The sequence below is a fragment of the Chiloscyllium plagiosum genome, unplaced genomic scaffold (genome assembly GCF_037043375.1).
Source record: "Chiloscyllium plagiosum isolate Xiang-an unplaced genomic scaffold, Cpla_swu_hap1 HiC_scaffold_43, whole genome shotgun sequence".
Lineage (NCBI taxonomy): Eukaryota > Metazoa > Chordata > Chondrichthyes > Orectolobiformes > Hemiscylliidae > Chiloscyllium > Chiloscyllium plagiosum.
In genome coordinates, this window is record NW_028270181.1 from 1318418 (window position 1) to 2471850 (window position 1153433).

At 43.8% G+C, this 1153433-nt stretch overlaps 2 protein-coding genes across 4 annotated transcripts; one reads left to right on the top strand and one right to left on the bottom strand.

The window, feature by feature from the left end:
* The first annotated feature begins 61170 nt into the window (after positions 1-61170).
* LOC122541732 (glutamate receptor ionotropic, delta-1-like) lies at positions 61171-910379 on the top strand. 3 transcript variants are annotated; one of them, XM_087982613.1, is made up of 17 exons: positions 61171-61425; positions 64969-65124; positions 396489-396773; positions 485036-485241; positions 684443-684496; positions 700594-700767; positions 709970-710131; positions 714738-714857; positions 765682-765783; positions 767949-768146; positions 773643-773973; positions 779187-779325; positions 799611-799806; positions 895816-895982; positions 904825-905065; positions 905259-905428; positions 909716-909851. In XM_087982613.1, the coding sequence occupies exons 1-16, from the start codon at positions 61338-61340 to the stop codon at positions 905397-905399; spliced, it is 2760 nt and encodes a 919-aa protein (XP_087838739.1). In that variant the 5' UTR covers positions 61171-61337; the 3' UTR covers positions 905400-905428; positions 909716-909851. The 3 variants fall into 3 exon arrangements, with proteins under 3 accessions (XP_087838739.1, XP_087838737.1, XP_087838738.1); XM_087982611.1 differs by lacking the exon at positions 905259-905428 and having other exon boundaries at positions 909716-910379; XM_087982612.1 differs by lacking the exons at positions 684443-684496; positions 905259-905428 and having other exon boundaries at positions 909716-910379.
* LOC148137420 (uncharacterized) lies at positions 651396-656817 on the bottom strand. The gene is made up of 2 exons (XM_087982340.1): positions 654541-656817; positions 651396-653277 (listed from the first exon to the last, which is right to left on the bottom strand). Exons 1-2 carry the CDS (start codon positions 656221-656223, stop codon positions 651697-651699), a joined length of 3264 nt encoding a protein of 1087 aa, XP_087838466.1. The 5' UTR covers positions 656224-656817; the 3' UTR covers positions 651396-651696.
* Positions 910380-1153433: the final 243054 nt, after the last annotated feature.

The window sequence follows — 1153433 nt, forward strand, 5'->3', positions numbered from 1 at the left end:
CTGTTGCCTCATACCGCCAGAGACCCGGGTTCAATTCCCGCCTCAGGCAAATGTCTGTGTGGAGACATTTGCCTGTGTACATTCTCCCTGTATCTGTATGGGATTCCTTCGGTTTCCTCCCACAGTCCAAAAATGTGCAGGTTTGGTGAATTGGCCATGCTAAATTGCCCGTAGTGTTAGGTGAAGGGGTAAATGTAGGGGAATGGGTCTGGGTGGGTTGCTCTTCGGAGAGTCAGTGTAGACTTGTTGGGCTGAAGGGCCTGTTTCCACACTGTAAGTAATCTTAAAAAAAAATTACTAATCAGACCATGTGCATTTTTATCCAAATCATTTATACATATTACAAACAACAGATGTCCCAGCACTGATCCTTGTGGAATACCACTGGCCATAGCCCTCCAGTCAGCAAAATATCATTCCACAACTATCTTCTCTCTTCTATGGCCAAGCCAATTTTGTATCTAACTTACCAACCCACCACTGATCCCATGTGACTTAATCTTCTGAACCAGCTGACCATGAGGGACCTTGTTGAATGCTTTAGTATTCTGCCCTCAACATTCATGATATTTTACATTTTTTTCTATGTGACCCATACACAGATAGTGTTACTACAGCAGCATTTACCTCTCAAGATGTTTAGCTCCTTAAATTTTTCAGAATAAATAAAGATGACCCAAATGTTTGAGCTGAGATTTCTGCTCAGGATCAGAACATTTTGCGTTCAGTTCTGATTTAGATGATACTGTCGGTGAGGCCACATCTTCTGCTTCCTTATCTTCATTCTGCTGTTTACCACACACAGAATCTCTCTGTGATCAGCAAATGTTTCAGATGCTTTTAAGCATTCTTGGAGGTTCAAAAAGTGATTTATGAACAAAGAATATCTATAAAGATTTCTACATAAATCTTGAAGTGTATTTCTGCGACTGAAAATTTATAGAATGTATTTGAAATTGAGGAAGACGATGGGGATGAATCAGTATAAGATGCTCTCTGAATCTGAGACATGATCCTATGCACTTTAGTTCATGATTTCCCTCCTATTGCATGAAACCAGAAATACTTAAGCATTAAGTATCCCCCAGTACCATATCTATATTAAACCACAGTCTAGGACATAAGCTCAAGATCCAAGTTAACAGTACAATATCATACATTTGATTGACCGTATTGTGGAGGTGTATTCTATTGGATGTGATGTCAAACTGATGCTCTATCTAACTATTGGTTCAAGGATTTTTCTGTATGGAGTGTGAGCCTCTGAACAAAATAATTCGAAATCTTGGAGTTCTCTTTCAGAACAATACTGTGTATATATTCTCACTTGCTTATTAAGAACAAAGCCTTCAGTGAGCTCTAAAAACTGAATAAAAAATAAACACTGTGAATGCTGGGACTCTGAGATAAAAGCAGAAAATGAACTGGATTCCTCCAAACCACTTACCATCCTGACTTGGAAATATATCACGGTTCCTCCAGTATCGCTGGAACTAAATCCTGGAATTCCCTCCCTCCCTAAGGGCATTGTGGGTCTACCTACAGCACATGGACTGCAGCAGCTTAAGGAAGCAGCTCATCCCTACCTTCTCAAGGGGCAACTAGGGATGTGCATCAATGTTGGCCCAGCCAGCAACACCCACATCCTCTGAAATATGAAGCTCTAGTGAGAAAAAGTGTGTCTGCAGTTGTTCTGTTAGTTTAACAATTCATACTAAAAATCCAGTGATAAATTTATCAAAAATTGGAATCAAAGTTATTGGAAAACATTGAAGCTAGTTTCTAAATTGAGTAAATTCCAATACTGGGGGCATGCATTTAAGGTGAGAGGGAGCCAGTTCAAAGGAGATGTGAGGGGCAAGTTTTTTTCCACCAAGTGATAGGAGTCTGGAACACACTGCCTGGGGTGGTGGTGAAGGCAGATATGATCAGGGTGTTAAGGAACTTTTAGATGAACACATGGATATGCAAGGAATGGAAGGATATGGACCAAGGGCAGGGAGAAGGAATTTGTTTAATTTGGCATCATATTCGGCACAACATGGTGAGCCAATGGTCCTGTTCCTGTGCTGGACTGTTCTATGTTTTATTTTCTATGTTCTAAAATCGAAGCTTGATTGTATGATTCTAATGAGAGCCTATCTTTTGAGACAGAATCTCTTGCAGAATCTTTAGAAAGAATTTATACTGAGTCTTTGAAGAGGTTTAGTCAGGTCAGCTGACTGCTGAGAACCTGTCAGAGCTGAAAGTGCATCAACCTTAAAGTCTCTGAGGTAGGACCTTTAAAAGCAGCAGAAAGTGATGTTTGGTCCATAGTCTTTTCTATCAAACACTTTGTGCACATCGCTGTCTTCCCAAAGTTACTATAGCTGTTTCCTGGACCATGCAATAAAGAGAATCAAGGGAGTTATTAATAAAGTGAGATAATTCTGTACCTGCACAAAACCTTTCCACCCAACAATGCACAGTGCCTCATTCTGGCATTTGAAAGATTTCAATCTGGTCAGTAAGATGCCACAAATATCTTGTTATAGTATATGGCAGCCACGATAAATAAAATTCAGTGCCTTCAATTGATTGTGTTCAATGTTGTTTGTCTGAAATCCATGTCGAGAGACAGTCTTAAAAAGTTGTTTTAAAAGAAAATTGCTGTGTTGTTATTTGCGTTATAAGAGGAAGCATACATCACTGAGTCCTTAAAGCAGTGATACAAGGCAGACATGTTATTGGCACAGGATCTCTGTTATAAATTGGTACAGCAGACTACAAATGACACTCTAGTAGAATTCTCTCTTTCCAGCTCAGGCATGTCATTAGAGGGACCATTGATTAACTCAGCACGGAACAACAACATTGAAGCCAATGGCACTGGAGTCATAGGAAGATGGTTGTGGCTGTGGGAAGTTGATCATCTCAGCTGCAGAACAGCTCTGCAGATGGGTTCCTCAGGGTAGAATCCTAGGCCCAATCATCTTCAGCTATATCAACATCCTGGGGGTTAACATTGACCAGAAACTGAATTGAGGAGAAAGTGAGAAACTTCCATATCCGCCACAGATTCACCTGCACCTCCAACCACATTATCTACTGCATCCGCTGCAGCCGGTGTGGCCTCCTCTATATTGGGGAGACAGGCCGCCTACTTGCGGAGCGATTCAGAGAGCACCTCTGGGCCACCCGGACGAACCAACCCAACCACCCTGTAGCACAGCATTTCAACTCCCCCTCCCACTCCACCGAGGATATGCAGGTCATTGGACTCATCCACCGCCAAACCACAACAACGCGACGGTCGGAGGAGGAGCGTCTTATCTTCCGACTGGGAACCCTCCAACCACAGGGGATGAACTTGGACTTCACCAGTTTCTTCATCCCCCCTCCCCCCACCTTGTCTCAGCCGAATCCCTCCAGCCCAGCACCGCCTTCCTGACCTGCAGTCTTCTTCTTGACCTCTCCGCCTCCATCCTACTCCGACCTATCACCCTCACCTTGACCTCTTTCCACCTATCACATTTCCAACGCCCCTCCTCCAAGTTCCTCCTCCCTACCTTTTATCTTCTCCTGCTGAACACTCTCTGCTCATTCCTGAAGAAGGGCCTGTGCCCGAAACATCGAATCTCCTGTTCCCTGGATGCTGCCTGACCTGCTGTGCTGTTCCAGCAATAAAGTTTCAACCAGAAACTGAATTGGACTCAGAAGAGCAGGTCAGAGGTGAGGAATCCTACAGTGAGTAACTCACCTCCTGACTCCCCCAAAGCATTTACACCGTCTACAAGGCATAATTCAGGAGTGGGATAGAGTATCCCCACTTACCTGGATGGGTGCAGCTCCAACAACACTCAAGAATCTGGACACCATCCAGGGACAAAGCAGGCCTTGCTTAATTGGCACCATATCTACAAACATCTACTCCCTCCACCAGTGACACTCAATAGCAGTAGTGTATACTATCTACAAAATAGATGGCAGAAATTCATCAAGGTTCCTTAGGCAACACCTTACAAATGTATGACCACAACCATGTAGAAGGACAAAGGCAGCAGATACATGTGAACACCACCACTTGCAAATTCTTCTCAAAGCCAATCACCATCATAACTTGAAAATATATCATCATTTCTTCAGTGTCACTGGGTCAAAATCCTGGAATTCCCTCCCTAACGGCATTGTGTATCACCCACAGCACATAGACTGCAGCGGTTCAAGGTAGCAACTCATCAACACCTTCTCAAGGACACCTAGGGATGGATGATAAATGCTGAACCTGCCAATGACGTATCGCAGCAATGAATAAAAATCTTAGTTGTGGAATTGAGGATTATCAAATCAGCCATTATTCGTTTGAATTGCAGAACAAACTTGATGGGCCAAATGGCCTGCTTTTGCTTGAATGTTTTATGGTCTTATGGAATCTGAATAATTTTTTGAAGTGACACACTAGCTCTCACCATGCTGCAGGTCTCCACCAAGGCAATGCCAAAGTGACATTGCTGTAATCACTCCAAGTCGGGGTGCCTTCTGGGGGGGCTAGTCCAAGGCAATTCTGGTAAATGTTTTGTTGCTGCAGGCATCATGAAGCTGGTACATCATGAGCCACTTGCACAGTGGTTGCGTTTCTGAAAAGAGAAATATAACTATGTGTACATGCAGTTCACCAGAAGAAAGTAATGGCCTGAGTCTTCCAGATGGGCGGCAGGATATTGAGAGATTCCATTCTGTGTGAACAAATGTAAAATCCTGCAGTTATGAAGAAATCAAACACATCAGCCATGAGCAGAGTTAAAACAGTTCAGAATGAGACTGAAAGTGTGTTTGAAATCTTAATGATGCAATGACAAACCAGCCCAGCCACAGCTGAGCTACAATCAATAAGATCACATTGAGAACTAAATGGCCACAAAGATAAAGCACCAATGAAAGGGTTTAGTGTTTGCAATGTTGAAGGATCTGGCCAGATCCCATTGCGAATACTGTGTGCTAAGTTTGATGATTAAGCTTTGAAGGGGGCATTGAGACACAGGAGGCTGTTCAGATAAAATCCATGGAACGGATATCTGATAAAGATCTGGAGAGAGTTCCATGGTTCAGGAGATCAATGAGAAGCATAACCATGTACATGCAGTTCAACAAGAGAAAGTAATGGCCTGACAGAGATAAGTCCAACAGTAAAAGGTAAAGAGAGAGTCTGTTGGAACATTTGTGTAAGGTAAAGAATAGATTTATGAGGAATATCACACAAAGATTCTTCACTACTAGCAATAGAATATAGATGGACAGGTGAAAACATTGAAACCTATAAGAAATGGTGACATTCTGTAGCGGACAATGTCATTGGAAGAATATTAAAAATCACACAACACCAGGTTATAGTCCAACAGGTTTAATTGGAAGCACTAGCTTTCGGAGCGACGCTCCTTCATCAGGTGATTGCAACCACCTGATGAAGGAGCGTCGCTCCGAAAGCTAGTGCTTCCAATTAAACCTGTTGGACTATAACCTGGTGTTGTGTGATTTTTAACTTTGTACACCCCAATCCAACACCGGCATCTCCGAATCATTGGAAGAATGAATTTAGACAGCTGCTCACCCACAATTCTTTTGTGATTGGGTATAATGTGAGGATTAACATTAAATATATTCAGCATAATAGAAGGCTGACAGCAGCAGCAAATGAGCAGCACAATGTGCAGGACAATGTGATAAATATTTGCACAGTGAAGATTGCTGGATAATTTATAACAATTCATTACGGTCAGTCTCTGATGCAGAGATATTAATCATATTACGCTGATGGCCCAGAGCTATTAATAATACTTGAAGCATGTTTCTAACTAGAGAAATGAAATCATTATTTGTGTAGTTTTTAATAATTACATGGTTTACTTTTCCTGTGATATTCATCAAAAGATAACCCACTATTACTGCACGTAAATATTTGTCAACAAGTTATATCTTTGGGAGTGAATCATGAGCTGAATGTGCTGCTGTAACCAGACTCTCTCAAACAGGAATAAAAACAGCAAAGACTGGAAATCACCCACCGATGCTGCCTGACCTTCTGAGTATTGCCAACAGTTTCTGGTCTTATTTTCGATCACCATCAAGCACTGAATTATAGACAAGAACTCATAATTTTCCACTGAGTAACAACTGGCTGTGAGGATACTGACATCGAATTACATCCTGTGTATAGTGCAAAAAAAGGCCATTCAGCCCAACATGAACAGCCAGCTGGTTATTCCTCTGCATCAACTCTGTCCAACCGATTGGACTGAATTTACTGACTGTGGTGGTGACATAGAACATTACGGCGCAGTACAGGACCTTCGGACATCAACATTGCGCCAATCTGTGAAACCAATCTGAAGCCCATCTAACTATTCCATTATCATCAATATGTTTATCCAATGACCATTTAAATGCCCTTAAAGTTAGTGAGCTGAAAATGTGTTGCTGGAAAAGCGCAGCAGGTCAGGCAGCATCCAAGGAACAGGATAATCAACGTTTCGGGCATGAGCCCTTCTTCAGGAATGTGGAGGGTTTGCCAAGCAGGCTAAGATAAAAGGTAGGGAGGAGGGACTTGGGGGAGGGGTGTTGAAAATGCCCAACCAACCCAACCTCCACTTCCGGCACTACCCCTTCAACCACAAGAAATGCAAAACTTGCGCCCACACCTCCCCCCTTACCTCCCTCCAAGGCCCCAAGGGATCCTTCCATATCTGCCACAAATTCACCTGCACCTCCACACACATCATTTACTGCATCCACTGCACCTGACATGGCCTCCTCTATATTAGATTAGATTAGATTACTTAGATTACTTTACAGTGTGGAAACAGGCCCTTCGGCCCAACAAGTCCACACCGACCCGCCGAAGCGCAAACCACCCATGCCCCTACATTTACCCCTTGCCTAACATTACGGACAATTTAACATGGCCAATTCACCTAACCTGCACATCTTTGTGACTGTGGGAGGAAACCGGAGCTCCCGGAGGAAACCCACGCAGACACGGGGAGAATGTGCAAACTCCACGCAGTCAGTCGCCTGAGGCGGGAATTGAACCCGGGTCTCTGGCGCTGCGAGGCAGCAGTGCTAACCACTGTGCCACCGTGCCGCCCACAATTGGGGAGACAGGCCGCCTACTTGCGGAACGTTTCAGAGAACACCTCTGGGACACCCGGACCAACCAACCCAAGCACCCCGTGGCTCAACACTTCAACTCCCCCTCCCACTCTACCAAGGACATGCAGGTCCTTGGACTCCTCCATCGCCAGACCATAGCAACACGACGGTTGGAGGAAGAGCACCTCATCTTCTGCCTAGGAACCCTCCAACCACAAGGGATGAACTCAGATTTCTCCAGTTTCCTCATTTCCCCTCCCCCAACTTTGTCTCAGTCAAATCCCTCGAACTCAGCACAATCTTCCTAACCTGCAATCTTCCTGACCTCTCCGCCCCCACCCCACTCTGGCGTATCACCCTCACCTTGACCTCTTTCCACCTATTGCATTTCCAACGCCCCTCCCCCAAGTCCCTCCTCCCTACCTTTTATCTTAGCCTGCTTGGCACACTTTCCTCATTCCTGAAGAACGGCTCATGCCCGAAATGTCGATTCTCCTGCTCCTTGGATGCTGCCTGACCTGCTGCACTTTTCCAGCAACACATTTTCAGCTCTGATCTCCAACATCTGCAGTCCTCACTTTCTCCTTAAAGTTAGTGAGTCTACTACCGTTGTCGGCAGAGCATTCCACACCTTTACTACTCTCTGAGTAAAGAAACTACCTCTGACATCTGACCTATATCTATCACCCCTCAATTTAAAGCTATGTCCCTTTGTGCTAGCCATCAATATCTGAAAAAGGCTGTCAGTGTCCACTCTATCTACTCCTCTGATCATCTTGCATGTCTCTATTAAGTCACCTCTTAACCTTCTTCTCTCTAATGAAAACAGCCTCAAGTCCCTCAGCCTTTCCTCATAAAACCTTCCCTCCATACCAGGCATCATCCTAGTAAATTTCCCCTGAATCCTTTCCAAAGCTTCTACATCCTGCCTATAATGCGGTGACCAGAACTGTAAGCAATACTCCAGGTGCGGTCTCACCAGGGCCCTGTACAGCTGCAGAAGAACCTCTTTGCTTCTATACTCAATCCCTCTTGTTATGAAGGCCAGCATGTTATTAGCCTTCTTCACTACCTGCTGTACCTGCATGCTTACCTTCATTGACTGGTGTACAAGAACACCCAGATCTCTTTGTACTGCCCCTTTACCTAAATTGGCTCCATTTAGGTAGTAATCTGCCTTCTTGTTCTTGCCACCAAAGTGGATAACCACACATTTATCCACATTAAACTGCATCTGCCATGCATCTGAGCACTCACCTAACCTGTCCAGGTCACCCTATAATCTCCTAACATCCTCCTCACATTTCACCCTGCCACCCAGCTTTGTATCATCAGCAAATTTGCTAATGTTACTATTAATACTATCTTTTATATCATTAATATATATTTTAAAAAGCTGTGGTCCCAGCACTGATCCCTGCGGTACCCCACTGCCTGGCATCTGGGCTTCTGAAATATGAGAGTAGATCGTACCCAATTCCTGCTGAACAATCAGATGGCTGGTACTTCTTCAATCAGCAGCTATGCTAGCAGGAGGAATGGCCACTGCTGGTCATTCAGACAAGCCCCAGCAATAGGGACAGGTGGAGGTAAGTTTGTCATTATTGAGGGAAAGAGAGGCTTTCTGAGGGATTAACCCTTGCCACAGTGGAAGGCAGAGATTCTGTGGACTTGTTGGGCTGAACAGCCTGTTTCCACACTGTAGGGATTTGATGAAGATAACAAGTTCTCAGTCCCATTTTGACAGCCGTGTCTCTAGTCCAATCTGACAGCAGCAGTCAAGCATCAGGACAATATGAAACATCTTCACAATTTATCATCATCGTGAGTATCTTGACCATGTGACTCACACCAAATCACCTGCTTTTTTTGTGGCCTCCGTCACAAGTCTTGCTCCAGAGCTTGAACCCCTAACCTTGGCTGTTACTGAGTACTGTACTGATAGACTACTCCATAACATTTCTCTCTTTTAGATGAGACACTCAACTGAAATTGGAGGTGTAGTGGACAGCGAAGAGGGTTACCTCAGATTACAACAGGATCTGGACCAGATGGGCCAATGGGCTGAGAAGTGGCAGATGGAGTTTAATTCAGATAAATGCGAGGTGCTGCATTTTGGGAAAGCAAATCTTAGCAGGACTTATATACATTTAATGGTACGGTCCTTGGGTGTGTTGCTGAACAAAGAGACCTTGGAGTGCAGGTTCATAGCTCCTTGAAAGTGGAGTGGCAGGTAGATAGGATAGTGAAGAAGGCATTTGGTATGCTTTCCTTTATTGGTCAGAGTATTGAGTACAGGAGTTGGGAGGTCATGTTGTAGCTGTACAGGACATTGGTTTGGCCACTGTTGGAATATTGCGTGCAATTCTGGTTTCCTTCCTATTGGAAAGATGTTGTGAAACTTGAAAGGGTTCAGAAAAGATTTACAAGGATGTTGCCAGGGTTGGAGGATCTGAATTACAGGGAGAGGCTGAACAGGCTGGGGCTGTTTTCCCTGGAGTTCGGAGGATGAGGGGTGACCTTATAGAGGTTTACAAAATTATGGGGGGCATGGATAGGGTAAATAGGCAAAGTCTTTTCCCTGGGGTGGGGGAGTCCAGAACTAGAGGGCATAGGTTTAGGGTGAGAGGGGAAAGATATAAAAGAGACCTTAGGGGCAACATTTTCACGCAGAGGGTGGTATGTGTATGGAATGAGCTGCCAGAGGAAGTGGTGGAAGCTGGTACAATTGCAACAATTAAGAGGCATTTGGATGGGTATATGAATAGGAAAGGTTTGGAGGGATATGGGCCGGGTACTGGCAGGTGGGACTAGTTTGGGTTGGAATATCTGGTCGGCATGGACGGGTTGGACCGAAGGGTCTGTTTCCGTGCTGTACATCTCTATGACTCTATGAATGTCCATTTAAATATTTCTGAAAAAAATTCCACAATTTGTTGAAGCTTGCCATTTTGTATTTATCAGGTTAATTAATCACAAACACTAATTCAAGGGAAAAAACTAACATTAGTACTCCATGGGAGGAGAGTGTTGATTGTTTGTGTTACAACACAGGGTAGACATTCCTGCTTCCTGTAAACCAGCAACACAGAAAAAATTTATCCCGTGCAGTACTCTGCGAAAATTCCAGAGACCAAGAACAATTTAATGCAAAAATTAGCATAACAGAGAATAATTAACAAAAAACTAACTACAACTCCTTCCTCTAATCTATCTGTTATCTTCCCTTCTATAATGCTAGTCCGATAAAACTCCTAATTATGATTTACAAAACAAAACTTCTTATCTCAAAACCAGGCAACTTTCAGTTTTCTCTGAATTCCTTCTTCTTGGGGATTCTGCTTCACAGGCTACTGATTGATAAAGGTGCCTTTAAGAGAGCTATTTTTTTCCAGATAGTCTTTACATGTTGGTAGCTTGGCAGTTCTCCTCTCAACTGTTCAATTTTCTCTGGTCTTATAACCTCAAAGAATTGGATTGTGTCATTGGCTTTTAAGATTGTCAATATGCTAAACTTAAACTGGATTGGAGTTTGGTACTTTTCAGGGTATAATTTAACCTGATTGGCCTAATTCAAATCCATTTTGTTGTTTCCAGGCAACCAGCTACCCTACTACCCCAAAAAGCTGGAGCACATGTTACATTGTGTCTTTTTTTCAGAACACTTGGTGCTGTCAGGCAGTTTTTGCTAGGTTTTAGCTCTCTTCAACGTATAGTACACCCACATCTTCATAACATTTGGCAAGTGGACTCTGATTGATAGAGGTGTTAATGTGGAGAATTCACTTGTTTATGATGATTAACAGTTAACTGCTTGATTGAATTTTAAAGCAGGCAGATTGACTCTGACTCGGAATCATCAAGACATTCTCCTGAGAAATGAACCAGTGAATAGCTGTCACCTATTTTGCTGAGTTTAAACTGACAGTGTGTGTACATTTTTAATTTTTTTTCATTTCTTACCGACAGGACCAGCATTTATTCCCTGTCCCTAGTTGCCCCTTCTTGAACTGCTGCTATCCATGTGCTGTAGGCTCATCCACAATGCCCTTACACAGGCAATTCCAGGATTTTGATAGTGATACTGAAGGAATGGTGATATATTTCCAAATCAGGATGGTGAGTAGCTTGGATGGGAATTTGAAGGTGGTGGTGTTCCCATATGTCTGCTGCCCTTGCTCTTCTTGATGAACATGGTCGCAGGTTTGGAAGGTGCTATCGGAAGATCTTTGGTGAATTTCTGCAGTGCATCACACTACTACTACTGAGTGTCCTACAGAAGACTAGGGCCCCGTGTGTTCATATATGCAGCTTTCAAAACACGCAAGTGTGCCACACATTGAGCCTGATTGACAATCTCACAATTCTGTCTGTATAATTCATTGCACATTCAAGATTATCTAGCAATTGATGGCAAATTTTAGCATCACCATCTAATGTTGACCATAGTGTTGTGAATTTTGGAAATGCAAGCTAATTTGGTACAATCGACTTGTCATACAATCATACAATCATACCTTGTCCTATCATACCTTGCTTGTTGTGAATGGCCAAAGGAATATGCTGTTTGATATGATCCATCGGTCTACAACAGGCAGACTATTGACACTACACTGACACTGAAATTCATATTCCACATTAGTCATTTCTGTGATAGACAGAACAACTTTATGGCTTGATGGCAGCATCCTATTAATGGGAACACCACTTGTATAGTTGCAGCTTCACCTGTTACTCAAATGTTTGAGATACTTTACCCCAACAGGGTGCTCAGGACCAAGGGTTAACGCCTTGGACTCTTTTGTGAGTTAGTTTGATTTTACAGTGAGGAATGATCTGATCGGGGAACCATTATCTTGCAGTGTGGCTCATATGTGCCCTATTTCAGATCCAGCCTATTCCACAGTGAACAAATATCTCAGGTCCTGTTTCTGGGGTTACTGATATGGTCAATTTTCTAGTGAATGGAATGGCAGGAATCCCAATGTGTGTAGTGACCAGTGAAGGTAGATTTGCAGGAGACAAGCATAGAGAAGCTTTGGCTGATTTCACAAGTCAGACATCAAGGCAAGGGAGCTCAATCTGACTGTTCCACTTCAAGCATGTATCTAGCTGCAGGATGGAGCCCATTATGACATGTCAGAAAATTCTTACATGTAAATGCAGATTCAAATATAGAAAATGTGTCATCATCAATTAGATTTATATAGAAGTTAAGAAGTTCAGTGTCACTTCATCAAAGACATGTTTCTCATGGAATCTAACAAAGATGTTTGTGAGACCTGGATGTAATGGGGTCTTGCTGAGGTACATCTTTCAGGATGTGTTGTGATAAATTATTGGCATGGGCTCCTGTCTCCATTTTAGCTTTTAATGTGGGTCCTCCTGCCTTTCTGAATACTTGCTAAGAATGGCTGTGAAAGCTTCCGATGACCTGATACCATCAATGTGGTGTGTGAGACTATCCTCACTGATGTTTTTGTGTATCTTAACAATATCCTTGCTGCCTGTTTTGTGGTATTGTATTGTTTTGTGGTTGTCTGTGTTTAGTTCTGGGTCTGGTTTGGTCTTTGGTGAGAAAGTGAGGTCTGCAGATGCTGGAGATCAGAGCTGAAAATGTGTTGCTGGAAAAGCACAGCAGGTCAGGCAGCATCCAGGGTACAGGAGAATCGACGTTTCGGGCATAAGCCCTTCTTTAGGAATGAGGAAAGTAGGGTTAGGGTTAGGGATTCCTGAAGAAGGGCTTATGCCCGAAACGTCGATTCTCCTGTTCCCTGGATGCTGCCTGACCTGCTGCGCTTTTCCAGCAACACATTTTCAGCTTTGGTCTTTGGTGCCAGCTGCATACACCTAATGATCTCTGCCACATGTTTTATAGATATTCAGAAAATGACAGCTTTTGGGTATTTGAGATAAACCGGGTCTGTTACAGATGTTATTGATTTGATGCACTTTGCTGACAGTATAGGTTGCACCTAAAGTGTGTAATTGTGGTTAGCCATGCACTGTGGCTCCAGACTTATCTCCATCCTCAAGGTAATGCCTCAATAGTATGGCCCTTTTTTTTGCCCAGAGATCCTTCCTGAAAACTTTCATTGTTGTTGAGAAAATGGGCAGTACGGTGGCTTAGTGGTTAGCACTGCTGCCTCACAATGCCAGGGGATCAGCATCAGCCCACAACTGCCTCCTGGGAAAGCTGAGTGGTGATCTCCCTGAAATCACTGAGTCAACTTCATTCCAGGAGGAACACAGTAGGTCAGGCAGCATCCGAGGAGCAGGAAGATCGCCGGAGTTTCAGGCCGGAGCCCTTTATCAGGAATGAAGGCTCGTGATGAAGGGCTCTAGCCCAAAACGTCAATTCTCCTGCTCCTCGGATGCTGCCTGACCTGCTGTGCTTTTCCAGCAACACACTGTCAACTCTGATCTCCAGCATGTGCAGACCTCACTGTCTCCTTATTCCAGGAGAAAACTGAGGCACATCCTGACCTGAGTAGCTAGTCCCGGTAAGTGCATTTACATCAAACCCTGAGGGGAAATAATCCATTATTACTAATTTATCAGACTCTGAAAACATATTTCATGCAGTCTGCTCGTCACAGTCACGTTTAGATACAGGAGCAGTTTATTAGTTCATATGACCACCAACGCAAAGCATCTGCTGGAAATATAGAAGAACAATGATGTGAAGGCCTGCACTTTATGGAAGCAAAACACAATGCCTGAATGATTTTAACTGTCTATTTATCATTAAACTTTAATTTGTGAAGCAGCATGATCCGAGGAATTATGGTCCGAGCTTATCGAAGCTCAATACAAGAGCCAGCTGTTTAAACCACTGTGTTCCTGCAGCCACATAAACAGATGCATCAGGGTGTATTCAGAGGCTCTTTGCATATTAACAATGTCTGTCTTTACCATGTATCACCTTGTGCATGGTTAGCCTGAAATTAAGGTCTTTGCATTTTAGAAACATGTCCCAAAGATATTGTTCTGAGGAATGAAACCAACAAGTTACATCTCTAGTAAAATCACACAGGAATTTCACAGTGTCTAACTGTCTGCAAAATCATATGGAGACAGAAACATTTCAAAGGGTTGTTTATACTCACAATGTAATGTTTGCTCATGTCTGGACTATAGTCCTTACATGAAGAAATGACAAAATCTGCTTTTGAAAAATACAACATCCCTGTTGAGAATCTCCGAGACGAACTGAACGTGATAGAATGAAATGGTGTAGCTCACAAACCAGAGAAGCTCCACCATGTCTGTACAAAAATGGCACGATTGGGGTATGGCTAGATCCAAGATGCTTCAACCTTTCACTTAGACACTGTACATATCAAATACCAACTCCAGATCAATTAAATTATAACATTTCTGGAGCAAGATTCTTTTTCAAACGAGATACAAAAAAGAGTCACTGGACCCAAACGTTAACTCTGCTTTCTCTCCATGGATGCTACCAGGCCTCCTGAGTTTCTCCAGCAATTTCTGATTTTGTTTGATTTCCAGCATCTGCGGTTCTTTGTTTTGTTTTTATTTGAGATACTAAACATGTCTTCCAGTCTGTCCACATGGTCGAAGAATCCCAGGAGCTTATGACATATATGCCACCATTTGTATTGTGCTGTTTCCCGTGGTTACCATTTGGGGTTCTCAGTAAACCCAGACTCAGTCCAACAACACATTGTTCAGACAGTTGAGAATGTACCTGGATGTGTTTGCAAAGCTGACAGTATCACAGCTGTGTGTTAGACAAAAGCAGTGCGTTACCATAACCTGCACCTGCTGATGTTAGCAACACAATAATGATCACTAGACCCAAAGTGTTCCCCCAATATCACTTCAGTCACTTGCCATGTCTTAATGCTCGTCTGTCTTTTCTAATTAACTTGCTCTTTCCTGGTGCAGCAACATCCTCATCTATATTCCTATAGAAACCCTCCCTCCTCATCCCCCCCAAACCCTCTCCCCCTGCCCCCCACCCCACCCCACCCCACCACCCCAATTGTTTACAGACTCCTGAAATAAACTTGGCAAATCTCCCCGCCAGGATATTGGTCCCTTTTCAATTCAGGTAAAACCCATCCCTTTTGAATAGCCCTTTCTAGAAGAAATGTCAATGATCCAAGAATCTGAATTCCCTCCACATCGCATCACCTCTTCATACAACTGGTTTATCTGGACTATACTTTTATTCCTTTCCTCATTAGAACTTGGCAGTGGGAGTAAACCAGCAATTACTACTTTAACTTTCTACCTAATCTCATATATTCACTCTGCAAAGCCTTAACCCTTTCCCTAACTATATCATTCCTACCAATGTGTACAACAACTTCTCGGTTCTCACTCTCCTCTGACAATATGCTTCAGCTGTTTTGAGGTGTCCTTAATGCTGGCACCATGGGGGCAACTCAATATTCTCAGTTCATGCTGACTGCTGCAGAATCTCCTGTCTGTACCCCCAATCACTGTTCTTTTAAATCTTGATAAATCCTGCTTAACATGAGATTCATTCTTAGTGCCAAGATCTGACTGCCATGTCTATTTTCTGCAGAGAGACTATCCCCTTCAGTACCCAAAATTAATATGTGTTTCAGAGGGGATTATCTGCAGAAGATTTCTGGACTACCTTTCTTACCTTTCCTGACACTCACCCATCTATCTGATTGATCCTGCGATGTAATCACTTCTCTAAATCTGCTAGTCATCACACTCAGTGTCTTTTCAATGCCCTCATTAAGCCTATTAACATTGACATTAAGCCTAAAAGGATGCTCTCAAAGCACTTTATATATAAAAATAAACAACCCTTCCTTACCCACAGATTTTAATCTTAATCATGCAAAAGATAAAAAAACATATTAATCTTTAACAAAATCAAGCATTTAGCTGAGTCAAACAAAAATATGCCTCCTCCTGAAGTCCTCCAACTGTTAGCTTTCAATCTCTGGATAGAAGAAATCTCTTTCCAGAGCTGTCCACATGTAAGCCTCTCCACAAGCTCCATATGTGAAACAATTTCTCCGTCTTCACATATTTTCTTTCTCATGTAAATTTTGTTTTGAAATATAAAGGTTCAAACATAAAAGATTCCCTGCTCCAGATTGACACAGGACAAACACGTCGAGGTCTCTCCCATCTGGAAACTCCATCTGAAAAAACAAATCTTGCCTTCTTTGCATCTTTTTTGCATTTCTTTTAGACTATATAAGTTCTAAAAATAATTCAAACTAAAACATTTTATACTTCTGATATACAATATCTATAAGATATCTACAAGCATGCCCTCAATTCAGGAGGAGCTACAAGATCCACGCTACTCTCAATCCATCATTTTTTGTTATATATAGTCTCCCTTCATAGTTAAACTACTCCATCCCAGATGACATCTCCTCTGCACCCCCTCCAGTGCTATCACATCGCTCCTATAGGGTGGGGACCAGAACTGCACACAATAGTCCAGCAGAAGCCTAACCAAAATTGTGTACAGTTCCAATTTGACCTCATTATTGTTATAATCTAAGTCTTGACTAAGAAGAGCAAGTGCCCCATATGTCTTCTTAACTACCTTATTAACCTTCACATTTCTGATGAAGACCTTATGCCCAAAACATCGATTCTCCTGCTCCTCGGATGCTGCCTGACCTGCTGTGCTTTTCCAGCACCACCCTTTCTGACTCTGATCTCCAGCATCTGCAGTGCTCACTTTCTCCCTATCCTATTAACTTGTCCTGCCCACTTTGAGGGATCTGTGGACAAGCACCCCAAGTTCTCTCTGTTCCTCTGAGCTTCCTAGTGGCCTGCCACTCACTGAGTAAAATGGCAAATCATGTTGATGCTGACAATAAATGTTTCCTCTCACAAATGTATGGTATGTATAATTTAAAAAATGGACAGTCTACTCCACTAAAAAGATATGGAAACAGAGTTAATTGAGAATTTAGTCATTTAAACTGTAAGGAGCCAGGAGATTGCAAGGTCCACCAGTCAGAGAGGGTGTCGGGTGAACTGGTCAGCACAAATCTGCATGAGCACACAAGAGATGAGAATTTCTTTCTTTGATGTAAAGATTAGTGAAGCAGACTCTAAACAAAATGCCTGGCTGATTGAATACTATTGAACACTGTGCCTGTGTCCTATTGTCCTACATGTAATGTGAGCAGTCAGGGCTGAAGAATGGGTGCTACATGTTAGAATAATATCAGTAGTTTTCACGGGAATGCTCCCAGGGTCAAGGAGAAATTTCAAACAATTCTGTTGTGAGGACCTTTCATCTGAAGTTATTCATATCTTTTAAATTATGAAATATAAAAGGAGGAAGATATTGATGATGCAAATGGTAGCCGAGCTGCCAAAAAATAGAAGGTTTCTCAAAACTGGAATCCTTCTCATTCCATAGTTGTATAGATGTGTCAAGTAAGGTGTGAAAACAAACCATTTTAAATTAAAAACTCACTTAGTTCATTGTTAATCAGAGAATTGGTATTTGAGACAAAGTCAGTTACAAATGTAAAAGCAGATAGTTAGGGTTTGTGCAAGTACTTAAAAAGGGAAAGCAGTAAGTGAAGTGAGTGTTGGTCCTTTGTGAGTCAGAATGGGGAGTTAGTGGATCAAAAGGGAATGATGAATGAACTGAACTAATATTCCAAGGTGCAGAAGGATCTAGGTGTTCAGGTGCATGGGTCACAAAACATTAGTGTACAGACACACAAAGTGATCAGGAAGGCCAAAGGTAAACTGTTCATTATTACAAGAGGAATTAAACATAAGCAAAGATAAAGATCACACAACACCAGGTTATAGTCCAACAGATTTATTTGGAAGCACTGGTTTTCGGAGCGCTGCTCCTTCATCAGATGATTGTGGAGTATAAGATCATAAGACACAGAATTTATAGCAAAGGTTTACAGTGTGATATAACCAAAATCATATATTGAAAAAGACCTGGAGTGTTTGTTAAGTCTCTCATCTTTCAGAATGACCATGTTGGTTTCAGTTCTTTCATATATAAATCCCAGAACTTTCTTAAAGTTACGTTCTCAAGTGAACTTTAACAATAGGTGGCATGTCGGTTCAATAATGCATTGGAAGTGTGAGGTGCCCTGTGTGAGGCTGCCTGTGCCCCAGTGTTCAGACTGATTCTAATCTATAAAAGGGATTTACAGAATCTTACATGGATTCATGCAGTTTTTGAACAAAATAAAATGTAATTCTGCAAGTAGAAACTCACCCCACAAACGTGTGTGTGTGTGGGTGTGTGTGTGTGTATATATAGTGCAATGGTGGTCACCTGTAGTGTGACATGTCTCTGCTCGGCCACTTTGCGTTTTTGCCTGTCCCGAAGTCCATCTTGGAGGACGGTCACCCGAAGGTCCGAGGTCGAATGTCCCGGACCACTGAAGTGTTCCCCAACTGGGAGGGAACCCTCCTGCCTGTTGATTGTTGTGTGGTGCCCATTCATCCGTTGTCGTAGCCTGTACTCGGTCTCACCAATGTACCATGCCTCAGGGCATCCTTGCCTGCAGAGTATGAGATATAGCATGTTGGCCAAGTCACATGAGTACCTGCAGTGTACGGGGTGGGAGGTGTCCCCACGTGTAATGGTGGTATCTATGTCCACACTCTGACACGTCTAGCAGCACCTACCATGACAGGGTTGTATGGAGTTGTCCTGAGAGCCGGGCAGTTTGCTACGAACAATGATCTGTTTGAGGTTTAGCGGTTGTTTAAAGGCGAGTAGTGGAGGTATGGGGTAGGTCTTGGTGAGGTGCTCATCCTCACTGATAATGTGTTGCAGGTCACGAAGAACATGGCGTAATCTTTCAGCTCCTGGGAAATACTGAACAACGATGGGTACCCTGTCAGTTGCAGCATGTGTCTGTCTCCTGAGGAGGTCATTACGGTTCCTTGCCGTGGCACGTCAGAACTGGCGGTCGATGAATTGAGCATCATACCCCGTTCTTGTGAGGGCATCCCTGAGTACTTCCAGGTGCCCTTCACGTTCCTCCTCATCTGAGCAGATCCGGTGTATGCCTAGGGCTTGTCCATAGGGAATGGCTGTTTTAATATGTTTAGGGTGGAAGCTGGAGAAGTGTAGCATTGTGAGGTTGTCTGTGGGTTTGCGGTAGAGTGTGATGCTGAGGTGTCCATCCTTGATGGAGATGCATGTGTCCAAGAATGAGACAGATAGTAGAGAGTAGTCCATGGTGAGTTTGATGGTGGGGTGAAACTTGTTGATGTCACTGTGTAGTTTTATCAGTGACTCCTCGCCATGGGTCCAGAGGAAGAAAATGTCATCAATGTACCTGGTGTACAATGTTGGTTGGAGATCCTGCATAGAGAAGAAGTCTTGTTCAAACCTGTGCATGAAGATGTTGGCATATTGGGGTGCAAATTTGGTCCCCATGGCTGTTCCATGTGTCTGGATGAAGAACTGGTTGTCAAAGGTGAAAATGTTGTGGTCGAGGATAAAGCAGATGAGTTGTAGGATGGTGCTTGGAAATCGGCGGTTGTTGGTGTTGAGTACTGAGGCTGTTACCTTGATGCCATCCTTGTGGGGGATGATGGTGTAGAGTGCGGAAACATTGACGAGGAATGTTCCGTGGGTGCTGAGTTTCTGTAAGAAATCTGTTGTGTTGCGACAGAAGCTGGGGGTCCCCTTTGCGATGGGTTTCAAGATGCCTTCGACATAGTCGGAGAGGTTCTCACACAGGGTCCCATTACCTGTTATGATGGGACGTCCTGGTTGTTGGCTTTGTGTATCTTTGGAAGGCAGTAGTAGTCGTCTACACAAGAAGTACATGGGATGAGAGCGTGTAGGGAATTCTGAAGGACTGGATCCAAGGTTCCGATTGGATTTGAGAGCACGGATGGCATTGTGTTGTGATCGAGTGATATTATGCTCTATCTTTCAGAGGTATATATCGACACAGGCATCAAGTTTCCATAAAAAAGCAGGAAAGATCCCAAAAGGATTACAAATCCACTCAAGTCGGCCTGCAACACAGACTACATGGAGAGACTTTGCCACCGTACCTCTCGCAAACTCCTCAATCACCTCATACACTGACTCCACAGCAGGCGCCACAACCTTGAAACTAAGATGGAGTTCACACTCTCAGCCTGCGCTCAGGATACAGCAATACAGTTACGGGACATTGCCAAACAGACAAGGCGACAAAACAACACCACATACGCACACCAAGAACAAGAAAGTAGAGAAACTTGGCATCACCACCAGCAGTAGCCAAGCCCGCCCTTTGGAAACAGACGCTTTGATCCAACTTGTGTGTGCCGATCAGATATCCTAAACTGATCTAGTCCCATTTGCCAGCACTTGGCCATATCCCTCCAAATGCTTCCTGTTCATGTACCCATCCAGATGTTTTTTAAATGTTATATGTGCTTCCATCACTTCCTCTGGCGGCTCATTCCATACACACACCACCCTCCATGTGAAAAAGTTATCCTTTTTAAAATCATTCCTGTCTCATTGTAAACCTACACTTTCTTGTTTTGGACTCCCGTGCTCCAGGAATAACACCTTGACTATTCACTCTATCCATGTCCCTCATAGTTTTATGAACATCCATAACATTACCCCTCAACATCTAACGCTTCAAGGTGAAAGGTCCCAGCCTATTCAGTCTCTTCCTATAGTTCAAACACTCCTGTCCCAGCAACAAATTGTAAATCCTTTCTGAATCCTTTCAAGTTTAACAACATCCTCCCGAAAGTAGAGTGACCAGCATTGTACGCAGTTTTCTAAAGTGGCCTCACCAATGTCCTGTATTGCCACAACATGATATCCCAACTCCTATGCTCAGCGCACTGACCAATGAAGGCAAGTGTACCCAACACCTTTACCACCCTGGAGTTGCGATAAAAGTTCATCAATTTACCATGGAATTAGACTGAGTATAACTTTCTTGAAATATTTGTTTGAATTTCCATTCTATCTTTGGGAGCACAGTGTTAAACTTTGATATCGAACTGTTACAAATATATTTATGTCAATTTACAGCCAACACCCCTTAACTGGAGAATACTTGAATACCTATTTACAAGAAGTTGTTATCAAAAGCTTTTAAAACGTAATATTTGTTTGACTCCTTTATTTTCATTAACTTCTGGTTGAGCAGGTAAATCAACAACAATATCTCCAATTGTGTGAAGTGTATTGACTTGTTCTGATCTGACTTGATATTCATAAGTGAACTGGTCTATATCTTGAAGACAGAATGCAAAATGCCCAATACTCTCTGAGTAAAGCTTCCTTGCAATGAGAGTTTGGATGCCATCGTTTTCTGTGTGTTTTAGGTTTACTTCACTTTACTTTAAAACAGGAAGTGTAATGTTGGAGCTCTCTGCCTCGGGGACAGTGAAGGTGCAGTCAGTGAGTATTTCTAAGGCAGAGGTGAGGTAACGAATGAGTTATCAGAATATGGAATTCGAAACACAAACAGATTAACCATTATCTTATTTAATGGTGGAGCAGTCTTGAGGGGCCGAATGGTCAGTTTCTGTTTCTATTCCCCATGTTCACATGATCTGCATTGAAGGGGAAGCCATTGGTTGGGTGACTGAGGAGAGTTATAAAGATTAAAGAATATCTCCAGTTTATGAATATTGAAGAAAAACACTGCCAGGGAGAACCTCTGAAATTCTTCTTATCGACATTTTAAGAATGTTTTTTCATTCCTTTCATATCTTGGGATATTGTTAAGAAGGCATATGGTGTGTTGGTGTTTATTGGTAGGGGGATTGAGTTTCGGAGCCAGCTTCAGCTGTACAAGACACAGGTAAGGCCACACCTGGAGTATTGTGTACAGTTCTGGTCACCGCATTATAGGAAGGATGTGGAAGCTTTGGAAAGGGTTCAGAGGAGATTTACTAGGATGTTGTCTGGTATGGAAGGAAGGTCTTACAAGGAAAGGCTGAGGGAACTGAGGCTGTTTTCATTGGAGAGTAGAAGTTTGAGAACTGACTTAATCAAGACATATAAGATAATCAGAGGGTTAGATAGGGTGGACAGTGAGAGTCTTTTTCCTCAGATGGTGAAGGCTAACATGGGGATATAGCTTTAAATTGAGGGGTGACAGATTTATATTAGCTTAGATTAGATTCCCTACAGTGTGGAAACAGGCCCTTCGGCCCAACAAGTCCACACTGACCCTCCGAAAAGTAACCCACCCAGACCTATTTCTCTCTGACTAATGTACCTAACACTATGGGCAATTTAGCATGGCCAATTCACCTGACCTGCACGTCTTTGGACTGTGGGAGGAAACTCACGCAGACACGGAGAGAATGTGCAAACTCCACACAGACAGTCGCCCAAGGCCAGAATCCAACCTGGGACCTTGGTGCTGTGAGGCAGCAGTGCTAACCACTGAGCCACCATGCAACCCCAGATATTAGGGGTAGTTTCTTTACTCAGAGAGTAGTAGGGTCGTGGAATGGCCTGCCTGCAACAGTAGTAGTCTCACCAACATTAAGGGCATTTAAATGAGCATTGGACATACATATGGACAGTAATGGAATGGTGTAGATTAGATGGGCATCAGATTAACTTCACAGGTCAGCGCAACATTGAGGGCCGAAAGGGCTGTACTGCCCTGTAACGTTCTATGTTCTATATGTTCTTTGTATTTTAACAGACTTGGCCTGTACATGCTGCTAATTAAGCTACCCTTACAGGGTCTGCTCCAGTGCCTTGTTTCCCATCAAATGCTTTTTGTTTGTACTTTAGTTGATGGCTTATTTTCTCACTCATTCCATCAAATCAGGAGTTCCCCATAGCTTTGTTCTTCCTTACTCTGCTCCTTCTCTGCATCGATGACCTCGACTCACCATTGCTCCAAATATATCACTCTATGAATGATTTCATTCTGTGTCCATGCTCAGATGATGTAGCCCTTTCACACTCAGGATTGGCTGAAGCCCTAATTGTGAATTCCAACAAGGACGAGATGCTGAGCTGTCTACCTGAGGCAATGTTATTTCTGGAGCCAATACCCCCTGCAGCAAGATTCTGTGACTGATTGACTCGGCCTTGTAGACAGATTGTGAAGCATCTTATTTTGTGATTGTTCCTACAAACATTCAAAAAGGCACATAAGGAGACCACTTGAGCATCCAATAAGATCATGGCTGTTTTGATTTTAACCTCAACTCTACATTACTACCCCCAATAATCTTTCATTTCCTTGTCGTCAAGAAATGTATCTATTCTGCCTTAAAAATATTTAAAGATTCTGCATTCAATGCTCTTTGAAGAAATTAATTCCGATGACATACAACCCTCAGTGATAAACTGTTTCCTCATCTCTGACATAAATAAGCTCCTCCTTACTTTTAAACTTTGATCCCTGGTTCTAGATTCTCCCACAACATCCTTTCAACATCCACCTGGTCAAATCCCCTCAGGATCCTCACCATTTAGATAACATACTTCTTTTTACTCTTTCTGTCAACTCCCTACACCATGAACTTTTACTTTCAGTATTTTCAGAGGGTGGCACAGTGGCTCAGTGGTTAGCACTGCTGCCTCACAGCGCCAGGGTCCCAAGTTCACTGCCAACCTCGGGCGACTGTCTGTGTGGAGCTTCCACATTCTGCCTGTGTCTGCGTGGGTTTCCTCAGAGTGCTCCGGTTTCTTCCCACATTCCAAAGATGTGCAGGTTAGGTGAATTGGCCAAGCTAAATTGTCTGTAGTGTTAGGTGCATTAGTCAGAGGGAAATAGGTCTGGGTGGGTTACTCTTCGGAGGGTCAGTGTGGACTTGTTGGGCCGAAGGGCCTGTTTCCACACTGTAGGTAATCTAATCTAATCTATAACCTTCGATATGGCACCTTGTTAAATGCCTTCTGAAATCTAAGTACAATCTTCCAATGGTTCTCCTTTATCTCCTACATGTGTTACCTCTTTGAAGAGCTCCAATAAATTAATTAAACATGATTTCACTTTGACAAAACCATGTTGGCTCACTCTAATTACCTTGAACTTATCCAAGTACCCTGGTATAGCATCTTTAGCATGTTTCCTGTGATAGATGCTAAGCTGACTGGCCTGTTGATTCCTCTTATTGTCTCCCTCCTTTTTTGAATAAGGAGATACAATTTGGAGACTCAGGGAGTGCAACTTAGAGACACAAAACATTAATAGGAAGGAGCAATGAGAGAGAGAAAGTAGTGAACCTTTACAAATTTAAGTATCAGGTAGTCCGGACGTGTAAACATATCTTGGATGTAAATCATTCAGCTAAAATCGTTTATTTTACTTCCTTTTGTTTAAGTGTCCCTTAGACTTGAGTTTGAACATTTTGTAGGGGAAATATTTAAAAGGCATGATGGAAGACAATTGCAGCATGATGACAATAAATATCTCTAATAAAGAAATAGTGCTGTTACAGATATAGCAGAAAAAAAATAGGAATTGTCCTTTTGGCCCTTCAAATGTACTCCAAGTTTCACTAAGACCATGGCTCATCTTTTACTTCACTCTCTTTTATTTAATATCCCAGACTCTATCAGCATCTGTCTTGAATATACTCTTGGCTGAGTTCTGCTTTAGAGAATTTCTTGGAACACGGGAGCAGGAGAACGCCATTCAGCCCTTTGGGGACTTTACTCTGCCATTTCATTCGATTATGGGTGAATATTTATCTCAATATCACATTCCTGCACTATCTCCATTTCACATATGTCATTAATGTCCAGAAATCTATTAATTTCTCTCTTAAACAGTATCAGAATCTAAGCTTCCAGTGTAGAAAGTTGAAAAGATTCACCACCTTCAAGTGAAGAAATTCCTCCTCAGCTGGGTCCTCAATGGTCTGCTCATTATCCTGGGATTGGTTTCCATGGTTCTACATTCCAAGGAACAGGAAAATTGATGTTTCAAGCATAAGTCCTTCATCAGGAATCAGGGCTTATGCCTGAAATGTTGATTCTCCTGCTCCTCGGATGCTGCCTGACCTGCTGTGCTTTTCCAGCACCACACTCTTGACTCTGATCTCAAGCACCTGCCATCCTCACTTTTCTCTATACTCACCAGCCATCCACTCTCCCCCCACCCAGCACACCCTGCAAGAGTGCTGTAAGGTTCAATGAGATCACTCCTCGCTACTCATTATTCCAGAGAATACAAACCCAGTTTGCTCAATATCTTCTTTTTAGATAATATCACCATTCCAGGAATCAGCTACTCATTCTGACTTGTACAGTTTCTATGGTGAGTATTCCATGCAATCTCACCAGGTACTTTATTCCTGTATTCAAAGTGCTGATATACAAACATTTCCTGTATTTAGAACTGGCTTCTTTACCTTACATTGTGTTCTGATTTCTGTACAAATTAACTTGCCAATGGACTCCAGGACAGAAGCCGTTTGCACCTTTGGGACTGCCAGCACCTGCATGCTGGCTTTTAGTGGCTTATGGACACCCACACTTCCCAAAGAAACAGTCTGCCTTTCTGCTGTGATTATTTGCATTATATTCCATCTGCCATGATCTCGTCCATTCACTCAAACCTTCCTGAAGTCCTCTTGCGACCTCCTTGCATCCTTCTTACAACTTATTTTCCAACCAGTTTGCTGTCATCAGCAAATTTGGAAATATTACAAATGGCCCCCCACATCTAAATCATTGATACAGATTGTGAACAATTGTGGATCTAGCACTGACCCTTGCAGCATCCCATTGTTCACAGTCTACCATCCTGCAAATGATCTATTTATTCCTGCTCTCTGCTTTTGAGTGGTCGTTAATCTCAATCCATTCTTGTATATTCTCCTCAAGTTCTTGTGCTCTGATTTTATTTTCCAATCTCCTGTCTGAGACATTATCAAAAAGCCTTTTGAAAATCCAAAGACACCACATTCATTGCTTCTCCTTTGGCTCCATTACAAGCAACATCCTCCAAATCCTCCAACAAATTTGTCAAACATGATTTCCGTCTCCTCTCATCAATCCGAGTTGGTTCTGTCCAATTTGACCATTCTTTTCCAAATGTCCCATGTGTGTCAGTGTAACCTTTTGACACAACAAAATCTTTCTTCATCTCAATCCTAAGTGGCAGACTTTTTATTCGGAGAGTCTGTCCTCTAGTTCTAGACTCTTCAGCCAGAAATAATATCTCTCCATCATCTAACCTGTCAAGTCCCTGAAGAATATTTCTATGTTTCAATCTTCTCATTCTTTTAAATTTTGGGGGTATATAAATTCAGTTTATTCAATCTTTCTCATAGACTGTTCTCCTCATCCAGAACCCAGTCTAATATCACACTCCTTCTAATGTAATGGTACCAACATGCGTCCGAAGACCAAACTGCGCCCAGTTCTCCAGGTATGTTCTCAACAAAATACTGTGTAACTGCAGAGAACACCATTAACCGTATATTCCTTTACCTTTATTATAAAAGTTAACATTACATTTGCTTTCCTATTTGTTTGTGATAATTTGTATTAACTTCAAATGATTTTCTGTACAACGCACTCAGCTCCTTCCTAATAAATTTTCTACTTTCTCTCTATATAAAACAATTTCTGCTTTTTGTTTTTCTAACCAAAGTGTATAACTTCACACTTGACCACATCATGCTGCATGTCATCTATCATGTTTTTTATCTATTCCTTACCTTGTCCGTATCTCTTTGCAACCTCTTAGGTCATCTGCATTGTTTACTTTCCCCACTGACTTTTACGTCATCAATAAATTTGGAAACACTCAGTGTAATCTAATCTATGTCATTGATAATGATGGTCAGTAGCTGAGGATCAGGCACCGATCTTTGGTCCAACTGTTTATAGCTTACCAACCCAAAAATAACTTGCTTATTAGTGATCACTTTCCTGTCCCTTACCTTATCCTCAGACTCTACTCAGAGTTTCTCCCACTTCCCTCAGCCCATGTTTTTGCCTCTCACCTACCATCAAGGAGAGCTGGAATCTCCTGATCCCATTAAAGACCAGATTGATGCTGCGGGATGCTTCATTGTATCTACATTCAGGACATTCCTCTGATAACTGCTTTGCAATTATCACCTTCGGAATTGGATTACTTGATTATCAAGACCATTGTATTTCCCTATTCTTAATTAGCATAATTGTACAATATTCTTAGTAACACTGGCTTGATTCTCTGCTCAGGGAAGAGAGTTTCAGCTACCTGGATAGACTATCTGTGCTGTTGCAGCTTAGTCAATTTCTCTTCCGTGATATCGCTGTGTTAATAAACTGTTTGCTAATTTCACTTTGATCTGTGTTTTGTGATCTCTTCAAGAGTAGGTGAAAATGTTCCTTTCCTTGGCTGTAAGACATTTCCATTGTTTCTCTCCTGTGAGTGAGGTATTCTGGTGCCTCTTGCCTGACCTGTCCTTTGCGTGGCTTTGGTATCATTGGGGTACGAGACTGCCCCATGGGCTTTGGGAGAGCTGTGTTTATCAGGTCCAGGGATCTTATTGTTAGTTTGTCTTGGGAAGTGTATTCTCTGGTCTGCGAGTGACTGTGGTCATGTCTGGTTTCCCTTGCCAGCCTGTTTGGTCAATGCTGAGGCATTCTGGGTTTTTCTTGTATGGTTTGGACAGGCATGATATCCTGTGTTCCCTGTGGTCATGCTGTGGGTAGGCAGGGTGGCAGATCTTTTCCCACACAACCTTAACTCTGTTTGTCTCTCCACAGTTACTGTCAGACTTGCTGAGTTTTGCCAGTATTCTCTGTGTCTGTTTCAAATCTCCGACATCCGCAGTTTTATGAAGAAAACCTCTTACCAAATTTGTCAAGCCCAGCTTTCTTCCTTCAGCTGATTCTGGCCAAAAATATTATAATTTTCTAAGTGTGGTGTAACCAGATGTTCATTTTATATTTGGGAACAATGGGCTGAATGATCTTCCTTCGTCCAGGAATCTTTCTGATTTGAAGTTTAACACAGACAACACTTACAGTTCCCTTCTTAAGTCCTTTCATTTGCATTAATGCCCAAATTCAAGTGTTTAATTTCCACAGTACAGACTCACAATTCATATCCTTCTGTATTTTACTGTATATTTTACTGTAATCCTAGAAAGCGCCAAGTGATACCACTGGGGCTGAAATATCACAAGGTGGAATATTTGAATATTTCCTAAAGATGAATGTATAAAGCTCCCTCAATGCAAACCGAATGCAGCCTTTCTTTGGAAAATTTTTCAATTTACCAAAATTTGTGTTAGTGTTTGTTTTAATTTGCTAATTGCCAACTAGTTCTCAAAAAGGGGGATTGAGAAAATGGTGAGGTTAGATTTCGGAAATTAAATTTCTTTTCTCTTTATTTTGAAGGACATTCCAGAGCAAAACAAGACATGGAAATAAATATATAAATAAATACCAAATAAATAAATATAAAAAAATCAAATAAAAAAGAAATAAATAAATACATAAATATCAAATAAATGTCAAATAAATATATAAATATCAAATAAATAAATAAATACATATCAAATGAGATGGGCGACTCAGTGGGTAACAATAGTGCACAGCAATAATGCAAAAAAAAAGATTTACAGCAATAATGGCATCACAATTATTTCATGCAATTATCTAATAATAATCCAACAGCAAGGCAACAAAAAATAATACTTAGAAAGTATTAACACAGACATAATGTGACAATAATAGTCAGTTATAGTAATAACATTACAATGCAGCAAAACATTGGGCTATCCTATCAACAATAATGCTGCATTGATGTTATAGGATAATTATTGTGCAGGAGTGAAGGAGAACTTTCGAAAGCACAAGCCCAATTAGTCAAGCCTCAGAACAGTTGGGACCAAGGCAGCAAGTTATGGTTTTTGCAGCAGGAAAACTCTTTGGTAGCAGTTTTTCAAATGTCATGTCTGTCATGGCATAGCAATTTACTTCATGCCTTTAATAAGACTAATTTAGATTACACATCAAAAACAATATTTCTCAGAATTTCAATCAAGAGACTCCACTTAGCTGAAGAGAACTGTTGAAGAGCCCATCATTCAGGATTTCGACCTGTAAGTTTAGACCAGATGCTAGGACATACATGGAAAATGACTACCACTTAAAATGGATGCTTGCTGAAAATGTGTTGCTGGAAAAGCGCAGCAGGTCAGGCAGCATCCAGGGAACAGGAGAATCGACGTTTCGGGCATAAGCCCTTCTTCAGGAATCCCTAACCCTAACCCTACTTTCCTCATTCCTGAAGAAGGGCTTATGCCCGAAATGTCCATTCTCCTGTTCCTCGGATGCTGCCTGACCTTCTGCGCTTTTCCAGCAACACATTTTCAGCTCTGATCTCCAGCATCTGCAGACCTCACTTTCTCCTCTAAAATGGATGCCTGGCAGGGGAAGAGGCTAGGACACTAGACTCTTTAAATAAACAGCTGGGCCCTGCAGTCAGGGAGATTGGAGGCTAGCAGATCAAATAGCTGAAGGGCTTTCTTCATCCAAACAGATCTTGTGAAGTACCAGCTACTTTCCACATCTTAATGAGAATGAATAACTGTCGGTAAATGTATTTAGAAAAACAATTAATGATGATGTGATAGTGCACACAAAGTGAACATGTCATGAAGAATGATTTATGTCCCACTTGAAGCTCCATCATAATTCACTCAGAACTTGAACACATGTGAACTACACAGTCAGCATCATGAATAGAATATCAATCAGACCACTTGGCTGTAGTTAACATCTCCTCTTTCTAGTTCCTGATCTCTGCAAAGTTGATTACTGTAAAGTACTGTACTGCATAAGATCCAGATCAATTAACAATCTTAGAGCCAGCAATTTATACGTATCATGTTGATGATTATTTATTTTGGAAAATAATAATTTTCATTCACTACGTGGTCATGAAATGCACTCAAATTAACATGAAAATAAAAGGGAATGTATGGATAAAAGGTGCAGGAATGTTAAGGTACTAAATGTTACTGCTTTTCTCATTCTATTGATCTCCACTGCTAAAGCTGTAAAGCGCAGAACTGCAACAGGCTACTTTGAGCACATTTTACAAATACAGAATAGGAACAGAATAATTAACTCTAACTCATTAAAAGAAAGGGAAGGGATCAAAATTATTGTTTTCTTTCTCCCCTATAAATTTACTTCCCATAGACATTTCAAATTAATTATTGTGATGCAAATATTGAGATCCAGTAGAACTGTAATGAGGGGATAAAGGGAGGGTCTCTGTTAAGTTCCAAGAATGACCAAGAAGCCAAAGCATTAAAAAAGCAGGAGCTTTATAAAGGAGATGTTCACTCTGCAGGCAGCCAGGTCAGACAGAGAGCTGCTTGTGCCTCCAGGGTGGCTGATGATGTCACCTTTATGTCATGGGATTGGACTCTTAAAGTGACAGTCCACTCTTCTTGCAAAATACACAGCATCCCTCCCCCTTAACATCAGACGTTCTTCCAGTGAAATGAAACCTGGTCACTTAATACTTGAATTTGGGCATTAGTACAAGTGCAAGGACTTAAGAGGGGAACTGTAGGTATTGTCTGTGTTGAACTTCAAATGAGAGATTCCTGGATAAAGGAAGATCATTCAGCACAATGTACCACCAAAACCTTCACATGACCTCACTTCTTCCCATTTAAAACAAGGTATTCCTGAGGCTCAAAAACACAATCAGAAATTGCTGGAAAAACTCAGCAGGTCTGGAAGCACCTGTGGAGAGAAAGCAGTGACCCTCTTACAGAAATATTCTTTTTAAGTCTACACGTCTCGTTCAAGACATTCCATCTGTGTAGATACTTGTGCCTCACAATGTTCTTTCATACTGGAGCACTGGCTGAACTTCAGTCATCAATTCCCTGCAGGTGAGTTGCTTTAACTTATTTGATTTGCAGCAATAGCACCTTTTAATTTATTTTCTTCTTTTAACCCCATCTTCACCACCAGTTTTCTTGTTGTCTTAAATTCCAAGGAAGTTCAGAAGGCTAAGGTGTCAAGCAACAGGAGCTTTATGGAGGAAATATTTACTTTACCAGTAGCAAGGTTAGACTAAGCTGTTTCCTGATGATGTCATCACCATCTCACTTGATCAGATTCTTAAAGTGACAGTCCACTACACGTACACAAACACACAGCACTATTACAGAGACTGGAAGGTCGAGAGGATGAACCTGGAGAGAAGAGAACTATAAGAGGAAAAATTGATCTGCAATGTCTATTTCACTGGTGGTGATACATGTATCATTTTTGTTTCATTTTGGTCATTGATTTTCTTATTGTTCATGGAATCTTGCTGAGCACAAATCAGCTATTTCATTGTCTGTTTAAAAAAAAACAAATATCAACATATAAGCAAGTGCTTTTCAATAACAGGGCACTGGATCTGACTTTCTTAAAATACACAATCTTTATTTCTAGAATTAGAATTAGAATCCCTACAATATGGAAGCAGGCCATTTGGCCCAACAAGTCCACACCAAAGAGTATCCCACCCAGACCCACTTCCCTGCATTTTCCCTAATTAATGCACCTAGCCTAGACATCCCTGAACACTATGGGCAATTTAGCATGGCCAATTCACCTAACCTGCACATCTTTGGATTGTGGGAGAAAGCCAGAACATCTGGAGGAAACTTACATTGACACTGGGAGAATGTGCAAACTCCACACAAACAGTCACCTGAGGCTGGAATCAAACCTGGGACCCTGGTGCTGTGAAGCTGCAGTGCTAACTACTGAGCCACTGTGCTGCCCTTTACTGTCCTTTCCTCTTCCCCAAAACTTTACACCTTAATTAACTGATTCTCTCCAGTTTTATTTTCCTATGAATTGAGACGTCTTCTTATATGATTGGTCAAGAAAAGAGCTTAGATTTTCTCAGCTTCTAATAACCTGCAGCTTTCTAAGTGAACTCTTCTGGTCAGATAGCTGCAGAAACTACATTTCTGCCAACACTATTACTTGTTAAAACTCATTTATAGGAATTAAACTATACTTGCTTCTCACCCAATTTAGGTCTCCTCCAAACTGTCCTAACAAGTTTCACTCTCTGTAAATTAAAATCAATCCTTGAAAATTATGGACTGAAAACATGAAAATTGCCTTCAGTTTCCTCTACCAATTGTGAACCATCACAGTGATGACATCTTATTCTGTTACCACTCCAAGGACTCACAGTCACCTGTTTCCTCATATATACTTGATTAGGTCTCTGTTCCAGAAAGCCTTTTTGACCTTGTTACTATGTAAAAGCAAAACTTTTCACAAATGTAACTTACGCCCATATGCCACTAGTTTGAAAGCCAAGCTTGAAACAGCCTGCTTTGGATCTCACTTTCAAATTAAATCTGCTGATCTGCCATCTCAGAATGTTCACCATCAGAGGTAAAAGTGAAGAAAGGTCAATGTTACTGAAACTATATTCCTTGGCTCTTCCCTATTCCCTTCCCCTTCCCTGATGGACAAGGTCTGAGAGACATAGATTGTCTCTGTCTAGCTCTGCTTCGAAATGAAAATGTAACAAAAATATTTTATTAGTTAGCTCTGTTGTTTGACACTTTTAACTGTTTGTGATTATGAACTAAGACCCTAAGATATAGGAGCAGAAATTAGGCCATTCAGTTCATCGAGTCTGCTCCACCATTCAGTCATGGCTGATAAGTTTCTCAACACCATTCTCCTGCTTTTATTCTGTAACCTTTGATCCCTTTGTTACTCAAGAACCTATCCATCTCAGTCTTAAATATACTCAATGACCTGGCCTCCACAGCCCTCTGTGGCAATTAATTCCATAGATTCCCCACTCTCTGGCGAAAGAAGTTTCTCCTTCTCTCTGTTCTAAAGGGTCTTCCCTTTACTATAAGGCTGTGCCCTCGGGTCCTAGTCTCTCCGACCAATGGAACCATCTTCTCAACATCTACTCTGTCCAGCTTTTCACTATTCAAATGAACCTCCTCCGAACACTCTCCAGGGCCAGTACATCCTTCCTGAGATATAGAGCCCAAAACTACATACCATACTCTAAATGTAGTCTGACCAGAGTCTTAAAGAGCCTCAGAAGTACAGTCCTGCTTTTATATTCAAGTCCACTCAAAATAAGTGCCAGCATTGCATTTGCCTTCTGAACTACTGACTCAATCTGCAAGTTTACCTTGAGAGAATCCTCGACTAGAACTTGCAAGTATCTTTGCATTTCAGACTTCTGAATTTTTTCCCCATTTAGAAAGTAGTCCGTGCCTCTCTTCATCCTACCTAAGTGGATGACCTCACACTTTGCTATGTTGTACTCCATCTGCCACTTCTTTACTCACTCTCCTAACCCTTCCAAATCTTTGTGCAGCCTCTCCACCTCCTCAATGCTTCTTGTCCCTCAACCTATCTTTATATTGTCTGTAAACGTAGCCAGAATGCCCCCAGTTCCTTCATCCAGATCGTTAATGTATAAAACAATAAGTTGTGGAACATTTGTCACTGGCTGCCATCCTGAGAAGAACCTTCTTATCCCCACTCTCTGTCAGGCAGCCAAACCTCTATCCATGCTAGCATCTTGCCTCTAACACCATGGGCCCTTATCTTACTCAGTGGCCTCCTGTGCTGCATCCATCGGTTCTCCTTGGTCTGACCTGCTTATTACTTCCTCAAATAATTCTAGCAAATTTGTTCGGCATGACCTACTTATTTATTTAAATTGTCAGATTATTGTTTTGAACTGTTTGTTTGGCGTTCATGTTTTTTTGTTGTTCCAAGCATGCTGCTTACGAAACGAGCTCACCAGCCCCGAATGGGAGAAAAGTGGAATTGTGCCCCTCCTCGCATTGTGAACTGGTTCCACAAGCCTGTGTTAGGTGTGCATGACAAACCAACACAGAGAGTAGATGAGACAGCCAGAGTGAATGCTGTGTATGGGACAAAACAGAACTGACACATGTTTAAGAGGAATATTTCAGTCCCCTGGTTTCCAAAGGAAAACTACCAGCATCAGTGACAGAGATAACATTAATTAAGCAGCAATCCTGTAATGCCAGGAATAAAGATGTTGTTATGGACCGGGCCAGAACCCCCCTCAAAGCATTTCAAGAAAGCAGCCCAGACCCTAACTTTGCTCGTTGTTTTAAGCAGGTGTAAAGTTGATATTCCAGGAAGGATGCAATTAGTCAAACCACGTTGTTTTAAAGAAATCAGAATTTATTTACAAGATTACTGAATGAACCATGAACAGAATACTGAATAACCTCTTTAACACCCAACAGATCATCACAATTTAATGATGCTATTTCAAATACTTGCAAATACTTCAAATCCCCATGAACACCCCATGACATAAAAGGTAAAATCAAACACAGGGTCTTACAGGAGAGCAGTCAGAAAGAGAGTACCAGCTTGGAGCTGCTTCTGCGTGTAGGGCAGCTTCTACAACTCTACTGTGCTAAAGCCAAACCAAGTCGGAGAAAAGCTGAGCTGGGAGAACTCCCCTTTCATTGTACAATTTTTTTTAAAAGTTGAAAGCCTTTTTTCTGAGGCAAAATCTGTTAGCTATTATCAAACTGGCCCTAAAACCTATACAAACTTTTCAGAATCTGTGTTTCTATGTCCTTTCTGAACAAAAGTCAAGGAGAACATAACCTTGTTAAAGGAGCAACACCATCCCAATGTGAAAGTGTCGAGTTCACCAGGACATTATTCACAGAAAGCATTTTATTTGCCACGAGAATTCACCGCTGCCCTTATAGTCAGGGTGTATATTCCTCCCAGTGTTAATGCTAAGGAGGCACACTGTGAACTGTATGGGGCTATTCGCAGACTGCAGAATGCACATCCTGATGGACTGTTTATTGTTGCTGGAGACTTGAACCATGCAAATCTCAAGACTGTGCTCCCTACATTCCATCAGCATGTGGTCTTTGTGACGAGAGAGGAACAAAATTCTGGATCTGGTTTATACAAACATCCCCAACACAGACAGGGCAGAGCCCCTGCCCCACCTTGGCTCCTCCGACCACATCCCTGTTAGGCTAATCCCGGCATACAGACCGCTCATCAGACAGGTCAAACCAGTTTGGAAGCAGGTAAAACCTGGCCGGCAGGAGCCATTTCTGCTGTTCAGGACTGTTTTGAGTGCACTGATCGGTGTGTGTTCAGGGAGGTAGCAACCGATAGGGATTCCATCAACTTAGATGAGTACACGGCGTTGGTGATTTGCTATATTAGTATGTGTATTGACAACGTCACTGTGTCTAAGACCATCACTTCTCATTCCAACCAGAAGCCATGGATGACCGCAAAGGTGTGTGGGGTGCTGAGGCCCCGTGATTCTGCCTTCAGAGCAGACGACAAGGTAAGCCTAACAACAGCAAGGGCCAACCTGACCCGGACCATTAAAGAGGCAAAGCCTGCATATGCACAGACAACACACAGCCCCTTTCAGGACAGCGGCGATACATGGAGCATGGGGAAGGGTATCCAGGCCATCACCAACCACAGAACAGCATCACTTGCTTGTGCTGGGGATGCCTCTCTCCCGGATGAGTTGAACAACATCTATGAATGGTACAACACACAGAATGACGTGGCAGCGAGGAAGTCCACCTCCCCACCCACACCCCATGCACACTCACCCCCCCCACCCCTCACACCCCATTCCCCCCCCCCCCCCCAAAAACAATGACCAGGTGCTGTATTTTACCACAGCCGACGTCTTACCACACCCTATGCAGAGTCAACCCATGGAATGATGCTGCACCAGAACACATTCCTGGCAGAGTGCTCACAGAATGCTCTGATACACGGACATCTTCAACATCTCCCTGAGCTGTGCCATAGTTCCAACATGCTTCAAGGCCACTACCATCATCCCCATGCCGAAGAAGTCTTCAGCGTCCTGTCCCAATGACTACCGCTCCATTGCGCTTACCCCCATCAGCATGAATTGCTTCGAGAGGCTCGTGATGAGGCAGATTAAGACCCTGCTGTTCCCCCCTCACAGGACACCCTGCAGTTCGTGTATCATCCCAACCGCTCAACAGATGATGCCATTCCCACCACCCTCCATCTGGCCCTCACTCACCTGGAGAAGAAGGACACCTATGTCAGATTACTGTTCATAGACTTCAGTTCTGCATTTAACACTACCATTCCTCAGCACCTGATTGGAAAGCTGAGTCTGCTAGGTCTAAATATCTCGCTTTGTAACGGGATCCTGGAGTTCCTGACTGGGATACCTCAGTCAGTCCGGATTGGGAACAGCATCTCCAACATCATCACACTGAGCACGGGGGTCCCCCAGGTCTGTGTGCTCAGTCCACTGCTGTTCACCCTGCTGACACACGACTGTGCAGCGATGCACAGCTCAAACCACATCATCATGTTCGCTGATGACACGACTGCAGAGGGTCCCAACAACACAAACGACAAGTCAGCATACAGAGAGGTGTAGCGACTTACGGCCTGGTGCAGAGCCAACAACCTGTCTCTGAACATGGGCAAGGCGAAAGAGATGGTTGTTGACTTCAGGAGGGCATGGAGCGACCACTCACACCTGGACATTGACAGCTCTCCTGTGGAGATCGTGAAGAGCACCAAATTTCTTGGCAGAGAATCTCACCTGGTCCCTCAATACCAGCTTCATAGTCAAGCTAGCCCAACAGTATCTCTACTTTCTGTGTAGACTGAGGAAAAGCCCCCCCCGCCCCCACCATCCTCACCACATTCTACAGAGGGTTCATTAAGAGTAACCTGAGCTGCTGCACCACTGCCTGGTTCGGGAATTTTACAGTCTTGGATCTTAAGACCCTATTATGGACAGTGAGGACAGCTGAGAGGATCATCGGGGTCTCTCTTCCCTCCATTACAGACATTTACACCACATGGTGCATCCAAAAGGCTAAGAGCATTGCAGAAGACCCCACACACCCCTCACTCAAACCCTTCTCCCTCCTGCCATCTGGCAGAAGATACCGGAGCATTCAGTCTTTCATGGCCAGACTGTGCAACAGTTGCTTCCACCAAGCCATCAGGCTCCTTAACACGGTATGATCAGATTCTTTCCCATTTGAAATTCTTTGCACAACTTTGAATTGCTGCTAGAAAAATGTCTATTATTTATCATTCTTCTCTTACACTGTAACTTGCATGTTTTGTACTTCTTATGCACTTTATGCTGTGCACGATCGTGTAGTTTGTGCTGTCCTGGAGGAACGTTGTCTCGTTTTTACTGCATCAGTTGTATCTGGTAGAAATGAAAAATAAAAGCTACTCTGTTCTACTGTAAAGATATCCAACCTGCTCAGTAAGCTGAAATAAAGAGCATACATACTTCAACACAAACCAATCATCTGACTGAGATTAAAGATCTGCTTGAACGAAATGGATGTGAGGTACTGCCATTTGGGGTGGTACAGTGACTCAGTGGTTAGCACTGTTGCCTCACAGCACCAGGGACCCAGGTTAGATTCCAGCCTCGGGTGACTGTCTGTGTGGAGTTTGCACATTCTCCCTGCGTCTGCGTGGGTTTCCTCCGGGTGCTCCAGTTTCCTCCCACAATCCAAAGATATGCGGGTCAGGTGGATTGGCCATGCTAAATTGCCCATAGTGCATTAGTCAGAGAGAAACGGGTCTGGGTGGGTTACTCTTCAGAGGGTCGGTGTGGACTTGTTGGGGGTGAATGGCCTATTTCCACACTGTAGGGAATCTCATCTAGTCAGGATAGAGCACATTCTGGATGCTGCAGGCAGTGTACTGTTGTGAAGTCAGACTCTGGGAGGGGAAGGGTGGGGTTGATGGTATTTTGGTCAATATAAATGCAGTTATACGCTTGACTGTTAAAATCTTCACAATGGGGAAAAGGCTTGAGGGAATGCTTTATTCATTCCTGGGATGTGAGAAATGTTGATTTAGTGCCAGCATTTATTGCTCATTCCTGATTGCCCAGTGGGAATTGCTGTGGGTCAGGAGTCACGTGTAGGCCAGACCAGATAAAGATGGCGGTTTCCTTTCCTAAAGGGCATGAATGGACCAGGTGGGTTTTTCGGATAATTGATAATGGTTTCTGGTTCACCATTCAGACTTATATAAGGCTTTGTATAAGTTGCAAAGGTAATTGCACTGAAAGAGTTAATGTTGAAACTACATTGACCTCTCTCAATCTGATGATGCCACACAGTCTTTTGGTGGAGCAGAAACTGGGCTAGCATGAGCCCTGATGGAGACAGACATTTCTGGCTCCTGAGGTCTTTGTAATTGTGCCTAATAGTTACTATAACTTGTATCTATTAATGTCATACAATAAACTACCTCTTGTTGCGTAATGCAAGTGCTTCCTTCTTGTTAAAATTCACCAGTGGTTCATCTGCTACCACTGCTACCAGCTAGAACCTTACACCTAGCATTAAAAGGGGGATTGGCACAGCACCTGACTCCATCCACAGGTCAGCAGTAATTGGTGCCACAACATACGACAGCTACTTACTCCCAGGAGGCAGGGCACCTCTCTTGACCCAATGTGCTGTCATTTTGTGAGGCCTCCTCTGACTGATAAATCTCAAAAAAATGTGGCTCGGAAGGACTGCATCTAGAGGGAATATCCTCACTGAGACTTCAGGGTGAATGAGAAAAGCCATAAAATAATGTTGGAATGTTCATCATTCCCAATTCTGAAAATATGAAATCAGCATTTGGTTTGTTGCTCTAACGTAGCTTATGCATTGCCTTTAATTATTCAATAAAGTATAATATTATTAATAACCATTAATGAAGTATCTTTAGATTTTAACTGAACTGCCTTAAGTCAGGAAATGATTTAATTATCATTGAATGTGTGAAATCTGCCAAGGACTCGTTATAGAATAATGAATGATCAGGACTGGAGTACAGGTGAGGATACGGAGCCCGTTTGCTTTATGGCCTGATCGAACTCAGCTGCAAGCCAATCTGTCATCTGTGGTTAATGGAGTGATCAATCCACATCAGAGAATATCACTTTAATATGCTGCATTTTGTGAGCCTGGTCATCATGCAGGATTTAGTAGTTGCTGATCCTTTCAGCTATTCCAGTTCAGATGGAAATTGCCCAAGAAATAGTTAGAGGTGAATTTTGTTTAGCAAGATGTCAAAGTTATATTGGAATATAACTCAAAATATATGTTCTGTCACTGAAGTAGATATTCTAACTTTCATAATTAACATGTATGGTTGGTCAATAAAAACTCTACCTGAATATTGAATGTTAATTACTCTTGTTAGTTTATCAACTTCCAGTGATGATGAAATCTTTACAATAACCTAAATAAATGAAACTCAGTTTTTTCTTCCAAATTCAGATTTGTCAGGTCGATCATGGGTCCTTTACAGCTCGAACCAGCTTTTAAAATGATTCTGCAAAGTTCCAAACTTCATATGGAAAATTAAACGTTCAATCAAAGAAGTTAATTATTGGAAAGACACTGTAAGTGAGTCTGTTAATTATTTCAGCCAATGGTCTGTGGGTTAAATGGCTTTTTCCTGAAATAGTCCTCTTTGGGTGGTGCAAGTGAAATCCTATGTCACAGTGTGCACTGGCTAGCCAGCCCTATATAGTCAATAGACCCAACAAGGCCCAGTATCTTCATGATTAATTCCCAAATTGTGAGCTTTGTAATGAAGGTAAACTGAGACGATTCAGCTCTTGGCTATCCCTTTTATGAAAATGCTTGATATAGGCTAACACCTGTGTGTTATAACAGAATAGCAATCTAATACTACAGACAAAATCATAGCAACAGTGCCTGATAGTGGAGCTACAGAGTTATGAGAATGTTACTTGATTTTACAGTAGTAAGAACCAGCTGAGGAGCATGTTAATTTCCAAAGAGAACAAGCAGCCCTGATGTTTTTCAGGAAAGGTAACAGAGAGTGAACAAGCAGAGTCATTTTTAAATCAAAGCACCACAGATGCTGGAAATTACAAATAAAACTGGAACTGTCCGAAATACTTAGCATCTGTGAAAAGCTTAAGGTTTCAAATCCAAAATGATGTTTCTTCAAAACCAGTAAAGTAAGGCGGCCATCTCAACTCACCTACCATTCAGTTGAGGCCTGAATGACAGATCCTTTGGATCCGTGAATGCTAGATGCAGGGTTCAGTTGGCTGGATGGCTGGTTTGCGGTGTAATGTAACATGAACAGTGTGGTTCATTTCTTGTACCAACTGAGGTTACCATAAAAGACTCTTCTTCTGAATCTTCCCCCCGTCTGAGGCATGGTGACCCTTAGGTAAAGCAAGAATCAATCATCTCTCTCTCTCTCTAGTGAGAGAGCAGCCCAGGGTCCACTAGGGTGAAGGAAAAATTACCATTTGTTGACCTTAGATGTATGTCATGGAGCTTAAGGGATGGAGAAACAGGACTTGGAGAGGAGAGAAATCACAGCACACTTAAAACTTAAACATATACTTCCATTAACCTTCTGGTTCAAACAAGTGTTGATATTCTAATTAGTGATTTATCCATCAATGACGCAGCACTGTTAGGAATTGCTCTGTGTGAAATATCCAGGCAGCTAGGTGAGAAGGTGGCATTATTCATACAACAGCCATAGCTGAGGATACCTCAAATAAATAGCCTGTTATTTCACATTCTCCAATCTCAATGATCTGGAGAGTACCTGATCACAGAATCCTCCCTTACAACAGAACACAGGGCTGAGCTGTCAGGGCTATTTGAGGTATTCAACAGGATTTGTTAGCCAAGAGGTGTAGATGTCTTTAGTTTAACCATCACTTGTTTCCTGAGACACAATTACAACTAATGATGGCTCCCATGGATTCAATGGGTTTATTAACTCTATGGATTTGTTCCATATAAGTAGCTGGCAGTTTTATTGTCATCTGAAGAATGTTAATTTGAAGCTTCATAGTTTGAGGCTGACTGGGAAAGACAGGAAGGGTAGGAAAGCATAGACACTGCAGTGATGGCTATTCTGTGTTCTGTTGCTGAGAATAGATGCTAATGCCTGGGTTGAAGATGTAGTTTCCTTTTGCTCTTTGCCAATATTGTGTGGTGAGGAACAGTAAGTAACTGGATATTATAAGCTTTCTAGGCTATTATTGTGCAGATCAACAAACACTTCAGTTCTCCTGCTGGAGCACTTATTTTCTATAGTAATGCAAGACACCAAGAAAATTGCCATTATTACAGAAGTTGTGCCTCTGAAATGCACTGTTCTGTTGGAATAACAGTATACGCTTGCTGGCAAACTTAATAATGCTGTTGATGAGTGTTATGGACCAGACTAAATTCCCTTAAAGCATATCAAGGAGATAGCCGAGACTCTAACGTTTAGCTTATTAAAGGCAAGTGTAAGGCACAGTGATCCAGGTGAGATTCCATTTGCCAAACTACTAGGCTTTAAACAAATCACACTTTATTCCTACACTACAGTTAAAATACTAACAAAAAAAGAATTGGCTAACTTGAACTCTACCAAAATACTGAACAAAATAATGTGCTATTTAAGTGCTACTCATCAACTCATACAATAAACACACCCTTGGCAAAGGCAAATTCAGCAAAACAGATTTTCCTCACTTGCTATGTCCTCCACTCCAGGAGAAGGAGCACCGACAGAATGAACCTAACAGCTGAGACAGAGCTCAGCTTTTGCAACAGAGAAAAATAGGTGTATCTAACAACTGCAAGTCCAAAATCCACTTCAACAACTGAAAACAAAACTAAAACCTGTGTGAGTCTGTGTGAGCTTGACTTCACCCACACATGCTTCATTTGTCTAATTTTTTTAAATACATAAAGCTATTTAATTTGCTTTCCATGGATCAGACACCTCATCACCAAGTTTATAACACAACCCTTTCAAGAGAAACGGGACAGAACAAATCCCTCTTAAAGGCACATCTCATTATAAGAAAGATCAGTAAAATGACTGGAATGATATACCCATGGGAGTACTTTGGAAAAGTATGACGCTTGAATCTTTGAGCAACATAAAAGGTTGACTGTTGACAGAAGGCATTGAGGTTTTAGTCCTTATGTCTTTTATCCAGAGTTAACATTATCATTACCATGTGAACGAATTCTATTCCTCTGTGAACATCTGAAGTCTAAGTTCTAGTCATGGGTTTGGAAGATACTGTCTAAAGATCCTTTGTAAATTTCTACACTGCATCTTGTAGATGGTACACACTGCTGCTACTGTACAATTTTGGAGGGAGTGAATGTTTGTGGCTATAGTGCCAATCAAGCAGGCTGTATTGTCCTGGATGAGTGTTATTGGAGCTGCATCCATCCAGGCAAGTGGGGAGTATTCCATCGCATTTCTGATATGTGCTTGTAGATGTTGGGTAGGCTTTGGGGAATCAGACGCTGAGTCACTTGTTGTAGGATTCCAAACCTCTGACCTGCACATGCAGTGACAGTATTACAATGGTTGGTTCAGGTCAGTTTCCGATGAGTGGTAACAACTAGGTGTTGATAGTGAAGGGTAAAAACAATGACTGCAGATGCTGGAAACCAGATTCTGGATCAGTGGTGCTGGAAGAGCAGTTCAGGCAGCATCCGAGGAGCAGCAAAATCGACGTTTCGGGCAAAAGCCCTTCATCAGGAATAAAGGCAGAGAGCCTGAAGCGTGGAGAGATAAACTAGAGGAGGGTGGGGGTGGGGAGAGAGGAGCATAGAGTACAATAGGTGAGTGGGGGAGGGGATGAAGGTGATAGGTCAGGGAGGAGGGTGGAGTGGATAGGTGGAAAAGGAGATAGGCAGGTAGGACAAGTCCGGACAAGTCATGGGGACAGTGCAGAGCTGGAAGTTTGGAACTAGAGTGAGGTGGGGGAAGGGGAAATGAGGAAACTGTTGAAATCCACATTGATGCCCTGGGGTTGAAGTGTTCCGAGGTGGAAGATGAGGCGTTCTTCCTCCAGGCGTCTGGTGGTGAGGGAGCGGCGGTGAAGGAGGCCCAGGACCTCCATGTCCTCGGCAGAGTGGGAGGGGGAGTTGAAATGTTGGGCCACGGGGCGGTGTGGTTGATTGGTGCGGGTGTCCCGGAGATGTTCCCTAAAGCGCTCTGCTAGGAGGCATCCAGTCTCCCCAATGTAGAGGAGACCGCATCGGGAGCAACGGATACAATAAATGATATTAGTGGATGTGCAGGTAAAACTTTGATGGATGTGGAAGGCTCCTTTAGGGCCTTGGATAGAGGTGAGGGAGGAGGTGTGGGCGCAGGTTTTGCAGTTCCTGCGGTGGCCGGGGAAGGTGCCAGGATGGGAAAGTGGGTTGTAGGGGGGCGTGGACCTGACCAGGTAGTCACGGAGGGAACGGTCTTTGCGGAAGGCGGAAAGGGATGGGGAGGGAAATATATCCCTGGTGGTGGGGTGGACTCAGCGGTGTAAATGCCATTGTTATCAATTGGACCATGAAATCTCAACAACACAAAAGCACCAATTTCAAGGAGTCACCCACATCCCATAATAGAACAGTAAAAAGCCTTGAACAAAATTCTCCAAGTGTAATTCCAAACAATTTCAATTTACTAATCACTCCATTATTTTTACTCCAATAAAGAGCTGTTCCAAATTGGAATGACCTTCAGGAACAGATTTAGCTCTCTTCGAATTGGATCCTTAATTGGGTAAATATTTTGGTTTACTACACATCTTTATATATTTTCCCAGCTCAGAACAGTAGCAATATTCTTTTCCACACATGTCACTGACAAAATTGCACTCTACAATAAATCAGTCAGTCCTTTGTCCTGTTCGTGATGGCATTGTGTATGCCGTCCCTGTCCTGGGAGTGTTTGATGGAAACAGTGTTGAGGCAGCTTTACTTTCAGTTTAATAGAGTAGAAGGGGCATTACTTTCATTTTACCTTTCATTCAAATGAGTCAAGGGAGCTTTAATCTGTATCTAACGCTGTGCTATCCCTGTCCCAGGAGTGTTTGATGGAGATGGAATCGAGTGAATATCTTTTTCCGTTTCCTGTCTGTTTTACAAAGATATCACCAATATTTTTATTGTTCAGTCATGAACTGTGAACATTAATGGCTGGGCCAGCATTTATTGCTCCCCCTTAATGACCCAGAGGCAGTTAAGAGTCAGTGATATTACTGTGGGTCTGGAGTCACATGTTGGCTAGACTAGATAAGGACAGCAGATTTCCTCCTCTAGAGTCATAGAGATGTACAGCATGGAAACAGACCCTTCAGTCCAATTGTCCATGCTGACCAGATATTCCCAACCTAATCTAGTCCCAATTGCCAGCACGTAGAGTCATAGAGTCATAAAGATGTACAGCATGAAAACAGACTCTTCGGTCCAACCTGTCTATGCCGATCAGATATCCAAATCCAATCTAGTCCCACCGGCCAGCACCCGACCAATATCCCTCCAAACCCTTCCTATTCATATACCCATCCAAATACCTTTTAAATGTTGCAATTATACCAGCCTCCACCCTTTCCTCTGGCAGCTCATTCCATACACGTACCACCCTCTGCGTGAAAAAGTTGCCTCTTAGGTCCCTTTTATATCGTTCGCCTCTCACCCTAAATCTATGCCGTCTAGTTCTGGACTCTATTTATCTTATCCATGCCTCTCATAATTTTATAAATCTCTATAAGGTCACCTCTCAGCCTCTGGCGCTCCAGGGAAAACAGCCCCAGCCTATTCAACCTCTCCCTATAGCTCAAATCCTCCAACCCTGGCAACATCCTTGTAATTCTTTTCTGAACTCTTTCAAAGTTTTACAACATCTTTCCGATAGGAAAGAGACCAGAATTGCACACAATATTCCAAGTGGCCTAACCAATGTCCTGTATAGCCGCAACATGATCTCCCAACTTCTCCCAACTCAATACTCTGACAAATAAAGGAAAGCATACCAAACACCTTCTTCACTATCCTATCTACCTGTGACTCCACTTTCAAGGAGCTATGAACCTGCACTCCAAGGTCTCTTTGTTCAGCAGCACTCCCTAGGACCTTACCATTAAGTGTATAAGTCCTGCTAAGATTTACTTTCCCAAAATGCAGCACCTCGCATTTATCTGAATTAAACTCCATCTGCCACTTCTCAGCCCATTGGCCCATCTGATCAAGATCCCATTGTAATCTGAGGTAACCCTCTTCGCTGTCCACTACACCTCCAATTTTGGTGTCATTGGCAAACTTACTAAATATACCTCCTATGTTCACATCCAAATCATTTATATAAATGATACAAAGTAGTGGACCCAGCACTGATCCTTGTGGCACTCCACTGGTTCACAGGCCTCCAGTCTGAAAACCAACCCTCCACCACCACCCTCTGTCTTCTACCTTCGAGCCAATTCTGTATCCAAATGGCTAGTTCTCCCTGTATTTCATGAGATCTAACCTTGCTAACCTAAAGTACATTACTTGCTCTAAAGTACATTTGTGACCCAGATGGATTTTTACTATAGTTGTCAAGCCATCGTCACCCTTAGGATTGCGTTTTATTCAAGTTTTTTTGTTAATTCAAATTTAACCATCTGCCTTGGTGGGATTTGAACCTCTGCCCCGAATTGGTGCAGCACCACCTCCACGGCAGCTTGTTCTAACATGTGATCCTATGCAATGAGTTTGATTGCTTGGGTCAGACCTTGTCTGTTTCACTAACCTGCTGTTGTGTTGCATAGATAGGAGAAAGACTGATTTGTTTATTTTGTTGTCCCACTGAGGCTTTCCACAAGGGAGTCAGTTTCGTTCTGAGTCTGTGATTGGTCACTGCTTCAAAAAGATGTTCAGCTGCCCCTATAAGACTGATCCTTGTCAGTGATTCCTTGTCTGATCCCTATTACAGTCCTCTTCTACATCTCATAGTCAGCTCCAACTTAATCCATATCTCTCTACGCTACTTTGGTTCGGTACACTTATTGCCGTGGATGTACCTGTATCAATGTATCTCTGATACTCTAGCCCAGTTACTCAAACCCTCATTCATGCTTTTGTTATCTCCTACATTTAACTATTGCAAATATTCATGGCCAAACTCCCACATTGTACCTGCTGTAAACTTGAGATCATCCAAACCTCTGCTGCCTGTATCTTGACCCACAGTAATTCCCATTCACTGGTCAACGCTTGCTGAGCTATGATACAGTTAGGGGCAGTGTAAGAGCTTGCTGGTTCCTGCTTCATTAAACAATTCCTCAGTTTGAATATTCTCAATTATTTTCAACTCCCTCCATGACCTGGCATCTCCCTATCACTAATTTCCTCCAGGTTCACAATCTTTCAAGGTTATCACTGTTCCTTTAATTCTGGGCTCTTGCATTTCTCCATTTCTGCATGTACTGCCATTGGTGACCATTTTACAGGGCCCTGTGGGATCAGTTTACAGGCCCCTGTGAGTTCGGTTTACAGACCCCCTGTGGGATCGGTTTACAGACCCCTGTGGGATCAGTTTACAGTCCCCTGTGGGATCAGTTTACAGGCCCCTGTGGGATAGGTTTACAGACCCCTGTGGGATCGGTTTACAGACCCCTGTGGGATCAGTTTACGGACACCCTGTGGGATCAGTTTACAGGCCCCTGTGGGATCAGTTTACAGACCCCTGTGGGACCGGTTTATAAACCCCTGTGGGATTGGTTTACAGGCCCCTGTGGGATCAGTTTACGGACACCCTGTGGGATCAGTTTACAGACCCCTGTGGGATCAGTTTACAGACCTCCTGTGGGACCGGTTTATAAACCCCTGTGGGATTGGTTTACAGGCCCCTGTGGGATCAGTTTACAGGCCCCTGTGGGATCAGTTTACAGACCCCTGTGGGATCAGTTTACAGACCCCCTGTGGGATCGGTTTACAGACCCCCTGTGGGACCGGTTTACAGACCCCTGTGGGATCAGTTTACAGACCCCCTGTGGGATCAGTTTACAGACCCCTGTGGGATCGGTTTACAGACCCCTGTGGGACCGGTTTACAGACCCCCTGTGGGATCGGTTTACAGACCCCCTGTGGGATCAGTTTACAGACCCCTGTGGGATCGATTTACAGACCCCCTGTGGGACCGGTTTACAGACCCCCTGTGGGATCAGTTTACAGACCCCCTGTAGGATCAGTTTACAGACCCCCTGTGGGATCGGTTTACAGACCCCTGTGGGATCGGTTTACAGACCCCCTGTGGGATCAGTTTACAGACCCCCTGTAGGATCAATTTACAGACCCCCTGTGGGATCGGTTTACAGACCCCTTGTGGGATCAGTTTACAGACCCCCTGTGGGATCGGTTTACAGACCCCTGTGGGATCAGTTTACAGACCCCTGTGGGACCGGTTTACAGACCCCTGTGGGATCGGTTTACAGACCCCCTGTGGGACCGGTTTACAGACCCCCTGTGGGATCGGTTTACAGACTCCTGTGGGATCAGTTTACAGGCCTCTGTGTGATTGGTTTACATGTCCCTGTGCGATCGTTTTTCAGACCCCTTTGGGATGGGTTTTCAAATCCCCTGACAGTCATTACACGTAGGCCAGTATATAGAGGAAGAAATAAAGAAGGTGTGTACAAAATGTCTCACAGGAATCATACCTGACTATAACCTACACATTCTACACATCCTTATACGGATGACTTATTCTTATGTACAGTCTTAGTTATTCCTTTCAATATACTCTGTGACATTAAGGTCTAAACATTTTTGGCCACTTCTCACGTTTTCACAAGAGTCCTGTGACCAGTGGTGTTCCACAGGGATCGATGTTTGATCCACTTTTGTTTCTCATTTACATAAATGATTTAGATGAGAATATAGAAGGCATGATTAGTAAATGTGCAGATGATGCTAAAATTAGTGGGATAGTGGACAGTGAAGTAGGTTATCTAAGATTACAAAGAGATCTTGACCAGTTGGGTCAATGGGTCCCTCCCCTCCCCTATCAGCATTCCGTAAAGACCACTCCCTCCGTGACTCCCTCGTCAGATCCACACCCCCCACCAACCCAACCTCCACTCCTGGGACCTTCCCCTGCAACCGCAGGAGGTGCAAGACTTGCGCCCACATCTCCCCCCTCACCTCCCTCCAAGGCCCCAAAGGAAACTTCCATATCCGCCACAGATTCACCTGCACCTCCACACATATCATCTATTGCATCTTCTGCACCCGATGTGGCCTCCTCTATATTGGGGAGACAGGCCGGCTACTTGCGGAGCGTTTCAGAGAACACCTCTGGGACACCCGGCCTATCACCCTCACCTTGACCTCTTTCCACCTATCACATTTCCAACACCCCTCCCCCAAGTCCCTCCTCCCTACCTTTTATCTTAGCCTGCTGGACAAACTTTCCTCATTCCTGAAGAAGGGCTTATGCCCGAAACGTCGATTCTCCTGTTCCCTGGATGCTGCCTGACCTGCTGCGCTTTTCCAGCAACACATTTTCAGCTCTGATCTCCAGCATCTGCAGACCTCACTTTCTCCTCAATGGGCGGAAGAGTGACAAAAAAGTTTAATTTGGATTCATGCGAGGTATTGTATTTTGGTAAAACAAACAAAGACAATACTAATACAATTAAAGTAGGGCCTTGGGCAGTATTGTAGAAGAGAATCTTAAGGATTTAGGTTAACAATTCTTTGAAGTTTGCATTAAGTGTAGATAGGATAATTAAGAAACATTTACCACGCCTGCCTTCATTGCTCAGACCTTTGAGTATAGGAGTTGGGACTTTCTGTTGAGGTTGTACATGACGTTGGTGAAGAGTCTTCTGCAGTACTGTTTCCAGTTCTGGTCTCCCTGTTATCGGATGGATATTATTAAGCTGAACAGCATTCAGAAGAGAATCACCATGATGCTGGGGTTGGAGACTTTGAGTTATAAGGAGAGAGTGGATAGGCTGGGACTTTTTTCACAGGAGTGGAGGATGTTGACAGGTAACCATACAAAGGTTAATAACATAATGAGGGGTGTAGATATAATGAATGGCAGGCATGTTTTCCCTGGGATGGGGGATTTCAAGACTTGGGGACATATTGTTAAAGTGAGAGGAGAAAGATTTTAAAAAGATACGATGGACAATTATTTTTACATAGAGAATGCTTTGTGTGTGGAATGAATTTCCAGAGGAAGCGATAGATGCAGGTACAGTTACAACATTCAAAAGGCATTTAGATCAGTACAAGAATAAGAAATGTTTGTAGGAATATGGGCCAATCGCAGGTGGATGGCGCTAGTTCAATGATCCTATGACTCTAACTGCTCAGCTACCTTTTCAACTGAGGTGAAATATCTTAAGTCAGCATCTCCAGTAAGTTTAGGCACTGCATATATATTTTTAGTTCAATCAAATATCTCTTAATTCCTTCATTAATCCAACAGTATTTTCCTGGCCAACTCATGTGGTCTAGTTTCCCTTTCTTTCATGATCATGTTTTAAAATTCCATCTCCTTGCTCACTTTCTCTTTTCTTTCTCTCTCTGCCTCTTCTCTCCCCTTTTTATTGCATGCCTCTCATTTCCATTCAATTCAAGTCGATTATTATTCCTGGATCAAAATTATTATTTAAATTTCTCTTTCTCTTTTTTTCAGATAATTGATTTTTTTTTTCATTTCTAACTGTACTTTAGTGAATTTTGCATCTTGATTTCAGATTTTGTTTATTCTAATTCCAAACTATGGATAGTCACTTTCCTTTTGAGATCTTATTTCAATTTATCTGCTAACTCTCTCAGTTTAACCTTGTCAAAAGATCTCAAGTAATTTACTTTTATGTTTTCTACTCCTATAAAACTCATAGCCGCATTCAAAACCACCTTGAAAGTACAATTCATACAATAAATTGTGCCTAAACAATCCCATAATGTTCTGCACCTCCACATACCTGTTTCTTTATTAGCGATACAGATCCCTTTTAAATTGAATGGAATCAAATCCCAGCAAAAGATCCCAATTGTTAAGTCCCAGCTAATGATACTATTGGACAAGTCAGATCCCATAGTGAAATTAGGCTTGATAGATAATATGTTTACATTTTTCATTTTAACTAATGTGGCATTTATTCACAGAAATGAGGCTATAGTTTCTTTTACCACAAAACAAGAGTTTATTGCACCAAAGGAAAAAATATAAACAAATCAAGCTGTGTAAATATAAGCAAAAACAATCTTCCATCAACTCTACAGGAAACCCTGTCTCTTTGACAGAAAGTAAATAATATCACTGATCCGGAAGGATCATTTGGCCTACATTTTTATACAAAAACTTCAATAAAGTAACTAAACCTGATATGCCAATATTTTAACATCTAAACTCGAGAATTGTATGCATGTATATTGCATGCCTCTCTTCACTGATAAGAAGGACTAATGCCAGACTGCTGTGCTACCTACCTGAAAGATATAAAGGCTTCTACTTTAGCCTCAACAGATTTAGGAATTACATGAGCAAGCTGAGTATCCTCCATTCTTAAATCTCAGCCAGTGGCGTTTTCATGGTATCCAGAAGAATTCCTACACCTCAATTCAAAATGTTTTAATTTAAACTTCCTTTCTAACTGTAGTGTCTGAAATGTTCTTCCTTGCCTTGTTGCTCTTTCCAGTCTTTCCCATTTCTTTCTCTCTTTATCTTTTCTATCATCGTGCCTGTCCTCTTTTCCCTGAAGTTCTAATTGGCTCTGCTTTGATTTTACTCTCTCTATCACAAATCCAACTATTTCATTATCCTCAGTTTCCACCTGTAAACGATTGGCCACCTCTTTCAAAATTTGTTTTGTTTTTTAGCTTTTGAGTGAAGCCCTAATGCTAAAAGCCTCACTAAGTCTTTAAACTTTTTGAAGGGCAGAACATTGAAATCTTCAAAAATAGTTTCCCCTAATTCTGCTAGGAGTATGCTGGCATTAAGGGGTCTTTCAATGCTTTGGCAATGTAGATGTATCTGCTTTGTAGATTTCTTTTTAAAATTGGCTTCATAATGATAATTTACCCACATATTTCATTTGTGTGTTCAAATCAAGAACATCAGCCCCCAATATCTTATGATGGGGCAAGGTTCCCCACTGTGTTGTAGGTCCAGATAAAATTCCCGAAATCATTAGGCTTCTCAATGAGAAGGGATGGATTGGCCCCCGTTCTAAATGCCTACTCATTGGTCACAACAAGGTTAGTTCAAAAAGGGTCTCTCCCTTGTTTGATATCCTGCTCCCAGACACAAATGAAATTATATTTTAAAAGGAGCAAATGCACCAAGATTTCTTGGGTTAATAAAAGAATAACTCTATTTGTTACTAAGCACAAGAAGAAATAATAATGCATATGCACACAGATTCAGAAAAGGATAAAAGTTAGGAAAATGAAATGTATGGATCAGTCTCTTAATCATTTGTAAGGAGTGGATAGATGAACATTGTGGATGTTACAAAGATGTTATTGGTGGCATAGACATGGGTAGCTGAATGGTTCATTTCAAGATACTTGCTTTGCGGATTGATTGAAATTCTTCCGTCTTAATTCCCTTAAGCAGTGGTTGGCTGGCTCTCTGCACAATGATGGAAATGTGTTGCTGGAAAAGCGCAGCAGGTCAGGCAGCATCTAGGGAACAGGAGAATCGACGTTTCGGGCATTAGCCCTTCTTCAGGGATGCCCGAAACGTCGATTCTCCTGTTCCCTAGATGCTGCCTGACCTGCTGCGCTTTTCCAGCAACACATTTCCATCTCTGATCTCCAGCATCTGCAGACCTCACTTTCTCCTCTCTGCACAATGAGTAAGAGGGACCTTTTTCTTGCCTTTCTTTACCTGCAGCACAGGGGTTTTTCCATTGTTGTGAATTTCACAACACTCTAGTCCACATTCTAAGATGTCAGGCCACTATCATACACAAACCATGTTGAACATCAATTTTTGACCATGTTTTTGTATATCTATTGAAAAGTAAAACATCAGCACATCAGCAGGAGTTGGACTGCTAATGACACATGCTTAGGCAATAGAGTCATAGAGATCTACAGTACAGGAAAAATCCCTTCAGCCCATCATATCCGCACTAGTCAAAAGCAACCACCTAACAATTTTAATCCTATTTTCTAGCACAAAATCCATTGCCTTGTATGCTATGGCAGCACTACTGCACATCAAAATACTTCTTCAATGTGATGAAGGTTTCTGCCTTGACCACACACACAAGAAGTAAGTTCTAGATTCCCACCACCCTTTGGGTGAAAAGGTTTTTCCTCACATTCTCTAAACCTTCTGCCTCTCACCTTAAATCTATGTTCCTTGGTCATTGATTCCTCCATGAAGGGGAATAATTTCTTCCTGTCAACCCTATCTATGTCCCTTACAATTTTATTAATCTCAAACATGTCCCCTCACAAACTTCTCTAAGGAAAGCCATCCCAGTTTGTCTAATCTCGCTTCATAATTGAAACTCTTCAGCTCAGGCCAACATCCTGTTAGATCCCCTCTGCACCCTGTAGCTATCACATCCCTCCTATAATGTGGATTCCAGAACTGCACACTAGCTGTGGCCTAACAGGATTACCTCCCTGCTCTTAAACTCTGTGCCTGACTAATAAAGACAAGTATTCCATATGCCTTCATAACTATTTTATCTACATGTCCTGATACCTTAAGGGACTATTGGACTTGCTCACCAATGTCCCTCTGATCGTCAGTGCTTCCCAGTGCCCTATCATTTATCAGGTAGTTCCTTGCTTTGTTTGTCCTGCCTGCGTACATCACCTGACATTTATCTGGATTGGATTGCCCATCTGAGCAGCCTGTCTACATCCTCTTATAATCTAAGGCTATCCTGCTCACTATTGACTATCACACTAATTTTTATATCTTCCTGCACACTTAGGATCAACCCTCTTACATTGAAGTCTAGATAATTTATGTAAATCACAAACAGCAAGAATCCCAACTCTGACCCCTATGGGACCCCACTAGAGACAGACTTGCAGTTGGAAAAGCACCTCTCAAGCATCATCCTGTCACTCAGCCAACTGTGGATCAAATTTGCTAAATTTCATTAAATCCTGTGGGCTCTTATCTTTGCTATCAATCTACCATGCCAGATCTTATCAAAAGCCTTGCTGAAGTCCAAGTAGACTACATCAAAAGCATTTCCTTTATCTGCAGACTTGGTCACTTCTTCGAAAAATCCCATCAAGTCGATTAGACGTGACCTTCCCTTAACAAAACCATACTGGCTGTCTTTGGTTAATTCATGCCTGTCCAAATACAGAGTAATTCGGTCCCTCAAAATTCCCCACCAGTAAGCATCACTTTGTCTTGTCCTTTCATTTGAAGACTCCCTGACTCTACAATTGTGACATTCCATGGGTTTACACAGTCTGCCAGTCACTGAATTTTTTCTGGCTTGTGCCATCATATTTTTTTAAAATGCATTGGACGTAAAAATTTGGTAAGTCCATAAGTCCTTTGGAGTTCTGATCTGTCATCATGACATCCATTGAATTGTGGTAGGTTGTTAAACAGTTTCCATGGTGAAGAAAGCCATAGAGCCAGGTCAAGAGTAAGGGTCATGGCTTTATTATTTTGTGGGTCAAACAATGAAGACTTAGGTGAATACATGTGCGTATGCATTGAGTAAACAGCGTTTACTCAAAGACACAGCTATGTTAAAATAATTTAATTTTATAACAAAGTATTCAACAGAATGATGGGTTTTTGGAATTGGCTTCTGTCATGAATTCTGCAGTCTTATAGTTGCTTTAACCTTCTTAGATGCATCATTTAAGATATTTTGGATGAAAGTTAGTCACGGGAATGACTCTACATACCCTGAACAGATGCTTTAATTGTTCAATGGTGCTGCCTTACTTTGGCCAAGATCCACGGAGTTGGGAGGCTGATGGACAAAGCATTATTAAAGGAATAATCTTATAAAATGATTGGCACTTCAAGAAATGAATTAGGAGGCAACAGGTTGTAATATCAGTAAGAGAATCAGTAAAAGACTTTTACTCAAAGACACAGCTATGTTTTAAAAGAGTTTAATTTTATAACAAAATAACAATGTATTACTTTTAAAGAAACCAATCAGGAGTTTAGCCAATCCAAGATGACCATGGTCTATTCATACAGACTCGTGCTAATAAGCTATTCATATAATTCAGAATACATTTGATAATGCATTGAGAGTAGTGGCTATAAAAGATTAGTAAGATTTGGGTTTTTAAGGGCTTCATGCACAAGAAGGGAAACCAAATGTAGACGATCAACAGAACAGGAGATCTGCATCCAGTCAACCAGTGCCATGAGCTGACATCCCAATGTGGATTTCAAGTCACTGCTTTCACAGAGTCCTGGAGTAATACAGCATGAAAACAGGCCCTTCGACCCGAACTGGTCTATGCTGACCAAGATGCCTACTCAGCTAGTTCCAATTGCCTGCATTTGGTCCATATCCCTCCCAACACTTCCCATCCATGTACCTATCCAAATGTTGTTTAAATGTTGCTATTGTACCTGCCTCAACCACTTTCTCTGGCAGCCCATTCCATAGACGCACCACTCTCTGCATGAAGAGGTTTCCCCTCAGGTCCTCCTTCAATCTTTCTCCTCTCACCTTAACCTCTGGTTTTTAATTTTCCATCCCTAGGAAAAAGACAGTATGCATTCATACTATCTGTGTCCCTTATGAAGTTATACACCTCAATAAGGTCACCCCTCATTCTCTTACATTCCAAGGAATAAAGTCCTATCCTGGCCTAGCTCACGATATAACTCAGGCCTACTAGTCTTGTCAACATCCTCATAAATCTTTTTTTTCACTTTTCCCAGTTTAATCATCTCTTTCCTATAACGGGTTGACCAAAACTGTACAAAATACTCTAAGCGCAGCCTTACCAATGACTTATACAATTGCAACAATGTCCCAAATCCTATACTCCATGCCTCGACTGATGAAGGCCAGCATGCTAAATGCCTTCACCACCCTGTCTACCTATGACGCCGCTTTCAATGAACTATGTACTTGTACTCCTAGATCCCTCTGTTTCACAACACTCCTCAGGACCTTAGCATTTACTGTATAAGTCCTACCTTGGTTTGACTTCCCAGAATGCAACACCTCCCACTTATCTGTATTAAATTGCATTGACAAAGCTTCAGCCCACTTCCTAATCTGATCAAGATCCCTCTGTAATTTTTGATAACCTTCCTCACTATCAAGGATACCTCCTAATTTTATATTATCTGCAAACTTACCAATCATACCCTGTACATTCACAACCCCAGATAATTTGTGTAAATAACAAATAACAAAGGTCCCAGCACCAACCCCTGTGGCATACCACTAGTCACAGGCTTCCATTCCAAGAAACAACCTTCAAACATCACCCTCCGCTTCCTACCATTAAACCAATTTTGAATCCAATTAGCTAGCTCTCTAAGGATCCCATGCGACCTAACCTTCATGACTAGCCTGCCGTGTGGGACCTTGTCAAATGCCTTACTAAAGTCCATATAAACAACATCCCCAGCACTACACTCATCTATCCTCTTGGTTACATCTTCAAAAAACTGTAAAAGATTTGTCAGACATGACTTCCCTCACACAAATCCATGCTGACTATCCCTAATTAGACCTTGACTATCCAAATGTTGGTTGATCGTGCCCCTCAGTATCCTCTACAACAACTTGCCAACCACTGATGTCAGGGTCATTAGCCTGTAGTTCCCTGGCTTGTCTTTGCTACCTTTCTTAAACAATGGAACAACATTAGCCACCCTCCAGGCTTCTAGTACTTCACCAGCTTTCATTGAGTATAATTTGTTTTCTACTTGTCACAATAAGTTCAGTGCATTCTGTAAAACATACAGAAACATATTTGTACCTGGAATAGTTTTTGTAATTTACCAGGATTAGTCAACTTTAGATTAGCTCTTCCAATGACAGTCTATAATTGTAGTTGTCATTAGTCTTACAATTAGAATTAAAGTGGCCCACAAAATCTTAAATGGGGAATCATTTAAAAATAAGGGGCTTATCATTCCAGTCAAAAATAAGGAGGAATTTCTTCTCTATGATGAATCTTTGGAATTCTCTTCCTGGACAGCAGTGGAGGTAGGGTCTTAAAAAACTGATATCTAACCTGAAGGATGATGCTCCCAATCAAGGAGCACTCCTTCATTACTGGAGTACTTATTGAGTTGCACTGTGTGCAGAGACCATTTGCTTCACTCTAGGAGTGGGCTTGAGCTCATAATTCTAGAAGTGAAATGTTAGCAACTGAGCATTTGTGAGTTTTTAATTTTTACCATACTGGTGCTGACTGTTTTTCATAGCTCACTGCTGACCGTGATGTAACCTTTCTAGTCCAGCCAAATCTCAATTGGTCAATGTTAGAAACAATTCTTAATGCAGTTCTTTGTAGAATGCCTGAGGCTTCCAAAACACTGATAAGCGTTAGCTCTGTCTAGATCCACACCAGTGATACTGTTCTAAGTTCAACACTTAAAAAAGGATTCTTGCAACATTTGATCCTGATAATGAATATCTCATCAGCACTTTAACTAGAATTTATTTGTAACTCGAACAATCATTGCAATTAATTTATTTTTCCGGGTGATTGTGTATTACAAATGAGTTCTATTCTGCCTTGTGCTGCAGTTGAAAGTAAAGGCGACATGTCTATGGTGGGATATTGCTATCAGTGAAAATACTCCAGAATGTATGTTTACAGAGGTAAGGTTAAATCTGATAAACGTCCTTTTGGACTGTCGTGGATCAACACACAGTGTTTGTCCAAACTTTTGAAAGATCTATCCAAAGCCAGGATAGATGAAGGATCAATTTGTGTGTAGGCATTACCATTGGGACTGGATTTGACACCAATGGTTGCAGTTTCAGTTTCAGTTATTTCTCACTGCAGCTTTGAGGGCGCTATTTGTGTAGAATTCAATACAAGCCTTTGCAGAAGTAGCTCCTGGAAATTAGAACTGTCAGGAAGAAGAATATGATTAAACTGGGGAAATTTACAAGGGGCTAAGAATTCAATGTATCCTGCTGAGCACTTTGCAAATCAGGTTTGGCACTAAATTGGATTTATTCCATAAAAACAGCAACTAGTATCATTGTGTATTGTCAAGAGCCATGTTCTGACTCCAGGTTATACCGCCATTTAATCATTGTTATGAAGCAGAAGGATCCTTTCTCTGATCAACTTGCTTCAATTAAAGGAGCACCAAGGATGAATGGACCAGGTTGTCTCAATGGACAGAAATTAAACAGAAAATAAAGATTTCCCTTCACTTTCCCTGAGACCTATTGTCAGGTTGTGCCTTGTCTGGGCTCCACTGACACAAGTCTCCACGCAGCCATGTGTAATTCTAAGTAATGAATCTATTCAGTGGTTTGTGCCAGGTGGGAAGGTAAACACTACGAAACCCAAAACTGTCCTCAGCAACACCTTCCACAAGTCTGGCTGCTTGGTCATTGGAGCTGCACTCCGGGTGGTCTTTGTTGGACAGGGCTGTTGTGGCCCATTAAACCCGAGGTCAGTGATCTCTCCCAGACATAGATCCAGCCGCGGACAGGCATAAAGAAAAGAAAATACAAATGCTGTGAAGAAGAGTAATCCCAGACTCGAAACGTTAACCCTGTTTCACTCTCTCCACAAATGCTGCCAGACTTGCTGAGTTTCTCCAACACTCTCCATGTTTGTTTCAGTTATTCACGCTGACTGAACAGTTTTGAGACACACCTGGGGAGCAGCTGGTGCTACAGTTCTCCTCCAGCCAATCCCGTGCGGGCACCTTTGAATGGATCCCCTGATTTTGGTGTCTCAGGGATGACACACTGTCTCTCCCCACAGTAAGCAGCTTTGACTATCCCTGGACTAGTTGGTGAGATGGTGTCAGTCAGATTGTGAGGTTTCATTCCTCTGTTTCTCATGGACAGGGACACTTCTTAATCTTACCTTTCCTGAGTAGAGTATCCTTCTTGCTGGTTTGATTCTCGGATTGTATTCCCAGTGGAAACAGTTCATCTATCACTCTCTAACCCTGGCCCTCAGCCTATTCACTGCACGGTGTCATTCTTTATCCAAGGGAGTTTGATTTCTTGTCCATTCAAACGTTGAAGTTCCAATCTCCAGCAGATTGCTCAGGATTACAATCATTCTACCTCCAGCCCTTGGGTCTCCTTCATATATATTCCCAGTCTCTCAATGCAGCCCCCACTCCTAGCCTTTCTTTATAAATATGCTCCATTTCTTCCCGATGTCACCCTGGCCTACAGCAAAATCTTGGAAACTCTCTAGAACTTTCTCATCCTCCCAATAAAGGCATAGCCTTCTCCTTCAACTATGGGATGGATCTTACTGCCACCACCAAAACTCGGTGCAAGCAAGGCCATTTCAACCCAATCCCAGTCCATCTCAACTGAGCACAACTCCAAGCCATGCCAACCCAACCCAACCCAATCTCAAGCTATTCTTCCCAAACCAACCCAACCCCAGGCCATCCCAATCCAACCTAACCTCAGGCCATCCCAATCCAATCCAACCCAGGCCATCCTAATCCAAATCAACCCCATGCCATCCCAATCCAACCCAACCACAGGCCATCCCAATCCAATCCAACCCAACCCAACTCAATCCCAGGCCATCCCAATCCAAACCAACCTCAGGCCACCCTAATCCAACCCAACCCCAGGCCATCCCAACCCGACTTAACCCCAGGTTATTCCAACCCAGGCCAACCCAGGCCATCCCAATCCAACCCAACCCAACCCAACCTCAGGCCATCCCAATCCAACCCAACCCAGGCCATCCCAATCCAACCCAACCTCAGGCTATCCCAATCCAACACAACCCCAGACCATTCCAATCCAACCCAGCCCAGGCCATCCCAACCCAACCCAACCTAAATCAATCCAGTTCAGGTCAACCCAGTCCACCCCAGTCCAACCCAAACTAATCCAAACCAGCCCAGCCCAATCCGGCTCAACCCAACTCACCTGAAGTGAGCCTAACCCAGCTAACAGACAGGTGAACGCCTGAAACTTCCTTCACATTTGACAACATACAAGCCCAGGCAGTAGTGACTTCACACACATGGCGTTGATCAGAAATCCAGCTTCTAATTTCTGCTGAATTTGAAATGTTGTATTCAGCCAATAGCTTGCACTCCTCATCCGAATAAGATCAAATTTTGTCTTCCTGTCTTCCATATGTTTACTTCAAATCTGTCTCACTGCTCTCCACACAGCCAGCTCACAAACATTTCCTTAAACATTGATTTCCAAAGCTCTGCTACTGTTGGGGATGTCACCAGAATGTGTAATCACCATAGCTGCTGCCTCACCTACAGACCTAGACTTTCTCACCCATCTCTCTCTCTCTCTCTCTGTGTCTCTCTACCCATGAGTTTCTCTCTCTCCATGTCCCCCCTCTCTCCCTGTCCCTCTCTCTCCCCCTCTCTCTTCCTGTCTCTCTCTGTCCCTCTTCCTGTCTCTCTCTCTCTCTGCCTGTCTCTCTCCCTCCCTTTCCCTCTCCCTCTCTGTCTCTCTCTCTCCCTGTCTCTCTCTCTCCCTCCCTGTGTGAGTCTGAAAGATAAAGCGAGCGGCAGATGTTCCAGACACCCCGTCCTCTGGGAGTTTCGGCGGGAACTCGATTCTGCTCCGTTTTTAACACCAGTCCCTGTAGCCTGAGCCGAGAGGGTGAGATCCCACATCCCCATCCCTGACCTCGGCATAGACAGCCACCCCCGTCCCCAGGGAATACCCCGGCCCGGTAGGGGAGGGGAGAATGTACACTCAGAGCTTGGGGGCTCCCGGAGAATTCAAATCCCAGGATCCCCAGGTCCCTACTCCCCTCTCCCCGAGCACAGCTCCCACCCCATGCCTCTAACCTGCTCCCTGTCGTCTCTCTCTCTCATTCTTTCTCACTTACTCTCCCTCCAAATCTCTCCCCTTCAGTCTCATTTTCCGATCCTCTCTTTTAGTCTTTAATTCTCTCATGTCTTTCTCTCTCATTCTTTCTCCCCCCTCTCATTGACACACACTCTCTCTCCCTTTCTTATTCTCTCATACACTCTCCCTCATTCTCTCTTCCTCCGTCTCTCTACCTCTCACTGTCTGCCCCAACTCCAGTCTTCGGCTGGCTGTTGTCTTTAAAGCGTGTTTAGTTGAATACAGCCACTCTCTCACACACAGATTACAGTTACACACACAGATACACACACACAGAGATACACACAGACACAGTTACACACACAGATACAGACAGAGTTACACACATAGATACACACAGAGATACACACAGACACAGATGCACACAGACACACAGATACACACAGACACACACGCAGAGGCACACAGACACTAGATAGACACACACACCTCTAGAAGCAGACACACACACACAAGGGAAAGACACATTAGATACATACAGACACATACACGCAGAGACACGTACATGCACACATAGACACACATGCAGAGACACACACAGACACTCAGACACAGATACATTAGATCGACATATGCACACAGAGAAACACACAGACACAAACACAGATACACCCACTCCCACAGATCACCCCCCCACACACACGCACCCCCCACACACTACCCTCACAACCCCCACACACACCACCCCCACCCCCACCACACGCACCACCCTCACAATCCCACACACACCACCCCCACACCCACCACCCTCACAACCCCCACACACACGCACCTCCCACACACTACCCTCACACCACACCACCCCTACACCCACCACACACACCACCCTCACAATCCCACACACACCACCCCCACCCCCACCACACGCACCACCCTCACAATCCCCACACACACCACCCTCACAACCCCCACACACACCACCCTCACAATCCCACACACACCACCCCCACACCCACCACACGCACCACCCTCACAACCCCCACACACACCACCCTCACACACACCACCCTCACAACCCCCACACACACACACCCCCACACACAGCCAGACATACACACAGACACACATACCCCCCTCACACACACACACACAGAGACCCCCACACAGACAGACAGACAGACGGACGGACAGACAGACGGAGGGAGAGGCTCCAATCACGTGGCGCACGCTTTCCTCTGCAGTTCGCTGATGTCTGCGACTCTGTGCCAGGGAGCGCTGGCTCCGCTCGCTTCGCCTTTCCCTGTAGCCGAGCCTCCCTGCAGCCTGCCCGCTCCATGCTCGCTCTGATCTGCGGTGGCTCACTCTCTGTGTCTGGGGGGGGTGGCAGGTTAACCCCTTACCCCGAGCACAAACGGGAAAACCATGGAAGTTCTGCCGGTCTGCATCCTCGGTGTCTTGTCTTGGATTGTTGGCAGCGGCTTAGTGCGGGCAGATTCAATCATCCACATCGGTAAGGGGGGCGAGAATGTCCGCGTTAGCACCGCATGATGGGGGTGGGGTGGGGGGGGTGGGGGGGGTGGGGGTCTGTGAGGGGAAAACCAGGGGCCACAGCTTCCTGCCACCCCCCCCCCCCCCCCCCCCCCGCACACACACACACACACCACCCCGTTAGGATCCCGGGGCTGAAGCCACTGGCACAGTCTCCGGGGGGAGACTGGCAGCGTGGGGTGCCCCCCCCCCCCCGGGGTGTGGGGTGGGGAGGGGGGGGGGGGGGAACCGCCTTTCTGCCTGGGTACCGCCGGCAAAACCCCCAGAAACTTTCTACCTCCCAGTCAGAGCTTGCCAGCAGGTGTGAGTGTGTCTGAGTGTGTATCTGAGTGAGTGTGTATGTGTGTGTTTGTGACTCTGTGTGTCTGAGTATGTGAGTGTGTGTCTGAGTGTATGTTTGTGTCTGTGTGTGTCTCAGTGTGTGTCTGAGTGAGAGTGTATCTGTGTGTGTCTGTGAGTGTGTCTGTGAGAGTGTATTCGTGTGTCTGTGACAGTGTGTGTGTGAGTGTGTGTGTGTGTATCTGTGTGTGTCTGTGAGAGTGTATGTGTGTGTGAGTGAGTGTGTGTTTATGTGAGTGTGTGTGAGAGTGTATGTGTGAGTGAGTGTGTGTGTATGTGTGAGTGAGTGTGTGTGCCTGTGACAGTGAGTGTATATATGTGAGTGTATGTGTGTGAGTGTATGTGTGAGTGAGTATATGTGAGTGTGTGTGAGTGTATGTGTGTGAGTGAGTGTGTGACAGTGTGTGTGTGTGAGTGTATGTGTGTTTGTATGTGAGTGTGTGTGTGTGAGAGTGTGTGTGAGTGTGTGTGTGAGTGTGTGTGTGAGACTGTATGTGAGTGTGTGTGTGTGTGTGTGTGTGAGTGTGTGTGTGTGAGAGTGTGTGTGTGAGTGTGTGTGAGTGTGTGTGTATGAGTGTGTGTGTGTATGTGAGTGTGTGTGAGTGTGTGTGTGAGTGAGTGTGTGTGTGCATGTGTGTGTGCGTGTGTGTGAGTGCGTGTGTGAGCGTGTGTGTGTGTGTGTAAGTGCATGTGTGAGTGTGTGTGTGTGTGCGTGCGTGTGTGTGTGAGTGTATGCACAGCAGGAACCTCAGGCAGAACCAGCTCCGTGCTGATAGTTTAGACGGAGCAGAAATCCTGCAGCAGCGGCAGTGACCAGCCTCAGGCACAGGAGGCCCCGCTTCGAACCCGCTGCTTCTGCAACAGAAAGACTGACCGAGCGCGCCGAGCTGTAATGATCCCAAAACGCAGACACACACACACACACACACAGACACAGACACACAGACACACACACAGACATACAGAGACACACACACCCAGACACACACAGACACAGACACAGACAGACAGACACACATAGACACAGACAAACACAGACAGACATACAGAGACACACACAGGCACAGACACACATGCACACACACAGACACACACACAGACACACACACACACAGACAGACACAGACACAATTACAGACATACAGAGACACACACAGGCAGACACACACACAGGCAGACACACACACACAGGCACACACACAGACACACAGACAGAACACACACAGGCACACACACAAACACACAGACACACACACAGACACACAACAGACCCCCCACACACAGGCATGCCCACACACAGGCAAACACAGACCCACACAGACACACACATGCAAACATAGATCCACACATATAATCATACAGACATGCACACACAGACCCGCACACAGAGACGCATACAGACCCACACACACACAGACACACACACACTAACACACAGAGACACACACAGAGACCCTCTCATACAAATACGCAGAGACACATACAGACCCAAACACAAACACAGAGATGCACACACAGACCCCCCCACACACAGACACACACACAGACCCACACACAGAGACCCAAATACACAAACATAGAGACACACAGACTCACACATACACAAACATGCAGAGACACACATAGACCGACACACATACACACTCAAACATACAAAGACACACACAAACACACAGAGACACACTGTCACACAGAGACATACACATGGACCCACACACACAAATGTACAGAGATACACACACGAACCCACACACTCAAACAGAGACACAGTCACACAGAGACACATTCACAGAAACACACATAGGCACAAACAGACACAGACACACAGACAGACACACAGAGATAGATATACACACAGACAGATGGACAGACACGCAGAGAGGCACAGACAGATACACAGACACACACAAACACATATATATATATATACATACAGATAGACTGACACACAAATGCAGACATACACAGACAGACACAGACACACACGGATACACACACACACAGACACAGATATATACAAACAGGCAGCGGGCCATCGCAGTGTGCCTGGGACCCGGAGCCTTGCCTCCAGCTGCGAATAGACCCCCCCCCCTCCCCCCAGCGCTGAGTCCAATAGCCCATTCCCTGCGGCCCCTTACCCAGTGAGCGCGCCTCATTATGATACCGAACAGATCGGATCACCGTTCCCCAATTACAATTTCAATGCCTTTGACTGGGAACATGATCTGTAAGAGTGAAATGTGCAGCGCATTGGGAGAGTGTACTGGCTGAATTGCCCCTTCAGAAGGCCAGCAGATATGACGGGCCGACTGACCGCCTCCTGTCATGTAACTGTTCTGTGATTGAGTATTACACAGACCGGGACTGTACAGGAGGTTTTGCTACACAGGCCTGGACTGTACAGGACCTCGGTATGCAGCCTCTGACATTATAGAATACTCACGGAGGCTTGCTCCGTACAAGATAAAACTCCCCGGGCCGGGTTTGTGCATTACCCTGCCATGTGGGGAGGGTGGGGGAGTCTGCTGTATCTACACAGACCCGGGCTTCACACCGTCCGGAGAAACCAATTATTGTGTAAAAGGTTGCAATGGAAACAACTGCTCTGATCTGTAATTCTTTGTAATTCATTTTTGTTTGGAAGAAAAAAGTTAAATCGCCGGGACACTGTTCTATTTGTCCAATAAATATGTTGATGTCAGAGAGTTACTGAGAAGCGCTAATCCTGTATCGGTGAGGATTCTCAGTGAGGCTAAACTGGAAAAACTCAGTGTGGCTCTTCACCACAACGTCATCAACCCTGGGCCATGTGTTCTGTCCCTCTCAAAGTTAATGACAATAATCTCTCACCGGGGCACGGGTTTCAGGATCTCTTACAGTGACAATGAAGGTCACTTACAGTAACGGGCTGCTGTAACTGTGATTACTGTGACAGTGTGTATTGTTGCCTGTTCTCTCTGAGAGTACCCAATGCTGAGGTTGTTTCAGGTTCAGGAGTGGACAGCTCCCTGGTGCTGAAATGATTCGCCTGGTTCAGGTTCGGGGATGCTAACGCCTCGCTTTAATAATTTCTGCATTTTTCAGTTCATTTGTTTTAATTCTCATGAACAAAGGCTTGCAGTAAATAGGAACCTGTGCTTTCAGCTCCCCCCTTTCTCTCCCGCAGGAGCAATCTTTGAGGAAAGTGCAGCTAAGGATGATGAAGTTTTCCAACTGGCAGTCTCTGATCTCAGTCTCAATGACGACATTTTACAAAGCGAAAAAATAACATACTCCATCAAATTTGTTGAGGCGAATAACCCTTTTCAGACGGTTCAGGAAGGTAAGTGGAAACGCAAACAATGAAACTAAACTCAAAATACCATTCACCCTTCTGCCCCAGGTTCACACTCTAACCCCAGGCCTTCAAGTTGCCCTCAGCTGTAAGTTACTCGTGCTCTAGAGATGCGGGTCTCCCTGGACAAGGTGAGTGAGGAGCTGTTCCTGGAGTCTCTCGGTTCTCTCAGACAGAGCCGGTGCCCGGTGTTAGCCGGTGGTGGGCGCTGTCTGATAAGGAATGAATGGAGCTGGGAAGCGGAGGCTGCTCTGTCGAATTGTGGGACTGTTGTGGAGCCAATGCATGAGCCCGTTTTGCACCTTCCGAGATGTCCACTGCGTCAGACTCTGGCGGACTCGAACAGCGAGGTAGTTCCTGGCCAGGGCTGGAACCTGTCGCTTTCCTGTTTATCTCACATTAAACCCCCTCCTCCCGGATTCGCTGGAGAGATTGATGTGATGTTTTCAAAGCAATAACCCGGAGGAAGGGTTTTGCTGTTTATTTTTACATTCTTAAATCGAATGTAACTGCACTATAGGAATGTAATGCGATGCATTTTGACTGTTGCTTACACACGTTCCTGAGACCCGTTCCCAAGTTTCCCTAGTCCCACAGGAGCCACAAGGGTACACAAGAAAGTCACTGGCAGATAATTCTCCCCCGAATTGCCCCCTTTTTTAAACTTAATTTGTAGGGCTGCTGTGCCGCCTCGCATTGCAGCCCAGAGCAATGTGAGCACTGAAGGGGAACTGTTTTCTCAAACTTGAATCAATCATTTACCGTGTAGGATGCAGTTACCTTTGGAACAGTTTACATTTGCAGATTGCCTGGTGAATATTGACAAGCTGTACACAATGTTGGAACTATAACTGAATATAATTTCATCATCCTTTTGGCACATTTATATATTCTGTTTTGTTGAACTGCTTGGTACTATTTGAGAAGATAGTTAGTTGTGGTGTGAGTTAACAGAACCAAAAGCTTGTGGACTGCAGTTACAGGAGCAGACGTTGTTGTGTCAATCCAATGTGGTTGTTAATCACTCCCTATGAATATAGACAAGCAGTGTCCCAACATTGATAACAGTCATGTCTTTTAGCACTAACTGCAATTGGAGAGAGTTACCTGTTGCACAAGATTTGCCCACATGGAACTACTTTATCACATGGTGTTAGCTGAGGCTAGGTTTTACAAGGCAATGTATCCTACAAAATATTGCCAACCTCATATTTTAGAGAAAAGACAGTGGCCCCTGCTGTGATATTGCAGCATCTAACTGGTTGCTGGATAATTCCTGAGTTCCTACCTTAAGAAATCCTATGAGAATCTTTTCCGATATTAATCCCTCTTTGTGAGGAAATGTTTCCTGACATCATTCCTCAACCTGCTTTTTTATTTCTGGTTTGTGCCTTGGTTTTTATTTAATGCTGCTATTATATTTTAATTTCTACTTATATTCCTGTTGTGTCTGTTTCTTATCAGTGAAGTGAAAAATTGTACTTGTTTTGATAACTGACTGCACACGTATTGCAATGTGTCTGAAATGGCAGTGATACATTGTGACAAGGAACACTTCCCACCAGACCCCATGCCATGTCATGGGCTCAGGCTGGAGTTGTCTCTGAGTGACCTTATCAATATATTTACCTGTGAGTGACCTAATCAGTTTAATGGACAATTGACTAATGGACAATATTGATGGTTTTGAATTCAGTATGAATTTTAATTCAAATGACACTTGAACTTAGGTGTATACCAGTCCAAGAGAATGGACAAGCCCAGATTTAGAAAACATCATGATGAAACTTTAGGAACAGATTCTTTCCCCAGATAGTTCAACTGAAAAAGATAACAATGAGCAGTTGCTGATTGGAGAGAACCTTATTTGAAGCATGCTTGGTTCATTGGGATCCCATAACATATGTCTAATGCAGGAATATAACATCATTGGGAACAGTCTGGTGAGGTCTTTCCTAGTCAACACTATCACCAGGATGTTCTTGATTGTTAAACAAATGCACAATTTCACCTACAATTTCAGTTCCTGCACTGTGTTCCTGAACAGTAAAATTGGTTAATGTAATATTTTATATAATTGTCAATGTAATTTTTATAAACCATTTATTGTTACTATAAGAAGCAGAAGCAGAATGAGTAACCTGCTTCTTCACTGGACAGGGAATGGCAGGTGAGTATTTGTAATCAGGAAAGCTAGGAATATGGACAAATAGAATTTGAGGAGCCCTCTTGTTTGTTTGAACAGACAGTTCTTACTTACTTAGCTTAGTGGGAATATTGCAGTGGCATCTCTGACCAAAGGAACTGATATAATTCAGAATTAACTATACACCTTCCAACAGTGAGATTTATTCATTCATTTCTGTTGTGTATTTTATTTACAGAAAAGGTTTGAGAATAAATTTGCACTAACAGGTTTTTTCTTAGAATGTTGTCAACTTTCACATGATAATTAAACAATCCAAAGAAACAATTTTGTTCATCTTTTTCCAGCAGCTTTTTATAGTCTTCATGTTTTCATGCAATGTTTAACATCTGATCCCTGGTTCCAGTAATTAAGTAATGACCAGAGTGAATCTTTGCATTCAATTTGGTTGCACATCAGCTGAAGTGAAAACAGCAATTTTGAACCTGAACAGTATTTGCACTTGTTTTGTAAAATGGGTACAAGAAGCAGATATGTTTCTGTGTTGCATTGCCTGTATTTGCTGAAATCAACCACCTCTTCAGAATGGCAGCTCTAATTAGATTCTGCCTACATTTCTCAAGGTTCCAAACATTAATGCATATTCACACAAAATGTTAATTTCTCCAATGCCTCCATAGCTATAATCCTTATATACAGAACGCTGCTCTTCTTGCACACATATCCATGACCAGGGTCTTCAATGACTCTTGTTCTTCAAGCATATCAGATTTAAATATCTTATTCTTAAATTCCTCCAGGCTATTGTTCCACCTTCTTCATCGATCTCCTTCTGCTCTCATTCCCAACTCAGATATCAGTTCCTCTTTCACTCATTCACTCCTCCATTTACCATTTGTATCAGAATCTATAGTTGTTACATCTCCACGTTTCTGTTTCCCAGTTCCAATCTTACTACTTTTTGCTCTGTCCTCCAAAGCATATCTTTTTCACTTTCCTTTAATCCCGGCCTCTAATACGTTGCTTACCTATTACACACTTTCCCAGTGCTGATCCTGTAAAGCACAGTGGGATGCTTTGTTCTGTGAAAGGTTCTTTATAAATGAAAGATATTATTGTCAACTGTGTTTGAAGAATAGCTTCCTATTAAATGCTGTGGATCTCACCTCATTGTTTTGTCTGATAGGTAGTGGTGATTACAATATAATATCCAGTGGACAATATTGGCTGTGTCTAATGGATTCAGTTGAAGGCAGCAGAATGACGTTTCTGCGGTATTCTTATTGCATTCTGGATGCTGCATTATTTAATGTCACATAAAAGAAGTGATTAAGCAGCTGTTGAAATCACTTGCGTTGGCTGCTTGGACATGGTCAGGACTAGGCAGGCAATCATTAAGCTTTCACATTTCGTCATATTTGTCTTTTACAAGTAAAACCATAGGCCAATAGCCTTAATACATCCAGCACATCATAGAGAGTGTCTGCCTACATACAAAATACATCTCAGAATATATTATTCTTTGTAAGAAGTTCAAATTCATGTTTTTGGTGTCATGGAGATTTTTCCTGTCATTATAAGGAGTAAAAGGATTAATTTTATAGTAAGTTGGTGTTATAGAAAATAACATTTCATCTATAATAAAAATTCTGCTCTCCCAAGTATTTGAAATATATGACACTGTGAAATTACATATAAATCTGACCCTAACTCAATTCAGTAACTTTGACACCCTGACTTATCTTGAATATGTAACAATCTGTCTTAGAAGCTCCTAAAACCTTTCGAGAGAAAGAATTCCAGATTTCCCAAACTTTTCTGTGAAGAAGGTGCCTTGATTCATCTCCTAAATGGCGTAGCTCCAGCTGTAACATTATGCTCTTGATTCTTAATTTTCCTGACAGACGAGATAATTTTAGGCCTAACTTCAATGTATTTGTTGCCTTGGAGATACACTGAGATAATATGCCAGTTGCTATTTGGGCTTTAAAATGTCTCCTCTCTTGCCTCAGTTCAGACTCTGTCTCTCTGTAACTACTGTACTCTCAAGTTTGAATTGATTGCACAGTGAAAGCAGAGAGCAGAGACACAAACACAAAATAATTGAACACTTTGTTTACTTCCCCCTTGTAAAGTGAAAGGTGCTGTATCAAATTAAATCATCCTAAACAATAAACAATAAATAGACTGAGTCATTACTTAGAGTTCAAGTTGTTGATTTGCTCTAAATTCAGAGATAATCTTTGAGATATGAAGATCTCTGTTGACGGCACTGAGATTGGCCAACTTGAGGTTGTGGTTCTGTGTTATCAGATGAGCGTGTGCCGTTGAATGCATGAGGGACTTGACCTCAGAGCTGTCCCAATGCAAACCATTATAGGTGGACAGAGGTCAATGGCCAGGTATTGAGATGGTTAACAATGCAGTCAGTGCTTGATGATCAATACTAAAAGTGAACTTTCTACTACAGATGTATATCTACGAAAACTCATTAGTGTCAATGCAGACTATTGCTTCCTGGTTTCCAGTAGAGCATTTGTGCTTGTATCCTGACAACAGGTGTAAGCGTAATGATTAGGTCTTTGTCTCTTTAGTGTCCTGTACAGCTCTGTGCATTTCCTGACTCATTTGTTAAGTTGCATGTTTCTGCAAGTGAGTTGAGATGCATGACAACTGCCAGAAATGCATTTTGCCTGTAATGTGTGAAACAGTTTGCTGTGATATTGTCCATTCCCGTTGTCCATCTTTGCACAGTTGTTTTAGAAAAGGCCCCATGATCTCTATGTGCTGAAGATCAAGCTGTGATAAAAACTGGTTGTACTGATAAATGATGTAGACTGTTTCACGTTAGGTGGGATTGAAAGCATATGAATAACTTTGTCATTGTCATGCTCAGTTTTCAGACCAACTGCAGTTACTCTGTACATGCAGAAATTCATCTCATTACTGTCAATGTGCATTTTTCTGTGTTGAGCATCAAATTACATTGTCTGAGTTGAGTGAGCACCACTGATAATCCCTGACCATGTTCTATTTCATTCCTTCCATGGACAACACATTGTCAAGTAGGTTGAAAATCCCCTAAACATCTGACAAGGTAGAAAACTGATCTTTAGGAACACTGTGTGTATGGAACATTGTCTACAGTGAGTACTGTAGTACTGAAACCTATCTTTCTAAGGAACCAACGATATGGTGTTTGCTCCATTAGTAGTATCTGGAGATTACTTTGTCAACATGTCAAGCTTCTTGGAGACTAGAGTTATGAAATAATATTGACAGTGTTTGGATCACAGGAAATAGATACTTTTGTGGAATAAACTGACCTTAAGGCAGTCAACAAAGAGTAGTTTAAAATCACTATTTTTGCATCTTGCAATTATATCAATTAATTCACTCAATGATAACATCTACTTCAGTCATTTCAAATTCTTTAACATGTCAACATGGATTGCAAATAGGAATTATCTCAAATTTTGTGAAACTGGTGGAATTGATGTGTTGACATGGTTATCCCTTAATTTTCTCAATTTGAGCAAATAAAGAAGGATATGTGTGTACAATATATTTTCGAACATGTCAATGATGGCATCATAATAGAATCCCTCCACAGAATCCTTATAGAATCCTTGAGTTTTAAAATTTGAACCCAAGCCTATCAAGGTTTACCATCGTTAGGCTTCTGCCTTTGGCTACATAGAACACGATCCTGTCTAGGATTACATTTTTTGTAACACTGAGAACTACAGTCATTCCCAAAACTGGAATAATTGAGACATTGAAAAGCTCTGTCTCTGGAATTAGAATAAGCTATGAAAAATAATTATGGTAGAGTTTGTCATTCAACAAGAACGTTGATAAAAAGCGATTTTGAGATACCTGTAATCTTGACTGAATATTCTTTAAAATGACTTGGTGCTTTCTCATCCAGGATGGCATAAACATGACATGGGCCATGTTCAGGAACAGAGTCCTACATATGGCAAAGTGATGAAGTTCCCTTCTCAGACTTGCTGGCTTTTAAATGATGGTTTGACTTTAAGAATGAGCTATGTTTTCTTGCGAGCTTGATGTGGCATTGTGAACTGATTTGAGCTTGGCCTTGTGTCTAAGATTATTAGACTATGATGGGTCATGTGACTCCTGCTGTCTCTTTATCTGTAGTTCTTGCACTCGAATCATTGTCTTGAATCATTGGTTGGCCAATCATTGTCTTGAATCTGAGAGAGCATTTCTGTGTAACCTCTTTCAATTGAACATGACAGACTTAATTTGGACTGTGAAGGTTGTGGCTTTTCCCACTGTTAAATCATTGTCCTCCATGAAGAGCTGTTCTGCAGGTCATGAAATTCAAGTCTTTTCTATGAATTGGTCATGAATTAATTTGTTGTTGGTGTGTGAAATTTATACGCCGAAGCTCATTGCTACAGCAGTGCCCTGTGTTGATTTACAGGCTCACAGTATCTTGGTCAATCATCAGACTTTTCTTTGGCCTGAGTTATTTGTCAAAAGCAATTACTGCTGTATGAAACATTTATATCCCGTTGAGCTGTTAAAGTATTCACTGGCCTTCTACTGCAGAAAAATGAAAGTGCATTGCTTCCTTGTGGGGCGTTGCTACATCTGGAACTGTCTATTCCCGTGGTGCACAAGTGCACATTGTACTCCAAAATCCATTGATCTCATGGAATGGGTGGATCCTGCTTTTTTGCCAATATTTGCCAATATTGTAATCCCATTAATGTTGAGGAGCTATACAGACATAGAGCAGCAGGCGTTGTCCTCACATACCCACCCCTCTGAAATGGATCATGCTAAGGATTCCACAAGGATGAAGAATGACATTGCTTGTGATTATGAAGGTCTAAGCTGCTGGCTGATGCAATTGGGCAAATGCATTGTGTGAAATTTCTTTTTCCATTCTGTTAATGATGACATCAATGCATTTCACAATATTTCTGTGGTCTGTAGTAACACAGGTGGTCATTGGAAAAATGCTATTAATAGTGGGAACATAATTATCCGTTTGAAATGTTATAGACTAGGCCAAACTAATCAAAACATTCTTAAGCAGGCAGCCCAGACAATAACTTTGCAATTTGTTTTGGTAAGTTAGCTCGATTGACTGCCATGTTTTACAACTGACAAAAAAAATTCACAAAATTACACAATGTAACATAAAGAACAGAATAAAGAACCTCTACGAAATTCAGTGTATCCAAACTATACTTAATTACGCTGTTCCAAATATACACAACAGTCCCAATAAGGAAACCCCTTAAAAACAGTAAAAATGGAAGAAATGCTTACAGGTTGACGTTAGAAGGGCAGGAAGAGAGAGAGCCTATTTCCACACAGCTGAACTCCTAACTAGTTCTGGACAGAACTGTTCAGCTAGAGAGCTGACAACTTCCCTTTCATTATACAGGTCACTTCTAAACATGACCACTTTGGCCTGAAGTCTCATCTGTTTACATATAAACCAAAGGCCTCTCGACATCCTTTCCATCTCTATACCAAACCAGTCACCTCAGAGTTTTATGAGCCTCTGAAAAAAAGCAAGGATGCAATATTCTTGAGAAAAGGAACAGTTTTTAGTAAAAAAGGACCAGCTTTGTGACAGAAAGATCTGAAAATGAAACAATAGTAAACAATCCATCTGCTGCCTCTCTCTTCAGGCTCGTTCAAACTATCCACCTCACCCAGAGTGTGGATAAACCATTTCCTGCTGTGCCCACATCTGCCTCATTCCCCCACCCCCTCCGCCACCCCCCCAGTATTGTTCAAATGCTTCTCCATCAGCACAGTCTGATCCTCCACCAATACAACCATGAAAGTATGCTTCCAATTATATTTCAACACCTTGCCTTTTCCTAGCAATATATTACTGCGGATGCTGGAATCTGCTGAAAACAACAAATGCTGGAGATCACAGTGGGTCACACTGCATCCATGAGAGAGCAAGCTAACATTTCAAGTCTTGATGACTCTTCATCAGAGCCTTTCCTAGGATGTTTCTGCCACCAACCAGCCCCTCTCGTAGATTATGCCCCAATAATAACTTCACCAGGTCCAAGACAGAAATGAATAGGTTTCTCAAAACTAATCACATCAAAGGATATTGAGTTTGCATGTGAAGGTAGTATGGAGGGAGATAATTAGGCATGATTTAACTGAATGCCATAGCCAGTTCAATGGGCTGAATGGCCTACTTCTACTCCAACTTCTTTTGCCAAGTTTTGTCCAGAGTCTGCCAGGTCATAAAGGAAGAGATGAATATAGATATTTTCTGATCAACTTGATCAGAGATGTTATTACACACCTCTTGAGCAGCTGGGACTTGATCCAGGCCTCCTGCCACTGCATCCAAGAGTCTTCAAGGAATGAATGTAAAATCAAATATGGCATTGAAGAGACCACTGACTCTTCATATCGCTCCAATTAGAGGCACCTGAAGGAGTGATCTTCATTTTTTAAGTCGAATTAAACCTGCCTCATTTTAAATGGTTTCTCTGGCCAGGCTTTTATGCTTAAGGAATCTACAGTGTGAAAACTATTAAAAATTTATAGTACAATAACACAGTAATAACATTTAACTAAATAATTAAGACACGTTTAATACCCCAAAAACTGTTCCCAACAATGACAGTAATGAATTAATAATGCTTTAGCATAGTTGTAAATATAGCCTTTTAACATTCAGAATATTTGGCAATGTTGAATTGTTAATTGATGCTAGTCATTAATTATGGAATAATTTATACCAAGACCCACACCCAGCTTGTAAACACCCCAAATCTCACTGTGCTCTTGTACTATCCCAATTCATACCACAACCTCATGCTAAGCAACAATGTCTGGTGCTCTTCCTATGTTCTGTATTAGATTAGATTCCCTACAGTGTGGAAACAGGCCATTTGGCCCAACAAGTTCACACCTACCCTCCAAAGAGTAACCCACCCAGACCCATTCCCTTACATTTACCCCTTCACCTAACACTACAGGCAATTTAGCACGGCCAATTCACCTCACCTGCACATCTTTGGATTGTGGAAGGAAACCGGAGCACCCGGAGGAAACCCATGCGGACACAGGGAGAATGTACAAATGCCACACAGACAGTCATCTGAGGTTGGAATCGAACCCAGATCCCTGGCACTGTGAGGCAGCAGTGTTAACCACTGAGCCACCATGCCACTATGATATCCAAAGGTGGCGAAAGTGAGGACTGCAGATGCTGGAGATTAGAGTCACGAGTGTGGTGCTGGAAGAGCACAGCAGATCAGGCAGCATGCAATGCTTTCCTGATGAAAGGAGTTTGCTTGAAAGATCGATTCTCCTGCTCTTCGGGTGCTGCCTGACCTGCTCTGCTTTGCCAGCAACACACTCTCGACTCTGATACCAAAGGTGTCAACTCTGGCTCAAGAGATAACGTGCTTGTCTCTGAGTCATAAAGTTCTGGGTCTATGACTAAATTTAAGGCTTGAGTATATAAAGCAAAGCTGATACTGTAGGGTGGTACCAAGAATGTGCTGCATTGTCAAAGGTGCCTTCTTTGAATAAAATGTTAAAATGATGGTCCATCTGCTTACTTGGATTTAGTTTGATTTATTATTGTCACGTGAATTGAGATACAGTGTAAGGTATTGTTTTGTGTGCTATCCAGGCAAGCATTAGTACATCAGAGTAATAGAACAGAACGCTGAATACAGTGTTACAGCTACAGAGAGGGTGCAGAGAAAGATCAACTCTAATATATGAGGGCTCTGTTCATAAGTCTGGTAACAGCAGGGAAGAAGCTATTCTTGAACCTGTTGATGCGTGTTTTCAAACGTATGTATTTCCTGCCCAATGGAAGAGGGCGGGAAGAGAGTATAAGGTAGTCGGGGTAGGAGGTGTCTTTGCTGATGTTGGCTGCTTTCCCAAGTCAGCAGGAAGCGTAGACAGAGTCAGTGGAAGGAAGGCTGGTTTTCGTGATAGACCGGGCTGCATTTACAACCCTCTGTAATTTCTTGCAGTCTTGGCCAGAGCAGTTGCTATACCAGGCTGTGATACAACTGGACAGGGGATGCTTTCTGGTACATCTATGAAAATTGTTAACAGTTATTATGGACATGCCAAATTTCCTTAGCTTTCTGAGGACATAGAGGCATTGGTATGCTTTCTTGATGTTGATGGACCAGGAGAGATTATTGGTAATATTTACTTACAGGAACTTGAAGCTTGACTATCTCCACCTCAGCACCTTGCAAGGACAGGGGCATATCTTCTACTCTGCTTCCTGAAGGAGATGACTAGCTTCTTCCTCTTGCTGACATTGAGGGAGAGGTTGTTGGCTGGGAATAAAGAAGGGTAGGAAGTTCTCCCCATTGTTCTGTCCTATATTTATCCCTCAATCAACACCACAAAGACAAATTGCCCGGTCATTATCAGATTATATCTGTGGGAGTTTGCAGTATATGTATTGGCTACCATGTTTCCTATATTTCAACAGTAGCTACACTTCAACACTACATCTAGTTACGTAGCACTTTGATACATCCAGTTGTTGTGAAAAGTGCTATGTAAGTGCAAGTCTTTCATCATGGAAAAGATAATACCTCATATTCAACATATACAGGGCTTACTGGCAGCCAATGGGTGGGGACGTGACTGGCAGCCATTGGCTGGAGGAATCACTGACAGCCAGTGGGTGGGGGGCGTGACTGGCAGCCAATGTGTGGAGGAATCACTGACAGCCAATGGCTGGAGAATCACTGACAGCCAATGGGTGGGGATGTGACTGGCAGCCAATGTAAACGGTGTAAAGCTATTGGTCACCAGTAACACAGAGTGAAGTTGCGTCCAGTATTGGTCTCTTTCTGGAGTAGGGTATGCTAGGAATAGGTATGGTGTTCAATGCTGTTCTCATAGTGGTAGAGTACAGATGTGATTGAAAAGATCTGGGTACCATTAAAGGATGATGTAGTTAACCATGTTTTATAGCATTCTCACCTCTCCAATGAGTACACAGTCAGCATGGGCCATATGCATAATAGCTCGTGCATCACTCTCAGCTGCAGGGAACAGTATTTATCTCCCTAAATTATACTATCTGCTACAATGAGTATATCCTGTTTAATTCTTCCTATTTGAATGGAACCCATACCAGATAGCTGTTGTCAGTTTGTTATCATCCCTGCAGTCATCCACACAGGTTGTAAGACCCCAAGGCTTTTGGACAATTACAGGGGTTGAGGCATTGCCAAAACTCCCCTGCCCTCTGGATTTTCATTCCTGCTTCATTTATAGTCACACCCTCCTATCCCACAGGTCAAATCTAAAGCACTGAAATGAAAGGGTGTGACTGCCTCGTGGAATTAAGTGTTCAGGCTCAGTTGTTCCCCTGATCTTTCCCTGCTGCATTGCAGTGCACAGCAGGACTCCACCTCATCCAGCCACAATAAAAACTCTCAAACTGCAACAATTTAATGCAAGATGTAGTTACTGTATTGTGGATCAAACTGGTGTCCACCTACTCCTCCAGCTCATAACATCCCCTGCCCTGCCATCTTTAAATAAGAAAGTTGTGAAGTATTGTTTAACATCTATTTTTAGGTATAACTTCTAGTTTAATTGTTTAAGCTCAAAATTTATTGCAGACCTGAATTTGGACTGATGCCCTCGTGACAAATACCTCCAACCACCAACTATCAGGTCTCATAGTCTCTGTATCCCTCTCTTAGACTGGTTTTGTGAAAAGCCAAGTACAGCACCTGGAATCACAGAACCATTGTATGAGACAAAACAGAGGATGACCTTTGGCCCATCAAGTCTGTACTGTCAAAAATAGACTCCTCCCTACACTAATCCCACTTCCCTGCTCTAGGCCCATAGTCTCTTCCTACACTGCATTGAATTCTCTTCCTGATTAATTTTCAGCTTTCCTCAACTCCCTCAATGACAGTATGGAAACCAGCAAAGAGAACCATCCTTTGCATCGACCTCCTCGAGAGCCGCTGGGTAGCTGGTGGGAGAACCCCTTTGTGATCAGCTGGGACATTGCTGTGTGTGTTCCACAAACCCAGAGAAATGCCTCTCTTCAAATTGACAGGAACAAGATCCTTCCTCAGATATTCTCATCTTGGGCATTTCCCCATATGATATCATTCTCTGTCAGAGGTGATCAAATAAATTGGGTGGAATTGTGAAGAGTAGGGCATACAGAATCTGGCCATTTGCTGTACTGTTTATTCTCCACACAAGTTTCCTCTCATTCAGTGTATTCCCTCCTTTACACTCATATTCTCATTTTATCTCATTTTGAAAATAACTGAGCTTTTTATTTATAGCACTTCCTTTGTTACAGAGTTTATAGCTTAGATTAGATTAGATTAGATTACAGTGTGGAAACAGGCCCTTCGGCCCAATAAGTTCACACCGACCCGCCGAAGCGAAATCCACCCATACCCCTACAATTTACCCCTTACTTAACACTACGGGCAATTTTAGTATGGCCAATTCATCTGACCCTGCACATTTTTTTTGGATGGTGGGAGGAAACCGGAGCTCCCGGAGGAAACCCACACAGACATGGGGAGAACGTGCAAACTCCACACAGTCAGTCGCCTGAGGCGGGAATTGAACCCGGGTCTCTGGCGCTGTGAGGCAGCAGTGCTAACCACCGTGCCACTGTGCCGCCCAGCTTGGAGACCAGAACTCTGCCACATATACATCCAAACCAAGGTCTTGTACTCATTTAACATCATGTAACTACTTTTGAGTTCTATGCCTCAAAATTAATTTCTGTGCTTTATTAGAATGTTTAAATACTTAACTGACCTGCAGTGGTATTTGCAATGATTTACTCACTTGTTTTTATGTATCCCTTTGCTCTTCTACCCTTTTCAATTTTGTTTCTCTTGCGATGTAGCTGAGGTTTCTGTTCGGTAATTACCTCGTAGTTATGTATGAAAATCAATTTGTCACTTCACTGCCCAGTCTGCAATGTTTTCTAATGAGGGGCTACAAAAGAGGCCTGAGATTATTTAGGATTGGGAGTTATATTTCTCATTCATTTGCTGGGTCCAAGCGATTGACTTAGAGCTTTTGCCCTTTCATCACTTATTTACTTTAAGCCAAATGTACTGAGTTCCTTTTTGAATTTACGAACACTTTCCACTAAGCTCTCTATTGCACAAGTTCAACATGTATAAAGAGCCTGTTGCAATGAAGTTTGTCTCTTTTTTTCTCTATCATCCTGCCCTCAGCTTTCTGAAGGAGCATATTACACTCTCACCCATAGCAAGAAGTAGATGTTTTGTCCACGTTCATGCATCATACAAATGTTCTAATCTGTTTACTATTGGGAAATTCTCACCATGAAAGTTTCACATTTCTACCATGAGCATATTGCATTGTTCAAATCATTCATTAACAGAGAATACAGTGAAAAATATCCCCCTGTGGGGATATCCTGTACTATAACAAGCTTTCTCTTGGTTTATAAAGACAATCACATTTACAAAGAAGCTATTGGGTTCTCACCAATATATCCTTTCACCGCAATGGCCAAAACCTAAAGAACTCAAGTGGCTCAGTGGTTAGCATTGCTGCCTCACAGATCTAGGAACTGGAATTTGATTCCAACCTTGAGTTGCTGGCTGTGTATGTAGTTCTCCTCATGTCTACATGGATTTCCTTTGGTGTTCTCATTTCCTCCTGCAGTCTAAAGATTTGCACGTTAGGTAGATTGACCACAGTAAAATGCAATGGGGAAAGGGTGAGGGATTGGATCTGGGTGGGATGCTGTTTGGAGGGTCAGTGCACACTTGATGGGTCAAATGGCCTTTTTCTGCAGTGTAGGGATTTTGTGATTCTAACTATACTTTTCCCCCAAACATTTTCAGACTCCCAGTGGATGATTCAGACTTTGAATCTTGGCATTCTAGCTGAACTTGTTTTCTCCTTTGGAAGGGAGAGACTATCTCTGAGATTGAGTGTTAGGTATCTCTAACTTTGCTTTAGGTATTGAATGGTTTGAAGGCCATGCCAATGGTTATGTTAGTGCCAGGAGGAGCCTAAGGCTATGATGTGTTCGCTTCAGTCATTCTGTGGGAGTTAAACCACAAATTCAAAATCACCAGTGTGTGTTTGCAAAGAATATTCTTCACAGAAAATTCTGTTTGATCATTAGAAATTCTTCAGAATTCCGAAATACCTCTGGAACAAAAGAATATTGATGTAGCTTGGGCAGCTGTGTCTTCTCCCAGAGGTACCAGCAACTAAAAATTTACATTGTATTAATAAATCTGTTTGAATATCTGAGGACAGTAGTATGGGTTTTGTGAAGATACTGTCTATATTCTGAATTTTGATAATTTGGTGCAGTGCCAGTTTAGACTTACTGCCCCTTTGGAGAATCCATTGAGAACCTATTTGAGAAATGAATGAGCCAGAATCATTACGCGTGTCTGATTTTTCTTTTAATGCTGTCGTTCAAAATCTGGGTTTGTCTCCCAGTTTTCTCCCCTTTGTTAATTGGTGCTTTTGATGTTAGAAGCTCTTTAGCATTTTGGCCAAATAATGTCTTGATTCATGATGGTGACTTGCAAGGTATTCAAATATGAATGGTGATAAATCAGAGCTGGCCCTATCTTCATCTTATCCAAATGCATCATCCAAGGGTCCCATACTTAGTTTAGTTATTCTCTTTCTATGAATCCATAGAAGATGTTGCTATTTATTTTTATATTTCTTGCCGATTTACATTTGTAATTAATTTTCTTCATTTTGATTATTTTGTTTAGCCATCAGCTGCTGGTTTCTAAAAAGTCCAAATCCTCTGGCCGAACATTGGTATTTGCCACCTTGTACACCTGAGTTTTTGAGTGGATACCCTCCTTAGCCACCTTTGTTAACCATGGGTGGTTCATCCTTCTCATCAAGTCTTCCATTTTGACCAGAATAAGTTTTTGCTATTATCTATGTAAGTGTCTGGCACTGATCCTCCCCAAAATCTATTTTCCCCGCCTACTTGAGACAAATCTTTTTGTCATTGTCCTTATTTAATTTGAGGACACTAGTTTGAGATCTGAGTTGCTCTCCCACAAAGCGAATTTGAAATTCTACTATCTTGTGATTATTACCCACAGGGGATCCTTAACTACAAGATCTATTATTAATCCTAAAATTACTACATCTGTAATGGCCTGTACTTGGTATGTTCTGCATACCAATGTCTGATGCACTCTACAAATTCATCTCTCATGTTACCCTTGACTATCTGAGTTGGTGTGCAGATTTAAACCACTCATGATGATTGCATTTGCATTGCAGAGCTGTATTTGCAGGTACATTCTATTCTGTTCAAAATTCACATAATCTGTAGGCAGTCAATGTTTTTTATAATTCATTTAATATTTTATAAATTCCTACTTTGGAAGTAGAGCCAGTCTGACTCAAGGTTGGGATACAGACAGACTTTAACCTCACACCTTTCATACATTGTCTGAGCTGAAATGTCACCTGTTTTAAATAATACCTTAATTATCTCAGGAATGTGACTTGAAAGAAGTACTGGGATTTACATATTAATGAATTGAAACTGTAACCCATTCTAAAAGATGAAAGACTTAACAATAATCTAGGTTTTTTTTCAATATATCATTTCAGTGTATGACGCTATGATCTTTTGCTATAAATTCTGTGTCCTATGATCCTACTTCACCAGTTACCTGATGAAGGAGCAGCGCTTCAAAAGCTAGTGCTTACAAATAACCCTATTGGACTATAACCTGGTGTCATATGATTTTTAACTTTGTCCACCCCAATCCAACACCAGTACCTCCACATCATGACAATTTTAATGTCCTTCTTATATACCTCCATTATTTCCTGATTTTTACCTTGTTCTGCGATAAGGAAACTCCTCAGGAGCCAATAGAGGATTCCCACTAATGACTTCTTTCTTTTTGCTATTATTGATTTCCATCCAAACTGATTCCAAATCACGACCTACTGTATTTATATCACTACTTACCATGACACTGATGCCTTCTTTCATTAACAATCCTACCCCACCTCCTTTTCCTTTTTGTTGTTCTTTCAGAATATTGAATTCTATTGGATATTGAGTTCCCCGTCTTGGTCACCTTGGAACCATGTCTCTGTAATTGTTATCAAGTTTCATTCATCTATTTCTATTTGTGCCATCTCTCTTGTTCCAAATGGTGCATGTATTAAAATAAAGGGCTTTAAGCTTTGCATTTTTACAATCATTACTGACTCAGGTTCTAGTTTCTGCAGCACTCTTCTCAGTAGAGTTTCAATATCTCCCTGACACACTTTGATCATTGTTCAGCTCTTCACTACCATGAACGTCTGTGCTCTCATTTCTTTTAAACTTCCAGTCAATAGAACCCTCCCCCCCCCATCTAACTGATTTGAAATCCTTTCTACATCTGTAGTTATATGTTTCACCAGAACACTGGTCCCAGAATGGTTCAAATGAAGCCTGCTCCAACAGAATAGCTCTCTTTTTCCCCAGTGCTGGTGCCCCATGAATTGGAAGCCATTTCCCTCACACTTGTCTTTGTGCCATATATTTACACCTCTAATCTCATTTACTCAATGTCAATTTCCACATGGCTTGGATAGTAACCCTGAGATTATTATCTTTGTGGTTCTGTTTTTGAATCTAGGCCCAACTGTATGTAATTCGTGAACACATGCTCTTTCCTAGGCCTATTCATGTAATTGGTACCTACATGGAACACCTACGGTCTCCTTGCTATAGGACAGGTGTTGTGAAACTTGAAAGGGTTCAGAAAACGTTTTCAAGGATGTTGCCAGGGTTGGATGATTTGAGCTATAGGGAGAGGATGTACAGGCTGGGGCTGTTTTTCCTGGAGCGACGGAGGCTGAGGGGTGACCTTATAGAGGTTTAAAAATCATGAGGGGCATGAGGGGCATGGATAGGATAAATAGACAAAGTCTTTTCCCTGGGGTAGGGGAGTTCAGAACTGGAGGACATAGGTTGAAGGTGAGAGGGAAAGATATAAAAGGGACCAAAGGGGCAACTCATGCAGAGGGTGGTGTGTGTATGGAATGAGCTGTTAATCTGGAGACCCAGCTGATGTTCTGGGAATTGTGGTTTGAAACGCACCACAGCAGATGGTGGAATTTGAATTCAATAAAATTCTGGAACTAAGAGTCTAATGGTGACCATGAATCCATTGCTGATTGTTAGAAAAACCCATCTGGTTCACTAATGTCCTTTAGGGAAGCAAACTGCCGTTCTTACCTGGTCTGGCCTCCATGTGACTCTAGACCCACAGCAATGTGGTTGACTCCTAACCACCCTCTGGGCAATTAGGGCTGGAAATGTGTTGCTGGAAAAGCGCAGCAGGTCAGGCAGCATCCAGGGAACAGGAGAATCGACGTTTCGGGCATAAGGCCTGAAGAAGGGCTTATGCCCGAAACGTCGATTCTCCTGTTCCCTGGATGCTGCCTGACCTGCTGCGCTTTTCCAGCAACACATTTCCAGCTCTGATCTCCAGCATCTGCAGACCTCACTTTCTCCTCTGGGCAATTAGGGACAGGCAACAAATGCTGGCCTGCCTAGTGATTCCCTCATCCTGTTAATGAACAGAATAGACATTATTCTGCATAAAATAGTATGTTAATACTACATTTCTGTTTTCTCCCCCCTCGGCCCTCACTTCAGTAATGCTCTGGACCATGGTGCTGTGGTCAGTTTGCTCATTCTCCCCGCAGTTGATGCCCTCACCCACACCCATAGCAACAAGAACTATGTTCCTATTGGTTAAGTACACTGTCTACAGCTCCTCTACAGCTAAATTCTGGATCCCAGTAAGTGACTCTCTCACAGTGACAACCCCCTGTTTATGATCACAGACCAAATAGAATGGAATTATTCGAAATATAATGTCCAGTCGAGTGTGTTTGGTGGTACATTGTTTTGAAAGAAGTGAAGCAGGTTTTTTTCTGTCGGGGGCAGAAAGTTGACTTGTTAAGTAAACAGTTAGTGAGGTTAACTGAACATTAACCTCATTGCAATTCGTGTTATCAATTAGGACCATGGCTTTGTTAAGGTGCTATTAGACAATATCTCATGGCAAGGATAAATATAATCTTCATATGTACTAGTGTTAGAGGATGAGAATAGTTCAGTGCCTATTTGGGTTAGGGTTAGTCAGACAGCCTACTCTTATTAAGATAAAAAAATTAGTAACAAATCCTGTAATAATTTGGGAAGCAGAATAAACATCTGTAATACAGGAGAAGGAGTTGTCAGACACTGACCTAAGTTGCTCTAACACTGCCACTGTTCTGAGTGCACATAAGCAATTCCTTTATGAAAGTGGACACTGGAATTCATAATGGGTAAAGCTAACACAGTAACCTGTCTAATCATAACAATAGGCAGTAAGAGCTTGTTGACTGAATGTGTATATGGATATAGAGTATATATATTCATGATACAATATGGATTGGATAAAATTGAATTTCATTATGGGAACAATATTTTGATGTGTAATGAGCAGTATATTATTCTGGAAAAGTAGTACAGTTTTGTTTCACTCATCGCATCTTTAAAGGCCACAATCACTGATTGCAGAAAGCAAACACAGCGTGAAGTCAACAAGAGTTTAATTGCAACATCTTGGGGGAATTTGGCAGAACAGCTTTTAAGTTCTCATTTGCAAATCAGAATCAAAAAGGCTTTCTTTAACTTATTATTATACTGTTAACATTTACTCTGAACTGGAATGTGTACTTTCAAAATGTATTAAAGGAATACATTCATAGTTAAAGGTAGATATATTGAAAGATAGATAAAAAGAAAAAGATATCTATAAATTTAACTCTGAGAGAAAAGCAGAAATTGCTGTTAATATATTGCCTACATTTAAAGAAAAGACTTGAGTTAATGTTCAAAAGACGATCTCTTCCATTAAAACTTTCTTAAGTAGAAAATGTTAACTTATAGAGCAAACAGAACAGATACACACATTCACAATTAAGGATTATATAATTGGACAGAAAGCAATGCTTTTTTTGTTTAACAGTCCTGTCAATTATATATTAATATCTATGTAAGTTAAGAGACTAAATACTGGATGATTATGGGAGTGTGATTAGATTTAACTATCTGGTGAAAGCTGTATAAAGGGCACTTTGCTGAGTCACTATGAGTTGAGGCCTTGTCGCAGGAGAAGAACATTACGAGCAGTTTAATTGCATTGCGGGAAGGACCGTTTCTTCTGTAATTGTGTGTTACATTGTCTTTCCCAACTAAATTAACTCGTACTTCGATGAATTGGATCTCTAAATGTAGCAATTTGTGAAGCAATCAATAGTCTTTTTATTGTAACAATAAGAGATAAGAAAACCAGGTATTGCTTTTGTGAACGAGGGATGTTACATGGAATGATAATTATTTAGCAGCTAAATTGAAACCCAAAGCTCTCTATGGCAAGAACAGATTGCCAGTCGATAATATGTTCATCTGTGCTTAAATTGAATATCAATGTTGTTAATTAAAAATTATAGATCTCTGAGTGTGCTATAGGATATTGCAGTAAAAGACATAATGGGCAGGGTGCAGCTATGTCCTCAGACTCTTGCCTCTCACTCAGAAGGTTATGGGTTCAGTACTCCTGATAAAGACCTTAATGGTGAGTGACCAGGGGTTTCTATCACTCAGTAGATGGGACTTACTCTCCAGTCAGATGGAGAGGGTGAAGAGATTGACAGTGTTATCCAGGCTGCTCCCACCTTCAGGATGAGACAAAATGATCTGTTTTCCTGGTGACATAAAAATTGATGCTATTCAAAGAGGAACTAGGAGTCTAATACATCACTTCAAAAGCATTGTCAAAACAGATGATCTGGTCATGTGTTCGTGCTGTTTGTGCAACCCTGCTCTGCACAAATTGGCTACATTTCAGCAGTGAGTACAACAAAACAGAAATAGCTGGAAAAACCCAGCAGGTCAGGCAGCATCTGTGGAGAGAATGCAGGGTTGACATTTGGGGTCCAAGGACCCTTCCTGAGAACCACAACTACGTTGGCAGTGAAAACCTATGGAACATGATGGGGTTGTGAAAACCACTGAAACTTTCTCTTTAACATTCTCCCTTTTACCCAAATTAAATTCCATTATGAAGTTCCTTTCACGTGAGCATCAGCATTCACGCAACCTGTAGTTCGGCACAGAATCTCACTTTGTCCTGGTATGTGATTGCTGCTTCATGTTTGTAACAGCCTGACACAGTCATGCTCATGGAATTATACCTTACGCACAACATCGCAGACAAAATGAAGATCTTGGGACAGGCAGCAACTCCAGGAGAAGTGGACCAGGTGAGTTAACCCAGGTCCCTGAAGATAGCAGGGCAGGTAGATAAGATGGTAATTGCCTTTTTCTGGTGAGAAGGCAGGATGTATTGCTGGAACTGTATAAAACATTGGTTAGACCACAACTGGAATACTGCATGCAGTTCTCAAATCTGTGTGACAGGATGCATGTGATTGCATTGAAGAGGCTGCAGAGGATTGGCTGGGCTTGTTTTCCTTGGAACAGTGAAGGTTGAGAAGGAACCTGATAGAGGTGTGTAAGATAATGAGGGGCATAGATTGGGTGGATATGAAGATACGTTTTTCATAAAAGAGGGGTCAGTAACTATGTAGGTAGGAGATATGAAGCTAGGAAGACAGTTTTGAGGATGATGGATGATAGAACCCATGGCCTGGGAATGTGGTTAAGGCAGAAACTCTTGTAATGTAGCATCTGTATTGAGATATTTCCCAGTGTTGTGATAGCTCAAAGGCTGTCGGTTAAAAGCTGGAAAATGGAATTAATGCAGTCAAACCTTTGCTGACTGACATGGAGATGATGCTTAAATGGCCTCCTTCTGTGTTATGAAAGTCTATGAGTCCATTTTCCATTTTTACAGCTAGACCATCTCTGCTGCTTTTTGCTGAGATTTTTCTCGAGTCGTTTTACCTTCTGTCGTCTTCTGCATTTCCATTTGGCCTGAGCTTGTATTCTAAAACTGGGACATCTGTTCTTTAAACTCCCTCCCATTAACAATCCCACTGGCACGTGCCCATTATTCAATGGTGATCTCTGTAACTGAGTGGAATTACTTCCCAGGCTGGAGTCTTATGCATTAGTGTCTTCGGTTCTGACTGCTTTTTCTACCTTTTATGTTTGATTAACAATGGAGTTGAAGAACTTGAGACGTGGTCACTGCCTGCTCCTGAAGTTCTTGTTCACAAATTGACACTCTCAGATATATGTATGTGTATGAGATAAACCTTATTATGTTACACTCAACACCTTCCAGGACACAGGAGCCTGCTTGATGGACACCTCCCTACCAGCTTCAATACCCACTCCCTCCACCACTGACCTCAGTAACAGCAGTGTGTACTATCTACAAGATGCACTGCAGAAATTCACCAAAGATCCTCAGACAGTACCTTCCAAACCCACGACCACTTCCATCTAGAAAGACAAGAGCAGCAGATACATAGGAACACCACCACCTGCAATTCCCCCTCCAAACCACTCATCATCCTGACTGTTTCTTCAGTGTCATTGGGTCAAACTCCTGGAATTCCCTTCCTAACAGCATTGTGGGTCAACCTACAGCACACAGACTGCAGCAGTTCAAGAAGACAGCTTACTACCACCTTCTCAAGGGCAACTTGAAAATGGATAATGAATGCTGACCCAGCCAGTAATGCCCACATCCCACGAGTGATTAAAAAAAGTCACTTCTTCTAGGGCAGCAGGATGAAGTTAACTAGGACCCAGCGCTTGTCAGCTCACAGCTCCTACAATCTGCTCAGTACCATCTTTGTTGGTTGTAATTTTCATGAATTCCCTGCTCCCTTCTCTTTCCTGATTTACTGCTGCTTTTGGGATGTTACCTGTATTAATCATAGTGATAACTAATACAAAATACCTGTTCCGTGGAGCTGCCATTTCCTTATTTTCTGTTATTAGTTCTACAGTCTGACTTTCCATAGACGAAAGTGAGTACTGCAGATTTTGGAGGTTAGAGTCAAGATTAGTGTGGTGCTAGAAGAACACAGCAGGTTGGGCAGCATCCGAGGAGCAAGAAAATTGACGTTTCAGGCAAAAGCCCTTCAATAGGAATGCCCTTCATTCAGCCCTTCATTCCTGATGAAGGGCTTTTGCCAAAACATCGATTTTCCTGCTCCTCGGATGCTGCCTGACTTGCTGTGCTTTTCCAGCACCACTTTAGTCCTGATTTTTCATAGGACCAAACCCTTCGCTTTGTTAACTCTTTTCCTCCTCAAATATTTCCAGAAGCTTTTACTGTTTGTTTTTGTATTTCCTACTTGTTGGAATGTATACAAGAAAGTTTTGAATATTCTGAAACATTACTCAAATGTCTGCCATCTCTATTGACCTCTTATTTAATCTAATTTGTCAATTCACTTTAGCCACCTATGCTTTCATGGCCTCATAATCACCCTTATTTAAATTTAAAGAAAAGTCTCAGACCCCCTCCTGTCTCTTCATACTGAATGTACAATGCAACCACGTCATGATCACCAAGGGCATCTTCACTGGTAGATCATTAATTAATCCTATCTCACTGCACAATACCTGGTCTAGTATATCCTGTTCTCTGATCAGCTCCAGAGGATGCTGTTCTGAGAAACTAACCTGAAAACATTCTATGAATTCCTAACTAAGGTTACCTTTGCTCATATGACTTTACCAAGTGATACGTAGATTACAATCTCCCATAATCAATGTTCTCTCTCATTTGCCATTTATTGTGCAGTCACATTGTCGTGGTCCAGAGGTTGCTACTGTGAGGTCCTACTCAGTGGAAGGAAGAATTTGAAGAATGAGCTCTCATTATTTCTACTTTGATGCCACACCCTCCCATGTGGTTAGTGTTAGGGGGCCTGAACACCATTCCCACAAGTGTCTTTTTATCTTTATCATTTCTCATTTCTACCCAAACTGTTTCCACATTTTTTTTTCCTGAACTTAGGGCAACCCTCTCTATTGGGTTATATCATCATTGAGTAACTGAGCTAAACCTCCACCATTTCTAATTTTCCTGTCATTCTTAACTGTCTTGTATTCTTTAAGATTCAGGTACAAATCTATGACATCCTGCAGCCACAACTCTGTACCAGTCACAAAAACATACTGATTCATTTCTATTTGCATTCTCAGTTTATTTGTTTTAAATAATGTTATTCAAACGTCATTTAGATATGGAGCCTTTAGTTTTATAATTTTGTTTGTAAATTTTAGTCCTATCTGCTGTTGACTCGTAGATTCATGATCTCCATCTCTTCCTGTTACGGCCTGTTTATCATTTCCTATGTTAATGACTTTCCTTTTGGCCTTGATCCCACTCTTTGATTTACCACATCTTACCAAATTCCCAAATCCCTAGCCTCACTATCCTGTTAAAATATGTTCTACTTCCCTAATTATGCCTAATTATTCAAGAAATATGTTCACAGCCCAAAGCCAGAATCACAGTGAAGACTTCACACATAATCTGGTTAAAACATGACAAAACTTAGCAATAATGTTGTAACAAAGATTGATTAAAAAAATTCAGCAGGTACCAGGGAAGTGATAGATGAAATATTAAAGAAAATTTAATGTTGAAATAAAATTATATTAAAGTTAAAAAATCAACAGGGTCTGTTGCTGCCCTATATTACGATATGAAGCTCCGAGCTTGCTTTTCATTTTGTTGAAAATGGATAATGTCATTTTATGTGTTTTCATTTTATTGATTTATTTTAACAGTTTATTTTGAACTGGTCATTTCTTCATTAGTTGAATTACTCAGCTATGGTCAGCACATGCTGTTACTTTTAGAGAGGAACAGCATGAGTTTGAAATGGAGGAAGGGAGGTGTGTTTCGAAATGAGTGTTTCTGGATGTGTAGGTGAGGCATGTAAGAGAGAATGTGTTTGTCTGAGAGGCAGGAGGGGGCAGAGAGAGAGAGAGAGAGAGAGAGAGAGAGTGTGTGTGTGTGTGTGTGTGTGTGTGTGTGTGTGTGTGTGTGTGTGTGTGTGTGTGTGTGTGTGTGTGTGTGTGTGTGTGTGTGTGTGTGTTGTCACGTCCCTCTCTCTGAGCTATCAAAAGATGCATAGACCAACTAATTGCTTTAATTGAAAGGCAAGAGAGACGATCAGTGAACAGATTAATTAATGCCACTAACAATAGCTCTTCACAAGTGGGGAACATTGTTAACGCATGGGGTGAATGTCAGTGAGAATCCTTTCAATTGCCTTCCATCATCTGACTAGACGAGGTATAAGTGCAGTGTAAATTTCTTACAATGTTTTAATGAATTTACCCAGGGACTCTGTCAATAATGATGCCGAGGGTTCCCCATCTCTGACAATGTGCGACACTGATTCAGATAGGAATGGGGTGCAGTTGTCAGTGGTGTGATAGGGTTAGGGTTGTGCCAACAACCAGGGTGTGCAAAGGCTTTGCTCCCATTGTGGGACATGCAGCTGAAGATGATTCCCAAAACCCACACTGCCCATAATAAGACCAGAACAACCCAGAACACTGGAATGTAGAAACTTCTAATGGAAGGAATTGGTGAATATTCTCAGAATGTTTCTAATATTTTTGTTTAATTCCATTAGCTTTTCCATTGTGAATACAATTTAAAGGATAATACACTGCTGTGTATTATTTAAAGCCGTTGATTCAAGTAGATGTAATAGTCTTCTATAAATACTTACTTAGAGATGGATCATTTTTAGGTTTAATTTATTTTGGAAAGGGTATGTACAGAAGGAATTATTAAGTTTTATTCGCACCGAATTTCATTGATTTGGAGTTCGAGAGCAGACTGTGTCCAGCCTCAGTGAGGGAGCTTGATGGAACATGATGGGAATGAGGGAACAGGCAAATGTGAAATGTTTGAAAATAAGCCTTTGCAATTGTTCCAGAGTTAAAGAAAAATGAAACTGTCCATAAGGAATTGACTGGTAGTATTGGTAAAGAGGAGGAAAAAAACACAATTCCCAAGAATTTTCCTGCGTAACTTATTGATTCCACCTTTCAGCTGCCACAGGTTTTCAGAGTGACATCTGAACAATTGCAGTGGCTTATAGGTATCAGATCAAATTGTGTTTGCTGACCTCATGCTTGACTTCCAGTGTAGTTATACAGTCAATAAAAAGTTGATACATTTCTGGTTTTGGAGGTTGCATTCCTGTTGAGTAGTTTGGAGATGCTATTGGAGAGTGGATGTTAAAGGAAGCTCTTAGCTCAGATTACTTCTGCAATATTTTTGTAAAATGCTATACACTTGTGATTTAACATCCTTAAGGTGTGACCATCACCTTTGTAACAGGTAGCTTCTCGACCTATAACAGTCAATGCACAAAACTCATCATCAACTATTGTAAAATCTGTAATTATCAGCTTTGGTGTTTGTTTAAAATTAATAGCCAAACACAGAGACTTCACTGCAGAAAATTCCAAGAGATTTGCAAGAGATATTTACAGCAGCTTGATAGATTACAAATCCCTACTCCAGTGGGAGGCTTTGCTTGGTAAAATGAACAGAATAAATGAGGTGAATGCTGCTGTAAATTCCCAGGAATGATGAATTTTCAAGCTATAAATTAGAATAATCCTAAATGAGTCTGTTCATGGTCTTTTAGCCTAAAGGTGTGGACCACCCCTTCTGGTATGAACAGAGAGAGCATTCTCATGAGAGTATGCTCTTGCATTAAAAACGACAGCTCTTTGCTAGATCCTTTGATGATTGCCCCAGGGTCACTTTTGATGAGACAAATTAGAAATATCTAAGCTATCCTTTGAAACATTGGCATTTTACGTATTTGTTAGGGTCCAAAAAAATCTGTCTCAGGAACAAAATGTCATTCATCCCTGAAATACAATATTCAGATGGGTCTAGGATGAATCACAATTACAAAGCCACTTGTTCAGTTTCCACATGAGTGACATCTGACTTGCCTGGATAGGTGTTCCCCAGTGACCAGCCAGCTTGGTACAGACACTTGGTGAGTGCACACATTGTTAATGTTCTGGGAGAGTAAGGGCTGGACGTTAACTTAAAGGCAAGATAGGGAGCCTGCTTGATGGTAGATACCTGAGAGAGTGGGTTTCTCTCACATCCCGCTGATAGGTTTTGTTTGGGATGTGAGTATCCCTGGCCAGCATTTGCTGCCCATGGCTAGTTGCCCTTGAACTGAGGGGCTTCCTCAGTTATTTCAGGATGTGGAGGTGCCAGTGTTGGACTGGGGTGACAAAGTTAAAAATCACACAACAACAAGTTATAGCCCAAAAGGTTTATTTGGAAGTACAAATGTTGGGAACACTGCTCCTTCATCAGGTAGCTACCTGACAAAGGAGCAGCACTCCAAAAGCTTGTTTTTCCAGTAATTTCAGGGTCATAGTACATAGAACATAGAACAGTACAGCACAGTACAACCCTTTGCCCCTTGATGTTGTGCCAACATTTTATTCTACACTAAGATCAGACGAACCTACCTTCATTTTACTATCATCCATGTGCCTTCCCAAGACCCAACCATATTGTTTTGACCGAGAAAGGAGGAGATGCAGTGAGACCTGAGGGCCCTTGTAGGGATGCAGATACAGCAGGCAGTAAATAAAGCAACTGTTTTCTTAGTCTTTATAGTGATAGGATTCGAGTATTGGAGCAAGGATGTCTTGCTGCAACTGTATAGGGCTGAAAATGTGTTGCTGGAAAAGCGCAGCAGGTCAGGCAGCATCCAAGGAGCAGGAGAATCGCCGTTTCGGGCACAAGCCAATTGTATAGGGCCTTGGTAAGACCACACTCAGAGCATTGAGTGTAATTTTGATCTCCTTATCTGAAGAAAAATGTTCTGGTCATTGAGGGTGTCCAACAGACTGATCCCTGGAATGGCAGGACTCATATCTGAAGAGAGACCAGATCTATTAGGGATCTATTCACTGGCACATAGTTAATGAGGGGGGAATCTCTAACAACCTGTAAAATTCTAAGAGGACTAAGCAGGGTAGATTCCAGAAGAATGTTCTTGATGACCAGGGATCAGGGGCCATAATTCAAGGATCGCGGTGGGTCATTTAGGACTGAGATGAAGAGAAATGTCTTCCCCCAGAGAGTGATGAGCCTGTGGAATTCTCTACCACAGAAAATAGTTGAAGTCAAAAATTGCTTGTCTTCAAGAAGGAATTATAAATAATTCTTGGGTTAAAGGGATTAAAGGGTGTGGGGAGACAGTAAGAACTGGGGACTGAGTTGGATGATCAGCCCTGACCATTTTGAATAGTGGAGAAGGCTTGAGGGGCCAAATAGCCAAGTCCTGGTTCTAATTTTAATGCTTCTATTGGTCAGGAGTCACATGTAGGCCAGACCAGGTAAGGATGGCAGGTTTAAAAGACATTAACAAACAAGATTGATTCTAACAGCAATTGACAGTGGTAAAAGGGTGACCATTACATCAGCTTCTCATTGTGTATCAAATTTCACCATCTGTCATGGTCGGATTTGAACCTATATCCCCACAGCATTAGCCAGGGCTCTGACTAGACTAGTCTAGGATGACTAGGACAGTGGCATTACCAATACACATGCCTCTTCCCTCAATTTAATGACAGAATCTGATATTGCTATATTGCCATGGATTACTGGCTACAATTAGTGGGATTCATAGGGTATGGATAGGTAGGGGGAGGTAATTTGATGAGTTGGCCTTCAGTAGCAGGTCAGAACTGGGGAGTGGACAATAGAGAAGGTGCAATGGAGGCCTGTGGTGGGAGATGTTGTCTTAATGATGGGGGGTTGATGAAAGGGGACGGATGGATCCAACAGGTCCTTGTCTCTCTTTAGCTGTCAGATTTCCAACTCTGTCGGCCAGGATTCAATATAGAATTATGGTTAAAAATGAGCCAAACAGCCTTATTATCGTTTGACACCCTGTACCCATGGAATGAATTGGTTGCCTTCTCAATGTATGATGACTTCCATTAAGTAGGACAAGGACAGCAGGTATATAGGAACATCACCCCCTGCAAGTTCTCCTCCAAGTTACTTACCACCCAGACTTGGAAATATATCACCATTCCTTCAGTGTTGCTGGGTCAAAATCTTGAAGCTTCCTCCCTAACAGCATTGTGGGTACCTACAGCACAGAGACTGCAACTGTTCAATAAGGCAGCTAACCACCATCTTCTTAACGGAACCCCTTGACACTTAAATGTGTTACCATCACTGAAACCCCCACTATCAGCATCCTGGGGCTTATCATTGACCAGAAGCTCAACTGGACTTACCACATAAACACAGTGATCAGGCCAGGGGCTAGGAATACTACAGCAAGCAACTCACCTGACTCCCCAAAGCCTGTCCACTGTCTACAGCAGCATAAGTCAGGAGTGTGATGGAATACTGCCCACTTGTCCAGATGAATGCAGCTCAAGAAGCTTGACACCATCCAGGACAAGCGGGGCAGACAGTTTGATTGGTGCCACATAAACAAACTTCAGTTTCTTTGACGCTGAATCTCAGTAGCAGCAGTGTAAGGTCCACTGCAAAGACTTACCAGGGCTCCTTCAATATCAACTTCCAAATCCACGGCCACTTCCACCTAGAAAGACAAGGGCAGCAAATAAACTGGAACACCACCATCTGCAAGTTCACCTCCAAGCCATTCACCACCTTGACTTGGAAATATATTGTTGTTCCTTCAGTATCACTTGGTTACAATCCTGAAACTCTCTTGCAGCGCTGGGTGCATTACAGAAGCAGCTCACCACCACCTCTTGCCTTAAGTTAGCAGTGAGAGATAAACGTTGGCCCAGACAGCAATGCCCACTTCTGAAGAAAAAACAGAAAAAGGTAATGGATTACTCCTGTCAGTTCTTTGAAAGAACTCTCAAGTTAGGCCCACACCCTGATTTCCTCCATAACCATGTAGATTAGATTTAGATTAGATTAGATTACATTACAGTGTGGAAACAGGCCCTTCGGCCCAACAAGTCCACACTGACCCGCCGAAGCGAACCCACCCATACCCCTACCCCTACATTTACCCCTTACCTAACACTACGGGCAATTTAGCATGGCCAATTCACCTGGCCCTGCACATCTTTGGACTGTGGGAGGAAATCGGAGCACCCGGAGGAAACCCACGCAGACACGGGGAGAACGTGCAAACTCCACACAGTCAGTCGCCTGAGGCGGGAATTGAACCCGGGTCTCTGGCGCTGCGAGGCAACAGTGCTAACCACTGTGCCACCGTGCCGCCCACTGTAATTGTATTTTTCTTGTCATGACCTCATCCAGTTCCCTTTTGCAAAGTTGTTATTTGACTGGATTTTATGACACTTTAAGGCAATGCATCTGTGATCATAAAATCTTTTTGAATATTCATACGTGATATCCTGTTTATTGAGCAGACAATGAGATGCTGTCAGCCCCGAGGGAATACAAAGATGAAGAGACATTAAAAATGGGCTGTTTCTGTTGGAAAAGAAGATTACAGGTCATTTAAACTGAGATGTTTAAAATATAAAGGAATGACATGGAATAATCTGATAGAAACAGACTATTACCGGTGTTACAGAATCCAAGCTAAGGGCATTTGGATACAAACTTAACAGGAAGAGAATTAGGGCAAAGATCAGAAGAAACCTTTTTGCACTGATGGTCATGAAGCTGTAGAATTCATTACAAATAGGAAAAGGTTAGGTGGGTGATTGAAGAAAAAGGGAATAAAAGGATATGGGAACAAGGTGGTATATGAGATTAGGATACTGACCCTGAAGAGAGGGAAAAAAATCCCACAAGACTGAGTGGAGTGGCCAAACAGTCTGCTTCTGTGTTGTGATGTCTTTGTAATAGTTTGGAATCATAGAATCCCTACAGAGTGGAAACAGACCCTTTGGCCCAACAAGTCTACACCGGCCCTCCAAAGAGTGTTCCACCCAGACCCATTCCCCTACCCTACACATCCCTGAACACTACAGGCAATTTAGCATGGCCAATTCACCTAACCTGCACATCTTTGGATTGTGGGATGAAATCCACGCAGACACGGGGAGAATGTACAAACTCCACACAGACAGTTGCCCGAGGCTGGAACTGAACCCAGGTCCCTGGTGCTGTAAGGCAGCAGTGCTAACCACTGAGACACCATGCCTCCCAAAGTTTAAACAGAAATGGCTGTTTCTTTTTTCCAGCAGCTGTTCATGAGTAAAGTGTTAATAATAGTATCATAATTATTATTTGTTTTATCTGGATGTAGGTCAGAAGGTGTGAACTCATCCACAAAGCAAAACCCAAAGCAAAACCTCTGACCAATTTCCTGGTAGACAGCTTCCTACACATTATGATTCTCCATAGTGAGGCTTGAGGCTTGAAGATAATTTTCCATGTTGTTATGTGTAAGATGTCGCTGTTAAAACTGCAGCACCACCTCTGGAGACTAGATAATGTGCTGACCTCTTGTCGGGGGGGCTTGAATCCATGCGTGTCTAACTCATGTGACTAAACCCAATCTGACATTTTAAAATTTAATACACATTTCAAAATCTACAGATATGAAAGGTGGAACCCTGTAGATTGACATGACATTGTGCAAACAAAACAAAATCCAAAAAACTATGGATGCTGGAAATCAGAAATAAAACCAGAAATTGCTGAGAAAACTCAGCAGGTCTGGCAGCATCTGTGGAGAGAGAAAGCAGAGTTAATGTTTGAGTCTCGAGACCCTTCTTCAGAATGTAAGACTGACATTGTGTCTTGACATTGTGATCCTGAGGTTGATGCCCGTGTGAGGCTGAGAGTGTCGATCTTTCACTCGGGTCTTAGCACCAATGGGCTATATCCAGCTGAGTCAGGGGCATAAAGCTTAAAAATGAAGAGACTTTATGTTGGTTCAGCCAACTCAACATTAATAATGGTCTGTGCCTCTACATCCCCAAGAAAGCATGACAGCTGACTAACTGATGACCTGAGAGAAAGTGAGGGCTGCAGATGCTGGAGATCGGAGCTGAAAATGTGTTGCTGGAAAAGCGCAGCAGGTCAGGCAGCATCCAAGGAACAGGAGAATCGATGTTTCGGGCATAAGCCCTTCTTCAGGAATGAGGAAAGTGTGTCCAGCAGGCTAAGATAAAAGGTAGGGAGGAGGGACTTGGGGGAGGGGCTTTGGAAATGTGATAGGTGGAGGGAGGTCAAGGTGAGGGTGATAGGCCGGAGTGGGGTGGGGGTGGAGAGGTCAGGAAGATGATTGCAGGTTAGGAAGGCGGTGCTGAGTTCGAGGGATTTAACTGAGACAAGGTGGGGGGAGGGGAAATGAGGAAACTGGAGAAGTCTAAGTTCATCCCTTGTGGTTGGAGGGTTCCCAGGCAGAAGATGAGGCGCTCTTCCTCCAACTATCGTGTTGCCAAGGTCTGGCGATGGAGGAGTCCAAGGACCTGCATGTCCTTGGTGGAGTGGGAGGGGGAGTTAAAGTGTTGGGCTACGGGGTGGTTGGGTTGGTTGGTCCGGGTGTCCCAGAGGTGTTCTCTGAAACGTTTCGCAAGTAGGCGGCCTGTCTCCCCAATATAGAGGTCGTAACTGATGACCTGACTGACCTACCTCTTTAAACACTATTCTATTGGCTGATCTGATGTCCCTGCTGCAATGCGGTCAGCTTCATTAGCATCTCAGCTCCACACAGCGTCTTGGCCTTTGCTTTGTGATTGAGAGGATTTTAGATTGAGTGCTGATTTTTCACTTAGCCCAAATTCTTCAGCTGCTGTCAATAGTGACAATGAATTCAAAATGCTGCCGACCCATTTAAAAAAAATAGCATTGCAAATGGTTGAGAAAGCACCCACAAAGTGGAAATTCCATCAAAAACCAAAGTCTTTGACAATGGTCCTGAGTCAAATTGCCAAGTCTGCGTATGAAGGTGAAATTGGAGACCAGTGATATCATGTGTTGTGGTTTTGGTGGGCTCTCTCACTGTTTTCAGTAAACCCGTGCAGACTGCTGCATGTGCTATGTCCTTCTCTGTCCTCCTTTCCTTGAGATGCTCAATGATCTTTGCTTCTTGGATTTCAAGTCATACTCTTGACCTCACACTTTATCACTCTTTTAGTGTGTAACCTTCTCAATGACTTATTCTCAGTGAAGTACTTGTAGTTGCAATCTCTTTTTGCTCTCCCTAGATTTCTGGGCACACACTTTCTCACAGGGTAGTCGTTAGGTGCATATAGTGCTGCTCAACTTCCCGAATTGAATGGGCACTGCCTCGAATTGAGGATTATTTTCCTGAGCATTCCTGCGAACAATCTGAGGGAAGAAGCTGATTCTGGATTGGCTCTGTTAGGTTTCCTTCCCCTGGATTCTGGTTGATTTCCCGAGAGCTGTTTTCTCAGTCAGCTCACACTATAGAGTTATTTCAGCAGTGCAAGGTACTGTGGGTACTTAGTGCCACCATTGCTACCTCACTATTTTAAGCATGAGAAAGTCCTTCTAAAGATAAGAATGGATATGGGAAGATCCTAGATCCAGTAAAAGAAATCCCTATCTCACCTCAAACTTCCCATTGTCTGCCACATTCTTTCCTGTTTATCAATTGTATCCAAACTGTCATGGTCATGTCAACCTTTATTTTATTTCCAAATTCTAGAAAACGTTTACACAATCCTGTTTGGAAACAACATGTCAAAAACAGAACAGAACATATTGGAAATACAGAACTGGTTTATTAGGTGCTGAAAGAGAAAGATTAATTTCCAGGTGGAAAGCATGTTGAGAACCTGCTTTTTGAGGGGGTAATATCAAGAGCATTAACCTGGCTGTCCTTTTCTCTGGCTCCTCAGAGACTTGTTATGATTCATGTAGAGACCAATGACATTTAATATGAAAATTGAATATCCTGTTAATATTTGACATGGACAATATAGAAAGATTTAACCTTTTATAATTCTGACTAGAACAAATGACTATGAAACAATTAAATAAATATTTAGACTACAGAAAGGAACATTTTTCTTTTAGACTTGACACATATTGCACTGTCTGCAGAATTAAAATTATAGCAGACAGACCAGAATCATTTTCAATTTCCATTGGGATCTCATTTTCCTTTTTTATTAAGCAGTAACTTTGAGTGATTGGTTCGTTGTACCTGGCTAAGTTTTCGGAGTTTTACATATCTACTACCAGCCGTAATGCTTGTTTCAATGGTTCTTCCCCCCTTGCCCCACTGCTACTGGCCAGGCCAGGATAATTCTCCCAGAATCTTGAGATGAATGTGGTATTTGCCTCTTCAATTTGAGTCCATCTTTCTCCTGTATCCGGTTGCACTAACTCACTGAGCTCCTGCAGCCTGCTCCTGACGTTGACCACACCAGCTGCTGCTCTCTTCCTTGATCTCTTTCTCTTCTTCCCAGACGTTTGACCAATCTATTTACTGTTAGCACAACTACCCTCGCCTTTTTCTCCTGAGTGTGAGAACTTTACATTCAGCCAGTCCCTTGACTGATCAAGACTTATTATCAGGCAATTCTCAATACTCAGATGATTCATTTTGTTTTAGGCTAAATGTAAATAGTACAAAAATAATCACTTTATAAATGTCACAATTGTCAGCACCTGCCAATATATTAGAGAACATTCTGCTTTGTGTCTGAATTTGCAACTACTGACTACGTTGTGATGAGTACGCTATGAATAGCTTGTTGTTCGGATCTTTGATGATGAGGATCTGTTTATGGTAATTAACTTAGAAGTCTATAAGACAGCTGCATTTTCACTAGATTGAGAAGGAGGGCTGGTTACTGGGTCATAACTGAGACAAGGTAGTGCCCATATTTGTTGCCAATGTCATGTTGTTTACAGTAATTTTTTGTTGCAGTAAGCTGCACTTCATGAGAGAAAAATGAAATCAAGTTGACTGCTCCATAGGATGGCAGCTGCATCTGAATATGCATGAAGCTCACTTCTATCTCTGATAGTCTGCACTTCAAATCTTTAACTTCTAGGAACAATTCATTTGAAAGATAAACTCGTGTCATCTATTTGAATGCTGCTTGTAATAGGTTGGACTATCCTCATTTCAAGATGAAAGGAGATTTGTACATATCTTTCAGAAACCACTTACTTTTCATTTACATACCCCAAGAGATGGATTTTTGAAAATCATCAGATATGGAAAGGTCAATCCAAATGTAAGTTTGAATTTAAAGATTTTACTCACAAGGAACTTATTGATTAAAATCAAGTGATTTTTTTTGAATAAGTTAGTTAGTTAAAGGGGATGTAGTCTCTTGCGGATAGAGAGGTTTCTAACACCACAGTGGAATTGGATCTGATTTGTTCATTTTGTTCAGGCACCTATATTGATGGCAGCTCATGATGTGACAGAACAGCAGTAACTACAGAGTCATCACTCGTATGTGAAACACTGAAGGCAGTGTTTTTCATGGAGATGATAAACTGTTGCCTCAATAGATGACTCTCTTTCTTGGAGATTTACTTTCTCAGCTGACCTTTCAATGTAGGGGGTTGGACTGAGCTCAGGTTATACATTAGAAGTGAAGACAGAATACTGGAATGGTTACAGTTCCTAATTCCTGCACTGCTGTGGGGGAATGCGACCCGTTACAGACTGGGAGTGAGGGTGCCTTGAGCAGGGATCTCTGTCTATACCTCACCTGAGGAATCATCTAAAACTGTGACTGCTTCTTTGAGGTTCTCTCCCTTCTTGCTCTAATTCTTTGGTCGGAATGGCTTCTGCTGCAGATTTTTCTTTGGCAGTTGAAATTTCAAGCAGACCATTTTCTTACAAGTCTTGATGAAAGGTCATTGACCTGCAACATGGCGTGGAATCTTACTATAGTCTGAGTGATGTGGGCTATGGCAACATCTGTGGCATTATTGAGTAACAGAATCCAGTGATGCCCACCTCAGCACCGAAACTATCTCAGCCCATCTTTTATGCTTTTCGCAAGCATCCTGGTGAGATTCTCACTGGCAGTGGCAAGTTGCCAGTTAAGGGGGATTATTGTTTGTTAAATCCATTGTTAACGTTTTTCTAAAAACTTAACCTATTTTTCCTAATCAACCTGTTCAGAGATGTTATTACATACCTCTAGAGCAAATGGGAATTCAAACCCAGGTCTCTCAGATCCAGGGGTACAGGCATTACCACTGTACCACAAGAGGGCATGTGCTGAATAACTGCTGAATTGCAGGCTGGAAACCAGTTTGAATGTTATTCATTGAACAATTAAATTTTCTGTTTCACAAATGTGTGTAATTGGGATGCACTGTTCACGCAAGTTTAAATTGTAAGCTGAACTCCTATCCTTGACTTTGCAAGGTTAAGGATGAAATTGAGTCAATCTTTGAGAAGTTGAGATTGACTGCAATAGAATAATGAATTGGTCTGATTGTTTTTAAATGTGGCCATCTGTGTGAAGAGCTGATATGAACTTTAAGACAGGGTGGTCAAAGGGCATTGTGAACAGATATTTTGCAGCATTAATCCAGTGTCCTGTTCCAAGTTGCCAGGCCATGGCTCAGTGGAGAATAATCTCCCGACTGGGTTTGAGAGCCAGGGCTTTGAGCCTTACTTGAGATTAGACAGCACAATCCAGGCTGAACCTTCTCCATGTGGGTCCAAGGGAAGGCTGTGTTTGTGATTTTTGGATTGATTTTTAATTTGAAGTTCTGACTGCTCCCTCAGTTGGAGTAGAAGATTTTAAAGAGCAGGGAGAATTCTTTGCCATGCCCTGGCCAATATCAATGCCTCATTTAATGATGTTAGTTATGACAGCTGACTGTTCGTGTTTCCTACCTTATAACTGGGACTATACAACAAATAGTTTATCAATTGTAAAAGACTTTGGTTATGAAAGGCACTAAATAATTGTCAGCCTTTCCTGCTGCACTGATTCTCCTTCTCAACTCAAGCACTGTTATAAAAACCCTCACCCCTGCACTTCCAGCATTTTGATAATCTCATAAACTCCTTCACTTCATTCTCAGTCTCTCCATATTCAATCCTCTTAAAGACATGACCTCCCCTAACCTTCCCCCACTCTCTAATTAGTGTCAGATTCTCTTTGTGTTATGAAGATGTGGTTGTACCTTTAAGAGAGTTAAAACCTGCAGAACTACCGGACACAGCACCAAGTGTTCTCAATAAGGCAACAATGTATGTAAAACTGAGTCGAACAACTTGAGTAATTCAGAGCCAGGAGACAAATATAAAATTGAATTCGGCTAAATTATACTCCGAAAAAATACCAATTTCCAATCAAGTTTGAGTCGAGTATTGACAATCTTTAAAGCCAATGACAATCCGATGCTCTGGGGTATAAGACTGGGGGAAAATTGAAATGTTGAGAGGAGAACTGCCAAGTTCTAGCATGTAACAGATTGCTTGAAAAAATATCTCTCTTAAAAGTATCTTTTCAATCAATAACCTGTGACGCAGAAATTCCTAACAAGGAGAAAAGAAGACACAGGAAGATCCAAAAACAAGAACCTGCAGCTGCCTGGCTTTGAGATAAGAAGTGTTGTTTTGTAAATTTTAATTGGCAGTTTATCAGACTAGTATTAAAGAAGGAAATGTAAAAGATAGGTTTGAGAAAGTAATTGTAAATAGTGGTTAGTTAATTATTCTCTGTTATACTTTAAGCAATAAAGCTGTTAATTTTTACTTTATATAGTTCTTGGCCACTCAAATTTTAACAGATTACTGCACAGAATGAATCTTTTCTGTGTTGCTGGTTTTAAATTTAGCAGGCGGGTTTACCCTGTGTCGTAACACTCTGTATCGCATGGAAGCGACTCTGATAATGAGATGCTGTACTTGTGAGAATTCTCATGCTCCTGTCATTCAACAATCCTCCTGCCAAATGGAACACTTTGATGAACTTTCTCCTTGATTACTACCTGAAAACTCAGGAGGGTATTAAATGATAACATACAACAGAAATAGGATTTGTATAATTTGCTTGCTTGTTATTCAAGATTGAGAGTGTGGTGCTGGAAAAGCACAGCAGGTCAGGCAGCGTCCGAGGAGCCGGAGAGTCAACGTTAGTCTTCACTTTCACCTCCTTGCTTGGTGTTCAAGTACCAGCAAAGTTTAATTGTGCTGAAGGACCTGCTGCTGTGCTTTATTTTCTATATATTTACAATATTAGTCCTGCTTCATGTCAGTTTGGGTCAGGATGATGTTGGTTCTATCCTCAATTCAGTTATCCAGGTACTACTTGAAGGGAGGACCTCCAGTGTTGAAGGGGCCTTCTTTTGGATGAGCCAGAGGTTTATGGAGATGTTAAGGATTCCCTGGGACGAGTGAAGAATGTGTGAAGAATTCATGAATTCAGATGACATTGTTTCTTCAAATATCATTGACTCTTGCTGCACAGAAAGAGGTCACTTGACTCATTGTCTCACCACTGAGCACACCTGTGATGGAACTGTCCAGTTTTTCCTTCAGTGTCCCTATTGGACTGCAATATTGCTTCAAAGGCATTAACTGGTGCCACCTAATTCAGGATATGCAAGATTTCCATAAATGTGTAATTGACGGCTGTGTTTTCCTACACAACCGCAGTCCCTACATACGAAAGTAATTCATTACTGGTGAAGCCCTTTGAGATTTTTCTATGTGATTTGATCTAATGCTGTCTATTGCTGGCCTTTCTTTAGTGAGTTTGCAGTAATTTCTCCATGTCACAGTTATTTTCCTGTGTTTATGAGCTGTGCTATTTTTCTTCCACCAGCTGTACAAACCTTGCTGAGTTTGTTCCTGGTTTCTGTCAATAGAACTGGTTCCTAATGGTGATTAAATATTTTATTAAAGTGCATTTATCAAATTTTACTTTTCAAGTTTGCATGCTTTAGTTCACAACAGTTTTGCCCTGGTTCTGAACTTCTGCAATTCTGACCAAAGCACCCAAACTTGTTGCTGAGTTTAAATCTTTCCCACTGAGAGTATGGGAATGTCATTGCTATGTGGACTCAAATGGTTTCCATCTTCTCCATAGACAATATGGATTGGCAATAAATACCAAACGCAATACTCTCATTCCCTGAGGATTGATTCATAGAATCCCTACAGTGTGGAAGTAGGCCATTCAGCCTGCATCGAGCCTCCAAACAGCATTCCACCCATACCCACCCCCTACTCTATAACCATGCCTTTCCAATGGTCAATCCAACTAGCCTGCAAATCTTTGGACTATAGGAGGAAATCAGAGCACCTGGAGATAATCCACACAGACATGGGAAGAGCTGGAATCAAACCCGGGTCCCTGACGCTCTCAGGCAGCAGTGCTAACCACTGTGCTGCCCCAAAGACTAAAGTTTCAAAGGCTGATTTTAAAGGTGTATTTTAGTTTACATGCTTTGGGCCCTGAAATGTTTGGATTAACTTAAGGCTCCAGTTGTTGGGGCCGTTGAGTGGTATGGGGGTGGACTGAGTCATAGAGTCATCGAGATGTACTGCACAGAAATGACCCTTTGGCTCAACCTATCCGTGACGACCAGATATCCTAAACAAATCTAGTCCCATTTGCCAGTGTTTGGTCCATATCCCTCTAAACCTTTACTATTCATATACCCATTCAGATGCCTTTAAAATGCTGTAATTGTACCAGCCTCCACCACTTCCTCTGGCAGCTCATTCCGTACACGCACCACCCTCTGCGTGAAACAGTTGCTCCTCAGGTCCCTTTTAAATCTTTCCCCTCTCATCTTAAACCCATGTCCTCTAGTTTTGGACTCCATTACCCTCGGGAAAAGACCTAGGCTATTCACCCTAACTATGCCCCTCATACTTTTATAAACCTCTTTAAGGTCATCCCTCAGCCTCTGATGCTCCAGAGAAAACAGCCCCATCCTATTCAGCCTCTCCCTGTAGCTCAAACCCTCCAACTCTGGCAACATCCTCATAGATCCTTTGTAAATGGTGAAAAGCAGTTCCTTATGTCCACCCTTGGTCATAGGCCTCCAGTCTGAAAGATAATCCACCACCACCACTCTCTGACTCCTACTTTGAGCCAGTTCTGTATCCAAATGGTCGTTCTCCCTGTGTATTCCATGTGATCTAACCTTGCTAACCAGTCTACGATGAGGAACCTTGTCAAACACTTTACTGAAGTCCATATAGATTGCATCCATATGGCAGAGTGATGGATCCAGATTGCATCCATCACTCTGCCCTCATCAATCATCTTTGTTACTTCTTCAAAAAAACCAATTAAGTTAGTGTGACACAAATTCCCACATTGAAACATGATAGGTGTTGAAATGGTACAGTCTGCTGTTCTGTGGATTCCTCTAAACAAGTGGATTAGTCACTTCCTCGATGATCATTTTTGTCCTTTGTGTCTATGGGTCTGCCTTGTATCTATCATTACACTGTACTCAACTATTCTGCAGAAATTGGCTCTCTGAGCTGTCTCTGGGTTAACTTTTGTTAGTAAAAGGCAAGCAGTAATTTGTGATATAAAGCCAGCTCCTTACACATCTCATCAGATACCTGGACTGTTCAGCTTTCAAAGAAGGCCCTGAGCCCTGAGGGTGGGACTTAGAATGTTTAGGGTTTGTAATGTGCATGGGGGAATCAGAGGAGAGTTTGTCAATCTTCACCATGAGGTACCCAAAGGGTTCTGTGTCGATTATCCTCATATTAATGTATCTGCACATCCCAGATAAAAGCATCTTATTGTTATGCCCATCACATTCTCTCGCTGATTCAAATTCATATCCCACTTGTATTGATCCAGAACCTGACCAAACTGAACCCTTTGAAGTTGTGCTCTGTGTTTTTAACTGTGCAATAATCCTTCATGTACATAAACTCTGAAATCACTCAATCACACTCAGGCAGAAAAGAAAGTGAACTGATGCTTAATTTTCAGAATGTTGCTGTGATTGTAATTCGGACTTTAATTATCAGGATATAGATCAGGTCAGTAGAAGTGAAAAGATTGAAAGGGACAAAGTTCTGGAGTATGTTCAGGAACATTTTCTACAGCAGTCAGTTCCAGTTCAATGAGACAGAGGCTGCACTAAACCTGGTTCATGAGAATGAGTGGGACAAGCAGGAGAACATTGAGGGGATAGAGATCACTATATCACAAGGTTTGACCTGATTATGGTAAAGGACAAAGAGCAATACAGAATAAAAATAACTAAATCGAGGAAAACCAACTTCTATGGGGGAAGAATAGATCTGGGTTGAATAAATTGGAATGAAAGGATTGGTGGGAAAAATGTTAATGGAACAATGGGCTACCTCTAAAGAAAGGTGTCAAGGTATATTCCCTCAAAAGGAAAGCTAGAACAAAAAAATCTAGCTTCCTGGATGATGGCAGAGACAAAAATTAAGACAAAGAAGAAAATGTGTGCTAGTGAACATATCAGGTAAAAAATATATTTGAGATCCAGCTTGAGCATAGAAAGTTCAGAGAGGATAACAAAGAGCAAGTAACAGAAGCAAAGTGGGAGTATGAACAGAGACAGGCAGGAAAGATAAAAGGGAATCCCAAAGTGTTTAATTAGCACATCAATAGTGAAAGGGTGTAAAAGGAGGAGTGGGCCATTTAGAAACGAAAAATGGGATTTATGCTGGGAGGCATGGGCATGGCTAAGGTGTTAAATGCATCTGTTTTTGCCAAGGAAGGAGAAACTGTTCAGGCCACAATGAAAGAGGGAGAAAATGCAGACATTAGAATAGGCTAAAATTGCTAAGTAGCAGATATTGGATAAGCTGACTGTATTTAAAGGGGACAGGGTGCCAGAACAAAATGCATTTAGTGATACTGAGAGAAGTGAGAATGAAAATTGCAGATACACTAGCCATAACTGTTCCATCTTGCATAGGTTCAGGGAAGGTGCCAGAGAACTGGAGAATTGTAAACCTTACCCCCGTGTTCAAAAAGAGCGTCAGGCTGAACAAAAACCTGAAGGTTTGGAAGAAAGGTTATTGGGCCTAAAATGTTAACTCTGATTTCTCTCCATAGACGCTGCCAGATCTGCTGAAAGTTTCTAGCAATTTCTGTTTTTGTTTTAGATTTCCAGCATCTGCAGTTCTTTCAGTTTTATGTTGAGTGTCAGAGTGATATGGACCAGGGTGATAGAGAAGCTTCTAATTATCATATGAACAAATGTTGTTAATTATAGGAAAAAATGTGCTTAACTAACTGCTTTGAGTTTTCTGATGATGTATCAGTAAAGGTTGACAAGGGTAAAACTGTTGATGTGGCGTCCATGGGCTTCTAGAAGGTGCTTGATACAATGCCATACAACAGTCTTTTGAGAAAAGTTAAGCTCCTGGAATAAAAGGGATTGTAGCAACTTGGAAACAAAATTGGTTGAGTGACAGAAAGCAAAGAGTAATGATCAATAGATGTTATTTGAGCTGGATGAAGATTTGCAGTGGAGTTCTCCAGGGATCAGTTTTGAGGGACTTGCTTTTACTGAAGATTATGGTTTAGATCTTGGTGAGCAGAGGACAGATTCAAACTTTGCAGATGATATGAAATGCATACACATTGTAAACTATGAGAAGGGCAATGTAGGACTCCAAAAGGTTGTTGACAATGTGATGGAGAGTGGGCAGATATGTGGCAGATGAAGCTTACTACAGAGAATATAAAGTGATTAATTTGGCAGACGGACAATGGACAGATAGTACAAAATAAGGGCATAATTCTAATATTGGTGCATGAACAGAGAGACTGGGGTGCATATGTAGATTAGACATTGAAGATAGCAGGACAGGTTGGTAGAGCAGTATCCTAGCCCTTATTAATAGGGTCATTGAATATAAGAACTTGTATAAGACACTAGCTCAGCCTCAGCTGGTGTCTTGTGTATTATTCTGCAGGCTGCTGCACTTTATGAAGTATGTGAGGACATTGGAGAGATTGCAGAAAAGATTCACAAGAATGGCACCTGGGATGAAAAACATCAGTGATGAAAATAGATTGGAGAAGTTTGGACTCTTCCCCTTGGAATGTTTGAGATGAGATGTGATTGCGATGCCTAAAACCACGAGGAGTCTGGATAGTGTGGATGGGATGGCGGGGGAGAGGTGCAAGTGTTCCTATTCGTGACCGAGTGAGAATGAGAGGACACAGATTTAAAGTAAAGAAGCAAAAGCGACTTGAGGAAAACATGTGCTATGAGTCTGGACTGGACTGCATGAGTGAAGGAATTAAAATATTGTCAAGAGAATTAGGCAGTTAACTGAAAAGGAACAGTCTATAGGTCACCAGCAGAAATAGCACCAAGTGAACAACTCAAAAGGGGAACATGATCGGCTGAATGGCTTTCCTTTTGCACTGTGATAATTCAATGATCCTGTAATTATAAACCCTCTCACTGCCCACAAAGACTGAATTTTTTTAGTGAGGTGTTAATGGTCTCACTAAACTGAGCACAACCAGAATAATCTGCCCAGCAAAATTCAATTCAAGAGGATCTTGTGTCAGTCAGTTCAGAAGGTGATAGCTATACAGCTGGTGATGATAGGGGATAGAAAAATCACAAGATATAGAAGTATAAACCGTATGGTGCATTCAGACTGGTCTACCATTCAATACAATGGTGTGCAAGTCAGGTGAATTGGCCATGCTAAATTGCCCATAGTGTTAGGTAAAGGGGTAAATGTAGGGGTATGGGTGGGTTACGCTTTGGCGGGTCGGTGTGGACTTGTTGGGCCGAAGGGCCTGTTTCCATACTGTAAGTAATCTAATCTAATCTAAAAAAACAATCATAGCTGACTCTGGGCTTCACCTTGACTTTCCCATCCAAACCACACGGCCCTCGATCTTCTAAAACACCAAATATCTGTCTCTCTCAGCCATAAATACATTCAACAATGGAGCATCAAGAGAAGTCCAAAGATTCTCACTAATCTGAATGAGGATATTTCTCCTCATCCCAATCCTACATGATTAGTCTTTTATTCTGAGACTGTGATACCATTTTAGATTCCACGATGAGTGGAAGTCGACCTCTCAGTATCAATGCTGCAAAAGCCCTTCAGAATCTTGTGTGATTTAATGAGGCTACCTCTTACTCTCGAGGAGAAAGTGAGGACTGCAGATACTGGAGATCAGAACTGAAAATGTGTTGCTGGAAAAGCGCAGCAGGTCAGGCAGCATCCAAGGAGCAGGAGAATCGACATTTCGGGCATGAGCCCTTCTTCAGGAATTCCTGAAGAAGGGCTTATGCCCGAAACATCGATTCTCCTGTTCCTTGGATGCTGCCTGATCTGCTGTGCTTTTCCAGCAACACATTTTCAGCTACCTCTTACTCTCCCAAACCCACGGGCATTTCGGATTGTACAGATTGTGAGTTTACTCAGCCACCCAAAGCTATAGCCCCTACTCTGACTGGTTAAGGACATCAGCAGTGATGCAGAGAGGACACGTGCCTAATTGAAGGAGGTGGAAGAGAGAGTCATTACTGATGGAATACTATCCGTCATCAGTGGCAGTGCCATAGTATACTGGGAGGCCTTTGGCTGTGCAGGGAAAGTTCAAACTCTGAAAGGGAAAGCACTCAGAGTGTCTGTTGTTTGGTTTTGGGAACTGGAGGCTGTGACACTGGTACATTGCACCACACAGTTTATTCTGAGCCTGGTCTGAAGGCCTGCTGTGGATAGGGCAGGAATGTTGTGCAGGTTCATGCATTTTCTCAATGACTATGACTTTCTGTCTAAGGAGGGAAATCAAAGATATGCCTGCATCTGATAAAAGGGATATTGGCTAACATTTAGAATGGTCCTTTGAGTAGATTGCTACCTTTCAAGACAATATACAGAGGAACCTCAATTATCTGGCATTCGATTATCCGAATATCTGATTATCCGGCAAGATTGCAAGGTCCTGAAGCTTGGCTAAACTATGTTATCTGGAATTCAATTAACTGAACAAAATACTCCCAAACCATGTCCTTCGGATAATTGAGGTTCCTCTGTATTTGATTTGATTTGTTTATTGTCACATGTATCTTGTTACAAAACAGTGAGAAGTGTTGTATAGTGTGGCTGCTGTCTGGTGCGATCTTCAAACGCAGAAACATAAACCAAAACACAGAGTATAAAAGCAGAAAAACAAAGAAAGGAAAGTGTCCGACTTTACAATCCTTCCTGTTAAATGCTCTGCCATGGAGCTGGTGCCGTGTCCCCTTCAATGGGTCACCGTTGCTGGAGCGAAAGTTGTCACCTTTGGTGCCATCTCACCTCTGCCACTTCCATGAGTCCCCATCAGGCCCTTCTCGCTGATGCTGCCAGGTCTCATACTGGACCCAAACTCACCTCCACCACCACCTCCATGAACCTCCGCCAGACACAGACACCAATGGGAATCCAAACTTCCCTCTGATCCCACTGTCTCCAGCCCTAGCCTGACTTGAGTCCAGTTTCTTTGATTCAATGATCAAATCTTTCTCAAAATTAGCACTTTAATTGATAACAGTTAATATGTTATGTATTTCCGTAACAGTTGAAAACTCTTTCTTATGCCTATACTTGAAACAATATAAATTTACAGTAGACAGAGGAAGTAGGTACACTCTGTGCACCTGTGTTATCATATCACTGCAGCAATCCAAAACTATTCACATTCACTCACATTCATCCTGTATTAATCCCAAACTAATCCCACTGCCCCACTCTTTCCTTATAGGTCTGTATCAATTTCTACACCAAAGTGTGGGCAAATGGGACAAACTCAACCACCTTGATCAGGCTCAAATTTTTTAAAAACATTTCTTAGTAAAGCATTTTAATATTCAGTGAATAGTTTTTATGAAGAAAGCTGACTTGCTAGATACTGAGTAAATCTCAAATGAGATTTTAAACCAAATGTCTATGTTGGTTTGTGTGTACATGTGTGTAGATTTGAGGGAGCGAGGTGTGACGTTATAGCGGGTGATACTCTGATGTCATACCATGTGACATTCTTATACAGCAGAACTGACTCTGCCTTCAATATATGCCACTATAAACACCAGCAAAGTCAAGTTATTAAGTGTTAGAGCCTGCACTACATTGATAGATGAGATTAGATTAAGGATGAGTACTTGGAGTACTTGGAAATGCATGGTAAAGTAGGGCTGAGTCAACACAGTTTTGTCAAGGGGTGGTCATGCCTGAAAGATTTGCTGGAATTCTTTAAAGAAATAATGAGCAAGTTGGACAAAGGAGGGCCAGTGGAAGCAATCTATTTGGATTTCCTGAGACCTTTGACAGGGTGCCACACAGGAGACTGCTAACTAAGGTAAGAGCCTATGGTGTTAGTGGCAAGGTACTGGCATGGACAGAGGATTGGCTGACTGGCAAAGGCAGAGTGTGGGATAAAGTGCTGCTTTTCAGGATGGCAATCAGTGACTAGTGGAGTTTTGCGGGTGTCAGTATTGGGACCACAACTATTCACGTTATACATTAATGAGCTAGACAAAGGAACTGATGGCATTGTTGCTAAGTTTGCAAATGACACAAAAATAAATGGAGGGACCAAGTTGGTGAGCAACTGGGGGGAGGCTGCAGAAGTTCTTGGGTAGTATCGGAGGATAGACAAAGAAGTGGCAGATGTAATAGAATGTGGATAAATATGAAATTATGCACTTTGTAAGGAGAATAGAGGGATACACTATTTTCTAAATGGGACGAGGCAGCAGAAATCTGAAGCACAAAGGGATTTAGGAGTCTTAATTCCAGATTCTCTTAAGGTAATAATGCAGTTTCAGTTTGCAGTTAGGAAAGCAAATGCAATATTAGCATTCATTTTGAGAGGGCTAAATATTACTGTAGAGTGGCTGTATCAGGCTCAGGTTATGCCATTTTTGGAATATTGAGTGTAGTTTTGGTCTCTTATCTAAGGAAGGATGTGCTGGCATTGGAGGGTGTCAAAGGAGGTTTACAAGAATGATCCCAGGGTGAAGGATTTGTTATATAAGGAAAAGTTGAGGGTTCTGGGTCTGTATTCAGTGGAGTTTAGATGGATGTGGGGGATCTCATTGCCACTTACAGAATATTGAGTGACTTGGATAGAGTGGATGTGGAGAAGATCTTTCCAATAGTAGGAGAGACTAGGACCCGAGGGCACAACCTCAAAGTGCAGGAACGACCCTTTAGAACTGAGATGAAGAGGAATTTCTTTAGCCAGAGAGTGGTGAATCTGTGGAACTCATTGCCCCAGAAAGCTGTGACGGCCAAGTCATGTGTACCTGTAAGACAGAGATAGAGACGTTCTTAAAACAAAACAAAAGAACCGCAGGTGCTGTAAATCAGGAATAAAAACAGAAATTGCTGGAAAAGCTCAGCATGTCTGGCAGAATCTGAGGAGAGAAATTCGAGTTAGCATTTCAGGTTGAGTGACCTGAGGAAGAAATGTTACCCCTGATTTCTCTCCATAGATAGGTTCTTAATTAGTAAGTGGTTCAACGTTTTGGGGAGAAGGTAGAAGAAGAGGGTTGAGAAACATACCAACCATGATCAAGTGGTGGTACAGACTTGATGGGTCAAATGGCCTAATTTTGCACCTAGTTACATTGCCTTACGGATAGAGTTTTAATGTAAATAGTTAACTTGCCATTTTCTAGATTTTCTAATATTTGTCCTCAGGAAGGACCTGGTCTCAGTGTTCATGTCACCAAAGCTAATGTTTCAGAGAGTACATCATCTTGTTGCTGAGAAGGATAGAAACCTCGATGCTAAATCTCTTCCTTTTCAACTATTTGTCTCATGATTTATGAAGTAGTAGAGTTAACATTTGTGAAGCCACTTAGCAACAGCATGGGAGAATTTAGCACTAAATAGACTACAGTTTGAAAAAAAAATGGGAATTGTATAATAAGTGGCCGAGTTTATGGTGGTTGTTACTTTTCCCTAATGTACACATTTACACAAGTGTAACCAAAGATCTTTTCTCCTGTGCAACAAAATCCCTAATGGCAGGTGGGAACTCCTCCTTCCCTCCCACTTGGGAATTGCAATGTGAGGTGTAATGAGCTCCCTGTTGGGTTGTAAGCAGAAACTTGACCCAGCGTGCTCAACAATGTCAACCAGTTGTAAATCGAATCGGGTGAAGAGGAAACATTTATTTTCAACTGCTTTTATATTAAACACACCATTAATGCTGGTTTCTTTTGTGTTTTAGCATGAATTTTTTTGCTTTTGTTATTTAAGTTTTGTCTTTAAAGCTGTGATGGGAATTGTTAGACACAGTTTATTATATTCTGTACACATCTAGTGTTCATTTGAAGGATGGAGTGGCACCTTGGAAATTCACTGTCAATCTCAGGATTTAGAAACTGTCAGGCATTGTCTTTGTGAAGAATGTAATGATTTTCACAGAAAGCTGAAGGAAAGCTTTTTGCGCTAACACCATCTGCAAACTGTAGAACATTGAATGAGGCAACAACAACCCTTCAGTACCTTCAGGTTTCTTGGGTTTCTGTTCCAGAAATAAATGGAAACCAAGGTCGAGACAACAAAGACTGGATTGTTTAGGGCGATATCCTCGTGGAAATCTATAAAATCCTAAGGGTAAATGAAGAATGGATGTTCCCAATGACCAGGGAGTGCAGAATGAGGGATCACAATTTAAGGATATGGGTAGGTAATTTAGGACAGAGGTGAAGGGAAATTCTTCATCCAGAGAATGGTGAGCCCTGTGGAATTTTCTATAACAGAAAGCAATCAAGGTCAAAACATTAAATGTTTTCTAGAGAAAGTTATATATTGTTTATGGGTTTAAGGGATCACAGGATATAGGGAGTAAGCGGGAACAGAGGATGATCAGCCATGTTGTAGACTTTTTTTTAATAGATGGAATATGAGTGTTGCTGGCTAGGCCTCCTATTTTTAGGACTGTAATTTCCCCTCCCACATGATCAACAATGTCCTCCACTTCCCACACCTCTGCCCTTGAACCCCACCCCTCCACCCCACCAATCTCCGATACAACGCATCATCTTCTGCCATTTCCGCCACTTTAGAGATATATTTCCCTCCCCACCCTATCTGCTTTCCGCAGGGACCATTCCTCCGTGACTTCCTTGTTAGTCCACACCCCCCACCTATCCATCATCACCTTTCCTTGCTGCTGCAGGATGTGTAAAACCTGGACCCATTGTTCCGCCCTCACCTCCATCCAAGGCCCCAAAGAACCTCTGCTCAATCCAAGCCACCTGATGCCTGGAGGAAGAATGCCTCATCTTCCACCTTGGGACTCTTCAACCACACAGCATCAATGTCAACTTCACTAGTTTCCAAATCTCCCCTCCTCCTAAGCCCCGCCTCATTCCAGATCCAATCCTCCAACTTGGCACTGCCCTCTTGAACTGTCCTACTTGTCCGTCTTCCTTCCCACCTATCCATTCCACCCTCCCCACTGACCAATCACAATCACACCCCCCCTGCATCTACCTATTGCGCTCCCAGGTACCTTCGCCGCCCAGTCCCACCCCCATCCTCCTATTTATCTCTCAGCCTCCTTCCTCCCCACATTCCTGAGGAAGGGCTTAAGTCTAAAACGTCGACTCTCCTGCTCCTTGGACGCTGCTTGACCTGCTGTGCTTTTCCAGTGCCATACTTTTCGACTCTGACTCTCCAGCATCTGCATTTCTCTAAGTATTTATTGCCCATCCCTAATTGCCCAGAGGGTAGTTAAGAGTCAACCATATTGCTGTGGGTTTGGAGTCACGTGTGGCCAGACCAGGTAAGGATGGCAGATTCCTTCCCTGAAGGACATTAGTGATCATATTGAATCATAGAGCAGGCTCAAAGCCTACTTTTAACTTTTTTTATGTTTCTAAGAAACTTAAAATAAAACAATGAAACAGGACAAACTGAAAATGAAAACTTCAGCAATTGGAGTCACTGTCACTACCTTTACACGTAGCTGTTGCTCACCCTCTAACTGTTACTTTCGCTGGGGATGACAGAATCAAACAAACTGGACTGAGGCTCACATATTCCTGAATACTTTGCTCTTTCTCCCTCCTCTAGTTGTCCTGCCCACACACACATTGTCCTTTCTGCTAAATGAATGCTCTCCTCAGGTCTCAGCCAATGTGGCAATACAAAACTAGTTCCTTCTCCAAATGTGATCTTTAAGGAGCTTTTCTCTAATTGCAGTTGGCAGTGCTGAGCAGCAACATTGATTGTGCTGCAGTTTGTGGTCATTTAGGCAGCCGCTCTACAAAACTCTGAAGTGGCAAATCAAGTTTTCTGAAAGGGTTGTCTGATTGTTTGATGCACCAATCTTGCTTTTCACAAAGAAGCAATTGATAATTTAGAGCTGAACGATAAATGGGAATTGATTTCAATATAGTCCAAAGTATCAGACTTGTTCTAATTCTGGGATACCAAACTGATTGACAATTCTTGTTGGAAGGGTCTTGTGGCCGGTCTCATTAGATGTGTTTGTTATTGCTGCTGTGAATATATTTGTCTAAAGAGCTGTCCTTGTTCCTGAAGTGTTTGAATGCGGATGATAATTGTTTGTAGCCATTTCCAAACCCTCTTACTTGCTGCTTCAGGAGCCTGTGAGCAGGTAGCTCATTTATCCCTAGGTTTATTCTGCCACACTTTATTAAACTTAATGATCTTGAAATTACCTACTGTAGCCTGACATTGGGGCATCTTGGCACCTCCGTCTCAGTATTCAGTCAATGATGCACTGATATATTTTTCATCAGTGAAATTAATTCTTTGGCAGTGATTGTTTTCAGAAAGCATTAAAATTAGATATTTGTGCTGCATCAGGGGTTTCTGTCCATTGCCCATACGTTGGTAAACAGCAGCACACTCCCTATTATACCCTTCCAGACACTGATCAATGTGATTCCATAGAATACTGGGACATTGTGAACTAGGCGCCTCCTATTTCAAACCATAACCAACAGCTTGCTATCTGCAAATTGAACCTTCGATAGCCAAGTATTGGAGATAGTTTAAACTGAACTTTTTCAACTTTATTCTATGTATTTGATGTTATCAATCACTTTTTTTTAAAACGGAGTAGAAGGAGTCAGGAACAAATAGTGATCGTTGAAAATGGCAGGACTTACTGAGAGAGCTTGGCAAAGCGTGTGGGGAACTTGAGTTTTATGAATAAGAGGCATTGAGTACAAGAGCAGAGAAGCCAGCTTTAACAAAGGGTCAGTTAGACTCGAAACGTCAGTTCTTTACTTTCCTTACAGATGCTGCCAGACTTGCTGAGATTTTCCAGCATTTTCTCTTTTGGTTTTTTAAGCCATGCTGAGCCATGGTAAAGCTGTGGTTAGGCGACAGCTGGAGGATCATGGCCAGTTCTGGTCACCACACTTTATGAAGGATATGAGATTCTTTGAGAGGGTGCAGAGGAGATTTCCCAGAATGTTCCAGGAATGAGGGATTTTCAGAATAAGGCTTAGGCTAGAGAAGCTGGGATTGTTCTCCTTGGAGCTGAAGAGATTGAAAGAAGATTGGAGAGAGGCATAGAAAACAGCTTTAGACAGGTTAGAAAAGATGTTCAGATTGAGTGAAGATACAAGGACTTGAGGACACAGATTTAACATTTTGGGTGTGGGGAGAGGGGAGAGGGGACTATGAGGAAGAACCCTATCTCTGTAACCAGGAATCCATTACTCATCAGGGCACTGGAAACACTTCACAAGAAAATGGGAGTGTGATAAACTTACTGATCTGTAAGGATGGAGCGGGGAATGTGTTTGATGGGATTGGTTGTTAAATAACTAGCCTGAAGTGAATGGACTGACTGGCCTCCTCCTGTCTGTGAAGATCTGCTGTTTATCTTTGAATTTTTAATTTTGCTAAAGGGTTAGAACCAAGAAACTGAATCTGCAGCTTACCGAACACTGATGGACCTGGTGGGGTTTACCGAATGCTGATGCACCTGGTGGGGTTTACCAAACACTGATGGACCTGGTGGGGTTTACCAAACACTGATGGACTTGGTGGGGTTTACCGAACACTGATGGACTTGGTGGGGTTTACCAAACACTGATGGACCTGGTGGGGTTTACCGAACACTGATGGACTTGGTGAGGTTTACCAAACACTGATGGACCTGGTGGGGTTTACCGAACGCTGATGGACTTGGTGGGGTTTACTGATGCTGATGGACCTGGTGGGGTTTACCGAACACTGATGGACTTGGTGGGGTTTACCGAATGCTGATGGACTTGGTGGGGTTTACCGAATGCTGATGGACTTGGTGGGGTTTACCAAACACTGATGGACTTGGTGGGGTTTACCGAATGCTGATGGACTTGGTGGGGTTTACCAAACACTGATGGACTTTGGTGGGGTTTACCGATGCTGATGCACCTGGTGGGGTTTACCGATGCTGATGGACCTGGTGGGGTTTACCAAACACTGATGGACTTGGTGGGGTTTACCGAATGCTGATGGACATGGTGGGGTTTACTGAACACTGATGGACTTGGTGGGGTTTACCGAACGCTGATAGACCTGGTGGAGTTTACCGATGCTGATGGACCTGGTGGGGTTTACTGATGCTGATGGACCTGGTGGGGTTTACCGAACACTGATGGACTTGGTGGGGTTTCCTGCATACTGATGGATTTGGTGGGGTTTACCGAACGCTGATAGACCTGGTGGAGTTTACCGATGCTGATGGACCTGGTGGGGTTTACTGATGCTGATGGATCTGGTGGGGTTTACCGAACACTGATGGACTTGGTGGCGTTTACCGAACGCTGATGGATTTGGTGGTGTTTATCGAACGCTGATAGAGCTGATGGGGTTTACCGAATGCAGATGGATCTGGTGGGGTTTACTGATGCTGATGGATTTGGTGGGGTTTACCGATGCTAATGGACTTGGTGGGGTTTACCGATGCTGATGGATTTGGTGGGGTTTACCGAACACTGATGGACTTGGTGGGGTTTACCGAATGCTGATGGACTTGGTGGGGTTTACCAAACACTGATGGACTTGGTGGGGTTTACCGAATGCTGATGGACTTGGTGGGGTTTACCAAACACTGATGGACTTTGGTGGGGTTTACCGATGCTGATGCACCTGGTGGGGTTTACCGATGCTGATGGACCTGGTGGGGTTTACCAAACACTGATGGACTTGGTGGGGTTTACCGAATGCTGATGGACATGGTGGGGTTTACTGAACACTGATGGACTTGGTGGGGTTTACCGAACGCTGATAGACCTGGTGGGGTTTACCAAACGCTGATGGACTTGATGGGGTTGTATTTTTAATCTCCAACATTGGACAGGCCTTTGGTCAGTTTAAGTTTGTAGCTTTCATTTCTTGGCTGCTGATTGCTGAAAGCACTTACAGATCGAAAAAAACCCGGTGTGTGTGACACTGCAATTTGAGCCATAGAGTCATATACAGCACGGAAACTCATCCAAACCGTCCAGATAAATCCAATCCCATTTTCCAGCATTTGGCCGATATCCCTCTCAATCCTTCCTATTCCTATACCCATCCAGAGCCTTTTAAATGTTGTCATTGTACCAGCCTCCACCACTTCCTCCGGCAGATAGATTCATAGAGTCCTACAGCACAAAGACAAGCCCTTTGGCCCAAACTGGCCCATGCTGACCAAAATGTCCATCCACTCTAACCCCATTTCCCTGCACTTGGCCCTAAGCCTTTCCTGTCCATGTACTTGTCCAAATGCCTTTTAAATGTGTTAATGTACCCGCCTCGACCACTTCCACTGGCAGCTCAATCCATGTGTGTACCACCCTCTGGGTAAAAAGGTTGTCCCTCAGGTTCCCTATTATTCTTTCTCCTCTAACCTTAAACTGATACCCTCTAATCCTCGATTCCCCAACCCCAGGAAAATGGCTGAGTGTATTCACCCAATCCATGCCTCTCATGGTCTTATAAACTTCTATAAGATCCCCCCTCAGTCTCCTATGCTTGAAAGAAAAAGTCCTAGCTTGTCCAACCTCTCCCTATGACTCAGACTGTTGAGTCCTGGCAACATCCTTGTAAATTTCTTCTGCACACTTTCCAGTTTAATAACGTCTTCCTAAAACAAGGTGATCAAACTGAATACAATACTCCAAGTTGGCCCCACCAACATCCTGTACAACTGCAACATAGCTTCCCAACTTCTATACTCAATACCCTGACTGATGAAGGCCAGTGTGCCAAAAGTCTTCTTCACTGCCCTGTCTACCAGTGACTCCACTTTCAGAGAACTGTGCACCTGAATTCTAAGGCCCCTCTGTTCCACAACACTCTTTAAGGCCCTACCATTCACCATGAAACTCCTACCTTGATTTGACTTTCCAAAATGCAAAACCTCACATTTATCTATATTAAACTCCATTTGCCATTTCTTGACCCACTTCCCCAGCTGATCAAGGTCCTGTTGCAATTTCTGATAACCATCCTCACTATCCTCGATACCGTCTATTTTAGTATCATCAGCAAACTTACTAATCATGCCTTCTACATCTCGTCCAAACAATTGATATCGATAACAAACAGCAATGGGCCCAGCACTGACCCTTGAGGCACTCCACTAGTCACAGGCCTCCAGTCCAACAAGCATCCTTTCACTATTAATCTCTGCTTTCTATCATCAAGCCAATTTTTTATCCAATTTGCCAGCTGTCCCTGGATTCCATGTGATCTAACCTTCCAAAGCAGCCTACCATATGGAACTCTATCAAAGGCCTTACTGAAATCCTATAGACTATGTCTACTGCCCTAACCTCATCAACCTTCCTGGTCACTTCATCAAAGAACTCTAACAAATTTGTGAGGCATGATCTCCCAAGCACAAAGCCATGCTGACTACTCCTAATCAAACCCTGTCTTTTCAAATGCATGTATGTCTTATCCCTCAGAATCTTCTCAAGTAACTTACCCGCTGAGATGTTAAGCTTACTGCTCTATAGTTCCCAGGCTTTTCTTTGCAGCCTTTCTTGAAAAATGGCACAACATTCACTACCCTCCAGGCTTCCGGGACCTCATCCATGGCTAACGAAGGTGCAAAAATATCAGCCAGGACCCCCGCAATTTCTTCTCTAACCTCTTGCAGTGTTCCAGAATATATCTGGTCAGTACCAGGAGATTTATTCACCTTTATACATTCTAATACGTCCAACACCTCCTCTTCTGTGATATGGACTGTCCCCAAGATATCACCACTAACTTTCCAAGGTTCCCAAGTCTTCATGTCTTCCTTCAGCATAAACACAGAGGAGAAATAATTACTGAGAACCTCGCCCATCTCCTCCTCCCCATACTTTGTTTGCTTTGGTCCTTGAGGCACCATATTTTCTCTCTCTAGTTATTCTTTTTCCTTTAATATACTTAAAGTACCTCTTCAGATTCATCTTAATCTTCTCAGCCAAGGCTATCCCGTGTCCCCTTTTCACTGTCTTGATTTCTTTCTTCAGTAAATTCCTGTATTCCCTATGTACCTCCAGGGATTTCCTTGATACCAGCTGACTGTACCTGAGTCATGCCTCCTCCTTTTTTCTGGTCAAAGCCTCAATATCTTGTCATCTAGGTTCCCTTCTCCTGCCAACCTTGCCCTTCACCTTCACAGGAACATATAGATCTTGAACTGTAGCTATCTCACTTTTAAAGGCCTTCCGTTTGCCAAAGGTCCCTTTGCCTGCAAACAAACTACTCCAATCAGCCCTTGCCAAGCCCTGTATAATTCCATCAAAATTCACCTTGCCCCAATTTAGAACTTGAACTTGTGGACCAGTTTTGTCCCTCTCCATAACTATTTTAAAATTAATAGAACTATGGTCACTGGTCCCAAAGTGCTCTCCCACTGTCTCCTCAGTCACCTGTCCTGCCCTATTTCCGAAGAGTAGGTCAAGTTTTGCCATACACACGCCACCCACTTGCATGAAGAAGTTGCCCTTCAGATCCCTCTTTGCTGTCTCACTCTAAACTTATATCCCCTAGTTCTGGCGTTCCCCCATCCCAGAGAATAGACCTTGGCTATTTACCCTTTCCATGCCCCTCATGATTTCTTAAACCTCTATAAGGTCACCCCTCTGATGCTCCAGGGAAATCAGCCCTAGCCTATTCAGCCTCTCCCTATAGCTTAAACCTTCCAATCCCGGCAACATCCTTGTAAATCTTTTCTGAACTCTTTCAAGTTTCACAATATCATTCCTATAGCAGGAAGACTAGAATTGAACACAGTATTCCAAAAGTGGCCTAACCAATGTCCTGTACAGCTGCAACATGACCTCCCAATTCAAGCATTCCAAACATCTTCTTCCCTATCCTGTCTACCTGTGACTCCACTTTCAATGATCTATGAATATGCACTCCAAGGTGTCTTTGTTCTCAATCTACCTTTAGAAATAATGGTGAATGACAGAGTCTGCTGTTCAGGTAACTGTTCCAAGGAGGGAGCTTGGGACAAGAATGTGACTGGGTTCTGGGTTCTGCCTCGCTGAATGAGTGAACTTTTTTCTCAGTCATCTGCCTTTGCAGACAATGAGAAGTTCCAGCTGCTCAGTAAAAGTTGATTTCATACATCTTATGGGCTGCATGGTGCCTCAGTGGTTAGCACTGCCACCTCACCATGCCAGGGACCCGGGTTCTATTCCAGTCTCGAGTGACTGTGTGGAGTTTGCAATTTCTCTTGTGTCTGTGTGGGTTTCCTCCGGGTGCACCGGTTTCCTCCTACGATCCAAAGATGTGCAGGTCAGGCGAATTGGCCAGGCTAAATTGCCCACAGTGTTAGGTATATCAGTCAGAGGGAAATGAGTCTGAGTGGGTTATTTTTCAGAGGGTCGGTGTGGGCTTGTTGGGCCAAAAGACCTGTTTCCACACTGTAGGGAATCTAATCAGGTAACCTACCTGGCAACTATGCTCACTCCAGAAAGTCCAAATTTGGGATAGATACTGGAAGACTATTCATTTTGAAAAAGGTTGCTCTAAGCAGAAATTAAGTTGCACTATTATCTTACAGCAGTGTCACGTGTGTGCAGCCAACAAACAGCAAGCCTACAGCTTAACTCTCACTTGAGTAGGGAGCTGAATTAAATCAAAGCTCTGCCCTGTTGGTTTTTACTGAGACATAACTGAAACATAGCAGGGGTGCTCGTTAACGTATGCACCAGTCTTCAAGAATACCATTTACTATTGTGTAGGGTTGCACATTACAGATACTAACAAGTCAGTGTCTCAGAGACCCCCTGGGTGCGTCTGTCAGGTAGTGAGGCTGGAAGGATTGTTGGAGTGACTATGTGAAGCCAGGGCACATTTTGTTGCTTAACTTCATAAAGAAGGGAGTGATATCTCTACACCAAGGTGGAAAAAAAAGAGATCAACAAGGCAGGACAGCAAGCAAAATAACAAGACAAATACAGGAGCAACAAGATGGAGGAGACAAGGAAAAATAAGCTGCTGGCATTCAAATATCTGAGGCCATTATAAATCTCTTGGGAAGACCAGTAAACCGAGACCACAGCGTAACTGGGTTGACATGGTCAAAGTCTAATGTTGGGATTTGGTGACAATGGCTTTTATTGCCCATCCCTAGTTGTCTTGAGAAGATGTTTGTTGCTGAACAAAGAGACCTTGAAGTGCAGCTTCATAGCTCCTTGAAAGTAGAGTCGCAGTAGATAGGATAGTGAAGAAGGAGTTTGGTATGCTTTCCTTTATTGGTCAGAGTATTGAGTACAGGAGTTGGGAGGTCATGTTGCAGCTGTACAGGACATTGGTTAGGCCACTGTTGGAATATTGTGTCAAATTCTGGTCTCCTTCCTATCAGAAGGATATTGTGAAACTTGAAAGGGTTCAGAAAAGATTTCCAAGGATGTTACTAGGGTTGAAGGGTTTGAGCTGTAGGGAGAGGATGAATAGACTGGGGCTGTTTTCCCTGAAGCGTTGGAGACTGAGGGGTGACCTTACAGAGGTTTACAAAATCATGAGGGGCATAGATTGGATAAATAGACAGTCTTTTCCTGGGGTGGGGGAGTCCAGAACTAGAGGACATAGGTTTAGGGTGAGAGGGGAAAGATATAAAAGAGACCTACGGGACAACTTTTTCACACAGAGGGTGGTATGTGTATGGAATGAGCTGCCAGAGGAAGTGGTGGAGGCTGGTACAATTACAACATTTAAAGGTTCCTATTACCCCAGTGTTCTTCAATGAATCACTAGTCATTGATTAAGTACAGTGCTGAAAATGTGTTGCTGGAAAAGCGCAGCAGGTCAGGCAGCATCCAAGGAACAGGAGAATAGATGTTTCAAACCGGCTCATGCCCGAAACGTCGATTCTCCTGCTCCTTGGATGCTGCCTGACCTGCTGTGCTTTTCCAGCAACACATTTTCAGTTCTGATCTCCAGCATCTGCAGTCCTCATTTTCTCCCAGATTGATTAAGTACACTCTACTTACCTGGTTGTGCTTGAATAATAATATAATTTACAACATTCTGTAATAACTTCATATTCCCCATTCCACTGAAGCAGTCACATACCCTTCATAGTGAGACAAATGGGCGAATGGTTTGAATGAATTGTGACGGGTTTGACAACACCCAAATGATGGTAAATACCCTTTACTCTGGTATTACTGCAGAGAGATTTACAGGAGACAGTTTCCGTGCTCCGAGGTACTGAAGGTGAAAGAGTCTATGATGGGAATGAGAAAGCCTTAAGTGGTCATTACCCCCTTTATAAATACAATGAAACTCTAGTCACATTTCAGCAGAATACCCAGAGCAAGAATGATCCCAGAGAGACCTTTACAAATTTTGCATTGAAAAGCAACGCAATTTCATTTCACTGATGTAATCAAATTCAAGATTATAAAACATGAGTGTTTGAAACTTAGCACAATGAACTCGGAAGAAATATTAACGACTTGTACTATGACAGCATTTCAAACAGATATCCTCTGGTAAATGTGGAAACTAAGCAGCTGGTTTTTAACAAGAGGGAAAGCCTTGAGCTGAACTGTAACACACCGAATTTGAAACCACGGTTCTGATAAAGTGATTGCTTGTTAATACAGCATGTCAGTGCTGGGGTATAGAAATTAACCCCCAAAGTGAAATGGGCAAATGATTGACTCATTTTTTTCACTGCTCCCAACCAGTCCAGCTCCACAACTCCTTTGGTCTGAGCTAATCATCTAAGTCCAGGTATATAGAAACTGTAACAAAGCAATGTGATCATTACCCCTCAGCAGACGCAAAGCCACAGTGTGGATCTGGAGGTAATGGCTCATTTTTACTAATTGGATCAGAATAGCTCCCCAGCAGTTTGACTGAGTGACTAATTATGTTTAAAACAATGATAGAATGGAAAAGCAAAGACAAAATCATTCAAAAGCCAGGATTTCCCTCTCTAAGGGCATTGTGGGTCTACCTACAGCACATGGACTGCAGCGGTTCAAGAAGGCAGCTCACGCCCACCTTCCCAAGGGCTAACTAGTAAGGAGAATAAATACTGACCTAGCCAGTGACACCCATATCCTGGACGTGAATAGAATCAAAAATGTTTCCAGTACTTTGAGGGGGTTAATGTGAGGGACCAAAAGTTGAAGATTGTGTGTCACAGGTTTGGATTAGAAGATAGAGAAGCTGCAATGTGCAATTCCTTCCAGAGCCAGTGTTTGTGGCAAAAACTGTCCAAAACTCCAGATTCAGAGAAGTGAGTATGCAGCATGGAGCTAACAGATGGACCTGGTCTAACTCCAGCAGAATGAACAAAGGTACAGGCTGCCAAAGCTTTGTCTCTCGCCAGCCTACCGTGAGACTGTCTATAAACTCCCTGGGAAACACATTTTGGACTAAATTACAGTAAGCTCTAAATGTCAGGAAAATTGATAAAATGCCAAAATCAATATCTTCTGAGATGCCTCCAGGATCCCCAAAACATAAGCCTCGAGATGTCATCATTGTACCTCCCTATAGAATCAAAGACTGATGACAGAATGTGACTATTCAGCCCATTATACTGGGCAAGTCATAGAGATGTACAGCATAGAAATAGACCCTTCGGTCCAACCCATCCACGCCGATCAGATATCCCAACTCAATCTAGTCCCATTTGCCAGCACTTGGCCCATATCCCTCTCAACCCTTCCTATTCATATACCCATCCAGATGCCTTTTAAATACAGGTATTGTAATTGTACCAGCCTCCACTACTTCCTCTGGCAACTCATCCCATACACGTACCACCCTCTGTGTGAAAAAGTTGTCCCTTAGGTCAGTTTTATATTTTTCCCCTCTCACTCTATACCTATGCCCTCTAGTTCTGGAGTTCTCCACTTCAGGGAAAAAAACCTTGTCTATTTACCCTATCCATGCCCCTCATAATTTTATAAACCTCTATAAGGTCACCCCTCAGCCTCCGACGCTCCAGGGATAACAGCCCAGCCTATTCAGCCTCTCCCTATAGCTCAAATCCTCCATCCCTGACAACATCCTTGTAAATCTTTACTGAACCTGTTCAAGGGAGCATTTTGCCCAGTTCTAATCTCCCATCCCCATAATCCTGCACATTCTTCCTTTCAGGTAATGATCTACTTCAGTCTCAAAGCTGTGATTGAACCCGTGTCCAGCACTCTCAGGCAGCACGTTGCTGACCTGAACCACTATCTGTGACCCTCCTCTGTCACCACGGTCTGGGAGGAAACTTCTTCTTTGATAAAAACAGATGCAAATTATTCATTTCAAATCCCAGCCATGCCTCTAGCCTCTATGTGTAAATACCCTTTTGGCCCTAATTTGTTCTCCTCCTCCTTATGTAATCTGTTTAATGTTTATATATCTATAGAAGGACTTAGGGAGTATCTTTTATTTCAGTATCAGTCTCTTTTCTACAGTGTTTCTTTGCTCCTGTTGTTTTTAGATTAGGTTATCTACAATGTGGAAACAGGCCCTTCAACTCAACAAGTCCACGCCAATCCTCTGAAGAGTAACCCACCCAGACCCATTCCCCTACCCTGTATTTACCCCTGACTAATGCGCCTAACACTAAGGGCAATTTAGCATGGCCAGTTCACCCTAACCTGCACTTCTTTGGATTGTGGGAGAAAACTAGAGCACCCGGAGGAAACCCACGCAGACACGTGGAGAATGTACAAACTCTACACAGACAGTCACCCGAGGCTGGAATTGAACCTGTGTCCCTGGTGCTGTGAGGCAGCAGTGCTAGCCACTGTTAGCACCACCGTGCTGCCCCGTTTCTTTCTCAATTCCCCTCTGAATCATACAGATTCAGGTGATTCTTGGTTCTTTATGCACCATGTATCTGGCACAGGCAGATGTTCTATCATCTTGGTTGTGAAATCGTTTGTCAACTGGAAAGGTTTGGATTTGTTTGCCCCACCCAGGAAAACAAACCAGCAAAACTGGTGCACGAGACACATAACAAATTGGTCTTGGAACAAGAATACCGTCATTAGAAATATTGAGAAAGTGAGGACTGCGGATGCTGGAGATCAGAGTCGAGAATGTGGGGCTGGAAGAACACAGCAGGTCAGGCAGCATCTGAGGAGCAGGAGAATTGATGTTTTGGGCAAGAGCCCTTCATCAGAATGAGGCTTGTGAGCCAAGGGGATCTCTACCCCCCCCCCCCCCCATGTACATTCATGGATAAAGTACTCACACAAACTCTTCTTTAAAGGTTGGACATTGTTTAATTCGAGGACAAGTGGATAAGGTGGACAAGAAGGCATATTGACGTGCTTGCCTGCATCGATCAGGGTATTGAGTATAAAAATTGCCAAGTCATGTTGCAGCTGTATAGAAGTTTAGTCAGGCCACATTTGGAATATTGTGTACAATTCTGGTCATCACAGTCCCAGAAGGATGTGGAGGCTTAGGAGAGGGTACAGTTTACCAGGATTTTACCTGGTTGGAGGGCATTAGCTCCGGAGACAAATTGGACAAACCTGGTTTGTTTTCAGTAGAACATCAAAGGATGAGGGGTGACCTGAGAGAAACTTATAAAATTATAAGAGGCATGGACAGAATGGAGTCAGAGTCTTTTTCCAAAGGTAGAAATATTAATAATTAAGGGACATAGATTTAACATAAAAGCGAGTAAGTTTAAAGGAGGTGTGAGAGGTAAGTTTTTTACAGAGTGGGAGATAAGAGCCTGCAATGTGCTGCCAGAGGAGGTGATAGAAGTAGATACAATTGTAAGATTTAAGAGGCATCTTGACAGATACATGAACAGACAGGGAATAGAGGGATATGGACCATAGAGGCAAAAGGGTTTTAGTTAGAAAGGCGTCATATGTCGGTGCAGTGTTGGTGGGCTGAAGGCCTGTTCCTGTGTTGTCCTGCTTTTTGATCTTGCTGTCCTTGAGAAACACCATCTTATTCAGAAATACTTGTTCCTTGGAATTACTTTGGAGTGCACTAATAATTGCTGAGCAATGCTAAATAAATAAAAAGAGGAGGGTTTTCTGTGGAGTGTCAATCCATCGCACATTGCTAGTCTGTGCCTTTCTTACAAGATGAAAGAGCTCCATGTTTCTGACAGGAGATTTCAGTAAGGGCCTGTTCTGAAATACAGAGTTGTCCTTCCATTCTAACAGGTCCCTTTTCTATCCATTAGTCCAGGGAAGGCGAACCATGCCCCAACTTTTTGCAACAGTCTCTTGGTGTATTCTATCATTTAAATGTCCAGTATGCCAAACAGTCACTCTGACAGCTCCTGTCAAAGAGTAAGTACATATGGTAATTGTGAGGTTAGGGTGCAGGGCGGTGGGTAGGGGGAGAGTTTAGAGAAGTAGTGTCCCAGTGAATGGGGTGCCAAGTGGATGTGAGTGGAGAATTCCAGGATGCAAGGTATCAAGAGAGCCAGGCAAATAATGGCGTGTTTAGAGTGGGATGGAGTTGAAAAGTGTGGCACTGGAAAAGCACAGCAGGTCAGGCAGCATCCAAGGAGCCGGAGAATCAACGTTTCCGGCATAAGCCCTTCATCAGGAATGACAGTTGGGATGGATTTGGTGAGTGATATCCGGTCACAAGAAGGGTTTAGAGGGGAGGTTGTCCATACTCCAGTGGGGGAGAGGGATTCAGATCCAGTGATGGCAATAGAGGTGTTTGTGAACTGGGCGTCATGGGAGTGGAGGTGTCGGGTCAGATTGGGGGGGAGGATGGTGTCCATAGTCTGGAGGAGACTTATTTGGGTAAGTTAAGTGGTCAGTTCAGTCGTTACTCAGGAGTTAGACGAGGTTTTTAATAATCCAATTTTTCCTGAGTAATGATTTACATGACTATAGCAGGACTCTCTGAATTCTTCAATTTAAATGGAAACTTTTGGAGGGAACATTGCTCAGTAGTAAATACAATGTTGGGAATTCTGCAGTGTTCCCATATCATCCCCCCTTCTACACTTCAGTAACAATTATTTGGCCTTCAGAAAATTCAGGCTAATGTGTTAGAGACAAGAAAAAGTAGAAAACTTGAAACAAAGATGATGGAATGCTGTCCACATATTTGGGTCAGTCAGTGAAGGTAGAAGTTGGAAGGTTCTACAACAAAAATGCTAAAACATCTTTGCTTCTTTCTGGGAAGCAGTAATTCCAACAAACCTGGTGAATATTTCTATTAGACCCAGCATTGTCAATCGATCTATTGAGGTAATTGGAATCGATTAGAATTTAGACTGAGTCAAGCAGAGTTGGATCAATGTTTCTAATGTTTGCACTCATGTTCCAATACCAATTTGTTCATTAAACCAAGTATTTGGAAAAGTGCATCACGGTTGTGTCTATTCTCATTGGAAAGCATTTGTATTCAGATCTTTGATGGGATGGAGGTGGGGTCTTTTACCGCTGTTGCTGTAGAAACCCCTTTTCCACATCTTGGGACCAAGTATCTGTTCAGCCTCACATGGAGAAAGGTGCCTGGAGAGAACATGGATGGGAGATGGCAAATAGGAACAGGAGTAGGCCATCACACCCTCTGGTATCCCAAAACCATAATCCTGCTTTCTATCCACATATTCCTTGACATTTTTAGATTAGATTAGATGCTTTTTTATTAGATTCCCTACATTGTGGAAACAGGCCCTTCAGCCCAACCAGTCCACACTGACCCTCCGAAGAGAAACCCATTTCCCTCTGACTAATGCACCTAACACTATGGGCAATTTAGCATGGCCAATTCACCTGACCTGCACATCTTTGGACTGTGGGAGGAAACCGGAGCACCTGGAGGAAACCCACGCAGACACGGGGAGAACGTGCAAACTCCACACAGACAGATGTCCGAGTCTGGAAATCCATTTTATCCTGAATATATTTATATTAATTTATCAGCCTGGCTTCCACAGCCCTCCACTGGACAGAATTCTACAGGTTCACGATCCCTGGAGTGAAGTGATTTCTCCCATTTCAATCTCAAATGACTGACTGTGCATACCAAGACTGTGATCCCTTGTTCTGAACCAATTGGCCTGGGGAACTGTCATGTCTGCATCCAGTTTATCCAGCCTTGACAAAATTTTATATTTCTCAATGAGATCCCCACTCACGCTTCTAAACTCCAGTGAATACAGGCCCACTCAACATAATCTTCCCTCCTATAATAAACTTGCTATCCCAGGAGATGGACGAGTGGATCTTTACTCTGCTCCTATGACAAGTATACTTTTTCTTAGGTAAGAAGTCCAAAGCTACACACAATATTCCAGGTGTGGTCTCATTAAGACTATGTGTAGCAGCAGTAAGATTCCTTGCCCTTGTAGTCAAACCCCCTTACAATGCACACTAATCTTCCATTTATCTTCCAAATTGCTGGTAACACCCACATGCTTGCTTTCATTGACAAGTGTACAAATTCAACAAGGTCTCATTGTACATAAACATTTCATAATCTATTGCTGTTTACACTATATTCTGCCACTCTGTTTTCTTTACCAAAGTGGACAACTTCTCATTATCCAGATCATGCTGCATCCGCCAAATATTTTCCCACTCGCCAAAATCACACTGAAGTCTATTAATGTCCTCATCACCACCCACTCCCACGTAGTTTTGAGTAGTCAGCAAACTTGGAAATATTATACTCAGTTCCCTCATCCAAATAACTGCTGTTTAATTTAAACAGCTGGAGCGCCCACATTGGTTCCTGCTGTATCCCAGGTGTTATCAGCTTCCACTTTGAAAATAACCTATTTATTTCAACTCTAATCAATTCTCAGTCCAGAATCATGTATTAACAACAATCTCTTGTGCTTTGATTTTGCACAATAACCTCTTCTGTGGGACTTTATCAAAAACTTTCTGAAATTTCAAACAAACCACAATTCCTGTTTATCTCATCTCCAAGTTAGATCCTCAAAAATTGAAGCAAGTTTGTCAAACATGATGTCCCTTTCATAAATCCATGCCGATTTTGTGCAATTCTGTTAATATTTTCTAATTGTCCTGTCATCACATTCTTTATAACAGATTCCAGTATTTTCCTTACTCCTGATGTCGGGCTAACCAGACTGTAATTCCTGGTTTCTTCCTCCCACCTTTTTTTAACAGTGGGGTTACATTTGCCACTCATCAATCCGCTGGGACTGCCGGCAATCTTCAGAATTTTGGAAGATGATAACCAACTGATTCATTCCCATGGCCACCTTCTTCAGTTCCCTGTAACGCAGATTATCAAACCCGAGGGTTTGTCAGCTTTTAGCCCTCGTTAATTTATTGGTGCCCTTCTGGTTGCACCTGAACCAGAAGGGCACCAATATCCTGGGGGGTAGGTTTGCTAGCACTCTTCGGGGGGGTTTAAACTAATTTGGCAGGGGGATGGGATCCGGACTTGTAGTCCAGCAAGTAGGTTAGCTGTTTGTCAGGATGCCCAAGACTGTAGGGGGGCTGTGGAGAAGGTAGCACTGACAGGGACTACTAGCGGACACAGAGATGGGCTCAAGTGCGTATACTTCAACGCAAGGAGTATCAGAAATAAGGTGGGTGAACTTAAGGCGTGGATCGGTACCTGGGACTACGATGTTGTGGCCATCACGGAAACGTGGATAGATGTGGGACAGGAATGGCTGTTGGAGGTTCCTGGTTACAGGTGTTTCAGTAAGATTAGGGAGGGTGGGAAAAAAGGAGGGGGGGTGGCATTGCTAATTAGAAATGGTATAACGGCTGCAGAAAGGCAGTTCGAGGGGGATCTGCCTTTGGAGGTAGTATGGGCTGAAGTCAGAAATAGGAAAGGTGCAGTCACCTTGTTGGGTGTTTACTATAGGCCCCCCAATAGCAGCAGAGATGTGGAGAAACAGATTGGGAAACAGATTTTGGAAAGGTGCAGAAGCCACAGGGTCGTAGTCATGGGCGACTTCAACTTCCCAAATATTGATTGGAAGCTCTTTAGATCAAGTAGATTGGATGGGGCGGTGTTTGTGCAGTGTGTCCAGGAAGCTTTTCTAACGCAGTATGTAGATTGTCCAACCAGAGGGGAGGCCATATTGGATTTGGTACTCGGTAATGAACCGGGACAAGTGGTGGGCTTGTTAGTGGGTGAACATTTTGGTGATGGTGACCACAATTCTGTGACTTTCACCTTGGTTATGGAGAGAGATAGGTGCGCACAACAAGGTAGATTTTATAATTGGGGGAAGGGAAATTACGATGCTGTAAGGCAGGATTTGAGGAGCATACGTTGGGAGCATAGGCTGTCAGGGAAGGATGTGGTGGAAATGTGGAACTTTTTCAAAGAGCAGATACGACGTGTCCATGATATGTATGTACCTATCAGGCAGGAAAGAAATGGTCGTGTGAAGGAGCCTTGGTTGACGAGAGAGGTTGAATGTCTGGTAAAGAGGAAGAAGGAGGCTTACATAAGGTTGAGGAAACAGGATTCAGACAGAGCAGTGGAGGGATACAGGATAGCCAGAAGGGACCTGAAGAAAGGGATTAGGAGAGCTAAGAGAGGGCATGAAAAATCGTTGGCGGATAGGATCAAGGATAGGATCAAGGATAACCCCAAGGCATTTTATGCGTATGTGAGAAACCAGAGAATGACGAGAACGAGGGTAGGTCCGATCAAGGACAGTAGTGGGAGACTGTGTATTGAGTCGGAAGAGATAGGAGAGGTCTTGAACAAGTACTTCTCTTCAGTATTTACGAACGAGAGGGACCGTATTGTAGAAGAGGAGAGTGTGAAATGGACTGGTAAGCTAGAAGAGATACCTGTTAGAAAGGAAGATGTGTTGGACATTTTGAACAACTTGAGGATAGACAAGTCCCCCGGGCCTGACGGGATATATCCTAGGATTATGTGGGAAGCAAGAGAGGAAATTGCAGTACCGTTGGCAATGATCTTCTCGTCTTCACTGGCAAAGGGGGTGGTACCAGGGGACTGGAGAGTAGCGAATGTTGTGCCCCTGTTCAAAAAAGAGAATAGGGATAACCCCGGGAATTACAGGCCTGTTAGTCTTACTTCTGTGGTAGGCAAAGTAATGGAAAGGGTACTGAGGGATAGGATTTATGAGTATCTGGAAAGACACTGCTTGATTAGGGACAGCCAGCACGGATTTGTGAAGGGTAGGTCTTGCCTTACAAGTCTTATTGAATTCTTCGAGGAGGTGACCAAGCATGTGGATGAGGGAAGAGCAGTGGATGTAGTGTACATGGATTTTAGTAAGGCATTTGATAAGGTTCCCCATGGTAGGCTTATGCGGAAAGTCAGGAGGCATGGGATAGAGGGAAATTTGGCCAATTGGATAGAAAACTGGCTAACCGGTCGAAGGCAGAGAGTGGTGGTAGATGGTAAATACTCAGCCTGGAGCCCAGTTACAAGTGGAGTTCCGCAGGGATCAGTTCTGGGTCCTCTGCTGTTTGTAATTTTTATTAATGACTTAGATGAGGGAGTCGAAGGGTGGGTCAGTAAATTTGCAGATGATACGAAGATAGGTGGAGTTGTGGACAGTGAGGAGGGCTGTTGTCGGCTGCAGAGGGACTTAGATATGATGCAGAGCTGGGCTGAGGAGTGGCAAATGGAGTTCAACCCTGCCAAGTGTGAGGTTGTCCATTTTGGAAGAACAAATAGGAATGCGGAATACAGGGTTAATGGTAGGGTTCTTAGTCAGGTGGAGGAACAGAGGGATCTTGGGGTCTATGTACATAGATCTTTGAAGGTTGCCACTCAGGTGGATAGAGTTTGTAAGAAGGCCTATGGAGTATTATCGTTCATTAGCAGAGGGATTGAATTCAAGAGTCGTGAAGTGATGTTGCAGCTGTACAGGACTTTGGTTAGGCCACAGTTGGAGTACTGTGTGCAGTTCTGGTCGCCTCACTATAGGAAAGATGTGGAAGCTTTGGAGAGGGTGCAGAGAAGATTTACCAGGATGTTGCCTGGAATGGAGAGGAAGTCGTACGAGGATAGGTTGAGAGTTCTCGGCCTTTTCTCGTTGGAACGGCGAAGGATGAGGGGTGACTTGATAGAGGTTTATAAGATGATCAGAGGAATAGATAGAGTAGACAGTCAGAAACTTTTTCCCCAGGTACAACAGAGTGTTACAAGGGGACATAAATTTAAGGTGAAGGGTGGAAGGTATAGGGGAGATGTCAGGGGTGGGTTCTTTACCCAGAGAGTGGTGGGGGCATGGAATGCGCTGCCCGTGGGAGTGGTGGAGTCGGAATCATTGGCGACCTTTAAGCGGCATTTGGATAGGTACATGGATGGGTACTTAATCTAGGTTAGAAGTTCGGCACAACATCGTGGGCCGAAGGGCCTGTTCTGTGCTGTATTGTTCTATGTTCTATGTTCTATAAACATAATAGTGGTGTAAGTACAGCACAGCAAATGGGAAGGGGTGGACTAGGGTGGTGAGAAAGGCTGAGGTAAGGAGAGTGGGTGTAAAAACGAGAGGCTTATGGAAGGGTGATACACAGAAATGTTGTCAGAATCCAAACAATAAACAAGTGAGGAATCTCTGGGCTTATGAGTTCTGAAATGATGTTATGTTCTGGTCTAATGGGAGCAATGCTTATTGTTTCTCCCCAGGTCTGAAAAATTTGGTAATTTAATTTTTGGGTAGGCTGCTGAGAGGTTTTAAATGGGTGTCCATTGTGAATTATTTCTGACTTTAGATATATTTTGAAAACTGTAAATCTGATATTCTCATTCTGTAAGAGGCTGACTATACACTGCAGCATCTGCTCATGGCAGTAAAACATTTCAGATGATGTTTGTACTCAGTTATGTGAAGTGTAACAGGACATCTGTCTTCTCTGTTAAATTCTTTGAAATACAAATTCTAATATAGTGATAGAATTAATTTTGATTGTAAATGATGATATTGCATTTCCTAAACAGTTGCTTAAGCATCCGGACAACCACAACTACAGCAGGTCAGAGATTATGAGTACTAGAGTGAGTAACTCCCCTCCTGACTCCCCAAAGACTGTCCACCATCTCTAAGGCACAAATCACTCTCCACTTACCTGGATGGGTACAATAAGCTTCAATCTGCAATTTGAGAGGGAGAGGGTACAATCGGTAGTGACAATATTTCAGTTGAATAAAGGCAACTATGGAGCTATGAGGGAGGAGCTGGCCAAAGTTCAATGGTGCAATACCTTAGCAGGGATGACCGTGGGGGAACAATGGTGGATATTTCTGTGTATAATGCAGAAGATGCAGGATCAGTTCATTCCAAAAAGGAAGAAAGATCCTATGAGGAGGCAGGGGCGGCCGTGGCTGATGAGGGAAGTTAAGAAACATATAAAGTCAAAAGAGAAAAAGTATAACATAGCAAAGATAAGTGGGAAAACGGAGGACTGGGAAGCTTTTAAAGAACAACAGAGGATTACTAAGAAGGAACTACGCAGAGAAAAAATGAGGTACGAAGGTAAACTGGCCAAAAGTATAAAGGAGGATATTAAAAGCTTTTTTAGGTATGTGAAAGGGAAAAAAATGGTTAAGACTAAAATTGGGCCCTTGAAGACAGAAACAGGGGAATATGTTACAGGGAACAAAGAAATGGCAGAAGAGTTGAATTGGTGCGTCAGATCTGTGTTCACTGGGGAAGACACAAGCAATCTCCCAGAGGTAACAGTGGCTGAAGGACCTGAACTGAAGGGAATTTATATTAGGCAGGAAATGGTGTTGGAGAGACTATTAGGTCTGAAGATTGATAAGTCCCTGGGGCCTGATGATCTACATCCCAGGGTACTGAAGGAGATGGCTCGAGAAATCGTGGATGCGTCGGTGATTATTTTCCAGAGTTCGATAGATTCAGGATCAGTTCCTATGGATTGGAGGGTGGCTAATGTTGTACCACTTTTTAAGAAAGGAGCAAGAGAGAAAGCAGGAAATTTTAGACCAGTTAGTTTGACCTCAGTGGTGGGAAAGATGCTGGAGTCAATTATAAAGGATGAAATTACGACACATCTGGATAGCAGTAACAGGATAGGTCAGAGTCAGCATGAATTTATGAAGGGAAATCATGATTGACTAATCTTCTGGAATTTTTTGAGGCTGTAACTCTGAAGATGGACAAGGGAGATCCAGTAGATGTAGTGTACCTGGACTTTCAGAAAGCCTTTGATAAAGTCCCACGTAGGAGGTTAGTGAGCAAAATTAGGGCGCATGGTATTGGGGGCAAAGTACTGACTTGGATTGAAAATTGGTTGGTTGACAGGAAACAAAGAGTAGTGATAAACAGCTCCATTTTGGAATGGCAGGCGGTGACCAATGGGGTACCACAGGGATCTGTGCTGGGACCGCAGCTTTTTACAATATATATTAATGATATAGAAGATGGTATTCATAGTAACATTAGCAAATTTGCTGATGATACAAAGCTGGGTGGCAGGGTGAAGTGTGAGGAGGATGTTAGGAGATTACAGGGTGACCTGGACAGGTTAGGTGAGTGGACGGATGCATGGCAGATGCAGTTTAATGTGGATAAATGTATGGTTATCCACTTTGGTGGAAAGAACAGGAAGGCAGATTACTACCTAAAGGAGTCAAGTTAGGTAAAGGGGCAGTACAAAGAGATCTGGGTGTTCTTGTACACCAGTCAATGAAGGTAAGCATGCAGGTACAGCAGGTAGTGAAGAAGGCTAATAGCATGCTGGCCTTCATAACAAGAGGGATTGAGTATAGAAGCAAAGAGGTTCTTCTGCAGCTGTACAGGGCCCTGGTGAGACCACACCTCGAGTATTGTGTGCAGTTCTGGTCTCCAAATTTGAGGAAAGACATTTTGGCTGTTGAGGGAGTGCAGCGTAAGTTCACAAGGTCAATTCCTGGAATGGCGGGACTATCTTATGTTGAAAGATTGGAGTGACTGGGCTTGTATACCCTTGAGTTTAGAAGACTGAGAGGGGATCTGATTGAGACGTATAAGATTATGAAAGGATTGGAAACTCTGGAGGCAGGAAACATGTTTCCGCTGATGGGTGAGTCCCAAACCAGAGGACACAGCTTAAAAATAAAGGGAAGGTCTTTTAGGACAGAGATGAGGAGAAACTTCTTCACCCAGAGAGTGGTGGCTGTGTGGAATGCTCTGTCCCAGAACGCAGTGGAGGCCCATTCTCTGGATACTTTCAAGAAAGAGTTGGATAGAGCTCTCAAGGAGAGTGGAATCAAGAGTTATGGAGATAAGACAGGAACAGGATACTGATTGAGGATGATCAGCCATGATCATAATGAATGGTGGTGCAGGCTTGAAGGGCAGAATCGCCTACTCCTGCACCTATTGTCTATTGTCTAACCCTAACAACACTAAAGAAGCTTGACACTATCCAGGACAAAGTAGCCCACTTGATTGGCATCTCATCACAAACATCCACTCCCTCCACGCTCAGTAGCAACAGTGTGTTCTATCTACAAGATGCACTGCAGAAATTCAACAAACCTATGACCACTTCCATCTAAAAGGACAAGGGCAGCAAGTACATAGAAACACCACTCCTCCAAGTTCCCCTTCCCTGGGATGGATGGGATTTATCCAAGGAATCTCTGCGAAGCTAGGGAGGAGATAGCAGAGCCTTTGACCTTGATATTTGAGTCGTCATTGTCTACAGGTTTAGTAGCAGAGGACTGGAGGATTGCAAATGTTGTGCCCTTTTTCAAGAAGGGAAGCAGAGATGACCCAGGTAATTATAGACCAGTGAGCCTTATTTCTGTTGTAGGAAAAGTTTTGGAAAGGTTTATAATCATCATGCAAGCAACAATTTGATTGGAGATAGTCAACATGATTTCGTCAAGGGCAGGTCGTGTCTCACAAACCTCATTGAGTTTTTTGAGAAGGTGACCAAGCATGTAGATGAGGGGAGGGCAGTTGACGTGATATATATGGACTTGAATAAAGCCTTTGATAAGGTTCCACATGGTAGGCTATTGTAGAAATCGCGGAGGTTTGGAATTGAGGGTGATTTTGCAGTTTGGATTAGAAACTGGCTTTCTGTACGAAGGCAGTGAGTGGTGGTTGATGGAAAATATTCAACCTGGAGTCCAGTTACTAGTGGTGTTCCACAAGGATCTGTTTTGGGACCACTGCTGTTTGTCATTTTTATAAATGACTTAGACGCAGGCATAGGTGGATGGATTAGTAAATTTTCAGATGACACTAAAGTCGGTGGAGTAGTGGATAGTTTGGAAGAATGTTACAGGTTGCAGGGGGACTTGGTTTAACTGCAGAATTGGGCTGAGATGTGGCAAATGGAGTTCAGTGCAGCTAAATATGAGGTGAGACTTAGGACTGGGATAAGGTGGGGGAGGGGAAATGAGAAAACTGGTGAAATCCAGATTGATGCCATGTGATTGGAGGGCTCCAAGGCAGAAGATGAGGCATTCTTTTTCATCCACGGGGCAGTGGGGATGGTGGGTACAGGTGCCCCAGAGATGTTCTCTGAAACAATCCGCAAGTTGGTGTCCTGTCTCCCCAATGTAGAGGAGACCACATTGGGTACAACAGATAAAGTAGATGATGTGTGTGGAAGTACAGGTAAATTTCAGTTGGATGTGGAAGGATCCTTTGGGACCTTGGTTGGAGGTGACGGGAGAGATGTGGGCGCAGGTTTTGCATTTCTTGCATTGGCAAGAGAAGGTGCCGGGAGTGGGGTGTGGGCGGTTTGGGGGCTGTGGATCAGGTTGTGGATCTGACAAGGGAGTCACGGAGGGAATGGATTCTGAGAAACGCTGATAGGGATGGGGAGGGAAACACATCTCTTGTGGTCAGTCTGTTTGTAAGTGGCGGAGGATTTCACCAGTTTCCTCTTTCCTCCTCCCCCCCCCGCATCCCAGTCCCAAGCCTCCAATTTGGTACTGCCCTCTTGACCTGTCCATCACCTTTCCCATCTATCTGTTTCACCCTCCTTTCTGACCTATCACCTTACCCCCCATCTTCATCTATGTATCACATGCTCAACTACCATCCCCCCCCAGCCTCACCCCTCCTCCCATTTATCTCTCAGCCCCCTGGTTCACAAGCCTCATTCCTGATGGAGGGCTTATGCTCGAAACATCGATTCTCCTGCTCCGCGGATGCTGCCTGACCTGCTGTGCTTTTCCAGCAACACACTCTTGACTCTGATCTCCAGCATCTGCATTTCTCATTTTCTCCCTATCTGATTGTATAGGTGTGTGCTGAAACAGCTATGGAGAAAACCTCTTATTGATTCCTGTAAGGATCCTCTGTAATAAAGAGGCAAAACACGATAAAGTTGGAGACATGAAACAAAATCAGAAAGTGCTGGAGAAGCTCAGCAAGTCTGGCAGCCTCTTTGGAGTGAGAAAAAGTTAATGGTTTGAGTCTGATATGACTCTTGTTCAGGACAGGATCTTTTGTGAAATGATTTCTGGCTGCTTCAGTCCAGTAACAAGTAGCCATGTCTTTTCAGATGTCAGAGTGGTGCCTTGTCCTGGAATATTGAGACTGGGAGCTGGAACTGGTTGCTGCAGATTTTGTGCTAATGTACTTTGAAATGATCCTTGGAAGGTCCATCTCAATCTTAACTTGTATAGTTTACCACTGTGCCTGTGCATGGTGTGGACTATATTACATTGGGTGCTCACACACATCTGCAGCAGCTCAGACTCTCTCAGGGAGGGGAGAGTGAATTTCCATTTCTGTCCAGGAGATTCTGATAGCAGTTGTTTAATCAATGAACAAACAGTGCATGGACCACTGGAAAGAAGGCATGAGCTACTGAACCCAAAACAAATTGAGACAGGGAGAATCTCAATGAACTGTTAACCTTGCTTAAAGAAGAGGCTGATTTCCATTAGCCTCTGTACTTCTGCCTCTACAATCAACTGCACTCTTTGGAAAAAGTCAATTGCATAAGTAACCAAATTGTTTTAAATTGCAAGTGTTTGCACATCTTTTTACCTCAATCATGTTAAAGATATAAGGTACTAGTCTATTCTTTTTATCTTTGTTTGAGTGCTGATTAGGGCCTGTTATCTTCATGATAATTATAACATAATTCACATAAATGATCATTACATAATTCAGAGTCTGAACACCTTCTGCATCAAACATTCTGACCACTGTCTTTTGCATCCTTTCACCATCTACAGACACTCCCTGTCTGTAGTGATTAGAACTGGCCAAAGTGTTTAAAGTATGACTCACTGATGATGTATAAAATGGTAGATCATCTCACTGTTCAACTCAATATTCAAATAAATCCTGGTATCAGAATTGCCTAATCAATAGCACTGTGGGTATTGTTGTGACACCTTTAATTTACTGTCAATCAGAATTTGCAGTTCTGAAGAGGAATCATATCTGACTTGAAACATGAAGTGTTTTTCTATCCACACCTGCTGAGTTTCTCCAGCATTCTCTGTTTTTTTCCAGTTCTGTCCCATTTTCCATATGCTCTGTTCCTCTCTGTGTGATAGTCTCTACATTCCTGCCCTTACCTTGAGTTTCTTGACTGTATGAAGTTTCATCTGCTACTTTTTAGCTCATTGCCTCGGAATATCCAAGTCTAATTCTTGTTTCTCTGGTTGAGTTTGGGAGTCTACCACATTCACTGTATTATTCGCAAGTTCAGCTGCTGCTATTTTCAATAAGGGAGCAGCTTTAGCTGGAAACGCACTACTTTGCTAATGAGCTGAGTCATTGTTCCTGTAAGTATTATCAACACAGTCACTGTTGACCAATAACATGACTATCAATAATATTAACAAAGTAATTGGTTCATATTACTTTCAAGCTGTAATGGTTTTAATTCGATCAGAATCCCCTCTTGGCCACTTTCCGAACCTACTTTGACGAAGGAGGGAAAGGAACCATACAACAAAGTCGCTGCTCAGTTGCTGACCTTTAGGGTTTTGCATCAAACGGACAATAGTTTCTAAAGCATCAGAAATATTTTCAATGATTTGGAAATGTCACGCTCTGCAGGTCTTTGGAGCAATGTGCCCATCAAAGAGTAAACTACAGAGCGTGCGAGGAAATAACTTTTTAATCTGTCCATTCATCACAGAGAGGCCTTCAGAAAACTGAACTATTTAATAGGAACTGATCGCAGTGGACACTATTGATTCTAGCCAAACTGTGATTAGGATTATAACTGTCCGGTGAATGGGTGGATGTCTGCTATAGAACATTTGTAAATACTTCAATTTCTATCCTGACACCCATGTTTGGTTGTATCTGTTAAATTATTATTGGTTTCTCTCTGATGTTGATAGCCTGAGCTGCAAAACCTTATGGACTCAGGGTGTATTTACAACCACACAGTCCTCTCCTGCTCTTTTGCATTCATTCCCAGCAACTGAACTGAACATGGAGATGCTTACTGCTTGCTGATCGCTCCAAGGGTTGGAGATTATCACTGTGCTTTGTTGTAATGGCCTCTTAAGCTCTGCTGTAAAAGAGTTGACTAACATTTTCAAAATGTGACATGAAACCATGCAGATCCGCTTGGAGTTATTAGGAAGGGGGCGGGGGATGTTAGTTGGGTGGGAGGCCAAATGTCAGATTCCTGATGTTGGATTAAAATTCTAGCCTTCGGTTTTCAGAACCTTTCAGGTGGCTCAGCTGTCCTGACTTGATGGTCAGGAACGAGTTTTGTATACATTAGAATATCATAAATATTTATGAGCTGTGTACCTCCTGGGGGGAAATGCCTTCTTGGAAACTCTGGTGAATACAAACTTTCTCAGTTGCATTGTCCTCCATAGCCAAACTGTTTCTTTATTTAAACTATAACGGGGTGAGAGACAGAGACTGCTCAGTTCACTCAGACTGTCCAAATGACACGGCCACACTGGCTGACACCAGCAAATCCAATCAAGCAAGCATGAGGTGATTCAAGCAAAAGGGACTCTGCTATAACATGACAAGTAACTGGGAGACAGTTGGAGAGTCCCAGTGATACCAGCAAAGGGGGCAAGGAAGGAAGGAGCTGCAAATTGAGAGTGGGGAGCACAATGAGATAATAAGGAGGGTGAAGGGGCAGGTGATTTTGATACGGATCCCTCTCAGGATAATGCTGGGCATGGGGTTGGGGTATGGGTGTCGCCTCAGGGGAAGCTCAGGAAGGTTAAAGGAAATGGTGAAAGGATGTGAGGGGAGATTGGAGTATGACAGAAGGGACACAGAGGACAGGAGAAGACAGTCTGCAGAGATGAGGGAAGGTAGTTGGTTAGCGCAGAAAGATCTGAGACAAAGGAACTGAAAGAAAATATAGTGTAGTGATCTCCTGTAATATAAATAATGCGCAGTTACTGTGGTATAACTCTGATCCTGACATAACCTGGCATTTAGTGCCAGCTATTTATGAGAAAGATGCACAACATGAAGAGCACAATTTCCAGGAAGTGAATGTGAACTTCCAAAGGCAGAGTCACCTTCACAGATAAATTCACAAGAATTAGGGTGAGGCTGTTTCTGAGTTTGAACATTTTTATATATTAGAGACTAATTAACAGTGTTCATGGGAGAATGGTGATGCTTCATTTACACTGATAAAGAGATTCCTTTTGTATTGAAGGAGAGAAACAGAGACAAGTAATTTGAATCTCTAATCAGAAACCTCCCGGAATGCTGCTGATGATCTAAATCAGATGCATTAAAATGTTAGTTTTGTGGCGAACAGATCATTAGCTTTGGTTCCAAGCCAGAGTAGGATTAAAATGTAATGGAACGTCAGTATTGCAACTGCATAACAGCTCTCGCTTGGAAGCTGAGGCCTTAGTTTATCTCTCACTATCCAACAGAGTGAAACAGCACAGGAGGAGGCCATTCAACCCATCGTGCATATGCCAGCTCTTTGCAAGACCTCTCCAATTTGTTCCTTCCCCAGAACCCAGCAAATCCTTCCTTCTCTGAGTTTCTGTTCCAATTCTCATTTTGAAAGTTGCTGTCGACTTAACTTCACCAGCCTTGCAACTGACACGGGAGCTGCCGAGCAGTTCATGCTGGTGAGTGTCTGCCTCTTTTGACTCTTTGTGTAGGGTTTTCTAGGCCAGTCCATTGTTCAGAACAGTGGGGGGCAGTCTGTAGGGGCTTGGACCATGAGGTATGTCAACGAAAGTAAGCTATTGTGGCAGGGACCCTGGCCAAGGGTAGGTGTGACAGGGGAAGGCATGTCAGGAACATGGGGTTATGCTGGGGTCATGTGCAGACCAAAGTTGTGAACAAAACCGAGAGGAATTGTATAGATTTCAAATATTAGCTGTTTCAAGGTGGGCAACTGGAGATGGGAAGACATGTACAGTAGTCAAAAGAAAATGGCCAACCACTGAGGGAGTACTGTGCACAGAGGAAAGAATGATGTCTGGACAAGTCAGCAAGGGGATCAGTCCTGATGGAGGATTGTGGTGGAGTTTGGTTGATAGTTAAACCCGAAGAGCAGGATCACTGGTGTCAATGGAGGGGTCCTAGGGATTAAGTTGAAGGGACAGTCACGTGATGCTCATGGATCACGGACAATAATTTTCTGTCAGGGCCCCTTTAAACATGGCATCTGAACCTACAACCCTATGGGTCAGCACATGACTCTGCCACTTCCTGCCTACCCAGCCACAACATTTGTTGTTTACCTCCTGAATAAATAGCTAATGAGCTGCAAAGTGTCTGATTATGAGACAAAACCTGACCTGCCTTTCTGATGATTAAAATGCTCTTCATCCCACATCTCCTCACTTCGACTGCAGAAAGGAAGATTCCAGCCATCTTCCTCTATTTCTTACAACCAAAGACCCTGTTGGCATTTTTAATAGCATTCCCATAGGTTCCTGCCAGATTTAAAGATTTATGTACATCCATCCGGCACTGTGTTGCACCCTCTTTTAAAATTGTGTAATTTAGTTTATATTGACTCGCCTTAATTTTCCTTCCAAAAGTGTGTCTGTTACATATTGTTGCATTGTCTAGGAAGGGTTAGCTCAGGACCATTTGGTATGTCTGTATTCCAGTGAACAACGCTTGACATTGCACTGGACCTAAGCAGCTTTCTGAGCCTGGGAAACATGACAAATTTGAATTAACTGAAAGAGCTCTAAGCTATCCAGACCCAGATCAGAATTATTTCACACATCTGGAAAGCAAAGACAACAAGAAGATGTAACTGTTTCATTTCACAATTTCTCATAATTAACTTCATCTCTCACATTTACGTCCAATTCACTGTTTGTTCATGACCTTTTGAGCTCTGGGTCTACCCATAACATTATTCACTACACTCCATAGCTAGTGTGATCTGTGATCTTTGAAATGATCACCTGTCAAATCTGGCTCATTAATATGAATCAAAAAGACCAGTGCTCCTTATAACAACACCTGGGTGGGGGGAAAGGGTCTCGTCTTTCCTTTTGAAAAACAACCATTCACCGTCTTCTCTAATTTCTGACTCCCAGTAATTTTTTAGTCAAACAACTTTTTAAGCCACAAGTTTGCTGTTGCAAACAATGATTTGGAGATGCTGGTGTTGGACTAGGGTGAACAAAGTTAAAAATCACACAGCAATAGGTGATAGACCAACAGGTTAAATTGGGAGCACTAGCTTTCGGAGCGCTGCTCCTTCACAACCACCTGATGAAGGGACAGTGATCCGAAAGCTAGTGCTTCCAAATAAACCCGTTGGACTATAATCTGGTGTTGCGTGATTTTTAACATTGTTGCTAACATCCTTGAAAATCCATGTGTACAGAAACCCTCCATTATTTCACCAAAGACTATCATCAGGTTGGTAACAGCGTTGCTTTTAATGAATCCCAGTCCTAAGCAATTGCACAATTTCCTGTGCCTTTATTTTTCTGAGGCAGTGTAAATTGAGTTCTATATTCCCAATCAGAGGTTAAGGCAGGTATTGCATGCCTGTTCCAGTGGTTCACCTGGAAGCTGATGTCTACATGGTTCAGGAGTCAATGTCCTGGATAACATCTTAGCCTTCGCCGGCAACACCAAGGATAAAGTTAATTAGTCATTTATCCCATTGATTAGGTTAGATTCCTACAGTGTGAAAACAGGCCCTTTGGCCCAACAAGTCCACACTGGCCCTCCGAAGAGTAACCCACCCAGACCCATTCCCCTACCCTATATATACCCCTGACTAATGCACCTAAAACTGTGGGCAATTTAGCATGGCCAATTCACCTGACCTGCACATCTTTGGATTGTGGGAGGAAACCGGAGCACCTGGAGGGAGCTCACGCAGAGTCGAAGAGAATGTGCAAACTCCACACAGGCAGTTGCCCAAGGGTGGATTCAAACCCAGGTCCCTGGTGCTGTGAGGCAGCAGTGCTAACCACTGAGCTATCATGCCACCATTAATGTTGGTGAGATCTTGTGCAGATGTGGAGAGGTTGTTTCCCCTTATGGGAGAATCTAGAATCTAGTCTCAGTTTCAGGGGTATTCCTTTTAAGACACAGATGACGCAGATTTTTTTCTCTCAGAGGGGAGTGAATTTGTGGAATTCCTTACTGAAGAGTGATGTCGAGGCTGGTTCATTAGGTATATTCAAGGCTGAGGTAGGCTGGTTTTTCAAACAGTATGGGGATCAAGAGTTATAGGGAAAAGGCAGGAATGTGAAGTTGAAGATTATTAGATCAGCTATGACCTTATTGAATTGTGGCCAGATTTGATGGGCCAAATGGTCTACTTCTGTTCCTACATCTTATGGTCTGACTACTTCACCATCAGGGACCATACCTGTCCTGTAGTTTTTCAACCTGAATGGGTTCCTCTTTATCTTCCTGTCTGCTTTTAAATCTCTCTGGATCCTGTCTTTGCTCTTCTTCCCCTTAATTTTCTCCCTTTTCCTCTCAATTTCTTCCTTTTCCCTCCCACATTATGGTCCAAGCTGATAGTAATATTGTGCAAACTGAAACCTGACCTAATAGATTACAAGTTTAATTTTTGCTTTTTGTTTATTGTGGTGATCAGTCACTGAACATATTCACATCTAGTTGCCAATATACTTTCAATGAAAGAAGTTCAAAGTTTATTCAAAGGAAAAACACACCAGACCATATTACACGGTATAAAAACTACTTGCAGCAGTCTTAAAACATTGGAAGTAAAGCTTTGACATTTTTTTAAGTACAACTAATTTTTTCCTGTCTCTACCCTTGTTTTCTAAAACACTGAACTACTCACTTCAACTCGTATTAAATTTTAATGCCTCTGTTGAATTCATGTAAACACATTTACAGACAACCAGACACCACCAATAGAACTAAATAATTAAACTAAGACTGTCCTTCCCTTCTTAACATACTCTGCATAGAAATACAGATCAAACTTAATGCTAATCATGGATCTATCCACATTAGAACACATATTTCCAAATAATAATAATTATTGTTTTGGCAGCACGGTGGCACAGTGGTTAGCACTGCTGCCTCACAGTGCCAGAGACCCGGGTTCAATTCCCACCTCAGGCAACTATCTATGTGGAGTTTGCACGTTCTCCCAGTGTCTGCGTGGGTTTCCTCCGGGTGCTCCGGTTTCCTCCCACAGTCCAAAGATGTGCAGGTTAGGTGAATTGGCCATGCTAAATTGCCCTTAGTGTAAGGTGAAGGGGTAAATGTAGGGGTATGGGTCTGGGTGGGTTGCTCTTCGGAGGGTCGGTGTGGACTTGTTGGGCCGAAGGGCCTGTTTCCACACTGTAAGTAAGTAATCTAATTATAATTGTTGTGAACCCTCATCACATCAGTGTTGAATGTCATAAGATGGTCTTTCAATTAAAGAGAATCAAATAGGAAGTAGCAATAAGTCAGGCAGGTTTTAACAGAGGGGTGCTTCTATCATGTTCCTTCTTCTTTCATAAAAACACAGAAACTAGGAGCACGAGTAGATTATTCAGTCCTTTGAGTAGACTATTCAGTCCACCATTCAGTATGATCATGGCAGATCCTCTATCTCAATGTTATGTTCCCACTCTCTGTCCATCCTCCTTAATGCCTTTAAAACCTAATCAAAAACCCACCTGTTTCTTGAATATAATCAGTGAGTTGGTCTCCACAACCTTCCATGGTAGAGACATCCACAGACTCTCTGTGTGAAGAGATCTTTCCACATCTCAGTCCGAAATGTTCTACCCCATATCCTGAGACTGCCTCCTCTGGTTCTAGATTCCCCAGTCGGGGAAACACCCCCCATGTACTGAGTCTGTCCAGCCCGGTTACAATATTATACATTTCAATCAGATTCCCTCTCATCCTTTGAAACTCTTAACACATACAGGTCTAGTTGAACCAATCTCTCCTCATAGGACACTCTTGCAACCCCATGATCAACCCCAGGAGTGTATCCTTTTTTCAGGTGAGGAGACCTGGAACTGTCTACAATACCCCAGGTATGGTTTTACCCAAGGTCCAGAATAACAAAGTAAGATATCCCAACTTCTGAACTCAATCCTCTTATAATCAGGGCTAACAGATTATTTGTCTTCCTAATTGCTTTTGTTGACTGTGTACAAGGGCAATCAGATCACTTTGTACATTTACATTTACTTTGTATATTTACATATCAGCATTTAAATGGTACGCTTCTTTTCTGCTTTTCACACCCAAATGTATCATTTCACATTGAGTCACGTTATACTGCATTTGTCACGTGTTTGCACACTCACTCAACTTGTCGAAATTGCCTCGAAGCCTCCATGCTCCTCTCATAATGCACCATCCTCCCATATAGTTTTGTGTCATCAGCAAACCTGGTGATGTTGCATTTGGTTCCCTAATTTAGATTATTTATTGTAACAAGCAGAGGGAGGTTCTGTTTCCTGTGTGTCCCATTAGTCCCTGACTGCCACTTGGAAAAGGACCCATTTATTCTAAGTCTTTGATTCCTGTCAGTCAACTAATTCTCAATCCATACCAATGTAGCTCCTCCAATCCCATCATTTTAACTTTGCCCACTAACCACTTATGAGGCAATTTACCAAAAGCTTTCTTAAAATCCAAAGACACTTCATCCATAGGTTCTCCCTTATCTATTACATCATCAAAAAAACAACTTAAGTTGATTTGTTAGGCATGATTTGCCTTTCATAAACCTGGGCTGACTTTGTCTTATCTTGTTATTGTTTTTCAAATGTTCTGTTATCATGCCTTTTACATTAGACTCTAGCACATTACCCAGTCCTGATTTTACACTACCTGGTCTGCAATATGGTTGCACATTACTCCTCTGGCCAGAACTTTTATCTGCAAGTTTCCATTGCATTTGAAGTACAGAAAACAATTCAAATGGAAAAATCCTTTTCTGCCGCCGGCTGCCTGAGTTTTATTTGAGGATTTAATTAATTTTCCAGCTAGATGATCCATTTCTGTTTAATTATTTAAAGGGATGTTCATTGATGATCAAATGTGATTGAAGAGGCTTGTCCAATTTGAACATTTTTCTTTATGTGGGTAAAAATAAGAGACCAGGCAGCAAAGACAAACAAATTTCCTCTTTCATGCCACAATGTACTTGCGCTTTGTGTTTAAACTCTTGGTTGGATGCTGTTCAGGGGTTTCAGACCCTTTGGCCTTTTCCAGACTGATAAGATTTTGGGCCAACTTCCAGTCCAGGCATCAAAATGTAAGTGCACAAAACTATACTGATCACATGACTGATCACATGATTGATGGATTCCAGACACATGAGAATTAACATCAAGCAGTTATCTCAAAGCTAAACAAAAACTTGCAAAATGTTTCCTTGGCTGCACAAGTTATACAGTCCGAAGGTCAGTGAGAAAGAGTCACTTGTTGTTTTTCTAGACTTCTAACATCACAGAGCTGGCCAGAGCAGTTCACGCACCAGAATATAGCAATTAACAAACCAAAACCCACCACAATCAGAAATAACCATCTGATGAAAGTAAATGTAGCACACAAGGATGTTTCAAACTTCAGACTGCTTGGTTGCTGAAAACGTTTCCTCATTTATTTTGTGTGGGTGAGACAGAAAGACAGACAGACCAGAGATTGGCCAAGCCAGCACTGTGACTGAGGTGGTGCTTGCGTCTTACCCCCTGTTTGCCTCTTTGAAATAGAGCATCATTGCTAACCCTGTAACAGCTGCAGTGACAGTTTGTTAATAGATCATTTTGTATTGAAGGCTGACCTCATTGGAACATACACATTTCTTGCAGGGTGTGACACAGTGTTTCCACAGCATGGAAACCCAGGGAATATAATAATCTCAGGATAAGGGCAAGTCCATTGAGATCTGAGATGAAAAGGAATTCCTTCACCCAGAGGGTGGGAATGTTTGGAAGTCTCTACACGGGAGTGCTTGCAAGCTCAATGATTGAGCAGATTTTCAGCAGAAATTGAGAGATTTCTGGAGACAAAGAACATAGGGGGATATGGAGATAATGCAGGAGACTAACGTTGAAATAGATGATCAGTCTTGATCTAGCTGAATGTTGGAACAAGCTCAATGGGTTGAAAGGTCTACTCCTGTCCCTATATCTAACTTTGATTTTCTTATCGGCTTTATTTAGCTTTAATAAACAAATAGAAATTCTTTCTTCAATTTTTAACAAAGTATGTGGAATAACATGAATGTTAAAGTAATGCTGATTGCTGAATCTAAGCTGCTTTGTCTCTGATAGTTCAAGGCTGGTAACTCAACAATATCATGTAGAAATTATACAGTTCCTTCTGTGGATCTGAGTCCAGCAAGTGCCATTTTTTGAATTTCATTAGTAAGTCTTATAATAAAAACTGATTATTGATCACAAGTCGATTGCTATCAGATGCAGATGGAGTGAGACAAAGTGAAGTTTGATCTGACAACAGGAATATTGAAAAGTTTTAGTGTGTTCTGAATACTGTTTTACAAAAATATGATTAGTCTTTCAGAGGCTATTTCCCTGGGTTCATTCTGTACGAACCAAAGACGCTCTGTCTCTTTCTGTATCCGTTGGTCACTGGGGCTGAAGCTGGTCTGGGTTCAATTCCAACAAAAGTCATTGTACGATGTTTCCTCAGAGAGAGATGCTATTTCCTACATAAAATTACCCCACCCCAAGAAAATCAGGGCATAAATTTACATTCATTATTTTTTCATTCGAATGCTTTGGTTCAGATGTGAGCACGGACACCAAATCTTTTAAGATAAACTGTCATAGGAACAACATACCTCAGTCCAATAGCAATGATTATCATTTCAATTCTATTATGTCATGAATTACACAGCATTATCTACAGATTGCAGCAATATGTTGTGTACAATTGAACAACAAACACATTCTTCTCAACAAGTTTATGTTTTTATTAAATATAACATATTGAGAAACCAGTATGCCAAGCAAACAGAGTATAGAACTCATTACCATAAGCAATTATTGATATAAACAGCTTCAATATATTTATGGAGAAAATGGATAAAATCCTGAGGAAGTATCATATAGAAGGACATGTTGACGGGCTTAGGTCAAGAGCATTCAGTGGAGATTTGTAAGAATCAGAAACGCAGGAAGTGACCAGTTGAACACAATGACCGGTTTCTGTTCTCTAATAGTCATTTGGTCATACAGAACTTAAGTGTTCTAGAAACAATGACACACTTTGTAAACATTTTTTCATCTTGCGCTTATTGGGACAGTTTATAGAAATGGCAATTCATTGGGAAAAACCAACATTTAGACTACATGACAAGTTAAGGCCATCTGCTTGGCAAGTGGGTTCTGATTTTAGAGTATTGTTAAATTTACTCATTAATACCAATTGAAAGTTCACTGACATGCTTTGTTTAAATTTAACATTACCTGGTTTAAAATTTAAACAAAACCTGGCAGTTAACTGTCAGTCCATTCTCCATGTCAATGCCTTTACCAATCAGGGTCCAGTTGCCAACAATCCACACTCCTCCATCTCACAAAGTATAAATATTGTTTTTCTCCCCAGGTTAATTGGTAATTTTTGTGAATTTTCCTGATGAATGCAAGACAAAACACTTTAACAAAATGTTTTATTTTCAGAAATATTATGTGATAAGAGGCATTTGAATTTCTTTCTAAAAATCTAATTATGTTTGTTCTTTTCATTAACTGTGATTTACTGTTTAAAAGTGAAATTCCATCCAGGCTTCAGCTGGGTTACACATACTCTTTCTACTGAGAAGTTAATTTATTAAGAAAACTAGTTGAAACTGTTTTGTCTGAGCTAACTCCCTTTAGTTCAGCAACAGTTGTAAAGGGGTATCTCAGTGTGAATTCACATTGACTGTGATTTTAAACAGTTTGGTGAGTAAAAGAGTTCAGTAACGAGTATGCGGACCTTCTACTTTGCTCATTCTAAATTTTTCACTCTCTTAGAAATAGTTCTTACTCCTCCAGAGGGAAAGAAGCGAAGTTTTCAGCAAATATCTGATAAGGGAGCGAGATCCTGAGGTTTAAAAAAAAGGAAATGATGTTAATGTTATTAAAATATGTAAGAAAGGAAAATAAATAATTGAATAAAATAATGAAGCAGTTATTTGAAATGCACTAAAGATAGCAGGGCAGATGATGTGATTCAATTGGGAAATGTGGGAATTCTTGGATATCTTGGATCTAGATATTTGTTAATGGTGTCTGTAGCTCAAGCAGAGTTTGTGAGCTTGAAGTCAAACTATAGACACCATGAGGCATCAGAAAGAGGGACAATTACCTGTCCAGGTTACTCAAGATGACAATCAAACCTGGAGGTATAATTATTTCTGTAGTTAGAATCTGTGATTAATGTTTAATGTGGCCTAACATCAATAAAAATCCTCGGTATCAGACTGACATTAAATTAAAACAAAGAGCATCAGATCTATTTTATTGTGCTCCTGATATATACAGAATTTTGACAATGTGCAATTTAGTGTCTTTCCATAAGCCGTGTAGAATTATTGCTAAATATTAGAACTCATTAAAGTGGGCGAATGTAGTTTCTGTTTCTTGCTTTATGCCTCACCTGTTCTCAATGTTGAGTATGGCTTCCCCCTTTTCTGCTTCACAATATGCTTTGGACGAGATGTGTAGATTAGGGAAAAAAAAATCCCTTTATGGCATCGCAACTTGTGTTTAATGAGGTTTTATCCTGTGATGACTTGTGTATCAATCTAGCTGTTAATACCTGGAAAGCAACACTAATCATGACACTGACAGGTTGGGGGAACCTATAAAGGCCCACTGATTGTATCACTATGAAAGACTTTGATTCAACATGCTTTTGTGGAAAATGAAAGTATTAAGGATTTACATTTTCAACTGCCCAATCATCGACGAAGCTGCAAGGCATACTCCTGTGAAGAAACTACAATGATTTATTCTGAGAAAGGGACAGTAGCTATAGCAACACAATAAAGTTATCTACAGTCCTGCATTTGTTTTCATCTGTTGTGAAAGAATCTAGACGTCATTCTGTTTGTGCAGTGGCAGAAATAACTTCTCATCTTGCAGAAGTGGTTCCTGTCATCTGGATAATGGTCATGACTTGCTGTGTCAATCAACTACCAGAATAGTGTTGGACAAGCTAGTGAGGTGTCATTCCAGTCTGCATTCTTCAGTCGTGCTTTTTGCAGTGAATGTTCCTATTGTTAGCTTATCTTGTGTGTGTGGCATTGATTTGTTGATATTCTGGTCCAGACTGTAATTCTGAATGTTCCACTGGACTGAAGGGCTTGTGTTGTTGCTCTACATTGAGATATGTTGTGATTGTTTCGGGATTCTCTTGACTGAAGATAGACGTAAATACCCCAGAGCTCACCAGCCCTCTTCAGAATTAATGGACCGCCTGTCAAACATTGAGAGGCTCTATAAACAGTACAGATTTTGAACATGTTTTATCCTTTTCAGGAGACTGATTGGTGTGAAATTTCGAGCAAATTCTCCAGAGTTTAGAAACATCCAGCTTTAAAATTACTTTCCATGGTTAAAATGTGAATTGGCTGTGCAGAAATAAGACTACGTTTGCCAATGTTTCGAAACAGATCACAGCAGCATGTAAATCAAGCTTTTCTGAGTATTCTTTATGGAACATTTGACTAATGAGGAGCAGCATTCAGCTTAGAAACCTGAAATCATGGATCGCAGCTTTACGAACAATCTTCCTTCGGAACAAAGAGGTGAACTTTGGGAAATGCCATTAGTAAAAGCTGGAATTAATTAAAATGCTGGGGCTACACATGCAGAAGCAGATCAAACTGGAAACACAACCCAACAGAATAACCAAAATAAAGCACAATACTGCAGAGGCTGCAAATCTGAAATAAAAACAGAAATCTCTGGAGAAACTCAGCAGGTCTGGCAGTCTCTCATGCAAGGACTGCACAAAACACTATATAGGACAAACAGGAAGACAGCTAACGATCTGCATCCACGAACATCAACTAGCCACGAAACGACACAACCAGCTATCCCTAGTAGCCACACACGCAGACGACAAGCAACATGAATTTGACTGGGACAACACTACCATTATAGGGCAAGCGAAACAAAGAACAGCCAGGGAATTCCTAGAAGCTTGGCACTCATCCACAAATTCCATCAACAAACACATCGACCTGGATCCAATATACCGGCCACTACAGCGGACAGCTGAAACTGACAACCGGAAGTGGCAGGGACAGGCCACTATAAATGCCAGGGGAAACACCACAGAAGCGCTTCACAGGAGGCTCCCAAGCACTGAGGATGTCACCTAGACAGGGGACGAAACGTTTGCAACAAAAACTTCCTGCTGGGCGAACAGAACCACAGCAACGAGCTACAAATCTTCTCACAAACTTTGACCAGAAAAGAAGTCTCTGTTCATGCGAGTTACAACTTCCCAGAGGCTAATGTCCTCAATGGTGGGAGGTTGGAAATGAAATAACTCCACAGAGGCTGGTATCCCATCACCAAGTCACCCTTTATTTACACGTGGAGTGTCCTTGACACTGGTCCAGCTCCCTCTGAGCCAGCTCTCAGAGTGAGCAGAACCTCTGACACTCCTGTTTATACCTGTCAGCCCCAGTCAAGATTCCCATATTCCATGAGGAGCACCTGGCTGGCCTCATTACAGGAAGGTACAGTAGTCCACAAGGATCTGGGTACCTTGTCCAAAAGATACAAAGAGCTAACAATCAGGTGCAGAAAGTAATTAAAAGGGAAATTATAGATTTGGCTTTCATTTCAATGGGATTGGAATACATGAGTAAAGGTGTTATGTTGCAGTTGAATTGAGTTGGTGAATATTATATACAGCTTTACTCTCCTTATCTAAGGAAGGATATATGTGCGGGAGTGGAACAGAAGTTCACCAGGTTAATCCCTGGGATCTCAGGATTATTTTGCACAACAATAAATTGCATGTGCCTGCAGTTTCGCATTTTATTTACCATGTTCTGTGCTTTAATTGAAGCTGAGAAAATTTAAGTCCAGATACAGAAAGACTCCAGGAAGAAGCTATACGATTCTCCAGTCTGAAAATTGAAATAACTTAACTGAGGTTGGTATCCTGTCACCATGTCACCTTTCATTTACATAAGAACGGTCCTTGATTATGGTACTACCTCAGAGTCAGGCACCAGAGCGTCTGCATCTCTGACTCTCTCTCTTTTTAAGGTGATCAGATTAACAGTCCCATCAGGGAACTCATATTCTGTGGTGTCCAGCTGCTTGCTCTTGATACAGGATTAAAAGTCAAATTTAAATTAAACCAATACAGATGAAAGAGAAGGAAATTCTGTCATGTATGAGTACTGCAAAGGAGTGTTTTGAAATCTCTAAAAGTCTGGTTTTGGAATTCATAAGATTTTCTTTATCCAATCATAAGATAAGAGTGTCTTTGTCTGGCCCGCATTTATTGTTCTTGAGAGGTGGTGGTGGTGAGCTTCCTTTTTGAATCAGTGCAGACCATGTGCTGTCGAATGCCCTTCGAGAGGGAATTCCTGGATTTTGGCCCAGTGGCAACAAAAGGAATGTGTTCCAGATATTTCAAAATCTTTAAAGATGTATTATATGTAAATAGTTTGGGTTAGTGTATTTCATTTTAATTTCTGTCACATAAACAATTCCTGTTTTATCATTAAAACCAAATCTGCAACATTGTAAAAAGTTTATTTTTCAGAGAGAGACTTTTAAAACTGAAACAAAATAAAATATCATCTATCAAGTTGGGTTTCCGTCTGGAAGTGACTTGTGCAAAAATAATATCAGCTTGGATCATAATACATTAGATTGATAGTAAAACTTTATAAATCTCTGGAAGTCTTTTGTTGCCTAATTCAACAGGATTCATCAAAGAAAAATTAAACAGGCTCTGGAGAAACACATGCGGGAGAGCAGCTAAGTGGCTAGATTTTAAATGTAACCTTACTTTTTTTCTGTAAATCTACAATAGTGAGTAGAGTGGCTTCTTTTTTGATTTTTTTTGAGATCTGTCTCTTGATTAAACGAAATAAAAGGGAAAGGTGCAGAATCCCAGTCGGTTTTCCCTGGATAAATCTTGCTGCGTAGATTTTTCCAAGGTCTGTGCATGGTAGCGGTTTCCAGAAACAGAAGCCATGTGTCAGAAAGCAGATCTTCCCAACGGCAGAGGGAGTGTGCGGACAAATAGCTGAGAGGGAACATCGGTCCCTGGGTGGGGAATATGTGTATTAGTCACTGATGGTGGCAGGACAGGTAGAGAGAGTGGATAATAAAGATGTATTAGGCTGAATTAATATGGGCATTGAGTATAAATACAAGGAAATTATATTAAGCTGGTACAAAGCACAGGCCTGATCTCAGCTGGATTACTGTGTCCATTCTGTAAGCCACACTTTAATGAAGATGAGTAGGGATGGAATGGAGTGCAGAGAAGATTCACAGGATTGGGCACACGGATGAGCAACAAGTTGGAGAAGCTGGAACTGTTTCCTCGGTGAATAGGAAGTTGAGAGGAGATTTGAGAGAGATATGCAAAATCGTGAAGGGTCTGGACAGTGTGGATAAGAGAACATTGTTGGAAATAGTGAGAACAAAAGAGCAGAGGTTAAATGTCAATTGGAGAAGAAGCAATGGCAACCTGGGGAAATGTTTTCATGAAGCGAATGTTTGGGATCATGAATGCAGTGCCTGAGAGTGTGATCTTCATTCAAGACATCCAAGGAAGAATTGAATATTTCTGAAAAGGGAATATGTGCAGAACCTCAAGCAGTAAGGGGGGGATCTGCACTCTCTGAGTTGCTCATATTGAGAAGCCATGCAGACATGATGGGCTGATTGGCCTCCTTCTGTGCTATAAGAATTCTATAATTCTATCATTCTTGAATACTCACATGGCTCAGCGAAAGGGCCTGTTTAATTTCCCTTAACTGTCCCTGACACTGTCAATCAAAGATTAGAATACCAGCATTAAATGCTGAAACAAGACTCTGACTAACAAACTTCTAAACCAGATATGAGACTGTAATCAAATGAGGCAAGCTCCTCTCTGAATGTGATTGCACATCTAGGTACAAATATGATTCAGTACTTCAAAAGCAAAGTGTTCTCAAGGTAAACAGAGGTGTGTTGAAATCATCAGGTCTACAGCTGAACAGTCATTTGAGCACCTTTCTCCTGGGACTTCCTTGTATCCCCAGACCTTTTTCAATAAAATATCTGACTCACTGGGGAAAGGAAGTACATTTATTACAGCAGCAAAGTTATTCATACTATTTTTTGGGGAGTTGCAAGTGAGGTTAGCAAAACCTGCCACCACTTTCTCCTCAGCCACTTGATCATCTCAATAATATGTCGGAAGGGTTTAGAAGGATATGGGCCAAATGCTGGCAAATTGACCCAGATTAGGATATCTGGTCAGCATGGATGAGTTGGACCAAAGGGTGTTTCTGTGTTTTGTACATCTCTATGACTCTATAACTCAAAATAAGATCATCTCCTCATGACTTCATGTCACAGCACATCTTGCTGCTGTATCACGGTGATGGACAATGTGTGACTTGTCTTGAGTTTAAGACATATTCATAGTTCCTTAAAAGTCCCAGTAGACAGGATAGTGAAGCAGGTATTTGGTGTGTTTGCCTTTATTGTCAGTGCATTGAATATAGGTTTTGGAAGGTCATGTTGTGACTGTGCAGGACATTGGTTAGGCCACTTTTGGAAACTGCATATAATTCTGATCTCCGTTCTATCAGAAGGATGTTGTGAAACTTAAAAGTATTCAGAAAACATTTACAAAGATGTTGCCAGGGTTGGAGGATTTGAGCAAAAGGGAGAGGCTGAATAGGCTGGGGCTGTTTATCCTAAAGCCTCAGAGGCTGAAGGGTGACGTTATAGAAGTTTATAAAATCATGAGGTAAATAGATAGGATAAATAGACAAAGTATTTTCCCTGGGGGTCAGGGAGTCCAGAGCTACACTTGTTCATTGCTTTCTGTTTAAAAATGACCAGGTCATACCTAAGACCTGTCTGGCTATATTGGCCAATCTCTTACAGAGGATAGGTAGCAGGAAGAAAGCCTGAATTGTCAGCTGTATGTGAGGTAAAAATACATATTATACCATTCCGGACTTGTACTATCATTTAAACCTGAAGATTAGGAGTCCCAGCTAAAGTGGATTTCATTCCTGCATCAATCTGAATGGAACTCTTTTATGTTTAATTTTTAAGGTGCCTATTTAACATGGCTCCTTTTGGTGTGGGAAGCAGGACTTAAAAAAATAGAGTGTGTAAAGAAAGAAATACCTGTGCACGAGGAAGAACACTTTCACTGTGACACCATTCTGCGACTCTCTACACCTCAACACAGAAACTACATGATGTGGAGACTAAATGATGTTCCAAAGTAGACACTACAACCTCTCACACCCCTTTGCATTGATAGGCTGATGAAGGCTGCTGCCCCACAAGGTCCTCCGGGAATTCAATCTGAAGGTAAAGCCCTAAACTACCTTCCTTGGCAGAGCATTCCAGGTCTCACCACCTTCTGGGTAAAAAATATTTTCCTTAAATTCCCTCTAAACCTCCTGCCCTACTCCTTAAAGTTATGTCCCTTCAAGTAAAGGGTAACAGCTGGTTCTATCCACCCTGTCCATGCACCTTATAATCTTATACACCTCAATCTGGTTTCCCTCAGCCTTCTCAGCTGAGGGAAATAACCCAAGCCTCTCTCTTCAGCTGAAATGCTTCACCGCAGGCGATATTCCAGTGAACCTCATCTGCAACTCCTCCGGTGCAATTATATCCCTGGCTGTCGTACAGTGACCAGAACTTCAACAGTGCTACCACGACTGAAAAAGGCAAGTGCCTCTTTACTCTATTACTCTATTAACCTGCTGCCTGCAGAGATCTGTGGACAGTGGGTCTGTGCAGGGTGGTGCACATGAACAGTGGGTCTGTGCAGGGCAGTGTACATGGATAGTGGGTCTGTGCAGGGCAGTGTACATGGACAGTGGGTCTGTGTAGGGCAGTGTACATAGACAGTGGGTTTGTTTAGGGAAGTGTACATGGACAGTGGGTCTGTGCAGGGCAGTGTACACGGACAGTGGGTTTGTGCAGGGCAGTTTACACGGGCAGTGGGACTGTGCAGGGCAGTGTACACGGGCAGTAGGTCTGTGTAGGGCAGTGTACACAGTCAGTGGGTTTGTGCAGGGCAGTGTACACGGGCAGTGGGTCTGTGCAGGGCGGTGTACACGGTCAGTCGGCTTGTGCAGGGTAGTTTACACAAACAGTGGGTTTGTGCAGGGCAGTGTACATGGACAGTGGGTTTGTGCAGGGCGATGTACATGGACAGTGGGTTTGTGCAGGGTGGTATACATGGAAAGTGGGTCTGTGCAGGGTGGTGTACATGGACAGTGGATCTGTGCAGGGCGATGTACATGGACAGTGGATCTGTGTAGGGTGGTGTACACGGACAGTGGGTTTGTGCAGGGCAGTGTACATGGACAGTGGGTCTGTGCAGGGCAGTGTACATGGACAGTGGGTCTGTGCAGGGCAGTGTACACGGACAGTGGGTTTGTGTAGGGCAGTGTACATGGACAGTGGGTTTGTGCAGGGCGATGTACATGGACAGTGGGTTTGTGCAGGGTGGTATACATGGAAAGTGGGTCTGTGCAGGGTGGTGTACACGGACAGTGGATCTGTGCAGGGCGATGTACATGGACAGTGGATCTGTGTAGGGTGGTGTACACGGACAGTGGGTTTGTGCAGGGCAGTGTACATGGACAGTGGGTCTGTGCAGGGCAGTGTACATGGACAGTGGGTCTGTGCAGGGCAGTGTACATGGACAGTGGGTCTGTGCAGGGCGATGTACATGGACAGTGGGTATGTGCAGGGTGGTGTACACGGACAGTGGGTCTGTGCAGGGTGGTATACATGGAAAGTGGGTCTGTGTAGGGTGGTGTACACGGACAGTGGATCTGTGCAGGGCGATGTACATGGACAGTGGATCTGTGTAGGGTGGTGTACACAGACAGTGGGTTTGTGCAGGGCAGTGTACATGGACAGTGGGTCTGTGCAGGGCAGTGTACATGGACAGTGGGTCTGTGCAGGGTGGTGTACATGGACAGTGGATCTGTGCAGGGTGGTGTACACAGACAGTGGGTTTGTGCAGGGCAGTGTACATGGACAGTGGGTCTGTGCAGGGCAGTGTACATGGACAGTGGGTTTGTGCAGGGTGGTGTACATGGACAGTGGATCTGTGCAGGGCGGTGTACATGGACAGTGGGTCTGTGCAGGGCAGTGTACATGGACAGTGGGTCTGTGCAGGGCAGTGTACATGGACAGTGGGTCTGTGCAGGGTGGTGTACATGGACAGTAGGTCTGTGCAGGGTGGTGTACATGGACAGTGGGTTTGTGCAGGGTGGTGTACATGGACAGTGGGTCTGTGCAGGGCGGTGTACACGGACAGTGGGTTTGTGCAGGGCGGTTTACATGGACAGTGGGTCTGTGCAGGGTGGTATACATGGACAGTGGGTCTGTGCAGGGTGGTGTACATGGACAGTGGGTCTGTGCAGGGTGGTGTACATGGACAGTGGGTCTGTGCAGGGTGGTGTACATGGACAGTGGGTCTGTGCGGGGCGGTTTAATTGGACAGTGGGTCTATGCAGGGTGGTGTACATGGACAGTGGGTCTATGCAGGGTGGTGTACATGGACAGTGGATCTGTGCAGGGCGGTGTACATGGACAGTGGGTCTGTGCAGGGTGGTGTACATGGACAGTGGGTCTGTGCAGGGTGGTATACATGGACAATGGGTCTGTGCGGGGCGGTGTACATGGACAGTGGGTCTGTGCAGGGCAGTGTGCAGGGCAGTGTACACGGGCAGTGGGTCTGTGCAGGATGGAGTACATGGACAGTGGGTCTGTGCAGGGCGGTGTACATGGACAGTGGGTCTGTGCAGGGTGGTGTACATGGACAGTGGGTCTGTGCAGGATGGTGTACATGGACAGTGGGTTTGTGCAGGGCAGTGTACACGGGCAGTGTGTCTGTGCTGGGCGGTGTACATGGACAGTGGGTCTGTGCAGGGCAGTGTACATGGACAGTGGGTCTGTGCGGGGCGGTGTACATGGACAGTGGGTCTGTGCGGGGTGGTGTACATGGACAGTGGGTCTGTACGGGGCGGTGTACATGGACAGTGGGTCTGTGCGGGGCGGTGTACATGGACAGTGGGTCTGTGCAGGGCAGTGTACATGGACAGTGGGTCTGTGCAGGATGGTGTACATGGACATTGGGTCTGTGCGGGGTGGTGTACATGGACAGTGGGTCTGTGCGTTGCGGTTTACATGGACAGTGGGTCTGTGCAGGGCAGTGTACATGGACAGTGGGTCTGTGCGGGGCAGTGTACATGGACAGTGGGTCTGTGCGGGGCGGTGTACATGGACAGTGGGTCTGTGCGGGGCGGTGTACATGGGCAGTGGGTCTGTGCAGGGCGGTGTACATGGGCAGTGGGTCTGTGCAGGGCGGTGTACATGGGCAGTGGGTCTGTGCAGGGCGGTGTACATGGGCAGTGGGTCTGTGCAGGGTGGTGTACATGGACAGTGGGTCTGTGCAGGGCGGTGTACATGGACAGTGGGTCTGTGCGGGGCGGTGTACATGGACAGTGGGTCTGTGCGGGGCGGTGTACATGGACAGTGGGTCTGTGCGGGGCGGTGTACATGGACAGTGTGTCTGTGCAGGGCAGTGTACATGGTCAGTGGGTCTGTGCAAGGTGGTGTACATGGACAGTGGGTTTGTGCAGGGTGGTGTACATGGACAGTGGATCTGTGCAGGGTGGTGTACACGGACAGTGGGTTTGTGCAGGGCAGTGTACATGGACAGTGGGTCTGTGCAGGGCAGTGTACATGGACAGTGGGTCTGTGCAGGGTGGTGTACATGGACAGTAGGTCTGTGCAGGGTGGTGTACATGGACAGTGGGTCTGTGCAGGGTGGTGTACATGGACAGTGGGTCTGTGCAGGGTGGTGTACATGGACAGTGGGTCTGTGCGGGGCGGTTTAATTGGACAGTGGGTCTATGCAGGGTGGTGTACATGGACAGTGGGTCTATGCAGGGTGGTGTACTTGGACAGTGGATCTGTGCAGGGCGGTGTACATGGACAGTGGGTCTGTGCAGGGTGGTGTACATGGACAGTGAGTCTGTGCAGGGTGGTGTACATGGACAGTGATCTGTGCAGGGTGGTGTACATGGACAGTGGGTCTGTGCAGGGTGGTGTACATGGACAGTGGGTCTGTGCAGGGTGGTGTACATGGACAGTGGGTCAGTGCAGGGTGCTGTACATGGACTGTGGGTCTGTGCAGGGTGCTGTACATGGGCAGTGGGTCTGTGCGGGGTGGTGTACATGGACAGTGGGTCTGTGCAGGGTGGTGTACATGGACAGTGGGTCAGTGCAGGGTGGTGTACATGGACAGTGGGTCTGTGCGGGGTGGTGTACATGGACAGTGGATCTGTGCAGGGTGGTGTACATGGACAGTGGGTCTGTGCAGGGTGGTGTACATGGACAGTGGGTCAGTGCAGGGTGCTGTACATGGACTGTGGGTCTGTGCAGGGTGCTGTACATGGACAGTGGGTCTGTGCGGGGTGGTGTACAGGGACAGTGGGTCTGTGCGGGGCGGTGTACATGGACAGTGGGTCTGTGCAGGGCAGTGTGCAGGGCAGTGTACACGGGCAGTGGGTCTGTGCAGGTTGGTGTACATGGACAGTGGGTCTGTGCAGGATGGAGTACACGGGCAGTGAGTCTGTGCTGGGCGGTGTACATGGACAGTGGGTCTGTGCAGGGCGGTGTACATGGACAGTGGGTCTGTGCGGGGCGGTGTACATGGACAGTTGGTCTGTACGGGGCGGTGTACATCGACAGTGGGTCTGTGCGGGGCGGTGTACATGGACAGTGGGTCTGTGCAGGGCAGTGTACATGGACAGTGGGTCTGTGCGGGGCGGTGTACATGGACAGTGGGTCTGTGCGTGGCGGTTTACATGGACAGTGGGTCTGTGCAGCGCAGTGTACATGGACAGTGGGTCTGTGCAGGGCAGTGTACATGGACAGTGGGTCTGTGCGGGGCGGTGTACATGGACAGTGGGTCTGTGCGGGGCGGTGTACATGGACAGTGGGTCTGTGCAGGGCGGTGTACATGGGCAGTGGGTCTGTGCAGGGCGGTGTACATGGACAGTGGGTCTGTGCAGGGCGGTGTACATGGACAGTGGGTCTGTGCAGGGCGGTGTACATGGACAGTGGGTCTGTGCAGGGCGGTGTACATGGACAGTGGGTCTGTGCGGGGCGGTGTACATGGACAGTGGGTCTGTGCGGGGCGGTGTACATGGACAGTGGGTCTGTGCGGGGCGGTGTACATGGACAGTGGGTCTGTGCGGGGCGGTGTACATGGACAGTGTGTCTGTGCGGGGCGGTGTACATGGACAGTGGGTCTGTGTGGGGCGGTGTACATGGGCAGTGGGTCTGTGCAGGGCGGTGTACATGGGCAGTTGGTCTGTGCAGGGCGGTGTACATGGGCAGTGGGTCTGTGCGGGGCGGTGTACATGGGCAATGCGTCTGTGCAGGGCGGTGTACATGGGCAGTGGGTCTGTGCAGGGCGGTGTACATGGGCAGTGGGTCTGTGCAGGGCGGTGTACATGGGCAGTGGGTCTGTGCAGGGCGGTGTACATGGGCAGTGGGTCTGTGCAGGGCGGTGTACATGGACAGTGGGTCTGTGCAGGGCGGTGTACATGGACAGTGGGTCTGTGCAGGGCCGTGTACATGGGCAGTGGGTCTGTGCAGGGCGGTGTACATGGGCAGTGGGTCTGTGCAGGGCGGTGTACATGGACAGTGGGTCTGTGCAGGGCGGTGTACATGGAGAATGAGTCACAGACGGACAGTGAGAATTGAATTGAAATTACTCTCTGGAACTTCATGAGGAACTGCAATAAATGAGGTGGCTCTTTGTGAATTTATTAGAGTTGTTCAAATATTTCAATTATATGGAAGTGTTTTTAATTAATTAAAATACAATAAAAGCCAGGCCCACTTCCAGCATTATTCCAACAATGCAGTGCAGCAGTTTAACTTTAGTAATTGCTGAAAGCTGAAAGAATATTGTGTGTATAATTACATTCCTTCTTTTTGTGATCAGAATCATGTTTAAAGATTTACACCCTCTGAGCTTCACAGGGTGAGAATGGAACCATATTTTACAGAACATGTGTCATAATATCCTTGTAACCCATCACGACTAGAAACTTTGAGGAGGAAGTTTCTGGATTTAAGGACAAATTTAAAATCCTAAAGTCCCAGATTTCAAATCCTACTCCACTCTCCTCCAACACAGGTACACACAGGCACAGACATAGATAGAGACATGGAGATGCAGACAGTGACACACACAGACAGACACAGAGAGACACACACAGACACATCTATACACAGACAGACAGACACCGTATCTGACTTCCCATGGTCTCTAACGCAATGGCCAGGTGATTCAGATGCTGATGGCTTGCGCACTGTCTGATGAGGCTGCTATTTTACTCAGGTTGAACTGCATCACCATCTGGGCCCCATTAAATCTCACCATGTAGGCATCTCTTCCAAGGTGTGTGAACAAACACCTCGCTACGTCCCACCCACTGCCCTCCCTTCACTCAGTGCTCCTCCATATTAAACAGCACCTGGAGGAAGTGCAGAGGTGACATGGGCACAGAATGCATTCTGGGTCCAGGTCCTCAGTGTCCACCACCCACAGTAGCTAAGTACACCCTCTGTCGACCAATCTAGCTCAGACCTTATTTTTTAATTCATTAATGTCGGTTCCCTCACCACCTGCCGCAGACCCAGTTGAACAGCGATGTTCTTTAGGACCCAGCCAGCTTGATCAGTCGTGCTGCTGTTGAACCAGCTCTTGGTGGTGACATTGAAATCCCTGACCTAGTTGATGTAACAGCTGGGTTGGACCTCTGGCTGGTGTGGATATCACTCAAGTGAGGCCCAGCAAGTGCCAAAAAAAACTCCATCTTAAAAAAATCTAACCAAGTCCACAAGGGATGAGATCTGATATTGATATTAACCTCATTGCACGCCGCGAGAGGGATGGGGGCTGGAATAACGGTGGAGCCAGTTAATCCCTCCTCGCTCACCTGAGAACTTAATGATTCTTAATGCTTTGGGGTGTCACAAATTGTAGAAACTTGCCCGGGGTCATACAGTAACAAACAATAATTTATACAGGACGAAATGAGGCTGATGATTGGATGGACTGTGGTTGGCATGGAGATGAAGCAGGAATTGTTCACTATCTTAGTTAACTAATTAAAATCAAACTAAGCCAGCTGACTCTGATTGGTCAGGATGTTGCCATGGGGATAAAGCAGGGGTTGTTCGTCTCCATAACTCTGTGGCAATGTATGGATATACTCATAGAGTCATAGAGATGTACAACACGGATACAGACCCTTCGGTCCAACTTGTCCACGCCGACCAGACACCCCAACCCAGTCTAGTCTCACTCCACCCGGCCCATATCTCTCCAAACCCTTTCTATTCATATACCCATTCAGATGCCTTTTAAATGTTGCCATTGTACTAGCCTTCATCACTTCCTTTGGCAGCTCATTCCACACACGTATTGCCTTCTGTGTGAAAAGGTTGACCCTTAGGTCTGTTTTATATCTTTCCCCTCTCACCCTAAACATATGCCCTCTAGTTATGGGCTCCCCTACTCCAGGGAAAGGACTTTGTCTATTTATCCTATCCATGCCCCTCATAATTGTGTAAACCTCTATAAGGTCACCTGTCAGCCTCCGACGCTCCAGAGAAAACAGCCCTAGCCTATTCAACCTCTCCCTATAGCTCAAATCCTCCAATCCTGGCAACATCCTTGTAACTCTTTTCTGAACCCTTCCAAGTTTCACAACATCTTCCCGATAGGAAGGATCCCAGAATTGCACACAATATTCCAACAGTGGCCTAACCATTACCCTGTACAGCCACAACATGACCTCCCAACTCCTATACTCAATACTCTGACCAATAAAGGAAAGCATACCAAACGCTGTCTTCACTATCCTATCTACCTGTGACTCCACTTTCAAGGAACTATGAACCTGCACTCCAAGGTCTTTTTGTTCAGCAAAACTCCTTAGGACTTTATCATTAAGTGTATAAGTCCTGCTAAGATTTGCTTTCCCAAAATGCAGCACCTCGCACTTATCTGAATTAAACTCCATCTGCCACTTCTCAGCCCATTGGCCCATCTGATCAAGATCCTGTTGTATTCTGAGTTAACCCTCTTCGCTTTCCACTACACCTCCAATTTTGGTGTCATCTGCAAACTTACTAACTATACCTCTTATGCTCGTATCCAAATCATTTATGTAAATGACAAAAAGTAGTGGACCCAGCACCAATCCTTGTGGCACTCCACTGGTCACAGGCCTCCAGTCTGAAAAACAACCTTCCACCACCACCCTCTCTCTTCTACCTTTGAGCCAGTTCTGTATCCAAATGGCTAGTTCTCCCTGTATTCCGTGAGATCTAACCTTGCTAATCAGTCTCCCATGGGGAACCTTGTCAAACGCCTTACTGAAGGTTATATAGATCACATCTACCACTCTGTCCTCATTAATCCTCTTTGTTACTTCTTCAAAAAACTCAATCAAGTTTGTGAGACATAATTTCCCATGCACAAAGCCATGTTGACTATCCATAATCAGTCCTTGCCTTTCCAAATATATGTACATCCTGTCCCTCAGGATTCCCTCTAACAACTTGCCCACCATCAACATCAGGCTTACCGGTTTATAGTTCCTTGGCTTTTCTTTGCCACCTTACTTAAATAGTGGCACCACGTTAGCCAACCTCCAGTCTTCCGGCACCTCACTTTGACTATCGATGATACAAATATCTCAGTAAGAGGCCCAGCAATCACTTCCCTAGCTTCACACAGAGTTCTAGGGTACATCTGATCAGGTCATTTTATAAACAAGAAAAGGAGCCCTGTCTGTAACTTGGTGTAGCTTCAAGCAAGCATAGATGAATCACTCTGCAGGTCTGACTGATAATCATTTATTGGTTTCTGATGGAATTCTTAGCACAGTCCGTATTATTTAGTAAATGTTGTCCAATATCAGAATCACATTAAATGTTGGATATGTTGATGGGAGTTTTGAGGGTGTGGGGTGGTCAGAGAGACCTGCTGTTTAATATGGTCCACCCTGGTGACACTTACAGCTAAAATACCCAACATCACTTCGACATTGAAACTCATATACTGCATTTCTCATTTGTGAGGGAGGTGATTTTTTTGCTTTGGTTTAATGGCAGCATCCTGTTAGTGGAGAATATGACTCTTGTGTTCACTGCTGAGTTGTTGAGTGAGAGTGTTCTTACCCATTCCATCATAACTTGAAATACACTTTGCACCTGTTAAGGGCCAAAAATGGTGATCACAGACCTTGATAAGTTTCTACAATTTACAGCATTAGATGATTTGACCAGGAAGCCAGTGTTATGCGGTTTGATACACCCTTATCTTAGCAACACACTTACATAGTGAACAGATGATGTAAAAGAAGCACCATGTGGACGTATTCCTTTTCTCTGCAAAGACAAGGGCCCTGTGTATAAATAAATATAGCTTCTAGCAAATGCGAATTAATCACAATGTGATTCCAATGATCATTTTAAAGTGGTTTCTGATGTAAGCTGCTCTTGTAGCAAGTGAAATGAAAGGAATCCCAGCATGAAAATTGACCAACAAATATAGGGTTGGAGTAGATTATAGTAAAAAACCCAACATTTGCGGAGTTCCTAATGAGCATGTTAAGCAACAGGAGAAGTTTTGGCTGCTCAATGTTTAATCTAAATTGAGTACAAGATGGAGTCCACTGAGGTGCATCCCTGCCCCATTCTCTTGGCAACTCCTTGACCAATCAAAGTCAACATGCCTCATTTTTTTAATAGATATTTTAATTAGAAATTTAACATTTTTACAAGTTTACAAAAATTAACAAAACTCTCAGATATAAACATTGATATACAATTAGCTCAAACATACAATAGCCCAAATTTAATAAAAAAACAAACAAAAAAAAAAACAAAAAAGAAGAAAAAAAACAAACAAAACTCAACTATCTACTAATCTAACCTACAACTAACCAGAGTGTATCTTTAAGTCTCTTACATGCTCGGAATGTGTTAACATCAGATGTAATAAAACCCGTATTCGTGCGGGATTCCTCTCCCGAGGGGCCCCGGACCAGCCAGGTTTGTAATCTCAATTAAATAAAAGCCCTTGTTAGGATAGCCGAAATATCTGTATTTATGTAATTCAAGAAGGGCTGCCATATTTTATAAAATAATTCGGTCTTTCGGTGCACCATATTTGTAAGGAAGTCAAGGGGAATACATTCCATAATTAATCTGTGCCAATTTGAAAGTCCAGGGGGGCCCTCAGCCGCCCAGTTCACCAAAATATTTTTCCTTGCACAGAAAGAAAGAATAGAAAATAGTCTCTTCCCGTACGTGTCCAGGGAGGGAAAGTTCGAAAAGCCCAAGAGGAGCGGTACAGGGTCCACTTTAATTTCCGTTCCTAAAATTTCTGTCAGGGTACTTGCTACTTTAGTCCAATATCTACGGATCTTATGACAGGCCCATAGGCAATGTACAAGAGTGCCCACCTCTATTTTGCATTTAGGACACATTGGAGATGCTCCTGCCTTAAATTTTGCCAATCGAATCAGTGCTATATGGGCCCTATGAAGTATCTTCAGCTGGATAGCCTGGGTTCTGTTACAGATAGTAATTCTTCGAGCATTTTCCCAAATATCATTCCACGTTTCTATAGAGATTTCTAGTCCCAAATCCTGATCCCATGTTTTAAGCAGATTATCCATATCTCCCGATATTTCATCATGTAGTAAATGATAAATAGTACTGACGGAAGATACCCCCACTGGTCGTAGGACACTACATTCCCTATCTGATTTATAAAGACTATCTAATAACGTAGTCTTCTTCTGTATATAATCTCGAATTTGGAAGTATCGAAAGAGGTCTCCATTAGGTAATCCGAATTTCTGAAGCAGCTGTTCAAAAGACATCAGGACCCCATCTTTAAATAGATCCCCTAAACATGAGATACCCCTGGATCTCCAGAGTTTAAAAGTGGCATCTGTAAACCCCGGTTGGAATCCCCATGCTCCCACTATCGGTGCATAGGGGGATGTTTTATGTGAATTGCCCTCATTTTGCCGCATTATATTCCAAGCCTTGATTGTATTTAGTATTATAGGGTTTTTACAGTGATCTGTAATGATTTTCCTCTTGTCTGAGAATAAAAGGTTAATAAGTGGGTATTTTACTTGAGAGGCCTCGATGTCCAACCAGATTGATTGTGGATCAGACAAGACCCAATCAGCTATGTAACTTAATAGGGAACTTAACTGATATTTCCTAAAGTCTGGGAAGTCCAATCCTCCCCTTGTCTGTGGAAGCTGTAGCTTCTTCAGCTTAATGAGGGGCCGTATATGATTCCAGATAAAGGAACCCAGCCAGCCATATAATTTACATAAAGCCGTCCTCGGCAGCATCACCGGAAGCATTCTCATAGGATATAGGAGACGGGGCAGGATATTCATTTTGATTAGTGCTATTCTACCCAACCAGGAAATTGGAAGGTCTCCCCATCGCTGGAGGTCCTGCCTTATCCTTTCCAATAAATACACAAAATTAGCCTTATACAACTGACCAAATACTGGAGTAATAAAAATGCCTAAATATAAGAAGCCCTCCAGGGACCAACGAAAGGGAAAAAGGGATCCGTCCGCTAAGCGGGGTATCATAGCAAGACCACCCATTGGCATAGCCTCCGATTTTGATAAATTAATTTTATAGCCTGAGAATGCACTAAATGTATTAATAACTTGGATTAGGCGAGGTACGGACATCAGAGGGTTACTGAGGAATAGAAGAACATCATCTGCATAAAGGGTAATTTTATGTTTACCTGTACCAATCCTTGGGGCCATTATATTAGGATCAGCTCGTATAGCTTCTGCTAGTGGTTCAAATATTAGCGTAAATAACAATGACGAGAGGGGACATCCCTGACGGCAGCCCCTACCCACACTGAAGCTATCCAAACCTAATCCATTGGTAACCACAACTGCTTTGGGATCACTATACAATGTTGAGACCCATTTGGTCAACACCTATCCAACGCCAAACCTTTCCAATGTGTAAAACAAATATGACCATTCGACCCTATCAAATGCCTTTTCCGCGTCTAATGAAACCACTACTCCTGGTATCTTTCCCTGATGACAGGCTTGAATCATATTCAGAGCCCTTCTAATATTATTGGATGATCTATGGCCCTTAATAAACCCCGTCTGATCCTCCTTTATAATATGTGGCAGTATCCTTTCTAGTCTCAGTGCTAACGTTTTAGAAAGGATTTTAAAATCTACATTTAGCAAGGATATTGGTCTGTATGATGTACAATCTTCTGGGTCCTTTCCTTTTTTAAGGATAAGAGAGATATTTGCCTCTTTCAGCGAAGGCGGGAGACAGCCCTGACTACATGCATAGTTATACATGTCCATAAGTGGACCAGCCAATATTTCTGTAAATTCTTTATAGAATTCAGCTTGAAAACCATCTGGGCCCGGCGCCTTACCATTCTGAAGTTGCCTAATTGCATCAAGTATTTCTTGGAGTGTAAGAGGAGCATTTAGGACCGATACTTGTTCCGGAGTTAGGCCTGGAAAAGTCAAATTTTTAAAAAATGACTGCATCCTCCTCATCCCATCTTCACAATTCTGCGAATAAAATTCTCTAAAGATCGCATTAATCGTTTTATGATCATGAGTCAAAATATCCGTACTTTCCTTGATAGATGTAATAGTCTGAGGGGCCTTTTTTTTCTTTGCAAGAAATGCTAAGTATCTACCCAGTTTGTCGCCATATTCATATAACCTTTGTTTTGCAAATAATATTTCCCTCTTAGCCATTTGAGTAAGCGTAGTGTTTAGAGCTGTCCTAAGAGCTGTAATCCTTTGCAATTTAATAATAGAAGGTCTATCAGTGTATGCTGTTTCAGCTGCTTTTAAGCGAGCTTCAAGCAGACGCTGTTGTTCTCCCTTCAATTTCTTCTGGGTCGCTGTATAGGAGATGATCAAACCTCGTGTGTAAGCTTTGATGGTCTCCCACATCATTGACGGGTTGCTAGCCGTACCTGAACTAATTTCTAAAAAAGTTTTAAATTCTTGAGAGAAGTACTTTACAAATTTACTATCTTTCATTAGGAAGGGGTCCATACGCCAATGCCGAGGGGATGTCCCATTGTTCCTCGCCTTAGTTTCCATATATACAGCAGCGTGGTCGGAAATTGCTATACTACCTATTTTACAGGATGATATGGAATTTAAAAAACTCGAGGGGGCAAAAAACATATCAATTCTGGTATGACATTTATGTGGATTGGAGTAGAAAGAAAAATCTCTGCTCTGTGGATGAAGACATCTCCATACATCCACTAATCCTAATTCTTTGTTCAGATCCATCAATTATCTAGATCTGGGAGATATCCTGCAGTACTCTTGGGAATCCTATCTATTTCCGGATCCATAATACAATTAAAGTCTCCCCCTATAATTATATGACGGGCATCAAAAGCCATCAATTTTGAAAAGGCTTCCGTTATAAATTTAAAGGGGTCTGCCGGGGGGCAGTACAAATTTAAAATCCCATATTCCTCTCCATTTATGAGGGCTTTAATCAAGATATATCATCCAGATTTGTCTTTTATCTGCTTTAGGATTTTGAAAGGGAAATTCTTCCGAACAAGAATAACAACTCCCCTGCTTTTTGAGCTAAAAGAAGAAAAAAAGACCTGATCAAATCCGCCCTGTCGTAATTTCAAGTGTTCTTTATCCGACAGGTGTGTCTCCTGTAGGAGAGCTGTATCAACTCTTTCCTTCTTAAGATTTGATAATATTTTCTTCCTTTTGACTGGCGAATTACTCCCCTTGACATTCCAGGTGCACCACTTAACCGACTGATCAACCATAATCCTCTGGGCCAATCCAAGACCCCTCGGGAGGGGGAGCCCTATCCAGAACATCCCGAGCATAGAACATATAAAATTTACAAAAATAAAACCTCTTTAATATACCCACAACAGTACAATAAAAAACTATTTCTAAATAAAAAAAATATAAACGTATCTAAGTGGAGATTTTCCCCCTTGTTCCCAGGGGGTGTCACTCCTCTCCAAAAGTCCATCATATCCTCTCCCAACCAATGCCCCACCCTTGACCCAGGCGCTCCTCAATAAAATGAGGAGAATTCAGATATAATACAAAGCTAGAGTTAACAGTGAGCACCCTACCCCCACCCATACCAACACCTGGATATATTTGGTAATGTTAATACCATATATAAACATATAACTATAAAATTACCACCTCAACAAATAATAATTAAATATAATAATACAAAATAACTAGGGGAAAACAACCCCGCTCCTAGAGACAGAGGTAAAATTGAATAAGGTAACCACCTACCCCCACCAACATTAACCAAAGCCCCCAGCTTTTATATATATATATATATATACACACACATATACATACATCCCTCATATATACATAAAATAATAACAGAAAACAACCCCGGGGGGGGGGAGAAAATCAAATCCCTCTCCCCACCCCCCATGATAATATTAAACAGTAAGGTAAGAGAAAAAAAAAGGGGGATATAAACCAAAGCGGGGGGAAAGGCAGACCAACATCCATTATGTCTTACAGTTTATCTAAGAGAGTCCAAGAATTCCTTAGCCTTTTCTGGTGATCCAAAGTTATATACGGATCCTTCATGGTTAAAGCGTAACGTTGCTGGGTAGCGTAAGGAGTCCTGAATATTTAAGTCCCTTAAACGCTTCTTCACCTCGTCGAATGCCTTCCTCTTTCAAACCAGAGCCGGGGAAAAGTCCTGAAATAGCATGATCTTGGATCCTTTATAGATCATAGCTTGGGGGTCTTTTCCCAGATTTCTAGAGGCTTCTAGGAGTATCTGCCTCTCCTTGTAGCTCTGCAGCCGGAACAGGACCGGGCGCGGGCGTTGGTTCGAGCCGGGCCCGCGTATTGCGACCCGGTAGGCCCATTCCACCCTTACCCGGCCTGATCCAGCTTGCAGATTTAAAAGTTGTGGCAGCCACTGCTCCAGGAATGCTGTAAGCTGGCCTTCCTCTTCCCGTTCGGGAAAGCCCAGCAAACGAATATTTTTTCGACGACCTCGATTATCCAAGGTCCGGACTCGCTGCTCGAGAGTCCGGACCTGATCCACGGCCGATTGAGCGGTAGTTCGGAGGTCGCGGCCTTTAACTCCGCCCCTCCGACTCGGCGCTCGATTTGTTGGATTTCTCGGTTGTGCTTCTGCAGCGTGGCCCAGAGCGAGTCCCAACGATTTCTGGATTCTGCAATAAAGGCATCGATCTTCGAATCCAGTTTGGAGATCATTTCCACGAGGCTTGTCACTGTAGGTAAGTCCCCCGGGGCGGCTGTGGACGCCTCTGCTGCAGCTGGAGAGGGTGGGAGAGGGGTTCCTGCTTGCTGAGAGCTGCGGGCTCCCTTCCCTTTAGTCATTTTTACTTAGGATTAAATTGTTTAAATGTAATATTACACAACTAGTTAAATTACAAAACTATTATAAATGATTTGGTGAGCGTGGTAGGGGGTGGGTGACCCACTGTACCCAAGTCTTGGGAGGAGCACTATAGACTCAGTCTTGCTGGGTCGCCGCCATCTTGGATCCCCCCACATGCCTCGTTTTAATCAGTTAGCTAAGGCAGTGAACAGTTCCTGCTGGTTCCCCACACCATCCAATCAACACTCTCTGCTCATAATGCCTACATTGCTGTTCCCATACAAAAGTTGGTTTTCTTGCATTTTGGTCCTGACGAGCACAAGAGAAATAGTTTCGACTTAATATTCCTTGAGATACAAGGAATGAGATACAACTCTAAACATTCTAAGATCAGTTTTAGTTATCAGCAAAATTAGTTAAATTTAGTTTAATTTCAGTTAAATTTGCTGATGACACCACCGTAGTGAGTGAGATTTCGAACAAAGATGAGACAGAGTTCAGGAAGAAGGTAGACGGTTTAGCAGTGTGGTGTAAAGACAAGAATCTTTCCCTCAATGTCAGCAAAACAAAGGAGCTGGTCATCAACATCAGAAAATGGAGTGGAGGTCACCATTATATCAATGGTGCTGAGGTGGAGGTGGTCAAGAGCTTCAAGTTCCGAGCAGGAAACATCAGCAACAATCTATTCTGATCCATCTATGTTGACGGTATTGTCAAGAAAGCATACCAATGCCTGTACCTCCTCTGAAGACTAAGGAAATTCAGCATGTCCACAATGACTCTGACCAATTTTTATAGATGCACCAAAGAAAGCGTTCTATCCAGATGCATCACAGCTTGGTACAGCAATTGCTCTGCCCAAGATTGCAAGAAATTACCAAGCTTTGTGAATGCAGCCTGGCCTAACACATAAACCAGCCTTCTTCCACTAACTCTGTTATTACTTCTTACTGCCTTGGGAAAGCAACCCTCCCACCCTCTTCCATTGGCAGAAGATGCAAAGGTTTGAAAATGTGCCAAAGGTTTGGCTCAGTTGGCTGGATGGTTGGTTTGCAAAACAGCATGGGTTCAATTCCCATCCCTGGCTGAGGTTATCATGAAAGACTCTTCTTCTCATTCTCTCCCCTTGTTGAGGTGTGGTGACCCTCAGGTTAGACCCACATCAGTTCTCTCTCTGATGAGAGCAATTATATGTTTTAGTAAGACCATTGCGGCACAATAAAGGTCTTGACTTAATGTCCGGCTCTATTTGTAATCAGTACGTGTTGTATACCTTTCGGATAATTATGGTTTGTTGGGAAGTTGTCACTCCACTGACTTACAGACTCCTTTAATGCTTGCAGTTGCAGGTAATTTTCAAACTGGGTTTCACTCTGCACAGTAACATCTGTCCAAATATTGGAGATGTTGATTAACTAAATTCAAAATTGTTGTTTAAAATATATCACTTGCAAATTGAAAGTTAAAATTTTATGTTTGCAACAATTTTAAAAAACTATCAATATGAAATGAACAAACTCATCAAATTCTGTAACCTGTAACCTGTGGTAGTGCAGTTGGAAAGGAGTTGGAGCTGGCCAGGGTGAATAGTGAATGGGACTGAGGACCCGGCATGGTCCACAGTTACACCATCATACTGTAAGCTCAGACTGAGCTGCAGATTCAATCAGAGCGAAGAGCTCCTGCTATCGGAAGGTCAAACTATTCAATTTAACTCTAGAATTCAGCTGAGGCTGCAAGGTCGTTTAGTGTGTACCTGATTAAATTAACATTTGAACAGCATGGCAGAGGGCATCAGGGAAGAAAGCAATTCACATGTTTTTGCTTATTGGGCTGAAATCAGCAGCTCGAGGTGTCATTGACAGAGGAACACAAAGAAACTCCTGGGTATTTTTTTTGAAAATATCCCTTATTAAACTACAATTGTTTTACAAGTAATCAATATCTTAAAAAATGCACCAATTAATTTAAAAGAAAATGACCTTGATTGAAAAGCTGGGACTATTTCCAATCATATATTATTTGAGAGATGGTGCTGTAAAACCAGAGGGCCCCACTGTTCAGCCTGGACCGGAGTGAACAGATTACTGCAACCACAAAACTAGCAGAAGGCTCTGTGTTTGAATAAAAGAAGGAATGGTTTGGCTTTGAACAATTTAAAATCACGGTAGCAGTTTCATAATATTTATTTCAATATATTTCCTAAAAAGGAATTGTTGTGTTTCCCAAAGGAAGTGAAATAAGGTGGCTACTGTAGTTCTTTGTATTTGCAGACCCCTCATTTACTCACAGGGAAACCCGGGACTGATAGCTTTACTGCAAGGACAAAACTATTTCCATTTCCACTCCCTTTCATTAATGCGTCTGGTGCAAGGAATTTTCCTGTGGGTTTTGGAGAATCTGCTTTTTAAATAATGTAAGTTCAAAGCCTTCAGCTTGGTCTCTTAGTAACAGGTAATCCAAGAAAAGAGGCTTTTCTAACCACTGGGCCCAGTGTTCTCATACAGCTACAGGGTGATAGTGGGAGATTCAGGAACAGCAAGGTCACTCACACGAGGAGAAAGCCACATTATAATAGTCAGCTGCTGTTTCAGCGTTAGAAGAACTGAAAGAACATCGACAAAACTCTTAATCTTGGCAATGGTAACGGTCTTCTACCAGACACCACGAGGAACTTAATCAGATAGAAATGTTGAGCCTTCAGTGCAGAACATTATCTGACAATCTCTGGGTAACAAAATCAAAGTCTTATATGAATAGTAAAAGTAGACAGTAACACAGGAGTAATTCTTAAAACAATGACAGGTTGGGAAAGGTATAGGATATGATACAAATATTTTTTATTGATTTGTGTGATGAGGCTGTAACAGGCTGGGCCAGCATTTATTGCCCAGTTAAGACATTGCTGTGGGTCTGGAGTCATATGTAGGTCTGACCCAGGTAAAGATTCCTTCCCTAAAGGACATTAGTGAACCAGAGGGACTTTTCCTGACAATCAAGAATGGATTCATGTTCATCATTAGACTTTTAGTTTCAGATTTTAATCAAATTCAAATTCCACCATCTGCCATAACAGGATTCAAACCTGGATTCCCAGAACATCAAATAGAGTTAAGGAGAATCCAAAGGGTTTTTACAAATATATTAAGGACAAAAGGGTAACTAGGGAGTGAATAGGGCCCCTCAAAGATCAGCAAGGTGGCCTTTGTGTGGAGCCACAGAAAATGGGGAAGATACTAAATGAATATTTTGCATCAATATTTACTGTGGAAAAGGATATGGAAGATACAGACTGTAGGGAAATAGATGGTGACATCTTGCAAAATGTCCAGATTACAGAGGAGGAAATGCTAGATGTCTGGAAATGGTTAAAGGTGGATAAATCCCCAGGACCTGATCAGGTGGACTCTAGAACTCTGTGGGAAGCTAGAGAAGTGATTGCTAGGCCTCTTGCTGAGATATTTGTATCATCGATAGTCACAGGTGAGGTGCGGAAGACTGGAGGTTGGCTAACGTAGTGTCACTGTTTAAGAAGGGTGGTAAAGATAAGCCAGGGAACTATAGATCAGTGAGCCTGACCTCAGTGGTGGGCAAGTTGTTGGAGGGAATCCTGAGGGACAGGATGTACATATATTTGGAAAGGCAAGGACTGATTATGGATAGTCAACGTGGCTTTATGCATGGGAAATCATGTCTCACAAACTTGATTGAGTTTTTTGAGGAAGTAACAAAGAAGATTGATGAGGGCAGAGCAGTAGATGTGATCTATATGGACTTCAGTAAGGAGTTCGACAAGGTTCCCAATGGGAGACTGATTAACAAGGTTAGATCTCATGGAAGACAGGGAGAACTAGCCATTTGGATACAGAATTGGCTCAAAGGTAGAAGAGAGAGGGTGGTGGTGGAAGGTTGTTTTTCAGACTGGAGGCCTGTGACCAGTGGAGTGCCACAAGGATCGGTGCTGGGCCCTCTACTTTTTGTCACTAACATAAATGATTTGGATGTGAGCACAAGAGGTATAGTTAGTAAGTTTGCAGATGACACCAAATTCAAGGTGTAGTGGACAGCGAAGAAGGTTACCTCAGATTACAACAGGTTCTGGACCAGATGGGCCAATGGGCTGAGAAGTGGCAGATGGAGTTTATTTCAGATAAATCCGAGGGGCTGCATTTTGGGAAAGCAAATCTTAGCAGGACTTATATATTTAATGGTAAGGTCCTAGGGAGTGTTGCTGAACAAAGAGACCTTGGAGTGCAGGTTCATAGCTCCTTGAAAGTGGAGTCGCTGGTAGATAGGATAGTGAAGAAGGCTTTTGGTATGCTTTCCTTTATTGGTCAGAGTATTGAGTACAGGAGTTGGGAGGTCATGTTGCGGCTGTACAGGGTAATGGTTAGGCCACTGTTGGAATATTGCGTGCAATTCTGCTCTCCTTCCTATCGGAAGGATGTTGTGAAACTTGAAAGGGTTCAGAAGAGATTTACAAGGATGTTGCCAGGGTTGGAGGATCTGAGCTATAGGGAGAGGCTGAACAGGCTGGGGCTGTTTTCCCGGGAGCGTCGGAGGCTGAGGGGTGACCTTATAGAGGTTTATAAAATTATGAGGAGCATGGATAGGATAAATAGACAAAGTCTTTTCCCTGGGGTCAGGGAGTCCAGAACTAGAGAGCATAGGTTTAGGGTGAGAGAGGAAAGATATAAAAGAGACCTAAGGGGTAACGTTTTCACGCAGAGGGTGGTACGTGTATGGAATGAGCTGCCAGAGGATGTGGTGGAGTCTGGTACAATTGCAACATTTAAGAGGCATCTGGATGCGTATATATGAATAGGGAGGGTTTGGAGGGATATTGGCCGGGTGCTGGCAAGTGGGACTAGATTGGGTTGGGATATCTGGTCAGCATGGACGGGTTGGACCGAAGGGTCTATTTCCGTGCTGTACATCTCTATGACTCTAACATTACCTGGCATTTCTAGGTTAACAGTCCAGCAATAATACTGCTGAGCCATCACCTGGCCTTCTGGGCTTTTAACAATTCCAACAATCCCTTGTGAAAAATAAAACAGTTGCTGTCAGTGCACTGTATTGTAATAAGGTCTAATTCAGAATTTGAGATTGATCTGTTACTGTGCTTTTTCTTGACAGGTCATTAAAACCTAATACTTATTTTTAAATATTTCTGAAGCTATAAAAGGCAGCTGTTAGTCTTTGTCTCCTACAGGTGAATCTCCACTGAGACCTCCTTGGATTCATTCACAAAAGACCAGTATCTGAGCATTAGTTGCAACAAGCAAAATGTTGCAGCTGTTGAAAATCTGAAATGAAATGGGAAGATGCTGGAAACATGTAGCAGCAGCTCAGGAAACAACCCAGAGCAGACATTTCAATTGTGAACCCTGCTCCTGTGCTGTCCCATCCTGGAGATGAGCAGCAGGAAAAAAGAATGGAGAACATGAATCAGAAAAAGTTAGTACGCAGTTTTGGGAAGTGACCAAGAAGGCAAATGAAGTGTTGGCATCGTTAGACTGTGAAATTCTGTATCCCAGAGAGCAGAGAGCTGGAGCATTGAATATATTCAAGGCTGTACTCAGTTTATAATCAATGAGAAAGCTGAGGTCTTCTGGGGACACACACAGGGAAATGGATCAGCCATGACCTCTCGATGGTGGACACGGCTTGAAGGGCCAAATAGCTTACTCCAGACCCTAAGTTGTATGTTCATATACTTGGATCATTTTGCCATCAAATTGTGGGATTCTATTCACACAGAAATTGTCATCAGATCATTCAAAAATGAAGAATAACCAATTCAAGGGATGGAGAGAGAGATATTTTGTTTGGCGTGATGATCCTGAAACTGAAATTATCCTCAGCAGGATCCTTGCAGTGATGCCACAGCTCAAATGATGAAGCTCAGAATGAATTCTTTACGTTGGATGCTGAAGACAATGGATTTGGTGACTTTTATAATGTTATGATTGTGATTCAAATTCTTACAGTGGAATTAGTTCATTAGGTAAAAGGTGACACATTAATTTAGTTTTAATTAACGGTGGTCATTTTTTGTCACGTTTCAAATAGCAACCATCTGAATCAATGCCAGCGGTTCTTGCATTTTTCCTGTGTATAAGATGTCCTCTGTTTTTGGAAAGATATTTTCAAGCTTCCAGAATTGATTTTCACAGTGAATTCTTCAATAAATCAAAATAAATTTACAATTATTTGTATTCAAATGGCGACTTTCAGAATTGATGGATCTGCTAAAGCACTTTGCAGGCAATGAAGAACTTGTAGCTAGGTCACTGTTTTAAGGAGGGAATGCAGCTATTCAACAAGATCCCAAGAGCAGAAATGAAAAATAAGATGAGGAGTTGTTTGAGTGATTAGTGTCAATTTTGTAGGTAAACGTTGGTCAGAGCTGCAGGAAAACCTCTTTGTTGTTCTGACCCTAGGAGGTACTCAAAGAAGAGAGTGCAGTGGGGCAACATTAACCTGAAATGTGGCTGAAAGGAGCTGAAGTCATGGTCAGTAACCTGAGAACAGGGATTGGAAGGTGAGGAAGGCACCAGCTGGAAGATTAGATTCCCTATAGTGTGGAAACAGGCCCTTCAGCCCAACAAGTCAATCGGAAGGAAATTGAGAAATTAAGTTAGAATGCAAGAGTGAATGAGGAAGTTGGGGAACTTTCCAGGATGTCAGGGAGAAGTTTATTAAAAACTTGTCTGTGGGTGATAGTCTGACTGGGCAAAGATTTCTTCATAATAACTTCATTTTAAAAATAGCCAGTTTCAGTAATTTAAAAACTGGATTCTAAGTTTGGGAGAAATCCAGTTTGTATTTTGCTGTCTGTGGAGTACCATTGTTAATATGATGTTTTCTTGGCTTTGTAAAGTCAAGATTTTTGTGGGCAGCTTTTGCAAAGCAAAGTCCTCTGACTGCTTTACTGAACTGCATAATCCTCTCCTCAAACACAAGTGAGGTGCTACAATAGAGCCAGTTTCCACAACCTGACTTTCTATTGTTGGAATTTAATTATAATTTGGATAAAACTCCTCATTTCGTCTCTGACTGCTGAAGCAATTATAGTTTAACATTTAAGGTTTAGTATTAGACTGCCTATTAGGAATGTATTAAATCAGAAAAAAGAAACAGAGAGATAATCAGATTCAATTGTGCAAAAGGTTTTGGGCATCTTGGTTCTAGTTATACCATTAGGTTTGAGTTGATTTGAAATTGCTTTGGGTGTACTTTATTGAAAGGGAGCTAGATTAATTGGAGACTGCAGGGAATATGAAAGTTCTGAGCGAATTTACCAGAATATCCCACATGGGTTTGATTGAGTACTGGGTGTGATATTTATCACGTGTCCGATACAGAATTGACATGAGTATATTCATTTCCAATAGGGCCTATCAATGTACGAGCAAACTTCTGCAGATGCTGGAATCTGTACTGAAAACAAAAAAAAAGCTAGAAATCACAGCAGGTCTGGCAGCATCTGTGGAGAGAGAGCAAGTTAATGTTTCAAGTCTAGATAACTCTTAATCAGAGCTGATGTGGAGAGGGCAGTATTTATGCAATAGTAGGAGGGTGGAATGCTGGGAGAGAAAAGAAACTGATAGTGCAGTTTAAGTGATGGGGAATGTGAGAATGCAGAATAATGATGTGTCTAACTATCAAAATGGACAGAACAGACAGCCCACTGGAATTGAGGGAGGAGAGAAAGGACATCCTTCCTCCTCTCCATTGTTGCATTAATGCTGTCCCCTCGCACTTCACGTCGGCTCTGATGAAGAGTCATCTAGACTCAAAACATTAGTTTGCGCTCTAGCATTTTTTATTTTCAGAGTCTATCAATTATTTTTCTATAACCTGGAAGCTGGTCCATAGGTCAGTACATCCTGCAGGTTCAAAGGTTTAACTGCTTTGGTATTTGAGGTTCCTTACTCAATGCATGATATTAAAGAGGAGGTAGGAGTGAGCAGGTAATCTATCCTGCTCAAAACAACATGTGTATCAGGCTTGTGCCATCTCCTTAAAATGTTTAAGTAAAATATTGTCTTTTCTGGGTTTTGGAAAAGTTTCAAGGTAGCCCACTGAGATTTCATACTTGGTCCAGACACATTAATTTAGAACAAAATATACACTATCTTGGCAAGGCTAACTTTTGGAAGCCCTTGCAGATTAATTAAATCAATTACACTCTAATGATTGAGTTTTGGAGTGAGTGACGAATATGACATGGTGTTTGTCTGAGTGGGATCCCAGATGGTACGTTTTGTTTGATTGTTGGCAGAAATTGCATGAAAGGCAAATAACGTGAGAGGAAAGCAGCAGGACCTGCAGGATTGGTCTCTGAGATGTGAACAGTGCCTTCTAATAAATATCACTGGCAGAATGAACATTGCAACACCACGAGGGAGGAGTAACCTGTGCCAGGTAACATCAATAGCACTGCCTGCAAACCTTGGAGTAAATTAAAGAAGGAGAAAAATATGCAGTTTATTTAATTAGTTGCATTAGGCAAACTAACAAAGTATTCCAAGTTGAGGGTCAGACTCCATTATCAAAGGGAGCTTCTGATATTCAGAGTTAGTCAGGATGTGGGAAAATGTGCTGTGGAAGATGAGTTACATTGTGGCATTGATAGGACATTTGAAAGAAATCAAGTACAAGAAAAGTTCCTTGAAAGTGACATCACCGGTGGACAGGGTGCCAAATCTTCCTTGAAAAAGAGTTGATGTTTGGGTCTCAGTCACTTTCCATGATAGAGAATTGTACAAAATCACCACACTCTGGCTGAATAAATTCCTCTCCATCTAAAGAGGAGTTTTCATACCCCGCAGCCTTGAGAGTGATCCCCTGGTTCTGAACTCCCTAGTCATTGGGAACATTTCTCCTGCATTTACACTGTCTAGCCCTGTTAGAATTTTATAGGTTTCTATGAGATTCATCCACCTTTCCCTCCTCAATTCTTCTAAACTCCACTGAATATAGTCCTAACTGATCCAGAATTTCTTCATATATCAGTCCTGCCATCCCAGGAATCAGTCTGGTAAACATTTGATGCACTCTCTCCATATTCAGAAAATCCATCCTCTGATAAGGAGACCAAACATGTACACATTATTACAGGTGTGGTCTCTCCAAAATCCTGCATAATTGCAGCAAGATATCCCTGCTCCTGTACTCGAATTCTGTCACGAGGAAGGCCAACACACCATTTGCCTTCTTTATCGCCTGCTCCATCCTTATCCCAGACTGGCCATTTAGAACCCACAGCTGTTAACTGTCAACTGCATTCGGAAATGGCATGGCAAACCACTTAGTTGTTCCAATTCATTACAGCGTAGTTTAACAAGAATATTACCGGATGGAAAGCTCAACAGGGACTTAGCCCTGAGATTGAGTTACCACAAAAACAGCCCTAAACCTTCTGATCCTATAAAGTTCTCTTCACTAACATCTAGGACTTGTGTTAAAGTTGGGATAGTTGCTCCAAAGATTAGTCAAACAACAGCCTGACATAGGGAGAAAATGAGCACTGCAGATGCTGGAGATCAGAGTCGAAGAGTATGATACTGGGAAAGCACAGCAGGTCAGGCAGCATCCGAGGAGCAGGAGAATCAATGTTTCGAGCATAAGCTCTTCATCTTCCTGAACCAGCTGTGCATTGCCAGCACCACACTCTTCGAAAAAGCCTTACCTAGTCATACTCACAGAATCATACCTTACAGAATATCCCAGACCTCATCATCACTGTTTCAGAGTATGACCTGTCCCAACAGCAGAATGGACCTGGTAGAGGTGGTGCTCTAGTGGTACACGGTTGGGAAGCAGCTGTCCTGGGAGTCTCCTTCATTGATTCCCGTCTGCAGGAAGTCCTCATGACATTAGTTCTAAACATGGTCAAGGTAATGCCACTGTTTACAAAATCGTTGTGGAACAAAAGAAGGCCATTCGGCCCATTTTTCTGCACTGGCTCATTAATTGAACATTCTTACCTCGTGCCACTATTCCTCTTCTCTCCCCCCAACCCATTGCTTTGCACATTTTTGCGATTCAGTACCCATCAGGGGCCCCAATGGACTATAGCAGTTCATGAGGACAATCATCATTACCTTCTCCAGGGAAATTGGGAATGGGGAATAAATGGTGGGCCAGCCAACGACACTCACATTGCATGAATTTAAACAGATAGTTGTAGATTTGGATGTATTTTCCAAGTGAGTATGTGACCTTTGGCTGACATTCTGAGCTGGTCTGTATGCATTGTCAGAGAGGTCATACTAATGAACTTCTAACTGTGCAGCCACCCAGTGACTATGGTGGATGCTAAAGATCACAGAACATGACTGGAAGAAGAGCAGGTTGTTCCCCTGGGCTCCAAGTCAATAATTCTCCTTCATTCAAAGCCATAAAAACATATTATATTCTCTGATCCTTCACGTCATTATTATCTGTGGAATCCTGTTGTGTGAAAAATGGCACTTGCATTTGTTGACTTGACAATCACAGTGTGTCAATGTAATTGATTACATGGATATGCTTTGGGATGTTTCTGAGGGATGATTATAATATTTTAAGGTACCCATAAATCAGCTGGAAATACTGGTCAAAGAGCTGTCAGGCAACAACAGTGTTAATAGTGAACATATTGTAATTGGCTGTTCCCCGTTGTTATGGTGATAGTGTTGCTATAGGCTGCTCTCTGTTGCTGGCAAGATATTTGAAAGTATTCTAACTGAATCTCCAGCTGTCAGAAATTGATAAATTACAGAGACACTGAAGTTAGGGAAATTTCAGAAAGGAAATCTTTTCTAATTGTCACCCAGACCCCAGTTTCTACACAATTAAAGCTCCAATGTTTATATCTGTCTCTCAGGTTGGAGGTGAAGAAGTAGCTTGCTAGAGATGTATAGACTGATCAACGTAGAGGGGCAATATATTCCCAAATTGAATTCACAACTATATCTAAATAACTTACAAATGGTCTTGTTGCTAATCTTGAGTTCGTGACTCAAGATTGGATCATTCCATTGCCTTATCTAGAGATCCAACTCATCCTTCCAATGGAGTAGATAAGCAGTCAGCTCAAACTGTAACTGAACTTAGCCAAATTGGTTCATCTGAGAGTTTATTTGATTATTATACCCTTATAGAGTCATAGAGATGTACAGCATGGAAACAGATCATTCAGTCCAACCTGTCCATGCCGACCAGATATTCCAACCCAATCTAGTCCCACCTGCCAGCACCCGGCCCATATCCCTCCAAACCCTTCCTATTCATATACCCATCCAAATGCCTCTTAAATGTTGCAATTGTACCAGCCTCCTCCACATCCTCTGGCATCTCATTCCATACCCATACTACCCTCTGTGTGAAAACGTTGCCTCTTAGGTCTCTTTTATATCTTTCCTCGCTCACCCTAAACCTATGCCCTCTAGTTTTGGACTCCCCAACCCCAGGGAAAAGACTTTGCCTATTTACCATATCCATGCCCCTTATAATTTTGTAAACCTCTATAAGGTCACCATGTTGAATTAACAAACTTGATACCATCTTTGAATTTAGATTGAGAAGTTGTGGCTCATTTTTTTTCATTCTTTCATTGGAAGTAGGTGTTGCTGGCCCAGCATTTACTGCTCATCCCTAGTTGCCCCTTGGGAATGTGGTGGTGAGCTACTTTCTTGAACCGCTGCAGTCCATATTTTGTGGGTAGATCCACAAAGTCCTAAAGGAGGTGTTCCAGGATTTTGACCCAGAGACACTGAAGGAACAGTGTCACCACTCACTGGGTTGATTCACTGGAAATCAAGGGTCAAGATTGTAGTGCTGGAAAAGCACAGCAGGTCAGGCAGCATCCAAGGAGCAGGAAAATCAACGTTTTGGGCAAAAACTCTTCATCAGGATTCCTGTTGAAGGGCTTTTGCCTGAAACATCGATTTTCCTGCTCCTTGGATGCTGCCTGACCTGCTGTGCTATTCCAGCACCACACTCTCGACTCTAATCTTCAGCATCAGCAGTAATCACTTTCGCCTCACTGGAATCAAGCCCTACTATTCCAAGAGCTGTCACAAACGTTGAAAGGTTTAGTCAGATTATCCAAAGGTCCCAGTTTACCTGACTGACAACATAGTTTAAAAGAAAACACTCACCAAGTTTCTTTGTTTAACACAAAAATAGTTTTAGTGTGAACAATTTTTCTTTAATCAATAGCAATTAGGAAATGTGAGTTGTTAACTTATAACTTTATCATTTGACCTCTCCCCCTCTCAAATTCCCACTGAGTAGCTTCACAAACAGACACACAAAGACAGACAGATGTGGGAGTTGATAGGTTGTTTCTTTTGGTTTCTTCCATTTCATTTTCACTCTTTGCTGTTAACACAAGAATGTTTATACACTGATGCTCTTTCATTCACTGGTTTGGAATTTGATCCTTTCTCTTTGCAGATTGGATGGTTTCCTGCTGCACTGGTCCCTCACAAGCCATGGTCACCTGGCCAGGAGCCAATCAAAATACTGTTGCCAAACAGTTATCCATTAGTTCAGAACCCATTGGCTCAACTGTGCCTGCTTTTACTTTGTGTACCAAAGGGAAACAACATTGTATACAACTCAAAACAGAAATTTCTGGAAAAGCTCAGCAGGTCTGGCAGCGCCTGTGGAGAGAAATCAGAGTTAACGTTCTGAGTCGAGTGAGCCTTCCCCAGGGTTAACTCTGATTTCTCTCCACAGGTGATGCCAGACCTGTTGAGCTTTTCCAGCAATTTCTGTTTTTGACTTACAACATCCACAATTCTTGTGGTTTTTATATTGGCCCCAGTAATCATGATTTTCAAAATGCAGCCACCTCTTTGCACAGACTTTAGGGTTTAAAGCAGTATCTTCCTTTCAGTCTAGGGTCCAAAAAAAAATTCTGCATGTATAACTGTTGTATCATCTCCTTAAATAATGTCTGATACTTTGATTGTCAAAAAGTAACTGTTGTTTTATCCACAAGACCTCCTTCACAATGTAAATAGAGAAATTATGTTGATGAGGAAATTGGCTCCCATTCCTGACTCTCTCGCAATGTACGAGGGCTTGGAGAACCTGCTCCTTGTTGTGGGAGTGACTAACCTTCCCATGCCTCAGTGCAGCCAAATTACATCTTCCCCACTGACCCACCTGAAATCAGCAAGATGCACTTTTACATCACATTACTGCTGTCTGTGGAATTTTGGTATTTGGCTGTAGTTCATGTGCTGCCTTAGTAATCATTGCAATCACCAGACAGGTTCAAACAAGGCACTGTTTCAGTTTTCCTTTTGTACATCATTTCATTCCCAGGGAAGCCAACCCTCAGAGACTGTGTGTCAAAGCTTCCTTTTTCCTATACCTGTCTATCTGCTGAACTGACTGTCGGTCTGTTTAAATCCCAGAGAGAACACCTATTTGTCTGCAATGCAGCCACCTATCTGCTGTTTAATCAGCTATCATGCTTCTCCTGTCATGTATACAGTTTATCCTCCATTTATCTATCTAGTTTCCTGTGCCCTTTCTCACTGACTTGTTGATCTGCACAGCTACTTTTGTTTTGTCTAATCAAAGACTATTTTGCTTCCACAGCTCCCAGTATGAACAATCCAGCAATACAGTTTCTCAGTTTGAATCATTTCAGAAGAGCTAGATTACTGACAGGAATCAGTCAGGGCTTTGGTGTGATATCACCACCTAGTTTTGTCTTCAAACATTTCTTGACGGTTTCTATACTTTTCACGTTTATTTTCACATGGCACATCATGGAGTCAGGAAAGGAATTTGGAGAGTGGATGGTTGCATGGGGAAGGTAATTCCAGAAATGGTTAGCCTTTGAGAATTCACAACATCTGGAATCTACCTGTGTCATTTAGATGGGTGTTTGATGGAAAGGGGCTTTAGTGGCACAGTAGTAGTGTCCTTACTTCTGAGCCAGAGGGCCTGAGTTTAAGTCTCACCTGCTCTAGAGTGTCATAACATCTCTGAACAGGTTGATAAGAAGTATACGGTTGTTTGGTGCAGAACTTGAGAGTTACTGAAAGGAAGTCACATTTTGTTGGAAGCCTTCTGTCTTGTACTTGTCATGTCAACTCACAAGAATACCAATTAATCGGCAAAAGCCAATTTTTTTCTGCATGAGATGAGAGAGCTAATGGGTAGGCAAGTGCTCTCTTATTTGTAGACAGGAGTGAGAACCTGGTGGTATTATCACTGGACTATTCATCTAGAGACCCAGGTAATGTTCTGGGATCCAGGTTCAAATCGTGCCTTGGCAGATGGTGACATTTAAATTCAATAAAAATCTGCGACTAAACATCTAATGAAACCATTATTGATTGTTGGAAAACCCGATTTGGTTCACTAACATTGTTTAAGGATGGAAAGGTGCCATCCTACATGTGACTCCAGACCCATAGAAGTATGGTTGACTCTCAACTGCCCTCCAGGCCATTGGGGATGGGCATTGAATACTGGCCCTACCAAAGAGTCCATGTCCCGTGAATCCATTAAAAGAAAGACATTACCAAAGAGAATGTACCTGTTAATACTGATTGACAGTTAACAGCCACTGATTTAAACAAATCAATGTAAACCAAGTCTGGCTGTTAACAGTTAATCAGTATTAACAGGTATATTCTCTTTGCAAATTTCTTTTTGACTCTGGTCAGAGATTTCCCTGAGAAATGAAACAGCGAATAGTTGTCACTTAATCTCACTTTGGCTCATTGTGTGGCACACTTGTGTGCACTGAAAACTATGATCATCACAGTATGGTGCCGTCCTGGTCACAAACAGAAAGAACAAGTACACACAGTGCACCTGTTTCAACTCAACAAAATCGGTGACAGTTGCTTGTTTTTTTAATATGATGTGTCTTTTTTTTTCTGCGATACTCCTTGACATTTTAAGTTAGTTCTGTGATTGGAACTAAACAGAAGAGGTCACAAATTTGTAATGTGAGCATTCAAAAGGATGATATCGGATTTTGAAATCCTAAGTCCCCATTAAGAATGTGATTTTTCTGGGCGAGGGTTCGTGGGGAATGAATGTTGGTGGAGAGGCACATGATCACCTTCTTTACTGATAACACTCATTGGCTCTGACTGCGACGGAGCCAACATTCCATAAAGGGTCAGCTCCAAGCTCAGAGCCACATGGGACAGCTGCCGTGGGTTGCCATCCCAATTCAGAGATGTTGCAAAAAAACAGATTCCAAAATCTTGATGTCACAAGGAATTAAGGGCTACGGGGGGAATGCGGGTAAGTGGAGTTGAAATGCCCATCAGCCATGATTGAATGGCGGAGTGGACTCGATGGGCCGAATGGCCTTACTTCCGCTCCTATGTCTTATGGTCTTATGGTCTTAAAATGAATAGATTACATTCTCTCTCACATCTACTTCTCCCTCTTATATCAACACTCCTGACCCACCCCAGTAAATGCCTACTGCTGTTTAGATATCTTTTATATACACATCAATTCCCTCTGTCAGTATATCTGCAGGCTCCCATATGTCTATAGGCAGTAAGACTGAAGAGGGCTGTACTGAGACTTGGGGCATTTGGGGGTGTGCGGGGGGGTGAATGTGGGTGTAGAGTTTGTCCCCACAGGGGGAGGAAAGGAAAGCAGGTGATTTCACAAATCAGCTTAACATCAGTTGTCAGAAACTGACTAGAGTCTGTAATTAAGGATCAGTAACTGATTTGAAATTTTCTGCTGGTCAGTGAGGGAATGTCCTCATTATGTCATAAATGTCCTGTTCCCCAACATTAAAGCTCACAGAATTGAAGGCAAATGGGTGACTTGCTCAGGAAACAAAAGATGAAGCTAAAGGGCAGGTGTTCTCATTGACAGGATGTGACTAGCTGTGTCTCACAATGATCTGGGCTGGCACGTCAAATATTCATCATCGTCATTAACATCTCAGACAATGGGAGAGAAAAAGTCACATCTAAATCTGCAAATGACACAAAGACAATTGACATTGGGAGCTGTGTTGATCGAAGCACAAAATTGAATAGAATTATTCATTGATTAACAAATGGACAAAACTGGGACAAATGAATTTTAATGTAGGTTTATAGATCTAAACTGGAATATCTTTTACATGGTGGACAGTTAGACTGTAGGATTCTGAAGAAAGTTGATGGGCTCAGTTACTTAGATAATTGAAATGTCATGAACAGCTCTATAAAATAATCCAACAGGCTGATGGAATGCTGACATTTATATTCAGAAAATGAGATTACAGGAAGGATTATACTTAACAAGTTAGGGATGATTCAATGAAAGTATTCAAGATATTCCTGAGAATAAAGGGAGAGATAGAGAGAAGCTACTCCTCCTGGCTGGGATATCGGTGTCTGGGAGCATGATCTAAATGTCAGCGACAAGCCTTTCAGAAGTGTAAACAGGAAATGCTGCTACACACAAAGGGTAGTCAAAGTTTGGAATCTCTTCCACAAGTGGCAATTGATAAATAAAAGCAAAGAGTTGTATTTACACAAGACTGTTCTTGACCTTCAGATAGCCCAGTGTGCTTTACAGCCAATAAAGTACAGGGTAGTCACTGTTAGAGCAAACACAGTAGTCAATTTTCTGAATCGATATTTGGTAAATATTTGCCAGGAATCTGGAGATAACTCCACTGCTTTTCAAATTAGTGTCATGGAATCTTTTCATTCTACCTGCTGAGGCAAAAGAGGATCTCAATTTAATGGCTTATCCCAAAAAGAACAATTCAGAGACCCAGAGGGTGAATTTGTGCTGAGTCCGTGCTGTAGTGAGTGGGCTTTTAGAGTTTTTACTGAAACTGAGAATGGTGAGGGAGGGGATTTGAATTTCTACTGAGACTTTGGTGGTGGCATGGAGTAAGGTTTAATTTTTTCTACCAAGACCATGGTGGTAGTGAGGGGGAAGGAGTGTTTCAGCTGGAAAAATGGCCTGGAACAAGGCAGACTTTTATTCCGAACATAAACAAGCTCCAGAAAGTTAATGTGTTTAAGGATCTGAGTCAATGCCTGTCAGTTTTGCACAAAAATGGGGATTTTGTATTCCCATTTAAAGATTTAACCATCTCTTGAGCTATCTGAATATTCTTGCTACAAAATCAAGAATTATTTGAAAGTCCATCATTGATGGTTGGATTTGATGTTATTTTTTGGCTGAGTGTAATGGAGATTTTTGGAGGGATTCACATCACAAGACCAAGTAGGATTTATGGTTGTATCTGACCAAACTAACCTTATTCAGTATCTACCCTCTCATTAACTATCTATCCTTTCCCTCTGGCATCAGTCATGTCTGAATTCAATCCCATCGTAACACATGTCGTTGACAGAACAACTCACCACTCAGTGGTTATCCTGGAACTCATCAGTGTCTTGTGTCCATGCCATCTTTAAAAGCCCATTGTGCACCCACACAATCACTATCAGTCCAGAGCTGCCCCCCACAGTTCCTGATATTTGCCCAGATGCACAGACACAGGCACTTTTGGCAGCCACTGGGTAGGCTGGGTCCTGGAAATCCTTGCGCACGAGAGCGAGGAGCCTGGGGCAGTCCCTGAGCTGGGAGGGTGTCCCGGGACACACAATGTCCTAGCTGCAGTGTTACAATAAGAGTTACCAGGGCAGCCTGAGGGGCAGCATTGAAGGGCAGAATGTACTGTGAGTGAATCAGAAATGTGGGATGAGGATTCTCAGAGGCTGGTACATCTTGGATACCAATGTCTGTGAGTGTGGGCTGTGTGACCTGTGCCCATGGAGCGTGCCCATAGATATTGGTGTACAGTATTGATGCCCATGGAACATGCCCATAGATATTGGTGCACACTATTAGTGCCCATGGAGCATGACCTGAGATATTGGTGTCCAGTATTAGAGTCCATGGAGTGTGCCCTGAGATATTGGTGCCCAGTATCCAACATGGAAGTACTTCACAACAAGCAGTGCTCAGTTCCTAGTTCTAACGTCCATGTCAAGAATTCTCAATGTCAGGTTTATTTGGCACATTTGGTAAGATAGGAAGGTCAATATTAATGATGGGGAATTGTGGTGTTAACAAGATATTTAACAAGCAACATTGCCTGTCAATTGGCAACTCACCGCCTGGTAAAAGCCTAAAGCATGCAACATAATCTTGCCAATGCCTAGACGGGCCTTGCTGGGGTCATGTGATTCTGCCACACATCTCCCCGTAGGCCACATTGCACAGGGCCTGCAGACAGCCCAGTTCCTATTGAACATGAGAAGTTATTACACACAATAGACACCTGATTAATTTCTACCATTGAGGAGAGTGAAGATAACAGTATGTCACAAATTTCTCATTGGGATCACAGAAAATAATGTGCTATGCACTGGCTCTTCCTGTAATCGAAAACAGGGCTCCTGAAAAAAGTTAAGGATATCCTGCTTACCGCTGGGACTGACTAACAACACTGAGCATGACAAATGATCTACTCCAATCCTGGGGTGAGGTTTTATTGATTAACTTCAAAATATTCAAACTTCAGTTAAAATAGCAGAGCAAGAAAATGGCCTGGAAGTAATCAATTTAATAAGCACGATATCAGTCATTTCAGGATCTGCTTATGGTTGATCATATTTCAGTCTTGAGAGCAAAGACTCACCCTTTACAGCAGTATCTTTTACAGTGAGACTGCTCCTGTCAAAGTCATAAATCAAATGTAGTTGAAACATAAATCAGATATCAAGGTTGTGAAGAATCAATTTAGAGACCACAAAAAAGTTCCTAATTATCTTTTTAGTGGGAGATTGGAACTTCTTAATCACCATCCCATAATATTCATCAGCGAATCAAACAGCAGAGCAGAACACTGCATACCCCACTGTGCCCGGTCTTTGACAGAGTTTTCTGTTTAGCCCCAAAGTTGTATGTTTTTCTACAAATGTTTCATGTACGAGTGGGTCTCATTCATTTTACAAGTTGTTATTGAATCTTCTTCCAACACCCTTTCCAGGGCTTGTTTCTCCATGAACTGAAAATCCTCACCTCCCACCCTCCTTGGTTCCAATCTCTCGTTACCAACTTTTCTGCTGGTAGGATCAGATCTCCTGTTACCTTTGATCAAAAGGCCTAAGGTTTTGAACACCTTTATTAGATCTCACCTTCACCTTCTTTACTTGAAGCACAATGATTGCAGTTTCATTAGTCTCTTTGTGCAACTTTATCTCATCAATTCCAAAACTCACCAAGGTCTTGATAGCCTTTCTGAAGTTTACAATGAGGCAAACTAACTGAAAATTTATGAGCAGAAGTCACAGTGAGATATCTTAATAACTGTGTGTTTGGAATAGCTCAGGATTCTCTACTGAGATCCTTGGTCTTTTAATAGTGCCTTAACCACTTGTTAACAGCTCAATGATCTGAGCCTGTGGACTGGTTGAGGTGGTGCCGGTCAATGATTGGCAGATTTCCTGATCATTCCTGTCAATGAGATGATGATGGCATTTTCTACCTCCGTCCTAGTCTACACTGAGTAACTAACTAATGAGACAAATCACAGATCATTTCCAAATAGTACCAATCTGAGCAATCCTATCCAAGCGGGCTTTTGCTAGATATGGAGGATAAACTCGGGGATTAAGTATCTTCGGGAGGTTCAAGCAGTGAGCCTTCTGTGTCCTTCAAAGCATTCTATACAGCACGGTGGCTCAGTGGTTAGCACTGCTGCCTCACAGCACCAGGGACTGGAGTTCAATTCCAACCTTGAGCGACTGTTTGTGTGGCGTTTGCACATTCTCCCTGTGTGTTGTGGGTTTCCTCTGGGTGCTCTGGTTTCCTCCCACAATGCAAAGATGTGCAGGTCAGGTGAATTGGTCATTGCTAAATTGACCATAGTGTTCAGGGATGTGTAGGTTAGGTGCATTAGTCGGGGGGAAATGTATATTAGGGGAATGATTCAGGGTGGTTTACTGGTGTGGACTTGTTGGACCAAAGGGCCTGTTTCCATCTAATATATACAGTGTGGAGCTCACATGACCATGGTAGTAGGGGGAAAACAGGAGCATAACATCAACCTTTTAAACATAGTGAGCAATCGATTTCAAAGCATTTTAAAACTGCTTCTCTGGGTTAAATAATTAACAGAATACATTTAAATTGTGTGGAGCAGAACTAATTAAATAAATGTGATTTAATTTTAACAGTATTACAGCTCAGAAAGCTTTGATGAGGTCCAATTGCAAGTCTCTTAAAGCAGCTTGTTTATAAGACAGTGTAGGTCACCCTGGGAACTGGCATTTCCACTGATTCTCCAGCTTTCGCTAGAATGTTCTGCAAATCTTTCCTCTTTTCCTCAGACCCTGACTTGTATGACACGTGAAGGGTTGTCAACAGATGTTGCTTTTTCAAATCGCTCGGCTTAGTTACTGCCGTGATGTTTCATTCCTAATCACTTTTTGTGAAGCTGTTTAAAAACAGATTTGGAAAAGGTAGTGACACAAAAGCTGAATCCCAGCAGTGAGCCTTCCTCCAATTAACTCTCATTCTACAAGATTAACACACTGAAAGCCACAATGGCTAAACTCCTCCAAGACTTGCACCAAAGAATAACTAATTCATTGCTTGGAGTTTATCTGATCTGGCAGATACAGATCCACTGACCAAAAGGAACAGAACCACAAATAAATCCATATTATTTTGTACATAAATGATCGTTATGATTCCCCAGATTATTCAGGAGCAGTTCAATTTGTGGGTCAGACCTCAAATTTTTCCCTTTGGTTTGGTCATGTTACTGAAATCCCTTGACTCAGTTTCTGTTTTAACATCTAGGAATAGGAAAGGACCACAGTAAACAATCTAAACGTTAGAGTCAGACCTTTCAGGATTGAAATTAGGAAACAATTTCACACAAGCAAGATAATAGAAGTTTGGATTCTTTAGTGCTATCAGTAATTAATAGAAAATGAATTATTCATTTTAAATCAACAATTGCCAGATTTTTGACAATCAAATGTATTAATGGACATGGGGCAAAGATCAGCCAACGTCTCTCGGAATAGGGGAACAGATTCTTCTGGTCCCTTTAAAAGTTGGAAGAACAGTTCTCACACTATTTTCCCAAACTATTTAAAACTGGCTCTTGTTTTTGTATCTCTGTAAGAAACAATGCATTAATGTACTTTGACAATAACTGGCCTGCTGGTCTGTTTCAGGGATAGACTTTTTTTGCAGTGGCTGTGACCATTGTTCCAAATTATAAATTCCAAATTAGGGCAAATTATAAACATTATTCCATAAATATCTCTTTGATCTCACAACTGGATATTTTCAATGCTAATCATGTTGTTTTGAACTGAACTGTCATAGAATTTCGTATTTATGTTCTGTTTCTCTGTGGGTGAATGAATGAACTGAGGCATGAAATAAGGGGTATAAAACATTCCAAAGCTTTTCACAGTAGTACCATTGGTAACTTCTGGCACTAAGCCACAGGTGAAACTAGGATGGGTGATCAAAAGCATTGTCAAAGAGCTAGATTTTATGCAGCATCTTAAAAGAATAGAGATAGCGAAGCAGAGAGGTCAGAGAACGGATTCCAGAAGTTAGGACTTAGGTAGTAGACTAGAAACTGAATAACAACTGAGAATGGTGGATACTGTAAATCAGAAACTAAAGCAGACATTGCCAGAAAAGTTCAGCAGGTTTGGCAACATCGCTGAAGAGAAATTGGGGTTAAGGTTTTGGTCCAGTGACCCTTCCTCAGAATGGACCCAATGTGTCACCGGACCTGAAATGTTAACTCTGATTACTCTTCACAAATGTTGCTAGACCTGCTGAGCTTTTCCAGCAACTTCTGTTTTTGTTGTTGACCAGAAACTGAAATGAATTAGCCATTTAGACACAGTGGCTACAAGAGTAAGTCAGACATTTGGAATCCAACAGACAGTAACCCACCTCCTGACTTCCCAAAGCCTGTCCACCATCAACAAGGCACAGGTCAGGAGTGTGATGGGATACGTCCCACTTGCCTGGATGGGTGCAACTCCAACGACACTCAAGAAACTCAACACCATCCATGACAAAGCAGCCCACTTGATATACACCACAACCACTAGCATCCATTACCTCCACCACTAACGCTCAGTAGCAGCAGCATGTACTGTTTACACAATGCACTGCAAAACTTCACCAAGGATCCTTGGACAGTACCTTCAAAATCTATGATCACTTCTATCTAGAAGGACAAGGGCAGCAGATACATGGGAACACCACCCCCTGGAGATTCCCTCCAAGCCACTCACCACTCTGACTTAGAAGTATATTTCCATTCCTTCACTGTCACTGGGTCAAAATCCTGGAATTCTCTCCCTTATGGCATTATGGGTCTACCAACAGCAAGTGCACTGCAGCGGTTCAAGAAGGCAACTCACTCCCACCTTCTCAAAGACACCGAGGGTCAGGTAATAAATGCTGTGTCAGCCAGCGACGTCCCCATCTTGTGTGTGAGTTAAAAAAAAACACTTTGTGAGTGAATTAAAAAAACAAATATGGCTACCAATGTGCAGTGAGTGAAATCTGGAATATGCAAGAGATCAGAATTAGTGGAGGGCAACTATCCGAGAGAGTTCTGGAGTTAGAGGAGGTTGCAGAGATGGAGAGGAACTAGGCTGTGATGGGATTTGAAGATGGGATCTGAAGATGAAGGTGAGAATGTTAAAGTGAATTGCTAGCAACGTTAATTGATGAATACACAGGGATTTGTGAACAGATCTTGGGGAGAATTTGGTCAGCAAATGTTTGGATGAACTGAGGCATGTGGAGCCTGGAAGTTGGGAACATTGAAATTGCAAATTCTCGAGGCAACCAAAACACAGAAGAGCTTTTAGCATCAGATAAGCTGACAGGAGCTGATGGCCCGCCTCATTCATAGCTGTTAACGGTCTCTACGTGTTAGCAGGCTAGTTTCTGATTGTACATAAAATCAAAAACTAGAAAATACAAATATCTGAACAATTTCAGGTAAACATAGCCATGAGGTTCTGCTTTTCTTTCTCAGTTTGTCACTGAATCAGGTTAAGCTCTGTTGTTGAAGAGCTAAGCTATCTCCTCCAAGCCAATAAAGTTTATGAGTTTTTTAAAGTTGAAACAATAGAAGCAGCCTGAACGGTTAGAGTCAGGCTCCCATAGAACCAGGATTTTTAGTTTTAACTTTCAGCATTTGCTGGGGATTTCAAGCTGGAAGAATAGAGGACTACTTTCTAAATGGGGAGAATAGCCTACTGTGGGGCACCTTATTAAAGGCCTTTCTGAAATCCATATACACCACATCAACCACTTTACCCTCATCCACCTGTTTGGTCACCTTTTCAGAGAACTCAATAAGGTTTGTGAGGCACAACCTACCCTTCACAAAATCGTGTTGACTATCCCAATCAAATCCTTCCTGTCAAGACGATTATAAATCATATCTCTTATAACCTTTTCCAAAACTTTATCCACAACCAAAGTAAAACTCACTGGTCTATAATTACCAGAGTTGTCTCTACTCCCCTTCTTGAACAAGGGGACAACGTTTGCTATCTTCCAGTTTTCTGGCACTATTCCTGTAGACAAGGGGATCAAGGATCATGGGAAGAAAGTTGGAGAATGGGGTTGAGAAACTTATCAGCCACATTGAATGGTAGAGCAGACTTGATGGGCTGAATGGTCTAATTTCTGTTCTTATGCCTTATGGTCTTATGATCTTATTTCTCACTCTGTTACAGCTAAAAGCTGGGGTTCTCGCCCTGCTATTAGAATTACATGTGAGACAATCTATTTTACTGAATTTGCTTTTGCTAAGGGTGTGTTTATGTTTTGTTGGTTATATTGGAGCAGTTACTGTTTAGCAGTTAACAAATCTATTATTCTGTTAAGTTTTCCAATAGAGTTAAAGCTATACCAATTCATCTCTTTTTTTTTGTTTGTATTTTAACTGAGGGTAAGAATAAAGTGTGTTTTGATTAAAGGCGAGTAGTGAGACCAATCAAATTGCATCTGGAACACAGCACTTAACACTTGCCATGTAATAAGATAAAAGTTAGGATCAAGGCTATCTCCTTGACATATTTGCAGGGGGTTTGGTCTGGTCCACAGCACTGCTTTGTTCTTGTAATCAGTAAGGGATATGGGAAAGTGAGAGAGAAATCCTGTTTACTATAACTGTTCTTCAAGATCGCTGCTTAAATGGAGAGATCATACTTGAGTGAGACTAACAAATAAAATAATATTCAGGTGGTTTATTTAGTTCTGGAAAATGGGACAGGGCACTTTGTTAAAAATCCTTTAATGAGATTTGGGAATTTCTCGAACTGCTCCCATGTGGCTCACTCATGCTGGTTCAGAGTCAGCCACATGGCTGTTGGTCTGGAGTCACATATAGACCAGATTGGGTCAGGACAGCACATTTCCTTCCCTGAAGGACAGCAGTGAGCCAGCCTGGTTTATATCGCAATTGTTAATAGCTTCATGGCAACATTACTGAGACTAGCTTCCAATTACAAATGTAGTCATTGAACTTAAACTCCACCAGCTGTTATGGGGGATTTCAATCCACACCCATGAGCAATAGCTTGGCCCTCAGAATTGCTAGTCAGGTGACATTACCGCTACATCACTATCCCTCGCCTTACTGTCAGATGAGAAAATGTTGTATTCACCATGTGCTGCTTTCTTTTGCCAAGAGCAGACTTGTTGGCATTGAAGAAATGAGCACATTCTTATTGGGGTCTATCTTCTTGATAATAACATTTCCCAAACGTTGCTCCTGTAGAGACCTGCTCCCAGGAAAGAGCTGTCCTGGGTGGGATAGATGGAGACATGAGCTGGTTAGCACACTTTTCAAACTAAATGGGTAAAAGCTTCAAAAACCTTTGGCTTCTGGTGCATGACAGTTTATAAGTTCACAACATGAAGCAATGCAATCCCTCAGCACCTGTGCAGTCAGATATGCAGTCTATTGTGTGCACCATTTCATTATCATTATGTCAGCAAGTGTAGCCTTTCACAAAGAGCTTCAGTTGGAAGGCTTAAGAAAACAAAACAATTGCTACAAATATCTTTCAAGCTGTCATCTTCTGATGAGATCCCACAGGAACTTTGCTGAGTTTAGTTGCCCAAACTCCAGTCAACATCACTCTTGTGATGGCTCAGTCACTGTTTAACTCACTTGGTAGGCAAGCTACTGAGCTCTTTACTACAGATTCATTCAGTCCCTGTATCAGCACCAGACTATACGCCAATGTGAATTCGACAGTGTTTGTAATGTTATGACAATTCAGTTTGTTGAATTTGTACTTTTAATTCGTTATGGAAAAAAAGAATCAAAGTCTTCAGTCGTTGTGGATAAATTTGAGATTAAGTATAAAATGCAGTGAGAGTAACACTGTATGCAGTACACATGATACCTCCTGTGCTTTTTGTTCCTGGCACAGAAACAGGAGAATTCCTGCTTTTGGAAACCGGGCCTTTAAGAGAGTGATTGCCCAAACTTCCCATTTGTCGTGTTTGTGTTGGAGCGGGGGGGAATTTTTGTGGGGACGATGTTGTTGGAGCGGGGGGAGTGGCTGTGGGGACGATGGTGTTGGAGTGGGGGGAGTGGCTGTGGGGAAGGTGCTGTTGGAGTGGGGGGAGTGGCTGTGGGAACGATGGTATTGGAGTGGGGGGAGTGGCTATGGGGACGATGGTGTTGGAGTGGGGGGAGTGGCTGTGGGGAAGATGGTGTTGGAGTGGGGGGAGTGGCTGTGGGGACGATGGTGTTGGAGTGGGGGGAGTGGCTGTGGGGAAGGTGCTGTTGGAGTGGGGGGGAGTGGCTGTGGGAACGATGGTATTGGAGTGGGGGGAGTGGCTGTGGGGACGATGGTGTTGTAGTGGGGGGGAGTGGCTGTGGGAACGATGGTATTGGAGTGGGGGGAGTGGCTGTGGGGACGATGGTGTTGGAGTGGGGGGGAGTGGCTGTGGGAACGATGGTATTGGAGTGGGGGGAGTGGCTGTGGGGACGATGGTGTTGTAGTGGGGGGGAGTGGCTGTGGGAACGATGGTGTTGTAGTGGGGGGGAGTGGCTGTGGGAACGATGGTGTTGTAGTGGGGTGAATGGCTGTGGGGACGACAGTGTTGGAGTGGGGGGGAGTGGCTGTGGGGAAGATGGTGTTGGAGTGGGGGGAGTGGCTGTGGGGAAGATGGTGTCGGAGTGGGGGTGAATGGCTGTGGGGACGATGGTGTTGGAATGGGGGAGTGGCTGTGGGGACGATCGTGTTGGAGTGGGGGTGAATGGCTGTGGGGACGACGGTGTTGGAGTGGGGGTGAATGGCTGTGGGGAAGATGGTGTTGGAGTGGGGGGAATGGCTGTGGGGAAGATGGTGTTGGAGTGGGGGGAGTGGCTGTGGGGAAGGTGGTGTCGGAGCAGGGGCAGTGGCTGTGGGGAAGATGGTGTTGTAGTGGGGGGAGTGGCTGTGGGGAAGATGGTGTTGGAGTGGGGGGGAGTGGCTGTGGGGAAGATGGTGTTGGAGTGGGGGGGAGTGGCTGTGGGGAAGATGGTGTTGGAGTGGGGGGAGTGGCTGTGGGGAAGATGGTGTCGGAGCAGGGGCAGTGGCTGTGGGGAAGATGGTGTTGGAGTGGGGGGAATGGCTGTGGGGAATATGGTGTTGGAGTGGGGGGGAGTGGCTGTGGGGAAGATGGTGTTGGAGTGGGGGGAGTGGCTGTGGGGAAGGTGCTGTTGGAGTGGGGGGAATGGCTATGGGAAAGATGGTGTTGTAGTGGGGGGAGTGGCTGTGGGGAATATGGTGTTGGAGTGGGGGGGGAGTGGCTGTGGGGAAGGTGGTGTTGGAGTGGGGGGAATGGCTGTGGGGAATATGGTGTTGGAGTGGGGGGGAGTGGTTGTGGGGAAGATGGTGTTGGAGTGGGGGGAGTGGCTGTGGGGAAGATGGTGTTGGAGTGGGGGGAGTGGCTGTGGGGAAGATGGTGTTGGAGTGGGGGGGAGTGGCTGTGGGGAAGATGGTGTTGGAGTGGGGGGAATGGCTAAGGGGACGATGGTGTTGGAGTGGGGGGAAGTGGCTGTGGGGAAGATGGTGTTGGAGCAATGAAGATGCAAAGAAGATGCCCGGCTGATACACATATGTTGGAAAAATGCCTGCAAGATGCCCCGTCACTGTGTGTAAAGATTAAAAAGAAGATGCAAATATTAAATATCCTGCCTGGCCTTACTGCTTACCAGCACACACTCAGCTCCCCACTCACATAGCCCTGAATGCCATGTACCTAACACCATGGGCTTCCTACAACCTCCTCGCCAACCTATACCACTGCACCCATCCTCCCTGACCTATCATAGCCTCTATGCCAACCCTATGACCCCTCAACCCTTTGCCCTTCCACCTACTGTGCCACTTTACTCAGTATTTTCACACACAGGCCGAAACAATAAAGTTCAATTAAAGGAAGCTGGTGCTTTTGCAGCCTTCACTGTACTGAGAGAAACACACTCATTTGTAATAGTAGGTAGAGACAGTGGGAATCTCGTTCATCCATTCATGTGCATCACTAATTAGACGACGAGGCATTTGGCTATATTCATGCACTCATCATACGAATGGATCGTGTCCTTTTTGAGTTTTATCGTCGCTCGTCGACGCATGGATACCTCTATCTAGCTAGACCATAGCCAGATGATCTTAAGGGAATGGGTTAAAATTATGTGGACCAGAATATCAACAAGGCGAGGGATGAGCTGGATTTTCAACCGTTTGATTACTTTACCACTCATCATCTGTCATGTGTCGCGTGCACTTCAATTCTTAACACCATAATTACCCACCACCTATTACTGTGTGACTTAAAATACTCTAATTTTTATTAATAAAACATTGAAATTTTAAAATACTAATTAAAATCAATACTAATTAAAATTAACCTAAAACCTTGTTTAAAAACACTCAAAATTAAAAAGTTATTAAATTTTGTCAACTGGAGAATCCTAAGAGTCCATAAAAATCCTTAAAAGCTCGAGAGTCAAAGATAAAACAAAGTTTGCGATGTTCTGAGCAAAAAATTTAAATTTCTCGATCCCGAGGTCTTTATTAGTTCATTGTTCTTTTCGAGCCATTTTCCTCAGGATCCCATCACAAAACCATAAAAGGATATTTTTGTTCCTTTTGTAAGGTCCATTATCTCCTTTTCCAGATGTTTATACTTGTTTTTCTTTTCTTCCCAGGCCTGTTCGAGTGAGTTAATTTGTAGGTTTATTCTAATTGTTACATTAACCACGATAATCTGATTTTCCTTTTTAAAAATTAAGTCCGGTATCCATAATTTCCCGGTATTATCTTTAATACGTGGTTCCACATATATTATCCATCCTTTTTTCTTAATAAACTTCGTTAGTTCTTCCATTACTCTATTGTGTCTTTTTATCCTCATATTCTTAACATAGGGACACCATCCTGACATATGCGCAATTGTTTCAGAATTATCATTATATCTCTGACAACTCTTGATGTTAAACGGCCTTCCATACGCCAGCAACACCCGTGTTGGATATAGGTTCGTTCGTAATAAAATCAAATTTATTACTTTGGACATCTTCATGTGTTGTATTTTCGTCAACCAGTTGTTAGAGATATTATCATTCTTAAAATAATGGATACCAGCTCCTTGACAAGGCAAGGCCATCCATCTCTGAAGTTCCATGGATCTCCAGTTAGCATAGTTCTTATTGCTAAATTCTTCTATTCCATCATTCTCTTCCTTGATAATATCAGATTCTCCCAACTGTTGATTTATATTTGGATTCCAGATATTTTCTAATACTTTCAATTTACTGAGCTTGTGCATTTTCGTAGCTATACTACCACCCTCGAATGAGAACGAGGCATGAAGGATCTCATCCTCGGACTTGTATAGCATCTCGTATTTCCTCAAAATCGAAACTGGGATGAATGTTGACAATCTATTCAACGTAAGGCCGCCATCCCGGGACTTTGTATATAATAGCCCATCCGTGATGGATTGTGGGAGATGTAATATTTCTTTAATTACATTTTTAATTATGTTATCCAGTTTATTAAGATAGTTTAATGGTACCTCTGATAAAATTAGATAATAATATAATCTAGGGATAAAATAAATTTTTAAAAGTTCCAATTTTTGAACAGGTTTTAAAAGGGATATTTTAAGATTTTCAATCCATATACCTAGTTGGTTTTCCCAATCCGATTGGGTTACACCAATTCATGGGCCTATCTTTGCTCCTAAATATTTATCAGTATTTCCTGCATCTATAAATTGTATGTTCCCCTCGTTAAACTTCCAATTTGCCTTATCGATATATATAAATGGTTTGTTTTTATAAGTAAAGTAAAACCCTTTTGTTTTTCTTATATTGACCTCCATCCCCGTACTATTACAAACTTTCTCAACCAGTTTTAAATTGTATGCCATTCCACCATACGATTGGCTAATTAAAGCTATATCATCGGCAAATGCTTGAGTTTCACAATGATAGCTCTCTTTATCTTGGCCTAAAAATAATCCTCTTTTCCTTTCTTCGATAGTGCTTATCAGGGGGTCTATAACTATATTAAAAAGAATTGGTGATAACGCATCACCCTGTTTAACCCCTCTTAAAATTTTAATCTTCTCAGTTTTACAATTAAAACCTTCAATCTGAGTAAAATTATTTTCATATAAATTCGTAATTAATTTAATAAATACTGGGGGGAGCTGAAGCCTTTTAAGGGCATTTATAATTAATTCATGTCCCTACGGTGTCAAAGGCTTTCGCCAGGTCTACAAATTCACCACATTTGACTTTCCTCACTTCATAATCTCTTATAAAAAACAAACATCTCATTCAAATACAAGAAGCATTGGCATTCACAGTTCCAAATCAATGATTCCAAAATCACTTGTTGCTATCAATCAAACTGTAAAATAGAAGACCCAGGGGGTGAATAGATATGTGTGACGTGACACGTTCCACATTAGTGCAGCAAGGGTAATCTTCAGGTTCACGTCAACAGACATGTTGATTAGAAACCATTTCTTTTAACTTTCCAGCCTGTTATTAAAGCTCATTAGGTCTTGTTTTAAATGCCTTGATAGTCTTCACAGGTCCTTTTGATTACTTGATAGTCCCAACACACTTGTCTACTTTAATCACATAACGATGTCTACTTTTAACAACTCCAAGTTGTACCTGAGCTCTCCGAAAGGGTGCCTTACCTCTGCCAGAGGGTGGTGCTCCACTCCCATAAAGGTATTCAAGAAGTACCTAAACTTTCCAAAAGGGTACCCAAATTAAGAAAATTAATCCATGCTCTTATCTGATCTAATGTGCACAGCTTGGTTTCAGAAGCTTTTCACCAGGTGACCCTCAGGCTTTTCACCAGCCACACAATTCCTCTGTTTTGTTAGCTATTTCTTTATTTGATCTCCAGTGGGCTGAAAGAAGTTTAGCACTGACTGTGGGCTGTCCCAATGGAAGGTTGGAGTCAGTAACTCTTTGGACCATATTTACTGTTACAGGGAGGTAGTCACACCTCAGGTACAGGAAAAAGGTAGATGGGTTACAGTCAGGGGATGGAAAGGGAAGTGGCAGACAGTGCAGGGATCCCCTGTGGCTGTTTCCCTCAATAAACAGTATACCGTTTTGAGGGGCACAACTTACCAGGAGTAAGCCCTGGGATACAGGGCACTGGCACAGAGTCTACCCTGTTGCTCAGAAGGGAAGGGGTAGAGGAGCAGAGCATTAGTCACTGGGGACTCCATAGTTAGGGGGACAGATAGGAGGTTCTGTGTGAATTAGAGAGACATGTGGTTGGTGTGTTGCCTCCCAGGTGCCAAGGTCCATGATATCTCAGATCGTACTTTCAGGATCCTTAAGGGGGAGAAAAGGAACCCAAGTTATGGTCCACATAGGCACCAGTGATGTAGGTAGGAAAAGGGATGGGAATGTAAGGCAGAAATTCAGGGAGCTAGGGTGGAAGCTTACAGCTAGAACAAGGCGAGGAATAGGGGAGAGAGAGGAGTTGAACACGTGGCTACAGAGATGGAGCAGGAAGGAGGGTTTCAGATACCTGGATAATTGGGGCTTATTTTGGGGTCAGTGGGACTTCGACAAACAGGATGGTCTATACCTGAACCAGAGGGGTACCAATATACTGGGGGAGAATTTGCTAATGCTCTTCAGGAGGGTTTAAACTAATTCAGCAAGGGGAATGGGACCCTGAACTGTAGCTCCAGTGTCCGGGAGGATGAAAGTAGTGAGGTCAGAAATAAGGTTTCAATCTTGCAGGAGTGTACTGGCAGGCAGGAAGGTGACATGAAGTGTGTCTACTTCAACACCAGGAGCATCGAGAATAAGGTGGGTGAACTTGCAGCATGGATGATACCTGGGATTTCAATGTTATTAACCATTGTGGAGACATGGATAGAGCAGGGACAGGAATGGTTGTTGTAGGTTATGGAGTTTAGATGCTTCAGTAAGAACAGGGAAGGTGCTAAAAGAGGGGAAGTGTGGCATTGTTAGTCCAGGACAGTATTAAGGTGGCAGTAAGGATATTTGATGAAGACTCGTCTACTGAGATAGTAAGGACTGAGGTTAGAAACAGGAAAGCAGTGATCACCCTGTTGGGAGTTTCCTATAGGCCTCTGAAAAGTTCCAGAGATGTAGAGGAAAGGATTGCAAAGATGATTCTGGATAGGAGTAAAAGTAACAGAGTAGTTGATATGGGATCTTTAACTTTTCAAATATTGACTCGAAATACTATAGTTTAAGTACTTTAGGTGGGTCAGTTTTTGTCCAGGAGGGTTTCCTGACACAGTATGTAGACAGGCCAACAAGAGGCGAGGCCACATTGGATTTGGTACTGGGTAATGAACCAGGCCAGGTATTAGATTTGGAGGTGGATGAACGCTTAGGTGATAGTGACCATAATTCGGTTATGTTTAATTTAGCGATGGAAAGGGATAGATATGTAATGCAGAGCAAGAGTTATAGTGAGTTTTGAGAAGATTTGTAGCTCAGGTTGAGGTTCTGGATGTAGTTTGCTCGCTGAGCTGGAAGGTTCATTTCCAGACGTTTCATCACACTAATCGGTAACATCTTCAATGGGCCTCAGGCAAAGCACTGATATGATTCCTGCTTTCTATTTATATGTTTGGGTTTCTTTGGGTTGGTGTTGTCATTTCCTGTGGTGATGTCATTTCCTATGATGTTGTCATTTCATGTTCTTTTTCTCAGGGGGTGGTAGATTTGGTCTAACTCGATGTGTTTGTTGATAGAGTTCCGGTTGGAATGCCATGCTTCTAGGAATTCTCGTGCATGTCTCTGTTTGGCTTGTCCTAAGATGGATGTGTTGTCCCAGTGGAAGTGGTGTCCTTTCTTATCTGTATGTAAGGATACTACTGAGAGAGGGTCATGTTGTTTTGTGGCTAGTTGGTGTTCATGTATCCTGGTGGCTAGTTTTCTGCCTGTTTGTCCAACGTAGTGTTTGTTACAATTCTTGCACGGTATTTTGTAAATGACATTAGTTTTGCTTGGTGTCTGTATCAGGTTATAGCAAGAGTTATAGCTGGGGGAAAGGCAATTATGATGCGATTAGGCAAGACTTAGGATAAATAGGATGGCGAAGGAAACTGCAGGGCATGGGCACAATTGAAATGTGTTGCTTGTTCAAGGAACAGCTACTGCGTGTCCTTGCTAAGTATGTAGCCATCAAGCAGGGAGGACGTGGTTGAGCGAGGGAACCATGGTTTACTCAACAAGTTGAATCTCTTGTCAAGAGGATTATGTAGAGATGAGACGTGAAGACTCAGTTAGCACGCCTGAGAGTTACACGTTAGCCAGGAAGGCTAAAGAGAGAGTTAAGAAGAGCAAGAAGGAACATGAGAAGCAGATAGGATCAAGGAAAACCCTAAAGCTTTCTATAGGTATATCAGGAATAAAAGGATGACAAGAGTAAGATTAGGGCCAGTTAAGGACAGTAGTGGGAAGTTGTGTGTGGAGTCCAAAGGAGATAGGAGAGGTGCTAAATGAATATTTTTCATCAGTATTCAATGAGGAAAAAGACAATGTTGGCAAGGAGAATACTGAGGTACAGGGCTATTCGACTAGACAGGATTGAGGTTCACAAGGAAGAGGTGTTACAATTCTGGGAAGTGTGAAAAAAGCCGGATGGGATTTATCCTTGGATTCTCTGGGAAGCCAGGCAGGAGATTGCAGAGCCTTTGGCTTTGATATTTATGTCATCATTGTCTACAGGAATAGTGCTAGAAGACTGGAAGATAGCAAATGTTGTCCCCTTGTTCAAGAAGGGGAGTAGAGACAACCCTGGTGATTATAGACCAGTGAGCCTTACTTTGGTTGTGGGCAAAGTGTTGGGAAGGATTATAAGAGGTTGGATTTATAATCATCTGGACAGGAATAATTTGGTTAGGGATAGTCAACACGGTTTTATGAAGGGTAGGTCGTGCCTCACAAACCTTACTGAGAAGGTGACCAAACAGTTGGATGAGGGTAAAGTAGTTGATGTGGTGTATATGGATTTCAGTAAGGCATTTGATAAGGTTCCCCAAGGTAGGCTATTGCAGAAAATATGAAGTTACGGGATTGAGTTTGCTTTTGTGGTTTGGATCAGAAATTGGCTAGCTGAAAGAAGACAGAGGGTGGTGTTTGATGGGAAATATTTATCCTGGAGTTCAGCTACTAGTGGTGTACTGCAAGGATCTGTTTTGTGGCCACTACTGTTTGTCATTTTTATAAATGACCTGGATGAGGGCATAGAAGGCTGCATTAGTAAATTTGCGAATGACACTAAGTTTGTCAGAGTTGTGGACAATGTGGAAGGATGTTGCAGGTTACAGATGAACGTAGATAAGCTGCAGAGCTGGGCTGAGAGGTGGTAAATGGAGTTTAATATGGAAGAGTATGAAGTGTTTCACTTTGGAAGGAGTAACAGAAATGCAGAGTACTGGGCTAATGGTAAGATTCTTGATAGTGTAGATGAGCAGAGAGATCTCAGTGTCCATGTACATAGATCCCTGAAAGTTGCCACCCAGGTTGATAGGGTTGTTAAGAAGGCATACGGTGTGTTAGCTTTTATTGGTAGAGGGATTGAGGTTCAGATCCATCAGGTCATGTATAAAACTCTGGTGTGGCCTCATTATCGAAAGGATGTGGAAGCTTTGGAAAGGGTGCAGAGGAGATTTACCAGGATGTTGCCTGCTGTAGAGGGAAAGTCTTATGAGAAAAGGCTGAGGAACTTGAGGCTATTTTCGTTAGAGAGAAGAAGGTTGAGAGGTGACTTAATTGAGACATACAAGGTAATCAGACAGTGGACAGTGAGAGCCTTCTTCCTGGGATGGCAGTGGCTAGCATGAGGGGACATAGCTATAAACTGAGGGGTGATAGATATAGGACAGATATCAGAGGTAGGTTCTTTACTCAGAGAGTAGTAGGGGTATGGAAGGCACTGCCTGCAAACAATCACTAGTAGGTGAAAGTGAGGACTGCAGATGACGGAGATTAGAGTCGAGAGTGTGGTGCTGGAAAAGCACAGCAGGTCAGGCAGCATCCGAGGAAACTGATGAAGGTCTTTTTGCTCAAAATGTCGACTCTCTGGCTCCTTGGATGCTGCCTGACCTGCTGTGCTTTTCCAGCGCCACATTCTTGACAACAATCGCTAATAGTAGACTCACCGACTTTACGGACATTTAAATGATCATTGGATAAACATATGGAAGATAATGGAATAGTGTAGTTTCGATGGGCTTCAGATTGGTTTCACAGGTTAGTGCAACATTGAGGGCCAAAGGGCCTGTACTGTGCTATAATGTTGTATGTTCTGTGTTCTATGTTTTCACTCTGAGTGGTTCTGAGCAGTAACTACTCGGGAGAAATGGCAATGGATCAGGAGCACAAAGTGGCCAATAGTTAATGAACAATTTTCAATGGAATAGCCTTACGTACATAGAACATAGAACAATACAGCACAGAACAGGCCCTTCGGCCCACGGTGTTGTGCCGAACATTTGTCCTAGCTTAAGCACCCATCCATGTACCTATCCAATTGCCGCTTAAAGGTCAGCAAAGATTCTGACTCTGCCACTCCCACAGGCAGCACATTCCATGCCTCCACCACTCTCTGGGTAAAGAACCCACCCCTGACATCTCCCCTATACCTTCCACCCTTCACCTTAAATTTATGTCCCCTTGTAACACTCTGTTGTACCCGGGGAAAAAGTTTCTGACTGTCTACTCTATCTATTCCTCTGATCATCTTATAAACCTCTAACAAGTCACCCCTCATCCTTCTCCGTTCCAATGAGAAAAGGCCTAGCACTCTCAACCTATCCTCGTACGACCTATTCTCCATTCCAGGCAACATCCTGGTAAATCTTCTCTGCACCCTCTCCAAAGCTTCCACATCTTTCCTAAAGTGAGGCGACCAGAACTGCACACAGTCCTCCAAATGTGGCCTAACCAAAGTCCTGTACAGTTGCAACATCACTTCACGACTCTTGAATTCAATCCCTCTGCTAATGAACGCTAATACACCATAGGCCTTCTTACAAGCTCTATCCACATGAGTGGCAACTTTCAAAGATCTATGAACATAGACCCCAAGATCCCTCTGTTCCTCCACCTCACTAAGAACCCTACCGTTAACCCTGTATTCCGCATTCTTATTTGTCTTTCCAAAATGGACAACCTCACACTTGGCAGGGTTGAACTCCATCTGCCACTCCTCAGTCCAGCTCTGCATCATATCTAAGTCCCTTTGCAGCCGACAACAGCCCTCCTCACTATCCACAACTCCACCTATCTTCGTATCATCTGCAAATTTACTGACCCACCCTTCGACTCCCTCATCCAAGTCATTAATAAAAATTACAAACAGCAGAGGACCCAGAACTGATCCCTGCGGAACTCCACTTGTAATTGGGTTCCAGACTGAATATTTACCATCTACCACCACTCTCTGACTTCGACCGGTTAGCCAGTTTTCTATACAATTGGACAAATTTCCCTCTATCCCATGCCACCTGACTTTCTGCATAAGCCTACCATGGGGAACCTTATCAAATGCCTTACTGAAATCCATGTATACTACATCCACTGCTCTACCCTCATCCACATGCTTGGTCACCTCCTCAAAGAATTCAATAAGACTTGTAAGGCAAGACCTACCCTTCACAAATCCATGCTGGCTGTCCCTAATCAAGCAGTGTCTTTCCAGATACTCATAAATCCTATCCCTCAGTACCCTTTCCATTACTTTGCCTACCACCGAAGTAAGACTAACAGGCCTGTAATTCCCGGGGTTATCCCTATTCCCTTTTTTGAACAGGGGCACAACATTCGCCACTCTCCAGTCCCCTGGTACCACCCCCGTTGACAGTGAAGATGAAAAGATCATTGCCAACGGTACTGCAATTTCCTCTTTTGCTTCCCACATAATCCTAGGATATATCCCGTCAGGCCCGGGGGACTTGTCTATCCTCAAGTTGTTCAAAATGTCCAACACATCTTCCTTCCTAACAAGTATCTCCTCTAGCTTACCAGTCCATTTCACACTCTCCTCTTCAACAATACGGTCCCTCTCGTTCGTAAATAATGAAGAAAAGTACTCATTCAAGACCTCTCCTATCTCTTCCGACTCAATACACAGTCTCCCACTACTGTCCTTGTAGTTGAACAAGAAATAATTGTTTATTGGTTGATTGTATATTTTATTAGCTTCTGTTGCCTTAATGTGGAGTGAATTCTGAAATTGATCATTCCCAATCAGAGATTGAGCTCAATCTATGCAGAGTGTCAGTTCAGAAAATCAAAAGAATGGATGAGAGGTCAGACTAATGTTGGAATCTGACATTTCAGCCCTGGGTAACTAGGATGATGCACTGTGATGACAACAAAACAAGAAGAAAAATGAGAGGCAGAGTTCAGGGTCAGTATTGGACTTAGGTCTGGGTTCACGCTCAGGACAACATTTCAGTTTGACCAGATCTAGTCTGTTTCAATGTGCACAAACCCCATATCTATGGAAGATCCCCGCACCATGCCTTGTGTCACACGTCCTGGTGGACCATTTAGGTCTCCTTACCCAAAGAAAGATATGTTTATCTCAGATGGTGTGCAACAAAGGCTTTCTCACTGTTATTTCTCATGTTGTCAGTATATCAACTCCAGACAGCTATTGAATATCACCTACTGTCACCATCAGGAAATGGTGCTCTCCCAGTCCCTCTCAGCTCCAGATCTTATAACAGTCTGGATCTAAACATGGAGAAGAGACCTGAGTTTCAATAATAAGGTAAACGTGACTGACTGAACAACAAGGCAGTAATTTCCAGTGTGTCATCAAGGAGTCCCTAAAGAAAATGAAGTCATTGAGAGTTGGGGAAAGCTCCCACTGCCTGGAGTCATATCTGGAACATACCTGGCACATACATAAAACATACCAGGCACATACCTGGAACATACCTGGCACATACATAGAACATACCTGGGGCATACCTGGCAGAACATATCTTCCTTAGGCTGTTTGTGGTTGCTGGAGGCCAGGCATGGGAACAACACTGACTCCAAGTTCCTCCCTGTCACTCACCATCTTAATTTGGAAATGTTTTGCAGTCCTTCATTTTCACTGGAAGTTCAATGGGAGCTCCTGGAATACCCTTCCCGACAGCAATGTGGTGGCAGAAATATTCACAATCCGGGCTCATGGGTAGCTTCTTGAAAACATTTAGACAATTAGGAGTGGCGCTGGCCAATGATGCCAATCTCTGAGAAAGGATAAAAAAAAGTTCTGTTCTTGGTTTTCAAAATGTTGCTTCAATCATTTGAGTTCAGAAAATTATTGTAACTTCAGGTGAAGCTCTCCAAGAAGTAATCTGGTCTATTCTGTACAACATCATTCCATTCAATCTGCAGTTATTATGGGACCAGATAAAATAAAAGTAGCAACCATTATACTTGAAAAGCTCATAATTTTTTTTGTCAAAGCACCACAATGAACATCGCAGGACATTCTGTACTCTTGGGTACTGCTACATTGCACAAATTGAAAAGGACCTAATTCACAGTCACTTAGAGTCTTGATTCCTTCAAATTTTCTCTCTTGTATAAATCAGTCAACAAGTCAATTTATTGAAAATCTGCCAATAAATTTAAAGTGCAGTTTTCTTCCTCAGAAATGCAGGGCGATTACTTGCCCTAACCAATTCTCACTACCAACCCCCAACCCTACTCCCCACTCAGGCCCAGTCTCCGCATCAGCAACATACTAGGCACTGTCTTGGAATTTTCACCTCATTACCCGCTCACAATGCTGTCCAGGATTCTCAGAGATTCCAGAAAGCTAGCACAAACAGCTGGTCACCATTTCCCAGGAGAGTTTCCAGCAATCACAGCTTTGGGAAGGGATCAATAAAATCCCAAAGAATGGCACTGCACTCTGTAACCTTCCTGAATGAGTTGCCTCGACAAAGTCCAAGCTAATGCTATAACCATAAAAATACAAAACTAAATCACTGCTGTAAATGCATTTATCATCTCACACATGGACTGTTTTTCATAAACTCACAACTAACTGAATAGTAGAAAAAGTATTTCCTTCAGTTTAAATGTGAATGAACCTTTATGAAATGATGAAGCTAAGTAATTGCTCGAATAACTTGAGACATGTGGTTCACAATAAAACCATAAATAGTAATCCCTTTCTTTAGAATCGATATGATTTAGATTAGATTAGATTAGATTCTCTACAGTGTGGAAATGGGCCCTTCGGCCCAACAAGTCCACACCGACTCTCCGGGTAGAAACCCAACCAAATCCATTCCTCAACCCTATATTTACCCCTGACTAATGATCCTAACACTACGGGCAATTTAGCATGGCCAATTCACCTGACCCGCACATCTTTGGACTGTGGGAGGAAACCAGAGCACCCGGAGGAAATCCACGCAGACACTGGGAGACTGTGCAAACTCCACACAAGCAGGTGGGAATTGAACCCAGGACCCTGGTGCTGTGAGGCAGCAGTGCTAGCCACTGAGCCCCTAGTTAAAGTCATTAATTCTTGCAAACTCATTTGGCATTATTTAATTTAAATTTTACAGCAACTAAATTCGCTGTTTTAAATAATTACTTTTAGTTAGCTTGAAAAACAAAATAGAAGCAGAGTCCTTTCTCTATCCAGGAAACTAGAAGGTAAAGCTTACCACAATGAGAAGATGGGAGAGGATGAAGAGTTGGAAGATGCAGTGAATGAAATGGAGTAGAAGGAAACACTGAAAGGACATAAGAGGAGTAATAATAGGAAGGGAGGGACCTACCACTATACAGGGCTAATAGTCCAGAGAGGAGAAAGTGAGGGCTGCAGATGCTGGAGACCAGAGTTGAAAAATGTGGTGTTGGAAAACACAGTAGGCCAGGCAGCACCCGAGGAGCAGGAGAATCAGGCATTCCTGAAGAAGGGCTAATGCCCGAAATGTCAATTCTCCTGCTGCCTGTTGTGTTTTTCCAGCACCACATTTTTCAACAACTAGTAGTCCAGAGAACCAGGTAATGTTCTAGGAATCCAGGTTCAAATCCCACAATGAACTCAAGAAATCTGGAATTAAACGCTAGCCCAGTGGTGATCATTTAACCGCTGTCAATTGTCATAAGATCACATTTAGTTCACAAGGTATTATATGGAAGGAAATCTATCTTCCTACCTTGTCTGGCCTACATGTTATTCCAGAACTACAGCAACAAGGTTGACTCCTAACTGCTTCTGAAGTGAGCCAGAGGGTCAATTAGTTCAAAGGCCTTGCGAACGATGCTCATATCCCATGAAAGAATGAACAAAGAAAGAACTGAAAGCCTTTGAAAACCCTCAAAATAATAAACAGCATTCTTAAAACTTCAGCATGAAATACTGACTAGAGGAAGTACAAATGAACAATGAATCCCTCAGATCAATGATGTCATGATTGCCATCAACGGCCTTTGAAGTGAGACCAGAGTCAGGAGGGTGTCAAGGTAATCTACTCTGATACATTTGTAGACAGGACACATGCTGTCTGGTTAATCAATGACTAAAGTGAAGTTTCAATGAGAATAGAATGAATCATCAAAAGGTGAGAGCACAGAGGAAGGCCATTTGGCCCACTGCATTTGTGCTGGTTGTCTGGAGGAGCCGATCATCTGGATCCCTTCCCATGTTCTCTCCCTGCAACCCTACACATTTCAGATGATAATTGAATATCATGAATGCCACATTGAAAGGCTTGACTGATGTTGTTTCAAACCCAAACCATTCACTGCATAAAAAGAATTTTCTCATGTCAAGTGGGGAGTATACCCTTGCACTCCAGGCTTGTGACTTGTAGATGGTGAACAGCCTTTGTTCTCCAGAGGTGATTAACTTGTTGCAGGATTCCAAGCCTCTGACCTGCTTTTGTAGCCAAAGTATTTATTTGGAAAGTCCAGTTTAGTTTCTGGTCAATGGCAGCCCCCAGAATGTTGAAAGTGGGGGATTCAGTGATGGTAATGCCATTGAGCATCAAGCGGAAATGGTTGGATTCGGTCATGATGGAGAAGCTATTGCCTAGAACTCGTGTGGAGTAAATTTTGCTTGCCACTTGTCAGCCTAAACCTGGATATTGTCCAGTTCATGGTGCATTTGAACATGGACTACATCAGTATCTGAGGAGTTGCGAATGGTGCTGAATGTTGTGCAATCATCAGCGAACATCCCCACTTCTGACCTTATGATGGAAGGAAGGTCATTGATGAAGCAGCTGAAGATGGTTGGGTCTAGGACACTACCCTGAGGAGGTCTTGTCCCTAAGTCAAGATGCCAGACTCCTATATCTTCCAGTGTGCCAGGTATGACTCCAACCAGTGTTGAGATTCCCCCTGATTCCCATTGACTCCAGATTTGTAGTTTTACTTTGGGAACACCTGAAAATAATTCTCAATCCTTTTCAGACTCTCATAAAACATGAACATACTTTTAGAGTTTCTACTTCAAATACTGACCCCCCACCGAGAATCCAACTCTTTGATATTGTTGCCCATGGTATAACCAAACCAGCCAGCAGTAAGATCAAAGGGAACAGCTTCTGGTTGTTCAGTCGCAGAGGCTGCTATGGAGACGCAAACTACATCTGGAAGCAAATGAGTCAAGGTTTTAGGAAATACTTGGCAAAGAATGAATGAAAGCAGACAGCTTGTGACTCACAAAGAGCCTGACAAGAGGATTATTTAAACAAACTAATTGAAAATCAAAATGAGAAACTAAGAAGTTAGCATTTATCTGGGAGCATGTAGTTAAATCCTTCACTCCTACATCGACAGTCAATTTCTCTTTTATTTTTTAGCATTTCCTAAATGGAAGGATGTTCTTTTATTAAGGACAACCCGTTCACAGGGATTCAGGTAACAATAACATGTATTGCAGCATGATGATGCTAATATCTGAGGATTTGCTGGAATTCTGAAATGAATGGTGACATTACCAGTAAACCTGGTAATTAGTTCCTGCCAGGAAAAGAACTCCCTTAACATTTCCAACTTTTGTTTTTGCCATTTACATGCCCATGGCCTCTTTCCACATTGGCCGATGGCTGATGGTCTTTACTGAAAAGCTTGGCCTGGATTTTAATGTTCTTCGTACAAATGTGTTTCTAAGATCGTACTACAGGTACAGTAACAAAGATTTAGATAAAACAAGATTGTAATCTGCAATTGTCTCACTTGGCAACTGTTTCCTTTGATGGAACATAACCTGCTGTGCAACTTCATTCTAATTGTATCATAATACAAGCCCAGAATCTCATTAATTTCAGAATTGTCCACAGCATTGAGGTCTCTTTGACAACAACAACTGGGCTAACATCATCTCAAATACAACTGGCTCCGTCATGGTGAGGGTATCTTTGATTTTATCCTCAACTCCATTTTTAGACATTTTCAATGAATGCGGAACCTTTGTTTAATTAGATTATCCCTCCCTGTTTATTCCTCCCTTCCTAAACATAACTTCATTGCTATTTTTTCAGTAATGTCCCATTCTAGCTCACTGCCTACCTGGATTGACAGAGGCAATCTTACAAATGACCAAATCTCCTCAAACCTAATTTTAGAAGTTCCAATTAAGGTATGTCACAATGTTGTTCAGTCATAAATTTCTCAAATGAAGTGTGAAAAATACTCCTTCCTATTCTGGTCACCAGCTCTCTGTGCTGTACTAACATGCACGTTGTATTCCACCAGCTCAGCAGTCAGTAGCCATTCTTAATTTGCTTCAAGCACATGCTTACCGCTCTCTGTGTACAGATGCTCCTTGGGAATCCCCTCGTTGTATTATTAATTAGCAACTTAATAGAAAACAAGGGCAAACAGCACCAAAGCAAACTACTGTGAATGCTGGAAATCTGGAATTAAAACCAGAAAATGATGGAAATATTCAATAGATGAGGCAGCTCTTTGGAGACAAAAACAAAGTTGATATTAGGACTTAGACTTGGACTTAGATGAGGAAAAAGTGAGGACTGCAGATGCTGGAGATCAGAGCTGAAAAATGTGTTGCTGGAAAAACGCAGCAGGTCAGGCAGCATCCAAGGAGCAGGCGAATCGACATTTCGGGCATAAGCCCTCCTGCTCCTTGGATGCTGCCTGACCTGCTGTGCTTTTCCAGCAACACATTTTTCAACTTAGATGAGGAAAGTAAACATATTATCTCCAAGTTTGCAAATAGCACAGAAATAGGTGGGAAGGTAAGTGGTACAGAGGGGTATAGACAGTTGAAGTGAATACACTATATTTTACTGATGGAATGTAATGTGAGCTTATGCTCTTTGGCAGGAAGAACAGAAGAGCCAAGTATTATTTAAGTGGGGAAAGACTGCAGAAAGCTGCAGCACAGAGGAATTTAGAAGTCCTTGTGCATGAACCACTAAAAGCTAGTATCCAAATAATAGGGAAGGCATAAGGAACATTGACCTTTATTACAAAGGGAACAGAGTGTAAAAATAGGAGGATCTTTCTAAAACTAGACAAGGCACAAGTTAAACCACACTTGGACTACTATGAACAGTTTGGTTCCCTTACCTCGAAAATGATATACTGGTATTGGAGGCAGTCCACAGAAGGTTCAGGAGGTTGAGCAGAGAGTATGCAGGAGCTGCCTTAGAGGGGAGGTTGAGTAGAGAGGGCCGACATGCTAGGGTAAATGCAGAAAGATTGTTTTCCCTTGTGGGAGAGCCTAGGACCGGGGGCATCATCTCAGATTAAAGGGTTGTACATTTAAGACAGATAAGGAGGATTTCCATTTTTCAGAGGGTAGTGCATCTGTGAAATTTGTTATCACAGAGGCTGGGTCACTAAACATATTCCAGGCTGAGATAGACAGGTTTATAATGAGTAAGGGTAGTAAGGGTTACAGGGAAAAGGCAGCAAAGTGGAATTGAGAATGATCAGATCAGCCATGACCTATTTGAACGGCAGAAAGGACTTGATGGGCTGAATGGCTTGCTTCTGTTCCTGTGAGTTATGATATTATTTCAGATTGATGACCTTCAATTAAAACAGGAATTGGCAGAGCCCTGTGGGAATGTCATTGTTTTTTTCTGGCTCTCACTCGCGAGAAAACAGAATCTTTGGCAATGAGCAGTGTGACTGTGAGAAACAGAGATGTTGAGGATGACATGTTCACACACATTAAGACAGGAATAGATGAATAGCAAGTTAGATTTATTATTGGGGGAGGGGGGAGTATCATTCAATGTGAGTTTGAGAGATAGCAAATCTCAATATGACGTGATCTGGAGTGAATGTCAGATTCTCCTGCTCCTCGAATGCTGCCTGAACTGCTGTGCTTTTTCCAGCACCACACTTTATCGACTCTGACTCTGTCAGAGGGAAACTGGTTCCTACCCACACATGTGTCAGAAACTACACAAGTTGCTCATGTGGAATCAAACCTGCCTGCTGTCAAACAGGTGAAGCCATTTGGATAGTGGTGCTAACAACCTTGCCAGAAACTGAGAAATCTCAATTTTCCAAACAAAGCATTTCTACTTATTTGATTTTAGACAATCTGATCCTGAACTTATTTCCGAAGTTTTCTGCTTTATTTAACTGAATCCACACATTTTTAATTTTCTTATCGGTAACTGAAAACTTATATATACATCTGTCATATTGAAGAAAGTACAAACTCTGTGACAGAAACCACGTTTGATTGTTTTCTGTTTCTTGTGTAATTATTGCCTGGTCTCTCTGCTCACTGCATAAGTTACAGGCTGTTTCTGAACAGCCTTTCCATAGCCTCTGGCTGAAGGGACAGTTCACCACAACACTCCTCTTTTTCATTCCTGAGATGTAGGTGTTGCAGGCTGGGCCATCCCTCATTCCCTCATTACCTCATTACCATCCCTCATTCTCTTTAAGAAGCTTTCTTGAACCACTATTGTCCTTTTAGACAATAGACAATAGGTGCAGGAGTAGGCCATTCTGCCCATCGATCCTGCACCACCATTCAATATGATCATGGCTGATCATCCTTAATCAGTATCCTGTTCCTGCCTTATCTCCATAACCCTTGATTCCACTATCCTTGAGAGCTCTATCCAACTCTTTCTTAAATTAATCCAGAGACTGGGCTTCCAATGCCCTCTGGGGCAGAACATTCCACACAGCCACCACTCTCTGGGTGAAGAAGTTTCTCCTCATTTCTGTCCTAAATGGTCTACTCCGTATTTTTAAGCCGTGTCCTCTGGTTCGGCACTCACCCATCAGCGGAAACATGTTTCCTGCCTCCAGAGTGTCCAATTCTTTAATAATCTTATATGTCTCAATCAGATCCCCTCTCAGTCTTCTAAACTCAAGGGTATACAAGCCCAGTCGCTCCAGTCTTTCAGCATAAGGTAGTCCCGCCATTCCAGGAATTGACCTTGTGAACTTACGCTGCACTCCCTCAACAGCCAGAATGTCTTTCCTCAAATTTGGAGACCAGAACTGCACACAGTACTCCAGGTGTGGTCTCACCAGGGCCCTGTACAGCTGCAGAAGAACCTCTTTGCTTCTATACTCAATCCCTCTTGTTATGAAGGCCAGCATGCTATTAGCCTTCTTCACTACCTGCTGTACCTGCATGCTTACCTTCATTGACTGGTGTACAAGAACACCCAGATCTCTTTGTACTGTCCCTTTACCTAAATTGATTCCATTTAGGTAGTAATCTGCCTTCCTGTTCTTGCCACTAAAGTGGATAACCATACATTTATCCACGTTAAACTGCATCTGCCATGCATCCGACCACTCACCTAACCTGTCCAAGTCACCCTGTAATCTCCTAACATTCTCATCACATTTCACCCTGCCACCGAGTTTAGTATCATCAGCAAATTTGCTAATGTTATTACTAATACCATCTTTTATATCATTAACATATATTGTAAAAAGCTGTGGTCCCAGCACTGATCCCTGCAGTACCCCACTGGTCACTGCCTGCCATTCCGAAATGGAGCCGTTTATCACTACTCTTTGTTTCCTATCAGCCAACCAACTTTCAATCCAAGTTAGTACTTTGCCCCCAATACCATGCGCCCTAATTTTGCTCACTAACCTCCTATGTGGGACTTTATCAAAAGCTTTCTGAAAGTCCAGGTACACTACATCTACTGGATCTCCCTCATCCATCTTCAGAGTTACATCCTCAAAAATTTCCAGAAGATTTCCCCTTTATAAATCCATGCTGACTCTGACCTATCCTGTTACTACTATCCAGATGTGTCGTAATTTCATTCTTTATAATAAACTCCAGCATCTTTCCCACCACTGAGGTCAGACTAACTGGTCTATAATTTCCTGCTTTCTCTTTCCCACCTTTCTTAAAAAGTTGTACAACATGAGCCACCCTCCAATCCGCAGGAACTGATCCCGAATCTATCAAACTCTGGAAAATAATCACCAACGCAGCCACGATTTCCCGAGCCACCTCCTTCAGTACCCTGGGATGTAGGCCTTCAGGCCCCCGGGACTTATCAACCTTCAAACCTAACAGTCTCTCCAACACCAAATCCTGGCAAATATAAATTCCCTTCAGTTCAGGTCCTTCAGCCATTGTTACCTCAGGGAGATTACTTGTGTCTTCCCCCGTGAACACAGATCTGAAGTACCAATTCAATTCTTCTGCCATTTCTTTGTTCCCTGTAATATATTCTCCTGTTTCTGTCTTCAAGGGTGTTAGGTCCAACCATAATGCCCTTAGTGAGGGAATGTCAGGATTTTGACCCAGTCACAGTGAAGGAATGGAGATGTATTTCCAGATCAGGATGGTGAGTGGCTTGGAGGGATCTTGAGAAAGTGACTTAACACACATACACACACACACACACACGTACGCGCGCACACACACACTTTCGTATACACAAGTAAAACCCCCATAAATCCATTTCACAAGTACCCAGATCCATAATTATGCACATACCTCCCACAATCAATTACAGATGCACCAACACACTGCACACCCATGATACACGCACTCAAACACAAATACAGGTACACAAACACACACACGTACAGACCCACACATAGACATACACAACACATCATCTCTGACATTCAATAATGCACCCCACCTTTAAGAGACACGCTGATGATATCATCGTTATATCATTAGTACATCATCTTATCTAAGTCCAAGAAATGCTGAACTGGGAGAAGGTCACACACATGCACGTTGAATTCAAATCAAATTACTTCTTGAGGACAGATTTATGATGGAGAAAATGCTTCTCAATTTGGCATGGGGCTGGCCAATTACATTTAAGGACCAGTTTGGGAAAGAGCAGTCACATGGTGCTAGTGAGCTGGAAGATACCTGAAGCACTGATGCAGTATGATTTCACCCGGGGTAAAATTGTTTCCTCTCCTTTACACTGGTGGCTTTGAGTGAACAGAAAGCTCCATTTGACTGTGTATGCCATGAATCAAGTTTCAGTAGTACCTCATGCCCCAGAGGTTACACCGTGGACCTCAGGCTGTTTCCAAGTTCAAGACAATCTCAAAAGCTTCAGGACTGAAACTTGAAGGATTGAAACAATTTCTAATCTGCATAGTCTCCAGGAAAAGTAAAACAGCACCTGTGTTTATTTAACACAGCATCCATGACATTAGCAGACATAGGGTAAAAGCCATCTCTCCCACAAAGGGAAACAACCTCTCAACCTCCAAATATATTCTACTGACTGGCTTCTCTTAACCTACTATGTTTATTAGCTCTTTAAAGAATTCTAATAAATTTGTCAAGCATGATTTAACCATCACAAAGCCATACTGATTCCATTTGATCATATTATGTATTCCTAAATATTCTGCGGTTACATCCTTTATAACAGATTCTGACATTCTCCCAGCCTCAGATGTTAAGCCAATAGGCCTATACTCATCTATTTACGTCCTCTTTCCCTTTTTGATTAAATGTGCTATATTGGCAGTTTTCAATCCTTTGAGACTTCCCATAATCTAAGACTTTCTGAAACATTGCTACCAATGCTATCTATGTAGATACTTCCTTTAATAGCCTCAGATTACCCATTCCCCCTGACCCCCTCCCTCAGTTGGGTGTAGGGGTCTTACTGTTCTTTAGCCCCAGTTGTTTCCCTCCCAGTTTTTCTGTGGTGATAATTACTGTTTTTCTATACTTTCCTTTGGCTCTTGATTATTTAGTAATTTTGGAATGTTATGTACACCTTTGGTGAAGACTCATGGAAAGTATTTCTCCAATTCTCTGCTATTTCCTGGTTCCCCATTATTGTTATTTTCCCAGCCTTGTTCTGTAAGGGGCTAATGTTCACTTTGGTTTTGTTTTATTTAAGACATCTCTTGCTGTCCATTTTGATATTACTTGCTAGTTTGCTCTCAAAGTTTATTTTCTACTTCTTTATTACTTTTTTGGCCAACTTTTGCTAGTTTTTAAAACTTTCTGAATCCTTTGGCTCACCACTAGTCTTTGCCACATTGTATGTTTTCTCTTTCGATTTGAGTATGTCCTATTGGTTAACGATGATTAATTTATCTCTTTCCTAAAATCCTTCTTCCAGAATATATCTTTGTTGTGAGCCAGGAACTATTTTCTTAAATGTCTGCTACTGTTCATTAATTATCTTTTCTGGTAAACTCCTTTCCCATTCCACTCCAGCCAGCTCTACTCTCATTTCTTTGCAAGTTAAGCTCAGTTGTTTCTGATGCAAATTTCTCAGGCTCAAACTAAAAGCTAAATTCTACCATGTTACGGCCATGACATCACAGGGTATCTTTTACTCTAAGATGATTTATTCAACCTGCTTTATTACACATTACTAGATCCAAAATAACCTGATTCCAGGTTGGACTCAGAACGTACTGTTTCAGGAAACTTTCCTGAATACACTTTAAAAATTCTTCCTCACGGTTACTCTACATTTTCCCAAACTATATGAGGATCACAGATTATTACTATACTGTCTTTTTTAAAGATATGGATTCTACAGCTTCCAATCCAACATTATTACTGGTTATTCTATATTGTACTAACAAAGCTACCCCACTACACCTGCTGCTGAAAACTCTCAGATCGACCTAGTAGCAGCACAGTACAATACAGGGTATAACACGCTCTGATTGAATGGTTACTCAAGATAAAGTTTCCAAGAAGAAAATGGTTAGTCTTTGTTTCCACTGCTAGACAGTGTTAACTAAATACCAAGAGCAGCAGTGCCAATAAAGGCAGTGTTAAATTCACTGTGACCTGACTTTCCAGGCTCCAATCCACATGACATCCACTTGTAAATTCTTATTATTATCAAAGAATGAGTTAATTGATTTAACATAATCACTCTTCCTTGAAAAGGTGTGAGGTGGAGGTGCCAGTGTTGGACTGGGGTAGACAAAGTTAGAAGTCACACAATGCCAGGTTATAGTCCAACAGGTTTATTTGAAATCACAAGCTTTTAGAGCTCTATGTGACTTCTGACTTTGAAAAGATGTGTTCCAAATGAAACAGCAGCTAAAGAAATGTTAAGCTGATATTGCTGATAAGCTGCTATAAGAAGGTTTGTACAGTGGCTCAATGTGCCTCTGTGTTGGGAGCATAACTAAACAGTCCTATGATGGTGGACTTCCTCTCTGCTTATGTAACACATCAAAGATTGAGTCTTGAAAAAGAAATCAAAGAAATTGGGGCACAAAAGGTTAATTAGCTTCTAGTTTGATGTGGAGAATTCTTGTCTCATCATTTTCTTTGGTGATGTGAAAAGAGGGAATAATTAATCTTTCTACATTCTCTGTACTCTCTCAGAGTACCTCTGCCTGTCACCTGTTGGCCCATGTTGTATGGATTGTGAGCAAACCCAATGCACCAAGGTGAGTTCTGTGGAGCAGGCTTTGAGTAGACAAAGAGGCAATGTGTGCAGGTGATGCTTTACTTTCACTAATAGCCCTTTGATGTCCCTCCTATTGAATAAAGTGTTGTCACATTGTAATTAAGATCAATCATTAATATGAATTATCCCTCTCAACCAATAGGCAGCCTCTTTTGTTAAGCAGACATGTCGTTCCTTGTCAAACGAAATTTAAGTATAAGTGCTTGACAATGATTCAGACAGCACCTGATAAATCATGATGACAGGTTATACATTTTCCACTGAGTCATGTGGAAGCAGTGCGTTTTGAAAAGCAAAATGATTATGAATTTCTGACTTTTACAGCAGCAGCTCACCCCCGATATAGTTCTGAACTAACTTGGGATTGTTCATTGTTGCTGACTGAACTCCTACCATTGTATCAGGTTGCAATAGGTTCTTACCAATTTGCAGGATTTGAGGAAGACTGACAGCACATTATATTGACACAGAGATAGTGCTCCTGAGCAGATTCTGTGAATGATAACCAGCGTTAATTTTATTGGAAGAAGAGCGGGGATTTATCTAGCCTCGGTCATAAAAGGTTTAACTGCTAATCTATTTCACTGATGCTAGTGAAACCTTGCTGTGTTGAACATTGTTGCCAAAGTTAGTCACTGTAATCTCTCCTGATGCAGACTGAGTTGCTTTTAAATGATATAGGTCAGACAGAAACAGGCTGACTCTAGTAGGTGGTGAGAATGAGGGCCAGGAATGACCAATTCAGTAAACTTAGCATAGAGGGTGAGTTAGTTACTTCATATCAAGAATGTGACACTCACTGCCTTAGGAATGAGAACTAAGGTGGCTCAGTGGTTAGCACTGATGCCTCACAGCGTCAGGGACCCGGGTTCAATTGCACCCCTGGGCGACTGTCTGTGTGGAGTTTGCACATTCTCCCCGTGTCTGAGTGGGTTTCCTCCGGGTGCTCCAGTTTCCTCCCACAGTCTGAAGATGTGCAGTTTAGGTGAATTGGCCATGGGAGATTTCCCATAGTGTCCAGGGATGCGTAGGTTAGGTGAATTAGCCATGGGAAATGTAGGGTTCAGAGTAGGGGTGGTGGGATGAGTCTGGGTGGGATGTTTTTCAGAGAGTCGCTGTGGTCTTGTTGGGCCACATGGCCTGTTTCCATCCTGTAGGAATTGTATGAATGATTTGATAAGTAGGTGAAGGAATGCTGAAATAGGATGGGTAAATGTGACTGAGGCTATTTTCTCAAGCAAAAATAGAAGTTGCTGGAAAAGCTCCGCGGGTCTGGCAGCATCTGTGAAGAGAAATCAGAGTTAACATTTCAGGTTCGGTGACCCTTTCCTAGAACCGACGATAGCTAGGAAAATGTTGCTTTATATAGAGAAGATAGGGTGGGGGTAAGGAGTCAACAATAGGTAGGGATAGAGCCCAAAGAGAGAGAACGGCTGTACAGACAAAGGAACGATAATGATCTGGCTCGGAGGGTGAATAGCTATTAATGGAAACTGTTAGTGGCTAACAATAGGTCGTGTGTAATGGCAGAGCATGTGCTAACAAGGAGGACATGGGGGAGTTCAGGCACTAAAATTATTGAACTTGATTTTGAATCTGAAAGCTGCAGGATCCCTATGTGGTGAGGAAAATGAGGTGCTGTTCTTTCAGCTTGCGCTAAGCTTCAGTGGAGCACTGCAGCAAACCTGAGACAGAGATGTTGACCAGGGAACAGGGTGGGGTGTTAAAGTGACAGGCACCTAGAAGCTCAGGGTCTTTTTTGTGGCCAAAGCGTAGATGTTCTGTGAAGTGATCATCCAGTCTGATTCACAGCATCAGCAGTTCTTTCGGTTTTTATTTACTATTTTCTCAAGTGCTGAGTAAACACCAATGATTTTGGATCAGAACAGTACAGCAGTTGTGTTGTTATAATTTGCACATATCTTCATAATTGACCTGGTGAATATCAAAATCAAAGAAGAACATTATTGCAGGATGCAATATAACAGGGAGACCAGAACTGGGCACAGTACTCCAGAAGAGGCCTCAAACATGACTTGTACAATCTCAACATAACATCCCAACTCCTGTTCTCAGAGGTCTGAACAATGAAGGCAAGCGTGCTAAACACCTTCTTAACCACCCTATGGATATGTGATGCAAAGTTCAAAGAATTATGTAACTGAACCCTTTGGTCCCTCTGTTCTACAGCATTGTCCAAGGCCCTACTTTTAATTGTCTAAGTCCTGTCTTTGCTTGTTTTACCCAAATGCAGTACCTCACATTTATCCAAATTAAGCTCTATCTGCCACTCTTCAGCCAATAGATCCAATTAATCAAGATCTTAGATATCCTTCTTCAATGTCCACTATACCACCAATCTTGGTGTCATCCATAAACTTACCAACCATGCTTTCTATATTCTCACCATAATCATTTATATAAATGACAAACAAAAGTGGAGCCAGCACCGATCCCTGTGGTATACCACTGGTCATAGGTCTCCAACCGGAAAAAAAACTCTCCACCATCGTTCTGTGCCTCCTGCTATTGAACCAATTTTGAATCCAATTGGCAAGTTCACATTAAATCCCACGTGATCTAACTTTACTAATTAATCTACCATGGTAGATGCCAACTACAGACTCCAGCCAAAAATGTGGCACAAATATTACTTACCACTTGTCAGCCCAAATGTAAGTCTACTCCATTTGAACATGAACTGCTTCACTATCTAAGGAGTCACAGATGGTGCTGAATATGGTGCAATGAATGGCTAATATTCCCATTTCTGACCTTATGTTGGATGGAAGGTCATTGATGAAGCAGTTGAAGATGATTGGGCCAAAGACACTACCCTGAGGAACTGCTGAACCATGTTGAAACAATAGAATGGTTCTCTACGAGTGAATCGGGGGGAAAAATAGCTGCCAAATGTTTTTACCTCTGCAATCTGATTTAATTCCAATTAAGGCTGGGGATCAATGTTTTCCCACTACCAGTTGTAATCAGCCAAATACTGTAAATTTGGGAACTCTCGGCTCCCTTTGTAATGGGCACAAATTAACTTCCTGATGAAGAGCCTATGCTCGTAACATCGACTCTCCTGCTCCTCAGATGCCGTCTGACCAGCTGTGCTTTTCCAGCAACACTATTTTTGACTCCACCAACTAACTACTGTTTGACATCAGGCAAGCCGGTGGATTTGGAGAACAGTAGGAGTCCAGAAACGTAACAGTGCATTTCAAATGATTGTTGAAGATTGAAGTTTAGAAAGATTACTGGAGTAATGTGGGGGAAATTAGCTTATATACTTGCATCAAATGCTATCTGTTAAAATCCCTCTACTTCCAGCCTGGTTTCCATGGCATTATCTGTTGGTGCTGAGGTTAGATTTTGAAATGAAATAATTGAATGTTGCTAAGTTACAAACGGGAAAACAAACCGTGGCACCTAAAGGTGTTTTAGCTGAATTGAATCGCCGACAAAGAAAACCTCCTTATTTCTTAACTGACAAAGGCGAGTTGGCTGTTTGAAGATAATGCATTAGGAGTGGCTTCCTTTGTACTCAGGAAAAGCATAGACCATGTGAAAAACACAGTCAGTCAGGCCCATCAGTTAATACATGAGCTACTGAGTCAACCTCAAGTATACAAGTTCTTGAATCTGTGGTGTGGAAATCTCTATCACACAATAAGTGTGGCCACTTATTGGGTCTGGGAAGCACTGCCAGAGAATGCGGTGGAGGTAAATTCAATTCTGCCTTTCAACAAGGAGTTAGACTGTTACTTTGAAAGGAAGAATGTCCACAGCTATGGGGAAAGGGCAGGAGAATGGCAATAAATGAACTGTTTTGCAGAGAGCTGGCACAGAAGTGATGGGTGAGTGGCCTCCTTTTGCACTGTGAAATTCTGTGACTCTGGGATCTTCTAAGCATAATGAAAGCATTAGAAAAGACCATAAGACCATAAGAATTAGGCCCCTTGAACTTGCTCTGCCATTCAATAGGTCATGGCTAATCCGACATTCCTCACATCCACCCTCCTGAACCTTTCCTGTAACCTATCTCAGCCTTATATATACACAGGTTCTCATTGACAGCACGTGGATGAAACGTTTATATACAAATAGAGCAAGAGCTTTGGAAGGCAAATGGAATTTTGTTGTTCATTGCAAGGAGATTGAAACATCCAAGCACAAAATTTAACTGCAGCCGTTCAGAGTGTTAGTGGGGTCATGTTTGGAGCACTGTGTACAGTTTTGGTCTCCTTATTTGGAAAGGGACATCATTACTTTAGAAGTACTTCAGAGAAGGTTCACTCAGCTCATTACTGGGATGAACGGCTTAGTTTGTGAGGCAAGGTTAATCAGTTCAGGACTATATCTGTTGGGAATTAAGACGGATGAGATATGATCTTACTGGGACATGTAAGATCCTAGGGGGAATACCTGATCATTCAGGTTAGATTAGATTAGATTACAGTGTGGAAACAGGCCCTTCGGCCCAACAAGTCCACACCGACCCGCCAAAGTGCAACCCCTACATTTACCCCTATACCTAACACTACGGGCAATTTAGCATGGTCAATTCACCTAACCTGCACATCTTTGGACTGTGGGAGGAAACCGGAGCACCCAGAGGAAACCCACGCAGACACGGGGAGAATGTGCAAACTCCACACAGAGAGTCGCCTAAGGCGGGAATTGAACCCGGGTCTCTGGCGCTGTGAGGCAACAGTGCTAACCACTGTGCCACCGTACCGCCCACATTTCCACTTATGTGAGGCACTAGAGTGAGGGACACAGTTTAAAAATGAAGAGTCCTGAAATGAGGCAAGATGTTTGCACTCAGTTGGTTGTTTGACTGTGGAATTGTGTTCTCAACAGAACAGTGGGAATTGATTCCAGGCTGAGTCAGACAGATTATTGATACATGAGGAAGTCAATGGTTACAGAGAAGTCAGGAATGTGGAGTTGAAATGAGATCAGTGATGATCCTGCTGAAAGGCGGTGCAGGCTAGAAGGGCTGAATGGCTCCAATGAAGAACCAATTAGAAGCTTCCACGAGTAAATAAACTTTCAGGATTCTATCAGCTTTTTCTCAGTTTATTGAAAAGGCAGAAATTGATACATTTGGAGCAAATGGCCATGAGCTCATGCAGTCGCTCTCCTAAAGATTCTGTGCCCTTTCCCTCTGATTCTCCTGATTATTCCTTCCATTTTCTTCGCTCTCCTCCTCAGATTTACCTCTCTTTGGCAAACTTTCAGGTCGGACAAAAATCACAAACTCTGTCCATTGCAGTTTACGAATAGCAAGTGCAGGTGTAAGACATAGCTTGCTCCTCTCTCCATACAATCCGGAGCTGTCTGTATTACATAGCTCCCGTTGGAGGGTCTGTTCGTTCTGAGTGATGGTCACTCTTTGCAACATTGTCATATTGTCAATTCATGACAACACGATCAGACACAGTGGACAGCCTCTCTTGCACAAATTGTTTGACCTGCTTTGTCTTGACAGCATATTTTCATGGATCCCATTGGTGCTGATTCATCAATTAACCAGCTGCAGAAGATCAGACACAAATTTCAAATGTCAGGAAAAGGGAAATGACAAGCTGGTGTGGCTTTTGATGTTAAGTTTACCCAGTAACAAGCTTGAGAAGAGTTTGAACTTCATCAGCCTTTTAACAACTCATTAATCAGACAAACATTTCTAAGACAGAACAGTCAAGAACTTCAGGATGCACCAAAATCCTCGAGGATTAAAACTTTTCATCCAGAGCATTTTATCAGCAGCAGCATGAAAATACAATGAATCCTTCACACAAACTGATTGAGCAAATAACTGATCGACTTATGACACAAGTCATATTGAGGCTGTACAGGACGTTGGTGAGGCCTCTTCTGGAACACTGTGTTCAGTTCTGGTTGCCCAGTTATAGGAAGGATATTATCAGGCTAGAGAGAGTTTGGTGGAAAAGCGCAGCAGGTCAGGCAGCATCCAGGGAACAGGAGAATCGACCTTCTTCAGGCTTATGCCCGAAACGTCGATTCTCCTGTTCCCTGGATGCTGCCTGACCTGCTGCGCTTTTCCAGCAACACATTTTCAGCTCTGATCTCCAGCATCTGCAGACCTCACTTTCTCCTAGAGAGGGTTTGGAACAGATTTACCAGGATGTTGCCGGGTATGGAAGTTTTGAGTTATAAAGAAAGGCTGGATAGCCTGGCACTATATTCACTGGAGCGTAGGAGTTTGAGAGGTGACCTTATAGAGGTTTATAAAATAATGAAGGGTATGGATTGAGTTAATGGTAGCTGCCTTTTCTTTAGGATGGGAGATTTCAAGACACATTTTTAAGATGAGAGGAGAGAGATTTAAAAAAGACATGAGGGGTAGGGTTTTACACAGAGGGTGGTTCATGTGTGGAATGAACTTCCTGAGGAAGTGATGTATGTGGGCAGTTACAACATTTAAAAGACATTTGGATAGATACATGAATTAAAAATAGTTCAGAAGGATATGGGCCAGGAGCAGGCAGGTGGGATTAGTTTAGTTTGAGATTATATTTGGCATGGACTGGTTGGACCGAATGGTCTGTTTCCATGCTGTATGTCTCTATAAGATCATAAGATAAAGAAGGAGAATTAGGCCATTCAACCCATCAAGTCTGCTCCAGCAATTGATTATGGCTAATTTGTTTCTCAACCCAATTCTTCTCATAATGTTGGCACCCTCTGCCTGATTCCTATGTTTGGAAGATCTGTCCTTTTTGTAACTGGGAGTTATTCCCAGACACGACTTTTGTTTTAATGCTAACTCACTTTGTAACTGATTATTGGTCACCACTCTTTCTTGAGGTTCAGGGTGAGTTGCTCCCACCAGGGGATAGTCAGACACATCCCCCCCCCCCCCATCTGGGGTGTTCCTGCAAGGCACATGCAAGGGACTGGAACTTAGAACCTTCACAAATGGCAATTCTTGTTTGTCTACACTTAGTCAAGATCTGACCAAATCGACTGGGGTAATCCTACACTCAACAGGTTATTGGCTAGTTGGAGCACAACATGGACCTACCAAAGGATCTGGATCAAGTTTGTGCCCTGGGTCCAGTGAGGAGAAAGAATGAGGTCAATGTTCTGGCCAGATTCCTCTATCTGGGAGGGGAGTGAGGGCCACCCCTTTCCTCGCTTGGTTATTCCTTTTCCAAACTCCTCATAAACATGGCAGATGCTACAGCCGAAACTCAAACCACCACAGCCTTCCCAATATTGACCCTGAACTCTGACAGGGTCAGGAGGGGAGATTGCCCTGGGCAGTGCAACTGGATGGCAAAGCCTTCTGCTGTTTCAGCTCCACTCTACCAGGCCATCAACCTCAGTGATTTCCGAAAGAGATAATATTGGTCATTCCCTCATTGTGGTCACTGAAAGATAAAACAGCTTGTTTTTCTCAATAAAGATCATTTGCACAATAACGTTATACAACTTTATAAAACTTTAAAGTGGAAGAGAATTGGGAGGTTCAGTCAATAGACAATTGATTGTCTGAAGGGTTCAGGTACAGATGAACCAGTGTGAGCAATGTAATACAGGTACAAGAGATTAAATCGGGGTGTCAGAGAGGCATTAGATTGTGAGGCAGCAGGAGGCTATACAGTACATCGTGAGTGAGTCTCAAGGCTCACACCACTGTCCTTGCAGTCAGTGAGGTTTTTGAAATGCAAAGGAAGAGTTGCTGATGTAACTGCTCAGAGTCATCCCATGCTGAATTCTGAAAAACCTGTAAAGTTTTACATGGTAAGAAAATGCTATTAGCAATTATTTTAAATTACTGTGAATTCAAAAAGAGGGAGTATGAGAAAAGATTGGCAGCTAACATTAAAAGAGAAACCCAATGTCTTGTACTGTATTGTCATATCAACCAGTAAAAAGAATTGAAATGAGGAGTAGGATCAATAAGGGACAAAAAAATTGGATTTACACACAGAGGATGAGGTGTGACTGAAGTGTTAAATTAATGTTTTGTGTTTCTGAGGGAACAAGATGCTTCTCAGGCCAACGCTGACAGAAGAGGGAACTCTGCACTAAATTCAAAATGGAGAAGGAGGAGATGTTGTTGGGTCAGCCATTGATACTCCAGCTGTTAAAGCCCTGAGACTTGATGAAATGCATCCAAGGAAATTGAAGGATGTGAGATTATTATTGTGCAGTCATTGACCATAATCCCACAGTCGTCCCTGGACTCGGGGGATGTGCCAGACGATTGGAGGATCATAACAAGAAAGGTTGTGAGGAAATAGCCAACAATTACAAACCAGTTAAATTAACTTCAGTGATGGGAGACTTCTAGAGACAGAAAAGTAGTTGCATGGACAAGGGTGATTAAAAAGCCAGCAGGGATTTCTAAAGAGGAAGTGAGTTTAACTAACTTACTGGAGATATTTGCAAAGGGAACAAAAAGGGTCAATGAAGGGAACTCTGTTGATATTGTGTACATGAATTTCCAGAAGACATTTTATATAGTGCCACACAATAGCCTTATGAGGAAAGTTATACATCATGGAGATAATAGCAAGATGGATACAAAATTGTCTGAGTGAAAATGGAGTTTTAATGGAGATTTGTTGGGCTGAAGGAAGGTTTATAATGGAGTTCCTCATGGGTCAGAATCAGGAGCTTTGTTTTCCTGTTATATTTTAATAATCTAGCTCTTAGTATGCAGGGACAATTTCAAAGTTTGTGGATAACACAAAACTTGGAAGAGTTGAAAACTGTGAAGAGGATGGTGTGGAACTCTAGAAGGACATTGACAAGCTGATGGAGTGGGTGGATAGGTGGCAGATGAGGTTCAATGCAGTGAAGTGTGAAGTGATGCACTTTGGTAGGAAGAACAGGGATCAACGATGTAACATACGGGGTACAATTCAGGAGCCTGGGTGTAATTATGCAGAAATTGTTGAAGTTTCAGGATAGGTGGAGAGAGCAGTTAATAAAATAAACAGAGTTTTCAGCTTTATTAATATGACATAGAATTAGAGAGCAAAAAGGTGATGCTGCACTTACATAAGACACTTGTTAAACCTCGGCTGGAGGATTCGGTACATGTGGACAGCAACGGTTCAAGAAAGCAGCTCATTAGCATCTCAAGGGGCAACTAAGGATGGACAATAAATGCTAGACCAGTCAGCAATTCCCACATCCACAAGTGAATAAAAGATTTTTGAAAAGATTCTTGAGTACCATTCATAGGAAAGTTGGGAATGCATTGGAGAGAGTGCAGAAACAACTTCTAAAAATGGTTCTTGGAAGGAGAAACTTCAGTGATGAAGAAAATTTAAAGAAATTAGGACTATTGTCCTTAGAGAGAAAATGGCTGAGAGGAGATTTGATAGAGGTTTTCAAAGTCACGAGTGAACTGGATGCAGCGGATCAGGAGAAACTGTTCCTGCTCCTATAAGGATCAGGACCCAGAGGCACAGATTTAAGGTGATTTGTAAAATAAGCAAATGTGCTGTAAAAAAAATCCTTAGTCACTCAGTGAGTAGTTAGGGTTTGGAATGCACTGCTTGGAAATGTGGTGGAGGCAAGTTCAATTGAGGCACTTGAGAGGGAGCCTAAAATAGAATCGATGTTCAAAGATATGGAGTAAAGGCAGGAGAATGGCACTAAGTTTAAACGCTTATTGGAGAGTCAGTGTAGATACAGTGGGCTGAATGGCCTCCTTCTGTGCTGTAACCTTTCTGTGATTCTGTGGAATAGCCTGTTCCTGTTCCTGTGCTGTTACGAAGGGAACGCTGGAGTGATCACAGGGAGTGGTTTAAGTAGGACAAAGGTCACAGTGGCTTGTAGAAAGTTCTAGAGGCTGTAATGTGGGATTTTATGAAGATATTTGTACTGCGGTTAGATTGAGTGAAATTGTTGTCTTCCATCCATGGAGGGATAGTGTAAAATCTAATTTTGTGCTATAGCTGCTGTGGGGCTGAGTTGGTATATCACACGTATCCTTTCTCATTTGATGTCTCCATGTTCTGCCAAGACACAAGTGAACGTATCAGGAGAAACGTGTGTGGCCTGGTTACTGAAACACAGAAACGTGTGTGGCCTGGTTACTGAAACACAGGGCGTATGTTTAATGCTGGGAAGGGAACACAGTTCATTATATAATGTAAGGTCACAATGAATTTTATGTAGTCACATTTAGTGATTGGTGTACAGGAGTCTGAAAGGGTTAATATTGAAGAGGATCATAAGTGATGTGGACTTGTAGGCGGAACAGTTTGGAATCTCAAAGGAGTGAGCCCCAGCATCTGGTCCTCATCATCGTCTCTGGAACAGTCTCCATCGTATCAGGGTAACCTGTAACTAGTCACTAACATGCAATAAATCACTAACATGCAATAAACTCAATCTCGTTTATGACAAGAGACTCTTCTAGTTAGACCAAGAAATGGGTTCCCCCAAACTAGACTCTGTAGTTCCCTACATTTAAAGCGAAAGGTAATCTCTGCCCTAAGCAGCAGTTCTGACAGCACTGTACAGCACTGAGAATAAGAATGAGTAACATTGAGGCTAGCCTTTATGTGGAATGAAATAGAAGGGATTTAGTTGTCTGCATTTGGATGCTGGCATGTGCCTGTACTCGGTTTACAAAGCAGGATCATTTCCTTGGGTGTCAGTGATATCTCATTCTGGCCCACTGCACCTTGGAGTGCCAAGGGAGACAGTGTCAACATATTTTATTGAGGAGCAGCCTACGCAAAGACGAATTGGACATCCCAGGCTCTGAATTCTACTCCCAGTGGATGTCACAGCACTCAGTGTTAGAAACCATCCATGCTGGCACAGAGCCATGATCTCACTGTCAAGTAAACACATATCCTTCAGTTTGTGCAGGTGGAAAATGCAGGAATTTCTCATGGAGCTTTGAGTGTGCCTGCACATGGCTCATTGCTCACTTATTCCGTCTGCTTCTGTTGCCAAAGAAACAGTAATATGAAATGTCGGCCCCCTCTTTGTCTCAGACGTACCAGGTTCCCAGAAACCAGCTTGTAATAAATGAAAGCAGCTTCTCTCCTAACTCTGACTTTAACAAGGCTTTATGAATTGTCTGCACAATCTTGGCCTTCAACATTACAGTTTGTTAATGAAGAAGTTTAACATAAATAGTCACAACAGCAACTCACTGATGAGCACTAATATGTAAACCAAATATGAGATGCAGAACTCATTAAACCGCTCTACAAATACCTTAGTGTTGATTAATGTCTAGATTCAATGACTGAGAAAATCACAGAGAGTTGGAGATCTGCATGAAGAGTGTGATATGTGGACAGCACAGCTAATGAGACAGTCTGTCAGAGGCCTGGCTGCACATCCTTTGTACTGTCGCAGTCATTTCCCTTTGTTTCCTGCACCATTTCTGAAAGCCTGCTTTGTTTGTAAGTGTGGAGCTCTTTCACTGGAAGTTACAGTAACATACAGATTAGAATCTGGAAAAGTACAAGGACGGTCAGTGAAAGCTGTCTGACAGAGTAAATCAAAATTAAAACTCTTAAAAAAAATCAGGTTTCATGGTTTTCCATCCTCATCTGGAATGATAGAATTATAGAAAAGTTACAGCACAGAAGGAGGACATTCTGCCCTTATTAGGCAAAAGTGAGGACTGCAGATGCTGGACATCAGAGTCCAGATTAGTGTGGTGCTGGAAAAGCACAGCAGGTCAGGCAGCATCCGAGGTGTAGGAAAATCGACATTTCAGGCAAAAGCCCTTCATTAGGAATGCTAAGGGAACGTTGTTCTGAAGGGTAGTGACCTTACCTCTGGCCCAGAAGGTCAGGTTTAAGCCCCAAGAATTTGACTGACAAATCCTGAGAGCCCTGTGACTCAATCCTGTGGCTTTAAATGTAAACTGATAGACAATAGACAATAGACAATAGGTGCAGGAGTAGGCCATTCAGCCCTTCAAGCCTGCACCGCCATTCAATATGATCATGGCTGATCATCCTTAATCAGTATCCTGTTCCTGCCTTATCTCCATAACCCTTGATTCCACAATCCTTGAGAGCTCTATCCAACTCTTTCTTAAATGAATCCAGAGACTGGGCTTCCACTGCCCTCTGGGGCAGAGCATTCCACACAGCCACCACTCTCTGGGTGAAGAAGTTTCTCCTCATCTCTATCCTAAATGGTCGACCCCATATTTTTAAGCTGTGTCCTCTGGTTCGGCACTCACCCATCAGCGTAAACATGTTTCCTGCCTCCAGAGTGTCCAATCCTTTCATAATCTTATATGTCTCAATCAGATCCCCTCTCAGTCTTCTAAACTCAAGGGTATACAAGCCCAGTCGCTCCAGTCTTTCAGTGTAAGGTAATCCCCCCATTCCAGGAATTGACCTCGTGAACCAACGCTGCACTCCCTCAATAACCAAAATGTCTTTCCTCAAATGTGGAGACCAGAACTGCACACAGTACTCCAGGTGTGGTCTCACCAGGGCCCTGTACAGCTGCAGAAGCACCTCTTTGCTTCTATACTGAATCCCCCTTGTTATGAAGACCAGCATGCTATTAGCTATTAGGTTTGGTTCAGGTTCATTTTGACAGCCTGCATTCAGGTTCCTAAACTCCCTGATATCAAACTATGTTTGATGAAAATCCAGTTCCGTCTAAGGTTTTGGAGAATATAAGGATGTCAACGTAATCCTGTTATTGGAGCTGATATATCTGAACTCAGTTGGTGGTTAGGAGTTCAGAGATTTTATTGGAATTGGGTCTGCTGGAGCATAAAAGAGTAAGAGGTGACTTGCTTGAAATATTTCAGATTCTGAGGAATTTTTACAGGGTGGATGTGAATAGGATGTTTCCTCTTATTGGCGAGGCTAGGACCAGGAGTCACTGATTAAACATCAGGCACAGCCCGTTTAAAACAAAGATTAGAGCATTGTTTTCTCTCAGAGGGCAGTGAGTTTTTTGACCTGTCTTCCTGAAAAAGTAGTGGAAGCAAAGTCCTTGCATATTTTGAAGACAGCGGTAACAGATTCTTGTTATGTAAGCTTGTCAGTACCAAGTGGGAATGTGAATTTGTGGCTACAGTCAGATCTGTGTGCTAAATGCAGACTGCAGTGGCCCAAGCAGTAACCTGTGACATCAGGACTTGTCTGGATGGGGGTAACTCCAACAACACTCAAGAAGCTTGACACCATCCAGGACAAAGCAGCTACTCGATTAGCACCACATCAATAAATATTCACACCCTCCACTAATGGTGTTCTGTAGCAGCAGTGTGTACCATTTTGTGCACAGAAACCTTCCGAATCCGTGACCATTTCCATCGAGAAAGGCAGGGGTAGCAGGTACATGGGAACACCACTCCCTGCACACTCCCTTCCAAGCCCCTCTCCATCCTGACTTGGAAATCTATCACTGTTCCTTCACTGTCGCTGGGTGAAAATCCTGGAATTCCCGTCCTAATAGCATTGTGGGTCTACCTACAGCATATGGACTGTAGCGGTTCAAGAAGGCAACTCACCCCCACCTTCTCAAGGGTCAACTGAGCACAGGCAATAAACTCCCACAAAAGAGTTTGAGTTAGTGGGTGGCACAGTGGCACAGTGGTTAGCACTACTGCCTCACAGCGCTAGAGACCCGGGTTCAATTCCCGCCTCAGGCGACTGACTGTGTGGAGTTTGCACGTTCTCCCCGAGTCTGCGTGGGTTTGCTCCGGTTTCCTCCCACAGTCCAAAGATGTGCAGGTCAGGTGAATTGGCCATGCTAAATTGCCCGTAGTGTTAGGTAAGGGGTAAATGTAGGGGAATGGGTGGGTTGTGCTTCGGCGGGGCGGTGTGGACTTGTTGGGCCGAAGGGCCTTTTTCCACACTGTAAGCAATCTAATCTAAAAAAAAGAAATCGGGTCCTTGTTTTTGTCACCTGGTCGCCATATTTGTGTACTGGCTGCCAGATCATACATATTTATTTCTTTTTTGGTTTTGTTCTGAATGCCACATCCATCTTGATACAGGCCCTTTGGTTCTGTCTTTCTACCCTTCACATAGCTTGTAGTCTGATCTCCAGGTGTGTCCTTATGGGGCACTCCCTCTCTGTCAAACTTTGACCATCACGTCCTTTATTGGTGCTTTAGTCTTTTGCTTTCACCCCTCTATTTATTCTGTCACTTTGTATAAAAATCTGTATTGACATAGGCTGGGACTGATGAAAAAATGAGATAGGAAATATTTTCAGTTCATTCATCCTGTTTGCTCGTTCGTACACAACAATCAGACCAAGCACTTAGCGTTTATCTGGCCTACTTCATTCTCAGTGAAACCACAAGAAAGGTCCTCAGGCCAACTGCTAATCCCTCCAAAAATGATCAAACTAAACTCGAATGTGTTAACTGTGTGCACAAACCCAGTGACATAAAATTGACTGATTTTTTGGTACTCTTTCACTGTCTGGGCTAAATCCATAGAATCCATTCTGCTGTGTGAAGACCATAATCCCTTTATACATCATCATTTCTCCTCAGTTTTCTCCCACGTGAAGTGTTAGTTTCAGAGCTGTTGCTGGCCTCTCTCAAAGGGGGGTTTGCTCATGTCCCGGCTGAACATGATGTGTCTGAATGGCATTCCTCATTGCTGTTTGCCACATGGTGATGAATTTCCATTATTTCTTTGGGGTTGTACTTGGCAGCAAAACAGAGCCATTGGGGAAATTCCCTCTCATCATGTAGTCCATCTGTTCCTGAATATCCTTTCTGGATCACTCCCACCTCAGTTCAAATTTGTTTTACTGCCAAAGCTGGGTTTCAAGTAAGAGCTTGATGCTTCAAACTCTGGTCCTGATGAAGGGCTTTTGCCCGAAATGTTGATTTTCCTGCTCCTCGGATGCTGCCTGACCTGCTGTGCTTCTCCAGCACCACTCTAATCTTGGCTCAGTATCCAAACCTAGTTGACTTGCAAATTGAGATATTTTGAAATTCATAAGTTAGCTCCTTTGTTAGCTGTGCACTATATATCACTTCCCTGTGTCATCAGTTTGTTCATCTTGCTCATTCTATTCTTTCCACCTTTTTCCTGATGAATTTCTAAATTAAATGGTTTATGGATGACACAGTGAACTAGTAAATTGCTGAATTGAATCCCATTTAGAACATAGAACATAGAACATAGAAGAATACAGCGCAGTACAGGCCCTTCGGCCCTCGATGTTGCGCCGATCCAAGCCCACCTAACCTACACTAGCCCACTATCCTCCATATGCCTATCCAATGCCCGCTTAAATGCCCATAATGAGGGAGAGTCCACCACTGCTACTGGCAGGGCATTCCATGAACTCACAACTCGCTGAGTAAAGAACCTACCCCTAACATCTGTCCTATACCTACCCCCCCTTAATTTAAAGCTATGCCCCCTTGTAATAGCTGACTCCATACGTGGAAAAAGATTCTCACTGTCGACCCTATCTAAACCCCTAATCATCTTGTACACCTCTATCAAGTCACCCCTAAACCTTCTTTTCTCCAATGAAAACAACCCCAAGTGCCTCAGCCTTTCCTCATACGATCTTTCTACCATACCAGGCAACATCCTGGTAAACCTCCTCTGCACCTGTTCCAGTGCCTCCACATCCTTCCTAAAGTATGGCGACCAAAACTGCACACAATACTCCAGATGCGGCCGCACCAGAGTCTTATACAACTGCAACATGACCTCAGTACTCCGGAACTCAATTCCTCTACCAATAAAAGCCAGTACGCCATATGCCTTCTTCACCGCACTATTTACCTGGGTGGCAACTTTCAAAGATCTGTGTACATGGACACCAAGATCCCTCTGCTCATCCACACTACCAAGTATCCGACCATTAGCCCAGTACCCCATCTTTTTATTACTCTTACCAAAGTGAATCACCTCACACTTAGCTACATTGATCTCCATTTGCCACCTTTCTGCCCAGTTCTGCAGCTTATCTATATCCCACTGTAACCTGCCATATCCTTCCTCACTGTCTACAACTCCTCCGACTTTCGTATCATCCGCAAACTTGCACACCCAACCTTCTAACCCCTCCTCCAGGTCATTTATAAAAATGACAAACAGCAATGGTCCCAAAACAGATCCTTGCGGAACACCGCTAGTGACGGCACTCCAAGATGAACCTTTGTCATCAACTACTACTCTCTGTCTTCTTCCAGCCAGCCAACTCCTAATCCAAACCTCCAACTCACTCTCAATGCCATACCTCTGTATTTTTTGCAGTAGTCTACCATGGGGAACCTTATCAAACGCCTTACTAAAATCCATATACACCACATCTACCGCTTTCCCCTCGTCCACCTCCTTAGTCACCTTCTCAAAGAATTCAATAAGGTTTGTGAGGCACGACCTGCCCTTCACAAAACCATGCTGACTATCCTTGATCACATTATTCCTATCCAGATGTTCATAAATCCTATCCCTTACAATTCTCTCTAAGATTTTGCCCACAACAGAAGTGAGACTCACCGGCCTATAGTTACTAGGGCTATCCCTACTCCCCTTCTTGAACAAGGGAACCACATTTGCTAGCCTCCAATCTTCTGGCACTACTCCTGTAGACAACGAGGACATAAAAATCAAGGCCAATGGCTCTGCAATCTCCTCCCTTGCTTACCAGAGAATCCTAGGATAAATGCCATCAGGCCCAGGGGACTTATCTATTTTCACCCTTTCCAGAATTTCCAACACCTCTTCTCTACATACCTCAAAGCCATCCATTCTACTTAATTGTGACTCAGTATTCACATCGACAACAACGTCCTGTTCCTGAGTGAATACTGACGAAAAGTATTCATTCAGCGTCTCCCCAATCTCTTTAGCCTCCACACACAACTTTCCACTACTATCCTTGACTGGACCTATTCCTACCCTAGTCATTCTTTTATTCCTGACATACCTATAGAAAGCCTTAGGGTTTTCCCTAATCCTACCAACTAAGGACTTTTCATGTCCCCTCCTTGCTGTTCTTAGCTCTCTCTTCAGATCCTTCCTGGCTACCTTATAACTCTCAATCGCCCCAATTGAACCTTCACACCTCATCTTTACATAGGCCGCCCTCTTCCCTTTAACAAGGGATTCCAATTTCTTATTAAACCACGGCTCCCTCACACGACCCTTTCCTCCCTGCCTGACAGGTACATACTTATCAAGGACACTCAATAGTTGCTCCTTGAACAAGCTCCACATATCAATTACGCCCTTGCCTTGAAGCTTACTTTTCCAAGCCACACATCCTAAGTCATGCCTCACCGCATCATAATTTCCCTGCCCCCAGCTATAATTCTTGCCCTGTAGTGCACACTTATTCCTCTCCATCACTAGTGTAAAAGTCACCGAATTGTGGTCACTGTCCCCAAAATGCTCACCTACCTCTAATTCTAACACCTGTCCTGGTTCGTTACCCAGAACCAAATCCAGTATGGCCTCACCTCTTGTTGGCCTATCTACATATTGTGTCAGGAAACCCTCCTGCACACATTGGACAAACACTGACCCATCTAACGAACTTGAGCTATAGCTTTCCCAATCAATATCAGGAAAGTTAAAGTCCCCCATAACAACCACCCTATTACTTTCACTCTTCTCTTGAATCATCCTCGCAATCCTTTCTTCTACGTTTCTAGGACTATTAGGAGGCCTGTAAAAAACTCCTAACAGGGTGAGCTCACCTTTCCTATTCCTAACCTCAGCCCAAACTACCTCTGATGGTGAGTCTTCATCCATCGTCCTTTCCACAGCTGTAATACTATCTTTGACAAGCAATGCCACACCTCCCCCTCTTTTACCCCCACCTCTGACCCTACTAAAACATTTAAACCCTGGAACCTGCAACAGCCAATCCTGTCCCTGTTCTACCCATGTCTCCGTAATAGCCACAACATCGAAGTCCCAGGTACCAACCCAAGCTGCAAGTTCACCTACCTTATTTCGTATACTTCTTGCATTGAAGTATACACACTTCAAGCCACTTTCCTGTTTACAGGCACCCTCCTTTGAAATTGATGCCATGTTCCTAACCTCCCTACACTCCAGGTCCTGCACCCTAAAGCTACAGTCTGGGTTCCCATGCCCCTGCAGAGTTAGTTTAAACCACCCCCAAGAGCACTAGCAAACCTCCCACCAAGGATACTGGTGCCCCTCAGGTTCAGGTGTAGACCATCCTGTTTATAGAGGTCCCACCTTCCCCAGAAAGAACCCCAGTTATCCAAATACCGGAATCCCTCCCTCCTGCACCATCCCTGTAGCCACGCATTTAACTGTTCTCTTTCCCTATTCCTCGAATCTCTATCACGTGGCACGGGTAACAAACCAGAGACAACAACTCTGTTCGTTCTAACTCTGAGCTTCCAACCTAGCTCCCTGAAAGCCTGCCTAACATCCTCAGCGCTCCTCCTACCTATGTCATTGGTGCCAATGTGGACCACGACTTCGGGCTGCTCCCCCTCCCCCTTAAGGACCCGGAAAACACGATCAGAGACATCACGTACCCTTGCACCTGGGAGGCAACATACCAATCGTGAGTCTCTCTCGCCCCACAAAACCGCCTATCTGTGCCCCGAACTATTGAGTCTCCAATAACTATTGCTCTGCTCTTCTCCACCCTTCCCTTCTGAGCAACGGGGACAGGCTCCGTGCCAGAGGCCTGAGCCCCATTACTTGCCCCTGGTAAGTCGTCCCCCCCCACAAGTATCCAAAACGGTATACTTGTTCTTGAGGGGAACGGCCGCAGTGGGTCCCTGCACTGGCTGCTTCCTCCCAGTCCCCCTCACTGTCACCCATCTGTCTGCAATCTTTGGAGTTACTACTTCCCTAAAGCTCCGATCTATGACCCCCTCTGCCTCCCGAATGATCCTAAGTTCATCCAACTCCAGCTCCAGTTCCCTAACACGGTCTTGGAGGAGCTGGAGATGGGTGCACTTCCTGCAAGTGTAATCAGCAGGGACATCCATGGCATCCCTCACCTCAAACATGTTGCAAGAGGAACATTGCACTGCCTTCACTGCCATCCCTCTGAAAGTAACCTTTTATAAAAAAAACTGGGTCTGAAGAATACAACAAGCAAAATGCAGCACTTACCTACTTACCACAACGGGTCTTATTATTTAGGTTAGAGGAGGAGGGCGGGTGGGAGGTCGGGTTCTTCTCCTGCGTGCTTTTAAAGGGAAAAAAAACCTACCCGGCTGCCCCTCCGGTCTTCGTCACTTCCCCCTGCTGCTCCCACTCTTTCTGTAAAGAGAGAAAAAAAACACCGCTGCCCGCTACCGGTAAGTAATTTTTAAGCAAACTGTCTCACCTTAGCTGCTGCTCGCACTCAAAGTAAAAATAGATATGGAGCTGAAGAATGCAAACATTATTTGGCAAAGATGACTTTCACAAGATTTCAAAAATTAAGAGACCATAAGATAAAGGAGCAGAATTAGGTCATTTGGCCCATCTAGTCTGCTCTGCCATTCAATCATGGCTGTATTTTTCTCAATCCCATTCTCCTGCCTTCTCCCATCATTGATCCTCTTACTAATCAAGAACCTATGGATCTCTGTCTTAAAGACCCTCAATGACTTGACCTCCCCATCTCTCTGCAGCAATGAGTTCCACAGATTCCCCACCCTCTGGCTGAGGAAATTCCTCCTCATCTCAGTTCTAAAGGGTCATCCCTTTACTCTGAGGCTGTACCTTCAGGTCCTACTCTGTTCAATTAATGAAAACATCTTCTCCACATCCACTCTGTTCAGGCCTCTCAGGATTCTGTAAGCTTCAATTAGATCCCCCTCATCCTCCTAAACCCCATCAAGTACAGACCCAGAGTCCTCAGCTGCTCCTTATATGACAAACCCCTCATTCCCAGGATCATTCTTGTAAACCTCCTTTGGACTGTCCTCCAGGCCAGCACATCCTTCCTTATATACAGGGCCCAAACCTGCTCACAATATTCCAAATGTGGTCTGACCTGAGCCTTACACATTCTCAGCAGCTCGCCCCTGCTCTTGTACTCTGACCATCTTGAGGTTGGCACTTGGCATTTTTGGAGAACAGTGAATACAAGATAGGTACATGGAGAATATGGTGTGGGTCAGTAACAGTGTAGATGACTTGTTTATACCTCCTGGTATCACCTGGGTGCCTGTGAGCACTTAGTGTTTTCTTTGTTGTTTCACCCAAGTAGTACAGTATTTGAGGGGATTTGAGAAAAAGGTTTTACATTCAGAGGGTAAAGGGGGCCTGGGATGCACTGCCTGGGAAGGGGGTTGAGGTAGGAAACCTTGCAACCTTTAAAAAGTACTTGGGTGAGCACTTAAAATATCATAATATTTATGTTGGCTAAGTGCAAGAGAGTGGGATTTGTGCAGATTTAGAGAAAGATCAGATTGGTGCTGGAAAAGCAGAGCAGGTCAGGCAGCATCTGAGGAGCAGGAAAACCGATGTTTTTGGGCAATTCATTCCTGATGAAGAGCTTTTGCCCAAAACGTCGATTTTCCTGCTCCTTGGATGCTGCCTGACCTGCTGTGCTTTTCCAGCACCACTCCGATCTAAACTCTGATCTCCAGCATCTGCAGTACTTACCTTCACCTGGCAGATTTAGAGTAGCTTTGTCAGTGTGGGTTCAATGGGCTGAACGGCCTCTTTTGTGTGATCCTATAAAAAAGGAATATAGATGGTGCTTTGCTGAGAAAAAACATTTTTTCTCAGTTGTTTAGTGGGGTTCTGTACAATTTAAATGACGAGCGTTATTTCTTTAAGAATTTACCAGCTTTCTCCTTTGTTGTTTTCCTTCCAATAGCTGATATGACAAGGTTTAGGGCAGGATTCAGACATTATCTCTGTGTAATTTCCTCATCTGTAGTAACTGCACAGTCCACAAGTTCACTGGTGACTTGCTGCAGAACATGCCAATGGTCATTAAACAGTAACAATGATTTATTAACCCACCAAATGATATCAGTTTACAGGAACTGAGCAGTGTTTTTCCAGAGATATTTCACTTCTTCATTTCAGAAAGATGGAGATTTTTCTGCTACATTCCATGGGATTCAGATTGTCTGTCACCTGTTCTCTAACTCTGCTTGGAAACAGCTGTTAAGAAGCACCTGGTAGTGGCTGAGGCCAGATTTCCCATGATCTGTATCCCCTCTGTGAGGAACCTGGCCTCCAATTAGCAGCTTCCACAGCTCACGGTTAACTCTGGTGCTAATTGGTGGTGAGGATGCGCCCATGTACTCTGTTACCCTGCTGCAGTGTGTTGGTAAAACTGATGTGTTCACAATGACTGAATCCAAAACATTTCTTACAAATCAATACACCAGTGTATTCCCAGAGAGAACACTGTTCTGGGCTGAGGAATACAGAATTTGTAATTCAGTAGTTGTCAAAAAGCCTTTAGTTTGAATGGAATAATTATAGTATTCAGAAGCTTCTCAATTAATATTCTGTTTATGAAATAAGTGGCTGTTTATACACTGATTTATGCAGATACACACTCAACACTAAACAATGCAGTTCTTCAAGTATAGCCTTTCGTTTATTTTTTATTTCATTCACGAGATGTCAGTCAGTATTTATTGTCCATCCCTAATTGCCCAGAGCGAAGTTAAGAGTCAACCACATTGCTGTGGGTCTGGAGTCACATGTAGGCCAGACCAGGTAAGGACGGCAGTTTTCTTCCCTAAAGGACATGAGTGAACTAGATGGGTTTTTCCTGACAATCGACAATGGTTTCATGGTCATCATTAGACTCTTAATTCCATTTTTTTAAAAGTTGGATTCAAATGTCACCATTTGTCATGATGAGATTTGAACTCAGGTCCACAGAACACTATCTAGGTCACTCAATTAATAGTCCAGCAATAATACCACCGGGCTGTTGTCTTCCCTGAGGCTGTATGGGAGATTTGTACGTGTCTTAGGGTCCAGACTGCTTGGCACTTTTACTACATTGAACATCTCTGCCCCCTCTCTGAATGTGCTCTCAGCTCATGCAAGAACTTGTCAAAATGCAGTGAACTCAGTCACTTTCCTCAGAGAGGCTTGAAGAAGGGCAAAGGTGAAAATAAGCAGGGAACTGTGACACGATGTGGCCCTGTACTGGGACTGAGTTACAGCACATGTAGACGCTTGGTGTTTGACTCTAATGCAAGTTGCATCAACTTGCAACAAAAGACAAGCATTAAGATAGTCAGTTCCCATGTTCGTTTGACATTGCCATCCATTGCAGATGATCATAACATCCGAATATATAATACAGCTCCCCACTTTGAAACAGTTTCTTTTTAAACTAACTATTTCCTGTCTCATTAACTATACAACTTCTGAAGCTAATAAACACATCTTTATGGTTACACATAATTCAGAAGATTACAATTAATATGTCAAAGTATCAGTCTCAGTTGGTAATACTCGATTCTGAACCATTTACGGTTTTGGGTTCAAGTCCACCTTCATGGATTCAGTACCAAATCAAACTGGACAAGCCATTGCTGTACTGATAGAGTGCTGCACTGTTGGGGACGTCTGAACCCAACTACCTGCTCAGATGAAAGCAAGAGCTGCCCTGGTGATGTTTCAAAGATCGAGGAGATCTCTCTGGTGCCCTGGATGAAATATCACTCATGAAGGTTCAGGTTACCTGGTCATTATCACATTGCAGAGTGCCTATGGACTGTTAGAATTCCTACATTGTGACAGTGACTACACCTGGACGATACTTCACTGACTGTGATATTCCTCGTGTTCATGAAAATAAATTCCATGTATTTATATTGAACTGCATCTGCAGTTTAGTTACTGGTTTATGAAGCCTGATCCAGATACATGACAGCTCAGTGGTTAACACTGCTGCCTCCCAGAGACTTGGATTCAATTCCAGCCTTGGGTGACTGTCTGTGCAAGTTACACATTCACCTGCTTGGTGTTTCTCCAGGTGCTCCGGTTTCCTCCCATGGTCTAAACATGTGCACGTTAGTGGGACTGGCCATGGTAAATTGTCCCATAGTGTCTGGGCAAGTGTAGGCTGGGTGGGTTAGCCATAGGAATTGCAGGGTAGCAGGGATAGGGTGAGACTGGAGTCAATTTAGGCAGTCAGGTTTAGTAGAATAACTCAAACATATCCCTAACATTTTTCTTGATCAAAGGCTCAGCAGCTGTATTTCCAGCATATGTATTCACATCAGGTGCATTGGTGTATTCCCAGCAGGTATATTCCCAGCAAGTGTATTCTCAGCAGGTGTATTCCCAGCAGGTGTGTCTCAGCAGGTGTATTCCCAAAAGGTGCATTCACAGCAGGTATGTCCCCACCAGGTGTATTCCCAGCAGGTGTATCTCCAGCAGGTATGTCCCCAGCAGGTGTATTCCCAGCAGGAATATCTCAGCAGGTGCATTTCCAGCAGGTGTATCCTAAGCAGGTGTATCCCCAGCAGCTGTATTCCCATCATTTCCACTAATATGTACTCCCTCCACCATGGATGCTCAATCACAGCAGTGTGGACCAATTGATAACATGCACCACAGCAACTTGTCAAGCCTCGTCCAACAGCACCTTACAAGCTTGACTCTGCCACAAAGACGAATGGCAGCAGGTACTTGGGAACACCATCACCCTCAAGTTCCCCTCCAATCCAGCTCTTCACTGTTACTGAGTCTATGCTATCGCCCTGTTCCTAACAGCACAGGGCTGGACCAACTCCATGGAGACTGCAGCAGTTCAAGGCAGGAGGTGGTCACCACCTTCTCTGGGCCGAGTCAGAATGAACAATAAATGCTGGCCTTACCCACATCCCATAAACACTTGATTATGTTCTCATGGACAAAAGCACCTCTGTAATGGAGAGGTCTGGACTCTATCCTCCATGGTGAGTTTGGCACAATGAAGTACAGACATGAAGATGATGGACAGATACTTATACTCAGAGTCTGGGTAACAGTCTGGGGAAGTGAATTTGCAATCCCCTGTTTGGTTAGTCCAGTGACTTCAGAGAGATGAAAACCAGGCTCATTTTATCCAAGTAACTGCTTGCCCTTTTCCTCTCTGTGCTGCAGTATTTGGGGATTGGAAATAGAAAATTATATCCTGAAATATTAAAAGTAGCATGATGTGTACTTTGAAGTTCTGGATCATGCTGACTAATGTTTCTGATGGTGATTATATTGAACATGATGATGTTCATTCGAGGGTAGGAATAGGGCCAGTCAAAGATAGAAGTGGGAGGTTGAATATGGACCCTGTGGAAATCAAAGAGGTGCTAAACGAATATTTCTTATCGGTTTTCACTCAAAAAAGGAGAATAATGTAGCGGAGAAGAATGAGGTATGAGATATTAGACTAGAAAGGATTGTGGTGAGGTATTATCAATTCTAGAAGGAGTGAAACTAGATAAGTCCCCTGAGCTGGATGGGATTTTTCTGAGGATTTTCTGGGAAGCTAGGGAGGAGGTGTTGGAGCCTTTGGCTTTGATCTTTGAGTTGTCATTGCCTACAAGTTTAGTAGCAGAGGACTGGAGGATTGCAAATGTTGTGCCCTTGTTCAAGAAGGACAGTAGAGATGACCCAGGTAATTATAAACCAGGTAACCTTACATCTGTTGTATGAAAAGTTTTGGAAAGGATTATGAGAGATAAGATTTATAATCATCTAGCAAGCAACAATTTAATTTCAGATAGTCAACATGGTTTTGTCAAGGACAGGTCATGTCTCACAAACCTCATTGAGTTTTTTGAGAAGGTGACCAAGCATGTAGATGATGGTAGGACAGTTGACGTATACATGGACTTCAGTAAAGCCTTTGATAAGGTTCCACATGGTAGGCTGTTGGAGAAAATGCAGAGGCATGGAATTGAAGTTGATTTAGCAGTTTGGATTAGAACCTGGCTTTCTATAAGAAGGCAGCGAGTCGTGGTTGATGGAAAATGTTCAGCCTGGAATCCGGTTACTAGTGATGTGTCACAAGGATCTATTTTGGGACCACTGCTGTTTCTCATTTTTATAAATGACTTAGATGCATGCATAGGTGGATGGGTTAGTAAGTTTGCAGAGGACACTAAAGTCAGTGGAGTGGTGGACAGTGTGGAAGAATGTTACAGGTTGCAGGGGGACTTGGGTAAACTGCAGAATTGGGCTGAGAGGTGGCAAATGGAGTTCAATGCAGCTAAATGTGAGGTGATGCACATTGGGAAGAATAACAGGAAAGCAGAGTACTGGGTCAATGGAAAGATTCTTGGTAGTTTGGATGTGCAGAGGGATCTTGGAGTCCATGTACATAGATCCCTGAAAGTTGCCACCCAGGTGGATAGTGCTGTTAAGAAGGCATACAGTGTGTTATGTTTTATTGGTAGAGGGATTGAGTTCCGGAGTCACAATGTCATGCTGCAACTATACAAAACACTAGTGTGGCCTCACTTGGAATATTGTGTATAGTTCTGGTCGCCATATTTCGGGAAGGATGCGGAACCATTGGAAAAGGTGCAAAGGATATTTACCAGGATGTTGTCTGGTCTGGAGGGAAGGATTTATGAGGAAAGGCTGAGAGAGTTGGGTCAAAGGCTAAGAGAGAATTTGATAGAGAGATACAAGAGGATCAAAAGATTAGATAGAGGAGACAGTGAAAGTCTTTTTCCTAGGATGATGATGTCAGCTTTTACGAGGGGCATAACTACAAGTTGAGGGGTGATAGATTTAAGACAGATATCAGCGGCAGGTTCTTTACTCAGAGAGTGGTAAGAGTGTGGAATGCCCTGCCTGCCAAGTTAACTCAGCCACGTCAGATTTAACCAATCCTTAATAAGCACATGGATGATGATGGGATAGTATAGGGGGATGGGCTTAGATTAGTTCACAGGTCGGCGCAACATCGAGGGCTGAAGGGCCTGTTCTGTGCTGTATTGTTCTATGTTCTATGTTCTATATGGGATCCTCTCAATATTCACAGAGAAAGCAGAGATGAGAAGCACCAATCAGCAGAGATTTAGGAACAGGAAGTGATACCTCACATCTGATGAAATCTTCACAAGAGCGAGATATTGGATGAAGATTATCCAGTCGCTAAAATTTATTCAGATATTTAGCAGGATGTTAATAAAGTTTCAGGTTTGAGAATTAATAACAAATGGATTAGCAGAACAGAGAAATGGTTCAGATATTGTTAATAAAGAGTGAGAATTTGGGGAGGAAGCTGGAAGACAGTATGTAGCAGACCCCTCCAGGGATCTGTTTGTGGTCTCTTGCTGTGCACACTATTGGTAAATAATCAGTTTTGAATGATACTTTAAAATTTGGTGATGCTGCCAAGTGATGTTGCCAGGTAACAAGAAGAAATTGTGGTTCATAAATATCTGGATCACTTGGGGGATGGAAACAATGACAATTTAATTCAAATGTAAATGAATGTGCAATGTGCACAATGTAAATAACATTCAGCCGACAAGAAGATGAAGGAACAATAGAACTTCCTTGTGATAAATTTGTTTTGTTAATTTTACATTGAATATTGAAACTTTTACTGAAGGCTTGGGGTTCTTGTGTTTCCATTGAGTGATGTATAGACATTCAGTAGTACCTGATGAAGGGCTTATGCCCGAAACGTCGATTCTCCTGCTCCTTTGATGCTGCCTGACCTGCTGCGCTTTTCCAGCAACACATTTTTAAATTCGGTAGAACGTTCCTTCTGAAGTTGAATGCAGTGTGGGAAAAATATTGGAAGTTCTGTTTACTCTTTCCAGCTCATTAGCTCCTCCCCAGTGGATAAAACACCAAACTGTTGGGGCAGGGTTTGCAGGAAATTCTGGCCTCCATTGGAATTTTCTGAACGCATGTCCGGGCGTCATATTTAATAGGAACCAGGTTAGCTCTCTGGCAACTCGGGGGCATCATCCACCTCTCCTCATCACCCCCACCCAGGCATTCAGAAAGAAGCAGGCCCATGGGTTAGTGGCACTACCTGAGAGATTCTCCTGAAGGCTGTCCATGAAAAAAGGCAAGTTTTTTTCCCGATGGATGGCAACAAGAGGCCATCCTGACTGACGAGGACACCAGGACAGAGGTAGCTGTGACGATCAGCAACTGGGGACAGCCGAGAGAATCTGGCTCCAGTGCTACAAGAGGATGAATGATCTGCTGCTCTCTGCCCCGGTGGGTACCCATCAATGCTCCATGCTCCTGGCAGTGTGCATTGGCATTGTAAGGTTACCACTGCAAGAGACTATCTCACGGGAGGTTGGCTGTCAGACTGCCTCATGTACAATCAATGTCTGGGATTCACTGCAGCACCCAGTGTAGCTGTCCTGGCACGACAGTGGCACTGCCCTGACACTCTGCCACCGTTCACACTTAAACATAAAAGGAGTTACAACACTCAGAAGCCTCCATACCATCAACACACTGACCTTTCATTGTACCCAGGAGAATAGGCACATCTGAGAGATTTTCACACAAGACAATATCAGTAAAGATGGACCTTTGAGTTGAGCCCCATTTGGCCTTCAGCTCCACGAGAGTGGCTGCCTTTTTCAGACAGGCTTTTTGGCTTGGTAAAGCATCACCCTAACACTGCAGGTAATTAGCAACAACAAGTCAACCAATTATAATGGAGACTCCTCATGAGCTGATCAATGCAGAGAGGCTTCAGCACTAACACTGCCAGTGTTTACACAAAGGAACAGCTTGGTTATGAGCTGAAGAGGTTTGTACTTACCAGAGTTTGGAGGGAGAAGGATATACTGCTTCATACATAGAGTCAGGTTTATGTTGAACACGATTATGCCAATGAATGTAATTCCAGGGTCTAGGCTATTCATGACTATGCATGACATGTCAATGCATGTAAGACAGGTTCCCTGTTTACATGTTACAGGGTGCCTGGAAAGTTCTGAGAAGTGAGTAGTAAATGTTGAACACATCATCACATGACAATGTTTTGCCTAATGCTTTCTGAGACATCTGACTGGATCCAGCTAATTTATATCTTTGACTGACAGGAAACCTAGAAACACAGACACAGGAGGAGGCCATTCAGCCCATTGAATCTGCCCTGCCATTCACTTAGATCATAGCTGATCATTTTCCCAAACCACAGGTCGGTGATGGTGGGAGGGAGAATCAGGGGTTAGGGGTTCCAGAGAAAGGTGAGGTGGGTGGGGACTTGGCAGCATGATTGGGGGAACTGGGTGGTTACTCTCAGTGGTAACACCTTTTCCTAAACCAGGTCTTTCAAGGAAAGGTAGTGCCATTTCTCACTCCAGTCGCCCATAGACAAGTCTGCATCACACCCTCCAAGCAGCTGCAGAACAGGGTTCTTATGTCAGTATTAATTGTGAATTTAAGAACTTTAATTGATAGAGGGGCAGGAAACAGGTGACAGGGCAGGGTGTAGGTGGGCTAGCAGCAGGATTATAGCCATTTTTCGGACTCCAGATGGATAGCAGAGAAAGGAGGATGTGGACTATCTTTATCCCAACTTACTGCTGGGAACAATCTTTGCAGAGATGTCCATCAATGCCAGCTTCTACTTTGCAGGTAATGCTGCAGAGATTAAAATATAAGTATTACCTTATTTTACTGTGAAACAAGGAGAAAACTTGAACCTAGTTCAATGGAATTGATGGAAAAAGAAACATGATTTCAATCTTTAATAATGCCAGTGTTTTGGGATATAGCCTGGAAGACTCGTGTCACTGAAGTTGACCTGTGCTTTCTAATGTGTGATAACTTACTCTTCAGGGGCTAACAAAGCACACATCTAAAACAAAACCCATGGATATTGAAGTGTAATTTTGTATTATACTAATGAGCACCAAGACCTTTAAATAAGGGAGTTTAATGTCAACTATTCCTGTGCAGTGAGAAACAAATTAATCATAGGTTAGCACAAATGTACTTCATCAGTCTCTGACGCTCCAAAGGATTAATCCATTCACCAGTGTTCACTTAATCTCCACTATTCAGGAATTGAGGGGAGAGAGAGAGAGAGAGAGAGAGAAAGAGAGCATCTGCTGTGCCCTTCACTGGGGACACATTGTGATTAAGCATGTGGAGAGAGACCCAGCAGGACCCCACAACTCTCACTCACAGCTAAGGTCACCTTGGGGATGTAGAGAAGGGTGGATTCAGGTGTGACTGATAGTGGCCCCAGTATCAGTAAGTAGTGGGCCTGTGTCACTGAATTCATTCAAGGCCAAGTTGGACAGATTTCTGACAGACAAAGGGGTTGATAGTTTAGATTAGATTACATTACATTACAGTCTGGAAACAGGCCCTTCGGCCCAACAAGTCCACACCGACCCGCCGAAGCGCAACCCACCCATACCCCTACATTTACCCCTTTAACCTAACACTATGGGCAATTTAGCATGGCCAATTCACCTGACCTGCACATCTTTGGACTGTGGGAGGAAACCGGAGCACCCGGAGGAAACCCACGCAGACACGGGGAGAATGTGCAAACTCCACACAGTCAGTCGCCTGAGGCAGAAATTGAACCCAGGTCTCAGGCGCTGTGAGGCAGCAGTGCTAACCACTGTGCCACCGTGCCGCCCACAGTTGTGGGAGGGAGGTTGAGGCCATGGTCAGATCTTATTGAACAGTACAGCAAGTTTCGAGGGCTGAGTGGTCTGTTATTGCTGTTCCTGTGTATTATTGTAGATGCTGTAAGAGCGATTGCGGCTGCTTCTATACTGTGTGTCTGAGCCTTCACATGTCACCTGATGGACCCTGTGTTTGGGCAGATTCACTGAGACTTATAGTTTAGCCTCATCACCCAGCTTGGACATGTTTCTGATAAATAGGTGACAATCATAAAGTCATAGGACCCTACAGTGTGGAAACAGGCCATTCAGCCCATCAAACTCACACTTACCCTCCAAAGAGCATCCTTCCCCAAATCTTATCCCTATAACCCTGCATTTCCCATGGCCAATCCACCTAACCTAGACATCTTTGTGGGAAGAAACCAGAGCACCAGAGGAGCATGCGTGCAGACAATTGCCTGAAGGCGGAATCAAAGCCGGGACTTTGGCACTGTGAGGCAGCAGTGCTAACCACTGAGCCACCATGCTAACTGAGGGGTCAGCATTCAGCTTGCTTCAGGAGAACATCAGAGATCACCTTAATAACCGAGTCAGGAAGAGAATGCACATTAGACATTGCTAAATTCCCTACTGTGCCAACTTTATCCTGGTCAAGTGGTTCAATGATAATAGATGAATGTATTTAGCACCCCTTTTGTTAGGACAAGAAGGTTCTAATTATGCATTGAGCAGGCATTTGGGTTGATCTGGAAATAAATACAGTGGCTGAGCCAGTAGACTGTCAGATACTGGGGCCAAAGCTGGCTCATAGACAGTGCAATCTGTGTAATGGAATTGGTAATGTTCAAATAGATTATGATGATATGGAATGTCAGAGAACAGCTGTGTGATTGTAATGCAGATGGAGAAATAGATGGAAGGTCTAAATGTGATTTAAAGAGGAGAAAATAGTGCTGGAACTGATGTGTAAAAAAGTAGTTTAATCCTCTTTCCATCAGGGAAACCAGACAATATTAAACAGGCAACAGCATTTGGTTTAACTCTGCGTGCATTTACTGTAGGTGTGGACTCAGTGTTTGGAAAGGCAGGCCATGGAGTGTATCTATATAGCTGGGATGCTGTATCAACTACAGGTAGCAATGCTGTGGTAGCGAGTATGTTTCAGGACATGGTTGAAGAGCTTTAGGGCAGAGCAAATGACCTGGGAGTTGCAGTGGGAGAGGGACTCCCTGAGACTCTTGTAGAGAGAGGAGGAAAACGTCTTCAAGGCAGGCATCCTTGCAAGAGGATTCACAGTAGGGTTAAAATCAACGAGGTAAAAACAGTGACTGCAGATGCTGGAAACCAGATTCTAGATTAGAGTGGTGCTGGAAAAGCACAGCAGTTCAGGCAGCATCTGAAGAGCAGGAAAACGACGTTTCGAGCAAAAGCCCTTCATCAGGAATAGAGGCAGAGTGCCTCTCATTTATCTCTCCACCCTGCAGAACCTCCTCTCACTTATCTCTCCACCCTGCAGAACCTCCTCTCACTTATCTCTCCACCCTGCAGGCACTCTGCCTCTATTCCTGATGAAGGGCTTTTGCCCAAAACATCGATTTTCCTGCTCCTCGGATGCTGCCTGACCTGCTGTGCTTTTCCAGCACCACTCTAATCTAGAATCTGGTTTCCAGCATCTGCAGTCCTTGTTTTTACCTACAGGTAGCAATGCTCTTGGATCAATACCGACCCATAACTGACCAACAGGTACATGATGTGACACATCCTGAGGCTTCACCTACAACCATAGAGATGTACAGCACGGAAACAGACCCTTCAGTCCAGCTCATCCATGTCAACCAGATATCCTACATAACTCTAATTGCATTTGCCAGCATTTGGTCCATATATCTCTAAATCCTTCTTATTCATATACCCATCCAGATGCCTTGTAAATGTTGCTATTGTACCAGCCTTTACCACTTCCTCTTTAATGGGCGGCACGGTGGCACAGTGGTTAGCACTGCTGCCTCACAGCGCCAGAGACCTGGATTCAATTCCTGCCTCAGGTGACTGACTGTGTGGAGTTTGTACATTCTCCCCATGTCTGCGTGGGTTTCCTCCGGGTGCTCCGGTTTCCTCCCACAGTCCAAAAATGTGCAGGTTAGGTGAATTGGCCATGCTAAATTGCCCGTAGTGTTAGGGGCAGGGGTAAATGTAGGGGATGGGTCTGGGTGGGTGTGCTTCAGTGGGTCGGTGTGGACTTGTTGGGCCGAAGGGCCTGTTTCCACACTGTAAGTAATCTAATCTAATCTCTGGCAGTTCATTCCATACACATACCACCCTCTGTGTGAAAAAAATTGCCCCTTTCATCCCTTTTATATCTTTCCCCTCTCACCCTAAACCTATGCTCATTAGTTCTGGACTCCCCACTCCAGGGAAAAGACCTTGTCTATTTACCCTATCCATGCATCTCATGATTTTATAAACCTCCATAAGGTCACCCCTCAGCCTCCAACACTCCAGGGAAAATAGCCCCACTTTATTCAGCCTCTCCCTGTAGCTCAAACTCTCCCAACCTGGCAACATCCTTGTAAATCTTTTCTGAACCTTTTAAAGTTTCACGACATCACTCCAACAGGAGGGAGAGCAGAATTGAACACAATATTCCAACAGTGGCCTAACCAATGTTCTGTACGGCTACAACGTGACTCTGACACGAGATTCCAGTGTCCACTCACATTCCTGAAACATATTACATGTTTCTGTTTTTGGTGTGTGCATATTTAGCGTGTGTGCATCAGTGTTTGTTGTGTGAACATTTAACATCTATGTATATGTTCAATGTATGCATATTTAATATGTACCTGAGCTTGGTATGTGCATGTTTAACATGTACCATGTTTGTGTGTGTGTGTGTGTGTTTATTTAATGTGTACCTGTGTTCGGTGTGTGTGTATTTAATGTGTGTCTGTGTTTGGTGTGTGCATGTTTAATGGGTTATGTATTTTTTGTTTGAGCTATGCATTGTGTGTTTCTTGTATGGCTTTCAAGTGGTATATTTTTGCTTGTGTGTTTATAACATTTTCAACTTGTTGGCATTCACAGTCTGTGTGTGTCTGGGTGCAGCTGCCTAAATATTGATGGAATAATGTGGTGGACAGACTGGATGGGAGGGGAGGCTGGTAAATGAAATCAATGATTTACACAGTTAGCTTTCTGCTTTTAGCATGCAGCCCACGCAGAGCTCCTTATTCATCTGGGAGACAGAGGATCAGCACTGCTTCGCCTTCATTTCTTCCCCTTTGTGCATTGTCTCAGAAGACACGATTTCTAAACAGAATTCTTCAGTTTGTTATTTTAACCCTGGTTCACCCTCCCAGGATCCCCAGCCAGCTGCTGATATCCTGTGTGGTGGAAACCTGTTGTCCATGAGGATTGTGCTGACGAGGATGAATTCTGCTCCTTCAATAAGTGGCTTTCTGCTTCTGTGTACGTGAACTGTGTGTGATCAGAATGATGTTGGCTAATTAGTCAGAACCACAATCTCTGAACAAAATGTCAGCTCTTCTTACCCCTAGCCCTCCCTGCCTTGGTCTTCAGTTAGTGATAAGCCTCATACATGGTCTGAATTTTGCAGAAAAGCTTTTTAAACAGGTGATGTTGCCATGGTAATGTGTCTTGTAAGGAGGTCTGTTTGTACTCAGGGGAGTGACGTGATAGTTGCTGTACTATCAATTCTCAATGCTTTTTATCCTCCTTTTGTGAATTCTAAAATATATTTCATCCCCCCCTTTATTCCTTTGCACACTATTTCATGCAGCCCAACAGAAAAAAGTCAATAGGATACTTGCATCACTGCGTATCTTTTACTGGATAAAATAATGATATATATTATTGTTATGTTCAGAACAGAGAGACCACATTGTATGAATATTAAACGTGCTCTCCCAGTTCATCCCTGTAAGGTTTGAGTGAGAGAGAGAGAGAGAGAGAGAGAGACAACCCTTGACTTTCAATTAACAGCATTTTAATGCCATACTGATTGTGAACACTCCACTACAGTCAGGATCATGTACAGTGATTTGTTATAACATTCCAGCTGTCACTCAAACAGATCGCAGCACAATCAATCGATAAATCGAAGATCCTCGAATACTCTCAGGAATCCAAGGGTGTCTTTTCCCTTTACGCCAGCAATGTTCTTGAAGACAGATCAGAATTCAAAATCAAGGGCTGGGGTTTGTATTTGAATTAAATGGTTAAATTAACAAAAAAGCAGGGAAATCATCTTCGTATTTACTTGTCCAAGATTATCTTCAATGATCAGGTCCTGTATAGTAGCTGTAAACAAAGATAGTAATTGTATCAAGAGATTCATGTTTGTACGACAAACCAGTTAACAATGATTTAAGGTTACATAGAAGATAAGAAATAAATGCATAAAGGCATAGATAATAGTAGCAGGAGTAGGCCATTCAGCCCTTCGAGCTTGCTCTACCATTCAATATGATCTAGGCTGATTGTCCAACCCAGTATCTGTTCTGCATTCTCCATGTACTCATTGATCCCTTTAGCTTGAGTTAGGATTAGTGTCTGGTTTAGTCAAACTCTGATAATACCCTGCTGGCCAACCTGGGACCCCTGTCAATAGAGGGGAAAGATTCCTGGACACTACTGTAATTGTGGCTGGTTAGTGTAGTAATTATAATGAGGTCAGCCAGGTGGACATTATGAAACAGGAGCTCCCTGACTGATCCAAAAGGGGAGCCCTGGCTGACACATATGAACAGGAGTGTCCCCTCATCCACTGCCTGGTGCACCTTAGTGTGCCCACCGGGCGGTGGGGACCCCCAGTGGAAGGCTCTCTATGCAGGAGTCCTCCCCCTTTCTCTCGGGGATCTAGGGTGGACGGTATTGCATGCAGCGGTCTCCTGCAACCGCAGATTGCGGTGGTTCACGGACTCTCAGCCCAACTGTTTGTTCTGTGGTGCTGTGGAGTCCGTGGACCATGTGTATATGGGGTGTGGGCGCTTGCACTCCCTTCCTGATATTCTTAAAAAAGCTTCTCCTCTGTTTGTGGTTGCACTTCAGTCCCACGTTCCTGACCTTTGGGCACCTGGTGCAGGGCAGGGGTGAGGGGGGTTGGTCGGAGCACGGGTAGGTCAGAGGGCCTTCTCCTGGGTCTGCTCCTGGGCCTGGCCAACCTGGCCATAAACAGGTCTGGGCCTCGGGCCGTGGAAGGGGTCATTTTGGCTGATTTCCTGCCCCACGTCCGCGGTTATGTCGGAGCCCGGGTATCCCTGGAGAAGGGGCATGCAGTGTCCACAAACACCCTCAAGACTTTCAGGGAAAGGTGGGCATTGCAGGGAGTGGAGTGTATTATTTTCCCCCTCCAACTCTATTTTGACTTAATCCCTGCCCTCTCCCCTTCACACACATGACATGGGTGTGGGGGAAAAATATGCACTTCCGCTGTTAGGGGTGGGGGGGGGAGAACCAAAAAAAGAAAACAAAAACAAATAAACAGGAGTGTCAGAGGTTCTGTTCACTCTGAGAGCAGCTTCTGAGGGAGCTGGAACAGTGTTAAGAAAACTCCACGTGTAAATAAAGGGTTATTTAAAGTGGTGATGGGATACCGGCCTCTGTGGGGTTATTTCAATTAGGAAGGATGCTGTGTATTAATCCCTTACAATGTCTGCATCTGACAAGGCCTGCTCCCTTAATCTCAAGGCTTCAAAAGCATGCTGCGTCCTTAGATTCTTCTGTTAAGTGGCCATAGACAAGGAAGGAAAAGTTCAGAATGTTATGTGTTCACCATTGTCTTGGCACCAGATCCCTGCCAGATTGACAGGGCGAGATTGGAACAATATTTGTGAACCTTCAGTCTCTAACTGATATAGATACACAGTTCAATGTTAATAATTAGTTATAAATAATGAACACAATATGCCTCTAAAGGCAACAGCAGCAGCTCATATTTCAGGCATGATATGATGTCAAACTCCTTGTCTCCTGCCTTTCTCTCTGGGCCCATTTCTTTGGAGATGATTCTTCACCCCATTCCACAGACCCATCATTCCATCCCACAGACCCATCACACCACCCCACAGACCCATCACACCATCCCATAGACCCATCACACCATCTCACAGACCCATCACACCATCCCATAGACCCATCACACCATCTCACAGACCCATCCCAACATCCAATCCCACAGACCCATCACCCCATCGCATAAACCATCGCCCCATCGCATAGACCATCACCCCATCCCACAGACCCATCACTCCATCCCACAGACCCATCACCCCATCCCACAGACCCATCACCCCATCGCATAAACCATCGCCCCATCGCATAAACCATCGCCCCATCGCACAGACCCATCACTCCATCCCACAGACCCATCATCCCATCCCACAGACCCATCACCGCATCACACAGACCCTTCACCCCATCACACAGACCCATCACCCCATACACAGACCCATCACCCCATCAGACAGACCCTTCATCACATACACAGACCCATCACCCCATCAGACAGATCCTTCACCCCATACACAGACCCATCACCCCATCCCACAGACCCATCACCCCATACACAGACCCATCACCCCATCACACTGACCCATCAGCCCACCACACAGACACATCACCTCATCGCGCAGACCCATCACCCCATCCCACAGACCCATCACTCCATCGCACAGACCCATCGCCCCATCCCACAGACCCATCAGTCCATCCCACAGACCTATCACCCCATCCCACAGACCCATCAACCCATCCCACAGACACATCACTCCATCACACAGACCCATCACCCATCCCACAGACCCATCACTCCATCGCACAGACCCATCACCCATTCCACAGACCCATCACCCCATACACAGACCCATTACCCCATCAGACAGACCCATCACCCATCCCACAGACACATCACTCCATCCCACAGACCCATCACTCCATCGCACAGACCCATCACCCATTCCACAGACCCATCACCCCATACACAGACCCATTACCCCATCAGACAGACCCATCACCCATTCCTCAGACTCATCACACCATCCCACAGACCCATCACTTCATAACACAGACCCATCACTCCATCCCACAGACCCATCAGCCCATCACACAGACCCATCCCTCCATCGCACAGACCCATCACACATTCCACAGACCCATCACCCCATACACAGACCCATCACTCCATCGCACAGACCCATCACCCATTCCACAGACTCATCACCCCATCCCACAGACCCATCAGCCCATCCCACAGACCCATTGCCCCAGCCCACAGACCCATTGCCCCATCCTACAGACCCATCACCCCATCCCACAGATCCATCACCCCATCAGACAGACCCTTCACCCCATCAGACAGACCCATCACCCCATACACCGACCCATCACTCCATAACACAGATCCTTCACCCCATTCCACAGACCCATCACCCCATCCCAGAGACCCTTCAGCTATTCGCAGAGACCCATCACCCCATCCCACTGACCCATCGCCCCATTCCATAGACCCTTCACCCCATCCCACAGACCGATCACCCCATTCCACAGACTCATCACCCCATTCCACAGACCCATCACCCCATACAGACTCATCACCCCATCCCACAGACCCATCACCCCATCAGACAGACCCTTCACCCAATCACACAGACCCATCACCCCATCCCACAGACCCATCAGCCCATTACACAGACCCATCACCCCATCCCACAGACCCATCGCCCCAGCCCACAGATCCATTGCCCCATCCCACAGACCCATCACCCCATCCCACAGACACATCGCCCCAGCCCACAGATCCATCACCCCATCCCACAGACCCATCACCCCATCCCAGACCCATCACCTCAACCCACAGACCCTTCACACCATCAGACAGACCCTTCACCCCATACACAGACCCATCACCACATCCCACAGACCCATCAGCCCATTATACAGACCCATCACCCCATCACACAGACCCTTCACCCCAACCTATAGACACAGCACCCTGTCCCACAGACCCATCAGCCCATCACACAGATCCATCACCCCATCAGACAGACCCGTCTCCCCATACACAGACAGACCCATCAGCCCATACACAGACCCATCATCCCATCCCACAGACCATCACACCATCCCACAGACACATCACACCATCCCACAGATCCATTACACCATCCCACAGACCCATCCCCCCATCCCACAGACCCTTCAGCTCATCCCACAGACCCATCCCACAGACCCATCGCCCCAGCCAACAGTCCCATCATACAGACCCATCACACCATCCCACAGACCCACCACCCCATCACACAGACCATCACACCATCCCACAAATCCTTCACACTATCCCACAGACCCATCACCATATCACACAGACCCATCACCCCATCCCACAGACCCATCACCCCATCCCACAGACCCATCACCCCATTCCACAGACCCATCACCCCATCACACAGACCCATCACCCCATCACACAGACCCATCACCCCATCATACAGACCCATCACCCCATCACACAGACCCTTCACCCCGTACACAGACCCATCACCCAATCATACAGACCCATCACCCCATCCCACAGACCCATCACCCCATACACAGACCCATCACCCCATCCCACAGACCCTTCACCCAATCACACAGACCCATCACCCCATCCCACGGACCATTCACCCAATCACACAGACCCATTACTCCATCCCACAGACCCATCACCCCATACACAGACCCATCACCCAATCACACAGACCCATCACCCCATCCCACAGACCCTTCACCCCATACACAGACCCATTACCCCATCCCACAGACCCTTCACCCCGTACAGACTCATCACCCAATCACACAGACCCATCACTCCATCCCACAGACCCATCACCCCATCACCCCATACACAGACCCATCACCCAATCACACAGAGCCATCACCCCATCACACAGACCCATCACCCCATCATACAGACCCATCACCCCATCACACAGACCCTTCACCCCGTACACAGACCCATCACCCAATCATACAGACCCATCACCCCATCCCACAGACCCATCACCCCATACACAGACCCATCACCCCATCCCACAGACCCTTCACCCAATCACACAGACCCATCACCCCATCCAACAGACTATTCACCCAATCACACAGACCCATTACCCCATCCCACAGACCCATCACCCCATACACAGACCCATCACCCAATCACACAGACCCATCACCCCATACACAGACCCATCACCCAATCACACTGACCCATCACCCCATCCCACAGATCCTTCACCCCATACACAGACCCATTACCCCATCCCACAGACCCTTCACCCCATACAGACTCATCACCCAATCACACAGATCCATCACTCCATCCCACAGACCCATCACCCCATACACAGAGCCATCACTCCATCCCACAGACCCATCACCCCATACACAGACCCACCACTCCATCCCACAGACCCATCACCCCATCACACACACCCATCACCCCATCCCACAGACCCATCACCCCATACACAGACCCATCACCCCATCCCACAGACCCATCACTCCATCCCACACACTCATCACCCAATCACACAGACCCTTCACCCCATCACACAGACCCTTCACCCCATCACACCCTTCACCCCATCACACAGACCCAACAGCCCAACGCACTGACCCAGCGCCCCAGCCCACAGATCCATCACCCCATCACACAGACCCTTCACCCAGCCCACAGACCCATCACCCCATCCCACAGACCCATCCCACAGACCCATCCCACTGACCCATCACCCCATCCCACAGACCCATCACCCCATCCAGCAGCTGCAGCAGCAGCTTCCTCTTCACCAAGGATGCAGCATCCCTCAAAATGCCCATCTCCACTTTCCACTTCCTCCGTGACAGAAGACCGTAACCATCCTCATTCCCCATTACCCTCCTCTGCCTCGCTGAGCTTGTCCTCACTTTGAGCAATGTTTAACTCCTCTCGCTTTCTTCAGGTCAAAGAAGTGGGTATCAGCCCCTCTTATGGCTGTATCATTTCTTATTTACTCTTGGGATGGGGGTATCTCTGATTAGGCCAGCATTTATTGCCCATCCCTAATTGCCCAGAGGGCATTTAAGAGTCAACCTCACTGCTGTGGGTCTGGAGTCACATGTCGGCCAGACCAAGTAAGGATGGCAGACTCCTTCCCTAAAGGCATTAGTGAAGCAAATGGGGTTTTCTGATGATCAACAATGGTTGTATTAGATTTTTACTTGATTTTAAGTTCAACCCCCTGCCGTGGTGAAATTGGAAACTTGGCTCCCAGAACATTAGCTGAGTTTCTGGATTAATAGTCCAGTATTAATACCACTAGGCCTTCGCCTCCCCTTTTTGATGGGCATGTGGAACATTTCTTGTTTCAATCCTATTTGGCTCCCTCCTCACAACTCTTTCTCTGGTACATCAATGACATCATCAGTGCTGCTTCCTTCTCTGGCCCAGAATTGGAAACATTTATATCATTTTGCTTCCAGTTTCAACCCTACTCTCACCTTCACCCTCTGACTCCTCCCTTCCCTTCCTTGACATTTCTCTTCCATTTCTAGGGATAGAGTGGCCACCAATAACCACTACAAACCCACCGACTCCCACTGCTACCTGCACTATACACCCTCACAGCCGGCAGGCTGTATGGACTGCATCCCATTCTCCCAGTTTCTGTGCTTTGGTGTACTTGTTCAGATGGTGCCAACTTTGACAAAAGAGCCTCAGAAATTGCCACCTTTTTCCTCAACTGAGGATCCCTTACGACCATGGTTGACTCATTTCCTGTAATTTTGCCCTCGCACCATCCCTCTCCTCCCAACAATGATAGGTTCCCACTGGTCCACACTTACCACCGCACCAGCCTCCACATCCAGAGGTTCACTAGCTGCCACTTCTATCATCGCCAATGGAATGTCACCATCAGACCCCTATTCCCCTCCCCTCCTTTGTCAGCATTTGGCAGGGACCATTCTCTCTAGGACACCTGGGTCCACTCCTCCCTCATCCCCAACATCCCCAACACCTCACACCCCCACAGTACCCTCCCACAGTACCATAAATGCTATAATTCTTCCTCCTTCCTCAGTATCTAAGGCCCCGGATGCACCTTCCCAGTGAAACAGTGATTTATCTGCACTTCACTCAATCTAATCTATTGTATTCACGGCTCACAATATGGTCTCCTGTACATTTATAGAAATAGACAATAGACAATAGACAATAGGTGCAGGAGTAGGCCATTCTGCCCTTCGAGCCAGCACCACCATTCAATATGATCATGGCTGATCATCCTTAATCAGTATCCTGTTCCTGCCTTATCTCCATAACCCTTGATTCCACTATCCTTGAGAGCTCTATCCAACTCTTTCTTAAATTAATCCAGAGACTGGGCCTCCACTGCCCTCTGGGCAGAGCATTCCACACAGCCACCACTCTCTGGGTGAAGAAGTTTCTCCTCATCTCTGTCCTAAATGGTCTACCCCGTATTTTTAATCTGTGTCCTCTGGTTCGGCACTCACTCATCAGCGGAAATATGTTTCCTGCCTCTAGAGTGTCCAATCCTTTAATAATCTTATATGTCTCAATCTGATCCCCTCTCAATCTTCTAAACCCAAGGGTATACAAGCCCAGTCGCTCCAGTCTTTCAGTGTAAGGTAGTCCCGCCATTCCAGGAATTGACCTTGTGAACCTACGCTGCACTCCCTCAATAGCCAGAATGTCTTTCCTCAAACTTGGAGACCAGAAATGCACACAATGTTCCAGGTGCGGTCTCACCAGGGCCCTGTACAGCTGCAGAAGCACCTCTTTGCTTCTATACTCAACCCCTCTTGTTATGAAGGCCAGCATGCTATTAGCCTTCTTCACTACCTGCTGTACCTGCATGCTTACCTTCATTGACTGGTGTACAAGAACACCCAGATCTCTTTGTACCTAAATTGATTCCATTTAGGTAGTAATCTGCCTTCCTGTTTTTGCCATCAAAGTGGATAACCATACATTTACCCACATTAAACTGCATCTGCCATGCACCTGATCACTTATCTAACCTGTCCAGGTCACCTTGTAATCTCCTAACATCCTCATCACATTTCACCCTGCCACCCAGTTTAGTATCATCAGCAAATTTGCTAATGTTATTACTAATACCATCTTCTATATTATTAACATATATTGTAAAAAGCTGCGGTCCCAGTACTGATCCCTGCGGTATCCCACTGGTCACTGCCTGCCATTCCGAAATGGAGCCGTTTATCACTACTCTTTGTTTCCTATCAGCCAACCAAATTTCAATCCAAGTTAGTACTTTGCCCCCAATACTATGCGCCCTAATTTTGCTCACTAACCTCCTATGTGGGACTTTATCGAAAGCTTTCTGAAAGTCCAGGTACACTACATCTACTGGATCTCCCTCATCCATCTTCAGAGTTACATCCTCAAAAATTTCCAGAAGATTAGTCAAGCATGATTTCCCCTTTATAAATTCATGCTGACTCTGACCTATCCTGTTACTACTATCCAGATGTGTCGTAATTTCATCCTTTATAATAGACTCCAGCATCTTTCCCACCACTGAGGTCAGTCTAACTGTCTATAATTTAATGCTTTCTCTCTCCCACCTTTCTTAAAAAGTGGTATAACATTAGCTATCCGCAGGAACTGATCCCGAATCTATCGAAATCTGAATCCGCAGGAACTGATCCCGAATCTAATGAACTCTGAAATCATAGAATCCCTGTTATGTGGAAGCAAGCCATTCAGCCTATCAGGTCTGCATTGACCCTCTGAAGAACATTCCACCCAGACCCACAGTCCCTACCTTAAATCTGTAACTCTGTGTTTCCCATTTCCACATCCATCAAAGTTTTACCTGCTCATCCACTAATATCATTTATTGTATCCATTGCTCCCGATGCGGTCTCCTCTACATTGGGGAGACTGGGCGCCTCCTAGCAGAGTGCTTTAGGGAACATCTCCGAGACACCCGCACCAATCAACCAAACCGCCCCGTGGCCCAACATTTCAACTCCCCCTCCCACTCTGCCGAGGACATGGAGGCCCTGGGCCTCCTTCACCGCCGCTCCCTCACCACCAGACGCATGGAAGAAGAACGCCTCATCTTCCGCCTCGGAACACTTCAACCCCAGGGCATCAATGTGGACTTCAACAGCTTCCTCATTTCCCCTTCCCCCACCTCATCCTAGTTTCAAACTTTCAGCTCAGCATTGTCCCCTTGACCTGTCCAGACTTGTCTGACCTGCCCAGCTCCTTTTCCACCTATCCACTCCACCCTCTCCTCCCTGACCTATCACCTTCATCTCCTCCCCCACTCACCTATTGTACTCTATGCTACTTTCTCCCCACCCCCACCCTCCTCTAGCTTATCTCTCCATGTTCCAGGCTCTCTGCCTTTATTCCTGATGAAGGGCTATTGCCCGAAATGTCGATTTTGCTGCTTGTCAGATGCTGCCTGAACTGCTGTGCTCTTCCAGCACTACTGATCCAGAATCTGGTTTCCAGCATCTGCAGTCATTGTTTTTACCTTGTTGTTTCCCATTTCCAATCCAGCTAACCTGTACATCGGTGGACTATAGGGACACCAGGGAGATGAAGCACAGACTGAATGACCACAACCAAATCCTGTAAAAATGACTCTGAGCTCCCAGTTGCCTGCCAGTGGCCATCATTTATATTGGACCTGCTGCAGTGAGTCTCAATGCAAGTTGGAGGGACAGCATCTCATCTTCCACTGAGGTGCCTTCCAACCTTCAGGGATCAACATTGGATTTAACAATATCAGAACGTGAACACCTTCCACTACGGTCATTAATCTTCCCCTGCACTATTGTTCTGTTATGTACGAGGTTGCAACCTATTTGTAACCATTTGAACATCTCATTAGCACTCTCACTTATTGCCCTGTCAGTTTATCATCTGCAATCCCTTTGTTTACCTCTCTCTTTTCTTTTCCCTTTTACTGTTGTCTCCGTAGAGTCTATTCACTCCTTCCCTTACCCCATTCCCTGTCATCTGTATAAATACCATGTTTTTCTAGATGCTTTCACTTCTGATGAAGAGTCACTGGACTTGAAACATTAATTCTGGTTTCCTCTTCACAGGTGCTGGACCTGCTAAATTTCTCCAGCAATTTATGTTTTGTTTCAGATTTCCAGCATCCTCACTTCTCTGTTTCATTTTATCATATTTACATTGTTCCTTGAAGCCAAGGAAAACATTTCAAACACAATTTGACACCAAGTCACTTGATATAAAGCTAAGCAGGTGACCAAAGCTATGGCCAAACAGTTTGGATTTAAGGAATATGTTAAAGGAGGTGAGACAAGTAGCAAGGATTAGGGAGAAAACTCAAATCTCCACAGCTTAAGGTGTAACACCACTGGGGGGACAATTAATTCAGGGACGCAGGTGAAGCTAGAACTAGAGGAGCACAGAGATCTCAGAGGGCTGTGGGGCTGGACAAGATGACCAAAGACAAAGGTCAGACCAAGGGCTAATTCGAAAAACAAAGATAAGACATTGTATCAGCCTTGTTATTTGGTTTTCAATGAGATGGATCACAACAGCTCAGTCTGAGTGGTGACAATATACTTTTCAAACCAATTCAGGTGAAATGATAGACCCTCTTTTGATAAAATCCACTCTTTCTTCTGTAAGGATACAAACACTCTACAATCTAAAACGCAACTTTACTTTTTTCAAATGGAAATCTTACTTGGAGATAGCAGGTTGTTAATAAGTGGTCATTAATGCAGTCTGCAACTGTTAACTAATTGCACTAGAAAATAAATCTGTTGTGAATGATGATCTCCAAATCAACCCAGAAACTGTGGAGCTGTAGGATATGCCAGAAACCTAAGCAGAGTCTCCTTTTGTTGGCTAGATCAGGTCTGTTGGTCTTCAGTACTAATCAGTGGCTTCATGTGCAGCAACTAAATAAAACATCATTATTTCTCACCCATCTGCTTTTCTTGCTTCATGCTGTATATGCTAAACAGACTGTGAAGGAGATTGACAATAATCTGTAGCTGTCCCACATTGGTCCTCCCTTAACACAAAATGTTCTTCTCAGGCCAACAAGAGGACTCTGAGTCATAGACTATGAGTTCTTCAGGGGCTCAAGATGAATGGAAGTGATGGTCAACATTTCGGTTGTTCTTTTTCATTCCCCTCTTGCTAAAGAAACTTGCCTGAGTTTTGCTCTAACTGATGCTTGTAGGTTCACTCGAAACCTCCACCCCAAACTCCAATAGGACAACAATTTGAATGCTGCCTGACTTTTCATCCACAGCATCTGTTTCTTTTGAATGTTATTACTTTCTGTTCAAAATCTCTTCCTCCTTTCCCTTTTGGAAATGTGTTCATATTAAACAGGATAATTAAGTATGGCTCAATTGGTTTTGTTTTTAAATTTGCCAGATGTTGCTTTGTGCTGTCAAATTACCTGTCTTCTTGAAATGTATTTTCTGATTGATGGATGACTACATGAATGTTTGCTAAGGCTTTGAACTGGTGATCCTATCCACTGTGCCTTGTGCTGCTGAAATATGGCTATGAGGAGAAAGTGAGGGCTGCAGATGCTGGAGATCAGAGCTGGAAATGTGTTGCTGGAAAAGCGCAGCAGGTCAGGCAGCATCCAGGGAACATCCCTGGATGCTGCCTGACCTGCTGAAATATGGCTATGTTCATCACCAATTTGCCATTTGCAAGAACCACTCAAAATATTGAATACTCAGAGATGATGTGAAAATCTTTAACTCTCTCCTCTGTCTGTGCAATTCCTGACATGTCCAAGCTGCTCGCTGTTACACTTTGCCAGCCTTTCTTTTACAACATTTCTCCTTGCCAGAATTATTATCAGATTGTAGGGAAAAGGAGCATGATGTTCAATAGTGCACAAACAAATTAAGAGACCTTGACCTGCTTGTAGTGTGTCAAAGCTAGAGCTGAACTGAACCGCCTACGGTCACACCTCCCACTTACCCCCCTCCAGTGCATGTCCATCTCTCTCTCTGTTTGAGAGAAATGTGTTGACTTAAATTCAACTGACACTGAGGCTGGAAATGAGGAAGTGTCGTTAAACTGAAGCAAAACACAGAATAATATTATAAATCAGAATGGTTTACATTTTCTTGCAATAGACCAAACTTTGTTCCAATTCAGATTCAAACATTGTCCTGGAAACATTTCAAAATGAAACATGTGGTTGAGTAGCATAACTGGGCTCATGAACAAAGATGGATTGTTCTATAATTGAGAAGGCTCAGGGAGATGGGCTGAATGGCCTCCTTCTGTGATTCTGTAACTGAGGGAGGCCACCACAAGTGGACTTGCAGCTGCAGTGCTGTTTACAGGAGGACTGCTTCACTGGGGTTGGAGAGAAGGAGGTCAGTTGCCTGTGTTTGCCAAACCCATAGTGAGAGAGACTTGCAGAGCAGCTGTTCGCGTAGTCAAGCCTAAACCCAAAAGCTACACTGAGTTATTGACACCAATAAAGTTGAACCATTTTGACCATTGTTGGAAGTATTCCCCTGTGGAGCATTTGCTACATTGTACAAACACTTATTAGTAACAATGCTTTCATTAATTTCTGTCTTTGATCTCAGCTTGTAGTTGTGTTTAAAGACAGCATTTGATTAATTCTGCTTAATGTCTGCTGGAGTTGTTAACTCCTGACAAGCTCTCTTAGTCTAATTATAAGTCCATTTCTCATGGCTTCATTATTCTGAGGTGTTATTCTGTGAGGCAATAAATGAGTCGGAGTCTGATGCCTATTGAGTGTTAGGACATTTGGCCTCACTGTTGATCAGACACGTCTGCTGCTCACAGCAAATCGTGAAAACGATGAGTACAACAGGTTTAATCACGTAAGGAAATACATCGTTATCATTTACAACTCTGGTGTTCTCGACAAACTGTCTTTGCAAGCTTCATAAAAAGTATTGTTCAGGAATTGTTATTGCATATTATTTCAATATAGAGAGGTCTGTGCTGGAGTGGTAATGTAGTAGGAGTAGGAATCCAGAGAGCTGGCTGACATCTAGGGACATGGTTCTGAATCCCACCTTGATGGATAGTGCAATTTAAACAAAATCTGGAATTAAGGGTGAGTCAAATGGCAATCAGATAACCATTGTCAGTTGTCAAAGAAATGGGTTCACTGCTGTCCTCCAGGGGATACAATCTCATCCTACCTGGTCTGGCCTACATGTGACTCCACACCCAGTGGTTGAGAGTGTGAAATGTGATTGACTCTCAACTGCCCTTCAAAATGGCTGAGCAAGTAACTCAGTTCATAGGCAATTAGGGATGGACAATAAATGTTGATGCCCACATAAGAAAATGACAACAATTATTTATTCATTAACAGTATCTAGGAATCAATGGAAATGGCCAGCAGTTATTGGCAATTCATAATTGTGAGATGGTGAGTTGCTGAGTTGCCTTTTGATCAGTGATAGTTTGTGTGGTGCTGTTCCCCTCACAGTGCAGTCAGACAGGACGTTTCAGTCTTTCAACCCAGGGACAAGTTACATTAGATTAGATTAGATTACTTACAGTATGAAAACATGCCCTTCGGCCCAACAAGTCCACACCGACCCTCTGAAGAGCAACCCACCCAGACCCATTCCCCTACGTTTACCCCTTCACCTAAAACTACGGGCAATTTAGCATGGCCAATTCACCCTAACCTGCACATTTTTCGACTGTGGGAGGAAACCGGAGCACCTGGAGGAGGTGTCAAGATGGTTTTAAAATAAATTATTTCAGGGGATGCAGATGTTGTTGGCTTGATTAATATTTATTACCCTGTCTCTAGTTACTCTTGAATTTGGGGATGAGTTGCCTTCAGAAACCACTGCAGTCCATGCATTGTAGGTAGGCCCACAATGCCCTTAAGGAGAGAACTCCAAGATATTTACCCAGCGACACTGAAGGAACAGTAATATATTTCCAAGTCAAATTGGTGAGTGTCTTGGAATGGAACTTCATGATGTTCCCATGTATCAGTTGCCCTTGTCCTCCTAGATGGAAATGGTCATGGATTTGGAAGGCGCTGTCTGAGGAGCCTTGGTGAGTTTCTGCAGTGCACCTTGTAGACAGTACACATTGCTGCTACTGAGCATCAGTGGTGGAGGGAGTACCAATCAAGGAACGGTTTTGTCCTGGATGGTATCAAGTTTCTTGAGTGTTGTTGGAGCTGCACCCATTCAGGCAGGTGGGCAGTGTTTTATCACATTCCTAACTTATGACTTGTAGACAGTGAACAGGCTTTGGGGAGTTGGGAGTGGGTCATGTATAGAATTAGAGATATCCAGCACGGAAACAGACCTTTGGTCCAACTCATTCATGCTGATCAGATATCCTACATTAACCTAGTTCCATTTGCCAGCTTTTGACCCATATTCCAGTAAGCCCTTCCTATTTATATGCCTATTCAGATGCCTTTTAAATGTTGAAATTGTACCAGAATTACCAACCTCCACGTGAAAAAGTTGCCTCTTAGGTCCCTTTTTAAATCCTTCCCCTCTCACCTTAAACCCATGCCATCTAATTTTGGACTCCCCCACCTCAGGGAAATGACCTTGTCTATTTACTCTGTCCATGCCCCTCATGATTTTATAAATCTCTATAAGGTCACCCCTCAGCCTTCGACATTCCAGGAAAACAGCCCCAGCCTTTCAAAGTTTGTGAGAAGATTTGTAGCTCGGGTGCTCGTTGCTGTGGTTCTGTTCGCCGAGCTGGAAGTTTTTGTTGCAAACGTTTCGTCCCCTGTCTAGGTGACATCCTCAGTGCTTGGGAGCCTCCTGTGAAGCGCTTCTGTGGTGTTTCCTCTGGCATTTATAGTGGCCTGTCCCTGCCGCTTCCGGTTGTCAGTTTCAGCTGTCCGCTGTAGTGGCCGGTATATTGGGTCCAGGTTGATGTGTTTGTTGATGGAGTTTGTGGATGAGTGCCATGCTTCTAGGAATTCCCTGGCTGTTCTTTGTTTGGCTTGCCCTATAATGGTAGTGTTGTCCCAGTCGAATTCATGGTGCTTGTCGTCTGCGTGTGTGGCTACTAGGGATAGCTGATCGTGTCGTTTCGTGGCTAGTTGATGTTCGTGGATGCGGATCGTTAGCTGTCTTCCTGTTTGTCCTATATAGTGTTTTGTGCAGTCCTTGCATGGGATTTTGTACACTACATTAGTTTTGCTCATGCTGGGTATCGGGTCCTTCGTTCTGGTGAGTTGTTGTCTGAGAGTGGCTGTTGGTTTGTGTGCTGTTATAAGTCCTGGTGGTCGCAGTAGTCTGGCTGTCAGTTCAGAGATGTTCTTGATGTATGGTAGTGTGGCTAGTCCTTTGGGTTGCGGCATGTCCTCGTTCCTATACAAGGTATTCGCCATAAACGGATATCCTCGCAATTTCATCAACAGATGCCTAAGGGAGAGACAACAGAACGAGGACATGCCACAACCCAAAGGACTAGCCACACTACCATACATCAAGAACATCTCTGAACTGACAGCCAGACTACTGCGACCACCAGGACTTATAACAGCACACAAACCAACAGCCACTCTCAGACAACAACTCACCAGAACGAAGGACCCGATACCCAGCATGAGCAAAACTAATGTAGTGTACAAAATCCCATGCAAGGACTGCACAAAACACTATATAGGACAAACAGGAAGACAGCTAACGATCCGCATCCACGAACATCAACTAGCCACGAAACGCCATGACCAGCTATCCCTAGTAGCCACACACGCAGACGACAAGCAACATGAATTCGACTGGGACAACACTACCATTATAGGGCAAGCCAAACAAAGAACAGCCAGGGAATTCCTAGAAGCATGGCACTCATCCACAAACTCCATCAACAAACACATCGACCTGGACCTAATATACCGGCCACTACAGCGGACAGCTGAAACTGACAACCGGAAGCGGCAGGGACAGGCCACTATAAATGCCGGAGGAAACACCACAGAAGCGCTTCACAGGAGGCTCCCAAGCACTGAGGATGTCACCTAGACAGGGGACGAAACGTTTGCAACAAAAACTTCCAGCTCGGCGAACAGAACTACAGCAGCCCCAGCATATTCAGCACCACCCCCCCAAAGTTCACACCCTCCAACCCTGGCAACATCCTCATAAATCTTTTCTGAACCCTTTCAAGTTTCACAACATCCTTCTGATAGGACAGAGACTAATATTGCACACAATATTCCAGAAGTGGCCAAACCAATGTCCTGTATAGTCACAACATGACCTCCCAACTCCTGTACTCAATGCTCTGACCAATAAAGGAAAGCAGACCAAACGCCTTCTTCACTATCCTATCTACCTGCGATTCCACTTTCAAGGAGCTATGAACCTGCTTAACCTCAGAGAGCTGGTGTATGATAGGACTGTAATGTCAGATTTTTTTATCTGTTCCGTGCTGTACCTATGCTGGGAGAGTTGGATGGGGCCACTAGATACTTGAAATAGAATTCCCCAGCACTGACATCCCCTCGGTTTTGAGAACACAAAATACCTCATCACATAACAATACTGATGGGTAGTTCTGAGCAAGTGAATGACAGATTGTTTTAGAACTCATCTCAATTGAGTCGAGGGAGCTATGATATTAACTTTCTTTTCTTGATTTGACGTGAAAATCCATCATACAACAAAATGCACACCTCGAGGTTTATTTGCTTGATATGGTGTGTGCACTCTTTCCCTCTCAGGCATTTTGACTTTACAGATTGAATGGAAGTCCCCCAAAGGATAAACATAAATGATCTGCTCAGTTTGAAGTGTTGGAAACACTTATACCCTTTAACTGCACACAGGGGCTGCAATGTGCCCAATCTGTGATGAATTGGAGACCCAGTTCCCCTACTTCTCCAAACTTTCCACATTGCAGGAAACAATACAATGCGTCTCGTTCTGAACCGAAAGACCTCAAATGAATTGTCCAGTCCTTGGATGAGATTCAGATCACAAACTGAAAAAGAGTCAATCTTGCTGAGAACATTCAGAATGAAGCAGCAAATGAAATCACATTGATCAAGGAAGGTTTTCATACAACACACACACACACACACATGCACACACACAGTCTGTCCTCAGGTGGGCAGTACACAAAGTAAGTCCAATGTGCTTCACTGGGACAAGGTGTAGACTATGTAATATGACAGTCCAACCACATGAGTTGGAGATGCCGGTGTTGGGCTGGGGTGTACAAAGTTCAAGATCACAGAATACCAGGTTATAGTCCAACAGGTTTAATTGGAAGCACTAGCTTTCGGAGCGCTGCTCCTTCATCAGGTGGTACCACATGAGGGCACAGTTTGATGCAGTGGTTATGTTAATCACAATTAGCCTAATGAATTCCCACTTCTTCCTAAACGATCCATATGGTCAAGGCTCCCAGCATCTCTAAGACTACTCAGCGCATCCAACATTCAGATCAAAGTTAGTGTATCCAAAGCAGCTATAAAGGTCAAGACTCATTGCTAGTTTCATGGCTGTGACCTGTCAGGAGAGTAGATTTAGTTTACTGTCAACTTCCTCCATCATATCATCTAACTCAAGCTGAGTTAAAGTTATAATGCATTGTGGATCTCACCAAATTGATCAATCTTTATGTGACAGCAAATATTTGCCATTGTCCTTGGGGGAGAGGCGATGAAGAGGTAAGGGGTGGTGGTATGATACTTAGATCACCTGAAGCCCATATCCACATGATTTGACAAAGTGCATAGATTTCCACCTGATGCTGCAGGTTTCCTGTCACAAGAGGTAGGTTAAACAGATTGTCCGCGCTGGAATCGTAGTTAATTACAATTGAGTTAAATCTGAATCATACCCTTTAGCTTGTGTGTTGACCTTCCTCTCGGGACCAGGCCAGCTTCTGAATGTGTTGCATGTGAATCCTTGTGGCACCCTGTCCAGCTTCACTACAGCCTGTTTTTATTCATGGACAGTGAGAATTTGCCGATAGAAAATGATCCAATCCCTAGCAGAGGCAGAATGTATTGTGTCAAGTCAAAGAGCAGCCTCAGGGATGCTGCAGTAATCCTGCTCTTCAATCCCCGTACTGCTAATGCAATCTTTCCAACACGCTGCCAATATTCCCTCAGATCTGCCCTATCCAGTGCGTGGTGCCATTATTAACTTCTAACACGCTTGCCAGGCTCTTTGCATTTCTAGCAACTGTTTGAAATGTATGTAGACTGTGCAAAATAAAACAGAAACAAATCCCTTTTAGTTGAAAGCTGGTTGTATTTCTCCAGTTACAGCATCCTCTTGGTCACCAGACCTGAGTATGCCACCATCGGATTATTTTCGACATTTTCACAGTACTTCAAGGAAGACCTGCCTCTTTGGTTCTTGAACACGGCCACTGCTGGAAGGAATACATAAGGATGGAGGTGAAGTTGGCTTTCTGTCATAATTATGGCATTACACAATAACCAATGTAATTGACCAATTTGGAATAGTTTTCGAATCATAATTTGAAATAATTACTGCTGTAATCCCAATGTGGAGGTGCCAGTGTTGGACTGCGGTGGACAAGGTCAAAAGTCACACAACACCAGGTTATAGTCCAGGTGAACCTGATGAACAAGCAGGTGCTCCGAAAGCTTTTAATTTGAAATAAACCTGTCAGATTCTAACCTGGTGTTGTTTAATTTCGGACCTCGCTATTATCCCATCATAATAAAGGCCAAGGGGGAATGCAGCAGCACTGAAGGGATCAGAGCTAACTGCCACCTAATTAATGATTATTTTTCTTAGGAGTGCCACCTTAATCAATCTAGCACACTCCTACTCTCTTTGCTCCGCCACACGACAACCTTCAGTTTACTTCCCACCATATCCTCTGTGCTTTGTTTGTCAAAATAGATCAGCAATCAACAGTGCACTGAATCTCAAAGTGCAAAGAAAAATTACCTTTTAATCCTTTTATTTACAAATGGTTTGGTGTTGCTGGCAAATGGAACAAAGTAGACAGATAAAAAGGTAGACTTTTGTCCTCCTGCATTAAAAAATGGAAAAGGGTTTGAATCTTTGGAGAGTGCAGCAAGGCAGTTTATTTTACAGTTTGATAGTGTTCAGTTGAATGAGGATGGGATGATGGCAAGGAATTACAGTGAACAAATGGAAACTCTGTCTAGGTAGCAACTAAAATGTTGTTCCAGCACATTTAGAAAAAATAGTTCGACTGGATTTGAAACGCTTACTCTGCTGCTACTCCACAGATGCTACCAGAGATTCTCCAGCAATTTCTGTCTTTGTTTCTGAACTCCAGCATCCTCAGTTATTTGTTTTATTTATTAAAATGTTCTTCCAACATTGATTTGATTGGTTGGGATCAACTGGGACCAATCAACAGTGTGCGAACAAGAAATGCTGCAACATTCCATTCTTATCCCAAAAGGAAAAAAGATGGGAAAAGGTGAAAATGGCCAGGACTGGTCAGAGCTGGACCTGTCCATGTTACTGCTTCTTTCCCGTTGGTCACACTGCAATCAGCATAATCTCGACAATTAAACTGAGGAATGAGAGAATTTGAAAAATTATCAACAACCTGATAAGATGACAGAATTTTAAAATCAGAGACTAGAATCTAGTAGCTAAAACAAATTTGTTTCCAAAGAGACATTAATCTTCAGACAGATTTGAAATGAGCAGAGTAGCTCATATTAGAAAGAGAATGACTTTGTTCAATGTGTTGAAGATGGTTTTCTGTCGGTGTTCCTTCTAGAACCAACAAGAGGTCAGGCCTTAGAATTTAGAAATGAGAAAGGAGACAGATAAAGTCAATAATTTAGCAGCAAGTGTTAGTAAGTGTTTATCTTCTAGTGATTGAAATATTCAATTTTAGGTTTGTTTTTAACAAGAGAAACTGCTAGATAGTAAACTTTGTCGATGTTGGTGATGCTAACCTTAGCCAGTAGGATATGATGGAGACTGATGGAAACAAACTATTGAAAACAGTTACGTTTGGCAAAACAGCTGACGAACAGTGGGAGACATTAAAAAAATAATTTGTTTCATGCAGATCTGGTATAAAACCCTAAAGGAAAAGAGTCCTACTGACCAAATACAATGGCTTTGCATCACAAAAGAAATAAAGACAAGTATAAAATGGAATGGAATAGTGCACAATAATGATAATGAAAACGTAATCCTGCTGACTAGAAAAAAATATTTAAAAACAGCAAAGGAGAAAAAATGGTTATGTTGCACAGGAGAATGGAAAAAGAAACTGATGAGGAATAGTAGGATTAACACATGGAATTGACAGTTTTATTGTGAGAGAAAGGTGATTAAGAATAATGGAGACCATTCAAAATAGTGTTGATAGGATTGGAAATGAACACAAGGAAGTGGCTGAACAATTGCTTTCTCGCTTTCAACATCTATTGATAAGAAAGTATACTTTGCTTGTCATAATTAGGAGGTGCCGGTGTTGGACTGGGGTGGACAGTTAAAAATCACTAGCTTTTGGAGCTAGTGCTTCCAAATAAACCATCTGATGAAGGAGCAGCGCTCCGAAAGTTAGTGCTTCCAAATAAACCTGTTGGACTATAACCTGGTGTTGTGTGACTTTTAACTTTGCTTCTCATAGAGATACAGTGGCTATTCGAGCAAGTCAGAGGCTGAGAATCTTTAAGCAAATAACTATCTCCCCAAAGCCTGTCCACCATCTACAGAGCCCAAGTCAGGAGAGTGATGGAGCGCTCCCACTTGCCTGAATGGGAGCAGCTCCAACAACACTCAAAAGGTTTGATACTTCACTGTCAACACAGAATAGCCTCAAAGTGTACTATCTACAAGATGCACTGCAATAACCCACCAAGGCTCCTTAGATAGCAAATCAATGATTATTCCCATCTAAAAGGATAGGGGCAGTAAATACACGGGAACATCACACTCTGCAAATTCCCCTCCAAGCCATACACCATTCTCACTTGGAGATGTGTCGCAGTTCCTGCACTGTCACTGAGTCAGAGTCCTGGACTTCCATCCCTACTGGCATTGTGGGTCTGCTTTAGCTTGTGGACTGCAGTGGTTTAGGGAGGCAGCTCACTACCACCTTCTCAAAGGCAACTGGGAACAGGCAATAAATGCTGGCCCAGCCCAGCCAGCTATGCCTACAAATATCTCTCAAAAGAACAAGAGAATAATGTACCTGACATTCCAGAGAAATTAGTATTGAATCAAGGTCCACAACTCATCAAACTGAGGCAAAAAATATTAGAAAATAAAATGGCAGTAAAGATTGAGAAATCTACAGAATTTGATTGTTCAAGATTCTAAAGGGAATTGCAGATGTTTCAGTTATAATCTTCCAAAACTTTTTCTAACCGAGAAACAGATTTGAAAACTTGTATGTTTAACTCCATTTTTGAAGAAAGGCAGAATTGAGAGAAGTGGAAAATGTTAGGCTATATGTTCAATGTATGTTGTGGAGAAGTTGATGGAATCGAGAATTAAGGACAAAGTGACTGAAGACTTGACTGACAAATTTTGAGTTGATTCGAGAGAACTGTCATGGAACTTTGTTGCAGGTAAATCATGTCCAATGAACCTATTTGATGTTTTTTTGCTTGGAACTGATGTGGTGGACAGATGGATCTCTAGAAATGCTAAAGACCTCCAAAAGACACTTGGAGAGAATGTTAGTTAAAATTAAATCTTGTGGAATTAAGGCAAACTACTTATCTGATTAGGAGATTGATTCGGTGATAAAAGACAGAAGATAGATATTTATTTTAGCTCGAAGGATTGATTAGTAAGGTCCTAGGGAGTGTTGCTGAGCAAAGAGACCTTGGAGTGCAGGTTCATAACTCCTTAAAAGTAGTGTCACAGGTAGATAGGTTAGTGAAGAAGACGTTTGGTATGCTTTCCTTTATTGGTCAGAGTATTGAGTACAGGAGTTGGGAGGTCATGTTGTGGCTGTACAGGACACTGGTTAGACCATTTTTGGAATATTGCGTGCAATTCTGGTCTCCTTCCTATCAGAAAGATGTTGTGAAACTTGAAAGGGTTCAGAAAAGATTTATGAGGATTTTGCCAGGGTTGGAGGATTTGAGCTATAGGGACAGGCTGAATAGGCTGGGGCTGTTTTCTCTGGAGCATCGGAGGCTGAGGGGTGATCTTACAGAGGTTTATAAAATCATGAGGGGAATGGATAGGATAAATAAACAGTCTTTTCCCTGGGATGGGTGAGTACAGAACTGGAGGGTATAGGTTTAGGGTGAGAGGGGAAAGATATAAAAGATTCTAAGGGGTAACTTTTTCATGCAGAGGGTGGTGCGTATATGGAATGAGCTGCCAGAGGAAGTGGTGGAGGCTGGTACAATTGCAACATTTAAAATGCATTTGGATGGGTATATGAATAGGAAGGGTTTGGAGGTATATGGGCCGGGTGCTGGCAGGTGGGACTAGATTGGGTTGGAATATCTGGTCGGCATGGACGGGTTGGACCGAAGGGTCTGTTTCCGTGTTGTACATCTCTATGACTCTATGACAAGTTCTGTTCTGGAAGGATCTATACTTAGGCTCCAACTGTTCACAATGTTTATTAGTAACCTAGATAGCAACAATAGTAAGCTTCATTTCTAAGTTTGAAGATCCCATAAAGATTGGTGGCATTATAAGCAGCATAGGAGAGAAATATTCGAACAAAACACTGAGAGATTAAGTGTGTAAAACCACAGGTGAATTTCATGCACAAATGTGAGGGCATCCATTTTGAACCAAACATGTTCTAAGTATGAATTAGTGTGAATTAAATAGTGAAAAATTAGGAACAATGGGGGACCAAGGAGATTTAGAATTCAAGTAGCTTAAAAAGATTATTCAAATATACTGGTGCAAAAAAAAATCTTAAAAGTGAGTGGAATGATTTTCTGTGTAACTAGTTTTGCTACAATATAGGAAATCCATTCTGCATACATAGATGTGATGTATGCACCTCGCAAGGAGTACAGTTTGGATTAATTTCAATGTTTCCAGGCCTCTCAGGATTATATTACAAGGAGAGATAACTGTGTTAGTATTGCTGCAATGTAGGTAAAACCCTGGAATACAGAAGGTTCAGCAGTGATTTGCCTGGAGTGTTTAGGATTATGAAATGTTTAGGATTATATAATGATCCTACAGGACTGATAGAAGGTTAGATCTAACAAACTGGTTAAAATGTTTACTGGCGGGTATTACCATGGTTACTGATTGAAGGAAACATGTACAGATTCTCAGATATCTGCATGTTTGCGAAAGCAAAATGTCTTTAAAATGGAGCACGGTATAAAATAAAACACCTGAACCGTGGTAGTGCCCTTGCAACCAAACTTGAAGTGTTGAAAGGAAGTTGTATTGTCTTAAAATGCAGTATTATAAAATATCACATATCCAGTCTATTTGGCCCAACTGTCCATGTTTTAGTTATTAGACTGTTCCACACACCCCATTCCCACTCCCCTTCACCTCACTCCCATCAACACCTCCTTCTAACCTTTGTGGGTTCATCCAGCCTCTCTGTGATATTTCACCTATTGAAAGTCCCACTGCTCTCACCACTCTCTGGGGAAGAGCATTCTCCCTAATCCAAGCTTGAATTTATTTCTAACTGTGAATGATTCTAATTCTGGACTCAGCTACAAGTGGAAACATCTTCTGGGAATCTATGCTATCACACCCCTCTATGTTCTTAAAGACGTTTATCTTCTGAAGAAAGGAGCCCCAGCCTGTTCAATCTTTCCAATTCAGCACAACCTCATTCACCCAGTGTGGGTGATGGTGGTGTCATGGTAGTGTCACTGGACTGGTCACACACGTTCTAATGAAATTCTCCAGGTACATGGGCTTAGACCTCACAAGGCAGCAGACGAGGTTCAAAATATTAGCGAATATGTTTGTGACTGTGAAACTGCCATAGATTGTTGTAAAAACTGATGTGGTTCTGTAGTGCTCTTTAGGGAAGGAAATCTGCTGTCCTTACCTGGTCTGGCCTACATGTGACTCCAGACTCTCAGCAATGTGGGTGACTCATAACTGCCCTCTGAAATGACCCAAGAAACTATTCAGTTCAAAGGCAACTAATCCAGAGGAATGTGATCGAGAGGGTTCTGGTGTCCTTGTAGAGTAATCACAAAACATTAGCATGCACATGCAGCAAGGGAGCTGGAAGACACGTGGAATTTTGGGATGTAACCTTTCTCTCAGGAACTGACAAAAAGGTGGTGAGATGAGGAAATAACTTGGTTCCTTGTTTGAAAAGAAATATAATTCTGTTAGAAACATTTCAGATTACGTCTTATATCATTTTGTGGTGTAGTGCTTGTCTCATGAAGCAAGATTGAAGAAATTGAGCCATTATCCATTTGATAATAAGACATATGCCATTCAACCCATTGGGTCCTCCACCATTCACTGAGGTCATGGCTGATCTGTTAACCCTCAACTTTCCTGCTTTCCCCACAACCCTGAACGTCCTTCTTGATTAAAAATCACTCTACCTCAGTATTGAATATCCTGAATGACCCAGTTTCATCAGCACTCAGTGGTAAGGAACTCCCCTCAGATGAAGAATTCCCTGTTCATCTGAGTCATAAATATGCGACTCCTGACTCTGAGATGATGTCTTCTGGCCTCCATGAAGTACCTCAGCCCACAATTTGAAGAAGAACAAGGTTTTCTCTGCAGTGTCCTGACCAGCACTACCCCCTTCAACCAAGATTGTTCTGGTCTTGAATCTAACTGTTGTTTGAGCTACTTTACCTCACAATCCAAGCCCCCTGTGCTTCCCCACTCACACCCCAAACTTCTCTTCCAACCCCACCTGCATGTCCTACCCTGTTCACTCCTGCCACACCACCTCCCCATGTTTTCCTCCCTCACCCCACATACCCACCTGCTCCTCTTTATTCCTGGGAAGTTGCTTCCACCTTTGGGTGATGCCGTATCCGTTAACCTCGATGGAAATGGACTTTGAGAGAGAAATGTGTCTCTCACCTTCAGAATAGCAAGCTTCACCTCCATTGCTTAGCTCCACAGTTTAGCTGCACCAGTTCATCAATAAACTGACAATATTTAGACTGCTTTTTTCAAAATGCATAGCAGGCAATCATTACAGGAGCAAGAAGGCCGAATGGCAGCTATCTGTGATGTAACGGCCCCTGACATTTCAGAGCTAGAGCATCTCATTGGTATTAATGATGATAAACAAGTTCCAGGGTCCACAGGAGAGTTACTCTGGGATAATACCTTCACCTACCCTCTCATTCTCATCCCCTCTCTCCCTCTGCTCCATCCAGCTGCATGCTATAACCCTTCCGTGTGTGATATTTTGCAGTGTCTGCAGTGTTTCAGTGCCAAATCATCCTTGTACAAAAAGCAGAATTACTTTTCAGTTAAACTGGGGCCTGAAGGCATTTGTAATAATCTGAAGTGACTCTGTGATTATTTTGTTTTTAATTGCATTTCTGATGCCGCGTTTCATTAGAAAAAAGGTCTGGCTGATTTCGATTGGGGCTAATGAATGTAGAAATCTATTAGGATTCAAGGCAGGAATGTCAAGTGCCAGGAATCCAGCAAGTTACAATGTCAAGATGGGAAATGAGTGACTGTGGTGACTGCACACTGCGTTAGCTGTTGCTGCTCAGGATTCACGTCAATGCAGCAAGTTAAAATATTGAATGACATTCAGTAAAACAGAACACGCAAGTAACCAGTTCAAATGGCTTGGTGATTGCTTTAATTATCCAACATTCAACACATACCTTTGATGTGATTTGTTAATAGATCATGATATCGATATATTTCAAATCTTGAACGTGTCCCTAACGCTGGTTCTCATTTCTGTTATAAATCACCATGCCCGAATGTCTGTTATAAATCACCGCACCCCACATTCTGTTATAACTCACCGCGCGCCACATTCTGTTACAAATCACTGCACACCACATTCTGTTATAAATCACCGCACCCCACATTCTGTTATAAATCACCGCACCCCACATTCTGTTACAAATCACCGCACCCCACATTCTGTTATAAATCACCGCACCCCACATTCTGTTATAAATCACCGCACCCCACATTCTGTTACAAATCACCGCACCCCACATTCTGTTATAAATCACCGCGCCCCACATTCTGTTATAACTCACCGCGTGCCACATTCTGTTACAAATCACTGCACACCACATTCTGTTATAAATCACCGCACCCCACATTCTGTTATAACTCACCGCGTGCCACATTCTGTTACAAATCACTGCACACCACATTCTGTTATAAATCACCGCACCCCACATTCTGTTATAAATCACCGCACCCCACATTCTGTTATAAATCACCGTGCCCCACATTCTGTTATAAATCACCGTGCACCACATTCTGTTATAAATCACCGTGCACCACATTCTGTTATAAATCACCGCGCCCCACATTCTGTTATAAATCACCGTGCCCCACATTCTGTTATAAATCACCGCGCCCCACATTCTGTTATAAATCACCGTGCCCCACATTCTGTTATAAATCACCGCGCCCCACATTCTGTTACAAATCACTGCACACCACATTCTGTTATAAATCACCGCACCCCACATTCTGTTATAAATCACCGCACCCCACATTCTGTTATAAATCACCGTGCCCCACATTCTGTTATAAATCACCGTGCCTCACATTCTGTTATAAATCACCGTGCCCCACATTCTGTTATAAATCACCGTGCCTCACATTCTGTTATAAATCATCGCGCCCCACATTCTGTTATAAATCACCGTGCCCCACATTCTGTTATAAATCACCGTGCACCACATTCTGTTATAAATCACCGCACCCCACATTCTGTTATAAATCACCGTGCCCCACATTCTGTTACAAATCACTGCACACCACATTCTGTTATAAATCACCGCACCCCACATTCTGTTATAAATCACTGCACCCCACATTCTGTTATAAATCACCGCACCCCACATTCTGTTATAAATCACCATGCCCCACATTCTGTTATAAATCACCGTGCCCCACATTCTGTTATAAATCACCGTGCCCCACATTCTGTTACAAATCACTGCACACCACATTCTGTTATAAATCACCGCACCCCACATTCTGTTATAAATCACCGCACCCCACATTCTGTTATAAATCACTGCGCCCCACATTCTGTTATAAATCACCGCACCCCACATTCTGTTATAAATCACCGCACCCCACATTCTGTTATAAATCACCGCACCCCACATTCTGTTATAAATCACTGCGCCCCACATTCTGTTATAAATCACCGCACCCCACATTCTGTTATAAATCACCGCGCCCCACATTCTGTTATAAATCACTGCACCCCACATTCTGTTATAAATCACCGCGCCCCACATTCTGTTATAAATCACTGCGCCCCACATTCTGTTATAAATCACCGCACCCCACATTCTGTTATAAATCACCGCGCCCCACAATCTGTTATAAATCACCGCACCCCACATTCTGTTATAAATCACCGTGCCCCACATTCTGTTATAAATCACCGCACCCCACATTCTGTTATAAATCACCGTGCCCCACATTCTGTTATAAATCACTGCGCCCCACATTCTGTTATAAATCACCGCACCCCACATTCTGTTATAAATCACTGCGCCCCACATTCTGTTATAAATCACCGCACCCCACATTCTGTTATAAATCACTGCGCCCCACATTCTGTTATAAATCACCGCACCCCACATTCTGTTATAAATCACCGCGCCCCACATTCTGTTATAAATCACTGCACCCCACATTCTGTTATAAATCACCGCACCCCACATTCTGTTATAAATCACTGCGCCCCACATTCTGTTATAAATCACCGCACCCCACATTCTGTTATAAATCACCGCACCCCACATTCTGTTATAAATCACTGCGCCCCACATTCTGTTATAAATCACTGCACCCCACATTCTGTTATAAATCACCGCACCCCACATTCTGTTATAAATCACTGCACCCCACATTCTGTTATAAATCACCGTGCCTCACATTCTGTTATAAATCAATGCATCCCACAATCTGTTATAAATCACCGTGCCCCACATTCTGTTACAAATCACTGCACACCACATTCTGTTATAAATCACCGCACCCCACATTCTGTTATAAATCACTGTGCCCCACATTCTGTTATAAATCAATGCACCCCACATTCTGTTATAAATCACCGCGCCCCACATTCTGTTATAAATCACTGTGTCCCACATTCTGTTATAAATCAATGCACCCCACATTCTGTTATAAATCACCGCACCCCACATTCTGTTATAAATCACCGCGCCCCACATTCTGTTATAAATCACTGTGTCCCACATTCTGTTACAAATCACTGCACCCCACATTCTGTTATAAATCACCGCACCCCACATTCTGTTATAAATCACTGTGTCCCACATTCTGTTATAAATCAATGCACCCCACATTCTGTTATAAATCACCGCGCCCCACATTCTGTTATAAATCAATGCACCCCACATTCTGTTATAAATCACCGCGCCCCACATTCTGTTATAAATCAATGCACCCCACATTCTGTTATAAATCACCGCGCCCCACATTCTGTTATAAATCACCGCACCCCACATTCTGTTATAACTCACCGCGTGCCACATTCTGTTACAAATCACTGCACACCACATTCTGTTATAAATCACCGCACCCCACATTCTGTTATAAATCACCGCACCCCACATTCTGTTATAAATCACCGTGCACCACATTCTGTTATAAATCACCGTGCACCACATTCTGTTATAAATCACCGTGTCCCACATTCTGTTATAAATCACCGCACCCCACATTCTGTTATAAATCACCGCACCCCACATTCTGTTATAAATCACCGTGCCCCACATTCTGTTATAAATCACCGTGCACCACATTCTGTTATAAATCACTGTGCCCCACATTCTGTTATAAATCACCGTGCCCCACATTCTGTTATAAATCAATGCACCCCACATTCTGTTATAAATCACCGTGCCCCACATTCTGTTATAAATCACCGTGCACCACATTCTGTTATAAATCACCGTGTCCCACATTCTGTTATAAATCACCACGCCCCACATTCTGTTATAAATCACCGTGCCCCACATTCTGTTATAAATCACCGTGCACCACATTCTGTTATAAATCACCGTGTCCCACATTCTGTTATAAATCACCACGCCCCACATTCTGTTATAAATCACCGTGCCCCACATTCTGTTATAAATCACCACGCCCCACATTCTGTTATAAATCACCGTGTCCCACATTCTGTTATAAATCACCACGCCCCACATTCTGTTATAAATCACCGTGCCCCACATTCTGTTATAAATCACCGTGCACCACATTCTGTTATAAATCACCGCACCCCACATTCTGTTATAAATCACCGTGCCCCACATTCTGTTATAAATCACCGCACCCCACATTCTGTTATAAATCACCGTGCCCCACATTCTGTTATAAATCACCGTGCACCACATTCTGTTATAAATCACCGTGCCCCACATTCTGTTATAAATCACCGCACCCCACATTCTGTTATAAATCACCGTGCCTCACATTCTGTTATAAATCACCGTGCCCCACATTCTGTTATAAATCACCGTGCCCCACTTTCTGTTATAAATCACCGTGCACCACATTCTGTTATAAATCACCGTGCACCACATTCTGTTATAAATCACTGCACCCCACATTCTGTTATAAATCACCGTGCCCCACATTCTGTTATAAATCACCGTGCCCCACATTCTGTTATAAATCACTGCACCCCACATTCTGTTATAAATCACCGTGCCCCACATTCTGTTATAAATCACTGCGCCCCACATTCTGTTATAAATCACTGCACACCACATTCTGTTATAAATCACCGTGCACCACATTCTGTTATAAATCACTGCACCCCACATTCTGTTATAAATCACCGTGCCCCACATTCTGTTATAAATCACCGTGCCCCACATTCTGTTATAAATCACTGCACCCCACATTCTGTTATAAATCACCGTGCCCCACATTCTGTTATAAATCACTGCGCCCCACATTCTGTTATAAATCACTGCACCCCACATTCTGTTATAAATCACCGCACCCCACATTCTGTTATAAATCACTGCGCACCACATTCTGTTATAAATCACTGCACCCCACATTCTGTTATAAATCACCGTGCCCCACATTCTGTTATAAATCACTGCACACCACATTCTGTTATAAATCACCGTGCACCACATTCTGTTATAAATCACTGCACCCCACATTCTGTTATAAATCACTGCGCCCCACATTCTGTTATAAATCACTGCGCCCCACATTCTGTTATAAATCACTGCACACCACATTCTGTTATAAATCACCGTGCACCACATTCTGTTATAAATCACTGCACCCCACATTCTGTTATAAATCACCGTGCCCCACATTCTGTTATAAATCACCGTGCCCCACATTCTGTTATAAATCACTGCACCCCACATTCTGTTATAAATCACCGTGCCCCACATTCTGTTATAAATCACTGCGCCCCACATTCTGTTATAAATCACTGCACACCACATTCTGTTATAAATCACCGTGCCCTACATTCTGTTATAAATCACCGTGCCCCACATTCTGTTATAAATCACTGCACCCCACATTCTGTTATAAATCACCGTGCCCCACATTCTGTTATAAATCACTGCGCCCCACATTCTGTTATAAATCACTGCACCCCACATTCTGTTATAAATCACCGTGCACCACATTCTGTTATAAATCACCGTGCCCCACATTCTGTTATAAATCACTGCGCCCCACATTCTGTTATAAATCACTGCACCCCACATTCTGTTATAAATCACCGTGCCCCACATTCTGTTATAAATCACCGCACCCCACATTCTGTTATAAATCACTGCACCCCACATTCTGTTATAAATCACTGTGCCCCACATTCTGTTATAAATCACCGTGCCCCACATTCTGTTATAAATCACTGCGCCCCACATTCTGTTATAAATCACTGCGCCCCACATTCTGTTATAAATCACCGTGCACCACATTCTGTTATAAATCACCGTGCCCCACATTCTGTTATAAATCACTGCACCCCACATTCTGTTATAAATCACCGTGCCCCACATTCTGTTATAAATCACCGCACCCCACATTCTGTTATAAATCACCGTGCCTCACATTCTGTTATAAATCACCGTGCCCCACATTCTGTTATAAATCACCGTGCCCCACTTTCTGTTATAAATCACCGTGCACCACATTCTGTTATAAATCACCGTGCACCACATTCTGTTATAAATCACCGTGCCTCACATTCTGTTATAAATCACCGTGCCCCACTTTCTGTTATAAATCACCGTGCCCCACATTCTGTTATAAATCACCGTGCCCCACATTCTGTTATAAATCACTGCGCCCCACATTCTGTTATAAATCACTGCGCCCCACATTCTGTTATAAATCACCGTGCACCACATTCTGTTATAAATCACCGTGCCCCACATTCTGTTATAAATCACTGCACCCCACATTCTGTTATAAATCACCGTGCCTCACATTCTGTTATAAATCACCGTGCCCCACTTTCTGTTATAAATCACCGTGCACCACATTCTGTTATAAATCACCGTGCCCCACATTCTGTTATAAATCACTGCCGCCCACATTCTGTTATAAATCACCGTGCCCCACATTCTGTTATAAATCACCGTGCCCCACATTCTGTTACAAATCACTGCACACCACATTCTGTTATAAATCACCGTGCCTCACATTCTGTTATAAATCACCGTGCCCTACATTCTGTTATAAATCACTGTGCCCCACATTCTGTTATAAATCACTGCCGCCCACATTCTGTTATAAATCACCGTGCCCCACATTCTGTTATAAATCACCGTGCCCCACATTCTGTTACAAATCACCGTGCCCCACATTCTGTTACAAATCACTGCACACCACATTCTGTTATAAATCACCGCACCCCACATTCTGTTATAAATCACTGCCGCCCACATTCTGTTATAAATCACCGTGCCCCACATTCTGTTATAAATCACCGTGCCCCACATTCTGTTACAAATCACCGTGCCCCACATTCTGTTACAAATCACTGCACACCACATTCTGTTATAAATCACTGCCGCCCACATTCTGTTATAAATCACCGTGCCCCACATTCTGTTATAAATCACCGTGCACCACATTCTGTTATAAATCACCGTGCCCCACATTCTGTTACAAATCACCGTGCCCCACATTCTGTTACAAATCACTGCACACCACATTCTGTTATAAATCACTGCACACCACATTCTGTTATAAATCACCGTGCACCACATTCTGTTATAAATCACCGTGTCCCACATTCTGTTATAAATCACCGTGCCCCACATTCTGTTACAAATCACTGCACACCACATTCTGTTATAAATCACCGCACCCCACATTCTGTTATAAATCACCGTGCCCCACATTCTGTTACAAATCACTGCACACCACATTCTGTTATAAATCACCGCACCCCACATTCTGTTATAAATCACCGCACCCCACATTCTGTTATAAATCACCGCACCCCACATTCTGTTATAAATCACCGCACCCCACATTCTGTTATAAATCACCGTGCCCCACATTCTGTTATAAATCACCGTGCCCCACATTCTGTTACAAATCACTGCACACCACATTCTGTTATAAATCACCGCACCCCACATTCTGTTATAAATCACCGCACCCCACATTCTGTTATAAATCACCGCACCCCACATTCTGTTATAAATCAATGCACCCCACATTCTGTTATAAATCACCACGCCCCACATTCTGTTATAAATCAATGCACCCCACATTCTGTTATAAATCACCGTGCCTCACATTCTGTTATAAATCAATGCATCCCACAATCTGTTATAAATCACCGTGCCCCACATTCTGTTACAAATCACTGCACCCCACATTCTGTTATAAATCACCGCACCCCACATTCTGTTATAAATCACCGCACCCCACATTCTGTTATAAATCACTGTGCCCCACATTCTGTTATAAATCAATGCACCCCACATTCTGTTATAAATCACCGCGCCCCACATTCTGTTATAAATCACTGTGTCCCACATTCTGTTATAAATCAATGCACCCCACATTCTGTTACAAATCACTGCACCCCACATTCTGTTATAAATCACCGCACCCCACATTCTGTTATAAATCACTGTGTCCCACATTCTGTTATAAATCAATGCACCCCACATTCTGTTATAAATCACCGTGCCCCACATTCTGTTACAAATCACTGCACACCACATTCTGTTATAAATCACCGCACCCCACATTCTGTTATAAATCAATGCACCCCACATTCTGTTATAAATCACCGTGCCCAACATTCTGTTATAAATCACTGTGCCCCACATTCTGTTATAAATCACTGCACCCCACATTCTGTTATAAATCACTGCGCCCCACATTCTGTTATAAATCACTGTGCCCCACATTCTGTTATAAATCACTGCACCCCACATTCTGTTATAAATCACCGTGCCCAACATTCTGTTATAAATCACCGCGCCCCACATTCTGTTATAAATCACTGCACACCACATTCTGTTATAAATCACTGCGCCCCACATTCTGTTATAAATCACTGTGCCCCACATTCTGTTATAAATCACTGCACCCCACATTCTGTTATAAATCACTGTGCCCCACATTCTGTTATAAATCACTGCACCCCACATTCTGTTATAAATCACTGTGCCCCACATTCTGTTATAAATCACTGCACCCCACATTCTGTTATAAATCACCGCGCCCCACATTCTGTTATAAATCACCGCGCCCCACATTCTGTTATAAATCAATGCACCCCACATTCTGTTATAAATCACCACGCCCCACATTCTGTTATAAATCAATGCACCCCACATTCTGTTATAAATCACCGTGCCCAACATTCTGTTATAAATCACTGCACCCCACATTCTGTTATAAATCACCGCGCCCCACATTCTGTTATAAATCACTGCACCCCACATTCTGTTATAAATCACCGTGCCCAACATTCTGTTATAAATCACCGCGCCCCACATTCTGTTATAAATCACCACGCCCCACATTCTGTTATAAATCAATGCACCCCACATTCTGTTATAAATCACTGTGCCCCACATTCTGTTATAAATCACTGCACCCCACATTCTGTTATAAATCACCGCGCCCCACATTCTGTTATAAATCACCGTGCCCCACATTCTGTTATAAATCACCACGCCCCACATTCTGTTATAAATCAATGCACCCCACATTCTGTTATAAATCACCGTGCCCAACATTCTGTTATAAATCACCGCGCCCCACATTCTGTTATAAATCACTGCACCCCACATTCTGTTATAAATCACCGTGCCCCACATTCTGTTATAAATCACTGCACACCACATTCTGTTATAAATCACCGTGTCCCACAATCTGGTATAAATCAATGCAGCCCACATTCTGTTATAAATCACCTTGCCCCACATTCTGTTATAAATCACTGCACCCCACATTCTGTTATAAATCACCGCGCCCCACATTCTGTTATAAATCACCGCGCCCCACATTCTGTTATAAATCACTGCACACCACATTCTGTTATAAATCACCGCGCCCCACATTCTGTTATAAATCACCGCGCCCCACATTCTGTTATAAATCACTGCACACCACATTCTGTTATAAATCACCGTGCCCCACATTCTGTTATAAATCACTGCACACCACATTCTGTTATAAATCACCGTGCCCCACATTCTGTTATAAATCACCGCACCCCACATTCTGTTATAAATCACCGCGCCCCACATTCTGTTATAAATCACCGCGCCCCACATTCTGTTATAAATCACCGCACCCCACATTCTGTTATAAATCACCGTGCACCACATTCTGTTATAAATCACCGTGCCCCACATTCTGTTATAAATCACCGTGCCCCACATTCTGTTATAAATCACCGCACCCCACATTCTGTTATAAATCACCGCACCCCACATTCTGTTATAAATCACCGTGCACCACATTCTGTTATAAATCACCGTGCCCCACATTCTGTTATAAATCACCGCACCCCACATTCTGTTATAAATCACCGCGCCCCACATTCTGTTATAAATCACCGCGCCCCACATTCTGTTATAAATCACCGTGCCCCACATTCTGTTATAAATCACTGCACACCACATTCTGTTATAAATCACCGCGCCCCACATTCTGTTATAAATCACCGTGCCCCACATTCTGTTATAAATCACTGTGCCCCACATTCTGTTATAAATCACTGCACCCCACATTCTGTTATAAATCACCGCGCCCCACATTCTGTTATAAATCACTGCACACCACATTCTGTTATAAATCACCGTGCCCCACATTCTGTTATAAATCACCGTGCCCCACATTCTGTTATAAATCACTGCACACCACATTCTGTTATAAATCACCGCGCCCCACATTCTGTTATAAATCACCGCGCCCCACATTCTGTTATAAATCACCGTGCCCCACATTCTGTTATAAATCACTGCACCCCACATTCTGTTATAAATCACCGCGCCCCACATTCTGTTATAAATCACCGCGCCCCACATTCTGTTATAAATCACTGCACCCCACATTCTGTTATAAATCACCGTGCCCCACATTCTGTTATAAATCACTGCACACCACATTCTGTTATAAATCACCGTGCCCCACATTCTGTTATAAATCACCGTGCCCCACATTCTGTTATAAATCACTGCACACCACATTCTGTTATAAATCACCGCGCCCCACATTCTGTTATAAATCACCGCGCCCCACATTCTGTTATAAATCACTGCGCCCCACATTCTGTTATAAATCACTGTGCCCCACATTCTGTTATAAATCACTGCGCCCCACATTCTGTTATAAATCACTGTGCCCCACATTCTGTTATAAATCACTGCGCCCCACATTCTGTTATAAATCACCGCGCCCCACATTCTGTTATAAATCACCGCGCCCCACATTCTGTTATAAATCACTGCGCCCCACATTCTGTTATAAATCACTGTGCCCCACATTCTGTTATAAATCACTGCACCCCACATTCTGTTATAAATCACTGCACACCACATTCTGTTATAAATCACCGCGCCCCACATTCTGTTATAAATCACTGCACCCCACATTCTGTTATAAATCACTGCACCCCACATTCTGTTATAAATCACCGCGCCCCACATTCTGTTATAAATCACTGTGCCCCACATTCTGTTATAAATCACTGCACCCCACATTCTGTTATAAATCACTGCACACCACATTCTGTTATAAATCACCGCGCCCCACATTCTGTTATAAATCACCGCGCCCCATATTCTGTTATAAATCACTGCACACCACATTCTGTTATAAATCACCGCGCCCCACATTCTGTTATAAATCACTGCACCCCACATTCTGTTATAAATCACTGCACACCACATTCTGTTATAAATCACTGCACCCCACATTCTGTTATAAATCACTGCACCCCACATTCTGTTATAAATCACCGTGCCCCACATTCTGTTATAAATCACTGCACACCACATTCTGTTATAAATCACCGTGCCCCACATTCTGTTATAAATTACTGTGCCCCCACATTCTGTTATAAAGCACTGTGCCCCACATTCTGTTATAAATCACCGTGTCCCACAATCTGGTATAAATCAATGCAGCCCACATTCTGTTATAAATCACCGCGCCCCACATTCTGTTATAAATCACTGCACACCACATTCTGTTATAAATCACCGCACCCCACATTCTGTTATAAATCACCGCGCCCCACATTCTGTTATAAATCACTGCGCCCCACATTCTGTTATAAATCACCGTGTCCCACAATCTGGTATAAATCAATGCAGCCCACATTCTGTTATAAATCACCGTGCCCCACATTCTGCTATAAATCACTGCACACCACATTCTGTTATAAATCACTATGCCCCACATTCTGTTATAAATCACCGCACCCCACATTCTGTTATAAATCACTGCGCCCCACGTTCTGTTATAAATCACCACGCCCCACATTCTGTTATAAATCACTGCGCCCCACATTCTGTTATAAATCAACGCGCCCCACATTCTGTTATAAATCACCGCACCCAACATTCTGTTATAAATCACCGTGCCACACATTCTGTTATAAATCACCGCGCCCCACATTCTGTTATAAATCACTGCACCCCACATTCTGTTATAAATCACTGCACACCACATTCTGTTATAAATCACCATGCCCCACATTCTGTTATAAATCACCGCACCCAACATTCTGTTATAAATCACTGCACCCCACATTCTGTTATAAATCACCGCGCCCCACATTCTGTTATAAATCACTGCACCCCACATTCTGTTATAAATCACCGTGCCACACATTCTGTGATAAATCACCGTGCCCCACATTCTGTTATAAATCACCGCACCCCACATTCTGTTATAAATCACCGCGCCCCACATTCTGTTATAAATCACCGCACCCCACATTCTGTTATAAATCACTGCACCCCACATTCTGTTATTAATCACCGCGCCCCACATTCTGTTATAAATCACCGCGCCCCACATTCTGTTATAAATCACTGCACACCACATTCTGTTATAAATCACCGTGCCCCACATTCTGTTATAAATCACCGCACCCCACATTCTGTTATTAATCACCGCGCCCCACATTCTGTTATAAATCACCGCGCCCCACATTCTGTTATAAATCACTGCACACCACATTCTGTTATAAATCACCGTGCCCCACATTCTGTTATAAATCACCGCACCCCACATTCTGTTATAAATCACCGCGCCCCACATTCTGTTATAAATCACTGCACCCCACATTCTGTTATAAATCACCGCACCCCACATTCTGTTATAAATCACCGCGCCCCACATTCTGTTATAAATCACCGCACCCCACATTCTGTTATAAATCACCGCGCCCCACATTCTGTTATAAATCACTGCACACCACATTCTGTTATAAATCACCGTGCCCCACATTCTGTTATAAATCACCGCACACCACATTCTGCTATAAATCACCGTGCCCCACATTCTGTTATAAATCACCGCACCCCACATTCTGTTATAAATCACCGCGCCCCACATTCTGTTATAAATCACTGCACACCACATTCTGTTATAAATCACCGTGCCCCACATTCTGTTATAAATCACTGCACCCCACATTCTGTTATAAATCACTGCACACCACATTCTGTTATAAATCACCGTGCCCCACATTCTGTTATAAATCACCGCACACCACATTCTGCTATAAATCACCGTGCCCCACATTCTGTTATAAATCACTGCACCCCACATTCTGTTATAAATCACTGCACACCACATTCTGTTATAAATCACCGTGCCCCACATTCTGTTATAAATCACCGCACACCACATTCTGCTATAAATCACCGTGCCCCACATTCTGTTATAAATCACCGCACCCCACATTCTGTTATAAATCACCGCGCCCCACATTCTGTTATAAATCACCGCGCCCCACATTCTGTTATAAATCACTGCACCCCACATTCTGTTATAAATCACCGCACACCACATTCTGTTATAAATCACCGCGCCCCACATTCTGTTATAAATCACTGTGCCCGACATTCTGTTATAAATCACCGCACCCCACATTCTGTTATAAATCACTGCACCCCACATTCTGTTATAAATCACCGCACCCCACATTCTGTTATAAATCACTGTGCCCCACATTCTGTTATAAATCACCGCACCCCACATTCTGTTATAAATCACTGCACCCCACATTCTGTTATAAATCACCGCGCCCCACATTCTGTTATAAATCACCTCACCCCACATTCTGTTATAAATCACTGTGCCCCACATTCTGTTATAAATCACCGCACCCCACATTCTGTTATAAATCACTGCACCCCACATTCTGTTATAAATCACCGTGGCCCACATTCTGTTATAAATCACTGCACCCCATATTCTGTTATAAATCACCGTGGCCCACATTCTGTTATAAATCACTGCACCCCACATTCTGTTATAAATCACCGCGCCCCACATTCTGTTATAAATCACCGTGCCCCACATTCTGTTATAAATCACCGCACCCGACATTCTGTTATAAATCACCGCGCCCAACATTCTGTTATAAATCACTGCACCCCACATTCTGTTATAAATCACCGCACCCCACATTCTGTTATAAATCACCGCACCCCACATTCTGTTATAAATCACCGTGCCCCACATTCTGTTATAAATCACTGCACCCCACATTCTGTTATAAATCACTGCACACCACATTCTGTTATAAATCACCATGCCCCACATTCTGTTATAAATCACTGCACCCCACATTCTGTTATAAATCACCATGCCCCACATTCTGTTATAAATCACCGCACCCCACATTCTGTTATAAATCACTGCACCCCACCTTCTGTTATAAATCACTGCACCCCACATTCTGTTATAAATCACCGCACCCCACATTCTGTTATAAATCACCGCACCCCACATTCTGTTATAAATCACTGCACCCCACCTTCTGTTATAAATCACTGCACACCACATTCTGTTATAAATCACCATGCCCCACATTCTGTTATAAATCACTGCACACCACATTCTGTTATAAATCACTGCACCCCACCTTCTGTTATAAATCACTGCACCCCACATTCTGTTATAAATCACCGCACCCCACATTCTGTTATAAATCACCGCACCCCACATTCTGTTATAAATCACTGCACCCCACATTCTGTTATAAATCACCGAGACCCACATTCTGTTATAAATCACCGCACCCCACATTCTGTTATAAATCACTGCACCCCACATTCTGTTATAAATTACCGTGCCCCACATTCTGTTATAAATCACTGCACCCCACATTCTGTTATAAGTCACTGCACCCCACATTCTGTTATAAATCACCGTGCCCCACATTCTGTTATAAATCACCGCACCCGACATTCTGTTATAAATCACTGCACCCCACATTCTGTTATAAATCACCGTGCCCCACATTCTGTTATAAATCACCGCACCCGACATTCTGTTATAAATCACTGCACACCACATTCTGTTATAAATCACCATGCCCCACATTCTGTTATAAATCACTGCACCCCACATTCTGTTATAAATCACTGCACCCCACATTCTGTTATAAATCACCGAGACCCACATTCTGTTATAAATCACCGCACCCCACATTCTGTTATAAATCACTGCACCCCACATTCTGTTATAAATCACCGTGCCCCACATTCTGTTATAAATCACTGCACCCCACATTCTGTTATAAATCACCGCGCCCCACATTCTGTTATAAATCACTGCACCCCACATTCTGTTATAAATCACCGCGCCCCACATTCTGTTATAAATCACTGCACCCCACATTCTGTTATAAATCACTGGGCCCCACATTCTGTTATAAATCACCGTGCCCCACATTCTGTTATAAATCACCATGCCCCACATTCTGTTATAAATCACTGGGCCCCACATTCTGTTATAAATCACCGTGCCCCACATTCTGTTATAAATCACCATGCCCCACATTCTGTTATAAATCACCGTGCCCCACATTCTGTTATAAATCAATGCACCCCACATTCTGTTATAAATCACCGTGCCCCACATTCTGTTATAAATCACTGCACCCCACATTCTGTTATAAATCACTGCACCCCACATTCTGTTATAAATCACCGCACCCCACATTCTGTTATAAATCACCGCACCCCACATTCTGTTATAAATCACCGCGCCCCACATTCTGTTATAAATCACCGCGCCCCACATTCTGTTATAAATCACTGCACCCCACATTCTGTTATAAATCACTGCACCCCACATTCTGTTATAAATCACTGCACCCCACATTCTGTTATAAATCACCGCACCCCACATTCTGTTATAAATCACTGCACCCCACATTCTGTTATAAATCACCGCACCCCACATTCTGTTATAAATCACCGCACCCCACATTCTGTTATAAATCACCGCACCCCACATTCTGTTATAAATCACCGCGCCCCACATTCTGTTATAAATCACTGCACCCCACATTCTGTTATAAATCACTGGGCCCCACATTCTGTTATAAATCACTGGGCCCCACATTCTGTTATAAATCACCGTGCCCCACATTCTGTTATAAATCACTGCACCCCACATTCTGTTATAAATCACCGCGCCCCACATTCTGTTATAAATCACTGCACCCCACATTCTGTTATAAATCACTGCACCCCACATTCTGTTATAAATCACTGCGCCCCACATTCTGTTATAAATCACTGCACCCCACATTCTGTTATAAATCACCGTGCCCCACATTCTGTTATAAATCACTGCACCCCACATTCTGTTATAAATCACCATGCCCCACATTCTGTTATAAATCACCGCGCCCCACATTCTGTTATAAATCACCGCACCCCACATTCTGTTATAAATCACTGCACCCCACATTCTGTTATAAATCACCGCACCCCACATTCTGTTATAAATCACCGCACCCCACATTCTGTTATAAATCACTGCACCCCACATTCTGTTATAAATCACCGAGACCCACATTCTGTTATAAATCACCGCACCCCACATTCTGTTATAAATCACTGCACCCCACATTCTGTTATAAATTACCGTGCCCCACATTCTGTTATAAATCACTGCACCCCACATTCTGTTATAAGTCACTGCACCCCACATTCTGTTATAAATCACCGTGCCCCACATTCTGTTATAAATCACCGCACCCGACATTCTGTTATAAATCACTGCACCCCACATTCTGTTATAAATCACTGCACCCCACATTCTGTTATAAATCACTGCACCCCACATTCTGTTATAAATCACTGCACACCACATTCTGTTATAAATCACCATGCCCCACATTCTGTTATAAATCACTGCACCCCACATTCTGTTATAAATCACTGCACCCCACATTCTGTTATAAATCACCGAGACCCACATTCTGTTATAAATCACCGCACCCCACATTCTGTTATAAATCACTGCACCCCACATTCTGTTATAAATCACCGTGCCCCACATTCTGTTATAAATCACTGCACCCCACATTCTGTTATAAATCACCGCGCCCCACATTCTGTTATAAATCACTGCACCCCACATTCTGTTATAAATCACCGCGCCCCACATTCTGTTATAAATCACTGCACCCCACATTCTGTTATAAATCACTGGGCCCCACATTCTGTTATAAATCACCGTGCCCCACATTCTGTTATAAATCACCATGCCCCACATTCTGTTATAAATCACTGGGCCCCACATTCTGTTATAAATCACCGTGCCCCACATTCTGTTATAAATCACCATGCCCCACATTCTGTTATAAATCACCGTGCCCCACATTCTGTTATAAATCAATGCACCCCACATTCTGTTATAAATCACCGCACCCCACATTCTGTTATAAATCACTGCACCCCACATTCTGTTATAAATCACTGCACCCCACATTCTGTTATAAATCACCGCACCCCACATTCTGTTATAAATCACCGCACCCCACATTCTGTTATAAATCACCGCGCCCCACATTCTGTTATAAATCACTGCACCCCACATTCTGTTATAAATCACCGTGCCCCACATTCTGTTATAAATCACCGTGCCCCACATTCTGTTATAAATCACTGCACCCCACATTCTGTTATAAATCACCGCGCCCCACATTCTGTTATAAATCACTGCACCCCACATTCTGTTATAAATCACTGCACCCCACATTCTGTTATAAATCACTGCGCCCCACATTCTGTTATAAATCACTGCACCCCACATTCTGTTATAAATCACCGTGCCCCACATTCTGTTATAAATCACTGCACCCCACATTCTGTTATAAATCACCATGCCCCACATTCTGTTATAAATCACCGCGCCCCACATTCTGTTATAAATCACCGCACCCCACATTCTGTTATAAATCACTGCACCCCACATTCTGTTATAAATCACTGCGCCCCACATTCTGTTATAAATCACTGCACCCCACATTCTGTTATAAATCACTGCACCCCACATTCTGTTATAAATCACCGTGCCCCACATTCTGTTATAAATCACCGTGCCCCACATTCTGTTATAAATCAATGCACCCCACATTCTGTTATAAATCACCGTGCCCCACATTCTGTTATAAATCACCGTGCCCCACATTCTGTTATAAATCACCACACCCCAAATTCTGTTATAAATCACCGCACACCACATTCTGTTATAAATCACCGTGCCCCACATTCTGTTATAAATCACCGCACCCCACATTCTGTTATAAATCACTGCACCCCACATTCTGTTATAAATCACTGTGCCCCACATTCTGTTATAAATCACTGCACCCCACATTCTGTTATAAATCACCGTGCCCCACATTCTGTTATAAATCACTGCGCCCCACATTCTGTTATAAATCACTGCGCCCCACATTCTGTTATAAATCACTGCACCCCACATTCTGTTATAAATCACCGTGCCCCACATTCTGTTATAAATCACTGCGCCCCACATTCTGTTATAAATCACTGCGCCCCACATTCTGTTATAAATCAACGCGCCCCACATTCTGTTATAAATCATTGCACCCCACATTCTGTTATAAATCACCGCGCCCCACATTCTGTTGTAAATCACTGCACCCCACATTCTGTTATAAATCACAGCACCCCACATTCTGTTATAAATCACCGCGCCCCACATTCTGTTATAAATCACAGCACCCCACATTCTGTTATAAATCACTGCGCCCCACATTCTGTTATAAATCACTGCGCCCCACATTCTGTTATCAATCACCGTGCCCCACATTCTGTTGTAAATCAACGCGCCCCACATTCTGTTATAAATCATTGCACCCCACATTCTGTTATAAATCACCGCGCCCCACATTCTGTTATAAATCACTGCACCCCACATTCTGTTATAAATCACCGCACCCCACATTCTGTTATAAATCACTGTGCCCCACATTCTGTTATAAATCACCGCACCCCACATTCTGTTATAAATCACTGAACCCCACATTCTGTTATAAATCACTGCGCCCCACATTCTGTTATAAATCACTGCGCCCCACATTCTGTTATAAATCAACGCGCCCCACATTCTGTTATAAATCATTGCACCCCACATTCTGTTATAAATCACCGCACCCCACATTCTGTTATAAATCACCGTGCCCCACATTCTGTTATAAATCATTGCACCCCACATTCTGTTATAAATCACTGGGCCCCCCATTCTGTTATAAATCACCGCACCCCACATTCTGTTATAAATCAATGCACCCCACATTCTGTTATAAATCACCGTGCCCCACATTCTGTTATAAATCACCGCACCCCACATTCTGTTATAAATCACCGTGCCCCACATTCTGTTATAAATCATTGCACCCCACATTCTGTTATAAATCACCGCACCCCACATTCTGTTGTAAATCAACGCGCCCCACATTCTGTTATAAATCACTGCGCCCCACATTCTGTTATAAATCAACGCGCCCCACATTCTGTTATAAATCATTGCACCCCACATTCTGTTATAAATCACTGTGCCCCACATTCTGTTATAAATCACCGCACCCCACATTCTGTTATAAATCACTGCACCCCACATTCTGTTATAAATCACCGCACCCCACATTCTGTTATAAATCACCGCACCCCACATTCTGTTATAAATCACCGCGCCCCACATTCTGTTATAAATCACTGCACCCCACATTCTGTTATAAATCACCGTGCCTCACATTCTGTTATAAATCACTGCACCCCACATTCTGTTATAAATCACCGCGCCCCACATTCTGTTATAAATCACTGCACCCCACATTCTGTTATAAATCACCGCGCCCCACATTCTGTTATAAATCAATGCACCCCACATTCTGTTATAAATCACCGCACCCCACATTCTATTATAAATCACTGCACCCCACATTCTGTTATAAATCACCGCGCCCCACATTCTGTTATAAATCAATGCACCCCACATTCTGTTATAAATCACTGCACCCCACATTCTGTTATAAATCACCGCGCCCCACATTCTGTTATAAATCACTGCACCCCACATTCTGTTATAAATCACCGCGCCCCACATTCTGTTATAAATCACTGCACCCCACATTCTGTTATAAATCACCGCACCCCACATTCTGTTATAAATCACTGCACCCCACATTCTGTTATAAATCACCGTGCCCCACATTCTGTTATAAATCACCACGCCCCACATTCTGTTATAAATCACCGTGCCCCACATTCTGTTATAAATCACCACGCCCCACATTCTGTTATAAATCAACACACCCCACATTCTGTTATCAATCACCGCGCCCCACATTCTGTTATAAATCACCGTGCCCCACATTCTGTTATAAATCACCACGCCCCACATTCTGTTATAAATCACCCTGCCCCACATTCTGTTATAAATCAATGCACCCCACATTCTGTTATAAATCACCGTGCCCCACATTCTGTTATAAATCACCGTGCCCCACATTCTGTTATAAATCACCGTGCCCCACATTCTGTTACAAAATACAGTGCCCCACATTCTGTTATAAATCACCGTGCCCCACATTCTGTTATAAATCACTGCGGCCCACATTCTGTTACAAAATACAGTGCCCCACATTCTGTTATAAATCACCGTGCCCCACATTCTGTTATAAATCACCACGCCCCACATTCTGTTATAAATCAACACACCCCACATTCTGTTATCAATCACCGCGGCCCACATTCTGTTATAAATCAATGCACCCCACATTCTGTTATAAATCACCGTGCCCCACATTCTGTTATAAATCACCACGCCCCACATTCTGTTATAAATCACCCTGCCCCACATTCTGTTATAAATCAATGCACCCCACATTCTGTTATAAATCACCGTGCCCCACATTCTGTTACAAATCACCACGCCCCACATTCTGTTATATATCACCGTGCCCCACATTCTGTTATAAATCACTGCGGCCCACATTCTGTTACAAAATACAGTGCTCCAAAATGTGTTAAAATCAATGCACCCCACATTATGTTATAAATCACCCCGCCCCACATTCTGTTATAAATCAGTGCACCCCACATTCTGTTTTAAATCACCGTTCCCCACATTCTGTTATAAATCAATGCACCCCACATTCTGTTATAAATCACCGCGGCCCACATTCTGTTATAAATCAATGTACCCCATATTCTGTTATAAATCACCGTGCCCCACATTCTGTTATAAATCACCACGCCCCACATTCTGTTATAAATCAACACACCCCATATTCTGTTATAAATCATCACGCCCCACATTCTGTTATAAATCAACACACCCCACATTCTGTTATAAATCACCGCGGCCCACATTCTGTTATAAATCAATGCACCCCACATTCTGTTATAAATCACCATGCCCCACATTTTGTTATAAATCACCGCTCCCCACCTTCTGTTATAAATCACTGCACCCAAAATTCTGTTATAAATCACTGCGGCCCACATTCTCTTATAAATCACCGTGCCTCACATTCTTTTATAAATCAATACACCCCACATTCTGTTATAAATCACCGTGCCCCACATTCTGTTATAAATCACCGTGCGCTACATTCTGTTATAAATCAATGCACCCCACATTCTGTTATAAATCACCGTGCCCCACACTCTGTTATAAATCAATGCACCCCACATTCTGTTATAAATCAATGCACCCCACATTCTATTATAAATCACCGTGCCTCACATTCTGTTATAAATCACTGCACCCCACATTCTGTTATAAATCACTGCACCCCACATTCTGTTATAAATCACTGCACCCCACATTCTGTTATAAATCACCGTGCCCCACATTCTGTTACAAATCACTGCGGCCCACATTCTGTTACAAAATACAGTGCCCCACAATGTGTTAAAATCAATGCACCCCACATTCTGTTATAAATCACCGCGGCCCACATTCTGTTATAAATCAATGTACCCCACATTCTGTTATAAATCACCGTGCCCCACATTCTGTTATAAATCACCGCGGCCCACATTCTGTTATAAATCAATGCACCCCACATTCTGTTATAAATCACCCTGCCCCACATTCTGTTATAAATCAATGTACCCCACATTCTGTTATAAATCACCGTGCCCCACATTCTGTTATAAATCACCGTGCCCCACACTCTGTTATAAATCAATGCACCCCACATTCTGTTATAAATAATGCACCCCACTTTCTGTTATAAATCACCGTTCCCCACATTCTGTTATAAATCAATGCACCCCACATTCTGTTATAAATCACCGTGCCCCACATTCTGGTATAAATCAATGCTGCCCCCCACATTCTGTTATAAATCACCGTGCCCCACATTCTGTTACAAATCACTGCGGCCCACATTCTGTTACAAAATACAGTGCCCCACAATGTGTTAAAATCAATGCACCCCACATTCTGTTATAAATCACCACGCCCCACATTCTGTTATAAATCACTGTACCCCACATTCTGTTATAAATTACCGTGCCCCACATTCTGTTATAAATTACTGTGCCGCCACATTCTGTTATAAAGCACTGTGCCCTACATTCAGTTATAAATCACCGTGTCCCACAATCTGGTATAAATCAATGCAGCCCACATTCTGTTATAAATCACCGTGCCCCACATTCTGTTATAAATCAATGCACCCCACATTCTGTTATAAATCAATGCACCCCACATTCTGTTATAAATCACCGTGCCCCACATTCTGTTATAAATCAATGCACCCCACATTCTGTTATAAATCACCGTGCCCCACATTCTGTTATGAATCACCGTGCCCCACATTCTGTTATAAATCACCACGCCCCACATTCTGTTATAAATCACCGTGCCCCACATTCTGTTATAAATCAATGTCCCCACATTCTGTTATAAATCACCGTGCCCCACATTCTGTTATAAATCACCGTGCCCCACATTCTGTTATAAATCACCACGCCCCACATTCTGTTATAAATCACCACGCCCCACATTCTGTTATAAATCACCCTGCCCCACATTCTGTTATAAATTACTGTTCACCCCCATTCTGTTACAAATCACCGTGCTCCACATTTCGTTAAAAATCACCGTGCCCCACATTTTGTAATAAATCACCGTGCCCCACAATCTGGTATAAATCAATGCAGCCCACATTCTGTTATAAATCACCATGCCTCACATTTTGTTATAAATCTATGCACCCCACATTCTGTCATAAATCATCGCTCCCCACATTCGGTTATAAATCACTGTGCCCCACATTCTGTTATAAATTACCGTGCCCCACATTCTGTTATAAATTACGGTGCCCCCACATTCTGTTATAAATCACCGCGCCCCACATTCTGTTATAAATCACTGCACCCCACATTCTGTTATAAATCACCGCACCCCACATTCTATTATAAATCACCGTGCCTCACATTCTGTTATAAATCACTGCACCCCACATTCTGTTATAAATCACTGCACCCCACATTCTGTTATAAATCACCGTGCCCCACATTCTGTTATAAATCACCACGCCCCACATTCTGTTATAAATCACCGTGCCCCACATTCTGTTATAAATCACCGTGCCCCATATTCTGTTATAAATCAATGCACCCCACATTCTGTTATAAATCACCGTGCCCCACATTCTGTTATAAATCACTGCACCCCACATTCTGTTATAAATCAATGCACCCCACATTCTGTTATAAATCACCGTGCCCCACATTCTGTTATAAATCACCACGCCCACATTCTGTTATAAATCACCGTTCCCCACATTCTGTTATAAATCACTGGGCCCTACATTCTGTTATAAATCACTGGGCCCCACATTCTTTTTTGGTTCACTACGTTCCACGTTCTATTATAATTCACCGGGCGCCACAGTGTGTTATTAATCAATGCGCTCCAGATTATGTTATAAATCATTACGCTCACATTTTGTTATAAATTACTTGCCCCTCATTCTGTTATAAATCACCGCGCCCCACATTCTGTTACAAATCACCGCGCCCCACATTCTGTTATAAATCACCGTGCCCCACATTCTGTTATAAATCAATGCACCCCACATTCTGTTATAAATCACTATGCCCCACATTCTGTTATAAATCAATGCAACCCACATTCTGTTATAAATCACCGTGCCCCACATTCTATTATAAATCACCGCACCCCACATTCTGTTATAAATCACCGTGCCTCACATTCTGTTATAAATCACTGCACCCCACATTCTGTTATAAATCACCGCGCCTCACATTCTGTTATAAATCACCGTGCCCCACATTCTGTTATAAATCAATGCACCCCACATTCTGTTATAAATCACTATGCCCCACATTCTGTTATAAATCAATGCAACCCACATTCTGTTATAAATCACCGTGCCCCACATTCTATTATAAATCACCGTGCCCCACATTCTGTTATAAATCACTGCACCCCACATTCTGTTATAAATCACCGTGCCCCACATTCTGTTACAAATCAATGCACCCCACATTCTGTTATAAATCACCGTGCCCCACATTCTGTTATAAATCAATGCAACCCACATTCTGTTATAAATCACCGTGCCCCACATTCTATTATAAATCACCGTGCCTCACATTCTGTTATAAATCACTGCACCCCACATTCTGTTATAAATCACCGCGCCCCACATTCTGTTACAAATCACTGCACCCCACATTCTGTTATAAATCACCGCGCCCCACATTCTGTTATAAATCACTGCACCCCACATTCTGTTATAAATCACCGCGCCCCACATTCTGTTATAAATCACTGCACCCCACATTCTGTTATAAATCACCCTGCCCCACATTCTGTTATAAATCACTGCGCCCCACATTCTGTTATAAATCACCCTGCCCCACATTCTGTTATAAATCACCGTGCCCCACATTCTGTTATAAATCAATGCACCCCACATTCTGCTATAAATCACCACGCCCCACATTCTGTTATAAATCACCCTGCCCCACATTCTGTTATAAATCACCGTGCCCCACATTCTGTTATAAATCAATGCACCCCACATTCTGTTATAAATCACCCTGCCCCACATTCTGTTATAAATCACCGTGCCCCACATTCTGTTATAAATCAATGCACCCCACATTCTGTTATAAATCACCGTGCCCCACATTCTGTTATAAATCAATGCACCCCACATTCTGTTATAAATCACCGTGCCCCACATTCTGTTATAAATCACCGTGCCCCACATTCTGTTATAAATCACCGCACCCCACATTCTGTTATAAATCACCGTGCCCCACATTCTGTTATAAATCACCGCACCCCACATTCTGTTATATATCACCGTGCCCCACATTCTGTTATAAATCACTGCGGCCCACATTCTGTTACAAAATACAGTGCCCCACAATGTGTTAAAATCAATGCACCCCACATTCTGTTATAAATCACCACACCCCACATTCTGTTATAAATCACCACGCCCCACATTCTGTTATAAATCAACACACCCCACATTCTGTTATCAATCACCGCGGCCCACATTCTGTTATAAATCAATGCACCCCACATTCTGTTATAAATCACCACGCCCCACATTCTGTTATAAATCACCCTGCCCCACATTCTGTTATAAATCACCCTGCCCCACATTCTGTTATAAATCAATGCACCCCACATTCTGTTATAAATCACCCTGCCCCACATTCTGTTATAAATCAATGCACCCCACATTCTGTTATAAATCACCGTGCCCCACATTCTGTTATAAATCAATGCACCCCACATTCTGTTATAAATCACCCTGCCCCACATTCTGTTATAAATCAATGCACCCCACATTCTGTTATAAATCACTGTGCCCCACATTCTGTTATAAATCACCACGCCCCACATTCTGTTATAAATCACCCTGCCCCACATTCTGTTATAAATCACCCTGCCCCACATTCTGTTATAAATCAATGCACCCCACATTCTGTTATAAATCACCGTGCCCCACATTCTGTTATAAATCACTGCCGCCCACATTCTGTTATAAATCACTGTGGCCCACATTCTGTTACAAAATACAGTGCTCCAAAATGTGTTAAAATCAATGCACCCCACATTATGTTATAAATCACCGTGCCCCACATTCTGTTATAAATCAGTGCACCCCACATTCTGTTTTAAATCACCGTTCCCCACATTCTGTTATAAATCAGTGCACCCCACATTCTGTTTTAAATCACCGTGCCCCACATTCTGTTATAAATCACCGCGGCCCACATTCTGTTATAAATCAATGTACCCCATATTCTGTTATAAATCACCACGCCCCACATTCTGTTATAAATCAACACACCCCACATTCTGTTATAAATCACCGTGCCCCACATTCTGTTATAAATCAATGCACCCCACATTCTGTTATAAATCACCATGCCCCACATTTTGTTATAAATCACCGCTCCCCACGTTCTGTTATAAATCACTGCACCCAAAATTCTGTTATAAATCACTGCGGCCCACATTCTCTTATAAATCACCGTGCCTCACATTCTTTTATAAATCAATGCACCCCACATTCTGTTATAAATCACTGTGCCCCACATTCTGTTATAAATCACCGTGCCCCACATTCTGTTATAAATCACCGTGCCCTACATTCTGTTATAAATCAATGCACCCCACATTCTGTTATAAATCACCGTGCCCCACACTCTGTTATAAATCAATGCACCCCACATTCTGTTATAAATCACCGTGCCCCACACTCTGTTATAAATCACCGTGCCCTACATTCTGTTATAAATCAATGCACCCCACATTCTGTTATAAATCACCGTGCCCCACATTCTGTTATAAATCAATGCACCCCACATTCTGTTATAAATCACTGTGCCCCACATTCTGTTATAAATCACCGTGCCCCACATTCTGTTATAAATCACCGTGCCCTACATTCTGTTATAAATCAATGCACCCCACATTCTGTTATAAATCACCGTGGCCCACACTCTGTTATAAATCAATGCACCCCACATTCTGTTATAAATCACCGTGCCCCACATTCTGTTATAAATCACTGTGCCCCACATTCTGTTATAAATCACCGTGGCCCACACTCTGTTATAAATCAATGCACCCCACATTCTGTTATAAATCACCACGCCCCACATTCTGTTATAAATCACTGTGCCCCACATTCTGTTATAAATCACCGTGCCCCACATTCTGTTATAAATCACCGTGCCCTACATTCTGTTATAAATCAATGCACCCCACATTCTGTTATAAATCACCGTGCCCCACACTCTGTTATAAATCACCGTGCCCTACATTCTGTTATAAATCAATGCACCCCACATTCTGTTATAAATCACCGTGCCCCACATTCTGTTATAAATCAATGCACCCCACATTCTGTTATAAATCACCGTGCCCTACATTCTGTTATAAATCACCGTGCCCCGCATTCTGTTATAAATCACCGCGCCCCACGTTCTGTTATAAATCAATGCACCCCACATTCTGTTATAAATAGCCTCACCCCACATTGTGTGAAAAATCAATGCACCCCACATTTGGTTATAAATGACTGTGCCCCACATTCTGTTATAAATCATCGTGCTCCACATTCTGTTATAAATCACTGCGGCCCACATTCTCTTATAAATCACCGTGCCCCACATTCTGTTATAAATCAATGTACCCTACATTCTGTTATAAATGACTGTGCCCCACATTCTGTTATCAATCACCGTGCCCCACATTCTGTTATAAATCACCGTGCCCTACATTCTGTTATAAATCAATGCACCCCACATTCTGTTATAAATCACTGTGCCCCACATTCTGTTATAAATCACCGTGCCCCACATTCTGTTATAAATCACCGTGCCCCACACTCTGTTATAAATCAATGCACCCCACATTCTGTTATAAATCACCGTGCCCCACACTCTGTTATAAATCAATGCACCCCACATTCTGTTATAAATCACCGTGCCCCACACTCTGTTATAAATCAATGCACCCCACATTCTGTTATAAATCACCGTGCCCCACACTCTGTTATAAATCAATGCACCCCACATTCTGTTATAAATCACCGTGCCCCACACTCTGTTATAAATCAATGCACCCCACATTCTGTTATAAATCACCGTGCCCCACATTCTGTTATAAATCAATGCACCCCACATTCTGTTATAAATCACCGTGCCCCACACTCTGTTATAAATCAATGCACCCCACATTCTGTTATAAATCACCGTGCCCCACACTCTGTTATAAATCAATGCACCCCACTTTCTGTTATAAATCACCGTTCCCCACATTCTGGTATAAATCAATGCTGCCCACATTCTGTTATAAATCAATGCACCCCACATTCTGTTATAAATCACCACGCCCCACATTCTGTTATAAATCACTGTACCCCACATTCTGTTATAAATTACCGTGCCCCACATTCTGTTATAAATTACTGTGCCGCCACATTCTGTTATAAAGCACTGTGCCCTACATTCAGTTATAAATCACCGTGTCCCACAATCTGGTATAAATCAATGCAGCCCACATTCTGTTATAAATCACCGTGCCCCACATTCTGTTATAAATCAATGCACCCCACATTCTGTTATAAATCACCGTGCCCCACACTCTGTTATAAATCAATGCACCCCACATTCTGTTATAAATCACCGTGCCCCACACTCTGTTATAAATCAATGCACCCCACTTTCTGTTATAAATCACCGTTCCCCACATTCTGGTATAAATCAATGCTGCCCACATTCTGTTATAAATCAATGCACCCCACATTCTGTTATAAATCACCACGCCCCACATTCTGTTATAAATCACTGTACCCCACATTCTGTTATAAATTACCGTGCCCCACATTCTGTTATAAATTACTGTGCCGCCACATTCTGTTATAAAGCACTGTGCCCTACATTCAGTTATAAATCACCGTGTCCCACAATCTGGTATAAATCAATGCAGCCCACATTCTGTTATAAATCACCGTGCCCCACATTCTGTTATAAATCAATGCACCCCACATTCTGTTATAAATCACCGTGCCCCACACTCTGTTATAAATCAATGCACCCCACATTCTGTTATAAATCACCGTGCCCCACACTCTGTTATAAATCAATGCACCCCACATTCTGTTATAAATCTCTGCGGCCCACATTCTGTTACAAAATATAGTGCCCCACAATGTGTTAAAATCAATGCACCCCACATTCTGTTATAAATCAATGCACCCCACATTCTGTTATAAATCACCGTGCCCCACATTCTGTTATAAATCAATGCACCCCACATTCTGTTATAAATCACCGTGCCCCACATTCTGTTATAAATCACCGTGCCCCACATTCTGTTATAAATCACCACGCCCCACATTCTGTTATAAATCACCGTGCCCCACATTCTGTTATAAATCAATGCACCCCACATTCTGTTATAAATCACCGTGCCCCACATTCTGTTATAAATCACCGTGCCCCACATTCTGTTATAAATCACCACGCCCCACATTCTGTTATAAATCACCACGCCCCACATTCTGTTATAAATCACCCTGCCCCACATTCTGTTATAAATTACTGTTCACCCCCATTCTGTTACAAATCACCGTGCTCCACATTTCGTTAAAAATCACCGTGCCCCACATTTTGTAATAAATCACCGTGCCCCACAATCTGGTATAAATCAATGCAGCCCACATTCTGTTATAAATCACCATGCCTCACATTTTGTTATAAATCTATGCACCCCACATTCTGTCATAAATCATCGCTCCCCACATTCGGTTATAAATCACTGTGCCCCACATTCTGTTATAAATTACCGTGCCCCACATTCTGTTATAAATTACGGTGCCCCCACATTCTGTTATAAATCACTGTGCCCTACATTCTGTTATAAATCACCGTGTCCCACAATCTGGTATAAATCAATGCAGCCCACATTCTGTTATAAATCACCGTGCCCCACATTCTGTTATAAATCAATGCACCCCACATTCTGTTATAAATCACAGTGCCCCACATTCTGTTACAAATCACTGCACCCCACATTCTGTTATAAATCACCGTGCCCCACATTCTGTTATAAATCACTGCGCCCACATTCTGTTATAAATCAATGCACCCCACATTCTGTTATAAATGACCGCGGCCCACATTCTGTTATAAATCACTGCACACCACATTCTGTTATAAATCACTGTGCCCCACATTCTGTTATAAATCAATGCACCCCACATTCTGTTATAAATCACCGCACCCCACATTCTGTTATAAATCACCGCACACCACATTCTGTTATAAATCAATGCACCCCACATTCTGTTATAAATCACAGTGCCCCACATTCTGTTACAAATCACTGCACCCCACATTCTGTTATAAATCACCGCACACCACATTCTGTTATAAATCACCGTGCCCCACATTCTGTTATAAATCACCGCACCCCACATTCTGTTATAAATCACCGCACACCACATTCTGTTATAAATCAATGCACCCCACATTCTGTTATAAATCACTGTGCCCCACATTCTGTTATAAATCACCGCGCCCCACATTCTGTTATAAATCACCGTGCCCCACATTCTGTTATAAATCAATGCACCCCACATTCTGTTATAAATCACCGTGCCCCACATTCTGTTATAAATCACCGTGCCCCACATTCTGTTATAAATCAATGCACCCCACATTCTGTTATAAATCACCGTGCCCTACATTCTGTTATAAATCACCGTGTCCCACATTCTGTTATAAATCACCACGCCCCACATTCTGTTATAAATCACCACGCCCCACATTCTGTTATAAATCACCGTGCCCCACATTCTGTTATAAATCACCACGCCCCACATTCTGTTATAAATCACCGTGCCCCACATTCTGTTATAAATCAATGCACCCCACATTCTGTTATAAATCACCGTGCCCTACATTCTGTTATAAATCACCACGCCCCACATTCTGTTATAAATCACCGTGCCCCACATTCTGTTATAAATCAATGCACCCCACATTCTGTTATAAATCACCATGCCTCACATTTTGATATAAATCAATGCACCCCACATTGTGTTATAAATCAATGCACCCCACATTCTGTTATAAATCACTGTGCCCCACATTCTGTTATAGATCACCATGCCCCACATTCTGTTATAAATCAATGCACGCCACATTTTGTTATAAATCACCGTGCCCCACATTCTGTTATAAATCACCACACGCCACATTCTGTTATAAATCACCATGCCCCACATTCTGTTATAAATCAATGCACCCCACATTCTGTTATAAATCACTGTGCCCCACATTCTGTTATAGATCACCATGCCCCACATTCTGTTATAAATCAATGCACGCCACATTTTGTTATAAATCACCGTGCCCCACATTCTGTTATAAATCACCACACGCCACATTCTGTTATAAATCACCATTCCCCACATTCTGTTATAAATCAATGCACCCCACATTCTGTTATAAATCACTGTGCCCCACATTCTGTTATAGATCACCATGCCCCACATTCTGTTATAAATCAATGCACCCCACATTCTGTTATAAATCACTGTGCCCCACATTCTGTTATAGATCACCATGCCCCACATTCTGTTATAAATCAATGCACCCCACATTCTGTTATAAATCACCGTGCCCCACATTCTGTTATAAATCACCATGCCCCACATTCTGTTATAAATCAATGCACCCCACATTCTGTTATAAATCAATGTGCCCCACATTCTGTTATAGATCACCATGCCCCACATTCTGTTATAAATCACCGTGCCCCACGTTCTGTTATAAATCAATGCACCCCAAATTCTGTTGTAAATCATTGTGCCCCACATTCTGTTATGAATCACCGTGCCCCACATTCTGTTATAAATCACCGCACCCCACATTCTGTTATAAATCACCGTGCCCCACATTCTGTTATAAATCACCGTGCCCCACATTCTGTTATAAATCAATGCACCCCACATTCTGTTATAAATCACCGTGCCCCACATTCTGTTATAAATCTCCGTGCCCCACATTCTGTTATAAATCAATGCACCCCACATTCTGTTATAAATCACCGTGCCCCACATTCTGTTATAAATCAATGCACCCCACATTCTGTTATAAATCACTGTGCCCCACATTCTGTTCTGAATCACCGTGCCCCACATTCTGTTATAAATCAATGCACCCCACATTCTGTTATAAATCACCGTGCACCACATTCTGTTATAAATCAATGCACCCCACATTCTGTTATAAATCACCGTGCCCTACATTCTGTTATAAATCAATGCACCCCACATTCTGTTATAAATCACCGTGCCCCACATTCTGTTATAAATCACCACACGCCACATTCTGTTATAAATCACCGTTCCCCACATTCTGTTATAAATCACTGCACCCCACATTCTGTTATAAATCACTGCGGCCCACATTCTGTTATAAATCACTGCACCCCACATTCTGTTATAAATCAATGCACCCCACATTCTGTTATAAATCACCCTGCCCCACATTCTGTTATAAATCAATGCACCCCACATTCTGTTATAAATCACCCTGCCCCACATTCTGTTATAAATCAATGCACCCCACATTCTGTTATAAATCACCCTGCCCCACATTCTGTTATAAATCAATGCACCCCACATTCTGTTATAAATCACCGTGCCCCACATTCTGTTATAAATCAATGCACCCCACATTCTGTTATAAATCACCGTGCCCCACATTCTGTTATAAATCAATGCACCCCACATTCTGTTATAAATCACCGTGCCCCACATTCTGTTATAAATCAATGCACCCCACATTCTGTTATAAATCACCCTGCCCCACATTCTGTTATAAATCACCACGCCCCACATTCTGTTATAAATCAATACACCCCACATTCTGTTATAAATCACCGTTCCCCACATTCTGTTATAAATCAATGCACCCCACATTCTGTTATAAATCAACATGCCTCACATTCTGTTATAAATCAATGCACCCCACATTCTGTTATAAATCACCGTGCCCCACACTGTGTTATAAATCAATGCACCCCACATTCTGTTATAAATCGCCGTGCCCCACATTCTGTTATAAATCACCGTGCCTCACATTCTGTTATAAATCACCGTGTCCCACATTCTGTTATAAATCACTGCACCCCACATTCTGTTATAAATTACCGTGCCTCACATTCTGTTATAAATCACCGTGTCCCACATTCTGTTATAAATCACTGCACCCCACATTCTGTTATAAATTACCGTGCCCTACATTCAGTTATAAATCAATGCACCCCACATTCCGTTATTAATCAATGCACCCCACATTCTGTTATAAATCACTGTGCCCCATATTCTGTTATAAATCACTGTGCCCCACATTCTGGTATATCTGACTGCTCCCCACATTCTGTTATAAATCACCGTACCCCACAATCTGTTATAAATCACTGTGCACCACATTGTGATATAAATTACTGTGTCCCCCATTCTGTTATAAATTACCGTGCTCCACATTCTGTTATAAATCACCGAGCCCCACAATCTGGTAGAAATCAATGCACCCCACCTTCTGTTATAAATCACTGTGCCCCACATTCTGCTATACCTCACTGCTCCCCACAATCTGTTATAAATCACTGTGCACCACATTGTGTTATAAATTACTGTGCCCCCCATTCTGTTATCAATCACCGTGCTCCACATTCTGTTATAAAGCACCGTGCTCCACATTCTGTTATAAATCACCGAGCCCCACATTCTATTATAAATCACTGCGCCCCACATTCTGTTATAAATTATTGTTCACACATTCTGTTATTTATCAATGCACCCCACATTCTGTTATAAATCACTGCGCCCCACATTCTGTTATAAATTATTGTTCACACATTCTGTTATTTATCAATGCACCCCACATTCTGTTATAAAGCACCGCGCCCCACATTCTGTTATAAATCACTGCGCCCCACATTCTGTTATAAATCACCACACCCCACATTCTGTTATAAATCACCGCACCCCATATTCTGTTATAAATCACCGCACCCCACTTTGTGTTATAAATTATATTGCCCCACATTCTGTTATAAATCACTGGCCCCACTTTCTGTTATCAATCACTGCACACCACATTCTGTTGTAAATCACTACTCCCCACATTTTGTTATACATCACCAGCCCCACATTCTGTTATAAATCACCGCGCCCACATTCTGTTATAAATCACCATGCCCAACATTGTGTTATAAATTAACTTGCCCCGCATTCTGTTATAAATCACTACACCCCACATTTTGTTATAAATCACCGGGCCCACATTATTTTATAAATCAATGCACCCCACATTCTGTTATAAATCACCGCGCCCCACATTCTGTTATAAATCACCGCACCCCACATTCTGTTATAAATCACCGTTTCCCACATTCTGTTATAAATCACTGTATCCCACATTCTGTTATAGATCACCGTGCCCCACATTCTGTTATAAATCAATGCACCCCACATTCTGTTATAAATCACCACACGCCACATTCTGTTATAAATCACCGTGCCCCACATTCTGTTATATATTACCATTCCCCGCCTTCTGTTAAAAATTACTATACCCCACATTTTATAAAACTCGCCCCGCTGCACAGTTTGTTATAAATCAATGTAACCCACATTCTATTATAAATCATCGTGCCCTCCATTTTGTAATAAATTACTGTGCCCCCCCATTCTGTTATAAATCACGCCATCCCATATTCTGCTAGAAAACACACCTCCCCACCTTCTGTTATAAATCACTCCACCCCACATTCTGTTATAAATCACCCCTCCCCACATTCTGTTATAAATCACTGCACCCCACATTCTCTTATAAATCTCTATACACCACATTTTGTTCTGAATCGCCCCGCCCGACAATCTGTTATAAATCAATGCACCCCACATTTGTTATAAATCACCATGCCCCACATTCTGTTATAAATCACTGCGCCCCACATTTTGTTATAAATCAATGCAACCCACATTGTTTTATAAATCATCGTGCCCCACATTCTGTTATAAATCAATGCACCCCACATTCTGTTATAAATCACTGCACCCCACATTCTGTTATAAATCACCGTGCCCCACATTATGTTATAAATCACCGCACCCACATTCTGTTATAAATCACCGTGCCCCACATTATGTTATAAATCACCATGCCCCACATTCTGTTATAAATCACTGCACCCCACATTCTGTTATAAATCACCGCACCCACATTATGTTATAAATCACCGCACCCACATTCTGTTATAAATCACTACGCCCCACATTTTGTTATAAATCAATGCAACCCACATTGTTTTATAAATCATCGTGCCCCACATTCTGTTATAAATCAATGCACCCCACATTCTGTTATAAATCAATGCACCCCACATTCTGTTATAAATCACTGCGCCCACATTATGTTATAAATCACCGCACCCACATTCTGTTATAACTCACCGTGCCCCACATTCTGTTATAAATCACTGTGCCCCACATTCTGTTATAAATCAATGCAGCCCACATTCTGTTATAAATCACCGTGCCCCACATTCTGTTATAAATCACCGTGCCCCACATTCTGTTATAAATCACTGTGCTCCACATTCTGTTATAAATCAATGCACCCCACATTCTGTTATAAATCACCGTGCCCCACATTCTGTTATAAATCACTGTGCTCCACATTCTGTTATAAATCACCGTGCCCTACATTCTGTTATAAATCAATGCACCCCACATTCTGTTATAAATCACCGTGCCCCACATTCTGTTATAAATCAATGCACCCCACATTCTGTTATAAATCACCGTGCCCCACATTCTGTTATAAATCACTGTGCTCCACATTCTGTTATAAATCAATGCACCCCACATTCTGTTATCAATCACCCTGCCCCACATTCTGTTATAAATCACCGTGTCCTACATTCTGTTATAAATCAATGCACCCCACATTCTGTTATAAATCACTGTGCTCCACATTCTGTTATAAATCACTACACCCCACATTCTGTTATAAATCACTGCGCCCCACATTTTGTTATAAATCAATGCAACCCACATTCTGTTATAAATCATCGTGCCCCACATTCTGTTATAAATCAATGCACCCCACATTCTGTTATAAATCACCGTGCCTCACATTCTGTTATAAATCACCCTGCCCCACATTCTGTTATAAATCACCGCACCCCACATTCTGTTATAAATCACCCTGCCCCACATTCTGTTATAAATCACCGCACCCCACATTCTGTTATAAATCACCGTGCCTCACATTCTGTTATAAATCACCGCGCCCACATTCTGTTATAAATCACCGAGCCCCACATTCTGTTATAAATCACCGCGCCCCACATTCTGTTATAAATCACCGCGCCCCACATTCTGTTATAAATCACCGCGCCCCACATTCTGTTATAAATCACCGAGCCCCACATTCTGTTATAAATCACCGCGCCCCACATTCTGTTATAAATCAATGCACCCCACATTCTGTTATAATTCACTACGCCGCACATTCTGTTTTTTATCACCGTGCCCCCCATTCTGTTATAAATCAATGCGCCCCACATTCTGTTATAACTCACTGTGCTCCACATCATGTTACAATTCACTACGCCCCACATTCTGTTATAAATCACTGTGCCCCACATTCTGTTATAAATCACCGCACCCCAATTCTGTTATAAATCACTGTGCCCCACATTCATAACTGCTTTGATAGACATGTCACATTGCGATTCTCAGTCTCTCAGTAGGGTTTGGCAGTGTGTGCGGTGTTTAAGTTTTTTATAGCAATTACAATCACTTCATTGACCTCTAGTTGATTTTCGGAATATATGGGCAGCTCCAGCTCTCTGGAGTCCCGGTGGTTGTCTGAGCAATTGTCAAGAACATCGCCCCGATTAGCAGGTAAATGTCACCTGCCAGCTTGTTGCAATTCCCTGAAGGCCTATCATTTATGACAAGGAATAGCAGTCCTCCTGCCATCCTCCTGACTAGGTCTATTTTCCTGCCTCTTGACCCCTTTCTCTCGCTATGACTATCAAATACAATGTGTTCTTCAATGGTAATAGCATTTATGAGTCAGTTTGACTAAATGAAGTCTGGTTAAATGAGCTCCGATGAAACAGTAACCATAATATGATAGAATTGAGCAAAAAAAATCAAAGAACTGCTGAAGCTGGAACCCTGAAACAAAGCCAGAGATAACTGGAGAAATTCAGCAGCTCTGGCAGCATCTGTGGAGAGAATGCAGAGTTAACTTTTCAGATACGTTGACCCTTCTTCAGAACTCTGAAAACTTCACCACAACATTAAGTTGGGTGAAAAATGTCTTGCTCTCTTTTAGAGAAACCACTCTGACTGTCAGGATGATCATTGGGGACTTCACTGTGCAGGTGGACTGGGTAAATGATGAGGCCAGTGGATCCAAAGAAAGGAAATTCATGGAGTGCTTACAAGAACAGCTTGTGATGGAGCCCACAAGAGAGCAGGCTATTCTGGCCTTAGTGCTATGTAATGAGCCAGAATTTATAAAAGATCTTAAAGTATGGGAACACTTAAGAGGCAGAGATCATAATATGATAGAGTTCAGTCTGCCATTTGAATGATAGAAGGCAAAATCAGATGTAATGGTGTTGCAGTTTAATAAACGTAATTAAAGTGGCATGAAAATCAGCTGGAAACACAGCCTAGTGGGGAAGACAGTAGAGCAACAATGGCAGGAGTTTCTGGGTGTAATTGAGGACACAGTACAGAGGTTCATCCCAGAGAAAAGAAAGATTATCCGGGGTGGGGTGGGGAGTGGAATTAGGCAGCCAGAGCTGACAAAGGAAGTCAGAAAATGTCTCAAAGAAAAAGAGAGAGCCTATAAAGTGGCCAAGAGCACTGGGAAATCAAACAGAGGATAACAAAGAGAGAAATAAGGAAGGAGAGGTTCAAATATGAAGGTAGGCTAGCCAGTAATATTAGAAATGATAGTAAACATTTCTTTCAATACATAAGAAACAAACGAGAGGCAAAAGTAGACATTGGGCTGCTCCAAATTGATGCAGGAAGGCTAGTGATGGAGATAAGGAATTAGCTGAAGAACTTAATAAGTACTTTGTCTCAGTCTCCACAGTGGGAGACATGAGTAATATCCCAATAATTAAGGAGAGTCAGAGGGCAGAGTTGAATATGGTAGCCATTACAAAAGAGAAAATGCTAGAAAAGCTGAAAGATCTAAAAACTGATAAGTCTCCAGGCCTCGATGGGCTACATCCTAGAGTTCTGAGGGAGGTGGCTGAAGAAATAGCGGAGGCATTAGTTGTGATGTTTCAAAAAACACTGGAGTCAGGGAAAGTCCCAGATGATTGGAAAATCACTGTTGAAACCCCCCTTGTTCAAGAAAGGATCAAGACAAAAGATGGACAGTTAGAGACAAATTAACCTAACCTCAATTGTTGGTAAACTTCTAGAATCCATCGTTAAGGATAAGATTTCTAAATTCTTGGAAGTGCTGAGTCGGATTAGAACAAAGTCAGCATGGATTTTAGATTAGATTCCCTACAGTGTGGAAAGAGGCCTTCGGCCCAACCAGTCCACACTGACCCTCCGAAGAGTAACCCACCCAGACCTATTTCCCTCTGACCAATGCACCTAACACTACGGGCAATTTAGTATGGCCAATTCACCTAACCTGCACATCTTTGGACTGTGGGAGGAAACCAGAGCACCCAGAGGAAACCCATGCAGACACAGGGAGAATGTGCAAACTCCACACAGTCACCTGAGGCTGGAATTGCAGCTGGGACCCTGGTGCTGTGAGGCAGTAGTGCTAACCACTGAGCCACTGTGCCACCCTAGTAAGGAGAGGTTGTGCCTGGCAAACCTGTTAGAATTCTTTGAAGAGGTAACAATTAGGTTAGACCAGGGAAACCCTGTGGATGTTATCTGTCTAGACTTCCAACAAGCCTTTGATAAGGTGCCTCACAGGAGGTTGCTGAGTAAGGTGAGGGCCCATGGTGTTCAAGATGACCTACTGGCATGGATTGGGGATTGGCTGTCTGACAGGAGGCAGAGAGTTGGGATGAAAGGTTCTTTTTTGAAATGGCAGCTAGTCACAAGCGGTGTCCCGCAGGGTTCAGTGTTGGGGCCGCAGCTGTTCACGTTATAAATTAATGATCTGGATGAAGGCACTCGGGGCTTTCTGGCGAAGTTTGCCGATGATACAAAGTTAGATATACAGGTACTGAGGACGTGGCGAGGCTGCAGAAAGATTTAGACAGTTTAGGAGAGTGGTCCGGAAATGGCTGATGAAATTCAACATGAGCAAATGCGAGGTCTTGCATTTTGGAAGAAAGAATGAAGGCATAGACTATTTTCTAAACAGTGAGAAAATTCATAAAGCCAAAGTACAAAGGGGTCTTGGAGAGCTAGTCCAGGCTTCTCTAAAGGTTGATTTGCAGATTGAGTCCAATATTAAGAAAGCAAATGTAATGTTGTCATTTATCTCAAGAGGAGAAAGTGAGGGCTGCAGATGCTGGAGATCAGAGCTGAAAATGTGTCGCTGGAAAAGCGCAGCAGGTCAGGCAGCATCCAAGGAACAGGAGAATCGACGTTTCGGGCATGAGCCTGAAGAAGGGCTTATGCCCGAAATGTCAATTCTCCTGTTCCTTGGATGCTGCCTGACCTGCTGCGCTTTTCCAGCAACACATTTTCAACATTTATCTCAAGAGGCTTAGAATATAAGAGCAGCAATGTTCTTCTGAGACTTTATAAACCTTGAGTTAGGTCCCATTTAGAATACTGTGTCCAAGTTTGGGCCCCACACCTCAGGAAGGGCATACTGCCACTGGAGCGTGAATAGCGGAGATTCACACAGATAATCCCTGGTAGGCCTAACATACGATGAACGGCTGAGGATACTGGGATTGTATTCGTTGGAGTTTAGAAGATTAAGGGGAGACTTAATAGAGACGTACAAAATAATACATGGCTTGGAAAAGGTGGATGCTAGGAAATTGTTTCCGTTAGACGAGGAGACTAGGACCCGTGGACACAGCCTTAGAATTAGAGGGGTTCATTTCAGAACAGAAATGCGGAGACATTTCTTCAGCCAGAGAGTGGTGGGCCTGTGGAATTCATTGCCACGGAGTGCAGTGGAAGCCGGGACGCTAAATGTCTTCAAGGCCGAGATTGATAGATTCTTGTTGTCTAGAGGAATTAAGGGCTACGGGGAGAACGCTGGTAAGTGGAGCTGAAATGCGCATCAGCCATGATTGAATGGCGGAGTGGACTCGATGGGCCGAATGGCCTTACTTCCACTCCTATGTCTTATGGTCTTATGGTCTTATGGTCTTATGATCCTGGGAGAGGGTCATTAGAATTTAGACGGTCGAGGAGAGATCTAATAGAAACTTACAAGATAGTGCCTTGCTCAGAAAGAATGGGGAAGTTGTTTCCGGGAGACCAGGACCCATGGGCACAGCCTTAGAATTAGAGGAGGTCAATTTAGAACGGAAATGAGGAGATATTTCTTTAGCCAGAGAGTGGGGGTCTGTGGAATTCATTGCCACGGAGCACAGTGGAGGCCGGGACGTTAAATGTTTTCAAGGCAGAGATTGATAAGTTCTTGGTCTTACAAGGAAGAGTGGATAAGTGGAGTTGAAATGCCCATCAGCCATGATTGGATGGTGGAGTGGACTAAATAGGCTGAATGGCCTTACTGCCACTCCTATGTCTTATTGTCTTATAGTCTTATGGCACCTTTTATTGCACATCCACCTGGGTCTTAAAGTTAATCCTGGACATGGTCACCCTGCATAGATCCTGCATAGATCTAGACTCCTGCATAGAATGAGTCTGCCTGCCTGGACACACACACACACCCTCACACACACACACACAGACACACACACTCTCACACACACACACGCTCACATAAATACACACTCTCTCACACACACACACTCACACTCACACGCACACACACACACCCTCACACACACTCTCACACACACACACGCTCACATAAATACACACTCTCTCACACACACACACACACCACACACACACACACACACTCACACTCACACACACACTCTCACACACACACACGCTCACATAAATACACACTCTCTCACACACACACACCACACACACACACACACTCACACTCACACGCACACACACACACTACATTAGTTTTGCAGAAACAAGCAACATGAATTCGACTGGGACAACACTACTATCATAGGGCAAGCCAGACAGAGAACAGCCAGGGAATTCCTAGGGGCATGGCATTCATCCACAAACTCCATCAACAAACACATCGACCTGGACCCAATATACCAACCACTACAGCGGACAGCTGAAACTGACAACCGGAAGCGGCAGGGACAGACCACTATAAACACCGGAGGAAACATCAAAGAAGCGCTTCGCAGGAGGCTCCCAAGCACTGAGGATGTCGCCTAGCCAGAGGACGAAACGTTTGCACAAAAACTTCCAGCTCGGCGAACAGAACCACAACATCAGTTACCTTTTGTGAAAGACCTCTAAACGTTTAGCACCTTTTGTGTTGAAATGTTTGTTAATTTGACTCATGTGAGGTCTGGCTCTAATGATGAGAATATTTTTGTTCTTCCTAAACTCCTAACCGACAAAAATCGTTTCTCTTAATTATCTGTTCGGTATCTCTTAACAAGGCATTGATCTAAGCATTCTCACACTTCCAAATTTCGGGAGACCATTCCTAAATTTTATACTTTGACTTTGTAACAATCTCAGAGTCCAGCTATTATCTTAGTGAATTATTTTAATGAGCAGGTGACCTGGTCATTCCAACATTAATGTCTGTGTAAGCTTGCTGTGTACAATTAGCTTTCAACTCTCCTCTTATTACACACAGTGATTGCACTAAGGGAAAAAAAAACTTTTTTATAGTATTTTCAAATGTTTGGTGGTCAGGAAAAGTGCTGCATAAATGCACAGCTTCCTTTATTTCCCTAATCTTTAATCACTAAAGCTGCTTCCCCACCATCCTCCATGTGTATAATCAAGAATATTTAGTTCCCAGTCCTGTCTACTGCAATCTTATCTCAGCATTGGCTGCCCTGCAGTACAACTCAAATTGAATTTTCAGCAGTAGATCATTCGAATTGTTTCATTAAACTCTCCGTGTGTTTATATTGAGAATACTGGAGCCTTAGACTCATTTGCTTTTTCCACTCTGATGTTTTACCTATGTATTTCTTGTTACAAATCTCTTGTTTTTTTTTAGATTAGATTCCCTACAGTATGGAAACAGGCCCTTCGGCCTAACCAGTCCACACCGACCCTCCAAAAAGTAACCCACCCAGACCCATTTCTCTCTGACTAATTCACCAAACACTATGGGCAATTCACCTTCACCTGACCCGCACATCTTTGGACTGCGGGAGGAAACTGGAGCACCTGGAAGGGCGAAGGGGAATGTGCAAACTCCACACAGACAGTCGTCCGAGGCTGCAAACGAACCTGGGACCCTGGTGCTGTGAGGCAGCAGAGCTAACCACTGAGCCACCATACCACCCCAAATTAATTGCTGTAAACTTGCCAACAATGCTTACATTCAACAAGCAAATGAACAAAGATTTACTTTTTGTATTATCCAGTGTTTTGCTTATTTATCATTGAATGTGGGCATTGGTCACCAAGCCAGCTTCTATTACCTATCTGTCATTGTCTTGGAGAAGGTGGGGGTGAGCTGCCTTCTTGAACCACTGCAGTCCATGTGCTGGAGATAGACCCACAATGCCCTTAGGGAGGGAATTCCAGGAATTTTACCCAGTGACAGGGAAGGAACGGCGATACATTTCCAAGTCAGGATGGTGAGGAGCTTAGAGGGAATTTGCAGGGAGTGGTGTTCTTCCAACGGCCTTTATCCTTCCCCTCATTGGGACCATGTACACGCTGTCTGTTGGATAGGGCCAGTTTGTAGAGGTCCTCAATCTCTGTCTCTCCTGGGCTCTCCTCACTCTGCAGACTGGGGGGTCACACCAAACCCATTCTAATCCTGTGTGACTGAGGTTTGGAGTAATGGGGGTACTGGTCTCCCCTCTTTCATCTCTGTTTTGATTAATCAGAGTGTGAGGCAGTATGCTCACACCCATGCTACTGTGTAATTGAAAGATGGCTGAGGCTTTGTGTTTGCAGTCCCATGTCTGTCAGTGTGGGAATGGGGAGCACCTACTGCTATAACACCAGGGAGATTTGCACGTGCCTCATGCTGATGTTGTAAACTGAAAGTAAGCATTCAGCCCATGTGCTATCGAAATGCCTTTCTTTTTGCTGATAGTTGAATTTAACTAAAAAATCTGGGCTCCGTAACCGTTTTAGTGAAACAGTTTGATTGCCATGACAAACCCCACCCCCACCAACACCAACCCCCCGCCCCCCAACCAACCCCTGCCACCCTCACCCCACCAGAGGTGGCTAGAGGAATGATGTTTGCTGATACTGTTCAAGTTCAGGAACTGGCTGCCCTCCCTCAGCCTAGAGCACTCGCTGGCTCCAGTTCCACACCCAGGCACCTCACTGCTCAGTGAGCCTCAGAACTTGCTTTCCAAGGTGATCAACTGAAAGGATGAGCTGGTGGTAGCTGGGGTGACTGAACAGAGCCCTTCGATGTGAGACATTCTGTCCCTCTTAGAGTCACAGGCTCATAGAATCATACAGCATGGGAACAGACCCTTCGGTCCAATTTGTCCATTCTGACTAACTTTCCTACCTAATCTCACCTCCCTGCACTTCACCCATGTCCCTCCAAACATTTATTATTTACGTACATATCTAATTATCTGTTAAGTTTATAACTGGACTCATCCACTCCTTCCTCTGGAGGTTCATTCCATATATGAACTGCTCTCTGTACAAAAAAGTTGCCCCTCATGTCTTTTTAAATCTTTCTCCTCTCATCTTAAAACTATGCCCCTAGTCTTGAAATCCGTCACTCTCAGGAAAAAAAAAACATCTGCAATTCACCTTATCTATGCCCCTCATAATTTTATAAATTTCTGTAAGGTCACCCCTCAACCTCCTACCGTCAAGTGAGAAAAATCTCAGTCTATCCAGCCCCTCCCATAACTCAAACCCTTCATTCTCAGCAACATCCTGGTAAATCTTCTCTGAACCTGTTTAATAATATCCTTCCTATAGCAGGGTGACCAGAACTTATAAAGACTGCCAGGGCATCTTTTAGATCAAGACAGCAATTTAATGTCTGATTAGTGCAACAGTACCTCCTGCACTGAACCGTGCTGGGACGGTCAGAATGTAAACCTAAAGTAAGTCCATGTCACCCATTGGTGCAGGGCTGAGGTTCTAGGAGAGTTTTACAAAGATGCTCCCAGGGCTAAGGGACTCTGCTCTTGAGAAGTGTTTTTTCATGGAGAACGTTAAGAGCTCTACTAGTTTTGATTGAGAACAACTTCTCCCCTTGCCAACTCGGTCAACCAGCGATCATAGATTTAAAATTATTGACATGAAAGATGAGGAGCATGTTTGCTTTTTATTCACTCAGGGGGTTGCCAGGATCTGGAATCATGTTGCTGAAAAGAAAACATTTTGAAAGGAAATTGTACAGCTGGTGGTGTCCCCACGTGTCTGCTGCTCTTGGTTCTCTCAGTGGCAGACACCACAGCTTTGGAAGGTGCTGTTTGAGAATCTTTGGTGAATTTCTGCAGTGCATCTTCTAGATAGAATACACTGCTGCTACTGAGGATTAGTGGTGAAGGGAGTGGATGTTCATGAATGCCCACCAAGCAGGCTGCTTTGTCCTGGACGTTGTTAACCCTCCTGAATACTGTTGGAGCTGCACTCACCCAGGCAAGTGAAGAGTATGCCATTACACTCCTGACTTGTGCCTTGTAGATGGTGAACAGGCTTTGGGGAGTCTGGAGGTGAGTTGCTTGCTGTGGGATTCCCAGTCTATAAATTGCTCCTGTGGTCACTGTGTTTATACAGTGAGACAGTTGAATTTCTGGTCAATGGTCAACATCAGGCTGTTGATAATGAGGGATTTAGTGATGGTAATGCCATTGAGTATCATGGGGTGGTAGTTAAATTGTTTCTTATTGGAGATGGCTATTGCCTGGCAGTTTAGCCCAAACCTGAGTATCTGGAGACAAGCACAGATGTTGCTGGAGAAGCTCAGTATGTCTGTTAGCATCTGTGGAGAGAAAACAGAGTGAACGTTTTGAGTCTGATATTTCTCTTTATAATGATGGATATTGTTCTAATCTTGCTGCATTTGAGTATGGATTGCTTCAGTAACTGAGAAGTTGTGAATGGAACTGAACATTGTGCAATCATCAGCAAACATCCCCACTTCTGACCTTATGATGGAGGGAAGGTCATTGATGAAGCAGCTGATGATGGTTGGGTCTAGGACACTACCCTGAGGAACTCCTGTCTCAGAGATGTTCCAGGATTTAATTCATGGTTCAAAGTCACCACATTCTGATTGAACTAAATGGCCTTCCGACCTCCAAACTCATCACCAGCAAGAATGGATAGTTCCACTACACCTTTATTTTGTACTGGCACTTTGGAATTTGCATTGAATGCCCAATACATCTCCTTTGAATTCACTGAACTAAATTCAGTAAAGTAACTATTGTACAGTTCCAAATAATGTTTATTTACTAATTAGCCTGAAGCATCAATACCTGTCAAAGTTCTTGCTGCCCAGCATAATATAATCAAAAGTACAATATTGGAGAGTCTGCTACATTTTACTGCACTTTAAACATGTTACTTTCCCATTCGAGAGCTGGGTCTTGATCTCTCTCTCTCTCCACCTTGCTCTTGCTTTCAGTTACAAAATCTTTTGGTTTCTAAAACAAAATTTGTATGAAGTTGGGTATCAAATGTGTTCAAAGCGACAATATTATTTGACGTGACACAGTGCAGATTCTCTTAATGCTATCAGCTCAATGGGTCTTTTCAAATATAATATTGCTAAACGCCCACTGAACAATGCTGAGATGTAAGTTAGCGAGCTGCTGCTTCAGGTACTGACACATTGCAATCTTCTGTTCTATTTTAAGGACATTGAAATAAATGAATTATTCATTAAAAGTTTCTTCCTGGAGTCTCAAGAATAGTCATCTTTGGAGTACTGCTCCAGGCCCTGACCTGGTCTCTCTAACCCTGTACTTGCTCACACTGATGGGGGCAGAATATGGAGAGCTTGATTTTTCAGAAGCCATTAGATAATTTGAGGGTTAAAATAGGCACATGGTGTCATTAAACATAGTCCCAGAACCTGCCCTGCAAACATAGTCCCCAACACCCAGGCTATAACGCAATACTCATTCCAATCTCTCTTCAGCTTTCTCACTCTCCCATTGTTGTCATAATAACCGAGTTCACATTAATACCTTAAAGATTGTCTTTGATTTGGGGGAAGATTGAAATTGTATTGGTTGGTTAAGTAAAATGTTGGACTCTAGGTATTGCCAGAACACTTCACATAATGTTGGTTCAAAAGGTTCCATGTGGACTAATAAGGTCAGAGTTAGGACAGTGACAGTCACAAAAACAAGAGGTGACATCCATTAATAATTGGCAAAGATTGGGTTTGTCTTCATTAGAAATTTAAACCATTCAACAGTCAAAATTTTTAATTTTAAAACTCAAAGTCAATTAACTCAAAACTCTGTCAGACATCCCACTAACACCAGTTGTTGTGGAGCTGAATAATTTAAAGTGGAGCCAAAATTGTGGGAAGTTGTCTGTGAGATTTTTCCAGAAGGTCTTTGATGTTAGAACTTCCAAATACAATAGTAAAGGAGTCCTTAAGGGTTTGATCAGTAATATTCTGGGAACTGCTGAAATGTTTATTTGAATGCATCTGTGATTGTGGCTTATTATGCATTTCAATTTACACTTTTCGTCAGATACTCAGCAATGTTTGTTTCTCGTACACCAATTGCAGCTTAATTTCTTTCAGGTTATCACAGTCTGTTCCTATTACACTTTAAATATTAATGTTAATACCTTCCTAACTGTTTGTTCCCCTCAATCTTATTCACACATTCTCTCTATCAGTCTTTCTCACTCTATCTCTCTCTTTTAATCTCTCTTTCTATATCTCTATCTCTCATCATTTCTCATGAACTCTCTGATCATGGTCAACTCTGAGCAGTAAATATTCATCCACATCGATTTATAACTTTCTCATGTGAAATGTTTGGTGAGGCCCTCAAGAATGAGGTGGTATGTAAAGGGGTTCAGTTAAGGTGGCATGGAACGTGTGGGTTAGACTGAGCTCTTTCACAGGGACAGCAGCCACACTTAGTGTTCAGTAAATTTCAGAAGGATCTTTAACAAAGTTCAAAATCCTGAAATAAAGTGCTGTGATAATTGCTGAGTGAGTCCTGTTGTTTGCTTATTAAAATCTTGTACTCTCCTGTCCCTGAACTTGCTCTTGTCCATTTGGTTTGTTGTTTATGAAGTTGAGTGCAGATTTGAAAGCGAGTGATCTTAGCCTAGAATTAAGCTTCTGTGTATCAATGTGTCATCAGCTTACCACAAATACTCTTTGCTTGTGGCTTGGTGGCTGAATGATGCTCACTGACTATTCATAAAGCTTTTCCTGGATAATCTTGCCAATGCACTGTGTGTCCTGAAAGGGAATATTAACTCCATCAATGGTGATTGTATGGAGAGTCTCACCATGACACTGCTGCACTGTTATCATATCATCCTTGGTTACTTAGAAACTGTTTCTGTTCATTTCTAACAATTATTTTTGAAAGTTCCTGACAGGTTTCCAATGTGCTAAGTGTGTTGTTCACAGGCTGTTACTCAGGTAGCTCAAGTCTCCATCATAAACAATGGTGCTTGTATGGTTACAGATGCAGGGTAGGAGAATTCACCATGGTGAACAGTGCCAGCGGAGGGTGAATGGCAGAAACTCAGACAGTGGTTCCTGGAGAATTTGAAGCCATGCGGATGCTTCTCAATGCTGAGCTGCAAATAAAGGAACTTCAGTTCCGAAATGAACATCCTCATTTATATAATCCAACTCTTTATGTAGGCCACATTATTAAATTACTGGCATCTTGTACCATGTCCTTCCCTAACCTACTGATAAAGTTGCCAAGCTGAGCCAAGAAATCAGTGCCTACCATATTGAAGGATAATTGTTTTGTAAAATAATGACTTTCTTCTAATTTTTCTGGGCTTCCTGATGGATGATCAGGGAATAACATGCTGAGCACTAAGCCAAGGTTCTTTGAGATATACTGGGCTCTAATCTGACCGTGACCTTATTAACAGACAATGAATAGAATCATTGAATCCTTACAGTGTGGAAGTAGGCCATTCAGCCTATCAAATCCACACCAACCCTCCGAAGACCATTCCACCCAGACCCAACCCCCTACCCTATCCCTGCATTTTCCATGGCTAAACTACAAAGCCTGCACATCCTGGACACTATGGGCGATTTCCCAAGGCGAATTCACCTAACCTGCACATCTTTGGACTGTGGGAGGAAACCAGAGTATCAGGAGGAAACCCAAACAGATTCAAGAGGAGAATGTGCAAAATCCGTACAGATGTTTGCCAGATGGTGAAATCGAACCTGGGTCCCTAGCATATCCATTTGCTATCTTCCATCTATCTAACTAACTCTACTCACACTATACTATTTAAACTCAGTGGAGATCAGCTCTGTGGCATTATTACAAAGTATCCCTAGTGTCCTAGAGCCCTCATATATATCAGTTTGGATGTCATAACCAACAGATTACAACTGGCTGAGAGGAACAGCAGTGGTGGGACTTCCTGATGTGACAACAGTAATGGACTCAGAAATTAAGAAACCCAATGGGGAATAGTCTAGCACTTAAAGAAATGTAGCTTGATGGGACAGCAAAGGTTCTACCACTTAAGAGACAACTGCAACTCTGGTCTGTTCTTGTCCCTCCCTTTCTGGCTCAGAGACAGACTGTTTCTCTTATTGCTGAGTGTGAAATGCCCTCAGATATATAAAAGTTTGAATACACATATGAACAGATTCAAGAACAGCTTCTTCCCACTGTTATCAGACTTTTGAATGGACTTCTCGAATGTTAATTCCGATCTCTCTCTCTGCACCTTCTCTGTGGCTGTAACACTACATTCTGCAAACTGTTCTGCCTCCCTGATGCACTTTGTATGGTACTGTCTGCCTGTGTAAGACACAAATAACACTTTTCATTGTATCTCAGTACATGTGACAACAGTATATTAGACTTAAACTTAGACAAACTTAAATTGAAACAATATGGAATTGCAGGAGGGTTACAACAGCAAAAAAACTCATTACTCAGGCATGTCCATGGCTGCTTTTTGTCAAAGTAACTCCATTCTTTCTCTCCCTCTCTCTCCCTCTCTCTCACATGTATACACACACACACAAATTGCTGGAAAAAGTCAGCAAGTCTGGCAGCGTCTGTGAAGAGAAACAGAGTTAATGTTTTGGGTCAAGTGACCCTTCCTCAGATCTACTTCTCCAAACCCCCTCACCCTTTCCCTGTTGATGTTCAGCATTTTTCCATGTTGGTGTTTATCCTTTTCCAAAGCCTCAGTGGAATGTGTCTCCCCCACACTCTCAGCCCATGAATTCGATATCTGAACCACTCTTTGTGTACAGAAGACCTTTACTCCTATCACCATTGGATTTTTGGCCAGAATCTCTATCCTCTAATCCTCAACACTTCTGTCAATGGCATTGATTTTTCTATTTGATTTTGTACATTTTCCTCAAATTATCTTTCACCTTGTTTGAAGAGAGAAAGTCAATTGGTGGAATTGAAGAGTCTCCTCAAATTCTTGTAAATCTGTTTTGCAACATCTCATGATCTTTTACTTCCTTCCTAAACTGTGTTGCCCAGAATCAGACACAATACTCTGGTTGTAGCCAAAACAATGTTTGGTAAATCTTCCTTTCTTTTGTACTCCATGCCTCTATTTATAAAGCTCAGGTTTCTATAAGTCGTTTCAACACATTGACTTCTGCAGGTTTCTCTGCTCCTGTATTGAACAGAATGGAAGGACAGTGTCTCTACGGATTTGCAGACTGGGATCAGATTTTCTGTCTTTGCTTCCCAGACTGGGATCTGAAGTTTGCCGTAGGTTATATGCTTCTGCAGTATTTGTATGCATTTCATCAGCAATCTGACAGCCTGGAAGACTGCATTGCTGAAATGAGTGAACTTCAACCTTTTTAAAATGATCTGATAATGAAACGAAACACTGAGCTTGACATAGGACTTTCCTGAAGAAGACTAGCACATTGCTTCAGTTTTCCCATAATGCTATTGCTTTGAGCATCAGAGAAGAAAATCACGGTACATTGTTCGCCCAACTCAGGTACATAGGGCTTAGAACCCCCTGCATGCAACAGCAGTAGACTCGCTAACTTTAAGAACATTTAAATGGTCATTGGATAGGCACATGGATGAGAATGGAAGAGTGTAGGTTCGATGGGCTTCAGATTGGTTTCACAGGTTGACACAACATTGAGGGCCGAAGGGCATGTACTGTGCTGTAATGTTCGATGTTCTATATAGCCATCAGCAAACAGAATGGTGAAATATGTCCTTGGACACCTCATGATCATTGTTCTAATATTTCTGAGATTGAGCCACTTTCTATCTTAATGATATCTGATATTGTTATCATAGGTAACTGCCATCTCCAAAATTGGAGATCACGGCAGAGAAACAATCCATTTCACAGTAGGGAGCCACAAACACGGACACAAAGATCTTCCATTGTCCATCCTTACAAACAGAAAGGAGTCAGTTGAGTGGGTTCTTTCTTGATTATATGTTTTATTGAAATCTGTCTCTTGATTAAATTTTAAAAATATAAACTGTAAGTACTAAGTTAGCCTGGAGTAATGTTTTTTAGAGCAAAAAGACAGTGCTATTTTCTGGGTCTGTAGATTGTGAAGGAGCAAAGATGGCCTTTAGGAGAGTGATATGCTCTTCTGTCGGATGAAGGAGTTTATGGAGATTTTCCATGTTCCTGATGATTATGTCTGCAGGAAGTGTCTTTGGTTGCAAATGCTATCGTATCGCATGGATCGGTTGGAGCAGCAGTTAGAGGCAATAAGGAATTTACAAGACATTGGGGGTGTGATGGATGGCAGTTGTAGGAAGGGAGAAAAGCTGCAAATAGAGTCTGGTAGATGTGTTAACTCCCGAAAGGAAGGAGGGGTAGGCAGGTAGTGCAGGACTCTTCTGTGGCTATCCCCATCTCAAATAAATCTGCTGTTTTGGAAAATGTAGGGGGTGATTGACTCTCAGGGGAATGTAGCACGAACAGCCAAGTTTCTGGTATCAAGAGAAGCTCTAATGTAATGAGGAGTATGTCGGGTTCCAAGCGGTTGCTTCTGATGGGGATTCTCTAGTCAGAGGCACAGACAGATGTTTCTGCGGATATCAGTGAAAAATCAGAATGATGTGTTGCCTCCCTGGTGCCAGGATCAAGGATATCTCAGCGAGGGTGCGGAATGTTCTCAAAGGGGAGAGGGATCAGCAGGATGTCATTGTATACATTGGAACTAACAGCATACGAAAGGAAAAGGATGAGTTTCTTAATGGAGAATATAGAAAATTAAGCAGGAATTTAAAAAGCGGGTCCTTGAGGGTAGTAATATCTGGATTGCTCCCAATGTTATGAGATAGTGAGGGTGGCAATAGGAGGATAGAGCAGATGAATGTGTGGCTGAGGAGTTGGTGCAGGGGAGAAAGGTTCATATTGTGGATCATTGGAATCGCTTCTGGGGTAGAAGTGACCTGTAAGAGGAGGGATTGCACCTAACTTGGAAGGGGACTAATATATTGGGGCAGGGAGATTTGCTAGAGCTGCTCAGGAGGATTTAAACTAGTATGGTGGGGTGGGAGGTGGAGGGGGTGGGACCAAGGGAGTTACTGACGAAAGACATCAATCTGAGACTGGTACAGGTGGGGAAGGGAGCAAATCAAACAGTCAGGGCAGGCAGGGATAAAGCAGAGAAAAAGGTAGGATTGATTAATTAAACTGCATTTATTTCAATGCAAGGGGCCTAACAGGGAAGGCAGATGAACTCAGGGCATGGTTAGGAACATGGGACTGGGATATCATAGCAATTACAGAAACATGGCTCAGGGATGGGCAGGACTGGCAGCTTAATGTTCCAGGATACAAATGCTACAGGAAGAATAGGAAGGGAGGCAAGAGAGGAGGGAGGATGGCATTCTTGGTGGGATAGCATTACAGCTGTACTGAGGGAGGATATTACTGGGAATCCATCCAGGGAAGTTATTTGGGTGTAACTGAGAAATAAGAAAGGGATAATCACCTTAATAGGATTGTATTATAGATCCCCTAATAGTCAATGGGAAATTGAGAAACAAATTTGTCAGGAGATCTGTTATCTGTAAGAATAATAGGGTGGTTATGGTAGGGGATTTTAACTTTCCCAACATAGACTGGGACTGCCATTGTGTTAAGAGTTTAGATGGAGAGGAATTTGTTAAGTGTGTACAAGAAAATTTTCTGATTCAGCATGTGGATGTACCTATGAGAGAAGGTTAAAACTTGACCAATTCTTGGGAAATAAGGCAGGGCAGGTGACTGAGGTGTCAGTGGGGGAGCACTTTGGAACCAGCAATCGTAATTCTATTAATTTTAAAATAGTGATGGAAAAGGACAGACTGGATTTAAAAGTTGAAGTTCTAAATTGGAGCAAGGCAAGAACTTTCAAAAGCTGATTGGGGGCAGATGCTTGCTGTTAAAGGGACGGCTGGAAAATGGATAGCCTTCAAAAATGAGATAACCAGAGTCCAGAGACAACATAGTCCTGTTCGGGTGAAGGCAAGGCTGGTAGGAAGGGAAAAGGATGAGTTTCTGAAGGGAGAATATAGGAAATTTAAAAAGCGGGTCCTTGAGGGTAGTAATATCTGGATTGCTCCCAATGCTATAAGGTAGTGAGGGTAGTAATAGGAGGATAGAACAGGTGAATGTGTGGCTGAGGAGTTGGTGCAGGGGAGAAGGGTTCATGTTTGTGGATCATTGGAATCGCTTCTGGGGTATGCTGTATGACTAGAGAAATTGAGATTTTGATTAAGAAATAGAAGGAAGCATATGTCAGGTATAGACAGCAGAGATTGAGAGAAACATTAGAAGAGTATGAAGGCAGCAGAAATATATTTAAGAGGGTAATCGGGAGGGCAAAAAGGGGACATGAGATAGCTTTGCCAAATAGAGTTAAGGACAATCCGAAGGGTTTTTACAAAAACATTAAGGACAAAAGGGTAACTAGGGAGAGAATAGGGCCTCTCAAAGATCAGAGGAGAAAGTGAGGTCTGCAGATGCTGGAGATCAAAGTTGAAACTTTATTGCTGGAACAGCACAGCAGGTCAGGCAGCATCCAGGGAACAGGAGATTCGACGTTTCGGGCACAGCCCTTCTTCAGGAATGAGCAGAGAGTGTTCAGCAGGAGAAGATAAAAGGTAGGGAGGAGGGACTTGGAGGAGGGGCGTTGGAAATGTGATAGGTGGAAAGAGGTCAAGGTGAGGGTGATAGGTCGGAGTAGGATGGAGGCGGAGAGGTCAAGAAGAAGACTGCAGTCAGGAAGGCGGTGCCGGGCTGGAGGGATTCGGCTGAGACAAGGTGGGGGGAGGGGGGATGAAGAAACTGGTGAAGTCCAAGTTCATCCCCTGCGGTTGGAGGGTTCCCAGTCGGAAGATAAGACGCTCCTCCTCCGACTGTCGCGTTGTTGTGGTTTGGCGGTGGATGAGTCCAATGACCTGCATATCCTCGGTGGAGTGGGAGGGGGAGTTGAAATGCTGTGCTACAGGGTGGTTGGGTTGGTTGGTCCGGGTGTCCCAGAGGTGTTCTCTGAATCGCTCCGCAAGTAGGTGGCCTGTCTCCCCAATATAGAGGAGGCCACACCGGCTGCAGCGGATGCAGTAGATGATGTGGGTGGAGGTGCAGGTGAATCTGTGGCGGATATGGAAGTTTCCTTTGGGGCCTTGGAGAGAAGCCGAACCAACGTGATAGGTGGAAAGGGGTCAAGGTGAGGGTGATAGGCCGGGTGTCCCAGAGGTGTTCTCTGAAACGCTCCGCAAGTAGCCGGCCTGTCTCCCCAATATAGAGGAGGCCACATCGGGTGCAGAGGATGCAATAGATGATGTGTGTGGAGGTGCAGGTGAATCTGTGGCCTCCAAGCCAAACGCCTCCTCCTCCTACCGTCCCCTTGACCATGACCCCACCCCCCACCACCAAACCATCATCTCCCAGACCATCCATAACCTCATCACCTCAGGGGACCTCCCATCCACCGCCTCCAACTTCATAGTCCCACAACCCTGCACCGCCCGTTTCTACCTCCTGCCCAAAATCCACAAACCTGACTGCCCCGGACGACCCATCGTCTCAGCCTGTTCCTGCCCAACCGAACTCATCTCTGCATACCTCGACACGGTCCTGTCCCCATTAGTCCAAGAACTCCCCACCTACGTTCGTGACACCACCCACGCCCTCCACCACCTCCAGGATTTCCGCTTCCCCGGTCCCCAACGCCTCATCTTCACCATGGACATCCAGTCCCTGTACACCTCCATCCCCCATCACGAAGGACTCAAAGCACTCCGCTTCTTCCTTTCCCGCCGTACCACCCAGTACCCTTCCACAGACACCCTCTTTCGACTGACTGAACTGGTCCTCACCCTGAACAACTTTTCTTTCCAATCCTCCCACTTTCTCCAAACAAAAGGAGTAGCCATGGGCACCGGCATGGGCCCCAGCTATGCCTGCCTCTTCGTAGGGTATGTGGAACAATCCATCTTCCACAACTACACTGGCCCCACCCCCCATCTTTTCCTTCGCTACATTGATGACTGTATCGGCGCTACCTCGTGCTCCCACGAGGAGGTTGAACAGTTCATCCACTACACTAACACCTTCCACCCCGACCTCAAATTCACCTGGACAGTCTCGGACTCCTCCCTCCCCTTCCTAGACCTTTCTGTTTCTATCTCAGGCGACCGAATCAACACGGACATCTACTACAAACCAACCGACTCCCACAGCTACCTGGACTACACCTCCTCCCATCCTGCCCCCTGTAAATACGCCATCCCATTCTCCCAATTCCTTCGTCTCCGCCGCATCTGCTCCCAGGAGGACCAGTTCAAAATACGTACAACACAGATGGCCTCCTTCTTCAAGGACCGCAATTTCCCCCCCGACGTGGTCGACGGTGCCCTCCACCGCATCTCCTCCACTTCCCGCTCCTCCGCCCTTGATCCCCGCCCCTCCAACCGCCACCAGGACAGAACCCCACTGGTCCTCACCTACCACCCCACCAATCTCCATGTACAGCGCATCATCCGCCGTCACTTCCGCCACCTCCAAACAGACCCCAGCACCAAGGATATATTTCCCTCCCCTCCTCTATCAGCTTTCCGTAGAGACCACTCCCTCCGCGACTCCCTTGTCAGATCCACAACCCCACCGACCCAACCTCCACTCCCGGCACCTTCCCTTGCAACCGCAGGAGGTGCAACACTTGCGCCCACACCTCCCCCCTCACTTCTCTCCAAGGCCCCAAAGGAAACTTCCATATCCGCCACAGATTCACCTGCACCTCCACCCACATCATCTACTGCATCCGCTGCAGCCGGTGTGGCCTCCTCTATATTGGGGAGACAGGCCGCCTACTTGCGGAGCGATTCAGAGAGCACCTCTAGGCCACCCGGACGAACCAACCCAACCACCCTGTAGCACAGCATTTCAACTCCCCCTCCCACTCCACCGAGGATATGCAGGTCATTGGACTCATCCACCGCCAAACCACAACAACCCGACGGTCGGAGGAGGAGCGTCTTATCTTCCGACTGGGAACCCTCCAACCACAGGGGATGAACTTGGACTTCACCAGTTTCTTCATCCCCCCTCCCCCCACCTTGTCTCAGCCGAATCCCTCCAGCCCGGCACCGCCTTCCTGACCTGCAGTCTTCTTCTTGACCTCTCCGCCTCCATCCTACTCCGACCTATCACCCTCACCTTGACCTCTTTCCACCTATCACATTTCCAACGCCCCTCCTCCAAGTCCCTCCTCCCTACCTTTTATCTTCTCCTGCTGAACACTCTCTGCTCATTCCTGAAGAAGGGCCTGTGCCCGAAACGTCGAATCTCCTGTTCCCTGGATGCTGCCTGACCTGCTGTGCTGTTCCAGCAATAAAGTTTCACCTCTGAAAGATCAGCAAGGCTGCCTTTGTGCAGAGCTGCAGGAAATGGGGGAGATACTAAACAAGTATTTTGCATCAGTATTTATTGTAGAAAAGGACATGGAAGATATAAAATGTAGGGAAATAGATGGTGACTTCTCGAGAAATATCCATGTTATAGAGGAGGAAGTGCTGGATGTCTTGAAATGCATAAACATGGATAAATCACCAGGACCTGATCAGGTGTACCCTACAACTCAATGGGAAGCTGGACAAGTGATTGCTTGGCATCTTGCTGAGATATTTGTATCATCGATAGACACAGGTGAGGTGCCAGAAGACTGGAGGTTGGCTAAGTGGTGCCACCATATAAGAAAGTTAGTAAGGAAAAGTCAGGGATCTGTAGAGCAGTGAGCCTGATGTTGGTGGTGGGCAAGTTGTTGGAGAGAATCCTGAGGGACAGGATGTACATGTATTTGGAAAGGCAAGGACTGATTAGGGATAGACAACATGGCTTCGTGTATGGGAAATCATGTCTCACAAACTTAATTGAGTTTTTTGAAGAAGTAACAAAGAGGATTGATGAAGGCAGAGCAGTGGATGCGATCTATATGGACTTCAGTAAGGCATTCGACAAGGTACCTCATGGTAGACTGGTTAGTAAGGTTAGATCTCATGGAATACAGGGAGAGCTAGCCATTTGGATACAGAACTGACTCGAAGAATGAAGACAGAAGGTGATCTGGAGGGTTGTTTTTCAGACTGGAGGCTTGTGACCAGTTGAGTGCCACAAGGATCAGTGTTGAGTCCATTACTTTCATCATTTATATAAATTATTTGGATGTGAACATGAAAGGTATAGTTAGTAAGTTTGCAGATGACACCAAAATTGGAGATGTAGTGGACAGCGAAGAAGGTTACCTCAGATTACAACAGGATCTGGACCAGATGGGCCAATGGGCTGAGAAGTGGCTAATGGAGTTTAATTCTGATAAATGTGAGGTGCTACATTTTGGAAAAGCAAATCTTAGCAGGACTTATACACTTAATGGTAAGGTCCTAGGAAGTGTTGCTGAACATAGAGACCTTGGAGTGCAGGTTCATAGTTCCTTGAAAGTGGAGTCACAGGTAGTTAGGATAATGAAGAAGGTATTTGATATGCTTTCCTTTATTGGTCAGAGCATTGAGTGTCGAAGTTGGGAGGTCATGCTGCGGCTGTACAGGACATTAGTTAGACCACTTTTGGAATATTGTGTGCTGTTCTGGTCTCCTTCTTATTGGAAGTATGTTGTGAAACCTGAAAGGTTCAAAAAGATTTACAAGAATGTTGCCAGGGTTGGGCAACATTTTCACGCAGAGGGTAGTGCATGTATGAATGAACTGCCAGAGGGAGTGGTGAAGGCAATTACAGTGGGATTCGATTAGGTTCGGACATCAGGGTCGGTTTCATGTTGAACATCTCTGTGACTCTATGACTCTAACTTGCATTGATCCTGGAGTATTCTCACTCTCTGCTCCATTGGCAAAATCTTCACGAGAATCCTTCTGAGCAGTTATTGAAACATTTTGTCCAGGATCTCTTATCAAATGGCAATTCAGAAAAGTTCAAGGAGCCACTGATTTGGTGTCTGCAATTAGAAAGCTCCAGGATAAATACCATTTATAGAACATGAACTCACTAGATCTGACCAGGAACTTCAATGCAGTCATATTGAGGACAATTGGGAGTATATGGAGAAAGTCTCCTTTTTGATTTAGCACACAGGTTTGTCTGTTTTGTAGCTTCCAGTGAATTATCAAGAGATATTGTGTGATTTCTGGAATCTGGCTTGTCAATGGCTATGTCCATTTTCAAAGGTCAGACTGGTTTTCCTTATGAAATAGAGGTGTGCCAACAGATTCACATCAGCAGAGCCCATTGTTAAAGGGATTTGCACAACACTGTGCCGAATTCCAGCGGAGGTTATCACTGTGCATGTTGAATCCTACTCTGAAATCTGGCCTGTTATATCACAGTCTGTTTTATTTTCATTTTAATGAGCTGGTGTCTCATGGAAATATGTAAGTAATATTGCATATTTGTTTCTAATAATAAAATAGAAGTTTATTTCACAAAATAAACGAAGGGAAAATAGAATAAACCCAAACTATTCACATAAAACACAAGCTTAGAGACTTTGAAACTTATTCTAAAATATAATCCTGATTATTCTAAAACATTTCTTTACTAACACCAAGAATCGCCTTTGTACATTATGGGAAGAGCTCCCCTTGTGTACTACACACACCAGAAAAGATTTTATTCTCTCACACTTTGATAGACTTAATTTAACTGTGACTTCAACTCCAAGTGAGGAAAATTTGATTGCCTTTTCGCTAGAGCTTTCATACACCTGTGTTTAAATAAGGTCAGCTTCAAATCACTTCTTCAGGGTTTTATCCAAACACTTCTGCTCTGGAGCTATTACAGAACACCTTAGAAAATTAACATAGAATATTATAGCACAGTACAGGCCTTTGGCCTTCGATGTTGGGCCGACCTGTGAAACCGATCTGAAGCCCATCTAATCTACACTATTCTATTATCATCCATATATTTATCCAGTTATCATTTAAATATCTTTAAAGTTGGTGAGTCTACTACTGTTGTAGGCAGGGCATTCCATGCCCTTACTACTATCTGAGTAAAGAGCCTCCCTCTGACATCTGTCCTTTGCCTATCACCCTCAATTTAAAGCTATGCCCCCTCATTCTCGCCATCACCATCTGAGGAAAAAGGCTCTCCCTGTCCACACTATCTAAACCTCTGAATACCTTGTATGCCTCTGTTAAGTCACCTCTCAATCTTCTTCTCTGTAACGAAACCAGCCTCAAGTCCCTCAGCCTTTCCTCATATGACCTTCCCTCCATACCGGGCAACATCCTAGTAAATCTCCTCTGCACTCTTTCTAAATGCTTCCACATCCTTCCAATAATGCAGAGACCAGAACTGTACGCAATACTCTGACTGTAGCTGCATCCGAGTTTTGTACAACTGCAGCATGACCTCTTGTTTCTGAAACTTCCATTTGCCACCACTCAGCCCAGCTCTGTGGCTTATCTACATCCCTCTGTAACCTACAACATCCTTCCGCACTATCCATAACTTCACCGACTTTAGTGTCACCCTCAAATTGACTAACCCATCCTTCTACACCCTCATCCAGGTCATTTATAAAAATGACAAACAGCAGTAGACCCAAAACAGATCCTTGTGTTACCCCAATAGCAACTGAACTCCAGGATGAACATTTCCCATCAACCACCACCTTCTGTCTTCTTTCAGCTAGCTAACTTCTGATCCAAACCACTAAATCACCCTCATTCCCATATTTTATGCAATAGCCTACCTTGAGGAACCTTATCAAATGCCTTACTGAAATCCATATACACCACATCAACCACTTTACCCTCATCCACCTGTTTGGTCACCTTCTCAAAAAACTCAGTAACGTTTGTGAGGCACAACCTATCCTTCACAAAACCGTGTTGTCTATCCCTAATCAAATTATTCCTCTCTAGATGATTATAAATCCTATCTTTTATATTCTATTTCTCAATCCAGAGATGTGCAGGTCTGGATGAATTGGCCATGCTAAATTGCCCATAGAGTTCAGGGACACGTAGGTTAGGTGCATTACTCAGGGGTAAGCATGCAGTAATAGAGTAGGGGAATAAGTCTGGGTGGGTTGCTTTTTGGAGCGTCGGTATGGATTTGATGGGCTGAAGGGCCTGTTTCCACACTGTAGGGATTCCTAAAACCTTTTCCAACACTTTACCCACAACTGAACGAAGGCTCAATGATCTATAATCACCAGGACTGTCTCTACTCCCCTTCTTGAACAAGGGGACAACATTAGCTATCCTCCAGTCTTCTGGCACTATACTTGTAGACAATGACGACATAAAGATCAAAGTTAAAGGCTCTGCAATCTCCTCCTTGGCTTCCAAGAGAATCCTAGGATTATTCCCATCTGGCTCAGGGGACTTAACTATTTTCACACTTTCCAGAATTGCTAACACCTCCTCCTTATCCGCTGCAGCCGGTGTGGCCTCCTCTATATTGGGGAAACAGGCCGCCTACTTGCGGAGCGATTCAGAGAGCACCTCTGGGCCACCCGGACGAACCAACCCAACCAACCTGTAGCACAGCATTTCAACTCCCCCTCCCACTCCACCGAGGATATGCAGGTCATTGGACTCATCCACCACCAAACCACAACAACGCGACGGTCGGAGGAGGAGCGTCTTATCTTCCGACTGGGAACCCTCCAACCACAGGGGATGAACTTGGACTTCACCAGTTTCTTCATCCCCCCTCCCACCACCTTGTCTCAGCCGAATCCCTCCAGCCCGGCACCGCCTTCCTGACCTGCAGTCTTCTTCTTGACCTCTCCGCCTCCATCCTACTCCGACCTATCACCCTCACCTTGACCTCTTTCCACCTATCACATTTCCAACGCCCCTCCTCCAAGTCCCTCCTCCCTACCTTTTATCTTCTCCTGCTGAACACTCTCTGCTCATTCCTGAAGAAGGGCCTGTGCCCGAAACGTCGAATCTCCTGTTCCCTGGATGCTGCCTGACCTGCTGTGCTGTTCCAGCAATAAAGTTTCAACTTTGATCTCCAGCATCTGCAGACCTCACTTTCCCCTCCTCCTTATCACCCTCAATCCCATCTAGTATCTCAGTATTCCCCTCGACAACAATGTCTTTTTCCAGTGTGAATACTGATGAATAATATTCACCTCTCCTATCTCCTTGGATTCTATGCACAACTTCCCACTACTGTCCTTAACTGGCCCTAATATTACTCTAGTCATTCTTTTATTCCTGATATACCTATAGAAAGCTTTAGGGTTTTCCTTGATCCTATCTGCCAAAGACTTCTCAAGTCCCCTCCTGGCTCTTCTTAACTCTCTCTTTAGGTGCTTTCTAGCTAACGTGTAACTCACAGGCATGCTAACTGAGCCTTCACATCTCATCCTAACATAATCCTCCTTCTTCCTCTTGTCACAAGATTCAAATACTTTAGTAAACCATGGCTCCCTCCTCAACCACTTCCTCCCTGCCTGACAGGTACATACTTATCAAGGACACGCAGTAGCTGTTCCTTAAACAAACTCCACATTTCTATTATGCCCACCCTCTGCAGTTTCCTTCCCCCCTATGCATCCTAAATCTTGCCCAATTGTATCATAATTGCCTTTCCCCCAACTGTAACTCTTGCCCTGTGGTGTATATCTATCCCTTTCCATCGCTAAAGTAAACATAACCGAGTTGTGGTCATTATCACCAAAGTGCTCACATATCTCCAAATCTAACACTTAGTCTGGTTCATTACCCAGTGCCGACTCCAATGTGGCCTCGCCCCTTGTTGGCCTGTCTACATACTGTGTCAGAAAAGTCTCCTGCACACATTGGACAAAAACTGACCCATCTAAAGTACTCGAACGATAGTATTTCCAGTAAATATTTGGAAAGTTAAAGCCCTCATAACAACTACCCTGTTACTCTTAGTCCTATCCAGAATCATCTTTGCTATCCTTTCCTCTACATCTCTGAAACTTTTCGGAGGCCTATAGAAAACTCCCAGCAGGGTGACCTCCTTTCCTGTTTCTAACCTCAGCCCATAGTACCTCAGTAGATGAGTCCTCATCAAACCTCCTTTCTGCCACCGTAATACTGTCCTGGACTAGAAATGCCACACTCTTACCACCTTCCCTGTTCTTACTGAAACATCTAACCGTGGAACCTGCAACAACCATTCCTGTCCCTGCTTTATCCATGTCTCCGAAATGGACTCAACATCAAAGTCCCAGGTACCAACCCATGTTGCAAGTTCACCCACCTTGTTCCAGATGCTCCTGGCATTGAAGTAGACACACTTCAAACCACCTTCCTGCCTACCGGTACAGTCTTGCGACTTTGAAACCTTATTTATGACCTCACTATTCTCAATCTCCAGTACATTGGAGCTACAATTCAGGTTCCATTCCCCAGCTGAATTAATTTAAACTATCCTGAAGAGGCCAGGATATTGGTACCCCACTGGTTCAGGTGAAGACCATCCTGTTTGTAGAGGTCCCACCCATCCCAGAAAGAGCCCCAATTATCCAGGTATCCGAAACCATCTTTCCTGTACCATCCCTGTAGCTACATGTTTAACTGATCTCTCTCCCTATTCCTCACCTCATTAGCACGTGGCGTGAGTAACCAACCAGAGATAACAACTCTGTTTATTCTAGCTCCCCAAATTTCTGCCTTAAATCCCCATCCCTTTTCCTGCCTATGTCGTTGGTGCCTATGTGGAGCATGACTTGGGGCTGTTCCCCCTCTTCCTGAAGGATCCCAAAAACACAATCTGAGACATCACGAACCCTGGCACCAGGGAGGCCACACACCAATCGTGAGTCTCTCTCGTTCCCACAGAACCTCCTATCTGTCTCCCTAACTATGGAGCCCCCAATGAGTAATGCTCTGCTTCTCTCCCCCCTTCCCTTCTGAACAACAGGGATAACTCTGAGATACTTGGAGATAATCTGTTTTTCTGCTATGTACTCCCTTGCTGAGGAGCACTGCGTTATCCATCTTCATCCAAGGACTTACAGCAGTATTTGTCACAAACTAAACTAAAAGAAAATCTTTATTTTCAAGCAATGGGTGTTACCCCTCAGTTTAAAAGAAAAATCCAGTAATTTTCTAACAGACACCTTGATGCGCAATTGTTTACCTTGCTTGATTATAAACCTTTCGAATGTAAAAGCTACACCCACCGGTTATTTTAAAAGAAATGTGTCTAGGTGACAGAAATACCTACAAGTTGATAATTAAATCTTCAGTCATGTAGAAAAACCCATATGTCACTAATTCAAAATTGAAAAATGTGAACTTAACATAAACGACATTAAAATATACATAAATCACAAAGTCTACATAACATAAGGGATTTGTTTTTGGGATGGTTTGATCATTTTCAGGCTGGCTCAGATGATGTCCTTCCCTTTAATCTGATTCTTGATGATAATAATTCTTAAAACCATAAGATGTATCAGTTGTTATGATGAGGATGATAAAATCTGGGGATCTTTGTAAGAATACTGCTACCATTCCTCTTTCCTCTACTAATCCTGTGGCTTTCTAATGGTTCGTGATGAAGAATGGACCATGAATATGTATCAGCAGAAGAATTAGGTCACAAGAAAGAATTTATTACAGCATAGTAACAACATACAGGTTATGTTATACTGATGGTAACATGAGGAGTAGCAGATATAACTCGCTCCAACTACAGCTGCCCAGAACTCCCCAAGAGTCCTCAAGATTATTTCAAACTTCCGAAGCACTCGCCAAAGCTTGTGTTATACATATGAGTGGGTGGAGCTTCTACTTAGATGCTAATCCTTTCACATCCGTTATCTTGCACAATGATGGTTTAATAATCTCCATCAGTGTGATTACAGTTAACCAATTCTTTAACTGGAACGTGTAGTTATTGGGTCAACCTGGAATGATTATACCTGCATCAAAGTCAAAACTCAGAATCAACAAAATTCTGTGGATGCTGGAGATGTAAAACAAAACCAGAGATTGCTGGAGAAACTCAGCAGGTCTGGCACCCTCTGTGGGAAGAAAGGACAGTAAACGTTTTGAGTCTAGTGACCCTTCATCAGAACTTTCTGTTTTAGTTTGTTTGAAAACAAAGAATGCCTGAGATTGTAAGGGCTGGGCTGAGTATATGCTGTGATATTTAACCATATGCCTAACCTATTTAAATATCTATTAACCTTGATCCCTCATCCTTTTCTTCCTATCCAATCTAACTATACAGGCATATGGAGAGTTTATCCTTTCCGACAATACAACAGGGCATTAGCAGGGCATCAATTCTACCATCCAGAGGAAAGCACTTAATATCCATCTGTTTGCAAGCCCCAGGGGGAGGACTGGCTATTAAACGGGTCCATTAACAACCTGTCACTTCTCTTAAGTGGCACACTGACCTGTAACTTCAGTTTGCCTTGGGAAACCATCACTGTCTAAACACCAGTAAAATCATCCATATTTTGCCCAAATACTCATTAAAACAGTGGTATTTCCTGAGATGATAATTCATGGTTTGAATGTTAGACCAGGAAGCTTTATCTTCATGTGACCTTCACAGCAATTCTATTCCTTTGCTTCAGCTTTCCTTTAAATCCTGAGCACGCTCAATGGGGACTGTGTGTCCCAGTCCTGTTCGTAAAGTCATTTTGTACCGTCTTCAGAATGCAGGGACATGGAAATGATCAAGGTAAGAGTCTTCTGAAAGCACAAATGGTAGATTCCATGTCTCCGGCTCAGCACCCTGATTTCATTATTGACACTGGGCTCCTCAGCCAGATATAACCATCAGCATGAAACAAAATTCAAAACTAGTTATGAAGAAGGGTCACTGGACCCGAAACATTAACTTTGCTTTCTTTCCATAGATGCTGGACCTGCTGAGTTTTTCCAGCAATTTCCGATTTTCTTTCTTTTGATCTCTAGCAACCACACCACAGTTCTTCGGGTTCTTCGCAGTAGCCATTAACGTGAGGTGAGCTAAACAAGCTTTGTCACTGCTACTGCCTGAGCAGATTCAGAAATAAATTTGTAGAACTTCAAGCTTTTTCCAGCCAGTACATATCAAATTAAAAAGGGATCATTTCTATTCTTGTTGCCTTATTTGGAGCTGTACCCAAATGTCAGGTGTGAAATGTTCACACTGCACTTTCTCTTTATATCAAGCAAGCTATTCAAATGCAAGGTGACACAATCACAGAATTGTTCCAGTGCAGAAGGTGACCATTCAGCCCACTAAGTCCAGGCTGAGCAGTTTAACTTAGAGATTTTCAAAGGATGAATGCCTACTTTCTCTGTATGAGTGGATTAGAAAGCAGGGCTATTTCTCCTCTCAGAGTCCATTCCACATACTGGAGCTTATTTCAGCCTATTGCTGAAAGTAGTTGGGAGAGATCAGGGTTCCAACACTGCGCTACTCGTATCATTCCTCTTAGTTTCATTACAGAGGAAACAGATGGGACTTACAGTTACCTAATTGTACTGATCTTGGTGGAGTGTTTGTGAGGAAGCTGTGATATTGGATGTGACTGAGTGGAGGTGCACAATCATATGAGAAATTATGCAAAGATGAAAAGCTGGAACTTCCCTCAGAAAATTCTAATGTTGAGTAGATCCCTCACAAACACTTTCTTTTCTTCTTTTTTTTTATATCTCATTGGGTGGTTGGAATCTCCTTAATTCTGCAGATATTGTAGTCTTCAGTGTGTTTCTTCCTCCGACACTTTGCAAACACTACAGCCAACACTTACAGTTCAAGCAGCTGAGGTAGGAAAGATTGCTGTTGTATTGTCTGAATCTGTTCTTTGAGGGTATGATGGCGTGAGTTCAATTGCAATAAAGAATTCACTCTTGTTAATTTGCCATTACTGAAAGTTGCATGTTTAGTTACTCACAATAATGGAAGCCACTACCAACCCCATCAAACACCCAATAATAAGGGACACTACAGTCTTTACAAATAATCTGATTGCTTACCTGGTGACATATCAACAAGGTCATGGAGACAATTTCTTGCCAATAATTATTATTTCTTACGAGAAGAAATCAGCTGATTCCATTCAATCCTTCTGAATTCAAAACGATTTGAATGAATCGAAAAATGATTTCCTTTGATCACCTGGATGTGTAACTCAGTCAAAAACTAATCAATCTTCTTGCGAACATGAGAATAACAGGAAAAGGCACATTTCAGTTATACAAGGCCAGTGACCTTCAGTCGGGGTAGTTAGAAGGTTGAGGAAGCCATGCTAGGATTAAGTAATAAGTCTGAGGATGACATTTCCATGCTGTTATGATATGTTCTACAATTAGAGATTCTTTCTTTACATGATATTCTCAAGTAAATCCTGACAGCCTGACGTTATGGGTCACATGGTTCCATTTGGAGACAAGAAAGCACTTTCCATCAGTCTTTGTTTAATGATATTAAAATAATTCAACTTGTGATTCATACCAGGTTTGAAATGAATCCTTTCAGGCAGTGCTTCATCAAAGGCATTTCAAATTTTGTGCAGAATGTAGCAAAGTCCTTGAAGTATATTTTGTTTTTTTTAATTCACTCATGAGACGTGGGCATCACTGGCTTTTATTGCCCTGTCCCTAGTTGCCCTTGAGAAGGTGGGGGTGGGCTGCCTTCTAGAACTGCTGCAGTCCTTAGTTTATGATGAAAAGTGTGTTCTTTATGGATCTTACCCTCTTTTATAGAATTTAGATTTTAAACCAGTTCTACACCTTTGACTTTTGTTACAGGGATGGCAACTTCCAGGTAACTACAAATGCTGCATTGGCATTATGTTGGTGAAGAGACTGAGGGATGAAGAGCAAATGAGGACAGTTGGAGGTATAAAAACTAACTAGGCCAGTCTTTCTGAAACCAAGAGTTTAACCAGTATGTGCCTCCTGGAGTGTTAATGGAAGTTTGTTTTATACTGTGACCTTTAGAATTGAAGAGAGGAACCATGACACCATTAGCTTCACAAAACCTAAGATGAGCAATGTGACTGGGAGTTCTAAATTTAGTTCAAAATCTTTTGGAAAGTTCAAAGGAGACCTGGCTGGAATCAGAAGCAAGGATAAGTTCTACTTGAAAAGGAGATTGTTCAGAGCAATTGAGGAACTAAGTTACATCGTGGAAGAGTGTAGTTTGTGAAATCTCCAGGAGTGTTTAGGAAGAACTCTGCAGGTTATTCAAAGACTGAGGAACTGGAAGTTCTCAGTTGTGTCAAGGGTCAAGGAAAACGTTTCTCAGCCCACAGGAATGGAATAGAGGAGAAGCTGTTGCATCATATCTACAGATCTGATAAGGAGGGAATTTCTCTGGAGTTTTGTTTTGTCAGGTGTTTGTAACCTTCCAGACTATGTTATACTCAGACAGTTTTCTTTTATTTTCCTTTCTTTTGTTCAATAAACTTCTGTTTTATTGTTACAACTAAATCTGAAGCCTTGTGTGTTTATGCTTGAGTGGAAGGTTATTATATAAAATGAATGAAGGTGAAATGTAATCGATCAGGCCAGATTTCTTTCTGAGATCTGACTTTTCTGAAAGTCATGTCAGCTGAGATCAGAACAATTTGCAATTCCAGTCTGTGCTTCTGGCAGACCAGGTTCTGTACAGGCAAGGCAGACTCGGACAATAAGTCCTGAGATACATAGTCAGTAATTACTCAGCCTTTACATAAGATAGTATTGGCCACTGGAATCCTTGTGAAAGCAGCTGTACAATGTCTTGGTGAAAGCAGCAAATGCTGGAGAACACAGTGGGTCAGGCAGCGCCCATTAGAATAAAGAACAAAAAACATTACAGCATAGGAACAGGCCCCTCGGCCCTTCAAGCCTATGCCGATCCAGATCCTCTATGGAGAGAGTGAGCAAGCTAACATTTTGAATCTAGACTAGATCTGTGCACAAGCACAATCTGACCTTCCCATAGCCAGCTATTTTAACACAGTATCCTGCTCGCGTGCCCATATGTCTGTCCCTCGGCATGCTGCAGTGCTCTCGTGAATCCCAGCGCAAACTGGAGGAACAGCATCTCACCTTCAGACTGGGCACTTTACAGCCTTCTGGGCTTAATATTGAGTTCAATGCCTTCAAATTGTGAACCCACTCCCATTCCTTCCCTTTATTTTAGCTGTATTGTTACATTCTCTGTCACCGTGTCCTCTCTCTCTCCCACCCCCCCCCCCCCCCCCCGCTCCCTCAGTGGGACTGTCTGTTCCTTCCAGGAGACAAACCATTGTTCTACAATTCTCACATTCTCATTTAATCTGAACTATCAACATCCTTAATCCCCAGCACCCATTCCCCTACCCCACCAAATACTGCACGAATATTGTCCCCTCACACTTCACATCAGCTCTGATGAAGATTCAGCTAGACTTGAAACATTAGCTGGCTCTCTCTCCATGGATGCTGCCTGACCCACTGTGATTGCCAGTGTTTTTTTTCTTCAGTACAGATTCCAGCATCTGCAGTAATTTACTCCTAAACTGTCCTGGTGTAGTCTCCAATATTGAACCTGCACCATAGGGGTTCCGTTGTGGGACTTCAGATATGATCAGGATCTGGGTGATCTACACAGAGCCCTCACAAGCCTCTTTACCCTGCACACTGCTGTTAGACTTCGCAAAATATCACAGGGGTCACAGTCTAAGGATTCGGGGTGGACCATTTAGGATGGAGCTGAGGAGACATTTCTTCACCCAGAGAGTGGTGAGCCTGTGGAATACGTTATGACAGGAAGGAGTTGATGCCAAAACATTGAATATTCTCAACAGGTGGCTAGATATAGCACTTGGGGCAAATGGGATCAAAGGTTATGGGAAGAGAGCAGGATGACCGGCCATGATCGTGACGAATGGTGGGACAGGCTTAAGGGGCTGAATAGCCTCCTTTTGCTCCTATCGTTTATGATTCCATGTGTATTCTACTACTCGAATTTCACCAGAATCTTTGCAGCTTCTTCTCACGAGTTAATAATGTAATGGGCCTTCTGCCTAATGACAATAAGAGAAAATGGAAAATATGGGCGGGAAAAGTGGAAAGTGAAAGCCATAGATCTCTGTGGGAAGCTCATGAAGTGATTGCTGGGCCCCTTGCTGAGATATTTGTATCATCAATAGTCACAGATGAGGTGCTGGAAGACTGGAGGTTGGCTAATGTGGTGCCACTATTTAAGAGGGGTGGCAATGAAAAACGAGGGAACTACAGACCAGTGAGCCTGAGGTCGGTGGTGAGCAAGTTGTTGGAGGGAGTCCTGATGGACAAGATTTACATGTATTTAGAAAAGCAAGGACTGATTAGGGGTAGTCAACATGGCTTTGTGCGTGGGAAATCGTGTCTCACAAAATTGATTGAGTTTTTTGAAGAAGTAACAAAGAGGATTGATGAGGGCAGAGTGGTGGATGCGATCTATATAGACTTCAGTAAGGTGTTCAACAAGGTTACCCATGGGAGACTGGTTAGCAAGGTTAGATTTCATGGAATACAGGGAGGACTAGCCATTTGGATACAGAACTGGTTGAAGGACGAAGACGGAAGGTGGTGGTGGACGGGTGTTTTTCAGACTGAAGCCCTGTGACCAACAATGTTCCACAAGGATTGGTGCTGGGTCCACTACTTCTCTTCATTTATATAAATGATTTGGATCTGAACATAGTTTGCAGATGGCACCAAAATTGGAGGTGTAATGGACAGCGAAGAAGGTTACCTCAGATTACAACAGGATCTTGATCAGATGGGCCAATGGGCTGAGGAATGGCAGATGGAGTTGAACGTAGATAACTGCGAGGTGTTGCATTTTGGAAAAAAATCAGAGAAGGATTTATACACTTATAGATAAGGTCCTAGGGAGTGCTGCTGAACAAAGAGACCTTGGCGTGCAGGTAGATAGGATAGTGAAGAATGCGTTTGGTATGCTTTCCTTTATTGGTCAGAGTATTGAGTACAGGAGTTGGGAGGTCATGTTGTAGCTGTACAGGACATTGGTTAGGCCACTGTTTGAATATTGCATTCAATTTTGGTCACCTTCCTATCGGAAAGATGTTGTGAAACGTGAAAGGGTTCAGAAAAGATTTACAAGGATGTTGCCTGGGTTGGAGGATTTGAGCTATAGGGAGAGGCTGAATAGGCTGAGGCTGTTTTCCCTGGAGCGTCGGAGGCTGAGGGGTGACCTTACAGAGGTTTATTAAATCATGAGAGGCATGAATAGGGTAAATAAACATTGCGTTTTCCCTGGGGTGGGTGAGTCCAGAACTAGAGGGCCTAGGTTCAGGGTGAGGGGAAAAGATATAAAAGGGATCTAAGTTTTCATGCAGAGGGTGGTATGTGTATGGAATGAGCTGCCAGAGGAAGTGGTGGAGGCTGGTATAATTACAGCATTCAAAAGGCATCTGGATGAGTATATAAACAGAAGGGTTTGGAGGGATACGGGCCAAGTGCTGGCAAATAGGACGAGACTACATTAGGGTATCTGGTTGGCATGAACAAGTTGGACCAAAGGGTCTGTTTCCGTGCTGTGTCTCTATGACTATGACTCTATGTAAAGATTGCTTCAAACTGGTGGATGCATATAAAACTGGAAAAGAGAAGGAGGATCATATTTGGAGTGAATTAAACAACTGTACTTCAGATAGGCTCCTTGCTTTAGGGGTGTGTCCAGCCAATGGCAGCTGTTTAAGTATAATCTCTGCACGCTTTACAGCAAAGAGTCAAAGCAATCCATCTCATACAGCCACAAAATGTCATTCTGGACATTTTGCATGTGCTAGATATCCCTTTCATTCTGTCAAGTTCTAAATGGATTTGTTTTTAATTCCGGAGATGTGTCAGGTATATGTCAATGTAAATTGGATTTTTTTTTGTTTCTGGGTATCTCTCTGTAATTTGATTGCTGTAATTATTGCTTTCATTCAATTTCATTCCTTGTTCAAGTCATTTTGCTCTAATGCTAGGAATTAAAACAACTTCAATGCAAGCTTTTAATAATTACACAGGGTTGTAGGTTCAAACCAATGCAGAATAGATTCATTCATCTTGGGACTGATCAAAGAAGCTGTCCAAATTTAACAAGAAAAGAGGCAGCTTGTATTTATTTAACATAACATCCAACATTCTTTGTGCCCCACATTTGAATGATTACTTTTGGGTCTGCTGTCCTGAGCATGATGGGGAGGCAATAGATTGGTGGTTTTATTGTTGGACTGTTAATCCAGATATGATTAGAATGGTGCTGGAAAAGCACAGCAGGTCAGGCAACATCCAAGGAGCAGGAAAATCAACATTTCAGGCAGAAGCCCTTCATCAGGAAAGAGGCTGGGGGTCTCCAGGGTGGAGAGATAAATGAGATGGGGTGGGGCTGGGGAGAAGGTAGCTAAGAGCGCAATAGGTGGATAGAGCTGGGGGTGAAGGTGATAGGTCAGAAAGGAGGGTGGAGAGGTTAGGTGGGAAGGAAGATTGACAGGTTGGACAGATCATGAGGATGGTGCTGAGCTGGAAGGTTGGAACTGGGGTAAGGTGGGGGGAGGGGAAATGAGGAAACTGGTGAAGTCCACATTGAGGCCCTGGGGTTGAAGTGTAATTTGAATTCAATTAAACCTATCTGGAATTAAGCGTTTAATGATGACCATGAAACCACAGTTGACTGTCGGGGAGGTGGGGGGAAAGAAACTATCTGATTCACTCATGTCCTTAAGGGAAGGAAATTGCCATCCTTACCTGGTCTGGCCTAATCTCTGTACTTCTGACCCGTAGCAATATGGTTGACTTGTACATGCCCTCTGGGATGGGAAATGAATGCTGGTTGAATCAGTGACACCCTCATCCTGTAAGTGAGTAAAAAAAACATCGAAGTAAGAGTAGGAAAATGAATGATTAATGCAGGTGTTTTTCCTGAGGGGAAGACGTTGACCAGTCTGTCGAGAGAGCTCCATGCTCTTTGTCGAAAGGTAACATTGGAACTGCAATTTCTAATGCATTCTTGACAAATGACCATTAGTGATAGGTCCAGCATTTATTGTCCATTTGTAGTTGCCCCTTGAGAAGATGGCGATGAACTGCCTTCTTAAAACACTGCAGTCCATGTGGTGTAGGTAAACTCACAATACTGTCAGGGAGGGAATTCCAGGATTTTGACACAGCAGCACTGAAGGAATAGTGATATATTCCCAAGGAAAGGTGTTGAATAGTTGAAGTGGAACTTGTAGGGATTGGTGTTCCCATGTATCTGCTGCCCTTGTCCTTCTAGACAGAAGTGGTCATGGGTTTGGAAGGAGCTGTCTAAGAATCTTTGGTGAATTTCTGCAGAGCTTCTTGTAGATAGTACACACAGCTGCTACTGAGTGTCAGTGGTAGACAGAGTGGATGCTTATGAATTTGGTGCCAATTAAACAGGTGCTTTGTCCTGGATGGTGTCAAGCTTCTTGAGTGTTGTTGGAGCTGCTCCCATCCAGGCAAGTGGGGTGTATTCCATCACACTCCTGATTTGTGCCTTGTACATGGTGGACAGGCTTTGGGGAGTCAGGAGGTGAGTTACTCGCAGTTGGATTCCTCACCTCTGACCTGCTCTTGTCGTCATTGTGTTTATATAACTGGTCCATTTCAGTTTCTGATCATTGGTAACCCCACCTGGATGTTGATAGTAGAGGATTCAGCGATGGCAATGCCATTGAATGTCAAGTTACACTGGTCAGGTTCTCTCATGTTGGAGTGATCATTGCCTGAGATCTATGTGGTGTGAATGTTACTTGCCGTTTTTCAGTTCCAGTTTGGATATTGTCCAGATCATGCTGCATTTGGGTATGGATTGCTTCAGTATCATTTGAGAAGTTACAAATGGTGTTGAACATTACTGACCATCAAAGAACATTTTCTCTTCTGACCTTATGATGGAGGGAAGATCAATGATGAAGCAGCTGAAGATTGTTGGGCCAAGTACCCTATCCTGAGGAACACCTGCAGAGAGGCCCTAGATGATTGACCTCCAACAACCATAACTGTCTTCCTATGTTAGTGAGTTTTGAGAAGATTTGTAGCTCAGGTTGAGGTTTTAGATGTAGGTTAGCTCGTTGAGCTGCAAGGTTTGTTTTCAGACATTTTGTCACCATACTAGGTCATATCATCAGTGAGTCTCCAGATGAAGCACTGGTGGCAGGGCCTACATTCTATTTGTGTTTAGATTTCCTTGGGTCGGTGATGTCATTTCCTGTGGTGATGTCACTTCCTATTCTTTTACTCGGGGGTGGTAAATGGGATCCAACCAAAACTCTATCAACAAACGCATTGACTTGGATCCCATTTACCACCCCCCTGAGAAAAAGAGCAGGAAATGACATCACTACAGGAAACGAGGTCACCACAGGAAATGAAATCACCGACCCAAGGAAACCTAAACACATAAATAGAAAGTGGGCCATGCCACCAGTGCTTCATCTGGAGGCTCACTAATGATGTTACCCAGTATGGTGATGAAACATCTGAAAGCGAACCTTCCAGCTCAGTGAGCAAACCTATATCCATCTTCTTATGTACCAGGTATAACTCTAACCAACAGAGACTTCACCCCGATACCCATTGATTCCAGTTTAATTCAGCGCTCTTGATGACATGGTTGGTCGAATGCAGCCTTGATGTCAAAGGCAGTCACTCCAGCCTCACCTTTGGAATTAGGCTGTTTTGTCTGAACTTGAAGCAAATTGGCTGAAGACTAGAATCTGTGATGCAGTGGTTTCAGGTGGAGGCTTAAATGTCTACACAGTTTTAATCATCCTTAAATGGTGAGAACAATGTGATATAGTAACCCCTTGGTCACACATTGACCGGTTATCCTAAGTTGTGAATTCAACCTATGTTGTTTGGCTCAGATCCATTGATTCTGATCTTACGGCTGAGGCTAATGTCAGATTAATTGAAATGATACTAAAGAGCTCCAGAAGGTGCTGAGCGTTGGGGCATTGGGCGTTGGTTGAGAAGGAGGGGAGCAGGATTGGAGCCTGATCATAAGGAGAGAACATAAGAACCTAAGAACAAGGAGTTAGGAGTAGGCCGTCTGGCCCTTCGAGCCTGCTCCTCCATTCAATAAGGTTATAGCTGATCTTCTCATGGCCTCAGCTCCACTCACCTGTTCACTCCCTGTATCCATTAATTCCTTCGTTGTTCAAAAAAATTTATCTTGGCTTTAAAAACATTTACTGAAGTCGTGTCAACCACTTCACTGGGCAGGGAATTCCGTAGATACACATCCCACTGGGTGAAGAAGTTCCTTCTCAGTTCAGTCCTAAAGCTGCTTCCCCCTAATTTTGAGGCTGTCCCCTCCTGTCCTACTTTCACCCGCCAGTGGAAACATCCTCCCTACATCTATCTTAGCGATTCCCTTCATCATTTTATATGTTTCTATAATAATCCCCCCCAATAATTCTTCTGAATTCCAGTGAATATAATCCCAGTCTACTCAATCTCTCCTCATAAACCAACCCCCTCAACTCCAGAATCAACCTCGTCAATCTCCCCTGCAGCCCCTCGAGTGCCAGTACATCCTTTCTCAAGTAAGGAGACCAAAACTGCATGCAGTACTTCAAGTGTGACCTCACCAGCACCCTGTACAACTACAATATAACTTCCATGCTTTTCAACTCAATCTCTTTAGCAATGAAGGACAAAATTCCATTTGCCTGAATTACCTGTTGTACCTGCAGACCAACCTTCTGTGATTCATGCACAAGGACACCCAGGTCCCTCTGCAAGGCAGCATGCTGCAATTTCTTACCATTAAAGTAATAATCCATTTTACTCTTATTCCTAAGAAATGGATGACTTCACATTTATTAACGTTGTACTCCATCTGCCAGACCTTTGCCCACTCACTTAAACTATCTGTGTTCCTTTGCAAAGTTTCACAGTGCTCTGCACACCTTGCTCTACTGTTCATCTTAGTGTCATCTGCAAACTTTGATACACGACACGTGATTCCCAACTCCAAATCATCTATAGGTATAAAAGGGATAAAACAATGACTAGAGTAAGATTAGGGCAAATTAAGGACAGTAGTGAGAAGTTGCGTGGAGTGAGAGGAGATAAGGGAAGCGCTATATGAATATTTTTCATCAGTATTCACACTGGAAAAAGATAATGTTGTTGAGGAGAATACTGAGGAGCAGGCTACTAGACTGGATGGGATTGAGGTTCACAAGGAGGAGGTGTAAGAAATTCTGAAAAGTGTAAAAAATAGATAACACCCCTGAGCTGGATGGGATTTATTCTTGGATTCTCTGGGAAACCAGGGAGGAGATTGCAGAGCCTTTGGCTTTGATCTTTATTAGATTAGATTAGATTACTTTACAGTGTGGAAACAGGCCCTTCGGCCCAACAAGTCCACACCGACCCGCTGAAACGCAACCCACCCATAACCCTACATTTACCCCTTACCTAACACTACAGACAATTTCGCATGGCCAATTCACCTGACCTGTACATCTTTGGACTTTGGGAGGAAACCGGAGCACCCGGAGGAAACCCACGCAGACACGGGGAGAATGTGCAAACTCCACACAGTCAGTCGCCTGAGGCGGGAATTGAACCTGGGTCTCTGGCGCTGTGAGGCAGCAGTGCTAACCACTGTGCCACCGTGCCGCCCAATTATGTCATCATTGTCTACAGGAATAGTGCCAGAAGACTGGAGGATAGCAAATGCTGTTCCCTTGTTCAAGAAGGAGAGTAGAGACAACCCTGGTGATTTAGTGAGCCTTACTTTGGTTGTTGGTAAAGTGTTGGAAAAGGTTATAAGAGATAGGATTTATAATCTTCTTGATAGGAATAAGTTGATTAGGGATAGTCAGCATGGTTTTGTGAAGGGTAGGTCGTGCATCTCAAACCTTGTTGAGTTCTTTGAGAAGGTGACCAAGCAGGAGGATGAGGGTAAAGTGGTTGATGTGGTGTATATGGATTTCAGTCAGGTGTTTGATAAGGTTCCCCATGGTAGGCTATTGCAGAAAATATGGGAATGAGGGTGATTTAGTGGTTTGGATCAGAAATTGGCTCGCTGAAAGAAGACAGAGGGTGGTGGTTGATGAGAAATGTTCATCCTGGAGTTCAATTACTAGTGGTGTACACAAGGAGCTGTTTTGGGTCACTGCTGTTTGTCATTTTTATAAATGACCTGGATGAGGGCATAGAAGGATAGGTTAGTAAATTTGCGGACGACACTAAGATTGGTATGGTTGTGGATAGTGCGGAAGGATGTTGTAGGTCACAGAGGGAAATAGATAAGCTGCAGAGCTCGGCTGAGAGGTGGCAAATGGAATTTAATGCAGAAATGTGAGGTAATTCACTTTGGAAGGACTAACAGGAATGCAGAGTGCTGGACTAATGATAAGATTCTTGGTAATGTTGATGAGCAGAGAGATCTCGGTGTCTGTGTACATAGATCCCTCAAAGTTGCCACCCAGGTTGATAGGGTTGTTAAGAAGGCATATGGTTTGTTAGCTTTTATTGGTAGAGGGATTGGGTTTCAGAACCGTGAGGCCATGCTGCAGCTGTACAAAACTCTGGGCGGCTGCACTTGGAGTATTGCATACACTTCTGGTCACTGCATTATGGGAAGGATTTGGAAGCTTTGGAAAAGCTGAGGGACTTGAGATTGTTTTCATTAGAGAGAAGGTTGAGAGGTGACTTAATTGAGATATATAAGGTAATGAGAGGGTTAGATTGGATAGACAGTGAGAGTCGTTTTCCTGGGATTGTGATGGCTAGCACGAGGGGACATAGCATTAAATTGAGGGGTGATAGATTTAGGACAGTTTCTTTACTCAGAGAGTAGTGGGAGCATCGAATGCACTGCCTGCAACAGTAGTAGCTTCGCCAACTTTATGGGCATTTAAGTGGTCATTGGATAGGCACATGGATGAGAATGGAATAGTGTAAGTTAGATTAGTTTCAGATTGGCTTCACAGGGTGGTGCAACATTGAAGGCTGAAGGGCCTGTACTGCGCTGTAATGTTCCATGTTCTACATTCAATGTAAAAAATTGAGGGGTCAACATTATTCCCTGAGGCACATTGCTAATCATTAATTGCCAACCAGAAAATCACTAATTTATTCCCACTCTTTGCTCCACATTGATTAACCAATCCATGCTAATACATTGCCCATACGCTTTGCATTGTTATCGTATGCAGCAGCCTTTTGTGAGGAACCTTGTTGAATGCCATTTGGAAATCTAGATACACCACATCTACTGGATCCCCCATGTTCATAATGTCTGCATAAAATTCCAAAAGATTAGTTAAGCATGACCTGCCCTTAATGAACCCATGAAGGGTCTGCCCAACAGGACAATTTCTATCAAGATGCCTTGCTATTTCTTCCATGCTAATACACTCAAGCATTTCCCCGCTGGAGAAGTTAAGCTCATTGGCCTATAATTCCTCATCTTTTGTTTACCACCCTTTTAAAACAGTGGCGTCACATTTGTTGTTTCCAATCTGCTGGAACTGCCTCAGGGTCCAGAGAATTTTGGAAAATTGCCACAAGTGCATTTGCTATTTCTCCTGCCATCTCTTTTAGCATCCTGGAATGCCTTCCATCAGGGCCAGGAGAGTTGTCTACTGTTAGCTCCATTAGCTTGCCTGACACTACTTCTTTTGTGATAGTGACTGTTTCCAGGTCCTCACTTATCTTCATCTCTTTGTCAATTACTGGCCTGTTATTAATATCCTCCACTGTGAAGACAATACCAAATATGTATTCAATGCCCCAATCATTTCCTCATATCCCCTACTAAATCCCCCTTCTCATCCTCTAAAGGACCAATTTTTAAGCCTCTTTAGCCACTCTTTTTTTGTTTTATATATTTATAGAAACATTTGTTGTCTATAAGCATCAATCCTTTTATATTAAACCACATTCACGTTTAAGTACAGGCCAGATGTAATTGAAGGGATTGGGATAAAGGATTATGGGAAGGTGATTGGTATAATCCGACATGGAGGATAAGCCCAGTGTTGGTTGTAGGGACCACACGGCCAGTTTCTATGGTGTAATTTATATGTAACTCCAATTTTGCTGGTCATACAGGTTGCAGTTTGTTCCCTCGGAAGAACAATTCAGCAACACTTTCAATATCCCTCTGCCCTTTGTGCTTTAATGTGACATATATTGTTCATCGGGCTGTTAGATCATCTTAATGCTGCTGTTTGCTGTCAAAATTCCCAGCTCAGCAACGTGAAAATAAAATCACACTGTGATTGCCATGGCAAGGTAAGAAATACTATGCTGCAAGACGATAATTCATCCCAGTGTTTGGATGGTGTTCATTAACTGCCTGACCTTCACTCTTGCAGTTTTGATTTTATCTGAGCCCCTTGATGGGTTCTGGCCATGAAATGCTGTGCCAAGTACCTGCTATCTTGTACAATGTCTGATTCTGCCTTCAGGCAGTGCTGGGAGGCTAGATTGTCATCTAAAGGCAGCGTGTGCTGTTTATTTAAGTACAGCAATGGAATGGGAGCTTTCTGGTGCCACAGTGCTGTTGTATTCAGTAGCCATAAGTAAACATATGCAATGATGTGTCATCGCAATGACCATCATACAGAAAGCCTAACTTATAATGGAACAATGACAATGAGCTCCACATCTCATTGACTGCACTGGACTGTGCAATTTGGCCAAAGGAACCTCAGTGACCACTACTTGGGGGGGGGGGGGGAGGGGGAGAGGCGGAGAAGTGTCATCCTTTGTCCAGTTCTCATAGTCTGTGTGGAGTCTTTCTGACTGGCTGAGGAGTGGTACCATATTTGGCTTCATTGACAACATTGTTAATTTGTAAAACATGGTCAAAATTATTCCTGGACTGTGTGTCAGAACATGCAGGAATTCTAATTTTGTCCAATTATTCACAAAACTTCACTTATCCTAATAATCTAGGCAGGATACAATTACGGACAAGAAATGTTTTCTGTTAGATTGATAACAATTGTGTTTGTCTCTATGTTAATGGGACATAGGAACATTACAGCACAGTGAAGGTTGTTCTGAAAGTATATACCCGTTAGGGTCATTCAGTTACTGACACTAACACTCTGAGGTCTTTCAAGTTAACCTATTCCGTCATTGTGGTGTTCAGACAAGTACTAACAGAAGTTGAGGATGAGAAGATTCCCCGCATGTTTGCTCCAGAATATATGCATATCAACACTAATCAGGTGAGGGAAGCTTCAAACTGTGTTTGTTCAGATACTCAAGGCTCAGGAAAGAAAAGCCTGAATCTCGGCCCGGTTCCTGGATATGTAAGTGTGGGAGCTGTAGGTGATGGGAGAAGTCCTGTGTTCGGCTCAGCATCAAACTCCAGATGAAATAAAGCAAGGGTCAGGGGTAGAATGAACCAACATTCCATCTGGGAATTTCTGTAACTCCTGGATATTACCATTTTCACACCAACTTACTTTGTGGTCCCTCCAATGACCTTGAGACTCTGCTTCAACAAGTGATGAGGGACAGTTTCAATAATTGAGATTTCACATGTTCTCAGAACTGAGTTGAGATTCCTCAAATCAGGTTTCTCTAGAAGCACGACATCTGCCTGGGAAGGAGATAACTCTCACCCTTGGTTCCTGTTGAAGGTAGACATCTTTGAAGATGGCAGAATGTAGCATCACATTGAATAAGGATATTTGATTCTCGCGTCCCTTTTTTGTGCAAAACCTTAAGGTAGCTTTTTGAAGACACAAACAGTTTTTTTCGGTGAGGTTTCAAAGATCTAGTTTGAAATTTTGTACTGGGATTGGACTCAGTAAGCTCAATTTGTCTGGCTTGAGTTGGGAAAATGGGTGGGATCGTACACGTTCCACAGCTATGATTAGAAGGAGCAAGTTCTGTGACCACAGAGGGGGGAAGGTGATGTTGAGGCTTCTCACCTCACTTGTGAGTATGCAACATGAGAAGGCAGTTTGTTTACTTGAGCTGTGCTCTGTGATCAGGATGCAGTCAGGCATCTACTTGATGGGTTTTGTTATTATGCAAACTGCCTTCAGTGTGAACATTTGCCAACTGTTCAACAGCAGATTTTTAAACCATCTCTGTTTGATGGTATCCTTGCAATTAACTACCTATGAGCAAGGCAGGATATAGAATTCAAGGCAAATTTTTACAGGTTTGTAGCACCCTCGGGACTGACAGAGAAATAAAGAGCTGGAGTCAGTAGAGAAGAATGAGCAAACTGGAATAATCATTCAGCTCTGTGTAAATTCCAGCCTTATGCAGATCACTGGATCTTTACAGGGTAAAGAGAGAAAGGATAATGGAGTAAAGGTGGGGAAATGGAGTGAAAGTACAAGGTCGGGCCTGATCTAATTGAATGCTCGGCAGAAGTGGGGACTGCAGATGCTGGAGATTAGAGTCAAAATTAGAGTGGTGCTGGAAAAGCACAGCAGGTCAGGTAGCATCCGAGGAGCAGGAAAATCGACATTTCGGGCAAAAGCCCTCTAATGGAGTTCATCGAGGAGAAAGTGAGGACTGCAGATGTTGGAGATCAGAGCTGAAAATGTGTTGCTGGAAAAGCGCAGCAGGTTAAGCAGCATCCAAGGAGCAGGAGAATCGACGTTTCGCGCATAAGCCCTTCTTCAGGAATGAGGAAAGTGTGTCCAGCAGGCTAAGATAAAAGGTAGGGAGGAGGGACTTGGGGGAGGGGCATTGGAAATGCGATAGGTGGAAGGAGGTCAAGGTGAGGGTGATAGGCTGGAGTGGGGGTGGGGGCGGAGAGGTCGGGAAGAAGATCTCAGGTTAGGAAGGCGGTGCTGATTTCAAGGGATTTGACTGAGACAAGGTGGGGGGAGTGGAAATGAGGAAACTGGAGAAATCTGAGTTCATCCCTTGTGGTTGGAGGGTTCCCAGGCGGAAGATGAGGCACTCTTCCTCCAACCGTCGTGTTGCTATGGTCTGGTGATGGAGGAGTCCAAGGACCTGCATGTCCTTGGTGGAGTGGGAGGGGGAGTTGAAGTGTTGAGCCACGAGGTGGTTGGGTTGGTTGGTCCGGGTGTCCCAGAGGTGTTCTCTGAAATGTTCCGCAAGTAGGAGTTCTTGAACATTCTCAAGGGGCAGAACAGTTTGTTTCTTTTGCTGCTTAAACACAGGTGTACAGCATTGCACTGAGACTGTGCCATGAAAGCGATTTTTAAAATTCTTTAAAGAGATGCAGATATTGCTCACTGACATTCGTTACGGACTTGTCCTTGCATTGAGAGGCTCACTCGGCCATTTCCGAGAGCGGTTAAGAATTAGTGACATTGGTGCAGGTCTGGGGTGACATGTCGGCCACATTGAGTAAGGTGATGATCTCCTTTCTTAAAAGGATATTAGTGAATCGGAAGGGTTTTTACTTCAATCAATGAGAGTTTCTTAGCCGTCATTACTAATCACCACTTTCAATTCCATTCTATTCATTAAATATAAAGTCTTCCAGCTGCTGCAGTCAGATTTGAATCCATATTGTTGGCCATTAGCATGAACCTCTGCATTTCTGAGCCCAGTAACAGTCCCACCAACTTCCTGCTATATTGTTCAGGGAAATGAGGATGAGGAGAAGGAACAATTAAATTAAGCTTCCCTTACACTTCCATCAATGTAAACTCTTTATTTATTCATTTGGTCATTGCATAGACACCAGAGCAGAGTCCTCCCACCCAATTACAGTGTAAATAAAGCACTACTGAACCCTGAGGGCAAAGTGTAATAGTGATCCTTCATTACCATGTATGACCCCGGTAACTGTTCAGTGAAGGTGTCATGTGAGCTGATTGAGATTACAGGTGCTTGCAACATTATGGTTTGCAGATCTTTGTTGTGACCACCTTCCTCCAGCATTGAGTCTCTGAACTCTCCTTTCTCTCCTTTGTACTTTTTTCCTGCTGTGTCCAAATGTGCCATTTACCATATTACTCCCGTGCTCTCCCTGGCTTCGAGTACTCTTTCTGAGTCATGGTTTGCCTGACCCACTTCCAATGAACTGTTGCTCATCTTAGCAACAAATCAACTGAAACTTCACTTTGGATTTTAACTAAACCATTTGGTTAACACTTGGGATAAAGTCAGAGCCTTAATTAATGCAGTGACAATGTTCAAATTAAAGCATTACAGGCTCACCTAACATTTCTGTTGAAGAATGACGAACGAATCTCTTGTGTGAGTCAGTTGTATAATTTTGCTTAAGAATAGTGAAGGTTAACGATGGGCGATTGAAAATCAGAAATTGCTTGAGAAGCTTAGCGGATCTTCTAGCATATGTGGAGAGAGAAACCAAGTTAAATATTCGAGTCCAATATGATTCTTATAGAACATAATCCCAAACTAAATTAGTCAAACCTGCCTACTCCAGGCCCATATTCCTCCAAATCATTCCTAATTTAAGTATCTATCCAAATGTGTTTTAATTGTAACTGTACACACATCCACCACTTCCTCAGGAAGTTCATTCCACACGCAAACTACTCTCTGTGTCAAAAATTGTCTCATATGTCATTTTTAAATCTCTCTCCTCTCACCTTAAAAATGTATTACCTAATCTTGAAATTCCCTATCTTAGAGAAAAGACAACTACCCGTCAACTCTTTCTATATCTTTCATTATTTTATAAACTTCCAACCGGTCATCTCTTCACCTCTTATGCTCCAGTGAAAAAAAGTTCTAGTCTATCCAGCCTTTCTTTATCCACAGGTCAAGAGTTATCGATGGGGCCAGCCAGGGCAATTATAATGCGATTAGGCAAGAATTAGGATGCATAGAACGGGTAGCAAAATGCAGGGGATACAGACAATGGAAATGTGGAGCTGGTTTAAGGAACAGATACTGCGTGTCCTTGATAGGTATGTCCCCGTCAGGCAGGGAGGAAGTGAAAAGGTTAGGGAACCGTGGTTTACTACAGAAATTGCATCTCTTGTTAAGCGGAAGGAGGAGGCTTATGTGTTGATGAGGCAAGATGGTTTAGATGAGGCGATGGAGAGTTACAGATCAGCTAGGAAGGATTTAAAGAGAGAGTTAAGAAGAGCAAAGAGAGGACATGAGCAGTCTTTAGCAAATAGAATAAAGGAGAACCCTAAAGCTTTCTATAGGTATGTGAGGAATAAAAGGATGATTAGGGTAGGAATAGCGCTAAAAATGTGTTGCTGGAACAGTGCAGCAGGTCAGGCAGCATCCAGGGAACAGGTGAATCGACGTTTCGGGCATAAGCCCTTCTTCAGGAATGAGGAAAGTGTGTCCAGCAGGCTAAGATAAAAGGTAGGGAGGAGGGACTTGGGGGAGGGGCGTTGGAAATGCGATAGGTGGAAGGAGGTCAAGGTGAGGGTGATAGGTCAGACTGGGGTGGGGGCGGAGAGGTCAGGAAGAGGTCCCCTCCCCCCCACCTTGTCTTAGTCAAATCCCTCGAACTCAGCACCGCCTTCCTAACCTGCAATCTTCTTCCTGATCTCTCCGCCCCCACCCCACTCTGACCTATCACCCTAACCTTGAGCTCTTTCCACCTATCGTATTTCCAACACCCCTCCCCCAAGTCCCTCCTCCCTACCTTTTATCTTAGCCTGCTGGACACACTTTCCTCATTCCTGAAGAAGGGCTTATGCCCGAAACGTCGATTCTCCTGCTCCTTGGATGTTACCTGACCTGCTGCGCTGTTCCAGCAACACATTTTCAGCTCTGATCTCCAGCATCTGCAGACCTCACTTTCTCCTCCTAGGGTAGGAATAGGACCATCAAAGACAAAAGTGGGAAGTTGAGTGTGGACACTGTGGAGACTGGAGAAGTGCTAAACGAACATTTCTCATCGGTTTTCACTCAGGAAAAGAAGAGTATTGTGGAGGAGAAGAATGAGGTACGAGATATTAGACTCGAGGTTAGTTACAAACAGGTGTTTTCAATTCTAGAAGGAGTGAAAGTAGACAAGTCCCCTGGGCTGGATGGGATTTATCCGAGGATTCTCTGGGAAGCTAGGGAGGAGATAGCAGAGTCTTTGGCTTTGATATTTGAGTCGTCATTTTCTACAGGTTTAGTACCTGAGGACTGGAGGATTGCAAATGTTGTGCCCTTGTTCAAGAAGGGCAGCAGAGATGGCCCAGGTAATTATAGACCAGTGAGCCTTACTTCTGTTGTCGGAAACGTTTTGGAAAGGATTATAAGAGATCAGATTTATAATCATCTAGCAAGCAACAATTTGATTTCAGATAGTCAACATGGTTTCGTCAAGGGCAGATTGTGTCTCACAAACCTCATTGAGCTTTTTGAGAAGGTGACCAAGCATGTAGATGAGGGTAGGTTAGTTGACGTGGTATACATGGACTTCAGTAAAGCCTTTGATAAGGTTCCACATGGTAGGCTGTTGGAGAAAATGCAGAGACATGGAATTGAGGGTGATTTAGCAGTTTGGATTAGAAACTGGCTTTCTGAAAGAAGGCATCGAGTGGTGGTTGATGGAAAATATTCAGTCTGGAGTCCAGTTACTAGTGGTGTGCCACAAGGATCTGTTTTGGGACCACTGCTGTTTGACATTTTTATAAATGACTTAAACGCAGGCATAGGTGGATGGATTAGTAAATTTGCAGACGACACTAAAGTCGGTGGAGTAATGGACAGTTTGGCAGAATGTTACAGGTTGCAGGGGGATTTGGATAAACTGCAGAATTGGGCTGAGAGGTGGCAAATGGAGTTCAATGCAGCTAAATGTGAGGTGATTCACTTTGGGAAGAATAACGGGAAGGCAGAATACTGGGTCAATGGAAAGATTCTTGGTAGTGTGGATGTGCAGAGGGATCTTGGTATCCATGTACATAGATCCCTGAAAGCTGCCACCCAGGTGGATAGTGCTGTTGAGAAGGCATACGGTGTGTTAGGTTTCATTCGTAGAGGGATTGAGTTCTGGAGCCGCAATATCATGCTGCAACTATACAAAACGCTGGTGCGGCCACACTTGGAATATTGTGTACAGTTCTGGTTGCCATATTTCGGGAAGGATGTGGAACCATTGGAAAAAGTGCAGATGAGATTAACCAGGAAGCTGCCTGTTCTGGAGGGAAGGTCTTATGAGGAAAGGCTGAGAGACTTGGGTCTGTTCTCATTGGCAAGAAGAAGGCTAAGAGGGGATTTGATAGAGACATACAAGATGCTCAGAGGATTAGAGAGGGTAGACAGTGAAAGTCTTTTTCTGAGGATGATGATGTCAGCTTGTACGAGGGGCATAACTACAAATTGAGGGGTGATAGATTTAAGACAGATATCAGAGGCAGGTCCTTTACTCAGAGAGTGGTAAGGGCGTGGAATGTCCTACCTGCTAATGTAGTCAACTCAGCCACATTAGGGAGATTTAAACAATTCTTAGATAAGCACATGGATGATGGGATAGTGTATGAGGACGAGCTGAGAATAGTTCACAGGTCGGTGCAACATCGAGGGCCGAAGTCGCTGTTTTGCGCTGTACTGTTCTATTTCTAACTCAAACCTTTCATACCGAGCAACATCCTGGTAAATCTCTTCTGAGCCCTCTCCACTTAATAATAGCTGTTCTATAATTGGGTGACCAGAACTGGAAACAGTATTCCAGAAGAGGTCTCACCAACGTGATATCTCAATTCTTATAGTCTTCTGATGAAGAGTCAAGTGGTTGCTTTGTCCTGGATGGTGTCAAGCATCCTGATTGCTATTGGAGCTGCACCCATCCAGGCAAGTGGGGAGTATTCCATCACACTCCTGACTAGTGCCTTGTAGATAATGGACAGGCTCTGGAGAGACAGGAAGTGAGTTATTTGCTTCAGAATTCCTGCTCTCTGACTTACTCTTGTAGCCACAATATGTATATGACTAATTTAGTTCAGTTCTGGTCACTGGTAATCTACAGGGCGGAGTGAAGGTTGGATACTGCCTTGTTGGAGATTCTCTCATGTGTGACGTGAATGTTATTTGTTACCATCACAAACCTGGATATTTCCCAAGGTCTTGCTGCATTTGAACATGGGCTGCTTTAGTAACTGAGGAATTGTGGAAGGTGCTGAACACTGTGCAATCATTGGTGAACATCCTCACTTCTGACCTTATGATGGAGGGAGGTCATTGATGAAGCAGCTGAAGTTGGGTGGACCTGAGACACTGCCCTGAGGAACTCCAGCAGAGATTTCCTGAATCGATTATTACACTATGATAGCTATGTTTTTGATTTTCATTCTCCAATTTTACATATTTTAGGTACACTGCTGGAAATGAACTGGTACCACAGATTAATCCTTAATGTGTTAATATGGCTTTCCTTGTCCATTTTAAACACCTCTGCTTATGTAGTTGGGAGAGGAACATTGTCCAAACTTTGAAATTTGTCTGCAAACATTCATGACAGTAATGTGCAAGCCCCATCTCCAATGAGGTGTCACAATATCACAATGCAGAAAGAAAGGATTAACTTGGGGAAGGCAGACGGGAGTCAACCAGAGCACCCAATAATACTGAGAGCTGGTTATTGAGTGATGGAGAGGTATGCAGTGGTGGATCTGGGAGAGAACAACACTTACAAGTGGTCACGGCATGGGAATTGTTCCAAATGTATTAAAGGTAACTATTTCTTTGCTTTTGGTTTGTGGGGAACTGGGCATATTGAAGAAGATGTGGCTGAAAGGAGTTAGAAGGTTTTCTCAATCACTCTGTGAAAAGGCCATAAAATATAAGAGTAGAAGTAGGCCATTCAGCCCATCAAGTCTGCCTCACCGTTCAATGAAATCACGGCTGACTGTCCAGAAAGATGTGCAAGTTAGGTGATTTATCCATGGGAAAAGTATGGTTATAGAGTAAGGGGTGGGTCTGGTGGATGCTCTTTGGAGGGTCAATGTGGACTCAATGGGCCAAATGGTCTGTTTCCACACTGTAGGAATTCTATGATATTCTAATCTATGATGTGAGAAAGATCAAATGTGAACCGACTGAAACATGAAACTGATCAGAGAGATAATGAATTTGTTCTGACTGTGACAGGAGGAATATCCTGATAATCAAGGCCCACAACTCCACAGTAACACCATGACTGTAAATATATTCACTCAGTTACCAAATAGCCATTGCTCCACTTTAGTACGACTATCAAAACTAAAAGAAACATCTACCTGGCTGTTTTAATAAACTCAAAATGACCCATCTAATACACAAACATCTTCTTCTTAAATTATTCATGGTTAAGACCTATGCTATAATCTTGAGTCAGAACTAAGTCCCCTTCATCCTACACAACACAAAAAGGCAGCCCTGCAGAAATTGATTTTTAAAAATGGCAACAAGGTAGAACAAAAACTATCGGTTCCTAGAAACATCTGAAAATGGGATTTCAGGAACAATTGTCAGCTTCAAAGCTGTGTGCTTTACTGGATCTGTACAACAGAACTCTTTGCAAGAATTAGCAGAAAGATCCACAAGATCTTTCTGGCATTATCCCCAGTAAGTAAGACAATGAATCCCTTCTCTTACCTTGTTGAAAACTTTGCTTAGCTGTTTCTCCAAAGTCATTTATTTCCAGCAAAAAGCAAGTGGCTTACAACACAATTAAACTGTCAATTTCAGATTCTAAGAAATCACATGGTAATCCCTGCAATCCAGAGAATGTCTATGTAGTGCAAATTTTTCTGGTATTTCCCAGATATTCCTGAAATATTAACATGCATTACCAACAAATACAACTGCTGACAGTGACACGTATTTACACTAAAAAGGTGTATATTACATATTGTTTATCTAGATCAGCCCCACAGCTATATTTGCAGCTAACTATATACCATTGTGAAGCCTCATTCTTCAAGGCAGTTGGTAGAAAATGATATATTTCATTTTTAGACACACAAGTGGCAACTCTGATGAAACTTTCCTGTATACCAGAAGCATTCTTGGAACAGTGAAGGGATGAGACAGTAATACTGCCCAACGTTTTGTATGAGTTGATTGGGAAATGTGAACACTGAGAAATGTCTTGGTTTGGGCATATTTTAGGCAACAATCTCACTGTTGAGGTGATTTTCTAAGAGAGAGGCTCCAATTTCGAGTCCCATCCCTGGACTAATGACCAAGGAAGGCGAAAATCAGGACTGCAGATGCTGGAGATTAGAGTCGAGAGTGCGGTGCTGGAAATGCACAGCAGGTCAGACAGCATCTGAGGAGCAGGAAAATCGATGTTTTGGGCAAAAGCCCTTCATGATGAAGGGCTTATACTCGAAAATCGATTCTCCTGCTCCTCAGATGCTGTCTGACCTGCTGTGCTTTTCCAGCACCGCACTCTCGACTCTAATAACCAAAGAAGGCACGTGCATAATGTGGCTAAACAGTTTAAGTATAAAATTGTGATTCCTTCCAGCACAACATCAACAGAGGGTAAAGAGGGGGAGTTTTTTTTATTCATGCACAAGAAGTGGGCATCGTTGACTGGCCAGTATTTATTGCCCACCCCTAATGCCCTTGAAAAGGTGGTGGTGAGTTGCTGCAGTCCATATGCTCTAGATAGATGCACAATTCACTTTACAAGGGAATTCTGGATTTGACCCAGTGACAGTGAAAGAACAGTCATTTATTTCCAATTCAGGACGGTGAATGGCTCGGTGGGGAACTTGCAGAGGGTGGTGTTCCCATGTATCTGCTGCCCTTGTAATTCTAGATAGAAGTGGGCGTGGATTTCAAAGGTGGTAGCTGAGGATCTTTGGTGAATTTCTGCAGTGCATCTTGTAGATAGTACACACTGCTGCTACTGAGTGTTGGCAGAGGAGCAAGTCAACATTGTGAATGTGGTGCTAATCAAACAGGCTGCTTTGTCCTGGATCATGTCAACCTTCTTGAGTGTTATTGGAGCTGCACTCATCCAGGTAAGTGGGGAGTATTCCATCACACTCCTGATTTGTGTCTTCCAGATGGTGGAGAGGCTTTAGAGAGTCAGGAGGTGAGTTGCTTGCCTCAGAATTCCTAGCCTCTGACCTGCTCTTGTAGTCACTGTGTCTATGTTGAGAGTCCAGTTGAGTTTCTGGTCAATAGTGACCCCCAGGATATTGATAGTGGAGTGTTCTGTGATGATAACACCATTAAATGTCAAGGGGTAGTGGTGAGAGCTTCTCTTATTGGAGATGGTCATTCTCTGGCATTTTAAAAAATGTATTAATGGAATGAGGGCATCAGTGGGTAGACCAGCATTTATTACCCAGAACACAGTTAAACATCAACTAGATTTTTATTGGTCTGGAGTCACATGTAAGCCTGAACATGTAATACAGCAACTTCCTACCCTCAAGGACATTTGTGGACCCAGTGTATTTTTCTTGATAATCAACTGGCTCAAAGGTAGAAGACAGAGGGTGGTGGTGGAGGGTTGTTTTTCAGACTGGAGGCCTGTGACCAGTGGAGTGCCACAAGGATCGGTGCTGGGTCCACTACTTTTCATCATTTACATAAATGATTTGGATGTGAGCATAAGAGGTACAGTTAGTAAGTTTGCAGATGACACCAAAATTGGAGGTGTAGTGGACAGCGAAGAGGGTTACCTCAGATTACAACAGGATCTTGAACAGATGGGCCAATGGGCTGAGAAGTGGCAGATGGAGTTCAATTCAGATAAATGCGAGGTGCTGCATTTTGGGAAAGCAAATCTTAGCAGGACTTATACATTTAATGGTAAGGTCCTAGGGTGTGTTGCTGAACAAAGAGACCTCGGAGTGCAGGTTCATAGCTCCTTGAAAGTGGAGTCGCAAGTAGATAATATAGTGAAGAAGGCATTTGATATGCTTTCCTTTGTTGATCAGAGTATTGAGTACGGGAGTTGGGAGGTCATGTTGCAGCTGTACAGGACATTGGTTAGGCCACTGTTGGAATATTGCGTGCAATTCTGGTCTCCTTCCTATCGGAAGGATGTTGTGAAACTAGAAAGGGTTCAGAAAAGATTTACAAGGATGTTGCCAGGTTTGGAGGATTTGAGCTATAGGGAGAGGCTGAACAGGCTGGGGCTGTTTTCCTTGGAGTGTCGGAGGCTGAGGGGTGACCTTATTGAGGTTTACAAAATTATGAGGGCATGGATAGGATAAATAGACAAAGTCTCTTCCCTGGGGTGGGGGAGTCCAGAACTAGAGGGCATAGGTTTAGGGTGAGAGGGGAAAGATGTAAAAGAGACCTAAGGGGCTACTTTTTCATGTAGAGGGTAGTACATGTATGGAATGAGCTGCCAGAGGATGTGGTGGAGGCTGGTACAATTACAACATTTAAGAGACATTTGGATGGGTATATGAATAGGAAGGGTTTGGAGGGATATGGGCTGGGTGCTGGCAGGTGGGACTAGATTGGGTTGGAATATCTGTTCGGCATGGACAGGTTGGACCGAAGGGTAGGTTTCCATGCTGTACATCTCTGTGACTCTAATTCATGGTCATCATCAAACTCCAGAATTTTTTTAAAACTGAATTTAAATTCCACCATCTGCTCTGGTGGGAATCAAACCCAAGCCCCCAGAACATTGCCTGGCTCTCTGGATTAACAGTCTAGCGATAATACCAGAAGACCATTGCCTCCCCTTGTGTGGCGTGAATGTTACTTGCCACTTGTCAGCCCAAGTCTAGATATTGTCCAGATCTTGCTGCATTTGAACTTGCATTGCTTCAGAATTTGTGGAGATGTGAATGGTGCTGAATATTGTGCAATCATCAGCGAATATCTCCACTTCTGACCTTATGATGGAGGGAAGGTCGTGGATGAAGCAGCTGAAGATGTTTGAGCCTAGGACACTATCCTGAGGAACTCCTGCAGAGATGTCCTGGAGCTGAGATGACTGACCTCCAACAGCCAGAACCATCTTCTTATGTGTCAGGTATGACTCTAACCAACGGAGAGTTTGCCCCTTGATACACATTGTTGCCAGTTTTCTGAGGGCTCCTTGATATCACATTCAGTAAAATGTGGCCTTGATGCCAAAGGCTGTCACTCTCACCTCACCTTTGGAGTTATCTCTTTTGTCCATGTTTGAACCAAGGCTGTAATGAGATCAGGAGCTGAGTGGCTCTGGGGAATCCAAACTGGGCATCACTGAGCAGGTTATTGCTGAGCAGGTGTTGTTGATAGCCCTGTTGATGACCCCTTCCATCACTTCACTGATGATGGAGAGTAGACCAATTGGGCGGGAAATGGCCAGGTTGGATTTATTCTACATTTTTATGTACTGGACATACCTGGGCAATTTTCCACATTGTCGAGTAGATGCCAGGGCTGTATTGGAAAAGTTTGGCTAGGGGAGCTATGGTCATTCTTATCGATACTGTCAAGGAGAGGTGCATCTGCAGCCAGCAGATTGGTAAGGATGAGGTCAAGAATGTTTTTCCCTCTTGTTGGTTCCCTCCCCATGTGCTGCAGACCCAGTCTAGCAGCGATGTCCTTTAGGACCTGACCAGCTTGGTCAGTAGTACAACTACCAAGTCATCATGGTGGGGGGCATTGAAACCCCCACCCAGGGTACGTATTGTGCCCCTGACACCCTCAGTGCTTCCTTCAAGTGTTGTTCAACATGGAGGATACTGATTCATCATCTGAGGGAGGACGGGCTGTGGAATAAGCAGGAGGTTTCCTTGCTGATGTTTAACTGATGTCATCAGATTTCATGGGGTCTCCAGTCAATGTTGAGGACTCCCAGAGCAACTCCCGCCCGACTGCATCCCACTGTCCCTCTGCTGGGTCTGTCCTGCCGGTGGGACAGGACATATGCTCAGATGGTGATTGTCATGTCTGGGACATTGTCTGTCAGATATGATTCCGTGAATATCACTACATTAGGCTATTGCTATCACTAGTCTGTGAGACAGCTCTCCCAATATTAGCACTAGCCCACATATGTCAGTAAGGAGGACTTTGCAGGGTCGACAGGGCTGTATCTGCTGTTGTCTTTTCTGATGCTTAGGTCAATGCCAGGTGATCCGTCCAGTTTCATTTCTTTGTTGAATCTTTATAACAATAATACAACTGAGTAGATGGCTTGGGCCATTTCAGAGGGCAGTTAGTGTCAACCCGTGGCTCTGGGTCTGGAGTCCCATGTAGGTCAGACCAGGTGAGGACAGCAACACATTAGTGAACCAGATGGTTGTTCCCTAAAAATTGTTACATCAGAACATTCTTAATTCCAGATTTCTTATTGGATTCACACCATCTGCTAAGGTTGGATTCAAACCTGGGTCTTGGAATTAACACCAGGCCATTGCCAAGCAATGGGAAGAAATGGAGCCATCTGGCATCACTAAATATAGGTTCATACCGTAACACATACAGAAAAAAACAACTTGGGGGATTCCCTGCTGTTCTATAACAGATCACCATCACTCAGAAACATTGAAGTTAGGAGCAGGATCAGGCTAGTCAGCCCTTCAAGCTTGCTGCACCATTCAATATGATCATGGCTGAACATCCTGTTCCCACTTTTTACCCACACCCTTTGTCTCTGTTACCCCAGAACTATATCCAACTCCTTCTTGAAACCTTTCAATGTTTTGTCCTCACTTATTCTGTGTAGCAGAAAATTCCACAGGCTCATCACTCTCTGGGTGAAGACATTTCTCCTCATCTAAGTCCTTACAGAGTCCATCATTTCTGTTAATCATCCGGAGTTTGCAGAAACAGTAAATCATGCAGAAACTGGCACATTTGCAAAAGTTGTTTGGGAAAGCAATTTTTGGTTGATTTCCCAAATCACCTTCCCTATCTGCTTCTTTGATTTCAAAAGGTTATCTAAATGCATAGCCTCTTTTCCTTCCATCCTGACACTGGTGGTTTCTGTGTTTGTCACATTGATTGCGGAGGGAACTAATTTGGAAAACCAAGAAACTCAATCCACTAAATAAAATAACTCACACAGGTGGAGATAAGGATAGAGGCCATTGTATTCACTATCCCATGAAACTTGCAACATCTAGCCCTTAACATAAAGTGCTCCATTAGGGACATGATAAAAATGTGAGCTCCTTTAAACTGTTATAAATGTATTAATAATGTGGAATATGTAGGGATGTCAGCTGTGTATCTTAGGGAGGATTTACTTTACCTTACCTGAGGGTATGTACAGAGGAAGATAGACAGGCTAATGTTTTCCAATATTAGATATGATTCTTATTTCTCAGCTTGCATTTTCTATGTACAGAGTGTAAGGACATCCCTAAGATTTGTGTTTGTGTGACGGGAGAAGAGGTGAGGGTTGATTGAGCTGAAGAATATGCAGCTATATTCAAGGAGATTCATACTCACAGGAAAACAGTGGATGTCTAACTTGATATGACAGAGGAGCTGGAGAAACATGTGAAGAGAGAATCCTATTGGGAAAGGATGAAGATGGACAAAAGGAGGAATTCATTAACTCTGGGTCAAGAGCTGGGACTCTGACACCTCACTACTTGGGGGATATTGTCACTTCAAGAACTTGGGCAGTAAGTCCCACGTCTGTGTCCCATCTGGAAAACTAGTGGATCAGGAAGCTAGTGGGGCAGGATCATAGGAAACAGAATTTACAGTAAAAAATCAAAATGTCATACAACAGATGTGATGTATTGAACAAACTTAGATTCCTGTTCAGTCTTCAATCACTTAGAAAGGGGATGCAGATTTTGAGTAATATGTAAATCCCAGAACTTCTTTCAAGTCACATTCCCAAGATAACTTAAAGTTGTATTAAAAAGAGTGACATCTCAGCTCAGACAATGCTTTAAAGGTGTGAAGTTAGAGTCTGTCTTTATCCCATCCTTGAGTCAGACTGGTTCTATTTCCAAAGTAGGAATTTATAAAATGTTACATGGATTGACTGCCGATAGATTGTCTGCTTTTTGAGGAAAATAGACTGTATCTGCAAATACAAATTCACCGCATAGACTTGTGTGTGCATGCGTGTGAGAGAGAGAGTGTGTGTGTGTGTGTGTGTGTATGATTGATAGAGTGTGAGTGTGAATTTATCGGAATATATGTCTGTGACAGTGTTGGTGCATGATGTGAGTGTGAGTGAGCATATGTGTGTCTGAGAGAGGATATGTGTGAGTGTTTGAGTATGATTGTGTGTAAGAGTGTGTGTGTCTGTGTGCTTGTGTTTGGGTGTGTGTGTGTGAGAATGTATAGTGTAGAGTAGTGGGAGTGCACCCATCCAGGCAAATGGGGAGTATTCCATTACACTCATGACTTGTGCCTTGTTAGTAGTGGACAGGTTTCGGGGTGTTACTCACTGCAGGATTCTTAGCCTCAGCTGGTTCTTGTAGCAACATTATTCATACAGTGAGTCCAGTTCAGTTTCTGTTTTCTGGTACCCTTTCCAAGATGTTGATGGTAGGGGATTTGGTGATGGTAACACCAATGAATGTAAAGGGGCAGTGGTTAGATTCTCTCTTGTTTGAGAAGGTCATTACCTGGAATTTATATGTCACAAATACTACTAGCCACTTCTCAGTCCAAGTCTGGATATTGATTAAATTAGATTAGATTCCCTACAGTGTGGAAACAGGCCCTTCGGCCTAACAAGTCCACACTGATCCTCCGAAGAGTAACCCAACCCCCCTCTCTCTGACTAAAGCACCTAGCAACTATGGACAATTTAGCATGGCCAATTCACCTGACCGGCACATCTTTGGAATGTGGGAGGAAACCAGACACAGGGAGAGTGTGCAAACTCCACACAGACAGTCGCCGAGGGCTGGAATTGAACCTGGGACCCTGGTGCTGTGAGGCAGCAGTGCTAACCACTGAGCCACCGTGCCGCCCGATATTGTCCAGCTATTTACCCACATGGGCATTGGCTGTGTCACTATTGTGAATGGTGCTGGACATTGTACAATCATCTGTGAACATCCCCACTTCTGACCTTATGATGGAAGAAAGGTCATTGATGAAGCAGCTGAAAATGGTTGGGCCTAGAACATTCCCCTACAGAGGTGTCCTGGAGCTGAGATGACTGACCTCCAACAACCATCACCATCTTCCTATGTGCCAGGCATATAACCAGCAGAGAGCTTCTTCACGATACTTATTGATTCCAGTTTTCCTAAGGCTTTTTGATGCCACACTTGGTCGAATATGACCTATTGATGATTTGCATCATGAATTGAGCAGGCTGGGACTGATGATTCCTTGTAACAGGTTTGAAACCCGCAGTTAGTCACGAACACAGTCCCACCATCCAGGATTGAGTCGTTTCCTTCCCTCTCCAAATGTCATTGCACTGAAAAGTCTTTGGTGCAATTCAATTCCGAGGCATGCTGCTTCTGTTTTACAATTCATCACAGAGAATGCCCAAGGACTTGTTATAATTTATCATTGCAATCCACTGCGCAGCATTCTGTGCTATTTCATTCCCAGCTTCAGCACTTCATGTTCCTTTTCTTGGTCACCCTTACATTTCGAAGCTCCCAATTAAAGGTGAGACAGGTTTTGTTTTGTCAGTTGAACCTGTTACTGGGAAGGTGTTGCAGAGGGAGTGCTGCTCCTCTGCAGACTGATCACTACTCAATGGCTTTGTGAAATTTTCTCATTCTCACAGATACATTCTGCTAGATGACTGAGGCTGCAGCTTGTCATCAAAACCAGAGTGAAAAGAATATTAACCAGCATTCTGCAATATTCAAAATAACAAGCGTCCTTGAAATATTAATGATGAGCTTGATTTACATGAAATATTTTGAGTGGCAGGGCCCCCAATAACCAGAAACCTTGCCTGATTGCTCTCCCCTTCCTGTGGGACACCCCAAACCAGATCTCACACTGCAGTGTCACCATCGCTTGGTCTCAGTTCACCCTGACTCACGGTTCACTGTCAGCTTCACACTTCCTATCTGAACTTTCATAGTGCACTGTTTCATTGTAAGGTATTCAATTGTGTTTGAACCTGCTCCATTGCACATTTCGATGCTGAGGATGTTTAGCTTCACTGTGGCCCATGTTGATTCATGGCAATTTCAGCAGTTTCACCTTTCGGTTTTGAAGAATTTACTTTCATTCTGACAACATTCTGGGGAATCTAAACTGGAGGGTGAAAACATTTCTGGCTGTAACAGATTGCTCCTTTTTTGAGGTATTGGAGGTCATTTCCTTGAATTCCAGAAACAGCAATTACTGTTATAGAACATAGAACAGTACAGCACAGAACAGGCCCTTCAGCCCACGATGTTGTGCCGACCATTGATCCTCATGTATGCACCCTCAAATTTCTGTGACATTATGCATGTCCAGCAGGTCTCTTAAATGTCCCCAATGACCCTGCCTCCAAAACTGCTGCTGGCAACACATTCCATGCTTTCACAACTCTCTGTGTAAAGAACCTGCCTCTGACATCCTCTCTATACTTTCCTCCAACCAGCTTAAAACTATGACCCCACGTGTTAGCCATTTCTGCCCTGGGAAATAGTCTCTGGCTATCGACTCTATCTATGCCTCTCATTATCTTGTATATCTCAAATTAGGTCTCCTCTTCTCCTCCTTTTCTCCAATGATAAAAGTCCGAGCTCAGTCAACCTCACTTCATAAGTTAAGCCCTCCAGTCCAGGCAGCATCCTGGTAAACCTCCTCTGAACCCTCTCCAAAGCATCCACATCTTTCCTAAAATAGGGCGATCAGAACTGGACACAGTATTCCAAGTGCAGTCTAACCAAAGTTTTATAGAGCTGCAACAAGATCTCACGACTCTTAAACTCAATCCCCCTGTTAATGAAAGCCAAAACACCATATGCTTTCTTAACAACCCTGTCCACTTGGGTGGCAATTTTAAGGGATCTATGTACCTGCACACCAAGATCCCTCTGTTCCTCCACACTACCAAAAATCCTATCCTTAATCCTGTACTCAGCTTTCAAATTCGACCTTCCAAAATATATCACCTCGCATTTATCCAGGTTGAACTCCATCTGCCACCTCTCAGCCCATCTCTGCATCCTGTCAATGTTCCACTGCAGCCTACAACAGCCCTCTATACTGTCAAAGACACGTCCAACCTTTGTGTCGTCTGCAAACTTGCTGACCCATCCTTCAATCCCCTCATCCAAGTCATTAATAAAAATTACAAACAGTAGAGGCCCAAGGACAGAGCCCTGTGGAACGCCACTCACCACTATTTTCCTTCTACTACCACGCTGTCTTCTGTTGGCTAGCCAGTTCTGTATCCAGACAGCTAAGTTCCCCTGTATCCCATTCCTCCTGACCTTCTGAATGAGCTTACCATGGGGAACGTTATCAAATGCCTTGCTGAAGTCCATATACACCACATCCACAGCTCAACCCTCATCAACTTTTCTAGTCTCATCCTCAAAGAACTCGATAAGATTTGTGAGGCAAGACCTGCCCCTCACAAAGCCGTATTGACTGCATTTAATCAAGCCATGCTCTTCCAGATGGTCATAAATCCTATCCCTCAGAATCCTTTCTAACACCTTGCAGACGACAGACGTGAGACTTACTGGTCTATAGTTGTCGGGGATTTCCCTATTTCCTTTCTTGAGGAGAAGAATTACATTTGCCTCTCTCCAGTCCTCAGGTACGACTCCAGTGGAGAGCGAGGATGCAAAGATCTTCGCAAGTGGCGAAGCAATTGCATTTCTCATTTCCCAAAGTAGCCGAGGACAAATCCGGTCTGGGCCTGGCGACTTGTCAATCTTAATGTTTGACAAAATTTTCAGCACATCAGCTTCCTCTATCTCTATCCATTCCAGCATGCACACCTGCTCTTCAAAGGTTTCATTCACTACAAAGTTTGTTTCTTTCGTAAAGACAGAAGCAAAAACTCATTTAGGGCTTCCCCTACCTCCTCAGACTCCACACACAAATTCCCTATGCTATCCCTGATCGGCCCTACTCTCTCTTTGACCATTCTCTTATTCCTCACATAAGTTTAAAATGCCTTTGTGTTCTCCCTAATCCGTTCTGCCAAACCTTTCTCTTGCCCCTCCTGGCTCTCCTCAGACCATTTTTAAGCTCCTTCCTTGCCTGCCTGTAATCCTCTCGAGCTGAGCTTGACCCTAGCTTCCTCCACCTTATGTAAGCTACCTTCTTCCTTTTGACGAGATGCTCCACTGCTCTCGTCATCCAAGGTTCCTTTATCTTACCACTTCTTGCCTGTCTCAGAGGGACATATTTATTCATCACTCGCACCAACTGTTCCTTAAACAGTCTCCACATGTCTATAGTGCCTTTACCATGGAGCAATTGCTCCCAGTCCATGCTTCCTAACTCATGTCTAATCGCATCATAGTTTCCTCTTCCCCAATTAAATTTCCTCCCATTTTGCCTAATCCTCTCCTTCTCCATAGCTAAGTAGAATGTGAGGCAGTTGTGGTCACTATCACCAAAATACTCTCTCACCACAAGATCTGATACCTGCCCCGACTCGTTTCCGAGCACCAAGTCTAGAATGGCCTCTCCCCTGGTCGGCCTGTCAACGTACTGAGTTAGGAAACCCTCCTGAACACACCTTACAAAAACAGCTCCATTCAAATCTTCTGCTCGAAGGAGGTTCCAATCAATATTGGGAAAGTTAAAGTCACCCATTACAACAACCCTACTACGTCCACACTTTTCCAAAATCTGCCGACCTATGCTTTCTTCCATCTCCCTGCTGCTATTGGGGGGCCTGTAGTAAACCCCTAACGAGGTGACTGCTCCCTTGCTGTTCCTAATTTCCACCCATACTGACTCGGTAGGCAGATCTTCCTCGACAATGGAAGCTTCTGTAGCTGTGATGCCCTCTCTGATTAGTAGTGCTACACCCCCTCCTCTTTCCGCCCCCCCTATTCTTTTTAAATGTTCTAAACCCTGGAACATCCAGCAACCATTCCTGCTCCTGAGAAACCCACGTCTCTGTTATGGCCACAACATCATAGCACCAGGTACTGATCCATACTCTCAGTTCATCACTTTTATTCCTGATACTCCTTGCATTAAAGCAAACACACTTTTACTGATCCCTTGGTTCCTTCCCAGGAAAATCCTTCCCACTGGCTGGTCTACCTCTTGCTATTGCTATTGTTATATATGTTGTTGCATTGTTTTGGAACTTCATAGAAAATAAAGGTCAAAACAACAGCACTTTTAAAAGGGAGAGGACAGACAATAGGCAGCACATGGTCGGTCTGTGCAGGAGAGAAAGAGAAAGAAACCCACACTGCTAACTGACACAGCAGTGAACCTGCACAGTTACTGTATTTGCTGTTGAATTCATGTATCACTGGACATCGGAGTGCATCTGAGAAAATTAACAAAGTGAAATTCACAATTGATCTTGGAGGAACCTTTTTGGGAGAAATCACAGCACAGAAACAGATAAGTGAATAGCTTTAGGCGTGCCTTACTGTAAGTCTGCAGTGGTGAGTAGATTCCCTACAGTATGGAAACAGGCTCTTCGGCCCAACCAGTCCACACCCACCCTCCAAAGAGTAACCCACCCAGAACCATTTCCCTCCGACTAATGCACCTAACACTATGGGCAATTTAGCATGGCCAATTTACCTAACCTGCACATCTTTGGACTGTGGGAGGAAATCCACGCAGACACGGGGAGAATGTGCAAACTCCACACAGTAGAGTGGGTTCCGTCTCGATTATATGTTTCATTGAGATATGTTCTTGATTAAACATACAAATATAAGCCATAAGTATTGAGTTAGCCTGGAGCAGTGTTTTGTCGAGGAGTAATTTGGTGCTATTTTCTGGGTCTGCAAATTGGAAGAGGCAAAAATGGCCCTGAATGGAGTGATATGCTCTTCTCGTCGGATCTGGGAGTTTAGGGAGAGTTTACGGGTTACTGAGGATTATATCTGCAATAAATGCCGTTGGTTGCAAATCCTATCAGATTGAATGGATCAGTTGGAGAGGCAGTTAGAGGCAATGAGGAATTTACAAGAGCAAGGGGATATGATGGTTGGCAGTTATAGGAAGGGGGGAAAGTCTCAGATACAGTCACATAAATGGGTTAACTCCAGGAAAGGTAAAAGAGGTAGGCAGGTAGTGCAGGAATCTTCTGTGGCTATCCCCATTTCAAATAAGTATGGTGTTTTGGAAAATATAGGGGGTGATGGATTTTCAGGGGAATGTAGCACCAACAGCCAAGTTTCTGGTATTGATTCTGTTCGCCGAGCTGGAAGTTTTTGTTGCAAATGTTTTGTCTAGGTGACATCCTCAGTGCTTGGGAGCCTCCTGTGAAGCGCTTCTGTGGTGTTTCCTCCAGCATTTATAGTGGCCTGTCCCTGCCGCTTCCGGTTGTCAGTTTCAGCTGTCCGCTGTAGTGGCCGGTATATTGGGTCCAGGTTGATGTGTTTGTTGATGGAGTTTGTGGATGAGTGCCATGCTTCTAGGAATTCCCTGGCTGTTCTTTGTTTGGCTTGCCTATAATGGTAGTGTTGTCCCAGTCAAATTCATGTTGCTTATCGTCTGCGTGTGTGGCTACTAGGGATAGCTGGTCATGTCGTTTCGTGGCTAGTTAGTGTTCGTGGATGCGGATCGTTAGCTGTCTTCCTGTTTGTCCTATATAGTGTTTTGTGCAGTCCTTGCATGGGATTTTGTACACTACATTAATTTTGCACATGTTGGGTATCGGGTCCTTCGTTCTGGTGAGTTGTTGTCTGAGTGACCCGATACCCAACATGAGCAAAACTAATGTAGTGTACAAAATCCCATGCAAGGACTGCACAAAACACTATATAGGACAAACAGGAAGACAGCTAACGATCTGCATCCACGAACATCAACTAGCCACGAAACGACACGACCAGCTATCCCTAGTAGCCACACACGCAGACGACAAGCAACATGAATTTGACTGGGACAACACTACCATTATAGGGCAAGCCAAACAAAGAACAGCCAGGGAATTCCTAGAAGCATGGCACTCATCCACAAATTCCATCAACAAACACATCGACCTGGATCCAATATACCGGCCACGACAGCGGACAGCTGAAACTGACAACCGGAAGTGGCAGGGACAGGCCACTATAAATGCCGGAGGAAACACCACAGAAGTGCTTCACAGGAGGCTCCCAAGCACTGAGGATGTCACCTAGACAGGGGACGAAACGTTTGCAACAAAAACTTCCAGCTCGGCGAACAGAACCACAGCAACGAGCACCCGAGCTACAAATCTTCTCACAAACTTTCTGGTATTGAGACTGGCTCTAATGTAATGAGACGTATGTCAGGTTCCAAGAGATCAATTGTGTTAGGGGATTCTCTCATTCGAGGTACAGACAGATGTTTCTGTGGCCAGCAGCGAAAAATCAGAATGGTGTGTTACCTCCATGGTGCCAGGATCAAGGATGTCTCAGAGAGGGTGCAGAATGTTCTCAAGGGGGAAGGGGGTCAGCAGGACATGATTGTACACGTTGGAACCAACTACATGGGAAGGGAAAAGGATGAGATTCTGAAGGGAGAATATAGAGAGTTAGGCAGTAATTTAAAAAGGAGCTCCTCGAGATGAGTAATATCTGAATTACTCCCGGTTCTATGAACTAGTGAGGGCAGGAATAGGAGGATAGAGCAGATGAATGCATGGCTGAGGAGCTGGTGTGTGGGAGAAGGATTCATATGTTTGAATCATTGGAATCTCTTCTGGGGTAGAAATGACCTGTACAAGGAGGACAGATTGCACCTGAATTAGACGGGGACTAATATACTGTCAGGGAAAGTTGCTAGAGCTGCTCAGGAGCATTTAAACTAGTAAGGTGGGGGGTGGGGGGTGGGACCCACGGAGATAGTGAGGAAAGAGATCAATCTGAGACTGGTACAGTTGAGAACAGAAGTGAGTCAAACAGTCAGGGCAGGCAGGGACAAGGTAGGACTAATAAATTAAACTGCATTTATTTCAATGCAAGGGGCCTAACAGGGAAGGCAGATGAACTCAGGACATGGTTAGGAACGTGGGACTGGGATATCATAGCAATTATGGAAACATGGTTCAGGGATGGGCAGGACTGGCAGCTTAATGTTCCAGGATACAAATGCTACAGGAAGGATAGAAAGGGAGGCAAGAGAGAAGGGGGAGTGCCTTTTTTGATAAGGGATAGCATTACAGCTGTACTGAGGGAAGATATTCCCGGAAATACATCCAGTGAAGTTATTTGGGTGTAACTGAGAAATAAGAAAGAGATGATCACCTTATTGGGATTGTATTATAGACCCCTCACAGGTAAAGGGACGGCTGGAAAATGGGAAGCCTTCAAAAATGAGATAACGAGAATCCAGAGACAGTATATTCCTGTCAGGGTGAAAAGGAAGGCTGGTAGGTATAGGGAATGCTGGATGACTAAAGGAATGGAGGTTTTGGTTAAGAAAAAGAAGAAAGCATATGTCAGGTATAGACAGGATAAATCGAGTGAATCCTTAGAAGAGTATAAAGACAGTAGGAGTATACTTAAGAGGGATATCAGGAGGGCAAAAAGGGGACATGAGATAGTTTTGACAAATAGAGTTAAGGAGAATCCAAAGGACTTTTACAAATACAATAAGGACAAAAGGGTAACTAAGGAGAGAATAGAACCCCTGAAAGATCAGCAAGGTGGCCTTTAAGTGGAGTGGCAGGAGATGGGGGTGATACTAAACAAGTATTTTGCATCAGTGTTTACTGTAGAAAAGGACATGGAAGATATAAAATGTAGGGAAATAGATGGTGACTTCTTGAAAAATGTCCAGATTAAGAGGAGGAAGTGCTGGATGTCTTGAAATGCATAAAAGTGGATAATTCCCCAGGACCTGATCAGATGTACCCTAGAACTCTGTCAGAAGCTAGGGAAGTGATTGCTGGGCCTCTTGCTGAGATATTTGTATCATCGATAGTCACAGGTGAGGTGCTGAAAGACTGGAGGTTGGCAAACGTGGTGCCACTGTTTAAGAAGGGCGGTAAGGACAAGCCAGGGAACTATAGACCAGTGGGCCTGATGTCAGTGGTGGGCAAGTTGTTGGAAGGAATCCTGAGGGACAGGATGAACACGTATTTGAAAAGGCAAGGACTGATTAGGGATAAACCCTTTATCAGGTATGCCTTATTCCTGAAGGACCAGCTAATGCCCGAAATGTCGATTCTCCTGCTCCTCGGATACTGCCTGACCTGCTGTGCTTTTCAAGCACCACACTCTCAACTCTGATCTCCAGCATCTGCACTCCTCACTTTCTCCTGGTTAGGGATAGTCAACATGGCTTTGTGCTTGGGAAGTCATGTTTCACAAACTTGATTGAGTTTTTTGGAGAAGAAACAAGGATGATTGATGAGGGCAGAGCAGTAGACAGGCTCTATGTGGACTTCAGTAAGGCGTTCAACAAGGTTCCCCATGGGAGACTGGTTAACAAGGCTAGATTTCATGGAATACAGGGAGAACTAGCCATTTGGATATAGAACTGGCTCAAAGGTAGAAGACAGAGAGTGGTGGTGGAGGGTTGTTTTTCAGACTGGAGGCCTCTGAGTGCCACAAAGATCAGTCCTGGGTCCAATACTTTTCATCACTTATATAAATTATTTGGATGTGAGCATAAGAGGTACAGTTAGTAAGTTTGCAGATGACACCAAAATTGGAGGTGTAGTGGACAGTGAAGAGGGTTACCTCAGATTACAACAGGATCTGGACCAGATGGGCCAATGGGCTGAGGAGTGGCAGATGGAGTTTAATTCAGATAAATGCGAGGTGCTGCATTTTGGGAAAGCAAATCTTAGCAGGATTTATACACTTAATGGTAAGGTCCTAGGAAGTGTTACTGAACAAAGAGACTTTGGAGTGCAGGTTCATAGTTCCTTGAAAGTGGAGTTGCAGGTAGATAGGATAGTGAAGGGGGTGTTTGGTATGCTTTCCTTTATTGGTCAGATATTGAGTACAGTAATTGGGAGGTCATGTTGCAGCTATACAGGATGTTAGTTTGGCCACTTTTGGAATACTGCGTGTAATTCTGATCTCCTTCCTATTGAAAGGATGTTGTGAAACTTGAAAGGGTTCAGAAAGGATTTACAAGGATGAGGATTTGAGCTACAGGGAGATGCGAATAGGTTGAGGCTGTTTTCCCTGGACCATCGGAGGCTGAGGGGTGACCTTATAGAAGTTTATAAAATCACGAGGGACATGGATAGGATAAATAGACAAGGTGTTTTCCATGGGGTGGGGGAATCCAGAACTAGAGGGCATAGGTTTAGGGTTAGAGAGGAAAGATATAAAAGAGACTTAAGGGGCAACGTTTTCACACAGAGGGTGGTACGTGTATGGAATGAGCTGCCAGAGGATGTGGTGGAGGCTGGTACAATTGCAACATTTAAAAGGCATCTGGATGGGTATAGGAACATGAATAGGAAGGGTTTGGAGGGATATGGGCCGAGTGCTGGCAAGTGGAACCAGATTGGGTTGGGATATCTGGCTGGCATGGACGAGTTGGACCGAAGGGTCTGTTTCCGCACTGTACATCTCTATGACTCTATAACAAAATAAATCAAAGACCTGCAGATGTTGGAAATCTGAAACAAAACCAGAAATTGCTGGAGAAACTCAGCAAGTCTAGCAGCATCTGTGGAGAGAAAGCAGAGTTAATGTTTCAGGTCCGGTGATGCTTCTCTATTCTGTCCTTGGCCTGAGTCTTGTCATGCTTCATCAATCAGCAGCATTCCTTAGTTCAGGCATCAAAAGTAACCTCCTCTTCCTTTACTGAGCAGCTTCGGTGAGGCACCAATTCCCTGGATGCCTTCAGTTCTTACACAGGAGCCACAAAAAACGTACTTCTTGGTGCTTCTGTTTGAAAGACAAACCGTACATTGACGTTCATTTCCAACGACATGTGAGCTCAGGTGTAAAGATCTCTCGCTGCAGTTCTTCCAAGTCTTGGTGAGGTCTCACCCTGGGGTTTGTGTATAATTTGGATCTCCTTGTCTCAGGAAGAATGTACTTAGGGAGTGCAGTATCACCAAACTGACTCCTGGGATGGCAGGTTTGTCTTATGAGGAACAGTTTCTTTGATTCAGTCATGGGACATGGGTGTCACTGGCTGGGCCAATATTTACTGCCCATCCCTAATTGCCCTTATAGATGGAACAATGTATGCATTCTCTAGCGTTTCAAAGAATGAGAGTGATTTGATTGAAATGCATAAAATTCTTACAGGGTCAGAGTTGCCATGACTTGGAGATGCCGGTGTTGGACTGGGGTGGACAAAGTTCAAAATCACACAACACCAGGTTATAGTCTAACAGGTTTATTTGGAAGCACTAGCTTTCAGAGCACTGCTCCTTCGTCAGGTGGTTGTCAGATGATTTTTAATTCTCAAGTTAGCTCAGCTTTTTAAACAGTAGATGTGAAGTCTGTCTGTGTCCCCATGCTATGTCAGACTGACAAACCCTCTGTTAGTTGATCTAGACAGGATGTTTCCTCCCAGCTGGTGAGTCTAGAACCCGGGGAATAATTTTAGGATAAGGGGCAGGTCATTTAAGACTAAGGTGAGGTGGAATTTCTTCACTCAGAGATTGGTGAATCTTTGGAAATCTCTGAAGTCAAAAAATGTCACTCCCTGAGGTTAACAGTCAACAACAGCAGAGAGATGGTCAGGAGTCTTTGTTATTGGATGATGATGTCACAAAACTAATCTGCTGGATAAAAGCAAATGTCAAATGTCATGAGATTTCTGAATTTAACTTTCCCAGGTTAAGGAGTAATGCCTGTATTCACACTGACCATGACTCAGGTCATAGAGGAAGTCAATGATACGCAGAGCAACTGAAGGGAATGGGTTCCCCGTCAGTGGGGTTCCTGAGATGTTGTTCTCTCCCAATGTCCACTGCAGTGAGAATAAGAAACCTGATTCTCTTCCCTGTGACTGTCCGGTGTGTTCTGAGCTGAATCTTTGGGAGGTGTACTGACTGGCATCTGGTGTGATACATTGAAGTGAGCAATATGTCAGCAAACACAGCAGCTGGCTCAATGACTGCAATTGCTCTGTTCTTACCGGGGGTTACTTAGTACTGAGCTGGCAGAGTGGGTGTTGTCAGTGATAGAACCAATCTGGTTCCAGCAAGCAGCTGAGTTCCTTTCCTGGTCAGTGAGGTGAACATTGACCCTATCATGTTTGTTGAAGGAGACTTGTTGACCCACTCGTTGGGTCACTTTCATGTTATTAACTAGTCATAGAGTCTACATAGCGTCTGCCCAAACCACCAGAATGTGCAGGAAAAGCTGTTCAATTCCTCCCCTGAATGACAGACAAGTATCAATAATGTCCATGGTAAGAAAATAGCTTTTAGCTTTTGTTCAAATTGACCAGCTGTTGATGTTAGAGAATAACAAGTTGTGAATAAATTCCAAATAGTAGTAATCTCTGTTTGAGGCTAATGAATGTTCATAAATGCTACTGCTGGAATTTTACCTGGAATGCACGGAGATTCACGGTTCAGATACCCTGCACATTCTCCCCCAGGTTTCCAGTGTGCGCGGAGATTCACGGTGCAAATACTCTGTAGCTTCTCACTAAGGTGCCTTCAACATCATCTTCAGATCCATGACCTCAACTAACCAGAAGGACAAGGGCAGCAGGTACATGGGAACACCCCCATCACCCCCAGCATCAGCATGGCCAGGAACTGCTGGGTGCAGAAGGCCAGGAGCAGGGGTCCCCTGGTTATTAGCGGGACAGAGGCAGCAGTGGAGTCAGGGTCTCCTGGTCATTGTGCAAGTTTGGGTTCAGCACAGGACTCAGCATCAGCAGCCCAGTGGTTATGTGGGCCTAGTGATGAAGAGATGGCACCTGACAGTGGTGACTCCGATGTTAGTGGGTCCAGAGCAGACAGTGGAGGGTGAGGCAGCACAGGTATTGTTGGTCAACAGCTCAGGATGGAGCTGACAGGACAAAGATGGACTTGTTCACCTTTTCCTTTAAATTCTTAAATATTCAAATGGCGCTGGATTGCTGTGACAGTTAAAGCTTTTCACCGTGTTGTTCATTCTAGAGTACTGTGACTATAACTCATCATTCATTCATTCAAGTTCCCCTCCAAGCCAGTCACCATCTTGAATTGTAAATGTATCACTGCTTCATCAGTGTCACTGGGTCAAAATCCTGAAATTCCCTTCCAAATGGCACATGGACAGCAGTGGTTCAAGAAGGCAGCTCAGCCCCACCTTCTCAAGCAGCAGCTGGGGATGGGCAATAGATGCTGATTTGGCCAGTGATACCCACACCTCATGAAGGAATAAACTAAAATGGTGCAGCAGCAGCAACGACAAACAAATCCTTTAAATGGAGAAAAAGAATCATCCCTTAGGGAATGAGAAAATGAGCAAATTAATATTATTTTATAAGTTTTTCTGTCTCACAAATCTTGAAAAATAATCTCCTCTTTAAGGCAATAAAATGAACCATTTTTGATTTATATATTTTTAAAATGGTAGAAAATACCATCTTGTGTTTCAGACATTTTCCTGCCTGGATTTTTTTTTTCTTTGAACGAGGATCTGATGTACAACTGCATCCCTCTAATTAAGGGTCCAATTCGAGATCTAAAATAAATTAGGAGAAGGATTATTTTCCAGCCTGTTCCATCATAGCTGAGCTGATTGTGGTCTCAACCCCACTTTCCTATCAATCCTCAATAATGTTTGACTTCATCATTACTCAAGTGTCTGCCTTAAAAATAATTCAATGACCCTGCCTGCATCATATAGGAATAGATTCATACAGCACGGAAACAGACGCTTCGGTCCAACTCCTTCCATGCTGACCAGGTATCTTAACTAAGTCTAGTCCCATTTGCCAGAATTCAGTCCCTTATCCCTCTAAACCTAATCAATTCATGTCCCCATCCAGATGCCTTTTAAATTGAATTGAATTGAATTTATTGTCATGGGTACTGAGGCTCAGTGAAAAGCTTTGTCTTGCGAGCAATACACATAATACAGCAATACATAGTTAAATAGCATAAATAAGTAAGTAATAGGTAAACAGTGGCAAAAACAAAAACACAGGTACAGGCAAATGTTAAGAGTTTATCAGTCCATTCAGTATTCTAACAACATTAGGGTAGAAACTGTTTTGAAACCGGCTGGTGCGTGTGTCCAGGCTTCTGTACCTTCTCCCCGATGGTAGAGGTTACAGAAATACAGGGTGGGTTGGATCTTTGCGAATGCTGGTGGCCTTTCCTTGACCTAGTAGGCCTAGTAGGTGGATTCTATAGATGTAAGGTTGGCATTTGTGATTGTCTGGGCCGAGTTCGCCACTCTCTGTAACCATCTCCAATCTTCAACACTACAATTCCCATACCAGTAGTGATAAATCCAGACAGAATGCTCTTGATGGCGCACCTATAAAAGTTGGCAAGGGTATTTGCTGTCTTGCCAAATTTCCTCAGCTGCCCGAGGAAGAAGAGACGTTGTTGGGCCTTTGTAACCAGTGCGTACACATGAAGAGTGCAAGAAAGCTTGTTGTGGATGACCACTCCCAAGAGCTTGACACTCTCCACTTGTTCCACCTCTGTGCTATAAATGTATAGGGAGGCATGAGTAACATCCCACTGATTGTAACTGTATCAGTCTCCACCACTTCCTCTAGCAGTTTGTTCACACCCTCTGTGTGAAAACGTTGCCCTTTATGTCCCTTTTAAATCTTTCGCCTCTCACCTTAAACCTATACCTTCTAGTTTCTGGACTCTCCTGCTCCAGGAAAAAGACCTTATCTATTTATCCTAACCATGCCCCACATGATTTTATAAACCACTGTGAGGTCATCCCTCAGCTTCCAATGTTCCAGGGAGAAAACATCCGAACCTATCCAGCCTCTCCCTACAAGTCAAACTCTCTAGTTCTGGCAACATCCTGTAAATCTTTTCTGCACCCTCTGAATTTTAACAATATTCTTCCTGTAAAAGGGTGTCAAGAATTGCATGTAGTATTCCAAAAGTGGCCTCACCAATGTCCTGAACAGCCACAACATTATGTCCCAACTCCGGTACCAATTTTCTGACAAATCAAGGCGTGCCAAATGCTGTCTTCACCAACCTGTCTATGTGGAACTCAATTTTCAAGAAACTATACACCTGCACCCATAGATGCAGCCACACTCCCCAGGGCCCTACCATTAACTGTACATGCCCTGCCCTGATTTACCTTACCAAAATGCAACACCTCACATTTATATAAATTAAACTCCATCAGCCCATTGGTCCATCTGATCAAGGTTCCGTTGTACTCTAAGATAACCTTCTACACCATCTCTCACTTTTAAGGAAGAATTCCTAAAACCCAAAGCCCTCTGAGAGAAAAGAAAATTCTCCTAATTTCCATCTTAAAGGTGTGAAGCTTATTGTTAAACTATGACCCTTCATGATAGCCTCCATAAGAGGGAAAAAAACATCCTTTCAGCATTGATCCTGTCCAGTCCTCTCAGGATCAGTCAGGCCAGGAGACATGGGTCCAGTCTGTCCAATTTTATTATCAGATCATACCCCATCCCAGATATCAATCTAGTGAGCCTCCTCTGAACAACTTTTAACACATTTATATCCTTTCTTAGATAAGGAGAATGAAACTGTACATGGTTCTCCAGATGTGAAGTAATCTATTTCTCATCAGGATTAATGGTGACTGCATGTCCTTAACCTCAAGCGAATCATAATCCATCAGCATCTGTAAATGAACTGGCAACAAACTGACATGGGATGTGGTAGAGACAACAGTGTGCAGCTGGAGAATGGAAGTAGTTTTAATTACTTTTCCCCTCGTGAGCAAGCCAGGCATTCATGTGATACCTGGTTAGAAGACAGTAATCATTGAATCATAATACTCAGATGGGAACTCCATCTTAATTTAAATACATCCTTTCGGTCGTTATTTCAAATATAATACCTTGATATTTATCTTTTTATTAGAATTAAGCAAATTTAAGGCAATTTTTGAAGCAGATGATGTTGGCAGTAGAGATACAGAGACACACAGAACTGAAGTAATTTAGCACCATCTCTGGTGACAGGATGTATTACAAACCATTTTCTCATACATAGGACTCGATAATAGATTTCTGTACAGATGCAAGACATGTGTGTACACTGCTGGATTAATCTATATAATATATAGACATATATGTACATTGTTGGATTCATTTATACAATATATAGACATGTATGTACATTGCTGCATTAATTTAGACAATATATAAATATGTATGTACATTGCTGCATTAATTTATACAATATATAGACATGTATGTACATTGCTGCATTAATTTAGACAATATGTAGATGTACACATACTTCTGTTATATTTTGCAACATGTCCCAAAAGAGGAAATCTTATAACTGTTGACTGTCAGCGCAGTGAGCTAGTGGGGTTGAACTTTTTCCTGTGACCTCTGCCTGTGTGAAAGAGCAATGAGATGATAATTCCACCCAAGGAACAATACAAATCATGGGTGAAAGGGCCTGTTCCAGTGCTGTATTGTTCTATTTTCTGAATGGGAAAAAGCTGGGGACGGACCACCCCTGCTGTAGAGGTCATTTCCCACAGGCGTTAGAGTTATACTGTGTTAGAATCCTTGTCATATTCATGGACAAGTCCTATGCTAACTATATTAACAAACATTGATTTGCAAGTTTAACTCCTGCATTAAAATACAGACAAGGAATTACACCTGAATGTAGTAAAAATGAATTTAAAATGCAGCATAATTGTACAGCATAGTGTTTGATGTAAAGCACCCTCAGCCACTCGGAGCCTTCCCTACCGGGAATGAGAAGTCACAAATCACACTCCATCTCACTGTTCACAGTTTCTTAGGCCAAAGAAAGACAGAGTTTTGGAAATTACCTTCTGCATAGTTTATTCCAATTCCTTTCAGTCTGTGAAACACTTTTATTTTGGCTGTGACAATCAGAATTGGAGGCCGAGAGTGCAATAAATTAATTGCTCTTTTAATTTCTGTTAAATGCACCGCTCCTGTGGTCACAAGAGCAGCTGGTGGCCAACTTTACTTGACTACTCTTAATTAGCTGTGTTCCTTTATGCAGCCATTCACTGCAAATGGACAATGTACAATAATTTAGGAATAATTCCGACATGCTTTGCCCTGTTTAATTATAGAGTCAAGCACTTTGTTGAAGTGATATTATCCACAGTAGCTTTTGTCACTGAGAGGTTATTTATGGGATTACACTGGAGTTAGAAACTTTATTCATGTTCAGACATTACAGGAACTGTAACAAAAATAGAAATTGCTGGAAAACCTCGGCGAGTTTGGCGGCATCTATGGAGAGAAATCAGAGTTAAGGTTTCAGGCTGAGTGGCACTTCCTCAGATTTGAGGAACTGTTTTTTCTCCATCAAACAGAGAAGAGGAAGTGGAGGCTTAACTGAGCTGTTCAAAACTTTAAGGAGTTTGAATCGAACAAATAGTGAGAAGTTATTTTCTTTGGCGTGTGAGTAGGTAAATCAGACCATTTAGATTTATTAGATTCTTATTAAATAAGAAAGCATTATTTCTCCTTTTGTTTTCATTTAATTAATAGAGTTGTAGAGATGTATAACACAGAAACTGACCCTTCAGTCCAACTCATCCTAACCTAATCTAGTCCAATTTGCCAGCACCCGGCCCATATCCCTCCAAACCCTTCCTATTCATGTACCCATCCAGATGCCTTTTAAATGCTGTAATTGTGCCAGTCTCCACCACTTCCTCTGGCAGCTCATTCCATACAAACGCCACCCTTTGTGTGAAAAGTTGCCCCTTATGTCCCTTTTATATCTTTCCATCTCACCCTAAACCTATGCTGGACTCCCCGACCACAGGGAAAAGACTTTGTCTATTTACCCTATCCATGCCCCTCATGATTTGATAAACCTCTATAAGGTCACCCCCTCAGCCTCCGAGGCTCCAGGGAAAACAGCCCCAGCCTGTTCAGCCTCTCCCTATAGCTCAAATCCTCCAACCCTGGCAACATCCTTGTAAATCTTTCCTGAACCATTTCAAGTTTCACAACATCTTTCCAAAAAGAAGGAGGCCAAACTGCATGCAATATTCCAACAGTGGCCTTACCAATGTCTTGCACAATAGCAACATGATCTCCCAAATCCTGTTCTCAATACTCTGACCAATAAAGGAAAGCATACCAACCACCTTCTTCACTATCCTATCTACCTACGATTCTACTTTCAAGGAACTATGAACTTGCACTCCAAGGTCTCTTTGTTCAGCAACACTCCCTAGGACCTTACCATTAAGTGTATAAGTCCTGCTCTGATTTGCTTTCCCAAAATGCAGCACCTCGCATTTATCTGAATTAAACTCCATCTGCCACTTCTCAGCCCATTGGCCCATCTGATCAAAATGAGGAGACCGGTCTTCACATTGTTAAGTTCCAGAATAAAGTAGCTGAGTGTGCCCCAGGTACAATGGGACGTTGATGAGCCACAGGACTACAACAAGAAACGTGTGATGTGTGAGTGAAATGGACAGCTCTTTAAGATAATAACAACACAGGGAAGATGAGCAGAGTAGCTTCCTCATGTATTGTCATATACGGTGTGACTGAGAGTGAAACACATAGAGGCCAGGATGAAAATGTAGACCATGCAGCAAATGTAGTGGACAACATGCCTTCAATCAAACCAGAAAGACAGAGCTGATTGGCAGAGAGCCAATAGGGAGGGAGCTGATTGGCAGGGGGCCGATAGGGAGGGAGACAATAGGGAGGGAGACGATAGACAGGGAGCCAGTTGGAACAGCCTACTGCCGAGTGTACTGGAGGGAAAAGCTTGGGACAATTTCAGAACCGTTTTTTTGGCTCTCTATATTTTTATCTCATCTGTTTAAGTGATGAGGCAATCAGAATAGACACGGCAATCTTCCTCACTGCTTTGAAAACTATCATTGCAGACCAAAGTACCATTGTGCTAAGGGTTGAGATGGAGAGGAATTTGTTAAGTGAGTACAAGAAAATTTTCTGATCCAGTATGTGGATGTACCTACCAGAGAAGGTGCAAAACTTGACCTATTCTTGGGAAATAAGGCAGAGCAAGTGACTGAGGTGTCAGTGGGGGAGCACTTTTGGGCCAACGACCATAATTCTATTAATTTTAAAATAGTGATGGAAAAGGATAGACCAGATCTAAAAGTTGAAGCTCTAAATTGGAAAAAGGCCAATTTTGACGGTATTAGGCAAGAACTTTCAAAAGCTGATTGGGGGCAGATGTTCACAGGTAAAGGGACGGCTGGAAAATGGGAAACCTTCAGAAATGAGATAACGAGAATCCAGAGACAATATATTCCTGTTCGGGTGAAAGGGAAGGCTGGTAGGTATAGGGAATGCTGGATGACTAAAGAAATTGAGGGTTTGGTTAAGAAAAAGAAGGAAGCATATGTCAGGTATAGACAGGATAGATCGAGTGAATACTTAGAAGAGTATAAAAGCAGTAGGAGTATACTTAAGAGGAAAATCAGAAGGGCAAAAAGAGGACATGAGATAGTTTTGGCAAATAGTGTTAAGGAGAATCCAAAGGGCTTTTACAAATACATTAAGGACAAAAGGGTAACTAGGAAGAAAATAGGGCCCCTCAAAGATCAGCAAGGCGGCCTTTGTGTGGAGCCGCAGGAGATGGGGGAGAGAAATTTTGCATCTGTGTTTACAGTGGAGAAGGACATGGAAGATATAGAATGTGGGAAATAGATGGTGACATCGTGAAAAATGTCCATATTACAGAGGAGGAAGTGCTGATTGTCTTGAAACGTATAAAGGTGGATAAATCCCCAGGACCTGATCAAGTGTACCCTAGAACTCTGTGGGAAGCTCGGGAACTGATTACTAGGCCCCTTGCTGAGATATTTGTATCATCAATAGACACAGGAGAGGTGCCAAAATCTGGAGGTTGGCTAACATGGTGCCACTATTTAAGAAGGGTGGTAAGGACAAACCATGGAACTATAGACCGGTGAGCCTGATGTCTGTGGTGGGCAGGTTGTTGGAGGGAATCCTGAGGGACAGGATTTACACGTATTTGGAAAGGCAAGGACTGACTATTGAGATTCAACATGGCTTTGTGCATGGGAAATCATGTCTCACAAATTTGATTAATTTTTTTGAAAAAGTAACAAAGAAGTTTGATGAGGCCAGAGCGCTGGATATGACCTATATGGACTTAACTAAGGTGTTCAATAAGGTTCCCCGTGGGAGACTAGTTAGCAAGATTAGATCTCATGGGATACAGGGAGTACTAGCCATTTGGATACAGAACTGGCTCAAAGGTAGAGGACAGAGGGTGGTCCACTACTTTTCATCATTTATATAAATTATTTGGATGTGAGCATAAGGGGTATGGTGAGTAAGTTTGCAGGTGACAACAAAATTGGAGGTGTATTGGACAGCAAAGGTTACCTCAGATTACAATGGAATCTTGATCAGATGGGCCAATGGGCTGAGAAGTGGCAGATGGAGTTTAGTTCAGATAAATGCGAGGTGCTGCATTTTGGGAAAGCAAATCTTAGCAGGACTTATACATTTCATGGTAAGGTCCTGGGGCGTGTTGCTGAACAAAGAGATCTTGGAGTGCAGGTTCATAGCTCCTTGAAAGTGGTGTCGCAGGTAGATAGGATAGTGAAGAAGGTGTTTGGTATGCTTTCCTTTATTGGTCAGAGTATTGATTACAGGAGTTGGGAGGTCATGTTGCGGCTGTACAGGACATTGATTAGGCCACGTTTGGAATATTGGATGCAATTCTGGTCTCCTTCCTATCGGAAAGATGTTGTAAAACTTGAAAGGGTTCAATAAAGATTTACAAGGATGTTGCCAGGGTTGGAGGATTTGAGCTACAGGGAGAGGCTGAACAGGCTGGGGCTGTTTTCCCTGGAGCGTCGGAGGCTGAGGGGTGACCTTATAGAGGTTTACAAAATTATGAGGGGCATGGATAGGATAAATAGACAAAGTCTTTTCCCTGGGGTCGGGGAGTCCAGAACTAGAGAGCATAGGTTTAGGTTGAGAGGGGAAAGATACAAAAGGGACTCAAGGGTTAACTCTTTCATGCAGAGGGTGGTACATGTATGGACTGAACAGTCAGAGGAGGTGGTGGAGGCTGGTATGTTTACAACATTTAAAAGGCATTTGGATGCATATGTGAACGGGAAGGGCTCATTCCTGATGAAGGGCTTTTGCCCGAAACGTCGATTTTGCCTGTCCTCGGATGCTGCCTGAATTGCTGTGCTCTTCCAGCACCACTGATCCAGAATCTGGTTTCCAGCATCTGCAGTCATTGTTTTTACCTCGTTGATTTTGAGGGATATGGGCCAAGTGCTGGCAAGTGGGACTAGATTAGGTTGGGATACCTGGTTCAGCTTGGACAAGTTTGACTGAAGGGTCTGTTTCCATTGCTGTACATCTCTATGACTCTATGACTCAAAGAGAATCTTGTCTTTCTACATCAGTTGCTTCTGGATGGACAGGAACAACTAAAAAGAAAATGTAAAGGAGAGGGGCAAACACTTTATTTCAACTGTATATCTCAGTATCATGGCCATCTTCGGAATGTTCCACACTTGAGCCATACACTGGAAACATCAGCAGGTTTTAGTCTGTCTTTAATCTTTAGTTTGGCATTTCATGCTATACGGAGAGAGTACTGCATTGTTGGCGATGGCATCTTTGAGGTGAAATGTTGGTCTGAGGTGGTGTGTACCCTCTCAGGTGACTATCGGAAATCTCATGGCATCGTTTAAAGAAGAACAGGGAAGCTCTATGTTGTGTCCTGGCTGTTACCTTTCAACTAACATCATTGAGGCCAATAATTTTATAATTGCTGGTTGTGAAACCTTGCTGTGCTCAATTTGGTTTCTCTGTGGGACAGCAGTGCAGCTTTGCAATGGTTGTAAACCATAACATGTTCACCTCCAGTTGTGAAAGGCACTATACATGTCCCATCACAGGGTAAAATAAAGAGTAAAGCTTCCTCTACACTGTCCCCAAATCAAACACTCCCAGGACAGGGTCAGCATGGGGTTTGATAAAGAGCAATGTTCTCTGTGCCGATATGGTACATTATTATTTTAGCTGTAAGCTTGTTTGCCAGTGTGACATTTTAATTTTCATGTGCAGTTTTCCCAACGGCCCCTTGTATAAGGTTATTAATCTCTTGCAATTATAACTAAATTATAAGCAGTTTGCAGAGTATGAAGATCTGATTCTCCAAACTACTTTCATCATTAACTGCAGTCTGTAATTTCTTGCTATTAATCTGGTCTGGAATAAGTGGGAAGAGAAAAACCAAAGGCCTTTCTCTTGTGAACTGAGAGTGGCACTGCCAGAGACCTGTGACCAGCTCCACATTTACTGTTGTCATGAGTTGGAGGAGCCAGTGTTGCACTGGGGTGTACAATATTAAAAATCACAGAACACCGGGCTATAGTCCAACAGGTTTATTTGGAAGCACGAGCTTTTGGAGCGCTGCTCCTTCACCAGGTGGTTGTCACAGCCAGGAGTAATGTTCCGAAAGCTAGTGCTTCCAAATAAACCTGTTGGACAATAACCTGGTGTTGTGTGATTTTAAACATTTACTGTAATCTCATAAACATTGTTACAAATATTAATGTCCCTGTCCCTAAAATGTTCATTTTTCTTTTTCAGCCTGTGACCTGATGACTCAAGGAATTCTCGCCCTAGTCTCCTCCACTGGCTGTCCCTCAGCCACTGCTCTCCAGTCGCTGACAGATACCATGCACATTCCTCACCTGTTTGTACAACGCAGCAATTCTGGCTCCCCTCGCACCGCCTGCCAGCTCATCAGTAACCCCGAGCTACAGGAGTACACTCTGCCCGCCAGACCTCCTGTCCGAATCGGCGATGTCATGCTGCGACTGGTCAACGAACTTCGGTGGCAAAAGTTCATTGTTTTCTACGACAGTAACTACGGTGAGTGAGTGTGTGTAGGGGTGGCGGCTAACCTCATATCAGGTGCACGTTAACGCTTTGAACAATCAAACCACTCACTTTGGATGGATATCTGGATAATCCCTTAAAGTCAAACCCAATCCAGGGCTCAGATTTAGTGTTAAAAGCTTACTTTGCACATAGTCAGGCTCACTCTACAGCTCATGAAAAAAAATAGGAGAATCTTTTAAAAGTTTAATCGCTTCAATATTGGATCTGTACTTTGAACATTCTGTGTTTTATGTTAAACACTTACATGAATAATATAAATTCACTTCCTCGCATACACTTGTGTTTAAAATATTCATCAGAAACTTTTACAAGGTCTGATCAAACTGTAACACAAATTTAGAAAATATTTCTTTGTTCATTTCGAATGATTCTGCTGCACTGACAAAAACTAATCAGAAATCAGAAATCATCCTGTAGGAATATTTAACATTTCACCTTAATTGTTCTGTACCTCCCCAAGTGTTCCTTCAGTAAATGTGCTCCATATGAGAGTGTGGAGGGTCAGGGTGAGAAGGAGCTGACATCTTGACTGATGTTGCTTTGAGTTGGTGCCATGAAGGATCCATTCAACCCTCCCCTCAAAGATCTTTGGCAGACTCTGCCATCACCAATCCTTTCTGTTTGCTGTCTCTGCAAATCTGATTTTAAAATCTGCCAATTCAAATTTGAAATCAGGCCCATGCTCCAAATTGATTGGTCGAACAGTAGGAGATCTGAAGAGTCAGCCATAGAGTCATAGAGATGTCCAGCATGGAATCAGACCCTTCGGTCCAACTCATCCATGCCGACCAGATATCCTAATCCAATCAGATCTTGTTTGCCATATTTGGCCCAATTGTACAATAAATGAATCAAAAACCTCTGTTCAAATGTTCGGGAAGGAATATAATTCAGACAGAGAGTTTCAGTTCATTCTTTGAAAAATACAGAACTTTGTGTCATGGAGTTCAATTCCAGGGTACGACCACACAGCCCAGCTCTCTGGGAGAGTAATTTGACTTTTTAACCATCTGTTTGAATTAGTTTCTGCTCTCTGCTCTTGCTGTGTTAGCTTCTGTATTAAGAGCATGAAGTCCTAAAGTTAAAGGAAGGGAAATGATATGTGGGGGAGGGACATGAGGGGGACAGTGCATAACATGAACCCTGATTTGGATTCAGTAACATTTTCCTCAATCAAAATCATTTGCATTATTGTGAGCTGCTCCTTTTAACCCATGTGGCTTCATCATTGTACCTTACCATCGCTGACTAGCGGCAGCCTGTCCAACAAGATTGGTGGCCCCTGGTGGAGGGCTCACTCCGACTGGGAGCAGAGCTGCAAAGTCCTTTACACTTCCCATTCTGAGGAACCCAAGGATTCGGTTTGTTCACAATCCCGGTCAATTACACGGAGAGTCATGGAGTAAGCAGTAAATTGTTAGAGAATGTTGACCCAGGTCTTTGTTGCTGAGTCTAAATGCAGAGGGTTATCAACAGCCAGGGATTGGAACTGCTGCCTGAGTTAGATTAAAGAGCGCTAGATGAAGGGATTCCTTTGTAGAGCACACACAGAAATCTTTAGGGATCAACCTGTGAACTCAGGCTCTGTTTGAATAACTGTCAGAAACTGACAAATCTGTGCCCAGTTAAGAGGATAATTTTAGTTTAACAATCATGCCACACACTTGAGTCATGATAATGATCAGAGAGAATAATGGAGGGAGGCTGCAAGGTCAGTGGATTATGTACTCGATGTGTCTTTCTAAGGGGTGTGTCTGGTTCTGAATATGAAGCTGTTAACAGTGGGAAACAGTTCTCTGTGTCCTCATTTAGTTTCTCGAGTTTCCTGACTAATATTCTATCCTGTAAGCAAACCAGCTGGAATATAACTCTGTTGCTTTTGCATAATCGAAGATGTTGGATTATTTAAAATTAAACCATTTTATCTCGATGGTTAATTTGACTGGATTTAAAGTGGTGGCTGTTTATTCTTGTTCAAAAAATTGCTCAAGTGATGTTAAGACTATTTAATGAAAGGTTCTAATTGATCAGTAATATACGTAAACACTTGATGATCAGATCCTCAATTCATTTCAAATTAAGTAGTTTTATTGTGCACAGATTGGTATTTTTCCCAGACTATATTTACCAACCTAATACCAGGAATGGGTGGGTTGTCTGATGAAGGAAGGAAGGACACGTTAGATTTGTTCACTGGAGTTCTGGAAGAGTCGGAGGTGACTTGATTTGAACAGATCTGTCAGAGGGATGTGGGCAGGATGTTTCCTCTATCGGAAAATCTAGAAACAGAAGTTACTGATCAAAGCCCAGGGATCACCCATTTCAAACAGACAACACAAACATTTATCTCCAAGGATTGTGGGTCCAGAACTCTCTTCCTGAAAAGACAGAGGGAGTAGGGTCCTCCAGTTTCTTTCAGGCAGCGATGAGTGCATTTGAATTAAGAAAAGGAAGGGTGAAAGGTTATCAGGAGTAATTGGTGATGTGGATTCTGTGTTACAATCAGATCAGCCATGGTAGAGCAGACTTGATGGGCTAAATGGCCTAATCTTTCCCCAAGTTCATAAATTTGGATATCAAAAAATTGGTGAGTGTGAAGAAGTAAATGTAACATAATTAAAGAATCAGGTCTGAAATTTTAACTTTTTTTGTAATATTTGGAAATGGCAATGGTCATTGCGGTATCTGCAAGGTTATCGTGATCAATATAAATGGAACAAGCCACACACGTAGACCACTCGGCTCTTCAAGCCTGCTGTTGTTAAGATCACTGCCATTCTAATTTTAACCTCAACCCCACATTCCTATATTTCTTTGTAATTCACATGTGGGACGTAGCTGTTGTTCATTGGCAGCATTTGTTGCCATCCCTAATTTCCCGATAATCCCTGATATCCCAATAATCTTTAATCTCCTTGGTAACCAATAATTTATATACCTCTGCTTTCTGATTTCTAAGTCAAAATGTGTGGGGTCAAGCCCCAGTGTAGGATTGGATTTTGAACGTTTGTCAGTGCCGCACTGAGGGAGTGCTGTGATGTTGGAGACATCATCCTTGTGAGGAGAAGGCAGGCTGCCTCTACATGAAGGTTCAGCTCAGCTCTGGCACCATTCAAAGAGCACCATAGTAGTTCTCGGCTGACGACATCAGAATCTGATTCACTGGTCCTTCATGTTAAATCTGACAGTATATAACATGGCTGCACTGTTCACCAATTAAACACCCCATTGAAAAACAATTCATTGAAGCTAATGTGCTTTGAGGTGTGCTTGTGAGAGGCATTTTAATGTGTTTCATAAATGCAAGTTCCTTTATAAAGTTGTCTGGTGAGTGACAACAGAGGGTTACAATAATGGTATCAAATGATCATGGTACTGTGTGTGTTGTCAGGATAATCCAGCAAGCTGCAGGAACTTGGGTATGGAGTTAGGAGGGAGATACAAGTGAGTGCAAAGACTTACCTAAGATGGAACTACTGTCTACTATCCTACTATCTACTAAGCTACACCCCTACTGTCAGTCCCACATACACATTTCACCAAGAGGCTACCTGCAAAACAGCATTGGCAGAGCTTGAGAACAGTTTCCTGTCCATCTCTCATCCTCTCCCTTTATACTCTGGACCATTTCCCACCATCTAGAACTCCCTGCAGGAGAGAGAGGAATTATAGAAGAGAATTTCAGATCAGATAGTGTCTTCTTTTGCCTCTCATTGGCCGTGTTAGATTGACATGCAATTTCCATCTGTGGCAGAGTGTAGATTCTTGTGACAACGGGATATGGAGTTTATTGCTCCATTGGCTGTGCTCAGTAATGTAAATGGGCTGTTTTCCAAAGAGTCTTAGAGCAATGTTTGAATATTGGGATGTAAAACTAGCATTGACATTGATGATCATCTTAGTTTCACAAACAGCACGTTCAGTTTTAAATAATACTTGAGGTGGTTTCTATTTTCAGCCACAATTTCCACAATGCTAGTTTCGTACTCAATTAGTGAGGTTAGAATTTGCCCCTTAGAATCGGAGAAGAATCTTTGGGAAAAGCATTGATTTGTTTTAACAGCATCAGGATTGATGAGCCATATCATTATACTCATATTTAACTGGAGACCAATGCACAGCAAAAGTGGAAGTCAAAATGGGATGTGCAAATATTAAACTCCTGGACTTGTATTCAGTTCAAACACAACATGCCTTCAGTATTGTTGAATTTATGAGCCCACTCAGGAAATTTAAAAACCTTCACGAAATTGACATTTAGAATGGATGCCAAGATCAAGCAACTTGCAGAGATACCTGACCCACCTTCTTGCAGTATTGTTGATGGTAAATCTGCACTTAACACAAAAAAGCAGTTTAGTTGTGTGTCAAACAGGCAGATAGAAAAATCACATGACTTGCACCATTTGATTATGATATTTGAGGTTCTGTGAAAGTATTAATTTGTCCTAAATTCTATTTGACAGAATATTTTGATAATTCTGTATCTAGTCCTCAGGTTATATAACCCTTTGTTAACTTAAATATTACATTGAAGGCAATTTTATCAAGTTATCTGACCAAATTTACTTTGTAAATTATTCACTAAGAATTTTGTTGTAATTCAAATTCACCCTTTGACTTCTGTCCCTCACCAAACATCATGTTTATTGTTTAAATCAGAAACACAATCAGAGAGCTGCTGGGATGTATACAGGGAGTACACCAAAGGCACAGATCCAAGGAAATGACAACTCTGCATAAAACACTAGCACAGCTCATCCCCGGGTCCTGGCCAGTGATAATGGACCACTGCTCTCCATTCCAGTTACGTGTTCCGGAAAGGATATCCCAGAACTGGGAGCATTTCAGAAAGGTGCCGAGATTGAGGCTTTGGAGTCTGAGGAAAGGTTGAAGAAGCCAATGTTGAAGAAAAGGAGATAAAGGAGATATGACTCAAAATATTTTTGAACATATGTTTATAGGGCCAAGGATTATTGTTGGGTGATCCATTTTCTATTAGATTCTAGTTTGTAATTGTGTTTCCAGGAATTGTTTTAGGTGTGTGTAGTGCAGGGTTAGGATTCAGCAACATTGGAGAGTATGTAAGGGAGCGGATAAATTGAGCTTTGATTTGTTTATAATAGAAATAGAGAAATATGTTATCAAATTTTGAGAAGGCAAGATGCACAGGCAGTTTAAATGTGATTACTGTGTGTACACATGCAGTAGGATCTATCAAGGTGGTCACAGTAGAATTTAAGTGGAGCAGTTGGGAAATAAGAGAGCAGACTTATCCTCAATTTGTAGCTTTTTCATCGTACTCCATTTAGCATTGACTAAAAGAAATTTCACTTGGATTTATACACGCATCAATACCGAAGATTTAAAAGTAAATGCAGGGGCACTGCTGAACGCTAACAACTGGAGACATTAGACAGAAAATGCTGAATGGGCAAATCTTTTCTGTCCTTGACAGAAAGCTGGAATCCCAGCAAGCAGCTTTCGATGAGGAAAGCATTCAGCTAACTGCATTTCATACCCGGTTGAGTTATTTAAGATTCATCTTTGTGCATTTCAATCTCATCAGGGCAGGAAATGTCTCAAATAAAGATCAATAAACTCTTGGATAGACCAAAAGGAGTCGAGCTGTTGGTCAATGACGGTGTGTGTGTTTTTGGAGCTACGACTAGAAGCAGGAGTAGCCCATTTACTTTGTAGTGATTGTAACGAGGTCAGGCAGGTGGACCTCATAGAATAGGAGTTCCCTGATTAGGGCTGTTAATCTGGTCCAATTAGGAGCCCTTGCTGACAGATATAAACAGGAGTGTCAGCCTGTACTTCCCCCGGGAATCTGTGCCCCACAACCTGAGCCACCTCCGGAAGTTTAGGTTTGTCCCTTTTAATTCTGGACTCCCCGACCCCCGGGAAAATACTTTGTCTATTTATCCTATCCATGCCCCTCATAATTTTGTAAACCTCAACAAGTCACCCCTCAGCCTCCGACGCTCCAGGGAAAACAGCCCCAGCTTGTTCAGCCTCTCCCTGTAGCTCAGATCCTCCAACCCTGGTAACATCCTTGTAAATCTTTTCTGAACCCTTTCAAGTTTCACAACATCTTTCCGACAGGAAGGAGACCAGAATTGCACACAATATTCCAAACGTGGCCTAACCAATGTCCTGTACAGCCGCAACATGATCTCCCAACTCCTGTACTCAATACTCTGACCAATAAAGGAAAGCATACCAAACGCTTTCTTCACTAACCTATCTACCTGCGACTCCACTTTCTTTCCCAAGATTTTCTTTCCCAAAATGCAGCACCTCGCATTTATCTGAATTAAACTACATCTACCACCTCTCAGCCCATTGGCCCATCTGGTCCAGATCGTGTTGTAATCTGAGGTAACCCTCTTCGCTATCCACTACACCTCCAATTTTGGTGTCATTAGAGGGCATAGGTTTAGCGTGAGAGGGGAAAGATATAAAAGAGACCTAAGGGGCAACTTTTTCATGCAGAGGGAGGTACATGTATGGAATGAGCTGCCAGAGGAAATGGTGGAGGCTGGAACAATTGCAACATTTAAGAGGCATTTGGATGGGGATATGAATAGGAAAGGTTTGGAGGGATATGGGCCGGGTGCTGGCAGGTGGGACTAGATTGGATTGGGATATCTGGTCGGCATGCACGGGTTGGACCGAAGGGTCTGTTTCCATGCTGTACATCTCTATGACTCTATGACTCTATCACTGCGGGCCCGTATCGACCGCTGCTGCACACAGTCCACCTCTTCTCCCTTATCCACCGCCCAGACACGCCTTGGCGTGCCCATTTGCCACCGGGCAGTGGGGATCCCCAGTGGAGGGCTCTCTATATGGGAGTCCTCCCCCTTTCTCTCGGGGATCTGGGGTGGAGGGTGCTGCATGCAGTGGACCCCTGCAACTGCAGATTACGGTGGTTCACGGACTCCCAGCCCAACTGCTTGTTCTGTGGTGCTGTGGAGTCCGTGGACCACGTGTATATTGGGTGGGGGCGTTTGCACTCCCTTTTTGATTTTCTCAAAAACCTCCTCCTCTGCTTTTAGTTGCACTTCAGTCCCACGCTCCTGATCTTTGGGCGGTACGGAGGGGGAAGGGCAGGTCTGAAGACCTCCTCGTGGGTCTGCTCCTGGGCCTGGCCAAACTGGCCATAAATGGGTCCAGACAGCGGGCCGTGGAGGGGGTCATTAAGGCCGACTGCCTGCGCTCTTCCGCGGTTATGTTGGACCCCGGGTGTCCTTGGAGAAGGAGCACGCGGTTTCCACCAACACCCTGGAGATTTTCAGGGATTTTCAGGGACACCGCAGGGAGCGGAGTGTTTATTTCCCCCTCCAACTCTATTCTGATTTAATCCCTGCCCTCCCCTTCACTGTTTGATCACACAGCGTTGTCCTTTGATGCGAAGAGCACTGCTTGTCACTGGCCACTTGGGTGTTTCTTTTCTTCCTGGTTTGTGGGAATTGAATAGAGATTTGTACACCTTGTGTCTTTCACTGTGTCAAAAAACCCAGGAGTGTCAGAGGTTCTGTTCACTCTGAGAGCTGGCTCTTAGGGAGCTGGATCAGTGTCAAGGACTCTCCACATGTAAATAAAATGATGGGATACCGGCCTCCCTGGAGTTATTTTGTGGCCCTTGCAGACATTCATTTAGGCCACGTTTTGCTCTGTACCTTAACTCCAGTTAGCTGCTTTGGTTCCAGAATCTAGAAATCTAAATAAAACAAAAACCTATCTCAGTTTTGAAATTTGCACTTGACCTCCAGCCCCAACTATTTTTTAAGGAAAAGGATCTTTCAATCTGTATCATACATTGAGTGAAGAAGAATTTCCTGACATCACCACAAAAAGCCGAGCTTTCGTTTTAAACGTCTGCCACTTTGTCCTGCACACCTCACTTCAGAGGAAATTTTTTTCTTTATTTCCCTGATCAAGTTAAATTTGATTATCTTTAACCTTCTGCAGTGAAGAGAATGTAAACCTAATCTTTCCATCCTGGATTTAAAAAACCCCTCCAAATACTGATTTTGTAAATTCACAGAATCACAGAATCATGGAATTGTTACAGCATAAAGAAGGCCATTCAGCCTACTGTGCCTGTACCGGCTCGCTGAAGGAATGGTTCACCTGGAATTGATCTGCTGTTTTTTTCTTCTCCTGAACCCTTCACACTCTCTTTTCAGAAAACAATCCAATTCTCTTTGGAACCTGCCTTGACCACACTCTCAGGAAGCAGATGGCAGGCTCAAACCACACGCTGTGACAAACTCCCTCCTCATATTGCCATTGCTTCTTTTACTGATTACCTCCAACCACTTGGTCTCCATCCTTGTACCAATGGCAGCTGTTTGTCTCTCTCTGCTCTGTCCAGACTCCCCTCATGATTTGAACTCCTTGAAGAGATTCTGCTCAACCTTCTTTTTTTCTGAAGTGTGCAGCCTAAATGTCTTCAGTCTTTCTGGAAGTATAGAATCCCTACAGTGTGGAAACAGGCCCTTCGGCCTAACGAGTCCACACTGACCCCCCGAAGAGTAACCCATCCAGACCCATTTCCCTACCTTATTAAACTATATTTACCCTTGAATAATGCACCTATTCTACACATCCCAGAACACTATGGGCAATTTAGCATGGCCAATCCACCCTAACCTGCACATCATTGGACTGTGAGAAGAAACTGGAACAACACGAGGAAATCCACGCAGACATGGGGAGAATGTGCAAACTCTGTAAAGACAGTCGCCCAAGGCTGGGATCGAACTCGGGTCCCTGGTGCTGTGAGGCAGCAGGGCTAACCACTGAGCCATCCTGCAACCTTTCTTTCAAGCTGATATTCTTCATCCCTGGAACCACTCACATAAATCTTTTTCTGCACTTTTTATAATAACTTCACATCTTTCCTAAAGTTCCAAGTCTATACTCAGTAATCCAGCTGAGAGTGAACTGGTGTTTAGTACAAATTTAATATAACCCCCTTGCTGTTGTGTTGTAGGCCGTTACCAATTTAATTTTATTAACTGTGCTCTCCACTCATCGTGGCATCTTCCACAACCTATGCACACACCTGATCCCTCTGCTCCTACATCCATTTAGGATTGTACCCCTTACTTTATATTGTGGACAGTTTCCCATCATCTAGAGCTCTCTGAAGATGTCCCCAGTTTTGAAAAGATGTGGAGATTTTGAATGGTTCAGACACACTTAGCGTTTGTTATCCAGGAAATATTAGAGAATTAAAACCTGTTCAACCACTGGCTAACCATTCAACTGTCCACCTCCCCCACCCCTGGCTCTCTCTGATCACCCTGGGAGACCTGACACATCCCTGATTCAAACGCCACCCCTCCCTGACTAACCCCACCAACACCCTCTCTTCCCAACACTGGTTGTCCTGCTGCCCATTGAACAGCCCCCTTGACTCTCCCACTCTCTCACCTGAACGTGAACCATCTCCACTTGCACCCCCACCAACTAGAGATCCGAACCTCCTCCCATCAGGACCCATACAAAATCCTCACATCACCTCTATCCCAACTGCATTCATCCTGATCCACACTAAGCCCTCAATCACTAACCTGTTCCTATGCCACCTGCCATCCTGTGCCCTTACCCACTCACTCACCCTCTACTCATTCTCTAGGGGGAGACGATGACCTCGTGGTATTATGGCTGGACTGTTAATCCAGAGACCCAGGTAATGTTCTGGGGACTGGATTTGAATCCCGCCATGGCAAATGATGAAATTTGACTTCAACAAAAATCTGGAATTAAGACTCTAGCGATGACCATGAACCTATTGTCGATTGTTGGAAGAACCCATCTGGGTCACTAATGCCCTTTAGAGACAGAAACTGCCATCCTTACCTGGTCTGGTCTACATGTCACTCCAGCCCCACATCAATGTGGTTGACTCTTACCTGCCCTTGGGACAGTTAGGGATGGCCAATAAATGCTGGCCTGACCAGTGATGCACCCATTCTGTGAATAAGTTTTTAAACTCATTAGATAACAGTAAATGTCAAAATAATTAAGTAAAACTAATTACAATTAAAATTATTAAATAACAGAGGTTTATAAAATCATGAGGAGCATGGATAGAGTAAATAGACAAGATCTTTTCACTGGGTTGGGGTCCAGAACTAGAGGGCATAGGTTTAGGGTGAGAGGAGAAAAGTTTAAAAGGGACCTAAGGGGCAATGTGTTCACGCAGAGGGTGGTACGTGTTTGGAATGAGCTGCCAGATGAAGTGGTGGAGGCTGGTACAGTTACAGCATTTAAAAGGCCTCTGGATAGATATATGAATAGGAAGGGTTGAGAGAGATATGGGCCAAGTACTGTCAAACAGGACTGGATCAATTTAGGATACCTGGTCGGCATGGATGAGTTGGCCGAAGAGTCTATTTGCATGCTGTAGTTTCTCTATGATTCTATGACAATGACATAAAATCTTTAAAAAATGCAAAAAGCCTTCACACTTAAAATTAATCAATGAACAAAATATTCAATGCTTAAAAAGAACAGAGAAATAATTTAATGTCATAAACACCCACCAGGCGATATTATTCTCTATAGTGTTTGTTGCTGTCTACATGGGGTATTTGCTGCTCCTCCAGCATAATGAAGGATATGGCAACATCTCCCTCCCTATGCTGCGCTGAGGCCTAGATAGAGCCCATAACATATGCATTCAGAACTGTCTAGACCTCACAATCCAGCCAATTAAAAACCTGGAGAGGTAAGTGGATGTTTCCTGACAGGATTACCATCATTTGGATCCATACCAATTGTAATCAGAGGTTCCAGGTCATTATTTATATGCTCATTAAAGACTTTGGAGATCCCCTATCACATTAGCTATCAATGTCTTCTCATACTCTCGCTTTGCTTTTTTTAAAATTTGCTTTCTCATTTCAGCTCAGAACCATCTATACTCAGCCAGGTTGTTGGTCGTGTTATTGGTTTCACATCCATCATGAGCACATCCCTCTCTTTTATCATCCAGGGAGTTCTACCCTTATTCCTCTCGCCTTTCCATTAATGGGACTATACCTTGACTGTGTTTGGAATATTTCTTGTTTGCAAGGAGCCCATTGTTCAGTGACAGTTTTTCTTGGCAAACTTTGACTCTACTTTATTTAGCCCAGATCCATTTCACCATAATGAAGCTGGTGTCTTCCCAGTTAATTAGTTTTAATCTGTATTATCCCTTGCCTTTTTCCAGAGTCACACTGTGATATAATAACCACTGTCTCTAAAATGTTCTCCTACAAATACTTGATCTATTTGGTCCACCTTATTCCTAACAACTAGATCTTCCAGAGCGTCCTTTGTTGATGGGCTAGAGAAACATTGCTGCAGGATACTCTCCTGAACACTCTTCAGGATTTCCTGCTCCTCTCTGTCTTTTACACAATCACCTTCCTAGTTCATCTTCCAGTTAACGGAATTAAAACATCTCTATAATTCTTCCACCTCCCTTTAATTTCTCTTGACAGTATTATTCTCCTCACTAAGAGAGGATGTAAACTCATCGGAAGCAGTTCACGAGAGGTTTACTAGACTGGAATGGGTGTGTTGCCTTGTAAGGAAAGGTTGGACAGTCTGGGCTTGTATTCACTGGACTAATAGGCAATTTGATTAAAACATTTAAGATCGTGAGGAGTGTTGCCTGGAAGTGTGCGGAAACAATGTTTCCTCTTGTGGAAGAATTTAGAACAAGAGTCTCTTTAACACAAAGATGGCAATTTTTTTTTACAATGGTTATGAGTCTTGGAACTCTCTTCCTTAAACCAAAAAGTGTAAAGAGGATCTTTGAATATTTTTAAGGCCATGATAAATAGATTTATGTTAATCAAAGGGGTGAAAGGTTATTGGAAGTGACAGGATTGTGGAGTAATCAGATCAGCCATGATGTTATGAAATGGCAGCGCAGGCTGAAGGGCTGAATGGCCTACTGCTGCTCCTAGTTCATGTGTCACTATGTCCCCTTGACAAAGTAATCCAGGGCTGGTGAGTCAGAATTTGGCATCGATGAAATATATATCCAAGCAGCAGGAGTTAACTCTGGACAAATGTGTTCATTTCCAACCACAGAGTGAGAAGACGGACTCACAGATGGATGTGAGTGACAGGTTATCCTGCTACATTGAACCATGACTGATTGATCAGGAGGCCAGAGCTGTTGCTGTCATTTTAACTTGTTTCACTATGGCTTGTTGCTGACCCCATCATCTCCCATTGTACGTTCCTTCATTGTCGCTGGAATCCTCCTTAAGGGCTTTGTAGGTCAACCAATAGCACATGGACTGCAGTGGTTCAAGAAGGCAGCTCAACCCCACCTTCTCAAGTGGCAATTTTGGCTGACGTTGCGAGAAGCAATCACAGCTTATGAGTCTAATTTTTTAAAATGCTGTCTGGTATGGCAAAAAGCATCAGTATTTTTATTTGTATCTGACAATTTTCCTGGAAAACAAGGGGCGAGCAATAAGTGGTGGCCCATCCAGTGACACTCACATCCTAAACATGACAACTGAGACAGTGGCTGAAGTGCAGAGTGTTTCATGTTGTCACTGGCTGCTTTCGCTGACACAGTCTTTCACATTTTCACCACAAACATCTTTGTCTCAACAAACACAGTGTTCACCTTGATAAAGGTGATGGTCAGTGGTACTGACTCATAACCAGCTCCTGCACAATACTGTTATAGCATCGGGATCTGAACTGTGAGGCAGAGCTGGCATCTTTTTAATTAAGAAGGCTTTTCACAGTCTGTCAGTCATCCAGTCTGTCAGTCAGATATCATCTCTTGCAGTGTGTACACAGCTGTAAGTGGCCACTTGTTGGGCGTCAATTCACCTAATCTGTTAATTGCTCTCTGGAGAGGTCAGGTCATCATTATGACAGGCTGTCAGTGAGAATTGTAATTTAAAAACCAGGACCTCTGGGAGAGGTGTCTCCTCCGAATATTGTCTTAATGAACACTTTACTTCTTCACATTGCTTTGCCTGCTTGTCATTTCTGCATTTTTGTTTTATTTTTATTGTTGAAATCTGTTCCTGTTTTAACAACAACCTTATAGAATCACAGAATTGCAGCAGTGCAGAAGAAAGCCATTCAAGCCATTAGCTCTGTGCTGGCCCTTGGAATCAGCACCTGACTGAGTGCCATTCTCCTGCCAACTCTCCATTACCCTATATCTTGACCCCTTTCAGATAATTGTCTCATTCCACTTTGAGTATCTCAGTTGAACCTGCCTCCACCTCACTGTCACGTGTGTTCCAGACCCTAAGCACTTGCTGTGTGAAAAAGGTTCCCTTCATTGTCACTTTTACTTGTTGTTCTATTTGAATAGTGTCAATAAATGGCAACATATTGGCCAGTGGTGTTCCACAGGGGTCAGTGTTGGGGCCACTGTTGTTTGTGATATACATAAATGATCTGGAAGAGGGCACTGTTGGCATGATCAGCAAGTTTGCAGATGACACAAAGATTGGTGGAGTAGCAGAAAGCATAGGGGACTGTCAGAGAATACAGGAGGATATAGATAGACTGGACCTGGGCGGAGAAGTGGCAGATGGAGTTCAATCCAGGCAAATGTGAGGTGATGCATTTTGGGAAGTCTAATTCGAGAGTGAATTATACAGTAAACGGAAGAGCCTTGGGAAAAGTTGATGAGCAGAGAGATCTGGGAGTTCAGGTCCATTGTACCCTGAAGGTTGCTGCACAGGTAGATAGAGTGGTCAAGAAGGCATATGGTATGCTTGCCTTCATTGGTTGAGGTATTGAGTATAAGAGCTGGCAGGTCATGTTAAAATTATATAAGACATTGGTACGGCCGCATCTAGAATACTGTGTACAGTTCTGGTCGCCACATTACCAAAAGGATGTGGACGTTTTGGAGAGGGTGCAGAGAAGGTTTACGAGGATGTTGCCTGGTATAGAAGGTGCTAGCTGCGAAGAGAGGTTGGGTAGGTTAGGATTGTTTTCATTAGAAAAAGGAGATTGAGGGGGGACCTGATTGAGGTCTACAAAATCATGAAGGGTATAGACAGGGTAGATAGAGATAAGCTTTTCCCCAGGGTGAAGGATTCAATAACGAGAGGTCACGCTTTCAAGATGAGAGGTGAGAAATATAAGGGGGATACACGTGGCAAGTACTTTACACAGAGGGTGGTGGGCGTTTGGAACGTGTTGCCAGCAGAGGTAGTAGAGGCAAGCACGGTAGATTCATTTAAGATGCGATTGGACAGATGCATGAGAAGGTGGGGAGCAGAGGGATACAGATGCTTAGGAAATGGAGGACAGGTTTAGACAGTGGATTTGGATCGGCTCAGGCTTGGAGGGCCGAAGGGCCTGTTCCTGGGCTATAAATTTTCTTTGTTCTTTGTTAGTACACAAGCATTCTTGGTAGTTAACTTATATTAGCAAGAATCCATAGACAGTAAGGAGGGGAATAGCTGTTGATGGTTTATATTGAGAGAGGAATGTTGGTCAAGCCAACCAAATTTCTTAACCATCTTCCTCAAACCATGGGGTTGGATCTTTGCCATTGCTGGCAGTGTGGCACTCCCCAGTGCTGCACTGACACATGCTGAAGATTCTTCTGTGGGATTTGATCTCACAATGTTCTGACCCAGAGGGGAGCAAACTCTCCTGTGTAATCACTTTAAGGTGCTACTCTTTACTCTTACATTTTTTCTTTACAAGTTAAAATGAACTTTTCCACTTTGTGTTTTTATATTTTAAAACCATTGCTTCCCTTCTTGTCAAGATCAATGCCGTGTTTTCAGAGTTATTGATCTGTGTGCACGAGCTGATGCAGAGGGAGTTGCTGTTTTTCCAGGATTGAGGTCTGTGTGGGATAAACCACCAAACTCAAGCATTTACAGTTATTCACCTTCCAACTAACTCCCCAAGATGGTTAGAACAGCACGACTATATTCAGCACCAAATCTAAAACAATGGAGAGACATGGAATCGGTGCCATATTAACACTGAGAATGATCACAAATCTGTTTTGTGTAAATTTACATAATTTGATTTCCCTGGCTCATGTAAATATGAAAGTTAAAATTTGAGGCAGTTTGTACTGAAGGCAGTGAGGATTATTCCACAGCCCCAATACAGTTTGTCAGAGAGTCTCTGGGCATGTGGTGTGCCAGTGTGACTCCCTCAAATTCTCCCGATTTTGACATTTCCAAAACTGTCCCTTATCATTCTCAACTCATGACTCTGAAATTAAATACTAAGGTTTGTACCAGTGTTCCAGTAGCATGGAGTTACGTTGATTGATAACTTTAATGCCACAATGTTGTTGAAAGGAGAGGGATTGAGCAGCAAGTAGGAATTGGAGAGAGTTGTTGGTTATCACCATATTGGGCACAGTTTTAACCTGGTCCGGCGGGGGTGAGATTGAGATTTAATTGGGCAGTACAGAGATACTAGCCCCCAGTCAGGTTCAGGGCAAAGAGGTCCATGGGTGACCACTAATTAAGGCCTTTAAGCGGTCGATTAATGGTCACTTAAAGACCTGATCTGACCACCCCCCCTATCATCTGCCTCCCCAGAGAATGTGAAACCAGGAGAGCACCTGCAGGATCATTAGCCCCAGATTGGGAGACAAGACATAGATGGTAGTGTGGGGTTTAATGAAAATCATGTCTGAAAGCCAACTCTTGCCCTTACACCCCATTCCCCTACCCCTCCCCTTCCCTTCCCCATGGCTCAAACCCATGACCAGAATAAGAAGAACACACACCTTCTCATGACTGGATTCTCCCAAAAACAGACCTCGAGAGACATTCGCCATACTCTCCTAATCAGTTGGCTGTCACCTGATTGGTTTAGTACATTGTGGGCTGGGGGGAGGTCAGAGTTACCAGCTCACACGGCCACCCCCACACTTTACAAAAGGAAAAGTGTGCCCACTGTGATCTTTACCAAGGACATTAGCACTCCTGCTCCTGTGATTACAGTGTAGTCAGACAATTCAACAAATTTCAATCTCCCGACTCCACAGGAGTTCCATAAACAGGGGAGACCGTAATTAGCTGGAAATAATCACAGACAAGGAGGCAAGGGGAGTGCAATGGAAGAAAGGTGATTGTCTGTGTTCCCTGCAGAAATTTCCTCAGGGAATGGGGCCAATATTGATGTTTCCATAGAGGCAATGAGGAAGACCAATCTGACATATTTCATGTTCATAGTTCAGATGATCAGGCCCTATCCCATGAAATGTCACAGCCATTTCTGTTGGTACATTTCACATCCTTTAGAATCTGAAAAGGTGGATTTTTCACCTTGCGATGACGATGTCTGAGATAGACAGGAACTTCACAAATCATTGCTGGGCTGTCACATGAACAGCACGTGTACACTTTAAGCCATGTTTGTACAAATAGGAACGTGTCATGATCACTGCCTCCCTGCAGGAGTTTTCAAATGGCTCCAGCCCAATACCAGATGGATTATTAGAAATGACCCCTGCTAATACTGAATGCCCTTTGAATGTTTAACATTTGGCAGGCTGTTAATTGGCTGAAGCCAAGACCTCTGTCCAGACCAGGAGAGAATGTCCCATCATAGAGACCCATTGGGTGACCTGCAGCTCCTTCATTCCTTCAGTACCAGACTCAAGCAGTGGCCAGTGTTGGAACTGCACGCAGAGTCCACAGAACGAGCTAATGGAGGCTATGCTTGGATAATCTGGGTTATTGTTTTGTAGATGGCAGTGAAGGAAGTATTAGAGTGAGGGGGGTGGGTTTAAGAGGCCAGGATGAAGGGTTAGAGGGGGAATGACCTTGGGAAGTGGATCTGATGGGCAGACAGGACCCCCGTAGCTTTGAAACAAAAACAGAAATTACTGGAGAAACTCAGCAGATCTGAAGAAGGGACTTAAAATGCTGACTCAGATTTCTCTTTACAGATGCTGCCCAACCTGCTGAGTTTCTCCAGTAAATTTTGTTTGCATTATACATTTCCAGCATCTGCAGTTCTTTATTTTATTCCCCCATAGTGTTAAATAGTTTAATTGAAGTGTGTTTGAATGTGTTATTCTGGTAACTGATCTGCAGAATATGACATAAACCTGTGTGGTGGAGTGAGACAGCTATGTAAACAATAAGAGACCATAGGTATGTATATAGGAAATCCTGAGTTGGGAGATACTTTAGAATACTCTAAGTAAATATGTTGTGGTTTCAGAATTCATTCAGAATCTATGAAATCCCTGGCTGGGGTGGTGGAGGGTGGCGTATCGCACAGTTGCTCAACACTAGTGCATGCAGTTAAATGTGTCTGCCATGAGAACAGTGGGTGCATCGTGATTTCAGAAACATATGAAATAGGAGCAAGAGTAGGCCATTCGGCCCCTCAGTCTTCCCCACCATTCTGTAAGGCCATGGTGGCTCTGCCCCAGGCGTCAACTCCTCTTTCACACCAATTCATCATTGTGCTCAGCTCATTGACATTTCAAAAAATCAATCGGCCTCCTGTTTGAATATTTTCAGTGATCTGGCCTCCACGAGCCTCTGAGGCAGACAATCTCAGATATTCACTACACTCCTTTGCATCTCAATTTTAAATGAGTGTCCCTTTCTGTGGTGAAAGTGAGGACTGCAGATGCTGGAGATCAGAGTCGAGGGTGTGGTGCTGGAAAAGCACAGCAGGTCAGGCAGCATCCGAGGTGCAGGAGAGTCAATGTTTCGGGCAAAAGCCCTTCATCTGAAATGTTGATTCTCCTGCTCCTCGGATGCTGTCTGACCTGCTGTGTTTTTCCAGCAACACACTCTGGACTCATCCCCTTACTCTGTGTCTATGACCCTGAGTTTGAGACTCCCGCATTGGTGGAAACAATTTCTCAACACCTGCCCTGTCAAAGCTCCGTTAGAATCTTGTGTGTTTCAATAAGATCACGCCTCATTTTCCTAAACTCTAATGAATAAGGGCCTAACCTGTTGAGCTGCTCTTGATAAGGCAACCCCTTCATCTTAGGAATCAGCCTGGTGAAACCACCTCCAATTTCAGGACATTGTTTTTCAACAAGGGGATCAAAACTCTACACAGACTACTTCAGGTGCAGCCTCACCAACTCACTACACAGCTGTAACAAAACTTTCCTGTTTTTCAAATCAACACTCCAGCAGTCTTTCAAGATAAACTTGCAGGTTGAAGACGAATGCAATATAATTTGAGAGGACTTGAATATAAAAGCAGGGATATATCTCTGAAGCTCTATAAGGTTCTGGTCAGACCACATTTGGAGTATTGTGTGCAGTTTTGGGCCCCATTTCTCAGCAAGGATGTACTGGCTCTGGATGTACATGTTCAGAGGGTTCACGAGAATGGTCCCAGGAATGAAAAGCTTAACAAATGAGGAATATTTGAGGACTCTGGGACTATGCTGAATGGAGTTTAGAAGGATGAGGGGGGAACCTAATTGAAACTTACAGAATACTAAATCACCTGGACAGAGAAGACGTTGGGAAGATGTTTCCATTGGTCGGAGAGACTAGGACCCGAGGGCACAGCCTTAGAGTAATGGGAAGACCCTTTAGAACAGAGATAAGGAGAAACGTCTTCAGTCAGCGAGTAGGGAATCTGTGGGGTTCACTGCCACAGAAGGCTGTGGAGGCCAGGTCACTGAGCATATTTAACACTGAGATAGATAGTTTCTTGATTGTCAAGGAGGTCAAGGGTTACAGGGAGAAAGTAGGAGATTGTGGTTGAGAAACCTATCAGCCATGATTGAATGATGGAGCAGACTTGATGGACTGAATGGACTAATTTCTACTCATATGTCTTATGATCTTAAAATTTCATTTGTCTGCTTAATTACGTGCTACACTTGCTCGCTAACTGTGTGTGTTTCAGGCACAAAAACGCCGGGATCCCTCTGTGCTGCACATTTTTGAGTTTCTCACCATTTAAATAATATTCAGTCTTTTGATTCTTTTTGCAAAGTGCATGACCTCACACTTTCTTGGATTAAACTCTGTCTGCCACGTTTTTAGCCACTCACTCAATCTGCCTTCATCCATTTCCACATTCCGAATGTCCTCATCATAACCTTGCCTTTCACCTTTCTTCTATCATCAGTAAACTCGGACACATTACAGTCTGCCCCCTTCCTCCAAGTCACTAATATAGATCGTAAATAACTGAAACCCTAGGAATGATCCCGATGGTGTCCACCCGACTCTCTGTGTATTAACCAATCCTCAATCCATGCTAATACATTGTCCCCGTTACTATGAGCCTGTATCTTGTGCAACAACCCTTTTTATGTGGCACCTTGTCAAATACCTTCTGGAAATACACTCCTACTGGTTCACCTTTATCAACTTGCAATCTCTTCAAAAAAAACCCAACCCTTCCAAACTGAGATGAAGAGGAATTCTTTCAGCCAGAGGGTGATGCATCTGTGGGACTCATGGCTGCGGAAGGCTGTGGAGGCCAAGTCTTTGAGTGTACTTAAGATAGAGATAGATAGGTTCTTGATTAGTAATGGGATCAAAGGTCATGGGGAGAAAACAGGGGAAATAGGGTTGAGAAATATCAGCCATGATTGAATGGAAGAGCAGATTCAATGGGCCGAATGGCCTAATTATGCTCCTATATCTTATGGTCTTATGATCTAACAAATTTGTCAAACATGATTTCTTTTCACAAAATCTTGTTGACAGAGTTTGATTGCGTTAAGGTTTTCAAAGTATCCTGTCTCAGTAATGGAGTTTAGCACTTTCCCAGTGACAGATATTGAACTAACTTACTGCTAGTTTCCTGCTGTCTGACCCCTCCCTTTGTGAACTGGGGCACCATATTAGAAGTTTTCCAATTCATTGGAACACTCCCAGAATCCAATGAGTTCTGGAATATAAAAACAGAAATTGCTGATGAAACTCAGCAGATCTGGCAGCATCTGTGGGGAGAAAGCAAGAGGTACTATCTCAGGTCCAGTGACCCTTCAATACTCACTCCTCACAGATTCTGCCAGATCTCCTGAGTTTCTCCAGCAAATTCTGTTTTTGTTTCAGATTTCCAGTGTCCTCAGTTCTTTGTCTTATTTTAGTTCTGGAATATTTTGACCAACGCTGACACTATCTCTGCAGCCACTTCCATGAAAACTCTTGGATGCAGGCCATTGTGTCTCTTTATGAAGCTGCTATCCCTTTGTACTGCCTGTGAACCATAGGACCTTCCTCTCTCTTCTCGTGCTCTCATCCCCATTACCTCAACTGCCTTCCTAGTCCTTGTGGGACACCATATAATCTGATTGAAAGCTATATAAGAACAAGTGATTTTTAAATTATGTGAAGGTTTTAGGTATGATCTTACAATATAGAAGTAACTGTATGTAAGGATTAAATCAGAACCATATTTCATGAAGGTGAGTGAAGAAAGCTGGTGTAACCAGTGTCATAAACATTCTATCGTTCCTTGAAAGTGTTACTTTATAATAAGGAATCTTATCTTATAATTCTCTCATTCTCTGAAACTATCAATTTGATCATCTCAGTGGATAGATCATAAAGATGCGTCACATAGGCTAACTTCAGGTTTGTATGAAACCAGTCAGCTCAAGGACCATTCAGTGAATTGTATCTGAACTGTTTCACAGAATAATCAAAGCTAATCCAACCACCTCCCAATCTCTGTACGTCTCTGTGTCTCCCTCTGCTCTTAGTTTGATCTGCCTATCTTTGAAAAGCTACAATGATTTCAGTTTCAAATATTCCCTTCTCTAAACCATTTGATGTTACAATGAACTCTTCAGAGAGATATATTTCCTATCCACTGCTCTCAGTTCTCTCTGTGATTGATTTAAATTGATTTTCCTTCATCAATGACACCCCAACCAAACAAGTGGCCTTCCTTATTCAATACCCCCATTACCTCTCTCCTCTTCTCAGCTGCAGTTCTGCAGATTCCTGCTGCGTTTCAGTTCTTACAGAACTCTAGCTTTCTATGCATGTTGTTATTGTGGTGCATTTGCCCAGCATTGACTTTAATGTCTTTGCAATAATGAGATGAACAAACTGCACACAATAGCCCATTTGTGATTTGATTGTTCTTCTCCCTAATCTTTCTTTATTGATGTACATATGATCCCTCACTGTTTCTTTTTTCTTCCTTCTATGTTATCCACTGACCTTTTCATATTTGTTCATTTTCCATCTGCATGCTGCACTTACTTGTAATTATCATTACGGTTTTGTTTTATTCACTTAGTTTTGTCACTCACCTCCTATTCAAGGTTTGGTATAATTTTGATCTCACTAGTTATCCCTGAATTTCTGTTCTGCCATGCAGCAATGTTTTGTCTGATGGGCAGATAGGCCTTAGCATCGAGTCCAATTCAAGTTTCATGTTTCCCCATTACTGACCTTCCTTCTCACTAACTTGGACTGTAACTCTGATCTTTGATTATTCAAAATCCTTTCCATTTCATGTTGAGTCTGTGTTGTAATCATCATTTCAGAGAATGTTTACAATATGGGATAAGGCTATTCAGCCTCTGTGTCTGTACAAGTGCAGATCAGTTCGTCCCATATCAACTGGCTTTTTTCCCCAACCCTGCGAACCTTTTCTCTTTTGATAATGATCCTTTTTGAAAGCCACAATTGAATCTACCTCTGCCACACTCTCAGGCAGTTTAATCTACCCAGGAACTGCACAAATATCTTTTCTTCATGTCACTGTTTAAATTTACATGGTTCTTGATCCATCCACTAACAGGAACAGTTTCTCTCCACCTACTCTATCCAGAGCCCCTATGATTTTGAAACCACAGCCAAATCCATTTGCAATCTTCTTGAAGTGGAACAGTTTCAATGTTTCAAACGTAACCATATGATTGAAATTTCTCAGTGTCCACAACCTTTCTTGTAATTATTTAAATAAAACTTCTCCAATACTTTCACATCCTTTCTAAAATGTAGAGACCAGAATTGGACAAAATATCTCTTTACTTTTCCCTTCATGGTGATCTGGGAACAAGACCAGCATTAGTAGCTCATTTCTAATTGCCCCTGAACTGAGTGGCTTGCTCACCCATTTCAGAGGACAGTTTGGAGTCACATGTCAGTTAGGCCCAGGTAAAGACATTCTCGAAAAGACACCCGCTCGCTGCATTTCCCATGGCTAACCCATCCCTGAACACTATGGGCAATTTGGCATGGCCAATTCACCTAACCTGCACACCTTTGGACTGTGGGAGGAAACTGGAGCACCCTGAGGAAACCCACATAGACACAGGGAGAATGTGAAAACTCCACACAGTCAGTTAGGATTCAAACGTGGGGCCTTGTTGATGTAAGACAGCAATGCTAACCACTGAGCCAACATACCACCCGATGAATATTTTATTTTAATTAAATATAAATTCTGCCATGAGCTGCAAGGATATTTCATATTTTCTAATCTGGCTGTTCAGAGATTTTATGACATATCTTTGGAACAGGTGGGACTTGAACCTGGGTCTCTTGTCTCAGAGGTACAGACACTCCCACCATGGTCCATTACAAGGACACGGAACAGAGGAAACCAATCCATGCTGTCCCTGTACTCAGGTCACAGGGGCATTTGATGCTGAATGCTAGGCCTCTGGGTTACTGGCTTAGTGGCTGCATCAGAATGCCATAGCCACCCGTATCTATCTGAGAAACTTGTAAGGTTCACACAGTTCCTCCGTTGTTCTGCTACAAATCTCATGACCCACTTCATTTCCCTGAACAGAAAGAAATGATCTTTGTTGTTGGATGAGGCACGTATTAATCAGGTAAACATTTCAGAGCTCCTCACTTTGACCAGACACATTCTTGGGCTGAGATGGTTTAATCAGCCAGCCAGGGGTGTCCTATTGTTTTGAGAGCTCTCTCTGAACTGTCTGCAAGCTCCATCTTTACCTCCATCTCATTAGTTGATACCCTGTAGTGTATGCTCAGAAATGTACACTTTGTTTAGCTGCTACTCCTTAACTGGGGTCAGATAGTTCAGTTAGCTGGATAGCTAGCTCCCAATACAGAGTGACACCAACACCATGGGTTCAGTTCCTAGCCTGGCTGAGGTTACCATGAGTTATTCTCCTTCTCAATCTCTTGTCTGTGGTGCAGTGACCCTCAGGTTAAACCCACACTAGTTGTCTCGTGAATGTGAGAACAGCTCTATGGTCTGGTCACACTGTGATGACTTTACCTTAACTCATTGGATTAGTTTGAAGTGGTGAGATATTCCTGACCTGGAAATGTATGCTGCTGACACTGAGCGGGAAGAAAACATTAAAAATTGGAACATGTGTCCATTCCCAGTACTGACATCCCTCACTGATATTGGAACATGCTTGGTGGAGGTCAGCTGATGGTTTGTTTTTGCCTGGGTGTAAGAAAGAAAAAGATTTAATGAGAGTCAGAATGATTTGGAACAGATGAGTTGCCCCATGGGGAATGTTTCTGAGGCTGTGTTCATCAAGAATTCATTCAATGTCTCATGATATCAAATATTCCGATAGCCCCACATTTACAAAGTTGTTGAAATGTTGTTAATTAGAACAGTGCAATAGATTCTTATTAAATAAAAGTCAATTATTCATAATCTTCAAATAAATGCTTTAATATTTGTGATACTGAAACTTTATGAAACATCAAATACTGGGGAATGGTGAATCCTCTTTAGTGGGAAAGAGTTAGTCTGTCAGGACTCTCCCCTTCACTGGGCATTTGGCTCCATCTTGTTCCTCAGCTGGACAGATCCGACAATATAACTCCAGAGTCATATTCTGAGGCTGACTCCCATGAAGTCAGACTTCCTGGGAATGTGTAAGAGTAGAGGTACCTCAAGTGTGGGCAGTCCTGACCAGTTCCTCACTCTCTCGATTCAATGCAAATGTATCAGCAAGAAGCAGATCTTCTCTGAGTCCCTCTCAGGCCAGGGCAGTTTCAACGTGGTGTTGCAGGCTGCAATGTGATACTGCAGTTATTGATCTGAGGCTGGCTCTCAGCTACACAACAGCTTCAGTCTGAGTGTTAGTAAACAAGACACAGTATGGAACATCTCTGCAGAATTTACTTTCGTCTGACATTTATCTCAGATGTACAAAAAAGTCTGTAAACTGTTCTCTTAAATACATGCTGCATTTAATGTGTGCATCTTACATTTGGGACCCTTTTCAAAGACTATCTGATCCTTGGTTCAGCCTGATGGGAACCACATGATGCTGGCAGGTGGAAATAATTATTAATGCCCACTATTAGCATTTTAATCAGCAACATTTTAATATCTCCTTAAAATATTAAGCGCTCAGGATGTTATGGAGAGAAACTACATTGGAGAAGTTAAACTAATGCCCACATGATTTAAATTGAAGCATTGCTGTGGCATTGATTAAATATTGATTTATTGAAGAATTTTATGAAAAGCCTCTCTTAAGGGTTAACATCCCATTATCCTTCCCAGATTACGTGCTGCATCTGCAAACTAACTTTTTATGATTCATACACCAGAACACCTAGATCCTTCTGCACTGCAGAATTCAAGCATTTTCCATTTCAGTAATACTCTGCCTTTTTATTCTTCTGCCAAAGTGGACAACTTCACATTTTCCCAAAGTACACTTCATCTGCCAACTTTTGCCCAATTGCTCACCTATCAGCCTAGCTACGTCACAATCAGAACATAATGTTCAACTTATCTGCATGTCATCTACAAATTTAACCTTCAATCCCTTCATTAGGGCATCAATATAAATTGTAAGAAGTTGAGTAGTCAGCACAGACCCCTGCCAAATCCTGTCACGTGAGAATGTCCTTCTTCAGGTAATGGAACTAAAACTGCACACAATATTCCAGGTGTCGTCTCACTGTGGCCCTGTACAGTTGCAGCAAGACATCCTTGCTCTTGTACTTGAATCCTTTCAGTATGAAGACCAACATACCATTTGCCCTCTTTACTGCCTGCTGCACCTATATGGTAAAAACAAGGACTGCAGATGCTGGTAAACCAGAGTTTGGATTAGAGTGGTGCTGGAAAAGCACAGCAGTTCAGGCAGCATCCGTGGAGCAGGAAAATCGACGTTTCAGGCAAAAGCCCTTCATCAGGAATACCTCCACCCTGCAGACTCCCTGCCTCTATTCCTGATGAAGGGCTTTTGCCCGAAACGTCGATTTTCCTGCTCCTCGGATGCTGCCTGACCTGCTGTGCTTTTCCAGCACCACTCTAATCCAGACTGCTGCACCTATATGCTTATTTACAGTGACTGGTGTATAAGAACACCCACGTGTGATTGCATATTCTCAATATATAGCCATTCAGACAATGATCTGCCTTCCTGGTTTTGCTCCCAAAGAGGATAACCTCACATTTATCCACATTAAACTGTATCTGACATATATTTACCCACTCCCTCAGCCTGTCCCAATCACGCTGAAGTATCCCTGCATCTTCCTCCCAGCTCCCCCACCCTTCCACCCAGCTTTCACACAGGCTCTCAGCTCTCTTTTCTGCTTTCAACTGGTCTTAAAACTGTATCAACAGCTTCTTGAAAAATTGTTTGTTTTTTGAAATGCTCTATTCATCTGACAATCTCAGATCTCTTTCTTGATTCTCACTGCTGTCACTGTTTTATAAATGGTGTATCTCATTACTGCTGCCATCTTCTGTCATGTAGGTTGATGCAACATGATGGGTTTGAGATCTCCACAGAGACTGGTCAAGGAGAAGAAAATGTCAAGAACTAGCTTCAGGCTTAGCTTTCAAAGTAACACGATTCTAACTCTGCCCACTGTTATTTATGCTCAGTGGATGTGCACTCCCTTGCATCATTGCAGAATTACTCCAGGGTGCTAAGACCCTTACACAACAGAATCACTGGCAAACAAAATAAACATTGTTTCGTCCAACCCACTGCATTTTCCATTCCGTATCAGAGTAAGGCCTTAATTTGTCACTTCCTGACTTTAAAAATAACCTTCTGGAAAGGCTAACATTCTTACTTTACACGGGGCTTGATGTACTTGGAAGCACATCTGGTTTTAGTTTGATCGAACTGCAGAGGCAGTGTTCACCTTGTTAGTCAGGGGGAATAGCCATCACATGAGAGGAATTATTAATTCCTCTGCAAGAGAGTGAAGTTTCTGATCTACAGGAATGACAGTGATTAGAATGATCTTCATACAAATGACAAGAGGTTGGAAAATACAGATGTACAAAGGGACCTGGGTGTCCTTGTTGATACATCACTGAAAGTTAACATGCAGATGCAGCAAGTTATTAGGAAGGCTAATAGAATGTTAGCCTTTACCACAGAGGATGTGAGTACAGGAGTAATGAAGTCTTGTTTCAATTGTTTAGGAGCTTGGTTCGGATAAACCTAGAGTACTATGTAGAAAGTTTGGTCTCCTTATCTGAGGAAGAAATTATCACCACAGAGGGAGTGCAGTGAAGGGATACCCGACTTGCCCCAGGATGGTGGGACTGTCTAATGGAGAGAGATTGGACAAACTGGGTCTGTATCCTATATGGTTTCAAAGAATGAGAGGTGATTTCAATGAAAGTTACTAATTATTTTTAGGGATAGTTTTACAATACGGGGTAAACCCCTCTGCTTAATTTAAACCAGCAACACGGAAAAGGTTTATCCCATGCAGCAATGTGTGAAAATTCAAGAGGCCCAGAATTATTCGAAGTAAAAATTAACAACTTTATTTCTTAAAATATAACAGAAAATATTTTACAACTCCTTCCTCTAACCTATCTTTTACCTTCTCCTTCTGCAATACTAGTCCAATAAAAACCCCGATTAAGATTTACCGAAAATTCAAGTTTTCAAAACCAGCCAGATGTAAAATCTTCTCTTCCTCGGTATTCTTTTCTTCTTCTTAGGGATTTCTGTTTCACAGGTCACTGATCGATAAAGGTAGCTTTAAGAGAGCTATTCTCTGGCCAGTCTGCAGATGCTGATGGCTTGGCAGTTCTCCTCCCAACTGTTCAATTTTCCCTCGTCTTATACTTCCAAAGCATCAGATTATATCATTGGCTTTTAAGGTTGTCAATATACTAAATTCAAACTTGATTGGAATTTGGTATTTTGGGGGTATAATTTAAACTGATTGGCCTAATTCAAAGCTGTTTTTGTCTCTAGGCAACTAGCTACCCCAGTAGCTGGAGCACATGTTCCATTGTATCTTGTTCAGAACACTTGGTGCTGTCAGGTGGTTCTGCTAGCTTTTAACTCTCCTGAAGGTACAATGCACTCACATCTTCTTAATAATAGATAGGGGAGATACTGGCTGAAGAATCTAGAACCAGGGTCACAGTTTAAACATCAGTGCAATAACATTTTGGTCTGCGATGGGGAGAGAGTGGAGAATGTTTGGATTTCTCTCCCACAGAGGGCTCTGAAGGCTCTGTCTTTGAGAGTGCAATGATTAGAGATAGAGAGATTTCTGATTACCAATGAGGTACAGAGTTATGTTGGGTGGGGCTTGTAAAAGGTATTGAAGTTTGATCTGCAATGATCATTCTCCATAGATCCATAGAACATTACAGCGCAGTACAAGCTCTTTGGCTCTCGATGTTGTGCCAACCTGTGGAACCAATCTGAAGCCCATCTAACCTACACTATTACATTTTCATCCATGTGCCTATCCAATTACCATTTAAATGTCCGTAACGTTGGTGAGTCTATTACTGTTGAAGACAGTGCATTCCATGCCCCTGCTCCTCACTGAATAAAGCAACTACCTCTGACATCTGTCCTATATCTATCATCCCTCAGTTTAAAACTATGTTCCCTCGTGCAAGCCATCGCCATCCACGGAAAAAGGCTCTCACTGTCCACCCTATCTAACCCTCTGATTATCTTATATGTCTCAATTAAGTTGCCTCTCAATCTTCTCTCTAATGAAAACTCCCTCAGCCTTTCCTCGTAAAACCTTCCCTTCATATTAGTATGGCAGCATCCTAGTAAATCTCCTCTGAACCCTTTCCAAGGCTTCCAAATCCTTCTGTACGCAATACTCCAAGTGCAGCCGCACATTGTACAGCTGCAGCATGGCCTTATGGTTCCAAAACCTGATCCCTCTACTAATAAAAGCTAACACACTGTACGCCTTCTTAACAACCCTATCAACCTGGATGGCAACTTTCAGGGATCTGTGCACATGGTCACTCAGATCTCTCTGCTCATCCACACTACCAAGAATCTTACCATTTGCCCAGTACTCTTTATTCCTGTTACTCCTTCCAAAGTGAATCACCTCACACTATTCTGCATTAAACTCCATTTGCCACCTTTCAGCCCAGCTCTGCAGCTTATTTATGTCTCTCTGTAACCTGCAACATCCTTCATCACTATCCACAACTCCACCGACCGTAGTGTCATCCACAAATTTACTAACCTATCCTTCTATGCCCTCATCCAGGTCATTTATATAAATGAGAGAAAGTGAGGGCTGCAGATGCTGGAGATCAGAGCTGGAAATGTGTTGCTGGAAAAGCGCAGCAGGTCAGGCAGCATCCAAGGAACAGGAGAATCGACGTTTCGGGCATAAGCCTTCCTGAAGAAGGGCTTATGCCCGAAACGTCGATTCTCCTGTTCCTTGGATGCTGCCTGACCTGCTGCGCTTTTCCAGCAACACATTTTCAGCATTTATATAAATGACAAACAACAGAGGACCCAAAACAGATCCTTGCAGTACACCACTAGTAACTGAACTCCAGGATGAATATTTCCCATCAACCACCTCCCTCTGTCTTCTTTCAGCGAGCCAATTTCTGATCCAAACCGTTAAATCACCCTGAATCCCATGCCTCCGTATTTTGTGCAATTGCTTACCATGGGAAACCTTATCAAACACCTTACTGAAATCCACATACACCACATCAACCACTTTACCCTCATCTACCTGTTTGGTCACCTTCTCAAAGAACTCAGTAAGATTTGTGAGGCACGACTTACCCTTCACAAAACTGCGTTGACTCTCCTTTATCAACTTGTTCCTTTCTAGATAATGATAAATCCTATCTCTTATAACCTTTTCCAACACTTTACCCAGAACTGAAGTAAGGCTCACTGGTCTATAATTACCAGGGTTGTCTCTACTCCCCTTCTTAAACAAGGGGACAACATATGGGCGGCACGGTGGCACAGTGGTTAGCACTGCTGCCTCACAGCGCCAGAGACCCGGGTTCAATTCCCGCCTCAGGCGACTGACTATGTGGAGTTTGCATGTTCTCCCCGTGTCTGCGTGGGTTTCCTCCGGGTCTCCGGTTTCCTCCCACAGTCCAAAGATGTGCAGGTCAGGTGAATTGGCCATGCTAAATTGCCCGTAGTGTTAGGTATAGGGGTAAATGTAGGGGTATGGGTGGGTTGCGCTTCGGCGGGTCGTTGTGGACTTGTTGGGCCAAAGGGCCTGTTTCCACACTGTAATGTAATCTAATCTATTTGCTATCCTCCAGTTTTCTGGCAATATTCCTGTAGACAATGACGACATAACAATCAACGGCAAGAGCTCTGCAATCTCCTCGCTGGCTTCCCAAAGAATCCGAGGATAAATCCCATCTGGCCAAGGGGACTTTTTTTTTACAGTTCCCAGAATTGCTAACACCTCCTCCTTGTGAACCTCATTCCCATCCAGTCTAGAAGCCTGTATCTCAGTATTCTCCTCCACAATATTGTCTTTTTCTAGTGTGAATACTGACAAAAAATATTCATTTCGCACTTCCCCTATGTCCTGTGACTCCACGCACAACTGGTTGGCAGGGCCGGCTCAATGGGCTGAATGGCCTATTCCTGTTCCTATGTTCCGACCAGAATAGATGACGGCCAGACTGAGAGAAATACTCAGGGCAGATCTGGGCAATATAAGAAAATGCAAATCAACTATAATCTGAGGATTGCTGTTTCTTAATTCATTCTCAGCAGGGCGTGTCTGTGACGAGTCCAGCATTTATTTCACTTTCCTGGTTGCATGTGGGACAGGTGCAGGAAGGTTTAGGAGAGGTTAATCAGTGAAATTTGCCAATGCTAATTATAGATGTAAAGGGTGTTTTATTCCTTCCCATGCTACAACATCTGCTTTCACCGAGAGCAGCACCTGTTGGTTTCTCAATCTGTATTCACCCAGTGACCGGTGCACCTTCCACAGGACTTGGCGGTTTGTCTGTTTCCCTGAAACTGGAGACTAGCAATGGGACCCGGAACAGAGACTGCATCTATTTGTCAGTGTGCAGGGCTTTGTGGACTGTGGCCACATACTCATCATCAGTCAGTCAATTGGCACACCATCAGGTGATGAGTACGAATTGCCAGCAATACAACCTGGTGACATTCTCAGGCAATTTCCTTCGATGATAGAACCATCTGCAAAGGCAGGTGCTTGGGTTTGGCTTGAGATGTTGGTGTTCACTGTCATCACACAAACCAGCCAAAGAGCAGTCGAATGAAAATGAGAAGCTCATGCAGTCTATTATTGGAAAGTCCTGAGGCTTATCAATCCCAACACAACTCCATTGTGCTCAGGCTTGATGGTGTACACTTCCCACAGGCACAGACTCCGTGAAGGTTAATATAATATTAGCAGAGGAGCTGGGCTGCCCACACATTGGTGGCAGGTCCTTCCTCAGGGGGACAGGTCCTTCCTCAGGGTGGCAGATCCTCCTCAGGGGGACAGGTCCTTCCTCAGGGGGACAGGTCCTTCCTCAGGGGGACAGGTCCTTCCTCAGGGTGGCAGATCCTCCTCAGGGGGACAGATCCTCCTCAGGGGGAACAGATCCTCCTCAGGGGGACAGGTCCTTCCTCACGGGGACAGGTCCTTCCTCACGGGGACAGGTCCTTCCTCACGGGAACAGGTCCTTCCTCAGGGTGGCAAGTCCTTCCTCACGGGGACAGGTCCTTCCTCACGGGGACAGATCCTCCTCAGGGGGACAGGTCCTTCCTCACGGGGACAGGTCCTTCCTCACGGGGACAGGTCCTTCCGCACGGGAACAGGTCCTTCCTCAGGGTGGCAGGTCCTTCCTCAGGGTGGCAGGTCCTTCCTCACGGGGACAGATCCTTCCTCAGGGGGACAGGTCCTTCCTCATGGGAACAGGTCCTTCCTCACGGGAACAGGTCCTTCCTCACGGGGACAGGTCCTTCCTCAGGGGGACAGGTCCTTCCTCAGGAGGACAGATCCTCCTCAGGGGGACAGGTCCTTCCTCAGGGGGACAGATCCTCCTCAGAGGGACAGGTCCTTCCTCAGGGGGACAGATCCTCCTCGGGGACAGATCCTCCTCAGGGGGACAGGTCCTTCCTCAGGGGGACAGATCCTCCTCAGGGGGACAGGTCCTTCCTCAGGGGAACAGATCCTCCTCAGGGGGACAGGTCCTTCCTCAGGGGACAGATCGTCCTCAGGGTGACAGCAGGCTCATGGCAGCACCCTGCTGTCGACTGCTTGTGCAGTTTGCAGGACCTCGTGCTCAGCTTAGCTTAATTAATTGTGCTGGACTGGGTGCAATCAGACTGTACTGGACTAGACTGGACTGGGCTGGGCTGGGTGGGACTGGACTGGACTGGATTGGACTAGGCTGGGTTGGGTGGGACTGGACTGGACTGAACTAGATTGAGTGGGACTGGACTAGGCTGGACTGAATGGAACTGGACTGGACTGGGCTGGATTGGACTGGACTGGGTGGAACTGGACTGGGTGGGACTGTACTGGGTAGGACTGGATTGGACTGTAAAGGGTGGAATTGGACACAACTGGACTAAAATGGTTGGAACTGGACTGGGTGGAACTGGACACGACTGGACCGGGTGGAACAGGACTGGACTAAACTGGACTGGATGGAATTAGACTGGTCTGCTTTGTGCCTGTGGTGGAGGAAGGTGCTGTATACATCTGTGTGCTGTGTCCACGTTGTACTCGGTCTGCACATTGTCTTTGGATTCTCAAAAACAAGTTCCACATCCGGTCAGTTTGGGACCTGTTTCACGTCAGTGAGCTAAACCCTGGATAGGAGGCAAACTGGAAATTGTTTCTGGTCTTGGGGGCAATGGAACGACTTTGATCCCCTCACTCCCATTTTGCAATTGCTGGCTGCCCATTTTCAGGGAGAGAAATACCAAAAGGTGGCAAGAAATGGCTGCACTCACTCACTCGCGCGCACACACACACTCACACACACACACACTCTCATGCACACTCTCTCTCACACACACACACACATTCTCACATGCACATACACTCACACACACTCACACACAATCTCACACGCACACACATTCACACACACTCACACTCTCTCTCACACACCACACACACACTCACACACTTACACTTACACACACACAAACTCACACACGCATACACAGACACAGTTAGAGGTGTGGATGTTTGCCAATGTTCAGCATTATTCGTTACTCCCCAGATACTGAAGTGGTCTATTTCCATATACAGCAAGTCCCAGGCAACATTCAAACTTGTGCAAATAAGTCTGAAGTTTCATTGACACAACATAAGTGTCAGGCAATGACCATTTTCAGGGAGAGCGCACTTCACATTCAATATAATTACTATTGCCAAATCCCTCCTGGGATTCACCATTGACCAAGTACTGAACTAGACCAGCTGTATACATACTGTGCTTCCAAGAGCAGCTAAGAGGACAGGAATCCTGCAGTGAATAACTCCCCTCCTGACTCGCCAAAGCCTGTCTACAATCTGCAAGGAATAAGTCAGGAGGTGGTGGTGGAATACTCTCCACTTGCTTAGATGGGTCTAGATCCAACAACACTCAAGAAATTTGGCACCATCCAAGACAAAACAATTTGATTGGCACCACATCCACAAATATTCACTCCTTCCACCACCAATGCTCAGTAGCAGCAGTGTGTACTATCTACAAGATGCACTGCAGAGATTCACGCAGGATCTTTCACTAGCACCTCCTTATCTTGAGACATCCACCACCAGTGGACCAAGAGCAGCATCTACACGGGAACATCGCCTTCTGTTTCCCTCTAAGCTCCTCACCATCCTGGCTTGAAAATACCTTGTTGCTTCTCCAGTGTTGTTGAGTCAAAATCTTGGAACTTCCTTCCCTGCAGAATTGTGGATCTACTTGCTGCCTTGCTTCAAGAAAGAGCTTGGAGTTATCTTAATCAATATTTCTGAGCAAGTAACAACACATGCATTGATCTTAAGTGACATATAACATTAACATTCTGGATCAGTGGTGCTGGAAGAGCACAGCAGTTCAGGCAGCATCCGAAAAGCTTCGAAATCGACGTTTCGGGCAAAAGCCCTTCATCAGGAATAAAGGCAGAGAGCCTGAAGCGTGGAGAGATAAGCTAGAGGAGGGTAGGGGTGGGGATAGAGTAGCATAGAGTACAATAGGTCAGTGGGGGAGGAGATGAAGGTGATAGGTCAGGGAGGAGAGGGTGGAGTGGATAGGTGGAAAAGGAGATAGGCAGGTCAGACAAGTCCGGACAAGTCAAGGGGATCGTGTTGCTGGAGGTTAGAAACTAGGATGAGTTGGGGGAAGGGGAAATGAGGAAGCTGTTGAAATCCACATTGATGCCCTGGGGTTGAAGTGTTCCGAGGCGGAAGATGAGGCGTTCTTCTTCCATGCGTCTGGTGGTGAGGGAGCGGCGGTGAAGGAGGCCCAGGACCTCCATGTCCTCGGCAGAGTGGGAGGGGGAGTTGAAATGTTGGGCCACGGGGCGGTGTGGTTGATTGATGCGGGTGTCTCGGAGATGTTCCCTAAAGCGCTCTGCTAGGAGGCGCCTAGTTTCCCCAATGTAGAGGAGACCGCATCGGGAACAACGGATACAATAGATGATATTAGTGGATGTGCAGGTAAACCTTTGATGGATGTGGAAGACTCCTTTAGGGCCTTGGATGGAGGTGAGGGAGGAGGTGTGGCCACAGGTTTTACAGTTCCTGCGGTGGCAGGGGAAAGTGCCAGGATGGGAGGGTGGGTCGTAGGGGGGCGTGGACCTGACCAGGTAGTCACGGAGGGAACGGTCTTTGCGGAAGACGGAGAGGGGTGGGGAGGGAAATATATCCCTGGTGGTGGGGTCCTTTTGGAGGCGGTGGAAATGTCGGCGGATGATTTGGTTTATGCGGAGGTTGGTAGGGTGGAAGGGGCGTTCTGTCCTTGTTACGGTTGGAGGGGTGGGGTCTGAGGGTGGAGGTGCGGGATGTGGACGAGATGCGTTGGAGGGCATCTTTAACCACGTGGGAAGGGAAATTGCGGTCTCTAAAGAAGGAGGCCATCTGGTGTGTTCTATGGTGGAACTGGTCCTCCTGGGAGCACATACGGCGGAGGCGGAGGAATTGGGAATTCCGGATGGCGTTTTTGCAAGAGGTAGGGTGGGAAGAGGTGTAATCCAGGTAGCTGTGGTAGTCGGTGGGTTTGTAGAAAATGTCTGTGTCAAGTCAGTCATCACTGATGGAGATGGAGAGGTCCAGGAAGGGGAGGGAGGTGTCAGAGATGGTCCAGGTAAATTTAAGGTCAGGGTGGAATGTGTTGGTGAAGTTGATGAATTGCTCAACCTCCTCGCGGGAGCACGAGGTGGCGCCAATGCAGTCATCAATGTAGCGGAGGAAGAGGTGGGGAGTGGTGCCGGTGTAATTACGGAAGATGGACTGTTCTACGTAGCCAACAAAGGGACAGGCATAGCTGGGGCCCATACGTGTGCCCATGGCTACCCCTTTGGTCTGGAAGAAGTGGGAGGATTCAAAGGAGAAATTGTTAAGGGTGAGGACCAGTTCGGCCAAACGAATGAGAGTGTCGGTGGAGGGGTACTGTTGGGAACGTCTGGAGAGGAAAAAACGGAGGGCTTGGAGGCCCTGGTCATGGCGGATGGAGGTGTAGAGGGATTGGATATCCATGGTGAAGATGAGGCGTTGGGGGCCGGGGAAACGGAAGTCTTGGAGGAAGTGGAGGGCGTGGGTGGTGTCTCGAACGTATGTGGGGAGTTCCTGGACTAGGGGGGAATAGGACAGTGTCGAGGTAGGTAGAGATGAGTTCAGTGGGGCAGGAGCATGCTGAGACAATGGGTCGGCCAGGGTGGTCAGGCTTGTGGATCTTGGGAAGGAGGTAGAACCGGGCAGTGCGGGGTTCCCGGAATATGAGGTTGGAAGCTGTGGGTGGGAGATCTCCTGAGGTGATGAGGTTCTGTATGGTCTGGGAGATGATGGTTTGGTGATGGGGGGTGGGGTCATGGTCAAGGGGGCGGTAGGAAGAGGTGTCCTCGAGTTGGCGTTTGGCTTCAGCGATGTAGAAGTCAGTGCGCCAGACTACCACTGCGCCCCCTTTATCCGCTGGCTTGATGGTGAGGTTGGGATTGGAGCAGTGGGATTGGAGGGCTGCGCGTTGTGAGGGTGAGAGGTTGGAGTGGGGGAGGGGGGTCGACAGGTTGAGGCGGTTAATGTCCCGGCGGCAGTTGGAAATGAAGAGGTCGAGGGCAGGTAATAGGCCAGCGCAGACATTAACAGGCAGCTCACAGTCACCTTCTCAGGGACAGTTAGGAATTGGCAGTTAAGTGCTGGTTGTTCCCAGTGACACTCACATCCTGTAAAAGAATTTTAAAATATAGAAATGGAGACTTGAGGCAATCTTTTATCAGTTTAATTTCATTTCCTCATCAGTAAACCTCGCTCTGTGCAAATAATATATTCATACGTAAACTCACCAAATATCATTTTTGCTAATTTATGTCAATTCATTTATTTATTAATTATATTAATGCTTACTAAAATAAATGTGGGAATTCATTTTGTTAGGAAGAGTGAGGAGGCTCGATAGTATTGAGAACTTCAGATTTTAAATGGAGTAGGGTACAAAGTGATATGGGATGACAGATACATTACAATGAAATATGACTCACACCTTTTTATAATATTAATAGATGACCTGTTAAGCAAATTATTTCATTCAGTTTTGTTTTATGAGGATGGCATGTAAGACTAGTATTATTGTCCGTCTCTAGTCTTGAGAAGGTGGGTGTGAGATATTTTCTCCAACAGCAATAGTACACATTATGCTGATGCATCTATAATCTTAATAGAGACTAAGTTCCAAGATTTTGACCCAGTGACAGTGAAGGCACAGCGATACATTTCCAAGTCAGGATGGTGTGTGACTTGGAAGCAAACTTACAGATGTTGATGTTCCTGTGTATTTGCTGCCCTTGTCCTTCCAGAAGGAAGTGGTTATGATTTTGCTGTTTGAGGAGTCTTGGTGAATTTCTGAAGTACGCCTTATAGATTGTATGCACTGCTGCTGCTGAGCATTTCCTGGGGAAGGGAGTGATTGCAGAAGGTAGTGGATCAAGTGTCAACTAGGCCACTTTGTCCTGGATGGTGTCAAGCTTTTTGAGTGTTGTTGGAGCTGCAACCATCCAGGCAAGTGGGAGAATTCCATTACACTCCTTCCTGTGCCCCTGTCGATGGTGATGAAGAGGCTTTAGGGAGTCAGAAGATGAATTACTTGCCCCGGAATTCTTAACATCTCACCTGTTCTGGTAGCTACTGTATTTATATGGCTAATCTAGAACATTTTCTGGTCAATGTTAGCCATCAGGGTGTTGATAATGGAGGATCAAGTGATAGTAATATCATTGAATGTCGAAAGGCAATGGTTAGATTCTCTCTTGTGTGGTACAAATATTATTTGTTTTCATTCTAAGCCTGGATATTATCCAGGTCTTGCTGCATTTGAACTGTTCCAGTATCTGAGGAGCCATCAATGGTGCTGAACGTTGTGCAATCATCAATAAACACTCCCACTTCTGATATTATCATAGATTCCCTACAGTGTGGAAGCAGGCCATTTGGCCCATCAAGTCCACACCAACCCTCTGAAGAGCATTCCACCCAGACCCACCCTATTCCTGTAAACCCGCATTAACCATGGTTAATCCACCTAGCCTGCACATTCCTGGACATGATGGGCAATTTCCCATGCTCAATCCACCTAACCTGCTCATCTCTGGGCTGTGGGAAGAAACAGAACATCCAGAGGAAACCCACACAGACACAGGGAGAATATGCAAACTCCACACAGACAGTCACCTGAGCTTGGAATTGAGCCCAGGTCCCTATCACTGTGAGGCAGAGTGCTAACCACTGAGCCACCGTGCTGCTTTATGATGAAGTGAGGGTTCATGATGAAGCACTGAAGATCATTGGGTTTAGGACACTACCCTTTGGAACTCCTGCGGAGATCCTGAAGCTGAGATGATTGACCTCCAACAACCATAACCATCGTCCTTTGTGCCAGTATGACATCAACCAATTTTCACCCATTCTCATTGACTCCAGTTTTGCTCGGACTCCATGATATTATTTTCAGTCAAATGCAGCCTTGATGTCAAGGGTGTCACTCTCAGCCCACCCCGAGAATTCAGCTGCTTGGACTAAACTCTGATGAGATCGGGAACTGAGTGACCGTGGCATAACCCACACTGACGATGAGCGAGCAGTTTAGTCCTGATTGATGTCACATGATAGCAATCCCATCCATTACTGACCATGACCAAGAGAACACAGATGGGCTGGTGTTTGATTGGGGAGAAAGTGAGGACTGCAGATGCTGTAGATCAGAGCTGAAAATGTGTTGCTGGAAAAGCGTAGCAGGTCAGGCAGCATCCAAGGAGCAGGAGAATCGATATTTCGGGCATGAGCCCTTCTTCAGGAATGGTGTTTGATTGGGTCAATTTGTCTTGGTTTTTGTGGACAGGACATAGCTGAGCAGTTTTCAATATTGTATGGTAGAGTCAATATTTCTCTGTTAAGGGACATAGCTAGTCTTAGAACACAAATTTTCATTACAACCATCAAGATATTATCAGGGCCCACAGCCTTTTGCAGTATCCAGTGTCTCCAACAGGCTCAATGTTACGCGGAGTGAATCGAATTGGCTGGGATCTGTGATGCTGGAGATCACTGCAGGAGGTCGAGTTGAATCATCCACTTGACACTTCTGGCTGAGGATTGTTGTAAATGCCTCACCTTATCTTTCGCACTGAGGTGCTGGGCTCTTCCATGTTGGAGATATTGTGGAGCCTCCTTCTCCAGTGAGTTATTCTTCACCAACAATCATGACTCGATGTGACAGGAATGGTCTGATTTGTTGATAAATGCAATCATTTGTTGAAAGCGTGCATTTTCCATTGTTTGGCATTGTTGTAACTGTGTTATAGCTGTATTAGTTTCCCACTTTATGTTTGGTTTGCTTAGTGCTGCTCCCACTATGCTGTCTAATATTATTCATGGACTTAGGGGCTAGAGACCAGTTTTTGATCACACTGGAGACCGAGACTCATATGGTACTCACTGGGCTGTTGGACAGATTCGTTTTCTTTTTTAATTGAGTTATTCACTGACAGCCCATAGGCAGAATGAATTCAAATTTCAGTGTTCCACTATGGTGAACTGTTGCTGCTCAGATTGTTGCAATGTAGCTAGTTGGTGTGAAGTGAGTGTTTATATCCATTCACTCCCCTGCGATGCTGTGGTTCTGAATGTTCCTGTTCAATTCTGTTTGGGCCAAGTGCAAAACTTTTAAATCGGTCCCCTCCCAGGCATAAATAGCGCCCAGGTCTGAAATGAACAGTCCACCTCATCTGTCTTCTCAGCTATCATTTGCAAATTTCTTTAACAGCAGCTGAGCTGTCCTCCAAGAAATTCCAGACAAATCTGTTTAATATTCCAAGTCAATTCCTCCAGTTAGCAAAGTTCATAAGTAATAAAATTGAAAAGCAAATTTTGCAGACACTAGGAATTTGAAATAAAAGCAGAAATGCAGAAAAACTCTTGCAGGTCAGGCAACATCAATACAGAGACAGAAACAGTTAATGGTTCAGGTCAATAGCCTTTCATTAGAACAGGGAAAATGTCCAGGTGTTGTAGATGTCTCCTGTCTTTCACCCAATTATAGAACCTACCTATGTCCTTCTGAACACTTGCTGAAAACTTATTACGCATCAGTGTTCTCAGTTCTGATGATCTGTTGACTTGTTGAAATTTTTATGACTTTATTTTGTATTTATTCCATAACTAACTGATCCCAACTCAAGTGCACTTCTGTCAGATTTTGCACAGTTCTGCAAAAGTTTCCCTTGATTGGTTTTTAACAAGATCTCTTGCTCAGAATGTGATCAAGTTATGCAGCAAATTCTTGTGGATATTGGTGAATGAATGTGAAACATATTGCAGCACTTTCTGCAACGGCATGAAGTACTGGCCTGTGAATACCATCAAGCAGATCTTGTAGCCTGGAGCAACAATAAAAATGGAAGAAAAGCCATGAATAATTTGTGTCAATTTTGTTAATATAAGTTAAAACTAAGAGGTGCATGACTAGTTGTGGATATAGTCGAGAGGAATAACAGTGATAATGCTGGAACTGAGTGGGTTTCCAATGTGGCTGCTATTTCAGTGTGCTAACATGCTCTGTATTAATAGTATTTGGGAGATCGCTACTCAGTCAGGATTAAGCAGCAGCTGATTTGAAACACATTATGCAAAACAGCCAAGGCTTAAAAGAAGACTGGGAGAATCTGAATTTTAATACGTACTTTGTGCTGGTCTGCATTTCTTGGGCTTTAGCTCTGATTTAATTAGCTGTAGGACTTTGTGTTTAAATCCTAGAGTGGAGCAGTTTTATAAATTGACCCATGAAAACACCTTCAGATAAATAATTTAATTCAAATTCAAAAATTATTGTATTTAAGTGAGGCCATGTTGTACTGAATTCTGAAGCTGCAGTCTGATTAATGGCTACAGTTAAACTAGCTCACAGGGATTACTGCCAATGAAATCTTTATGTAACTCTGACAGACCATCCCAGCTGGAGCTAAGGAATTGGGCAGATTAGGAACGCAGCATCATCAAACTGCAGTGAGTGATGGTCAGAGCCCCATCTTATGTTAGGGTTCAGAGAGAGTTAAGAATGATGGGGGAGTCGTTATACATCAGAAATCTCAAGAGAAGGGGTGCTCGATAGATGTCTGAACATAATGGCAGAGTTAAAAATCACATGACACCAGGTTATAGCCCAACAGGTTTATTTGGAAGTACAGGAAGTTAGGTGCTCAAGGTGCTTGAAAGTTACAAGTTAGTCAGGAAGAATATAAAGAGAGAGCTAAGAAGAGCCAGGAGGGGACATGAGAAGTCTTTGACAGATAGGATCAAGGAAAACCCTAAAGCTTTCTAAAGGTATATCAGGAAAAAAGAATGACTAGAGTAAGACTAGAGCCAGTCAAGGATAGTTGTGGGAAGTTGTGCGTGGGGTCTGAGGAGATAGGAGAAGTGCTAAATGAATATTTTTCGTCAGTATTTACACTGGAAAAAGATAATGATGTCAAGGAGAATACAGGCTACTAGACCAGACAGGGATTGACATTCACAAGAAGGAGGTGTTCTGGAAAGTGTGGAAATAGATAAGTCCCCTAGGCCGGATGGGATTTATCCTCGGATTCTCTGGGAAACCAGCGAGGAGATTGCAGAGCCTTTGGCTTTGATCTTTATGTCATCATTGTCTACAGAAATAGTACCAGAAGACTAGAGGATAGCAAATGTTGTCCCCTTGTTCAAGAAGGGGAGTAGGGACAACCCTGGTAATTATAGACCAGTGAGCCTTCCTTCAGTTGTGGGTAAAGTGTTAGAAAAGATTATAAGATATAGGACTTATAATCATCCCGAAGGGATTAAATTGATTAGGCATAGTCAACACGTTTTTGTGAAGGGTAGGTCGTGCCTCACAAACCTTACTGAATGCTTTGAGATGGTGACCAAACAGGTGGATGGGGGTAAAGCGGTTGATGTGGTGTATATGGATTTGATAAGGTTCCCCACGGTAGGCTCTTGCACAAAATACAGAGACACTGGATTGAGGGTGATTTAGTGGTTTGGATCAGAAATTGGCTAGCTGAAAGAAGACAGAGCCTGGTGGTGGTTGATGGAAAATGTTCACCCTGGAGTTCAGTTACTAGTGGGGTACTGCAAGGAAGGGCCACTGCTGTTTGTCATTTTTATAAATGACCTGGATGAGGGCATAGAAGGATGGGTTATTAAATTTGCAGATAGCACTAAATTCGGTGGAGTTGTGGATAGTGCCCACAGATAAGCTGCGGAGCTGGGCTGAGAGGTGGCAAATCGAGTTTAGTGTGGAAAAGTGTGAGGTGATTGACTTTGGAAGGAGCAACAGGAATAAAGAGTACTGGGCTAATAGTAAGATTCTTGGTAGTGTAGATGAGCAGAGAGATCTTGGTGTTACCACCCAGGTTGATAGGGTTGTTAAGAAGGCATACAGTGTGTTCGCTTATATTGTAGAGGGATTGAGTTTCGGAACCATGAGGTCATGCTGCAGCTGTACAAAACTCTAGTGCGGCCGCACTTGGAGTATTGTGTACAGTTCTGGTCACCGCATTATAAGAAGGATGAGGAAGCTTTGTAAAGGGTTCAGAAAAGATTTACTAGGATGTTGCCCAGTATGGAGGGAAGTTCATATGAGGAAAGGCTGAGGGACTTGAGGCTGTTTTCCTTAGAGAGAAGAAGGTTGAGAGGTGACTTAATAGAGACATACAAGATAATCAGAGGGTGAGATAGGGTGGACAGGGAGAGCCTTTTTCCAAGTATGGTGAAGGCGAGCACGAGGGAGCATAGCTTTAAATTGAGGGGTGATCGATATAGGACAGATGTCAGAGGTCGTTTCTTTACTCAGAGAGTAGTAGGGGCGTGGAACACACTGACTGCAACAGACTCGCCAACTTTAAGGGCATTTAAATGGTCCTTGGATAAATATATGGATGAAAATGAAATAGTGTAGGTTAGATGGGCTTCAGATTGGTTCCACAGGTCGGACCAACATTGAGGGCTGAAGGGCCTGTACTGCTCTGTAATGTTCTGTGTATAAGTTCTGGAGCTCTGCTCGTTTGTCAGGTAGCTAGTAGAATAGGATCATGAGAAACAGAATTTATTGCATGAAAGCATTTTTGGCAATATAAATTCTGTGTCCTCTGATCCTACTCCACTAGCTACCTGACAAAGGAGCACCACTCTGAAGGCAAGTGCTTCCAAATAAACCTGTTGGACTATAACCTGGTGGTGTGTGATTTTTAACTTTATCCACCCCAGTCCAACACCGACTCCGCCACATAATGGCAGAGGAGGTAGTGACATAGGGATAATGTCACAAGAACAATAATTCAGAACCCCAGACTAACATTCTGGGGAACAGACACAGAGAATGCTGGAGAAACTCAGCAGGTCTGGTAGAATCTGTAGACAGAGAAACAGATTTAAGTTTCAAGTCTAGTTTGACTCTTGTTCAGATCAACCTCAGGAACTCAGGAGATTCAGTCAGCTGGGAATGTAAAATGTTAAGAATCTAAAACCCAATTTGTACCTGCCCACCTTTAAAAATGACAAAAGATTGGTTAGTGTACAGGAAAAAAAGTTAATTTTTTTCTGAAGTTCAATTGACAGGAGATTTTGGGATTCTGAATGGTATCAATGTCTGTATTCCATTCCATAAAGCTGCATTCCCTCACTCACCAGTCATTCCAGCACATCCAAATGTAGATTAGATTAGATTACATTACAGTGTGGAAACAGGCCCTTCGGCCCAACAAGTCCACACCGACCCGCCGAAGCGAAACGCACCCATACCCCTACATTTACCCCTTATCTAACACTACGGGCAATTTAGCATGGCCAATTCACCTGACCTGCACATCTTTGGACTGTGGGAGGAAACCGGAGCACCCGGAGGAAACCCACGCAGACACGGGGAGAACGTGCAAACTCCACACAGTCAGTCACCTGAGGCGGGAATTGAACCCGGGTCTCTGGAGCTGTGAGGCAGCAGTGCTAACCACTGTGCCACCGTGCCGCCCACAATGTACTTTTGTTCATCCAAATGATTTAAAAATCCACTGTTGTTGATGACATTGTTCAAGTTTTTCTGGGATATTTTTGTTTTCATGGTGACTGTTATAAGAATCTACTGAACTGCCTTACAGGAAGTTGTGGACATGATGAGGCGAGAAAGGATATAACTCCAGCGGGGAAGTTAGCACCATGAGGAGACGGTGCAAGTAAGGAAGAAGGAATAAGGGAGTTGGATATAAGAAAGGACGGTTAGTGTTTGGGTCTGGGTCAAAAAGGTGCTTAACATTTTATTATTTTGGTTTTGGGAATACTTTAAAGTACCTTCTAATTCTAGCAAAAGATTAACCCTCCCCCCCCCCTCCCATCTCCAGGTTGGAGGTTACCTCTTGTATGTCTTTGTTTCTGTGCAATCAAAGATGATGTTAAATGAGTTTGATTATGAATGTTAGCCCAAGAAATGCAGTGGAACAGCATGGTTTTGACAAAGACTGACGTACAGCCTGTGTAACCTTTGATGTGAAATAGCTGAGTAATAAAATCATTGCCACTCCTGGATCAGACTTGCTCATTAAACCTTGTCTAAAGAGCTACTTCATGAGCTTTAAGTGGCCTGTGGTGTAGTGAGAGGACTGGATAAGTATGTGAGGGAGAAAAGGAGGCTATGTAGATGGGGATAGATGATGTCGAGTGGGAGGAGGAGGTGCCCGTAGAGTGTCAACAATAGCATAAACCAATTGGGTGAAATGTCCTGTATCTTTGTGACTGGTATATTAACAAATGGAGAGTAAAGATTATTGTGATAATTGTATTAGGAACATGAAATATGAATGAATGGAACAGCTAAATTACCCTTAGAACTCACTGCTAAACATTCTTTGCAAATCTCAGAAATAATGACCAACAAAGAAGCTGTTTTAGATTTTCCATGAATGAACGAAGCAGTGAATGACCATAGGAGAGACCATTCAAATGAAAGGTACTTGACAGCAACAGACAGAATGTGGGTTGTATGAGAGAAGCACAACGAGAGACAGGTTACAAGGGGAGGATGTTGCAAATTATACCTGATACTTGCTGTACATGGTATTCAGGGCACAGTGCTGGTTGGTGTAGTTTAACCTGAGAGAGATGGCTAGTTGGTGTAGTTTAACCTGAGAGAGATGGCTGGTTGGTGTGTTTTAACCTGAGAGAGATGGCTGGTTGGTATAGTTTAACCTGAGAGAGATGGCTGGTTGGTGTGTTTTAATCTGAGGGAGATGGCTGGTTGGTGTAGTTTAACCTGAGGGAGATGGCTGGTTGGTGTAGTTTAACCTAGGGGAGATGGCTGGTTGGTGCAGTTTAACCTGAGAGAGATGGCTGGTTGGTGTGTTTTAACCTGAGAGAGATGGCTGGTTGGTGAAGTTTAACCTGAGGGAGATGGCTGGTTGGTGTAGTTTAACCTGAGAGAGATGGCTGCTTGGTGTGTTTTAATCTGAGGGCGATGGCTGGTTGGTGTAGTTTAACCTGAGAGAGATGGCTGGTTGGTATTTTAACCTGAGGGAGATGGCTGGTTGGTGTAGTTTAACCTGAGAGAGATGGCTGGTTGGTGTGTTTTAATCTGAGGGAGATGGCTGGTTGGTGTAGTTTAACCTGAGAGAGATGGCTGGTTGGTGTTTTAACCTGAGGGAGATGGCTGGTTGGTGTAGTTTAACCTGAGAGAGATGGCTGGTTGGTGTGTTTTAACCGAAGAGAGATGGCTGGTGGTGTTTTAATCTGAGAGAGATGGCTGGTGGGGGTTTAACCTGAGGGAAATGGCTGGTTGGTGTAGTTTAACCTGAGGGAGATGGCTGGTTGGTGTGTTTTAACCTGAGAGAGTTGGCTGGTTGGTGTAGTTTAACCTGAGGGAGATGGCTGGTTGGTGTAGTTTAACCTGAGAGAGATGGCTGGTTGGTGTGTTTTAACCTGAGAGAGATGGCTGGTTGGTGTGTTTTAATCTGAGGGAGATGGCTGGTTGGTGTAGTTTAACCTGAGGGAGATGGCTGGTTGGTGTAGTTTAACCTAGGGGAGATGGCTGGTTGGTGCAGTTTAACCTGAGAGAGATGGCTGGTTGGTGTGTTTTAACCTGAGAGAGTTGGCTGGTTGGTGAAGTTTAACCTGAGGGAGATGGCTGGTTGGTGTAGTTTAACCTGAGAGAGATGGCTGCTTGGTGTGTTTTAATCTGAGGGCGATGGCTGGTTGGTGTAGTTTAACCTGAGAGAGATGGCTGGTTGGTATTTTAACCTGAGGGAGATGGCTGGTTGGTGTAGTTTAACCTGAGAGAGATGGCTGGTTGGTGTGTTTTAATCTGAGGGAGATGGCTGGTTGGTGTAGTTTAACCTGAGAGAGATGGCTGGTTGGTGTTTTAACCTGAGGGAGATGGCTGGTTGGTGTAGTTTAACCTGAGAGAGATGGCTGGTTGGTGTGTTTTAACCTGAGGGAGATGGCTGGTGGTGGTTTAACCTGAGGGAGATGGCTGGTTGGTGTAGTTTAACCTGAGAGAGATGGCTGGTTGGTGTGTTTTAACCGAAGAGTGATGGCTGGTGGGGGTTTAACCTGAGGGAGATGGCTGGTTTGTGTGTTTTAACCTGAGGGAGATGGCTGGTGGTGGTTTAACCTGAGGGAGATGGCTGGTTGGTGTAGTTTAACCTGAGGGAGATGGCTGGTGGGGGTTTAACCTGAGGGAGATGGCTGGTTGGTGTAGTTTAACCTGAGGGAGATGGCTGGTGGGGGTTTAACCTGAGGGAGATGGCTGGTGGTGTTTTAACCTGAGAGAGATGGCAGATTGGTGTAGTTTCTCAGGTTAAAACATACCAACCGGCCTTCTCCCTCAGGTTAAACATGGTGTAGTTAAACCTGAGGGAGATGGCTGGTTGGTGTGTTTTATCCTGAGAGAGATGGCTGGTTGGTGTGTTTTAACCTGAGAGATATGGTTGGTGGGGGTTTAACCTGAGGGAGATGGCTGGTTGGTGTGTTTTAACCTGAGAGAGATTGCTGGTGGGGGTTGAACCTGAGGGAGATGGCTGGTTGATGTGTTTTAACCTGAGAGAGATTGCTGGTGGGGGTTTAACCTGAGGGAGATGGCTGGTTGGTGTGTTTTAACCTGAGGGAGTTGGCTGGTTGGTGTATTTTAACCTGAGGGAGATGGCCGGTTGGTATGTTTTAACCTGAGAGAGATGGCTGGTTGGTGTAGTTTAACCTGTGAGAGATTGCCGGTTGGTGTGTTTTAACCTGAGGGAGGTGACTGTTTGGTGTAGTTTAACCTGAGAGAGATGGCTGGTTGGTGTAGTTTAACCTGAGGGAGATGGCTGGTTGGTGTTTTAACCTGAGGGAGATGGCTGGTTGGTGTAGTTTAACCTGAGGGAGATGGCTGCTGGTGTAGTTTAACCTGAGGGAGATGGCTGGTTGGTGTGTTTTAACCTGAGAGAGATGGCTGGTTGGTGTAGTTTAACCTGAGGGAGTTGGCAGATTGGTGTAGTTTAACCTGGGAGAGATGGCCGGTTGGTGCATTTTAACCCGAGAGAGATGGTCGGCTGGTGTAATTTAACCTGTGATAGATGGCTGGTTGGTGTAGTTTAACCTGAGAGAGATGGCTGGTGGTGTAGTTTAATCTGAGGGAGATGGCTGGTTGGTGTAGTTTAACCTGAGGGAGATGGCTGCTGGTGTTTTAACCTGAGGGAGATGGCTGCTTGGTGTAGTTTAACCTGAGAGAGATGGTTGGTGGGGGTTAACCTGAGAGAGATGGCTGGTGGGGGTTTAACCTGAGGGAGATGGCTGGTTCGTGTGTTTTAACCTGAGAGAGATGGCTGGTGGGGGTTTAACCTGAGGGAGATGGCTGGTTGGTGTAGTTTAACCTGAGAGAGATTGCCGGTTGGTGTGTTTTAACCTGAGGGAGATGGCTGGTTGGTGTAGTTTAACCTGAGGGAGATGGCTGGAGGTGTTTTAACCTGAGAGAGATGGCTGGTTGGTGTAGTTTAACCGGAGAGAGATGGCTGGTTGGTGTAGTTTAACCTGAGGGAGATGGCTGGTGGGGCTTTAACCTGAGGGAGATGGCTGGTTCGTGTGCTTTAACCTGAGGGAAATGGCTGGTTGGTGTAGTTTAACCTGAGAGAGATTGCCGGTTGGTGTGTTTTAACCTGAGGGAGATGGCTGGTTGGTGTAGTTTAACCTGAGGGAGATGGCTGGAGGTGTTTTAACCTGAGAGAGATGGCTGGTTGGTGTAGTTTAACCGGAGAGAGATGGCTGGTTGGTGTGTTTTAACCTGAGAGAGATGGCTGGTTGGTGTAGTTTAACCTGAGGGAGATGGCTGGTGGGGCTTTAACCTGAGGGAGATGGCTGGTTGGTGTGCTTTAACCTGAGGGAGATGGCTGGTTCGTGTAGTTTAACCTGAGAGAGATGGCTGGTTGCTGTAGTTTAACCTGAGAGAGATGGCTGGTTGGTGTGTTTTAACCGAAGAGTGATGGCTGGTGGGGGTTTAACCTGAGGGAGATGGCTGGTTGGTGTAGTTTAACCTGAGAGAGATGGCTGGTTGGTGAAGTTTAACCTGAGGGAGATTGCTGCTTGGTGTGTTTTAATCTGAGGGCGATGGCTGGTTGGTGTAGTTTAACCTGAGAGAGATGGCTGGTTGGTGTTTTTTAACCTGAGAGAGACGGCTGGTTGGTGTGTTTTAATCTGAGGGAGATGGCTGGTTGGTGTGTTTTAATCTAAGGGAGATGGCTGGTTGGTGTAGTTTAACCTGAGAGAGATGGCTGGTTGGTGTGTTTTAACCTGAGAGAGATGGCTGGTTGGTGTGTTTTAATCTGAGGGAGATGGCTGGTTGGTGTAGTTTAACCTGAGGGAGATGGCTGGTTGGTGTAGTTTAACCTAGGGGAGATGGCTGGTTGGTGCAGTTTAACCTGAGAGAGATGGCTGGTTGGTGTGTTTTAACCTGAGAGAGTTGGCTGGTTGGTGAAGTTTAACCTGAGGGAGATGGCTGGTTGGTGTAGTTTAACCTGAGAGAGATGGCTGCTTGGTGTGTTTTAATCTGAGGGCGATGGCTGGTTGGTGTAGTTTAACCTGAGAGAGATGGCTGGTTGGTGTTTTAACCTGAGGGAGATGGCTGGTTGGTGTAGTTTAACCTGAGAGAGATGGCTGGTTGGTGTGTTTTAATCTGAGGGAGATGGCTGGTTGGTGTAGTTTAACCTGAGAGAGATGGCTGGTTGGTGTTTTAACCTGAGGGAGATGGCTGGTTGGTGTAGTTTAACCTGAGAGAGATGGCTGGTTGGTGTAGTTTAACCTGAGAGAGATGGCTGGTTGGTGTGTTTTAACCGAAGAGTGATGGCTGGTTGGTGTAGTTTAACCTGAGAGAGATGGCTGGTTGGTGTGTTTTAACCGAAGAGTGATGGCTGGTGGGGGTTTAACCTGAGGGAGATGGCTGGTTTGTGTGTTTTAACCTGAGGGAGATGGCTGGTGGTGGTTTAACCTGAGGGAGATGGCTGGTTGGTGTAGTTTAACCTGAGGGAGATGGCTGGTTGGTGTAGTTTAACCTGAGGGAGATGGCTGGTGGGGGTTTAACCTGAGGGAGATGGCTGGTTGGTGTAGTTTAACCTGAGGGAGATGGCTGGTGGGGGTTTAACCTGAGGGAGATGGCTGGTGGTGTTTTAACCTGAGAAAGATGGCAGATTGGTGTAGTTTCTCAGGTTAAAACATACCAACCGGCCTTCTCCCTCAGGTTAAACATGGTGTAGTTAAACCTGAGGGAGATGGCTGGTTGGTGTGTTTTATCCTGAGAGAGATGGCTGGTTGGTGTGTTTTAACCTGAGAGATATGGTTGGTGGGGGTTTAACCTGAGGGAGATGGCTGGTTGGTGTGTTTTAACCTGAGAGAGATTGCTGGTGGGGGTTGAACCTGAGGGAGATGGCTGGTTGATGTGTTTTAACCTGAGAGAGATTGCTGGTGGGGGTTTAACCTGAGGGAGATGGCTGGTTGGTGTGTTTTAACCTGAGGGAGTTGGCTGGTTGGTGTAGTTTAACCTGAGGGAGATGGCCGGTTGGTATGTTTTAACCTGAGAGAGATGGCTGGTTGGTGTAGTTTAACCTGTGAGAGATTGCCGGTTGGTGTGTTTTAACCTGAGGGAGGTGACTGTTTGGTGTAGTTTAACCTGAGAGAGATGGCTGGTTGGTGTAGTTTAACCTGAGGGAGATGGCTGGTTGGTGTTTTAACCTGAGGGAGATGGCTGGTTGGTGTAGTTTAACCTGAGGGAGATGGCTGCTGGTGTAGTTTAACCTGAGGGAGATGGCTGGTTGGTGTGTTTTAACCTGAGAGAGATGGCTGGTTGGTGTAGTTTAACCTGAGGGAGTTGGCAGATTGGTGTAGTTTAACCTGGGAGAGATGGCCGGTTGGTGCATTTTAACCCGAGAGAGATGGTCGGCTGGTGTAATTTAACCTGTGATAGATGGCTGGTTGGTGTGTTTTAACCTGACAGAGATGGCTGGTTGGTGTAGTTTAACCTGAGAGAGATGGCTGGTGGTGTAGTTTAATCTGAGGGAGATGGCTGGTTGGTGTAGTTTAACCTGAGGGAGATGGCTGCTGGTGTTTTAACCTGAGGGAGATGGCTGCTTGGTGTAGTTTAACCTGAGAGAGATGGTTGGTGGGGGTTAACCTGAGAGAGATGGCTGGTGGGGGTTTAACCTGAGGGAGATGGCTGGTTCGTGTGTTTTAACCTGAGAGAGATGGCTGGTGGGGGTTTAACCTGAGGGAGATGGCTGGTTGGTGTAGTTTAACCTGAGAGAGATTGCCGGTTGGTGTGTTTTAACCTGAGGGAGATGGCTGGTTGGTGTAGTTTAACCTGAGGGAGATGGCTGGAGGTGTTTTAACCTGAGAGAGATGGCTGGTTGGTGTAGTTTAACCGGAGAGAGATGGCTGGTTGGTGTAGTTTAACCTGAGGGAGATGGCTGGTGGGGCTTTAACCTGAGGGAGATGGCTGGTTCGTGTGCTTTAACCTGAGGGAAATGGCTGGTTGGTGTAGTTTAACCTGAGAGAGATTGCCGGTTGGTGTGTTTTAACCTGAGGGAGATGGCTGGTTGGTGTAGTTTAACCTGAGGGAGATGGCTGGAGGTGTTTTAACCTGAGAGAGATGGCTGGTTGGTGTAGTTTAACCGGAGAGAGATGGCTGGTTGGTGTTTTTTAACCTGAGAGAGATGGCTGGTTGGTGTAGTTTAACCTGAGGGAGATGGCTGGTGGGGATTTAACCTGAGGGAGATGGCTGGTTGGTGTGCTTTAACCTGAGGGAGATGGCTGGTTCGTGTAGTTTAACCTGAGAGAGATGGCTGGTTGCTGTAGTTTAACCTGAGAGAGATGGCTGGTTGGTGTGTTTTAACCGAAGAGTGATGGCTGGTGGGGGTTTAACCTGAGGGAGATGGCTGGTTGGTGTAGTTTAACCTGAGAGAGATGGCTGGTTGGTGAAGTTTAACCTGAGGGAGATTGCTGCTTGGTGTGTTTTAATCTGAGGGCGATGGCTGGTTGGTGTAGTTTAACCTGAGAGAGATGGCTGGTTGGTGTTTTTTAACCTGAGAGAGACGGCTGGTTGGTGTGTTTTAATCTGAGGGAGATGGCTGGTTGGTGTGTTTTAATCTAAGGGAGATGGCTGGTTGTTGTAGTTTAACCTGAGGGAGATGGTTGGTTGGTGTGTTTTAATCTGAGGGAGATGGCTGGTTGGTGTAGTTTAACCTGAGAGAGATGGCTGGTTGATGTTTTAACCTGAGAGAGATGGCTGGTTGGTGTAGTTTAACCTGAGAGAGATGGCTGGTTGGTGTGTTTTAATCTGAGGGAGATGGCTGGTTGGTGTAGTTTAACCTGAGAGAGATGGCTGGTTGGTGTTTTAACCTGAGGGAGATGGCTGGTTGGTGTAGTTTAACCTGAGAGAGATGGCTGGTTGGTGTGTTTTAACCTGAGGGAGATGGCTGGTGGTGGTTTAACCTGAGGGAGATGGCTGGTTGGTGTGTTTTAATCTGAGGGAGATGGCTGGTTGGTGTAGTTTAACCTGAGAGAGATGGCTGGTTGGTGTTTTAACCTGAGGGAGATGGCTGGTTGGTGTAGTTTAACCTGAGAGAGATGGCTGGTTGGTGTGTTTTAATCTGAGGGAGATGGCTGGTTGGTGTAGTTTAACCTGAGAGAGATGGCTGGTTGGTGTTTTAACCTGAGGGAGATGGCTGGTTGGTGTAGTTTAACCTGAGAGAGATGGCTGGTTGGTGTATTTTAACCGAAGAGTGATGGCTGTTGGGGGTTTAACCTGAGGGAGATGGCTGGTTTGTGTGTTTTAACCTGAGAGATATGGTTGGTGGGGGTTTAACCTGAGGGAGATGGCTGGTTGGTGTTGTTTAACCTGAGAGAGATGGCTGGTTGGTGTTTTAACCTGAGGGAGATAGCTGGTGGGGGTTTAACCTGAGGGAGATGGCTGGTTGGTGTTTTAACCTGAGGGAGATGGCTGGTTGGTGTAGTTTAACCTGAGAGAGATGGCTGGTTGGTGTGTTTTAACCGAAGAGTGATGGCTGGTGGGGCTTTAACCTGAGGGAGATGGCTGGTTTGTGTGTTTTAACCTGAGAGATATGGTTGGTGGGGGTTTAACCTGAGGGAGATGGCTGGTTGGTGTCGTTTAACCTGAGAGAGATGGCTGGTGGTGTTTTAACCTGAGGGAGATAGCTGGTGGGGGTTTAACCTGAGGGAGATGGCTGGTTGGTGTGTTTTAACCTGAGAGAGATGGCTGGTTGGTGTAGTTTAACCTGAGGGAGATGGCTGGTTGGTGTAGTTTAACCTGAGGGAGATGGCTGGTGGGGGTTTAACCTGAGGGAGATGGCTGGTGGTGTTTTAACCTGAGAGAGATGGCAGATTGGTGTAGTTTCTCAGGTTAAAACATACCAACCGGCCTTCTCCCTCAGGTTAAACATGGTGTAGTTAAACCTGAGGGAGATGGCTGGTTGGTGTGTTTTATCCTGAGAGAGATGGCTGGTTGGTGTGTTTTAACCTGAGAGATATGGTTGGTGGGGGTTTAACCTGAGGGAGATGGCTGGTTGGTGTGTTTTAACCTGAGAGAGATTGCTGGTGGGGGTTGAACCTGAGGGAGATGGCTGGTTGATGTGTTTTAACCTGAGAGAGATTGCTGGTGGGGGTTTAACCTGAGGGAGATGGCTGGTTGGTGTGTTTTAACCTGAGGGAGTTGGCTGGTTGGTGTAGTTTAACCTGAGGGAGATGGCCGGTTGGTATGTTTTAACCTGAGAGAGATGGCTGGTTGGTGTAGTTTAACCTGTGAGAGATTGCCGGTTGGTGTGTTTTAACCTGAGGGAGGTGACTGTTTGGTGTAGTTTAACCTGAGAGAGATGGCTGGTTGGTGTAGTTTAACCTGAGGGAGATGGCTGGTTGGTGTTTTAACCTGAGGGAGATGGCTGGTTGGTGTAGTTTAACCTGAGGGAGATGGCTGCTGGTGTAGTTTAACCTGAGGGAGATGGCTGGTTGGTGTAGTTTAACCTGAGAGAGATGGCTGGTTGGTGTAGTTTAACCTGAGGGAGATGGCTGGTGGGGGTTTAACCTGAGGGAGATGGCTGGTTGGTGTGTTTTAACCTGAGGGAGTTGGCAGATTGGTGTAGTTTAACCTGGGAAAGATGGCCGGTTGGTCCTTTTTAACCCGAGAGAGATGGTCGGCTGGTGTAATTTAACCTGTGATAGATGGCTGGTTGGTGTGTTTTAACCTGACAGAGATGGCTGGTTGGTGTAGTTTAACCTGAGAGAGATGGCTGGTGGTTTAGTTTAATCTGAGGGAGATGGCTGGTTGGTATAGTTTAACCTGAGGGAGATGGCTGCTGGTGTTTTAACCTGAGGGAGATGGCTGCTTGGCGTAGTTTAACCTGAGGGAGATGGTTGGTGGGGGTTAACCTGAGAGAGATGGCTGGTGGGGGTTTAACCTGAGGGAGATGGCTGGTTCGTGTGCTTTAACCTGAGGGAGATGGCTGGTTGGTGTAGTTTAACCTGAGAGAGATTGCCGGTTTGTGTGTTTTAACCTGAGGGAGATGGCTGGTTGGTGTAGTTTAACCTGAGGGAGATGGCTGGAGGTGTTTTAACCTGAGAGAGATGGCTGGTTGGAGTAGTTTAACCGGAGAGAGATGGCTGGTTGGTGTAGTTTAACCTGAGGGAGATGGCTGGTGGGGCTTTAACCTGAGGGAGATGGCTGGTTCGTGTGCTTTAACCTGAGGGAAATGGCTGGTTGGTGTAGTTTAACCTGAGAGAGATTGCCGGTTGGTGTGTTTTAACCTGAGGGAGATGGCTGGTTGGTGTAGTTTAACCTGAGGGAGATGGCTGGAGGTGTTTTAACCTGAGAGAGATGGCTGGTTGGTGTAGTTTAACCGGAGAGAGATGGCTGGTTGGTGTAGTTTAACCTGAGGGAGATGGCTGGAGGGGCTTTAACCTGAGGGAGATGGCTGGTTGGTGTGCTTTAACCTGAGGGAGATGGCTGGTTGGTGTAGTTTAACCTGAGAGAGATGGCTGGTTGCTGTAGTTTAACCTGAGGGAGATGGCTGGTGGGGGTTTAACCTGAGGGAGATTGCCGGTTGGCATGTTTTAACCTGAGGGAGATGGCTGGCTGGTGTAGTTTAACCTGAGGGTGATGGCTGGTGGGGGTTTAACCTGAGGCAGACGGCTGGTTGGTGTGCTTTAACCTGAGGGAGATTGCTGGTTGGTGTGTTTTAACCTGAGAGAGATGGCTGGTTGGTGTAGTTTAACCTGCGAGAGAATGCCAGTTGGTATGTTTTAACCTGAGAGAGATGGCTGGTTGGTTATGTTTAACCTGAGGGAGATGGCTGCTGGTGTTTTCCCCTGAGGGAGATGGCTGGTTGGTATGTTTTAACCTGAGGGAAATGGCTGGTTGGTGTAGTTTAACCTGAGGGAGATGGCTGCTGGTGTTTTCCCCTGAGGGAGATGGCTGGTTGGTATGTTTTAACCTGAGGGAGATGGCTGGTTGGTGTAGTTTAACCTGAGGGAGATGGCTGGTGGTGTTTTAACCTGAAGGAGATGGCTGGTTGGTGTAGTTTAAACTGAAGGAGGTGGCTGATGGGTGTGCTTTAACCTGAGGGAAATGGCTAGTTAGTGTAGTTTAATCTGAGAGAGATTGCCGGTTGGTATGTTTTAACCTGAGGGAGATGGCTGGTTGGTGTAGTTTAACCTGAGGGAGATGGCTGGTGGTGTTTTACCCTGAGGGAGATGGCTGGTTGGTATGTTTTCACCTGAGGGAGATGGCTAGTTGGTGTAGTTTAACCTGAGAGAGATGGCTGGTTGCTGTAGTTTAACCTGAGGGAGATGGCTGGTGGGGGTTTAACCTGAGGGAGATTGCCGGTTGGCATGTTTTAACCTGAGGGAGATGGCTGGCTGGTGTAGTTTAACCTGAGGGTGATGGCTGGTGGGGGTTTAACCTGAGGCAGACGGCTGGTTGGTGTGCTTTAACCTGAGGGAGATTGCTGGTTGGTGTGTTTTAACCTGAGAGAGATGGCTGGTTGGTGTAGTTTAACCTGCGAGAGAATGCCAGTTGGTATGTTTTAACCTGAGAGAGATGGCTGGTTGGTTATGTTTAACCTGAGGGAGATGGCTGCTGGTGTTTTCCCCTGAGGGAGATGGCTGGTTGGTATGTTTTAACCTGAGGGAAATGGCTGGTTGGTGTAGTTTAACCTGAGGGAGATGGCTGCTGGTGTTTTCCCCTGAGGGAGATGGCTGGTTGGTATGTTTTAACCTGAGGGAGATGGCTGGTTGGTGTAGTTTAACCTGAGGGAGATGGCTGGTGGTGTTTTAACCTGAAGGAGATGGCTGGTTGGTGTAGTTTAAACTGAAGGAGGTGGCTGATGGGTGTGCTTTAACCTGAGGGAAATGGCTAGTTAGTGTAGTTTAATCTGAGAGAGATTGCCGGTTGGTATGTTTTAACCTGAGGGAGATGGCTGGTTGGTGTAGTTTAACCTGAGGGAGATGGCTGGTGGTGTTTTACCCTGAGGGAGATGGCTGGTTGGTATGTTTTCACCTGAGGGAGATGGCTAGTTGGTGTAGTTTAACCTGAGGGAGATGGCTGGTTGGTGTCGTTTAACCTGAGAGAGATGCTGGTGGGGGTTTAACCTGAGGGAGATGGCTGGTTGGTGTGTTTTAACCTGAGAGAGATGGCTGGTTGGTGTAGTTTAACCTGAGAGAGATGGCTGGTGGGGTTTTAACCTGAGGGAGATGGTTGGTTGGTGTGTTTTAACCTGAGGGAGATGGCTGGTTGGTGTCGTTTAACCTGAGAGAGATGCTGGTGGGGGTTTAACCTGAGGGAGATGGCTGGTTGGTGTGTTTTAACCTGAGAGAGATGGCTGGTTGGTGTAGTTTAACCTGAGAGAGATTGCCGGTTGGTATGTTTTAACCTGAGGGAGATGGCTGGTTGGTGTAGTTTAACCTGAGAGAGATGGTTGGTGGTGTTTTATCCTGAGGGAGATGGCTGGTTGGTGTGTTTTAACCTGAGGGAGATGGCTGGTTGGTGTAGTTTAACCTGAGAGAGATGGCTGGTGGGGGTTTAACCTGAGAGAGATGGCTGGTTGGTGTGCATTAACCTGAGGGAGATGGCTGGTGGGGGCTTAACCTGAGGGAGATGGTTGGTTGGTGTGTTTTAACCTGAGAGATATGGCTGGTGGGGGTTTAACCTGAGGGAGATGGCTGGTTGGTGTGTTTTAACCTGAGAGAGATGGCTGGTTGGTGTGTTTTAACCTGAGGGATTTGGCTTATTGGTGTAGTTTAACCTGAGAGAGATGGCCGGTTGGTGTGTTTTAACCTGAGGGAGATTGCTGGTTGGTGTGTTTTAACCTGAGAGAGATGGCTGGTTGGTGTAGTTTAACCTGAGAGAGATTGCCGGTTGGTATGTTTTAACCTGAGAGGGATGGCTGGTTGGTTATGTTTAACCTGAGGGAGATGGCTGCTGGTGTTTTCCCCTGAGCGAGATGGCTGGTTGGTATGTTTTAACCTGAGGGAAATGGCTGGTTGGTGTAGTTTAACCTGAGGGAGATGGCTGCTGGTGTTTTCCCCTGAGGGACATAGCTGGTTGGTATGTTTTAACCTGAGGGAGATGGCTGGTGGTGTTTTAACCTGAAGGAGATGGCTGGTGGGTGTGCTTTAACCTGAGGGAAATGGCTAGTTAGTGTAGTTTAATCTGAGAGAGATTGCCGGTTGGTATGTTTTAACCTGAGGGAGATGGCTGGTTGGTGTAGCTTAACCTGAGGGAGATGGCTGGTGGTGTTTTACCCTGAGGGAGATGGCTGGTTGGTATGTTTTCACCTGAGGGAGATGGCTAGTTGGTGTAGTTTAACCTGAGGGAGATGGCTGGTTGGTGAAGTTTAACCTGAGAGAGATGGCTGGTGGGGTTTTAACCTGAGGGAGATGGTTGGTTGGTGTGTTTTAACCTGAGGGAGATGGCTGGTTGGTGTCGTTTAACCTGAGAGAGATGCTGGTGGGGGTTTAACCTGAGGGAGATGGCTGGTTGGTGTGTTTTAACCTGAGAGAGATGGCTGGTTGGTGTAGTTTAACCTGAGAGAGATTGCCTGTTGGTATGTTTTAACCTGAGGGAGATGGCTGGTTGGTGTAGTTTAACCTGAGAGAGATGGTTGGTGGTGTTTTATCCTGAGGGAGATGGCTGGTTGGTGTGTTTTAACCTGAGGGAGATGGCTGGTGGGGGTTTAACCTGAGGGAGATGGTTGGTTGGTGTGTTTTAACCTGAGAGATATGGCTGGTGGGGGTTTAACCCGAGGGAGATGGCTGGTTGGTGTGTTTTAACCTGAGAGAGATGGCTGGTTGGTGTGTTTTAACCTGAGGGAGTTGGCTTATTGGTGTAGTTTAACCTGAGAGAGATGGCCGGTTGGTGTGTTTTAACCTGACGGAGATGGCTGGTTGGTATAGTTTAACCTGAGAGAGATGGTTGGTGGTGTTTTATCCTGAGGGAGATGGCTGGTTGGTGTGTTTTAACCTGAGGGAGATGGCTGGTTGGTGTAGTTTAACCTGAGAGAGATGGCTGGTGGGGGTTTAACCTGAGAGAGATGGCTGGTTGGTGTGCATTAACCTGAGGGAGATGGCTGGTGGGGGTTTAACCTGAGGGAGATGGTTGGTTGGTGTGTTTTAACCTGAGAGACATGGCTGGTGGGGGTCTAACCTGAGAGAGATGGCTGGTTGGTGTGTTTTAACCTGAGGGAGTTGGCTTATTGGTGTAGTTTAACCTGAGAGAGATGGCCGGTTGGTGTGTTTTAACCTGAGGGAGATTGCTGGTTGGTGTGTTTTAACCTGAGAGAGATGGCTGGTTGGTGTAGTTTAACCTGAGAGAGATTGCCGGTTGGTATGTTTTAACCTGAGAGAAATGGCTGGTTGGTTATGATTAACCTGAGGGAGATGACTGGTTGGTGTTTTAACCTGAGGGAGATGGCCAGCTGGTGTAGTTTAACCTGAGGGAGTTGGCCGGTTGGTGTGTTTAACCTGAGAGAGATGGCTGGTGGGGGTTTAACCTGAGGGAGATGACTGGTTGGTGTGTTTTAACCTGAGAGAGATGGCTGGTTGGTGTAGTTTAACCTGAGGGAAATGGCTGGTTGATGCTGTTTAACCTGAGAGAGATGGCCGGATGGTGTAATTTAACCTGAGAGAGATGGCTGGTTGGTGTAGTTTAACCTGAGGGAAATGGCTGGTTGATGCAGTTTAACCTGAGAGAGATGGCCGGATGGTGTAATTTAACCTGAGAGAGATAGCTGGTTGGTGTCGTTTAACCTGAGGGAAATGGCTGGTTGGTGTAGTTTAACCTGAGAGAGATGGTTGGTTGGTGTAGTTTAACCTGAGAGAGATGGCTGGTTGGTGTTTTAACCTGAAGGAGATGGCTGGTTGATGTTTTAACCTGAAGGAGATGGCTGGTTGGTGGGCGGCACGGTGGCACAGTGGTTAGCACTGCTGCCTCGCAGCGTCAGAGACCCGGGTTCAATTCCCGCCTCAGGCGACTGACTGTGTGGAGTTTGCACGTTCTCCCCGTGTCTGCGTGGGTTTCCTCTGGGTGCTCCGGTTTCCTCCCACAGTCCAAAGATGTGCAGGTCAGGTGAATTGACCATGCTAAATTGCCCGTAGTGTTAGGTAAGGGGTAAATGTAGGGGTATGGGTGGGTTACGCTTCGGCGGGTCGGTGTGGACTTGTTGGGCCGAAGGGCCTGTTTCCACACTGTAAAGTAATCTAATCTAATCTAATCTTTAACCTGAAGGAGATGGCTGGTTGGTGTAGTTTAACCTGAGGGAGATGGCTGGTTGGTGTAGTTTAACCTGAGAGAGATGGTTGGTGGGGGTTTAACCTGAGAGAGATGGCTGGTGGGGGTTTAACCTCAGGGAGATGGCTGGTTGGTGTGTTTTAACCTGAGAGAGATGGCTGGTTGGTGTAGTTTAACCTGAGAGAGATGGCCGGTTGGTGTGTTTTAACCTGAGGGAGAAGGCTGGTGGTGTTTTAACCTCAGGGAGATGGCTGGTTGGTGTAGTTTAACCTGAGAGAGATGGCTGGTTTGTGTGCTTTAACCTGAGGGAGATGGCTGGTTGGTGTAGTTTAACCTGAGAGAGATGGCTGGTGGGGTTTTAACCTGAGGGAGATGGCTGGTTGGTGTAGTTTAACCTGAGAGAGATGGCTGGTTGGTGTATTTTAACCTGAGAGAGATGGCTGGTTGGTGTAGTTTAACCTTAGAGAGATGGCTGGTTGGTGTGTTTTAACCTGAGATGGCTGGTGGGGTTTTAACCTGAGGGAGATGGCTGGTTGGTGTGTTTTAACCTGAGAGAGATGGCAGGTTGGTGTAGTTTAACCTGAGAGAGATTGCAGGTTGGTATGTTTTAACCTGAGGGCGATGGCTGGTTGGTGTAGTTTAACCTGAGAGAGATGGTTGGTGGTGTTTTATCCTGAGGGAGATGGCTGGTTGGTGTGTTTTAACCTGAGGGAGATGGCTGGTTGGTGTAGTTTAACATGAGAGAGATGGCTGGTGGGGGTTTAACCTGAGAGAGATGGCTGGTTGGTGTGCATTTCCCTGAGGGAGATGGCTGGTGGGAGTTTAACCTGAGGGAGATGGCTGGTTGGTGTGTTTTAACCTGAGGGAGTTGGCTTATTGGTGTAGTTTAACCTGAGAGAGATGGCCGGTTGGTGTGTTTTAACCTGAGGGAGTTGGCTGATTGGTGTAGTTTAACCTGAGAGAAATGGCTGGTTGGTTATGTTTAACCTGAGGGAGATGACTGGTTGGTGTTTTAACCTGAGGGAGATGGCCAGCTGGTGTAGTTTAACTTGAGGGAGTTGGCCGGTTGGTGTGTTTTAACCTGAGAGAGATGGCTGGTGGGGGTTTAACCTGAGGGAGATGACTGGTTGGTGTGTTTTAACCTGAGAGATGGCTGGTTGGTGTAGTTTAACCTGAGGGAAATGGCTGGTTGATGCAGTTTAACCTGAGAGAAATGGCCGGATTGTGTAATTTAACCTGAGAGAGATAGCTGGTTGGTGTCGTTTAACCTGAGGGAAATGGCTGGTTGGTGTAGTTTAACCTGAGAGAGATGGTTGGTTCGTGTAGTTTAACCTGAGAGAGATGGCTGGTTGGTGTTTTAACCTGAAGGAGATGGCTGGTTGGTGGGCGGCACGGTGGCACAGTGGTTAGCACTGCTGCCTCGCAGCGCCAGAGACCCGGGTTCAATTCCCGCCTCAGGCGACTGACTGTGTGGAGTTTGCACGTTCTCCCCGTGTCTGCATGGGTTTCCTCTGGGTGCTCCGGTTTCCTCCCACAGTCCAAAGATGTGCAGGTCAGGTGAATTGGCCATGCTAAATTGTCCGTAGTGTTAGGTAAGGGGTAAATGTAGGGGTATGGGTGGGTTACGCTTCGGCGGGTCGGTGTGGACTTGTTGGGCCGAAGGGCCTGTTTCCACACTGTAAAGTAATCTAACCTAATCTAATCTTTAACCTGAAGGAGATGGCTGGTTGGTGTAGTTTAACCTGAGGGAGATGGCTGGTTGGTGTAGTTTAACCTGAGAGAGATGGTTGGTGGGGGTTTAACCTGAGAGAGATGGCTGGTGGGGGTTTAACCTCAGGGAGATGGCTGGTTGGTGTGTTTTAACCTGAGGGAGAAGGCTGGTTGGTGTAGTTTAACCTGAGAGAGAGGGCCGGTTGGTGTGTTTTAACCTGAGGGAGAAGGCTGGTGGTGTTTTAACCTCAGGGAGATGGCTGGTTGGTGTAGTTTATCCTGAGAGAGATGGCTGGTTTGTGTGCTTTAACCTGAGGGAGATGGCTGGTTGGTGCAGTTTAACCTGAGAGAGATGGCTGGTGGGGTTTTAACCTGAGGGAGATGGCTGGTTGGTGTAGTTTAACCTGAGAGAGATGGCTGGTTGGTGTATTTTAACCTGAGAGAGATGGCTGGTTGGTGTAGTTTAACCTGAGAGAGATGGCCGGTTGGTGTGTTTTAACCTGAGAGAGATGGCTGGTGGGGTTTTAACCTGAGGGAGATGGCTGGTTGGTGTGTTTTAACCTGAGAGAGATGGCTGGTTGGTGTAGTTTAACCTGAGAGAGATTGCCGGTTGGTATGTTTTAACCTGAGGGAGATGGCTGGTTGGTGTAGTTTAACCTGAGAGAGATGGTTGGTGGTGTTTTATCCTGAGGGAGATGGCTGGTTGGTGTGTTTTAACCTGAGGGAGATGGCTGGTTGGTGTAGTTTAACCTGAGAGAGATGGCTGGTGGGGGTTTAACCTGAGAGAGATGGCTGGTTGGTGTGCATTAACCTGAGGGAGATGGCTGGTGGGGGTTTAACCTGAGGGAGATGGTTGGTTGGTGTGTTTTAACCTGAGAGATATGGCTGGTGGGGGTTTAACCTGAGGGAGATGGCTGGTTGGTGTGTTTTAACCTGAGAGATATGGCTGGTTGGTGTGTTTTAACCTGAGGGAGTTGGCTTATTGGTGTAGTTTAACCTGAGAGAGATGGCCGGTTGGTGTGTTTTAACCTGAGGGAGTTGGCTGATTGGTGTAGTTTAACCTGAGAGAAATGGCTGGTTGGTTATGTTTAACCTGAGGGAGATGACTGGTTGGTGTTTTAACCTGAGGGAGATGGCCAGCTGGTGTAGTTTAACCTGAGGGAGTTGGCCGGTTGGTGTGTTTTAACCTGAGAGAGATGGCTGGTGTGGGTTTAACCTGAGAGAGATGACTGGTTGGTGTGTTTTAACCTGAGAGAGATGGCTGGTTGGTGTAGTTTAACCTGAGGGAAATGGCTGGTTGATGCAGTTTAACCTGAGAGAGATGGCCGGATGGTGTAATTTAACCTGAGAGAGATGGCTGGTTGGTGTCGTTTAACCTGAGGGAAATGGCTGGTTGGTGTAGTTTAACCTGAGAGAGATGGTTGGTTGGTGTAGTTTAACCTGAGAGAGATGGTTGGTTGGTGTAGTTTAACCTGAGAGAGATGGCTGGTTGGTGTTTTAACCTGAAGGAGATGGCTGGTTGGTGTTTAACCTGAAGGAGATGGCTGTTTGGTGGGCGGCACGGTGGCACAGTGGTTAGCACTGCTGCCTCGCAGCGCCAGAGACCCGGGTTCAATTCCCGCCTCAGGCGACTGACTGTGTGGAGTTTGCACGTTCTCCCCGTGTCTGCGTGGGTTTCCTCCGGGTGCTCCGGTTTCCTCCCACAGTCCAAAGATGTGCAGGTCAGGTGAATTGGCCATGCTAAATTGCCCGTAGTGTTAGGTAAGGGGTAAATGTAGGGGTATGGGTGGGTTACGCTTCGGCGGGTCGGTGTGGACTTGTTGGGCCGAAGGGCCTGTTTCCACACTGTAAAGTAATCTAATCTAATCTAATCTTTAACCTGAAGGAGATGGCTGGTTGGTGTAGTTTAACCTGAGGCAGATGGCTGGTTGGTGTAGTTTAACCTGAGAGAGATGGTTGGTGGGGGTTTAACCTGAGAGAGATGGCTGGTGGGGGTTTAACCTTAGGGAGATGGCTGGTTGGTGTGTTTTAACCTGAGGGAGAAGGCTGGTTGGTGTAGTTTAACCTGAGAGAGATGGCTGGTTTGTGTGCTTTAACCTGAGGGAGATGGCTGGTTGGTATAGTTTAACCTGAGAGAGATGGCTGGTGTGTTTTAACCTGAGGGAGATGGCTGGTTGGTGTAGTTTAACCTGAGAGAGATGGCTGGTTGGTGTATTTTAACCTGAGAAAGATGGCTGGTTGGTGTAGTTTAACCTGAGAGAGATGGCCGGTTGGTGTGTTTTAACCTGAGAGAGATGGCTGGTTGGTGTAGTTTAACCTGAGGGAGATGGCTGGTGGGGGTTTAACCTGAGAGAGATGGCTGGTTGGTGTATTTTGACCTGAGAGAGTTGGCTGGTTGGCGTAGTTTAACCTGAGGGAGATGGCTGGTTGGTGTAGTTTAACCTGAGAGAGATGGCTGGTTGGTGTAGCTTAGCCTGAGGGTCACCATTCCTCAGGCAAGGGAGAGCTTAAAAGTAGAATCCTTTATGGTAATCTCATCTGGTGCAGGAACTGAACCTATTGCAAACCAGCTTTCCAGCCCACTCAGCTGACTGACCTCATTAAAAGTATGAGCAACTTGTAGAGCAGAAGGCAAGGCTTGCCTGACATTAAGAGTATTGTGAGCTGGAAATGTGTTGCTGGAAAAGCGCAGTAGGTCAGGCAGCATCCAGGGAACAGGAGAATCGACGTTTCTGGCATAAGCCCTTCTCCATTAAGAATATTGTGATTTGATAACTCATGGTAACTCAGACTGTGCTGGCAACTCACGACCAAGTGTAGCACCTTTGCGTGACCAGTTACCAACTGGATCACAGGAGGTGTCACTGAAGGCCATCCTGCCAGGCAATCAACTCTTTACTATAAGATAAACATATGGATTAGGAACAGGAGGAGGCCATTCTGTCCCTGTGCATGCCCCACAATACACTGAGATCACAGCTGATCTGATTACTCCACATTCATTCCTAGTCCCAGGGACATCTCACTCCCTCACTCATCAGGAATCCATCCATCTCCATCCTGAAATCTTCATTGACTCTGCTTCCACTGCTGTAGGTGGGACTCGTTTAGTTTGGAATGATGTTCGGCATGGACTGGTTGGAGCAAAGGATCTGTTTCCGTGCTGCATGACTGTATGACTCTAAAACTCTTGACCTTCTGTGAGAAAGAAATTTCTCCGTAACTCTGTCTTAAATGGGTGGGCCTTTATTTTTAGACAGTGACTTATTGTTCTAGATTCTCCCAGAAGAGCCACAGGGGGAGAGTGGAGGAGGCCTCCAAGGCCTGACTTCCTGCTTATTGATCTCTGTTTTAAATTAGTGCTCCTTTTGTGGGCACACACTGTGTGGCCTTTGGTATAATCTCCTTTAGAGAAGGAATTCTACCATCTTTACCTTGTCTGGCCTACATGTGACTCCAGACCCACAGCAATATCATTGACACTTAACTGCCCTCTGGGCAAATAGTGACAACCAATAAACACTGGCCTAGCCAGCAACACTCTCATCCCAGAAATGGAAAAAAAAACCAGAAGTCACACTCTCTCCCTGTGCTCCTGGACCTTGTTAGCCTCTAGAAACCTAATTCTTTCTCATTACTTGTGACTTGACCTCCACAGCCTTCTGTTATAAAGAACTCTGCAGTGTAACTACCCTCTGGGTAAAGACATCTCTCCTCACCTCAGTCTGAAATGGCCTAGCCCATATTCTGGGACCATGACCCCTTATTCTGGACCTCGGTCCCCACACCCTCAGCCAAGAGGAGAAGCCATTCCTGAATCGAGTGTTGTCAGAACGATGCCAGCGTTTAGATGTAAATTTAGTTTTGCAGTCTCTGTTTTAAATTGTCACAGTGATTTGTTTGGCACATCAAACGGACTTGCAGATTTTGCTGTGACAGTATCCATTTCTCATTGAATCAGAAATATTTGAAATATTTACTGGTGCATTTTGGTGAGTCTAAACATTGAAGTTCCATTGCAATGTGATGTTTGGGAAATCAGCTTGGCAGATACAGCCAGAGGACCAGCTGCTGTTTGGTGATTGTGTTTCATTGAAAACTTACAAGGATGGAAAGATGTAACGTAGGCACCCAAATCCATCGGCTGCACCTGGGCCTGCTATTGGTCAGTTGGCTTCAACAGGATAATGGATGCAGAGTGATGGTCAATGCCAGTCACCTGCTCCTCGGACCAATCAGCCAAGCAAGTTCTCTCCCACCGAGAAGTGACACTTCCTTAGTGCTGGGTTGCCATAACCTCTCAACCAGTTTGTCCACTGTCCACAGTCATTTTCTGTATTCACTATGTGTGCACTGGACCGTTCCCAGACCCTATCCCTTACAGAGTAAGAGAGGTGACAGTGCATGCAAACAGCTGTAAACCTCACCTGAGTTATTTAACCACCTATAGCAGACCCTGTCAAAAGATGTTCCAGTGTAATTAGTGAGTTATCACAGAGTCCAGAAGCTAGTTCAGTGAGAATAATTCAATTTCAGGAGTGGTTGATGAATCGTACAATAACTATTGGTTGCCATTGGGAAATATTTTGTGATAAACTGGATTAAATTACCTGCTAATTGCTGCAACTTCTAAGCATCCAATTAAACGCGTAATTCATCAAGTGCTAGGCTGGGAGATTTGGTTTGACAGCTGATGGTGCTGCTGACTGTCAGGCATCAGGGTTTGTGACGTGTTTGAGTGTCTGGGGGCGGGACTGATGCTGGAAGTCTGAATAGTTAGTGTCTAATGTGTGTTTAAACCCTGATCACAAGGATAGTGACAGAGTATTCACACCGGTGAAGGAACATGGGAAAGCCTATTTGGCCCATCAAGCCTGTTTCTCACTTATTACAATCCTGGTAGTTCTTGGGATATACTCTATTTTACCGCACACTTCTTATAGCCCTCAGAATTCTGTCAAAAATCCCACTATTTCAACCTTAAATCTATTCAGTGTTGGCACATACACAGCCTCTTGGCAGAGAATTGCAAGGATTCACGACGACCTAAGTTTGCAGATGGTGCAAAGTTCGGTGGAGTTGTGGATAGTGTAGAAGGTTGCGAAAGAATACAGCAGATCTGGGTGGAGAAATGGCAGATGGAGTTTAATCTTGGTTAGTGTGAGGTACTGCACTTTGGGAGATCAAATGTTAAAGAAAAGTATACAGTTAATGGCAAGATCTGGCCAGCATTGATGTATAAAGGGATCTGGGGTTCACGTCCATAGCTCCCTGAAAGTGGTCACACAAGTAGACAGGGTGGTAAAGAAGGTGTATTGCATGTTTGTCTTTATTGGTTGGGGAATTGAGTACAAGAGTCAGCATGGAAATGTGTTGCTGGAAAAGCGCAGCAGGTCAGGCAGCATCCAGGGAACAGGAGAATCGACGTTTCGGGCATATGCCCGAAACGTCGATTCTCCTGTTCCCTGGATGCTGCCTGACCTGCTGCGCTTTTCCAGCAACACATTTCCAGCATCTGCAGACCTCACTTTCTCCTACAAGAGTCAGGATGTCATGTTGCAGCTTTATAAGACTTTGGTTAGGCCACACTTAGAGTATTGTGTTCAATTCTGGTCACCACATTACAGGGAGGATGCAGAGGCTTTGGAGAAGGTGCAGAAAAGATTTACCAGGATACTGCCTGGATTACAGGATGAGCTATAAGGAGAGGCTAGAAAAACTCCGTTTGCTTTCTCTGGAGTGGCAGAGGCTGAAGGGAGACTTAATAGAAGTCCATAAAATTATGAAATGCACAGATAGGGTTTACGGTCAGAATCTTTTTCCCAGAGTTAAAATGTCTACCACTGGGGGCATGCATTTAAGGAGCGGGCAGGGAAAAATCAAACAGAGATATCAGGGGCAAGATTTTTACTCAGGGAGTGATAGGAATCTGGAACACACTGCCTGGGATGGTGGTGGAAGCAGATACGACCGGGGTGTTTAAGGGGCTTTTATGTAAACACATGGATATGAAAGGAATGGAAGGATATGGACCAAGGGCAGGCAGAAGGGATTCGTTTAATTTGGTGGCCAAAAGTGAGGACTGCAGATGCGGGAAATCAGAGCCTAGATCAAAGTGGTGCTGGAAATGCACAGCAGGTCAGGCAGCATCCGAGGAGCAGGAAAATCAACGTTTCGGGCAAAAGCTCTTCATCAAGAATGAGGCTTGTGAGCCAAGAAATGAAGGGCTTTTGCCCGAAACATCGATTTTCCTGCTCCTCGGATGCTGCCTGACCTGCTGTGCTTTTCCAGCGCCACTCTAATCTAGTTTAATTTGGTGACATGTTCGGAACAACATAATGGGCTGAAGGGTCCATTCCTGTGCTATGTTTTATGTTCTATGTTCTAACCACTGAATGCAGAAATCTCTTCTCATCTCAGTTTTATATGATCGGTCCTTATCCTGAAACAAGATTCTGGGGAAACAACATCCAAATGTCTTCCCTGTCAAATTCCTTCTAAAATCTTGGGGAAGCTTCATGCGTTCAGATAAAGAAGTTTGAATTTTTAAAAAACTTATGTCCTCAGCATGGGCCATGTTGGCTGGTCTTGTTACTGGTATCCTCTGTCCTGAGCTGCCCATTGCTGCCTGGTTAACCCCACACAGCTGCACTGTCCTATTTCCTCAGCTGTTATCCATCAAATCCTAATTATCCCTTCAACCCTTTTCCTTTTTCCTCTTCACTGGTTCCAACGTTCTTTTTTCAATCAACTCGCCATAAAATAATGGCATGGTAGTGGTTCAGTGATGAAGAGCTTATGCTCGAAACGTTGATTCTCCTGCTCCTCGGATGCTGCCTGACCTGCTGTGCTTTTCCAGGACCATTCTTTTCGAGTCTGACTCTCCAGCATCTGTAGTCCTCACTTTCTCTTGGCTCAGTGGTTAGCAAAGCTGCCTCAGAGCGCCTCTGACCCAGGTTCAATTCCATGCTCGGGGGACTGTCTGTGTGCCGTTTGTATATTCTCCCCGTGACTGTGTGGGTTTCCTCCGGGTGCTCTGGTTTCCTCCCACAGTCCAAATGTGCAGGTTAGGTGGATTGGCTACGCTAAATTACTGTAAATATTCAGGGATGTGCAGTCTAGGTGGGTTAGCAATGGGAAATGTAGGGTTACTGGAATGTGAGTGTGGGTGGGATGCTCTTCAGTGGGCCAGTGCAGACTCAATGGGCCAAATGGCCTATTTCCACACTGTAGGGATTCTATGATTAAAAGGAGAGAGATTGAAGGATTTATCAGAGTAGGAGAGAAGCTATTTCCTCTGGTGACCCAGGCCAGAGGCAGGACACAGCTCATCATGGAAAACCAGTCACACTCTTGAACTCTTTCCCCCTGCCAGACCACACTCAAAAGGACTGTTCAAATTATTTTAATTAATGGATTTTGATTGCCAAGGGTTACAGAACGAGGGTGGGCAGAGTGATTTAATATATCAATGAGCCGTGATTGACCTGAATAGTAAAGCAGACTCAAGAGATTAAATGCTTCCCACTTTCTCTCAAGCTGCACGTAGGGCAATAAATTTAAGATAAATTTGAGGTTTATTATATAAGATTTACAGAATTCCCCTGTCTTTTTCACCTTCTGAAAACAAAACATTTTTCTGTAAAAAATGCAGCTGAGTGGCTTTGTCCTTCACTGCCTGCCATCCTGTATGTTCCATCAGCACACTGCACAGCCATTCACATCCTAACACCAGGCTATTCCCACTCAGGAAAATAAAGCAAACCAGTTTGTTTTATATATTGATTCATGGGACATGGACATTCCTGGCAGGGCCAACATTTATTGCCCATCCCTAAATGCCCAGTGGGTAGTTGAGAGACACCAACATTGCTGAGGGTCTGGAGTCACACATAGGCCAGACCAGGTAAGGATGGCAGATTTCCTGCCCTAAAGGACATTAACAAACCAGGAGGGTTTTCCCCAATAATCAGCAACAGTTTTGTGATCATCACTACACTCGTAATCCTAGATTTTTAATTGAATTGAAATTCCACCATATGCCATGGGTAGGATTTGAACTTGGGATTCCAAGGCCATTATCTGAGTCTCTAGATTATAGTCTAGCGATAATACCAGTAGGCCATCACCTCCCAATTACATATAATTCTTAGGGCCAAAGGGATCAAAGGGGATGGGGAGAAGGCAGGAACAGGGGAATGAGTTGGAAGATCAGCCATGATAATATTGAATGATGGAGCAAATTCGAGGGGCTGAATGGCCTCCTCCTGCTCCTTGTTTCTATATTGCTACGTACCATTGAAAAGAAGAGCAGAATCTGAAACTGTGAAGGTAAATCCTTTACAAAATGCTCAGCACAGATTAGCCTTTGCCTGCACTTTTCTATCCCCTTTTGTATTTTTATCATTTCCTGACGAAGGCATTAACTGTGCGATAGTTCTTAGCAGCTGAATTCTCTCCACTTAATATTGTTATAATTAAAAATTAGACTCCTAGTTGGAACATCACCGTTACTACTCCAGATTTCTGCTCTGTCTCTGGTGAGTACGAAGACATTTAGAAAGCTTTTGAATCTAAGTCACCCCTGAGAAGCAATGATAGGAAATTATAATCAGAACCGAAGCATAGACTCACAATCCAATCAAAATCCCCATGGTTTCTTTGGAAAACCTGATCTTCGATAACAAATATAATTCGTCATCAAGATCTCATGCATGTTGACATTGAGGGGAGTATGAATTCACTTTGTGTTGTATAAATGTATGATATTATTTAAAGATATTGAGAAAGGAATACAGTGGAGGGTGGAGAATGTTGCAAGGTAATAGATTAGCTGAGAGCACTGGGCTGTAATTAAGGAGAGGCAGGTTGATTAAAACATGAAGCCATGGGTCAACCTATTCAATTAAAGGGCCTGTGCTGGAAGTTCCCATGTGTCCCTGTGCCCATCAGTGTCATCCAATTATGGCCTGAAGCCATTTCCGTTCCAGACTTTGTGCACCCCTTTTTTTTTTGAAAATTAGATTTAACTTTTTTCTACCAAGTACGATTCATTTTGCACTGGGATTACTGGCTGCATTTTTCACCTGGCCCAGTGTCCCTGATGTTGCTAATTGAGTTTCACCTGAGAGAATGATACCTGTCACACAAAACATGGACAAGAAGCAGGAAACACATTACTTTGTGACAACTCCATTTAACAAATGTCAGGATTGTAGAAATGTGTTTGCATGGATACCTTTGAATTAGGTGATTTCCAAAACTTAGGGCTTTGAGCATGGATATGCCTCTGCCATTCCCTCAGGACCAAATTTGTCCACACTATTGTCATTAGGCAGAGATAGCCTTTTCTGTATCTGCTCCCAGGATGTCGATGTCACTGGCTGGGCAGCATTTATTATCCATCCCTAGTTTATGGTGAAATTCCTTCTTAAATGCTGTCCATTTAGTGTAGGAGCACCTGCAATGCTGTTAGGGAGAAAATTCCAGCATTTTGATCGAGTTACATTGAAGGAACAGCAGTATATTTCCAAGTCAGGATGGTGAATAGTTTTGGAGGGGAGCTTGCAGGTCGTGGTATTCCCTTGTATCTGTTGCCCTTTGTCCTTCTAAATGACAGAGATTGTGGGTTTGGAAGGTGCTACCGAAGGACCCTTTGTGAGTTTCTGCAGTGCATCTTGTAGATAGTACACATTGCTGCTACTGAGCGTCTCCCGATGAAGGGAATGATTGTTGATACTGAGTGTCGGTAGTGGAGGGAGTGGATGTGGTGCCAATCAAATGGGCTGCTTTGTCCTGGACAGTGTCAAGCTTCTTGAATGTTGTTGGAGCTTCAACTACCCAGGGAATTGGGGAGCAAGCCATCATACTCCTGACTTGCACCCTATAGATGATGGACAGGCTTTGGGAGATAGGGAGGTAAGTTACTCACTGAAGGATTCCCGGCCTTTGATCTGCTCTTATAGCCACAGTAGTCATCTGACTAGTCCAGTTTCTGATTAATGGTAAGCTCCAGGATGTTGACAGTGAGGGATTCAGCGATTGTAATGCCATCGAATGTCAAGGGCCAATGGTTGGAGATGGACATTGCCTGGCATTTGTGTGACATGATGTTACTTGCCACTTGTCAGCCTTTGTTCCCTCGTTGAAAAGAAGTAACTATAGGCTAGTTAGTTGTGGTTCTGTTCGCTGAGCTGGGAATTTGTGTTGCAGACGTTTCGTCCCCTGTCTAGGTGACATCCTCAGTGCTTGGGAGCCTCCTGTGAAGCGCTTCTGTGATCTTTCCTCCGGCATTTGTAGTGGTTTGAATCTGCCGCTTCCGGTTGTCAGTTCCAGCTGTCCGTTGCAGTGGCCGGTATATTGGTCCAGGTCGATGTGCTTATTGATTGAATCTGTGGATGAGTGCTATGCCTTTAGGAATTCCCTGGCTGTTCTCTGTTTGGCTTGTCCTATAATAGTAGTGTTGTCCCAGTCGAATTCATGTTGCTTGTCAAATCTTCTCACAAACTTTGAATAGGCTAGTTAGCTTAACACCTGCTATTGGGAAACTGTAACAGTGTCTTATAAAGGATATAATTGGGTAATTGAAGAATTCCAGAGATGGCTGAAGGAACTACTGCTGGTGGTGGGGCATGAAGTTCGAGTGGACATTGCACCATTTGAATCCTGGTCCTGAAGGGATTGTTGAATATAAACAAAGAGCTTGAAATCAAGGTCTTCAGGACTGAGAGGCAGTAGAGGTTAGGAATGATAAGGATAACTGGTGGTATATGATGTGGTTGGAGAAAGTAGGGTCAAGTGAATGATTGTGTTTAGTCCATCTCTGGGCCTGATGATGAGAACATCAGGGGCGGCATAGTGTCCAGTGGTTAGCACTGCTGCCTCATAGCACCAGGGACCCAGGTTCGATTCCAGTCTCAGGTGACTGTCTGTGTGGAGTTTACACATTCTCCCCATGTCTGCGTGGGTTCCCTCCCACAATCCAAAATGTGCAGGTCAGGTGAATTGGCCATGCTAAATTGCCCATAGTGTTAGGTGCATTAGTCAGAGGTATACATGGGGAATGGGTCTGGTGGGTGCTCTTCAAGGGTTGGTATGGACTTGTTGGGCCGAAGGGCCTGTTTCCATACTGTAGGTAATCTAAACTAATCAAACATTTAAAACATCAGGGTGAGTGATGTGAGTGAGGGTTACACTGGAGCTAAGATGAGTCGTGTCCAAGGAGGTGAAAGTAGAGTAATGGTATAATAGTTTCGTGTCTGATTTTTGCCTTTTATCAAATCTGTCATGTACTGCATACAAATTATTTGTCAGCTCATGTCCTGAGAGGGCAGTTTGCAGCTCTGAATGGAAAGGTTGCCATCACAACGTGATACTAATGCACCTGCATACAAAAAAAGGTCAATAAACATTAAATTCCTTTTCGTCTTAAAATGTTGATGATCACTGTTGTCACAACAGTGGATAGCCCTGACTTGACAAGATATTATTTTCTCAGAAACAACTGCAGCTTTGCTTCCATTTCTAAATCATTAACAAACAAGTGAAAACCACACAGTTTGAGTTAATCTCTTTCTTATTCCAAACAGGGTCAATGTTCTCTAACCTTAAAGTGCAATTAAATGCAATACATGAAACTGTTGGCTTTTAACAAGAATGCTTTATGAAACGCTGCTCCAATTTTTGATCTATACAGCGATGTCATACAGTTGCAAAACAGAAAATGAATATCTTCTCTCATTACCCCACTGTTCAATGATGATTTTGTTTTTATTCAATCACGGGACATGGGCATCACTGGCTGGGTCAGCATTTATTGCCTGTCCCTAGTTGCCCTTGAGAAGGTGGGAGTAAGCTGCCTTCTTGAACTGCTACAGTCCATGTTCTGTAGGTTGACCCATAATACTCTTAGGGAGGGAATTCCAGGATTTTGATGCAGCGACAGTTAAGGATTCACAATATAATTCCAAGTCAGAATAGTAAGTGGCTTGGAGGGTAACTTGCAGGAGGTGGTGTTCCCATGTATCTTGCCCTTCTAGAATGGAGGCTAGTATGGATTTGGTAGGTGCTGCCAAAGGAGCCTTGGTGAATTTCTACATCTTGTAGGTAGTACATAGTGCTGCTACAGAGAGCAGTGTTGGAGGGACTGGATGTTTATGGATGTGGTGCCCATCAAGAGGACTGCTTTGTCTTGGATGGTGTCAAACTGCTGGAGTGTTGTGTTCAGTGCCCTAAATAGAATCTGCCATTTTCCCCACTGTTCATTAAAGAATGAATGTGTAATCTCTTTGCCACTGCCTGCTGGATAGTGTAGACCACACGAGGGCACCTGTCTTCAGCTCAACATCTCAGTGAAGTTGCCTATAAATCAGGAAATGACCTGGGATTATGAGCAGTGGATGACTCCCATCTCCACAGAGTGAGCTGATGCATGGTATCATGGTGTTGATTGCCCCTTGTATCTGACACTGTAACCATGTCAGTGGAGACATTGGGGTATTGGTGGGATCTGGGGGGAGGTGTGGGGCTGTGGGTGTAACCTTGATTTTACTACCTTATCTTTCATCCTCATATCGGAAAGGTTTGATGTTCAAAAACATCAAAAACATTCTAAGCTTTTTAATTTTCTGCTGATTGAAACAGCAATCTCTTGGTTTGTTATAACAACTTGCTGACTCTATCCTTTGCTTCTGCAATGTAAGTTGAACCTGTGGTGCAGCATCCTATGTGCAAGCTCTCTATCAAGGCTGTCACTCAGGGAGATGAACACAAAGTGGTTTCTTCCCACACTGTCTCTAACAAATCCCCTCCCCCTGCTTTCAGGTTGTCAAGTTAATTCAGGACAGACTGGATGAACCAAAGGCTCATTTCCTGCCTTTTATGTTCATAATGTTCGATAGCTACCTTAGTTCATATTTATATACACTGCCTTCTTGCAATGAGTTTCCAAAGTCCATTTCTTCCATGTTACTTAATTCAAATTGGGTTCTTCCTTAGCACAGCTTTTATATTATTCAATTCTTACTTTCTGTCCTTTCCTGTGAGCTAACCATGTTGTTGATATCCCTAATTTGATCTTTCTTGCACAATTGTCCCAGATATAAAAGATCATAAACCATTGCTTATAAGGATAGAAGAAATTTAATCTTCTGGTCTTACACTCACCAATGTGGAGCAAGAAACAGCTGTGTGAAAAAGGACACCATTTTATACAGCAATGAGAAGGGGGTGCTAATTGTGCAAATGCCACAAGAACAGTTTCAGATCAATCTTAATTTTGTGACTGGGCAGATTGACTTTGATTGGTCAAGGTGCTACCATCGAAATGCAGAAGGGATTGGCAATCTCCATAATTCCTTTTTCCCACAAAAAAAGCAATATTTTACAAATTTCTCCTGTCTACATAAATCTGTGAATTGGTATATTACCTTCTGATTCTAGCATACGCAAAGGATAGGATTTACATGCATTTGAAAAGTATGGTCTAATTAGGGACAGTCAGCATGGCCTTGTGCAGGGTAGGTCATGTCTTACTAACTTGATTGAATTTTTTGAGGAGATGACAAAGGTAATTGATGAGGGTAAAAACGTGGATGTTGTCTACATGGATTTTAGTAAGGCTTTCAACATGGTCTCTCATGGTAGGTTCATTCAGAAGATTAAGAGGCATGGGGACCACAGTAATTTGATCACGTCGATTCAGAATTGGCTTGCTCATAGAAGAGAGAGGGTAGTGGTTGAATGTTGTTTCTCAGGTTGGAGATCTGTGACTAGTGCTGTTCTGCAATGATCCGTACTGGGATCTCTGCTGTTTGTAATATATATAAATGACTTAGTTGAAAATGTAGATGGGTGGGTTAGTAAGTTTGCAAATGATATAAAGATTGGGGGAGTTGTGGTTGTATAGAAAGTTGTCAAAGAATACAGGATATAGGTCAGTTGCAGATATGGGTGGAGAAATGGCAGATGGGTTTAATCTGGGTAAGTGTGAGGTGCTGCACTTTGGGAGATCAAATGTTAAGGAAAAACATACAGTTAATGGCGGGACCCTGAACAGTATTGATATATAAAGGGATGTGGGGTTCAAGTCCATAGCTCCCTGAAAGTGGCCACACAAATAGATTGGGTGGTAAAGAAGGCATATGGTATGTTTGCCTTCATTGGTCGGGGAATTGAGCAGAAGAGTCAGGATGTTGTGTTGTAGCTTTATAAAACTTTGCTTAGTCCATACGAAGAGTATTGTGTTCAGTTCTGGTCACCACATTACAGCTAGGATGCAGAGGCTTTGGAGAGGGTGCAGAAAAGGTTTAGCAGGATGCTGCCTGGATTAGAGGGTATGGGCTATAAGGAGAGGCTAGAAAAAACTCAGTTTGTTTTCTCTGGAATGGCAGGGGTTGAGGGGAGACTTGATAGAAGTCGATAAAATTGTGAGATAGATAGAATTGATGATCAGAATCTTTTTCCCAGAGTTGAAATGCCTAAAACTAGGGAGCATGTGTTTAAGGTGAGAGGGGGAAAGTTCAAAGGAGATGTGAGGGGTAAGTTTTTTACACAGAGAGTGGTAAGAGTGTGGAACACACTGCCAGGGATGGTGATGGTGGAGGCAGATATGATGGGGCATTTAAGGGGCTTTCAGATAAGCACACGAGTGTGCAAAGAATGGAGAGATATGGACCAAGGGCAGGCAGAAGGGATAAGTTTAATTTGGTGTCATGTTTGGCACAACATTGTGGGCCGAAGGGCCTGTTCCTCTGCTGTACTGTTACATGTTCTATGTTCTCACTGGGAGCCTGACTGTTAATCGTCAATGGGACACTTTGTTTGATGATGAAGGGCTTTTGCCCAAAATGTCGATTTTCCTGCTCCTCAGATGCTTCCTGACCTGCTGTGGTTTTCCAGCACCACTCTGACCTAAACCCTTTGTTTGATGACTTTACATGAATGGTTAGTAGTATTATAACAGCTCAAAACAAACCCTGACATCTAATTTTAATATACGATATATAATTTTAATTTATAAATCCTAATATATAATTATTTAAACCTGACAAAGGGACTAGAACATTCATACTCAACAGAAATGACTACATCAACAAAAGCAGACTGTGTTGAGTGATGGGTGTAAGTTTATATCCATAGAACTGGCCACTACACATGTCGACACAGCTACATTCATTGGTGAGCTGCTGAAATCCTATTGGACGTGTGTAGAGGCTGGTAGGGAGGGGTAACCTATTTAGTGTTTTTAGGATAAGATTCACCCCGATTGATCACTGCACCCACACATGCATGAGTTGCCCAAGATATACCGATGCAATGACTGGCTGACTTTGCTCAACATGAATTGGTAAATTTTTGATATTACAGCTTATTTACCAGCATACCCCTCAATGAAACCATTGACATCTGAACTATGTCACTGTATCACTAGATGTGTCAACTGTGTCTGAATCTGTTCATCAAACTCGAGCAATGGAGTTCAGTTTCAACAATAAAACTTTGGCCCAAATAGATGGCATTGCCTTAGAATGCCCTTCTGGCTCAGCTCTTCAATGAGGAAGGTGTCTTCAGTGGATTGACCACTGAGTCCTCCTCCTTTGATATTTCATATGTACATGATCAGTTTGCAATATTTGAATTCACAGTTGCATCAAGTACATTATTTTTAAGCCTTCAGAAACATCATCCTGTGCTCATGTTTACCACTAAGTGGGGCAATCAAACAAGCTTCCTTTACAAGAACATCAGACCTCGGAGCAGGAGGAGGCCATTCAGCCCCTCGAGCCTGCTCTGCTATTTAATCCCACCATGGCTGATCCCAGCTTGGGGTCTCAATCCACTTTCCTGCCCGTTCCCCATAACCCTTCAGCCTGTTACTAATTTACCATCTGTCTCGTTCCTCCTTCTGCAATGTGTTAGTTGAGAAACCAATGAATTTTCTTTCACTGTCTACAAAAACCTACATTCACCAATCAATATACACATTGCAATTCCTACATACACAAAAAAACCATGCTGGGATTTATGTAGGCGAAAGGAATTTGTACAAATGTTGCACCTTTCTCATGGTAACAAGGAGTCATAGAGATTGCCAGAGAGTGCTGCATTTCCACAGCAACACAGTGAGAATCAGAATTGAGAATTAAGATTGACAGTATCTCGATGTACTCTTGCTATATCTCGATACCAAGATGGCCATCCAATCATCACCCTCCTCTCACGCTAAACAAAATAAGGCCTCTTTTGTCAAGTCTAATTGTGATGAATATGATAAAAAGGTTGGACTTCTTATCTCCTTTCCTTCAAGTTAAATTTCGGTATCAGAATGTGAGACAAAAATACAACAAACACCGAATTGGGGATCTCACCAGCACACTCAGACTCACAGGAAAGTTAAAGATTAGCAAATTGTCTGAAAATTTTTATTTTCATTCATTCCCTTTGTGAGTAATTATGTATTGCATAATGTTTAAAATGTTTAAACAAAAATAAAATCACTCTGATGGAGATGTATCTGCATAACGCCATCATTACAGGCATAGCTTTAACCGGTGCAATGCTTAAAGTGGCTGCCTTGTCTTCATTGTAACTGCCCTGCAGCATTCCAATAGGGCCAGCATTTCCACTGGGTCGGAGCTTATTCTGATGGAGAAAGAAACATGTGAGGACAAACATGTCTGTTATGTATTGTTAAAGCAAGTCATGGAGTAGTGCGAGGGCAATGGGACCCAGAGCTGGGAGAGGGGGAGTGAGTCCCGGAGCAGGGAGAGGGGAGTGAGTCCTGGAGCAGGGAGAGGGGGAGTGAGTCCTGGAGCAGGGAGAGGGGGAGTGAGTCCTGGAGCAGGGAGAGGGGGAGAGAGTCCTGGAGCAGGGAGAGGGGGAGTGAGTCCTGGAGCAGGGAGAGGGGAGTGAGTCCTGGAGCAGGGAGAGGGGGAGTGAGTCCCGGAGCAGGGAGAGGGGAGTGAGTCCTGGAGCAGGGAGAGGGGGAGAGAGTCCTGGAGCAGGGAGAGAGGAGTGAGTCCTGGAGCAGGGAGAGGGGGAGTGAGTCCCGGAGCAGGGAGAGGGGAGTGAGTCCTGGAGCAGGGAGAGGGGGAGAGAGTCCCGGAGCAGGGAGAGGGGGAGAGAGTCCCGGAGCAGGGAGAGGGGGAGTGAGTCCCGGAGCAGGGAGAGGGGGAGTGAGTCCCGGAGCAGGGAGAGGGGAGTGAGTCCCGGAGCAGGGAGAGGGGGAGTGAGTCCTGGAGCAGGGAGAGGGGGAGTGAGTCCTGGAGCAGGGAGAGGGGGAGAGAGTCCCGGAGCAGGGAGAGGGGAGTGAGTCCTGGAGCAGGGAGAGGGGGAGTGAGTCCTGGAGCAGGGAGAGGGGGAGTGAGTCCTGGAGCAGGGAGAGGGGGAGTGAGTCCTGGAGCAGGGAGAGGGGGAGTGAGTCCTGGAGCAGGGAGAGGGGGAGAGAGTCCCGGAGCAGGGAGAGGGGGAGTGAGTCCTGGAGCAGGGAGAGGGGGAGTGAGTCCTGGAGCAGGGAGAGGGGGAGTGAGTCCTGGAGCAGGGAGAGGGGGAGTGAGTCCTGGAGCAGGGAGAGGGGGAGTGAGTCCTGGAGCAGGGAGAGGGGGAGTGAGTCCTGGAGCAGGGAGAGGGAGTGAGTCCTGGAGCAGGGAGAGGGGGAGTGAGTCCTGGAGCAGGGAGAGGGGGAGTGAGTCCTGGAGCAGGGAGAGGGGGAGTGAGTCCTGGAGCAGGGAGAGGGGGAGTGAGTCCTGGAGCAGGGAGAGGGGAGTGAGTCCTGGAGCAGGGAGAGGGGGAGTGAGTCCTGGAGCAGGGAGAGGGGGAGTGAGTCCTGGAGCAGGGAGAGGGGGAGTGAGTCCTGGAGCAGGGAGAGGGGGAGTGAGTCCTGGAGCAGGGAGAGGGGGAGTGAGTCCTGGAGCAGGGAGAGGGGGAGTGAGTCCTGGAGCAGGGAGAGGGAGTGAGTCCTGGAGCAGGGAGAGGGGGAGTGAGTCCTGGAGCAGGGAGAGGGGGAGTGAGTCCTGGAGCAGGGAGAGGGGGAGTGAGTCCTGGAGCAGGGAGAGGGGGAGTGAGTCCTGGAGCAGGGAGAGGGGGAGTGAGTCCTGGAGCAGGGAGAGGGGGAGTGAGTCCTGGAGCAGGGAGAGGGGGAGAGAGTCCTGGAGCAGAGAGAGGGGGAGTGAGTCCTGGAGCAGGGAGAGGGGGAGTGAGTCCTGGAGCAGGGAGAGGGAGTGAGTCCTGGAGCAGGGAGAGAGGGAGTGAGTCCTGGAGCAGGGAGAGGGAGTGAGTCCTGGAGCAGGGAGAGGGGGAGTGAGTCCTGGAGCAGGCAGAGAGAGTGAGTCCTGGAGCAGGGAGAGAGGGAGTGAGTCCTGGAGCAGGGAGAGGGGAGTGAGTCCTGGAGCAGGGAGAGGGAGTGAGTCCCGGAGCAGGGAGAGGGGGAGTGAGTCCTGGAGCAGGGAGAGGGGGAGTGAGTCCTGGAGCAGGGAGAGGGAGTGAGTCCTGGAGCAGGGAGAAGGGGAGTGAGTCCTGGAGCAGGGAGAGGGAGTGAGTCCTGGAGCAGGGAGAGGGGGAGTGAGTCCTGGAGCAGGGAGAGGGGAGTGAGTCCTGGAGCAGGGAGAGGGGAGTGAGTCCTGGAGCAGGGAGAGGGGGAGTGAGTCCTGGAGCAGGGAGAGAGAGTGAGTCCTGGAGCAGGGAGAGGGAGTGAGTCCTGGAGCAGGGAGAGGGGGAGTGAGTCCTGGAGCAGGGAGAGGGGGAGTGAGTCCCGGAGCAGGGAGAGGGGGAGTGAGTCCCGGAGCAGGGAGAGGGGAGTGAGTCCTGGAGCAGGGAGAGGGGGAGTGAGTCCCGGAGCAGGGAGAGGGAGTGAGTCCTGGAGCAGGGAGAGGGGGAGTGAGTCCCGGAGCAGGGAGAGGGAGTGAGTCCTGGAGCAGGGAGAGGGGGAGTGAGTCCCGGAGCAGGGAGAGAGGGAGTGAGTCCTGGAGCAGGGAGAGGGGGAGTGAGTCCCGGAGCAGGGAGAGGGGGAGTGAGTCCTGGAGCACGGAGAGGGGAGTGAGTCCTGGAGCACGGAGAGGGGAGTGAGTCCTGGAGCAGGGAGAGGGGGAGTGAGTCCTGGAGCAGGGAGAGGGGGAGTGAGTCCTGGAGCAGGGAGAGGGGGAGAGAGTCCTGGAGCAGGGAGAGGGGAGTGAGTCCTGGAGCAGGGAGAGGGGGAGTGAGTCCTGGAGCAGGGAGAGGGGGAGAGAGTCCTGGAGCAGGGAGAGGGGGAGTGAGTCCTGGAGCAGGGAGAGGGGGAGTGAGTCCCGGAGCAGGGAGAGGGGGAGAGAGTCCTGGAGCAGGGAGAGGGGGAGTGAGTCCTGGAGCAGGGAGAGGGGAGTGAGTCCTGGAGCAGGGAGAGGGGGAGAGAGTCCTGGAGTAGGGAGAGGGGAGTGAGTCGTGGAGTAGGGAGAGGGGAGAGAGTCCTGGAGTAGGGAGAGGGGAGTGAGTCCTGGAGCAGGGAGAGGGGGAGAGAGTCCTGGAGCAGGGAGAGGGGAGTGAGTCCTGGAGCAGGGAGAGGGGAGTGAGTCCCGGAGCAGGGAGAGGGGAGTGAGTCCTGGAGCAGGGAGAGGGGAGTGAGTCCTGGAGTAGGGAGAGGGGAGAGAGTCCTGGAGTAGGGAGAGGGGAGTGAGTCCTGGAGCAGGGAGAGGGGGAGTGAGTCCGGGAGCAGGGAGAGGGAGTGAGTCCTGGAGCAGGGAGAGGGGGAGTGAGTCCTGGAGCAGGGAGAGGGGGAGAGAGTCCTGGTGCAGGGAGAGGGGGAGTGAGTCCCGGAGCAGGGAGAGGGGGAGTGAGTCCTGGAGCTGGGAGAGAGGGAGTGAGTCCTGGAGCAGGGAGAGGGGGAGTGAGTCCTGGAGCAGGGAGAGGGGGAGTGAGTCCCGGAGCAGGGAGAGGGAGTGAGTCCCGGAGCAGGGAGAGGGGGAGTGAGTCCTGGAGCAGGGAGAGGGGAGTGAGTCCCGGAGCAGGGAGAGGGAGTGAGTCCCGGAGCAGGGAGAGGGGAGTGAGTCCCGGAGCAGGGAGAGGGAGTGAGTCCTGGAGCAGGGAGAGGGGAGTGAGTCCCGGAGCAGGGAGAGGGGAGTGAGTCCTGGAGCAGGGAGAGGGGGAGTGAGTCCTGGAGCAGGGAGAGGGAGAGAGTCCTGGAGCAGGGAGAGGGGGAGTGAGTCCTGGAGCAGGGAGAGGGGAGTGAGTCCTGGAGCAGGGAGAGGGGGAGTGAGTCCTGGAGCAGGGAGAGGGGGAGTGAGTCCTGGAGCAGGGAGAGGGGGAGTGAGTCCCGGAGCAGGGAGAGGGGGAGAGAGTCCTGGAGCAGGGAGAGGGGGAGTGAGTCCTGGAGCAGGGAGAGAAGGAGTGAGTCCTGGAGCAGGGAGAGGGGAGTGAGTCCTGGAGCAGGGAGAGGGGGAGTGAGTCCTGGAGCAGGGAGAGGGAGTGAGTCCTGGAGCAGGGAGAGGGGGAGTGAGTCCCGGAGCAGGGAGAGGGGGAGTGAGTCCTGGAGCAGGGAGAGGGGGAGTGAGTCCTGGAGCAGGGAGAGGGGGAGTGAGTCCTGGAGCAGGGAGAGGGGGAGTGAGTCCCGGAGCAGGGAGAGGGTAAAGCGAGTAATGGAGCAGTGCAGCTTCCCCTGGTGCAGCTGAGTGTCAGTGCGGAGTGGACTGGGGGCTCAGAGTGGAGTGGGACTGCTGTTGGACTGAGGCCTGGTGCGGATGGTCAGACCATGTGCTGAGCTGCTGCTATGGAAATTCTTCACCAGGCCTGAACATCAATCCTTTAACTATGTTATAACTACCTTATTTCTAACTTATTCTCTAGACATTGTAAGTAATGCTACTACTCTTCCTTTGATTCCCCTTTTGCCTCCAAGATTTGTACCTTGGGACTTGTACCTAAGATGGCGCCATTAGAGGCAGCCATTGTAAAACACCTTTCACTGTAAGCCTGTCCTGGAGTATAGGTGACAATAAAGGATATTATATTCTATTCTATTCTTTTTTCTGTAAAGAGTTAGGAACTAATTAGTCAGGACTGGTTGTATGGACGGCCTTTCATTGCAGCACCAGAGAGTCAGCTATTGTCTATCACAGGACCATCCTCAGCAGGATCCGAGACAGTATTGCACTTATATTAAACACTGAGAGCTTGAAGCTATACAAGGCCTTAAAGTGGGATTATTTCTAACATTTAGGGACCACAAACCAATCAGAACAAATAGTGGTGAAAATGTTATAACTGTGGTTGATTAAAGGATGAAATTCTGTCTAGAAGTGGAGTGCTGAATGGTTCAATTTCTTCTTAAACAGCTGTCTGATGTCTAGCAAAGGGAATATGATGTGAGTGTGCAGGGTGTGTAACAGAATTCCCTCACATGTGCTTGGTTAATTGTTTGGAGGATTAGGGAGAACAACTCGTGTATTGAACAGTTTCTCTTTTTGTTTGATGCATCTCAATCATTTCAAGGTCAGTCAGTGTGGGTTTTAATTCAGAGTTCAGCTCCAGCACCTAACCGAGAATAGGGAGAGATAGAATAAGCCTAGATTAGGATAAATTAATATTGCTAAAAGGAGACAAGTCAAAGCTTTTTACCTTGCCTTCAAAAAGACTAGAGGAGAGCATGGTATGTTATTGTATTGTGAGCACTGTATAAGATACCAAGTTCTGCAGTCTAGTTCACCTGGTCAGATTGCCCCTGGAGACCACCAGAGTTGGCAGAATATGGAATAGTTGTATAGAGCAGTGCAATAAACTGCAATTTAGAAGAGTTATGGCTGGCATGGGAGCATCGGATGGTCTTACAGAAATGAAAATAGTTTTATACCTCAGTGGTGACCTTGCTCCCGACAATGAGTCAAACAGTAGCCATCAACCACAGCATCAACCCAAGTTAGTAATTGAGGATTGTGCTCTCCCTTTCGCATCTTAAAGTTTAAAAACATGAAAGTTTAACAATTTCAAGGAAAAGAATCCGTCCAGTCAGTATTCCTCTGAAATAAAATGTTTTAATAAGTGTAAATGACCAGAAATGACCAAAGAATCTGTCGCTTCATTGCCTGATGAGAGAGATGTTTAATCAGATTGAGAGATGCTGCAGTTCGTTGTCTGTATGTCCTCACTGAGAGAGCCTTTTATCCATCTCTGTGACATCTCCGAACATCATCTCAACTCAGCCCATCAGCTGCGGAAAGCTCATCACACCTTTATTACCCAGAGACCTTTATTACTCAGAGACCTTTATTACCCAGAGACCTTTATTACTCGGAGACCTTTATTACCCAGAGGCCTTTATTACTCAGAGACCTTTATTACCCAGAGACCTTTATTACTCAGAGACCTTTATTACTCAGAGACCTTTATTACCCAGAGACCTTTATTACTCAGAGACCTTTATTATCCAGAGGCCTTTATTACTCAGAGACCTTTATTACCCAGAGACCTTTATTACTCAGAGGCCTTTATTACTCAGAGGCCTTTATTACTCAGAGACCTTTATTACCCAGAGACCTTTATTACCCAGAGTCCTTTATTACTCAGAGACCTTTATTACTCAGAGACCTTTATTACCCAGAGACCTTTATTACTCAGAGACCTTTATTACCCAGAGACCTTTATTACTCAGAGGCCTTTGTTACTCAGAGACCTTTATTACCCAGAGTCCTTTATTACTCATAGTCCTTTATTACCCAGAGTCCTTTATTACTCATAGTCCTTTATTACTCAGAGGCCTTTATTACTCAGAGGCCTTTATTACCCAGAGACCTTTATTACCCAGAGACCTTTATTGCTCAGAGACCTTTATTACCCAGAGACCTTTATTACTCAGAGACCTTTATTACCCAGAGTCCTTTATTATTCATAGTCCTTTATTACTCAGAGGCCTTTATTACTCAGAGGCCTTTATTACTCAGAGGCCTTTATTACCCAGAGACCTTTATTACCCAGAGACCTTTATTACTCAGAGACCTTTATTACGCAGAGACCTTTATTACTCAGAGACCTTTATTACCCAGAGTCCTTTATTACTCATAGTCCTTTATTACTCAGAGGCCTTTATTACTCAGAGGCCTTTATTACCCAGAGACCTTTATTACCCAGAGACCTTTATTGCTCAGAGACCTTTATTACTCAGACACCTTTATTGCTCAGAGACCTTTTATTGCTCAGAGACCTTTATTACTCTGAGACCTTTATTGCTCAGAGATCTTTATTATCAGAGACCTTTATTACTCAGAGGCCTTTATTACCCAGAGACCTTTATTGCTCAGAGACCTTTATTACTCAGATACATTTATTGCTCAGAGACCTTTATTACTCTGAGATCTTTATTGCTCAGAGATCTTTATTACTCAGAGACCTTTATTACTCAGAGACCTTTATTATTGAGAGACCTTTATTACTCAGAGGCCTTTATTACCAAGAGACCTTTATTATCGAGAGACCTTTATTACTCAGAGTTCTTTATTTCTCAGAGGTCTTTATCACTCAGAGACCTTTATTATTGGGAGACCTTTATTACCGAAAGACCTTTATTATCGAAAATCCTTTATTATTGAGAAACCTTTATTATCGAGAAACCTTTATTACCGAGAGACCTTTATTGCCAAGAGACTTTTATTTCCTCTTGACTCGACATTCCGATGCAGTCCTGGCTTGTTTCTCATCAGACACAAGTTTATCAAACAATCTGCTGTCTCAACATGATCCAAATCTCACTGTTCTGATACCCTGTGCTCAATCACCTATTGGTGTTAAAATCATCATTCTCAGTATCCATGGCCTCACCCTCCAAAGATGTGTCTCTCCCTCAGGTGCCACAACCTTCACAGCCGACTGTTCAGCTCTCTGTCCCTCCCTGGAATAATTCATCGCTCCACCACTTTGGAGGTCACTCCTTTACTTGCCTGGAATAGCTCACCCCCTCCCTCTCTCACCCCCTCCTCTCTCACCCCTTCCTCTCTCACCCCCCTCCCACTCTCACCCCCTCCCTCTCTCACCCCCTCCTCTTTCACCCCCTCCTCTCTCACCCCCTTCTCTCTCACCCCCTCCTCTCTCAACCCCCTCCCACTCTCACCCCCTCCCTCTCTCACCCCCTCCTCTCTCACCCCCTCCTCTCTCACCCCCTTCTCTCTCACCCCCTCCTCTCTCAACCCCCTCCTCTCACCCCCTCCTCTCTCAACCCCTCCCACTCTCACCCCCCCTCTGACCCCCTCCCTCTCTCACCCCCTCCCTCTCTCACCCCCTCCCACTCTCACCCCCTCCTCTCTCACCCCCTCCTCTCTCAACCCCTCCCACTCTCACCCCCCTCTGACCCCCTCCCTCTCTCACCCCCTCCTCTCTCACCCCTTCCTCTCTCACCCCCTCCCACTCTCACCCCCTCCCTCTCTCACCCCCTCCTCTTTCACCCCCTCCTCTCTCACCCCCTTCTCTCTCACCCCCTCCTCTCTCAACCCCCTCCCACTCTCACCCCCTCCCTCTCTCACCACCTCCCTCTCTCACCCCCTCCTCTCTCACCCCCTCCTCTTTCACCCCCTCCTCTCTCACCCCCTTCTCTCTCACCCCCTCCTCTCTCAACCCCCTCCCACTCTCACCCCCTCCCTCTCTCACCCCCTCCTCTCTCACCCCCTCCTCTCTCACCCCCTTCTCTCTCACCCCCTCCTCTCTCAACCCCCTCCTACTCTCACCCCCTCCCTCTCTCACCACCTCCCTCTCTCACCCCCTCCTCTCTCACCCCCTCCTCTCTCACCCCCTCCTCTCTCACCCCCTCCCTCTCTCACCCCCTCCTCTCTCACCCCCTCCTCTCTCACCCCCTCCTCTCACCCCCTCCTCTCTCAACCCCTCCCACTCTCACCCCCCCTCTGACCCCCTCCCTCTCTCACCCCCTCCCTCTCTCACCCCCTCCCACTCTCACCCCCTCCTCTCTCACCCCCTCCTCTCTCAACCCCTCCCACTCTCACCCCCCTCTGACCCCCTCCCTCTCTCACTCCCTCCCTCTCTCACTCCCTCATCTCTCACCCCCTCCTCTCTCACCCCCTCCTCTCTCAACCCCTCCCACTCTCACCCCCCTCTGACCCCCTCCCTCTCTCACTCCCTCCCTCTCTCACTCCCTCATCTCTCACCCCCTCCTCTCTCACCCCTCCCTCTCTCACCCCCTCCTCTCTCACCCCCTCCTCTCTCACCCTCTCCTCTCTCAACCCCTCCCACTCTCACCCCCCCTCTGACCCCCTCCCTCTCTCACTCCCTCCCTCTCTCACTCCCTCATCTATCACCCCCTCCTCTCTCGCCCCTCCCTCTCTCACCCCCTCCTCTCTCACCCCCTCCCACTCTCACCCCCTCTGACCCCCCCCCTCTGACCCCCTCCCTCTCTCACCCCCCTCCTCTCTCACCCCCTCCCTCTCTCACACCCTCCCTCTCTCACCCCCCCCCCGACCCCCTTCCTCTCTCACCCCCTCCCTCTCCTGCTTTGAGAGAATTCTTAAAACCTATCTTTAACCAAACCTTCAGTCATGTGACCTAACAATTTCTTACCTGGCTCAGTGTGGTATTTTGGTTGATAATGCTCCCACATTAAACATGGAGAATAGGAACAGGAGTAGGCCATTCTGCCCTTCAAGCCTGCTTCACCATTCAATATGATCGTGCAGATTTTACAACTTCGTCCCATTTTCACCCTGTAGCCTTTGATATAGCTGCATTTCTCTTTAGGGTTTTCAATGTTTGGCCTCATCAGTTTCATGTGGTAGGGAAATTCCACAGACTTGCCATTGTGCGGATGAAGAAATTGCTCCTCATCTCAGTCCTAAACAGCATACTCCTTATCCTTAGACTGTGGCCCTGTGATGTACTCGGCATATTTTAAGACAGTAAAGCTGCTATTCAAATATAAATTGCTATTAAGGATTGGTTCGCTGTATATTTCTAGAACTTTCTGCTTTGTTCAAAGCCAAGGCAGTTGGCAACCCAAACTGAACTGAACTATTCCAGCATTTTAAGAGTGTTGAAAAAGTCAAGCCATTCCTATCTTTAGGGGTAACATATTCACATGGACAGGGAATTAGTTAAATAATAGAATACAGAGAGTTGGAATAAAGGGGGCATTTGCAGGATGGTAACCTATAACTAGTGGAGAGTCACAGGGACCAGTGCAGGAGACACACTTATTTAAAATAAAGTTTGTTTCGTCTTGTGGGAGAATGGAGGGCCAGTGGACATTATCTCAGAATAAGGAATCACCCTTTTAACTCAGATAAGGAGGGATTTCTTCCGTGTTTCTTGCAAACAACTGTAGAGGTTGGGTTATTCGCATATTCAAGGCAGGGATAGATAGCTCAGCACTGTCCCCATGAGTTGTCCGGACTTGTCCTACCTGCCTATTTCCTTTTCCACCTATCCACTCCACCCTCTCCTCCCTGACCTATCACCTTCATCCCCTCCCCCACTCCCTATTATACTCTATGCTACTCTCGCCCCACCCCCACCCTCCTCTAGCTTATCTCTCCACGCTTCAGGCTCACTGCCTTTATTCCTGATGAATGGCTTTTGCCCGAAACATCGATTTCGCTGCTCGTCGGATGCTGCCTGAACTGCTGTGCTCTTCCAGCACCACTAATCCAGGGATAGATGGATGTTTAATCAGGAAAGGAATGGAGGGTTACAGGGAAAGGGAAAAAAGTGGAGTGGAGTATTTTAGATCAGCCATGACCTCATTGACTGATGGAACACACTCAGTAGGCTGAATAGCCTACATTTACTCCAACATCCTTTGGTTTTTCCTGCGATGATCCTCAAGATATACTGATTACACATAGCTGTTGTTCGAAAATCAACAATTCCTATTTATTATGTATTAGTGAGCAGGGTGATCTGTACAGTGCAAATATAATTAGAAAATGACATTGGTCCTGTTATAAACCAAACCAGACCAGACAGATCCCCTCAAAATATTTTAAGGTGCTTGCCTACACTCTAATATTTTCTTATTTTAAATGCAAATGCAATGTGATTGGTCAATCTATTCAACAATGTGATTGGTCAATCTACTCGACATTAAGCAAAACACAATTTTTTAAAACACTATCGTTAAAATGCAACCAAAGAAAGTGGAATTTAGAATAATGTAACTGTTGGAAAAATTAACCAAGTAACAGACACAGTAATTATTACTAGTTAACTGTTCCAATAAAATAACATCCCACAAGCACACCCTTTGGCAAAAAGGAAAATTCAGACACAAATTCTCACATGCAGTTCTCCAATCCAGGAGGGAAAAACATCAGGAGAATATTCAGAGAGAGTAGCAACGAGGAGACATTCACTGAAGCTTCTAACTCTGTTGAGACCCCAATAGTTTCTGATGCTACTAATAAACCAAAATGCCGAAATCCCAATCTGTGTAAGTTCACCACATCCACTCTCCCAAGGCCTCCCAGCTGTGTACTCAAGTGACCTTAACTGAACTGATTGGCATTTTGTTCAATATCTCTCTTGAAAGAAACCAGGGAAAAAATAACCTCTTCAAATTACTGCATTGTCACAGTCCTCATGAACAGGTTACTGTTCCAAGATCGTATTACAGAATCTGAATGCTTGCAACATCTTAAACTAAACTGATGTGATATAAACTTTGTGTAACACAGTGTGTTTTAATAGTGTGATGTGATTCAAATTCCTGAATTTCTATGAATTAAATCTTTCTAATCTATTCAGATTCTGGTAGCCTTTTAAAACATATCATAAATAAAGAGTGTTGGACTACCTTAAAGGGAAGGCAACTATGGAGAACTTCACAATTGGTAAGGTTCAAACACAGAGTACATTCACTGAATATCGTTCTGGGTTTCTAGGTCAGTACACATTACCCGTTCTCCTTAAAATTAAAAAGGTGCACAATGTGATGTGATGAGGTGAAATTTCTCTGAGTCTTTATAGACTCTAAAATATCTGAACATTAATGACTCACTGGTCAAATGATATTACTGCATATGATGCTCTGATTAATACAGCAGGAGCCAATGGGACAAGCATTAGTCAAAGCTCCATGGAAAAAGTGGGAATGACACGAGTTGATGCATTTTACAGAAAAGAGAGAAGATGAGGGAATGTGGCTGCTCCATCTTCAGGAGCTGAATCCCGAGAGCAGGTCCAAATGAAAAATCTTGCAAATTGATGCCTTGGTCAATGTTGGAATAAATGATGAGGGGGAACATGAGTAAGACTTGTTGAGTAGTTGCCAAGTGATGGAGCTAAGAGTCACTGTCGTAGCCTTCATCAAGTTACCAGAAGCTGTACGTTGGCCCAGACATAGGTCAGTTATTATTATTATTATTATTGTAGAATCTCAACCGATTTTCTTGTGATTGTGTTGCCAGATATTCGCGGGTTACAAAGTTTCCTGGATCAAGCTTCTCGCCAGGGGTTGGATGTATCTCTGCAGAGAATCGATCAGAACATCAGTCAGATCTTTGCCAGTCTCTTCACAACAATGAAAACCGAGGAACTGAACCGTTATCGGGATACACTGCGCCGGGCTGTCCTCCTACTGAGCCCACGAGGAGCTCAGACATTCATCAATGAGGTCAGTGACCAACATGACTCAAAGCTGGATCTGTGAGGGAAAAGTTGAAAAGGACGAATGTATGTAGATGCCAAAACAGTCAGAATTGTCCGAGCTCCCAATTTTAATTGTTCTGTTGTCCCTCGTGTGGTATTCATGGTACAAGAAATTGTCATTTTTGAAATTCAAGGCTTTCTCAGAGTAGACAGAACAGTCCGTCGATGAGATTAATTTTCAGGAGGCCAGGTCTTTACTTTGTAGATAATAGATTTTAAAAACTTATGTTGTGAGTGCTTTTGTCTGTTAGTGAAATAATTTAGAGAATGTATTACTTCAATATGTGACTTGTTCAAATCTTTAATTGTAATTTATGAGAATTTTTAACACTGTAATAACTCAGTGTCCAAGTGGATCATCGTGTTTCTAGGTGATGTTGCTACTAAATGACACCAATGACAAACAAAAGATATTATAGCATGGCCCCCCCAAGGGGAGGGGCCTCCCAAAGTATCGCTGTGACAGTTGTGGGGGACAAACTATCACCGTTGGTTTTCAGGCTATGTTTGAATAAGCAGTGATGGAGACGGGTGAGGACAGACCCGTCCGTCTGGACAGCAGGAAAGGGTTTGGAAGTGAACAATGGAGACCACTGCAGCTGGAGACTAATTTACCGTGGTCACAGTGCAGTATATTTCAACATTGGCTGATGCTCTTTAATAACGACGGCCAAGCCGCAATCTGACTCTCGGGGATTAGACATGGGGTGTGAGAAACACTGGCAAGGATTTTGGAAATGACATGTTTAAGGAGTGTGGTGAGGAAAGGAAGCTTGCTTGGAGCTGGGACATTTAATAGCAGTCAGAATGATGGTCCTTGAGATGGAGTTGATGCACTGTGCTCCTGAACTTCTGCAGTTTGTGCTATAGATCAACCCACAGTGATGTTAGGGAGAAAGTTCTGGAATTTTAACCAGGCATTGGTGAAAGAAGAGTAACATATTTCCTGGTCAGGGTGGTGTGTGACCTGGGGGGATCTAGGAGCTGTTGGTGCTGACACATCTCTATTGCCTTTGTCTTTCTTAATTGTGCAAGTCACCAGTTGGAAGATTGAAGGAGGCTTAGTGAATTGTGTGGTTCAGATCCATGCTGTGCTGAGAAAGAGAGTGAACGTTGAAAGTGGTAAATGGGATACCAGTGAAGCAGCTGCTTTGTCCTGGGTGGTGTCAACGTTCTCGAGTGTTGTTGGGCTGTGCTGGTCCAGGCAATTGGGGCGTGTTCCATCACCGTCCTGATGTGGGCATTGTATAGAGGCGTTGGCAACCAGGACGGGCGTTATTCACCACAGAATATTCCCCCTTTGCCCCACTCTTGCAGCCACAGTGTTAATATTCAGTTGAGTTTCAATGGGTCAATGATGGCTCCTAATATTGATTATATTGATTTTACAAAGTAGTTAGGACTTGCTCTCTCATTGGAGGTGGTCTCTGCCCAGAATGTTTTTGTGCAAATGTCACATCTCACTTACCAACTGTTTCAACCAGCCCCATGAACCCCCAACCAGCCCCATGATCCTCCAACCAGCCCCATGATTCCCTAACCAGTAGCATGATTCCCCAACCAGCCGCTTGATTCCCCCAATCAGCCCCATAATTCCTTAACCACTCCCATGATTCCCCAACCAGCCCCATGATCCCCTAACCAGCCCCACGATTCTCCAACCAGCCCCATGATGCTCTAACCAGCCCCATGATTCCCTAACCAGCCCCATGATTCTCCAACCAGCCGCTTGATTCCCCCAATCAGCCCCATGATCCCCCAACCTGCCCCATGATCCTCTAACCAGCCCCATGATCCCTCCAAACAGCCCCATGATCCCTCCAAACAGCCCCATGATCCCTCCAAACAGCCCCATGATTCCCTAACCACTCCCATGATGCTCTAACCAGCCCCATGATCCCCAACCAGCCCCATGATCCCTCCAAACAGCCCCATGATCCCTCCAAACAGCCCCATGATCCCCTAACCAGTCCCATGATCCCCTAACCAGTCCCATGATCCCCTAACCAGCCCCATGATTCCCCCAACCAACCCCATGATTCCCCCAATCAGCCCCACGATTCCTCCAACCAGCCCCATGATCCTCTAACCAGCCCCATGATCCTCTAACCAGCCCCACGATCCTCCAACCAGCCCCATGATCCTCTAACCAGCCCCACGATCCTCCAACCAGCTCCACGATTCCCCAACCAGCAGCTTGATTCCCCCAACCAGCCCCATGATTCCCCCAACCAGTCCCATGATTCCCTAACCAGCCCCTTGATCCCCCAACCGGCCCCATGATTCCTCCAACCAGCTCCATGATTCCCTAAACAGTCCCATGATTCCCCCAACCAGCCCCATGATTCCTTAAACAGTCCCATGATTCCCTAACCAGCCCCATGATCCCTCCAACCAGCGCCATGATCCCTCCAACCAGCCCCATGATTCCCTAAACAGTCCCACGATTCCCTAACCAGCCCCTTGATCCCCCAACCAGCCCCATGATTCCCCCAATCAGCCTCATGATTCCCCCAATCAGCCCCATGATTCCCCAACCGGCCCCATGATCCTCCAACCAGCCCCATGATTCCCCCAATCAGCCTCATGATTCCCCCAATCAGCCCCATGATTCCCCCAACCTGCCCCATGATTCCCCCAACCTGCCCCATGATTCCCCAACCTGCCCCATGATTCCCCCCAATCAGCCCCATGATTCCCCCAATCAGCCCCATGATCCCCCAACCTGCCCCATGATCCCCCCAATCAGCCCCATGATCCCACAACCTGCCCCATGATCCTCCAACCTGCCCCATGATTCTCCAACCAGCCCCATGATTCCCCCAATCAGCCCCATGATTCCCCCCAATCAGCCCCATGATTCCCCCCAATCAGCCCCATGATTCCCCCAACCTGCCCCATGATCCCCCAACCTGCCCCATGATCCCCCAACCTGCCCCATGATTCCCCCAATCAGCCCCATGATTCCCCCAATCAGCCCCATGATCCCCCAACCTGCCCCATGATCCCCTAAACAGTCCCATGATTCCCCAACCGGCCCCATGATCCCCCAACCAGCCCCATGATTCTCCAATCAGTCCCATGATTCTCCAATCAGTCCCATGATTCCCCAATCAGTCCCATGATTCCCCAACCAGTCCCATGATTCCCCAACCAGCGCCATGATCCCTCCAACCAGCCCATGATTCTCCAATCAGTCCCATCATCCCCCAACCTGCCCCATGATCCCCCAATCAGTCCCATGATTCTCCAATCAGTCCCATGATTCCCCAATCAGTCCCATGATTCCCCAACCAGTCCCATGATTCCCCAACCAGCGCCATGATCCCTCCAACCAGCCCATGATTCTCCAATCAGTCCCATCATCCCCCAACCTGCCCCATGATCCCCCAACCAGCCCCATGATTCCCCAATCAGTCCCATGATCCCTCCAACCAGCCCATGATTCCCCAACCAGCCCCGTGAATCCCCAACCCACCCCATGATGCTCCAACCAGCCCCATGAGTCCCTAACCAGTCCCATGATGCTCTAACCAGCTCCACGATTCCCCAATTTATGACAGTTCCAGGTGACAATCGTCAAATTTCCACGCTCGTGGATGAGAGGAGATTAACTATCTCCTTTTCTTCAGTCCTCAGTTGGTCCCAACAAGGTTAGTTTGAAAAGTATTCCCTTCCTTTTGGATTACTTTCTCCCAGCCCCAAATGAATTGAAACAGGTGGTCTTTAACCTTGATGGTCACAGTACGCCTGCTCTCAAACCCAGGCTAATGCACATGGATACTTCAGCTCAGGGTCTCACCTTTTTCCAATGACACCCACAGACCTCTGTCAAACTGGTTTTTAATTGATCTCAACAATTTTCCCCATTGTTTTTTTAATTCACTCATGGGATGTGGGCACTGCTGGCTTGCCAACATCAATGCCAGTGTTGTAGATGTACTTGAACAGCTTGGCTAGGAGTATGGCAAGTTTTGGAGCTCACTGTAGTGTCTGATTGCTGGAATATTGTCAGGGCCCACAGCCATTCCAGTATTCAATGCACTCAGTCATTTCATGTGGAGTGAACTGAATGGGTTGAAGATTAAAGTCTGCGATGTTGGATCCTCAGGATGAAGACAAAATAGATTCTCCATGTGGTGCTTTTAACTGACGATGTTTGGAAATGGTCCAGCCTTGTCTTTTGCTCTGCTGCATTGCATTATGGTACTGTTAAGAATGGGGTCATTTGAGGTCTTCTCCCACTGGTTGCTTTGTTTTTTGTTAATATTTTGCTGCTTTAATCCAATGCTATGTCTTCACCAGACAGACAACTCATTTTTAGCTACTTCCATGCTGCCTCAGGTATACCAACCTGCACTCACCAGCTGATCCCTGGCTTTGTGGTAATGATAGTGTGAGGAATGGATTTGGTGTGAGGTTACAGCTTGTGTTGGATTAGAATTCCACTGCTGCTGATAGCTCAGTGTTTTAAGAATTTCTGGTTTTGAGTTGCTAGACTGTTCTGAATGTTTTGCAATTAATAACATTAGTGCCACCCAACAGCGTGGAGAGTGGTTTTCGTGTTTTATGTGCAATGCTCATTTTTGTCAATAATTCTTGCTATCAATGACATCCAGGTGTCTGTGGATATCTTTTGGCTGTTCAATAGATATCCAGCATGTAGCTAGTGAAATATCTATATGGCATTTCAACCATTTTAAACATGGTCTATAATGAGGTGTTGGAGGGTCTTCATGAGCATGTGATGGCCACCAGAGCTGTCTCAATACTGCCTGAGCCATCATTTTCCTTGATAACTTTCTGGTGTAGACAATGGGTGCAGGAGCAGACCATTCAGCCCTTTGAGCCAGCAACACCATTCATTGCATCTTTGAGTGCAGATCCAAAATGATCCAATTTCATGAAGCAGTCTATTGTCTATGAAATGAATGAAACCGGATTCCAATTTTGCCCTCTACATGAAATATTTAAATACATTTTTTATTCTGCCTCATTTGCAATGTTGAGTTGGCTCGTTCCTGCAGATTCATTGAGGCATTGAATAATAAGCTGAATAGCTAGCAGCTGGCTTTCAGTAAGCGACAATTGGAACATTCACGTTCCTTATTCAACCATATTAAAATTTATTGGATGCTGTTGAGGAGCAGGTAGCTACTATTCCAAAGAAGGCGTGAGCAATCTTAGAGTGTGACAGTATATGAGGATAATGAGCCATTGTGTTGAGTAGTGCCACTATTCTGGCAATAGTGTCTACCAACTTTTTTTTTCATTCATGGGATGAAGGTATTGAAGGCTGGGCCAGCATTTAGTGCCCAGAGGGCAGTTAAGAGTCAACCACACTGCTGTAGGTCTGGAGTCACATGTAGGTCAAACCAGGTAAGGATGGCAGTTTCCTTCCTGAAAGGGACAGTAGTGAACCAGATGGGTTTTCCCAACAATGGATTCATGGTCATCATCAGATTCTTAATTTCAGATTTTTCTATTTTATTGGATTCAAATTCCGCCATCTGCTGTGGAAGGATTTAAATTTGGGTCACAAGGACATTATCTGGGTCTCTGGCTTAATGAAGGGCTTATGCCAAAATGTTGACTCTTCTGCTCCTCAGATGCTACCTGACCTGCTGTGCTTTTCTAGCACTACACTCTTTGACTCTGGGTTAACAGTCCAGTGACAATACCGCCAAGCCATAATTTCCTGTATACGCCTCTCTCAATATGTGACACACAATAGATTAAGCATCCAGTCATAAATTCAGCTTCCTCCCAGAGGGAGAAACCAGTAAGAAACAATCATCCATGGAAATGAACATTCTGGTTACACTGGACCCTGACTTTAAAATATAGATGACAAGTGGGACCAGGATGTCTCAATGGGGAGGTGATGACCTAGTGGTATTATCGCTGGATTGTTAGTCCAGACCAACTAATGTTCGGGGGACCTGAGTTCAAATCCTGTCACGCCCAATGATGGAATTTGAATTCAATAAAAAAAGAAAATCTGGAATTAAGAGTCTAATGATGACCATGAATCTGCTGTCGATTGTTGGAAAAACCCATTTGGTTCACTAATGTCCTTTAGGGATGGAAACTACCATCCTTAGATGGTCTGGCCTGTATGTGACTCCATACCAACAGCGATGTGGTTGATAGGGATGGCAATACATGCTGTCCTAGCCAGCAATGCCTTCATCCCGTGATTGAAATTTTTAAAATTCCTGGTTTCACTGGATTGAATCCAGGTCATTGGTCGAGGACATTGGTTTGGTTTCCGAGTCCATCCATGCTGCTAGCAACAAATTTCATTGACATAGCGCCTCTAACTTCAGAAAATGTTCCAAGACTATTCACAGATATATTAATGAGGCCTAAATGGACACTAAGTAACACAGGGAATATTAGGATAGGTGCAAAAATTGGATTGAAGAGGTAGGTTTGAAGGGGTATCTTGAAGGTGGAGTGATTTAGGAAGAGAACTTTGGAGTTAAAGGCCAAGTCAGCCTAAGGCTGAAATGCTGGGAATTGGGGATGTACAAACAACCAAAGTTAGAGGAGCACAGGGATCTCGGAGCACTGTCAAGCTGCAGTATACTGAGATAGTGTCAAAGGGATGTTAGGGACCCAATGGATGGAATTAAAAAATCGGATGAGATTTTCACATCGAATTTTTCGGTTGATCAGGAGTTGTTATAAACTGTCAAAACACAGAAAATGCCCATTTTGGTAAATCGCACAATGAAATCATTTCTTGTTCACTTTCTTCCCCATTACTATATTTATGAAGATATAACTCGGGAGGCTTGCAAAGCAAGCACCAATAAAGGAATCATAATGTAAGTGCTCTGCTTAAGTGTTTATAATGAGAGAGGTGAGTGGCGATGTTGTGTATAAATTATCAGAGCTGTTAGTTGCTGTCCATTTTCCTCAATCAGTTAGGTCTGAATGTTCTCAATGAATCTGTTTTAATTCCCATTGTTAAAATGGTAAAAGTTGCTGATTCACCCAGGGAGGAATGCTTTCAGCATGTCTGTGTTACTGGGCTTGGACAGTTAGCCAGAGTGCATTCTGAGTGGAAAGTTCAATTATCAACTGACATGTCGTAAGTGATTATGTAACTCTATTACAGAAAGAGGAGGTATAACCTTGGCTTCTGCGTGAGACCAGCATGTGCTTTCCATATTTCGGACCTCGTATGTCATGTTCTTCCTCAGCAATCCAGCAGACCAAACGTTGCCCAGAATTGTCTCCAGGAGGATCCCACACTCAACTCGGAACAACTCAGGAGAGGTGGTGACAAATTTGTAATGCCATCTAGAATCCCAAGAAAATGAAGAGAGAGAGAAAGTAGAGAATTATAAACCTATGAGTCTGATGTCAGGAATGGGGAAAGTGCTTGAGTCCATTATCCAGAATTTTATCACAGAGCACCAAGGAAACGGTGTTAGAATCAGACACAGTCAAGATAGATTTACAAAATGGAAATCATGCTTGACAAATTCCACCAGATTTCTTTCAGAGAGCAAATTATTGCAGTTTCTGAATTCTGTACTGAAAACAGAAAATTTCCAGCAATTACAACAGGTGGGGCAGCATCTGTGGACATAGAGTCTATATGAGCTGTGATGACGAGTTTGTTAGTTTGATCTCTCTCCATGGATGCTGCCTGTGATTTCCAGCATGTCTTTGAAATCCTTTGTGGATGTAACTAGGAGATTTGATGGATGGAAGCCAGTGGATGTGGTTTATTTGGACTTTCAGAAAGCTTTTGACAGAGTCTCCTGCAGGGATTAAAGCACCTGGGGTTGGGTAGTAAATTGGATAGCAGAGAGGAAACAAAGACCAGGAATAAACAGGTCATTTTCTGAATGGTAGGCAGTGGCTCCTGATCAACTGAAAAATTTGATGTGAAAATTTCATCCGATTTTTTAAATTCCATCCATTGGGTCCCTAACATCCCCTTGACACTATCTCAGTATACTGCAGCTTGACAGTGCTCCAAGATCCCTGTGCTCCTCCAACTTTGGCCATTTGTACATCCCCAATTCCCAGCATTTCAGCCTTCGCCTGACTTGGCCTTTAACTCCAAAGTTCTCTTCCTAAATCTCTCCACCTTCAAGATACCGCTTCAAACCTACCACTTCGATCTGGACTGGGACCCCAGCTATACACTATATATGTTAATGATTTAGATGAGGGAACAAAATATAATATCTCCAAATCTGCAGATAACACAAAGCTGCATTGGGGGGAGGGGGGTGTGTGGGGGTGAGCTGTGAGGAGGATGCAGAGATGTTGCAGTGTGATTTGTCCAGCTGAGTGAGTGGTCAAATGCTGTATCATACAAATAAATGTGAGATGATCCACTTTGGGTAGCAAAAATAGGAAGGCCGATTATTAGTTAACTGGCTGTGAACCGAGAGGGGGCCAATTTCAATGTGACCTGGGTGTCCTTGTGGACCAGTTGCTGAAAGTAAGCGTGCAGGTGCAGCAGGTGGTAAAGAAGGCAACAAAAGCAGAAATGGGTGGAAAAACTCAGCAGGGCTGGGAGCATCTGTGAAGAGAAATCAGAGTTAATCTTTCCGATCCAGTACCCTTCCTCAGAACGGATGGAATCTGTATGTAACCACTGTCAATTGTTTAAAAACCCACCTGAGTTCATTCATGTCCATCAGTGAAGGAAATCTGTCAACCATATCTGGCCTGGCCTATATGTGACTCCAGGCCACAACAATGTGGTTGACACTAAAACTATCCTCTGGGGCAGTTAGGGTGGGCAATCATTACTGGCTGAGCCAGGAGTGACCACATCTCATGTTGATTTGGGAAAAATATACTTAAACGATCTCAGAAACACACCTTTACTGAAGACTTTTCTTCCTGTCAGCCAGGCAGCATCCGAGGAGCAGGAGAATCAACGTTTCGGGCATAAGCCCTTCTTCAGGAAGATCTCCAGCATCTGCAGTCCTCACTTTCTCCTTCCTGTCAGCCAGTAAACATTGACTCTGGCTGTTATATATGCCCTATATGTTTCACCTGACTATTATAAATCCATTGCTGAAAATGTGTTGCTGGAAAAGCATAGCAGGGCAGGCAGCATCCAAGGAACAGGAGAATCGACGATTCGGGCATAAGCCCTTCTTCAGGAATCCTATTATAAATCCATTGCCAATTGCAGGAAAAATACATCTGGGTCAGTAATGTCCTTTAAGGAAGGAAACTGCTATCCTTACCTAGTCTGGTCTACATGTGACTCCAGACCCACATCAATGTGGTTGACTCTCAACTGGCCTCTGGGCAATAAAAGCCACCTTCACTATCCTATTCCTCAGCCTTTCCTCATACGGTTTCCCCTCCAGCAATCTCCGAAATGAAAATGATGCATTAATATCACAACACAGTCATAGTGTTCAAGACCTTTTTCAAGATCAATTGTTTTTGAATGATTTGTGGAAAGATAGAAGCTGTTGAGGTTTCTGAATTTTGTAAATGATTTCCACTCCATCATACATTGCGCGCACAATGAGGTTATTCAGAATTTCATTTGAATTGTAGATGCTAGAGAGGTTGTATGCTGATTCACTAATTGTCAGCTTTCCTGTTTCTGTAACTCCATCGCCTACAGTGTCCTTCAGATATACTCATTACTCCAACCCTGTCGAGTTGATGATAATGTGAGTACAGTTCACAGTCACACAGATTCTGTGGCCCGCCCTTTCTCTGAGTAAGGGTCTAGCCAGGCTGGGCAAATTGATGCAATTTCTTTCCCCTGTCACTCAGAGATGGTATCGCAACCGGCTGCACGGAAATAATCTGGTGCTTATTGGATGCAGATCATTCTGCATCTACTCTGACAACATGATGTTAGCCACAAAAGTCTTGTCTTTTTAATGACAGTTTGAGTGCTAAATTACTCCCAAATCAACCCATAGACTGCTATTTTTTAAAATCTATCCTCTATCATAAAAGCAGTGGTGCAACAATATTCAATTAGAAACATCAAGCATCATTGTTCTCCTGAAGATATGCAAATTACACAATGATTTCTAAGTAATGATGTTGAAACTGTGCTGTTGCATTTGAACAGTCAAATCATCTTCCATGGAGAAAGGTCGTTGGATATGATTTGGTTCTTGTGAGTTTAGGACAGGCTGCCTCCCGGCGTTACCTGGTACCTGATCCATGCTGGCAATGTTCCTCAACGGTCAGTTTGGGCTAGCATCCCCAGCATCAAGGCACTGACCCACCTTGCCCCCTCGATCGGCTGCGATGGGCTGGGCACGTGGTCCCCATAACCAACATGAAACTCACCAAGTAGGTGTTCCACTCCCAGCTCTGAAATGATAGGCAAGCCCCGGCTGGACAGAGGAAGCACCTCAGGGATACCCTCAAGGCCTCTCTGGTAAAGTACGGCTTTCCCACAGACACCTCAGAATCATTGGCCCAAGACCATCCAAAATGGAGGGCAGCATCCGGGACGGCAGTGAGTACCTCGTACCTTCCCGTTAGGCAAACGCGGAAACCGGGGGAAACAGCAAATACAGCACACTGCCACAGCAATGTCCCATCCACCCCCTTCCCATGACCCACCACCTACCCCCAGTGTAACAGAGCCTGTGGTAGCTCCATCGGTCTGTACAGACACCTACAGACTCACCTGAGAATGGGTGAGGGTCCTCCTCATCTGTCAGGGAGGGTCATCCTCATCTGTGTTGGAGACTCCTCCTGATCTGCCTGGGGGAATGATCCTGATCTGCCTGGGGGGGGGGTGATCCTGATCTGCCTGGGGGGGGGTGATCCTGATCTGCCTGGGTGGGGTGATCCTGATCTGCCTGGGGGGGGTGATCCTGATCTGCCTGGGAGGGTGATCGCCAATGATGATGATGGTGAGCAGCTCAGGCTGATGGAGAAAGTAGGACTTAAACCGTTAATGGGTGAGCGTTTCGAGTCCTGCTCTGCTCCTATAAATCCTTTGATAACAAGGGACATTAGCTCTTAATTGAGTGGTGTTGTTAGCTGGAATATTTTTAAGATACTGGACTCTCATCAGCCTGACCCAAGTGGCTGATCTTCCTCGATTGATCTCAAAATAATTCCACCTTTGTCCACGGAGGTAAGGATTCAATGTGTGAGACAAAGCAGCCTCCCACTTTGGGTCAACATTATGCAGTATTTGAGTGAAATGAAGAAAATGTGGGCTGATTCACATGGCATTAAACGCAGGAACCCTGAGAGAAGATTTTGTCTGTGTAACTGCCTGAGAAGTGGGCGGCACGGTGGCACAGTGGTTAGCACTGCTGCCTCGCAGCGCCAGAGACCCGGGTTCAATTCCCGACTCAGGCGACTGACTGTGTGGAGTTTGCACGTTCTCCCCGTGTCTGCGTGGGTTTCCTCCGGGTGCTCCGGTTTCCTCCCACAGTCCAAAGATGTGCAGGTTAGGTGAATTGGCCATACTAAATTGCCCGTAGTGTTAGGTAAGGGGTAAATGTAGGGGTATGGGTGGGTTTCGCTTCGGCGGGTCGGTGTGGACTTGTTGGGCCGAAGGGCCTGTTTCCACACTGTAATCTAATCTAATCTAAAAGTGCTTGGTGCCACAAAGGGAGAGGATTCCACTCCCCAGTTCCTCAGCAAGGAAAGCTTGACAAGGACTCAGAAAAGACAGGAAAGTTGTAATCCTACCTGTAGGCAAAGGGCACATGACCATCACCTTAAACAGGACACAGTACAGAGGAACCTCAGTTATCCGAAGGACACAGGCAGGGAGAATTTCATTTGGTTAACTGAATGCTGGATAATTGGATGCTGGATAGCAGAGGTTCACCAAGCATCAGGACTTTGCAATCTTGCCAAATAATCCGAAATTCGGATGATCGAACGCCGGATAATAGAAGTTCCTCTGCACTTCGAAAAGGGGAACTCATTGCTCACAGATACTGACACTTACCAACAGGTGGCAATAGACCTGACTCCACAGCTAGAAAACTATGTCACAGCCACATTGAAAAAACATCATAAAACAGGACAAATTAACAAGACATTCCCAAAAAATGAAACCAGATGGATCCAACACATCCCGCTTCTATGGACTACCTAAGGTACACAAACCAGGGGCCCCCCTCAGACCCATAGTCTCACTCCCTGGCACACCGACATACAGACTAGCAAAGGAACTTTGCTGGAAACCAAAACATTTGGTAGCAAATTCATGCCACTCCATCCATTCCACCCAAGAATTCCTGAACACCATCAAATACACCAAGATAGAAGAGGATGAAATAATAGTCTCCTTTGATGTAACAGCCCAATTCACATCAATCAACATCAGCCTGGCCAAAGAAACACCGACTGCACTACTAGACAAACCAAGGACACAAACACCAGACGGCACCAACTCCATCAGCAAGGACAGCATCCTCAAACTAGTGGACCTGTGCGTCACAACCCACTTCACCTTCAATGACAAGACTTCTAAGCAAATCAATGGGATATCCATGCGATCACCAACATCAGGCTTCTTAGCAGAAGCAGTAATGCAGAATGAACAGCCCTCCCCATGATCCAACCCAAACTCTGGATCTACTGTATGGATGACACCTGTGTCATCTCAAAACTGAACAAATGAGAGGAAACCTAGAACAACAACAACAACAACATCCTTACTGGCATAAAATCCACAAAAGAAGAGGAGAACAATAACAGACTCCCCTTCCGAGATGTCACAGTGGAATGAACATCCATTGGAAAACTTCAGACCAGCGTCAACAGGAAAGCAACACACAGACCAGATACTTAACTACAGACGCAATCATCCCTACTGCATTGGGACATTATTTAAAAGGGCCACAACACACTGTAGCACCCAGGAACTATGAGCAGCAGAAGAAAAATACTTATGCAGCGTATTCGAGAACAACAGGCACCCAATAAACACGGTCCGCTGATGCTTACACAACAAACCCAAACAAGCAGACACAACATGCCCAGAGACTTTAGCCACCCTGCCATACATCAAACACATCTCGGAGATGACAACCAGACTACTCCGGCCCCTTGGCATCGTGGTAGCCCACAAACTTACCAACACACTGAAACAGCTCCTGGTGAACCTAAAGGACCTGATACCAACAACCAGCAAAACTAACAAACATTACAGCAGACAGATAGACAGAACACTAGTCACCAGCGTACACGAACAGCAACTAGCCACCAAAGGACATGACCAGCTATCACTAGTGTCCTTCCGTACAGACAAAGAAGGACATCACTTTGACTGGGACAACACATCCATCCTGGGACAGGCTAAACAGAGACACGTACGGGAATTCCTAGAGGCCTGGCATTCAAACCGGAACTCCATCAATAAACACATCGATTTGGATCCCACTTACCAACCTCTGAGAAAAAGAACCGGAAATGATATCACCCACTGTAACAGACCGAGACACATGAGGGAAAGTGGGACAGAACACCAGTGCTTCACTGGAGGCTCACTGATGATGTTACCCAGCATGGTGATGAAACGTCTGAAAATGAACCTTCTAGCTCAGTGAGCAAACTTACAATCTGACTCCCCACTTTCCTCATCTCGAAAAGAAAGAGGTCTGAAATTAAAGAATGGAAAAGAAAATCAAATCTCATGATTTGACTTGTCACATTAAAAGATTTAATTGGACCCACTGGCTTTTGGAGCGCTGCTCCTTCGTCAGGTAGTTGTAGAGTACACGATTGTGAAACAGAATTGTAAGAATCATGTACCCCACTACTACCTGAAAGCTAGTGTGTCCAATTAAACCTGTTGGACTATAACCTGGTGTTGTGTGATTTTTAACTTTGTACACCCCAGTCCAACACAGGCATCTCCAAATCACATTAGAAGAATAATACCATCAGTCGTAGGGTCCGACGTTCAGGTTGGTTGGGAATGTTCAAGTTGGTTGGGAGTCAAAGCTACACAAAGACTCAGGTGACTGAGCTGGGTGATCAGCCATGATCATACTGAACGGCAGACCATATTCGAAGGGTTGAATGGCCTACTCCTACTCCTATTCTCTAGCTTTGAGGAGAAAGTGAGGTCTGCAGATGCTGGAGATCAGAGCTGGAAATGTGTTGCTGGAAAAGCGCAGCAGGTCAGGCAGCATCCAGGGAACAGGAGAATCGACGTTTCGGGCATAAGCCCTTCTTCAGGAATGGGGAAAGAAATGAGCCTGCTGGACAAACTTTCCCCATTCCTGAAGAAGGGCTTATGCCCGAAACGTCGATTCTCCTGTTCCCTGGATGCTGCCTGACCTGCTGCGCTTTTCCAGCAACACATTTCCAGCTATTCTCTAGCTTTGTCTATTTCAGGATGGTCAGAGGGAGCTTCTCTCATGTTAAACCACAGGGATAGTTCCACACTTGTTACCAGTGCATCAGTTTAAACATTACACACAGGATGCAATGATACACGCTGACTCTGCATACCCTAGTGTTGGAAGTGATACAGTTAATATTGACTCCTTGTTGATTGAATTTTTAATAAAGCCTGCATTAACTGATAATGAAAATAGTTTGTCATGAATAATTTGCATCAAGTGTTTAATTTAAAATTAAATTTGAAGCAATTTTAAATTACTTAATATCATTTAAAAATAGCAAACCTAATTCATGTAATTAAACCTAAATATTTTAATGAGACTAAAAATATGATAAATGCAAAACATTTGCAGATGCTTTAATGTGTGTAGCAATGTGCTGGGTTGAATACAAGGTTCACCGATAGTTACATGTTCTTACAAAGCTGGAACGGTGCTGATCAGGATCATGGGGCCCAGCGCCTGGGGGATGCATTTGTACTGAAGCCTCTGATTACACAGTGTGGTCACTCAGACAGTGAGGGAGGGAGTGAGTGTGTGTGTGAGAGAGATTGAGAGAATGTGTGCGTGCGTGTGTGTATGAGAGAGAGAAAAGGTGTGAGTGAGAGAGAGAATGTGTGTGTGTGTGCATGTAAACAGCATTGTTCTCAGGAAAACAATGTTAATTCAGAGACCTGAATAGTGATTCCATTCCCTAAGTGTGATCCAATCACTCATATCCTCAGGGAGTGTAGCCTGTATTGTTCCTCTCTGCTACACTAGCCTCATAACTCATTCACTCAGTAGTACTCCCTGGTAACCCCTGCATATTTTGAAAGCTTTAGAATTCTAAATGAGTTCCTGTTCAGCTTTTTGTGAATGTTTAATTGTATTGTCATTCATTTGCGTTCTCAGTGTGTTCTCTCCCCTCCCAATGTGGAGGCTCTCTCAGTGAAAGTATTTCCCAGTCTGAATGAGCCCTCAGGACAGCCACTCACAACCCCAGCTGCATGCAACAAGTGTTCTGAAAGGGTTAAGGAGAGCTCACTGCAAACAGAAAGGAATCTTCCGGGATGACAGTGTCACAAGAGAGAATGGTTCTGTTTGAAATCTGTACTTCAGGGTCCCTCTCCCATTCTATTAGTGACATAACAACAATCGTTGACCAAGCGCAGGGGTCATTCTCTGTCAATGAGTCCACAACACAGTGACACATAAAACACCTAGGGAAAAAAAGACTGCAGATGCTGGAAAACAGATTCTAGATTAGAATGGTGCTGGAAAAGCACAGCAGTTCAGGCAGCATCCGAGGAGCAGGAAAATTGACGTTTCGGGCAAAAGCCCTTCATCAAGAATAGAGGCATAGAGCCTGAAGGGTGGAGAGATAAATGAGAGGAGAGTGGGGTGGGGAGAAAGTAGCATAGAGTACAATAGGTGAGTGGGGGTGGGGATGGAGGTGATAGGTCAGCGAGGAGGGTGGGGAAGGTAGCAAAGAGTACATTGGGTGAATGGGGGTGGGATGAAGGTGATAGGTCAGAGAGGAGGGTGGAGTGGATAGGTGGAAAGGAAGATAGGCAGGTAGGACAGGTCATGGGGATAGTGCTGAGCTGGAAGTTTGGAACTAGGGTGAGGTGGGGGAAGGGGAAATGAGGAAACTGGTGAAGTCCACATTGATGCCCTGGGGTTGAAGTGTTCCGAGGCGGAAGATGAGGCGTTCTTCCTCCAGGCGTCGGGTGGTGAGGGAGCGGTGGTGAAGGAGGCCCAGGACCTCCATGTCCTCAGCTGAGTGGGAGGGGGAGTTGAAATGTTGGGACACAGGGCAGTGTGGCACCTGTTCATGAAGAGATTTGGAATTCCAAGGCACAAAATAACTTGAGGCAAAGCCATGGATGCATTCTCCTTGCATAATCACCGCCCTCACCAGCCAGCTGACTGGTTAGTAATAGCTATTGACAGCACAGAATGAGGCCATCCCAATGGAGCAGTCCAGCCAGTCCCTCTTCCCCGCTTGACCATTGCAGCTCTCCAGACTTATTTTCTTTGCAGGCCCATTAGTTTCTGATTGCAGGGTCCTAATGATCAGAACGTTCCATGGCACTGACTGGTATTGTTAGTTTGAAAGACTGTGACAGAACAAAGAAGAGCAAAAGATCTATTTTGGTGCCATTCTTACAGAGATCGTGACTCAACGAGAATTCTGAATTGAAGGAGCTCCATGTTTCATCTTTTATTTGCATCATCAAATTTAAGAGTTTGCTTACAGCCAGTGAAGGTGTATTTATAAATGAGAACGCTTTTAACAATAGCTGTAGATTTCATGCACTAACTCATTTGTGTTGACGGCAGCAGGAAGCCATGGTTCAGATGGTGTGTTTATAGGAGTAGTATCATTAGTTTAACACTGACCCAGGCTAGTAAAAAGGCTGTGCCATGCCTATTAATCTCATTGTTTATGACCATCATTTACCAACACAGGACCTAGCAGAGTGGCACTTCAAGCTGTGTTCCTGGTGCAAATTGCTGAACTGTTACTAGTGGATTCTTGCTCATTTGTTTTCCTGATATTAGAATGCTAAGATTGGAAATTCAAACTCAGAAAGTTATAGTCTGTGAACAAAACAAAATTGGATCTCCAAAATAAAATGCTGGAAACCTGAAACAAAAACAGAAATTGCAGGAGAAACTCGGTGGCATCTGTGGAGAGAAAGCAGAGTTTATGTTTTGAGTCCAGTGACATTTCTTCAGGTTACAGCTTTCTTCAGGGTTCTTAACAGGGGTCACTGGACTCAAAACATTAAATGCTTTCTTTCCACAGATGCTGCTGAGTTTCTCCAGCAATTTCTGTTTTTGAAACTGTACCTTATTTAGTTAACACCACTAAAGGGCTTTTTGCACATGGACCGAGTTTTTAATAATTCACACTACACCCCAGCAAGAATAAATTGGAAGGGTGCAGCCCTGATTGACCAGAGTATTATCCAGCTTGAGGGATTTAAATTCCAAGGATAGATTTCACAAAGTGGACACATATTCCCCTGAGTATAAGAGATGAAAAGGTGATCATAGTTGTCCACATTGGCAGGAAGAATGAGAAAGCAGATATTACTGCAGTGTTGAATGACTGTAGAATTCCACGGTGCAGAGGGATCGAGATGGTTTTGTACACGAGTCACAAAACGTTCGTATGTGAGTACAGCAAGTAATCAGGAAAGATTATGGGTTGTTAACCTTTATTAGGAGAGGAATTGAATATAAAAGTAAGGATCATATGCTGCAGTTATATAAGGGATTGTGAGACCACATCTCAAATACTGTGTGCAGGTTTTGGTCTAGCTATTTAAGGAAGGATGAGAATGTGTTGGAGGTGATTCAGAGGAGATTTCCTAGACTGATCCCTGAAATGAGTGGGTTGTTGATGAGGAAAGGTTGAACAGACTGAGCTTGTGTCCAATCGAGTTTCGAAGAGTGAGGGTGAGTTGATTTTTGTTATTCCCTCGTGAGAGCTGGGCATTGCCGGCTGGCCCAGCATTTATTGCCTGTCCCTAGTTGTCCCTAGGTGAGCTGCCTTCTTGAGCCTCTGCAGTCCCTGTGCTGTGCATTAACCCACAATGTCTCTCGGGAGAGAATTCCAGGATTTTCTCCAAGTCAGGATGGTGAGTGGCTTGGTGGGGAACTTGCAGATCATGGTGTTCCCATGTATCTGCTGCCCTTGTCCTTCTAGATGGAAGTGGTCATGACTTTGGAAGGTGCTATCTGAGGATCTCTGGTGAATTTCTGCTTAGCAGGTTATTGCTAAGCAGCCCACTTAAGTAGCTCCACATCCACAAACATCCCCTCCCTCCACCACCAGTGCTCAGTAGCAGCAGTGTGTACTATCTATAAGATGCAGGTTATTGCTAAGCAGCCCACTTAAGTAGCTCCACATCCACAAACATCCCCTCCCTCCACCACCAGTGCTCAGTAGCAGCAGTGTGTACTATCTATAAGATGCACAGCAGAAATTCACCAGAGATTCTCAAACAGCACCTTCCAAAGTCATGACCACTTCCATCTAGAAGTACAAGGGCAGCAGATACATGGGAACACAATGACCCACAAGTTCCCCTTCAAGTCACTCACCATTCTCACTTGGAAATATATCGCTGTTCCTTCAGTATCGCTGGGTCAAAATCCTGGAATTCTCTCCCTGGAGACATTATGGGTTAATGCACAGCACAGGGACTGCAGAGGCTCAAAAGGTTCAAAGGTTTACTTTTATATTCAATTAATCTCCTAATAAAGGTTAACAACCCGTAACCCTTCCTGATTACGTGCTAATAGCCCTGTTGATGACCCCTTCCATCACTTTACTGATGTTGGAGTGTAGACTGATGGGGTGGTAATTGGCCGGGTTGGATTTGTCCTGCTTTTTGTGTACAGGACCTACCTGGGCAATTTTCCACATTGTCGGGTAGATGCCAGTGTTGGAACTGTACTGGAACAGCTTGGCTAGGGGAGCAGTAAGTTCTGGAGCACAAGTCTCCAGAAGCATTGTCAGAATGTTGCCAGGGTCTTTAACCTTTGCAATATCCGATGTCACCAACCATTTCTTGATATCAGATCGAGTGAATGATGGCTCTTCCATCATTGATGTGCTGGGCGCTTCCATCATTGATGTGCTGGGCCCTTCCATCATTGATGTGCTGGGCGCTTCCATCATTGATGTGCTGGGCTCTTCCATCATTGATGTGCTGGGCGCTTCCATCATTGATGTGCTGGGCTCTTCCATCATTGATGTGCTGGGCCCTTCCATCATTGATGTGCTGGGCCCTTCCATCATTGATGTGCTGGGCTCTTCCATCATTGATGTGCTGGGCGCTTCCATCATTGATGTGCTGGGCCCTTCCATCATTGATGTGCTGGGCCCTTCCATCATTGATGTGCTGGGCGCTTCCATCATTGATGTGCTGGGCTCTTCCATCGTTGATGTGCTGGGCTTCTCCATCATTGATGTGCTGGGCCCTTCCATCATTGATGTGCTGGGCGCTTCCATCATTGATGTGCTGGACCCTTCCATCATTGATGTGCTGGACCCTTCCATCATTGATGTGCTGGGCCCTTCCATCATTGATGTGCTGGGCCCTTCCATCATTGATGTGCTGGGCTCTTCCATCATTGATGTGCTGGGCCCTTCCATCATTGATGTGCTGGGCCCTTCCATCATTGATGTGCTGGGCCCTTCCATCATTGATGTGCTGGGCTCTTCCATCATTGATGTGCTGGGCCCTTCCATCATTGATGTGCTGGGCTCTTCCATCATTGATGTGCTGGGCCCTTCCATCATTGATGTGCTGGGCTCTTCCATCATTGATGTGCTGGGCCCTTCCATCATTGATGTGCTGGGCCCTTCCATCATTGATGTGCTGGGCCCTTCCATCATTGATGTGCTGGACCCTTCCATCATTGATGTGCTGGGCCCTTCCATCATTGATGTGCTGGGCCCTTCCATCATTGATGTGCTGGGCCCTTCCATCATTGATGTGCTGGGCCCTTCCATCATTGATGTGCTGGGCCCTTCCATCATTGATGTGCTGGACCCTTCCATCCTTGATGTGCTGGGCCCTTCCATCATTGATGTGCTGGGCTCTTCCATCATTGATGTGCTGGGCCCTTCCATCATTGATGTGCTGGGCCCTTCCATCATTGATGTGCTGGGATTCTCCATCATTGATGTGCTGGGCTCTTCCATCATTGATGTGCTGGGCTTCTCCATCATTGATGTGCTGGGCCCTTCCATCATTGATGTGCTGGGCCCTTCCATCATTGATGTGCTGGGCCCTTCCATCATTGATGTGCTGGGCCCTTCCATCATTGATGTGCTGGGCTTCTCCATCATTGATGTGCTGGGCCCTTGCATCACTGATGTGCTGGGCTTCTCCATCATTGCAGATGGTGATATTTGTGGAGCCTCCTCCTCCAGTAAGTTGTTTCATTGTCCATCACCATTCATGATTGGATATGGCAGGATTGCAGAGCTTAGATCTGATCCTTGGCTGTTGGATCATTTAGCTCTATCTATCACTTGATGTGTATGTTGCATGGTAAGTTCCGAACATTGAAACCTTGGTTTTCAGCATGCCTGGTGCAGCTTGATCAGTAGTGATGATTCTGATGAAGGGCTTATGCCCGAAATGTCGACTCTCCTGCTCCTCGGACACTGCCTGACCTGCTGTGCTTTTTCAGCACCACACTCTCACCTGCTGATTCTGAGCCACTCTTTGTAGTGGACATTCAAATCCCCCACCTGGAGTACATTCCATATTCCCTTGCCATCTTCAGTACTTCCTCTAAGTGTTGTTCAACACGGAGAACGGTACATGGTGATCAGCAGAAGGCTCTTTGCCATGTTTGACCTGAGGCTATGAAACTTCATTGTGTCCAGAGTCAATGTTGATGACTCCCAGAGCAACTCTCTCCCAACTGTATCCCACTGTGCCATCACCTTTGCTGGGTCTGTCCTGCTGGTGAGACAGGACATGCTTAGGTATGGTAATGGTAGTGTCTGGGGCATTGTCAATAAGGTATGATACCATGAGTATGCTAATGTCAGGCTATTGCTTTGACTAGTCTGTAAGACAGCTCTCCCAATTTTGGCACTGACACCCAGATGTTAGTGAGGGGGACTTTGCAGGGTCGACAGGGCTGTATCTGCTGTTGTCTTTTCCCGTGCCAAGGTTTATGCCAGATCGGTTTCATTTCTTTGTTGAGACTTTGTAGCAGTTGGTATAATTGGCTTGATAGGCCATTTCAGAGGGCAATTGAGAGTCAACCACATTGTTGTGGGTGTGCAGTCACATGTAGGTCATACCAGGTAAGGATGGCAGATTCCTTCCCTAAATGACTAGATGAGTTTTTCTGACAATCTATAATGGTTTCATGGTCATCGGTAAATTCTTAATTCTAATGTTTTTGATTGAATTCAAATTCTACCATCTCCCATGGCATGATTTGAACCCAGGTCTGTAGAAATTGAGCTGAGTTTCTGGTTAATAGTCGAGCGGTAAGGTCACTAGAATATTGAAGTTTATAAGGTTCTGAATGGTCTTGACAAGGACATGGAAAGGATGCTTCCTATTGGGGGTGAGTCCAGAACCGAGGGGCATGGTTTTAAAATGAGGGGCACCCTTTTAGGGCAGATGTGAGGAGAAACATTTTCACTCAGAGGGTTGTGTGACGTTGGACCTCTCTGCCTCAGAAGGTGGTAGAGGTGGGAAGACAGATTCATGTTAGACAGGGAATCGAGGGTTATCAGGGATAGATAAGAATATCTAAACTGAGAGAGATCAGCCATGAGCAGGCTCAAGGGGCTGAATGGTCAACAGCTGCTTCCATTTTGTATGTTCATATGGATCTGATTGAGGGTTTGAGAGATTTGAGAGAGAGAGAGTATTTCTGCTCATCAGGAAGTCAACTCTAAGGAGAAATAACGTTAGAGCTTGGCCGATCAACATAAAAGTCAGGAACAATCTTTTTCCACAAACAAGGTAGTATCAATCTGGAATTCTGTCTTCAAAAAGACACCAGGTGCTGGTCTCAGTTGGAATTTTTAGGACTGAGATTAATAAATGTTTGTTCTGTTAGGTCATAGAATGAGAGCAGGATTTGAACTGAGGTGAATTACAAAGCAGAGGTTAAAAAGTCTAATTCACTTCCATTCTGAATGCTGTCAGGAAACACACGATGCCCAGTTATATTCCAACAGATTTATTTGAAACTGGTATCGTGTGATTTTTGACTTTGTCCACCCCAGTCCAACACCAGCATTTTCATGTCTATTCTAATGGAATTTAAACAAGTTAATAACTTTATTAAAATAGGGCAGAGAAATGTTGTGTATTGCTTTGAGAAGCTGATCTGCACCCAAAGGGTGGGTAATCAGTTACAGGGGATCCTGAGGAAAGCAAATTCAGAGTGTCCCCAGACGAGAGGAGACTGAGTTCATTTAACGTGCCTTTGTACTGCGCCACTCCACAAAACACTGGCACATCTTCACAAAGCCTGAGTTGAATGATCCAGGTCTCCTCATGCGACCTGTTAAAGCTGAGATTTGGATCTCATCAAGTGAAGAATTATTGTCCCTTCTCCCTGAGGTGGTAGGGACCTGGGTATTTGGAGTCTGCATTCTCACCCAGTGGCACCTCGCAGCCCAGTCTCCTGGCCAGCGAATTCTGTGTTTTATTGTTGGACCAACTGGAAAGCAGCAGGAAGACAATTTCCTACAATGATACAGCTTAGTCCAACAAGGAGCACTCTGCTGTGAAATGAGAACTGGGTAGATCGCGTCTGGATAGGTGACATGGTATGTCTGAGTTTCTATATAGGGCAGGTTGCGGAGATTTGTCAGAGCTCCTCTGTCAGAGTCCTGCAGAAATAATGTTCTCAGCAAAGCTCACAGTTGTCTCCCTCGAGTTTTTTTTGTTCGTTTTGATGCCTGTAAGATCCCGCTGTCTGCATGACAGAATATCGTGACTCAGCTCCTCATGAATTGTCTGACGTGAATGATTTTTGTGGCAAATTGCAGTTTATGTTTAGAAAGTGTGGGAGGTGTGAATATGAATCTATGTGGGGGTATATCCTGTCAGCAATTGTGCTGTAATAAAGATCAATTGACTCAGAGGAGATGTTATTAGTATCACAGGCTTTGAGAATGGGCAGTGCAGGACCCAGAATATTGAAGTCCTGGAGAGTCAAGCCTGAAAGGAATTCCAGAGTCTTGGAATGTAAGGTCACTTCGTCAACATGAAGAATTGTTTCAGGTTGAGCTGAATCTCACTTTACTTTGGCTAATTCTGAGTTGCATCAAGATTTTTGGAGGGATTCTCGCTCCAAATTGTGTTCCCTCATGGAATCTTATCAAACTCACCTCATTAACTACTGCCCTACCTCTGACATCTCTCACATCCAATCCAGGTCCATTTTACCACATGGCATTCCTGGAAGAGCTCACCATTCCTGGGATATCCCAGAATTCACCACCATCGCTTGTGTCTGTGCCATCACTAAAACCTTGTTGTACTCCTGGACATTTGCTGTCAGTCCAGAGGGGCCTTGCACGTTCCCTGACGTTTTCCCCACACACATAGACAGGGGGCAAGTCGGTGTCTGCTTTGTGGGCAGGAACCTGGACAGGGTGGTACAGAGGGGGAGTCAGTCTCTTCCCCCAGGACCAGCAGTGGAGGCCATGACACCCGACCCTGCCCAGCCTGCTCTGAAGTTACCTCACCCTCCCGGGTCAGTGCAGTCTCAGCCCTCTGGAGGAATGCCCAGCGGTGTGGGAAGGAGGTCAGTGACCTTCTCCACTCCATCTGGGTAAGTGTCTCCAACTTCTCCCAATACCTCATCCTCGCTCTGTCTCTGCTACTGCACCCACCTCCCAGCAAGGCTCCTACTCTCCCACTCTCACTATACAATGGCCTCATGGTACTATCACTGAACTATCAGGAGATACGGACAATGTTCCGGAGACCTCAGTTCAAATGCTGGCAAGGCAGATGGTGGAATTTGAATTTCGTAAGTTTCCAGGATAAAGACTCTGATGATGACGATGAAATGATTGTTAATTCTCAGGAGGAACCAATCTGGATTGTGATCAGGGTGGAAATTGAACAGTTGTTTCAAAATAATTTTCTTGTATATTAATTGTTTTAGACATTTGAGAAATGGAATAAGCTGATAACTAAATGGCAGTCTGACTTTTCCTGAACTTTGTGGGAGTTTAACAATGACACAATATTGCTGCGAGGATTGATTGGATACGCCTGTCTTTCTTTCTAACTCTGTCTCAAACAAACAGCTCTCCCTCATACTGGACCTTCGGAGACCAATTCGGAACAAGGACGTGGGGTACCAGCTACAGTGTCAGAAAATCACAGAGAGAATGTGACAGAAAATTACACACAGCCAAGCAGTCTTCACTCTTCCAAAACATTCAGACCATAAAGAAAGAGTCTTAAAGTTTAGCAAATCACAGGGAATTTACAAAATCACTTAATGTATAATAAAATTATTTTGAAATGACTGATTATTTCCCATTCTTACCATGATTCATTTGAATATTTTATAACAATGGGGCTCACTACCGTAAGATGCAATTGAGGCAGGTAATAAAGAGGGGTTCATGTGGATATTGGTCACTGATATATTCAAGATAGGAATAGACAGATACATCGCAGGGCTTCGATGCGGTGAGTGGGAGGTGTATCATGGATGACAAACACCAAGGTCACAGTGTTCAGCTCAGTGGCCCATTTCTATACAGCAAATGCTTTGCAATCAGCAGCAGATGCGACTGTCTATCTCGAGGTACCAGATGTTGCATCGTTTTGAAATCCAGGAACCAGGATTATGTGTTAACGCAGAGAGAATGTGCAGTTCTATTGTAATCATCATGTCTCCACATGTCTAAATGTGCTTTACAATCAATGAATTAGTTTTGGCGTGCAGTGAGGTATTAACAGTTGGACTATCCGTGTTATATACAGCAAGATCACAGAGCATTGATACAAAGCAGATTGTCAATGTTTGATGCTGTTCACGAATGTGCAGAAAAGTAAAGGCCAGTGCATTCAAACCAGTGACATCCGCTTGCTCCAGGTGACAATGTTTTCGTCCAATGATAATCTGAAACACCCCTGACAGTACAGCATTACTTCAGCACTGACCCTCCCACAGTGCAGCACTCCCTCAGCACTGACGCTCCCACAGTGCGGCACTCCCTCAGCACTGACCCTCCCACAGTGCAGCACTCCCTCAGCACTGACCCTCCCACAGTGCGGCACTCCCTCAGCACTGACCCTCCCACAGTGATGCACTCCCTCAGCACTGACCCTCCCACAGTGCGGCACTCCCTCAGCACTGACCCTCCCACAGTGCGGCACTCCCTCAGCACTGACCCTCCCACAGTGATGCACTCCCTCAGCACTGACCCTCCCACAGTGCAGCACTCCCTCAGCACTGACCCTCCCACAGTGCAGCACTCCCTCAGCACTGACCCTCCCACAGTGCGGCACTCCCTCAGCACTGACCCTCCCACAGTGATGCACTCCCTCAGCACTGACCCTCCCACAGTGCGGCACTCCCTCAGCACTGACCCTCTGACAGTACAGTATTACTTCAGCACTGACCCTCCGACAGTGCGGCAGTCCCTCAGCACTGACCCTCCGACAGTACAGTATTACTTCAGCACTGACCCTCCCACAGTGCAGCACTCCCTCGGCACTGACCCTCCCACAGTGTGGCACTCCCTCAGCACTGACCCTCTGACAGTGCGGCACTCCCTCAGCACTGACCCTCCCACAGTGCGGCACTCCCTCAGCACTGACCCTCCCACAGTGCGGCACTCCCTCAGCACTGACCCTCCCACAGTGCAGCACTCCCTCGGCACTGACCCTCCCACAGTGCGGCACTCCCTCAGCACTGACCCTCCCACAGTGCAGCACTCTCTCGGCACTGACTCTCCCACAGTGTGGCACTCCCTCAGCACTGACCCTCCGACAGTGCGGCACTCTCTCAGCACTGACCCTCCGACAGTGCAGCACTCCCTCGGCACTGACCCTCCCACAGTGTGGCACTCCCTCAGCACTGACCCTCCGACAGTGCAGCACTCCCTCGGCACTGACCCTCCGAAAGTGCGGCACTCCCTCGGCACTGACCCTCCGACAATGCGGCACTCCCTCGGCACTGACCCTCCGAGAGTGCAGCACTCCCTCCGACAGTGTGGCACTCCCTCAGCACTGACCCTCCGACAGTGTGGGCACTCCCTCAGCGCTGACCCTCCGTCAGTGCAACGCTGCCTCAGCACTGACCTTCCGACAGTGCGGTACTCCCTCAGCACTGACTCAGCGACAGCGCAGCACTCCCTCAGCACTGACCCTCCAACAGTGCCCACTCCCTCAGCACTGATCCTCCAACAGTGCAGTACCCCCTCAGCACTGACCCTCTGATGTAGGAATCACATCAGCTGCTTTCTTGAAAACGGCAGTATTCTCTTTGCTGCTCGAATGTAAGAATTGTGTGATTGTGCCCTCTGGCATCTCTTCCTTTCTTCCTCTTGAGTTTCCTGCCCAAAGGCAGCTCTGACCCACAGTGCAATGATCTCCACCGTGGGCCTTTTCTGATCTCATTCCTGCTGTCTGTTTACTTTGTGCCTAAACACAGAGAGAGCACATCCTCCACATGCCTGGTGCTGTGTCAGTGGAAGTATCTTGAATGTGTTTCCTTAGTAACTGTGCATTCTATTAAGATAGCTTTTCACAGTGTTCAGAACTTGGCTGCTCATTGTGAATCCTATTTTAGATTTTATTTTATGAAGAAGAGTTCTATTTATGGGAAAGCCTTGTGACTCGTTAAATAAAGCATTAAGCTGTTTGCAAATTGTTATTCCAGTCGTGAATATCAGATGCCTGTGAATAATGACAGGTTGGGTTTTTTTTAAATCCAGCATTCTATGAAAAATTTAATAAGAATCAATTCTTTACAAATTTTTCAAAAAGAAAATCACCAACCAATGTGGTCTTAAACCCATGACCCTGGCATTTCTTCTGCATTTATGTATCCACCAGCTGAACAAGCAAGGCTACAATTAGGTTCTAATTTGTTTCCTTCCTTAAGGGTTGGGAGGTCACGTTGTGGCTGTACAGGACATTGGTTCGGCCACTGTTGGAATATTGCAAGCAATTCTGGTCTCCTTCCTATCGGAAACATGTTGTAAAACTTGAAAGGGTTCAAAAAAGATTTACAAGGATGTTGCCAGGGTTGGAGGGTTTGAGCTACAGGGAGAAGCCGAACAGGCTGGGGCTGTTTTCCCTGGAGCGTCGGAGGGTGAGGGGTGACCTTATAGAAGTTTATAAAATCATGAAGGGCATGGATAGGATAAATAGCCTAGGTCTTTTCCTGGCGTGGGAGAGTCCAGAACTAGAGGGCATAGGTTTAGGGTGAGAGGAAAAGATTTTGAAGGGACCTTAAGTTGAGTGGGGAACTTGCAGGTGATGCTATTCCCAATGTATCTGCTGCCTTGGATTTTGAGATGGAACTGGTCGTGGATTTGGAAAATGCTCTCAGAAGAGCCTTGGTGAACTTTTGCAGTGCATCTTGTAGATGATGCACACTGCTGCTACTGAGCGTCAGTGGTGGAGGGAGTGGATGTTTGTAGTTGTGGTGTCAGTCCAGCGGACTGCTTTGTCCTGGCTGGTGTCGAGCTTCTTGAGTGTTGTTGGAGCTGCCCCCATCCAGACAGGTAGGGAGTGTTCCATCACACTCCTGAATTGTGCCTTGAAAATGGAGAACAAGCTTAGGGGAGTCAGGAAGTGAGTTACTCGCCTGGTCTCTGACCTGTTGTTGTAGCCACAGTATTCACATGGCTGGTCTCGTTCGGTTCCTGGTCAACAGTAACCTCCAGGGTGATGACCTGGAGGATTCAATTACACCATTAAATGTCAGGGCTTCAGTAACTGGACTCTCTCTTGTTCCCCTCATGTTTGACTCCCTTGCCAATCAAAACTTTGTCCAAGTTTAGAATATAATCAATGACTAAATCTCCTTAGTTCTCTGGGGAGGAGAATTTAAGCACTAACTTTCTGAGAGAAGAGATTCTTTATAATATTCCTCATTAATGTGAAATATTTAACTTTGAATCCTAGTTCTTGATTCCACAACCAGAGGAGGCATCCCTTCAGCATCCATCCTGTCAAGTCCTCTCAGAAACCTCTTTGCTTCAGTAAGATCATCCTCATTTTTTCTAAACTCCAACGTAACTGATCTGAGCAAAATGTTTCCATTTAACGGTGCTGGAAGATGAATTGCATTTCACTGGAAATTTTCCTGTCAACTCAAAGGAAGCAGGGTTTCTGTATATCTTGAGTAGGCATGCAGTTTCTTTTTTATATCTCATCTGTAGCATCTAAACCTGGCTTAAAATCAGCTTTTCTAGATGTCTGAAAATGTTACTCAATTTGACTTGGAGGTACCTGTGTTGGATTGGGGTGTATAAAGTTAAAACTCACACAACACCAGGTTATAGTCCAACAGGTTTATGTGGAAGTACCAGTTTTCAGAGCATTGCACAGCCAACTGATGAAGGAGCAGCTCTGAAAGCTGGTGCTTCCACATAAACCTGTTGGACTTTAACCTGGGGTTGTTCGATTTTTCACCTTACTCAATTTGGTTCCCTTCACTTCTAATGGCAGATGTGATGTAGGCAAAAACAGCAACTAGCAACTGTGAGGTGAAGCAGTCATTTCATTTGATGCTCAGGACATTAGGAGAACTCTTTGGTGTTCTCCCAAAAAGCATTCTGGATTCTTCATAGCGAGAGGACTCAAGTACAGGAGCAGGAATGTCTTGTTGCAATTGTACAGGGGCTTGGTGAGACCACACCCTGGAGTATCATGTGCAATTGTAGTCTCCTCACCTGAAGGAGGATGTTCTGTTCTGGTGATGGAGGGAGTGCAGTGAAGGTATTTCAGGCTGATTCCTGAGCTGGTTGACCTGACACGTGAATAGGAGCTTGTTTGGTTCGGACTGGAGTTTAGAACAATGCTTCAGGAAGCTCATAGAAGTTTTAAAAATTCTAACAGGACTAGACAGGGTGGATGCAGGAAGGATGTTCCCAATATGGGGGGAGTCCGGAAACAGGGGTCACAGACTAAGGATAGGGGGAGGGGCGTGGGGAAGCATTTAGGACTCGACTGAGGAGAATTGTCTTCACCCAGAGAGTGGAGAGTCTGTGGAATTCAGTTGAGGCCAAAATATTGAATGTCCCCAAGAAGGAGTTAGAAGGAGTTATAGTTCTCAGGCTAAAGGGATCAAAGGATATAGAGAGAAAGCAGAAGAGTGAATTGAGTTGAATAGTCAGCCATGATCATACTGAATGGTGCAACAAACTCAAGGTCCTAAATGGCCTACTCCTGCTCCTAGTTTCTTTGTTTCTACCAACAGAGGCCACGGGAACAGCCAGGGCTTAGAGTTCACATATCGTCTGAGAACAACACCATTGATGATTTGTCAGCGCTGACCTTGAGCACGAGACTTGTACTAGAGCCTCGTGCTAACTTACTGATTCAGTGATACACATTCCAGTGACTGAACCAATGAAACCATTTCCAGAATACACAAACAGTGTAAGGTACAGCAGAAATAAAACCACAAATACCACCTTCCAGGATCGGGCACTATCAAACTATTGCAAAACAAAATGGAGAAAAAGCAGAAATAAACTGCTGTCAGTATTTAGTACATGGGCTCTGATGTTTCATTTCTCAGTTATGAAAATATTTCCCTTATTTCTTTCAGCAAAGGTAATTTATATTTTGATTCCAGAGGGAATGATGGAGGTGGTTGAGGGGGGGGGGGTGGTTAGTGAGGAAGGTCTGATTCATCATTTGAAGTTGCTCCGTACTCCTGCCCATCATTGCTGGTATTTATAGCAGGGAGTCTGTATCCATAAGGGCATTGCAAAATATAAGCACATAGCTGACAAACTGAAAGGAAGGCAGGAGCTGTGAGATGTAGCTGGCTGTGTCACCAGGGTGGTGTGAGTCTGTGAACTACATGATTCATGCTCCCCCCATGCAGTTGGGAAGGTGAAGAAATGCAAACATGAATCAGCCGCTTTTCCAGCTGTAGACGTCTGTTGTTTGTAACGTTTCAAACTGAAAGAGGTCAATGATCGTACTTGAGTTTGTATACATCCCTGATCTCTTGCCTTATCTTTGGCAAAGGATTAAGAGTTAGAAACACTGGATATTCCAAAATGGCTGCTTCCACCTTGGAGTTTCCGCTAACTGAGAAGGCTCTGCAGCATCCTGCTGATTTTTGATGGCCAGCTGTTTGATTTGCAACAGCCTTCATTGGATCATGTAGCCAGTCCCCTGGTTTACTGTTAGTTAGTCAGCTGGAGGTGCAACTGATACCATTGTGCTGATTGTAACATTCCTCAATCAATAGCCACCAGCATGGTTCCAGGAATAAGAAATTTCAGGAATGAGGACAGATTGAGGAACTTGATACTGTTCCCCATTGGAGAGAAAGAAGGCTGGGAGGAGATTTGCTTAAGGTTTTCAAAACTATGAATGCGCTGCACAGAGTAGAGAGGGAGAAACTGTTCCCACTGACAAAAAGACCAAGAACAAAAGGAAATAGATTTAAAGCGATGAGCTAAAGAAGCAAGGGTCATAAGACCATAGATATAAGAGCAGAATTACGCTGTTCGGCCCATCAAGATTGCTCTGCCATTCAATCATGGCTGATGTGTCTCTCATTCCTGATGAAGAGCTTATGCCCGAGATGTTGAATCTCCTGCTCCCCGGATGCTGCCTGACCTACTGTGCTTTTCCAGCGCCACATTCTCGACTCTGATCTTCAGCATCTGCAGTCTTCACTGTCTCCTGATATATTTCTCAACTCCATTCCCCTGCTTTCTCCCTGCAATCCTTGATCCTCTTACTAATCAAGAATCTATCTATCTCCATCTTAAATACACTCAGTGACTTGGCCCCCACAGCCCTCTGTGGCAATATGTTCCACAGATTTACCAATCTCTGGCTGAAGAAGTTTTTCCTCATCTCAGTTCAGTCTGAGGCTGGAGCCTTGGGTCAGAGTCTCTCCTACTCTGTCCAGGCATCTCAGTATTCTGTGAGTTTCAATGAGACTCACCCGCACTCCATGTTTTCCAGCAGGACAATCAAGCAGACAAAGGATTGTCTTCATCCAAGATTTCCCCTGTGTCCTTTGTCTAGTGATTTGTGAGGGAGAGATTTATATTTTCAATGCATTAGGATCATTGTTGTAACCCTCCTGTAGACACCCCCCAACATCAGCACATTCTTCTTTAGATGCAGGACCCAAAACTGCCCAATGTTCCAAATGTATAGAACATAGAACATAGAAAAAATACAGTGCAGTACAGGCCCTTCGGCCCTCGATGTTGCGCCGATCCAAGCCCACCTAACCTACACTAGCCCACTATCCTCCATATGCCTATCCAATGCCCGCTTAAATGCCCATAATGAGGGAGAGTCCACCACTGCTACTGGCAGGGCATTCCATGAACTCACGACTCGCTGAGTAAAGAACCTACCCCTAACATCTGTCCTATACCTACCCCCCCTTAATTTAAAGCTATGCCCCCTCGTAATAGCTGACTCCATACGTGGAAAAAGGTTCTCATGGTCAACCCTATCTAAACCCCTAATCATCTTGTACACCTCTATCAAGTCACCCCTAAACCTTCTTTTCTCCAATGAAAACAGGCCCAAGTGCCTCAGCCTTTCCTCATACGATCTTCCTACCATACCAGACAACATCCTGGTAAACCTCCTCTGCACCCGTTCCAGTGCCTCCACATCCTTCCTATAGTATGGCGACCAAAACTGAACACAATACTCCCGATGCGGCCGGAGTCTTAAACAACTGCAACATGACCACAGGGCTCCGGAACTCAATTCCTCTACCAATAAAAGCCAGTACGCTATATGCCTTCTTCACAGCACTATTTACCTGGGTGGCAACTTTCAGAGATCTGTGTACATGGACACCAAGATCCCTCTGCTCATCCACACTACCAAGTATCCGACCATTAGCCCAGTACCCCGTCTTTTTGTTACTCTTACCAAAGTAAATCACCTCACACTTACTTACATTGAACTCCATTTGCCACCTTTCTGCCCAGCTCTGCAACTTATCTATATCCCACTGTAACCTGACACATCCTTCCTCACTGTCAACAACTCCACCGACTTTCGTATCATCCGCAAACTTGCTCACCCAACCTTCTAGCCCCTCCTCCAGGTCATTTATAAAAATGACAAACAGCAATGGTCCCAAAACAGATCCTTGCGGAACACCGCTAGTAACTGCACTCCAAGATGAACCTTTACCATCAACTACTACCCTCTGTCTTCTTCCAGCCAGCCAATTCCTAATCCAAACCTCCAACTCACCCTCAATGCCATACCTCCGTATTGTTTGCAGTAGCCTACCATGGGGAACCTTATCAAACGCCTTACTAAAATCCATATACACCACATCTACTGCTTTCCCCTCGTCTACCTCCTTAGTCACCTTCTCAAAGAATTCAATAAGGTTTGTGAGCCACGACCTGCCCTTCACAAAACCATGCTAACTATCCTTGATCACATTATTCCAATCCAGATGTTCATAAATCCTATCCCTTACAATTCTCTCTAAGACTTTTCCCACAACAGAAGTGAGACTCACCGGCCTATAGTTACTAGGGTTATCCCTACTCCCCTTCTTGAACAAGGGAACCACATTTGCTATCCTCCAATCTTCTGGCACTACTCCTGTAGACAACGAGGACATAAAAATCAAGGCCAATGGCTCTGCAATCTCCTCCCTTGCTTCCCAGAGAATCCTAGGATAAATGCCATCAGGCCCAGGGGACTTATCTATTTTCACCCTTTCCAGAATTTCCAACACCTCTTCCCTACATACCTCAAAGCCATCCATTCTAATTAATTGTGACTCAATATTCACATTGGCAACAATGTCCTGTTCCTGAGTGAATACTGACGAAAAGTATTCATTCAGTGTCTCCCCAATCTCTTCAGCCTCCACACGCAACTTCCCACTACTATCCTTGACTGGACCTATTCCTACCCTAGTCATTCTTTTATTCCTGACATACCCTTAGAAAGCCTTAGGGTTTTCCCTAATCCTACCAACTAAGGACCTTTCATGTCCCCTCCTTGCTGCTCTTGGCTCTCTCTTCAGGTCCTTCCTGGCTACCTTATAACTCTCAATCGCCCCAATTGAACCTTCATGCCTCATCTTTACATAGGCCACCCTCTTCCATTTAACAAGGGATTCCAATTCCTTATTAAACCACGGCTCCCTCACACGACCCTTTCCTCCCTGCCTGACAGGTACATACTTATGAAGGACACTCAATAGTTGCTCCTTGAACAAGCTCCACATATCAATTACGCCCTTGCCTTGAAGCCTACTTTTCCAAGCCACACATCCTAGGTCGTGCCTCACCGCATCATAATTTCCCTGCCCCCAGCTATAACTCTTGCCCTGCAGTGCACACTTATCCCTCTCCATCACTAGAGTAAAAGCCACCGAATTGTGGTCACTGTCCCCAAAGTGCTCACCTACCTCCAATTCTAACATCTGGCCTGGTTCGTTACCCAGAACCAAATCCAGTATGGCCTCACCTCTTGTTGGCCTGTCTACATATTGTGTCAGGAAACCCTCCTGCACACATTGGACAAACACCGACCCATTTAACGAACTCGAGCTATAGCTTTCCCAGTCAATATCTGGAAAGTTAAAGTCCCCCATAACAACCACCCTATTACTTTCACTCTTCTCTTGAATCATCCTCGCAATCCTTTCTTCTACATCTCTAGGACTATTAGGAGGCCTGTAAAAAACTCCTAACAGGGTGACCTCACCTTTCCTATTCCTAACCTCAGCCCAAACTACCTCAGATGGCGAATCTTCATCCATCGTCCTTTCCACAGCTATAATACTATCTTTGACAAGCAATGCCACACCTCCCCCTCTTTTACCCCCACCTCTGACCCTACTAAAACATTTCAACCCTGGAATCTGCAACAGCCAATCCTGTCCCTGTTCTACCCATGTCTCCGTAATAGCCACAACATCGAAATCCCAGGTACCAACCCACGCTGCAAGTTCACCTACCTTATTTCGTATACTTCTTGCATTGAAGTATACACACTTCAAGCCACTTTCCTGTTTACAGGCACCCTCCTTTGAGATTGATGCCATGTTCCTAACCTCCCTACACTCCAGGTCCTGCACCCTAAAGCTACAGTCTAGGTTCCCATGCCCCTGCAGAGTTAGTTTAAACCCCCCCCCAAGAGCACTAGCAAACCTTCCCCCAAGGATACTGGTGCCCCTCAGGTTCAGGTGCAGACCATCCTGTTTATAGAGGTCCCACCTTCCCCAGAAAGAACCCCAGTTATCCAGATACCGGAATCCCTCCCTCCTGCACCATCTCTGTAGCCACGCATTTAACTGTTCTCTCTCCCTATTCCTCGACTCTCTATCACGTGGCACGGGTAACAAACCAGAGACAACAACTCTGTTCGTTCTAACTCTGAGCTTCCAACCTAGCTCCCTGAAAGCCTGTCTAACATCCTCAGCCCTCCTCCTACCTATGTCATTGGTGCCAATGTGGACCACGACTTCGGGCTGCTCCCCCTCCCCCTTAAGGACCCGGAAAACACGATCAGAGACATCACGTACCCTTGCACCTGGGAGGCAACATACCAAACGTGAGTCTCTCTCGCCCCACAAAACCGCCTATCTGTGCCCCGAACTATTGAGTCTCCAATAACTATTGCTCTGCTCTTCTCCACCCTTCCCTTCTGAGCAACGGGGACAGGCTCCATGCCAGAGGCCTGAAGCCCATTGCTTACCCCTGGTAAGTCCCCCACCCCCCCCCCCTCCCCCCCCCCCCCCACAAGTATCCAAAACGGTATACTTGTTCTTGAGGGGAACGGCCGCAAGGGGTCCCTGCACTGGCTGCTTCCTCCCAGTCCCCCTCACTGTCACCCATCTGCAATCTTTGGAGTTACTACTTCCCTAAAGCTCCAATTTATGGCCCCCTCTGCCTCCCGAATGATCCTAAGTTCATCCAACTCCAGCTCCACTTCCCTAACACGGTCTTGGAGGAGCTGGAGATGGGTGCACTTCCTGCAAGTGTAATCAGCAGGGACGTCCATGGCATCCCTCACCTCAAACATGTTGCAAGAGGAACATTGCACTGCCTTCACTGCCATCCCTCTAAAAGTAACCTTTTTTAAAAAAAACTAGGTCTAAAGAATAGAACAAGCAAAATGCAGCACTTACCTACTTACCAAGTAAATGCAATCTGACCAGAGAATTATACAGCCTCAGCAGTACATCTCTGCTCTTGTATTCTACCCCTTGAAGTGAATGCTAACATTGCATTTACCTTCCTGACTGCTAACTGAACCTGCATGTTAACTTCAGAGAATCCCAAACTGGGACTCCTAAGTCCCTTTGTGATTTCTGAAGCCTTTCCTCATTTCGAAAATAGCATCCATTGACAAACCCCTTCCCTGACTATCAACAGCTCTAATTATTTAATTTGCTCGGTGATGTGAAAGAAATCTCTTTCACACATCAAGTAGTTAGGGAGTTAAGGGTGGAAGGTATGACCTGGAAATGTAGGGGTGCAGGTTCAATTGAGGCATTCAAAAGGGCATCGGATGATTATTTTTCAAGGACACTGGGGGAAAAGCAGGAAATTAACACTGGGTAATGATGCTCATTGGAGGAGCCAGAGTAGGCATTTTAGGCTGAATGGCCTCCTCTGTGCTGTGCTATTCTGTAATTCTGTTCTGGTGTGAACAGGATCTTGCTGTGAAATTGTTGTAATCTTTTCCAAGAGCTTTCAGTCCATGGACCACTTAGAACAGTGACTCCTCAGTGTACCATATCCCCTCACAAATCACTAGACAGAGGACACAGGGTAAATCTTGGATGCAGACAATCCTGTAGGCTGCTTGGTTGTCCTGCTGGAAAACAGTGTGAGTGATTTCCCAGGACAGCTTGCATATCCACCTGAACAGGGAGACGGAACAACAGTTAAAAGCCTCTTCAGATGACCTCTTGGCCATGCAACATTCCCACAATACACTTATCATTGCATCAGCCATGGTTAGGTGTTCAAATCAAACAATAAGGTACAAACTCTAATTTTTCAACCAATAGGTTGTGTATTAGAATTGAGCCAAGTTAATAGTGTGTGATTAAACCTAACCCTTCACCCTTGTTAGTATTGAGTGCTATTGAGACTGTTACACATATACTTCAATTAAACAGACGTAAGGTTTGGACAAGATTTGAATTTGAGACTAGGCCTCAAATTTCATCCAGGAAGAATATCTATGTTAAGAAGTGAGTCTTGGTGACTGTTTTATGAGGTCATTCCTCCATCTGTGTTGTTAATAAAGACTTTTGAAAAAATTCATTCTCTGGTAGACCTGCATTTATTTGCCCAGAGGGCAGTTAAGAGTCACCCATGTTGCTGTAGATCTGGAGTCACATGTAGACCACACCAGGATCACAGTTTAATTCCCTAAAGGGTATTAGTGAACCAGGTAGTGTTTTCCCCTGTCAACCAACAATGGTTTTATGGTAATCAGTAGATTCTTAATTTCAGATTTTTATTGAATTCAAATACCACCAGCTGCCATGGTGGGATTTGAGCCCAGGTCCTCAGAACATTACCTGGGTCTCTGGGTTAACAGTCCAGTAATAATGCCAATAGGCCATCCCTTCCCCTTAATGCTTTTGGAATGTTACTGTCTACTCTTGAGAATAATAAACGATATCCTGGGAATGATCATAGAGACACCTTCAGGTGATTGACAGCAAACTTGTAGCTATTTAAGAAAATCTGCTGATGTGTGATGGTGTTTGCTTGGAAGCATTGTGAGCTCTGATGTTGGAAGCATTGTGATGTTGGAAGCATTGTGAGCTCTGATGTTGCCACTGAACGTTAATCCAAACATAATTGGCAGCTGGTTTCAGGGGAATTCGAATGTCATCATTTATTACAGGGTGGGCTAATGATTCTTTAACACAGGTGACATATAAAACTGAGTCCAAGCTGCCTGGTTAGATGGGCTTCACAGTCCCATGCCACTACTGAAAGAAGAGCAGGCAGTGTTTGTGTTCAGTCCCACATCTTCCCTCACCCGATGTAATCAATAACAAGCTGTAAATTCTGGAAACACTCTGTAGAGAGAGGTATTAGTTTAGCATCTTTTATCAGAGCTGAAAGATGTTGGAGGTGAATGTCTTTTAAGAAAATACTAAGCCTGGGTAATGGGAAAGGGGCAGATAGGGGATGACAGGGTGGAGACTGGAGGCCATTAAATGGTCTCATAATGATGTGCAAAGCAGGAGAATAAGTCAAGTGTAGAAACAGGAAATGAGTCTCGAGGAGATGTGAATGGCTACATTGAAGTAACAGAGGCAGAGGGAAATGTTTAACAGTTGGAGTATTGGTGGCATGGTGACTCAGTGGATAGCACTGCTGCCTCACAGCGCCAGGGGCCCAAGTTCAATCCCTGCCTCGGGTGACTGTCTGTGTGGAGTTTGCACATTCTCCCCGTGTCTGCGTGGATTTCCTCCGGGTGCTCCAGTTTCCTCCCACAATTCAAGGATTTGCAGGTTAGGGTGAATTCGCCATGCTAAATTGCCCATAGTGTTAGGTGCATTAGTCAGGAGTAAATATAGGGTAGGGGAATGGGTCTGGGTGGGTTACTCTTTGGAAGTTTGGTATGGACTTGTTGGGCCGAATGGCCTATTTCCATACTGTAGTGAATCGAATCCAAAACAAAAGCAGTCAGTGATAGGCAATATATGGTTGCCTTGCCTGCTCCAGCTACCTTCCATACTGGAATAAAATATAACAAACACAACAATTAGGGACAGGAATAAGACCATTCAGTCCCTCAAGCCTGCTCTGTCACTCAGTACAATTCTGTTTGTTTTAAATTCCACAGTCCCATCTATTCCCATAATCCTCCATTCCCTTGCCTCACAACATGTTCCCACTCACACTGCTCACTGAGGCAGAGTGTTCCAAAGACATACATTCCGAACTCACCCACAAGAGGAAACATCCTTCCCACATCCACCTTCTGAGTGAGTGTGTGTGAATGTGTGCATGCGTGTGTTGTGTCTGAGTGAGTGTGTCTGAGTGAGTGTGCGTGTGTGTGTGAGTGAGTGTGTGTGTGCGTGTGTGTGCGCACATGTGTGCGTGCATGTGTGTGTGTCTGAGTGAGTGTGTGTGTCTGAGTGAGTGTGAGTGTGTGTGTTTGAATGAGTGTGTGTGCGCACGTGAGTGAGCGTGTGTGTGTGTCTGAGTGAGTGTGTCTGAGTGAGTGTGTGCGTGTGTGTGTCTGAGTGAGTGTGTCTGAGTGAGTGTGTGTGTGTATGCGTGTGTGTGTCTGAGTGAGTGTGTCTGAGTGAGTGTGCGTGTGAGTGAGTGTGTGTGTGCGTGTGTGTGAGTGAGTGGGTGTGTGCATGTGTGTGAGTGAGTGTGTGTGAGTGGGTGTGTGCGTGTGTGTGAGTGAGTGTGTGTGTGTGAGTGAGTGGGTGTGTGAGTGAGTGGGTGTGTGTTTGTGTCTGAGTGAGTGTGTCTGAGTGAGTGTGTGTGTGTATGTGTCTGAGTGTGTGTGTGTGAGTGAGTGTGTCTGAGTGAGTGTGTCTGAGTGAGTGTGTCTGAGTGAGTGAGTGAGTGTGTGAGTGAGTGTGTCTGAGTGTGTGTGTCTGAGTGAGTGAGTGTGTGTGTGTGAGTGAATGAGTGAGTGTGTGTGAGTGAGTGTGTCTGAGTGAGTGTGTCTGAGTGAGTGAGTGAGTGAGTGAGTGAGTGTGTGTGAGTGAGTGTGTCTGAGTGAGTGTGTCTGAGTGAGTGAGTGAGTGTGTGTGTGAGTGAGTGGGTGTGTGTGTGTGAGTGAGTGAGTGTGTGTGAGTGAGTGTGTGTGAGTGAGTGGGTGTGTGTGTGTGTTACCTCCTCCACTTTATGGTGGCAGTTGCACCGTCGCCTCACACAGCTCTCACTCAGTCTAACTGTGTCGCTGTACAGGATCTCCCGAGGCCGTCCTGGTTAGCACACACCCTCCAAACCACAGGTTGACATGCCCTGAGGCCCTCTCAGCCAGCCTATGGTCCTGAGAAATGTACAGTCTGCTCACTGACTGGTGAGGATGCAGCACTTGTCAAGGGGATACACAGGCAACATTCCTGATGCAATCACCCTCCTCAATTCCCCTGTCCCTCTGGCCTGGAGAGAGAGAGCCTGAAACAGAGGATGGATTCCAGTCATTCCCATTCTCCTCTGGTTTTGAAGATGCGTCTGTAGATCTGGAAGGGGAGGACCAAGATGATTGCTGCACTGATGGAGAGACAGGAACATCCCAGAAACGAGGAAGCGATCTTGCAGTTGTGTCCTCAGATGTGCAAACAATGTGAGAGCTTTTCTTTTCAAAAGGGACTGTGCATCTTCACTAATTAATTCTTCCTCTTCTCCAATCCAGGAAACACCTGATCTCACAATCTCTACACATGGTATCAATGTCGACTTCACCAGTTCCTCATCTCGCCTCCCCCCACTTTATCCTAGATCCAACCCTCCAACTCGGACTGTCCTCTTGAACTGTCCTACGTCCTTCCCACCTATCCGTTCCACCCTCCGCTCCAACTTACCACCTTGCTAGCTGCCTTCCCCCTACCCCTCTATTTATCTCCCAGCCCCCTTCTCCACCCCAACCCACCTACACGTTCCTGATGAAGAGCTTATACCCAACCCAGCACCACACTTTTCGACCCTGACAGAGAGTGTCCCACCCTAGACTGACTGAGCCTCCCACCCCTGTGTCACTTTCTCTTCACGCTGTTTGGAGATGTCACACTGTAACCTAATGCAACCAGCAATGACTGTGAGAAAAATGCCCAGCTTCAGAAACAGCTGAGGTGTTTGATTCAGTCAGGACTCTGAGTGATGGATTATTGGAATGGTCGAAGGTCATTGAGAGCAAGCACTTAATTCTGTTTTTATTGAAATGCAAATGCATGCAAATAAGCTCTTTGACACCTGTAGTGTCAACCCAGTCTATAAAGTCAGAGAATTTAATCGTTAAAGGTTATCAGACACTGAATGTTTGACTTTCACGCAAATAATTGGAGGCTCCTGCCCTTCTCACTGCATCGGGGATGGGAAGTTTCCACCCTGTACTGTGACAGAAACCGATAATGTGCCAACCTGGTCCGGAAGGAAGTGTGCTAATTTGGGGAAAGGATACCTATCGCAAAGTTCAGCAGGAGCTGGGGATTATGATGGGGAGCAGCTGTTTGAAGGTAAATCCACATTCGATATATTGGAGGCTTTTAATGAGAGGTTAGAGTATAGGAGATACATGTTCCTGTGAAAATGAGGGATAGAAACGGCAAGATTAGGGAACCATGGCTGACAGGTGAAATTGTGATTCTGGATTAGTGGTGTTGGAAGAGCACAGCAGTTCAGGCAGCATCCGACGAGCAGCAAAATTGACGTTTCGGGCAAAAGCCCTTCATCAGGAATAAAGGCAGAGAGCCTGGAGCGTGGAGAGATAAGCTAGAGGAGGGTGGGGGTGGGGAGAAAGTAGCATAGAGTACAATAGGTGAGTGGGGGAGGAGATGAAGGTGATAGGTCAGGGAGGAGAGGGTGGAGTGGATAGGTGGAAAAGGAGATAGGCAGGTAGGACAAGTCCGGACAAGTCAAGGGGACAGTGCTGAGCTGGAAGTTTGAAACTAGGATGAGGTGGGGGAAGGGGAAATGAGGAAGCTGTTGAAGTCTACACTGATGCCCTGGGGTTGAAGTGTTCCGAGGCGGAAGATGAGGCGTTCTTCCTCCTGGTGGTGAGGGAGCGGCGGTGAAGGAGGCCCAGGACCTCCATGTCCTCGGCAGAGTGGGAGGGGGAGTTGAAATGTTTGGCCACGGGGTGGTTTGGTTGATTGGTGCGGGTGTCCCGGAGATGTTCCCTAAAGCGCTCTGCTAGGAGGTGCCCCGTCTCCCCAATGTAGAGGAGACTGCATCGGGAGCAACGGATACAATAAATGATATTAGTGGATGTGCAGGTAAAACTTTGATGGATGTGGAAGGCTCCTTTAGGGCCTTGGATGGAGGTGAGTGAAGAGGTGTGGGCGCAGGTTTTACAGTTCCTGCGGTGGCAGGGGAAAGTGCCAGGATGGGAGGGTGGGTTGTAGGGGGGCGTGGACCTGACCAGGTAGTCACGGAGGGAACGGTCTTTGCGGAAGGCAGAAAGGGGTGGGGAGGGAAATATATCCCTGGTGGTGGGGTCCTTTTGAAGGTGGCGGAAATGTCGGCGGATGATTTGGTTTATGCGGAGGTTGGTAGGGTGGAAGGTGAGCACCAGGGATGTTCTGTCCTTGTTACGGTTGGAGGGGTGGGGTCTGAGGGCGGAGGTGCGGGATGTGGACGAGATGCGTTGGAGGGCATCTTTAACCACGTGGGAAGGGAAATTGCAGTCTCTAAAGAAGGAGGCCATCTGGTGTGTTCTGTGGTGGAACTGGTCCTCCTGGGAGCAGATACGGCAGAGGCGGAGGAAATGGGAATACGGGATGGCATTTTTGCAAGAGATAGGGTGGGAAGAGGTCTAATCCAGGTAGCTGTGGGAGTCGGTGGGTTTGTAAAAAATGTCAGTGTCAAGTCGGTCGTCACTGATGGAGATGGAGAGGTCCAGAAGGAGAGGGAGGTGTCAGAGATGGTCCAGGTGAATTTAAGGTCAGGGTGGAATGTGTTGGTGAAGTTGATGAATTGCTCAACCTCCTCGCGGGAGCACGAGGTGGTGCCAATGCAGTCATCAATGTAGCGGAGGAAGAGGTGGGGAGTGGTGCCGGTGTAATTACGGAAGATCAACTGTTCTACGTAGCCAACAAAGAGACAGGCATAGCTGGGGCCCATACGTGTGCCCATGGCTACCCCTTTGGTCTGGAGGAAGTGGGAGGATTCAAAGGAGAAATTGTTAAGGGTGAGGACCAGTTTGGCCAAACGAATGAGAGTGTCGGTGGAAGGGTACTGTTGGGGACGTCTGGAGAGGAAAAAACGGAGGGCTTGGAGGCCGTGGTCAGGGCGGATGGAGGTGTAGAGGGATTGGATATCCACGGTGAAGATGAGGCGTTGGGGGCCGGGGAAACGGAAGTCTTGGAGGAGGTGGAGGGCGTGGGTGGTGTCTCGAACGTATGTGGGGGGGTTTCTGGACTAGGGGGGATAGGACAGTGTCGAGGTAGGTAGAGATGAGTTCAGTGGGGCAGGAGCATGCTGAGACAATGGGTCGGCCAGGGTGGTCAGGCTTGTGGATCTTGGGAAGGAGGTAGAACCGGGCAGTGCGGGGTTCCTGAACTATGAGGTTGGAAGCTGTGGGTGGGAGATCTCCTGAGGTGATGAGGTTCTGTATGGTCTGGGAGATGATGGTTTGGTGATGGGGGGTGGGGTCATGGTCGAGGGGGCAGTAGGAAGAGGTGTCCTCGAGTTGGCGTTTGGCTTCAGCGGTGTAGAGGTCAGTGCGCCAGACTACCACTGCGCCCCCTTTATCTGCTGGCTTGATGGTGAGGTTGGGATTGGAGCAGAGGGATTGGAGGGCTGCGCGTTGTGAGAATTGTGAGACTAGCTAAGAGGAGAAAGGAAGCATACATAAGGTCTAGGCGACTGAAGACATACGCAGCTTTGGAAGAATATCGAGAATGTAGGACCAATCTGAAATGAGGAATTAAGAGGGCTAAAAGGGGTCATGAGATAACTTTAGCAAACAGGGTTAAGGAAGTTAAAAATCACACAACACCAGGTTATAGTCCAACAGGTTTAATTGGAAGCACACTAGCTTTCGGAGCGACACTCCTTCATCAGGTGATAGTCAGATGAAGTGTGATTTTTAACTTTGTACACCCCAGTCCAACACCGGCATCTCCAAATCAGGGTTAAGGAAAACTAGGAGAAAGTGAGGAATGCAGATGCTGGAGATCAGAGCTGAAAAATGTGTTGCTGGAAAAGCGCAGCAAGTCAGGCAGCATCAAAGGAGCAGGAGAATCGATGTTTCGGGCATAAGCCCTTCTTCAGGAATTCCCAAAATGTCGATTCTCCTGCTCCTTTGATGCTGCCTGACCTGCTGCGCTTTTCCAGTAAATCGTTTTTAAGGGTTAAGGAAAACCCCAAAGCCTTTTATTCATCTATGAGGAGCAAGAGGGTAACTAGAGAAAGGGTTGGCCCACTCAAGGACAAAGGAGGAAAGATATGCATGGAGTCAGAGAAAATGGGTGAGATTCTTAATGAGTACTTTGCATCGGTATTCACCGAGGAGAGAGAATGATGAATGTTGAGGTTAGGGATAGAGGTTTGAGTACTCTACGACAAGTCAGCATAAGGAGGGGGGAGGTGTTGGGTTTCTAAAAGACATTAAGGTGAACAAGCCCCCAGGTCTGGATGGAATCTATCCCAGGTTACTGAAGGAAGTAGGAGAGGAAATAGCTGGAACCTTAACAGATATCTTTGCAGCATCCTTGAACACGGGTGAGATCCTGAAGGCCTGGAGAATTGCTAATGTTGTTCCTTTGTTTAAGAAGGGTAGCAGGGATAATCCAAGTAAGGTTAGATTAGATTCCCTACCGTAAGGAAATAGGCCATTTGGCCCAACAAGTACACACTGACCCTCTGAAGAGTAACCCACCCAGACCCATTCCCTTACCCAATATTTACCTCTGACTAATGCACCTAACACAATGGACAATTTAGCGTGGCCAATTCACCTGACCTGCACATCTTTGGATTGTGGGAGGAAAGCGGAGCACCTGGAAGAAACCCACGCAGACACGGGGAGAATGGACAAAATCCACACAAGTAGTTGCACAAGGTGGGAATCGTACCTGGTGCTGTGAGGCAGCAGTGATGACCACTGAGCCACCGTCTCACCCCAGTTATATGTAATTACAGACGTGTGAGCCTGATGTCAGTGGTAGGGAAGCTGCTGGAGAAGATACTGAGGGATAGGATCTATTCCCATGTGAAAGAAAATGTGCTTAGCAGTGATAGGCAACATGGTTTTGTGCAGGGAAGGTCATGTCTTACCAACTTAATAGAATTTTTTGAGCAAGTGACAAAGTTGATTGCTAAGGGATGGGCTGTCAATGTCATATACATTCAGTAAGATGTTTGATAATGTTCCCCATGGTAAGCTGATGGAGAAGGTGAAGTCTCATGGAGTCTAGGGTATACTAGCTAGATGGATAGAGAACTGGCTGGGCAACAGGAGACAGAGAGTAGTGGAAGGGAGTTTCTCAAAATGGAGACCTGTGATCAGTGATGTTCCACAGGGATCCATGCTGGGACCACTGTTGTATGTGATATACATAAATGATCTGGAGGAAGGTATAGGTGGTCTGATTAACAAGTTTGCAGATGACACTAAGATTGATGGAGCAACAGATAGTGAAGGGGACTGTCAGAGAATGCAGCAGAATATAGAGAGATTGGAAAGTTGGACAGAGAAATGGCAGATGGAGTTCAATCCTGACAAATGTGAGGTGATGCGTTTTGGAAGATCCAATTCCAGAGCGAACTCTACAGTAAATGGAAAGGTCCTGGAGAAAATTGATGCACAGAGAGATCTGGGTGTTCAGGTCCATTGTTTCCTGAAGGTGGCAACGCAGGTCAGTGGAGTGGTCAAGAAGGCATACGGCATGCTTTCCTTCATCGGACAGGGTATTGAGTACAAGAGTTGGCAGGTCATGTTACAGTTGGATAGGACTTTGGTTTGGCCACATTTGGAATACTGTGTACAGTTCTGGTTGCCACATTACCAAAAGGATGTGGATGCTTTGGAGAGGGTGCAGAGGAGGTTCACCAGGATGTTGCCTGGTATGGAGGAGCTAGCTATGAGGAGAGGTTGAGTAGATTAAGATTATTTTCATTAGAAAGATGGAGATTGAGGGGGGACCTGATTGAGGTCTCCAAAATCATGAGAGGTATAGACAGGGTGGATAGCAAGAAGCTTTTTCCTAGAGTGGGGGACTCGATTACTCGGGGTTACGAGTTCAAGGTGAGAAGGAAAAGGTTTAGGGGAGATATACGTGGAACGTTCTATATGCAGAGGGTGGTGGGTGTCTGGCATGCGTTGCCAGAGGACGTGGTAGAGGCAGGCATGATGGTGTCACTTAAGATGTATCTAGACAGATTCACAAATGGGCAGGCAGCAGAGGGATACAGATCCTTAGAAAATAGGCGACAGGTATATAGAGTTATAGAGATACAGCACAGAAACAGACCCTTCGGTCCAACTCGTCCATGCCGATCAGATATCCTAACATAATCTAATCCCATTTGCCAGGACTTGGCCCATTTCCCTCCAAACCTTTCCTGTTCATATACCCATCCAGATACCTTTTAATCGATGCCCCTTCAGTTTCTTTTAAATCTGTCTTCCCCCCCCCCCACCCAAAACCTTAAACCTATTTCTATCTAGTTCTGGACTCCTCCATCCCAGGGAAAAGACCTTATGTATTTTATAAATGTCTATAAAGTCACCCCCTCAGCTTTCAGTGCACAAGGGAAAACAGCTGCACCCTATTCAGCTGTTAACATCCTTGTAAATCTTTTCTGAACCCTTTCAAATTTCACGACATCCTTCTGATAGGAGAGAGACCAGAACTACACACAATATCCCAAAAGTGTCTAATCAATGTCCTGTACAGCCACAGCATTACCTCCCAACTCCTGTACTCAATCAGAGGATTGTTAAAGCTTGCAAAACACACAACAGACAACTGAGAAAGAATGGAGGGACAAATCGAGCTTATGATGGTCAGCTTGGAACCATCAATGGTCAGGTTGGGGGGATTGGGTTGGGGGAAGAGGACGGAATGTGCTGGAGGCAAGGGGGAGGAAGAACAGAGGATGCAAAGCCGCTGCAGCAGGCTGGAAGCTGCAAAGAGGCATATTGCATTTACTGAACTTGTATTTATTTGTGGGAATTGGGTGCTTTTTAAAAATAAAAACAGAAGAGATATCTACCCCTTCCCCTTCCTAAGCTCTATCCTTCCATCTCCCCTCACCCGGGTAATTAAGACACATAACTGAGTGTTTAGATCGAAGATTGGGATCGGTGCAGGTTTAGAGGGCCGAAGGGCCTGTTCCTGTGCTGTAATGTTCTTTAAAAGCAGCACAGATGAATTGGTGAAGGAACAGGGAATAAGGAATCTGGGAAAAGGATGGATTTGTTGGATTTGGATACTGCTGGTGTAAAGAGATAAACAGACAATCTTAATATCCCTGTGACAGATGCTACCAGATCTGCTGAGAATTTTCCTGTCTTTATTTTAGCTGCAGGATTCTTATTTTGCTTCATAGCCCACACTGAATCTCCTTAATGAGCACGTACTTTTCCAACTGCCAGATTACTTTGTCTTCGATGATAGATTCAACTATTTTTCTCGAAGAAGTCTTCTATTTTTATACACGCCTTGTTAAATTTAGCTATTGGCTGGGAAAAAAATTTGAAACAGATCTTAGCAAATTTGCAGTTTAACAGATTGAATATATGAAATACTTATCCAGAGTATTAGGAGGCATTAACTCAGTACATTTTATTTTTGTGCAACCCAATCAAAATAACCTCTCTCAGCTGGAACCAACATTAAAAAGGCGGATGTGCACAATTTATATATGACATTTTGAAATGCAAATACCTCTGACACAACTCCCAATTTTGATAGAAATTACCGTTTGAAAAAAGGCTTGAACTAACTGGCCTCAAACAATTCAGGCAGCATCCGACGAGCAGCAAAATCGACGTTTCAGGCAAAAGCCCTTCATTCCTGATGAACGTCGATTTTGCTGCTCGTCGGATGCTGCCTGAATTGCTGTGCTCTTCCGGCACCACTGATCCAGAATCTGGTTTCCAGCATCTGCAGTCATTGTTTTTACCTGGCCTCAAACAATGTTTATCCAAACAGTGTCCAAGTTCCTTGTCCCCACGCAGTTCCCATATCTCTTTATCCATTTTTCCTTTGCCTGCTTATCTCTTCCATCAGGCAGAAGATACAAAAGCTTAAACACATGTACCAAAAGATTCAAGACCAACTTCTTCCCTGCTGTTATTAGATATCTGAATGGACCTGTCCAACTTCCATTCTAATGCTGAGCTTGCTTTTTGTGCACGTGCTTTGCAGCTGTACCTTTGTATTCCTGATTAAGGGCTTTTGCCCAAAACGTCGATTTCGCTGCTCCTTGGATGCTGCCTGAACTGCTGTGCTCTTCCAGCACCACTGATCCAGAACCTTTGTATTCCTTGCTCTGTCCTATCACCCCATGATCATTGTATGGTGAAATCTGTACTGCACACCAAACAAAACTTTTCACTGTATCTAGGTACGTGTGACAATAATAAATCAAACCAAATCAACTGGTGTATGACCTCACTGTAATCTGGAACAGACACCCAGGACAACAGAGAACACTGTGGCACTATCGCAGTGGCCATGTCATTAAGCTGAAGGCATGGCTGGGAACCTTCTACTCTGTTCCATTTCTTCCCAGTTTTGAACACAACCATCAAATCTCTGTTCTTATGAAAACACCAACTCCATTTCCCTATATTTATATTTATATTTCCTTGTACTAAAAACAATAATGCAGTATTTATGTTGTTAGATTAATAACCAGAACTTAAGTGGCAAATCACACTTGGTAATTTTGGTAACTTAGATTCAGTTTAAAAATACCTGGATGTAAAATTTCAGTAACAGTCACCCAAAACCATCAGATTATCATAAACCAACTGGCTCCTGATGTCGCCATGCCTAATGTGTGATTCTGATCCCACACAATCTGTTTGACTCCTAACTGCTTTCATTTAGGATATAAATCCAGAAGAATAATTGATACCTGGAATGGGCAGTTTGTCTTATGAGGAAATGTTGAACAGACTGGGACTGTTTCCACTGGCAAGTGAGGGATGAATTGATTAAAGATCCTGACTATTGACAAGATGGACATGGGAAGGATGTGTCCTCTTGTGGATCAGCCCAGAACTAGGGGAACGATTTTAAACTTAGGGCTCAGAATTTTAGGACAGAAATAAATTATTTTATTTCTCTTGAGGGATGTAAGCCTTTGGAATACTCTTCCTGAAATATGGTGCAAGCAGAGTCTGTGGATGATTTTAAGGCTAAGGTAGATAAATTCTCATTAAGCAAGGAAGTGAAAAATGATTTGGGAGAGGCAGGTTTGAAAGTAAAATGAGATCTGACATGATCCTATTTGAACAACACAGCAGCTGATTGCTTACCCTGGTTCCATGGTTTTGTGTGCCCAAACCTGAGCCCCTGGATGGGTTTTGGTATCTCCCCTGTATTTTCAAATTCATTTTATATTTCAGTAGAATTGTAGGCTCATCACCACATCACAGAATGACATGGCATATAGGGAGGCCATTCAGCCCATCGTGCCTGCATCACCTCTTCAAATGAACTTCATGACCCATTGCCCATCTACCACCTTTTCCCCATACCCCTGCACACCATTTCTATCCAAACAATCACCTAACTCCCTCTTGAGTGCCTCAGTTGAACCTGCCTCCACCACATTTCCTGGCAGTGTATTCCACACAGTAACTACTTGCTGTGTCTATGATGCTGGCCTGATAATCACAAACACTTATGTCTGCAGTATCGAATGATCATGTCAGGGCAGCCTAAGCTGTAGAACTTTCTCTGTTCACTTTTATCTAAAAGCCATAAGAATGTGAAGAGCTGCCCTCCCTTTATGTTTATAGCTGCAGTAATTAATTGGAGTGAAATGTTGGATGCTGTGGGTCTCAAAAACCACTGGAAGCCAATTGTTTAAAACTCTAACCTGACTGTGCTGATTGGGTCTATTTCAGTGTGAAATCCAACAGCTACATTTGAACAATTCACCCAATGTGTTTCATTGAGACAGAAGTGTGTATAAAGAGCAAGAATGGAGGTCATTTAATGACCCACTTGAACCAGATGTAATGGAAGTGATAGAGAAAGAGTTTGATCCATTGGCATGGGATTAGATCAAGTTTGTATTTCTCCCAGGTTGGATTTGTACAGTTCTCTGCTCTTCACTCCTTCTACAGCCCTGGACCATCCTTTTGAACCTAACTGCTGCATGAATCGAAAGGTGTGGTGCTGGAAAAGCACAGCAGGTCGGGCAGCATCCGAGGAGCAGGAGAGTAAGCCCTTCATCAGTTGCTGCTTGGACACCATAGTCTATGTTCTCAAACTATTCAGTCTGACAAAGTTTTATGTTTCGCTAGAATATATGACAGTCTGGTGGATGATCTGGGAGACCCGTGCAACATGCTGATCTGATTACTGCTTTTCCTGTGCTACATTCCCAGAGAGACTGTGGCTCCTGTTGCCGAGAAATTGTAAAAACAAGCAAGATGCAGCAAGTGTAGCAATGGTTTATGATTTTCAGACTTCTCTTTGTAGTGCTCTGAAGAACCTGGAGGACAAGACTCATTTATGTTAAAAAGAAGTGGATAATGGATTTTTTCTGGGGCTTGCTGTCATTTAAGTGCTCGTGACTCACCTTCTTACAAAGCCTTTTTTTCTAAAGAACACAGCAGTTGCCTTGACCTTGGAAGAAAGTTCCAGAAAAGCTTAATGTATGGAAATGTGAATAAGGCTATTTTAAAATCAATCTTGGATAACAAATGAGGCTAAAAATAAATTAACAGAAAGGCATTGAAATTGACAGCGATGCATTGCTTAAGGAACAATACTACAGTCAGTCTCGTCACTTACTGTAACATCCAAGAGCTGTGCTGTGGTCTGTGTGGTGATCGACAATCAGGAGTCATTTCGTAAGTGCACTTTTCCTGCATTAAAAAGTAAACTTCCAATAAGCCTGAAAAAAGCTGGAGAGTCTGGGAGCTGGCAATTATGGAAATTGCAGACCATCTCCTATACCCCGGCATATCACTGGAATATAAGGATTGTTTTGGTACTGACTCCTTAACAAGAGTTAGGAGAAAGTGAGGACTGCAGATGCTGGAGATAGCTCTGTTAAGGAGTCGAACGTGTGGTGCTGGAAAAGCTCAGTAGGTCAGGCAACATCCAAGGAGCAGAAGAATGGGTGTTTCGAGCTGAATGCTCGTGTGTGTGTGTGTGTGTGTGTGCACACATAGTATGTGTGTGTGTTTGTGCGTACACGTAGTATGTGTGTGTGTGCGCGCATCCGTATGCATGTGTGTGTGTGGAGGGGAGGGGGAAAGTGGGCTGAGAGATAAATGGGATGGGGTGAGCTGGGGGGAGAGGTAGCTGGGAATGGCCCACAAGGATCCTTGTGGAGGGCGGAGCTGCTCCTCGGATGCGGTCTGACCTGCTGTGTTTTTCCAGCACCACACTTTTAGACTCCTTAACAGAGCTATCTACTCTAATTCCAATTCCCCATTCCAATCATCATAACATCCTGAAATTTCAATCTTAACTGGCCACAAAAAGGGTTTCCATTTCAACCAAATGTACAGGATGGGGTTTGGGGTAATGATGGGGGTTGGGATAACAATTAGGTTTGGGGTAATGATGGGGTTTGGGGTAACGATGGGGTTTGGGGTAACGATAGGGTTTGGGGTAACGATGGGATTTGGGGTAACGATGGGATTTGGGTAACGATGGGGTTTGGGGTAACGATGGGGTTTGGGGTAACGATGAGGTTTGGGGTAACAATGGGGTTTGGGGTAACGATGGGGTTTGGGGTAACAATGGGGTTTGGGGTAATGATGGGGTTTGGGGTAACGATGGGGTTTGGGGTAACGATGGGGTTTGGGGTAACGATAGGGTTTGGGGTAACGATAGGGTTTGGGGTAACGATGGGATTTGGGGTAACGATGGGATTTGGGTAACGATGGGGTTTGGGGTAACGATGAGGTTTGGGGTAACGATGGGGTTTGGGGTAACGATGGGGTTTGGGGTAACAATGGGGTTTGGGGTAATTATGAAACTTCAAAGGCTGTTGCTGTTATTTCAAGTTGAGAACTTCTATTCAATTTCAGCTCAGACAGGATGAACAAAAACTCTCAGAATGTGACACATCATTGGGATTGAGGGTTCCCTCACATAATACACTCTTAATGGAGAAAATGGACTACTCTGAGCACTGACCCGACAACACTATCGAGTGGCATTAACAGACATAAGGAGGCAGTCCAGAATCTTTCCAAAGACAGTGAGATAGCACATTACCTCTAATCTAACCAAAATCTCTCCTTGTCATCTCTCCATCCTTATGTAAATGAGTGAGCTGAAACTCATCATTGCCTAATTGGAAAGTTCAGCTTTAATATGAAACCACCTGAGCCAGAGAGGTCACTCGAATGGCTGGGGGATGGGAGAGATTTAAATGGTGCAGGTTTCTAAATGTAACTGTTAGGGCAGAATGAGGGCTCATAGTGTGGAATGTTTTGCTGTAGTTCTTATCTGTGTTAGACCTGACTTAGAGAACAGGGTGGCTTATTGCAGTCCCCACAAAACGGTTTTCTTTTGTTGGTGAATTCAGAGCAGTAGGAATGTGTAAGATCATCACAAACAAATCAAATACAGAAGTTATAATTAATCTGCTTGCACAACAAGTGATGAAAAGCTGCATGGAATGGTTGAAGCGTTGTAGCATTGATTTATTTGAGGGAGAGGTAAGGAGGAAACATGGGCACATCTAGAGGGGACAGGGTCTTGTGTGGAGTTATAAGTGTAGTTAGCAATGGTCCATTTGCCCGGTCTAAACTTTGGGTAAAGTAATGAATGTTCAAAATATGAAGCAAAAACTGAAACTGCATTTCAAAGTGGCATCAATTAAATGATAATTTGAAGTTGGGGACAAAACAGATAAATTTTATCCAGAAGATTCCATTAGTTAAAAACAAAAATCTGTGGTTTTATCAAGTGTGTGCTGTTGTACCAGTAGGTATTGTTGAGCAAATCAAACAGCTGCTTTTCTCAGTCCTGTCTTTAATCTGGAAATTGGCAGCACTGAGCTGATCAGGTTCAGATAGTTTCAAACCACTTCGATAAAAATGAAGCTCTTTTTTCCCTCTTGGAAGCTCTAAGCCAGAGTGGAGATTGCAAATGTGTGCAAATGTGACCACTTTCAGGCATCACTGCATAGTGTTATACTCAGGTGTACACTGAAGGCAGGATGATAGCTGTATAAACTCCATTGCACTGGCTAGGAACTTCAGTGTGTGAAATCAGCTGGGAAATAACAAATTGGTTCACACACACACACACACACCCAGACACACACACACACACACACATACACCCAGACACCACACACACACACACACACACACACACACCCCCAGACACACACACACACATACACTCACAACACACACACACACATACACCCACTCACACACACACATACATACATGCACTCACACACACACCCACATACACATACACACACATACATACACATGCGCACACACATACATACACACATATACTTACACACACACTCTCACACACACACATACACATACACACATACATACACACACACACTCTCTCACACGTACACACACACTCTCATACATACACACACACTCTCATACACTCACGCACACACATACACACACACACATACACACATGCACACACACACATACAGACACACACATACACACACATACATACACACAGACACACACATACACACACAGACACAGACACACACATATATACACACACACACACTCTCTCACACACACACACACATACACACACAGGCACAGACACTCACACACGCACTCTCTCTCTCTCACACACACACATACACACACATACACCCATTGACAGAAAAGGCGTGGGAATGGGGGTGTGCAAATGGCTGGTTTTGCACAAGTTGAATGTATATTCCCTTGTTTAAAAAGTGAATGTAGATTTAACTTGCCTGCTGCTTCCTGATTCGATGTGACAGCCTGAACTCAAGGGCGTGCAACAGCTTGAAACATGCCATCACCATGACAACAGCATCATACGTACTTCAGGGATGTTCACCTCTATTCTGTCACTTGTTTCAGTGTCTCAATCATCCTCATAATATAATGATGGCACGGCCATGGAGAGTGTAGAGAAGAGATTCACTCAGATGATAACAAAAGCTTTACTTCTGCAGAGAGCCTGGAAACTGGGTCTTTTTTCAAAAGTAAAGGTTAAGTGGAAATCTGATACAGCTGCTCAAGACTGCACTGACTGATACATGAAATTGGAGGAACAACACATTTCTGCTCGTTGGTGAATCAATGACAAAATGATAGAATTTTAAAATTATCAAATGGGAGAGATGAGTCAATTTATCATTTGCTCAAAGTTTTGCTGAGAAGACTCCCCCTAGAGCTGGTGCTGTTGTGGCATTGTCTCCGAGCTAGGATTCCAGAGGATGTGGGAATGCGCATAATTCCTAATGCTCTGGGAATAAGGGTTCAAATCTATAGAATTTATATTCAATAAATAAAAATTCCAAAATATAAAGTCACTCTCAGTGAGAGCGACCATTGGTGAGATCGTTGTTTGTTCACTCATGGTCTTTCAGGAAGGAAATCTGAGAGGACAGCAATTTGACTGGATCTTCATTGCCCCCTGAAACAGCCAAGCAAGCCACTCCATTCAAAGGGCAGTTAGGGATGGGAAATAAACAACGGCCCAGCCAGAAACACTCACATCCCATTAAAGAATAAAGAAACAGATGGATCATCTGACCAGTCCGCTTGGTGGAATGAAACCCTGAAATCTTTGAAGCAAGTGGATTAATATTTTGAAACTGACATTTAAGAAAATGATGAAAGAACAAGTGAATGAGACAAACTGGATTAATGTTTGAGATATCAGGACAGGCATTGTGGGTAGAATGAGCTGTGTTAGAATTCTATAATGAGGAGCTTGATACTAATTTGTTGGTACAGTGTCTATTTGACTGGGAAAGGGCTGAATTTTCAGGTTAAAGAAAGTTTGCCTAATTTCTGCTGTTTAAAATAGTAAATAGTTTAAATTTAGGATCATCCTTTCAGGACAGAGGAGAGGGGATTGTGGAGCCCTCTGACTCAGGAGGAGATGGAACCAGGGACATGAAATATTTTTAAGAGGGGGGAAATAGATTCATGTTAGAAAAGGGAATAAAAAAGGCTGAGAGGGCTGTGGAATTCAAAATTCAACCAGTTCAGTCATTATCTTATCAAATAGTAGAAGATGGAGGGGCTGAATAGTTTGCAACTGCTCCTATTTCATATATACATGCATTTATACAAGATCAGGATAGACAGATGATGCAAGTTCATGGGTGACCAGTTCCTGGGTCACCAGTGATCTCTCACAGATTCTGAAGCCACTCATTGTTTCTCTTCTGATTCACTTCCTTTGGACACTGCTGTTCATGATGTCACTTTTCATTCTTGCCTATCCCACAAATCATCAGCTGCTCAGCTCCAGCTGCATGCGGTTCTGCTGTGTGCTTCTGGCTCAGCGCGGCGTCTGTACATAACCTTGAAGAGACTCCAATTCACTGTATTGATAGGCTGAATTAATATGGCAGGGAATAGTGTCAGGTTTTGCAGGGTCCTTTCATCTGGTTTGTCTCTTTTTTGTTGGGGGGGAGGGGGTGGGGATTGGGTACTTCCTCTTTTCCAAGTCTGCTTTTATTCATTTCCAGTTCTGAGAGTGTAAGATGAGAAGGTTTGCCTAGTTTGTTGTTAGCAATGTGTAAATTCTGTAACACTAAGCGATTATTCATGAGGTTCTTTAATTGATTAACTGCAGTGAATTTCCATCTTCACTACATAAACAGACGTTCGATACAGAGAAATGTGAAGTAATTCATTCTAGTGGAAGAACATGTAGATACATTGTAAACGAAAGGGTGCAGTTCTGAATGGTGTGCAGAGTTTTCGAGAGTCCATCGAGTCTGCTCTGCCATTCAATAAGATCATGGCTAATCCAATAATCCTCAACTCTACTTTCCTACCTTTTCCAGATAATCGTTAGCTCCCTCATGAATAAGTGCATACAACAAGAAGGTGGCAGGACAGTTAGTGAGAGCAATTAATAAATCATACCACATCCTGGGCTTTATTAATAGAGGCAGAGAGAACAAGAGCAAGGAGCTGATATGGAACTTCCACAAGCCATTTGTCAGAACTCAACTGTTCTGGGCACCATGTTATAGGAAAGATGTGTACGTGTTGGAGATTGTGCAGAAGAAATTTATGAGAATGGTTCTGGGGATGAGGCAGTTCCGTTGTGAGGACGGATTATAGAGGTTGGGAATGTTTTCTTTGGAGAGGAGAGAGGAATTGTTTGAGATTTTCAAAACAGTGAGGTGTCTGGGCAGAAACTGCTCCCACTCAGAAACAGATTAGGAACCAGAGGGACCAGTTTAAAGTGATTAATAAAAGAAGCAAATTGAGGATAAGACAAAACTATTTCACACAGCGAGTGCTTACGGTGTGGAATACACTGCCTGGAATTGTGGGGGAGATATAGGTTCAACTGAAGCACTCAAGAGGATATTGGACGGTTGTTTGGATGGAAACAATGTGCAAGGGGCTGGGGGTAAAGGAAACAGATTCATACTAAGTCACGATGCTCATTCAGACAGTAGGAAAAACAGAGGCATAGACTATTTTCTAAATGGGGAAAGGCTTTGGAAATCTGAAGCGTAAAGGGATTGAGGAGTCTTAGTTCAGTTTTCTCTTAAGATTTACACACAGGTTTAGTTGGCAGTGAGGCAATCAAATGCAATGTTAGCATTCATTTCAAGAGGGCTAGAATGCAAGTGTAGCTGAGGATGTATAAGGCTCTGGTCAGACCGCATTTGGAATATTGTGAGCATTTTGGGCTTTGTAGCTAAGGAAGGATGTGCTTGCATTAGAGGTATTCAAGGGAAGGTTTACAAGAATGATCCTAGGGATGAAGGACCTGTCACGAAGAGCAGTTGAAGACTCTGAATCTGTATTCAATGGTGTTTAAAAGGATGAGGTAGGATCTCATTGAAACTTTTGGAATATGGAGAGACCTGGATAGAGTAGATGTGGAGAAGAGACTAGGACCCGTGGGCACAACCTCAGAGTGAAGGGCCAACCCTTTAGGACTGAGATGAAGAGGAATTTCTTCAACCAGAGAGTGTAGAATCTGTGGATCACATTGCTGCAGAGGGCTGTGGAGGCCAAGTCATTGAGTGTATTTAAGACAGAGATAGATTCTTGATTAGTAAGAGGATCAAAGATTGCTGGGAGAAGGCAGGAGAATGGGGGTTGAGAAACATATCAGCCATGATAGAATGGTGGAGCAGAGTCGATGGGCTGAATGGCCTAGTTCTGCCAGTCACTGCCTAGTAGTGTAGGGGAAGAATGGTCACTTTAGCGAGTGTACAGAGGATTCTCAGTAATTCAGAATAGTATCAGGAAAGAGATGGGACAGAAAGGGGAAATGTATGCAGTGTGGAGATAGCTACAATAATGTTGAGAGGAATCCCTTGCTTTCAGAGGCTTCAGGAAGAATCCATGAGCTAAAAAAGACAGGCTGTGAAAGAGTTTCCAAACCATGACTGGAATCCAGTCCATTTAAGTAAATGTTGATTTAAAACAAAATACAAAGTAGAAATGTGTTTAAGCAAATTCCATAATGTGTTTAAATTTGAAATTTCTTTCCAATGTGTCTTCAGTAAAACTAATTGAATTGTTGCACTGTTTAACTGATTCCTTTGAGCCAACATTTGTACTTAAGCTGCTGCATCTATTAAAGTAATTAAAGGTTAATACCACTCCTAGACTTGGGCAGAAACAGTTCCTTTCCTAACAGGACTGTTTACCTTTCCCTGTAGAGAAGAAAGTGAGGTCTGCAGATGCTGGAGATCAAAGTTGAAACTTTATTGCTGGAACAGCACAGCAGGTCAGGCAGCATCCAGGGAACAGGAGATTCGACGTTTCGGGCACAGGCCATTCCTGAAGAAGGGCCTGTGCCCGAAACGTCGAATCTCCTGTTCCCTGGATGCTGCCTGACCTGCTGTGCTGTTCCAGCAATAAAGTTTCAACTACCTTTCCCTGTACACTACATCAACACTAAACATTAAACAGTAATGGGATCACATGGAGGATAAAGAGCAGAGGAGCTAACTCAAACATAAAATGTGAAGTGAGCATTGATCTGATTGTGGGACAGTTTTTTCACACTGCAACATCTCTGCACAACCCAAACCAAACCATTCTCTGTGATTGTGTGTGACTGTATAAATGTAAGTGTCTGTTAAAGAACAAACAAATGGGCAGAACATCTCTTGAGAAAAACAAGTTATAGCCAAATTTTGAGACTGAAAAAGTAACTCGCAATGCAGTTTGCAGCAAATGCTGGAACAAGTACTTATTAAAGAAACAAAGTGTTTCAGTCGATTTTTTTAATGTTGCCTCAGGCCTGCAAAATTCTAATGAGTTGATAAGTGTGTATAATTTGCATAGTTTTAACACCATTGGGAACCTGAGACTTTTCACAGGCCGTGAATTCTAATTATGGGTAATGGGTATCCCTATGAATGACAAATAAGAGGCTGGAGGATTTATACACTGTGTGTTGTGCAATTAGCTTTCTCAAGGAGTCTTTATTGTTACACTAGTTGAGGCAGTGCCACAAAGGTGCATAAGGTTCCATTCAGAGTGATTCTATAGAGCAGGGGCTGGGCTCTCACACATCTCCTTCAATCAAGTGACAAACAGCAACATTGGACACCAGCGTTTGGGAGTTTGCATCAGGGAGCAAGTTGCAACTCTGACACTCGGAGCATGTTTGTGCTAACCGTATCTTCCACTTCCTTTCACCCTTTTGTATTCCTTGCATGTTACTGTCTGTCTGCTGATGTAATAAATTCTATGTTGCTCAAGAATCTTTTGCAGCTCAGTGATAAAAACTGATTATCAGCATCATCACTTGTATCTCCTGCTTACAGCTCAGAATAACGCCAAAAACATACCATTTATACGGATGTTTCTCACCGTGTTTTTGTGGGAATGCCAAATCAAAGCTGAATGAATTAGAATAACTCGTCTGATGTTCAGTTCAGGGAAGAACGTGATGCAGAAGGTGTTATTTTGCCCTGGGAGCTACACTGATTGTCACATAACCTTCTCAACCATTAGCCTGGCACAAAATCCGAATGTGTGCTTCGATAACGGGGAGTTAGATTGATGGTCTCTGATGAAATATTCTGTCATTTCTTTAACTAAATATGAAATGTACATCTCTATTGTCTGAATGAAACTTGACAAGACCCAGTGAACTGTTGGGCATAATATTTCATCATCACAATATCCAGATTTTACTGACAGCTCCTCCAGAATAAAAGATGATTGTTGTGAATGCTGGATTGAAATTAACAATGTGTAGATGTTTTGCTGTAAATTGGGACTGATTAAAATCAAGACCTTTGCATACAGGGACCTGTCTTGAAAATGTGGTTGAGCATTATAAGAGGGCTGTGGAGAGAGTATGAACGACAGTTGGATTAGTTTTACTCTACTCACACTTTCATGGGTTTCCAACACAATACACTTGGCTTATTCCTGGCTAACTCGCTTGCTGGGATCAGCAGAAGTAAATTCCTGTACTCCTGCTCTCACCAGAACCCCTGCAGCAGCGTGTTCATGTTACAGGGTCATTTCTGAATTTGTCTATGAAAGTCCCACTCCCAGATGTCAGCTTGCTGCTGATTCCTATGAGACTCAAGTGGTTGTTTTTTTATTTTATTTTTCACCTGTGGGACGTGAGCATCCAGCATTCGTTGCCTGCACCTAGTTGCCTTTGAGAAGGTGGGGGTGAGCTGCCTTCTTGAACTGCTGCAATCCACCTGCTGTAGGTAGGCCCATAATGCCTTTAGGGATGGAATTCCAGGATTTTGACCCAGCGGCAGTGAAGAAACAGCAATACATTTCCAAATCAGGAAAGTGCTGAAAATGTGTTGCTGGAAAAGCGCAGCAGGTCAGGCAGCATCAAAGGAGCAGGAAAATTGACGTTTCGGGCATGAAACCTTCTTCAGGAATTCCTGAAGAAGGGCTCGTGCCCGAAACATCGATTCTCCTGCTCCTTGGATACTACCTGACCTGCTGCGCTTTTCCAGCAACACATTTTCAGCTCTGATCTCCAGCATCTGCAGTCCTCACTTTCTCCCAAATCAGGAAGGTGTATGGTTTGGAGGGGAACTTAAAGGGGGTGGTGTTTCCACGTATCTGCTACTCTTGTCCTTCTAGATGGAAATGGTCATGGGTTTGGAAGGTGCTGTCTGAGGATCTTTGGTGAATCTCTGCAGCGCATCTTGTTGATAGTACACACTGCTGTTACTGAGCATTGATGGTGGAGCAAGTGGATGTTTGTGGATAAGTCGCCAATCAAGCAGCTGCTTCTTGACTGTTGTAGGTTAGGTGCATTAGCCATAGTACTGTACCCATCCAGACAAGTAGGGAGTATTCCATCACACTCCTGAGTTGTGCTGCTGTAGATGGTGGACAGGCTTTGCGCAGTTAGGAGGTGAGTTACTTGCTGCAGGATTCCTGGTCTCTGACCTGCTCTTGCAGCCACTGTGTTTATGTGGTGAGTCCAGTTGAGTTTCTTATCAATGATAACCCCTAGGATATCGATAGTGGGGGATTTAATTATGGTAATACCATCGAATACCAAGGGAAACTGGTTGGATTCTCCCATGTTGGAGATGGTCATAGCCTGGCATTTGAGTGGCATAAATGTTATTTGTCACATGTTTGATTGAAATCTCTTGAATTCCCTGCTGGGAAGACAATTTTCCATCAGTCTCCACTTGCACAACATCTGAGTTAAAATTGAGCCTTACACAAATGAAGCCCTACAGTTTAAAAGCAACACGAGGGAGATTATAGTATTTATTTTGATGTAACAGACTGAAAGAAATGGAGCTCGTTTATAGCTTTCAGAGAGCAAGCCAGTAAGTACTTGTTTATTTAAGAACACATCGAGGAATGAAGAAACCCTGAATAATGTTGTCAATGGGTATCAAAAACTTACCTTGAAATATCTTGGTGATTTTGGAATGAAAAGGACCTTTGCCCCTTTTTATACACACAGTAAATATTCCTTTCCCATCATCAAACCATCTGTAGTTTTTTTTCTACAGGGAAAGTAGAATCGGTGATGAATTGGGCCTTGCAGGAGCTATACTAAAAGGAAATGGAATTGCTGGAAAAACTGCTGACCAAATGGAAATCCATAAAAAAGAACAAAATCAAATCCTCAACTTTATGACCTCTCGTAATGAAGTTCCATTGTGAAAATAAATCATTTTATACCTAAACATACTAAGATTTTGACACATTTACTGCTTTATTTGTCTCCTTCGTTCTTAATGGGTCAATCTGCATTCAGAAACCATTTACGGAAAACAATTCTAAAGCAAAAGCTTTGCAGGATTCTGTGATCTGAACATGAGCTTTGGTCCCAGTAAGGTGGCTCTTCGGCTGCCAAGGTGATAGGGAGTGAAATGATCCACCCTCTGTGACTCATCCGTCCAGTTTCACCACGCCTTCCAGTTCATCACAACTTACATCTCTGATCTGTCAGGAGCTGTGAACAGTGACAGAAACATCTGAGAAATTTGCAGAATTGGGATTCATAAGTTAATGTATTTCTCAACAGTTTTTATTTTGTGAATGAGATTCAGTGATTAACCACCCTCTTCAAATATGAAATACCGAGGGATTTTGAACAAAAGCATCAGACAAAGGAGAATCCACAATCATTTCCCAAATTTTTCATTTTGTGCATTTGTTTTTGGGACATTTCTGTTGAACCAATCTCGAGGAGCTGTGCATCATTCAACAACAAACTCATCAATTATTTCACCATGAATTTAATGAGCTCATTTAATTGATTCAAGAAAATGTCAGTAATTAAAAGAACAATTTCTGGCTTGCAGAATTTGGTGCATCTAAATGATACAGGATCTCATTTCTGTTACATGTGCCATTGGTCTTCTGAATGGTCAGTAACTAGTCAACTGCATCTAGTGGCATAGTCTGAAACTATTTGGTGATTTTTGCTAGGTTACCGTCAAGGTTGTGAGGACCTCCTTGTCCATTCATATCTTTATACACTTTCCCAGGATCTGGACATTGCTGACAAGATTTATTACCCGTCCCTAGCTACCCTTGAGAAGATGGTGGTGTATCCATGCTGTATTCCATTGCTATCGGTAATCCCAAACGCTGTTTGGTAGGGAATTCCAGCATTTTGACTCAGCGACACTGATATATTTCCGGTTCAGGATGGTGAGTACCATGAACGGGAAGGTTGCAGGTGATGGTGTTCCTATGTATCTGCTGCTCTTGTCATCCCAGATAGTAGTAGTTGTGGGTATGTACGTTCTGTCTGAGGAGTCTTGATGAATTTCTGCTGTGCATCTTGTAAATAGTACACAATGCTGCTACTGAGTGTCGGTGGTGGAGGGAGTGGGTGTTTGTGGATGTGGTGCCAATCAAGCAAGTAGCTTTGTCCCTGGAAGGTGACAAGCTTCTTGAGTGTTGTTGGAGCTGCACCCATTCAGGCAAGTGGGGAGTATTCCATTACAATCCTGACTTGTACCTTGTAGATAGTGGACAGGCTTTGGGAGTCAGAAGGTGACTTGCCCTATGTAGCATTTGCCATTGCAGATAATTCCACAGGTCATTAGAATATTGGAATGAGCAGAATGGGAAAGGATTACTGAACTGAACTGAGGCTGGTACTTTCATAACAAGGATGTTGCCAGGGTTGGAGAATTTGAGCTATAAGGAGAAGCTGGATAGGGTGGGACTGTTTTCCCTGGAGTGTCAGAAGCTGAGGGGTGACCTTATCGAGGTTTATAAAATCATGAGGGGCATGGATAGGATAAGTAGACAAAGTCTTTTCCCCGTGGTGGGGGAGTCCAGAACTAGAGGGCATAGGTTTAGAGTAAGAGGGGAAAAAATTTAAAAGGGACCTAAAGGGCAACTTTTCCATGCGTGCATGGAACGAGCTGCCAGCGGAAGTGATGGAGGCTGGTACAATTACAACATTGAAAAGGCATCTAGATGGATTTATGAATAGGAAGGGATTAGAGGGATATGGGCCAAGTGCTGGCAAATGGGATTAGATTAGGTTAGACATCTGGTCATCATGGATAAGTTGGATTGAAGAGTCTGTTTCCATGCTGTACATCTTTGTGACTCTAAGACTTACAGTACAGTGCATTCCACCCAACTCACCTGTCACTGAGTGGAAAATACATCATCAAATTGTTTAATGTTTAGGAGAGTGGAATTATTCCATTCACACCTTTTAATCATTGAGCTTTTCAAAGATGTGAATATAGAACTCTGTGCACATTCACTGCAGAGATACAGAGCTGTGCCAGAGTTTACCCCATGGTCACTGAGGGTTCTGATTGCAATGCAGGGAAATACTAAACAAATGCTCTTCTGTTTTCACCAACGTTTGATGGGATTGCTGAGCGCAGCAAATTATTTACTTTAAAGATCCCATACCTGTCAGACTGGTTAATGTTTTGGAGACTTGTTCTTCAAGAGTGATAATTTATTTTGAAGCTATGGGGTCCTCCGGTGGAATATTCTAGAAGAGTAGCTGACAGTGGACAGGATGCAGTGCATGAAGACAGATCATAAACACACACACACCGAGCTGTGGCTACAAAGGGCTGACGTAGTCTCATTGTACCAGAGGCAGTTGATAGCTGAAGCCGAAAAAACACAAAGAGCCACAAGGAGAACGCTGCCGTTTTGACGGTGAGCTGAAGAAATGGCTGAAAGAATAAGGAGTGAAGTATGATTAAAACATACAGCTGGAATTACTGAATTCCATGGTCAAAGATTAATGGCAGCATTCTGCCTCCAAGACACGACGGAAAGTCTGAAAAACGATGTGATTACACATTTTTAATACTGGACTGAGCAACTCATTAACAATGACCCCCAGTTGTAAACATATTTTGCTGCTTAAGAAAAGCATTTCCAACCCTGTGAAGTGGTTTGATGTGGAATTTCCTTCTTGATGGGAATAGGAACTGGGAATGTCATTGGATGAGCCCAGGCTGACATTCTGGAAACATTGGATCAAATCCCACCAGGGCCAATCGTACAATTTGAATTTCATGAAGTTCAGGATTGAAGAAAGCTCGTCTAATGGTGACCATGTGGAGACATTGAGCCACATTGGGAGTGGTCAGAGCTTGCACCAGGGTCACTGAAATTATTGAATCCAAACAACAAACACATTGTGTTCTCTTGTCATTGCCCCACAGCCCCACCTCCCATTTATCTCTCAGCCCCCCCGGCCCACAAGCCTCATTCCTGATGAAGGGCTTATGCCCAAAACATTGATTCTCCTGCTCCTCGGATGCTGCCTGACCTGCTGTGCTTTTCCAGCACCACACTCTCAACTCTGACCTCCAGTATCTGCAGTCCTCATCAAAACCTGCATCCCCATTATAAGTGATTAAAGACTTAACAGCAACCTAGGTTTGTTTAATACATCACATCAGTTGTATGACACTTTGATTTTTTGCTATAAATTCTGTGTCCTAAGATCCTGCCCCACCAGCTACCTGATGAAGGAGCAGTGCTCCAAAAGCTTGTACTTCCTGTTGAAGTATAAACTGTTGTAGTGTGATTTTTAACTTAAAAGAATAGAATCCCTACAGTGTGGAAATAGGCCATTCGGCCCAACAAATCCACACCAACTCTCCGAAGAGCATCCCATCCAGAACCATCCCCCTACCTTATATCTATAACCTTGCATTTCCCATGGCTAACACACCTAACCTACACATCCCTGGATACTACAGGCAATTTAGCATGGCCAATTCAACTAAACTGCACATCTTTGGACTGTGGAAGGAAACCAGAGCACCAGGATGAAACCTACACAGACACAGGGAGAATGTGTAAACTCCACATGCAGAATCAAAGGATGGAATCAAACCCTGGTGCTGTGAGGCAACAATGCTAACCACTGAGCACTGTACCATTTTCAACACACGCCCCTGTCCCCAGCCAACATCTGTGTCCTGGGCCTACTGCCGCGCTCCAGTAAAGTTCAGCACAAGCTGGAAGAACTTAATCTTATTTTCCACTTGGGGACCCTGCAGCCTTCAGAACTCAATATTGAGTTCAATAATTTTAGAACCTTCCCACCACCTTCCATGTCATTTACCCACCCCCACATCCCAGGCCCTGCCATGCCCTGCTTTCAGCACAGTCAATCCACTGTCATCAGTTCAAGTGCCCATTAGCAACTTCTCTCTCTCCCTGACAGACAATCATCAATCCTTTTGTCTCCCTAACTGTTGTTTTTTCTCTCTTTCTCTCTCTCTCTCTCTCTGGGCTCCATCTCCATTTATCGCATATTCCTTTCATCCTTAAATGTCACTGGCTGGATCAGCATTTATTACCTGTCCCTAGCTGCCCCCTTGAGAAGGTGGGGGTGAGCTGCCTTCTTGAACCGCTGCAGTTGTGTGCTATAGGTAGACCCACAATGCCCTTAGGGAGGGAATCCCAGGATTTTGATCCAGTGAGTTAGATTTAGAGTTAGAGCACGGATTGCTTTCCATTTGGTGTGAAAATTGTTGTGTGGAATTTTCAAATGTTTAAAGGATTTGTTTTAAAAGTCCATCTGCTCTGATCTCAAAACCACACTGTGTCTGTGAGGAATGAGCACCTCCTTTCCAATCGCTGAGTAGGGACCTCCACACAAACCTGCCCAACATTAGTGAGAGGGTTAGCAGTATTAGTGCCAGTTTTGACGGTGCTAACAATGCTGTCCTGGAGATTATGTACTGTGATACTATTATTTCAGGTTTAATGAGGAATAATTTGTAGATTAGATTATACAGTATCTCCCCGAAATGCACAATGGGAGCTGTCCATGTTGGTGAATGAGGAAAGTCAGGTTAAAAGTTCACATTGAACATTTCAGACAAAGTTTAACCGAAAACAACAATCTTCTTTGTTTCTCTTCACAGTCACTGCCCTGCTTTGTAATTTTGCTAGTTTCTGTCTTTACAGCATTTGCAGAGTCCCTCTCTCCTAATTTGCAAGTGAATAACCCAGTGAATTCCAGGATCTGTGTGAATTGTACAACATACCTTTCCCAATGTGAGGCATTAAACATGAGGTGTGTGATGAGGGACAAGACATTAAGGTGCAGTGTTTTGTGTTTCTGTTCTGTGTTGTTCAGACCTGGGAGCTCTCAGGTGGAAGCAAGTGTTGTCAGGTCCATGGCAGGTTTCAAGCTGCAGAATCGTTGCAGGGGGCCAGTTCCTAACAGTTGGTTCCGTAAATGTCATCCTGGGAACAACAGATAGAAGCTCCATCTTAATAAACTCATAACACCTGACAAAGGTATGAGATCATGTCGTTTGAAAGATGGAAATCTGTTTATTGGTGCAGCAAGCACATGTTAGACTGCAGATTTCCTGCTGATATACCCTGGCAGAATGGAAAACAAGTGCAAATGACCAAGTCTGTCTTTGTTTCTAGTTCATTTTATTTTGTTTTACTGCTGAACCAAACTGTTCCATGTGAACACTGCAGAGAATTATAAACAGAATCCACTCACTGAACATAAAACATGTTTAATACCTTCAGTAAAATATACACCGAATTGATGGACAGCATGAATCTACTCATCTGATCCAACATGAAATGAGATTGCGGTGTGGATGGATGATGGATAGTAATTTTGTTTATTGGAAGAGGCTGTATTCCTCAGAGGATGCCCCACTGAGTCATGATGCAACAAAGGGCTTTCTGTGTCAAGACACATTGAGAAACTCAAGAACAGAAATTACTGGAAAACCTCAGCAGATCTGGCAGTGTCTGTGGAGAGAAAGCAGAATTAATGCTTCCATTCTGAAGAAGGCTCACTGAACCCAAACGTTAATGTTGCTTTCTTTCCACAAATGCTGCCAGACCTGCTGAGGTTTTCCAGCAATTTTTGTTTTTGTTGCAGATTTACAGCACCCACAGGAAAATAATGATTGATTGGTAATGTGGGGACAAAGAGACAGGAGTAACTTCTATATTTGCTGAACCTTCTGTATCAAAACATATTACGGTCAGTTAGAGCTGGCCTTTTGATTTTTATTAATTTTCCTCTGATTAAATTATTTTTCTTAAACTAATCCCCATTAGCATTAACTCTGCTTTCAGTTGATGAGTTGTTGCTTAAACCTAATCTCTCACTAGTGAACTCAATCCTGACCTCTCCATAGTTTGTATGACAGGCCAAGTGTTATGTATTTATGAGTCTTCTTAATGTAGTCAAATATCCCACGGTGCTAAAGAAAAACCTGACACTGCACCATATAAGTGATATCAGGACTAATGTCAAAAGCTTGGTCACTGAGGTTGGTTTTTTTAAGGATTATACTAAATGAGAAATAGAAAGGTCACAGGAGGGAATTTCAGAGCTAGGACCCGGGGAACTGGAGACACAGTCAATAATGGTGGACCCATTAAAATGAGAAAACTCAAGGTCAGAACTGGAGGAGCACATATTATCTGATTGTAGGCTGGAGGATGCCACAGAGAGGTTTGAAAACAAGAATGAGAATTTTACAATTGAGGCATTTCTCAACCTGTAGATCAATGAGCACATTAGACATGGGTGAACAGACACAGGAGCAGTGTTGAATGAGCCTAATCAGTTCTGGATGATCTCAAGATGGTGGACAGTACAATATGTAAAGACGTTGGGAGTGCATTGGAACAGTCAAACCTAGAGAGGTAACACAAGTTGGAGATGAGATTTTCAGCATCAGATCAGCTGAGGCAGGGCTACAGTTGGAAGATATTTCCGACACGGTGGCACAGTGGTTAGCACTGCTGCCTCACAGCGCCAGAGACCCGGGTTCAATTCCCGACTCAGGCAACTGACTGTGTGGAGTTTGCACATTCTCCCTGTGTCTGCTTGGATTTCCTCCGGGTGCTCCGGTTTCCTCCCACAGTCCAAAGATGTGCAGGTCAGGTGAATTGGCCATGCTAAATTGCCCGTAGTGTTAGGTAAAAGGGGTAAATGTAGGGGAATGGGTGGGTTGCGCTTCGGCGGGGCGGTGTGGACTTGTTGGGCTGAAGAGCCTGTTTCCACACTGTAAGTAATCTAATATTATGGAAATGGACATAGGAGGGCTTAATGATGACATAGTTTTATTGTTGGAAGATCATCTCTGAGCCAAATAGGACACAGAGTTTGTTAACATACCAGTTCAGTTTCAGATCGTTGACAGAGGGATGGACAGGGTTGGAGGAAATGAAGATTGGGTGAGGACCAAAAGAAAATGGCTTTTGTCTTTCTGATATTTAATTGGAAGATGCTGTTGCTAATCCAGGACTGTATGTTGGACACACCATTCAAACCTGAGATAGTCAGAGGGCAACAGATGGTGGTGAGACTGAGCCGGGTGTTGTCAGGATAAGTGGAGAATCTGACACTGGATAAGAAGTTACAATAACCTCAGCCTCAGCATTTTCCCCCTGACTGTCTTACACCTTGTCTGAGTATGATTGCTAACTTGACAGCAATCAATTCTTAATAATCAGTCCTTTGATTTCGAAACTGCAGAATGATGTTGTTAAACTCACTTCACATCACACCCTTACAGCCAACAGCCAGCAGATTGTTATTCTTCAGTGATACACCAGCGAATGTGAAATCATAATGTCACACCTTTAATTTCAGTGTAATTTCTAAGGTGTTCAGGAAAATAAAATGACCTTTCTACCCAGACTGCTGACACAGGCGGGGAAAGTTCCTAAACGCTCCTTCTCTGTTGTTAAAAATTTTAAGTAGTTTGTTTCTGTTCAGTGTCTGCTGAGGCAGAACAACAGAATATTTTTCTGAAAATAGAAAATGATTTGAACAGAGCTGTGAGACAGTGGAATTTACTCCAAGCATTAGTGGCTGAAGCAGAATTGGTATCAGAGTTCAAGATTAGATTACATCGGCTGAAGGAACACAAGAGGTGGAGTCAATGTGATGACTATAAAATGGTTGTGGGAGGGTTATAACCACTTGTGTGAGCTACTTGTGCTGAGTGACTGTTTCAGAGTGATAGCTTCTCCATAGTTCAGAGGAATACCTAGACATTCCTAACATTTAGCTATTGACGTTGGCAGAGGTTCACTCCACATTGCAGTTATCACCCAGAACTTTACATCTAGACAAACTGGTGACTTCTCTGAGCAGGTCTCACCAGGGCTAAGTTCTGCTTATGATTGATATTCCCTCAGTCTGGGAGCCAATGGCTGACTGTTCCCTTCATTTCCATCAGTGTTTTTCACTTGTTTGGTTCACACAATGCTACAGCATTCTGGAACAGGTTCAACTGAACAAAACAAAGGTCTCTGACATTGGCTGTGCAGTTTCTGGCCAAAACCCAGGGTTTGTACAATAAGGAGATTCCCTGGGTTTCCCAGATTCGATAATCCATGAGTTTTGTCAGAGTGCTTTTTCCTTTGTGGTTTGTCTAAGTGAGCAAAACCGACTTATCATGGTTAACATTTTGGAATTTTATTTTGGAATCTTATTCTGATGTGATGTAAAATTCATTATTGTGGGAGATAAGTGATTGTGCAAGAATGAAATTCTTCTTTTAATTTAGGAATGGGATATTCCATTGTAGAAATATGCTTGTATCAAAGAAATATTGCTATTTGCTTTTGGATATTTGTTCAGAGACATGATTTTCAATGTCCAGATCATTTGTTTATGAAACTCAATCCAATTCTAGTCTGTGATGTTGTTCTGTTGTTAAAATGAAACAAAATATATTAAAGTCAGCATCTGCAATGAATCCCAAAAATCCCTACATTTGAGTCTCAGGCATGTTGGAAAACAGCATGAATTCTTCATACAGAAAGGAACATTTCAGGACAAAACCATTATTAAACAATTGTGTTTTAAAGCTGAGGGGTAAAGCTGTAAGCAAGTTGTTCCCTTGACTGAGCTGTTTGCAGAGCTTAGCAGTGCATTGTGGGAGTGGAGTTAAGCACACTCTATGTAATTGGCAATTGTTATCAGCAGTTACTGCTGTCATTAATTTTCTGCAATAGTCTTGTGTAAATTTACACAGTGATATCCCAGATCAGAGAGTGAGGGAAATGCATTTTCAGCTGACAGCGTAAAGTAAAGATACATTTCTTTGAATATCAATTTATCTCCTTTGAACAATAATTTCCTCCATTTAATTAATACAAACATTTCAAAAATCACCATTCATTACTGGCCATTCATTGGTAAATATTGATCTACACTGTTTTATAAAGTGGTAGTGGGTCAAATATTTCTGCTCTGACTTGTGTATTTTAGTGTTGGGTATCTGTCACTAAATATACAGGGGGATTTTCATGATTGGTGCTGGTTACACCATTTTTTTTTCTCTCTGTGAAGATCAACTATCTCAAGATTGTTTCTGGCTCCTTTCATTTTGATCTCCATTTTCTAGTTGGCACTCAGTTATTTAATTATTACAGATTATCATCACAGTATTGAGGATCTTTCCAGAGACTTTTCAGGAGGACAGTCAGGTTCCAGACTGGATCCACAACACGAGGTTTTCTAGAAACAGACCTGAGGTTGAAGGCTCTTCTCCTTCTGGAAGCTGAACAACACGCCCAGGCCCCAGAGTGGAAGCTTCGAGCTGAGGTCAGGGGTCAGTTATCACAAACATATCACTTTCAAAAAAACAATGCTCCACTCTTCTTTCTGTGACTTCTTTGGGAGCAGACAATCTCAACCCTTCAAATTTCAACGTAAGAGAACAAGAAATAGGAACAGGAGTTGGCCATTCAGCCCCTCAAGCTTGCTGTGCCATATTATGAGATCATGGCTGATCTACCTCACGCATCAACTCCCTGCTATTTCACGAATCTGTCTACCTTCTCTTTAAATAGAGTCAGTGATTGAGGCTTCACAGAAGATTCCAGATATTCGCTACCCTCTGGGAGAAGAAATACCTTTGCATCTCGGTTTTAAATGAGTATCCTCCTCATTCTCTCACTACATAACCTACTTCAAGGTTACCCGGCTGGTGGAAATATTCTCAGTATATCCTTTTGAAAATATGGGGGATGGTAACTGTACACAGTACTCCAAGTCACAAGTCCACAAATGTATTGAATATGAAGCTACTGTAACAATCTGTAAGATAAGGTGCTGAAGCAACTTCAGTGTAAAGTCTGACAATTCCCCAGGACCAGATAGTCTCTAGCCCAAGGCTCTAGAAGAGGAAGTAGACACATCAACTATGATTTTCCAAAATTCCCTGAGCTCTTGAATTGGCCCAGCTGGTTGGAGGTTAACAAAAGTAACATTGTGATTCAGGGAGAGGGGGTTTGGAAAACACAGGAAATCTCAGGGCAGTGAGCCAGGCATCAGGCATTGAGAAATTAAGGAAATCTTCACAATGCTCTTAGAAAAAAATATACTGTGGTTAAATCAAGTCAAAACGGTTCTACAAAAGGGAAACCCTATTTGTCAAATTTATTATGGCCTTTTGACATTATAATTAGTCCAGAGCTAAAAGGATACCAATTGATGTGCTACCTCTGAATTTCCAAAAGATACTCAATGTGATGCCACTGAATACACAGATCAGGATTACAGAGTCAGGATGAACATATTCTCAGAGATAGAGGATTATTTAACAGGAAGCAGAGAAAGGATAGACTGGATATTTTCAAGTTGGCAAGCTGTGACCAGTGGAGTGCCAAGTAGTTCAGTGCAGGGACCTTAGCTACTTACAGTCTACACGAATGATTCAGACAAGGAGTCAGTGATAGACTTACTGGTGATACAAAGCCAGGTGAAAATGTAAGCTGTGAGCAGGACACAAAGGGCAGCACGGTGGCTCAGTGGTTAGCACTGCTGCCTCGTGGTGCCAGTGACCTCGGGTTTGATTCCCGCTTTAAGTGACTGTGTGGAGTTTACACATTCTCCCCGTGTCTGCGTGGGTTTCCTCCGGGTGCTCCGGTTTCCTCCCACAGTCCAAAGATGTGCAAGTCAGGTAAATTGTCCATAGTGTATTAGTCGGGGGTAAATTTAGGAAAATGAATCTGGATGGGTTATTCTTCGGAAGGTTGGTGTGGACTTGTAGGGCTGAAGGGCCTGTTTCCACACCATAGGGATTCTAATCAAAGCTACCACAAAGAGATGAAACAAACGAGTGACAAGGTGACAGATGCAGTATAATGTGGGGAAATGTAAGGTTATTTCTATGAGAACGGAAAAGCCAATTATTTTGAACAGGATTTACCTTTCCTGGAGCTTCACATACTAGGTGATCCAATTAAAACATTCAAGTTTCTAAAGACTAATTGGCCAAAGGTTTTTTTACAAAGTAAATCTGCAGTAACTGTAATGTAGCCAGATGGACCTCATAGAATAGGAATTCCCTGATTGGGGCTGTTAACCTTTTCCAATCAGGGAGCCCTGGCTGACACGCTAAGAACTGATCCTGGAGAGGCAGTGCTACAGTCAAGGACTGTCCAGGTGTAAGTAAAGGCTTACATGGTGATGGGTGTGTGGAGTTATTTCAAAATCTGCATGGAGAAAAATCTGTGTGTGTGTGTATGTATCTGTGTCTGTGTGCGTGCATGTTTGTGTGTGTGTGCATGAATGTGTGTGTGTATGTGCGTGTGTGTTTATGTGTGTATGTGCATGTCTGTGTGCGTCTGTGTGTGTGTGTGCTTGCTTGTATATGTGTGTGTGTCTGTGTGTGCTTGTTTTTTTGTTAAGAGGCATTTGGATGGGTATATGAAAAGGAAGGGTTTGGAGGGATATGGGCCAGGTGCTGGCAAGTGGGACGAGATTAGGTTGGGATAACTGGTCAGCATGGACGGGTCAGACTGAAGGGTCTGTTTCCATGCTGTACATCTCACAGAGACCTCCGCCAGATTTTTCAAAATTTACTCATGAGATTAGGGTGTCACCGGTTACACCCAGCATTTATTGCCTAGAGGGCAGTTAAGAGTTAATCATATTGTTGTGGGCCTGGAGTTACACATAGGCCAGACCAGGTAAGGATGGCAGATTGCCTTCCCTAAAGGACATTAGTGACCCAGATGGTTTTTTTCCCAACAATCAGCAATACTTTCATGTTCATTATTTGTCTCTTCATTCCAGCTTCTTTATTGAATTCAAATTCCAACATCTGACCTGGGAAGTTCCCCAGACCATTCGCTGAGTTTCTGGATTAATAGCTCTATGATAATCCCACTAGGGCATGCCTCCTCCAAGATTGCTTGTTGTGAGAGGTGGTTGGATGGATAGAGGGTAGGAAGTGAGGAGACTATGGAGGAACCTCACCAATCACTCAGTAATACATTCCTTCTCTGGGCTGAGCAAATGTGATGTTTATGAACAATCAATTCAGCTGAAAAATAACAGATGTGCTGTGTAATTGTTTGTCTCATTGACATGAAAACCTGGGAACCACTAATCTAGCCTAAAGGGTGTGACTGCCTCCTGAGACAGTCTGTCCAAGGATTCCTCATCCCTCTCTGATGCGTCAAATTGTCCAACACTTGGACTCCAATTCTGAGCCAAATTTTTTTTGAGCTGCAATCATTTACTGCAGATATGGTTCCTGTGACCTCCAGCTCCCATATGCTATAGGTGAAACACATCACCTGCCCTGTCATCTCTATTGTGTGTGAGTTAATATGAGTTTTGACTAGTTAATATTAAGTATTTAATGAGTTAAACTAGAAATTTAATGCAGAAGTTAAATCTCCCTGTACCAGCTTAAACTATTGTGGCTTTTATCAGGAAAAAGTCTTAAATACTTATCAGTCAATTACCTACTTGCTCATTTAATTATTATATCTCAGGCGACTGTGTGGAGTTTGTGTGGGTTTCCTTTGGGTGCTCCATTTTCCTCCCACAGTCCAAAAATGTGCAGGTTAGGTGAACTGGCCATGTTAAATTGCCTGTAGTGTTAGATTAAGGGATAAATGCAGGGGAATGGGTCTGGGTGGGTTGCGCTTCGGCAGGTCGGTATGGACTTGTTGGGCCGAAGGGCCTGTTTCCACACTGTAAGTAATCTAATCTAATCTAATCTAATCTTAGCAAATTTTGAGAAGATTTGTAGCTCAGGTTGAGGTTCTGGATGTAGGTTTGAACCTTTCAGCTCAGTGAGCAAACCTACATCCAGAATTATTATCTCTGAACATGCACCAGCCAAAAGGAGACTGAAAGAAGTTTTTAAAAGCAGTACCTGCTCCCCCACTACACCAAATATCCAAGTTGGCACTTGTTCCTCATTATCTCCAGTCAGTGCTGTTGCAAAACGTTCCTACTTTTATAAATACTGGTGACTCACACCCAAATTACAGCTGCTACAGTGATTAACACCTCTTCAGATGACCAATGTCAGTAGATGGATAGATAATTGTGACTGCCAGGCCAGTTTTTGTGTCAAACCTAATCTTCTGAACTAACTTGCAGTTTTAAAGTAATAAAACAATGTTTGTTTGATAGTCTAAAACCATAAGATAAAGGAGCAGAATTAGACTGACAGAGGCCACATTTCGACAAGTTCCTCATCACACTTGTGAGAAAGACCACAGACCTAACTCTGTACCCCGAGCAGTACATGCCTGGGTTAACCCACTGTCATCTATTGGATATCTTGAAACACGTAAAAATGGTTAAAATCCCAGGACCTGATCAGGTGTACCCAAGATCTCTGTGGGAAACTAGAGAAGTGATTGCTGGGCCCCTTGCTGAGATATTTGTATCATCGATAGTCACAGGTGAGGTGCCGGAAGACTGGAGGTTGGCTAAGGTGGTGCCACTGTTTAAGAAGGGCAGTAAAGACAAGCCAGGGAACTATAGACCGGTGAGCCTGACTCTGGTGGTGGGTAAGTTGTTGGAGGGAATCCTGAGGGACAGGATGTAGATGTATTTGGAAAGTCAAGGACTGATTCGGGATAGACAACATGACTTTGTGTGTGGGAAATCATGTCTCACTAACTTGATTGAGTTTTTGGAAGAAGTAACAAAGAGGATTGATGAGGGCAGAGCAGTGGACGTGATCTATATGGATTAGAGTGGTGCTGGAAAAGCACAGCAGGTCAGGCAGCATCCAAGGAGCAGGAAAATCGACGTTTCGGGCAAAAGCCTTTCATCAGGAATAGAGGCAGGAAGCCTGCAGGGTGGAGAGATAAATGAGAAGAGGCTGTGGGTGGGGAGAAAGTAACATAGAGTACAATAGGTGAATGGAGATGGAGATGAAGGTGATAGGTCAAAGAGGAGCATGGGGGAAGGAAGCAAAGAGTACAATGGGTGAATTGGGGTGGGGATGAAGGTGATAGGTCAAAGAGGAGGGTGGAGTGGATAGGTGGAAAGGAAGATCTATGTGGACTTCAGTAAAGAGTTCGACAAGGTTCCTCATGGGAGACTGATGAGCAAGGTTTGATGTCATGAAATACAGGGAGAACTAGCCATTTGGATACAGAACTATCTCGAAGATAGAAGACAGAGGGTGGTGGTGGTGGAGGGTTGTTTTTCAAACTGGAAGTCTATGACCAAGGTTCGGTGCTGGGTCCTCTACTTTTTGTCATTTATATAATTGATTTGGATGTGAGCATAAGAGGTACAGTTAGTAAGTTTGCAGATGACACCAAAATTGGAGGTGTAATGGACAGCGAAGAAGGTTACCTCAAATTACAACAGGATCTGGACCAGATGGGCCAATGGGCTGCGAAATGGCAGATGGAGTTTAATTCAGATAAATGCGAGATACTGCATTTAGGGAAAGCAAATCAAAGCAGGACTTATGTACTTAATGGTAAGGTCCTAAGGAGTGTTGCAGAACAAAGAGACCTTGGAGTGCAGGTTCATAGCTCCTTGAAAGTGGTAGATAGGATAGTGAAGAAGGCGTTTGGTATTCTTTCCTTTATTGGTCAGAGTATTGAGTACAGGAGTCGGGAGGTCATGTTGTGACTATAAGACGTTAATTAGGCCACTGTTGGAATATTGCGTGCAATTCTGGTCTCCTTCCTATTGAAAGGATGTTTTGAAACTTGAAAAGGTTCAGAAAAGATTTACAAGGATGTTGCCAAGGTTGAAGGATTTGAGCCTTAGGGAGAGGTTGAATAGCTGGGGCTGTTTTCCCTGGAGTGTCAGAGGCTGAGGGGTGACCTTATTGAGGTTTATAAAATCATGATGGTCATGGAAAGGATAAATAGAGAAAGCCTTTTCTCTGGGATGGGGGAAACCAGAACTAGAGGGCATAGGTTTAGGGTGAGAGGGGAAAGACATAAAAGAGACCTAAGAGGCAACTATTTTCACGCAGAGGGTGGTATGTGTATGGAATGAGCTGCCAGAGAATGTAATGGAGGCTGGTACAATTGCAACATTTAAGAGGCATTTGGATGGTATATGAATAGGAAGGGTTTGGAGGGATATGGGCTGGGTGTTGGTAGGTGGAACTAGATGGGGTTTGGATATCTGGTCAGTTTGGACAGTTGGAACAAAGGGTCTGTTTCCATGCTGTACATCTCTATGACTCTATTGGGTTTCTGCTCCCTATCTCCTCATTGTATCATCAATAATATGGTCCAATTTGGACACAGTGAGATGTGAAACTACAGCAGCAAGTACAAACAGATAGCATCAATTTACACTCACCCCCACCCTCACACCCAACCTCACCCACACCCCACCCTCACCCTCACCCTCACTCTCACCCTCACACCCAACGTCACCCTCACCCCCACCCTCACCCTCACCCTCATCCTCACTCTCACCCTCACACCCAACCTCACCCACACCCCACCCTCACCCTCACCCTCACCCTCACTCTCACCCTCACACCCAACCTCACCCACACCCCACCCTCACCCTCACCCTCACTCTCACCCTCACACCCAATGTCACCCACACCCTCACCCTCACCCTCACACCCACCCTCACCCCACCCCCACCCTCACTCTCACCCTCACACCCAATGTCACCCACACCCTCACCCTCACCCTCACACCCACCCTCACCCCACCCCCACCCTCACCCTCACACCCATCCTCGCCCACACCTCCACCCTCACCCTCACCCACACCAACCCTCACCCTCACCCTCACACCCACCCTCACCCTCACCCCCACCCCCACCCTCACCCACATCCCCACCCTAACCCTCACCCACACCCCCATTCACACCCTCACCCTCACACTCACCCACACCCTGACCCTCACCCGCACCTCCACCCTCACCCTCACCCCGACCCTCACACCCCCCTCACCCACACTCCCACCCTCACCCTCACCTTCACCCACACTCTGACCCCCAACCCCACCCTCACCCACACCCTCGCACCTACCCTCACCCACACCGCCACCCTCATCCTCACCCTGATCCCCACCCTCACCCTCATCCTCACCCACACCCCACCCTCAATCACACCCTCACTCCTACCCTCACCCACGCCCCCACCCTCACCCTCACCCTCACCCACACCCCTACCCTCACCCTCACCTTCACCCACACCTGCACTCAATCACACCCTCAACCCCACCCTCACACATGCCCCCACCCTCACCCTCACCCTCACTCTCACCCCCACACCCATCCTCACCCTCACCCTCAACCACACCCGCACCCCACCCTCACCTTCACCCTCACACCCACCCGCACCCACACCCCCCCGCTCACCCTCACCCACACCCTCACACCCACCCTCACCCACACCCCCACCCTCACCGTCACCCACATCCCCACCCTAACCCTCACCCACACCCCCACCCTAACCCTCACCCTCACACTCACCCACACCCTGACCCTCACCCGCACCTCCACCCTCACCCTCACTCTCACCCCCACCCTCACTCCCACCCTCACCCACACCCCCACCCTCACCCTCACCTTCACCCACACTCTGACCCCCAACCCCACCCTCACCCACACCCTCGCACCTACCCTCACCCACATCCCCACCCTCATCCTCACCCTGACCCCCACCCTTACCCTCATCCTCACCCACACCCCACCCTCAATCACACCCTCACTCCCACCCTCACCCACGCCCGCACCCTCACCCTCACCCACACCCTACCCTCACCCTCACCTTCACCCACATCTGCACTCAATCACACCCTCAACCCCACCCTCACGCCTGCCCCCACCCTCACCCTCACCGTCACTCTCACCCTCACACCCATCCTCACCCTCACCCTCAACCACACCCGCACCCCACCCTCACCTTCACTCTCACACCCACCCGCACCCTGACCCCCCCGCTCACCCTCTCCCACCCCCTCACCCCCACCCCGCCCTCACCCTCACCCACACACCCACCCTCACCCACACCCTCACACCCACCCTCACCCCCACCCTCACCCTCACCCACATCCCCACCCTAACCCTCACCCCACCCTCACCCTCACCCACACCCTCACAGCCACCCTCATCCACACCTCCACCCTTACCCTCACCCTCACCCCCACCTCATCCCCACCGTCACCCACACCTACACCCCCATCCACACCCTCACCCACACCCTCACCCACACCCTGACCCTCAACCCCACCCACACCCACACCCTCACACCCACCCTCACCCACACCTCCACCCTCACCCTCACCCTCACCCTCACCTCCACCCTGACCCTCACCCTCACCCACACCCCCACCCTCACCCTCACCTTCACCCACACTCTGACCCCCAACCCCACCCTCACCCACACCCTCGCACCCATCCTCACCCACACCTCCACCCTTACCCTCACCCTCACCCCCACCTCACCCTCACACCCAACCTCACCCACACCCACACCCTCACCCTCACCCTCACTCTCACCCTCACACCCACCCTCACCCACACCCCCACCCTCACCCTCACCCTCACTCTCACCCTCACACCCACCCTCACCCTCACCCTCAACCACACCCGCACCCCACCCTCAGCCTCACCCACACTCCCACTCTTATCCTCACCCACCCCCTCACCCCAAGCCCACCCTCACCCTCACCCACACCCCCACCCTCACCCTCACCCACATCCCCACCCTAACCCTCACCCTCACCCCCATCCACACCCTCACCCTCACACTCACCCACACCATGACCCTCACCCGCACCTCCACCCTCACCCTCACCCTCACCCCCAACCTCACCCACAATCCCACCCTCACCCTCACCTTCACCCACACTCTGACCCCCAACCCCACCCTCACCCACACCCTCGCACCTACCCTCACCCACACCCCCACCCTCATCCTCACCCTGACCCCCATCCTCACCCTCATCCTCACCCACACCCCACCCTCAATCACACCCTCACTCCCACCCTCACCCACGCCCCCACCCTCACCTTCTCCCTCACCCTCATCCACACCCCTACCCTCATCCTCACCTTCACCCACACCTGCACTCAATCACACCCTCAACCCCACCCTCACGTATGCCCCCACCCTCACCCTCACCCTCACCCACACCCTCACACCCATCCTCACCCACACTCTCACCCTCACCCTCACCTTCACCCACACCCTCAACCCCACCCCCACCCTCACCCACACACTCACCCTCACCCTCACCCACACCCTCACACCCATCCTCACCCACACTCTCACCCTCACCTTCACCCACACCCTCAACCCCACCCCCACCCTCACCCACACACTCACCCTCACCCTCACCCACACCCTCACACCCATCCTCACCCACACTCTCACCCTCACCCTCACCTTCACCCACACCCTCAACCCCACCCCCACCCTCACCCACACACTCACCCTCACCCTCACCCACACCCTCACACCCATCCTCACCCACACTCTCACCCTCACCTTCACCCACACCCTCAACCCCACCCCCACCCTCACCCACACACTCACCCCCACTGTCACCCACACATCCACCCTCCCCCTCACCCTCAACCACACCACCACCCTTACCTTCAATGACACCCCCACCCCCACCCTCAATCACAACCTCTCCCTCACCCTTGACCTCGCCTTCACCCTCACCCCCACCCCCACCCTCACACTCACCCACACCCTCATCCTCACTCACATCCTCGCCCTCACCCTCACACACACCCTCGCCCTCATGCTTATCCCCACCCCCGCCCTCACTCTCACCCCCACCCTCACGCTCACCCCACCCCCACCCTCACCCTCACCCTCACCCTCACCCTCAACCTCATCCTCTCCCCCACCCTCATCCTCACCTCCACCCTCACCCCCAGCCCCACCCTCACCCTCACCCTCACCCCCACCCCCACCACCACCATCTCCCTCAAACCCTCACCCTCACTTACACCCTCACCCTCACCCCACCCCGTCTTCATCCTTACCCCCAATCCCAACCTCACCCCCACCCCCACCCTCAACCCCAATGTCACCCCCACCCCACCCTCATCGTCACCCCCATCCCCACCCCCAACCCTATCCTCACCCTCACCCCCACCCCCACCCCCAACCTCACCCCCACCCCCACCACCACCCTCACTCCCTCCCTCAGCCCATCCTCACACCCAATGTTACCCTCACCTCCACCCTCAACCCCATCCCTACCCTCACCCGCACCCCCACCCTCACCCAAACACTCACCCTCACTCACACCCTCACCCTCACCCCACCCCATTCTCATCCTTACCCCCAACCCCAACCTCACTCCCACCCCCACTCCCACCCCCAATGTCACCCCCACCCCCACCCTCATCGTCACCCCCACCCTCACCCCACCCTCACCCCCATCCCCACCCCCACCCTCACCCAAACCCTCACCTCACTCACACCCTCACCCTCACCCCACCCCCATCTTCATCCTTACCCCCACCCGCACCCTCACCCCCAATGTCGTCCCCACCCCACCCTCACCTTCATCCTCGCCCCCAACCTCACCCTCACCCCCACCCTCACCCTCATCCTCACCCCTAACCTCACCCTCACCCTCACCCACACCCTCACACCCATCCTTACCCACACCCCCACTCTCACCCTCACCCACACCCTCACCCTGATCCTCACCCCACCCCAACCCCATTCCCACACTCATCCCCACCCCTACCCTCACCCACACTCTCACCCACATTCTCACAACCCACCCCCACCCTTACCCTCACCCTACTCCCTATCCCCGCTCCCACCCCCACCCGACAGTCTTTACCATTCACTATGTTGTCAGTGCACAGGCTGATGGTTAAATACTAAGTGAAATCTGAGAGAGCTGTGGATGCAGGCTGTATTTCAGTTCAGTTTTTAGGATCTTTGATTAATTAGCATCTAAGTTAAACATCTGTGTGAGACTGCACTTGTTTTCAACATAAATTGTAGAAAACATATTTTAATCATTTTTATTTCCATGTGTGTAATTTAAAGAGCTCAGTCCCCTGGATGGAAGAAAGCTCTTGGCTTTAAAAAAGGCAAGTTGGCCAGTGACCCTGTTCTGAAACATCTGCTCCATCGCCTCCCAGTGAATGTTGAAGGGAAATTGGGCAAATGGAACAGCACCCGTGGGGATTGGTTGCACTGAACAGTTTCGGAATCAACTCGGTTTGAATGGGTTCATGCTGCAAACAATCAAAGCAAAATATAGGATGCTAAATAGGCTCCCATTTCACAATCTAATAGGTGATAGAGTTCACTTGCAAAATCTTTAAAAACCTCACACAGGATATTGGTAATGTAGGCTCAGCAGTAAAAGATGGCACCAAAAGGATCAGGGACTTTGTTATTGATTGGGTCTGACACTGGCAACAGTGAAGTGGTAATGGAAGGGGGCATTGCTATGACATTGACAAGATGAGCCATGGCAAGAGACACGACTCTAACATTGATGAATCTGGCGCAGATGGCAGTGTGGGCAATGGCAAGGTGAGTTGGCCCAGCAGTGAAAGATGGTGCCTGAGAAATGGCGACTTTGACCTTAGTTGGGTCCAGTGTAGATGGTGGAGAGAGCTGGCTCAGAACTCAGAACAGAGATGGACCTCTGTTTAAACTAGATCTTTTCATTGTCCTCTTGTTCTCAAAACTTTTAAAAGAGTTTAATAGTATCATGGCGAGGAATGAAACCTTTTCACTGTACTGTTTTATATTTCCCACTATAAAATACATGTGACAATAACATCATTCGATGCAATTTAGTAACTTGATTGGATGTTGCATTGACCATGTGAACGTCCTCAAAAATGAAATAGGAACTCAAACTAAACCAGAGTTGGTTTTTTTAGAGCATTTTTTGGAAGTTCAATTGCTTATTGGCATCCTCAGAAATTTGTGCTCAGTGTCATATTTGCTCCACACCAGTATTGACAGTGTTCATTTCGCTGCACCTTAAAAATTATACTTGCTTTTTGGTATCAGTTGATCTTTTGTGCAATGGTCATTGGGGCTGTAGACTGGAGAAGCTTTAGCTCCTCATCATCAATTACTGTGGATAAATTGGAAATTCATTTCAAAACTGATTAGGACAAAGGGAACAGTGCAACATTGATCTAGGAAGTTCTACAGTTAGTGCAGATCAAACACTACACACAGGACCTGATAACAAATACTCAATACAGATATTCATGGAATGTGGGTGGCCTTAAAAAGTGCCATAGTCCCACTCTCACATTAGAGAGGAATGACTGGAAGTTGTTTAACCTGAGACCCCTCAGCCCTCCGGTGAGGGAAGAAGTTCAGAAGGAGAGCTCAGCAGCTGCAGGAATTGAACCCATGCTGTTGGTGTCACTGGAAAACAGCGTCCAGCCATTAGAGCCCCTCCAAATGTTACCATAGTCAGAGCAGACCACAGAGCTGTTCTCTTTTCAGCAAGAGATAATTAGTGGTGGTTTAATCTGAGGGTCACTGTGCCTCAGGTGAGGGAGAAGTTTGGGAAGGAGAACTGTTCATGGTAACTTCTGTATAACATTCAAGAAGCAAACTATTCTCAGAAAACCCTTGTATGGAAGGGGAAATTCCTTCTATATTGTTATTTATAATATTTGAGAAGTAAAACCCCATATCAATTGCTTCTGATCCAGTGTTTCTGCAGCTAAAGTACATATAACCATGCTTAGCTTCCTATATCAAGAGAAAATATTTTCATTTTCATCAATCAAGAATATTGTAAAATCTGTTAAACTCAAACACCCATTTGAAAGATTATCAAGGGAAGCATCACTAAAAACAGGGACTATTTTCATGCCCTTCAGAAACTTGAGGCTAGAAGCATCAATATTCATGTATCCAATTCAGCTGTCCAGCAACATTCTTAATGGTCTCTTTCTTCTTTTGATGCTAAGATTGTATTTCTATAATAATCCAGCACCGTTTTGTAGCAGTTGATTGACACTTTCTAGATGACATTGTTGAGTTAAGGTTACTCTTCACCTATTCTCTGAATGTCTATGTCTATGTAGTTAAAGGGTCCAAAAGCCTGACTTTCAATCTTAAATTTGTTTAATCTTATTCATAAAAAAGTGGCTAAAATCAAAGATCTTGGGAATTCCTGGACCAACATCCTGGAATTCCCTCCCTCGGGACATTGTGAGTCAAGCCACAGCACATGGACTGCAGCAGTTCAAGAGGGCAGCTCATCAACACCTTCTCAAGGGGCAACTAAGGACAGACAATTAATGCTGGTCCAATTAGTAACACCCACATCCCACAAATGAATAAAAGAAAGTTTCACAGAACCTCACCATAGAAAAGCAGCAGTGTGCATCATAAAGATGCTTGAGACCATTCCTCTGTGGCACCAGTTTAACATTGCAGATTGCTGAGAAAGAGTCATATCAACATCAAACTCTGTTTCTCTGTCTTACAGATGTTGCCAGACCTGCTGAGTTTCTCCAGCATTCTCTGTGTTTGTTTAACATTGCAGGACTCAGCTGAGTACAGCAAGCCAGAGCGAACTGAGAAATACATCCTCCAATTTCTCAACCTTCTTCTCAAGATCACTCCTCTCTGAAATATATCTCCCTTCAAAAACATGGCTTTCATAATTGATTGACTGACATTTCCCTGAGTATGTAGCCAATAGATCAAAGAAAATGAGCAAGATTGCTTTTCCTGCCATGGGGGAATCACTCTAACATCCTAATCTCCAAAATTCTAAGTCAGGTCCATCTGAGAATCCATCAATATGATCAGGCTAGCAGTGTGGACATCAGATCTCTTGCATATATCCAGTTGGTTTTGCTTTGTCTGTTGGTAATTTATCTGCATGTTAGTTGATCATCACTAACATCTCCTTCTCAAGGGCTTTGACTTTTTGTAAACTTCCTGGTTGTTCTGTAGTCCACGTTCTGATCCACGAATTAGCCAAGTTGTGGTTTTCATTTGATCTTCTCAATTTCCCTAGACAGTGACATTACCACCCTGTTCCCTCACTGCTCTGTGATTGTATAGTTGTTGCAAAATTCTCTCCCTGAGAACGTGCATTTTCTTGCTTTCCACTATTGCATCCTGTTTGTCTGTTCATAGATTAGATTAGATTACATTACAGTGTGGAAACAGGCCCTTCGGCCCAACATGTCCACACCGACTCGCCGAAGCGCAACCCACCCATACCCCTACATTTACCCCTTACCTAACACTACGGGCAATTTAGCATGGTCAATTCACCTAACCTGCACATCTTTGGACTGTGGGAGGAAACCGGAGCACCCAGAGGATACCCACGCAGACACGGGGAGAACGTGCAAACTCCACACAGTCAGTTGCCTGAGGCGGGAATTGAACCCGGGTCTCTGGCGCTGTGAGGCAGCAGTGCTAACCACTGTGCCACCGTGCCGCCCAATCTTTCCTCTTGTTAGATATCTCGTGCGTATTTAAACTAGCTCAGCAGGGGGTTGGGAGCCTGTGGTGTAGTTCCAGTACACAGAAGGATAAGAGTAGGGAGGACATGGACAGGATTTCAGGTTCACAGGAATGTGCTGGCAGACAGCAGCTGGTTTGAAGTGTGTCTACTTCAACGCCAGAAGTATCAGAAATAAGGTAGGTGAGCTTGTAGCATGGACTTCAATGTTGTGGCCATTTCGGAGACATGGATAGAGCAGGTTCCAGGGTTTAGATCTTTCATTCAGAACAACCAAGGCGGTAAAAGTGGGAGAGGTGTAGCCTTGTTAGTCAAGGGTAGTATAATGGCGGCTTAAAGAAATTTTGACGAGGACTTGTCTGCTGAGGTAGTGTGGGCTGAGGTTAGAAACAGGAGATGAGAGGTCACACTGCTGGGATTTTTTTTTATAGGCCTCCGCAGAGTTCTAGGGATGTGGAGGAGAAGATCAGCAAAACTATTCTGAGTAGGAGTGAAAGGAACAGGGTGGTCATTATGGGGGACTTTAACTTCCCCAACATTGACTGGAAATGCTATAACTCTAGTACATTGGATGGATCAGTTTTTGTCCAATGTGTACGGGAGGGTTTCCTGACACAGTGTTGAAGGGCCGACAAGAGGGGAGGCCACACTGAATCTGGTGCTTGATAATGAACCAGGCCAGGTGTTGGATTTCATTGTAAGTGAGCACTTTGGAGAGAGTGGTCATAATTCAGTTACGTTTAGTTTAGCGAGGGAAAGGAATAGATACATGCCACAGGGCAAGAGTTATCAATAGGGCAAGGGCAATTATAATGCGATTAGGCAAGAATTAGGATGCATAGAATGGGGTAGCAAAATGCAGAGGATGGGGACAATTGAAATGTGGAGCTGGTTTAAGGAACAGATATTGCATGTCCTTAATAGGTATGTCCCTTTCAGGCAAGGAGGAAGTGATAAGGTAAGGGAACCCTGGTTTACTATAGAATTGTATCACTTGTTAAGCGGAAGAAGGAGGCTTATGTGACGATGAGACGAGATGGTACAGATGAGGCGATGGAGAGTTACAGATCAGCTGGGAAGGATTTAAAGAGAGAGTTAAGGAGAGCAAAGAGAGGACACGAGCAGTCTTTAGCAAATAGAATAAAGGAGAACCTTAAACATATAGGTATGTGAGGAATAAAAGTCAAAGATAGAAGTGGGAAGTTGAAGGTGGACCCTGTGGAGATTGGAGAGGTGCTAACGAACATTTCTCATTGGTTTTCACTCAGGAAAAGGAGAATATTGTAGAGGAGAAGAATGAGGTACGAGATATTAGACTAGAAAGGATCGAGGTTAGTAAGGAAGAGGTGATATCAATTCTAGAAGGATTAAAAGTAGATAAGTCCCTTGGGCCGGATGGGATTTATCCAATGATTCTCTGGGAAGGTAGGGAGGAGACAGCAGAGCCCTTGGCTTTAATCTTTGAGTTGTTATTGCTTACAGGTTTAGTACCAGAGGACTAGAGGATTGCAACTGTTGTGCCTGAGTTCAAGAAGGGCAGTAGAGGTGACCTAGGTAATTATGGACCAGTGAGCCTTATGTCTGTTGTAGGAAAAGTTTTGGAAAAGATGAGAAGAGATAGGATTTATAATCATCTAGCAAGCAACAATTTGATTGGAGATAGTCAACATGGTTTCGTCAAGGGCAGGTCGTGTCTCACCAACCTCATTGAGTTTTTTGAGAAGCTGACCAAGCATGTAGATGAGGGTAGGGCAGTTGTTGTGGTATACATGGACTTCAGTAAAGCCTTTGATAATGTTCCACATGGTAGGCTGTTGGAGAAAATGCAGAGGCATGGAATTGAGGGTGATTTAGCAGTTTGGATTAGAAACTGGCTTTCTGAAAGAAGGCAGCGAGTGGTGGTTGATGGAAAATATTCAGCCTGGAGTCTAGTTACTAGTGGTGTGCCACAAGGATCTGTTTTGGGACCACTGCTGTTTGTCATTTTTCTAAATGACTTAGATGCAGGCATAGGTGGATGGATTAGTAAATTTGCAGACGACACTAAAGTCGGTGGAGTAATGGACAGTGTGGAAGAATGTTACAGGTTGCAGGGGGATTTGGTTAAACTGCAGAATTGGGCTGAGAGGTGGCAAATGGAGTTCAATGCAGCTAAATATGAGGTGATTCACTTTGGGAAGAATAACAGGAAGGCAGAGTACTGGGTCAATGGAAAGATTCTTGGTAGTGTGGATGTGCAGAGGGATCTTGGAGTCCATGTGCATAGATCCCTGAAAGTTGCCACCCAGGTTGATAGTGCTGTTAAGAAGGCATATGTGTGTTAGGTTTCATTGGTAGAGGGATTGAGTTCTGGAGTTGTGATGTCATGCTGCAACTATACAAAATGCTAGTGCGGCCACACTTGGAATATTGTGTACAGTTCTGGTCGCCATATTTCAGGAAGGATGTGGAAGCATTGGAGAAGGTGCAGATGAGATTGACCAGGAAGTTGCCTGTTCTGGAGGGAAGGTCTTATGAAGAAAGCCTGAGAGACTTGGGTCTGTCCTCACTGGAAAGAAAAAGGCTAAGAGGGGATTTGATTGGGCCTTACAAGATGATCACAGGATTAGATAGAGTAGACAGTGAAAGTCTTTTTCCTCGGATGATGATGTCAGCTTGTATGAGGGGGCATAACTACAACTTGAGGGGTGATAGATTTAAGACAGATGTCAGAGGCAGGTTCTTTACTCAGAGAGTGGTAAGTGAAATGCCCTGCCTGCCAAGTTAACTCAGCCACATTAGGGAGATTTAAACAATCCGTGGTTAATCATATGGCTGAAGATGGGATAGTGTGGGGTGATGGGCTTAGATTAGTTCACAGGTTGGCGCAATATCGAGGGCGGAAGGGCCTGTACTGCACTGTATTGTTCTATTCTATTCTATTTAGCCAGTAAATGAGCATATGGGAAACTCTCCTTATAATAGTCATATCCCTTTATTTACTGGACCCATCCAGTGTATGTAGCATCAATACTCACTGTAGACAGTTCTCCTTTAGATTTGATAGCTCTGCTCTGAGCATCAGTAACAGTCAGCCAACAGTATCCACCCCCTCGTCTACTATACTCCATTCCTGATAACTCTCGATTACATGAGTATGTGAAGTGTCTTATTACAGAATCATAGAAATTTTACAATGCAGAAGGAGGCCATTCAGCCCATCATTTCTGCGCTGTCTGACTTCAATTAGTTGCTCAGATTCTAAAAGTCTGTCATTAATTCTAATTCACTGAGATGAATAGATCTTAAATAATTTGATTCCATGTCGGAGAGCCATTGTCTTTCCATCACAATTTGTCTGGATATTTCCACTCTTCAGAATGCTCTGTTTTGTTGTGTGTGAAATCCCTAGGATTACTATTTATCTTGGATGGCTTTATGCAATGCCTCAGAGCTTTCTGAATGTTCTTTGACTCTTCCACATTGATAAATCCCCCTTTTGCTGCAGGTAAGCATTTCAAATATACAGAGAAATATTGAATTAATTGGAGCCCCTTTGAGGACGGGATGACTGTCGCACAGTACAGAGAGGATTTAGGGATCCTATTGCAGAGACCAATTAATAACGACCAAAGCCCCCAGTTAATAACGACTAAAGCCCCCAATTAATAATGACCAAAGCCCCCAATTAATAAGGACTAAAGTGAATTCTTTAGGGCAATTTAGTGTAACTTCCTTTTCTGTCTCAGATTCTTATCGTCTGATGCCGTTAACACTCTGTAACGCTCCCATTAAAGATATCAGGGTTTGTATTGGGGAAGCAGTCAGGGCCTGATTGGGAATTGGAGTTGAGACCACAGTCTGATCAGCTACAGCTACAGGCAAACCAGTGTAAATGACCTACTCCTAAGTCCTGTGTATGTTCTGATGCAAGTTAAGACCAGGATCCCATCTATATGTGACACTTTACACAATGCAGCAACTTAACTATGAATGTTAAATGAAAATGGAATTACTCTGACTTTCTGAAATCCTCTACACAGTCTGATTAAGTCCATGATATGTTCTCCATTGGAAGATATTGCACCTTTTGAGTTCCTCAATGTCTGACCATGATTCGTAGACACCCAGGAGGTTATCAATGTTACAAATGTCAACCATGAAGCTGAATATAAAATTCAAACCTTCCTCAGTAACCACCTGAGAGTCTTCAGCTCCAGAATACTTTGTTTGTCCTTTTACCTGTATGAGGAAGCAGCATGCTCAGGCCACACCTTAATTTCCCTTCAGTAAAGGTGAATAGATTCTTGTTAGGCAGGGGAATTCAAGGCTATTGGGAATGTGGAATTCAAAACATCAACAGATCATCTATAACCTTGTTAAATAGCAGAGCAGGTTTCTAGCCTTGCTCCATAAGTTTGTTAGAAAAGTTTTAAAAGTTAAATCCCAAAGAGGTGGCATATTGCCTCAGTGATTAGCACTGCTGCCTCACAGCACCAGGGCCTGGTTTTGATTCCACGCTCAGGCGACCATCTGTGTGGAGTTTGCACATTCTCCCCGTGTCTATATGGGTGCTTTAGATTCTTCCCACAGTCCGAAGTTATACAGGTTAGGTGGATTGGCCACGATAAATACAGAATGATGGAGTGGCTCGGGGTGGGATACTCTTTGGAGGGTCACTGCAGGTTTGATGGGCTGAGTGGCCGCTTTCTGCATTATGGGGATCTCTATGAAAGAGAACCACAGTGTGTAGACGACAAGTGATTGATGACAGGTTTTATGATGGTAGGCTTTAGCATTTTTCGAGAAATGTTACTGTTACTTTTATAACTGTTATATCTGAAAATGTGTTGCTGGAAAAGCGCAGCAGGTCAGGCAGCATCCAGGGAACAGGAGAATCGACGTTTCGGGCATAAGCCCTTCTTCAGGAATGAGGAAAGTTTGTCCAGCAGGCTAAGATAAAAGGTAGGGAGGAGGGACTTGGGGGAGGGGCGTCGGAAATGTGATAGGTGGAAAGAGGTCAAGGTGAAGGTGATAGGTCAGACTGGGGTGGGGGCGGAGAGGTCAGGAAGAAGATTGCAGGTTAGGAAGGTGGTGCTGAATTTGATGGATTTGACTGAGACAAGGTGGGGGGAGGGGAAATGAGGAAACTGGAGAAATCCGAGTTCATTCCTTGTGGTTGGAGGGTTCCTAGGCGGAAGATGAGGCGCTCTTCCTCCAACCGTCGTGTTGTTGTGGTCTGGCGGTGGAGCAGTCCAAAGACCTGCATATCCTTGGTGGAGTGGGAGGGGGAATTGAAATGTTGAGCTACAGGGTGGTTGGGTTGGTTGGTCCGGGTGTCCCAGAGGTGTTCTCTGAAACGCTCCGCAAGTAGCCGGCCTGTCTCCCCAATATAGAGGAGGCCACATCGGGTGCAGAGGATGCAATAGATGATGTGTGTGGAGGTGCAGGTGAATCTGTGGCGGATATGGAAGTTTCCTTTGGGGCCTTGGAGGGAGGTGAGGGGGGAGGTGAAATCTCTCACCCTAAATAATTATAAGATATTTCTTGTAACATTTGGGCTACTATTAAATTCACAATTGCTTATACTGTCATTTATGTCAGAGAATGTCAGGTTTAAACTTCCATCCTAGGATTAACATTACTCAGTACAAAGTAAAGACTTTGTCAACTTTCAGGTTCTGAATAGACCAGTTTGCATTTCAATCCCATCAGATTTGTAAAACACAATGAAGTGAAGCAAATAGATTCAGAGTATGTGGTACTGACTCTCCTTTATCTGTGACTAGAATTCCACTTGGAAGCACATTACTTGATCATAATTCTAGAAACTGATGGAAACATTAGAGTGTAGGCCTGATAGGACTCTGTCAACCTTTCTCAATGAAGGACAAAGATTGACAGAGTAGTGTGATTTCATGGAATACGTACTGGGGTCCTTGAGAGCAATATGTGAAGGATAGGCACAAGAAATTTCCACCGGGTAGGAACAAAATAAGGTTGTGCACGGGAGAATGTACAAAACTGGGGCAATAAAGTACTTAAAGTAATAATAAAGTACTTAAAGTACTGATAGGAGAAGGAGAAACATTGAGAGACATAAAACAGAGGAAGTGTCCATTAGAGTTAGTGTGAAAGAAATGAGTGCAGCAACAGAGATCAGAGAGATAGAAAAATCAATAAAGTGACACAGCAAATGAGTGGAAAACCTAATAAAAGGTAAAGTGGTTTAATTTGGAAGCAGACATTCAGCAGAGGAATTGCAAAATTGCTTTTTACCTTCTTCAGCAATGAATCTCCAAACGTTTCTGTTTACCTGATGAAAAGTGTGAAATATAGCCAGCTCGACAACATTGGAAGGTCAGGCTGGTACTCAAAGCTGAAAATCACCCTCACCATTTATTCTTTCTCTGACTGTAACATTGAGGCAAACTTGGGTACATTAAGGGAGACAGAGGGAATGGTTTTATTTACTGCCATCACCTTTTCACCGGCATGACAGGATGTGAAATATAAAATAATTCCAGCTCACTTGTAAATGGGTAAAAATCCTGCAGATGCTGGAAATCTGAAACAAAGAAAATGCTGGAGAAACTCAGCAGATCTGGCAGCATCTATGGAGAGAAACAGAGTAAACATTTTGAGTCTGATTTGACTCTTATTCAGAGCTAAAAACGAGGTAAAAACAATGACTGCAGATGCTGGAAACCAGATTCTGGATCAGTGGTGCTGGAAGAGCACAGCAATTCAGGCAGCATCCGAGGACAGGCAAAATCGAGGTTTCGGGCAAAAGCCCTTCATCAGGAATAAAGGCAGAGAGCCTGTAGCGTGGAGAGATAAACTAGAGGAGGGTGGGGGTGGGGAGAGAGTAGCATAGAGTACAATAGGTCAGTGGGGAAGGAGATGAAGGTGATAGGTCAGGGAGGAGAGGGTGGAGTGGATAGGTGGAAAAGGAGCTGGGCAGGTCGGACAAGTCCGGACAAGTCAGGGGATCGAGTTGCTGGAGGTTAGAAACTAGGATGAGGTGGGGGAAGGGGAAATGAGGAAACTGTTGAAATCCACATTGATGCCCTGGGGTTGAAGTGTTCCGAGGCGGAAGATGAGGCGTTCTTCCTCCAGGCGTCTGGTGGTGAGGGAGCGGCGGTGGAGGAGGCCCAGCACCTCCATATCCTCGGCAGAGTGGGAGGGGGAGTTGAAATGTTGAGCCACGGGGCGATTTGGTTGATTGGTGCGGGTGTCTCGGAGATGTTCCCTAAAGCGCTCTGCTAAGAGGCGCCCAGTCTCCCCAATGTAGAGGAGACCGCATCGGGAGCAACGGATACAATAGATGATATTAGTGGATGTGCAGGTAAAACTTTGATGGATGTGGAAGGCTCCTTTAGGGACTTGGATGGAGGTGAGGGAGGAGGTGTGGCCACAGGCTTTACAGTTCCTGCGGTGGCAGGGGAAAGTGCCAGGATGGGAGGATGGGTCGTAGGGGGGCATGGACCTGACCAGGTAGTCACGGAGGGAACGGTCTTTGCGGAAGGCGGAGAGGGGTGGGGAGGGAAATATATCCCTGGTGGTGGGGTCTGTTTGGAGGTGACGGAAATGTTGGCGGATGATTTGGTTTATGCGAAGGATGGTAGGGTGGAAGGTGAGCACCAGGGGCGTTCTGTCCTTGTTGCGGTTGGAGGGGTTGGGTCTGAGGCCGGAGGTGCGGGATGTGGATGAGATGCGTTGGAGGGCATCTTTAACAACGTGGGAAGGGAAATTGCGGTCTCTAAAGAAGGAGGCCATCTGGTGTGTTCTATGGTGGAACTGCTCCTCCTGGGAGCAGATACAGCGGAGGCGGAGGAATTGGGAATACGGGAAGGCATTTTTGCAAGAGGTAGGGTGGGAAGAGGTGTAATCCAGGTAGCTGTGGGAGTCGGTGGGTTTGTAGAAAATGTCAGTGTCAAGTCGGTCGTCACTGATGGAGATGGAGAGGTCCAGGAAGGGGAGGGAGGTGTCAGAGATGGTCCAGGTAAATTTAAGGTCAGGGTGGAATGTGTTGGTGAAGTTGATGAATTGCTCAACCTCCTCGCGGGAGCACGAGGTGGTGCCAATGCAGTCATCAATGTAGCGGAGGGAGAGGTGGGGAGTGGTGCCGGTGTAATTACGGAAGATCAACTGCTCTACGTAGCCAACAAAGAGACAGGCATAGCTGGGGCCCATACGTGTGCCCATGGCTACCCCTTTGGTCTGGAGGAAGTGGGAGGATTCAAAGGAGAAATTGTTAAGGGTGAGGACCAGTTTGGCCAAACGAATGAGAGTGTCGGTGGAGGGGTACCGTTCCCTCCGTGACTACCTGGTCAGGTCCATGCCCCCCTACGACCCATCCTCCCATCCTGGCACTTTCCCCTGCCACCGCAGGAACTGTAAAGCCTGTGGCCACACCTCCTCCCTCACCTCCATCCAAGGCCCTAAAGGAGCCTTCCACATCCATCAAAGTTTTACCTGCACATCCACTAATATCATCTATTGTATCCGTTGCTCCCGATGCGGTCTCCTCTACATTGGGGAGACTGGGCGCCTCTTAGCAGAGCGCTTTAGGGAACATCTCCGAGACACCCGCACCAATCAACCAAATCGCCCCGTGGCTCAACATTTCAACTCCCCCTCCCACTCTGCCGAGGATATGGAGGCGCTGGGCCTCCTCCACCGCCGCTCCCTCACCACCAGACGCCTGGAGGAAGAACGCCTCATCTTCCGCCTCGGAACACTTCAACCCCAGGGCATCAATGTGGATTTCAACAGTTTCCTCATTTCCCCTTCCCCCACCTCATCCTAGTTTCTAACCTCCAGCAACTCGATCCCCTGACTTGTCTGGACTTGTCCGACCTGCCCAGCTCCTTTTCCACCTATCCACTCCACCCTCTCCTCCCTGACCTATCACCTTCATCTCCTTCCCCACTGACCTATTGTACTCTATGCTACTCTCTTCCCACCCCCACCCTCCTCTAGTTTATCTCTCCACGCTTCAGGCTCTCTGCCTTTATTCCTGATGAAGGGCTTTTGCCCGAAACCTCGATTTTGCCTGTCCTCGGATGCTGCCTGAATTGCTGTTCTCTTCCAGCACCACTGATCCAGAATCTTATTCAGAGCTGTTCAGTACTAGATTCAAAATATTAATTCTACTTCTCTCCACTTGTAAGTGGCTACGTTGATGAATAAAAGTAAATGTTACTTTTTATAATGTATTCAGAAAAAATTGACAAAAAAAACACTATGGATGCTGGAAATCAGAAACCACTGGCGAAATTCAGCAGGTTTGGCAGCATCTGTGAAAAGAGAAAGCAGTGTTAATGTTTTGGGTCTGTCATTGGACCCAAAACATTAACTTTTCTTTTTCTCCACAGATGCTGCCAGACCTGCTAAGTTTCTCCAACAATTTCTGTTTTGGTTTACAAAAGTTAAGTTCAATAGTTCAAAATAGGAATTCATGTCCTTGTGAAAGTTATTGACCCCCAGTCAGTTTATTGAATGTAGTTGGATGGGTGCTATTTTCTCGTGAAGTAATCTAGCACACTGTCAGAAATGCACAAGGACTTAGGAATGGCATAAAAAAGGTTTGAAAGGACCGTACTCTGGTGCTGGAGGGAAGAGATTCTGCACTAAGTTTCTTTTCAAACTTTACCTTTGTAACGAGAAGGGACAAGGTGAATTTGGAGAGCTGTCTACTGGAGGTCGACAGGTAGCTCTGTGATGGATGCTCAGACGTTGCAACAAACATTTGCGTGATAAAAGATCTAGTTGATGATTCTACGAAGGCTAGCAGCATTGGGAAGCAAAAGGGACTGAAAAGAATCACCTCAAGCAAGGTTTCTGTAGTGAGATAATGAGGTTCTGAGGGATGCTAATAATACTGTTTGGATTCTAAAATGTAGATCATGTTGGATGAATAATGGATTAATCTTATTGTCAACAGTATCAGGTTGGGACTGAAAAGGCTGAAATGAGGCCTAATCGAGAAAGTTAAGATTATGGAAGTGTTTGATACATTTGTCGATGACGTGAAGATAATCTGTTGTGGATGCAACCAGAACCAGGGACCACGGGTTCGATTGAGTCACTAATGAATCCAAACGGGAATTCGGGAGAAACTCTTGCTCCAGTGAGTGTTGAAACTGTGGTACTCACTCCCACAGGGAGCAGCTGATGGGAATAGATGCTTTTAAGAAGAAGCTGAATAAATGGGGACAGGAATAAAAGGATTTGTTGTATTGACTGGTTTGAACAAAGACAGATGAGAATGTCTGTATGATAACTAAAGACTGACATAGATCTATTGGAGTGAATAGACTTTTTCTTTAGTGATCTTTAATAATTTATTGTGAAATGTTGAGAAAGCCCAACTGGTTATGAAGGTGACGTTGATAGAAATAGAATTAGAAGTAGCTTTATTGTCACATGTACTCACAAAAGAACAGTGAAAAGTTTAAAAGTCGCCTCATACCGCACCACCTCAGGTATAAAGGTACCTAGGTAGCTTTATTGTCACAGATTCTTGAGTTCAAATTCTTAGGGGAAAAAAAATTAGAAAAATAAAGAAATAAAAAGTCCAGCAATACAAACATTTGTGCCATCTTAGGTACAAAAGTACAAAATCATAGCAATAAATGAGAAAAATAAAGAAATAAAAGGTTCAGAATAACTCTCTTCCCAACCCCGACTGCTCCAGTCCTCAGCTCCAGACTGCTCTGCTCCTCACTTCCAGACCAGGCCGGGCCTCACCCTCAGACTGATCTGGTCCACACCTCCAGAGCAGGCCGGGCCTCACTTCCAGACCAGGCCGGGCATCACCCCGAGTCTGCTCCGGGCCACACCTCCAGACCAGGCCGGGCCTCACTTCCAGACCAGGCCAGGCATCACCCTGAGTCTGCTCCGGGCCACATCTCCAGATCAGGCCGGGCCTCACCTCCAGACCACGCTGGGCCTCACCTCCAGACCACGCTGGGCCTCACCTCCAGTCCAGGCCGCGCCTCACCTCCAGACCATGCCAGGTTTCACCTGCAAGGTTCTCAGGGCCGGGAGTCTGTGCTGAGTCAGTGCATTACAAGGAAATATTATAGGTAATTACAAATAATCTGATCAATCTGAATGTTTTCATTGAAGATGTCAATAAGGTCAGCCTACATATTAATTTCAAAATACTGTGGATTGATAGTAACACAGTCAAGTTTTTTGGGTGCTTCTGTTCAGTTTAGGGGACAGGCAGGAGGCTGGACGAAGACAGCAAGCCAGGCAGCATAAGGAGGTGGAGAAGTCGACATTTTGAGTGGAACCCTCCTTCAGGACTGGGGGTGGGTGGGGAGAGCTGCAGATAAAGGGAGTGGCAGGGGCAGGGTGGTGAAGTGGGGATAGGTGAAGACAGGTAGAGGGTACAACCTGGTTGGTCAATGAGAGGAATGAATCCGGTTGGTGGCAGGGAGGAGTGGGAGGGGCTGGGAAGGGAGTCGGTGGATGGGACGGGAGGTTATTTGACATTGGAGAACTCAATTTTGAGTCCTCCAGGCTGTAGGCTGCCCAGGCGGAAGATGAGGCATTGTTCCTCCAATTTGTGGCTTGGTTCATTGTGGCTAAGGATGGTCATATCGGAATGGGAGCAGGAAGGGGAATTAAAATGGGTGGTGACTGCGAGGTCCGGTCAGCCCAGTGGGCCTGTCTGAGATGCTTGGTGAACCATTCCCTAAGTTTACGTTTGGTCTCCCTGATGTAGAGAAGACCACATCGGGAACACCCGATGCAGTAAACTGGGATGAAGGAGAGGCAGGTGAACCACCGTCTGGAGGTCTGTTTGGAGCCTTGGATGGAGGTGAGGGGTGTGGTGTACTGGCAGGTTTTGCATATTTCTGGTTGCAGGGGAAGGTACTTGGGGGTTCTGGGGTCATTGATGGGGAGAGTTGCCTAAACCAAGGACTTTCGAAGAGAACAGTCCTTGCGGAAGGCAGAAAGGGGTTGGGAGGGGAAGATGTTCTTGGTGGAGTTGGCAGAAGTGTTTAAGAATAATATGTTGGATGCTGAGACTGGTGGGGTGGTAAAAACAGAGGTAAAAACAATGACTGCAGATGCTGGAAACCAGATTCTGGATTAGTGGTGCTGGAAGAGCACAGTAGGTGAGGACAAGAGGGACTCTGGTCAGTTGAGGCCATGACATTGGTGTGCATGTAAGCTCTAGCTTCCCCAGCTGTAACACAATCACTTGTATGAGGTGAAGAGAAGGTTTCATGGGTACATTGTAACAGAGACAGGAAATGAATACATTTCCATGTGATGTAACTGACCTTTGTGTCTCAGTAAAGTTAGAAAGGAAACATATGATGGCGGATTTATATAGTTACAATATGAGAGACTTTCTCATATGTTGGCACAGTGGCACAGTGGTTAGCACTGCTGCCTCACAGCGCCAGGGACCCAGGTTCAATTCCCACCTTGGGCGACTGACTGTGTGGAGTTTGCACGTTCTCCCCGTGTCTATGTGGGTTTCCTCCGGGTGCTCCGGTTTCCTCCCACAGTCCAGGTTAGGGTGAATTGGCCATGCTACGTTGCCCGTAGTGTGAGATGCATTAGTCAGGGTGGGTTGCTCTTTGGAGGGTTGTTGTGGACTTGTTGGGCCGAAGGGCCTGTTTGCACGCTGTAGGGAATCTAATCTAGTAATACTTGTATGAGAAGTGAATTTCAGTCTGTTATTGGGGACGTGATTGAGAAAAAGGAGGTGCTTCTTCCAGGTGTTATTCTGAGTCATTCGACTGTCTTTACACCCTACCCCACACAGGAAATGCCCCGAGGTAAACCCAGAAGTAAGCAAGATGACAGACCATCGAGAAACTTACTCATTGTTACAAAATATAGACTGAACCCAGGAATGCAATGTCCCTCTCTCAGGAATTTTCAAACCAGCAGTGTGTATTGACAGGTATATTGCAGCAGAAATCATTTCTCTTCTGAAGAAGATCATGTCAAATTGGAAACATTAACTCTGTTTCTCTCTGTGCACATGCTGCTGGAATCTGGTATCTCTAGATCTTCCTGTTTCTGTTTATATTACAAAAATATGAATTTGCAAATATCAGTACGTGGTATTCTAACCTAAGTTTTTTGAGATTATTATCTCAAAGTAGGCTGTTTTGGATATTTTAAAGAAAACTGTACTCACAATCTTAAGTAATTTCTTTTGAATATCTCTCAATCTTTAAGGCAAGTTGTTGAGCTACATCTCAGTGTGAGTATGTGTTGGTTTTTAAGGGAAAAGGTTTTTCCTTGTGTCTGTTGAACAGGCTTTCATTGGTCATTCTACGAAAACAAATTTTCGCCGAATCATATGGTACAGAATAGGCCCTTCAGCACATCAAGTTTGGACCAGCAAAAGTGCTCTCTTCCAACTTCTTCTGCTAGGCAGGAGATACAGAAGCTTGAATGCACACACCGCCAGGTTCAAAAACAGCTTCTCCCCCGCTAATATTTAACTAATGATTGGACTTCTCTAATTTTAAATTGAATGTTGATCATGCTTTGTGTACCCCCTGTGCAGTTGTAACCCTGTATGCTTCGTTCTGTCCAGGCACCCAATGATCTGTATGGCCTTATTTGTACAGTCTACCTGTGCAGCTCACAAAACAAAATTTCTCACTGTACTGAGGTACATGTGACAACAGTACATCAAGTCAAATGTCCAGCAAATATTTTATTTACCAGCACCTGCGGGACCAGGACTGTCAGTTGATCAAGAGGTCCATATAATAAATATAAAAACATAAACTAAGTAATAGTTTATACACATTACTGCTATACTTTATTTACTGTATAAATCATTTAAATAATAACTTTTCATTGAAAGCTTTTTCATTCACACCCTCAACTAATTACTTGGACATCATGAAGATGGTGATAATACTGTAAATTGCTGGTTAGTCAGGTGTAACATTTTGCCAGTTTATCGAGAGTGCTGGTTCATTATGTACCGATTAAATGACAGTTTGCTGTACTGCTGCCCACACTAGTTACACTATTCCACACTTGCCCGCTAGCCATGGATGTTGTGATATTTCAAGTGCTTATCCAAATACTTTTAAATGTTGTGAGGTTTCCTGCCTCAGCTACCTTCCCAAGTAATGCAATCCATGTTCTTTTGTAATGAGCAACGGATACAATAAATGATATTAGTGGATGCGCAGGTAAAACTTTGATGGATGGGGAAGGCTCCTTTAGGGCCTTGGATAGAGGTGAGGGAGGAGGTGTGGGCACAGCGTTTTACAGTTCCTGCGGTGGCAGAGGAAAGTGCCAGGATGGGAGGGTGGGTTGTAGGGGAGGCGTGGACCTGATCAGGTAGTCACGAAGGGAACGGTCTTTGCGGAAGGCGGAAAGGGGTGGGGAGGGATATGGGCAGCACGGTGGCACAGTGGTTAGCACTGTTGCCTCACAGTGCCAGAGACCCGGGTTCAATACCTGCCTCAGGCGACTGACTGTGTGGAGTTTGCACGTTCTCTCCGGGTGCTCCGGTTTCCTCCCACAGTCCAGGTTAGGGTGAATTGGCCATGCTACATTGCCCGTAGTGTGAGATGCATTAGTCAGGGTGGGTTGCTCTTTGGAGGGTTGGTGTGGACTTGTTGGGCCGAAGGGCCTGTTTGCACGCTGTAGGGAATCTACACAAAGATGTGCAGGTCAGGTGAATTGGCCATGCTAAATTGCCTGTAGTGTTAGGTAAGGGGTAAATGTAGGGGTACGGGTGGGTTGCGCTTCGTCGGGGCGGTGTGGACTTGTTGGGCCGAAGGGCCTGTTTCCACACTGTAAGTAATCTAATCTAATCTAATGTCCCTGGTGGTGGGGTCTTTTTGGAGGTGGCGAAAATGTCAGCTGATGATTTGGTGTATGCGGAGGTTGGTAGGGTGGAAGGTGAGCACCAGGGATGTTCTGTCCTTGTTACGGTTGGAGGGGTTGGGTCTGAGGGCGGAGGTGCGGGATGTGGACGAGATGCGTTGGAGGGCATCTTTAACCACGTGGGAAGGGAAATTGCAGCCTCTAAAGAAGGAGGCCATCTGGTGTGTTCTGTGGTGGAACTGGTCCTCCTGGGAGCAGATACGGCGGAGGCGGAGGATTTGGGAATTCGGGATGGCATTTTTGCAAGAGGTAGGGTGGGAAAAGGTGTAATCCAGGTAGCTGTGGGAGTCGGTGGGTTTGTAAAAAATGTCAGTGTCAAGTCGGTCGTCATTAATGGAGATGGAGAGGACCAGGAAGGGGAGGGAGGTGTTAGGGATAGTCCAGGTAAATTTAAGGTCAGGGTGGAATGTGTTGGTGAAGTTGATGAATTGCTCAACCTCCTTGCGGGAGCACGAGGTGGCGCCAATGCAGTCATCAATGCAGCGGAGGAAGAGGTGGGGAGTGGTGCCGGTGTAATTACGGAAGATCAACTGCTCTACGTAGCCAACAAAGAGACAGGCATAGCTGGGGCCCATACGTGTGCCCATGGCTACCCCTTTGGTCTGGAGGAAGTGGGAGGATTCAAAGGAGAAATTGTTAAGGGTGAGGACCAGTTCGGCCAAACGAATGAGAGTGTCGGTGGAAGGGTACTGTTGGGGACGTCTGGAGAGGAAAAAACGGAGGGCTTGGAGGCCCTGGTCATGGCGGATGGAGGTGTAGAGGGATTGGATATCCATGGTGAAGATGAGGCGTTGGGGGTCGGGGAAATGGAAGTCTCGGAGGAGGTGGAGGGCGTGGGTGGTGTCTCGAAAGTATGTGGGGAGTTCCTGGATTAGGGGGGATAGGACAGTGTCGAGGTAGGTAGAGATGAGTTCAGTGGGGCAGGAGCATGCTGAGACAATGGGTCGGCCAGGGTGGTCAGGCTTGTGGATCTTGGGAAGGAGGTAGAACCGTGCAGTGCGGGGTTCCTGGACTATGAGGTTGGAAGCTGTGGGTGGGAGATCTCCTGAGGTGATGAGGTTCTGTATGGTCTGGGAGATGATGGTTTGGTGATGGGGGGTGGGGTCATGGTCGAGGGGGCAGTAGGAAGAGGTGTCCTCGAGTTGGCATTTGGCTTCAGCGGTGTAGAAGTCAGTGCGTCAGACTACCACTGCGCCCCCTTTATCCGCTGGCTTGATGGTGAGGTTGGTATTGGAGCAGAGGGATTGGATGGCTGCACGTTGTGAGGGTGAGAGGTTGGAGTGGGGGAGTGGGGTAGACAGGTTGAGGCAGTTAATGTCCCGGTGGCAGTTGGGAATGAAGTGGTTGAGGGCAGGTAATAGGCCAGCGCGGGGTGTACAGGTGGATGCAGTGTGTTGGAGGTGGGCGAAGGGGTCCTCGGAATCCTGATTGTGAAAGTAAGTTCGGAGGCGGCGGAATACAACTAGTCTATGCTAACCAAGTTCCCAAACTAAACTAGTCCCACCTCCCTGTGCTTGGCCAATATCCCTCTAAACCCTGCCTATACATGTACCTATCCAAATGTCTTTTCAACATAACTGTGCTCGTGTCTATCACTTCCTGTGGAAGTTCATTCCACACACGAACCACTCTCTATGTAAAAACTGATGCCTCTCATGAACTTTTAAAATCTTTTTCCTCTCACCCTAAAAATATGGCCCTTAGTCTTGGAATCCTCCAGCCTAGGTAAAAGACACTGCCATCCACCTTACCTGTATCTCTCATGATTTTCTGAACTACTGTAAGGTCACCCCTCAACCTCCTATGTTCGAATGAAAAAGTCCCAGCCCCTATCCAACCTCTCCTCATAACTCAAACACTCCATTCCTGGGAATATCCTGGTAAATCTCTTCTGCATATTCTCCAGTTTAATAATATCCCTCCGATAACAGGGCAGTGTTTTAAACAATTAAAACTTTCAGGCTCTGTCTTATTTGCTTGTGACAATAAGACTAAACCACAAATATAGTTGAACTTTTGAAGCTAAATTAATTACAATTACGACATTCCTTTTGTCCTAAACATGCAAGAAAACTCTCACGGAATGTCCTCACAATCAAATGTTAGCAAAAAGCTGCTGATAATTCCACAATTACATTGATGTCTGTTTTCTTTTTAGAGTCACGTCATTTTTTGATATTCTCTTGAACAGTTTAATTTTAGCAAGTGCATGTTTACAGGATCTATGGACACAAAGCTCTAAGGACAGCTTTCTTGGAAGGTGAGGGGGAGAGGAGTTGCAATGGAGTGGGTGGGGTGATGTTGCAGGACAAGCTTGTGGACTGAGTAACATCCCTGGACCCAGTTCCTGTGTTTCTACAATATACAAGCTGCAAGCTGTAAAGATTGGTTTTGTCCAGCAGTTCATTGTTAATAAATGCCAGTTGTAGAGTATCTGGAAAGATGCATAGGTGTTGGACTTCAGATAGATTAGCCAGTGGGACCTGGACCTCGGATCCCAGTGGGAGCCTTACTATTAAACAGGGAAATTCAGAAATTGGGTGCAAATGGGATTTAAAGCCAACAATGTGCACAACTCAGTATTTATTTTTCAGATGCCCAATTACCGTCTAGGTCTGCTCTCCACTCCCAGTTTCACTGAAATATGGCCAAACATGATATAAATCAAAACAACCAACCAGACGTCCAAAGAAATCAGCAAACATGCACTATACTATATATCACTTCTTTACTGATGAGAATTTCAGCTGCAGCTCACTCAACCATTGTACTTACAGATCTAATAGTTTACTCCAGCATTACAACTGGGCAAGCTTTTGCATTTTTAATATGGCTTGGACTAATGCCATAAAATATCCAATCAAAGAACTGCAACGCACAGTAGGTCTCGATGAGGATGCCTTTATCAATATCGTGCTCAGGACACAGTCACTGAACAGCAAAGGCAGAGCTTCTGTCACTGCTTCATCAAAACCTTTGTTTTAATTTGAAGAAACTCTTCTCACCACCCTCCAAAGATTTGCTCCTTGGTTGATGGGTCAAAAAGTGTGGTGCTGGAAAAGCACAGCAGGTCAGTCAGCATCTGAGGGGCAGGAGAGTCGACATTTCAGGCATAAACCTTTCCTCAGGAATTGATGAAGGTTTGTTTCTGATGAAGGGCTTCTGCCCAAAACGTCGATTCTCCTGTTTCTCGGATGCTGCCTGACCTGCTGTGCTTTTCCAGCACCACACCCTTGACTCTGATCTCCAGCGTCTGCAGTCCTCACTTTCTCCTCCTGATTGATGACCCTGTCTAAACCTGTCCAGATTCCCTTTTGAAAGAAGATCCCATTGGTCATATTTTTAAAACTTAAATATTAGTTTTGCTAATGTTTAATCTCAAATGACTCTTTTGACAATTTCAAGAGTGCAGACCATGCTGATCATACACCTCTTGTCATTCTCAATTTTAGCAAACTTATTGATCAGTATTTTATCCATTTTAATCTGGTATTGAAACACATTAGGCCAGCACTGTTTGCCCAGCTCCTGTCTTCTCTCAATTAAAATTGCTACATTATTTCATCTTGATCTTCTCCTTGATTGAACAATTAAAGTATTACTCCTTTCAACTTTTCAAACAGATGTTTGTAATGTTCCTCCACAGCTCTCAGATACGTTTGCTGTGTTTTCAGCTCTAGAAAGGAAGGTTGTGGCATTAGCTCTTTATACTTCTGTCTCCCATGTTACCAATCACAGCTTCTCCATTTCCTCTGATTTCAAACGAAGCTTCTCCATTATGGTTACCAATCCTTCACCAAGAACGTTGTCACACTCATCAATTTTTAACTCTACACAACAAGGGCCAGTCTAAACTGTGATCTGACTCCAATATCTCGAGATACCTGTCCAACACTAACAGCTGCCCTATATAAAAAGCAGCTTGGTAGTGGTATCTGACCCTTCTTTTACCTCAGGCTTCCACTTTGCAACCCTCCTTCCCATTCCCATGGTGTTCCAGCTCCCTCCTGCATTTTCCTGGATCAAGTTTGTGGCGTTTCACACCATCTTCCATTCCAGATCATTCACACTTTGGTAACTACTTTCCTCCCATTGCTCTGATGATGTATCATCCTTGAAGAATCCAGTCTCAGCATCATCTAATCTGCATATTCAATATTCCTCCCTCTCTGCATTGCTTTCTCACATTCTCTCTTTCTTTCTTACTTGCTCATTTTCTCACTTTCTCACTTATATAAATGCTACCAATGTTGGTCAAGGGCTGAAACTAATGTTATAAGAATTGAAATCAGAATGAAGAGTGGAAAGTCTTGCCTGGAAACTAGGAGAATTCTGTCAATTATTGCATGTTCTTTGACTTAGATCCTCCAATCCCATGTGAACAATAGTCAACAAGTCTCTGTCACTGGTTCTGAACCATCACAACCCTTTGTATTCCAGCCCAGATGGTGTCCTACTCTTGAAGGTTCTCCATTTCTATACTTCACAAGGTCGGCTTTGTTTTCCATCTTCCTTTCCCATCTGGTGGTGTCCGTTCACCTCCACTTTGGCGAGCATGGTTTGGGAGGTGAAATACCTGATCTCAGTCTCAGATATCACTGTGACACAACGTGTGTTACACCTCTTCATTGGTGATGCCGTCTCTGTGGAACATACAAGAATTTGCATAGACAATGCTAGTGATTGCTGACTAACATGGGTGACACAATCACTATCCTCTTGCCTGTCTCACTGGCATTGATTGTGTAGTTGGTAATCCAATGAAGCAGTTTTACCGTCTTAGCCATTTTGGTGACATTGGATACCCACACCCTGTGGAGTCACTGGAAGAAAATGATGCTTTACTGATTCTTGCATTGTCATCAGTCTCTAGATCATCCTCTCTGGAGATTGAGGGAGGAGAAGTGATCAGGGCTCTTTGCAGTATTACCCGATGGTGAATCTGTTTTACCATCCAGTCATCATCGTCTTGGCTCTTCCACAGCTGTTGGGTTGACCAACCTTGGCACTGCTGCTCCCGAGACTGGTGGACTGCACCCTGTTCTTTAGCCAGCAAGATAATGTCAACTCCAAAACCAAAATCCGCCAGATGGTGGTGTCACTGTGGGATGCCAAAGTCTAAACCACCCTCACCATCCTTGTGATCAAATTAATAATAGACGGTATATTAGCTGGGATTATAACATGGTTCATGATAAAAACAATTTGACAGTGAAGAGCGAGTTCAATAGCAGTGACAAATATCTGCAGCAGAAACCACCACTATAATGAAACTCATTGTGAGACTCCCTGCTTCCTCATCATTGTCATTACTCTCGCCGCTCACTGGGAATAAGTAAGTGCTAATCTGCATGAGGAAAATCAGCCATTTCTCCACACTTTGCTTTGTGTCAGAAATAATTAAAGGCATCATATTCTAAATGCACGAGCAATTATACATCCAGCGCCTAATTGTAATATGGGTCATACTCTTTTTGTAGGAGAATTTGCATGCGAGCAAATGGGAATTGCAGTCTGTAATCAGAGATCAAAACATTTTAATCACTCTTTAGTTAAAGCTTAAAAGCGAAAACTGTCAAATTGTGAAAATGTTGTAACAACCTATTAAGTGAAACAATAACAAGTTTTCCATAGAACAAAAGAAATGAAAAATAGTTCATTAACCCTTTTCAGCCATTGGTATTTTCCTCATGTCAAGTAGACGTTCTGGTAATGCAATCTAACAGCATCAAAAAGAGCTGAAAGGGCTCAATGAATGGACTTGTGAGTTTATTTAGTGAATAGCTTAACTATGACAGCAGGAAGGCCCAACTCTCAACCCCTGCTTTATGCTGGCTCCACACTTTAGCTGCAGCATTGCTGGGCCGCAAACCGGGCTGAAGGTCAATATTTACAGGGATATCCTGGAGAGGTGTCTGCTTTTGCATCAGGTCCCTGGCTAGGTGCTTTCTGCATGAAATAATTAGTCAACAGTGTGGTACTGTTGAAGTATCGAGGAAACCTGATGAAGGGCTTATGCCTGAAACGTCAATTTTCCTGTTCCTTGGATGCTGCCTGACCTGCTGTGCTTTTCCAGTACCACACTCTCAACTCTGATCTCCAGCATCTGCAGTGCTCACTTTCTCTTACATGAAATAATTAGAAAACCACCTTCTGGGTTACTTTCTAACAAGCTGCAGGTAATGTTGATGAAAGAATTTCCCATGCTACCCTTGGGATTGGGTGTTGCCTTCTCCATATATTGCAGATGTATCTTTATTCTGACTTTGAAATACATCTTTCTTCTCTTCATATTATCATCTCAAACAGTATTACTATCGTAAACATCTCAAGAAATTTAGTTTGCTTTACTTACGTAGGATTCAGTCTGATTAGCATATCTTATTTGAATGTGCTTTCGATGCCATCAGAAATCAGTGAGTCAGTGCTACACTGCTATTTTGTAGCTATTGATGGTTAAAGCACAGACTGAGGGTGCATACATTTAGCAATTTAATAATTCTATTCATATCCGGTATTAGATTGTTACTTTGTTGGAAACCAGTTTACTGAAAAAAATAGAAAAGAGAGACATTCCATCTAATTCTGACCATCTTTATAAAATGTTAATGAGATTCAGTGTGCCTCAAAGGATTAGTTCTGACTCTCGTAGTTGTGTTGGTGATCACATTGTTCTCCGAGATTAAACCCTCCCAACATCATAAAGAGGGGCGTGCTGTTATAAAGGAATAATATATTTCCCAATTAACCTAACTGGATGTGTAAGGTGTCCTGCTCCCCTGTGTGTGTACTAGCAGGGTAAGGCTCTGGTTAATCGCATCTGTTTAAGGGCGGTTTCTTTCACTTTGCTTCAAATAGCTGGCAGACTGGCATGGCAGCTCGAAATAATAAAATGGTCAAGTTACTCATCTCCAGAATTCCTCAGGGTAATGATGACATTTACCAAGAGAAAGCTTTATGGGGAAGGGGAGGTCTTTAGTTCAGAAAGAATGTTGAATTAAATTAGCGCTGGTATAATTTATTAAGAACTGTACCTTATACTGTTAGCCTCTCTGTAATCACAGAAAATGCATGAAAGCACAAATGTGCTAAACAGGAGCAGGAGGAAGCTATTCAGTCCCTCAAGCCTGCTCCACTGTCCAATAGGATCATGGTTGGTCTGTTCGTGTTTTGAATTCCACCTCCGATCACCCTTGATTCCCTACTCTCTCAGGAATCTTGCAGTCCTACAATCACTATCCCAATTTCCCCTGGTCATTTGACTGGTCAGGAATGTCTAAAACACACCAGCTCCTGTTGAGGTCTGGTTTCCCATTTGGAAATGGAGATCGACAATTAGATTGCCTTCTGTGCAGTGTACTATCTACAAGATGCACTGCAGATGTTCACCAAAGATCCTCAAACACACTCCCTTCCAAATCCACCACCACTTTCATCTAGAAGGACAAGGACAGCAGATACATGTGACCCCACCCACTGTAAGGTTCCCTCTAGGCGATTCACCATCCTGACTTGGAAATATATCCTTCACAGCCACTGGGTCAAAATCCTGGAATTCCCTCCCTAAGGGCATTGTGGGTCAACCCACAGCAGATGAACTGCAGCAGTTCAAGAAGGCAGCTCAGCCCCATCTTCTCAAGGGGCAACTAGGGACGGGGTAATAAATGCTGGGTCCAGCCAGTGTTGCCCATGTCCTGTGAATTAACAAGAAATAAGGTCTGAAATAGACCGGTCGACAGAGCTACTGTGGGTGGTGGACACTGAGGACCTGGACCCAGAATGCATTCTGTGCCCTTGTCACCTCTGCACTTCCTCCAGGTGCTGTTTAACATGGAGGAGCACTGAGTGAAGGGAGGGCAGTGGGTGGGACGTAGCGAGGTGTTTGTTCACACACCTTGAGGACAACTGGGGACAGGCAATAAAACACCGGGCTGAAGAAGGGCTTATGCCCGAAACGTCGACTCTCCTGTTCCTTGGATGCTGCCTGACCTGCTGCGCTTTTCCAGCAACACATTTTCAGCTCTGATCTCCAGCATCTGCAGCCCTCACTTTCTCCCCAATAAAACACCAGGCCAGCCAATCATATCTACGTCCCATGAATGAATAAAAAATGTCTGAGAGGACACAGGGTGGCACAGTGGCTCAGTGGTTAGCACTGCTGCCTCACAGCACCAGAGACCCGGGTTCAATTCCTGCCTCAGGTGACTGTCTGTGTGGAGCTTGCACATTCTCCCCGTGTCTGCGTGTGTTTCCTCCGGGTGCTCCGGTTTCCTCCCACAGTCCAAAAATGTGCAGGTCAGGTGAATTGGCCATGCTAAATTGCCCGCAGTGTTAGGGGCAGGGGTAAGTGTAGGGGAATGAGTCTGGGTGGGCTGTGCTTCGGTGGGTCGGTATGGACTTATTGGGCCAAAGGGCCTGTTTCCACACTTTAAGTAATCTAATCAAAAAATGGAAGCATGCTGAGGAGTCTGGAATAAACTGAAAGTTAAATTTGGAGGGTTTTCACAATTTTAAAGGTCACCATTGATTGCTGCATTGTTAGTTGATGTGTTTTTAATGCAGGGATTTATTACAGTGACCTGTCGTTAAAGATAAATTGACCCTTACATTGACAAGCCTTGTGCAACCTTTACTCAGGTACACGGTAATGAAGAAAGGAGCACTGTACAGTGACAAAATGAGATCAAAGTCATGTCAGTCTCTGCTGCCATCTCTTCTATTGTATTAAACAATATAAATCGCAGCTTACAGCACAACTGTGATTTAAACTGAAGCTACATGTATCTGAGGGGCTAAGCTCTGGAACGGGGGTTGAGTGGGGGAGTGAGGGGTAATGCCAAGTGGGATGTTAAACACTGTGTTGGAGAATGGAGATGGAGCAGTTAGGCCTTTGTCTGCGTCCCTCATAGACTCCTGTGTTGTTCGAAACTGGACCATTGTGAAAAGATACAAGATGGAATGTGAAAGTCGCGGGTAGGTTGGGTGTGCGGTTAGCAAGCTGTGAAAGCATGCCGTTTGGTTTTCCCGAGCTCAGAGGGAGATTTGACACGTAGTGTTCAGTAACTCATCAGAGTGTATATTTTGGATTTTCACCCATAAAATGGCCACTTTTACCCAAGTGTGAATTGCACTCCCCATTCACACTTTATTGCTGCAGATTACAGCTTTACATCTTTAAAACAGTGACTAGACTGTGATCACATCACACCATCTCCCTCTCTCCTACTTTGAATGAATAGAGGGTGTAATTTCAACATGTCACTGCATGCAGCCAGGGCCTTGCCTTTAGTATTGATGTGCTCACTCATGGCCAATCATTTGAAGCCAATATCATTTTTATTTTCCCGTTGCCTTTCTAAGAAAGTACAAGGTTAATTTGTGTAACTGTGTTCTGCAAAGTAATTGCTTCTAATATTGAAACAGCCTGAGAATCTCCCTAAGGACAGAAGCAAACTTTAAACTAACAGTTCATTGCTCCTCAATTACTAGTGAGCCATCAAAATCCTCTGTGTTGTGGACTGCTGTTTATTTCAATGCTCAACTCCATTACATTGTCAAAAAGCTCATATGCGTTGCCTTAAAGGGGGCAGTTTGCTTTATGTCTCCAACCCTGATGTCCTTTCTTAAACAGGAAGATTGCCTGCTGCTTACCTTGGTTCTGACCTCACCAATGCCTTTACTTTGTTTTTTACACCTCTCTGTGGATTTGCACCTTCTTCATCTACACAACCATCAAACACCCAGGACCCTACGTTCTTCCAACTCCATGATTTTCTTCAATCCACTGTTGGCCATCCCCTCACATCCCTAAACCTTGGGGTTCCATCCTGAAATATCATTGCTGTCATTGAACATAGAACAATACAGTGCAGTCCAGGCCCTTCGGCCCTCGATGTTGTCCTGACCTTTTATCCTACTCTAAAGATCAGACTAACTGACAAATCCTTCATTGTACTATCATCCATGTGTCTATCCAAGAGTCACTTTAATGGCCTAATGTCTCTGACTTTACTATCACCACTGGCAGTACATTCCACGCATCCACCTACCTCTGACATTTCCCCTAAACCTTTCTCGAATCGCCTTAACATTATGCCCCCTCATGATAGCCATTTCCACCCTGGGAAGAAGTCTCTGGCTATCCACTCTATCTATGCCTCTCTTCATCTTGTACACCCCTATCAAGTCACCTGTCATCCTTCTTCGCTCCAGTGAGAAAGGCCCCAGCTCCCTAAAGGTTTCTTCATAAGACACACCCTCCAGTCCAGGCAGCATCCTGGTAAATCTCCTCTGAACCCTCTCTAAAGCTTCCACATCTGTCCTATAATGAGGTGACCAGAACTGAACACAATATTCCAGGTGAGGTCTAAGCAGAGATTTTTAAAGCTGCAGCATAATGTCATGGCTCTTAAACTCATTTGCCCTGTTAATAAAATGAGCACACCATATGCCTTCTTAACAACTCTATCAACTTGGGTGCCAACTTTGAGGGATCTATTGATGTGGACCTGGAGATCCCTCTGTTCCTCCAAACAGCAAGAATCCTGCCTTTAACCCTGTATTCTTCATTCAAATTTGACCTTTCAAAGTGAATCACTTCACACTTTTCAAGGTTGAACTCCATCTGTCACTTCTCAGCCCTGCTCTGCATCCTGTCAATGTCCTGTTGCAACCTACAGCAACAACTACCCCCCCCCCCCCACTTTCCCACTCTATCCTCAACTCCACCAACCTTCATGTCATCGATAATCTTATTAACCCACTTTTCACTTCCTCATCCAAGTTATTTATAAAAATCACAAAAAGCAGAGGTCCCAGAACAGATCCCTATGGAACACCACTGGTCACTGAGGTCCAGGCTGAATACTTTCCAACTACCACCACCTTCTGTCTTCTATGGGCCAGCCAATTTTGTATCCAGACTGCCAAATTTCCCTGTATCCCATGCCTCCTTACTTTCTGAATGAGCCTAGCATGGGAACCTTATCAAATGCCTTGCTAAAATCCACATACACCACATCCATTGCTCTACCTTCATCAATGTGTTTTGTCACATTCTCAAAGAATTCAATAAGGTTTGTGAGGCATGACCTGCCCCTCACAAAGCCATGCTGACTATCTCTAATCAAGCTATGCTTTTCTAAACAATCATAAATCCTGTCTCTCAGAATCCTTCCAATGCTTTGCCCACCACAGACATAAGACTGGACTGGTCAATAATTCCTACGGTTTTATTCTCTTTCTTGAACAAGGGAATAACATTTGCCACTGTCCAAACATCTGGCACTGCTCCAGTAGACAATGAGGATGCAAAGATCATCGCCAAAGATGTAGCAATCTCTTCCTTCACTTCCTCTAACAACCTTGGGGTATAATCCGTCTGGCCCAGGGGACTTATCTATCCTCATGTTTTTCAAAATTTCCCATCCTCCTTCTTAACATCAACCTGTCGAGTGTATCAGTCTGTTTCACACTGTCCTCAGAAACAACAAGATCCCTCTCAGTAGTGAATACTGAAGTAAGGTGTTCATTAAGGATAAAAGCAAATTACTGCGAATGCTGGAATCTGAAACAAAGGGTCAGTGAGACTGAAACATCAGCTCGTTTCTCTCCCTTTACAGATGCTGCCAGACCTGCTGAGATACTCCAGCATTTCTCTATTCATTAAGGACCTCCCCTATCACCTCCAACTCCAGGCACAAGTTCCCTCCACTATCCCTGATCAGCCCTACCCTCACTCTGTCCATCCTCTTGTTCCTCACATTAGTGTAGAATGCCTTACAGTTTCCTTGATCCCACCCACCAAGGCTTTTTCATGTCCTCTTCTTGCTCTCCTAAGTCCATTCTTCAGTTCCTTCCTGGCTACTTTGTAACTCTCTAGAGCCCTGTCTGACCCTCACCTCCTCAACCTTAAGTAAGCTTCCTTCATCATCTCTTGTCATCCAAATTCCTTCACCCTACCATCTCTTCCTTGCCTCAGTGGGACAAACCGATCCAGCACTTGCAGCACTAAATGATCTCCACATTTCTGTCTTGCAATTCACTGAAAACATCTGTCCCCAATTTATGCTCCACAGTTCCTCTCTAATAGCATTGTAATATCCCCCTCCCCCAAACTATCTGCCCCTATCCCTCTCCATGAGTATAGTAAAGGTCTGGGAGTTGTGATCATAATCACCGAAATGCTCTCCTACAGAGAGATCTGACAACTGACCTGGTTTGTTACCAAGCACCAAATCCAATATGGCCTCCCCTCTAGCCGGCCTCTCTGCATATTGAGTCAGGAATCCTTCCTGGACACCTGATAAAGTCTGAGGTAAAAACAATGACTGCAGATGCTGGAAACCAGATTCTGGATTAGTGGTGCTGGAAGAGCACAGCAGTTCAGGCAGCATCCGAGGAGCAGTGAAATCTGGATGCTGCCTGACCTGCTGTGCTCTTCCAGCACCACTAATCCAGATCCTGATAAAGTCTGCTCCATTCTAACTATCTGCACTAAGGAGGTTCCAATCAATATTCCTGAAAAAGAGCTCATGCCCGAAACGTCGATTCTCCTGCTCCTTGGATGCTGCCTGACCTGCTGCGCTTTTCCAGCAACACATTTTCAGCTCTGATCTCCAGCATCTGCAGTCCTCACTTTCTCCAATCAATATTAGACAAGTTAACGTCACCCATAACAACAACCCTATTACATATGCACCTTTCCAAAATCTGTTTCCCAATCTGCTCCTGTATGTCTGTGTTTGTATTGGGGGGCCTGTAGAAAACTCCCAAATAAGTGACTGCTCCTTTCTTGTTTCTGATTTCCACCCATACTGAATCTGTGAACAAACCCTCCTTTCTGCAGTTGTGACACTATCCCTGATTAGCAATGCCACTCCCCACTCTTTTACCTCCCTCCCTATTCCTTTTGAAACATCAGAACACCCAATAACCATTCCTGTCTCTGTGATATCCAAGTCTCTGTAATGACCACTTTCAAGTACTGATCCATACTCCAAGTTCGTCACCCTTATTCCGACACTTCTTGCGTTAAAATAGACACACTTCAACCCATCACCCTGACTGCAACTTTGCCCTATCAACCGTCTATCCTTCTTCACAGAATCTCTGCATGCTATATTTACCTGTTCACCAGCTACCCCGTCCTCTGACACATAGCTCCTGTTCCCATCCCCCTGTCAAACTAGTTTAAACCAGGATATTGGTGCCCTCCAGTTTAGGTGCAACCGTCTTTCTTGTGCAGGTCCCACCTTCCCCAGAAAGAATCCCAAGATCCATATATCTGAAGTCCTTCCTCCTACACCAACCCTGCAGCCACGTATTTACCTACACTTATTCTCTGTCCCTCACCTCACTAGCCTGTGGCACTGGGAGCAATCCTGTGATTACTACTCACCCTGCCTTCTAGCTTCTAACCTAACTCCCTATATTCAGTTTTCAGGTCACTTTTCCCTACCTATGTCATTGGTACCGATGTGTACCACAACTTCTGGCTGCTCACCCTTCCCTTAAGAATCCTGTCAGCTCGATCCAAGACATCCCTGACCCTGCCACCCAGAAGGCAACTCACTATCCGGGAGTCTCATTCATGACCACAGAATCTCAAAACCTCTCTGCTCAGTATTACTTAACTGAGCTTGGGTCACCAATCTCATCCCCCCCTCCTTTAGTGTAGTATTATTTTATTTCTAATTACACTGCAGTGAAATAGTTAGAGATAAATTACTGTATTAAAAGGTGCCATCTAAATTCAGCCTGTTATTATAAAGGCCCATTGTATTAGTCACTAAAATGTTTTGTCCTATCACTTTTCAATATCATGCATTGCAATACACATTATAAAATCTGCTCCACTGGCCCAGAGCAATCCCCCATTTGTGATGTAAGGCGTCCAATGGCTTCTCTATTGGACAAGTTCACTTCCAGTTCCATGCTCTCCCGTGCACCCACTGACTCACCTCAGATGGCTTGGTGCACCATATAAAACAGCGGTTGACAGATATAATCCAATTAAGTCCCTATTTAAAGTGTTTTGAGATCTCGCTTGGTGATGTGCTGAGGTATGATAGAAACTCATTGTTCTTTTTCTTGTAAGTCACTCTTGAGCTAACATCTTAAATGAGTTCATCATCGCTCGCTGTGAATCCTCAGGCTTCATATATTAAGTCACCTGTTGAAAGATAGTTTAATTTAGTTATTCATTTCCACTGCAATCCAAACAGGTCACTAAAACAGGCTTCATTCCTCCTGAGCACAGGCCAGGGTTCAGTGATTGCAGCTGATATTCTCACTGCTATTCATTTACTAATGCCACGTTTCCTCTTCAGAGACCATTTCAAATGTTAGTGAGAAATAAATTCCTGAGCAATTTGATTGTGCTGCAGCTTAAAAGTCAGTGAAGCCAACCTGAACCTAAATGCCACTTTAAAACAATTACCTTCACCTACACTTTAATTATTGAATCCCATGACCCATTTATTTCACAGTCTGCTCTACAGGTGAGCTGCTTTCCATCTGTGTTGATTGAAACCAATAGAACACCACCTGTTTAAACACAGAGATAACCAAAAAAAAGTATTTTTCTCAAATTGAAAATGGCATCAAATTGCTAAAAGTGAAAGAGCTGTGAATTGAATCTGGAGATTAATTTAAATTAAATTTTGTTTCCTGTTAATTCATCAAGAACATATTGTAAAAGTCACTTAGGAACCGGATGGGTCATTTGTCTTGGTGAATGTGAGATAGTCAGTCCCCACAGAGGAGCGTTCAGGTATCACCACATTATGGAGATGGTAGAGGTTCAAAGGGTGAGCCAGAAACTGTTTGTCTCACCCAGTCCAGCCTGCTGTCAAATTGATACAGGCACTATATCACAGCTGTAGTTGAAAGAACCATCATTCCCATCCTTGTACCATTCCACTAGGGAATCGGTTTAGCTCAGTTGGCTGGATCATTGGCTTACAGAGCAGTGTGATGCCAACAGTGTGGATTCAATTCCCATCACTGGTTTGACGTTACCATGAAGAACTCTCCTTCTCAACCCATCTCCAGCTCCTCCAAGACCGTGTTAGGGAACTGGAGCTGGAGTTGGATGAACTTCGGATCATTCGGGAGGCAGAGGGGGTCATAGATCAGAGTTATAGGGAAGTAGTAACTCCAAAGATGGCAGATAGATGGGTTACAGTGAGGGGGACTGGGAGGAAGCAGCCAGTGCAGGGACCTCCTGCGGCCATTCCCCTCAAGAACAAGTATACCGTTTTGGATACTTGTGGGGGGGATGACTTACCAGGGGTAAGTAACGGGGCTCAGGCCTCTGGCACGGAGCCTGTCCCCGTTACTCAGAAGGGAAGGGTGAAGAAGAGCAGAGCAGTAGTAATTGGGGACTCGATAGTTCGTGGCACAGATAGGCGGTTTTGTGGGAACGAGAAAGACTCACGTTTGGTATGTTGCCTCCCAGGTGCAAGGGTACGTGATGTCTCTGATCGTGTTTTCCGGGTCCTGGAGGGGGAGGGGGAGCAACCCGAAGTCGTGGTCCATATTGGCACCAACGACATAGGTAGGAGGAGTGCTGAGGATGTTAGACAGGCTTTCAGGGAGCTAGGTTGGAAGCTCGGAGTTAGAACAAACAGAGTTGTTGTCTCTGGTTTGTTACCTGTGCCACGTGATAGAGATTCGAGGAATAGGGAGAGAGAACACTTAAATGCGTGGCTTCAGGGATGGTGCAGGAGGGAGGGGTTCCAGTTTTTGGATAACTGGGGTTCTTTCTGGGGACGGTGGGACCTCTATAAACAGGATGGTCTACACCTGAACCTGAGGGGAACCAGTATCCTTGGGGGGAGGTTTGCTAGTGCTCTTGGGGGGGGTTTACACTAACTCGGCAGGGGCATGGGAACCCAGATTGTAGCTTCAGGGTGCAGGGCCTGGAGTGTAGAGAGGTGAGGAACATGGCATCAATTTCCAAGGAGGGTGCCTGTAAACAGGGAAGTGGCTTGAAGTGTGTATACTTCAATGCAAGAAGTATACGAAATAAGGTAGGTGAACTTGCAGCGTGGGTTGGTACCTGGGACTTCGATGTTGTGGCTATTACGGAGACATGGCTAGAACAGGGACAGGATTGGCTGTTGCAGGTTCCGGGATTTAAATGTTTTAGTAGGGTCAGAGGTGGGGGTAAAAGAGGGGGAGGTGTGGCATTGCTTGTCAAAGATAGTATTACAGCGGTGGAAAGGACGATGGATGAAGACTCGCCATCTGAGGTAGTTTGGGCTGAGGTTAGGAATAGGAAAGGTGAGGTCACCCTGTTAGGAGTCTTTTACAGGCCTCCTAATAGTCCTAGAATCATTGAAGAAAGGATTGGGAAGGTGATTCAGGAGATGAGTGACAGTAATAGGGTGGTTGTTATGGGGGACTTTAACTTTCCTGATATTGATTGGGAAAGCTATAGCTCAAGTTCGTTAGATGGGTCAGTGTTTGTTCAATGTGTGCAGGAGAGTTTCCTGACACAATATGTAGACAGGCCAACAAGAGGTGAGGCCATACTGGATTTGGTTCTGGGTAACGAACCAGGCCAGGTGTTAGAATTAGAGGTAGGTGAGCACTTTGGGGATAGTGACCATAATTCGGTGATTTTTACACTCGTGATGGAGAGGGATAAGTGTGTACTACAGGGCAAGAGTTATAGTTGGGGTAAGGGAAATTATGATGCGGTGAGGCATGACTTAGGATGTGTGGCTTGGAAAAGTAGACTCCAAGGCAAGAGTGTAAAGGATATGTGGAACTTGTTCAAGGGGCAACTATTGAGTGTCCTTGATAATTATGTACCTGTCAGGCAGGAAGGAAAGGGTCGTGCGAGGGAGCCGTGGTTTAATAAGGAATTGGAATCCCTTGTTAAATGGAAGAGGGCGGCCTATCTCAAGATGAGACGTGAAGGTTCAATTGGGGCGATTGAGAGTTATAGGGTAGCCAGGAAGGACCTGAAGAGAGAGCTAAAAGCAGCAAGGAGGGGACATGAAAGGTCCTTAGTCGATAGGATTAGGGAAAACCCTAAGGCTTTCTATAGGTATGTTAGGAATAAAAGAATGACTAGGGTAGGAATAGGTCCAGTCAAGGATAGTAGTGGGAAGTTGCGTATGGAGGCGGAAGAGATTGGGGAGACACTGAATGAATACTTTTCTTCAGTATTTACTCAGGAACAGGGCATTGTTGTAGATGAGAATACTGAGTCACAAATAAGTAGAATGGATGGCTTTGAGGTATGTAGAGAAGAGGTGTTGGAAATCCTGGAAAAGGTGAAAATTGATAAGTCCCCTGGGCCTGATGGCATTTATCCTAGGATTCTCTGGGAAGCAAGGGAGGAGATTGCAGAGCCATTGGCCTTGATTTTTATGTCCTCTTTGTCTACAGGAGTAGTCCCAGAAGACTGGAGGATAGCAAATGTGGTTCCCTTGTTCAAAAAGGGGAGTAGGGATAGCCCTAGTAACTATAGGCCGGTGAGTCTCACTTCTGTTGTGGGCAAAGTCTTAGAGAGAATTGTAAGGGATAGGATTTATGCACATCTGGATAGGAATAATGTGATCAAGGATAGTCAGCATGGTTTTGTGAAGGGCAAGTCGTGCCTCACAAACCTTATTGAATTCTTTGAAAAGGTGACGAAGGAGGTTGATGAGGGGAAAGCGGTAGATGTGGTATATATGGATTTTAGTAAGGCGTTTGATAAGGTTCCCCATGGTAGGCTACTGCAGAAAATACGGAGATATGGCATTGAGGGTGAATTGGAGGTTTGGATTAGGAATTGGCTGGATGGAAGAAGACAGAGGGTAGTAGTTGATGGCAAAGTTTCTTCATGGAGTGCCGTCACTAGCGGTGTTCCGCAAGGATCTGTTTTGGGACCATTGCTGTTTGTCATTTTTATAAATGACCTGGAAGAGGGGTTAGAAGGTTGGGTGAGCAAGTTTGCGGATGATACGAAAGTCGGAGGAGTTGTTGACAGTGAGGAAGCATGTGGCAGGTTACAGCAGGATATAGAGAAGCTGCAGAGCTGGGCAGAAAGGTGGCAGATGGAATTCAATGTAGCTAAGTGCGAGGTGATTCACTTTGGGAAGAATAACAAAAAGATGGGGTACTGGGCTAATGGTCGGATACTTGGTAGTGTGGATGAACAGAGGGATCTTGGTGTCCATGTACACAGATCTCTGAAAGTTGCCACCCAGGTAAATAGTGCGGTGAGGAAGGCATATGGCGTACTGGCTTTTATTGGTAGAGGAATTGAGTTCCGGAGTCCTGAGGTCATGATGCAGTTGTATAAGACTCTGGTACGGCCGCATCTGGAATATTGTGTGCAGTTTTGGTCGCCATACTATAGGAAGGATGTGGAGGCATTGGAACGGGTGCAGAGGAGGTTTACCAGGATGTTGCCTGGTATGGAAGGAAAATCGTATGAGGAAAGACTGAGGCACTTGGGGCTGTTTTCACTAGAGAAAAGAAGGTTTAGGGGTGACTTGATTGAGGTGTACAAGATGATTAGGGGGTTAGATAGGGTAGACAGTATGAACCTTTTCCCGCGTATGGAGTCGGGTATTACAAGGGGGCATAGCTTTAAATTAAGGGGGGGTAGATATAGGACTGATGTTAGGGGTAGGTTCTTCACTCAGCGAGTCGTTAGTTCATGGAATGCCCTGCCAGTAACAGTGGTGGACTCTCCCTCTTTATGGGCATTTAAGAGGGCATTGGATAGGTATATGGAGGATAGTGGGTTAGTGTAGTTTAGGTGGGCTTGGATCGGCGCAACATCGAGGGCCCAAGGGCCTGTACTGCGCTGTATTCTTCTATGTTCTATGTTCTATGTTCTTCCCTCGCCTGAGGTCTGGTACCCTCAGATTATATCACCACCAGTCACCCCTCTCTGATGAGGGGGCAGCCCCTATGGTTTGGTAAGACTATGGCAACATAACAACATTCCAACCAGTCCACTGGTCCCATGGTACACTAACAATGGAGCACTTCACTGTCAAACATTTGGTCCCTGGAGCAGAATCTACCATTCAATAAGATTGCGGCTACTCCCTGTTCTTGCCTAACCGCAGAAACCTTTCAAACCTCAACCACCACAACCCCACCCATCCCGAAAACACCCAACCTTTCTCATCAAGAATTTATCAAAATCCACCTGAAAAATATTTGAGGTCTCTACTCCCATTGCCTTCTGAAGCAGAGAGCTCCGATTACCTCATGACCCTGAGGGGGGGGGGGGGGTCAGCATCACCTCATGCCCATCGTAATGGGTGACCCCTGACTTTCAAGCACATGAGGAAACATCCTCTCCACATCCCCCCTGTCAAGCCCCTTCAGTAATTTCTATATTTCAATCACCTCTGACTGACATAAACTCCAAAGGGTACCAGCCTATCCAGTCCCAGTCCAATTTTTCTTTATAAGACAACTCCACCCATGCCAGGGATTAGATCTTTATCAGTTAATTCACAGCAAGTCATGACATGAGCTGAAGAAGATCCAGTGGTGAAGATGTTTGGAAATTTATCAGTTCTAACTTTTCTGTTTCTTCCAGGCATCACAATAGATCATACTCTCAAATGTTAGTTTCTGAAAGATCTCAAAGTAATTCACATTTGAATGAGTGACCCTACTCTTGAGACCCTAGTAAGTCAGTACTGTAGATTCAGCATTCACTCCCCCAGGCGTCTGAAGATTTGTTCAGAATGATCCCCATTCTCTTGTTCTATTGTTTCAAACAAAGTTCACAGATGTCACCTTGTCTTTTCAGAATCCTAAAAATACAAATTATTTACCATGAAAAATAATTCAATTCTGAAGAAGAGTCGTATTGAACTCGACATGTTAACTCTGTTTTTCTCTCTCCATCAATTCTGCAAGACCTGCTGAGGTGCTCCAGTACACTCTGTGTTTGTGATTATTTACCATGATTGGGTGCATTACCGAGCCACAGAGTCATAGAGTCATACAGCACAGAAACAGACCCTTCAGTCCACCTTGTTCATACCAACCAGGTATCCAGACTAAACTAGTCCCAGTTGCCTGTGTTTGATCCATATCTCTCTAAACCTTTCCTATTTCATGTACCTGTCCAAATATCTTTTAAATAAAGTAATTGTACCTACATCTACCACTTCCTCTGGCAGCTCGTTCCATGCAGTCATGGAGCTACATTTCACTGAGTCTTGATTTAGGGACAGAGTATCAGGATAAGGGGCAGGCTATTTCAGGCTGAGGTAGTCAATTATGTCTTCCCTGAGAGATTGGTGAATTGTTGAAGACCTCTGTCCCAGAGGGTTATGAAAACTCAATCATTGAACAGGTTCAAGACTGAATGTGTGAGGAATCAAAGGATATTGTAGGGAAGGGCAGTTGTTGTTGGGTTCAGCTATAATCATATTAAGTAGCAGAACAGGCCATTTTTTATTCATCTGTGGGAGTTGGGCATCGCTGGCTGGCCAGCATTGATAGCCCATCCCTAGTTGCCCTTGAGAAGGTGGGGGTGAGCTGCCTTCTTGAATCGCTGCAGTCCACTTGCTGTGGGTTGACCCACAATGTTGGTAGGGAGGGAATACCAGGATTTTGACCCAATGACTGTGCAGGAACAGTGGTATATTTCCAAGTCAGGATGGTGAGGGGCTTGGAGGGGAACTTGTAGGTGGTGTTGTTCCCAAGTGCCTGCTGCCCTTGTCATTCTAGATGGAAGTGGCCGTGGGTTTAGAAGGTGCTGTCTGACGATCTTTGGTGAATTTCAGCAGTGCATCTTATAGATAGTACACACTGCTGCTACTGAGTGCTGGTGGTGGAGGGAGTGGGTGTTTGTGGATGTGGTGCCAGTCAAGCGGATTGTCTTGTCCTGGATGTTGTCAAGATTCTTGAGTGTTGTTGGAGCTGCCCCCATCCAGGGCAAGTGGAGAGTATTCCATCACACTCCTGACTTGTACCTTGTAGACTTTGGGATGTCAGGAGGTGAGTTACTGGGCGCAGTATCCCTAGTCTCTGACCTGCTCTTGTAGCCACTGTGTTTATGTGGTGAGTTCAGTTGAGTTTCTGGTCAATGGTAATCCCAAGGGTGTTGACAGTGGGGGACTCTGTGATGGTAATACTGATGAATATCAAGGGGCAGTGGTTAGAGCCTCTCTTATTGGTGATGGTCATTGTCTGGTATTTGCATGGTGTGAATGTTACTTGCCACTCAGCCCAAGCCTGGATATTGTCCAGATCTTGTTGCATTTGAGCACGGACTGCTTTAGTATCTAAGGAGTCGCAAATGGTGCTGAACACTGTGCAAGCATCGGTGAACATCCCCACTTCTGACAGAGGGAAGGTCATTGATGAAGCAGCTGAAGATGGTTGGGCCTAGGACACTACCCTGAGGGATTCCTGCAGAGATGTCCTGGAGCTGAGATGACTGACCCTCCACAACCACCACCATCTTCCTTTGTGCCAGGTATAACTCTAACCAGTGGAGAGTTTGCCTCTTGATACCCATTGATTCCAGTTTTGCCAGGGATCCCTGATGCCACACTCGGTCAAATGCGACCTTGATGTCAGGGGCTGTCTCTCTCCCCTCCCCCCTGGAATTCAGCCCTTTTCTCTATGTCTGAACCAAGGCTGTAATGAGGTCAGGAGCTGAGTGGCCCTGGTGGAACCCAAACTGGGCATCACTGAGCAGGTTATTGCTGAGCAGATGCTGCGTGTTGGCACTGTTACTGACCCCTTCCATCACCTTACTGATGATGGAGAGTAGACTTATTGGGCAGTAATTGGTCACGTTGGATTTGTCCTGCTTTTTATATGCAGAACATTCCCTGGGCAATTTTCCACATTGTCAGGTAGATGTCAAAGTTTTAACTGTACTGGAACAGCTTGACTAGGGGAGCAGTAAGTTCTGGAGCACACGTCTTCAGGACTATTGCCGGAATGTTATCAGGGCCCATTGCCTTTGCAGTATCCAGTGCCTTCAGCCGTTTCTTGATATCACGTGGAGTGAATCGAATTGGCTGGAGACTGGTATCTGTGACGCTGGGGATCACTGGAGGAGCCCGAGATGGAGCATCCACTCAGTACTTCTGACTGAAGATTGTTGCGAATGCAGCAGCCTTATCTTTGGGGCACTGATGTGCTGGGCTCCTCCATCATTGAGGAAGGGGTTATTTGTGGAGCCACCTCCTCCAGTGAGTTGTTTGATTGTCCACCACCATTCACAACTGGATGTGGAAGGACTGCAGGAGCTTCGATCTGATCCGTTGGTTGTGAGAATGTTTAGCTCTGTCTATACTTGCTGTTTATGCCATTTGGCAAGTAGTCCTGTTTGGTAGCTTCACCAGGCTGACACCTCATTTTAGGTTCACCTGGTGCTGCTCCTGGCATGCCCTCCTGCACTGTCCACTGAACCAGGGTTGATCTCCTATTTTAATGGTAATGGTTGAGTGGAAGATATGCCGGGCCATGAGGTTACAAATTGTGCTGGAGTACAGTTCTGCTGCTGTTGAGCGCCTCATGGATGCTGCTAGCTCGGTTCGAAGTCTGTCCCATTTAGCACAGTGATAGTGCTACCCAACAAGATGGAGGTTATTCTCAATGTGAAGGTGGGACTTTGTCTCCATAAGGACAGTGTGGTGATCACGTTTACCTATGCTGTCATGGACAGTTGCATCTGCAGCTGATGAGGTCAAGTTTTTATTCCCTTTTGTTGGTTCCTTCACCACTTGCTGCAGACCGGATCTAACAGCAATGTCCTTTAGGACCTGACCAGCTCGGTCAGTAATGCTGCTACCATATCACTCTTGGCGGTGGACAGTGAAATCCCCCACTCAGAGGACATTTTGTGCCCCTTACCACCCTCAGTGCTTCCTCCAAGTGTAGTTCAACATGGAGGATACTGATTCTTCAGCCAAAGGATTGTATGTGAGATGCCTATGGGCCAAATCTGCTCCTTGTTCTCATGATTAGGTGTAATTTGTTGGTTTGTTTGAAGGTCATTGGTCCTTCGGAGTTACAATATCATACAATCACACATTAGGCACGACATAGAGGGGGCGATCATATCTGCAATAGTGAAAGTTTCACATTCACCACAAATATCTAATTCTCAGACACCCAATGCTCCACTAATCGTCCATTCTATTTCCCACATCAGAAGAGAAATTGATCTGCGCAATACCAGCAACTGATGTCTTCCACATCAGCCAACACTGTTTTTTGCAACATTTTAAGAGGGGTTTTAACCCCCTCAATTTATTTTTAAAGTATTCTCATAGTCTAGCTCCAATGCTAGCTGGTATTATCATTGGACAAGTCAGATACCAGGCTGAAATCCAGCTGGATAGATCATGTTTTATGTTCTCTTTTGTTTTATTGAGGTGATATCTCACTGAAACACAAGTAAACCACACTGCATATTTACTTTTAACAATAAAACAGAAGTTTATTATACAAAAGAAATACAGAAAAAAGAAATAGATATATTGTGAAGATGCATGCTGTGGGTTTAAGAGGTGTATTTTATCCTTTTTTTTTGAAAGAGAGGTACTGAGCTACCTACTTGGAAAAACCAGGAAGGTAAACAGCTTGTTGGAACAACAGAAGCAGCCAAAATGGGTGTGGCTGGCTCGCACAGACCAGGATTCCTAGTTTTCTTTAGCTTTTAGATTCAGCAGAAGCTGTTGGAGCTTTGAAGATGTAGAAGCTATGATTTCCCTCTCTCAATTACAGCTAGAAGCTGGAATTTCTCTCTGCTGCTGAGTTACTTGTGAGACAAATTTATTTTTCTGAACTGGCCTTTTTGTCAAGAGCTGTGTTTATAGAATGTTACTGTTTTGGAACAGTCACTTCTAATAGTTACTGTATTTATTGTCCTTTCAAGTTTTCCAATAGAATTAAGTTATTCTAAATTCCTCTTTCTTTTGCTGTATTTTAACGATAGTGTTTGAATAAATTGTGTTTTGCTTAACATGGAGTAGTTTGACCAATCACATTACATCGGGAACATTCACCTTTACAACAAGAAAAAGATAGGGTTAAGGCTCCTTTCCTAAAATATTTGGAGGTGAGTGTGGTCTGGTCCATGACAATACAGAAAGTAAGGTATGGCTCAGCATCTCTGAGCTCCTGAAAAAAAAACAGCCAGAAAACACCAATGAATGACAGCATAACAGGGGACCGTGATGCTTCATGTGACATCTCGATGATGGACTTTGAGCTTCAAACAAGACGGTTACAGACTAACATGCCACTTTATAAGCACAGGCACGTCATCTCCAGTGCAGTCTGCAAGATTGCTGCATCATTGTTAAACCAGGATTGGCCTTTCAGTTGGAGCATCCAATGATACACATTGAAGAAAATCAGGGCACTATTCCAGTCTGTTGGCTGTAGCTCTGCTGACCAATTAACACATTGCTCTGATGGGATCTCATTATATTGAAGTATCCTGTATTTAACTAACAGTAATTGACATCTTCAGTGAAGTGTTTCGGATGTGACGCCCTTTGTCACATGCCCAGGCAATGTGGAATGGCACCAAATGGACACTGATGTCAAGGAAATAGGAAGTGAGGTGACCTGGTCACGACCTTGGGAGGAGAAGGCAGATAACAGCACTTCTCCATCCAGATCACTCCAGCCTTATCTGAATTTTATACATCTCACAGCAACCCCTCTCAATTTTCTAAACTCCAGTCAACACAATCTCTCCTCCTTCAGCTATCCTGCCATCCTAGCAATCAGTCTGGTGATCTGTCACTGCACTCCCTCTATGGGCAATCACTGTGTATCTTTTTGGGTACGGAGACCAAAACTGCACACCATACCCTAGGTGCTAGAACTGTGAAACAAGGTTAAGTCAAAATGGATGAATATTGAATGATAAAGTTAAAAATGTAAGTAAGTTTAAAGGATCTCACTGTGAAACCAGATAGGACTGTGTGTGTGAAGATTGGCTGATACACACAGGGCGGTGCTGCTGCTGAACCACAGTGACACTCTGTGAAAGATGGTCAGGACACAATCATTTCAGAGGGAAGCCAGCTGAAGGAGCCACACATAAGAGGAACATCTTATAAATACCATACACACACACACACACACAAACTCACATACACACCCACACACAGGCACACAAGCACACACACAGGCACACAAGCACACACATACTCACACATTCACACACATGCTCACTCTCTCTACACACACATACCGACACACACAAACACTCTCACACATTCACACATGCACAAATGCACACGCACACTCATTCACACAAACACACTCAAATACATACACACACATACACTCTCTCACAAGCACACATACACACGCACACACAGACACACAAGCACACACACTCACGCATTCACACACACTCTCTCTACACACATATACTGACACACACACGCATACACTCACTCAAATACACACACGCAAAAATGCACACACACATTCACACAAACACACTCAAATACATACACACATACACTCTTTCTCTCACACACACACACATACACACACACTCACGCATTCATACACGCACTTTCTCTCTACACACACATACTGACATACACTCACTCAAATGCACACATGCACATACTCTCACACATTCACACACACAGAAATACACACACATTCACACAAACACTCAAATACATACACAGACTCACATATTCACACACACACTCACTCTCTCTACACACACATACTGACACACACTCACATAGACACACACATACACTCATTCAAATACACACATGCACATACACACACACAAACACACTCAAATACATATACAGACACCCCCCCACTCTCTCACACACACACATTCACACACGCACTCTCTCACACGTACACATACACGCTGTCACACATACGCACATACACACACACATGCACTCTCACACAGTCACATACTCACACTCTCTACACACACATACTGACACACACTCACATAGACACACACATTGACACACGCGCGCGCACTCTGTCTCACACACACACACATACATACACACACAGTCACACATACAGTCACACACAAACTCACATAGACACATTGTCACATGCACACACACTCAGACACGCACACTCAGACACACACACAGTCTCACACACACATACACTCTCTCACACACTTACACACACATTCGCATGCACATGCACTCACACCCACATACATTCACACACAAACATCAACACACACACATACTCTCATACACACACAGCCAGAAATAAATTATCCCCCAGGAAGACTTGGCATTTATCGCAAAGTAGGAAGAGACGAGGTAGAAGATTTGTTAAACATTGATAATTGCAAGGAGGAGGAGGTAAACAAACACTGTGCGATACCAATAGTGAGTAAACTTGTCATGCTGTTTATTTTCAAAAAGGGAAACAGAACAAACACAGGGAACTGCAGCCTAATCCATCTTATTCTAATCCCGTATCAATCACAGTTCAATCCTCAGGGATATGCAATAACGATTCATAAACAATTGTCAATGTTGATTTATAAAGAAAGGAAAAACTGACAAGTGAACTCTGCTGTATCCTACATGTTGTACCTAAACTTTCAAAAGACCATAAGACATAGGAGCGGAAGTAAGGCCATTCGGCCCATCGTGTCCACTCCGCCATTCAATCATGGCTGATGGGCATTTCAACTCCACTTACCTGCATTCTCCCCGTAGCCCTTAATTCCTTGTGACATCAAGAATTTATCAATTTCTGCCTTGAAGACATTTAGCGTCCCAGCCTCCACTGCACTCTGCGGCAATGAATTCCACAGGCCCACCACTCTCTGGCTGAAGAAATGTCTCCGCATTTTTGTTCTGAATTTACCCCCTCTAATTCTAAGGCTGTGTCCACGGGTCCTAGTCTCCTCGCCTAACGGAAACAATTTCCTAGAGTCCACCCTCTCCAAGCCATGTATTATCTTGTAAGTTTCTATTAGATCTCCCCTTAATCTTCTAAACTCCAATGAATACAATCCCAGTATCCTCAGCCGTTCCTCATATGTTAGACCTACCATTCCAGGGATCATCCGTGTGAATCTCCGCTGGACACGCTCCAGTGCCAGTATATCCTTCCTGAGGTGTGGGGACCAAAACTGGACACAGTACTCCAAATGGGGCCTAACCAGAGCTTTATAAAGTCTCAGTAGCACAACAGTGCTTTTATATTCCTACCCTCTTGAGATAATTGACAACATTGCATTCGCTTTCTTAATCACGGACTCAACCTGCATGTTTACCTTTAGAGAATCCTCAACTAGCACTCCCAGAGCCCTCTGTACTTTGGCTTTACAAATTTTCTCACCATTTAGAAAGTAGTCCATGCTTGTATTCTTTTTCCCAAAGTGCAAGACCTCGCATTTGCTCACATTGAATTCCATCAGCCATTTCCTGGACCACTCTCCCAAACTGTCTAGATCCTTCTGCATCCTCCCCACTTCGTCAGTACCATCTGCCTGTCCACCTAACTTTGTATCATCGGCAAACTTCGCTAGAATGCCCCCAGTCCCTTCATCCAGACCAATAATATATAAGGTGAACAGCTGCGGCCCCAACACTGAACCAAAAGACATTTGATAAAGTTCCACGTTGGTGAGCCAGCTCAGACTCTCTTTTAGTTTTATCTTCTATCCTTTTTATTCATAAACTATTCAAAATGGCGGCAGATTGTGGGGACTGTTGAAGCTTTTCACTGTACTTTCCTTATCATTCACTGCACGAGGTCTCAATCATTCATCCTTTCATCATTTTGGAAGAGTTATTGTGGGGGAGTAGGGGTAAGTAAAAGACATTCTGGCTGTTGAGGGAGTGCAGCGTAGGTTCACGAGGTCAATTCCTGGAATGGCGGGACTACCTTATGCTGAAAGACTGGAGCGACTGGGCTTGTATACCCTTGAGTTTAGAAGACTGAGAGGGGATCTGATTGAGACATATAAGATTATTAAAGGATTGGACACTCTGGCAGCAAGAAACATGTTTCCGCTGATGGGTGAGTGCCGAACCAGAGGACACAGCTTAAAAATACGGGGTAGACCATTTAGGACAGAGATGAGGAGAAACTTCTTCACCCAGAGAGTGGTGGCTGTGTGGAATGCTCTGCCCCAGAGGGCAGTGGAGGCCCAGTCTCTGGATTCATTTAAGAAAGAGTTGGATAGAGCTCTCAAAGATAGTGGAATCAAGGGTTATGGAGATAAGGCAGGAACAGGATACTGATTAAGGATGATCAGCCATGATCATATTGAATGGTGGTGCAGGCTCGAAGGGCTGAATGGCCAACTCCTGCACCTATTGTCTATTGTCTCTTGTCAGTCGAAATATAAGCGTCTGATGTTGGTGAGTGGGTCAAACCAATTGTATATGCTTGAAGCCTGAGATCAAAGTGTGTAATAATAAGTTGTTGAAGATGTTTGATGGTCAGTAATTGATTGTGCAGAATCTACGATAGCATCTGGCGCAGGTTTGAAGGGACACAGAGGATTAACCCTGGCAGCAGGGAGGTGTGGGGGGAGGTGTGGGGGGAGGTGTGGGGGGTGGTGTGGGGGGAGGTGTGCGGGGAGGTATGGGGGGTGGTGTGGGGGTAGGTGTGGGGGGAGGTGTGCGGGGAGGTATGGGGGGTGGTGTGGGGGACGGCGTGGTGGGCGGTGTGGGGGGTGGTGTGGGGGGAGGTGTGGGGGGAGGTGTGGGGGAGGTGTGGGGGGTGGTGTGGGGGGAGGTGTGGGGGGAGGTGTGGGGGAGGTGTGGGGGGAGGTGTGCGGGGAGGTATGGGGGGTGGTGTGGGGGTAGGTGTGGGGGGAGGTGGGCGGGGAGGTATGGGGGGTGGTGTGGGGGTAGGTGTGGGGGGAGGTATGGGGGGCGGTGTGGGGGACGGCGTGGTGGGCGGTGTGGGGGGTGGTGTGGGGGGAGGTGTGGGGGGAGGTGTGGGGGAGGTGTGGGGGGTGGTGTGGGGGGAGGTGTGGGGGGAGGTGTGGGGGAGGTATGGGGGGCGGTGTGGGGGACGGCGTGGTGGGCGGTGTGGGGGGTGGTGTGGGGGGAGGTGTGGGGAGAGGTGTGGGGGAGGTGTGGGGGGTGGTGTGGGGGTAGGTGTGGGGGGAGGTGTGGGGGGCGGTGTGGGGGACGGCGTGGTGGGCGGTGTGGGGGGTGGTGTGGGGGGAGGTGTGGGGGGAGGTGTGGGGGGAGGTGTGGGGGGCGGTGTGGGGGACGGCGTGGTGGGCGGTGTGGGGCACGGTGTGGGGGGAGGTGAGGATAGAGGTGTGGGGGAGGTGTGGGGGGAGGTGTGGGGGGTGGTGTGGGGGACGGCGTGGTGGGCGGTGTGGGGCACGGTGTGGGGGGAGGTGAGGATAGAGGTGTGGGGGAGGTGTGGGGGGAGGTGTGGTGGGAGGTGTGGGGGCGGTGTGGGGGGAGGAGTGCGGGGAGGTGTGTGGGGAAGTGTGGGGGCAGTGTGGGGGAGGAGTGGGGGGAGGTGGGGGGGCGGTGTGGGGGGAGGTGTGGGGGGCGGTCTGGGGGAGGTGTGGGGGGAGTGTGGGGGGAGGTGTGGGGTGAGGTGTGGGGGGAGGTATGGGGGGAGGTATGGGGGAGGAGTGCGGGGAGGTGTGTGGGGAAGTGTTGGGGAGGTGTGGGGGAGGTGTGGGGGCGGTGTGGGGGCGGTGTAGGGGGCGGTGTCGGGGGAGGTGTGGGGGCAGTGTGGGGGAGTTGTGGGGGGAGTGTGGGGGGAGGTGTGGGGTGAGGTGTGGGGGGAGGTATGGGGGAGGAGTGCGGGGAGGTGTGTGGGGAAGTGTTGGGGAGGTGTGGGGGAGGTGTGGGGGTGGTGTGGGGGGAGCTGAGGATAGAGGTGTGGGGTGAGGTGTGAGGGGAGGTGTGGGGGGAGGTGTGGGGGGAGGTGTGGGTGGAGGTGTGGGGTGGGTGTGGGGGGAGGTGTGGGGGGAGGTGTGGGGGGAGATGTGGGGGGAGGTGTGGGGTGGGTGTGGGGGGAGGTGTGGGGGGAGGTGTGGGCGGCAATGTGGGGGGAGGAGTGGGGGGAGGTGGGGGGGCGGTGTGGGGGGAGGTGTGGGGGGCGGTCTGGGGGAGGTGTGGGGGGAGTGTGGGGGAGGTGTGGGGGACGGTGTGCAGGGAGGTGTGGGGGGAGTGTGGGGGGAGGTGTGGGGGCAGTGTGGGGGAGTTGTGGGGGGAGTGTGGGGGAGGTGTGGGGAGCAGTGTGGGGGAGTTGTGGGGGGAGTGTGGGGGGAGGTGTGGGGAGCAGTGTGGGGGAGTTGTGGGGGGAGTGTGGGGGGAGGTGTGGGGGCAGTGTGGGGGAGTTGTGGGGGGAGTGTGGGGGGAGGTGTGGGGTGAGGTGTGGGGGGAGGTATGGGGGAGGAGTGCGGGGAGGTGTGTGGGGAAGTGTGGGGGAGGTGTGGAGGAGGTGTGGGGGCGGTGTGGGGGGAGGTTTGGGGGCAGTGTGGGGCGCATGGTGGGGGAGGTGTGCGGGGAGGTGTGGGGGAGGTATGGGGGGAGGTGTGGGGGGAGGTGTGGGGGGGGGTGTGGGGGGAGGTGTAGGGGAGGTGTGCGGGGAGATGTTGGGGAGGTGTGGGGGGAGGTGTGCGGGGAGGTGTGGGGGGAGTGTGCGGGGAGTGTGGTTGGGACGTGGGGTGGGCGTGGGTGGAGGTGTGCAGGGAGGTGTGGGGGAGGTGTGGGGGAGGTGTGCAGGGAGGTGTGGGGGAGGTGTGGGGGGAGTGTGGGGGAGGTGTGGGGGGAGTGTGGGGGAGGTGTGCGGGGAGGTGTGGGGGGAGTGTGGAGGAGGTGTGCGGGGAGGTGTGGGGGGAGTGTGGAGGAGGTGTGCGGGGAGGTGTGGGGGGAGTGTGGGGGAGGTGTGGGGGGAGTGTGGGGGAGGTGTGCGGGGCGGTGTGGGGGGAGTGTGTGGGAGGTGTGCGGGGAGGTGTGGGGGGAGTGTGGGGGAGGTGTGGGGGGAGTGCGGGGGAGGTGTGCGGGGAGGTGTGGGGGGAGTGTGGGGGAGGTGTGGGGGAGGTGTGCGGGGAGGTGTGGGGGGAGTGTGGGGGAGGTGTGCGGGGAGGTGTGGGGGGAGTGTGGGGGAGGTGTGGGGGGAGTGTGGGGGAGGTGTGCGGGGAGGTGTGGGGGGAGTGTGGGGGAGGTGCGCGGGGAGGTGTGGGGGGAGTGTGGGGGAGGCGTGGGGGGAGTGTGGGGGAGGTGTGCGGGGAGGTGTGGGGGGAGTGTGGGGGAGGTGTGCGGGGAGGTGTGGGGGAGGTGTGCGGGGAGGTGTGCGGGGAGGTGTGCGGGGAGTGTGGGGGAGGCGTGGGGGGAGTGTGGGGGAGGTGTGCGGGGAGGTGTGCGGGGAGGTGTGGGGGAGGTGTGCGGGGAGTGTGGGGAGAGGTGTGCGGGGAGGTGTGGGGGAGGTGTGCGGGGAGTGTGGGGAGAGGTGCGGGGGGTGGTGTAGGGGAGGTGTGGGGGGTGCTGTGGGGGAAGGTGTTGGGGGTGGTGTGGGGGGAGGAGTGTGAGGAGGTGTGGATGGAGGTGTGGGGGCAGTGTGGGGGTGCGGTATGCGGGGAGGTGTGGGGGGGCGGTGTGGGGGGGCGGTGTCGGTGGGAGGGGTAGGGGGTGGTGTGGGGGAGGTGTGGGGGGGAGGTGTGGCGGGGGAGGTGTGGAGGAAGGTGTGGGGGGAGGTGTGGGGGGAGGTGTGTGTGTGGTGGGGTGTGGGGGAGGTATGGGGGAGGTATGGGGGGAGGTGTGGGGGGAGGTGTGGGGGAGGTGTGGGGTGAGGTGTGCGGGGCGGTATGGGGGAGGTATGGGGGGAGGTTTGCGGGGAGGTGTGGGGGAGGTGTGGGGTGAGGTGTGGGGGGAGGTATGGGGGGAGGTGTGCAGGGAGGTATGGGGGAGGTGTGGGGGGAGGTGTGGGGGGAGGTATGGGGGGAGGTGTGCGGGGAGGTATGGGGGAAGGTGTGGGCGGAGGTGTGGGGGGAGGTATGGGGGGAGGTGTGCGGGGAGGTGTGGGGGAGGTGTGGGGTGAGGTGTGGGGGGAGGTATGGGGGAGGTATGGGGGGAGGTGTGCGGGGAGGTGTGGGGGAGGTGTGGGGTGAGGTGTGGGGGGAGGTATGGGGGGAGGTGTGCGGGGAGGTGTGCGGGGAGGTGTGGGGGGAGGTGTGGGGGAGTTGTGGGGGAGGTGTGCGGGGAGGTGTGGGGGGGTTGTGGGGGAGGTGTGGGGGGCGATGTGGGGGGATGTGTGGGGGGAGGTGTGGGGGGCAGTGTGGGGGAGGTATGCGGGGAGGTGTGGGGGAGGTGTGCGGGGAGGTGTGGGGGAGTTGTGGGGGAGGTGTGCGGGGAGGTGTGGGGGAGGTGTGCGGGGAGGTGTGGGGGAGTTGTGGGGGAGGTGTGCGGGGAGGTGTGGGGGGCAGTGTGGGGGAGGTGTGGGGGGGCGATGTGGGGGGATGTGTGGGGGGCGATGTGGGGGGATGTGTTTGGGGGAGGTGTGGGTGGCAGTGTGGGGGAGGTATGCGGGGAGGTGTGGGGGAGGTGTGAGGAAAGGTGTGGGGGGAGGTGTGGGTGGGTTGTGGGTGGGGTGTGGGGGGAGGTGTGGGGGGCAGTGTGGGGGTAGGTGTGGGTGGGGTGTGGGGGGAAGTGTGCGGGGAGGTGTGCAGGGAGATTTGGGGGGCAGTATGGGGGGAGGTATGGGGGGGGAGGTGTGGGGGCTGTGTGGGGGGAGGTGGGGGAGGTGTGGATGGGGTGTGGGGGGAGGTGTGGGTGGGATGTGGGGGGTGGTGGGCAGAGGTGTGTGAGGAGGTGTGGGTGGGATGTGGGGGGAGATGTGGGGGGGGTGTGGGGGGAGTTATGGGTGGGGTGTGGGTGGGGTGTGGGTGGGGTGTGGGGGGTGGTGGGCAGAGGTGTGTGGGGAGGTGTGGGTGGGATGTGGGGGGAGATGTGGGGGGGGTGTGGGGGGAGTTATGGGTGGGGTGTGGGTGGGGTGTGGGGGTCGGTGTGGGGAGCGGTGTGGGTGAGGTGTGGGGGTCGGTGTGGGGAGCGGTGTGGGGGGAGGTGTGGGGAGCGGTGTGGGGGTCGGTGTGGGGAGCGGTGTGGGGGGAGGTGTGGGGAGCGGTGTGGGGGTCGGTGTGGGGAGCGGTGTGGGGGGAGGTGTGGGGAGCGGTGTGGGGGTCGGTGTGGGGAGCGGTGTGGGGGGAGGTGTGGGGAGCGGTGTGGGGGTCGGTGTGGGGAGCGGTGTGGGGGGAGGTGTGCGGGGATCCCTGAAGGACCTCAGTGTACCTGATGGATTTTAACACTGATTGACAGTGGTCATATGGTCACCATTAGACAGGATTTTAATTCCAGATTTTTACTGAATTCGAGCATCACCTTCTGGCTGAGGTCATATTTGAACCCAGGTCCCCAGCACATTAGCTTGGAGTTTAGGATGATTAATGCAGTGGCCTGAGCAATGTCTGACCCTGCGGCAATCGGCGAGTGTGACGTGCTGGTTTTCTGAGACTCTCTTCCACAGGTGACTGAAGACGATGTTGAACCTGGTCAGCAGTGATCATTTGCAGCAAATCTGGAAAGTAGTCTACCTTATCCCAGGCCTCATCATGGATTTTGAAAGTAGATGGGGGGTTGTTGTCAGTGCGAGTGTGGTGGGAACAGTTTGGTAGAGGACTTTGTCATTATTAATGCTTAATGTAAGGCTCATGCTCTCGTATGCCCCAGTGAAGGCATTGATAATGGCTTGGTGCTCAGCCTGAGAATGTAAACACAAGCATTGCCTGCATCCTGTGGATCAAAGGCAATGGATGAGACAAACTTGGAGCTGACCTGCAGATGGTTGAGGTTGCACAGCAGCCCATTTATCCTGTGGATTAGCTCCACTCCAGCAGGGAGCTTGCTGAGGGTAAAGTGGAGCATCACACCAAGGAAGATCAAGAAAAGGATGTTGCATTCACATGGCTTTGCTTGACCCAGTCTGAACGTGAACTGGATCTGTGGCGAATACATTGCTTAGGGTCACGGCTTGCTTGTCATCATGGAGCAGGCAGAGGATGACGATAAACCTCCAGGGCAATTAAACCAGCAGAGTATACTCCATAATACCTCAAAGCTGACAGTGTCACAGATCTTACTGAGCTCAGAGAAGGCCATGCACAAGGGTTGGTGCTGCTCCCTGTGTTTCTCTTGTAGTTGCCAGACTGTAGAGCATATCTGTGTGCCTCTTAGAGGATGGAATCCACATTGTTACTCTGAATGCTCTTCAGTCACCAGAAGAAAGTGATTGAGGAATTGAGTGGAAAGTGAAGCAGAGGTCCCAGCCGTGTGCTTGGTAATTTGGGGAACCTGTGATCTCAAAAAGCAGGATGTGCCTTCAGTCTCCAACTTAATGCTTCTCTCTCAAACAAGGCCACCACGAGCACATGGTTTGGTCTTTCATCTCATTACAATTCATAGGATCTTGATGTACTCCATGTGCCCACAAACCACTCACTATCATAGTAATTTTCAGCTTGGGAAATGGGAACGTTTTGCAGGACATGCTTATACCTCCACTCTATTCCCGTTTTCAGTAAAACAGAAACTGTTAAAGAAAGGGACTCTGTTTCTTTCAAGAAAGTGGTGTGAAACCATCAGAATTCCTAAGGATCTACACTTTCTTCCTTCGCCCAGAGGCGATAAGGTGTTTACACTTCTAGGAAACTCTTTCTTTGGACAGCTCACATTGCCTCCTGACAGAGTCTTTCAGCTATTAACTGGTACTCTGATACTGCCTTATTAATGTAATTGGATTTTAAAAAGAATGTATAATTTATGGTGCAGAGTGAGACTACATTTGCGAAAAATAAATAAGCACAGCTGGGGCAGAACTAAAATCAAAAGGAATCTTGGGACAAACAGAAATGTACAGCAGAAGCAAAATAAAGCAATGGTGTTCAACAAAACCACATTAATCATTTTACAAAGAGGATTGCTAAAGGTCAAAAAGCTTGGAAAATAAACAAACATCTAAGTGGTGAGCACTGCTGCCTCACAGCGCCAGGGACCCAAGTTCTACTCCACCCTCGGGTAACTGTCTGTGTGGAGTTTGCACATTCTCCCCGTGTCTGCATGACTTTCCTCCCACAGTCCAAAGATGTGCAGGTTAGACGGATTGGCCATGCTGAATTGTCCATAGTGTCCAGGGATGTGAAGGCTAGGTGGCTTAGCCGTAGGACATGCAGGGTTACAGGAATATGGGTCTGGGTGGGATGCTCTGCAGAGGGTCAGTCGGGACTTGGTGGGCCAAATGGCCAGCTTCAACACCGTAGGAATTCTATGAATCTATAAGTATATCCAGTGCATTAATGAAATTGAGATTTCCTGATTTATGTCAGGATTTATTTCCTGTGTCAGGATTTTGCTGCCAATGTCATGCTATTTCTGTCATAATCGTCTGATCCTTCAGTATCATCTGCTTCCCAGAGTCCTTACTGAAAGATTCTACCACTCCAGTACCATACCTTCCCCCAGTGCCAACTGTTAGTGCCCAGTGCATTCTCCCTCCAGGAAAAGTGTCACTGTATCCTGTATCCATTGGCCTGAGTCCCAAGCCTGGCCCCTTCTTTACCTGAAGAAGGGCTCATGCCCGAAACGTTGATTCTCCTGTTCCCTGGATGCTGCCTGACCTGCTGCGCTTTTCCAGCAACACATTTCCAGCCCTTCTTTACCTGCAGGTTGTGCCAAAAGTCTTGCACTTGGGGAAAAAAGAGCACAGGCATGGGCTATTTTATTAACAATGAGAAAATTCATGAAGCCAAAATGCAAAGGGATCTGGGAGTGTTAGTACAGGATTCTCTAAAGATTGGCTTGCAGGTTGAGTCCGTGGTTAAGAAAGCAAATGTAATGTTGTCATTTATTTCAAGAAGATTGGAATGTAGAAGCATTGATGTGCTACTGAGACTTTATAAAGCTCTGGTTATGCCCCATTTAGAATACAGTGTCCAGCTTTGGGCCCCACACCTCAGGGAGGACATACTGGCATTGGAGCGTGTCCAGCGGAGATTCACATGGATAATCTCTGGAATGGTAGGCTTAACATACGATGAACAGCTGAGGATCCTGGGATTGTATTCATTAGAGTTTAGAAGGTTGAGGGGAGATCTCATAGAAACTTATAAGATAACGCATGGCTTAGCAAGTGTGGACACTGGGAAATTGTTTCCGTCAGGCGGGGATACTAGGACCCGTGGGCAGAGCCTTAGAATTAGAGGGGGTCAATTTAGAACAGAAATGAGGAGACATTTCTTCAGCCAGAGAGTGGTGGGCCTGTGGAATTCATTGCCACGGAGCCCAGTGGAGGCTGGGACGTTAAATGTCTTCAAGGCAGAGATTGATAAATTCTTAATCTTGCAAGGAAGTAAGAGCTACGGGGAGAGTGCGGGTAAGTGGCACTGAAATGCCCATCAGCCATGATTGAATGGTGGAGTGGACTCATTGGGCCGAATGGCCTTACTTCCACTACTACTTCTTATGGTCTTCTAAGTTAATGCATCAGAGACAGAGGCCATCTAATTAATCGCACTCCCTCACTGGTTCTCTGCATTTATGCAATTTTGTTTCCTTCAGTCATTTATCTAATTTCCTTCCACACGACGACAGAGTCTATATTGAGAAATTGAACTGGGAGTGCTTTTCAGATTCGAACCACTCTTGCACTTTTCACCTCATGATGCCACATGATGGGTTTGAGGTCTTTACAGAGATGGTCAAGGAGAAAAAAAGAACTGGCTTCAGGCTAGGTTTCAAAGTGACACTGTTTATTACACATTAATATCAAATACTGCATTATCTAGTCATTGCAGGTACACCTGGCTCTGACCTTACAGTTACCTTAGGGCAGCACTAAGGTACTCCTTTGTGTGTTCATGTCTGCATGCTCATGTGGGTCTTCCAATCCTGATGTTCGCTGTCTGGTGATCTTCATCCAGAGGGTGCGGTACATTCTAACTCCACCCACACTGTGCTATTTATCCCTAGTGATTTGCAGCTTTGCGATATCGTTACAACATTGCTATAGGAACTGAAGCATTTTAATTTCCCCTGTCACAAATATAAATTTACAGTCATCTGCAAACTCAAATTAGTAGCTCCAATTACATATATTGACAACATTTACTGTACATTTTATCTTTTTTTCTCTTTCTCTTCCCCAAGACTTTGACTTGAGTTGTCTGTGTGAATAGAGAGTTCAGGAAAAGTCCATAATCAGTTTTAGAAACACTTGAAGGAGTTAGCACGTTATCTATCCACAATTGGCTTCCATTCAATCAGAGATTCAATTGATCCAGTTGAAAATACTGAGAACCATAGAATCAAACAGCATGGAAACAGACCCTTGGGCCCAACGTGTCCATACCAAGCAGGTTTCCTGCTTGTGTTGATGTAACTGCAGGAATGGATGAGAATGAAAAGGTGGTGATATATCTCCTGCTCCAGTAATAGTGTAGGAAATAAGTTTTAATTCGTCTTGAAAGAAATGAAGTAGCCTTGCAAGTGGTTTTGATCTTCATGTGAAGATTTGGAGGTGCTGGTGTTGGAATTGGGGTGGGCAAAGTTAAAAATCACACAACACCAGTTATAGTCCAACAGGTTTATTTGGAAGCACCCTAGCTTTTGAAGCGCTGCTCCTTCATCAGGTGGGTGTGACACCCTAAATAAACTTTTGGACTATAACCTGGTGTTGTATGATTTTTAACTTCATATGAAGAAGTTTATTTGCTCAAAGTATTGATGAGATCTTCAATGTTCTGTTGCAAGGCATGAACGTAAGATTCGGATGGAAATGGTTTGATTTCTTACTTTGAATGTTCTTCAGACTGTAGTATGTCTCAGAGGCATGCATGGTCCTGGCAGTGCATAAAGATAATTAATGTAACTATCTACAAACTCTCATCAATGTCTCTGAAGTGAAATATTGATCAAAGGCGAGCAGGAGGTTGTCAAACATGATTTGTTTCTGATTGATCTGTTGTTGTGTAACACTTGATAAAGTGTTAGCCTCACGTCATAGAGCAGTGCACTAACTCATGCTGTATTTGATTCAATGTCTGATCCCAAAGCTGTTCAAAATCTTGTGCTTTCCACATTCTCTAATTTATCAAATAAATCTGAAAGTTTAATTATTACTGGTGGGAAAATTAGTACTGAGAAATGTTGCTACTTTGGCAGATTTTTGGTTTGGCATTTGAAATTGTTGATTATTCTCTTGGTTTGGATAAAGATTTTGAATTTTGATCTCTGTGTGCTGTGCCCATTTTGTTGCCTTGTGGTCACTGATTAAAATGATTGTTGACTCCTTGCTGTCATAAAGGATGTTGTTGCAGCGATGACATGGAAAGCTATTGAAGTTTCTGCTGCTCCAAATGCATAATGTAAAGTTCAATTCCCTTTACCAATATGGCATCTTCATTCATATAAATTGAATATATTCCTTTCCCAAGATGGGTGAAGGATTTCTAAAGACCTATAGATGAAAATGATATCAAAACGGCTTCATTTAATAAGGATTCAATGACCTTTGGACTGTATCAACGATGTCCACTGTGATGTCATTAATACTGTCTGTTTTCTGTGTCCATGATATTTTTGCTCCAAATTTGACATCACGCATGGAATCTTATTGAGGGCTGGGTGATGTGATTATGGTCTGATTTGGGGCAGAATTGGCTGCAGAGTCTGATGAGGCCTGTCTGGATGTTGCGAGCTGCATTTTTTTCACAAGTGGCTTGTGTAGTTTCTCACTCAGCAGCAGGACATTGCCAAAGGAGCAGGATTTTGTGTTGCAGATGCCGTATCGATGCCCACGCTGCCTCATTAATATTCAGCTCCCAGTCTTGTCAAAGGGGCCAAACAAGCAGGACAGCTAGAAATCTTGACATGGAACTTAGTGCCGGAACCTGCTACCGTTAGCTTGCTGCTCTCTCCAAACAACATCGACATTGGACACCAGGCACCAAAATGTTAGGACACCATCTTTGGGCACTGGCCACTCACACAGCCCACATACATGACCATCGCCATCCAACATGTACCAGTCTCTGAGAACCTCGTGATACATCTCTGATCAACTTACAGACCACTCTGCCCTTCAATGCTGCCACTTGGGTTGTCCCGGTAACTCTCATGATAACACTGCAGTAAGGAGACTGTGTGCGCAGGGACACCACCCCCCACCAACCCCCTCCCCCCTGTCCACTTCACCCCATACCGTAACCCCCTCAGCATAAGGACTCCACCAGGCTGTATTTCTGGGACCCTCACTCACTGTCAGCGCTCCCTCACTCTGAGCTACCCGGATACTCACAGCGTCCCTGCCTCATGATGCCCTTTTGTGTTTTGTCCTCTCAGCCAGAGATACAGGCTCTCAGTACAGCTATCCTGCCTTAATGTATGGTAGTAAGCAGCAGGAGGTTTCCTTGCCCATATTTACCCTGATGCCACTAGACTTCATAGAGTCTAGAGTCAATGTTGAGGACTCTTAGGGCAACTCCTTCTCGATTGTATCCCACTGTACCACCACCTCTGCTGGGTCTGTCCTGTCGGATCTCCCCAGAGCTTTAGCCTGAGGTTTCAGGTTGCTATGCCAGTGATATTACTAGTATGGCACCACCTCCCTCTGTGACTTTTGTATTCTGTACCTTTCTTTATACAACCCGGAAAAAGCATAAGTTTTTATACAAATAAACTTTTTTTTAAATTTGAGGACTTTATCAGACTTCCTTATTCATAGCCTGCAGCCTGCTGTCTCTGGACCAGGGTCCCTGTTGGTGGATGGTAGCATTCTGTCCTGTCAGATGGTGGTTTGTTTCATGGGCAGCAGTTTATGGTTAGCATCTCTGGATGGAGCAGCCATCTCCTCTCTCCCTACTGGAATGGAAGCCAGCGAGATGAGAAAGTGCCAGGATTCACTAGGATCTCCTCACTTTGGGTCCTGTTCTGAACTAGCTGAGCTTTGTGTATCTGCTAACACTCCACTGCTCCCCAAAACAGTCTGTCTCCAGAGGTCAGTGCCTGTCTCCCGGATGTCATTGTCAATGTCCACCACCTTCATATCTCACTGTCACTATCCTTGTAGTAGAGATATGGACAAGCAGGAGGGTCTGACCCAGTAACCAGTTCACCATGGGGAAGAGTTTTACGTATATGACCATCATCCATCCAATGAATAACTGAACAGCAATTTCCAACAGACTCAAACCTCGCAAGCTCATAAACAATTATCTTATGAGCAAGTGAGAATATCCTGAAAGCCAATGAGACATTTTCTTGTTGCATAGGCCCCTGGACAAATCTCAAGATTTGAAAGTGGGAGAATTCTTTAGTAAGTACACACCAACCAATTCACATGGACATTTAAGTCAATTCGATCCACACAAGCAAACATTATCTAAAACTGGTTGCACAACACGTTTGGCAGGAGGGAGATGAAGATCGCCATTGCCTGGTTTTTATGAGAATTGTTTCAATCTCTGTATCCCACTCCGTTAATACATAGTCATTTTCTCATCCCAGACTATATGAACCTGCATCACTTGAATTTGACATTCAGATTTTGACTTCAGAGTCAGATCTGAACTAATTAAAGTTTCCATCCATGACAGGAGCTATTTGGTTAATTCACTCATGAAAATATTTATCATATTGCACTAATTCATTCCGTGGTGTAGGTGATGAATGAGCTATTGGATTACACAGTGACGCTAATGATCACTTACAATTTGCTTCCCCCTTAAACAAATGACTCTGAAAAATGCCCTCTTTATCTTGAGGGACTTTTCAGAATGTTTGTTGTTTATAAACAAAAAAATTTCAGCTCTGCCATGATTTAGAATTCTATTTGTACAAGGCGAAGAGATCGAGCCTGTTACAGAGGGAATGTCCTACAGAGATTACATGGCAATCACCATCAATGCAAAGACACAGCAGGGCACACAAACAGACATGAAATAGCCACAGGACAGACAGCCCCTTGCTGCTTTCCACATTGAGAGCCGGTCACTGAACATCATGTCCAGCTGTTGATCCCAACCACAACATCCTCCTGTTTTCATTAGAATGACACATTATTGACTAGACTGTGAATGTAACCTCATTTAATCTCACTTACTGAATCAGCAACAGTCTGTTCCAGAGGGGATGGTAGTGTAGTCACTAGCTCAGCTCGCCAGCAACTCAGGAAAATCTTTTGGGGTCATAAGTTCAAAAGCTGATTGTTTTAGATGGTTTAAAACTTGAGTTCAGTTCGTAGCTCTGGAATTAAAAACTGCTGTAATAATGACCATAAATTAATTACAATTTAAGAAAAAATCACTTTGGTTAACACATCCTCTTTAGGGATGGAAATCAGCCAACCTTACCAGGGCAAGGCTAAATGTGACTGTAGACCCACAGAATGGGGTTGACTCTAAACTGCCCTCTGAAATGATCTAGTGACCCATTGAGTTATATTTTCCTGTTGCAAAGAGCAATTAGGAATGTGCAGAAAATGCTGACCTAAGCATGGTACCCACAGCCAGTGAAATGCTTTTAAATAAATTTCGACAACCACTTCTTCCTCAGACCCCTGACTGGTCACTCACTGTTTCTCCTATTCCCCAGTGAGCCGACCAACTGATCACCAACCATTCACCAGCTGAGAAAGTAGCTGGCAGTTTAGAGGCTATACAAATGCTCTTTACATTGAGATAACATTGACTGGAGTTATTTGCAACAGTGAGCACATTACTGAAACACTCCATCTATTCCCTGACAACACTTGTGGCAACTTGGGAATACTTTGACAATGGGAAAACACCAATTGAAAACTCTGAAATATTAATGATCATTTTGCCATGCAAAATGTTTGAGAAGTCATAATACATTAATACAGGAATCTTACACAGGAATCTTTTCTTGAGCTTGTTGACACAGGCACTTTTGACACTCTTTCAAAGATTTATTTTTACTATGTACTTGCTTTATTGATGTAAATTGAATTTTAAAAGGTACCATATAATTTATGGGACAATTTACAGCATTCTATCACACAGGCTGGTCTGGCAGCCTATGATAAATTTATTGTCAACATAGCTTGATGTCCATGGAGAGATGGCACCGAATGTAGATAACACAAAAGGAGGAGTTAGAGAGCAAGCATTATTGTCCTACGGCATTCAGATATAATTCAACCATGAGTTTAAAATAATGCATTCTGGCATTTTCAGAGTTTGAACCTAGACTCCAAAGTCCACATTTGTAAAGAGAGAAAAGTGTAATTGCACTGTCCTATCAGCATTGGCACTGTGGAGAAAGCACAATTGACAACGTGATGAGTTTATTTTATAAATTTCGATTATAACTACAGACAGTGGAGTTTATAATGTGAAAAGGCAGCATGATATTTTATTTGTTTTAAATAGAGACCAGAATTACTTTTGTAGAACTTGCAGCATGGAAGGAGAAATACCTTATTACGTTTCTAAATAAGATTAGTGACTGATAAAGAAAATTGTTGGTGGGATCCTATCGCGGTGTGAGTGATCTGGGTTATGGAGAGACATACAAGAGACAAGTCTTGTGAGACTGATCTAGATATTAACATCCTCTCACTCCATCTTCTGTGCTTTTTACAAACTGCACAGCCAGATTCTCCCTGGGCAGTGGCAACGTGGCCATGAATTGGATTAAAGCTGGTTAAATGCCACACATGTCTGATTAATATCCAGCCTCCCACCTTACCAATCCCACCAGAAAACAAACTAAGGAAACCAAAGTCAGCGCTGGGTGATTTCACCTCACTGCTCCTTCACAGAGATATGCAGGTTGGACACTGGGCACCAACGTCTCAAGACACAGTGTTTACTGTGGAGAAGGATATGGAAGATATAGAATGTAGGGAAATAGATGTTGACACCTTGAAAAATGTCCATATTACAGAGGAGGAAGTGCTGGATGTCTTGAAATGCATAAAGGTGGAGAAGTCCTCAGGACCTGCTCAAGTGTACCCTAGAAATCTGTGGGAAGCTGGGGAAGTGATTGTTGGGCCCCTTGCTGAGATATTTGTATCATCAATAGACACAGGTGAGATGCCAACATGGTGCCACTGTTTAAGAAGGGTGGTAAGGACAAGCCAGGGAACTATAGACCAGTGAGCCTGACATTAGCGGTAGTTAAGTTGTTGGAGGGAATCCTGAGGGACAAGATGTACATATATTTAGAAAGGCAAGGACTGATTAGGGATAGTCAACATGGCTTTGTGCGTGGGAAATCATGTCTCACAAACTTGATTGAGTTTTTCGAAGAAGTAATAAAGACATTTGATGAGGGCAGAGCAGTGGACGTGACCGATATGGACTTCAGTAAGATGTTCGACAAGGTTTCCCATTGGAGACTGGTTAGCAAGGTTAGATTTCATGGAACACAGGGAGAACTAGCTATTTGGATACAGAACTAGCTCAAAGGTAGAAGTCAGAGGGTGGTGGTGGAGGGTTGTTTTTCAGACTGAAGGCCTGTGACTAGTGGAGTGTCACAAGGATCGGTGCCGGGTCCACTACTTTTTGTCATTTACATAAATGATTTGGATGTGAGTATAAGAAGTAAAGTTAGTAAGTTTGCAGAAGACACCAAAATTGGTGGTGTAATGGACAGTGAAGAAGGTTACCTCACATTACAATGGGATCTTGATCAAATTGGCCAATGGGCTGAGAAGTGGCAGATGAAGTTTAATTCAGATAAATATGAGGTGCTGCATTTTGGGAAAGCAAATCTTCGCAGGACTCATAACTTAGTGGTAAGGCCCTAGGGAGTGTTGCTGAACAAAGAGACCTTGGAGTGCAGGTTCATAGCTCCTTGAAAGTGGAGTCGCTGGTAGATAGGATAGTGAAGAAGGCGTTTGGTATGCTTTCCTTTATTGGTCAGAGTATTGAGTACAGGAGTTGGGAGGTCATGTTGTGGTTGTACAGGACACTGGTTAGACCATTTTTGGAATATTGCAGGCAATTCTGGTCTCCTTCCTATTGGAAAGATGTTGTGAAACTTGAAAGGGTTCAAAAAAAGATTTTCAATGATGTTGCCAGGGTTGAAGTACTTGAGCTATAGGGAGAGGCTGAACAGGCTGGGGCTGTTTTCCCTGGAGCGTTGGAGGCTGAGGGGTGACCTTATAGAGGTTTACAAAATCATGATGGTCATGGATTGGATAAATAGACAAAGTCTTTTGCCTGGTGTGGGGGAGACCAGAACAGAGGGCAAGGGTTTAGGGTGAGAGGGGAAAGATATAAAAGAGACCTAAGGGGCAATCTTTTCATGAAGAGGGTGGTGCGTGTACAGATGAGCTGTCAGAAGAAGTGGTGGAGGCTGGTACAATTGCAATGTTTAAAAGGCATCTGGATGGGTATATGAATAGGAAGGGTTTGGAGGGACATGGGCCGGCTGTTGGCAAATGTAACTAGATTAGGTTGAGATATCTGGTCGGCATGGACGAGTTGGACTGAAGAGTCTGTTTCTGTGTTGTACATCTCTATGACTCTATGACACCGTCCATGGTCATCAGATAGAGAGCCCATGTCCATGGACATTGGTATTCAACATGTGCCAGTCTCTGCGAACCCCCATGACACATCTCCAATCCACTTACTGGACACTGCCCTTCAATGCTGTACCTCAGGATTTTAGTGATTGCACGAATGCGAGGGATTGCAGTGAACTCTGGGATATCCTGGCAGTGAGTTGTTCCAGGATATTGGATAGTAAAATGGTCTGTAGCCAGATGTGAGTGATACCATGGGTGGGATAGTAGTTAATGAAGTGAGTTTGATGAGATACAATGAGGGAACATTCTCAGAATCTGAATCCTTCCAACAAACCCGGCACAACTCGGACGTAGCCAAAAAATATATGATTCTGCTAATAATTCTGAAAATTTATGGCATGTAAATTGTAATCAGAGAATGGGATAGATCTAGTTAGACCTTAGGCATTCTCCACAGTCATGCTGCCTAACTGACTCCTTTCATTCCCCACTATCAATGTCCTGAGAGTCAACATTGAGCAGGAGCTGAAATGAAGTAGCCACATAATTACCAAGGCAAGTCAGAAATTCAGTATTCTTCAGTGAGTAACTCCCCTCTTGACCCCTCAAGCCTGTTCACCATCGACAAGGCACAAGTCAGGAGTGCGATGGAGTACAGCCAACTGCCTGATGGGTGCGACTCCAACAATGCTCATGAAGCTTGACATCAACCAGGGCAAAGCAGCCCACTTGGTTGGCACCACACCCATAAACATCCACTTCCTCCACCACCGACAGTGGTGTCTGCCACACCACAGCATCTGACTTCTTAGTGATACCTTCCAATCCAGTGAGGTCTGTCACTGAGAAAAACAAACACAGCAAACGCCTGCTGACACATAATCCTTCAGCAGGACTGTCCTCTTTATTTACTGTATCATTTAATAGTCCTCTCACCACCAGCTCCAAATCACCCTTCCCAGTCACACACCATTCTGTCTTGGTATTTCTTCCTCAGCAGTAGGTCACAATCCGAGAATGCCTTATCTAATTGCATGGTGGGACCACCCCCACCTGACCAGGTACAGTTTGTGAGGATGTCCATGGTGCACTGGACAATGAGACTGGGTGATAACTGTGAACCCACCTGCACTCTGAGAATGAAAAGGGAGAAATATTTGTCAGAACTGGACAGTGCATTGTTTTCATAAAAATGTTGATGACAGTTACATTAACATCGGTGGGACAGGCGATTGGCAAAGTGAAGCAGCTTGAACATGTGATCAACTCATTTACGCTGTGAGTCTGAGATCCAGAAAGCATCACATCCTCAAGGTTCTCAAAACAAAATAGGTTTGTTACATGATAAAAATTTGGAGGGCCCCAGGAACTGGTGGAATGGTAGGTGGATAGGAAAAGGTGCATTCCTATGGGCAGAGAGGCATGGGCAGAGAGGCAATAGTGATATTATTGTTACACTATTAATCCAGGGACCTGCTAATATTCTGGGGGATCTGGGTTTGACTTCTGTCATGGAAAATGGTGGAATTTGAATTCAATGAATACCTGGAGTTAAGAGTCCAACAATGAGTGCAGGTTCATAGCTCCAACAAGGATATTGGAGGGCTGAAGAAGGGCTTATGCCCGAAACATCGATTCTCCTGCTCCTTGGATGCTGCCTGACCTGCTGCGCTTTTCCAGCAACACATTTTCAGCCAACAAGGATGTTGCGAGGGTTGGAGGATTTGAGCTATAGGGAGAGGCTGAACAGGCTGGGCTGTTTTCCCTGGAACTTCGGAGGCTGAGGGGGGTCCTTGTAGAGGTTTATAAAATCACAAGGGGCATGGATAGGATAAATAGACAAAGTCTTTTCCCTGGGGTGGGGAGTCCAGAACTAGAGGGCATAGGTTTAAGGTGAGAGGGGAAAGATATAAAAGAGACCTAAGAGGGAACCTTTTCACATAAAGGGCAGTGTGTGTATAGACCAGAGGAAGTGGTAGAGGCTGATACAATGATAACATTTAAAAGGGTGGGTGGGTATATGAAAAGGAAGGATTTCGAGGGATATGAGCCAAGTGGGACTAGATTTATTTAGGATAATGGGTTGGCATACACGAGTTGAACCAAAGCATCTGTTTCCATGCTGTACATCACTGTGACTGTATGACTGTGAAACTGTTGCCAGCTCTTGGAAAAACCCACCTGGTTCACTAATGCCCTTTAGGGAAGGACACTGCCATCCTTGCCTGGTCTGGCCTACACGTGACTCCAGACCCACAGCAATGTGGTTGGCTCTTCCCTACCCTGTGGGCAGTTAGGGATGGGTAATAAATGCTGACATACCCAGCGATACCCACGTTCTGTGATTGAATAAAAACAAAACAGGCACGGGTATGATGGGATGAATGGCATCCTTTCCAGCATTGAGACCATTCAATGATTCTCTCCCTCATCCTCCATTCCCTTTCATTTCCTCCCAACCATTTTTCTTAGGACATTCCCCTTCAGCCTTGGAGCTACATGTGAGGTCATTCTAATCCTCACGTGAATGCTCATTTGGAGCGGATTTGGCCACAGAAACTGGTTGAATTAATGAAACAGCAGGTGTCCACATGTGGACAGTGCTGTTAAAATACATGAAGATAGCTTTTGTTGTATTCAATTTGATCTGAAGGCGTTTTTTTCTGTCATTACAGTAATTACCTTCTGACGATTATGTTGAAAAATGCCTTTTCACATTAAAATCTAGTTATGCACTTTCAGAAAATGAATAGGCAAAGTATAGACTCTTTTCTTCAACAAGCTCTTTAGAATTGGAAGTGGATCGAGGAAAATAGATAAGAGTACTCGAGCCAGTGGGAGTGTGGCTCCATGGGGCTGCTTGTGAGAACAGAACATTGTGTGGAATATATTTGTGACGGAATCAATCTTTGCCAAACCCAGTAATTTGTAGAAATGCGGAATCTACCCACAAGCAAAATGTGTGCGGAGTTCAGCAGCAAAAGCAGCAAGCTCCCAAATGCCAGTAAACAGAAGACAGGACACCAACTTACAGTCCAAATGGCCCACAGCCCACCGTAGATATTTTTATACAACCTGTTTGGCCACATTATGACACATGTCTGGGGCTGTTGGGACTTCCACCTAGACCTTCTGGCCCAGAGGCAGGGACACTGCCACAAAAGCTCTGCACTGCCCAGAGTATGCTGTTGAATTTATCAATACAGTCAATGCATGTGCTGGTTTTAACAAATAAAACAGATTGTTATGTGTTACACTACATGGGATTTGACAATTCAAAAAGTGCAAATCATTCGGAGAGTTATTGACGCTGCCTTTTACACAGAGGGATTTTAACTGCAGCGTGTGAGATGAATGTCTCTACCACAGGCTTGACAATCTGCATTCAGCAGGTAGATGAGGAACACTCTCAATGGGTTGTCACTGCATCTGTTGTGTCATCTCAGACGGACAATCTCAGCACTTCATCCCCGGAGTCAGCAGCTGCTCATGGAAATCAACATAATCGAGTGGAATTCAGAATCTCACCACAGGGGCTTGAGCCTGAAATCCCAGCCGACACAACCGAGGGAATGCTACAGTGTCAGTAACAGCCGCTTTTTGGAGAGATGCCGAACTCAGAAATACATCTGCACTTTCAGATGGCCATAAGGGCTTGAGTAGCACGATAGTAGTGTCCTTTCTTCTGAGCTAGGAGGTTTGGATTCAAGTCCAACCTGCTCCAGGAGCGTGCAATAACATCGCTGAAATGGTTGATTGGAGAAATCCATCAGATGTTATGGCATTCCTCTAAGGGAGAACAGGAAGCTCTCTCTGGTGGTCCTGGCCAATATTTAACCCGAAACAATTGTCATAAGACAGGTGATCAGTCATGGTTTTGTGACTTTGAATAGGAGCTTCCTGATTTCAACATTAATGCAATGATTACGATTCAATGACACTTCCTTTATTGTGAAGATCATGAAGCAATCTAATGTTGTAGAGCCATAGAGGTGTACAGCACGGAATCAGACCCTTCGGTCCAACTCATCCGTACAGACCTGATATCCTAACCTGATCTAGTCCCATTTGCCAGTACCCACCCTATGTTCCTCTAAACCCTTCCCACGTGCATGGAGCAAGTTCTGTATTTAAAAATAAAAACCAGCTCTGTTTCTTGGTGCAATGGCCGATTGAGCTGGGATCCGTTTTTCAACCAACCCTTCAGTAGCTCAATTACCTGCATGTAGCAGCAATGTGCTGTGTGCGTTTCTGTCAGTCCCAATGTACATTTCAATGTTACAGTGTGTACTGAAGAACTGTGTGTCTCATAAATCCCCTCTAGAGTGGACAGGCAAGTGGCTGCAAGAACACAGCAAGCCAGGCAACATCAGGAGGTGGAGAAGTCAACATTTCAGGTGTAACCTTTCTCTATCTCCTGATGCTGCCTGGCTTGCTGTGTTCTTCCAGCTTCCGGCCTGTCTACTTTGGATTCCAGCATCTGCAGTTACAATAATGTTTGGAATGAACAAATAGAACATAGAATATAGATTAGTACAGCACAGTACAGGCCCTTCGGCCCTCAATGTAATGCCAACCTTTCATCCTACTCTAAGATCAAGCTAACCTACATGTCCTTCATTGTATTATCATCCATTTGCCTGTCCAAGAGTCGCTTAAATGTCCCAAATGTATCTGACTGTACTACAACTGCAGGCAGTGTATTCCACACACCCATCAGACTGGGTAAAGAACCGACCTCTGACACCTCCCCTAAACTTTCCTCCAATCATCTTAAAATTATGCCCCTTCGTAATAGGCATTTACCCCTTGGAAAAAAGTTTCTGGCTATCCACTCTATCTATGCCTCTCATAGAATACAATCATAGAAATCCTACAGTGTGGAAGCAGGCCCTTCAGCCCAACAAGTCCCTACTGGTCCACTGAAGATTAACCCACTCAAACCCATTCTCCTACCCTGCTGCTCTACATTTTACCCCTGAGAAATGCAATTAACCTACACCCCTGAACACTATGGGTAATTTAGCATGACTAATTCACCTGACCCAAACATCTTTGGACTGTGGGAGGACACCAGAGCACCTGGAAGAAACCCACACAGACACGGGGAGAATGTGCAAACTCCACACAGACAGTCACCCGAGGTGAGAATTGAACCTGGGTCCTTGGTGTGGTGAGACAGAGGATAGAATATCTGAGTTTTCCAGAAAACCCTTGATGAGGCTTGCATGGAGACTTTAAAAGAAAACCCCAGGAAGACTTCCGAGTGGATTGTAGATGGGGCAGGGGTGGGTGGGTATTAGGCCATTGCCTGGGGCCATTGTGTGGGGGATATGGGGCAGGGACATTGTAGGTAACAGGTCTGCACTGCATCTGCATCATGGTGTGGCTGAGACAGAAATCAAAGGGGTATTTTGGGGGGACATGGAGCGTGAGGGGGGAATTGGGATATATGGAAAATGAAGGGGGTATTGTGTGGAGAACATAGAGAGTGAGGGGGCATTGTGTGAGGGACATGGAGACTGAAGAAGGCATTGGGTGAGGGATATGGAGAGTGAAGGAGGCATTGTGTGGGTGATAAGGAGAATGAGGGGGTTTGTATGGGGGTTATGGAGATTGAAGGGGTTTGTGTGGGGGTTATGGAGAGTGAGGGGTTTTGTGTGGGTGATATGGAGAATGAAGGGGTTTGTAATGGTGATATGGAGATGGGGCAGGGCATTGTGTGGGGATATGGAGGGTGAGGGGTTTGTAATGGTGATATGGAGATTGCCCAGGGAATTGTGTGGGGGATATGGAGAGTGAGGGGATTTGTAATGGTGATATGGAGATGGGGCAGGGCATTGTGTGGGGATATGGAGGGTGAGGGGTTTGTAATGGTGATATGGAGATTGCCCAGGGAATTGTGTGGGGGATATGGAGAGTGAGGGGATTTGAATGGTGGTTATGGAGAGTGAGGGGGTTGTGTGGAGATATGGAGAGTGAGGAGGTTTGTAATGGTAATATGGAGATTGCCCAGGGAATTTTGTGTGGGCTACGGAGAGTGAGGGGTTTGTAATGGTGATATGGAGATTGCCCAGGGAATTGTGTGGGGGATATGGACTGTGATTGCTGGGCTGTTAATCCAGAACCCCGGGTAATGTTTTGGGGACCCGGGTTTAAATGCTGCCATGGCAACTGGTGGAATTTGAATTTAATAACAATCTGGAATGAAGAGTCTAATGTTGATTGTCAGGAAAAACTCACCTGTTTCATTAATGTCCTTCAGGAAAGGAAATTGCCATCCTTACCTGGTCTGGCTGACATGTGACTCCAGGCCCACAGCAATGTGGTTGACTCTTAACAGCCCTCTGGGCAATTAGGGATGGACAATAAATGCTGCCTGGTCATGAATGAATAAAATAAAAGGAGTGTGCCCAGGGTATCATGTGAGGAATATGGGCAGGGGCCAACCTTGGACCAGAAGACAGAAGAAAACATTAACTTGAAATGTCAGGCCTAGTACAGTACACAAAGTACAGACAGTCTTGCAGAGTTTAATTGTAACGTCCCTGATGGGGAAGTGTGGTAGTGGGGGTGCTGCAGAACTGGATTGACATCTGTTTACTCAGCAAAATGCAGCTAAATGGAAAAACATCAGAAGATGAGTGCATGAAATTGGAACCTCTGCTTTTAAATGGTGTCAATAAAGCTTTGCTGATGTTACACTTGGGATTAACAGCCTAGCAATGTATGAAGTGATTGCAAGCTGCATAATTCAGGCCCAATTGTAGATCAGTGTCAAGTGCAGCTCATTTCATTGGAAAACACCACTCTAAGTTGGAAGAAAATATACTTTTATTGACCCATTAATCCAAATTTATTTCGCAAATTATCAGCTGCATTAAATATCTCTGACTCGTTCTGCATGGGTCATCCTGAAATGCCGTAAACAAACTGAAACCATGAAATTGCTTCTACCAGCTGTGGGATTGGCACCTACCTGCCGCATTGTCGGCTAATGTGAGACATTCTGAAAGGCCAAAGACAGAGATCAGGAAAAAAAAACTTGGAAGTGTTACACTTTGAACCACCCTGGAGCCAGAAATAACAGAGAAACACAAAACTTGGATTTGCCTGTTACATTTTCAAAACATCACAAACTGTTTCATGGATTATATCTGAACGATAGCCAATGTGATGTTCTAAGCATGGGATGGTCAATTTGTGCATGGCAAGATGTCATAAATAATATGAGATGAATGACCATTAATCTTTCTCAGTGAGAGATAAATGTCAGCCAAGATACTGGGAGAATGCTGAGTTCTCTTTTGAATAGTGACCTTGGTTTCTTTTACATTCACCTGAGCAGGGAGACAAGACCTCAGTTTTATTTTATTCATTTATGGGATGTGGTGTAGCTGGGCCAACATTTACTGCCTGTTCATTGTTGAGAAAATGGGAGTGAGCTGCCTTCTTGAACTGCTGCAGGCCATGTGCTATAGGTTGACCTACAATGCCCTTAAGGAGGGAATTACAGGATTTTGACCCAGTGACAGTGAACAAACAGCAATATATTTCTAAGCGAAGATGATGAGTGGTTTGGAGAGGAACTTGTAGGTGGTGGCGTTCCCATGTAACTGCTGCCCTTGTCCTTCTGGATGGAAGTGGAAGTGGATTTGGAAGGTGCTGTCTATGGATTTCTGGTGAATTTCTGCAGTGCGTCTTGTAGGTAGTATACGCTACTGCTATTGAGTCTTGGTGGTGGGAGTCAATGTTTGTGGATGAGGCACCAATCAAGTTGGTTGGTTTTTTTTGGACGGTGTCAAGTTTCTTGAGTGTTGTTGGAGCTGCACCCATCCATCACACTCTTGACTTGTGCCTTGTAGATGGTGCACAGGCTTTGGGGACTCAGGAGGTGAGTTACTTGCTGCAATATTTCATGCCTATGACCTGCTCTTGCAGCAATAATATTGATCAGGCGAGTGGAGTTCAGTTCCCCCTTTCACTAGGACAGCATTATGCAGGGTAGCACTCTTATGGTGTCAGCCGAAGTTCAGGTCTTAAGTGTGTGACACTGGAACCAAGCAAACTGTTAATCAATCTGAGCTGACAAGATCAGACAGTCACTAGTTCAGGACATCGCACTAAACCAGTGTTCTATAAATTATTGAGTTATATTAAAGACAGCATTCGCTATTGTCAAAGTGAAAATTCTTGTTACACATTGTTCTAAGCATCTTGAGAAGGATTTCAATTATTTGTGTTGAGTGTTCCTTGAGTGACACAAATGTTAATTCGATATTTTTCAGTTAAGTAGTCGCAGGACATGAGCAGCAATTTTCTTGGGAAGACGGATATTTTACCAAGGTTAAATCAGAAAACTCAGGACTTTTAGCAGAATGAAGGCACAGGGAACATTAAAGAAATGACACAAACAACACTTGCCTGGGAGGCTGCTTCCAGCATCATCTCACATATTGCCTGTTGCTTTGTTCCATAATATAAAAGTTAACACACTGTCAGTCTGTGTGAGTAAGACAGTTCTTGGAGCTGCAGTATCTGTGCTGTTAACTTCATCTACCCAGCAATTAAAAATATGCAGAAAGAGGTCAGTGTGTTCTGGGTCTCTGACAAAATTGGCTTGCTGCTCTGAACGATAATGTGTTAAAGCTTTTAAGAGACTTGGTTACAGGGGGGTCAGGACTGGCAGTTAAACCTCCATGGTTTTTCAATTTATCGAAAAGACAGAGAGGTGGGCAGAGGGGGTGGGGTTGCCTTGTTAGTTAAGAACAAAATTAAATCTATGGTATTGAATGACATAGCGTCGGATGATGTGGAGTCTGTGTGGGTGGAATTGAGGAACCACAAAGGCAAAAAAAACATAATTGGAGTTGTGTATAGACCTCCTAACAGTGGTCAGGACCAGGGACGCAACATGTACCGGGAAATAGAGAAGGCATGTCAGAAAGGCAAGGTTACATTGATCATGGGAGACTTCAATATGCAGGTGGACTGGGTAAATAATGTTGTTAGTGGATCTAAAGAAAGGGAATTCGTGGAATGCTTACAGGATGGCTTTTTGGAACAGCTTGTCATGGAGCCCACAAGAGAGCAGGCTATTCTGGACCTAGTGCTTTGCAATGAACCAGACTCTATAAAAGATCTTAAAGTAAGGGAACCCTTAGGAAGTAGCGACCATAATATGATAGAGTTCAGTCTGGAGTTTGAAAGGGAGAAGGCAAAATCGGATGTAATGGTGTTACAGTTGAATAAAGATAATTATGAGGGCATGAGAGAGGAACTGACTAAAATAGACTGGAAGCAGAGGCTAACCGGGAAGACAGTAGAGCAAAAATGGCAGGAGTTTGTAGGTATAATTGAGGACACTGTACAGGGGTTCATTCCCAAGAAAAGAAAGATTAACCGGGGAGGGATTAGACAACCTTGGCTGACAAAGGAAGTCAGGAAATGTATTAAAGAAAAAGAGAGATCCTATAAAGTGGCTAAGAACAGTGGGAAATCAGAAGATTGGGAAGGATACAAAAGCAAACAGAGGATAACAAAGAGTGTAATAAGAAAGGAGAGGATCAAATATGAAGGTAGGCTAGCCAGTAATATTAGAAATAATAGTAAAAGTTTCTTTCAGTACATAAGAAACAAACGACAGGCAAAAGTAGACATTGGGCCACTTCAAACTGATGCAGGAAGCCTAGTGATGGGAGATAAGGAAATAGCAGGAGAACTTAACAAGTACTTTGCGTCAGTCTTCACAGTGGAAGACATGAGTAATATCCCAAAAATTAAAGGGTGTCACGGGGCTGAGTTGAGTATGGTTGCCATTACGAAAGAGATAGTGCTAGAAAAGTTAAAAAGTCTTAAAATTGATAAATCTCCGAGCCCCGATGGGATACACCCTAGAGTTCTGAGAGAGGTGGCTGAGGAAATAGCAGAGGCATTGGTTGAGATCTTTCAAGACTCACTGGAGTCAGGAAAGGTCCCGGATGATTGGAAGATGGCTGTTGTAACCCCCTTGTTCAAGAAAGGATCAAGGCAAAAGATGGAAAATTATAGGCCAATCAGCTTAACCTCGGTTGTTGGTAAAATTCTAGAATCCATCATTAAGGACGAGGTTTCTAAATTCTTGGAAGAGCAGAGTCTGATTAGAACAAGTCAACATGGATTTAGTAAAGGGAGGTCATGCCTGACAAACCTATTAGAATTTTTTGAAGAGGTAACAAGTAGGTTAGACCAGGGAAACCCAGTGGATGTGGTCTATCTAGACTTTCAAAAGGCCTTTGATAAGGTGCCACACGGGAGGCTGCTGAGCAAGGTGAGGGCCCATGGTGTTCGAGGTGAGCTGCTGGGATGGATTGAGGATTGGCTGTCTAACAGAAGGCAGAGAGTTGGGATAAAAGGTTCTTTTTCAGAATGGCAGCCGGTGACGAGCGGTGTCCCGCAGGGTTCGGTGCTGGGGCCACAGCTGTTCGCATTATATATTAACGATTTGGATGAGGGAACCGGGGGCATTCTAGCGAAGTTTGCCGATGATACGAAGTTAGGTGGACAGGCAGGTAGTACTGAGGAAGTGGGGAGGCTACAGAAGGATCTTGACAGGTTGGGAGAGTGGTCCAGGAAATGGCTGATGGAATTTAACGTGAGCAAGTGCGAGGTCTTGCAAAAAGACCTGCGACTCCACTTTCAAGGAGTGCACTCCAAGGTGTCTTTGTTCAGCAACACTCCCTAGGACCTTACCATTAAGTGCATAAGTCCTGCTAAGATTTGCTTTCCCAAAATGCAGCACCTCGCAAAAGACCATAAGACCATAAGACATAGGAGTGGAAGTAAGGCCATTCGGCCCATCGAGTCCACTCCGCCATTCAATCATGGCTGATGCGCATTTCAGCTCCACTTACCTTTGGCAAAAAGAATAAAAGCATAGACTACTTTCTAAATGGTGAGAAAATTAATAAAGCCAAAGCACAAAGGGATCTGGGAGTGCTGGTCGAGGATTCTCTAAAGGTAAACATGCAGGTTGAGTCCGTGATTAAGAAAGCGAATGCAATGTTGTCTCTTATCTCAAGAGGGTTGGAATATAAAAGCAGAGATGTACTACTAAGACTTTATAAAGCTCTGGTTAGGCCCCATTTGGAGTACTGTGTCCCCACACCTCAGGAAGGACATACTGGCACTGGAACGTGTCCAGCGGAGATTCACACGGATGATCCCTGGAATGACAGGTCTCACATATGAGGAACGGCTGAGGATACTGGGATTGTATTCGTTGGAGTTTAGAAGATTAAGGGGAGACTTAATAGAGACGTACAAAATAATACATGGCTTGGAAAAGGTGGATGCTAGGAAATTGTTTCAGTTAAACGAGGAGACTAGGACCCGTGGACACAGCCTTAGAATTAGAGGGGGTCATTTCAGAACAGAAATGCGGAGACATTTCTTCAGCCAGAGAGTGGTGGGCCTGTGGAATTCATTGCCACGGAGTGCAGTGGAAGCCGGGACACTAAATGTCTTCAAGGCCGAGATTGATAGATTCTTGTTGTCTCGAGGAATTAAGGGCTACAGGGAGAACGCTGGTAAGTGGAGCTGAAATGCGCATCAGCCATGATTGAATGGCGGAGTGGACTCGATGGGCCGAATGGCCTTACTTCCACTCCTATGTCTTATGGTCTTATGGTCTTTTGCGAGGTGCTGCATTTTGGGAAAGCAAATCTTAGCAGGACTTATGCACTTAATGGTAAGGTCCTAGGGAGTGTTGCTGAACAAAGACACCTTGGAGTGCACTCCTTGAAAGTGGAGTCGCAGGTAGATAGGATAGTGAAGAAGGCATTAGGTATGCTTTCCTTTATTGGTCAGAGTATTGAGTACGGGAGTTGGGAGGTCATGTTGCGGCTGTACAGGACATTGGTTAGGCCACTGTTGGAATATTGCATGCAATTCTGGTCTCCCTCCTATCAGAAAGATGTTGTGAAACTTGAAAGGGTTCAGAAAAGATTTACAAGGATGTTGCCAGGGTTGGAGGACTTGAGCTACAGGGAGAGGCTGAATAATCTGGGACTGTTTTCTCTGGAGCGTCGGAGGCTGAGGGGTGACCTTATAGAGGTTTACAAAATTATGAGGGGCATGGATCGGGTAAATAGGCAAAGTCTTTTCCCTGGGGTGGGGGAGTCCAGAACGAGATGGCATAGGTTTAGGGTGAGAGACAAAAGATATAACAGACCAACGGGGCAACCTTTTCACACAGAGGGTGGTACGTATATGGAATGAGCTGCCAGAGGAAATGGTGTAGGCTGGTACAATTGCAACATTTAAGAGGCATTTGGATGGGTATACGAATAGGAAGGGTTTGGACGGATATGAGTTGGGTGCTGGCAGGTGGGACTAGATTAGTTTGGGATATCTGGCCGGTATGGACGGGTTGGACCGAAGGGTCTGTTTCCATGCTATGCATCTCTCTGACTCTATGACTCATTGTTTATCTTTAAAAGTTTTAGCAGGGCATGTAGGATCCACTGGCAGTTTTAATATGACTTATTATTTTACTCTGCTCCTCTGGGCTGATGGACAAGATTCAACTGTAGCCAGTCTTATAAAGCAATGAAATAAAGAGAGGGAGACCTCTTCAACAAAGGTCTGAAGCATCAATGTCATGGTTTGTCATGATGTTTTGCTGATGTCACTGATGAGACTCTCATTAGACTCCCAGTGACACCTCCTTCTCCTTCAGGATCCCTACAGGAAAACACGTGGGTTCTCCTACACTCATTTTTCATCATTTCTGTTTTCCCTTTCTAAGTGGTGTGTGATTGATGTATGTATTGATATCATTTTTAGAGTTTGGATTTCAAACTAGTGACATATGAGCACTGGTTATTTTTGTGAAGAATTTAAAAAAGATCAAGTCAGAAAGCCCTACCATGACCAAGTCCATGACCGAGAGCATGTGACTGCAAAAGCCCTGGAGTGTCAATGGGAAATTATTGATACCCATGTGGTTTACAACAGAGACAGTAAACATTGGAAAAACATCTGCATGCTTTTGGTTTAGAAAAATCAAAGATTGATTTTACCTTAAAAAAACTCAGAGGATAAATGCTTTTAGGGAAGTTTTGTAGGCAACCTGACTGAGATCCGAAGCAAGTATAGTGTCTCTCCTAGAAAGGCAGATAGGACAGCGCACGGAAAGCTTTCTTATCTTAGTGTAAACATTTAGCTTGTGAAGTTTCCCGACCAGAAGGCTTTCATTAGGAATCTGTACATTGTTAAAAGACTGAGAAAAAGTAAGCTTTCAGTTTTATGAGTGCTCACATAATTAAACTTCATAGTTCATAGTTCACAGGAAGAACCTAAAGATTAATCTAGAAAGATAATTTCTCTGGATATGTATTGCTGGAAAGTGATTGTGTTGGGAATAGATTGACTTTTCCAAAGAAAACCTACGCTGGACTCACAACACTAACTCTGTTTTTCACTGCACAGATACTGCCAAACCTATTGAGTTTCTTTAGCTATCTATGTTTTCATTTCAAATTTCCAGCTTCTGTAGTATTTTGCATTTATTAGATGTGACTCTGTTTTGCTCTGTGTTTTAAGATCTTTCAACTGTGTTGCACATATCAATAGCTTTCCTGTGAAATATGTGTATTATTCAAAAAATCTGTAAACTTAAGTGTCCAGGTTTCAGTGAGTGAGCAGCACCACATTAAACACAATATGATCTATCAAGCCAGATTTCATTCTGGGATCGGACTTACCCAGTAATAACATCAGCTGGGATCAGAAAACCTGGACAGGAAGATATTACCTGTTGTGAATTTCTCAATGGAGTTGTAAGAATGGGATTAACAAGGTAAAAGGGGTAGCCATGGGCCCCAGCTATGCCTGTCTCTTTGTTGGATACGTAGAACAGTTGATCTTCCGTAATTATACCGGCACCACTCCCCACCTCTTCCTCCGCTACATTGATGATTGCATTGGCGCCACCTCGTGCTCCCGTGAGGAGGTTGAGCAATTCATCAACTTCACCAACACATTCCACCCTGACCTTAAATTTACCTGGACCATCTCTGACACTCCATCCCCTTCCTGGACCTCTCCATCTCCATTAATGCCGACCGACTTGACACTGACATATTTTACAAACCCACCGACTCCCACAGCTACCTGGATTACACATTTTCCCACCCTATCTCTTGCAAAAACGCCATCCCGTATTCCTAATTCCTCCGCCTCCGCCGTATCTGCTCCCAGGAGGACCAGTTCCACCATAGAACACACCAGATGGCCTCCTTCTTTAGAGATCGCAATTTCCCTTCCCACGTGGTTAAAGATGCCCTCCAACGCATCTCGTCCACATCCCGCACCTCCACCCTCAGACCCCACCCCTCCAACCGTAACAAGGACAGAACGTCCCTGGTGCTCACCTTCCACCCTACAAACCTCCGCATAAACCAAATCATCCGCCGACATTTCCGCCACCTCCAAAAAGACCCCACTACCAGGAATATATTTCCCTCCCCACCCCTTTCCGCCTTCCGCAAAGACCGTTCCCTCCGTAGCTACCTGGTCAGGTCCACGCCCCCCTACGACCCACCCTCCCATCCTGGCACTTTCCCCTGCCACCGCAGGAACTGTAAAACCTGTGTCCACACCTCCTCCCTCACCTCCATCCAAGGCCCTAAAGGAGCCTTCCACATCCATCAAAGTTTTACCTGCACATCCACTAATATCATTTATTGTATCCGTTGCTCCCGATGCGGTCTCCTCTACATTGGGGAGACTGGGCGCCTCCTAGCAGAGTGCTTTAGGGAACATCTCTGGGACACCCGCACCAATCAACCAAACCGCCCTGTGGCCCAACATTTCAATCCCCCTCCCACTCTGCCGAGGACATGGAGGTCCTGGGCCTCCTTCACCGCCGCTCCCTCACCACCAGACGCCTGGAGGAAGAACGCCTCATCTTCCGCCTCGGAACACTTTAACCCCAGGGCATCAATGTGGACTTCAACAGCTTCCTCATTTCCCCTTCCCCCACCTCATCCTAGTTTCAAACTTCCAGCTCTGCACTGTCCCCTTGACTTTTCCGGACTTGTCCGACCTGCCTATCTCCTTTTCCACTATCCACTCCACCCTCTCCTCCCTGACCTATCACCTTCATCTCCTCCCCCACTCACCTATTGTACTTGCTACTCTCTCCCCACCCCCACCCTCCTCTAGCTTATCTCTCCACGCTTCAGGCTCTCTGCCTTTATTCCTGATGAAGGGCTTTTGCCCGAAACGTTGATTTTGCTGCTCGTCGGATGCTGCCTGAATTGCTGTGCTCTTCCAGCACCACTGATCCAGAATGGGATTAAGCAAAGGCCAAGGGAGTTGTAACTTTTTAGGATGGCAAAGTAAAAAAAAATTGCAGTTTTTAAAGTTATAAATAAAATCAGTGAAACAACTCGAGGCAAATTGTTGCATAACAAAGGATTCAAATTCCTGGGGCACCATTAAAACCGGACGGAAGTTTAGGCTTATTGCAGAGTAGGAGTTACCCAATGGCTTCATCATGTCTGCTCTGAGCATTTTGATTCAGTGATGATCTCCTACTTTTTCTCCATTACCTTGGAGTTTTTTTTTGTTTAAATAATCATCTAACACCCTTTGGAATGCCTCATTTGAAGCTGCCTCCACCACACACACAGGCTGTGAATTCTAGACCTGAGCCACTTGCTGTTTCTCTCACCTCACATTCACTTCTTTTGTACAGTCCTTTAAACCTGTTCCCCCTGCTCTTGGTTCATTTATGAGTGGGAACAGTTTCTCCCTATCCATTCAATCTAGACCCTTCATGGTTTTGAAAGCTTTTATGAAGTGTCCTCTCAAATAAGAACAGGCTCAGGTCACTTGAGCCTTTGAGAGCTTATTCCATGAACAACAAAGATAACTGCTGGATGTCAGAACAAATGATTTTACCTAATGGGTAACTAAATAATACAATGAGCTGTCAAGACAGTACATCTATACAGGGAACTGGGTGAATTCAGGAATTGGAAAAATGTAATTATGACATAAGACCCCAGATATTGAGACTATTTTTTAACCGCTGGAGAGAAAAATTAGAGGCAATTCAATGGAGGTTGTGGGGTGGGGAGAAGGGAATTCCAAACCAAGGGGTCACTGTCTCTGGATATGGGGTAGGGCATTTCAGACGAAAATGAGGTGAACTGTCTTCTCTTGAACATGGTCAACCTGTGGAATTATCTATTGCAGAAGTTTGTTGAATCCAAGTCACTGAATATGTTGAAGGAGTAAAGAGATATGGGACAGCACGGGAGTGAGGCATTGAGAAAGGATCAGCCATGGTCTTGTAGCCAATGTATTTATGTGGCTGGTCCAGTTGAGTTTCTTGTCAGCGGTGACCGCGCCCCCCCACCAGGATGTTGATCTTGGAGGCTTGAGCAACGGTAATGTCCTGCTGCATTTGAACATAGATTGCTTCGGGATCTGAGGATTTGTGAATGATGCTGAATATTGTGTGATCATCAACAAACACGACAAAATCTGATTTTACAATGGTGGGAAAATCATTGATGTTACAGATATGTCAAGGCTGAGTGGGAGGGATTTTTGATCAACAAGAGAATTAAGTCTAGGGACAAGCTACAGTTAGATTAGCTCTGATGGTGCTGAATCACACTGATAGACCACATGGACTCATCCTGCTCCTAATTTGTCTCATTTTAGAAATATTGTATCCTCGTAAATGATTGATGCAGAAACTATTACATAGTTTAAAGAAAATTTGGTGCATATCAGAGGAATTATTTAGAATCCCTACCCTGTAATAGCAGGCCATTCAGCCCATCAAGTCCACATTGACCCTCCAAAGGACATCCCACTCAATAACCCTGCATTTCCTAACCTGTTCATCGTTGGACTATGGGAGGAAACCGGAGGAAACCAAGCAGATACTGGGAGAATGTGCAAACTGCACACTGACAGTCACCCGCGACTGGATTCGAGCCCGAGTCCCTGGTGCTATGAGGCAGCAGTGCCAACCACTGAGGCACCATGTCACCCTTTGCTGGGCCTTTGTTCATTCTGCTATTCCTGTACATCTTCAATTTTTTTACCCTTTTTCCTGAAGTCTCAATCCTGAGATTCCTTGTTGTACCTCATGTCAAAACTATAAAGTCTCAATTGGATTATTTTTCACAGTGCTCCTTTCCTGAAATAATTTGGGACATCTATAAGGACCTGATGAAGGGCTTTTGCCAGAAATGTTGATTTTCCTGCTCCTCAGATGCTGCCTGACCTGCTGTGCTTTTCCAGCACCACTCTAATCTTGCCTCTAATCTCCAGCATCTGCAGTGCCCACTTCCACCAAATGTATTTTGTGGCCCTCTTTACCCTCATCATTTCTTTTTTAAGCAACCCCCACCCCAGTGACTTTTTTCACTGGAACACAGGAGGCTGAGGGGTGACTTTATAGAGATTTATAAAATCACAAGGGGCATGGATAAGATGATTGACAAAGGATTTTTCCCTCAGCAAGGGAGTCCACAGGCAAAGGTTTAAGATTTAAAAGGAACCTGAGAGGCAATTTTTTCACACAGAGGGTGGTGTATGGAACTGAAAGGCCTCCGCAGTTCTGAAAGGGGTGGGAAGAGGAGATGGAGGGCTAGGATTAAAACATTGTTGCATTGAAACAGGCCCTTCAGCCCACCATGGCACCGCTGAGCAACAAACTACATTAATCCCAGTTACCATTGCACTTGGTCCATAGCATTCTGAGTGCACACTCCCTGCCTTTTCAACGTTATACCTGCCTCCACCAGATTCTCAGGCAGCACACTCCATTTTCCTACTCTCTCTGGGTGAAAATGTTTTTCTCAGATCTCCTTTAAAGCACTTACTCCTCACTATAAACTTATGCCCTCTGATCTCAGATTTATCTGCCATGATCTATACATCTGTCTGTGCCTCTCATAATGGTGTATACCTCAATCAGATTCTCCAACCCCCCACCCACCCCTCAGCCTCCTCTGATCCAAGGAAAACAAACCCAGCATATCCAGTCTCTCCTCATAACTGAGACTTCCCATTCCAGGCAACATCCTGGTGAATCTTCTCTGCACCCTCTCCAGTACACCCTCTCCACCACATCCTTCTAATAGTGCGGTGACAAGAACCACACACAATATTCCATCTGTGGCTTAACTAATGTTTTATAAGATTGTGGCTAGACCTCTTACACCCTGGCTAATGAAGTCTAGAATCCTGTCTTCAGCACTTTGTCACCCTGTGAATGGTCATTCTAAGAGATGAGAGACTTAATAAACAATCCAGATCTTTTTCAATATATAATTTCAGTTACATCACACTGTAAGCTTTTGCCATAAATTCTGTGCCTCACAATCTTATTCTCCACAACCACCTGATGAAGGAACAGTGCTCTGAAAGCTAGTGCTTCCAAATAAACCTGTTGACTATAACCTGGTGTGACTTTTAACTTTGTCCACCCTGGTCCAACCCCGGCTCCTCCACATCATGTCTATCACTGGTGTCAGACTAACTGGTCTGTAATTACCCGGCCTAACCTTGCTGCCCTTCTTGAACAAAGGAACCACATCATCTATCCCTGAGCCATCTGGCACTTCACCTGTGGCCAGCGAAGTATTAAATATCTCCACCAGGTCCCCCGCAATCTCCTCCCTTACCTCCCATAGCAGTCTGAGATGCATCTCTTCGGGCCCTGGGAATTTATGTACCTGTGTGTGTGCTAAAACATCTGGGACTGCCTCCTTATTAATCTCAATGTGCTCTAAATCCTCATCATCCCAATTGAAATCCTGAGCTACAACGCTTTTTTCCTTTGTGAACACAGATGAGAAATATTCATTTAAGACCTCACCCATGTCGTCTGGCTCCACAGACAGATTACCTCTTTGGTCTCTAACAACCCCCACTCATTCCCTGAATCCTCTCTCTCTTAATGTACTGATAAAATGTCATGGGGTTTTCCTTAAAGCTAACTGTCTGAGGTATTTTGTGACCCTCATTACCCTCATCATTTCTTTTTTAAGCAACCCACACCCCCCTCCCCGTGACTTTTTTCACTGGAGTGCAGGAAGCTGAGGGGTGACCTTATAGAGATTTATAAAATCACAAGGGACATGGATAAGATGAATAGCTAAAGATTTTTCCCTCAGCGAGGGAGTCCACAGGCATAGGTTTAAGATTTGAAAGGGACCTGAGAGGCAACTTTTTCACACAGAGGGTGGTGTATGGAACTGAAAGGCCTCCCTAGTTCTGAAAGGTTTACTTTATAATCCACCTTGTAATGGCACTGAGTGTATTTGAACACCCAATTTATTATGAGATAATTTAAAGAAAAATCTACCCGTAATAGATTGTTTTTTTTGTGAAAGAGGAGTTTTCAAAGAGAAAGAGAACGAATAATTAACTCCCAGATGGCAAATAGCTTTCAATAAATTGAGCAAATATGCCTTCCTTGTTATAATCAAAATGCAACATCCCAGTTCATTGCAGAATCCAGAGTATGAGAAAATGTATCAAGTAAGCCATTGAGAATAAACTTTTCCTGTGATGGCATCACCAAGAGATCACTTGAAGATAAATCTTGAATCTTCAGCTCTTGTTGTCTTTCAGTCTTGCACCTTGTTCTCTTCCTATAATAAAAATGAGAAAAAAACAGCCACTGTGTAACTGAACTTACCAGCTGTGTCCCAATGCACTCTCAGTGTAATTGTATGTTTCTGAGTTCTCAGCTTTTCTGACATTATCGGGCCACCCTCGCTAGTTTGTTGCTCTCGGGGGTTCGCCTGACTTGGATCAGGAACTGTTGTTGTTTAATCAAGCCCATGAGTACTGAAGCCAATTTGTGTTGTCTGAATAAAATTTAACTAATTTAGCAGAATTGAAGGATTTGCCACTTCACTTATTTATTTAAACAATATAAGTTAAGCAGAAAATGCCCAGAGACGAGAATGTTCCATCTGATGCAATGTTATTGTTGGGACTTTTTTCACTGGAGTGCAGGAGGCTGAGGTATGACGTTATAGACATTTATAAAATCACAAGGGGCAGGGATAAGAGGACTAGCAAAGGATTTTTCCCTAGGTTTAAGATTTGAAAGGGACCTGAGAGGTAACTTTTTCACACAGAGGGTGGTGTATGGAACCGAAAGGCCTCCCTAGTTCTGAAAGGTTTACTTTATAATCCACCTTGTAATGGCACTGAGTGTATTTGAACACCCAATTTATTATGAGATAATTTAAAGAAAAATCAACCGTAATAGATTGTTGTGGTTCTGTTCGCCGAGCTGGAAGTTTTGTTGCAAACGTTTCGTCCCCTGGCTAGGTGACATCATCAGTGCTTGGGAGCCTCCTGCGAAGCACTTCTTTGATGTTTCCTCCGGTGTTTATAGTGGTTGACAACTGGAAGCGGCAGGGACAGACCACTATAAACACCGGAGGAAACATCAAAGAAGCGCTTCGCAGGAGGCTCCCAAGCACTGATGATGTCACCTAGCCAGGGGACGAAACGTTTGCAACAAAAACTTCCAGCTCGGCGAACAGAACCACAGCAACGAGCACCCGAGCTACAAATCTTCACACAAACTTTGGTAATAGATTGTTTTTTTTGTGAAACTTTTTCACACTAAAGATGGTGTATGGAACAAACTGCCAGAAGACATGGTAGGGTGGGTACAATTACAACATTTAAAAGACATTTGGGCAGGTACATGAATATGAAGGCCAAATGCTGGTAAATGGGACTAGTTTGGTTTAGGAAACCTTGATGGCATGGACAGGCTGGGCCGAAGGGCCTGTTTCTGTGCTGTCTGACTCTAACTCACTCTCTCTGTCTATCTCCCTCTTTATCCCAGCTTCTACTCACTGCTTCTCCTGCAGAACAGATTTCATGCAAAACAACAGTTTGCTTTAGTTCTGTGAGAAGCTGGTGTCGTGTTACTGGAGAAAATAAGATTAAAAGAGATAGCTAACAGAAATGTGAACGTTTTGAAACAGTGTGAGAAAGAGTAAGTCATAAGGAATGAGCTCAAATCAGTGACTAAATCTGTGAATTTCAGCTTGTGTCTGACACATGAAGCAGAAGGTCAGAAACCATTTCTCAACCTCGAGGTATTAGAATACAGAATCCGCGAACATTGTAAAATACTGAAACATTTAACAATAAAGCTATAAGATTTGGAAGCAGGTGTAGGCTTATTCTCATCATATACAAAACCCCAGGTTAATATTTTGGGTCATGGGTTTGAATCCCATCAGGGTAAAGAGGATAGAAATTTGAGTTCAATAAAAACCTAGAATGAGAAAGCCCCCTAATGGTGACCATGAAACCATTGTCAATTGTTACAAAAACCGAATCTGGTTCACTAATTCCCTTTAAGGAGGGAAATCTGTCACTCTTACCTGGTGTGGCCTACATGTGACTCCAGACCCACAGCAATGTGGTTGATTGTTATCTGCCCTCTGGGCAATTAGGGATAGGCATTAACATCATAAGAAATAGGAACAGGAGTCGGCTGTTCAGCCCTTCGAACCTGTTCTGCTTTTCACTAGAATCAGGGCTGATGCAATCATTCCTCGCTTCCACCTTCCTGCCCTGATGAAGGAGCAGCGCTCTGAAAGCTCGTGCTTCCAATTAAACCTGTTGGACTATAACCTGGTGTTGTGTGATTTTTAACATTGTACATCCCAGTCTAACACCAGCTCCTCCACATCATGACTGCCATTTCCCTGTAACCCTTGATTCCCTGAATGATCAAGAGTATAAGACCATAAGAAATAAATGCCAGTAACACCCATGTCCCATGAACAAATGAAAAACAAAACTGACCTGCTTTGTCTGCTCTACGGTTCAATGAGATCACAGTTGATCTGTTGATCATCAACTCCACTTTCCTACCTTTACCCCGTGGTCCCATCTCTGTTTAACTGGGAAATCCCTGACTCTGAGTCTGTACTCTTGTCCTAGACTCACCTACAAGAGGAACTATCCTCTCAGCATCTACTCTGTCAGTCCCCCTAACAATCTGATATGTTGAAGTAAGATCACCTCTTATTCTTCTAAACTCCAATGAGGACAGACCCGACCACATCTCATAAGAAAATTCATCCATAATCAGCCTTGTGTCCATTCTCTGGGAAACCTCCAATACCAACGGACCTTTCCTTTCAATACTGTTCACAGGATTCCTGCTGAATTCTGGCTAATGCCATTATAGATTTTAGGAAGTTTTTCCTATTTCTATATTCCTTTTCCATAGATCCAGGTGGCTTAGTCGTTAGCACTACTACCTCACAGTGCTAGGGACCCAGGTTTGATTCCAACCTTGGGTAACTGTCTATGTGGAGCTTGTACATTCTCCCCGTGTCTGTGTGGGTTTCCACTCACAGTGCAAAGATGGGTGGGTTAGGTGAATTAGCCATGGTAAATATGGGGTTGCAGAGATAAGGTGGGGTTTGGTCTTCAGAGAGTTGGTGCAAACATGATGGGCCCAATGGCCTACCCCCACACTGTGGGTTTCGAAATAAAGACCAACCGTCCTTTTCCCTTTCCTATTATCCACTAAACCTGGATGCTAGCATTCAAATCTCTCTGTATTCCTGCAGTCTTTCTCCATTTAAATAACAATCAGCTGCTCTACTTTTCCCACTTGTTCTATAAATTCTCAAGGATCGGGTTCGCAGGAGAGTAGTCTGACACAGACCAGGAGAAAAGAACTGAGAGACGAGTTTGCTTGAATATAAGTATTTTATTCCCCGCAGTGTCGCCTCAACCAGGTCTCGTACTTACAACGGGTCTGGTTTATACTCACTCTACATGTTACCGGAACTGGGAGCCGTCAGTTCTCGTAGAGCGGTTGCCAACAACCCACGCTCGGCGGTTAAACGTAACCTGGAGCAGACTCTACCGAACTGGGAACTTTCCCAGCTTATATACTCTTTCGAGATCTAAACATTCATGCGAACAACAGGGCAAGACTCTTTACGAGTTTCAGCTGGAACCAATTAAGCTTGCAACATCCTGTTTGACAGTGTCTGTTCCTTATCAAGGCTGGTAGCATAAACACCATAAGCAACACATTCCATTCCGGCAACATATTCATGCGAACAACAGGGCAAGACTAAGCAACACATTCCATTCCGGTTACATACAGATAATAAGATCCACACATGTATTGGGACATAATTTTAACCCTTTCACCACATTCCACTGATTGGCCCAAGACATGTGTTACATCATGCCCATATATATCTTTTCCAACAAGCGTCTACGTACACGCCAAATATACAAGCAAGTCAGGATATTACAGCATGTTACGATCACCAGGACTCCTACCAGGATCGATGAGGGTGGGAATAGGAACTTCCCCGCAGTGGAGGACATACCACTCAACATATCCCACCAATGATGAGCTGACTCTACTTCCACTACATGGGCAGCGTGTACTACCTCCTGTATAAAGGTAGACACTGTAACCTTGGTGACATTGGTTTGATGCTTTCGTAATATCTGCTTAAGCTCCTCGGATCGGTCCAATGCTTGCTTAAACCGATCCAGGGAAATGTTCCAAGGATTCATCAGCACTTTCCACTGTACCTTGGTAAGTTGATGGTCACTGCTATAATTGGTCAACAGGTAAGTCTGATTCTGCCATTGCCACTGATAGACATTCGAGAGACATCCTGAGAACGGTACCGTGGGGAGCATGTGATGCGGGTTTTTGGTAGCCACACAGAGCGTGTGTGGCCCAATCTGCCACATCATGTCCCTTGAAGCTTCAACAGTCCATTCGCACAGGGCCGTTCCCTTAGTCAAGCAAGGGTCTCGATATCTGTCCATCAGTAGACAAGCTTTACCTTGATCAGTCTGTTCACAAGCGGACAGATCATAGGTAATATTGGTATCTGGGCTAAACCACTGCCCCCTTGTCTTCAGAAAATAATATCCAGAAGATGTAATCACTGGTAATACATAATATCGACAGACCGTAACAGTGTGGGTTACATTCATGGTAACAAAGTATCCTCTACACATAGTTGCGTTACACCATGTTCTTTCTGGATGGGTTATCATCCACAATTTCTCAGATACATTCCATATTCCCCTCCACGCTTGTACAGTGGGGGATGTTACCACACGCAAAAATCGTTCTTTCTGTATTTGTGCGTGCAACATTTGAATATGACAGGCAGTCCAATTTAACTGAGCTGTAATGTTCTCAAACAGTTCCTGGGTGGCACCCCAGACATCTAGTTCCCATTGCAGGGATTGTATCAATATTTTAGCTGTTTCTCCTTGAGTCATCATTACGGATGGCATCCATCTTCCAATAGTATGTAGTCCTTGTGAGGTGGCTTGTCCCGTGTTAGATAATTTAGTACGGGTTACCTCAGAGTCAATAGCATTCGAGATACCCATAACAGTTCCTGCACCTCCCAGCAGGGTGTTGTACCACGCTCGTCGCCGTCTCTTGCGTTGACACTCTGGGATAGCCGGCAGCCGCACCCGCCAGTGAACATCAGTGTGCAGTACTGCCTGGGCCATCTGCTGACAAGTTGACATAATGGGAGCCAACTGTGTGCGGTGCGTGTCAGAGACGTTAGGGCGCACCAAGATCAGCCATAACATTCGAGCCCGGTTTTGAATAACTGTTCCATTGCTGATCCAGATGTCCTCATCTCCAGTCGTAATGTTCCATCGTGTCCCGTTTGAGCTTTCACATTCACGAGCGGTTATATTCCAATGACACATATTCACCGTTGCATTCAACATCAATGTACAGTTAGGGGTTATCAAAGTTACATTTCTCCCCTTATAACATCGTACACAAGTATACATTTGACAATCACTCGTGAGATCTAAAATTGTACACCATTGATTTGCCGCGCACTTAAAATCATCTTGCTGTCGTTCCTCACTACTAATTTTCCAACCTACATTTTGTTTCGATAAGGGTACCAACGACTGAGCTGGCACACTCCTCCAGACTGATTCCCCAGGATACATAATGGTGACCAGACTGTCTTTTCCTTGGGCTATGATCTCTGCCGGTTTGGGGGGACCAGTTGTCTGGCGTACCCATACCTTGGCACCCTTAGTGTCAGTAGACCCAAATCCCCCCGTCCCAGGCTCAGTAACCTTAACGGGAGCTCCCGTCTCTTCCACCGTTGTAAGGTTACATGGTTTAATAACTAATTGTGCTATTCTGTCTCCCTTCTGTATCACATAAGGTTCAGATGTGATGTTGACCAGGACTACTCCCAATTCTCCTTGGTAGTCCGCGTCAATTACTCCTGCCATTACATCAATCCCCTTTAGTGACAATCCCGATCGCGGGAGGATATGCCCATAGGTTCCAGGGGGACAAATCAATCCTAATCCGGTCTTAATCACCGTAGGTTTTTGTTGGACCAAAGCCTGTGTAGTTAACGCTCGTAAGTCCAGTCCAGCCGAAGCCGGTGTGGCCCTTACGGGAATATTAGCTTCCTTAGCAAATTTCCACATTTTAATAGGCTGTGCCTTTGGGGTATCACACACCCGTATCATCCGATTCAAGGGCGTCACCCCGTTTCCCAATGGGCGGTTATTAATTTGCTTTACTACCCGAATCAATTGTTTCTTCCAACCTGTTAAATTATTACATCCTCCTGCCTTTCGCAGGGAGGATTTTAGAAGCCCGTTCATTCGTTCAATAAGTCCCGCAGCTTGCGGATGGTAGGGCACGTGATAAATCCACTCCATATGGTTATCATGACACCACTGCTTCACCATCCCTCCTGTGAAATGGGAGCCATTGTCACTCTGGACCTGTATGGGCAATCCATAAAATTGTTCGATCAAATCTAAACACCGTAAGGTAGCCTGTTGGTGGTTATGTCGACAGGGATGGGCTACCAAAACCCCAGACATAGTGTCCACAGCTGTACATATATGGTTACATCCTTGTGAGGAAGGTAATGGACCCACAAAGTCCATTTGCCAGCTCTGTCCCGGTCCCTCTCCTCGGTGTATATGTCCCATCATATGTTGGGGCACTCCCTGCCGTTGATGCTGACACTGCTCGCATTGATTTACTGCAGTCTTGACATCTTCTACCATAAGATCTATTCCCCGATCTCGAGCCCACTGCAAGGTTCCTTGCACTCCCCAGTGTCCGGCCTTAAGGTGTGCCCATCTAGCCAAGTCCACTGAGGTGCCCCTTTGTACACTCATGGCTCGGACAATGCCGTCTACATATCGGTTATGTAAAGCTTCCGCATCATTTCGGGATGTATGAGCGTCTACATGGGTAATATATATATCTAGATGTCGAGCCTTCTCCCATATATCTTCCCATAATTGTTTACCCCATACCTCCCTATTCTGAATCATCCACTGATTGGCCTGCCAAGTTGGCATCCATTGGGTCATGCCATTAACCACTGACCAGGAGTCAGAAAACAAATAAACTCCCATGACCCCCGCTTGCATGACCACCATATGTACTGCTTTTAATTCTGCCCACTGACTACTTTTCCCCTCGCCTAGTTCTTCTAGGGTTATACCTTGTTTCGGATTAAAAGCGGCAGCTTTCCATCTACGTTGTCCTGCCTTCCATTGGGCTGACCCATCTACAAACCAAGCCGTGGTTTGTTCATCCAGGGTCAGTTCATCATACCGTTTGCCCATCTTGACGGGTGATTCTTTATACTCAATCACCTCAAACCGCTTTTCCCCTTCCTCAGGGGCCTCCGCCACTTGCTCATGCAGGACTGACACTCCCTTTTGTCCAGTCCGCACTCTTTCTGACACGTACCATTTCCATTTGATAATGCTGCTCTCTTGGGCAGTTCCTATCCTGTGGGTAGTGGGGTCACTGAGTACCCACGGGAGGATAGGAATAGCTGTTCTCATGATCACTTCATGTCCAATAGTTAGAGCTTCAGTTTCCACCAAGCTCCAGTAACATGATAACAATTGTTTCTCAAAGGGGGTGTATCGTTCCCCTGCCGGGGGCAATTTCCGGGACCAAAATCCCAATTCCGCAGGAGGCTGAGCCCGCGGTAATTCATGCATAATTGCCTCCCCCTGTTCATTCCGTATGGGATTCCCTTCCCCATCTAACATTACTTCCCGCTGCACCGGGAGGCGTCTCTGGACTTGTTTTCTCCTAACTACTGGTTTAGCCTGGAGTACGGGTGGGTCATCTTCATACTGATCATCTGAATCTCCCCAAATATTTCCGTCCCAATGGTCGATATCCCATCGATCCCCATTATTTAACTGGGCTACAAACGCCCGTACTTGTACTGGGTCCGGGGTTCGAGGGACCTTCCTTTTCTCTTTCCGTTTCTTAGCAGACAGATACATAATAGTTCGTCCTGCTAGTTCAGTTAATGCTGTCAATTCAGCTTTTAACTTCATAATTTCCTGCCTCAACATAGAGGCATCTCCCGAACTGAGTCCCTGCTCATGTTTCAGGAGGGCTAATTCTGCTTCAGCTTTTTGGCGCTTCTCTGACTGTTGTCTACAAGCCGCCGCACATGCCCACATCCTCCGCTGTACCCCAGGCAAGGGGTTCTTCGGCAGGACTGAGATCTTCTCAAGGGTGGACAGCAGCGACACTGGGGTTCCTACGCCCTCGGCTTCCCAGTTTTCCGGTCGCCCCCCACCATTCCTCAAACAAACTGCCACGTCATGCCACGGTCCCTGCCATCCCGGGACGGTTGGGACCTCCACAGTTTGTTCTTCTGGTTTCTTAGTCCTTTTCCCAAACATTGTTCTGTATCAAAATCTCTCCCCAATTGCGATTGATCCTGCCGACTACGCCAAAAATGTTTTATAAATTCTCAAGGATCGGGTTCGCAGGAGAGTAGTCTGACACAGACCAGGAGAAAAGAACTGAGAGACGAGTTTGCTAGAATATAAGTATTTTATTCCCCGCAGTGTCGCCTCAACCAGGTCTCGTACTTACAACGGGTCTGGTTTATACTCACTCTACATGTTACCGGAACTGGGAGCCGTCAGTTCTCGTAGAGCGGTTGCCAACAACCCACACTCGGCGGTTAAACGTAACCCGGAGCAGACTCTACCGAACTGGGGACTTTCCCAGCTTATATACTCTTTCGAGATCTAAACATTCATGCGAACAACAGGGCAAGACTCTTTACGAGTTTCAGCTGGAACCAATTAAGCTTGCAACATCCTGTTTGACAGTGTCTGTTCCTTATCAAGGCTGGTAGCATAAACACCATAAGCAACACCTTCCATTCCGGTAACATATTCATGCGAACAACAGGGCAAGACTAAGCAACACATTCCATTCCGGTTACATACAGATAATAAGATCCACACATGTATTGGGACATAATTTTAACCCTTTCACCACACCACTGAAGTGTATAACCTCACATGTTCCTACATTATAGTCCACCTGCCAAATTTCCACTCACTTACGTACATTGCCAAAATCCCTCTGTGGACTCTTTGCGTCATCCTCATCACTTGCCTTCCCATCTAATTTTGTGTCACCCACAAACTTAGTGATCATACATTCACTTTCCTCCACAAGTCATTTAGATACATTATCAATAATGGTGGTCCTAGCTCTAATCTCTGTGAGACTCTACGAGTTATATTCTGCCGTCTGAAGATACCCTCCCCATTCCTATTCGATTTGTCGGCCAATCCTCTATCATGCTGATGTACCAGCTCCGATAAAGTGAGAATTATGCTGCAAACTTTTCACATCCATCCTTCCGGTCTCCTCCTGAGCCTCGGTGTCTATTATTGAAGGCAGTAACTGCTGACCTTTCTCACTGTGTGATTTTTCAGACTGTGCTTCGATACTGAAAAGGTTGAGAGCACCAGTAATATATTACCCCAACACCAGGTGTCTTAATAAGCAGCCTCAGGTGCAGTATCTTGTCAAATACTTTTCCGAAATCCAGATATATTGCATTTGTACTGCTTGTTATCTCCTCAGAGAAATCTGATAAATTTGTCAGGCATGATTTTGTATTTCTAAATATCCTGCTTTTCTTTCCTTTGTAACAGACTCTAATATTTTCCCAATGTCAGATGTTTAGCTCACTGATCAATAATTTCCTATGTTTTGGCTCTTTGGGAAATTATGTTGCATTGGCACTTTTTCAATCATCTGGGACTTCCCTGAAGTTGAAGAATTATTGGATGGTTACTTGACAGATTGGAAAATTGGTGAAATGATCTGCTCCTCTTCCATTTCCTCTGTTCTGATATCTTATTTTCCTCAGAGAACTTTATTAAACTTGTGAAACTGATTTTCGTTTCACATAACCTTGTTGACACTACCTGATCACAATATTTCCCCATTTAAATAATGCTCTCTTCTTTTATCCTCCCTTCCAGAATGAACAACTTCATATTTTCCCACGTTATACTCCACAAGACAATAAGATATTGGGGCAGAATGAGGCCATTCGGCCCATTGAATCTGTTCTGCCATTCAATCATGGCTGTCATGATTTTCAACCCTATCCTCCTGCTTTCTCCCTGTAAACCTTGATCCTGTTACTAATCAAGGACCTATGTATCTCTGTCTTAAAGACACTGAATGACTTGTCCTCCACAGCCCTCTGTGGCAATGAGTTCCACATATTCACCACCCTCTGGCTGAAGAAACAGCTCTTCATCTCAGTTCTACAGGGTCGTCCCTTTACTCTAAGGCTGTGCCCTCACATCCTGGTCTTTCCTACTAATGGAACCATCTTCTCTACATCTACCCAATTCAGGCCTCTCAATATTCTCTACGTTTCAATCAGATCCCCCTTCATGCTTCTAAACTCCATCGAGCACAGACCCAGAATCCTCAATCACTCCTCATATGATAAGCCCCTCATAGAACATTGAACACAGAACAATACAGTGCAGAACAGGCCCTTCAGCCCTTGATGTTGCGCCAACCTGTGAACTAATCTAATTCCATCACCCTACACTATACCACCATCATCAATGTGCTTATCCAAGGATTGTTTAAATGCCCCTAATGTGGCTGAATTAACTACATTAGCAGGCAGGGCATTCCTTCAATGCCAACACATCTCTCCTTAGATACAGGGCCCAAAACTGCTCACAATATGCCAAAGGCCGTGTGATCAGAGCCTTCTACAGTCTCAGCAGTCCTTTTATTCTAGCCCTCTTGATATTAATGCTAATATTGCATTTGCCTTCCTGGCTGCCAATTGAACTTGCATGTTAACCTTTAGAGAATCCTGAACTTAAACTCCTCAAATGTCTGAAGCCTTTTCCCATTTAGAAAATAGTCTACACCTCTATTGTTTCTGTCCACGTGCATGACCTCACAGATTCTCATATTGTATTCCATCTGCCACTTCTTTGCTCACTCTCCTAGCCTGTCCAAATACTTCTGCAGCCTCCCCACCTCTTCAATCCTACCTGTCCCTCCACCTATCATTGTGACATCTACAAACTTAACAATGCCTTCAGTTCCTTCATCCAGATCGTTAATGTATAATGTGAATAATTGTGATTCCAACACTAACCCCTGAGGAACTCCACTAGTCACCAGCTACCCTTCTTTATCCCCCCTGTCTGCCCTCTGCCAGTCACCAATCCTCTGCCACGCCAGTACCTTGTTCCGAACAGCAAGGGCTGTTATTTTACAGCCTCCCATGTGGCATCTTGCTCAAGGCCTTCTGGAAATCCAAATAGATCACCTCCACTGGCTCTCCTTTGTCTAACTTGGCTTATTATCTTCTCAAAGAATTCTAACAGATTTGTCAGATGTGATTTCCTCTTGACAAAGATGTGCCAACTCAGCCATATTTCACCAAGCAAATCCAAGTTCTTTGCAATCTCATCCTTAACAATGGTCTCTAAAATCTTATCAATGACCAAGGTCAGACTGAGCAGCCTATAATTTCCCATCTTCTGTCTCTCTCCCTTCATAAGCAGGGACGTTCCGTTAGTCATCTTCCATCCTCTGGGACCCTCCCTGATTCTAGTGTTTCTTGAAAGATCACCACCAACTCTATCTGCTTCTGGGCTCTGTCTCCAATTATTGCTTATTCCTGTAGCCCCCACAGCCCCCACCCTCCTGTCTTCAGCATATATACCACCTTTTCCCAGATACCATCAGTTCCGAAGAAGAGTGAGTGGACCTGAAACAGTAAGTCTGCTTTCCCTTCACAGACATTGCCAGACCTGCTGAGTTTCTTCATCTCCACAACGTCAGGTGAATTGTCCTATAGTTTCCTGCTTCTCATTTCCCTCTTTGCTTGAACAAAATAATTACCGTGTCCATACCTCAATCCACTGGGATCCTTCCAGAACCTAAGCAATGTCAGAACATTAGAACTAAAACATCTGTAATTTCTGCAGACATTCCTTTGTTGTCCCGAAGATGTATCTGTCAGGTTCTGGGACCGTCGGTTGAAATAGTTTTCCCAGCGCTATTTCCCAGGTGATTGTATGTTCCTCCCTTTCATATCTTGATTTTCAAGTGTGTTTGGGAAGTTTTCTACAGTGAAGACCAACACAGAACATTTCCACTATTTTCTCTGTGACTATCTGATAGACTCCACAGGTCCTGTTAATATCACAAACCGCCTTTTATGATGAGAATGTTATCGAATGATGATGTAAATACAGAGACCACAACTGTTTACAATATACTGTAATGTGGTTATACTGTACCTTTAAGAGAGTTAAAAGCTGCTAGAGGTACCTGAGAGCACCAAGTGTTCTCAATAAGGGAACAGTATAACACTTGGTCGAAAGCTAAATTAACTGGTTGCCTGGAAACGGCAAAACAGATTCAAATTAAACTAATCAGTTTAAATTATACCCCAAAAAATATCAAATTCTAAATAAGTTTGAATTTAGTATACTGACAATCTTAAAAGCCAATGACACAATTTGATGCTGGGAGTATAAGACTGGGGAAAATTGAACAGTTAGGAGGAGAACTGCCAAGCCACCAGCAGGTAAAAAGGCTGCCTGAAAAATAGTTCTCTCAATAGTACCTTTATCAATCATTAACCTCTGAAGCAGAATCCACTCGAAGAAGACAGGAATTCAGAGAAAACTGAAAGCTGCCTGGTTTCGAGATAAGAAGTTTTGTTTTGTAAATCTTAATCGGGGGTTTTATTGGACCAGTATTGTAGAAGGGGGAGGTGAAAGATAGGTTAGAGGAACAAGTTGTAAATAGTTGTTAGTTAATAATCTATGTTATATTTTAAGAAATAAAGTTGTTAATTTTTACTTTAACTAGTGGGCGGCACGGTGGCACAGTGGTTAGCACTGCTGCCTCACAGCGCCAGAGACCCGGGTTCAATTCCCGCCTCAGGCGACTGACTGTGTGGAGTTTGCACGTTCTCCCCGTGTCTGCGTGGGTTTCCTAGGGGCGGTTTCCTCCCACAATCCAAAGATGTGCAGGTCAGGTGAATTGGCCATGTTAAATTGCCCGTAGTGTTAGGTGAAGGGGTAAATGTAGGGGTATGGATGGGTTGCGCTTCGGTGGGTCGGTGTGGACTTGTTGGGCTGAAGGGCCTGTTTCCACACTGTAATGTAATCTAATCTAAAAAAAATGTAATCTAATCTAGCTCTTGGCCTCTTGAACTTTCACGGGATAAATCTTTTCTGTATTGATGGTTTTAAATTGAGCAGGAGGGTTTACCCCGCGTCATAAAAATACATGAGTGACTTAGAGGAAGGAAGCGAATGTATTGTAGCCAAATTTGGGGATAACCCAAAAATAGGTGGAAAGGCAGACTGTGAGAGGGATACAAACAGCTTACAGAGAAATATGGATAAGTTAAGTGGGCAAAAGGAAGGTAACTAGAGTGTAATGTGAAGCTGTTCATTTTGGAAGGAAGAACAAAAGAACAGAGTATTAATTAATTGGAGAAAAACTGCAGAAAGCTGCAACACAAAGGGACTTTGGGAAACTTATGCATGAAACACAGAAAGCTAGCACACATGGGCATCAGCTAATCAGCAAGGGTGATGGACTGTTGGCCCTTATTTCAAAGGGGTTGGAGTGTAAGAGTAAGAAAGTCTTATTGCAGCTGGACAAGGTGCTGGGGAGGTAAAAACAAGGACTGCAGATGCTGGAAACCAGAGTCTAGATTAGAGTGGTTCTGGAAAATCCCAGCAGGTCAGGCAGCATCCGAGGAGCAGGAAAATTGATGTTTCGGGCAAAAGCCCTTCATCAGAAATTTTGATCGACATGGACCAGCTTGGGCCAAAGGGCCTGTCTCCGTGCTGTAGGACTCTATGACACATAACCACCTGAGAGAAGAAATTTGTTCTCATCTCAGTCTTAAGTTGGTGTCCCTTTATTCTGAGACTCTGCCTTCTGGTCCTAGATTCTTCCATAAGGAGAGGTGCTGGGGAGACCGTACCTGGAGCACCGTGAGCAGGTTTTGTCCCTTATTTAAGGAAAGATATCATTCCACTGGAGGCAGTTCAGAGAAAGTTCACCAGAATGATCCCCTGTGTGGAGGGATAGTTTTATGAGCAAAGGCTAAACAGGTTGAGAGTCTACTCACTGGAGTTTAGAACAATGAGGTGTGATCTCACTGAAACATATGGAATTCTGAACAGGCACGACAGGGTAAATGCTGAGAGGATGTTTCTCCTCGAGTCCTCAATTCCCCAACCCTGAAAAAAAGACTGAGTGTATTCACCCAATCCATGCCTCTCCTGGTTTTATACACTTCTGTAAGATCCCCCCTCAGTCTCCTAAGCTGTAAAGAAAAAAGTCCTAGCTTGTCCAACCTCTCCCTATGACTCAGACTGTTGAGTCCTGGCAACATCCTTGTAAATTTCTTCTGCACACTTTCCAGTCTTTGGACCTCCTTGTGTATATTTAAGGCGGAGATAGGTAGATTCTTGATCAGTCAGGGAATGAGCACAAAAAGAGGGTCCAAGGAGGTTCCTGTGGATTGAAGAGTGAGGCTTTAGCTCAGGAGTCTTTGACAAGGGGGTTGAGTGAAGTGATTACGCCACAGTTGAAGAGGGTGAAGACATGACTGCCAAGCTGGTTCAGTGCGCTACGTTCTTGATGTGGGAGGTCAACGACTCTGGTGTGTCTGGCTCGTATAAGTGTGGAAAGTGTGTGCACGTTCAGCTACTGACAGAGCATATTGCAGCGCTGATGAAAGAATTCGAGGACCTTAGACTCATTCGAGAGAACGAGATCTTTCTGGACAAGACCTTCAGTGAGGTTATTACACCGACCATACCAGAAGAGAGCAGAAGAGAGCAGACGATGAAGAAGGCAGAGAGGAGACAGGTGCAAGAGACCCCGGGGGAAGTACCTGTCAGGAACAAGTTGAAGTTTTTGGAAACAGTAGAGACAGATGACACTGCCAGTCCGCGAGGCGGCCAGGTCTGTCAATCAAAAGTTGGCGTGGAGGCAGAGTGGAAGAGTCAGACATCGCACAGAGCTGTGGTGATAGGGGACTCCATCGTGAGAGGAACTGACCGGGGTTTTTGTGGCAGCAGACAGGACTTAAGGATGGTGTGTTGCCTTCCTGGTGCCAGGGTTAAAGACATCACAGACAGAGTGCAGGAAATCCTCAAGGACGAAGGTGAAGAGCCCGAGGTGGTGGTACATGTCGGCACAAATGACGTCGGGAAGAAGAGGAGGAACATACTACAGCGGGACTTCGGAGAACTAGGAAGAAGGCTGAAAAGCAGGATGTCCAGAGTGGTTATCTCCGGTTTGCTTCCAGTTCCTTGGGCTGGTGAGGCCAGAAACAGGGAGATAATGGACTTGAACGTGTGGCTGGGGAACTGGTGCAGGAAGCAAGGATTTAAATTCTTGGATCACTGGGCTATGTTTTGTGGTAAGCATAAATTATACAAGAGAGACGGTTTGCACCTTAATAGGTTAGGGACCAGCATTCTGGCAGGCAGGTTTGTTACTGCAACACAGCTACGTTTAAACTAAGTAGCGGGGGGAGAGGACAAACTGGATGTTTAAGAAGGAAATTGAAGGGAAAGTTAGGACAAGGGAAGTCAAGAAAGACAACTGTATCCATGAGGCAGAAAACTCAGAAAGGGATCATGCTGTAAGGTTGAGTGAAATAGGAGTTGATGGGAAGGGTGAGAGCAGTAACAAATTAAAAATACTATACATGAATGCACGAAGCATTAGACATAAGATGGATGAGCTTGAGGCTCTTTTGGAAATTGGCAGATAAGATATTGTGGGGATAACTGAGACGTGGCTTCAAGTGGACAGGGCCTGGGAAATGAATATTCAAGGCTACACGTGCTATCGTAAGGACAGACTGATGGGCAGAGGGGGTGGGGTGGCCTTGTTGGTAAGGGATGATATTCAGTCCCTTGCGTGGGGGGACTTAGAGTCAGGGGATGTAGAGTCAGTGTGGATAGAGCTGCGAAATACTAAGGGTAAAAAGACCCTCTTGGGAGTTATCTACAGGCCACCAAACAATAGTCTGGATGTCGGATGTAAGTTGAATCAGGAGCTAAAATTGGCCTGTCGCAAAGATGTCACTACAGTTGTTATGGGGGATTTCAACATGCAGGTAGACTGGGAGAATCAGGATGGTATTGGACCTCAAGAAAGAGACTTTGTGGAGTGCCTCCGAGATGGATTCTTAGAACAGCTGGTGCTGGAGCCTACCAGCGAGAAGGCAATTCTGGATCTGGTATTGTGCAACGAACCAGAATTGGTCAGAGACCTCGAAGTGAAGGAGACATTGGGAAGTAGTGACCATAATACAATAAGCTTCAATCTGCAATTTGAGAGGGAGAGGGACAATCGGAAGTGACAGTATTTCTGTTGAGTAAAGGGAACTATGGAGCTATGAGGGAAGAGCTGGCCAAAGTTCAATGGTGCAATACCTTAGCAGGGATGACAGTGGAGGAACAATGGCGGATATTTCTGTGTATAATGCAGTTCATTCCAAAAAGGAAGAAAGATCCTAGGAGGAGGCAGGGGTGGCCGTGGCTGACGAGGGAAGTTAAGAAACATACAAAGTTAAAAGAGAAAAAGTATAACATGGCAAAGATGAGTGGGAAAACGGAGGACTGGGAAGCTTTTAAAGAACAACAGAGGATTACTAAGAAGGAAATTCGCAGAGAAAAAATGAGGTACGAAGATAAACTGGCCAAAAATATAAAGGAGGATAGTAAAAGCTTTTTTAGGTATGTGAAAGGCAAAAAAATGGTTAAGACTAAAATTGGGCACTTGAAGACAGAAACAGGAGAATATATTACGGGGAACAAAGAAATAGCAGAAGAGTTGAATTGGTACTTCAGATCTGTGTTCACTGGGGAAGACACAAGCAATCTCCCAGAGGTAACAGTGGCTGAAGGACCTGAACTGAAGGGAATTTATATTTGCCAGGAATTGGTGTTGGAGAGACTGTTAGGGCTGAAGGTTGATGCATCCCCGGGGCCTGATGGTCTACATCCCAGGGTACTGAAGGAGGTGGCTCGAGAAATCGTGGATGCGTTGGTGATTATTTTCCAGAGTTCGATAGATTCAGGATCAGTTCCTGTGGATTGGAGGGTGGCTAATGTTGTACCACTTTTTAAGAAAGGTGGGAGAGCGAAAGCAGGAAATTATAGACCAGTTAGTCTGACCTCAGTGGTGGGAAAGATGCTGGAGTCAATTATAAAGAATGAAATTGCGACACATCTGGATAGCAGTAACAGGATAGGTCAGAGTCAGCATGGATTTATAAAGGGGAAATCATGATTGACTAATCTTCTGGAATTTTTGAGGATGTAACTTTGAAGATGGACGAGGGAGATCCAGTAGCTGTAGTGTACCTGGACTTCAGAAAGCATTTGATAAAGTTCCATATAGGAGGTTAGTGAGCAAAATTTAGGGCTTATGGTATTGGGGGCAAAGTACTAACTTGGATTGAAAGTTGGTTGGCTGACAGGAAACAAAGAGTAGTGATAAACAACTCCATTTCGGAATGGCAGGCAGTGACCAGTGGGGTACCGCAGGGATCAGTACTGGGACTGCAGCTTTTTACAATATATGTTAATGATATGGAAGATGGTATTAGTAATAACATTAGCAAATTTGCTGATGATACTAAGCTGGGTGGCAGGGTGAAATGTGAGGAGGATGTTAGGAGATTACAGGGTGACCTGGACAGGTTAGGTGAGTGGTCAGATGCATGGCAGATGCAGTTTAATGTGGATAAATGTATGGTTATCCACTTTGGTGGCAAGAACAGGAAGGCAGATTACTACCTAAATGGAATCAATTTAGGTAAAGGGGCAGTACAGAGAGATCTGGGTGTTCTTGTACACCAGTCAATGAAGGTAAGCATGCAGGTACAGCAGATAGTGAAGAAGACTAATAGCATGCTGGCCTTCATAACAAGAGGGATTGAGTATAGAAGCAAAGAGGTGCTTCTGCAGCTGTACAGGGCCCTGGTGAGACCACACCTGGAGTACTGTGTGCAGTTCTGGTCTCCAAATTTGAGGAAAGACATTCTGGCTATTGAGGGAGTGCAGCGTAGGTTCACGAGGTCAATTCCTGGAATGACGGGACTACCTTACGCTGAAAGACTTGAGTTTAGAAGACTGAGAGGGGATCTGATTGAGACATATAAGATTATTAAAGGATTGGACACTCTGGAGGCAGGAAACATGTTTCCGCTGATGGGTGAGTGCCGAACCAGAGGACACAGCTTAAAAATACGGGGTAGACCATTTAGGACAGAGATGAGGAGAAACTTCTTCACCCAGAGAGTGGTGGCTGTATGGAATGAACTGCCCCAGAGGGCAGTGGAGGCCCAGTCTCTGGATTCATTTAAGAAAGAGTTGGATAGAGCTCTCAAGGACAGTGGAATCAAGGATTATGGAGATAAAGAACAGGATACTGATTAAGGATGATCAGCCATGATCATATTGAATGGTGGTGTAGGCTCGAAGGGCAGAATGGCCTACTCCTGCACCTATTGTCTATTGTCTATCCGATAGAATAGCAGGTCAGGCTCAAGGGACCAGATGGCCTACCGCTTTTTAATTATACTTTTGGAGAATGAATTTGGCCCATAAATTCCACACCGACCTGCTAATGATAGCCCACCCCATCCCTGCATTTCCCAGAACTAATGCAGCTCGCCAATATATCTATGGACATTACAGGGCAATTTCCCATGGCCAATCCACCCTACCCTGTACATCCTTGGACTGGGAGGACACCGGAGGAAACCCACGCAGACACAGGGAGAACGTACAAACTCCACACAGACAGTCAACCAAGGCTAGAATCAAACCCGGGTCCCTTACACTATGAGACAGCAGTGCTAACCACTGAGCCATCAGTGTGCCATAGTTCACGGTCTTGTCAGCATGTAGACAGTACACGAACCACCTCATTGGTACTTCATTTGTACCAAAGTGCCAATGAATGTGGGATATTATAACCCAGAGTGGCACCAGTCTCTCTGGGATCAAATGATCAGATCCCTGGCAGTAGAGCAGCATTGGCCGAAGGCTCTGTGTCAATGGGAGGTTACAAACCCATTGAAAATAATTATTGTGGCTGAGGAACATCAGCTGGAAACCTGATCAGTCCACAGAAGGTCCTGAGCTATTGATTCAAGAGGAGAAAGGATGTTACAGCAGGTTAGCCTGCCCCACATGGTGAGTAAAGTGGAGGTTTACTCCCCCTCTGCCTAGGGCTCACAGTGAAGCATTGCATGCTCTAACCTTCACCAACGGTAGAATAGGTTTAACTTCATGTTTCCAGTGGGCAGCACTGAAAGCATTCATTAGATATCTCCAGAGTGCTGTTTGTGCAATTCCCTGGCCATGAGCAGTCCACTTGTTCGTGCCTTTGAGGTAAATTGTTTTCATAAATGTGATCCTTCAATGAAAGCCTTGTGTAGTAAATTAATCTGAGTTGATTAAGAAGATGGATAACAGTTAGCTGAAATAATAACAATCAAAGCAACTATAGCAGATTGAATGGTGAGCTGTTGGGCCATTTCCTCATTATTAGTGGACAGGAACAGCTTGTTATCCAAGTTATTCTGCAGTTTCAGATGCATGCAATGAATATTCAAAAGGGTCCAATGGTTATTGTGCAGGTTATATTCTTGCTTATCAGACTCTGAAAGAAGCTTTGTAATTACAGGGGATGACAACGTTCTGAGAAAGCAAGGGTGCAGCAATATGAAGGTTATGTTACTCATTCCCTTAATTAAAAAGAGCTGTGGAGCGCAATTGATTTTTCAAAATAATGTTCCATTCATTCAATAACATCCCGTAATATGACTCACAGCCATGAGGAGGATAGGAAGAGCTGATTTACATTTAACATTTCATATTCAACCCTCTTTGTTCAACCCATCAGAGACTGAAACCTGCAAAATAAATAATCCAAGAGCTGTATTAGAGAGGCCTCAAGCAACTTTTCTGTGAAATTTTGGAAAACTTTACATTAAGAAATTATAAAAAGTAATATCACCGATGATTGCTTAACAAATGAATACCAATATAGCAGGTAATTACAGACCAGTTAGTCTGGAGGCAGGGGTAATTGTTGGGAAAAAAAATTGAGAAACTGGATTAATAAACACTTGGAAAGGCAAGAATTGAGCACGGACAGTCAGCACGAATTTGTTAGTGTGTGATCCTGTCTGACTAATTTGAGTTTTTTGAAAAGGTGATGAAATATATTGATGAGGGTTGATGTGGTTTACGTGGAGTTCAGTAAGGCCTTTGATAAGGTCCCACATGGAAGGCTGGTCTGAAAGGGAAAAGCCGATGGGATCCAAGGCAAGTTGACAAACTGGATCAAAAATTAGCTTCCAAACAGGAGATAAAGGGTGATGGTGGAGGATTGTTTTTATGATTGTGACCAGAGATGTACCACAGGGATCAGTGCTGGAACACTTGTTGTTTGATATGTGCATGAATGACTTGGCTTTAAATGTAGATAGTAGAATTAGTAAGTTTGCAGATGAAAATTGAGGAGGATGGTCTCAGGCTGCCATTGGTATTGATCAGCTGGTAATTGGGCAGAGCAATGACAGATGGAATTTAATCCCGATCAATGTGAGGTGATGCATTTTGGGAAGTATAATAAGGTAACGATTTATACAATGAATGATAGATCCCAAGGGAGTACTGAGGAACAAAGAGACCTTGGTGTGTGGTCCATAGATCCCTGAAGGTGTCAGCACAGGTAGACAAGGTGGTGAGGAAAGCATATGGGATGCTTGCCTTCATTAGGAGGAGGATTGATATAAGAGCAAAGAAGTCTTGTTACAACTTTATAAAGCATTGGTGAGGCCACCGATGGAATACTGTTTGCAGTTCTGGTCACCGCACTATCAGAAGGATGTGATTGTACTGGTGAGGGTGCAGAGGAGATTCACCAGGATGTTGCCTGGGATGGGAAGTCTCAGTTATGAGGAGAGACTGGGTAGGCTGGGTCTGTTTTCCTTGGAGCAGAGGTGGCTGAGGGGGGATCATGAGAATCTCTTCCCCATGGATGGAGAGTCTCAGACCAGTGGGTATGTATAGGTTTAACATGAGGAGTAAGTAGATTCGAGGAAATATGAGGGAAATCTTATTCACCCAGGGGGTTGTAGGAATATGCAAGGTGCTGCCTGAGAGGGTGGTGGGGACAGGTACTCTCATATTATTTAACAAACAACTGGGCAAACACTTCAAATGTCAGAGTGCAATGGGCTATGGAGTAACTGGGATCAGTGTAGGTTGGCGATTGTTGGTCAGTATAGACATGGTGGGCCGAAGGGCTTGTTTCTTTGCTGGATCACTCTATGACTCTGTGACCTTGACACAGTAATTGACCATAGGTTCAACCTGTGTTACACACTGACCAACTGTGATTCAGTCTGTGTTACACACTGATTCAGTATGTGGATGTACCTACTAGAGAAGGTGCAAAACTTGACCTACTCTTGGGAAATAAGGCAGGGCAGGTGACTGAAGTATCAGTGGGGGAGCACATGGGGCCAGCGACCATAATTCTATTCATTTTAAAATAGTGATGGAAAAGGATTGACCAGATCTAAAAGTTGAAGTTCTAAATTGGAGAAAGGCCGATTTTGACGGTATTAGGCAAGAACTTTCGAAAGCTGATTGGAGGCAGATGTTCGTAGGTGAAGGGACGGCTGGAAAATGGGAAGCCTTCAGAAATGAGATAACAAGAATCCAGAGAAAGTATATTCCTGTCAGGATGAAAGGGAAGGCTGGTAGGTATAGGGAATGCTGGATGACTAAAGAAATTGAGGGTTTGATTAAGAAAAACAAGGAAGCATATGTCAGGTATAGACAGGATAGATCAAGTGAATCCTTAGAAGAGTATAAAGGAAGTAGGAGGATACTGAAGAGGGTAATCAGGAGGGCAAAAAGGGGACATGAGATAGCTTTGGCAAATAGAATTAAGGAGAATCCAAAGGGTTTTTACAAATATATTAAGGACGAAAGGGTAACTAGGGAGAGAATAGGGCCCCTCAAAGATCAGCAAGGCGGCAAGGAGCCACAGAAAATGGGGGAGATGCTAAATGAATACTTTGCATCAGTATTTACTGTGGAAAAGGATATGGAAGATATAGACAGTAGGGAAATAGATGGTGACATCTTGCAAAATGTCCAGATTACAGAGGAGGAAGTGCTGGATGCCTTGAAACATTTAAAAGTGTATAAATCCCCAGGACCTGATCAGGTGTACCCGAAAACTCTGTGCGAAGCTAGAGAAGTGATTGCAGGGCCTCTTGCTGAGATATTTGTATGATCGTTAGTCACAGGTGAGGTGCCGGCAGACTGGAGATTGGCAAACATGGTGCCACTGTTTAAGAAGGGTGGTAAGGACAAGCCAGGGAACTATAGACCAGTGAGCCTGACGTCGGTGGTGGGCAAGTTGTTGGAGGGAATCCTGAGGGACAGGATGTACATGTATTTGGACAGGCAAGGACTGATTCGGGATAGTCAACATAGCTTTGTGCGTGGGAAATCATGTCTCACAAACTTGATTGAGTTTTTTGAAAAAGTAACAAAGAAGATTGATGAGGGCAGAGCAGTAGATGTGATCTATATGGACTTCAGTAAGGCGTTCGACAAGGTTCCCCATGGGAGACTGATTAGCAAGGTTAGATCTCATGGAATACAGGGAGAACTAGCCATTTGGATACAGAACTGGCTCAATGGTAGAAGTCAGAGGGTGGTGGTGGAGGGTTGTTTTTCAGACTGGAGGCCTGTGACCAGTGGAGTGCCACAAGGATTGTTGCTGGGTCCTCTACTTTTTGTCATTTACATAAATGATTTGGATGCGAGCATAATAGGTTCAGTTAGTAAGTTTGCAGATGACACCAAAATTGGAGGTGTAGTGGACAGTGAAGAGGCTTACCTCAGAATACAACAGGATCTGGACCAGATGGGCCAATGGGTTGAGAAGTGGCAGATGGAGTTTAATTCAGATAAATGCGAGGAGCTGCATTTTGGGAAAGCAAATCTTAGTAGGACTTATACACTTAATGATAAGGTCCTAGGGAGTGTTGCTGAACAAAGGGGCAGCACGGTGGCACAGTGGTTAGCACTGCTGCCTCACAGCGCCAGAGACCCGTGTTCAATTCCCGACTCAGGTGACTGACTGTGTGGAGTTTGCACATTCTCCCCTTGTCTGCGTGGGTTTCCTCCGGGTGCTCTGGTTTCCTCCCACAGTCCAAAGATGTGCAGGTCAGGTGAATTGGCCATGCTAAATTGCCCGTAGTGTTAGGTAAAGGGGTAAATGTAGGGGTATGGGTGGGGTACGCTTCGACGAGTCGGTATGGACTTGTTGGGCCGAAGGGCCTGTTTCCACACTGGAAAGTAATCTAAAAAAAAAGAGACCTTGGAGTGCAGGTTCATAGCTCTTTGAAATTGAAGTCGCAGGTAGATAGGATAGTGAAGAAGGTAATTTGTATGCTTTCCTTTATTGGTCAGAGCATTGAGTACAGGAGTTGGGAGCTGAAAATGTGTTGCTGGAAAAGCGCAGCAGGTCAGGCAGCATCCAAGGAGCAGGAGAATCGACGTTTCGGGCATAAGCCAACAACACATTTTTCAACAGCAACATTTTCACAACTGTCAAAAATCTGAATCTCCTTAACTAATATCCTTTATGAAATAGAATCATAGAGTCATACAGATGTACAGCATGGAAACAGACCCTTTGGTCCAACCTGTCCATGCCGACAACACATTTTTCAGCTCTGATCTCCAGCATCTGCAGTCCTCACTTTCTCCTCAACTTGCTGTACCTGCAGACTAACCTTCAGTGATTCAAGCAAAAGGACACTAAGATCTCTCAGAGCTCTGCAACCTCTCACTGCTTCGATAATATGCTCCTTTTTTTACTATCCCAGTCTGTCCAGTCTTTCCTTGTAAGATGACCTTCTCATTCCTGGTATCAGTCTAGGAAACCTTCTCTGAGCGGCTTCAACGTCGATTCTCCTGTTCCTTGGATGCTCCATGACCTGCTGCGCTTTTCCAGCAACACATTTTCAGCGCAGGTACAGCAAGTCATCAGGAAAGCTCATAGAATATTGTTGTCATTGTGAGGGAATTAAATATAACAGTAGAAGGTTATGTTTTAGTTATACAGAGCATTGGTGAGAGCATATCTGGAGTACTGTGTATCGTATTGGTCACCTTATTTAACAAAGGATGGAAGCACATTGAAGCCGCTCAGAGAGGGTTTCCTAGACTGATACCAGGAATGAGAAGGTCGTCTGGACAGACTGGGATTATATCTGCTGGAGGTTAGAACAGTAACAGGTGATTCGACAGAAACGTACAAGATCCTGAGAGTTGTTGACACAGCCGATATAGAGACAGTAGATTGGTTGAATATTTTTATATCTTTTAGAGATGGAGAGATATGTGTTAAGCAAAACGATGTCAAATTATCAGGGGAATGTGAGGTAAGCAGATCACTCCTGAGAATAATGGAACAGGCTTGAAGGGCCAAATGGCTTACGCCTGCTGTTTCTAAAGGAGGAAGGTTTGAAGGGGAGATTGCTAATTGAATAAAATAATGTTTAGGGTAGAACTTCTATTTCAGGTTTTTATTAGGATGTTTTACATACTGAGTAACTTGCTGATTCCCAGAAACCGGCAGTGTGAATGAAGGGTGACGATTTCCTGCAGCGTATCACCCCACCTCTCCGTTCCCCTCACTCACTCTTCCTGAATATGGTATAAAGCTCTTTGGCCTCAAACTCTGTCTCTTACAAACTGTAAACAGTGGCCGTGTGACAGATCGTGGGAGCACATGCATGTGCGTGTGAATTAAAAAATGTATTGATCTAAGGAAAAGTAGAAACCAAAGGAAACCTTTGCAATCTCAATTACATTTGAACTTGTTGAGTTTCTGAGCTGCTCATTCAGTGTTCAGCTGAAAAACAGGCTGTCCCACTTCCAACTAATTCTTGTTAGCTTTGAGTGACTTCCAAAAGAGTTTGGGATTCCTTCAGCTTTAGGGGGTTTCTGGGGAGTTGGGGAGACACAAATAATTCTGCAAGACAGAACCATCCATGGGGAATGTGGGAATTCTGCCAATTTCCTTTTGCAACCCAGACCAGGCAGTTGGGGGAAGATATTCCAGGAATCTGGAGGATTTGGGGTTAGGTTGGAGGACATTATGCAAATGATGTAGGAGTAGGGGGTGGGGACAGGATGGGTCAGCTGATATCTGTCTTGCAAAGTTCATGCTGCCTTCCTTGAGTTTTGTCTAAGTAGTGAAGATTTGTTTTGTACTGGAAGTGCTGCTGCTCTGACAGTGAATACCAAGGGAACAAATTTCAAAATGCATTCTGTTCCAATGTGGTACAGGTACCCACATTACTCGAGGTCACATCTACATCTGTGATTGGGTGAGGTTTGTTTTCATTAATGGCCCGATTTACCAGGGACATCAAACAGATGTATTAAATTGCAAATATCTACTAATGGTCAATCTCTTATTATCATCACCCTAATATACTACTTTATCAAAAGGATGGCTAGGTTACACTTACCAGTCCATTAGGGAATTAATATGGAGCAAGTCTGAATTTGAAGAACACCCTGTCCTTTGATGTGTTTTCTTTAATGTTTTCCTGTTTTTTGAAGCCTGAACTAAAGTGGTTTTTCTGATTAAGTGTAATCCCCTGCTCAGAGAGTTGTCTTTTCTGCTTTCATTTCCATTTCTTTGCTCATATCTGCTGTGATTTCATGTTGCTCATTGATAACATGAACATTTTGAAAATGATTTTGTGTCTATAATTTTGTAACACAGACGCTGGTGTGTGGATTATTGAATAATTAATTGCAGTGCTTCCTAAACCTTTGTCGAATCATAGAATCCCTAGAGTGGGGAAGCAGGCCATTTGGCCCATCAAGTCCACACCAACTCTCCGAAGACCATCCCACCCAGACCCAAGCCCTATCCCTGTAACCCTGCATTTCCCATGGCTAATCCACCTAACCTGTACATCCCTGGACGCTATGGGCATATCTTTGGACTGTGGGAGGAAACCAGAGCACTCGGTGGAAACCCACACAGACATGGGGAGAATGTGCAAACTCCACACAGACAGAGGCCTGAGGCTGAAATCAAACCCAGGTCCCTGGTGTTGTGAGGCAGCAGCACTAACCACTGAGACACAATACTGGCCTGAACCTTTTCACACTGTGACCCCAATTTGAGGCTTGGGAATAATTGTAATCTCTTTAGTGAGGACTATGTGGGGGTGGAGGACTGTGTAAGCAGGAGTGTAGCTGTTTTACTCAGTCAGAACCGCACAGAGACATTGCTGCATCAGAACTATGACCCCACTGTGGCACGTTGGAGAAAACACATGTTGGTGAATCTCAGAAAGCTCAAGTCTCCAGAGTGCCAAACTCTCATTGCAGACAACTAGTGATAGTTTAACCTGAGGGTCACCATGCCTTAGGAGAGGGGAGAGGTTGAGATTCCTTCATGATAATCTCAGCTGAAACTGATGTACAGGTTAGTGAATTAGCCATGGGAATGCATGGTTACAGGGATAGAGCTTGGATCTGGGTGGTATTTCACAACCTCCTGATGAAGGAGCAGCGCTCTGAAAGCTACTGCTTCCAAATAAACATGTTGGACTATAACCTGCTGTTGTGTGATCTTTAACTTTGTACGCCCCAGTCCAACACCAGCATCTCCAAATCATAGAACCAGAAAGTGATGGAAATACTCAGTATCTCTGGCAGTATTTGTGAAGTGAAGCAGTGGTAATATTGTGATGGTCTGTCATTGGGCTTGCGCTGGTTTCAGATTTCTTGCTCCCGCAGTGTTAGATTTTTGTTCATGAAAGGTCTGCAGAAACCACATGTTCTGGGAGGCCATCCCCCACAGCATGTCTGCTTGTCACTTCCTTCCTATTTTTAAAACCTCCTTAAACCTGCTACTTTTGATTTTGCCCTTTTAACCCTCTCTCCCCTCTATTGTGTCTCTAATCTCTTATCTGTGTCAGGAACTCGAAATAGATGTAAGTTTGTGATTGATAGGCTTGAGACTCTCAACGCCACAACTGAAAGGGAAGTCCACAAGGATCCAGCATGACCTGAAAACACTCTGACCCTGTATGTGCTCAGAGACCATTGTCTGTCCACTCACCGGGCCATTCTAATGCCAGATGAGATGCCGAATTCATGTTCCAGTCTAGTTTTGAGAAAACAAATTTATCTTCAATAGAAAAGTAACATAATAATCTACAATAGAAATATAACTTATACTCTAACATCCAGAATCAGTATGAGTTAAATATGAGTCAACAAGCAATCTGTGGTTGGGCAGCTGTAAAGTTTCATTTTAAATGGCTAATGTGGTCAAATCAAGATCACACCCAGATGTTAGTGACACCATGGGTCACCAAATCTTATTAAACTGTGCCTCCTTTGCAACAGATTACAAATCTTCACCTTTGGAGAACTTGCCTTGTAACATGCTCAAAGCTTCTCTGATCCAAAGTGCCTCAATGACTGCTCATGTCTTGAGTAATTGGTTTGTCCTTAAAATAACTGTGAGGTCACCTCTCTCATTTACAATGTTGTCTTTGATCTGTTGGAGTAAATAGTTTTCATTGAATGTCAGAATTCGATGAATGCTTTTAACTAATTTAATTCTGAAAATGAACAATCTGTGGATTGCCATTATTCGAAGTAATGTAAACAAGATATTTCCAGCTCAACAAGTTCATTGTTCCTTACCCTACCTTCCTAGTGTTAACCTCTTCAAGTATGTGTCCCCAACCTTTTATGTGTAATTGACTTTCATGTACGTTAGTTCTATTTATTCCACATTTTACAATTAAAATTTCAATCCAAGAGCGAAAAGTTATATTCTAATGTGAATATTAGACCATGAACTAGATATTCTCAACACAAGCTAGATCTCATAGGAAGTAGGACTTTGTTTGATTAGTCTACATAACAGAACTGTTTATGTTGTTACAATCTTGTGAACTGTGGATGTAAAGAGGTGTTTGCAAGATAGGTGTGATGGACAAAGGCAGCACACTGCCCGACGTTTTTAAATGGAGGATGGTTTTGTTCCATTTTAATTCATCGATGCAAAGGAGAACACAGCGCACCTTCTGAGTTTCTCATCTCTTTCCTCTTTTTACTGACTGCCATGTCACAAGGGCTCAGGTACTTCCTCAGTGATTCTTTGAGATTGTCTTTACGATGTTGACTCATTTTATTGAGACTTCCCTTGTGCCATAAATATTATGTTAAACAAAATGAGGCTCTGGTTTTGTTGTCGTGGGTTTTGTCCCATCACCTCAGTTTGTATTGTTCATGAATGGGGCGGTTATGATATTACAATTTTGTAATAAGCTAACCCCTCTTTACATGGTCACAAGGAGCCTTAAAAATGCCTCGCAAAGTCACCAAATTTAGAAACTGTGATGTTGCTGAGCTTCTAGAAAACTTTAAGTGGATTTGCAGATGGACTTAGCCAGGCATGTGCAGACATTAGAAACCTGATGTGTATTTTCACAAGGGTCAATGGAAACTGATTGATGCTGAGTTCCCTTGAGGTGTGATTCACTCTTTTCTATCTCGTTATAGTTTGAAGAAGACAGTCAGTCAAATGGCTGAGACATTTAAGAAGTGACTTACCTTGTTAAATGACAAGGGATAGAACTCTGGACCCGCACTCATGCAATACCTTAGATAGAAGCAGCATGCGAAAGTTTAGGATATCAGTCATGTCAGATTTTCAACTGGAATAAAGGTTACCTGACAACTGCTATTCTGTGCAGAGGCCTCATGAGAATCGCAGCTCCAGGTTACAGTTATCAGCGGAATTAACTGTGGACAGCATGAGAGTTTTGGGTTTTCTCTCTGTCCCTGGGATTCCTTGCCTTCATTAATCTGCCTGCCACTGATACGTCTGTCTGTGACAGTGTCCATAAGGGAGGGAACTGCACAGTCCTTGAGAAGATGAAATCCCATCTTTACCTTCAGGACACTCTCCATTATGTTGAATGGCACTATCACCATGCTAATTGGAACAGATTTTTAACAAGTCTAGCAACTCAAGGCTGGGTATTCATGAGGCACTGTGGACTGTCAACAGCAGCAGAATTGTACTCCAGCATAATCTGTAGCCTCATGACTTGGCTTATCCCCCATTCAAGCATTACCATCAAAATAGGGGATCAACCCTGGTTCAATGGAGAGTGCTGGAGGGCACGTTAGGAGCAGCGACAGACATACCTGAAAATGAGGGGTCAACCTGGCGAAACTACCAAAGGACTATGTATCAATCAGCATAAGCAGCAAGTGATAGATAAAGCTAAGCGATCCCACAACCAATGGATCAGATCTAAGCTTGGCAGTGCTGCCACATCTAGTTGTGAATGGTGCACAATTAAACAATCGCTGGAGGAAGAGGATTAGGAGAAGACTTCACAAACATTCCTAACTTCAATGATGGAGGAGCCCAACATACCAAGCAAAGGATAAAGCTGAAACATTTACACCTATCTTCAGCCAGAAATTGCCAAGTGGATGATCTTCCCTTGGAGTCCTCAGCTTCACAGATACCAGTCTCAGCCAATTCAATTCACTCCACATGATATCAAGAAGCAGTTGGAGGCACAGGATACTGCAAAGGCTACAAGCCATGACAACATTCCAGCCATAGTACTGAAGACCTGTCCTCCAGAATTTACTGTATTCTTGGCCAAGTGTTCCATAAAAAAATACAACACGAGCATTTACCCAGCACTGTGGGAAATTGCCAAGGTATGTAGATTAGATTACTTACAGTGTGGAAACAGGCCCTTCGGCCCAACAAGTCCACACCGACCCTCCGAAGAGCAACCCACCCAGACCCATTCCTCTACCTTTACCCCTTCACCTAACACTATGGGCAATTAAGCATGGCCAATTCACCTGACCTGTACATCTTTTGTATTGTGGGAGGAAACCGGAGCACCCGGAGGAAACCCACGCAGACACGGGGAGAATGTGCAAACTCCACACAGTCAGTTGCCTGAGGCGGGAATTGAACCTGGGTCTCTGGCGCTGTGAGGTAGCAGTGCTAACCACTGTGCCACCATGCCACCCACCGTGTCTAGTGCATACAATCCAACCTGGCCAATTCCCACCCCATTAGTCTACTCTCTATCATCAGGAAAGTGATGGATTGTGTCATCAGTAGCTGAGATACCTACTCAGCAATAACCTGCTCAGTGGCGCCCAGTCTGCGTTCCACCAGGGCCCCTCAGCTCCTTGACCCCATTACAACCTCGGTTCAAACATGGACAAAAGAGTGGAATTCTAGAGGGGAGGGGAGAGGGACAGCCCATGGCGCTAAGACCACTTTTAACCAAGTATGGCATCAAGGAGCCCCGGCAAAACTATAGTCAGTAGTTTATGAAGAGGAGTCATTGCACTCAAATAATGACTTCTTCTACAGAAACTACCAGACCTAGTGAGTTTCTCCAACTTTTTCTGTTTTTATTTCCGATTCCCAGCATCTACAGTATTTTGCTTTTTATTTTAGAGTCAGTGGGTTTTGGGGAAACTGATTGGCATCATATATGGTACAAAAGAAGATTAGACTCCCTACAGTGTGGAAACAGGCCCTTCGGCCCACACCAAACCTCTGAAGAGTAACCCACCCAGACCCATTTCCCTCTGAATGATGCGTCTAACACTACAGGCAATTTAGCATGGCCAATTCACCTAACCTGCACATCTCTGGACTGTGGGAGGAAGCCCATGCAGACATGGGGAGAATGTGCAAACTCCATACAGACAATTGCCCAAGGCTGGAATTGAACCCAGGTCCCAGGTGCTGTGAGGCAGCAGTGCTAACCACTGAGCCACCGTGCCACCTAAATGTTTGCGTTATTGTAGGTCAGTCATCTCAGCCGCAGGACATCTCTGCAGGAATACTTAAGATGGTGTCCTGGGCCCAATCATCTTCATCAATGACCTTCCCTCTGTCATAAGGTCAGAAGTGGAGATGTTCACTGATGATTGTTGTTATGATCCCACCTGATGTTATTACAACGCAAGTTAGATCGCAAACCGAAACCTTGTTTGATGGATCATTCTTTTGTTTTAGCAAGGTAGTCTTTCACTGAAACATAAGATCGAGATGCTGCAGATCTGCTTTTAACAATACAACAGTTTTATACACAAATGAAATTAAAATAAAACATAATAAACAAAAGTATTTACATATAACAAATATTTAAAGGTTTTGAAACACATGCTAAATTAAAATTCCATTACCCCCAAGGGCAGTCCTTTACAGTCCTCACACTAAGGAGACAATATTAGCCTGGGTCTCTGCATTCCAGGAAAGAATTCTATAAGGTGGCACATTAAACGTTATTGTGGAAAATGAAAGCTTATGGTATAGAAGACGGAAAGACCCCTTTTTGCTTTAGACTGTGGACTAAAACTGAGCGTAGATACAGCTTTAGATCAAGGAAACTGTGGAAGACGATGCCTGCAGTTTTAAAAGTTCCGAAGCATATTGTGAGTTGTATCTTTAATGTTGGATTACTCAATGACTGAGAGAGCATTCACGATAGAATGGCACTGCCTGTGTGTGTTCAGGGCACTATGCCAAGAAACAGTCTTTTGGTTGGTTTTCAATCAGCATCAGTTAGCATGGGCTCAGCAGAGCAACCAAAACTGACAAAGAGTCACCGCACTCGAAACATTAACTCTATTTTCTTCCCATAGATGCTCCCAGACCTGCAGAGAACCCCAAGAAATTTTGTTTTTGTTTCAGATCTCAGTCATTCTTTGGTTTATTTTATTTGATTGGTTTCCTGGACATGTGGCTCCGACTTTGGATATGGACAATGCAGCAAAAACATCAGGCTCTGTCTCCGTCTCTCTCTGTCTGTCTGTCTGTCTCTCCCTTTTTTCTCTCTCTCTCCCTCCCCCCCTCTGTTTCCCTCCCTTTCTCTCTCTCTCCCCCCCTCTCTGTCCCTCCCTCTCTCTTCCTCTCCTCCCCCCACCCCACCCCACCCCCCTCTCTTTCTCCCTGTCTCTCTCTTTCTCTCTCGCTTCTGTCTGGAGAGGTAAAAGAAACCCTCTAGCTAACTGCTCATGCTCTCTTGTCTGTGAGCTGCTGACTGCAAATCCCTGTTGAAAAGGAATAGGCAGAAATCACTTTCAGAGGCACTGAAAGATCAAATTCTCAACCAGTAAATCAGGGTGTCCACAAATCTGTCAACAATTACCAAAAAAATTAGAAGGAGCGTAAGAAAACAACTTATCAACATCCATGATCTGGATTAGGCCCAAAATGGTGCTTCTCTGATTTTGTTTCCTTCCTCACCCATACTTTTCACTCCTTGTTTTGCTCTTCATGTGTCTGTCTGTAAAGAGAAATTTTTCAAAAAGGCATTTTTTTGTTTAAAGTCATGAGTTGCAATTCATGTTTCTTTCTTGCCATTGGTTTAAAAACAGTTTGACTAGAACGAATAATAATTTTCATGTCAACAAAATAAAACTGGTGCATATTCTTTTAACTGAATATAGACAGTCAGTAAAAAAAAACAGGCAATTTGGTGTTTTAATCAAATTTCTACATTTGTGATGATTGCAGGAGTAGTGGGTTGATTTTCGGTGCCCCATAGCTAATGAGTCGTGATATTTTGGGTCACGTTTACTGGAATTTTGGAACAAAGACTGCGTAAGATTGAGTGTCGAGTAAGACTAAATGATAAAGGATAAAAAGAAGTCACCAATCTGTTTGAAAGTAAAAGCACTGAGTCTGAAGCCCTGTTCCAGAAATGTGAAATGCATAATCTTTAATAACAATGGGAACAGAAGTCTGTTCGGTGTCCTCTAGCAGAATCATCGATACCATCAGGTTTAAACCTTGACTGCTGAGCTCAGGAAGTAATAACTTTACCCATTGAGCAGGAGAACAAGAAAATGCAGATAGATTCTGTGCAATTAGATGAACATGATGTAATTGAGCATCATTTAACAGTTTCCTCAGAAAAGTCATGTCCATTTCTTGCATATTGTGCTCTAGAAATGGCAGTATTGCCCAGTGAAAGGGACAGTAAGGATATACAGATAGTCCTTGTGCAGTTAGAATCACTCCCTACAGTGTAGAAGCAGACCATTTGGCCCATCGAGCCCACATTCCACCCAATCCCTGTAACCCTGCATTTCCTATGGCTAACCCACCTTGCCCATACATTCCCTGGTTATGATGGGCAATTTAACATGGCCAATCCAATAATTAAAAGGATGCAAAATGGATGTTGAGACTTCTCCTCAAAATTCTCCTTTAGAATCTGTCAAAATATGTTCACGTGATATCAATATTTCCAAAGTGTTCGATGAAGGTTTTAAAGGATTTTAAAGAAATTTCCTGATGACTCTGATGAACATAAAGCAATGCCAACAGTCAGTTAGAAAAGGCGGGAAATTCAATAAACTCTGAAGTGCAAGAAATTAATGTTCACTCAAAATCATCAAAATTGCAACTGGAGCCCAAAGTCCCCCACTGAGATTTAAATTCCTTACATTGATTGTTTTCCCAAAACAACATGAGGTTTTTATACAGACAGCCCAAAGATCAGGAAACAGGATTCATTCCATCATTATTCCATTGATATGCGGTCATTACCAACACAGAGGGAAACTCAGGTTAAACAAGGATGTATTTACAGTGTTTTATATGGAATAAAGCCTACGGTTCACATTGGGTTGAGGAATACTTTATTTTGCTGTTCTTCCTTCCCATCATTCCTCATTCCACCAAGACACATTTGGTTACAGAAACTGCCATCCCTCACCATCATTATTTGCAGATGGAGGTCCTGGCACAGCTGCTTGAGCTCCCCTGCTCGGTCCCCTCCCTCACTACCTGCAGCTGGACTGTCTGTTACTCTGATATTCAGTTCACTGAGCTAAAAGATTTGAGACATTTGGATGAAACAAAAGGGTCAGAAAGTTTAAATGCTGTTGTTTCAGACATGATGACCATATGTAACTTGGCACAATGGTTTGGAAAGGGACCTCTCAAAGCAGATTTTGAGTCCGATGTCAAGTTCTGATTTTTAACACAAATATGGATCAGCTATTTGAGCAAATCAGATTTCTCCTCCAGTTTGGGGAAATGGGTATGTAATGAAGCAACTGCAGCTGGAAAACAGATGTGTGGGACAATGTTCTCATTCAGGCTTTGAGGATATTATTCTTGAAGCAGGAATATGAGTGTATTCATTTCAGTCACAATCACAGGACAAATCCGTTGTTTAAAATGTTTAAATATCAAATGCAAGATTGCTTAGATGAAGTTTGTAATTTTCAGAATATTTCTTGAAAATAAAGATTTTCATATTGCAATTAAAAACAATGTGATACTGGATATATTGTTCCAAATGTAAAAATGATGGAATAAGGAAAGAATTTCTGAGAAAGATATGAAAGATTGTACGAATTGATAAAAGGATGGAAGATAATGAATGGATCTAAGTCTCATGTTCTGTTCTCTATGTGTCACATACCTTGTGATGAAAGGAAATGGTGTTTCATCTCTCCAGGATAGAGAAATGCAAACACCAATTTCTTTTTAGATTGTGGTCTAAATAAGAAAAGCATACTGCTTTAAACCAAGGAAACCATAGAGAAAGATATTTGCAATCTTAGGAACAAGTTGCTGAAGCACATTGTGAGTTGTAGCTCCATTGTTTCCTTATTGAAGTATTCAGGCAATGTTTTAGTTAGTTTTCGATCAGCATCAGTTGTTGCGGACTCAGGAGGGCTCAACATAGCAACAACCATTTGATTGGTTCCTGAGCAGGTGGTTACAGCCATAGCAGAAAGATATAGTCTGTGAAGAGAAAGCACCCATCCCCCTCTCTCCAGTCTGTGTGGATTTATGGAGGTAAATAGAGGGAGCTACTGTCCTGAGTTTTCTTTGTGTGTTGCTATCTCTGTAAATTTTCCATTAAGGGGATAGACCACCTTCAGAGGCTTAGAAAGGGGGAATCCTTGACTAAGTGAATGGAAGACCAAGGATCAGTATACCCACAACCTCATTTTGTCTGCAAAGAATTGGAAGGAATCAAAAGAAAGCTGAAAAATAAACAACTGATTGACACCCGTGATCCAGACTGGTGCCAGGACTGTGCTCCTCTGACTCTTTTCCTTCCCACCCATAATACTTACATATTGTCTTGTCTCTTTTTGTGTCTGTTTGGATGTGTTTAGGGAATCTTAATAAAAATGGCTGAGTTATAAGTTAACAATTTGTGTTTCTCTCTTGCTATGGTTAAAAGCAGCTTGATTGCAAGGAGTAGTTGTTCCTTGTTACTGAAAAACCTAATGTTTATATTCTGTAAACCCAAATGAAACCCAAAATCAGATTGTTGGGTACAATTGGGAAATTTGATGATTTAAATACATTTTCAAGTTAGTGATGACTCTCAGAATAATGGAACTTGATTTCAAACCCCCTACCCCAATCAGTCACAACAGGGGCAACATCAGCATAGATAGAAGACAGGCTGGCTGCCAGAAACAGAGAGGATACATGAATGGATCTCTAATTGGCAGGATGTGATGAGTGTATTCCCACAGGAGTCTGTGCCAGGGCCTCAGTTTTTCACAATTTATGTCAATGACTGAGATGAAGTAGGAAAGGTATATTTATTAAGTTTATAGGTAACTCAAAGGAAGGTAGAAATGTTTGTAGTGCACAAGACATAAAAATTGCAGACTGGTACAGAGTGAATGGTCAAAACTCTTGGCTTAGTGGCACAGTCACAATGGGTCAAATAACCTTCTGCTGTTCTTCAAAATGTCTCTATGTCCATGTTTCTACATCATGCTTCAGTATATTCAGGACATCAGTGAGACTACATCTCGAACACTGTGTGCAGTTTTGGTCTTTACATTTAAGGAAGGATCTAAATGTATTGGTGTTGGTCCAGAGAAGGTTTCCTGGATTGATCCCTGAAATGTGGGATTGTCTAATGAGGAAAGGTTGGCAGACTGGGCTTGCACCCAGTGGCGTTTAGAATAGTGAGGGATGATTTGATTGAACTGTATCAGTTCCTGAGTAGTCATGACAAGATGGATGTGGGAAGGATGCTTCCTCTTGCGGGTCAGTCCAGAACTAGGGGATGCTGTTTTAAGATTAGGGACACCCTTTCAGGACAGAGATGAGGAGATTTTTTTTTTCTCTCTCCAAGGGTTGTGTGACTTTGGAACCCTCTGCCACAGAAGGCAATGGATTTGGGAACATTAAATATTTTGAAGACAGAGGTGGATCAATCCTTATTATGCTGGGAATACAGGGCTTTTGTGGATAGACAGAAATGTGAAACTTGAAGCCCAAATCAGATCAGCCATGATCTTATTGAATACAAAGCATGCTCAGGGGCTGAATGGGCTGCAGCTGTTCCTATTTCATATGTTAGTACGACACTTACGATGTTTCACTTCTTGTGGTCTTTTGCAGGCAGTGGAAACAAATTTGGCTTCAAAGGACAGCCACTGGGTCTTTGTAAATGAGGTAAGCCCAGAACCATTGTTACTTGTATGAAAGAGCACAGTTCTGCTTGAGAAACTGAGGAATGTTATTAGGAGCTCTCTCACAGATAGCTGGCCTACCGTGTGAAGGCCATTTCTCCAACAGGAACAAGAGAAAAGAATGTTTCAGAGTCATCCTCAGGATTTCAATAAACCTTTGTGGATGGTGAAGGATTGCAAACATCAGCTTTTCAGACACCAGCTGATTGATGGACTCTACTATGTCAGGTCTGGTTGGGAACAAGAGGCAGGTTTAGGAATTGGTTGTAATCAGGTGATGATTGCTAAATTTAAGGATAGTTTTCTGACTTCAATCTACAACCTTCAGGCATTGAGTTCAGTGTTTGCAGCTCATTTCAAATCGGACCCTCATGCTTATAAGCAAAACACTGCCGTAATTTCTACTAATTCATTCACTCTGAATTTGAATACAAGCTCCACAGTTGAGGGTCTGGTGCCCAATGTGTCAGCTGACCTTATTTACAAAACAGTTGATGAAATCTTGCCAACTCCAAGCCTACATAGTATCCAATCTGGTCCCCTGTATCTGAGCTCCTATTGATCAAGAAACTAGACATGTCAACCTTTAATATACATGAAGCTCTCATAGGAACTTACAAATTGCAACAGAACTAGGCTGAGTAGCTACAGGAAGGATGTTCCTAAAAGCAGTGGAATCTAGAACCAGGCATCACATTCTAAAGATACAACAAACAGGAACAGGCCCTTCGGCCCACTAAGACTGTGCTGACACATGATGCCGTTCTAAACTAAAATCCTTTTGCCTGTACGTGGTCTGTACCTCTCTATTCCCTGTCTATCATATATCTATTAAGATGCCTCTCAAACGTTGCTACTGCATCCACCTCCACCACCTCCTCTGACAGCATATTCCAGGCACTCATTACTTTCTATGAAAAGACTTGGAAGAGGGAGTCGAAGGGTGGGTCAGTAAATTTGCAGATGATACGAAGATTGGTGGAGTTGTGGATAGTGAGGAGGGCTGTTGTCGGCTGCAAAGGGACTTAGATATGATGCAGAGCTGGGCTGAGGAGTGGCAGATGGAGTTCAACCCTGCCAAGTGTGAGGTTGTCCATTTTGGAAGGACAAATAAGAATGCGGAATACAGGGCTAACGGTATGGTTCTTAGTGAGGTGGAGTAGCAGAGGGATCTTGGGGTCTATGTTCATAGATCTTTGAAAGTTGCCATTCAGGTGGATAGAGCTTGTAAGAAGGCCTATGGTGTATTAGCGTTCATTAGTAGAGGGATTGAATTCAAGAGTCGTGAAGTGATGTTGCAGCTGTACAGGACTTTGGTTAGGCCACATTTGGAGGACTGTGTGCAGTTCTGGTCGCCTCACTTTAGGAAAGGTGTGGAAGCTTTGGAGAGGGTGCAGAGGAGATTTACCAGAATGTTGCCTGGAATGGAGAATAGGTCGTACGAGGATAGGTTGAGAGTGCTAGGCCTTTTCTCATTGGAACGGCGAAGGATGAGGGGTGACTTGATAGAGGTTTATAAGATGATCAGAGGAATAGATAGAGTAGACAGTCAGAGACTTTTTCCCGGGTACAACAGAGTGTTACAAGGGGACATAAATTTAAGGTGAAGGGTGGAAGGTATAGGGGGGATGTCAGGGGTAGGTTCTTTACCCAGAGAGTGGTGGGGGCGTGGAATGCGCTACCTGTGGGAGTGGCAGAGTCAGAATCATTGGCGACCTTTAAGCAGCAATTGGATAGGTACATGGATGGGTGCTTAAGCTAGGACAAATGTTCGGCACAACATCGTGGGCCAAAGGGCCTGTTCTGTGCTGTATTGTTCTATGTTCTATGTTCTCCTTTAAATTTGTCCTCTTTTACTTTAACACTATGTCCTATAGTAATTGACCCTAACTGTACATTCTTTCCATGCCTCACATAATTAGAACATAGAACATAGAACATACAAGAATACAGCGCAGTACAGGCCCTTAGGCCCTCGATGTTGCGCCGATCCAAGCCCACCTAACCTACACTAGCCCACTATCCTCCATATGCCTATCCAATGCCCGCTTAAATGCCCATAATGAGGGAGAGTCCACCACTGCTACTGGCAGGGCATTCCATGAACTCACGATTCGCTGAGTAAAGAACCTACCCCGAACATCTGTCCTATACCTACCACCCCTTAATTTAAAGCTATATTTTATAATTTTATAAGCTTCTATCATTGAACATTCTTCGATGTTCAACTGAAGACAAACCAAGTTTGTCCAATCTCTCTCCATAGGCTAATGCCCTCCAGAACAGGCAACATCCTGGTAAACCATTCCTATACCCTCTCCAAAGACTCCACATCCTTCTGGTAGTGTGGCGAGTAGAATTGTACTCAATATTCCAAAAGTGATCTACCTAAAGCTCTATAAAACTGCCACAAGACTTGCCAATTTTTAAATATTCTATGCCCTGACCAATGAAGGCAAGCATGAAGCTTTCTTGACCACCTTATCCACTTATGGTCCCACTTTCAGGGAACTGTGGACCTGTACACCAAGATCCCTTTGTATGTTGATGCTACTAAGGGTTCTGCATTCGAGTTTCCAAAATGCATCATCTCCCATTTGTTGAGATTAAATTCCATCTGCCATTTCTCTGCCCAAGAACCCAGCCTATCTATATCTTGCTGTATCTTCTGACAATCCTTCCCACCGTGTGGAGCTCACCATATTCTTTTGTTGTCTGCAAAGTTACACATTCTACCACCTACAGTTTCTTCTAAATTATTTTTGTACATTGCAAATAAAACAGATCCCACCACTGATACCTGTGGAACAACACTGGTCACAGATCTCCAGTCAAAGGTATACACTCCCACTACGACTCTCTATCTGTCTCCATCTTACCAGCTCACTGTGGATCCATTGTGACTTCACCTTTTATATCAGCCTGCTATGAGGGACCTTGTCGAAGGACTTGCTAAAGTATGAGAAAAACCACTTAGGACTGAAACATGGAGAGATTTAATGGAGCATAAGAGGTACCGTTAGTAATTTTGCAGATGGAGGTGTAGTGGACAGCAAAGAGGGTTACTTCAGATTACAACAGGATCTGGACCAGATGGGCCAATGGGCGAAGAAGTGGCAGATGGAGTTTAATTCACATAAATGTGAGGTGCTGCATTTTGGGAAAGAAAATCTTAGCAGGATTTCTGGCTTTTATTGGTAGAGGAATTGAGTTCCGGAGTCCTGAGGTCATGTTGCAGTTGTATAAGACTCTGATGCGGCCGCATCTGGAGTATTGTGTGCAGTTTTGGTCGCCATACTTTAGGAAGGATGTGGAGGCACTGGAACGGGTGCAGAGGAGGTTTACCAGGATGTTGCCTGGTATGGTAGAAAGATCATATGAGGAAAGGCTGAGGCACTTGGGGTTGTTTTCATTGGAGAAAAGAAGGTTTAGGGGTGACTTGATAGATTAGGGGTTTAGATAGGGTCGACAGTGAGAATCTTTTTCCACGTATGGAGTCAGCTATTACAAGGGGGCATAGCTTTAAATTAAGGGGTGGTAGGTATAGGACAGATGTTAGGGGTAGGTTCTTTACTCAGCGAGTCGTGAGTTCATGGAATGCCCTGCCAGTAGCAGTGGTGGACTCTCCCTCATTATGGGCATTTAAGCGGGCATTGGATAGGCATATGGAGGATAGTGGGCTAGTGTAGGTTAGGTGGGCTTGGATCGGTGCAACATCGAGGGCCGAAGGGCCTGTACTGCGCTGTATTCTTCTATGTTCTATGTTCTATTTATACACTTAGTGGTAAGGTCCAGACCTTGGAGTGCAGGTTCATAGCTCCTTGAAAGTGGAGTCACTGGTAGATAGGATAGTGAAGAAGGTGTTTGGTATGCTTTCCTTTATTGGTCAGAGTATTGAGTACAGGGGTTGGGAGGTCATGTTGCAGCTGTACAGGACACTGGTTAGGCCACTGTTGGAATATTGCATGCAATTCTGGTCTCTTTCCTATCAGAAAGATGTTGTGAAACTTGAAAGGGTTCAGAAAAGATTTACAAGGATGTTGCCAGGGTTGGAGGATTTGAGCCATAGGGAGAGGCTGATCAGACTGGGGCTATTTTCCCTGGAGCGTTGGAGGCTGAAGGGTGACCTTATTGAGGTTTACAAAATTCTGAGGGGATGGATAGGATAAATAGGCAAAGTCTTTTCCCTGCGGTGGGGAAGTCCAGTACTCGAGGGCATAGGTTTAGGGTGAGAGGGGAAAGATATAAAAGAGACCTCAGAGGCAACTTTCTCACACAGAGGGTGATATGTGTATGGAATGAGCTGCCAGAGGAAGTGGTGGAGGCTGGTACAATTACAACATTTAAGAAGCATTTGGATGGTATATGAATAGGAAGGGTTTGGAGGGATATGGGCCGGGTGTTGGCAGGTGGGACTAGATTGGGTTGGGATATCTGGTCGGCATGGACGGGTTGGACTGAAGGGTCTGTTTCCATGCTGTACATCTCTATGACTCTATGACTCTATTCACTCAGAGAATAGTGAGCCTGTCAAATCCATGACCACAGAGAGAAGCAATGCCAAAACGTTGCATGATTTCAAGTAGTTGGGTATCACATTTGGGGCTATCGGGATCAAAGGATATGGGGGAGAAACTGGGACAGGCTATTGAGTTGGATGAGCAGCCATGATCCTATTGAATGGCACATCAGGCTCAAACAGCCAAATCGCCTACTGCCGCTCCGATATTTTATATTACTGAGGAATCCAACATTAATGTCAGTTATAGGGAATATGATACTGTACTGAATGTGTTTATACATTTGTCTGAATGACTGTGCTATTTTAAAGAGGAACATTATGCCATTGATTATAAATGATAAAGCATTCATTAAAACCGTAAATGGGATTTCTTTTTCTGACTGCTTTAAATGTCAAAAACTAAAGGTTCAAAGCTCTGCTTAAATTCTGGGGAGAGAACGCATGAACAGTATTCTAAGCTTGAAACTTTGTTCAATATTTTTGACTTGCATTGGTGTTTATCACACATGCTAGAGACATCTAGTATCAATGTTTTGGTGTTATACCAATCGTTATGTCAATGAGAGATGGGACTAATTGCAGTGATGGAAGACTAAGATGTACAAGGATATATAGAATGTGAACATTGCATGGACAAAATTGAATCATTCTATTCAGCCATAATTATCCTTTTCAGAAACAAAAACAATGATTTCTGAATTGCTGCTGTTTTAATACTCTTTCTAAGTGGTTAGATTGCAAAGAGCAACAAATGTGCAAATGTTAAGTTGGATTAACAAATTCTGCCTGATTGCACTTAGTGTCTGCTCCCACTGGCACATTAGTTACCCTGGGGTAATGTAAACTATACAGCTCTTCAGGAAGCTGCCTCTTCCCACCAACAATGAATATTTGAAGATCAATGCTGGGCACATAATCAGAGCTCTATTTCAGATATTGATCTGTGTGCTCACAAGTTGTTTCTTTCCCCTGTATTAATTATGTAGCAGCCATTGGTTTCGTACTGCAGAAGGAACCATCCTGAACTAACTGAAGCAAAATCCAACCACAATAAAACTTCATGCAGCCTAAGGCTGATATGATCCTCCTTTGCAGATTTATATCACAATCCAATTTCTGTATCACTTCCCAATTCTTTACACAATAATTAAGATTCTTGCATCCAATTCTAGGTGACAAGAGGATATGAAATTGGGAGAGACCAAGTACCAGAATGAGAATAGTCATAAGGGAAGTCAGTTATGTGCAGAGATTAGAGATGGCAGATGAAAAGAGTAGAACTGTTGGAAATTGTACAAGGTTTTGTCAGGAACTATTCCAATTGTAATAATCCAGTTGGGACTAGTCTCCAGGAGTTGCTGGTTGAGGGTACTTGGCAGAAGTTTCAGCAGGGACTCTGTGCTCTATGCTATCACTTGTTGTGAAGTGTAATGTACTGTCTCAGAGAACAGTGAAAGGAGATTTCAGAGTGATGCTGCTCTGTGGGATAAGAAGACTCATTCCCGAGGTAGGCTGAAAATCTGTGGCTTGTGAATGAAACTGCTTTGAAACATCAAGGATGCTGAAGAAATTGCTCCTGAGGCATCACCATATACGGTGTGTCATGTTTATTCTTCCTGTGAGGCCTAATAAATCTCTTCAGCACTTTAAAGACCATATTTAGATCACCACTTGGCCTTCCCAAAACAAAGTGATTGTTACTTGAAGGATTTGCACAAGATGTGCAGTCTACCTTGTAAGTTTGCCATTTATCCCACTCTCCTTAATACGTCTATGCCTGTACCTATTTCTTATGGTCTCATATACCCAGCCTCAGTACAATTGGATGACCAGCCATTGTAACATAAATGACAGAGAAGGCCTGAGGTAATGCCTGATCTGCTGCACCTCTTTTTGCTTAAATCACAAGTGTCTTTTTAGTGTAATGTATGGACATTCTAGGAAGTAACCATTTCCTTGGCCTCAGTCCGGTTTCTGTAGATAGTAGGCATTTTCAGCACAACAGGCAGAGAGATATTGGCAATATAGAGGTGCTTTAAGCAATTCTGACATTGTGAATCTGGTTTATGAACCATCAAGTAGGCAGGGATGAAGGTAAATGGGATTGAATAGTGTCAATTCAGTTAATGTTGAATACAAATTACGTCAGTCTCTTTAACATGAAACAGTGATCTTGCTAATGGAATAAGAATGGTAGGCGATATACAGAAATGTTTTCCTGACAGTGTAGATACAGTTTGGTTTTAAATTGTTAAACTAGAAATTGCTTTATGAGGATAGAGGAGATTTAGGGCTTGTCTCTGCACAGAATCCTGGCATAAGGCTGTGAAACTCTCTCCTACTAAAAGATTATCTTCCAGTACATATTCTGTCTAGATTGAAAGTACACTATGTTGATTTGTCACAACCATTTGTCAACAGCTTTGAGGAAATAGAAAAGAAAGACTAACTTGCATTATCCCATTGCTCTGAACGGTCTCAGAATACCTCACACACTGAAGTCTTTTGTTAAAAGGACCTGGGAACAATAGGCGATGGAACATTTTTCTTAGAACGTTGGAAGTTGTTTTATTTAGAATGTCGCCAATTATCTTGTAGAACATTGTAGGTTGTATCAGCGGTTCTGGGGCAATTTGTCACAGCTGCCAAAATGCAAGAAGAGTTTTCAGAGCAGGTTGTTGGATATGGATCAACAGGATGCCTCCTCTGAGATGGAATCTCTTAATAAAAAGGTTTATTTTGCCAGCGTTGTAGTAACAGATCTTCAGGCAGGCAGGGGGACCGCTCCAGGTTAAGTTGTACAGTGAGAATAGCCTATGACAATGTGGGTTTCTGTTCTAAATTCTCTCAGTCACAGTATCTATCTTGTCAAGCCTCTTTAGGGTTTCTAAGTTTAAATGAAATCGCCTGTCACTCCTTTTAGCTGCAAAGGATATAGTTCTGTTTTCTGAGCCCCTCCTCAGAACACAGCCCTGTCATTCCTGGATCTGATTTAGTGAACCTTCACAGGATTGCCTCCAATGCAAATATATCTTTCTTAAATATGTTGAATAAAAGTGCAAAGTCATTCCAGGGGTGGTCTCACCAATTGTAGCAAAACCTCCTTTCACCTGTCCTGCAATTACCTTAAACAAGGTGTGGAGGTGCTGGTGTTAGACTGGGGTGGATAAGGTCAGACGTCACACCACACCAGGCTGCTCTGAAAGCTTGTGACCTCAAATAAACCTGTTGGACTATAAGCTGGTGTTGTGTGGCTTCTAATTTCTATTGTACCTGTATGCTGCCCTTTTGTGTTTCTTGTACATGACCTTCCAAGTCTCTTTGAACATTGACATATAGAAACTTCACTCCCAAAAGGTGTTCTGTTTTCCTTTTCTAAGCTAGAACATAGAACATGGAACATTACAGAGCAGTACAGGCCCTTCGGCCCTTAATGTTGGTCCGACCTGTGGAACCAATCTGAAGCCCATCTAATCTACACTATTCCATTTTCATCCACATGTTTATTCAAGGACCATTTAAATGCCCTTAAAGTTGGCGAGTCTGTTGCAGGCAGGGAATTCCACACCCTTACTACTCTCTGAGTAAAGAAACTACCTCTGATATCTGTCTTATATCTGTCACCCCTCAATTTAAAGCTATGCCCCCTTGTGCTCACTGTCACCATTCTTGGAAAAAGGCTCTCCCTGTCCACTCTATCTAACCCTCTGATTATCTTATATGTCTCTATTAAGTCACCTCTCAACCTTCTTCTCTCTAATGAAAACAGCTTCGAATCCCTCAGCCTTTTCACATAAGACCTTCCCTACAAACCAGGCAACATCCTGGTAAATCTCCTCTGCACCCTTTCCCACGTCCTTCTATAATGCGGTGACCAGAACTGTACGCAATACTCCAAGCGCAGCTGCACCAGAGGTATGTACAGCTGCAGCATGGCCTTATGGTTCTGAAACTCAATCCCTCTACCAATAAAAGCTAACACACTAAACGCCTTCCTAACAACCCTATCAACCTGGGTGGCAACTTTCAGGGATTTATGTACCTGGACACCGAGATGTCTCTGCTCATCTATACTACCAAGAATCTTACCATTCGCCCAATACTCTGTATTCTTGTTACTCCTTCAAAGTGAATCATCTCACACTTTTCCACATTAAACTCCATTTGCCACCTCTCAGCCCAGCTCTGCAGCTTATCTTGTCTCTCTGTAACTTGCAACATCCTTCGGCACTATCCACAACTCCACTGACCTTAGTGTCGTCCGCAAATTTATTAACCCACCCTTCTACGTCCTCACCCAGGTCATTTATGAAAATGACAAACATACAAAGTTGTTCAAGTTGTTTTAAACTGCCAGGTCAACTAGTTCAACTCGGTAAGTTTGTGTTTTTAGCTCAAGGGAGCTAGATATTTGCTGCTAGATTAATTCCGTGTCACAGACAAAATTCAGCATTAAGACACTAACTGAGCAGCAAATCTATTGTTTCCCAATTGTACTTAAATTGTTCAAGTAACGAACTCTGGCGAATCATCTAAATGTTCAATTTCTTCCTTAGTCGTCTTGCTGCTTTGGCAAATATCTGAAGTTCTAATTGTTTTCCTAATTATAATTATAATTGGTTCATCAATACCTATCAAAAGTAAACCCTTACCTGTTCCATGATGCTAAGTGATGGAGCCACCCCGCTATGTGAATGCTGAAAATGAGTCTGCTGGCCCTGTTAACAAGACCCCAATCAGTAATTTTATTTAAGAGAAAGCAAGACAAGCATGTAATTGACTTAACAGAACAGGAAACGAACTAGAAAGATTCACCCATCCAGTCTGTCAAATTCAATTAAACAGAACTTCAGAGAGGTTGCCCACATTAAAGATCTGTGATGGGCTTTGAGTTACGTGGAAGATGCTAACAGCCTGTGTATTAGGTAGAGTGACCATTCTCTGTTAAACAAAGTTTTGTCAGTCTGAGTTTATTCATTGTTAATGAGATGACTTTGGGGATTCTCATTTGTTCATGGATTCCCCTCTTGCAGCACAGAGTGAGACCGTTTGCTCAACTGCATTGTGTCTTTGCTCAAACTACATCCTCAACCACTCGACATATCCTGCTTCTGCCATTTACTGCCTTTTCATTGAATACTTACCTGGCTTGTGACGAGGCATCCCATCCTTCAATCAATGGAATGTATTCCTTTCTGCTTCTAATAACAGTTAGACCTGGATGCAGATAGCACACAATGCTACGTAGCCCAAATATTATCCCAGAAACTTGGATTGATAATCGAGAGAGTAGCAACTTGAATCTTGTGTGACAGGTTCAAATAACTGGAAAAATTTGAACATTGCTGAAAAAGACACATTTTGTTGAAGTTTCTTACCAATACTCATCAGGACAGTTCACAAGAATACAAATTCAGAGGGGAAACTCACATTTATGCTGCATAAGAGAAGAATGTTAATTGTTTGGAAAGTGTAATTCTTCATCCTAAAGACTGGAGGATTGTATCAAACAGCATAACCCTTCAGGTGTTCACAACAAGCAAGTTGCTGATTGTTCCTAACCAGCCTACACTTGCAGCATTTGTAACACACTGTCCGACATTAGAAAGGGAAAAGTGAGGACTGCCAAAGCTGGAGGTCAGAACTGAAGAGTGTGATACTGGAAAAGCACAGCCGTTCAAGCAGGTTTCCTGATGAAGGGTTTATGCTCGAAACGTTGATTCTCCTGATCCTCGGATGCTGCCTGACCAGCTATGCTTTTCCAGCATCACACTCTTTGATTCTGTCCTACATTGGATTCTGCAATTGGACAACATTTGCTAAATAATCCTAGGTTTGTAAATCATTATGCTGCCAACTAATTTAGGATTATCAGTCGGATTTACAGTATATGTACTCTAAACTATGTGCACAGCCTTGTTCGTTGTAAACAGAGCAACATGTAGACAAACTGTCAGTTTCAACTTCACAAAATAGATGACAGCAATTCACTGGTTCATTTCTCAGAGCAATGCCCTGACCAATCAGAGTCAACGAACTTGGTTTAAAATTCAAACTTATCAAATTCTGACTGTTAACTGTCAATCAGCATAAATGGGTACATTCTCCATACTAACATCTTTGTCAATCAGAGTCCACTGCCAACCAATCAGCATGCTCCTCTCTTGCAGCATAAACGTTGGTTCTTTTTCCTTGAAATGGTATTCTCGCAAATTTCCTGTTAAGTGTTCGATGGGAAGAACTATCTCCACTAAAAAAGCTGTTGGATCAAAGCCCAAGTGACCTTTCCGAACTGGAATCTGCTCTCCTTACCCACTAACCTTTCTGTGACTCCAGTCCCACACCAACTTCATAGAGTCATCAGTGTTTTCTGAAGTATCTAAACGAGTCACTTAGTTATATCACCTTGTCAAAATCTAAATCACTGGGGATCAGACGGGAAACTCTCCATTGGCTGGAGTCACATCTGACACAAAGACAGGTCACTGGGGCTGTTGGAGTGTCCTAGGCCCTACCATCTTCAGCTCCTTCACCAATGACCTTCCCTGCATCACAAAGTCAGAAATGGTGCCTTTCCCTGATGAATACACAATGTTCAGCACCACTCCTCAGGTACTGGAACATATGTGAAGAAGCACATATCCACTCAGGCTTTGACTAGTAAATAATAAGTGACAGTGAAGGTGTGCTTAGTGGAAGGGCTTTGACTGTGTGGGTTGAAGTTAGTATGGTGGAGGGGTTAGGGAGAAGCATCTGACAAACCCAGAACAGGAACTGAGTAGACAGAGATAGCCAGGGCTGGAACAGGAGCCTTGTTGGAGTGTATAGCTGGCAAAGAATACAAACCAGGTATAGTACACCTACTGAGGGTGGGAAATGAGGATCATGATATTAGCGAATCAAGCAGGAAACATGGGCCACGTGATAGCAAAGTGGTGTTTCCATTGGACATGCAATCTAGTGACTCTGGCTAATGCTCAGAGACCACGTGTTCAAATGCCATGATCGCACATGATGAAATGTGGATTGAATGAAATCTGGAATTCAAACAAGCCAGCTTAATGGTGACCACATGACAGGTGAGCAGATTCCCATACGGCTCTCCAATGACCTTCAGGGAAAGCAATTTGCAGTCCTCATCGGGCCTACACAGGACTCCAGACCCACAGCAATGTGCTTGACTCTTAACTGCCTTCTGAAATGCCTTTAGCCAGTCAGGGATGAACAATAAATGTCAACTTTGCCATTGATACCTACATACCACAGTAAGGGAAAGAAAAAGAGATTGCAACGGACATTGGTGAAGACACAGATGATGTGGAGCAGAGGTTTTGTGTGAGATAAGCAGGAAATTGGTTCATCCAGGATGTTCTGTGAGCACCAGGAACAATAGCATAGGAGAAGTTAACTGCTGAAGTGATGGATTTGTTGTTAAATTTTCCCAGGGCTCAATGGAGCAATAGGTTCCAACTCCAAAGTGGGAGCTGCTGAACGCTGTATAAAACAAGCCACTTAGCACCAATGAGAAGTGTGACCTCCTGCTGTTTGAGCTCCTCCGGGACATCAGAGTGTTGTCATGCCGTGGTTGAAAAGGAAGGTGGAATCCTGAATGTGCTTCCCTTTTGAATAGTGATAGAATTTGCAGGATTTAGATAGGCTCAAGCTCCGGGTGAACAAATAAATTTCATCACGTGGAAAAAAAGTCATATTTCCACCTGTTAAAACATCAAGTAAATAATACTTAGTTCCTGAAACACCCATCAACATTTGTTAGTAGCATGGAGTCCTTCAAACTATGCATCAAAGGGCAGCACGTGTATCTCTGATGAATAAAGAAGCAAATCCACGAGCAATTCCTAAGGTGAAGACTCTGACTGTCTGCTTTCCCAGGATGACTGAAACCCTGGAGTTTCAGATGTAGGACAGCAAACTGCTCACTCTGTCCATGAGCCAACTCCTTGTTTCCCATTCCTGATACAGTCCTGAGTCTCAAAGATCCAGTCCCCCTCTGACCAACACAGAGACCGGTGGATATGGGAGATATTTCAGAGTGACACCACATTGACACTGCAACTATTCCAATGATTAAACTCTGGAATGTTACAGGCCACAGTCCATGTTTGAAACCATTCGGGAAAGTTGCTGTTATTTTGGAATTAAATGCTGAAATGAGGCCTATCTTGTGCTCCCACCACTGCATTTTCAAACTTGAACAGGTGAGAGCTTACGTTATTTGGCCAGTTTCTTAGAAATTGTTCAGGGCTATGCTGGCATTTAATGCACAGGTGGATTCGACTACATTGCTGTGGACCTGGACTCACATGTATACCAGACAGGGTAAGGATTGCAGATTTCCTTCCTGAAAGGAACCAGTTGGGTTTTTTACGACATATGATAGGTTTGGAGATGAATAGGAAGGAATTGGAGGGATATGGGCCAAGTGCTGGCAAGTGGGACTAGATTAGATTGGGATATCTGGTCGGCATGGACATGTTGGACTGAAGGGTCTGTTTCTGTGCTGTACATCTCTATGACTCTAATCGACAATGGTTTCCATTAGACTAACTTTTTAATTGCAGAAATTTTAATTTAATTTACATTTCATCATCTGCCATGCTAGGAAACCAAAGCAAGGTCCCATTAGCTTGCTAACACAGTGACATTACCAGGACACTATCATCTCACCACAGAGGATCCCAGTCAGTCCTGCACCCCTGTAGATTTCTCTCCTTCAAGTGCCTGCCAGTTCTTTTTTTGAAAACATTGACTGTTTCCATTTCTGCAAACCCCTCCCATTGGGCACCATGTTGGATATAATTTCCACTCATAGAATCCCTACAGTGTGGAAGCAGACCATTCTGCCCATCGAGTTCACAGCAACCCTCTGAAATGCATCCCATCCAGACCAAGCCTTCCCCCCCACCCCACCAAGGGACTGTGGGAGGAAACCCACACAGACATGGGGAGAATGTGCAAACCCCATACAGTCAGCTGAGGCTGGAATTGAACCTGGGTCCCTGGCACTGTGAGGCGGCAGTGCTAACCACTGAGCCACCGTTCTGTCCTGAGCCACTCACTTTGTATAAAGGTTTTCCTTATATCCCTTGTCCAGGTTTCAAATAATCCTCATTGTTTGCCATTCCCTCAAGTTTGGTATCACTTGGTGAATTTTTAAATTTCGCTCCATACTCCAAGGTCCAAGTCATTTATTTATACCGAGTAAAGCAATGGTCATCCCTCTGAACCTTGGAGAAGGCTGTCCAGGTGAAAAAGTAACCATCTTTTGTGAGTTACTATTTGCTGTTCTTAAAACAATTCTTATTCCCCTGGCCCTCCTATTCCGTAAGGTTCTGTATTGTTAACCAACATTTAATGTATTTCCAAATCAAATACTTTCTTACAATCCATATGAACTGCATCTACCCCATTCCCTCCATCAACATTCTCTCTTCTTTTATGGAAATATTCAGTTAGACTATTTGTATTTTATTTTTAAATCCACTTAATTAATTCTCACCTCTCCATTTGCTGCTGGGTTTTTTTTCACCTAATTAAGAATTCCAAAACTTCCCCACTGTGAGTGGTGTAAAAACTGATCTTAGTTACGAGGACAATCCTTTCCTCCTTTTTTGAATATGGGGGCCATATCTGTCACTTTCCAATTCTCTGGCATCTCCCTGGCAAGTAGAAGGTTGAAGAATAAAGGCCAGTCCTTTAACTCTGTCCACTTCCTATAGCAGCCGAGATACAGGTCAGTAACAGCAGGTCAGATATCATAGAATCCCTACAGTGTGGAAGCCCACTAGGCCCATCAAGTCCACACCAACCCTCCAATGTACATCCCACCCTTCTCCTCTAACCCTGAATTTCCCCCAGCTAATCCACTAAATTTGCACATCCTGGGATACTATGGACAATTTAGCACAGCCAATCTACCTAACCTGTACATCTTTGGACTCTGAGAGGAAACCAGAGGAAACCCTGAGGGATCCCCTGCAGACACGGGGAGACCATAGACAGTCGCCTAAGGGTGGAATTGAACTCGGGTCCCTGGCGCTGTGAGGCAGCAGTGCTAACCACTGAGTCACCCTGCCGCCACTAATCCTGCCATAGGCTAAGAAATCCTTTCCTGTACCATCTTCATTTCAGTTTTCACCTATTCATTGCTTCCATTCTCACCACTTCCACTTATACTTTGTCAGGATCCTTTTCCTTGGTTCTGGTGAAGAAGATAGTTCTAGTAGATCTCTGTGATGTCACTGTAAATCCATTTCTCTGTCTTTCTCATTACTTGGAGACCTCCAGTAGGCTGATCTTATGGGCTGCAGGGTGGCACTGCTTCCTCACAGTGCCAGGGACCTGGGTTCAGTTCCACCCTCAGGGTGACTGTCTATCTCCATGGAGTTTACACATTCTCCCCGTGTCTGTGTGGGTTTCCTCCCACAATCCAAAGACATGCAGGTCAGGTGAATTGGTCATGCTAAATTGTCCATTGTGTTAGGTACATTAGTCAAGGGTAAATTTAGGGGAATGGGTCTGGGTGGGTTACTCTTCGGAGGGTCGGTGTGGACTTGTTGGTGTGAAGGGCCTTTATCCATACTGTAGGGAATCTAACCTAATCCACCTTGCTTGCTTCTGAATTTTAACCAAATGGACTCTCTCCTTGCTCTCTATGCATTGTTACAAAGTTGGATAATCTTATATAGAGGTGGAAATCAGTGTTGTTTGTGATGACACAGATATATCTTTCAAAGTTCATACCGGGATGAAATATGACACTCAGACAGTTGCTAGGCAGAGGATGGAGTAAGGGGCCAGGGAATGGAATTTTGAATTGGGAACAAGAACAAGTACATACATTTCCCAACATTTAGTTGGAAGGAATTTCTGTTTATCAACACTTGATGTCTGACAAGTAATTTAGCAACTTCAAGAGAAGTGGGTGAAGTAAAACTGAGTGTTATCAGCGTGTATGAAAACTATTGCCTTCTTTTGGATAGCCCATAAGACCATAAGATATAGGAGCAAAATTAGGCCATTCATCCCATCGAGTCTGCTCCACCATTTGATCATATCTGATATGTTTCTCAACCCCATTCTCCTGCCTTCCCTCCATGACCCTAGATCCTCTTACTAATCAAGAACCTATCAATCTCTGTCTTAAATACACTCAATGACATGGTCTCCACAGCCCTCTGTGGCAATGAGTTCCATAGAGTCTCCACCCTCTAGCTGAAGAAATTCTCTGATGCTGTGCCCTTGGGTCCTAGTGGCAACATCTCCTCTATATCCACTCTATCCAGGCTTCCCAGCATTCTGCAATTTTCAATCAGATCCCTCTCTCACCCTTCTAAACTTCACCGCGCCCTCAACCACTCCTCATTTAACAAGCCCATTGTGCCCAGAATCATTCTTGTAAACTTCCTCTGGACCCCCTCCAAAGCCAGCACATCCTTCCTTAGCTACAGGGCTCACAATATTCAACTGCGCACAATGTTCAAATATGTGGTGTAAGAATCCAATCTAAGTTAATGTGTTGTGCAATTTGGAATTAACAGGAGATCAGTGATTCGGAGATTCTGGAGTTAGTCCACAGTGCACTAGGGCGGATGACAGTGGTCCGACAAATCTTCCCCACCTCCAAGGACCCTCAACGCAGATGTATGAGGAACAACCATCGCATTTCCTCATTGCTGTGTGACCCACAGGAAGGCTATCTGCAAACACTACAGGTTTGTATGTTATAGAAACAAATTATGCAGGGCCCTGTATTTGAACAATTCAAAGTAGTTTATATTTAAGCAGCTGCGCAATTGCAGTGGACATTTGCATTTCCTTGTGTCTGCAAAGAGGCTGCTTTTCTTGTGAACAGTATTCACCATGAGCTGTTCTGTTACCATGTGCAACTAGTATCTGATTGGACATGAAAATACACTCTGAATTATTCAATGCAACCCACTGTGAATTCATTCCTGAATGTGACAACATCTTTAAAATACATCTGTTCACTGTGCAGAGGTGCTATATTCTATATAGTCATGATTTGGAGTTTGAACTTTTGCTGTGAATTCTGTATCTTACAATTGTGTGCTCCACAACCACCTGATGAAGGAGCGGCTCTCTGAAAGCTAGTGCTTCCAATTAACCCTGTTGGACTAGAACCTGGTATTGTATGATTTTTAACTTTATTCTATACAGAGGAGACAGCAGGGTCTGTTATAGGGGAGACAGCAGGGTCTGTTATAGGGGAGACAGCAGGGTCTGTTATAGGGGAGATAACAGGGTCTGTTATAGGGGAGATAACAGGGTCTGTTATAAGGGAGACAGCAGGCTCTGTTATAGGGGAGACAGCAGGGTCTGTTATAGGGGAGATAACAGGGTCTGTTATAGGGGAGATAACAGGGTCTGTTATAGGGGAGAGGGCAGGCTCTGTTATAGGGGAGATAGGGGGATCTGTTATAGGGGAAATAACAGGGTCTGTTAGAGGGGAGATAGCAGGGTCTGTTATAGGGAAGATAGGGGGATCTGTTATAGGGGATATGGGAGACATTTCAAGATGTACGTCTTGTCACATTTAACCATAATATAAACTGCAGGAAGATGGAGTTTTGATTCCAGGAAAACTGCAGCTGGTCAAAAAGGTGGATCATCATCATTTTCTTAATGAAAATTGGGATGGACTACATATACTGACCCAGCAATAACACACAGTCCAAACAAAATAATCGAATCAACCACACATTCTCTCCCACACTACATCTGTCTCTCTCCCACACTCCATCTCTCTCCCACCCACACTCCATCTGTCCCTCTTTCTTTCTCCTACACTCCATCTCTCTTTCTCTCACTATCACACTTCATGTTTTTCTCTCTATCACACTGTATTTCTCTCTCTCACTATCACACTTCATCTCTTTCTCTCACACACTCCATCTCTGTCATGATCGCACTCTATGTCTCTCTCTCTCTCAAACACTCGATCTCTCTCTCTCTTTCTCACATACTCTCTACCCCCTTCTCCTACATTCCATCTCTCACACACTCCTCCTTTGATGTTCTCATCCACAGTGACACACAAATACTTTGTTGAACACACACTTTCTTTAATTGTTTGGCTGGTCAATAGATTGTAAAACCCAACTTCAGCGCTACAGCAAAGTGACGCACTCTGCAAGTGATTTGCAGCCAGAATAAAGGTTCTTCTTTGAGAAATGTTCTGACAGGGCAATTTCCAGTGAATAAGACTGAGTGCTTAGTTCAGCAATTCACAGCTCATTTAAATACAGCTCATAACTGTCAGCAATAACATGATTATAAATGGATCCCTTTTGTTAAAGATTAGAATACTGTATCTTTTGATAAGAGACAAAAAATATGCTTCCACTGAAATATTTCCACTGAACCAGTTGTCAGTTTGGGTGCTATCTAATTTCTTTTGTAGCGTTATGTCAAGTCAACAAGACTGGTTCCTTGATTGGTGTTTGCCGGTGAACAGAATGGGGTTTTGTGAAATAATGGACTTTCTGTCTTGGCACTCCCTGCAGCTCATTCCCCACACTAACCTCCCACATCTCACCTTCACCACCAGAAAGCTTTCTTTTAGGATATTAGATATCTTGTCCGGCCCTCAGAGACAGGAGATCCAGCTCTAATCTGATTGGTAAGTCCTCAGGGGCACACAGTGCCTGGCATCCTGACACACTGATGATCACCAGCATTTCTGATTCCTCCCGTTTCATTACTGTTTCAATGCTTCCTATACAATCCTGACTGGTGACAATGTTTGGCCACAATATCTCATTGGATAGAAAGTACGTTTCCTTGTTTCTGAGGAACGTGTGGCCATCGAATGAGCTACCAGCCAACTAGTAGGAGAGCTGGAGTGACCACCTGAGTAAAGGTTTGATAGAGAACAGTGCCATCAGCAAGGTCTACCAGCAGCCACATTCCCTCAGTCATTGGCCTGGCCTCCTCTGGGATCTCGGCCAAGTTTCTCTAATCTCTAGGAGATCCCTGTTTCAGGGTAAGCCTGTGTGATTGGTTCTTGCTGTCAAATGTATCTGCTGAATGTGTGGGTTCTTCAGGGGCTGATGTGGTCCAGTGTGTCCCAGAGTCACCTCATGGTCTGATCATGTGAGTCTTATTGAAGTAAATAAAATCGAGTTTATACCATAAATTTCAAGGTTATAAGAATAGGTTCCATATTAAAACAAAGCCAGCCAGGAGGATTCAGTCTGCCTCCTGCCAGAACCTTATTTACTCTCCCAACAAGGCCTCACCACCTCCCTCGCAGTCGATGGTGCTTATTGGGCTCAACTATTTCAGATCTTTGAGTCAAGATTAGAGTGGTGCTGGAAGAGCACAGCAGGTCAGGCAGCATCCGAGGAGCATGCGCAGGAGAAGGATGCTGCTTGACCTGCTGTGCTTTTCCAGCACCTCTTTAATCTTGACTCTAATCTCCAGCATCTGCAGCACCCACTTCTGCCTATTTCAGACCTTTCCAGAGCCAGATAGAGCAGGGAGCCAGTCTCAGACAGATACCTGAGTCTGTATTTCCTGGTTTGACGAGTTACTCGAGGGGAGATTGTTTTGTTTCAATCTTAGGTCCTGGAACCCAACCTTTCACTTAATGAGTGCAGCTGTAGCACATGCCAGCATCTGGAGGGAAGTGTATTGAAGTCAATTGGGATAGGCCACCATGTCTTTAACATGTGTGTGGTGTTCCTGTCACCACATGCAGCCAGTGTCCCGATTGGTTGAGCTGTCAGCCATGAGCTTTTTGATTGGAGAGTGTGTGAGGGAAATCATGCAGTAACCCAGGCAGTGAAGAGTGTGATTGGCTGAGTCAAAGCTTGCCTGGAAATATTGGCCTGGTGTGTGGCTCAATAATTGTGGGAAACTCAGGCAAAGGGCAGTATGAGTGAACAGGGAAAAAAAACACAAATCAAATCATTTCAGAACAATCTAAAAAAAATCCATGAACGTTGCTGCTCCCTGTGATCAGAGCCAGTGCAGTAAGTACCTTTAGGATGCCTTTAGAATTGAGAATTTCTTGCTAATATTAGAAGAATGTAACTGTCTGTCCAGCATTTATTGCCCATCCCTTGAGCGAGTGGGGGTGTGCTGCGTGCTTGAACCGCTGCAGTCCACCTGCCCTGGGTTGACCCACAATGCCCTTAGGGAGGAAACTCCAGAATTTCGAACCAGTGACTGTGAAGGAATGGTGAGATATTTCCACGTCAGGACGTTAAGGGGCTCGGAGGGGAATGTGCATGGGATGGCATTCCCATGCATCTGCTGTCCTTGTCCATCAAAATAGAAAGTGCTTGTAGGTTTGGAAGGTGCTGTCTAAGGATCTTTGATGATTCTCTGCAGTGCATCTTGTAGATAGTACACACTGCTGCTACTGAGTGTCGGTGGTGGAGAGAGTGGGTGTTTGTGGATGTGGTGCAGATCAAGTGGGTTGCTTTGTCCTGTATTGTGCCAGGCTTCTTGAATATTTTTAGTGTTGCTCCCATCCAGGCAAGTGGGGAGTATTCCATCACACTCCTGACTGTGCCTTTTAGATGGTGGACAGGCTTTGGGGAGTTTTTCCATGAACTCTCCCTAAGGGCATTGTGGGTCTACCTACACCAGGTGGATTGCAGTGGCCCAGCCAGCACTGCCCACTTCCTGTGGACACTAAAATAACCAGGGGGTGAGTTACTGCAGGATTGTCAACCTTGGAGCTGCTCTTGCTGACACCGTGTTGAAATGGCTGGTCCCCTTCTGTTTTCAGTCAATGGTAACCCTCCTTTGCTGTCCTAAGTTCAGTGATGGTAATGCCATTAAGTGTCAAGGAGTCATTACCCGGCACTTATGCGGCACAAATGTTACTTCGCTTTGGCAGCAGAGCTGGATATTGTGAATGACCTCTCAGTAACAGTAACAAAGTTCTCAGTAACAGTAACAGTCGTCTCAGTAATTGTAACAATCTTCTTAGTAACAGTAATAATCTACTCAATAACAGTAATATTGTCAGTAACAGTAACAATCCTCTCAGTAACAATAACAACATTCTCAGTAAGAGTAACAATCCTCTCATTAACAGTTACAATATTCTCAGTAACAGTAACAATCATCTCAGTAACAATAACAATATTCTCAGTAACAGTAACAATCCTCTCAGTAACAATAACAATATTCTCAATAACAGTAACAATCCTCACAGTAACTGTTACAATATTCTCAGCAACAATCCTCTCAGTAACAGTAACAATACTCTCAGTAACAGTAACAATCCTCTCAGTAACAGTAACAATATTCTCAGTAACAGTTACAATATTCTCAGTAACAGTAACAATCCTCTCAGTAACAATAACAATATTCTCAGTAACAGTAACAATCCTCTCAGTAACAATAACAATATTCTCAATAACAGTAACAATCCTCTCAGTAACTGTTACAATATTCTCAGCAACAATCCTCTCAGTAACAGTAACAATACTCTCAGTAACAGTAACAAACCTCTCAGTAACAGTAACAATATTCGCAGTAACAGTAACAAACCTCTCAGTAACAGTAACAATATTCTCAGTAACAGTAACAACCCTCTCAGTAACAGTAACAATATTCGCAGTAACAGTAACAATCCTCTCAGTAACAATAAAAATATTCTCAGTAACAGTAACAATCCACTCAGTAACTGTTACAATATTCTCAGTAACAATAACAATATTCTCAGTAACAGTAACAATCCTCTCAGTAACAATAACAATATTCTCTGTAACAATATTCTCAGTAACAGTAACAACCCTCTCAGTAACAGTAACAATATTCTCAGTAACAGTAACAATCCTCTCAGTAACAACAATATTCTCAGTAACAGTAACAATCCTCTCAGTAACAATAACAATATTCTCAGTAACAGTAACAATCCTCTCAGTAACTGTAACAACCCTTTCAGTAACAGTAACAATATTCTCAGTAACAGTAACAATCCACTCAGTAACAATAACAATATTCCCAATAACAGTAACAATCCTCTCAGTAACAGTAACAATATTCTCAGTAACAGTTACAATCCTCTCAGTAACAGTAACAATATTCTCAGTAACAATAACAATATTCTCAGTAACAGTAACAACCCTCTCAGTAACAGTAACAATGTTCTCAGTAACAGTAACAATATTCTCAGTAACAGTAACAACCCACTCAGTAACAGTTACAATGTTCTCAGTAACAGTAACAATATTCTCAGTAACAGTAACAATATTCTCAGTAACAGTAACAATATTCTCAGTAACAGTTACAATCCTCTCAGTAACAGTAACAATATTCTCAGTAACAATAACAATATTCTCAGTAACAGTAACAACCCTCTCAGTAACAGTAACAATATTCTCAGTAACAGTAACAACCCACTCAGTAACAGTTACAATGTTCTCAGTAACAGTAACAATATTCTCAGTAACAGTAACAATCCCCTCAGTAACAGTAACAATATTCTCAGTAACAGTTACAATATTCTCAGTAACAGTAACAATATTCTCAGTAACAGTAACAATCCTCTCAGTAACAGTAACAATATTCTCAGTAACAGTAACAATCCTCTCAGTAACAGTAACAATCCTCTCAGTAACAGTTACAATATTCTCAGTAACAGTAACACCCCTCTCAGTAACAATAACAATATTCTCAGTAACAGTTACAATATTCTCAGTAACAGTAACAATATTCTCAGTAAGAGTAACAGTCTTCTCAGTAACTGTAACAATCCTCTCAGTAACAGTAACAATATTCTCAGTATCAACAACTATATTCTCAGTAACAGTAACAATCCTCTCAGTAACAATAACAATATTCTCAGTAACAGTAACAATCCTCTCAGTAACAGTAACAATATTCTCAGTAACAGTAACAATCCTCTCAGTAACAGTTACAATATTCTCAGTAACAGTAACAACCCTCTCAGTAACAATAACAATCCTCTCAGTAACAGTAACAAACCTCTCAGTAACAGTTACAATATTCTCAGTAACAGTAACAATCCTCTCAGTAAAAGTTACAACATTCTCAGTAAGAGTAACAATCCTCTCAGTAACAGTTACAATATTCTCAGTAACACTAACAATATTCTCAGTAACAGTTACAATGTTCTCAGTAACAGTAACAATATTCTCAGTAACAGTAACAATATTCTCAGTAACAGTTACAATGTTCTCAGTAAGAGTAACAATCCTCTCAGTAACAGTTACAATATTCTCAGTAACAGTAACAATCCTCTCAGTAACAATAACAATATTCTCAGTAACAGTAACAATCCTCTCAGTAACAATAACAATATTCTCAATAACAGTAACAATCCTCACAGTAACTGTTACAATATTCTCAGTAACAATCCTCTCAGTAACAGTAACAATACTCTCAGTAACAGTAACAATCCTCTCAGTAACAGTAACAATATTCTCAGTAACAGTTACAATATTCTCAGTAACAGTAACAATCCTCTCAGTAACGATAACAATATTCTCAGTAACAGTAACAATCCTCTCAGTAACAGTAACAATATTCTCAGTAACAGTAACAACCCTCTCAGTAACAATAACAATATTCGCAGTAACAGTAACAAACCTCTCAGTAACAGTAACAATATTCTCAGTAACAGTAACAACCCTCTCAGTAACAGTAACAATATTCGCAGTAACAGTAAGAATCCTCTCAGTAACAATAAAAATATTCTCAGTAACAGTAACAATCCTCTCAGTAACTGTTACAATATTCTCAGTAACAATAACAATATTCTCAGTAACAGTAACAATCCTCTCAGTAACAATAACAATATTCTCTGTAACAATATTCTCAGTAACAGTAACAACCCTCTCAGTAATAGTAACAATATTCTCAGTAACAGTAACAATCCTCTCAGTAACAACAATATTCTCAGTAACAGTAACAATCCTCTCAGTAACAATAACAATATTCTCAGTAACAGTAACAATCCTCTCAGTAACTGTAACAACCCTTTCAGTAACAGTAACAATATTCTCAGTAACAGTAACAATCCACTCAGTAACAATAACAATATTCTCAATGACAGTAACAATCCTCTCAGTAACTGTTACAATATTCTCAGTAACAGTAACAATCCTCTCAGTAACAGTAACAATATTCTCAGTAACAGTTACAATCCTCTCAGTAACAGTAACAATATTCTCAGTAACAATAACAATATTCTCAGTAACAGTAACAACCCTCTCAGTAACAATAACAATGTTCTCAGTAACAGTAACAATATTCTCAGTAACAGTAACAACCCACTCAGTAACAGTTACAATGTTCTCAGTAACAGTAACAATATTCTCAGTAACAGTAACAATATTCTCAGTAACAGTTACAATCCTCTCAGTAACAGTAACAATATTCTCAGTCACAATAACAATATTCTCAGTAACAGTAACAACCCTCTCAGTAACAGTAACAATGTTCTCAGTAACAGTAACAATATTCTCAGTAACAGTAACAACCCACTCAGTAACAGTTACAATGTTCTCAGTAACAGTAACAATATTCTCAGTAACAGTAACAATCCCCTCAGTAACAGTAACAATATTCTCAGTAACAGTTACAATATTCTCAGTAACAGTAACAATCCTCTCAGTAACAGTAACAATCCTCTCAGTAACAGTAACAATCCCCTCAGTAACAGTAACAATATTCTCAGTAACAGTTACAATATTCTCAGTAACAGTAACAATCCTCTCAGTAACAGTAACAATCCTCTCAGTAACAGTAACAATATTCTCAGTAACAGTTACAATATTCTCAGTAACAGTAACAATCCTCTCAGTAACAGTAACAACCCTCTCAGTAACAATAACAATCCTCTCAGTAACAGTAACAATCCTCTCAGTAAAAGTTACAACATTCTCAGTAAGAGTAACAATCCTCTCAGTAACAGTTACAATATTCTCAGTAACAGTAACAATATTCTCAGTAACACTAACAATATTCTCAGTAACAGTTACAATGTTCTCAGTAACAGTAACAATATTCTCAGTAACAGTAACAATATTCTCAGTAACAGTTACAATGTTCTCAGTAACAGTAACAATATTCTCAGTAACAGTAACAATCCTCTCAGTAACAGTAACAATCCTCTCAGTAACAGTTACAATATTCTCAGTAACAGTAACACCACTCTCAGTAACAATAACAATATTCTCAGTAACAGTTACAATATTCTCAGTAACAGTAACAATATTCTCAGTAAGAGTAACAGTCTTCTCAGTAACTGTAACAATCCTCTCAGTAACATTAACAATATTCTCAGTATCAACAACTATATTCTCAGTAACAGTAACTATCCTCTCAGTAACAATAACAATATTCTCAGTAACAGTAACAATCCTCTCAGTAACAGTAACAATATTCTCAGTAACAGTAACAATCCTCTCGGTAACAGTTACAATATTCTCAGTAACAGTAACACCCCTCTCAGTAACAATAACAATATTCTTAGTAACAGTTACAATATTCTCAGTAACAGTAACAATATTCTCAGTAAGAGTAACAATCCTCTCAGTAACAATAACAATATTCTCAGTAACAGTAACAATCCTCTCAGTAACAGTTACAATATTCTCAGTAACAGTAACAATACTCTCAGTAACAATAACAATATTCTCAGTAACAGTAACAATCCTCTCAGTAACAGTTACAACATTCTCAGTAACAGTAACAATCCTCTCAGTAACAGTAACAATATTCTCAGTAACAGTAACAATCCTCTCAGTAACAGTTACAATATTCTCAGTAACAGTAACAATACTCTCAGTAACAATAACAATATTCTCAGTAACAGTAACAATCCTCTCAGTAACAGTTACAACATTCTCAGTAACAGTAACAATCCTCTCAGTAACAGTAACAATGTTCTCTCTCTGTGTTCCACAGACGTCCAACCTTTATCTTTATGACAGTGTTTTGTTACTGGCTGGAGCCTTCCACAGGAAGCTGGAGGACCGGAAGTGGCACAGCATGGCGAGCCTGAACTGCATGCGGAAATCGACCAAACCCTGGAACGGAGGGAAATCCATGCTGGATACCATTCAAAATGTAAGAAACGTCAAATGGCTCAAAGTCAGACCCAAAACCGTGCATTATGTGAGGAACGCAGAGAGCACAGGAGAACCCAGTGGGTGTCCTGAGTGACTCTGGGGGCCCAGGAGGAGACTGTGCCCATTTGTGGGTTGTTGCAAATTTGGAACAGAAAATTCAAAACCTCTCATAGCTCTGGGGGTGATGGGGAAAGGAAGCTGTAAACAGTGGGTACAGCTATCACAGACAGAAAGGTAAGCTGACATAGATTGATTCCATCCCTAGTAATGATATAGTTTGTTCTTGGCCAGTTTGAAGTGACTCTCACCTCATTACTTTACAGTCATTTTACTCTGATTGACTTAGTCCCCTCTCAGGCACTGATTGGCTGATCTGTGCCGAAAACCCCCATTCCTCTGAGCTGCCAATGAAATGACTGAGGAGCAGGGTGATCCTTCAACCAGTGTCCAGGTGCACTCTCTGACCCGAGTTACTGATGGAGGCAGCTTGCATTTTGTGCCCAGGAGCCCAAGATGAGCAAAGTCATACTGGGCAATGCTCTGAGAGTTGCCGAGGGTGCAGATTTTTACCATCACCAGGTGCTGGATCCACCTGGACGGTGAGAGTCTGAGTGAGTCTGCTGTGGATGGCAGTCAGTATCCTTGAAGATCCAACAATTCACGCGATGCCACTTTGCTGGGATTCTGTTGCCTTTCTTCATGGAGATTAGTGGATGTTAACATAGTGACCATGTAGTGTGCTTGGGTGTAAAGCTGCATCGTTCTCAGTAAGTGGGACTAGCTTGGGATTGGTTGCAGTTGCTAAGACTGCGTTTGTACGATTTGAGTTCGCATAAAAATTCCCAGAAATTTCATAACCAGCTGATTTGTATCCACATTGTTGCTATGGAGACAAAATTGTGCATCTGCTGGAATAGTCTGGTTGGTCAGGCTGTGGCTGCAATGTGATGTCTCAGAGAGTCTGTGCCATGTTGAGGGGGGTTCTGCATTTTGTGGCACTTAGACTAGTCAAGTCTTAGAAAGACATTATAATTGTTCATTAAAGTGTGCAAAGCCTATACCATTTCTTTCTTGTATGAGTTGAATTCAGTTCTCTCACCCTCTTCCTCAATTTTCTCCTCACTTCCTTCCTCAATTCCCTCCTCACCCACTTCATCAATCCTCTCTTCCTCATTCCTCCCTTCCTCAGTCTTCTCCCTACCTTTTGAATTGAATTGAATTTCTCAATTTCTCAATTGTCTCCCTCTCCATTCTCTGTCTACCATTTTTTCTCATGTGTTTCTCAGATTCATCTTTCCAGTTCCAAACAGTCCTCATTGAACCTCACGGTTACTTCACACCACCATCTCCCTCAGACCCTTCATATTGGCTACCTGCTCACTTCCTCATTTTGTGGAATGGGTCTCGTGGGATTTGAAGTTTGCATCTCAATCCTCATCTTATTGGTGACTCTGACATCTTCCTCCGTGGCCTTAAAACTATCAATTGCTTTACATTAAGGACTCTATTAGTCAGAAGAAACTGCTGCTCTCCCCTGCTTTAATATTCTTGTGTTTATGAAATCAAGGTATTATGCATGTAAGTTTGCTTGCTGAGCTGGAAGGTTTGTTTTCAGACGTTTCGTCACCATACTAGGTAACATCATCAAATCTTCTCATAACTCACTATCAAGGTATCATGTTTCCTTGTGTGTTAAAAGGAGGACGCAGCAAGCAGGACATTGTTTGTCATTAAGAATTCAGAAAGACAGACAAATACGAAGCTGACCCATTAACATTCACCTCTGCAGATTGACACTGATCCATCCATCAATGAATTAAGTCTTTATCCACATCCCTCTTTGTTGAGTTTTTGAAATAGCTTACTTCCACCAGCCCCTTATTTCATTTTAGTTCCTTCATTTAACCTGTTTCTGTCTTGTTACAGAATTTATCCTTCAATAGAAGCGGAAATTCCAACCAATGCCCCTTTTGTTTCATAAATGGTGTTAATAGACTGGACTGTTTGACTAGTTTTATCACATTGCCAACTTTCACTTGATACTAATGAGCATTTAATATATCAAGCAATTAGTATTTTTCACTGATTCCCCACTTAGGTTTAATTCTTTGTTTTTATATAATGCCTTAGTACAGCTTGCTGGAGTTGAAAGGTAAGTAAATAAAATGGCATTATTGGTCTATGTGTAGGAGTACTGTGTGTAAAGCAAAGATCAGATCTGCTCCTAATCATAGCCCATGTAGTTGGCACTTAGTGTGGGACAGAGGGCAGGGAATCAGACAGTAAGCTCAGAATTCCTGAGCATATTTCCAGGTGGAGACAGAGCAACCGATCAGTATACCTCTGAGAACTGGCTTTGTATATGTCGGCTAATGGAAATGAGTGAGGAGGGACTTTTGCCCAATAAAGTCATGTCAGTTTATGTTGCTTGATGGTTGCTCTCTTTAACAAATACAACAGCGTTTGGAAACTGTATTAGACTATAAATGACAGATTTTATGTGTGATCACAGATGGTTTGGTAACAGTGCCATGCATCTTCAGGCACGTTGCTGTTGTTATTAGCAATGTGTCCTGATAATTATGTAATTAGTTTGCCAATCAGTGCCAAGTGCTGCTTCAACCCATGACTAAATCAGATTTCACCAACTGTTTGTGAGAATCAATTTGCAGGATCCAAGCATTCCCACTCATTTTACAGTCTGACTAAATCAGATTTCACCAACTGTTTGAGAATCAGTTTGCAGGATCCAAGCATTTCCACCCATTTTACATTCTGAGTCGTGGAAAGGAACATAAGAAGTAAAAGTGTTTCCCAATCTACAAAGAGCAGTGACTCCAACAGCAGCTGATTCACTCTCTGAGCAGAATTCAATTTGACTTTGCATCTCTTATATGGAATCCATATATCCATACAAAACAACCAACCATTTCCTGGGAGTGTTACTTGGCCGGCAACTGACTCTGTGAAAGCAAAATTACCTTTGCAAAACTCCAGCAGTTTACTTGATTGCAAAAGAATGGTATCCAGTTGAGTGCTCAGTGTTCCAAGGATTTCAGTCATTTAAGATAATCATAGCAATAATCAGATAATCCTTGTTTATACCAAGACTTCCCAATTAGCCACATTTCAAGCCATCTGAACAAGTCTATTCAGTATCAGGTTCTCTGTAAGCATAGAAAACAACCTGTGCCAATTTGAATTTAGAGAATTAAAAAAAAAGGAAGCTGGTGTTGTAAATAGAAGAACAAACTTACATTTCTACAGAAAACCGAAGGAATTGCAGATGCTGTAAATCAGAGACAAAAGCAGAAATTGCTGGAAAAGGTCAGCAGGTCTGGCAGCATCTGTGGAGAGAATTCAGTATGAATATTTCCAGTGGAGAACAGCTCTGAGGAAGGGTCACTGGATCTGAAACATTAACTCTGATCTCTCTTTCTACAGACACTGCCAGACCTGTTGAGCTTTTCCAGCAGTTTCTGTTTTTGTTTCATTTCTGCAGGATGTCCTATAATGCTTTACAGCCTGTGGAACATTTGAAATGTAGAAATTAATGATATATTTGGGACAAAGCAATCAATCTGTACACAGCAACTTCCCAAAACAGTAAATGAATGATCTGATAACCCATTGTAGTAGTTAATCACAGATAAATGATGGCCAGCATTCATTAGGTTGTGAAGCGTGGACATTGATAGGAAGGGAAGCTGTTTCATCCAGGATAATTTTATATTCTGGGAGTAATTGGGAAGTGAGTGGATCTATTTGAATTCTTTTTCAACAAGGCAGAAACAAATTTTACATGAAACCTTCAAAAAACTTTACAAAGAAGACTGTCTGATGAATCTACTCTGTGCTGGTTCTGCAATAGACCAAACTAACACCTATCCTCTTGTCTTGCCCTCATCTCTGTAAACCTAAATAGTGGATGTGACTAGAGTCATAGAGCTGTACAGCAGACCCTTCGGTCCAACTCACCCATGCTGACTAGGTAACTAAATCAATCTAGTCCTATTTGCCAGCATTTGACTCGTGTTCCCTCTAACCCCTTCCTATTCATATACCCATTCAGGTGCCTTTTAAATGCTGTAATTGTACCAGCCTCCACCACTTCTTCTGTCAACTCATCTCATGCCAGCACCACCCTCTGTGTGAAAACATTGCCCCTTAGGTCTCTTTTAAATCTTTCCCCTCTCACCCTAAACCTACGCCTTCTAGTTTTGGTCTCCCCTACCCTCAGGAAAAGACCTAAATCAGATAGTTTATATATTAAAGTGATTTGGAGTGATTAAGATAATTGACAATCTACATGATGGGATTAATTATTAAACAATTCAATAATTAGAGTTTCTCAAAGACAGTTAGTTTTGTTTATAACAGTTTTAAGTTTAATGATGTGATCTCGATGCGACCGTATATATAAAGTATACATTACATGTCTGATAGAAGATTTTGTTGAAGTCACAGTTCTCTTCAGAGTGTTATGCAGAAATATTAGAGGGTTAATTATTGTTTCCAGTGCTGAGGATCGATTCTGAAAGAGCAGGAGCTGTGTGATGCTGTACACGTATGCTGATTAACTGTTCTCTGTTTTACTACCCTAGGGTCAAATTATAGGGCTGACTGGACCCATGGGATTTGCAGATGGTACATCAAACTCCAACATTAATTTTGAGATCCTTGGCACCAGTTATAGTGAAACCTTTGGAAAAGATATTCGAAGGGTAAATATTTATCTCTTTCTTTGTTCTGCTATTGCACACCACTGACCAGTACAGTGTACAACTTGAAAAAAATGTAAACATGAACACGATTCTACATTGTCAGCATATTTAACCATTGTTATTTCTGTCCTTGGAAAGCAGTGTCACTTTGTGCTTATCTTTTATTGAGACAGTGTCAATTTGAAAATTTGTTGTCTCAATACTTTGTCATGGATTTATGCTTTTTTTACATGAATTTCCATTCACTTCAAACCAGGCTTTGACTTTCTGCCCTTTATAATCTGTGGATCAAGGGATTGATAATTAACCAAATGGATGTTCGCTCTTATGTGGGACTTCTACCAAGAACTAAAAGAAAGGAAAACAAAAACTTGTATTTATATAGTACCACTCTCCCTTTGAAAGACCTGAAATGCATCAGAACCGCATTTACGAGGGTAGTCACTGCTACAATAGAGCCATCGATTAGACAACAGCAAGCTCCCATTGATAACAATGAGATAGCAGTTCATTCTTGCTGATTTTATTGAGTTGCAACATTGGCCAATGCACCAGATTGAAGAATAGTTTAGGCTTGGATTTTCTATCTGCAGTTCTGTCACACCCAAATATGGTGGTGGACAATTAAACAAAGGAAGGGGCTCCACAAATAATCCCATAATCAATGAAGAGAGAGCTGACCACATCACTACAGAAGACAATGCAGAAGAACTTGTAACCGTCATCAGCCAGACGCTCTGAGCGGATGACTCATTTTGACTTCCTCCTGAAGTCTCCAGCACCACAGTCCGCAGCCCCCTTGTTTCACTTCATGTGATAGCAAAGAACAGTTGAATATTCGCCAACAGGATTAAAGGAGTAGGCAAGATTGGGGCTTTTTGTGTTTCTGATGGAGTCTGCAAAAAATACAGTTTTGGAGGTTGGTGCATGGATAGAAGGCATTTATTGTAATAATTGAGATTAATAGGTAATGTCTTGAGGTTCGAGACCCCAGGGCTGGGATTGAAAATTCAACAGAGGGAGATACCTCTGGCTTCAGATGTTGTGAGTTCCATCATTGACAGTTCTTTGTTAACCAGATGTTACCATCTATACCAGATGGTTTCTTTCTCAAGTCAGAGTTATTATGGCACCGATGGAGGCCATTTGGCCCAGAGAGTGTTGAGTCATCCCGTTCCCCCATTCCTTGAAGCTGCTGATCACTGAGTGAAACATCAAGAGCAGACGAGGAGCAATCATTCCCAGTGAGCTGAGAAAACCTGTTCTCCATGAGTGCACTAACTGGCACCAACTCTCTGTCTGTCACACCCAATCAGATATTTATCTCATTCTCCAGAAAGATTTTTCTCACATCAGTTGTCAATTGTTCTGTTGCCAGGTTGGGAATGTGATAGTTTCACTAGAACAAGTTGATCTTTTCTGTACTATCCATTATCTCCAGGTGGTCCTCCTTCAATTGGCTTCTGTCATGCCTGAACAGCCATCACGTCCAGTCTTCTTTCTCGACCTTTACTTGGACATCTCAATGTTTTAAACCATCCACTGGTACCCAGGGTCTGATTGCAACATCACTCTCCATTGATTTAACAATATCATACAACACCTTCTCTGCCTGGATTGCTACTCCACAATGTCACATTTAATGAAGACCTTTCCACTCCATCCTTACCCATTTCAACATCATTCATTGAGCAGGTGCATCGTATATTTTACAGTGAACCTTTACCTCAGATATTACAATGGTCATTTATCTGAGCTCTAACCTTCAGTAACCTCTGCTCTGGAGGTGGGCTAAAAATGAAGCCTAATAAGATTGCATTCATCGCCTCAATGGGACATGTCTGTTTTATGAGGTCCTGGGTCTCCTTTCATACCCATCTGCTGGAAGGTGTCTATAACCAATCAGCCGACCAGTTGATAGAAACAGTTCAAGCATTGATTCCTTGAGCACTCGTTCAGAGTTTCTCCCTTCACTCACACATCCCTTCTTTCCCCCAGCCATTGTCACTTTTCCTTCAGTTCTCAATACTTCACATATTGATCTTTTGCAATGGCTTCATGTCCCATCCCGCAAAACCACGGTCTGCTCGAGATGCCACTTGCTCAGCTAGTTCCTCTGGATTTCCCCTTTCGATACCAGGTTGCTCATCATCACAGCCCCAGAAATAATAATAATAAAAACAGAAATTGCTGGAAAAGCTTAGCAGGACTGGCAGCGCACGTGAAGAAAAATCAGAGTTAACACTTCAGCTTCTATGACCCTTCCTCAGAACTGATGGTAGGAAAATGTTTTTTTTATGCAAAAGATAGAGCTGGGGGGAGGATGTAAGGAGTAAATAACAAGTGGAAATAGAGCCCAAAGAGAGAGAAGAGCAGTTGGACAGACAAAGGAGTGGGTAATGATCTGGCTGGGAAGCTGTTATTGGGAACAATTAGTAGCTAACAATGGGTAGTGTGTAATAACAGACCATGTAAAGTCAAGATCTGGTGTGTGAGGGTTGGGAGAATGTGCCTCAAACCCCAAAATTGTTGAACTCGATATTAATTCCAAAAGACTGCAAGGTCCCCAAGCAAAAGATGATGTGTTGTTCTTCCACTTGTGCTGAGCTTCACTGGAGCACTGCAGCAAGCCTGAGACAGAGATATTGGCCAGGGGACGGGGTGGGGTGCTAAAGTGACAGGCAATAATAACTTGGCTCACTTTGATTACTCTTTTCTGTACAATACCAGCTTTCTTCCAATCTGCAGGACCTCCTGGTAAATCTGATATTGAGAATATTCCATACTTTAATTCTGAAGCAAATACCATCCGTCACAAGGAATTTGTAGCTTTAAGCCCTTTTAGTCTGTTTAGATTCTTCACTTTATTGATGTGAAAGTAAGCTGGGTCACCTCTTATTATTGTTGGTTTTTGTTTGTTTTCTCTGTTTGTGGCTACACTAATCACTTCACAAAGAATCTGAAGACTGTACAGAGAAAATGTTCAGGTTGCAAGTCTGGCCTGTACCTGAACCTGAATCTATACCTGTACCTGCATCTCTGCCTCTACCAGTCCGTGTGCTGAGACCTTTGCCTATAACTGTGAATGCACATTGTCACAGCAACCTGAACCCCCCACTGTGCAGTTATTATGTTCCATCGTTGCTCTACATACAGAGCAGAATATAAGGAAAGGGAAAGGAAGTTCCAGAGGGAAAAGTTCAGTATGAAATGACTGATGGACCTAATGAAACAATTCTGGAAAGGTATTGAAAGTCATATTGTTAGGTTTCTCAGGGGAGGACTGCAGCGCAGAGTAAATTGCTGGAGAAGTCACAAAGAGGTTAAAAAACCCCACCTGGTGATTCAACTTATGGGCCGTGTTTGGTGTATTTGTGTAAAATATGGCAAGGCACTTAATTGGTACTATTAACATTTTGTTTTAATACTTTTTTCCAATTGGTAAATGATGTTTGTTACGGAAAGTACACAGTCTAACAATGCCAACAGGGGAGCACTTTAGATGAATGAAGCAAACTGAATGTTGGGAGAATATCAATAGCCAGTTGGACTGACATGCATCAATCAGGTTTCTGGTTGTAGGAACATCATCAACACTTTGAGACATTTGCCAAAGATGAACCTCATGAACCTAATTATGACCTTAAGCTTCTCTTCACTCCAGGCATATATTCTGGAGTTAAGCCTGCTCTTGCTTTCTTCAAATGGTCAATGGATTGAGACTAAAGTTAGAAAGCTGAGAATGAGTTCCCCAATACTTGTTAAAAACATTCAGGTTATATAAACTGCTCTCACTAGTGAAGTCCAGTAGAATCAATGATCATCCTTCAAACAAAATCAAGAATTGTGCAAGCAAAATTGTTACATGAAGGTTAAGTATGGGCAACAATTAGGAACTGAATGCTATCATTCATTTAAAGAGATGCCACATTAAACACATCATTAAACACATTTAAGAGGCAATTATTTAAAATTGCCTTGTGATGATGAGTTGTAAAAATGTTTAACTTTTAAATTGGTAAATCTGGGAGACATTAATTAATTGCAAATTATTTATTATAAAATATTCCCCAAAATCTGCAGTGAGAATGTAAAATTGCTGATTCCTATTAAAATATTTTAAAACTAATCATTCCACAACAAGGGAAGAGGGCACTTAGTAAAGTGTACATTTCAGCCACATTGTGTTAGCTCAAAATTATTTCAATTGCACAGCTCATCAGTGAGGCTTTCTCCATCTGGTGGATGGGCGGCAACTGCAAGACTGGAGATAAGAAATCTTTATATTACGAGCCTCTATTTCACAAAAAGGCTCCAGACCTGTCCAACATCCTGCTGTGAAAACTCTGCTCATATTTTGACAGATTCCACTACAGTGGCTGAAGAATATTCCCAACAGCAACATTTTAGAGTCATAGAGATGTACAGTTTGGAAACAGATCCTTTGGTTCAACACATCCATGCCAACCAGATATCACAGATTAATCTGGTCTCATTTGCCTTCACTTGCCCCATATCCCTATAAACTCTTCCTTTTCATATACCCATCCAGATGCCTTTTAAATGTTGCAATTGTACCAGCCTCCACCACTTCCTTTGGCAGCTCATTCCATACACGTACCACCCTCTGCGTGAAAAAGTTGGCCCTTAGGTCTCTTTTATATCTTATCGATCTCACCCTAAACCTATGCCCTCTAGTTCTGCACTCACCCACCCAAAGGAAAATACTTTGTCTATTTAGCCTATTCATGTCCCTTAACCTCTTTTGGAATATTGGGTACAATTCTGGTTTCCTTCTATTGGAAGGATGTTGTGAAACTTGAAAGGGTTCAGAAAAGATTTACTAGAATGTTGCCAGGGTTGGTAGATCTGAGCAAGAGGGAGAGGCTGAACAGACTGGGGCTGTTTTCCCTGGAGCGTCGGAGGCTGAGGGAGAGAGAGAGAGTGAGAGAGAGAGAGAGAAGGGGAACTTTGTGGTAACTATAAGGATGGTCTCAATGGAGATCTTGGGTTCACGTGACACTACAGGTGACCCCACTATACTATACACTCTCACACTTACGCAGACCCTGTCTCATACACACGCTCTCTCTCTCTCTATCTCTCTCTTGCTTCACACATACACACACAAACACACACATATATAAATCTATGGGGTGAATTTGTCTTTGCACACAGTACCCACAATCACACTCAGACACAGATTCTCTCTCATACACACACTCTCTCTCACACATTAACATATACACACACTCACTTACTTACCATTTTGTCCTCCATGTATTTATAAAACCCCTTTGGATTCTCCTTAACCCTATTTGCCAAAGCTATCTCATGTCCCCTTTTTGCCCTCCTGATTTTCCTCTTAAGTATACTCCTACTGCCTTTATACTCTTTAAGGATTCACTCGATATCTGCTGTCAATATCTGACTTAACCAAAGCCTCAATTTCTCTTGTCATCCAACATTCCCTAAACACACTAGCCTTGCCCTTCACCCTAACAGAAACTTACTGTCTCTGAACTCGGATTTACCTCTGCATCTTCACCAGAGACTAGTCAGCTTTTTCTGGGATAATTCCCTATCTTTGTGACAAGTTTAATTGAAATCTATCCATTAGCTTTTTAAATGATCTGCAGGTCAGGTGGATTGGCCATGCTAAATTGCCTATATTGTCCAGAGATGTGCAAGCTAGTTGGGTTAGCCATGGGAAATGTGGGGTGACAGGGATAGGGTAGGGGGGGCGTGCATCTGCGTTGGATGCTCTTCAGAGGGTTGGTGTGGAATCAATGGGCCGAATGGCCTGTCTCCACACTGTGGGGATCCTATAAAAGTATAGATTTACAAACAGTCTGACAAACAGGGACAAAAGGCTTAAACCTATACAAGTTCAGTGGCCAAAGAAACAAAATCCCTCAACTAAAGAGCTTATAGGGTTTGGGTCAAATCACATATTGAATTATCTAATGGATGGTTTAAGTCTCAGTGGAGTTCATGAGAAAGCACTTCAAACTGAACAATGTGCCAGTAACATAAAGTGAACGATTGCAGATGTTGGATCTGAGCAGCTGCCGTGGAATTCAATAATAATTAATATGTTGGGCATGGTGAGGATGGAGAGGACACAGATCACTGACTGACATCGCTAATTTTTTATCTGCTCTGGTTCCTTGAATCTATATCATATCCAGAGGATTGGATCCCAGAGTTAGCCTCATCATTTGAGTCTCAAACCTGTGCTTTGTGATATGAAATAGGGTTGAATGCTTAATCGTGACATTTTGTTGTCTGCCCAGCATTAATCAGCTAATACCTGTGAAGTACATTTGGGAAGAAAGGTCTTTGAAACAAATTAAACATTTCTTCATTCCACTGGGATTGCTGGCCAGACTTTATACGCTAGATTTAATTCCAGTCTATATTCTCTTTCTCTCAGCATTGCTTCCATAGCAGATCATCCCTTTATCCAATTTCCTGGCCTTACAGCTCATCCTTCAGTTCCCTGAACCGGAGGAAGAGTCACTGTCCTCGAAACATTAACCCTGCTTTCTCTAAACAGGTGCTGGCAGACCTGCTGAGTTTCTTCAACAATTTCTGTTTCTCGTCCACACTGTGTACTGTTGACAGGCTCATGCTTTTAGACAGTTCTGACACTGGAAGAGTTAATATTGGATACCACATTTTGCTCCACCCACTGATGATATCACATAGTATTAGTGGTGTGTGATATGAATTGGATTTTAAATTAGTGGCATATAGGTTTGGTCTGTTTGTGAGGAGGAGTTTAATAATGGGTTAGTTCAGATCCATGTTTTTCAGCCAGAGTGTATCAAATGAGAGAACTAGCTATTAGTATACAAAGCTAACTTGAAGGTGGAGGGTTGCTTTTCAGACTTGAGGCCTGTGACCAGTGGAATGCCACAAGGGTTGGTGCTGGGTTCTCTACTTTTCATCATTCACATAAATGATTTGGATGTGAATGTAGGAGGTATAGTTAGTAAGTTTGCAGATGACATCAAAATTGGAGGTGTAGTGGACAGCGAAGAAGGTTACCTCAGAGTACAATGGGATCTTGATCAGATGGGCCAATGGGCTGAGGAATGGCAGATGGAGTTTAATTCAGATAAATGTGAGGTGCTGCATTTTGGAAAAGCAAATCTTAGCAGGACTTATACCCTTAGTGGTCAGACCTAGGTCGTGTTGTTAAACAAAGAGACCTTGGACTGCAGGTTCACATTTCCTTGAAAGTAGAGTCGCAGGTAGATAGAATAGGGAAGAAGGTGTTTGGTATGCTTTCCTTTATTGGTCAGAACACTGAGTACAGCAGTTGGGAGGTCATGTTGTGGCTGTACAGGACATTGATTAGGCCACTTTTGGAATATTGCATGCAATTCTGGTCTCCTCCTATCAGAAGGATGTTGTGAAACTTGAAAGGGTTCAGAAAAGATTTTCAAGGATATTGCCAGGTTTGGAGGATTTGAGCTATAGGGAGAGGCTGAACAGGCTGAGACTGTTTTCCCTGGAGCCTGGCGTCAGAGGTTTATAAAATCATGATGGTCATGGATAAGATAAATAGACAAAGTCTTCTTCCTAGGGTGGGGAGTCCAGAACTAGAGGGCATAGGTTTAGGGTGAGAGGGGAAATATATAAAAGAGACCTAAGGGGCAACATTTTCACTCAGAGGGTGGTACGTGTATGGAATGAACTGCCAGAGGAAGTGTGGACGAGAAACAGAAACTGTTGAAGAAACTCAGCAGGTCTGCCAGCACCTGTTTAGAGAAAGCAGGGTTAATGTTTTGAGGACAATTACAACATTTAAGAGGCATTTGGATGGGTATATGAATAGGAAGAGTGTGGAGGGATATGGGCCGGGTGCTGGCAGGTGGGACTAGATTGAGTTGGGATATCTGGTCAGCATGGACGGGTTGGACCGAAGGGTCTGTTTCCATGCCGTACATCTCTATGACTCTATGAGTCTAAATCACTAAAGGGCCCCTGGAGTGTTATTGGAGGTCGATTTACATTTGGGGTGTTAGGTGAAGAGAGAGAAATCAAATTAAGCCATTAGCTTAATGGAAGCTCGGATGATCAAGTTTCTTCTGAACTCAGTTTGGGGAAATGTTGACTGAAGTCAAATGCAAAATGTGTTTCTTCTAGAAAAGCAGTTTGTTCATAACATTGAAATTACCTCGGTATAAGAATTTCAGTTTGTGGAAACTTCTAGATTTGGAATGTTTAGTTTGAAATCTATATTGGTTAATCCAATCTGAGAAAATATAAGCTCTCAGCTGTGTGAGTAAAAGATAAAGGTTTCAGACCAGAATTGAAAGAAGCCATTAGGCCAACGACAGATGTGATAAGGAATGCAAATTTCCCTGAGTTTTAACTAATTGTTTTGCCAGGTGTCTGAAATCTTTTAAATTGTGTTATATATAGATAGCTTCATTGTTTTAATTTAATTTTAGTTATTTTGTGTAATAAGTTTCTGTTTTATAGTGAAAAGCAAATCTGCAACCTAGCATGTTTATGTTTCAGTAAAGATGCCATATTAAATTAAGAGATCATCTAACCACTGCCCCTTGATATTCAATAATGTTACCATCACTGAATTCTCCCACTATCAACATCCTGGGCATTACCAATGACCAGAAATGCAACTAGACTAGTTATGTAGCTCCAAGAGCAGTTAAGATGTCAAGAATTCTGCCACAAGTAATTCACCTCAAGAATGAGATGGACAGCAACCCCCCCCATACCAAGTCATGGCTATGGTCTAAACAAGGATTTTGCATCCGCAAGCAGAAGTGTTTGTTTCCAGAACTCATGGAAAAGGATTGTATATTAAGTTAGGAAAATTGGAAAGCCTCCAATTTTACCACAAAGAAACAGGAGAACACCTGGTTAGCAGAATTGAAAGTGTACAGCATTTCTATGCCACACAATTTGTAAGATTTTCAGACAGAAAAATATGCATTGGTGATAATGACATTGATATTTCCAGTATTAAAAGTTAAAGACATTAGCCCAATATTGACACACTATTGAAAACCCTTGAATGAAGATTAATACATAGTCAATTAAAAAACATGGCAGGAGGAAAAAAAAAGTATGTTTAATATCAGAGATTGACCAAATAGCAGACAGGATTGTACAACTTGGAGAAAATAATTCTTCAGATTCAGAAATGCTTCCAACTTAAATTCTGAATCAGAAACAAAAGAAGTAAATATATTTAATTGATACAGTTATAAATCACCAAAACTTAGAAAGGAAGAAGTTCTACATATTTGGATGAGTGGGAAAAGGGTTAGAATTATAAAAATAATCTTCAAATCATTAACTGGAACATTAAAAAGCTTGCTCAATCTAGTGTAAATATGATATAGTTTTCATGCACTCTGAATTCATTCCATTGGCTAGAGTTCTCTTTGTAATACTGAGATCATGCAAAAATCACTGAAAATGATAATTCAGGTACAGCAAGTAATAAGGAAGGCAAATGGAACTTTGATATTTATTACCAAAGGAATAGAATATACAAGTAGGGGAGTTTTGCATCAACTGTACAAGGCATTAGTGAGAAGTATTGCATATGGTTTTATTTCCCTTACATGAGGAGGGATGTAGTTATATTGGAGGCAATCCAGAGGAGGTTCACTCAACTGATGCCAGACTTAGGGGTTGGTCTTATGAAGAGAGATTGAGCAGTTTAGGCTGATATTCTCTGGACTTTAGAAGAATAAGAGATTTAATTGACATCAAAATGATGCTAAAGGGGATTGACAAAGTAGACAGAGAGAGGATGCTTCTTCATGTGGGGGAATCTAGTTTTAGAATGGGGTTAGCAGATTTAAAACAGAGATGAGGAGAAATGAATTTTTTCAAATCTGTGGAACTCACTCCCATGGAGTAGGGTGGATGCTGGGACATTGAGTAAATTTAAAGAGGAGATGGACAGATTGGTAATTAGTTACAGATTGAAGGGTTGTGGAGAGTGGGCAAGAAATGGAGTTGAGACCAAGTTGAGATTAGCTATTTAAATGGTGCAGCAGGCTTGATGGACTGAATGGCCTCCTCCTGCTCTTAGATCTTGTGTTGTGAAGCGTTCCTCCATTCAAATACTAAAAGTAAAGAAAACTGCTATAAATGCTAGAAATTTGAGACAAAAGCAGAAAATACTGGAAACATTCATATCGTCGGGCAGAGTTCTGATGTAATGTCTATGACCTGAAGCAGTGACTCCTTACTGAGGGTTTCTAGTGTTTGGTGTTTCTGGTTCATGAGAATGTTGTTGTAGTGCTCCTCACTCCCACAGTATGGCACCGTTTTGATCAATATCCAAACAGACAGCGTGTGGTTCTGCCTGAACAACTAATAAGGAATCCACCTGTGCTTGATGCTGCTGTGTTAGACAGTTTGTGTTGCTTTAGCTCCACCAGCATCCTGATCATGTGTGTGGATCCTGTACCCTTGCCCCTGCTATTCTGCATTCAAACTCTCTGGCCTGATAGAATGCATGTAAGTTCCCAACATTGACCTAGAATGAACTGCTTGACTTCAAGACTCTTAAACATAGCAATGGGTTTAAAATATGGATTACAGAAAATAAAATATTGTGTTAATTTTCTCTCCTTTTAGCCTGGGTATACAACTGGCTTAAGAACAAGATGCATGGACTGGGAAAGGTTAAATAGTAAATAAATGCTTTTCGTTTTGTAGTAGGGCCAATGTAGTGTGTGGAATAATTCTGTGTTTACTCCCATGAGCCAAGTATGTAATAGGAGAATGAGCCAATTCTTGTCCAAGCTGAACAAATGAAATTGCTCTGAAGGCCAACATCTTATTAGCTCAGGAACCTACATGACCCTTTGTGCTAGCTAGTCAGTCCCACACAGTAATTATCACAGTAACCAGCAGTGTAAAGCAGCATTATAGACTGCTGCCAGGTATTCGGTTAATGACTTGTCTTGCCTGATACTCAACTCAAATTGCAATGAGATTAAACCCATGTCTCTGCCGTTACAACAGATCATCAGAAGGTAAAAGTTGTTTTCCTTCGAATTTGGAGAGAAGCTCTGCTTCAATGTATACACACCCTCTATTTATTTTGTTTCTTACTCATAGCTCTGCCAATAAGATCTAGTTTAGAGTCATTGACATAGAGATAAAAGCTACGTTTATTCATGTAAGATTTAGAGAAGATAAATGGTGAAAAATGACTTGTACTGGGGGTGAGTCAGTAATACTGGGAAATTAGTCGCTAAGGGAAGAGGTTTTTTTAATGTATGGGAGAGGTAGATTCCAGAATCCACTAGAACAAAACCGAGTGAACCGACTTCAAATACAAACAACAAGTGAATTTCTGTGGGGGCCTCTTACTTCTTGTTGTAACATAAGCACAAGAGCATGGATATACAAAGGGCAAGGGTTGGGGCAGATGTGATAGGCTGAATGGACTGGACTACTCCACTGTTATAGACAAAGAAGTAAAGTTTCTTTGACACTGTCCCCCATCAAACACTCCCAGGACAGGGACAGCACAGGGTTAGATACAGAGTAAAGCTCCCTCTACACTGTCCCCCATCAAACACTCCCAGGACAGGGACAGCACAGGGTTAGATACAATGTAAAGCTCCCTCTACACTGTCCCCCATCAAACACTCCCAGGACAGGGACAGCACAGGGTTAGATACAGAGTAAAGCTCCCTCTACACTGTCCCCCATCAAACACTCCCAGGACAGGGACAGCACAGGGTTAGATACAGTGTAAAGCTCCCTCTACACTGTCCCCCATCAAACACTCCCAGGACAGGGACAGCACAGGTTTAGATACAGAGTAAAGCTCCCTCTACACTATCCCCCATCAAACACTCCCAGGACAGGGACAGCAAGGGGTGAGATAAGAGCAAAGCTCCCTCTACACTATCTCCCGTCAAACACTCCCAGGGACAGGGACAGCACGTGGTGAGATAAGAGTAAAGCTCCCACTACACTGTCCCCCATCAAACACTCCCAGGACAGGGACAGCACAGGGTTAGATACAGAGTAAAGACCCTTCTACACTGTCCCCCATCAAACACTCCCAGGACAGGGACAGTACAGGGTTAGATACAGAGTAAAGCTCCCTCTACACTGTCTCCCCATCAAACACTCCCAGGACACGGACAGCACAGGTTTAGATACAGAGTAAAGCTCCCTCTACACTATCCCCCATCAAACACTCCCAGGACAGGGACAGCAAGGGGTGAGATAAGAGCAAAGCTCCCTCTACACTATCCCCCGTCAAACACTCCCAGGGACAGGGACAGCACGTGGTGAGATAAGAGTAAAGCTCCCTCTACACTGTCCCCCATCAAACACTCCCAGGACAGGGACAGCACAGGGTTAGATACAGAGTAAAGACCCTTCTACACTGTCCCCCATCAAACACTCCCAGGACAGGGACAGTACAGGGTTAGATACAGAGTAAAGCTCTCTCTTACACTGTCTCCCCATCAAACACTCCCAGGACACGGACAGCACGGGGTGAGATAAGAGCAAAGCTCCCTCTACACTATCCCCCATCAAACACTCCCAGGGACAGGGACAGCACAGGGTGAGATAAGAGCAAAGCTCCCTCTACACTATCCCCCATCAAACACTCCCAGGACAGGGACAGCAAGGGGTGAGATAAGAGCAAAGCCCCCTCTACACTATCCCCCGTCAAACACTCCCAGGGACAGGGACAGCACGGGGTTAGATACAGAGTAAAGCTCCCCCTTCACTATCCCCCATCAAACACTCCCAGGAAAGGGACAGCACGGGGTTAGATACAGAGTAAAGCTCCCCCTTCACTATCCCCCATCAAACACTCCCAGGAAAGGGACAGCACGGGGTTAGATACAGAGTACAGCTCCCCCTTCACTATCCCCCATCAAACACTCCCAGGACAGGGACAGCACGGGGTTAGATACAGAGTAAAGCTCCCCCTTCACTATCCCCCATCAAACACTCCCAGGACAGGGACAGCACAGGGTTATACATGATAAAGGATCCAATTAGACATACTAAACAAACCAACGGTGTCTAAAATCTGTTATCTCTGGGGTGCGACCTGTTTATTGTAAATGTGTTATCAACTCAATAAGCTGTCAGGTTCAGAAATGCTTTGTGTATTCACTCCCTACTCTACGCCAGTAATTTCTACAGTTATCTCATTTTCATGGTAGCAGCCAGTGTGAGTGTATTAAACATTATTCCCAACCTTACTATCCATCCATTAATGGGACATGGGTGTCACTGGCTGGGCCAGTATCTGTTGCCCATCCTTAGTTACACTTGAGAAGGTGGTGGTGAGCTGCCTTCTTGAACTGCTGTGTTTGTGAGATGAAAGGAATTAAACACTGATATGTAGAAAACAGAGCAGGAGGAGACCATTCAGCCCCTCGAGCCTGCTCCACCATTCAATACAATCATGGCTGATCATCCAACTCAGTCCCCTCGTCCTGCTTTCTCTCCATTTAACACTAAGAGCTATATCCAACTCACTTTTTGAAAAGGAAGTTTTCAGCCTCAACTGTTCTCTGTGGAAGAGAATTCAACAGGCAAAGGACAAAGGACAATACAGCACAGGAACAGGCCCTTCGGCCCACCAAGTCTGCCATTCTAAACTAAAAACATTTTGCCTCGATGTGGTCCATATCTCTCTATTCGCAGACTATTCATGTATCTGTCAAGGTGCCTCTAAAACATTGCTCCACCATCTCCTCTGGCAGTTACTCACTACCCTCACACCTCCTTTAAAGACTCTGACTCTCCATTTTATCCATGCCTCTCAACTTTGCAAACTGTCAGGTCACCATTCATTCTTCGATGTTCAAGTGGAAACAAACTGAGTTTATCCAATCTTTCCTTAGGCTAATACACTCAAAACCAGGCAACATCCTGGTTAATACTCAAAATGTGGCCTAACTAAAGTTCTATAGCTGCAACATGACTTGCACATTTGTATACTTTCTGCCCTGACTGATGAAGGTAAGCATGCTATATGCCTTCTGTACCACTTTCAGGTAACTGTGGACTTGTATATCTAACTCCTTAATGTTAATGATTCGAAGGGTTCTGCTATTTGCTGTATATTTCCTTCCTCCATTAGACTTTCCAAATGGCATCACTTCACGTTTGTCTAGATTAATCTCCATCTGCCATTTCTCCACCCAGCACTCCAGCCCATCCTGATGCATCCTCTGGTATATATCCTCCTCACTATTGCAGCTCCCCCAACCTTTGTCTCATCCACAAACTCACTAATTAGACCATCAACATTCTCTTCCAAGTCATTTATAGATGTGACAAATAACGGGGTCCCAGCACTGATCCCTGCAGAACACAACTGATCACAGATCTGTGGGCGGCACGGTAGCACAGTGGTTAGCACTGCTGCTTCACAGCGCCAGAGACCCGGGTTCAATTCCCACTCTCTGTGTGGAGTTTGCACATTCTCCCCGTGTCTGCGTGGGTTTCTTCCGGGTGCTCCGGTTTCCTCCCACAGTCCAAAAATGTGCAGGTTAGGTGAATTGGCCATGCTAAATTGCCCATAATGTTAGGTGAAGGGGTAAATGTAGGAGAATGGGTCTGGGTGGGTTACGCTTCGGCGGGTCGGTGTGGACTTGTTAGGCCGAAGGGCTTGTTTCCACACTGTAAGTAATCTAATCTAATCTAATCTATCTAATCTCCAGGCAGACAAACACTTTTCCACTGTTACTCTGTTTTCTACAACCAAGCCAGTTTTTGTCAGCTCACTGCGGATTGATCCCATGTGACCTCACCTTCTGTACTGGCCTGCCTTGAGGGACATTGTCAAAGCCCTTGCTAAAGTTCACTGTCCTGTCCTCAATCATCTTTGTCACTCCCTCTAAAAATTCAATCAAGTTTGTGAAACACAGCATCCCCTTACACACAGTCATGCTGCCTGTTGCTAATAAGTCCATATTTTTCCCAATATGAATAAAACCTGTCTCTAAGAATCTTCTTCAATAATTTCCCTAGCACTGCTCATTCTCTGGGTAATGACATTTCTCCTCATCGCAGTCCTATAACATCTACATCGTACCTTTAGATTGTGACGCCTGGTTCTGGACTCCCTGGTCATCGGGAACATCCCAATGATTGACTCTGTCTACTCCTGTTAGAATTTTAAAGATTTCAACAGGATTCCTCCCACTCCCCATTTCTTCTAAACTCTAGTAAATATAATCCTAACGGATCCAGTCTGTCTTCATACATCAGTCCTGCCACTGTGGGAAACATCAGTCTGGGAAACCTTTGCTGCACTCCCTCCATCACCACAACATCCTTCCTCAGATAAAGAAACTGAAACTGTACAAAATATTCCAGGTATAGTCTCCCCAAGGCCCTGTACAGTTGTGACAGGACACCACTGCTCCTATACTAACATCCTCTTGCTCTGAAAGTCACAAACCTTTTCCCTTCTTCAGCCCCAGCTGACCTGCCTGCTAATCTCAGCTACCTCCCCCCCAGCCCCATTCCTCCTCCCATTTATATCTCCAACCCCGGAGGATCCCTGCCTCATTCCTGATGAAGGACTTTTGCCCGAAACGTCAATTCTCCTGCTCCTCGGATGCTGCCTGGCCTGCTGTGCTTTTCCAGTATCACTCTGATCTTGACTGTAATCTCCAGCATCTGCAGTACCCACTTTGACCAGTGTCTGGTGAACAAAGATCCCCACCACCACCACCACCTCCCCCCACCACCACCTACCTCTTGTTGCACTTTCCCTCTTCCTAACTTATCCCCCTTCAGATTACAATCTACCTTCCTGTTTTTGCTGTCCAAGTGAATAACCCTCACATTTATCCACAGACTTTATAAATGAAAGGATATCCACTTGGGTCGGAATAACAGGAAGACAGGTTATAATCTGAATTCCCAACAGTTTGACATGTCATTGTTGAATAGACTCTTAACATTCAAACTCAATTTTTTAAACAGTTGAAAAACTTGAAATCTCTATAATACTTTGTATGTCTCCATATTTTAATGTGTATTGACCACTTTGTGCACCAGTAGAGAAACCTTTTCAGTTTGGGGAAGTGGGTAATGTTGAAGGAGCAAGTGACAGTGGGAATTAGAGGAAAGATTTAAATCAAAGGAATGGAAAGTTACTTGTGAACGAAACAAATAACAAGTCACAGGTCTGCTGTGAATTTGTTTTGTCCACAACATGTAGAATAGTTTGCCATCTTGTTTAAATTGGCTATTAGTTTAGTTTCACTGGAAATTAGCTCTTGTTGGGCTACAGCAGATTTTTTTTTGTAAACAAAACAGCAAATTCACTAAGCTGTGCAATTTGAATTCACTGAGGAGCATTTGACAGGGAAATTACCTTCTGTAGTAGGAGTGTGAATGTGCGGTCCCAGTAGATATTGGATAATAATGAAATCCCTGTGTCGGTGAGTGAACAGAACACCTTGGACGTGTTGCCAGAGGCTGCAAAGAGAATGAGGCAGAGAATGGAGAGGTTATAGGAGTGAGCTTATAAGAAGCAGATCTCCAGAGAGACAGAAGCAGCTTTAATGGTCTGATCTCAAAGTACAGAAAAATACCATTTTACATATCGTCAAGGTGACCAGCAAGAAGCAGTCACACTTCACCCATAATTCACTGACTGTCTATTTGCATTAACTAACTATGCAACTACTTCAGTTCAAATTGTGGCTTGATTTCCAATTTATTTTAGAAATGTCCTAAAGAGTTTGAGAGCTGACTGAAATGAGAAGATAAGGAACCATCATTCTTATTTATTGGGAAATTAAATTCAGAAGTTATGTAGAATTTTTCTTTCACTCAAAGGAAAGGCCATTTTGCTCTTCAATCAAAAGAAATTGTTTCGATTAATCTCCTCTTTAAATCATTAACCCACCATCACTATGTGGAAACTGGAATGGAACTTTCAGCTTTAATACTCAGAATGTCAAGCAGAGGATCTGTGATCTCTCCTTCTGCCTCCTGCACAGATCGTTTCTCAGTGGGGAGCTAAGCAGCTTCCTTGTGTACTTTTTTGAATTTGTCTCCACTCTGTTCAAAGACTTGGTAAACGCTGAGGTAATTTTATTTTGTGAAAGACTTTCAGTGTTCCCGGAATGGTTTCACACACCAGACAGCAGCTTTGGGATTCAAGTTCTGGTTTAATTTTCACATCTTTAATGGGCAGAAAATTATGGGATATGTGAACTGGACTTTGCCTGAATTACATTTACGTAGCCTACTTTGCCAACGTCAAAACTGGTGAGGCATGCAGTCAATTCTTGCTGGATGGATGAGCTCAAATGGGGGTGAATAACCTTCCTCATCCATGTCAACCCAGGGATAATAGCTGTGTAATTCATCAAGTGATTCACATTGTCTTCAAAATCTGTCAACAAAGGTGACCCCACTAAATTGACAAAGCTCTGTTATTCCTTTGATGAGCTGGTGTTGAGTTATTACCAAGATAACCTCAGAAGTCTGATTCATAATGGCTTAAATTCACTAAAAAAACCATTGGACTGGAAATTCTCAGACAAAGGGAGAAGAGTGAAAGTCTTCTTTGAGAGAATCTGATGTGAAAACAAAGGGGAATTGTAGCTTTTCTAATCGTTTTCAATCCTCCATGGAGAACAGGACATTAGAACTGGGCAGGAGTTAAACATTCATACTTGAGCCTGCTCCTCAGTTATGTCTGAGTTTCTACCTCACCGTCCCCATTGCCCACTTGATTTGCTGAGAGATCAAAAGTTAATCCATTTCCACCTTGACTTGGAAGCAGTGAGCTAGTTTGTGGCTGTGGAGACACAATGGAAGAAGTGATTGTGGACTACAATTAAAATCAAGGAAGACGACTCTCCTGAACTTACCAGATGGAGCCGGAGCTGAGCAAAAAGATGTCGCATCTAAAGGTGCCCGTAGTTAAGATGGCAGACCATGTGGTGAAAGTGAAAGGTGTTTCCAGGCTCCCAGAGAAGCAAGAGCTGTAACAGGGATGTCAAGAACTTTGCGGGTAAAAACAGCACCATGATTTTCTGGGTTTGTCGACAGGTTAGACCAGAAGACCGTAAGACATTGGAGCAGAAGTTAGGCCATTCAGCCCATCGTGTCTGCTCTACCGTTCAATCATGGCAACGTTCTTGTCCACACGGCAGAGAATGGAAACCAACACAAAACACATGGCCAAGGACAGGCAGTGGCATTGGGGCATGGAATATAGAGCAGCATTTACCAAAATCAAACAGCCAATGATGGCAATGCCAGGACAGAAATAGAGAAGTCATCCTGCGGTGCATGTTGGTGAGACAGGACCCAGTGAGACAGGGCCCAGTGAGACAGGGCCCAGTGAGACAGGACCCAGTGAGACAGGACCCAGTGAGACAGGGCCCAGTGAGACAGGACCCAGTGAGACAGGACCCAGTGAGACAGGGCCCAGTGAGACAGGACCCAGTGAGACAGGGCCCTGTGAGACAGGGCCCAGTGAGACAGGGCCCAGTGAGACAGGAACAGTGAGACAGGACCCAGTGAGACAGGGCCCAGTGAGTCAGGGCCCAGTGAGACAGGGCCCAGTGAGACAGGGCCCAGTGAGACAGGGCCCAGTGAGACAGGGCGCAGTGAGACAGGGCCCAGTGAGACAGGGCCCAGTGAGACAGGGCCCAGTGAGACAGGACCCAGTGAGACAGGACCCAGTGAGACAGGGCCCAGTGAGACAGGGCCCAGTGAGACAGGACCCAGTGAGACAGGACCCAGTGAGACAGGACCCAGTGAGACAGGACGCAGTGAGACAGGACCCAGTGAGACAGGGCCCAGTGAGACAGGACCCAGTGAGACAGGGCCCAGTGAGACAGGGCCCAGTGAGACAGGGCCCAGTGAGACAGGACCCAGTGAGACAGGGCCCAGTGAGACAGGGCCCAGTGAGACAGGGTCCAGTGGGACAGGGTCCAGTGGGACAGGGTCCATTGAGACAGGGCCCAGTGAGTCAGGGCCCAGTGAGACAGGGTCCAGTGAGACAGGGCCCAGTGAGACAGGACCCAGTGAGACAGGGCCCAGTGAGACAGGGCTCAGTGAGACAGGACCCAGTGAGACAGGGCCCAGTGAGACAGGGCTCAGTGAGACAGGAACAGTGAGACAGGAACAGTGAGACAGCGCCCAGTGAGACAGGACCCAGTGAGTCAGGGCTCAGTGAGACAGGGCCCAGTGAGTCAGGGCCCAGTGAGACAGGACCCAGTGAGACAGGGCCCAGTGAGACAGGACCCAGTGAGACAGGAACAGTGAGACAGGAACAGTGAGACAGCGCCCAGTGAGACAGGATCCAGTGAGACAGGGCCCAGTGAGACAGGGCCCAGTGAGACAGGACCCAGTGAGACAGGACGCAGTGAGACAGGACCCAGTGAGACAGGGCCCAGTGAGACAGGGCCCAGTGAGACAGCACCCAGTGAGACAGGACCCAGTGAGACAGGACCCAGTGAGACAGGGCCCAGTGAGACAGGGCCCAGTGAGACAGGACCCAGTGAGACAGGGCCCAGTGAGACAGGGCCCAGTGAGACAGGACCCAGTGAGACAGGACCCAGTGGGACAGGGCCCAGTGAGTCAGGGTCCAGTGAGACAGGACCCAGTGAGACAGGGCCCAGTGAGTCAGGGCCCAGTGAGACAGGGTCCAATGAGACAGGACCCAGTGAGACAGGGCCTAGTGAGACAGGAACAGTGAGACAGGACCCAGTGAGACAGGGTCCAATGAGACAGGACCCAGTGAGACAGGGCCCAGTGAGACAGGACCCAGTGAGAAAGGACACAGTGAGACAGGGCCCAGTGAGACAGGGCCCAGTGAGTCAGGGCCCAGTGAGTCAGGGCCCAGTGAGTCAGGGCCCAGTGAGACAGGGTGCGGTGAGACAGGACTTGGAGTAATCCTATTGCAGCAAGGTCAACAGTGTGCATTGGTATCCAGAGTATTAACACAAATGGGACAATACTACACTCAAGAATGAGACAGAATGCCTGGACATTGCCTTCATTGATGAGCAATTTCATCAATACCTTCTTGGAAGAATCACTGTCAGGTGAATCCAAGCACAAGGCACTTTGTTCAAGCTACTGATAAACACAAAGCAACTGTATAGAATTAGATTAGATTACTTACAGTGTGGAAACAGGCCCTTCGGCCCAACAAGTCCACACTGACCCTCCGAAGCGCAACCCACCCTAACCCATTCCCCTACATTTACCCTTTCACCTAACACTATGGGCAATTTAGCATGGGCAATTCACCTGACCTGCACATCTTTGGACTGTGGGAGGAAACCAGAGCACCCGGAGGAAACCCACGCAGACAAGGGGAGAATGTGCAAACTCCACACAGACAGTCGCCCGAGACGTGAATTGAACCTGGGTCTCTGGCGCTGTGAGGCAGCAGTGCCAACCACTGAGCCACCGTGCCGCCCACAAAGGTCCCCCAGTTGCAGAGATTCCATCAGATTGTGACTTACCAACAAGGGAAACAGATAGAGATCGCAGGCAGACTATCAAAAGCAGCACGCCCCTGAAGGAAGTACAGGATGCCAGGGCAGAGTGTAAAGTCTTCCAGATTCAACATGAAAGTGCAATCCAAAAGCTGAACCATGACCATTCCCAAACCTACAGGGACATTGAGTCTACGACATGGGCATTTATTCAAGTCAAACAAATTTTCAACATGGTGCAATTCTCCAAGTGTTGCAAGAAGTTGCAAAAAAGGTAGTCTCAAACATCAAGGCTGCTCCTGTTGTTAATAAGATCATACTGAGTATACAGACTTAACCATCCAAGATGGCAGACTGGGTGTGTCAAAAACTAGGGGGACACACAATTTAGGGATTTCTCTTTCAGGACTGAGATGAGGAGACTTTTTTTTCTGAGGGTTGTGTGACTTTGGGTCACTGAATATTTTTAAATTAGACTGGATAGATGTTTGGCAGGCAGAGAATCGGGTATTGGAGGTAGATAAGAATTCAAAACTAACAGGTCAACCATTAACTTACTGGATAGCAGTGCAGGGTCAAGGGGCTGACTGGCCTTTTTCTGCTCCTAATTTGATGGAAGGAACAAGTTCTGAGGCTGCAGGTCACTGGCTGATGAGCAGGGAAAGGAAACCTGGAGCAGAGCCAGACGAGCAGCTGGAGCAATCGATATTAAAAAGTTGGAGAAGGTCATAATGGAGAAAGTACATTCTCAAACTGGATTAGCTGTAGTTTTAAAAAGCTAATATCCTTTTAAAATATTGAATGTTCTGAATTGATCAGTGAAACATAGTGGTTTTAGTAAAGAGCTTTCGGTAGCGAGCAGGCTCTGCAATTTAACCTATGCTCAAAAACTGGTCAATCTGCCAGGAACTCCATGCAGTGTAACATGGAGTCAGATTGACAGGCCAGTGTACTGGGATCAGTGCTAGCTTGAGCTTCCTTTAATATTTTGAAAGCTACACCCTCAATGTACACCCTGCAGAAGCAGCACATCCAGCACATCCAGAGGTAAATGCAGACCAAGTCAGAGAGAAATATTTGATTGGTTTAGGATTAGTTCAGATTTAAGTTGAAAATCTCCTGATTCCAGTCTTTGTACAGGAGATTTCTCTCATTCTTCCCTTACACTGAGTAACCACTCTAGACAGCAGAGAGCCTCTGGTCCATTGGAGCCATGGCACCATAAACTGGTTACACACAAAGGCCATTCAGCCCAGCATGTCTGCCCAGGAGCGCCTCACTTAATGCCATTCCCTGGTCTTCTCTCCATAACCCTGCACATTCTTCCCCTCCAGGTAGTAATCAAATTCCCTCTCAAATTTCTTGATTGAACCTGGTTCTGACATACTTTTGGACATCACATTCCAGGTCGCTGCCACTCATTGGCTGGAGAATATATTTCTCATGATACCAATGTTTCTTCTATTAATTACTTTCAATCTGTGTCCCAATCTACTGGATTGGATACCTCAAACGGCTCTCTCGGATTTCCTCTCAACACTATTTCACTCCTTTGTTATCCTCAACACCTCATTCTCCATCCTGCAGTACCTTCCCAGCAGAAGGTAAAGCACATGCCCTTTAACATCTTCTGGTCCACAGCCCCAACACTCCTGCCAAATAATGAAATAGTTTAGCTGGAGTTCTTTTAATTGCATCTATTTGACTGTGAAAGATAATAGCAATATGGTGTTAGATGCAAATATTACAATCTACTTATTAAGAAATCTCACAATCAAACCTGAAACAATTAACCTTATCGCATATAGCAACCAAAATAAGACGCCTCATATCAAGAAACTAAACCTCACAATCAACTTAGCTATTATGCAATTCATGGTGGAATTCAGCTGCAATTCCAACCAATAACATCTGTCTCTGGATGTGTCCACGGTTCACTCCTTGTGCCATGTGGTTCTCTGCATTTCTGCTCATGTATAGTCCTGGAGTTGAATTCTTACAGGATTTCCTGTCTTGTAAACTTTGTGATGTGGTATGATTAAGGACACCTCTGACGTCACCAAGTCTGTCCCTTCCCTGTTTCTTGTTCTATTCAGACGTGGCTGTCCATTCAAAGTGCAGCCTGTGCTGCCATTAACACCTTCAATTCTTCTGCAGGCAATCTCAATCGTCTATTTATCGCAAGGCAGCTTCGTTTCAAACAGTTGTTATTTGCTCTCTCCCAGAAAACAATATGTTTCCTCCTTTTTCTCCAGGATAGTGAATTGGCTTCTAATTCCTTCATGACAGTATGTCCTTGTCCTGTTAGTTCAGGAAACAGTTTCTCACAGAAAGAGTTTATCACTAATTCTTTCAATTTGTGAACAGTTATTAAAGTTCTGAGTTGACATTATCACAATGGTAATGTCATTGGATTAGATATCCAATAGACCTAGGCTAATTACTCTCAGAACATGGGTTCAATTTCCAACATGACAGCTAACGGAATTTAAAATCAATTAATAAATGGAAATTGAGTGTTAGTTGCAGGAACGGCAACTATGAGATTATCACCTGTTGTTGTAAAATCCCACCCGGTGACAATACTGTGGTTCAGTCTTGAATCGGGACTCATGTGGTGCAGCCATACTGTCCCTGTCTCACAGTCAGTAATCTTGGGTTCATGTCCCGCCTGGTCCAGAGATGTGAACAAGCTGTTTAGAAAATCTCTGAACTGGCAGCTGAAGTGGCCTAGAGTGCAAATCAGTTCAAGGGAAATCAGGGGTTGTTAAGAAATGTTGGTCATGCCAGTGACATCCGGATCCCATGGAAGAATTTAATAAAAAAACTATATTCCCTGATAACATTATGGACTTCTCTTACTTTCTTAGCTGAAAAATGTGTTGCTGGAAAAGCGCAGCAGATCAGGCAGCATCCAAGGAGCAGGAGAATCAACGTTTCGGGCATAAGCCCTTCTTCTCTTACTTCCTTACTTACTTACTGGGTGAACACTCTGAGGAACTCCAACGTTCAGTCCACAAGCCCCGCCCTGAGTGTCCAGTTTCCATTTCAATGCACCCTCTCACTCTCCCATTTCTGTCCTGAATCTGCTGCAGAGTTCCAGTGAAGGTCAACCCAAGCTGGAGGAACAGCAGCTCATTGTTCACTTTGGCACTTTACAGCTTTCAGGACTCAACATCGACTTCAACAACTTCACCGCATGAACACTGTCCTTCCTTTTGATTCTGTGTGTCACCGTGTGCGACTCTGAATTGGGATTCTCGTGTTTTTGCTGTCGGACCGAGCTGTTCATTAATCACACACACTTTGGGACAATGCTTTGTTTCTCCATGAGAACCATCACCACTCCCTGCACCTTCAGCTCCATGCCATCTTTGCAATTTGATGTCTCCCTCCCTCTGCCCTCACCTGGAGTTTCCCTTTTGATCTTCTTGCACCTTTACAACAACAAAATTCCAGAACATATTGTACCTGCCTTTAACTTTGAAGAGTTATTCAAAGTTTGTGAGAAGATTTGTAGCTCGGGTGCTCGTTGCTGTGGTTCTGTTCGCCGAGCTGGAAGTTTTTGTTGCAAACGTTTCGTCCCCTGTCTAGGTGACATCCTCAGTGCTTGGGAGCCTCCTGTGAAGCGCTTCTGTGGTGTTTCCTCTGGCATTTATAGTGGCCTGTCCCTGCCGCTTCCGGTTGTCAGTTTCAGCTGTCCGCTGTAGTGGCCGGTATATTAGGTCCAGGTCGATGTGTGTGTTGATGGAGTTTGTGGATGAGTGCCATGCTTCTAGGAATTCCCTGGCTGTTTTTTGTTTCGCTTGCCCTATAATGGTAGTGTTGTCCCAGTCAAATTCATGTTGCTTGTCGTCTGCGTGTGTGGCTACTCGGGATAGCTGGTCGTGTCATTTCGTGGCTAGTTGGTGTTCGTGTATGCGGATCGTTAGCTGTCTTCCTGTTTGTCCTATATAGTCTTTTGTGCAGTCCTTGCATGGTATTTTGTACACTACATTAGTTTTGCTCAGGCTGGGTATCGGGTCCTTCGTTCTGGTGGGTTATTGTCTGAGAGTGGCTGTTGGTTTGTGTGCTGTTATAAGTCCTAGTGGTCGCAGTAGTCTGGCTGTCATTTCAGAGATGTTCTTGATGTATGGTAGTGTGGCTAGTCCTTTGGGTTGTGGCGAGTCCTCGTTCAACGGACAGCTGAAACTGACAACCGGAAGCGGCAGGGACAGGCCACTATAAATGCCGGAGGAAACATCAAAGAAGCGCTTCGCAGGAGGCTCCCAAGCACTGATGATGTCACCTAGCCAGGGGACGAAACGTTTGCAACAAAAACTTCCAGCTCGGCGAACAGAACCACAGCAACGAGCACCCGAGCTACAAATCTTCTCACAAACTTTGAACCTCACTGTAATGTTCTATGTTCTAAATACATGGGCAGTTTTCCAAATTACCAACCATGAGGGAGGCCGATGTTCCAAAAGTAAATCCCTCATCATTTCCCTGTTTAGGGAATCTCGAACCAGGCTCACAATCTCAGGATGCAAGGCAAACCATTTAGGGACTGAGATGTGGAAAGATTTCTTCACTCAAAGGCTAGTGAACCTCTGGAATTCTCTCCCACAGAAGGCCGTGGAGACCACTGAATACATTCGAGAAAGAGATTGATGCATTTGTAGATTTTAGAGGCATTGAGGGGGAAAGTGGAGAAAGCAGGAATGTGATGTTGAGATAGAGGATCAGCTAATATCATACTGGATATTGCAGCAGGCTCAAAGGGCTGAATGGCCTTTTACCTCCACCCAGTTTCTATATTTTAATGAAATAGAAAAGAGAGTTGTTTGTGCAGTAGGAAATAAACCCAGTGCCACTTTAACACTGAGGGTACAAACAAACTGCTCTATCTCAGTCCTGTAACCCTGGGATGGTCAGCTGTTAGTCTCGTGGTCCCTCAGGACAAGGAGTGTTTGTGGGACGGAGGAAGCAATGGTTATCTTTCATGGTGGGAGAATCTGACAAGATGGTCAGGACCAATTCCTGGAGACACGGGGTCCCAGAAAATCAAGGTGCGATGGGGACCGGGAACCGAGAACGAGTCTCAATCAGATCGCCCACAATTACCTCGGGTCCCTAACGATTATTAGGAAGAACCTGGGGTGAAGTGACACTCCTAATAGATGTCGAAAATCACAAAAGGCAGCTGCCGAAATTATCAACTGAAGAACCTGGAAAGAAATAGCAGGTCAGACAGAACCCAAAAAAGAGAAAATGCTGGAAAATCTCAGCAAGTCTTGCTGTAAGGAGAGAAAAGAGCTGACGTTTTGACTCTAACTGACCCTTTGTCAAAGCTGGAGTTCGGGCCCCAAAAAGAGTGTGTATGTTCTTTTCGAGTTGCCCCACTGGGGAGTCAGGTTTAATTCCTTTGACAAAGAGCTTTTCTCTCCTTACAGATGCTGCAAGACTTGCTGAGATTTTCCAGCATTTTCTCTTTGTTGGTTTCAGATTCCAGCATCCGCAGTAATTTGCTTTTATTTAGGTCAGGCAGAATTTGTGCAGAGAGAAAAACAAGTGAATGTGGGAATGAAGTGAAATGCGTGAATTGGGATGGAGGAGGATTTGTACAATTTTCTGATCTCAAACCCACCTTCAATCCATGTACTCCAGAGGACGAATCGGGGGGCGGGCTGGGTGAGTAGACTGAGGTTTTAGGGTTTCCAGACTTGGAAATTTATCACCGTACCTTCACTGTCGCTGCATCAGAAACCTGGAACTCCCTCCCTAAGGGCATTGTGGGTCCACCCATAGCAGATGGACTGCAGCGGTTCAAAACACAGCTCACCCCCACCTTCTCAAGGGGCAACTAGGGGTGGGCAATAAATGCTGGGCCAAACAATGGTGCTCATATCCCACAAAATGAATAAATAATAAAAAAGGAGAACTATCCTCCAGCTGGTCACATCTCTATTCTCCGCCCCCAACGCCATCCATTAGGCTCGCTGCCTTACAAAAAAACAAGATGGTGCACCAACTTGCCCCCAGCTCCTGTCTCTCAGAAACAGATACAGGCTGCATCAGCTGTCCTCTAGTGTTCTGTGGAGTACTACCAGCTGCCAGGCAATTAAACCTGACTCCCCAATGGGGCACCTAGAAAAGAATACGACACACTCTTTTTGGCGCCAGGACTCCAGCTCATGTTGAGAAACCTGATTGTTGCTTTTCTAACTGAAATGCCGCAACAAAGTTACTACACTAGGATTTGTATTCAAATTCTTTCCACTTCTGATCACAAGCAGGAATGATCATACAAAGACAGCCCTGTGCGTGACCGTCACACTCCCATCCCCTAGCCCTGTGAGGGACCATCACACTCCCATCCCACAGCCCTGTGAGTGACCATCACACTCCCATCCCCCAGTTCTGTGAATGACCGTCACACTCCCATCCCCTAGCCCTGTGAGTGACCGTCACACTCCAATCCCACAGCCCTGTGAGTGACCGTCACACTCCCATCCCACAGCCCTGTGAGTGACCATCACACTCCCATCGCACAGCCCTGTGAGTGACCATCACACTCCCATCCCACAGCCCTGTGAGTGACCATCACACTCCCATCGCACAGCCCTGTGAGTGACCGTCACACTCCCATCCCCCAGCCCTGTGAGTGACCATCACACTCCCATCGCACAGCCCTGTGAGTGACCCTCACACTCCCATCCCCCAGCCCTGTGAGTGACCGTCACACTCCCATCCCACAGCCCTGTGAGTGACCCTCACACTCCCATCCCCCAGTCTTGTGAATGACCATCACACTCCCATCCCACAGCCCTCAGTGACCATCACACTCCCATCCCACAGCCCTGTGAGTGACCATCACACTCCCATCCCACAGCCCTGTGAGTGTCCCTCACACTCCCATCCCACAGCCCTGTGAGTGACCCTCACACTCCCATCACACAGCCCTGTGAGTGACCATCACACTCCCATCCCACAGCCCTGTGAGTGACCATCACACTCCCATCCCACAGCCCTCAGTGACCATCACACTCCCATCCCACAGCCCTGTGAGTGACCCTCACACTCCCATCCCACAGTCCTGTGAGTGACCATCACACTCCCATCGCACAGCCCTCAGTGACCATCACACTCCCATCCCACAGCCCTGTGAGTGACCATCACACTCCCATCCCACAGCCCTGTGAGTGACCCTCACACTCCCATCCCACAGCCCTGTGAGTGACCATCACACTCCCATCCCACAGCCCTGTGAGTGACCATCACACTCCCATCCCACAGCCCTGTGAGTGACCCTCACACTCCCATCCCACAGCCCTCAGTGACCATCACACTCCCATCCCACAGCCCTGTGAGTGACCATCACACTCCCATCCCACAGCCCTGTGAGTGTCCCTCACACTCCCATCCCACAGCCCTGTGAGTGACCATCACACTCCCATCCCACAGCCCTGTGAGTGACCATCACACTCCCATCCCACAGCCCTGTGAGTGACCCTCACACTCCCATCCCACAGCCCTGTGAGTGACCATCACACTCCCATCCCACAGCCCTGTGAGTGACCCTCACACTCCCATCCCACAGCCCTCAGTGACCATCACACTCCCATCCCACAGCCCTGTGAGTGACCATCACACTCCCATCCCACAGCCCTGTGAGTGACCCTCACACTCCCATCCCACAGCCCTGTGAGTGACCATCACACTCCCATCCCACAGCCCTGTGAGTGACCATCACACTCCCATCCCACAGCCCTGTGAGTGACCCTCACACTCCCATCCCACAGCCCTCAGTGACCATCACACTCCCATCCCACAGCCCTGTGAGTGACCATCACACTCCCATCCTACAGCTCTGTGAGTGTCCCTCACACTCCCATCCCACAGCCCTGTGAGTGTCCCTCACACTCCCATCCCACAGCCCTGTGAGTGACCCTCACACTCCCATCCCACAGCCCTGTGAGTGACCCTCACACTGCCGTCCCACAGCCCTGTGAGTGTCCCTCACACTCCCATCCTACAGCTCTGTGAATGACCATCACACTCCCATCCCACAGCCCTGTGAGTGACCCTCACACTCCCATCCCCCAACCCTGTGAGTGACCCTCATACTCCCATCACACAGCCCTGTGAGTGACCCTCACACTCCCATCCCACAGCCCTGAGTGACCCTCACACTCCCATCCCACAGCCCTGTGAGTGACCCTCACACTCCCATCCCAAGCCCTGTGAGTGACCATCACACTCCCATCACACAGCCCTGTGAGTGACCCTCACACTCCCATCCCACAGCCTGTGAATGACCATCACACTCCCATCACACAGCCCTGTGAATGACCATCACACTCCCATCCCACAGCCCTGTGAGTGACCGTCACACTCCCATCACACAGCCCTGTGAGTGACCCTCACACTCCCATCACACAGCCCTGAGTGACCGTCACACTCCCATCACACAGCCCTGTGAGTGACCCTCACACTCCCATCACACAGCCCTGAGTGACCGTCACACTCCCATCCCACAGCCCTGTGAGTGATCCTCAAACTGCCGTCCCACAGCCCTGTGAGTGACCATCACACTCACATACCCCAGTCCTGTGAATGACCATCACACTCCCATCCCACAGCCCTGTTAGTGACCCTCACACTCACATCCCCCAGTCCTGTGAATGACCATCACACTCCCATCCCACAGCCCTGTGAGTGACCCTCACACTCCCATCACACAGCCCTGTGAGTGACCATCACACTCCCATCCCACAGCCCTGTGAGTGACCGTCACACTCCCATCCCACAGCCCTGTGAGTGACCATCACATTCCCATCCCACAGCCCTGTGAGTGACCATCACACTCCCACAATTCAATATTCTCCTGTCCATAAGCTCTCGCTGTCTCGGGAGCTGCATTTACAGTTCGGTAATTAGACAGGAAAATAACACAGCAGCCTCAAAGCAATTAATATACAATAATTAAAAAAAAGACATTTGTGATTCAGCTCAGAGCCTCTCGATTCAAGCCAAAATGGGGAAGTTACACTCTCAGGAATCAGAACCAAATTCAGCAATTACTTTCACAAACAAAATACAACTTGCTGGAAAAGCTCAGCAGGTCTGACAGCCTCTGTGGAGAGAAATCAGAGTTAGCGTTTCGGGTCCAGTGACCCTTCCTCAGAACCGCACTCCAAAAGGGACAGATTGTTAGAGGTCACCAGACCTGAAACATTAACCCTGATTTCTCTGCCCAGATGCTGCCAGATCTGCTGAGTTTTTCCTGCAGCTTTTGTTCTTGTCTCTGATTTACAGCATCTGCAGTTCTTTTCATTTTCTTATTCAGCAATTACTCTTCAGGCTGAACAAATTTCTGATCTTGCTGGGTGAACAGCTTCTGTTTGAAGTAAAGTTTGTTTCGCTGTCACTGGGCCCTTGCTCATTGCATTTTCTTGTGTTACTCGAACTTTATTCATTTGTTACCTTCTGTTTGATTGGCCCATTGGTTCTGTTGTTCATTCTTGACAAGCCTCAGTTCAATGTTCAGTTCGAAAGATCAGCTTTCTGTTTATCAGAAAGATTTTTTTTATCTTAATGTGAAATAATAAACTGAGCAGATACTTCTGAAGAATCTAATTTTCATGAATTGATTTAGAATTGAAATTGTTTCGTAAGTATTCGAGTGTGCCAATGACATCTAGCGGCACAGCAATAAGGATATGGATTAAACACCAGTAAAGTCAAGCCGTCAGCCATGTATTAACCAGGTTTATCAAGGCCTATTTTAATTTGGCCTAATCAGTATTAGTGAGGAACAAATGGCCTCACTGTAGTGATGATCTATCCTGTTCTATCACCTTGTGCACAAGGGTTTATTGAGATTAGATTAGATTCCATTCCCTACAGTGTGATAACAGGCCCTTCGGCCCAACAAGTCCGCACCAACCCTCTGAAGAGTAACCCACCCAGATCCATTTCCCTCTGACTAATGTACCTTACATTATGGGCAATTTAGCATGGCCAGTTTACCTGACCTGCACATATTTGGTCTGTGGGAGAAACCAGAGCACCCAGAGGAAACCCACGCAGACACGAGGAGAATGTGCAAACTCCACACAGTCAGTCACCCGAGGCGGGAATTGAACCCGGGTCCCTGGCGCTGTGAGGCAGCAGTGCTAACCACTGAAACACCGTGCCACCCCCTATTGTGTAACAGCTGGAGTTCCCGCCTGCCTTCTGTGGTAATCCCTTCTAAATTTCCCTTCGGAAATGTAAATCTGGGATAAAGGACCTTGACTGGGGAAACAATCTAATGCCACACACGCATTTCAGTGTCGGTCAACGTCACTGAAGCCAACAGAACTAGTTTGGAATGCTGTCACCTTGGGTTCCATCTCCTCCTCCTGCCTCCCACTGCCTCAAACCATTGCCCACACGAAAACCAAAGTCTGGGTCAGTCTTCTGCTGAACTTTATCGGGATAATTATTTGGGGCTGGAAGCTTGGAATTTCCATTGGTGAAATGAGTCTCTTCCCTCCACACCCAAACACTGAATGGACTGCCCCTCGGGAGTCAATCTTTAATTCCTGGGAATTCCGGAGCAATCCAAGAAGGCTGGTGACTGGATGAAGAAAGCATTGTGCCACCTGGTCAGGGCCATGTGGAGTCTCACTCCAGTTTTGAAGGCGTTCCTTATTTTATCTTCCTCCTCCAAAGACACTGCCTCTTGCTAGTGTTGAGTTTCTGAATCTCCAGCTGAGCTTCCCCTCACTCTGCCAGGCCCTAACTCCAGGCCCTAACATTATTGGGCAACATGGATGGTAAAACAGTTGGTCTTGTTCCTCTCCCATCACTAGATGTGAATCAGGAGCATGAATCCTGGTCAAATCCCATTCTTCCTCACCCAGTGTGGCTGATGGAAGTAGCAGTTATAATACAAGGGACATCCGATAGCTCACACCTGCAGTAATCTAGAACTCTGTGTACCTCCACCTAGAGATGCCTCACTATTTCTGGGAGTATTGCACCATACAGCATAGCATTGATGAGCAGGAGGACAGCAGAGAAACCCCAGCCCATTCCTCACTAGACATTACAGGATTACTAGTGCCCAAGTAACAAAGGGTTTCTGGGAGTGAATCAGCTTCTAATGTTTGGTGGCAGTACAGTGGGAGCTGGCACATTGGAAGAAAAATTAATGCCTCATCACCAAGCTTTACCCTGTTCTTACCCTCTGATTCACCAGGGCAAAGGTCAGGAGACTGGAATCTGTCACATGATTCTCTTCCATAGCACAGATACACTGAGGCCAGTGACCATTCTCTAACATTCTGACTGAGGGCTCAACCCATTGCTGTTCACACCCACTGGGGGAGGTACACTCATTCTCGAGCCCCACTACTGCCAAGATCAGTGCAAAAGTACAACAGTACAAAATCAAAATATACAAAATCCCCACTTTTCCCATTGACAGACTCAGGTTCACAGAAAACACTGACCGGGTTCCTGGACTTCACAAAAATCACTGTTTATTAAAAATAAATAGGTTCCAGCCACAGGTAAACTAAATTATGAATTAACTCTATTGTTTGAAATACTAACCTCTTTTTAAACTCCTACACATGGATACAGACAGAAATAGTGAACTTATAGTCAAGAGAAAAACTGGGGAAGCACATTCGATAGCACCAGTTCACAGCATTTAATAGGATGTGTCTTTTGCTTCCCATGACCTTCTGATCTTTGATCTCCTTTCTCCAGGACCTTTCATTTCTTCGCAGGAGCCACAAAGCAATTGACACACCAATTGCAAAGTCTCTTAAAAGCAACAGTTTGCACAATTAGTGGGAGGAAGTAACTGACCTTGTTCTGGCTTCAGGTGTTTTTACTGCCAAGAGTGAGTGACACAGAACTGGCTCTTACAGCATTCCAGAGGTTTCTCCCATTGTCACACTCTCAAGCTGTTCAGAATCCAATCAGAAATCTATTGTCAGGCTGATGCCCCCTGGCACCTACAACTGGTTGGAATCGCACAAACCAATTTAGTGCTAGCGAAACCTCACTCTGCATTCACATACCACCCCCCCCCCCCTCAACCCCGGTGCCATCGCATCTTATCTTTATACCCCAACTGTTTGCAGAGTAGCAGTGTAAACACAACTCACATGGAGTTCCATTGGACCCATGCCTTCCATTGTCCTGGATTCTTTTCCCATTTTGATCCACAGCCAAAATTATAGAGAAACGAAAAGATGCTGTCTTTATACTTTCTGCTGTCTGTGTGCCTCTGGAGCACATCGAGCAGTTGATTAGAACATAAATTCATCACTGTGTCCACATTGTTTCCTGTAAATATATGGCTGCAGTTGTGGATTAATAGTTTTTGTTCTCTTTAGATTAAACAGCACAACCAATTCCCCACTGAATCAATGCAAACAACAACTAGATAAGAGCAAATTAATACATTCAGCAGGAGTAAATAATTCAACATTGACATGAATGATTTATTTGTGTCCAGTCTTTGTCGGGTTTACAGTCTCTGACTGGCAGCTCAGAACCTTGTGTAATAGATAGTGACTGACAAACATATAATATTGTAATGAACTGATAACATGTTATTTGTGAAGGACTAATGCAGCCACAGCACCATTTAAAGCTAAGAGATGAAAGGCTCCAAATGAAACCCACATTGCTGCATTTCAGAGACTACAGCATCAAACCTTTAAGATAAATCTGTGGCAGGAAGTGAAGTTTTACCTTTCATGTTCTGAGATACAGCCTGCCACTTTACTGTTGATGAAAAATAGAAAAATCTTTTAATAAAGCCATTAAAAATTACTTTAAAAATAAATTTTGGTTAAGTACAGCCCAGTGCTCAAATTAATAAGAGCTTCCCCACTAATTACACATTCAAATGCAGCCCACCCCGGACTTTACGACTTAGTCTAGCTTGTTGCTGCAGATTAGAGTGTATAGATTAGAGTGGTGCTGGAAAAGCACAGCAAGTCAGGCAGCATCCGAGGAGCAGGAAAATTGACATTTCGGGCAAAACTCCTTCATTCCCGATGAAGAACTCTTGTCCGAAACGGCGATTGTCCTGCTTCTCGGATGCTGCCTGACCTGCTGTACTTTGCCAGCATCACTCTAATCGAGATTCCGATTTCAAGCATCTGCAGTCCTCACTTTTGCCTAATTGCTCCAGAGTGTATGGTGATCCATCGGACATCTTACTGGATAGTGCTGCACTGTCGGAGGATCAGCGCTGAGGGAGTGCCGCACTGTCAGAGGGTCAGCGCTGAGGGAGTGCTGCACAGTCGAAGGGTCAGCGCTGAGGGATGGCCGCACTGTCGGAGGATCAGCACTGAGGGAGTGCCGCACTGTCGTAGGGTCAGTGCTGAGGGAGTGCTGCACTGTCGAAGGGTCAGCGCTGAGGGAGTACCGCACTGTCAGAACGTCAGAGCTGAGGGAATACCGCACTGTCGGAAGGTCAGAGCTGAGGGAGTACCACACTGTCAAAGGGTCAGTGCTGAGGGAGTGCTACACTGTCGGAGGGTCAGTCCTGAGGGAGTGCCACACTGTCGGAGGGTCAGTCCTGAGGGAGTGCTGCACTGTCGGAGGGTCAGTGCTGAGGGAACGCTGCACTGTCAAAGGCTTAGTGCTGAGGGAGTGCTACACTGTCGGAGTGTCAGTCCTGAGGGAGTGCCACACTGTCGGAGGGTCAGAGCTGAGGGAGTGCTGCACTGTCAGAGGGTCAGTGCTGAGGGAACGCTGCACTATCAAAGGCTCAATGCTGAGGGAGTGCTACACTGTCGGAGGGTCAGACCTGAGGAAGTGCCACACTGTCGGCGGGTCAGAGCTGAGGGAGTTCTGCGCTATCGGAGGGTCAGCGCTGAGGGAGTGCTACACTGTCGGAGGGTCAGTCTTGAGGGAGTGCCACACTGTCGGAGGGTCAGTGCTGAGGGAGTGCCGCACTGTCGGAGGGTCCGTGCTGAGGGAGTGTTGCACTGTCAGAGGGTCAGTGCTGAGGGAGTGTCGCACTGTCGCAGGGTCAGTGCTGAGGGAGTGCCGCACTGTCGCAGGGTCAGTGCTGAGGGAGTGCCGCACTGTCGCAGGGTCAGTGCTGAGGGAGTGCCGCACTGTCGCAGGGTCAGTGCTGAGGGAGTGCCGCACTGTCGGAGGGTCAGAGCTGAGGGAGTGCCGCACTGTCGGAGGGTCAGCGCTGAGGGAGTACCGCACTGTCAGAGGGTCAGCGCTGAGGGAGTACCACACTGTCGGAGGGTGAGTGCTGAGGGAGTGCCGCACTGTCGGAGGGTCAGCGCTGAGGGAGTGCCGCACTGTCGGAGGGTCAGCGCTGAGGGAGTACCGCACTGTCGGAGGATCAGAGCTGAGGGAGTACCGCACTGTCGGAGGGTCAGCGCTGAGGGAGTACCGCACTGTCGGAGGGTCAGCGCTGAGGGAGTACCACACTGTCGGAGGGTCAGTGCTGAGGGAGTACCACACTGTTGGAGGGTCAGCGCTGAGGGAGTACCGCACTGTTGGAGGGTCAGCGCTGAGGGAGTACCGCACTGTTGGAGGATCAGTGCTGAGGAAGTGCCGCACTGTTGGAGGGTTAGCGCTGAGGGAGTACCACACTGTTGGAGGGTCAGTGCTGAGGGAGTACCGCACTGTTGGAGGATCAGTGCTGAGGAAGTGCCGCACTGTTGGAGGGTTAGCGCTGAGAGAGTACCACACTGTCGGAGGGTCAGTGCTGAGGGAATGCTGCACTGTTGGAGGGTCAGCGCTGAGGAGGTGCTGCGCTGTCGGAGGGTCAGAGCTGAGGGAGTGTCGTACTGTCGTAGGGTCAGTGATGAGGGAGTGCTACACTGTCGGATGGTCAGTGCTGAGGAAGTACCGCACTGTCAGAACGTCAGAGCTGAGGGAATACCGCACTGTCGGAAGGTCAGAGCTGAGGGAGTACCACACTGTCAAAGGGTCAGTGCTGAGGGAGTGCTACACTGTCGGAGGGTCAGTCTTGAGGGAGTGCCACACTGTCGGAGGGTCAGTCCTGAGGGAGTGCTGCACTGTCGGAGGGTCAGTGCTGAGGGAACGCTGCACTGTCAAAGGCTTAGTGCTGAGGGAGTGCTACACTGTCGGAGGGTCAGTCCTGAGGGAGTGCCACACTGTCGGAGGGTCAGAGCTGAGGGAGTGCTGCACTGTCAGAGGGTCAGTGCTGAGGGAACGCTGCACTATCAAAGGCTCAATGCTGAGGGAGTGCTACACTGTCGGAGGGTCAGACCTGAGGAAGTGCCACACTGTCGGCGGGTCAGAGCTGAGGGAGTTCTGCGCTATCGGAGGGTCAGCGCTGAGGGAGTGCTACACTGTCGGAGGGTCAGTCTTGAGGGAGTGCCGCACTGTTGGAGGGTCAGTGCTGAGGGAGTGCCGCACTGTCGGAGGGTCCGTGCTGAGGGAGTGTTGCACTGTCAGAGGGTCAGTGCTGAGGGAGTGTCGCACTGTCGCAGGGTCAGTGCTGAGGGAGTGCCGCACTGTCGCAGGGTCAGTGCTGAGGGAGTGCCGCACTGTCGCAGGGTCAGAGCTGAGGGAGTGCCGCACTGTCGGAGGGTCAGAGCTGAGGGAGTGCCGCACTGTCGGAGGGTCAGAGCTGAGGGAGTGCCGCACTGTCGGAGGGTCAGAGCTGAGGGAGTGCCGCACTGTCGCAGGGTCAGTGCTGGGGGAGTGTCGCACTGTCGGAGGGTCAGTGCTGAGGGAGTGCCGCACTGTCGGAGGGTCAGTGCTGAGGGAGTGCCGCACTGCCGGAGGGTCAGTGCTGAGGGAGTGTCGCACTGTCGGGGGGTCAGTGCTGGGGGAGTGTCGCACTGTCGGAGGGTCAGTGCTGAGGAAGTGCCGCACTGTCAGAGGGTCAGTGCTGAGGGAGTGCCGCACTGTCAGAGGGTCAGTGCTGAGGGAGTGCCGCAGTGTCGGAGGGTCAGTGCTGAGGGGTTGCCGCAGTGTCGGAGGGGCAGTGCTGAGGGGTTGCCGCAGTGTCGGAAGGTCAGTGCTGAGGGGATGCCGCACTGTCGGAGGGCCAGTGCTGAGGGGATGCCGCACTGTCGGAGGGTCAGTGCTGAGAGAGTGCCGCTGTTGGAGGGTCAGTGCTGAGGGGTAGCCGCACTGTCGGAGGGCCAGTGCTGAGGGAGTGCCGCACTGTCGGAGGGTCAGTGCTGAGAGAGTGCCGCACTGTCGGAGGATCAGTGCTGAGAGAGTGCCGCACTGTCGGAGGATCAGTGCTGAGAGAGTGCCGCACTGTCGGAGGGTCAGTGCTGAGAGAGTGCCGCACTGTCGGAGGGTCAGTGCTGAGAGAGTGCCGCACTGTCGGAGGGTCAGTGCTGAGAGAGTGCCGCACTGTCGGAGGGTCAGTGCTGAGAGAGTGCCGCACTGTCGGAGGGTCAGTGCTGACAGAGTGCCGCACTGTCGGAGAGTCAGTACTGAGGAAGTGCTGTATTGTCAGATGGTCAGCACTGAGGGATCGCTGCACTGTCGGAGGGTCAGTGCTGAGGCAGTGCCGCACTGTCACAGGGTCAGTACTGAGGGAGTGCTGCATTGTCACAGGGTCAGTGCTGTGAGAGTGCCACACTTTCAGAGGGTCAGTGCTGAGGGAGTGCGGCACTGTCGGACGGTCAGTGCTGAGGCAGTGGGCACTGTCGGAGGGTCCATGCTGAAGGGGTGCTGCACTGTCGGAGGGTCAGTGCTGTGGGAGCGACACACTGTCGAGGGTCATTTCTGAGGGAGTGCTGCACTGTGAGAGGGTCAGTGCTGAGGGAGCTACACACTGTCGGAGGGTCAGTGCTGAGGGAGTGCTGCACTGTCGGAGGGTCAGTGCTGAGGGAGTGCCGCACTGTCAGAGGGTCAGTGCTAAGGGAGTGCCGCACTGTCGGAGGGTCAGTGCCGAGGGAGTTTCGCACTGTCGGAGGGCCAGTGCTGAGGGAGCGATACACTGTCAGAGGGTGAGTGCTGAGGGAGTGTCGCATTGTCGGAGGGTCAGTACTGAGGGATTGTCACACTGTCAGAGTGTCAGTGCTGAGGGAGTGCCGCACTGTCGGAGTGTCAGAGCTGAGGGAGTGTTGTACTGTCGGAGTGTCAGTGCTGAGGGAGTGTTGTACTGTCGGAGTGTCAGTGCTGAGGGAGTGCCGCACTGTCGGAGGGTCAGTGCTGAGGGAGTGTTGTACTGTCGGAGTGTCAGTGCTGAGGGAGTGTTGTACTGTCGGAGTGTCAGTGCTGAGGGAGTGCCGCACTGTCGGAGGGTCAGTGCTGAGGGAGTGTTGTACTGTCGGAGTGTCAGTGCTGAGGCAGTGTTGTACTGTCGGAGTGTCAGTGCTGAGGGAGTGCCGCACTGTCGGAGGGTCAGTGCTGAGGGAGTGTTGTACTGTCGGAGTGTCAGTGCTGAGGGAGTGTTGTACTGTCGGAGTGTCAGTGCTGAGGGAGTGCCGCACTGTCGGAGGGTCAGTGCTGAGGGAGTGTTGTACTGTCGGAGTGTCAGTGCTGAGGCAGTGTTGTACTGTTGGAGGGTCAGTGCTGAGGGAGTGCCGCACTGTCACAGGGTCAGTGCTGAGGGAGTGCCGCACTGTCACAGGGTCAGTGCTGAGGGAGTGCCGCACTGTCACAGGGTCAGTGCTGAGGGAGTGCCGCACTGTCGCAGGGTCAGTGCTGAGGGAGTGCCGCACTGTCGGAGGGTCAGTGCTGAGGGAGTGCCGCACTGTCGGGGGGTCAGAGCTGAGGGAGTGCCGCACTGTCGGGGGGTCAGTGCTGGGGGAGTGTCGCACTGTCGGGGGGTCAGTGCTGGGGGAGTGTCGCACTGTCGGAGGGTCAGTGCTGAGGAAGTGCCGCACTGTCAGAGGGTCAGTGCTGAGGGAGTGCCGCACTGTCAGAGGGTCAGTGCTGAGGGAGTGCCGCAGTGTCGGAGGGTCAGTGCTGAGGGGTTGCCGCAGTGTCGGAGGGGCAGTGCTGAGGGGTTGCCGCAGTGTCGGAAGGTCAGTGCTGAGGGGATGCCGCACTGTCGGAGGGCCAGTGCTGAGGGGATGCCGCACTGTCGGAGGGTCAGTGCTGAGAGAGTGCCGCTGTTGGAGGGTCAGTGCTGAGGGGTAGCCGCACTGTCGGAGGGCCAGTGCTGAGGGAGTGCCGCACTGTCGGAGGGTCAGTGCTGAGAGAGTGCCGCACTGTCGGAGGATCAGTGCTGAGAGAGTGCCGCACTGTCGGAGGATCAGTGCTGAGAGAGTGCCGCACTGTCGGAGGGTCAGTGCTGAGAGAGTGCCGCACTGTCGGAGGGTCAGTGCTGAGAGAGTGCCGCACTGTCGGAGGGTCAGTGCTGAGAGAGTGCCGCACTGTCGGAGGGTCAGTGCTGAGAGAGTGCCGCACTGTCGGAGGGTCAGTGCTGACAGAGTGCCGCACTGTCGGAGAGTCAGTACTGAGGAAGTGCTGTATTGTCAGATGGTCAGCACTGAGGGATCGCTGCACTGTCGGAGGGTCAGTGCTGAGGGAGTGCCGCACTGTCACAGGGTCAGTACTGAGGGAGTGCTGCATTGTCACAGGGTCAGTGCTGTGAGAGTGCCACACTTTCAGAGGGTCAGTGCTGAGGGAGTGCGGCACTGTCGGACGGTCAGTGCTGAGGCAGTGGGCACTGTCGGAGGGTCCATGCTGAAGGGGTGCTGCACTGTCGGAGGGTCAGTGCTGTGGGAGCGACACACTGTCGGAGGGTCATTTCTGAGGGAGTGCTGCACTGTGAGAGGGTCAGTGCTGAGGGAGCGACACACTGTCGGAGGGTCAGTGCTGAGGGAGTGCTGCACTGTCGGAGGGTCAGTGCTGAGGGAGTGCCGCACTGTCAGAGGGTCAGTGCTGAGGGAGTGCCGCACTGTCGGAGGGTCAGTGCCGAGGGAGTTTCGCACTGTCGGAGGGCCAGTGCTGAGGGAGCGATACACTGTCAGAGGGTGAGTGCTGAGGGAGTGTCGCATTGTCAGAGGGTCAGTACTGAGGGATTGTCACACTGTCAGAGTGTCAGTGCTGAGGGAGTGCCGCACTGTCGGAGTGTCAGAGCTGAGGGAGTGTTGTACTGTCGGAGTGTCAGTGCTGAGGGAGTGTTGTACTGTCGGAGTGTCAGTGCTGAGGGAGTGCCGCACTGTCGGAGGGTCAGTGCTGAGGGAGTGTTGTACTGTCGGAGTGTCAGTGCTGAGGGAGTGTTGTACTGTCGGAGTGTCAGTGCTGAGGGAGTGTTGTACTGTCAGAGTGTCAGTGCTGAGGGAGTGTTGTACTGTCAGAGGGTCAGTGCTGAGGGAGTGTTGTACTTCAGAGGGTCAGTGCTGAGGGAGTGCCGCACTGTCGGAGGGTGAGTGTTGAGGGAGTGCTGCACTGTCGGAGGGTGAGTGCTGAGGGAGTGCCGCACTGTCAGAGGGTGAGTGCTGATGGAGTGTTGTACTGTCAGAGGGTCAGTACTGAGGGAGTGTTGTACTGTCAGAGGGTCAGTGCTGAGGGAGTGTTGTACTGTCAGAGGGTCAGTGCTGAGGGAGTGCCGCACTGTCAGAGGGTCAGTGCTGAGGGAGTGTTGTACTGTCAGAGGGTCAGTGCTGAGGGAGTGTTGTACTGTCCGAGGGTCAGTGCTGAGGGAGTGTTGTACTGTCGGAGGGTCAGTGCTGAGGGAGTGCCGCACTGTCGGAGGATCAGTGCTGAGGGAGTGCCGCACTGTCAGAGGGTCAGTGCTGAGGGAGTGTTGTACTGTCAGAGGGTCAGTACTGAGGGAGTGTTGTACTGTCAGAGGGTCAGTGCTGAGGGAGTGCCGCACTGTTGGAGGGTGAGTGCTGAGAGAGTGCCGCACTGTCGGAGGGTCAGTACTGAGGGAGTGCCGCAATGTCCAATGGTGAGTGCTGAGGGAGCGCAGCACTGTCGGAGGGTGAGTGCTGAGAGAACAGTTACTATCTCACAATTCTTGGGGTCTATAACGGAGCTCTTTACTTCCGCTAGTACCTACCTGTTACCATGGGAGGTGGTGCCAGAGTCAGTCCCGTGAGTATGTGAGCGGTGGGTGTATAAAGCAGGGAGATTTACAGTGACTCCCTGATCCAATCATGTCTGTCTTCTACAACTAATCAGCCCTCAGACACAAGCTTTATCGAGGAAAGAATGAAGACACATTAATCTCCTCCATCTATCAGACCATCAGACTCAGCTGCTGCCATTCCTTCCCACATTAGCAGTCCTGACTCAAGCTAATATTCTTGGCAGAAAGTGATGGAGAAACTCAGTGGATCTGGCAGCATCTGTGGAGAGAGAAACAGAATTAATGTTTCAAACCTGCATAAGTCTTCTTGAGAACTGTTTGACTATTCATTATCCAGCTCAGCATCTAAGCACAGTCAATATTATCAATCTTGTGCTATCTTTCAGCTGCATGTCAGAGACGTTTGATTAATTTTTGCATTTAGTTTAATATTGCTCAGGCAATACTGGGAATCAGTAATAGCTATTACATATTGTTCTGCAATTTAGCTGAGTCTAGCACTGTGTCACCTTCTCATTCTAGCCTGTGCTCTCCATCCCTGTGTTTACTCAATGCTGCTCTCTGATTGGATAGGGGGTGTCAGGTGGCAACATGTGATGCAGGTTTGATCAATCCTGTGGAAAGGAAATGATCTGAAGATAAATTGCACCATAGGGTCGAACCTGCATGGTTCCAAGGAGATGTCAACAATAACTTGTTAAAATAAATTGATCGATAGATGTAATGGTAGAGTGACCACCAACACAATCCCACACACTCCCAGACTCTTTCTGTGCAATGGCTGTTCCTCACTGAGTGAAGGGGAATTGAGTCGGACTAATCTCATGTATCTACTCCTGGAAGGAAACGAGACACGGGGCGTATCTGTGTGGAGAGAAAATAGCGTGAACCATGGGCCCACAGGGAGACTGAAAGATATCAGCTAAATTCTTTTATGTATTACACAGGGATAAACTAACAGCAAAGTCTGAATTTGTATCAGAATTTGGTTCCAACTTGATATGTTAAAACCAAAATGTAAAGTCATTTTTCAAAAAAGTTTGCAATATTCATATTATATTTCAGAATGGTTGCAGGCTCTCACAGTGCTACCTGGTTGACTGAATGTTTAGTGTAACACATACCCATCCAGGGAATAAAATCAGGTTTGATGTCTGTATTGTCCTGAGAGACATAATGTCGAGTTTCGGTGAGGGATCATCAGTTTCAGTGGCCCCCATTTTGGTTTTAAGGAGTAAAATCTGGCAGAGTCTCCACTTGTGAAAGCTGCTCAAAGGCCCTGATGAATGTGTGGGTTGGGGTGAGCACCGGGATGGGATTAACTGCCCTGTCACTGCTCACCAACCATTTACATCCAAAAATGGAACTGGGATAAGTCACGGTTATGCTGCAGTGCTGTCAATCCTACTGTTCAGGGCATGTGGGTTAGAAAGAAAATTACAGTAAGGACCAAGAAACTGACCATTCAACATTCTTCCAGTTATAGATAGAGACAGTTTTATTGAAATATTTCTTCCCTTTTTGGGTTCTCTGTACATTCTCTCATAAGCGATGGCAATGTGTTATTAGTCAGAGACAAATTAATGGCAGCCCTGTAAATTTGTTGAAGTGCAGCAATAAAACAGAGCTGTGGCTCCTTTAACGTATTTCTAGGGATATCAGTCCCATTTAGACCAAGCGTTCTGAATCGGGGACCTGTGGAACTGTAGACAACCATAAAAATATGTGAAGGGATCTATCAAAAATAACCAGGGAACATGTAGAAAGCAGATACTACTGACCTCTGTGATCTTTAAAATCTGGAAATAAAGATCTAATTATGACCATGGAACCATTATCAATTTTGCAAAAATATATCTGTGGTTCACTGATGTCCTTTAGGGAGGGAAATCTGCCATCCTTACCTGGTCTGGCCTACATGTAACTCCAGACCCACCGCAATGTGGTTAACTCTTCAATCTCCCTGAGCAATTAGGGATGGACAGTAAATGCTGGCCTAGCCAGTGACACCATCATGAATTAAAACAAAACAAATCTCCAACATACAGCCTGCAGAAGGACTTATTGACCTTTGAAGATGGGCAGCACAGCTGACAGAATTATAGAATTAGTATGGAGCAGTTGGACACCAGGCAGCCCATCGTGTCTGCTCTGTCTCTCAAACTTTGCGTTAAATTATTGCCTTTCTTTGTGCCCGAAACATTGATTCTCCTGCTCCCCAGATGGTCCTGACTGGCTGTGCTTTTCTAGCACCACCCTCTCGACTCTGATCTCCAGTATCTGCAGTCCTCACTTTCTCCTTTCCTTATAACCCTGTACATTGTTCTATTTAACTAGTACATTTAATTAGTACTGTAACAAATAAAACCAAAGCAACAGTGTCTAAACATTACGGCAGAGCCAACTTATGTCTAAAACACAGAAACGTTTCCCCGTGAGATTTTTAACATGATTGATAATCCCTTGTCTTATTTATACTCCACTCTCTCCCTTAAGTGGACACTTTATTCTCCTGGAACTAGTCCAAAGCTATTCTCCATTCCCATTGGCCTGTTTCCTTTTGCTTTCTCAACAGGTAATTTCTAATGCAAGAAATGACTTCCTCTGTGAAGGTTATACTGGAGATTTCTTCTCTCTAGCTCAACCTGGGCAAATCCTCCAGCCTCCTTCAATCCTCGTCAGTCTAAGTGTAAGCTCCATGTAGATTGTCTGCAGTGAACAATATGGTGTGAATTTCCTGTGATTTAGGTGTAGGGCATGCTGCTAATATGCCCCTCCCAAATCTCTAAATCCCCAATATTGAATTACCAACCCCCCTGACAAATACCCGCTGTAAACCCCTACAAGCCCTCCCTCTCAACAGCCCCCCAAAAGAAGTCCCTCCAAACCCAGCCTACCGTTTACATCCAAAAATGGAACTGGGATAAGTCACGGTTATGCTGCAGTGCTGTCAATCCTACTGTTCAGGGCATGTGGGTTAGAAAGAAAATTACAGTAAGGACCAAGAAACTGACCATTCAACATTCTTCCAGTTATAGATAGAGACAGTTTTATTGAAATATTTCTTCCCTTTTTGGGTTCTCTGTACATTCTCTCATAAGCGATGGCAATGTGTTATTAGTCAGAGGCAAATTAATGGCAGCCCTGTAAATTTGTTGAAGTGCAGCAATAAAACAGAGCTGTGGCTCCTTTAACGTATTTCTAGGGATATCAGTCCCATTTAGACCAAGCGTTCTGAATCGAGGACCTGTGGAACTGTAGACAACCATAAAAATATGTGAAGGGATCTATCAAATCTCCTGTGGGCATTGTATCATACAGACTGGCATAAAAGCATTTGCTGATCTTCAGGATGTCAGACTGAGATGACATTATTGAGCTGGTTCTTCCTTCAGCCTGCAAAGCACAGAGTTCTTATTGTGCACCTTCTGGAAGAAGAAATGCAAGTATATCTTATACTGCGTCCTGGTGAGACCCAGGACTAGAAGATTATCTTGGAGACCTCTGAGGCAGAGACCGAGATTTGCTGGCTGTTCACCTCCTGAAGCTCTCCATGACATCAACCCCCATCATCTGCAGCAGGAGCAGGTTCTGCTTTGGAGTTCTGGAGTTTGGACAGTTTTCCCTGTCTTTCTCTCACCTTCTGAACACCTTTGCCGATAAAGAACCTCTTGATGTTTCTCTTGACTATTTCCCACCAGTCGGCTGGAGACTAAAAGAGGGGCTTCATGGTTCTGCGGATTCCCTTTTCAGCTCCTCAACGGTTTCTGGGGGTCAACAGTTTCACATTCTGCTCCCACATTCCGTTGCCAGCCCCCTGGTCGTCCTGCAGGTGACAGTCGGCCAGCAGGAGGCAGTGATCAGAGAAGAACACTGGCTTGACTTTGGTGGATCTGACTGAGAACATGTGGGACACAAACAGGAACGCTATCCTGGAGCAGTTCGAGCCATCTGCCGTGATCAGGTGCTTTGAAGTTGGAGTTGACAGATAGCCATCCATGAACCACAAACGGAACAGTATCGTATACGGCCTGGTCGTTCCTCACAAACCCCTATCACCGTCATAGGGACTGCTTCCTGTCATTAGCATCAGCAATCATCTCTGCTCACATTTATCACTGGCCCGAGTCACTGCTCACTGTCTCAGCTTACCAGCCCAACTCATTCACCCCAGCACTGGCTGCATTCTCCGGCCCAGCACTGGCTGCACTCTCTGGGCCCAGCACTGGCTGCACTCTCCGGCCCCAGCACTGGCTGCACTCTCCGGCCCCAGCACTGGCTGCACTCTCCGGCCCCAGCACTGGCTGCACTCTCCGGCCCCAGCACTGGCTGCACTCTCCGGCCCCAGCACTGGCTGCACTCTCCGGCCCCAGCACTGGCTGCACTCTCCGGCCCCAGCACTGGCTGCACTCTCCGGCCCCAGCACTGGCTGCACTCTCCTGGCCCAGCACTGGCTGCAATCTCTGGCCCCAGCACTGGCTGCACTCTCCTGGCCCAGCACTGGCTGCACTCTCCTGGCCCCAGCACTGGCTGCACTCTCTGCTTTGTGGAGTTGTTTAATTTTGGTCACAACAAGGAAAATGTAAACACCTAGAGAATTAATTTCATATCTGAATGTGAGTGTTTAAATCCATCCTCTGTTGCACATTTTGCGATTGGCTCCAAGGAGCAACAGTTACTTTGTGAGATTTTGGTCACAACAAGGAAAATGTAAACACCTAGAGAATTAATTTCATATCTGAATGTGAGTGTTTAAATCCATCCTCTGTTGCACATTTTGCGATTGGCTCCAAGGAGCAACAGTTACTTTGTGAGATTTTCCATGTTGCTGAGTCAGCTCCTGTGCTGCAGAGCCCAGCGGGGGCTGGAGAGGAGGGGGGAGTGGAGATGGGGAAGCTGGAGATGTTGAGACATGTGCTAGCTTGCAATGATTGATATGTTAGAAAAAAGAGGAAAAGTATCTGAGAGTCAGGAAGCTGCAGTGTTGTTGATCTCTTCATTCTGATCTTACTGATGATATTGATCAGAGCCAGCGGTCTGGAGCTCACTCCTAAATCTCTGCTGTCTGCCTCCCTTTCAAGCCCAATCATTCTCAAGATATTGCCTTTTCAAACCTTACCTTTTCTTTCAGGCTTGTCTTCCTCAAGTTCCTGCTGGGTTCAAATGATTCTCCTGCTCCTTTGTAAATTCACTGGAGAGGTTTGGCAGCATAAAGAGTACTGTTCAAGGTGAATTGTTATTGCTGTTTGCTTTGAGCTCTCCTGCTTAATAAATTGTTTGACCATTTCTAACATCCTCGATTACTCATTAGCCAAAACCTTCTAAGGTGACAGATGTTTTTGTCAAAAGGCTTGAGGTTCCGAAAAGCCTGTGAAAAACTTACTTAGACCTCCCTCCCCTGGTTTTGTACAATTTTCTATTTGTTTCAACTGGGGAAAGGGGACCTCCCATTGGCCAATTCCCAGTTTATTCAAACATTCATGAAATGCCCCTGGATACATTGGTATTTGATGCTCATTCCCAGATGGCCTGGAATTAATTGGCTCTCTGGGCCCTTTCTGAGGACAGGGGAGAGTTAATTACATTGCAATCAAAGCAAAATACTGCAGCTGCTGGAAGTCTGAAACAAACATAGAAAGTGCTGGAGAAACTCAGTGGTTCTGGAAGCAAGAGAGAGACAGGTTTAATGTTTTGATTCCAGTATGACTCAGCTTCTGCATTGAGTTACAAGTTCTGGGTCAGTGGTCCTCTCACACACCCCCACCCACAGCCCACCTCCCCAATGGTCATAAACAGTTTTCGGTTTTCCAGCGTTTGGTATGTGATAAGCAGTCAGGCAGCAGGTTAGGATCATGGGAATGTGTCGCTGGGTCAGGGGGTGTTGCTAGTTATTGATGTGTCAGAAAGAACATCGCACCCCTCCCCCACTCCTTCCAGAGGGGATCATATGGATTCAAGAGGACTGTCTTTGAATGAGGGATTAGAATGAGTTTGTGTCAGCAGTGTAATGGTGAATATGGTGCCATGGGGGATGTTGTGACCCACAGGCCTGACTTGCTGAATAAGATGATATCAACTCATTAAACAACATCCCACCCTTCAGTTTGTAGTTGTTTTTATATGTGATGAAGTCTGTGATGATCTACAGAAAATAACATCTGGAACTAACTAATTCTACAGTTACCCTGGAATTACTAACAAGAACATCACCTCTGTCCGCAGAATGAAAGAAAGCTCAGTAAATAATTTTCCAATCAGTGCAAGTCAACCTGTCGCAAGTATAGTTCTGTGAGCCCAAGGAGACCACTTTCCTAGTTTATGTGCAGACAGTAAAGCTGCAATTTCTCTCACTACTTTCAAACTCTGGGCTAAAGGCTGCATTAATGTTGGCTGGTGTAGTGTCTGTGTGTAATTGATGGACAGTAGCAGAAGCAGCTCACATACAGAAATTGCCCTTTCACCTCCAACCAGGAAAATGGCTGCCAATGTTTCTCCCCCTGCCACGAACACTTTCACCTCCCCAATTAAGCAATTACCCTCCCAGGATGCTGAGCTCCAGCCTATTCACAGTTTCGTCATCCTGTTGAACCCTAAGCTGCAACAAGATCCTTCAGATCAAAAGCAACAAGTATTTATTGAGCAGATTTCACAGGTTGAGGCCGTTTACTCCAGGAATAACTGGTAATGCTTTAGCTTCAGTTAGCAAAGAGCAGAGTGTCACTCAGCCAGAATTAGCAAATTATTGAGACTGACCCAAAAGTGACTTTTTATGATATTCCTGAATGGGATGTGGGCATTGCTGTCTAGGCCAGCAATTATCACCCACCCCCTAAGTGCCCTTAAACTGAAAGGCTTGCTCAGCTAATTCAGAGGGCAATTGAGAGTCGACCACATTGCTATCAGCCAGACCAGGTAAGGATGGTTCTTCCATAAAGGACATTAATGAACCTGTTGGGCTTTTATAACAATAATTATCTGCAGTGTTTACATGGTCACTATTATGCTAGCTTTGAATGCCAGAATTTGTTAAACATCAAATATCACAGTTGACCATGATGGGACTCATACCTGTGTCCCCTGGACATTGCCTGGCTCGCTGGAATCTTGGTCCATTAGGTGACTCCTCCCATGGGAGGATGTAAAGGTGGAGGAGTTTGAGAGTGGAATTTGTAAGTGTGGTGCTGACGAGGCTGAAGGCATGGTGTGGCAAACTGTATCATGATAGCACACTCACAGAAACCTCTGAGGGAGCTAGCTGCTGCCTATGAGACTGTGTGTGTCAGGCACCTCTGTGAGATTGCAGTTATACTACCCTGCCAGTCCGAGAACATCAGAAAGAGCTTCAGCTCCTGACTATACCAGGCTGTAGCTCACAATCTACTTACCAGCTCTGCTCAGGTAAGGTTTAACATCCTGCTTTACCAAAATGGCATCTCTAAATGTCACATTGTGTGATACCTCACTGATGAGAAAGTGAGGTCTGCAGATGCTGGAGATCAGAGCTGAAGATGTGTTGCTGGAAAAGCGCAGGTCAGACAGCATCCAGGGAACAGGAGAATCGACGTTACGGGCATAAGCACGTTCATGAAGAAGGGCTTATGCCCGAAACGTCGATTCTCCTGTTCCCTGGATGCTGCCTGACCTGCTGTGCTTTTCCAGCAACACATCTTCAGCTCTGATACCTCACTGAACAGAGTAGGGATCAGTCTGGGCGTGAGTTAGTAATTGAAAGAGACCTGCAGTGTTCGTTATCATGGTGACAGAAACAAGGACATTTGTGTACAGCAAGGCTTTAGAACCTGACATGATATGACTGAGCTGTTCATTCGTTTTTAGTGTTGGTTGAAGAAGACTTTGTGACCAGGAGGACGAATATCTTTCTGCTTGAAGTTAAACCAAGCAGCTTCAGTTTAAAGTCAGATTGAAGGCTGGCTTCCCTGGCAGTGCAGCACTCCCTCAGTGTCACACTCGGAAAGTGCTCCATTCACAGCCATCCTGAGGCATTGCTGCTAACTGGATCATTGACTAAAAACACCCAACTGACAGCGTCATTTCAAGAGTAACGAGAGAATACTCTGCCTCTGAGCAAATTTCACAGACAAATTACAAAGCCCTTCCTTAGAGGATGGTGCAGTCTTACTGAGTGAAGATCCAGGGCAGGGTGATTATAATCAATGAGTAGTCAATGCACAGGCTTCCAGCTTTCTAGTGAGGAGTCAAACAGCTGGCGAGCATTTCAGTGCCAGGACTCGTTGTTGGGAAATAGCCACTAAGGAGGATAGCAGCTGCTGTCTCTGGTTAGTAACAAGTCAATGCTTTCATGAGGTATGGGCACTTAGTGGAAATAACTCCATCAGTGATTCACTACTGTCAGCATCTGCTGTTATCAATCACACATATTGAACCTCTGCCATTGACTGTTGTCAGGAGTCAGTTGCATGAGACTGCAGAGTTACACAGGCATCCTGATCAATGACCAATGCCAGTTACTGTCAGACAATCCATGAACATATTCATAACAATCAAGCACTTCAAGCTGCAATGTGCATTCCAGTCCATTCACATTAGCACACTGTTACATCTTCACTACTATCCAACCAAAACCAGCCTCCGGTAACCCTCTATGCCAAGGGATACATGACCAGCGATGTCAGTCCAAGGATTATGTGAGGACACTCCCTCCCTCAGAGCTCCTGGGTTCAAACCTCACTTCAAGATGTTTAGCCACAGACTAGAATCTGAGAATCCCGAGGGGCTGCAACTGCTGCTGGGCTTCACTGAGCTGCAGGTACAACAGTGGCAAGAGAGAATGGAAGTCAATATGTTTGCAATTAGAAAGCGGAAACCCCCATTTGGCTGGCCACATGGCTAGCTGGAAACATTACAAAGCATTACTGAGGGAGGGCCGCACTGTCAGAGGGTCAGTGCTGAGGGAGTGCCGCACTATTGGAGGGTCAGTGCTGAGGGAACGTTGCACTGTCAGAGGGTCAGTGCTGATGGCGTGCTGCATCGTCGGAGGGTCAGTGTTGAGGGAGTGTTGCACTGTCGGAGGGTCAGTGCTAAGGGAGTATCACATTGTCGGAGGGTCAGTGCTGAGGGAGTGTCGCACTGTCGGAGGGTCAGTGTTGAGGGAGTGTTGCACTGTCGGAGGGTCAGTGCTGAGGGAGTGCTGCACTGTCGGAGGGTCAGTGCTGAGGGAGTGTCGCACTGTCGGAGGGTCAGTGCTAAGGGAGTGTCACACTGTTGGGAGGTCAGTGCTGAGGGAGTGTCGCACTGTCGGAGGGTCAGTGCTAAGGGAGTGTCACACTGTTGGAGGGTCAGTGCTGAGGGAGTGTCACATTGTCGGAGGGTCAGTGCTGAGGGAGTGCCGCACTGTCGGAGGGTCAGTGCTGAGGGAGTGATGCACTGTCGGAGGGTCAGTGCTAAGGGAGTGTCACACTGTTGGAGGGTCAGTGCTGAGGGAGTGTCGCACTGTCGGAGGGTCAGTGCTAAGGGAGTGTCACACTGTTGGAGGGTCAGTGCTGAGGGAGTGTCACATTGTCGGAGGGTCAGTGCTGAGGGAGTGCCACACTGTCGGAGGATCAGTGTTGAGGATGTGCTGTGCTTAAAACAAATGGAAAACAGAAAACATTAGTGAAACTCAGCCGATCTGGCAGCATCTGTGGAGCAAGAAACAGAGCTAACATTTCAATTCAATGACATTTCATCAACACCCAAAGGGTATTAGTGATGGGCAACAGTTTCTGGTCCAGCTGGTGATGCCCACATTGTGTGAACACCGAATAACAGGTGCCAGGGGAACTGAGCCTGTACAGTATTTTCTAGTTGCAGCATTCACCGTTGTTTGCAGTTTATTAAAACAAAATCTTTAACTATTTATTTCCTTGCTGTCTATGGGAGCTCATTGTGCACATTGCCACATTTTCCTTCGATTATAACAACGACAACGGCAGAAGATAGCTCATTGGCTTTAATGCCTTTTCGGATTCCATGAGGTCAAGAGGTCATGTCGGAAATATAAAGCGTTTCCTGCAGTATTTTGTAATTCCTCCCCCAAATGGACCCAGTAATGGCGCAGAATAATCCAATCCAATTCACGTCCACTGTAAATCTCCTGACTCTCCTCTTACTCAGGTTAAAGTAAGTCTTACTAAATGTGACCATCTTCTTTCAGCTGAGTTTCATGATGATTGGAGCAGGTGGATTTGAGACTGACAAACAGCTGAGTAAACCCATGGCAAGAACGTTTGGCCGTCAGCGAATTTGACGTTTCATCATCACTCCCAGCTGACGAGGCTGGTTTGACTCATGACTGTGTCCTTGTTTTTGTCCCCTGCAGTTGGCTGTCTGGGATCCAGTGAAGGGCCTCAATGGGAGTCTCCAGGAGAGGCGTTTGGAAAGTGACATGCAAGGAGTCACTCTGAAAGTGGTCACTATTCTGGTAACTAGAAACCTCACCAATTCAACTACTGTTCATACTTACACAATACTGCATTCCCTTTCCTCCTCTCTGTCAACCCCCACCCCCAACTCATAGAGTCAGAGATTCATACAGTACGGGAACAGACCCTTCGCTCCAACTCATCCATGCTGACCGAGTTTCCCAAATTAATCTAGTTCCATTTGCCTGAGTTTGGTCCATACTCCTCTAAACCTTTCATATTCATGTACTGATGCAAGTGTCTTTTAAATGTTGTAACTGTACCCGCATCTACCATTTCATCAGGCAGTTGATTCCATATACAAACCAGCCTCTGTGTGAAAACACTGCCCCTCAAGTACCTTTTAAATCTTTCTCCTCTCACCTTAAAAAATATGCCCTCCAGTGTTGAATCCCCGCTACCCTTGGAAAAAGATCTTTGTAAATCACCTTATCCATGCCCCTCATGATTTTATAAACTTCTAAGCCCCTCAACCTGCTATACTCAAGAAGAAAAATGATGTGGAGGAGCCCATGTTGGACTGGGGTGAATAACGTTAAAAATCACATAACACCAGGTGATAGTCCAACTGGTTTATTGGGAGATACAAGCTTTCAAAGCACTGCTCCTTCATCAAGTATCTATAAATTTGGTGTCTTATGATCTTGCCGCACTAGCTACTGATGAAGGAGCAGCGCTCTGAAAGCTTGTACTGCACTTCCAAATAAACCTGTCGGACTATAACCTGATGTTGTGTGATGTTTAACTTTGTCCAGGGGAAAATGTCACTGCCTATTCAGCTTTTCTTTATAATTCAAACCTTCCAATCCCAGTAACATCCTTGTAAATCTTTTCTGCACTATTTCCAATTCAGAAATAACCTTCCTAAAGCAGAGCAACCAGGACTGTGCACTGTACTCCAAACGTTCCCTCACCAACAAACCTTACAGATGCAGCATGATGACCCAACTCCCATAGTCAATGGTCTGACCAATGGAGGCAAGCCTGCCTAACGCCTTCTCCACCATCCTGCCCACTTGTGATACAACCGCTCAGCAACCCTCTCCAGAGCCCAACCTTTAACTGTGTAAGTCCTGCCCTGGTTTGTCTTACCAAAATGCAACACCTCGCATTTATCTGAATTAAACTCCATCTGCCATTTCTTGACTCACTGGCCCAGTTGATCAAAATCCCATTGTACTCTGAGATAACCTTCTTCACTGTCCACTACACCACAAATGTTGATGTCCTCACAAATGTACTAACCATGCTTCCTATATTCACATTCAAATCATTTATCAACCTCAATAAGATCACTCCTCAACCTCTCTCTCACCCCTCTCACTCCAGCCCTCTATTTCCCTCCCTCCTGTCACTCCCCTTTCTCCTTCCCCTCACTCCTCTCTGTCACTTCCCCTCTCTCTTGTCCTGCACTCCCCTGCTGTGTGATGATCCCAAATTCTCCTCTCAGAATCATGCAGAACACTTCAAGGTTCACTTACATCAATCCTGCCTCAGCTGTTTCTTTGAAATAACTCCCAGATTGTCCATGATCATTCTGCCACTTGACACCATCCTCCCCGCCACCCCCCCTCCCCCCCCCCCCACCCCCGGTCACGATGTTCTTTCCCAATAATTAACCCGCCCCTGGAACTCCGACCTTGGCATCTCCCTTGCAGCTGACAGGGGTTGGAGTAAGTCTCCTGCACTGCCATGTGTTTTCCCTGAGCACTGTGGAAATTCGATTCAGCAGCATGGATCCCTGATGTCTCAGTTCATGGCCAAAGCTTTGAGGGACAGAAAAATGTGTTTGGATTTTTTGTTTTTCCAGTTTTCCTCCAACTGTTTACAAGGTTTCAGAAACAGTATGAAGGGGATGGTGCAGAGTGCCAGTCTGTCAGTGCTCCAGGTTACTCTCAGTGCTGGTTAATGCCCCACATCATTCATTGCTTGAATGCATTTTTCTTTAAAAAGCAGCAAGAATGCAAGAACGAGATGTCAATCACTCCTATTGCTAATGACCATTAATAACGTGATGAAATTTGCACAGAAGGTTGGGATTTCTCTCTCGTCACTTGCTGCTGGCCAACCTGCTGTGCAAGTTTGCTGATGGAATAAACTTCACTTTCTGTCACACGACCAATCCCCACAGTTACCTCCAGCTCAACATTGTGTGTCTCCACAGGAAGAGCCCTTTGTAATGGTGGCTGAGAACATCTTGGGACAACCGAAACGCTATAAGGGGTTTTCCATTGACGTCCTTGATGCACTGGCAAAGCACTTGGGATTCAAATACGAGATCTATCAAGCTGTGGACCATAAGTATGGCAGTCAGTTACCCAATGGATCGTGGAATGGAATGATTGGGGAACTCATTAACAAGGTGAGTATTCATTTCTTATTTGGTAAGCTCAGCCAATAATCTAGGAGAACACTCCAGTGCAGCTCTGGGAGGGTATCACACCCTCTGACAGAGGAACGGTGTGTTTGTGAGATTGTGATAAGGAGCAGGGTTCAGGGCACATGCATACTTGAAGCAGGTCAGGAGTGATATGTACTGATGCTGAGAAAACTCTAGAAAGATATCCCAGTGAGCAACAGATACTGAAGAGTTTGGCCTTTCATTGCCCAGAGGACAGTCAGGCTATGGGTTCTCACCAACATCCCAGCAATCAGGCTGAAGACCTGTGTTCCAGAACCTGTCACACGCCTGGCCAAGCTGTTCCACAACAACTATAATGTCAGTGTCTGCCCAACAATGTGGAACATTACCTGGGTATGTCCTGTATCAAAAAGCAGGACAAATCCAAACCTGTCAATTCCTGCCCAATCGGTCTACTCTCCATCATCAGTAAAGGGATGGAAGGGATCAGTAACAGTGCTATCAAGCAGCAACTGCTCAGCAATAACCTGCTCAGTGACGCCCAGTTTGGGTTCCACCAGGGCCACTCAGCTCCTGACCTCATTAAAGCCTTGGTTCAGACATGGACAAAAGAGCTGAATTCCAGAGGGGAAGGGAGAGAGAGAGACAACCCTTTACATCAAGGTCTCATTTTACAGAGTGTGGCATCAAAGAGCCCCAGCAAAACTAGCATAAATGGATATCAGGGGCAAACTCTCCAATGCTGGAGTCATATCTGACACACAGGAAGATGGCTCCTGTGGACGTCAGTCATCTCAGCTCCAGGACATCTCTGTAGGAGTTCCTCAGGGTAATGTCCTAGACCCAACTATCTTCAGCTGCTTCATCAATAACTTTCCCTCCATTATAAGGTCAGAAATGGGGATATTTGACAGAACGTTCAGTACCATTCTCCAACTCCTCAGATACTGAAGCAGTCTATGTTCAAATGTAACAAGATCTGGACAATGTCCTGGCTTGGGTTGTAAAGTAACATTCGTGTTATCTCCGACTGCTCCTTGACATCCAAAGTGTTCACTCAACTGGATTCACTATAGAAATATCGAAACATTAAAAAAATTGAAGCCAAAATAAGCCATTCAGTCCTTGAGCCTGCTCCACCATTCAATATGGTCATGACTGATCATCGAGCTCAATACCCGAATCCCGCCCTCCCCCCATATCGCTACAAGAGCTATATCTTCGTAAAAACATCGTATTTTAGTTTCAGCCACTTTCTGTGCTCATGAATTCCACAGGCTCACTACTCTCTGGGTGACGACATTTCTCTTCATCTTGGTCCTAAAGGTTTACCTCTTGTCCTTACACTATTGCCCATGGCTCTGGACTGCTCCACCATAAGGAACATCCTTCCTGCATCTGCCTTGTCTCTGTGTATAAATACGTGATATATAGATTAGATTACTTACAGTGTGGAAACAGGCCCTTCGGCCCAACAAGTCCACACCGCCCTGCCGAAGCGCAACCCACCCATACCCCTGCATTTACCCCTTACCTAACACTACGGGCAATTTAGCATGGGCAATTCACCTAACCTGCACATCTTTGGACTGTGGGAGGAAACCGGAGCACCCGGAGGAAACCCACGCAGACACGGGGAGAATGTGCAAACTCCACACAGTCAGTCGCCTGAGGCGGGAATTGAACCCGGGTCTCTGGCGCTGTGAGGCAGCAGTGCTAACCACTGTGCCACCGTGCCGCCCACTAAATATATAAACTGATATAAATACTGTAGCTACAGAAGCTAGGAGTACTGCAGTGAGTAACTCCCCTCCTGACTCCCCAGAGCCTGTCCAATATCTACAAGGCACAAGTCAGGAGTGTGATGGAATACTCCCAACTTGCCTGGATGGCTGCAGCTCCAACAACATGTAAGAAGCTTGACCTCATCCGGGACAAAGCAGTTCATTTGATTGATGTTATATCCACAAACATCCCCTCCCTCTCCCACCCACTCTCAGTCGCAACAGTGTGTACCATTTGCAAGATGCACTGCAGACATTTACCAAGGCTCTTTAGACAGCACCTTCCGAACCCACAGCTACTTCCATCTCAAAGAGCAAAGGCAGCAGATACATGACACAAAGATCAATGGAAGGACAGATAGCATTGAGGAGGCAGGGAGGCTACAGAAGGATGTGGACAGGTCAGGAGAGTGAGTGAAGAACTGCTGGATGGAAAACAAAGTGCGAGGTTATGCACATGGCTTGGAAGAATCAAGATGTAGAGTCTTTTCTAAGTAGGGAAATGCTTTGGAAATCTGAACCACAAAGAGACTGAGAGTCCTAGTTCAGGATTCTCTGAAGGTTAACATGCAGGTTCAGTTAGCAGTTAGGAAGGCAAATGCAGTGTTAGCATTTATTTCAAGATGGCCAGAATACAAGGCTAGGTATGCACTGGTGAGGCTGTATAAAGCTCAGGTCAGACCACATTTGGAATATTGTGAGCAGTTTTGGGCCCTGTATCTAAGGAAGGATGTGCTGGCCTGGAGGACAGTCCAAAGGAGGTTTACAAGAATGATCCTGGGAATGAGGGGTTTGTCATATAAGGAGCAGCTGAGGACTCTGGGTCTGTACTTGATGGGGTTTAGGAGGATGAGGGGGATCTAATTGAAGCTTACAGAATCCTGAGAGGCCTGAACAGAGTGGATGTGGAGAAGATGTTTCTGCTGTAGGCCCGACTGGGGCCTGAGGGCACAGCCTCAAAGTGAAGGGATGACCCTTTAGAACTGAGATGAGGAGGGATTTCTTCAGCTGGGGGTGGGGAATCTGTGGAACTCATTGCCACAGAGGGCTGTGGAGGCCAAGTCATTGAATGTCTTTAAGACAGAAACAGATAAGTTCTTGATTAGTAAGAATATCAAAGGTTACATGGAGAAGGCTTGGATAGGGTGGACGTTAGGAAATTGTTTCCATTAGGCGAGGAGACTAGGACCTGTGGACACAGCCTTAGAATTAGAGGGGGTAAATTCAGAACAAAAATCAAAACATTTCTTCAGCCAGAGAGTGGTGGGCCTATGGAATTCATTGCCGCAGAGTGCAGTGGAGGCCGGGATGCTAAATGTCTTCAAGGCTGAGATTGATAAATTCTTGACGTCACAAGGAATTTCAGGGCTATGGGGAGAATGCGGGTAAGTGGAGTTGAAATGCCCATCAGCCATGATTGAATGGTGGAGTGGACTCGATGGGCCGAATGGCCTTACTTCCACTCCTATGTCTTATGGTCTTAAGGCAGGAGAATGGGGTTGAGAAACATATCAGCCATTATTCAATAGCAGAGCAGACTCGATGGGCGAAATGGTACAATTCTGCTGCTATATCTCATGCTCTTATCGTCTACATGGGAACACTGCCATCTCCAAGTTCCCCTCCAAGTCACTCACCATCCTGATTTGCAAATATCTCGCTGGTTCTTTAGTGTCACTGGGTCAAAATCCTCGACCTCCCTCCTTAATGGCATTGTAGGTGTCCTTGCAGCTCCAGACGTCAGCTCCCCAGCCCTTCTCCAGGGCAAATAGTGCTGGCCAATAAATACTGGTGAAGCCAGCAATGAGTATAGCCTGTAAACAAGTGGAATGAATAACCAGAGAGCTCCTGTGGGAAAGGTTTGCTCAAAGCAGACAAATATGAATGTTTTCAATCGAATCAACAAGTTTACATCAATCATTTGGTACAACATCAGTCTCACCCTGTGACTACAATTGATTCAGGGACTGACAAAGATGAATAAATCCCACTGTTTGTTGAGATTTGAAGAAGAGTGTGGGATATGATCTGTTCCAGTAGGTTCACGTTCCAGTACCCTTTATCTGGTGATGTTTTTCCACCCACATTGCAGATTCTTTCCCAGATTTTCTGGATTTGTGGGAATGCTTTCCTTGCCCATGTAACTATCCACACCAAGATCAATGACTGCCAGTCTCTAAAAGACACTCTCTTCAAAAAGAAATGTTGACCTTTTGTGGCATTTGTAAAATGCTCAGGTATTTTCTGAGATGGGGCTTGTGGGTTACCTGCTGATGCCAGTCTCTAACTTGTTAACACATAATGGCAGAGCAATGGTCTAACTCCCATTCAAGCCAGGAGGGGACAACTCCTGCCTCGGGCTGGCACTGGGAGTGAATGTACAGAGGAAACACTCAGTGTCTGACCCAGCTCCTTGTCTCTGGTTAATGTTTACTGAAGGTGGGCTGCATCAAGGTGGGCTCCACAGTTCGAATCACTGACCTACTCTGAAACGTGGCGAGTTACTAGGTTAAGTATCTTGTTAAGTATTGGACTGCAGGCCCCTGTCTCTGACACTAAAGAGATTATCAAACACATTCTCAGGTGGACCACAGGCATCAAAATTCTCAACATTTGCCACTTTGGGCATATGAAGATCCCATCCAAGGTTTCAGGCTGACCACCTTTCACCCAAACTGACGGGAAGTGGTCATTTCTCTCCAGGCTGCACACTGATAGGGCACCCTCATCCATTGTGGTTCTACCTCAATGTAGCCAGCAAACAAAGTCATAGAGTCATACAGCACAGACACAGACCTTCAGTCCAACTTGTCCAAGTTTCCAAACTAAACGAGTCCTATTTGCCTGTGTTTGGCCTATATCCCTCTAAGGAGAAAGTGAGGGTTGCAGATGCTGGAGATTAGAGTCGAGAGTGTGTTGCTGGGAAAGCACAGCAGGTCAGGCAGCATCCGAGGAGCAGGAGAATCGATGTTTCGGGCATAAACCCTTGCTGCCTGACCTGCTGTTATTTTCCAGCACCACACTCTCGACTCTCATATCCCCCTAAACTTTTCCTATTCGTGTACCTGTCCAAATGATTTTTAAACATTGTAACTGTAACTGCATCTATCACTTAGCATAGAACATAGATCAGTGCAGCACAGGAACAGGCCCTTCAGCCCACAATGCTGTGCCAAACATGACACCAAATTAAGCTAACCCCTTCTGCTTGCCCTAGGTCCATATCCTTCCATTTCTTGCATATTCATGTGCTTATCTAAAAGTGCCTTGAACGCCCATATCATATCTGCCTCTGGCAGTTCATTCCACACACAACAATGCGCCAGACTGGGAGTCAACAAAGATCATCATCAGAAGTGGGTTATGCATTCTCCAAGCGAGGAAGTTAGCAGCAGAGCAGATGAGGTATTTCAGACAATCAAAGGAATATATGAGGTGGTAACAGAACGATTTATTGCTCTTGTAGCAAATCCAAAAGAAAGAAGCATCATCTTCGAACGAAAATGAAAGCTTCCTCAATCTAGAAGATGCCTCTGCCAGAGAGGGATGTGAGAATGTAGAACTGACTTTCCCAGAAGCAGATTGATAGTAAACTCACTGGAGAAGGATATTTGGGAAGGAGCAGGAGCCATTGGGATAAAAGTGTTGCTGAACACAGGAGGCCTGGTCTGGACAGCGTGGTGGTAACTCACCTCTGTTTTCTTGTTTACAGAAAGCAGACATTGCAATCTCGGCGATAACCATCACTCCGGAGAGAGAGAACGTTGTGGATTTCAGCAAGCGCTACATGGATTATTCCGTCGGAATCCTCCTGAAAAAGCCAGAGGAAAAGATTAACATTTTCTCGATCTTTGCTCCCTTTGACCTGGCAGTCTGGGCCTGTATTGCTGCTGCGATCCCTTTGGTCGGCGTCCTGATCTTTGTGCTCAATCGCGTGCAGTTGGTCCGAACTCAGACACCTACACATCCTCAGACCCCCCCTTCCACCTCCAACACTCTTCACAGTGCCATCTGGCTGGTGTATGGTGCATTCGTTCAACAAGGTACGTCACAACCTTCTCATGAGTGTCACAGTGTGGCTGATTGTAATATGACATGAGACCAAGTGTAATGGGCATGGACATAGGGGATGTACATGGGATGGAGAATGTGAATGGTGATGTGTGTGGAATGTCCAGTGGGGATAGTAATAGGAGTTCCCTGAGGGAGGAGAGGGGAGTTGGGTGGAGAAGGCGAAGGCTGCAGGGAAGTGATTAACCTGCCCATTTTCATAAGCCGGCCTTCATCGCAATCATCGAGTCATCAAACCTTTACAGCACAGGAAGAGTCTATTCAGCCTGTCCTGTCTGTGCTGGGTCTCTGCAAGAGGAACTTACTGTCAGCCACATCCCAGGCTTTTCCCCAGAGCTCTGTAAATCTTTCATTAATCTGTCATAGGCTGAGGGGTGGCCCTCAGAAAACTGAGATCATTGTGCAATAAATGCAGGGATAGGATGTGGTTGGAAACAGGAATGGCCAGCAGTTGAGAATGTTGGGAGTGCACTCTTTCCAATCTCCTGGCCTTTCAGCTTCTGCACTCTGTTTTTCTTTGCTGTCTCTGAATTCACCAAAATTCCCACACCCTTCCTCATTAACTCACTGCACAAATCCTATTGGTGAAATGAGAAATCAACTGAGTGGAATGCATGACCTTCCCGAATGGCTCAGAGTCCAGGGATCCAGATCTGGAGTAGCCCAGCCATAGAGTCATAGAGTCATAGAGATGTACAGCATGGAAACAGACCCTTCAGTCCAACACGTCCATGCCGACCAGATATCCCAACCCAATCTAGTCCCACCTGCCAGTACCCGGCCCATATCCCTCCAAACCCTTCCTATTCATATACCCATCCAAATGCCTCTTAAATGTTGCAATTGTACCAGCCTCCACCACATCCTCTGGCAGCTCATTCCATACATGTACCACCCTCTGCATGAAAAGGTTGCCCTTAGGTCTCTTTTATATCTTTCCCCTCTCACCCTAAACCGATGCCCTCTAGTTCTGGACTCCCTGACCCCAGGGAAAAGACTTTGTCTATTTATCCTATCCATGCCCCTCATAATTTTGTAAACCTCTATAAGGTCACCCCTCAGCCTCTGACACTGCAGGGAAAACAGCTCCAACCTGTTCAGCCTCTTCCTGTAGCTCAGATCCCCCAATCCTGGCAACATCCTTGTAAATCTTTCAAGTTTCACAACATCTTTCTGATAGGAAGGAGACCAGAATTGCACGCAATATTCCAACAGTGGCCTAACCAAGGTCCTGTACAGCCGCAACATGACCTCCCAACTCCTGTACTCAATACTCTGACCAATGAAGGAAAGCATACCAAACACCTTCTTCACTATCCTATCTACCTGCGACTCCACTTTCAAAGAGCTATGAACCTGCACTCCAAGGTCTCTTTCTTCAGCAACACTCCCTCGGACCTTACCATTAAGTGTACAAGTCCTGCTATGATTTGCTTTCCCAAAATGCAGCACCTCGCATTTATCTGAATTAAACTCCATCTGCCACTTCTCAGCCCATTGGCCCATCTAGTCCAAATCCTGTAGTAATCTGAGGTAACCCCCTTCGCTGTCCACTACACCTCCAATTTTGGTGTCATCTGCAAACTTACTAACTGTACCTCTTATGCTTGCATCCAAATCATTTATGTAAATGACAAAAAGTAGAGGGCCCAGCACCGATCCTTGTGGCACTCCACTGGTCACAGGCCTCCAGTCTGAAAAATAACCCTCCACCACCACCCTCTGTCTTCTACCTTTGAGCCAGTTCTGTATCCAAATGGTTAGTTCTCCCTGTATTCCATGAGATCTAACCTTGCTAATCAATCTCCCATGGGGAACCTTGTCGAACACCTTACTGAAGTCCATATAGATCACATCTACTGCTCTGCCCTCATCAATCTTCTTTGTTACCTCTTCAAAAAACTCAATCAAGTTTGTGAGACATGATTTCCCACGCACAAAATCATGTTGACTATCCCTAATCAGTCCTTGCGTTTCCAAATACATGTACATCCTGTCCCTCAGGATTCTCACCAACAACTTGCCCACCACCGAGGTCAGGCTAACTGGCCTATAGTTCCCTGGCTTGTCTTTACCACCCTTCTTAAACAGTTTGGCACCACGTTTGCCAACCTCCAGTCTTCCGGCACCTCACCTGTGACTATCAAACCGGAATGAAGTAGGAATGTCAGCTTCCTGTTGCTAGCCGAGGGGTTAGAAATGTTTGACTGTGAATTTTTGGAAATCTCTCTCTCAGCAAGCTGGGGATGCTCAGTGGTTGAGTGCACTAAGGATAGTGATTGATCGATTTTTGAGGAAGTCAGAGGATCAGGCTGGAATAGTGGAGTTCAGGTGGGCAAGGAGGCACCAGCATGGAATGGTGGAGCTAGTCTGAGGAGCTGAATGGATTCTTCTGTTTAAGTATGTCCAGGAACCTGAGAAAACTCCACCCAAGTAACCTTTCATGCATTACTATGGTGGAATTCGTCGCAACTGAATTATTTTTCTTCAGTGTGATGGAAGACATTATGGAGACTTTCACATGGACAGAGAAACTGAGCAGAGTCCCTCAGATCACAGGAACATTGGAAAGTGCTGTTGTTATGTTCAAGCCAAATGGAATTTAAATGAATTTTTAGCATAAGGTGGACATGAACTTTTACTCCTGTCCTATTTTCCAAACTCCCAATGGCATCATTAACAAATGGCAAACACTGAAGATTAGCATAAAAGCAAAATCCTGCAGATACTGGAAATCTGAAACAAACACTGAAAATGCTGGAGAAACTCAGCAGGTCTGGCAGCATCTACAGAGACAGAGAGAGACAGAATCAATGCTTTTGACTCCAGTGACCCTTCTGTGGTACAGTTTTGAAAAGAGTTAAATCAGACTTGAAATGTTAACTCTGCTTCTCTTTTCCCTTAAGATTAACGAGCGGCTGTTCCATAGCACTGTATTAGCACCAGCTTTTAATTCCCAAGGAACAGAACAGTTCCTCAGGGCTACAAGAGATTTTCATGTACATTTTCAGCTATCAATTAATTGATGGGCAAAGTGCAGAGCATGAATTTAGAAAAAATCCAAATCTTTCTTTCTTACTCACAAACTAACCAGATCTTTAACAAGAAGGGTTTGCTTTTGAGCTCCACATTTGAAAGCAGAGCCCTATGTATTTAATTGTGCCCTGTCACACTGAGTAAACCCAGCAGCAATGGGGGCAGGCCATTCCCTTAGTCCCCAGAACCTGATTGGACACATGGGGGTGACATGTGGTGCTCAGAGGGTTGGATAGGAAATTGCAGGGATGTGGGGTGGAGTTTGACTGCTCTTTCTTGAGAACCAACACAGTCAGGACAGGCCAAAGGCTTCATTTTCTGAGATTGTATGATTCTGAAGTGAAAGGAGAGCTGTGGCAATCCTCATTGGTTCAGTTGGAAGGTGACACACAGATTAGGGAGCAGGGTACTAAAGGCTTGAGTAGGCTTCAGCTGTGCTGTGGAAGTGCTAAATAACTGTCACCCTGCAAAAGGTTTCGGAGATCCCTAGCGTCAATCTGCTGCTAATCCTTCTCTGAGACTCAGTGATGGAGGGTTAGTGGCAGGTACCACAAACTCTCTCCATGGGTGCATGAGTTCTCAACACATCCATGAGATGTTCTTCAGGTTTTACGATGAACAATCTTCTCTTTACAGGCTATAGGAAGAGGCAATGGCCTTGTGGTGTTATCATTGCATTGTTAATCCACAGATCTGGGGATCCAGGTTCAAATCCCACCACAGCAGATATTGAAATTTGGAATTCAATAAAAAAAACTAAAGGTCTAATGATGACCCTGAATCCATCTTTGATTGTCAGGGAAAGCCCATCTGGTACGTTAACGTCTAATAACTAAGGAAATCTGCCATCCTTACCTGGTCTGGCCTACTTGTGAACCCAGACCACACAGCAATGTGGTTGACTCTAAGCTGCCCTCTGGGATGGGCTATAAGTGCTGATCTAGCCAGTGATGCATCATCCCATGAATGAATAAAAAATGAGGCTTGGTTATTGCAGGCTCAGGGTTAATCCACGGGGGAATGAATCTGAAATTACTGCGAAATGAAGGCCTCGTTGATCAAAATGGGTAAAAAGCCGAGAGTTTACCACTTTGCAATCCCCAAGACAGTGACAACAAAATACCAATATTCATTTGCATTAATGTATCCTTATTAAAATAATGGAAATATATTTCTCAAAATAATGGATTGGCCAGCTTTGGAGTTGCAAAGAAAAGTCTGTTTCATAATTAACTTAATTGGTAAATGAAAATCAGATACAATTTTCTTAATGTATCCTATTTGTATACCATGAAGGTGGCCACAAGCTTCACAAATGGAGGAACACCATTTAACTTATTCCGAAAACTCTCTCAGAATCTAATTTTCAGTGTGTAATTCCTCAGTCTGATCATTATTCTGAGTTTCACTAAATGGATTGCTTTAAGTTAATGTGTGTCTAACAGCACAACTGTTGGGCACACTAATAATGCAGACTGCTACAATGTCGTAACAGTATACAAAGGGTGAGTTGTTAGCAGTGTGCAAATAGGGGTTTGTCCACTGTTTTACCCTCCACATAATTATTAATCCCCTTCACCCCCACCCCACCATCTCTGTCCCATTAAAGATGTTGCACCGGTGCTTTTCTTAAACTCTTGTCCAGGATGTGGCATCACTGGCCAGGCCAGTACCTATAGTCCAGCCCCTGCAGCCTTTGGAATGGTTGGCTCTCTGGTCCATTTCAGAGGACAGTTAAGAGGCAAATACATTGCTCTTAACTGGAGTTACATGGAGGCCCAGACTGGGTAAGAACATTAGCAAATGTAGTGGATTTTTAACACACTTGATGATGGTAATGTAGTCATCATTAGATCAACTTTTAGTTCCATCGGTCTTTGTGTGATTTGAACCCAAGTTCCTCGAACATTAGCCTGGTGTTACTAGGCCAGTGACATTTCCACTTTATCTCTGTGACCTCTCTTTCCAGGTTTTCTCTCTCAGTTAAAGGAGTAGATTTGATTAGTACTGTTCAAAAACTTATCAAAACATTTTGATAAAATGAGAAATAATTATCTTTTCACACCTTCTGTTGTTTTTGATGGAACTGATTTAAGATCTGTCATTTGTTAAGATCCTAAAACATTCTAATAGATGTTATTGGTTGTAGGTGGGGATTCACCTATGAACTCGGTTGCCATGCGGATTGTAATGGGAAGCTGGTGGCTTTTCACATTGATCGTATGTTCTTCATACACAGCCAACCTAGCTGCATTCCTGACTGTCTCCCGAATGGATAACTCCATCCAGTAAGTGACTTCAACATAAGCTTCCAGGTAGAAAGGGATGCGGAATTGTGCTGATGTCTTTTCCAATAAATGATCTGCTTATCTGTCACAATGCAGGCTGTATTGCTGCTCTGTTTAATCCTTGGGGATTAGTCTGACCTATCAGCAGTCATCTCAAAAGGGGAAGCTGGTATTTGGGTCATGTTGAACACGTCTGAGATGAAAAGCTGCATTGGCATAAACACATCATCATTGATTCGTATATTCAACTCGGGGTTCAAGTTCAAAATATAGCTTTCAACTTTGTCACTGTTTCTCTAATTGTCTCTGAGACAGAAATATTTATGTATTCAAATATGCATCAACATTACACGGAGAAAATATTCAAAAGATTGTGATCTATCAAAGGCTTGGCAAGATTAAACCAGCACTGTTTCATTTCTCAGGCTTGGTTCTGATTGCACTTCTGAGCAGTGGGAGAAATGTTTTTTTCTCTCTCATATACCACACTCTTCCGAGGAAGAGTTTAAATCAGTCAGAGCCAATCACTCGGTCAGTCTGTGTTTCTGATGGAAGCGAGGATTCATTTTCTGCCAAATAGAAAGCTATTGCTGCGCCATGACTTTAATATGATCCGAAAGCAAATACCGTGAGTTCAAAATCAATTCCAAATTGTTCCGTGAAGTACAGAAAGGCTTTTCTGTGGGTCTGTCAGTACTGTTACCAATAGAGCAGGCTTGGCTCCTCCAATGTTTTCGCAGAGTTATCTTGTTATGAATGTTTAGAGCAATGCAGTGTATTGTAGCAGCAAGAGCGAGAGGTGAAGACTGGTACACCCAAGCAGTCTTTTGGGTCTCAAGGAAAGGACAGTTAATGAGAAGTAATGACTTTATGTTTCTCTGTAGACTATCGACAGTAAATTACCCAAATATGGCATGTCACACCTTGAGCTTTTAGCTACCAATAAATATTTCATATATTTCTACTTTGCATGGAAACAGTTGAGAATTTTTTTATTGCTACTATCACAAGATATGACTCAACCTGTCGCTGAGCAATGAATGACTCTGATGTCAAAGAGTTAAGTGTTATTGATTTATTTGGGTGACTGTTGGCATTTCACCAAAGAGAGATCATCAAGATGAGAAGCTGAATCATGTTGGCCCTGGGTCAGCTTTTAATTTAATTATTTGCTGGACTCATCTAGTTATTCCGTACTGAAAGTGTCCAATATATTGGCTTTATATTAATCTTCAACTTGAAAAATATGGATATTGAGTTCAAGATATTGCTTTGATGTTAGTATTCCGAGGGATATGGATGTTTTGCACGAGAATCACAGTTACCTTTCAAATGATTAGGAAATGAAATGTTATTCTCAGGTTTGTTGCAAAGTGGATGGAGTACAGGAAAAAGGGGGTCTTAGCTGCAAATGTGTAAATCTTTGACCTGTCGAGAGCTAGAAAAGTGATCTCGCTGAAGAGTATCAACTTCCTTGAGAGTTTGACAAGGAGAATTGGAGAATCTGAAACCAATCAAAGTGTTAGGGAGAGATGAATATTTTATTTACTCCTCTTCTGTCTGTATTTCTTTAAAAAGAAACAAAATTCTTACTTCCTTTTCCTTTTGATATAGGTCTTGGTGTTTCTCCTCCTGCCCCATGCTTGAAACCCAATTTTGCAAATGACCCACAGCACACTCTCTTTCGGGTTAAAAAACAGAAATATAGTTAATTCTTGCATTGAGTCCCAGCGAATGAGCACCCACCCACATGACACACGCAGACAGATACACACAGACATCCCCACAAACACACATTTTCACACACATACACGCACACACACGCACACCCCACAAACACACACACACACACCCATAAACACATGCCCACACACCTCACGCACCCACAAATGCACACGCGCACACACACACAGGCAGGCGCACACACACACATAAACACACACCCACAAACACACATCTACATACCCCACAAACACACACACCCATAAACACATACCCCACACACCCACAAACGTGCACACATGCGCGCGCACATACACACACACACACACACAGAGGCAGACACAGTAAAGAAGAGGGAAAACGAAAGAGGTTACCAATAAGAATAATGTAATAATCGAGTTGATGGACACTAATGCTGTCTGTCAAAGTCCTGAAAGGCACAAACCAGTGGAGGTCTTTTGCGTCGAAGCGTGGATACAAATGGATGCAGTTGACTGAAGGCAGGATTTTATGTCTGAATCCCTTTTTGTACTGGTAGAAGCTTTAACAATGTGAGGTTAGTCCATTTTTAATGTGAAAATAACTTTACTTCTGGAAGCTTCAGAGTGATTGAGAATGGAAACAGGCTTAACTGAGTTTAGAGTCAGAGGGCCTACAATCCTTCGCAGACTAATTCAATCATCATAAAAAACTGCGTCTATGAGATTGAAACTGAGTTCAGAAAATGAACAATTAAAGTGTTTTCTCAACAACTAGGAGTTTTGATCATGTGAAGGGATTCCTAGGTGAATCAGTTTCAACCTAACAGGTGGGTTCCCTGTAATAGGTTTCCATCTCATTGCTTAGGAGTCTAATAATCATGTTAAGGGACTGTTAGCAGCTCCACAGACATAATGTTACCGAGTTTTGAGAAGATTTGTAGCTCAGGTTGAGGTTCTGGATGTAGGTTTGCTCACTGAGCTAGAAGGTTCATTTTCAGACGTTTCGCCACCATGCTAGGTAACATCTTCAGTGAGCCTCTAGATGGCGCACTGGTGATATGGCCTGCTATTATAGATGAGGAAGGACACCACTTCGACTGGGACAACATGTCCCCATCCTAGGACAAGCCAAACAGAGACACACACGAGAATTCCTAGAAGCATGGCACTCCAATTGGAACTCTATCAACAAACAGATTGACTTAGACTCCAATTATCACCTTCTGAGAAAGAGAACAGGAAATGACATCACCACAGATAATGATATCATCAACCCAAAGAAGCCTAATCAAATAAATAAATAGCAGGCCATACCACCAGTGCTTCACCGGAGGCTCAGTGATGGTGTTACCTAGTATGGTGATGAAACTTCTGAGAAGGAACCTTCCAGTTCAGCGAGCAAGCCTGCATCCAGACATAATGTCATTTACAGTCTCTGTCCTTGTCAAAATCAATTGTTTTTTTGTGTGAACTATTAATACCATTTCAGGCATAATGAGTTTTAGTAGCTCCGCCTGTGTTCAGAACTGGGAATACGTACCATCTACTGGTCTTTTGTCCTTGTGGACTGAAAGTTCCTAACAATGGAAGGGTGTGACATTTTAGGAGGGTAGTGATTTTAGATTTTGCCCTCTGCACTGACTGCTGGAAATTTACAGAAATGTAGTCAATTCCTATGATCAGTGGCAGCCTTGTTTCAGGCCAACAAAGAGCATTTTAAAATGTAAACAAATAAATATAAAACCATTTATGACCTCTTTCAATTCTTGTTGCAACCCTCACATCCAAATAGGGAAAGAAAAACCTCCATTGACACTTAAATATTTAATCAAATGTGATTTGGAGGAGCCGGTGTTGGACTGGGGTGTACAAAGTTAAAAATCACACAACACCAGGTTATAGTCCAACAGGTTTAATTGGAAGCACTAGCTTTCTCAGCACTGCTCCTTCATCAGGTGGTTGTGGAGAATAAGAGGAACATACAAAACCAAACAGACTTGGAGAAAGAATGACATTTGTGGTGATAAGCCATTGTTTAGTCCTGCAGCTCGCTCCTTCCTGAGTTCAGCCTAGAGAGAGCAAAGCCACGATACTGTGGCTCAGAGAGAGACCCCTGTGTCAGAGACCCCTCCATGTCATAGACCCTACCCAGTGTCAGAGGCCTCCCCATGTCAGAGACACCCACCCAGTGTCAGAGACACCTCCCGTGTGACACAGACCCCACCCAGTGTCAGAGACACCTCCCGTGTGACACAGACCCCACCCCCTGTGTTAGGGACACCCTCCTGTGTCAGGGACTTCCTTGTGTCCGGGACTCCCCCCTGTGTCCAGGACTCTCCCCTGTGTCAGTAACTCCCCCCTGTGTCAGGGACACCCTCCTGTGTCAGGGACCTCCTTGTGTCCAGGTCCCCCCCCCGAGTCAGGAACTCCCCCCCCGTGTCAGGGACCACCCCCCATGTCAGAGACCCCCCCAGTGTCAGAGAACCCCCCTCCCTCGTGTCAGAGACCCCCTGTATTTTGAAATGGTCATGACCTTCCATTTCACTGGATGTAGAACATCCCATCAGCAACTTTCATTCCCGACGTCCCCCTGACCTTTCCCTGCTGCAATCAGTAATCATTCTCCAATCCTGCACATCTCTCATCTTACGATAATTGAAGAATTATTGTCAGTTGACATTAAAGTGGGGGGATATGCTGATGAAATACAAATCCATTTGCATCTTTTTAACACACCAGAGGATATTCCGATTAGCCGGAGAATCGCGGGTTATCGGGGTGGATGGGAATGTAAACTTTGTACATTCTCCCCATGTCTGCGTGGATTTCCTCCAAGTGCTCCGGTTTCCTCCCACAGTCCAAAGATGTGCAGGTCAGGTAAATTGGCCATGCCTAAATTACTCATAGTGATAGGTGCATTAGTCAGGGGGAATACATGATTGGAGGGAAGGGAAACGGGTCTGGGTAGGATACTCTTTGGAGGGTCGGTGTGGACCTGTTGGGCGTAATGGCCTGTTTCCATGCTGTAGGGATTCTACGTTTTACGTTCTATGAGATCAGCCAGGATCTCACCGAATGGGAGAGCAGGTTCGAGGGGCCAAATGGCTTGCTGTTGCTTGGATTTTGTCAGTTTGCATTAAATGCTTGCTTTAAAATAACAGTGAAATCCTTGTTTGCTTGTATCATTAAAAATCATTTTGCAGCCGTCTCCCACAGCAGGTTAGTACAAATCCATTGTCTCATTCAGCCTCTCCTGAGGGGTCTGTATGTGGTGAATTAACATTTTAGGAGATGAAGTTGCTGCAGTTTGTGAGAGAACATTCACTCGGGGAGTTTTGTTTTGCAAACATTGTTCATTGGCATTAAATCTTTATTTTCTATTATTCCCTTCCCTTCTGTTCACTGGGCCACCCCCTACAATGAGCTGTTACATGGAGTGCTGCTTTCAGCATTATCAGATTCCCGTCATGTAGATTTATATTTAGTTATTTCACTTTCTAAAGCTAGGATCTCAATCACGCTGACTGTGCCCAGGCTTCACCAAGTCTGTTTGGTGCTCTGAATGTCTAACTGCAACATGGATTTAATTTACTTCATACACACAGTTGACCTCCCCCTGGAAACGGGGAGACATGGTACATTGGATCACCAATACTTTGACTGCAGCTCAGATCTGCAACTGTTGATTGACTAACATCAGAATGTTTCAGAATCTGATAGGCAGAGACAGAACAAAATACCTGGATGGAAACATTTGAAGGCTTTTATTTTGTCAGCTACTGAGGTCTCCATCATTCTTTGCATGTTTGAGGCTTTGTCCAAAAATAAGATGAGTTCATTCTGGGGGTGTGAAGGTGCCAGGGCCCTGGTCAATCATGCTTTTGTGAAATATATTCCTTAAGGTTAACTCTTAGGAAGGTGGAGGTGAGCTGCCTGTCTCAGTCCATGTACTATAGATAGAGCCACAATGCCCTTAGGGAGGGTATTCCAGGATTGTGACCCAGTGATAGTGAAGGAACGGCGATATATTTCCAAGTCAGGATGGTGAGGGGCTTGGAGGGGAGCTTGCAGGGGGTGGTGTTCCTATGTATCTGCTGCCCTTGTCTTTCTGGATGGAAGTGAACTCAGGTTTGGAAGGCGCTGTCTAGGGGGCTTTTACATGTACAGATTGTATGAGGGCATTTTCAAAGTAAATTAGACACAAGAAGATAACTAGGGTTGGAATGGGGCACATTAGGCACCTAAGTGTCAATCTGTGGGTGGAGTTGGAAAACAGAAGTGAGGTTTTAAATGATCTCCAGTCATGATTCAGAAGAACAATGTAGGTACAGAAATCAGACAGAGGAGTGCGATATGATTGAAAAAATTGCAATCAAGGGGGAGGAGGTATTTGTGAACATGATTCTGTCAGAGAAAGGCCACATCTCACAGGTTTGATGCAGTTTTTTGAGGAAGTGACTAAATGTGTGGATAAGATTTTGCGGTGGAGGTACATGGGCGTTGGTAAGGCTTTTGATAAAGATTGGTCCAAAACTGGCTTCACGTCAAGAAGCAGACGGTGATGGTCAAAGGGTGTTTTGTGACTGGAACCTTGTGCCCAGTAGCACACAGCAGGGTTCAGTGCTGAGTCCCTTGTTGGCCGTTGCTTATATTAATGATCTAGCCATAATGCAGAGGAATGATCAGTAAGTTCTCAGGTGACACAAAACCTGTTGGGCTGGTAAATCATGAAGAGGAAAGCCTTAGACTAAAGGACAATATAGGTAGGATTGGCTAGTCAGAGGGCTTGAACAGTGGCAAATGGAATTTGATCATGAAAAGTATGTGGTGATGCATTTTGGGAAAACTAACAAGGCAAGAGAGTTGATGATGAACAGTATGACCTTTTGGGGGTAGATGATCAGATGAACCTTGATGGCAGTAGGGCAGGTGGATAAAGGTGGTTAAAAAGTCATGTTATACTTGTCTTTACTAGTTGACTCATTGACTAGAAGAGCAATGATGTTAAGATGGAGCTACATATCTAGTTAGTTAGGTCACAGCTGGAGCACTGTGAGCAGTTCTGGATGCCACATTATAGAAAAGATGTGATTTCACTAGAGACAGGGGCAGAGGAGATTCACCAGGATGTTGATTGGAGATGGAGTGATTCAGCGATGACGAGACAGGCTGGAGTTGGTTTCCTTAGTGCAAAGAGAATTGAGGGATGACTGATAGAGGTGTACAAAATGGTGAAGGGGATAGATAGGGTGAAACCTTTCCCTTTAGCAGTGATTTCAATAACCAGGGGATGGGGGTGAGATAATGTAAGGAGCAGCAGGAAATGCCAGCTCAGGCTTGGTTTTTGAAGGGTTCAGAGATACATCTCAAAAGGGCACGAAGGAAAAGAGAGAATCTGTTTACTTGTGTTGCCCTAAAGCTACCAGAGCCCGAGTCACCTCTTCACATCTTATTGCTTTTAATATGTTCGCGAAATGAGAGATCCATCTGTATGAAAGCAGAGCGTCAGGGGAGCGTGGATATCTCCAGAGCGTGTGGTCAGAACTGGAGATGCTTTGGTTTTGTTTGGTTTTAATTTTAGTCAGGAGTGCCTTGGGTTCCTGCAGCTATCCTCCCAGCAAGACTTTGCCACATTTACCTCAACACAAACAACTCTTATCGTGACCCAGCATACAAAAGCAGCAGCAGGTCAGACAGAGCTCTGAGACATGTGTGCTGCAAAGAAAATATGAGCTGTGCAAGGGAAAAGAGCTTTTGTGCAGGATTAGTGGGTGAGATAGAATCTACAACTGCATTTCAGATTCGATCCACCTGGAGGATGAGGATCGGCAATCTTGAAGCAGGCTGAATCAATGAGATCGGAAGCTTTGGTTATATGAAGGACAGACACCAATTCGGGAGGTGCTGTCTGATCGTCCTATTCCTGTGCATTCTTTATTTCCAGTGCCTGATGAATAATTTTGAGAGTAAGAAGACAAGAGAAAACTATGCAACGTATTAGTGTATTAAATCAAGTTATCGGAAACCATTGATTAAAAACTAAAATGGAATGGTGGAGGGCTTTTGTTGTAAATTTTTGTAATTAGCAGAGAGCAGTGTTGACTGAGATGACAGCACCCTCAACTGAACAGTACCATACACCGTGAATCAAAACAGGCAGGAGCTTTCAGTCAGAAGCTGGGTGTTGTCAAATACTAATGTAAATTAGTTCAATATCCAAACTGTGTGTGCGTGATGCAGTGCCTGAACATGTCGCAGAGCTGCACAGCACACAACAGGGATAGTACCTCACACATTGTGATTCTCACTGCCCACACTGCACATTCGGCTCATTCTGAAGCACCATGCCCTAGGCACTGTACAAGAGTATGGGAATGATACACTGTCCTGCTGCTCTCAGGCTTCCACATGGCCAGGACCTTGGACCCTATCCTGGGACATTGAGAATTTCTATCAGCCCAACCTGTTTTTGTGCATCAGAGACTTGGATTGGAGAAAGTGATGAAAATCTGTGAGCAAACCGAGAGAGGGTTGTGTCGCTGCTCTCACTGAACCGAAGGCTGGACCATGGATCGACAAGGAGATTGCACTGACTTAGACTTCCCCATAGTGTGTCCAGGATAGGGAACAGGTCAATAAACCAATCCCTCTGCTCAAATAATGAAGGAAAGCAACCAATTTCCAATTCTCCTTTTCCATTTACTGGTTGTCCATTTTTGGCAGCAGGAAGAATTCATTGAGTTTTGTCAGCACAGCAAGACGCCATTTGGCCCATCCTGTTTGCACCTGTCATCAAACATTCTGTTCTAGCCCATTATCCTGCAGTTGGCCCATTGCTTTGTATGTTGTGATGTTTCAACAGATCTAAATAGATGCTAGAAGTATGAGGGTTCCTGCCCCTACATGCACCCCTCCTCCAACGATACCTGCTCTCCCTCCCCCCAAAACACCCTTTCAGATTCTGCTGCTATTTGCTCTCCCATTTAATTTGCCATGTCCAGGCATCACATGGCAACGTGTTACTGATTTTCCTGCTTTTAACTGGGCCAAGTGACCAATACCGAGTGGTGTCACCTTACATAGAGTGCTCCAACCAGTCTGTGTGTCGTGGGAATATTCTCTTCTGGGACTGAATGTGAGGCAACCCACAAGGTGATACACAATCAAGTGACACTCCCTGACTAAAAGCAGGGCAATTGCGAACTAAATCAGCTGTGATTGAATATTCCAATGTTCAGCTCAGCTGATCATTTGAAGATGAGGGCAGGATCTGACTAAACGACATAGGAACAGAAGTAGGCCATTCAGCCCATCGAATCTATTTTGCCATTTGGTGAGATCACTCACAACCACTTCCATTCACCAGATACAGGGCATGTTTTCAGGGACATGACAGGAATCCAGACCTGGAGCATGGTGTGTGACTGACCTGATCTCATTCACTATAACCCCATGAAAAGCATCAAATTCAAACTGAAGAGCGCCTATTCCCCACTTCCATCCAGTGCAGTGATTCCTGCCCTGGGCTCCACTGCTCCCTTCAATAACCTGGTAGACTCTGCTTTAAGGACTCTGAATATTTCAAGCAGCCTCCATCCTGTTTGTTTTGTTGCTTGTCCTGTCTTTATGAGGATCAAGAACTCCAAACTAGCAAGCTGTGATCTTTCTACCATCGCTACCACCCATTTTGAAACCGTGAACAATTTCCTTCTTTGTCCCACTCCTTCACTGAGTCTGATTTTAAAAGGGAGGTGATATTGCCAATTATATCTGAGATTGGATATAGCTCAGTATCAGAAACGAGTCAGCCAGATTCATTTAGTACCAAATAAAACACTATTATTTGCAAAAAGCACATCTTCAAGCAAAGACACAAAGATTATCAACAAAACTTTGTATTATGCAAATGTGCCCAATTATTCTTCCTGCACAATAACACAAAATCATGCAACCTCCAAACCTGAAAAAGTCAAGATAAAACTGGAGGTTGTTATAGTGAAGGTATTTTGACCAAGTAATCATTAAATTTAAAAAGAAAGACCTGCAGCTGAAAGCACATCCACCTCAAACTATAGGCACTTGGATCTCTGCCTGGTTCATAGAGCCATAGCATCGTACAGCACAGAGATAGACCTTGGATTAGTGGTGCTGGAAGAGCACAGCAGTTCAGGCAGCATCCAAGGAGCTTCAAAATCAACGTTTCGGGCAAAAGCCCTTCATCAGGAATAAAGGCAGAGAGCCTGAAGCACGGAGAGCGCCATGACCAGGGCCTCCAAGCCCTCCATTTTTTCCTCTCCCGACATCCCCAACAGTACCCTTCCATCGACACTCTCATTCGTTTGGCCAAACTGGTCCTCACTCTTAACAATTTCTCCTTTGAATCCTCCCACTTCCTCCAGACCAAAGGGGTAGCCATGGGTACACGTATGGGCCCCAGCTATGCCTGTCTCTTTGTTGGCTACGTAGAACAGTTGATCTTCCGTAATTACACCAGCACCACTCCCCACCTCTCCCTCCGCTACATTGATGACTGCATTGGCGCCACCTCGTGCTCCCGCAAGGAGGTTGAGCAATTCATCAACTTCACCAACACATTCCACCCTGACCTTAAATTTACCTGGACCATCTCTGACACCTTCCTCCCCTTCCTGGACCTCTCCATCTCCATTAATGACGACCGATTTGACACTGACATTTTTTACAAACCCACCGACTCCCACAGCTACCTGGATTACACCTCTTCCCACCCTACCTCTTGCAAAAATGCCATCCCGTATTCCTAATTCCTCTGCCTCCGCCGGATCTGCTCCCAGGAGGACCAGTTCCACCACAGAATACACCAGATGGCCTCCTTCTTTAGAGACCGCAATTTCCCTTCCCACGTGGTTAAAGATGCCCTCCAACGTATCTCGTCTATATCCCACACCTCTGCCCTCAGACCCCACCCCTCCAACCGTAACAAGGACAGAACGCCCCTGGTGCTCACCTTCCACCCTACCAACCTTCGCATAATCCAAATCATCCGCCGACATTTCCGCCACCTCCAAACAGACCCCACCACCAGGGATATATTTCCCTCCCCACCCCTTTCCGCCTTCTGCAAAGACCGTTCCCTCCGTGACTACCTGGTCAGGTCCACGCCCCCCTACAACCCACCCTCCCATCCTGGCACTTTCCCCTGCCACCGCAGGAACTGTAAAACCTGCGCCCACACCTCCTCCCTCACCTCTATCCAAGGCCCTAAAGGAGCCTTCCACATCCATCAAAGTTTTACTTGCACATCCACTAATATCATCTATTGTATCCGTTGCTCCCGATGCGGTCTCCTCTACATTGGGGAGACTGGGCGCCTCCTAGCAGAGCGCTTTAGGGAACATCTCCGGGACACCCGCACCAATCAACCACACTGCCCCGTGACCCAACATTTCAATCCCCCTCCCACTCTGCCGAGGACATGGAGGTCCTGGGCCTCCTTCACCGCCGCTCCCTCACCACCTGACGCCTGGAGGAAGAACGCCTCATTTTCCGCCTCGGAACACTTCAACCCCAGGGCATCAATATGGACTTCAACAGTTTCCTCATTTCCCCTTCCCCCACCTCACCCTAGTTCTAAACTTGCAGCTCAGCACTGTCCCCATGACTTGTCCGGACTTGTCCTACCTGCCTATCTCCTTTTCCACCTATCCACTCCACCCTCCTCCCTGACCTATCACCTTCATCCATCCCCTCCCCCACTCACCTATTGTACTTTATGCTACTTTCTCCCCACCCCCACCCTCCTCTAGCTTATCTCTCCATGCTTCAGGCTCACTGCCTTTATTCCTGATGAAGGGCTTTTGCCCGAAACGTCGATTTCGAAGCTCCTTGGATGCTGCCTGAACTGCTGTGCTCTTCCAGCACCACTAATCCAGTTTCTGGTTTCCACCATCTGCAGTCATTGTTTTTACCACAGAGATAGACCTTGACCACCATGTTCCCAAACTAAACTTGTCCCATTTGCCTCCACTTGGCCCCTATTCTAACAAACCTTTCCTATTCATGGAGTTATCCAAACATCTGTTAAATATTGTAACTCTACCTGCAACTACCACTTCATCTGGCAGTTCTTTCCAGTACAAACCACTCTCTGTGTAAAAACATTGCCCCGCTTATCCTTTTTAAAGCTTTCTGTTCTCATGTTAAAAGTGTGCCCTCTAGTTTTGACCCACTCCCCCCCCCACCCCCCGGAAAAAGACCCTTGTCATTGACCTTATCTGTGCCCCTCATGATTCTATAAACCTCAATAAGGTCCCACTTCAACTTCCTACGTTCCAGTGAAAACATTCCATGTTTCCAGTGTACTTTTACATCTCAAACTCTCCATTCCCAGCAACATCCTGGTAAATATTTTCTGAACCCTGTCCAGTTTAATGATATCCTTCCTATAGCAGGGTGACCAGGACGACAGACAGTACCCCAGGAGAGGCCTCACCAATGTCCTGTATGACCTCAACATCACATCCCAACTTCTGTACTCTATTAAAAATCACACAACACCAGGTTATAGTCCAACAGGTTTAATTGGAAGCACACTAGCTTTCGGAGCGACGCTCCTTCATCAGGTGATTGTGGAGGGTTCGATCGTAACACAATTTATAGCAAAACTTTGCAGTGTGATGTAACTGAAATTATACATTGAAAAATTGATTGTCTGTTAAGCCTTTCATCTGTTAGAATACAGTGATAGTTTCACTTCTACTCTAGTGATGGAGAGGGATAAGTGTGCACTGCAGGGCAAGAGTTATAGCTGGGGGCAGGGAAATTATGATGCGGTGAGGCATGACCTAGGATGCGTGGCTTGGAAAAGTAGGCTTCAAGGCAAGGGCGCAATCGATATGTGGAGCTTGTTCAAGGAGCAACTATTGAGTGTCCTTGATAAGTATGTACCTGTCAGGCAGGGAGGAAAGGGTCGTGTGAGGGAGCCATGGTTTAATAAGGAATTGGAATCCCTTGTTAAACGGAAGAGGGCGGCCTATGTAAAGATGAGGCGTGAAGGTTCAATTGGGACCATTGAGAGTTATAAGGTAGCCAGGAAGGATCTGAAGAGAGAGCTAAGAGCAACAAGGAGGGGACATGAAAAGTCCTTAGTTGGTAGGATTAGGGAAAACCCAAAGGCTTTCTATAGGTATGTCAGGGATAAAAGAATGACTAGGGTAGGAATAGGTCCAGTCAAGGATAGTAGTGGGAAGTTGCGTGTGGAGGCTGAAGAGATTGGGGAGACACTGAATGAATACTTTTTGTCAGTATTCACTCAGGAACAGGACATTGTTGCCGATGTGAATACTGAGTCACAATTAAGTAGAATGGATGGCTTTGAGGTATGTAGGGAAGAGGTGTTGGAAATTCTGGAAAGGGTGAAAATAGATAAGTCCCCTGGGCCTGATGGCATTTATCCTAGGATTCTCTGGGAAGCAAGGGAGGAGATTGCAGAGCCATTGGCCTTGATTTTTATGTCCTCGTTGTCTACAGGAATAGTGCCAGTAGACTGGAGGATAGCAAATGTGGTTCCCTTGTTCAAGAAGGGGAGTAGGGATAACCCTAGTAACTATAGGCCGGTGAGTCTCACTTCTGTTGTGGGCAAAGTCTTAGAGAGAATCGTAAGGGATAGGATTTATGAACAGCTGGATAGGAATAATGTGATCAAGGATAGTCAGCATGGTTTTGTGAAGGGCAGGTTGTGCCTCACAAACCTTATTGAATTCTTTGAGAGGTGACTAAGGAGGTAGACGAGAGTAAAGTGGTAGATGTGGTGTATATGGATTTTAGTAAGGCGTTTGATAAGGTTCCCCATGGTAGGCTACTGCAAAAAATACGGAGGTATGGCATTGAGGGTGAGTTGGAGGTTTGGATTAGGAATTGGCTTGATGGAAGAAGACAGAGGGTAGTAGTTGATGGTAAAGGTTCATCTTGGAGTGCAGTTACTAGCGGTGTTCCGCAAGGATCTGTTTTGGGACCATTGCTGTTTGTCATTTTTATAAATGACCTGGAGGAGGGGCTAGAAAGTTGGGTGAGCAAGTTTGCGGATGATACGGAAGTCGGTGGAGTTGTTGACAGTGAGGAAGGATGTGTCAGGTTACAGCGGGATATAGATAAGTTGCAGAACTGGGCAGAAAGGTGGCAAATGGAGTTCAATGTAGGTAAGTGTGAGGTGATTCACTTTGGTAAGAGTAACAAAAAGATGGGGTACTGGGCTAATGGTCGGATACTTGGTAGTGTGGATGAGCAGAGGGATCTTGGTGTCCATGTACACAGATCTCTGAAAGTTGCCACCCAGGTAAATAGTGCGGTGAAGAAGGCATATGGCGTACTGGCTTTTATTGGTAGAGGTATTGAGTTCCGGAGTCCTGAGGTCATGTTGCAGTTGTATAAGACTCTGGTGCGGCCACATCTAGAGTATTGTGTGCAGTTTTGGTCGCCATACTATAGGAAGGATGTGGAGGCACTGGAACGGGTGCAGAGGAGGTTTACCAGGATGTTGCCTGGTATGGTAGGAAGATCGTATGAGGAAAGGCTGAGGCACTTGGGCCTGTTTTCATTGGAGAAAAGAAGGTTTAGGGGTGACTTGATAGAGGTGTACAAGATGATTTGGGGTTTAGATAGGGTTGACCATGAGACCTTTTTCCACGTATGGAGTCAGCTATTACGAGGGGGCATAGCTTTAAATTCAGGGGTGGTAGGTATAGGACAGATGTTAGGAGTAGGTTCTTCACTCAGCGAGTCGTGAGTTCATGGAATGCCCTGCCAGTAGCAGTGGTGGACTCTCCCTCTTTATGGGCATTTAAACGGGCATTGGATAGGCATATGGAGAATAGTGGGCTAGTGTCGGTTAGGTGGGCTTGGATCGGCAACATCGAGGGCCGATGGGCCTGTACTGCACTGTATTTTTCTATGTTCTATGTTCTATGTTCTTTCATGTGTAAATCACAAAACCATTTTTAAAATTTGCATTCTCGGGTTAGCTGTTAACAATGGTGATAGCTAGACAATATGTTGAACTCTATGGTACTCTATGGTATGAGTAATGAAGGCAAGCTTATTAAATGCCTTCTTAACCACTCTGTGTACCTCTGATACAGTTTTCAAAGAATTACGCATGTAGACTTCTGGGTCTCTCTGTTCTAGAACACTACCCACGGTCTTACCATTAGTTGTATAAGTACTGGCCTTGTTTGTTTTACCAAATGAGATACCTGACATTTATCCAAAGTAAACTCTATCTGCCACTCCTTAGCCCTTTGACCCAATTGATCAAGATCTCTTTGTAATTTTAGATAACCTTACACACACACACACACACACAAAATGGGTACATGTAGATAAGTTACTGTTCAAGGCCTTCACTGGATTAAGCTGCTATTCAGTCTAGTCTGTGTTATTATCTATTCCTGTGTTCAGTGGATTGTGGATTCTCCACAATCAGCAGCCCCATGCAGATGTCTGTCACAGGATCAGAAAGAACTGAATACCTTACAACGGCAGCATTACAATTCACCAGACACTTTACCCTCAATCTGCTAAATTTACAGTCAATTCAGTAAAATCCATTTACATGCTAGTGACAATGGATTCTGAAGATTAGACGGTAGTGATGATTAATAAAGTTTATCTTTCACAATTCCTTGACACATAGACAAAGAATATTTACCAGCTCAGAACTAAAGCCAGTTCCCAGTACATATCAACTGGCCGACACCAGGATCTAGAATTTCGACAGTTCATTCATTGGTCAATTTCTTCAACTGACGGAGCATGGTGTGCACTGGGCTGCAGTTATCAGCTCCCTAACGCCAACTCCCATTTACCATATCCACATCTGTCTTTAAGGCGCAGATTGATTTCTGTTTTATAAGAACATGCTGATTGGTCAATAATCAAACAACGAAGAAGCAACAAATTATCTGTGTTGATGAAGAACAAGACAAGAAATCTGCATGAGAGACAGAGAGAGTGTGTTTGTATGGGTATGTGTGAGTGTGTGAGAGTGAGTAAGTGTGTGTGAGAAAGTGAGTGTATGAGCAAAAGTGAGAGACAATGTGCATGAGAGTGTGTGAGAGAGGAATGGTGTGGAGATGCTGGTGTTGGACTGGGGTGTACAAAGTTAAAACTCACACAACACCAGGTTATAACCACCTGATGAAGGAGCAGTGCTCCGAAAGCTAGTGCTTCCAAATAAACCTGTTGGACTATAACCTGGTGTTGTGTGATTTTTAACTGTGAGAGAGGAACTTAGTGTGTGAGTGTGTCTGAGAGTGTGTATGAGTGCATGTGAGTGACCATATGAGTGTGTGAGTGTGAGGATGTGAATGTGTGCGTACTTGTGAATGAATGCATGAGTGATGTGTTTGTGTGTGTCTGGGTGAGTGTGCATGTGTGTGTATCTGGTTGAGTGTGCATGCGTGTGTATATCTGGCTGAGTGTGCATGTGTGAGTGAGTGAGCATGTGTGTGTATCTGGGTGAGTGTGCATGTGTGAGTGAGTGAGCATGTGTGTGTATCTGGGTGAGTGTGCATGTGTGAATGAGTGAGCATGTGTGTGTATCTCAATGTGTGAACATGTGTGTGTATCTGGGTGAGAGTGCATGAGTGTGTATCTGGGTGAGTGAGCATGTGTGTGTATCTGACTGAGTGTGCATGTGTGAGTGAGTGAGCATGTGTGTATATCTGGGTGAGTGTCCATGTACGTGTGTATCTGGGTGAGTGTGCATGTGTGAGTGACTGAGCATGATTGTGTGTCTAGGTGGGTGTACATCTGGGTGTGTGTGCATGTGTGAGCGAGTGAGCACGTGTGTGTATCTGAGTGTGTGTTCATGTGTGAGGGAGTGAGTGTGCGTGTGTGTGAATCTGGGTGAGTGTGCATGTGTGAGTGAGTGTGCATGTGTGTGTATCTGGCTGAGTGTGCATGTGAGTGAGTGAGCATGTGAGTGTGTCTGGGTAAGTGTGCATGTGTGTGTATCTGAGTGATTGTGCATGTGTGAGTGAGTGAGCATGTGTGTGTAGCTGAGTGAGTGTGTATGTGAGTGAGTGTGCATGTGTGTGTATCTGGGTGAGTGTGCATGTGAGTGAGTGTGCATGTGTGTGTATCTGTGTGAGTGAGCATGTGTGAGTCAGTGAGTGTGCATGTGTGAGTGAGTGAGCATGTGTGTGTAGCTGAGTGAGTGTGTATGTGAGTGAGTGAGCATGTGTGTGTATCTGGGTGAGTGTGTATGTGAGTGACTGTGCATGTGTGTGTATCTGGGTGAGTGTGCATGTGTGAGTGAGTGTGCATGTGTGTGTATCTGTGTGAGTGAGCATGTGTGAGTCAGTGAGTGTGCATGTGTGTGTATCTGGATGAGTGAGCATGTGTGAGTGAGTGAGCATGTGTGTGTATCTGTGTGAGTGTGCATGTGTGAGTGAGTGAGCATGTGTGTGTATCTGTGTGAGTGTGCATGTGTGAGTGAGTGAGCATGTGTGTGTATCTGGGTGCGTGTGCAGGTGTGAGTGAGTCAGCATGTGTGTGTACCTGGGTGAGTGGGCATGTGTGAGTGAGTGTGCATGAGTGTGTATCTGGGTGAGTGTCCATGTACGTGTATCTGGGTGAGTGTGCATGTGTGAGTGAATGAGCATGATTGTGTGTCTGGGTGGGTGTACAACTGGGTGTGTGTGCATGTGTGAGCGAGTGAGCACGTGTGTGTATCTGAGTGTGTGTTCATGTGTGAGGGAGTGAGTGTGCATGTGTGTGTATCTGGGTGAGTGTGCATGTGTGTGAATCTGGGTGAGTGTGCATGTGTGAGTGAGTGAGCATGTGTGTGTATCTGGGTGAATGAGCATGTATGTGTATCTGGGTGAGTGTGCACGTGTGAGTGAGTGTGCACGTGTGTGTATCTGGCTGAGTGTGCATGTGAGTGAGTGAGCATGTGAGTGTGTTTGGGTAAGTGTGCATGTGTGTGTATCTTAGTGATTGTGCATGTGTGAGTGATTGAGCATGCGTGTGTATCTGAGTGAGTGTGTATGTGAGTGAGTGAGCATGTGTATGTATCTGGGTGAGTGTGCATGTGTGAGTGAGTGTGCATGTGTGTGTATCTGGGTGAGTGTGCATGTGTGAGTGAGTGTGCATGTGTGTATATCTGCGTGAGTGAGAATGTGTGAGTGAGTGAGCATGTGTGTGTATCTGGGTGGGTGTGTATCTGTGTGAGTGAGTGTGCATGTGTGTGTATCTGTGTGAGTGAGAATGTGTGAGTGAGTGAGCATGTGTGTGTATCTGGGTGGGTGTGTATCTGTGTGAGTGAGTGTGCATGTGTGTGTATCTGGCTGAGTGAGCATCTATGTGTATCTGGGTGAGTGTGCATGTGTGAGTGAGTGTGCATGTGCATGTATCTGGTTGAGTGAGCATCTATGTGTATCTGCATGAGTGTGCATGTGTGAGTATCTGGCTGAGTGTGAACTTGTGAGTGAGTGAGCATGTGTGTGCAACTGGGTGAGTGTTCATATGTCTGCATCTCGGTGAATGTGCATGTGTGAGTGAGTGAGCATGTGTGTGTATCTGGGTGGGTGTGCATGTGTGAGTGAGTGAGCATGTGTGGGTATCTGAGTGAGTGTGCATGAGTGAGTGAGTGAGCATCTGTGTGTGTCTGGGTAATTATGCGTATGTGTATATCTGGGTGAGTGAGCATTTGTGAGTGAGTGAGCATGCATGTGTATCTAGGTGAGCATGTATGAGTGAGTGAGCATGTGTGTGTATCTGGGTGAGTGTGTACATGTGAGTGTGCATGTGTGTATCTGTGTGTGTGAGCATGTGTGCGTGAGTGAGCATGTGTGTGTATCTGGGTGAGTGTGCAGTTGTGAGTGAGTGAGCATGTGTGTTTCTGTGTGAATGAGCATGTGTGAATGAGTGAGCATCTGTGTGTATCTGTGTGTGTGAGCATGTGTGCGTGAGTGAGCATGTGTGTGTATCAGGGTGGGTGTGCATGTGTGAGTGAGTGAGCATGTGTGTGTATCAGGGTGGGTGTGCATGTGTGAGTGAGTGAGCATGTGTGTTTCTGTGTGAATGAGCATGTGTGAATGAGTGAGCATCTGTGTGTATCTGTGTGTGTGAGCATGTGTGAGTGAGTGAGCATGTGTGTGTATCTGGGTGAGTATGTGTGTGAGTGAGTGAGCATGTGTGTGTATCTGGGTGAGTATGTATGTGAGTGAGTGAGCATGTGTGTGTATCTTGGTGAGTATGTGTGTGAGTGAGTGAGCATGTGTGTGTATCTGGGTGAGTATGTATGTGAGTGAGTGAGCATGTGTGTGTATCTTGGTGAGTATGTGTGTGAGTGAGTGAGCATGTGTGTGTATCTTGGTGAGTATGTATGTGAGTGAGTGAGCATGTATATGTATCTGGGTGAGTGCGCATGTGTGTGTATCTTGGTGAGTGTGCATGTGTGAGTGAGCATGTGTGTTTCTGTGTGAGTGAGCATGTGTGAATGAGTGAGCGTGTGTGTGTGTATCTGGGTGAGTATGCATGTGTGAGTGAGTGAGCATCTATATGTATCTGGGTGAGTGCGCATGTGTGTGTATCTTGGTGAGTGTGCATGTGTGAGTGAGTGAGCATGTGTGTGTATCTGGGTGAGTGTGCATGTGTGTGTGAGTGAGCATGTGTGTGTGTGTCTGTGTGAGTTTGGGGTATGAGTATGTTGGTGTGAGTGTATGTGTGTATGTGTGTGTGTGAGGGTTTGTGAATGTGTGTGTGTCTGTGTGAGTTTGGGGTATGAGTATGTTGCTGTGAGTGGATGTGTGTGTGTGTGTGAGGGGTTTGTGAGTGTGTGTGGGTCTGTGTGAGTTTGGGGTATGAGTATGTTGGTGTGAATGGATGTGTGTGTGTGAGGGTTTGTGAGTGTGTGTGTGTCTGTGTGAGTTTGGGGTATGAGTATGTTGGTGTGAGTGGATGTGTGTATGTGTGTGTGTGTGTGTGTGTGAGGGTTTGTGAGTGTGTGTGTGTCTGTGTGAGTTTGGGGTATGAGTATGTTGCTGTGAGTGGATGTGTGTGTGTGTGAGGGGTTTGTGAGTGTGTGTGGGTCTGAGTCAGTGGGAGGGTTTGGCGGGAGTGTTGCAGATTGATGTGTTTGCTCTCTGATGAAGGCTCGGGACCTCTGAGATTTGAAAAAAGGGCAGCAGTTTGTGAACAATTATTTCTGTCCCTGTTCACCTTGTGAGGTCACAGCAGAGGTCACCATTTAAAACGGCAATGGCGTGAAATCTTTTCACTCAGTGAGTTTGGAATTCTCTTTCTGAAAAAGTGGTGGAAGTCGAGTCTTTGAATATTTTTAAGACAGAGCTACAGACATTCTGAGCCAGAAAGGGGTCAAAGGGCAGGAATTTGTACAGTATGGAGCGACCGAATGGCCTACTCCTTGTTTTTGTCTTCTGTATCAACTTACATTTCTACCCTGGGTAACCTTCTGTTGCCACTCTCCCATATCAAAGACACTGGGCAATTTGCTGGGCTGTTCAGTTGACGATTGCTACCATATTTCTCTCTTAAACTGCACAATGTTAAATCCTCTTTCTTCGTTCCTTTACTCCTCAGCTCCTTCCAAGATCTTGTGAAGCAATCTGACTTGTCCTATGGCACTGTGAGAGACTCCTCTGTTTACGAGTACTTTCAGGCAAAGGGAACCAACCCTCTGGAACAGGACAGCACATATGCTGAACTCTGGAGAGCAATCAGTAAGAACAACGGTGCAGACAACTGTGTGTCAGCCACTAACGAAGGTATCCTAAAGGTAATATCACTACAGGAGGATCCACACCAACCCTACCTTCCACCCTGTTCACCACAGCAAATCCATTCCCTCCATGTGGGATCCACCTTGTAAAGTATTTTCCATCAATCTGTTCAGCGATGCTATGACACGCAGTTGGATCAGGTGAGATTCGAACCCAGAGCTTTTACACAGAAGTAAGGACACAAGGTCCCAGTTACCGTTCAACATCTGCCATCTCTCTCAGCATAAGGTCTTTTCCAGACTTGCTGGAACCAATTCCCAGGTACTGATCTCATTAATAGCCAACTCCTGCTCTGTGTTCAAATACATACTGCTCACCCCCAGTGATGAAACATCTACAGAATCTTGATCAGAAATCGACCTGTAATTAACTTCCTTGTGAACAAGCAAAATCTAGTTTGCTCTGTTCCCCTTTTAACACAAGCTGTTACCCACGGTCCAAAACTCATCTTTAACTCAGTTCCCAGTTCACAGCTGCAAACCAAAGTTGATTAAAGAATAAAACAAAAATAATGAAAAATTGGTGATGGTTCTAACATGAAGTTGATAACAGAGAGTGGACATTTCAGGCAATCGATAGAAGACTCAGCCATGACATCAGCAAACATTGGTTTGATATGTTGGGCGGTTGTGTCTGAAAGGGTAATGGAATCACATAAAATGGTGACATTACAAAGCCAATTGAATAAATATGTGAAGGGATAGAACTTATCGGGTTTTGGGGAAAGACTAGGGGGCTGATGAATGAACTCTACCAAAGATGCTAGCACAGCAGTAGAGGGCTGACTGGTCTTTTTCCATACTGTATTGTTCTTTGGAGTGGAAAAGATATTCAACCATTTCTACACAGATTAGTTGTTCATGGTTTGAACATCTTTGATTGATGTCACCCTATTTCCCATCTCAAACCCGCTCAGGAACATACATTTCCCCCCCTTGTACAAGGAACAAGGAGGAGACAGCATGGATGTAAATCAATGTGAAAAAGAAGCAAGAGTGACAGGAGAAAAATACACCTTCACCCAGCCAGGAGTCAGGGTCTGGAATGCACTGCCTGGGAATGTGATGGAGGCATGTTTAATGAGGCTTTCAAGACGGGCATTGAATGATTATTTGGATTTAAAAAAAAGCAAGGTTATTGGGGGGAAAGAGCAGGAGATTGGAACAAGAAGATGATGCTCCCCGTAACCAGTGCAAGCTCGATGGGCTGAGTGGCCTCTCTTTGCACCCTCACTATTTGGTTACTCAGCAGTGATGGGCTGAATGGCCTCTCTGTGCACCGTTACTGTTCGGTGACTCAGCAGTGATGGGCTGAATGGCCTCTCTGTGCACCGTTACTGTTCGGTGACTCAGCAATGATGGAGCTGACCCTGTAGATGTCCTCACTTTCCTGTCCACACGTTCTGCTACAGCCAAGAGCAGCAGCTACCCTTGGGTTCATTCAGTTTCTTACTGTCATGGGAAACAAGAGAAGGGAGAACAAAACCCAGGCAATTCTAATCGCAGTTTCCAGATGATAAATCTATCACTTTTGAAAGTTAGTCCAACATTAATGGATCATTTCCCAGTGACAGACACAAAGGCACTGTACCTTCGGAAGGTGTGAAAGTGAATCAGTTGACAGATTAATCTGATTGGGTCATGCATGCCCTCACCACTGCTGTGATTAATGACCAATCCAATAGGACAGGAGCTGTTGGAATATATTCCCACAGCACATGCTGCACTCTGAGATTTCCAAAATACATCCAACAGCGGAGACGCTGGGAGCTAGAGGGACAGGACAGAGGAGTGGGTGCAGTCCGAGAAGGGCAGGGCGTGTGATTGGAGCTGGGTCATTATGGGGTGATGTTGGCATTTGTTGGGGGGGAGGTGGTGTTTTTCAGAGGGAGCAGCGTTACTTTCAGAAGCTGTAGTGCCATTGCAACTGTCGCAAGGAAATGGTCCTTTGATATACAACCAACTTTCGAAAGCAGTGGGGGCATGGGGTGTGGTTGGTAGCCACTGGGGCTGAGCTGAGATGGGAGCTGCACAGCACTCCATCCCAGAACCCCTACAATCCTTAGATGCTATGACAATTACTTGCTAATGTCCACAGCACATCAGATAGGGGCAACTGAAAAATCCTGTTCCTGAATAATCCTATACCTGAATAATCCTAAAACTGAAAAATCCTGTATCTGAATAATCCTGTACCTGAATAATCCTGTTCCTGAATAATCCTATAACTGAAAAATCCTGTTCCTGAATAATCCAGTACCTGAATAATCCTGTAACTGAATACTCCTGTTCCTGAATAATCCTGTAACTGAATAATCCTATAACTGAAAAATCCTGTTCCAGAAAAATCCTGTTACTGAATGATCCTGTATCTGAATAATCTTATGACTGAAAAGTCCTGTTCCCGAATAATCATGTTCCTGAATAATCCTGTACCTGAATAATCTCATAACTGAAAAATCCTGTACCAGAATAGTGTTATAACTGAAAAATCCTGTACGTGAATAATCCTGTACCCGAATAATCCTGTACCTGAATAATTATGTTCTGAAAAATCCTGTAACTGAATAATCCTGTGCCTGAATAATATTATAACTGAAAAATCCTGTTCCTGAATAATCTTATACCTGCCTAATCCTGTAATTTAAAAATCCAGTTCCTGAATAATCCTGTAACTGAAAAATCCTATTGCTGGATAATCCTGTTCCTGAATAATCCTGTACCTGAATAATCTTATAATTTAAAAATCCTGTTCCTGAATAATCCTGTACCTGAATAATCCTGTTCCTCAATAATCTTGTACCTGAATAAACTTATAACTGAAAAATCCTGTTCCTGAATATTCCAGTAATTGAAAAATCCTGTTTCTGAATAATCCGGCTCCTGAATGATCCAGTACCTGAATAATCCTGTTCATGAATGATGCTGTACCTGAATAATCATATAGCTGTAAAATACTGTTCCTGAATAATCCAATATGTGAAAAATCCTGTTCCTGAAAAATCCTGTTCCTGAATAATCCTGTACTTGAATAATCCTGTTCCTGAAGAATCCTGTACCTGAATAATCGTATAACTGAAAAATCCTGGACCTGAATAATTTTGTACCTGAATAATCCTGTAACTGAAAAATCCTGTTCCTGAATAATCTTGTTCATGAATAGTCCTGTACATCAATAATCCTGTACCTGAATAATCCTGTTCCTGAATAATCCTCTAACTGAAAAATCCTGTACCTGAATAATCCTGTAACTGAAAAATCCTGTTCCTGAATAATCCTGTTCCTGAAAATCCTGTACCTGAATCATCCAGTTCCTGAATAATCCTGTTCGTGAATGATCCAGTACCCGAAGAATCATAGAACATAGAACATAGAACAATACAGCACAGAACAGGCCCTTCGGCCCACGATGTTGTGCCGAACTTCTAACCTAGATTAAGTACCCATCCATGTACCTATCCAAATGCCGCTTAAAGGTCGCCAATGATTCCGACTCTACCACTCCCACGGGCAGCGCATTCCATGCCCCCACCACTCTCTGGGTAAAGAACCCACCCCTGACATCTCCCCTATACCTTCCACCCTTCACCTTAAATTTATGTCCCCTTGTAACACTCTGTTGTACCCGGGGAAAAAGTTTCTGACTGTCTACTCTATCTATTCCTCTAATCATCTTATAAACCTCTATCAAGTCACCCCTCATCCTTCGCCGTTCCAACGAGAAAAGGCCGAGAACTCTCAACCTATCCTCGTACGACTTCCTCTCCATTCCAGGCAACATCCTGGTAAATCTTCTCTGCACCCTCTCCAAAGCTTCCACATCTTTCCTAAAGTGAGGCGACCAGAACTGCACACAGTACTCCAACTGTGGCCTAACCAAGGTCCTGTACAGCTGCAACATCACTTCACGACTCTTGAATTCAATCCCTCTGCTAATGAACGATAATACTCCATAGGCCTTCTTACAAACTCTATCCACCTGAGTGGCAACCTTCAAAGATCTATGTACATAGACCCCAAGATCCCTCTGTTCCTCCACCTGACTAAGAACCCTACCATTAACCCTGTATTCCGCATTCTTATTTGTTCTTCCAAAATGGACAACCTCACACTTGGCAGGGTTGAACTCCATCTGCCACTCCTCAGCCCAGCTCTGCATCATATCTAAGTCCCTCTGCAGCCGACAACAGCCCTCCTCACTGTCCACAACTCCACCTATCTTCGTATCATCTGCAAATTTACTGACCCACCCTTCGACTCCCTCATCTAAGTCATGAATAAAAATTACAAACAGCAGAGGACCCAGAACTGATTCCTGCGGAACTCCACTTGTAACTGGGCTCCAGGCTGAATATTTACCATCTACCACCACTCTCTGCCTTCGACCGGTTAGCCAGTTTTCTATCCAATTGGCCAAATTTCCCTCTATCCCATGCCTCCTGACTTTCCGCATAAGCCTAACATGGGGAACCTTATCAAATGCCTCACTAAAATCCATGTACACTACATCCACTGCTCTACCCTCATCCACATGCTTGGTCACCTCCTCGAAGAATTCAATAAGACTTGTAAGGCAAGACCTACCCTTCACAAATCCGTGCTGGCTGTCCCTAATCAAGCAGTGTCTTTCCAGATACTCTCAAATCCTATCCCTCAGTACCCTTTCCATTACTTTGCCTATCACATAACTGAAAAATCCTGTTCCTGAATAATCCTGTACCTGAATAATCCTGTTCCTGAAGAATCCTGTACCTGAATAATCTTATAACTGAAAAATCCTGTTCCTGAATAATTTTGTACCTGAATAATCCTGTAACTGAAAAATCCTGTTCCTGAATAATCCGGTTCCCGAATAATCATGTACCTGAATAATCCTGTTCCTGAATAATTTTATAAGTGAATAAAACTGTACCTGAATAATCCTGTACCTGATTAATCTTATAACTGAATAATCCTGTTCCTGAATAATCCTGTACCTGAATAATCCTGTAATTGAGTAATCCTGTTTCTGAATAATCCTGTACTTTTATAATCTGTTAACTGCATAATCCTGTTCCTGAATAATACTGTTCCCGAAACATCCTGTTCCTGAATAAGCCTGTACCGGAATAATCCTGTAACTGAAAAATCCTGTTCCTGAATTATCCTGTACCTGAATAATCCTGTTCCTGAATAATCCTGTAACTGAATAATCCAGTTCCTGAATAATCCTGTTCCGGAATGATCCTGTACCTGAATAATCTTATAACTGAAAAATCCTGTTCCTGAATTATCCTGTACCTGAATAGTCTTGTTTCTGAAAACTCCTCTATCTGAATAATCTTATACCTGAAACATCCTGTACCTGAATAATCTTGTACCTGAATAATCCTGTAACAGAAAAATCCTGTTCCTGAATAATCCTGTTCCTGAATGATCCTGTACATGAATAATTCTGTTCCTGAAAAATCCTGTTCCCGAATAATCCTGTTCCTGAATAATCCTGTACCTGAATAATCTTTTAACTGAAAAATCCTGTACCAGAATACTCTTATAACTGGAAATTACTGTACCTGAATAATCCTGTACCTGAATAATCCTGAACCTGAATAATCCTGTTCCTGAGGAATCCTGTACCTGAATAATCTTATAACTGAAAAATCCTGTTCCTGAATAATCCTGTACGTGAATAATCTTGTACCTGAATAATCCTGTAACAGAAAACTCCTGTACGTGAATAATCTTGTACCTGAATAATCCTGTAACAGGAAAATCCTGTTCCTGAATAATCCTGTACCTGAATAATCCTGATCCTGAATAATCCTGTACCTGAAAAATCTTGTAACTGAAAAATCCTGTTCCTGAATAATCCTGTACCTGAATAATCTAGTAACTGCATAATCCTGTTCCTGAATGATCCTGTTGCTGAATAATCCTGTTCCTGAATGATCCTGTGCCTGAATAATCTAATCACTGAAAAATCCTGTTCCTGAATAATCCTGTACCGGAATAATCCTGTAACTGAAAAATCCTGTTCCTGAATAATCCTGTACCTGAATAATCCTGTAACTGCATAATCCTGTTCTTGAATAATCCTGTTCCTGAATAATCCTGTTCCTGAATATCCTGTATCTGAATAATCTTAAAACTGAAAAATCCAGTTCCTGAATATTCCTGTAACTGAAAAATCCTGTTCCTGAATAATCCTGTTCCTGAAAATCCTGTACCTGAATCATCCAGTTCCTGAATAATCCTGTTCCTGAATGATCCTGTACCTGAATAATCCTGTTCCTGAAAAATCCTGTACCTGAATAATCTTATAACTGAAAAATCCTGTATCTGAATAATTTTTTACCTGAATAATCCTGTAACTGAAAAATCCTGTTCCTGAATAATCAGGTTTCTGAATAATCATGTACCTGAATAATCCTGTTCCTGAATAATTTTATAAGTGAGTAAAACTGTACCTGAATAATCCTGTACCTGATTAATCTTAAAACTGAATAATCCTGTTCCTGAATGATCGTGTACCTGAATAATCCTGTAACTGAATAAACCTGTTTCTGAATAATCCTGTTCTTTAATAATCTGTTAACTGCATAATCCTGTTCCTGAATAATACTGTTCCTGAAACATCCTGTTCCCGAAAAAGCCTGTACCAGAACAATCCTGTAACTGAAATATCCTGTTCCTGAATAATCCTGTACCTGAATAATCTTATAACTGAAAACTCCTGTTCCTGGATAATCCTGTACGTGAATAATCCTGTTCCTGAATAATCCTGTTCCTGACTGATCCAGTACCCGAAGAATCACATAACTGAAAAATCCTGTTCCTGAATAATCCTGTACCTGAATCATCCAGTTCCTGAATAATCCTGTTCCTGAATGATCCAGTACCCGAAGAATCACATAACTGAAAAATCCTGTTCCTGAATAATCCTGTCCCTGAAAAATCCTGTATCTGAATAATTTTGTACCTGAATAATCCTGTAACTGAAAAATCCTGTTCCTGAATAATCCGGTTTCCGAATAATCATGTACCTGAATAATCCTGTTCCTGAATAATTTTATAAGTGAATAAAACTGTACCTGAATAATCCTGTAATTGAGTAATCCTGTTTCTGAATAATCCTGTACTTTTATAATCTGTTAACTGCATAATCCTGTTCCTGAATAATACTGTTCCCGAAACATCCTGTTCCTGAATAAGCCTGTACCGGAATAATCCTGTAACTGAAAAATCCTGTTCCTGAATTATCCTGTACCTGAATAATCCTGTTCCTGAATAATCCTGTAACTGAATAATCCAGTTCCTGAATAATCCTGTTCCTGAATGATCCTGTACCTGAATAATCTTATAACTGAAAAATCCTGTTCCTGAATACTCCTGTACCTGAATAGTCTTGTTTCTGACAACTCCTGCACCTGAATAATCTTGTACCTGAATAATCCTGTAACAGAAAAATCCTGTTCCTGAATAATCCTGTTCCTGAATGATCCTGTACATGAATAATCCTGTTCCTGAAAAATCCTGTTCCCGAATAATCCTGTTCCTGAATAATCCGGTACCTGAATAATCTTATAACTGAAAACTCCTGTACCAGAATACTCTTATAACTGAAAAATCATGTACCTGAATAATCCTGTACCTGAATAATCCTGAACCTGAATAATCCTATTCCTGAGGAATCCTGTACCTGAATAATCTTATAACTGAAAAATCCTGTTCCTGAATAATCCTGTACCTGAATAATCCTGTAAGAGAAAAACCCTGTTCCTGAATAGTCCTGTAACTGAAGAACCTTCTACCTGAATAATCCTGTTCCTGAATGATCCTGTACCTGAATAATCATATAACTGAAAAATCCTGTTCCAGAATAATCCTGTACCTGAATAATCCTGTTCCTGAAAAATCCTATACCTGAATAATGTTGAATCTGAATAATCCTGTAACTGAATAATCCAGTTCCTGAATAATCCTGTTCCTGAATGATCCTGTACCTGAATAATCTTATAACTGAAAAATCCTGTTCCTGAATACTCCTGTACCTGAATTGTTTCTGAAAACTCATCTATCTGAATAATCTTATACCTGAAACATCCTGTACCTGAATAATCTTGTACCTGAATAATCCTGTAACAGAAAAATCCTGTTCCTGAATAATCCTGTTCCTGAATGATCCTGTACATGAATAATTCTGTTCCTGAAAAATCCTGTTCCCGAATAATCCTGTTCCTGAATAATCCTGTACCTGAATACTCTTATAACTGAAAAATCCTGTACCAGAATACTCTTATAACTGAAAATTACTGTACCTGAATAATCCTGTACCTGAATAATCCTGAACCTGAATAATCCTGTTCCTGAGGAATCCTGTACCTGAATAATCTTATAACTGAAAAATCCTGTTCCTGAATAATCCTGTACCTGAATAATCTTGTTTCTGAAAACTCCTGTACGTGAATAATCTTGTACCTGAATAATCCTGTAACAGAAAAATCCTGTTCCTGAATAATCCTGTACCTGAATAATCCTGTTCCTGAAAAATCCTGTACCTGAAAAATCCTGTAACTGAAAAATCCTGTTCCTGAATAATCCTGTACCTGAATAATCTAGTAACTGCATAATCCTGTTCCTGAATGATCCTGTTGCTGAATAATCCTGTTCCTGAATGATCCTGTGCCTGAATAATCTAATCACTGAAAAATCCTGTTCCTGAATAATCCTGTACCGGAATAATCCTGTAACTGAAAAATCCTGTTCCTGAATAATCCTGTACCTGAATAATCCTGTAACTGCATAATCCTGTTCTTGAATAATCCTGTTCCTGAATAATCCTGTTCCTGAATACTCCTGTATCTGAATAATCTTAAAACTGAAAAATCCAGTTCCTGAATATTCCTGTAACTGAAAAATCCTGTTCCTGAATAATCCTGTTCCTGAAAATCCTGTACCTGAATCATCCAGTTCCTGAATAATCCTGTTCCTGAATGACCATGTACCTGAATAATCCTGTTCCTGAAAAATCCTGTACCTGAATAATTTTATAACTGAAAAATCCTGTATCTGAATAATTTTTTACCTGAATAATCCTGTAACTGAAAAATCCTGTTCCTGAATAATCCTGTACCTGAATACTCTTATAACTGAAAAATCCTGTACCAGAATGCTCTTATAACTGAAAATTACTGTACCTGAATAATCCTGTACCTGAATAATCCTGAACCTGAATAATCCTGTTCCTGAGGAATCCTGTACCTGAATAATCTTATAACTGAAAAATCCTGTTCCTGAATAATCCTGTACCTGAATAATCTTGTTTCTGAAAACTCCTGTACGTGAATAATCTTGTACCTGAATAATCCTGTAACAGAAAAATCCTGTTCCTGAATAATCCTGTACCTGAATAATCCTGTTCCTGAATAATCCTGTACCTGAAAAATCCTGTAACTGAAAAATCCTGTTCCTGAATAATCCTGTACCTGAATAATCTAGTAACTGCATAATCCTGTTCCTGAATAATCCTGTTCCTGAATAATCCTGTTCCTGAATGATCCTGTGCCTGAATAATCTTATCACTGAAAAATCCTGTTCCTGAATAATCCTGTACCGGAATAATCCTGTAACTGAAAAATCCTGTTCCTGAATAATCCTGTACCTGAATAATCCTGTAACTGCATAATCCTGTTCTTGAATAATCCTGTTCCTGAATAATCCTGTTCCTGAATAATCCTGTATCTGAATAATCTTAAAACTGAAAAATCCAGTTCCTGAATATTCCTGTAACTGAAAAATCCTGTTCCTGAATAATCCTGTTCCTGAAAATCCTGTACCTGAATCATCCAGTTCCTGAATAATCCTGTTCCTGAATGACCCTGTACCTGAATAATCCTGTTCCTGAAAAATCCTGTACCTGAATAATTTTATAACTGAAAAATCCTGTATCTGAATAATTTTTTACCTGAATAATCCTGTAACTGAATAATCCTGTTCCTGAATAATTTTATAAGTGAGTAAAACTGTACCTGAATAATCCTGTACCTGATTAATCTTAAAACTGAATAATCCTGTTCCTGAATGATCGTGTACCTGAATAATCCTGCAACTGCATAAACCTGTTTCTGAATAATCCTGTTCTTTAATAATCTGTTAACTGCATAATCCTGTTCCTGAATAATACTGTTCCTGAAACATCCTGTTCCCGAAAAAGCCTGTACCAGAACAATCCTGTAACTGAAATATCCTGTTCCTGAATAATCCTGTACCTGAATAATCTTATAACTGAAAACTCCTGTTCCTGGATAATCCTGTACGTGAATAATCCTGTTCCTGAATAATCCTGTTCCTGACTGATCCAGTACGCGAAGAATCACATAACTGAAAAATCCTGTTCCTGAATAATCCTGTACCTGAATCATCCAGTTCCTGAATAATCCTGTTCCTGAATGATCCAGTACCCGAAGAATCACATAACTGAAAAATCCTGTTCCTGAATAATCCTGTCCCTGAAAAATCCTGTATCTGAATAATTTTGTACCTGAATAATCCTGTAACTGAAAAATCCTGTTCCTGAATAATCCGGTTTCCGAATAATCATGTACCTGAATAATCCTGTTCCTGAATAATTTTATAAGTGAATAAAACTGTACCTGAATAATCCTGTACCTGATTAATCTTATAACTGAATAATCCTGTTCCTGAATAATCCTGTACCTGAATAATCCTGTAATTGAGTAATCCTGTTTCTGAATAATCCTGTACTTTTATAATCTGTTAACTGCTTAATCCTGTTCCTGAATAATACTGTTCCTGAAACATCCTGTTCCTGAATAAGCCTGTACCGGAATAATCCTGTAACTGAAAAATCCTGTAACTGAATAATCCAGTTCCTGAATAATCCTGTTCCTGAATGATCCTGTACCTGAATAATCTTATAACTGAAAAATCCTGTTCCTGAATACTCCTGTACCTGAATAGTCTTGTTTCTGAAAACTCCTGTACCTGAATAATCTTGTACCTGAATAATCCTGTAACAGAAAAATCCTGTTCCTGAATAATCCTGTTCCTGAATGATCCTGTAATTGAGTAATCCTGTTTCTGAATAATACTGTACTTTTTTAATCTGTTAACTGCATAATCCTGTTCCTGAATAATACTGTTCCCGAAACATCCTGTTCCTGAATAAGCCTGTACCTGAATAATCCTGTTCCTGAATAATCCTGTAACTGAATAATCCAGTTCCTGAATAATCCTGTTCCTGAATGATTCTGTACCTGAATAATCTTATAACTGAAAAATCCTGTTCCTGAATACTCCTGTACCTGAATAGTCTTGTTTCTGAAAACTCCTGTACCTGAATAATCTTGTACCTGAATAATCCTGTAACAGAAAAATCCTGTTCCTGAATAATCCTGTTCCTGAATGATCCTGTACATGAATAATCCTGTTCCTGAAAAATCCTGTTCCCGAATAATCCTGTTCCTGAATAATCCTGTACCTGAATAATCTTATAACTGAAAACCCCGGTACCAGAATACTCTTATAACTGAAAAATCATGTACCTGAATAATCCTGTACCTGAATAATCCTGTTCCTGAATAATCCTGAACCTGAATAATCCTATTCCTGAGGAATCCTGTACCTGAATAATCTTATAACTGAAAAACCCTGTTCCTGAATAATCCTGTACCTGAAGAACCTTCTACCTGAATAATCCTGTTCCTGGATGATCCTGTACCTGAATAATCTTATAACTGAAAAATCCTGTTCCGGAATAATCCTGTATCTGCATAACCCCTATTCCTGAATAATCATGTACCTGAATAATCCTGTTCCTGAATGATCATGTACCTGAATAATCATATAACTGAAAAATCCTGTTCCGGAATAATCCTGTACCTGAATAATCCTGTTCCTGAAAAATCCTATACCTGAATAATGTTGAATCTGAATAATCCTGTAACTGAAAAATCCTGTTCCTGAATAATCCTGTCACTGAATAATCCTGTTCCTGATTAATCTTATAACTGAAAAATCCTGTTCCTGAATAAATACTGTTCCTGAAGAATCCAGTACCTGAATAACCTTATAACTGAAAAATCCTGTACCTGAATACTGTTGTACCTGACTAATTCTGTAACTGAAAAATCCTGCTCGTGAATAGTCCTGTTCCTGAATAATCATGTACCTGAATAATCCTGTTTCAGAATAATCCTGAACGAGAATTATCCAGTAACTGAAAAATCCTGTTCCTAAATAATCCTGTACCTGAATAATCCTGTTCCTGAATGATCCAGTACCAGAAGAATCATATAACTGAAAAATCCTGTCCCTGAATAATCCTGTACCTAAATAATCCTGTTCCTGAAAAACCCTTTTCCTGAATAATTCTGTTCCTGAATAATCTTATAACTGAAAAATCCTGTAAATGAATAATCTTGTACCTGAATAATCCTGTACCTGAAAAATCCTGTTCCTGAATAATCCTGTACCTGAATAATCTAGTAACTGCATAATCCTGTTCCTGAATAATCCTGTTCCTGAATAATCCTGTTCCTGAATGATCCTGTACCTGAATAATCCTGTTCCTGAATGATCCTGTACCTGAATAATCTTATCACTGAAAAATCCTGTTCCTGAATAATCCTGTAACTGAAAAATCCTTTTCCTGAATAATCCTGTATCTGAATAATCTTAAAACTGAAAACTCCTGTTCCTGAATATTCCTGTAACTGAAAAATCCTGTTCCTGAATAATCCTGTTCCTGAAAATCCTGTACCTGAATCATCCAGTTCCTGAATAATCCTGTTCCTGAATGATCCAGTACCCGAAGAATCACATAACTGAAAAATCCTGTTCCTGAATAATCCTGTTCCTGAAGAATCCTGTACCTGAATAATCTTATAACTGAAAAATCCTGTATCTGAATAATTTTGTACCTGAATAATCCTGTAACTGAAAAATCCTGTTCCTGAATAATCCGGTTTCTGAATAATCATGTACCTGAATAATCCTGTTCCTGAATAATTTTATAAATGAATAAACCTGTACCTGAATAATCCTGTACCTGAATAATCTAATAACTGAGTAAACCTGTTCCTGAATAATCGTGTACCTTAATAATTCTGTAACTGAATAATCCTGTTTCTGAATAATCCTGTACATTAATAATCTGTTAACTGCATAATCCTGTTCCTGAATAATACTGTTCCTGAAACATCCTGTTCCTGAATAAGCCTGTACCGAAATAATCCTGTAACTGAAAAATCCTGTTCCTGAATAATCCTGTACCTGAATAATCTTATAACTGCAATTTCCTGTTCCTAAATAATCCTGTACCTGAATAATCCTGTACCTGAATGGTTCTGTTCCTGAATAATCCTGTAATTGAATAATCCAGTTCCTGAATAATCCTGTTCCTGAATGATCCTGTACTTGAATAATCTTATAACTGAAAAATCCTGTTCCTGAATACTCCTGTACCTGAATAGTCTTGTTTCTGAAAACTCCTGTAGCTGAATAATCTTATACCTGAAACATCCTGTACCTGAATAATCTTATACCTGAAACATCCTGTACCTGAATAATCTTGTACCTGAATAATCCTGTAACAGACAAATCCTGTTCCTGAATAATCCTGTTCCTGATGAATCCTGTTCCTGAATGATCCTGTACATAAATAATCCTGTTCCTGAAAACTCCTGTTCCCGAATAATCCTGTTCCTGAATAATCCTGTACCTGAATAATCTTATAACTGAAAACTCCTGTACCTGAATAATCCTGTACCTGAATGATCCTGTATCTGAATAATCTTATACCTGAAAAATCCTGTATCTGAATAATTTTGTGCCTGAGTAATCCTGTAACTGAAAAATCCTGTTCCTGAATAATCCAGTTTCTGAATAAACCTGTACCTGAATAATCCTGTACCTGAATAATCTAATAACTGAATAAACCTGTTCCTGCATAATCGTGTACCTTAATAATTCTGTAACTGAATAATCCTGTTCCTGAATAATCCTGTACTTTAATAATCTGTTAACTGCATAATCCTGTTCCTGAATAACACTGTTCCTGAAACATCCTGTTCCCGAATAAGCCTGTACCGGAATAATCCTGTAACTGAAAAATCCTGTTCCTGAATAATCCTGTACCTGAATAATCTTATAACTGCAAATTCCTGTTCCTGAATAATCCTGTAACTGAATAATCCAGTTCCTGAATAATCCTGTTCCTGAATGATCCTATACCTGAATAATCTTATAACTGAAAAATCCTGTTCCTGAATAATCCTGTACCTGAATAGTCTTGTTTCTGAAAACTCCTGTAGCTGAATAATCTTATACCTGAAACATCCTGTACCTGAATAATCTTGTACCTGAATAATCCTGTAACAGAAAAGTCCTGTTACTGAAAAATCCTGTTCCCGAATAATCCTGTACCTGAATAATCCTGTTCCTGAAAATCCTGTACCTGAATCATCCAATTCCTGAATAATCCTGTTCGTGAATGATCCAGTACCCGAAGAATCATAGAACATAGAACATAGAACAATACAGCACAGAACAGGCCCTTCGGCCCACGATGTTGTGCTGAACTTCTAACCTAGATTAAGTACCCATCCATGTACCTATCCAAATGCCGCTTAAAGGTCGCCAATGATTCCGACTCTACCACTCCCACGGGCAGCGCATTCCATGCCCCCACCACTCTCTGGGTAAAGAACCCACCCCTGACATCTCCCCTATACCTTCCACCCTTCACCTTAAATTTATGTCCCCTTGTAACACTCTGTTGTACCCGGGGAAAAAGTTTCTGACTGTCTACTCTATCTATTCCTCTGATCATCTTATAAACCTCTATCAAGTCACCCCTCATCCTTCGCCGTTCCAACGAGAAAAGGCCGAGAACTCTCAACCTATCCTCATACGACTTCCTCTCCATTCCAGGCAACATCCTGGTAAATCTTCTCTGCACCCTCTCCAAAGCTTCCACATCTTTCCTAAAGTGAGGCGACCAGAACTGCACACAATACTCCAACTGTGGCCTAACCAAGGTCCTGTACAGCTGCAACATCACTTCACGACTCTTGAATTCAATCCCTCTGCTAATGAACGATAATACTCCATAGGCCTTCTTACAAACTCTATCCACCTGAGTGGCAACCTTCAAAGATCTATGTACATAGACCCCAAGATCCCTCTGTTCCTCCACCTGACTAAGAACCCTACCATTAACCCTGTATTCCGCATTCTTATTTGTTCTTCCAAAATGGACAACCTCACACTTGGCAGGGTTGAACTCCATCTGCCACTCCTCAGCCCAGCTCTGCATCATATCTAAGTCCCTCTGCAGCCGACAACAGCCCTCCTCACTGTCCACAACTCCACCTATCTTCGTATCATCTGCAAATTTACTGACCCACCCTTCGACTCCCTCATCTAAGTCATTAATAAAAATTACAAACAGCAGAGGACCCAGAACTGATCCCTGCGGAACTCCACTTGTAACTGGGCTCCAGGCTGAATATTTACCATCTACCACCACTCTCTGCCTTCGACCGGTTAGCCAGTTTTCTATCCAATTGGCCAAATTTCCCTCTATCCCATGCCTCCTGACTTTCCGCATAAGCCTACCATGGGGAACCTTATCAAATGCCTTACTAAAATCCATGTACACTACATCCACTGCTCTACCCTCATCCACATGCTTGGTCACCTCCTCGAAGAATTCAATAAGACTTGTAAGGCAAGACCTACCCTTCACAAATCCGTGCTGGCTGTCCCTAATCAAGCAGTGTCTTTCCAGATACTCATAAATCCTATCCCTCAGTACCCTTTCCATTACTTTGCCTATCACATAACTGAAAAATCCTGTTCCTGAATAATCCTGTACCTGAATAATCCTGTTCCTGAAGAATCCTGTACCTGAATAATCTTATAACTGAAAAATCCTGTATCTGAATAATTTTGTACCTGAATAATCCTGTAACTGAAAAATCCTGTTCCTGAATAATCCGGTTTCCGAATAATCATGTACCTGAATAATCCTGTTCCTGAATAATTTTATAAGTGAATAAAACTACCTGAATAATCCTGTACCTGATTAATCTTATAACTGAATAATCCTGTTCCTGAATAATCCTGTACCTGAATAATCCTGTAATTGAGTAATCCTGTTTCTGAATAATCTTGTACTTTTATAATCTGTTAACTGTATAATCCTGTTCCTGAATAATACTGTTCCTGAAACATCCTGTTCCCGAATAAGACTGTACCGGAATAATCCTGTAACTGAAAAATCCTGTTCCTGAATTATCCTGTACCTGAATAGTCTTGTTTCTGAAAACTCCTCTATCTGAATAATCTTATACCTGAAACATCCTGTACCTGAATAATCTTGTACCTGAATAATCCTGTAACAGAAAAATCCTGTTCCTGAATAATCCTGTTCCTGAATGATCCTGTACATGAATAATTCTGTTCCTGAAAAATCCTGTTCCCGAATAATCCTGTTCCTGAATAATCCTGTACCTGAATAATCTTATAACTGAAAAATCCTGTACCAGAATACTCTTATAACTGAAAATTACTGTACCTGAATAATCCTGTACCTGAATAATCCTGAACCTGAATAATCCTGTTCCTGAGGAATCCTGTAACCTGAATAATCTTATAACTGAAAAATCCTGTTCCTGAATAATCCTGTACCTGAATAATCTTGTTTCTGAAAACTCCTGTACGTGAATAATCTTGTACCTGAATAATCCTGTAACAGAAAAATCCTGTTCCTGAATAATCCTGTACCTGAATAATCCTGTTCCTGAATAATCCTGTACCTGAAAAATCCTGTAACTGAAAAATCCTGTTCCTGAATAATCCTGTACCTGAATAATCTAGTAACTGCATAATCCTGTTCCTGAATAATCCTGTTCCTGAATAATCCTGTTCCTGAATGATCCTGTGCCTGAATAATCTTATCACTGAAAAATCCTGTTCCTGAATAATCCTGTACCGGAATAATCCTGTAACTGAAAAATCCTGTTCCTGAATAATCCTGTACCTGAATAATCCTGTAACTGCATAATCCTGTTCTTGAATAATCCTGTTCCTGAATAATCCTGTTCCTGAATACTCCTGTATCTGAATAATCTTAAAACTGAAAAATCCAGTTCCTGAATATTCCTGTAACTGAAAAATCCTGTTCCTGAATAATCCTGTTCCTGAAAATCCTGTACCTGAATCATCCAGTTCCTGAATAATCCTGTTCCTGAATGATCCTGTACCTGAATAATCCTGTTCCTGAAAAATCCTGTACCTGAATAATCTTATAACTGAAAAATCCTGTATCTAAATAATTTTTTACCTGAATAATCCTGTAACTGAAAAATCCTGTTCCTGAATAATCAGGTTTCTGAATAATCATGTACCTGAATAATCCTGTTCCTGAATAATTTTATAAGTGAGTAAAACTGTACCTGAATAATCCTGTACCTGATTAATCTTAAAACTGAATAATCCTGTTCCTGAATGATCGTGTACCTGAATAATCCTGTAACTGAATAAACCTGTTTCTGAATAATCCTGTTCTTTAATAATCTGTTAACTGCATAATCCTGTTCCTGAATAATACTGTTCCTGAAACATCCTGTTCCCGAAAAAGCCTGTACCAGAACAATCCTGTAACTGAAATATCCTGTTCCTGAATAATCCTGTACCTGAATAATCTTATAACTGAAAACTCCTGTTCCTGGATAATCCTATTTCTGAATAATCTTGTTCCTGAATGATGCAGTACCCGAAGAATCACATAACTGAAAAATCCTGTTCCTGAATAATCCTGTACCTGAATCATCCAGTTCCTGAATAATCCTGTTCCTGAATGATCCAGTACCCGAAGAATCACATAACTGAAAAATCCTGTTCCTGAATAATCCTGTTCCTGAAGAATCCTGTACCCGAATAATCTTATAACTGAAAAATCCTGTATCTGAATAATTTTGTACCTGAATAATCCTGTAACTGAAAAATCCTGTTCCTGAATAATCCGGTTTCCGAATAATCATGTACCTGAATAATCCTGTTCCTGAATAATTTTATAAGTGAATAAAACTGTACCTGAATAATCCTGTACCTGATTAATCTTATAACTGAATAATCCTGTTCCTGAATAATCCTGTACCTGAATAATCCTGTAATTGAGTAATCCTGTTTCTGAATAATCCTGTACTTTTATAATCTGTTAACTGCATAATCCTGTTCCTGAATAATACTGTTCCCGAAACATCCTGTTCCCGAATAAGCCTGTACCGGAATAATCCTGTAACTGAAAAATCCTGTTCCTGAATTATCCTGTACCTGAATAATCCTGTTCCTGAACAATCCTGTAACTGAATAATCCAGTTCCTGAATAATCCTGTTCCTGAATGATCCTGTACCAGAATAATCTTATAACTGAAAAATCCTGTTCCTGAATACTCCTGTACCTGAATAGTCTTATTTCTGAAAACTCCTGTACCTGAATAATCTTGTACCTGAATAATCCTGTAACAGAAAAATCCTGTTCCTGAATAATCCTGTTCCTGAATGATCCTGTACATGAATAATCCTGTTCCTGAGAAATCCTTTTCCCGAATAATCCTGTACCTGAATAATCCTGTACCTGAATAATCTTATAACTGAAAACTCCTGTACCAGAATACTCTTATAACTGAAAAATCATGTACCTGAATAATCCTGTACCTGAATAATTCTGAACCTGAATAATCCTATTCCTGAGGAATCCTGTACCTGAATAATCTTATAACTGAAAACTCCTGTACCAGAATACTCTTATAACTGAAAAATCATGTACCTGAATAATCCTGTACCTGAATAATCCTGAACCTGAATAATCCTATTCCTGAGGAATCCTGTACCTGAATAATCTTATAACTGAAAAATCCTGTCCCGGAATAATCCTGTACCTGAATAATCCTGTAACAGAAAAATCCTGTTCCTGAATAATCCTGTAACTGAAGAACCTTCTACCTGAATAATCCTGTTCCTGAATGATCCTGTACCTGAATAATCATATAACTGAAAAATCCTGTCCCGGAATAATCCTGTATCTGCATAACCCTATTCCTGAATAATCCTGTACCTGAATAATCCTGTTCCTGAATGATCATGTACCTGAATAATCATATAACTGAAAAATCCTGTTCCGGAATAATCCTGTACCTGAATAATCCTGTTCCTGAAAAATCCTATACCTGAATAATGTTGAATCTGAATAATCCTGTAACTGAAAAATCCTGTTCCTGAATAATCCTGTCACTGAATAATCCTGTTCCTGATTAATCTTATAACTGAAAAATCCTGTTCCTGAATAAATACTGTTCCTGAAGAATCCAGTACCTGAATAACCTTATAACTGAAAAATCCTGTACCTGAATACTGTTGTACCTGACTAATTCTGTAACTGAAAAATCCTGCTCGTGAATAGTCCTGTTCCTGAATAATCATGTACCTGAATAATCCTGTTTCAGAATAATCCTGAACCAGAATTATCCAGTAACTGAAAAATCCTGTTCCTAAATAATCCTGTACCTGAATAATCCTGTTCCTGAATGATCCAGTACCAGAAGAATCATATAACTGAAAAATCCTGTCCCTGAATAATCCTGTACCTAAATAATCCTGTTCCTGAAAAAACCTTTTCCTGAATAATTCTGTTCCTGAATAATCTTATAACTGAAAAATCCTGTAAATGAATAATCTTGTACCTGAATAATCCTGTAACTGAAAAATCTTATAACTGAATAATCCTGTACCTGAAAAATCCTGTTCCTGAATAATCCTGTACCTGAATAATCTAGTAACTGCATAATCCTGTTCCTGAATAATCCTGTTCCTGAATAATCCTGTTCCTGAATGATCCTGTACCTGAATAATCTTATCACTGAAAAATCCTGTTCTTGAATAATCCTGTAACTGAAAAATCCTTTTCCTGAATAATCCTGTATCTGAATAACCTTAAAACTGAAAAATCCTGTTCCTGAATATTCCTGTAACTGAAAAATCCTGTTCCTGAATAATCCTGTTCCTGAAAATCCTGTACCTGAATCATCCAATTCCTGAATAATCCTGTTCCTGAATGATCCAGTACCCGAAGAATCACATAACTGAAAAAATCCTGTTCCTGAATAATCCTGTACCTGAATAATCCTGTTCCTGAAGAATCCTGTACCTGAATAATCTTATAACTGAAAAATCCTGTATCTGAATAATTTTGTACCTGAATAATCCTGTAACTGAAAAATCCTGTTCCTGAATAATCCTGTTCCTGAAGAATCCTGTACCTGAATAATCTTATAACTGAAAAATCCTGTATCTGAATAATTTTGTACCTGAATAATCCTGTAACTGAAAAATCCTGTTCCTGAATAATCCGGTTTCCGAATAATCATGTACCTGAATAATCCTGTTCCTGAATAATTTTATAAGTGAATAAAACTGTACCTGAATAATCCTGTACCTGATTAATCTTATAACTGAATAATCCTGTTCCTGAATAATCCTGTACCTGAATAATCCTGTAATTGAGTAATCCTGTTTCTGAATAATCCTGTACTTTTATAATCTGTTAACTGCATAATCCTGTTCCTGAATAATACTGTTCCCGAAACATCCTGTTCCCGAATAAGCCTGTACCGGAATAATCCTGTAACTGAAAAATCCTGTTCCTGAATTATCCTGTACCTGAATAATCCTGTTCCTGAACAATCCTGTAACTGAATAATCCAGTTCCTGAATAATCCTGTTCCTGAATGATCATGTACCTGAATAATCATATAACTGAAAAATCCTGTTCCGGAATAATCCTGTACCTGAATAATCCTGTTCCTGAAAAATCCTATACCTGAATAATGTTGAATCTGAATAATCCTGTAACTGAAAAATCCTGTTCCTGAATAATCCTGTCACTGAATAATCCTGTTCCTGATTAATCTTATAACTGAAAAATCCTGTTCCTGAATAAATACTGTTCCTGAAGAATCCAGTACCTGAATAACCTTATAACTGAAAAATCCTGTACCTGAATACTGTTGTACCTGACTAATTCTGTAACTGAAAAATCCTGCTCGTGAATAGTCCTGTTCCTGAATAATCATGTACCTGAATAATCCTGTTTCAGAATAATCCTGAACCAGAATTATCCAGTAACTGAAAAATCCTGTTCCTAAATAATCCTGTACCTGAATAATCCTGTTCCTGAATGATCCAGTACCAGAAGAATCATATAACTGAAAAATCCTGTCCCTGAATAATCCTGTACCTAAATAATCCTGTTCCTGAAAAAACCTTTTCCTGAATAATTCTGTTCCTGAATAATCTTATAACTGAAAAATCCTGTAAATGAATAATCTTGTACCTGAATAATCCTGTAACTGAAAAATCTTATAACTGAATAATCCTGTACCTGAAAAATCCTGTTCCTGAATAATCCTGTACCTGAATAATCTAGTAACTGCATAATCCTGTTCCTGAATAATCCTGTTCCTGAATAATCCTGTTCCTGAATGATCCTGTACCTGAATAATCTTATCACTGAAAAATCCTGTTCTTGAATAATCCTGTAACTGAAAAATCCTTTTCCTGAATAATCCTGTATCTGAATAACCTTAAAACTGAAAAATCCTGTTCCTGAATATTCCTGTAACTGAAAAATCCTGTTCCTGAATAATCCTGTTCCTGAAAATCCTGTACCTGAATCATCCAATTCCTGAATAATCCTGTTCCTGAATGATCCAGTACCCGAAGAATCACATAACTGAAAAAATCCTGTTCCTGAATAATCCTGTACCTGAATAATCCTGTTCCTGAAGAATCCTGTACCTGAATAATCTTATAACTGAAAAATCCTGTATCTGAATAATTTTGTACCTGAATAATCCTGTAACTGAAAAATCCTGTTCCTGAATAATCCTGTTCCTGAAGAATCCTGTACCTGAATAATCTTATAACTGAAAAATCCTGTATCTGAATAATTTTGTACCTGAATAATCCGGTTTCCGAATAATCATGTACCTGAATAATCCTGTTCCTGAATAATTTTATAAGTGAATAAAACTGTACCTGAATAATCCTGTACCTGATTAATCTTATAACTGAATAATCCTGTTCCTGAATAATCCTGTACCTGAATAATCCTGTAATTGAGTAATCCTGTTTCTGAATAATCCTGTACTTTTATAATCTGTTAACTGCATAATCCTGTTCCTGAATAATACTGTTCCCGAAACATCCTGTTCCCGAATAAGCCTGTACCGGAATAATCCTGTAACTGAAAAATCCTGTTCCTGAATTATCCTGTACCTGAATAATCCTGTTCCTGAACAATCCTGTAACTGAATAATCCAGTTCCTGAATAATCCTGTTCCTGAATGATCCTGTACCAGAATAATCTTATAACTGAAAAATCCTGTTCCTGAATACTCCTGTACCTGAATAGTCTTGTTTCTGAAAACTCCTGTACCTGAATAATCTTGTACCTGAATAATCCTGTAACTGAAAAATCCTGTTCCTGAATAATCCGGTTTCCGAATAATCATGTACCTGAATAATCCTGTTCCTGAATAATTTTATAAGTGAATAAAACTGTACCTGAATAATCCTGTACCTGATTAATCTTATAACTGAATAATCCTGTTCCTGAATAATCCTGTACCTGAATAATCCTGTAATTGAGTAATCCTGTTTCTGAATAATCCTGTACTTTTATAATCTGTTAACTGCATAATCCTGTTCCTGAATAATACTGTTCCCGAAACATCCTGTTCCCGAATAAGCCTGTACCGGAATAATCCTGTAACTGAAAAATCCTGTTCCTGAATTATCCTGTACCTGAATAATCCTGTTCCTGAACAATCCTGTAACTGAATAATCCAGTTCCTGAATAATCCTGTTCCTGAATGATCCTGTACCAGAATAATCTTATAACTGAAAAATCCTGTTCCTGAATACTCCTGTACCTGAATAGTCTTGTTTCTGAAAACTCCTGTACCTGAATAATCTTGTACCTGAATAATCCTGTAACAGAAAAATCCTGTTCCTGAATAATCCTGTTCCTGAATGATCCTGTACATGAATAATCCTGTTCCTGAAAAATCCTGTTCCCGAATAATCCTGTTCCTGAATAATCCTGTACCTGAATAATCTTATAACTGAAAACTCCTGTACCAGAATACTCTTATAACTGAAAAATCATGTACCTGAATAATCCTGTCACTGAATAATCCTGAACCTGAATAATCCTATTCCTGAGGAATCCTGTACCTGAATAATCTTATAACTGAAAAATCCTGTCCCGGAATAATCCTGTACCTGAATAATCCTGCAACAGAAAAATCCTGTTCCTGAATAATCCTGTAACTGAAGAACCTTCTACCTGAATAATCCTGTTCCTGAATGATCCTGTACCTGAATAATCATATAACTGAAAAATCCTGTCCCGGAATAATCCTGTATCTGCATAACCCTATTCCTGAATAATCCTGTACCTGAATAATCCTGTTCCTGAATGATCATGTACCTGAATAATCATATAACTGAAAAATCCTGTTCCGGAATAATCCTGTACCTGAATAATCCTGTTCCTGAAAAATCCTATACCTGAATAATGTTGAATCTGAATAATCCTGTAACTGAAAAATCCTGTTCCTGAATAATCCTGTCACTGAATAATCCTGTTCCTGATTAATCTAATAACTGAAAAATCCTGTTCCTGAATAAATACTGTTCCTGAAGAATCCAGTACCTGAATAACCTTATAACTGAAAAATCCTGTACCTGAATACTGTTGTACCTGACTAATTCTGTAACTGAAAAATCCTGCTCGTGAATAGTCCTGTTCCTGAATAATCATGTACCTGAATAATCCTGTTTCAGAATAATCCTGAACGAGAATTATCCAGTAACTGAAAAATCCTGTTCCTAAATAATCCTGTACCTGAATAATCCTGTTCCTGAATGATCCAGTACCAGAAGAATCATATAACTGAAAAATCCTGTCCCTGAATAATCCTGTACCTAAATAATCCTGTTCCTGAAAAAACCTTTTCCTGAATAATTCTGTTCCTGAATAATCTTATAACTGAAAAATCCTGTAAATGAATAATCTTGTACCTGAATAATCCTGTAACTGAAAAATCTTATAACTGAATAATCCTGTACCTGAAAAATCCTGTTCCTGAATAATCCTGTACCTGAATAATCTAGTAACTGCATAATCCTGTTCCTGAATAATCCTGTTCCTGAATAATCCTGTTCCTGAATGATCCTGTACCTGAATAATCTTATCACTGAAAAATCCTGTTCTTGAATAATCCTGTAACTGAAAAATCCTTTTCCTGAATAATCCTGTATCTGAATAACCTTAAAACTGAAAAATCCTGTTCCTGAATATTCCTGAAACTGAAAAATCCTGTTCCTGAATAATCCTGTTCCTGAAAATCCTGTACCTGAACCATCCAATTCCTGAATAATCCTGTTCCTGAATGATCCAGTACCCGAAGAATCACATAACTGAAAAAATCCTGTTCCTGAATAATCCTGTACCTGAATAATCCTGTTCCTGAAGAATCCTGTACCTGAATAATCTTATAACTGAAAAATCCTGTATCTGAATAATTTTGTACCTGAATAATCCTGTAACTGAAAAATCCTGTTCCTGAATAATCTGGTTTCTGAATAATCATGTACCTGAATAATCCTGTTCCTGAATAATTTTATAAATGAATAAACCTGTACCTGAATAATCCTGTACCTGAATAATCTAATAACTGAGTAAACCTGTTCCTGAATAATCGTGTACCTTAATAATTCTGTAACTGAATAATCCTGTTTCTGAATAATCCTGTACATTAATAATCTGTTAACTGCATAATCCTGTTCCTGAATAATACTGTTCCTGAAACATCCTGTTCCTGAATAAGCCTGTACCGAAATAATCCTGTAACTGAAAAACCCTGTTCCTGAATAATCCTGTACCTGAATAATCTTATAACTGCAATTTCCTGTTCCTGAATAATCCTGTACCTGAATAATCCTGTACCTGAATGGTTCTGTTCCTGAATAATCCTGTAATTGAATAATCCAGTTCCTGAATAATCCTGTTCCTGAATGATCCTGTACTTGAATAATCTTATAACTGAAAAATCCTGTTCCTGAATACTCCTGTACCTGAATAGTCTTGTTTCTGAAAACTCCTGTAGCTGAATAATCTTATACCTGAAACATCCTGTACCTGAATAATCTTGTACCTGAATAATCCTGTAACAGACAAATCCTGTTCCTGAATAATCCTGTACCTGAATAATCCTGTTCCTGATGAATCCTGTTCCTGAATGATCCTGTACATAAATAATCCTGTTCCTGAAAACTCCTGTTCCCGAATAATCCTGTACCTGAATAATCCTGTACCTGAATGATCCTGTATCTGAATAATCTTATCACTGAAAAATCCTGTTCCTGAATAATCCTGTACCTGAATGATCCTGTATCTGAATAATCTTATCACTGAAAAATCCTGTTCCTGAATAATCCTGTACCTGAATAATCCTGTAACTGAAAAATCCTGTTCCTGAATTATCCTGTAACTGAATAATCCTGTAACTGCATAATCCTGTTCTTGTATAATCCTGTTCCTGAATAATCCTGTTCCTGAATGATCCTGTACCTGAATAATCGTATCACTGAAAAATCCTGTTCCTGAATAATCCTGTAACTGAAAAATCCTGTTCCTGAATAATCCTGTTTCTGAATAATCATGTACCTGAATAATCCTGTTCCTGAATAATTTTATAAGTGAATAAAAGTGTACCTGAATAATCCTGTACCTGATTAATCTTATAACTGAATAATCCTGTTCCTGAATAATCGTGTACCTTAATAATTCTGTAACTGAATAATCCTGTTCCTGAATAATCCTGTACTTTAATAATCTGTTAACTGCATAATCCTGTTCCTGAATAATACTGTTCCTGAAACATCCTGTTCCCGAATAAGCCTGTACCGAAATAATCCTGTAACTGAAAAATCCTGTTCCAGAATAATCTGTACCTGAATAATCTTATAACTGAAAAATCCTGTACCTGAATAATCCTGTACCTGAATGATCCTGTATCTGAATAATCTTATAACTGAAAAATCCTGTACCTGAATAATCTAATAACTGAATAAACCTGTTCCTGAATAATCGTGTACCTTAATAATTCTGTAACTGAATAATCCTGTTCCTGAATAATCCTGTACTTTAATAATCTGTTAACTGCATAATCCTGTTCCTGAATAACACTGTTCCTGAAACATCCTGTTCCCGAATAAGCCTGTACCGGAATAATCCTGTAACTGAAAAATCCTGTTCCTGAATAATCCTGTACCTGAATAATCTTATAACTGCAAATTCCTGTTCCTGAATAATCCTGTACCTGAATAATCCTGTACCTGAATAGACCTGTTCCTGAATAATCCTGTAACTGAATAATCCAGTTCCTGAATAATCCTGTTCCTGAATGATCCTATACCTGAATAATCTTATAACTGAAAAATCCTGTTCCTGAATACTCCTGTACCTGAATAGTCTTGTTTCTGAAAACTCCTGTAGCTGAATAATCTTATACCTGAAACATCCTGTACCTGAATAATCTTGTACCTGAATAATCCTGTAACAGAAAAATTCTGTTACTGAAAAATCCTGTTCCTGAATAATCCTGTACCTGAATAATCCTGTTCCTGAGGAATCCTGTACCTGAATAATCTTATAACTGAAAAATCCTGTTCCTGAATAATCCTGTACCTGAATAATCTTGTTTCTGAAAACTCCTGTACGTGAATAATCTTGTAACTGAATAATCCTGTAACTGCATAATCCTGTTCTTGAATAATCCTGTTACTGAATAATCCTGTTCCTGAATGATCCTGTACCTGAATAATCTTATAACTGAAAAATCCTGTTCCTGAATAATCCTGTATCTGAATAATCCAGTTCCTGAATAGTCCTGTTACTGAATAATCCGGTTTCTGAATAATCATGTACCTGAATAATCCTGTTCCTGAATAATCTTATATGTGAATAAACCTGTACCTGAATAGTCCTGTACCTGAATAATCTTATTACTGAATAAACCTGTGCCCGAATAATCCTGTACATGAATAATCCTGTGCCTAAATAACCTTATAACTGAAAACTCCTGTTCCTGGATAATCTTATACCTGACTAATCCTATAACCTTAAAATCGTGTTCCTGAATAATTCTGTACCTGAATAATCTTATAACTGAAAAATCCCTTTCCTGAATATTGCTGTAACTGAAAAATCCTGTTCCTGAATGATCCAGTACCTGATTAATCATATAACTGAAAAATCCTGTACCTGAATAATCTTGTACCCAAATAATCCTGTAACTGAAATATCCTGTTCCTGAAAAATCCTGTTACTGAACAATCCTGTACCTGAATAATCCTGTTGCTGAATAGTCCTGTACCTGAATAATCTAGTAACTGCATAATCCTGTTCCTGAATAATCCTGGTCCTGAATAATCCTGTTCCCGAATGATCCAGTACCCGAAGAATCATATAAGTGAAACATCCTGTCCCTGAACAATCCTGTTCCTGAAAAACCCTTTTCTTGAATAATCCTGTCACTGAATAATCCTGTACCTGAATAATCTTATAACTGAAAAATCCTGTCACTGAATAATCCTGTACCTGAATGATCCTGTACCTGAATAATCATATAACTGAAAAATCCTGTTCCGGAATAATCCTGTACCTGCATAATCCTGTTCCTGAAAAATCCTGTACCTGAATAATCCTGTAACTGAAAAATCCTGTTCCTGAAAACTCCTGTTTCTGAATGACCCTGTACCTGAATAATCTTATAACTGAAAAATCCTGTTCCTGAACAATCCTGTACCTGAATAATTACTGTTCCTGAAGAATCCTGTACCTGAATAATCTTATAACTGAAAAATCCTGTACCTGAATACTGTTATACCTGAATGATCTTGTAACTGAAAAATCCTGCTCCTGAATAATCCTGTTCCAGAATAATCATGGCACTGAATAATCCTGTTCCAGAATAATCCTGTACCAGAATAATCCTGTAACTGAAAACTCCTGTTCCTGAAAAATCCTGTTCCTGAATAATCCTGTAACTGAAAAATCATGTACTTGAATAATCCTGTACCTGAATAATCCTGTACCTGAATAATTCTGTTCCTGAAGAATCCTGTACCTAAATAGTTTTGTACCTGTATAATCCTGTAAGTGAAAAATCCTGTTCCTGAATAATCCTGTACCTGAATAATCCTGTTCCTGAATAACTTTATTACTGAAAAATCCTCTACCTGAATAATCCTGAAACTGAAAAATCCTGTTCCTGAATAATCCTGTACCTGAATAATTTTATAACTAAAAAATCCTGTTCCTGAATATTCCTGTACCTGAATAATCCAGATCCTGAATAATCCTGTTCCTGATAGATCCTGTGCCTGAATAATCTTATAACTGAAAAATCCTGTTCCTGAATAATCCTTTACCGGAATAATCTTGTTTCTGAAAACTCCTGTGCCTGAATAATCTTATACCTGAAACATCCTGTAACTGAATAATCCTGTACTTTAATAATCCAGTTCCTGAATAATCCTGTTCCTGCATGATCCAGTACCCGAAGAATCATATAACTGAAAAATCCTGTCCCTGAATAATCCTGTACCTGAATAATCCTGTTCCAGAAAAACCCTTTCCCTGAATAATCCTGTACCTGAATAATTCTGTTCCTGAAGAATCCTGTACCTGAATAATCTTATAACTGAAAAATCCTGTACCTGAATAGTTTTGTACCTGTATAATCCTGTAAGTGAAAAATCCTGCTCCTGAATAATCCTGTACCTGAATAATCCTGCACCTGAATAATCCTGTCCCTGAATAACTTTATAACTGAAAAACCCTGTACCTGAATAATCCTGAAACTGAAAAATCCTGTTCCTGAATAATCCTCTACCTGAATAATTTTATAACTGAAATATCTTGTACCTGAATAATCCTGTACCTGAATAATCCAGTTCCTGAATACTCCTATTCCTGAATGATCCTGTACCTGAATAATCTTATAACTGAAAAATCCTGTTCCTGAATAATCCTTTACCAGAATAATCTTGTTTCTGAAAACTCCTGTACCTGAATAATCTTATACCTGAAACTTCCTGTACCTGAATAATCCTGTACCTGAATAATCCTGAAACAGAGAGATACTGTTCTTGAATAATCCTGTATCTGAATAATCATGTAACTGAAAAATCTTATAACTGAATAATCCTGTATCTGAATAATCCTGTAATTGAAAATTCCTGTTCCTGAATAATCCTGTACCTGAATAATCTAGTAACTGCATAATCCTGTTCCTGAATAATCCTGTACTTGAATACTCCTGTTCCTGAATAATATTATAACTGAATAAACCTGTACCCGAATAATCCTGTACATGAATAATCCAGTGCCTAAATAACCTTATAACTGAAAAATCCTGTTCCTGGATAATCTTATACTGGACTGATCCTGTAACTTTAAAATCGTGTTCCTGAATAATTCTGTACCTGAATAATCTTATAACTGAAAAATCCTTTCCTGAATATTGCTGTAACTGAAAAATCCTGTTCCTGAATAATCCTGTTCCTGAATGATCCAGTACCTGATTAATCCTCTTCCTGAATAATCCTGTTCCTGAATGTTCCTGTACCTGAATAATCATATAAGTGAAAAATCCTGTTCCGGAATAATCCTGTTCCTGAATGATCCAGTACCTGATTAATCCTCTTCCTGAATAATCCTGTTCCTGAATGTTCCTGTACCTGAATAATCCTGTTCCTGCAAAATCCAGTACCTGAATAATCTTGTACCCGAATAATCCTTTAACTGAAATATCCTGTTCCTGAAAACTCCTGTTCCTGAATGATCCTGTATGTGAATAATATTAGAACTGAAGAATCCTATTCCTGAATAATCCTTTTCCTGAAGAATCCTGTACCTGAATAATCTTATAATTGAAAAATCCTGTACCTGAATACTGTTGTACCTGAATAATCCTACAACTGAAAAATCCTGCTCCTGAATAATCCTGTTCATTAATAATCATGTACAGGAATAATCCTGTAACTGAATAATCCTGTTCCTGAATAATCCTGTAACAGAATAATCCTGTTCCTGAATAATCCTGTACCAGAATAATCTGTTAACTGCATAATCCTGTTCCTGAAAAATCCTGTTCCCGAATAATCCTGTTCCCGAATAATCCTGTAACTGAAAAGTCCTGTTCCTGGATAATCTTGTACCTAAAGAATCCAGTACCTGAATAATCATGTTCCTGAATAATCCTGTAACTGAATAATCCAGTTCCTGAATAATCCTGTTATTGAATGATCCTTACCTGAATAATCTTATAATTGAAAAATCATGTTCCTGAATAATCCTGTACCTGAATAATCTTGTTTCTGAAAACTCCTGTACCTGAATAATCTTGTACCTGAATAATCCTGTCACTGAAAAATCCTGTTCCTGAAAAATCCTGTTCCTGAATACTCCTGTATCTGAAAAATCCTGTAACTGAAAAATCCTGTTCCTGAATAATCCTGTATCTGAATAATCTTATAACTGAAAAATCCTTTTCCTGAATATTGCTGTAACTGAAAAATCCTGTACCTGAAAAATCCTGTTCCTGAATAATCCTGTATCTGAATAATCTTATAACTGAAAAATCCTTTTCCTGAATATTGCTGTAACTGAAAAATCCTGTTCCTGAATGATCCAGTACCTGATTAATCCTCTTCCTGAATAATCCTGTTCCTGAATGTTCCTGTACCTGAATAATCATATAACTGAAAAATCCTGTTCCTGAATATTCCTGTTCCTGAATGATCCAGTACCTGATTAATCCTCTTCCTGAATAATCCTGTTCATGAATAATCATGTACCGGAATAATCCTGTAACTGAATAATCCTGTTCCTGAATAATCCTGTAACAGAATTATCCTGTTCCTGAATAATCCTGTACCAGAATAATCTGTTAACTGCATAATCCTGTTCCTGAAAAATCCTGATACCGAATAATCCTCTCCGGAATAATCCTGTAACTGAAAAGTCCTGTTCCTGGATAATCCTGTAACTGAATAATCCAGTTCCTGAATAATCCTGTTATTGACTGATCCTTACCTGAATAATATTATAACTGAAAAATCATGTTCCCGAATACTCCTGTAACTGAGTAATCTTGTTTCTGAAAACTCCTGTACCTGAATAATCTTGTACCTGAATAATCCTGTCACTGAAAAATCCTGTTCCTGAAAAAGCCTGTTCCTGAATACTCCTGTATCTGAATAATCCTGTAACTGCATAATCCTGTTCTTGGATCATCCTGTTCCTGAATAATCCTGTTCCTGAATGATCCTGTACCTGAATAATCTTATCACTGAAAAATCCTGTTCCTGAATAATCCTGTACTTGAATAATCCTGTACCTGAAAAATCCTGTTCCTGAATAATCCTGTACTTGAATAATCCTGTACCTGAAAAATCCTGTTCCTGAATAATCCTGTATCTGAATAATCTTACAACTGAAAAATCCTGTTCCTGAATAATCCTGTTCCTGAATGATCCTGTACCTAATTAATCCTCTTCCTGAATAATCCTGTTCCTGAATGTTCCTTTACCTGAATTATCATATAATTGAAAAATCCTGTTCCTGAATAATCCTGTACCTGAATAATCCTGTTCCTGCAAAATCCCGAACCTGAATAATCTTGTACCTGAATAATCCTTTAACTGAAATATCCTGTTCCTGAAAACACCTGTTCCTGAATGATCCTGTATGTGAATAATATTAGAACTGAAGAATCCTGTTACTGAATAATCCTGTACCTGAATAATCCTTTTCCTGAAGAATCCTGTACCTGAATAATCTTATAATTGAAAAATCCTGTACCTGAATACTGTTGTACCTGAATAATCCTACAACTGACAAATCCTGTAACTGAATAATCCTGTTCCTGAATAATCCTGTAACAGAATAATCCTGTTCCTGAATAATCCTGTTCCTGAAAAATCCTGTTCCGAATAATCCTCTTCCGGAATAATCCTGTAACTGAAAAGTCCTGTTCCTGGATAATCCTGTACCTGAATAATCCTGTTCCTGAATAACCCTGTAACTGAATAATCCAGTTCCTGAATAATCCTGTTATTGAATGATCCTTACCTGAATAATCTTATAACTGAAAAATCATGTTCCTGAATAATCCTGTACCTGAATAATCTTGTTTCTGAAAACTCCTGTACCTGAATAATCTTGTACCTGAATAATCATGTCACTGAAAAATCCTGTTCCTGAAAAATCCTTTTCCTGAATACTCCTGTATCTGAATAATCCTGTAACTGTATAATCCTGTTCTTGGATCATCCTGTTCCTGAATAATCCTGTTCCTGAATGATCCTGTACCTGAATAATTTTATCAATGAAAAATCCTGTTCCTGAATAATCCTGTACTTGAATAATCCTGTACCTGAAAAATCCTGTTCCTGAATAATCCTGTATCTGAATAATCTTATAACTGAAAAATCCTGTTCCTGAATATTCCTGTAAACTGAAAAATTCTGTTCCTGAATAATCTTGTTCCTGAAAATCCTGTACCTGAATCATCCAATTCCTGAATAATCCTGTTCCTGAATGGTCCAGTACCCGAAGAATCACATAACTGAAAAATCCTGTTACTGAATAATCCTGTACCTGAATAATCCTGTTCCTGAAGAATCCTGTACCTGAATAATCTTATAATTGAAAAATCCTGTATCTGAATAATTTTGTACCTGAATAATCCTGTAACTGAAAAATCCTGTTCCTGAATAATCCGGTTTCTGAATAATCATGTACCTGAATAATCCTGTTCCTGAATAATGTTATAAGTGAATAAACCTGTACCTGAATAATCCTGTACCTGAATAATCTTATAACTGCATAATCCTATTCCTGAAAAATCCTGTACCTGAATAATCCTGTACCTGAATAATCCAGTTCCTGAATAATCCTGTTCCTGAAAGATCCTTACCTGAATAATCTTATAACTGAAAAATCATGTTCCTGAATAATACTGTACCTGAATAATCTCGTACCTGAATAATCCTGTCACTGAAAAATCCTGTTCCTGAAAAATCCTGTTCCTGAAAAATCCTGTACTTGAATCATCCTGTTCCTGAAGAATCCTGTACCTGAATAAACTTATAACTGAAACATCCTGTACCTGAATAATCTTGTACCTGAATAATCCTGTAACTGAAAAATCCTGTTCCTGAATAATCCTGTAACTGAAAAATCTTCTACCTGAATAATCCTGTACCTGAAAAATCCTGTTGCTGAATAGTTCTGTACCTGAATAATCTAGTAACTGCACAATCCTGTTCCTGAATAATCCTGTTCCTGAATAATCCTGTTCCTGCATGATCCAGTACCCGAAGAATCATATAACTGAAAAATCCTGTCCCTGAATAATCCTGTACCTGAATAATCCTGTTCCTGAAAAACCCTTTTCGTGAATAATCCTGTTCCTGAATAATCTTATAACTGAAAAATCCTGTTCCTGAATGATCCTGTGCCTGAATAATCTTGTAACTGCATAATCCTGTTCCTGAAGATTCCTGTACATGAATAATTCTGTTCCTGAAGAATCCTGTACCTGAATAATCTTATAACTGAAAAATCCTGTACCTGAATAGTTTTGTACCTGTATAATCGTGTAAGTGAAAAATCCTGCTCCTGAATAATCCTGTACCTGAATAATCCTGCACCTGAATAATCCTGTTCCTGAATAACTTTATAACTGAAAAATCCTGTACCTGAATAATCCTGAAACTAACAAATCCTGTACCTGAATAATCCTGTACCTGAATAATTTTATAACTGAAAAATCCTGTACCTGAATAATCCAGTTCCTGAATAATCCTGTTCCTGAATGATCCTGTACCTGAATAATCTTATAACTGAAAAATCCTGTTCCTGAATAATCCTTTACCGGACTAATCTTATAACTGAAAAATCCTGTTCCTGAATAATCCTTTACCTGAATAATCTTGTTTCTGAATACTCCTGTACCTGAATAATCTTATACCTGAAACATCCTGTACATGAATAATCTTGTACTTGAATAATCCTGTAACTGAAAAATCTTATAACTGAATAATCCTGTATCTGAATAATCTTATAACTGAATAATCCTGTATCTGAATAATCCTGTAATTGAAAATTCCTGTTCCTGAATAATCCTGTACCTGAATAATCTAGTAACTGCATAATTCTGTTCCTGAATAATCCTGTACTTGAATACTCCTGTTCCTGAATAATATTATAACTGAATAAACCTGTACCTGAATAATCCTGTACATGAATAATCCTGTGCCTAAATAACCTTATAACTGAAAAATCCTGTTCCTGGATAATCTTATACCGGACTGATCCTGTAACTTTAAAATCGTGTTCCTGAATAATTCTGTACCTGAATAATCTTATAACTGAAAAATCCTTTTCCTGAATATTGCTGTAACTTAAAAATCCTGTTCCTGAATAATCCTGTTCCTGAATAATCCTGTTCCTGAATGATCCAGTACCTGATTAATCCTCTTCCTGAATAATCCTGTTCCTGAATGTTCCTGTACCTGAATAATCATATAACTGAAAAATCCTGTTCCTGAATAATCCTGTACCTGAATAATCCTGTTCCTGCAAAATCCCGAACCTGAATAATCTTGTACCCGAATAATCCTTTAACTGAAATATCCTGTTCCTGAAAACTCCTGTTCCTGAATGATCCTGTATGTGAATAATATTAGAACTGAAGAATCCTGTTACTGAATAATCCTGTACTGAATAATCCTTTTCCGGAAGAATCCTGTACCTGAATAATCTTGTAATTGAAAAATCCTGTACCTGAATACTGTTGTACCTGAATAATCCTACAACTGAAAAATCCTGCTCCTGAATAATCCTGTTCATGAATAATCATGTACTGGAATAATCCTGTAACTGAATAATCCTGTTCCTGAATAATCCTGTAACAGAATAATCCTGTTCCTGAATAATCCTGTACCAGAATAATCTGTTAACTGCATAATCCTGTTCCTGAATAATCCTGTTCCTGAAAAATCCTGTTCCCGAATAATCCTCTTCCGGAATAATCCTGTAACTGAATAGTCCTATTCCTGAATAATCTTGTACCTGAATAATCCTGTACCTGAATAATCCTGTTCCTGAATAATCCTGTAATTGAATAATCCAGTTCCTGAATAATCCTGTTATTGAATTATCCTTACCTGAATAATCTTATAACGGAAAAATCATGTTCCTGAATAATCCTGTACTTGAATAATCTTGTTTCTGAAAACTCCTGTACCTGAATAATCTTGTACCTGAATAATCCTGTCACTGAAAAATCCTGTTCCTGAAAAATTCCTGTTCCTGAATACTCCTGTATCTGAATAATCCTGTAACTGCATAATCCTGTTCTTGGATCATCCTGTTCCTGAATAATCCTGTTCCTGAATGATCCTGTACCTGAATAATCTTATCGCTGAAAAATCCTGTTCCTGAATAATCCTGTACTTGATTAATCCTGTACCTGAAAAATCCTGTTCCTGAATAATCCTGTATCTGAATAATCTTATAACTGAAAAATCCTGTTCCTGAATATTCCTGTAAACTCAAAAATTCTGTTCCTGAATAATCTTGTTCCTGAAAATCCTGTACCTGAATCATCCAATTCCTGAATAATCCTGTTCCTGAATGATCCAGTACCCGAAGAATCACATAACTGAAAAATCCTGTTACTGAATAATCCTGTACCTGAATAATCCTGTTCCTGAAGAATCCTGTACCTGAATAATCTTAAAACTGAAAAATCCTGTATCTGAATAATTTTGTACCTGAATTATCCTGTAACTGAAAAATCCGGTTTCTGAATAATCATGTACCTGAATAATCCTGTTCCTGAATAATCTTATAAGTGAATAAATCTGTACCTGAATAATCCTGTACCTGAATAATCTTATAACTGAATAATCCTATTCCTGAATAATCGTGTACCGGAATAATCTTGTTTCTGAAAACTCCTGCACCTGAATAATCCTGCACCTTAATAATCTGTTAACTGCATAATCCTGTTCTTGAATAATACTGTTCCTGAAACATCCTGTTCCCGAATAAGCCTGTACCGGAATAATCCTGTAACTGAAAAATCCTGTTCCTGAATAATCCTGTACCTGAATAATCCTGTTTCTGAATAATCCTGTAACTGAATAATCCAGTTCCTGAAAAGTCCTGTTCCTGAAAGATCCTTACCTGAATAATCTTATAACTGAAAAATCATGTTCCTGAATAATCCTGTACCTGAATAATCTTGTTTCTGAAAACTCCTGTACGTGAATAATCTTCTACCTGAATAATCCTGTCACTGAAAAATCCTGTTCCTGAAAAATCCTGTTCCTGAATAATCCTGTACTTGAATAATCCTGTTCCTGAAGAATCCTGTACCTGAATAAACGTACAACTGAAACATCCTGTACCTGAATAATCTTGTACCTGAATAATCCTGTAACTGAAAAATCTTGTTCCTGAATAATCCTGTAACTGAAAAATCTTCTACCTGAATAATCCTGTACCTGAAAATTCCTGTTGCTGAATAGTTCTATACCTGAATAATCGAGCAACTGCATAATCCTGTTCCTGAATAATCCTGTTCCTGAATAATCCTGTTCCTGCATGATCCAGTACCCGAAGAATCATATAACTGAAAAATCCTGTCCCTGAATAATCCTGTAACTGAATAATCCTGTTCCTGAGAAACCCTTTTCCTGAATAATCCTTTACCTGAATAATCCTGTTCCTGAATAATCTTATAAGTGAAAAATCCTGTTCCTGAATAATCCTGTACCTGAATAATCATATAACTGAAAAATCCTGTTCCGGAATAATTCTGTACCTGCATAATCCTGTTCCTGAATAATCCTGTTCCTGAAGAATCCTGTTGCTGAATGATCCTGTACCTGAATAATCATATAATTGAAAATCCTGTTCCGAGATATTCCTGTACCTGAATAATTCTGTTCCTGAAAAATCCTGTACCGGAATAATCTTGTACCTGAATAATCCTGTAACTGAAAACTCCTGTTCCTGAATGACTCTGTAGCTGAATAATCTTATTCAAAGTTTGTGCGAAGATTTGTAGCTCGGGTGCTCGTTGCTGTGGTTCTGTTCGCCGAGCTGGAAGTTTTTGTTGCAAACGTTTCGTCCCTGTCTAGGTGACATCCTCAGTGCTTGGGAGCCTCCTGTGAAGCGCTTCTGTGGTGTTTCCTCCGGCATTTATAGTGGCCTGTCCCTGCCGCTTCTGATTGTCAGTTTCAGCTGTCCGCTGTAGTGGCCGGTTTATTGGGTCCAGGTCTATGTGAGTAATCTTATAACTGAAAACCTGTACCTGAATACTGTTATACCTGAATAATCCTGTAACTGAAAAATCCTGCTCCTGAATAATCGTGTTCCTGAATAATCATGTCACTGAATAATCCTGTTCCAGAATAATCCTGTCCCAGAATAATCGTGTAACTGAAAAATCCTGTTCCTGAATAATCCTGTTCCTGAATAATCCTGTAACTGAAAAATCCTGGACTTGAATAATCCTGTACCTGAATAATCCTGTTCCTGAATAATCCAGTTCCTGAATAATCCTGTTCCTGAATCATCTTATAACTGAAAAATTCTGTTCCTGAATGATCCTGTACCTGAATAATCATATAATTGAAAAATCCTGTTCCGGAATTATCCTGTACCTAAATAATCCTGTTCCTGAATAATCCTGTACCTGAATAATCTTGTACCTGAATAATCCTGTAACTGAAAATCCTGTTCCTGAAAACTCCTGTTCCTGAATGACCCTGCAGCTGAATAATCTTATAACTGAAAAATCCTGTTCCTGAATAATCCTGTACCTGAATAATTACTGTTCCTGAAGAATCCTGTACCTGAATAATCTTATAACTGAAAAATCCTGTAACTGAATAGTTTTGTACCTGAATAATCCTGTACCTGAATAATCCTGCACCTGAATAATCCTGAAACTGATAAATCCTGTTCCTGAATAATCTTATAACTGAAACATCCTGTACCTGAATAATCCTGAAACAGAAAAATACTGTTCCTGAATAATCCTGTACCTGAATAATTTTATAACTGATAAATCCTGTTCCTGAATAACCCTGTATCTGATTAATTACTGTTCCTGAATAATCCTGTACCTGAATAATCCTGTAACTGAAAAATCCTGCTCCTGAATAATCCTGTTCCTGAATAATCATGCCACAGAATAATCCTGTTCCAGAATAATCCTGTACCAGAATAATCCTGTAACTGAAAAATCCTGTTCCTGAATAATCCTGTAACTGAAAAATCCTGTTCCTGAATAATCCAGTACCAGAAGAAACATATAACTGAAAAATCCCGTCCCTGAATAATCCTGTACGTGAATAATCCTGTTCCTAAAAAATCCTATACCTAAATAATCTTGAACCTGAATAATCCTGTAACTGAAAAATCCTGTTCCTGAATAATCCTGTTACTGAATAATCCTGTTCCTGAATAATCATGCCACTGAATAATCCTGTTCCAGAATAATCCTGTACCAGAATAATCCTGTAACTGAAAAATCCTGTTCCTGAATAATCCTGTAACTGAAAAATCATGTACTTGAATAATCCTGTACCTGAATAATCCTGTTCCTGAATAATCCTGTTCCTGAATAATCCAGTACCAGAAGAATCATATAACTGAAAAATCCTGTCCCTGAATAATCCTGTACCTGAATAATCCTGTTCCTGAAAAACCCTTTTCCTGAATAATCCTGTTCCTGAATAATCTTATAACTGAAAAATCCTGTTCCTGAATGAACCTGTACCTGAATAATCCTGTAACTGCATAATCCTGTTCCTGAATAATCATGTACCTGAATAATTCTGTTCCTGAAGAATCCTGTACCTGAATAGTTTTGTACCTTAATAATCATGTAAGTGAAAAATCCTGTTGCTGAATAATCCTGTACCTGAATAATCCTGCTCCTGAATAATCCTGTTCCTGAATATCTTTATAACTGAAAAATCCTGTACCTGAATAATCCTGTACCTGAATAATCCAGTTCCTGAATGATCCTGTACCTGAATAATCTTATAACTGAAAAATCCTGTTTCTGAAAATCCTGTACCTGAATGATCTTATACCTGAAACATCCTGTACTTGAATAATCCTGTTCCTGAATAATCCTGTTCCTGAATGATCCAGTACCTGAAGAATCACATAACTGAAAAATCCCGTCCCTGAATAATCCTACCTGAATAATCATGTTCCCGAAAAACCCTTTTCCTGAATACTCCTGTTCCTGAGTAATCTTATAACTGAAAAATCCTGTTCCTGAAGGATACTGTACCTGAATAATCATATAATTGAAAAATCCTGCTCTGGAATTATCCTGTACCTGAATAATCCTGTTCCTGAATAATCCTGTACCTGAATAATCTTGTACCTGAATAATCCTGTAACTGAAAAATCCTGTTCCTGAAAACTCCTGTTCCTGAATGACTCTGCAGCTGAATAATCTTATAACTGAAAAATCCTGTTCCTGAATAATCCTGTACCTGAATAATTACTGTTCCTCAAGAATACTGTACCTGAATAATCTTATAACTGAAAAATAATTAGATTAGATTAGATTACTTACAGTGTGGAAACAGGCCCTTCGGCCCAACAAGTCCACACCGACCCGCCGAAGCGTAACCCACCCATACCCCTACATTTACCCCTTTACCTAACACTACGGGCAATTTAGCATGGCCAATTCACCTGACTTGCACATCTTTGGACTGTGGGAGGAAACCGGAGCCCCCGGAGGAAACCCACGCAGACACGGGGAGAACGTGCAAACTCCACACAGTCAGTCGCCTGAGTCGGGAATTGAACCCGGGTCTCTGGCGCTGCGAGGCAGCAGTGCTAACCACTGTGCCACCGTGCTGCCCACAAATGTACCTGAATAGTTTTGTACCTGAATAATCCTGTAACTGAATAATCCTGCACTGGAATAATCCTGTTCCTGAATGACTTTATAACTGAAACATCCTGTACCGGAATAATCCTGAAATTGAAAAATCCTGTTCCTGAATAATCCTGTACCTGAATAATTCGATAACTGAAAAATCCTGTACCGGAATAATCCTGTTCCTGAATAATCCTGTACCTGAATAATTACTGTTCCTGAAGAATCCTGTACCTGAATAATCTTATAACTGAAAAATCCTGTACCTGAATACTGTTATACCTGAATAATCCTGTAACTGAAAAATCCTGCTCCTGAATAATCCTGTTCCTGAATAATCATGCCACTGAATAATCCTGTTCCAGAATAATCCTGTAACTGAAAAATCCTGTTCCTGAATAATCCTGTACATGAATAATCTTATAACTGAAAAATCCTGTTCCTGAATAATCCTGTAACTGAAAATTCCTGTACTTGAATAATCCTGTTCCTGAATAATCCAGTACCAGAAGAATCATATAACTGAAAAGTCCCGTCCCTGAATAATCCTGTACCTGAATAATCCTGTTCCCGAAAAACCCTTTTTCTGAATAATCCTGTACCTGAATAATCCTGTAACTGCATAATCCTGTTCATGAATAATCCTGGACCTGAATAATTCTGTTCCTGAAGAATCCTGTACCTGAATAATCTTATAACTGAAAAATCCTGTTCCTGAATTGTTTTGTACCTGAATAATCCTGTAAGTGAAAAATCCTGTTCCTGAATAAACCTGTACCTGAATAATCCTGCTCCTGAATAATCCTGTTCCTGAATAACTTTATAACTGAAAAATCCTGTACCTGAATAGTCCTGTACCTGAATAATCATGTACCGGAATAATCCTGTAACTGAATAATCCTGTTCCTGAATAATCCTGTAACTGAATAATCCTGTTCCTGAATAATCCTGTACCAGAATAATCTGTTAACTGCATAATCCTGTAACTGAAAAATCCTGTTCCTGAATAATCCTGTACCTGAATAATCTTATAACTGAAAAATCCTGTTCTTGAATAATCCTGTAAAAGAAAATCCTGTACTTGAATAATCCTGTACCTGAATAATCCTGTACCTGAATAATCCTGTTCCTGAATGATCCAGTACCAGAAGAATCAAATGACTGAAAACTCCCATCCCTGAATAATCCTGTACCTGAATAATCCTGTTCCTGAAAAACCCTTTTCCTGAAAAGTCCTGTTCCTGAATAATCTTATAACTGAAAAATCATGTTCCTGAATGAACCTGTATCTGAATAATCCTGTAAATGCATAATCCTGTTCCTGAATAATCCTGTACCTGAATAATTCTGTTCCTGAAGAATCCTGTACCTGAATAATCTTATAACTGAAAAATCCTGTTCCTGAATAGTTTTGTACCTGAATAATCCTGTTAGTGAAAAATCCTGCTCCTGAATAATCCTGTACCTGAATAATCCTGCACCTGAATAATCCTGTTCCTGAATAACTTTATAACTTAAAAATCCTGTACCTGAATAATCCTGTACCAGAATAATCCAGTTCCTGAATAATCCTGTTCCTGAATGATCCTGTACCTGAATAATCTTATAACTGAAAAATCCTGTTCCTGAATAATCCTGTACCTGAATAAACCTGTAACTGAATAATCTTGTTTCTGAAAACTCCTGTACCTGAATAATCTTATACCTGAAACATCCTGTACCTGAATAATCTTGTACCTGAATAATCCTGAAACAGAAAAATCCTGTTCCTGAATAATCCTGTACCTGAATAATCCTGTTCCTGAAAAATCCTGTTTCTGAATAATCTTGTACCCGAATAATCCTGTAACTGAAATATCCTGTTCCTGAAAACTTCTGTTCCTGAATGATCCTGTACGTGAATAATATTATAACTGAAAAATCCTGTTACTGAAGAATCCTGTACCTGAATAATCTTATAACTGAAAAATCCTGTACCTGAATACTGTTATACCTGAATAATCCTGTAACTGAAAAATCCTGCTCCTGAATAATCCTGTTCCTGAATAATCATGCCACTGAATAATCCTGTTCCAGAATAATCCTGTACCAGAATAATCCTGTAACTGAAAAATCCTGTTCCTGAATAATCCTGTACCTGAATAATCTTATAACTGAAAAATCCTGTTCCTGAATAATCCTGTAACTGAAAATTCCTGTACTTGAATAATCCTGTACCAGAATATCCTGTTCCTAAATAATCCTGTTCCTGAATAATCCAGTACCAGAAGAATCATATAACTGAAAAGTCCAGTCCCTGATTAATCCTGTACCTGAATAATCCTGTTCCTGAAAAACCCTTTTCCTGAATAATCCTGTTCCTGAATAATCTTATAACTGAAAAATCCTGTTCCTGAATGAACCTGTACCTGAATAATCCTGTAACTGCATAATCCTGTTCCTGAATAACTTTATAACTGAAAAATCCTGTACCTGAATAATCCTGTACCTGAATAATCTGGTTCCTGAAAAATCCTGTACCTGAATAATCTTGTACCCGAATAATCCTGTAACTGAAAAATCCTGTTCCTGAAAACTCCTGTTCCTGAATGATCCTGTACGTGAATAATATTATAACTGAAAAATCCTGTTACTGAATAATCCTGTACCTGAAGAGTCCTGTACCTGAATGATCTTATACCTGAAACATCCTGTACCTGAATAATCCTGTTCCTGAATAATCCTGTTCCTGAATGTTCCAGTACCTGAAGAATCATATAACTGAAAAATCCTGTTCCGGAATTATCCTGTACCTAAATAATCCTGTTCCTGAATAATCCTGTACCTGAATAATCTTGTACCTGGATAATCCTGTAACTGAAAAATCCTGTTCCTGAAAACTCCTGTTCCCGAATGACCCAGCAGGTAAATAATCTTATAACTGAAAAATCCTGTTCCTGAATAATCCTGTACCTGAATAATTACTGTTCCTCAAGAATACTGTACCGGAATAATCTTATAACTGAAAAATAATGTACCTGAATAGTTTTGTACCTGAATAATCCTATAACTGAATAATCCTGCACCTGAATAATCCTGTTCCTGAATGACTTTATAACTGAAAAATCCTGTACCGGAATAATCCTGAAATTGAAAAATCCTGTACCTGAATAATCCTGTACCTGAATAATTCGATAACTGAAAAATCCTGTACCTGAATAATCCTGTTCCTGAATAATCCTGTACCTGAATAATCACTGTTCCCGAAGAATCCTGTACCTGAATAATCCTGTAACTGAAAAATCCTGCTCCTGAATAATCCTGTTCGTGAATAATCATGCCACTGAATAATCCTGTTCCAGAATAATCCGGTACCAGAATACTCCTGTATTGAAAAATCCTGTTCCTGAATAATCCTGTACCTGACTAATCCTGTTCCTAAATAATCCTGTTCCTGAATAATCCAGTGCCAGAAGAATCATATAACTGAAAAGTCCCCTCCCTGAATAATCCTGTACCTGAATACTCCTGTTCCTGAAAAACCCTTTTCCTGAATAATCCTGTTCCTGAATAATCTTATAACTGAAAAATCCTGTTCCTGAATGATCCTGTACCTGAATAATCCTGTAACTGCATAATCCTGTTCCTGAATAATCCTGTACCTGAATAATTCTGTTCCTGAAGAATCCTGTACCTGAATAATCTTATAACTGAAAAATCCTGTTCCTGAATAGATTTGTACGTAAATAAATCCTGTAAGTGAAAAATCCTGTTCCTGAATATACCTTTACCTGAATAATCCTGCTCCTGAATAATCCTGTTCCTGAATAAATTTATAACTGAAAAATCCTGTACCTGAATAATCCTGTACCTGAATAATCCGGTTGCTGAAAAATCCTGTACCTGAATAATCTTGTACCCGAATAATACTGTAATTGAAAAATCCTGTTCCTGAAAACTCCTGTTCCTGAATGATCCTGTACGTGAATAATATAATAACTGAAAAATCCTGTTACTGAATAATCCTGTACCTGAAGAATCCTGTACCTGAATAATCTTATAACTGAAAAATCCTGTACCTGAATACTATTGTACCTGAATAATCCTGTAACTGAAAAATCCGGCTCCTGAATAGTCCTGTTCATGAGTAATCATGTACCGGAATAATCCTGTAATTTAATAATCCTGTTCCTGAATAATCCTGTCACTGAATAATCCTGTTCCTGAATAATCCTGTACATGAATAATCCTGTAACTGAAAAATCCTGTTCCTGAATATTCCTGTAACTGAAAAATCCTGTTTCTGAATAATCCTGCTCCTGAATTATCCAGTACCTGAATAATCCTGTTCCTGAATCATGCTGTTCCTGAATAATCATATAACGGAAAAATCCTGTTCCTGAATAACCCAATACCTGAAAAATCCTGTTCCTGAAAACTCCTGTTCCTGAATGATCCAGTACATGAATAATCCTATAACTGAAAAATCCTGCTCCTGAATAATCCTGTTCATGAATAATCATGTACCGGAATAATCCTGTAACTGAATAATCCTGTTCCTGAATAATCCTGTAACTGAATAATCCTGTTCCTGAATAATCCTGTACCAGAATAATCTGTTAACTGCATAATCCTGTAACTGAAAAATCCTGTTCCTGAATAATCCTGTACCTGAATAATCCTGTACCTGAATAATCCTGTTCCTGAATAATCCTGTAATTGAATAATCCTGAATAATCCTGTTATTGAATGATCCTTACCAGAATAATCTTATAACTGAAAAATCATGTTCCTGAATAATCCTATACCTGAATAATCTTGTTTCTGAAAACTCCTGTACCTGAATAATCTTGTACCTGAATAATCCTGTCTCTGAAAAATCCTGTAACTGAATAATCCAGTTCCTGAATAATCCTGTATTTGAATAATCCTGTTCCTGAAGAATCCTGTACCTGAATAAACTTATAACTGAAACATCCTGTACCTGAATAATCTTGTACCTGAATAATCCTGTAACTGAAAAATCCTGTTCCTGAATAATCCTGTAACTGAAGAATCTTCTACCTGAATAATCCCGTACCTGAAAAGTCCTGTTGCTGAATAGTCCTGTACCTGAATAATCTAGTAACTGCATAATCCTGTTCCTGAATAATCCTGTTCCTGACTAATCCTGTTCGTGAATGATCCAGTACCCGAAGAATCATATAACTGAAAAATCCTGTCCCTGAATAATCCTGTACCTGAATAATCCTGTTCCTGAAAAACCCTTTTCCTGAATAATCCTGTACCTGAATAATCCTGTAACTGAAAAATCCTGTTCCTGAATGATCCTGTACCTGAGTAATCATGTAACTGAAAAATCCTGTTCCGGAATAATCCTGCACCTGCATAATCCTGTTCCTGAATAATCTTGTACATGAATAATCCTGTTCCTGAATAATCCTGTTCCTGAAAAATCCTGTACCTGAATAATCTTGTACCTGAATGACCCTGTACCTGAATAATCATATAATTGAAAAATCCTGATCTGGAATAATCCTGTACCTGAATAATACTGTTCCTGAAAAATCCTGTTCCTGAATAATCTTGTACCTGAATGACCCTGTACCTGAATAATCTTATAACTGAAAAATCCTGTTCCTGAATAATCCTGTACCTGAATAATTACTGTTCCTGAAGAATCCTGTACCGGAATAATCTTATAACTGAAGAATCCTGTACCTGAATACTGTTATACCTGAATAATCCTGTAACTGAAAAATCCTGCTCCTGAATAATCGTGTTCCTGAATAATCATGCCATTGAATAATCCTGTTCCAGAATAATCCTGTACCAGAATAATCCTGTAACTGAAAAATCCTGTTCCTGAATAATCCTGTAACTGAATAATCTTATAACTGAAAAATCCTGTTCCTGAATAATCCTGTAAAAGAAAATCCTGTACTTGAATAATCCTGTACCTGAATAATCCAGTACCTGAATAATCCTGTTCCTGAATGATCCAGTACCAGAAGAATCAAATGACTGAAAAATCCCGTCCCTGAATAATCCTGTACCTGAATAATCCTGTTCCTGAAAAACACTTTTCCTGAAAAGTCCTGTTCCTGAATAATCTTATAACTGAAAAATCATGTTCCTGAATGAACCTGTACCTGAATAATCCTGTAACTGCATAATCCTGTTCCTGAATAATCCTGTACCTGAATAATTCTGTTCCTGAAGAATCCTGTACCTGAATAATCTTATAACTGAAAAATCCTGTACCTGAATAGTTTTGTACCTGAATAATCCTGTAAGTGAAAAATCCTGCTCCTGAATAATCCTGTACCTGAATAATCCTGCACCTGAATAATCCTGTTCCTGAATAACTTTATAACTTAAAAATCCTGTACCTGAATAATCCTGAAACTGAATAATTCTGTTCCTGAATAATCCTGTACCTGAATAATTTTATAACTGAAAAATCCTGTACCTGAATAATCCTGTACCTGAATAATCCAGTTCCTGAATAATCCTGTACCTGAATAATCTTATAACTGAAAAATCCTGTTCCTGAATAATCCTGTACCTGAATAATCTTGTTTCTGAAAACTCCTGTACCTGAATAATCTTATACCTGAAACATCCTGTACCTGAATAATCTTGTACCTGAATAATCCTGAAACAGAAAAATCCTGTTCCTGAATAATCCTGTACCTGAATAATCCTGTTCCTGAAAAATCCTGTTTCTGAATAATCTTGTACCCGAATAATCCTGTAACTGAAATATCCTGTTCCTGAAAACTTCTGTTCCTGAATGATCCTGTACGTGAATAATATTATAACTGAAAAATCCTGTTACTGAATAATCCTGTACCTGAATAATCCTGTTCCTGAAGAATCCTGTACCTGAATAATCTTATAACTGAAAAATGCTGTACCTGAATACTGTTGTACCTGAATAATCCTATAACTGAAAAATCCTGCTCCTGAATAATCCTGCTCATGAATAATCCTGTACCGGAATAACCCTGTAACTGAATAATCCTGTTCCTGAATAATCCTGTAACTGAATAATCCAGTTCCTGATTAATCTTATATCTGAAAAATCCTGTTCCTGAATAATCCTGTACCTGAATAATCCTGTAACTGAAAAATCCTGTTCTTGAATAATCCTGTTCCTGAATAAATTTATAACTGAAAAATCCTGTTCCTGAATATTCCTGTAACTGCATAATCCTGTTCCTGAATAATCCTGGACCTGAATAATTCTGTTCCTGAAGAATCCTGTACCTGAATAATCTTATAACTGAAAAATCCTGTTCCTGAATAGTTTTGTACCTGAATAATCCTGTAAGTGAAAAATCCTGTTCCTGAATAAACCTGTACCTGAATAATCCTGCTCCTGAATAATCCTGTTCCTGAATAACTTTATAACTGAAAAATCCTGTACCTGAATAATCCTGAAACTGAATAATTCTGTTCCTGAATAATCCTGTACCTGAATAATTTTATAACTGAAAAATCCTGTACCTGAATAATCCTGTACCTGAATAATCCAGTTCCTGAATAATCCTGTACCTGAATAATCTTATAACTGAAAAATCCTGTACCTGAATAATCCGGTTGCTGAAAAATCCTGTACCTGAATAATCTTGTACCCGAATAATCCTGTAACTGAAAAATCCTGTTCCTGAAAACTCCTGTTCCTGAATTATCCTGTACGTGAATAATATTATAACTGAAAAATCCTGTTACTGAATAATCCTGTACCTGAAGAATCCTGTACCTGAATGATCTTATACCTGAAACATCCTGTACCTGAATAATCCTGTTCCTGAATAATCCTGTTCCTGAATGATCCAGTACCTGAAGAATCATACAACTGAAAAATCCCGTCCCTGAATAATCCTGTACCTGAATAATCGTGTTCCTGAAAAACCCTTTTCCTGAATACTCCTGTTCCTGAGTAATCTTATAACTGAAAAATCCTGTTCCTGAAGGATACTGTACTTGAATAATCATATAATTGAAAAATCTTGCTCTGGAATTATCCTGTACCTGAATAATCCTGTTCCTGAATAATCCTGCACCTGAATAATCTTGTACCTGAATAATCCTGTAACTGAAAATCCTGTTCCTGAAAACTCCTGTTCCTGAATGACCCTGCAGCTGAATAATCTGAAAACTGAAAAATCCTGTTCCTGAATAATCCTGTACCTGAATAATTACTGTTCCTCAAGAATACTGTACCGGAATAATCTTATAACTGAAAAATAATGTACCTGAATAGTTTTGTACCTGAATAATCCTATAACTGAATAATCCTGCACCTGAATAATCCTGTTCCTGAATGACTTTATAACTGAAAAATCCTGTACCGGAATAATCCTGAAATTGAAAAATCCTGTACCTGAATAATCCTGTACCTGAATAATTCGATAACTGAAAAATCCTGTACCTGAATAATCCTGTTCCTGAATAATCCTGTACCTGAATAATCACTGTTCCTGAAGAATCCTGTACCTGAATAATCCTGTAACTGAAAAATCCTGTTCCTGAAAACTCCTGTTCCTGAATTATCCTGTACGTGAATAATATTATAACTGAAAAATCCTGTTACTGAATAATCCTGTACCTGAAGAATCCTGTACCTGAATGATCTTATACCTGAAACATCCTGTACCTGAATAATCCTGTTCCTGAATAATCCTGTTCCTGAATGATCCAGTACCTGAAGAATCATACAACTGAAAAATCCCGTCCCTGAATAATCCTGTACCTGAATAATCGTGTTCCTGAAAAACCCTTTTCCTGAATACTCCTGTTCCTGAGTAATCTTATAACTGAAAAATCCTGTTCCTGAAGGATACTGTACTTGAATAATCATATAATTGAAAAATCTTGCTCTGGAATTATCCTGTACCTGAATAATCCTGTTCCTGAATAATCCTGCACCTGAATAATCTTGTACCTGAATAATCCTGTAACTGAAAATCCTGTTCCTGAAAACTCCTGTTCCTGAATGACCCTGCAGCTGAATAATCTGAAAACTGAAAAATCCTGTTCCTGAATAATCCTGTACCTGAATAATTACTGTTCCTCAAGAATACTGTACCGGAATAATCTTATAACTGAAAAATAATGTACCTGAATAGTTTTGTACCTGAATAATCCTATAACTGAATAATCCTGCACCTGAATAATCCTGTTCCTGAATGACTTTATAACTGAAAAATCCTGTACCGGAATAATCCTGAAATTGAAAAATCCTGTACCTGAATAATCCTGTACCTGAATAATTCGATAACTGAAAAATCCTGTACCTGAATAATCCTGTTCCTGAATAATCCTGTACCTGAATAATCACTGTTCCTGAAGAATCCTGTACCTGAATAATCCTGTAACTGAAAAATCCTGCTCCTGAATAATCCTGTTCGTGAATAATCATGCCACTGAATAATCCTGTTCCAGAATAATCCGGTACCAGAATAATCCTGTATTGAAAAATCCTGTTCCTGAATAATCCTGTACCTGACTAATCCTGTTCCTAAATAATCCTGTTCCTGAATAATCCAGTGCCAGAAGAATCATATAACTGAAAAGTCCCCTCCCTGAATAATCCTGTACCTGAATACTCCTGTTCCTGAAAAACCCTTTTCCTGAATAATCCTGTTCCTGAATAATCTTATAACTGAAAAATCCTGTTCCTGAATGATCCTGTACCTGAATAATCCTGTAACTGCATAATCCTGTTCCTGAATAATCCTGTACCTGAATAATTCTGTTCCTGAAGAATCCTGTACCTGAATAATCTTATAACTGAAAAATCCTGTTCCTGAATAGATTTGTACGTAAATAAATCCTGTAAGTGAAAAATCCTGTTCCTGAATATACCTTTACCTGAATAATCCTGCTCCTGAATAATCCTGTTCCTGAATAAATTTATAACTGAAAAATCCTGTACCTGAATAATCCTGTACCTGAATAATCCGGTTGCTGAAAAATCCTGTACCTGAATAATCTTGTACCCGAATAATACTGTAATTGAAAAATCCTGTTCCTGAAAACTCCTGTTCCTGAATGATCCTGTATGTGAATAATATAATAACTGAAAAATCCTGTTACTGAATAATCCTGTACCTGAAGAATCCTGTACCTGAATAATCTTATAACTGAAAAATCCTGTACCTGAATACTATTGTACCTGAATAATCCTGTAACTGAAAAATCCGGCTCCTGAATAGTCCTGTTCATGAGTAATCATGTACCGGAATAATCCTGTAATTTAATAATCCTGTTCCTGAATAATCCTGTTCCTGAATAATCCTGTTCCTGATTAATCTTACAACTGAAAAATCCTGCTCCTGAATAATCCTGTACATGAATAATCCTGTAACTGAAAAATCCTGTTCCTGAATATTCCTGTAACTGAAAAATCCTGTTTCTGAATAATCCTGCTCCTGAATTATCCAGTACCTGAATAATCCTGTTCCTGAATCATGCTGTTCCTGAATAATCATATAACGGAAAAATCCTGTTCCTGAATAACCCAATACCTGAAAAATCCTGTTCCTGAAAACTCCTCTTCCTGAATGATCCAGTACATGAATAATCCTATAACTGAAAAATCCTGCTCCTGAATAATCCTGTTCATGAATATTCATGTACCGGAATAATGCTGTTACTGAAAAATCCTGTTCCTGAATAATCCTGTAACTGAATAATCCTGTTCCTGAATAATCCTGTACCAGAATAATCTGTTAACTGCATAATCCTGTAACTGAAAAATCCTGTTCCTGAATAATCCTGTACCTGAATAATCCTGTACCTGAATAATCCTGTTCCTGAATAATCCTGTAATTGAATAATCCTGAATAATCCTGTTATTGAATGATCCTTACCAGAATAATCTTATAACTGAAAAATCATGTTCCTGAATAATCCTATACCTGAATAATCTTGTTTCTGAAAACTCCTGTACCTGAATAATCTTGTACCTGAATAATCCTGTCTCGGAAAAATCCTGTAACTGAAGAATCCAGTTCCTGAATACTCCTGTATTTGAATAATCCTGTTCCTGAAGAATCCTGTACCTGAATAAACTTATAACTGAAACATCCTGTACCTGAATAATCTTGTACCTGAATAATCCTGTAACTAAAAAATCCTGTTCCTGAATAATCCTGTAACTGAAGAATCTTCTACCTGAATAATCCCGTACCTGAAAAATCCTGTTGCTGAATAGTCCTGTACCTGAATAATCTAGTAACTGCATAATCCTGTTCCTGAATAATCCTGTTCCTGACTAATCCTGTTCGTGAATGAACCAGTACCCGAAGAATCATATAACTGAAAAATCCTGTCCCTGAATAATCCTGTTCCTGAAAAACCCTTTTCCTGAATAATCCTGTACCTGAACAATCCTGTACATGAATAATCCTGTAACTGAAAAATCCTGTTCCTGAATGATCCTGTACCTGAGTAATCATGTAACTGAAAAATCCTGTTCCGGAATAATCCTGCACCTGCATAATCCTGTTCCTGAATAATCTTGTACATGAATAATCCTGTTCCTGAATAATCCTGTTCCTGAAAAATCCTGTACCTGAATAATCTTGTACCTGAATGACCCTGTACCTGAATAATCATATAATTGAAAAATCCTGATCTGGAATAATCCTGTACCTGAATAATACTGTTCCAGAAAAATCCTGTACCTGAATAATCTTGTACCTGAATGACCCTGTACCTGAATAATCTTATAACTGAAAAATCCTGTTCCTTAATAATCCTGTACCTGAATAATTACTGTTCCTGAAGAATCCTACCGGAATAATCTTATAACTGAAGAATCCTGTACCTGAATACTGTTATACCTGAATAATCCTGTAACTGAAAAATCCTGCTCCTGAATTATCCAGTACCTGAATAATCCTGTTCCTGAATCATGCTGTTCCTGAATAATCATATAACGGAAAAATCCTGTTCCTGAATAACCCAATACCTGAAAAATCCTGTTCCTGAAAACTCCTCTTCCTGAATGATCCAGTACATGAATAATCCTATAACTGAAAAATCCTGCTCCTGAATAATCCTGTTCATGAATATTCATGTACCGGAATAATGCTGTTACTGAAAAATCCTGTTCCTGAATAATCCTGTAACTGAATAATCCTGTTCCTGAATAATCCTGTACCAGAATAATCTGTTAACTGCATAATCCTGTAACTGAAAAATCCTGTTCCTGAATAATCCTGTACCTGAATAATCCTGTACCTGAATAATCCTGTTCCTGAATAATCCTGTAATTGAATAATCCTGAATAATCCTGTTATTGAATGATCCTTACCAGAATAATCTTATAACTGAAAAATCATGTTCCTGAATAATCCTATACCTGAATAATCTTGTTTCTGAAAACTCCTGTACCTGAATAATCTTGTACCTGAATAATCCTGTCTCGGAAAAATCCTGTAACTGAAGAATCCAGTTCCTGAATACTCCTGTATTTGAATAATCCTGTTCCTGAAGAATCCTGTACCTGAATAAACTTATAACTGAAACATCCTGTACCTGAATAATCTTGTACCTGAATAATCCTGTAACTAAAAAATCCTGTTCCTGAATAATCCTGTAACTGAAGAATCTTCTACCTGAATAATCCCGTACCTGAAAAATCCTGTTGCTGAATAGTCCTGTACCTGAATAATCTAGTAACTGCATAATCCTGTTCCTGAATAATCCTGTTCCTGACTAATCCTGTTCGTGAATGAACCAGTACCCGAAGAATCATATAACTGAAAAATCCTGTCCCTGAATAATCCTGTTCCTGAAAAACCCTTTTCCTGAATAATCCTGTACCTGAATAATCCTGTACATGAATAATCCTGTAACTGAAAAATCCTGTTCCTGAATGATCCTGTACCTGAGTAATCATGTAACTGAAAAATCCTGTTCCGGAATAATCCTGCACCTGCATAATCCTGTTCCTGAATAATCTTGTACATGAATAATCCTGTTCCTGAATAATCCTGTTCCTGAAAAATCCTGTACCTGAATAATCTTGTACCTGAATGACCCTGTACCTGAATAATCATATAATTGAAAAATCCTGATCTGGAATAATCCTGTACCTGAATAATACTGTTCCAGAAAAATCCTGTACCTGAATAATCTTGTACCTGAATGACCCTGTACCTGAATAATCTTATAACTGAAAAATCCTGTTCCTTAATAATCCTGTACCTGAATAATTACTGTTCCTGAAGAATCCTACCGGAATAATCTTATAACTGAAGAATCCTGTACCTGAATACTGTTATACCTGAATAATCCTGTAACTAAAAAATCCTGCTCCTGAATAATCGTGTTCCTGAATAATCATGCCATTGAATAATCCTGTTCCAGAATAATCCTGTACCAGAATAATCCGGTAACTGAAAAATCCTGTTCCTGAATAATCCTGTAACTGAATAATCTTATAACTGAAAAATCCTGTTCCTGAATAATCCTGTAAAAGAAAATCCTGTACCTGAATAATCCTGTTCCTGATTGATCCAGTACCAGAAGAATCAAATGACTGGAAAATCCCGTCCCTGAATAATCCTCTACCTGAATAATCCTGTTCCTGAAAAACCCTTTTCCTGAAAAGTCCTGTTCCTGAATAATCTTATAACTGAAAAATCATGTTCCTGAATGAACCTGTACCTGAATAATCCTGTAACTGCATAATCCTGTACCTGAATAATCCTGTAACTGCATAATCCTGTTCCTGAATAATCCTGTACCTGAATAATCCTGTTCCTGAATAATCCTGTACCTGAATAATTCTGTTCCTGAAGAATCCTGTACCTGAATAATCTTATAACTGAAAAATCCTGTACCTGAATAGTTTTGTACCTGAATAATCCTGTAAGTGAAAAATCCTGCTCCTGAATAATCCTGTACCTGAATAATCCTGCACCTGAATAATCCTGTGCCTGAATAACTTTATAACTTAAAAATCCTGTACCTGAATAATCCTGAAACTGAAAAATTCTGTTCCTGAATAATCCTGTACCTGAATAATTTTATAACTGAAAAATCCTGTACCTGAATAATCATGTACCTGAATAATCCAGTTCCTGAATAATCCTGTTCCTGAATGATCCTGTACCTGAATAATCTTATAACTGAAAAATCCTGTTCCTGAATAATCCTGAACCTGAATAATCTTGTTTCTGAAAACTCCTGTACCTGAATAATCTTATACCTGATACATCCTGTACCTGAATAATCTTGTACCTGAATAATCCTGAAACAGAAAAATCCTGTTCCTGAATAATCATGTATCTGAATAATCCTGTTCCTGAAAAATCCTGTTTCTGAATAATCTTGTACCCGAATAATCCTGTAACTGAAATATCCTGTTCCTGAAAACTTCTGTTCCTTAATGATCTTGTACGTGAATAATATTATAACTGAAAAATCCTGTTCCTGAAGAATCCTGTACCTGAATAATCTTATAACTGAAAAATGCTGTACCTGAATACTGTTGTACCTGAATAATCCTATAACTGAAAAATCCTGCTCCTGAATAATCCTGCTCATGAATAATCCTTTACCGGAATAATCCTGTAATTGAATAATCCTATTCCTGAATAATCCTGTAACTGAATAATCCAGTTCCTGATTAATCTTATATCTGAAAAATCCTGTTCCTGAATAATCCTGTACCTGAATAATCCTGTAACTGAAAAATCCTGTTCTTGAATAATCCTGTTCCTGAATAAATTTATAACTGAAAAATCCTGTTCCTGAATATTCCTGTAACTGAAAAATCCTGTTCCTGAAAACTCCTGTTCCTGAATGATCCTGTACGTGAATTATTTTATAACTGAAAAATCCTGTTCCTGAATAATCCTGTACCCGAATAATCCTGTTCCAGAAGAATCCCTTACCTGAATAATCATATAACTGAAAAGTCTTGGAACTGAATATTTTTGTACCTGAATAATCCTGTAACTGAAAAATCCTGTTCCTGAATAATATTGTTCATGAATAGTCCTGTACCTCAATAATCATGCAACTAAATAATCCTGTTCCTGAATAATCTTGTACCTGAATAATCTTGCACTTGAATAATCCTGTTCCTGAATAACTGTATAACTGAAAAATCCTGGACCTGAATAATCCTGTAACTGAAAAATCCTGTTCCTGAATAATCCTGTACCTGAATAATATTATAACTGAAAAATCCTGTACCGGAATAATCCTGTTCCTGAATGAGCCTGTACCTGAATAATCATATAACTAAAAAATCCTGTTCCGGAATACTTCTGTGCCTGCATAATCCTGTTCCTGAATGATCCTGTACGTGAATAATCCTGTTCCTGAAGAATCCTGTTCCTGAATCATCATGTACCTGAATAATCCTGTTCCTGAATAAACCTGTAACTGAATAATCCTGTTCCTGATTAATCCTGTAACCGAAAAAGCCTGTTCCTGAATAATCCTGATTTTGAATAATCTCAGCAGTGAAAAAACATGTTCCTGAATAATCCTGTACCTGAATAATCCTGTAACTGAATGATCCTGTACCTGATAATCCTTTCCTGAATAATCCTGTTCCTGTATAATCCTGTATCTGAAAAATCCTGTTCCTGAATAATCCTGTTCCTGAATAATCCTGTTCCTGAATAGTTCTGTACATGAATAATCTTATAACTGAAAAATCCTGTTCCTGAATAATCCTGTACCTGAATAACCCTGTTCCTGAATAGTTCTGTACATGAATAATCTTATAACTGAAAAATCCTGTTCCTGAATAATCCTATAACTCCATAATCCTGTTCCTGAATAATCCTGTGCATGAATAATCTTATATCTGAAAAATCCTGTTCCTGAATAATCCTGTCCCTGAATAATCCTATGACTGCATAATCCTGTTCCTGAATAATCCTGTACCTGAATAATCCTGTTCCTGAATAATCCTGTATCTGAATAATCCTGTAACTGCATATTCCTGTTCCTGAATAATTTTGTTCCTGAATAATCCTATAACTGCATAATTCTGTTCCTGAATAAACCTGTTCCTGAATAATCTTTTAACTGAATAATCCTGTACCTGAATAATCCTGTTCTTTAATAATCCTGTAACGGAAAAATCTTATGCCTGAATAATCCTGTAACTGAAAAATCCTGTTCCTGAATAATCTTTTACCTGAATAATCCTGTAACTGAAAAATACTGTTCCTGAATAATCTTTTACCTGAATACTCCTGTAACTGAAAAATCCTGTTCCTGAATAATCCCGTAACTGCATCATCCAGTTCCTGAATAATCCTGTTCCTGAATAACTCTGTACCTGTATAAGCCTGTTCCTGAATAATTTTATAACCGAAAACTCCTGTTCCTGAATAATCCTGAACTTGAACAATCCCGTAACTTAAACATTCTGTTCCTCAATAATCCTGTACCTGAATAATCCTGTTCCTGAAAACTACTGTACCTGAATGATTCTGTACATCAATAATCTTATAACTGATAAATCCTGTTCCTGAATAATCCTGATCCTGAATAATCCTGTTCCTGAAAAATCCTGTACCTGAATAATCTTTGAATTGAAAAATCCTGTTCCTAAATAATCTTGTTCCTGAATAATCTTGTACCTGAATAATTCTGTAACTGAAAAATCCTGTTCCTTAATAATCCTGGAACTGAAAAATCTTATACCTGAATAATCCTGTAACTGAAAAATCTTATATCTGAACACTCCCGTAACTGAATAATCCTGTTCCTGAATAATCCTGTATCTGAATAATCCTGTTCCTGAATAATCCTGTACCTGAATAATCCTGTTCCTGAATAGTTCTGTACATGAATAATCTTATAACTAAAAAATCCTGTTCCTGAATAATCCTGATCCTGAATAATCCTGTTCCTGAAGAATCATATAACTGAAAAATCCTGTTCAGGAATAATTCTGTACCTGCATAATCCTGTTCCTGAATAATCCTGTACCTGAATAATCCTGTTCCTGAAGAATCCTGTTCCTGAATGATCATGTACCGTAATAATCCTGTAACTGAATAATCCTGTTCCTGAATAAACCTGTAACTGAATAATCCTGTTCCTGATTAATCTTATAACTGAAAAATCCTGTTCCTGAATAATCCTGTTCCTGAATAATCTGTAAATGAAAAGTCTTATATCTGAACACTCCCGTATCTGAAAATCCTGTTCCTGAATAACCCTGTACCTGAATAATCCTGTTCCTGAATAGTTCTGTACATGAATAATCTTATAACTGAAAAATCCTGTTCCTGAATAATCCTGATCCTGAATAATCCTGTTCCTGAAGAATCATATAACTGAAAAATCCTGTTCAGGAATAATTCTGTACCTGCATAATCCTGTTCCTGAATAATCCTGTACCTGAATAATCCTGTTCCTGAAGAATCCTGTTCCTGAATGATCATGTACCGTAATAATCCTGTAACTGAATAATCCTGTTCCTGAATAAACCTGAAACTGAATAATCCTGTTCCTGATTAATCTTATAACTGAAAAAGCCTGTTCCTGAATAATCCTGTTATTCAATCATCTCAGAACTGAAAAAACTTGTTCCTGAATAATCTTGTACCTGAATAATCCTGTAACTGAAAAATCCTGTTCCTGAATAATCCTGTTTCTGAATGATCCTGTACCTGAATATTCCTTTCCTGAATAATCCTGTTCCTGAATAATCTTATAACTGAAAAATCATGTTCCTGAATAATCCTGTTCCTGAAGAATCCTGTAGCTGAATAACCTTATAACTGAATAATCCTGTATCTGAATAATCCTGTAACGGCATAATCCTGTTCCTGAATAATCCTCAGCTTGAATAATCCTGTAACTCAAAAATCCTGTTCCTGAATAATCCTGTACCAGAATAATCCTGTAACTACATAATCCTGTTCCTGAATAATCCTGTATCTGAATAATCCTGTAACTGCATAATCCTGTTCCTGAATAATTCTGTTCCTGAATAATCCTGTGCCTGAATAATCATGTTCCTGAATAATCTTATAACTGAATAATCCTGTATCTGAATAATCCTGTAACTGCATAATTCTGTTCCTGAATAATCCTGTTCCTGAATAATCTTTTAACTGAAAAATCCTGTTACTAAATAATCTTGTGCCTGAATAATCCTGTACCTGAATAATCTTGTTCCTGAAAAATCCTGTAACTGCATAATCCTGTTCCTGAATGATCCTGTTCCTGAATAATCCTGTTCCTGAATAATCCTTTCCAGAATAATCCCGTGCTTGAGTAATCTTATAACTGAAAAATCCTGTTCCTGAATAATCTTGTTCCTGACGAATCCTGTAGCTGAATAATTTTAGAACTAAAAAATCCTGTTCCTGAATAATCCTGTACCTGAATAATCCTGTTCCTGAATAGTTCTGTACATGAATAATCTTATAACTGAAAAATCCTGTTCCTGAATAATCCTGTACCTGAGTAATCCTGTAACTGAGAAATCCTGCTCCTGAATAATCGTGTTCCTGAATAATCATGTCACTGAATAATTCTGTTCCAGAATAATCCTGTACCAGAATAATCCTGTAACTGAAAAATCCTGTTCCTGAATAATCCTGTTCCTGAATAATCCTGTATCTGAATAATCTTATAACAGTAAAATCCTGTTCCTGAATAATCGTAAACCTGAATAATCCTGTAACTGAAAAAGCCTGTTCCTGAATAATCCTGTTCTTGAATAATCTCAGAACTGAAAAAAACCTGTTCGTGAATAATCCTGTGCCTGAATAATCCTGTAACTGAAAAATCCTGTTCCTGAATAATCCTGTTCCTGAATGATCCTGTACCTGAATAATCCTTTCCTGATTAATCCTGTTCCTGAAGAATCCTGTAGCTGAATAATCTTATAACTGAAAAATCCTGTTCCTGAATAAATCCTGTTCCTAAAAAAATCCTGTTCCTGAATAATCCTGTACCTGAATAATCCTGTTCCTGAATAGTTCTGTACATGAATAATCTTATAACTGAAAAATCCTGTTCCTGAATAATCCTGATCCTGAATAATCCTGTTCCTGAAGAATCATATAACTGAAAAATCCTGTTCAGGAATAATTCTGTACCTGCATAATCCTGTACCTGAATAATCCTGTACCTGAATAATCCTGTTCCTGAAGAATCCTGTTCCTGAATGATCATGTACCGTAATAATCCTGTAACTGAATAATCCTGTTCCTGAATAAACCTGTAACTGAATAATCCTGTTCCTGATTAATCTTATAACTGAAAAATCCTAATCTTATAACTAAAACATCCTGTTACTAAATAATCTTGTACCTGAATAATCATGTACCTGAATAATCTTGTTCCCGAAAAATCCTGTAACTGCATAATCCTGTTCCTGAATGATCCTGTTCCTGAATAATCCAGTTCCTGAATAATCCTTTCCTGAATTATCCTGTTCCTGAAAAATCTTATATCAGAAAAATCCTGTTCCTGATGAATCCTGTAGCTGAATAATCTTATAACTGAAAAATCCTGTTCCTGAATAATCCTGCACCTGAATAATCCTGTTCCTGAATAGTCCTGTACATGAATAATCTTATAACTGAAAAATCCTGTTCCTGAATAATCCTGTACCTGAATAATCCTGTAACTGAAAAATCCTGTTCCTGAATAATTCAGTTCCTGAATAATCCTGTTCCTGAATAATCATGTTCCTGAATAATCCTGTATCTGAATAATCCTGTAACTGCATAATTCAGTTCCTGAATAATCCTGTGCCTGAATAATCATGTTCCTGAATAATCTTATAACTGAATAATCCTGTATCTGAATAATCCTGTAACTGCATAATTCTGTTCCTGAAGAATCCTGTTCCTGAATAATCTTTTAACTGAAAAATCCAGTTAATAAATAATCTTGTACCTGAATAATCCTGTACCTGAATAATCTTATAACTGAATAATCCTGTATCTGAATAATCCTGTAACTGCATAATTCTGTTCCTGAATGATCCTGTTCCTGAATAATCCTTTCCAGAATAATCCTGTGCCTGAATAATCTTATAACTGAAAAATCCTGTTCCTGAATAATCCTGTTCCTCACGAATCCTGTAGCTGAATAATCTTAGAACTGAAAAATCCTGTTCCTGAATATTCCTGTACCTGAATAATCCTGTTCCCGAATAGTTCTGTACATGAATAATCTTATAACTGAAAAATCCTGTTCCTGAATAATCCTGTACCTGAGTAATCCTGTAACTGAGAAATCTTGCTCCTGAATAATCGTGTTCCTGAATAATCATGTCACTGAATAATCCTGTTCCAGAAATATCCTGTACCAGAATAATCCTGTAACTGAAAAATCCTGTTCCTGAATAATCCTGTTCCTGAATGATCCTGTACCTGAAAAATCCTGGACTTGAATAATCCTGTATCTGAATAATCCTGTTCCTGAATAATCCTGTTCCTGAATGATCCAGTACCAGAAGAATCATATAACTGAAAAACCCCATCCCTGAATAATCCTGTACCTGAATAATCATATTCCTGAAAAACTCTTTTCCTGAATAATCCTGTTCCTGAATCACCTTATAACTGAAAAATCCTGTTCCTGAATGATCCTGTACCTGAATAATCATATAATTGAAAAATCCTGTTCCGGAATTATCCTGTACCTAAATAATCCTTTTCCTGAATAATCCTGTTCCTGAATAATCCTGTACCTGAATAATTCTGTAACTGAAAAATACTGTTCCTGAATAATCCTGTAACGGCATAATCCTGTTCCTGAATAATCCTCTGCTTGAATAATCCTGTAACTCAAAAATCCTGTTTCTGAATAATTCAGTTCCTGAATAATCCTGTTCCTGAATAATCATGTTCCTGAATAATCCTGTATCTGAATAATCCTGTAACTGCATAATCCTGTTCCTGAATAATTCAGTTCCTGAATAATCCTGTGCCTGAATAATCATGTTCCTGAATAATCTTATAACTGAATAATCCTGTATCTGAATAATCCTGTAACTGCATAATTCTGTTCCTGAAGAATCCTGTTCCTGAATAATCTTTTAACTGAAAAATCCAGTTAATAAATAATCTTGTACCTGAATAATCCTGTACCTGAATAATCTTATAACTGAATAATCCTGTATCTGAATAATCCTGTAACTGCATAATTCTGTTCCTGAATGATCCTGTTCCTGAATAATCCTGTTCCTGAATAATCCTTTCCAGAATAATCCTGTGCCTGAATAATCTTATAACTGAAAAATCCTGTTCCTGAATAATCCTGTTCCTCACGAATCCTGTAGCTGAATAATCTTAGAACTGAAAAATCCTGTTCCTGAATATTCCTGTACCTGAATAATCCTGTTCCTGAATAGTTCTGTACATGAATAATCTTATAACTGAAAAATCCTGTTCCTGAATAATCCTGTACCTGAGTAATCCTGTAACTGAGAAATCTTGCTCCTGAATAATCGTGTTCCTGAATAATCATGTCACTGAATAATTCTGTTCCAGAAATATCCTGTACCAGAATAATCCTGTAACTGAAAAATCCTGTTCCTGAATAATCCTGTTCCTGAATGATCCTGTACCTGAAAAATCCTGGACTTGAATAATCCTGTATCTGAATAATTCTGTTCCTGAATAATCCTGTTCCTGAATGATCCAGTACCAGAAGAATCATATAACTGAAAAATCCCATCCCTGAATAATCCTGTACCTGAATAATCATATTCCTGAAAAACTCTTTTCCTGAATAATCCTGTTCCTGAATCACCTTATAACTGAAAAATCCTGTTCCTGAATGATCCTGTACCTGAATAATCATATAATTGAAAAATCCTGTTCCGGAATTATCCTGTACCTAAATAATCCTTTTCCTGAATAATCCTGTTCCTGAATAATCCTGTACCTGAATAATTCTGTAACTGAAAAATCCTGTTCCTGAATAATCCTGTAACGGCATAATCCTGTTCCTGAATAATCCTCTGCTTGAATAATCCTGTAACTCAAAAATCCTGTTCCTGAATAATCCTGTACCAGAATAATCCTGTAACTACATAATCCTGTTCCTGAATAATCCTGTATCTGAATAATCCTGTAACTGCATAATCCTGTTCCTGAATAATTCTGTTCCTGAATAATCCTGTGCCTGAATAATCATGTTCCTGAATAATCTTATAACTGAATAATCCTGTATCTGAATAATCCTGTAACTGCATAATTCTGTTCCTGAATAATCCTGTTCCTGAATAATCCTGTATCTGAAAAATCCTGTTACTAAATAATCTTGTGCCTGAATAATCCTGTACCTGAATAATCTTGTTCCTGAAAAATCCTGTAACTGCATAATCCTGTTCCTGAATGATCCTGTTCCTGAATAATCCTGTTCCTGAATAATCCTTTCCAGAATAATCCCGTGCTTGAGTAATCTTATAACTGAAAAATCCTGTTCCTGAATAATCTTGTTCCTGACGAATCCTGTAGCTGAATAATTTTAGAACTAAAAAATCCTGTTCCTGAATAATCCTGTACCTGAATAATCCTGTTCCTGAATAGTTCTGTACATGAATAATCTTATAACTGAAAAATCCTGTTCCTGAATAATCCTGTACCTGAGTAATCCTGTAACTGAGAAATCCTGCTCCTGAATAATCGTGTTCCTGAATAATCATGTCACTGAATAATTCTGTTCCAGAATAATCCTGTACCAGAATAATCCTGTAACTGAAAAATCCTGTTCCTGAATAATCCTGTTCCTGAATAATCCTGTATCTGAATAATCTTATAACAGTAAAATCCTGTTCCTGAATAATCGTAAACCTGAATAATCCTGTAACTGAAAAAGCCTGTTCCTGAATAATCCTGTTCTTGAATAATCTCAGAACTGAAAAAAACCTGTTCGTGAATAATCCTGTGCCTGAATAATCCTGTAACTGAAAAATCCTGTTCCTGAATAATCCTGTTCCTGAATGATCCTGTACCTGAATAATCCTTTCCTGAATAATCCTGTTCCTGAAGAATCCTGTAGCTGAATAATCTTATAACTGAAAAATCCTGTTCCTGAATAAATCCTGTTCCTAAAAAAATCCTGTTCCTGAATAATCCTGTACCTGAATAATCCTGTTCCTGAATAGTTCTGTACATGAATAATCTTATAACTGAAAAATCCTGTTCCTGAATAATCCTGATCCTGAATAATCCTGTTCCTGAAGAATCATATAACTGAAAAATCCTGTTCAGGAATAATTCTGTACCTGCATAATCCTGTACCTGAATAATCCTGTTCCTGAAGAATCCTGTTCCTGAATGATCATGTACCGTAATAATCCTGTAACTGAATAATCCTGTTCCTGAATAAACCTGTAACTGAATAATCCTGTTCCTGATTAATCTTATAACTGAAAAATCCTGTTCCTGAATAATCCTGTTCCTGAATAATCTGTAAATGAAAAGTCTTATATCTGAACACTCCCGTATCTGAAAATCCTGTTCCTGAATAACCCTGTACCTGAATAATCCTGTTCCTGAATAGTTCTGTACATGAATAATCTTATAACTGAAAAATCCTGTTCCTGAATAATCCTGATCCTGAATAATCCTGTTCCTGAAGAATCATATAACTGAAAAATCCTGTTCAGGAATAATTCTGTACCTGCATAATCCTGTTCCTGAATAATCCTGTACCTGAATAATCCTGTTCCTGAAGAATCCTGTTCCTGAATGATCATGTACCGTAATAATCCTGTAACTGAATAATCCTGTTCCTGAATAAACCTGTAACTGAATAATCCTGTTCCTGATTAATCTTATAACTGAAAAATCCTGTTCCTGAATAATCCTGTTCCTGAATATTCTGTAAATGAAAAGTCTTATATCTGAACACTCCCGTATCTGAATATCCTGTTCCTGAATAGTCCTGTACCTGAATAATCCTGTAACTGAAAAAGCCTGTTCCTGAATAATCCTGTTATTCAATCATCTCAGAACTGAAAAAACTTGTTCCTGAATAATCTTGTACCTGAATAATCCTGTAACTGAAAAATCCTGTTCCTGAATAATCCTGTTTCTGAATGATCCTGTACCTGAATATTCCTTTCCTGAATAATCCTGTTCCTGAATAATCTTATAACTGAAAAATCATGTTCCTGAATAATCCTGTTCCTGAAGAATCCTGTAGCTGAATAACCTTATAACTGAAAAAACCTGTTCCTGAATAATCCTGTACCTGAATAATCCTGTTCCTGAATAGTTCTGTACATGAATAATCTATTAACTGAAAAATCCTGTTCCTGAATAATCCTGTATCTGAATAATCCTGTAACTGAAAAATCCTGTAACTGCATAATCCTGTTCCTGAATAATCCTGTAATTGAATAAACCTGTTCCTGAATAATCCTGTTCCTGAATAAACCTGTAACTGCATAATACTGTTCCTGAATAATTCTGTTCCTGAATAATCCTGTGCCTGAATAATCATGTTCCTGAATAATCTTATGACTGAATAATCCTGTATCGGCATAATCCTGTAACTGCATAATTCTGTTCCTGAATAATCCCTTTTCCTGAATAATCTTCAAACTAAAACATCCTGTTACTAAATATTCTTGTACCTGAATAATCATGTACCTGAATAATCTTGTTCCCGAAAAATCCTGTAACTGCATAATCCTGTTCCTGAATGATCCTGTTCCTGAATAATCCAGTTCCTGAATAATCCTTTCCTGAATTATCCTGTTCCTGAAAAATCTTATATCAGAAAAATCCTGTTCCTGATGAATCCTGTAGCTGAATAATCTTATAACTGAAAAATCCTGTTCCTGAATAATCCTGCACCTGAATAATCCTGTTCCTGAATAGTTCTGTACATGAATAATCTTATAACTGAAAAATCCTGTTCCTGAATAATCCTGTACCTGAATAATCCTGTAACTGAAAACTCCTGTTCCTGAATAATTCAGTTCCTGAATAATCCTGTTCCTGAATAATCATGTTCCTGAATAATCCTGTATCTGAATAATCCTGTAACTGCATAATCCTTTTCCTGAATAATTCAGTTCCTGAATAATCCTGTGCCTGAATAATCATGTTCCTGAATAATCTTATAACTGAATAATCCTGTATCTGAATAATCCTGTAACTGCATAATTCTGTTCCTGAAGAATCCTGTTCCTGAATAATCTTTTAACTGAAAAATCCAGTTAATAAATAATCTTGTACCTGAATAATCCTGTACCTGAATAATCTTCTAACTGAATAATCCTGTATCTGAATAATCCTGTAACTGCATAATTCTGTTCCTGAATGATCCTGTTCCTGAATAATCCTGTTCCTGAATAATCCTTTCCAGAATAATCCTGTGCCTGAATAATCTTATAACTGAAAAATCCTGTTCCTGAATAATCCTGTTCCTCACGAATCCTGTAGCTGAATAATCTTAGAACTGAAAAATCCTGTTCCTGAATATTCCTGTACCTGAATAATCCTGTTCCTGAATAGTTCTGTACATGAATAATCTTATAACTGAAAAATCCTGTTCCTGAATAATCCTGTACCTGAGTAATCCTGTAACTGAGAAATCTTGCTCCTGAATAATCGTGTTCCTGAATAATCATGTCACTGAATAATCCTGTTCCAGAAATATCCTGTACCAGAATAATCCTGTAACTGAAAAATCCTGTTCCTGAATAATCCTGTTCCTGAATGATCCTGTACCTGAAAAATCCTGGACTTGAATAATCCTGTATCTGAATAATCCTGTTCCTGAATAATCCTGTTCCTGAATGATCCAGTACCAGAAGAATCATATAACTGAAAAATCCCATCCCTGAATAATCCTGTACCTGAATAATCATATTCCTGAAAAACTCTTTTCCTGAATAATCCTGTTCCTGAATCACCTTATAACTGAAAAATCCGGTTCCTGAATGATCCTGTACCTGAATAATCATATAATTGAAAAATCCTGTTCCGGAATTATCCTGTACCTAAATAATCCTTTTCCTGAATAATCCTGTTCCTGAATAATCCTGTACCTGAATAATTCTGTAACTGAAAAATCCTGTTCCTGAATAATCCTGTAACGGCATAATCCTGTTCCTGAATAATCCTCTGCTTGAATAATCCTGTAACTCAAAAATCCTGTTCCTGAATAATCCTGTACCAGAATAATCCTGTAACTACATAATCCTGTTCCTGAATAATCCTGTATCTGAATAATCCTGTAACTGCATAATCCTGTTCCTGAATAATTCTGTTCCTGAATAATCCTGTGCCTGAATAATCATGTTCCTGAATAATCTTATAACTGAATAATCCTGTATCTGAATAATCCTGTAACTGCATAATTCTGTTCCTGAATAATCCTGTTCCTGAATAATCCTGTATCTGAAAAATCCTGTTACTAAATAATCTTGTGCCTGAATAATCCTGTACCTGAATAATCTTGTTCCTGAAAAATCCTGTAACTGCATAATCCTGTTCCTGAATGATCCTGTTCCTGAATAATCCTGTTCCTGAATAATCCTTTCCAGAATAATCCCGTGCTTGAGTAATCTTATAACTGAAAAATCCTGTTCCTGAATAATCTTGTTCCTGACGAATCCTGTAGCTGAATAATTTTAGAACTAAAAAATCCTGTTCCTGAATAATCCTGTACCTGAATAATCCTGTTCCTGAATAGTTCTGTACATGAATAATCTTATAACTGAAAAATCCTGTTCCTGAATAATCCTGTACCTGAGTAATCCTGTAACTGAGAAATCCTGCTCCTGAATAATCGTGTTCCTGAATAATCATGTCACTGAATAATTCTGTTCCAGAATAATCCTGTACCAGAATAATCCTGTAACTGAAAAATCCTGTTCCTGAATAATCCTGTTCCTGAATGATCCTGTACCTGAAAACTCCTGTTCCTGAATAATCCTGTAACTGAAAAATCCTGGACTTGAATAATCCTGTACCTGAATAATCCTGTTCCTGAATAATCCTGTTCCTGAATGATCCAGTACCAGAAGAATCATATAACTGAAAAATCCCATCCCTGAATAATCCTGTACCTGAATAATCCTGTTCCTGAAAAACTCTTTTCCTGAATAATCCTGTTCCTGAATCATCTTAAAACTGAAAAATCCTGTTCCTGAATAATCCTGTACCTGAATAATCATATAATTGAAAAATCCTGTTCTGGAATTATCCTGTACCTAAATAATCCTGTTCCTGAATAATCCTGTACCTGAATAATCTTGTACCTGAATAATCCTGTAACTGAAAAATCCTGTTCCTGAAAACTCCTGTTCCTGAATGACCCTGTAGCTAAATAATCTTATACCTGAAAAATCGTGTTCCTGTATAATCCTGTACCTGAATAATTACTGTTCCTGAAGAATCCTGTACCTGAATAATCTTATAACTGAAAAATCCTGCACCTGAATACTGTTATACCTGAATAATCCTGTAATTGAAAAATCCTGCTCCTGAATAATCCTGTTCCTGAATAATCATGCCACTGAATAATCCTGTTCCAGAATAATCCTGTAACTGAAAAAATCCTGTTCCTGAATAATCCTGTACCTGAATAATCTTATAACTGAAAAATCCTGTTCCTGAATAAACCTGTAACTGAAAAATCCTGTACTTGAATAATCCTGTACATGAATAATCCTGTTCCTGAAGAGTCCTGTTCCTGAATGATCCAGTACCAGAAGAATCATATAACTGAAAACTCCCGTCCCTGAATAATCCTGTACCTGAAAAATCCTGTTCCTGAAAAGCCCTTTTCCTGAATAATCCTGTTCCTGAGTAATCGTATAACTGAAAAATCCTGTTCCTGAATGATCCTGTACCTGAATAATCATGTAATTGAAAAATCCTGCTCCGGAATTATCCTGTACCTGAATAATTCTGTTCCTGAATAATCCTGTACCTGCATAATCTTGTACCTGAATAATCCTGTAACTGAATAATCTTATAACTGAAAGATCCTGTTCCTGAGTAATCCTGTACCTGAATAATTACTGTTCCTGAAGAATCCTGTAGCTGAATAATCTTATAACTCAAAAATCCTGTAACTGAATTGTTTTGTACCTGAATAATCCTGTACCTGAATAATCCTGCACCTGAATAATCCTGTTCCTGAATAACTTTATAACTGAAAAATCCTGTACCTGAATAATCCTGAAACTGATAAATCCTGTTCGTGAATAACTTTATAACTGAAAAATCCTGTACCTGAATAATCCTGAAACAGAAAAATCCTGTTCCTGAATCATCCTGTACCTGAATAATTTTATAACTGAAAAATCCTGTTCCTGAATAATCCTGTACCTGAATAATTACTGTTCCTGAATAATCCTGTACCTGAATAATCTTATAACATAAAAAAGCTGTACCTGAATACTGTTATACCTGAATAATCCTGTAACTGAAAAATCCTGCTCCTGAATAATCTTATACCTGAAACATCCTTTACCTGAATAATCCTGTTCCTGAATAATCCTGTTCCTGAATGATCCAGTACCAGAAGAATCATATAACTGAAAACTCCTGTCCCTGACTAATCCTGTACCTGAATAATCGTGTTCCTGAATAACCCTTTTCCTGAATAATCCTGTTCCTGAAGGATCCTGTACCTGAATAATCATATAATTGAAAAATCCTGTTCCTGAATGATCCTGTACCTGAATAATCCTGTTCCTGAATAATCCTATACCTGAATAATCTTGTACTTGAATATCCTGTAACTGAAAAATCCTGTTCCTGAAAACTCCTGTTCCTGAATGACTCTGCAGCTGAGTAATTTTATAACTGAAAAATCCTGTTCCTGAATAATCCTGTACCTGAATAATTACTGTTCCTCAAGAATCCTGTACCTGAATAATCTTATAACTGAAAAATAATGTAACAGAATAGTTTTGTACCTGAATAATCCTGCACCTGAATAATCCAGTTCCTGAATGACTTTATAACTGAAAACTCCTGTACCTGAATAATCCTGAAATTGAAAAATCCTGTTCCTGAATAATCCTGTACCTGAATAATTCTATAACTAAAAAATCCTGTACCTGAATAATCCTGTTCCTGAATAATCCTGTACCTGAATAATTACTGTTCCTGAAGAATCCTGTACCTGAATAATCTTATAACTGAAAAATTCTGTACCTGAATACTGTTATACCAGAATAATCCGATAACTGAAAAATCCTGTTCCTGAATAATCCTGTACCTGAATAATCCTGTTCCTAAATAATCCTGTTCCTGAATAATCCAGTACCAGAAGAATCATATAACTGAAAAATCCCATCCCTGAATAATCCTGTACCTGAATATTCCTGTTCCTGATGAACCCTTTTCCTGAATAATCCTGTTCCTGAATAATCTTATAACTGAAAAATCCTGTTCCTGAATGAACCTGTACCTGAATAATCCTGTAACTGCATAATCCTGTTCCTGAATAATCCTGTACCTGAATAATTCTGTTCCTGAATAATCCAGTTCCTGAATAATCCTGTTATTGAATGATCCTTACCTGAATAATCTTATAACTGAAAAATGATATTCCTGAATAATCCTATACCTGAATAATCTTGTTTCTGAAAACTCCTGTACCTGAATAATCTTGTACCTGAATAATCCTGTAACTGAAAAATCCTGTTCCTGAATAATCCTGTAACTGAAGAATCTTCTACCTGAATAATCCCGTACCTGAAAAATCCTGTTGCTGAATAGTCCTGTACCTGAATAATCTAGTAACTGCATAATCCTGTTCCTAAATAATCCTGTTCCTGACTAATCCTGTTCCTGAATGATCCAGTACCCGAAGAATCATATAACTGAAAAATCCTGTCCCTGAATAATCCTGTACCTGAATAATCCTGTTCCTGAAAAACCCTTTTCCTGAATAATCCTGTACCTGAATAATCTTCTACCTGAATAATCCTGTAACTGAAAAATACTGTTCCTGAATGACCCTGTACCTGAATAATCTTATAACTGAAAAATCGTGTTCCTGAATAATCCTGTACCTGAATAATCTGTTAACTGCATAATCCTGTTCCTGAATAATCCTGTTCCTGAAAACTCCTGTTCCCTAATAATCCTCTACCGGAATAATCCTGTAACTGAAAAATCCTGTTCCTCAATAATCCTGTACCTGAATAATCCTGTACCTGAATAATCCTGTACCTGAATAATCCTGTTCCTGAATAATCCTGTTCCTGAATAATCCTGTAACTGAATAATCCAGTTCCTGAATAATCCTGTTATTAAATGATCCTTACCTGAATAATCCTATAACTGAAAAATGATGTTCCTGAATAATCCTATGCCTGAATAATCTTGTTTCTGAAAACTCCTGTATGTGAATAATCTTGTACCTGAATAATCCTGTAACTGAAAAACCCTGTTCCTGAATAATCCTGTAACTGAAGAATCTTCTACCTGAATAATCCCGTACCTGAAAAATCCTGTTGCTGAATAGTCCTGTACCTGAATAATCTAGTAACTGCATAATCCTGTTCCTGAATAATCCTGTTCCTGACTAATACTGTTCCTGAATGATCCAGTACCCGAAGAATCATTTAACTGAAAAATCCTGTCCCTGAATAATCCTGTACCTGAATAATCCTGTTCCTGAAAAACCCTTTTCCTGAATAATCCTGTACCTGAATAATCCTGTTCCTGAAAAATCTTATAACTGAAAAATCCTGTTCCTGAATAATCCTATACCTGAATAATCCTGTAACTGAATGATCCATTACCTGATAATCCTTTCCTGAATAATCCTGTTCCTGAATAATCCTGTAACTGAAAATCCTGTTCCTGAATAATCCTGTTCCTGAAGAATCCTGTAGCTGAATAATCTTATAACTGAAAAATCCTGTTCCTGAATAATCCTATAACTGCATAATCCTGTTCTTTAATAATCCTGTACATGAATAATCTTATAACTGAAAAATCCTGTTCCTGAATAGTCCTGTAACTGCATAATTCTGTACCTGAACAATCCTGTTCCTGAATAATCTTTTAACTGAAACATCCTGTTCCTAAATATTCTTGTACCTGAATAATCCTGTACCTGAATAATCCTGTTCCTTAATAATCCTGTAACTGAAAAATCTTATACCTGAATAATCCTGTAACTGAAAAATCCTGTTCCTTAATAATCCTGGAACTGAAAAATCTTATACCTGAATAATCCTGTTCCTGAATAATCCTGTAACTGAAAAATCTTATATCAGAACACTCCCATGACTGAATAATCCTGTTCCTGAATAATCCTGTATCTGAATAATCTTAGAACTGTAAAATCCTGTTCCTGAATAATCGTAAACCTGAATAATCCTGTAACTGAAAAAGCCTGTTCCTGAATAATCCTGTTCCTGAATGATCCTGTAACTGAATAATCCTTTCCTGATTAATCCTGTTCCTGAATAATCTTATAACTGAAAAATCCTGTTCCTGAATAAATCCTGTTCCTGAATAATCCTGTACCTGAATAATCCTGTTCCTGAATAGTTCTGTACATGAATAATCTTATAACTGAAAAATCCTGTTCCTGAATAATCCTGTACCTGAGTAATCCTGTAACTGAAAAATCCTGTTCCTGAATAATCCTGTACTTGAATAATCCTGTAACTGAATAATCTTGTTCCTGAAAAATCCCGTAACTGCATAATCCTGTTCCTGAATGATCCTCTTCCTAAATAATCCTGTTCCTGAATAATCCTTTCCTGAATAATCCTGTTCCTAAATAATCTTATAACTGAAAAATCCTGTTACTGAATAATCCTGTAACTGCATAATCCTGTTCCTGAATGATCATGTACACGAATAATCTTTTAACTGAAAAGTCCTGTTCCTGAATAATCCTGTAACTGCATAATCCTATTCCTTAATAATCCTGTACATGAATAATCTTATAACTGAAAAACCCTGTTCCTGAATAATCCTGTACCTGAATAATTCTGTAACTGCATAATCCTGTTCCTGAATAATCCTGTAAATGAATAATCCTGTTCCTGAATAATCCTCTATCTGAATAATTCTGTAACTGCATATTCCTGTTCCTGAATAATTTTGTTCCTGAATAATCCTATAACTGAAAAATTCTGTTCCTGAATAGTCCTGTAATTGAAAAATCCTGTTCCTGAATAATCCTGTACCTGAATAATCCTGTAACTGCATAATCCTGTTCCTGAATAATCCTGTACCTGAATAATCCTGTACCTGAATAATCCTGTTCCTGAATAATTCTGTTCCTGAATAATCCTGTGCCTGAATAATCATGTTCCTGAATAATCTTATAACTGAATAATCCTGCACCTGAATAATCCTGTAACTGCATAATCCTGTAACTGCATAATTCTGTTCCTGAATAATCCTGTTCCTGAATAATATTTTAACTGAAAAATCCTGTTACGAAGTAATCTTGTACCTGAATAATCCTGTACCTGAATAATCTTGTTCCTGAAAAATCCTGTAACTGCATAATCCTGTTCCTGAATAATTCTGTTCCTGAATAATCCTGTGCCTGAATAATCATGTTCCTGAATAATCTTATAACTGAATAATCCTGTATCTGAATAATCCTGTAACTGCATAATTCTGTTCCTGAATAATCCTGTTCCTGAATAATCTTTTAACTGAAAACTCCTGTTACTAAATAATATTATACCTGAATAATCCTGTAACTGAATAATCTTGTTCCTGAAAAATCCTGTAACTGATAATCCTATTCCTGAATGATCCTGTTCCTGAATAATCCTGTTCCTGAATAATCTTTTAACTGAAAACTCCTGTTACTAAATAATCCTGTTCCTGAATGATCCTGTTTCTGAATAATCCTGTTCCTGAATAATCTTATAACAGAAAAATCCTGTTCCTGCATAATCCTGTTCCTGACGAATCCTGTAGCTGAATAAACTTATAACTGAAAACTCCTGTTCCTGAATAATCCTGTACCTGAATAATCCTGTTCCTGAATAGTTCTGTACATGAATAATCTTATAACTGAAAAATCCTGTTCCTGAATAATCCTGTACCTGAGTAATCCTGTAACTGAAAAATCCTGTTCCTGAATAATCCTGTACTTGAATAATCCTGTAACTGAAAAATTCTGTTCCTGAATAATCCTGTACCTGAATAATCCTGTAACTGCATAATCCTGTTCCTGAATAATCCTGTATCTGAATAATCCTGTAACTGCATAATCCTGTTCCTGAATAATTCTGTTCCTGAATAATCCTGTGCCTGAATAATCATGTTCCTGAATAATCTTATGACTGAAAATTCCTGTTACTAAATAATCTTGTACCTGAATAATCCTGTACCTGAATAATCTTGTTCCTGAAAAATCCTGTAACTGCATAATCCTGTTCCTGAATGATCCTGTTACTAAATAATCCTGTTCCTGAATAATCCTTTCCTGAATAATCCTGTTCCTGAATAATTCTGTTCCTGAATAATCCTGTGCCTGAATAATCATGTTCCTGAATAATCTTATAACTGAATAATCCTGCATCTGAATAATCCTGTAACTGCATAATCCTGTAACTGCATAATTCTGTTCCTGAATAATCCTCTTCCTGAATAATATTTTAACTGAAAAATCCTGTTACTAAATAATCTTGTACCTGAATAATCCTGTACCTGAATAATCTTGTTCCTGAAAAATCCTGTAACTGCATAATCCTGTTCCTGAATAATTCTGTTCCTGAATAATCCTGTGCCTGAATAATCATGTTCCTGAATAATCTTATAACTGAATAATCCTGTATCTGAATAATCCTGTAACTGCATAATTCTGTTCCTGAATAATCCTGTTCCTGAATAATCTTTTAACAGAAAACTCCTGTTACTAAATAATATTGTACCTGAATAATCCTGTAACTGAATAATCTTGTTCCTGAAAAATCCTGTAACTGGTAATCCTATTCCTGAATGATCCTGTTCCTGAATAATCCTGTTCCTGAATAATCTTTTAACTGAAAACACCTGTTACTAAATAATATTGTTCCTGAATAATCCTGTAACTGAATAATCTTGTTCCTGAAAAATCCTGTAACTGATAATCCTGTTCCTGAATGATCCTGTTCCTGAATAATCCTGTTCCTGAATAATCCTTTCCTGAATAATCCTGTGCCTGAATAATATTATAACTGAAAAATCCTGTTCCTGAATAATTCTGTTCCTGACGAATCCTGTAGCTGAATAATCTTATAACTGAAAAATCCTGTTCCTGAATAAATCCTGTTCCTGAATAATCCTGTACCTGAATAATCCTGTTCCTGAATAATCTTATAACTGAAAAGTCCTGTTCCTGAATAATCCTGTACCTGAGTAATCCTGTAACTGAAAAATCCTGTTCCTGAATAATCCTGTAACTGAATAATCTTGTTCCTGAAAAATCCCGTAACTGCATAATCCTGTTCCTGAATGATCCTCTTCCTAAATAATCCTGTTCCTGAATAATCCTTTCCTGAATAATCCTGTTCCTAAATAATCTTATAACTGAAAAATCCTGTTACTGAATAATCCTGTAACTGCATAATCCTGTTACTGAATGATCATGTACACGAATAATCTTTTAACTGAAAAGTCCTGTTCCTGAATAATCCTGTAACTGCATAATCCTGTTCCTTAATAATCCTGTACATGAATAATCTTATAACTGAAAAACCCTGTTCCTGAATAATCCTGTACCTGAATAATCCTGTAACTGCATAATCCTGTTCCTGAATAATCCTGTAAATGAATAATCCTGTTCCTGAATAATCCTCTATCTGAATAATTCTGTAACTGCATATTCCTGTTCCTGAATAATTTTGTTCCTGAATAATCCTATAACTGAAAAATCCTGTTCCTGAATAATCCTGTACCTGAATAATCCTGTACCTGAATAATCCTGTTCCTGAATAATTCTGTTCCTGAATAATCCTGTGCCTGAATAATCATGTTCCTGAATAATCTTATAACTGAATAATCCTGCACCTGAATAATCCTGTAACTGCATAATCCTGTAACTGCATAATTCTGTTCCTGAATAATCCTGTTCCTTAATAATATTTTAACTGAAAAATCCTGTTACGAAGTAATCTTGTACCTGAATAATCCTGTACCTGAATAATCTTGTTCCTGAAAAATCCTGTAACTGCATAATCCTGTTCCTGAATAATTCTGTTCCTGAATAATCCTGTGCCTGAATAATCATGTTCCTGAATAATCTTATAACTGAATAATCCTGTATCTGAATAATCCTGTAACTGCATAATTCTGTTCCTGAATAATCCTGTTCCTGAATAATCTTTTAACTGAAAACTCCTGTTACTAAATAATATTGTACCTGAATAATCCTGTAACTGAATAATCTTGTTCCTGAATGACCCTGTTCCTGAATAATCCTGTGCCTGAATAATCTTATAACTGAAAAATCCTGTTCCTGAATAATCCTGTTCCTGACGAATCCTGTAGCTGAATAATCTTATAACAGAAAAATCCTGTTCCTGAATGATCCTGTTCCTGAATAATCCTGTTCCTGAATAGTTCTGTACATGAATAATCTTATAAGTGAAAAATCCTGTTCCTGAATAATCTTATAACTGAAAAATCCTGTTCCTGAATAATCCTGTACCTGAATAATCCTGTAACTGAATAATCCAGCTCCTGAATAATCCTGTACTTGAATAATCCTGTAACTGAAAAATCCTGTTCCTGAATAATCCTGTACCTGAATAATCCTGTAACTGAATAATCCGGATCCTGAATAATCCAGTAACTGAATAACCCTGTAACTGCATAATCCTGTTCCTGAATTATTCGGTTCCTGAATAATCCTGTGCCTGAATAATCATGTTCCTGAATAATCTTATAACTGAAAAATCCTGTTCCTGAATATTCCTGTGACTGAAAAATCCTGTTCCTGAAAACTCCTGTTCCTGAATGATCCTGTACGTGAATAATCTTATACCTGAAAAATCCTGTTCCTGAATAATCCTGTACCCGAATAATCCTGTTCCAATAGAATCCTGTACCTGAATAATCATATAACTGAAAAGTCTTGGATCTGAATAATTTTGTACCTGAATAATCGTGTACCTGAATAATCCAGTCCCTGAATAATATTTTTCATGAATAGTCCTGTACCTCAATAATCATGTAACTGAATAACCCTGTTCCTGAATAATCCTGTACTTGAATAATCCTGTAACTGAAAAATCCTGTTCCTGAATAATCCTGTACCTGAACAATCCTGTAACTGAATAATCCGGATCCTGAATAATCCAGTAACTGAATAACCCTGTAACTGCATAATCCTGTTCCTGAATTATTCGGTTCCTGAATAATCCTGTGCCTGAATAATCATGTTCCTGAATAATCTTACAACTGAAAAATCCTGTTCCTGAATATTCCTGTGACTGAAAAATCCTGTTCCTGAAAACTCCTGTTCCTGAATGATCCTGTACGTGAATAATCTTATACCTGAAAAATCCTGTTCCTGAATAATCCTGTACCCGAATAATCCTGTTCCAATAGAATCCTGTACCTGAATAATCATATAACTGAAAAGTCTTGGATCTGAATAATTTTGTACCTGAATAATCGTGTACCTGAATAATCCAGTCCCTGAATAATATTGTTCATGAATAGTCCTGTACCTCAATAATCATGTAACTGAATAACCCTGTTCCCGAATAATCCTGTAACTGAAAAATCCTGTTCCTGAATAATCCTGTTCCTGAATAATCCTGTAACTGAAAAATCTTATATCTGAACACTCCCATAACTGAATATCCTGTTTCTGAATAATCCTGTACCTGAATAATCCTGTAACTGAAAAAGCCTGTTCCTGAATAATCCTGTAACTGCATAATCCTGTTCCTGAATAATCCTGTAATTGAATAATCCTGTTCCTGAATAATCCTGTATCTGAATAATCCTGTAACTGCATATTCCTGTTCATGAATATTTTGTTCCTGAATAATCCTATAACTGAAAAATTCTGAACTGAATCTCAGAATGGAAAAAAATTGTTCCTGAATAATCCTGTACCTGAATAATCCTGTAACTGAATGATCCATTACCTGTTAATCCTTTCCTGAATAATCCTGTTCCTGAATAATCCTGTAACTGAAAAATCCTGTTCCTGAATAATCCTGTTCCTGAAGAATCCTGTAGCTGAATAATCTTGTAACTGAAAAATCCTGTTCCTGAATAATCCTATAACTGCATAATCCTGTTCCTTAATAATCCTGTACATGAATAATCTTATAACTGAAAAATCCTGTTCCTGAATAATCCTGTACCTGAATAATCCTGTAACTGCATAATCCTGTTCCTGAATAATCCTGTAACTGAATAATCCTGTTCCTGAATAATCCTGTATCTGAATAATCCTGTAACTGCATATTCCTGTTCATGAATAATTTTGTTCCTGAATAATCCTATAACTGAAAAATTCTGTTCCTGAATAGTCCTGTAACTGCATAATTCTGTTCTTGAACAATCCTGTTCCTGAATAATCTTTTAACTGAAAAATCCTGTTCCTAAATATTCTTGTACCTGAATAATCCTGTACCTGAATAATCCTGTAACTGAAAAACCTTATACCTGAATAATCCTGTAACTGAAAAATCCTGTTCCTTAATAATCCTGGAACTGAAAAATCTTATACCTGAATAATCCTGTTCCTGAATAATCCTGTAACTGTTAAATCTTATATCTGAACACTCCCGTGACTGAATAATCCTGTTCCTGAATAATCCTGTATCTGAATAATCTTGGAACTGTAAAATCCTGTTCCTGAATAATCGTAAACCTGAATAATCCTGTAACTGAAAAAGCCTGTTCCTGAATAATCCTGTTCCTGAATGATCCTGTACCTGAATAATCCTTTCCTGATTAATCCTGTTCCTGAATAATCTTATAACTGAAAAAAGCCTGTTCCTGAATAAATCCTGTTCCTGAATAATCCTGTACCTGAATAATCCTGTTCCTGAATAGTTCTGTACATGAATAATCTTATAACTGAAAAATCCTGTTCCTGAATAATCCTGTAACTGCATAATCCTGTAACTGAATAATTGTGTACCTGAATAATCATGTAACTGAAAAATCCTGTTCCTGAATAATCCTGTTACTGAAAAATCGTATACCTGAATAATCCTGTTCCTGAATAATCCTGTACCTGAATAATCTTATAACTGTAAAATCCTGTTCCTGAATAAGCGTAGATCTGATTAATCCTGTGACTGAAAAAGCCTGTTCCTGAATAATCCTGTTCTTGAATAATCTCAGAACTGAAAAAACTGAATCCTATACCGGAATAATCCTGTAACTGAAAAAACCTGTTCCGGAATAATCCTGTTCCTGAATGATCCTGTACCTGAATAATCCTTTCCTGAATAATCCTGTTCCTGAAGAATCCTGTTCCTGACGAATCCTGTAGCTGAATAATCTTATAACTGAAAAATCCTGTTCCTGAATAATCCTCTACCCGAATAATCCTGTTCCTGAATAGTTCTGTACATGAATAATCTTATAACTGAAAATCCTGTTCCTGAATAATCCTGTACCTGAATAATCCTGTAACTGAAAAATCCTGTTCCTGAATAATCCTGTAAATGCATAATCCTTTCCTGAATAATCCTGCACTTGAATAATCCTGTAACTGAAAAATCCTGTTCCTGAATAATCCTGTAATTGAATAATCCTGTATCTAATAATCCTGTAACTGCATAATACTGTTTCCGAATAATCCTGTTCCTGAATAATCTTTTAACTGATAATTCCTGTTACTAAATAATCTTGTACCTGAATAATCTTGTTCCTGAAAAATCCTGTAACTGCATAATCCTGTTCCTGAATGATCCTCTTCCTAAATAATCCAGTTCCTGAATAATCCTTTCCTGAATAATCCTGTTCCTAAATAATCTTATAACTGAAAAAGCCTGTTACTGATTAATCCTGTAACTGCATAATCGTGTTCCTGAATGATCATGTACACGAATAATCTTTTAACTGAAAAGTCCTGTTCCTGAATAATCCTGTTACTGCATAATCCTGTTCCTTAATAATCCTGTACATGAATAATTTTATAACTGAAAAATCCTGTTCCTGAATAATCCTGTACCTGAATAATCCTGTAACTGCATAATCCTGTTCCTGAATAATCCTGTAAATGAATAATCCTGTTCCTGAATAATCCTCTATCTGAATAATCCTGTAACTGCATATTCCTGTTCCTGAATAACTTTATTCCTGAATAATCCTATAACTGAAGAATTCTGTTCCTGAATAGTCCTGTAATTGAAAAATCCTGTTCCTGAATAATCCTGTACCTGAATAATCCTGTAACTGCATAATCCTGTTCCTGAATAATCCTGTATCTGAATAATCCTGTACCTGAATAATCCTGTTCCTGAATAATTCTGTTCCTGAATAATCATGTTCCGGAATAATCTTATAACTGAATAATCCTGCATCTGAATAATCCTGCATCTGAATAATCCTGTAACTGCATAATTCTGTTCCTGAATAATCCTGTTCCTGAATAATCTTTTAACTGAAAAACCCTGTTACTAAATAATCTTGTACCCGAATAATCCTGTACCTGAATAATCTTGTTCCTGAAAAATCCTGTAACTGCATAATCCTGTTCCTGAATAATTCTGTTCCTGAATAATCCTGTGCCTGAATAATCATGTTCCTGAATAATCTTATAACTGAATAATCCTGTATCTGAATAATCCTGTAACTGCATAATTCTGTTCCTGAATAATCCTGTTCCTGAATAATCTTTTAACTGAAAACTCCTGTTACTAAATAATCTTGTACCTGAATAATCCTGTAACTGAATAATCTTGTCCCTGAAAAATCCTGTAACTGATAATCCTGTTCCTGAATGATCCTGTTCCTGAATAATCCTGTTCCTGAATAATCTTTTAACTGAAAACTCCTGTTACTAAATAATATTGTACCTGAATAATCCTGTAACTGAATAATCTTGTTCCTGAAAAATCCTGTAACTGATAATCCTGTTCCTGAATGATCCTGTTCCTGAATAATCCTGTTCCTGAATAATCCTTTCCTGAATAATCCCGTGCTTGAGTAATCTTATAACAGAAAAATCATGTTCCTGAATAATCCTGTTCCTGATGAATCCTGTATCTGAATAATCTTATAACTGAAAAATCCTGTTCCTGAATAATCCTGTACCTGAATAATCCTGTTCCTGAATAGTTCTGTACATGAATAATCTTATAACTGTAAAATCCTGTTCCTGAATAATCCTGTACCTGAGTAATCCTGTAACTGAAAAATCCTGTTCCTGAATGATCCTGTACTTGAATAATCCTGTAACTGAAAAATTCTGTTCCTGAATAAACCTGTACCTGAATAATCCTGTAACTGCATAATCCTGTTCCTGAATAATCCTGTATCTGAATAATCCTGTAACTGCATAATCCTGTTCCTGAATAATCCTGTATCTGAATAATCCTGTAACTGCATAATCCTGTTCCTGAATAATCCTGTATCTGAATAATCCTGTAACTGCATAATCCTGTTCCTGAATAACTCTGTTCCTGAATTATCCTGTGCCTGAATAATCATGTTCCTGAATAATCTTATGACTGAAAATTCCTGTTACTAAATAATCTTGTACCTGAATAATCCTGTACCTGAATAATCTTGTTCCTGAAAAATCCGATAACTGCATAATCCTGTTCCTGAATAGATCTGTACATGAATAATCTTATAACTGAAAAATCCTGTTCCTGAATAGTCCTGTACCTGAATAATCCTGTAACTGCATAATCCTGTTCCTGAATAATCCTGTATCTGAATTAATCCTGTACCTGAATAATCCTGTAACTGCATAATCCTGTTCCTGAATAATCCTGTATCTGAATAATCCTGTAACTGCCTAATTCTGTTCCTGAATAATCTTTTAACTGAAAATTCCTGTTACTAAATAATCTTGTACCTGTATAATCCTGTACCTGAAAATCTTGTTCCTGAAAAATCCTGTTCCTGAATAATCCTGTGCCTGAATAATCTTATAACTGTAAAATCCTGTTTCTGAATAATCCTGTTCCTGACGAATCCTGTAGCTGAATAATCTTATAACTGCAAAATCCTGTTCCTGAATAATCCTGTACCTGAATAATCCTGTTCCTGAATAGTTCTGTACATGAATAATCTTATAACTGAAAAATCCTGTTCCTGAATAATCCTGTACCTGAGTAATCCTGTAACTGAAAAATCCCGCTCCTGAATAATCCTGTACTTGAATAATCCTGTAACTGAAAAATTCTGTTCCTGAATAATCCTGTAACTGCATAATCCTGTTCCTGAATAATCCTGTATCTGAATAATCCTCTAACTTCATAATCCTGTTCCTGAATAATTCTGTTCCTGAATAATCCTGTGCCTGAATAATCATGTTCCTGAATAATCTTATGACTGAAAATTCCTGTTACTAAATAATCTTGTACTTGAATAATCCTGTACCTGAATAATCTTGTTCCTGAAAAATCCTGTAACTGCATAATCCTGTTCCTGAATAATCCTGTTCCTAAATAATCCTGTTCCTGAATAATCCTTTCCTGAATAATCCTGTTCCTAAATAATCTAATAACTGAAAAATCCAGTTCCAGAATAATTCTGTTCCTGAAGAATCCTGTACCTGAATAATCTTTCAACTGAAACATCCTGTTCCTGAATACTCCTGCATCTGAATAATCCTGTTCCTGAATAGATCTGTACATAAATAATGTTATAACTGAAAAATCCTGTTCCTGAATAATCCTGTACCTGAATAATCCTGTAACTGCATAATCCTGTTCCTGAATAATCCTGTATCTGAATAATCCTTTACCTGAATAATTCTGTAACTGCATAATCCTGTTCCTGAATAATCCTGTATCTGAATAATCCTGTAACTGCATAATTCTGTTCCTGAATAATCCTGTTCCTGAATAATCTTTTAACTGAAAATCCCTGTTACTAAATAATCTTGTACCTGAATAATCCTGTACCTGAATAATCTTGTTCCTGAAAAATCATGTTCCTGAATAATCCTGTACCTGAATAATCCTGTAACTGAAAAATCCTGTTCCTGAATAGTCCTGTAACTGCATAATCCTGTTCCTGAATAATCCTGTACTTGAATAATCCTGTAACTGAAAAATCCTGTTCCTGAATAATCCTGTACCTGAATAATCCTGTAACTGCATAATCCTATTCCTGAATAATTCTGTTCCTACATAATCCTGTGCCTGAATAGTCATGTTCCTGAATAATCTTATAACTGAACAATCCTGTATCTGAATAATCCTGTAACTGCATAATACTGTTCCCGAATAATCCTGTTCCTGAATAATCTTTTAACTGAAAATTCCTGTTACTAAATAATCTTGTACCTGAATAATCCTGTACCTGAATAATCTTGTTCCTGAAAAATCCTGTAACTGCATAATCATGTTCCTGAATGATCCTGTTCCTAAATAATCCTGTTCCTGAATAATCCTTTCCTGAATAATCCTGTTCCTAAATAATCTTATAACTGAAAAATCCTGTTTCTGAATAATCCTGTTCCGGAAGAATCCTGTACCTGTATAATCTTTTAACTGAAAAATCCTGTTCCTGAATAATCCTGCAGAATAATCCTGTTCCTGAATAGTTCTGTACCTGAATAATCTTATAACTGAAAAATTCTGTTCCTGAATAATCCTGTACCTGAATAATCCTGTAACTGAAAAATCCTGTTCCTGAATAATCCTGTAACTGCATAATCCTGTTCCTGAATAATCCTGTACTTGAATAATCCTGTAATTGAAAAATCCTGTTCCTGAATAATGCTGTACCTGAATAATCCTGTAACTGCATAATCCTGTTCCTGAATAAACCTGTATCTGAATAATCCTGTAACTGCATAATCCTGTTCCTGAATAATTCTGTTCCTGAATAATCCTGTGCCTGAATAATAATGTTCCTGAATAATCTTATAACTGAATAATCCTGCATCTGAATAATCCTGTAACTGCATAATTCTGTTCCTGAATAATCCTGTTCCTGAATAATCTGTTAACTGAAAAATCCTGTTACTAAATAATCCTGTACCTGAAAAATCCTGTACCTGAATAATCTTGTTCCTGAAAAATCCTGTAACTGCATAATCCTGTTCCTGAATAATTCTGTTCCTGAATAATCCTGTGCCTGAATAATCATGTCCCTGAATAATCTTATAACTGAATAATCCTGTATCTGAATAATACTGCAACTGCATAATTCTGTTTCTGAATAATCCTGTTCCTGAATAATCTTTTAACTGAAAAATCCTGTTACTAAATAATCTTGTACCTGAATAATCTTGTACCTGAATAATCTTGTTCCTGTAAAATCCTGTAACTGATAATCCTGTTCCTGAATGATCCTGTTCCTGAATAATCCTGTTCCTGAATAATCCTGTGCCTGAATAATCTTATAACTGAAAGATTCTGTTCCTGAATAATCCTGTTCCTGACGAATCCTGTAGCTGAATAATCTTATAACAGAAAAATCCTGTTCCTGAATAATCCTGTACCTGAATAATCCTGTTCCTGAATAGTTCTGTACATGAATAATCTTATAAGTGAAAAATCCTGTTCCTGAATAATACTGAACCTGAATAATTGTGTAACTGAAAAATCCTGTTCCTGAATAATCCTGTAACTGCATAATACTGTTCCTGAATAATCCTGTACTTGAATAATCCTGTAACTGAAACATCCTGTTCCTGAATAATCCTGTACCTGTATAATCCTGTAACTGCATAATCCGGTTCCTGAATAATCCTGTATCTGAATAATCCTGTAACTGCATAATCCTGTTCCTGAATAATTCTGTTCCTGTATAATCCTGTGCCTGAATAATCATGTTCCTGAATAATCTTATAATTGAATAATCCTGTATCTGAATAATCCTGTGACTGCATAATTCTGTTCCTGAATAATCTTTTAACTGAAAAATCCTGTTACTAAATAATCTTGTACCTGAATAATCCTGTACCTGAATAATCTTGTTCTTTAATAATCCTGTACCTGAATAATCCTGTTCCTGAAAACTCCTGTACCTGAATGATTCCGTACCTGAATAATCTTATATTGATAAATCCTGTTCCTGAATAATCCTGATCCTGAATAGTCCTGTTCCTGAATAATCCTGTACCTGAATAATCGTAAACCTGAAAAATCCTGTACCTGAATGAACCTATACCTGAATAATCTTTTAACTAAAAAATCCTGTACCTGAATAATCCTGTTCCTGAATAATCCAGTTCCTGAATGATCCTGTAACTGAATAATCTTATAACTGAAAAATCCTGTTCCTGAATAATCCTGTTGCTGAATAATCCTGTTCCTGAAGAATCCTTTAGCAGAATAATCTTATAACTGAAAGTCCTGTTACTGAACAATCCAGTTCCTGAATGATCCTGTACATGAATAATCTTATAACTAAACAATCCTGTACCTGAATAATCCTGTACCTGAATAATCTTGTTCCTGAAAAATCCTGTAACTGCATAATCCTGTTCCTGAATGATCCTGTTCCTGAATACTCCTGTTCCTGAATAATCCTTTCATGAATAATCCAGTGCCTGAATAATCTTTAACTGAAAAATCCTGTTCCTGAATAATCCTGTTCCTGACGAATCCTGTAGCTGAATAATCTTATAACTGAAAAATCCTGTTCCTGAATAATCCTGTACCTGAATAATCCTGTCCCTGAATAATCCTGTTCCTGAAGAATCCTGTACCTGAATATTCCTGTAACTGAAAAATCCTGTTCCTAAATAACCCTGTTCCTGAATAATCCTGGAACTGAAAAATCCTGTTCCGGAATAATCCTGTACCTGAATAATCCTGTAAATGAATAATCCTGTTCCTGAATAAACCTGTTCCCGAATGGCCCTGTTCCTGAATAATCCTGTTCCTGAATAATCCTGCTCCTGAATAATCCTGTAACTGAATAATCCTGTTTCTGAGAAATCTTATAACTGAAAAATCTTGTTCCTGAATAATCCTTTACCTGAATACTCCTGTAACTGAATAATCCATTAATTGCATAATCCTGTTCCTGAATACTCCTGTACCTGAAAAATCCTGTTCCTGAATAATCCTGTACCTGAATGATCTTATAACTGAAAACACCTGTTCCTGAATAATCCTGTAACTGAAAACTCCTGTTCCTGAATAATCCTGTTCATGAATAATCCTGTTCCTGAATAATCCTGTTGCTGAAAACTCTTGTACCTGAATAAACTTGTCCCTGAATAATCCTGTAACTGGAAAATGCTGTTCCTGAAAAATCCTGTTCCTGAATGATCCTGTACCTGAATAATGTTACAACTGAAGAATCCTGTTCCTGAATAATCCTGTTCATGAATAATCCTGTTCCTGAATAATCCTGTTGCTGAAAACTCTTGTACCTGAATAAACTTGTCCCTGAATAATCCTGTAACTGGAAAATGCTGTTCCTGAAAAATCCTGTTCCTGAATGATCCTGTACCTGAATAATGTTACAACTGAAGAATCCTGTTCCTGAATAATCCTGTTCCGGAATAATCCTATACCTGAATAACCTTATACCTGAAATATCCTGTTCCTGAATAATCCTGTAACAGAAAATTCCTGTTCCTTAATAATCCTGAAACGGAAAAATCTTATATCTGAATAATCCTGTACTTGAATAATCGTAAACCTGAATAATCCTGTAACTGAAAAATGAATTTCCTGAAAAATCCTGTACCTGAATGATCATGTATGTGAATAATCTTATAACTGAAAAATCCTGTTCCTGAATAATCCTGTTCCTGTAGAATCCTGGAACTGAATAATCTTATAATTTAAAAATCCTTTACCTGAATAATCTTGTGCCTGAATAATCCTGTAACTGAAAAATCCTGTTCCTTAATAATCCTGTAACTAAAAAATCTTATACCTGAATAATCCTGTACCTGAATAATCCTGTAACTGAAAAAATCTTATATCTGAACAATCCCGTACCTGAACAATACTGTTCCTGAATAATCCTGTATCTGAATAATCCTGTACATGAACAATCCTGTAACTGAAAAGTCCTGTTCCTGAACAATACTGTTCCTGAATAATCCTATACCTGAATAATCCTGTACATGAATAATCCTGTATCTGAAAAGTGCTGTTCCTGAATAATGCTGTTCCTGAATGATCCGGTACCTGAATAATCCTGTTCCTGAATATTCCTGCTCCTGAATGATCCTGTACCTGAATAATCCTGTTCCTGAATATTCCTGTTCCTGAATGATCCTGCTCCTGAATAATCCTGTTCCTGAATAATCCTGTCCCTGAGTAATCCTGTTCCTGAAGAACCCTGTAGTTGAATAATCATAGAACTGAAAAATGCTGCACCTGAATAATCCTGTACCTGATTAATCCTGATCCTGAATAATCCTGTACCTGAATAATCTTATAACTGAAAAATCCTGTTCCTGCATAATGCTGTACTTGAATAATCCCGTACCTGAAAAATCCTGTTCCTGGATAAACCTGTTCCTGAATAATCCGGTTCATGAAAAATCCTGTTCCTGAATAATCCTGTACCTGAATAATCCTGTAACTGAAAATTCCTGTTCCTGAATAATCCTGTAACTGAATAATCTTATAACTGAAAAATCCTGTTCCCAAATGATCCTGTACCTGAATAATCCTGTACCTGAATAATCTTATAACTAAAAAATCCTGTTCCTGAATAATCCTGTTCCTGAATAATCCTGTTCCTGAAAACCCCTGTACCTGAATAATCCTGTTCCTGAATAATCCTGTAACTGAAAAATCCTGTTCCTGAAACATCCTGTTCCTGAATGATGCTGTACCTGAATAATCTTATAACTAAAAATTCTGTTCCTGAATAACCCTGTTCCTGAATAATTTTATAACTGAAATATCCTGTTCCTGAATAATCCTGTAACTGAAAAATCCTGTTCCTTAATAATCCTGTAACTGAAAAATCTGATATCTGAATAATCCTGTACATGAATAATCGTAAACCTAAATAATCCTGTAATTGAAAAATCCTATTCCTGAAAAATCCTTTACCTGAATAATCTTGTGCCTGAATAATCCTGTAACTGAAAAATCCTGTTCCTTAATAATCCTGTAACTGAAAAATCCTATAACAGAAAAAAATCTTATATCTGAACACTCCCATACCTGAATAATCCTGTTCCTGAATAATCCTGTTCTTGAATAATCCTGTAACTGAAAAATCCTGTTCCTGAGTAATGCTGTTCCTGAGTAATGCTGTTCCTAAATGATCCTGTACCTGAATAATCCTGTCCCTGAATATTCCTGTTCCTGAATGAACCTGAACCTGAATAATCTTATACCTGAAAAATCCTGTTCCTGAATAATCCTATACCTGAATAATCCTGTTCCTGAAGAACCCTGTAGCTGAATAATCTTAAAGCTGAAAAATCCTGTTCCTGAATAATCCTGCACCTGAATAATCCTGTTCCTGAAGAAACCTGTAGTTGAATAATCTTATAACTGAAAGATCCTGTACCTGAATAATCCTATTCCTGAACACTCCCGTACCTGAATAATCCTGTTCCTGAATAATCCTGTACCTGAATAATCCTGTAACTGAAAAATCCTGTTCCTGAATAGTGCTGTTCCTGAATGATCCTGTACCTGAATAATCCTGTTCCTGAATAATGCTGTTCCTGAATGAACCTGTACCTGAATAATCTTATAACTGTAAAATCCTGTAGCTGAATAATCTTATAACTGAAAAAATCCTGTTCCTGATTAATCCTGTTCCTGAAGAATCCTGTATCTGAATAATCTTATAACTGAAAAATCCTGTACCTGAATAATCCTGTTCCTGAATATTCCTGTTCCTGAATAATCCTGTACCTGAATAATCCTGTAACTGCATAATACTGTTCCTGATTAATCTTGTACCTGAATAATCCTGTAACTGAAAATTCCTGTTCCTGAATAATCCTGTAACTGAATAATCCTGTAACTGCATAATCCTGTTCCTGAAAAATCCTGTTCCTGAATAATCCTGTTCCTGAATAATCCTGGACCTGAATAATCCTGTAACTGAATAATCTTATAAATGAAAAATGCTTTACCTGAATAATCTTGTACCTGAATAATCCTGTAACTGAAAAATCCTGTTCCTCAATAATTCTGTAACAGAAAACTCTTATACCGGAATAATCCTGTAACTGAAAAATCTAGTTCCTTAATAATCCTGTAACTGCATAATCCTGATCCTGAATAATCATGTTCCTGAATAATCCTGTACCTGAATAATTTTATAACTGAACAATCCCATTCCGGAATAATTCTGTTCCTGAATAACTCTGTACCTAAATAATCCTGTTCCTGAATAATTTTATAACTGTGAAATCCTGTTCCTGAATACTCCTGTACTTGAACAATCCTGTAACTGAATAATCCTGTTCCTTAATAATCCTGTTCCTGAATGGTCCTGTTCCTGAATAATCCTATTCCTGAATAATCCTGTCCCTGAATAATCCTGTTCCTGAAGAATCCTGTAGCTGAATAAACTGAGAACTGAAAAATGCTGTACCTGAATATTCCTGTACCTGATTAATCCTGTTCCTGAATAATCCTGTACCTGAATAATCCTGTATTTGAAAAATCCTGTTCTTGAATAATCCTGTTCCTGAATAATCCTGTACCTGACAAATCCTGTTCCTGAATAATCCTGTACCTGAATAATCCTGTAACTGCATAATCCGGTTCCTGAATAATCCTGTTCCTGAATAATACTGTATCTGAATAATCTAATAACTGAAAAGTCCTGTTTCTAAATAATCCTGTACCTGAATAATCCTGTAACTGAAAAATCCTGTTCCTGAATAATCCTGTTCCTGAATGATCCTGTTCCTGAATAATCCTGTTCCTGAATAATCCTGTCGCTGAGTAATCCTGTTCCGGAAGAACCCTGTAGTTGAATAATCTTATAACTGAAAAATCCTGTTCCTGAATAATCCTGTACCTGAATAATCTTATAACTGAAAAATCCTGTTCCTGCATAATGCTGTACTTGAATAATACCGTACCTAAAAAAATCCTGTTCCTGGCTAATCCTGTTCCTGAATAATTCTGTTCATAAAAAATCCTGTTCCTGAATAATCCTGTTCCTGAAAAATCCTGTACTTGAATAATCCTGTGCCTGAATAATATTATAACTGAAAAATCCTGTTCCTGAATAATCTTATACCTGACTAATCCTGTAATTTAAAAATCCTGTTCCTGAATAATCCTGTAACTGAAAAATCCTATTGCTGAATAATCCTGTTCCTGAATAATCCTGTACCTGAATAATCCTGTTCCTGAATAATCCTGTACCTGAATAATCTTATAATTTAAAAATCCTGTTCCTGATTAATCCTGTACCTGAATAATCCTGTTCCTGAATAATCCTGAACCTGAATAAACTAATAACCGAAAAATCCTGTTCCTGAATATTCCAGTAACTGAAAAATCCTGTTTCTGAATAATCTTGCTCCTGAATGATCCAGTACTTGAATAATCCTGTTCCTGAATGATGCTGTACCTGAATAATCATATAACTGAAAAATACTCTTCCTGAATAATCCAATACCTGAAAAATCCTGTTCCTGAAAACTCCTGTTCCCGAATAATCCTGTAACTGAATAATCTTATAACTGAAAAATCCTGTTCCTGAATAATCCTGTTCCTGAATGATCCTGTACCTGAATAATCTTATAACTAAAAAATCCTGTTCCTGAATAATCCTGTTCCTGAATAATCCTGTCCCTGAATGATCCTGTACCTGAATAATCTTATAACTGAAATATCCTATACCTTAATAATCCTGTAACTGAAAAATCTTATATCTGAATAATCCAGTAACTGAATAATCCTGTTCCTGAAAAATCCTGTACTTGAATGATCCTGTACGTGAATAATCTTCTAACTGAAAAATCCTGTTCCTGAATAATCCTCTTCCTGAATAATCCTGTACCTGAATAATCTTATAACTGAAAAATCCATTACCTGAATAATCTTAGACCTGAATAATCCTGTAATTGAAAAATCCAGTTCCTTAATAATCCTGTAACTGAAAAGTCTTATACCTGAATAATCCTGGACCTGAATAATCCTGTAACTGAAAAATCTTATATCTGAACAATCCCGTACCTGAATAATCCTGTAACTGAAAACTCCTGTTCCTGAATAATCCTCTTCCTGAATACTGCTGTTCATGAATAATCCTGTTCCTGAATATTCCTGTTCCTGAAAACTCCTGCACCTGAATAAACTTGTACCTGAATAATCCTGTACCTGAATAATCCTCTTCCTGAAAAATCCTTTACCTGAAAAATCTTATACCTGAATAATCCTGTAACTGAAAAATCCTGTACCTGATTAATCCTGTTCCTGGAAAATCCTGTACCTGAATAATCCTGTGCCTGAATAATATTATAACTGAAAAATCCTGTTCCTGAATAATCTTATACCTGACTAATCCTGTAATTTAAAAATCCTGTTCCTGAATAATCCTGTACCTGAAAAATCCTATTGCTGAATAATCCTGTTCCTGAATAATCCTGTACCTGAATAATCCTGTTCCTGATTAATCCTGTACCTGAATAATCTTATAATTTAAAAATCCTATTCCTGAATAATCCTGTACCTGAATAACTTATAACTGAAAAATCCTGTTCCTGAATATTCCAGTAACTGAAAAATCCTGTTTCTGAATAATCCTGCTCCTGAATGATCCAGTACCTGAATAATCCTGTTCCTGAATGATGCTGTACCTGAATAATCATATAACTGAAAAATACTGTTCCTGAATAATCCAATACCTGAATAATCCTGTTCCTGAATGATCCTGTACGTGAATAATCTTATAACTGAAAAATCCTCTTCCTGAATAATCCTGTTCCTGAATAATCTTATAACTGAAAAATCCATTACCTGAATAATCTTATACCTGAGTAATCCTGTAACTGAAAAATCCAGTTCCTTTATAATCCTGTAACTGAAAAATCTTATACCTGAATAATCCTGTACCTGAATAATCCTGTAACTGAAAAATCTTATATCTGAACAATCCCGTACCTGAATAATCCTGTTCCTGAATAATCCTGTACCTGAATAATCCTGTACTTGAATAATCCTGTAATTGAAACATCCCCTGTTCCTGAATAATGCTGTTCCTGAATGGTCCTGTACCTGAATAATCCTGTTCCTGAATAATCCTGTTCCTAAATGAACCTGTACCTGAATAATCTTATAACTGAAAAATCCTGTTCCTGAATAATCCTGTACCTGAATAATCCTGTTCCTGAATAATCCTGTTCTTGAATAATCCTGTACCTGAATAATCCTGTAACTGCATAATCCTTTTCCTGAATAATCCTGTAATGGAATAATCCTGTAACTGCATAATCCTGTTGCTGAATAATCCTGTTCCATAATAATCCTGTACCTGAATAATCCTGTACCTGAATAATCTTGTAGCTGCATAATCCTGTTCCTGAATATACCTGTTCCTGAATAGTCCTGCACCTGAATAATCCTGTACCTGAATAATCTTATAACTGAAAAATCCTGTTCCTGAATGATCCCGTACCTGAAGAATCCTGTACCTGAATAATCTTATCACTGAAAAATCCTGTTCCTGAATATTCCTGTAACTGAATAATCCTGTGCTTGAATAATCTTATAACTGAAAAATCCTGTTCCTGAATAATCCTGTACCAGAATAATCCTGTAACTGAAAAATCCTGTTCCTGAATAATCCTGTACCAGAATAATCTTACAACTGAAAAATCCTGTTCCTGAATAATTCTGTACCTGAATAATCCTGTTCCTGAATAATCCTGTACCTGAATAATCTTATAACTGAAAAATCATGTTCCTGAATAATCCTGTAGTGAATAATCCTGTTCCTGAAAACTCCTGTACCTGAATAATCTTGTACCTGAATAATCCTGTAACTGAAAAATCCTGTTCCTGAAAAATCGTGTTCCTGAATGATCCTGTACCTGAATAATCTTATAACTGGAAAGTCCTGTTCCTGAATAATCCTGTAACTGAATAATCCTCTAACTGAAAAATCCTGTTCCTGAATAATCATGTACCTGAATAATCCTGTAACTGAAAATTCCTGTTCCTGAATAATCCTGTAACTGAATAATCTTATAACTGAAAAATCCTGTTCCTGAATAATCCTGTTCCTGAATGATCCTGTACCTGAATAATCTTATAACTAAAAAATCCTGTTCCTGAATAATCCTGTTCCTGAATAATCCTGTTCCTGAAAACCCCTGTACCTGAATAATCTTGTACCTGAATAATCCTGTAACTGAAAAATCCTGTTCCTGAAAAATCCTGTTCCTGAATAATCTTATAACTGAAAAATCCTGTTCCTGAATAATCCTGTTCCTGTATAATCTTATAACTGAAAAATCCTGTAACTGAATAATCTTGTACGTGAATAATCCTGTTCCTGAATAATCCCCTAACTGAAAAATCCTGTAACTGAATAATCTTGTACATGAATAATCCTGTAACTGAAAATTCCTGTTCCTGAATAATCCTGTAATTGAATAATCTTATAACTGAAAATCCTGTTCCTGAATAATCCTGTTCCTGAATGATCCTGTACCTGAATAATCTTATAACTGAAAAATCCTGTTCCTGAAGAATCCTGTACCTGAATAATCCTGTAAATGAAAATTCCTGTTCCTGAATAATCCTGTGCTTGAATAATCTTATAACTGAAAAATCCTGTTCCTGAATAATCCTGTACCAGAATAATCCTGTAACTGAAAAATCCTGTTCCTGAATAATCATGTACCTGAATAATCCTGTTCCTGAATAATCCTGTAACTGAATAATCTTGTAACTGAAAAATCCTGTTCCTGAATAATCATGTACCTGAATAATCCTGTAACTGAAAATTCCTGTTCCTGAATAATCCTGTAACTGAATAATCTTATAACTGAAAAATCCTGTTCCTGAAAAATCGTGTTCCTGAATGATCCTGTACCTGAATAATCTTATAACTGGAAAATCCTGTTCCTGAATAATCCTGTAACTGAATAATCCTGTAACTGAAAATTCCTGTTCCTGAATAATCCTGTAATTGAATAATCTTATAACTGAAAAATCCTGTTCCTGAATAATCCTGTTCCTGAATGATCCTGTACCTGAATAATCTTATAACTAAAAAATCCTGTTCCTGGATAATCCTGTTCCTGAATAATCCTGTTCCTGAAAACCCCTGTACCTGAATAATCTTGTACCTGAATAATCCTGTAACTGAAAAATCCTGTTCCTGAAAAATCCTGTTCCTGAATAATCTTATAATTGAAAAATCCTGTTCCTGAATAATCCTGTTCCTGTATAATCTTATAACTGAAAACTCCTGTAACTGAATAATCTTGTACCTGAATAATCCTGTTCCTGAATAATCCCCTAACTGAAAAATCCTGTAACTGAATAATCTTGTACCTGAATAATCCTGTAACTGAAAATTCCTGTTCCTGAATAATCCTGTAACTGAATAATCTTATAACTGAAAAATCCTGTTCCTGAATAATCCTGTTCCTGAAGAATCCTGTTCCTGAATAATCTTATAACTGAAAAATCCTGTAACTGAATAATCTTCTACCTGAATAATCCTGTAACTGAAAAATCCTGTTCTTTAATAATCCTGTAACTGAAAAATCTTATACCTGAATAATCCTGTTCCTGAATAATTCTGTACCTGAATGATCCTGTACCTGAATAATCCTGTACCTGAATAATCCTATACCTGAATAATCTTAATCCTGAATAATCCTGGACCTGAATAATCCTGCAATTGAACAATCCTGTAGCCCACTCCTGAAGTAATTCCAGTTTAATCGAGGTGAGCTTAAATTAATTTGGCCCAGTGAACCAGCCTTTGTATTGTACAACGGAAGTCCCTGGAAGCTTATTTCTTTCAGAGTTTAAAGCAGAGGTTGGTGTTTCAACCAACAGAATGATATGATTTCCATACGATTTGTTTATTTGTGGTTAGAGCTTAGTTATTTATTTATTAATAATAAACAGTGGATCTTGTGAAGTGCAGCATCCTGGTTCGTGGTTCTGTTAAACTGAGTCCATCAGATGAGAAAATTGAGGATTATGTGTACTTTAATTAAATAATTCACTTTTGTACTGACCTTGGAAGTAATGGTGCTCCGGAAACAGTGCACTGTCCCCAATGGGTCTGAACAATGGAGTCAGGCTCCAGAACCTGGGTGTCCCTGTACACGAATCATTAAAGGGTAAAGATACAGCAAGTAATTGGGAAGAAAAATGGAATGTTGGCCTTGAATACAAAGGAGAGTGTGTGTACTGGAAGTGTTTCCATGACTACTGGGTGTTGAGGAGCACTGGGTACAGTGTTGATCCCTTTGTTTTCAGAGTGATATAAAGGCATTGGAAACAGTTAGGAGTAAAGTGGCTTAAGCTGATTCCAGTGATGGAAGTATGGGGTTTCACAGCTGAGCCTGGACTCACCTGAGTTTGGAAGTCCCAGAGGAGACCTCACAGAAGGTTCTGAGGAGATTTGACAGGGTGGATGATGAGGAGCGTTTCCTTCATTGGGCCATCTGGAACAATGGGGCGCAGGAAAGGTCTCCCATTTCAAAGTGGAGATGAGGAGGAATTTCTTCTCTCACTTGGTTGTGATTATTTGGAATTCTTTCTCCCAGTGAGCAGTGGTGGCTGTGTCAATGAATGTAACCAAACCTGAAATAGTCAAACCCTTCAGCCTCAATGAAATCAAAAGTCATGGGACAGCTGTGGAGTGGATTTAGGACCATCATCAGATTGAGAATATTGTAACTAAGAACAGGAGGAGGCCATTCAGCCCCTTCTCTGCCATTTAGTGTGATCATGGCTGATCTCATCTTGACCTCAACTTTCGTACTCATTCTCCAAAAGCCTTCAACCTGTAGCTCATGAAAGATCTGTTCATCTTCTCCTTAAATTCACACAGTGTTCCAGTATCCACCGCACTCTGTGGGAGTGAATTCCACAGGTTCATGACCCTTTGAGAGAAGTTAATGCCCCTCATCTAAATAAGCCATGATCTTACTGAATGGTAGAGCAGACTGGAACGGGTGAAATGACCTACTCCTGTTCCAAATTGGTACATTTATCCATGTTTCAACAAAGACTGTGTTACTCCCTCATCATGTTCTGTTGTTCCCTTTGCCCCCCAGATACTCCCCTTCACTCTCTATTGCTCCCCTTACCCTCTGTTACTCTCTCATGCTCTGTTACTCCCCCTCACTCTCTGTTATTCCTCCATGCTCTTTATTACACTTGCCCCGCTACCATTAGCAGTAATCTTCCCCAAAGTGTTCTAGCCTCCAAAGTTGAGGATTCAGTGAGATTCTGTCATTTTAACATTTCAAACACGAAAACTATTTTCTACTTCCTCCTTACCACATCCATCTCTGAAATGAGCGCATCAATTCTGTACTTTCTAATCAAACAGTATCAGTACAGCAAGATAATCTAATTGAACACAATAGAACTATTTGGAGGCTGCTCATGTTTGTGATGATTGCATTCGCCCGTTTATATTACAGTAATTTTAAAACACAGCCATGCAGAATGACAGCTTGCTACAGCCCAGTTAGAAAACCAAAGTGTTTCCCATGAGGGTATAATAATCACACAACAATGTGGGCTTGATTCCTCCTGAAAGATACTTGTCATTCTCGACCTGCTACATGCGTGGCTCCATTAATGATACGTGATGCAAACATTCTACATTAAATTGATCAAATAATTATTCCTAAATTCTTCATGTGTTTGCAGATAAAGACAGGAACTTATGCTTTCCTGTGGGACATGGCTGTGGTGGAATATACAGCACTGACTGATGATGACTGTTCTCTGACAGTGGTTGGGAACAGTATTAGCAGTAAAGGGTATGGGATCGCCTTGCAACATGGAAGTCCATATAGAGACCTCTTCTCCCAGAGGTAAGATATAACTCTTCTTGGTGTAACTTAGGCTTTTACATTTCTTTGTCTTACAAGGAATAAGTGGAGTGAGTCTTTTCTGACAAAGAAAATGTGTGTCATCATTCTCTTGTGATCCACTGTGAATGAACTAAAAAGACCATTATCTTGAGGGTGATTTCAATTTTATCTGCTCGGCAGTTCAAACCACCTGGGTTCGTTCAAATCGATGAATAGAAATGCACGACACAGATGAGGACTAGTCAGTCTATTCTGTTTATGTCCACTCTTTAAAAGAGCTGTCCAATTCATCCCAATCCCTTGTGCTTTCTCGCAATCTTGAAAGTGTTCCCCTTTAAGAACGAGGAGCAAGCAGAGGCCATTCAGCCCCTCGAACCTACCCTGCCATTTAATATGATCATGGCTGATCTCATCTCGGCCTCAACTCCACTTTCCTGCTTGCTCCCTATAACCCTTCAACCTGTTACTAATTAAAAACCTGTCACTTTCCTCCTTCAGTTTACTCAGTATCGCAGTATCCATAATAATCTGAGGCAGTGAATTCCACAGATTTGAGTATTTATCCAAAACCTTTTCTAAAGATTACAATCAAATCTGCTCCTACTGCCCTCTCAGGCAGACAATAATAGTGCACCTTTGTTGCCTTCCTACTTCTGCCAATCACCTTGAAAGTGAACTCTCATCACCAGCCCCTCCAGCCGGAGAAATACAGTCTCCTTATTTACTCTGTCAGAGCAGTCAACAACAATGAACACTGTCTCCTTGAGTGCCAACACTGACCCAGGAGCTGACTTTTCAGGACTTTAACCTGCTCCACACAACCAGGTAGCACCAACGCTGAATGAACTCATGGGGAAATGACTTCAAGGTTAGCTCCAAGACTTGAGCAGGATGTGTCAGTGAGCTCCCATCAATCCAAACCTCATGAGCAAGACAGACTGGCACAGGACTGACCACACACCTGAGCCGAGGATTTCTTTCCTTCATGCCTTTAGAGGGGCAGGATTGGAAAAATTGCTCTTCCCTGAGTCAGACAGTTATAAAGCCATGCAGCATGGAAATAGACCCTATGGTCCAGCTCATCCATGTTGACTAAGTCTCCCAAAACTAAACAAGGAAAAGATTAGATTACATTACATTACAGTGTGGAAACAGGCCCTTCGGCCCAACAAGTCCACACCGACCCGCCGAAACGAAACCCACCCATACCCCTACATTTACCCCTTACCTAACACTACAGGCAATTTAGTATGGCCAATTCACCTGACCCTGCACATCTTGGACTGTGGGAGGAAACCGGAGCACCCGGAGGAAACCCACGCAGACACGGGGAGAACGTGCAAACTCCACACAGTCAGTCGCCTGAGGCGGTAATTGAACCCGGGTCTCTGACGCTGTGAGGAAGATCTTGGCTATTCAGTTGATATATGATCTTATAAATGTCTATGAGGTCACCCCTCAGCCTCCTACGCTCTGGGAAAAAAGAGTCACAGTCTACTCTGCCTCTTCTTATAACTCAAACCCTCCATTCCCAGCAATGTTCCGGTAAATCTCTTCCGGACCCTCTCCAATGATCCCACGAGCAACGTTCAACTCTCCCCTGTCTCAATATTCCATCCCCTCCCCACCCTCAATCCTGCAACCCCTCTCCCACTTCAATGTACCATCTCCGTGCCTACACACCCCTGACCCTACCACAAATTGTAAGGATGCCCAGGGTTCCACAGCCAATAGTAACATTAGCCTGCTCTCAGTTGATACTTTTCAGAGAATTCACCCTCCCGCTGCTGTCAAGATGAGATCACCAGGGGATGTCATGTGAAATGTGACAATAACTGTACTCCCCCACCACATAAACCATTAAAGTACACCAGCAGAAACAGGCTATTCAGCCCACAGGACTGTGCAGGCCCTTGTAGTCCAAAAGCTTTCTCTCACCATGCTTCCACAGTTTCCTCTCTGTCTCGGCTTTATTCAGCCTCCCATTAAAACTATCGAGATTATTCACCTCACCCAGCCTCTGTGTGAGGCACATTCCTCCGCATCTCTGGGTAAACAGGTTTCTCCAGAACTCCCCTGTGCATTGATTTGTGACTACCTCATATGGAGGGCTGTATTCTGGGAGGTGTATACAAATGGAAACAATCACCCTCAGTTGCTCTTTCATCCTTTTTAAGATCTCAACCCCGGTTTCAAGAAAATTTGTCCAGTTTGTTGAGTGTGTCCTGATTGACATCACAAACCTTGGGTAAAATAAAATTTGCATCTTGTTTGATCTCACCATCTTCTTGTAAGGTAGAAACCAGGACAGTACACAGTCCTCCAAGTGTGAATGAGTTACTGGTGGAATTCTTGTGCCTTATAGAACATAAAACATTACAGTGCAGTACAGGTCCTTCGGCCCCTGATGTTGTACAGACCTGTGATGTTAATCTGAAGCCCATCTAACCTACACTGTTCCATTATTATACATATGTATGTCCAATGCCCATTTAAATGCCATTAACATCAGCGAGGTAAAAACAATGACTGCAGATGCTGGAAACCAGATTCTGGATTCGTGGTGCTGGAAGAGCACAGCAATTCAGGCAGCATCCAAGGAGCAGCGAAATCGACGTTTCGGGCAAAAGCCCTTCATCAGGAATAAAGGCAGAGAGTCTGAAGCGTGGAGAGATAAGCTAGAGGAGGGTGGGGGTGGGGAGAAAGTAGCATAGAGTACAATAGGTGAGTGGGGGAGGGGATGAAGGTGATAGGTCAGGGAGGAGAGGGTGGAGTGGATAGGTGGAAAAGGAGATAGGCAGGTAGGACAAGTCCAGACAAGTCATGGGGACAGTGCTGAGCTGGAAGTTTGGAACTAGGGTGAGGTGGGGGAAGGGGAAATGAGGAAACTGTTGAAGTCCACATTGATACCCTGGGGTTGAAGTGTTCCGAGGCGGAAGATGAGGCGTTCTTCCTCCAGGCGTCTGGTGGTGAGGGAGCGGTGGTGAAGGAGGCCCAGGACCTCCATGTCCTCGGCAGAGTGGGAGGGGGAGTTGAAATGTTGGGCCACTGGGCGGTGTGGTTGATTGGTGCGGGTGTCTCGGAGATGTTCCCTGAAGCGCTCTGCTAGGAGGCGCCCAGTCTCCCCAATATAGAGGAGACCACATCAGGAGCAACGGATACAATAAATGATATTAGTGGATGTGCAGGTAAAACGTTGATGGATGTGGAAGGCTCCTTTAGGGCCTTGGATAGAGGTGAGGGAGGAGGTTAACATCAGAGAGTCTACTACTGTTGCAGGCAGGCCGTTCCACGCCCCTACTACTCTCTGATTGAAGAAATTACCCCAATATCTGCCCTAAATCTATCACCCCTCAATTTTATGTCCCCTTGTGTTAGCCTTCACCATCTCACTGTCCACTCTGTCTAACCCTCTGATTATCTTACACATCTCGATTAAGTCACCTCTCAACCTTCTTCTCTCCAATGAAAACAGACTCAGTTCCCTCAGCTTTTCCTTGTAAGACCTTCCCTCCTAGCAACATCCTAGTAAATCTCCTCTGAACCCTTTCCAAATCTTCCACATCCTTCCTATATTGCGGTGACCAGAACTGCACACAATACTCCAGGTATGGCCTTACCAGTGTTTTGTACGGCTGAAGCATGACCTCTTAGCTCCGAAACTCAATCCCTGTACCAATAAACGCCAACACACCATATGCCTTCTTAACAAGCCTATCAACCAGGGTGGCAACTTTCAGGAATTTATGCACCTGGACATTGAGATCTCTCTGTTCATCTGCATTGCCAAGAAATTTACCATTAGCCCAGTACTCTGCATTCCTGTTACTTCTTCCAAAGTGAACTACCTCACACTTTTCTGCATTAAACTCCATTTACCACTTCTCCGCCCAGCTCTGCATCTTATCTATGTCCTTCGGTAACCCACAACGTCCTTCAGCACTATCCACAACTCTTCTTACCTTTGTGTCATCCCCAAATTTACTAACCCATCCTTCTATGCCTACATCCATATCATTTACAAAAATGACAAACAGCAGTGACCCCAAAACAGATCCTTGTGGTACACCACTGGTAACTGAACTCCAGGATGAATATTTCCCACCCGAACTGAGCCTTCATACCTCATCCTTACATAAGCCTTCTTCTTCCTCTTGACAAGCGTTTCAACTTCTTTAGTAAACCCTGGCTCTTTCTCTCGACCATTACCTCCCTGCCTGATAGGTATATACTTATCAAGGACATGCAGTATCTGTTTCTTGAATAAGCTCCACATTTCAAGTGTGCCCATCCCCTGCAGTTTCCTTCCCCATCCTATACATCCTAAATCTTGCCTAATTGTATTATAATTGCCTTTCCCCCAGTTACACGTCTTTCCCCGTGGTATATACCTATCCCTGCCCATTTCTATTGCAAACATAACTGAATTATGGTCACTATTGCCAAAGTGCTCACCTACCTCCAAATCTAACACCTGGCCGGGTTCATTCCCCAGTACCAAATCTAATGTGGCCTCGCCCCTTGTTGGCCTGTCTATAAACTGTGTCAGGAAACCCCCCCTGCACACATTGAACAAAAACTGACCCATCTAAACTACTTGAACTATAGTATTTCCAGTCATTGTTGGGAAGTTAAAGTCCCCAATAACAACTACCCTGTTACTCACTCTTATCAAGAATCATCTTTGCGGTTCTTTCCTCTACCTCCCTGGAACAATTCGGAGGCTGACATAAAATTCCCAACAGGGTGACCTCTCCTTTCCTGGTTCTAACCTCAGCCCAAACTACTTCAGTTGATGAGTCCTGAAACTTCCTTTGTGCAGCCGTAATATGTCCTTGATTAACAATGCCACACTCCCACATCTTTTACATCTTCTCTGTTCTTACTGAAACCTCTAAATCCCGGAACCTGCAACAACCATTCCTGTCCCTGCTCTATCCATATCTCTGAAATGGCCACAACATCGAAATCCCAGGTACCAACCCATGCTGCAGGTTCACCCATTTTATTCTGGATGTTCCTGGCATTGATGTACACAAATTTCAAACCAACATCCTGATTGCCGGTGCCCTCTCACGACCCTGTAAACCTATCCCTGACCTCACTACCCTCAACCTCCTGTACACTGGAACTACAATTCAGGTTCCCATCCCCCTGCTGCATTAGTTTAAACCCTCCTGAAGAGCATTAGTGAATTTCCCCTCAGGGTATTGGTACCCCTCAGGTTCAGGTGAAGACCATCCTGTTTGTAGAAGTCCCACCTACCCCAGAAAGAGCTCCAATTATCCAAGAATCCAAAACCCTTCCTCCTGCACCATCCCTGTAGCCACGTGTTCAACTCCTCTCTCTCCCTATTCCTCGCCTCGCTAGCACGTAGCACAGGTAACAAACCAGAGATAACGACTCTGTTTGTTCTAGCTCTAAGCTTCCACCCTAGCTCCCTGAATTTCTGCCTTACATTCCCATCCCTTTTCCTACCTACATCATTGGTGTCAATGTGGACCACGACTTGGGGCTGCTCCCCCTCCCCCTTAAGGATCCCGAAAACACAATCGGAGACATCACGAGCCCTGGCACCTAGGAGGCAACACACCAACTGTGAGTCTCTCTTGTCCCCACAGAACCTCCTATCTGTCCCCCTAATTATGGAGTCCCCAGTGACTACTCTCTGCTCCTCTTCCCCATTCCCTTCTGAACAGCAGGGACAGACTCTGTGCCAGAGACCTGTGCCCCACTGCTTTCCCCTGGTAAGTCACCCCCACCAACAGTGGCAGAACGGTATACTTGTTGTTGAGGGGACCCATCACAGGGGATCCCTGCACTGCCTGCCGGTTCCCTTTCCTACCCCTGACGGTAACCCATCTACCTTCTTCACGTGGCTGTGGGGTAACTATCTCCCTGTAACTCCTCTCAATAACCCCCTCTGTCTCCTGAATGATCTGAAGTTCATCCAGCTCCAGCTCCAGTTCCCTAACACCGTTCTCGAGGAGCTGGAGTTGGATGCACTTCCCACAGATGAAGTCAGCAGGGCACTAGAGGTGACCCTTACCTCCCACATACTGCAGGAGGAACATCCAACTGCCCTAACCTCCATTCCCACTATTCTAAATCCCCAAATAAACCGCTGAAAAAATGAAACACAAAAGAAAACGCTTAACACCTTTCCACCTTATAGACAATAGACAATAGGTGCAGGAGTAGGCCATTCAGCCCTTCAAGCCTGCACCGCCATTCAATATGATCATGGCTGATCATCCTTAATTAGGATCCTGTTCCTGCCTTATCTCCATAATCCTTGATTCCACTATCTTTGAGAGCTCTATCCAACTCTTTCTTAAATGAATCCAGAGACTGGGCCTCCACTGCCCTCTGGGGCAGAGCATTCCACACAGCCACCATTCTCTGGGTGAAGAAGTTTCCCCTCATCTCTGTCCTAAATGGTCTACCCCGTATTTTTAAGCTGTGTCCTCTGGTTCGGCACTCACCCCATCAGTGGAAACATGTTTCCTGCTGCCAGAGTGTCCAATCCTTTCATAATCTTATACGTCTCAATCACATCCCCTCTCAGTCTTCTAAACTCAAGGGTATACAAGCCCAGTCGCTCCAGTCTTTCAGTGTAAGGTAATCCCGCCATTCCAGGAATTGACCTTGTGAACCTACGCTGCACTCTCTCAATAGCCAGAATGTCTTTCCTCAAATTTGGAAATCACGAACTGCACACAGTACTCCAGGTGTGGTCTCACCAGGGCCCTGTACAGCTGCAGAAGCACCTCTTTGCTTCTATACTCAATCCCTCTTGTTATGAAGGCCAGCATGCTATTAGCCATCTTCACTACCTGCCGTACCTGCATGCTTACCTTCATTGACTGGTGTACAAGAACACCCAGATCTCTTTGTACTGCCCCTTTACCTAAATTGATTCCATTTAGGTAGTAATCTGCCTTCCTGTTCTTGCCACCAAAGTGGATAACCATACATTTATCCACATTAAACTGCATCTGCTATGCATCTGCCCACTCACCTAACCTGTCCAGGTCACCCTGTAATTTCCTAACATCCTCATCACATTTCACCCTGCCACCCAGCTTTGTATCATCAGCAAATTTGCTAATGTTATTGCTGATACCACCTTCTATATCATTAACATATATTGTAAAAAGCTGCGGTCCGCACGGATCCCTGCAGTACCCCACTGGTCACTGCCTGCCATTCCGAAATGGAGCCGTTTATCACTACCCTTTGTTTCCTATCAGCCAACCAACTTTCAATCCAAGTTAGTACTTTGCCCCCAATACCATGCGCCCTAATTTTGCTCACTAACCTCCCGTGTGGGACTTTATCAAAAGCTTTCTGAAAGTCCAGGTACACTACATCTACTGGATCTCCCTCGTCTATCTTCAGAGTTACATCCTCAAAAAATTCAAGAAGATTAGTCAAGCATGATTTCCCCTTCATAAATCCATGCTGACTCTGTCCTATCCTGTTATTACCTATGCACATACTTATGCACTCACTGGGAGAGAACGTTTGAGTGCAAATGTGTTTGAAGTAAATGTCAGTTTGGATTGTATCCAAGTGAAGGATGCATATTTCTTCATGAACCAAGGTGAATAAATCATCCATTTAAACCTTGTCAGTCCCTTATTCTACAAGCTTCATTGTCCTGTCTTCTCACCACTTGAATCTGTGAACATTCCCACTGCATTGTTAATAAAATAGCTTCACAAAAAGTTGAGGAAAGTATCAATGTGTCACCAGGGTACTGGTCACCATGAGATGGGCAGAACGTAGAGGCACTGGAAAGGGAGAAGATGCAATGCCAATGGCCAATGCCAGGAATGGGTAGCCTAACACATCAGGAAGGAACTGGTAGCAGGGTCTCTCCTCCCTCCAGAAAGGGGACTTCGCAGAGCAATTTAAAAAGGTGAATTATTTCGCTGCAGTGGATACAGAAATAATGTTTTCAGTGGTGGAGGAGGAGCGGAACTAGAAGTCCACAGTCAAAGAAAGCCACCATGAAATCCATCAGGGATTCAGGGCGAATTGTCTTTAACCCAGAAATTGGAGAGAGTGTGGAAATCATTCCTGTAGAGAGTGATTACTGTCAATTTCAGAAGAAAGTAGACAGGTGTCCAAGGGAGAAAGGAGTACAGGGTCACTGTGGTGGATTTAGATGAACAAAGCTGAGAGGAGTACGGGGACCAACATGAAGCTGGTTGGGCAGCGACTTGCTCAGAGCTTCCCATCACTCACTTCAGTAACATTGTATGATGTTTGTCAGAAATGATGCTGGTATGGAAAAATCCTGACAGTGTTCACCCCCTTTCATCCAAGGGTTTTATTGAGGATGAACCTTGGAAAGTTTGAGGTGTGAGCTTCATTTCTTGTTGGAACAATCATTGAGATGGAAAAAAATTAACATTTGCAAGAAATTGCTCATGTGGGAATATTGTTTCAGGCAACGAATCACAGAGACAGCAAACTGTTCCCATTTGGAGGAGGCCATTTGGCCCATTGTGCCTGTATCAGACCTTCACATGAGCATCATCCCCTTGTGCCAATCTCCTGCCATTCCTTTAACATTATTTTCATCCAAATAACTACCCAGTGTGTGCTTGAATGAACTAAAGGAAGTTATTTGGTAATGCAAAGGGAATATTTGCATGGATTGTTCAATCAGGATAACAAGGTGTCAAATGTAAAGGGCTCCAAATGTATTGAAATCCTCAATACATTTCTGTTGAGGATGAGGCTTGTTTCTCAGGGTATTGTGAAATGTTTTTGTGGGGGGGTAGCAGCGGGATTCCTCCGGTTTCTATCACCAATCTTCCAATGCTTTCAGGATCCTCGAAATGCAAGATAGCGGCGACCTGGATGTTTTCAAGCAGAAGTGGTGGCCAAAGATGGGGCGGTGTAACCTGAAGGGTCACGCTAACAGCCAGGCGGATGGTCGAGCATTGAAGCTCCAGAGCTTCGCCGGGGTTTTCTGTATCCTAGCTGCAGGTCTGCTCCTCGCCTGTTTGGTGGCAGCTCTGGAGATCTGGTGGAACAGTAACCAATGCCAGCAAGAATCACCCAAGGAGGTAAAGCAGTGGGTAAGGGGGGGTCCCTGGGGCTTGGAGCTAACAGCTGGGTGCTTGTGGTCCAAGGGGTTCTCAGTGAACAGCCCATCATGGGGGTCCTAGACTCAGCTCCAAGATTCATCTTTGATCCAAAGATTTTGTAGTTCAAGGCCAGACAGAGGAGCTGAAGTTTAAATCACTCCCTCCTTCTCAGGAACAACCTATCGAGCGGGTGGACAGCTCAGGTCTAGCCTCCTTGACAGTGCTTTGGGAACACAGGCCATATACCGGGGAACAGAGCTGGGCTCCTACTTGCCCTGAATTTCCTGTGTTTGCAGCCAAGCACCTCCCTTAGTGCAAGTATGGTAACATTCAACCAATCAGGTAAGGGGAAGAACACATTCACTTCCGTCCCCTCCTCATACTTCCTCCCCCTCCACTCCCTTCCAATCCCCTACCCCTCCACACCATTCCCATTAATCCCCCTTCTCCTCTACCTCCACTCCTTTCCAATCCCCTACCCCTCCACACCCTTCCCATTAATCCCCCTTCTCCCCTCCCCTCCCTTCCAATCCCCTACCCCTCCACACCATTCCCATTAATCCCCCTTCTCCCCCCCTCCCTTTCAATCCCCTACCCCTCCACACCCTTCCCATTAATCCCCCTTCTCCCCCCCACTCCCTTCCAAACCCCTACCCCTCCGCGTCCCCTTTCTTCTCTTCCCTCTCCCTCCCTCTTCCTTCTGTTCCCTTCCTTTGTTCCATTCCTCTCCACCTTTTCTCTCTCCCTGTGTTCCTGGCTCTCTGCCCACTTTCCTCTCCCTAAGTTGCCCTTTTCCTCTCATCTTCTTTCCCCTTTCTCCATCCCTCCTTCAACCTCTTTTCCTTTTCCCTCCCTCCCTCTCCTTTCCCCTGCCGTTTCCCTCTCCCTCCCTTCCAGCCTTCTTACCCCTCCCCATTCTGGTATTGCAATATGCCCCCACAAGCAGAGACCAGAGGGTCCTCACAATATGGAGCCTTGAAACAGTTGGCAGGAAGTGAGGGCTGGGCTTGGCTCCATCCTGGGACGATAATCTTTTACAATTCACGTCAGTGACTGAGGTGACGGGACTGAAGGCTAACCAATTAATTCAGGCTTAAACTCACAGATGTCATCAAGATCTTAAAGGAAAATATGTTGCGAAGAAGACTAAGGATATTATCAATGGATATGGATAGGTTGAGTGAGTTTGCCGGAGAACAAAGTGTAGAAATGTAAAATTGTTCCCTTTGGCAGGAAGAATAAGAAAAAGCAGTATGTTATTTAGTTGGAGAAGTATTTCAGGATTCTGAGGTAGAGAGAGATTTCAGTGTCTTGTACATGAATTATGAAATGTCAGTATGCAGATACAGCAAGCAATTTCAAAGGCTAATGAAATGCTATTCCTTATTCTGAATGGAATTACACAGAAAGATAAGCACATTATGCTTCAGTTATATCAGGCATTAGTGAGACCACATTGTGAACACTGTGTGCCTTTTCAGTCTCCTTATTTAAAGAAGGACAGAGTCATGGAGTCCTACAGCAAGGAAACAGACCGCTCAGTCCAACCACTCCATGCCGACCATAATCCCAAACTAAACGAGTCCCACCTGCTGCACTTGGCCCATATCTCTCCAAACCTTTCCTGTTCATGAACTTATCCAAATGTCATCAAAACATTGTATCGTACCTGTATACACCACTTTCTCTGGAAGCTCATTCCATACACGAACCACTCTCTATGTAAAAAAACATTTCCCCACATGTCCTTTTAAATCTTTCTCCTCCCTCCTTAAAATATATATCCCCTGGTTTTGAACTCCTCCACTGCAGAGAAAAGCCCCTTATCCATGCCCCTCATGAGTATATAAATCTCTACAGGGTCACCTCTCAACCGCCTATGCTCCAGTGAAAATATTCCCAGTCTTTCCAGTCTATTTTTATATCTCAAACCCTCCATTCCCAGCAACATCCTGGTAAATCTTTTCTGAATCCTGTCCAGTTTAAAAATATCCTTCCTATAGCAGCATGCGCAGAACTGCACACAGTATTCCAGGAGAGGTCTCACCAATGTCCTGTCCAACATTAACATGACATCACAACTTGAACCCCACCCCTCCAGTCGCAACAAGGAAAGAACACCCCCAGTCCTCACCTTCCACCCCACTAATCTCCGGATATAGCACATTATCCTCCACATTTCTGTGATCTACACCCCACCACCAGAGCTATACTTCCCTCTCGACCCCTATCAGCAATCTGCAGAGACCATTCCCTCCACAGCTCCCTCTATATTAGGTCCATGCTCCCCACCAACCCACCCTCCACTCCTGGCATCTTCCCTTGATACCATAGAAAGTGCAAAACCTGTGCCCACACCTTTCTCTTTTCACGTCTGTCCAAGGGCCCAAAGGATCCTTCCACATCCAGCAGAGATTTTCCTGCACATCCAAACACCTCATCGACTGCATCTGTTGCTCTCAATGTGGTTTCCTATACATTGGGGAGACAAAACGCCAACTCACCGAACGTTTCAGGGAATATCTCTGGGACATGCAGCAAACAACCTCACTGCCCTGTGGCCGACCACTTCAACTCCCCCTCCCACTCCGTCAAGAACATGCAAGTCCTAGGCCTCCTCCATGGCCAAATCCTAGCCATCTTCCACCTTGGGACCCTTCAACCACATGGGGCATCCACATTGACTTCACCAGTTTCCTCATCTCCCCTCCCCCCTACCTCATCGCAGATCCAACCCTTCAATTTGGCACCGCCCTCTTGAACTGTCCTCCCTGTCCATCTTCCTTCCCACCTGTACACTCCACCTTCCCCTCCAACCTATAACCATCACCACCCACCTCCATCTACCTATCGCCTTCCCACCTACTTCCCTCCAGCCCCATCCCCAACTTCCTATTTATCCCTCAGCCCCTTCCCCTCACACCCCCACAAATGTCGATTCTCCTGCTCCTCAGATGCTGCCTGACCTGCTGTGCTTTTCCAGCACCACATTTTTTGACTTCTTAATCACCCTCTCTACCTTGGACACAAATTTCAAAGTAATTATGTGCCTGAACCTCTAGGTCCTTCTGTTCAACACTACTCATTAATTGTACAGGTCCTGTCATTGCTTGTTTTACCAAATGTAAATGTATTGGAGGCAGTTCAGAGGAGGTTTACTGGATTGATCCCTGGAATGGGGAGTTGTCTCATGAGGAAAGGTTGGACAGACTGGGCCTGTATCCACTAGAGTGTGATTGCAGTGTATCAGATCCTGAATGATTGTGACAAGGTGGACTTGGGAAGGATGTTTCCTCAGTCCGGAACTTGGGGGCAGTGTTTAAAATGACCTCTGGCCTTTCAGGACTGAGATGAGGGAATTATTTTTCTCTCAGATGGTTGTGTGAGTTTGGAGGCAGCGGAGGTGGGAGCATAAATATTTTGACGACAGAGGTGAATAGAATCTTGTTAGACGGGGAATTGAGGGTCATCAGGATTTGATGGGAATGTGGAATCCAGAACGCCAGCAGATCAGCTACAAATAGGGGAGCAGCTGAATGGCCTCCTGCTGCTTCAAATTAGTATCAATGCGTTTGCAAACACTCAGACAGGGAGCAGCTGGATTTCGAAGGACAGGAGTAAGGATGAGAAAGGGTGGAACAAGCTTAATTTCTCACTCTGAGGGGAAAGATGACGACAAAACATATTAGAATGGGATTAAAGTTGAATTACTGCACTAATGTTAGCAATTTGGGTGAATTCTTAATTTAGTGCTCTACATGATGACAATTCCTGTGTGATTCAAATTTCAAGTAGATAATTATTCTGAATATCATATTTCAAAAATTTTTCTCCGAGAAGTATTTGATACAGTGACCCAGGAGCTGGAGTTTCTAGGAAGATGACCTTTCAGTAATTTACAGAATTACACTGCTCCAACCTCACCCTCCCTCTTCACCCCGTCTTCCTCCAGTGGCCCCTCTCCTCCCCCTTCCCCTCCCCCTCCCTCTCTCTTGCTCTTACCCTCCCTCTCTTCTCCATCTACTCAACTTTCCACCATCTCTCTCCATCTTTTCCTTCCTCCCTCCCTCCTCCATCCATCCACCTTTCTACCATCTCTCTCTCGATCCCTCCCTCCTTCCCTCCCTCTCTCCTTCATCCACCTTCTCCTCTCTACTCTTTCCCTCTCAGCCTCTCCCTCACTTGCTCCCTCTCACAATGACTAAGAACATTGAGCCCATGAAGGGCCTGGCATAGTCAACATGTAACCGAGTCTAGGATTTGCCCAGCTATTCCCACAAATGTGGCGAGCTGTTGGAGGTAATTGTTGTCCTTGTTGCTCAGCAGTGCAGCCATGTCTGTGTTCAACCCAGCCAGCTCTCAGAGTGAACAGAACCTCTGACACTCCTGTCCTTATCTGTCAGCCAGCGCTCCCTGATTAGACCAGATTAACAGCACCAATCAAGGTACTCATTTTCTCAGAGGTCCACCTGGCTGACCTTGTTACAATCACTACATTTCCCTTGCTCCTTCCCTCTCCCTCCCTCCCATGCTCCCGCTTTCCTTCCCTCTCTCCCTCACTCCCCCCTTCCTCTCTTGCTCCCTCTCTCCCTATCCCATCTTCAGTCTAACGGAATGTCTCTTATGCAGGACAAGGAGGTGAATCTGGAGCAGGTTCGCCGTCGGATGAACAGCCTGATGGATGATGACATGGCCCATAAACAGATCTCTGCAGCGTCAATTGAAATCTCGGCCTTGGATATTGGCAGCATGCAGACCAGCCAAAGCTTGGAGCCAGCACGGGATTACCAAAACACCCAGATCTCAGTCAGCACTTTTTTACCAGAACAAACTCATGCGACAAGTAGGAAGCTTTCCTCTTTGGCCAGCACCAACCTGTCTCTGCCTCTCAGCAGCTCTGCCACACTGCCCTCGATACAGTGCAAACATCGATCACCAAACGGAGGACTCTTCCGTCAAAGCCCACTGAAAACCCCCATCCCCATGTCATTCCAGGCAGCTCCGAGTCCTGGAGTGCTCCCCGAATCCATGGAGCCGTCCCATGGAACCTCCATTTAATTTCAAACGCCGCATGGCAACATTTTTAATATAAAAAATTTACAAAAAAAAGTCTAGCATTTTCATGTAAATACTTGTAAATAACTCAAGAATGAAGTGGGGTAAAGTGTATTTTGAATATTCTCAATTTTTGAAGTCAGTAGATGATGTAATGATTGGCTTTGTAAATTCTGTTCTATACAAATAAAAAGCAAATCACTTGTGATCATTATTGGATGTCTGTGCCCACACATTTATTCGTTTGAAAAAAGTGCCTTTTAGAATTCATTAAATTGTTTTCTGATTTAATGTGTTTTGATTGCTGCTGCAATCAGTTTGGTTCTTTCCTGAAAGCAATTTAAAACCAGTTCCATTTGTCTAACCGCTCTGTAAGGGACAATGCCAGGTATCTGTGCCCTTCCTCCAGGTGCCAACACATCTCCATTGACCATTGGCACTGGGAAAACTATACAATTCCCCTTTCACAAAAATAAAGACTCCAGGTTTCCCAGGATCCAAGTAGAACAACTCAATTGCCTCAAATATTGGGAATCCCCTCGGAGGAGTCTGGGAGGTTTGCAGCTAGCTCCTGGATACCTGGGGGTTCCCTGCCCCTGGGGCTGAGGCCTTACAGTTCCAATCTCTAATTGCCCACAGTCACAGAGGGACATCACCCAGGGGACCGAGGTGATTGGGCTTAAAGTTTCCTGATGCCCCCAGTCTTAGTTAGGAGCTGAATCACATGAGGCTGGGTGAGGTGAGGATCGAGCTCAGTGAGGATGCTGCTCAGACATCGAAAGACTGTTTCACTTTTGAGCAGCCGGGTTCACTCAACCCTTGGTCCCCCTCCAACCCCAACTATCCTGTCTCCAGTATTCCAATTAAAAATCACACAACACCAGGTTATTATCCAACAGGTTTAATCGAAAGCACTAGCTTTTGGAGCACTGCTCCTTCATCAGGTGATTGTGGAGTACACAATTGTAAGACACAGTAAGTCCAGTATCCCAGTCAGCTGACCCCCAGGAAATCCAATGGGATCCATCGAGCTTCCAAATAATCCAAATGTTCAGATTCCACTCGCGGGCGTCACAGGGGCAGACCCCAACCATAGCTTTGTCCCGGATGGAGCTGAGTGACAGATATCAGTGCAATCTCCACGTTGGCGGGGGGGGGGGAGCAGAGGATCACAGGCACCCCAGGGTGAAGCAGAAAGGCTGAAGGCAGGGAGAGTAATCTCCAAACTGTGCTGTCGCAAAGTGGTGATGTTACTGCACTCATGACTGAGACTCAATTCAAATCCCAAATTTGGAAAATTTGAATTGAATAAAACCCAATGCACTTTTCATCAACTTTGAAAGCAGACACCCTCCCCAGTCAGCCCATTGACCCTGAAACACTGTTTCCACCTCCCCCCACCCTGAGGTGAACTTGCTGTTAACATTGGGAAAGTCAGGCATTACACCCACAGTAAGCCCAGACATTGTCATTCTGTCAGAACGATAGCTTACAGTCTAGACACACCATCATTGGCAAGGAAAACCCAGCAGAGATAGCAGCACAGTGCTGTAACGGTCCAGAGGGATCTGACTCAGGGAATGATCAACAGTGACTCCATAAAGTCTTAAGATAGTGCGTGGAACATAGGCTTAGGAATTGCAAAAATATACCAGCTTCCTCCACAGCTAACTCCTTAGCTAATGTATCAGAACATGTCCTGTTGGTTCATCAATTTGATCAGTCAGTGAGGAAGACAGGAGCACAAAATGACAGGCAGCATCAAAGGAGCAGGAGAATCGACGTTTCGGGTATAAGCCCTTCTTCAGATTCTCCTGCTCCTTTGATGCCGCCTGACCTGCTGCGCTTTTCCAGCGATACATTTTTCAGCTCTGATCTTCAGCATCTGCAGTCCTCACTTTCTCCGAGCACAAAATAACAGGTGACTTCAACATCAGTAGCACCACAACTGAGCAAACTGGTCAAGTCCTAAAGGACAATTCTGTGTGACTGGGTCAGCAGCAGGCACTGAGGAAACCAACAAGAGGGAAATTCTTACTTGACCTCACCCTCGCCAATCTGCCTGTTGGAAATGTATCTGTCCATGACAGTATCAGTGAGTGACCACCACACAGTCCTTGTGGAGACAAAATCCCACTTTCACATTGAGAATATCCTCCATCGTGTTTCACACATCACCATGCTCAATGAGACAGACTTCAAACAGATCTAGCAACTCAAGACTGGGCATCCATGAGGTGCTGTGGGCCATCAACAGAATTGTACTCCAGCATAATCTGTAACCTCATGGCCCAGCATATCCCCCACTCAACATTACCATCAAGCCAGGGGACCATCCCTGGTTCAATGAGGAGGGAAGAAGGGCATTATCTACAGAAGACATAGAATAGTATATAGAACATGGAATAGCACAGCACAGGACCGGGCCCTTCAGCCCACAATGTTGTGCCGAACATGAAGCCAAATCAAACTAATCCCTTCTGCCTGCCCTTGGTCCATATCCCTCCATAACACAAGGTGAGGTAGCAACCTGGTGAAGCTACAGCACATGGCCACACAGAACGATAGGATCCGTATCTGCCTGATCCTATCTCAATCATCTCCCTGAACCTTTCACAGGCAATCAACGGATTTCATATCAGTGACGAGGTGAGTGTGGCAGTTAGTTTTTGAACAGTGCGATATAAAGATAACATAGAATGTGCACCTATTAATGGTGGTGTTGGTGAATAATGGAGAGTGAAACAAGTTAATGGGAAAAGACACTGTTCGTAGAATAGTGCCAAGGGATCCAGTACATCATCTGGATTAGGAAGATGACGTCTCGTTAAAGATTTTATCTGAAGGGCAGTCCCTATGACAATGTAGCACTCTGTGAGTATTACATTCTGATATCAATCTCACCCATTGTGGGAGAGGTTGTTGGGCAAGATGAGAAGCTTATCACCATGCTTTTGTGATCGACTTCTCTGATGTTCATACACTCACTGTGGTCATTGGTTATTTACACATTAAGTAATGGTAAATAGGTGAACAGCAGAGACCATTGCAAATGGAACTTACAACGGGTAAGAAAAAGAGAATTTCTTTCATTATCCTAACCACAAGGCAAGTTGTGTGGACAGCTAATGGAGCTCAATTATTGTATTAGACAATCAGAAAAGCAGGAGGAGAGAGTCACCAATCTAATAAGGATTTAGAAGCTGAAATATTTAAAGGCTGATTCAGCACAGGCTACTGTTCAGCCCGTTGAAGTTGTTCTGCCATTCACTGAGATCATCAGAGATCTGAGAGTCCTCCCCTGCACTGTCCTCCTTTTGCCCATTACCTTTGTTCCCTGACTGATTAAAACATCTGTTTATCTCAACCTTGAGTATGCTCAATGACACAGCCTCTACAACCCTCGGTGGTAAAGAATTTCACAGATTTTCCACCCTCTGAGAGACAAAGCTCCTCCTTATCTTGGTCATTAACGAGTGATCCCTTATTCTGAGATTATATTGCCTGGTTCTTCAGTCTTTTCAACCCTAATGTGTACAAGCACAACCTGATCGATCTCTCTTCATCAGAAATTCCTTGGGATCAGCCTAAGTGAGCCTCCTCTAGGCTGTCTCCAATTCCTATTTATCTCTCCTTCCATACAGGAACTAAACCAGTTTGCAGTATGCCACCTGCAGCTTGAGCAAGTCTGCCTTATTATTTTTACCACATATCTTTTAAATAAAAGCTAACACTCCATTTGTCTTACTTCCTACCTGCTGAACATAAATGCTATCTTATTGTGATTTATTCAAGAGCCCCAAATGCCCCATATTGCATTTCCTATTGTCTTCTTGCCAAATGCATGTCCCTTCACATTTTGCTGCAGTAACCTGTCCGTAACCCTCCGTAAACTCTTAGTGTCATCCTCACCCCTTGCCTTCCCACCTATTTTTGTGATGTGGGGGTGCCAGTGTTGGACTGGGGTGGACAAAGTCAGAAGCCACATGACACCAGGTTATAGTCCAACAGGTTTATTTGAAATTAGAAGTTTTCGGAAGCCCCCTTCCTTCCTCAGGCAGGTCTATAACCCAGTCGAACTATAACCCAGTGTCATGTGAATTTTGACCTATTTTTGTGTCGTCCCCAATTTATGGCAGTACATTCATGACCTCATTAATATGTAATGTAAATTATTGTGGCCCAACCACCTATCCCTGTGCCAGCCCAGTAGTTACAGCTTACCTAAAAATGCTCCCTTATCCCAAACCTCTGTCTTCTATTGGTTAGCCAATTCTATATCTAGGCTAATATCCCCCCGCACTCCCAACACCTGGGTCTTATTAAGTAGCTGTATGTGTGGCACCTCAAGAATGCCGGTTGGAATTCTAAATATATTACATCGACTGGTTCCCCTTTACTATCTCCTCAAAGAATTATAATAAATCTGTCAGGAATGACTTTCCCTTCATGAATACGCACTGACTCTCTTTAGTCAGATTATATATTTCTAAATATCCTTTATAATAAATTCTAACATTTTCCCAATAATGGATGCTACGCTAATTGGTCTACAGTTACATGTTTTTTTTTGTTACTACGTTTTCAAATAAAAGTATTGCATTAGCAGTTTTCCTATCGCCTGGGACTTTTTTAAGAACCTAAGGATTTTGGGTAGATTAAAAACAGTGCATCCACTATCTCTGTAGATACTTCCTAATAACCAAACCCATATTAAAACAAATTAAAGGCGTTGAATTATTTGGCAATTTTCAGGCTGAGTCCCACACCCTCTAGACTTCCCACACGCAGCACCAACTCAATCTTTCTAATCACCCACTCACCCCCACCACCACCCCCACCCCGCCCCTCCCCCCTTCCGGGAACCTTCAGGAACAGCTCCCACCCCCCCTGTACCAATCTGTGCACACCTCAGGAACCCTCACCCTCACACCCAGAATCAGCAACCCCAGCTCCCCCCACCCCACCACAACAGAGCACACCTCCATCACCCTGTAATTTCTCAGTGTCTAGCAGCACTGAGAAATAGTGAGTGATGGGTAAGAACAAAAGTGATTAGACTCTGCCCAACCTCTCTCAGCCATCAGTGAGTAAATCTGTAATAAGGTCTAGCACGTATCCTGACTGAGAATTCTGCCCACGACCGCTCAGTGTTTGACTGGCTAAGCTGGCTAGTGGGGAATAGATATGGTATTACCTTCAGCTGGAACAATGCCATCTTTTAGCATTCAGTGCCTGCTGGCTGTGTTTCCCCAAACAGCTCATGTGAAATGTATTCAAATATTATTTAATAGATTGTTGACGATTGGGGTCAGACTTTTCAATTGTGTATCGTTGCTGTAAACAGTCAAAAGAAGAGAAATAATTAACTGTCACGGAGACATTCTCATTAATCAATTTCTACCGTCTTTGTGTCTCACTGAGGGATATGAAGTCCCAAAGGCAAGTATCATCAATAAACCTTGCTCTGTCTGTTGTCATTGAGATGTGCGTGCAGTTTGCAAGGAGTTGCATTAGCTTCAGACTCAGTAAAAAAGAAGTTCTTTAAAAGCAACTGTTGATCAGGCAGACTAGGGATCAAACTTCAGTCTAAGACCTTTCAATAAAGATAGGTTACTCTGTCTCTGGGAGGATGAAAGCTCGATCTGTAATTTGAAAATTCAATACAACCACTTTGCACAAAATGCCGCAGCTAGAATGGACAGGGTGATAAGCCCCTGCTCCAAATTAGCAATTACCTTATTGAGCATTTTTTACAGAAATTAGAAGGAGCATTGACAACACCAGACATGGATTGAAACCTTGCACAATATGAACGGACAATTGATATTATAGTCACTGTTTTATGTTTGAAATTCTAATTAGTTAGAATTGTTTGTCGAAAACTGACAGTTAAAGGCACAGCTTCAAAGATCAAGGCATCGCAGCGTCATTGGAGCTGAATAATTTCATGAGATTCCTTACTTCAAGTCTGACTGTTCAAATTTTAGTTTAATATGAGGACTAAAGACTCTTTCCTTGATCAAACTGTGTTCTTGAACCTTATGTGGGCGGCACGGTGGCACAATGGCACAGTGGTTAGCACTGCTGCCTCACAGCGCCTGAGAGCCGGGTTAAATTCCCGCCTCAGGCGACTGTCTATGTGGAGTTTGCACATTCACCCCGTGTCTGTGTGGGTTTCCTCCGGGTGCTCCGGTTTCCTCCCACAGTCCAAAGATGTGCAGGTCAGGTGAATTGGCCATGCTAAATTGCCCGTAGTGTTAGGTGAAGGGGTAAATGTAGGGGCATGGGTGGATTGCGCTTTGGCGGGTCGGTGTGGACTTGTTGGGCCGAAGGGCCTGTTTCCACGCTGTAATGTAATGTAATCTAATCTAATCTAAAAAGATTATACCTGAGGCACCTGCAAGGTGGTTAGCTCAGTTGGCTGGACATTGGTGTGTGATGCCAACAGCATAAGCTCCATTCCCTCACCATGTGAAAGTGAGGACTGCAGATGCTGAAAATCAGAGTTTGGATCAGAGTGGTGCTGGAAAAGCACAGCAGGTCAGGCAGCATCCGAGGAGCAGGAAAATTAATGTTTCAGGCAAAAGCCCTTCATCACCATTCTACTCCAGACTCCCATTCCCACACCGGCTGAGGCTACCCGGAAGGAGTCTCCTCAACCTCTCTCCTTGCCTGAGATACAGTGACCCTCAGATTAAAGCATCACCCATCATCCCTCTCTCTAGTGAGGGTGTAAGGCTCTGTAACTTTACCTTCCGTTGTTGATCATTCGTTCTGAAATATGTGTGAGGGTCTGGAAACAAAAGCATTATTATCGTACCAATCAGGTTCAATCATTGCATGAGGGAGATCAATGTAGTTCCTGGGATGTCAGAGGTGCCTGAACAGTTTGTTTCTTGAGCATTTTGAGAGTGAAAATAGTCAACCTTCCATAATGAAAATAAAAATGTTTGCTGTTGCAAAGTGGATGTCAGCATTGAAACTCAGGGTTACAGGAGTAAGGTTTCAACTGAACCGCGAGAGGTCAGCTTAGTAACAGGAAGCCCCTGACGCACTGGCTTAGATGTGTTTTACATATTGGAGATATTCCTTCCCCATCATTCTGACCTGCTGAAGGGGGGCAGGGGGAGGGGGGAGTATGTCAGTATTTCCTCTATTCCTGATGAAGGGCTTTTGCCCGAAACGACGATTTTCTTGCTCCTCGGATGCTGCCTGAACTGCTGTGCTTTTCCAGCACCACACTAATCCAGAAGGGGGTCCCTGGGGGGAGAGTGTCAATATTTACAGAGAATCCAGGAGGCAAGGGGGAGGGGGGATTGAGTGAGTATTTACAGGGTGTCCCCAGGGGGAGAGTGTCAGTATTTACAGTGGGACCCCTGAGGAGGGATTGTGTCAGTATATACAGGGGATCCGGTGCAGGGGTTGGTTTGTGTGAATATTTATAGGGGATCCCCCCCCCCAGGAGAGGTGTCAGTATTTACATAGTTGGTGGGGGGAAGGGTGTCAGTATTTACAGAGTCGGTGGGGGGGGGAGGGGCGGATCTGGTGTCTGTGTCAATGTGCCGGCAGGATTCCTTGCTCATTGACTGGATCTTGTAGCTCTGATCTCCAGCATCTGCAGAGCTCACTTTCGTCTTGTAGCCACAGCGCTTATGTGCCTGGGATATTGATAATCCTGAGGATGTTGATGGCAGAGAATTCAGTGATGGCCAATGAGACAGAAAATTAATAACTAGAATTAAATCATGAGGACAGAAGGAAATAATTCACAGGGAACTGTTTAAGAAATGAAGGAAATTGAAATGATTATTGTGTGAGAACGTTCATTGCTGTATTTCCTCTATTCAAGAGAGATCCTGTCTGGCTAAATTAAAAGTCACACAACACCAGGTTATAGTCCAACAGATTTAATTGGAAGCACGAGCTTTCAGGGCAGCACTCCCTCACCAGGTAGTTGTCACACCTGAAGGAGCGGCGCTCCGAAAGCTAGTGTGCTTCCAATTAAACCTGTTGGACTATAACCTGGTGTTGTGTGATTTTTAATTTTGTACACCCCAGTCCAACACCGCATCTCCAAATCCTGTCTGACTGGTTTAGTTTCTTGAAAAGGTGACAAAATATAATTGTGAGGTGATGCATTTTGGAGGGTCTAATGACAAAGATATACATGAATGGTAAGTCCCTTGGGAGTATTGAAGAACAAAGAGACCTGGTGTATGTAGATCCCTGACGGTGTCAGCACAGCTAAACCAGAGTGGGTGAAGAAGGTATATACACTGCTTGTCTTCATTACTGGGGGCATAGAATGTAGGAGCAAGGTAATCTTGCTCCAACTTTATAAACCATTGGTTAGATCACAGCAAGAATACTGTGTGCAGTTCTGGTAGCCACACTATTAGAAGGATGTGATTGTACTGGAGATGGTACAGGGGCGATTCACCAGGATGTTGCCTGGGATGGGAAGTCTCCATTTTGAGGGGAGACTGGATAGGTTGGATTTGTTTTGCATGGAGCAGAGAAGGCTGAGGGGGGGATCTGATTGAGGTAAAATTGTAATAGGCATAGACAGAGTGGGTTGTGAAAATCTTTTCCGCTTGGCGGACGTCTCTAATACAAGAGGGCGTGAGGTTTAAAACAAGGTCTCTAATACAGAATGGAGACGAGAAATTGTTCTTGAATGAAGGGGTGTGGGGGAGGGGTGGGACTGTTTGTCAACAGAATCCTGAACTGATTATGCACACATTCTAAAAATGAAAGATCATTTGCATTTATGTAGCACCAATCACAAATTCTTTATTGCTACCTTTGCTTCTGGAGCCATGACTCACCTTCCTTCAGCCGAGTATAAATACCTCCCTATTACTCCCTTTTTTTAGCTTTGACAGTTAGACTCGAAACATCAGCTCTTTTCTCTCCCTACAGATCTGCCAGACTTGCTGAGGTTTTCTAGCATTTTCTCTTTTCTGGTTTCAGATTTCAGAATCCGCAGTAATTTGCTTTTATCACAAATTCTAGCCATCTTAAAATATTTCACAGCCAATGAAGTGCATTTCTGAAGTGTCCATTTAAAGAACCTGTCCAATAGCATGGATGTTCAGCAGTGACCCAGGAACAGAATGCAGACACAGTCTCATTATCAATTGCACATTATGAGTCCGAGGGACATTAAACTGAATCACAAGATGTGAGAGAAACCTATTTCCAGGCCATTAACTGTGAAATGTAGGGGGTGGGGGAGCCTAATAAGGTTAGATTTCTTTTCCACGGTTGTGATGGAGTGAATGTAAGTTGAATATGTTCGGAAATAACAGATTAACACTTTAAACCTCAAGTTAACTGCCAAGATAGAGTTGGTAATGAAAAATACAAACAGCATTAAGAAGCTGCAAGAGAGAAAGAGTGGGAGAAATTGAAAGAAAGTCAGGAAGGTCATAGTGAGCATTAGAAATAGCTGAAGTTAATGGAGCTGCAAATTACATTCAAAAATGAGGTAAAGTTAGATTAGAAAATATAATGTTTTTCAGTATACTGGAGAAAAGTGTTTTTTGGCAAATAAACAAGAATGAACGAATAAATGAACCCCTTAAAGACAGGAGCTGGTATTGAGGCGAATGAGATGAGATGGGAGAAACTGAGGGGGGTTTTATTTCTGAGTATTACTGCTGGCCAGCTGTGAAGGCAGGTTTGTAGAGGAACTGACCAGGGTTTAGAGAATGATTAAAATGTTGGATGATGGTGTTTTCACAGGACACTATGAGGTACAGGCACCATCGTGGCTCAGTGGTTAGCACTGCAGCCTCACAGTGCCAGGGACCTGGTTTGATTCCATCTTCATGCGACTGTCTATGTAGAATTTGCACATTCTCCCCGTGTCTGCGTGGGTTTCCTCCGGGTGCTCCGGTTTATTCCCACAGTCCAAAGGTGTGCAGGTTAGTTGGTTTGGCCATGCTAAATTGTCCATAGTCTGTAGGGGTGTGCAGGCCATTGGGTTAGCCATGAGAAATACAGGATTATAGGAGCATTGGGTAGGAGGGGTGTCTGGGTGGGTTGCTCTTCAGATGGTGGTGTGTACTCAATAGGCTGAATGGCCTGCTTCCACAATATGGGGATTCTATCTCCTTGTAAAACACCAGCGAATGCATGGTTCAAGCATAGAGAAATGTGCAGACTTCTACAAGATGCTGGTTTTGGACTGGGATGTACAAAATTAAAAATGACATAACACCAGGTTAGAGTCCAACAGGTTTAATTGGAAGCACTAGCTTTCAGAGCGCTGCTCCTTCATCAGGTGGTTGTGGTGAATAAGATGGCCTTGAATAAGTGCTTCCAAATAAATCTGTTGAACTATAACTCAGCGTTGTGATTTTTTTTAACTTTCTTCAAGATACACTGTTTTTTAACAACAGTGGTTAGGAAAAAGCATAAAAAACAATAATTAGCAAGTATTCTGATGAATGGTATTTAATTTATGAATTTGCTTTCCCTGATGTAAATCAACGACTTAGATCCTGGTGTGCATGGGACAATTTGAAAGTTTGGGGATGATCTGACGCTTGGGAGAATGGAAAAGTGCGAGGAGGATGGTGTGGAATCCCACAGGGACGTTGACAAGTTGGTGAAGTGGGTGGATGGGGGGGGCAGATGCAGAGGAGTGTGAAGTGATGCACTTTGGTTAGAAGTGCGTTAAAAGACAATGTTGAATAGAGGGGACAGTTTTAAAGGGTATGCATGAGGGAGCTGTGGGTATAGGGGCACAGATCATTGAAGGTGGCAGGACAGGTAGAGAGAGCAGTTAATAAAGCACACAATGTTTTCAGCTTTATTAACAGGAGCATAGAAGACAAGAGTGAAAAGATGTTGCTGAACTGGTATAAGGCATTTGTTAGACCTCAGCTGTGGGTGCCGCACTAGAGAAAGAATGCGTACACATCAGAGAGAATGCAGGAGAAGTTTACCAGAATGATTCCTGGAAGCAGAAACTCCGGGAAGGTTGAAGAAGGAAGGATGGCTCTCCTTGGAGAGAGAAAAGTGGAGAGGATCGAGGTTTCCTCAATCATGAGTGGGGCTAGCCAAAGGAAATAGGGAGAAACTGTTGTTTGATAAAGAAACAAGAATGAGAGAGCATAGATTTAATGTGATGTGCAAAAGGAGAAAATGTTTTTAGCTAGGGTAGTGAGGGTGTGAAAGGTTTGCCTGGAAATGTAGTGGAGTGACATTTGAGACATTCCAGAGGGGCATTGGACAGTTAATTGGACAGAAGCAGCATGGAAAGGCATTGTGGGGAAAGTAGGAGGTTGGCACTGGGTAATGAGACTCACTGGAAGAATTGGTGATGGGACAATGTGATCCTGTGAAACCTGCAGGTATTACAACTCTGTCCCAGAGACTGAGATGACAATCAAATCTCACCCCAACTCCATGAGCCAGACAGTGTCAATGCCGAAAGTTTGTCACTGAAACAATTGATTTGTTTTTTTCTTGTTTCACTTCTGTACAACAGGAGACACCTGCGCCAGCATTCTTCAACCAACTCAAAAATGCACTCATATTTAAATCAGCAACAGGAGGAGGCCATTCTGCCCACAAGTCTACTCCACCATCATGAGCTGATTGGAACCTTGAATCTTCATTACCACCTCCCTCTGTTAATCTGTCAGTTTTTTTTCTTTATTCATTCATTGAATCACTCACAGGACCTGGCATCACTGGCTGGACCCAGCATGTATTGCACATCCCTAGTTGCCCCTTGAGAAGGTAGGGTTGAGCTGCCTTCTTGAACCGCTGTAGTCCATGTGCTGTGGGTTGACCCACAATGCCTTCAGGGAGGGAATTCCAGGATTTTGACCCAGCGACAGTGAAAGATCAGTGATACATTTCCAAGTCAGGAGATGAGTGGCTTGGAGAAGAGCTTGCAGATGATGGTGTTCCCATGTATCTGCTACTCTTGCCTTTCTAGATGGTAATGGCTGTGTGCTTGGAAGGTGCTGTCTCAGGTCAGAGGTGCTCACCAAGATTCTATCGACCTTATTAAAAATAATCTCAAGGATTCTGTTCTACCGTCTTTTCAGGAAGAGAGCCCCAAAGATTCACGACCCTCTGAGAGAGAAAAGAAGACACCTAATCTCTGTTTCAAATGACTGATCCTTGATTTTAAAATCAGTCACCTCTGGTTCTTGAATCTCCCACATCCATCCTGTCAAGGCTTCTAAGGACCTCAGTGGGTGGCACGGTGGCACAGTGGTTAGCACTGCTGCCTCACAGCGCCAGAGACCCGGGTTAAATTCCCAACTCTGGCGACTGACTGTGTGGAGTTTACACATTCTCCCTGTGTCTGCGTGGGTTTCCTCCGGGTGCTCTGGTTTCCTCCCACAGTCCAAAGATGTGCAGGTCAGGTGAATTGGCCATGCTAAATTGCCATAGTGTTAGGTAAAGGGGTAAATGTAGGGGAATGGGCGGGTTGCGCTTCGGCGGGTCGGTGTGGACTTGTTGGGCCGAAGGGCCTGTTTCCACACTGTAAGTAATCTAATCATCTAATCTAATCTAATCTAATCATTAACATAGGACCTCAGGAGGTTACAATTACTTTAGCAGGTATGAGCCTGATCTTAGAGTCATAGTCATAGAGATGTACAGCACGGAAACAGACCCTTCGGTCCAACCCATCCATGCCGACCAGATATCCCAACCCAATCTAGTCCCACCTGCCAGCACCAGGCCTATATCCCTCCAAACCCTTCCTATTCATATACCCATCCAAATGCCTCTTAAATGTTGTAATTGTACCAGCTTCCACCACCTCCTTTCCAACCTTTCCCTGTTACCCTCCTAATCCAGCCACTAGTCAAGTAAACCTTCTCTGAACTGTTTCCAAAGCATTTATATCTTCTCATAAATGAAATGACCAATACTATACTCCAGATGAGGTCTCACTAATGACCTGTGTAACTGAAGTCGAACCTCCCTACTTTTCGATTTCTCGCACAATAAATTATAACATGCTGTTAACTTTTGTAGTGAGCTGCTGTACCTGCAGACATTGCTTACTGTACTTTAGTAAAGCTTTTGACAAGATGCCATATGGTCATAAAGTTAAAGCACATAGGATTCAGGGAGAGTTCACTAGTTGAATATCAAATTGACTTCACGGCAGGAAACAGAGTGATGGTGGAGGGTTTCTTTTGGACTGGAGGTCTCTGACCAATGGTGTTCTACAGGGATTGGTGCTGGCTCCACTTTTGTTTGTCATTTATTTAAATGATTTAGATAAGAATACAGAAAGCATGGTAGGTAAGGTTGCGGAAGACACCAGAATTGGTGGTAATGTGCACAGTGAATAAAGTTATCTAAGATTACAAAGAGATCTCGATCAATTGGGCCAGTGAGCTAAGGAGTGGCAGATTTAATTTGGATAAATGTGATATGTTGGATTTTGGCTGGAAATGTGTTGCTGGAAAAGCGCAGCAGGTCAGGCAGCATCCAGGGAACAGGAGAATCGACGTTTCGGGCATAAGCCCTTCTTCAGGAATGGGGAAAGTTTGTCCAGCAGGCTAAGATAAAAGGTAGGGAGGAGGGACTAGGGGGAGGGGCGTCGGAAATGTGATAGGTGGAAAGAGGTCAAGGTGAGGGTGATAGGTCAGACTGGGGTGGGGGCGGAGAGGTCGGGAAGAAGATTGCAGGTTAGGAAGGCGGTGCTGAATTCGATGGATTTGACTGAGACAGGGTGGGGGGAGGGGAAATGAGGAAACTGGTGAAATCCGAGTTCATCCCTTGTGGTTGGAGGGTTCCTGGGCGGAAGATGAGGCGTTCTTCCTCCAACCGTCGTTTTGTTGTGGTCTGACGATGGAGGAGTCCAAAGACCTGCATATCCTTGGTGGCGTGGGAGGGGGAATTGAAATGTTGAGCTACAGGGTGGTTGGGTTGGTTGGTCCGGGTGTCCCAGAGGTGTTCTCTGAAACGCTCCGCAAGTAGCCGGCCTGTCTCCCCAATATAGAGGAGGCCACATCGGGTGCAGAGGATGCAATAGATGAGCAAAAGCAAGACTTGTACAATTAGACTTTGGGTAGTGTTGTAGAATAGAGAGTCCTAGGGGTTCAGGTACATAATTCTTTGAACTTTGTGTCACATGTAGACAGAGTGGTTAAAAAGGCATTTTGTAGGCTTGCCTTTGCTGCTCAGTCCTTTGAGTATAGGAGTTGGGCCATCATGTTGAGATTGTATAGGACATTGGTGAGCTGTCTTCTGGAATACTGTGACCAGTTCTGGACACCCAGTTATAGGAAGGATATTATTAAGCTGTAGAGGGTTCAGAAGCGATTTACCAGGATGTTGCTGGGACTGAAGGGGTTTGAGTTATAAAGGAAGGTTGGATAGGCTGCAACTTCTTTCACTGGAGGAAAAGAGATTGAGGAGTGACCCTGTAGAGGTCTATAAAATAATGAGGGGCATGGATAAGGGGAATGTCAGGTGCCTTTTCCCAAGGGAGGGGCATTTCAAGACTAGGGGCATATTTTTAACATGAGAGGAGAAAGATTTAAAAAAGATATCTGGGGCAAATTTTTTACACAGACAGTGGTTTGTGTGTGGAATGAGCTTTCAGAGGAAGTGTTGGATGCAGGTGCAGTTACGTTTAAAAGACATTTGAGTAAGTTCATGAATTGGAGGGTTACAGGCCAAGCACAGGCAGTGGTATTAGTTTAGTTGGTAACATGCTCACCGTGGATTGGTTGGATTGAAAGGTCTGTTTCTGTGCTGCATGACCCTATGATAAAAAGATGATTAGAGGCAGTCCAGCTCTCTCTGCAGCTCAGAGCTTTGTCTCTCCTCACCATTTGGATAAAATGCTTTTCAACACTTCCTGCCAAAATGGACAATTTCACATTTTCCCACATGCTTTACCATCTGGCTGTATCCTTGTCTTTACCTTCTTTGAAAGTCCCTTGGAGTCGAGGATGACTTGCTTCCAGTCCAGGGGGTTGGGTTCTGTGGTGGCTGAGTACTCTAATTCTGGAGCCACAGACTGTGCCCCCACCCACAGGTGGGGCAGGTTGTCTTTTAGGAGACAGCTGGGACAGACTCTCTAATCTCTGCACGCTGTTGGCTCCCACTCAGTAATGCTCAAAGTGGTTGATGCCTTTGCAGACAGTTCTCTAGTTTGTGGGTTTGAACTTAAGCGATTACTGTGTATCAGTGTGGATGCTGATGAAGGGCTTATACCCAAAACGTTGATTTTCCTGTTCCTCGGATGCTGTCTGACTTGCTGTGCTTTTCCAGCACCACTCTGGTTAGACTCTGATTTCCAGCATCTGCAGTCCTCACTTTCTCCTGGATGCTGCATTCATTTATGGAGGGCTTTCAGGGTCAACTCAAAGCATTTCCTTAGTCCTCCGAGTGAGTGCTTACCGTTGCAGAGTCCTGAGCAGAGAACCTGCTTAGGGAGCCTTATGTCAGGCAGACAGACAACAGTGCCTGCCCGTTGCAGCTGGCCGTATATGGCCAGTTCCTTGATATTGGGGGTCTTGGCCTGGAAGAGGATGTTTACATTGTTATATCTATCCCATCAATGGTTCTGCAGGCTTTTGTAAAAGCTGTACCAGTGATGCCTGTCCAGGGATTTGAGGTGCCAGTTATACATGGTCCAAGATTCTGACTCAGACAGGAAGGTGGGGATCAAACTGCTCATGAGACTGGTGTTGAGTCATCTCAGCCTTTGAACCCTTTGTCATCTCCTGTATCCTCTTCATAACTTATTTTCCTTTGTCTTTGTGTCATGTGCAAATCTGCCAACTTTGATTCCTTCATCCAAGTCATTTATATAAATTGTGAACAAGGTAAGGGTTCAGCACCAATTCCTGTGACACACCATTATTGACATCCTGCTAGCCTTAAAAAGACCCAGTTACACCGAGCTTCCACTTCCTGTCAACGAGCCAACTTTCTATCCGGCCAATAGGTTACTTTTACTATTTGTTTCCAGATTTGTGGAAAAATTCAGATTGGCGAGTTTGGAAAAGAGATATCAAATTGTTTCATGTGAATGCATAAACCAGGATGAGTCCTCTGGCCTGCCCTGTGATTCAATAATATCACAGTTGATTTTTGTGTACCCTTAAATCCACATTTTCACCTTTTCAACCACTTGATTAACTGGATTCTATTCCCCTTCACCTTAAAAATATTCAAGGACTCAGCTTCCATCACTTTTCAGGAGGAGAGCTCCAAAGACTCACAACCCTCTGAGAGGAATGACTCTGTATTTTAAAGGGCGATCCGGAATTTTAAACGGTTTTCGATTTGCCCTTTGGAGGAAAGATCCTTTTCACATCCATCTTCAGGATCTTACACGTCCCAACCAAGTTGTCCGTTACTGTTTGATACTCCAGAGTAGAAAGGCTGAGACTGTCCAAGCTTTCCCGATAAGTCAAACCGCCTAATTCCGAGATTGGGAAACCTTTCTGAACTGCCTGCCATGGATCATTTCCAAAATCCAAGGCAAAGAGGCTGTCAAGTGTCAGTTAGGTCTATCCTTAAAGAGTTGAGATAATGGGTGTAGGCCTCTTGTCTTGTCTCTTAAGACTGAAAAATGAGTGCAAGTTTGTTTCGCTGTCCACTTTAGATCTTCCCAACTTTGATATTCAGACAGCTTTTCTGTATAAACCTCTTTGTCCGTGTCATAAACCTCTAGTCTTTTGTCAAAGAAGGTCCACAGCCTCAAGTCACCATGTATCAATGACTGGCCATCATTAACTAACAGGACAAATAAAAAAGTGATCTACCAAACCATTCTGGAGACTAACCTGACCATCCTAACAGTGTTCAAACATTAAAACAATCTCCTTTTGAATTTACCCAGACTATTTCACAGAGGTTGAATTGTTTCGGATTATATTCATGGGAGTGCAGAAGAAGGGGGTGCTGCTCTCTCATAGAAACCGATAACATTTTAACAGGATTTGACAGAGTAGATTAGGAATGGTGTTCCCAATGACCAGGGAGCCCAAATCAAGGGATCACAGTCGAGGGGAAGGGAGTAAGGATTTAGGAGGGGGATGAGGAGAAATTGCTTCTTTACAGCTGTTATTGAACAGGCCAGACCCCTCAATTCATTTTAAAGTGGCAGCCGAGACCTTAATGTTTTATATTTTAAAGGCAGCTGTGAAGTGCTGTGTTCCAGTTGCAATACAATTGGTCAGGATATTTGACGTTAAGCAAAGCACTACTTAGAACATAGAACATTGAACATAGAAGAATACAGCGCAGTACAGGCCCTTTGGCCCTCGATGTTGCGCCGATCCAAGCCCACCTAACCTACACTAGCCCACTATCCTCCATATGCCTATCCAATGCCCGCTTAAATGCCCATAAAGAGGGAGAGTCCACCACTGCTACTGGCAGGGCATTCCATGAACTCACGACTCGCTGAGTAAAGAACCTACCCCTAACATCTGTCCTATACCTACCACCCCTTAATTTAAAGCTATGCCCCCTCGTAATAGCTGACTCCATACGTGGAAAAAGGTTCTCATGGTCAACCCTATCTAAACCCCTAATCATCTTGTACACTTCTATCAAGTCACCCCTAAACCTTCTTTTCTCCAATGAAAACAACCCCAAGTGCCTCAGCCTTTCCTCATATGATCTTCCTACCATACCAGACAACATCCTGGTAAACCTCCTCTGTCTCCACATCCTTCCTATAGAATGGTGACCAAAACTGCACACAATACACCAGATGCGGCCGCACCAGAGTCTTATACAACTGCAACATGACCTCAGGGCTCCGGAACTCAATTCCTCTACCAATAAAAGCCAGTACGCCATATGCCTTCTTCACCACACTATTTACCTGGGTGGCAACTTTCAAAGATCTGTGTACGTGGACACCAAGATCCCTCTGCTCATCCACACTACCAAGTATCCGACCATTAGCCCAGTACCCCATCTTTTTATTACTCTTACCAAAGTGAATCACCTCACACTTAGCTACATTGAACTCCATTTGCCACCTTTCTGCCCAGCTCTGCAGCTTATCTATATCCCGCTGTAACCTGCCACATCCTTCCTCACTGTCAACAACTCCTTCGACTTTCGTATCATCCGCAAACTTGCTCATCCAACCTTCTAGCCCCTCCTCCAGGTCATTTATAAAAATGACAAACAGCAATGGTCCCAAAACAGATCCTTGCGGAACACCGCTAGTAACTGCACTCCAAGATGAACCTTTACCATCAACTACTACCCTCTGTCTTCTTCCAGCCAGCCAATTCCTAATCCAAACCTCCAACTCACCCTCAATGCCATACCTCCGTATTTTTTGCAGTAGTCTATCATGGGTAACCTTATCAAACGCCTTACTAAAATCCATATACACCACATCTACCGCTTTCCCCTCGTCCACCTCCTTAGTCACCTTCTCAAAGAATTCAATAAGGTTTGTGAGGCACGACCTGCCCTTCACAAAACCATGCTGATTATCCTTGGTCACATTATTCCAATCCAGATGTTCATAAATCCTATCCCTTACAATTCTCTCTAAGACTTTGCCCACAACAGAAGTGAGACTCACTGGCCTATAGTTACTAGGGTTATCCCTACTCCCCTTCTTGAACAAAGGAACCACATTTGCTATCCTCCAGTCTTCTGGCACTACTCCTGTAGACAACGAGGAAATAAAAATCAAGGCGAATGGCTCTGCAATCTCCTCCCTTACTTCCCAGAGAATCCTAGGATAAATACCATCAGGCCCAGGGGACTTATCTATTTTCACCCTTTCTAGAATTTCCAACACCTCTTCTCTACATACCTCAAAGCCATTCATTCTACTTAATTGTGACTCAGTATTCACATCGGCAACAATGTCCTGTTCCTGAGTGAATACTGACGAAAAGTATTCATTCAGTGTCTCCCCAATCTCTTCAGGCTCCACACGCAACTTCCCCCTACTATCCTTGACTGGACCTATTCCTACCCTAGTCATTCTTTTATTCCTGACATACCTATAGAAAGCATTAGGGTTTTCCCTAATCCTACCAACTAAGGACATTTCATGTCCCCTCCTTGCTGCTCTTAGCTCTCTCTTCAGGTCCTTCCTGGCTACCTTATAACTCTCAATTGCCCCAATTGAACCTTCACGCCTCATCTTTACATAGGCCGCCCTCTTCCATTTAACAAGGGATTCCAATTCCTTATTAAACCACGGCTCCCTCACACGACCCTTTCCTCCCTGCCTGACAGGTACATACTTACCAAGGACACTCAATAGTTGCTCCTTGAACAAGCTCCACATATCAATTACGACCTTGCCTTGAAGCCTACTTTTCCAAGCCACACATCCTAAGTCATGCCTCACCGCATCATAATTTCCCTGCCCCCAGCTATAACTCTTGCCCTGCAGTGCACACTTATCCCTCTCCATCACTAGAGTAAAAGTCACCGAATTGTGGTCACTGTCCCCAAAGTGCTCACCTACCTCTAATTCTATCACCTGGCCTGGTTCGTTACCCAGAACCAAATCCAGTATGGCCTCACCTCTTGTTGGCCTGTCTACATATTGTGTCAGGAAACCCTCCTGCACACATTCGACAAACACCGACCCAACTAACAAACTTGAGCTATAGCTTTCCCAGTCAATATCAGGAAAGTTAAAGTCCCCCATAACAACCACCCTATTACTTTCACTCTTCTCCTGAATCATCCTCGCAATCCTTTCTTCTACGTTTCTAGGACTATTAGGAGACCTGTAAAATACTCCTAACAGGGTGACCTCACCTTTCCTATTCCTAACCTCAGCCCAAACTCCCTCAGATGGCGAGTCTTCATCCATCGTCCTTTCCACTGCTGTAATACGATCTTTGACAAGCAATGCCACACCTACCCCTCTTTTACCCCCACCTCTGACCCTACTAAAACATTTACTTATTTCAACACTAATGTTAAAATACAAACAAAAGAAAGAGGGATTTAGAATAACTCAACTATTGGAAAACTTAACTGAATAATAGAAATAGTAACTATTACTAATTAACTATTCCAATAGAGTCAAAATATGTGGTGCTGGAAAGGCACAGCATGTCAGGTAGCATCCGAGGAGCGGGGAATCGATGCTTTGGGTGTAAGCCCTTCGTTGGGAATGAGGCTGGTGGGCCAAGGGAGATGAGGGATAAATGGGAGGGGTATGGCGCTGGGGGGGAAAGGTAGCTGGGAAGGCAACAGGAAGCTGAAGGGGGAGAGGGGTGGGGCGCGATGGTAATAGTTTGGGGCGGATGGTGGAGTGGATAGGTGGGAAAGAAGATGGACAGATAGGACACTTCAAGAGAGCGGTGCCGGGTGGAGGGTTGGATCTGGGATAAGGTGGGGGGAGGGGAGATGAGGAAACTGGTGAAATCAACATTGATACTGTGTGGTTGGAGGGTCCCAAGCTGGAAGATGAGGCGTTCTTCCTTCATGCGTCAGGAACCTTCGATTTGCTGATGGAGGAGGCCTAGAACTTGCATGTCCTTGGATGAGTGGGAGGTGGAGTTGAAGTGTTCTGCCACAGGATGGTGGGTTGTTTAGTGTGTGTGACCTGCTGTGCTTTTTCACTCCGATCGCCAGCATCTGCAGTCCTCATTTTCTCCTGTTCCAATATAGTAACAATGCATAAAAATACCTCTTGGCAAAATGGAAAAGTCAGATAGATTCTCACATGCAGTTCTCCAATCCAAGAGGAAAGAACATGAAGAGTAAATTCATAGGTAGCAGCCAGGTGATGTTCACTGAAGCTCCCAACTCTTTTAAGACCCTAAGAGCTTCTGATGTTTCTGAAAAAAACCAAATTCCAGAAATCTGGATCAGTGAGAGCCTGCCACATGCATTCAGGCTGTTGTTAAAGAAAAAAAACCCAGAGGCCTCCCTAGCTGTTTACCCAAAAGGTCTTCAGTAGTGGGTTCGGTACCTCTGACTCAAATCTCTCCAAAAAAGCCAGGACAAAGTAACCTCTTTTGAGGAAGCAAAGAGAGTGGGGGGGTATTCTCTCCTCAAGTCCTGACAGCATCATCACATGGGCATGCCTGTAGCATTTACTACAGAAAGCAATTGAGGTAAAATCATTGGATGATTTCAAGAAGAAGTTGGATAGAACACCTGGGTCTAAAAGCACCAAAGGATGCAATGGAAAAGTAGGAACAGGCTATTGAGTTGATGATGATCAGCCGTGATTGTATTGAATGTTAGAACAGGCTTAAAAGGCTGTTATTCCTGCACCTAGTTTCCATGTTTCTATCAGGATGGCCAACTCAGCACATCAGCACGGGTTTACCACACCAGCACGGGTTTAGCCAGCACTATCCTTCGTTACTGATATTGACACAACTGAAGCAGAGACAGACGGAATTGTTGACGGAATTTCTACTCTTGTCAAATTCTATGTGAGAGATGAGGAAAGATTACAAAAGATAAATCGGGCTATATCACCTCTTCAAGGAGTTCATATCAAACAAATTACTTTAAGCTGCTTTCCCTGTGGCATAAAACTGTGTAAAATAAGTTGATGAATATACTGTTTATCCCATAGAAAATGTAGCTCATATGAAGAGATTAGAAATTCCTAAACCGGTATTTCTCTCCTCCTGAAGCAGTCCGGTAATGCTCAGTTGGTTAAATGTGACACCAGGTAAAGAGCTGGTAGAGTTGGTACTGTAGTTCTCACACAATACTGTACGCTGGGGAAGTCAGACATGTCAATATATATTTAGTGATATTGAGTTATAAATGGATATAACTTCAAACATGTACATGAAATCAAACATGCATCATAAGATGGCTCCTGGATTAACTCTACTAATAGCCTATCAATTAAACATCTGGTGTTGTAAAGTGAGACGGTCCTACTTTGAGAATAATTTTGACAATTTGTTTCTTTTGCTAAGTTTGGGACAATAATCATTCAGAATCTGATCCCTCAGGTTGTTAGTTAACAATGTTGTCCAAACTGCCATAAAGAGGGAGATTGCTGAGTAATCATTATGACCAACGTGAGATTAGCACCAATCAGGAGACAGCAAAGGAAAGGAAAAGAAGGAAATAAGTTTTGCAGTCGCTGAAAAGCGCACAGAAAACTGCAAAACCAATCTGCTTCCTTCGAGGACAAATATTACCCTGGACCTGGAGAGAGAATACTGTTTCCCAATTGATGTCTTATGGTTTAAACAGCAGAGCATTCACTCAGCACTGACCCTCTGACAATGTGACACTCCATCAGCACTGACCCTCCGACAGTGCGGCACTCCCTCAGCACTGACCCTCCGACAGTGTGGCACTCCCTCAGCACTGACCCCCTAACAGTGTGACACTCCATCAGCACTGACCCTCCAACAGTGCGGCACTCCCTCAGCACTGACCCTCCGACAGTGCGGCACTCCCTCAGCACTGACCCTCCAACAGTGTGACACTCCCTCAGCACTGACCCTCCAACAGTGTGACACTCCCTCAGCACTGACCCTCCGATAGTGTGACACTCCATCAGCACTGACCCTCTAACAGTGCAGCACTCCATCAGCACTGACCCTCCGACAGTGCGGCACTCCCTCAGCACTGACCCTCCAACAGTGTGACACTCCCTCAGCACTGACCCTCCAACAGTGTGACACTCCATCAGCACTGACCCTCCAACAGTGTGACACTCCCTCAGCACTGACCCTCCGACAGTGCGGCACTCCCTCAGCACTGACCCTCCAACAGTGTGACACTCCCTCAGCACTGACCCTCCGACAGTGTGACACTCCATCAGCACTGACCCTCCAACAGTGCGGCACTCCCTCAGCACTGACACTCCGACAGTGCGGCACTCCCTCAGCACTGACCCTCCGACAGTACGGCACTCCCTCAGCACTGACCCTCCGACAGTACGGCACTCCCTCAGCACTGACCCTCCGACAGTGCGGCACTCCCTCAGCACTGACCCTCCAACAGTGCGGCACTCCCTCAGCACTGACCCTCCAACAGTGCGACACTCCCTCAATGGTGTGACAGTTCCTTCTGATGGTGTTGGGATATCCTAAGTCACTGTTTTGGAAGAATTGGCTAATTCTCCTGGTGTTTTGACCAACATTGATCCCTGGAGTAGTCTCGTTAAAACAGATCAGATGCTCATTATGTCTGCCAGTTGCTGTGCACAAATTGACTGTAAATTATTACAGTGCCTCTGATTTTACGAGGCCTTCCATTTACTGTAAAGTGTTTTGGAATATCCTGAGGTCATGAATAGTGACGTATAGTTCTCAGGCAGGGTCTACTTTGGGTTTCTGTTACAATTCTGACACTCCAACCCCTTGGCAAATTCATTCTCATCCTCCCGACACTGGTCCAGCTTTGAGTTGAACAACTATTGGGAATGCTGTACATGGCTCTGATTAAGCAAGACAAGAAACTGAATCACAGCCTGAGAACAGCAGGAATTTCATTAAAAACACTTCAAACTGTGCATTGCGATTAGTCTCTCAGTAATGTGATCACTGTCGGGATTTAGGTCCATCTGTATAATCATATTCCTTCAACAGGAACACAATCTACATTCGGAACCAATTCCCATGCAGCTGACAGTGCCAGAAAATGGCTAATCATCAGCTACTGGCGTTCCTGAAAGAACTGAAACAAAACCCAAGTGCTTGTGGGGACATGGATTTAATTTATCCGAACTGGGAAAACTCTGCTCAAGCATGTTCTTCAATCTATGTCACAGAAATTCTTGCTCAGTGAAGGCAGAGAGATCATTGTAAAGTTTCAAAATTGTTACACAGAGCACTGTAATATTGGAGAGTCTGTACTGAAGGTCAGTGCACTATTGGAAGGTTAATGCACCATCAGACTGTCATTTCTTTCATAAACCTTTGGCAGCAATTGTCTGTACATTACTACAGGATTGTAACAGGTGAATGAGCCAATGTCCATTCAGATTAGAATGCTCTTCGTAATGTTATAATAGAATGTGTGATGGTGGTAGTATGTGGAAATGGGGCTTTTGCAAGCGAGGAGGCTGAAACATCACAAGGAAGGTTGGTCATTTGATCTGTTGTTCCTCTTCTGGTATTCCCCGTGTTCATGGCCAGTCTGTGCCAAAAGGCCTTGCTCCCATCCATCATCCCAACAAAAATAACATGGGCCTCACCAGCTGGACTGATGTTTATTATCCATTTGGAATTAAACTTGAGAAAGTGGTGGTGAGCTGCCTTATTGAATCACTGTAGGTAATTTAATGTGCAGGAACATGGATAATGCCATTAAGGAAGGACTTCCAGGATTGTGACCAGTGACACTGAAGAAATGGTGATGTATTTCCAAGTCAGGATGGTGAGTGTTTTGGGGGGGAACTTGTAAGGAGTAGTGTTTCCATTGTATCTGTTGACCTTGTCCTTCCAAATGGAAATGGTCGTAGGTTTAACAGACGCTGTCGCAGGACTTTTGATGAATGTCTGCAGTACATCTTGCAGTTAGTGCACAATGCAGCCTGTATGGTGGAGAGTCTGTCTTTGGTCTGTGTTTGGACCCAGGCTGTAATGAGGCCATGCAACCTGCAGGTCCATTATGCTGTTTGTGTGGCAGAAAGAGACAGTGAGAGCTTATGGAAGGTGTTTGTTTCCTGCTGCACTGTACCTCGGGATAGTGCCCAGGTTTGCCTAACCCTTTGTGGCAAAGTGCCTCTTCCCACTTCATCAAACAAAGAAGAACAAAGAGCAAAGAAAATTTACAGCCCAGGAACAGACCCTTCAGCCTTCCGAGCCTAAGCGAATCCAAATCCACTGTCTAAACCTACCGCCCATTTCCTAAGCATCTGTATCCCTCTGCTCCCCACCTACTCATGCATCTGTCCAATCGCATCTTAAATGAATCTACCGTGCTTGCCTCTACTACCTCTGTTGGCAACACGTTCCAAACGCCCACCAACCTCTGTGTAAAGTACTTGCCGCATGTAACGCCCTGAAACTTCTCACCTCTCATCTTGAAAGCGTGACCTCTCGTTATTGAATCCTTCACCCTGGGGAAAAGCTTATCTCTATCTACCCTGTCTATACCCTTCATGATTTTGTAAACCTCAATCATGTCGCCCCTCAATCTCCTTTTTTCTAATGAAAACAATCCTAACCTACCCAATCTCTCTTCATAGCTAGCACCTTCCATACCAGGCAACATCCTCGTAAACCTTCTCTGCACCCTCTCCAAAGCATTTACATCCTTTTGGTAATGTGGCGACCAGAACTGTACACAGTATTCTAAATGCGGCCGAACCAATGTCTTGTACAATTTTAACATGACCTGCCAGCTCTCATACTCAATACCCCGTTCGATGAAGGCAAGCATACTATATGCCTTCTTGACCACTCTATCCACCTGTGCAGCAACCTTCAGGTACAATGAACCTGAACTCCCAGATCTCTCTGCTCATCAACTTTTCCCAAGGCTCTTCCGTTCACTGTATAATTCGCTCTAGAATTAGACTTCCCAAAATGCATCATCTCACATTTGCCTGGATTGAACTCCATCTGCCACTTCTCCGCCCAACTCTCCAGCCTATCTATATCCTCCTGTATTCTCTGACAGTCCCCTATGCTTTCTTCTACTCCACCCAATCTTTGTGTCATCTGCAAACTTGCTGATCATTACCAACAATGCCTTCTTCCAGATCATTTATGTATATCACAAACAACAGTGGCCCCAGCACTGATCCCTGTGGAACACCACTGGTCACCTTTCTCCATTTCGAGAAACTCCCTACTACTCTCTGTCTCCTGCTGCTCAACCAGTTCTTTTTCCACCTAGCTAGAACACCCTGCACACCATGTCACTTCACTTTCTCCATTAGTCTACCATGGGGAACCTTATCAAACGCCTTACTAAAGTTCATGTATATGACATATACAGCCTTTCCTTCATTTATTAATTTGGTCACTTCCTCAAAGAACTCGATTAAGTTGGTAAGGCACGATCTCCCCCAATCAAAACCATATTGTCTATCACTGATAAGCCCATTCTTTTCCAAATATAAATAGATTTTATTCCTCAGTATCTTCTCCAGCAATTTTCCCACCACTCATGTCAGGCTCATTGATCTGTAGTTACCTGGAATATCCCTACTACCCTTCTTGTACAGAGGGACAACATGAGCAACCTTCCAGTCCTCCGGCACCTCACCTGTATTTAAGGATGCTACAAAGATAGCTGTCAGGGTCCCAGCTATTTCCTCTCTCATCTTCTATTTCCTCGCTCGCCTCCCTCAGCAACCTGGGATGGATCCTATCTGGTCCTGGGGATTTGTCCACCTTAACAACCTCGAGCCTACCCGATACATCTTCCCTAAACAAGTCACTTTATTTCTGCTGTGGTGACTGTAGGGTTAACAGAACTTCATATTCCTTCCCAGGGTAGCAAGGTGGCTCAGTGGTTAGCACTGCTGCCTTACAGCACCAGGGACCCGGGTTCAATTCCAGCCTCGGGTAACTGTCTGTGTGGAGTTTGTACATTCTCCCTGTGTCTGCGTGGGTTTCCTCCGGGTGCTCAAGTTTCCTCCCATAGTCCAAAGATGTGCAGGTTAGGTAAATAGTGTCCAGGGATTTATGAGATTACTGACAGTGCAGAAACAGGCCCTTTGGCCCAACAAGTCCACACCAACCCTCCGAAGAGCGACCCATTCCCCTACATTTACCCATTACCTAACACTCCGGGCAGTTTAGCATGGCTAATTCACCTAACCTGCACATCTTTGGACTGTGGGAGGAAACCAGAGCACCCAGAGGAATCCCACACAGACACGGGGAGAATGTGCAAACTCCACACAGATAGTTGCCTGAGGCTGGAATTGAACCTGGGGCCCTGACGCTGTGAGGCAGCAGTGCTAACCACTTAGCCACCGTGATGCCCCAAATGGCTCCAGTACATTCAACCATTTATAGGGTAGTTGCATAAGTAAGGGGTAAATCTACAGCAATAGGGTAGGGGAATGGGTCTGGGTGGGTTACTTTTCAGAGGGTTGGTGTGGACCTGTTGGTCCAAATGACCCATTTCCATACTGTAGGGTTTCTATGATTCTAGGATTCTAGGGCAGCGCTGGATGGATGGAACATGCTCACACAAACTGGGTACAGAAACAGATCAAACACACAACAGCAACATCATCTCCTCACATCTCCAGTGACACAACAACGCTACTTTGCTGACCTACTCCTAACAGCAGCTTATTAGACACGTGCTCCTTGCATCATCAGCACTCCTGTGGAGGAACATTCCACTCTAGTCACTTTGCTTCTTCAATCCCCCTCGTATTTTCTGAAACGCTACATTGCTTGTTAAATTCTAGCAGTGGTCTCAATTTGTATTCTATGGATGGATCAAGTAAGCTCGTAATCAGGGAGTTTGTGGCTTTCTACACGGTTGGTTTTCTTGGTGGGAAAGTATAAACTGAAATTGACACATCGAAGATTTGATGAGCAGAATGGATGAAACACAGCAAATGAGGAATTAAATGAACACACCTTCTGTCTATTCTGACAGGGGGTTAGATTAGAAAACAGAACAAAACAGCATCATCTCCTGACCAACTCCAGACCATGCCCATTTCCAGCCAGCTGTGGCATCCTGCTGTATCTGCAAATGAGTATCCCAACACACCAGCTCCACTTGGACAAGGAAATTATTGTGAGCGGATCTCTTTAAGGATATGATTTATATTTTGGGTGATTGTTTTACCTGAAACATTATTCGGGGAGTACGTTCTGTGCATCGATTGGTAAGGTGACAGGTTTCTTTATTTGTTTTAGTTTTTCAGTTGTCTCATTGGGAATTTAGAACAGTGGGAATGGAGGTTCGGGCAGTTGAACGTTCCTCCTGCAGAATGTGGGAGGTAAGGGTCATGACTAGTGTCCCTGCTGACTACATCTGCGGGAAGTGCACCCAACTCCAGCTCCTTGAAAACCGCATTAGGGAACTGGAGCTGGAGCTGGATGAACTACGGATCATTCAGGAAGTGGAGGGGGTTATTGAGAGGAGTTACAGGGAGCTCGTCTCACCTCAGGTTAACAAGAGAAGGTCGGGGGAGAGAAAGTAAAGCAGCAGGCAGTGCAGGGATTCCCTGTCGTGGTTCCCCTCAACAACAAATATACTGTTTTGGATACTGTTGATCGGGAAGACTTACCATGGGGTAAGCCATGGGGTACAGGTCATTGGCACAGAGTCTGTCCCTGTTGCTCAGAAGGGAAGGGGGAAGAGGAGCAGAGCAGTAGTCATTGGGGACTCGAGAGTTAGGGGGACAGATAGGAGGCTCTGTGGGGACGGAAGAGACTCACAGTTGGTGTGTTGCCTCCCAGGTCCCAGGGTTTGTGATGTCTCCGATTGTGTTTTTGGGATCCTTGAGGGGGAGGGGCAGCAGCCCCAAGTCGTGATCCACGTGGGCACTAATGACATCAGTAGGAAAAGGGATGGGAATTTAAGGCAGAAATTCAGGGAGCTAGGGTGGAAGCTTAGAGCTAGAACAAGCAGCATTGTTGTCTCTGGTTTGTTACCCATGCCATGAGCTAGCGAGTCGAGGAATAGGGAGGGAGAGGAGTTGAACACGTGGCTGCAGGGATGCTCCAGGAGGGAGGGGTTTGGATATCTGGATAATTGGGGCTCTTTCTGGGTAAGTGGGACCTGTAAAAACAGGACTGTCTTCACCCAAACCAGAGGGGTATCAATATTCCAGGGGGGAAAATTTGTTAATGCTCTTCGGGAGGGTTTAAAACTAATTCAGCAGCGGGATTGGAACTGAAATTGTAGTTCGAGCGTACAGGAAATTCAGAGTAGTGAAGTCAGAAGAAAGATTTCAAGAGTGCAAGAGGGCACCGGCAAACAAGAAGTTAGTTTGAAGTGTGTTGACTTCAACGCTAGGAGCATCTGTGTTTGTATCTGGGACTTCGATGTTGTGGCCATTTCAGAGACATGGGTAGAGCAGCGACAGGAATGGATGTTGCAGTTTCTGGGATTTATATGTTTCAGTAAGAGCAGAAAAGATGGTAAACGAGGTGGGGGTGTGGCATTGTTAGTCAAGGACAGCATTGTGATTGCAGAACAGACATTTGAGGACTCGTCTACTGACTTAGTATGGGCTGAGGTTAGAAACAGGAAAGGAGAGGTCACCCTGTTGGGAGTTTTCTATAGGCCCCCAAATGTTTCCAGAGATGTAGAGGAAAGGAGCGAGAGTAACAGGGAGTTGTTATGGGGCCTTTAACTTTCTAAATATTGACTTGAAATACTATAGTTCGAGTAGATGGTCAGTTTTTGTCCAATGTCTGTAGGAGACTTTCTTGACACTGTATGTAGACAGGCCAACAAAGGGCGAGGCCACATTAGATTTGGTTCTTGAGGATTCCTGAAGAAGGGCTCATGCCCGAAACGTCGATTCTCCTGCTCCTTGGATACTGCCTGACCTGCTGTGCTTTTCCAGCAACACATTTTCAGCTCTGATCTCCAGCATCTGCAGTCCTCACTTTCTCCTAGAGTAAGATTAGGGCAAATCAAGAATTGAAATGGGAAGTTGTGCGTGGAATTAGAGGAGATAGGGGAAGCACTAAATGAATACTTTTCATCAGTATTCACACTAGAAAAAAGACAATGTTGTGGAGGAGAATACTGAGAAACAGGCTACTAGACTGGACGGGATTGAGGTGCAGAAGGCGGAGGCGTTAGCAATTCTGGAAAGTGTGAAAATAGATAAGTCCCCTGGGCCAGATGGGATTTATCCTAAGACTCTCTAGGAAGCCAGGAAGGAGATTGCTGAGCCTTTGGCTTCGATCTTTATGTCATCATTGTCTACAGGAATAGTGCCAGAAGACTGGAGGATAGCAAATGTTGTCCCCTTGTTCAAGAAGGGGAGTAGAGACCAGTGAGCCTTACTTCAGTTGTGGGTAAAGTGTTAGAAAGGGGTATAAGTGATAGGATTTATAATCATCTAGGAAGGAATAATTTGATTAGGGATAGTCAACATGGTTTTGTAAAGGGTAGGTCATGCCTCACAAACCTTATTGCGTTTTTTGAGAAGGTGACCAAAAGGTGGATGAGGGTAAAGACGTTGATGTGATGTACAGGTATATCGATTTCAGTAAGGCTTTTGATAAGGTTCCTCCTTGTAGGCTATTGCACAAAGTACGTAGGCATGGGATTGAGGGTGATTTAGCGATTAGGATCAGAAATTGGCTGACTGAAAGAAGACTGAGGGTGGTGATTGATGGGAAATGTTCATTCTGAAGTTTAGTTAATAGTGGTGTACCGCAAGGATCTGTTTTGGATCCACTGTTGTTTGTCATTTTCATAAATTACCTGGATGAGGGCATAGAAGGATGAGTTAGTAAATTTGCGGATCACACTAAAGTAGGTAGAGTTGTGGATAGTGACAAAGGATGTTGTAGGTCACAGAGAGACATAGATAAGCTACAGAGCTAGGCTGAGAGGTGGCAAATGGAGTTTAATGTGGAAAAGTGTGAGGTGATTCACTTTGGAAGGAGTAACAGGAATGCAAAGTACTGGGCTAATGGTAAGATTCTTAGTAGTATAGATGTGCAGAGAGATCTCGGTGTCCAGGTACATAAATCCTTGAAAGTTGTCACCAAATTGATAGTGTTGTTAAGAAGGCGTACAGTGAGTTAGCTTTTATTGGTAGCGGGATTGAGTTTCGGAACCATGAGATCATGCTGCAGCTGTACAAAACTCTGGTGTGGCCACATTTGGAGTATTGCGTATAGTCCTGGTCTCAGCATTATAGGAAGGATGTGGAAGATTTGGAAGGGGTTCGAGGAGATTTACTAGGATGTTGCCTGGTATGGAGGGAAGGTCCCACAAGGAAAGGCTGAGGGACTTGAGGTTGTTTTCGCTAGAGAGAAGAAGGTTGAGAGGTGACTTAATTGAGACATATAAGATAATCAGAGGGTTAGATAGGGTTTTCCTCAGATGGTGATGGCTAACATGAGGGGACAAAGCTTCAAATTGAGGGGTGATTGATATAGGACACGTGTCAGAGGTAGGTTCCTTACTGAGAGAATAGTAGAGGTGTGGAACACACTGCCTGCAACAGACTCGCCAACTTTAAGGACATTTAAATGGTCATTGGATAGATATATGGATGAAAATGGAATAGTGTAGGTTAGATGGGCTTCAGATTGGTTCGTCCACAGGTCAGTGCGACATCGAGGGTCAAAGGGCCTGTACTGCTCTGTGATGTTCTATGTTCTATGACAGTGTAATGGGAGAGCTTTAGGGACAGTGTAATGGGAGAGGTTTTGACACTAGGCTGTCCAATTATTCAGTTATCATTCTACACATCAGAGATTATTGGCAACTTCCAAACCCCTTTCTCACGAAGGAAAGTCAGTCTAAATTACAGAACACACATCAAAATTAGCCAGAGAGAAAGGAATTCATTCCCGTTAAGAAAGAATTTGGAAGGTGTTCAGTAAATCCCAGCAGCTAACACACAGTGAAAGTGATGTGTGAGAGATCATTTTGAATTGGTTTTGAATGGTACCAGTTGTTAGACCCATCAATAATTTGTCATTGTTTTTATTCTTTTGTCAATTTTGGTTTGGGGCTGTCAACTGTGAACTGGGAGCTAAAGGTGAGTTTTGGAGAATGGGTGACAGCTTGTGTTAAAATTAAAACAGACCAAACAAGCTTTTGTTTATTGATGGTGACAGGCCTGTTAGTTAGTTACAGGTCGGTTCCTGATCAAAAGATTCTGCAGATGTGTCGTCATCGGGAAAGAGCAGTATGTTTGAACAGAGAGCAGGAGTTGGCTATTAACCAGGTCAGTATCTGGGAATTGGTTCCAGCAAGTCTGGAAAAAGACCTTCTGCTCAGGGAGATGGCAGACGTTGAATGGTAACTGGGATCTTGTGGGGGAGACGGTCAGTTTATCAGGGAGTGGTCAGTGTTTGAATTGGGTCTTAGATTGTGCTTTCTGTAGAAAAAGGAATCTGACTGTTGATGCTACAGCGTGAAGATTTAGAAGTTCCCCATCTAACTTCTCAAAAGAAGCAATTGGAAACTGAGAGAATAGAGAATGAAGTTGTAAGTATTACTGCCTCTATCTAACTGAACTGAAAAGGTGTCCCTGATCAGCATCTTCAGAAAATCAATCAGGAAGCTATCACCTAGGCTTCTGGAACAGTGCAATGTAAAACCCACTTCAATAATCTGGCCAGTTTTATTATTTTCTTTTATTTATCCATTAATGATGGTTGTTTGTCTGTCTGTTGAATTAATGGGTCTGAAAACAAAAGCTATTGGCTTTAAACATAGATTGATTTGATTATTCTGATTTTGCTCTGCTAAAGTTACTGTCATGTTTATAAATTGCTCAGTCTTTTTATTTAAATTACATGCCCAAATGTGAGAATTAATTATTAACAGAGTCTGGGATTGGTTATTGAAAAAGTCTGGTTGGGAATCATTGTGGTCAATTTTGAGGATCTTTGAAGATTTTAATTTTACATTGTTGTGAATATGGAGACAGAAAGGCTGATTTGGTTCAGCTGTCTGCCTCTGTGTCGGGACATAGTCAAACACTCTCTCTCCCCTTGCTTTCAATTCAGTCTGAGGACAGCGCACATCATCATGCTACATTACAAATGCAATGATATTGTGACATTTAAAGAGAATAAAGATTTTGCACTCTCCAAAATTCATTATAACTATAACCAATTCCAGCTTTGTCTCTTGGGGCATCTCATTTCTTCGGCAATTGTCTCTTCATCTTTTCTTCCTCAATGAACAGGATCCAAGCGTATCCTCAGCACTCAGCAGCTCTCTGACCTAAACCTGTGGAGGGTTGCCTGCTTTCTACTGGAAAATAGAAGCCCCTTTCTATTGGGGTTTTCATTTCCAGCAGCTTCTGCCTGACCCACATTAACATGACTGCATCACCCACTGCAAACACAGCAATGCAGTGATGCAGAAACTGCAACATTCATCAAAAACGTAATCAGAATCTCCCAGAGCCAACTCACATATTCTCTCAGTACAGGATCTTAATGGTGTCTCTCCAGGGATGAAAATGCTGGGAGAATTGTGAAAAGAAGTTTTCAAATTTAACTGGTTGTTCGTAAAATATGATGCTGGAGGGAAAACCAGAACCAGCTACTGGTTTGATGCCAAGTGGTTAATTATAGCCAGGTGAATTATACTCTGGATTAGTGGTGCTGGAAGAGCACAGCAGTTCAGGCAGCATCCAAGAATTATACTGACAGCTAACCTGCTGCATTATCATTTAGACAGCTCAGAAAGAGACTCAGTGAGGATCACGAGTTCAGCTCCAGAGATTCCAGTTTGTGCAGCTCTTGGGCTGGTTTTCTGCATTAGCTCAGCTCTCCCACCTCAAGAATCGTGAAGGTTCTGAGTTCAAGTCCCATTCTGGAGACCTAAGGACAAAAATCAACACTGCAACAGCCCCCTCTCACCCCCTCACTCACAGCCCCACCTCGATAGTGCAGAAGCAGTCAGAGGTTCACCTTGTTGTAGTAAAAGGGCTTATGAAGAAGGGCTTATGCCCGAAACGTCGATTCTCCTGTTTCCTGGATGCTGCCTGACCTGCTGCGCTTTTCCAGCAACACATTTTTCAGCTCTAATCTCCAGCATCTGCAGTCCTCACTTTCTGCTAGTTAAAATTAATAAAACTCAAATTTAGAAGCAAGTCAATCACATATATTAGATGAAAAGCTTTTGGGAGGGGCAGCGTGATTCTGACCCTAACAGGGGGACTTAACCACACCGTCTCTCCCTGAACAACAGGTACAACAGTTTTTGTATCTGGATGACGTGTATAATAAAAAGCCCACGAAAGATGGTTTCTTGTGCTCTGTGCATGCGCACGCAGAGGTCGCTGGTTCCAGGAATGACATACCACGGCGTTTCTTTTCTGCAAGTATTTCTTCTTCAGTTAGTTTCTGTTTTCAGACCCCCCTTGTGGTCTGAGATATATGGGAGCATGACGAACAGACCACCTACACCCAGTAATCATCAGCGGGGCCAGAAAGGGGGTGACTCCCAGGTGACTCAACGTAGAGCCTAGCACCCGGCATAATTCTCACAAACTGAGTTATACAATGGTCCAAAGGCTATACTGCCTGCGTGCAACAGCCCGCGCTCTTGGTCTGTTTGCAACAACTGTGTACACACGAACGACGTCAGCAGGCCACATGAGGAGTCAGTCTGAAAAGAAAGCAAAGGGTGAGGATTATCAACCAGTGTCTGTATGTTTCTTCAACTGTGACCAGTGTTTCCAGACCCCCTTCCCTCACATGTCAATACAGGCACACGTGTCAACGCTAATGATAACCTCATAGGGAGCATTCCACTTAGGGGTGAAGCTCAGTTTAGCAAATAGAGATCTAACCATAACCTTACTATCTGCTGATGGGACCTCTGGCCAATTCTCTACTTGCCTCATTTCATCCCGCTCCTCCTGTTTGTCCCTAATTGTTTTCCGTATCTCCTTCATCTGGGCTCTCAGTTTGAGCACATAGCGATGTATTCTATCACAGAGAGGGCCAACATCGGAACCCCCCATGATGATGGACTTGGGCAGTTGCATTGCCCGACCTGTCATCAACTCCTAAGGGGTCAGACCAGTCGACCGGCTTGTGGCGGACTGGAGTCACATGAGTATCACAGGTAGGACCACAGTCAGAGTCCTGCATGGCCTTAGCAAGGGAGGTTTGAAGAGTTCTGTTCACTCATTTCACCATGCCAGAACTTTGTGGATGGTAGGGTGTGTGAAATTTCTGTTTAATGCCCATCGGCTGACATATGGTTTTTACAATTCTTCCAGTGAAATGGGTCCCCTGGTCGGAGTCAATCTGGGACAGCACCTCCCACCTGGGAATCACTTCTTCAGCTGAAATCCTTGTCACAGTGGTAGCTGAGCAGTTCTGGGTAGGGTAGGCCTCAACCCACCTGGTGAATTGGTCAATAATCACAAGGCAATATGTCTTGGATAGAGTTCTCCCTGTATTTCATGAGATCTAAACTTACTAACCAGTCTCCCAGGGGAACCTTGTCAAACGCCCATATAGATCACGTCCTCTGATCATCTTGTATATCTCTATTAAGTCACCTCTCAGCCTTCATCTCTCTAGCGAAAACAGCCTGAAGTCCCTCAACCTTTTCATACCAGGCAACATCCTAGTAAATCTCCTCTACACCCTTTCCAATGCTTCCACATCCTTCCTATAATGTGGGGACCAGAACTGTACACAATACTCCAAGTGCAGCCAGACCATGTTTTGTCCATGGCTCCGAAACTCAATGCCTCTATCAATAAAAGCTAACACACCATATGCCTTCTTAACAATCCTACCAACCTGGGTGGCAACTTTTAGGGATCTCTGCGCATGGACACCGAGGTCTCTCTGCTCATCCACACTACCAAGAATCTTACCCAACACCAGGTTATAGTCCAACAGGCTTAGTTGGAAGCCTAGCTTTCTGAGCGCCGCTTGGGTTCATGTCACACTACAGGTGACCACAATTGCACTATGCACACACACAGACACTCCTACACACACACACACACATACACACACACACACACAAACATGCACACAAACAAACACACAAACAAACACACACACACTGACACACACACACGCAGGCACTCCTATACACACACATACACACACACAAACACACACACACTGACACACACACACGCGCAGGAACTCCTACACACACACACAGGCACTCCTATACACACACATATGCACATGCACACTCACACACACACAGACACACACACGCAGGCACTCCTATACACACACACACATACACACACGCAAGCACTCCTATACACACACATACACACACTGACACACATGCAGGCACTCCTACACACACACACACATACACACACGCAAGCACTCCTATACACACATGCACACATATACATATAAGTTTGTGGGGTGAATTTGTACTTGCAGAGTTACATTGTACTTTGCTCAAAAACTGCATGAATTCATGTAAGTCTCTGTTATCTCACTTTTTAGATTAGAATCAGTCTAAATATTATGGCACAGACAGGAAACATGGGGTCTATCACCTTCAACATATTGTTACATCAATTGTTACAGTTAACCTGAGAATGCAACTTTTTAAAAAAAGGTTTTGTGATTTACACATGAAAGAAGTGAAACTATCATGGTATTCGAACAGATGAAAGACTCAACAGACAATCACGGTATTTTTCAATGTATAATTTCAGTTACATCACACTGTAAAGTTTTGCAATAAATTCTGTGTCTCTCAATTGTGTCCTCCACACCCTCCTGATGAAGGAGCGATGCTCCAAAAGCTAGTGCTTCCAATTAAACCTGTTGGACTATAACCTGGTGTTGTGTGATTTTTAACTTTGTCCACTCCAGTCCAACACCGGCATCTCCAAATCAAGAATCTTACCATTTGCCCAGTACTCTGCATTCCTGTTACTCCTTCCAAAGTGAATTACCTCACACTTTTCTGCATTAAATTCTATTTTCTACCTTTCAGCCCAGCTCTGCAGCTTTCCTATATCCCTCTGTAACCTGCAACATTCTTCTGCACTATCCACAACTCCACCGACTTAAGTGTCATCTGGAAATTTGCTAACCCATCCTTCTACACCCTTATTGAGGTAATTTACACAAATGACCATCCAGCCCAGGGAACTTACTATTTTCACACTTTCCAGAATTGCTAACATCTCCACCCTATGAACCTTAATCCCCGTCTAGTCTAATCGCCTGTATCTCAGTATTCCCCTCGACAACACGTCTTTTTCAGGTGTGAATACTGATGAAAAATATTCATTTAGTGCCTCTCCTATCTCCTCAGACTCCACGCAAAACTTCCCACTACTGTCCTTGATTGGCCCTAATCTTACACTAATCATTCTTTTATTCCTGAGATACCTATCTAGCTTTAGGGTTTTCCTTGATCCTATCTGCCAAAGACTTCTCATGTCCCCTCCTGGCTCTTCTTAACTTTCTCTTTAGGTCCTTCCTGGCTAACTTGAAACTCACAGGCGTGCTAACTGAGCCTTCACGTCTCATCCTAACATAAGCCTCCTTCTTCCTCTTGACAAGAGATTCAAATACTTTAGTATACCACAGTTCCCTCGCTTGACCACTTCCTCCCTGCCTGACAGGTACATAGTTATCAAGGACATGCAGTAGCTGTTCCTTGACCAAGCTCCATATTTCAATTGTGCCCATCCCCTACAGTTTCCTTCCCTATCCTATACATCCTAAATCTTGCCTAATTGCATCGTTATTGCCTTTCCCCCAATTATAACCCTTGCCCTGTGGTGTATACCTACCCTTTTCCATTGCCAAAGTGAACATAACCGAATTATGATTTGGAGATGCTGGTGTCAGACTGGGGTGTACAAAGTTAAAAATCACACAACACCAGGTTATAGTCCAACAGGTTTAATTGGAAGCACTAGCTTTTGGAGCGTCGCTCCGAAAGCTAGTGTGCCTCCAATTAAACCTGTTGGACTATAACCTGGTGTTGTGTGATTTTTAACTTTATAACTGAATTATGGTCACTATCACCAAAGTGCTCACCTACCTTCAAATCTAACTCCTGGCTGGGTTCATTACCCAGTACCAAATCCAATGTGGCCTCGCCCCTTATTGGCCTGTCTACAGACTGTGTCAGGAAACTCTCCTGCACACATTGGACAAAAACTGACCCATCTAAAGCACTCAAGCTATAGCACTTCCAGTCAGTATTTGGAAATTTAAAGTTCCCCTATAACAACTACCCTGTTACTCTCGCTCCTATCTAGAACCATCTTTGCAATCCTTTCCTCTACATCTCTGGGACTATCAGAGGCCTATAGAAAACTCCCAACAGCGTGACCTCTCCTTTCCTGTTTCTAACCTCAGATCGTACTACCTCAGTAGATGAGTCATCAAACGTCCTTTCTGCCACCGTAATACTGTCCTTGACTAACAATGCCACACCTTCCCCTCTTCTACCATCTTCTCTGTTCTTACTGAAATATGTAACCCAGAAGTTACAACAACCATTCCTGTCCCTGCTCTGTCTATGTCTCTGAACTGGCCATAAAAGCAAAATCCCAGGTATCATCCCATGCTGCAAGTTCACCCACCTTATTCTCGATGCTCCTGGTGTTGAAGTAGACACACTTCATGTCACCTTCCTGCCTGCCAGTACACTCCTGCAACCTTGAAACCTTATTTCTGACCTCACTACTCTCATCCTCCCGGACACTGGAGCTACAGTTCAGGGTCCCATTCCCCTTGCTGAATTAGTTAAAACCCTCCTGAAGAGCATTAGCAAATTCTCCCCCATTATATTGGTACCCTTCTGGTTCAGGTGTAGACCATCCTGTTTGTAGAGGTCTCACCTATCCCAGAATGAGCCCTAATTATCCAGGCATCTGAAACCCTCCCTCCTATTCCATCCCTGCTGCCACTTGTTCAGCTCTGTTCTCTCCCTATTCCTTGCCTCGCTAGCACGTGGCACCAGTAAAAACCAGAGATAACAACTCTGTTTGTTCTAGCTCTAAGCTTCCACCCTAGCTCCCTGAATTTCTGCCTTAAATCCCCATCCCTTTTCCACCCTATGTCGTTGGTGCCTATGTGGACCATGACTTGGGGCTGCTCCCCCTCTCCCTTAAGGACCCCAAAAACACGATCAGAGACATCACAGATCCTAGCACCTGGGAGGCAACACACCAACTGCGAGTCTCTCTCGTTCCCACAGAACGTCCTATCTGTCGCCCTCACTATGGAGTCCCCAATGACTAATGTTCTATTGGCTCAAAGGTAGAAGACAGAGGGTGGTGGTGGAGGGTTGTTTTTCAGACTGGAGGCCTGTGACCAGTGCAGTGCCACAAGGATCAGTGCTGGGTCCGTTACTTTTTGTCATTTACATAAATGATTTGGATGTGAGCATAAGAGGTACAGTTAGTAAGTTTGCAGATGACACCAAAATTGGAGGTGTAGTGGACAGCGAAGAGGGTTACCTCAGATTACAACGAGATCTTGATCAGATGGGCCAATGGGCTGAGAAGTGGCCGATTCATTTTAATTTAGATAAATGTGAGGTGTTGCATTTTGGGAAAGCAAATCAGAGCAGAACTTATACATTTAATGGTAAGGTCCTGGGGAGTGTTGCTGAACAAAGAGACCTTGGAGTGCAGGTTCATAGCTCCTTGAAAGTGGAGTCGCAGGTAGATAGGATAATGAAGAAGGCGTTTGGTATGCTTTCCTTTATTGGTCAGAGTATTGAGTACAGGAATTGGGAGGTCATGTTGCGGCTGTACAGGACATAGGTTAGGCCACTTTTGCACAATATTGTGTGCAATTCTGGTCTCCTTCCTATCGGAAGGATGTTGTGAAACTTGAAAGGGTTCAGAAAAGCTTTACAAGGATGTTGCCAGGGTGGGACGATCTGAGCTACAGGGAGAGGCTGAACAGGCTGGGGCTGTTTTCCCTGGAGCGTCGGAGGCTGAGGGGTGACCTTATAGAGGTTTATAAAATCATGAGGGGCATGGATAGGGTAAATAGACAAAGTCTTTTCCCTGGGGTGGGGGAGTCCAGAACTAGAGGGCATAGGTTTAGGATGCGAGGGGAAAGATATAAAAGGGTCCTAAGGGCAAACTTTTTCACACACAGATTGGCACATGTATGGACTGAGCTGCTGGAGGAAGTGTTGGAGGCTAGTATAATTGCAATATTTAAAAGTCATCTGGATGGGTATATGAATAGGAACAATATAGATTACACTAAATTCCGTACAGTGTGGAAACAGGCCCTTCGGCCCAACAAGTCCACACTGACCATCCGAAGAGTAACCCACCAAGATTCATTTCCCTCTGAATGATACACCTAACACTACGTGCAATTTAGCATGGCCAATTCACCTGATCTGCACATCTGTGGATTTGGGAGGAAACTGGACCACCTTGAGGAAATCCACACAGATACAGAGAGAATGTGCAAACTCCACACAGACAGTCACCTGAGATTTGAATTGAACCCAGGTCCCTAGCACTGTGAGGCAGCAGTGTTAACCACTGAGCCACCGTGACGCCAAACTGTTTAGAGGGATATGGAACAAGTGCTGGCAATTGGAACTAGATTAGGTTAAGATATCTGGTTGGCATGGACTAGTTGGACCGACGGGTTTGCTTCTGTGTTGTACATCTCTTTGGCTCTATGATCCCACAGTGTGTGTGTGTGACAGAGAGAGAGAGAGAGAGAGAGACAGAGGGCAGAGACATTCTCCACACACTCATCATCCGACTGTGAGACAACGTCACTGGAACAGACAATCTGGACATTTCTCAGTTTGCAGTCTCTGAGACATTGCTCTGTGCAAATTGGCTGCCCCTTTCTCATTAACCATTTAAGGATTGCACCCAAACTGTCTACACGACATGATATCCATTTTATTTTGGTTCTCAGCCATTTAATTCTACTTTGTAATGTTCAGCTTAGTGGTATTCTGCTGTCAGATTGAAGTGTGGCTTATTGTGAAGTGTTTCAGTATTTGAGTCATTCACTGGGACTGGCCTCTTCTTAAATTTATGCTTGAAATCGAGTGCCCTGCATTATGTCAATCGTATAAGCACAACTGGAGAGGCTGGAAATTCTTGACAGAGTTTTATGCCACTGTTACCGTTTACAACGTTGTGGGTGTTTTTGTTTGAAATCTCAGGAAACACAATAGTTTTGGCCCCAGTGTATGGGCTGGTGGAGGTGAAATTCAGCAAAGAGATCTTCAACAAGGCCACCTTAGATGTCCTCCTGAAGCCAACAGTCAGATTGCTGAGTAGTAAGTGATGAGTTTCAAGACTTTGTTAGGGGAGAAAGTTTGATTGAGGTTCCTGGGTGAAAATTCTATGGAGTTGCATGAAAGATGAGTGTGTGTGTTAAAATATGGGCAGGTACAGGGATTTTGTGTGAGGGTTCTGAGGATGAACAAGGGAGCTGAATTATCTGAAGGATGAAGGGAGAATATGTAAGGTTAAGAATGTAAGAAATAGGAGGCTTTGCAGTCTCTTGAGCTTGTTCCACCATCTAATAACTTGATGGTTGATGGCCTGTATCCAGGCAATTCGGACTTTATGATGTTTTTAAAGTTAAACAGGATACATATTAACCTATTCTGTGGCAATATGGATGTAAGCAAGCTGTGGGACATTGGGAGAAAGGGGACTAGAGGCAGTGTGATGAAGAACATGAAGTATTATGGGTGTGAAGTGCACAATCAGTGTGGTGGAACTATCTGTTCAAGGGTTTACTGCAGGTTTGTGCAGGAGCAGAATAAGTGGCACTATGTATCTTGGAAAAGCTCAACAAGTCTGGCAGTAACATGTGGCGAGAAATCAGAGTTAACGTTTCAGGTCAAGTGACAAATCATTGCATGGACTTCTAATGCATCATTTCCTTAATACTGTTGCCCAGATTATCTTTGTGACATTTAGCTTCTAACCTAGACTTATCTTGTTAAGGCTATTCATTGAAACTTTCAGGGTATTTCACAGTCCCTTCGACATCATTGCAAAGGCTCAATTTCACAGCAATTATGACAAACAGAGGCAAAACTCAAAAAAGATGGTTGTGGTTGTTGAAGGTAGTCATCTCAGTTCCAGAACATTTCTGCAGGAGTTCCTTAGAGAAGTGTCCTAGACCCAACCTCAGCTGCTTCATCAATGGCCTTCCTTCCATCATAAAGTCAATGGGGGTGGGGGTCAGGGACAATTTGAAGGTTAGCTGGGGTTAGGGTAGGTTTACACACTCTAATGTCTCATGGGGAACTATTAAACTAAACGAGGTGAACCAACTGAAGTGTCCAAACCCAGCTCAAGGTTGGGAATTTTTCTGGACATTTCTGGATGCCAGGAATTTATAACGTGGAAGCTTTAACATTCCTCTCAGAAACGCTGGGTCATTCTAAATGTAAGTTACTTTAGGAAACAATAAACAACAATCTTTTCACCCAGAGGGTGTTGGGACTTCGGACCTTATCGTCTGAAAGGGTGCTCAAGGTTGGAACCCTCATGACATTTAACAAGTGTTGAGATGATCACATGAAACATCAGAGCCCCAAGACTACAGGCCAAGTGCTGGGAAAAGCAACTAAAGTAGACAAGTACTTGATGACCAGAATGAACATAAAGGCTGAAGGGCCTCTGCTGATACAATAAAACTCTGTGACAGCATAAAGTAACCTTCCTGAGGAACTCTTTATACTCCTGGAACTGTGTTATCATGCAGCTCTTGACATGTATTTTGGCAGGTGGAACTGCTACATTTAGGCTAATTATTATCACTCACATTTCCTACATCACATCGAACGTTGCCAGAACATTCTTCAATGCACAGCTGCTCACTTTGAGATTTTCGGCATTTGTTACATGCACAATGTACTGCCTCAGCTCTGAGCTGGTTGATCTAAGCTCAGACGCCAAGTTCAGTCAAACCAAATCTCATTAAACTGCAGAGCTATGGCCTTCTCACTAATCCCTAAACTGTTTCTGAAATGACAACAAGCTGTGTTTTTCTGTTCTGCTATGGACTGGATAATATTAATATGCTATTGGGTCGATACTAATATCTAGTTGTTCATTACAGTGGGTAGTATTTCTACAATCAATAGTGTGTCAGTCTCACTCACTTGAGACCTCCATCAACCTTTGATTGGAAAGTTATTCACTGAAATATTATAACAGGACACTAGAGCCAAAATGCTGGTGTGGTGCCAAAGAAGCACAGCACTAAGGGAGAAAACTCTGAAAATCATAGAATCCCTACATCATGGAAGCAGGCCATATAGCCCACACCAACTTCCAAAGAGCATACCACCCAGAACCACTCCCCCCCCCCCCCATAGCTAATCCATCTAGCCTGCATATCCCTGGATGCTTTGAGCAATTTAACATGGATCAACCCACCCTAACCCACCCAGATGTGGGAGGAAATCCACGCAGACACAGGGAGAATAAGCAGACTCCACACAGAGAGTCACCCAAGACTGGGATTGAACCTGGATCCCTAGCATTGTGAAGCAGTGGTGCTAACCACTGAGCCACCATGCCACCCCAGGGCTGAGTGAGAGCAGCACCAAGGCGGAACAGCACTGATGCAGTGCTACAGTGTTATTAGTACTGTCTTTTTGACACGAATTTTACCTTTTTTTTAGTTTGTTACCTGAAGAAAACAACATGTTAATCCAGTCTCTGCTCAATTCTTGCTCAACCAGCATCAGTACAAATAGATTAGCCAATTTATCATTTTGCTCTCTGTGGGATTTTGCAAAGCTTCACCTACACGACAGCAATGATTGCACTTCGATGTAATTAATTGAATGTGAAGTATGATGCAAATTCTTGAGAGATTCACAAAGGAGGGATTTTTTTTCATTTGGAACACATTATAATCCGAATTGTTTCAGTGTCCAGTTTAAAAAATCTTAATTAATTTTTAGTTTTAATTCCAGTAAAGGCAATAACTGATAAACAGCCCATGTGCAAATAACCATACAAACATTCACAACATGAACAGCAGTCGGCCATTCGGCCCTTGAGCCTGCTACTCCATTCAATAATTCTATGGCTGATTTGTTTGTGTTCTGAATTCCACACTCCCATCTGCCCCATCCCGGTAACTCTCGATTCTCTGCCCAACAAGATTTTAACTACATCTTTCCTAAAAACATTCAATGGCCCCAACTTCACATCGTTCTGAGGAAGGTTACTTTATGCTGTCACAGAGTTCCAGAATTACACACCCTCAGAGAGAAACATTCCTCCCCTAACTCAGCAGGGATGTGGAAACCAAAACAGAAGAAATGAGAGGAATATGAGGATACACAACATACTCAGACAGACAAAGGCAGAAACATTAGAAAGGCAGTGATGATGTGAGAGCAAGGAAGAAAGCAATGAAAACTAGGTCAGTGTTATTGCATGGGTACTGCACAGAGTATGATTAATAAGGGCAGGGAGTGAGAGGCACAGATTGCATTGTGGAAACATGATGTTGAATGCTTGGGAGAAGATTTGTAGCTCGGGTGCTCGTTGTTGTGGTTCTGTTCGCCGAGCTGAGAATTTGTGTTGTAGACGTTTTGTCCCCTGTCTAGGTGACATCCTCAGGGCTTGGGAACCTCCTGTGAAGCGCTTCTGTGATCTTTCCTCCGGCATTTATAGTGATTTGTATCTGCCGCTTCCGGTTGTTATTATAGGACAAGCCAAACAGAGAACAGCCAGGGAATTCCTAGAGGCATAGCACTCATCCACAGATTCAATCAATAAGCACATCGACCTGGACCCAATATACCGACCACTGCAACGGACAGCTGGAACTGACAACCGGAAGAGGTAGATTCAAACCACTATAAATGCCGGAGGAAACATCACAGAAGCGCTTCACAGGAGGCTCCCAAGCACTGAGGATGTCACCTAGACAGGGGACGAAACGTCTGCAACACAAATTCCCAGCTCGGCGAACAGAACCACAACAATGATGTTGAATGGTAACTGGGACCTTGTGGAGGAGATGGCCAGTTTATCAGGGAATGGTCAGTGTTTGAATTGGATTTTAGACTCTGGTTTCTGTAGAAAAAGGAATCTGACTGTTGATGCTACAGCGTGAAGATTTAGAAGTTCGTCAGCTAACTTCCCATAAGCAGCTCTTGGAAGCTGAGAGAATAGAGAATGAAGTTGTAAGTATTACTGCCTCTATCTAACTGAACTGAAAAGGTGACCCTAATCAGCATCTTCAGAAAATCAATCAGGAAGCTATCACCTAGGCTTCTGGAACAGTGCAATGTAAAACCCAGCTGTTATTTATTTATTTGTTAACTGTATTTGTTTGTCTGTCTGTCTTTTGCGTGAATAGGGCTGAAAACAAAGGTTTTGAGTTTAACATATAGACATTAACTAGATTACTCTTTTTTTAAAATTTAGCTCTAGTAGAGTTATAGTCTTGTTCAGAAATTGCTACGTTTTCTGTTTAAGATACAGACTTAGTGTCTGGAATTGATTATTAGCAGAGTCTGGGATTGGTTATTAAGAAGTCTGGTTAGGAACCATTTGGAATAATTTTGAGAGATTCTGAAGATTTGAATTTTACTATATTGTGAATACAACGGTAGAAAGGCTGATTCAGTTCAGCTGTCGGTCTTCATATTGTACCACATCCATTCTCACTCTCTCAAGGACCAACAATCACTTTATTCTTTTCATGTGGAAGTATATGTATCTGTTTTCACATTCTTTCACTTCCACCCATACTCGAATTACTTCCTCCTGATTAACCTTTTCATAATTCTCTATCATTCTTTACATGGTGACCAGGCAGCTGACCTGCCACATATTATTGTGTAGTGATATGCCTTTGTCTTAAGCTTGATTCTTGCTAACTCCTTTAGTCAGCCACAGATGGTTGGTCCTGCATTTTGAATGTTTCTGTATAGAGTAAATGCATTTTGAGTATTCTGGAATATTGCCTTAAATGTCTGCTACTGTGTGCCCATCAAACTGCCCCCTTCACCAAACAGCTCAGCTTTGAAGCAAACACGAATGCCCTGGTTTAAAGTTTGGGAGAAGATTTGTAGTTCGGGTGCTCGTTGCTGTAGTTCTATTCGCCGAGCTGGAAGTTTTTGTTGCGAACGTTTCATCCCCTGTCTAGGTGACATCCTCAGTGTTTGGGAGCCTCCTGTGAAGCGCTTCTGTGGTGTTTCCTCCAGCATTTATAGTGGCCTGTCCCTGCCACTTCCGGTTGTCAGTTTCAGCTGTCCGCTGTAGTGGCCGGTATATTGGGTCCAAGTCTATGTGTTTGTTGATGGAGTTTGTGGATGAGCGCCATTAGGAATTCCCTGGCTGTTCTTTGTTTGGCTTGCCCTATAATGGTAGTGTTGTCCCAATCAAATTCATGTTGCTTGTCGTCTACGTGTGTGGCTATTAGGGATAGCTGATCGTGTCGTTTCGTGGCTAGTTGATGTTCGTGGATGCGGATCGTTAGCTGTCTTCCTGTTTGTCCTATATAGTGTTTTGTGCAGTCCTTGCATGGGATTTTGTACACTACATTAGTTTTGCTCATGCTGGGTATCGGGTCCTTCGTTCTGGTGAGTTGTTGTCTGAGAGTGGCTGTTGGTTTGTGTGCTGTTATAAGTCCTAGTGGTCGCAGTAGTCTGGCTGTCATTTCAGAAATGTTCTTGATGTATGGTAGTGTGGCTAGTCCTTTGGGTTGTGGCAAGTCCTCTTTCCGTTGTGTTTCCCTTAGGCATCTGTTGATGAAATTGCGAGGATATCCATTTTTGGTGAATACCTTGTATTTTGGTGTTCTTCTTCCTCTTTTTGCAGTTCTGGTGTACTGCAGTGTGTTGTGGCCCTTTTGAATAGTGTCTTGATGCAACTTCGTTTGTGTGTATTGGGGTGGTTGTTTTCATAGTTCAGGACTTGGTCTGTGTGTGTGGCTTTCCTGTATACCTTTGTGGTGAATTCTCCGTTCGGTGTTCTCTGTACCATCACATCGAGGAATGGGAGTTGGTTGTCCTTTTCTTCTTCTCTCATGAATCGGATTCCTGTGAGTGTGGCGTTGATGATCTGGTGTGTTTTCTCTATTTCCGTGTTTTTAATGATTACAAAGATGTCATCGACATATCTGACCCAGAGTTTGGGTTGAATTTGTGGTAAGACTGTTTGTTCTAACCTTTGCATTACTGCTTCTGCTATGAGTCCCGAGATCGGTGAGCCCATGGGTGTTCCGTTGATTTGTTCGTATATCTGGTTGTTGAATGTGAAGTGTGTTGTGAGGCACAAGTCCAGTAGTTTAAGTATGCCGTCTTTGTTGATAGGTTCACCGTCCTGTTGTCTGTTATGTCTGTTCAGCAGGTTGGCTATTGTTTCTCTGGCTAGGGCTTTGTCAATAGAGGTGAACAGTGCCGTCACGTCGAATGAGACCATGGTTTCTTCCTTGTCTATGTGTATATTTCTGATGATGTCCAAGAATTCCTATGTTGATTGTATAGAGTGTCTGGATCCGCTGATCAGGTGTTTCAGTTTCTGCTGTAGTTCTTTAGCCAGTTTGTGTGATGGTGTCCCTGGTAGTGATACTATGGGTCTGAGTGGGATGTCTGGTTTGTGCGACCACTAGGACTTATAACAGCACACAAACCAACAGCCACACTCAGACAACAACTCACCAGAACGAAGGACCCGATACCCAGCATGAGCAAAACTAATGTAGTGTACAAAATCCCATGCAAGGACTGCACAAAACACTATATAGGACAAACAGGAAGACAGCTAACGATCCGCATCCACGAACATCAACTAGCCACGAAACGACATGACCAGCTATCCTTAATAGCCACACACGTAGATGACAAGCAACATGAATTTGACTGGGACAACACTACCATTATAGGGCAAGCCAAACAAAGAACAGCCAGGGAATTCCTAGAAGCATGGCACTCATCCACAAACTCCATCAACAAACACATAGACCTGGACCCAATATACCGGCCACTACAGCAGACAGCTGAAACTGACAACCGGAAGCGGCAGGGACAGGCCACTATAAATGCCAGAGGAAACACCACAGAAGCGCTTCACAGGAGGCTCCCAAGCACTGAGGATGTCACCTAGACAGGGGATGAAACGTTTGCAACAAATACTTCCAGCTCGGCGAACAGAACCACAGCCCTGGTTTAAGTTACAAATACTAATCTCACTTCCAACATTCTCCTTTGCAAAAAGGATGCAAAATTCAGTTGTCCTTACTCGGAGATCTTGAACTGATCTTATCCCTTTCCACAATACAAAGTCTCAATAAACAGTTGAATAAACTGTCTCAAACATAATTTATGAATCCTCTTCCAGGCAACCCCTGCCAATCTGATGAGTCAATTTCAGATATGTCACTGATTAAAGTCATCCATGGTAATTACCATCCCTTTATAGTGAGCACTCAGTTTCCTTCTTGTATATTTGTTCCATATTGTGGTTACAGTTAGGGAAACATCTTTCACCTGTTATTTCTCATCCAATTCTACATCTTTGTCTCTTAAATCAACATCAACTCTAACAATTGTACCAATATAATCCTTGACTAACAGTCCTACCTCACCACCTTTGCCTAGCTGTGTATTCTTCTTGAAGTCATGTACCCCTCAATATTCAGGACTGAAGCCTTGCTATTTCACAGCCGGTCTCCAATGTGACTATCGGATTATGTTTATTATCTTCAGTATGTGCTATCAATTTGTTTTTTTTTTGGAATGTTACATGCTTTCAGGTACAACGCTTTTAGTTCAGATCTGTGTTCTCTTTATAACAACTAGTCCTGAATGTTGATATATTCTGAGGAACTTTTTCTCTCTGTGCCTTCATGCCATTCTCTAAGCCTTATTTCTCACATCACTATTTTCCTCTCTGAATTTGTCTCTACTATATTTTTCCACATTGGACACTTGAATATTTAGTTTAAAATTCTCTCTCCTTTCCAAGTTATGTGATTCACACAAACACTGGCACCTGCACAGTTCAGGTATAGACCAACCCAACAAAATGACCCTTCACTTACCCTAATGCTGCTCTGAGGGCCTCACAAACAGGAACCTACTTCTCCCACATTGGAACTTGAACCACATAGTAATCTCATTAACGTTAGGTATTCTTTGCCATTTGGCACATGGGTCAACTATTGTGGGCGGCACGGTGGCCCAGTGGTTAGCACTGCTGCCTCACAGCGCCTGTAGACCCGGGTTCAATTCCCGACTCAGGCGACTGACTGTGTGGAGTTTGCACATTCTCCCCGTGTCTGCGTGGGTTTCCTCCGGGTGCTCCGGTTTCCTCCCACAGTCCAAAGATGTGCGGGTCAGGTGAATTGGCCATGCTAAATTGCCCGTAGTGTTAGGTTAAAGGGGTAAAGGTAGGGGTATGGGTGGGTTGCGCTTCGGCGGGTCGGTGTGGACTTGTTGGGCCGAAGGGCCTGTTTCCACACTGTAAGTAATCTAATCTAATCTAATCTAAAAAACTAATAATTCAGAGATTGTTACCTTTAATGTTCACCTTCTTAATTGGATGCCTAGCTCCTCTGACTGACCACAGAGAACTTCTTTCCTAGCTCTACCTATGTCATTGGTTCCTACATGGACCATGATAACTGGGTCCTCCCCCTGCCACTGCAAGTCCTTCTCCAGCCCACAGCAGATATCCTTAACCCTGGCACCGGGCGGAATACGCAGCCTCCTGCACTCAGGCTGTTTCCTGTAGAGACGTGTGTCAATCCTCTGACTATGCTATCACCCACGAGAAAGTGAACACTGTAGATGCTGGAGATCAGAGTGGGAAAACAGTTGAAATCTACATTGTTCCTGTGTGATTGCAGGGTCCCAATGCGGAATATGAGGTTTCCTTCCTGCAGGGTGGTGAGGGTTGGCAATGCAAGAGGCCCAGGACCTGCGTGTCCTTGGCAGAGTTGAAGTATTCACCCACGGAGTGGTGGGGTTGGTGGGTGTAGGTGTCCCAGAGATGTTCTCTGAAATAATCCGCAAGTTGGCATCCTGTCTCCCCGATGTAGAGGAGACCCCACTAGGTGCAATGGAGACAGTAGAAGTACATTTTTAGAAGTACAGGTAAATTTCCAGCAGATGTGGAAGGACGCTTTGGGGCCTTGGATGGAGGTGAGGGGGGAGTTGTGGGCGCAGGTTTTGCATTTCTTGCGATGGCAGGGGAGGGTGCCAGGAGTGGGGTAAGGGCTGGTGGGGGACATGGATCACAGTGTGTGTCACAGAAGGAATGGTCTCTCTGGAACGCTGATGGGGATGGGGAGGGAAATATGTCTTTGGTGATGGGTTCCGCTTGTAGGTGGTGGAAGTGGCGGAGGATGATCTGAAGTATCTGGAGGTTGGTGGGGTGGAATGTGAGGATCTTGTTCTGTCCTTGTTGCGTTAGGAGGGTCCAAGGGCGAAGATGTGGGAAGTGGAGGGGATGTGCTGGAGGGTATCGTTGACCACATGGGAAGAGAAATTGCGATCTTTGAAGAAAGAGGACATTGGGATGTTATACAGCGAAATTGGTCATCCTGGATACAGATGCAGCGGAGGCGGAGGAATTGGGAATAAGGGATGGCATTTTTAGGGGAGGCAGCATGGGAAGAGGCGTAGTCCAGGAAGCTGTGGGAGTTAGTGGGATTGTAGTAGATGTCCATGGTTAGTTGGTCACCGGAGATGGAGATGGAGAGGTCCAGGAAATGGAGGGAAGTGTCTGAGATGGTCCAGGTGAATTTGAGGTCGGGGTGAAAGGTGTTAGTGAATTTGATGAACTGTTCAACCTCCTTGTGGGAGCATGAGGTAGTGTCGGTACAGTCATCAATGTATCAGAGGAACAGACTGGGGGATGGTGCCAGTGTAACTGCAGAAGATGGACTGTTCCACATACAAAACAAAGAGGCAGGCATAGGTGGGTCCATATGGGTGCCCATGACTGCCCCTTTAGTTTGGAGGAAGTGGGAGGATTGGAAGGGGAAGTTGTTAAGAATGAGGACCAGTTCAGCCAGACGAATGAGGGTATCAGTGGACAGGTGCTGGTTGGGACAGTGTGAGAAGAAGAAACGGAGGGCTTGGAGACATTCACTGTGGTGGATCGATGTGTCCAGGGACTGGTTTCCATGGTGAAGATGAGGCATTGGGGCCAGGGAAACAAAAGTCTTGGAGGAGGTGAAGGGCGTGGTAGTGTCCTGAATGTAGATGGGGAGTTCCTGGACTAAGAGGGACAGGACGGTGTCAAGGTATGCAGAGATGATTTCAGTGGAACAGGAACAGGCTGAGACAATGGGTCAGCCGGGGCAGTCAGGTTTGTGAATCTTTGGTCAGAGATAGAATCGGGCCATGCGGGGTTCACGGACAATGAGGTTGGAGGCTGTGGATGGGCAATCCCCTGAGGTGATGAGATTGTGGATGGTCTGGGAGGTGAGGATATGGCCAAGGGGGCAATAGGAGGAAGGGTCTGCGAGTTGGTGTCTGGCCTCAATGGGGTAGAGGTCCGTGCACCAACTACCACAGCATCCCCCCGCCCTTGCCTGTGGGTTTGATTGTGAGGTTGGGGTTGGAGTGGAGCCTACAAATGGAACCCATCACCAAGATAGATTTCCCTTCCCACTCCCCCCACCAGACACACCCCACTCATGGCACCTTCCCCTGACACCACACGAAGTGTAAAACCTGTGTCCACACCTCCCCCCTCACCTCCACCCAAGGCCCCAAAGGATCCTTCTACACCTGACAGAAATTTACCTGTACCTTCACCAATGTCATCCACTGTATCCATTACACCCAATGTGGTCTCCTCTACATCGGGGAGACAGGACATCAACTTGCGGTTTGTTTCAGAGATCATCTCTGGGACTCCTGCACCCATCAACCCCACTGCCCCATGGCTGAACATTTCAACTACCCCTCCCACTCTGCCAAGGACATGCAGGTCCTCAGTCTCCTCCATCGCCAAACTCTTACCACCTGGCGCCTGGAGGTAGAACGTCTCAAATTCCGCCTTGGGATTCTGCAACCAAACGGGATCAATATGGATTTCACCAGTTTCCACATTTCCCCTCTTCCCACCTTATCCCAGTCTCAAGCCTCCAACTCAGCACTGCCCTCCTGACCTGTCCATCACCTTTCCCATCTATCCACTCCACCCTCCTCTCTGATTTACCACAATTACTCCCACCTATCGCACTCTCAGATACTTTCCCCCCAACCCCACCCCCATCCCATTTATCTCTGAGCCCCCTGGTCCACAAGTCTCATTCCTCATGAAGGGCTTATGCCCGAAACATCAATTCTCCTGCTCTGTGGATGTTGTCTGTAATCATAGTTGCCTTCTCTTCCTGATTGGCTTCCGTGATCATTTGGCTCATCCGTCTGCTGTCTCTCATTTAAACAGCCTAAAAGGACCCCAACGTTATTGGACAGCTACAAAGGCCAATACTCCTGTACTCTTGCTCTCTAGGTCTCTTCTCCTGCCTCGCAATGAGTCAGACACCCTCTGGACTGTGACTGTCTCATGGTACAAAGATTGAAGAAATCATAAACTCTGACTGGAGCTGCTCAAGCTTCAAAAAGATGTTGAAGATATGTTTGTCACAGATCTCATTACATTCTGGGAGGTGTCACATACTGAAACCCTGACAACATCAGTTGTCCTGCTATCTTAAAATATTACAGTAAGTTTGCCACCAATTTATTTTAAAGTTAAGAAATAACCAGATGCTCACCAACTAGCTACTTTTCTTCTAGGGCAAGAAACGTAGAAACTAAATAAAAAAGGAACAAACATCTGCTCCCTCCCTGTTCATTGAACTCCTCACTCACCAAACTTCAGGTTAGCTTGACATTTGCCATTGGCAGTGAATGTGGCGTTTATAGCCAGCTGATCTGAATTGTAGATTATTTTCCTGTGATGTATTGTTTAAAAATGGGTAACTTGATAACTCTGATTGAATATGTAAATATTCCTTTCCCAGAACATTCCACTCGGAACATTACCTGCTGACTTTCCTCCAGATGTTGACAGACGTGCTCCGCATTATCTGATTATTCTGCAGGCTGAGTAACAGAGAAAATAACTGGATGATTTTTATATTTGTAACAATCTGGCAAGCAAGTTTCATCTTTATTTCTAATCAATATCATCCAGCCTCTTGATGTGGAACAATATTGGAAAGAAGATGTAATAGATATTCAGGTGGGCAATGTTCCCATATCAAGGCTCAGTGTTTGTTCTGAGCTGCTCTCGATGTTGTTTTATGGTAAGCACCAAGTTCAGTCTAACTGTATTCTCCAGACAGACAGCTACTGTTAAAGTAGCCTCAATGAAAACAGCAGACACCAACACAAGTCAACTTCCAGTGACAGCAAAGCTAGAGGGGCTGCATGGCTATTGTTTGCAGCAACATTTTGGCATTTTATTAAAATGTCCTTGTCACCATTTCAAGCAAAATCTCAAGCACATTCTACAAGAATTATGTTTACATTTCCAGTTAAATGAAATCTTCCTCAACCTACATGTCTTGTATACTTTACCAAATCAGTTAATGATGAGAATGAGACATAAATAACAGAATTTCTCGCTTTGGTGATTTTCCACTGTCTTTATCTGTTTTAATCGAGTGATTTTTTTTTGGATGTGTCATCACAAAGAAATATGCAAAGGCATGATTTATTACAGACTATTTCAACAGATTAAATTTATGCAGCAAATGTGAAGCTACAATTTCAAAATCAGAATCTGTCTTCACCTGAAAATTGTCACCTCCACCACCATTTCATGACAGTGAATTTCTTATACTTTAATCTATCAGTACATCCAATAAGCAGATTCCAACATAGACTCTAATTACCTCTGATTACTTTCAAACTGAATACCATCAATGAGCTGAAAAGGAACAAAACAACTGAATTTAAATTGTGCTTGCAATTAAAGTCATTTTTAATATCTTAGTTATGATCCATGCTGTCATATGTCATTTGAATAGTGCAGGAGCGATCAGTCTGCAATCTCCATTCTACATGAACAATTGATAAAAGAAGTTACTGGATGATAATAATCAGCCCAGAATGAGTTACAAGCTGCTAATGAAAGCAGAGATATCAATGTTTTGTATCTCTTTCAATACTATAGTCCCTCTATTCAAATTTCAAGCCAAGAGGAACATTTCTCTATATATAAAGCACATAAATATATAAGGTGCAAAAGTATGTTATATGATATATAAGATATATAAATATGCAGTAATATAAATAACATAAATGGAATAAAACATAAATAGATTTAAATAACATCCCCATACGTATAGGTAAACATATTCAAATCACCTGCTAATGCTCCTGTTTTTTTATGTTTCTTTGTAATGTGTATAATGAGTGTCTCTGATTGATCGGGATGTAAGTGTCTGCTCCAGACCAGAGATGTTCAACATAAGTGAACGTTCCAGAGCCTGGAGTGAGTCCAAGTTTGAAGTGAATTGGAGGTGATTTGTAAAGTATCAGAACACATCAGCGAAAACAGAAATCTTGACAGCGCTCAGTGGCTGCTTCCCTTTTCGATGATTAAACAAATAGTTTAGGTGAGGAATGACACGGCATCACAGAGGCTGATAAATTCACAATGTGTGAGATGTGGTGCTAAGGCTGGATTCACACAGGCAAGGCAGGGGACATTGGACAATTACCTTTCAATGGCACTGGACATGACATGATCAGAGTGATTGACAGAGCACCTGGCAGAATAAGGTACACAGCAAGTGTTACTTTCTGCCGTTTTCATTTCAGTTTCAGCTGTTTCCTTACTGAGGAAGAGAGCAGACCCCTCATCATCTTTGTAATGACACTTTGCTCGAGTCTAGATTAATCCAGAGCTAGAGTCTAGATAGATCCAGAACTTAGCAGTGCCTAGGACTCTCCCTTGAGCAACTCCTGAGAAGACATCCTGTAGCTAAGATGACCTCCAACAACCAAGACCGTCCTTCTATGTGCCAGGCATGTCTCTTACCTGTTTTGCCTGATTCCTATTGTCTGTAGTTTCACTCAGGTTCAGCAGCCTTGGTTCATAATTAAAATCTAGATGCAGCAGTTTGTAATCAATATAAGAGCTGGATTTGAAAGGAGAGATTTGATGCAGTGACATACAGTCATGAGGTAGCCCAGGGAGTCCTCAACATTCTCATGACTCATGACTTCAGGTTAAACATGGGCAAGAAAATCTCCTACTGGTTATCATGTAACGTCCTCCCTCAGCTGATGACTCGATAATCCTCCATGTTGAACAACTTGGAGGACAGCTCTTGACATTAAGGCCACATTTTACCTCAAGGAGCCTGAGTGAAACTACAGTCAATACGAATCAGGCAAAACAGGTAAGAGACATGACTGGCACATAGAAGGACGGTCGTGGTTGTTGGAGGTCATCTTAGCTCCAGGATGTTTTCTCAGGAGTTGCTCAAGGGAGAGTCCTAGGCTCAACCATCTTCAGCTGTTTCATCAATGACCTTCCCTCCATCATAAGGTCAGAAGTGGGGATGTTCATTGACAACTGCACTGTTCTGAACTCCTCAGATACTGAAGCTGTCCATGTTCAAATGCAACAAGACCTGGACAATATCCAGGGGCTGACAAGTGGCAAGTAACACTCATGCCACGCAAATGCCAGGCAATGCTCATCTCCAATAAGAGACAATCTGCCACTACACCTTGACATTCAATGGTGGCACCATCACTATTAATATCCTGGAGGTTCCTATTGACTAGAAACTCAACTGAATACACCACATAAACACAATGGCTACAAGAGCAAGTCAAAGGCTAGGAATCCTACAGCAACTATCTCACCTCCTGACTCTCCAAATACTCCCCACTTGCCTGGATGTGCGTAGCTCCAACAATGCTTAAGAATCTTAACATCATCCAGGACACTGCAACCCACTTGATTGGCACCATGTCCACATGCATCCCCTCCCTTCACCACTCTCACTCCATAGCAGTAGTGTGTATTATCTACAAGATGCACTGAAGAAATTCATCAAAGATCCTCAGACAGCACCTTCCCAACACAAAACCACTTCAATCTGGAAAGACCGTGGCAGCAGATACATGGGAATGCCACTACCTTCAAGTTCCCTGCAAAGCCAATCATCACTCTAACTTGGAAATATATTGCCATTCCTTCACTGTCACTGGGTCAAAATCCTGGAATTCCCTCCCTAAGGGCATTGTAGGTCAACCCACAGCACATGGACTGCAGCTAGGGACGGGCAATAAATGCTGACCCAGCCAGTGACACTCACATTCTGTTAACAAATGTTAAAAGTGTTTGAGTAGAGAAGGCTCAAAGACATTGGCCTGTAACCTTGCAACGAGCTCTGTTTTGGGCACCTGTACAATATTCTCCTAAAGGTTGTAGAGGTCCCTGCCTTAAGCATTGTCTTAGTGAAGCTCTGAGGAAGGAACTTTTTGTGCACTATAGATTTTGTTCTCAAGTCTCTGAAATCTGACGTGAAAGCATAACTTTCTAACTCAGAGCAACCAAAGTTGATACATTACATAATTTTAAAAAAGATCGATTCCCCTCTGAGCCTTTTTTGATGCAGTGGAACATTCCAGAAACTCAGCCCACTCGTCACCAGTCCAGTTCCCATACTATTGTCCTGGTTAATCTACACTGCTTCTACCTTATGGATTTAATATCTTCAATTGGAAATACAAAACTGTACTCAAAACATAGTCTGAACTACGCAAGTTCATCATTATTATTTGATGCTTGTACATGATGCACAATTCATAAAATGAAAAATGGCTTTGGGTTTTTTGACGACATTATCTAACTATGTAGCAAGGTGTCCAATGTTTGCTATTAATAGGCAAACAAAGAACAAGAGCAGCTTTTCGCACAGAGTGGCTCATGTATGGGATGAACTGCCAGAGAAAGTGATGGATGCAGCTACAGTTATAACTTTTAAAAGACATTTGGATAAGTTCACGAGTATGAAAGGGTTGGAGGGATGTTGGCCAATTCCAGGTTGGTGTGACTAGTTTAGTCTGGGATTATGGTTAGCATAGGCTGGTTGGTCCGAAGGGTCTGTTTTTGCGCTGTATGATTTTTCGACTTGATGACAGTATGACCAGGCCACTCGGCCCTTCGAGCCTTTCTGTCATTCAGTACAATCATGGTTGATGTGATTTTAACCTCAACTCCACTTTCCTGCATATCCCAATAATCTTTCATTCCCTTGGTAACCAAGAAGCGATCTACCTTTGCCTTAAAAATATTTTAAAATTGCACATCTACTGCCTTTTAGGAAGGGAACTCGAAAGACGCTCAGCCTTCAGAAAAAATGTTATCTCATCTCTGCCTGAAATGAGTGACCTTGCATTCTTAAACTACGACCTCTTGTTCTAGATTCTCTCACAAGAAGAAACATGCTTTTACCATCCACAGTCAGGTCTCCTCAGGATCTTCGATGTTTCAATTCAGTTCCCTCTGACTCCCCTGGACACACGGGCCCAGTGTGTCTAACCTTTCTTCACAGGTCTGTCCACTCATTCCAGAGATTAATCTAGTAAATCTTCTCTGAACTGTTTCCAACAGATTAACATCCTTCTGTAAGTACAGTGACCAGCACATGATATTGCCCAAGAGATGGCCAGATTCACGTTCTTGTGGCTGCTGGTCTCTTGAAGCCTCCAGACAGCCTTTAGTTGCTCAACATACGTCTCTGACATGGAATTATCTGCATGAGTGTGAGATGTCTGAATAACTGTCAGCAATGCATTCAAGCAAACGGCAAACTGAACTCAAGTCTGAGAATGATTGACAGCCAACCTGTGTGTCTCAGTTAGTGCAGGTTGATTGTCCAATTGGCAGGGGATTCATAGGATTTATACACCAAGATTTCATATAAATCTTACGTAATTGGTCATGACTGGAGTGACTCAAGTGTAACAGGTTGAAACAGTCACTTGCTTGGAGTTCTCTGTGAGCATTAGGGAAGGATCAGTAACTAAAGTTGGAACATGAGCAACTGTTCAGGCTGGGCCTGATATTTCTGGTCATGTCATTATTGGAATTCCCTTCACCTGCTCAGAATCCTTATTCAAAATGTTTGGCCTGGCAGTTCCCTGATATTTTTACATTTATTCTCCTGCTTTGGGTCTGTGTTTGTTCCCAACAAGAGCACCCACACCCCCACACCCCCAGAAAAAATTCACTCCTTCCTGAGTAATAACTGCAGCCAAGGGAATTCAATGAAGTTGAAGTGAAAATCAATGATCGAATTGATTGATTCAGACTGGGGAATGCTTGGAGTACAGTTCCTCAGAAGTCAGGCTTGGGGGACATGCTTGGGGTAATTATTTTTATTCCTCTCAGGCCACAGGGGAAATGCTGGGGGACGGCTAATGTTTAAGATGAGTGGTAGAGGTGAACCAGGAAGTTACAGACCGGTGAGTCTCACATCAGCGTTAGGGAAACTATTAGAGAAAATCCTGATGGAGCAAATTGATACCCACTTAGAAAGGCATGGATTAATTCGGAATAAGTCAGCATGGCTTTGTCAGAGGGAGGTCATGCCAAACAAATTTGTTGGAATTTTTGAAAATGTGTTGAAGTGTGGGGATGAGAGAGGTTCAATTGATGTAGTTTATGTGGACGTTAGGAAACCTTTCAACTAGGTCCCACATGGGAGACTGATTGAAAAGGTTAAAGCACATGGAATAAAAATAAACTTGGCAAGATGTGTCAGAAACTGACTTAGTAATAGGACACAAAGGGTAATGGTAAATGGCTGTTTGACTGACTGGAGACTGGTGTCCAGTGGTGTACTATAAAGACCAGTAGTTGGTGTTTGGATATTATGAAAATGTGTGTTGGGGGGTGCAATTAAGCAAGTTTACAGGAGACACCAAGATTGATCGAGTGGTTAATAGCAAAGAAGATGATTGTAGCTTATAGGAAGATACAAATGGATTAGTCAGATGGCCAGACCAGTAGCAGATAGTATTTAATCCTAATAAATGCAAGGTGTAAGAACAAACAAGATGAGGGAGTATTTAACAAATTAGATTAGATTAGATTACTTTACAGTGTGGAAACAGGCCCTTCGGCCCAACAAGTCCACACCGCCCCACCGATGCACAACCCACCCATACCCCTACATTTACCCCTATTCCTAACACTACGGGCAATTTAGCATGGCCAATTCACCTGACCTGCACATCTTTGGACTGTGGGAGGAAACCGGAGCACCCGGAGGAAACCCACGCAGACACGGGGAGAATGTGCAAACTCCACACAGTCAGTCACCTGAGGCGGGAATTGAACCCGGGTCTCTGGCGCTGTGAGGCAGCAGTGCTAACCACTGTGCCACGGTGCTGCCCACTAAATGGCAGAACACTGGGTGCTCAGAGAAATGGAAGGGTCTTGGGCTAATTATTTACGGATCCCTGAAGTCATTACAGCAAGTGAATAGAATAGTTAAGGCACTTGGGACACTTGTTTTCATTATTTGTGGAATGGGGTATGAGAGCAAGGAGAACATGTTGGAGTTGTACAGAGCATTGGTCAGCTTACAACTAGAGTACTGTGTGCAGTTCTGGTCACCTCACTATAGGAAGGATGTGATAGCACTTTGGGGGGTTGGTGAACAGAGGAGGTTCACAGGATGTTGCCTGAGATGGAAAAAATAAGTTATAAGGAGGTACTAGATAGGCTTGGATTGTTTTCTTTAGAACAGAGAAGACTGAGTGGAGACATGATTGCAGTGTTTATGATTATGAGGGGTTGGGGTCCTTTTCTCCCAGGCTAACAGAGAACTCCATTCTATTGGAACCATGCCAATCTAGACCAGGGTTACCATCCAGGCCAGTGCAGTCTCAACCATCCGAAGGAAGGCACAGAATGTAGGAAGAAGATCAATGACCTTCCCCACTCTGCCAGTGAAAGTGCCACCATCTTTTCGTTGATACCTCACACTCACTCTCTCTGCTACTACATCCACCATTTCCCGCAACACCTTCCCTCTCTTCCTCGCTAACAATTGACCCTGGCTAACCCTGAATCTCCTCTGCACAACCTACTCACCCCCTCAGGACATCTCCACACATGCCCCAACAGTAACAGTGTGCCAGCTTCCTTTCTCTCCCTCGCCTAGCATGTGCAGAGTTTCCGGGCTCTGACCACCCTGAGCAGCTGACTGAACCTGCCCAAGCCCCTGCACTGGTATTTGTTTGCAGTCGGTTACCACAGATAATTAGTCACTGAAACAGATTCACATGAGTCTGCAGATATTCTTTAACATCTAAATGTTTTTTTTAAACAATAAGAGGGGAAAAAAGGTCTTCATACAAACAAAACTGAGTTTCAAACTGTTCCTCAACACTGTCCCTTTACTGTTAGTCAATTCCAGTGAAATCTCACTCTTATCTCAATTCTTTAAGTTTTTAAGTTTCTCCCAGCATCTTGCCCTCAGGCTGTAGAGACATTTTCATGATGCTTCTCCAACTCCAGTAGCACAAACACTTCATGAAGCTGTTCACGAGAAAAGCCACAAACTGACTGACCCTGTGAAGCTGGTGTGGTGTCCAGTCCTCTGCATGCTGCAACACCAAGGGCCAGTGATGAGAATCACATAACAGCCAACTTCCTAAAGTTCACTTCCGAAACAAAAGGTTGCAATTCACAAATCATGTTACAGACGTATAATTAACGGGTGTTGTAGAATTACCTGCACTGATGTTGGAGGAGGTCCAGAGGAGCTTCCTCAGAATAATCTTGGGATGAAGGGCTTCTCAGGTGAAGAGTGGTTGAGAATTCTGGGTCTGTACTCGATAGATTTTAGAAGGATGGGGGTGTGGGGGGGGGGGGAGGGCGGATCTGATTGAAATTTGCAGAATACTGAGAGGTCTGGAGAGAATGTAGACATTTTCATGAGTAGGAGAGACTAGGACCTGAAGGGACAGCGTCCGGATGAAGGGACGACCGTTTAGAACTGAGATGAGGAGGAATTTGTTGAGCCAGAGCGTGGGAAATCTGTGGAACTCATTGTCAGAGAAGGTTGTGGAGGTCAAGTTAATGAATGTCTTTAAGACGGCGATAGATCAGTTCTTGATTGGTAAGGGAATCAAAGATTCCATGGATCAGGCAGGAGAATGGGGTTGAGAAACATATTAACCACAACGAATAGTGGAGCAGATTGGATGGGCCGAATGGTGTAATTCTCCTGTTGTATTCTATGCTCTCATGCCTGCCTCCTTTGTTCTGAAATTGTGGTGAATCCTGTATTAGCTTTGTCCAAACCTTGCCCCCTCTGTGCGACATTCTTAGAACAAGCATTTCTGCCCAATGACTTTTTTTGACTTTCTCAAGGTGCAGAAAGCATCTTTTGTTCTCCTAAATAACAACATTGACTACACTTCAAGAGTGATTCATTGGCTGTGTGGATTCCAGTGAAAATGATAAGTTACTATATAAATGTAATTTCTTTTTTTCTGTTAACATTTCCCAATTTACAGTATTAAGGCTCAGTGAAGTGGAACACAATTTCTGAGATTAAAGAGCTCACATTCACTGTCCTATTGAAAGCTGTAATTCACAGGCATCTCAATAAGAGTTAGCTGCCAAATAGAAAGACAAAGTTGCTGCAGATAATCTGCCCACGGGTCCAATATTCCAGTTGATGGCCAACAGCAGCAACATGACCTGCTTTATCATCTCCAGTTCCTGCATTCAACAGGAAAAGCTCATGGAATAAACTCTCATTTCATACTTCAAGAGCAATCAAGACAAATATAATAAAGGTTACAGACATGGACCCAGACCGAGTGTTAAACTCAGACAAGAGTTTGTTAATAATGGACACTGGGGTACAGTCCCACACACACTGATACTTACTGGGGTACAGTCCCATACACACTGACTCTCACTGGGATGCAGTCCCACACGCACTGAATCTCACAGGGGTACAGTCCCACACATACTGAATCTCACAGGGGTACAGTCCCACACACACTGAATCTCACAGGGGTACAGTCCCACACACACTGACTCTCACTGCGGTACAACTCCCACAACAACCTTACGGTGATCCCAGACAATTACTGTGCTGCTTTCACCAAACATTAATATAGAGATATGACTGTATGGGGAGGGAGATAACATTAGAAATGGATTCTTGCTTTGCTCTCTCTCTCTTTCTCTCTCTCTCTCTCTCTCGCAGGCAACATGGTCAATAGCAGCACCCTCACCAGTTAAGGACAGGTAGTTATTTTTCTTGGTCCTCTTTCGATGATATCTTGCTGAATTATTAGAAGTTGCAGAAGGTTTGAGCCTAACACTGATTTCATCCTCCAGTTAAATACCAGAGAACAAGTACAGATATCACTTCCACTGGATATTTTGGTGTCAGAAAGTTTAAAGCATTTAACTTTCTCACAATCTCATGCTAACTTCAATGAACAAGATTCCTACTGTTCAGACCAGTGATGAATTTCAAATTGACCACCTTTGAGGCTGTGTGAAGCAAATAGGAAAGTGAAAAATGAAAGATTTCTCTACTGAGGGTTTTACAAAAGATCAGTATTCCAGATTAACATTGAAGCTCTGTGTTTTGATCCCAGTGGAATTTTCACAGCCTCATTGCTTCTACACAACAGATAGAAAACCATGTGTGCTGTTCTCTTTACCTGGTGCTGGATATTTACACAATGTTGACTAAACAAGCAATGGCCTCCAATTGCACATTTCAGCAATTCCCAACTATGCAGTCTCCTCTTTCACTGGCTTTGTTGATGCCTCCCTGAATATTCTCCTTAGTCTGTAATACTTATTCAGATATAGCAGCCCATCTTAGATGGAGGGTTAATCCTCATCCTAACAGTAGCTGGTGAAATATTGGCAATTTATTGAGAAGGAAATATGCGTATGGAAAGCTGGATAGAAAAAATGGTGATAATTATGGAGAATGGAAGCGACAGAATTGAAGAGGCCCCTAATGTGCAGGAAGAGGAGGAGACAAGGCTGAGGAACCCTGCCTTGACCCAGCCAAGGAACTGGTGGAGGGCGGAGGGTGGATGGTGGAGTAATTCAGAGGGAACACTGGCTGGATGGAGAAGGCTACAGAATCACGGAAGAATCTGCGCAAGGCTTTTGTCTATGGTCCATGTTTCCAATCTTCATGTTTCCACTATTTCCTCTTCCTTCTGTTACTTCCTTTCTGCAGGAATTGTTGTGTTTTAACTCAATGATTGTGTTGTGTTCTTGGTGAAAAATGGTTTGCCTATTTCTGGGGTAGCCTAGCTACTGATATCAATTTCACACCCACTGGCTCGCAGAGTTACCCTGCCTCACACACTGCTTCCTGTAAGGAGTCCATCCCACTCTCCCAGTATCTGTTCTGACACGTTCCACAGGGGGATCTTTCTCCTCAACTGAGGATCCCTCCCTACTATGGTTGACAGATCCCTTAGCCATGTTCGACTCATTTTCTACACTTCTGTCCTCAGCCCTTTCCTTCTCTCCTAGAACAACGCAAAGGTCCCTCTGGTCCTCCCTTATCACCCCACCAGCTTCTGCAGTCAAAGGATCATAAGCCCATATTTCCGTCACCTCCAACAGGATGCCACAACCAGACACCTTCGCGCCCCTCACAGCCCCTCCCTTCCTCTTCCCACCCCTTCCTGTCAGCCATCCACAGAGACCACTATCTACAGGAGTCCTCCTCCATTCCCAGCACTTCCTCCCACCCCATGAACCATTCCCAGCAATTGCAGAAGGTGTAACACTGACCCGTTTACTTCCTCCCTCCTCAGTGTCCAAGTCCTCAAACACACCTTCCCGGTGAAGCAGAGATATACCTGCACTACACTCAGTCCAGTCCTACTGCATTCGCCTCTCACAACGAAGTCTCCTCTGCAATGGGGAGATGAAGTATACACTGATGTAGCTTCAATGAACACCTACATTCTGTCCACAAAAATGACCCCAAGCTTCCAGCTGCTTGCCAGTTCAACACACCAGCATACCCCCACACCAACATGTCTGTCTCAGGCCTGTTGCAGTGCTCCAGTGAAGCTCAGCACAAGCTGGAAGAACAGCACCTCATTTTCCACTTGTGGGCCCAGTGACCCTCTGGACTCAATCTCGAGTTCAGTAACTTTAGAGACTGTCTCCATCCTTCCATGTCTTTCACCCACTACCAAACTCCATCCTGTTATGCCATGGGTTGCTTTTAGCACAGTCACGATGTACTCCTAGGTCCGTTATCACATTATATAGGTTGCAATAAGGAGAGCTCATCAATTTTCTCCTACTCCTAGCTCTTAACATCACTTAATAAGTTTTTCTTCTGTCCTGGCCTGCTATCCATTATCTCCTGTTTACCCATCCCTTTCATTTGACTCTCTCTCTGGGCTCTATCACTACCTTTCCACCCCCAAACCCCAACAAAACCTCATCTTCACCACAAATTCCACTTTTGTCAAGCTGCTATCGGCTCTGATAAAGAGTCACTAGACTTGAAACTGTGCTTTCTTCCCACAAATGCTGCCAGATCTGATGAGTTTCTCCAGTAATTTCTGTTTTTGTTTCAGATTTCCAGCATCCACTGTCCTCTGTTTCATTTGTTTTATTTCACATTTATCTGTAAAGGCCATTGACTATTTTGGACCCCTTTACTAAAAATCTCCTAAATTCAGATAAAATGCTCAAAATAGTGAAAACAAGATTACATTAGAACCATTTATAACTGATTAATTATCCAATGCACTTTTAATATTTTTTATGATGTGAGAAAGTACTTAATGTACTGTAGAGAAGCTACAAATCACACACAACGTAATGAACTCCTGAAACACTCTCGAGATTTGTAATGTCTGTCAAACTTCAGTGACAATAACAGAGATGCTGGATCCCAAGATCTAGACTTTAATGTGAGAATGTGCACTCTCTCAATATGTTGGGAGTGGGGGGGGGGGTGGGGGGGGTGTGGGTGGGGGCATGCTGAAACCTTATTAAAAATAAAATCAAACAATAAATCTATTGATGTATTATCCCCCAGCAGCTGATTCAGATTCAGGTGTCTAAAGATTAAGGACAGATTGTTCCAGGCTAACTTCCCTTTGTAAACACTCTTATTCATCATTCCCATTTGTGAAATGTATTCCCAATATAACTGGCTGTTACAGGTAGAGCAATCAATCATTATGGGATGTTTCTGAGATGTGGTAGCCAGTGATTAAATGTTTTTCTTTGTATCTCTGAACCAGTACATTTAACCTTTCTTTGACTTACAGGAAGTGTACCGTTTATAAATGAAAAATTGACCATGTAAGAATAAGCACAAAACCTTAATTTAAAAAGAATTTTCGGACAGAAAAATTCTCCGTTAGTATGTAAGGTTTCTGTTTTTTTGTATTCAAATGGAATTGCTCAGCTTTAATTGCCCTTGAACTGGGTGGCTTGCTCCAGGACATTTCAGAGATTAGCTCTGGGATCTGGGCCTGGAGTCATATGCAAACAGATGAGCATGGTGGATTAATTAAAGTTAAATCCCGCAAATACTGCAAACCTTAAATAGACACAAAGTGTACTGGAGAAACTCAGCAGGTCTGATAACTACTTCTCTCTGATGAGAGACTTGAAAGAGTAATGCAGGTGAGATTTCAACAGAGATCTGGATATATATTTGAAACTGAGGAATTTAAAGAATTGGTGAATGGGACTGGCTAGATAGTTCTTTTGAGATCTGGTATAGACATAATGGTCTCCTTAGTGGACATTCTATGATTCGATGAAATCTTAACCAAGGATGGTAGATTTCCATCTCAAAAGGACATCAGTGAGTTAAATAGGTTGATATGGCATTGATAGTGGCTATAACTAGATTTAATTCCAGATTTGTATTGAATTCAAATTTTACACAATGGGACTTGTGCTCATGGCCCAAAGCATTAACCTGGGTCTGTCCCATTTTTGAAAGCCTGGAACAGTGTCAGTGATAATAGCATTTCATCAAATGTCCCCAGACAGGCCTACTCTCAGCACATCCAGATATTCAACAATTCCTGGTATTCCATGAGAAAATAATAATCAACTGGTTTCCTTTTTCATCCTGGTACTCGGAGTTACGACAATTAACTTAAGTTCTCGACTAACATTGCTGTGACTTTCTTTGTTTCTGTCTATAAAGCAATCTCAGCGAATGGTGAATGGTGAGACTGGTCAGGACTCTCACAACCCATGCTGCAGCTGTACAGGACATTGGTTAGGCCACTTTTGGAATACTGCATTAAGTTCTGGTCTCCCTGCTATAGGAAGGATGTTGTGAAACTTGAAAGGGTTCAAAAAAGATTTAAACCGATGTTGTCTGGGTTGGAGTGTTTGCGTTATCGGGAAAAGCTTAATAGTCTGGGGCTGTTTTCCCTGAAGCATTGGAGGCTGAGGGGTGACCTTACAAATGTTTATAAAATCATGAGGGGCATGAACAGAATAAATAGGCAAGGTCTCTTCCTTGGAGTGGGGGAGTCCAAAACTAGAGGGCGTAGGTTTGAGGTGAGAGGGGAAAGATTTACAAGGGACCTAAGAGGCAAGCTTTTCACACAGAGAGCGGTACGTGTATGGAATGAGCTGCCAGAGGAAGCAGTGGAGGCTGGCACATCTGGATGGGTGTATGAACAGGAAAGGTTTAGAGGGATATGGGCCAAATGCTGGCAAATGGTAGATTAGATTAGGATATCTGGTCAGCATGGACAAGTTGGACCAAAGGTTTGTTTCAGTTTTGTACATCTTTATGTCTCTCTAAAACCAGGAGTGTGCAGTAATTGGGAGGATACTGTAATGGAGGAACTCTCGGAGTTTGATTTGAAGCTGAGTGGCCTAACTATACAGTTTTGTGAGGAGTGTGTTCAGGACCCAGTGGTAAACAGCCTCTCTCTCTCTCTCTCTCTTTCTCTCGGTTCGGATTGGAATTTCACGCTGCCCAAAGTGATGTCAATCTGAATTTATTTAAAGAACCAATTGCAGGAAGAAAAACACTGCCTTTTAGCTACACTTTGCAAATGCAACATCCTTTCTCCATTAGATACCAATCAGATGGAGGCTATTGCGGCACATTAGAGATTAAGGTCATTTCCTTCAAAGGAAAACGTCACTTAAAAGCTGCAATTGTGCTCTGAGGAGCTATTAATAATCTGGATTAATGGCCACATTAATGGACTCAGTTATCTGGGAATTTTTATATCGATTTTTCTTCCTTTTACAGAGAGTATGCAGGTCTCCGAAGCAAATCTTAACCTGCAATATTTCAAGACCCAATTGGCAAAACAGAACCAAGCTGCCTTGGCGTGTTTGCCCAGTACCTCACTGGTACAACAAGTTGCGCTAAGGTAATGCAGGTGTGTTGGATTTGGTGCAATGTGCACCTTGCAGGAAAAGAATCAGTCTAACAAAATATAACTGAATAGAACAAGAACAAGGACAGTCCTCAAGATCTGAAATAAAAGCAGACAGTCAATTCTCAGTAAGTCAGACATGATCTGTGGGATGAGAGTTTGAGTTAATAATATGGGGTTATTGACTTATCACCAGTCCTGAGGAAGGTGAGAGATAAGACTGGTTTTAACCAGAGGTAGTGTTCAGATGTCGTGAGGAGAGTAGGATTGACTCGCCCCTTTTCAACTTCCCTGGTTGGTCGCAACAAAGATTTAAATTCTTCTTAGCACAGGGGTGATACCTCTCCCTGTTGAAAATGCACGCAATTGTTTTCAGCAGAAGCAATATGAGTCAGTTACAGGGCGTTGGCGATGGAAGGAAAGGATGGATGGAATAACTCAGAGGAAAAAAGTAATCATGATGAGAAATCAAACAAAGCTTAAAAGATGCTCACGCCCGCTATGAAATGAGGAGGAAAGAATATGCATTTAGAGTTCTTTGGATATCACTGAGGCTGAAAGTTTTAATATGAGACCAAGGTTGGTTAATTAATGTCAGGGACTGTCAGCAGGAGAGATTATCGCAGTTATTCTTTGGACTTGCAGTTTTCTGATGTTTCTTTTCAATCAGTGCTGTCTCCTGGTCCATTTCTCTTCTTGAGATGGAGAGAGGTAGTTTTCCAGCTTTTTTAATTCTGCAATCAAAGCTCTACCTCGCCTGCTCTGTTAAAAGCAGCTCATTGGTTATGTATTCTGGCTGCACACTATGCTTCATATTCAACGTATAAAAAATTCTCAGCATGATCCAAACCAGAACGGAAATTCAGGCATTTTTATCCTCACTATAGGAGGTTGTTCATCTACCTCACATCAAATCCAAACTGAAACTCAGCCACTTGTGTGATCAACTGATGCTTATTGTTGTTTTATGTCAGTGTTTTATTGTCCCTTTTTAAACAGTGACCAGCACGCTCCCACAGAAGGTTCAGAAGGTGCTGGTTTTAGTACCACTCCAGAGATATTGAATCAATTCTCCCCTGACCCTCCCAAACGACTCTGAGGGAGTGCTGCACTGTCAAAGGTGCTGAGTTTCCAAAGAGTTGTTAAACCGAAGCCCCGTATGCTCTCTCCATTTCATGGACGATGCCCTGGCACTACTTTGAAGGGCAGGGTAGTGTTCCCAATGGGAGAAAGTGGGGACTGCAGATGCTGGAGATTAGAGTCAAGGTTAGAGTGGTGCTGGAAAAGCACAGCAGGTCAGGCAGCATCCGAGGAGCAGGAGAATCGATGTTTCCTGATGAAGGGCTTTTGCCAGAAACATCGATTTTCCTGCTCCTCGGATGCTGCCTGATCTGCTGTGCTTTTCCAGCACCACTCTGATCTAGACTCTAGTGTTCCCAATATCCTGGTCAATACTTCCCCCATAATCGTCCAGACACGAAAGAAATCTGGTCATTTAGATTAGATTCCCTACATTATGGAAACAGGCCTTCGGCCTAACAAGTCCACACCAACACTCTGGTGAGTTACCCACCCAGACCCATTCCCCTACATTTACCCCTGACTAATGCACCTATCATTATGGGCAACTTAGCGTGGCCAATTCACCTGACCTGCACATCTTTGGACTGTGGGAGGAAATCCACATAGACACGGGAAGAATATGCAAACTCCACACAGACAGTCACCTGAGGCTGGAATCAAACTCAGGTCCCTGGTGCTGTGAGGCAGCAGTGCTAAATACTGAGCCACCATGCTGCCCCCATTTAGGTCACTCTGGCAGCAGTGCTAACCACTGAGCCACGGTGCTGCCCCAATTTAGGTCACTCTGTGGGATCTTGCTATGTTCCTTACATTATAATGGTGACCTTACCTCAGAAATATTTCTATGCCTGTAGAGTACTTTGTGGATTTCCTGAAAGGTTTAATTTTGATTTTGATTTTATTGCCACATACAAAAGTATAGGCACACAGTGAGGATTATATAATGTTGCTCTACATGGCGCCATCTCAGATACAAGTACCTAGGTACAGAATCTTAAGAACAAGGTAGAAAGAGAGGTGCTATGTAATTGCAAAACACAGGCCCAAATGTAAAAGCTTCACCAACCCTCTGTTTAAGCTGAGAAGTTGGGGGCTGGCGTGGGGTGAGGAAGCTGCGTGGAGTGTGAGTTTGAGATGGTTTCAAAATGGATTGATTGTCTGGACGATAAGCAGATAAATCTGTAGGTTCCAGGTTGAGTGAGGCTGGTGCTGCTCTCTGCTGGTTCCTAACTATATTACAGTGTTCCGACCTGTCAGAAAGGAAAAATATTCTTCTGAGGTAGTTTCCATTATAGCTGCATAATTCTGTCAGTGTGTTTCCATCAGGGAATCGGAGCTGTGTGCAATGAATGAATGTGTTTCCTAGATCCCTAGCATTGGCCATTCAATCTCTCAGCTCTCCACTTGCTAGAAACTCATGTTGCGTAAAAACAGACTAATTCCTGCCTCTGAAACCTGGCATTATTGTGGTTACCAGAGCTGTGGAAGCAGATGTCCTCTGCATTTTAAAGATCTTTGATTTCAGGAGCAATATTAAGTTAAATCTATTTGATCCTAATTATTAGTATTATTCTTTATAGGTTCTATTTTTACTGAGTGCTTGACCATGGAGATACTGAAAGGTACATACCCCCTGGTGGGAGAGCCTGAAACCAGAAGGGCAGCATCTCAGAATGAGGGGCCACCCATTTCAGACAGAGATAGGGAGGAATTTCTTCCCTCAGAGGGGAGTGCATCTGTGGAATTTTCTATCTTTGATGGCTGTCGATGCTAGGTCATTCAGTATATTCAAGGCTGAGAGAGATTTCTAATCACTAAAGGACTCAGAGGTTATGGGAAAAAGGCAGAAAAGTAGAGTGGAGGATTATTTTCCCCTTTCTATGTTCACTCGAGGACTGTGAGTGTTACTGGCCGGGCCAGCATTTATTGCACATCCCTGTCAGATCAGCCACAATCTAATTGAATGGGTTCAATCCTGAATGGGCTGAACAGCATACTTCAGCTCCTCCAGCTTACGGTGGTAACCTCTCTGGGGTTGAAGGAAGAGATTGCAGAGATAGCTTAACGTGAAGCCAGATTAGAGAGCAGTTGTCACTCAGCATGAGATACAGAGTCCATTCCGATCAGGATGAACCTGATTAATTGGTTCCAGAACACAGCTAATATCCCCTTGATTTAGCTGATCAGATAGGATTGACTGATTTCTAACAACAGATAGGCAGTCATCTGATCCACTTTGCAATGAATTTATAAAATCCCTCTGGTCAGTTTGGATTCCAAATCTCTGGTTCTATCCATGAGTTCAGTAGTTACTGAGTTGTGACTGTTACCAGTGTCTCATTCCAATGGATGTTACAATTATAAGATCATCAAATGTCATTGCAACGTAGCCTATTCAGCCCATCTATCTGTGTGAGCTCTCTGAAAACACTCCCTCTTCATTTCCATCTCCCTGGTCTTGAGACTTATTGACGTTCTGATTAAAAGCAGTTATCAATTCTGCTGATGGTCTACTGTCAGGAGTCCCTGAACCTTCAGCAAAAATAACTTGTCTGGAATCTTTCCTGTTGGTGAGGAATTTGTCCTCTTAAGTCCACAACCAATAGATTGTTCCTGTTTATTTTAAAACTCCTTTTGCTTTTGAACAATTTTTAGAACTTTGATTCAACTGTCTGTATTTTACCCCATGCATTCTCAGTTCCAAAGTAAAGTCACCCCCCTCCTAGGGTCTTGTCACTGACTTTATTCTGCATCCTTCGCAAAACATTTAACATCTTCCAAAGGTGAACCATCTCAATCACACAATATTCTACCTTGCAGGCCTGTGACCACATTGGGATAATGTTTGCTCCCTGGCTCATGTATCATGTGTTACCATTTTTGAAAACCTACAATTCTACTTTGTATATGTGCTACAACTGTGGGTGAGGAGGTCACACTGTAGATTTGAACTATAATGAAAGGAACAATAGGAACACTGTAAGTAATCTAATCTAATCTAAAAACTGACTGAGAGGTAAGAAACAGAGAGAAGTGCTGATGTTCTGAAGAAGAGTCATTGAACCCAAAACATTAACTCTGCTTTCTCTCCACAGATGCTGCTGAGTTTTTCCAGTAAATTCGGTTTTTGTTTCTGATTTCCACTATCTGCAGTTCTTTGGGATTTGTTTTGAGAAATGTTGATGGGTGTTTTGCAGAGTAAAGGAAGGATTTGTTGGGGAGTTTCCCATGGATTGCTAATTGCATTGGTATTGCAACTGTTACTTTTCCTGATAATATACTGATGATCTGGATCTTGGTGTGCAGAGGACAATTTCAAAGTTTGCACATGATATGGAGCTTGGAGGACTTTTAACATGAGGACAGTGAGAACTTCAAATGGGCATTGACAAGTTAGTGGAGCGAGCAGGTGAAGTTCAATGTGAGGTGATGCACTTTGCGACAGAAAGCACGGGAGACAGTATAAAATAATGGGTTCTGTCCTAAAGGGTGTGAGGAGCAAAGAAACCTGGGGATATGTGCGTTTAAGTCATTAAAGGTGGAAGAACAAGCACAGAGAGCTGTTAATAAAACATACTGTATTCTAGGGCTCAGCATAATCCCTCTCTCCCTACCAGTGAATAATTAACCTAGGCTAGGTCCACACTGTAGGAAGGATGTGAATACATTGGAGAGTGTGAAGAAGAAGTTTATAAGAATGGTCCCAGGGTTGAGAATCCTCAGTTACAAGAGTAGATTGGAGACTTTGGGACAGTTCTGTTGGAGAGAAAAAGGATGTGGAGAGGTCTGAGAAGCCATGAGACATCTGGAGAGAATAGTTGGGGAGAAACAGTTCACACTCTTAAATGGAACAAGGACTACAGGGTACAGCTTTAAAGAGATTTGCAAAAGAAGGAAATGCAAAGTGAGAAAAACCTTTTTCACCAAGTGAGTTGTCCAGGTTTGGAAATGCTGCCAGGAAGGGTGGTGAAGGCATGTTCAATCGAGGCATTCCAGAGGGTATTGGGATAATTATTTATCAGAAATAATAGGGATAGGGCAGAAGATTAGCACTAAGTCAAAATGCTAAGAGACAGCCAGTACAGACACGATGGGCAAAATGGTCTTCTTCTGCACCGTTATAATTCTGTGGAATGTTTCTGTTCCTTGGACTTTAGATTAGATTAGATTAGATTACAGTGTGGAAACAGGCCCTTCGGCCCAACAAGTCCACACCGACCCGCCGAAGCGAAACCCACCCTTACCCCTACATTTACCCCTTACCTAACACTACGGGCAATTTAGTATGGCCAATTCACCTAACCTGCACATCTTTGGACTGTGGGAGGAAACCGGAGCACCCGGAGGAAACCCACGCAGACACGGGGAGAACGTGCAAACTCCACACAGTCAGTCGCCTGAGTCGGGAATTGAACCCGGGTCTCTGGCGCTGCGAGGCAGCAGTGCTAACCACTGTGCCACCGTGCCGCCCACTTCTTAACATTTAATATTTATTTCCTCCTCTGTATATTATTTCTCCATTTTGTTCATTAAATTTCTTCCTCTGTCAAGCTGCTGATCTGTTGACATCTTAAAATGGAGTTTCCATTATTAAACATTTTCATCTTGGGTTTCCATCTTCAGATTCTGATCCACATCAGCTACTGATCAGAGAGACATTATCTCTCTCTCTCTCTCTCTCCCTCTCTCTCTCTCACATCTCCAAATTTGAAGCAAGATCACATTCCCAAAGACCTGAGTGTGAGATTGGCAGCAGAGCTGAGGGAGTGCTTCAAAACCCAATGTGCTGTCCTTCGGGTGATATGTTAAACTGAGGTCCCTGTAGATCTCCTCAGCTGGATGGAAGAGATCCCCTCGCACTATGTTGAAGAAAAGCAGAGGTGCTATCCCTAAGCAAAATCATCACGACATATAATCTGGTGATTACTGTCCATGCCTGCTCTCTGCACCGTGTCAGAAGGGCTGCTCAAGATGTAGGCTGCTGTGATCATCCTCTTTCAGTGTTGGAAGCTATAAGGCCTGACTGGTCTCTCATGGGAGGGAAACCCACTTCCTGGTCTAACTAGAAGAGTCTCTTGTCATAAACGAGATTGAGTTTATTGCACGTTAGCAACTAGTTACAGGTTACCCTGATACATGGAGACTGTTTCAGAGACGATGATGAGGAACAGACACCGGGGCTCACTCCTTTGAGATTCCAAACTGCTCTGCCCACAAATCCACATCACTTCATCCCAGTGGGCGGTGCTTACAGCTCTCTCCAATGTTAATCCTCTCAGATCTCTATGCAACAATATGACATTGCTATATGTGGGAGCTTGCTGTGCAGAAGCTGGCTGCTGTTTGTCCCAGGTTGCAATTGTGATTACACTTCAAAAGCATATAATTGGATGTTAAATGTTTGAAACATCTGCTGGCTGACATCTTTTCTGACACCTTTATCATTCGCAGTGGCCCAGTTAACTATGCTTTCCATTGCTGAGTCTGAAACCTCACTGTCGGCAAATGACCATAACCTTGACGTTACAATCTCATGGTGACTGTTCCCTCTGATATAACACAATGTTCAATAATTATGTATTTTACAGGCATCCTAAAGATGAAAGGGCAGCCCCATTTATCACAGGCAATGTGCAAACACAGTGTAAGATCTGTATAATTATTGGAACATTAATTATCCAAGCTAATGGCAACTGGAGAAATGTTTGGAGAATTAATTTGTCTGCAAGGTTTAAAGACTTGAAGCAAAGCATTAAAGTAACCTCATTCACCGCAGTTTGTAAGAAGCAAAAATCTGAATATTTGGATATAGAAACAAAGCAAAATTATACTTCAAATTGTTTGGATAATAGAATTTTTCAGACAGGTCATGTTTGTATAATTCACCATATTCTCCTGTTTGTTTCAGAGTCTGCTCACTTTCCATGGAACCAATAAATACCGCAAATAGAATTGTGATTACTACCAATTTTACCTGCTCCCACTCCCAATATCATCCAAAAATGATTTCAATTTGACACCTGTTGTCTAATGGTGAGAATGATATTATCATACAGAATAACATGATGGGACCATTCAGCCCCTGAATGTTTCCATCATTCTGTAACATTATAGCCAATTCCCAGCTCCAGAATCCCATCCAATCCCCACATCCATTTCTAGCCTCCATACACAAGTCTATCAATCCCAGCCTTGCAAATATTTAATTACACAGCATCCGCAGTTCCTTAGGATAGAGAATTCTTAAGATGCACAGTCCTTTGAGTCAAGAGACTTCCCCTCACTCTCTTTGATCCCAAACCCCTTCAGTTACAGATTCTCAGGGGAATCCACCTTTCAGTATTGGCCCTGTCACACCCTCTCATGAACTTTGTTTCAGAGATAATCTCCCATTCTTCAAAGTCACTGAGAACATGGCCCTTCTACTCAATTTCGACCATCTCCTCCAAGCATGCTCACTCATGGAAGTATTTCCTTCTTCAGATACAGTGTAGGGATCCACACTCTGCAAGAACGGTCTTGGCAAATCCTTGAGCATTTGCAGCAAGACTTCCCTATTCTTTACTCAAACTCCATTGCAATAAAGGCCAACATGCCATTTGCTTACTGCAGGTTATAGAGTCATAGAGATGTACAGCATGGAAACAGACCCTTCGGTCCACCTCATCCATGCCAACCAGATATCCTAACCTAATCTAGTCCCATTTGCCAGCACCTGGCCCATATTCCTCTAAACCTTTCCTGTTCAGCTACCCATCCAGATGCCTTTTAAATGCTGTAATTATACCAGCCTCTACCACTTCCTCTGTCAGCTTATTCCATACATGCATCACCCTCTGCATGAAAATGTTGCCCCTTAGGCCTTTTTTATATCTTACCCCTCTCACCCTAAACCCATGCCCTCTAGTTTTGGACTCCCCCACCCCAAGGAAAAGATCTTGTCTATTTACCCTATCCATGCCCCTCATGATTTTATATACCTCTGTAAGGTCACCCCTCAGCTTCCGATGCTCCAGGGAAAACAACCTTAGCTTATTCAGCCTCTCCCTATAGCACAAACCCTCCAACCCTGGCAACATCCTTGTCAATCTTTTCTGAATTTTTTCAAGTTTCACAGCATCTTTCCGATAGGAAGGAGACCAGAATTGCATGCAATATTCCAACACTGGCCGAACCAATGTCCTGTACAGCCACAACATGACCTCCCAACTCCTGTACTCAATACTCTGACCAATAAAGGAAAGCATACCAAACGCCTTCTTCACTATCCTATCTACCTGCAACTCTACTTTCAAGGACCTGCACTCCAAGGTGTCTTTGTTCAGCAACACTCCTCAGGACCTTACGTTAAGTGTATAAGTCCTGTTAAGATTGGCTTTCCCAAAATGCAGCACCTCGCATTTATTTATAAATTCAACTCCTCAGTCCATCGGCCCATCTGATCACATGTAATCTAAGATAACCTTCTTTGCTGTCTATTACACCTCCAATTTTGGTGTCATCGGCAAACTTATTAACTATACCTCTTATGTTCACATCCAAATCATTTATATAAATGATGAAAAGTAGGGGACCCAGCACCGGTCCTTGTGGCACTCCACTGGTCACAGGCCTCCAGTCTGAAAAACAACCCTCCACCACCACCCTCTGTCTTCTAACTTTGAGCCAGTTCTGTATCCAAATGGCTAGTTCTCCCTGTATTCCATGAGATCTAACCTTGCTAACCAGTCTCCCATTGGGAACTTTGCCAAGTGCCTTACTGAAGTCCATATAGATCACATCTATCGCTCTGCCCTCATCAATCGTCTCTGTTACTTCTTCAAAAAACTCAATCCATGAGCGTTAACATAGTTCCTTATACAACATCCAAATCCATACGAACACTTCAATGTAGAGTATTGGTGTTTTTAAAAGTCATTTTTACTACCAAGGTGAACAATTTCTCACTTCCACATATTTATACTCTCTGCCTCTTCCGTGCCCACTCGCTGAATCTATCTAAATGCAGACTCTTTCTGTCTTCATCACAACTTGCCTTTCCACCTGGTTTTGTATTCACGGCCAGGCCAGCGTTGGTACATCATATCTAAAGTCATTAAGTGAGGCTATAAATAGCGAGAGCCCAACACTGGTCTTTGATGTACTCTCAGCCATGTCAACCTGAAAATGACTCCTTTGTGTGCTGGTGCTGCTGTTGAGTGGAATTGTAACATTGGTTTTATACTATCTGATTGCTGAACACTGCTCCTTGATTGACATTGTACACATTCACCGTTTATTTACCATTACTGTGACTGCTGAGCATTGCTAAATAGCTCTATTGTACAGCAAAGGAGATCTCCTGCAATCAGGGATGAAATGCATCAAGCTTGTTCGCTTTGGCTTTTAAATCCTCTCCAAGCTGCCCATTACTGGTCTGATTCAACTATTTCAAATGAACAAATAAAATTCGGGCACTCTAACAAGAATCACCACATCAAAGGAAACTTTTCAAATTTAAATGAAGATATCATTTTGCAGAGTAACAATGTACCTCAGCCCCTCAATGTCCAGCCAGCACAGTAAACTTGAAGCCAAGAGGTAGGTATTAACATTTTAAAAGGTAGCTGGGTTTGTATATGAATAGGAAGGGTTTATAGGGATACAGACTAAATGCTATCAAATGGGACTAGATCAGATTGGGATGTCTGGTCGGTTTGGATGTGTTGGACTGAAGGATCAGTTTCAATGCTGTATGACTCTGTGACTGTAAATCAAGTGTGTCTGAGGTCATAAATGACTGCTGGAGTTGTTAGCTACTTGGAAAATTCCTCTGGATACTTCACTGTCCACTGCTATAAGATTATGGTTACTACTTGTCGAAACGATTTCAAGGGGCCAGTATTGAAAATGCATGAAGTATTTCTCTGCTTGTTCTTCAACCAGTAATTTGCAGTTTATGAAATATACAGAGGAAAGGAGAATACAGAAAATACAGGGCTGCAGTCTCAAAAGGCACACATTCTATTGACCCCTGAAACTTTGATTGAAGAGACTGTTCCTTCAGATACTTCTGAAAATATTCTGACAATATCTCATTGCTGTGATTGATTGACTCTACCGCAAAAAGCCAATATGTTTACAGCCCATTCTACGGCTGATCCAGAATTCTCTGCCTCTTCCATTGATCTGTTCCATTGAACAGGAAATGGAGGATGAGGCTTTTAACTCCCAGCATGTTTTTTTTTCTGCTGATTCTGTTCTGCAGCTAATCTAAGCTCCACTAAGTTCCGTACTTGACGAATGTTCATTTCCTTTCACTGTGAACACCATCAAAATGTCTTGCCACACACACAGTTTATTTCTTGTCTAAATGTCAAGCAGCATTTGTTTAATCGAAGAAATGCAAACAGAGATGAGAAAGGATCAAACAGGAATCCAATCTCTTTCACCTTATTATTCCCAGACCTCCAGTAAAAGACCAACATGAATGATCTTTCACTTCTGAAAGATCCAATTCATTGCTTTGGACTCTAGTCATTCTCAATATCACTTTAGACATGAAATCCACTAATTATAATCCGGAATTATATCAAGTCCATAGGAGTTTGAATATATTTCCAATCCCTAGAGCTTAAAAGCTGATAGATGCCTTTTGCAATATTTATTCAGTAGATAAATTAATGTTCACATTGTAATACAATTTTGATATTTTCCTCCAGTTATTGTACATTTGGATTCAAGGTTCACTCTGAGAAAATAGCCCAGTTTATTCTGACACAGAATACGACCCAAAATAGTTTATTTTTTAAAAATTAATTTATGAGATAAGGGCATCGCTGACTGGTCCAGCATTTACCGCCCATGCCTAGTTGCCCTTTGAGAAGCTGGGGATGAGTTGCCTTCTTAAACCGCTGCAGTCCATGTGCTGTAGGTTGGAGGGAATTCCAGGATTTTGACCCAGTGACAGTGAAGGGCTTGGATGGGCAATTGGTAGGTGGTGGTGTTCCCATGTATTTGGAGGTGGTGGTGTTCCCATGTATTTGGATGTGTTGGTGTTCCCCTGTATTTAAAGGTGATGGTGTTGCCATGTATTTGAAGGTGATGGTGTTCCCACGTATTTGGATGTGATGGTGTTCCCATGTATTTGGAGGTGTTGGTGTTCCCATGTATTTGAAGGTGATGGTGTTCCCATGTATTTGGATGTGTTGGTGTTCCCATGTATTTGAAGGTGATGGTGTTCCCATGTATTTGGATGTGTTGGTGTTCCCATGTATTTGGAGGTGATGGTGTTCCCATGTATTTGGAGGTGATGGTGTTCCCATGTATTTGGAGGTGTTGGTGTTCCCATGTATTTGAAGGTGGTGGTGTTCCCACGTATTTGAAGGTGATGGTGTTCCCATGTATTTGGATGTGTTGGTGTTCCCATGTATTTGAAGGTGATGGTGTTCCCATGTATTTGGATGTGTTGGTGTTCCCATGTATTTGAAGGTGATGGTGTTCCCATGTATTTGGATGTGTTGGTGTTCCCATGTATTTGGAGGTGATGGTGTTCCCATGTATTTGGAGGTGATGGTGTTCCCATGTATTTGGAGGTGTTGGTGTTCCCATGTATTTGAAGGTGGTAGTGTTCCCATGTATTTGAAGGTGATGGTGTTCCCATGTATTTGGATGTGTTGGTGTTCCCATGTATTTGAAGGTGATGGTGTTCCCATGTATTTGGATGTGTTGGTGTTCCCATGTATTTGAAGGTGTTGGTGTTCCCATGTATTTGGAGGTGATGGTGTTCCCGTGTATTTGGAGGTGGTGGTGTTCCCATGTATTTGGAGGTGATGGTGTTCCCATGTATTTGAAGGTGATGGTGTTCCCATGTATTTGGAGGTGATGGTGTTCCCACGTATTTGAAGGTGATGGTGTTCCCATGTATTTGGATGTGTTGGTGTTCCCATGTATTTGAAGGTGATGGTGTTCCCACGTATTTGAAGGTGATGGTGTTCCCATGTATTTGGAGGTGATGGTGTTCCCATGTATTTGGAGGTGTTGGTGTTCCCATGTATTTGGAGGTGTTGGTGTTCCCATGTATTTGGATGTGATGGTGTTCCCGTGTATTTGGAGGTGATCGTGTTCCCATGTATTTGGATGTGTTGGTGTTCCCGTGTATTTGGAGGTGATCGTGTTCCCATGTATTTGGATGTGTTGGTGTTCCCATGTATTTGAAGGTGATGGTGTTCCCATGTATTTGGATGTGTTGGTGTTCCCATGTATTTGGAGGTGATGGTGTTCCCATGTATTTGGATGTGTTGGTGTTCCCATGTATTTGGAGGTGATCGTGTTCCCATGTATTTGGATGTGTTGGTGTTCCCATGTATTTGGAGGTGATGGTGTTCCCATGTATTTGGATGTGTTGGTGTTCCCATGTATTTGGAGGTGATCGTGTTCCCATGTATTTGGATGTGTTGGTGTTCCCGTGTATTTGGAGGTGATGGTGTTCCCATGTATTTGGATGTGGTGGTGTTCCCATGTATTTGAAGGTGATGGTGTTCCCATGTATTTGGATGTGTTGGTGTTCCCGTGTATTTGGAGGTGATCGTGTTCCCATGTATTTGGATGTGTTGGTGTTCCCATGTATTTGAAGGTGATGGTGTTCCCATGTATTTGGATGTGTTGGTGTTCCCATGTATTTGGAGGTGATGGTGTTCCCATGTATTTGGAGGTGTTGGTGTTCCCATGTATTTGGAGGTGATGGTGTTCCCATGTATTTGGAGGTGTTGGTGTTCCCATGTATTTGAAGGTGATGGTGTTCCCATGTATTTGGATGTGTTGGTGTTCCCATGTATTTGGATGTGGTGGTGTTCCCATGTATTTGGAGGTGATGGTGTTCCCATGTATTTGGAGGTGATGGTGTTCCCATGTATTTGGAAGTGATGGTGTTCCCATGTATTTGGATGTGTTGGTGTTCCCATGTATTTGGATGTGTTGGTGTTCCCATGTATTTGAAGGTGGTGGTGTTCCCATGTATTTGGAGGTGATGGTGTTCCCATGTATTTGGATGTGTTGGTGTTCCCATGTATTTGGAGGTGATGGTGTTCCCATGTATTTGGAGGTGTTGGTGTTCCCATGTATTTGGAGGTGGTGGTGTTCCCACGTATTTGGAGGTGATGGTGTTCCCATGTATTTGGAGGTGATGGTGTTCCCATGTATTTGAAGGTGGTGGTGTTCCCATGTATTTGGAGGTGATGGTGTTCCCGTGTATTTGGATGTGTTGATGTCCCCACGTATTTGAAGGTGGTGGTGTTCCCATGTATTTGGAGGTGTTGGTGTTCCCATGTATTTGGATGTGATGGTGTTCCCACGTATTTGGATGTGTTGGTGTTCCTATGTATTTGGATGTGTTGGTGTTCCCATGTATTTGAAGGTGGTGGTGTTCCCATGTATTTGAAGGTGATGGTGTTCCCGTGTATTTGGAGGTTATGGTGTTCCCATGTATTTGAAGGTGGTGGTGTTCCCATGTATTTGGAGGTGATGGTGTTCCCATGTATTTGGATGTGTTGGTGTTCCCATGTATTTGAAGGTGGTGGTGTTCCCATGTATTTGGAGGTGATGGTGTTCCCATGTATTTGGATGTGTTGGTGTTCCCATGTATTTGAAGGTGGTGGTGTTCCCATGTATTTGGATGTGTTGGTGTTCCCGTGTATTTGGAGATTATGGTGTTCCCATGTATTTGAAGGTGGTGGTGTTCCCATGTATTTGGAGGTGATGGTGTTCCCATGTATTTGGATGTGTTGGTGTTCCCATGTATTTGAAGGTGGTGGTGTTCCCATGTATTTGGAGGTGATGGTGTTCCCATGTATTTGGATGTGATGGTGTTCCCATGTATTTGAAGGTGGTGGTGTTCCCATGTATTTGGAGGTGATGGTGTTCCCGTGTATTTTGATGTGTTGGTGTTCCCACGTATTTGAAGGTGGTGGTGTTCCCATGTATTTGGAGGTGTTGGTGTTCCCATGTATTTGGATGTGATGGTGTTCCCACGTATTTGGAGGTGTTGGTGTTCCCATGTATTTGGAGGTGGTGGTGTTCCTATGTATTTGAAGGTGGTGGTGTTCCCATGTATTTGGAGGTGATGGTGTTCCCATGTATTTGGAGGTGTTGGTGTTCCCATGTATTTGGAGGCGGTGGTGTTCCCACGTATTTGGAGGTGATGGTGTTCCCATGTATTTGGAGGTGATGGTGTTCCCATGTATTTGGAGGTGGTGGTGTTCCCATGTATTTGGAGGTGATGGTGTTCCCATGTATTTGGAGGTGATGGTGTTCCCATGTATTTGGAGGTGTTGGTGTTCCCATGTATTTGGAGGTGGTGGTGTTCCCACGTATTTGGAGGTGATGGTGTTCCCATGTATTTGGAGGTGCTGGTGTTCCCATGTATTTGGAGGTGGTGGTGTTCCCATGTATTTGAAGGTGGTGGTGTTCCCATGTATTTGGAGGTGATGGTGTTCCCATGTATTTGGATGTGATGGTGTTCCCACGTATTTGGAGGTGATGGTGTTCCCATGTATTTGGAGGTGATGGTGTTCCCATGTATTTGAAGGTGTTGGTGTTCCCATGTATTTGGAGGTGATGGTGTTCCCATGTATTTGAAGGTGTTGGTGTTCCCATGTATTTGGATGTGTTGGTGTTCCCATGTATTTGGATGTGTTGGTGTTCCCATGTATTTGGATGTGATGGTGTTCCCACGTATTTGGAGGTGATGGTGTTCCCGTGTATTTGAAGGTGATGGTGTTCCCATGTATTTGGATGTGATGGTGTTCCCACGTATTTGGAGGTGATGGTGTTCCCGTGTATTTGAAGGTGATGGTGTTCCCATGTATTTGGAGGTGATGGTGTTCCCGTGTATTTGAAGGTGATGGTGTTCCCACATATTTGGAGGTGATGGTGTTCCCATGTATTTGGAGGTGATGGTGTTCCCATGTATTTGAAGGTGTTGGTATTCCCATGTATTTGGAGGTGTTGGTGTTCCCATGTATTTGGAGGTGATGGTGTTCCCATGTATTTGGATGTGTTGGTGTTCCCACGTATTTGGAGGTGATGGTGTTCCCATGTATTTGAAAGTGTTGGTGTTCCCATGTATTTGGAGGTGATGGTGTTCCCGTGTATTTGAAGGTGATGGTGTTCCCATGTATTTGGAGGTGATGGTGTTCCCATGTATTTGAAGGTGATGGTGTTCCCATGTATTTGGAGGTGTTGGTGTTCCCATGTATTTGGAGGTGATGGTGTTCCCATGTATTTGGATGTGTTGGTGTTCCCACGTATTTGGAGGTGATGGTGTTCCCATGTATTTGAAAGTGTTGGTGTTCCCATGTATTTGGAGGTGATGGTGTTCCCATGTATTTGAAAGTGTTGGTGTTCCCATGTATTTGGAGGTGATGGTGTTCCCATGTATTTGAAAGTGTTGGTGTTCCCATGTATTTGGAGGTGATGGTGTTCCCGTGTATTTGGAGGTGATGGTGTTCCCATGTATTTGGAGGTGATGGTGTTCCCATGTATTTGGAGGTGATGGTGTTCCCATGTATTTGAAGGTGTTGGTGTTCCCATGTATTTGAAGGTGGTGGTGTTCCCATGTATTTGGAGGTGGTGGTGTTCCCATGTATTTGAAGGTGGTGGTGTTCCCATGTATTTGGAGGTGATGGTGTTCCCATGTATTTGGAGGTGATGGTGTTCCCATGTATTTGGAGGTGGTGGTGTTCCCGTGTATTTGGAGGTGATGGTGTTCCCATGTATTTGGAGGTGATGGTGTTCCCATGTATTTGGAGGTGATGGTGTTCCCATGTCTTTGAAGGTGTTGGTGTTCCCATGTATTTGGAGGTGATGGTGTTCCCATGTATTTGAAGGTGGTGGTGTTCCCATGTATTTGGAGGTTATGGTGTTCCCATGTATTTGAAGGTGGTGGTGTTCCCATGTATTTGAAGGTGATGGTGTTCCCATGTATTTGGAGGTTATGGTGTTCCCATGTATTTGAAGGTGGTGGTGTTCCCATGTATTTGAAGGTGATGGTGTTCCCATGTATTTGGAGGTGATGGTGTTCCCATGTATTTGAAGGTGGTGGTGTTCCCATGTATTTGGAGGTGATGGTGTTCCCATGTATTTGGATGTGTTGGTGTTCCCATGTATTTGAAGGTGGTGGTGTTCCCATGTATTTGGATGTGTTGGTGTTCCCATGTATTTGGAGGTGATGGTGTTCCCATGTATTTGGAGGTGTTGGTGTTCCCATGTATTTGGAGGTGATGGTGTTCCCATGTATTTCGATGTGGTGGTGTTCCCATGTATTTGAAGGTGATGGTGTTCCCGTGTATTTGAAGGTGGTGGTGTTCCCATGTATTTGGAGGTGATGGTGTTCCCATGTATTTGGAGGTGGTGGTGTTCCCATGTATTTGGAGGTGATGGTGTTCCCATGTATTTGAAGGTGTTGGTGTTCCCATGTATTTGAAGGTGTTGGTGTTCCCATGTATTTGGAGGTGTTGGTGTTCCCATGTATTTGGAGGTGATGGTGTTCCCATGTATTTGAAGGTGTTGGTGTTCCCATGTATTTGGAGGTGATGGTGTTCCCATGTATTTGGAGGTGTTGGTGTTCCCATGTATTTGGAGGTGATGGTGTTCCCATGTATTTGGAGGTGATGGTGTTCCCATCTATTTGAAGGTGGTGGTGTTCCCATGTATTTGGATGTGTTGGTGTTCCCATGTATTTGGAGGTGATGGTGTTCCCATGTATTTGGAGGTGATGGTGTTCCCATGTATTTGAAGGTGGTGGTGTTCCCATGTATTTGGATGTGTTGGTGTTCCCATGTATTTGAAGGTGATGGTGTTCCCATGTATTTGGAGGTGATGGTGTTCCCATGTATTTGGAGGTGATGGTGTTCCCATGTATTTGGAGGTGTTGGTGTTCCCATGTATTTGGAGGTGATGGTGTTCCCATGTATTTGGAGGTGATGGTGTTCCCATGTATTTGAAGGTGGTGGTGTTCCCATGTATTTGGATGTGTTGGTGTTCCCATGTATTTGGAGGTGATGGTGTTCCCATGTATTTGGAGGTGATGGTGTTCCCATGTATTTGAAGGTGGTGGTGTTCCCATGTATTTGGAGGTGTTGGTGTTCCCATGTATTTGGAGGTGATGGTGTTCCCATGTATTTGGAGGTGATGGCGTTCCCACGTATTTGGAGGTGATGGTGTTCCCATGTATTTGGAGGTGGTGGTGTTCCCACGTATTTGAAGGTGATGGTGTTCCCATGTATTTGGAGGTGGTGGTGTTCCCATGTATTTGGAGGTGATGGTGTTCCCATGCATTTGGAGTTGATGGTGTTCCCATGTATTTGGAGGTGGTGGTGTTCCCACGTATTTGAAGGTGATGGTGTTCCCATGTATTTGGAGGTGGTGGTGTTCCCATGTATTTGGAGGTGATGGTGTTCCCATGTATTTGGAGGTGATGGTGTTCCCATGTATTTGAAGGTGGTGGTGTTCCCATGTATTTGGAGGTGATGGTGTTCCCATGTATTTGAAGGTGTTGGTGTTCCCATGTATTTGGAGGTGATGGTGTTCCCATGTATTTGAAGGTGGTGGTGTTCCCATGTATTTGGAGGTGATGGTGTTCCCATGTATTTGGAGGTGATGGTGTTCCCATGTATTTGAAGGTGGTGGTGTTCCCATGTATTTGGATGTGATGGTGTTCCCATGTATTTGAAGGTGATGGTGTTCCCATGTATTTGAAGGTGGTGGTGTTCCCATGTATTTGGATGTGATGGTGTTCCCATGTATTTGAAGGTGATGGTGTTCCCATGTATTTGGATGTGATGGTGTTCCCATGTATTTGGAGGTGATGGTGTTCCCATGTATTTGGATGTGATGGTGTTCCCATGTATTTGAAGGTGATGGTGTTCCCATGTATTTGAAGGTGATGGTGTTCCCATGTATTTGAAGGTGGTGGTGTTCCCATGTATTTGGATGTGATGGTGTTCCCATGTATTTGAAGGTGATGGTGTTCCCATGTATTTGGATGTGATGGTGTTCCCATGTATTTGAAGGTGATGGTGTTCCCATGTATTTGAAGGTGGTGGTGTTCCCATGTATTTGGATGTGTTGGTGTTCCCATGTATTTGGAGGTGATGGTGTTCCCATGTATTTGAAGGTGTTGGTGTTCCCATGTATTTGGAGGTGTTGGTGTTCCCATGTATTTGAAGGTGTTGGTGTTCCCATGTATTTGGATGTGGTGGTGTTCCCATGTATTTGGAGGTGATGGTGTTCCCATGTATTTGAAGGTGGTGGTGTTCCCATGTATTTGGATGTGTTGGTGTTCCCATGTATTTGAAGGTGATGGTGTTCCCATGTATTTGGAGGTGATGGTGTTCCCATGTATTTGGAGGTGGTGGTGTTCCCATGTATTTGGAGGTGATGGTGTTCCCATGTATTTGAAGGTGGTGGTGTTCCCATGTATTTGGATGTGTTGGTGTTCCCATGTATTTGAAGGTGATGGTGTTCCCGTGTATTTGGATGTGATGGTGTTCCCATGTATTTGGATGTGATGGTGTTCCCATGTATTTGAAGGTGATGGTGTTCCCGTGTATTTGGAGGTGATGGTGTTCCCATGTATTTGGATGTGATGGTGTTCCCATGTATTTGAAGGTGATGGTGTTCCCGTGTATTTGGATGTGATGGTGTTCCCATGTATTTGGATGTGATGGTGTTCCCATGTATTTGAAGGTGATGGTGTTCCCGTGTATTTGGAGGTGATGGTGTTCCCATGTATTTGGATGTGATGGTGTTCCCGTGTATTTGGAGGTGATGGTGTTCCCATGTATTTGGAGGTGATGGTGTTCCCATGTATTTGAAGGTGATCGTGTTCCCATGTATTTCGATGTGGTGGTGTTCCCATGTATTTGGAGGTGATGGTGTTCCCGTGTATTTGGAGGTGATGGTGTTCCCATGTATTTGGAGGTGATGGTGTTCCCGTGTATTTGAAGGTGGTGGTGTTCCCATGTATTTGGAGGTGATGGTGTTCCCATGTATTTGAAGGTGATCGTGTTCCCATGTATTTCGATGTGGTGGTGTTCCCATGTATTTGGAGGTGATGGTGTTCCCGTGTATTTGGAGGTGATGGTGTTCCCATGTATTTGGAGGTGATGGTGTTCCCATGTATTTGGAGGTGATGGTGTTCCCGTGTATTTGAAGGTGGTGGTGTTCCCATGTATTTGGAGGTGATGGTGTTCCCATGTATTTGAAGGTGATGGTGTTCCCGTGTATTTGGAGGTGATGGTGTTCCCATGTATTTGGAGGTGATGGTGTTCCCATGTATTTGGAGGTGATGGTGTTCCCGTGTATTTGAAGGTGGTGGTGTTCCCATGTATTTGGAGGTGATGGTGTTCCCATGTATTTGAAGGTGATCGTGTTCCCATGTATTTGGAGGTGATGGTGTTCCCGTGTATTTGGAGGTGGTGGTGTTCCCATGTATTTGGAGGTGATGGTGTTCCCATGTATTTGGAGGTGATGGTGTTCCCATGTATTTGGATGTGGTGGTGTTCCCATGTATTTGGAGGTGATGGTGTTCCCATGTATTTGGAGGTGATGGTGTTCCCACGTATTTGGAGGTGATGGTGTTCCCGTGTATTTGAAGGTGGTGGTGTTCCCACGTATTTGAAGGTGGTGGTGTTCCCACGTATTTGGAGGTGATGGTGTTCCCGTGTATTTGAAGGTGGTGGTGTTCCCACGTATTTGGAGGTGATGGTGTTCCCATGTATTTGGAGGTGATGGTGTTCCCATGTATTTGGAGGTGATGGTGTTCCCATGTATTTGGATGTGGTGGTGTTCCCATGTATTTGAAGGTGGTGGTGTTCCCATGTATTTGGAGGTGATGGTGTTCCCGTGTATTTGAAGGTGGTGGTGTTCCCACGTATTTGAAGGTGGTGGTATTCCCACGTATTTGGAGGTGATGGTGTTCCCGTGTATTTGAAGGTGGTGGTGTTCCCACGTATTTGGAGGTGGTGGTGTTCCCATGTATTTGGAGGTGATGGTGTTCCCATGTATTTGGAGGTGATGGTGTTCCCATGTATTTGGATGTGGTGGTGTTCCCGTGTATTTGAAGGTGATGGTGTTCCCATGTATTTGGAGGTGATGGTGTTCCCATGTATTTGGATGTGGTGGTGTTCCGTGTATTTGAAGGTGATGGTGTTCCCATGTATTTGGAGGTGATGGTGTTCCCATGTATTTGGAGGTGATGGTGTTCCCATGTATTTGGATGTGGTGGTGTTCCCGTGTATTTGAAAGTGATGGTGTTCCCATGTATTTGGAGGTGATGGTGTTCCCACGTATTTGGAGGTGATGGTGTTCCCATGTATTTGGATGTGATGGTGTTCCCATGTATTTGAAGGTGATGGTGTTCCCATGTATTTGGAGGTGATGGTGTTCCCATGTATTTGAAGGTGATGGTGTTCCCATGTATTTGAAGGTGGTGGTGTTCCCATGTATTTGGAGGTGATGGTGTTCCCATGTATTTGGAGGTGATGGTGTTCCCACGTATTTGAAGGTGATGGTGTTCCCATGTATTTGGAGGTGATGGTGTTCCCACGTATTTGGAGGTGATGGTGTTCCCATGTATTTGAAGGTGATGGTGTTCCCATGTATTTGAAGGTGGTGGTGTTCCCATGTATTTGGAGGTGATGGTGTTCCCATGTATTTGGAGGTGATGGTGTTCCCACGTATTTGAAGGTGATGGTGTTCCCATGTATTTGGAGGTGATGGTGTTCCCACGTATTTGAAGGTGATGGTGTTCCCATGTATTTGAAGGTGATGGTGTTCCCATGTATTTGAAGGTGATGGTGTTCCCATGTATTTGAAGGTGGTGGTGTTCCCATGTATTTGGAGGTGATGGTGTTCCCATGTATTTGGAGGTGATGGTGTTCCCATGTATTTGGAGGTGATGGTGTTCCCACGTATTTGAAGGTGTTGGTGTTCCCATGTATTTGGAGGTGATGGTGTTCCCACGTATTTGAAGGTGATGGTGTTCCCATGTATTTGAAGGTGATGGTGTTCCCACGTATTTGAAGGTTGTGGTGTTCCCATGTATTTGAAGGTGATGGTGTTCCCATGTATTTGGAGGTGATGGTGTTCCCATGTATTTGGAGGTGATGGTGTTCCCACGTATTTGAAGGTGATGGTGTTCCCATGTATTTGGAGGTGATGGTGTTCCCACGTATTTGAAGGTGATGGTGTTCCCACGTATTTGAAGGTGATGGTGTTCCCACGTATTTGAAGGTGGTGGTGTTCCCATGTATTTGGAGGTGATGGTGTTCCCATGTATTTGGAGGTGATGGTGTTCCCACGTATTTGAAGGTGGTGGTGTTCCCATGTATTTGGAGGTGTTGGTGTTCCCATGTATTTGGAGGTGATGGTGTTCCCATGTATTTGAAGGTGGTGGTGTTCCCATGTATTTGGAGGTGATGGTGTTCCCACGTATTTGAAGGTTGTGGTGTTCCCATGTATTTGAAGGTGATGGTGTTCCCATGTATTTGGAGGTGATGGTGTTCCCATGTATTTGGAGGTGATGGTGTTCCCACGTATTTGAAGGTGATGGTGTTCCCATGTATTTGGAGGTGATGGTGTTCCCACGTATTTGAAGGTGATGGTGTTCCCACGTATTTGAAGGTGGTGGTGTTCCCATGTATTTGGAGGTGATGGTGTTCCCATGTATTTGGAGGTGATGGTGTTCCCACGTATTTGAAGGTGGTGGTGTTCCCATGTATTTGGAGGTGTTGGTGTTCCCATGTATTTGGAGGTGATGGTGTTCCCATGTATTTGAAGGTGGTGGTGTTCCCATGTATTTGGAGGTGATGGTGTTCCCACGTATTTGAAGGTTGTGGTGTTCCCATGTATTTGGAGGTGTTGGTGTTCCCATGTATTTGGAGGTGATGGTGTTCCCATGTATTTGGAGGTGATGGTGTTCCCACGTATTTGAAGGTTGTGGTGTTCCCATGTATTTGGAGGTGATGGTGTTCCCATGTATTTGGAGGTGATGGTGTTCCCGTGTATTTGGGGGTGATGGTGTTCCCATGTATTTGGAGGTGATGGTGTTCCCACGTACTTGAAGGTGGTGGTGTTCCCATGTATTTGGAGGTGATGGTGTTCCCACGTATTTGAAGGTTGTGGTGTTCCCATGTATTTGGAGGTGATGGTGTTCCCACGTATTTGAAGGTGGTGGTGTTCCCATGTATTTGGAGGTGATGGTGTTCCCAGGTATTTGAAGGTGGTGGTGTTCCCATGTATTTGGATGTGTTGGTGTTCCCATGTATTTGGAGGTGATGGTGTTCCCACGTATTTGAAGGTGGTGGTGTTCCTATGTATTTGGAGGTGATGGTGTTCCCACGTATTTGAAGGTTGTGGTGTTCCCATGTATTTGGAGGTGATGGTGTTCCCACGTATTTGAAGGTTGTGGTGTTCCCATGTATTTGGAGGTGATGGTGTTCCCATGTATTTGGAGGTTATGGTGTTCCCATGTATTTGGATGTGATGGTGTTCCCATGTATTTGGAGGTGATGGTGTTCCCACGTATTTGAAGGTGTTGGTGTTCCCATGTATTTGGAGGTGTTGGTGTTCCCATGTATTTGGAGGTGATGGTGTTCCCATGTATTTGGAGGTGTTGGTGTTCCCATGTATTTGGAGGTGTTGGTGTTCCCATGTATTTGGAGGTGTTGGTGTTCCCATGTATTTGGAGGTGATGGTGTTCCCATGTATTTGAAGGTGATGGTGTTCCCACGTATTTGAAGGTGATGGTGTTCCCATGTATTTGGAGGTGATGGTGTTCCCATGTATTTGGAGGTGTTGGTGTTCCCATGTATTTGGAGGTGTTGGTGTTCCCATGTATTTGGAGGTGATGGTGTTCCCATGTATTTGAAGGTGATGGTGTTCCCACGTATTTGAAGGTGTTGGTGTTCCCACGTATTTGAAGGTGATGGTGTTCCCATGTATTTGGAGGTGATGGTGTTCCCACGTATTTGAAGGTGATGGTGTTCCCATGTATTTGGAGGTGATGGTGTTCCCATGTATTTGGAGGTGATGGTGTTCCCGTGTATTTGGGGGTGATGGTGTTCCCATGTATTTGGAGGTGATGGTGATCCCATGTATTTGGAGGTGATGGTGTTCCCACGTATTTGAAGGTGGTGGTGTTCCCATGTATTTGAAGGTGTTGGTGTTCCCATGTATTTGGAGGTGATGGTGTTCCCGTGTATTTGGAGGTGATGGTGTTCCCATGTATTTGGAGGTGATGGTGTTCCCACGTATTTGAAGGTTGTGGTGTTCCCATGTATTTGGAGGTGATGGTGTTCCCATGTATTTGGGGGTGATGGTGTTCCCATGTATTTGGATGTGATGGTGTTCCCATGTATTTGGAGGTGATGGTGTTCCCGTGTATTTGGAGGTGATGGTGTTCCCGTGTATTTGGGGGTGATGGTGTTCCCATGTATTTGAAGGTGATGGTGTTCCCATGTATTTGGATGTGATGGTGTTCCCATGTATTTGGAGGTGATGGTGTTCCCGTGTATTTGGAGGTGATGGTGTTCCCATGTATTTGGATGTGATGGTGTTCCCGTGTATTTGAAGGTGTTGGTGTTCCCGTGTATTTGAAGGTGATGGTGTTCCCGTGTATTTGGAGGTGATTGTGTTCCCATGTATTTGGATGTGATGGTGTTCCCATGTATTTGGAGGTGATGGTGTTCCCGTGTATCTGGAGGTGTTGGTGTTCCCATGTATTTGGATGTGATGGTGTTCCCATGTATTTGGAGGTGATGGTGTTCCCGTGTATTTGGAGGTGATGGTGTTCCCGTGTATCTGGAGGTGTTGGTGTTCCCATGTATTTGTAGCCCTGGGACTTGTTTAGATGTGTTTAATTAGCGCTTTACTTGTGTTTGCGATGTGAATTTTCTTCATCCCAGTTTCCTGCTGCCAGTTAAACCACCATCTTCCTGACTTCATCTTCTATTGAGAAACTATTGCACAGATCTTTGGCAGGCAGGGGGAGGGTCAATAAAGGTACATCACAGAATCCAAACTCGCTCAGCAATTGCTCTGCAATGATGCTCTCTCTAGTTGAAGTCACACTAGATCCTCTTCACCCTAAAAATTCTATCTATCGCCTGGTGTTGAAAGCTGGGGCAAACTCATCAACCAGTGTTCATTCACCATTCCATGTTTGATCTTCCCTGTGTACCTAACTGTGATATATTCATAATAACTAGTCTTTTGTAAATGTAAATAAATCTCTCTTTGAAAACAGTGGAGTTAATAAGAATGATCGAGGTTCTGACTTGCATCAAAGATTTATAAGGCATCGTCCTCACCACATTATTAATGTTGTGTAGCAGAAACAAGGAGGTTTTTTTGTTGCAAAAGGAATGTAATCTAATCTTCAGATATAGGTGGGCAAAGGGGCACTGGTCATCCATCATGAGGAGCTGTACCATGGCCATTGACCAGGAGGGGTTAGCCGAGTGATGCACATCACTTCGATGGCACTTCCCAGAATTAGGAATATGAACAAGGACAGGAGGGGAGGGAGGGGCAAGAGGATCCAGGGGAACAAGCCATGTCATCCCCCACTCATCCTCTCTATCAGCCCGAAGGAAGAGCAAAGAGTGTTGGAATGGAGACCACCAGAGACCAACACAGAAAGACAACAAGACCAGCGGGATGTGGGAGGGTGCTGCCTCTGCTCCAGGATTGGCAAAGCATTGTCATGTGTCACAGGTCAAATTCTCTTTTCTTGCCTAATTAACTGATGTACCATACCTGAACTGTTGCTTCTTAATAAATCATCAGAAAATTATAATAAATCATCGACAGCCTAGATCAGGTTCAGAAACCCTCTAAAAATCAACACTGGTCTCTCTCTCCCCCTCTCGGACTCCCACATAAAGCAGGAACAGAAAGATCCCATTCAGTTGTTTCAATCCATTCTGCTATTTGGTTAGAGAGTGGCAACTCTTCACCTTGACTCCATTAACTCATGCAGCAGCTGCAATCCTTTCCATTTGTTTTCAATTCCCAGATTTTTTAATTCTTGGTGTTTGAGAAGGAGCTTCCTATAGCGCGGTTTCAGGATTCATTGTTCAATTGCAGATGCTCTGCTTCCCCTCCGTTTACAATCAAGCCTCACAGCATTAGCCTGCTTTTTGACGGCGCTATGTAAATACAGGGTATTCTTTTCCTCTCAACTGATCTCCAGGCGGAGAGTTGCACTGGGTACATTCCCCTGTAACTCGGTGTTACTGGAACCGGGTAATTCGGAGAGTTTGTGTCATTATACCCGGTGTGAGTTTATCACAGTGTATTTAAATAGCAAATAAAACACGGCGAGGAAAATCAATGGAATGCCAGTCTCAGGAGAGTGCAATCCCATTGACAATGGGAAGGTTTGTTTACGGTGAAGGATAATCCGAACGCGGGTGGATAGGGGGGTGGGGGGGATGAGTGGCTCTGTAAATTAAACAGAGGAAGATTTGCACTGGTTTTAAGTGTTGGTAGGAAAACAAAATCAAGCAGAAGTTAACAATCCTTTGACATTCTCTGTCTGTCAGACTCACTGGTTCCTGATTCCCACCTGAAGTATTGTCGAGTGCTGTGATTACCTTGTCTACTGACTGTAAATTGCTAACCGACTGGTTTGCTGAATCTGACTCTGATGCTGGGCATTAATCAAAGACGAACCATTTACTGTGCAATCTGCCTAAGACACTGTGTGCTCAACACATCCATGAGGATCTACCAGGGCTGGGTGGTTCACAGCTAAAGATCTTTCTCCAGCCTCCCTGCTGAATGACAATATTAACAAAATAATTGTGGGTTGTATAATCACAGAATAGTTACAGCACACAGGGAGGCTATTTGACCCATCATATCTTTACTAGCTCGCCAAATTAGCCTCGTAACTCAGTGCCATTCCACTGCCTTTGTAACATATCCTTCAACATTGTTTCTATTTAAATCATCAGCCAATGCCCCTCTTGAAAGCCTCAAGTGAACCCACCTCCACCACATTCCCAGGCAATGCATTCCACAGCCTAACTACTGCTGGGTAAAAAGGATTCTTCTCATATCACTGTTGATTCTTTTGCAAATCACTTTGAATCAGTGCTCTCTCATTTTTGTTCCTTTTACAAGTGGGAACAGTTTCTTGCTCCTCCCAACCTTCTTCTCACCAAGGAGAGCAGTCCCAGTTCAAACTTTCCTCATAACTGAGGCTTCTCTTTCCTAGAACCACTCCCATAACTTTCCTCTGCACTCTCTCCAACACTTTCACTTCCTGCCTCTAGTGGAGCATCCACAATGGATACAACACTCACAAGCAGCACCTCCTTGTCATTAGACCTCAGCCTGTTAGCAGAGCCCATGATATTTTTTATTCACTGCTCTCTCCACCTGCCCTGACACTTCAGTGTTCCGTGCATATACATACCCTGGTCCCTCTGCTCCTGTAACCCCTTTAGAATTGTACCCCTTATCATGTACGGGGATGCTGGAGATGCTGGAGACCAAAGTCGAGAGTGTGGTGCTAGAAAAGTACAATAGGTCAGGCAGCATCTGAGAAGCAGGAGGGTCAACATTTCGAGCATAAGCCCTTCATAAGGAGTTTACTCTCCTGCTCCTCGGATGCTGCCGACCTGCTGTGCTTTACCAGCACCACACTCTCAACTTTATATCATGTACTGGAAATGTGTTGCTGGAAAAGCGCAGCAGATCAGGCAGCATCCAGGGAACAGGAGAATCGACGTTTCGGGCATTAGCCCTTCTTCAGGAAGGAGGAAAGTTTGTCCAGCAGGCTAAGATAAAAGGTAGGGAGGAGGGACTTGGGGGAGGGGCGTCGGAAATGTGATAGGTGGATAGGTCGCCAGACTCAAAACATTAATTCTGATTTTTCCTCACAGATGCTGCCAGAGCTTTTTCGGCAACTTCTATTTTTGTTTGTTTCTAACTGACAGCATCTGCAGTTCTTTCAGTTTTTATTTGGTATTTAACTCACTGCCACATCTCTTCCAGACACAACCACCTTGAAGAGGTCCTGCTCCTCTCTCTGTACAGAATTCTGAGGAAGGCTCACCAGATCTGAAACGTTAACTCTGATTTCTCTTCACAGACACTGCCAGACCTGCTAAGCTTTCCCACCAATGACTGTTTTTGCATCACCTCACACTTCTTTAGATTAAACCTCATCTGCCACCCACCCACCCACCCACTCCAGCAACTTGGCAATGTCCTTTTGGAGTTCCACACTGTCCGCCTCACAGTTTACAATGCTTCCAAGTTTTGGGCCGTCTGCAAAGTTTGAAACCATTCCTGCACATAAGATTGATGTTGTTAGAACATATTAGAAAAGACAAAGGTTTACTGACCCGTGGAGTAACTCCACACAAACACCTTCCTCCATTTTCCACTCCTCTCTTTTTCCTGTCACTTGGCCAATTTTGTATCTACTTTGCTACTGTTCCTTTTATACTATGATCTATAACTTTTCTCACAGGTCTGTTGTGTGACATTATATTAAATACTTTCTGGAACTCCATGTAGATCACATTAACCTCATCAACCTCTTCAAAACTCGCCAATAAGTTAGTTAAACATGATTCCTTTTAGAGATCCATACTGAACCTTCCTAATCAATCAGCTGTTTCCATGTGACAATTAACTCCACCCCAAATAATTGTTATAGAAGCATTCCCACCAATGAGGTAAAACTAACCAGTCTGTATTGCTCAGAATATCATTATAACCTTTTATTGGACAAGTCCATGATGTTTGTAATTCATAGAATTCCTACCATGTGGAAGTAGGCCATTCAGTCCATCAAGTCCACACCAAAGAGCATCCCAGCCAGCACCTACACCCTTCCCTATAACCCTGCATGGCCAAACCACCTAGCCTGCACATCTCTGGGCACCATAGACAAGTTGACATGGCCAAACCACCTAGCCTGCACATCTCTGGACACTATAGACAATTTGGCATGGCCAAACCTCCTAGCCTGCACATCTCTGGACACTATAGGCAATTTGACATGGCCAAACCTCCTAGCCTGCACATCTCTGGGCACCATAGACAAGTTGACATGGCCAAACCTCCTAGCCTGCACATCTCTGGACACTATAGACAATTTGGCATGGCTAATCCACCTAGCCTGCACATCTCTGGGCACTATAGACAATTTGGCATGGCCAGTTCACCTCACCTGCACATCATTGGATCATGGGAGGAAACTCGCTGTGACATGGAGAGAATGTATACACTCCACACAGTCACCTGAGGCTGGAATTGAACCTGAGTCCCTGGTGCTGTGAGGCAGTAGTGCTAACCACTGAGCCACTGTGCCCCCTCCCCAATTATTCAGCTGATTTGCATACCCCCTGAGTCTAGAGAAAAGGGTAAGATTATGGCCAGTGCCTCCACAACTTCCCCTCTGACTTCCTTCAATAATCCTGGCTGCACCTCCTGAAGACCCCCGTACCTTGGTCAAATTTAAGTATCAATGGCCTATCTTAATACTTCCTCTTAGCAATACTGAAGCCTTCTAGTGATGGAGTTTCCTCATCTGTCACCATGGCGTGTGTTGCATCTATCCCCTTGGGGTAAGACAGATACAAAGTATTTGCCGAACACCTCAGCCATGCTCCCTGCCTTCATGTGTAAATTCTGTTTTGCTCCCTCATTGTTCCTATTGCTCATTTAACCATCTTTTACACATTATAAACCTATAGAAGACTGGCAGTACTTCTGGGAACATAACACTTCCTTAGTAGGTGTCATCCTTGTGCTCCTGTGAGTGTCCCTGGGGTGGGGTTTGACCCCATTGCTCATGACTGGGTTGGCAGAGCTCCCACTGAGCTGACCCTTACACCCACAATTTTGCTTCTATTAATGACCAAGGAGTGAGTGTGAGAATCCTGCTGTTTAGATTCATTGCACTCTTGTCATAAACAAAGATGATAAGCTTTTTATTTATCAGTTGTTGTGTCCCAGAAGTATATGAGGATAATTCTAATTAGCATGCAAATTTTTCAGCAACAGATTTAAAAATAGACATCTATCGATGTACAGGTTAATCAGCTGAAAACACTGTCCTTATCAATGACAATTCTTTGAGAACATTCCCAATTCATCTCAGCATTTTGCCAACTGTATTGTGGTCTGCAGGTAACAGTACTTGCATTGTACGACATTACATACAATAATAGTTGGCAAAAGAAGGTCATTGTCTCTGATTTCCCCAACATTAATACTTTGGTATTAGTGTGGTTAATTAGGCTAATTACTATGCAAATCATCTTATTAGTATTCATGTGCTAAAGAAGTTCAATATTTTTAGATGGCATCCACTTTCAGATAGAAGACAAGCCTCAGAATAATTACTAATGTATTTAGTGGGTATTTTTTTCAGATGATTAAATAAAGCTAATCATAATGTAGTTTACACTTAATTAACTTTTAAGATTATAATTATATTTCACTGAAATGGAACCAGAATGGAAGGGTTTGGGAGGTGTAGATTTGAAATAACCACACTAACAATTGTCCCTCAGTATTCTGTATTTTGGATGAACTGGTCTTGGTGCAAAGTTACAGTAAGTCCTAGATTTGTGCAGCAATGTGCCAAGCCAATTAACTCTGGCCTTCACTCCGGCTCAGAATTAACTATGAATATAAAGAATCCCCATCCTTTAGAGAAGGCGATGAGAGCTGTTGCCTTCCTTTGTTGATCTAATAAAACCCAGTGCAGCTTTTTCAGGGCAAAACTGAGTCAGTCCTGCTGCTGAGAGTCTGGAGTCACGTACACGCCAGCCTGGATAAGGGCAAAGGATTTAGTGTCCCAAAGGACATCTGTGAATCAGCTCATTTTGTTAAATGTCAGTCTGACAATTTTATGATCACTTTTACAACAGTGTTTCACTTGTTCCAATTTTTTATGAAATGTGTTGGAAATTGCCACAGTAGGATCTGAACCTAGCCCATGAAGTTGTTGACTAGATCTCAAAGTAATGATTAGATTCCCTACAGTGTAGAAACAGGTCCCTTGGCCCAACAAGTCCACACTGACCCTCCGAAGAGTAACTGTGGGAGGAAACCAGAGCACTCAGGGGAAACCCACGCAGACACGGGGAGAATGTGCAAACTCCACACAGACAGTCGCCCAAGGCTGGAATTGAACCTGGGATCCTGGCGCTGTGAGGCAGCAGTGCTAACCACTGAGCCACCATGCTGCCCCAAATGTCTAACCTGTCTACCCACGTCTAACCTGTCTACCCACATCTAACCTGTCTACCCACGTCTAACCTGTCCACCCACATCTAACCTGTCTACCTACCTCTAACCTGTCTACCCACGTCTAACCTGTTTACCCACATCTAACCTGTCTACCCACGTCTAAACTGTCTACCCACATCTAACCTGTCTACCTACCTCTAACCTGTCTACCCACGTCTAAACTGTCTACCCACATCTAACCTGTCTACCCGCATCTAACCTGTCTACCTACCTCTAATCTGTCTACCCACATCTAACCTGTCTACCCACATCTAACCTGTCTACCTACCTCTAATCTGTCTACCCACGTCTAACCTGTCTACCCACATCTAACCTGTCTACCTACCTCTAACCAGTCTACCCATGTCTAACCTGTCCACCCACATCTAACCTGTCTACCCGCATCTAACCTGTCTACCTACCTCTAACCTGTCTACCCACATCTAAACTGTCTATCCACATCTAACCTGTCTACCCACGTCTAACCTGTCTACCCGCGTCAAACATGTCTACCCACATCTAACCTGTCTACCTACCTCTAACCTGTCTACCCACGTCTAACCTGTCTACCCGCATCTAACTGTCTACCCATCTCTAACCTGTCCACCCACGCCTAACCTGTCTACCCGCGTCTAACCAGTCTACCTACCTCTAACCTGTCTACCCGCGTCTAACATGTCTACCCACATCTAATCTGTCTACCCACAACTAACCTGTCTACCTACCTCTAACCTGTCTACCCACATCTAACCTGTCTACCCGCATCTAACCTGTCTACCCATCTCTAACCTGTCTACCCACGTCTAACCTGTCTACCCGCATCTAACATGTCTACCCACATCTAACCTGTCTACCTACCTCTAACCTGTCTACCCACATCTAACCTGTCTACCCGCATCTAACCTGTCTACCCATCTCTAACCTGTCCACCCACATCTAACCTGTCTACCCACGTCTAACCTGTCTACCTACCTCTAACCTGTCTACCCGCGTCTAACATGTCTACCCACATCTAACCTTTCTACCCACGTCTAACCTGTCTACCTACCTCTAATCTGTCTACCCACCTCTAACCTGTCTACCCACATCTAACCTGTCTACCCACCTCTAACCTGTCTACCTAACTCTAACCTGTCTACCCACATCAAGCCTGTTCATCTTTTTACAAACTTTTTGTATGTTCTTCCCTTTGGTTGATATTCATAACCAGCAGCAGACTATTTTTTTCAGAAATGTGGTTCAGTTTATACACTTGTAAAGGAACATTACACAACAGTACAAATTTGATATTGCACACTATTAAGCTTCTTTCAGTACATGAATTGCCTCACTACACTTGCCAATACAGTTTATATTTACAATTATATTTCATCGTGGACATTACCTGGTGGTTTCAGCCTGAGGGGTTTTACACTATCTCCAGTGAAGTTCCGATCCATTGACCATAGTCTTGGTAATTTAGATGGAGCAAATACACTAAGGTCAGCTTAGTAAGTGAGTGTTTGTCCCTCTTTACCTGAATCTCTATATCCTACAAACTCACCCTGAGAGTCAGCTGCGAGGGACCGCCAGTGATGATGATGATACTGTAACTGTGGCCACAACATCAAAAGGGACCATACAGAACAGTGGGCGGCACGGTGGCACAGTGGTTAGCACTGCTGCCTCACAGCACCAGAGACCCGGGTTCAATTCCCAACTCAGGCGATTGACTGTGTGGAGTTTGCACATTCTCCCCGTGTCTGCGTGGGTTTCCTCCGGGTGCTCCGGTTTCCTCCCACAGTCGGAAAATGTGCAGGTTAGGTGAATTGGCCATGCTAAATTGCCCGTAGTGTTAGGTGTAGGGGAATGGGTCTGGGTGGGTGCGCTTCAGCGGGTTGGTGTGGACTTGTTGGGCCGAAGGGCCTGTTTCCATACTGTAAGTAATCTAATCTAAGAACACTTTTCCAGTCTCAGAATGAACACGTGGGTGAGAGAATTCATTGAATCTGACACAGTTGCTCAGTGATAGTAATTATTCAAATACTTTTTGTTATTAAAATCAGTAATAATGACCACACAACATTCACTATTCTCAGGGTCAAACAAGGACAAATCAGCAACTTAATGGGTTTGCACACTCCAGCCAATGCATCAAGTGAGACTAGGGAAAGTGGAGAAGTTGAATTTACCAATTGCACAGAATAAAGAATAGCTGGAACAGACTGAGTACGGAGACAGTCAAAGCCCACAGAGATGGGTCAGAATTGAAGAGCTCAGTGCTGATTGACGCTGATTAATGAGGAGTAAGACTGAAGATGTCATTCAGATGGATTAGCGAATCATGTTTTGGAAATGCCAACCAAGTCCCCGAATAGTTACAAAACAGAAGGAGACCATTCGGCCCATCGTGAGCACTGAATGAACACCGTGACTCAGTGCCATTCTCTTTCCTTTTCCCCCTTGAACATTGATTCTATTTAAATAATCAGCCATTACTCTGTTGAACCTGCCTCCACCACATTTTCAGGCAGTATATTCCAATACCACACTACTCACCGTGTAAAAATGCTTTTCCCTCTCATCACATTTTATTCTTTTGCAAATCACTTTATATCTGTATCCTCTCATTCTCCATCATTTATCTACACATTCCAAATCTCTCATGATTTTGAAAGCTTCTATCAGCTGTCCTCTTGCCCAGGATTGGAGGGTTTGAGCTAAAGAGATAGGCTGAACAGGCTGGGGCTGTTTTCCCTGGAGCTTTGGAAGCTGAAGGGTGACCTTTATAGAGGTTTATAAAATCGTGAGGGAGCTTGGATAAGGTAAATAGACAAAGTCTCTTCCCTGGGGTGGGGGAGTCCAGAACTAGAGGGCATAGGTTTAGGGTGAGAGGGGAAAGATATAAAAGGGACCTAAGTGGCAATTCTTTCATGCAGAGGCTGGCACATGTGTGGAATGAGCTGCCAGAGGAAGTGGTGGAGGCTGGTACAATTACAGCATTTAAAAGGTATTTGGATGGGTATGTGAATAGGAAGGGTTTGGAGGGAACAGTTCTGGCAAATGGGAATAGGTTAGGTTAGGATAGCTGGCCGGCGTGCACAAGTTGTACCGAAGGGTCTGTTTCCATGTTGTACAGCTCTATGACTGTAAGTCTCTATTTGCAATAATTCTGAATCAATTTGCTGATCTCATTAATTACACTCAATCACCAACATTTTGGAGCCTTAACTTTCTGATATTCAACCAGACCCCGCTGCAGACCACAGCAGTGAGTGGATTACAGAGCGACTTGTCGTATTGTAATGCTGTGCAAAGTCACAGTAGATGAGTTGTTTTTACCCATTGTGAGACCTGCAATGGGACAATGCGTTCAGTATCAGGTATTGAGCAAATGTTATCATGCTGATGGACTCAGGGAATATAAAACAACCTTTACAGAACTGGAGAAGTGTTCACAGGGAGAAGCCATCCTGTTATTTTCAAAATGTTTGGATAAATAAAAGGTTATTACAGATGAAACGAGCTCTTAACTAGAAGCAAAAAGGAGGAATGAAAAGGGATTTGTTGATACATTAGAATCTTGGATTCCCTCTCCCAATAACCTAAAGTTTGTGGACCAAGCCTATTGTGGTATTTTAAAGAGAAATCAGTAACGATTTATGTTCTTCCCCACTGTTATCAGAGTTTTGAACAGACCTTCCAAATGTTAATTCTGATCTCTTTCTGCACCTTCTACGCAGCAGTAACACTGTATTCTGCACTCTGTTCTGTTACCCTAATGCACTTTGTACAGTACAATCTGCCTGTAAATTATGCAAAACACTTTTCACCATATCTCAGTACATGTGACAACAATAAGAACATAGAACAATACAGCACAGTACAGGCACTTCAGCCCTCGATATTGCTCTGACCTGTGAAATCGATCTGAAGCCTATCCACCCTAACTATTCCATTATCATTCTTATATTTATCCAATGACCATTTAAAAGACCTTAAAGTTGGTGAGTCCACTACTGTTGCAGGCAGTGCGTTCCATGCCCTTACTACTCTCTGAGTAAAGAATCTAACTCTATATCTAACACCCCTCAATTTTCTCAAATCAGATTTGAATTCGCAGGGATCTGTGAGAGAAAACTCAACACTCCGAGGAAGATCCATAAACAACCTTGAACTGAGAAATGTTCATCCTTTATTTAAATAAACACCATATGCAGATTTTTTTGGCTAAAAAACATAAGAGAGAGACAAACCGAATGATCCCAGCACTCTCCAAGTTTTTTGCACCTTTACAAAGAAAACATTAATATATATACTTTAAAATATGCTGAGAAATTTCAGATTATCATGAAATGTACATCATCTGTAACACTGAATCTTTGCCTTATTGGTTTTTCAAAACAATAACCATTTGCATCATCCCATAACTTGGTTTCTTTTGGACCGATGTTTTGTTTAGGCTAAAATCTGTAGTTCACAGAATACACAGAGCCGTTAAGATGATTACTGAAGTGTTATCAGGCTTGAGGAGCATGTTTACATTCAGCCTGATCCTGAAAGCTGTTTCTGACCTTTTGCCACAGTCCTGTTTAACTTGTCGATCTATAATTTGGGAGTTGGCCATTTTTTTCCCATCATGTTAAAGTTCCCCACAATGTCACAGTTTAAATAAATCACATCAAATCAAATCAAATGTGATAACTATCAAAGAATTTGTAAACTTCAGTCAATGGAATGGGTTCACCGAATTTGCTGAGGGAAACCATTCAGCCCATCCTGCTGGTACCAGTGTTCCCCGGGGCAAATATGACTCAGCACCATTCTCCTGCCTTTTCTCCATAGCTCTGAATATTGTTTTGATTTATTAAAAACATCCAATTCTCTCTTGGATGGCTCCATTGAACCTACCTCCAGCAAATCTCCAGACCATGCTTTCCAGACCCCGCCCACTCACTGTGTGAAAATGTTTCTTTCCCTCTCATCATATTTGATTCTTTTGTAAATGATCTTACATCAGTGTTTCCTCTTCCTCGATCCTTGTGCAAGCAGAGAATGCTTCTGCTCATCTTCTCTGCCCAATCCCCTCATCATTTCCGCAGGAAAACTCTCCATGAAATCTCCTCTTGGCCTTCCCCTCCTCAAGGACTTCTCCGATCGACTCCCGAGTCTGAGAGGCCCTTTTGAATTCCCATCATTCTGTAAGTTATTGTTACCTGAAGGAATAACACCCTGGATTTTGCTAGTTGATAGTTCAGTGAGAAGACCAATAGCATTAGGAACACAACTAACACTCCTGGTATCTTCCATGGTGAACATTCCCTTGAAAATTCTCCCATAAATAATAATGAATCTATGGCATTACTTCAGTCATCAAAAATCGGATGGTCAGAACGATACACAGACAATACTTTCATCTTGTATTTATTTCTAACATCAGTGGAAATGTAACTAAATGGATGAAAGTAATTGTAGTGTGACCAAAACATCTCTTCCAGAGAATGGCACTTTTGCAGCATTCCCTCAGTCCTGTTATTGGGAATTCCAACTGAGATTATAGACTCCGGTCCTTTCTAACTGATTGTCCAAGGAGGTGGGGAGGAGGTATATGGGGCTGGAAAACCATGTGGCAAGTGGGAATAAGTGGGCAAAGAATTATCCAGAAGAGTGAAATTATAAGAGCAGGAAATGGTCCTGTATCAAGAGATTTGGGGAGCTGGAATGAATCATTGATCACGATGATGACAGTCAGTTCCTTCAGAAGCATGTGTATCGAACAGAATTGATTGACAGGGTGCGTGACTAAGTGGGTAACTCCTTCAAAGAGCTGGCCAAGGAGTGATGAGCTGAACATTGTCTGTCCATGCAGTGATTGCAAATCTAGGAAATTATAGCTTTGTGCTTGTGGTGGAGTCAGAGTTGAGGGATATCAGACAGTTGGTGCTCAGATCGGTCTAGTCAACCAGACTATGTGCCATTTGAGACCCACTTTATATTGGAAAGGTTCAAAATACTAAAGAGTTCCATAAAAGAAATAGGAAACAATAAAGTTAAATTAATTCATTTAATAACACTTATTAAAGAATGCCTCATTAATCTCAGAGAAGGAGAGTCCCATCTCAACGAAGGAAGCAGGAGGTTAATAAGCTCTGAGGCTGATTGTCACTTTCCCCATTCTGGTTACAATCAGGAGGATAAATGGAACAGGAAATGGCTTCATTTTCAAGAGAATCTTTTTGTCTTGGTGCAGGTTCTCAAGCTGTCCCACTGTGAGAGTGAAGGAGTCAAACACCCAAGCAATAGATTAGATCGGACCCTTCAAAATCACCATCCAGTGACCTTCAGGCTTCCAACTCACATCATTTTACTGACTTTAACTTGTTTGGAGCCTCTCGGGACAGGCTCACAGGAGATAACTTCCTTACAGTGAAGATCGATCAATCAGGGATCGGATTTTATTCCTCCACCTTGAGAAATCTGTAAGAGTTACAGATTCCACCTTCCAAAACTTGGGGACTGGGCTAGGAAAAGAAAGGAAACCTTTGTGTGTGGGTTATATTTGAGGTCTGGGGGCTGTAGTTTTGCAGAACTCTGAAATCATCTCACTATTTAACATTGATATGGGACTATTCACAGGTAGATTTCCACAAGTATATTTTTGTAGCTTTCTGCATGTGCTGGTTCAGTACAGACTGTAACACGCTAATGGGTAATGCAGCATTTTGGAGGTACATGTGTATATAGGCATGCCATTTGGTACCTGAAACCTTGAAATAATATAATGGGCAGATCAAAGAACAGTACAGCACAGGAACAGGCCCTTTGGCCCATCGAGCCAATGCTAATTCCTAATCCTTATTTAGACCCACTACATATTGCCCATGCATGGTTTCTATCCATCTGTTTCCCCTATCATTCATGTGTCTATCAAGACAAACACGAAATATTGCTAAAGTGCCTGTTTCTACCATCCCCACTGGCAGTGTCTTCCAGGCACCCACCACCCTCTGTGTGAAAACGTTTCCCCGCACTTCTCCCCTAATGTTTCCCTTCTCACCTTGAACCTATGCCCTCTTGTAGTTGATCTTTCCACCCTGGGAAAAAGCCTCTGACTATTCACCCACCTATGTCTCTCATAATTTTGTAGACCTCTATCAGGTCACCTCTCAGCCTCTGTCTTTCCAGTGAAAACAATCCGGGTTTATCCAACCTCTCCTCATAATAAAACCCTCCAGACCAGGCAACAAGCTGGTAAAGTCTAGATTAGAGTGGTGCTGGAAAAGCACAGCAGGTCAGGCAGCATCTGAGGAGCAGGAACCTGGTAAACCCTCTCTGCATCCTCTCCGAAGCGTCCACATCCTTCTGGTAGTGTGGCGACCAAAACTAAACAAAGTGGCTTAATCTGAGTCTGAAAGGATTTAAAAGACAATAATTCATAGGTATGAAGGAAGTGTAATTTGATGCAAAGCTGTGAGCTGTATCTCTTGAGTGTGCCAGTGCTGTAGATTTTATGGATTTGGTTCTACCTGCTGTTTGAGGGGAGTTTCTCTTCTCATCTGTCGCTCACTGCTGCTATCTTTGAGAATGTGAGATGGAATGTCAATGTTTAGAGACAGGATCCTCAGTGTCATGTGTCTGTATTTGTGGGGTGGGGTGTTCTCACAAATTCATTTTTGATTTTGATGATGATGAACAAAAAGGATGGGTGAGAGTTATTTATTTAAAAGTAAAATACTGCAGATGCTAGAAATCTGAAACAAAGTTAAAATGCTGGAGAAACTCAGCAGATTAGATTAGATTACATTACAGTGTGGAAACAGGCCCTTCGGCCCAACAAGTCCACACCGACCCGCCGAAGCGCAACCCACCCATACCCCTACATTTACCCCTTACCTAACACTACAGGCAATTTAGCATGACCAATTCACCTGACCCTGCACCCACGCGGAGAACGTGCAAACTCCACACAGTCAGTCGCCTGAGGCGGGAATTGAACCCGGGTCTCTGGTGCTATGAGGCAGCAGTGCTAACCACTGTGCCACTGTGCCGCCCACAGTGTCAGTGTATTTATTTATTGATATTCATTTATTAGAGGTGCAGTCACTTGTGGATTAGGATTAATTTAGGAGTAGGATTTTAAAGCTAATTCTTTTAACAAATAAACAGAGAAGCTCAAACAAATCATTAATATGAGAGCTGACGGTGACTGTAACTTCTCTCTGGAACCAACTGCTTAAAATGTAAATCTGAATTCATCAACTAATCACTTTTCTTTGTGGATTTTTGTGTAGGTGTCTGAAACAATGCAGAGTTAAATTATTCCAATATGTTGCTGAGCAACTGTGGATGACATTAGACATGTTGCAACTTCCAAAACAGTAAAGCTTGGAAAAGGAGATTACATCCTCATACACACACTGATTATAATAATGACCTGTTTGTTAGAAATACCTCACAGGACGGGCTCCACTGCTGAGGGTGAGGCGGCTTTTTGGGATTGAAGGATATAGGGAGAAGGCAGGATAGTGAGGTAGAGGCAGATAATCAGCAACAATTGGTGCTATCCCAGAGCAGTAGCGAACACTTCAGCACCCGCTGTATGCTCTTTTCTGAAAAAGGATCTACCAGGGAAGATTTCCAACACCTCAAGGTAGTTTGGAGTGCACAGCAGACGTACTGCCATTTAACCGGTATAAAGGCCCATCATGGGTCACCGTTCGAAGTTCATACAAGGGAGATGTCTTTGTATGGGTTAGTGCCTTCGGGTTAGGAACAGAATCACAAGAGTAGAAAGGAAATGGTTGAAAATCTCCTGTGCTGGCATCTAACCTCCCATGATCTTTCAAAGGCTTAACACCTCATAAGGTCAAGTGACTGTTCCCTCAGAGGTCTGCTTCCTCATTAGGGAGGGACAAGTGGCAGTGGTTTAACATGAGGGTCACCTCACTGGGCGAGAGAGCAGAAGGGGAGTAGTGATTGGAACCAGGTGGACCGTATTGACTGTGAGATCCTTGATTGGGACTGTTAACCTGGGCCAATCGGGGAGCCCTGGCTGACAGAGATAAACAGGGGATTCAGAACCTTCCATCTTCAGGGACTGACTCTGAGCTGGATGGCCACAGCCAGTGTATTTGTAAAGAAAGGGTGGCTTTATGATGGGATACCAGCCTCTGTTTCAAAGATAATCCATCGTGGTAATCAAATTCCTGCTGTTGATAGCACGTTGCATTGTAAAAAAGCCATCCAGACAACTGAGCTAACTGACCACTGCTTAACCCCATGACCTGACTGAATGGTGGAGATGGACTGCGCAGCTCAACAGCCTTCAGCTCCCCAAACTAAGTTCTTCTGAACGTGTAAGTGCTGAGTGAGCACCAGTTTGTGTGAAGGCTGCAAGGGGTTGTGTCTTTAGGGCAATAACATCTCACACAATGTCCTTAAAACAAAACAGATGGGAGTGAAGAACTGAAAGCCAGCCAAGAATCCTCAAGATTGGCTAACCAGGCAATGAGACAGTAATTTGAACAGGGAATTAAAAAGCCAATTAAGACAGTACATCTGTTTGCGTGTTTGATTTGTGTACAGTCAATTTTTGTGCAACAAATTTAGACAGAAATCAAACTAATTTACTGAAACCAAATTAAGATTCGAGATTGGCATCAGTTTTGTCTTTCAACATAATTTTCATTTTACTAACCAATACCCTTGTAGTTTTACTATGTCCCATATCCTTGCTCGCTACTTTACACTTGCTCAGGACATCAGGTTTGAAAATTTGTACTTTCCCATTTGGAATCCCCCTCCATCCCTGATGTCTTCAACTTTCTCCACTGTCCTACTGTGATGATGCTGCTCCTTTAACAAGGTAAGCATGCAGGTACGGCAGGTAGTGAAGAAGGCTAACAGCATGCTGGCCTTCACAACAAGAGGAATTGAGTATAGAAGCAAAGAGGTGCTTCTGCAGCTGTACAGGGCCCTGGTGAGACCACACCTGGAGTAATGTGTGCAGTTCTGGTCTCCACTTTTGAGGAAAGACATTCTGGCTATTGAGGGAGTGCAGCGTAGGTTCACGAGGTCAATTCCTGGAATGGCGGCACTACCTTACACTGAAAGACTGGAGCGACTGGGCTTGTATACCCTTGAGTTTAGAAGACTGAGAGGGGATCTGATTGAGACATATAAGATTATGAAAGGATTGGACACTCTGGAGGTAGGAAACATGTTTCCACTGATGGGTGAGTGCCGAACCAGAGGACACAGCTTAAAAATACGGGGTAGATCATTTTTGGACAGAGATGAGGAGAAACTTCTTCACCCAGAGAGTGGTGGCTGTGTGGAATGCTCTGCCCTAGAGGGCAGTGGAGGCCCAGTCTCTGGATTAATTTAAGAAAGAGTTGGATAGAGCTCTCAGGGATAGTGGAATCAAGGGTTATGGAGATAAGGCAGGAAGAGGATACTGATTAAGGATGATCAGCCATGATCATATTGAATGGTGGTGCAGGCTCGAAGGGCAGAATGGCCTACTCCTGCACCTATTGTCTATTGTATATTGTCTATTGTTAGATTGTCCTTTTTTTTTCCTAGAGAGGCCATATAAGACACAGGTTCCAAAAAATCTGGGTTTCCATGGGGGTTTTAGGGCCAGTATGGTTATAGCTAACAGATCATGCCTCAAGAAAAAAGCTTTCAAGTTTAAAAAAAAACATTTGTACAATGAAAGGGGAGTGGCCAGTTCTCCCAACTCAGCTTTTCTCTGATTTGGTTTGGTTTGGTCTGGCTATTCTCTGAGAGCAGTCAGGCAGTGATAAAAGCTGCTGGACCCACAGAAGCAGGTCCATGCTGATCCTCCTCTCTCTCTGACATCTCTCCTGTAAGACCCTGTGTTTGATTTTACCTTGTGTGCCAAAGAGGTGTAAACGGGGATTGTTGCAAGAATTTGGAACAGCATCATTAAGTTGGGATAAACTGTTGGATTTTCAGAGAGGTTAAGTTATTCGGTATTCTGTTCTCTTCTGTTTATATTTCATTTGGTAATCTTGTAAATAAATCCAGTTTTATTTAAAACTAAATAAAACGTTTTTGTAACAAAAAGATGGGGTACTGGGCTAATGGTCGGATACTTGGTAGTGTGGATGAGCAGAGGGATCTTGGTGTCCATGTACACAGATCTCTGAAAGTTGCCACCCAGGTAAATAGTGCGGTGAATAAGACATATGGCGTACTGGCTTTTATTGGTAGAGGAATTGAGTTCCGGAGTACTGAGGTCATGTTGCAGTTGTATAAGACTCTGGTGTGCCCGCATCTGGAGTATTGTGTGCAGTTTTGGTCGCCATACTATAGGAAGGATATGGAGGCACTGGAACGGGTGCAGAGGAGGTTTACCAGGATGTTGCCTGGTATGGTAGGAAGATCGTATGAGGAAAGGCTGAGGCACTTGGGGTTGTTTTCATTGGAGAAAAGAAGGTTTAGGGGTGACTTGATAGAGGTGTACAAGATGATTAGGGGTTTAGATAGGGTTGACCATGAGAACCTTTTTCCACGTATGGAGTCAGCTATTACGAGGGGGCATAGCTTTAAATTAAGGGGTGGTAGGTATAGGACAGATGTTAGGGGTAGATTCTTTACTCAGCGAGTCGTGAGTTCATGGAATGCCCTGCCAGTAGCAGTGGTGGACTCTCCCTCTTTATGGGCATTTAAGCGGGCATTGGATAGGCATATGGAGAATAGTGGGCTAGTGTAGGTTAGGTGGGCTTGGATCGGCGCAACATCGAGGGCCGAAGGGCCAAAGGGCCTGTACTGCGCTGTATTTTTCTATGCTCTATGTTCTATGTTCTAAATGGTTTGACCAGCTGCATCTCTCCTGTAACATATACCTGCTTAAAACAACTCGCAAAGTTAGGCTCTGGGCTACTGTCTTGAAATGGCTGGAAGGGGGGCCTGGCCTGGTCAATAATACTATCATACCCTCACAAACCCTGAACTGTGTTCTGGGCCTTCCCCTCACATTCTGCAGTTCCCGCTGAGGCTCACTGAGTAAACACCATCAGCTCCAACTCCGAACTTCGTGAGTTCAAGGTGTACTCCCGAGACCTGAACACGGAATCTACCCAACGCCATCACTGCAATACTTGAGGCTGTGCTGCACGGTTGGAGAGGCCATCTCTCAGCTCATGAAAGGTCACAGGGCAATATTTTCAAGAAGAGAAAGGGTATTCTCACAAGTTTCTCGGCCATTATTTATCCTTAAACCAACGACATAAAGAGATTAAAAACTGAAAGAACTGCAGATGCTGTAAATCAGCAACAAAAACAGAACTTGCTGGAAAAGCTCAGCAGGTTCCTCAGGGCAGTGTGCTTAGCCCAACCATCTTCAGCTGCTTCATCAATGACCTTCCCTCCATCATAAGGTCAGACGTGGGGATGTTCACCGATGATTGCACAGAGTTCAGCACCATTCACAATTCCTCAGATACTGAAGCAATCCGTACCCAAATGCAGCAAGATCTGGACAATATCCAGGCTTGGGCTGACAAGTGGCAAGTAGGGTTCACACAACACAAATGCCAGTCTATGACCATCACCAATAAAAGACAATCTAACCACTGTCCCTTGGCTTTCAGTGGTGTCACCATCACTGAATCTCCCCACTGTCAATAATCCTAGGGGTTATCATTGATGAGAAACTCAACTGGACTCACCACATAAACACAGTGGCTGCAAGAGCAGGTCAGAGACCAGGAATCCTGCAGCAAGTAACTCACCTCCTAATGCGCAAAGCCTGTCCACCAACTCAGGAATGTGATGGAAAACTCCCCACTTGCCTGGATGGGTACAGCTCCAATAACACTCAAGAAGTTTGACACTGCCCAGGACACTGCCCAGGACACTGCCCAGGACAAAGCTACTCGCTTGATTGGCGCCTTCCAAACCCATGACCACTTCCATCTAGAAGGACAAGGGCAGCAGGTACATGGGAACACCACCCCCTGCAAGTTCCCTCCAAGCCCCTCTCCATCCTGACTTGGAAATATATTGCCGTGCCTTCACTGTCGCTGGGTCAAAATCCTGGAAATTCCCTCCCTAAAGGCATTATGGGTCTACACCTACAGCACATGGACTGCAGCGGTTCAAGAAGGCAGCTCACCCCCACCTTCTCAAGGGGCAACTAGGGACAGGCAATAAATGATGGGCCAAACAGTGACACCCACATCCCACAAAATGAATAAAAAATAGGTTGCGAGGAAGGGTCACTGGACCCAAAACGTTAGCTTTGATTTCTCTGCACAGATGCTGCCAGATCTGCTGAGCTTTTCCAGCAATTTTTGTTTTTGTTTGTGACACAAAGAGATTGTCTGGCCGTTCTTATATTGCGGTTTATGGCTGTACAGCTCCCAGACCCCAGACACCCCCACCACACCCATCCCCCCAATCGCATCCCCCACCCCACCCACACCCCACTCCCTACCCCCACCACACCCACCGCCCCCTTCCCATCCCCACCCCACCCACCGCCCACTCCCATCCCCCACCCCACCCCACCCACCCCCACCCCCAAACCCCACCCCACCACTGGCCCAATTCCATCCCCACCCCACCCACTGCCCCACTCCCATCCGCCACCCCACCCACTCCCAAACCCCACCCCACCTACCGGCCCTCTCCTAACCCCCACACTACCCACCGCCTCACTCCCATCCCCCACCCCACCCACTGCTCCACTCCCTACCCCCACTCACCCAACTCCCTACTCCCAGCCCATATCCCACCCACTCCCATCCCCCACCCCACCCTCCGCCCCACTCCCTACCCCCACCCACCCAACTCCCTACTCCCAGCCCCATCCCACCCACTCCCATCCCTCACCCCACCCACTGCCCCAATCCTACCCCCACCTCACCCACCTGCTGCACTCCCTACCCCCACGCCACCCATCGCCCCACTCCCATCCCCCACGACACCCCTGCCCCACTCCCTACTCTCACCCCACCCACCGCCCCACTCCCATCCCCCACTCCACCCACCGCCCCACTCCCTAACCCCACCCACCCAACTCCCTACTCCCATCCCCCACCCCACCTACTCCCATCCCCCACCTCACCCACCACTCCACACCCTACCCCCACCTCACCCACCGCCCCATTCCCATCCCCCACCATACCCACCGCACTACTCCCATCCCCCAACCCACCAACCGCACCAATCCCTACCCACATCCCACCCACCGGCCCACTCCCATTCCCACCCCACCCACCACCCTACTTCCATCCCCCACCGCACCCACCATCCCACTCCCAAACCCCACTGCACCCAACGCCCGCTCCCATCCCCTACCCCACCCACAAGCCCACTCCCATTCCCCACCCCACCCAGCGCCTCACTCCCTACCCCCACCACACCCACCGGCCCACTCCCTACCCCCACTCCACCCACCGCCCCAATCCTGACCACTACGACACCCACCGCCCCACTGCCGACCCCCACTGCACCTACTGGCCCACTCCCATCCCCTACCCCACCCACCGGCCCACTCCCATTCCCCTACCCCACCCACTCCCATCCCCCACGACACCCACCACCCCACTCCCATCCCCACCCCACCCACTGGCCCACTCACTACCCCCTCCACACCCACCGCCCCACTCCCATTCCCCACCCCACCCACCGGCCCACTCCCTACCCCCACTCTACCCACCGCCCCACTCCCATTCCCCACCACACCCACCGCCCCACTGCCGACCCCCACTGCACCCACCGCCCCACTCCCGACCCCCATGACACCCACCACCTCACTCCCAACCCCCACGACACCCACTGCCCCACTGCCGACCCCCACTGCACCCACCGCCCCACTCCCGACCCCCATGACACCCACCGCCCCAATCCCATCCACTGCCCCACTCCCAACCCCCACGACACCCACCGCCCCAATCCCAACCCCCACCCACCCAACTCCCTACTCCCAGCCCCCACCCCACCCACTCCCATCCCCCACCCCACCCACTGTGCCACTCCCATTCCCCACCACACCCACCACTCCACTCCTTACCCCCATCCCACACACCGCCCCACTCCCATTCCCCACAACACCCACTGCCCCAACCCCGACTCCTACCCCACCCACCGGCCCACTCCCATCCCCGACCCCACTCACCGCCCCACTCCCATCCCCCATGACACCCACTGCCCCACTCCCATCCCCCACCCCACCCACGGCCCCACTCCCATCCCCCAACACACCCGCCGCCCCACTCCCACCCCCCACCTCACCCACTGCCCCACTCCCATCCCCTACGACACCCACCACCCCACTCCCATCCCCACCACACCCACCGCCCCAATCCCATCCCCCACAGCCCCACTCCCTACTCCAACCCCACGCACTGCCCCCTCCCTACCCCCACCCCACCCACTCCCTACGCCTACCCACCCAACCCCCCTACTCCCAGCCCCACCCCACCCACTCCCATATCCCACCCTACTCACCGCCCCACTTCCATCCACCACCCCACCCACCGCCCCACTTCCATCCCCCACCGCATCCACCGCCCCACTCCCATCCCCCACCCACCCAAACTGGTACTCCCGGCCCCCACCCGACCTACTCCCATCCCCCACCGCACCCACCCCACTCACTCCCATCCCCCACCCCATCCACCGCCCCACTCCGATCCACAACCCACCCAAACCCCTACTCCCAGCCCCCATCCCACCCACTGCATCCCCCAACCCACCCATTGCCCCAATCCCTACCCTCACCCCACCCACCGGCCCACTCCCGACCCCTACCCCACCCACTCCCATCTCCCACGACACCCACCGCCCCACTCCCATTCCCCACCCCACCCACTGCCCCACTCCCTACCCCCACCCCACCCACCGCCCCACTCCCATCCCCCACGACACTCACCGCCCCACCCCCTACCTCCGCCCCACCCATCCCCACTCCCATCCCTCACCCCCCCACCCCCACTCCCATCCCCCACCCACTGGCCCACTCCCGACCCCTACCCCACCCACTGCCCCACTCCCATTCCCCCCCACCCCCATCTCCTATCCCCCCCACCACCCCCACTCCCATCCCCCACCCCACTCACCCCCCCACTCCCATCCCTCACCCCCCACCTCCCCACTCCCATCCCTCACCCCCACCTCCCCACTCCCATCCCCCACCCACCACCCCACTCCCGACTCCCACCCCACCGCCCCACCCACGACCCCCACCCCACCGCCCCACTCCCGACCCCCACCCCACCGCCCCACCCACGACCCCCACCCCACCGCCCCACTCCCGACCCCCACCCCACCGCCCCACCCACGACCCCCACCCCACCGCCCCACTCCCGACCCCCACCCCACCCACCACCCCACCCACGACCCCCACCCCACCGCCCCACTCCCGACCCCCACCCCACCGCCCCACTCCCGACCCCCACCCCACCGCCCCACCCACGACCCCCACCCCACCGCCCCACCCCCGACCCCCACCCCACCCATAGGCCATTCTGATGCCGTCACTGCCGCTCCCTCCACAAGGCAAGTTTTTTTAAAATCTAAGAAATTTAAAAAGGAAGAACAAGAAAAGGTAAAAAAGAAGCAGATGGAAAGGCCGAGCCCTGGACTGAGCCCCGACGCTGCCTACCCCGCGGCCTCCATCTTGGGTTTAGAAGAGACAGTGTTGACACTGCTCCATAACATCACCTTCTGTTTCCATGTCAATCACCTGTCTATTCGAAGACTCCCAAGCTCCCAAACTATAAATATAAAAACATCTTTGACTTGGCTCATGACTATAATCTTGAGGTCTACCACAACCTGAAGCACTACAATCATCACAACTTCACTCGGAAGCGCTCGCTGATAATCTGACCCACTGTTCCATCTGTCACCCCAAACTCAGGAAAATCCCAGTGAGGTCACTGAGGTCACCAAAGTCACCAAACTGCCTGACTGACCACTTTACCGGTTTGTGTGTAACAGGAACATTCATATTCAAATTTATGCAGTTTCAGCTCTACCCCTTCAAAACTTCAAATGCACATTCAGTCAATCACATTTAAGACAGACAAAATACAGTTTAACAGACATACAGTGGTTGGAAAAATAAACAATATTCTAAAGATGGGAAGCTCAGATCACAACGTAGAAGGGTAGTTTTTCTCACTTTTCTTTGACTCCTGCAATGATGACATGCTACTGTCTGTACGATGATAGTTATCCTTTACCTTGATGATTGATCAGGGAACTTAGGTCTGTTTGTGTTACAATTCATTCTTTTAAGCTTACTTAGATCTTCCGTCTTTTCCCCCACAGAGAGAGTGAGAGAAAGCGAGAGAGAGCTTCTTTCTGTCATCGAGTCATACAGCACAGAAACAGACCCTCTGGCCCAACCACTCCATGCCAAACATAATCCCAACTGAACTAGCCCCACCTGCCTGCTCCTGGCCCATGTCCCCCCAAACAGTTCCCATTCATGTACTTATCTAAGTGTTTTTTAAACATTATGACTATACCCCCATCCACCACTTCCTCAGGAAGTTCATTCCAAACATAAACCACCCTCTAAGTAAAAGGTTTACACATCATGTCTTTTTTAAATCTCTCTCCTCTCACCTTAAAAATGTACCCCCTTTTCTTGAAATCTCCCATCCTAGAGAAAAGACACCTACTGTTCACTTTATAAACTGTCATTTTATAAACCTCTATAAGGTCACCTCTCAGCTTGTACGCTCCAATGATAAAAGTCCCAGCCTATCCAGCCTTTCTTTATAACTCAAACCTTCCATACCCGGCAATGACCAGGCAAATACCTTCTGAAACTCATCTAGCTTAATAAAATTCTTCTTATAACACGGTGATTAGAACTGTACACAGTACTCCAGGAGAGGCCTCATCAACATTGTGTACAACCTCACACAACTCAGCAATGAAGGCAAGCGTGCTAAATGCCCTTTAGACTACCCTGTCTATATGTGTCACAAGCACCAAAGAATTATGTACCTGAACCTCTAGGTCTCTGTGTTCTACAACATCACCCAAGGCCCTATTTTAATTGGATAAGTTCTACCAAAATGCAATACCTCTCATTTATCCAAATTGAACTCCATCTGCCGTTTTTCAATCCATTGACTCATTCAGCCCTGGATATTTTGCATTCTCTACTGCCCTTGACACTTTAACACTCTGCAGATAAACCACTGAGCTGTTGCCAGGCAGACTTGCCTGAAGGCAAAATCTTCTTTATGCTTCTCAGTCTGTTTTTCTCCATTCTGCTGCTTTTGGAAATAGCATTGTATCACACTGCTCAACAATATATGACACTTGACTTTCAAGTTGCAAAATATTCCTGGTTTTCCAGTTATGACAGATCAATTTCCATTTCAGTTTATTGTCTCCAAAAAAAATTAAAACTACACCATCTCCAACACAGTAACATCTCCTTCTTCATGTCAAGACAGTCGTTGATATTGTTAGAGCCCTCACTGATTTTTCATTTTTAAAATTATTTTTATCAGTTGTGGTTTGGAGCTGTCAACTTAGAGCTGAAAATGACATTTGGACCGTCGTTAATAACTTGTGTTAAAAGATAAACAGAACAAATAAGCTTTTATTTATTTGTGAGGCCAGGGTTGGTTCCTGATCAAAACGTTCAGCAGAGGCTTCATCACCAGAGAAGTGCAGAGAGCAGGAGTTAGTTATTAACGAGGCCAGTACCTGGAAATCTGGTTCCAGCAAGTCTGGAAAAAATCTTCTATTCAGATAGATATTGAATGGGAATGGAGATCTTGTGGAAGAGACAGTCGGGGTAACACAGAGAGGCCAGAGTTTGAATCGGGTTTCGGCCTGTATTTCTATGGAAAGGAGTTTGACTGTTGATTGATAGCTCCCTGTCTAACTTCCTGTTAGAAAGTATTGGAAGGTCAGAGTGCAAAATCTCAGCTATGATCTTTACTGACTTCCTCTGAGTGGTCCACAAAGGTCAGGCTGATCAACATCTTCAGAAAATCAACCAAGAACCACACATCTATGCCAATGGAACATGTAAACCATTTCAGTAATCTGGCTGTTTGAATGTCACTGTAAACAAAGGTTATCGGATTTAAACATAGACATTAATTAAATTTAACTTTTAAATCTTGCCCTGCTTAAGTTTCTGTATTGTTAATAAATTGCTACATCTTTTGTTTAAGCTACAAACTGGTAGCGAGAATTGATTCAAAACAAAGTCTTGCTAAGGACCATTGGGGTCAATTTTGCGAGTCTTTGAAAGTTCTCATTTTACTGTGTTGTGAGTACAGAGGAGGAAAGGCTGCCAGGCTCTATATTGTAACAATATGTTTCTAAATGTTAAAGACAACAATGAATATTGGGATAGTGCAGGTAAAATGAAGTGGCCGGGATATGACAGGCACAGTGATGCAGGCACTTGGTGGTTGCCATGGCAACAGCTACGTCTAAATTTCCGACTCTGAGAAATGGAGTGCTGTGTCCTGGGCCTCACTGAAATCCGGCAGCTCAGGAAAAGAACTCCCTTAAAAGTTGCAGTTTTCTTTTTCTATCATTTCCACATTGGCCAATGGTCTTTGCTGAAAAGATGGACCTGGATTTTAATGTTCTTCGTACAATCGTGTTTCTAAGATCATGCCACAGGCATGGTGAGGAGAGTTTAGACAAAACAAGAATGTAATCTGCAATTGTCTCCATTGGCAACTGTTTCCTTTGATGGAACATAACCTGCCGTGCAACTTCAATTATAATTGTATCATAATACAAGCCCAGAATCTCATTAATTTCAGAATTGTCCACAGTATTGAGGTCTCTTTGAGAATAACAACTGGGCCAACATCATCTCAAATATAACTGGCTCCATCACGATGAGGATTTTGTTCCCATCTTTATTGATTGTTTGATTGATTGTTGTCACATGTACCAAGATACAGTGAAAAGTGCTGTTTTGTGTGCTCTACAGGCAGACACACCATACAACATACCTGGAGATAGTGAGGACTACAAAAACTGGAAAGTCAGAGTCGATAAAATGTGGCACTGGAAGAAAAGCTCTAATGATGGGTCCTGCATGAAACGTCAACTCTCCTGCTCCTCTGATGCTGCTTGACCAGCTGTGTTTTTTCCAGCTCCACATTTTATCAACAATACAAAGTGCATCAGGGTAGCAGACCAGAATGCAGAATACAGTGTTACAGCCGCAGAGAAGGTGCAGAGAGAGAGGTCAATATTAACATTTGAGAAGTCTGTTCAAAAGTCTGATAACAGCGGTAAAGAGGTTGTTATGGAATAGATTTATATTTTATTAAATTAATATGTTATTAAATGGGAATATTAAACCTTGTAAACACACATCCAATCAGGTGAATTAGGAGCATGAATATGCCTGCCTACCCTGCTCTACCATTTGGTAAAGTTGTGGCTGACCTGATGATTCAAACATCCACCCTGACTCTTCCTCCCTCTCTTCCACCTATCCTCCCTCTGCAACTTTGTACTTCACATTTATTCACCACCGCCCCCCCCCCCCCCCCCCCCCGTACTCCCACTTCTCTCCCTCCCTCTTTGTCCACCCCAACCTCCCACACACTCCCCTACACTCACCACCCTCCACCCACCCCAGCCCACTCACCTCTGGTGCAATGTTGGCCAGAACAGGAGGTTTCAGGTTGAGGTTGGCATGGAGCCAATGCTGGGGGATGCCACAGAAAGGAAAATTAACGTTTTCACTCATCTTCAAGTTCTGAACTGCTCTCCAGGTCTGAACAAGAGTCATATTGGATTCAAAGCGTTAACTCTGTTTCTCTCTCCACAGATGCTGCCAGACCTGCTGAGTTTCTCAAGCATTCTCTGTGTTCATTGCAGATTTCCAGAATCTGCAGGATTTTGCTTTAATTCGAGGAGATTCAGCAATGCTGCTGCCGTGATTCAGAAACACAATTCTTGCCCTTGTCACTTGAGGCTGCTGTTGAGGCTTCCTTTCATTGTGGGTGCCTTTATCGTTTCTGTACAGGAATGGTGCCTGGGTTTGTGTTGATGGTTCAATTGCTTTGACAGTCCCATTTGGAACTAACTGATCATCGAAACAGATCTGGCCAGCTCATTAATCAGGAGCTCATTGTTCAGCCCACACGGTTTATAAAGTAGTTTGTATTCCTGGGATCTGCAGGGATTCACATCTGGCCTGAGGGTTTTCCTTCTAATTGTCACGTTTGCAACACTGCTTTTATTTTTCAGGAAAAGTCACAGCGGATCACCATGTCGCATTCTTGTGTTGTTTAACTGAACATGAGAATCATCACACTCACACTGAAATGGGTTAAATGTTCTGCTGGTGTGGTCTCTTCCTGAGCTCATTGTGAAACTCTTCAAGCAACAATGGGACAGCCTGCCACCTTGAACAGGAATGTGGAGATGTCTCAGAGAGGGGCTGGAGCTCCAGTCCAGATCAGACAGGACCCCATTGGGAAAGCAAACAGCATCCTCAGATGGTGCAGTGCCGCAAGGGACAATGTCAGAGTATTGGCTCCAGAAGGAGACCTGACCTGGGCAGCACTGTGGCTCAGTGGTTAGTACTGCTGCCTCATAGCACCAGGGACCCAGGTTCGATTCCACCCTCTGGCAACTGTCTGTGTGGAGTTTGTCCATTCTCCACGTGTCTGTGTGGGTTTCCTCTGGGTGCTCCGGTTTCCTCCCACAGTCTAAAGATGTGCAGGTCAGATGGATTGGCCATGCTAAATTGCCCAAGTGTCCAGGGATGTGTAGGCTGGGTGGATTATCCATGGGAAATGCAGTGTTAACGGGTTCGGCCTAGGTGAGGGTCTTCAGAGGGTCAGTGTGAACTTGATGAGTCAAATGGTCTGCCTCCACTTTGTAGAGGACAGTGAGGACCTGTAGATGCTGGAGATCAGAGTCAAAAAGTGTTTAACTAGAAAAACACAACAGGTCAGGCAGCATCCAAGGAGAAGAAGAATCAACGTTTCGAGCATAAGCTCTACATCAGGAATGTCAGGGCTGTCTTCAGGCAGATTGTGTTTGTCTCTTTGAGTCTGAGGGTATTGTGATATTAGCAAGGTGCATTTAAAACTTCTATGTTCCCATGTCGGTTCCCTCGATGCTTGTAAATTAACAAAATACCACAAAACAAACAACTATGAGTGAGAAGAAACAAACATCACTGTTTATAAAAAGGGCAGTGCGATCTCTTGAGTCACTGAAACACTCCAGGAAACTGAATAACTTACATCCCAAACAGCCATGATTCACTCCAGGTGTACAGATGTTTGCTGAGTCCCAGAGCTGGCTTGCAAACCAGCCTGGCTTGGACAGGAATATGTTTGATGTTAAATCATTTTCCCCATTTCCCATCCACCTCCCACCTCCATGTTTCAGCAGGTCCATCCTGCATGAATGACATCTCCGTTGATATTTACCAACCAGTGCTGTCATCATGCCCCCATTGGCTGTAGTCAGGTTAATGTGACTCTTCTGTTTAGCCAAAGCCTACATCAATGACGCAGAATGGACATCAGTTCAATGGTCACACTCAGAGGCTGGAATCGAACCCAGGACCCTGTTGGTGTAAGGCAGCAGTGCTAACCACTGAGCCACTGTGCCACCCAAGTCAGGGTCCCTTCTAGAGATTCTGAAGAAGGAACTAAGTGAGGGTTGGCCCTCTGGGGAGGAGGAGTTTATTGTTGATAACAAGGAAATTTTGACAAAGTACTTTGCTTCTATCTTCACTATGGAAGACACAAAAAAATTTCAATGATAGCTGTAACTCCACTTGTCTGGATGGGGGCAGCTCCAGCATCACTCAAGAAACTTGGCACCATCAGGACAAAGCAGCCCACTTGATTGGCACCACATCTAAAAGCATCCGCTCCCTTCACCACCGGTGCTCAGTAGCAGCAGTGTGTACTATCTATAAGATGTACTGCAGAAATTCACCAAAGATCTTCAGACAGTACCTTCCAAAGTCATGACCACTTCCATCTAGAAGGACAAGGGGCAGCAGATACATGGGAACACCACCTCCTGCAAGTTCCCCTCACTCTAACAGCATTGTGGATCGAGCTACAGCAGTTCAAGAAGGCAGCACAGCATCACCTTCTCAAGGGGCAAGTGGAGGGACAGTAAAATGCTGGTCCAACCAGCGACTCCAATTCCATGAGTGAATGAAAAAAAAATCAGGAGCTGGAAGGAAGAGAGAAAGTTTCACCAGCAAAGTTCCAGGATTAAATCAAAAGGGGAAGTTTGTGTCTAGTAAAAATACAGCACACCTTGAATGAATTACATAAGCTAATGTTGCTCCAAGAATTTGAAGGATTTACCAAACCATTTACACTGAACAGCTAAGGGTTCAATCAGCCTATGTGCTACATTGATCTTTCTGCCACTTCAATCTGTTTAAAGAGTGCTCCATTCAAATAGTGGCCATAGTGAGATGGAGATAAGACATCCTCTTAGACTAGAACAGCAAGGTTTGGGCTGGCCATGAAGACATTCCTGTGATCACCAGCAAGGTGCATTAAACTTGCTCCAAACCTCTAAAAGAATCCTGTTTCTTTAAAAAATCTCTGAAAAAATGGCAGATGCTGGAAATCTGACACAAAAATAGAATTTGCCAGAAAAGCTCAGCAGGTCTGGCAGCATCTATTTTTAATTTATTTATTTTTGTGGGACGTGGGTGTCTCTGGCTGGGCCCAGCATTTATTGCCTGTCCCTAGTTGGCCTTGAGAAGGTGGTGACGAACTGCCTTCCTGAACTGCTGCTCGTTGTCCAGTGACCCTTCCTCAATTTACTCTGATTTCTCTCCACAGACACTGCAAGAGCTGCAGAGCATTTCCAGCAATCTTTGTTTTTCTTCTTGTTTCTTAAAATCCTGGTGATTTATTCAGGTTCAGGACAAACTCTGCTGCAGGGGCTGGAGGTTTTTAGCTTCGCTATCCACCCTCCCCCCTGAATACTGGAGTCAGACAGTTAAAGGCGAGTGTCCTTCATTAACCAATAACTGAGCGTTGGTGCTGACATTGTCAATGTATCACATCACTCAACATCTTGATCCACTTCAACCACGAGTCTGACACAGGACTGTGACAATAATTCATATCGTTGTTTAGTTAAAACAAACTGACAACATTAATGCCTTTTGGGAGTTTTGCCATCGATATGAGCTACTGACTGAGAGTACAGAGCTTCTCCAGAAAAGTCCCATGTCTCTGGACTGAGAAAATTATCTGGCATTTGTTAGCTTTGGCCACAAGTAAGTTTGCAGTGAGAACGGTGACAGGTTTGAGGAGAGGCCTGGGGTAATGATCACAGCCAAATGTAATTTATAAAACACAGTACATAATGACAGCCGGAGAAATCCCTTTTGCGTAGTGAATGATTTATCCTTTTCCCTGCTCGGTTTTTCTCTCTCTGTCTCAGCTGGTGAATGTGTTTCGGGGAATGATTTGCTCTGATACCTCAGACAGGAAAGAACAGGGAAGGGGGTTGAGGGTGTGCAGTGCTGGATGCTGCTGAGAACTGGGGCAAGGATGAGAGAGATTTTATCAGCCAGACAAATTAGTTCACAAGAGGCTCAGGCAAACGGCAGAAATGGATTTGAAAGAGTTCTCAGTTTGTTGTTGTTGCTAATGGGGAAGTCTTGGCCCACAGACCGTGCTGACAACACACTCAGTGCCTGGATCCAACTACTCCTCTTGTTGATGTCAACACCAGCTGCTGTCAGTGTTAGACTGAAGGAGGGGGGGGGGGGATAGGCTCCTCAAAATCAGTGACCAAACCCCACACTGCCTGACACCAGACTGGACACATAGCTCCTCGAGTCTCCAACAAACCACAATTAGTGAAATAGCAGCCCCCACACTCCCATAACAGCACTGTCAGGTAATTGCTGCACCAAGAACCCCTTCTAAACATTGGGCAAACTGGCCCCAGAATCCTCTTCTATGCCTCTTAACCTGCTCATTGCAAAATTCAAACAGTCCAGGAAGGTGCCTGGCACAACCATTCGGAACATTGCAAGAATATCAATTATTGCAATCCAACCCATCACTAATTTCAACAATAATAAACCAGAAAGTGTTGGAGAGACTCAGCAGGTGTGTGGAGAGAGAAATAGAGTTAATATTTCGAGCCTAATATTAGTTCTTCAGAATGGGCCAGATTCAACTCATTGGAATGAATGGCCTGTTTATGTGTGCTGACTTTTTTTTATATGTAGACGGCAACGAACCTCACAATCCCAGCATGGGATCTTACTGAATACCTTTGGAAAACTTAACCAGAAATTGGCAGTTTCTGCCTTTGTTCTCATTGTGTTGTACTCGAGACACTGACCCAGTAAATCACAGGGTCTGGAAGGTTGGATGTAGATGATAGAAACTAGGAGCAGTTGTAGGCCATTCAGCCCTTTTGTCTTTGATCCTTTCTGTCAACACCATATTCCACTTTCTCTACATACCCCATGGTATCTGCAAGAATGTACCAAACTCTGTCTTGATGTATTCAGTGACTCGGACTGCACAGCGTTCTGTGATCGATGAACAGCTATCTGAGCTGTAAAGCAAGGTCTGCCAGGGTCCAAGTGATCGGAGTCTCTCTAATCGGGGCACTGACAGACAATTCTGCAGCAGTAAAGTGAGCAACAGTCCAGGATGGTGTGTTGCCTCCATGGTATCATGGTCAAGGACATCTCAGAGCAGTTGCAGCAATTTCTCAGAGAGAAGTGTAATCAGCCAGAGGTCACTGTACATGTTGGTAGAAAAAGAGATGAAGTTCTAAAGAGTGAATATCCGGGGTTAGGTGGGAGTTAAAATATAGGACCTCAAAGGTAGTCATCTCTGCGTTACTACCTGTGCCATGTGCTGGTGAGAGTAGGAATAGGAGGATAGGATAGATTAATGAGTGGCTGAGGAACTGGTGCAGGGGCAAGGATACATATTTTTGGATTATTGAGATCTCCTCTGGGGCAGAAATGACCAGTACAAGAGAGAGAGGTTGCACCTAAACTGGAGGGGTCCATCTGGGTAATAGGAGTAATACTTCAGAGGGAAATCATGACGGCAAAAAGGGGATATGAGATAGCTTTGGCAGATTAGGTTAAGGAGAAGCCAAAGTGTTGCGACAAATGCATTAAGGGCAAAAGAGTAACTTGGGAGAGAAAAGGCCCTTTAAAGATTAATCAGACCATCAATGTGTGGAACCACAGGAGGTGGATGAGGTATTAAACAAAAATTTCATGTCAGTGTTTATTGTGGTGAAATATATGGAAGCTAGGGACCTTTGGGAAATAAATAGTGATGTTTTGAAAAAGAGTCCATGTTGCAGAAGAGGAGGTGCTGGAGGTCTTAAAACACATAAAGGTAAATAAATCCCCAGGACCTGATCAAATTTATCCCAGTTCTCTGTGGGAAGCGAGGGAAGAAATTGCAGGGCTCCAAGCAGAGATATTGTATCATCAACAGCCCCAGGTGAGGAGCTGGAAGACTGCAGGGTGACGAATGCTGTGCCAATATTTAAGAAAGGCTGCCGGGAAAAGCCAGAGAACCACAGACAGATGAGCCTGACGTCATTGTTAGGTACGTTGTTGGAGGGAATTCTGAGGGACAGGATCTGCATACATTTGGAGAGGCAAGAACTGGTTAGGGATAGTCAGCGTGGCTTTGTGCATGGGAAATCATGTCTTGCAAACCTGAGGTTTTTGAGGACATGGCCAAGAGGATAAATGAGACCAGATTGGTAGAGTTTGTCTACATGGACTTTAGCAAGGCCTTCAACAAGATTCCGCATGGTAGACTGGTTGGTAAGATTAGATCAAATGGGATCAAGGGAGAGCTAGCCAATTAGATACAAATTGGCTTGATAGTAGGAGACAGAGGGTGGTGGGAGAGTGTTGTTTTTCAGATTGGAGGCCTTTAACCAGAGGTGTCCCACAGGGATTGGTGCTGGGACCATTATTGTTTGTCATTTATATCAATGGTTTGGATGAGAATATAGGAGGCACAGTTAGTAAATTTGAGGATGACACCAAAATTGTTGGGATAGTGGGGAAAGTTATCTAAAAGTACAACAGGATCTTGATCAATTGGGTCAATGGGCCGAGGAATGGCAGATGGAGTTTAATTTAGATCGATGCAAGATGTTGCATTTTGGTAAAACAAATCAGGGCAGGACTTACACAGTTAAAGGTAGGGTCCTGGGGACTGTTGTTGAACAGAGAGAGAGACCTAGGGGTTCGGTATCACGGTTCCTTGAAAGTGACATTGTAGGTAGACACAGTTATGAAGAAGGCATTTGGTAAACTTGCCTTCACTGGTCAGAGCATTGAGTATAGGAGTTGGGAGGTCATGTTGCAGCTGTACAGGACATCAGTAAAGCTCCTTTTGGAATACCGTGTGTAATTCTGGTCACCTTGTTACAGAAAGGATATTAAAAACTGGAAAGGGTGCAGAAAACATTTACAAGAATGTTCCCGGGACTGGAGGGCTTGACCTTTAAGGAGACGCTGGATAAGCTGGGAGTTTTTTCCCTGGAGCGTTGGAGGCTGAGGGGTGACCTTATAGAGGTTTATAAAATCATGAGGGGCATAGATAAAGTGAATAGCAAAGTCTTTTCCCTGGGGTGGGGGAGTTAAAAACTAGTGGGGATATAATTAGGTGAGAGGAGAAAGATTTAAAAGGAACCTGAGGGGTAACATGCTCACACAGAAGGAGTATATGAAATGAACTACCAGAGGAGGTGGTAGATACAGATCCAATTACAATATTTAACAGACATTTGGACAGGTACGTAGTTAGAAAAGGTTTGGAGAGTTATTGACTAAATGCAGGTAAATGGGACGAGTTAAGTTTGAGAAACCTGGTCAGCATGGATGAGTTGGACTGAAGGGTCTGTACCTGTGCTGTATGACTCTATGACTATGACTATAGCCTCAATATTACCTAGTGTCTCTGTCTCTCTCTTCCCTCCAGATACTGCCAGACTGGCTAGGTGATTGCAACATTTCACAATCTCCCAAACATTGCTACGTTTCTTATTTTATAAATGATTTATGTGTAAATTTCGTGTGAGCACACACGTGAGCATGAGAGAGAGTGTGTGTATGTGATTGTCCGAGTGACTGTGCCAGTATGAGCATGTGAATGTGTGTGTGAGTGTGACTGTGTGTATGTGTGTTAGTGTGAGAATATTAGTGTAAGTGTGGGTGTGTGTCTGTGTGTACCTATAAGAGTGTGAGCATGTGTGCATCAGTGAGAGAGTGTGACTGAATGTGAGAGTTTGAGCATTGTGTTTGAAAGCATGTGTATGTGAGAGTGTTAGTGTAAGAGTGTAAGAGTGTGTGCTTGTGTGTCAGAATATCTAAGTGTGTAAGAATGTGAGTGGCTGTGAGAGTAAGTGTGAATGAGTCTGTTTGTGTGTGAGGGTGAGAATGATTGTGAATGTGTGTGATGTGAGTGTGTGAGTGTGAGTGCGAAAGTGTGAGTGAGTGTGAGTGTGAGTGTGAAATTGTGAATGAGAGTGTGAGAATATGAGTGTGCAAGAGTGAGTGTGAGTGTGAGAATGTGAGATTGAGTGTGAAAATGAGAGTATGTGAGAGTGTAGTTGTGACTGAGTGTGAGTGTAAGAATGTGAGTGAGAGTGAGTGTGAGTGTGAGCGAGAATGTGGGTGTGAAATTGGAAGTGATCATGCTCAAACTGGGTGGAGAATTGCCCAGTTGTTGTCATGGCAATATAGGAAAGGTATTGTCCACAGATAGTGATGAGGATTTGGAACTCACTGCCCAAGAGACAGGAAAATTACGAACCTTCCCAGGATGTTTGCAAAGTACAATATGAGTGGAACTGTAGAAACAAGAGGACAGGGACATGGGAAGCTGTTGCCTCTTCAAGAACATTAATCAATTTCCTAGTCACCATGACAGACTGGCTTTCAATTCAACATTTCTTTATTTATTAACTCAATTTAGATTCCACCAGCTACCAGTGGTGAATTTGAACCACTATACCCAGAACATTAGCCTGGGCCTTTTGTTTACTGGCCCAGTGACATTGCCACCATCTCCCTTTGTTACCGGGCAGATTAAACATTTCTTCAAATGATTCAAATGAAAGCTTGTTCAGATCAACAAAAGCTGTTATCTGAGGGATAATAATGCACTTAAGAATCAATAAAAGCCCATTTCAGCAAAATGCTGCAAGGGAAAAGGTCTTAACATTATCAAGGGCTTGGAAACTGAATCACATTTAAAATCTTCTAATTACCTGGGAGAGGATTACTGAATAGATACTGTCAGATTCCTTCAAGATCGTATGTCTCAAAATACAAATGTCAGATCAGATTTGCTTCAGATCTCCACTGATCTCCTTTGTGAAAACTTGTTTGAAACTAATTAAAACTCGGTTAAATATAATTAAAGGTGAACGTATTTTCACTGACCAACCACACTCAGGATGGTCAAGGAGCTCTGAATCTATGGGGCAAAATGACAACACATTTCAGCAAATTCACCCCCAAACACCATCCCTAATCCCACTGTCAACCCTCCCCCTCCCCCCTTCTTGTACTCCAACTCTTCCCCTAAACACTCCAACTCCACCTCAACCCCATCCCCATCCCCATATCCATCCCCATCCCTACTCCTCCCCAACTCCTTCCCCAACTCCACCTCAACTCCATCCCCATCCTCACCCCCACCCCCATCTCCTCCTCCAACTCCTCCACCAGCTACACCCCACCAGACCCACCCCCAACCCACACTCAACCACACACCCCTGTACACCCCACACCCTGTCACATACACACCCATCTAGCTGTACTGGAGATTTCTGCTCGTCATTGATCTGTTTGCCAGAGGAACTTCAATCAATTACTTTGTTTACCGTGCTAGTGATAGGTCAGAAACCTTCTCTCAACACTCAACTGTGCTGAATCCTTGGCTCAGCCAATGCGATAATCTGGGATTTGTTGGTGACAGAATCCTGTTGCTGGTAAAGATTTGGAATCTGGATTTGGTGATCAACATTCAGAGGCAGGAATGTTGCCCCTGGCCAGACCTTTCCATGGAGTTTCAGCCTTTATATGTTGAGACAAATCTGGGTTTACAGAAGCTAATGCCTACCTTCTCCGTCTGTCACAGTGAGGGCAGCACTCCCATTCCTGTGTGAGACAACACTAGCTTCTGGAGAGCCACAGCAGATGCTGTCTTTTGGTGGAAACACTAAGCAGAGGTGTATGTGCATAGGAGCAGGCTCAAAGGGCCAAATGGCCTATTCCTGCTCCTAATATCTGCTTCTTGCTGTTGGATGCATGAATTTACTAATCCTGTTACTTTTTGAATTGGTCTTTTTCTCTCTCTCTCTCTCTCATCTCTGGAGCCCTTGGGATCGAGGTTGGTACTGAGTTTGGATTCGGTATTTTTGGCTCACATGATGACACCAAGCGACCTAACAAATAGAGATCGAGGAGAAACCCAGCCCCCAGTCCAAGCACCAGATCACCAAGTGCACAGCATCCAGTTCCCAGTTCCCAGACCCAGCTCTTGGATTGGAAGGACTGGCTCCATTGGTGTATCAATGGATAGAGTCATAAATTAATACAGCACGGAAACATACCTTTCAGACCAACCAAGTTGGATCTTAGATCTTCTACCATGCTATGTTCTTCTACCAGCTGGTGTCTGATGAAACAGATTCCCTTAACACAGACAGCCTTCGATGAGCAATAGACAAGATACAGGCGCAGGAGACTGACATTCAGCCCATCGAGCCTGCTCTATCAGTTACTAGCATCTTGGGCTTCACCTCCTGCCTATTCCCCAGTCCCTCGATACTCCGGGGGAGCAATACACTGTCCATTAAATGGATTCAATGATGGAGAGTCTACGCCCTCTGAGGCTGAGAGCTCCAGAGATTCACAACATTTTTAACAATGACATAGCTCCTCATCTCAGTCCTGAATGACTGGTCCCTTAGCCTGACGCCATGCCCCATGTTTCCACATGTTCCTGATTCGCTAGTCTGAGGAAAACAACCTCTTGGCATCTAACCATCTCCTAAAATGAGTACATTTCAATGTGATCACCTCCTGTTCTTGCAAGCTCGGGAAAATATCGACTCAGGATGCTCAGCCTCATCATACAGCAGCCGCTCATCCCAGGCGCTAGTCCAATGAACCTTCACTATACCTCCTCTACTTTCATCAAATCTTTGAGCTGGGCAAAGATTGAGTCGAGAAGGTGTAAGGCAGTGCAAGAGAGCACTGTAAAAAGGCAGGGTGTTCTGTAATGCCGGGATATATCACCTGCAAATATCCAGTGTGAAACAATTGAAACAAATTGATGGAAGGTACAGCACCAGTCAGGGAGCTGAAGCTTATGAAACCTCTTTAACACAGCGGTTCTATAGAACTGATGGCTTAATTACAGTACAAGTGGAGCAATCACTAACTGTGAGCTTTATATACCCCAAGGACAGAAGAGGTCAGCTCAGAGCTGGACATTTAATAAACACGACTCTGAGTCAAGTGGCTGCAAGAACAAATTCCCCACACACTTAAAGGGCAATTAAATTACTTTTACTGAAGATTTGAAATGTAGCACTATATTTTCCAGGCTTTCAATTTCTCAGGTCTTTTGCAGTTTTGTTGCTGCCCTTAATATCAGTTCTGATAACATTCTGATAAATCATAGGAAGGGCTGGAACTGGAGAAACATTTCAAGAGAGACTGGAACTCCCTCAACAGGCCTGAACACAGGAACCCTGAGGACAGGCCAAAACTGGCATGTGTCTATGTCTGTATGTGTGTGTGTGTGTGTGTCTGTGTGTGTCTGCGTGTGAATGTGGGTGTGAGGCTGTGTATGTGTGTTTGACTCTGTGTGTAAGTGTCTATCTACGTGTAGATTTGTGTTTAGGGGAGCCGTGTGTGGGTATGTGCGTAGGTGTATATGTGCGTGTGTGGGTGTCCATCTGTGTGTGTGCAAGCATCTGTTCATATGTAGGTGTGTGTGAGTGTGAGACTGTATGCGTGCATATGTGTGTGTGTTTGGAGGGTGGATGTGTTTGTATGAGGAGGGGTGTGTGTATGAGTGTGTGGGTGCATGTCTATGGGTGTATGTGGGGGTTGGGTGTGTTTGTGTGAGAAGGGTGTGTGCACATGTGTGTTAGTTCATGGGGTGGGGTGCGTGTGTGTTTTGGGTGTGTGTGTGTGTGAATGTGTGCATATGTGTGTAGGGGGTGGTTGTGTGTGTGGGGGTCGATTAACAAGCAGGGCCAAGTGGTTGGGGAAAAGAGATATGCAGCATCAGGGGAGCAGAGATGGAAGATTACCTGTGTTTTTATTTACCTGTGAAAGGTAAGTTTCAGTTACCTGAGTTTGGGCTGGAGATGGACCTGAAGGGGTGTAACTTCAGCTCATTTAATTTATTCATTTACAGGATGTGGCCATCTCTCTCTGATCCAGCATTTATTGCCTGTCCCTAGTTGTCCCGTAAGAAGGTGGGGGGTGAGCTGCCTTCTTGAACTGCTACAGTCCATGTGCTTAGGTAGACCCACAATGCCCTTAGGGAGGGGGAATTCCAGTATTTTTACCCAGTGACAGTGAAGGAACAGCAATATATTTCCAAGTCAGGATCTGAGTGGCTTGGAGAGGAACATAGGGGTTGGTGTTCCCACGTACCTGCTACCCTTGGGTAGAAGACATTCGGGTGGGTTTAAAATAATTCAGCAGGGGGGATGGGAACCTAAATGGTAGTTGTAGTGTAGAGGAGGTTGAGAGTAGGGAGGTCCAAAATAGGGTTTCAGGGACGCAAGATGGCATCAGCAAGCAAAACATTGGTTTGAAATGTGTTTACTTTAATGCCAGGAGCATCTGGAATAAGGTGGGTGAACTTGCAGCATGGGTCGATACCTGGGATTCCGATGTTGTGGCCATTTCGGAGACATGGATAGAGCAGGGACAGGATTGGTTGTTACAGGTTCTGGGATTTAGATGTTTCAGTAAGAGCAGAGAAGATGGGAAAAGAGGGGGAGGTGTAGCATTGTTAGTCAAGGACCGTATTACAGCTTCAGAAAGGACGTTTAGGAACTCATCCACTGAGATAGTATGGGCTAAGGTTAGAAACAGGAAAGGAGAGGTCACCCTGCTGGGAGTTTTCTATAGGCCTCTGAATAGTTCCAGAGATGTAGAGGAAAGGATAGCAAAGATAATTCTCAATAGGAGTGAGAGAGACAGGGTAGTTGTTATGGGGGACTTCAACTTCTCAAGTATTGACTGGGAATACTGTAGTTCAAGTACTTTAGATGGGTCAGTTTTTGTCCAGTGTATGCGGGAGGGTTTCCTGACACAGTATGCAGACAGACCAACAAGGGGTGAGGCCACATTGGATTTGGTACTGGGTAATGAATCAGGCCAGGTGTTAGATTTGGAGGTAGGTGAGCACTTTGGTGATAGTGACCACAATTCAGTTATGTTATGATCGGTGTATAACACAGGGCAAGAGTTATTGCTGGAAGAAAGGCAATTATGATGCAATTAGGCAAGATTTAGGATGCATAGGATGGAGAAGGAAACTGCAGGGGATAATAGAAATGTGAAGCTTATTCAAGGAACAGCTACTGCGTGTCCTTGATAAGTATGTACCTGTCAGACAGGGAGGAAGTGATCGAGCAAGGAAGTTGAATCTCTTGTCAAAGGAAGAAGGAGGCTTATGTTAGGATGAGTTGAAACTTTATTGCTGGAACAGCACAGCAGGTCAGGCAGCATCCAGGGAACAGGAGATTCGACGTTTCCGGCACAGGCCCTTCTTCAGGAATCCTGAAGAAGGGCCTGTGCCCGAAACGTCGAATCTCCTGTTCCCTGGATGCTGCCTGACCTGCTGTGCTGTTCCAGCAATAAAGTTTCAACTTTGATCTCCAGCATCTGCAGACCTCACTTTCTCCTTATGTTAGGATGAGACATGAAGGCTCAGTTAGGGTGCCTGAGATTTACAGGTTAGCCAGAAAGGACCAAAAAAGAGAGCTAAGAAGAGTGACAAGGGGACATGAGAAGTTGTTGGCAGATAGGGAAAACCTATATATAAGGGATAAAAGAATGGCTGGAGTAAGATTATGGCCAATCAAGGACAGTAGTGGGAAGTTTTGCGTGGAGATCAAGGAGATAGGAGAAGAGCTAAATGAATATTTTACGTCAGTATACACACTGGAAAAAGACAGTGTTGGCGAGGAGAATACTGAGATACAGGCTACCAGACTAGACAGGATTAAGGATCATAAGGAGGAGGTGTTAGCAATTCTGGAAAGTGTGAAAAAAAGATAAATCACCATAATCTGGATGGGATTTATTCTAGGATTCTCTGGGAAGCCAGGGCAGAGATTGCCGAGCTTTTGGCTTCGATCTTTATGTCGTCATTGTCTACAGGAATAATGCCAGAAGACTGGAGGATAGCAAATGTTATTCCCTTGTTCAAGAAGGGGAGTAGAGACAATCCTGGTAATTATAGACCAGTGAGCCTTCCTTCAGTTGTGGGTAAAGTATTGGAAAGGGTTATAAGAGATAGGATTTATAATCGTCTAAAGAGGAATAAGTTGATTAGGGATAGTCAACACGGTTTTGTGAAGGGTAGGTTATGCCTCACAAACCTTATTGAGTTCTTTGAGAAGGTGACCAAACAGGTAGATGGGGGTAAAGCGGTTGATGTATATATGGATGTCAGTAAGGTGTTTGATAAGGGGCCCCACAGTAGGCTATTGTACAATATACGGAGGCATGGGATTAAGGGTGATTTAGTGATTTAGATCAGAAATTGGCTAGCTGAACAAAGACAGAGGGTGTGTTTGATGGGAAATGTTTATCCTGGAGTTCAGTTACTAGTGGTGTACTGCAAGGATCTGTTTTGGGGCCACTGCTGTTTGTCGTTTTTATAAATGACCTGGATGAGGGCATAGAAGGATAAGTTAGTAAATTTGCAGGTGACACTAAGGTCAGTGGAGTTGTGGATAGTGCCAAGGGATGTTGCAGGTTACAGAGGAAATAGATGAGCTGCAGAGCTGGGCTGAGAGGTGGCAAATGGAGTTTAATGCAGAAAAGTGTCAGGTGATTCATTTTGGAAGGAGTAACAGGAATGGTAATGGTAAGATTCTTAGTAGTGTGGATGAGCAGAGAGATTTCGGTAAAGTTGCCACCCAGGTGGGTAGGGTTGTTCAGAAAGCATATGATGTGTTAGCTTTTATTGGTAGAGGAAGCAAGTTTTGGAACCGTGAGGTCATGCTGCAGCTGTGCAAAACTCTGGTGCAGCCGCACTTGGAGTATTGTGTACAGTTCTGGTCACCACATTATAAGAAGGATGTGGAAGCTTTGGAAAGGGTTCAGAGGAGATTTATTAGGATGTTGCCTGGTATGGAGGGAAGGTCTTATGAGGGAAGGCTGAGGGAACTAAGACTGTTTTTGTTGGAGAAGAAGTTTGAGAGGTGACTTAATTTAGACACATAAGATAATCAGAGAGTTAGATAGGGTGGACAGTGAGAGCCTTTTTCCTCGGATGGTGATGGCTAGCATGAGGGGGCATAGCTTCAAACTGAGGGGTTATAGATATAGGACAGATGTCCCAGGGGTATTTTCTTTACTCAGAGAGTAGTAGGGGCATGGAAAGCACTGCCTGCAACAGTTTTAGCTTCGCCAACTTTATGGGCATTAATATGGTCATTAGATAGGCACATGGATAAGAATGGAATAGTGTAGGTTAGATAGGCTTCAGATTGGTTTCACAGGTTGGCGCAACATCAAGGGCTGAAGGGTCTATACTGTACTGTGATGTTCTATGCCCTATGTTCTGTTCTTTAAGGAGACTTCATGAATTTCTGCAGTGAATCTTGGTAGATGGTACACGCTGCTGTTACTGAACGTCAGTGCTGGAGGAAGTGGATGTTTGTGGATGTGGTGTCAATCAAATGGGCTGCTTTATCCTGGATGGTGTCAAGCTTCTTGAGTGTTGCTGAAGCTGCACCCATCCATGTAGGGGAGCATTCCATCACACTCCTGACATGTGCCTTGTAGATGGTGGACAGGTTTTGGGGAGTCAGGTGGTGAGTTTCTTATCATAATATTCCTAGCATCTAACGTGCTCTTGTAACCATTGTGTTATATGGCTAGACCAGTTCAGTTCCAATGGTATCATCATGATGTTGATGGTGGGGTTTCAGCAGTAGTAATGATATTGAATGTCAAGGGTGGTGTTTAGAATGTCTTTACTGGAGATGGTCACTGCCTGACATATGTGGATGTTACTTCCACAGATGCATGTTGTCCAAATCTTGTTACATTTGGACATGGATTACTTCAGTATCTGAGGAATCAGGAATGGCTCTGAATATTGTGCAATCATCAGTGAACATTCCCACTTCTGACCTTGTGGGGAGGGAAGGTCCTTGGTGAAGCAGCTGAAGATTGTTGGGCCTAACACACTCCCCCAAGGAACAGCTGCAGAAATGTCCTGGAACTGAGATGACTGAGTTCCAATAACCACAACCATCTTCCTTAGCGCTTCAACCAGGAGAGTGATATCCCCTGATAATGTCAGATTAAGCCTGACCATTTTGCAAATAGACTTATACCTCCTCGTTCATTTGTGAATCCACATGACAATAGACAAAGTTATAGTCTGAGATCCAAGCCAATATTCTTTAATGGAAATGAATGTTGCTGTGCGTGAAATGGCTGTTGCATTCACCTACACAATACAACTGCAGTAACTTATTGAAAACAACACAGTGCAAGACCAGAGACAATCTAAGGGTGCATGAAGTGACACTGGTGCAAGGTCAGAAGTTGTGACAAAGACCAATGAGATGGTCTTTAATGGAAACAAAGCAAGGAAGAGTTCCTGGACTTTTGGAGACACCAGCAAAGGCCCCAGCAGGAGGAATGTGTCCAATTCTAGGCCCCACTCTTTAGGAAGGATGTCAAAGCCTGAGAGAGGGTGCACAGGAGGTTCTCCTAGATGAGGGACTTCCGTCTCACTAAGATGCTGGGAGTGTTCTCCTTGAAGCATGGCTAGTTAAGAGCGGGATCGATCAAGGTGCTCACAACAGTGAACGGTTTTGATGGAGTCAAAAAGGAGAAACTGTTCCTCGGGTCATAAGGGCTGAACAAAACAATACAGATTTAAAGGAATTGGCTAAAGAGTCAGTGGTAAAACTGATGGGAACAAACTGAGTGATGATAATCTGGAGCTCATTGCTTACCAGCAGCAGTGTTGTGGTGAAAGGACAGGCCAATGGGATTGATTGGATAATGCTTTCAAAGTGGCTAGTACAGGCACAATGTGTTGAATGGCCTCCTTCTATGGCATTTCATTCCACGTGCTGAGGTTTGAAAGACAACTTGCTAAATGCAAGTCATTGTTTTGACCTTGTCATGTGAAGTAATGTAATGCGTAATATTATTTACTTTAGGCATATTCAGCACTTCTGGGGCATCCTTGGTTCGATCTGTTCAGTTAGTTTATCAATTAGTCCCATTCTAATATCACTTCACTTGAAAATTTCAATACTTCAGTCTGAGTAAGTGGTCTACTGTTGTAATTTAATGTTATTATACACAGGGTGATTTGCAATTCATTGAGATTTATTGGACCACATCATAACAGACTGATTGTGTTGAACCGTAATAGTTTTGGCCAGTAAATGTTTCCCTAATGTTTTGTTTATTTCCATTGCAGAGTTTGTGGGGCTTTGTTTTATTTCTCTGTCATCGCAGTGAATCGAGGAATGATGTCATTGCTGTTGCCTGAGATTGGCTCTTTGCTACATTTGAAGTAAAGAATGGTTTCTCATTTCGGTCAACATCAGACTTTGTCACATCAATTATTCACTTTGCCAGGAAAATCCACCCTCAAGGAGCTTCTCTGAATCACACAATGATCATATTTGCTAGAAAACTACTTCATTCTCACTAACCTCACTGCCCTTTACTAACATCTATCAAGATCCTCAATCCTACTTTCAATCTTTCCACATTCCTGAGCTGACTTTTGGGATGAAGATGGTTCCCTCGTGATGAAGAGTTGACCATGCTGGTGAGGCCCAGACTCAATGACGTTTTGAAGAATGAGAGATTACCTGATCGAAATGTAAGCTTCAGAGCAGGTTTGACAGAATCCAATACTCTCACGTGGGGAGGCAATGGTTAGTGGTATTAGCACTGGACTGCTAATCCAGAGACCACGCAATTGTTCTGGGGGCCTGGATTTGAATCCTGCTTTGGCAGCTGTTGGAATTTTAATTCAATAAATATCTGGAATGAAGAATCTAATGATGACCATAAATCCATTATCGGAAACAACCATCTGGTTCACTAATGTCAGTTAGGGAAGGAAACTGACATCGTTACCTGGTCTACATGGGACTTCAGACCCACATCATGTGGTTGCCTTCTACCTGCCCTCTGGGCAATAAATGCTGGCCTAGCCAGCAATGCTCTTGTCTTGTGACTGAATAAAAAACGTAGAAGCTCGAACTTTCAGGGGTGTGGGTGAGATACAGTTTCAATAATAACATGTATCCCATTTAAGATGAAATCTCTTGTTTAATGTTCTATTTAAGCAAAGGCTGGGTAGTAATGGTAATCCAGAAGTCTGGGCCCACGTTCTGGGGCAGGGGTTCTGATATCATTCTGGCAAAGGTGAAAGTTGAATTCAGCAAAAATTTGGAATAAGAAGCTAGCTTGGTAAGAACATGGGAGCATAAGAACTAGGAGCAGGAATAGGCCGTCTGGCCCCTCGAGCCTGCTCCGCCATTCAATAAGATCATGGCTGATCTTCTCATGGCCTCAGCTCCACTTACTCATGTTTTCCACCATATCCCTTAATTCCTTTATTTTTCAAGAAAGGATCTACTTTAGCTTTAAAAGCAATTACTGAAGTAGCGTCAATTACTTTCCTGGGCAAGGAATTCCGTAGATTAACAATCCTCTGGGTGAAGAAGTTCCTTCTCAGTTCAGTCCTAAACTTGCTTCCTCTAAGTTTGAGACCATGCCCTCTTGTCCTACTCTTACCTACCAATAGAAACATCCTCTCTATTTCTATTTATCAATTCCCTTCATAATTTATTTCTATAAGATCCCTCCTCATTCTTCTGAAGTCCAATGAATATAATCCCAGTTTACTTAGCCTTTCCTCATAAGCCAACCCCCTCAACTCCAGAATCAACCTCATGAACCTCCTCTGCTCCCCCTCCATGCCAGTACATCCTTTCTCAAGTAAGGAGACCAAATCTGCACACAGTACTCCAGGTGTGGCCTCACCAGGACCTTGTACAGCAATGAAGGACAAAATTCCATTTGCCTTCCTAATTACCTGTTGCACCTGCAGACCAACATTCTGTGATTCATGCACAAGGACACCCAGGTCCCTCTGCACAGCAGCATGCTGCAACTTTTTACCATTCAAGTAATAATCCTTTTCACTGTTACTCCTATGAAATGGATGACTTTACAGTTATTAACATTGTATTCCATCTGCCTGACCTTTGCCTGCTCACCTCAATGTATCTATATTCCTCTGCAGAGTTTCCCGGTCCTCTGCACACTTTGCTCTGCCATTCATCTTAGTGTCATCAGCAAATTTTGACACTGTATACGTGGTCCCCAACTCCAAACCATCTATATAAATTGTAAATAATTGCGATTCGCAACACTGATCCCTGAGGCGCACCACTAGTCATTGATTGCCAGCCAGAATCACACTCATGTATCCCACTGTTTGCTTCCTGTCAGTCAACCAATCCTCAATCCACGCTAATATTCTATCCCTAACGCCATACATCTTTATCTAATGCAGCAGTCTCTTGTGTGGCACCTTGTCAAAGGCCTTTTGAAAATCTAGATACACCACATCCACTGGGTCCCCATTGTCCAACTTGCTTGAAATATTTTCATAGAATTCCAAAAGATTTGCGAAGCATGGCCTGCCCTTCATGAATACATGCTGCATGTGTACAATGGGATAATTTATTTCAAGGTGCCCATCATTTCTTCCGAGATAATAAACTCAAGCATCTTCCCCACTACAGAGGTTAAGCAAACTGGTCTATACTTCCCCATCCTTTGTCTACTTCCCTTTTTAAACAGTGGTGTCACATTGCTATTTTCCGATCTGCTGAGACTTCCCCAGAGTCCAAGAATTTTGGAAAAGTACTGCCAGTCCACCTGTTATTTCTCCCGCCATCTCTTTTTGTACCCTGGGATGGACTCCATCAGGGCCAGGAGACTTAGCTCCATTAGCTTACCCAACAGTAACTCTTCCAAATTAATAATTGTTTCCAGGTGCTCACCGATCTTCATCTCTTCATCACTTACTGGCGTGGTATTCGTATTCCCCACTGTGAAGACCGATGCAAAGCGTAACCACCGCTAATAATTGCAAAATTCCATTCCAGTCACTAACGTCCTTTAGGGAAGGAAACTGCCATCCTTACCTGGTCTGGCCTACATGTGACTCCAGACCCACAGCAATGTGGGTGACTCTTACCTGCCCTCTGGGCAAGTAGGGATGGGCAATAAATGCTGGCCTAGCCAGCGATGTCCAAATCCCAAAGATTAAGAATTTTTAAAATGAAACTGAGGAGGAATCTCATTTGTCTAAGAATTGACTATCATTGGAATCCTGTTCCCCAGACAGCAGTGAATTGAATGCAGTCCAGGTTGAATTAGTCTGATTTCTGATCCACATGGGAAAAAGGACTATCTGGGGGTTAGAAAGGAAAGTGGAGCTGAAACCACGGTCAGCTCAGGCGTGATTGTATGGAATGGCTCTACAATTACACTGAGGATCATTTCCTGTTTCACTTTGCACCAATTCAGTTCAATTCCTGAATTGGAGAAGTTATATAAAATCTGGGAGGTGGCAAAAAGTTAGATCACTCTGGGAAGGGACTGGAGGTCAGCGATGGGGTCAATGTTAAATATTTTTTCAATAAACAGGTGAGGACCATAGTTCTGAAAGGGAAGAAGATAATGCCTTGAGGAGGAATCTATTTACAACATCAGCTAAAATAGAACTTAGTCAATCAGAAATGTAATGGTGAGCGATTGGGAAGGAGTTCATGGGTTTCAATGATGAGATTAACTTAAAATTCAGGGAGAGAGGGAGATCAGGGAGGAGACAGGGAGACTGGTGGAGAGGGAAATTAGGGAGGGGCAGGGAGATTGGGGAAGAGGAAAATCAGGGATGGGCAGGGAGACTGGGGAAGATGAAGATCAGGGAGGGGAAGGGAAATTAGGAGAGAGAGAGATTGGGGAGAGGGCAGGGAGACTGGGGAAGATGAAGATCAGGGAGGGGCAGGGAGATTGGGAGAGAGGGATATTGGGGAGAGGGCAGGGAGACTAGGGAAAATGAAGATCAGGGAGGGGAAGGAAGATTGGGAGAGAGAAAGATTGGGGAGAGAGCAGAGAGATTGGGAGAGAGGGATATTGGGGAGAGGGCAGGGAGACTGGGGAAGATGAAGATCAGGGAGGGGAAGGGAGATTGGGAGAGAGAGAGATGGGAGGTGGTGCAGGGAGATCTAGTGGGAAGGGAGACTGGTGGAGAGGGAGATCGGGGAGGAGCACGGAGTTTGGGAGAGAGAGAGATTGGGGTGGTGCAGGCAAATGGGGGGGTCATTAGAGAGATTGGGGATGAAAGATGATGTGGAATATCAGAGATGGGGGGAGATAGGATATGGGGAGAATCTGGGGAATTTAGGGGGAGATGAGAGATTGGGGAGCAGGAGGGAGATGGGGAGGGAGATCAATGAGCAGTACAAGCTGAGGGTTTCTCAGACTTGGATGAGGTCTGGCCTCATGAGAAGAAAGTTCTCTTTCATTCTCACTGACTTTAGCTCTCGTCAGTCCAAGCCCGTCATTGTACAGTCTGCTTTACATGTTGGACAATGACCTTAACCACAATGGCTACTTCATAAAGGGTTTTCTCCCCACCCCCTACGTTAGTTACTCGATATAGTAACTGTCTCCTCATTTCAGTTGGCCCATTTACTTCTGACCAATTGACATTGGACATTTGGACAGGTTAATGATGATCAGGAAATCGAAAACAGATTGACCTTCCTGAAAATCTGTTCAATTTGAGACAAAGCCTCAGACAATGGGATCAGAAAGGAATGATTTCACCTCGAAGCTGCACTGAGAATTTAAATTCCATTCTGTCAGTCCCTCCTCCTTGTGATGCAGATTTAAATAAAATATCTAAAGCATTTTTTGCGGATTTGTCCACAGATCACTTCACTGAACTGCTCATCCATTCCACCCAGCGATATGATTATTCATGGGCAAGGTTCCTCTTACAAGTGATGTTACCCTTCAGTGCACAGTGATTTTATAATTTAATTAATCTGCTTGTAGAACATATGAGGAACTGAATAGAGTCTCACATCATTGCTAATGTGGTGTCTGTGTAGTTCTCAAAATAACCACATTATCTACATATAAAAACACAGAAGTCAAAGAACTGTAAAATACTGGCACAGGAGCGGGAAATTCAGCCCATCTGATCGAAGCTGCTGTAATTATTCACACAAACCCTCATTCCTGCTCATTTAGCTTCAACGAGCCACTGTACCATCCAGGCAAAAGAAATAGCATTTGTTTCACTATGGGGTTTAGATTTAGATGTTATTGTCACGTGCTCAAGTACAGGAGTACAGGGAAAGTGTACAATGTAACACCACGCCATCTTAAGTACAAAGGAACCTTGGTATAAAAAGGCACTTGGTAAAAGAGAGAAACAAAGTCCATCTTAATGTAAACTAAAATAATTAGACTTTTCCGTTTCCATCTCCCCTCTTTACATTAAGACTTCCCATTAGTTCTTTATAATTTTCAAGTTGTGCCTGGTGTCCCTGAACAGTGGAAGTGAATTCACCTTTCACTTTCTCACAATCCTGATGTGAATCACTCCAAAAGACTCAATTTTAACTTCCAGTTAAAAAGGTTGAACTTCAGTTCATCCTCAGTGTATCTGCTCGATGAGCACAAAAACCCATCTTTTTATAAATAATCCCAAAGTGTATTTTTCCATGTAGCAGTGCTTCCTCTGATACTAATTCAGTTTCTTAGGAGAAGTGTCCATGGGGTTGTTTATTCCTGAATCCTGTAAGACAATAGCATCTCCTTCCAATTGTGAGCTTCAGTTGATATTTTAAAGGGTCTGGAGTGGTCAGTGCTGGTTCATTTATCAGTGTTACCTTCAGCTTCTCAAAGGCTGCCTGGTGCTCTGCTAGCTATCCCACGCTTACTTAGTTATTTAACAAATTCATTAAGTGACTGTGCTGAAGTTACACATTCCTAAAAACCCCCATGATTTCTCATTTAGGTTTAGGACTAGGGAATTCTATTAGAACCTTCACTTCCACTGTCCTTGGCAATACTTGTCCTCATCCTACTAGATGTCCGAGGGAAGCTATTCTTGCTTTTCTGAATTCACTTTTAGCTAAATTTATTATTCACTTGTCTTACAAATTTATCTTCCACTTTATTTGGAGTTTGAAAATGGACTGTGTTCAGCGAAACACACTGTACAAATAGAGGGAAACAAACAAACTCAACATCATGCTTTTCAAGATGGTCACCATCAGGTTACATATGCAGACACCTTGCATCATTATTTTTTGAAGTTCTGCCTGTCCGCTGTCTACCCACGTTGACACAGAATGCTCCAGCCGTTGGACCATGCCATACACCTGTCTCTGATGCTTGTGCAGGAGAAAGCACCAACAGGAAGTCATCAGCACAGTGTCCCCAAGGCATTGTGGGAAGGACAGCCTGTTGGATGATAGTGGCAGGCTGTCAAAATCATATGCCAAAACTTGCAAACAAGCCATTGGTCACTCTTTGGTCTGTCCAAAACTTTGTGGTCACCCAGAACAAAGGATTATTGATGAGTGAGAGTTGTTTATTTTTCTAATCAAGAACTTGCAAGATTTTCCCTTGTTCTGCCATAACCTTCAAAAGGGCTAAATGTGTCCCTGCTTTGACATTGCCTGTTTGTTCAGCTATATCATAAGGAAGAAATTTCATCAATATTATTCATCCTCAAATCCCAGAACATGGATGACTCACATCCCAGCAGAATGAGAGTTTGTGGGAATCCCAGGAATATGCATTCCTCTGCTCTGTATCCCCTCCCTGTATCTGTGTTCAGTTCCTTTAACAGCCTTGAGGTTCACGCCAGAGAGCGTACTTTCCAACACTCTTTCTAATTACAGTTTTTGATTTAATTTCCAGACACCTTTTAATTGCATTCCCAAAAGACAAATCTAGTAATTACAGCAAAGTGACATCCTCCACAATAATCCTGGATGAGCTTTTGATCAGAAATCCTCAAACATTTATTTGGATACTCTTATCATTCTATCTGCCACGACACAGCAGAGGGGAACGTAAGTGGGCCATGTTGACTCTCTCATTTTGGACATCATTCTCTACTTCACAATGACTTATCTAATTACAAAGCAGAACTTTGTTCTAATTGCTCATTTAGAGCTGAGCAGGAAGTGTAAATCATTACAGAATAAGGCAGCCCCTTGCTGTACAGCTGAATTTTGAAAAAGAATGATTGATTGAGTTGCCATGCAATAAGGGCCAACAATGACCTCCATTTTCTCCAAATCAATTTATCCTCTTTTTTCTCTTTTTGTTCTAATTACAAGAGCAAGAAATAAATGAGCTGACCAGTCTCCTAGGAAACAAGTGCTTCACTCTCGGTCAGAAATGATGCAACAAATGCTCAGCATCTGAAGAAGAGCGAAGTTAGCTTTCTGGTCAATGACCTTTCATCAGAAACATGATTCCCCTTTGTAGGGAGATCAGTGACCAGGGGCCATTATGGAATAGAAGGGGCAGGAGGTTTAGAGGGGAGATGTGAGGAAAACTCTTTTCAGCCAGGGGGTGGTGGGAATCTAGAATTCACTCCCTGTGAGGGTGAGAGAGACAGAAACCCTCGGAACATTAAAGAAGGGTTTAGATGGACACTTGAGATGCCAAGGCCATGGGCCAAGTGCCAAGAAATGGGATAAGAGAAATGTGAGGAGGTGGGTTTTGACTGGTGCAAACTCAAAGGGCCTTTATCTGTGCTGTAGCTCTCCAAGACTCGATGATTGGGCAATTGCTCGTCTTACATCACAGGACAAAGAGTTACAGTGACCAGTAAAAGAACCAGAGAAGACCTGAGAAAACCAGTCAGAGTGTGGAGTGCACTATTTGAAGGTGTGGTGGAAGCAAGTTCAATTGGGATTTTGATAAACATTTGAGATAGTAAAAACAATAACAGCGATTTAGGGAAAGAGTAAGGTCATGGGTTGCTCTGTTAAAAAGGTCAGCGTGGCTTCAGTGAACCCCCATCAGTGTTGAATGAAAGCGTGGGACATAACTAGCTCTGCCATTTCCTGACCATCTCTCACTGGGAGAATCACATTTCATGATCATCAGCCGAACAGTGGACTGATTACTCAGCGGCTTTTGACTGCCTCACAAACAGAAACTGACACATCATCGCTCGCTGATTTCACTCTCTGTTTGAAATGCCCTAAATGAGATTGGATTGAACAAACTGGCTGCTCAACAATCATTGATTTTTGTTTGGTCATGTACCTTCTGAAATCTTTAATGCCTGTGGCAGTGCATTTCAAGATGGGTTTTTAAAAGAATCACACCTTAATACAACACTTTGCTTTCCTTTTTCCAGATGTGTTTTGGTGGAAAGGAACATTCTGTGAACTGGGGCCAAGATTCCATCTGTTTCTGGCCTTCGCGGCCCGCTTCTGTCTGTGACCTCTTCAGCCCTTCCATTCCCGTCATTGACTCCATCAACATCTCACATACAATCACACAAAATCGACTATGTGGCAGAAGCAACTGCAAAAAATGTCATGAGCCTGCAGCACCTTGTAAGAAAATTTCTACAAAGTGATCAACTGAACAGCATTGCAGGCAAAATGTGAAGAGTCTGGGCTCCTGCGTGTGTGATGAGAACAAAGTCAGAATTCACATGAAGAACAACCAGATGAAGGGATTACACTCCAAAAGCTTGTGATTACAAATAAACCTGTTGGACTACTGAGTACAGGAGTTGGGAGGCCATGTTGCGGCTGTACAGGACGTTGGTGAGGCCACTATTGGAATATTGCGTGCAATTCTGGTCTCCTTCCTATCGGAAAGATGTTATGAAACTTGAAGGAGTTCAGAAAAGATTTACAAGGATGTTGCCAGGGTTGAAGGATTTGAGCTACAGGGAGAGGTTGAAAAGGCTGGGGCTGAGGGGGGACTTTATAGAGGTTTACAAAATCATGAGGGGCATGGATAGGGTAAATAGACAAAGTGTTTTCCCTGGGTTGGGGGAGTCCACAACTAGAGGGTATAGGTTTAGGGTGAGAGGGGAAAGATATAAAAGGGGCAATTTTTTCACGCAGAGGGTGGTACGTGTATGGACTGAGCTGTCAGAAATAGTGGTGGAGGCTGGTACAATTGCAACATTTAAAAGGCATCTGGATGGGTATATGAATAGGAAGAGTTTGGAGGGATATGGGCCAGATGCTGGCAGGTGGGACTAGATTGGGTTGGGATATCTGGTCGGCATGGACGGGTTGGACCGAAGAATCTGTTTCTGTGTTGTACATCTCCATGACTATGACTCTATGTGACTTTGACCTTGTCCACCCAAGTCCAACATTGACACCTCCACATCACAATGAGAACAAGACTAAGCTCAGTGATTTCAATTCACTGCTGCAATCATTCTCTGTCCCTATACAACGTCTATTCTACACCATCTCTGACAGATGACACTGTGGATCTCTAAAGGGATTTTCAATCATTTTCAATCTACAAGCTCCATTTCTCACTCTGAAAGTGGAACAAGGGCTTCAAGCTGTTGACAAATTAAACTGGAAGGGAGTGGCTCTGTCATGGTACATTTGGGGTTACACTGACTGTCCAGATAGTCTCTCAATGCCTTTCTCAAATAATTTTCAAATGAAGTCAAATGGAGAGTTCTCGACCAGATTAATGGTGAGGAACTTTGACCAAGGAGGAAGCCAATCAAACCCTTGACCTTAATCCAACATTTAATGTGACCTGAACCATTCTTAAACTCTTATCTCATTCGGCGGGGGGTGGGGGAATGGTTCTATGGTAGTAATATTGCTGAACTAATAATTCAGAGATCTAGGCTAGTGTTCTAGGACTTGAACCCACATTGCCAGATCATTTGCATGGAGTTTGGGGATTAATTGTCCAGTGGCGTTACTATGACACTATTGTCTTCCCTTCAGCATCATGTTGCTTTGTTCTGGATTCTCCCACCAGAGAAATGTTGGACCGTAAGTTTGACCGAAGAGTCTATTTCCTTGCTGTACATCTCTATAACTCTAAATAATTCTTTTGTACCTTCTTCCATGAAACCAACTCAATACAAACATGTCTTAGACAATACACACACAAAGTGATTCACGGTTCTGGTGTCTGCAGGGACATCAATAGATTGTGAAGATTTAAAACTGAGGCACGGTGGATCAGTGCTTAGCACTGTTGCCTCACAGTACCAGGGACCCAGATTCGATTCTAGCCTTGGACGACTGTCTGTGTGGAGTTTGCACATTCTCCCCGTGTCTGTGTGGGTTTCTGGCGGGCTCTGGTTTTTCTCCCACAATCAAAAGATGTGCAGGTTAAGGTGGAGCAGGGATATAGGTTAGCTGTGTTAGCCATGGGGAATACAGGGTTATACAGTAGGGGGATGGGTCTGGGTGGGATGGTCTTGGAGGGTTGGTGCAGACGTGTTGGGCTGAATGGTCTATTTCCACACTGTGGGGATTCTGTAGAAATAAAAGGTCCCTTTGTTTATCACTACAGTTGCTAACTCAGTGGGAAGGTAATCAGCTGCTGATCTGTATTCACACACAACCCAAGAAATTACATTTTGCAGCATCAGATAGCACCATGTACCTAAGGCAGTTCCACTTCCAGCAGACACGTTGATGCTGCTGTCTCCTTCAATGTAATATAATATAACATCAATGTAAATGTCCTGGCAAGGTCTGACAATCCACATTCTCATGCTGTTTGTAAAACATTGAAAAGAAAATGTGCCTGACTAGACAAATCCTTAATTTATTGTTTGACTTCACAAGGAACATCTCTTGTTTTCGGAACAGTATCCCTCCCAGAATTAACGCCTGGACTTTCCCATTGCAATGTGTCAGCCACAGGGGACCTCAATCAGTGCCACATCAGACACAAGCACTACAGCATGGATTTCAAATATCCAAGAAGATGCAAAATGGATCAGTTAGACAACACCCCGCAGCCTGCCAACCAACAGAAGAGAGGTTTAATTAGGCCATTCAGCAGTGCGGAGCAGAATCAAGGCCAAGTGAGGAGACATGAGGGAGTGGTTTTCCCCAGGAATTATTCTTCTCTTCATCCCTCCATCCAATCTAACTCGAACCCTCTACCTGTGCCTCATGGAGAAAATCATGTCTCTGCAGCTTGAGTTTTTTGAACTCCAGCCTGGAGAGCTGAGACTGCTTTCCCTGGGGTGGGGAGAGGAGGTGGGGGGGGGCGAGGATTTAATGGAAATTTGAAAGTCATGAGGGGCCTGGATGGAGCAGATGGAAGAAACTGTTCCCTCTCATAAAGGGATTGATAATGAGGGGGCACCTTTCTAAAGTAGTTTGCAAAAGAAGCAGAGTGATGGGAGATAAAGTCTTTTCACAGGGTGATGGTTGGAGTCTGAAATCCCTTGCCTGGAAATGGGATGGAGGCAGGTTTAAGTGAGGCATTCAAGAGGACATCATTTCTACTTATATCTGGGGCGGCACAGTGGCTCAGTGGTTGGCACTGCTGCCTCACAGCACCAGGGATCCAGGTTCGATTCCGGCCTCGGGCAACTGTCTGTGTGGAGTTTGCACATTCTCCTCGTGTCTACATGGGTTTCCTCCAGGCGCTCCGGTTTCCTCCCACAGTCCAAAGATGTGCAGGTTAGGTGGATTGGCCAATTCTAAATAGCCCACAGTATTAGATACATTAGTCTGAGGGAAATGGGTCTGGGTGGGTTACTCTTCAAAGGATCGGTGTGGACTGGTTGGGCCGAAGGGCCTGTTTCCACACTGTAGGGAATCTAATCTAACCTAATCTAAAATATCTAATGTACAGGGTTACAGGGAAATAGAAGCAGTTTGAAATGCCCCTAAATGCTCGGCTGGAAATCCAGTATAGCAACGATGGGCCGAATGGACTCTTGGAGTATAACAATTCTGAGATTCTGTGAAATGTTTAGAATTAAATTATCGAAAACATTTACATTTACGCAGGGTTTACAGAGTCACATATCGGTCAGAATGGGCCAATGAAGCAGGCTCCTATCTTCCTGGAGGATGTTAACAAACGAATTTGGTTTTTGAAACAACCTGGTGGGGTTAATGCTAAACTGCAGGTTATTGTGAAATCTTTGTTCAGCACTCACCTTGTTGGGATTTGAATGTAGCACAATCCTCATGCACTGCTGGATTTTGGAGGTGAAGATCTAGAGTTCACTTGCATGTTGTAACTGTGCACTATCGAATGTTAAAATCTCACAACTTTAGAATGGTCCATAGACAGTCAAAAGCCCACAAGGGTAATTAGTTCAATCGAACCTTTTCATGGGATGGTTACCTCGGTACACACTGCTCTCACTGTGTTTGAATCAATGCTAGAGCAATACTTCCTAGTCTCACCGTTCTAATCTTCTCCTCCTCAACAGAAAGGCGAACAACCCATTCATCGTTCTCATTGTTTTAAACTGGATTAAGATATCGCTGTTTTATGCCCAAGTATCTTTAAATCACTTTGAACCTTCACTACTCTGTGCTGTTTGTCATTTAAATAATACCTCACACTTGACTGTGCTGAAATCTAGCTTCTCCTGCTCGCTTCATCCATCAACGTCTCTTTGCAATTTTAAGCTTTGATCGAAATTATTTATTTTACCACCAATCTTTGCATTGTCAGCAAAGTGGCAGATTTGACTCTCTCTCATACTGTATGAGTCATTAATAAATGTAATGAATATGTATACAGGATGCACTGCAATAACTGGACATGCATCTGCCTACACCAAAGTCCAAACCCATCACCATGTCCATTTAGAAGGACGAGGGCAGCAGATACACGGTAACTGCGTCCTTGTAGGTTCCCCTGCAAGCCATTCGCATCCTGGTGTGAAATTATATCACCGTTCCTTTTAAGTTGCAGGGTCAAAATGCTGGAATTCCCTTCCTAAGAGCGCTGTGGGTGTAACCCACAGCAGGTGGACTGCATCAATTCAAGGGGGTGATTGATCACCAATTTGAGATGGGCAATGAATGACCACTAAAGCTCACATTCCACAACCACCCAAAAACAAAATGTTCAAGTTTGGTGCAGATCATAATTTTGCAACAAACCCATTATCCCTTGTCTCTGTCTCCCATTTTCTGGCCAATCCCCTGCCTTCATTTCCATCAGCTTTCATTTTGCACTAACAGTCTCTTGTGTGGAACTTTTTCAAATGCCTTCTGGAAGCGTAAGTGCATTTACTGGCATTTTCCTGCATACTAATTTATGAGTTCCCTTAAAAAAATTCAAAGAGCCCTGTTAAACATTGTCTACTCTTTACAAATCTATGTTGGCTCTCTCTCTAATCAGCTCAAATTTCTCAAAGTGCTCTGTCATGCTGTCCTTAATTATAGATTCCAATAACCTCCCTACAACAGATGTTAAACTAACAGGTCTATAATTTTCTTGTTCCTCATCCTCACCTTTCTTAATCAACAGCGCAGGAGCAGATGGAAGAGACGAAGGTTCTGCTGCTGAATCACAAGGGCACAGAATTTTCATGTCCCTCGTCACTAACAGTTATCAGCCATCTGAGGATTTCTCTGCCTATTTCTGAAGCATTCATTAACTTTCAGAAAGTGATCCTGAGCCCTTTTGGAAATCACATAAAAAAACAAAAACAGCTATACTCCCAGAAATAAAATACTGCAGCTGGTGGAAATCTAAAAAAAAATTCTGGTTCATGATGTTAACTGGACAAAATAGGGGAAGGACAAACAAGTGGGAGGCATTTGTCATTTGAGAGACACAACTGCCCCTGTCCCTATATCTCCCTCACCTTCAATGGTTGCTCTTAATAGACTTTGCACGTAATATATCCAGTTGGAAATACAGATGATTTATTGATGTTAGTTAATAGCTGAAAAATAATACCATAGGTGAATTTGTGATTGGGAAAAAAAAATCCAGTTAGGTCTAAGAGCATTCTGGATGTGAAAGAGAGAGAGAGACACACACACACACATACACACATATAACTTGGCTTTTATGGTGCAGTGGTAGTGCCACTACCTCTGAGCCAGGAGGTCAATGTTCAAGTTCCGTCTGCTCCCGAGGTGTGTAATACCAACTATGAATAGGGTGGTTAGAAAATATTTGGACACTGGGAGATGGGTAGAGTTGGGGGCCACACACCTGGAATATTTTGCCTTGTGAATAAATCAAAACTGAGTAAAGATTGATTCTGGCTTTCTCTCATAGGGCCCTGGGGAGTGTTGCCAAACAGAGACCCAGGCGTGCTGGTGCATCCTTCCTTGAAAGCAGTCACAACTAGACAGGGCGGTGAAGAAGGTGTTTGGCAAGTTTGCTGTCATTGGTCAGAAATGGAGTACAGCAGTTGGGGTGTTACGCCACAGGATATTGGTGAGACCATTTTCAGAATACTACATACAATTCTGGTTGCCCTTCAATGGGAAGGATGTTGTTACGTTTGAGAGGGTGTAGGCAAAAGTTACGTGGATGTTGCTGGGACCGGAACTTTTGAGTTACAGGGTGAGGTTGAATTGGCTAGGGCTGTTTTCCCTGGAGCATCAAAGGTTGAGGGGTGACCTTATAGAGGTTTGTAAATTTATGAGGAGCATGGATTGGATTAATAGCCAAGGTCTTTTTCCCAGGATGGAGGAGCCTAAAACTAGAGAGCGTAGGTTTAAGGTGAGAGAGGAAAGATTTGAAAAAGAGCTGAGGGCTAACTTTTTCACGCAGAGGGTGGTGTATGCATGAAACAAGCTGCCAGAGGAAGTGGTGGAGGCTTTTGATTTGATTTGATTTATTGTTGTCACGTGTATCTGAATACAGTGAAAAGTTTTGTTTAGTCAAAGGAATAGGCAGATTGTAACATACAAGGACATACAGATTATAGGGTCTTTAGGCAGAGTGAGGAACTCCGTGTTACAGCTGCACAGGGGATCCACAAAAGCAACATTAGCTTTGAAATTAGAGCGATCCATTCGTCAGTCTAATAACGGCAGGGATGAAGCTGTTCCTGAACCTGTTGGTGCATCTGTTCAAGCTCCTGTATCTTCTGCCTGATAGAAGAGTTTGAAGGAGAGCATTACCGGGGTGGGAGGGGTCTTTGATGATGTTGGCAGTCTTTCCGTGGCAACGAGAAGTGTAAATGGATGCAAGGATGGCTTTCGCGATGGTCTGCTCTGTGTTCACAACTTCCTGTAGTTTCTTAAAGTCCTGGGCAGACCAGTTGCTGTATCATGCCCTGATGCACCCAGATAGTATGGTTTCTATGATGCATCTGTAAAAGTTGCTGAGGGTCCTTATGGACATGCCGAATTTCCTGAGCTGCCTGAGGAAGAAGAGATGTTGTGTACTTTCTTGACCGTCGCATCTACGTGGGAGGTCCAGGACAGGCTGCTGGTTATTGTCTCTCTGACAAACTTGACACTCCCCACCCTCTCAACCTCCGCTCCGTTGATGTAGATGGAGGTGTTTTCTTCTCCTTTCTTCCTGAAGTCAATGATCAGTTTCTTTAGTTTTGCCAACATTGAGGGAGAGATTGTTCTCATTGCACCACATGACCAAACCTCTATCTCCTTCCTGTATTTTGACTCGCTATTGTTTGATATCCGTCCTACCATGGTGATGTTGTCAATGAACTTGTCGATGGTGTTCATTTTGCAACATCGTGGGTATACAGGGAGTACAGGAGGGGGCTGAGTATGCACTCTTGTGGGGCACCAGTGTTCAGGATTATCGTGGAGGAGGTGCTGTTGCGATCTGTGGGTCAGGAAGCTGAGGATCCAGTTGCAGTGGGCGGAGCCAATGTCTCGGAGTTTTGAGATAAGTTTGGTTGGGATTATCATGTTGAAGGTGGAGCTGTAGTCAATAAGTAGGAACCTGACGTTGGTATCTTTTATTATCCAGATGTTCCAGGGATGAGTGCAGGGTTAGGGAAATGGCACCTGCTGTGGACCTGTTACATAGGGAGGCAAATTACAGGGTATCAAGGTAGGATGGGAGTTGATGTGAGCCATGACCAGCCTCTCGAAGCACTTCATGACCATGGAGGTTAGAGCCACTAGGTGGTATTCATTGCTTGCACGTGTTCTCTTTGGTACTGGGCTGATGATGGTCTTCTTGAAGCAGGTGGGGATTTCAAATTATAGCAATGAGAGGTGAGTACAATTACAATATTTAAAAGGCACCTGAATGGGTATATAATAAGAAAGGTTTGGAGGAATATGGGCCAAATACTGGCAAATGGGAGTAGGTCAGACTGGGATGTCTGTTCAGTGCAGGTGGGGTGGACTGAAGGGTCTGTTTCCAAACTGTATAACTCAATGACTCAAAATGAAAGGCGTGATTTGATGTGATTTGATTTGATTTATTGTGGTCATGTACCTAAGTACAGTGAAAAGCTTTGTTTTGCAAGCAGTACAGGTGGATCATAGCAAACAAGGACATACAGATCATAGGGTGCTGAGACAGAGTGAGACATACAGGGTTATATCTGCACAGTGGCTGTACAAAGCAAGTCAACATTAACAAGATCAACATTATTTGAAGTCAGAGAGTCCATTCTGCAGCCTAATAACAGCAGGGAAGGAGCTGTTCTTGAACCTGCTGGTCCATGTGTTCAAGCTTCTGTATCTTCTGCCTGACGGAAGTGGTTGGAAGAGAGCATTCCGGGATGGGAGCTGATGTTAGAAGTCTTTCCACGGCAATGACAAGTAACTTTGACCTGAAATATAAACTCTGTTTCACTCTCTACACAAGCTGCCAAACACCATGAGTGTGTTCAGCATTTCCATACCTATGACACAATGTGCGTCACCATGAGTAAAAAAAACACTGGAAACTTCATTGGAAGTGGTGAAGCATCTCCAGTCACTGACCTTGAATTTCTCTTTGTTACCCCTCAATCCCCATGACTGGAAACAGAACAATCTGAAACTATCAGCCCAGTGCTATTTGTGCTCAAATGGGCTGCTGCATTTCCTCTAACAATAACTACACTTTATAAAGTACCTCATTGACTGTGATGTCCTTTGGAACGGGTGGACAATTGCTAGATAAATTTAACTCTCTTTTTCATTAGTGTCCTTGTGTCACAAGGATGTTTTTATATTCAAAGGAATGGGGTATGCTGTCCATATCAATCAAACAATGCTGTAATTGTGTGGTCATTTTTGCTCTAATTTGGCTCCATCCTAGTGTTGGCAATAAGTAACAGCATGAAGGAAGCTGGGAGAGATGAAAGGATTTGGACAATTTCTCTCTTGAAAAGAGTCCACATGACATTGTAGAACTGAAAAAACCAAAAGTTAAAGGTCGGGTGACTTTTTGGAGAGACAGCAAACAAACCTTTCAGGAAGAGATGGGTTTTATGGCTTTAATTAGAGGACACACCAGTTTGGAAGAGGTTTTGTGTTTAATGTTGCATAGCAACAGCCTCTGGTCTGGAGTTGCTGCTTCTTTTTCAGTATACCTGTGTGAACAAAAGCTTCCAAATTGGAAGATGCAAAACTCTGTCCCTCCTGAAATGTATCAGAAAACCCGAACGCGGAACTAACTGCAAGGAACTCCCTCTCTCATCTAAAATATAGTGAGAACCAGGAAAGGAGGAAGTGAGCACTGCAGATGCTGGAGATCACAGTCGAGAGTGTGATGCTGGAAAAGCAGAGCAGGTCAGGCAGCATCCGAGGAGCTGGAGAATCGACAGTTCGGGCATAAGCCCTTCATCGGGAATGGTTTTATGCCTGAAATGTTGATTCACCTGCTGCTCAGATGCTGCCTGACCTGCTGTGTTTTTCCAGAACCAGGAAAGGTCAAATATCAGGAATTCTAATGGACTCTTATAAAAACTTCAGTCTCATTTGGAGATTTCATCAATTCTGTAGCTGCCAGTTTTTTTAATCTCATTGTCTGGAAGATGGCTGTACTGTGGCAAGTCTTCCTGGTTTATCCTTCGAGTTTGATTCTCAGCTTATCATGGTGTTCTTCTCTTTTGACTTATTTTAAAAATGCATGCCATTTCTGTAGAGTGGTGTCTGCTGTGTGGTTGTGGGATTAAGGGAACTTGATTTAAAACCACACAGTAGTTTAGTTGTTAACCACTTTTAAAATTTGCTGTAAGAATAATTTTCCTTCAAAAAATGATTTATTTTTGAGTTAATTACAAGAAAATGGTGAATATTTCTTTTATTCTGGTTAGTAATACAGAAGAGAAACAAACAGATTTTTCTCGTGATTAAATAAATTATTTACACTTTTGAATAAAGAAAGGAACTACAAATGCCGGCAATCTGAAACAAAAACACAAATTGGATACAGAAGCAAAGTTAACGTTTTGCGTCCAGCTCTGAAGAAGAGTCCCTCAATGCAAAATGTCAACTCTGCTTTCTCTCCCGAGACGCTGCTGAAATTCTCCAGCTAGTTTTGGCATAGTTTGTGAAGTAACAGGACTTGTTTGTCATTATAATTGGAGTGGAAACAGTAGTCCAGAAAGCACCATTACTTCAAGAAAATGGAGGGAAAATTGTTGGTCAGCTTTGTAAAAATCTTTCAGAACATGTGTGCCATTATTCACTCCATTCACAGAATCTCCCTTGTGGCCAAAACTTAACCAGAAGTTAACCTGGGTTTAAGCTTGACCCACTTGAGAATAGATATTTATTCTCTAACAAGAGACTGAACAGTCAGATGCTGTGCATTTTTTAGCTTTGATGTTTGGGCTTGAATTCAGCTCAGCAGCTGAAATGTCCACCTCTCACAGGATAAGTTAAGATGTGGAGATGCTAGTGTTGAACTGGGGTGTACAAAGTTAAAAAACACACAACACCAGGTTATAGTCCAACAGCTTTCAGAGCACTGCTCATTCATCATGTAACTAGTTGGACCATAACCTGGAATTGTGTGATGTTTAATGAGGATAAGTTGAAGAAGGGTATTCTTCTTTTAAACTTGAAGCTCTGGATGAGAATTCAGTTCAGTCGCGGGCAGGGATTCCCCAGGATTCTTCCTTCCTGGCAAATGTTATTTCTCTGGGATCTCTGCTTTTACCTCTGGAATATTAAAGTCAGAGAGTCATACAGCATGGAAACAGATCCTTCAGCCTAAACAGTCCATGCTATCTGTATTCACAAACTAAAGTATCCCACCTGCCTGCTCCTAGCCCGTTCCTCCAAACATTTCTTGTTCATGTACCTTTCCAAATATCTTCTAAACATTATAACTGCACCCACATCCACCACCTCCTCTGGACATTCATTCCACACACAAACTACTCTCAGTGTAAAAACAGTGTCCCTCATGTGTTTTTAAAATCTTTCTCCTCTCATCTTAAAAATATGCTCCCTAGTCCTGAAATGCCCCACCCTAGGTAAAAGACACCGGCCATTCACCTTATCTATACCTCTCATGAATGTATAACTCTCTATAAGGTCACCCCTCAATCTCCTATGCTCCAGTGAAAAATATCCTAGTCAATTCAGCCTCTCCTTATAACTTAAAGCCCTCCACTTCTGGCAGCATCCTGGTAAATCTCTTCTGAGCCCTCTCCAGCTCAATAATATCCTTCCTATAACAGGGCGACCAGACGGAACACAGTACTCCAGGAGAGGCCTCACCAACATCTTGTACAACATCAATATGACGGCCCAACTCCTGTGCTCAAAGGTCTGAGCAATGGACACAAGCTAAATGCCTTCTTAACACTCTGTCGAAATGTCACGCAAACTTCCAAGAATGATGGACCTGAACCCCTGCGTCTCTCTGTTCTACAACACTGCCCAGGGCCCTACCATTCATTGTTTAACCTCTGCCCTTGTTTGTTTTACCAAAATGCAACACTTCACGTTTATCCAAATTAAACTCCATCTGCCATTCTTCAACCATTGCCCCAACTTTGTAATCTTGGATAATCTTATTCACGTGCACTATACACCAATTTTGGTGATTTCTGCAAACTTACTAACCATGCTTTTTATATTCTTAACTAAATCATTTATATAAATGACAAACAAAAGTGGAGCCAGCACCAATTGCTGTGGAACACCATTGGTCAGAGACCTCCAGTCCAAACAAAAAGCCCTCCACCATCACTCTCTGTTTTCTGCCGTTAAGCCAATTTTGTATCCAATTGGTGAACTCTCCCTGAATCCCATGTGCTCTAACTTTAGTTTGGACCCAGATATTCAGTATGGATGAAGATTTGGGGGGGTGGGGGGGAGGGAAGGTGGGGGGGCAGGGGGGAAGGTTGTGGTGGGGGGGGGATGCTGGGAGAGCAGGGGAATGGGAGAGGAAAAACATTTCTTTCAAAAGGGATTTGGATAAAAACCTGAAGGTGAAAAGGTTGCACGGGTGCGGATGAGAAGTAAGAGAGTTGGATTCACTGGGTAACACAGAATTCAACGGGCCGAATGGTCTCCTTCTATCGTGCATAATTCTACAATGTTTCCATTTTGGCCAAAGATCTGATTTCCAGGAGTTGAGGGGTCCAAAATTAAATTGGTTTTATCAAAATATGTCCACAAGCAGAAGAGGTTCTACAAGCAGAATTTAGGGACGTAGGAGCCAAGTTAAAAAGTAGGACCTCAGAGGTAGTAATCTCAGGATTGCTACCAGTGCCACGTGCTTGTCAGAGTAGGAATGATAGAATAGGCCAGATGACTGCGTGGCGTGAGAGATGATGCAGGAGGGAGGGGTTCAGATTTTTGGGACATTGGGACCGGTTCTGGGGGAGGTGGGACTATTACAAATCGGACGATCTACACCTGGGCCGGATTGGAACCAATGTCCTTGGGGCTGCTTTTGCTAACGCTGTTGGAGAGAGTTTAAACTAATGTGACACGGGTAATGGGAACTAAATGAGGACGCTAGTGGACAGTAAGGAGGCAGTAACTAAAGCCTGTAAAGAACTAGGTAATGAAGTCAGCGTAACTAAGGAGAAGGGTAGGCAGGGAGCAGATGTTGAATGCAAAGGGACAGGCGGACTGAGATGCATTTGTTTTAATGCAAGAAGTGAGTAGGTAAGGCAGGTGAACTTAGGGCTTGGATTAGTACCTGGGACTATGATGTTATTGCTATTACTGAAACGTGGTTGAGGGAAGGGTAAGACTGACAACTAAATATCCCAAAATATCAATGTTTCAAGTGGGAAGGACAGGGAGGTAAAACATAGAACATAGAACATAGAAACACACAGCACAGAACAGGCCCTTCGGTCCATAATGTTGTGCTGTGGATTAATCCTAATGTAAAATAAAATAACCTAATCTACGCTCCCCTCAACTCACTGCTGTCCATGTGCATGTCCAGCAGTTACTTAAGTGTCCCCAGTGACTCTGCTTCCACCACCACCATTGGCAATGCATTCCATGCATTCACAACTCTCTGTGTAAAGAACCCACCTCTGATGTCTCCTCTATATCTTCCCCCTAACACCTTAAAGCTATGACCCCTCATCCCAGTCAATCCTGCCCTGGGGAAAAGTCTCTGTTATCGACTATATCTATGCCTCTCATTACCTTGTCTCTCTCAATCAGGTCTCCTCTCTTCCTCCTTCTCTCCAGCGAGAAAAATACAAGCTTAGTCAACCTCTCTTCATAAAGCAAGCCCTCCAGTCCAGACAGCATCCTGGTAAACCTTCTTTGCACCCTCTCCAAAGTCTCTGTATCTTCCCTATAGAACTGGACACAATATTCCAAGTGTGGTCTCACCAGGGACTTGTAGAGCTGTAGCAAAACCTTGCAGCTCTTAAACTGAATCCCCCTGTTAATGAAAGCCAAAACACCATATGCTTTCTTAACAACCCTATCATCTTGGGTGGCAACTTCGAGGGATCTATGCACTTGAACACCAAGATCCCTCTGTTCCTCCACACTGCCAAGAATCCGGTCTTTAATCTTATATTCAGCATTGAAGTTCGACCTTCCAAAATGCATCACTTCGCATTTCTCAGCCCAGTTCTGCATCCTGTCTATGTCGCACTGCAGCCTGCAGTAGCCCTCTATAATATCGACGACACCTCCAACCTTTGTGTCATCTGCAAATTTACTAACCCACCCATCGACCTCCTCATCCATGTCATTTATTAAAACTACAAAGAGCAGAGGCCCAAGAACAGAGCCCTGCAGGACCCCACTCAACACTGACCTCCAGGCAGAATACTTTCCATCTACAACCACTCTCTGCCTTCTGTCAGCCAACCAATTCTGAATCCAGATAGCCAAATCTCCCTGTATCCCATACCTCTTGACTTCATGAATGAGCCTACCATGGGGAACTTTACCAAATGCCTTGCTGAAGTCCATATACACAAATCCACTGCTCAACCTTCATCGACCTGTCTTGTCACCTCTTCAAAGAACTCAATAAGATTTGTGAGGCATGACCTGCCCCTCACAAAGCCATGCTGACTGCCTTTAATCACGCGGTGCTTTGCCAGATATTCATAAATCCTACACTTCAGAATTCTTTCCAAAACTTTGCTGACCACAGATGTAAGACTGACTGGTCTATAATTGCCAGGGATTTCCCTATTACCCTTCTTGAAAAGAGCAATAACAGTCGCCTCCTTCCAATCCTCTGGTACGACTCCTGTGGAGAATGAGGAAGCAAAGATCTTCACCAGCTGCTTAGCAACCTCCTTTCTCGCTACCTGGAGCAGCCTGGGATAAATCTGGTCTGGCCCTAGCGACCTATCAATCTTAATGTTTGCCAAAATTCCCAGCACAGCAATTGCATCAATCTCGATCTGGTCAAGCCTGTCTCCCAGCTCCTCAAAGTTCTCATTCACAACAAGGTCCCTTTCCTTTGTGAAAACTGAAGCAAAAAACTCATTCAGGGCTTCCTCTATCTGCTCAGACTCCACACACAAGTTCCCTCCGCTATCCCTGACCGGCCCTACCTTCTCCCTGATTATTCTCTTAATCCTCACATTCGAGTAAAATGCCTTTGGGTTCTCCCTAATCCTTTTTGCCAAGCTTTTTTCGTGCCTCCTCCTGGCTTTCCTCAGTCCATTTCTGAGCTCCTTTCTAGCAAGCCTGTACTCTTCTAAAGCTGTGTTAGATCCTTGCTTCCTCCATCTTACGTAAACTGCCTTCCTCCTTTTGACGAGAAGCTCCTCTGTTCTCGTCATCCACGGCTCCTTAATCTTACCCCTTCTTGCCTGTCTCAGAGGAACAAATTTGTGCATCACTCGCAACAACTGCTCATTAAACAGTCTCCACATGTCTGCTGTGCCCTTTCTGTGGAACAATTGCTCCCAGTCTGTACTTCCCAACTCCTGTCTGATTGCGTCATAATTTCCTTTTCCCCAATTAAATATCTTCCCTCGGTAACTGCTCCTTTCCCTCTCCAAGGCTATGATAAATGTGAGGCAGTTGTGATGACTGTCACCAAAGCATTCTCCCACCGCGAGATTTGACATTTGTCCTGGCTTATTGCCGAGCACCAAATCCAAAATGGTCTCTCCCCTCGTCGGTCTGTCTACATACTGAGTAAGGAAACTCTCCTGATCACACCATCCAAACCATCTGCACTAAGGAAGTTCCAGTCAATATTGGGAACATTGAAGTCACCCATAACAACAACCCAAATACATCTGCATTTTTCCAAAATCTGCCAGCCTATGCGTTCTTCAATCTCCCTCCTGCTATTAGGGGGTCTGTAGAAAACCCCCAGTGTGGTGGCTGTTCCCTTGCTGTTCCTAACTCCCACCCATACTGACTCAGTAGACAAACCTTCCCCAAGAACCTTCGTTTCTGTAGCTGTGATGCACTCTCTGATGAGCAATGCTACACTCCCTCCTCTTCGCCCTCCCCCCCTCACCTGGTTCTTTTTAAACATTCTAAACCCTGGAATATCTAACAACCATCCCTGCCCCTGTGAAACCCACATCTCCATTATGGCCACAACATCATAGTCCCAAGTACTGATCCATGCTCTGAGTTCATCACTCTTATTTCTGACACACCTTGCAGTAAAGCAGACACACTTTAACCAATCCCTTTGTTTCATCACGTGAAAAAACTTCCTAATTCACTACATCCTGTCACTGCCCCATCTACAACTATCTCCCTCTCAAATATGTAGCTCTGATTCCCACCCTCCTGCCAAACTAGTTTAAACCCTCCCGAACCACACGAGCAAATCTCCCACCCAGGACATTTGTGCCCCTCCAGTTCAGGTGCATCCCATCCTTCATGTACAGATCCCACCTTCCCCAGAAGGTATCCCAATGGTCTAGGTATCTGAAGCCCTCCCTCCTGCACCAGCCTCGCAGCCATGTGTTAAGCTGCATTTGCTGACTGTTCCTCATCTCACAATCTCGTTGCAGTCGTAGCAACCTGAGATCACTACTCTACTCGTCCTGCTCTTCAGCTTCCAACCTAACTCTCTGTAGTCACTTTTCAGATCCGCAATCCCTTTCCTGGCTATATCATTGGTGCCAATATGTACCACGATTTCTGGCTGCTCAAGGGTGGAGGAGCTACATTGCTGGTCAGAGAGGATATACCAGCTGTGCTGAAGGAGGGCACTATGAAGGACTCGAGCGGTGAGGCAATATGGACAGAGCTCAGAAATAGGAAGGGTGTGGTAACAATGTTGGGGCTGTACTGCAGGTCTCCCACCAGCGAGCGTGAGAAAGAAGGACAAATATGTAAACAGATTATGGAAAGACGTAGGAGCAACAGGGTGGTGGTGATGGGAGATTTTAGTTTTCCTAACATTAACTGGCATTCACTTAGTGTTAGAGGTCTAGATGGAGCAGAATTTGTAAGGAGCATCCAGGAGAGTTTTCTAGGATGTAAATAGTCCAGATTGGGAAGAGGCCATACTGGAGCTGGGGTTGCGGAATGAGCCCGGCCAGGTGTTTGAAGTTCCAGGAGGGAATTACTTTGGGAATAGTGATCACAATTCCGTAAGTTTTAGAATACTCGTGGACAAAGACAAGAGTGGTCCTAAAGGAAGAGTGCTAAATTGGGGGAAGGCCAACTCTACCACAACTCAGCAGGAGCTGGGGAGTGCAGATTGGGGGCAGCTGTTTGTAGGTAAATCCATATTTGATATATTGGAGGCGTTTAAAGAGAGGTTGATTAGAGTACAGGACAGACATGTGGAAATGAGAAATAGAAATGGCAAGATTACGGAACCATGGATGACAGGTGAAATTGTGAGACTAGCTCAGAGGGGAAAGGAAGCAGACAAGGTCTAGATGACTGAAGACAGATGAAGATTTGGAAGAATATCAGGAATGTAGGACCAATCTGAAATGAGGAATTAAGAGCGCTAAAAGAGGTCATGAAATATCTTTAGCAAGCACAGTTAAGGAAATCCCAAAGCCTTTTATTCATCTATAAGGAACAAGATGGTAACTAGAGAAAGGGTTGGCCCACTCAAGGACAAAGGAGAATAGTGATTACTTTGCATCAGTATTCGTCAAGGAGAGGGACATGGAGGATATTGAGGTTAGGGATAGATCTTTGATTACTCTATGTCAAGCTGGCATAAGGAGGGAGGAAGTTTGTATTCTGAAAGACATTAAGGTGTCCGGATGGGATCTATCCCAGGTTACTGAGGGAAGCGAGAGAGGAAATAGCTGGGGCCTTAATAGTTATCTTTGCAACATCCTTGAACACGGGTGAGGTCCCAGAGGAGTGGAGAATTGCTAATGTTGTCCCCTTGTTTAAGAAGGGTAGCAGGGAGCATACAGGTAATTACAGACATGTGAGCTTGATGTCAGTGGTAGGGAAGCTGCTGGAGAAGATACTGAGGGAGTAGGATCTATTCCCATTGGAGATGTTCCACAGGGATCCGTGCTGGGACCACTGTTGTTAATGATATACATAAATGATCTGGAGGAAGGTCTAGGTGGTCTGATTAGCAAGTTTGCAGAATACACTAAGATTGATGGTGTTGCAGATAGTGAAGGGGACTGTCAGAGAATGCAGAAGAATATAGAGAGATTGGAGAGTTGGATAAAGAAATGGCAGATGGAGTTCAATCTGGGCAAATGCAAGATGATGCAATTTGGAAGCTCCAATTCAAGAGTGAAATATACAGTAAATTAAAGAGTCCTGGGGAAATTGATGTAGAGAGAGGTCTGAGTGTTCAAGTTCATTGTTCCCTGAAGGTGGCAACGTAGATAGATAGAGTGACCAAGAAGGCATTCCTTAATTGACCAGGTATTGAGTACAAGAGTTGGCAGGTCATGTTACAGTTGTATAAGACTTTGGTTCGGCCACATTTGGAATACTGTGTACGGTTCTGGTCGCCACATTACCAAAAGGATGTGAATGCGTTGGAGAGTGCAGAGGAGGTTCACCAGGATGTTGCCTGGTATGGAGAGCACTAGCTATGAAGAAAGGTTGAATAGATTAGGAATATTTTCATTGGAAAGACGGAGGTTGAGGGAGGACCTGATTGAGGTCTAAAAAATCATGAGAGGTATAGACACGGTGGATAGCAAGAAGCTTTTTCCCAGGACTCAATTACTCAGGGTCACGAATTCAAGGTCAGAGGGGAAAAGTTTAGGGGAGATACACGTGGAAAGTTCTTTACGCAGAGGGTGGCAGGTGCCTGGAATGCACTGCCAGAGTAGCTGTTAGAGGTGGGAACGATAGCATCATTTAAGATGTATCTGGACAGATACATGAATGGGCAGGGGCAAAGGGATACAGATCTTTAGGAAATAGGTGACAGGTTTAGTTTGAGGGTCTGGATCGGTGCAGGCTTGGAGGGCCGAAGGGCCTGTTCCTGTGTTGTAATGTTCTTTGTTCTTTGTTCTTGTAAACTAATGCTAACAAGAAACAACCAGAGGGAAGACACAAGGACCAGACTAAATACTAATGAGCTATGGAGGTGAGTTTCACTCACAGATTTGCTCGAAATTGTCTACACAGCAAGCCCCAGGTCAATGGCATGTTCCTTTGCCGCTTCCAAAATCAACAAGGTCCAATATCAAACTGACAAAGCTCATTCTTGCCCCAACTGTGGATTTAAATTTTAAATAAATTTGGCTCCAGGCAGAATTTTACCAGAAGCTGCAGCAACGACCATTAATTCCAAACTATCCTTTTTCACGAATTGAATATTGATTTCCCAAGGAACTTTCCCCATAGAAGAAAAATATCTTCAAGAATCAATGTAAAGCTTAAATGAACACAGCACCATTGGTGACAGCATGCAGAGGGACAATGAGCAAGGTTCAGAATTTTCATTGAGTAAAGTAAAACTTAGGGTCACAGACACGTGATGCAACTAACACAGAGTATAAGACAGTGCGGGGCCATGAGGATATAATGCTGGAGTACAGTGCAGGCTGTAGTACAGGCGTGCAGTGAGACGCTGTAGTACAGGAGTACAGGGACAGGCTGAAGAACAGGAGTGCAGTGACAGGCTGTAGTACAGGAGTGCAGTGAGAGGCTGTAGTACAGGAATACAGTGAGAGGCTGTAGTACAGAAGTGCAGTGAGAGGCTGAAATACAGGAGTACAGTGAGAGACTGTAGTACAGGAGTGCAGTGAGAGGCTCCTGTACAAGAGTGCAGTGAGAGGCTGTAGTACAAGAGTGCAGTGCAGGCTGTAGTACAGGAGTACAGTGAGAGACTGTAGTACAGGAGTGCAGTGAGTGACTGAAATGCAGGAGTACAGTGAGAGACTGTAGTACAGGAGTGCAGTGAGAGGCTCCTGTACAAGAGTGCAGTGAGAGACTGAAATACAGGAATGCAGTGAGAATCTGTCATACAGGAGTGCAGTGACAGACTGTAGTACAGGAGTACAGTGAGAGACTGTAGTACAGGCGTGCAGTGAGAGGCTGAAATACAGGAGTACAGTGAGAGACTGTGGTACAGGAGTGCAGTGAGAGACTGTAGTAGACGAGTGCAGTGAGAGACTGTAGTACAGGAGTGCAGTGACAGGCTGTAGTACAGGAGTGCAGTGAGAGACTGTAGTACAGGAGTGCAGTGAAAGACTGTAGTACAGGAGTGCAGTGAGAGACTGTAGTACAGGAGTGCAGTGAGAGACTGTAGTACAGGAGTGCAGTGACAGACTGTAGTACAGGAATGCAGTGAGAATCTGTCATACAGGAGTGCAGTGACAGACTGTAGTACAGGAGTGCAGTGAGAGACTGTAGTAGACAAGTGCAGTGAGAGACTGTAGTACAGGAGTGCAGTGACAGGCTGTAGTACAGGAGTGCAGTGAGAGACTGTAGTACAGGAGTGCAGTGAAAGACTGTAGTACAGGAGTGCAGTGAGAGACTGTAGTAGACGAGTGCAGTGAGAGACTGTAGTACAGGAGTGCAGTGACAGGCTGTAGTACAGGAGTGCAGTGAGAGGCTGTAGTACAGGAGTGCAGTGAGAGGCTGTAGTACAGGAGTGCAGTGACAGGCTGTAGTACAGGAGTGCAGAGAGAGGCTGTAGTGCAGTGAGACACTGTCGTACAGGAGCGTAGTGAGAGGCTGTGGTACAGGAGCGTAGTGAGAGGCTGTGGTACAGGAGTGCAGTGAGAGGCTGTAGTACAGGAGTGCAGTGAGAGGCTGTAGTACAGCAGTGCAGTGCAGGTTGTCTTACAGGAGTGCATTGAGAGGCTGTAGTACAGGAGTGCTCTGAGAGACTGTAGTACAGGAGTACAGCGCAGGCTGTAGAACAGGAGAGCAGCGAGAGGCTGTAATACAGGAGTGCAGTGAGAGGCTGTAGTTCAGGAGTGTAGTGAGAGGCTGTAGTACAGGAGTACAGTGAGAGGCTGTAGTACAGGAGTACAGTGAGAGACTTTAGTACAGGAGTGCAGTGAGAGGCCGTAGTACAGGAGTGCAGTGAGAGGCTGTAGTTCAGGAGTGCAGTGTGAGGCTGTAGTACAAGAATACAGTGAGAGGCTGTAGTACAGAAGTGCAGTGAGAGGCTGAAATACAGGAGTACAGTGAGATACTGTAGTACAGGAGTGCAGTGAGAGGCTCCTGTACAAGAGTGCAGTGAGAGGCTGTAGTACAAGAGTGCAGTGCAGGCTGCAGTACAGGAGTGCAGTGAGAGGCTGTAGTACAGGAGTGCAGTGCAGGCTGTAGTACAGGAGTACAGTGAGAGACTGTAGTACAGGAGTGCAGTGAGAGGCTGGAGTACAGGAGTGCAGTGAGAGACTGAAATACAGGAATGCAGTGAGAATCTGTCATACAGGAGTGCAGTGACAGACTGTAGTACAGGAGTACAGTGAGACACTGTAGTACAGGCATGCAGTGAGAGGCTGAAATACAGGAGTACAGTGAGAGACTGTGGTACAGGAGTGCAATGAGAGGCTGGAGTAGACGAGTGCAGTGAGAGACTGTAGTACAGGAATGCAGTGAGAATCTGTCATACAGGAGTGCAGTGACAGACTGTAGTACAGGAGTGCAGTGAGAGACTGTAGTAGACGAGTGCAGTGAGAGACTGTAGTACAGGAGTGCAGTGACAGACTGTAGTACAGGAGTGCAGTGAGAGACTGTAGTACAGGAATGCAGTGAGAATCTGTCATACAGGAGTGCAGTGACAGACTGTAGTCCAGGAGTGCAGTGAGAGACTGTAGTAGACGAGTGCAGTGAGAGACTGTAGTACAGGAGTGCAGTGACAGGCTGTAGTACAGGAGTGCAGTGAGAGACTGTAGTACAGGAGTGCAGTGAAAGACTGTAGTACAGTAGTGCAGTGAGAGACTGTAGTAGACAAGTGCAGTGAGAGACTGTAGTACAGGAGTGCAGTGACAGGCTGTAGTACAGGAGTGCAGTGAGAGGCTGTAGTACAGGAGTGCGGTGACAGACTGTAGTACGGGAGTGCAGTGAGAGGCTGTAGTACAGGAGTGCAGTGACAGGCTGTAGTACAGGAGTGCAGAGAGAGGCTGTAGTACAGGAGTGCAGTGACAGACTGTAGTACAGGAGTGCAGTGAGAGGCTGTATAACAGGAGTGCAGTGAGATTCTGTAGTACAGGAGTGCCGTGAGAGGCTGTAGTACAGGAGTGCAGTGACAGACTGTAGTACAGGAGTGCAGTGAGAGACTGTAGTACAGGAGTGCAGTGAGAGACTGTAGTACAGGAGTGCAGTGCAGGCTGTAATACAGGAGTGCAGTGAGAGACTGTAGTACAGGAGTGCAGTGAGAGGCTCCAGTACAGGAGTGCAGTGAGAGACTGTAGTACAGGAGTGCAGTGAGAGACTGTAGTACAGGAGTGCAGTGAAAGACTGTAGTACAGTAGTGCAGTGAGAGGCTGTAGTACAGTAGTGCAGTGAGAGGCTGTACTACAGGAGTGCAGTGAGAATCTGTCATACAGGAGTGCAGTGAGAGGCTGTCGTACAGGAGTACAGTGAGAGACTGTAGTACAGGAGCGTAGTGAGAGGCTGTCGTACAGGAGTACAGTGAGAGACTCTAGTACAGTAGTACATGCAGGCTGTAGTACAGGAATACAGTAAGAGACTGTAGTACAAGAGTGCAGTGAGAGGCTGTAGTACAGGAGTGCAGTGAGAGGCTGTACTACAGGAGTGCAGTGAGAATCTGTCATACAGGAGTGCAGTGAGAGGCTGTCGTACAGGAGTGAAGTGAGAGTCTGTAGTACAGGAGCGTAGTGAGAGGCTGTCGTACAGGAGTACAGTGAGAGACTCTAGTACAGTAGTACATGCAGGCTGTAGTACAGGAATACAGTAAGAGACTGTAGTACAAGAGTGCAGTGAGAGGCTGTAGTACAGGAGTGCAGTGAGAGGCTGTAGTACAGGAGTGCAGTGCAGGCTGTAGTACAGGAGTGCAGTGAGAGGCTGTAGTACAGGAGTGCAGTGAGAGGCTGTAGTACAGTAGTGCAGTGAGAGGCTGAAGTGCAGGAGTGCAGTGAGAGGCTGTAGTACAGGAGTGCAGTGAGAGGCTGTAGTACAGGAGTGCAGTGAGAGGCTGTAGTACAGGAGTGCAGTGAGAGGCTGTAGTACAGGAGTGCAGTGAGAGGCTGTAGTACAGGAGTGCAGTGCAGGCTGTAGTACAGGATTGCAGTGCAGGCTGCAGTACAGGAGTGCAGTGCAGGCTGTAGTGCAGGAGTGCAGTGAGAGGCTGTAGTACAGGAGTGCAGTGCAGGCTGTAGTACAGGAGTGCAGTGCAGGCTGTAGTACAGGAGTGCAGTGAGAGGCTGTAGTACAGGAGTGCAGTGAGAGGCTGTAGTACAGGAGTGCAGTGTAGGCTGTAGTACAGGATTGCAGTGCAGGCTGTAGTACAGGAGTGCAGTGCAGGCTGTAGTGCAGGAGTGCAGTGAGAGGCTGTAGTACAGGAGTGCAGTGCAGGCTGTAGTACAGGATTGCAGTGCAGGCTGTAGTACAGGAGTGCAGTGCAGGCTGTAGTGCAGGAGTGCAGTGAGAGGCTGTAGTACAGGAGTGCAGTGCAGGCTGTAGTACAGGATTGCAGTGCAGGCTGTAGTACAGGAGTGCAGTGCAGGCTGTAGTGCAGGAGTGCAGTGAGAGGCTGTAGTACAGAGGAGCAGTGCAGGCTGTAGTACAGGAGTGCAGTGAGAGGCTGTAGTACAGGAGTGCAGTGAGAGGCTGTAGTAGAGGAGTGCAGTGAGAGGCTGGTAGTGCAGGAGTGCAGTGAGAGGCTGTAGTACAGGAGTGCAGTGAGAGGCTGTAGTACAGGAGTGCAGTGAGAGGCTGTAGTACAGGAGTGCAGTGAGAGGCTGTAGAACAGGAATACAGTACAGGTTGTAGTGCAGGGGTGCAGTGAGAGGCTGTAGTACAGGAGTGCAGTGAGAGGCTGTAGTACAGGAGTGCAGTGAGAGACTGTAGTACAGGAGTGCAGTGAGTGGCTGTAGTACAGGAGTGCAGTGAGAGGCTGTAGTACAGGAGTGCAGTGAGAGGCTGTAGTACAGGAGTGCAGTGAGAGGCTGTAGTACAGGAGTGCAGTGCAGGCAGTAATACAGGAGTGCAGTGAGAGGCTGTAGTACAGGAGTGCAGTGCAGGCTGTAGTACAGGAGTGCAGTGCAGGCTGTAGTACAGGAGTGCACTGAGAGACTACAGTACAGGAGTGCAGTGAGAGGCTGCAGTACAGGAGTGCAGTGAGAGGCTGTAGTACAGGAGTGCAGTGAGAGGCTGTAGTACAGGAGTGCAGTGAGAGGCTGTAGTACAGGAGTGCAGTGAGAGGCTGCAGTACAGGACTGCAGTCAGAGGCTGTAGTACAGGAGTGCAGTGAGAGGCTGTAGTACAGGAGTGCAGTGAGAGGCTGTAGTACAGGAGTGCAGTGAGAGGCTGTAGTACAGGAGTGCAGTGAGTGGCTGTAGTACAGGAGTGCAGTGCAGGCTGTAGTACAGGAGTGCAGTGCAGGCTGTAGTGCAGGAGTGCAGTGAGAGGCTGTAGTACAGGAGTGCAGTGCAGGCTGTAGTACAGGAGTGCAGTGCAGGCTGTAGTACAGGAGTGCAGTGAGAGGCTGTAGTACAGGAGTGCAGTGAGTGGCTGTAGTGCAGGAGTGCAGTGAGAGGCTGTAGTACAGGAGTGCAGTGAGAGGCTGTAGTACAGGAGTGCAGTGAGAGGCTGTAGTACAGGAGTGCAGTGAGAGGCTGCAGTACAGGACTGCAGTGAGAGGCTGTAGTACAGGAGTGCAGTGAGAGGCTGTAGTACAGGAGTGCAGTGAGAGGCTTTCGTACAGGAGTGCAGTGAGAGGCTGTAGTGCAGGAGTGCAGTGAGTGGCTGTAGTGCAGGAGTGCAGTGAGAGGCTGTAGTGCAGGAGTGCAGTGAGAGGCTGTAGTGCAGGAGTGCAGTGAGAGGCTGTAGTACAGGAGTGCAGTGAGAGGCTGTAGTACAGGAGTGCAGTGAGAGGCTGTAGTGCAGGAGTGCAGTGAGAGGCTGTAGTGCAGGAGTGCAGTGAGAGGCTGTAGTACAGGAGTGCAGTGAGAGGCTGTAGTGCAGGAGTGCAGTGAGAGGCTGTAGTGCAGGAGTGCAGTGAGAGGCTGTACTACAGGAGTGCAGTGAGAGGCTGTAGTGCAGGAGTGCAGTGAGAGGCTGTAGTACAGGAGTGCAGTGAGAGGCTGTAGTACAGGAGTGCAGTGAGAGGCTGTAGTGCAGGAGTGCAGTGAGAGGCTGTAGTACAGGAGTGCAGTGAGAGGCTGTAGTACAGGAGTGCAGTGAGAGGCTGTAGTGCAGGAGTGCAGTGAGTGGCTGTAGTGCAGGAGTGCAGTGAGAGGCTGTAGTACAGGAGTGCAGTGAGAGGCTGTAGTACAGCAGTGCAGTGAGAGGCTGTAGTACAGGAGTGCAGTGAGAGGCTGTAGTACAGGAGTGCAGTGAGAGGCTGTAGTACAGGAGTGCAGTGAGTGGCTGTAGTGCAGGAGTGCAGTGAGAGGCTGTAGTACAGGAGTGCAGTGAGAGGCTGTAGTACAGGAGTGCAGTGAGAGGCTGCAGTACAGGAGTGCAGTGAGAGGCTGTAGTACAGGAGTGCAGTGAGAGGCTGTAGTACAGGAGTGCAGTGAGAGGCTGTAGTACAGGAGTGCAGTGAGAGGCTGTAGTACAGGAGTGCAGTGAGAGGCTGTTGTTCAGGAGTGCAGTGAGAGGCTGTAGTACAGGAGTGCAGTGAGAGGCTGTAGTACAGGAGTGCAGTGCAGGCTGTAGTACAGGAGTGCAGTGCAGGCTGTAGTACAGGAGTGCAGTGAGAGGCTGTAGTACAGGAGTGCAGTGAGAGGCTGTAGTACAGCAGTGCAGTGAGAGGCTGTAGTACAGGAGTGCAGTGAGAGGCTGTTGTTCAGGAGTGCAGTGAGAGGCTGTAGTACAGGAGTGCAGTGAGAGGCTGTAGTACAGGAGTGCAGTGAGAGGCGTTCGTACAGGAGTGCAGTGAGAGGCTGTAGTACAGGAGTGCAGTGAGAGGCTTTCGTACAGGAGTGCAGTGCAGGCTGTAGTACAGGAGTGCAGTGAGAGGCTGTAGTACAGGAGTACAGTGAGTGGCTGTAGTACAGGAGTGCAGTGAGAGGCTGTAGTACAGGAGTGCAGTGAGAGGCTGTAGTACAGGAGTGCAGTGAGAGGCTTTCGTACAGGAGTGCAGTGAGAGGCTGTAGTACAGGAGTGCAGTGAGAGGCTGTAGTACAGGAGTGCAGTGAGAGGCTGTAGTACAGGAGTGCAGTGAGAGGCTGTAGTGCAGGAGTGCAGTGAGAGGCTGTAGTACAGGAGTGCAGTGAGAGGCTTTCGTACAGGAGTGCAGTGAGAGGCTGTAGTACAGGAGTGCAGTGAGTGGCTGTAGTACAGGAGTGCAGTGAGAGGCTGTAGTACAGGAGTGCAGTGAGAGGCTGTAGTACAGGAGTGCAGTGAGAGGCTGTAGTACAGGAGTGCAGTGAGTGGCTGTAGTGCAGGAGTGCAGTGAGAGGCTGTAGTACAGAAGTGCAGTGAGAGGCTGTAGTACAGGAGTGCAGTGAGAGGCTGTAGTACAGGAGTGCAGTGAGAGGCTGTAGTGCAGGAGTGCAGTGAGAGCCTGTAGTACAGGAGTGCAGTGAGAGGCTGTAGTACAGGAGTGCAGTGAGTGGCTGTAGTGCAGGAGTGCAGTGAGAGGCTGTAGTACAGGAGTGCAGTGCAGGCTGTAGTACAGGAGTGCAGTGCAGGCTGTAGTACAGGAGTGCAGTGAGAGGCTGTAGTACAGGAGTGCAGTGAGTGGCTGTAGTGCAGGAGTGCAGTGAGAGGCTGTAGTACAGGAGTGCAGTGCAGGCTGTAGTACAGGAGTGCAGTGCAGGCTGTAGTACAGGAGTGCAGTGAGAGGCTGTAGTACAGGAGTGCAGTGCAGGCTGTAGTACAGGAGTGCAATGCAGGCTGTAGTACAGGAGTGCAGTGCAGGCTGTAGTACAGGAGTGCAGTGCAGGCTGTAGTACAGGAGTGCACTGACAGGCTGTAGTACAGGAGTGCAGTGAGAAGCTGTACTACAGAGGTGCAGTGAGAGACTGTAGCACAGGACTGCAGTGCAGGTTGTAGTACAGGAGTGCAGTGAGAGGCTGTAGTACAGGAGTGCAGTGAGAGGCTGTAGTACAGGAGTGCAGTGAGAGACTGTAGTACAGGAGTGCAGTGCAGGCTGTAGTACAGCAGTGCAGTGAGAGGCTGTAGTACAGGAGTGCAGTGAGAGGCTGTAGTACAGCAGTGCAGTGAGAGGCTGAAGTGCAGGAGTACAGTGAGAGGCTGTAGTACAGGAGTACAGTGCAGGCATCGTTCAGGAGTACAGTTCAGGCTGTAGTACAGGAGTGCAGTGAGAGGCTGTAGTACAGGAGTGCAGTGAGTGGCTGTAGTGCAGGAGTGCAGTGAGAGGCTGTAGTTCGGGAGTGCAGTGAGAGGCTGTAGTACAGGAGTACAATGAAAAGCTGTAGTACAGGAGTGCAGTGAGAGGCTGTAGTACAGAAGTGCAGTGAGAGGCTGTAGTACAGGGGTGCAGTGCAGGCATAGTACAGGAGTACAGTGCAGGTTGTAGTACAGGAGAGCAGTGAGAGGCCTGTAGTGCAGGAGTACAATGAAAAGCTGTAGTACAGGAGTGCAGTGAGAGGCTGTAGTACAGAAGTGCAGTGCGTGCTGTAGTACAGGAGTGCAGTGCAGGCTGTAGTACAGGAGTGCAGTGAGAGGCTGTAGTACAGAAGTGCAGTGCGTGCTGTAGTACAGGAGTGCAGTGCGTGCTGTAGTACAGGAGTGCAGTGCGTGCTGTAGTACAGATGTGCAGTGTGTGCTGTAGTACAGGAGTGCAGTGCGTGCTGTAGTACAGGAGTGCACTGAGAGACTACGTACAGGAGTGCAGTGAGAGGCTGCAGTACAGGAGTGCAGTGTGAGGCTGTAGTACAGGAGTGCAGTGAGAGGCTGCAGTACAGGAGTGCAGTGAGAGGCTGTTGTACAGGAGTGCAGTGAGAGGCTGTAGTACAGGAGTGCAGTGAGAGGCTGCAGTACAGGACTGCAGTGAGAGGCTGTAGTACAGGAGTGCAGTGAGAGGCTGTAGTACAGGAGTGCAGTTAGAGGCTGTTGTACAGGAGTGCAGTGAGAGGCTGTTGTACAGGAGTGCAGTGAGAGGCTGTAGTACAGGAGTGCAGTGAGAGGCTGCAGTACAGGACTGCAGTGAGAGGCTGTAGTACAGGAGTGCAGTGAGAGGCTGTAGTACAGGAGTGCAGTGAGAGGCTGTAGTACAGGAGTGCAGTGAGAGGCTGTAGTACAGCAGTGCAGTGAGAGGCTGTAGTACAGGAGTGCAGTGAGAGGCTTTCGTACAGGAGTGCAGTGCAGGCTGTAGTGCAGGAGTGCAGTGAGAGGCTGTAGTACAGGAGTGCAGTGAGTGGCTGTAGTACAGGAGTGCAGTGCAGGCTGTAGTACAGGAGTGCAGTGAGAGGCTGTAGTACAGGAGTGCAGTGAGAGGCTGTAGTACAGGAGTGCAGTGAGAGGCTGTAGTACAGGAGTGCAGTGCAGGCTGTAGTACAGGAGTGCAGTGCAGGCTGTAGTACAGGAGTGCAGTGAGTGGCTGTAGTGCAGGAGTGCAGTGAGAGGCTGTAGTACAGGAGTGCAGTGCAGGCTGTAGTACAGGAGTGCAGTGCAGGCTGTAGTACAGGAGTGCAGTGAGAGGCTGTAGTACAGGAGTGCAGTGAGAGGCTGTAGTACAGGAGTGCAGTGAGAGGCTGTAGTACAGGAGTGCAGTGAGAGGCTGTAGTACAGGAGTGCAGTGAGAGGCTGTAGTACAGGAGTGCAGTGAGAGGCTTTCGTACAGGAGTGCAGTGCAGGCTGTAGTGCAGGAGTGCAGTGAGAGGCTGTAGTACAGGAGTGCAGTGAGTGGCTGTAGTGCAGGAGTGCAGTGAGAGGCTGTAGTACAGGAGTGCAGTGCAGGCTGTAGTACAGGAGTGCAGTGCAGGCTGTAGTACAGGAGTGCAGTGAGAGGCTGTAGTACAGGAGTGCAGTGAGAGGCTGTAGTACAGGAGTGCAGTGAGAGGCTGTAGTACAGGAGTGCAGTGAGAGGCTTTCGTACAGGAGTGCAGTGAGAGGCTGTAGTACAGGAGTGCAGTGAGAGGCTGTAGTACAGGAGTGCAGTGAGAGGCTGTAGTACAGGAGTGCAGTGAGAGGCTTTCGTACAGGAGTGCAGTGAGAGGCTGTAGTACAGGAGTGCAGTGAGAGGCTGTAGTACAGGAGTGCAGTGAGAGGCTGTAGTACAGGAGTGCAGTGAGAGGCTGTAGTACAGGAGTGCAGTGAGAGGCTGTAGTACAGGAGTGCAGTGAGAGGCTGTAGTACAGGAGTGCAGTGTGAGGCTGTAGTACAGGAGTGCAGTGAGTGGCTGTAGTGCAGGAGTGCAGTGAGAGGCTGTAGTACAGGAGTGCAGTGAGAGGCTGTAGTACAGGAGTGCAGTGTGAGGCTGTAGTACAGGAGTGCAGTGAGAGGCTGTAGTACAGGAGAGCAGTGAGTGGCTGTAGTGCAGGAGTGCAGTGAGAGGCTGTAGTACAGGAGTGCAGTGAGAGGCTGTAGTACAGGAGTGCAGTGTGAGGCTGTAGTACAGGAGTGCAGTGAGAGGCTGTAGTACAGGAGTGCAGTGAGAGGCTGTAGTACAGGAGTGCAGTGAGAGGCTGTAGTACAGGAGTGCAGTGAGAGGCTGTAGTACAGGAGTGCAGTGAGAGGCTGTAGTACAGGAGTGCAGTGAGAAGCTGTAGTACAGGAGTGCAGTGAGAGGCTGTAGTACAGGAGTGCAGTGAGAGGCTGTAGTACAGGAGTGCAGTGAGAGGCTGTAGTACAGGAGTGCAGTGAGAGGCTGTAGTACAGGAGTGCAGTGAGAGGCTGTAGTAGAGGAGTGCAGTGAGAGGCTTTCGTACAGGAGTGCAGTGAGAGGCTGTAGTACAGGAGTGCAGTGAGTGGCTGTAGTGCAGGAGTGCAGTGAGAGGCTGTAGTACAGGAGTGCAGTGCAGGCTGTAGTACAGGAGTGCAGTGTGAGGCTGTAGTACAGGAGTGCAGTGAGTGGCTGTAGTACAGGAGAGCAGTGAGAGGCTGTAGTACAGGAGTGCAGTGAGAGGCTGTAGTACAGGAGTGCAGTGTGAGGCTGTAGTACAGGAGTGCAGTGAGAGGCTGTAGTACAGGAGAGCAGTGAGAGGCTGTAGTACAGGAGTGCAGTGAGAGGCTGTAGTACAGGAGTGCAGTGAGAGGCTGTAGTACAGGAGTGCAGTGAGAAGCTGTAGTACAGGAGTGCAGTGAGAGGCTGTAGTACAGGAGTGCAGTGAGAGGCTGTTGTACAGGAGTGCAGTGAGAGGCTGTAGTACAGGAGTGCAGTGAGTGGCTGTAGTGCAGGAGTGCAGTGAGTGGCTGTAGTGCAGGAGTGCAGTGAGAGGCTGTAGTACAGGAGTGCAGTGAGAGGCTGTAGTACAGGAGTGCAGTGAGTGGCTGTAGTGCAGGAGTGCAGTGCAGGCTGTAGTGCAGGAGTGCAGTGAGAGGCTGTAGTACAGGAGTGCAGTGAGAGGCTGTTGTACAGGAGTGCAGTGTAGGCTGTAGTACAGGAGAGCAGTGCAGGCTGTAGTACAGGAGTGCAGTGAGAGGCTGTAGTACAGGAGTGCAGTGAGAGGCTGTAGTACAGGAGTGCAGTGCAGGCTGTAGTACAGGAGTGCAGTGAGAGGCTGTAGTAGAGGAGTGCAGTGAGAGGCTGTAGTACAGGAGTGCAGTGAGAGGCTGTAGTACAGGAGTGCAGTGAGTGGCTGTAGTGCAGGAGTGCAGTGAGAGGCTGTAGTACAGGAGTGCAGTGAGAGGCTGTAGTACAGGAGTGCAGTGAGTGGCTGTAGTGCAGGAGTGCAGTGCAGGCTGTAGTACAGGAGTGCAGTGAGAGGCTGTAGTACAGGAGTGCAGTGCAGGCTGTAGTACAGGAGTGCAGTGCAGGCTGTAGTACAGGAGTGCACTGAGAGGCTGTAGTACAGGAGTGCAGTGAGAAGCTGTAGTACAGGAGTGCAGTGAGAGACTGTAGCACAGGACTGCAGTGCAGGTTGTAGTACAGGAGTGCAGTGAGAGGCTGTAGTACAGGAGTGCAGTGAGAGGCTGTAGTACAGGAGTGCAGTGCAGGCTGTCGTACAGCAGTGCAGTGAGAGGCTGTAGTACAGGAGTGCAGTGAGAGGCTGTAGTACAGGAGTGCAGTGAGAAGCTGTAGTACAGGAGTGCAGTGAGAGACTGTAGCACAGGACTGCAGTGCAGGTTGTAGTACAGGAGTGCAGTGAGAGGCTGTAGTACAGGAGTGCAGTGCAGGCTGTAGTACAGCAGTGCAGTGAGAGGCTGTAGTACAGGAGTGCAGTGAGAGGCTGTAGTACAGGAGTGCAGTGAGAGGCTGTAGTGCAGGAGTACAGTGCAGGCATAGTACAGGAGTACAGTGAGAGGCTGTAGTACAGGAGTACAGTTCAGGCTGTAGTACAGGAGTGCAGTGAGAGGCTGTAGTACAGGAGTGCAGTGAGTGGCTGTTGTGCAGGAGTGCAGTGAGAGGCTGTAGTTCGGGAGTGCAGTGAGAGGCTGTAGTACAGGAGTGCAGTGAGTGGCTGTAGTTCGGGAGTGCAGTGAGAGGCTGTAGTACAGGAGTACAATTAAAAGCTGTAGTACAGGAGTGCAGTGAGAGGCTGTAGTACAGAAGTGCAGTGAGAGGCTGTAGTACAGGAGTGCAGTGAGAGGCCTGTAGTACAGGAGTGCAGTGCGTGCTGTAGTACAGGAGTGCAGTGAGAGGCTGCAGTACAGGAGTACAGTGCAGGCTGTAGTACAGGAGTACAGTGAGAGGTTGTAGTATAGGAATGCAGTGAGAGGCTGTAGTGTAGAGGTGCAGCGAGAGGCTGTTGTACAGGAGTACAGTGAGAGGCTGTTGTACGGGAGCACAGTGAGAGGCCGTAAGGCTGCAATGCAGAGCTGTGGATGTCAATCTCAGGGATTGCTGGACCTGTGAAAGATTCCTCTGCTGGCCTGGTTCAGCAGCCTCATTGTTGTGTGACCTCTTCTCCCATAGTAACGTTGTCAGAAATCTCTAAGTCATGGTTAGTGCGAATCCTCTGGTGAGGAGCGGGTCGAAACAGCTTCAAACATGGGAGAATATAGGAGACAAGCTACCGATGTATCAGGAAGCAACACTAGCAAAAGAAAGATAAAACCAAATCAGGGTGAAACAAAATGATAAAGTCAATCTATAGGAACATAAAATTAACATAAGTGAAGTAAAGTTAAGTCACTAATAAGTTTGTTTATTTATTTATTGTCTAATGATTTGAGGAATAACAAAGTTTTCAGTGTTGTCGGATGGCAAGTCCGTTGGGCCCAAGTTGAGTGTACATCCTGCTGGAAATGTTGTTGACTGCGCCACCTACAGCTCTGAGTTTCAAAACATGAGCAGCATTTGGAATCTGTGTCGTGTGTAACACACAGGATAGGCTGCACACTGGGGTGATAGCACCACACATTAGAAAGGTCCAGATAGAGAGGCAATGGGTTCCAGCCAGACAGTGTCAGAAAACCAGGCAGGTCATGCCCAAGTCTCCTGAGTCTGTCGGGTTTATTAATCCATATTCCATTTGGGAGACTTGTTCGGGTGATGGCTCCTCAGGGAATGCAGGGAGAAGCAGGTCCAGGACTCTACCTGTATCTCAGCTTTACAGGGGAGTGGAAGGATAACGGTGAAAGGGGATTCCATCGTCAGGGACTCGGACAGTTGTTTCTGCAGCATGAAATGTGACTGTCCAGGATGGTGTACGGCTTCCCTGGTGCCAGGATCAAGGATATCACAGAGTAGCTACAGGATATTCATCTGGGGGGATGGGATTAACCAGAAATCAAGGTCATTTATTTCACCTCACTCTTATAGACAAACATTAAATGCACAGACACGGAAGTATCAGGGATAGAATGAAGCTGTTCTGTTACAAACAGCAGTGTGCTTCCTTCAGCAAGGCATGCTTCAAGTGGCCACAGTTCAGGAGGAGTCTGAGACTTTCTGTTTCTGGGTTCATGTTTTGATCTTGTGATGATATCACGGGTATGTGTCTTATAGAGACATTGAGATACTGTCCATGAGATTTAACACAACAGTTCATCTACGTCACACACTGCAGTTCCTCAGCACAGAGCCCCCTGACAGCCCCTCTTCATTCTGTGATCACCATCATCTCAGTGGAGAAGAGCAGCAGAGACATGGAGAACACCACCCCTCCATCCTGTCTTGGGAATATATCGCCATTCCTTCACTGTCACTGGGTTAAAATCCTGCCACTTTGGAAGTTTCATGAAGCTCAACCTCAGCTTCACTAGACAATATAATTTGTTGTTCCCAGATGTTCCTAACCTGAAAGACTAAAAGGCACACTCTGAAAAATTTTCTTTCTTTAATCATTTTTGAAATGAATACTCTTGCTCCCAAAGTAACATGAACAGTAGGTTCCAGAGAATAAACCGAGCAATGTCCTTTAGGAAAGGAAATCTGCCTTCCTTACTTGGTCTGACCTCTGTGTAACTCCAGACCCATGGCAATCTGGATGATGTTTAACTGTCCTCTGAAATAGCAAGTCATTCATTTCAAGGACAACTAGGGATAGACACCAAATGTTGAAAATGACACTCATATTGTACGTCAGAATAAAAATTTCTGCCCACTCAACAGAACATGCTTTAGTTTCTGAGGGGTGTTTTTGAATTCTGTCCCAGACCGGGGACTGTCCATTCTTTCCTGATCTTTAAGAACTGAGTGTGAAGCCAGTGAATGGATAGAAAAATTAACACTAACTGGATTTCTCACTCAGAGTCATCTGTGCTGGAGTGGGGATTAAAAATGTCCCCATGGGACACAACAGAATGAGTGACCCTTTTAAATTTAGGATAATTCTCAGCGAAAGCTGTCAGAGAATTTACTGCACTGGGTCTCGGAGTGTGGTTGCAATGAGAAACTTGTCCATCTACCAGCTCGCTTTCTCTGATAATAAAATCACCGCAATAAGAAAGGCTGTTGTTAAATGAAGTCCAGACTGAATACGTCCAAGGAAAGTCATTCATGGATGAGTACAAAGAGCTGCAGCTTAATTTGCGAAGCTTGTACAATCTGAATGGAAATATGGAAGTGGCAGTCCAACAACCAGTTCCCTAGTAACAATCGCCCTGGTGATCAAATGGAGGGTAGAGTAAATTCCACAAAGGAGATGATCACTCAGTCACAGGCCGAAACCTCTGCATTAATAGTACTGTGTTGTTACAACCTCTCCAACACAACATGTTCTGGAAGCTCATTAAACCTGTCCACCTTAAAGGTAATCTATACAGTAATGACATTTGTTTTTCTACATGCTGTTGCACACAGGAATTCCACTCTCATTATTCCATCATGATTTGTTGCCTCAAGTTCACGTCCTCAGCTTCACCTGCTCAGTTCGTCAGTTCCATTGAGCTTAGAAGTGAGAGACTTCACCCACAGGAAAATGAGAAACAGACCAGTCCAGAATTGTACAGTTCTACAAAAGGACCACTTTGCATGGTTTAAAAGGCTGAGAAAATTGTGGAGTAAATGACTAAGAACCAATTACAGCATTCTGCAGATTCTGATTGTACCTTCTCTGTACAATTGACTGTGATTGCAGATTCACTGAATCACACTATTTTGATTCCTACACCTCCTCCAGACACACACTTCCTTTGATAAAGGAAGATAACTGCCCAATGTTGTCTCAGACTTTCAGTGGTCTTTAGTGTTAATTACTCTGTACAATATGTGGAGTAGAATAATCATATTGTGTGCGCGACACAATGAGCGGAATAATCCAACATTCAGATGGTTGTTCAAGCAACATCAGTGACGCTGCAGAATCCCTAGTGCAGCAGTTTCTCTGGGAACTGAACCTTCCAGAGATACCCACTGTGGCTGGAACCCTCTGAGACACCAGGCTTGTCAGAGAATTCCATTCCCATTCAGCTAAAAACTCCTGCCAACCTACCCATCTGGCACCCTAACCCTTTAACCAATTGCCACCCTAACCCAACACTCACTTTACATACAAACCCTTTCACAGCAGCTGCCATGGTGTTGCTGGACTGTGCAATCACAGAACAAGGCAATTTACAGTGGGGTCTCTTTACAGTGTGGTCAATTCTCAGTGTGGTCAATTCTCAGTGTGGTCAGTTCTCAGCATGGTCGGTTCCCAGTGTGGTCAGTTCCCAGTGTGGTCACTCATCAGTGTGGTCAGTTCCCAATGTGCTCAATCCTCAGTATGGTCACTCCTCAGTACGGTCAATCCTCAGTGTGGTCACTCCTCAGAATGGTCAATCCTCAGTGTGGTCACTCCTCAGAATGGTCAGTCCTAAGTGTGCTCAGACCTCAGTATGGTCACTCCCTAGTGTGGTCAGTCCTCAATGTGGTCATTCCTCAGTGTGGTCAGCCTTCAGTGGGGTCACTCCTCAGTGTGGAAAGTCCTCAATGTGGTCACTCCTCAGTGTTGTCAGTCCTCAGTGTGGGCACACCTAAGTATGGTCAGTCCTTAGTGTGGTCAGTCCTCAGTGTGGTCATTCCTCAGTGTGGTCAGTCCTCAGTGTGATCAGCCCTCAGTGTGGTCAGCCCTAAGTGGGGTCACTCCTCAGTTTGGTATGTTCTCTATGTGGTCACTCCTCAGTGTGCTCAGTCCTCAGTGTGGTCATTCCTCAGTATGGTCAGTTCTTAGTGTGGTAACTCCTCAGTGTGGTCATTAGTCCTTGTATGGTCAGTCCTCAGTATGGTCAGTACTCAGTGTGGTCAGTCCTCAGTGTGGTCATTCCTCAGTATGGTCAGTCCTCAGTGTGGTCAATTCTTAGTGTGGTCAGTCCTCAGTATGCTCAGTCCTCAGTGTGGTCAGTCCTCAGTGTGGTCACTCCTCAGTGTGGTCAGTCCTCAGTGTGGTCAGTTTCCAGTGTGGTCACCCCTCAGTGTGATCAATTCTCAGTATGGTCACTCCTCAGTATGGTCTGTCCTCTGTGTCATTAGTCCTTGTATGGTCAGTCCTCAGTATGGTCAGTACTCAGTGTGGTCAGTCCTCAGTGTGGTCATTCCTCAGTATGGTCAGTCCTCAGTGTGGTCAATTCTTAGTGTGGTCAGTCCTCAGTATGCTCAGTCCTCAGTGTGGTCAGTCCTCAGTGTGGTCACTCCTCAATGTGGTCAGTCCTCAGTGTGGTCATTCCTCAGTATGGTCAGTTCTCAGTGTGGTAACTCCTCAATGTGGTCAGTCCTCAGTGTGGTCATTCCTCAGTATGGTCAGTTCTCAGTGTGGTAACTCCTCAGTGTGGTCACTCCTCGGTGTGGTCACCCCTCAGTGTAGTCAGTCCTCAGTGTGATCAGTCCTCAGTTTGGTCACTCCACAGTAAGGTCAGTCCTCAGTGTGGTCAGTCCTCAGTGTGGTCACTCATCAGTGTGGTCAGTTCCCAATGTGCTCAGTCCTCTGTGTGCTCACCTCTCAGTGTGGTCACTCCTCAATGTGGTCAGTCCTCAGTGTGGTCAATTCCCAGTGTGGTCACTCCTCAGTGTGCTCAGTCCTCAGTATGGTCAGTTCTCAGTGTGATCAATTCTCAGTGTGGTCACCCCTCAGTGTGGTCAGTCCTCAGTGTGGTCAGTTCCCAGTGTGGTCACTCCTCAGTGTGCTCAGTCCTCAGTATGGTCAGTTCTCAGTATGATCAATTCTCAGTGTGGTCACCCCTCAGTGTGGTCATTCCTCAGTGTGGTCAGTCCTCAGTGTGCTCAGTCCTCAGTGTGGTCACTCCTCAGTGTAGTCAGTTCCCTATGTGCTCTGTCCTCAGTACGGTCACTCCTCAGTGTGGTCACTCCTCAGCATGGTCAGTTTTCTGCGTGGTAACTCCTCAGTGTGATCAGTCCTCAGTTTGGTCACTCCACAGTATGGTCAGTCCTCAGTGTGGTCACTCCTCAGTGTGGTCAGTCCTCAGTGTGGTCACCCCTCAGTGTGGTCAGTCCTCAGTGTGGTCACTCCTCAGTGTGCTCAGTCCTCAGTATGGTCAGTTCTCAGTGTGATCAATTCTCAGTATGGTCACTCCTCAGTATGGTCTGTCCTCTGTGTCATTAGTCCTTGTATGGTCAGTCCTCAGTATGGTCAGTACTCAATGTGGTCAGTCCTCAGTGTGGTCAGTCCTCAGTATGGTCAGTCCTCAGTGTAGTCAATTCTCAGTGTGGTCAGTCCTCAGTATGCTCAGTCCTCAGTGTGGTCAGTCCTCAGTGTGGTCACTCATCAGTGTGGTCATTCCTCAGTGTGGTCAGTTCTCAGTGTGATCAATTCTCAGTGTGGTCAGCCCTCAGTGTGGTCAGTCCTCGGTGTGGTCAGTCCTCGGTGTGGTCACTCCTCGGTGTGGTCACACCTCAGTGTGGTCAGTCCTCTGTGTGGTCACTCCTCGGTATGGTCACTCCTCAGTGTGGTCAGTCCTCAGTGTGGTCATTCCTCAGTGTGCTCAGTACCCAATGTGCTCAGTCCTCAGTGTGGTCATTCCTCAGTGTGGTCAGTTCCAAATGTGTTCAGTCCACAGTGTGGCCACTCTTCAGTGTGGTCAGTCCTCAGCATGGTCAGTTCTCAGTGTGGTCACTCTTCAGTGTGGTCAGTCCTCAGTATGGTCAGTCCTCAGTGTAGTCAGTCCACAGTGTGGTCACTCATCAGTGTGGTCATTCCTCAGAGTGGTCAGTTCCAAATGTGCTCAGTCCTCTGTGTGCTCACCTCTCAGTGTGGTCACTCCTCAGTGTGGTCAATCCTCAGTGTGGTCAGTTCCCAGTGTGGTCACTCCTCAGTGTGCTCAGTCCTCAGTATGGTCAGTACTCAATGTGGTCAGTCCTCAGTGTGGTCAGTCCTCAGTATGGTCAGTCCTCAGTGTAGTCAATTCTCAGTGTGGTCAGTCCTCAGTATGCTCAGTCCTCAGTGTGGTCAGTCCTCAGTGTGGTCACTCATCAGTGTGGTCATTCCTCAGTGTGGTCAGTTCCAAATGTGTTCAGTGCACAGTGTGGCCACTCCTCAGTGTGGTCAGTCCTCAGCATGGTTAGTTCTCAGTGTGGTCACTCTTCAGTGTGGTCACTCCTCAGTGTGGTCAGTCCTCAGTGTGGTCAGTTCCCAGTGTGGTCACTCCTCAGTGTGCTCAGTCCTCAGTATGGTCAGTTCTCAGTGTGATCAATTCTCAGTGTGGTCAGCCCTCAGTGTGGTCAGTCCTCGGTGTGGTCACTCCTCGGTGTGGTCACTTCTCTGTGTGGTCACTCCTCAGTGTGGTCAGTCCTCAGTGTGGTCAGTCCTCAGTGTGGTCAGTACCCAATATGCTCAGTCCTCAGTGTGGTCAGTCCCCAGTGTGGTCACTCCTCAGTGTAGTCAGTTCCCAATGTGCTCAGTCCTCAGTGTGGTCACTCCTCAGTGTGGTCAGTCCTCAGTGTGGTCACTCCTCAGCATGGTCATTTTTCTGTGTGGTCACTCCTCAGTGTGGTCACTCCTCAGTGTGGTCAATCCTCAGTGTGGTCAGTTCCGAATGTGCTCAGTCTTCAGTGTGGTCACTCCTCAGTGTGGACAGTCCTTTGTGTGGTCAGACCTTAGTGTGCTCAGACCTCAGTATGTTCACTCTCCAGTGTGGTCCATCCTCAATGTGGTCATTCCTCAGTGTGGTCACTCCTCAGTGTGGTCAGCCCTAAGTGGAGTCACTCCTCAGTGTGGTAAGTCCTCAATGTGGTCAATCCTCAGTATGGTCAGTCCTCAGTATGGTCAGTCCTCAGTGTGGTCACTCCTCAGTGTCGTCATTTCTCAGTTTGGTCACTCCTCAGTGTGGTCATTCCTCAGTGTGGTCAGTCCTCAGTATGGTCAGTCCTCAGTGTGGTCAGTCCTCAGTGTGGTCAGTCTTCAGTATGGTCAATCCTCTGTGTCATCTGTCCTCTGTATGGTCAGTGGTCAGTATGGTCCGTACTCAGTGTGATCACTCCTCAGTGTGGTCAGTCCTCAATATGGTCAGTCCTCAGTGTGGTCAGTCCTCAGTGTGGTCAATTCTCAGTGTGGTCAGTCCTCAGTAGGGTCAGTTCCCAATGTGTTCAGTCCACAGTGTGGTCACTCCTCAGTGTGGTCAGTCATCAGTGTGATCACCCCTCAGTGTGGTCAGTTCCCAATGTGTTCAGTCCACAGTGTGGTCAGTCCTCAGTGTGGTCAGTTCTCAGTGTGATCAATTCTCAGTGTGGTCAGTCCTCAGTGTGATGACTCCTCAGTGTGGTCACTCTCAGTGTGGTCAGTCCTCAGTGCGGTCACTCCTCAGTATGGTCAGTCCTCAGTGTGGTCAGTTCCCAGTGTGGTCAATTCTCAGTGTGGTCACTCCTCAGTGTGGTTACTCCTCAGTGTGGTCAGTACCCAATGTGCTCAGTCCTCAATGTTGTCACTCCTCAGTATGGTCAGTTCTCAGTGTCTTCAATCCTCAGTATGGTCACTCCTCAGTATGGTCATTCTTCAGTGTGGTCAGTACCTAGTGTGGTCAGTCCTCAGTGTGGTCAGTCCTCAGTGTGCTCACCCCTCAGTTGCTCAGCCCTCAGTGTGGTCACTCCTCAGTACGGTCAGTTCTCAGTGTGTTCAATCCTCAGTATGGTCACTCCTCAGTATGGTCATTCTTCAGTGTGGTCAGTACCTAGTGTGGTCAGTCCTCAGTGTGGTCAGTCCTCAGTGTGCTCACCCCTCAGTTGCTCAGTCCTCAATATGGTCACTCCTCAGTGTGCTCACTCCTCAGTATGGTCATTCCTCAGTGTGGTCAGTACCTAGTGTGCTCAGTCCTCAGTGTGGTCATTCCTCAGTGTGGTCACTCCTCAGTGTGGTCGCTCCTCAGTGTAGTCAGTTCCCAATGTGCTCAGTCCTCAGTGTGGTCAATCCTCAGTGTGGTCAGTTCCTAATGTGCTCAGTCTTCAGTGTGGTCACTCCTCAGTGTGGACAGTCCTTTGTGTGGTCAGACCTTAGTGTGCTCAGACCTCAGTATGTTCACTCCCCAGTGTGGTCCATCCTCAATGTGGTCATTCCTCAGTGTGGTCACTCCTCAGTGTGGTCAGTCCTAAGTGGAGTCACTCCTCAGTGTGGTAAGTCCTCAATGTGGTCACTCCTCAGTATGGTCAGTCCTCAGTATGGTCAGTCCTCAGTGTGGTCACTCCTCAGTGTCGTCATTTCTCAGTTTGGTCACTCCTCAGTGTGGTCATTCCTCAGTGTGGTCAGTCCTCAGTATGGTCAGTCCTCAGTGTGGTCAGTCCTCAGTGTGGTCAGTCTTCAGTATGGTCAATCCGCTGTGTCATCTGTCCTCTGTATGGTCAGTGGTCAGTATGGTCTGTACTCAGTGTGATCACTCCTCAGTGTGGTCAGTCCTCAATATGGTCAGTCCTCAGTGTGGTCAATTCTCAGTGTGGTCAGTCCTCAGTAGGGTCAGTTCCCAATGTGTTCAGTCCACAGTGTGGTCAGTCCTCAGTGTGGTCAGTTCTCAGTGTGATCAATTCTCAGTGTGGTCAGTCCTCAGTGTGATGACTCCTCAGTGTGGTCACTCTCAGTGTGGTCAGTCCTCAGTGCGGTCACTCCTCAGTATGGTCAGTCCTCAGTGTGGTCAGTTCCCAGTGTGGTCAATTCTCAGTGTGGTCACTCCTCAGTGTGGTTACTCCTCAGTGTGGTCAGTACCCAATGTGCTCAGTCCTCAATGTTGTCACTCCTCAGTATGGTCAGTTCTCAGTGTGCTCAATCCTCAGTATGGTCACTCCTCAGTATGGTCATTCTTCAGTGTGGTCAGTACCTAGTGTGGTCAGTCCTCAGTGTGGTCAGTCCTCAGTGTGCTCACCCCTCAGTTGCTCAGCCCTCAGTGTGGTCACTCCTCAGTATGGTCAGTCCTCAGTGTGCTCAGTCCTCAATATGGTCACTCCTCAGTGTGCTCACTCCTCAGTATGGTCATTCCTCAGTGTGGTCAGTACCTAGTGTGCTCAGTCCTCAGTGTGGTCATTCCTCAGTGTGGTCACCCCTCAGTTGCTCAGCCCTCAGTGTGGTCAATCCTTGGTGTGATCAGTTCATGATCTGCTCAGTCCTCAGTTTTGACATTTTACTGGCCACATCTGATTCTGTACTAACTTCTCTGCAACAGACAGAATCAATTTTTCAGTTAACCAGGGGGTAAACCAAGGGGTAAACCCGGGGGCAAACCTGGGGGTAAACTGTTTGAAGACTGGACTTGAACCACAACAAGCTCCTTGACCTTAAACCCGCGATGCTCCCACCCAAACGGGGGCTGTCACAGAAACCAGATGTTTTGTTGCCTGCATTTTACTGACCCCCACCCCACCTCCCAACTAACACTACCATCTCAGTCTGTGAACAATGAACAAAGAACATTACAGCACAGGAACAGGCCCTTCGGCCCTCCAAGCCTGCGCCAGTCCACATCCTCTATCTAAACCTGCTGCCTAGTTTCTAACTGTCTGTTTCCCTTTGCTCCTGCCCATTCATATATCTGTCTTGATACATCTTAAATGACACTATCATTCCTGCTCCTACCACTCCACTGGCAATACATGCCAGGCACCCACCACCCTCTGCAAAAAGAAATTTCCACATCTATCTCCCCCAAACCTTTTCCCCTCACTTTGAACTCGTCACCCCTAGTAGTTAAGTTCCACACTCTGGGATAAAGCTTCTTGCTATCCACCCTGTCTATACTTCTCATGATTTTGGAGACCTCAGTCAGGTCCCCCCTCAGCCTTCATCTTTCTGATGAAAATAATCCTAATCTATTCAACCTCATAGCTAGCGCCCTCCATAGACTGCACCTCTGCTCTCCAGTTCGGGATATTTCCACAGGTGATCTGTTCAGGTGAAATGGTTCGGTTGCACTGGTGTTATCTGAGGTTTTGTTCCCATCAGGGAGACCTCAATGTAAGGAGCAGCATTCCACCTTGAGGAATGTCTATCAGTCATGTCTTTTCTGGTCAAGCAGTGTGTGTGAGTGAATTTGCACATTCGTCCGGTCTCACTAACTTATTTTTATCCATTTCTTTAATCCAGTGTCATATTGCTGAGCTATTTTGGCAAAAGTACATCAGCTGTACGATCCCTGTCTCTGTTTTTTTAAGTCCCTTAATTACAGACTTCCAAGCTTCAATTGCTAATGACGTGCAGAGATTGTGAATTGAACACAGAGAGCAGTAATCTTCATCATCAGCTCCAGACTAAAATGATCAAAACACTCCTTTCTGCAGCTCATGTTGGTATAATGAAGTGTTGTCACTGCTCACTCAGTGCAGATGTCTGATACTGAGATTATGGAAAATACATTCAAGCTCAACTTCACTGAGAAAGTTAAACAGCACACGCCAGCAACACTACACCATTATTCATCAGTGGAGTGAGGCGCAGTGTTAACTGTGCCGAAAGGAGGTCATTCAACTGATCCTGCCCTCACTGCCTCCCTGAGCATTTGGATTTTGGGCCAATCTCTTGTCTTTTCCCTTTAATCCTTCACATTGTTTTCATTTAAACCATTATCCAGCACCAGAAGCAATGCAGAGAAGATTTAACAGGATGTTGCCTGGGCTGGAGAGTTTCCATTATGAAGTATGATTGGACAGACTGGGATTGTTTTACTTTGAACAGAGGAGACTGAAGGGAGACATGATGGAGGTGGGTAAAATGATGAGGGGCATGGACAGGGTAGACAGGAAGGAAGTTGTCCCCTTGGTGGAGTGATCAATGAGCAGGGGGCACAGCTGGAAGGTAAGAGGCAGGAGCTTACACAAGCTGACTAGGTCTTCCCTCAGAAGGTGGTAGTGAACTGAGTCTCACTGCATGTAAGTGAGAGAGGAAGAAACCCTCATTACATTGAAAAGTTTTTTTAAAAATTAATTTGCAGGATGAGGGCATCACTGGCTAGACCAGCATTTATCACCCATCCCTATTTCTCCAGAGGGCTGGTTAAGAGGCAACCACATTGCTGTGGGTCTGGAGTCATGTGTAGACCAGACCAGGTAAGGACGACTGGTTCCTTCTCTAAAGAACATTACTGAAGCTGACGGGCTTTTTGAATGATTGGCAATGGTCATCACTGGATTCTTAATTCCAGACTTTTATTGAATTCATGTTCCACCATCTGCTGTGGTGAAGTTCAAACCTGAGCCCCTGGAAGATTACATGGGCCTCTGGTCTAGCAATAACACTATTAGGCCAATACCTCCTCACTAGTGCACATTTAGATGTACACTTGTTATGGCAAGGCATAGACGGTTATGAGCCAAGTGCTGGAAAATGGGACTAGAATAGTTAGATGGTTGTTTTTGACTTGCACAGTCACAGTGATGTATAGCATGGAAACAGACCCTTCAATCCAACTTGTCCATGCCGAACAATTACCCTAACTAAGTCTCGTCTCATTTGCCAACATTTGGCCCATATCCCTCCAAACCTTTCCTATTCCTATACCCATTCAGATGCCTATTAAGTGTTGTAATTGTACCAGCCTCCACCACATCGTCTGGCAGCTTATTCCATAAACGTACCACCCTCTGTGTGAAAAAGTTTCCCTTTAGGTCCCCTCTCACCTTAAACCTATGTCCTCTAGTTCTGGACTTTCCCAGAACTACACAAGGAAAAGACCTTGTGTATTTATCCTATCCATGCCCCTCATAATTTTGTAAACCTCTATAAGGTCACCCCTCAGTCTCCAACACTCCAGGGAAAACAGCCCCAACCTGTTCAGCCTCTCCCCATAGCTCAAATCCTTCAACCCTGACAACATCCTTGTAAATCTTTACTTAACCCTTGCAAGTTTCGCAAATCCTTCCTTTGCCCGAGAAACCAGATTGGCACACAATATTCCAAAAGTGGCCTAACCAGCCGCAACATGACCTCCCAATTCCTGTACTCAATACTCTCACCAATAAAGGAAAGCATACCAAACGCTGCCTTCACTATCCTATCTACCTGCAACTCCACTTTCAAGGAGCTATGAACCTGCACTCCAAGGTCTCTTTGTTCAGCAACACTCCCCAGGACCTTACCATTAAGTGTGTAAGCCTTGCCCTGACTTACTTTTCCAAAATGAAGCATCTCACATTTATCTAATAATCTAAGCTTTCTCAAATCACAGGCTCTCTGTCTTTCAAGTGCTTTGAACAGATATATAAAGAACATCCAACTGAACTGTGGTGAACAAGATGTTAATTTCACTTTCATTGCATTTACAAGGGACTTTATTAAATTAAATTGGATATTTGCCATTTAGAAGTTCACTTAGGAACATACAAAAACATAAGAAATAGGAGCAGGATTCGACTATTCAGCCCTTCAAGCCTCCTGACAATTCTATAAGATCATGGCTGATCTGTCCCAGACCACAATTACTCTTTAGCACCAGCTCCTCATAGCCCTCAACTCCCAGTAATACAAAAATCTATCTTGAAATGCTTTCAATAATCTAGACTCCACTGTGCTCTGCAACAGAGAATTCCAGCCTTTCATTAGCCTCTGGGAGTCTCAGTTTTAAATGTGTGTCACTGTATTCTGTGCCTATGTCCCTGAGTTTGGTGGAAACATCTTCTCAACATCTGCTCTGTTCTCTCCGAATCTCATGTGTTTCAATAAGATCACCCCTCATTTTCCTAAACTCTAATGAATAAGGGCCTAACCTGTTGAGTTGCTCTTGATAAGGCAACCCCTTCACCTTAGGAATCAGCCTGGTGAAACCACCTCCAATTTCAGGGCATCGATTTTCAATAAGGGGATCAAAACTCTGCACAGGCTACGCCAGGTGCAGCCTCAAAAATACTTTGTGTAGTTGGAACAAAACTTCCTTGTTCATAGATTCCATCCATCAAACCATAAAGGTCCCAAAATTCCCTGCTGTCTGGATTATTTACCTACGTGTGGGCTCATGTTCCATGTTTCAAACACAAGGACAGTCAGATCCTTCTTTTAGAGTCTCCCTCCATTTCAACAATAATCAGCCTTTTGATTCTTCTGACTAAAGTGCATGAACTCACACTAGCCTACTTTCTGCCAATCATTCAACCTATCTACATCCTCTTGTAGATTCCTTATGTATTTATCACAACATCCCTCTCACTTATTTTTGTATCATCAGCAAATTTCAAAACATTATTCTCTACACCCTCCTCCAAGTCATTAATATAGATAGCAAATAATTGTGGGCCTAGGATTGATCCTAATGGCATCCACTAATTTTATCTTTCCAACTGGAAAGTGTCCCATCTCTCTGTCTTCGAATAAATTGCCCCAAAACCGTAAGCCCGTATCTTATGCAATAACCTTTTAATATCATTTTATCAGCTTCCTCTGGAAATAGACTCCATCTCCTAGTTTCCCCGATGTCAGGCTAACTGGCCTATAATTTCCTGCTTTCTGTCTCAGTTTCCTCTTGAACAATGTCATCACTTTAGTGGTTTTCCCATCTGCTGGCACCATGCCAGAATCCAATGCACGCAAGCAATTAGGTCCTCGCAACTTGTCTGATTTCAATCTGATTAGTTCAGTAAAAACTTTGTCCCATGTGATAGACACTGTTTTGAAATCCTTCCTCCCATTAGTACCTTGCTAATCTCAGATCTTTGTGATGTTTATAAGATCAGTGCAGAATATTGTTTTAAATTATCTGTCATTTCCCTGTTCCTCATTATTAATTCCCCAGTTGCATCATCCAGAGCTCCCACACTTCTTTAGCTACTCTCTTTTTATATACCCCGAGAAGCGCTTGCTGTTTGATTTTGTATTTCTTGTCAATTCATTTTCGGAATCAACTTTCTCGCATTTGTAAATAAATTTAATGCACAAAAATTAGTTCAGTTTACAAACTCTCTCATCTCCAGCTTAATCCATCATGGCACAATGGCTCAGTGGGTACATGGGCTCAATTCCACCCTCAGGTGACTGTCTGTGTGGAACTTGCATGTTCTCCCTGTGTCTGTGTGGGTTTCCTCCCACAGTCTAAAGATGTGCAGGTCAGGTGGATTGGCCGTGCGGAATGCAGATTTACAGGGAAGGAGTAGGCTTGGGTGCGATGCTGTTCAGAAGCTTCTCCTCAATAGGCTGAATGGCCTCCTTCCACACTGTAAGGATTCTATTTTAAATAGAAATTGCTGGAGAAACTCAGCAGGTCTGGCAACATCTGTGGAGAAACATCAGAGTTAACATTTCAGGTCTAGTGACCTTTCCTCAGAACTGTCCTGAAGAAGGGTCACTGGACATAAAGCCTTAACTCTAATCTCTCTCTGCAGATTCTGCCAGACCTGCTTTCATTTCTGATTTCCAGCATCCACAGTTTCTTCTCATTTTTTTTACTTATAGAACAGAAATATGGAAAACATACTGACCACTACTAGTCGGATAGACATGAAATGGCAGTCCCATATCTATAGGGCAGACACTGACCTGAGACCTACAGAATGTCAAAGACTGATTCACAGTTTAAAGGATAGATTTTGTTATTTCACTGAAGGAACACTGACTGATACCTATAGATAAACAGGAACAAGCATCACTTGCAGAAAGTCTGAGACAGGCTCAAATGTTGAATATCCGAGCAATGAATGCTGAATGAGTTGGTCAGAGCAAAGGAGGATGTAAGTTAATGCGGAGACAGGTCAGGGAGCAGGATTTGATGATACATCATGAATTGTAATGGGAGTCTGTGAAAGCAATGCAGAAGTGGAGAAATGTATAATTGTGCAATATTCAATATCATCCTGACTGGCAGTGAACACACCAAGTTCCTGGATAACTTGGCCTGTAGCCAGCAAAGAGCTGCTCCACCATTGCAGCTGCAGTTTGAAGCAGAGACTGGTTTGTATTCTGATCCCACGTTCAAATCCACTGCACTGCTGTCACCCAGCGAGCATTGTGGAGTCAACAATGACAGGCTTCTCAAGGCTTTCTGAAGATGAGTCATTCCGTCTGAAAATTTACAAGAAAGCCAACTATTCACATCACGCCTGCTGGTGACTCGATTTAGAAGCAAATAAAGAACAAGTTATTCAGTGGATCATCACATGAAATGAGAAAGAAAGCATTCTTGACAGGAATGGCCAATCAAATGTCAGACGTTTGAAAATGTCGCATTTGTTAAAAGAAGATATTTTCATGACAAACTTTATGTAATTAAAAATGTGCCCCACCAGTGGAGTTTAATTGTTTCCTTAATTGTGTTGGGTGCAGGAAATATTGAGGAGTAATTTTGTTGATATAGTGGGAATATAGTGGTAGGGGCTGCAGGGTGGCTCAGTAGTTAGCATTGCTGCCCTACAGTGCCAGGGACCCAGGTTCGAGTCCAGCCTTGACAACTGTCTGCGTGGAGTTTGCACGTTCTTTCCTTGCCCACTTGGTTTTCCTCCCACAGTCCAAAGATGTGCAGGTTAGGTGAATTGGCCATGCTAAATTGTTAGGTACATTAGTAAGAGGGAAATGGGACTGGGTGGGTTACTCTTCGGAGGGTCAGTATGGACTTGTTGGGCCAAAGGGTCTGTTTCCACACTGTAGGGAATCTAATCTCAACATGGCTGAGGACTAATACCCCAGAGGGGCCCAGCTCATGATTCTGTCACTAGGCCGGACACTGAATCAATTCTCTGTTGCTTCTCTCTAACTACTGCCTCTCTTTTGTCTTTTTTTTTATGACATCTTTGATCTCTAATCTCTCTCACCCTTTAATCTTTCCCTGCGCTTCCTCCACCCCAACTTTTTCAACTCAGGCTTAATCCTCTCAGAACTAATGAAGAGTCTTGTTGGACTCAAAACGTTAAGATCACCTGATGAAGGAGCAGCGCTCCGAAAGCTAGTGCTTCCAAATAAACCTGTTGGACTATAACCTGGTGTTGTGTGACTTTTAACTCAAAACGTTAACTTTGTTTCTCTCTTCAGGGACAAGTGGTGTTCCACAAGGCTCAGTGTTGGGAGCACAACGTTTCACTTTCTACATTAATGTTCTGGATGAAGGAACTGAGGGCATTCTGGCTAGGTTTGCAGATGATGCAGTTAGGTGGAGGGACAGGTAGTACTGAGGAGGCAGGGAGGCTGCAGGTTAGGAGTGTGGGCAAACAAGTGGCAGATGGAATGCAACATGGGAAAGTGTAAGGCCATGCACTTTGCTACGAAGAGTACAGGCATAGACTATTTTCTAACTGGGGAGAAAATTCAGAAACCAGACATGCAAAGGGACTTGGGAATCCTAGTCCAGGATTCACTTAAGGTTAACTTGCAGGTTGAGTCAATAGTTAGGAAGGCAAGTGCAATGTTGGCATTTATTTCAAGAGGAGTAGAATATAAAAGCAGGAATGTACTTCTGAGGCTTTATAAGGCTCTGGTCAGTTGACATTTAGAATATTGTGAGCAATTTTGGACCACCCACCATCTTGACTTGGAAATACATCACTGTTCATTCATTGTCACTGAGTCAAAATCCTGGAATTCCCTCCGTAAGTGCATTGTGGATCAACCCACAGCACATGGACTGCAGCGGTTCAAGAAGGCAGCTCAACCCCACCTTCTCAAGGGGCAACTAGGGATGGGTAATACATGCTGGGCCCAGCCAATGACATCCACATCCTATGAGTGAATTTATAAGGTCACTGTTCTGAGCTCACTGATTCCTTTGCTTCAATTTCCAATTCGCGGATACACTTTCTTCTCCAAAGTGCAATTTGTTATTGAGGTTACTGCAATTGTGCTTCCATTCAGCTCTTGAACCTAATGTTCAGATCAATCACCGAAACATGTAACAGCCTCACCCACTTCCCTGGAAATGTCACTGTTCCATGCACAACCTTTCCATTAGGATTTTGGCTCAAAATCTGCACCATTCCCAAATTTAACAAAAGAAAATGCGACACATTATTAAAGAGACAACAGCTTACGTTATTGGAGCTCAAAATTTTATTCTTTGATGCGAACATTTTTAAATAATATCAAGGGATCAATTAATAGAACAAAGTGAACATGAGAAATGTTATAAACTCAATGAAAGGAAATGTAAAGGGCGTCTCTTGCCTGAGGATTTGACTCACACTTCTCCATTCAAACATTCTGGTTTTAGGTTCCCATTGAGTGATGGGGGAATCCGATAAGTTACTGAGCTCTGACGATCTGCCTACTACTCCTGAAATAGGAAAGGTCAGAGAGCAGCAGTCAATGATGAGCTCAGAATTGATTGGATTTTGATGCTGAAAGACACTGACAGAGTTCTAAATGACAGCCTGAGATATGATCAATTAGTTCAAGTGAGTTTCGTATCATTAACATTTAAAACATCCTCCAGTGGCATAAAAGTAAAAAACAGGAATGTTGACCAGCTGAAGTTCAGGAGACTGTCAAATACCTGCCAAATATTCCAATGAAGCATCTCTCAAACATTCTTCATCATTAAATCCCAGCTACAGCTTAATGAAGACAAGCAATCGTTGACATCATTGTGAAAATACTCTTCAACTCACAAATGGCTCAAACTAAATCTTCTAAACAAGGGTCACTGGACCCGAAACGGTAACTCTGATTTCTTTTTACAGATACTGCCAGACCTGCTGAGCTTTCCCAGCAACTTCTGTTTTTGTTTCTGATTTGCAGTTCCTTTGGTTTTTATTCAAATTAAATCTTACCTCAATATGAACAGACAGATTATTTTACACCAGTCTGTTCTCTCCAGCTCAAACAAAACTATCTAACAGATTAATTGAAATGTGGGAAATTAAAACCCAGGCCAAACAGTTTTCTTTCAAAGTTCTTCACATTTCATATGATTTCACTGTGGAATGATTGACAGTTGATCCCCATCATTGTTACTTGACCTGCAACAGCCACCATTTTCCTGCATTGATGGTGGAATATTGCTCAAGAGCAGGACCATTACATTGGTTACAACACCTTTCCTGATCCAGCAATGTTGAGGCTGATTTCAATCCCTCTCTTACTCCATTTGAGATCCATTCACACCACAGATCCAACCTGAATCCGTGCCTATCCTCATGTGGCTCAGTACAACTATCCATAATGCAGTCCCTCCCGGATCCAAAACATCCAGTGAAAAAAAATCAAAAGTACTGTCAATGGGTTGATTTCCACCACCCCAGAAATATCAGCTCGGATACGAGACAGACTCACTCAAATTCACTTTCAACAACAATTTGAACATCAGTTAATGTAAGATTATTTATCCTAAATAAACCATAGAATGAGACTGTGCAGGAACAGGCCATTCAGTCCATCACTCCTCTAATTTGTGCTACTCTTCCTCCTCTCCCTCCATGGGAGTGGCGCAGGGGAGAGATGTTGGTGAAATCAGCCAGGGCTCCTGTTCCCAATCCCACGCCAAAAGCAAGTTACAAGCTTTAACATCAGAGAAGAGAACAGGACCACACACAGCTCTGCGGCTGAGCTTGGTCAAATAGTCCCCTCAAGGTGACCCCACAGATAATGGCTGCTGGTTATCTCATGACTCCCCAAAGCCTGTCCACCATCTACAAGGCACAGGTCAGGTCAGGAATGTGATGGAATATTTCCCATTTGTCTGGATGGGTGCAGCTTTAACAACATTTAAGAAGTTTAACACCATCCAGCTCACTTGATTGGCATCACTCCACATCTCCCTCCACTACCAACGCTCAATAGCAGCAGCGTGTACTATCTACGAGATACACTGCAGAAATTCACCAGAGATCCTTAGACAGCTCCTTCTAAACTCATGACCACTTCCATCTAGAAGGACAAGGGCAGCAGACACATGTGAACACTATGTATCCTACAAGTTCCCCTCGAAGCCACTCACCATCCTGACTTGGAAATATATTGCCGCTCCTTTACTGTCACTGGGTCAAAATCCTGAAATTATCTCACGAACAGCATTGTTTATAAGAGTGTGGTGATAGAAAAGCACAGCTAGTCAGGCAGCATCTGAGGAGCAGAAGTGTCAACATTTTGTGCATAAGCTTTTCATCAGGATTCCTGATGAAGGGCTTATACTCGAAAATCGATTCTCCTGCTCCCCGGATGCTGCCTGTCCTGCTGTGCTTTTCCAGCACCACACTCTCCACTCTGATCTCCAGCATCTGCAGTCTTCACTTTCTCCCAGCATGTTTTATAAGGAAACTAGCAATGGTTAATAAATGATGGTGCAGTTAATGACACCCACATCCCATGAATGAATTATAAAAGGGAAGGTTGAGTTAACATGAGGTGTGTGGGATTTGTAGAGTTATCTCAAAGGTTAGAACAGCACCCGGTGAAAAGGAGGAAAAAAACACAACATTTGCGAAGGAGTTCTGTTTGGGAAGGATCTGGATTGAACGTGTGGGGAGAAACTGCTCCAAATGGATCAACAAACAAGGTTGGAGTCATCACAATGAAGTGGTTGGCAGGACAATCGACAGCAACGTGGCCTGAGAGATTTGGTCATTGGCTTTCAAAGGGACTTGGATCATTGTCTGAGAGAAACAATTTGCAGGGTTTATGTGGGAAAAGGCCAAGCCGTGGGATTAGCTAAACTGCTCTTGCACACAACAGATAGAATGGCCTCATTCTATACTGTAATTCAACTTCTATAAAACAAAGGAGCAAACACAGCAGCAACCTGTGCAGGAGTTTCAGACACCAGGCTCCTTGAAACTCTCTGTCTCCATGGTAACCAGCCAGGCCTGCTGTGTGCAAGGTATGACAAATCGAAGATTCTCCGGCGATGTTCACTGGGCAAATTTCATTTCATTTAAACAATTTTTACTAATCGATTTACTCCTTGGTGCCGGCACATCTGATGATGTCGCTTCTCTTTAAAATGATGAGACTGTCTGACCCTCAATTAAACTCCAGGCTCCATCTTCTCGAGGAATTTGTGGACGTGCCACGGACAGAATGTCAACAAGAGCCTGAAGTAAAGAATAACTGAATGAGTTACACAATGGGAACCAGCAGCAGCCAGAGAAACCACAGCAACAGTTACATGCAACAAAACAGGAAACCAAGTGACAACCCCCACCTACAAAATACAGTTATTTGTTTGTCACCTGGATTTAATTCCAACTGCTTCACAAAGCAACCATCACCATCACCGGCTGAGATTACCGACCTCTCCCCTCACCTGAGGTACGGTGACCCTCAGGTTAAACCGCTACCACTCATCTCTCTCTCAACATGGTCCAGTAAGACTACGGCAAATTGATCGACTGCATTTAATTATAGAGTCATAGAGTCAGAGTCATACAGCACGGAAACAGACCCTTTGGTCCAACCAGTCCGTGCAGACCATAATCCCAAACCAAACTAGTCTCATCTGCCTGCACTTGGCCCACAGCCCTCCAAACCTTTCCTATGCATGAACTTATCCAAATGTCTTTTAAACATTGTAACTGTACACATATCCACCACTTCCTCAGGATGTTCATTCCATGCATGACCACAATCAGTGTAAAGGAAACTGCCCCCATGCCTTTTTGTAAAATTGTTCTCCACTCACCTTAAGATTATGCCCCCTGGTCATTTTGGCACATGAAATTATAGTCACTTTATAATTTATTTTTCTGAAAAGTGTTCGACTTCCACAGTGTCGATGCTTCCCCAATAACTAATGACATCTGACTCCCAGCTACAGAGCCCTGTGTGATCATCTTAAATACTGTACACTGTGTTTCCAACATAAAAACAGGACCAGGAGGTGGATGGTACGATCTACTCGTTATTGACACTACCCCTCAGTCTGAGCCTGTCGCGATGCCCTGTGGCTTCAGATGGTGACTTCAGAAGGTCAGTTAGGACTTTTAACTCCTGACATCGGCGTTCAGCAAGGTTTCCAGACCTCCATCACAGTCTGCTCACGATCTGTGCAAACATGATGAGCTGATGGCTCTCCACCAGCACTGTAACAAGTCTGTGAACAACCCCCTGCATTTGTATATCCCCTTATGAGTGGTATAAATGTGTTCAACAGAAGTGTATCTGAGACAAAAAAGCCAAAGGCACAAAGAAAGACATTAGCTCAGGTGATTCTATAGGTGACTTACAGAAGTGGTCAAAGAGAGAGAGAGAGAGAGAAAGAGAGAGGGACAGAGAGGGAGAGAGAAAGAGAGAGAGGGACAGGGAATGAGAATGAGACAGAGGGAGACAGGGAGGGGGATGAGAGAGAGAGACAGGAAGAGAGGCAGGAAGAGGATATTTTGACTGAAGCTTATGAGAACATGGTTGCAGACTACTTTAAAAATGGAAGTAAAGGAAAGTAAAGTTTAAGAGGAGGGGAGGCAGAGGTGGGTGAGGGAAGGGGAGAGGAAAAGGAGTGAGGAGAGGAAACAGTGTGAGGGGCATAAACGTAATAAGGGACTCAAGGTGGGGTGGAAGGGGATGTGGAGGGAAAGGGTGAAGGAAGTGGGAAGGCAGTAGGGGAGGACAAAGAAGGTGAGAGGAGTGGGAGAAGAGGGACATGGGAGAGTAGGGGAGGAAGCAGAGCTAACCAAGATGATGCGAGGAAGGAAAGGGGTAGTGGAGTGAGAGAGAGAGAGGACAGATAAATTAAGGATTAGGATTGGTCAGTTTCAAACCACTTGCATTGAGTCTTACCCTCTGGCTCCCTCTGGTGTACAGAGATGGTTCACATATTTTGTGCCACCATCTTCCCCACAGGATATCCAATTCCTCCGATATAAGTCTGATCAAACAGTGGTACTGTCCCTCCCTCTGGGATTAGGAGGTTTGACTCCCAGAGCAGTGTCATGAAATCTCTGAATAGATAGATTTAAAAATACTTCATATTGTAAAGTACTAGTTATTGAGATGTGCTTTCAATAGAAAATACCTGCTTTAGGGCAATGACTTTGGATAGTTCAACACAGCAACTTGGAACCATTTTTGTCTATTTTGCTTAGTCTGATCCTCAGTTTGACTGCACCAATAGGACAAACACTCACCCAATGAGTATATGGTGAGCCAATACTCCAGTGAACCTGAGTTCTACCTCTTCCAGCATTTTGGCGTGGCCCTGGTTCCTGCTGTGGGATTGTCACCTGCACTCGCTCAGCTCAGGCAGTGTCCACTACTCACTCAATTACAACGCTGTCCACACAACACGTCCTAACTCATGTCCTCACATCCCATCACGGTCCTGATCAATCACACCCAACCAACACACTGCACATTCCGACTGGGATTCAAACAGAGGAATGGGACTCACTGCCGGAAAATTAACCAAGGCGCTTTGTGTGCTCCTCTTACTGTGTCGGTGTTCCCATGGTACATAGAAAACAGGAGCAGGCCATTCAGCCCATCAAGTCCACTCTGTCATTCAATGGCTGACTCGTTATCTCAATGCCATACTCCCACACGCTCACCTACAATTTCACAGCTTTAGTCTCTAGAAATCTATCTTTCTTTAAGCGAGATATATACATCAGCCTGGCTTCCACAGCCCTCCGCTGGAGAGAATTCTGCAGGTTCACGATCCCTGGAGTGAAGTGATTTCTCCCATTTCAATCTCAAATGACTGACTGTGCATACCAAGGCCGTGATCCCTTGTTCTGAACCAACTGGCCTGGAGAACTGTCATGTCTGCATCCAGTTTATCCAGCCTTGACAGAATTTTATATTTCTCAATGAGATCCCCACTCATGCTTCTAAACTCCAGTGAATAGGAGATAATTATGACGACAGATGCTAGAGAATCAGAGTACATAGTGTGGTGCTGGAAAAAGCACAGGCAGCTCCTGAGCAGTAGGAGGGTCACTGTTTGAGGCAAGACCCTTCATCAGGATGCTGCCTGACCTGCTGTGCTTTTTCCAGCACCACACTCTGTCTACTCGAAACTCCAGGAAATATCAGCCCACTCAACATAATCTTGATTCGTACGATAAACTTGCTATCCCAGGAAACAGGCCGGCGAACCTTCACTCTACTCATTCTATGGCAATTCTATCCTTTCTTAACATGGAAATATTACACTCAGTTCCCTAATCCAAATAGTTGATGTTTAATCTGAACATCTGGAACCTAAACACTGGCTCCTGCAGTATCCCACTTGTTATCAGATTCCATTTTGAAAATGACCCACATATTCTTCCTGATGAAGGGCTTTTGCCTGAAATGTCGATTTTCCTGCTCCTCGGATGCTGCCTGACCTGCTGTGCTTTTCCAGCATCACACTCTCGACTAATCTCTAGCATCTGCAGTACTCACTTTCGCCATATAATTCTTGCTCCAACCAATTCTCAATCTTATACAATCTCTACCCTTCCCCCATCTCATGTCCTTTAATTTTGCACACTCATTCCTCATATGGGACCTTATTGAGGCTTTCTGAAAATCCAGCAGAAAATTCGACTGCCTATTGTTCATCTACTCTTCTAGATACACCCTCAATAAACTCCAGCAGGTTTGTCAAACCTGATTTCCCTTTGATAAATCTAAAAATCACACAACACCAGGTTATAGTCCAACAGGTTTAATTGGAAGCACACTAGCTTTCGGAGCGACGCTCCTTCATCAGGTGATTGATAAATCTATGCTGACTTGGTGTAATCTTGTTGGCATTGTTTTAAGTGTCCTGTTATCACAGCCTTTCTAATGGACTCAATACTCAGTTTTGACCAATGAAGCTACTAGAGAAACCCCCAGGGCACAAGCAAACCGTCAGTGGTTGAGAATTTTGTAAACCTTAGACCCAAAGTCACCTTTTCCACACAAGCAACACTCACCACAGATTAGGTCTCAAATTACACAGACAGAACCCCACAATATTCACTCCTGACAGGAATCTGTCTAATTTACATTAAAATGAATCAATATTCTCTTTTGCTTCTCAATTCCCCAAGAGAGCCTGTTTCATTGGCTGACCACTCACACTGGAATTCTTCCCCCTCAGTTGCGAGTGGGGACCTTGGCCGTGTTTACCTTTCCAGACAAGGCGAAACCATCTGTTTTGATTTTCATTATCCAGTTCCTTCACAAACTCTGCTTGCAAATAGTTGATTGGTAGCGCATAACTTGAGTATTTCTGAAAAACAGACTCTAGCGCTCAAATAAAAGCAAAATGATGCAAATGTTGGAGATCTGAAGTACAAACAGAAATTGCTGGAGAATCTCAGCAGGTCTGGTGGTATCTTTGCACAGAGAAATGGAATTAACATTTTAAGTTCAGTATAACCTTTCCTTAGAATTTATTTAGGGGAGGCAATGGTTTAGTGGAACAGTATTATCGCTGGATTGTTAATCCAGAGGTCAGAAGTCACACAACACCAGCTTATAGACCAACAGGGGTATTTGAAATCACAAGCTTTTGAAGTGCCGCTCCTTCATCAACTGTAGTTCGAGGGAAGCACACAGGCACAGAATTTATACGCAGAGAGATCATTGGGCAGTGAGATCATTGTGCAGAGAGATGATTGGGCAGTGAGATGATTGGGCAGTGAGATGATTGGGCAGTGAGATCATTGGGCAGTGAAATCATTGGGCAGTGAGATGATTGGGCAGTGAGATGATTGGGCAGTGAGATGATTGGGCAGAGAGATCATTGGGCAGAGAAATCATTGACCAGTGAGATGTTTGGGCAGTGAGATGATTGGGCAGAGAGATGATTGGGCAGAGAGATGATTGGGCAGAGAGATCATTGGGCAGTGAGATGATTGGGCAGTGAGATGATTGGGCAGTGAGATGATTGGGCAGTGAGATGATTGGGCAGTGAGATGATTGGGCAGAGAGATGATTGGGCAGAGAGATCATTGGGCAGAGAAATCATTGGGTAGTGAGATGATTGGGCAGTGAGATGATTGGGCAGTGAGATGATTGGGCAGTGAGATGATTGGGCAGTGAGATCATTGGGCAGTGAGATGATTGGGCAGTGAGATGATTGGGCAGTGAGATGATTGGGCAGTGAGATGATTGGGCAGTGAGATGATTGGGCAGAGAGATGATTGGGCAGTGAGTTGATTGGGCAGAGAAATCATTAGACAGTGAGATCATTGGGCAGTGAGATCGTTGGGCAGTGAGGTCATTGGGCAGTGAGATGATTGGGCAGTGAGATGATTGAGCCGTGAGATGATTGGGCAGTGAGATCATTGGACAGTGAAATGATTGGGCAGTGAAATGATTGGGCAGTGAGATGATTGGGCAGAGAGATGATTAGGCAGTGAGATGATTGGGCAGTGAGATGATTGGGCAGTGAGATGATTGGGCAGTGAGATCATTGAGCCGTGAGATGATTGGGTAGTGAGATCATTGGGCAGTGAGATGGTTGGGCAGAGAAATCATTAGGCAGTGAGATCGTTGGGCAGTGAGGTCGTTGGGCAGTGAGATCATTGGGCAGTGAGGTCATTGGGCAGTGAGATGATTGGGCAGTGAGATGATTGGGCAGTGAGATGATTGGGCAGTGAGATGATTGGGCAGTGAGGTCATTAGGCAGTGAGATCATTAGGCAGAGAGATCATTGGGCAGAGAGATCATTGGGCAGAGAGATGATTGGGCAGAGAGATGATTGGGCAGAGAGATGATTGGGCAGAGAGATGATTGGGCAGAGAGGTCATTAGGCAGTGAGATGATTAGACAGTGAGATCGTTGGGCAGTGAGATCGTTGGGCAGTGAGATCGTTGGGCAGTGAGATCGTTGGGCAGTGAGAGGATTGGGCAGAGAGATGATTGGGCAGTGAGATGATTGGGCAGTGAGATCGTTGAGCAGTGAGAGGATTGGGCAGGGAGATCGTTGGGCAGTGAGATCGTTGGGCGGTGAGATCGTTGGGCGGTGAGATCGTTGGGTGGTGAGACCGTTGGGCAGTGAGAGGATTGGGCAGTGAGATGATTGGGCAGTGAGATGATTGGGCAGTGAGATCGTTGAGCAGTAAGATCGTTGGGCAGTGAGAGGATTGGGCAGGGAGATCGTTGGGCAGTGAGATCGTTGGGCGGTGAGATCGTTGGGCGGTGAGATCGTTGGGTGGTGAGACCGTTGGGCAGTGAGAGGATTGGGCAGTGAGATGATTGGGCAGTGAGATCGTTGGGCAGTGAGAGGATTGGGCAGTGAGATAATTGGGCAGTGAGATGATTGGGCGGTGAGATCGTTGGGCGGTGAGATCGTTGGGCGGTGAGATCGTTGGGCGGTGAGATCGTTGGGCAGTGAGAGGATTGGGCAGTGAGATGATTGGGCAGTGAGATCGTTGGGCAGTGAGATCGTTGGGCAGTGAGATCGTTGGGCAGTGAGAGGATTGGGCAGTGAGATGATTGGGCAGTGAGATGATTGGGCAGTGAGATGATTGGGCAGTGAGATCGTTGGGCAGTGAGATCGTTGGGCAGTGAGATCGTTGGGCGCTGAGATCGTTGGGCGGTGAGATCGTTGGGCGGTGAGATCGTTGGGCAGTGAGAGGATTGGGCAGTGAGATCGTTGGGCAGTGAGAGGATTGGGCAGTGAGATGATTGGGCAGTGAGATGATTGGGCAGTGAGATCGTTGGGTAGTGAGATCATTGGGCAGAGAGATGATTGGGCAGAGAGACCCAAAGGTCATGTAAATGGTGTGAGTGGAGTGTCAAAGGCTGAATAATAAATCTCTGCAAGTCACACCATCCGACGCTCTTGATCACCTACAGAGACTTATTAATTGGCCTGTCGACTCTGATATTTCAGAATACAGCATCCAATTCAGGTCACCCTGCTATAGGAAGGATGCCGTTAAACTAGAAAGGGAATAGAAAAAATTTACAATGATGTTGCCAGGACAGGAGGATTGGAGTTATTAGAGGCTGGATAGGCTGGAATGTTGGGGGTCAAAGGGTGACCATATAGAGGCTTCTAAAATCATGAGAAGTATAAATAAGGTGAATAACCAAGGTCTTTTCCCTGGGGTGGAGGAATCCAGAACTAGAGAGCATATGTTTAAGGTGAGAGGGGAAAGATTTAAAAGGGACCTGAGGGGCAACATTTTCACTCAGAGGGTGGTATGTGTATGGAATGAGCTGCCAGAGGAAGTGGTGGAGGCTGGTACAATTACAACATTTAAAAGGCATCTGGATGTGTATATGAATAGGAAAGATAGTGAGGGTTATGGGTTAACTGCTGGCAAATGGGACTAGATTGGGTTGGGATATCTGGTGGGCATGGATGAGTTGGACTGAGGGGTCTGTTTCCATACTGTATGACTTGGTGCCCCTATGACTGTAAATAGGAAGGAGGGAAGAGAAAGTGAGATGATGGGTTTTGTAATAACAGAATGTACACCGATAAATTCAATGACCAGTGAGTGAAGAGGTACAATTCTCAGAATCCGTAATACTCAGCAGTGCAGGTTTATCATTTTCCATTTTTTGAGGGGCATCACAATCTTCTTGTGTCCCCAGTTGTCATGGAGAAGATGCTGATGAGTTCCTTTCTTGAACCGCTGCAGTCCCCAGGCGCGCACACGCACGCACGCACACGCACACACTGGTCTGTTGTTCTGGAGCTAATCTACAAAGGTGTTCATGTCTTATTTATATCTTCAGGAGCAGAATACAGAAAGGATACAGAAAGGAGTTGGGGAAATCTAGTCTGGTCCAATCAACATGGGGTACAGATGGAGGCACCTTGGTGGTCAAGCTCTTGACCCTGAGTTTTGAAATTTACAACAAAGACAACTTACAAAACCTGAACCTTTCCAACACAGAGCAGAATGGAAAGGTTAATTTTAATGGTATTTGTGCCTTAACCTTAAGCTGTGTATCAATGCCCCCCTTGAACCAAGTTCCTGAACGTGACAATGAAATATACAGCAGCAATTCTGCTCCACAACTGATTTCTCCTCCAAATTCAAATGCCAATTTCTGACAACTTTTTAATGGGGCAATGTTATGGAAAGAGAAATTATTACCTTTTGAGGCAAGTCACTCCACACAGAGTCCCTGATTCATTGCTGACAGGTGAGGAAGTGTTATACCCTGATGAAGGAGCAGCGCTCTGAAAGCTAAGGCTTCTAAATAAACCTGGTGTTGGGTGATTTTTAACTTTGTAATTTCACTAATCTACTGACAGCTATATTCTGTTTATACCACAGGCAAACCTATCAATATGTTTGATATAATTTATATTGATGTAAATAAAATTTGTATTCATATGGAATTCCCTCCCTAAGGGTATTGTGGGTCAATGGACAGCACATGGACTGCAGCGGGTCAAGGCGGCAGCTCAAGGAGCAGCTGGGGATGGGCAATTAATACAGGCCTAGCCAGTGATGCCCACATTCCACAAATGAATAAAAGTGGAGTTAGTGGAATTGTAGTTAATAATGATCAGCTTTTGTATATATATCTTCCCAATCTGAAAGTGAGCTGCTCTTTTTAAACCACTTACAGCTGGTTTAATTTTCCCATTTTATAAATTCACCATGCTAAATGTTAGCAAGAAGTTAGGGAATGGTATCTGTGAAGGTCATCAATGAATAATGGCTGAGTATTCCTTTCAAATCTGTCCGTTTTCAAATCGATTTATATTAATGATGTCAATTAGTCACAGTGTTCTGATCAACAGTCACTCTAAGTATGATACAAATGGAGCACTCATGGAAGGGATACTGGGGATTGCTTGGAATAGGAATTTTCCCCATGTCAGTCACATGAATCATTTGAAAAGTGAGAAGCCAGGGAGCAGAAGGAATTTATTCACAGTTCTGGCTGCTCAGTGGTCTCCTGGGAGAACGTCAATCTCCTGAGATATTCTCAATCACTTCTCACCATTGGCAAATGCACTGTGATCATTTAGTAAAATTCATACAATAAATCACTAGATTGTTCTTGTACTGGGGCCAGTCTTTCAACACGAAGCATTGAGAGTTACAGCTATCAGCACCGACACACATTTCATCAGGCAGAAGCGCTCAAATTGCTTATAGAGTGTGTTCTTCACTGAACAGAGATCTCAATACCACTGACTGGGCCATAAACATCACTCATCGAAGCTGTGCCACTCACTGAAGAGGGTGAACTCTTCAACGCACCTGCCGTACCAGCCACTGAGCTCCCAAAGTGGCCATTACTCAGCTCCATATTCCTATCAATGAGGCAGATGGAACATTTATGGAGCCCAGCACACCCCCCAGTGTGCCTTTTGTACGAGGCACCATGACCTAGCATTTCCGTGCCTGGCTTACCCCTCACTGTTCCTGTGTTTCAACTCCTGTCTGGTGAACCCATCTTCAAGGTCAGTGACCCATCCCCATCCTATCGATCACCAGGGCCAACATACCCAGCTTCAAACTGAGTGAACCCACTGTTCCCATCATTGCACCTAACATACTTGTCATTGCATCCAGTATACCCATCATTGCACCCAGTTTACTGAGCAGTGTGCTTATGAACACCAATCCAGAATTAACGCTGACGACAGATGCATCTTGGTTTGAAGATGATTGATCTGAATCCAGTCTTTCATTTGCCTTGCTGCAGGTCAGACTGCTCTTTGTCACAGTGCTCATTGTCCCAGGCTGGGCTTGCTTACGAGGATGATGGTTCAGTTGCCTTGAGAGGAGAAGAGGGTGCGAACTGAGATTGAGAGGAAGGTGTGAAACATCCACATTAGAAACAAAAGCAAGAGCAGCTAACTGTGCCCTGAAATGGGGTTGGACAGACACTGCGAGAGATAAAGAGAGAGAGAGAGAGAGAGAGAGAGAGAGGTAAGTGTGGCAGATATCTCTCAGAAAGATAAACATCTGTGGCAGAATGTGGGATGGGATCCTGATCCCACAGCCTCACTGCTCAGAACTGGTCTGGGAATTCTCTGGAAGTGGGGAAGAGCTTTTTAAATGATCAAAGTCCAACTTGACCAAAGAGTGAGGTCACAAGACTGTGAACTTTGTCCCTTAAAGATTTGTAAAGATCAAGAGTGATCATGTGACACAGAACAATATGGCATAGAAACAGGCCCTTCGGCCCACCATGTCTGTGCTGACCATCATGCTGTTTTAAAATAATCCCTCTATTGCCCATCTGTTGATGTGTCGACATGTCTCATATCTGCTTCTAGCAGGTCCCCCAGCAGTGCATACCAGCTCCCACCCTCAGTGTGAACATTGTTCCTCACACATCTCCTTTAAACTTTCCCGCTCTCACCTTAAACCTATGCAGCCTAGTATTTGGCATTTCCAGTCTGGGTAAGGGACCCTGACTACACTGCCTATCCATTAGCTCTCCTAATTTTATAAACTTCTATCAGGTTGCCCCCTCAGCCTCCAATACTCCAACAAAAACAATCCAAATTTGTCCAACCTCTTCTTAGATCTAATACAACTGGAAACCACAGTGTTTCATATTTACATACCTCAGTGCTGGGTAATTGAACACATTAAGACATTAAGGATTATGTTTTCTGTTTCTGGATCAGTGGTGCTGGAAGAGCACAGCAATTCAGGCAGCATCCAACGAGCAGGGAAATCGACGTTTCGGGCAAAAGCCCTTCATCGGGGGCTTTCACATTTCCAAGTTTATTTCCAAGAATGTGACTGGAGATCAGAGTTTGAGTAATCCACACAGTGTAAAAAAACTAAGGAGTCTTTTACTGAAAATGTTCCTTGCATGAACAGAATGATCCTCTATTAAGTTTTGCCTCAAGATCTGACTGTGAGCCATGTGTCACACAGAAGGTTCATGATACTTGGTGCTCTAATATTGTCTGATGTCATTGCCTTGGGAGCTCATAATGAAGCTAATTTGTCACTTTGAAGGAGATGCTTAGTTTAGATCTTTGCCTGTAGCTATTACTGAGCTATCAAGAGCAGAGAAAATGGCAACTGGTGTTGACCAGGCCTCATTGATTCTCCAGAGGCAGTTCCATTGATTGGAAGGTTACTCATTCTCTCCTCTTCCTGCTGAATGATGTGTCACTGAGGATCTGGTGATTACAACACTGAGTTATCCTGATTTGACCAGGAGTCCCCAGCTGAAGCCGTCGCTAGGATTGCAGGATCCTGCTGGAGAGGATGTATTGGTCTTCGGGCGTTAGCTCTAAATTTATACATGCTACTTGTCACGATTATGGACTAAGAATAAAACAATATTGCACTACAACTTCAAAGCTTTAATTTTGCAAAAGGTTTGGCCAAAGGTTTTCTGATAGCTTCAAACATAATAACGATCTTTACACTGTATCCCTCCCCAGTGGCCAAGAGGACCAATCACTTCAACAGTAATTATAGCTTGCCACCTACATTCCACACAAGAACAAAGGAAAGCCCAAGATCAGCCATGTTAGCATTGAAGAACGGAACACATTTGATGGGCTGAACAATCTCCTCCTGCTCCTGTTTTCATGTTTTCTTCTGAGGGAGGAGCAAATGACGCTAACTGAGCCACTTTGATACTTCCATCATCGTCACATGACATTCCAATGAAGGGGGAGGCGATGGTCTAGTGGGATTATTACTGGACTGTTAATCCAGAGACCCAGGTAACATTCTGGGAACCCAAGCTCGAACCCCACCATGGCAAATGGTGAAATTTGAATTTAGCTATAAATAAAATTGGAATTGAGAGTCTAATGAAACCATTATTGATTGCCAGGAAAAACCCATCTGGTTCATTAATGCCCTTCAGGGAAGGAAACTGCCAACCTTTATCTGGTCTGGCCTACATGTGACTCCAGACCCATAGTGATTGTGGCTGACTTTTAACTGCCCTCTGGACAAATAGGGATGGGCAATAAATCCTGGGCCAGCCAGCAATGCCCTCATCTCATGAATGAATAAAAAGACACCACAGCGTTTAGCAAGTGAGTTCAGGAGCTGTGTAAGAACAGAGACAATGCTGCTGGAGTTAAGACAGGAGGCGGGGGTAATTGGCTCCTTGCTTCGTGTGTCTCACCATTATAAAGGTAACAGTTGCCATAATAAAACTGAGACAACCAAATGTCAGGTGTGAGATCTGTTTCTAGCAGTGAGTTTAGAGCCAGGAGACCTGTCCGTGAAAAAATTGCTCCTTTAACACCTCGTGCTCAAACACCACGCACTGCTGAGAATTCTGAATGCAGTCCATTGAATAATGCGCAATTACTGATATCTATAATCCCTAGTGACAGGTGGAACTGAAATCCGCAGTCAAGGGAACATTTCCCCAGGGCCAACACAGAAAAAAACCTAAAACCTACAGAAGGATAAGAAATGTTCGTGGAAAGCTTCATTTGTAACTGAATTTGTCGGCAATTAAACATCATGAAAAAACTGCTAACGTGCAAAATATCTTGACTCGATTGAAATTACTTTTCGATTGCAGATGGGGTCTTACATCATGGAGAGGATTGAAACTGCTGTAAAAGACCGTAAACTGGATGAAATATTTGATTCTGTCATCCTCGAGTCTCTGTTTAACTATCAGACGTCAAGTGAGGCAGTGGAGACAACATGGGTGTGATGAATGTTCATAACATATTAGATTAGATTAGACTACTTACAGTATGGAAACAGGCCCTTTGGCCCAACAAGTCCATACCGACCCGCCGAAGAGTAACCCACCCAGACCCATTCCCTTAGATTTACCCCTTCACCTAACACTACGGGCAATTTAGCATGGCCAATTCACCTAAGCTGCACATCTTTGGACTGTGGGAGGAAACCGGAGCACCCAGAGGAAACCCACACAGACACGGGGAGAATGTGCAAACTCCACACAGTCAGTCACCTGAGGCGGGAATTGAACCCGGGTCTCTGGCGCTGTGAGGCAGCAGTGCTAACCACTGTCCCACCGTGCCGCCCAACATTGTTATTTGGAAACTTGGGTTTTAAAATGGAGGAATGATGCATAGTTTTAAGTTTGATTCCATAAGACATAGGAGCGGAAGTAAGGCCATTCAGCCCATCGAGTCCACTCCGCCATTCAATCATGGCTGATGGGCATTTCAACTCCACTTACCTGCATGCTCCCTGTAGCCCTTAATTCCTTGTGACATCAAGAATTTATCAATTTCTGCCTATGAAGACATTTAGAGTCCTAGCCTCCACTGCACTCTGCGGCAATGCTATCCACAGGCCCACCACTCTCTGGCTGAAGAAATGTCTCCACATTTCTGTTCTGAATTTACCCCCTCTAATTCTAAGGCTGGGTCCTAGTCTCCTCGCCTAACGGAAACAATTTCCTAGCGTCCACCTTCTCCAAACCATGTATTATCTTGTAAGTTTCTATTAGATCTCCCCTTAATCTTCTAAACTCCAATGAATACAATCCCAGGATCCTCAGCTGTTCCTCGTATGTTAGACCTACCATTCGAGGGATCATCCGTGTGAATCTCCGCTGGACATGCTCCAGTGCCAGTATGTCCTTCCTGAGGCGTGGGGACCAAAACTGGACACACTACTCCAAATGGGGCCTAACCAGAGCTTTATAAAGTCTCAGTAGCACAACGGTGCTTTTATATTCTAACCCTCTTGAGATAATTGACAACATTGCATTCGCTTTCTTAATCACGGACTCAACCTGCATGTTTACCTTTAGAGAATCCTCAACTAGCACTCCCAGAGCCCTCTGTACTTTGGCTTTACAAATTTTCTCACCGTTTAGAAAGTAGTCCATGCTTGTATTCTTTTTTCCAAAGTGCAAGACCTCACATTTGCTCACATTGAATTCCATCAGCCATTTATTTTGTGTGTATTAATAAGAGATCACAGTTTTTGTTTCATTTTTGAATTGAGAGTGGTGTGAGAGTGTCTGAGTTTGTTGATACATATTTTCAATGAAGGCTTACAGCCTCAGAGCACAGTATGAGGTGGACAGTTTAGAAATAAGCAGAAAATCAAAAACGTGTTGGGTTGCCTCATGACCAAAGTCCAATTTTACAGAAAGTCAGAACCATCTAGAAGTAGCAGCATTCAGGCAGTGTGTGGGTTCAGCTGAGGGGGGGGGGGTTCAGGTCATCCAGCCGTCAGGGGTCCCAGCCTAATCAGTTCCCGGGGGGGTGGGGGGGGCAGCGTGGTTCCCTGGGGGTCTGTTCCCCAAAACGCAAGCCAAGGGGTTTATCAGGGGTCACTATGCAGGAGAGAAGCTGGGGAACACAATTGTGGGGATTAGAGACAACACACTGGGAAGCAGAGAGGGTAACAAATGTGAAGGGGCTACTCAACATGTAACAGGGGAGTCAACAGAGCAGGGATCTGGGTTCGACTCTAGCCTCGGGCAACTGTCCGTGTGGAGTTTACACATTCTTCCCGTGTCTGTGTGGGTTTCCTCTGGGTGATCTGGTTTCCTCCCACATTGATGGTTTTAGGTGGATTGGCCATGCTAAATTGCTTATAGTGTCCAGGGATGTGCAGGCTAGATGGATTAGCCATGGAAAATGCAGGTTTACAGGAAGAGAGTCGGGGTGTGGGTCTGGGTGGGATACACTTTGGAGGGATGGTGTGGGCCTGATGGACCAAATGGCCTGCTTCCACACTGTAGGGATTCTATAATTCTGGGTCTAGCACACTTGGGCCAGGAGGTGGATTCCATGCAGTGGATTAAAGCCTAAGATTCACATGCAACAAGTTATGCTCACTGTGTCTCTTGCCTGGATCTGTGTGAGTCTGTTTAATACTGTCCGAGGCCCTTGAAAGGCCTCACATCACTCTCTGAACAAAATACATCCCCTCCCCACTCCAGTGGATGTGCCAGCATTTCCATCCCCATTGCTCATTCCCTGATTGGCTGGGGATGGATGGAAGCAGTGAGTCACATGGACAGCCTCTTGGTCTAGGTGACCCCCCAAATTGGCATATTCCTTCTTCCTAGCCCTCCCTGTAAATCTCATCAACTTTGATGTTCCTCACAATCCCAACCAACCCCATTGATTCAACTATTCACCTGGACCCCAGGGATGTGCAGCAGAGAACAGAATAGAAATTGTCATGCACTAATCACCATTAAAGACAAGTGGTGCTGACTGTCAATGACCCCCTGCCCTCCCCACATCGTCCCTCCAAAGAGTATCCCACCTAGACCCACACCCAGGCTCTATTCCTGTAAACCTGCATTTCAAAAAGAACAAAGAACAAAGAAAATTTACAGCCCAGGAACAGCCCTTCGGCCCTCCAATGCTGAGCCAATCCGAATCCACTGTCTAAACCTGTCGGTCATTTCCTAAGCATCTATGTCCTTCTGCTCCCCCCCTACTCATGCATCTGTCCAGATGCACCTTAAATGAATCTACCGTGCCTGCCTCTACTACCTCTGCTGGCAACGCGTTCCAAACGCCCACCACCCATGGCTAATCCATCTAGCCTGCACATCCCTGGACACTATGGACAAGTTAGCATGGCCAATCCACCTAATCCATCAATGTGGGCGGGAACCAAATCACAGAGGAAACCCACACAGACATGGGAAGAATGTGTAAACTTCACATAGTAGCCCGAGGCTAGAGTCGAACCAGGTCCCTGGTGCTGTGAGGCAGCAGTGCTAACCACTGAGCCACCGTGCTGCCCTGCACCTCTTCATACTACACCAGGGGGTCAGTCCCATGGAGGGCTCTGGTGCAGACAATGTTTTGGAGCATGCACAGTTTGATCCTCATTGCCAAAGTAGCAATCACCTTCTAAGGTCTATAATTTGCACATGGTGCAGGAGCCATGGGCTATAAAGCCCGGTGTAGTGAGCATTAACAATGGTCAGACTCTGTACCTTCAGTCTTGTAGTTGCAGCTGGACAGAGATTCAGCCACACAGCTAATGGTGAACACATTTATATTGTAGTATCACATGTGCCCCCTATATGGCCCCTCAGTGGTCTTCTTCCTTTCCTTCCCACTCTGTTTCAGTGCAGTCCCAGGATCTGCTGCTGTGGGTGGTTAAAGCCCTCCCTCTTGTGGAGCCTGTTGGCATTTATGTTTTGATTGGGTGACTCAGGAGGTGTTTGAGGTGCTAGGCAAGAGCATTCGCTTTGGCCTGATTTCCCGCAGGGTCAAGGGCAGAATAAAAGGCCCAATCATCCCAGTGGTGCTCTGAGAGGAGATGTCTCCGGGGTCCTGAGTGTGGTTCCTCCACTGACTGGGTGTTTCCTGGCTCTGCCCTCTCTCTCAGTCAGGAAAAGGCATCTGAAGTGAGGTCAAGGTCCCTTTCGCCTTGCCATTGATGCTGAGCACCATTGGCAGGTGCAATGCACCACAGGTCTGTGCCCACAACCCTGAGGTGGTCTGTGACAGCCACCCCCAAGCTGGTGAAAGGGGTAGCCAGAGGGCTGTATCCCAAAGACAGACATATCATTGCACAATGTTTAGCACCATTCATGACTCTTCAGATACTATACCATGATCAAATGCAGCAAAACTTGGATAACATCCAGAACCGTTTACACCAATGACCATTTCCAACAAGAGAGAATCTAACCACTATCCCTTTGATATTCAGTGGCATTATCATCACATCAAATCACATCCTGGGGGTTACCACTGACCAGAACGTGAACTGGACTAGCCATATAAACGTAGTGGCCATAAAAGCAGGTTAGAAGCTAGGAATCCTGCAGAAAGTAACTCACTTCCTGACTCCCTGAAATAATAACTATCTATTAAGGGTTCAAAATGAATTGAGAAACATTTTGCTGACCAGTTGCTCCACGCTGATGATGTAATCTTTGGTTACGGATCAGGACAATAAATCAAACATTGACCATTACTGAAACAGCAATTCCTATTCCAGGATCAGAAAGCTTGACAGTAAAGATAAAGGATCTTACAGTTGTGTGACCCCACTGTTTATCTACAGTCAATCCTCTGCATCTTTACTGTCAAGCTTTCTGCTCCTGGAATAGGAATTGCTGTTTCAGTAATGGTCACAAATTTGCACAGCCGCACAAAAAAATAAATGATAAATTCAACATCTACGGGCAAAAATCAAATACCCGCGATTTTTAACTTGTTTTTAATGAGCTCCACACCCACCAATTTCATCATTTACAAGTGGTTATTAGGAATGGAACACTCATGGACACAGAGGGATGACTGTATCGTTAAAATATGGAGGTGCTGGTGTTGGATTGGGGTGGACAAAGTCAAGAGTCACATTTCACCAGGTTATAGTCTAACAGGTTTATTTGAAATCACAAGCTTTCAGAGTGCTGCTCCTTCAGACTATAATCTGCTGTGGTGGGAGTCCTGACTTTGCAGAGTTAATGACAGCCTGTCTTGTGAGTCTGTGTGAGAGAGTGGGACAAGTGAAATTGGTCAATTTGCCTAAAAATCAAAAACAATAGATTCTTGATCAGAACACCCTGTATGTGCCAATTTCAATGTTCACCTTTAGGAAGTAAACAGAATAAACGATGGAATGAAGAATGTGCCCAATGACTGAGGGGGATGTTGACCCTTATCCCTTTGTGACTGCTACCTTCCTGCCTACATCACAGCCTTCAGAGGGCAGGAACCTCAACATTACAATCTCCTTAATTTTATCTTCACGTTCAACAATTCTGTGATGTATAATTTCTACTGAGGGATCTGAAAGAGGATATTTGAAGATAAAGTTACATCGCCAAGGAGCTTTCTCACTTATTGCCTGGGAACTACACTCCTGCAGAGATACTGTATCCTGTTGCAGCATTGTATGATGTAACAAGGTCTGCATATCATCTCTCATTCTCTCTAAAATATCAGCTTGTCCACGCAAATCCAAATATCTGTCCAGATGATGGATGTCATTTGTCAAGTAGATGCATGTTGACACCCATTCAGCTTAACGGTGCTTTCAGAAGCAGTAATGTGTATGGGCTGAAACATTTTACAATATGTCCCTACAGTCTTTCTGATGGATGTCATTATTTCTGACTGATACCATTCCACCAGTTGGCTGAAAGCTAATCCGACTCAGATTTATACAACACCTCAGCCTGCCTCCCAAACAATTCAAAACATTAATTACAATGACTGTTCTACCTAAACAAACAAAGCAACCAAACAGGATTTAGCAAGATCCCACATTGATCAATCATGCCTGCCTCTGCTTTTCTTAAACATTTTCTCCGATTTTTGATTTCCAGCATTCATCTTTTCTTTTTGCATTTTCTCTCCCCTGCTTTCAGAGACTCCCTTTAATTTACAGCTTTAAAATGTGGTGAGCAGAGGAAACTGAAATGAATGCAAAGTCAAATAGTACTTGTAAGAGTTGGATGAAATTAAATGTTGAACAGGCCTCAGTAACTGCCTAAGGGTAAAGCTGATGAAACTCAGAGGTTGAACACTGGGGAAGTTTTGGTGAATATTGTGCTGTTGTCATTGTTTCAAGTGTCTCTCTGTGTCACGATCATCCCTCCCATCACACTGAGATCTCAGCTTTCCGTTTCTGTCACTTCTAAACCCTTACCTCGAGTAAACTAAAATCACTTCTATTAAAAAAAATCAAATCTTGTAGAACTGGTCACTATTTTTCCAACACAGTCAGGAATGATCTGATGATTTCAATTGAGGTAATCCAGAGTTAGGGGGAACAGAGCTACGCTGCTGGATGGATGGTACATTCACATCAATGACTACTACATCTCCTTCTTTGCTCAAACACTCCCTGGAAGCTGAGTATCAGCTACCCTTGGGTTTACAAAGAACCTGCGATGTTCTACAGCACTCCAAAACAAGACAAAGCCATCCCTCACAATGGGGTGTCACAGCTCCCAATACGTGTCAGATTCACCTCAGTGCTCACAACGAATCTGAACTGGATCTTAAATGCACAAAAACCACTTTCAGCCTTAATTTGGCTTTATGCTGACTCAAAAACACACAGGTACAGAAACCTCTGTCAGCATCAGGAGATCACACCTTCCTCACTTCAACGTCAGAAAATATCATAGAATCCTTACAGTGTGGAAGCCGGTCTATTGGCCCATCGAACATACACTGACCCTGTGAAGAGCATCCCACCTAGACCCAGCACCCACCCCTCCCTGTAGCCCAAATTTCCCATGGCTCATCCACCTAACCTACACATCCCTGGGCACGATGGTTAATTTGGCGTGGCCAATTCACCTGACCTGCACATCTTTGGACTGTGGGAGGAAACCCACGCAGACACAGGGTGAATGTGCAAACTCCACACAGACAGTCCTTCCAAGGCTGGAATCGAACCAGGTCCCTGGCACTGTGAGGCAGCAGTGCTAACCACTGAGCAACCATGTCGCTCCACTGGGACAGTGGAGGAAGGTCACATCAGGCTGCGATACCAGAGAGAAAACCACATCTCGATTAAACATAAGCAGAAGTATCTTGCTGGAAGGATGCCAGCCTGGTGTTCATTTGGCACATGGGAGTAAAATGGAACAATTCTCACAGGCTGTAATCAGGGCGAAGTTGCTTGAAGTATGTTCCACATCACAACACCTCCTGACTGATTTGATACAAGATTTCAAAATCACGAGCAGGCTGGACAGAGTATAGAGGGAGAAGCTACTCTCTCTTGTAAAAGGAAAAAGAACAAGGGAGCACAGATTTAAAATGATGTGTGAAAGAAAGAAGAGTGATGTGAGAAAAAGTCTTTCTCACCCAGTGAGTAGTTAGGGTCTGGAATGCCTGGAAAGATGGAGGAGTCTGGTTCAATCAAAGCATTCAATAGGATTTTGGATGGTTATTTGGATAGAAAAGGTGTGCAGGGAGATGGAGAAAAGGCAAGAGATTGGCACAAGGCAATATAACAGTGTATGGGCCAAATGGACTCCTTCTGTACCATAACAATTCTCTGACTATTCTTGGGCATTGGAGAAGTCACCATAAAGAGTCCCTAATGGAGACCTTCCCCTTACTTTAGGTTTCTGAGTGAATTTGATTGCAAAAACATAAATAAAACATATTAATAGGAAACTAGGAGGGGCACGATTAGTCCTCATGGAAGGATTATTGCCCCCAGTATATTCCACATGAGTGGCATGGGAAGTCACAAAATATTCTTCATAGTATCTGCTCCAGGGATCTCACACAGGGATTGAATTGGAGTGCATTTTTATTTTAACATTGAATTCTATCCAGGAAATTAAGCCCATTGGGTTATATTCTCGCTATATTCTCGGCCCCAGTTCAGGCCTGCCTGTAAATGCTGGCCTTCCCAGTAATTCTCACACGCCATGAATAAGGAATAAAGAGACTGTAAATTAAAACGGTAGAATTTTCCTGCATTCAGTTTTCCTTCAATGACTTTCTGACTTTCTACAAAATATAGAAACAGGAGTAGGCCATTCAACCCTTTGAGTCTGTTCCATCATGTGTCACCCCAATACTAACACACACACAGCCCCCCGACTTCAGGCAACCAGCTTATCTTTCCAATTTTAATTGAAGTCTGTGTGAATATTGATTAATTGGAGAGTGTACATTTCCCAATGTTAGTAATTATGGAGAAGTGAAGGTTGAGTAATGGTTTCATTGTGGGCGGATAATGACATGGTAATGTCACTGGACTAGCAACCCAGAGGCTCAGGCTAATTTTCTGGGGCATGGTTCAAATCCTACCACAGCAGAAGGTGGAACATAAATTCAATTAATAAATCTGGAATTGAAAGTTAGTCTCAGTACTGGTAGCCATAAAATCACCGTCAATTATCATAAAAACCCACCTGGAACCCTGCGAGAACCCTGCTGTCCTTGCCCAGTCTGGCCTACATGTGACTCCAGACCCACAACCATATGGCTGCCTCCGAATTCTCTTTGAAATGGCTGAGTAAGCCATTCAGCTGTGCTGGAGGTGGTGACTCATCGCTATATTCTCGGCCCCAGTTCAGGCCTGCCTGTAAATGCTGGCCTTCCCAGTAATTCTCACACGCCATGAATAAGGAATAAAGAGACTGTAAATTAAAACGGTAGAATTTTCCTGCATTCAGTTTTCCTTCAATGACTTTCTGACTTTCTACAAAATATAGAAACAGGAGTAGGCCATTCAACCCTTTGAGTCTGTTCCATCATTCAATGAGACCATGGCCTAATCCATGCTCCAGCCTTTGGTCCATTTCCCTTCACACCTTTGCTGAATAAAAAAATGCATCTATCTCTGATTTAAAATTAACAACGAATCCAGCATCCACTGCTGTTTGTGGAAGAGAGTTCCAAACCTCTCCCAGCCTTTGTATGTAGAAGGAGAAAGTGAGGTCTGCAGATGCTGGAGATCAGAGCTGAAAATGTGTTGCTGGAAAAGCACAGCATGTCAGGCAGCATCCAGGGAACAGGAAAATCGATGTTTCGGGCATATGCCCTTCTTCAGGAATAAGGAAAGTTTGTCCAGCAGGCTAAGATAAAAGGTAGGGAGGAGGGACTTGGGGGAGGGCCGTCGGAAATGCGATAGGTGGAAAGAGGTCAAGGTGAGGGTGGTAGGTCAGACTGGGGTGGGGGCGGAGAGGTCGGGAAGAAGATTGCAGGTTAGGAAGGCGGTGCTGAATTCGATGGATTTGACTGAGACAGGGTGGGGGGAGGGGAAATAAGGAAACTGGTGAAATCCGAGTTCATCCCTTGTGGTTGGAGGGTTCCTAGGCGGAAGATGAGGCGTTCTTCCTCCAACCGTCGTTTTGTTGTGGTCTGACGATGGAGGAGTCCAAAGACCTGCACATCCTTGGTGGAGTGGGAGGGGAATTGAAATGTTGAGCCACAGGGTGGTTGGGTTGGTTGGTCCGGGTGTCCCAGAGGTGTTCTCTGAAACGCTCCGCAAGTAGCCGGCCTGTCTCCCCAATATAGAGGAGGCCACATCGGGTGCAGAGGATGCAATAGATGATGTGTGTGGAGGTGCAGGTGAATCGGTGGCGGATATGGAAGTTTCCTTTGGGGCCTTGGAGGGAGGTGAGGGGGGAGGTGTGGGCGCAGGTCTTGCACCTCCTGCGGTTGCAGGGGAAGGTGCCGGGAGTGGAGGTTGGGTTGGTGGGGGGTGTGGACCTGACGAGGGAGTCACGGAGGGAGTGGTCTTTATGGAATGCTGATAGGGGAGGGGAGGGAAATATATCCTTGGTGGTGGGGTCCATCTGGAGGTGGCGGAAATGACGGCGGATGATGTGCTGTACATGGAGATTGGTGGGGTGGTAGGTGAGGACCAGTGGGGTTCTGTCCTGGTGGCGGTTGGAGGGGCGGAGCTCAAGGGCGGAGGAGCGGGAAGTGGAAGAGATGCGGTGGAGGGCATCGTCGACCACGTCGGGGGGGAAATTGCGGTCCTTGAAGAAGGAGGCCATCTGGGTTGTGCGTTTTTGGAACTGGTCCTCCTGGGAGCAGATGTGGCGGAGTCGAAGGAATTGGGAGAATGGGATGGCGTTTTTACAGGGGGCAGGATGGGAGGAGGTGTAGTCCAGGTAGCTGTGGGAGTCGGTCGGTTTGTAGTAGATGTGCCCACAGCTACCTGGACTGCACCTCCTCCATCGTCAGACCACAACAACACGACGGTTGGAGGAAGAGCGCCTCATCTTCTGCCTAGGAACCCTCCAACCACAAGGGATGAACTCGGATTTTCACCAGTTTCCTCATTTCCCCTCCCCCCAGCCTGTCTCAGTCAAATCCATCGAATTCAGCACCGCCTTCCTAACCTGCAATCTTCTTCCCGACCTCTCCACCTCCACCCCAGTCTGACCTATCACCCTCACCTTGACCTCTTTCCACCTATCGCATTTCCGACGCCCCTCCCCCAAGTCCCTCCTCCCTACCTTTTATCTTAGCCTGCTGGACAAACTTTCCTCATTCCTGAAGAAGGGCTTATGCCCGAAACATCGATTCTCCTGTTCCCTGGATGCTGCCTGACCTGCTGTGCTTTTCCAGCAACACATTTTTCAGCTTTGTATGTAGAAGTCCTTCCTAACATCTTTCCTGACGGTCTGGCCCGAATTCTCACGCTATGCTCCCTAACTCTAGAATCCCAGCTCAGTGATAATAGGACCATGAGACTGAAAGCTAAACGATAAAAAGATTTCCTTTATAGAATACTCTTAATCTGCAGTAAAACTTCAGTTAAAATTAGGTATTGATTTTAAAAGTGGATATTTTAAACCTGCGTTTTATTTATGAGGCGATTTCATTGCTGAACAGGTTTTACTGCAGTGAAGTGGAGAACAACATTAATAAAAGCTGTAACAATTATTAACAGCTCTGTGCATCAGAAATCATCAAAATGTTCCGATTAAAATTACCCACAACAAGGAAGGTCAGTTCAGTTCCAATTGCCTGTGCAAATGGAGCAACATATTGACTGTTCATCCACGTTTGGAGACCATGCAGCCAATCAATGATGATGCTAGCTCATTCCATTGTGTGCAGTTTTCAGACATGAAACATGTTTATACAAAACTTCAAATGAAGTATGAGTCACGCACATCTCTGTATCCCACTCCTGTCTTTCTGCTGTCTTCATATAAAAGGCATATTTGAGATTTATTTAAGAAAGTTGACTTTAGCACAAAGCTAAGTGCATTTTCATTCACATCCAACAGTGAGTCAGCTTTCAATATTATTCAGGGATACAATCACAAACACCACCAGCATCATGATGAGGCTTCAGCTCGACGGATTTCCAGTTAGTGCCATATTTCCTGCAAAGTTATACCATTAAATCAGGATTAAAGACAATGTTCCACTGTATGCTTATATCACAATCTGATATCATGAAGTATTGATATGTTTGAACCAACTGTCAAATAACATAAAGGGAAAACAATCAGCAATAAAATCCTTGAAAGCAATTTTGCCATTTACTCCTGAATCAGCCTGAACAGATTCAACAAGTTAATATTTTGCACAATAATGAACCCTTACCTGGAAAGAAATTCCAAAGCCTTGGTTTGCGTGATATAGGCATGAACAATAAAATCAAAGTACAACCGTTATGTGGGAGTGGGTGCGAATGGTTTACCCTCAGACAGTGAAAGGCCACTTAGCTAACAGCATACGTGCCACCCTGTCAGAGTAATCTCTGTTCTTTCTCCATCCCCAGTTTATCCAATTTTCCTTTAGTTCTATACTCACCATTTTGACAAGGTAAGTTTCGACTGAATTATCCCATCGGATTGGTTGGTGAAGAATTTATATTTATGAACAGCAGGCAGCTAATAGCATGCTGACCTTGGTGTACAGGGCCCTGGTGAGACCGCACCTGGAATACTGTGCGCAGTTTTGGTCTCCAAATTTGAGGAAGGACATTCTGGCTATTGAGGGAGTGCAGCCTAGGTTCACAAGGTCGATTCCCGGAATGGCAGGACTATCTTATGCTGAAAGATTGGAGCAACTGGGCTTGCATACGCTTGAGTTGAGAAGGCTGAGAGGGGATCTGATTGAGACGTATAAGATTATGAGCTGAAAAATGTGTTGCTGGAAAAGCGCAGGTCAGGCAGCATCCAAGGAGCAGGAGAATCGACGTTTCGGGCATAAGACCTCCTGAAAAAGGGCTTATGCCCGAAACGTCAATTCTCCTGCTCCTTGGATGCTGCCTGACCTGCTGCGCTTTTCCAGCAAAACATTTTTCAGCTCTGATCTCCAGCATCTGCAGTCCTCACTTTCTCCTAGTATATGATTATTAAAGGATTGGACACTCTGGAGGCAGGAAGCATGTTTCCGCTGATGGGTGAATCCTGAAACTGAGGACACAGCTTAAAAATAAGGGGTAGGCCACTTAGAACAGAGTTGAGGAGAAACTTCTTCACCCAGAGAGTGGTGAGTGTGTGGAATGCTCTGCCCCAGAAGGCAGTGGAGGCCAAGTCTCTGGATACTTTCAAGAAAGAATTGGATAGAGCTCTTAAGGATAGTGGAATCAAGGGTTATGGGGATAAGGCAGGAACAGGATACTGATTGAGGATGATCAGCCATGATCATAATGAATGGTGGTGCAGGCTTGAAGGGCAGAATGGCCTACTCCGGCACCTATTGTCTATTGTCTATTGATATTTCTACAATATATTTTTAAAAATTCATTCACAGGATAGGAGTGGTGCTGGCGGGCCAGTATTTAATGGCCTTGAGAAGGTGATGTTGAGCTGGCTTTTAGAACCGCTGCAGTCCATGTGCTGTGGGTAAACCCACAATGTCCTGAGGGAGAGAATTCTAGGATTCTGATCCAGTGACAGTGAAAGAACGGTGATATATTTCCAAGTCAGGATGGAGAATGGAACTGCTGCCCTTGTCCTTCTGGATGGTACAGGTTTTGGGTTTGGAAATGGAAGTCTTTCCCTATGTCTATTCTATCAAACCCTTTCATTACCTTAAACCCTCCTGAGTTTTCTGTTTGCTACAGAAAAAAATAACCTTAAACCCAATCAAACTAAAAAGCATTCTTTCTTAGTTCTCTTTTACACTTCTTTTTCTAATCTTAACTGTTTGGATACCAAAATTGTTCACAGCATTTTAAATGCACTCTCTCCAGTTACATATTCAATACTGGTGAAGGCCCAGGGACCCCTCCACCTCCACCCCAAACCTCACACAATTGAAATGGTGTAGATGAACAAACTCAGCAAAAATGGGCTAGTTGTCCCCAAAGCCTGCCCACCATCTGCAATGCATCAGCCTGGAGTGTGATGGGATACTCCCCACTTGCGTGGATGGGTACAGCTCCAACAACACTCAAGAAGCTTGACACCATCCAGGACAAACCAGCCACTTGATTAGCTCACATCCACAAGCATCCACTCCTTTCACCACTGACGCTCAGTAGTAGCAGTGTGTACTATCTACAAGATACACTGCGGAAATTCAATAAGACTCCCTGGACAGCACCGTAAAAACCCACCACTACTTGCATCGAGAAGGATAAGGGGCAGCAGGTACATGGAAACACCACCATCTGGAAGCAATTCCCTTCCATGCTACTCACCATCCTGACTCAAAAATATATCACATTCCTTCAGTGACATTGGGCCAAAATCCTGGAGCTGATCAGTGGCTCAATGGCTGGCACTGCTGCCTAACAGTGCCAGAGATCAGGTTCGATTCCACCCTTGGGCAACTGCCTGTGTGGAATTTACACATTTGCCCTACATCTGCATGGGTTTCTCCCACAGTCCAAAGATGTGCAGGTTAGGTGCATTGGCAAATTACCCATAGTGTCCAGGGAAGTGTAAATTAGGTGGATTAGACATGGCAAATGCAGGGTTACAGGGCTGGGGTGTGGTCTGAGGAAGGGTCACATGACCTGAAACATTAACTCTGTTTCTCTCCCCACAGATGCCAGCAGCACCCCTGAGCATTTCCACTAACTCCTGTTTTGCTTTTGATTAACACCATCCGCAGTTCCTTCGGTTTTTATTCATTATCCTTTAACTGAGTGGCTACTTGCTTCAATTAAATGTCTGGAGTCATATGGAGACAAGATTAGGTTAAAGACAGCAGATTCTCTTCCCTTCTCTTCCCTGCTCCTGAATGGTAACTGTGTCAACGATCAGTTGAAAGTCATGTTGAGTGCTACTTCCCCGAAATAGCACATGGCTGCATTATTTGTTCATTAAATAGGTTAGAGTTGGTGTAAGTAATGTTACTAAATCCAAACAGGGATTGTGTATTCAACACTGACCCCCCAAAACCTTGAAATGTCCATGTATTCCTGTCTCCACAAATAGAGAATCAGTATGAGTCGCTGCAGCTATTGTCCTACCTTCTTGTGAAAAGTGAAGTTGGCCTGAAACAACTTCTCAATGAATAGCTGATAGTTTACTTCTAACCCCTCTCCAATCACAGCAGCAATGCTTCAGTTTGTTCGGTCAAAATTCTATTGCTGGCATGCTGGGAGATGTGAGAGTAGCTGTGGGATATTCACGCACAGCAGCTTTCTGTTCACCCCAAACAAAGCAGCAAGTTCACTCCTACCTGATGATCATGGCTGTGGTAACAGAGTATTCCACCAAGAAGCCCATGCCAACAGTTTGAGCAGCTCTGTGACATTTTACAAATGGAATCGCAGCTTTGAATTCTGTACAAACAGTGGATGCTCACAGAATGAGGCTCAGATGCAAAGCAGTCAACAAGTTTGGTTTTGTTTTCAAACTTCCCAGCTCAGTTGATGTCTTGCACACTTCGAACGTTTGGGTGTTTTCTTGATGGCATTATTGGAATTACACGAGAAAAAAATATCAGCCGTCACAACTGTGGGCTTTTCCTCTGACTTTTCCTAATCTGTCAGATTTATTGTGGAGATCAATAATGCAATACAGTCCTAACAACAGGAAATGCATTGAAGCAAGGAGCACTACAAAAACAAAACCCTGCAATGACATTGATACATTGCAAGGTTGCCCGTACAATACATGCAACCACAAGTGCATGGCAGGTTGTGCCTCACAAACCTTATTGAATTCTTTGAGAAGGTGACTAAGGAGGTGGACGAGGGGAAAGTGGTAGATGTGGTGTATATAGATTTTAGTAAGGCGTTTGATAAGGTTCCCCATGGTAGACCACTGCAGAAAATACGGAGGTATGGCATTGAGGGTGAGTTGGAGGTTTGGATTAGGAGTTGGCTGGCTGGAAGAAGACAGAGGGTAGTAGTTGATGGCAAAGGTTCATCTTGGAGTGCCGTCACTAGTGGTGTTCCGCAAGGTTCTGTTTTGGGACCATTGCTGTTTGTCATTTTTATAAATGACCTGGAGGAGGGGTTAGAAGGTTGGGTGAGCAAGTTTGCGGATGATTCGGAAGACAGAGGAGTTGTAGACAGTGAGGAAGGATGTGGCAGGTTACAGCAGGATATAAATAAGCTGCAGAACTGGGCAGAAAGGTGGAAAATGGAGTTCAATGTAGCTAAGTGTGAGGTGATTCACTTTGGTAAGAGTAACAAAAAGATGGGGTACTGGGCTAATGGTTGGATACTTAGTAGTGTGGATGAGCAGAGGGATCTTGGTGTCCATGTACACAGATCTTTGAAAGTTGCCACCCAGATTAATAGTGCGGTGAAGAAGGCATATGGCGTTCTGGCTTTTATTGGTAGAGGAATTGAGTTCCGGAGTACTGAGGTCATGTTGCAGTTGTATAAGACTCTGGTGCAGCCGCATCTGGAGTATTGTGTGCAGTTTTGGTCGCCATACTATAGGAAGGATGTGGAGGCACTGGAACGGGTGCAGAGGAGGTTTACCAGGATGTTGCCTGGTATGGTAGAAAGATCGTATGAGGAAAGGCTGAGGCACTTGGGGTTGTTTTCATTGGAGAAAAGAAGGTTTAGGGGTGACTTGATGGAGGTGTACAAGATGATTAGGGGTTTAGATAGGGTTGACAGTGAGAATCTTTTTCCACGTATGGAGTCAGCTATTACAAGGGGGCATAGCTTTAAATTAAGGGGTGGTAGGTATAGGACAGATGTTAGGGGTAGGTTTTTTACTCAGCGAGTCGTGAGTTCATGGAATGCCCTGCCAGTAGCAGTGGTGGACTCTCCCTCATTATGGGCATTTAAGCGGGCATTGGATAGGCATATGGAGGATAGTGGGCTAGTGTAGGTTAGGTGGGCTTGGATCGGCGCAACATCGAGGGCCGAAGGCCTGTACTGCGCTGTATTCTTCTATGTTCTATGTAAGTGACCTATGGACTTATCTGAGGACCAGACTGGAGGAGGTGAGCAGTCTGCTCTGTTCCAACCTCCAGCTGCTGCTCAGACTCCTGAACCCTGAGCCTGTTAACTATGGCTTGGAGACATGTTCCTTCCCATAGCAGCCGGCTGCATTATCAAACCCTGACACTACCCAGTCTACAACCATTGTTCAGATTGGCCACAGGGAAACGTCATAAATGTCATCTCCTCCACTCCTAATCTTCTGCTCATTAAGACAACAGTCTGTTGTCTCTGGAAGGAGGCTTGTCTCTCAGTTTTAACAAACTTTAACCTCAGGCTCACAGCTGCTCATACAAACTAGTTCCTGCAGCTTTCATGTTGTTCAATCATCTAGTGTGCTCCATTCGTTTTAAACTAGCACCTCAGCTAGACATACTGTGTCACTGGTTATAATGGAAATGCCCTTCAGAAAATGTTTAACACATCATCCATTCGATTAACCTTTCAATGGGGCAAGTGTTTTACATTCTTTCACATTTTGGCTGGTGCTACCAAACCAACAGATTAGCCCAGATATTATGTTCCTTCATACAGGAACAGCATCAGCGCTTACCTCGTTGCTCACAAACTCCCTCAGGCGATCGAATAAACACTTTTGGTAACTCTGTATCTGCCCCGACCCTCTGACCTGAGCGTGGGATCTGTGGCACGGGAAAGCAACTCAATAAAACGACAACGTTCTTCACCCAATGACTGAAACATGCAGAGTCTAAAGTACACAGCTGGAAATAGTTCAGTTTGGAAAGCAAAGATGAAAAATATTTATCGGATCACAGAGAAGACATAAACAGACAGAAACATTTCTGAATACTCCAACATCAATGTTCTCATGAGAATGGTAAAAAAATTACATCTTCAGGGTCAGACAGCAGTTCTGCAAATATTACCATCCATCCCACTATTAAAAATTCACTTACTCCTCATTCACCTGCTCAGAATCTTTCAGCCATGTATTGTGGTGAACCAGCAGACATCATATTCCTATCACAATTCAGCACATGGCAGTCCATATGAGGCCTTTCAGCCCATTGAGTCTGCACTGACATTAGTTCCACTTTTCAGTGCTTGGCCTGCAGCCTTGAATATTATAATAGTTCAAGTGCTCATCCAAGTACTTCTTAAAGGTTGTGAGGTTTCCCACCTCAACTTCCCTACCAGGTAGTGCATTCCAGACCCCTGCCAGCCTTTGCTCAAAACCCTTACAAACTCTCTGCTTTTCCGTTCAGTGCAAGCACATTCTGCTGATAGTGTGCGGACCAGAACTGCACACAGTACTCCAGCTGTAGCCTCACCAAAACTTGTACAGTTCCAATATAACACTCTATGAAAACTCCACCACACGTTGACTGAAACCTAACAATAATTTTACAACCTAGAAATCCACCCGCAGAAATCGACAAACAAAAAGGGGGCAAGAATCTGAGGAGGCTCAATCAGACAGGAACATTTCCAATAACATCAGAACTTAGACGTATGGGATGTAAAATAGCCATTGGATTAGACCGTCAATTTTTTATTGGACAGGTTTGGTAAAAATTCTGTCATTATTAAGAGATACATAAATAAGATTTTTGTTTCAGCCTTTAAGAAAACATTCAGTTCATCTCCACAGTAAGATCGTGCAAGACTATTAAGAAGATTGTGGTTTTACCTGCTAGGATACAACGGGACACTAAAGCTATTCATCAGGGCAAGCTAATTGTCTCTTGCACTCCATCTTATTCCTAAAGGAATACAAGGATAGAGCCTTGTTAACCCTTGGTTAGATCTCATATGCTCACTAATTGCACGCAATTTTCTTCAAACTAAGGCTATGAGGAATTTGTGATTAATATTTTACTTGTAGTCCTGCCTGTAGCCCTCACTTATTCCCTGCATTTGCTTTTTTTTTATTATACATCACCTGAACGAGAATGTTAGTAGAACTACAGAATCCCTCAGCTCACTGTAAGATTTGTACAAGTGTATTCAAGATCTTACCTCAACAAAGCAGTATTTTCATCTCAAGAGTTCCTTTTATTTTAAGACAGGGAAGCCCTTTAATGAATATAAGATTAAGTGCTAGGAGAGGGAACAATTTGTCTTGGCAATAATGTAATTTGTAGAAAACCAAGGTCCCTAAGCTCCTGAAAACTCCTCCAGACAAATTATCAGTACAATGGGAAAATCTTTTGTGCAAAATCAATGATTAAGCCATTTTTCCTGGAACATTTCCATTTTATTTTTATTATCTTGTCTCAGCTGTTTTCCTTTTAGAATTTCTACAAGTCGCTATTTGGAAACGGGCCAATTACAGTTTTCTATTTTTGCCTCTGTGCTGCCATCGAAAATAGTGGCTTGTGTAACCATTAAGATAAAAAACAGTTACTTGGCACAATCTCCTCATGCATCAGCAGTGTGCTGCCAGAGTCACCGGGAGGGTTGAATTCACAATTCAGGATGTGGACCATATGTAGCAGTTTGTAGGCAGTTCTTTCCATCTCTGCTTTAAGGCAAGGCTGAACTATGAAACAAACGCGATAAAGCTGAAAAGGAAAAGGCATTAAAATGATAACAGGTAGAGACTTGTTTTAGAAAACATTTTTATAAGTCAAGTCCCATGATAACCAAGAGCAAGGCAGTATATCCCATTGTGAACAAGACTTGGGAAGTAGCAACATCAACAAAGGGTGAAACATCACCACATAGCTTCAGGGCTAAAGAAGGATGAGAAATTTCAATATGGAGATAGTCACAAGGGAACTCCCCCCAGAGGAACAGAATTTCAGACTCTTCCTTTAACCAACAGCAGAATGATCCTGAAGTAATCAAAATGTGATGTGATCATACGGGCCTTGAGCCTGCTCCGCTGCTCAGTTTTGATTATAACTGACCTGTTCCATCTTCTCACCACAGCGTAGGAATCCTTTAACTCTTACCTAATGAACATCCATCAATCTCAGTTTTAAATTTACAACTGACCTCTAACTCAACCTCTGTTTGGAGGAAAGAATTCCAGATGCTTAACCTCTTTTGTGATCTCTAAATATTCTAGCTTTAACTTGAAGGTCACACCACCCTCCTTTTTCTCAATTCTCTCACCAAAGGGAACAGTTTCTATTTATCATGAAAAATCCTCCCCTCAACTATTCCTTAATCTTCTGTAGTGATGGGAATGAAGGTCTGCTCAAACTTTCTTGATAATTTAACTCTTTCAACCCTTTTTCATGAATCTGCAATATGCCTTTTCCAAGGCCAATGTCCTATTCCTGAGCTACAGGCTCCAGAACTGAACCCAGTTACTCTCGATGAAGTCTGAAAGAGTCTCGGTTCAGCTCTACAATAATGTCCATCACCAACAGTCTTTTCGCCTGTTTATTTGGTTTTGTGGTTGTCCTCTGCTGCTTTGTGATGACTTTATGTGGACCCCTAAATCACTCTGTGCCTCCACAGTATCTAGTTTCTCAACTCCAAGAATATTCTGATCCATATTCCTTGGGCTCAAAGTGGACACTTTCCATCAGAGAGTCCAAAATTTTGTTCAATCATTTGCCCAATCAATGTCCCCTTGGTTAGCTCAGTTGGCTGAATGCTGATTTGCAATGCAAAATGCTGCCGACAGTCTGGATTCAATTTACGAAAGGACCCTCCTTCTCAATCTGGCCCCTGGTTCGATGAAAGGTGATGCTCAGGTTAAAGCACCAGCAGTTAGCTCTCCCTTTCTCAAATGACAGAGCAATTTACCTTTTTTGCAGTGTGCCTTGGCAACGTAGTCCTCCTACCTACTTGGTGCTAATTAGTGTCCAATCTTGGGCAGAACACTTGTTGTCTCTAGATGTAGTGAAGAGCTACAGTTCAGTACAGGTGCCTGGAGTCACTGCTAACCATTCCCTGTCAATCAGAGGACACACCTATTACCTTTGTCTTCTCTCTCTCTCTCTCAACCTGTTCCTTAACCAAACTTGTAAGTATTTCTTTCCAGATTCAAATCAAGGTGATTTCGGTCAGTACGTTAAGAGGGTTTGAAGATTAATGGGCTCAATAGACAGGATTTTAACATGAATAATTCTGCAGCACTGATATACATTTCAAAACTTTGTCAGAGACACCTGTTGGCAAGGGGTGACAGCATCAGTTTTTGCCTCAAAAGATATGATGTTCCTCACATACAATTAATTCATCTGCACATTTTACATTCTTGAAGTACTGGCTGCTTAATTCTGTAAAAGATCAGCCTAACCTCCATCAATACATCAGGGAGTGAGAAAGAACAGAGACAAATGTGGGAAGTGACCTGAGCTCCTTTTATTTATTTGAAGAAACCATAAAGAATATGATTATTAACAGCACACCTTCAAGTGTCTCTGGAGACCAGGTATGGTGATATATAATGACATCGCTTTTGTTAAGTGCTTCAGAATGTTAAACACAAGACATAAATGCAGGCTTCTGTTGATGATAAATTAGAATGGCAGCTTTTTAAATGTATTTGATAGCAATACACGTTCTTTTACAGTAACAATTTGTATTCTGACATACAGCAGTCTGAAATCATGGTACATGCCCCCTCACCTTTCATTGGGATAGTAGCCCCACTTTGTGATGCACCCCCCACCGCCCCTCTCCCCCCATGCTCTCTTTCGACCTCTTTAATTGGATTTGGCACAAGTTCTGAGCAATGGAAAAGAAGTGAAAGTTTGATCGGAATGGGTAACAGCTACCAGGCTTGGTAAGTAACTCTGCCAAAATAGAGTTTATGATGAAGCTGTCTACCATTTAGTGAGATTGATATCGAAACATTAATATCTTTCATTCTGAAGGAAGCAGAACATTAGCACTCACTTGTGATGGTCACCATGGCGATGAGGGATTGGGTCTGTACCAGTCTCTAGTGAGATGATTCAACAGAGCAGTCAGCAGGGATATGAAGGACAGAATTCTTCACTGCTGCAACGTTTAAATTGTCCTGTGAGATATGAACACACCCACACATCACAACCTTCCATCAAATTCTTCTATACAATATTTGAACAACGATATCACTGCATTTACAGTTAATATTCAGAGCAAAGTGATTTCATGCAAATTGTTTTAGAGATTTTGAAATCAGTTTTATATTCACAGAGGTTCAATTAGCATGAGCTATTTTGCCACATACACAAGCCCCTTCAGAATTGTATGTAAACATCTTTTGGATTCACACCTAACCTGAGTATTGAGGCTGTTGGCACAAGAATAATCAGAAACAGCAATTTATTTTCTGAAATAAGAAAAATGACATTGCCTGATGAAAACAGAATACCACGTTCACTCAGCCATGAAAACCTAATCTGATGTTGAAGTAAGATTTACAGTTTGTGTGTCTAGAGGTTTGTAGTTTGCAGTTTGTCCTTCTTTGCTAAATATTAACCACTAACCAGAGTGTTAACTTGCTTTTGTTGAGGTCCAGTCAGTAATTGTGAGTGTAATTTGCATATAGGGACCAGCGCTATTATGTTTCTGTTTGAGAAATGAAGAGCCAGCAATACATAAAGAACAGTGACGCATGAGAATGCAGAACGGATAATCCGGTCTGCTGTTTGTTTTACAACAACATTATAAACAGATTTGTAAAGCTCGGGAACTGCTGTTTTGTGTTGATTTTTCACATAAAATTCAGAGACATAAAGATTGCTGCAAGAAGCCAGATCTTTTGTGTGAACTCTGTCGCTAACTTGGCAATCAGTAAGTGAAACGTTCTTCTAAACTTCAGAAAATAAAGCTACAAAGAAAATCTCTATGTATTGTCTTGACCTTTTCGTGATCTAAAAAAGATGACAGACCAATAATAAGAAGAGGGGCATCATATATATATATATAGTCATTTTGAGAGTTTGGATTCTAAAATAGTGGCATATGGGTGGGTTATTATACTGAAGAATTTTTAAATTAAACATTTCAAAACAGTTTTTCTTGAACAGTGATCCAATCCAATATGTGTCAGACATCAGTGACCCCCGTAGGGTATTGATGAAAAAATGTTTTCATTGTGGTAAACTCTGACAGGTGGGGTAAACACTGAAGGCCATTAGCTTGCTTTTGGTTCAGGTATTTAAGGATTAATTTTAGCTTAGAAAACTCAGAGATTGGATGACTGGAATGCAATTCAGAGGAGATCTGACTGGGGTCAGGAAGAAATACAACTTCTCTCCTAGAAAAGACTGAAGTCACACCACACCAGGTTATAGACCAATAGGTTTATTTGAAATTACAAGTGCTCTAAAAGCAGCACTTGTTGTCATGTGACTTCTGTCTTTACCCACTCTAGTTTAACACCAGCACCTCCATATCACTCCGAGAAAAGACTATAGAACAATTCAGGAGAAGCAGTTATCTTAGTGTAAAAGCTCAATTGTGAAACATCCAAACCAGGAGTGTATGGTTAGAAATCTACAAGTTATTTACAAGCTGAGAAAATCTCAGCTCTCAGTTTTGTGATTATTCATTTAAAAATTCTTTAGAACTCACAGTAAAGGACTGGAAAAAGTTTATTGAGCCCAACTTCGTATAGAGAGGTAATTTCTCTGGGAAACATGACAAGACTTTGCTTTGTGTTTTAAGATTATTCAAACTGAGTTCGATATTTGGATAGCTTAGTTTATTTTAGGTTTTCTTTCTTCTGCGTAATAAACTTATGTTCTGTTATAGGACAAAATTTGCAGCCTCCTGTAACTGTTTCAGTGAATAACCACCACTTTAACTAAAAATAACATTAAAGTATTTGATCTCTTCAGCCAGATATCATTCTGGGACCTGACTTGTCCAGTAATACCATCAATTGGTATCATAACACAACAAGTTCAATCCTGCAGAGCTGTAAATATGTATTTGTTAGCACATGGCTGCCCGTTGCTCAATAACTAGGCAGGAATTATAACTTCACATTTCTCAAGTACTTGATGTAGGTTCATAGCAAATTAGTGGAACAACTACATGATAAACCCCTGAAAGGAGGAGAGAAGCTTAACGAATGGGAACAGCGAAAGGCTATCACAGAAATCCTTTTCCATAATATTTTGTTACTCTCCATTTGGGCTAGAAAGATGGTCAAGTAGAAAAATAACTTAAAAGTGTATATTGCTTTGAGGTTAAAGTGCATGACAAGGATGACGAGGTGGTGTGGGAAATCTTCTAAGAAAAAGGGGAGAGTTTAACTTGAATGAAATATGGTAGTTTGGGAAAGCAATGTGGTTATTTTCCATAGCTGTGAATGTGGCCAAATTCTCAGTGTGTAAGTGGAGCCTTTAGCATTGTTTTAATACTGAAATCAGAGCAATGCTAGAATACAACAATTTAAATACTTTTTGTTCAAGTCAGATCTGGAAAGGCTGAAATCTCAGCGCATCTTCCGTCAGCAGAGATGATGCTTTCACTTTATCTATTGCTAAATACATTGTTGATCGTGTCTGAGAGATATTTTCTTTGGCTCTGACCTGCCACACACTACACTGTAAAAGATCAACTTTAGACAGGAAGAAACTTGCATTTGTATAGCACTTTCCACTGTGTCAGGATATCCCACAGCATAACAGCCAATCATGTCATAACGAAGGAAACATTATACAATTGAACCTTGGCTATACTCTGCTTTTCCCATTTAACCAGGGGAGTTGGGTGGGGGGGAGAGATCTCCTACATTCCATCAGCAAATACAGAAAATACAGAAGCCTGCTTCAAATAAATGACCTCTGAACTTTCAGCTTCCACTGATCATCAAAAAACTGAATGTGTTGTCTGTGTTGAATGTATTGGTTTTGATGCTCCATTTTCATCCTAAAATTGGTAGCCACTCCCAGTATTAACAGCTGCCTCCCACCACATAAATTCACCTTCCATTTTAGGATCTGATCTGAGTATGACGTTAATCTGTTCTTTGCTTAAACCACACAAGAAACAAGATGATGCAATGCAAACATATCTGTCACTACAGGGTGTACAAGCCCCTCACCTCTTTTAGGGGGGTAAGGTTCATTCCTTGTATAATTTATCAAATGCTTAGATTTAATCATTACGGGCAACAAGACAGCTGGCTCTCTAACCAGCGAGAATTCTGAAACCTGATTGAAGATACAATCAGTCACAGAAACTGCTGGTTAAATAGATAGCTTTATTCTGACTAGCGTTTGCCCTGTTCTGTTCAGCTTGGGCTAACTTGCCTGAAGGTACCTTTCCTTTGCAGGCACAGACATATTGATATTACTTAGCAAGCAGAACTAAATTTATCAGTACATTTTATCGTCATTGCAAGGCAAGCATAGTAGAGTATATAGATTGTGCGAGGAACTCCGATGGTGGAGCTCCATGTGGTATGTCAGTAATGGACCAGTTGAACAGAATTCCCTGTTCTAATGTAATTAAGAAAATTCAACAAAGACACTGATATACAAGAGCAGCTCTTCATACCTGACAATGGGATTATCCCAGTGATTGAATTAGTGGAAAAGGGATAACAATAATGGAAAGAATGTATGATTTGGAGACACTGGTGTTGGACTGGGGTGTACAAAGTTAAAAATCGCATAACACCAGGTTATAGTCCAACAGACTTATTTGGAAAAAATTTAGTTTCATGATTTTCTTTTCAATCTGCCATTTGATTCCTTCTACTGAGTATACTGGTGTCTCCTGATCCGTTACAAATGGAGGGAAATGATATAACATGATTGGTTTCTTTAGGCAGTTTACAGTGCACCTCAGACAAAACTGCTACTGTCCTTCATCCTAGTTTTAAGTATCCATCTGAACAGGACATATTTTTGCTTTTCATCTGGATTGAGAATCATACAAGTCTCCCTTTCCCTAGGCCTGATGTACCAGACTACATTAAATACTGGAATTTTACAGTGGGACCTGAACTCAGAATTTTCAGGTTCACTGGTGCAGATACTACCAAATGAACCAAACAAACACTATCCAAACTACATCAACATGAATGAAGGACAAGGCATGACATGAGGCAGTGACTTGCATGTGTTTCCATAATGACTAAAATAACAATGTCATTCAATGGTTTAATGCTGTTGCTGGAATATGCAGCTGGTCTGTGTGTTGCAGTTTGACAGTAACTAGTAGTGAATGAAGCTCTAGTTGAACGCAGTGACCTTTCTCTGCTGCACAATGTGGAAGAGTTTGTAGTAACTCCTGAAAGAGCCAAGGGGCAGCTGTCACTGGAGTGTTCATGTCTTCAATATAGCTGTTAACCCTTGGAGGAGTACATTTGTGTGTTGGTGTCTAGAACTTATCTTTAATTGGGTAAGATGTTTGGTTCGAAGTTGTAGATTATGCATGCTTCATCTTGTGATTCAATTCTATGCACTTGAGGCAGTCTGTTTTGTATCTTTAATGAACCAGAATGTCTACAGGCAGTCAGTTAGGAAGTATTTTAAAATAAGTTTTATAACATGAGACATAGGATGGGGGAAGAAACCAGAACCAAAAACATTAGAAACACATCTTTTGGGCAGATGCTTTGGTTTTGAAATTTTTTTTAAATTTATTCATGGTATGAGGGCATCCCTGGCTAGGACAGCATTCATGGCTGTGGGTCTGGAGTTACATGTAGGCCAGACCAAATAAGGATGGGCAGTTTCCCTCCTTAAAGGACATTAGTGAACCAGATGGGGTTTGCACAGTGGCTCAGTGGTTAGCACTGTTGCCTCACAGCGCCAGAGACCCAGGTTCGATTCCTGCCTTGGGTGACTGACTGTGTGGAGTTTGCACATTCTCCCTGTGTCTGTGTGGGTTTCCTCCGGGTGCTCCGGTTTCCTCCCACAGTCCAAAGATGTGCAGGTCAGGTGAATTGGCCATGCTAAATTGCCCATAGTCAGGGGTGAATATGAGGAATGGGTCTGGGTGGGTTACTCTTTGGAGGGTTGGTATGGACTTGTTGGGCTGAAGGGCCTGTTTCCATACTGTAGGGAATCTAATCTATAACTCTGACTTGAAATTGACAACAGATTCACAGTCATCATTAGACTCTTAATTCTAGATTTATATCAAATTCGAATCCCACTGTCTGCCAAACATTATTTGGTTCTCTGGACTAACAGTCCAGCAATAATACCACGACACCGTGCCTATCCTTAAAAGGGCAACTGTCTGAACAGTTCCTGGACTTTTTTTCACATCCATAAAACCATAAGACATAGGAGTGGAAGTAAGGCCATTCAGCCCATTGAGTCCACTCTGCAATTCAATCATGGCTGATGGGCATTTTAACGCCGCTTACCTACACTCTCCCTGTAGCCCTTAATTCCTTGCATGATCAAGAATTTATCAATCTCTGCCTTGAAGGCATTTAACATCCTGGCCTCCACTGCACTCCATGGCAATGAATTCCACAGGCCTACCACTCTCTGGCTGAAAAAATGTCTCATTTCCATTCTAAATTGACCCCCTCTAATTTTCAGGCTGTGCCCACGGGTCCTAGTATCCCCGCCTGATGGAAACAATTTCCCAGCGTTCACCCTTTCGAAGCCATTCATTATCTTGTAAATTTTTAATAGATCCCCCCTCAACCTTCTAAACACTAATGAATATTAACATCCCAACTCTTAGGTAATACAAGCAGCATATGCAACCATTTGCTATAAATGATATCATTGCATTTTTGCACTCCCAACAGAAGTTCTACTTTGAGATTACATATAGTCACTGCAAATGAAATGAAATGAGCTAACCTGATCAGAGATTTCCAAGTTCATCATTTCCAAATTCAGCTCACGCTCAGGAATTTAATTCCTCTGCCACATTGAGAACCTTTCTGCATTATTATTGCACACAAATCAGGTTAGAGAGATAAGGGCATGGCTTAAAAATTAGAAGACTGATGAAGACTAAAGACTTAAAACGTGAGCGATGTGGGGCACAGGCATCCGTGCTGGGGACAGTGGAATCTGCACAGATGGGAAAGGAATGATTTGGAGGTGCTGGTGTTGGACTAGGGTGGACAAAGTCAGAAGTCACACAATAATAGTCCAACAGGTTTATTTAAACTCACAACTTTCAGAACTTTCAGTTGACGAAGGAGCAGTATTCTGAATCAACTATGGGAAATGAATGAACCAAGCAAGCATGGGTCCTGTAGAAATGGAGTCTCAGGATTTCATAATGGAAAATAAGGTAATGGCAGATGAACTGAACAGAAATATAAAATCAGCCTTCATTATACAGGATACAAGTAAAATGCTAGAAATAGCGATGAATCAGGAATTGGAAGGGATGGAGAAACTCAAGAAAATTACAATCACTAGGGAGGTAGGACTTAGCAAATTATTCGAACTGTGGGTTGACAGGTCCCTGGGGCCTGATGGTTTTCATCTTAGGCTCAAAAAGAGATGGTTTGTGTGAGAGTTGACACATTGGCTTTAACTTTTCACAATTCACTAAATTCAGAGAAGTTTCTATTTGATTGGAAAGTAGTAGGGCAGCAAATCTTTTATTCAAAAAGAGCACAAGATACAGGCCAATCAGCTCAGCATCTCTGTGGGAGGGAAACCATTAGAAACTCATTGAAGAAGTTATAGCAAGGCCATGGGTAAGTTTGAGGTAATCAGGCAGAGTCAACATGGTTTTGTGAAAGGAAAATCATGGTTAATTAATTTAATGGAGGTTTTTGAAGAATTCATGTGTCCTGTACATAATGTGTCCAAATGTGTACAAATGTGTCCAGTACATCTCCTGTGCTTAGATTTCCTGAAAGCATTTGTCAAGGTGTGACATCAGAAGTTATTGTGGAAAATAAAAGGTAATGTTATAGTGAGTAACATATTGGCATGAATATGAGCTTTGCTAGCTACCAAGAAACAGAGATAAAGTGGTCATTTTCTAATTGGCAATGTGTAACAAGTAGTGTGCCAAAGGGATCAATGCTGAGGCACCAACCCTCGACAATACGTACAAATAGTTTGAGTAAAGGGTCTAGTTGATAAATGTTTTGTTCACATAAAGGTAGGTAGGAAAGTAAGTTGTGAACAGGACAGAAGGAGACTACAAAATGTATAAACTGGATAATTAAGTAGGCTAAAATATGGCAAATGGAACTTAGAAAAATGTGATATTGTCCACTTTTGCCGAAATCACAAAATAGAAGCATGTGATCTAAATGGGGAGAGATCTCAGAGGCAGAGGGATCTGGGTGACCAAATGCACAAAATACAAGTACGATAAGTAACTAGGACAGAAAATAGAACATTACTTATTGTGAGGGGAATTGGTTATCCTTTATGAAGTCATTTGGAACATCTGTCATCAACGGAAACAGTGGCACGGTGGTTAATACTGCTGCCTTACAAAACCAGAGACCCGGGTTCAATTCCAGCCTCGAGTGACTGTCTGTGTGGAGTTTGCACATTCTCCCCGTGTCTGCGTGGCTTTCCTCCGGGTGCTCCAGTTTCCTCCCACAGTCCATAAATGCGCAGGTTACGGTGAACTGGTCATGGGAAATTTCCCATCACATCCAGGGATGTGCTGGATGGTGGGTTAGCCATGGGAAATGCAGGGTTACAAGGGTAGGGTGGGTCTAGGTGGGATGCTCCTCAGCAGGTTGGTGTGAACTTGATGGGCCAAATGGCCTCTACCTGCACTGTAGGGATTCTATGAAACAACAATGGCAAACCCAGCTGTGTCGACCTGCAAAGCCCTCCTACTATCTGGGGGCTAGTGCCAACAGTGGAAGAGCGGACGCACAAACTGGCCAAGCAACAGTTATACTCACAGAATTGTACCTTACAGGCTGCATATACCCAGCGGAGGGGGCAGCACCGTAGTGATTGCCCTGGGACTCAATTAGTTACTCTGATCTCCATGAAATTTCTCATTGTTTCAGGTTAAACATGGGCAAGGAAACCTCCTGGTGATTACAATGTATCATCCTTGCTCCGCCAATAAAACAGTACTGCTCCATGTTGAATAACACATGGACGAAGCATTGAAGGTGGTAGGTGTGCATAATGTACTCTAGGTAGGGAATTCAATAGCTCAGCAGCAGCACTACTGATTGAGCTGGTCAGGTCCTGAAGGATACAGCTGCTAGACTGGTTCTGTAGTCTGGTGTTGTTGGGTCAAAATCCTGTAATGGCATTGTGGGTCTACCTACACTAAGTGGATTACAATGATTCAAGAAGGCAGCTCATCACCCACCTTCCAAAGGGCAGCTAGGGACAGGCAATAAATGCTAGACCAGTTAGTGATACTAACATTCTGTGAATGAATAGAACTAAATTAAACAAGGCATTAGTGATGCCACATTTGTTTGGCTTGGTCAATACAGTTTTGGTCTCCCTATTTAAGAAAGGGTGCAAATGTGTTGAAGCTGAAAATGTGTTGCTGGAAAAGCGCAGCAGGTCAGGCAGCATCCAAGGAACAGGAGAATCGACGTTTCGGGCATAAGCCCTTCTGCAAATGTGTTGAAGACAGTCTATAGAACAAGAACGTTTATTGGATTAATACTGTACTCGGAATGGACTTATCATCTTGAAGAAAGGGAAAGTAAGAGGTGCCTTGATTAAAATATACAAGATTCGGAGTCCTGACTGGGTGAATTTGGGTGATCGCCTGGTGGGAGAATCTAGAACTGGGGACCACTATTTAAAAATAAATGGTGGTCCGTTTCAGACAGCGGTCAGAAGAGATTACCTCCATTAGAGGTTTGAGCCCTTTTGGAACACTCTTCCTCAAAAGAAAGTGGAGGAAGCATGTTAGAATATTTTTAAGGCAGAGATAAACTCTTGATAGTCAAAGGGGTGAAAGTTATCAGAAGTAGGCAGGAGTATGGAGTTGATCTTATTGGGTATTGGAGAAGGATCGAAGGGCAGAGACACCTACTCCTGCTCCTTTATTCCTATGAAAGCATGCCTTCCATTGTAGTTTGTTCTATTAACAGGGATCAGAAAGAAGCAAGATCCAACATTACATCTGACAGAATAGTTTCAACCCAGTTGGTTATCTTTGTTCTTAATCTCTTTTATGTTTCAATCTAATCTTGCACATTCCCAGATGCATTTCCTCCATTACCTCGATGCCATTTCAGAAATCTGCCACTGGCTCTGGAGCATGTTGGGACCTCCCAAGGTCATGATCGGCACTGTATAAATTAAAGTCTTCCTTCCTTTCTACACTTTCGCAAGTCTGTAGAACACGTTAGAACTTGGTGACTTTGAGTAGAATGCAGTGACTCCATCCATCTCCCAACTAACACTGAGTCGATCTTGAAGTACCTTTGTAGCACATCACAGGACTGATTAAGACCACGTGGAATGGGCTTTGCAGTCAGACTATGTTTGCAATAACCATACTTGCAGTATTGGTCTATTTTGTGACTATGAAATCACTGAAACAAAAGATACACCTTCATAAATAGTTGAGGTTTTGATCCATAGCAACTTAACATCAAAAGTTTAAATGGTAGGAGGATCAAATGTGTACCCTCCCTGTGGATTCAATACCATATCCCACTTCAATCTAAATGCCTTTCATTTCCTGGATTACATGTTGGATTCTGTCTTATGTCTCACTGCACTGGGACACGTTAGGACTTGAAACCATGCAAAAAATGGAATGAAGGTGGTCTAAGTGGGTCAAAAAGATGACTTTGGGGTCATTAAATAATATCTCCATACCATATACTGCACAGAAATACACAGGAATGAACTATAATCATATTTCAAGCTCCTCTTGTGGATTCCAACTCACCTGTCATCTATCACTGCCTCAGTATAGATCCTGGTGATGGTCTTGAGACTCTGCACAAAATGGGACTGAAGGAAACCTGCTGCTCTCTAAGGTTAGATTATGTCAGCACAATGTGAAAAGTCATCCAACTGACTGTTTCTTCACCAGCTAGCATGTCTCACTTCAGGATTTGGAGCCAGTTTACACTAACCCCTGAAACGGCCGTTCATCCCAAACCTAATCCCTCGAGAAGGACTGGGAAGCAGTGTGATGCCAACAGCATTGTCTGTTCATTTCAGTTGAGAACCCTGGCAGAACTAACATGGTTACACTGTCAGAGCAGGAGGGTCAGTGGGAAAGGAGGTAATGAAGAGATGGAGAAGAGAGAGTGGAGAAGGGAGGGTGGGAGAAAAACTGAAAGCGATGGGTGTCAGGCAACACAGTGAAGAGCAGGCAGTAATGAACCGCCTGCTGTTTTCTGTAGAAGCTCCTTTATCAAATGAGCCTGTAATTAGCCAGTTAAATACACAGTTGACAAACTGTTTACTTTGTATTTTCAGGCCAGAATTAATGAATCTTTCATTTCCTGGTTAGAGCGGATTAACTTGTGTAAATATTGGTTAATTGCCAAAAATATGTCTTACCTTATTGTGACTGCTCATCCTCCTCCCCAGAATTCAAGGGAACAAATCAAGAAAATCTAAATACTGCCAAACAAAACACAAACACTGGAATCTCCACCATATTGAAATGTCACACTTGTCTCACACGTCCATAGACAGACACACTCACAGTCAGACACACACAGGTAAGCCATTATGCTCACAGACATATACGTGCATGCACCAACAGATACGTGCATACTAAGAGACAAACACCGATACAACACACATGTTCACAGTCAGACATGCTCAGAGAGACAAACGCTCACAGACAGATACACAGGCACAAACAGGCAGATACTCATACATACACACTCAGACTACCACAGAGACTTACATGCATGCTCATTCACAGACTCTCAGCCACTCAAACACACACACTCAGACAGACAGAGGTGCACAAACACATAGACATGAGCACACACATGCAGATACTCTACACTGTGGACAGCAGGAACCTATATCTGAGTTGAGATTGCCAAACTCAACCGCCGGGTTGTTTCACTCAGTTCTCCATCAGGGTATAATTATAACCAATGAGAGACATTTGGACAAGTACATGAATAGAGGGGAAAGTGAGGACTGCAGATGCTGGAGATCAGAGCTGAAAATGTGTTGCTGGAAAAGCGCAGCAGGTCAGGCAGCATCCAAGGAGCAGGAGAATCGACGTTTCGGGCATGAGTCCAGCATCACATTTTCAGCCAAGTACATGAATAGGAAAGGTTTAGAGGGAAATGGGCCAAATGCAGGCAGATGGGACTAGTTCAGTTTGGGAAATCTGGTCAGCATGGATGAGTTGGGTCGAAGGGTCTGTTTCCATGCTATATTACTCTATGACTATAACTGCAGCTCTAGCTTGGAGCTAACATGCGGAACACTCATGGGCACAATATGCTCAAACTAACCCAAGATGGGAAACCAATGCCATCCAACTGAGCACCACTTGCAAACTGTATTTGCTACACAAATGCCTCAGGAAGCAGGTATTAGCTCAATGTCTCAAATACAGACCACCTCTCAACACCCCACAAGCCAGAAGAGCAGCACAACAGATCAGCCTCAGAATGTTACAAGAAATGATAAATGATGCCCACAACCGACTCCAAAAATACGAATGGTAAATTTCACGCCAAGAAACTCTGTACGCCAGCGCAACTGACCAGGAATGGATCGGTACACTAGAACAAACCATCAACATTAAACAACAGCGGTCCAAGACAAAGAAAAGACTGGTCCTACAAGAAAAACTGGCCAAGCTCACATACAGCAATAACAGGAACAATTCAGAGACTTGGATAAAGAACCTGTCGGACCGAACACTCTCAGACATGGAAAAAGCCTAGTACGAGAGATGGACTTCAACCCCCTGGACACGGACAAAAAGGATTTCTTAGCAGCATTGGAATCCATCCTGAAAGACAACAGACTTACAGAAGAAACCCAGCAGGCCATCAGACAGACAGTAACACCAACACTAGGCAGGAAGAAAGAAGGGAACACCCTCAACACACAGGAAAGGAAAGCCTTGGAATTACTTAGAAAAGGCAGAAATATTGTAATCCTACCAGCAGACAAAGGATGCATGAACAGAATACAATACACTGAAAAACCAAACACACTACTAGGCGATACCAACAGGTGGCAATGGACCTGACTCCATAGCTAGAAAACTGTATTACAGCATCCCTGAGGAAACTACACAAAGCAGATGAAATTAACAAGACAGACTTACAAAGAATGAAACCTCATGGATCCAACACACCCCACTTCTACAGATTACACAAACCCAGGGGTCCCCCTCAGATCCACAGTCTGACCCCCGGCACACCGACATACAGACTAGCAAAGGAACTCCCAACACAAACTGAAATACCGAGAAGACGACTCATGCCACTCCACCCAGGGATTCCTGAACATCATCAAAAACAGCAAGGTAGAGATGACAAGGTCATGACTTCCTTTGATGTAAAAGCCCAATTCACATCAATTAACATCAGCCTGGCCAAAGAAACACTGACTGCACTACTAGACAAACCAAGGACACAAACACCAGACAGCAGCAACTTCATCAGCAAGGAGAGCATCCTCAAACTAGTAGACCTGTGCCTCACAACCCACTTCACCTTCAATGACAAGACCTACAAACACCCATGTGATCACCAATATCAGGCTTCTTAGCAGAAGCAGTAATGCAGAGGTTGGAACGAGCAGCCCTGCCCACGATCCAGCCCAAGCTTTGGGTCCATCATGTGGATGACACCTTTGGCATCACGAAAAACAACAAATTAGAAGAAACCCACAAAGACATAAACAATATCCTTATCAGTATAATATTCACCAAAGAGGAAGAGAACAATAACTGACTCCCCTTCCTCGATGTCACAGTAAAACCAAGAGCCAATGGAGAGCTGCAGACCGGCATTTACACACACACAGACCAGATACTCAACTACAGGGGCAACTATCCCAACACCCACAGGGATCTGTATCAGGACATTATTTAAATGAGCCACAACACACTGCAGCACCCAGGAACTAGGAGAAGCCGAAGAAAAACACCGACACAATGTATTCAGGAACAAGAGGTACCCGATAAGCACAGTCCGCTGATTCTTACACAACAGACCTAAACGGGAAGACACAACACACCCAGAGACTCTAGCCACCCTATTATACATCAAAGACATTTCAGACATGACGACCAGACTACTCTGGCCCCTTGGCATCATGGCAGCCCACAAACCTACCAACACACTGAAGCAGCTCTCAGTGAATCTCAAGGGCCCTGTACCAACAACCAGCAGAATGAACATCATATTCCAAATATCCTGCAAGGACTGCATCAAACATTACATCGGACAGAGGGGCAGGAAACTAGCCACCAGGATACACAAGCACCAACTAGCCACAAAAAGACACATCCAACTATCATTAATATTCTTACACACAGACAACGAGGGACACTCGTTCGATTGGGACAACACACCCATCCTGGGACAGGCTAAATAGAGACATGCACGGGAATTCCTAGAGGCCTGGCATTCAAACCAGAACTCCATCAATAAGCACATCGATTTGGATCCCATTTACCAACCTCTGAGAAAAAGAAGCGGAAATGATATCACCCACTGTAACAGACTGAGACACATGAGAGAAAGTGGGACAGAACACCAGTGCTTCACTGGAGGCTCACTGATGATGTTACCCAGCATGGTGATGAAACAAACCTTCCAGCTCAGTGAGCAAACGTACATCCACGTAGGACATCATTTTGGGGGGAGGGGTTGGGGAGTTTCTTTAACAGGGCTGTAAGTGGTCAAGAAAGGTTTTGTTTCACATGTAACATTTTTGAGATAAATTTTATATTTTCTGCTTTGTTAAGAGGTACAGAGAATGGCTCAGTATGGTTTTATCTCTCTTCATTCCTGGGGAAAGGAGACAGAAGGGGATAATGGATGGAAAATGTAAATCTGGGATTGGATTTCAATAGAATCTATAAATTTGCTGACATTGAAAATGCCCTATGCCCTAAGGCATTATAGGAAAGATGAAAAATGCAGGAAGAAAATTCATGGAGTAACAGTAATTTGATTTTTTTTCCCAAGGAAGCCCTCTGATTAATCTTTCAAACTGACAAGTAGCTCAGGTAAACAGTACAAGCAGACAGACAGGATCAAAGCTGCACGATTTCTGGCAGACAGTATTAGAATAAATTCAATTTGAACACTATCAGAAGTCTAAATCATTCTCCTCTCATCCCTGTAGTTTGTTTTATCAAATCAAATAATCTTGTCATTAAAACATGGATACTTATATTAAAGCTGCTGTGGGTACAGTTCTCATTTAGATATCTAACTGCCTGATGAAAAGCTTGCATTTATATGACACATTATGATTTCTCTCAGAGAACACTCTAAAGCACTTCACATTACAAATTATTTGGAAGCTCAGTCATCCATTCTACTAAGAACAAGGTCTCACAAACCTTAATGAGATGAATACGCACTTAGGGGTACTGACATGCAGAGGGATCTGAACGTGCAAGTCCACAGATCACTGAAGGTGGCAACTCAGGTAGATAAGGGAGCAAAAAAAGGCCTATGGCGTGCTTGCCTTCATTGGAAAGGCCATTGAATATAAGGATAGACAAGTTATGCTGTAGCTTTATAGAACTCTAGTTGGGTCAGACTTGGAATATTGTGCACAGTTCTGGTCACCACACTACCAGAAGCATGGGATGTTTTGGAGAGGGTACACAAGACATTTACCAAGATGTTGCCTGATATGGGGGCTTTTAGCTATGAAGAAAGGTTGGATAGATTGGGTTTGTTTTCACTGGAGTGCAGGAGGTTAAGGCGACCCAATAGAAGTTTATAAGATTGTGAATGGCAAGGATAGAATTGGAAGTATGAGGCTTTTTCCCAGGGTGGAGGGGTCAATTACGAGGGGACACAGGTTGAAGCAAGTTTAAAAGAGATGTGTGAGGCAAGTTTTTCACACAGAGTGGTGAGTATCTGGAAGGCACTGCCAGAGATGGTGGTGGAAGCAGACACAACAGCAGCATTCGAGAAACACTGGATGAAAACATGAATAGCAAGGGAATAGAGTGATGCAGATTCTTTAAGTGAGGACAGTTTTAGTATGAACATAGAACGTTACAGTGCAGTACAGGCCCTTCGGCCCTCAATGTTGCACCAACCTGTGAAAATAATCCGATGCCCATCTAACCTACACCGTTCCATTATTATCCATATGTATGTCCAATGCCCATTTAAATGTCCTTAACATCAGCAAGTCTACTACTGTTGCAGGCAAGCTATTCCATGCCCCTACTACTCCGAGTGAAGAATCTATCCCGATATCTGTCCTAAATCTATCACCCCTCAATTTAAAGCTATGTCCCTTTGTGTTAGCCTTCACCAGGAAAAAGGCTCTCACTGTCCACTCTGTCTAACCTTCTGATTACT

Bases quoted from the DNA above. Each gene is read 5' to 3' on its own strand.
- LOC148137420 (XM_087982340.1), bottom strand. From the start codon at position 656,223: ATGTTTGGGAAAAGGACTAAGAAACCAGAAGAACAAACTGTGGAGGTC. The intron at 653,278-654,540 runs GTAAATCAATGC...CGATGTTATAAG, and splicing joins TAGAAGATGTCAAGACTGCA to GGGAGAAATGTAACTTTGAT.
- LOC122541732 (XM_087982611.1), top strand. From the start codon at position 61,338: ATGGAAGTTCTGCCGGTCTGCATCCTCGGTGTCTTGTCTTGGATTGTT. The intron at 714,858-765,681 runs GTAAATATTTAT...TGTCCCCTGCAG, and splicing joins TTGGAAAAGATATTCGAAGG to TTGGCTGTCTGGGATCCAGT. The intron at 799,807-895,815 runs GTAATATCACTA...ATGTGTTTGCAG, and splicing joins CTAACGAAGGTATCCTAAAG to ATAAAGACAGGAACTTATGC.